The sequence below is a fragment of the Heterodontus francisci genome, chromosome 5 (genome assembly GCF_036365525.1).
Source record: "Heterodontus francisci isolate sHetFra1 chromosome 5, sHetFra1.hap1, whole genome shotgun sequence".
Lineage (NCBI taxonomy): Eukaryota > Metazoa > Chordata > Chondrichthyes > Heterodontiformes > Heterodontidae > Heterodontus > Heterodontus francisci.
The window spans coordinates 76,608,271-77,761,703 of NC_090375.1; the positions used below are offsets into that span (position 1 = coordinate 76,608,271).

General features: G+C 43.9%; 2 protein-coding genes across 5 annotated transcripts; both read right to left on the reverse strand.

Annotated features, from left to right (window-relative positions):
• Nucleotides 1-321: 321 nt before the first annotated feature.
• Nucleotides 322-222,481, reverse strand: lrrcc1 (leucine rich repeat and coiled-coil centrosomal protein 1). 4 transcript variants are annotated; one of them, XM_068031666.1, is made up of 21 exons: nt 222,415-222,481; nt 214,687-214,741; nt 213,990-214,088; nt 209,274-209,479; nt 208,081-208,146; nt 193,160-193,327; nt 190,553-190,722; nt 188,683-188,901; nt 186,115-186,281; nt 164,475-164,676; nt 158,837-158,985; nt 122,685-122,889; nt 111,111-111,250; nt 87,594-87,795; nt 83,572-83,757; nt 48,523-48,697; nt 18,328-18,491; nt 13,532-13,740; nt 6,445-6,582; nt 4,860-4,995; nt 322-1,930 (listed from the first exon to the last, which is right to left on the reverse strand). In XM_068031666.1, exons 3-21 carry the CDS (start codon nt 214,046-214,048, stop codon nt 1,808-1,810), a joined length of 3,084 nt encoding a protein of 1,027 aa, XP_067887767.1. In that variant the 5' UTR covers nt 214,049-214,088; nt 214,687-214,741; nt 222,415-222,481; the 3' UTR covers nt 322-1,807. The 4 variants fall into 4 exon arrangements, with proteins under 4 accessions (XP_067887767.1, XP_067887768.1, XP_067887769.1 ...); XM_068031667.1 differs by having other exon boundaries at nt 222,335-222,421; XM_068031668.1 differs by lacking the exon at nt 214,687-214,741 and having other exon boundaries at nt 222,415-222,476.
• A 108,269-nt stretch (nt 222,482-330,750) lies between these two features.
• Nucleotides 330,751-931,603, reverse strand: LOC137369926 (RNA-binding Raly-like protein). Its single transcript, XM_068031670.1, has 8 exons — nt 931,348-931,603; nt 652,207-652,282; nt 537,505-537,552; nt 482,092-482,255; nt 456,757-456,870; nt 449,871-450,049; nt 448,038-448,094; nt 330,751-332,202 (listed from the first exon to the last, which is right to left on the reverse strand). Exons 1-7 carry the CDS (start codon nt 931,601-931,603, stop codon nt 448,056-448,058), a joined length of 876 nt encoding a protein of 291 aa, XP_067887771.1. The 3' UTR covers nt 330,751-332,202; nt 448,038-448,055.
• Between the last annotated feature and the right edge of the window lie 221,830 nt (nt 931,604-1,153,433).

A 1,153,433-nucleotide genomic window follows, 5' to 3' on the forward strand; every position in this document is an offset into this window, starting at 1 on the left:
TTTAAAGTGCTGGTCCCTTTAAAGTTGAAAATCAGCTGTCAGGGCTTAAAGCCCTTTAAAAATGGCGCCAGCGCGTGCGTGGTAGCACCGGACGCCGTTGCCAGGGACGTGGAAGCCATCCCTCTACGTCATCGTGGGCAGCCGCTCTGCCCCCTCTATTTAAATGAGCCCCTGCACGTAATATCGCAGGGCCTCAGGGACGGCGCATCTGCACAGAATGCATGCCGTTCTTACAGTGCGCCGCCGCAAACTGGAGCACACTCATAAAATTCAGCTCCATATGTGTAGAGGAAAGAATAAATAGATGATGCATAAACTAATTTGAAAACACATTTTATCGATATTAGTACAAAATATTATTTTTACACCTATTAAATAAATAAAGCTTAACAAATTTATCCACGTGTTTACAAATGCATTTATGAATGTTAAACTAACCTGTAGAAAAAATACGATTTATGTGTTACTATTCCCCCAAACTGCTTAGATACTATGCAGCAACTCTGTAGCCTGGCACATTCATTTTATTTGTTTTTTATTCTCCTCCCCTCTCCTTTTATGCTTTCTCTCAAGTAGGTGGAAACTCAAATCAATTTTCCCCTCCAGGGATGGAACCTGAAATCTTTTAGCTCTGCATGGTTCGGTATCATATTGTATGACATAGTTGGTCACTGAGCTGGCACAGAGTGGATGGTTTAATTTCTTATACTAAAACTGAATGAAAAATCTACTTGTGTGAATAGAAAAGTTTAAACTGGATGAGAAGTTCTTTGCTGCCAAATTAAGCTGTTCGTGTATAAGAAGCTGTAACTAGCAAAAGGACCATACCATAAGCTTAAAATATAAGTTTATCTATAATACAAAGAAACTAGGATCATGATTAGATTAGATTAGAGATACAGCACTGAAACAGGCCCTTCGGCCCACCGAGTCTGTGCCGAACATCAACCACCCATTTATACTAATCGTACACTAATCCCATATTCCTACCAAACATCCCCACCTGTCCCTATATTTCCCTACCACCTACCTATACTAGTGACAATTTATAATGGCCAATTTACCTATCAACCTGCAAGTCTTTTGGCTTGTGGGAGGAAACCGGAGCACCCGGAGAAAACCCACGCAGACACAGGGAGAACTTGCAAACTCCACACAGGCAGTACCCGGAATTGAACCCGGGTCCCTGGAGCTGTGAGGCTGCGGTGCTAACCACTGCGCCACTGTGCCGCCCTATATCATGATGTAGTAAAACTCAAAAATAAACAATTAAATTATCCCATTGATTTCTATCAGTTTTACTCTCTTCCTACCCTTTAGGCATTGTTCATGCTGCTATATGGTTCCACATGGACGAGTTTTCCTATACTTCACTGTTATAATGCTTACGTGCTCTTCACTTGTGGTAGGCACCCCAGCCAAGACCAGCGATATCCATTTATGAGTCCTTTCCAAACAGGAGTCACTGTATACAATGGCAATAAGTGAGAAGGCTTTCCCACTAGATGTGTACCCTCTTACATAGAGACAGTGAAGTTAATTGTGAGGTCTCCATCTGGCTGACAATAGCCAGCACAAGTTGGGGATTGAGCCTAGGGTCCCACTAGTCTGGACACCTCAGTACCACATCACACTGAGTAATAAGCTAGAAGGAGATCCAATATCCAGGCATTTAAATGAATAAGTTATTAATTTTCCAATCATCAGGAATTTATTAACCTGACTAATTATTCAAATGAATTAAATCGTAAGTCTTTTGGTAAGTGGTATGGACTATATTATTATTGGATGTTTGTCTGTCGTAGTCTCACAATTCTTGTTTGATGTCATTGAGTGCACTGGTCAGCTTTTGTATCTTTTCCTCCATAGTTTTTTTGCCATTTGCTGTCTCTCGGAGAAGCTGACGCATTTCTTCTTCCACTTCATAGACCTAAAGGAATTAAAATATGATTACATTATATCTTGCAAGAGGTTGCTATAAGAGCTTTTGAATTTATGTGAAGAAAGTATAGTATCAAGTTGCAAACTAATAACAGTGTACCCAAAATGATAACACAGCAAAGAACCTCAAGTTTATAAATCATCTGGTTTATAAAATTGTCATATTATTTGTTTACTGTAAATGAACAGGCAGTTTAAGAGATGTTTTCTTTCTCACAACTTGTGTAAAATAGTTTAAATTATGCTGTAATAAAAACTAAAAATGCTGGAAATACTCAGCAGGTCAGGCAACATTGGTGGGGAGAGACACAGTGTTAACATTTCAGGTCTGTGACCTTTCATCAGAACTGAGGGAAGTTAGAAATATAATGGGTTTTGAGCAAATGAAAGGGGGAAGTGTGGGAAGAAGAACAAAAGAGAAGGTATGTGATAGGGTGGAGGGCAGAAGAGATTAAATGACAAGAGGTTTCACGTTGCAAGGCCAAAGGCAGTGGTAATGGGATAAGTAAGGAAACAAACGATGGGCTGAATTTTACTGGTCCCCTGACATCGGGGGTCATGGTGGAGGGCCCAGAAAAGGCCTCCGAGAGAGGCCCGCCATGGGCCTTGACACCGGGAAGACCCTGCCTCATATTACCGGCAGTAGCGCGGCCTCGTGGTGGCCCCCCTGTAGTCGCTTGAGCAGGATCTAAATTTTTAAATGAATGTAAATGAATGAATTAATGACCTACTGTCCCGCTGCGATATTCAGGTAGGTTGCCAGGATTCCCGTGCCTTCGGATATCCTATCGGTTAGGAGGGAAGAGCAGGTAAATTTTCAGGGCTGTGGGAAGTGGGGTTAAACATTTTCGATTGGTCTAGGGGGTAGTGGGAAGGGGTAAAGTTCATAGTTTATAAACTTTGGAGGGGGGGGGTGGAAGGTCAGGATCGCAAGGTAAGTTTTTCCTGGGGGGGGGGAAGAAGGCAAGTAATAAATTGTTTAGTCATGGCGGAGGTGGGGAAGAGGGGGCTTGAATCTTTTATTAAATTTTTAAAATTAAATTTACACTGCCTGTAACTTTAAAAATTAGAATTTAATGGAAGGGCTTGAAGTCCTTTAAAAACGGCAAGGGGGCCCGCACAGTGATGCCGGATGCCGTTGCTAGGGATGGAGCGCCCGCCCCCCGGCCATGTAAACGAGTCGCCGCGTATAATATCGCGGTGGCTCCGCGGAGTAAAAGTTGCGCATGCGGGCCGCCATCTTAGAAGTTCGCTGCCGATCAGCCCGATGTGTCTAGTGGAAGTGTAAATGCCAGGATAGCTGTCGTCCAAACACAACGTGAAGGGAACAAGAGAGAAATGAGAGAAAAAGCAAACTAGCAAAGAAACACAAAACTAAATGGGGCAGAGGTTATGATCTAAAAAATCTTAAAAATATTTAAAGGCTCTGCTTCCACTGCCTTTTGAGGAACAGAATCCCAAAGACAAAGAGGGAAAGGACTAAACCTTTGCAATGTGTTGACAGTAGTGCTGTCAATGAGATTTGATCTGTTTAAAGACTAACTATATATATGGCAAGTACTAGTTAAGTCTTAACTAGAGGCAAATATTTACAAGTCCAATTGCTTATCAATGTTTGCCTCAATGAAGGGCTCCTTACCAATGTTAATGTGGCTCAGTTGGTAGCAATCTTGCCTGCAAGCCAGAAAGTTGTGGGTTCAAGGCCTGGCATGAACTTGAAACCATATAAGCTGATTTCTGTGTTACTGCAATTGGGTATATTGGAATTAGAATACAATTGAGCACCATGGATCCAAACCTATGTTGAAACCTGTCCAGTTTTTGCCATTTAATTCAAATAGACAAAAAAAATCAGTTTGGTCCATTACCAGTGTGAGATCCTGCCCATCCGATTCTCTGCACCTAGATGATCTAATACATCCCAGCAGAAAAATCTGTCCCATAATCTCATCTGATTTCAGTGCAATACTGGGTGAGTGATACATTGTCAGAGATATCGGCTGGGATTTTTTCAGGACTTTGGAGATGGGCTGGGAAGTAGGAGGGAAAGTGGTGGTGAGAGGTGTTTGGAGGGAAACCTGATGTGTTTATCCTTACAGGGGATATTCCCACTGGGGGGGTATGGCAGTGGCTCAGCCACCTGCTGACTGGAGACAGGCGGTCAATTAATTGGCCTATCGATGACCATTTTGTCGGCAGCAGGACGGCCTACTGCCACGTGGGGAGTCCGCCAATTGCACCAAGGCAGTCACCCAGCGGCTTCCCGGGGTGCGGAGGGAGGCCTTCCATTCTGAAGCCTCTGTGGCCCAGTCCCCCTGGCGGCAATGGTCCTCTCCGGGGCCCAATGATGCCGCTGGAAGTCAGGTCCTGCCTGCCTGGCCCCAGCACATCAATATATTTCCTACCGGCCCTTCAACGGCACCTCAAGCTGGACTCGCCTTCTCCTTCTCGGCTGACTTGGTGGGGCTGCCGAGGCTGCAGAGCTGCTGGCCCTCTGACCGGGCTGGCAGCGTGGAGAGCAGCCCACTATCCTTAATTGGACGGGCCCGGCAGTTGCCTCTTTATTGAATACTGCCGGTAAAATTGCCACATTGGGTTCCGATATCGGACTTCTGTCCTGACAACAAAATCCCGGCCCTCATCCATTGGATGAGATATTAAATCACAGCAGATTAGGAAGTCCTGGTCAATATTCCTGCTTTAACCAACATCACCAAAAATAGATTCTCTGGCCATTCATTCATTTGATGTTTGTGGGACCTTGCTGTGCATAAGTTGGCTGATGTGTTTATTTAGATAAAAATTGTAACTATGCCTCAAGAGTAATCCCTTTATTGTATAACACTTCAGAACATCCTAAGGATGTGATTAAGAGCTATATAAAGTCATTCTTTCAGTGTACAAACAGTAAGTGTTACCTTTTCTTTTGCTGCTTCAATTTCCTTTTGCTTTTCATTGGCCAACTGTAGAATTTGGGCCTGTTGAGCTACCTGTATGGTCTCAAGCTGGTGCCTGAACGCATCGTCCATGGAATGAAGTTTTTCTGCTACAGCTCTGTGATTTTGAAATATACTGATTATGTAAAAAAATACTCTTGTATACCAAAACTAAAATTCAAACAAATTTTAAGTCTTTTTGCCATTTTACATAGGCTATGGCCACGTGCCAAGAACAAATTATGCTGGCATGCAAAACTAGATCACAGTTTTTCCAAATTATAGGGAAACAGAAGTTACTTTGAGCATTCAACACATGAGCATATACAATAGGAACACAATGCTCTAACAGAGAAACAATTAACTCTCTACCTGCCATTGAATTTGGCTGGGGGTTCTGACAAATGGCCAAGGCAGGGTCGCCCCTGCTTTCCAGCCCATCGCCAGGAGCCCCACTGCTGAAATAAAATCCAGACCCTTGTCTCTGTGCAGACTTTCTGTCTATAAAATCTTACTTCCTGCAGTCAATCTATTCATCATATATTTGAATCAATTTTTTTCTATTATAAATTCCAACGTCTAAATTTAAAGTGGAAACTACTGAACTTGTCATTCTGTAACTGCACAACCTGGCCAGCTGGTGGCACTATGTTTCTGTGAAAAGTTTTCGTCTAAATTATTTTGATTTTTTTCACAATTACTGACTTCTCTAATGTTCAAAATAAGGATTTAAATGACATTTTAAAAAGTTACACTGATTGACTGTATTGTCTTTTGCATGTTTTAATGCCGTCATTAAAGGTGTTTTTACTTGAAGCTCTCAGGTTCTCCCAAAAGACTGGGTTTGGACATTCTTGCCCAGACCTGATGCTGTGAATTGAATTTAGATTGTGCAGTGTACCCAATTTCCTAAAAAGTCCTCACTACCATTTGGTCACCTGTACTGATGTATTATTTTAGCTTCTAGCAGTTCAGTTGAAGAAAAGCTACAGAACAAATTGCAGTTAAAGTTCATATTTAAAACAGAAAGATATGAGAGAAAGAGCGAAAGAAAGAAAAGGACAACTGATTACACAACTGTTGTAGTTTGATTTTGTGCTCTTTCAATTGAGATAATTTACAAATGTTAAGAACAACAGCAAAGATATCAGGACTGATCCATGAGATTCACCACTGGGCTGAAATGTGGGAGCAACAGGATAAGATGATTCAGAATTCAACAGTTGAGCAGAATAATCAGTTATTTAACAGAAATATAAAATATTGCAAATAATTAAAAAGATCACACAACAAAATAAATTGCTAATTTAGGTGAGTCAAGGAAAAAGTCCAAAAAGTAATTGCAAAGGAAACTTTGGTAGCTATGTCATAGAATAGGGCAGCAGTTGCACCAGCAAAGAAAATTTTAGGCTGTATAAGTAGGACTACAGAATATGAGTACAAAGAAATGATAGATAAAATACTGGTGATCAACCATTTACAATTCCTTTTGTACAATACATAGCATTATCGGAAAAGCAAATACAGTAACTAGACTTATGAACTTTTTATAGTTGACAAAACTTACTTCTGAGCTTGCAAAGCTTTGTCTCTCTCCTCAACAAGTTTTCTTTCTTTGGCATCAAAGGTTTCTTTCATCTGTTTGACCTGTGTTTCCAGCATTGTCAGTATTTCTGCTTTATCCTGCCACTTCTTATTCACAGCACTATAAGAACAAAAACAGCTCTAATATGCTGCTATTGGTTTTTAATCAATGACAGATTTTCTTTTAGACTTGTCTGGCTGTAGTTAAAGTTGTTAAGTCACCAGGACCAGATGAGATGTATCTGAGGATGCTGCGGGAAGTAAGGGTGGAAATTGTGGAGGTACTGGCCATAATCTTCCAATCCTCCTTAGATACAGGGGTGGTGCCAGAGGACTGCAGAATTGCAAATAAGAAATAGGAGTAGGGATAGACCTTTTGGCCCCTTGAGTCTGCTCTGCAATTCAATTGTAAAAAGTACAAAAAAGGGTCCAAGGATAAACCAAAGAACTCCAGGCCAGTCAGTTTAACCTTGGTGGTGGGAAAGTTTTTAGAGACAATCTGGGACAAAATTAACACTTAGACAAGTGCAGATTAATTAGGGAAAGCCAGAATGGATTTGTTAAAGGTAAATTGTGTTTAACTAACTTAATAGAGTTTTTGATGAGGTAACAGAGATCGTTGATGAGAGAAATGTGCACATAGATTTCCAAAAGGCATTTGATAAAGTGCCATATAATAGACTTGCCAGCAAAGTTGAAGCATGTGGAATTGAAGGGAAAGGGGCAGCATGGATATGAAGTTGGCCAAGTGACAGGAAACAGAGAATGGTTGTTTTTCAGACTGGAGGAAGGTATGCAGTAGTGTTCCTCAGGGTTTGGTACTAGAACCACTGCTTTTCTTGATATATATTAATGACATAGACTTGGGTGTGCAGGGCATAAGAGGTTAAAAAGACATACGAGATCCTGGGCTTTATAAATAGAGGCAAATAGTACAAAAGCAAGGAAGTTATGATGAATCTGTATAAAACACTGGTTCGGTCTCAACTGGAGGATTGTGCCCAATTCTGGGCACCACACTTTAGGGGTGAAGGCTTTAGAGAGGGTGCAGAAAGGAATTACAAAAATGTTTCCAGGGATGAGGGACTTCAGTTACGTGGCTAGATTGGAGAAGCTGGAGTTGTTCTCCTTAGAGACGAGAAGTTTGAGAGGAAATTTGATAAAAGTGTTCACTATCATGAGGGCTTTAGGGAGAGTAGATAGAGCGAAACAGTTCTCATTGGTGAAAGGTTCGAAGACCAAATGACCAATTAAGGTGTTTGGCGAAAGAACTAACGGCGACCTGAAGGGAAGCTTCTTTACACAGCAATTGTTTAGGATCTGGAATGTATTCTGAGAGTGTGGTGGAGACATATAAAAGGGAATTGGATAAGGGACTTGAAGAGAAAAGATTTGTAGGGCTATGAGGAAACTGCAGGGGAGTGGGACTAGCTGAGCTGTTCTTATAGTTAGCCAGCAAGGACACAATGGACCAAATAGCCTCCTTCTGGGCTGTAACCATCCTATGATTCTATGTATAAAGTAACCTTGTAATTTTGGTTTTTAATCAAACTATTTCTCTCAATGGTTTCAAAGCAGTTCTGGTAAATAGACTATGTCACCTCTGATCTAGAGACTGTACCTCTCAATAAGATGTCTTCAACAGAAGGATGCAATTTGATAATTAACAATTATCCTACTTGCAGCAATGCCCTTACTGAATTAAATGCTATCTCTCACCACACTATCTTAGTCACTTAGGAATTACTATGACTAAACACAGACCACGATTTACAGACTACAGCAGCTAATATTTATTTTCCATAAAACAGAGATGAAGCAGAAGTAAAATCAGCATTATAATATATAAACTGAAATATAATGAAAAAACTACACAACGGTTCAACTGCTCGTTGTAAGAATATCTTCAGATGAATAACATTTTATGTGCGTGGACAGTCTGCCTGTTTTCATTCTTTTGCATCACATACATTATCATATTGCCATAATGTAATACAGTTCAACTCAATCTACAAAGAATGAAATAGAGTATTTTGTCTGATCACATACTGGAATTCAGAAGAGCAGCTGAATTGAAGCAAAATCCCTCTTAACTTTTAGTTCTTTTGAAGTTGATATTTTAGCCATATTCAACAATTGGCATCTAATTGGCAATGCTACAATATACAAATGAAATGCATTTCGCAAAGGTACACCTTAACCAAATTCACCCCAATTGGTGGTGTACAAGTTGGACAATGTCATGGGAAACATGGTCAGATCTCATCTCCAGCTGTTTGTGCAGGTTTGCTTACTGAGACACAATGGTGATATTCAAGCTCTGAAGATGCTGCACAGAACAACTAGTGTTGGAGGACTGAGCTATGGAAAAACTCGATATCAACTTTGGCTTTTCATCCCTGAAAAGCAGCAACCAGGAGGATTTTTCCAGAGGTACATAAAACCAGTAAATTGTATAACAGAAAAAGAAAATCCAGAATACTATTTTAGCGTAGAAGTAAATATGCTAGAAAATTCTTCACACAAAGAATAATGGTCTTTGGAATAGAATTGCGGGTAGGGGATGGGGCAAAAAACCTGGTATTATTTACTGAAAATGTTTGAATGTTGCCATAAAGGAACACTTGTTCTTTCTGGATGGATACATTAAGATCTGCAAAGTGGCCTTCCTTTTCTGTATTTACCTTGTCATCATTATAGTAGAGTCCTTGCTTGTAGGTAATTCTTGCTTTTCGTTGGGGCCCAGTATTCCTCTTAAACCTTGTTCACTGTATGAGACTTTTCTCTTTTGGGGTTCCTGTGTCTTCAACGGATTCCAAAGCTGGTGAGAAATAGATGAGCAGACAGGAGAGAGATGTCCTCAATCCAGGAGCCAGGAGCTTTCTCTCTTCAAACACTGTTTTCTCCAATTTAAAACTCTCAGTTCCAAACTCTGCAACAGCCAGTTAGTAATGTGACTAAACTGGTCTGGCCACGTCCATTTGTGTATTTGGCCATCTTAGCAAGCTCCTCCACCCTCACCCCTGGTAATCAAAAGTCCATTGTGGATTAAATTGGAGCAGGGAGTAGTCCCTTTGTCCTTTCCAAATACTGTCTATTAATATGCAAAAATGTCTCTCCAGCCAAGGATCCATTGTGGGTTTTTTAACAAGTTCTTTCTTTACTCCAGTAACAGTTTAAAATTAATGTTCATGTGGCAAAATTAATATTCCTCATTCTTGGCAGGTGGGGGCCTGCATGACACGTATTAAGTCAGTTATTTCACATAAACTATTATGTCATTTATTATTTAATTATTACGAATGAGACTGCTTTGAGGTGAAATCTCAATCACCGTAAGCGAAAAGCTTCAACAGAAAAAGTTAGTTTTGCATTCATGTCACTTTGTTCACAAAAAAGTCAAAAGTGAAAACGTTAAGCCAGTATCTTTTTATTAGGTGGAGGATTGCGGGAGACCAGGCTCATGCTGAGTCCCAGGCTGATGACGTACCTCTGCGGTCGTCAGCAACACAGGAAATGCTGCAGCTGCAGTGAGGGGTAAGGCAACATCTGGCAGAGATGCCAGACGCATTGAGTACCCAAGTGCAGATGATGGAGGAGTCCATCCAGGGTGCTTGAGTGCTGCCATGTCTCTGACGGATGCGCATCTGGCTTCCACCATTGAGAGACTGGCGACTCTCATGGAGAGCCAGACCCAGTAGACCAATCAGTGGCTGCCAGAATTGCGCGCAGACCTGCATACCATTGCATTGTCCATGAGCTCTGTGCAGCAGTGGCAAGTTAAAAGGGGGACAAGGCAGCTGGAGTTTCTACCAGGTCCACGCCCCTCTCACGTCAGCAGGGAGGTACAAGTGTACCATATAAGAACAGAGGAATGGCTGGCTACTACATCTGGGGGTTCCTCTCAGGGTGCTTCTGGTGTGGACAGTAGTTCCAAAGCTCCTCTGCCAGTGATGCCAGTGCCTCCATCATCCCTGAAGATGACAGAGGGATCCCGGCACCTGTGCAGGAAGCCCTCAGAATGCCGGGGCCCTCCAGGCCTCAGGCAGCCAGAGGATGGCCGCCAAGGTCATCCCAAGCCAGGGGACATCAAGGTCAGCAGCCTTCCACCACCTCAGCTGATAGTGCAGGGGGAGCATCACGTAGAAACACCTGGACAAAAATGTAAGAGTACCTAGATGCACTTAGGGATTCACGGGTGAATGTACAGTCCAAATGGATAGGGTTGCGTTTGGTGTCATGCGGAATAAAGAAATAATATAAACTCACTACATCTTGGGCTGGATTTTAAGAGCCCCTTGCCGCTCCTAGCGACGGGTGCAGCTGAGCTGCCGCGATCTACTGCGCGGCAGCTCACTTAAATAGCCGGGTCGGCCTGCATCCCACCCCAATCACGTGGAGGGGGGGCGGGCTGCCCGACGCCAGCAATGGCATCAGCTGCCTGTGCGCAGGTGTTAGCACCATTTTTAAAGGGCAACCAGTCCTGCCTTTGATTTAAATTTTTAGAGATCTCCTCCCAACTGTTGCAAACAAAATTCTGTCTTCCCTTTCCCACCCCTCCAATAACAATAAAGTATCTGCCCTTTCTCCACCCAAAACATGTACCTTACAAATATGACTTTCCCCCCACAAACTGTACAGAGTTCACAGTTCACCTCTTCCCGCCATCCTCTACACTCATGACGATTATTTCACCCATTCCCATCCACCCCACCACACTAAAAATATGAGCTCTCCCCTGCTCCCCACCAAGCATCATGCCTGCTTTCTCCAGACGGGGAAGTGAAGGCGCGGGAGTGCTGGCCACTGCACTGAAGATCGCAGTGGGCTCACAAGATGAGAAGTAAGTTAATTTAAATGTATTCATAGTGCTCATTTCAATATACAAAGTCGGGTCCCGTTGCTTAGCGGCAAGGGGTGGGGGGTTGCCATCATGGAGCCTCGCTGCCACCGGGAAAATCAGGCCCGGCCCTCCCGATGTCGGACTCCATGGTGAACCTCTTCTCTGCGTCTGTGCGTGGGTTCCTCAAAGGCGTCAGTCGTCATGTCTTCAGTGGGTAACTCTTGTCTCCAAGGATCCATGCATGAAGGCGTGCAGGGGAAAGGAAAAATTCTGGCACCTAGGACTGCTGAAGTACGTAGATGTCGTGGCTGCTTCCTGGGAAGCATACACACACCTGCAGGATCTGTTTAAGGTGGTCACAGACCTATGGACATTGAATGAGTGGAAGTCCTTCCTGTTGATGAAGGCTGGTGGCTGGTCAGTGGCAGCCTTGATGGTCGCATGCGTGCAGTCTGTCATACCTTGCACCTGGGGCTATCCAGTGATGGCCCCAAATCCTATAGACCTCTCAGCTTGGCTGTACGGATACGAACATATGTACATATGAACTAGGAGCAGGCCACTTGGCCCCTCCAGCCTGCTTCACCATTCAATAAGATCATGGCTGATCTGATTTTAACCTCGAGTTCACGTTCCTGCCTACCTCAAATAACCTTTCACCCCCTTGCTTATCAAGAATCTATCTCTGCCTCAAAAATATTTAAAGACTCTGCTGCCACAGCCTTTTGAGGAAGAGAGTTCCAAAGACTCCCGACCCTCTGAGAGAAAAAATTTCTCCTCATCTATGTCTCAAATGGGCAGAATGCAAATAGCAGAGGATTGGTTCTCCTGAACAGGGCATTGGTGACCTCCTTAATGCACAGATATGCCACAGACTGCGAGATTCCATACATATCTCCAGTTGATCCCTGGAATGACCCGGTGACGTTGACGTTCAGTGTCATGGTGACCTTCAGTGACATTGGCATCAGGTGTCTACCAAGTCCCATGGGGCTCAGCTCCTCTGTCCCTATTATATGCACCTCCCCCCCACCTTCAGTTCAGGCTGAACGGTCCCTTAAAATACAGCCCGGGGTCTCAGTACTGCACTGGACTGTCAATCTAGATTTTGTGTTCAAGTCTTTGGAATGGAACTTGAACCCACATCTTTCTAATTCAGAGACCAGAGTGAGCCACATAAAAGCATAAGAAACAGAAGCAGAAGTAGACCACTCGGCCCTTCAAGCTTCTCTGCCATTTAATAAGATCGTGGCTGATCTTCTACCTCAGTTACAGCCTCCTGCACTATCCCCATATCCTTTGATTTCCTTAGTATCCAAAAAAGTATTGGTCTCTGTCTTGAATATACTGAACAATTGAGAATCCACAGTTCTCTGCAGTAGAGAATTCTAAAGGTTCACAACCCTTGAAGAAATTTCTCCTCATCTCAGTCCTAAATGGCCAACCTTTTATTCTGAGACTAGACTCCCCAGCCAGGAGAAACATCCTTTCAGCATCTCCTCTGTTAAGCCCCTTAAGAATTTGATATGTTTCAATGAAGATTCCCTCATTCTTTTAAATTCTAGGGAATATAGGCCGAGTCTACACAACCTCTCCTCATAGGACAATCCCTCATTCTAGGAATCAGTCTAACAAACCTCTGTTGCACTCTCTCTAAGGCAAGTATATCCTTCCTTCGGTGAGGAGACCAAAACTGTACACAGTACTTTAGGTATGGTCTTACCAAGGTCTCAAACAGTTCAGTAAGATTTTTTAACTCTTATACTCCAATCTCAATATAACAGATGAAGTTTGCAAAAGGAATAATGCCATTTTGGTACAGACAAGGAACTAATTAGTAGGGTAGGGAAAAGTTGCTGCAAAAGATCAGATGACACCAATGAAGAAAAAGAAAATGAATAATTGCAGATAGAAAAATTCGGGAAAGACAGGTTACTGAGTGGATTTTTTGCCAGCTTCAACACCTTTGCAGATACTGTACAAGTACGTCACAAAAATGTATTGCTGTGAATTTCAAGTATGGGAGGTGTCTGGAAGTATGGCACTAGAAACTAAATTTTATAATTAAAAAATCCTTCCTTTGAGAAGGTTTGAAATTTAATGTAATTGACCCAATATCATTGACGACAGTGAAACTAATTAATGTTGAAAACGAAAATAGAGCATTGCAACATTATTCAGTTGAGAATATATTTTTGTGGTAATAGTACCAACATTTAGCATTTACCTAAAGGCCATTTTTGTTTCCTCCAGCTCAGCTTCTTTTTCTTCAAGTTGCTGCTTTAGTTCTTTTTTGCGCTCTGAAAGTCTCTCTATATTCTCTCGCAGATCTTGTGATACTGCAGCTTCATCCTCTAATTGCTCTTGGAAGGTTCTTTTATTTTGCAGATTTTCCTCACGAAGTTTCCTAATCTGTTCATCTCTCTCTTGCAAACCCTGTAAGGGCGAAAATTTTTTTTTGTGTTTTAGTGGCTATTCAGGATGCAGGGCAAACCACAACCATATCTGCTTTAATAGGCGCTACTAGCCTCAGATATTCTACGCAAAAGTGGGAATTAGATCTCAAATCAATGATTCTTTAGAACTTTCCCAAATATGAGATATAATTTACAGAAATATCATTTGTATTGTCTTTCATCATTAAATTACTTACACTAGAACATTTCTATTAAAAGTTATTACTTTGATCCAAAACTGAGGCATTTCTCATTACCGTGAGGCTGCACTGATTTTTCTGGGGTAATTCAAGCAAAATCAACCAAACCAGCACAAAAGATTGAGGAATTTCAAACACAAGTCATGTCCAGCACAAATCGAGTTTCAACAATCCTTTGTGCTGGAAGCAGGAACCACCCACAAAACTAGCTGAGCTCCCAGATCAAATTAATTACCTTGAAGGTTTCCACTAATTGTGCCTGTTTACAGGCCTTCAAGGAGGTCCAATTGTGTAACTTCACTTTGGAAACCAGTGCAATTTGTGCCATGATTGCCGATTGTGGTCAAAGCAGAAACTCTATTTCACAGTGTTTAGTTAGAACAAGGTGCAGGAATGAGGCAGGGTCATCCAGCCTATTATACCCTCTCCATTATCAAGATTCTTATCTGGTCAGATTGTATCCTTCTATTATTTCAAGCCTTAATCTTTCCAGGTACAGAGATCTTATTCTATCAAGAGGTTCAGATAGGGGCTGAATTTTTGCACCATGCCGAATTCAGGAACAGAGTTGGATGGGGCCCGAAATTGCAAGGTCAGCCAGCGTACCGGTTTCCTGACCCCGTTGCCGACTTTGGCCTTTTTGGTCGACGTGGGTTCGGGGCCCGGAAAGGCCGCCCGTCCCAATGAAGCGCACGGGCATTCAGGCTCATTAAGAGCCTGGTTAACTAGGCTGAAGGAGGCAGACTGGGGCAGTTCAACTGCCTGGAGGTGGGCACCCAGTGGTAGGGTGGGGTGTCAGCACTCCAGGCAGGCCTAAAGGCCCTCCCTGCCTAATTGGGTGGGGGTGCAGCCAAAGGTCATGCTGTAGAGGGGCTCCTCCTGACAGTGGTGGCCTGGCTGCTTTCTCTATTTTTTTATTAATTTTTTTAAAGAAGCGGCTGAGAAGGCACCTTCCTTTTGAAGCACCCTCTCAGTTATTTACAATTTACTGCAGCTGGCTGCTTCTCTGAAACTGGAAGGCCTCTGATTAGCCCTCCAGCTTCGAGAACGTGCCCGCTGCCCTTAATTGGGCAGGGACCTGTCTCCATGCCCAATTAAGGGGGCGCCCAGGTCAAAACTCCAACGAGTAATTGTTTCCCCCGAGGGCAGGTTCAGGACCTGTAAACAGTCCCAGCTCCTGTTTCCCGCCCTGGAGGGAAAATTCAGGCCTTTATGTAGGCCATGTTAACCTCAGAGACTGAACTGCTTTCACAAGTTCCTTTCCGGAACTATCTTTTAGCACAAATTTAACAAAAATTATTTCATACCATATTAATTCAGGGACTCATGAAAATAAACATAAGCAAATTAACAAAAATGAAAATAATGGCACTAAAGAATGACAAATCCACAGGTTTTGATTCCAGGAAATTTGTAGGAAGTGATGCCCTAACTATAATCTTTCTAATTTCCCTCGATTCAGGAACCATTCCTTTAGATTGGAAAATTGCACACGACAGTCGCTATTTAAAAGTGAGAGGGGGAAACCAGGGAATTATAGACCAGGTAGCCTAACATCTATTGTTAGGAAATTGCTAGAATCTATAACTGAGGATAGACTGACTGTACTCATGGGCTGGAGTTTTACCCCCTCCCCAAGAGCGGGCTGGTGGCAGGGGGTGGGTGGGGTAAAATGGAGCAGGAGGCTCAGGGGCCCTTCCTGACCCGCTCCCGCCACCACCTTATGCAGGGGGTGGCGGCAAAAAATGGCCCACCCTCCCCAGGCCAATCAAGTCCCTTAAGTGGCCAGTTAACAGCCACTTAAGCGCATCTGCCCGCCGCCAGATGCTAAAAGTAGGTGGCTTTCTGATGGTTGGGGGCGGGGGGGAGAAACAGCCTCCTGATCAGGCACCCTGTGCCCGACAAGGGCTGCCCCCGATGCCCCAACCACCCCAACACGCCCCCCCGGTCCCCCTAATTGACCATCCTTGCCTCAACAGGGCCCAACCGATTGACCCCGCAAAACCTTACCCATTCTCCGGGCTCCCCGACATCTTCCATCTAAGCCCCAGCAGTGGCCACTGCTCCCGGTGGCGCTGCTGGGACAGAGAGCTGCCGGCCCTCTGACTGGCCGGCAGCTCCATTAGGCGGGACTTCCTGCCTCAAACCAATTAAAGGCCTGGGGACCGCAAAATGCTCCCATCCGCCGAGGAAAAAATTCCAGCCATGGTACTTGTTGCTCAGTAACCACACTATGGTTTGTTGCCGTAGCTCAAATGCAGATGACACGGTGGACTGCTGCAGAATGAAGGTATCATGACTGTTATCAGATATCCGGCATTGATTTTCATGATACGCTGAGTATGGTCGCACACCAGCTGGATGCCGAGGGAGTGGAACCCCTTTCAGTTGTGGTACATCTCATTGACATGTGTGCCTGCAAAGTGATGTGTGTGCAGTCAATGGCATCCTGCATCGTGCAGATGTCTGAAATGCTCGCAAAGCCACATTTTTGCTCTGTCTGCTTCGAACAAGAGAGAATGAAATGGTTCTGGGCACCACACAGCCTCAGTGACCTCCCTTCTGCAACAGTGGATGGCAAACTGGGAGAAGTTACAAACTGTTCCAACCTGGAAGGAGTCAAGTGCATAAAAGTCCACAGCCATGACAATGCTATCCTCACCCAGCTCTGAGGCCCAAGTCATGGGTACAGCAAGTAGCAGATTTCAGTGAGGACATCCTTAGTGGAGACATTTGACACATCGTTTTTCGTTTCGTTCAAGTAGGTAAATTGCTCTCTGAACACTATGCAGACAGCAGCGTACCTTTTTGCAGTGCGCAGCTGATTCGTTTAAGTGTGTGGGCCCTTTAATTTTTCTTGCGTGACCAAACATGTATGGTGACTTAAAGGGGCCAACATGTCCGCGGCCTGTGTGGGACCTTTTGGTTACTGGGCGGCCACGCAATCACGCAACTTAGAGGGAACGATGGTTGACAGCCCTTCACTCCCTCCTCCTGCTCTCTCTTCCAGCAGCTTGTCTGCTCTGTGTCACCTCGGTTCATTCTCCTCGTCACGTAGTTCAAGGGGGATGCACCCATGTCTATGAGCAACAGGGTTTGTGAAGAATTCTTAAAGTCAGGACAAAGTCTTTCAGCTGGTGCCCCACCACTCCCTCTGGATTTTTTAACCAACTCTGGAAATCACCAAACACTTCTACAATTGCAGCTACAGCCAGTAGAAATCAATCAGCAACTCATCTGAAAGTAGTGAATGAGCCATTTAAAAAGCAGCTGTGTTTGCTGACAATGCAACCACTAGTTGGCGCAGTATTGACAAATGCAGCCTCATGGACAGAAACGTCACTGTCTGCAATGTCTCAGGCAGCTTCCAGTAATAAAAATTGCACTGCTCAATTTGACACAAAAAAATTGAACCCAACCCTCCCAATGGCCGTGAGCACCACCTCCACTTCCACGAACAGTACCCCGCTCCATCCCATAATCATCGCTCCTCTTCCCTGCTTCCTCCTGTGATCACCGCCTTAAATGCCACATTCAGTTTCCTGCTCGCGTCCCGTGATCACAGCTTTTCTTCCCCGCTACCTCCTGCACCCGCCTTTTCGCCACTCCATCCCGCCACTTCTGACTGCTCATCGCTCCATGCTGCCGTCCTCTCGCCATTCCCTCCCGTTGCCCAATCCCTGCCTTGCAACCTGGAGAAGCAGCATGGGGGGGTTGGGGTGGGAGCGAGCGGGGTGCTCACGGTGAGGCGGGAAGCAAGCGGCGGGATGGAGCAGCAAGCAGATGGGCACAGGACAGAACAGCGGGAGGGAGCAGGGAAGAGAAGCAGCAATTAATTTGCTGAACATGGGAGGGAATGGAGGTGGTGATCGTGGCCATTGAGGGATGAAGCAACACTTAAACATCATTATGTCTAACGTGATTATGTGATGACGTTGACGCGCGCATGCGCGGGCCCATACTGGCAAGCTGGCAAATGTTTGGGCGCACGGATGACATCGCCGATCGCTCTGCACATGCTCTGCATTGTCAGAAGATACTTCGTTAAATAGGTGTTGGGGAGGGGGGCGGGGGGGGGGGGTGCGGTCTGGGCCTTCCTGCTGCTAAACACGTGCTCAGTTGTGCATGTTTAAGAGTTGGCGCTACCTGGAGAATTCAATTCCATAATGGTAGTGCTGGCATCAAATAGTGTCACATGTTGGTTGACATCTTCACTTGGCTACTCTGCATACTTCTGGCAGATGCTCCCTGTGCGCGCTAATGCTTTTACCAAAATGGTATCCGACGCGGCTTGTAGCAGAAGTGTGTACACGCTATGGAGCCGAATTTCATGGCAAAGTTTTTAGTTTTTAGAATGAGAAACTTACTTCTTTAAGTTTTCTAATAGTTTCTGTTTGATCATCCACTATCTTTGTTTTTATCTTCAAAGCATTCATGTCCTGTTCATTTTGTTTTTTTACAGACTCTATCTCCGACGTTAACATTTCAATCCTTGCCTGGAGCCTTCCTCTGTCTTGAGCCAAAGAACTGCCTGTACAATAAAAAGGAGTACACTGACAAAATCAGTCAAAAATACAGATTTACTAGCATTTTTTAATATATTTCATTGCCTTTTCATATTGAAGCCTGTTTAATGAGTAAGACATGTATAATCTCCACAATAAATGTGAATATAACATGCAAACACTGCATTATTTATTGGCATGTAAACAAGTCAGACTATTCACTTAAACCTTTAATCCTTTCAAGTTTTCAACATTTATACAACCTGTGCTCTCAATTCTCATTTACACTTCTCGACTTCTCATTTTTAAGTCTGTTTTTACCTCGATTTTAAATAGCCAACTTCATATCATAATTTGATTGAAAAACTGGATCTGTCACATTGGTTATAATTTTAAAAAGCCTCAAATATATTAATTACAAATTAATTTGTGAAGGGAAGCATAAGAAATTAGGCTCAGTACTTACTGCAAAATCCATTGTACTGGTCACTCTGGCATAAAGGTAACTCACATGATCTTCACACCTGCCTACTAAAATCTATAAATTGATATCCACAATATGCATATTAAAAATATTTTGATGGTGTAACTGGCAAGTTAGATAAGGGGGAACCACTGGATGTAGAATATTTGGATTTTGGAAGGTATTCAATAAGGTGCCACACAAGAGCCTGTTGCCCGGGCTCATGGGACTAGAGGTAATATATTAGCATGGATTGAGGATTGGTTAACATACAGAAAATAGAGAGTAGGAATAAGTGGGTTATTTTTGGTTGGAAGAATGGAAAAGCAGAACATTTACAAGGTGAGAGACTAGTATATGTTGGTATTCAGAGGGATTTGGGGGTCCTTGTACATGAATCACAGAAAGTTAACATGCAAGGTAGGGACACAGTACTGCGGGTGTACCTATCCCACATGGACTGCAGCGGTTCAAGAAGGCTGCTTAATAGCACCTTCTCAAGGGAAATTAGGGATAGGCAATAAATGCTGGCCTAGCCAGCGATGTCCACATCCCATGGAATGTATAAAAATAAGTAAGGCAAGCAATTAGGAAATGCTATGCTAGCCTTTATTGCAAGGGGGTTGGAGTATAAGAGTAAATAAGTCTTATTGCAATTATATAGGGTGCTGGTAATACCACATTTGTAGGGACTGTGTCCATTTTTGGTCTCCTTCCCTAAGGAAGGATATATTGCCCAAAAGGGATGCAACAAAGGTTCACTAGATTGATTCTTGGACTGAGCGGGCTGTCCTATGAGGAGAGATTGAGAAAAATGGGCCTAAAGTCTCTGGAGATTAGAAGAATGAGAGGTTAAAATTATTGAAACGTACAAGATTCTTTAAGGGTGTGACAGGGTAGGTGCTGAGAAAAAGGCAAAATACTGCAGATGCTGGAAATCTGAAATAAGAATGAAATAAAGAATACTGAAACAGGAATACGTGGCGGGGGGGACACAAAATCAGGATGGGACACGTTGGACTTCACATCCCATCCAAATTTTGTTCATGGTGGCAAAGATGGAGGGCTGAATTCTGACAGTGATGTGACAGGTAGGTAGGTAATTAAGATACCTTAGAAGCCAACTGAAAGTGATTTTATGGTCTGGATTGGATTTTTCAAATGGCTCACTTCCTTCAAGCAGGCGACATGGAGGCGGGAGAGCGTGTCTGCCGGCTAGGGGAAGCCACTGGGAGGGCAACCATCGTGAGTCTAGCAGTGTTATGAGGGAAGGGTATCGGCATTACGTGAGCAGAAGGTTGTTTGAGCTGCAGGGGTGGGGACGGAGTGTGGGAGGGCAATTGCAAGAGGGGCAAAGGGTAAGTAACACCTGGGCAAGGCTCACAAGTGGGGGCAACCAGGTGGTGGGGGGGGGGGGGGTGGTGGGGTGTGCTGGCAGGGAAGGATTTGCATTCAGGGAGAGGCCCTCTCATCAGCCTCATTCATCCAGTTTTCAGGGACTCCATTGAAGACGAGGTGTAGCAGAATGGGAGGGAGGTCCAGGCACTTGCAGAAGCTCCGAAGTGACATGTGAGTCCACTGGAAAGTCAGCAGTGGCCTCCAGGTGGCGGAGAAGGGCGCAGAAGAGAGAGAGAGGGGGAGAGGGAGCTGCCCCATGCAGAAGGATGTACGCTCTAGGTCGAAGCTCAACTACCTGCTGATGTCCGAGAGGACGTGCTAACAAAGATTCTGCCTCTCCAGGAAGGCCGTCACAGACCTTTGCGCCATGATGCAGGATGAGCTATGTACCAAGGGACTTGGTGGGAATCCGATGCCAGTGGCCCTGAAAGTCACTATGGCGCCGAACTTCCTTGCCAGTGGATCACTCCAGGGATCCACTGGGGAAATGTGTGGGATCTCTTACTCAATGGCCCATCAGTGCATCAAGGTGGTCACCAATGCCTTGTTCAATTGGGCTGGAGACCATGTGCACTTCTGCATGGATCCCAACTCTCAGGTCGAGAGGCCCATCGGGTTTGGGGCCATTGCTGGATTTCCCCAGGTGCAGGGTGTCATCGACTGCACGCATGTGGCCATCAAGGCTCTGTAACACCAGCCAGCAGCCTTCATCAACAGGAAGGGGTTCCATTCTCTCAATGTACAACTGGTCTGTGACCACTGTAAATGGAGGTCTGCAGGTCTGTGCAAGCTTCCTGGGAAGTTGTCACAATGCCTACATTTTGAGGCAGTCCCAGGAGCCAGAACTTTTCTGCCCTCCCTCCAGTCTTCAGGGATGGATCCTTGCAGACAAGGGCTACTCACTGAGGACATGGCTACTGACGCCTGTGAAGAACCCATACACAGATGCAGAGGAGAGATACAACACCTACCACAGGTCAATGCTAACTACCACGGAGTAAGTCATTGGTCTGCTCAGGATGAGATTCAGGTGCCTAGATTGATCCCGGCCAGGGTCTCATGTATCATTGTGGTCTGCTGTGCACTGCATAACCAGACCCTGCAGAGGAGAGAGCCAATGAGCACCGAGGAAAGTGAGGAGCTGACTGCCTCCTCGAACGATGAGGATGCGGAGGGGGAAGATGGGCAAGCCAGGCCAGGGACAACAGGAGAGTGGCCATGAGATATGTGCAAGGGAGGCTTGCGACGCCTTATACATTCTCGTTTCCTTTGATCCTTACCGCCGGTTGTAGCTTGATGAATAAAGACCTACCTTTAAGCAGCCCTGTGTTGCCTTCCATTCTTTTTGATGTAGTGGCTTATTGAATATTCATACAATGTAGAGCAGTAAAGATCCAGAGTTGATGCCCCGCAACACATTGTGTCACCTCCAGAGAGGGTTGGTTGCAACAAGGGGCTAAAGGCTTGACAGAAGAGAAAGGGAGATAGTCTATGCTTAACTGAAACGATTTATTAACATTCACAATAGAGCCTGCCCTTTGCAGGTGAAAGACACACGCATTCACGATAACCCCGTGATTCTACGTGCATGTCTTTATTCTCTTACGTGAACTCTTACTCGGTGTTCCCCCAGCGCAGTCAGCTGAGGAGAATGTCGGCTGCTGCCCTTGCTGCCCCTTGGCTAGGGATGACCTTGGTGGTCATCCTCTGAATGCCTTAGGGCTAGAGGACCCGGAATGCTGAGGGCCTCCTGCACAGAAACAGTAACACCCTCTGTTGTTGAGGATGAAGGAGGATCTGGTGACACTGGCAGAGGGGCAGCTGCCTGCACTGGGAGCACCTTGAGAGGAGTCCCCAGCTGGTGAAGGATGCAGGAGTATGTGGTGCCAGTGGACCCTGTGAGGCTCCTTCCTCTCCCTCAGAGGAGGCAGGCTCCCCTGCGGTCTTGCAGCCTGCCTGATTTGGCACCGCTTGACCTGCATGAGAGAACAGAGACATGCAAGGGTCAAGGGCCTCCCCTCCCGCTATAGCACACACCCCTACGATGCAAACCCCTGTGGGCACTGGACGCCTGATAAGTAGCATGGCTCCATCACTGTAGATGCAGCCTTGTGCCCCATGGTGACTTTACTCACTGTCTTGGGAAGTTGCCCTGCCTCTCCGTTGGCAATGTTCTGACTGTTTTGCGGTCCAGACAGCTCCATGGCCTCCTCCATCGGGGTCAAGACATGGACAATGGGCAGCACACCACCAATCTTGGCTCGCTATCTCCGATTGTGTGCTATCTTCTCCTGCAGACAGAAGGAAGGAAGCTGCTGATCCTCCAGCGCCATTAATCCGTCCACATAGGCTGCTGGCAGTCCAGCTGCCACTGTCCGGAGCAAACAGATGCTTCCTGCATGTGTCCCCTTTCCAGGGACCTCGTGAAATTATGGTATGACAGGGGACCTCCTTTCAGGGCCACTTTGCCATGCTGCTGTCAGTTAACTTGCATCCCCTGACCCTTTACCCACATCTGAGGAGTTGATCCCTCTTCTCCCAAAGTACCCTCCTGCTTCGCCAGATGCAAGGCCGAAGAGGATGAAGGCATTAAAAGCATCTCACTTTCACAGCCCAGGTGATGTCATTGAACCGCTTGCGGCACTGAATGCGTGAGTGTGGCGTGACCCCACAGCTGCTGACCTCCTCTGCGATCTGGAGCGAGGCCTGCTTGGTTTGGTTCCCGTGTCTCCTCCTCGCGTCCCTTGGGAACAATATGTCCCTCCTCTCCCTTGCAGCCTGCAAAAGCACCTGGAGGAAAGCATCAGGGAAGCATGGGGCAGCCTGGGGTCTCTTCTCAGCCATCTCTCCTGTTTCTCCAATCATCTCCTCCTCTGCCAGGCCTTCACTGTGCAGAGCTCAATGCAGGGCTGAGAGCCCTTGAAAAAATGGAGCCAGCACCTGCCGAGGTACCCCTGATACCACACTCTCCACCTCCGGGCCCGACATTGACCACGCAATTGGTCGGGTGTCATAACTTATTAGGCTTAATTGGCTGGCCGCTGCTGAATCACGTGAATCGCCGCTGCTCCTGCCCGATGTGCCTTGCGCCCGGTTCCATTCCCGACAGCAGAATTTCTTCTCTGAATCTTTGTAATTCTCTACCCCAGAGGGAGTGGATGCTCAGTTGATAAGCGCATTCGAGACTGAGATTAATATATTTTTGGGCAATAAGTGAATCAAGGGATATATGGGATACGGCAGGAAGGTGGAGTTGATGAAGTTCAGCCATGATCTTACTAAATGGCAGAGCAGGCTCGATGGGCTGTATTGTATGGCTTACTCCTGGCTATTTCCGATGCTGTTATGAATATGTACACCAAATCTTACAGTACATGCAAAGTATAGAACCTGCAATAATAGGTTTGATATTTAAACTTATCTTCTTTCAATAATTCCTTGCTGACAGGTTTCTCAATTAATTTTATTTTTAACCTTCTACAATAAATCAGGTGAATTACAGAAATGCGTTCTTGGACAATTAGAGAAAACTATCCATTTGCAGCAGAGGAAGGTTTAAAACCTATAATCACAGCTTTTAATGATAAAAGATTGAAAACAGATGTAACCTTGCACTAATTTCTTTGTATAATAATTCTATTTACTTACACAATGTTTGTTATTCCTGCTAAACATTTATAGCAATATAGAATGTTTTATGAAATGTAAAGGGAAACCCAGATAAGGAACAACATCCATCATCAGCTCTGCAATATATGTTGCACATAAGTTATAATACCGAGTGAGGCAACAGCATTGTGATTTAAATAATGTCCAGGCAATAGGGCCTTTAGCACACAGATACATACATAAAAAGGCAGTTCTTTTATGTATTGTCAGAGGCACAGAACAGCTGACAAACAAACAGCAGCTGGTGATGGTACCTGATGCTGCCAATATCTCTGTCTGCAGATGGGCTGAGTTCCCAATCCATTAATAAAGTCAGTCGATAAGCTTGGGGGTCAAAGATAAAAAAAAGGGCTTGTTATATTTGTCGGATGTATTAATAAGCCTCGAATTGTGAGGAGGAAATAGAAGGGAAAATCTGCAGTCGGATTAGAGAGATGAAAAGGAATAACAAAATTATGGTTCTGGGAGATTTCAATTATCCATTTATCGATTGAGACAGTGTAAATGGAGAAAGGGGAATGGAATTCCTAAAATGCGTACAGAGCATGTTAGTAGGCCTATAAGGCCGGAGGCATCGCTAGATCTGATTACAACTAATGAAATAGATCAGACAGATGAACACCTTGGCAGTCATGATCACAGTATAATAAGGTTTAAGATCTAACTGGAAAGAGAAAAATTCAGTGCATACTCTAAAACACCAGATTCGTTTAGGTCAGATTTTAGAAAGAGGAGGATCAAGTTAGCTGAGGTGAGGTTAAGGACAAATTGAAACAATGATCTGTGGAACAAAAGTGGCCTTTAAAATAAATAACATTTGATTAAAAAGGAAACTATTTACAATTTCATGATGCCTCAAGAAGTTAGAAATTAATTAAATTTGAAGGAAAAGGCCTATGCGGACTACGAATAATAATAACAAAAAACTAAAACAGAATATGAGGAAAAAGGCCAAGGCAACAAAAAAAGCTGAGGGGGAGTTTGATCAAAAAAATTCAAATACTATCAATAGGAACAGCAAAGTATTTTGCAAGTATATCAGTAATGAGAGAATTATTTTATTTTTTTATTTTATTTAGAGATACAGCACTGAAACAGGCCCTTCGGCCCACCGAGTCTGTGCCGACCAAGAACCACCCATTTATACTAACCCTACAGGAATCCCATATTCCCTACCACCTACCTACACTAGGGGCAATTTACAATGGCCAATTTACCTATCACCTGCAAGTCTTTGGCGGTGGGAGGAAACCGGAGCACCCAGCAAAAACCCACGCGGTCACAGGGAGAACTTGCAAACTCCACACAGGCAGTACCCAGAATTGAACCCGGGTCCCTGGAGCTGTGAGGTGAAGATAGTCAATTTGGCGAAGATAGTCAATTTGTCAATGATCAAAATGTGGTGGAGGTATTTAGTAAGCACTTCACATCAGAAGATTAAAGAGGACATCAGAGGAGCTGAATGCTAAAGTGGTTGAGAGCAAGATGAGCAGTATTATAATGGATAAGGAAAATTTAGGCTAATTTAGAAGCCTGATGGGATACACCTTGGGATCCTGAGGGAGAAAACTGCAGATGCCCTAGAAATTATATTTCAGGGCTCAATGAGTGTGGATATGTGCAAGAGGACTGGAGAGTGGTCAATAGAGTAGCCATTTTTAAAAAGAGACACAAAGCTAATCTGGATAATTATAGGCCAGTGTTTAATTAAGGATGAAATTATCATGTACCTAGATAAAGAAAAAATTGTTAGAAGTAACCAAAACGGATTTCAAACATGATGATCATGCTTGACAAATCTCAGAATTCTTTGAGGTGGCAAATGTGGTAGATGGAGGTAAATGCAGAGGATGTACTGTACGTGGACTTTAGGGAAACCTTTGACAGCATACCACACAACAAACTGTAAAGATTAAGGGATAGACAATTAGGGGGTGGGGGAGGATAGCAAATTGGTTGGTAACAGAGAGTAGGAGTTAAGGGCAGTTGTGCAGTGAGGTTGGTTGTAGATACTGGTGTCCCTCAGGGTTAATTTCTTGGGTACAGAATAGTTCAGTGATAATTTCAGTCTGTTCACTATATACATCAATATCGTGGATATGGTTTTTAGAGGAAGTGGCGTCAAAATCTTCAGATGATACCTAAGCATGAGGTATAGTTAATTCTTAAAAAAAAAGCAAGCTGTAAAGGAATATCCACAAGATAGGGGAATGGGCTAAAAAGAGGCTGATGGGATTCAATGTCATTAAGAGAGAGATGAAACAAAATGGCAGCTGTAATTAGGCTTCATCTGTTGACTTATTTTTATTAAAATAAAACCACCCAATTTGTATATTTTTATTAAAATAAAACCACCCAATTTGTAGGCTTGGTCTGTGGAAGAATACGAGGATTTGGGGTACAGGTTCACAAGACATTAAGGTATGTTATGAAAGTGCTTCCATTTTTTGTTGAAAATTCTTTGAGGAATTATATTTAAATTGTGGAAATTAATTTTTTTTTAGAAGGCTGAATATTTCATAGTTGCTGGACTTTATTTAAAGTTCATTGAGGGGACACTTAAGATGTTGCTATGAAAACAACCTTCACTGGAAGTCACATGTCTTAAGCTAAATAAACAACAGAAATCTTGGTGACTTGGTGGAGATTTTTACAGAGAAGTGACAAGGCAAGATTTTTGAGGGTCAGGCATTGTTTTTCGCTTCCGAGATGTTGTCTTGGTCAATTGGGGTGTAAACTGTTTTGAAGACAGTTGGTTTTGCCTGCCAAGGAAAAAGGAACACCTCTTTCTCTACCTCTTTGAAGAAACCCTGAAAAGATCCAGTATGGGACAGTTAAAATCCCTAGTGCTGCATCACTCCTGAGAAGCTGAAAATCCTGCGATTCAAGTGTATGTTGGCTGAAACCCCCGATGCCACATGTCTCCTGGAAAACCCACCAGATGATTTCTCAACACCTCTAGAACGAATTGCTTCTGAAAAAATCCCAGTGACCTGTCTCCGTATACCCGGACATCAGACAAAAAAGGACAACTGACATCCTTCCATACCTACCCTTTTTTCCCTCAAGAATTAACAAGTATTTGGCCAAAATATTCTTTTTTTTTGGAAACAGATCTCTACAGAGAGAAATTCTGTACTTTTTTCAGTGTGTGCGTGTGTATGTAGAATTTAAAAAGGAAACTTTCATATTTCAATCTGTGTGTTAATGCTTTATTTCATTACTGGATAAGTCTTGTTTTATAATAAATGTTGTTGCTTATTAAAGAAACCTGGTTGGTGTATTTTATTCTGGGATAAAGAGTAGAGTATATGATTGACTGAATAGGCAACTGGGTAAACATTTTTAAAATATATGTTGTGACCTGCGGAGAAGTGGGACTGGAAAAGACAGTGCACTCCTGCCAGCACAGTCGTAAAACGCAGAAAAAATCTCAGAGAAAGAGGGATATAAAGAATAAAAGTCTCCATACAAAGAACTCAAAATGACATTGCTTATAAGATTACAAGGTGGCATTAAAGTATTAAATATAAATCTTATGAACTTCAGATAATCTAAAGCTTCCCACAAAGACATTGGGTTACACTTAAAAAATTTAAATTATCAGTCATAGTGAAATAATATATCTTTTTTCATGAGCAGAAATGGTAACATTTCAGGTTCTGTATAAATAAAAATATCAATCATCTTTTGTTTATTCACAGAATCACAGAATTGTTGCTGCGCAGGAGGCCATTTGGCCCATCGTGTCCACACCGGTTCTCTGAAAGAGCTACTCCCTCAGTTCCATTCCCTTGCCTTCTCCCCTAACCCTGCACATTCTTCCTTTTCATATCCTATGATTTTGGTACAGTGATATTACACTCTCCTTTTGCTTTCTCCTTTATTGATATTAACAGTCTTTCTGAGAATTATAAGGTAGAAATCTCAAACTTATTAAGTTCCTCCCTGCCACTTTAATTAGAAAGCTGTCCCATTTAAAACATTTTTTTTATTTGTTCGGGGGATGTGGGCATCGCTGGCTAGGCCAGCATTAATTGCCCTTGAGAAGGTGGTGGTGAGCTGACTTCTTGAGCTGCCGCAGTCCTTAGAGTGTAGGTACACCAACAGTGCTGTTAGGAAGGGAAGTGAAGGAATGGCAACATAGTTCCAATTCAGGATGGTGTGTGGCTTGGAGGGGAACTTGCAGGTGGTGGTGTTCCTATGCATCCGCTGCCCATTTGCAATAAAGTGGATGAATAATTGCGCAAATAGATGTAAACAGATACGATATAGTCAGGATTACAGAGACATGGCTGCAAGGTGACCAGGAATGGGAAATGAACATTCAGGGGTATTCAGTATTTAGGAAGGACTGACAAAAAATAAAAGGCGGTGGAGTTGCATTGCAGGTTAAAGAGGAAATTAACGCTATAGTGAGGAAGGATATTAGCTCTGACGATGTGCAATCTGTATGGGTAGAGCTGAGAAACACTAAAGGGCAAAAAACGTTAGTGGGGATTGTATATAGACCCACAAACTGTAGTGGTGATGTTGGGAATGGCATTAAACAGGAAATTAGAGACGCATGCAATAAAGGAACATCTGTAATTATGGGTGAATTTAATCTGCATATAGATTGGGCAAATCAAATTAGTCACAATACTGTAGAGGAAGAATTCATGGAGTGTATATGGGATGGTTTTCTGGACCAATACGTTGAGGAACCAACTAGAGAACAGGCCATCCTAGACTGGGTATTGCGTAATGAGAGAAGAATAATTGACAATCTAGTTGTGTGAGACCCTTTGGGGATGAGCGACCATAACATGATAGAATTCTTCATAAAGATGGAGAGTGACGTAGTTGATTCTGAGACTAGGGTCCTGAATCTTAATGGAATGGATTGGGAAACGTTACTTAAAGGTATAATGGTGGATAGGCAATGGCAAACATTTAAAGAGTGAATGGATGAACTGCAACAATAGTTTATTCCTGTCTGGCGCAAAAGTAAAACGGGAAAGGTAGCCAAACCATGGCTTACAAGGGAAATTAGAGATAGCATTAGATCCAAGGAAGAGGCATACAAATTCGCCAGAAAAAGCAACAGACCTGAAGACTGGGAGCAGTTTAGAATTCAACAAAGGAGGACCATGGGATTGATTAAGAAGGGGAAAATAGAGTACGAGAGCAAGCTTGCCGGGAACATATAAAATTACTGTAAAAGTTTCTATAGGTATGTGAAGAGAAAAAGATTGGTGAAGACAAATGTAGGTCCCTTACTGTCAGAAACAGGGGAATTTATTATGGGAACAAAGAAATGGCTGACCAAATAAATGCATACTTTGGTTCTGTCTTCACAAAGGAGGACACAAATATCACACCAGAAATGTTGGGAACACAGTGTTTAGTGAGAGGGAGGAACTGAAGAAAATCAGTATGAGTAGAGAAATGGTGTTGGAGAAATTGATGGGATTGAAGGCCGATAAATCCCCAGGGCCTGATAATCTACATCCCAGAGTACTTAAGGAAGTGGCCCTAGAAATAGTGGATGCATTGGTGGTCATCTTCCAAGATTCTATGGACTCTGGAACAGTTCCTACAGATTGGAGGGTAGCTAATGTAACCCCACTATTTAAAAAGGCAGGTAGAGAGAAAACAAGGAATTATGTCACTTGACGTCGGCTGTGGGGAAAATTCTAGAATCCATTATCAAAGATTTTATAGCAGAGCAGTTGGAGAACAGTGGTAGAATTGGACAGAGTCAGCATGGATTTACGAAAGGGAAATCATTATGACAAATCTACTCGAATTCTTCGAGGATGTAACTAGTAGAGTTGATGAGGGGGAGCCAGTGGACGTGGTTTATTTAGACTTTCAAAAGGCTTTCGACAAAGTCCCACATAAGAGGTTAGCGTGTAAAATTAAAGCGCATGGGATTGGAGGTAGTGTATTACAATGGATAGAAAATTGGTTGGCAGACAGGAAACAAAGGGTAGGAATAAATGGGTCTTTTTCCAAATGGCAGTCAGTGACTAGTGGGGTACGGCAGGGATAGGTGCTAGGACCCCAGCTATTCACAATACATATTAATGATTTAGATGAGGGAACTAAATGTAATATCTCCAAATTTGCAGATGACACAAAACTGGGTGGGAGGGTGAGTTGTGAAGAGGATGCAGAGAGGCTTCAGGGTGATTTGGACAAGTTGAGTGAGTGGGTAAATGCATGGCAGATGCAGTATAATGTGGATAAATGTGAGGTTATCCACTTTGGTAGCTAAAACAGGAAGGCAGATTATTATCTGAACAGCTATAAACTGAGAGAAGTGAATATGCAACAAGACCTGGGTGTTCTCGTACACAAGTCGCTGAAAGTAAGCATGCAGGTGCAACAGGCGGTAAAAAGGGCAAATGGTATGTTGGCCTTCATAGAGAGAGGATTCGATTACAGGAGCAGGGATGTCTTGCTGCAATTATACAGGGCCTCGATGAGGCCACACCTGGAATATTGTGTGCAGTTTTGATCTCCTTATCTGACGAAGGATGTTCTTGCTATAGAGGGAGTGCAGTGAAGGTTTACCAGACTGATTCCTGGGATGGCGGGACTGACGTATGAGGAGAGATTGAGTCGGTTAGGATTATATTTGCTGGAGTTCAGAAGAGTGAGGGGGGGATCTCATAGAAACCTATAAAATTCTAACAGGAGTTGACAGGGTAGACGCAGGAAGGATGTTCCCGATGGTGGGGGCATCCAGAACCAGGGGTCATAGTCTAAGGATATGGGGTAAACCTTTCAGGACTGAGATGAGGAGAAACTTCTTCATCCAGAGAGTGGAGAGCCTGTGGAATTCACTACCACAGAAAGCAGTTGAGGCCAAAACATTGTATGCTTTCAAGAAGGAGTTAGATATCGCTCTTGGGGCAAAAGGAATCAAAGGATATGGGGGGAAAGTGGGAACAGGTTACAGAGTTGGATGATCAGCCACAATCATAATGAATGGCGGAGCAGGCTTGAAGGGCCGAATGGCCTACTCCTGCTCCTATTTTCAATGTTTCTATGTCCTTCTAGGTGGTAGAGGTCGCGGGGTTGGAAGGTGCTGTAGAAGGAGCCTTGGTGAGATGCTGCAGTCCATCTTATAGACGGTACACACTGCTACCACTGTGCGCCAGTGGTGGAGGGAGTGAATATTGAAGGTGGTGGATGGGGAGCTGATCAAACGGGCTGCTTTGTCCTGAATGGTCTCGAGCTTCCCGAGTGTTGTTGGAGCTGCGCTCATCCAGGCAAATGCAGAGTATTCCATCACAATTCTGACTTGTGCCTTGTAGATGGTGGACAAGCTTTGGGGAGTCAGGAGATGAGTTAGTCGCTGCAGAATTCCCAGCCTCTGACCTGCTCTCATAGCCACAGCGTTTATGAGGCTGGTCCAGTTCAGTTTCTGGTCAATGGTGACGCCCAGAATGTTGCTCGTGGGGGATTCAGCGACAGTAATGCCGTTGAACGTCAAGGGAGATGGTTAGATTCTCTCTTGTTCGAGACGATCATTGCCTGGCATTTGTATGGTGCGAATGTTATTTGCCACTTAACAGCCCAAGCCTAGATATTTTCCAGGTCTTGCTGCATATGGACATGGGCTGCTTCAGTATCTGAGGAGTTGCGAATGGTGCTGAGCATTGTGCAATCATAAGTGAACATCTCCACTTCTGATTTTATGATGGAGGGAAGGTCATTGATGAAGCACTGAAGATGGTTGGGCCAAGGACACTACCCTGAGGAACTCCTGCAGTGATGTCCTGGGACTGAGATGATTGATCTCCAACAATCACAATCATCTTCCTTTGTGCTAGGTATGACTCCAACCAGCGGAGACTTTTCCCTGATTCCCATTGATTCCAGTTTTGCTAGGGCTCCTTGATGCCATACTTGGTTAAATGCTGCTTTGATGTCAAGGGCAGTCACTCTCACTCACCTCTGGAGTTCAACTCTTTTGTCACGTTTGGACCAAGGCTGTAATGAGGTCAGGAGCCGAGTGGCCCTGGCAGAACCCAAACTGAGCATCATTGAGCAGGTTATTGCTGAGCAAGTGCCACTTGACAGCACTGTTGACGACCTCTTGAATCACTTTGCTGAAAATTGAGAGTAGACTGATGGGGCGGTAATTGGCTGGGTTGGGGATTTGTCCTGCTTTTTATGCACAGGTCATATCTGGGCAATTCTTTTCATTGCCAGATAGATGCCAGTGTCGTAGCAGTATTTGAACAGCTTGGCAAAGGGCACGGCTAGTTCTGGAGCACAAGTCTTCAGTAGTATTGCCGGAATGTTTTCAGGCCCATAGCCTTTCAGTATCCAGTGCCTTCAGCCTTTCTTGATATCATGTGGAGTGAATGGAATTGGCTAAAGACTGGCATCTGTGATGCTGGGGTCCTCAGGAGGAGGCAGAGATGGATCATCCACTCGGCACTTCTGGCTGAAGATGAATGCAAATGCTTCAAGCTTTGTCATATGTTAATGATTCCATTCAAACAGTAGGGAGGAATTTGATACAAATACATTAAGTATGCCAACAGTAATTTCCACCTATAGCTTGTTCTAAAATTCAACAGATGGTAATTTGAGATAAACAACATAGCACATATTGATGATTTTCCACCTTTAAGGTACCATCTTAAAGATTTTAAAATAGATTATTGAAGTTGGATTACTGCAAAACTAATTTTAGATGGACTGAATTATGTCCAAAGAAATCTAGGCAGGCTAAGTCACTGAGCAGAGATAGTAAATGCAGCTGAACATTGGTAACTTTTAAGTTCATGAGAGTAGATGACAGTAGATGAAAGAAATATGAACGTGGAGTAGATATTAAATGGCAATGTATTTCAAAAAATAGAGCAGCAAAGAGAGATAGAGGTTTTAGTGACTATACCAGGCTGTTGCGTGACTAGTCTTTAGGGTAGCTCTCGCAATTTTAGTACAAAACCCCACATGTTCATGAGGAGGATCTGGCAGAATCGGATGAAAGGTCATCGACCTGAAATGTTAACTCTGCTTTTCTGTCGACAGATGCTGCCTGACCTGCTGAATATTTCCAACATTTTCCGTTTGTATTTCAGATTTTCAGCATCTGCAGTATTTTGCATTTGTGTTGTCCAAATCTGATGCCTAGGTCAGTGTGCCTTTGCCATGTCTGAGTCAAATGCCTAGGTTATTGATTTTGACATAATTTTGACAGTTAAAATGGTTGAAAAAGATTTTCCAACCCTTATTACATTTTTGGGGAAAAGGCAGATTTCCAATCAAAGCAGGTGAATTTTTCGTATTTGAAGGGTGTTCGAGTATTGGAGATATATATCAGCTGCTATACTTTGCCAAACTAAAGGCTTCACAAAGCAAAACTTAAAGTGGGAGATCACTATTGAGTTATCCACACTGCTGCTTAAGAATTAGGCTTCTTCCCTAAGTTATCATCAGGGTAAATGCCAGTGCGGCAAAACAATGTCGTTACAAGAGCTTTTCATGAATGATGGGAATCACTCTGCTCTGTGGAGACCAGCTGGGAGCAGCACCAAAAATCTTCATGCTGACAATGCCATTGTAGAATGGAGCAGACACACAGAAAGCAAAGGCCACAAAATTTGGCTCTGTAGCATCTGTATTTTTGGAGCTATGGATATAGTTTTGGATGCAAAATGCTGTCCATGTATCATGCACAGATTTTGGTTTGCAGGCTGTGCAGCCCCCATTTTGGTGAGGGTGTTAGCATGTGCGGCAGGAGTATACATAGTTGGGCAGGTTGTGACATCTGCAGCATGTAATGTTGATTTGATGCCATTGGTTTCGCTTTTAGCCTCCAACACTCAAGCTAACGCCTTCCCTTAAACACGCACAGTTGAACATGCACTCAGCAGCAGAAAGGATGCCCGCTCACCAGTGCTATTTAAAGGGATCATCAACTATTTTCAGGTTAGTTGCATATTGATTTCTAATGGCTGTTGCTAAGTTTGTGCAAGTGGTATGAGTTTTCTACTGCTATTCTACTGGTCTACAGGTCTTGCATGTAGTGAAGGCCTTGGTTCTCACTTCAGTGGCTTTGCTTAGATCACTTGCTTCCAGTAATGGATGCGGTAGTTACCATCGCCCTTGGCCTGCAGCATGACAGGGAGATTGAGCAGAGGCAACACAGAAGAGGACAAAAGAAAAATACTGCAGATGCTGGAAATCTGAAACAAAAACAGAAACAGCTGGAAATAGGTCAGCCAGCAACAATGGAGGGAGAAACAGTTAACATTTCAGGTTGATTACCCTTCATCAGAAAGAAATATGAATGTGGAGTAGATATTAAATGGCAATGTATTTCAAAAAAATAGAGCAGCAAAGAGAGATAGAGGTTTTAGTGACTATGCCAGGCTGTTGCTTGACTAGTCTTTACTGTCATCTATGTAGGCAGTGGCGTAGTGGTATTATCACTGGACTAGTAACCCAGAGACGCAGGGTATTTCTCTGGGGACATGGGTTCGAATCCCACCACAGCAAAAGGTGGAATTTGAATTTAATTCATGAATCTGGAATTAAAAGCTAGTCTAATGATGGCTATGAAACCATTGTAGATTGTTGTAAAAACCCATCTGGTTCACTAATGTCCTTTAGGGAAGGAAATCTGCTGTCCTTACCTGGTCTGGCCGACATGTGACTCCAGACCCACAGCAATGTGGTTAACTCTTACATGCCCTCTGAAATGGCCGAGCAAGCCACTCAGTCGTACCTAACCGCTACGATGTCAATAAAAATGAAACCGGACGGACCACCTGGCATCGACCTAGGCACCGGAAACGACAACGGCAAACCCAGACCTGTCGACCCTGCAAAGTCCTCCTTACTAACATCTGGGGGCTTGTGCCAAAGTTGGGAGAGCTGTCCCACAGACTAGTCAAGCAACAGCCTGACATTTCGAACAGATCTAGCAACACAAAACTGGGCATCCATGAGGCGCTGTGGGCCATCAGCAGCAGCAGAATTATACTCAACCACAATCTGTAACCTCATGGCCCGACATATCCCCCACTCTACCATTATCATCAAGCCAGGAGACCAACCCTGGTTCAATGAAGAGTGCAGGAGGGCATGCCAGGAGCAGCACCAGGCATACCTCAAAATGAGGTGTCAACCTGGTGAAGCTACAACCCAGGACTACTTACATGCCAAACTGCGCAAGTAGCATGCGATGCACAGAGCGAAGCGATCCCATAACCAACGGATCAGATCTAAGCTCTGCAGTCCTGCCACATCCAGCCGTGAATGGTGGTGGACAATTAAACAACTAACTGGAGGAGGTGGCTCCACAAATATCCCCATCCTCAATGATGGGGGAGCCCAGCACATCAGTGCGAAATATAAGGCTGAAGCACTTCCAACAATCTTCAGCCAGAAGTGCCGAGTTGATGATCCATCTCGGCCTCCTCCTGAAGTCCCCAGCATCACAGATGCCAAACTTCAGCCAATTCGATTCACTCCGCGTGATATCAAGAAACGACTGAAGGCACTGATTACTGCAAACGCTATGGGCTCTGACAATATTCCGGCAATAGTACTGAAGACCTGTGCTCCAGAACTTGCCGTGCCCCTAGCCAAGCTGTTCCAGTACAGCTACAACACTGGCATCTACCCTGCAATGTGGAAAATTGCCCGGGTATGTCCTGTACACAAAAAGCAGGAAAAGTCCAACCTGGCCAATTACCGCCCCATCAGCCTGCACTCAATCATCAGTAAAGTGATGGAAGGTGTCATCAACAGTGCCATCAAACGGCACTTGCTTAGCAATAACCTGCTCAATGACGCTCAGTTTGGGTTCCGCCAGGGCCACTCAGCTCCTGACCTCATTACAGCCTTGCTTCAGACATAGACGAAAGAGCTGAACTCAAGAGGTGAGGTGAGAGTGACCGCCCTTGACATCAAGGCAGCATTTGACCGAGTACGGCATCAAGGAGCCCTAGCAAAACTTAGGTCAATGGGAATCAGGGGGAAAACCCTCCACTGGTTGGAGTCATACCTAGTGCAAAGGAAGATGGTTGTTGTTGTTGGAGGTCAATCATCTGAGCTCCAGGACATCACTGCAGGAGTTCATCAGGGTAGTGTCCTAGGCCCAACCATCTTTAGCTGCTTCATCAATGACCTACCTTCATTCATAAGGTCAGAAGTGGGGATGTTCGCTGATGATTGCACAATGTTCAGCACCATTTGTGACTCCTCAGATACTGAAGCAGTCCGTGTAGAAATGCAGCAAGACCTGGACAATATCCAGGTTTGGGCTGATAAGTGGCAAGTAACATTCGCGCCACGCAAGTGCCAGGCAATGACCATCTCCCCTTGACATTCAACGGCATTACCATCGCTGAATCTCCCACTATCAACATCCTAGGGGTTACCATTGACCAGAAACTGAACTGGAGTAGCCATATAAATACCGTGGCTACAAGAGCAGGTCAGAAGCTAGGAATCCTGAGGCGAGTAACTCACCTCCTGACTCCCCAAAGCCTGTCCACCATCTACAAGGCACAAGTCAGGAGTGTGATGGAATACTAAAATAAAAGCAAAATACTGCGGATGCTGGAAATCTGAAATACAAACAAGAAATGCTGGAACCACTCAGCAGGTCTGGCAGCATCTGTGAAAAGAGAAGCAGAGTTAACCTTTCAGGTCAGTGACCCTTCTTCGGAACTGACAAATATTAGAAAAGTCACAGGTTATAAGCAAGTGAGGTGGGGGTGGGGCAAGAGATAACAAAGGAGATCTAGATTGGACCAGGCCACATAGCTGACCAAAAGGTCACGGAGCAAAGGCAAACAATATGTTAATGGTGTGTTGAAAGACAAAGCATTAGTACAGATTAGGTGTTAATACACTGAATTATTGAACAGCAGCAAGTGCAAAACTGAAAAAAAAGAGTGTAAAAAATGTAAAAAGAATGTAAAAAAGAAGAAAAAATAACTAAAAATGAAAGTAAAATGGGGGGCTGTCATGCTCTGAAATTATTGAACTCAATGTTCAGTCCGGCAGGCTGTAGTGTGCCTAATCAGTAGATGAGATGCTGTTCCTCGAGCTTGCGTGTGATGGAATATTCTCCACCTGCCTGGATGGGTGCAGCTCCAACAACACTCAAGAAGCTCGACAACATCCAGTACAAAGCAGCCTGCTTGATTGGCACCCCATCTACAAAACTTCAATCCCTCCAGCACCAACGCACAGTGGCAGCAGTGTGTACCATCTACAAGATGCACTACAGCAATGCACCAAGGCTCTTTAGACAGCACCTTCCAAACCCGCGACCTCTACCAACTAGAAGGACAAGGTCAGCAAATGCATGGGAACACCACCACCTGCAAATTCCCCTCCAAGTCACACACCATCCTGACTTGGAACTATATCACAGTTCCTTCACTGTCGCTGGGTCAAAATCCTGGAACTCCCTTCCTAACAGCACTGTGGGTATAGCTACCCCAAATGGACTGCAGCGGTTCAAGAAGGCAGCTCACCACCACCTTCTCAAGGGCAATTAGGGATGGGCAATAAATGCTGGCCTGGCCAAAGATGCCCACATCCCATGAATGAATAAAAAAAAACTCTCATGAATTGGTAAAATTTAGAAACTTAATCGGTTTTAAGTAGGTCAAATCGGGGAGGATAGAAAACGAACAAAAGGGAAGGTCTGTGATCGGATGGAAGACAGGAGACATTAAATGACAAAAGAGTTGGTGGTGCAGAGCCAAACGGTGTGGTAATGGGCCAAGTAAAGAAACAAAAATGTGTCTAGAGGAGTTTTCAATGGCAGAATAACGTACAGCTGCCGTCTGAAAGCAAAAAAAGAGAAAAGAGAAAAACGGTACTAAGGCATGCAAAGAAAAGGAATCAAAATGGGGGCAGAGATTACATTCTGAAATTGTTGAACTCAATGTTCAGTCCAGTTGAAAGATGAGGTGTTTTTCCTTGAGCTTGTTTTGAGCTTCATTAAACACGGCAGTAGGCTGAGGACAGAGAGATCAGCGTGAGAGCAAGGTGGAGAATTAAAACGGCAGGCCACCGGAAGTTTAGGGTCATGCTTCCGGACTGACTGGAGGTGTTCAAAATGCGTGCGGTCTTGCCAATGTAGAGCAGACCGCATTGAGAGCGCCAAAACCAGCATATTAAATTGAAAGAAGTATATGTAAATCACTGTTTCACCTGGAAAGAGCATTTGGGGCCTTGCAGGATGAGGAGAGAGGAGGTAAAAGGGCAGGTGTTGCATCTCCTGCACTTGCATAGAATGGTGCCGTGGAAAGAGATGGGGTATTAGGGGTGATAGAGTAGTGGACCAGGGTGTCACAGATGGATAGGTCCCTTCAGAATGTTGAAAAGGAAGGGAAGGGGAAGGTGTGTTTGGTCGTGTCATCACCCTGGAGGTGGCAGTAATGGTGGAGAAGTTGCTTGCAGAGACAGGGAGGAGAAGGAGTTGGGGGGGAGGCGTTTTGGGGGGGTGGGGGGGGGGGGAAGAAGGACTTTCAGCAAGAGGCCCTCACCACCTAGGGTTTTCAGTGAGCAGATTTCTTAACTCAGCCTCAGCAAGGAATAGTGTGTGCAAAGTCTCCATTTTATGAAGGAGGTCTTCACTGAAATCTGCAACCTCTTGCAGGTGGACCAGCCGCCTCAGAGCAGGTGGAGGGTGGCACTTCCGGTGGCTGTGAAGGTGACCATGGTCATGGGTAGCATGGGCAGCATGCATATGAGAGCCATGCTGTTACATGCAACATCATTCAGCAGACCACTGGAGTGCTTAAGTAATGCTTCTAGTGCCTGGACCACTCTGGAGAAGCCCTGCAGTAGTCACCCAAGCATGTCATAATTCGTCATGATCTGCTGCGTACTGCATAACCTTGCTACCATGTATACAGTGAGCAGCTGAAAAGGAGGATTAGGAAGACGAGGGAGGAGGAAGACGAGGGAGGAGGAAGACGAGGGAGGGCTAGAGAAGGGGCAAGAGAAGATATTTCGTAACACTCAGCAAAGATACATTCCAGTGAGAAAGATTCTAGAGAAAGGACGCACCATCCGAGGCTATCTAAGGAAGTTAAAGATAGTATCAAATTGAAGAAAAAGCATACAATTCTCAGCGAACAGAAGTGGCAGATCAGAATATTGGACAGAATATAAAAAAAAGCAAAGAATGACTAAAAATAATAAAGAGAGAGAAATTAGAGTACGAGTGCAAGCTAGTTAGAAATATAAAAATGGATAGTAAGAGTTTCTACAGATATTGAAAAAGGAAAAGAGCAAGTAAAGTAAGTGTTGGTCCTCTAGAGGGAGAGACTGGGGAGTTAATAATGGAAAATATGGAAATGGCAGAGGAATAGAACAGATTATTTGCATCTGTCTTCACTGTAGAGGATAAGAATAACATGCCAGAAATAATTGTGAATCAAGAGTTGAAAGAGAGGGAGGATCTTAAAATAATTACCATCACCAGGGAAAGGGTACAGGGAAAATTATTAGAACTAAATGCTGACAAGTTCCCAAGTCCTGATTGACTTCATCCTAAGGTCTTAAAAGATTGCTGATGAAATAGTAGACGCACTGGTTTTAATTTTCCAAAATTCCCTAGATTCTGGAAAGGTCCCATCAGATTGAAAAATAGCGAATGTAACTCTGTTATTCAAGAAAGGAGGAAGACAGAACGCAGGAAACTACAGGCCAGTTATCTGAGCATCTGTCATAGTGAAAATGCTGGAATCTATTATTAAGGAGGTTATAGCAGATCATTTAGAAAATCTCAATGCAATCAGGCAGAGTCAACATGGCTTTGTGAAAGGGAAATTATGTTTGACTAATATATTTGAGTTCTCTGAGGAAGTAACAAGCAACGTGGATAAAGGGGAACCTGTGGATGTAGTGTACTTGGATTGCCAGAAGGCATTTGACAAGGTGCCACATCAAAGGTTACTAAACAAAATAAGAGCCCATGGTATAGGGGGTAACATATTAGCATGGATAGAGGATTGGTTATCTAACAGGAAACAAAGAGTAGGCATAAATGGGTCGTTTTCAGGTTGGCAAGTTGTAACTAGTGGAGTGCCACAGGGATCAGTGCTGGGGGCTCAACAATTTATAATCTATATAAATGATTTGGATGAAGAGACAGAATGTATGGTTGCTAAGTTTGTTGATGACACAAAGATACATAGGAGAGTAAGTTGTGAAGAGGACATAAGGAGTCTGCAAAGGGATATAGATACGTTAAGTGATTGGGCAAAGACATGGCAGATGGAGTATAATGTGGCAAAGTGTGAACTTGTCCACGTTGGCCAACAGAATAGAAAAGCAACATATTATTTAAATGGAGACAGACTGCAGAACTCTGAGATGCAGAGGGATCAGGGTGTCCTCGTACACAAAACACAAAAAGTTAGTATGCAGGTACAGCAAGTGATTAAGAAGGCAAATGCAATGTTGTTGTTTATTGCAAGGGGAATCGAATATAAAAGTAGAGATGTTTTGCTACAGTTGTACAGGGCTTTGGTGAGACCACATATAGGGTATTGTGCACAGTTTTGGTCTCCTTAAGAAAGGATATAATTACCTTGGTTCACTCGACTGATTCCTGGGATGAAAGGGTTAACTTTTGATGAAAGGTTGGACAGGTTGGGTCTGTAGTAATTGGGGTTTAGAAGGATGAGAGGTGATCTTATTGAAACATATAAGATCTTGAGAGGAGTTGACAGGGTGGATGTTGAAAGGATGTTTCCCCTTGTGGGACAGACTAAAACTAGAGGGCATAGTTTAAAAATAAGGGGTCTCCCATTTAAGACAGAGATGAGGATTTCTTTTTCTTTCAGAATGTCGCGAGTCTGTGGAACGCTCTTCCTTGGAGAGCAGTGGAGGGAGAGTCATTGAATGTTTTTAGGCAGAGGTAGACAGATTCTTGACAAACAAGGGAGTCAAAGGGTATCAGCGGTAGGCAGGAAAGTGGAGTCGAATCTACAAACAGATCAGCCACGATCTTATAGAATGGCAGCGCAGGCTTTAGGGGCCGAATAGTCTACTCTGGCTCCTATTTCGTAAGTAGAAGGAGCAAGAGGAAGAGGAAAAGCAAAAGAAGAAAAGGAAGAGGAAGAAGAGGAGTAGCAGGAAAAGGAGGAGGAAGAGGAAGAACAGGAGGAAGAGGAAGAAGAGGAGAAAGATAAAGAAAGGAGGAGGAAGAGGACGAAGAAGAGGAGGAGGAAGGGAGGGAGCAACCAACACATCCCCTTTCTGGTCGGGCTGTCTGTGATCAATTCATCCAACTGTAGTTCTAGTGAACAGAATTCCATTTTTTCATTCTACAACAGTCCCATGCCCTATCTACCCTCTGTCCTCTTGGCTATAATGCTAAAATAAAAGCCAACACAAAACAAATATTCCAACTTTATCAAAAAACCCATCCGATATTCCATACAAAAGTCAATTAATCACCCTTGGGCATTCCTTTCGTACCTGTCTTCCGTGTACCTTTGCCTGGCCAAGTGCTCCGATGCAGTGCTACCCCAGTGGCTGCAGCATGGCTAATGGAAGATTGACTTTAATTGGGGGAGACTGCAGATGGCCTTGCAGAACAACCTCAAACAGCTCTGGCCCTGGATGGCCCAGCTTTAGATGGCATCATGTCAACAACAATCTGGGCTGGCTGATGGACAAGGGCGTTGGCAGAGTGACAGTAGTGGGAGGATGAATGCTGTCATCCTGAAAGAAGACAGCAGGTTCGTGTTCCATGAAACCACTGCCACTCCCCCAAGGCGGCACCTCAATAATCCTAGTAATCGGTTGGAGGATGGATTGCTGGACTGCTGTGAGACTCTGCAAGCTCCTTTGAGCACTGATATCCACAGCCATGATGACAACAGTCTGAAATGCCTAGCAGAAAGCTGAGAATGCATGATCTTAGTGTGAGATTCCAGCTCAGCACTCAGATGTTGCATGACTTCTGCTTGAGCAATGGAAGCTGAGGCATTGGCTATCAGATGCTGCATTATTATTGGGTCGGTAAGCATTCTCACTGAGTTAGCCGTCACTTCCATGCCGGAGAGGTGGGCTCCAAGTTCTGTGTAAAATGCATGTGAAACATTGGTGACAGACTCCTCCATGCTCCTGGACAGTGACTGCAGGCTTTCTAGCAGGCCTATCAATGTACCAAGTATTTCTGTGTGTATATTCATCAGTCTTTTTCCATACACTGCCTCATCAAAGTCCTCATTTGAGATCTCTGCGGCAGAATCTGTGTGCGAGCTTGCCCTCTAATGGGTTAGCACCTGTGGTACCCTGACCCTGCTGCCCTGACTCTAGGCCGCTTGTGCCCGGTATCTTACCACATGCAAATCCCACCTCGAAGCCCCCTCTAAAGTATAAGTGACAGAATTTCTTCATCATCTGTCTCTTGTACCTCTCCCAGCTCTTGGTCCTGTCTGACTGCATGGTCAGGTTGCACTTCTTGGATATCTGAATTCAGAAAGGCACAAGGGTAGGGTTGTGGTGAGAGGTGTGGCGGGGGGTGTGAAGCAGGAGGTAGCTTGTAAATCAGAAGAGACTACAGAATGAGGGGTGTGAAAAGAAGGATTAAGTATGAACATACAGTTATCTTCAATGGTTTTAGCTCTGCCACTAGCTACAGCCTTAGTTCTGGCTTCTCCAGTGATGATGATGAGCACCCTCTCCTCCACACATGCATCAGTCCCTGAGCCCCACCAATTCAGTGTTGCTGCTGCCAGTTATGTGCTTCCTTGTCCTGCAAGAGAAAGGGAACTGTGTCAGTAAGTATGGTGCAAATTGTTTGGGTGATGTGACTGTCATGGGAGAATAGCTGGAAGTGCATGCTGCATTAATGTTGGATCAGTTAGCTGTCACTTCCACGCCGGAGAGGTGGGCTCCAAGCTCTGTGTAAAATGCATGGGAAACATTGGTGCCAGACTCCTCCATGCTCCTTGACAGTGACTGCAGGCTTTCTAGCAGGCCTATCAATGCACCAAGCATTTCTGTGTGCATATCCATCAGTCTTTTTCCATACGCTGCCTCAGAGTGGCTTGCTAGCAACACTACTGACCAAGCTGGCCGTGTCCTAAAGGACAAAGCTGCGAGACTGAGTATGTGGCAGGTGGTGAGGGAACCAACAAGAGGGAAAAACATACTTGACCTCGTCTGCACCAATCTGATTGCTGCAGCTGCATCTGTCCATGACAGTACTGGTAGGAGTGACCACCGCACAGTCCTTGTGGAGACGAAGTCCTGCCTTCACATTGAGGATACCCTCCATCGTGTTGTGTGGCACAACCATATGCTAAATGGGATAGATTTCAAACAGATCTAGCAATGCAAAACTGGGCATCCATGAGGCGCTGTGGGCCATCAGCAGCAGCAGAATTGTACTCACCCACAATCTGTAACCTCATGGCCCGGCATATCCCCCACTCTGCGATTACCATCAAGCCAGAAGACCAACCCTGGTTCAATGAAGAGTGCAGGAGGGCATACCTCAAAATGAGGTGTCAACCTGGTGAAGCTACAACCCAGGACTATCTGCGTGCCAAACTGCGTAAGCAGCATGCGATAGACAGAGCTAAGCGATCCCATAACCAAAGGATCAGATCTAAGCTCTGCAGGCCTGTCACATCCAGCCATGAATGCTGGTGGACAATTAAACAACTAACTGGAGGACGTGGCTCCACAAATATCCCCATCCTCAATGATGGGGGAGCCCAGCACATCAGTGCGAAAGATAAGGCTGAAGCATTTGCAACAATCTTCAGCCAGAAGTGCCGAGTTGATGATCCATCTCGGCCTCCTCCTGAAGTCCCCAGCATCACAGATGCCAGACTTAAGCCAATTTAATTCACTCCGCGTGATATCAAGAAACGACTGAAGACACTGGATACTGCAAAGGCTATGGGCCCTGACAATATTCCGGCAATAGTACTGACTACCTGTGCTTCAGAACTTGCCGCGCCCCTGGCATCTACCCTGCAATGTGGAAAATTGCCCAGGTATGTCCTGTACACAAAAAGCAGGACAAGTCCAACCTGGCCAATTACCGCCCCATCAGCCTACTCTCAATCATCAGTAAAGTGATGGAAGGTGTTATCAACAGTGCCATCAAGCAGCACTTGCTTAGCGATAACCTACTCAATGACGCTCAGTTTGGGTTCCGTCGGGGCCACTCAGCTCCTGAACTCATTACAGCCTTGGTTCAAACATGGACAAAAGAGCTGAACTCAAGAGGTGAGGTGAGAGTGACCGCCCTTGACATCAAGGCAGCATTTGACCGAGTATGGAATCAAGGAGCCCTAGCAAAACTGAGGTCAATGGGAATCAGGGGGAAAACTCTCCGCTGGTTGAAGTCATACCTAGTGCAAAGGAAGATGGTTGTGGTTGTTGGAGGTCAATCATCTGAGCTCCAGGACATCACTGCAGGAGTTCGTCAGGGTAGTGTCCTAGGCCCAACCATCTTTAGCTGCTTCATCAATGACCTACCTTCATTCATAAGGTCAGAAGTGGGGATGTTCGCTGATGATTGCACAATGTTCAGCACCATTCACAACTCCTCAGCCGAAGTAGTCCATGTAGAAATGCAGCAAGATCTGGACAATATCCAGGTTTGGGCTGATAAGTGGCAAGTAACATTTGCGCCACACAAGTGCCAGGCAATGACCATCTCCAACAAGAGAGAATCTAACCATCTCCCCTCAACATTCAATGGCATTACCATCGCTGAATCCCCACTATCAACATCCTAGGGTCTACCACTAACCAGAAGCTGAACTGGAGTAGCCACATAAATACCGTGGCTACAAGAGCAGGTCAGAGGCTAGGAATCCTGTCGCGAGTAACACACCTCCTGACTCCCCAAAGCCTGTCCACCATCTACAAGACACAAGTCAGGAGTGTGATGGAATACTCTCCACTTGCCTGGATGGGAGCAGCTCCAACAACACTCAAGAAGCTCGACAACATCCAGGACAAAGCAGCTCGCTTGATTGGCACCCCATCTACAAACATTCACTCCCTCCAGCACCGACGCACAGTGGCAGCAGTGTGTACCATCTACAAGATGCACTGCAGCAACGCACCAAGGCTCCTTAGACAGCACCTTCCAAACCCACGACCTCTACCAACTAGAAGGACAAGCGCAGCAAATGCATGGGAACACCACCACCTGCAAGATCCCCTCCAAGTCACACACCATCCTGACTTGGAACTATATTGCAGTTCCTTCACTGTCGCTGGGTCAAAATCCTGGAACTCCCTTCCTAATAGCACTGTGGGTGTACCTAGTCACAGTTCAAGAAGGCAGCTCACCACCACCTTCTCAAGGGCAATTAGGGATGGGCAATAAATGCTGGCCTAGCCAGCGATGCCCACATCCCATGAATGAATAAAGAAAAAAAAAATGCAATGTGTTAGATATGGGAGTGAGGCTTGCAGCAGTGTGTGATGTTGAGGTGAAGCTATGAATGTTAGGTATGAGCCACGAGTGATAAGAGATTGTTGATAGGTGAGTAATGGAGGTGGCGTGGGGTGGATGGGGGTAATTGAGCAGTGTGTGAGGCTAATGATTCAGGTGTAAGGATATGGCATTTGAAGATGAATTCACTGATCTTGACCACCAGTGCAAAGTCACTGAATTTCTTGCAGCACTGCATCCAGATCCTCAGGGATATACTGCTTGCATTGGTCACAATGGATATTTGTTCCCATTGCCTTATGAGAATTTGTCTGCAAGACCTCCTGACCACTCCTATCCACCTCCTACACCAAGGCCTCAAGTGTTGTGTCTGAGAATCTTGGAACATGCTCTCTCCCTTGTTGTTAGTCAGTTTTCTGGCAGATCAGGCTCTCTTCTCCAGCTACTTTTAGCACTTTCTCCAGATACAATGTAAGTGATGGGGGCAGAAACCTGATTGGAAGGATTCAAACGTGGAGTTTTGGGGAAAATGCACACGGATTTGGGAAACAACATGTCCAAGCATTTTGGAGCGGAAAGGGAGGTTGGAGAAGGGGCAGTAGTATGCAAGGAGGGAGGGGTTATGGGTTAGTTTTTTGAGGAGGGATGATGACAACCGATTTGAAAGAGAGGGAACATTTATCATAAGCTTCCTTTAATGGGTACTGTATAATGGGTATACAACAAAGCTTAACAATAAGAACTGGTGTGTGTAGCATACAGAATGTAGTGATAATGAGTTACTTGGAATTAGATTTATCTACTTTGGGCCCACATGGATAGCAAGTGCATTTTTTATTTAGCAGTAAGAACTTTAATTATGGAATGAAAAAAAGCCTATTTTGACCTTATTCCTTCTGCCAGACCAAATGAAACTTGGGCTGTAATGTACTCTACTCAACTGAATCTTCTGAAGGAGATGAACTAGAGATAATTCCAGAGATGATGTTTCCACTGTCTCCACAGGAGCAATCATTTCCATGAAATATTTGATTATCCATGCCTAAATGTACCAATACAACTTTCAATCACATTTCAAAGACATTCTGCTATTTAAAAAATAACGCAGGAATTAATATAACATTAAGTTCTTTTGATGGGAGTTTGTACTCAGGTATACTGCTCTGTGAGGGCAAAATATTTAGGCTAATTAATTCTGTACTTGTGTTCTGTAATTAAACATTTAAGTTTCATTATCTGCTTATGGGAGACAGTGGGAGATTGGGTTAGAACATTGCACAGTGGTGCAGTGATTAGCACCGCAGCCTCACAGCTCCAGCGACCCGGGTTCAAATCTGGGTACTGCCTGTGTGGAGTTTGCAAGTTCTCTGTGTCTGCGTGGGTTTCCTCCGGGTGCTCCGGTTTCCTCCCACATGCCAAAGACTTGCTGGTTGATAGGTTAATTGGCCATTATAAATTGCCCCTCGTATAGGTAAGTGGTAGGGAAATATAGGGACAGGTGGGGATGTGGTAGGAATATGGAATTAGTGTAGGATTAGTATAAATGGGTGGTTGATGGTGGGCACAGACTCGGTGGGCCGAAGGGCCTGTTTCAGTGCTGTATCTCTAAAACTAAAACTAAATTGTTATTTCAACTCTGGGTTTTAATCCAACACAGATTGATGGGATCTGTACTCTGCCAGCTCTTAAGGTCCAACATAAAATGGATTTAGGCAGTCTCAACCAAGTATCTAGTGGGCATTGATCCACTGAACAATTTTCTTCCAATGTTTTTGAGCTGCTCTATACTAATGACTGGCTAAATAGTCACTATTTGGTTAACTGGTTACTATCTTCCTTGGGGCAGAATGGGAAGGGAAGTGAGTTTTCTTTGGGGTTGAGTTGTCTCCAACGTGCCACATCAAGAAACAGAAATTCAGATTTGGATATCTGATAGATGAATCAGCAGCATTTTGGGGCACTAATGATCGATAGCCAGCCAGGCTCACTAATGAAACCTGAAGAGACTGTGATTCTTACTAGTCAGCTCCTGATAATCTTGCAAATCAACATTCTAATGGATAGGGTTGCCTAAGCTACATCAGCAATAGGAACTCAACCATTGCTGGTTAAGGATAAATTTGCATTTATTTGGCACTTAGCATGTCCTCAAGATTTAACCGTAATCATGGTTGTTTTGTAGGTAAATGTGGCAGCCATTGCATGCAGCACAGTCCCACAAAAAGCAGAGAGATGAATGATCAGTTAATCTGTTCTTTGGTCATGTTAGTTGAGGGAGGAATGTTGGCCAGGAGGCTGAGAAAACTCCCTATTGTTCTTCAGAGATGTGCCATTGGATGTTTAACATTAAAGAAGCAGACAGGGTCTTGGTTTAACATCTGAACAAAAAGCCTTTCTTCAGCAATGCAGCACTTCCTCAGTACTGCATGCCCACACATTCAGGAATCCCTAAGCTTTGGCATAACTGCATAAGATTCAAGTGCACCTCCCTCTCATTCCAGAATCAGCAAATATAATGGCACATTCATTGTCAGAGTGTGGCACAGTAAATAACATTGAATAAACATTCATTAAAAACAGATAGGGTCTCAAAAGTAAATGGAAAAAAATGCAGTGGTTAGGGTGAAGAAACAATAGCAAAAAAAGATTGAATAAAGACTTACCCTCAATTGCATGCTCTATGCACTTGCCATCACCTCCTTGGTGCTTTTTTGGTTACATTGTCCTTCAGCCAAACAGTAGGCCCAAGCCTTGTGCACCCAATAATGCACATTCTATTGGTTTGATTGCCAATCAGCACCTGGGTGCAACTAGACTGAAGCTAATATTGTTAAGGTTTCTATGATTTTTTTGATAAAAATCAAGTTGCCACGACATTTTTGTTTCTTTACAGCTTTTAAAATAATTCTGCTCAGTTGTTTTTGACCTATTTTTTCTCCAACTTTCATGACTCATCGATATATCGAGTTACTGGAAAAGTAATTGGTGCTATTACTTTCTTAACTTCAAATCCAATCAAGTGAGAAGAAGTAAAGAATGTGAAAGTAGATATTTAAATGTATAATTTTTGAGCCAATGCAGTTAAATATAACAGTCTTACCTTGTTGGGCTAACTCTTGTCCCCATATCCTCTTTTCAGCTCGAATGCCATCAATCACAGATTCCTGAGCAGTTAGCTGTGAAATCAGTCTAGATTTCTCCTGCTTAAGTAGTTCAATCTGAACAGTTTTTTTCTTATCTTCTTCAGCTATGTGTTCCAGTGCCCGGAACCGGCTCTATATGAAAATTGGGAGGAATTTCAAAATTCAAAATGCTTACAATAATCTTTACCAGGATAATTTCTCTAGAGCTTCTCCCACTTGTCTGCTGTAACTCTGGCAGCAGAACCACAGAAACATGGTGTTTACCCAATTTTCTGCAATTCTTTTACTGAAATTACGAGTCAGGTAACGTCAATGGAAATTCAGTCCTTCTATGCTAACTGGCTGACGTACTAACTAGCAGTGCAGAGCTTAAAGGCTGATCAGAAAACCAAAATTCCTCAAAGCAATGATGATTTTTTCCCCCCAATAATCAGGATGATCATACGCAATCATATTTTGTCAGTTTGCAATATCAGTGTATCTACATTAAGTCTAAGAAAGTATGCTGAAATTTAGATGCTGAATCAAACCTTACCACTTACATGAGGTAAGCAGTGGAAAATTTGTCCGGATCATATTAGGACAAAAACTTAACTGTTCCTGACAACATCCTCATACGTGCAAGTTGTTACCAATTTGCTGCTTATCTTGACCATTTTTGTCTGTCCCTAATGATTGAATATAGCAGGATTCCATTGTAACTTCAACAGAATATAATGAATGGTCTATCAAATTTATAATTGACTTAATGTTGGATGCATTATCAAGTGCACTTGTTTTACAATTGTGAATTATAATAATGCATTGCATAGTGTAATGAAAACTAATTACAAGGATCAGAATTAAGACTCATGAAGAGCAGGGGCTGAACAGTTATTATGCATCATGACATGAACCACAGAAAATTGATGAAATTCCTTCATGTGATTTAAAGGTTAGAATTATTTGCATACTTGAGCTCCCTTCCCAGAAACTATGGATCCTTAATCGCTTACAAAAATGATGACAATAATGAATAACTGTTAATCTCAGACATGGCACATATAAGGGTACACAGGAGACTTGGTCTATTTGTGGAACGTGACTTATTGCCTTGAACACTAGATCAAATTGTTGGGAGAAAGCTCAAACCATATATACTAGCTGATCCAAAGCAATGAAAGCAAGTTCCGTGTTTGCCTTTTAGTCATCTATAGGTTGAAATGAGAATACCACGTTATGAAGATTTTCAAGTGTTATTAAAGTTATGCCCTTAAAATTTCATTGTGGTAATACAATACAGTTAACATTAGACATGATCACCAGTAGATCTATCAGTAAGTTGTAGCTTCTTTCTTTGGCATTACTACTTTACATGTTGTGCAAGTCATATACTTGAGGTGGCATAATTACTGGTACAATGTAATGTTATAATGAGACTTTGTGAATGATAATTAAAGATCTGGTTTCCGTTTGAAGAGGAGAGAAAATAATGGCAAAATGAGTGCACAGTAAGCTCCCATAAACAGCTGTATGATAACGACTAGTTAATTTGCTTTTTTAAAGTGATATTGATTGAGGGATAAATATTGTCCAAGACACTGTGGATAACTCACCTGCTTTCCTTCAAAATATTGCCATGGGATCTTGTATACTCACCTGAAAGGGCCTTGGTTTAACGTCTCATCCAAAAGACAGTGGCTCCACCAGCGCCTTAGTACTGCACTGGACTGTTAGCCAAGATTTTTGTCCCCAAGGGCTGTACTTTTAGGTCCAGTTGGGGATGGGGACAGAGGCCGGTGGGTGATGAAAATACTGGTGTCAGCTGGCGTTCCAGTTTCCTGTTGCTTTTCCCAGTGCTGGTGAATTTCACCAGGGTGGGGGGAGGGCAGGCCTGAGAACTTGCCCAATTCGTTAATGCATAATGAAGGTCATTAAAGAGTTCATTGAGGGTCATGTTGAGATTTTGGTGGGAGTGCACGGGTTGCACACTGGGTCAGTGGCAGACCAGGTGCATGGAGGCGGATACACAGCAGGGAGCCAGTCATGCCCCATGAACAAATTAGGTGGGTGCATAAAAGGGAAAATGGCTCAGAGGGTGACTCGGCCATTGGCACACAGTTGCCATTGGGTCAGTGTAAGTTGAGGGAAGAATGGTCAGAAAGCGCTCAGGCAGTGCTTGGGGTCGTCACCCTGCTGGCACCATGGGCACATCAGAGGAGAGGCAAGGCTTCCAAACACAACTGAGGCCACCTAAGCACAAGAAAGGTAGCAGCTGGCAATGGGAGCACGAATCTCAGATTTTGGGTCTGGTGGCAATGAGCAACATCCTCTGCAGGAAGGACAGAGCCCCAGTAATCAGGACAGCAGAGGAAAGGGACAGAAAAGCAACAGACACCACACCCTTAGCATTGGCTGTGCCGCCAAAGACAGAGTCACCTGGAGATGACCACGAATTAGTGCCGCAGGAGACTGTGTCTCTCTCCAGGCAGATGCTCACAGGGATTTGTGCCCTCATAGCAGAAGACCTCACACCTCACAACACTACTTGCCATGCCCTGCTAGTAGCCATCAAAGTCACTGTAGCCTTGAACTTCTTTGCTTCTAACTCCTTCCAAGGATCAGCTGTGGACCTTGGTTGCACCTTGCAAATGGCAGTACACCATTGCAACCCGCAGGCCACTGATGCCCTATTTGTGAGAGCTGTACAGTACATTCAATTCCAGACTGGTGGGGCCCCCAGCAGTCACAGAGGGCTGTGGGTTTTGCCTCCATTATGGATTCCACTAGGTGCAAGGCATCATCAATTGCACCCATGTGGCCATCAAGGCACCGATTGACCACCTAGTGATGTTCATCAACAGGAAGAGCTTCCACTCCCTAGCATTCAGCTGGTCCGCGATCAGAACAAGAGCTTCCTGCATACGTGCGCTTACTTTCCTTGCATGACCTTTCATCCTCCGGCAGTCCAAGCTGCCGCAGCTCTTCATTCCACCCTCCAAACTATGTGGATGAATTCTAGAGGACAACGGTTACCCCTTGAAGAGATGATTACTCATTCCTTTACGAGAACCTGAGGCAATAGGCACAGAGGCGCTACGACCGAAGCCATCTGCTCACAAGGACCACCATCAAGCAGGCTGTCGGGCTTCTGAAGGTGCAGTTCCAGTGCAGAGATTGGTTGGGGGACACCCTGCAGTACATTTCTGCAAGGGTCTCGCACATTGTTGTGGCCTGCTATGCAGTCCATAACATGTTCCTCAAGGGCATTGTGGACCTTGACGAGGGGGAAGCGCTTGATGGATACAACTCATTGGAGGTAGAGGAGGAGTAGGAGGTGGAGGAGGAGGTGGCTGGACCTGGTGCGGGCTGGAGGGTCTCGTCAGGATGCCATTAATGTCAGGGATCATCTTTTTCAGGATCGTTTCAGCTGAGTCTGTCTGACCAAGGAGGAACGGGATGATCTGAAACTCGCTTTGAGCTGCCCGAGAGAATACGCAGCCTGGAACAGAGCAACTCTTATCGCCAATGAAAGAAGCACATCTTCCCACGAACCCTTGCTCCCCTTCACTACTTCATTCTTCTTTTCTTGTCCTATTCTTATTCTTGTTCTTATTAATAAAAGGAAGCTCACCTGTCTGGTTTCATGTGAGAATATTTGCATGGCACTAAAAAGGACAAAAAATGCACAGTTACAGGTGAAAGAAATTCCATTAAGCCACTCAGTGCTCTGCCTGACGCAGTGACCTCCAATCTTGACCAATTCTACAGAGTGGTCTCGGATGAGATGGAGGCAGCCTGTGGCTGAGATGCAAGTGGCAGTCATTCTCATCGTGGAGATGCCAGGGACGCTGCTGTACCCACGTCATTGCAGGGGCAACCTCCATCCTGGGCCCTGCTATACAGATGCTCCCTCAGAGGGGCCAAGGAGATCAATAATGATGATGGTGCCCCAAGAGTGGGGGGCACCCTTATCCTCCTCGGTGACTGTCTCAGCCCTTGGCTGACACTCCAGATGGCTGGAGGGACCATCAGATGGGGCACAACTGGCCTCCCCTCCAAGCATCGCTGCGCCATCAGTGCCACTGACATAGTGTTCTGAGTGCTGCTGTATATGTCTCTCCATGGTTGGCCACTCTCTCAATGGAGGAGCTCCTGCACTCAAAGCCTTGAGTCATTGTGGAATACATGAGCTAAATGGACTCCTCCGTTCTCAGCCTATGACCACGCACTGCATCAGGGGATTCTGACATGTGGAAGCATGATCGCTGGATCAAAATCCTGGAACTCCCTCCCTAACAACACTGTGGGTGTACCTGCACCAGATGGACTGCAGTGGTTCTAGGGATAGGCAACAAATGCTGACCTTGCCAGCGACCCCCACATCCCATGAAATGAATAAAAAATAACATTTGTTGTAGCTGATCCAAGTACAGCCTTCTTTCCTGTGACTCCCGAGACCCTGCCTCTGCGCCCAGCTGAGCAGGACCATGCCTGTCCTCCATTCTGCCTCTGTCACCTCCTCCTGCAGACTCATGATGCACTTATCACCCATTGCCACCCTATCTAATTGCATGGGGGAACCTATCAAGGTGACTGTATCTGCGCTGGTGGAGAGTGCGCTTGTAAGGTGTGAGAGTGTTTGCTGAGGTCTACTGTGGAATCGCTTGGCCCAGGGATGATACAGAAATTGGTCTTTGCGCCTCGATATCAGACTCTCTGGGAGATCGTGAGAACTAGCCTTTGAGAGCAGAAGCTTCTGCAATGCAGTGTTAAAATTGGGCCCGCTCTTTCAGTCCCATCTCTGTTCCCATCCCTGCAAATTGGCCACCTAACCTGCCCTCCAGCCAATTAACAGTCAGCTCTCATGAAAATTGGGGACTGCGACTGCTTCCCCCCACACCCCCGCCACCCCGGGTCAGGATCGGGACCTGGAAACTGTCTCCATGTTAGTTTCCCATGCCCAGAAGGAAAATCTAGCCCCAAGTGTCTGGAGTGGGACCTGATCCCACAGTCTTCTGATTCAGAAGTGAGAGTGCTACCAACTGAGGCACGGTTGACACACGAGAGGAAAAATAGCCACCTTTAATCAAGAAAGAGCACCTGCAGGTAAGGAAAAAATGCAATACGCTCTTTACAACTCTGTTCTTTTTCAAATTGTAATTGTAGGAAAGAGCAGTACTTTTTTCTGTTCATATTTGGGGAATTACCTGTCCCTAGTTTCCCTGAGAGCATTATCAACCATGTAGTGTGGGACTGCAGTTACATGCAGGCCAGACTGCATAAGGGTGGCAGGTTCCCTTCTGTTCAGAACATTAGAGAACAAGTTGGGCTTTTATCACAAAACGTCAATTTTCATGGTCTTTTTCTGACACTAGCCCATAAATTACCAGACTTACTGCTTTCCATTACACAACTTACCAAGGTGGGATTTGAACTCATGACCTCTGGGTTGCTATTCCAGTGTCATAATTATTAGGCTGCATAATAATTATTAGGCTACCATACCCTCTGACAGGAGTAAAAGAAAATGCTGAGATCCACTATGTTGACAATAGTCTGGTTCAGAATGAAAAACGTCACCAGAATCTTAATGCTGATTTATGCAGTAATTGTTGGACTGATGCCATTTCTACTTGCGAGTCAATGTCAAATTTCAATGTACATCAGATAAATTTGCAGTGGTGTTCAAATTTGTGCTAGCTGCGAGGCTATTGGGAAAGGGCGGTCTCTCAGAAGCACTGATCAACATCAGTTACAACATAAGGCTAAAATAAGCAAGCTTTAAAGTAAAGCAAAATTCCTACTCGCTATTTTGTTGCTAAATTTGAATAATTAAGAACAGCTGTCCACCCCATCAGCTGTTTACAACCATTAAAATTTTACCAACAGTTAGAAGTCAGGAACCAGCGCTCAAAGTGCATATATGTGCATGGGGCAATGCTTCCATTGAATTCCACGGCAATATAAACAAAGTGTAAACATGACTCCACACTCACACCACTGCAACAAAATGAAGAATTGAAGGCATTTTAAAGGGATAGGCACTTGCTGTGGTTTTTCTGGTCAAATTTACCCTATGGAATGAAAGTGAAACTAATTTAGATACAACTGTTTTTGTAAACTGAAAATACATTTTAGCACTACTTTATGTCCAGGGTACAGTAACTGGAGTAGGTCTACAATAGCTTTACATCTTCCAGAAGAAGTAGACCATTAGTGTGATGAAAACTCACTAGACTCTTACTTTATGAAAAGATATAATGTTGTATTTGCAACATTCATACATGAAAGAATCAGCTCTAAATGTATCAAGAATGGAACCATTGACTATTGACTATTAAGGACATCTCATTGACTGTAAAAATATATCTAGATGCTAATAGTTGTTACGACCAAGTGAGAAAGGTATCCAGGGGTCCCACTCAGCCTTCACCTGGTCTTACCGTAACAGGGTTTAATTTTAAACACACCTTGTTTTTAGCTCTGCCTTGGTGAATCCTTGTTCACTGCTTTCCAATTATAAGGTAAAGAAACCAGCACAAACAGGGTTTCTTAGGTTTAAAGAAGAAAAGTTGAAATTTATTAAAGTTGAACTTAAACTCTAATTCAGTTAACGCCTACGGATACACAACGTGCCCACACTAGCATGCATACGTGATACACACATGCAAATACAGACAGAAAAGAGAAGAAAAATAAAGTGGAAAAGTTTGAGGCAATACCTGAAGAGTTTTTGTTACGGTTCTTCGAGCTCACTGTAGAGTCCTTGATTGTAGGTAGATCTTGCTTTTCGTTGGGCCCTAGTATTCTTCTTAAACCTTGTTTGCTGTAGGACACTTTCCTCTCTTGGGGTTCATGTGTCTTCAGTGGATTCAGAGGCTTGTGAGAAAGAGATGGGAGCAGACAGGAGAGATCTTCTCAGTCCAGGAACAAATAGTCTTTCTTAGTTCAAACGACCCTGGACCAGCTTGTCTAACTAGTCCTGGATTGAACACCTTAGCAGGTGATCAAGGTCCATTGTGGGTTCAATGTGTCAGGGAATGGTCCTTTGTCCTTCCAAGCACTGTCTGTTAATATGCAAATGTCTTTTCCAGCCACGGCTGATCTGTTTAACAAGCCATTTCCTCGCTCCAGCAACAGTTTAAAATCAATGTTCATGACAAAATTAATGTGCCTCATTCTTGGCAGGTGGGGGCCTAGCATGACATAGTCAATAAAGTGCTATTCAGAAGCAATTTCAAAATCCATTATTCTAATTAAGTATCAATAGACAAAGCTCCTAGAGATGTACATGTAAGTTTAGAATGTATTCTTTATAGTAAGATATTATGCTTAAATATGTTCTCCAGAATAGAAAAAGCAAATTTTATTACAAGCAAAGTTTGCATGCACTACATTCCATAACACAAATCTATTTACCCACATGGAAAATACTTCTGGTTACAATGCCTCTCCATTTACTATGATTCTTTTCACTTAGTATACTGGTGCAGTTGCTTACAATCCTTGTCACTATTATCCAAACTCCCTAATTTTATACAGCCTGTGCATTTTAACATTATGTCGCCTATAACCAAGTCCAGATCATTACATATTTTAAGAGCAATGATCTCAATACTGACGCCTGGACAACTCCACTGTTTACAATTCTACTGTCTATAAGACATTATTCAATTTTCTGCCTTTTAACCCACGTCCCATCCATACTGTCACTCAGTGCCTTAATTTGATCAACAAACCACCTATGCGATACCCTCTTAAAACCTTTCAAAAATCCATGTACACAACATCCACAGCCTTTCCTTTATCAATATACTTCATTATTTCTTCAAACTATTAAATTTGTTACTCACAACTTCCCTTGTAGAAATCCTTGATAGCTGTATTGAATTAAATCATGTCTCTCCAAGTGAGTCTTAATTTTATCCTATATTGTGGCTTCTGGAAGCTTTTCTACTACTGATATTATACTGATTTGGTTTATTCCTCCCTGCCTTTTAGAAACAAGCTATTATATTGGCATCCATCTAGTCCTCTGGCAGAACTGACTATTCTGACAGGCCTGAGAATTCTAGGATGCAAGCCATTGTTGACCTGTTGCCCCTTCCACTTTCAGTTCCATCATTTCTAACTTTCAGTATCTATCGTTATCCTATCTAATACCTCACACCTCTTCCTCTTATACCCTTTCTTCCCCAATACCACTATGTTCTTCTGTGAAAACTGGGGCAAAGAACTCAATTAGTTTTGTTTAATTCATTCTCAGGATGTGGGTGTCACTGGCATTTATTGTCCATCCCTAGTTACCCTAAGAAACTGGTGGTGAGCCTTACTCTTCAACTGCTGTATTTGTAGCTGTTTGATGTAACTAAATGGCTTGCTAGGCCACCTCAGAGGGTAGTTAAATCTACCATGTTGTGGTACTGGAGTCATATAGTATTTGCTATAAAGGTCCCCATACTATTTTGGAAAGCCTTGTGCTGTGGCAAATAATCACCTGATCCCAAATTATTCCCCAATGGCCTTTTCCCATCAGACAGAATCTCTGCCACACAACCAGTTTGAGTCCTGTCCCACTATCCAGGGAGCTTGTACCTTGATAGTAGAAGAGGGAAGAGGGGCAGCAGTGGAGGCTCTAGATCTGCTGGGAGAATGCAGTGGGATTTGAACTATGAGACCGGGGTTAATAGAAGCATGTAGAATCTTGCCTCCTTGTGGGGGGCTGAATCTATAGAAATCAGTGGTGCCTTGGGTTGCTGACAGAGGGAATGCTTCAGCAACTGGCACCCCTTAGAGTCCTGGGTGGTGGGTGGTATATAGTGGCCAGTAGACTCCTTGCAGGGCTTTTCTGTTTTAGGAAGACTTATTAAACAGCTATACCTGTTGTTTAAGTAAAACAGGCTTTTTATAATCCATCCCACCCTTCAGGAGACCAAAAGCCACAAGTGATCGATCAGTTGTGGTGTTGGACAGATCCCTTCCTTGACTGGCATCCTGCAGTCTCTACAGAAAAATACAGTCTGCAGCTTTTGGAGACTCCCTACTCTGTCATGCCACCAAACACTTCCCCTTTGAAAGGACAGAAGGGAGAGAGGCACAAGGAGAAGGGTATAGAAACAGAAAATCCCTTAGGGTCTAAAATTCCTTCCATCTCAGTCTTGAATATACTCAACAACTGAGAATCTATAACCCACTGAGGTAGAGAATTCCAAAGACTCACAACCCTCTGAATGAAGAAATTTCTCACCTCAGTCCTAAATGGCCAACACCTTATCCTAAGGAGATAACCCCGGGTTCTGCACTCTCCAGCCAAGCCAGTCTCTCAGAATCTACCCTGTCAAGCCCTCTCAGATTCTAAAACGTTTCAATGAAATCATTTCTCATTCTTCTGAACTCCAGAGAGCATAAATGTATTTTACTCAATCTCTCTTCTTATCCCAGGAATCAATCTAGTGAACCTGCACTGTACCTGCTCCAAGGCAAGTATATCCTTGCTATGTTAAGGAGACCAAAACTGCACAGTACGTCAAATGTGTTCTCAATAAAGACCTGTACAATTGCAGCAAGACTTTCTTATGCTTGTATTCCAACCACTTACAATAAAGGCCAACATACCATGAACCTTCGTAATTGCTTGCTGTATCCACATGTTAACTTTGTGCTTCTTGTCCAAGGACACCCAATTCCCTCTGAATATCAACATTTAATAGTTTCTCCATTTAAAAGATATTCTGTATTTCTATTCTTCCCATCAAAGTCAATAAACCTTACATTTCCCCACATTATACTCTATCTGCCACCTTCCTGCCAACTTACTTAGCCAATCTATATACCCTCGTAGACTCTGGGCAAGAGTTTTAGGGCGGGAATGGAAGTGGACAGGCACTGAAAATAGTGGTGCCAGCCTGTGTGCTGGTTTTCCGTTGCCGTTCCTACCCCTGGTCAGTTTCATCAGGTCAGGGGAAGGCTGGCCCCAAAGATCTGCCCAATTTGGCAATGAGGCCAATTAAACTAGTTAAGGAGCAGATTGAGAACTCGTAGAGGGCCAGTTTGAGATTTTGGTGGGAGCACGCAGGTTGCACGCTAGATCAGGGAAAGGCCAGGTGCATGGAGATGGCAACAGAGCTGCCTCATGATATTATGTGGGCCCATAAAAGGGAGCAGGGCTGGGAGGAGCTCTCAGCCATTGGCACACAGGTACCATCAGGAAGAGTGTTCAGTATGTACTCAGGGTCGTAACCCTTTTGGCATAGCGGGAGCATAAGAGGAGGGGGTAAGGTGTCGGAATCACAGAATTGTTACAGTGCAGAAGGAGGCCATTTGGCCCATCATGCCTGCACAGGCTCTCCGAAAGAGCAATTCACTTAGTAACATTCCTCTGCCTTCTCCCCATAATCCTGCACATTCCAGGACATCACTGCAGGAGTTCCTCAGGGTAGTGTCCTCGGCCCAACCATCTTCAGCTGCTTCATCAATGACCTTCCTTCAATCATAAGGTCAGAAGTGGGGATGTTCGCTGATGATTGCCCAATGTTCAGCACCATTCGCGACTCCTCAGATACTGAAGTAGTCCGTGTAGAAATGCAGCAAGATCTGGACAATATCCAGGCTTGGGCTGATAAGTGGCAAGTAACATTCGCGCCACACAAGTGCCAGGCAATGACCATCTCCAACAAGAGAGAATCTAACCATCTCCCCTTGACATTCAACGGCATTACCATCGCTGAATCCCCCACTCTCAACATCCTATGGGCTACCATTGACCAGAAACTGAACTGGAGTCGCCATATAAATACCGTGGCTACAAGAGCAGGCCAGAGGCTAGGAATCCTGAGGCGAGTAACGCACCTCCTGACTCCCCAAAGCCTGTCCACCATCTACAAGGCACAAGTCAGGAGTGTGATGGAATACTCTCCATTGCCTGGATGGGTGCAGCTCCAACAACACTCAAGAAGCTTGACACCATCCAGGACAAAGCAGCTCGCTTGATTGGCACCCCATCTACAAACATTCACTCCCTTCACCACAAACACACAGTGACAGTACCATCAGTGTGTACCATCTACAAGATGCACTGCAGCAATGCACCAAGGCTCCTTGGACAGTACCTTCCAAACCTGTGACCTCTACCAACTAGAAGGACAAGGGCAGCAAATACATGGGAACACCACCACCTGCAAGTTCCCCTCCAAGTCACACACCATCCTGACTTGGAACTATATCGCAGTTCCTTCACTGTCACTGGGTCAAAATCCTGGAACTCCCTTCCTAACAGCACTGTGGGTATACCTACCCCAAATGGACTGCAGCGGTTCAAGAAGGCAGCTCACCCCCACCTTCTCAAGGGCAATTAGGGATGGGCAATAAATACTGGCCTGGCCAGTGATGCCCACATCCCATGAATGAATTTAAAAAAATTCTTCTTTTTCATATAACAGTCTAATTCCCTTTTGAATGCTTCAATTGAACCTGCCTCCAGCACATTCTCAGGCAGTGCATTCCAGACCTTAACCATTCGCTGCGTGAAGAAGTTTTCCCTCATGTTGCCTTTGCTTCTTTTACTATTTACTATAAATCTGTGCTCTCTCATTCTGTGGGAACAGTTTCTCTCCATCTACTCTGTCCAGACCCTTCATGATTTTGAATACCTCCATCAAATCTCCTCTGAGCCTTCTCTTCTCCAAAGAAAACAGTCCCAACTTCTTCAATCTAACTTCAAACTGAAGTTCCTCATCCCTGGAACCATTCTCGTCAATGTTTCTGTACTCTCTCCAATGCCCTCACATCTTTCCTCAAGTCCGGCGCCCAGAACTGGATGCAATACTCCAGCTGATGCCGAACTAGTATCTTATACAAGTTCAACATAATGTCCTTGCTCTTGTACTCTATGCCCCTATTAATAAAGCCCAGGATACTGTATGCTCTCTCAACCTGTCCTGCCACCTTCAATGACTTATGCACATATACGCCCAGGTCCCTCTCCTCCTGCAGCCCTTTTAGAATTGTACCCTTTAATCTATATTGTCTCTCCATGTTCTTCCTACTAAAATGAACCACTTCACATTTCTCTGCATTGAACTTCATCTGCCACCTATATGCCCATTCCAACAACTTGTCTATGTCCTTTTGCAGTTCCACACCATCCTCCTCACAGTTCACAACGCTTCCAAGATTTGTATCACTGGCAAACTTTGAAATCGTGCCTGTACACCAAGGTCCAAATATCAGGAAAAGCAAGGGTCCCAACACTGACCCCTGGGGAACTCCACTACAAACCTTCCTCAAGCCCGAAAACATCCATTAAACACTACTCTTCGTTTCCTGTTGCACAGCCAATTCCATATCCACGTTGCTACTGTCCCTTTTATTCCATGAGCTATAACTTTGCTCACAAGCCTGTTGTGTGGCACTGTATCAAACGCCTTTTGAAAGTCCGTGTACACGACATCAACTGCATTGCCCTCATCAACCCTCTCTGTTACCTCCTCAAAAAACTCCAGCAAGTTAGTCAAACATGATTTTCCCTTACGAAGTCCATGCTGGCTTTCTTTAACTAACCCACATTTGTCCATGTGACCATTAATTTTGTCCTGAATTATTCTTTCTAGAAGTTTCCCCACCAGCGAAGTTAAACTAACTGACCTGTAGTTGCTGGCTTTATCTTTACACCCTTTTTTGAACAAGGGTGTAACATATGCAATTCTCCAGTCCTCTGACACCACTCCCGAGTCTAAGCAAGACTGAAAAATTATGGCCAGTGCCTCTGCGATTTCCACCCTCACTTCCCTCAGTATCCTTGGATGCATTTCATCCGGTCCTGGTTCTTTATCCATTTTAAGTACCAACAGTCTATCTCATACGTCCTCCTTATCAATTTTAAACTCTTCTAGTGTCTGAATTACCTCCTCTTTCACCATCGCATGGGTTGCATCTTCTTTATTGGTAAAGATAGATGCAAAGTATTCATTTAATACCTCAGCTATGCCCTCTGCCCCCATGCGTAAATCCCCTTTATGGTCCCTAATTGGCCCAAATCCTCCTTTTACCACCATTTTACTATTTATATGTCAATAGAAAACTTTGGGATTCCCTTTAATGTTAGCTGCCAGTCTCTTTTCATGCTCTCTCTTTGCTTCTCTTATTTGCTTTTCCACTTCCCCTTGGACCTTCTATATTCAGCCTGGTTCTCAATAGTATTTTCTACCTGCCATCTGTCATAAGCACACTTTTTCTTCTTTATTTTAATCTCTACCTCTTTTGTCATCCAGGGAGCTCTGGATTTGTTTACCCTACTTTTCCCTTCGAAGGAACATACCTTGACTGTGCCCAAATTTTCTCTTCTTTGAAGGTTCATTGTCCATCGACTGGTTTTCCTGCCAGCTTTTAACTCCAATTTATTCGCCCCAGCTCCATTCTTAACCCATTGAAGTTGGCTTTCCCCCAGTTAATTATTCTTACTCTGGATTGTTCTTTGTCCTTTTCCATTGTCAGCCTAAACCATACGATACAATGATCACTGTCCCCTAAATGATCTCCTACTGATACTTGATTCACTTGGCCAACCTCATTCCAAAGAACTAGGTCTAGCAGTGCCTCCTTTCTCCTTGGACTAGAAACATACTGCTGTAGCAAATTTTCCTGAACACAAGAAATAGGAGCAGAAGTAGACCACATGGCTCCGCCATTCAATACGATCACGGCTGATCTTGGGCTTCAATTCCACTTTCCTGCCCGCTTCCCATATCCCTTGATTCCGAGAGACCAAAAATCAGTTTGTCTCAGCCTTAAATGTATTCACCGATGGAGCATCCACAACCCTCTGGAGTAGAGAATTCCAAAGATTCACAACCCTATTAGTGAAGTAATTTCCCCTCACCTCAGTCCTGAATGGTCAGTCCCTTATCCTGAGACTGTGCCCCCGCGTTCTAGATTTCCCGACCAGCAGAAACAATCTTTCAGCTTCTACCCTATCAAGCTCTTTCAGAATCTTATATGTCTCAATTAGATCACTGCTCATTCATCTAAACTCCAGAGAATATAGGCTCAATTTACTTAGCCTCTCACCAGAGGACAACCCCCTCATCCCAGGGACCAATTTAATAAATCTTTGCTGCATTGCCTCCAGTCCAGGTATATCCTTTCTTAAATGTGGAGACCAAAACTGCACACAGTATTCCAGGTGCAGTCTCATCAAAGCCCTGTACAATTTTAGTAAGACTTCTTTATTCCTGTACTCCAATCCCCTTGCAATAAAGGCCAACATGCCATTTGCCTTCCTAATAGCCTGCTGCACCTGCATGTTAACTTGGCGCATTCTTTGTATGAGTACCCCCAAGTCTCTCTGAACATCAACACTTACCAGTTTCACACCTCTTAAAAAATATTCTATTTTCACAAGCAAAGTGAAGAACTTGACACTTCCCTACATTATACTCCATTTGCCATCTTGTTGCCCACTCACTTAACCTGTCTATATCTCTCTGCAGCCTTTCTACCTCCTCCCCACAACTTACCTTTCAACCGAGCTTGGTATCATCAGCAAACCTTGATACATTACTCTCTGTCTCTTCATCCATGTCATTAATATAGAGTGTAAATAGCTGAGGCCCAGCACTGATACTTGCAACACCGCACTATTCACTGCCTGCCAACTTGAAAATGTCCCATTTATGCCCACTCTCTGCTTCCTGTCTGTGAACCAATCCTCTATCCAGGCTAATATATTACCCCCAACACCATAAGCCCTTATCTTGCCTATTGATCTTTTATGTGGCACCTTAACAAATGCCTTTTGGAAATCCAGGTATACTCTATCTACTGGTTCCCCTCTATCTACCCTACTAATTACATCCTCAAAAAACTCTAATAAATTTGTCAAACAGGATCTCCCTTTAGTAAAACTATGCTGACTTGTTCTAATTATACTATGCTTTTCCAAGTGCAATGTTCAGACTTCTTTAACAATAGTTTCCAGTATCTTCCCAACAACTAGGCTAACTGGCCTGTAGTACCCGGTTTTCTCTCTACCTCCTTTCTTGAAAAGCAGTATAACATTTGTCAACTTCCAATCTGACAGGGCCATTCCTGAATCTAAGGAATTCTGGAAAATCATAGCCAGCGCATCCACTCTTTCTGCAGCTTTCTCTGTTAGAACCCGAGGGTGTAGGCCATCTGGTCCCAGGGATTTGTCAGATTTTAGTCCCTCTAGTTTCTCCAATAATAACACACACTAGGAACTCTTGCCCCTCACTGCCCTATCCCAGTCTGTAATTTCCTTGAAAATTTGTTCCTCCACATCCTTCCCACTAGTTGGTGGCCTACAGACAATAGCAAGCAATGTAACTGCACCTTTTTTGTTCCTTAGCTCTAGCCAAATTGATTCTATCTTCGACCCCGCTGGGACATTCCTTTTTCTCCAGCACTGCAATGCTCTCCTTAATCAATACCCTCCCCTTTTTTCCCTTTCCTATCTTTCCTGAACGCCTTGTATCCTGGAATATTCAATACCCAGTCTTGCCCTTCTTTGAGTCAGGTCTCTGTTGTAGCCACACATCATATTTCCATGTGTCAATCTGTGCCTGGAACGCACCAATCTTATTAACAACACTCTGTGCATTCACATACATGCACATTGACCCTGATTTAGACTTTATTACTTTCTCCCTTACTCTGACCCCACCTAATAACTTGCTATTCTCTACTCTAGTGCTATCTATCTTTCCCAGTATTCTGTGCACCTTGGTACTCCTCTCTTGATATTCCCTCCTGGTTCCCACACCCCTACCATGTTCGTTTAAACCCTCCCCAATAGCACTCACAAATCGCCCTGCAAGGAAATTTGTCCCAGCTCTGTTCAGATGCAACCCATCTGGTCCGTACAGGTCCCACCTTCTCCAGAACTAGTCCCAGTCTCCCAGGAATCTAAAGCCCTACCCGATGTACCATCTTTTCAGCCACATATTCATTTGCACTATCCTCCTGTTTCTATACTCACTTGTTCGTAATCTGGAGATTACTACTTTTGAGGTCCTGCTTGTTAATTTCTTACTTATCTCAGTAAACTCTTTCTGCAGGACCATATCCCACCTCCTACCCATGTTATTGGCACCAATGTGCACCATGGCTGCTGGCTGTTCACCCTCCCCCCCTTCTGAGTGCTCTGCAGCCGTTCAGTGACATCCTTGACCCTGGCACCAGGGAGTAACATACCATCTTGGATTCATGCCTGCAGCCACAGAAATGCCTGTCGGTTCCCCTAGCTATCGAATCTCTCATCACTATCGCGTTTTCAGTTTTGCTTGTGCCCCCTGCGCAGCTGAGCATCTGCAGTGCCATGGCCTTGGCTCTGGCTGCACTTCCCAGATGAACTTTCCTCAGTATTCTGAACTGAATACCTGTTGCAGAGTGAGACACATTCAGGGGTCTCCTGCACTACCTGCCCATTTCTTCTTGACTGCCTGGTGGTCACCCATTCCCATTCTGACTGAATACTCTTAAGCTGTGGGGTGACCACATCTATAAACGTACTATCCACAAAGCTTTTGTCCTCATGGATGCGCTGCTGTGACGCCAGCTGCTGCTCAAGTTCTGCAACCCAGAGCTCAAGCTGCTGCAACTGATGACACTTCCTGCACATATGGTTATCCAGGACACGAGAAACATAGAAAATAGGAGCAGGAGTAGGCCATTTGGCCCTTCGAGCCTGCACCGCCATTCATTATGATCATGGCTGATCATCCAACTCAGTAACCTGTTCCTGCTTTCATCCCATACCCTTTGATTCCTTTAGACCCAGGAGCTATATCTAACTCCTTCTTGAAAACATACAATGTTTGGGACTCAACTACTTTCTGTGGTAACGAATTCCATAGGCTCACCACTCTCTGGGTCCTGAAAGGTTTACCCCATATCCTTAGACGATGACCACTGGTTCTGGACTCCCCTACCATCGAGAACATCCTTCCTGCATCTACCTTCTCAAGTCCTGTTAGAATTTTATAGGTTTCTATGCAAACCCCCTTCACTCTACTGAATTCCAGCGAATATAATCCTAAACGACTCAATCTCTCCTCATACGTCAGACCCGCCATCCCAGGAATCAGTCTGGTAAATCTTCGCTGCACTCCCTCTACAGCAAGAACATCCTTCCTCAGATAAGGAGACCAAAACTGCACACAGTATTCCAGGTGTGGCCTCACCAAGGCCCTGTATAATTGCAGCAAGACATCCCTGCTCCTGTACTCGAATCCTCTCGCTATGAAGGCCAACATAACACTTCTCTTTTTTACCACCTGTTGCACGTGCATGCTTACCTTCAGCGACTGGTGTACGAGAATACCCAGGTCTCGCTGCATATTCCCCTTTCTCAGTTTACAGCCGTTCAGATAATAATCTGCCTTCCTGTTTTAGCTACCAAAGTGGATAACCTCACATTTATCCACATTATACTGCATCTGTCATGCATTTGCCCACTCATTCAACTTGTCCAATTCACCATGAAGCCCCTCTGCATCCTCCTCACAACTTACCCTCACACCCAGTTTTGTGTCATCTGCAAATTTGGAAATATTACATTTAGTTCCCTCATCTAAATCATTAATATATATTGTGAATAGCTGGGGTATTAGCACCGATCCCTGCGGTACCCCACTAGTCACTGACTGCCATTTGGAAAAAGACCCATTTGTTTCCTATCTGCCAACCAATTTTCTATCCATTGCAATACACTACCTCCAATCCCATGCGCTTTAATTTTACACGCGAATCTCTTATGTGGGACTTTTGTCGAAAGCCTTCTGAAAGTCCAAACAAACCACATCCACTGGCTCCCCGTCATCCATTCTACTAGTTACATCCTCGAAGAATTCTAGTAGATTTGTCAAGCATGATTTCCCTTTTGTAAATCCATGCTGACACTGCCCGATTCTACCACTGTTCTCTAAGTGCTCTGCTATAAAATCTTTGATAATGGACTCTAGAATTTTCCCCACCACCGACGTCAGGCAGACTGGTCTACAAGTCTCTGCTTTCTCTCTACCTCCCTTTTTAAATAGTGGGGCTACATTAGCTACCCTCCAATCTGTAGGAACTGTTCCAGAGTCTATAGAATCTTGGAAAATGACCACCAATGCATCCACTATTTTTAAGGCCACTTCCTTAAGTACTCTGGGATGCATACCATCAGGCCCTGGGGATTTATTGGCCTTCAATCTCATCAATTTCCCAACACCATTTCTCTATGCATACTGATTTCCTTCAGTTCCTCTCTCTCAATTAGCCATGTGTTCCCCAACATTTCTAGTATGATATTTCTGTCCTCCTTGGTGAAGACAGAACCAAAGTATGTATTTAGTTGGTCAGTCATTTCTTTGTTCCCCATAATAAATTCCCCTGTTTCTGACTGTAAGGGACCGACATTTGTCTTCACATACCTATAGAAACTTTTTCAGTCAGTTTTTATGTTCCCTGTAAGCTTGCTCTCGTACTCTATTTTCCCCTTCTTAATCAATCCGTTGGTCCTCCTTTGCTGAATTCTAAACTGCTCTCAAACCTCAGGTTTGTTGTTTTTTCTGGCGAATTTATATGCCTCTTCCTTGGATCTAATGCTATCTCTAATTTCCCTTGTAAGCCATGGTTTGGCTACCTTTCCCATTTTACTTTTGCGCCAGACAGGGATAAACAATAGTTGCAGTTCATCCACACGCTCTTTAAAAGTTTGCCATTACCTATCCACTGTCATCCCTTTAAGTAACGCTTCCCAATCCATCATAGCCAACTCGCGCATCATACCTTCGTAGTTTCGTTTACTAAGATTCAGGACCCTAGTCTCAGAATCAACTACGTTACTCTCCACCTTAATGAAGAATTCTATCATATTATGGTTGCTCATCCCCAAGGGGTCTTGCACCACTAGATTTTCAATTATTCCTCTCTCATTCCACAGTACCCAGTCTAGGATGGCCTGTTCTCTAGTTGGTTCCTCAACGTATTGGTCCCAATGTCCCAGGAATCTAAAACCCTCCCCCTCACACCATTTCTTCAGCCACGTATTCATCCAATATATCCTGTTTGTTCTACTCTGACTAGCACGTGGCACTGGTAGTAATCCTGAGATCACTACTTTTGAGGTCCTATTTTTCAACTTACTTCCTAGCTCCCTATATTCTGCTTTTAGGACCTCATTCTTTTCTTTAACCTATGTCGTTTGTACCAATGTGTACCACGACCACTGGCTGTTCACCCTCCCCCTTCAGAATGTCCTGTAACCACTCTGAGACATCCTTGACCGTAGCACCAGGGAGGCAACATACCATCCTGGAGTCTCATTTGCGGCCACAGAAACGCCCATCTATTCCCCTTACAATTGAATCCCCTATAACTACTGCATTCCCACACTTTTTACTCCTCCCCTGTGCAGCAGAGCCAACCGTGGTGCAACGAATTGGGCTGTTGCTGTTTTCCCCTGAGAGGCCATTCCCCCCAACAGTATCCGAAGCAGTATACCTGTTTTGCAGGGGAATAGCCACAGGAGGTTCCTGAACTGCCTGCCTAGTCTTCTTGCTCTGCCTGGTGGTCACCCATTCCCTTCCTGCCTGTGGAGTCTGAGCCTGCGGCGTGACCACCTCTCTATACGTGCTATCCACTATACTCTCCGCCTTGTGGATGCTCCACAGTGTCCCCAGCTGTCACTCCGAAACCCGAGCTTCCAGGAGCTGCAGCTGGAGACACTTCTTGCACACATGCTGGTCCCGGGCACTGGAAATGTTCCCGACTTCCGACATGGAACATGAGGAGTACACCACAGCTTTGAGCTCTCCTGCCATGACTTAAACCTTTAAATTAACCTTTTGGAAGATCTTCATGTCAAATAATTTCAGTTACTCTAGGGCTCTTCTTCCCTGGTACATACCCAGCTGTTTACAGCTATTCACTAACAGCAGTGACTCACCAACCAATCACGTTGCAGCTTTCCTGTGACATCACTGATGGCTTCTTTTCTCTTTTTTTTCAAAACTCTGGCGCTCTGCAAGAGGTCCAACTGCTCTCCGCTCCTGAAGGTAAGTGAAGGCCCTGAGCCTCGCGCTGGATTTATCTGCTCCTGGTTCTGGTTATTTCCACACAGTTCCTGGAGTTGCCACATAGCACAGGATGTGCACTCCTGAGGTTAGAGCAGTCCTGCCATTCCTCTATCAATTGAATAACAAATCTTGGTACTACAAATAAACCCTGCTACTACAAATACTAATAACACTACCAACAGTAATAATAACCTACCTACTGCTAATACTAAACTTTACCAATACTAATATTAAACTTTACCAATATCAATAATAATCTACCTTACCACTATTAATATACCCTACCAATACATTATAGGAATCCACCTGAGCACAAGGAAGGCAGCAGCTGGCAACGCGAGCATGATTCTCAGATTTTGGGTCCAGTGGCAATGGGGAACAACATTCTCCACAACAGAGGCAGAGCCTTAGGCATGAGGAAGGCAGTGGATAGGGATGAGGGGCAGGAAGGCAACAGAGGTCATACCCTCAGCACAGGATCTACCACTGAAGGTGGAGCTACCTTGAGATGTCTGAGAACCACTACCACAGGAGAGTGCGACTCTCCAGGCAGATGGTCACAGAGATTTGTACCCTTGTGGCGGAAGACCTCACACCTCGCAGCATTGCTCGCCATGCCCTGCCAGTAGCCATCAAAGTCACTGTAGCCTTGAACTTGTTTGCCACCGCGTTACGACCAAGAAAGGGGTCCCTTTCAGTCTTCACATAGTCTTACTGTAACAGGGTTTAATTTTAAACACACTGTGTTTTGAGCTCCCCCTTGGTGAATCCTTGTTCACTGCTTTCCAATTATAAGGCAAAGAAATGAGAACAAACAGGCTTTCTTAGGTTTGAAGAAGAAAAGTGAAATTTATTAAAATTTAAACTCTGATTCAGTTAATGCCTACGGATACATGCCACACCCACACTAGCATGCATACGCGCTATGCACATGCAAAACAGAGACAGAAAAGAGAAGAAAAATAAAGTGGAAAGGTTTGAGGCAATATGTGAAGAGTTACTTGTTACTGTGCTTCGAGCTCACTCTAGAGTCCTTTTGTAGGTAATTCTTGCTTTTCTTTGGGGCCTGGTATTCTTCTTAAACTTGTTCACTGTAGGAGACTTTTCTCTTTTGGGGTTCCTGTGTCTTCAGTCAGTATTTAGAGTTCCGTGAGAAAGAGATGGGAGCAGGCAGAAGAGAGGTTTTCTGAGCCCGGGAGCAAACAGCTTTCTGTCTTCAAAACATTGTTTCTCCAATTAAAAACTCTCAGTTCAAAATTCTGCAACAGCCAGTTAGTCATGTGACTAAGCTGGTCTGACCACATCTGTTCTGTGTTTCGGGAGCTGGGACTGGTTCCTTTGTTCCAACACTGTCTGCCAGTATGCAAAAATGTCTTTCCGGTTAGGGGCCTGGCAATTCCTTGTAATAGGTCCTCTTTTCTTCCCAGCAACAATTTGAAGTTTAATGTCCATGTGGCAAAATTAATGTGCCGCATTCTTGGCAGGTGGGGGGGCTGCATGACAACCGGCTCTTTCCAAGGATTTGCTGCAGACCTTGGTGGCGTCTCACAAACGACCACACACCACTACATCCCGCAGGTTACTGATGTCCTATTTTCAACAGCTGCACTGTACATTCAATTCCAGACAAATGGGACCTGGCAGGCACAAAGGCAGTGTGTTTCGCCTTCAATTGCTGGATTCCGCCAGGTGCAGGGCACCATTGCTTGCATCCACGTGGCCATCCAGGCTCCCAGTGGCAGGCCAGTGAGATTCATAAACGGGTAGAGCTTCCACTCCCTCAATGTTCAGCTGGTCTGCAACCACAGCATGAACTTCCTCCATGTGTGTGCTCGCTTTCCTGGCAGCTCCCATGACTCCTTCATCCACCAGCAGTCTGGTGTGCTGAAGTCCTTCGTTCTACCCCTCTAAACTACAAGGATGGATTCTAGGGAAGAAGGGATACCTGTTGAAGAGGTGGTTACTCACCCCAGTACTTTTTCTTTGCTAATATTAATTACTTTAATTCAGGGGAGGCGGTGGCGTACTGGTATTGTCACTGGACTAGTAACCCAGAGACCCAGGTACTGCTCTGGGGACATGGGTTTGAATCCCACCACAGCAGAAGGTGGAATTTGAATTCAAATAATAAATCTGGAATTTAAAGCTAGTCTAATGATGGCCATGAAACCATTGTCGATTGTTGTAAAAACCCAACTGGTTCACTAATATCCTTTAGGGAAGGAAATCTGCTGTCCTTACCTGGTCTGGCCTACATGTGACTCCAGATCCACAGCAATGTGGTGAACTCTTACATGCCCTCTGAAATGGCCAAGCAAGCCACCCAGTTCAAAGGGCAATTAGGGATGGGCAATAAATGCTGGCCTGGCCTGCGACGCCCATATCCCATGAATTAATAAAAAAAAAATCCTCACTCTCATTAGACCCTTGGCTCCCCTTATTTCTGGCATTTTTTTGTGTCTTCTACTGTGAAGACAGACACAAAATAGATGTTTAACATTTCTACCATTTCCTTATTCCACATTATAATTTGTCCTGTCTCAGTCCACGTTCATTTTCGCTTCCTTTTTACATTCTCATAGAAGCTCTTACAATCTGTTTATATATTTTTGACTCGTTTCTATTTTATGCCCCTTAATATTTTGGTCATCCTTTACTGGGATCTAAGTGTCCCAATTCTCAGGCTTACTATTCTTCTTGGCAAACATTATAAGCTTCTACTTTTAATTTAATATTATCTTTAACCTCTCTAGTTAGCCACAGATGTCTCTCTATTCCAGTGGAGTATTATTTCTAATAAACCAAAGGATATAATTCATTACACTTGCCGAAGGGAGTTATTTCTAGAATCTCAATATGGGTTTCGGCCTTCAAGAGGCACTGCTGACATGATTTTCACAGCTCGCCAACTACAAGAAAAATGTCGTGAACACCATCAACCTCTCTACATAGCAATTTTTGACTTGACAAAGGCCTTCAACTCTGTAAATTGTGAGGCATTCTGGAAGATTCTGTTGAAGTATGGATGTCCTCCAAAATTCGTCACCATTCTTCGCCTGCTTCATGATGATATGTGAGCGGTGATCTATAGCAACAGATTCATTGCAGCCCCTTTGAGGTTAAGACAGGAGTCAAACAAGGTTGTGTCATCGCCCCAACTCTTTTTTCGATCTTCCCGGCTGCCATGCTCCGTCTGACTAAAGACAATCTCCCTGCTGAACTGCAGCTTATTTATCAAATGGACGGCAAACTATTTAATCTCAGACGACTGCAATCAAAACCTAAGACCACCCCGACTTCAGTCATTGAGCTCCAATACGTTGATGACGCTGCAGTAAGTGCTGTGTCAGAAACAGATCTTCAGAGAATTGTCGACATACTTACTGAGGCAAATGAGAAGATGGGATTTACACTCAAAATTCAGAAGACCAAATTCCTCCATCAGCAAACTCCAAACGCATACCTCCAAGCCCCTGATTAGGATTCATGATGAGTGCCTGGAAAATGTGGAACATTTCCAGTACCTTGGAAGTTATCTTTCACAGAAGGCTGAAATCTGCTGGTGTAGGATTTGGCCACCTGAGGAAGCGAATGGTTGAAGATCACATCATCAAAACTGAAACCAAAACTCATGGTCCACCATGCGGTCCTGATCCCCACCTTACAGTATGGGGCTGAACCATGGACAATGTACAGGAGGCACCTCAAATTACTGGAGTCATTTCATCAATGTTGCCTGTGGAAGATCCTACATATCAAGTGGGAGGACAGGTGCACCAACATCAGTGTCCTCTCACAAGCAGGCACCACAAGCATCGAGGCTATGATTATCTGCCATCAGCTTTATTGGGTTGGTCATATAGTTTGGATGCCAGATACCAAGCTCCCTTCTTCTCCTAGCTCAGACGCACCAGAGGAGGACAGAAGAAGCGCTTCAAGGATGAGCTGAAAGCCAATATGAAGATATGCATCATTGGCATGAACTCCTGGAAGACCATCACCCTGGACTGAACCAAATGGAGGCAGAGCCTGTGGGAAGGTTCCCAGCATTTTGAGACCCAAAGACGACAAAATGAAGAGGAAAAGCAAGAGTGGTAAAAAGAACAAGCCATGATCTGAACTATTAATACACAACCAGACATCCCAATGACAACAAATGCTCAACATGCCATAAAGTCTGTAGATCCCAAATCGGCCTCATCAGCCATCTTCGGACTCAAGGAAGACAAATCAACCTCACCTACGAGGGATAGCCAATAATAATATAATAGTAATAATAAAGGATATAATGCTCAAGGTAGCATTACCAGCAGAATAACATAACAGATTAGAAAGGTGAGACAAATTGGCATTAGTAATATAAATGAGTAATAGATCACAACGCGACTGCAAGGCCCTTCTATCTAAAAGTGTAATTTCTCGACTGCTGCACTGACCCAAGTTGAATTCATGATTAAGAACATAGCATGTAGAATTGCAAAGAAAAAGTCTGAATGTTAGTCACAAGTCTCCTGCGAAGTAACGTACCTTCTAAAAATCAAGGTATATAAAAGCCACAAATTCTGGAAAATATCAAACCAGCCCAAGGGGTTCAAGATGTTACAGATAACCAGCCTTAACTAAAACTGCATTTAATTGGAATAAATGAATTTGCTCCTGTTCAGTATGCTTTAATTGATTTGTTTATATTATACTTGTTTTCTACCATATATTTTTCAGGGCTGGGATTGACAACTTCTCATTTTTTTTCCTTAATCAAAACTCATATTCTTTGTTGTATTGAGAATTGATATAATTCGATGAGGGCAATTTATAATATGGTTGTTGACTTATGAACAGACTGCCAACAGGTGCAGTAATACTGGATCAACAGTTAGTGTACAGGTGGGAGACTGTTCTTTAAGTTATTTAATAAATTTATATTGTAACTTCATGAGCTTATGATTAGGAACATGGTGTGTCAGTGGGCTCGCTAGCGCCTGTTGAATGGGCACTAAGCGTGCTGTTCAGGGACTAAAATGGTATCCAATGCACATTCGTGCACAGTTTTGCCACAAATCACATCACATGCCATATTGGTGAGAATATTAGTGCAAACGCAGCTAACATCTGCTGTAAGTATGCAGAGCAGGCAGATCATGATGTCAGTGTGCTGATTTCACTCCAGCTGTGCAGTTTTTGAGCTCGATACTCCAGCCAACACTCGCTCTTAACTTCGCACAGCTGAAAACACGTTAAGCAGCAGGAAAGAACCTCACCCCCTCCTCCCTGCAACCCCCCACACCAAGAGCGCTATTTAAAGGCTAACTACCTACAGGCTAGTTGCTGGTTGTTATCTTTTGGCTGTTCCTACAAACCTACAAGTTGTTGGTACATTCCATTGCTGTTTCAAGTCTACAGGGAGCACTGTGGCAGGTGCTGAAGTACTTTTTACTGGCGTCAGGGCTTCTGTACAAACCAGTTGCTCCCAGATATGAGCAGAATAGTAGGCATTCCCCTTGGAGCAAAACATGACTAGGAGAATAAGTGGAGGCTACGTACAGCAGGACAATTGCTGGAACAGGGAAAAGGAGGAGGGGGAAGAAAGGCTCGCAGCAGGAGGCCATATCCACCCAGGGTGTTCAGGGAGCAATTCTCCTATCTGAATCTCAGCAAGGAACAACAGGTGAGATGTCTGCGCTTAAATAAGGATGTCCTCACTTAAAACTTCCAACTGCTGCAGCCAGAACTGCAACTTCAGAGCAGGGCAAGGACAGCACTACCAGTCACTACGGCGATGAACTTTCATGCTTTCAAGCTGGAGCTGGAGATATTTGCAACATTCCACGGGGTGCCTTACAGTGTTGCGTAAGGGAGGTCACTGAGGCTCTCTATTCAAAGAAAGCCAATTACATTTCATTCTCTCTTGCCAGAGATCAGCAGGCAGAGCGAGCACGTAACTTTTCTAGAATTTCAGGATTCCCCATGCCACTGACTGCAGCACACCGCTTTGTCGGCGCCTCATGTCTACTCTGCTGTATACTGGAACCAAAATGGCTAGTGACCATAGGCAGAATATCATGCAGGTCAATGCCCAGTATCCTGGCAGCAGTCATGAAGCCTTCATTCTGCAGTAGTCAGTCACTTTGCCATCTGCACTGAGCCCCATAGCAAACAAAAGGGTGGCTTCTGGGTGGCAAGGGCTATCCCACTAACGACATAACTCATGACTCTGGTGTGAACTGTGCCATCTTGGCATGGGCAGCAGCAGTCTAGGCTGGCTGGCTGGCAACAGAAAAGACACTGGCAGTGTGGCAGGGGTGGGTGGACAAATGGTGACATTCTGAGAGGAGAGCTGGTTCATGCTCCATGGAGTCACTGCCACTCCCTCAGCAATCCTAGTAATCTGTTGGAGGACAGATTGTTGTGACTGATGTGCACCCTGCAACACCTTTACACACTGTAATCTACAGCCTTGATGGCAGCAGTCTGACCTTGTATGTCAGCAGTTTGAGTTTCCACTGTAGCACTCAGACGTTGAGTGGCTACTGCTTGTACTGAAAATTATCTTATCTTTGGCCTCCTTATCTCGAGAGACAATGGGTAAGCGCCTGGAGGTGGTCAGTGGTGTGTGGAGCAGCGCCTGGAATGGCTATAAAGGCCAATTCTAGAGTGACAGGCTCTTCCACAGGTGTTGCAGAAAAATTTGTTTGTCAGGGCTGTTACACAGTTGGCTCTCTCCTTGCGCCTCTGTCTTTTTTCCTGCCAACTGCTAAGTCTCTTCGACTCGCCACACTTTAGCCCCGCCTTTATGGCTGCCCGCCAGCTCTGGCGAACGCTGGCAACTGACTCCCACGACTTGTGATCAATGTCACAGGACTTCATGTCGCGTTTGCAGACGTCTTTAAAGCGGAGACATGGACGGCCGGTGGGTCTGATACCAGTGGCGAGCTCGCTGTACAATGTGTCTTTGGGGATCCTGCCATCTTCCATGCGGCTCACATGGCCAAGCCATCTCAAGCGCCACTGACTCAGTAGTGTGTATAAGCTGGGGATGTTGGCCGCCTCGAGGACTTCTGTGTTGGAGATACGGTCCTGCCACCTGATGCCAAGTATTCTCCGGAGGCAGCGAAGATGGAATGAATTGAGACGTCGCTCTTGGCTGACATACGTTGTCCAGGCCTCGCTGCCATAGAGAAAGGTACTGAGGACACAGGCTTGATACACTCGGACTTTTGTGTTCCGTGTCAGTGCGCCATTTTCCCACACTCTCTTGGCCAGTCTGGACATAGCAGTGGAAGCCTTTCCCATGCGCTTGTTGATTTCTGCATCTAGAGACAGGTGATAGTTGAGCCTAGGTAGGTGAACTCTTGAACCACTTCCAGAGCATGGTCGCCAATATTGATGGATGGAGCATTTCTGACGTCCTGCCCCATGATGTTCGTTTTCTTGAGGCTGATGGTTAGGCCAAATTCATTGCAGGCAGCCGCAAATCTGTTGATGAGACTCTGCAGGCACTCTTCAGTGTAAATAAAGTACTGGAAAAGCTCTGTGCAAAGCCCTGTGCCAAGTTGTTGTTGGAGGCCTCTATGCCCCTTAACATTGAATACAGGCTTTAGAACATAGAACATTACAGCGCAGTACAGGCCCTTCAGCCCTCGATGTTGCGCCGACCTGTGAAACAATCTGACCTACACTATTCCATTTTCATCCATATGTCTATCCAATGACCACTTAAATGCCCTTAAAGTTGGCGAGTTGGCTTTCTGGCAGGTTTCCCAATGCAGCAGGTTTTTCTTGTGCACACCCATTAGCCTTCTTAGCCTGCACCATCAAAGTCCTCATCTGAGTCCTCTACAATGAACTTGTGCCCAGTGTCTCAACATGTGCAGATACTGCCTCTAATTTATCCTCTAAGTTGCAAATAGGGCAATATTTTGAGTTTTGGGTCAGCACCCTGACATTGAGGTCAAATGGGTGTCCCAACACCGCAATGAGTGGGGAGCAGGCACCCAAAAGTGATTTTGCCTCAATCGGCCAATTCGTGGCTAGAGGGTGCGCTCGCTGACCAATTAAGGATAGTGGGCGGGCTCTCAAAGCTGGAGGGACAATAGGAGGTCCTCCAGCATGAAGGAGCTGCAGCCTGCTGTTGCAGGCAAGGGAGAGAGAGGTCCCCTCCATCTTGTGGCGCCCTCTCAGGAACTTCTAGAAATGTGAAATACAAAATGGTCACAGCTGCCGGACCACCCATTGTGCAGGGGGGAGTTCCACCATAGGGTGGCCTATGGCCGGAGCTGTGGCCAGGTAGGCGGGAGTGGGAGGGGGCCTCAAAGGCATCCTGGAGCGCTGGCCTCCTGGTCTGCCACCAGGAAGCCACCTCCAGGCAGCTGCTGTGCTCCCGACGCCACAGGGAGCCTACAGGCTGACTGTATAATTAGCCATTAAATGAGCTTAACTAGCTACTTGTCACTTGCGGGTGGGTAGCTGTTCTGCTCTCGAACAGGCCTCCAGCAAAATGGCTTGCGGGCAGGATGGTGCCGGCAAACCAGCTGGCAGTGCACAATTATGTGCCCGCCTGCCTCTATTCCCATTCCCATATTGGCACGAAAATCCTGCCCAGTGTCAATATCTGAACTGTGGCTGTGAGTGTGAAATCAAGTGACGATGCTGTGCCTTCATCATCATTCCCTTCTTGGTATTCCCCCACTGCCTGGCCAAGTTGCAATTCTCGAAAAGGAAAAAGGTACAAGGGTAACCTGTGGTAAGGGAAGGAGGGAATGCAAGAGGTGCATGCTTACACCATCTGCAACTTGTAAATGAGAAGAGATTGTGGGATGAGGGGGAACTGGGATGTCAGAAGTAAGATCAGGTACAAGGATACTGTCACGTTTGATAGCTTCAGCCCCAATACTGGCCACGGCCTCAACAATGGCCATCCCAATAATGGCTAGCACCATTTCCTTTGTGGAGGCTAGGACATGCAGGTGTGGCTGTCTCTCTCCCAGATAGCTCCTACTGCTTCTGGTTGTGCGCCACCTTGTCCTACAAAGAGAGAAGCGTGTCAATGGGTATGGTGCAATCAGATTGCGTGCTGTGGCTGTCATGGTTGACTAGCTGGCAGTGTGTGCAAGCTGTGAGATGTGGGTGTGAGGCTTGCATTCGTGCTAAGAGTTTGAGGGGGAGGTGAAGCTATCAATGCTAGGTATGAGTCCTGATTAATAGATTTTGTTGGTAAGTGTCTTCCAAAATTCCCTAGATTCTGGAAAGGTCCCAGTGGATTAGAAAACTGTAAATGTAATGCCCCTATTCAAGAAAGGAGGGGAACTGTTAGCCTAACATCTGTCATTGGAAAAGTGCTGGAATCCATTATTCAAGAAGTGGTAACAGGATATCTAGAAAATCATAATATAATCAAGCAGAGTCAACATGGTTTTACGAAAGGGAAATCATATTTGACAAATTTATTAGGGTTCTTTTAGGATAGAATGAGCAGGTTATTTAAAGGGGAACCAGTAGATGTAGTGTATTTGGATTTCTAAAAAGCATTCGATAAGGTGCCACATAAAAGATTAGTGCACAAGATGGTGTTGGGGGTATTATATTAGCTTGGATAGAGGATTGGCTAACTGAAAACAGAGTCAGGATAAATGGGGCATTTTCAGGTTGACTAACTGTAACTGGTGGGGTGCCACAGGGATCAGTGCTGGGGCCTCAACTATTTACAATCTATATTAATAACTTGAATGATAGGACCAAGTGTATTCTAACCAAATTTGCCGATGATACAAAGATAGGTGGGAAAGCAAGTTGTGAGGAGGACACAGAGGACTGGATTTTACCGCAGACTTTGGAACCCCAATGTCAGCACCAAATGGGGGTCCTAAGCCTGCATTTGCCAGCAGTGGGACCAGCTCAGCAATATTCCAGGAGGCGGCCTCCTAATTCGCCGCCTCCAAGCTCACTGTCCTATTAAGGACAGCAGGCAGGATGTAGATGTTGCCAGCCCAATCAGAGGCACAGCAACTCTGAAGCCTCGGCAGACCCACCAAGAGAGGTGGGCGCTGCTGAGGCAGCTCAGAGAATGTGAGAGTGCCTCTGAGGGGAAACTTTCATTTAATATTCTGGATGGCCGGGGGAAGGCCCTGCGGGAAGGAGAGGAAACCCCTCGGATGGAACATCGGGGTCATGGGGGATGCCTTTCCTCCGCATGGGGCATGGCGCCTCTGTCTCTGATGGCCCCCCATGTTGGCATTGGGAGGCTGCCCCCATGAAGCTGGCAGTCTCCACATGCAGTGAGAATGCGGTATTTTACTTGCACCCACCCCTACCACCTCCCAGACCACCACCCCAGGGCCAGTAAAAGTCTGCCCAAAGAGTCTGCAAAGGGTTATCTACTTTGGTACGAAGAATAGAAAAGCAAAATATTATTTAAATGGAGAGAGACTACAGAATACTGCAGTTCAGAGGGATCTGGGTGTCCTCGTACATGTAACACAAAAAGTTAGCATGCTGGTACAGCAAGTGATTAGGGAGGCAAATGGAATGTTGGCATTTATTGCACGTGTTACGATCACCTAGTTCATGGTTTGTCTTAATATTTTAGAGGTCACTTTTATTTGTGGGGAATTAAATGTGTCGCTGTAAGAATTTCAAAAGGTTGCAGACCACCCAAGATTTAAAGTTCAAAGAGCTCTCCATGAGCACTTACAGAGACAGAGATAGAAAAGTGAGAGACATAAAACAGGTGGATTTGTTTAGTTGAGAGTTGAAGTCAGGAAATCTAGAAGAATTGCTCTGTCATTGTTAGCAATATCAACTATTCATGTGGGTATCCAAAATCAGAGATGTTTTGGGAGTTGAAGGTAATTGGTTTAAATTTCTATCTGGGACATCCTACGTGTATCACATTGCTGTGGAGAAAGATGCCTTTGGTCAGAGGTTTCTATCTCTGAGCTGGCTGATAGACAGACAGTTGGCTTTTGGAAAGCAGTTGACTTTGGAAGCTGCTGGACCCAGGAGAAGAGGCCATCAGGAACCAGGGATATTTCTGTTTTGAGTAAGGCCCAGGCTCAAGCTGGGAAGTCCAGATTCGGGAGGTGTTGAAAGAGAACTGAAGAATTCGCTAGCCGAAGCTAAAGGGAGAATCCCCAGGAGATCTCAGACCTCGGAAGACAGCTGAGAAACTGAGGAAGCTAGTGAATTTCTAAGAGCTGTAGTACACTTAGGATGGTCTCAGGAGAAGTGAACAAACAGCCAAGATCTTGTAAAGTATTGGGAAACTCTTTGTGTGGAGGTAAAAGTCAAACGAGGGGGTTCTATTGAGATTTAAAGTATACATCTTCATGCTTTGTTAAGATTTTAAGTTTAAAATATGTGATTTCAAATTGTGCTGTTACGTGTTTTGCTTTGTTTAACTCTTGTACAGTAAAGTTTTTTGTTTAAAACATGAAACTTTGTGGCATAATTCTTTCAGTAATAATTGGAAATTTGATTTTCTCTTTTTAAAAGTTAACGGTCCCTTATGAGATCATAACACAAGGGGGATGGCGTACAAAGTAGGAAAGTCTTGCTACAACTATACAGCGCATTGGTGAGACCACACCTAGAGTACTCCATACAATCTTGGTCTCCTTATTTATATACATATACTTGCACTGGAAGTAGTTCAGAGAAGGTTCACGAAGTTGATTCCTGGGATGAAAGAGGAAAGGTTGAGCAGGTTGGGCCTACACTCACTGGAGTTAAGAAGAAATTGAGGTAATCTACTCGAAACATACAAGATTCTGAGAGGGCTTGACAGTGTCGATGCTGGGAGGATGTTTCCCCTTGTGGGGGAATCTAGAGCTCGGGGGCACAGTTTCAGAATAAGGGGTCACCCATTTAAGATGGAGATGAGGAGGAATTTCTTCTCTCGAAGGGTTGTGAATCTTTGGAATTTTCTGTCCCAGAGAGCTGTGGAGGCTGAGTCATTGAATATATTCAAGGCTGAGACGGACAGACTTTTGAACAATAGGGGAGTCGTGGTTTATGAGAACAGGTGGGAAAGTGGAGTTGAGGTCATGATCAGATCAGCCATGATCTTATTGAATGGCGTAGCAGACTTGAGGGGCTGCATGGCCTACTCCTGCTCCTTGTTCTTATGTGAGTGATGGGAGTGTGATGAATTGAGCAGTGGCTGAGGCCAGTGGTGCGTTGATAGGATATGGCATTTGACACTGACCTTGACCACTCCTGTGAGGTCACTGACCTCTTGTAGCACTGCATCCAGATACTTGAGGCTTGACTCCTTGTATAGACATCCATGGCTATCTGCACCCAATGCCTACTGACAGTGTGTCTGGAGGGCCTCCTACCCCTCTGTGAATACAAAACATCTCTCCTCCTTTCCAACTCCTCCACTAAGGCCTCCAGTGCAGGGTCCAAAAACCTTGGAGCTCGTTCTTTCCCATGTGGTGTCATTCTTCACTGTTTATCAGGTCAGATTCACTTCCTACATGATTCCCAGTGCTGCTGCAACCATAATGTAGCTCCCCTTTAAGAAGAGCAGGCTAGCTTTAAGAAGTGCAAGCTAGCTTTATGTGGTGCCAGGGAGTTATGATTTTGAGCTCCTACTGCTGGGTGTAGCTAACGAACATGGTGGTGAGCACTGGCTGCACGCAGAATTCATTACAACGAGCAGGCTGTATGAAATTGGTGTGCTGCCTTCAGTTCATTCAATGGACATGCTTTAATCCTACATTGCGATCCTCACACCTGCTTTTGGGGCTATCCAATTTAAGACCCATGGGCTGAATTTTATTAGGGCAGATGTGCCATCGCTGTGCCCCTGCTGGGGGGGGTCATTTAAATGGAGGGGGCAGAACGCCCACCGCCGATGACATAGAGGGGGCAGCCGCTCCGTCCCCGGCAGCGGCGTCCAAAGTCACTGCTCAGGCGCCAACGCCATTTTTAAAGAGCTTCAAGCCTTTAGGAACAAATTGAATTTTTAAAAGGTACATTTCTGTGCATTATCTTTAAAAAAGTAATTAAAAGCTGGAAGGACTTTCCCAACCACCCCACCCCCCCAATGATTTTTTTATTGGCCTATATCTCGAAAATTTATTTTATTCCCAACCCGAACTTCCTCCCCAACCTCATCACATTTTGCCCTTCAACCCCTTCCCACCATCCTCACAGCCAATAAAAAGTGTTTTTCCCGCTCCCCCCACCTCCTGCCCTGATAATTTCACTCCTCAACCCCCATCAGTGTCTTGCCTTGAATTCCCACCATCCGCAATATCGGCGTGGGACAGCTGCGCGCTCCAGTTAAGTTAATTAGCATTTTTTTGCATAAGTTTTAGTACGTAAAGGAAGGCTGCACCAAGGCCTTGCCGCCGCCAGTAAAATTTAGTGGGGCCTTCTTGGCACGGGGGTCGAGGTGGGACTCTTCCGGAAGAATTTTCCGGGCCTCCCCCCACCACTGATGCCGGAGGCCTCGTAAAATTCAGCCCCATGTGTTTTTCACAGGCTACATTTATTGCAGAGTCTGAAATCAGGGATAACATTTTTCAATGAATTTCATTCCATTTTATGTCCAATTTATAAGACATTTGAGTTTTTAACAGGATTGCTCTGACTTCTTGGAATTTCACAAACTCTGCAGCTTATAAGAAAACACACACATGCCCTGATAACCACATCCTCTATTCCTCCCTATCAACATTTTACATTTGCTTTACTATTTAAAAAAAAACATATTTTCTCCTTTAGCTGCCTTTATTTCCCACAGCTCAGTTTTCTAAAATGTGGAACCAGCTTTATTGTACTTCTCTGAAAACCCTTACATTATCTCCATAAGATAGCTTTTTCGAATTACTAATAATTCAAATTATTTTAACACTAAATTCCCATTTTGCTACGATAATTATATTGCTTAATTCAAATTATTGGATAAATAAAACATTTTTAGTGTGAAAAAATACTTTGTATCGAGAATTCGGATACTAAAGTCAGCACAACTGGCTCAATTTTAAATCTATTAAAATTGAGAAAAAATGCACACACAAGAGAAAAATCAACCAACTTGGGAACAAAAGAATGTGTATCTACCCTAAACTTGTAGGCATTCCAATAAATGATGCAGCTTTTCTGAGGTCTGCAGTTTTTGGCCAAGATTTAAACAGATCCGTCAGTCTCAGAATAAGAGGTAGGCCATTTAGGACTGAGATGAGGAGGAATTTCTTCACTCAGATGGTGGTGAACCTTTGGGATTCTCTACCCCAGAGGGCTGTGGAGGCTCAGTTATTGAGTATGTTCAAGATAGAGATCGATAAATTTCTTGTTATTAAAGATATCAAGGGATATAGGGATAGTGCGTGAAAAAAGCCCTGAGGTAGAAGATCAGCCATGATCTAGTTGAATAGCAGAGCAGGCTCGAGTGGCCGAATAGCCTCCTCCAGCTCCTATTTCCTATGATAAATTCTTAAAGCAGTTGTTGCAGTGAATCCTAACACCTGTAGATTTTGAGGCTGTTCTGAATGTTTAAAAATATGCAGATATTTTAAGAAAAATTGCAAACAGGAGCCCTGAAATAAAAGCAGAAAATGTTGGTAACATATAGCAAGCCAGTCACCATGTGAAAATGAAATAGCAGGTCATATTTTAGGTACGACTGTTCATTACCGCTGGCAATTTTCAGTTTCAAAATATTAACCTATCTTTTTCTCTTGCGGATACAGATTGACTTCTTCTGCATTGCCAATATTTTCTGGTTTTACTTTCTTAAATGGGCACATTAAAATAAGGAAAGTAATGGAGGGATTATGAAAAAACATAGCAAGTCTGTCTGCTTTATCCAACGATAAATAGAACAGACGTCAGTCCAACAATAGTAGAGGATACAGGAGATACTATGAGAACAACAACTGTTAGATATCAATATATTAATTATCTATTGACTGCCTCAAGCTATTATGTAGTCCAGTATACCTTAAGCTCTGAAATGGTTTCCTGTTTGGATTTTGCCAGTTCTGCTATCTTAGCTTTCTGCTCTTTCACCATGGTGGTCAGCTCCTGAACCAAAGTCCCAGATTGTTTCTCCTTCTGCTGTAATTGAGCAAGGGCCTGTTTATAGTTTGCGAGCTCTGCTGTCACGTGATCAAAGCCACTCTTTACCTGTGTTTTTTGAAAAGAAATATGATTACAGATTACACATCAAACAGAGGAAGGTAATGTTTAATTGTACCATCTCTATAGAGTAGTGACCTCTCTAATGCTATCACTTTTCTTGTCCAAAATTATTTACGATTGAAAGTCAATTTTTTTTTATTCGTTTGTGGGTTGTGGGCATCGCTGGCAAGGCCAGCATTTATTGCCCATCCTGAATAGCCCTTGAGAAGGTGGTGGTGAGCTGCCTTCTTGAACCACTGCAGTCCATGTGGTGTAGATACACCCACAATGCTTTTTTGTTGTAGTGGTTTGATTCAGAGGCCGGTTGAGAATCATCCACACTACCCAGTGCAAAATGTTCTCCATAAAAGCTGGATATTTTGCTTTGTAAACTACTATATTCTACTTTCATGTTATGTTCAGGATCCAAAATTAGAATGTACCCTAAATACTGAGATTCAAACTCCTATTGTCTGACAATAGAACCTGAAAAGACCTGAAATCTTAAATCTCTTTCTCTCCGCAGATGCTGCCAAACGTGCTGAGTATTTCCAGCACTGTTTTTATTTCAGATTTCCAGCATCCAGAGTATTTTGCTTTTACTTTAATTATGTTGATACATTTGTGTACACTTCTGCATATTAAATATTTTAAAACTGTTACTAGTTACTCTACTATACACTCCCAGCATTAAATTGATCTGTTTTACATATCACCATAAAGTTTTGAGACAGCAGGACTCTTCAGTGAACAAGAAAAAATGACTGACTTGTATTTATATACAGCCTTTCACAACCAAAATGCTTTACAGCCATTGAAGTACTTTTGAAACGTCGTCACTATTGTAATGTAGGAAATGCGGCAGCTAATTTTCACACAACAAACTCCCACAGCCATGTGATATTGACCAGATTAATTGTATTTTGTGATGTTGATTGAGGAATAACTACTGGCTAGGGCACCAGGGATAACTCCCTTGCTCTTTTTCGAAATAGTGCCATGGGATCTTTCATGTACACCTGAGAAAGCAGACAAGGCCTCGGTTTAACATCTCACCATTCCTTCAGTACTGCAATGGAGTGTCAGCCTTGATTTTTGTGCTTAAGTCCTGCAGTGGGATATGACCCCACAACCTTGACTCAGAGGTAAGAGTGCAACCAACTGAGCCACGATCTGCAATAAATCCAATCTTCATGCTAGCAGAGGGAGTTCGGCTCATTTGCACTTGAATTAGGAATATTTGATCTTAATTCAAAAAGAAAATAGCACTCCATTTCCCAGCAATGAACAAAATAAATGGCAAATGGTGTGAAAAAGATAGATCCAGAAAATTATTTCAAACTAAATTGAGAGAGTACAACGATTGGACATGGGTTCAAACTAGTAAAAGGAAAAATTATGATTAATATCAAGAAGTTATTCAGTTCTTCACACAAAGTGATGAATATGTGGAATGGATTTTCAGTAGAGGTGTTAAGGGAAAAACCCTAGAATAATTTAAGAAACAATTGGATGCTGCAATGGGAGAGACTGTGGGTGCTTATTGGATGGATAAACAAAAACAGACCCTATGGCCTTTCTCATCCATAGTGATGTTGTAATATTTAAAAAAAAACACCTTGTAGGTCAGGACAGAAAGGCCTGTTTGTGTACCTTTGCTGCAGACACAGTTTATTTTGCTTAAATACTCAGGATATTATTCACTTTCCAAAAGTACAGGAGCTGTTTTCCTCAATTGGCTTTGTTGGTGATAACATTGTTACAATTGAGATTTTGTAATTAAAAACTGTACATAATGTCAAAGCTACTTTTCCCCCCCCCCTTTTTTTGCTCAAGATATAGTTCTCAATTTTCTTTTAACTCTTTTCACTTGTACTGTCAGGGTCAATAACTCAAAGTCACAGGCATGGGCGCAGAACATTTTTCAATTCATCAGGTCGTTTATTTCTCAGTCCAAACTTTAAGTAGCCCTGGAGTTATCCACTTAATCCCACATCCCTTCCTTTTCTTTTTAACCTTTTAACTTTTTCTGCTTCAAGTATTTATCCACTTCCTTCTTAAAGGGTGTGAGCTTTGCTTCTATCTCGATTTCTGATTCTTTTTTTTAATTTAGAGATACAGCACTGAAACAGGCCCTTCGGCCCACCGAGTCTGTGCCGACCTACAACCACCCATTTATACTAACCCTACAGTAATCCCATATTCCCTATCACCTACCTACACTAGGGGCAATTTACAATGGCCAATTTACCTACCACCTGCAAGTCTTTGGCTGTGGGAGGAAACCGGAGCACCCGGCGAAAACCCACGCAGACACAGGGAGAACTTGCAAACTCCGCACAGACAGTACCCAGAATCGAACCCGGGTCCCTGGAGCTGTGAGGTTGCGGTGCTAACCACTGCGCCACTGTGCCGCCCATGCATTAAAAAATCCCAACTTTTCCCTTTGTTCTTTTAATGCTGATTTAAGGGGAGAATTTTATGCTCGCCCCCGCGAAAAGTTTGGAGCGAGAGCATAAAATCGGGTGGGATGGTGGTGGTGGGGGCAGGGTGGTGGGTTCCCGCCACCATCCCACCTCCGCTAAAATTTAGTCCGGGGAAAGTAGACCTGTGGATGGCCATCCCTCTCCCCATTGCCAATTGAGGCCCTTAACTGGGCAATTGACCTCCAATTAAGGGTCTCTTCTCACTGCAGCCACTATTAGCCATGCGACAGGCGGTCCTGTCGCTGCACGGGAAGCACAACACAAAAAACCGTGTGGACTGTTTCCTGGCTCCGGGGGCAGTCCTTTGTTCAAAGGCACTTAGTGCCTCAACGAGGGACCCGGTATCAGGAAGAGGGTAGCCCACTGAGAGCCACCCCTGCCCTTGCTGCTGAACCACTCCCCCCACCCCATCGAGCGACACTCCTCGGCCTCCGGTAGATGCTCCTCCAGCAGCAGTCACCGACTCCACGGTGGCACTGCAGTTATTGGCGTCTGATTGGCTCTGCAAGGGCGAGACCTCAAGAGACGGGGTCCTTGATCTTGTGGAAGGTCCAGCGCTGTCCACTTAAGTGCCTGATCGGCAGTAGATTCGGCGGGTCTTCCGAAGAGGAGGTGACACGGGGATCTCAGCCTTGCTTTTTCCAGACGTTGAGACCCCTGCCACCAGAATAAAATTCCCCCCTAAATTTCCACTCTCTAGTTACTAATACCCCAACTAGTGAAAATTGTTTTGTTTAATTTACCTTATCAAAAAACCCAAATTTGAACACCTTCATCATTTCTCCCTTTAACCTTCTGTAGAAAAATGCCTAAATTTCACTAGTCTCTCCTCATAATTAAAATGACTTATCCCTGGTAACATCTTACTAAGTCTCTTCTATCCCATTTCCATGAACTTCATCTCCTTCCTGCATCAGGATATCCAAAACTGGGCACTATTTTCTAATGGCAGCCTAACCAATGATTTATATAGATTAGTTCTTTACTTATTCACAGTATATCCCTAATACTACAATCTCACTGATCAACATGTCCTCACACTTTTAAATATTTGAACCCCTTAGTCTGTCTCCTCTTCTAATTGTTTTGATGACTATTAAGACAGAGCTGTGTGTAGCTTCTGGCTCTTTTTCCAATTCTTTACTAATTTAGAACTACAGCTGAAATAATGTATATTACTGATCCAACAAGTCATAGCCCAAAATCTTTACTTTTATATATGACTTAATTTCCTGAAATGGACTCAAAAATTTAATACATTTTGACACCTTTAAGTGTTTCAATATAAACATTAAATCTTAATTTAATTGATTCTTATAGGCTTTTCCTGAATATATAATTATGACCTTTAATTACCTCTTTAAATCGATTTGCTTCAATGGTAAGAGCCATGCGAAATTCATCCTCCAAAATAATATACTGCTGGTTTAATAGGTCAATTTTTTCTTGATATCCTTTCAATTGCTGAGTATGCCTCTCTTCTTCTTTTTCCACCTCTTTGGACAAAGCAGCTTGAAATTCTGGTCCGCTCAAAGCAACTCTGGACTCTATTTCTTTCCTATGGAGAGAGGCTTTTGCTTTAATCATTCGACACTGCTAATAAGGCAACATATTTCAAATCACCTTTAAACTAAAATAAAGCAGATATTCAGGATTTCCCAAGTGAAACAGCAATCTGTAAATTAGGAGTGAGTGGTGAATTATCAGGCATACGATTTACTTTCCAGCACACAATCCAGTATCATGACAACTGCAAAAAAGAGTGCATTTTCTTTAATGGACTAACAAGTTATTTCCTGCAGCACGACACTGAAAATAAAATTAGCTTCATGGCCCAGGGAAGCTGGTAAGGGGTTATTACACAACAGTTTTGCAATTCTTATATTGATTGTGTTTGTATGAGAGGGCCAGTGACCTCCCTCAAGCAGATTTAGAAAGAGGAGCGCATAATCCGAGATGGAAGCGTAGAATGGGGTCACGACCGAATGGGAATTGGACCAGTTGTTTTCTAATTATTACAGTCCCGTTCAGTTTCACTTCTTTCTTCCTCTCAGTTTTACTTTATTTATATTTCCATGTCTTTTCATTAATTTATTCCTTACTTAGTACCTGTCCATAAAGCAATGACCACAAATGAAAAACCAAACTTTCAAAGATGAACAGCATCACGACAACAAATTAATCCAGCTAAACATAACTTGAGTAACAGTGAGGTTATTTTTGTTTAAAAATAATATTTCAAATGTAGAGTGTCCACCATGTTGACAGAAAAGCTACTGGAGGGAAAAAGAAACACATCACAGATGGCCTCAGATGACAGACACATGGGACTGAATTTTCGGGATGCCCCGAAGATGGGAATGAAGGCAGGGTTGGGGTGGCCCTAAAAATACAGGCGCCAGGCAGCGTGTCAATTTCAAAGTGCTGGTCTGGGCACCAACAATACTCTCCAGGGGAGGGTAGGACAGGAATCTCTGCTGCATGACGAGGTGGCCTCCTCCTGCCACTCTCCCTCACGGCCTCCTGCATTAGATCCAGATCGGTATCGATGGCACAAATGTCTGCCCTGCCCCAGGTGCCAAGCCTCTGGCTCTCCTGTGACATCTCACTTCCCTCTGGTACTGTGGAAGGCTTTCACACAAACAGCAGATCTCTCCCTCAGGACAACCAGTAGCCTCAGTGATGGCTGCCATGGGGTGTCTAAATGAGTCCTACACTACATCTGACCCACCTAAGTTCCTGCCCCCACTGGCTCCAAATGGACAGGAAATCTGTCTCCCTTTCAACTAAGAACTCACCTCCATAAAATCTGAACTTTAATCAGTTATCCACCGGAGGCAAAAACAGACTCGGCTCCTGTTTTCTGCCTCTGTGGTGAAAATTCAGCTCATGGTAATATTCACTGGACTCAAAACAGGCAAGTTCTGATGGAAGGAAAAGTCCTAGCTGATTTTTGTATGAGAAACTGGAGTAATCAGATATTATAGCTAATATCAGATCAATAATATTTGTTATTCATTAGATATACTTAGTAGATAAACCTGTAAAGTGCTACTGCTGCAAAGAAAACAACCCACAACCTTCCACTGTAATCCTTAAAGTGCAACAATACTGTATACTACATCAATATGGCATGAGTCCATGAATGTAAACTTGGAAATTGTTTACAAATAGAGAATTTACAGAAACATTTAAAAATAGCTTACTTCAGAAAAGTAGAAAATGAACCATAGAAAAATTACGGCACAGAAGGAGGCCATTCAGCCCGTTGTGTCTGTGCCGGCTGAAAAAACTAGCCGTCCATCTAATCCCACCTTCCAGCACTCGGTCCATAGCCTTGCAGGTTACAGGACTTCAGGTGCATGTCCAGGTAACTTTTAAAATGAGTTGAGGGTTTCTGCCTCCACCACCGATCCTGCCAGTGAATTCCAGACATCCACCACCCTCTGGGTGAAAATGTTTTTCCTCACGTCCCCTCTAATCCTTTCACCAATCACCTTAAATCTGTGCCCCCTGGAAATTGACCTCTCTGCTAGGGGAAACAGGTCCTTCCTTTCTACTCTACCTAGGCCCCTCATAATTTTGTACACCTCAATTAAGTCACCCCTCAGCCTCCTCTGTTCTAAGGAAAACAACCCTAGCCTATCCAATCTTTCCTCATAGCTGCAACTTTCAAGCCCTGGCAAATGTCTGCGTGGGTTTTCTCCGGGTGCTCCGGTTTCCTCCCCACAAGCCAAAAGACTTGCAGGTTGACAATTTATAATGGCCAATTTACCTGTCACTAGTATAGGTAGGTGGTAGGGAAATATAGGGACTGGTGGGGATGTTTGGTAGGAATATGGGATTAGTGTAGGATTAGTATAAATGGGTGGTTGATGTTCGGCACAGACTCGGTGGGCCGAAGGGCCTGTTTCAGTGCTGTATCTCTAATCTTTTCAACATTCTTGCAAATCTCCTCTGTACTCTCTCCAGAGCAATTATGTCCTTCCTGTAATGTGGTGACCAGAACTGTGCACAATACTCCAGCTATGGCCTAACCAGCGTTTTATACAGTTCCAGCATCACATCCCTGCTTTTGTATTCTATACCTCGGCCAATAAAGGAAAGCATTCCATATGCCTTCCTCACCACTCTACCTACCTGTCCTGCCACCTTCAGGGACCTGTGGACATCTTCTACTCCTCTCAATATCCTCCCATTTATCGCTTTATTTGCCCTCCTAAATGCATTACCTCACACTTCTCTGGGTTGAATTCCATTTGCCACGTTTCCGTCCACTCAACCAAACCATTGATATAATTCTGGAGTCTACAGCTATCCTCTTCACTATCAACTACATGGTCAATCTTTGTGTCATCATAAAATTTCCCAATCATGCCTCGCACATTGAAGTCCAAATCATTAATATATACCACAAATAGCAAGTGACCCAACACTGAGTTCTGTGGAAAGCCACTGGAAACAGCTTTCCATTCGCAAAAACATCCGTCGACTACTACCCTTTGTTTCCTGTCCCTGAACCAATTCTGGATCCAACCTGCCATATACCCCTGTATCCCATAGGCTTTCATTTTACTGACCAGTCTGCCATGCGGGACCTTGTCAAATGCCTTACTAAAATCCATGTAGACCACATCCACTGCACTACCCTCATCAATCCTCCCAGTTACTTCCTCAAAAAATTCAATTAAGTTAGTAAGACATGACCTTCCCCTAACAAATCTATGCTATCCTTGATTAATCCATGCCTTTCTAAGTGGCAGTTTATCCTGTCCCTCAGAATTGATTCTAACAACTTACCCACCACTGAGGTCAGACTGACCGGCCTATAGTTATTTGGCCTATCCCTCGCACCCTTTTTAAACAATGGTACAACGTTCCAATCATCTGGTACCTCGCCCGTATCTAGTGAGGAATTGGAGATGACCCTCAGCGCATCCGTTATTTCCTCCCTGGCTTCCTTTAACAAGCTGGAATGCAATTCATCTAGCCCTGGCAATTTAGCCACTTTCAAGGATGTCAGACCCTCTAGTACTTCCTCTCTCATTATGCTTATCATATCTAATATTTCCTCCTCGTTAACTACAATGTCTGCATCAACCCTCTCCTTTGTAAAGGCAGAGACAAAAAACTCATTTAGAACCCTGCCCGCATCTTTTGCATCCATGCATAAGTTCCCTTGTACATCTCTGATAGACCCTACCCTTTCCTTAGTTATCCTCTTGCTCTTAATGTACTGATAAACATCTTTGGGTTTTCCTTGATTTTACCTGCCAATAATTTTTCATGCCCTCTCTTTGCTTTTCGAATTTCCTTTTTTACTTCACCCCTGCACTTTCTATACTCCTCTAGGCTTCCTCAAGTATTAAGATTTTTCTGATCGCCATAAGCTTTCTTTTTCTGATTTAACTTAGCCTGTAAGCTTCTAGATAACCGGGGGCTCTAGATTTGGCACCCTTTATCTTTGTGGGGACATGCCTACACTGTGCCTGTAGAATTTCACTTTTGAATGCCTCCCACTGGTTTGCCATTGATTTTCCTTCAAGTAGCTGTATCCAGTCCACTTTCGCCAGGTCACCTCTCAGTTTTGTAAAATTTGCCTTCTCCCAATTTAGAATTTTTACTCCCGTTTTATCTTTGTCCTTTTCCATGATTATGCTAAAACTAACTGTATGATGGACACTATCTCCAAAATGATCACCCATTGCTACTTCATCCACTTGCCCAGCTTCATTACCGAAGATTAAATCTAGAATTGCGCCCCGTCATTGAACCCCAACCTTTTTCTAGTAGTACAACCATTCAAGATGGTAGCTTATGGCCGGTGTTTTAAAGAAAATACACTTCAGCAATGTTAAGAGCAAAAGATCCATAATAAAAAGAACTTGCAATTAGATAGCACTTTCACATCCTCAGAATGTCCCTTGTAATGCACAGCAAATGATTTATTTTGAACTGTATTATTGTTGTTTGGTGAGCAACCACAGCAAATAATTTGCATACAGCTAAGTCACACAAATGACAATGAGACAAATAACCAGTTTTGGTGGTGTTGATTGAGGGATAAATGTTGGCCAAGGCAGCATGAGAACTACCTTATTTTCTTTGACTATGCCCATAGGATCTTCACATCTACCTGAGAAGACGGACTCGATCTTAAATTAACAATTCACCCAAAAATGGTATCTCCGATAATGCAGCTTTCCCTCAGTACTGCACTGAAATGTCTGTCCTGAATACGTGCTCCATTTTGCTAGAACCTAGTGCAAGGAGTGGGGCTTGAACCTAAAGACCTTCTGATTTAGAAGTGATAATGCTACTAATGGAGCCAGTGGCCACTAATTACTCATCTATTAGCCAAAAGAGATAACAACACAGGCAAGTTTGAAAAAATCCTTGATAGTTTCGGGAACAGTTTTGCATTTAGAGTTGGCTGGACCAGCAGTGTCATAAGAGTGTGGCCAATTAAAAAGGATTGAACTCCTTTGGGAATCAATTGATAAAAATGAATAACTGAAAACAAGGAGAAAGCAAATGTGAAAATGGTGACAATCTGAATCAAAAACAGAAATTGCTAAAAATACACAGCTGGTTAATTAGTATCTGTTTAAAAAAAAAGGTTCCCATTCCAGGTATAAAGTCAGACTGAAAAGTGAGAGTTAGAATAAAAAGGGAAGATACTACAAATACAGAGAAAGGATTTACTGGTGAGCAGAAAACGATTAGATAATAATATAATGGCAGTGAAGCAATAGGAAGACATAAAAAGAAAACAATGAGCAGTCATTAAGAAAATGAAATTATAACAGAAAATTTTGGAAGTACTCAGCAGGTCAAGCAGCATCTGTGGATAGAGAAAGAGTTAACAGGCTAATTTTACTGGCCCCCGGGTGGAGGGAATGGAGGCGGCAAGACGGTAAAATATCAGGATAGCTCCATGTTGCTGTATCACTGCTGGGGAAATTTCTCAGTGGCAGGCTGTGAGGCGGATCAACTACCTCCCTCCGTTGAATGGGCAGCTGATTTACATACTTAAGGGCAAAATTAAGGTCCATTTTACAGGCCTCCGGTATTTTGCCAACAGCGGAGCGGCCCCTTGCAGCAGTCCGGGGAGCCACCGGAGCCAGAGGCTCCATGCCCCACAGAGGGGGCCGCAGGCAGAAAGGCAGCATCTGCAGTCCCAATGATCTCCCCCCACCCAGTGGGGTTTGCCCTGCAATTGGCGTGGCCTACCACCGTTGGCCTTATTGAGTGTTAATTTTTACTTACCTATCTGAGGTTGCCTCCATTTTGAGGTGCCCTGAGGTCTCCAAACTGCTCTAGCAGCGCCCACCTCTCAACGGCAGCACTGCTGAGGCTTCGGAGCTGCTGGCCCTCTGATTGGGCAAGCAGCATCAGGAGCCCACCTGCTGACCTTAATTGGACAGCAGGCCTGGCAATTAGTAGGTCGCCTGCAGTAAAATCACTGACCCAGTCCCACTGCCATTGAGTGTGGGCTAGGGTCCTGCTTTTTGCCTGACGTCAAGGTCCCAAAGCCTGTGATAAAGCTCAGCCCAAGGTTTCAAGTTGATGATCTTTCATCACAACAGGAAAAAGTTAGTAATGTAACAGGTTTTTAGCAAACACAGAGGCAGGGAAAGGGGAGAGGGAAAGAACAAAAGGGAAGGTCTATGAAAGGATAGAAGGCAGGAGAGAATAAATAACAAAAGGGATAATGGTGTAAGGCAAAAGGAAATGATAACTGAACAAGTAAAGAAACAAAACATCATACTGGAGGAAGCGCAAGTGGGATCTACAGCTGTTGATCGAAAATATAGGGGCAGTGGTTATGATCTGAAATTGTTGAACTCAATGTCAAGTCTGGAAAGCTGTAAAATGCGAATCAAAGACAAGGTGCTACTCCTTGAGCATATGTTGAAATTCGATGGAACAATGTCGGAGGCCAGAATTAGAGAGGGACAGAAAATTAAAATGACAGGTGACCAGGATTTTGGGATCACACTTGTGGACGAGGTGTTCCTCAAAAGTCACCCACTCTGCGTTTGGTCTCAAGGTAAAGGACACTGCATCGTGAGCAGCAAATTCAACATAGCAAATTGGAAGAAGTACAAACAAATCACTGTTTCACTTGGAAGGAGTGTTTGGGGCTCTGCACAGTGAGGTGGTAATGGGACAGGTGCGACATGTCCTGTGCTTGCATGGGAAAGTGCTGTGGGGAAGGGACTGGATGTTGGGGGCGATTGAGGAGTGGACCAGGGTATCACAGAGGGAATAATCCTTTTGGAATGCTGAAAGTGGAGGGGAGAGGAAGATCAGTTTGGTGTGACAGAAATGACAGAGCACGATGGTCATCTAACCTCATCTCTTCTGGAGATCTTCCCTCTATGGCCTTCAACCTCATCATCCCTCAACTCAGTTGAGCCCATTTCTACCCTTCCCAAAGTGGACTGCCCTGGTAGACTCATCATTTCAGCCTGTTCTTGCCCCACACAACTGATTTCTTCCAATCAAGGACTCCTTAACTTTTTCTCCCCTTGTCCAGTCTCTTCCCACCTATAGTTTCAATTCTTCCGATGTCCTCCCCCACTTTAACAGTTATCAGTCCCTAACTGTCTCCTTTTCACCATGCACATCCGATCCCTCACACCTCCATTCCCCACCAGGATAGGCTGAGGACTCTCTGCTTCTTCCTTGAAGGGAAGCCCAACCAGTCCCCATCCACCATCAGCCTCTTCTGCCTGACTGAACTTGTTCTCAAATTGAACAATTTCTCCTTTGACTCCACTCACTTCTTCAAAATAAGAGGCATTACTCTAGGAATCTGTATGGGCCCTCACTATGGCTGCCTTATTGTGGGATATGAGGAACATTCGTTATTCCAGTTGTATTCAGCTCCCCACCCTCACCTCTTTTAACCTGTACATTCATGGCTGTAGAGTGCCGTTTCCTGCTCTCGCCCCAAACTGGAGAATTTAATCAACTTTGCTCCCAATTTTCATTCTTTCCTCGCCTTCACATGGTCCTTCTGATTCTTCCATTCAGTCCCTTGACATCTCTATCTCCATTTCTAGGATGGGCTATCCCTCTCTCCCACAGCTACTTTAACTACACTTTTTCCCACTTCACTTCCTGTAAGGACTTTATTCCATTCTCCCAGTTTCTCCATCTCCATCGCATCCATTCTAATGATGCCATGTTTCACGCCAATGCTGCTTTTTTCCTCAACCGAAGATTCCCCACCACCATTGTGACAGGGCCCTCAACCTTGTTTGTTCCATTTCCCGCACTTCTGCTCTCACCCCTTTCCCTCCTTCTTGGAACCACGATAGGGTTCTCGTTGTCCTCACCTTCCACACCACCAGCCTCCAAATGCAACGGATCATCTGTCATTTTCACTACCTCCAAGCGTGATTCCACCACCAAACACATCTTTTCCTTGAAATTGGAAAGACCAAATGCAGATTGGGCACCTGCCTTGTGGAGCACCTCTGTTCAGACCGTAACCTCGAGCTTCCAATTGCTTGTCATTTTAATTCTACACTGTGCTCCAATGAAGCGAAACATAAGCTCAAGGAACAAGCAGTTCATCATTCAATTAGGCACTTTACAGGCTTCCAGACAGAATATTGAATTGAACAATTTCAGATCATAACATCTGTCCCTATTTGTTTGGACAGCAGCTATTGGTGATAGTTCTGCTGTTCCCATTTACACTTCCTCTAATCCATCTTTTGTTTCTTTACTTGCCCCATTACCATTTCCTTTTGCTTTGCACCATCATTCCTTTTGTCATTTAATCTCTCCTGCCTTTCACCCTATCGCATACCTTCCCTTTTGTTCCTTTCCCCCTCTTCCTTTCTCTGCCTTTGTGCTTGCTTAAAACCTGTTATATCTCTAACTTTTTCTAGTTCTGATGAAAGGTCATCTCCATACATGTTGCCTGACCTGCTGATTTCCCCAGCATTTAAAAAAAAATTTCAGACTTCCAGCATCTGAAGCATGGAAAATTGCCCAGGTCTATCCGATGCACAAAAAGCAGGACAAATCCAATCCAGCTAATTACCACCCCATCAGTCTACTTTCGATCATCAGCAAAGTGATGAAAATGTGTTGTCGACAGTGCTACCAAGCGCCACTTAAACAGCAATAAACTGTTCACCACTGCTCAGTTTAGGTTCCACCAGGGTCACTTTGCTCCTGACCTCATTACAGCCTCGGTCCAAACATAGACAAAAGAGCTGAACCTAAGAGGTGAGTTGAGAGTGATTGCCCTGGATATCAAGACAGCATTTGACCGAGTGTGGTATCAAGAAGCCCAAGCCAACAGAAGTGAATGGGAATCAAGGGGACAACTCTCCACTGGTTGGAGTCATACCTAGCATAAAGGTAGATGGTTGTGGTTGTTGCAGGCCAATCATCTCAGTCCCAGGACATTGCTGCAGGAATTCCTTATGGTAGTGTCCTAGGCCCAACCATTTTCAGCTGCTTCATCAATGACCTGCCCTCCATCATAAGATCAGAAGTGGGAATGTTCGTTGATGATTGTATGATCTTCAATACCATTTGCAACTCCTCAAGTACTGAAGCAGTCCATGTCCATATACAGTAAGACCAGCACAACATTTAGGTTTGGGCTGGTAAGTGCCAAGCAATGAATATCACCAAAAAGAGAGAATCTAACCATCTCTCCTTGACAGTCAATGGCATTACCACTGGGGGGGTGGTGGCGTAGTGGTATTGTCACTGGACTAGTTAAACCAGAAACCCAGGGTATTTCTCTGGGGATAGGGGTTTGAATCCCACCACAGCAGAAGGTGGAATTTGAATTCAATTAATAAAACTGGAATCAAAAGCTAGTCTAATGATGGCCATGAAACCATTGTCGATTGTTGTAAAAACCCATCTGGTTCACTAATGTCCTTTAGGGAAGGAAATCTGCTGTCCTTACCTGGTCTGGCCTACGTGACTCTGAAATGCCCTCTAAAATGGCCTAGCAAGTCACACAGTTGTATCTAACTGCTATGAAGTCAATAAAACAGAATGCACTGACAAAGGCAAACCCAGCCCCGTGGACCCTGCAAAGTCCTCCTTACTAACATCTGGGAGCTTGTGTAAAAGTTGGGACAGCTGTCCCACAGACTAGTCAAGCAGCAGCCTGACATAGTCATACTCACGGAATCATACCTTACAGACAATATCCCAGACACTGCCATCACTATCCCCAGGTATGTCCTGTCCCAATGGCAGGACAGACCCAGACAGAGCTAAGCAATTCCATAACCAACAGATCAGATCTAAGCTCTGCAGTCCTGCCACATCCAGTTGTGAATTGTGGTGGACAATTAAACAACTAACTGGAGGAGGTGGCTCCACAAATATCCCCATCGGCAATGATGGGGGAGCCCAGCTCATCAGTGTGCTGAAGATAAGGCTGAAACATTTGCAACAATCTTCAGCCAGACGTGTCGAGTTGATGACCCATCTCGGCCTCCTCTCCTGAAGTCCCCAGCATCATAGATGCCAGACTTCAGCCAATTCAATTCACTCCGCGTGATGTCAAGAAATGACTGAAGGCACGGGATACTCCAAAGACTATGGGCCCTGACAATATTCCTGCAATAGTACTGAAGACCTGTGCTCTAGGACTTGCTGCGCCCCTGGCGAAGCTGTTCCAGTACAGCAACAACACTGGCATCTACCCGACAATGTGGAACATTTCCCAGGTATGTCCAGTACATAAAAAGCAGGACAAGTCCAACCCGGGCAATTACCACACCATCAGTCTACTCTCAATCATCAGCAAAGTGATGGAAAGTGTCAACGACAGTGCTATCAAGCAGCACTTGCTTAGCAATAACCAGCTCAGATTGGGATCCGCCAGGGCCACTCAGCTCCTGACCTTATTGCAGCCTTGGTTCACACATGGACAGAAGAGCTGAATTCAAGAGGTGAGGTGAGAGTGACTGCCCTTGACATCAAGGCAGCATTTGACCGAGTATGGCATCAAGGAGGCCTAGCAAAACTGGAATCAATGGGAATCAGGGGGAAAACTCTTCTCCTTCGACAGTATCTTCCAAATCCACAACCTCTTCCACCTAGAAGAAAGAAGACAGCAGACGCATGGGAACACCACCGCCTGCAAGTTCCCCTTCAATCACATACCGTCCTGAATTGGAAATATATGGCATGGGTACCCCCCACCCTCCTGGTTGCTGGTAAAGTACCAGCAGTAGTGGAATGAGGTCCTGATGTGGCCTTGAATCAACCACTTAAGGGAGTCAATTGACCCAAGGGCCGGCAGGTTACCCGCCACCTCCTCCACTGCTGGTAAAATACCAGCAGAGGTGTGTAGGTGACAAGCACAGCTCACCCTACTATCCCATCCGTTTTTATGCTCCCCACAGCTCCCAGTCCGTTGCCAGTGGGAGGCGGAGGGGGTGTAAAATTTTGGCCAGGAGGCTTGAAGCAAAATCATAAAGTGCAGTTGCTTGCTGGTTTTGAAAAACCATGCCAATACTCTGGCTGCAGACAGCTCTCAACTCCTGACAGAAATGTATTCTGATGACGGATCTACGCCCAAAATGTCAGCCTGTCTTCTCTCACCACAGATCCATCCCACTAATATCCCTTGCTGTAAAGAAAATGAGGATATAGCCAAGGTCTAAAGTTATTGATATAATGATTCAGACTGAATGATGAAGTTGAGTGTGAGCTTCTTTCAGCTAAAATAATCTCCTTAAACCCTGCCTTCAGTGGCATTGATTGTCCAGTTTCAGGCCCGTTGAAGAGAACCTGGGAAAGTGGATTGGCCGCAGGTCCCATCATTCAGAATGATGAAGGCAGATTTCTCTTAAGGTGCTCCTGGGGAATCAAATTGTTCGGATCACCTGCCATGCAGAGTCACCAGATTCTCACTGAGCAAGAGCAGCGTTTAATCAGGGAATAAGAGGGGAAGATTCTGGAAACATTGGAGGAAAATCTTTGAGAATTGCAAGAGAATTTACATTTTATTGAGGAGAAGGTTTCAAAGTTGCAGAAACAGATGGAGCAAAATGATGGGAAGAAATTTCTGAAGGTGAGGGATTATAGTGTTCAGTGAAACTTCACAGTCACAAAAGAACCAATGATACCTGCTAATTTAAGCTGATTGTTTTGTTTATTCCGAGGCAGTTTCGCTATCGTTACCAAACTAAGCTTCTCCCACACTGTCTGCAGAATTCAGCTTCAATAGCAACTTTCATTTACGTAATGCCCTTAACATAGTAAAACATCCAAGGTGCTTCACATGAACATTGTCAAACAAAGTTTGACACCAAGCCACATAAACAGATATTAGTATAGGTAGCCAAAAACTTAATCAAATAGGTAGGTTTAAAGGAACTTTTTAAAAAGGAGTAAAGAGAGCTAGAGAGAGGTTTAGGGAGGGAATACCAGAGCTTTGGGGCTAGCCAACTAAAAGCATGGACCCCAATGATGGAAAAATAAAAAATCAGGGATGCAGAAGAGGCCAGAATTGGAGGAGTGCAGAAATCTCGGATGGCTATAGGGCTGAAGGAGGTTATAGATACAGGGAGGGGTAAGGCCACAAAGCGATTTGAAAATAAGCACCAGCAACATGTTACACATTAACTAAGTAAAACAAAAAAAAATATATTGTATCAAGAGTTTTATCTTAAAGAAAACTAAGAGGTCTGTGTGCCTTTATGACTGAGAAAAAGGACTTTCTGTGAACAGTGACTGCTGAGGCCTGGTGTTTGAACTGCAAGTTGTAAAATTTGTATCCAAGCAACCAGAAAGATTTTATGACAGTCTTGTGACTAAGTTGTTAAAAGATTTTAGTTTCGCTTTTGGGTTGAGAAGCCAGTTGATGTTGGATATCTGGGTTTGTAGACCAGAGAAAAGAACTCTCCCTGAATGGAATGCTTGTCTCTCTTGTAAAAAAAAAGAATTTTACATTTGAGTTGGGGCTGTGCTCTGGTTGGGGAGAGGAAAAGACCCCTGGAGATGAAAAGACCCAGAGAGAGAGTTGCTGCTCTCTCTGGAGTAAGGCTCCTTTGATGAGAGGAAGCTTGCATTGTTAAAGGTAGCAACATTCCTATTGTCTCCAGTCTCTGGAAAATCTCTGCCTCAAGAGTGAGTTCGGTTGCCTTTTGTGTTTTTGGAAGTTCCTGAAATCTCAAAAAAGTTTCTACTGTTAAACTACTACTTTAAAATTTAAGTAGACCTGTTGCTACAATCTTTTGCTGAAAGATCCGTGTGCTGCCTGCTGCAGACGTTTTGCCTTGAATGCCTATCCATCACAGAATTTTTATCAAACTTGCCTGGAGAGACTTCTAGTGGCATCTGACTATTCGACTCTGGGACACCTCACCGATCCAGAAATATCCGACCAGAAGTTACCCTTTTACTTTATTATTCCTAAGAAACAGTTCTAATTTAAAACATCATTTTAAAAACCGGTTAACAATTGGTTTTTGAATGCACGTATGTGCATGAGGGTCAGGAAGAATAAGGAGTTGTAAAATCTTTTTATACATAGATTTATCTCATTATCGTTTAAAACTTGGTTTATTAATAAATAGTTAATTTTGTTGTTGTTTAAAGAAACCTGGTTTGGTACGCTTTATTCTGGGGATAAATAAAGTTTAATTTGGCTAATTTTCAGTTGGTGGGAAACTTTACGAATATGCTGTGACCTGTGGAGTTTCTTTGGCCTCCTTATCTCGAGAGACAATGTTTAAGTGCCTGGAGGTGGTCAGTGGTGTGTGGAGCAGCGCCTGGAGTGGCTATAAAGGCCAATTCTAGAGTGACAGGCTCTTCCACAGGTGCTGCAGAAAAATTTGTTTGTTGGGGCTGTTACACAGTTGGCTCTCCCATTGCGCCTCTGTCTTTTTTCCTGCCAACTGCTAAGTCTCTTCGACTCGCCACACTTTAGCCCCGCCTTTATGGCTGCCTGCCAGCTCTGGCGAACGCTGGCAACTGACTCCCACGACTTGTGATCAATGTCACAGGACTTCATGTCGCGTTTGCAGACGTCTTTAAAGCAGAGACATGGACGGCCGGTGGGTCTGATACCAGTGGCGAGCTCGCTGTACAATGTGTCTTTGGGGATCCTGCCATCTTCCATGCGGCTCACATGGCCAAGCCATCTCAGGCGCCGCTGACTCAGTAGTGTGTATAAGCTGGGGATGTTGGCCGCCTCGAGGACTTCTGTGTTGGAGATACGGTCCTGCCACCTGATGCCAAGTATTCTCCGGAGGCAGCGAAGATGGAATGAATTGAGACGTCGCTCTTGGCTGACATACGTTGTCCAGGCCTCGCTGCCATAGAGCAAGGTACTGAGGACACAGGCTTGATACACTCGGACTTCTGTGTTCCGTGTCAGTGCGCCATTTTCCCACACTCTCTTGGCCAGTCTGGATATAGCAGTGGAAGCCTTTCCCATGCGCTTGTTGATTTCTGCATCTAGAGACAGGTTACTGGTGATAGTTGAGCCTAGGTAGGTGAACTCTTGAACCACTTCCAGAGCGTGGTCGCCAACATTGATGGATGGAGCATTTCTGACGTCCTGCCCCATGATGTTCATTTTCTTGAGGCTGATGGTTACGCCAAATTCATTGCAGGCAGCCGCAAACTTGTCGATGAGACTCTGCAGGCACTCTTCAGTGTGAGATGTTAAAGCAGCATCGTCAGCAAAGAGGAGTTCCCTGATGAGGACTTTCCGTACTTTGGACTTGGCTCTTAGACGGGCAAGGTTGAACAACCTGCCCCCTGATCTTGTGTGGAGGAAAATTCCTTCTTCAGAGGACTTGAACGCATGTGAAAGCAGCAGGGAGAAGAAAATCCCAAAAAGTGTGGGTGCGTGAACACAGCCCTGTTTCACGCCACTCAGGATAGGAAAGGGGTCTGATGAGGAGCCACCATGTTGAATTGTGCCTTTCATATTGTCATGGAATGAGGTGATGATACTAAGTAGCTTTGGTGGACATCCAATCTTTTCTAGTAGTCTGAAGAGACCACGTCTGCTGACGAGGTCAAAGGCTTTGGTGAGATCAATGAAAGCAATGTAGAGGGGCATCTGTTGTTCGCGGCATTTCTCCTATATCTGACGAAGGGAGAACAGCATGTCAACGGTCGATCTCTCTGCACGAAAGCCACACTGTGCCTCAGGGTATATGCGCTCGGCCAGCTTCTGGAGCCTGTTGAGAGCGACTCGAGCAAAGACTTCCCCCACTATGCTGAGCAGGGAGATTCCACGGTAGTTGTTGCAGTCACCGCGGTCACCTTTGTTTTTATAGAGGGTGATGATATTGGCATCGCGCATGTCTTGAGGTACTGCTCCCTCGTCCCAGCACAGGCATAGCAGTTCATGTAGTGCTGAGAGTATAGCAGGCTTGGCACTCTTGATTATTTCAGGGGTAATGCTGTCCTTCCCAGGGGCTTTTCCGCTGGCTAGAGAATCAATGGCATCACTGAGTTCCGATTTGGTTGGCTGTATGTCCAGCTCATCCATGACTGGTAGAGGCTGGGCTGCATTGAGGGCAGTCTCAGTGACAACATTCTCCCTGGAGTACAGTTCTCGGTAGTGCTCAACCCAGCAGTCCATTTGTTTGCGTTGGTCAGTGATTGTGTCCCCTGATTTAGATTTGAGGGGGGCAATCTTCTTGATGGTTGGCCCACGAGCTCTCTTAATGCCATCATACATTCATCTGATGTTTCCGGTGTCTGAGGCCAGCTGAATATGACTGCATAGGTGTTGCCAGTAGTTCTTTGCGCAGCGCCTGGCTGTTCTTTGTGCAGTGCTTCTGGCTGCTTTAAGTGCTACGGATGTTAACTCGCTGGGGGCTTTCTTGTAGTTCAACAGTGCAATGCGCTTAGCGGCTATGACAGGTTCCAGCTCTTCATTATGAGATTGAAACCAGTCTGCATTTCTCTTCGCACTTTTGCCGTAGGTGGTCAAAGCTGACTCATAGATGGCGTCTCTGATGTGGGCCCACTTGGTCTCAGCATCCCCTGTGGGAGTGTTTTGAAAACATCTTCAAAACACTCCCACAGGGGATGCTGAGACCAAGTGGGCCTGTGGAGTAGTGGGACTGAATTAACAGTGCATTACTCCTGCCTTGGTCCTAACAATATGATTAATTGTCTAACTTAGTTTTTATGCAGAAAAAGTACTTATATCATGTTACCGGGGGTGGGGATGGGGGTTCTGTGGAATTTTTAAACATGGGAGGAGGACCTCAGATGCCAAAAGATTGAGAACTTCTGCTATAAAAGACAGTACCTCTGACAATGCAGCACTCCCTCACTACTGCACTGAAGTGTCTGCCTAGATTAGTGTTGAAATCCATAGTTAGGCCTGAACTGACTACTTCTGACCTACAGGTGAGAATGCTACCAGCTAACTAAGCAGATACAAGAAACATTATCCAAGTAGCTCTGTATGTCAGTGGGTCTGTAACAGATGTCTGCAGACAGCGCCTTGCTAAAGGTAAAGACAGTGTAGCAAAGGAAGAAGATGGAAGAGCCAGATCGATCATGTAGAGGAGAGGGATGGGTGGTTAATAAAATTGTCAAGATTAGAGTGAGAACTGAAAGCAGCACCTACAATCATCACTATAATGGAGGAAGAGATCAGGAAATAACTTCAAGTTGAGTTAGCTAAAGTGTGCCTGCAGCTAGCCCAGGAGAAGGTTAAGAAATGATTTTCTTCTATGTAGATTAACTGGAAGAATAGCAATTGGCAAATAATGAATCTAAATGCAAAAGCAAAATTAATGAACATAGATAAATATTACTTTGTGCTTTGATACACTTCATTAAAGGACTAAAATAGAGTCATAGAGTCATTTACAGCATAGAAGTAGGTCATTCGGCTCTTACATCAGCGATTATTCCTTAAATCAGTTTCATTTTAATGTATAGGCCATAAATAATACTGAGTTTCTATTTAGAGTACAGATTGATAAATGATAAATAAAAGTAATTAAATTAGTTAAGAAGTTACTGCTACTTGCTATTACAACCTTCATTCTCATGCTGTAAGTAAAAGCCAACAGCTAAATCTAATCAAGTGCTTGCCCATAAATATTCAGTATCCCATTTAAGTCATTCCTCCCCAAATGAGAATCTGCAGCTGTTGATTAGAAAAGCTGTATGGAATTTCAAAATATCATACATGATGTAGTGTAAAATTGTGCCAATATTATTCTGAATATTTATATATGTCTCAGTACAACCTAAGAAGAAAATTGAAATACAGTTATGTATTTTATAAAATGTAAGACAAATGGGTATCAGTAGTGCTCAATTTATGTGGCAAGCCCCTGTTCAAATAGAAGCAAGCTGAATTAAAACAGAAAATATTAAAGTCTGATCAACTCAAAGACAGATTAATTAATTCTCACAGCAAAGTCACTGACAGTATTATAATGAAACTACACTGGAAACACCGAACAGACACATTTATTATTGTGTGACCACTTAGTCTTATTTTACAGTTTTTAATTGCCACAGGACTTATGAAAATAAATGCCAAGCATTTAAATTGTAACTCCTAATATTAAAAAGGCACATTTATCAAACTATATTTCTTTTTTCTCAAAGTTATCATAAATACACTGAGACAAATGCAAGGACTAGGGCAGTACAAATTAAAGCCTCACTAATAAACATCAGGTACTCTGATTCATTAATTTACAGTCAAATTCTAGTTACATTCTGTGATTTGTTCAGTAGCTAAACATAAATGCTAGGACTTGGGTATCCAAAGGAAACAATCCTGAGTTTAAAGATACTTAGATAAAATGGATACATTATTCTCAAGGAAGGGATAGAAGATTCAGGATTGTAAATTCCCTGCAGTTCCTACCATCTTTCCCTTTGGTAGCAATACAAAAATAAAGCATTTTAGTTACATATCTTTTATGTAATAGATCTGGTATTTTAATAAGTTCAGTGGATCATGTGATGCAATGCCATATAATATCATGTGGAACAGGACATACCCAGAGATGATGACTGAGAGTCTGGGACATCGGCTGAAAGGAATCACACTCTTATCTGGCATTAGGAAATTAGTCAACATTTTGAAAAATCATTGGTGTCAAAAGAATGCCTCTTGTACTTATATCATATTAACAGCTCTCAGAAACAAATTGACAGCTTGCACCCCTTCCACCACTGGTACACCATGGCTGTAACTATCTACAGTATGCAGTTGTGCAATCCATCAAGCCTACTTCGGCAGCACTCCCAGCCCTGTAACATCTACTGCCAAAAAGAACAAAAGCAGCAATATCACAGGAACACCACCGTCTTATAGTTTCCCTCCAAGCCATACACAATCCTGACTTGGCATATACATTGCTGTTGCCTGACACCAAGTCAAAATTTTAAATTTCTCTACTTAAAGCTATTGTGGGAGCACCATCAGCACAGGATGTCAGCAGTTCAAGGAGTGGCCCCAATGGGGCAACTAGGAATGGGCAATAAATGTAGTTTTGCTAGTATTTCCCACATCCCAAGAACATTTTTTTTTTTCAAAATAGCTATTTTGGATTCACTTATTGATGCCCTTCCTGTCCTCACACAACCTCAAACTTTATAATATAAAAACAGAAAGTGTGGGAAGTACTCAGCAGGTCTGGCAGCATCTGTGGAGAGATGGAGTTAACATTTCAGGTCGATGACCTTTCATCAGAACTTTTTAAGCAGGGTTCCCTATTTTGAGCAAAGTGACACATTTGAACTCCCCTCACTGTTGGTCCAACTGAGATCAGCTAATGCAGCACAGATTAGGAATCAAACTTGGAATTATCTGGTATGCACAACTCCACACAATAGTGTATACTTAACTACATAAGTCATTGTTGTTCAAAAGTAATCAATGTATGAAGTGCTTTGAAATGTGTTGATCTCATAAGGTACTATATAAATGCAATTTTTTTATTATTAAGGCATTGAGCCATCTGGGGTGTTCCTGAATAATTATCAATAGAAGGAAAAGAAACATGACAACATTAGAAGGTGGCTATTTATTAAATGGCTGAACAATGAGACTTTTAGTGATCATTAATGAGCACATTTTTTGATTTGCACCTGTGTTTGAATCTAACCTATGGGATAAAAACAGTGGGGTAAATTTTCATCTGTATCTCTCCTGACTGCCAGGAGTACTTACTGGAATATAATGCACTGTTCATGGACAAAACAAAAATGTGCAACATGCACCCAATTTTCAAATATAAGTTTTCAGTCCACAAAGCTCTATGTTAGGAGTGCTAACTATAGAACATTATCCCATTGTTTTAATTTATTCAATCTGAATTTAGCAGGTTAAAACCCAATTCCTAGTGGTTGCAGCTCTAGAATAGGAAGCTGTCCTAGATTATGCCCAAATTGCCTCACTCATTTGAAAAGATTGGCTGGTCTGGGCCATGGAAAAGTCTGTAGTGAGGCATTAGCAGATGCTGCTAAGACACAATGGACGAGAAATTGGGCTTGGTATTGTCCATCTTTTCGGCACGATGAATGCCCTTAGAACTATAAAATGGCATCTGCGGCTTGAGGTGAAGGGTTACCAGACACCATCTTGGTGAAGGCGTTTACACCGCATAGTGAATGTCCACCGGAAATATGCAGAGCAGGGAGATCATGACGTCATTCACAGTGCAATATTGATTTGATGCAAGCGCTACCATTTTGGAGCTTAACATCCCAGCTTTTCTCTCCCTTAAACTAGCACAGCTGAACACACATTAGTAGCAGGAAGAACTCACCACCAGCATTTTTTTAAATGGATCATCAACTATTTGCAGATTAGCTGCTGGATGATTTCTTCTGGCTGTTGCTACAAATCTACAAGCTTTAGGTACTTTCCATACTTGTTTCAAGTTTCAAAATGGAGTGCTGTGGCACGTGCTTAAGTACTTTTTACTGACTTCAAGGCTTCTGCACAAACCAGTTGCTCCCAAACATGAATGCACGAACAGGGCTTCTTCTTGGAATAGAGCATGTCAGGGAGAATGAGCAGAGGCCACGCATACCAAGACCAGCTACTAAAACAGGGAGGCAGAGGATGGGGAGAAGGGCTCTCAGCAGGAGGCCACATCCACCCAGGGTGGTCAGGGACCAATTCTCCTACCTGAACCTCAGTGAGGAACTGTGTGAAACATCTGCACTTCATTGAGGACACTCTCACAGAAGTCGGCCAACTCCTGCAGCCAGAACTGCAAAATCAGAGAAGGGCAAGGACTGCATTGCCAGCAGCAGTGAAGGTGATCATGGCGATGAACGTTTGTGTGTCTATCTCCTTACAGGTTGGAGCTGCAGATATTACCAACATCTCAGTTTGCCATCACTGTTGTATATGGGAAGTCACTGAGGCTCTCTATTCCAAGAGAGCTAACTTCATTTTATTCCCTCTTGCTAGAGACAAGCAAGGGCTTGCTAGGATTGCACATGGTGCCGGATGCCATTGACTGCATACATGTTGCTTTACGGGTGCCGAATGTCATCTCTGCCATGTACCGGAACCAGAAGGGATTCCACTCTCTCAAATGTCTAGCAGGCGAGTGACCATAGGTCAATACCCGGTATCTTGGCAAAAGTCATGATGCCTTCATTCCGCAGCAGTCCGCTCTACCTGCTACATTTCAGCTACCATGGCCATGCAAAGTGTGACTGCTGGGCGACCAGGGCTATCTGCTGACAACATGGCTCATGACTCCGGTTCGCAACCCATGCACACCATGCAACTATGGAAAGCTATGCTGCCACACGAAATGTGATAGTGCTGAAACAACACTTCTACTGCCTGGACTGCTCTGGAGGAGCCCTACAGTACTCAGCAGAGAGGGTGTTAAGATTCATCGTGGTCTGCTACAGGCTGCACAATCTTGCAATCATGAGGGGACAGCCCTTGCCACCAGCTATCGCTGAGCAGCTAAAAAGCAGCAGCATGAGGAGGAGGAAGAGGAGAAGGAAGGGAGGGAGAAGGCAGTCTAGATGGCTGCTTTCTTGCTGGGCTGTCTGTAAAGAACTCATCCGCATGCGATATGATTAACCGCAACCTCAATTCCCCTTTCAGCAACAGTTCCACACCTTGCCTACTCTCTGTCACTATCGCAGCATCTGCTTGGCCACCATGCAAAAATAAAAGCCACCAGAAAATAAACAATTTAAACAAAATTTATATATGAAATCATGATATATTGCATATGAGAGTCACCCTTATGCATTCCCTGAGTGCCTGCCTTCAGTGTTCCTTTGTCTGTCCTAGTGCTCCTACACAGTGCTATCCCAGTGGCTGAAGCACGCCTGCTGAAAGGCTGTTGGCATAACACAAGAAATAGGATCAGGTGTAGACCATATGGCCCCACAAGCCTGATCCGTCATTCAATCCGGTCATGGCTGATCTTGGAGGACGACCTCAATTAGCCGTGGGCGTAGAAGGGCCAGCTGTGGACTGCAACATCATAGCACAGGCTGCAGCAGGCGAGGCTGGCTGGCTGGCGAAGTGGCAGTGGTCGAAGGACGAACGCTGTCTTTCTGAGAGAGGACAGCAGGTTTTTGTTCCATGGAACCACTGCCACTGCTCGGGGCTGCACCTCAGCAAACCTAGTAATCAGTTGGAGGACAGATTGCTGGACTGCTGTGACACCCGAGAAGCCACTTTGAATAATGATATTCACAACCACAGTGGCAGCAGTCTGAGCTTACATGACAACAGATTGACCTTGCATGTTAGCATTTCAAGCTTCAACTGCAACACTTGGACATCTGGAAGTAACTGTTTGTTCTGCAATGGAAACTGAGGCAATGGCCATCATACGGTGCATCATGGTGAGGTCCACAAGTGCTAATGGAGCTGGCCACCAATTCCATGCTGGAAAGGATGGGCTCCAAGTTCTGTGTAAAGCCCTGTGCCAAACTGGTGCCCGACTCCTCCCTGTTCCTTGACTTTGATCGCAGGCTTTCTAGCAGGCTTCCCAATGCCCCAAGTATTTTGTTGTGTATATCCATCAGTGTTCTTCTGTAGGCCGCCCCATCAAAGTGCTCATCTGAGACCTCTGCAGCAGAACCTGTGTGCAACCTTGCCCTCCAGTAAACTGACACCTGTATTCGCCTTGCCCCCACCCTGGCTACAGAGCACTCATGCCCAGTAGTACACAACATGCAGATCACACCTCTAATCTATCCTCTGAGATATGTGCAGTGTTAGTACCTGAGTTAGTGGCTGCGAGTGTGAAATAAAGTGACAGTCGTGCGTCTTCATCATCACTCTCTTCTTGGTATTCCTCCACTGCCTGGCCAGGTTGTACTTCTTGGGTATCTGAAAGGAAAAAGGCACAAGGGTATTGTAATGTTGAGGGAAGGTGTGGTGCAGGAAACTAAGAATTGCATGCTTACACCATCTTCAGGTTGCAAGTCAAAAGAGACTGTGAAATGAAGGGGAAGTTTGATGTGAGGAGGAGGATTAGATATGAGGACACCATCAACTCCAAAGCTTTCAGCCCCGCCACTGGTCACGGCCTCAGCAACGGCTGTTCTGATAATGACCAGCACCACCTCCTCCATGGGGGTTACAGCATGCACGCGTGTCTCCCCCTCTGTTTAGTTCCTGCTGCCTCTGGTTGTGCGCTACCTTCTTCTGCAACAGAGAGGGAAAAGCATCAATCAATCAGAGTCTTGCAATGTGTTTAGGTGACATGCTGTCAAGATTGAACAACTGGCACTGTGCGAGGATGCAGTGAACATATGCATGTTAGGTATGAGTCCTGATTGATTGGTGCTGTGAGATGGGGGTGTGCTGATTTGAACAGCGGCTGACGCTATTGGTGCAGTTGGTAGGATTTGGCATCTGAAGATTACATTCACTGACCTTGACTCTTGTGTGACACCATTACATTTCTTGCGATATTGAATTCAGGTCTCAGGATTAGATTCCCAGCATTGACCGCCATGGCTATCTGTTCCCACTGCCTTTTCACCACACCTGGAGGGCCTCTTGGCCCTCTGCGGATATAGGACATCACTCCTCCATTCAACCTTCTCACCAAGACCTCTAGTGCAGCGTCGGAATTCCTCGGGGCCTGCCTCTCGCCTGCTCTTCAGTTGGCAACAGACCCCCATTGCCTCCATAAAATTCCCCACCATGATTGGGTTTTTGTCAGTTAAGACACACTGCAGCAACTTGCCAAGGCTCTTTCAACAGTAACTTCCAAATCCATGACCTCTACCACCTAGAAAGACAAAGGGTGCAGATGCATGGGAACACCACCTGCACGTTCCTCTTTAAACAACACACAATCCTGTCTTGGAATTATACTGCCGTTCCTTCACTGTTGCTAAGCCAAAATTCAGGAACTCCCTCCCTAACAGCACTGTGGGTGGACCAACACTACATGGACTGTAGCAGTTCAAGAAGATGGCTCACTAACGCCTTCTTGAGGGCAATAATGCTGGCCTTGTCACCAACACTCATATTCCATGAACAAATAATTTTTTAAAAAGATGTTAATTTCCAAATTGTGTGTTAGAAGCATTTTTTAAAAATTCATTCATGGGATGTGGGCGTCACTGGCTATGCCAGCATTTATTGCCCATCCCTAATTGCCCTTGAGAAGGTGGTGGTGAGCTGCCTTCTTGAACCGCTGCAGTCCATTTGTTATTGCACAATAACACAAGATATTGAACTGAATGTAATTTTTTTTAAATCCACGATTTATTGATGTGTAAGTTTTTAAACTGGTTTAAAATTACTGGTGCGCTACAGGATTGCTGGTCTTCATATATTAGCCACAGGCATAGCTAAATAACAAAAGAACCGGAGTTCTATTCAATTATGCAAAATAATATCAATCCCCATACCTGTGTGCTTGCTCTCTGGAAGCGAGAAGCTCCTGCAGCCGCTGAACCTTTTCCTTCTGCTGACGGAGGGCGATCTGCAGTAACTCTCCTTCTCTTTGGGTTGCCGAAGCTTTTAGCTCTGCTTCTTGCAGTCGTTTAATCTGTGCACAGTAATTGCTAAACTCATTAAAGTGCAACAATAAAAGTCATAATGAATAGAATGTCCCTATAAGTTTGCTAGCATTTTCATTACCGCTTTAATACTGGCATAAACATAAACTTGAACAAAATATCTTAAACCTATAAAAAAAAAGCCTTGCATGCCATGTGGAGGGACTTCTGGAATTGCAGGGCAGTGCCAGAAAAAGTTCAATGATCTGTCAAGGACAGGCTAGTGGCATTTAGTCGTCGCTAATTCCAAAATCCAGACCATGGTTTACAGTCCTTTAAATGGAGTGTTGCCATTTAGAGGACTATAAATAATGCATTTTAGCACGGTTAATTCTGTAAACATTGAAATTGTTTACATTTTAAAAATGCTAATTTTATCTCTTTAACTGAACATCTGCAATATGGCTTTCTGTAAATTTCTGAAGATGATTGTCATGCTGAATTAGGCACTTTTGAAATCAAGAATAACTTCTTAATCTGTAGCACTGATGGAATAAAATAAATATTGTAATTAAATACTGCAATCTTTTTACAGGTCATTTGAGAATAAACATGCCTTTTACTGCAGCTGTCAAAGGTTTATTGTTATACTCCCATGTATATATTATACTGAAATATGAGAAATCAAAATAATACAGCACTCCATAAATCACAATTGTTCGTTCTGGATAGATTAAGCTTTGATGTCAGAAGCTTCAAAGACAATACATGGTTCATAATTTCCTGGAATACTGATGAAAAATTCAATTAGCAATCTCAGAAGCACAGAATTATTTCAGCACAGGAGGCCATTTGGACAATTTTGATTGTGCCAGCTCTCCAAAAGAGCAATTTATCTAGTGCCACTCCCAGGTCTTCTCTCCATAGACCTGCACATTTTTCCTTTTCAGATAACAATCCAATTCCCTCTTGAATGCCTCGATTGAATCTGCTTCCACCACACTGTCAGGCAATGCATCCCATATCCTAACCACTCAATGCATGAAAAAGGTTTTCCTCATTTCGCTATTACTTCTTTTGTTATTTATCTTAAATCTGTGCCCTCCTGTTCTCGATCCCTCCACCAATAGGTACAGTTTCTCCCTATCTACCCTATCCAGACCCCTCATGATGAGGAATACTGCTGTTAAATCTCCTCTCAACCTTCTCTTCTCCAAAGAAAATAGTCCCAACTTCCCCAATCTATCCACGTAACTGAAGTTCCTCATCCCTGGAAATATTTTCATGAAACGTTTCTGCACTCTTTTCAATGCCTTCACATCTTTTCCTAAAGTGTGGCACCCATAACTGGACGCAATGTTCCAGTTGAGGCCAAACCAGTGTTCCGTAGATGTTTAGCACAACTTCCTTGCTGTTGTACTCTATGCCCCTATTAATGAAGCCGAGGATGCTGTGTGTTCTATTAACCACGCTCTCAACCTGCCCTGCCACCTTCAATGATTTATCCATATATACACCCAGGTCCCTCTGCTCCTGCATCTCCTTTAGAATTGCATCCTTTATTTTATGACCAGTTTACGGACAACGCAACCACTAGCTGGCACACTACTGACACATGTGCAAATGCCTCATCGACTGAAATGTTACTGTCTGCGACAACTCAGGAACTGCCAGTAATAAAAATGGCGCTCTTCAATTTGACACAAAAAAATTTCAACCCAGCCCCCCTCCCCAATGGCCATGAACGCCACCTCCACCCCCCAACAGTACCCCACTCCATCACTAATTGTCGCTTCACTTCCCCGCTCCCACCCACAATCGCCGCCTCAATTGCGGCACTCAGTTTCCCGCTCACTCCTGCCAAGAGAAATAGCGATTGAGGCAGCAATCGCGGCCATTGAGGGGTGAGGTAACACTTGGACATAATTACATTTGACGTCATGACATGGTGACTTTGCTGCATGTACGCGCGGATTTATACTGGCAAACTGGCAAATGTTTGGACGCACTGATGACGTCGGCGATCACGTTGTGCATGCTCTGCGCTGTCAGGAGACACTCTTTTATTTTATATTGTCTCTCCATGTTCTTCCTACCAAAATGAATCACTTCACACTTCTCTGCATTAAATTTCATCTGCCACTTGTCCGCCCATTCCACTAACATGTCTATGTCCTTTTGAAGTTCTACACTAACCGTCTTACAGTTCACAATGTTTCCAAGTTTTGTATCATCCGCAAATTTTGAAATTGTGCCCTGTACACAAAGCTCTAGGTCATTAATATACATCAGGAACAGCAAGGGTCCTAACACTGACCCTTGGGGAATTCCACTACAAACCTTCCTCCAGTCCAAAAAACATCCATTAACCACTACTCTCTGTTTCCTGTCACTCAGCCAATTGCATATCCACATTGCTACTGTCCCTTTTATTCCGTGAGTTATAACTTTGTTCAGAAGTCTTTGAGTGGCACTTTATCAAATGCTTTTTGGAAGTCCATGTACACCACATCAACAACAGTCAAGAGGAAACAGCACGAAAAATCTTACAAAATACATATTTTTTAAACTGCAATATTACCATATTGCCAGTTTGATCTATAGGACAAAATTATATATTTTTTAAAGAAAATGTTGTTTAAGGAAAGGCTAACAATGCAACCACTAAGTGGCGCACTACTGGCACATGCGAAATGCAGCCTCATTGACTGAAATGACACTGTCTGCGACGTCTCAGGCAGCTGCCAGTAACAAAGATGGCGCTGCTCTTCTTGAGACAAAAAAGCAAATTGAACCCAAAACCCCTCACGCCTCAATGGCTGCAATCGCCGCCGCCAACTCCCCCCAACAGTATCCCGCTCTCTCCCACGATCACCGCTTCAATTGCCGCTTTTTATTCCCCATTCCCTCCCGCGATTGCCTCTACTCTTCATTGCTCTCTCCCACGCCTGTCAGCTTGCCATTCCCTCCCGTCACTCCTGACTGCTCACCGCTTGCTCCCCACCTCGCTGCTTGCTTCCTGCCCTCTCGCTGTTCGCTCCCCCCCCACCGCTTCTTTTCCCTCTCATTGCGTGGTTGCATCATAATGCGCAGATGTCATTACATGGTGACATTGGCACGCACATGCGCGGATTTATACTGGCAAGCTGGCAAGTGTTCGGATGCACTGATGACATTTGCGATCGCTCTGCGCGTGCTCTACATTGTCAGGAGTCACGTCGTTATTGAAAACATAAGGGGGTGAAACTGGTCAATGCTAGCTATGCAAAACAGAGACTTGAGCGCATTTTTTTAATATTAATTTGGGGGATGTGGGCGTTGCTGGCTAGGCCAGCATTTATTACTATCGCTAATTGCCCTTGAGGTGGTAGTGAGCTGCCTTCTTGAACCGCTGCAGTCCTTGGGATGTAGGTACACCAACAGTGCTGTTCGGAAGGGAGTTCCAGGATTTTGACCCAGTAACAGTGAAGGAACAGCAAAATAGTTCCAAGTCAGGATGGTGTGTGGCTTGGAGGGGAACTTGCAGGTGGTGGTGTTCCCATGTATCTGCTGCCCTTGTCCTTCTAGCTGGTACAGGTCGCGGGTTTGGAAGGTGCTGTCGAAGGTGCCTTGGTGAGTTGCTGTAGTGCATCTTGTAGATGGTACGCACTGCTGCCACTGTGCATTGGAGGGAGTGAATATTGAAGGTGGTGGATGGGGTGCTAATCAAGTGGGTTGCTTTGTTCTGGATGGTGTCAAGCTTCTTGAGTGTTATTGGAACTGCACCCATCCAGGCAAGTGGAGAGTATTCCATCACACTCCTGACTTGTGCCTTGCAGATGGTGCACAGGCATTACGGAGACAGGAGGTGAGTTACTCGCCGCAGAATTATCAGTTTATGACCTTCTCTTGTAGCCATAGCATTTATGTGGCTGGTCCAGTTTAGTTTCTGGTACATGGTGACCCCCAGGATGTTGATAGTGGGGGAGTCAGCAATGGTAATGCTGTTGAACATCAAGGGGAGATGGTTAGCTTCTCTCTTTTTTGAGATGGTCATTGCCTGACACTTGTGTGACGCGCATGTTACTTGACACATCAGCCCAAGCCAGGATGTTGTCCAGCTCTTGCTGCATATGGACATGGGCTACTTCAGCTGACACTACTGTATAGAACTGAGTGCTGCACTGCTGGGTGGTACCCGAGTACCCATTCTGAGCAATTGGCCTTTTGATTTTATAACTCTGTCCTGCATGTCATTACCACTATTCAACCCACGAAAGAGTTATAGCGTCATTTACAGCACAGAAGGAGGCTATTTGGTCCATGCCGGCTCTCCACGGAGTCAGTTCCACTCAAAGAACAAAGAACAAAGAAAATTACAGCACAGGAACAGGCCCTTCGGCCCTCCAAGCCTACGCCGATCCAAATCCTCTATCTAAACCTGTCGCCTATTTTCTAAGGGTCTGTATCTCTTTACTTCCTGCCCATTCATGTATCTGTCTAGATACATCTTAAAAGACGCTATCATGCCCGCGTCTACCACCTCCGCTGGCAATGCGTTCCATGCACCCACCACCCTCTGCGTAAAGAAATTTCCACGCATATCCCCCCTAAACTTTTCCCCTTTCACTCTGAACTCGTGTCCCCTTGTAATTGAATCCCCCACTCTGGGAAAAAGCTTCTTGCTATCCACTCTGTCTATACCTCTCATGATTTTGTACACCTTAATCAGGTCCCCCCTCAACCTCCGTCTTTCTAATGAAAATAATTCTAATCTACTCAACCTCTCTTCATAGCTAGCGCCCTCCATACCAGGCAACATCCTGGTGAACCTCCTCTGCACCCTCTCCAAAGCATCCACATCCTTTTGGTAATGTGGCGACCAGAACTGCACGCAGTATTCCAAATGTGGCCGAACCAAAGTCCTATACAACTGTAACATGACCGGCCAACTCTTGTACTCAATACCCCGTCCGATGAAGGAAAGCATGCCATATGCCTTCTTGACCACTCTATTGACCTGCGTTGCCACCTTCAGGGAACAATGGACCTGAACACCCAAATCTCTCTGTATATCAATTTTCCCCAGGACTTTTCCATTTTCCCTGCCTCGATCCCCATAGTCCTGCAAATCTATTTCTCGTCTTGGCTTCCACCATCTTTCTGGGCAGCGAGCTCGAGGTCATTACCACCTGCTACATAAAAAAGTGCTTCCTCACATTCCCCCTGCATCTTTTGCCCAAAACTTTTAATCTGTATCCCCTAGTCTGAGTACCATTTGTTAATTTGAACAGTTTTTCCTTGTCTAACTTATCTAAGCCAGTCATAATTTTGTACACTTCTATTAAATCTTGCTCAAACTCCTTTGTTCGAAGGAGAACAATCCCAGCTTTTCCAACCTAATCTTGTAACTAAAATCCTCCATCCCTGGAACCATTCTGATAAATCTCCTCTGCACCCTCTCAAGGACCCTCACATCATAAAGTGTGGTGACCTAAACAGGACGCAATACTTCTGCTGGGGCCAAACCAGAGCTTTATAAAGATACAGCATAACTTCCCTGCTTTTGTACTTAATGCCTCTATTTATGAAGCCCAAGATCCCATATGCTTTACTAACCACTCTCTTAATATATCCTGCCACCTTCAAAGATCTATGCACATGCACCCCCAGGTCCCTCTGTTCCTGCACACCCTTTAGAACTGTACCATTAATTATATATTGGCTCTCCCTATTTCTTTTGCCAACATGCATCACCTCACATTTGTTAGCAATAAATTCCATCTGCCACCTCTCTGCCCATTCTGCTAGCCTATCTATGTCCTGTTGCAGGTGGTTCACATCATCCTCACCGTTTGCCACACCTCCAAATTTGGTGTCATCAGCAAAATTTGAGAATCTACTCTGTATTCCAAGATCCAAGTTATTTATATATAGCAAAAAAAGCAGTGGCCCCAGCACTGACCCTTGGAGAACACCACTGTCTACCATCCTCCAGTCTGAAAAGCAACCATTTACTACAACTTGCTGTTTTCTGTCCTTAAGCTAATTTTTTATCCAATTGGACACTGACCCTCCTATTCCATTAGCCTCAATTTTCTTAACCAGCCTTTTATGTGGTACCTTATCAAATGTTTTCTTAAACTCCATATAAACAACATCCACTGCATTCCCTTCATCAACCTTCTCTGTTACTTCATCAAAAAATTCAATCAGATTAGTCAAGCATGATCTGCCTTTTACAAATCCACGCTGGCTATACTTAATTAACTTAAACCTCTTTAAGTGCCCGTTGATATTTTCCCTGATTATTGTTTCTAAAACCTTACCCAACATTGATGTTAAACTAACTTGCCGGTCGTTGCTTGGACTATCCTTACACCCTTTCTTGAATAAAAGTGTCACATTTGCCACTCTCCAATACTGTATTCTGTTCCTCAGAACTCTTGCCACAAAATACATGAGCATTTGAGGTACAAGGTGCCTCGTTTCCTTCTATCAGCTGCTCAGACTCAGATTTTATAATTGCTCCCAATTAATTGTGAGGAATGCACCTTAACAGTTTGATTGCCTTGTTTGATAACTACTGTCTTATTGTCATAATTTATTACCTTACCAGGGCCTTTCCATTCCCTATGACCCACCCTTTTATAATACATCAAATCTCCTGAATTAAATTCTGTCTCGGATGGTCTTACACGGTGCCTCAGAGCTCTCTGAATTTTCTCTGACACCTCAGGCTTGATGAAAGCCCATCTCCCTGCATGTAAAACATTCAAATGTGCAGAAAAAATGGAACTAATTGTAGTACCTTCTAGAGCAGGAAGACTACCATACAGCACAAAAGGCAATTTGGGATTTCACCCATAGACCAATTGATAGGGACTATACCCTCCAACCAACTGATGTGAGTTCTCTGCATGAAGCACCCCCAACCCTTCGCCATGCCAGGGCAGTTGTCAACTTGCAGTTTGGCTGTTCAGCTAAGATTTTATGCAGCATTTCATCGATCACTGCGTGATTCCTTTCACAGAGTCCCATTGCTGAAAGAACTTTCAGCTGCAATATTCATGACCGTAATGTTCATGTTTTCACACGTTTCCAAACTTGGCATTGGCAAATTCCCCTCCACTATCAGTCAGAAACTTAGTTGGTACCCCAAGTCCGGTCCCTATCTATTTCTCCGTGGTTTTGTCTAAAATCACCCTTTTATCTTTGCTACGTATTATTGTAGAAAGAGTAAATTGGTTGCCAGAGCTATAAAATGTAGAATGAAAATATATCTGTCTTTGTCCTATACCTTCAGATACATGGCAACTACCTTGTTAAAGTCACGTGCCAATGGAAGGCTTACAATACCCCATGTCCTCCAATACATTTTTTTTTTTAAACAGATTTCACAAATTTCTTCTATTAAAAATAGAAACATAGAAAATAGGAGTAGGAGTAGGCCATTTGGCCCTTCGAGCTTGCACCACCATTCAATACGATCATGGCTGATCGTCCAAACTCAGTACCCTGTTCCCAGTTTCTCCCCGTATCTCTTGATTCCTTTAGCCCTAAGAACTATATCTAACTCTTTCTTGAATATATTTAATGATTTGGCCTCAACTGCTTTCTGTGGTAGAGAATTTCACCACTCTCTGGGTGAAGAAATCTCTCCTCATCTCAGTCCTAAATGGCTTACCTTAGAATATCCTCAGATTGTGACCCCTGGTCCTGGACTGCCCTGCCATCGGGAACATCCTTCCTGCATCTAGTCTGTCCAGTCCTGTTAGAATTTTGTAGGTTTCTATGAGATCCCCTCTCATTCTTCTAAACTCTAGCAAATACAAGCCTAATTGACCCAATCTCTCTTCATATGTCAGTCCTGCCATCCCAGGAATCAGTCTGGTGCACCTTCGCTGCACTTCCTCCATAGAAAGAACATCCTTCCTCAGATAAGGAGACCAAAACTGCACACAATACTCCAGATGTGATCTCACCAAGGCCTTGTATAATTGCAGCAAGACATCCCTGCTCAAGTACTTGAATCCTCTTGCTATGAAGGCCAACATACCATTTGCCTTCTTAACCGTCTGCTGCACCTGCATGCTTACTTTCAGCAACTGGTGCACAAGGACACCCAGGTATCGCTGCACCTCCACTTTCCCAATCTATCGCCGTTCAGATAATAATCTGCCTTTCTGTTTTTGCCACCAAAGTGGACAACCTTGCATTTATCCACATTATACTGCATCTGCCATGTATTTGCCCACTCACTCAACCTGTCCAAATCACACTGCAGCTTCTCAGCAACCTCCTCACAGCTCACACTCCCACCCAGCTTTGTGTCATCTGCAAACATGGATATATTACATTTAATTCCCTCATCTATAACATTAATATATGTTGTGAATAGCTGGGGTACTAGCACCGATCCCTGCGGTATCCCACTAGTCACTGCCTGCCACTTGGCAAAAGACCCGTTTATTAGCCTCATATACACTTCATCAACCATACCTGCATCTTTTAGCAGGTTTTTTAATCTTTGACAAGAAGGGTGAGCAAATTGTCTCTGTAACTTTATGACAATTTTCTTTTTTTCTCTCTGATTCATATCACCTGATGCCATTTATACTTTTTCAAAACTCTGATGAGAAACATCGGGTTTTGTTAGTGGGATACAATAATGCCCTGACTGGGTAAAGTGCAGATCAACTGACTTTCTAAAAACAACTGCCTTGTCATGCTCCATGTCAAGTTTCATTTGTGTCTTTCTCATAGAATGTTTACTCAACAGCAAAATGTATCGCACTAAACACTACTTCAGTCCTGATAAAGAAACCTACTCCAGCTATTTTACATGGAATGGCAACTCCTTTTAGTAACTTTAATGTGTTATCATTAACAAACCTAAAGCAAGTAGTACTTTTATACTCCTTGACCTTGCGTCGATCCTCACTACTGAGTGAATCCAGATAACATTTTAACTAATCTGTTCCACATACTGTCAAGCACTATCTAGTGCAGCAAAGTTGAACAAGTCCATGATTAACACATTCATCACAGGATTAAAACTCCTTGTGATTAGTACAATTCGTTCAGATCCATCATTATCTTCATCAGGCACAGGAATTTCTGTGTCATGTGTCATTTCAAGTACCCTGCCTCTCCACTTTGGGCATTTTGCATAACGGTACTTCAAGTCGCACCTGAAACACCTACTAACTGTTCCTTGGGCATTCCTGGGATTCATTCGCCTATTATTACTGTTCCAATTCTGTCTTCTGCTGTAATAGCCAGATATGCTAAAGGTGCTTTCAACCTCATTCCGCCTGTCTGTAACTCTTCCATTGTACTGACACCCGCATCCAGTATCTGGACCATTTCAAAATTCATCAATTATTAAGTCCTCCATTGTTACCAAAGAATATCCCATTTGTTCTACCAAGGCTGCAGGAAATGCAGGAAATTCCCCAGGAATTTTTTCAAGGCAGCAGACATCTGGTCCAGCAGGGAGTCTCTCTCCAAGAACTAAACCCCAGTTAGAACCAAGAGCCTGTCCATATGTGACACCTTAGTGCAATCCAGCAATTTAAATGCTAGCACTGAACCAGGGATCTCTAAATTGAATTTCCTCAGTCTTTTATACCAATCTGTTAAAGTCCAAGATATATTCCTCCATTGAATAATCATCTGTTTTCCAAAATCCATCAAAGTCTGAACGTGCCTCACAGGCATTTAATAGATCATCTTTCTTATAAATTTCTGAATAAAAAACTCAAACCTTCATCAGTATCCAATTGACAGGCATCCAACTCACAAAATTCTTTACTTCTGATTTTACCTTTGGTGGGAGGCCCAAAAGAAAGAAAGAAAGAAGAAAGTGACAATGTAAAGGCCTCTTTGCTTCCTCTTTGATAGGGACGTAACCCATGTCCACATATCCACTTCATTCTTCCACTGGTTCAGACTCCGAGAATATAAGATGGTAATCATACCCCAACGATTTGCATTTGTTTTCTGCCATTCCTCACAATAGCTACTAGGATTGTAGTCTGTCTGAATTTTTTTTTAAGTTTCCAACCTTCACCTTTAGGCAACCATCCTCAGCTGCCATGTTATATTCCAGAAGGTTAGTTGGTGAAGTGTGATACTGGAGCCAATCTTTATTCAGTCTTATATTTATTTACACAGTGAAAGATTACAAGGAAATACCTCCCAACTCAACCTTCACCCAGTCTCTTTATAAGTGCTCAAGACTGACCCCAATTAATGGCCTCCACCTGCATACAATTTAATACAATTGATTATACAATTAACAAAGGTGACACACAATAGAAGGGAGCAGAGCAGATCTGGCGGGAGACAAGGATGCCTGCTCCAGAGCCCTAAGGAGGAGATGGTCCTCTGCATCATGGTGCCAGCTGAGATGTGGCCCGACGCTGAGAACATTGAGGATGATGGCAACTTCTTGTCTTATAGCCCTTCTCAACTTCCAGCTCACTTTCATCCTGCTGTCTGGCATAACCATGGACCTCCTGCTTCACATCTCACCCCTTTGCCTCAGACCAACCTTCTCCTTCTGAGTTCCTGCTTACAGACACCCAAGAATTGCTGCCTTCCCAGCAATAGGAGCTCAAGGAGAAGGAAAGAGAACAACAGCACCGCACTAATGAAGAGGCCCCGTCACTTGATCTGACACTCAAAGCCACCAGTTCAGACACTGCTCTTTCCTTGGAGGCTGATACAGAGTTAGGATCAGCACTAGTGAGTCACTGGGCACAAGTGGGCTGCAACCAGGCCAGGTGAAAGAGCCGAACAGCAAGTTGGCAGACATGTACTGCTGCATAGGACTCAGATGAGGACCTCAATAGGGCAGCATACAGGAATGCGCTGATTGGGCGTGCACACCGAGATGCTGAGTTTATTGGCCGAACCTGCCAGGCAGCCTCCTGTCACTGTCGAGGGGCACGGAGGAATCCAGCTCCAACTTGGCAAAGGGCATGGCGCCAAGCTTGCTCTCCCCATAGACTCCATCTCCCCGTCGTGCTGCAGACCCAGAGGCACTGGCACTGCTACCACCATACCTGTTGCAACCTTTGTGTGCACAGGTGACCTACTCCTCTGCCATCCCTGTGAGGATGTGGCAACACATGTTGGCACATCCAGAAACTCAACAAAATACCTCCAAAAACACTCCAGAGTTCTTTCAGACACTTTTCAATGGAAAAAGTTCCAAAAACATAACTTATCTGCAAGCTGCTTGGCTGGTCCTTTAAATAACTCCACTGCAGGGCCCATCTTGCTGTTTCACACTTTTTCAAGAGTGGACAACACAGCCAAAGAAACCAGCATATCTTTGAACTCACCATGACTAATCCCACAAGAGATCCATTAGATTCTGAAGTGAGAGAGGAGTTGTGTGATTGACTGCATCATATAAGTTTCAGGTGACACTATATTGGCACTATAATGTATTAATAAACTGTATTTACAAATCACAGCTATATATTCAATTACCTCCACAGCCTGCTGCTGCAGTCTTTGTGACTCTGTCTTCAAAATCGTTTCTTCAAGAGATTGCAGGACCTTGCGTTGATCTTCCTCAGTGCTCTTTAACTTTCTTATCTCTTCTGTAAGAATCCCTATCTTCTTTTTTAACTCTACGACATAAACTTGTAATTTGTTTCTAGCTTCTTTCTCTTTCATAAGTAGCTCTTTCAACCTGGAAATTACATTAAAAAACAGAAATCTGAATTGAAAATCAAATAAGTAATTGACTCCATTAAGCTCAAACAAACATGAAGAATGTGTGCTCCAATATTATAGATCTGGATTGCATTGACGAAAGTAATAGCATTATACACAGTGGGCTGAATTTTACCAGCCCCTTGTTGTCACCTTTCGCGGCCAGGTGGGGTGACATCGAGAAGGGCTTGCCGCATATTACTGGCAGTGGGGGTCCTCAGTGCGGCCCCCCCCCCCCCCCCCCCCCCACTGCCTGGTGGCGGGCCCTTCATCTGCATATTGAAATCAACCCAAACGACATGCAAGCAGATTTACCTGCAGGCGGCAGCTGTCTCACGCTGATTTTACCATCAACTAACACAGTTCATGCGCCTTCAGAACTCCATACGGAGTTCCGAGGCAAGAACCTGGTAGAGAGGTGGGGGGGGAGGAATGAAATTTTCAGGACAGGAGGGGTGGAGGAGCAGGGAGAACATTTATTATTGGCTGTGGGGATGGTGGGAAAGGGTTGAGGGTCAAAGGGAACAAATGTCGGGGGGGAAAGTTTGGGATACTAATACAAATTTATCATGGTGGTAGAGGGCAATCAATGTATGATTTACCCTTTGGGGTGGGGGTGGGGGGGTGGGATATGTGATTGACACCTGACATAACATTTTATTTTTAATTCCCGGAGATCGGGACCTTTAAATTGTACAATGTAACTGAAGGGCTTGAAACCCTTTAAAAATGGCGTCGGCATCTGCACGGGGGTGCCGGAGCCGTTGCCGGGAACCTGGCGGCCTCTCCTTCTACGTCATCGGGGACGGCCACTCCATTCCCTCCGTTTAAATGAGCCCCCGCACACTTGCATGTCGGAAGGCTGCTGAGTTGAAAGCGCTAATAAAATTCAGGCCAGTGTATTGAACGTATAGAAACTGATCAAGTAATGCTCATTCTTTTGACAACTACATATTTACACATGTAATATTGATTATAGATTTAAAGCATTCTCCAAAAAAAGAGCAATGAGCTCTTGCACAAAATAAACAGTTAGACCTCTCACTGAGGTCAACTACATTTCTTCAGAAATTTTTCAGTGGTATTTTCCAAAACATGAAAAGAGGAGCAAACATATGCAGAAATGCTAAGGAGTTGTCATATCATTCACACCTTACTTTCTGAATAACGTACAAACAGTGTTGCATAATCAGAATAATGAGGTATTTTCAAATAATGCAGACTTTGTTAATCAATAATTAAATGTTAATTAATTAATTAGATGCTAAATGAATTGAAAATTTCTTAACTCATCTTTACTTGAGCTGTCTCCAAAGAATACTATTTTGAAAGCAACACGACTGAGCAAAGTAACAAATCAAAAAAAAATCTTCAAATTAACAAAAATAATTTAACTGCTATATCCTACTGCAATATTGGTATTTAAAAAAATCTTAACTTCTCCCAATACATTCATACAAATTCATATTTTGCAGCTTCTTTACCAACACCAAAAGAAAAATAAAAAGCTTGGTTAACCTTAAATAAATATTTAACAGCTAGAGGAAATTATTCATCATAACTGTCTCCGAAATGCATCATAAAAGCTGGCTTGTTTACTATGGCTTTGGTGCCAATCATTGTTTCACTATAAAAGAAAATATTTTGAATGTAGTCCATACTCAGACAAAATGAAAGTTATATCACAAAAATAATTCACTAATTCTGAGCAGTTCCTGTTAAAATAAATACTCCTGGAGTTTTCAATGATTTAAGAACACAAAAGTTATAAATTCCTCTTCTTCCATAAGTAAGCTTACATGTCCTTCAAACAGCATTTTCTTTGGAACCAAATATGGCACTGCTTGTTATCAATGAAGAAAACAAGAAAACCAGACAAGCTCGTAATTAATGCTTGGAATTAGAACCAAAAAATGGAAAAATGTCCGATCAACTGTGAGGGTTCCTGTGATCCAAACCCAAGTAGAATTTAAAAGAAATCACTAAATCACAGGAGTGACAATTTATAAGAACACTTGGGAATTACTATTTGCCCCAAGCCAGCATTTGGGGATACTGCCAATTGATTACATTGAAGCTGATTTGCTTCTGCTATATTTTTATCCATACACATCTTTGTCTTAGCAGGAAAGCGTATCAGACAGCTGATGAGTAACAGAATTATGTTTTATAGGAAATAATGTTCTGCTATTCTGTTGCAGATTATCCTGCAACTTGTGCTTTGTGCTGCAGGACATAATGTAAATCCTTGAATAAAATAAGTGCCTTGTCCCTATCAAAAATGTATGTGTGGGCATTTGGGGCGGTGGTGTGTTATATATGGATGCCAAAATATCTCTAGTTTAGGGGACAAAGTGTGGCAGTAAACTTGGAAGATATTAATGTTTCAAATTTTAATACATACTTTTCTCTGTTTTTAGTGAAAATAATGCCAAACATAACACATTTACTTGGAACTTTTTAAAGTTGACATGTATGTAAACTGTTTGATATCTTATACACTCTTGATTTACAATTAAAAATGTTAAGTAAAATCATCTGGTGAAAAACGTTTGCTCGCTCCGACATTAAAATAGTAATTTGATGATCTTCAATATGTTTTAAACATATAAATATTCTAGGAGCATTTTAAAAGAGAAAAAAGAAGCTGAGCGGTTTAGGGAACGAGTTCCAGGCCCTCAGAAACTGAAGGCATGGCCATCAATGGTGGAACGATTAAAATTGGGAAAGCGTATAGTCAGAACTGGAGAACTACAAATATTTCGGAGGGTTGTAGGACTGACTGTTACAAGGATAGGAAGGGGTGAGGCCATGCAGGGGTGTAAAAACAAGGATGAATATTTTAAAATCAAGATGTTGCTCAATCGGAAGCCAATGCAGGTCAGTGAGCACTGGGGTGATGGGTGAATGGGACTTGGCGTGACTTAAGATATAGGCAGCAAAGTTTTGGATAAGCTCAAGTTTATGGTGGGTGAAAGAGGGAAGGACAACCAAGAGTACATTGGAATAGTCAAATCTAGAGTTCGCGGTGACTGCAACAACTACCATGGAATCTCCCTGCTCAGCATAGTGGGGAAAGTCTTCGCTCGAGTCGTTTTAAATAGGCTCCAGAAGCTGCTGAGCGTATCTACCCTGAGGCACAGTGCGGCTTTCGAGCAGAGAGACCCACCATTGACATGCTGTTCTCCCTTCACCAGCTACAGGAGAAATGCCGTGAACAACAAATGCCCCTCTAGGTTGCTTTCATAGATCTCACCAAAGCCTTGGAGCTCGTCAGCAGACGTGGTCTCTTCAGATGACTAGCAAAGATCGGATGTCCACCAAAGCTACTAAGTATCATCACCTCATTCCATGACAATATGAAAGGCGCAATTCAGCATAGCAGTGCCTCATCAGACCCCTTTCCTATCCTGAAGGGCGTGAAATAGGGCTGTGTTCTCACATCGACACTGTTTGGGATCTTCTTCTCACTGCTGCTCTCACTTGTTCAAGTCTTCAGAAGGAATTTTCCTCCATACAAGATCAGATGGCAGGTTGTTCAACCTTGCCCGTCTTGGAGCGAAGACCAAAGTACGGAAGGTCCTCATCAGGGAACTCCTCTTTGCTGACAATGCTGCATTAACATCCCACACAGAAGAGTGTCTGCAGAGACTCATTGACAGGATTGCGGCTGCCTGCAACAAATTTGGCCTAACCATCAGCCTCAAGAAAACGAACATCATGGGACAGGATGTCAGAAATGCTCCATCCATCAATATCGGCGACCACGCTCTGGAAGTGGTTCAAGAGTTCACCTACTTAGGCTCAACTATCACCAGTAACCTGTCTCTCGATGCAGAAATCAACAAGCTCATGGGGAAGGCATCCGCTGCTATGTCCAGAGTGGCCAAGAGGGTGTGGGAAAATGGCGCACTGACACGGAACACAAAAGTCCGAATGTTTCAAGCCTGTGTCCTCAGTACCTTGCTCTATGGCAGGGAGGCCTGGACAATGTATGTCAGTCAAGAGAGACGTCTCAACTCATTCCATCTTCGCTGCCTCTGGAGAATCCTTGACATCAGGTGGCAGGACCGTATCTCCAACGCTGAAATCTCTCGAGGTGGCCAACATCCCCAGCATATACACCCTGCTGAGCCAGCGGCGCTTGAGATGGCTTGGCCATGTGAGCCGCATGGAAGATGGCAGGATCCCCGAGGACGCATTGTACAGCGAGCTCGTCACTAGTACAAGACCCACCGGCCGTCCATGTCTCCGCTTTAAAGACGTCTGCAAACGCGACACGACGTCCTGTGACATTGACCACCAGTCGTGGGAGTCAGTTGCCAGTGATCGCCAGAGCTGGCAGGCAGCCATAAAGGTGGGGCTAAAGAGTGGCGAGTCGAAGAAACAGTTGGCAGGAAAAAAGACAGAAGAGCAAGGAGAGAGCCAACTGTGTAACAGCCCTGACAACCAATTTTATCTGCAGCACCTGTGGAAGTCTGTCACTCTAGAATTGGCCTTTATAGCCACTCCAGGCGCTGCTTCACAAACCATTGACCACCTCTAGGCACCTACCCATTGTCTCTTGAGACAAGGAGGCCAAAGAAGAAGAAAAAAAAGAAGAGTTAAGAAAGTCATGGATGAGGGTTTCAGCAGCACTTGAGCTGAGGCAGGGGTGTGTAGTCAGGCAACATTACAGAGGTGGAAGTAGGTGGTCTTGGTGACAGACCAGATGTATGGTTGGAAGTTCATCTTGGGGTCAAATATGACACCAAGTTGCGGACAGTCTGGTTCAATCTTAGACAGTTGCCATGGAGAGGGATGGAGTTGGTTCCTTGGGAATGGAACTTGTGACGGGGACCAACCATCGCTTCAGTCTTCCCAGTATTTAGTTGAAGGAAATTTCTGCTGATCCAGTATTGTGACAAGCAATGTCCATGTCTTAGATGATTATTTTACCCAAAAGGTAGGCCAAATGAAATCAACTTGGATCATTTCAAATGACAACTGTCATAAAACAAACCAATATCTAATGTTTGTGCCTTTACAAGATTATTGTAACACAAAGAAAAGCCTATTCATTTGTACAACTAGCATTTAAAGATAATTACTAATGTAGCACTCTTCTTGCCCTGAAATTGTAGCACAAAGTATTGCTCTATAATAAGCATAATTAGGTAGAATTTAGATATAATTAATATACCTTTTAGAATTAAAGATTGAATAAATGGTCAGTTTTCAAGACTCACAGAAATTCCCCTTTAAGGGTAGAGTTAAAAAATTCATTTCAAAGTCTTCCAAGGTCCCTGTTACAATAGAATGTGAACCAGAAACACCTTTTAAGTTGGGAAATCCATTTCAGGGTCTCTGTTGCCATGGATTTGGAGGATAAACACATTGAAACATCTTATGTGACGTTAATAAGAGGTAGCTATAAACTTAATAAAAAGACAGCCTGATTTAACAGGATGCTATAAGGTACCATAAAAAACAATTACAGATAATAAAATAGTAAAATGAAATGGTACTTATAGAAACAGATGCCAAGTAAACCCAATTATAAACACTGTGACCAGATAAAAGCTCACAACTTCAAGAGCAGGGGATTTCTAGCAAAAACATTAAGTGGGGATGGTAGCTAATAATATTACCATATATGGATCTTAAAAGTAGGAAAAACACATATAGAAAGGTAATACCTATATGCTAAAAGGTCAGATGATAGCTTAGAAACAATATAAACATGAGAGTTCTTGAAGCAAGAAACCAGAAGTATTGAATTCCTCATCAATGCTTCTCAACCTATGGCTTACTCGGGAAATTTAAGGTAATAGTTTACTTTAAATTTTGATGGATATTCTAAGATATTTTGTTGTAACAATATCAAAGTTGAACTTTTGGATTCTATTTTAGAAATAAGATTATGAGTTACATCTCTTAGTAATCTTTGATATTGTAGCATTCTTAGCTACTTAAAGTATGTAGCATGTTCAATTCTTTAATAAATATATAAAAGTTAATAAATCATCTCATGTAGCATTCTGTATACAACTACAAGAACCCCCAGCCAGTTCTGAAGTAGGGTCACTGATCTGAAACGTTAACTCTGCTTCTCTCTCCACAGATGCTACCAGACCTGCTGAGTATTTCCAGCATTTCTTGTTTTTATACAAGAACCCCCTCTCTGTGTCTCCTTAAGTGGGGAGATACGTATTGAAAAGTTTCCCAGACCCTTATAATATGTGATATTTATGACTTAGCCATATTTATTTTAAAAATAGGCTATCTGAAAGATGGTAATATTCTCTGTTAGTTTTCTTTCCTTGAGGGAAGACTAGTTTAGTTCTTTGGACCCAAATAAGTGTCTATAAGAATTTGTCTAGTTTGAACTTAATTAAGGGAGACTTATAGAAACGCTTGATTTGGTTTAGTCCCTACAAGGGGTTAAAGTCATAAATCACTTCAGTATTACCATATGAACAATTAACATGCTCATCTTCAAACTTCTCTCTTTGCTATTTTACCCCATTCAGAATAATTTTGCTAAATCAAAATCCAATGGCATAATTTCAGAAACCTCATGTATTAATAAATAACTGTTTACTTACATGATCAGACTAGAGTTTACAATTTTTAAAACAAGCATTACTAATGGTGTAATTAATTACTAGGTTTCCATAAGTCCACACAGCAGATTCTTACTATAATGCTGAGATGTAACCTATTGATGCGGAATATTGCAATCAAACTATTGAAATACAAGGTCCTAGTCACTGTTTAGCTAGCTAATATAAAGGGGATCATTAGGAAAGGTGAGAGTGACTGCCCTTGACCGAGTATGGCATCAAGGAGCCCTAGCAAAATTGAAGTCAATGGGAATCAGGAAGAACTCCACTGGTTGGAGTCATATCTAGCACAAAGGAAGATGGTTGTGGTTGTTGGAGGCCAAACATCTCAGTCCCAGAACATCACTGCAGGAGTTCCTCAGGGTAGTGCCCTAGGCCCAACCATCTTCAGCTGCTTCATCAATGACATTCCCTCCATCACAAGGTCAGAAGAGGGAATGTTCGCTGATGAACCATTCACAACTCCTCAGATACTGAAGCAGCAAGACCTGGACAAGGTTCATGCTTGGGCTAAGCGGCAAGTAACGTTCATGCCATACAAATGCCAGAAAATGAAAATCATCAACAAGACAGAAGCTAACCATCTGCCCTTGACATTCACTGGCATTACCATTGCTGAATCCCCCACTATCAACATCCTGGGGGCTATCACTGAACAGAAATTAACTGGACCTGCCATATCAATACCGTGGCTACAAGAGCAGGTCAGAAGCTGGGAATTATGCGGCAAGTAACTTATCTCCTGACACCCCAAAGCAGTCCACCATCTACAAGGCACAAGTCAGGAGTGTAATGGAATATTCTCCACTTGTCTGGATGAGTGCAGCTCCAACAACACTCAAGAAGCTCAATGCCATCCAGAACAATGCAGCCCACTTGATCGGCATCCCCTCAACCATCTAAACTCAAGGGAATTTTTTTTTAACAAGATGTTTATGCAACTGGTTCTCATAATTTAATTTTTCTAACCCTGCTTTCATTTTGATGAACTAAAAACAAGAAATGCTGGAAACACTTAGCAGGTCTGGCAGCATCTGTGGAGAGAAGCAGAGGTAATGTTTCAGGTCAGTGACTCATACCCACATCTCTGTCCTGGGATTGCTGCAGTGTTCCAGTGAACATCAACACAAGCTTGAGGAACAGCACCTCATTTACCGATTAGGCACACTACAGCCTGCCAGACTGAGCATTGAGTTCAATAATTTCAGAGCATGACAGGCCCCCCTTTTTATTTTTAGTTTTTGTTCTTTTTTATTGTTTATTTTATTTTAGTTTGTTTCTACTGTGCCTACCCACTGTTTTTTTCATGTTTGTGCTTGGGGCCAGGGCTGTTCATTCTTCTGTCAATTAACACCCTCTCTGTACTAACGCTTTGTCTTTCACCACACTATTAACATGCCATTTGCCTTTGCTCCATGACCTTCTGGTCAGTTAATTCTCTATGACCTTGTCCCATCAACACCTCTTTTGTTATCTCTCGCACAACCCCCGCTTTACTTGCTTAAAACCTATTACATTTCTAATTTTTGCCAGTTCTGATGAAGGGTTACTGACCTGAAATGTTAACTCTGCTTCTCTCTCCACAGATGCTGCCAGACCTGCTGAGGGTTTCCAGCATTTTTTGTTTTTATTTCAGATTTCCAGCATCTGCAGTATTTTGCTTTTAATATCATTTTGATGAATCTGTGCTGTACCCTCTTACAAGGCCAATATCTTTACTGAGCATCGGCGTCCAAAGACGGCTCACCCACCACCTTCTCAAGGGCAATTAGAGATGGGCAATAAATGCTGGCCTTGCCAGTGACGTTCATACGGTCATACATACGAATTAGGAGCAGAAGTAGTCCACTCGGCCCTTCGAGCCTGCTCTGTCATTCAATTAGTTCATGGTTGAACTGATTATTCCACATTTCCACCTAACCCCAATAACCTTCCACCCCCTTGCTTATCAGGAATTTATCTACCTCTGCCTTAAAAATCTTCAAAGACTCAGCTTCCACTGCCTTTTGAGGAAGAGAATTCTAAAGACTCACGACCCTCAGAGAAAAAATTTCTCCTCATCTCTGTCTTAAATGGGCGACCCCTTATTTTTAAACAGTGGCCCCTAGTTCTAGATTCTCCCACAAGGGGAAATATCCGTTCCACATCCACCCTGTCAAGACCCCTCAGGACCTTGTATGTTTCAATCAAGTCGCCTCTTGCTCTTCTAAATTCCAGCAGATACAAGCCTAGCCTGTCCAATCTTTCCTTGTAAGACAGCCCGCCCATTTCAGGTATTAGTCTAGCAAACCTTCTCTGTACTGCCTCCAACACATTTACATCCTTCCTGAAATAAGGAGACCAGTACTGTACACAGTACTCCAGATGTGGTCTCACCAATGCCCGATATAGCAGAAGCATAACCGCCCTAATTCTGTATTCAATTCCCCTTGCGATAAATGATAACATTCTATTAGCTTTCCTAATACTTGCATTCTAACCTTTTGCAATTCATGCACAAGGACACCCAAATCCCTCTGCATCTCAGAGCTCTGCAATCTCTCAACATTTAGATAATATGCTTCTTTTTTTATTTTTCCTGCCTAAATGGACAATTTCCCACTTTCCCACATTATACTCCATTTACCAGATCTTTGCCCACTCGCTTAACCTATCTATAACCCTTTGTAGCCCCCTTATGTCCTCTTCACAAGTTACTTTCCTACCTATCTTTGTGTCATCAGTAAATTTAGCAACCATACCTTCGGTTACTTCATCTAAGTCATTTATATAAATTGTAAAACGTTGAGGCCCCAGCACTGATCCCTGTGGCATACACTCGTTACATCTTGCCAACCAGAATTTATGCCTACTCTCTGTTTCCTGTTAGCTAGTTAATCTTCTAGCCATGCCAATATGTTACCCCCCACCCCGCACCATGAGCTTTTATTTTCTGCAACAACCTTTGATGTGGTACCTTATCAAATGTCTTCTGGAAATCTAAGTGCAGTACATCCACCAGTTTCCCTTTATCCGCAGCATATGTTACTTCTTCAAAGAACTCCAATAAATTGCTTAAACATGAATTCCCTTTCACAAAACCATGTTGACTCTGCCTGATTACCTTCAATTTTTCTAAATGCCTTGCTATAACGTCTTTAATAATAGCTTCTAACGTTTTCCCTAAGACACATGTTAAGCTAACTGGCCTGTAGTTTCCTGCTTTCTGTGTCCCTCCCTTTTTGAATAAAGGAGTTACATTGGCTATTTTCCAATCTGATGGAACGTTCCCCGAATCTAGGGAATTTTGGAAAATTAAAACTAACACATCAACTATCTCACTAGCCACTTCTTTTAACACTCTAGAATGAAGTCCATCAGAACCCAGGGACTTGTCAGCCCGCAGCTCCAACAATTTGTTCAGTACCACTTCCCTGGTGATTGTAATTTTCTTGTGTTCCTCCCTCCCTTCCATTTCCCGACTTACAACTAATACTGGGATGTTACTTGTATTCTGAATAGTGAAGAACGATGCAAAATATCTGTTCAATTCATCTGCCATCTCCTTATTATCCATTATTAATTCCCCAGACTCATTTTCTATAGGACCAATGCTCACTTTGTTAACTCTTTTCTTTTTAAATTATCTATAGAAACTCTCACTCAAATCCCATGAACAAATTAAAAAAAAACTGAATGTTGTACTTCAGATGGGATTTGACCAAGAGTCTATGCAAGTGTAGCATCACTTCCTCACTTTTGAATTCCAATTCCCTTGAGACAATGGTCAACATTCCATCAGCCTTTCGATTACTTTTTGTGCACTAGCATTCAGTGGTTTGTGTACATGGACATAGAATTAAACCCCTCTGCCCCCCTATACAGCTTCTAGTCTTTCAACACTAAGAAGATATTCTGATTTGTGTTTCTCAGATAGAAATTGGATGACCTCATACTTCACCACATTGGACTCCATCTGCCATAGCTTCTCCCACTCACATAATCTATGTGCCATTGTAAATTCCTGGTCCTGTCCACACAACATTCTGTTTCTTCTAAGTTATCTGTCATTTTCAAACTTGGATAAGCAACTTCATTCAAGTCATTAATGTATCTAGTTAAAAACTGAGGCCCCAATACAAATCCATTGGGAACATGACCCACCACTCATCCCACCATTTGGAGAATAACCCTTTATTCCTATTCTGCCTCCTACCTTCCAATCAATTACCAATCCGTGGCACAAGTTAACCTCCAATACCATGCATTTCAATTTTTGCTAATAATGATAACAGTATAGGAGGCCATTCGGCCTGTCGTATCCATAGCTCTATGTAAGAGCTACTCATCTAGTCTCACTCCCTCACCTTTTCCCCGTAGCCCTGCAATTTTTTTCCTGTACAGATAATTATTCAATTCTCTCTTGAAAGCCATGATTGAATCTGCCTTGACCAGACTCTCAGGCATTGCATTCCAGCTCCTAACCACTCGCTGCATAAAAAAGTTTTTGATCATGTCGCTTCCAGTTCTTTTGTCAATGACCTTAAGTCGGTGTCCTCAAGTTCCAGACCCTTCTGCCAATGGGAACAGTTTCTCCCAATCTACATATTGACAACATATGTAGATACTCCCTTATCCACCATGCTGGCAACCTCAAAATATCATGCAGATTAGACAAACATGACCTACACTAAGTACATTTGCAATGCATAAATTGTTCCTTTGAAAGTCCAGGTAAAACTATCAGGACCAGTTGTAATATCTACATATGACATATTGTGTAATAAATTAACAGGGCATTTTTAAAATAGACTAACTGCAATTGCTGTTTTCACAAACCAATTACATTCTGTCAAAATATTCTATTCAATACTGAACCTCCTTTTCAACACCAACAACTTGCATTTATATAATGCATCCCAAGGCACATTACAGGAGCATTATCAAACAAAATTTGGCATTGAGCCACATAAGGAGATATTAGGGCAGATAACCAAAAGCTTGGTCAAAGAGGTAGGTTTTAATCAGAGGAAAGAGAGGTAGAGAGGAAGAGAGATTTAGGGAGGGAATTCCAGAGCTTCGGGCTTTGGTAGCTGAATACACAGCCAAGGTAAGACGATTAAAATCGGGGATACTGAAATGGCGAGAATTGAAGGAATGCAAATATCTTGGTGGAGTGTGGGGCCTGAGGAATTTACAGAGATAAGGAGGAGGGAGGCCATGGAGAGATTTTAAAACAAGGATGAGAATATTAAAATCAAGGCATTGCTTAACCAGGAAGAGACGGTGGCCTAGTGGTAATGTCACTGGACCAGTAATCCAAATGCAGAGGCTAATGCTCTGAGGACATGTATTTGAATCCCACCACAGCAGATCGTGAAATTTGAATTCAATTCATAAATCTGGAATTAAAAGCTAGTCTGATGGTGACTATGAAACCATTGTCGATTGTTGTAAAAACCCATCTGGTTCACTAATGCCCTTTAGGGAAGGAAACTTGTCGTCTTTAGCTGATCTGGCCTACATGTGACTCCAGACCCACAGCAATGTGGTTGACTCTTAAATGCCTTCAGAAGGCAATTAGGGATGGACAATAAATGCTGGCTTAGCCAGCAACGCACACATCCCATGAACGAATAAAAAAAAAGGAGCCAATCTAGGTCACTGAGTATAGGGTGATGGGTTAATGACACTTGGCGCGAGTCAGGGCGTGGGCAGGAGAGTTTTTGATGAGCTTACGTGTATAGAGGGTGGAATTACTTCCACTTACACCAAAATTATATTTGGTAATTGACAATGGCTATCAATCTTAATTATTTTAAAGGATTTTAGAATTTAACTGCTGCAGTATCTCATTTATCCATTCCCCAAATCAGCTCATTATTCCATTTACAGTGTCCCTCTAAAAGACTACATGGAGTAGATTTATGTGAATACATAAAAGCCTAGTCACCGTTGCAGATTTTATAGAACAAATTACCTTCTAAGGTCTGCTTTGTATGCTAATGGAAGTTTATATAATGTACACAAAACTTATGTCTCTAAGAATTAAATGTTTTGCCTGTAAAACTATATGCATCATTCATCAGAAAAATCTAGAGACGAATAAGATAAACATAAATACCATTTGCTTTTGGCATAAAAAAGTGAACTGTAAATATTCAGCATGTGGCTCCATTAAACAGTAAGTAGTATCAACCCATTAGAGAGATTCATTTTTGTTATCGTTTTATTATGTTCAATCTGTACTCATAGTGAAATGCAGTGAAATTGTCCAGCTCTATAATTCCTGAAAATATGAAACAATCTCAGCAAGATCAGATTTACAATTCAGCAAACAGGCTTTGCACTATAATCTTTACCATTTCGTGATTAATAGTTTGTAATATACATTATTCAAAGGCAATTCAATGCACCTTAATTAACAGATATTTGATTTCTAATACCCTGCATAACCCACAAAAAAATGAACCAGCTAAATTTTCAAATGCAGACTTATATAATTACATACAATGAACATGGCAAACGCTGGTTCATAACTGTAACCTAAAAATTAATAGTACTGCTTAAGTGACTGATTACAAATTAATTTTAAGCTTTTGTGAACACTGAATATTGCTACACTATTTTGAACTGTCAGTCAATCATGCGATTAAATATATATATATTTTAAACGCATATTTAAAGGCCACTGCCTTAAACACAGCTGTATTCTGCTGATGCCATCAGGCAGCACATTCGGGAACAGCAAAAGAACTTAGAACAATTAGCACTGCTCATGCAGGTCAATCAAGTTTCTCATTTTACATGGGAAATAAAGAGACAAATTTTAGAATTTTAGGGGAGCCGGTGGGTATGAACACGGGTAGGAGGTTAAATTCAGAAAAAGTGACTTCACATCAGGAAACCAGCTCCAGCCAGCCAACATGGCATTCCACTCCAGCGCGTTTAGGATATGTGTGCACAACTCCCTCAGGAGAGGTAGTTTGCCAATTAACATATGTTAATCATTCAATTCAAGTAATATGTACACACCCTCTGAAGTTTAACTTCGGGCCACAGGGTTTCCCTAAAATTGCCAGTGAAGGGAAGGCAAGAACACAGTGACAATTAAGCGGGCTGAATTCAACTCAAGGAAATACTGCAATGTATAATCCGTACTCACAATGCTTTCTTATCTGATCATGGGAAAGGGTTTGTTCACAGTACTTTTGCTGACAGATTACTTTTCACACTTTGGAGGTTTTTTCAATCACATCAGGATGGGTAGCGCTATGGTTGCCATAGATTGGATTTTCAGATGAGGATCAATATGACCAGCACTAGCACAGCCTGCAGTTTAGAAACTTGTAGTTGAGCAGCAGAGAGTGAAGTTGCAGAGGGAACAAGGCAAAAAGCTCAGATCCTTCTGGGATGGTTCGAAGGGGAAGGAGAATGAGCAAGAAGGTTAGCAGGAGGAAGGTGATGAGGCCAATGCACCTGCAGCTGCTCACATTGCTGCCAGAGATGCCCTTATTAATGCAAGGTGCACTTAGGTTGCACCACATCACAAGCACATACAACAGCAACTCTTCACGCACCAGCCACGCACCCATCCCTCCCAACTACTAACACAAGGCAGTCCTGCAACAACTAACCGACCCTCGAACATCGCCCTATTGCTCCCCATCAATTCATGCCTTCTATTCGTCATCAAACAACTTGAAAAGCAACTTTGCCAACCAGCATCCAAGAATGGACAAAATTGGAAACTCGTGCAAAATAATAACAGAAACTTAACACAACATTTGCTCATACACCCATCAACAACAACTTTCAGTCATATAGGATATTTAATGTAATAAAATGTTCCAAGGTACTTCACAGTAGGGTTATAAAGCAAAATTTGACATCGAGCCACATAAGGAGATTAGTGCAGATGGCCAAAAGCTTGGTCAAAGGTATGTTTTAAGGAATGTCTTAAAAGAGGAAAGAGAGGTGCACCAACATGCAACTACAAAGGCTGATGCCACCCATGTGGCTTAAAAGACAGAGGTCAGCTGCTCAGATTTCTGCTCTGACCACTCAGATACTCATGGCTGACATCCTTTGGGTTTTGGAGCCTCATTACAGTCTTGGTTCAAACATGGACAAAAGAGCTGAACTCAAGAGGTGAGGTGAGAGTGACTGCCCTTGACATCAAGGCAACACTTGACAGATTATGGCATCAAGGAGCCCTAGCAAAACTGGAGTCAATGGGAATCAGGGGGAAAACTCTCACTAGTTGGAGTCATACTTAGCACAAAGGAAGATGGTCGCAGTTGTTGAAGGTCAATCATCTCAGCTCCAAGACATCACCGCAGGAGTTTCTCAGGGTAGTGTCCTAGGTCCAACCATCTTCAACTGCTTCATCAATGACCTTCCTTCAATCACAAGGTCAGAAGTGGGGATGTTCACTGATGATTGCACAATGTTCAGTACCATTCGTGACTCCTCAGATACTGAAGCAGTCCATGTAGAAATGCAGCAAGACCTGGACAATATCCAGGCTTGGGCTGATAAGTGGCAAGTAACATTCGTGCTACACAAGTGCCAGGCAATGACCATTTCCAACAAGAGAGAATCTAACCATCTCCCCTTGACATTCAATGGCATTACGATTGCCCCATTATCAACATCCTGGGGGTTATCATTGACCTGAAACTGAACTTGAGTACCCATATAAATAATGTGGCTACAAGAGCAGGTCAGAGGCTAGGAATCCTGCGGCAAGTAACTCACTTCCTGACTCCCCAAAGCCTGTCCATCATCTACAAGGCACAAGTCAGGAGTGTGATGGAATACTCTCCACTTGCCTGGATGGGTGCAGCTCCAACAACACTCAAGAAGCTCGACAACATCCAGGATAAAGCAAACCATTTGATTGATTAGCATCCCATCCACAAATATCCACTCCCTCCACCACCGATGCACTGTGGCAGCAGTGTGTACCATCTACAAGATGCACTGCAGCAATGCACCAAGGCTCCATAGACAGCACCTTCCAAACCTGAGACCTCTACCACCTAGAAGGACAACGGCAGCAGATGCATGGGAACATCACCACCTGCAAGTTCCCCTCCAAGTCACACGCCATCCTGACTTGGAACTATATCACCGTTCCTTCACTGCCGCTGGGTCAAAATCCTGGAACTCTCTTCCGAATAGCACTGTGGGTGTACCTACCCCACATGGACTGCAGCAGTTCAACAAGCATCTCACCAACACCTTCTCATGGGCAATTAGAGATGGGCAATAAGTGCTGGCCTGGCCAGCGACACTCACATCCCCATAAACGAATTAAAAAACCCCACAAGATCAGTCATTGAGTAAGCCAATGGCTTGCTGAAAATGAAATTCAGATGCCTTAACAGATTTGGAAGCACCCTTCAGAATGCACCAGCAAGGGTCTCCAGAATGGTGGTGCTCAGGTGTGCCTTGCACAACATGGTGCTGCAGAGAGGAATGGAGTTGCAGGAGGCAGAAGCTGCAGACCACTCATCATCTTCCGAGGAGGAGGAGAAGGAGAAAGAGGAGCTGAAGGAAGAGGAGCATGAAACTTATAAATGTTCATGTTCAGAGATATTTGGGTGTACATGTATAAGAAATACAGAAAGTTAGCATGCAGGTACATCAAGCAATTAGGAAGGCAAATGGCATGTTGGCCTTTATTACAAGGGGACTGGAGTATAAGAATAAGGATGTCTTCCTACAATTGTATAGGGCTTTGGTGAGACCACACCTGGAATACTGTGCATAGTTTTGGTCTCCATATCTAAGGAAGGATATGCTTGCCTTGGAGGCGGTACAGCAAAGGTTCACTAGATTGGTTCCTGAGATAAAAGGGTTGTCCTATGATCAGACACTGAGAGGTTGTTTTCCTTGGCTGGGGAAACTAGAACAGTCTCAGACTGTTCATTTAAAACAGAGATGAAGAAAAATTTCCACATTGAGAGGGTTGTGAATCTTTGGAATTCTGTACCCAAGAAGGCTGTGATGCTTCATTGTTGAGTATATTCAAAGGATAGAGAGATTTTTGATCTCTCAGGGAATCAAGGGATCAGGCGGCAATATGGAGTTGAGGCAGAAGATCAGCTATGATTCTACTGAATGACAGAGCAGGCTGCTATTTCTTATGTTCTAATGTGGGCAGGCGTTGCAGCTGCACATTTGGCTGCCAGAGAAGCCTGTTCACTTCATAGAGGCATGGTTCAGAAAATGATCAAGCATCACCCCATACGGAATTGTAACACTGAATGCTCTGTGCTCCCCACCCAGCACAAAACATTCCCACAGTCATAAGATTGCTCAATCACAAGCACACAGTCCGCACTGACTCCACTCTGGGTGCGCCATTCTGATGAAGTCTTTTGTCCACTGCAGATATAAGACTAGCCTGTCCAACCTTTCCTCATAAGACAAACCACCCATTCCAGGTATTTGTCTAGTAAACCTTCTCTGAACTGCTTCCAACGCATTTACATCCTTCCTTAAATAAGGAGACCAGTACAGTACACAGTACTCCAGATGTGGTCTCACCAATGCCCTATATAAGTGTAGCATAACCTCCCTACTTTTGTATTCAATTCCCCTTGCAATAAACAATAACATTCTATTAGCTTTCCTAATTATGTGCTGTACCTGCATACTAACCTTTTGCGATTCATGCACTGGGACACCCAGATCCCTCTGCATTTCAGAGTTCTGCAATCTCTCACCATTTAGATAATATGCTTCTTTTTCATTCTTCCTGCCAAAATGGGCAATTGCACATTTTCCCACATTATACTCCATTTCACAACTTACTTTCCTACCTATCCTTGTGTCATCAGCAAATTTAGCAACCATGCCTTTGGTCCCCTCATTCAAGTCATTTATATAAATTGTAAAAAGTTGAGGCCCCAGCACTGATACCATGGTACATCACTTGTTACATCTTGCCAACCAGAAAATGACCCATTTATGCCTACTCTGTGATTCCTGTTAGCTCGCCAATCTTCTATCCATGCCAATATGTTACCCCCCTGCACCATGAGCACCATTTTCTGCAATAACCTTTGATGTGATACCTTATCAAATGCCTTCTGTAAATCTAAGTGCAGTACGTCCACTGGTTCCCCTTTATCCACAGCACATGTTACTTCTTCAAAGAACTCCAATAAATTGGTTAAACATGATTTCCCTTTCACAAAACCATGTTGACTCTGCCTGATTACCTTCAATTTTTCTAAATGCCCTGCTATACCATTTTTAATAACAGCTTCCTAGGACAGATATTAAGGCCTGTAGTTTTCTGCTTTCTGTTTCCCTCCCTTTTTGAATAATGGAGATACATTCGCTATTTTCCAATCTGATGGAATGCTCCCCGAATCTAGGGAATTTTAGAAAATTAAAACTAACGCATCAACTATCTCACTAGCCACTTCTTTTAATACCCTAGGATGAAGTCCATCAGGACCCAGGGACTTGTCAGCACGCAGCTCCAACAATTTGTTCAGTACCACTTCCCTGGTGATTGTGAATTTCTCGAGTTCCTCCCTCCCTTACATTTCCCGACTTACAGCTAATACTGGGATGTAACTTGTACCCTCAATAGTGAAGACCGATGCAAAATATCTGTTCAATTCATCTGCCATCTCCTTATTATCCATTATTAATTCCCCAGACTCAGTTTCTATAGGACCAACGCTCATTTTGTTAACTCTTCTTTTTTTAACAATCTATAGAAATTCTTACTGTCTTTTTATGCAGGTACAGCAAGCAATTATGAAGACAAATGGTATGTTGGCCTTTATTGCAAGGGGATTGGAGTACAGGAATAAGGAAGTATTTCTCCATTTGTACAGGGTTTTGCTGAGACCACATCTGGAGTACTGTGTGTAGTTTTGGTCTCCACATTTAAGAAAGGATATAAAAGCAAAATACTGCGGATGCTGGAAATCTGAAACAAAAACAAGAAATGCTGGATTCACTCAGCAGGTCTGGCAGCATCTGTGGAAAGAGAAGCAGAGTTAACGTTTCGGGTCAGTGACCCTTCTTCGGAACCCTGGCAGCATCTGTGGAAAGAGAAGCAGAGTTAACGTTTCGGGTCAGTGACCCTTCTTCGGAAGAAGGGTCACTGACCCGAAACGTTAACTCTGCTTCTCTTTCCACAGATGCTGCCAGACCTGCTGAGTGAATCTAAGAAAGGATATATTTGCATTGGAGGCAGTGCAGCAAAGGTTCACTAGATTGGTCCCTGGGATGAGGGAATTGTCCTATGATAGGATCAGCGCTTCTAATATGTCTTCCTTTTTCCTCAACTGAGGATTCCCCCCCACTGTGGTTGACAGAGCCCTCAACCATGTCCGGCCCATTTCCCGCACCCTTACCCCATCCCCTCCCTTCCAGAACCGCGACAAGGTTCCCCTTGTCCTCACTTCCCACCCCACCAGCCTCCACATCCTGCGCCATTTCCGCCACCTCCAGCGTGATGCCACTACCAAACGCATCTTCCCTTCCCCTCCCCTGTCAGCATTCTGAAGGGATCGTTCCCTCTACGATACCTTGGCCCACTCCTCCATTACCCCCACCACCTCGTCCCCTTCCCAAGGCACCTTCCCCTGCAATTGCAGGAGGTGTAATACCTGCCCATTTACCTCCTCTCTCCTCACTATCCAAAGCCCCAAACACTTCTTTCAGGTGGAGAAGTTATTTACTTGTACTTCTTTCAATTTAGTATACTGTATTCGCTGCTCACAATGTGCTCTCCTCTACATTGGGGAGACCAAACACAGATTGGGTGACCGCTTTGCGGAACACCTCCGCTCAGTCCGAAAGCATGACTCCAAGCTTCCGGTTGCTGGCCATTTCAACACACACCCCTTGCTGTCATGCCCACAACTCTGTCCTGGGATTGCTGCAGTGTCCCAGTGAACATCAACGTAAGCTTGAGGAACAGCACCTGATTTACCAATTAGGCAGGCTACAGCCTGCCAGACTGAGCATTGAGTTCAATAATTTCAGAGCATGACGAGCCCCCCTTTTTATTTTTAGTTATTTTTTTTATTTTTATTCGTTTATTTTATTTTAGTTTGTTTCTACTGTGCCTACCCACTGTTTTTTTTTTCCATGTTTGTGCCTGGAGCCAGGGCTGTTCATTTTTCTGTCAATTAACGCCCTCTCTGTATTAATGCTTTGTCTTTCACCACTCCATTAACATATCATTTGCCTTTGCTCCATGACCTTCTGGTCAGTTATTCTCTGTGACCTTGTTCTATCAACACCTTCTCTTTTGTTATCTCTTGCCCCACCCCCGCTTTACTTGCTTAAAACCTATTACATTTCTAATATTTGCCAGTTCTGATGAAGGGTCACTGACCTTTTTTTTATTCATTCATTCGTGGGCGTCGCTGGCCAGGCCAGCATTTATTGTCCATCCCTAATTGCCCTTGAGAAGGTGGTGGTGAGCTGCTTTCTTGAACCACTGCAGTTCATTTGGGGTCGGTATGCCCACAGTTCTGTTAGGAAGGGAGTTCCAGGATTTTGACCCAGCGACAGTGAAGGAACGGCGATATAGTTCCAAGTCAGGATGGTGTGTGACTTGGAGGGGAACTTGCAAGTGGTGTTCTCATGTATTTGCTGCCCTTGTCCTTCTAGTTGGTAGAGGTCACGGGTTTGGAAGGTGCTGTCTAAGGAGCCTTGGTGCACTGCATCTTGTAGATGGTACACACTGCTGCCACTGTGCGTCGGCGGTGGAGGGAGTGAATGTTTGTAGATGGGGTGCCAATCAAGCGGGCTGCTTTGTCCTGAATGGTGTCGAGCTTCTTGAGTGTTGTTGGAGCTGCACCCATCCAGGCAAGTGCAGAGTATTCCATCACACTCCTGACTTGTGCCTTGTAGATGGTGGACAGACTTTGGGGAGTCAGGAGGCGAGTTACTCGCCGCAGGATTCCTAGTCTCTGAGCTGCTCTTGTAGCCACCGTATTTATACGGCTACTCCAGTTCAGTTTCTGGTCAATGGTAGCCCCTAGGATGTTTGGAGTGGGGGATTCAGCAATGGTAATGCCAAGGGGAGATGGTTAGATTCTCTCTTGTTGGAGATGGTCATTGTCTGGCACTTGCCACCTATCAGCCCAAGCCTGGATATTGTCCAGGTCTTGCTGCATTTCTACATGGACTGTTTCAGTATCTGAGGAGTCACGAATGGTGCTGAACATTGTGCAATCATCAACGAACATCCCCACTTCTGACCTTATGATTGATGAAACAGCTGAAGATGGTTGGGCCTAGGACACTACCCTGAGGAACTCCTGCGGTGATGTCCTGGAGCTCAGATGATTGACCTCCAACAACCACAACCATCTTCCTTTGCGCTAGGTATGACTCCAGCCAGTGGAGGGTTTTCCCCCTGATTCCCATTGACCTCAGTTTTGCTCGGGCTCCTTGATGCCATACTCGGTCAAATGCTGCCTTGATGTCAAGGTCAGTCACTCTCACCTTACCTAAAACGTTAACTCTGCTTCTCTCTCCACAGATTATACAATGGGTTTGACTTTGGAGCAAAAGTATAAAAAAAGACTTTAAAAAGAGAAACAGAAGATGGGAATTTAATGCAATAGGATAGAAATTTAAAAGTACATTTCTTTCATTGTTAAAAATAGAGGTACTGTTTCAGGTTGAGAGCGAGGTTTACAGAATAAAATAATCAAGCAAAAAAATCATATTGAAATGTATCAAAATTGCTTAAGGAAATGCAAATATAAGCATGAGGAGTTGAGCTGTGCTGGAAAATGATTACAACTCATTAAATACAGGAATAGCATCAGAAAAACAAAAAATGGCTAAAATTCCAGGTTTTTTTTTTACAAAAGGGTTAGGAGGACGATCTTGCAATCAATAGGCCTATTGGTTTGACATCAATACTAGAAAATAAAAACTAAAGAGTGCAATTGATTTATCTAGTCTTCTATCCTACTTTTTTCAACTTTTAAAAATGTACTTTGCACATTCTAAGCTAATTCTAGTTTAGAAATGTCAGGTCATGCCTAATGAATTTATTTATTTATTATTTATTTAGAGATACAGCACTGAAACAGGCCCTTTGGCCCACCGAGTCTGTGCCGACCAACAACCACCCATTTATACTAACCCTACAGTAATCCCATATTCCCTACCACCTACCTACACTAGGGGCAATTTACAATGGTCAATTTACCTATCACCTGCAAGTCTTTGGCTGTGGGAGAAAACCGGAGCACCCGGTGAAAACCCACGCGGTCACAGGGAGAACTTGCAAACTCCACACAGGCAGTACCCAGAATCGAACCCGGGTCCCTGGAGCTGTGAGGTTGCGGTGCTAACCACTGCCCCACTGTGCCGCCCAAACGAATGGCCCATACTTAACAGAACAGATGGAGTGTTTATATAATTTGCTGTTCAGAACATATTTGAGAATTAAAGTTTCTTGAGATAAAGGAGGTAGCAGAACATTAGGTTATAAATTAGCTTAATAAGTACACAGTCAGATGCAACACACTAGCAGAGAACAAGAATGAAGAGAGAGAGGACATTAAGGTCATATGCAATGTCACATGAGTGAAGATCTTATACTAAAATTTACTTAGTTTCACAACATTTTTAGCACTCACAAAACAGTTTTACATTTTTCCAATTGTAATTCCGTAAAGCTCTAGCTCAAACAATGTTGCAAAGCCACCCAGTTTTTTTGGTGTAGAACCAATCCAAAATTATAACTCCAAAATATATTGTCACTGCTGTTTCTTTAAACCAACATCTGTGACCATTATCACATCATTAAGGTCTATCACAGTAACATCAACAGAGCTTACAGGTGCAGCATCCAAATGTTGACACTTACTTAAAATGGATTTTTCATTACAGACAGAGTCTGATATTTAAGGTGATTGGCAAAAGAACCAGCAGCGACATGAGGAAAAACTTTTTTATGCAGCAAATCGTTAGGATCTGGAATGCACTGCTGAGAGTTAGGTGGAGGCAGATTCAATTGTGGCTTTCAAGAGGGAATTGGATAAGCACCTGAACAGCAAAAAATTGCAAGGCTACAGGGAAAGGGCAGGGGAGTTACTCTTGTAGAGAGCTGGCACAGACATGACAGGCCAAATGGCTTCCTTCTGTGCTGTAACCATTTCACGATTCTATGAAATATATTTTGAAACAAAATGTGACCCACTCAGTATTTTTAATATATAAAAGATTATGATAGTTAGTGAACCAACATATAAATATGTTTATAAACAAAATATAGTCAAAATCTCACAAAGTCATCAAAGTCCATTAGATTGTGCCTTATAATCCACTCTCAGGTAGTAAATGATATTCTTACAGATGAGTGACAAGAGTCAGCTCTAGGGCATTCTCAAAATGCTTCAGCCAGTCTCAAATAATTAAAAATGTTTTAACTGGAAATAGGACCCACGGTTAAGGAAAAATGTGTTCCCACTGGCAGCCAGTCAAATCAATTACAAGCTTGGCTCCCCAACTGCCACTCTATTCCCACTGTCAGCAGTAAATTGAGTTCAAATAGTTGATATTACTATGGTAGCAAAAATGTGTTCTGATTTTTGAATGATAAGTTGGCACACTTCAGCACATTTTTATTATGGATTGGGAATTTGGCATTCAATAATCTCAATGTGGCAAAAATAGATGTAGAATAGTCAATTGTTTTCAGATTTATATATGCTAATTAGAAGCCTGTTTCTATGAATTACAGATAATTGAAACATTTTAAAGTTATATTGAAAACTTTACATAACCTATTGTAGGCAAGGTTTTTTGAGAGAAGTTCTTGCTCAACAAATAAAACTTCTGCCAACGCATGGGGGAGCGGAGAAGAAAATGAAAGTAATTTTTGGACACCGTTTCTATCAGCTTTGCAGTGTTTGCAACATCTTGATCAGGTGGTCATTCACCACTTTGCTAAATCCAAATCCTAATTTTGGACACTATCTTTAATTCATATTGAGGCCCTAAAATGTGATCAGAACAAATAAATAAACACATAACATAAACAGTAGATCACAAAGATAAATGGTAGGGAATGTTGGTGAAACAGATTGGATCAGACGAGTAACTGTTTTGAGTCTTGCCCCATTAAAAAGCAAGATAGAAGAATACACTTCACCATCTACTTTAGTCACCGAAGAGATGAAGTTTACCCACAAGAAAGCAACAGTAAGATTTTGCTACCCACAACCCCCAAGGGTCTATCCTTGGCTCGTTCCTATTTCTCATTTACATGCTGTCCCTCAGCAACATCATGCAAAAACACATCATCAGTTATCACTTGTACACTGACAACATCCAGCTCTACCTCACCACCACCTCTTTCAACCCTTCCACCGCCTCTAATGTCACGCTGCTTGTCCAATATCCAGTACTGGATAGCAGAAATTTATTTTGACTAAATATTGGGAAGACCGAAGATATTGTCTTTGGTCCCAACAACAACTTGTATTTATATAGCGTCTTTACTGTAATAAACATCCCAAAGTACTTCATAGGGCCATTATAAAACAAAATATGGCACCAAGCCACATAAGGAGATATTCGGACAGATGATCAAAACTTGGTCAAAGAGGTAAATTTTAAGGAGTGTCTTAAAGGAGGAACGCGAGGTAGAGAGGCAGATAGGTTTAGGGAGGGAATTCCTGAGCTTTGGACTTTGGCAGCTGAATGCAAGGCCACCAATGGTAGAGCACCCCAATTTTAATCGCTTAAGAGGCCAGAATTACAGGAGTACAGATATCTCAGAGGGTTGTAGGACTGGAGGAGATTCAAGAAATAGGGACCACCACAAACTCTGTTCCATAGTCAACGTCTCAAACCCTCTACTTGGTCAATGGCTGTCCTTTTTGACCTTGAATTGAGCTTCCAGCCCTATATCCTCTCCATCGCCATCTACTTCCACCTCTGTCACATCGTCCATCTCCACCCCTGCCTCAGCTCATCTTCTGCTGAAACTCTGATTCATGCCTTGTTACCTCTAGACTTGAGTATTCCAATACTCTCCTGGCTGGCCTCCCATCTTGGGCCCTCCATGAACTTAAGCTCATCCAAAACTCTGCTGCCCATATCCTATTTTGCACCAAGTCCCATTCACCCATTGCCCCTGTGCTCGCTATCTTGGCTCCCGGTCCACCGATGACTCAATTTTAAAATTTTCATCCTTGTTTTCGACTCACTTCATGGCCTCACCCCTCCATACCACTGTAATCTATTCCAGCCTTACAACCCTCTGAAATATCTGCACTCCAATTCTGTTCTATTGTGCATCACTGATTATCTTCACTCCACCACTAACGGTCATGCCTTTAGCTGCCTAGACCCTAATCTCTGGAATTCTCTCCTTAAACCTCTCCACTTCTCCACCTCCCTCTGTTTCTTAAAGATGCTCCTTAAAACCTACCTCTTTGAACAACCTTTCGCTCACCAGTCCTCATATCTGCTTATGTGGCTTGGTATAAAATTTTGTTTGATAACATACCTATGAAGTGCCTTAAGACATTTTAGTACATTAAAGGCACTAATTAAATGCAAATTATTGCAGATAAGTCTTGGCATTTGCATTTGAAGTGCTGGGGTTACCTATTTTGCAGCCTCAAGGTTACAACACTTATTCAAGTCAACTGTCGGGTTCTATTTAATGGTGTATTGTATTAATACTTTAACGTCTAGGTACAATTTTATTTAAATCTTAAACACAAATGTAATACCTGGAACTTGTAAACAGAACTGTGCCCTAATCTTTCAGAAACAGAGCACAATTTGTCTCATTAGCCTGAATCAATTTTTAAAAACAGCACAAAACAAGAGAGAATCTAACCATCTCCTCTTGTTCTTCAATGGCATTACCATCATTGAATCCCCCACTATCAACATCCTGGGGGGGGGGGGGGGGGTCACCATTGACCAGAAACCGAACTGGACCAGCCACATAAATGCTGTGGCTACAAGAGCAAGCCAGAGGTTAGGAATTCTGTGGCGGGTAACTTACCTCCTGTCTCCCCAATGCTGGTCCACCATCTACTAGGCACAATTCAGGAGTGTGACGGAATCCACTTGCCTGGATGAGTGAACCTCCAACATCAACACCATCCAGGATAAAGCAGCCTGCTTGATTGGCACCCCATCCACTAACATTCATTCCCTCCACCACCGATGCACAGTGGCAGCTGTGAGTACCATCTACAAGATGTACTGCAGCAACTCACCATGTCTCCTTCGACAGCACCTTCCAAACCCGCAACCTCTACCACTTAGAAGGAAAAAGGCAGCAGATGTATGGGAACACCACCACCTGCAAGTTCCCCTCCGAGACACACACCATCATGACTTGGAACTATATCGCCATTCCTTCATTGTTGCTGGGTCAAAATCCTGGAACTTCCTTCTTAACAGCACTGTGGGTGTACCAACCCCACATGGACTGCAGCAGTTCAAGAAAGCAGCTCACCACCACCTTCTCAAGGGCAATTATAGGGATGGGCAATAAATGCTGGCCTAGCCAGCGACGCCCACATCGCAAGAACGAATTTAAAAAAATTATAAAACTAAAAACAAATTTAAATTTAAAATTTTTCCATAAAGCCCAACATTCTGAGAACTTTTTAAACTTGGCTGGAATTATACTACACTTTGTGTGAAACCTAAGTGGTGTCATACTATGTCCTGAAGGTGGACTCACACACTTGAGCTTTAGTCTACCCTACAGTCAGATCATTGCCGTGACTCTTAAATTACACTGGCACTTTTGCATCAGCACTTACCTGGCAGGGGAGCAGTTTTGATCAGGACAAGGCTCTCCCAGGATGAGTGTAAGTTCTGAGTTGTGAGTGTGAAGATCTTGGACGACCACGGCGGATTGAGGGCTGCGGTGGTGATGACAACGATGACTTTTGAGCTCTGCTGGGATTGACCTAGCGCCAATACAGTAATGACTCAATGTTTGAACTATGGCTGCTGCAAGTACCCCAGCTCCAGGCCAAGCGGTGTGCAATAGTGTCAGGGTGACAGTGAAGACTTTGGACGAAGGCGCCCCCGTGGACTGCACATTTTTTTATGAAGCGGGTCCTGTTCAAGTGCTGTGGTTTTGAAGCCGCGGACATCTTCTGCCTGCAGGATTTCCCCAGCGGCGGACACTTGGACATCAAACTCCTGAACATCTTCAAGCAAAGGGGAACCCAGGCATCACTGTCTATCCTTACTGTGGAGCCTTTGTTTACTCTGCCAATGCAACGGAACCGGGTGGTGACCATTCACATGTACAACCCCCATATCCCTGTGGTGGATGTCCTCACCTTCCTCAGCAGGTATGTTGAGTTGGCTGGAAACAACACGGAGGTCAAGGACACTTTTGGGATCTGGACAAGCAAACGGCAGGTCAGGGTGACCTTGAAAGGTGGATGACAGTGGAGCCATCCTCCACCCTCCTTCCAGCTTTGCCACCGAAGGAAGTCGAGGTTATTTAGTGTACGCGGGGCAGCCAAAAGTGTCGCACCTGCGGCAAAACTGGACACTTGGCCCTCAACTGCAGTGCAACGTTCTGCCGGAATTGCAAGCAGGAAGGGCATTTGACAAAGGACTGCAAAGAGAGCAAGTGCTGCAACCTGTGTGGGGAGGGCATCCATATTTACAAGGCCTGCCGAAAACACTGTTCTACCTATGCGCAGGCCATTAAAACAGGAGCAACAATCAGGGCTGCTGCAAAGGAGATTCACACCCCACCCTCCATCAAGACCCTAAGTGCACAAGATAATGGGAAAGAGGGCATGGCATGTAAACAAAATATGAAGAACACGTCAGAAATTGGCCAAACCTCTCAGCCTCCTTCAGAAAAAGCAGGGTCGCTGGAAGAGGAGGCAGCACCAGAACAACAAGAAAAGTGGCAAATTGTAAAAAGTAAAAATACAAAGAAGAAAACAGAAAAGAAGGGGAGAAAGCTACTCTGCAAACTAGTGGCAAGAAGCTGCTGATGTCCCAGACAGACACCTGTGGCTGCTCCTCCTCAGATGAGGAAGGGCAAGAAAGCCACCATGAAGAAAAAAAGCGACAAAACACCAATGAAGTAGAGGAGACAAAGGGCCCTCAGCCGAGAAACACTGGAAGCAGCGTAGAGCCCAGGAAACACCTGCTTCGGGACGCCAGAAGAAGCAACGCAACCAGCGACCCCCAGCTCCAGGAAATTCTGAGCAGCAAAAATCTTGGCGAGGAACAAAGCAGAACAACAGCACCACATGAGCACAAGGCAACCTTTCCTGAGTACACGACCACCCCCCTCCCCCCACCCCCGACATCACCCAGACGGAACAATGCTCCTGTGATACAGCAGGACTGTTTCTCAGCCCTGCAAAAGTGCAGCAGTTTGCAAACACCACAGGTATGAAGCAGCGTTCCCAGGAGCTTGAACTTGCATAGACTTTCGGACTGGTAATCTAAAATCTTTAAAAATTGCCTCTATTAACATGCGTAGCGTTAAAGGCACCACGCGATGTGTTTTGACCTTGGGTGACCTGGCCAAAGTCAAAGCTAACCTGCTATTTCTGCAGGAGTGTGCAATACTGCACCTCAGCACTTAAGGCAATGGTCAAAGTGGTGGTCTCATGGGCCATCAATCTGGTCGGGGGAAATGATTCCCCTTCCTCTGGCTTGGGTATTCTGCTGCAGGGAGGCAACTTCACCATCTCCGAAGTTAAGGAGGCGGTGGGCGGTCGCCTCATCGTAGCAGACGTAATGTTCAACAATGCTCCACTCCGGCTGATCAATGTATATGCCCCAGCCCAAAATAGCTAGCGGCTGACCGTCCTCCAGCAGCTCTCACTGCTGCTGGCAATGTCCAGGCTGGTCATTCTAGGCGATGACTTCAATTACATCATCGATGCAGCTGGACTGTCCGGCAGAGACGTCAGCAAACAGGACACCACATCCAGACTCCTGATGGGAACAGTAAAAAATGCCAAGCTGCAAGGCATCTTCTGCAGACGGAGCGCGGCATAAATACACCTGGTCACACCTACAACTCAGCTGCACTGAGTGTTGCTGGAGGGCACAGAGTGTGAAGAAGCGAGTTTGGTAAGTAAGTGGATTTTGAGGGTTAATCTCTCTGAAGTCTAGTTTTTGTTTTATTTACATTTAGCAATTAATTGAAATTACTGTTTAAGTTAAGAGGAAAGTTAGGTTCTTACAGTTTTAAACAGGAATATATAAGCTCTCTGAGAGTAGCTGTAGCTAGTTAATTAAGTAGCTCGCTTAAACTGGTTTCTGAGCTCTCGCAGAGCTGACACAGCATTGTTTACAGGGAGCATAAATTCAGGGGACTCTCAGTGCTGCTTGTCTACACTGAGTGCTGGTTGACTGCACTGAGTGCTGCAGCCGCTCCGTGACATCCCTGACCCTGGCACCAGGGAGGCAACATACCATCCTGGAGTCACGTTTACTGCCACAGAAACATCTATCATTATTGCTCTTCCGCCCTTCTTCCTCCCCTCCTGTGCAACTGAGCCACCACTGGTGCCACGGACTTTGGTCTGGTTGCGCTCCCCTGAGAAACCTCACCAGAATCTGAAATGGAAAATCAAATAGCAAGCAACATAGAGTCAGGGGACTTCTGCACTGCCTACATGCTTCTCCTAGACTGCCTGGCAGTCACCCATTCCTTCTCTGCCTACATGATCCTAACCTGTGGTGTGACCACCTCCCTAAACGTGCTACCACGTAGTCCTCTGCCTCACGGATGCACAACATTAACCCCAGCCGCTGCTCGAGTTCCGAAACCTGGAGCTCAAGCTTCTGCAGCCGGTGGCACTTCTTGCAAATGTGTTCATCTAGGACACGTGGTGTGTCCATGACTTCTCACATACCGCAGGATGTGCATTCCATTGGCCGAGCTGACCTGCCATACCATAACTTTAAAAACTATTTATTTCAAGTAGAAGTAGAGTAACTTACCAGTTACTCACCAATCAGCTTATTCCCCTGTACCAAAGAGAAAGGCAGCTACTGGAGAATGAAAAAAGGTAGAAAAAGAAAGGAGCCCCTCCCTAATGCACCAAACTCCCACTTTACATCCTGTGCACTCAAAGTAGCTCTCAGTGCAGGCAAATTTATTTTCTCTTTTAATTTATAGTTCCCCTCCTTACTGAACTCCCACTTACCAAACTCCCTTCTTCGCACTCAGTGCAGACAAGCAGCACTAAGAGTCCCCTGAATTTATGCTCCCTGTAAACAATGCTGTGTCAGTTCTGCAAGATCTCAGAAACCAGTTTAAGCGAGCTACCTAATTAACTAGCTACAGCTACTCAGAGAGCTTGGCTATCCCTGTTTAAAACTATAAGAACCTAACTTTCTTCTTAACTTAAACAGTAATTTCAATTAACGACCAGAGGTCATGGTTCACATTGGTACCAATGACATACGTAGGAAGAGGCATGAGGTCCTGAAAGCAGATTTTAGGGAGTTAGGAAGGAAATTAAAAAGAAGGACCTCAAGAGCTATAATCTCAGGATTATTCCCAGTGCCAAGTGCAAGTGAGCATAGGAATAGGAGGATTGATCAGTTGGACACATGGCTGGAGAATTGGCATCGGAGGGAAGACATCAGATTTCTGAGGCATTGGGACCAGTTCTGGGGAAGGTGGGAACTGTACAAGATGGATGGGCTACACCTGAACAGGACCAGAACTAATATCCTCGCTGGGAGATTTGGTTATTGCTGTTAGGGAGGGTTTAAACTAGCTGGTCAGGAGGATGGGAACCTGAGCGGTAGCTCAGATTGGAAGGAAGTAAAGCTGGTAACAGGTGGTAGAAATGTAGCAAGCGACATTAGAAGGCAGGCGAATGCACAGTAATGTCAAGAAGACATGGTTAAGGGCACTCTACCTGAATGCACACAGAATTCACAACAAGGTAGATGATTTAAAGGAACAAATAGAGGTAAATGGGTATGATCTATTTGCCATTACGGAAACGTGGCGACAGGGTGACCAAGACTGGGAACTGAATATTCAAGGATATTCGACTTTTAGGAAGGGCAGGAAAAAAGGAAAAGGAGGTGGTGTTGCGCTGATAATAAGGGATAGGATCAGTACATTAGTAAGGGAGGACCTCAGATCAGACGAACAAAATGTCGAATCTGTTTGGGTAGAGTTACGAAACAGCAAGGGGCAACAAACATTGATAGGAGTTGTTTATAAGCCATCAAACAGTAGTGGTAGTGTGGGGCATGATATTAATCAGGAGATTAGAGAAGCATGTAACATGGGTAATACAGTAATTATGGGTGACTTCAATCTTTATATAGACTGGGTAAACCTAATGAGCACTAATGCTATGGAGGACGAGTTTCTGGAGTGTGGTAGGGATAGTTTTCTAAAGCAGTATGTTGAGGAACCGACTAGAGAACAGGCTATTTTAGATCTACTATTATGTAATGAGAAAGGGCTAATTAATAATCTTGTAAAAGAACCTCTAGGGATGAGTGACCATAATATGATAGAATTTTACATTATGTTTTAAAGTGAGGTAGTTCAGTCTGAAGCCAGGGTGTTAAATTTGAACAAAGGAAAGTATGAAGGTACGAGGGGCAAACTGGCTGAGGTGGATTGGGAAAATACATTAAAAGGTATGATAGTGCATAGACAATGGATAGTCTTCAAAGAATTATTACATAGTTTACAGCAACTATACATTCCTTCAAGGCATAAAAACCCCAAAATTAAAGGCAGTCAACCGTGGCTAAGGATTGTATAAGATTCAAAGAAAAGGCCATATAATAGTCAGAAATAGTAGTAAACCTGAAGATTGGGAGGATTTTAGAATACAGCAAAGGAGGATCAAGAAACCGATAAAGGGAAAATAGAATGAATGCAAACTAGCAAAAAACATAAAAACGGACTGTAAAAGCTTCTATAGGTACACAAAAAGGAAACATTGGGCTAAAAAAAATGTGGGTCCATTACAGGCAGGGTCAGGAAAATCTATAATGGGAAATAGAGAAATAGCAGAGAAGCTAAATGATTACTTTGTGTCTGTCTTCACTGAGGAAGATACAAGAAATCTCCCAGAATTAGAGATTCAAGGGACTAGGGAGAATGAGGAATTGAAGGAAATCAGTATTAGTAAGAAGGTTGTATTGGAAAAATTGAATGGGGTTGAAGGTTGCTAAGTCCCCGGGACCTGATATTCGACATCACAGACTGTTGAAAGAGGTAGCGATGGAGATAGTGCTTGCATTAGTGATCATCTTCCAAAACTCTACAGATTCTGGAATGGTTCCTGCAGATTGGAAGGTAGCAAATGTCACCCCACTACTTAAGAAGGGAGGGAGAGAGAAAACAGGGAACTATAGAACCTTGATTAGACCGTACCTGGAGTACTGTGTGCAGTTTTCATCCCCTCACCTTAGGAAGGATATTATTGGCATACAGGGAGTCTAACAAAGGTTCACCAGACTTGTTCCTGGGAGGGCGGGACTATCCTATGAAGACAGATTGGGGAAACTGGGCCTGTATTCTCTAGTGTTTTGAAGAATGAGAGGTGATCTCATTGAAACCTACAAAACACGTATAGGGATAGACAGGGTAGATGCAGGTAAGATGTTTCCTCTGGTTGGGGAGTCTAGAACCAGGGGACACAATTTGAAAATAAGGGGGAAGCCAATTAGGGCAGAGATGGAGAAATTTCTTTACTCAGAGGGTTGTGAATTTTTGGAATTCTCCACCTACCCCAGAGGGCTGTTGAAGGTCAGTCATTGAGTATATTTAAAGTAGAGATTGACAGATTTCTAAATACCAATGACATAAAGAGATATCGGCATAGTGTAGGAAAAAGGCATTGAAGTGGACAATCAGCTATAATTGTACTGAATGGCGGAGCAGGCTCGATGGGCTGAATGGCCTACTCCTGCTCCTATGTTCCTATGGTCAAGACCGGACGGGTCTGTCTGTTCCAGGATTGACTTACTGTTTTTATCCCGTGCATTCATGGTCAGATCCATCGAAGTCATGCCAGTGTTCTTTTCTGACAACTGCCTCCTACTGGCCAACCATCACTTACAGGACGACCAGCGGGTTGGCAGGGGGATATGGAAGCTGAACGTAAAACTGCTGACCCCAGAGAACATTGAGGAACTCAAAAGGGATTACAAAGATTGGAGAACCGTGAAACCCCTTTTTGAGTCTCCGGTGCACTGGTGGGAAGTGATCAAGGCGAACATCAAGAGGTTCTTCATCCTCAAAGGTGTTCAGAGAACAAGAGAGCGAGACAGAGAGAAATGTCCCGACTCCAGAAAAGAATGCCGTATCTACTCCTGCTGCAGTCGATGGGGGTCGAGGTCAAGGAGGATCTCCAAGAGATAAAGAGCCAGCAGGCCTCGCTCTTTGCCACGGAGGCTTCCAAGATCATCTTTCAGTCCAGAGTCTGCTCCGTTGAGGTGTACAAAGAGAGCTCTGTGATCAGCAGCCTGAAGGAAGAGGACAGCTTGGTAATGTCATCGCAGTCCAACATACTGAGGATCAGCAAATCCTTTTAAGCTGGGCTGTACAACGTGAAGCCCACAGACAGCATGGCCTCCCAGTCCTTCCTGTCATCTAACACGGAGGTCTTACATAACAGTACACGGGAGAGTCTGGACGAACCGCTAACTCTAGAAGAGCTGACAAAGGCCGTCAGGTCCTTCAAGACGAGTAAAACTCCTGGAAGCGATGGCTTACCGGTTGAGTTGCATTTGACTCTCTGGGACTGGATCAGCCCAGACCTGCTGGAAGTGAGCGAGAGTATGCTTCTGGCTAGCAGCATGTCAGAATCCATGAGAAAAGGCATCACACCCCTCATCTACAAGCGGAAGGAGGAGAGGGAGGAAATCAGAAATTGGCGACCCATCTCACTGCTTAATGTGGACTACAAAATTCTGTCCAAAGTCATCACCAATCGGGTCAAGTCTGCTCTGGAGTTGGTTATTCACCCAGATCAGACCTGTACTGTACCCAGCAATAAGATCTCAGATTGCCTCGCGCTACTCAGGGATACAATCGCCTATGTGTGGGACAGGGGGTGGAGACCTGCCTCATCAGCGTTTGACAGGATAGCGCATACCTACATGATGGACATGCTCTCCAAAATGGGGTTTGGGGAGGGAATCCGCAATTGGATCTAACTGCTCTACACAAACATCAGTAGCGCAGTCTCAATCAATGGGTGGGAATCGGAGAGCTTTCCGATCAAATCAGGAGTCAGACAGGGCTGTCCTCTCTCCCCTGTCTTGTTTGTTTGCTGCAGCGAACCTTTTTTTGAGTCCATCAGGAAGGATATGGGCATTAGCAGGGTGACCATCCCAGGCAGTGGAGGCATGCAGGTGAAAGCCTCCCTGTACATGGACGACGTCACCATCTTCTGCTTGGATCCACTGTCTGTTTGCAGGCTGATGAGCATCTGCGACCATTTCGAACTGGCCTCGGGAGCCACAGTAAATTGCGGCAAGAGTGAGGCCATGTTCTATGGGAACTGGGCCGACCAATCCTTTGTTCCCTTCCCAGTCAGGTCAGACTACCTGAAGGTACTGGGGATATGGTTTGGAGGGTTTGGGCATGCGGCAAAACCTGGAAGGAACGTACTGCCATGGTAAAACAGAAACTGGGCATGTGGGAGCAGTGTTTTTTCTCCTAAGCGGGTAAGAACCTGGCCATGAGGTGCGAGGTGCTCATGTTGTTACTGTGCATGGCGTGGGTCTGGCCCATACCCCACTCCTGTGCCGTGGCGGTCACCTGAGCCATCTTCCGCTTTATCTGGAGATCTAAAATGGACCGTGTCCGCAGGATCACGATGTTCAAACCTCTGGATAAAGGGGGAGGCTCCGGGAGGCTTTCCCAACCCGCTTCCACCTCCGCCGCCCTTTACGTAGGGCGGGGTGAAAAACAGCCTGCACACTCCAGGCCACTCAAGGCCTTTAAGTGGTCACTTAACGGCCACTTAAGGGCCTTCAACCACCTCCACGCGGCTCCATGTCTTAATCTGCAGTCGGCTGGGCTGCAGTCCCAGCAGTGGCCACTGCTCCCGGTGGTGCTGCTGGGACTAAGAGCTGCCGTCCCGCTGAATGGACGGCAGCTCAATGAGGCAGGACTTCCTACCTCAAGCGGCTGGAAGCCCCGCTTCAGAACAATTAAAACCTGGGGACCCGTAAAATATGGAACGGATCCCCAGGCGAGGCAGAAGCGAAGTCGCCACTGACTTTTCAGTTGGTGGCCAGCTCCCGTCCACCCAATGTAAAATCCCGGCCCAAGTGTCACATTGCCGCCAAACGCTCCATTCAGTTGGACCGTGCTGTACCACCTATCCTTCGTGGAAAAGCTTGTGTAGAAAAACACCTTTGACCAAAAATCCATCAGGCAGTGGTCTGCACGTAATGTCCTCAAGACCCTTCGGGAAAAGGAGATGGTGGATCCTGTCGGATGATTCCCTGAGCAGACTGTCAAAGTCATCTGGCAGAATGTCTCATCGCCAGAACATTCAAACAAGCACCAAGACGTAACTTGGCTGGTTGTGGAAAGGCCCTCCCCGTCAGACCCTTCCTGCATGCCCGGAGTCTCACCGCCTCTGCACACTGCCTTCAAGGTGGCTGTGGTGGGGAAGAGACGGTCGCCCACCTCCTTCTGCAATGTGCCTTTGCAAAGCAGGCGTGGAAAGAAATGCAGTAGTTTTTGTTGCGGTTCATCCCCAGCAGGTCTGTAACTCAGGACTCAGTGCTGTATGGGCTGTTGCCAGGGATGCACACCGAGATGAACTTCAACTGCTGCTGGAGGACCATCAACTAGGTGAAAGACACTCTTTGGTCTGCCCCTAACCTGATGGTCATCCAGTGCAAAGAGTTGTCCATGACCAAGTGCTGCAGACTGGCACATTCCAAGGTCCAGGACTATGTGCTGAGAAACGCACTAAAGCTTAGTGTAGCCACCACAAAGGCTCAATGAGGAAAGGCCACTGTGTAAGGACCACCCGCCATAGTATACCAAAGGGCTGGAACCCGTGTAAAACCCCTCAGGCCTGATGCACCAAAATGTTTTTTGTCATATAGTGCAAATGCACATTGCATTTAAATGGAATGGCAAGATTTGTGAGGCACCTCATGTTCTGTTCTGAAATGCCAAATTTGAACTGTTTTTGTAATTTTTTTTTTACAAATTTTTATAAATAAAGTATACTTCTGGAAAAAAAATCAGCACAAAGTGTTTTTGGATGCACTTAATTCATAAACTGGATGACACTGGCACTGTCAGTTTCTGAGAACAAATAGCAAATGTTATTCAGATACCTGTCTGTGGTATGTACAGCCATGTCATGATAATCCTTTTTCTCGTTAGCCTGATTTTGTAATGCTTTTGCATGGTCCATCAAGTGTTTCACAGTTTGCTCTGCCTTCCATCTCATCTCTCGTTCTTGGTCTAACTCTTGAATAAGTACCTAAAAGGAAAGTAATCACAGCTGCTGGATTTATATTGGAAAATATTAATTTAAAATGTTTGTGTTACAATAAATAAACTTGCACATTTATTGCATGTTTTACATCCATAAGATTTCCAAAAGCACCCCAGTCAATGAATTAGTTTTAGATATTGTCATGCAGGCCCCCACCTGCCAAGAATGAGAGACATTAATTTCGCCACATGAACATTGATTTTTAAACTGTTACTGGAGTAAACAAAGAACTTTAAAAAAAAAACACCAGATCCTTGACTGGAAAGACATTTGCATAGTAACAGACAGTACTTGGGAAACGACAAAGGGGCCACTCCCTGCTCCAATTTAATCCACAATGGACTTTTGATTACCAGACATTGAAGGTGGAGAGGCTAGCATTCAAGGTTAACTGCTAAGATGGCCGAATACACAAACAGACGTGGTTAGACCAGTTTAGTCACATGACTAACCGGCTGTTTGCTCCTGGACTGAAAATACCTCTCTCCTGTTTGCTCATCTCTTTCTCACCAGCTTTGGAATCCATTGAAGACACAGGAACCCCAAGAGAGAAAAGTCTCAATGAGTGAACAAGGTTCAAGAAGAATACTGGGCCCCAACGAAAAGCAAGAATTACCTACAAGCAAGAACTACCTACAAAAGGACCACAGTGAGCTCTTAGCACAGTAACAAGAAACTCTTCTGATATTGCCTCAAACCCCTCTATTTTATCTTCTGCCCTTTTCTGTCTCTATTTGCATGTGCGTATCGCGTATGCATGCTAGCGTGGGGCGCGGCGTGTATCTGTAGGCATTAACCGAATTAAAGTTTTAATAAATTTCACTTTTCTTCTTTAAACTTAAGAAAGCCTGTTTATGCTCATTTCTTTTCCTTATATGGAAAGAGGTGAACAAGGATTCACCAAGGGGGAGCTCAAAATACAGTGTGTTTAAAATTAAACCCTGTTCCAGTAAGACCAGGTGAAGGCTAAAGGAGACCCCTAGACACCTTTTTCACCTGGCCGTAACAGTAGACACAAGTTGCCGCCAACTCGCACACAGCAGGACCCCAGAGACAGCAAAATAGACAAATGATCAGTTGATCTGTTTTGGTGATGGTTAGTCTTAGCTAATATCTCATGGGCACTCTGTTCTTTTTAAAATTATAACATCAGATCTGTGGGATCTGTGAGAAAGGGCTTCGATATAATACACCACCTGAAGGTCACTAATAAAAACAAAGCAGCAAGGCCACATACTACGCTACAGCTCAGATTATGTGCTCCTAGAGTGTGGCTTGAACCTTCAACTTTCTAAGTCAGAGAGGAAAGTCTTACTACTAAGCCAAACTGAACCAAATAATTGTAAAATTACAGAAATGCAACTGGATTACATTTAAATTTGTTCCAGAGGTCACAGCATGAGCAAAAGGCACAGCAATTTTCATTTGAATAATTTCAATCTTTCTAAAAGCACTTTTTATTTGCCTGTTTTATAAATAAAGCATGTAATATAACTATAATTTGAAAATGACCTATTGGATTATTGAGATAGAGACATGTAAAACTTTCTGCATTTGCATACATCTACAGCTGTCAGTCAACTATCTGTGCCTGGAACCATAAGCTCCAGTCTAATAGGAACAAAGTACTAGAACATAGAACATAACAGCGCAGTACAGGCCCTTCAGCCCTCGATGTTGCGCCGACCTGTGAAACCATCTGACCTACACTATTCCATTTTCATCCATATGTCTATCCAATGACCACTTAAATGCCCTTAAAGTTGGCGAGTCTACTACTGTTGCAGGCAGGGCGTTCCACGCCCCTACTACTCTCTGTGTAAAAAAACTACCTCTGACATCTGTCCTATATCTATCACCCCTCAACTTAAAGCTATGTCCCCTCGTGTTTGCCATCACCATCCGAGGAAAAAGGCTCTCACTATCCACCCTGTCCAACCCTCTGATTATCTTATATGTCTCTATTAAGTCACCTCTCCTCCTCCTTCTCTCCAACGAAAACAACCTCAAGTCCCTCAGCCTTTCCTCGTAAGACCTTCCCTCCATACCAGGCAACATCCTAGTAAATCTCCTCTGCACCTTTTCCAAAGCTTCCACATCCTTCCTATAATGCAGTGACCAGAACTGCACGCAATACTCAAGGTGCGGCCGCACCAGAGTTCTGTACAGCTGCAGCATGACCTCGTGGCTCCGAAACTCGATCCCCCTACTAATAAAAGCTAACACACCATATGCCTTCTTAACAGCTCTATTAACCTGGGTGGCAACTTTCAGGGATTTATGTACCTGGACACCAAGATCTCTCTGCTCATCTACACTACCAAGAATCTTCCCATTAGCCCAGTATTCTGCAATCCTGTTACTCCTTCCGAAGTGAATCACCTCACACTTTTCCGCATTAAACTCCATTTGCCATCTCTCAGCCCAGCTCTGCAGCCTATCTATGTCCCTCTGTACCCTACAACATCCTTCGGCACTATCCACAACTCCACCGACCTTTGTGTCATCCGCAAATTTACTAACCCGCCCTTCTACACCCTCTTCCAAGTCATTTATAAAAATGACAAACAGCAGTGGCCCCAAAACAGATCCTTGCGGTACACCACTAGAAACTATACTCCAGGATGAACATTTACCATCAACCACCACCCTCTGTCTTCTTTCAGCTAGCCAATTTCTGATCCAAAGCACTAATTCACCTTCAATCCCATACTTCTGTATTTTCTGCAATAGCCTACCGTGGGGAACTTTATCAAACGCCTTACTGAAATCCATATAGACCACATCCATGGCTTTACCCTCATCCACCTGTTTGGTCACCTTGTCAAAAAACTCAATAAGGTTTGTGAGGCACGACCTACCCTTCACAAAACCGTGCTGACTATCTCTAATGAACTTATTCTTTTCAAGATGATTATAAATCCTATCTCTTATAACCTTTTCCAACATTTTACCCACAACCGAAGTAAGGCTCACAGGTCTATAATTACCAGGCCTGTGTCTACTCCCCTTCTTGAACAAGGGGACAACATTTGCTATCCTCCAGTCTTCCGGCACTATTCCTGTCGACAATGACGACATAAAAATCAAGGACAAAGGCTCTGCAATCTCCTCCCTGGCTTCCCAGAGAATCCTAGGATAAATCCCATCTGGCCCAGGGGACTTATCTATTTTCACACTTTCCAAAATTGCAAACACCTCCTCCTTGTGAACCTCAATCCCATCTAGCCTAGTAGTCTGTATCTCAGTATTCTCCTCGACAACATTTTCTTCCTCCACTGTAAATACTGACGAAAAATATTCATTTAACACTTCCCCTATCTCCTCTGATTCCACACACAACTTCCCACTACTATCCTTGATTGGCCCTAACCTATCTCTAGTCATTCTTTTATTCCTGATATACCTATAGAAAGCCTTAGGGTTTTCTTTGATCCTATCCGCCAATGACTTCTCGTGTCCTCTCCTTGCTCTTCTTATCTCTCCCTTTAGATCCTTCCTGGCTAGCTTGTAACTCTCAAGCGCCCTAACTGAGCCTTCACGTCTCATCCTAACATAAGCCTTCTTCTTCCTCTTGACAAGCTCTTCAACTTCTTTAGTAAACCACGGCTCCCTCGTTCGACAACTTCCTCCCTGCCTGACAGGTACATACTTATCAAGGACACGCAGTAGCTGCTCCTTGAATAAGCTCCACATTTCGATTGTGCCCATCCCCTGCAGTTTCCTTCCCCATCCTACGCATCCTAAATCTTGCCTAATCGCATCATAATTTCCTTTCCCCCAGCTATAATTCTTGCCCTGCTGTATATGCCTGTCCCTGCCCATCGCTAAGGTAAACCTAACCGAATTGTGATCACTATCACCAAAGTGCTCACCAACTTCTAAATCTAACACCTGGCATCTAACATCTAACTACTCTGTTACGACCAGGTGAGAAAGGGGTCTAGGGGTCCCTCTCAGCCTTCACCTGGTTTTACCGTAACAGGGTTTAATTTTAAACACTGGTCAGCTATTCTGTGACCTTGTCCTATTTACACCTTCTCCTTTGTTATCTCTTGCCCCACCCCCACTTTACTTGCTTATAACCTTTGACATTTCTAATATTTGCTAGTTCTGAAGAAGGGTCACTGACCTGAAACGTTAACTCTGCTTCTCTCTCCACAGATGCTGCCAGACCTGCTGAGTATTTCCAGCATTTCCTGTTTTTATTTCAGATTTCCAGCATCCGCAGTATTTTGCTTTTATTTTAATTTTAAACACACTCTGTTTTTAGCTCCCCATTGGTGAATCCTTATTCACCGCTTTCCCATTATAAGGCAAATAAACCAGCACAAACAGGTTTTCTTAGGTTTAATGAAAAGATGGTTGAAATTTATTAAACTTGAACTCTAATTTGGTTGACGCCTACGAATACACAATGCATCCACGCTAGCATGCATACGCGATACACACATGCAAATAGAGACAGAAAAGAGCAGAAGAAAAATAAAGTGGAAAGGGTTGAGGCAATATCTGAAGAGTTGTTGTTACGCTTCTTCGAGCTCACTGTAGAGTCCTTGATTGTAGGTAGATCTTTCTTTTCATTGGAGCCCAATATTCTTCTTAAACCTTGTTCGCTGTAGCAGACTTTTCTCTCATGGGTTTCATGTGTCTTCAGAGACTTGTAAGAAAGAAATGGGAGTAGACAGGAGAGATCTTCTCAGTCCAGGAGCGAACAGTCTTTTTCAGTGCAAAAACAGTGTGCTAGTTCAAAAAAACCCTGGACCAGCCAATTAGTCATGTGATCAGCTGGTTTAACCAGTCCTGGCTTTTGTGGATTGTATCATCTTAGCAGTCTCTGGAATGCTCTTCCTTACACCTTCACTGTCCAGTGATCAAAATCCATTGTAGGTTTCAATGTGTCAGGGAATGGTCCTTTTGTCTCCACAAGTGCTTATGCGAATGTTTTTCAGCTAAGTGTCTGGCAGTCCTTGTAACAGGCCTTCTCTTCTTCCCAGCAAGTTTAAAATCAATGTTCATATGACAAAATTAATATGCCTCATTCTTGGCAGGTGGGGGCCTGCATGACAACTCCCATATCTATATAATTTAGGAGAAAAACTCATTTCCTATCTAATAAGAGATACTTTTGTTTTATTGGTATGTTTTTTTACACCCTTCAGTTTCATTATCTGAGGCCTTCGCTTGGCATCTTGAGATGCTCCTGTAGCATGTTAAGCGAATGATTTGAACACATCTCAGATCTCCTCCAGTCATTTCAATTGAAAGAAACATAACTAAATCGGTGCTTCAGCCTAACCTGCAGGCCAATCCAGCAGAGCCTAAACTGGGAGATTTTTGCATCAGTAAATGCTGCTGTGTAATGAGCAGAAACCTTTTTTCCACAACAATCTATCTACCCAAGATTAGGTGTTCTCAAACAATTGGTAGCCATTATTGAATCAATTTAAAAAACAGAACAAATTTATTATTACCCTATATGTGGACTCCTCAGTTATACTTGTTTTCTTGCTGTCTTGTGATTTGTGTGGAGTTTTTTGTATTGACGACATATTCCTGGGTGTGCATTCCACTGTTTGAAACTCAGCAGATTCTACAGGTGAACTGCTAGAGAGTTCTTCACGTCTGGGTTGGTTGTTAGAGGACAGTAATTTTCGCATGCAGGGCTGTTTGTCCCTGAGAGAAAAGCAATCATTTATGTTACACTTTCATAACATTTTACAGCAAAGGAGGACATTCAGCACATCACATCACATCTGCAATGGCTCTCTAAAAGAACTGTGCATTTCGTCCCATTCACCCACCTTTTCCCAATACCTTTTTTACATTTTCAGTTTACACCCTCTGTGCAAAAACATTTCTCCTAATCCCTCCCTTTCATTCAGGTGATCTTATAATTATGCCCCCAAGTTTACCAATTTCTTTTCATTATTAATCTAACACTTCTTTTCAAATAAAATTGAAGATACAAAATCCACCTTGAAATGTATGAAAATGAACCCCAACTAAACATTGATGCCAACTTTAAACAACTCATTAGCGTCTAAAAATTGTGGCCTGTTCATTAGCTGTAAGAATAGGCTATGCATTAAGGCAATTCACTCCTAATAGGTAGAAGATATAGTTTCAGTTATTTGACCTACTCAGAACAGAAAAGAATCATATTAAATACCCACAACTGAAGTCAATGCTGCAAAAACAAGCTGCTCTGTTTTACAGTAGTTTGCTTTCCACTCTTCTTCTCCATTAAGAGATCCATCAAATGTTTTCCATTAAGGGCTATGGGGAAAAGAAACCTAAATTTGTATCAAAGCAGTACAACAGCATTTAAGGGAATGGGAAAATTTCCTTCTTTGGCTGTGAAAAAGGCCTACAATGAAAACTGCTGTTGTGAGAAGAATCTTGAGCAAGATACAGCTTAATTACTCGAACAATAATAACTTGCATTTCTATGTCTTTGACACAGAAACCACCTTAAGGTGTTTATAGCAGAAGTACAGACAGTGAGGATTAGAGAAGCGTTAGGGGAGATGATGAAAGCATAGTCATGAAGATATGTTTTAAGGAAGCTTTTGAAAGCAAGGGAAGTAGCAAGGCAGAGCGATTTAGGGGTGAAGTTTCAAAGGGCACGCCGAGACAGTTAAAGGTGGTACAGGATGGTCAAGGGAGAAAACAATGCACAAGAGACCAAAGTCTGAGGATCAAAGAGCATGGGATGGGGATAAGGTTGCCGAGATAGTACAGAGCAAGGCTATGGAGTGATTTGTAAATAAGGATGTAGATTTTGAATATGAGCATTGTGGGACAGGAAGCCAATAAAAGTGTGACACGATGCAGCAAAGTTTCGGATCAATTGGAATTTCTATATGGTGAAGTTCAGGAGGATATTGACAAAATTAAGTTAGGCAGTAACAAAAGTGTGGATATTGTGTTTCAGCACAAGTGGGGTTTACACAAATGCAGTGGCAGAAGCAAGCAGTTTGGCACCAGAACTTCTGTGTAACTCAGCCAAATTTATTATAGTATACCATTTTTCACTACAGATACTGACATCTGCTGTGTATTTTTGCTTTTATTTAACCTTGTAGGATGACTTTGATTAGCATGTGTCATCAAAATTGAATGAGAGGCAAGTAGATAAGAACTGAGGGGTGCCCTTTGGACTAATTAGCCCATTGTCACAAATGTATGAATTTACTCAGTTTCATAAAGGATGTTGGCTCCTACTTTTAATTTTGAATTTACACAGTTGTTAATGTGACCATCTGAAAATTTACATACCAAGTGTACTCTAGCAGGCACTAACGGCACCATACAAGGTAACAGTAACTCTACAGTAACAGTACTCTAACAGCACTGTTGGTGTACTTACACCCCAAGGATTTCAGCAGTTCAAGAAGGCAGCTCACCACCATCTTCTCAAGGGCAATCAGGGATGGGCACTAAATGCTGGTCTAGCCAGTGACGCCTATATCCCATGAACGGATTAAAGTTATATTCCTGTTGATTGTATCATATGAATCCTGTAACTGAATTGTGTTCAAAGTGCCCAGACAGAAATGTGATTCACTCACATTTGCTCTGTTGAGCTTCAAATTTGCACATACATATATTTGAATTATTGTGAATTTTAACTTCAAGTTTTGATAATTACCCAACTGCAAAATAACCATTTGGCTGAAGGGGAGGCGGTAGCATAGTGGGAATCTCACTAGACAAGCAACCCAGAGCCCCAGGCTAATGCTCTGGGGAATTCAATTAATAAATCTGGAAATAAAAGCTAGTATAGTGGTGACCATGGAACCATTTTCGATTGTTGTAATAAGGAAGGAAATCTGCCGTCCTTACCTGGGCTGGCCTATATGTGACTCCAGGCCCACAGCAATGTGCTTGATTCTTAAATTCCCTCTGAAATGGCCTCGCAAGCCACTCAGTTGTATCTAACCACTACAAAGGAATGAAACCGGACAGACTACCTGGCATCGACTTAAGTACTGGAAACGACAACAGCAAACCCAGCCCTGTCGGTCCTGCAAAGTCCTCCTTTGTAACATCTGGGGGCTTGTGCCAATGTTGGGAGAGCTAGTCAAGCAACAGCCTGACATAGTCGTACTCATGGAATCATATCTTGCAGACTATGTCCCAGACACCACCATCACCTGGGTATATCCTATCCCACCGGCAAGACAGACCCACCGGAGGTGGCGGCACAGTGGTATACAGTCGGAAGGGAGTTACCCTGGGAGTCCTCAACATTGACTTCGGACCCCATGAAGTCTCATGGCATCAGGCCAAACATGGGCAAGGAAACCCCCTGCTGATTACTACCTACCATCACCCCTCAGCTGATGAATCAGTTCTTTTCCATGTTGAACACCAATTGGAAGAAGCACAGAGGGTGGCAAGGATACAAAATGTGGGGTACTTCAATGTCCATCACTGAGTGGTTCGATAGCATCACTACTGACCAAGCTGGTCAAATCCGAAAGGACATAGCTGTTAGACTGGATCTGCGGCAGGTGGTGAGGGAACCAACAAGAGGGAAAAACATACTTGACCAATCTACCTGCCGCAGATGCATCTGTCCATGACAGTCTTGGTGGGAGTGACCACCGCACAGTCCTTGTGGAGATGAAGTCCCATCTTCACATTCAGGGTACCCATAATCGTGTTGTGTGGCACTACCACCGTGCTAAATGGGATAGATTTCAACCAGATCTAGCAACTTAAAATTGGGCATCTATGAGGCACTGTGGGCCATCAGCAACAGCAGAATTGTATTCAACCACAATCTGTAACCTCATGGCCCGGCATATCCTCCACTTTACCATTACCATCAAGCCGGGGAACCAACTCTGCTTCAATGAAGAGTGCAAGAAGGCATGCCAGGCATACCTAAAAATGCGGTATCAGCCTGGTGAGGCTACAAATCAGGACTACCTGCATGCCAAACAGCGGAAGAAGCAATTGACAGGGCTAAGCTATTCCACAACAAATGGATCAGATCTAAGCTCTACAGTCCAGTCACATCCAATCGTGAATGGTGGTGGACAATTATACAACTGACAGGAAAAGGAGGCTCCACAAATATCCCCATCCGCAACGATGGGGGAGCTAAGCACATCAGGCAAAAGACAAGGCTAAAACATTTGCATCTATCTTCAGCCAGAAGTGCCGAGTGGATGATCCTTCTTGGCTTCCTCCTGAGGTCCACAGCATCACAAATGCCAGTCTTCAGCCAATCTGATTCACTTCACATGATATCAAGAAACAGCTGAAGGCACTGGATACTGCAAAAGGCTATGGACCCTGACAACATTCCGGCAATCTTACTGAAGACTTGTGCTCCAGAACCAGCCGCGGCCCTAGCCAAGCTGTTCCAGTACAGCAACAACACTGGCATCTACCCGGTCATGTGGAAAATTGCCCAGGTATGTCCTGTGCACAAAAAGCAGGGCAAATCCAAACCGGCCAATTACCGCCCTATTAGTCTACTCCCGATCATCAGCAAAGTGATGGAAGGGGTCATTGACAGTGCTATCAAGGGCAACTTGCTCAGCAATAACCTGCCCACTGATGCTCAGTTTGGGTTCTGCCAGGGCCACTTGGCTCCTGACCTCATTACAGCCTTGGTCCAAATATGGACAAAAGAGTTGAACTCGAGGCGGTGAGAGTGACCGCCCTTGACATCAAGGCAGCATTTGACCGAATATGGCATCAAGGAGCCCTAGCAAAACTGGAGTCAATGGGAATCAGAGGGAAAACTCTCTGCTGGTTGGGGTCATACCTAGCACAAAGGAAGATTGTTGTGGTTGTTGGAGGTCAATCATCTCAGTCCCAAGACATCACTGCAGGAGTTCCTCAGGGTAGTGTCCTAAATCAAAACCATCTTCAGCTGCTTCATCAATGATCTTCCCTCCATCATAAGGTCAGAAGTGGTATGTTCACTGACGACTGCACAATGTTCAGCACCATTTGTGACATCTCAGATACTGAAGCAGCCTGTGCTCAGATGCAGCAAGACCTGGACAACATCCAGGCTTGGGCTGGTAAGTGGCAAGTAACATTCACGCCACACAAGTGCCAGACAATGATCATCTCCAACAAGAGAAAATCTAACCATCTCCCCTTGATGTTCAATGGCATTACAATCGCTGACTCCCCCACTATCAACATCCGAGGGGTCACCATTAACCAGAAACTGAACTGGACTTGCCATATAAATGCTGTGGCTACAACAGCAAGTCAGAGGCTAGGAATTATGTGGCAAGTAACACACCATTTGTCTCCTCGATGCCTGTCCACAATCTACAAGGCACAAGTCAGGAGTGTGATGGAATACTCTCCACTTGCCTGGATGGGTGCAGCTCCAACAACACTCAAGAAGCTCAACACCATCCAGGACAAAGCACCCGCTTGATTGGCACCCCATCCATCACCTTAACCATTCACTCGCTCCAGCACAGACGCACAGTGGCAGCAGTGTGTACCATCGACAAGATGCACTGCAGCAACTCACTAAGGCTCTTTTAACCCCACCTTCCAAACCCACGAACTCTACCACCTAGAAGGACAAGGGCAGTAAATGCAATGGAATACCACCGCCTACAAGTTCCCCTCCAAGACGCACACCATCCTGATTTGGATCTATATCGCTGTTCCTTCAAGGTCGCTTGGTCAAAATCCTGGAACTCCCTCCCTAACAGCACTGTGGGTGTACCTACACCCCAAGGACTACAGCGGTTGAAGAAGGCAGCTCACCAGCACCTTTTGAAGGGCAATTATGTATGTGTAATAAATACTGGCTGAGCCAGCGACATTCACATCCCATGAATGAATAAAAAAAATAAAAAATTTAATTTAATTTAATTGAATTTTTTTTTCCAGAGGTCCTCTTTTTATTTTTTTTTTAATTTATTTTTTTTTTTTAAATAAAAAAAAACAGGGCCTCTGAAAAATACAAGAAGGCTTCCAAGTCACTGGTCAATTTTTGAAGTTAATCAATGACAGAAGCGTGCAATGGAGAGGAAAAAAAGAAAACAACTTGCTCTGCGAATTGTGAATAATTCTGTTTGACAAACTTACTGAAACATTGGAATGAATTCAGAGGCTTACTATTTATACATGTCGTTCATTTTTATAAAAGGTAATTGACCCATTATGAACTGTTCAACAAACATTTCATATTTGTTTCTAATGTTTTGCTGACTGGTTTGTTTCTGAAGTGAGTTTGATATCATAGGAAAAGACTGTGTTTATTCCAATATGAAGATTACTGAAAATAGGGGAACAGTTAACATTCCAGATCATGAAACTGTCCAGGAATTAGTTTTCAAATAGAACAGCTTTTTTATTGTAGGAAACAATAACATAAACTCCTGCGAAATAAAAATCAAATATGATGCTTTTTTTTTACAGCTTGAAGCTCCTAAGGGGACACATTATAACTCCTGTCGCTGAAGTAACTAACAAGAAAAGATTCTTTTGTACTTTATCCTGGGCAAAACCTATAAAGATGCCTGGGGTAACAAAAATACTCTTCAGTTTATGGAGAATTGGGGCCCAGCTAAGGGAGAAATCAAAAATCTAATTTGAGGATGGAAAGGGTCAAAAAATATAATACAGGCAACAAGCTTTTTCTAATACCTTGTCTAGGACATCAATTTATGTAGCAGAGGAGCCTCACCAGACATGGCAGCGATACAGTATTCAAGTTTTGGAGAGACTACATCTTTATACAGAATTGTTGTGGAGAAAATAAACAGTTGGCAGAACGTTGAGCAAATTTGAAGTTTGACTTGACAATTGAGAAGATAGGGAGATAAATAATACTAACAGATAAAGAACTCAGGATAAAGTAAAAGGTAACAGGCGCTGGTTTTACAACACTTTTGAGAATTAAAAACAAATTAGGTATTTTGTTCCATCAAAGGGAATTGAGATCAAGATCGAACAATTCAGCCACTGTGTTGTGAGAGAAATGGAAATTAATGAATGTGGAGTGAAAATAGCAGCAAAGCAATGAATAGGATTGGCTGAAAAGTGGACGTGGTCACTGAAATGAAACAAAAACAGATCCTTGGTAACACCAGAGGTAATAGGGAAAATGGACCAAAGGGTGACCTATCAAATATAATACAGCAATGTAGAAGGAAACTGGATAGCTAGGAAGATAACTTTGATGGCAGAATATAGCCTGACTTTGCGGCCTTGCCGCTTGTCTCTTATTTTTGCTGCATAAATTGGGCAACTGGTAGCAGAAAACGAAGAGCTCTTTCTGCTGGATCTCAGCCCATTTTGTGGTGTAGTGATGCTTTCAGGGAGCGGGACCAGTGCTCTTCCTAAACTGACAGCTGGGTTATTTAAATATGTATTTAGGGGCATGTTCCTCCTGCAAACCACTTCCCATACAGGACATCAAGTCTAAAGGCATGCCCATTTCAAAAATGAGCACCCAAAATTATTGAGGACAGGCTGTGGTGCTACAGCCAAGGGGGAAATTACTTCAATTCTTAATTTTCTAGGTTATTCTTTGCTTGCTTTAATTCATTTTTGTTATTCTAAACCTCTCATGAGTCTTTGTCCCAACTGTTTAAAATACAAAATTCCCAGCACTATTATCGTACCAATGGGTTTCCCAATGGATTCCCCTCCTGCATCCCCACCCACGTCATCTGATGTTTTTGTAATAGGAGGAGCATGAATTAACTAAGATTGCATGGGAAATGCTTTGTGTCCATCTAACAGCTCCAACTCAAGTGCAGCTGCAGGCAGAGGTGATCATACCTCACCTTAGCATACAACTAGTCCATGCAATGGCTTCTGTTACAAGAGGAAGCTGGAACAACAGACCAGATAACACAGCTTTATGCTTGAATGCTTAACTTGGCATATGTTTGAAATAGCTAAGGTGTTAGCATAATTCCATAGTGATTACTTTGTCTAGACGGCTGAATTTTTGATACTCAGTGTACATCTATCACATGAATGTTTTCATTTAAAAAAAAGAAAAAAATATTTCTGACTTAAATAAAATGCAACATTATCAGCTTTAGTACATTTCCAAAATGAAAATCAATCAAAATGCAATAAAACCACACCAGAAGAAAATTACTTTCTGCCTATTTCATATATAGTCAAGATAAGCTTTTAATAAGTTTATAAGTTTGCATTTTAATAACTTGTATAATTAGCAATCAGCATAAAACGTAATGAACAGATCTTAACTGCAAGGACTGAAGATGAAAGAGCTTGTCTAGCAGCTCACATTCAGCCTCTAAATATTTCTGATGGGATTCATACAATACACAGCAAATAGATTTGCTGAAACTGCATAAATTTGGAAATGGAACTGCATATTAATCTTCTGATACAAACCTGCTTCAAAAACAGCACTGTACTGCATTAGCCAATCCATTAACTGAAATCTTGATGGATTGACTTCTGGTTAATAAATAGGATTTACAGCCTCAGCCAGGCATCAATCAAAATGTAATTAAAAACTTTTTTAAAACATTGTTACTGTTTCATTTACAATGCAAAACATCTTTTTTTTCTAGAAAGAATGCAAAGTTTTAATCAGTTTTAATCTACCACTAAAATCTCAGCAACCGTATTGCTAAAAAATGAATAAATACAGTAATCAGATCTCTTGATCAGGTATTATTATACCGATGGGCTTCCATGCAACAAAGCACTAAAAGCTGAAGCCACATAAATAGTCAATTTCATTAACTTCCAAATATATCTTATATTATTTATACACATATTTATTTGCAGAATGGTCTTAGTTACAAAAGCATCCCAGCAAATAAATGTTAAACTTTCATTCATAAATGAGATGAGCAAAACTAGGAGCCGGATTTTAATTGGAAGCCGCAGGTCCTGACATCAGGACCGAATTCGGGTGCTGCTTCTGTTGGGGCCATGCTTTCAAGCAGCAGCTGGTCAATTAAGTTGAATGAGGTGCATAGGCCATCCAATATAGTGGATGGTGGCACGGGTGGAAGCAGAGATGCTGGTGTCAACTGCTGCCACGATAGCTGCTGGCGCCATATTTAGAGGGCTGCCAGCCCTGCATTCAATGATTCATTCTCAGGTAACAGGATTTCTTCAGGGGAGAAGGTTGCAGAACGATGGCAGAAGGAAGTGCACGGGTGGCCTATGCTTTGGTGATGCCCCTCTCCAGGTTTTCCTACAGATTGCCAGGGAAAGGCGGGAGATACACTTCCCTAGGGATGGGAGGAGGAGAGCCCGGCACCTGACCAAGTAAGCTTAACTGCAGAAAGCGAAGGAGGTCCGCAGCTGTGGGATCACACCAAGGACCTGGATTCAATGCCTCAAGCGGCTCAATTACTTCATCCAGGCAGTGAAAGTGAGTACCTTATAAAGCCTTCAGCTCTTGGGCGTTGCATTTGTTGGAGGAGGATGGTGCGTTGGATCGACGGGGTGCCCACCTAGACGTGGGCAGAGGGTCAAAGCATACAGACAAGATGCCTGAGGCATGACTAAATGGCGCTGAAAAACCCTCACAAAGTCCCTGGAAAGGGGTGGCTTGCAGGAGGCATCTATGTGCCCCCAAAAGCAATAGCATATATCTTGGGCTTGCCCCTACTGGGAGAACAACAACATTAATCTTTGTGTCTGCAGGAGAAGATATCACACAATCACAGAGAGCGTGCCAAGACTGGCGGTGGACTGTCAAATCTCCATGTCCTGAACCCGATGGAGGAGATGGTGAATTGCAAATGGAAAGACAGGGGCACCTTCCCAAGACAGTGAGTAAGGTCACCATGGGGCACAAGGGTGCATCAGCAACGATGGAGCTTTGCTGCTTAGGAGGCATCTGGAGCCTACAGGGGTCTCCAACATAGGGGTGATTGCTATGTCAGGAGGGGAGGCCCTTGAACATTCAATGTCCCTGTTCTCTCATGCAGGTCACGTAGAACATTCAGAAAAAGAGATTCCGAGACTGTGGGAGAGCCTACGACCTCTGAGGAAGAGGACGGAGCCTCAGAGAGTGCATCATCACTTCAGATCCCCGCACACTCTACCAGCGCTGATGGTCAGTCAGTGGGTATGCACTCATGGTTAGAATCAGTCACAAAAGCTGCTGGACTTAGCATGGAAGCACCCAAGCAACTTACAGAGGCTGTGACAGCCCTGGCCTCTGACAGAAGGAGGACTGTGGGCAACCAGGCCCATGCTGAGACCCAGGCTCACGATGTGCCTTTCATGTAGCTAGCATCATGCAAAATGCTGCAGCTGCAGAGAGAGGTCAGGCAATGCATGGCAGAAATGCCAGAGGCTTTGCGTGCTCAAGTGCAGATGATGGAGGAGTCCATCCAGGCCTTGAGTGCTGCACAATCTCTGACTGGTGCCTGAGTGGCATCCTCCAGTAAGAGATTGGCAGCTCTAATAGAGAGCCACATCCAGCAGAACACTCAGTGCCAGCAGGAGATTTGTGTAGACCTGTACACCCTCATGTTGACTATGAGCACAAGGCTGCAATGCCAAGGTAAGAGGGGGACGGAGGACCTGAAGTCACCACCAGGTCCTCTATCCTATCAGGTCATCAGGGAAACAGAAGTCTGCCTTGCAAGGGAGGAGGAGCAGCTGCCCTCTGCAGCTGGGAGCTCCTCTCAGCGTGCTCCTGGCACGGGAAGCAGTTACTCTGCCAGTGGCGCCAGATCCTTCTTCATCCTTGACCAGAGAGAGTAGTACTGCTTCTGTACAGAAGGCCATCAGCATGCCTAGGACCTCCAGGACCAAGACATCCAGAGGATGACCGCCAAGGTCATTCCTAGCCAAGGGGCAACAAGGTCAGCAGCCTGCCTCCACTTAAGCTGACAGCACAGAGTATCGTTTAGTAGTGCAGACAAAAGTAGAAGAGGACCTAGAAGCACAGAGGATTCACAGGTGAATGTGTAATATAACAAACTGACTCCTGAAAATGCTCTGGCACCCAGGACTGACTTAAAATGTAGACAGCGTGGCGACTTCCCGGGAAGTGTACACAGACTTGTAGGATCCGTTTACAGTAGTCGCAAACCAATTGTACACTGAGGGAGTGGCAGTCCTTCCTATTGATGAAGGCCCTCAGCATGCCCTTGGGGCTCAGCTCGTCCTGCATCACAGCACATAGATCAGTGACAGCCTCCCCTGGAGAGACAGTCTCTTCATTGGCACTGCCGCTTGGACATCTATAGGTAGTTCAGCCTTGACTGGTAGACCCTCTCTGGAAGGTAGCTTCTTCTCAACAGAGAACAAAGAACAAAGAAAATTACAGCACAGGAACAGGCCCTTCGGCCCTCCAAGCCTGCGCCGATCCAGATCCTCTATCTAAACATGTCGCCTATTTTCTAAGGGTCTGTATCTCTTTTCTTCCTGCCCATTCATGTATCTGTCTAGATACATCTTAAAAGACGCCATCGTGCCCGCATCTACCACCTCCGCTGGCAACGTGTTCTAGGCACCCACCACCCTCTGCGTAAAGAACTTTCCACGCATATCCCCCCTAAACTTTTCTCCTTTCACTTTGAACTCGTGTCCTCTAGTAATTGAATCCCCCACTCTGGGGAAAAAGCCTCTTGCTATCCACCCTGTCTATATCTCTCATGATTTTGTACACCTCAATCAGGTCCCCCCTCAACCTCCGTCTTTCTAATGAAAATAATCCTAATCTACTCAACCTCTCTTCATAGCTAGCGCCCTCCATACCAGGCAACATCCTGGTGAACCTCCTCTGCACCCTCTCCAAAGCATCCAGAACTGCACGCAGTATTCCAAATGTGGCCGAACCAAAGTCCTATACAACTGTAACATGACCTGCCAACTCTTGTACTCAATACCCCGTCCGATGAAGGAAAGCATGCCGTATGCCTTCTTGACCACTCTATTGACCTGCGTTGCCACCTTCAGGGAACAGTGGACCTGAACACCCAAATCTCTCTGGACATCAATTTTCCCCAGGACTTTTCCATTTACTGTATAGTTCACTCTTGAATTGGATCTTCCAAAATGCATCACCTCGCATTTGCCCTGATTGAACTCCATCTGCCATTTCTCTGCCCAACTCTCCAATCTATCTATATTCTGCTGTATTCTCTGACAGTCCCCTTCACTATCTGCTACTCCACCAATCTTAGTGTCGTCTGCAAACTTGCTAATCAGTCCACCTATACTTTCCTCCAAATCATTAATGTATATCACAAACAACAGTGGTCCCAGCACGGATCCCTGTGGAACACCACTGGTCACACGTCTCCATTTAGAGAAACTCCCTTCCACTGCTACTCTCTGTCTCCTGTTGCCCAGCCAGTTCTTTATCCATCTAGCTAGTACACCTTGGACCCCATGCGCCTTCACTTGCTCCATCAGCCTGCCATGGGGAACCTTATCAAACGCCTTACTGAAGTCCATGTATATGACATCGACAGCCCTTCCCTCATCAATCAACTTTGTCACTTCCTCAAAGAATTCTATTAAGTTGGTAAGACATGACCTTCCCTGCACAAAACCATGTTGCCTATCACTGATAAGCCCATTTTCTTCCAAATGGGAATAGATCCTATCCCTCAGTATCTTCTCCAGCAGCTTCCCTACCACTGACGTCAGGCTAACCGGTCTATAATTACCTGGATTATCCCTGCTACCCTTCTTAAACAAGGGGACAACATTAGCAATTCTCCAGTCCTCCGGGACCTCACCCGTGTTTAAGGATGCTGCAAAGATATCTGTTAAGGCCCCAGCTATTTCCTCTCTCCCTTCCCTCAGTAACCTGGGATAGATCCCATCCGGACCTGGGGACTTGTCCACCTTAATGCCCTTTAGAATACCCAACACTTCCTCCCTCCTTATGCCGACTTGACCTAGAGTAATCAAACATCTGTTCCTAACCTCAACATCCGTCATGTCCCTCTCCTCGGTGAATACCGATGCAAAGTACTCGTTTAGAATCTCACCCATTTTCTCTGACTCCAAGCATAACATTCCTCCTTTGTCCTTTAGTGGGCCAATCCTTTCTCTAGTTACCCTCTTTCTCCTTATATATGAATAAAAGGCTTTGGGATTTTCTTTAACCCTGTTTGCTAAAGATATTTCATGACCCCTTTTAGCCCTCTTAATTCCTCGTATCAGATTGGTCCTACATTCCCGATATTCTTTCAAAGCTTCGTCTTTCATCAGCCGCCTAGACCTTATGTATGCTTCCTTTTTCCTCTTAGCTAGTCTCACAATTTCACCTGTCATCCATGGTTTCCTAATCTTGCCATTTCTATCCCTCATTTTCACAGGAACATGTCTCTCCTGCACGCTAATCAACCTCTCTTTAAAAACCTCCCACATATCAAAAGTGGATTTACCTTCAAACAGCTGCTCCCAATCTACATTCCCCAGCTCCTGCCGAATTTTGTTATAGTTGGCCTTCCCCCAATTTAGCACTCTTCCTTTCGGACCACTCTCGTCTTTGTCCATGAGTATTTTAAAGCTTACGGAATTGTGATCACTATTCCCAAAGTAGTCCCCTACTGAAACTTCAAACACCTGGCCGGGCTCATTCCCCAACACCAGGTCCAGTATGGCCCCTTCCCGAGTTGGACTATTTACATACTGCTCTAGAAAACCCTCCTGGATGCTCCTTACAAATTCTGCTCCATCTAGACCTCTAACACTAAGTGAATCCCAGTCAATGTTGGGAAAATTAAAATCTCCTATCACCACCACCCTGTTGCTCCTACATCTTTCCATAATCTGTTTACATATTTGTACCTCTATCTCACGCTCGCTGCTGGGAGGCCTGTAGTACAGCCCCAACATTGTTACCACACCCTTCCTATTTCTGAGTTCTGTCCATATTGCCTCACTGCTCGAGTCCTCCATAGTGCCCTCCTTCAGCACAGCTGTGATATCCTCTTTGACCAGTAATGCAACTCCTCCACCCCTTTTACCTGCCTCTCTATTCCGCCTGAAGCATCGATATCCTGGGATATTTAGTGCCAATCATGCCCTTCCCTCAACCAAGTCTCAGTAATAGCAATAACATCATACTCCCAGGTACTAATCCAAGCCCTAAGTTCATCTGCCTTACCTACTACACTTCTTGCATTAAAACAAATGCACCTCAGACCACCAGTCCCTTTAAATTCCTCATCTGCTCCCTGCCTGCTCTTCCCCCTAGTCACACTGACTTCATTATCTAGTTCCTTACAGGCTTCTGTTACTACCTCCTTACTGTCAACTGACCTCCTCAATTGGTTCCCATCCCCCTGCCACATTAGTTTAAACCCTCCCCAACAGCGTTAGCAAAAGCACACCCAAGGACATTGGTTCCAGTCCGGCCCAGGTGTAGACCGTCCAATTTGTAATAGTCCCACCTCCCCCAGAACCGGTCCCAATGTCCCAAAAATCTGAACCCCTCCTTCCTGCACCATCTCTCAAGCCACGCATTCATCCTGACTATTCTTTCATTTTTACTCTGACTATCACGTGGCACTGGTAGCAATCCTGAGATTACTACCTCTGAGGTCCTACTTTTTAACTTGGCTCCTAACTCCCTAAACTCTGCTTGTCGGACCTCATCCCGTTTTTTACCTATATCATTGGTGCCTATGTGCACAACGACAACTGGCTGTTCACCCTCCCCCTTCAGAATGTTCTGCAGCCGATCTGAGACATCCCTGACCCGTGCACCTGGGAGGCAACATACCATTCGGGAGTCTCGTTTTCGACCACAGAACCGCCTATCTACTCCCCTTACAATCGAATCCCCTATGACTATCGCCCTTCCACTCTTTTTCCTGCCCTTCTGAACAGCAGAGCCAGCCACGGTGCCATGAACCTGGCTACTGCTGCCTTCCCCTGGTGAGCCATCTCCCTCAACAGTATCCAAAACGGTATACTTGTTTTGGAGGGAGATGACCGCAGGGGACTCCTGCGCTGCCTTCCTGCTCTTTCTCTGCCTTTTGGTCACCCATTCCCTTTCTCCCTCAGCAATCCTAATCTTCGGTGTGACCAATTCACTAAACGTGCTATCCACTGCTACCTTTCCCCTCTGCGCCCTTCTCCACCACTTAGAGGTCGATGTTGACCCTCCTGTGGGCTCACAGGTCATTGTAATGCTGCTGCCGGTACCTGAACCTCCCTCTTGCTCTGCTGCACCTCCTCTTCAATGGGGTCCTCGAACCCTGGATGAATGAGGCGTATGATAGGTGGCCTCTGTGGCCTTTCCCAGAGTTCAAGGCCTTCACTGCCAATGGCTACCACCTCCCCCACCCACCTCCCCCCCCCCCCCCACTAACCTGTCACATCTGACGATGCAGCCCAACGATGGGAGCTCACAAAATCCAACCCAATGTCTCTGTCTTTCAGCCATATGGGTAGGGAAGCTCCCAGGTTCAAGAGTCGATGTGTGCTGATTTATCTAATCACAGTTCATTGAGCGGTAGGAGCTACAATGGCACCTGAAAACTGCTGCCCTTCTTCCCAACCCCTTTCATACCTATCCTGACATATCTGTCCATAATTCCCCTTTGAGTGTGCCATCTTAGATTACTTTTCCCCTTCACTGTACGTCCATACCACTCTTCAAATGGTCTTAGATTTGCTTCTCACCCCTACCTTCATAACCCTCTCTGAGTGGACATTGGTATAGTTCGGTTTTGGTGAATCTAATCCCACCTGCAGAGTTTCTACCCCAGAACTTGTCCTAGTGTTCTACAAATTGGAAACACTCCCTTATACACTATATGTCAAGGCCTAATCTTTATTTCCCTATCTGGCCAAGCACACGGCACCAGAAATAACCCACGATTACTACTACTGAGGTTATGCTTTTTAATCTAATTCCCAATTTCTCAAGCTGTCTTTGCAACACCTTAATTCTGTTCTTCCTTTTACCATTGGTTCCAATGCGACATGTAAATTCAGCCTTCCTTTCCAGAATGTTCTCCCATCATTCAGTAACTTAGAATTTCATAGAATTTCACATAATTGACAGCACGGAAACAGTACATTTGATGCCGATGTTTATACTCCATATAATCCGCTAATTATTCTAATTACTTTTACCTATACCTACCCCACATCCCTCTATTCCCTTCTCTCTCTCATGTATACATCTAACCTCCCTTTAAATATGTCAAAGCTACTTTTTCAATCACTCCATGTGCCAATGAGTTGCACATTCACTCTACTCACTATGTAGAGAAATTCCTTCTGAATTCTTTATTCCATCTGCTATCTTATATTTATGGTCCTTGTTCGTTTTCACAAGTGGAAACAGTTTCTCCACATCCACCTTATTGAACCCCTTAATAATTTTAAAGATCTCTACTGGATCTTTTGCAGAGAATCTCAGCCTACTCAATCCTTTTTTGATAGTTGCGTCTTGCCTGATCCAAATGGTTGCTTCAGAACTCTAGGTCACTACTGCAGAAAGGGCAAGCAATCCCCATATAATACCCAATAATTAACACTTGCCTTTTCCCAACACTATCACTTCTTGCTCCAAGGTAAATACTTGCAACATGATGCTGTGGTGTTGCTTGTGATTTTCTGCTCCTGCTCAGGTTTGTATAATGAGGAGTATCTAGCTCTGCACATTCGTCATGCAACTTCAGACTCTCAGAAGTTTCCGGCACAATCTCTACCTGATCCCCCTTCCACACCCCACCTTCAATGTATAGTCACCTACTTCTGTCCACTAACCCTCTCTAGATGTGATCTGACCATCGCCTACATTGTGTTTAAGGAACCTTGCATCCTGCCACATTGTATGGAGAGTCTCGAACAGTTACCCAAGTTCAGTAGCTCAAACAACTTCAACTGATTGACAGTGTCCAAAAATTTCTACATTCTGCAAATTCAGTCAAATAATGATTTCCACAATCCTGCTGTACTAACTCATAGAATCATAGAATAATATAGCACAGAAGGTGGCCATACAGCCCATCGAGTCTGTGTCGGCTCTTTCGAAGATCAATATACTTAGTCCTACACCCCCACTCTTTCCCCATATCCCTACAATCTTTCCTCCTTCATTAACGAATGTAAAAATTAACATACCCAGTCATATCAAGCCAACTGCTAAATTTAGAGGCCAAACTCTGTATACTCACTCAGCTATCTTCTCACTTCACAGCCTCTCAGCTAAATTTTAACCCAATCTCTCTCATTTCCTTTTATAAATAACTTCATTTTTATTTCTAGTAAAATACTTCAAGGGTTGAAACAAGTTTGTCTTATTTCCTGATGTAGGACTAACATGGACTAATTTGATACATGGTTTTGAACACCAAGTATAGGATACATAGATATACTTTTTTGTAAATATGCCTATACATACTGCAGTTGTATTTAATACAGAACAAAATTTGCAGACATTGCAGTGTTAGTAAAGCACAGTTGTTTCATCAGTAGTACAATCGTAATGAATCATTGACAGAAGCTACACTCTTTATTCATAATTATGAATATAGCAAACAGTTTTGGGTTTAGTATGTAAAACTTTTATTTGTTTACTGCCCTTTCAGCCATTGTATCTACAATTTTGAAATGCTTTAAGTTCACATATAACTAGCTTGTTAATGCCTACAATTGATTATTACATGAAAGCATTTATTTGTCTACAAATTTAATACTTCATCAGTCATACATTTAGTCAGTCATCTGTTAAAAAATAAACAGAAACTAATGTAAATATTTTAAATGAGATAAAGTGCTTTTGGTGATAGGAACTCAATAAAGATCACAGTGAATTATAATCTGCTGCCATCCGAATAAACAATTCAAACAAACCTGCGCTTGGAAGTTTTGTAAATATACTTTCATGAAAAGAACATCAGTGAAGTGCAAGGGCAAGATCACAGCAAAAGTTTGTTAAAGAGAACGGGCTTAAAATATTGTCATTCAAAAGTAATCTGCAAACAAAGCAAATTGGATTTTGAACATTTGATTGCAAAACCGATTAATGCCACTGTCACCCCAAAAGAAAGCTTATAACTATAGCTGCAAGACAGAATGTTATTGGAGACTGTCTATCTTTAATCTCTGAATCAGCTATGAAACATTGGCAATAGACAACCCAATGATTATATGCCTACAATGAGATTTGCTTCATCAATATGCTGTTGGCAATCGATAGGCAATCTTGTCAAAGCAGGCTGAAAGGAACAGGGGAAGAGGAAAAAAGTCAAATATTTTCTCAAGCAGAAAAATTATCTTTAGAATTTTATGAAAAGGCCAAGACAGTGAAGTACATCAAAACTGCTCGAATAGATCATGCCATTTCATTTTCTGGCTCAGAGCAAACCACTTGCATATATATATATAGCAACTTTAATGTAGTAAAACATCGCAAGGCGTTGGACAAAATCGGACAAAAATTGACTGAACCAAAGGAGATAATAGAATTTTTTTTATTCCTTCATGTGGTGTCGCTGGCAAGGCCAGCATTTGTTGCTCACATCCTTAATTGCCTTTGAACAACTGCATGGCTTGCTAGGCCATTTCAGAGGGCAGTTAAGAGTCAACCACATTGCTGTGGGTCTGGAGTCACATGTTGGCCAGACCAGGTAAGGATTGCAGATTTCCTTCCCTAAAGGACAGTAGTGAACCAGATGGGTTTTTACAACAATTGATGATAGTTTCATGGCATCATTACTCAGACTAGTTTTCAATTCCAGATTTTTATTAATTAATTCAATTTAAATTCTACCAGCTGCCATGGTAGGATTTGACCCCGTGTCCCCAGGGCATTAGCCTGGGCCTCAGGATTACTAGTTCAGTGACATTACCACTACGCCACTGTCTCCCCCGCTTTGGTGACTAAAAGCTTAGTCAAATAGGTTGAAAGCAACATCTTAAATGAAGAGGCAAGTAGAGAGGTTAAAGGAAGGGATTTGCAGAGCTTTGGATCTAAACAATGAAAGGTACAGTCACCAATTGTAAGGCGAAAGGAATGGGGGAATACCTTGAAATCCCCAGGAGGAACTGAGGAGTCTTGAAGGTTGAAGGTCACAAGGATATGAGTGGTGAGGCCTTGGGGGGATTTGAACTCAAGAATGAAAAATTTTAAATCAAGGGGCTGAATTTTACCTTAGAGAGTTCCGAGGCGAGAAACTGGTGGGAAGTGGGTGGAGAAGTAAAATTATCAGGGCGGGCGGTGCGGGGGGCAGGGAGGGTAAGCGTGGAAAACCTTTTTCATTGGGTGTGTAGATGGTGGGAAGGAGTTTAGAGTCAATGGGAATAACGTTTGGGGGGGGGAGGGGGATGGTCGTTACTGCTAACTAATGTTTTTGGGCGGGGGGGGGGGGGGGGGGGGGGGTGGTGGCTGGTATAGGCCAAAAAAATTACTTTGGGCTGAATTTTACTGGTCCCTCAATGCTGCAGGTCGGGGCGCGGGGGCTGGTAAAATCCTGTGGGGAGAGGCCTGCCTCGACCCGCGAAGTCAAGAAGGGCCAGCTGTATATTACCGATGGCGGGGGGACCTTGGTTGCCCCCCACCCCCCGCCGTCGCCAGGCGGTGGCCCCTTCATATACATGTGAAAACTGTATCAAATGAGATGCAAATAAACTTATCTGCAGGCGGCAGCCGTCCCACAACGATATTACCGCTGCCATTTGTGCTACGCGTGTCTTCGGAACTCCACACGGAGTTCCAGGCGAGAATGTGGTGGGGAGGGGGGAAGCAATAGAATTCTCAGGGCAGGAGGGGTGGAGGAGTGGGGAAAACAATCTTTATTGGCTAATGGTGGGTGGGAAGGAGTTGAGGGTCAAAGGGAGCAAATTTTGGGGGGGGAAGTTCGGAACACTATTAAAGGTTTATTATGGGGGAAGAGTGTGATTAATGTTTAATTTACTCATGGGGGTTTGGGAGGGAAGGGTGGTGGGAGAAGTGATTTCTATTTGATATGACATTGTATTGTCAAGAGCGGGACCTTTACATTTTAAAAGGCTACTGAAGGGCTTACAGCCCTTTAAAAATGGCGCCAGCATTGGCGCGGATGCCCCCTTACATTATCGGGGGCGGCTGCTCCGACCCCTCTATGTAAATGAGCCCCCGCGCCTTATATTGTGGGGGCTCAGGGACAGCTCATCTGCATGGGATGCACGCCATTTTTACAGTGCACTGCCACAACCTCGTAAAATTCAGCCCTGTATGTGCACTGGGGAGGTTGGAGAGGAAATTGCAGGTGTGCACAAATCTTAATGTAAAGTTTCATTGACCCGGCACCTTTAAAATGGTAAATTTCATCTAAGGGCTGGAAGCCCTTTAAAAATGGTGTTGGTGCCTGAGCGGTGACGCCAGACACTGTTGCTGGGGACGCAGCGGCCGCCCCCTCTATGTCATCGGGGGTGACCACGCCGCCCCCTCTATTTAAAGGAGCTCCTGCACATAATATCGCGGGGGCTCAGCGGCAGCACTTACGTGTCAGAAGGCCGCCGCTTTCACAGTACGCTGCCGCGGAGCAGGGCACGCTGATAAAATTCAGTCCGAGGTGTAGGAACCAATTTAGGATAGTCAGCACAGCAGTGATGAGTGAATGCGACTTGGTGCAGATTAATATACCAGCAGTAAAGTTTTTGATGAGTTCAAGTTTACAGAGGGTGGAAGTTTCAAGGCCGGCCAGGAGAACATTGTAATAATGAAGGGAAAAATGGATTCATGAGGGTTTCAGCGGATGATAATGTTAAATGCATCTTCTGACCCTTGATGAGCACTGTCCTTGTTCCAATGAAGTAGCCCAGGTATGTTCTGTCCACAGAAAAAGTCCAATCTGGGCCAATTACCGCCCCATCAGCCTATTCTCAATCATTAGCAAAGTGATGGAAGGTGTCATCAACAGTGCTATTGAACAGCATTTACTAATCAGTAACCTGCTCACCGATGCTCAGTTTGGGTTCCGCCAGCACTACTAGGCTCAAGAACTCAGAACAGCTTTGGTCCAGACATGGACAAAAATGCTGAATTGCAGAGGTGAGTGCTTGCCCTTGTTATTGAGACAGACTTTGAGCTACTGTGTCATCAAGCAGCCTTTGTAAAATTGAAGTCAATGGGAATTAAAGGGAAGACTTTCCACTGGCTGGGGTCAAATCTCGCACAAAGGAAAATGGTTGTGGTTGTCATAGGCCCATAATCTCAGCCCCAGGACATCATTGCAGGAGTTCCTCAGGGCAATGTCCAAGGCCCAACCACCTTCAGCTGTTTCATCACTGGCCATCCTGCCAGAAGTGGAGGTGTTCACTGACAATTGCAGTGTTCAGTTCCATTTGCAACTCATGAGATAATAACGGATTATGCCCACATGCAGCAAGACCTGGACAATATTCAGGTTTGGGCTTTTAAGTGGGAAGTAACATTTATGTCATGTATGTGCCAAGCAATTATCATTTCCAAGAAGAGAAAAGTTAAACATCTACCCTTGACATTCAATGATATTATCATTTTCAAATCCCCCACCAACAACATCCTAGGGGTTACCATTGGTCAGAAACTTAACTGGACCAGCCATGTAAATACTGTGGCTACAAGGGCAAGTCAGAGGCTGTGTATTCTGTGCTGTTTAACTCACCTCCTGACTCCCCAAAACCTTTCCACCACCTACAAGGTACAAGTCACAACGCAATGGAATACTTTCCACTTGGGTGGTAGAGTGCAGCTCCAATACTCAAGGACAAAGCAGTTCAGTTGATTGGCACCCCATCCATCATCTTAAACATTCACTCTTTCCACAGCTGCCACAATGTGGCTCCAGTGTATGCCAGCAAGAAGATGCAATGAAGCAAAGTGCCAAGGCTTCCTAACAGTACCGCCCAAACCCGCGAGCTCTACCACTTAGAACGACAAGGGCAGCAGGCGCAAGGGAACACCATCATCTCCAAGTTCCTCTCCAAGGCACACACTAATTTGACTTGGAAGTATGCTCCCATCCCTTTATTGTCACTGGGTCAAAATCCTGCAGCTCTCTACCTAACAGTACTGTTGGAGTATCTTCACAACAAAGACTGTAGAAGTTCAAAAAGGCAACTCACCATCAGCTTCTCAAGGGATGGGCAATAAATGCTGGCCTCGCCAACAATGCCCACATCCTGCAAATGAATAAATTAAAAAAATACCTCTCAGATTTTTTGTTTATCAGTTGTCTGGAACTTCGTTGTTTGGAGGTTTCAGTCTTTGTTCGTCTAGTTTCTTTTTTGCGATTCTCTTTACAGCTCTCACTTTCACTCTCAGATGTATGATCAATATCGCGCTTTGCTTTTACTGTAGTTGAAGTAGCTGGAACCTTAAAAGCATGAAGTACATTTCTCCTGTTAAGTCAGGTTCCACAAAATATTGATTACTGAAAGCCAATTTAAGTAGAATTAGTCTTAATAGCCATGCAACTCTTTATTGCAAAAAATATTTCAGGTCACAGTGAAATCAATAGGAGCATAATGATTTATCATCAGCGATGTAAAACCTGTGGTATACTTGCCCAGAATGTTAATTTTGGAAGACAGTTTTTCTCCTACACTGATCCCTACAAGATTATGCTTTTAGCTAACACAACTAAATGCCTATGTTTTAACGCAGTTTGAAATTATTTAGTATTGTATTTAAGGACTTAGACAATTTTAAAATGTAAACAATGATTCTGACTTGCACTACTGTAAATGAGACACAAGATCCCATGGTAACAATAAAGTATACAAAATACCTGAATTACTAGTACTTCAATCTTAGGTTTAAACACACAACAAAATAACTGTTAGAAATAAAAACAAAAATTGCTGGAAATACTCAGCAGGTCTGGCAGCATCTGTGGAGAGAGAAGGAGAGTTAATGTTTCAGGTCAGTGTTCTGATGAAAGGTCACCAACCTGAACCGTTAACACTGCTTCTCTCTCCACAGATGCTGCCAGACCTGCTGAGTATTTCCAGCATTTTTTGTTTTTATTTCAGATTTCCAGCATCTGCAATATTTTGCTTTTAAAATAACTGTTAGCATGGTTAAACCCTGACAATGCCTGTTTTCTTACTATGGTTGCCTGAATCATTTTTTTTTACTATAAACTATTGTGTGTTGGGGTTCACAAGTCTGCCCAGTCACAGTGACACAGACATCAAATATGGCTACACTCATGGATGTATGGAACTTTAGAAATACCCCTCCTTTTTTTAAAGACAGCATTCCATTTTTATAGTATTTCATCTTTAAGAAAATAAGTTGCTCTTTAAAACATACAACTCTGGCCTTCTCTTATTTTCCTCAGACTAGGCTTCACACCTGATTACACCAAGAAAGCACGACCATGTCTATCAAGCCACACAGACGAACAGTTTAAAAATGCTGTTCCAGCAATCAAAGTACCATCTAATACTGTATTTTGAAAATGAGCGAAAAGAAAGCAACTCCCATTTAACCATATGGAAAATACTGTCTTTATTTTGTGTAGCTATTTATCACAATCATTAGGGTACAATTACATGACAGGTATCCATTTCAGACCTAATAGCACTTTAGGTGTACCTACACCACATGGACTGCAGTGGTTCAAGAAGACAGCTCACCACCGCCTTCTCAAGGGCAATTAGGGATGAGCAATAAATGCTGACCTGGCCAGCAACACTCGCATCCCATGAACAAATGTAAACAAGTCCCTGCTTACGGCATATGGAACCAGTGCACCCCAACTTATACTGTTGATACTGCATCACTCCCTAGTCAGGGAAAGCAGGCTTGTGTGCAGACATGCTTATGTGTGTATTCACAGTGCTTAGCTCACCAGCATCCAAACACAAGTAACATTTCTTTATGCTAGAAGAGTCGATAAAATACTTCCTAATAGTATAAGGGTTAATAATGATTTTTAAACACTTCCCACTGTCAGTTTGACTGCTGCAGAGCTTTGAAAAGTTTACAGTTACTACAGCCAAATGTAAAGCTAAAGTAATCCAAAACTACAATCAACAAAAATGCGAAGCATTAATGCATACGTCTGTGAAGCTGAACATGCTTAGAAATTCTATGCACAATATTCAGTCTTTACTCTCTGCTACTCTAATGAAGTTTCCTCACTACCGCATTTAAACAAAAATGCCTTCTGTTACAAAGCACATTTCCAGTTTCAGAAAATACAGGGAGTTCTACACATCATTGCAGTATTTTCCAGATGGGAATTTACAGTACTTTTAAGAGTTTTTTTATATTTTATTTTTACAAGCTTTGATTAATTAATGCTACCTTTGAATGCACACTCATCTGAAGTGATTTTAATATAAATTGAACCAGGTGTTAAAAGGTGGAGGGAGAAAAGAGAGATTGAATTTAGTTCAAAAGGGATACAATGAATGCTGTGTGCTACAAATCTAAATAGCAGTCAATATTTCAGTTTACATTTTTCCAGTACATGAATGATGCCTGGAAGTTTAAGATTTATTATTTATGTTCACTCACGAAAATCTCCCACATAAGAAATTTATTGCAAATAATATTAAAACATCACCTTCAACTATATGCATGATACTGTATACGCAACAATATTTACAACACCTGTAATTGTTACAAACACATATACAAAATTTTAATGTCAGTGAGCAATTTTTAAAAGAGTACTGCCTAGTCAGGCCATATAATTGCACATACATACTGCAATGCTAAACCAAAGACATTTCCTTTCGAGGTCATTCCTTTCCAATAATCACCTGCTGCAACAGTTGAGAAATCTGTCTTTCCAGCTTCTTTATTCTTATTTCATTGAACACATCAACAGTGCTGTGGCTCTTCGATTGCTCTACTTCTGCTGAAGAACTAGCCTCAGTGGCAGACATTGTTATTGTAGGTTCAGTTAATGTAGCACGATGGCGATACTGCGCAAGCACCTCATCAATCCGTGGAGTGATCACAGGTAGCTCCACCGAAGCCTATTTTTATTTATGAAAAGGGAAGTATGTAAATATATTAGATTTTACATTAAACTAAAGAAAAACAACTGTGTATGTGATTGGTTATTGCACCATCTACTGTACCACTGTACTGTCTACTTGTTTTCAAATCTAGAAGATTCTTGCAAGACCATCTGCCAAGTTAAAGTTCTATGTTAATGCCATTTGCGCATCCACAAATATTCCATACAATTTTCAAAATTTATAACATTCAGAGCATTTTTAAAACCATCAGAATTTTAAATGGCAGCTTATCTTTTGAATGTGTGCAATATTTTCTTGGACACTTCCAGTAAAACTACCTCATATAATTTTACCCTCATCCATGAACCTACATCCTTCCAATCTGTGATTGCCAAGTACCATTTCTGTCCAAAGCTTTGCTATTGAGAAATCACAGCACATCACCAAAGTTTTGACCTGCTTGCTCCCAATAAAAGCCAGTGCAACTACACTGATTCTCAGCTGCTCAAACCAGCATACACAAGCAATTGTCACAATCACAACAGTAGCTTGCAGCTTTCTATTTTGCAAACAGTAATCTTACAATTGTTCATTACACACATAATTTAGATTTTACATTTATTTATAATTTAGCTAAGTGGTTGAAAGATACAAGAAGGGGCTTAATTTACTGAAAAATAAACATTAAACCAAAATTCACAAACCTAATGATGAATGAAAAAAATCCATTGTTCGTTCTGATCTAGCATTTTCAAAGTGCAAAGCTTTTTTTTTTGCATTATCTAAAAAGATCTGTGTTCAAAAGATAGGATTTGAACTAACTTAAAAGGCACAATGATAGCTATCTACCTGAAAGTGTACAATTTTTTCTTTTTCCACAAACTAACACTCTTGGTTAAAAAGAATGCACTGCAGGTTGTGCCATTTAATCTGATACAAGTCAGAGCAAATACAATTAAGCATTTAAGATACTCCTGTGTATTGCACAATATTATGTAACATCATGTTAAAAAGATCACCCTCTTACCGTTGCTTTTTAAATTCATAAATCACTATTCTATAGAGCATAATTACTGAAGTCCACTGGACTGTTCTCACCTCATTTTCTGAGAACTAAGATATTTATAAATGACTTGGGATAACACTGGAATGCTGGACATCAATTCCCCATATCCACAACTGGTATTTCATTGTTTAAAAATATACAATTTCTGTTCATTGGGGATCCCTTGAACTGCAATTATCAGAGAGAATGGAAGTGCAGAAAAAATGAAATAGACAATTAAGATCATTTTCCAGACCTCTCATAATTATTGTACAGCTGTCTGCACCCTCAAAGATCAGGGCCACAGAGTAGAATTGTTCAAACTTTTTGTCTTCACGGACATTTAGATCCACAGCATGGAGCTTTGTGCACCACATATGAAGTTTAAAGCATGTTTTCATTAATGTACATTTATCTCAAGCTATGGATAGACAGATTTGGGTGTTCTAGGTGACAATACTAATGACAGCCCCTTCAAAACCTGAAAGTATACGAATTTAAATAAAAGAAGCAAACGAGTATTTAATTAGTTTAGGCTTCACGAACCAGACTGCCAGGAGTTGAATGCCAGAAACAGCTGACAGGCTGACCTAGAGAGTGAAAAAGTAACAAAGTACAAACCTTTTCTACATTTAGGCTGGAGTCTGATGATACCAAATACTCAAAGTAGTCTTCTAAACCTGGTAAATCCAAGGGTCCTCCTTCACTTGAATGGATAGGTTCACCAGATCGCTTTAGTCCATCTAGTACAGTCAGCTGAGTTAGAGATTGAAGCATTATTTCTCTGTAACCTGAAAAAGTTTGGAACAACTTTCAATTGTAATAGTTTACTTTTTATGTGAACCATTTTGCAGTAAGAAAAACAGCCTAAAAATAATATTAAATGAATACTCTGCATGGTCTTTTCCAGTTCTAATCTTATTTTTGTAGATATTTGTCTAAGTACTAATTTTAAAATGTTAGAAAGCCCTTTGGTTTGTTCTTTTTGGCATAAAATAACTTTTGTTACTGAAAATATAGGTAATGTCATATCCTATAACTGATTCATCAGGCAAGTTGTATGTTCATCTGTTACAGCTAGTAGAAAGTCACAAAAATGTTACTGTAATATAAAAAGATTGTGGGACATCAATGTATAATTTTTCTTTTGTTTAGTTTTAAATATAAGCATAAAAAGTTACAAATTTTAATGTACAACCAAAAACCATAAAAGTCACAGAAGGAACTTCTTTATATGCTGTAATGATTTAACATTTTTTATTCAAGTCCTAGCTCTCTCCCTTTACTTTAATTCAAAGGCCAACTATTCAGAATTCCATGGCCGGAATTTTACGCCGCCCCAGCGAGTCGGATGGTGGCGTGGGGGCAGCGTAAAATTGAGCGGCAGGCTCCGGGAGGCCTACTCGCCCCGATTCTGCCTCCAAACAAGTTTACGGAGGTCCAGCGGGGGAGCGGGGGGTGGGAAACGGCCCGCCCGAGGCCACTATCTAGCCAATCAGGAGTCTCTTGCCTTTTTACATCCATGTTCCACACATCATTCCCACCATCTACACCACAAGAGATCAGCTGCAGAGTATGATGTGCATAACAAAGGGACTGAACTTTGTCATTGTGGCCTTGTAATCAATAGCAGTTCCCTTTCTTTCTCCTATATCCCACATAATAATAGAATGATCAGAGCTGCCTGAGAACAGTGCCCGTTGAACTGGGTCCCAACAAAGTGCGGTGATGCTGCCACTGTGTCCTTTAAATGTCGTAACTACAAGACGCTTAAGTGGCCACTTAAGGGCCCTCACCCACCTCCATGGGTATTTTACCAGTGGCAAACAGGTGTGCCGGGGACGTGACAGGCCGCCCAGCGATAGCTGCTGGCCTTTCCGCGCCCGAGGGGGCATGGCAGGGTGCCCAATTGAGGGCCGCCGCCACTTCCCAACCCACCCCCAGGATCCAAAGCGCCCCCCCTTCCCCCAAACGACCACCCTAGCCTCACCGGGGCATGACCGATCCCCCTGGTGAGGCAACCCAAACTTACCCACGCTCTCGGCTCCATCAGGTCGGCTGGGCTGCAGTCCTAGCAGTGGCCACTGCTCCCGGTGGTGCTGCTGAGACTAAGAGCTGCCGGCCTGCTGACTGGCCATCAGCTCACCGAGGCGGGACCTCCTCCCTCAAGTGGGTGGAAGTCCCGCCTCGGACCAGTTAAAGCCTGGGGATCCGTAAAATACGGGACAGATCCCCAGGCTGGGCGGAAGCTACATTTGCGTCAGAGTCCGGCTCCTGTCCGCCCACTTTAAAATTCCGGCCCATGTGTCTATGCGTATGCGTGTGTACAAATTCTAAATGCACCTGCAGAAAGTTTGGAAGTAACCCCAATAATTGAACCAAGAATGTTGAGTTTAACAAAAAGACCAAAGTATATTTTTTATTTCTACGCTTGTTATATAAAATGATTTGAAATTATATTCTGTACATGTCATATATGTCACTGTATATGAAATCATGTCATATTCTGAAAGATGCTTCAATGTAAGCTCCAAAAACAGCTTAACAGAAGCAAAACAGTAAAGATGGATTTAAATTTCCACCTAAAAGCCTAGCAACATTAAAATATTATCTGCATGTTGCGATAAGTTGAGCGAAATACGTGAACTGAATACTGAATTAGCATTATATAAATCTAGCAGCATGCACACAGTCCCTTTGTTACAGATTAAGACTGAGAAGTAGTTAAGAATCACATATTGCTCTCATTTAAAATTATACCATCAAAACACCTGCAAATGGAGCTGACAGGCAGTAGCTATAGATATCAACAAATATGTAAGGATTTGTAACTGTTGTCAGAATAGCTTTGATACTTCTAATTGTCTCATGGATACATCTACATGTTTTTTTTTCTGTACAATTAACTAAGTAAGGCAGCTTATCTTGTGACCAGAGATCATGCTGTGGAGCCTTTGAGCTTCAGTATGTTGAAATAATAATACTCACTGAAAGCATGAGTGAAGGTCATGACGGAGCCTTTTAGCTAAGCTTAAAAGCCAGATAATTGTAATGATAGGTAGGGAGATTAAGAAGGGAGCTATCTAGAGAGTTGAGCTCACCTGACTGCAATGTGTGTATCTTGTGCAGCAAAGCATCCTTTGTAACTACGGTGTTGGCTGTAAATATGGAACATCTTTGGCATGTAGGGAATATAGTATTCCAAAATTTACATTGTTAATACCATACCTGGTGTTTGACATACTGGGTTGTCTTTCCCATCTTTTGTCAAATTAAGATCCGTTAAGAAGCTCAGGCCCACCGTGCATTGCAGCAGATGATTGAAGTTGCTAATGCAATTACTGTGAAGATCTATAAGACTTAACTTGTGACCAATACCATGAAGGTGCAAAAAGCCTGCAACACAAGAGGTAAGAAACAAAAATATTAGCATACAGAATCAAACAGGGTTGCAGCATACAAACAGGCCATTTGGCCCATCACATTTACTGTTTTGTGTTTTACTCCACAAGCAACTTAGTTTAATCCCATCCTGTTATTCCATTCCCATAACTTTTAATGTCCCTCTTGTTCAAGTGACTAATTCCCTTTTAAAAGCATTTATGGATGCCGCTTCAGTAATAACTTGCAGTAGCACCATTCCAGAAGTGTAACCCAGAGTATACACTTGTTTTGCAACCTAGTAACTACATACTTGAATAGATCCCACTGTTGGTTTTTGAGTTATCAACTAACATTTATGGTAACCATAATTCATCACAAACTGTCACTGAAATTGGTAGCCTCATAGAGGTTGTAAAGGAAGGTGATAGCAGAGATTGAAATTGCCATCATTATTGTGGAGACCAGGGAAAAATGCTTCTGGAACTGTGGTCTGAGGATCTTTGTTAGTGCAGACTAGAAGCAGCTTAACTGCTCTATCCTTGTTACACCTTATCTAGGAGAACAGCACGAACTGTAAACAAAATTGTACTGTACTCTATCCCCAACTAGCTTAATAATAATCACACAAATACAGTAGTATCATGAAAGCAGCTAATATTGAAAATCATTCACAGCAAATGATGTATTGCGGCTTTGGACTTGATAATAGAGCAAGAGAAAACATGGATGAACAAAACATTATTGTAGACACTTTAAAATAGAGTAAAACATGCACCCTCATGTCAAAAATGCTTGCACGGGCCATCAGTTGACATGTATTAATCATTGCAATTTTTTGTTACTTGTTCCTTCCAAGCTGCAACTGGAGTTCTCTGTAATAGTAGTTAGGGACTGTCTGGCCTCCTGTTGCCCAACTTGGTACGACCTCCAGATGCTACCTAAGAGAGGAACTAGCTACAAATTTAGCATTTTTGGACTGAAAGGACCCTGATATCGTGTTAGACAGGAGCTTGTACTTCTCTTTCGCAGGCTGCTACCTAGGCAGCGTGGCCCTGCCTCCTTCTTGCAACACATGGGTGTGGGGTTGGGGGGAGGGGGCTGTACAAAGAGGGATTCCATCTGTTCCTATCCAGAGGGTCAGAAGCGTCGTGTCTAAGGCTCCTGCTATGCTCTAGTTTCAGCCAGCCAACTCAGTGGGTGTGCTGTCAGTAATTCCGACTAGATGCTGGACACCCTGAGAAATGACGGCTTAGAGCCCAGCCACAGATTTGAGAGATCGGAAGATGGCACTCTGTCCAGCATGCCCACAAAAGCCTCAAGTTTGCAGATCCACTGAGGATTCACTAACAGATCCTAGTACCCTTGTGCTGAGGGACAGCTGCAATGTGTTTGGAGCGGCACATGCTTCACCTGATGTTGGTACTTAGGTTGGAGATGGATTGCCTTCACATGTTGGATGATTCGCCAGCATCCTCTTTTTCATTGCAGGTTCTAAGAGATCTGAATTTACAGTTCTTCAGCAAAGCATTAACCTCTCCTGTGCCCGCACTCGAGGACAATTGGTTCTGCTTTCATTTCCCAGTCCTCGGGTTCTGTGTACCTCACTCTGTGATTCCCTTAGTGCAAGTCTGCACAGCTGCCGAGTGCACGTCTCTGGGCTGGTGAATGACTTCGTTTGGTGAGCCTAAGAAGAGTTTTACTTAATTCATTTAATGCATGAAATTTGAATTAATTGGAAATATGCTAATTTATGTAAATATAAAATCCCAATGAACAGCCACAGTTTAAAACATTCATATTCATTAAATGCACACCAAAGCACAGAGTGGCTATTATACCAGCAAGTCTATTCAGGGACTAGCTGAGCCATACAAGAGATCCATGTTCAATCCCAGAGTTAGCTCATTTCAGTCAGGGTGGCTGTAGGGGCACTACACTTGGCCTAAGCACCTACGTTTGCGACAGAAGTATAGCCAGGGTTGACACTTCTGATCAGACTCAAGTTGAAAGTACAGGGAAGAATACCATCAGGTCTGCTGTGATAATTGCCAATGTCAGCAGGCTATTGTCACCCACCTAATTGCCTCCTGACAGTCACTATGAAGACACAGAGATCTATATAGAGGGTGTCTGGAGCTGTGAAACAGTATGCCAGCAAGTATTCAATGCCTTCAGGAGGGGAATGGGAAATTGAATGTGACAACAGAAAAAAAACACAAAGATGACTAAAAAGTGTTTCACACAGAGTCACATACTGGTAGCAAATGAAAATCAGTAGCAGATTTTTTTTTTAAACTTAACACAAATATAAATCTTAAGAGTACTAATTGACTGAACTGATCACTTCCAGTAAGCACATTTCCAAATCAAAATGATAACACAAGTCCAAGAGTAACAGCAGAAAATGCCAGAAATGCTCAGCAGGTCTGGCAGCATCGTGGAGAGAGAAACAGAAAGAAAATTTCATGTTGATGATCTTTCTTCAGACTGGAAAAAGTTAAGAGATGTAACAGGTTTCAAACAAGTGCAGAGGCAGGAAAAGGTAGGAAAAAACAAATGGGAAATTTGTGACAGGGTGGAAGGTATTCGAGATTTAAATGACAAAAGAGATGACAGTGCAAGGCAGAAAGCGATGGCAACAGGACAAGTTAAGAGACAAAAGATATGTCTAGAGGAGGTGTAAATATGAAAAGCAGAATACCAACAGGTGCCATCCAAAACCAAAATAAAAGAGGAAAAAAAAGGGGCAGAGGTTATGATCTCCAATGAACTAGTGCATGGTAGTCAATAGCCTATCCCCAGAAATGAAGACAGAGAAATTGAGGATGGCAAGAAAAGAATTGAAGATGGACCATGTGAAGGCAACGGAGGGGTGGAAATTGGAAATAAAGTTGATTAAATTATCTAGTTCGGGATGAGAGCAACAAACAGCACCAATACAGTCATTAATGTACCAGAAAGAGAGGTGAGGGAGGAGACCAGAGAAAGACTAGAGCAAAGATGTTCCATCTAATCCACGAAAAGGCATGCATAGCTAGGGCCTGTATGAGTTTCCATAACAACACCTTTTATTTGGAGCAAGTGAGTGGTGTCAAAGGAGAAGTTGCTCAATGTGAGAACGAGTTCAGCCAGGCAGAGGGTGGTGGTGGTGGATGGGAACTAGTGGAACTTCTTTGTTCAAGGAAGTGGAGCTCCCAGACGATCGGGTAGAGGGTGGAGGTGTCAAAATATTGGTTGTACATGGTGAAAGGAGACGGTCAGGACAAGGAAACAGGAAACTATTAAAGTGGTGAAGGGCATTTTAAGAGTTGGGAATGTAAGTGAGAAAGGACTGGACAAGGTGTGAATAAACAAAAGTCGAAATAGGAAGAAATCAGTTCTGTGGGGCATGAACAGGCTGAAATGATGGGTCTACCAGGGTAATTCAGTTTGTGGATCTTGGGAAGGAGGTAGAAGCGATTTGTTCAGGGGTTGAGGGTCTAGGAGATTGGAGGCCGTGGAGAGAAGATCTGCAGAGGAGATGAAGTCAGTGGCAGTCTTGGAAATGATGGACTGATGTTTGGTGGTGGGGTTATAGCCCAGTGGGAGGTACAAGGAGATGTCAGAGTTGGCATTCTGCCTTTGCTAGGTAGAGGTCAGTTCACCGAACAAAAACACCACCCTTGTCAGCAGGTTTGATGATAATGGTATGGCTTGGCCTAACAGAAAAGAGTTTGCAAGTTTTGAAGGAGATAGGCTAGAGAGTGTGAGGAGAACAGAGAAACAGGCTGTCAATGTCATGCTGAGAACAAGAATTCTGAAGATGAGAGAAAGGGTCCACTGTGCAGTGGGAAGTTTTTTGACAAAAGAAGTGGGCGCAGAGACAGAGGTGAAAGAAGAGCTCAGTGTCATGCCGAGCTCGAAATTCACTGACAAGAGGCGTAAAGGCATGAAGCCGAGGCCTTTGGTAACGACTGATCATTTGGGGTCAGAGAGGATACTGAAAACACAGTAAGATTGGAAGGAGGAATGGGTCAGAGAAAAGTGAAGGGTAGGAGCTGGAGCAGCATTGGTATCCCGAGTTGCTGAAGTTTATGATCCTTGACACCTGAAAAGAAGAAAAACAGTTTTTTGTTAAAGCACTGGACGAGGCGAAGGGTGAACTAGAAATGAGGATCAGGACGGCTTTGAGAGAGCATGAGTCAGTGCTGAGGAAGAAAGCGATCAAGAGCCACCCACATGTTGCAGCGCATGGTGTTGAGTGTGGATATCAGGAGGTGGCAAGCCCAGTGGTTTGAGAAACGCTGAATATTTTGGAGACATCTGGAATCGTGGGTGGATCCAAAACATGAAGGGTGGAATTTCAGTTTGAATTCCATGTGGAATAAGTTGGAGCTGAAGACACGTACTGATGAAACAGATGTGACTGTGACCTCATCTTTCAATTAGGCACTTTGCAACCTTCCACTCAACATAGAGTTCAACAATTTCAGGTCATAACCTTTGCCCCTTTTTTTTCCCCCTCAGTATTTCCAGCATTTTCTGATTTTATTTCAGATTTCCGGCATCCGCATTTTATTTTGTTTGTTTCATGGGATGTGGGCATCGCTGGCAAGGCCAGCATATGTGGCCCATCCCTAATTATCCTGGAGAAGGTGGCAGTGAGCTGTCTTCCTGAACCGCTGCAGTCCATCTGACGCGGGTACACCCTCAATGCTGTTAGGAAGGGAGTTCCAGCAAGGAATAGCGATATAGTTCCAAGTCAGGATGGTGTGTGGCTTGGAGGGGAACTTGTGGTGTTCCCACACATCTGCTGCTCTTGTCCTTCTAGGTGGTTGAGGTCACATGTTTGCAAGGCGCTGTCAAAGGAGGCGTAGTGAAAAGCTACTGTGCATCTTGTGGATGGTACACACTGTTGCCACTGTGCATCAGTGGTGGAGGGAATGAATGTTTAAGGTGGTGGATGGGGTGCCGAGCAAGCAGGCTGGTTTGTCCTGGATGATGGTGTCAAGCTTCCTGAGTGTTGCTGAAGCTGCACTCATCCAGGCAAGTGGAGAGTATTTCATCACACTCCTGACTTCTGACTTGTGGTGGACAGGCTTTTGCTTTCGTACAAGTCCAAGAGTACCAGACAGCAGAGCAAGAATGGAAACAGATATGAAAGCAGACACTCACTACTCACTGCAGCAGCATATGACAGGGTCTTCTCAGGATAATACATCAGTGTACCACATTCTTAAAATACTTTAAAATCTCATCTTTCACTGGGGAATAGGGCTGTGACTAGAAAGGTAAACAGCTATACATGTTCTGGTCACGCTCCAGAATTTAACCATTCTGGACAGGAGGCCACAGAGAACATGACAGAGTTCACAATTTTTGCAGAACTAAGCTTGTGATTATCCAATGGAGAACAAAGACCTCTGTCAATTCATAAGCTAGTACATTTATCACTGTTAGGTGGAAGAAGATATATTTGCCCATATATTACAGTCATCTCATTCAATAAGGGATAACTTTTTCAAGGGTTTTTACAGCGAGACAAATAGCATAAGAGTGGGAGTTCCCGTCATTTCATTTCTAATTGATTGCAGTCTGGGGGCGTACCCTCTGGAGAAGCGCAGAATCACCAACAGCAACTACTAGATTTCCACATTATTTTATGCATTTGTAGGTTCCAGCAGTTGGCAATGTCAGTAAAGACGGTGAACGCTCACAGTTTTGCTGTCACTACCATGACAAAATCCAGGCGAATATTCTCTCTCAATTGACAAAGTACAAACTTTCGCTTAGCAAACATGTGGATGAAACATCAGGGCACATATGCTCATCAGACCTGATAGTTCACGTTGTTCCTGGAACTAAGCAGTCTGGAGCCCTTTCCTGGGAGCCTGCACTACCCAGATATTCCATTGAGTCTGGCCCGTAAGAATTAAAGGAAAAAAACTTTTTGAGCAGCACAACGAATTAACAGTAGCTTGGAGCCCTAAAATTACCCAAAGGCAACAACCCAACCTTGCAAGATCCCTTGCTATATAGAAGGGGTCTGAACAACAATGAAACAACCAACCCACTTTTTCTGTTCTTGTGTTGTGTCCTTCTCTTCACATAATTCATATTTGGGCCAACTGCATATATAATTGGGTCCTAGCATTCAACACTCCTTGCCTACTTCCATTTATTTTCACTGTGAGCATTTACAGATGGACTAACATTATAAAAACTTAAATAGTTGCAAACTATATACAAACAATTTTGCACCTCAGTGGCATTATCTGAAAACACACCGCCAGCTTCCACATGTATGCTGACATTACCCAGCTCTACTGCACTATCACCTCTCAACTTCTCCTCTGCATTATCAGACTGCTAGTCCAAGATCAAGTTCTGGATGGGCCATAACGTTCTCCAATTAAACAGTGGGAAGACTGGTTGGCTATGCAAAATTCAAGAAACAGAATATAAAAGGCGGCCCACTTGCAGGACATAAATTATACACCACAGCTCATTGTGTTTCCTCTATTTCTTTGCAATCCTGTAAAATGGAGAGATGAATACCAATTCATTTCTCTTCCTGCAAATTAAATGATGCAGTCAGTACTATTAACCTGCACAACAAAAATGGTTGCATTGTGAGATTATGCTTGCTGTTTTAATATACTTCAACAGCCTTCCAATTAATCAGATCTGCAATCAATCCTCTACCCTTGTTTCTCCCTACAATTCTCCCAGGCAATCCTTCAAACCTGTTCTCTTCAACCACTACTTATGCTTAGTTTTATCAATCATTCCATTTGCCTAGCTGATCTAGGAGTCTTCGGAGAGCAAACTTTCGAGGCTGAAATGTATAACTGGCATAATGACTAATATGTGGCAGGTCTTTTTCCCTCCTGGTGGCAAAAAGTTAGAGTAAAAGGATACAGTCAAATCTCTATGCAGGCTTTAGTTATACTGGAGGACACAAAGAGGGAGCAGACCAGTAGCAATGTTAGCAGTGCATAACAGCCTTTCACATACATCAAGACACTGACAGTTTCCAGCAGTTCTGTAGGATCCTACACCAATAACTATCCTATATAAGGGAATTACAATGAAGTGAAATTAAAAATTAGGAAGCACAGGGAATTTTTTTTTTAAAGTCACATTAAATTCACTGGCAGAGAGAGAAGGGAAAAGGATTTTGTTGCTTCAAATTCTAGGACAATTATAAATGCTCACGTATAAGAACAGCAGGTTTTAGAAAATCTGAAATAAGAAAGTGAGAGAAAATAAACAGTAGAGAAATTCAAAATGGTAACAATTGATAAAGAACAGTTGGAAAACAGTGGGACTTAATCCATAAAAGACAGCCAATGTTACAACACTGGATGTGACAGGAAAGGAGATTAAATGGGCGGCAGAGATAGAATTTTGGGAATGAGCCAGAAAGAATGTCGAATACCAGAGCCAGAAAGTAACAAGATTTTAGGCATATGGGCAAAATAAATAGGCCATGCAACCAAGGACTCCGACAGATGTTCAAAATTGTTATTACATTCATCAGAACCAGAAAACAATGAGCTATAAGTTCTATATGCAGTCCCTCAACACTTATAGCAGGCGAGTTAGTACTTACACTAGCCATTTGCACCACATGTATTGGATGGTTTGAAGGGGTAGCACTATTCCTATTGAACATGACCGGCAAATCACGACTGAATAATTTAAACAAGACTGTATACAGTCTAACTAGCTGAGAATGGTCCCTCTGGTGCTGTAAGTTTCCATTTGTCACAATTTCATCAGAATTTGTCTCACCACTATTAAGTACATAAAGTAATTGGCCTTTTACAAGCTGCTAATTACTTGAACATATTTATTACAGCATATTAGTACATTCAGATTTTCTGTGCTATGAGTACAGTACTATGCTAGAAATAGTCATTTGGTAGTACAGAACTTGAGTATTGCTGAAAACAGAGACATTTTGTAAAAGCTTTTCATCTTGCACTCATCAGGACAATTCACAAGAATACCAATGTAAGGGAAAGCAACAAATTTATACTGTATGAGAAGAGAGTGCTGATTGGTTGGCAAGTCAACTCTGATTGGCAGAGGCGTTGCCATGGAGAATGCACCAGTTTACGGTGACAGTTAACTGCCAAGCATTGTCTGAAATTTAAACCAGGCAGCTTGACTCCAATTGGTCTAGGCATTGCCCTGAGCAATGAGCCCAGCGAATGGCTGTCACTTATTTTGTTTAGCTGAAATAGGTGCAATGTGTGTACATGTTCTTTCTGTCTGCAAAGAACAGAATAATATCTAGCATTGATGTACAAATTATCTGTACATAACATTCACCCTGTACAGGACCAATTAATGAATCAGCGTGGGATTATTGACTAAGCTGCAGGACCTTGGCATTATTTCTCCAGTAGAGCCGTCATCTCACTGCTTTGAAGAGATCTGCCACCCAACCATTGTCTGCTACCTGGAAGATGTGTATTAATATATGTAACTTCCAGTATGCGCAAATGCGGCGGACTGCGAGCCTAACTGACAATCTTAAATTGGTTGTCAGTGTAATTCCTAACACGCGGAGGATTATTTAGCAAATGTTTTGCAATCGCAGAATCACATCGAATGTTGGACACTGTGTTTTGAGTTTTGCAAGCATGGGCTGGTTGGTATGGTCTCAAATTTCCACTGGCCCTAGGTTCTGCCTACAAATTTACAAGTTTGTTTTTAAACTTCATGATTTAGTTAATCTTCAGTTGTACAGACTATGCAGAAATAGAATGCTGATTTTTCAAAAGAATGATTTAGAGACAGAGGGAGAAGGGAGAGAGAGAGAAAAAGCACACCAAGATTAATATTGTGCCATAACATGTATTCAGCATGTCTCAAAACATTTCACAATCAATGAACTATTTATGAAGTTCATTTTAAAAAATTCTTTCACGGGATGCGAGTGTCACTGGCTACTCCAGCATTTGTTGCCCATCCCCAAATGCACTTGAGAATGTGGTGATGAGCTGCCTTCTTGAACCGCTCCAGTCCCATCTGCTGCACGTACACCCACAGCGCGGTTAGGAAGGGAGTTCCAGGAATTTGACCCAGGACAGTCAAGGAATGGCGATATATTTCCAAGTCAGGATGGCGTGTGGCTTGGAGGGAAACTTGCAGGTGGTGGTGCTCCCATGCGCCTTCTGCCTTTGTCCTTCTAAGTGGTAGAGGTCGCAGGTTTGCAAGGTGCTTTCAAAGGAAGTGTGGTGAGTTGCTGCAATGCATCTTGTAGATGGTACACACTGCTACCACTGTGCGCCAGTGTTGAAGGGAGTGAATGTTTAAGGTGATGGATGGGATGCCAATCAAATGGGCTGCTTTGTCCTGGATGGTGTCGAGCTTCTCGAGTGTTGTTGGAGCTGCACCCATCCAGGCAAGTAGAGAGTATTCCATCACACTCCTGACTGTGCCTTCTAGATGGTGAACAGGCTTTAGGGAGTCAGGAGGTGAGTTACTCGCCACAGAATTCCCAGCCTCTGACCTGCTCTTGTAGCCACAGTATTTTAATGGCTGGTCCAGTTAAGTTTCTGGTCAATGGTAACCCCCAGGATGTTGATGGTGGGGGATTCAGTGATAGTAACACTGTTGAATGTCAAGGGGAGATAGTTAGATTCTCTCATGTTGGAAAAGGTCATTGCCTGGCACTTGTGTGGCACAAATGTTACTTATCAACGCAATCTTGAATGTTTCCCAAGTCTTGCTGCATGTGGATACAGACTGCTTCAGTTTCTGAGGAGTCTTGAATGATACTAAACACTGTGCAATCATCAGTGAACATCGTAACTTCTGAAATTACGATGGAGGGCAGGTCAGTGATAAAGCAGCTGAAGATAGTTGGGCCTAGGACACTACTCTGAGGAACGCCTGCAGCAATGTCTTGCGGCTTAGATGTTGGGTCTTCATTAACCACAACCATCTTCTTTTGTGTTAGGTATGACTCCAACCAGTGCAGTCTTTCTCCCGATTCCCACTGACTTCAAATTTGCTAGTGCACTTGATGCCACACTCGGTCAAATACTGCCTTAATATCAAGCGCATTCACTCTCTCCTCACCTCTTGAATTTAATTCTTGTCCATGTTTGAACCAAGGCTGTAATGGGGGTCTGGAGCTGAGTAGCGGAACCCAAACTGAGCATGGATGAGCAGGTTATTACTAAATAAATGCCACTTGATAACACTGTTGGCGACACCTTCCATCACTTTGCTGATGATCAAGAGTAGATTGATGGAGCTGGAAAATTGGCCCAATTGGATTTGTCCTGCTTGTTGGACAGAACATACCTGGGAAATTTTCACATTGTCGGGTAGATGTCAGTGTTGTAGCTATACTGGAACAACTTGGCTAAGGGCGTGGCTAGTTTTGCAGCACAAATCTTCAGTACTACTGCTGGGATGTTGTCAGGGCCTAAAGCCTTTCTTGTATCCAGTGCCTTCAGCCATTTCTTGCTATCACGTGGAGTGAATCATACTGGCTGAAGACTGGCATCTGTGATGCGAGGGACCTCAGGAGGAGGCCGAGAAGGATCATCCACTCGGCACCTCTGGCTGAAGATTTTTGCAAATGTTATTTGCACTGATATGCTTGGCTTCCCCATCATTGAGAATAGGGATGTTTGTGGAGCCTCCTCCTCCGATTAGTTGTTTAATTGTCCATCACCATTCATGACTGGATGCGGTTGGTTGTGGGATCGCTGTGTTGTCGCTTCACCAGATTGTCACCTCATTTTTAGACATGCCTGGTGCTGCTCCTAGCATGCTCTTCTATAGACGCTATAATGTCTACAAAAGCCAAACCAACTAAGTTATGCCAACACATTTTAAACTCATGAGCCCAAAATGTCAGCAAGCTACACTGATCTAAATCACTCGGTAATTTATTTTTCTTAAACCACTGAGTACCACGTACATAGAATATACAGTACAGAAACAGGCCATTTGGCCCAACCAGTCCACACTGGCATTTATGTTCTTCTCTACATGCTATTTATGTCACATATATTGAAAATCACAGAAAAGGTTTACAAAAGTAGCACTCATTTTCTGTACACTTACTATGACAAGATAACTGGTTCATAGTGTATTTTTTAAAGCAACAGAAGCAAAGCTAATGGGCCAAGGTGCATAATGAAGGATACCACCAAGATTGAAGAAAGCAAAGGGCAGAACAAAGTAAACCAGGAAATAAAGAGTATATAAGGCCAATAAAGCTTGGGTTACAAAACTCTCAAGGTTGCATGAAGGAATGAAAGAACATTTTGAAAGCCAAGAAGAGACTAACAATGTGACACGGAAGTATTCAATGAATGGCCTGACACTGGGAAGTTCCGAGGAATAAAGGGACCTTGTCATGTTTGTCCATAGATCTCTGAAGGCAGATGGGCAGGTTAATAGGGTGGTGAAAAAGACACATGGAACACTTGCCTTTATCAATCGAGGCATAGATTACAAAAGCAGGGAGGTCATGTTGGAGTTGTATAGAACTTTGGTAAGGCCACAGCTGGAGTACTGTGTACAATTCTGGTCGCCACATTATAGGAAGGATGTGATTGCATTGGAGGGGGTGCAGAGGCGATTCACCAGGATGTTGCCTGGGATGGAACATTTAAGCTATGAAGAGAGGTTGGATAGGCTTGGGTTGTTTTCACTGGAGCAGAGAAAACTGAGGGGTGACCTGATCGAGGTGCACAAGATTATGAGGGGCATGGACAGGGTGGATAGGGAGCAGCTGTTCCCCTTAGTGGAAGGGTCAGTTACGAGGGGTCACAAGTTTAAGGTGAGGGGCGGGAGGTTTAAGGGGGATTTGAGGAAGAACTTTTTTACCCAGAGGGTGGTGACGGTCTGGAATGCCTGGGAGGGTGGTAGAGGCAGGTTGCCTCACATCCTTTAAAAAGTAGCTGGATGAGCATCGGTGCAGACTCGATGGGCCGAAGGGCCTCTTCTGCACTGTATTATTCTGTGATTCTGTAACTCCACTGCACAGAGTGGGTACATTCATGTGAATACAATTTTCCCAGTATATGCAATGGCCGGTATAACCTTTTACAGCAATGAAATACTTTAAATGGCCCAACACTCTCAGTGAGTAACTGAGCTTAATGTCAAAGCCAGGGTTTGCACTGCTCATTTGTCTTATTTATTTTTGAAAGACACTGACGCCACTGGGAACCTGTATAACATATGACAGAATTTTGCAGATGAGCATCCAAAATATTGCCAGTGCCACCACTTTTAATAAGCCATTACTGTAGATGTAAGGAAATTAACATTTAGTAAGGGGGTGATTCAAAGAAGGAAATATGTCTGCTTAGTACAGTTGGTCTGAATGTTGAGATCTCAACTAGCTCCTTTTTTAACACTGTACATTTAAACAATGCTGCCTGGCGAATGGCAATGGATGGGGTTGGACAAAAGGTGACACAATGAAATCAAACATTTTCTGAGCCATTTGTCCATAAAGAGGCAAATGTCTGAGATAAATGGGGACGTTGTAATTGGTAAGGTGAGGCCTGTATCCCCTTTTCAAACATAGTATTGATGCAGGGATGAAACCATATGGGACTAAATATTTCCAGCTTTGAACAAAAGAGGAAAGGTAATAGAGGGGGTGGGCAAGAGGAAAGAGAAATTCAGAATTTAACTTAACACTTACATACCACTTCAAGCAACAGAACACAAGTGTGAAATCTACATTAAGAGTAACAGAACGACACTAAATTATTTCACCATCAATTGTATATCGATTAAAACATTTGCACAACAGTGAATCTGGGGATTTTCTATTTGCTGTATGACTTTTCAAATCATAATGCATCAAACTGTACCTGCTTCATGCAATTTTCATTCACAATTACGGCATTTTATTTCTATTTAAAAGAAAGTTAATGTAGACAGAATAACTGACGCCGTATGTTCCACAGTCTGTCCTCAGCCGGGGCAGCTAGAGATACTGCAAATGGGCTCTGTTCCCCTGGCTTAAGATGTAGGGCAGAAAAGCAGTCAGCGTTCCTGCTCCAGTGTGTAATCGACAATACATAGCCATAGCTTTACAGTTTGATTATCAGCTGAGAACTGGAGCAGGCTCAGCTTCGATGCCCCAAAATTAAAGAAGCTGTTGACAGTCTGTATTAAAACTCATTAAATAAATAATGTAAACTTGGCCGAGGTATCCAACGGCACCAGCACTTAAAACATACCCCAGCAAGTAAACAACTCCTTCAGGAGAGGAGGAAAAATAAAACAAAAAGACAAACTTTTACACTTAGTCCAATACACCTCTACAACAACAACTTATACTTCTATAGCACCTTTAACATAATAAAACATCCCAAGGCGCTTCATAGGAGCATTATAAAGCAAAATTAGAGCCACATAAGGAGATATTGGGGCAGATGGCCAGAGACTTGGTCAAAGAGATAGATTTTAAGGAGGGTCTTAAAGGAACAAAGAGAAGTAGAGAGGCAGAGAGGTTTAGGGAAGGAATTCCAGATCTTAGGGCCTAGGCAGCTAAAGGCATGGCCACCAATGGTGGAGCAATTAAAATCAGGGATGCTCAAGAGATCAAATTTAGATGAGTGCAGATATCTCCGAGGGTCGTGTGGCTGCAGAAGACTACAGAGATAGGGAGGGGTGAGGCCAAGGAGGGAACTGAAGGACGAGAATTTTAAAATCAAGGCAGGCATTGCTTGACCGGGAGCCAATGTAGGGCAGCGAGAACAGGGGTGATTGGTGAACAGGACATGGGCAGTAGAGTTTTAGATGACCTCAAGTCTACGGAGGGTAGAATGTGGGAGACCAGCCAGGAGTAAAATAGAATAGTTAAGTCTAGAGGTAACAGAAGCAAGAATAAGTGTTTAGTGGCAGTTGAGATGAGGTAGGTCCAAAGTCGGTGATGTTACAAAGGTGGAAATAGGTGGTCTTAGTGATGATGCAGATACATGATCAGAAGCTCATCTCAGGGTCAAATACGACACCAAGGTTGCGAACAGTTTGGTTTGGTCTTAGCCAGGGAGAGGGTTGGAGTTGGTAGCTAGGGAATGGAGTTTGGAGTGGAGAGCGAAGACAATGGCTTCAGTCTTCCCAATATTTAATTGGAGGAAATTTCTGCTCATCCAGGACTGGATGTCAGATAAGCAGTCAGATAATTTAGCAACAGTGGAGGACTCGCGAGAGGTGATAGTGAGGTGGAGCCGGGTGTCATCAGCATACATATGAAAACTAATGCTGTGCTTTCAGATGATGTTGCCAAGGGGCAGCATGTAGATGAAAAATAGGAGTGGGCTGAGGATAGATCCTTGGGGGACACCAGAGTTAATGGAGTGGGAGTGGGAAGAGAAGCCATTGTAATTGATAGTCTGGCTACAATTAGATAGATAAGAATGGAACAAGGCCAGAGCAGTCCCATCCAGCTGGACAACAGAGGTGAAGTGTTGGAGGAGGATGGTGTGGTCAACTGTATCAAAAACTGCAGATGGGTCAAGGTGAATGAGAAGGGATAGTTTAACTTTGTCACTGTCACATAGGCGGTCATAGGACGTTCTAGCAGAGCATCTTCCCCAGGGCAAGTAGAGCAATATATAGGACAGCAAGATTGTTCACTTCAAAATTGAGTTAGAAAACACGTGGGTAAATGCAAATAGCTACAATTCACCTAAACTTAAAATGAAACACCTGGCACAGCACGAATATATTTGTGTAGTAACGTCATATCACTAGTTTAAAGTTGAAAGAGAACCTTCACTTACCACTCAAGTCAGTAATGCGATTGTATGATAGATTCAATCTAGTTAAATTGATGAGTCCATTAAGCCCTAAAGAGACAACAATACTTTTCAGGTTTTATGTACTGTACACCAAAAATACTGAATAAAGATATCCACAAGAAAATCAAGACTGTATTTTAATACTCTTGTATAATAGCAATTTATAAACTGGAAATTCCAATTACAAAGCAGTTGCTTGATTTTGCTGCTCTGAAACCATTTTTTGAAGGTTTTACTTTTATATCCACACATTCATAACAGGTATAAATAATGATAATTACTTCACATTATTAGACTGAAGGCAGATTACAGATTTAGAACCAAAGAGAGCAAATTTTTTTATAGAATCATAGCATTTTACAGAACGGGAGGCCATTCAGCAAATCATGCCTGCACTGGCTATTTGAAAAAACTATCCAGTGGTAACAATCTATCACTATTTAACACATCAGAAGCCTTTCTAACCCGGAGACCTCGGGCTGAATTTAATGCCGCCCCAGCGGGTCAGATGGTGGCGTGGGGGCAGAGTAAAATTGAGCAGGAGGCTCCAGGAGGCCTTCCCGCCCTGCTCCCGCCTCCGGGCCAGCTTTACAGTGGTCGGGGGGGAGGGTTCCACCTGCCCGAGACCAATCAACACCCTTAAGTGGCCACTTAACAGCCACTTAGGTGCCCTCGCCTGGCCTTCACGGGTATTTTACCCGTAGCAAGTGGGCGTGCTGAGGACGTGAAAGGCTGTCCAGCGATAGCTACCGGCCTTTCCACATGCCGGCAGCTCACTGAGGAGGGACCACCTCCCTCAGGCGAGTGGATGTCCCGCCTCGGGACAGTTTTAAAGCCTTTCACGTCGGTGACGAAGTCCCATCTGTCGATGGTAAAATCCAGCCCCTCTTGTCAGGTTAACTTTCAACTTCCTCGCTCTAGTGAGAAAAGACCCAGTTTCTCAAGTGTCTATTCCTAACTGTAACTCCTCAGCTCTGGATTAGTAAATCCCTGCTGTACCTTTTCCATTTTTTAATGTTCATTCTACAATGGGGTGTCCAAAACGGTACTCAATACCCAAGTGTAGCTTAAAACAAGGTCCTGAGCAAGCAAAAAGATGCAGAACCAGCACATCCCAACAATTTGATAACTTCAAAAGTTTTACATATGATTTCAGTACAATGTCATTTACTAACCTTCTACTTTGGTTATAAAGTTACAGGACAGATTTAGTGTACGCAAGGCCATCAATGTCTCCAATCCTTCAATACGAGTAATCTGATTGGAGGAGAGATCAAGGTGTCGCAACTGCCAAACTTGGCTAAGGCCTTCAATTCTGCTGATTTGATTGCAGTGGAGATTGAGTGCTCGAATCTTTGGGCTTAAAGGTACTGTTAACAAGCTAGTAAAAAGAAAGAGAAAATAAATTTACGTATATTCTGGTCTGTTTTTGTTTTACAAGAGATGCTGGAAATACACAACAGATCTGTCAGCATATGGACAGGGAAAGAATAGGTTAACAGTTTGGGTGTGGACCAGTCATCAGGATTTATTTTAAAAGATCTTGTTAAATTACTGATACTCATACACATGAATTGGATTGTAATAAATTAGAATTTTAGATGCACTGAATTTGTAAAGTGAAGATATCCTTTGACATTGATCAACTTGCTACTTTTTGAATATATGAATTTGACATGAAATTAAATTACATGAGCAAAGTCTTTTTGTATTGGGTCTGTCTTTAAAATGGATTACATGAAGTAAAAGAGAGATTACGTTATGGGATTTGAAAGGAGAAACATACTTTTAAAATAAATATTTCCCAATTCCCCTCAATAGGGCAACTATAGTTTTACCAAAAGGCCAAAGTATTCCTCCTACTCCCAAGTGTCTCCCCCTGTATTTGGCCATTATGCATCTTAGCCAAATTTTGTTGAGCTTAGACAAATCCCAAACACAGGGCTGGAAGATTCTTATCCACTCTGTGAAACCACATGCTGTTGCATCTTTGGACAATTGCCAACTGTATTTTAACACCATGGTTCTATGTCAAGTCTTCTGAGCCAAGTTGAGGAGACCATGGAATTACAAAATGAACACTGAAGTTCAAAAAAATGTTTCATGCTTCACGAAGAATTTGAACAAATTTTGAAAATGTGATTAGATGCTTTTTTCGGGGGGGGGGGGGGTGGGGGGCCACTGATTTTTCATTTAGATTTTTAATATTAAACAACAAGTGGCCTTCAGCCCCTTGCCTAATTGTTAGTTTAAATCCAAAGGTAAGATATTATTCCTACAACCTACAAATTACATTTCTATTTAAAAGATCAGAGAGTTCTTGACATGAGTGGCGAGGAGAAAAGGAGGTGGATACTGAACATGTAACAAAATTTGTGGGGGCAGTGGGAAGGCTGGGGGGGCAGAGGGGACGTTGACTGAAAGCGCAGTCTAAGAAAAAGATTTTTTTTAAACATTAGACCTTTGAATATAAGCAGGTAACAGGGAAAATGGCTAAGGACGTGCCTAGAATAGATCCATATTAGATAGTGGACTAGCAATCAAATGGAACAGTAACAGCTGGAGTCAATAAAGTTGGGTAGAGTCAATGTACACGTAGAAGGAAAGTAGAAGGAAAGTAACACTTGTGAATGATATTGCCGAAGGGTAGAAGGTAGATGATGAATAGGAAGGGAGCAAGAGAGCTTGATGATAAATGCCTTTGTGGGCATGGGAGGAGAAATCATTTGAGGATACATAGTGACAGGAAGTAGAACCACAATTTATTTGAGGACGTAACAAGGAGGATCAATGACGATAGTACATTTTATGTAGTCTTTATGGATTTTAGCAAGGCTTTTGAGAAGGTCCCACATGTTGTAGATGTAGATGAAAGTGTTTGAAGGACAAGGCTGTGAAGCTAATGGAGAACAGATAAATCAGGTGAGTGGGATACATGAATTCATGGCTCAGGCTAATGTTGCCAAGACATGTATCTTCTCACAAATATAGGCTCAGTGAGGACAAAATAGCAAAAAAGGCACTGGGGCACTTTGAGATCTGGGTGTGGAAAAGAGGAGGATTTCGAAGGAGGGGCATGATTTGTGTTCGAGTGAGGTATTCAAATGAGAAAAAAGTGCCAGAGGTGTAAAGGGAAAGACTAAAAAGGAATTGTGCAGCTAGCACTCATGTACTGTAATGTCAATGAACTGCTTTTCAAGATGCCTAACATAATTAAATAGAAGTGTTAATGTGGGCTTGGGAGATGTGTTGGAACTTGTAGACAGATAAGGCAATCTCAGTGTAGGTGTAGGAGTCACAGTTGATGAGCTAATTTTTGGTCAGTTCAAGCAGGCCATGTATCATCCCAGAGAGGTTGGAGATGGAGAAAGCTTTGTTTGAGAGTATGGATACAGTGGGAATTGGTAACCCAAGAATTGACAGAAGGGGGAAAATTGGAGGAAGTGCAGAGATTTAATTATATTTACACAGCAGTTTATTTCTATAACACTGTACAAGCAATTGAATTAATTTTCTCAGTTTCTGGGCCTAGCCCCATTTTTATAAGTATATATCCAAATAAATTACTTCTATTTGCATTCTGAACCTTAATTTTCTGAATGTGGAACAGTAGGAAATACAATAGCGCCATTCGAGCAAAAAAAGATAAATGTAAACAATGAACTCAATTCCAGTAATCATTTGCTCATCGAGCCAGGGTGTATATAACAGCTAGTACTCTTCATGCAGGAACATTTCAACTGTTTTTCTAAAACTCTGTTGTCTCAGAAAACATTTGATTTAATTGTGTCTACCAGCCTTTAAATGTATTTGCTAGGTAACTGACAGATGTACAGCATTGTTTTAAGAAATTCATTTTGAACAAAGCTGGCTTTCACTGTTAATACATTTAGTTAATTAGGTGTTCAACATCCTGGAAAGCAATTCATTGACATCACTGTGAGTGAGCACCAGCTTGGAATACTTAATTAAGGTAAACAATTTCAATAAATGGTAGAATTTATAAGTAATAATGTCAGCTGCAGTGATTAATTGTGGAAAGAAAGCAATTTTACCAATAATTGCCTAATTGTTGTCAATTTATTATTCATTTTAAGAATGGCACACTAATTAATGCATTAGACACAAAATGAACAGACCTACTGCTCACCAAACCTGAAAGTGCCACTAAGAGAAAATGAACAGATCTGATGCTGAACCCTGCCTGCTGCAACTCAACTAAGTTTTATTAACACAGTTTCAGTATCAAACAAAACAGTCCATCAAATATTAGATACACCTTTATTGCAGCTAAATTAATGGTCCTCTATTTCCTAAAATTAATTAAAAAATTAAAATAATTCAAATAGAAATTAACTCAAAAATTAAAAATCAAATTCCTCTTCCAACTCTAGATATGATCAGACAACAGTCAAGAAAGCTAAGTGTACCTAATATTTTCAAGAGAAGTCTCAAACTGGGGAGCAAAAGTATTTCAATTTTTACAATAACAGGACATAGCGCTGAGTGTAATAAAAACAAAACGTGCCGGAAATACTCAGCAGGTCAGGCAGCATCTGTGGAGACAGAAACAGAGTTAATGTTTCAGGTCTGTGACCTTTCATCAGAATGGGCAAAGGTTAGAAAAGAATTAGTTTAAAGCAAGTGAGGGGGGGGTGGTGGGGAAGAGAACAAAGAGAAAGGTGTGTGATAGGGCAGAGGGCAGGAGAGATTAAATAACAAAGCTGTCATGGGACAAAGGCAAATAGCTTGTTAATGGTTGTGGTGAAAGACAAAGCATTAGTCCAGAGAAAGTGTTAATGGCAGAACAGTGTGCAAGCCTGTCCAAAAGCACAGGAAAACCACCCACATCCAACGGATGTAAGTGGTCCCTTGGATAATGCCACTCATGGAACTGTCAAGAATGGATTTCGAATCATGCAGCTCATGTCTCAAGGTGGTTGCTTGGAAGTTTATAACTGGATTTTCCATTTGCTGACTCTCTTTGACGAATTGCTTCATCTTGTCTTGCGTAAGATCTGGCTGAGGCTGGAACTCCTCTGAACGTTGCGACACAAATATATTTCATCACACAGTGATAGCATATGGTGTCTCTTCTTGCGCTTTTCTCACTTGGTGAGTTCCGAATCTCAGCCATTCATGCACTGAAGGCTGTGAGTGGTGGTGAAATACTATTTTTTGTGTGCTGGGAAAGATTTGACCAGTTGACTGAGATCTTCTGGCGATGAGCTCAAAAGTGGCGTTGACAGTAACATGGGAATAGGTGGCCTGTTTAGCTTTTTAAGTTTGTAAGTGATACCTGAAAGGAAAGGGACTAAAGTGGAACCTATACTAGTTAATATATTAGGTGCTACTTCATGGTTAAGGACTGAGCCTTTAGCTTAATGGTACCAATCCAGCCTCTGACTCACAAGCTGCATGGTTCGAAATCCAGCCTCTTGAATGATAGCCAGTACAGGATGCCATGGTAAAATTTAAAAATAATGATTTGAAATTTGGTTGCATATTTCATAAAAACAAAAATACAAAACAGAGTTGAACAAGGATCATGTTTAACAAAGGCACAGAATGGATGAACAGTCAGAGGTAATGGCAGATTTCACAATCTTTTGTTTTATTTGATATTCTTGGGCAAATGCAGTGGCTTGCTTGCTAAACTAGAACAATGTTACGTTCCAATGAAAGTTAATAGTTTATCTTCTTTATTTTAATTGATTCAAATACCTTTTTGGTAGTAAAATATTAATGAGATTATACATGGTTTAAAAACATTTGTCTCCTGCTGGATAGTCACAAAGTTAGCATAAAATATAAGAAATTCAAATAAATTCATGAACAAGAATTCACTGTCTATTAGAATATTTAGTACAGTAAAGGGAGTAACCACATACCTGATGATAGTCTTATCAATCAGACACAGCTCTTGGGATGATTGATCATCATGTGCCATTCCACTTCATTATATAGTACAACTGTCAGTTGTTTGAATGCTAATCAGAAAAAGGGAAAAAAGAACTTCAATTTTCTCAAACATTTGATTACATTAATCATAGTATGATCCTCCTATCCTTGCACCAGACGAACGTCACAGCCTTTGAACAGCAAGCATATACTTTAACTACATTACTATTTTTTGGACTGCTGTTCTCTGATGTGATCATTCTGCTTAAATTATAGAAATAAAGTTACTGTAGTATTTAGTTTACTCAGTAATGTGCATTTATTTAGCACCTTTTAACATAACATCCCAAAGCGCTTCACATAGGAGCGATCATACTGTGCGGTAATAGAAGAGTTAGGAAAAGTGATCAAAAGTATGCTTGAGAATACAGATGAGGTTTTTAAAATTAGGGAAAAAACTACCAAGAAATTAGAAGTTTAGGGAGGAAGTTCAGAGAGTACGGCCTGGCAATGATAGAGGAGTGCCTGAGAAGAGGATATGCACAGGAATCCAGAATCAGAAGACTCATGAACAGCAGCTAGCAATTTTCTCAAACATTTGATTATATTAATCACAGTACGATTCTCCTATTCTTGCACCAGAGAGACTTCATAGCCTTTGAACAGCAAGCACATACTTTAACTTACATTACTCGGATCAGAAGATGTTTCAGAACTTCAGTGGAACAAGGCACAGAGGGATCTGTAAACCAAGACAGGGAGTTGAATGCATTGGGGATCAGGGAGTTAGTGGTGGTCTGCAAGAACAAATGTGATAAGCAAGCAGGGCTTAATATAGGACAGGATATGATAGTTTTAGAAGAGTTGAAGTTTGTTTAGGATGGAACGCAAGAGACAAGCATTGCAGCTATTTTTAGAAGAAATCATGCCTTGAGATCATGAAAGCATAGATAAAGCTCATGCCAGCATTTATTTTTGTTAGCGAAAGCAGCTCTTTTCAATTCCAATTACCTGACTATTTGCTATATCCTTTAATACCATTACATCGCAAGTCAGAATCTCCTTCTAACCACCTCAATTGATAGTTTGTGGCAATGAGATCCAATTTCTCACAGCCTTTTACATGAAACTGTTTTTTTCCTTGGATTTGTTTTTAAGTAAGTGCACTTGTCGTACAATAAAGCTGCTTGGTTCAATTACAACCTGCTGTACTCCCATGGGCTCATTATGATTAATTTTTAATTACAAAAACAGAGTCACATGAATTACAATTTTACTCTATAATTACAATCCCCCAAAATGTCTCAAATTAGAAAAAGTCATTGCTGAACTATTTTTAAAAGGGATATTTAAATGAAAGTAATTAGCTGGTTACACAACTAAACGAATCTCAAAAATTACATTTATAAAGCACTTTTAACATGAAAAGCATCTCAACGCACTTCATAAATAGGCATTTGGAAGATGAACGCGGAACAAAGGAGAGAGATGGGGTGATCAAAAGCTTGGTCAGAGATGGGTCTATAGATTTTTAAAAGGACAGAGAGTTGGCTTAATGATGGAACAGAGAGAGTGGGGAATTAGGGCTGGTGAAGGCTCTGGAAGTAAGGTCGGGAAAGGCTATGGCAATATTTACAGATGAGAATGATTTTGAATTTGAGGCATTGGGTGTCGGAAACCAAAATAGATGAGAAAGGACTGTATTGGTACACAAATGGGAATTAGTACAGGATAAGATACATACAGAGTTTTAGACAAGGTGAAGTTTAAGGAGGATGAAACCAGCAAGGAGAGCTTTGAAGTGGTTGAACCTGGAAGTGCTGAAGGTGTATTAGTTTCAGTGGTAGAGGGGCTGAGGTGGGCAAATGTTGCACAGGTGGAAATAAGCAGGGCTTGGTGATGGAAGAGATAAGCAGCCTGAAGTTTAGTTTGTAATTGAACAGGACACGAATAATCTAATTCAGCTTAATACTGCGATTGGGGACAGGGAGGAGAAGGGGTAAAATTAGTGACAAGGGAATAGAGTTTGTGGTGGAAGCTGAAGACTGTGGCTTCAGCTTTCCTAATGTTGAGCTGAAAGAAGTTGAGATTCATCCAAGAATGGACATCAGACACGCAGTCCGACAATACAGAGACAGTCAACAGATGAAGAGAGGTAGAACTGGAAATTATCAGTGTAATGTGGAAGCTTAATGGTGTCAGCAGATGATGGTGCTGCTGAAGCTCATCTCGTAAGTGAGGAAGAGAAGGGAAAGCAAGGATTGATCTAAGGGTAACTTCAGAAGTGAAGGTTAAAACATTTCAAAATTTTTGAATTACACACAAATGTTTTCACTGCATTTATATCCCAAACATACTGCAGCTTCTCTCATTTGTTCATTATGTTACTTTTAGTGTAGAAAAATGTCAATTAATAATTGTGCTAATGCTGAAGAGACCTTAAATAACCAGAGAGGTGGAGGATACAGATTTATGCCTGGCCTTCACCAAACTGTCAGAACATCGTGGCACAGTGGCTAGCACCGCAGCCTCACAGCTCCAGCGACCTGGGTTCGGTTCTGGGTACTGCCTGTGTGGAATTTGCCAGTTCTCCCTGTGACCGCGTGGGTTTCCTCCAGGTGCTCCAGTTTCCTCCCACATGCCAAAGACTTGCAGGTTGATAGGTAAATTGGTCATTGTAAAAATTGCCCCTAGTGTAGGTCGGAGACTTGAGGGAAGGTGGGGATGAGAGAGGGGAAAATGTGGTTAATGTAGGATTAGTATAAATGGGTGGTTGATGGTCGGTGTGGACTTGTTGGGCCGAAGGGCCTGTTTTGGTGCTGTATCTCTCTATGACTCTATAACTTAGCCATCTCATCGTGGAAAGCAACAAGTGTAGGCTGGAGGCAGAAGATATCAGAGGAGTCACAAATGTGGGTGAATATATATGAGGTAGGAAAAGAGGATAGAATCTACAAGAGGAAATTAGTTCAGTGGTAAAGGAAACAATTGGTCTGGCAAGACATTCCATCAATATACCTTGGAAAGAGGGAAACCAGCTGTGCAAGGTTAGAGTACAATGAGATGGGAAGAAGTGGGGTGCATGAAGGGTAAGAAATTTGATCAGTAATAAGCAACTGACAGCAGAATAACAGCCAGGTGTTCAGCGGCAGGCTCAGGGACCAGAGGGACATTGGAGGAGTCAGAAAGTTGGCATTCAGCCTCACACAGATGACCTGTGCCATTGAACAACAGCATCTGCTTCATCAGCAGGTTTGATGACATCAAAGTTGAAGCCAAGAGAACTACAAGTTCAAAGGGAGATAGATTGGAGTGGAAAGGGGAGTTAGATATAGCGCTTGGATCAAAGGGTATGGGGTGAAAGTGGGAACAGGTTACTGAGTTGGATGATCAGCCATGATCATAATGAATGGCGGAGCAGGCTTGAATGGCCTGCTCCTGCTCCTATTTTCTATGTAACCAGATTAGGTAAACAGCCCAATTGCAGAACAGCGGCCCCTAATGCACTACTGTGACATGCTTCCATTGCCCATCCCAGGCAACCTGTAGCCTCTGAGTCAGATAGCAAATTAGTGCTGAATTATGAACAGATTTATGCGATAATACTAGGCCCACTACGAACTAGATTGAGACTCCTCACAGGACAGAAGAGACTTTCACCCCATCCTTCTGGGCTCTTTTGGCTGGATAAATAGTTAGGGGGTTAGCTGGATGTCTGATAAAAAGTGCTGCATCAAAAAAGTTAAATGACAGTTCATAAAGGTAGTGCTTGCTGTATAGTGCGTTTTACCGTAGGCAGACTGATCTCTCAGCCCATTGCAGCTCTACAACCACCCAAGGCCAGGAAAAATTCAAGCCTGACTGGCAAAATCATGGATTTTCACCCAGTGTGGATACACAGTTGCTTTACAGTGTTCTACAATTTACAAGCAACTGCACATACACAGCTATCCCAGATAGATTCAGCACCAACAGAAATGGGCTCAAGCGCAGAATAATTACAGAGCCAGTAGTGGTGGGTTATAGGCAGTCATAGATTCTCTTTGCCATATTGCCAGAAACCAGGCGAATATAGAGTATCCTTCATAGCCAACTCCGATTGGGCGTCTCCTGAGATTTATCCACAAGCTCCCACCTTCAACTGATGGGCCCCCACATACTCCACACGTTCATTCTTGTGTTGCCATCCTTCCCATACCAAATGGAAAGTGAACAGTCGTGGTTCAGTTAGTAGTATTCTCATCTCTGATTCAGAAAGTTGTGGGTTCAAGTTTCACTCCAAGTCCAGAAACTTGAGCACAAAATTTTTTTTTTTTAATCAAAACTGACACCCCAGTGCAGTAATGATAATGACTCGCTCATCAGCAATCCCTGGTGTTGCAGATGATTCTTCCTTGCGGATGACTCGGTGGAAGTGAGATGTCAGTCTTGGCTGTGGGTTTGGGCAGTCTTGAGTCAGACATTCTTACGATATCTCCCATCCATCTCAGCTGATGTGAGATTAACATGCCTCTATACTCGGCATGGAAAATGCTCATGTTTGTTCTTTTGTCCTCTCACTTGATTCACAAGATCCTAAGACAGTGTTGATGATGTGGTTCTCGGGCCTTGATAGGGTATCTATAAGTTGTCCAAGCTTCAGCACCGTAGAGAAGCATGGGGAGAAACACTGCCCGATAGACCATGAGTTTAGTGTCAGGGCTGATATCATGATTCTCAAAAACTCAAGTACGCAATGTACCATAGGCTGAGCTAGTACATGGGATTTGGTGGTCTTTCTCTTCATTAATGTCAGCTTTTTGGGGTAGATAGCTTCCAAGATATGGAAAGTGAGGGTCATTTTACAACACTACACCATGAATCCCAATTGAAGGCCTTGGGTTTGATACATTTGATGTGGATTGGTGGAGGACTTTGGTTTTCCTGGTGTTCAGGGCAAGTCCCCTGCTCTTGTAGGCTTTGGTAAGTACATCAACCATCTTTTTTTAAATTCATTCATGGGATGTGGGCATCGCTGGCTAGGCCAGCATTTATTGCCCAACCCTAATTGCCCTTGAGAAGGTGGTGGCGAGCTGACTTCTTGAACCACTGCAGTCCATGTGAGGTAGGTACACCCACAGTGCTATTAGGAAGGGAGTTCCAGGATTTGATTTGAAGGAACACAGATATAATTCCAAGTCAGGATGGTGTGTGACTTGGAGTGAAACTTGCAGGTGGTGGTGTTCCCATGCATTTGCTGCCCTTGCCCTTCTAGTTGGCACAGGTTGCAGGTTTGGAAGGTGCTTTCTAAGGAGCCTTGGTGTGTTGCTACAGTGCATCTTGTAGATGGTACACACTGCTGCCACTGTCCACTAGTGATGGAGGGAGTGAATATTTGTGAATGGGGTGCCAATCAAACGGGCTGCTTTGTCCTGGATGTTGTCGAGCTTCTTGAGTGTTGCTGGAGCTGCACCCATCCAAGCAAATGGAGAGTATTCCATTACACACTCCTGACTTGTGCCTTGTAGATGGTGGACAGGCTTTGGGGAGTCAGGAAGTGAGTTACTCGCCGCAGGATTCCTAGCCTCTGACCTGCTCTTGTAGCCATGGTATTTATATGGCTCTCCAGTTCAGTTTCTGGTCAATGGTAGCCCTGAGGATGTTGATAGTGGGGGATTCTGCAATGGTAATGCCATTGAATGTCAAGGGGAGATGGTTAGATTCTCTCTTGTTGGAGATGGTCATTGCCTGGTACTTGTGTGGCGTGAATGCTACTTGCCACTTATCAGCCCAAGCCTGCATATTGTCCAGGTCTTGCTGCATTTCGACATGGACTGCTTCAGTATCTGCGGAGTCGCGAATTGTGCTGAACATCGTGCAATCATCAGCGAACATCCCCACTTCTGACCTTATGATTGAAGGAATGTCATTGATGAAGCAGCTGAAGATGGTTGGGCCAAGGACACTACCCTGAAGGAACTACTGCAGTGATGTCCTGGAGCTGAGATGATTGACCTCCAACAACCACACTCGGCCCACCGAGTCTGTGCCGAACATCAACCACCCATTTATACTAATCCTACATTAATCCCATATTCCTATCACATCCCCACCTTCTCTCTATTCCCTACCTATACTAGGGGCAATTTATAATGGACAATTTACCTATCAACCTGCAAGTCTTTGGCTGTGGGAGGAAACTGGAGCACCCGGCGAAAACCCACGCGGTCACAGGGAGAACTTGCAAACTCCACACAGGCAGTACCCAGAATCGAACCCGGGTCGCTGGAGCTTTGAGGCTGCGGTGCTAACCACTGCGCCGCCCCATGAGGTTACAGATTGTGGTTGAGTGCAATTCTGCTGCTGCTGATGGCCCACAGCACCTCATGGATGCCCAGTTTTGCATTGCTAGATTCTGTTTGAAATCTATCTCATTTAGCACGGTGGTAGTGCCACACTACACGATGGAGGTTATCCTCTTCAACGTGAAGGCGGGACTTCATCTCCACAAGGACTGTGCGGTGGTCACTCCTACAAATACTGTCATGGACAGATGCATCTGCGGCAGGCAGATTGGTGAGGATGAGGTCAAGTATGTTTTTCCCTCTTGTTGGTTCCCTCATCACCTGCTGCATACCCAGTCTAGCAGCTATGTCCTTTAGGACTCAGCTAGCTCAGTCAGTAGTGGTGCTACCGAACCATTCTTGGTGATGGACATTAAAGTCCCCCACCCAGAGTATATTCTGCACCCTTGCCACCCTCAGTGCTTCCTCCAAGTGGTGTTCAACATGGAGAGGACTGACTCATCAGCTGTGGGAGGGTGGTAGGTGGTAACCAGCAGGGGGTTTCCTTGCCCATGTTTGACCTGATGCCATGAGACTTCATGGGGTCTGGAGTCGATGTTGAGGACACCCAGGGCCTCCTGACTGTATACCACTGTGCTGCCACCTCTGCTGGGTCTGTCTTGTCTGGGACAGGACATACCCAGGGATGGTGATGGCAGTGTCTGGGACATTGTCTGTAAGGTATGATTCAGTGAGTATGACAATGTCAGGCTGTTGCTTGACTAGTCTGTGGGACAGCTCTCCCAACTTTGGCACAAGCCCCCAGATGTTAGTAAGGAGGACTTTGCAGGGTTGACAGGGCTGGGTTTGCCGTTGTCGTTTCCGGTGCCTAGGTCGATGCCGGGTGGTCCGTCCGGTTTCATTATTTTTTTATTGACTTCGTAGCAGTTAGATACAACTGAGTGGCTTGCTAGGCCATTTCAGAGGGCATGTAACAGTCAACCGCATTGTTGTGGATCTGGAGTCACATGTAGGCCAGACCAAGTAAGGACAGCAGATTTCCTTCCCTAAAGGACATTAGTGAACCAGATGGGTTTTTACAACAATCGACAATGGTTTAATGGCCATCATTGGACTAGCATTTTTTTGTAATTCTTCTTCAAAGTTAACGCTAACTTGTGTATCATAGCACACAATAGTTCTATTACAGAAATGACAATTGGGTCTTCAGCCGGTTAAGGTTAAAGAATTTACCATCAGTGCGATAAGTTATTCCCATACCGGGCGGGAACCTGTCAGCAGTAACTTGCAGCATTGTTGCAAGAAAGATTGAGAATAGTGTTGGTACAATGACACACCCATTGATCCTATTTTGACAGGGAAGGGGTTTGTGGTGGAGCCATTGCATAGTACTGTTATTTGCATATTGTCATTTAGGAGACGGATGATGTTTGTGAACTCAGGTGGGCATCCATATCACTGTCGTACCATCCAAAGGGCAACTCGATTCACTGAGGACAGAGGTCTGCTCTCTGCACTTTTATGAAGTTGCTATGCTATATGCTGTGACAAAGCACTGCATCATCAGAAGTGCCATCTTTCAGATGACACATTAAACCAAGGACCCGTCTCCTCTCTCAAGTGGACGTAAAAGATCCCATGACACTATTCAAAGACTAGGGGAGTTTCACCTAGTGTCCTGACCAATATTTATACCTCAATCAGCATCACAAAATCAAGTTATTTGTTCATTATCACATTGTTGTGGGAGCTTGCTGCGCGCAAATTAGCTGCAGCATTTCCTACATTACTACAGTGACTACACTTTAAAAGTACTTCATTGACTGCAAAGAACTTTGGGACATCCTGAGATCGTGCAAGGTGCTATATAAATGCAAGTCTTTTTTAAAATAAACTATTCATTACCCTATTTAATAATTCTTAATCTTCAGTCCCCTTTTTAATATTTTTGCAAATAATAAGCAGAAGTGTTCAAAAACGCTATGACTTTCTTCCCGGTTAGTCTGCAGGAAATCAATCGTTAATTCCGGGAAGATTGTCAACAGTCTTACCGGTCACCGTCCACAGCCGCCGTGCTGTACCTGCGATCTCATCACAAACATTTCAAACCTGGTCAAGCACAATAACTTGCCTGTTTCAACCGCTTAGAGCTGCTTCCGCATCTCTCCCCCGCCGCTTCCTTTTGGCCCCGTCTCCATCGCAACAACCGCTGGCCAATCGCGAGCGAGCTCCGGTGAGGCAGGAGCCCAGAAGCTCCGCCTCTTCCTCAGACTTTCCCGCTCAAACACGGCGCTTCGACCCACTTCCGGCCCGGCTCGTCCGAACTCCGGCTGCCTCCCGTCTCCCGTTCCCTGCATCCGCGTTCCTCCTCCAACTCTCAGCAATCGTGGCGGATCGGCTGCTCTCCGAGGAGGATTTTATTCAAATCGCCGTCAGGGAAAAAGAGCCAAAAATTAGCGCAGAGCACTTAGCATCTGCCAATTTTATCACCATGAAAAGACTGGCTGTTCAAATTTTGTTTACGTCTAAATTATAAACTTGACTTAAAGCGGTGGTGATTTTCTGGCCATGGATGTTGACGCGACATATTGGCTGAATTACACTGCTATAATGGAGCTAGCATCTCATATATCGCTAAACTCCAGCAATCAAAAGTCATCAGAGCTGAGGGGATTTATTTTCCCCTCCTCCACCCAATTTGCTGGGTACAGACTCACAGGTAATGCATCGATCTGCTCCTTGGAGTTGTCAAGCAAGATCCCGACTGAGCTTTCTTTAACTGAAACCATGGCCATTCATTGCTATCCTTTTGCTCTTTTCCCCCAGATTCCTCCATTGCCTAAAGAAACAGAAGGGGCAGCAGACATTAGTGGGAGTTGTTCATAGGCCACCAAACAGTAGTGATAATGTTGGGCATGGTGTAAAGCTGGAAATTAGAGCTGCATGTAGCATAGGCAATGCGGTAATAATAGGTGACTTCAATTTACATATAGACTCGGTAAACCTACTCAGCACTAATGCTATGGAGGATGAATTCCTGGATTGTGTACGTTCTGGAGCGGTATGTTGAGGAACCAACTCGAGAGCGGGTTAGTTTAGATTTAGTATTATGTCATGAGAGAGCTAATTAATAACCTTGCTGGAAAGGAGCCATTAGGAAATAGTGACCACAATATGATAGAATTTTACATTAAGTTTCTAAGGGCTGGTTTTCTGCTCTTCCACTTAAACATTTTTTTAATGTTTGTTGAGCTAGTTCTGACCTGTCCTCATTGTTTCCCATTCTATTCTGGATTCTGCTCCCTAGTTTGTTTTTATTTGTTCATGGCAGGTGGGGGTCGCTGGCAAGGCCAGCTTTTATTGCTCATCCCTAATTGCCCTTGAGAAGACCATTCTTCTTGAATCGTCGCAGTTCATGTGGGGTAGGTACCCCAATAGTTCTGTTAAAAAGCGGGTTATATGATTTTGACCCAGCAACAAGGAAGCAATGACGATATATTTCCAAGTCAGGATGGTGTGTGACTTGGAGTGGAACTTTCATGTGGTGGTGTTTCCATGCGTCCGCTGCCCTTCTAGTTGGTAGAGGTTGCAGGTTTGTAAGGTGTTCTCGAAGGAGCCTCGGCAAGTTGCTCCAGTACATTGCAGCCACAGTCCGCCGGTGGTGGAAGGAGCGGATGTTTAAGGTAGTGGATGGGGTGCCAATCATGCATGCTGCTTTCTCCTGGATAGTGTCGAGCTTCTTGAGTGTTGGAGCTGAACTCATCCAGGCAAGTGGAGCGTATTCCATCACACTCCTGACTAGTACTTTGTAAATGGTGAGCAGGCTTTGGGGAGTTGAGAGGTGCATTACTCGACACAGAATTCCCAGCTTCTGACCTGCTCTTGTAGCCACAATAATTATGTGGCTGGTCCAGTTAAGTGGTGCACTGTGACCTCCCCCCCCCCAGAATATTGATGTTGAGTGATTCAGCGATTGTAATGCCATTGAATGTCAAGGGGAGATGGAAGATTCTCCCTTGTTGGAGATAGTCATTGCCTGGCACTTGTGTGAGGCAAATGTTACTTGCCACTTATTAGCTCAAGCCTGAATGTTGTCTAGATCTTGCTGCATGCAGGCATGGAATTCTTCATTATCTAACGAGTTGTGAATGGTACTGAGCAATCATCAGCGAACATCCCCATATCTGACCTTATGATTGATAGAAAGCAGCTGAAGATGGTTGGGCCTAGGACACTACCCTGAGGAACTCCTGCAGCAATGTCCTAGAGCTTAGATGATTGGCCTCCACCAACCACAACCATCTTCCTTTTGTGCTGTGTATGCCATTATACCTTAATACCACACTTGGTCAAATGCTGCCTTGATATCAAAGGCAGTCACTCACCTCACCTCTGAAATTCAGTTCTTTTGACCATGTTTGAACAGAGCTATAACGAGGTCTGGAGCTGAGTGGTCCTTGCGGATCCCAAACTGAAAATCGATGAGTAGCTTATGAGTGTGGCTTGATAGCACTATCGACATAACCTTCCATCACTTTGCTCGGTGATTGACAGTAGACTGATGGACGGTAATTGGCTGTGTTGGATTTGACCTGCTTTTTGTGAACAGGGCATACCTGGGCAATGTCCACATTGTTGGGTAGATTCCGGTGTTGTAGCTGTACTGGAACAGTATTAGGGATGCAGTTAGTTCTGGAGCACAAGCCTTCAGACAAATTGTTGTTGGGGCCTTTAGCTTTTGCTGTGTCCAGTGCCCTTAGATGTTTCTGGACATCACATGAAGTGAATCGATTTAGCTGAAGATTGGCTTCTGTGATGCTGGGAACTTCAGGAGGAAGCCAAGATGGATCACCAACTCAGCACTTCTGGCTGAAGATGGTTGAAAATGCTTCAGCCTTGTCTTTTGCACTCATGTTCTGTGTTCTGTCTGTATTGAGGATGGGGATGTTCGTGGAGCCTTTTCCTCTGGTTAGTTTTTTAATTTTCCACCACCACTGGATGTGGCAGGACTGCAGAGCTTTGATCTGATCCATTGATTATTGGATTGTTTAGCTCTATCATATAGCATATAGCTTACACTGTTTAGCATCCATGTTGTCCTGTGTTGTAGCTTCACCATGTTGGCATCTCATTTTTAGGTATACCTGTTGCTGCTTCTGGCATACACTACCAAATTCCTCATTGAATCAGGATTGGTTCCCTGTCCTGATGGTAATGGTAGAATGAGGGATATGCCGGGTCATGAGGTTAAAGATTGTGATGGAGTACAATTCTGCTGCTGATGGCTCACAGCGCTTCATGGCTGCCCAGTTTTGAGCTGCAAGATCTGTTCTGAATCTATCCCAGTTAGCATAGTTTGCCATACAGCACGATGGAGGGTGTCCTCAATGTGAGGATGAGATTTTGTCTCCACAAGGGCTGTGCTGTGGTCGCTCCTACTAATACTGTCATGGACAAATGCATCTGCAACAGGTTTATTGGTGAGGACGAGGCCATAGTAGTTTTTTTCCCTTATGTTGGTACTCTCACCACGGTCACACCCCAGTCTGTCTCTATATTCTTCAGGAATCAGCCAGCAGTGGCACTACGAGCCACTCTTGGTGATGAACAGTGAAGACCCCCACCCAGCATATATTCTTGCTATTCCCAGTGCTTCCAAGTGGTGTTCAACATAGAGGAGTACTGATTCATCAGCTGAGGGAGGGTGGTAGATAGTAATCAGCAGGAGGCTTCTTGCCCACATTTAACCTGATTCCATGAGACTTCATGGGGTCTGGAATCAATGTTGAGGATTCCCAGGGCCACTCCTTCCTGACTGAATACCACAGTGCTGCTGCTTCCATTGGGTCTGTCTTGCTGGTGGGACAGGACATGCCCAAGGATGCTGATGGAGGAGTCTGGAACATTGGCTGAAATGTATGATTCTGTTGTTTGACTAGTCTGTAGAACAGCTCTCCCAATGTTGGTACAAGTTCCCAGACATTAGCAAAGAGGACTTTGTAGTGTCAACTGAGCTGGATGTGCTTTTGTCATGTCTGTCGCCTAGGTTGATGCCAGGTGGTCCATCAGGTGTTATACTTGTTCAATTTTTTTTCATAGTTGTTCAGTACAAACTAGTCCATTTCAGAGGGCAGTTAAGAATCATCCACATTGCTGGACCATTCCAGAATCTAGGAAATTCTGGAAGATCACAACCAATGCATCCACTATCTCTGCAGCCATCTTTTTTAGAATCTTAGAATCTAGGCTATTAGGTCCAAGGATTTGTTGACTTTTAGTCCAATTAATTTCTGCAGTATTTTTTCTTTTCAAATCTTAATTATTTTAAGTTACTCACTCTTATTAGACCCTTGATTCCCCTCTATTTCTGGTATATCTTTTGTATCTTCTACTGTGAAGTACAAAATATTTGTTTAACGTCTCTGTCATTTCCTTATTTCCCCATTATAATTTCTCCTATGTCAATCTCAGGGATGCACATTCACTTTTGCTACTTCCTTTCTTTTTATATACCTTTAGAAGCTCTGGCAATCTGTTTTTATATTTCTTGCTCTTATTGTTTTATCCCTCTGTCAGTGTTTCAGTCATCCTTTGCTAGTTCTGAAACTCTTCCAATCCTCAAGCTTGCTACTCTTGGCAATTTTAATCTAATACTATCCTTAACCTCTTTAGTTAGCCAGAAATGGATCACATTTTGTATGGAGTTTTTATTTCTCAATGGAATGTATATTCGTAGAGAATTATTAAATATTTCTTTAAATGGTCCCATTGTGTAACTACCATCATAGTTTTTAATCTAATTTCCCAGTCGACCATAGACAACTCAGCCCCCATACCTATCTAATTGGCTTGATTTAAGTTTAAGACTCTAGTTTTGGACTTAAGTACATCACTCTCAGGCTCAATGTGAATAGCTTTCATATGATCACTCTTCCCCAGAGGATCCCTTACTATGATATTGCTAATTAACCCTGTCTCATTACACAATACAGGTTCTAAAATAGCCTGTGCCTTGGTTGGTTCCACAATGTATTGTTCTAGGAGCTGTCTTCAATGCATACCATGAACTTGTCCTCCAAATTACTTTTGGCAATTTGATTTGTCCAGTCTATCTGAAGATTAAAATCCCCCATGATTATTGCATGAACTTTACATCACAATTACATAGGAATGAGCGGTGAGCTGGCTAAAGTGGATGGGAAATTAGATTAAAAGGTATGACAGAAGGTAAGCAATGGCAAACATTTCAAGAAGTATTTAATTAAATGATTCGCCTCCCATATTTGTGCCCATCTTCCCACTACTCCATGTTTGAATCTCTCCAATCAGGTTTCCATTTCTGCCATCGCCTTGAAACGGCCCAAAATTGCAAATTATTTTGTCTGTTACTGTGGCCATTATGCATTTTCCCTCCTTGTTTCTCTTGATTTGTCTGCAGCCTTTGACAAGGTTGTCCACACCATCCTTCTGCAAATGCCTTTCCTCCATTGTTCAGCTCAATAGTACTGCCTTCACTTGGTTCCAGTCTTACCTATTAAGTCATAACTGCAGAATCTGCAGCAATGACATCTCATCCCTTCCCACACCACTGCTTTCGGAGTCCCCCTAGGATTCTTCTATGGTTCCCTTCTCTCCTTTACCTAGACATCATCTGAAGGCACACGGTCAGCTTCCACATCCATGCTGATGATACCTATCGCTACCACTCCACCACATCTCTTGCCCCTCCACTATTTCTGTGCTATCAGACTACTTGTCTGACATCCAGTCTTGTATAAGCTGCAATTTCTTCCAGTTAAACATTGGGAAGACTAAAGATTCTATCTGCCTCTACGTCCACAGTCTCTTGATTGAACTAAACTGTTCATAACCTCAATGTCCTATTTAAAAATATAAGAAATGAGCAGAATTAGATAATATGGTCTCTTGAGCCTGCTCCATAATTAAATAAGATCATGGCTGATCTTCTACTTCAACTCCACTTTCCTGCCCTATCCCTTAATTCCCTTGGTGACCATTAATCTCAGCCTTGAGTATATTGAGCATCTACAGCCTCTGGGTAGAGAATTCCAACGGTTCACAACTCTGAGTAAAGAAATTTCTCCTCATCTCAGTCTTATCCTGAGATTATGACCCCAAGTCTAGATGCTCCATCCACTGGAAATAACCTGTCAGTATCTAGTCTTTCAAGCCCTCTACAACAACCGCAACAACTTACACTTAACTAACACCTTTAATATAGTAAATGTTCACAGGAGCGTTATCAAACAAAAATTTTTCAATGAGGTCACCTCTCCTAAACTCCAGAAAATATGGGCCCAATCTCACCTCATAGGACAACCTTCTAATCCCAGGATAGATTTGACCCCAAATCAAATTTCTGATCCCATATCCTTTCCATCATAAAGACTGCCTAATTCCACCTCTCAAACAAAGAACAGTACAGCACAGGAACAGGCCATTCAGCCCTCCAAGCCTACGCCGATCTTGATGCCTGTCTAAACTAAAGCCTTCTGCACTTCCGGGGACCGTATCGCTCTATTCCCATCCTATTCATGTATTTGTCAAGATGCCTCTTAAACGTCGCTATCGTACCTGCTTCCACCACCTTCCCCGGCAGCAAGTTCCAGGCACTCACCACCCTCTGTGTAAAGAACTTGCCTCGCACATCCCCTCTAAACTTTGCCCCTCGCACCTTAAACCTATGTCCCCTAGTAACTGATTCTTCCACCCTGGGAAAAAGCTTCTGACTATCCACTCTGTCCATAACTCATAACTTTGTAAACCTCTATCATGTCGGCCGTCCACCTCCGTCGTTCCAGTGAAAACAATCCGAGTTTATCCAACCTCTCCTCATTGCTAATGCCCTCCAGACCAGGAAACAGCACCAACCTCCCACTCCCCTCCCCCAGTCCCCTCAATCTCTCCTCATAGGACAATCCTGCCAACCCAGGAATCAATCTGGTGAACCTTTGATGCATTCCCTCTATGCAAAATATATCCTTCCTTAGGTAAGAAGACCAAAACTATACACAATACTCCAGGTGCAGTTTTAACAAGGCTCTATACAATTGTAGCCTCCATACTATATAACTTCAGCCCGCCAAAAACTTTGCTGTCCATATCCTATGCTGCACCAAGTCCAGGTCACCCACCACTCCTGTCTTTGCTGACCTACATTAGCTCCTGATCCTCCAATTTAAAATTCTCATCCATGTGTTAAGTCCCTTCATTGCCTTGCTCCTCCCTACCTCTAATCTCCTGCAGCCTTACAACCACCCCTCCCGCTCAAACTCTCCTTTGTGGCTTTTTGTGCATTCCTCCCTTGACCCCAGCATTGTGATGTCTTCAGCCACCTAGGCCCCACAACCTGGAATTAACTCCATGAACCCTTCCTCCTCTCCACCTCCCTCTAATATTTTGGAGTTTTTGTTGATTTTCTTTGGAGGTCAGGGAATATTTATACAGAGTAGTTCATGATGTTATATTGTACACACATTTTTAGAGCTTACCAAAATATTTCTGTTTTGCCCTGTACCATAGTAAGTTACAGAAAATGCTAGTAACGTGCAACAGTTCTGATGAAGGAGCAAACCTGAAAATTGATTCTGCCTTGTTCAGACAAAACCCCTCCTACTCCTATAAAGACCTCTTTAAGTTCCAAGCTTTTGTCTCGATGTCAATTTGTGTTTAAATACACCTCTGTGAAATGCCTTGAGATGTTTTTCTACTTTAAAGGTAGTATATAAATTAGTGAAAAGATAACTAGAACAGACGACAGGAGATTCTTCTTCATGTAGACAGTGATCAACATAAGGCTTCGAGAAGTGTGGTGGGGGCAAATACTCTACATGCAGTTAAGAAATAGTGGATGCTGTTATGGGGGTGCTGTAGGGTGTTTCTAGATGGATGAACTAATATAGGTGAGCAGTCTGTAATTATCCTGTGACCATAAACGGTAGTAAGAGGTAATATAGAGCTGTTAACTGATGCGCCCTCTTCTCGTACAAAAACAACAGAAGACAGCCTTTTGCTAACTCTATTAATAATAGTAATATTGGACTACTGTCTGTACTTTAACTCCCAATGGCAAATGGAGCCCCATGAGACCACTTGCACACAAACTGTAATACACTGATATAAGAACTGTTAAGTCGCAAGAATGGATCCACTAGATATACCTACCTGGGCATGGAACTGTTAATTAACAAGTATTAGTAAGGCATGTCAATCCAGACTACTGTATCTGCATTAGATGCATCAACTGTGGTTGCTATTTTCAATATGCATGCAAGATATGAATTATAATAGAATGAATATACTTGAAACATTACTCTTTTCTATTTACAGATGCTAGCTAACTGTTTGTTTATTCTTCCATGGGATGCAGGTGCTGTTGGCAAGGCCAGCGCTTGTTGCCCATCCCTAGTTGCCCTTGAGAAGATGGCGGTGAGCTGCCTTCTTGAACCGCTGCAGTCCATGTTGTCACGCTCACGAGAAGTGCCATGATGAAAATACAGAACCAAACTGAAGAGTTATAAAAAATAGACCTTTCCTTTCAAAAGTGGACAGTGTGCTCCTAAATGGCCATCGAAGATCAGGCTGACTTGGGCTATATATTCAAATTGTTTCACTGTTTTAAGAACAAAAGGATACATCCCAGGCTAGAATGTGTCAAGTACACTCATTCTGAAACCATCAAAAGACATTCCTGAATTGAATGGGTTCTTCTGAAACAAAGAAGGTGTGAAGTAGCCACATCCTGGGCCATTGTGTGGTCACAACAGGGAGGGACCAACAGAGGCTAATGTGAGAGATTTGTACCTTAAAAGGTAGCTCTCTGGAGACAGGGAGAGGAAGAGAGCACAGGAACATCACTGAAAAGCAGTCCGGCCAAGGCCTGTGAAAAGAAGCCCAGGAGAAATGAAGGATGGAGCCTTGATGCAAATTCTCTACTTTACCTTGGTGCAGCAGAGAACTGAAAGTGACCACTGCTTCCAGTCTGAAGTCTTAACCACCAGAAAACTACAAACACCTAAGCCGGCAATCTTTAAAAAAAACTGTCCGCCGAGAAGATTCAACAAGGTTGCCGTGAACCTCGAACACCTGACTCACTTCAAATCACTTACCCTGTTCCTCTCTATCTATTCTTGTGATTGTGTGTCTGTGTGTGTTAGAGTGAATGTATGCATGGGTGTGGTTGTGACCATTTCAGGAATGAATATTGTTCAATAACTAGTTAATCTTCTGTTTTAAGCCTACACGAAAACCTGTCACTGTCTGTTTATTTGATAAATAAAGCACATAAACACTTGCTGTGGTCAGTTGTGAGGTGAACAGTGGGAACAAGCCACGCCATCACCAACATGGCCATAACAATGTGGTGTTAGGGAGTTCCTGGTTTTTGACCCAGGTTGATAGGTAAATTGGCCATTATAAATTGCCCATAGTATAGGTAGGTGGTAGGGAAATATTGGGACAGGTGGGGATGTGATAGGAATATGGAGTTAGTGTAGGATTAGTGTAAATGGGTGGTTGATGGTCGGCACAGACTCGGTGGGCCGAAGGGCCTGTTTCAGTGCTGTATCTCTAAACTAAACTGACAGTGAAGGAATGGTAATATATTTCCAAGTCAGGATGAGAGATTTGCAGGTGGTGGTGTTCCCATGTGTCATGCTACCCTTGTCTTCCTGTCAAAGGAGGCTTGTTGAATTGCTGCAATGCATCTTGTAGATGGTACACACTGCTGCCACTGTGCGCCGGGGGTGGAGGGAGTGAATGTTTAAGGTGGTGGATGGTATACCGATCAAGCGGGCTGCTTTGTTCTGTATGGTGTCGAGCTTCTTGAGTGTTGTTGGAGCTACAGTCATCCAGGCAACTGGAGAGTATTCCATCACACTCCTTACTTGTGACTTGTAGATGGTGGACAGGTGTTGGGGAGTTAGGAGGTGAGCTCCTCGCCACAGAATTCTCAGCCTCTGACCCTGCTTTTGTAGCCACAGTATGTATATGGCTGGTTCAGTTAAGTTTCTGATCAATGGTAACCCCAGGATGTTGAGGGTGGGGGATTCAGCAATTTTAATGCCCTTGAATGTCAAGGAGAGATGGTTGGATTCTCTCTTAGAGTCATAGAGAGATACAGCACCGAAACAGGCCCTTTGGCCCAACGAGTCCACGCCGACCATCAACCAACCATTTATACTAATCCTACATTAATCCCATTTTCCCTCTCACATACCCACCTTCCCTCAATTCTCCTACCACCTACCTACACTAGGGGCAATTTTTACAATGGCCAATTTACCTATCAACTCGCAAGTCTTTGGCATGTGGGAGGAAACCGAAGCACCCGGAGGAAACCCACAAGGAGAACCTGCACTCTCCGCACAGGCAGTACCCAGAACCGAACCCGGGTCGCTGGAGCTGTGAGGCTGTTTGAGATGTTCATTGCCTGGCACTTGTGTGGCGTGAATGTTACTTGCCACTTACCAGCCCAAACCTGACTGTTATACAGGTCTTGCTGCATTTGGGCATGGACTGTTTCAGTATCTGATTGTTGCTCTGTCTGTAGCATGCTGCTTCCGCTGTTTAGCATCCATGTGTTGTAGCTTCACCAAGTTGGCACCTCATTTTCAGGTATGCCTGGTGCTGCTCCTGGCATGCTCTCCTGCACTATTCGTTGAACCAGTGCTGATCCCCTAGCTTAACGGTAATGGTAGAGTGAGGGATATGCCAAGCCATAAGATTACAGATTGTGGTTGAATACAGTTCTGCTGCTGCTGATGGCCCAGAGCTGCTAGATCTGTTCTGAGCATGTTCCATTTAGCACGGCAGTAGTGCCACACAACACGGGACTTCATCTCCACAAGGACTGTGCAGTGGTCACTCCTGCCAATGCTGTCATGGACAGACGTATCTGCGACAGGTAGATTAGTGAGGGCTAGGTCAAATAGATTTTTCCCTCTTGTTGGTTCTGTGACCACCTGCCGCAGGCCCAGTCTGGCAGATATATCTTTCAGGACTCAGCCAGCTCAGTCAGTCGTGGTGCTACCAAGCCACTCTTGATGATGGACATTGAAGACACCACCCGGAGTACATTCTGCGCCCTTGCCACCTTCAGTGCTTCTTTCAAGTGGTGTTCAACATGGAGGCTACTGATTCATCAGCTGAAGGAGGGCAGTAGGTGGTAATCAGCTGGAGGTTTCCTTGCTCATGTTTGGCCTGACACCTTGAGACTTCATGGATCCGGAGTCAGTGTTGAGGACTCCCAGGGCACTCCTTCCTGACTGTATACCACCGTGCTGCCACCTCTGGTGGGTCTGTCCTGCCGTTGGGACAAGGCATACGCAGGGTTGGTGATGAAGGAATCTGGGACATAGGCTGTAAGGTATGGTTCGGTGAGTATGACTAGGTCAGGCTGTTGCTTGACTAGTCTGTGGCAGCACTCTCCCAACTTTGGCACAAGCCCCTAGATGTTAGGGAGAAGGACTTTACAGGGTCGACTGGGCAGGGTGTGACAGTTCCTATGCCTAGGTCAATGTTGGGTTGTTCGGTTTTATTCTTTTTCTACTTTTCTGTAGCGGTTTGAGGTTTGATGCTGTAATGTAACTTTCTTATTGTAATTAATTTAGTTAAGTGCTCAAAAGTATTATTAGCAATTTTATTGAACATTTGCAAACCATATATGGTTATTTCAAAGTAAAAATGTTACAGGTCATGCACCACAATGAAGTTGAAAAGAACATAAAACAAGTAACAGCACGAGTACAGACATAAATATTTAAATTATATCTTGCTACAATTTTAAAGGAGACTGCTATTCCACCCAAGCTGCAATGCTCGCTCCCTGCAAACACATCATGTGAATAGACCAAAGAACATGTCTAGGGTTTCTGAGAATGAAGAGCTGCTTGTACTTATATTTTATACATTATAAGCATTAGGATTTTGCTGTCATCGAAGAAAAATGAAATTATCCTCTGACCCTCCTCAGCAAGGTTCTTGAGGGCTGTGCCCAGCCACAAATGGCATCCACTAGGAACTGCAGTCATTATGAACCAATATTTGGGGCAGGTGTCCTTTGTATCTTCCAATGTATAGATTTTAGATCCTCTCTTGAACCATGAAACCCATGTAGAGGGCAGTTAAGAGTGAACCACATTGTTGTGGGTCTGGAGTCACATGTAGGCCAAACTACATAAGGACAGCAGATTTCCTTCCCTAAAGGACATTAGTAGACCTACTGTGTGTTTCCAGCATTTTCTATGTTTGCATCACATATCCAACATTCCAAGGTTGAAATTGGTCTATGCTAGTAGCGCAAAATGGGTTCGTAGTGAATCGGCAGCCTATTTTGCACTGCACTTGATTTTCAACTAGAGTATTACATCCAGTTCTGATCACCACACTTTAGGAAGGATGTGAAAGTCCTTGAGAGGGTGCAGAGGAGATTTACCAGAATAGTTCCAGGGATGAGGGAATGTAGCTACAAGGTTAGGTTGGAGAAGCTGGTGCTGGTCTCCTTGAAGCAAAGAAGGTTGAGGGGGGATCTGATAAAGGTGTACAAGATTCTGACAAGTTTAGATAGGGTAGACAAAGAAAAGTTATTCCCATTAGCTGATGGTACAAGGACTAGGAGACATAGATTTAAAGTCTTGGGCAAGAGATACAAGGGGATGTAAGGAATAACTTTTTAACGCAGCAAATGGTATTGACCCAGAACTCACTGCCTACCAGGGTGATGGAAGTGGAGACAATCAATTATTTCAAAAGGAAATTGAATAGGCACTTGAGGGAAATAAACTTGCAGGGCAGTGGGGATAGGGCAGGGGAATGGGACTGACTGGATTGCTCTACAGAGAGACAGCATGGACTCTATGGACCAAAGGGCTTCCTTTTGTTATAGCTCTATGAGAGTCGAACAAATGTTTACATCATTTCCCTGGGGTTTCCATCAAACAACCTGCAGGAGATCAGGAGAATCCTTGTGGAAATTGCAGGATTCCAGATGCATTTATGTGGTTATAAACCATTCACACGTTTATGGAGTGGTATCTTTTCTTGTTTGTGTGTGCATTCAGATTAAAGGATGGAGCCCCGATGGCTGTAGTGACTCAATCTACAATGCCCTGATTTTTTTGGGAAAATTGCCAGCTGCTAAGAGCTCTGTGGCCCCCTTCAACTGGCAAGTCCTTTCCACTGAAAAGTGTTATAAGTGTTTCCCATGGCAAACATCGCATCGGTTTCTTTCTTTATGTAAGTATGGACATGTCTGAACAGTATCATGGGTTTCATGGTTCAAGAGAGGATCTAAAATCTATACATTGGAAGATACAAAGGACACCTGCCCCAAATATTGGTTCATAATGACTGCAGTTCCTAGTGGATGCCATTTGTGGCTGGGCACAGCCCTTAAGAACCTTGCTGAGGAGGGTCAGAGGATAATTTCATTTTTCTTCGATGACAGCAAAATCCTAATGCTTATACTGTATAAAATATAAGTACAAGCAGCTCTTCATTCTCAGAAACCCTAGACATGTTCTTTGGTCTATTCACATGATCTGTGTTTGCAGGGAGCGAGCATTGCAGCTTGGGTGGAATAGCAGTCTCCTTTAAAATTGTAGCAAGATATAATTTAAATATTTATGTCTGTACTCGTGCTGTTACTTGTTTTATGTTCTTTTCAACTTCATTGTGGTGCATGACCTGTAACATTTTTACTTTGAAATAACCATATATGGTTTGCAAATGTTCAATAAAATTGCTAATAATACTTTTGAGCACTTAACTAAATTAACAATAAGAAAGTTACATTACAGCATCTTTTTTCTTTTTTCTTCTTTTGGGCCTCCTTATCTCGAGAGACAATGGATACGCGCCTGGAGGTGGTCAGTGGTTTGTGAAGCAGCGCCTGGAGTGGCTATAAAGGCCAATTCTGGAGTGACAGGCTCTTCCACAGGTGCTGCAGAGAAATTTGTTTGTTGGGGCTGTTGCACAGTTGGCTCTCCCCTTGCGCCTCTGTCTTTTTTCCTGCCAACTACTAAGTCTCTTCGACTCGCCACAATTTAGCCCTGTCTTTATGGCTGCCCGCCAGCTCTGGCGAATGCTGGCAACTGACTCCCACGACTTGTGATCAATGTCACACGATTTCATGTCGCGTTTGCAGACGTCTTTATAACGGAGACATGGACGGCCGGTGGGTCTGATACCAGTGGCGAGCTCGCTGTACAATGTGTCTTTGGGGATCCTGCCATCTTCCATGCGGCTCACATGGCCAAGCCATCTCAAGCGCCGCTGACTCAGTAGTGTGTATAAGCTGGGGATGTTGGCCGCTTCAAGGACTTCTGTGTTGGAGATATAGTCCTGCCACCTGATGCCAAGTATTCTCCGAAGGCAGCGAAGATGGAATGAATTGAGACGTCGCTCTTGGCTGGCATACGTTGTCCAAGTCTCGCTGCCGTAGAGCAAGGTACTGAGGACACAGGCCTGATACACTCGGACTTTTGTGTTCCGTGTCAGTGCGCCATTTTCCCACACTCTCTTGGCCAGTCTGAACATAGCAGTGGAAGCCTTACCCATGCGCTTGTTGATTTCTGCATCTAGAGACAGGTTACTGGTGATAGTTGAGCCTAGGTAGGTGAACTCTTGAACCACTTCCAGAGCGTGGTCGCCAATATTGATGGATGGAGCATTTCTGACATCCTGCCCCATGATGTTCGTTTTCTTGAGGCTGATGGTTAGGCCAAATTCATTGCAGGCAGACGCAAACCTGTCGATGAGACTCTGCAGGCATTCTTCAGTGTGAGATGTTAAAGCAGCATCGTCAGCAAAGAGGAGTTCTCTGATGAGGACTTTCCGTACTTTGGACTTCGCTCTTAGACGGGCAAGGTTGAACAACCTGCCCCCTGATCTTGTGTGGAGGAAAATTCCTTCTTCAGAGGATTTGAACGCATGTGAAAGCAGCAGGGAGAAGAAAATCCCAAAAAGTGTGGGTGCGAGAACACAGCCCTGTTTCACACCACTCAGGATAGGAAAGGGGTCTGATGAGGAGCCACCATGTTGAATTGTGCCTTTCATATTGTCATGGAATGAGGTGATGATACTTAGTAGCTTTGGTGGACATCCGATCTTTTCTAGTAGTCTGAAGAGACCACGTCTGCTGACGAGGTCAAAGGCTTTGGTGAGATCAATGAAAGCAATGTAGAGGGGCATCTGTTGTTCACGGCATTTCTCCTGTATCTGACGAAGGGAGAACAGCATGTCAATAGTCGATCTCTCTGCACGAAAGCCACACTGTGCCTCAGGGTAGACGCGCTCGGCCAGCTTCTGGAGCCTGTTCAGAGCGACTCGAGCAAAGACTTTCCCCACTATGCTGAGCAGGGAGATTCCACGGTAGTTGTTGCAGTCACCGCGGTCACCTTTGTTTTTATAGAGGGTGATGATGTTGGCATCGCGCATGTCCTGGGGTACTGCTCCCTCGTCCCAGCACAGGCATAGCAGTTCATGTAGTGCTGAGAGTATAGCAGGCTTGGCACTCTTGATTATTTCAGGGGTAATGCTGTCCTTCCCAGGGGCTTTTCCGCTGGCTAGGGAATCAATGGCATCACTGAGTTCCGATTTGGTTGGCTGTATGTCCAGCTCATCCATGACTGGTAGAGGCTGGGCTGCATTGAGGGCAGTCTCAGTGACAGCATTCTCCCTGGAGTACAGTTCTAGGTAGTGCTCAACCCAGCGGTCCATCTGTTTGCGTTGGTCAGTGATTATGTCCCCCGATTTAGATTTGAGGGGGGTGATCTTCTTGATGGTTGGCCCAAGAGCTCTCTTCATGCCATCATACATTCCTCTGATGTTTCCGGTGTCTGAGGCCAGCTGAATATGACTGCATAGGTGTTGCCAGTAGTCGTTTGCGCAACGCCTAGCTGTTCTTTGTGCAGTACTTCTGGCTGCTTTAAGTGCTGCGGATGTTAAATCGCTGGGGGCTTTCTTGTAGTTCAAAAGTGCAATGCGCTTAGCGGCTATGACAGGTTCCAGCTCTTCATTATGAGATTGAAACCAGTCTGCATTTCTCTTCGCACTTTTGCCGTAGGTGGTCAAAGCTGACTCATAGATGGCGTCTCTGATGTGGGCCCACTTGGTCTCAGCATCCCCTGTGGGAGTGTTTTGAAGGGCTGTTACAAGTGAATTTAGAAATTTTTGTAACAGCTGTGGGTGAGAAATTCTGCTCGTGTTGATGCGCGGGTGGCCCTTCTGCTTGGAATGATGCAACTTCTTTGGTCTGAGTCTAACCTTGCTGCACACCAGGGAGTGGTCGGTGTCGCAGTCCGCACTGTGGAAGCTGCGTGTGATTTGAACACTGTTTAAGGCGGCTCGCCTTGTGACAATGAGGTCTAGCTGGTGCCAACGACGTGATCTTGGGTGCCTCCATGAAACCTGGTGACAGGGTTTAGTGTGAAAGAACGAGTTGGTGATGCAGAGGTTATGATAGGTACACAACTCAAGCAGTCTCTGCCCGTTCTCATTCATCCTTCCAACGCCATAGCGCCCAAGGCAGGAGGGCCATGAGTCATGGTCGGCCCCAACCCTGGCATTAAAGTCCCCCAGCAGGAATAGGTGTTCGGTGTTGGGGATGCTGCTAATGATGTTATGGAGTTGTTCATAGAACTGGTCTTTAGCTTCAGGTGTGGAACAGAGTGTTGGAGCATAGATGCTGAGTAGGTGTACTGGACCAGAGGTGGTGAGCAGTCGGATGGACAGTATGCGTTCCGAGCCATTTGAGGGAGGCTCTATCATGCTGAGCAAGGTGTTTCTGATGGCGAAGCCCACTCCATGCTGTCTTGGTTCTTCAGGATCCCTGCCCTGCCAGAAGAAGGTGTAGTCTTGCTCTGCTAGAGAGCCACTCGCGGGGAGGCGAGTCTCCTGAAGTGCTGCAATGTCCACATTGAGTCTACTGAGCTCGTTGTTAATGATGGCGGTCTTCCGAGAATCGTTGATTTGTGTAAGGTCTTCGGACAGGCCAGGACACATAGTTCTGACGTTCCAGCTTGCAAAGCGAAGGGCTGGTACCTTCTTTCCTTTTTTCATGTTGTTTGGTGCGGTGTATCAGTCCACCTTTCGGGCAATGACCCTGAGCTCCAAGCACCCATTGAAGCAGGCAGACTGTGGCGGGACAGAACCTTATTGACCGGGGGCTGCCCGGTTTGAGGCGGGCGGTAGCTGTCCAGTGAGGTGCAATGACCTCTCCCACCAACAAAGGCAACCCGTGGCGCCCAGTTTCTACGCCAATTTATCTGGACTTATAACCCGTAACTGCTGCCTTCCGTGTTGTTTCAGTCGCTGTGAGGCAACTATGGAGTGACCTCTCCATGGCGCATGCCTGGGCAAATTTATGGAGGTTGAGAGTTGCCCAGTCGTCAAAACCCCCCTCTCGGCCTTTCTGGTGGGGTCCAAAGGAGTGCAGGACACGACGTTTGGCACCAGTATGGCTGCAGGAACTGCCGGAAACATGCCAAAGGTGACACATGACCGCCTACGGGGTTCCGCTCCGGATTTTCTGTTAGGGTTTACTCCCTTAGCCTTGGTCTCTCCCGAGACGCCCACAAGGCAGTGGGGTTGTTGGGGCCCCTACACAGGTGTAGGATGGTGCATCACTCCTTTATTATACCACTAACTGGGAATGCTGAAGGCAGTGCCAGAGGGGACACTAGTGCAGTTTCTCAATGTACTGTATAGGCTTGAAAACACTTCTCCGGTCACTTGTCCAAAGTTCCTTTATCAATTCTAAGTTATGATTCTGAGCATAACATTTGGTATTCCAGAATCTGTGCCAACTAGGGTTAACAGAAAGTTCCATGCATTCCTGAAGTTGCAATGATGCCTGGAAAGCAAGATTTACCACAAGTTTTAGTACAATCGCATTTATCTTTAAAAATGAGCATAGAAGATGAAGTCACCAGCTATTATGAAAGAAGGTTGAAAGCCATCCATTGATTAGATTAGATTTGCAGGTAGATTTGAGTTAGTGTGGCAATGACAGTATTGTATAATTTTGGGTTCAGAATGACCGTCACGCACAATAAGGAAGATAAGAAATTGGAGTCTTTTTCTCTCCAATATACTGCAAGAAAAAGAGGAAAATTGCATTTTGATACCCATTACAGATTTTGGATTGATATAAAACATACACATTTAGTATCACATATAGAAAAACATTCCATGTCATTGATCTTTCCTGTATTATGATCTGATATAGGTGAAGAATTTCCTCAAACCCGCTCTACTCTCTCTGACCTTTAAATAAAAATTACAACGGCAAAATAAGTCACAGAGGACTCCGTATTTATAATGAGTATGTTTTCTATCTTCTTCTGTCCTTCAATGTTCTGCAACATTCCCCAATTGTGAGGGCACTTTGGTGGCCTACTGCCAGTCCTTTGCCATACATGATTAATATACTTTTGGAATGTATTTTTATTTTTTGGGGTGATGTTTATTGTCTCAAACCCTACACCCTGACCATCACCATAAGCTCTTAGATCCACCTCAATAATATTACCTGCATCTGCCCTGATCTCACTCCACTGCCACTGAAACCCTTGCATACACCTCAATTTCCTCCATACTCAGCTTCTTCAACCCCCTCTTACCAACTTCCTGACTTCCACCATGCAAAAACTTCCTCTTCTCCAAAGTTCCACTACTCATAATCTGCTGCACTCTAAATTCCACCCATCAGGCCTGTCCTCTTTGATCTTCATTGGTTCCCTGTGCCCCAAAACAGCAAATTCAAAATTCTTGACATTTAAAAATCCGTTGGTGGCTTTTCTCTGCCTTATCTCAAAAGCCTCCTACAGGCCCACTACCCTACCTATGCCCTTTGGTTGTCCAGTTTTGGCCTCCCCTGAATCCTCCAATCCCTTTGCTCCACCATTGGAGGAAGAGCCATCTTGACATTCTTTGGAATACTTTGTGCTCCCACCACCCTTTCAGGCAATGCATTCCGGATCATCACATAGCGAGCGTAGTGTGATGGAAACCACACTGGCCAAATGGAAACATATTAATTTCGTCATATGGAACACTATTTGAACTTTTACTGGATATTGAACATGTTTAAAAAGACCACAAAGCTGAATGGCTTAAAACATGGCTGCACATTTGCTTTCTGAGAGACAGTTGCAGAGAGAGACAATGGGAGTGCTCCCTGATTCAATTAGCGAGATGGGTTTTGTCAATAGTGATGATCAAAAGACAGTGAGAGCCATTGTCTGTGTAAGAGCCAGCATTCCACTCTACCACCACCCCCCCATCACCGAGTGTGACTGGAGAACTTATGAAATGAACAATCTTCGCAGACAATGCGGTCTCAAAGAGTTGGTCACGTGATTAACCTGCTGGCCAAACTGGGGACATTTTGAATTGTGCCACACAGAAAGGGCAGACTGCAATTGAACTTCAAGAAGAAAGCACCGCTGTCTTCCTGTCTCTCTCCCTCCAGCAAAGTTCCGGGGAGCCATGAAAGCAGCTGAAGCCTCAGGACAGAGGACCTGGTACCAGCGAAATAAGTTTGAAAGAGTGCACTGGGCCCCAATGAGAACAGCAAGACTTAACTCCAATCAAGGACTTTACCTTCAAACTAAAAACAATCACTGAATTCCATCTATTACTCCAAATCCTCCCCCTTTAATCCTTTCTCCTCCTCTGTATCTGTTTGTGTGTGTGTTTATCTCGTATGTATTTAGGTGTTCAAGATGGCTCCTGGGCTGGAAGCTCCCTAGGAAGCTCCCTTGCTGTTCAACTCTATCCATGGCCATCTGCTCCCGTCCCTAACGTTTTCTCCCCCAATCTGCCCTCTTAAACTGTTTAAATTCCCCTGGCTCTTTAAATCAGTTCATTTTAGCCCTATCTAAAAGTTAACAGTTAGTTTAGTGTATGTTACCTGGGCCCACTGCCCTCCCCCAGCCACACCTGCTCTTTGTTTTCTCAATGAAATTGATCCGGATGAAACTGACGAGCACAGCTGCCGATACTTTAATCTCCGATCCTGCTGTCTTCACAGTCCAGAGTGTCTGCAGCCACGGCATGCGGTAAGTCCATTGAGGTGAAGAAGGAGCTGCGGGACCCGAGAGAAGTCCTGTGAAAAGGTGCCCCGAACACCCAAAACATCCACGAACGGCCCCCCCGGCCGCAACTTCAAAGCGCCCGCGGGAGATGGCTCGGAGAGCATCTGCAGCGCACTGTCGGCAATGCTGCATGCCTTTATTTAAACCACTGCAAAAAAAAAAACCCTTAGCAAATGTAATCACCTCTAAGTCTGCCAAATGATGCTTCACCTCCCGAAGGACGTGGATGAGCTTTCCGGACGTCGATGGTGGGCACTGAGGAAATGGCTTACTACCTGCACCAGATTCCACCCCCCCTCCCCCCCCCCCTTTACCCCCCTTCCACCCCCCCCACCCCCGTCCCCTTCCCTGCTCCACCCTCTCAGCTCACCCCCTCACAACCCCGTCCCAGCCCGCCCCCCCCTCGCACCATCTTCACCCCGCACCCCCTTCCCCTGCACCCCCCCCCACCCCCTCCCTCTACCCCTCCCCCTTGCATCCCCTCCTCCCACCGGCACCATCCTACACCTGTGTAGGGGCCCCAACAACCCCACTGCCTTGTGGGCGTCTCGGGAGAGACCAAGGCTAAGGGAGTAAACCCTAACAGAAAACCCGGAGCGGAACCCCGTAGGCGGTCATGTGTCACCTTTGGCATGTTTCCGGCAGTTCCTGCAGCCATACTGGTGCCAAACGTCGTGTCCTGCACTCCTTTGGACCCCACCAGAAAGGCCGAGAGGGGGGTTTTGACGACTGGGCAACTCTCAACCTCCATAAATTTGCCCAGGCATGCGCCATGGAGAGGTCACTCCATAGTTGCCTCACAGCGACTGAAACAACACGGAAGGCAGCAGTTACGGGTTATAAGTCCAGATAAATTGGCGTAGAAACTGGGCGCCACGGGTTGCCTTTGTCGGTGGGAGAGGTCATTGCACCTCACTGGACAGCTACCGCCCGCCTCAAACCGGGCAGCCCCCGGTCAATAAGGTTCTGTCCCGCCACAGTCTGCCTGCTTCAATGGGTGCTTGGAGCTCAGGGTCATTGCCCGAAAGGTGGACTGATACACCGCACCAAACAACATGAAAAAAGGAAAGAAGGTACCAGCCCTTCGCTTTGCAAGCTGGAACGTCAGAACTATGTGTCCTGGCCTGTCGGAAGACCTTACACAAATCAACGATTCTCGGAAGACCGCCATCATTAACAACGAGCTCAGTAGACTCAATGGGGACATTGCAGCACTTCAGGAGACTCGCCTCCCCGCGAGTGGCTCTCTAGCAGAGCAAGACTACACCTTCTTCTGGCAGGGCAGGGATCCTGAAGAACCAAGACAGCATGGAGTGGGCTTCGCCATCAGAAACTCCTTGCTCAGCATGATAGAGCCTCCCTCAAATGGCTCGGAACGCATACTGTCCATCCGACTGCTCACCACCTCTGGTCCAGTACACCTACTCAGCATCTATGCTCCAACACTCTGTTCCGCACCTGAAGCTAAAGACCAGTTCTAGGAACAACTCCATAACATCATTAGCAGCATCCCCAACACCGAACACCTATTCCTGCTGGGGGACTTTAATGCCACGGTTGGGGCCGACCATGACTCATGGCCCTCCTGCCTTGGGCGCTATGGCGTTGGAAGGATGAATGAGAACGGGCAGAGACTGCTTGAGTTGTGTACCTATCATAACCTCTGCATCACCAACTCGTTCTTTCACACTAAACCCTGTCACCAGGTTTCATGGAGGCACCCAAGATCACGTCGTTGGCACCAGCTAGACCTCATTGTCACAAGGCGAGCCGCCTTAAACAGTGTTCAAATCACACGCAGCTTCCACAGTGCGGACTGCGACACCGACCACTCCCTGGTGTGCAGCAAGGTTAGACTCAGACCAAAGAAGTTGCATCATTCCAAGCAGAAGGGCCACCCGCGCATCAACACGAGCAGAATTTCTCACCCACAGCTGTTACAAAAATTTCTAAATTCACTTGTAACAGCCCTTCAAAACACTCCCACAGGGGATGCTGAGACCAAGTGGGCCCACATCAGAGACGCCATCTATGAGTCAGCTTTGACCACCTACGGCAAAAGTGCGAAGAGAAATGCAGACTGGTTTCAATCTCATAATGAAGAGCTGGAACCTGTCATAGCCGCTAAGCGCATTGCACTTTTGAACTACAAGAAAGCCCCCAGCGATTTAACATCCGCAGCACTTAAAGCAGCCAGAAGTACTGCACAAAGAACAGCTAGGCGTTGCGCAAACGACTACTGGCAACACCTATGCAGTCATATTCAGCTGGCCTCAGACACCGGAAACATCAGAGGAATGTATGATGGCATGAAGAGAGCTCTTGGGCCAACCATCAAGAAGATCACCCCCCTCAAATCTAAATCGGGGGACATAATCACTGACCAACGCAAACAGATGGACCGCTGGGTTGAGCACTACCTAGAACTGTACTCCAGGGAGAATACTGTCACTGAGACTGCCCTCAATGCAGCCCAGCCTCTACCAGTCATGGATGAGCTGGACATACAGCCAACCAAATCGGAACTCAGTGATGCCATTGATTCCCTAGCCAGCGGAAAAGCCCCTGGGAAGGACAGCATTACCCCTGAAATAATCAAGAGTGCCAAGCCTGCTATACTCTCAGCACTACATGAACTGCTATGCCTGTGCTGGGACGAGGGAGCAGTACCCCAGGACATGCGCGATGCCAACATCATCACCCTCTATAAAAACAAAGGTGACCGCGGTGACTGCAACAACTACCGTGGAATCTCCCTGCTCAGCATAGTGGGGAAAGTCTTTGCTCGAGTCGCTCTGAACAGGCTCCAGAAGCTGGCCGAGCGCGTCTACCCTGAGGCACAGTGTGGCTTTCGTGCAGAGAGATCGACTATTGACATGCTGTTCTCCCTTCGTCAGATACAGGAGAAATGCCGTGAACAACAGATGCCCCTCTACATTGCTTTCATTGATCTCACCAAAGCCTTTGACCTCGTCAGCAGACGTGGTCTCTTCAGACTACTAGAAAAGATCGGATGTCCACCAAAGCTACTAAGTATCATCACCTCATTCCATGACAATATGAAAGGCACAATTCAACATGGTGGCTCCTCATCAGAGCCCTTTCCTATCCTGAGTGGTGTGAAACAGGGCTGTGTTCTCGCACCCACACTTTTTGGGATTTTCTTCTCCCTGCTGCTTTCACATGCGTTCAAATCCTCTGAAGAAGGAATTTTCCTCCACACAAGATCAGGGGGCAGGTTGTTCAACCTTGCCCGTCTAAGAGCGAAGTCCAAAGTACGGAAAGTCCTCATCAGAGAACTCCTCTTTGCTGACGATGCTGCTTTAACATCTCACACTGAAGAATGCCTGCAGAGTCTCATCGACAGGTTTGCGTCTGCCTGCAATGAATTTGGCCTAATCATCAGCCTCAAGAAAACGAACATCATGGGGCAGGATGTCAGAAATGCTCCATCCATCAATATTGGCGACCACGCTCTGGAAGTGGTTCAAGAGTTCACCTACCTAGGCTCAACTATCACCAGTAACCTGTCTCTAGATGCAGAAATCAACAAGCGCATGGGTAAGGCTTCCACTGCTATGTCCAGACTGGCCAAGAGAGTGTGGGAAAATGGCGCACTGACACGGAACACAAAAGTCCGAGTGTATCAGGCCTGTGTCCTCAGTACCTTGCTCTACGGCAGCGAGGCCTGGACAACGTATGCCAGCCAAGAGCGACGTCTCAATTCATTCCATCTTCGCTGCCTTCGGAGAATACTTGGCATCAGGTGGCAGGACTATATCTCCAACACAGAAGTCCTTGAAGCGGCCAACACCCCCAGCTTATACACACTACTGAGTCAGCGGCGCTTGAGATGGCTTGGCCATGTGAGCCGCATGGAAGATGGCAGGATCCCCAAAGACACATTGTACAGCGAGCTCGCCACTGGTATCAGACCCACCGGCCGTCCATGTCTCCGTTATAAAGACGTCTGCAAACGCGACATGAAATCGTGTGACATTGATCACAAGTCGTGGGAGTCAGTTGCCAGCATTCGCCAGAGCTGGCGGGCAGCCATAAAGACAGGGCTAAATTGTGGCGAGTCGAAAAGACTTAGCAGTTGGCAGGAAAAAAGACAGAGGCGCAAGGGGAGAGCCAACTGTGCAACAGCCCCAACAAACAAATTTCTCTGCAGCACCTGTGGAAGAGCCTGTCACTCCAGAATTGGCCTTTATAGCCACTCCAGGCGCTGCTTCACAAACCACTGACCACCTCCAGGCGCGTATCCATTGTCTCTCGAGATAAGGAGGCCCAAAAGAAATGCTAGTGTGGTGGGGTCATGTATTTTTCGTAATTTAAACTGAGTTAGTTAAGGTTAATAAACCTACCTCTTTCTTGTTTAAACCTAAGAAAGCCTGTCTGATTGGTTCATTTACAATTACAATTAGAGAGCAGTGAGCAAGGACTCACTGAGGTGAAGCTAAAAACACTGTGTTTTAAAAGTTAAACACAGTTATGGCCAAACCAGGAAAGGGGCAAGAGGGGAGCCTGAGACCCCTTCCTCACCCGGTCGTAACAATAGCTTCTCTAACAGAACTTATTTACATTTTTCTACATTGTGCTGCAGGGAGTTAATGGCCCAGAATTATGGCAGATGATTCGAAAAAGTCCTTGCAGAACTTCTAGCCCCTACTTTTTCCTACTAATTTTAATTTGTGTGATTCGTGTACTAGTGACCATTTGTGCCCTATAGCTCTTAGTCCATCTCCTGAGTTACTCAATAAAACAAAAAAAGACCAGAAGAAGTATTTGTTGCCAGTTATCTCCCCTTCCTTTTTCTCCCGCTTGTTTGCTGTCATTGTATATTCCTATTGAGGGTGTCTGGAGTTCCCCTTTAACAGTAAGTAAACCTGACCGCTTAACACTATAATGAAAATGATGCCACCATATGAGGCTAGATTTTACTAATTTGACCTCCTAGTGTTGAGCTTCGGACTTCAAGCAGGAATTTAGCTCTATTGGCCAGCAGGCTTAACAAAGTTTTTCATCCATTACAATTTTACAGTGACAATAAGTTAGAGTATAAAAAAATGGACACTATAATACTGTACAGCAAGGCTGGCGTGAAAATAAAAGTTAACAAATATCCTCGGCTGTGATTATTAATAAAATTTATTCTGCTATTGAGTCTTGAAGTCTTCAGAGGGATTTGTGAAAGTTATTTACAAAACCACCTGGAAAAGTAGGTGATGCTGTCAAAGTATTTTAAATGTAATTTGAAATATAGAAATTGAAAATATGAGGAGCCCCCTTATAAAAATCAGCGTGTAGATATACTTGAACTTGGGAATCTGTACTATTGGTGCCATAACAAACAAGAAGCTGAATGCCAAAATAAGAACAAGAACTGGCAAGAACCTTGTAAAAAAAAGTTTTACTGTCAATGAAACATAGCTCAGCTAAACAAAAAAAAAATTTATTATTTTTTTGACAGTTATTAATTGAATTTAGTATCAATTTGGCTATAATATTTTACTTGTGACCTCATTGTGGCATTGACTTTTAAAAGTTAGTCATTTCTATCTATATTCTTTTGATCCTCTTATTGCAAATGTCACAGATGCCACTTATTTTTAACTGTATGTTTTCAAAGACCTTGTGGCTATACGGAGAATTTCATAATATCCAGTGCACCATTGAGTGGCTCCCAAGATCCCTTTAGGACCAACAAGAAGAATCGTATGAAATATAGACATTACAGCATGGAATCAAACCATTCAACCAACCCGTCTGCGCTGGATTCTATCCTGCACACGAGGAATTGGACACAGGTGAATTGCTGAAATAACAGCTAAAGATAATAAGTTATTCTCTCGATGAATACATTGTTGACTTGCAGTGCAATAGGCAACATGAAGCCAGTTAAGACCAGTTTAAGACCAGCAGAGCATAGGACTTACACCACAGCAGAATTAAATTGCCATAAGAGATTTGCTGCAAACCCTAGAACTATGAGGACTGAAAATATGCAAATTTATTGGTCTCTTTCCTTTTGAATAATTCCAAGTACTTTGTGTATATTCAGCCCTAAATTTAGAATAAAAATTCCACACTACATATATATGTTACAAGGGCAATGTGGAAATATATTTGAGAGGCAAATGACATTGTGAAGCCAAAGATCTTTTGTGAATGATATGCTCCTCACAGTAACCATCTACTGACCCATAAGTCAGGAAGACAATTAAAATTTGTGAAGAATCAAATAAGTATATAAGGTTGAAGATGCTGTGATTGAGCAGCATAATCCAGATTATTACTTATGTATAAAGAACTGAATAACTCATTTAATTTTCATACTGCCAACAAATCCAGAGCATTCCAGTGTCCCTGAGCTGGCCAGTCTTTAAAATATCCAGATAAGAGATTTTGCAGCAGTAATTGTTCTCAGATGTCACTTTATTATGGTGAAAACCTTACACTTTCAAAATCAGATTTTAAAACAATTTGCTTCTTTCACCCTGCTTTCCCTTTGCTCCCATTGCATTACTTACCATTTTCTCCAATTCCCCACTTCCCTTTTCATCAATTCCCGCACTTTCCCTTTTCACCCATTTTTTCTTCCTTATTGTCTCTCATTTATTTTAATTTTATTGACTAACTTTATTTTTAATTATACTACATTATAATTTTTATGTTACTGTTTCTTCTAGTTTTTAGACAGCCACTTATAGAATCTCTAGTAATCTTGACCACTTTTTTGAGGTTTCTTAGCATAGGCAATTGATTCTCTAAGGTTACTGATACGTTGCTTGGTAAACCTAAAATGCAGTGTTTCTGTTGTAATAATTGTTTGATCTAATGACCCATATTTGACATTATCTACCACATCCCATATGTGGGTTGTGTGTTTAATTGGAAATTGTAGCTGTAGTATCTCTTACATCTGTAGATTGCACTATGAGAGGTATTTTCAATGTTAAAATTGTTACATTATGTGGCACACAATGCCTGTTATTTCATATTTAAGAGTACATTACACTGTGAAAGCATAATATGTAAGTAAATTTTTAGAACCTGACCTCACAAAATTCTGCAAGGTTAGCTGGGCTGCTAAAATGTGCATGTTGCACAAGGATCTAATTCATTTAGTATCATAAAGAAGGTAAATAAATACATACACATTTTTAAAAAAATGAAATTTTCACTAGCAATGTGACAATGATAGTAAAAAAAAAAGCAAAATTTATTGTCATAGTGTTAAAATAGAAAATAATTTTATAAAAACCCATTAAAGGCATTTGTTACTAATATTATACAGTACAGTTCAGCTTCCAAATACATTATATCTATTGAATGGTGCACAGATCTGATTACCTCCTCAAATAGTTTCAATACATATCTTGGGCATAAGTTATTATTTTGAAAACTAAGCTGATTGCACCTTTTTATGGATATTGTTTTGATGTTCTTCAGTATTTTCCATTATCAGTGTTGGCCCAGCTGATTTATTTCCCCAAGTCAGATCTTACTTTCTTTTTTGAACATCAAGCTGACATATCATACTGTCCTCATGCATAACACATATGTATATATTGAAAGTCTTAAAATGTTAATTATGGCTTCCCTATTTCCCCAATTCCTTGAGGATTCTTAAGGCTGTACCCGACCTACTGTCGGTGCCCAGTAGTTATTTTTGTTGAGTTTCTTCCTAATCCATGCTTTATTGACCTGCCCATATGCTATATTTTCCAAACCAACATAAGTTGATTTGAAATTTGTCCAGACCATTATTTTATTTACAGATGAGAAGGATTCGTCTGTCATTTCTTGTTTCCCCCATTGGTTCCAATCAAAAGAGGTGTCATGTGATGCCCAAAGGTCATTAAGTTAATTACTGATAAGGGAGCTATCTTTTCAAGTAACCCTTGATCCTCCCATCGCAGCACATTACTATGTCCAAAGCTTTTGCTTCTACTACCCGTCCTGGCAGACAATTAGATATTACTTATGTTACGACCAGGTGAGAAAGAGGTCTAGGGTTCCCTTTCAGTCTTCACCTGGTCTTACCGTAACTGGGTTTAATTTTAAACACACCATGTTCTTAGGTCCCCCTCGGTGAATCCTTATTCACCGCTTTCCAATTATAAGGCAAAGAAACCAGCACAACCAGGTTTTCTTAGATTTAAAGAAGAAAGATTGAAATTTATTAAACTTGAACTTAAACTCTAATTCGGTTGACACGACACGCCCATGCCAGCATGCATACGCGATACACACATGCAAATAGAGACAGGAAAGAGCAGAAGAAAAATAAAGTGAAAAGTTTGAGGCAATATCTGAAGAGTTTTTGTTCCAGTTCTTCAAGCTCACTGTAGCATCCTTGATTGTAGGTAGTTCTTGCTTTTTGTTGGGGTCCAGTATTCTTCTTAAACCTTGTTTGCTGTAGGAGACTTTTCTCTCTTGGGGTTCATGTGTCTTCAGTGGATTTAGAGGCTTGTGAGAAAGAGATGGGAGCAGACAGGAGAGATCTTCTCAGCCCAGGAGTAAACAGACACTCAGTTCAAACTATTTGTACAATTCAGAAAACCCCAGGTTGCCAAGCAGGTTAGTCATGTGACTAACTGGTCTGACCACGTCTTGGATTTTATCACCTTAGCAGTCTCTGGAATGCTCCTCTTACACACAATACCTGGTGATCAAGGTCCATTGTGGGTTGAATATGTTAGGGAATGGTCCTTTGTCCTTCCAATCACCATCTGTTAATATGCAAATGTCTTTTCCAGCCACAGCTGATTTGTTTAACAAGACCGTTCTTCACTCCAGTAACAGTTTAAAATCAATGTTCGTGTCAAAATTGATGTACCTCATTCTTGGCAGGTGGGGGCCTAGCATGACACTTAATAATAAGTGCTTACTGATACTCACCCCAACTTGTTTTTATTCATTTGTACCAATATCCCATTGTGCTGTATTCTTCAAATAGTGTTCCAATTTAATGTTTTCAACAACTGTTTTAATTTATATAGTTCTTTTAATGCAGTAAAACATTCCAAGGCACTTTATTGGAGCGTTATCAAACAAAATTTTACGCTGAGCATCACAAGGAGATATTTGGGCAGGTGATGAAAAACTTGTCAAAGAGGTAGGTTTGAAGGATAATTTTAAAAGGAGAGAGGTAGGGATGCCAAGATGTTTAGGGAGGGAATTCCTGAGCTTAGGGCCTGGGCAACTAAAGACACAGCCGCCAATGATGGAGCGATGAAAATTAGGGATGCACAGGAGGCCAAAATTGGAGGAGTGCAGAGATCTTCATGGATGGTAGGGCTGGAGGTGGTTAGAGAGATAGGGAGAGACCAAGGCCATGGAGAGATTTGAAAGCAAGGATGACAATTTTAAAATCAAAGTGTTAAAGGACTTGAACCAATGGTGCAAGTTTGGGTATGGGCAGCAGAGTTTTGGATGATCACAATTTTACAGAGGCTGCAAAATGAGAGGTTAGGCAGGAGAGCATTGGAATTTCTATTTTACCTTGTATCTTACATACTTCAAAAAGATCTCCTCTCATTATCTTCCTTTCGAGACTGCTCCGCTCAGCTAGCACTCCTCCACAGGAAGTGTGGTGCAATCTCCATTTACACATGTAAACACAGTTTCTATCCCCACCATCTGCTCTCCTTCCTTTGGTATCTACCCATGCAGGTGCAGGAGATACAACACTTGTACATTCATCTTCCCCACACCGCTGTCAAAATCTCCAAACACACATTCTGGACAGAATTTTAACTTCCAAGGCGAGGGCAGGTTTGGGTGCAGGCAGGGGGTTAAATCCTTGAAAAATGCCAGTGTGTTGGAAACCCGACATGATCCCACTCACTTCCAGTTTTAACCAGGGTTATTCTGGTGCAACAGGAAACCCCCTTGGAGCTGTTCCAATGTAAATATCCAATTAATTGTGCCTTCAACCCAGAACTCTGCTTTAACAGCTAGTGCACGGGTTTCCTGAGCTGTGTAGAACTTGCCAGGTTCAACAAGGTGAGAGCACAGCAGGGAGTCATTGATCAAAGAAACTGACAGTCTGCAAAGCCTTTAAACAGTGAAACTGCATTACTGCTGCCCTGCCTATCTGAAAGGTTTGTGCTTACAGGACTTGTTCTGAAAGTATGCCTTCACAGCTTTACAGTTAATTTCCAACATTTTGCAATTCATTTCACCTATCTTCAACTTTGTCCACTTTGATCTACACATTCCTGCTGTCATCTTCACTGTAGCATGAGAGCAGCTTATGCAGCTACACCACGGACCTCTGATGAGGAACAAGAGGAGCAGCCACACCAACAGCAACAGTATCAGCAGCAGGAGCAACAATACCAACAGCACCAGTAGCAGGAGCAACAATAACAACAGCTGCCTTCTCTGCAGCCGCATGCCATGCCACAGGACAGAGGTAAAAGAAAGACTTGTATTTATATTTCGCTTTTCACAACCACAGGACGTCTCAAAGTGCTTTACAGCCAGTGAATTATTATTGAAGTGTAGTCACTGTTGTAGTGTAGGAAACGTGGCAGCCAATTTGTGATGTTGATTGAGGGGTAAATATTGGCCAGGACACCAGGAATAACTCCCCTGCTCTTCTTTGAAAGAGTGCCATGGGGTTTTTAAATCCACCTGAGAAGTCAGATGGGGCCACACTATAATGTTTCATCTAAAAGACAGCACCTCTGACAGTGCAGCGCTCCCTCAGTACTGCATAAGAATGTCCGCCTTGATTTTTATGCTCAAGGGGATGGACACAGAACTCCAGTCCAAAGGAAGTGATACCCCCAGAACAGGGTATACAAGCAGAGGATCAGCTTTCTTGACATGACTGAGCAACAGTGTCTCAGGATGCTCAGCCTTTCTTGGCAGGTTGTTGCTGAGATCTGTAGTTTCCTGGAAGAAGTCCTCTTTCCAATTGGGCCAGGTAGACACCCATTGCCAGTGGTCGTCAAGATCACTACAGACCTGAATTTCTTTGCCTCCAGCAACTTCCAGGGATCTGCTGGTGATACCTGCAGGATTTCACAATCAGCTGCCCACAAGTGTATCTCCCAGATGACGGATGCCATGTTTTCCAAGGCTACCACTTATGTCCACCTTGACATGAATGAGGCCAGTCAGACACAGAGGGATCTCGTATTTGCTGAAGTGGCTGGATTCCCACAGGTACAGGGAGTCATTGACTGCACACATGTGGGAATCACATCTTTGCATTTTTTTAGACCCCTGGAACAATACTCCAGTCTTTTGGGGTCAAAGTTTAAGGAGGCGGGATCCCTGTCCCTTTAAACACTTAATAGGAATGGGGATGCTGCCCAGCGGCCGCGTGAAGAGGCCAGTTTTTGGCCTCTGGGCGGGAAGGTCGTTGTCGGCCTATCCTGCCCCCGGGAGATTCGGAACTGGGAATCCCGGCATCCAATTCCATGGCGAGCAATTCTGCCCCTGATTCTCCGCCCTGTCCTGCCCCCAACCCCCGAAACCAGCCCTCGGGATGAGCACAAAATCCGGCTTCCAACCCAGCATGTGGGGCTTTGTCTGAGAAGGGTGGGGGGGGGTGATGCAAGGGGTGAGAAGTGGGAATGCCTTGATCAAAGTCCCCACTTCTATGTGCCCTTTCGCCATCATCCCTCTCATGGTCTACCTGCACTTCCCTGCAAATGAAAAGCTGGAGAACACTTTGCTGTACTTCAGCAAGGTACTGAATGGCCAAGGCGAGGCTTCCCTCCATCCTGCTTAAGGTGGCAGCCAGACTGTGCATGCCATTGATCAGGGCAAGCACACACTTGGTTGCCTGCCACATTTGATGCTCCATGCGGGTTGCCACTCTTTTCATGGAGATGCATAAATGCCTGAGACATCATAGGACTCATTTTAGAGACAGAATCCTCCAATCTCTCTCCAAAGGTGTACATTGCTTCTGGAATGCTGACAGAGCCACACACATTTCCAGAAATGTCCTTTTCATGGATGACAACCTTGGCTTAGCCTCTGGATCCAGCTAAGCAGAGTGTCCTCTGGTGGGCATTCTCCACTGTTGCCCCTGTGTCTCCAGCACCTGCTCCTGGTCACATGTGATGCATACCTCCTCATGTGGCAACCAAGCTATCTGTACTGCAGTGCCTCCTGAGGTGTGTGTGCACTAGTGGAGGGGACACATGAGTCTTGTTATGGTGCTCCCTCAAAGTATGTGCACTCCTCTGAAAACTCCTTGGCCTTCTCCAACTCCAGCTTGAAGAACCTGTGGGAAATGAAAGGCATGAGTTAGAACTGACATTGGGAAAACATTCAAAGTCTAAATTGTGCAAATCTTGGCATTTCATTTAGTGGTGACAACATGAGTGACTGTTATGTGCCAAGTGGCAGTGTGATATCATAAGATTATAAGAAATAGGAGCAGGAGTGGACCATTTGGCTCCTCGAGCCTGCTCCACCATTCTATAAGATCATGTGTGATCTGATTGTAGCCTTAACTCCACTTTCCTTTCTGACCCCCCCCCCCCCCCCCCGCCCATAATCCTTGACTCCCTTGTTGATCAAAAATCTGTCTAACTCAGCCTTGAGTATATTTAATAACCCATCCTCCACTGCTCTCTGGGGAAGAGAATTCCAAAGATTAACGATCCTCTGAGAGAAGAAATTCCTCTCATCTCTGTCTTAAATTGGAGACCTCTTATTTTGAAACTGTGCCCCTTAGTTCTAAATTCCCTCTCAGCATCTACCCTGTCAAGCCCCTTCAGAATCTTATATGTTTCAATAAGATCACCTCTCATTCTTCTAAACTCCAATGAGTATAGGCTGAACCTGCTCAACCTTTCCTCATAAGACAAAGCCCTTAATTTCAGGAATCAGCCTAGTGAACCCTCTCTGAACTGCTTCCAATGCAAGTATATCCCTCCTTATGTAAGGAGACAAAAACTGTACAAAGTACTCGAGCTGTGGTCTCACCAATGCCCTGTACAGTTGTAGCAAGATTTCCCTACTTTTATACTCCATCCCCCTTGCAATAAAGGCTGTTAGGACCAGGTAAGGAAGGGGTCTCAGGCTCCCCTTTCGCCCCTTGTCTGGTTTGACCGCAACAGGGTTTATCTTTTTTAACACATTGATTTAACTTACCACCTCAGTGAGCAATTGCTCCTGTTCCTCTCGTACAATTGCAAATGAACCAATCAGACAGGTTTTCTTGAGTTGAAACAAGAAAGATGTAGGTTTATTAATCTTTTCACTCTAAACCAGTTATAAATTACTAAGATAACGCTACGCATCCACGCCCCACATTCACACAAATAAATTACAGAGGGAAATCAGAGTTTGGAGGTTGGAGTAGAGTCTGTAATAAATGGAATTTAAATACAGTTCAATAGTCTCAGTGTCTTTAGTTGAAATTGTAGTCCTGAAGTCCTCGCTGGGCCACATGCAGTTCCAGACTTGCGTGTATCCCCATTGTTGGTTGTAGGATTCTGTAGATTTGAGGCATTACCAGCTGCAGCTTGAGGCTTCTCTGGATCTCTACTGGAGAGAGGAGAGCTGTTCCCTTGACCGATTTCAGTTACTGTCTGCCTTCTGAGTCACAATTCACAAACTCCCAGAGTTACACAAGCAGTCACATGATATGACCACCTCTTTGAGTTTTAATGGGAATCATCTGGCATTTTCTCTGAAATTCAAGGCTCTCCCCTCAGGCTGCCGAGACATACTTTGTGGGGGGGTTGGCTCTTTCAAAGTCAATGGGTGTCGATGGTTTTTGAGGGCCATATTGACAAGGCTGTCTCAGATAATTGAACCAGAGAGCACCCCATTGTTCTGGCTAGACTGAGTCAATCACGTCTGTCTCCAGTCTAATCCTTTGGCTTTTTCACATGCAAATGTTTGTGGTCATCTTGGCTGCTAGCTTTTCTGTTTTAAAAGTTATTTGTAACTATTTCCAGTAAAAGTCTCAGGTAAAGTTCCACATGATAAAATTAATATTTTCCATTTGGCATGTGGGGTTTTCATAACAAGGCCAACATTCCATTTGCATTCCTAATTACTTGCTGTTCCTCCATGCTAACGTTTTGTGATTCATGTACAAGGTCATCCAGATAAAAAAAGCAAAATACTGCAGATGCTGGAAATCTGAAATGAAAACAGAAAGTGCTGGAAATATTCAGTGGGTCTGGCAGCATCTGTGAAGAGAGAAACAGTTAACATTTCAGGTCTGTTACTTTTCCTACCTGTAATCCTGGGTGGATTCAAAACATGAAGGATAGAACTTTAGTTGGAATAAGTCAGAGCCGGAGACAGTCACTGAGGAAGATGTGGCTGTGAAAAAGAGTTGTAGTAGATGCCTTTTCAAAGACCAGGAGGAAAATGGAAAGCAATGAAGGTGAACAAGGTAAAAGAGACAAACGGAAATCCCATTGGAGGGAAGAGCAAAACCTCTTCAAGGTAGGCATTCCGGGAAGGGAGGTGGCAGTGAATTAAACACTAAAATAAAAGTAAAATACTGTGGATGCTGGAAATCTGAAATAAAAGCAGAAAGTTCTGGAAATACTCAGCAGGTCTGGCAGCATCTGCAGTGAGAGAAACAGAGTTAACGTTTCAAGTCTGCTGCTAGACCTGCTCAGTATTTCCAGCACCTTCTGTTTTTAGGACATCCAGATCTCTCTGTACAGCAGAATTCTGCATAAAGGCCTGCTCGGGTCTGCAAATGAGACCCGACCCGAGCCCGACAGAACCCCATCCGAGCCCAACCCGGCCCAAGTCATTCCATTTTTCTCGCGCCCGACCTAACCATCAGTTAACCTACCTTCCGTTTTTCACTTTGTTCCTTACCTGCACAAGCTTAAAATAACTGTAGCAAAGCCACCTTTAAAGTCCAAAAAGTAAAGTAACATTAAAGTCACTCACCTGAGGTGGTGATAGAGTGTGTCCGATCTGGCCCGACCAGACCCGAGCCCGAATGCTGGACCCAGAAGTGCGACCCAAACCTGATGTATGTCATATGGTCCTGTCGGGTTCGGGTTCGGTAGCAGGCCTTTAATTCTGCAGTCCCTCTTCATTTAAATATTCTATTTTTCTATTCTTTTCACCAAACATTACATTTTCCCATATTGTACTCCTTCTGCCAAATTTTTGCTCACTCACTTAACCTATACAAATCCCTTTGCAGACTCTGTGTGTCCTCCTCAGAACTTGCTTTGCTACCTATCTTTTCATTGTCAACAGATTTGGCGACAATACACTCAGTCCCTCCAAGTCATTAATATAGATTGTAAATAGTTGAGGCCCCAGTACTGATCCCTGTGGTACTCCATTAGTTACAGTTTGCCAACCTGAAAATTCCCCATTTATCCTGACTTTCTGTTGCCCGTTAGCCAATCCTCTATCCATGCTCATATATTACCCCCAACACCATGAGCTCTTGTTAATAACCTTTATTGTGGCATCTCATCAAATGCCTTTTGGAAATCCAAATACACTACATCTACTGGTTCCCCTTTATACACCTTCTCATTGCATCCTCAAAGAACTCTAATAAATTTGTCAAACATGATTACCCTTTCATAAAATCATGTTGACTCTACTTGATTGTATTATGATTTTCTAAATGTTCTGCTACTACTTCCTTAATGATCGATGCTAGCATTTTCCCAATGTTAGGCTAACTGAACTATAGTTTCCTGCTTTCTCTCTCCCTCCTTTCTTGAATAGAAGCATTACATTTGCGTTTTTCTAATCCGCTGGTACCTTTCCAGAATCTAGGGAATTTTGCAATATTACAACCAATGCATCCACAATCTTTGCAGCCACTTTTTAAGGCCCTAGATGCAGGCCATCAGGTACAGGGGACTTGTCAGCCTTTAGTCCCATTAGTTTTCCTAGTACTTTTCTCTAGTGATAGTTGTGATTTCAAGTTCCTCCCTCCCTTTTGCTCCATGATTTTCGACTATTACTGAGATACTTTTAATGTCTCCTCCAGTGAAGACAGATACAAAATATTTGTTCAAAGTTTCTGCCATTTCCTTGTTTCCCATTATTAATTCCCCAGTCTCATCCTCTAAGGGACCAATGCTTACTTTAGCTACTCTTTGTCTTTTTATATACTTGTAAAAGCTTTTACTGTCTGTTTTCATATTTCTTGCTAGTTTACTTTCAAACTCTAATTTCTCCCTTTTTCTAGTCATCCTTTGCTGGTTTCTAAAATTTTCCTAATCTTCTGGCCTACCACTAACCTTCTCAGCATTGTATGCCTTTTCTTTCAATTTGATACTATCCTTAACTTCCGTGATTAGCCATGGATAGTGCATCTTTCTGGTAGAATCTTTCTTTCTCAATGGAATATATCTTTGTTGAGAGTTATGAAATATCTCCTTAAATGTCTGCCACTGCTTCTCTACCATCTTACCTTTTAATCTATTTTCCCAGTCCACTTTAGTCAATTTTGTCTTCATACCCTGGTAATTGCCTTTATTTAAGTTGAAGACACTAGTTTAAGACCTAAATTTTTCACCCTCAATCTGAATGTGAAATTCTAACATGTTATTATCACTCTTGCCTAGAGGATTCTTTACTATGAAGTGATTAATTAATCCTGTCTCATTATACATTACGAGGTGTAAAATAGCCTGGTCCCTGATTGGTTCCAGAACGTATCGTTCTAAAAATAACTGTCCCAAAATCACTCTATGAACTCATCCTTCAGGCTACCTGTGCCAATTTGATTCGTCCAATCGATATGAAGATTAAAATCGCCCATGATTATTTTAGAGATACAGCACTGAAACAGGCCCTTCGGCCCACCGAGTCTGTGCCGAACATCAACCACCCATTTATACTAATCCTACACTAATCCCATATTCCTACCACGTCCCCACCTGTCCCTATATTTCCCTACCACCTACCTATTTTAGGGGCAATTTATAATGCCCAATTTACCTACCAACCTGCAAGTCTTTTGGCTTGTGGGAGGAAACCGGAGCACCCGGAGAAAGCCCACGCAGACACAGGGAGAACTTGCAAACTCCACACAGGCAGTACCCAGAATTGAACCCGGGTCGCTGGAGCTGTGAGGCTGCGGTGCTAACCACTGCGCCACTGTGCAATGGTATTGCAGTACCATTCTTACAAGCCCCCATTATTTCTTGATTTATACTCCGTCCTACAGTGCAGCTACTGCTAGGGGGCCTATAAACCACTCCCACGAGTGTCTTCTTTGCAATTTCTTATCTGCACCCAAGCTGATTCTACATCTTGATCTTCTGAGCCAAGATAATTTCTCACTGTTGTACTGATCTCATCCTTTATTAACAGAGCTATCCCATCTCCTTTTAATTTATTTCTATCCTTCCGAAATTCAAGTACCCTTGAATATCCAGTTCCCAGCCTTGGTCACCTTGCAACCACGTCTCTGTAATGGCTATCATATCATACTAATTTATTTCCAGATATGTGCGAGACCCCCCTCCCCTCTTCTCTCCATCGCTTATGTCCATGGACTCTGCCACTCTGCCGATCTCCAAGTCTGCCTCCTCTGCAGCAGTCAGGATGGCTACAACTGAAAAGCCACCCCCAGTTCTCTGCCTCTTCCAGGGGTTCTGTGCTCTCTTCTGCAAGGAGAGAAAGCAGAGAGTTATAAATGTGAGAAACGGAATGCATGGAGAGTATGAAAAGACAACACCTGTGCAGGGTGATTGTGAGGGATAGGTGTGAGATGGCACGAAGATGAAGATGAGTGTGAGTGATGGCTGTTCAGATGAGTATGTGAAGAAGTGCCTTGAGAGAGAGAGGAATGAGTCATAGAGTTATACAGAACAGAAACAGGTCCTTCGGCCCATTGTGTCTGTGCCGGCCATCAAGCACCTAACTATTCGAATCCCATTTTCCAGCACTTGGCCCGTAGCCTTGTATGCTTTGACGTTTCAAGTGCTTATCTAAATGCTTCTTAAATGTTATGAGGGTTCCTGCCTCTACCACTTCTTCAGGCAGTGCGCTCCAGATTCCAACCACCCTCTGGGTGAAATTTTTTTTCCTCAAATCCCCTCTAAACCTCCTCCCCTTACCTTAAATCTATGCCGCCTGGTTATTGACTCCTCAGCTAAGGCAAAACGTTTCTTCCTATCTAACCTATCAATGCCCCTCATAATTTTGTATACCTCAATCATGTCCCCCTTCAGCCTTCTCTGCTCTAAGGAAAACAACCCTAGCCTTTTCAGTCTCTCTTCATAACTGAAATGCTGCAGCTCAGGCAACATGCTGATGAATCTCCTCTGCACCCTCTCCAGTGCAAACACATCCTTACTATAGTGTGGTGCCCAGAATTGTACACAGTACTCCAGCTGTGACCTAACCTGCGTTTTATACAGCTCCATCATGACCTCCCTGCTCTTATATTTTATACCTCGGCTAATAAAGGCAAGTATCCCATATGCCTTCCTAACCACCTTATCTCCCTGTGCTGCTGCCTTCAGTGATTTATGGATAAGTACACCAAGGTCCCTCTGTACTTCCTAGGGTCCTATCATCCATTGTATATTCCCTTGCCTTGTGAGTCCTCCCAAAATGCATCACCTCACATTTTTCAGGATTAAATTCCATTTGCCACTGCACTGCCCATCTTACCAGCCCATGTTTATTGTCCTGTAATCTAAGACTTTCCTCCTCACTATTTATGACACCACCAATTTTCATGTCATCTGCGAATTTACTGAACATACCTCCTATATTCACTTCTAAATCATTAATATACACTGCAAACAGCAAGGGTCCCAGCACTGATCCCTGTGGTACACCACTGGTCACAGGCTTCTACTCGCAAAAACAACCCTCGACCATTACTGTCTGCCTCCTGCCACTAAGCCAATTTTAGATCCAATTTGCCAAATTGCCCTGGATCCCATGGGCTCTTACCTTCTTAACCAATCTCCCATGCGGGACCTTATCAAAAGCCTTACTGAAGTCCATGTAGACTACATCAACTGCCTTACCCTCATCTACACATCTAGCCACCGCCTCGAAAAACTCAATCAAGTTAGTTAGACAGAATCTCCCCCTGGCAAAGCCATGCTGACTATCCCTGATTAATCCCTGCCTCTCCAAGTGGAGACTAATCCTGTCCCTCAGAATATTTTCCAATAGTTTCCCTTCCACTGATGTTACACTCACCAGCCTGTAATTACCTGGTTTATCCCTGCTACCCTTCTTGAATAATGGTACCACATTCGCTGTCCTCCAATCCTCTGGTACCTCTCCTGTGGCCAGAGAGGATTTGAAAATTTGTGTCAGAGCCCCTTCTATCTGCTCCCTTGCCTCACATAACAGCCTGGGATAAATCTCATCTGGGCTGGGGATTTATCCACTTTTAAGCCCTCTAAAACAGCGAATACTTCCTCCCTTTCAATGCTAATATGTTCAAGTATATCACAATCCCCCTCCTTGATCTCTACACCTACATTGTCCTTCTCCATAGTGAACACAGATGAAAAGTAATCATTTAAAACTTCACCTATGTCCTCCGGCTCCGCACACAGATTGCCACTTTGGCCCCTAATGGGTCTTACTCTTTCCCTGGTTATCCTCTTGCCCTTAATATACTTATAAAACACCTTAGGATTTTCCTTTATCTTGCCCGCCAGTGTTTTTTCATGTCCCCTCGTCGCTCTCCTAATTACTTTTTTAAGTACATCCCTACACTCTCTATACTCCTCTAGGGTTTCCGTTGTTTTCAGCACTCTGAATCTGCCATAAGCCTCCTTTTTTTCCTAATCCAATCCTCTATATCCCTTGACATCCAGGGTTCCCTGGACTTGTTGGTCCTACCCTTCATCTTAACGGGTACATGTTGGCTCTGAACTCTCACTATTTCCTCTTTGAATGACTCCCACTGCTCTGATGCAGACTTTCCTACAAGTAGCTGCTCCCAGTCCACTTTGGCCAGATCCTGTTTCATCATATTGAAATTGGCCTTCCCCAATTTAGTACCTTTATTTCCGGTCCATCATTGTCCTTTTCCATAACTACCTTAAATCTTACAGAGTTAGGGTCACTATCCCCAAAATGCTTCCCCACTGACACTTCTACCACTTGTCCGGCTTCATTCCCTAGGATTAGGTCCAGTACCACCCCTCCTCTTGTTGGACTTTCTACGTACTGGCTCAAAAATCTCTCCTGTATGCATTTTAAGAATTCCGCCCCCTTTAAGCCTTTTGCAGTTGATATTGGGGAAGTTGAAATCCCTGACTATTATTACCCTATTATTTTTACACCTCTCTGAGATTTGCCTACATATTTGCTCCTCTATACTCCCAGCCAAGTGATTGCCCCCTTTTTGTTGTACCCATATGGCGTCATTTGAGGAACCTTCTAAGATATCATCCCTCCTTACTGCAGTAATTGACTCCTTGATCAATAGTGCAATGCCACCTCCTCTTTTACCCCCTCCCCTGTCATGCCTGAAGATTCTGTATCCTGGAATATTGACCTGCCAGTCCTGCCCCTCACTCAACCATGTCTCTGTGATAGCAATAATATCATAATCCCATGTGCTAATCAATGCCCTCAATTCATCTGCCTTACTAGTAAGACACCTTGCATTAAAATAGATGCAATCCAGCCTTGCATTTTGTGCCTAAGCAGATCTCTATTTGCTCTGCCTTCCAGACTGACTCAGTTTCTTTTCTATATTTGACTGTGCATCACTCCCTACTGTACCTCCACTCTGTATCCCATCTCCCTGCCAAATTAGTTAAACACCTCCACCCCACCCCATCCCAACAGCACCAGCAAACCTCCCAGCAAGGATATTGGTCCCGTTTTGGTTCAGGTACAACCCGTCCAACTTGTACAGGTCCCACCTTTGCCAGAAACAGACCCAGTGATCCAGGAAACTAAAGGCCTCCCTCCTGCACCATCTCCTCAGCCACACATTCATCTGCTCTATCCTCCTATTCCTATACTCACTAGCAGGTGGCATCGGGAGTAATCCAGAGATTACAACCTTTGAGGTCCTGTTTTTTAATCTGCTACCTAGTTCCCTAAATTCTTGTTGCAGGACCTCATCACTCTTTCTACCTATGTCATTGGTACCAATGTGTACCACGACCTCTGACGGTGGAGTATAGCTACCAAGTGTGTTGTACCAAGGAGTGCTGCACAGGTGAATGCTGGGGCAGTCAGAGTGTGGGGATTGATACCTAAAAGGGGGTACGCCACTCACCTGTCCTATCCTTTTGAGGGGAGATGGTGAACTGGTAATATCACTGAGCTAATAACCCAGAGGCCCAGGCCAATGTCCTGGGGACACGGGTTCAAATCCCAACATGGCAGCTGGTGGAATTTAAATTCAATTAATTAAAAGTAGCATGAAACTATCATCAATTGTTGCAAAAACCCATCTGGTTCACTAATGTTCTTCAGGGAAGGAAATCTGCTATCCTTACCTGGTCTGGCCTACAATGTGACTCTAGACTCACAGCAATGTCATTGACTCTTAACTGTCCTCTGAAATGGCCTAGCAAGCCACTCAGTTGGAAAGGGCATTTAGGGATGGGCAACAAATGCTGTCCTTGCCAGCGATGCCCACATCCCATGGAAGAATGATAAAAAAAGAAAAATCTCTTGCAGCACTGCCACCACATTCTGCAACTTTGAGCCATGCATATTTGGTTTGCAAGGCTGGCCTCTTCTTCGAATCTGCAGAAACAGCACTTCTCTCCTGGCGCTCACCATCTCCAGCATTACCTCCAAGGAAGTCAGAGAATGGGTGGGGGCGGCGGGGGCGGGGGGCTGGATGGTTGGCCTTCCCACGTCTTGCTTCCATTGTTTTCCTTGCAGAACTGTTCAGATCCAATGCAGGCTGCAGCAATTCTGATCCCTGCCAGGGTTCCTTTAAATAGAGATCCTTCCATTGACAGGCGCGTGTTGTCGTCATGCCCACAATCTGTGATTGGACGGGAAACCCAGAAGCCGGATGTTAATGCTGTGGCTGAGTTAAACGGTTAGAACAAAGACCACTCCAGCAATAATCGGGTTTTTGATACACTACTTGTCCCCTCGCACCCACTGCTGCAAGCTGGGCAGTCCCATTAAAATTCTTCCCTGCATGATACTGCGATTTACATGTACTTCCTGTAACTGTATCCTGTATTCGCTCTTCATCGTATGGTCTCCTCTACATTGGGTAAACCAAATGCTGATTCAGTTATTGCTCTACTGAACACCACCATTCTATTTGAAAGCTTGTTATGTCAGTTCTCTGTCCTACTCCCACTCACTGGATTGAATTTTATTCGGACGCAGCGCTGCGCGGCGGCGCCCTTTCAATTCAGTGCAGAGCCCGCCTTTAGCGGCTGCCGCAGAGCCTACACAATATTACCCGTGAGGGCTCATTAGCATCACTGCGCCGAATGTTCCGCCTCTCCCCACGTAATATTCTTTGACAGCTGTCAGGAAGCAGGTGCTGGGGCGCTTAAAATAGGGCCCCAGCATCTGCTGCACAGCTGTCAAACGGTTCCTCACTGCGCCGAATATCCCACCTCTCCCCACATAATATCAGGTGGGGGTGGTGGCTCGGCACAGTGAGGAACCCTTTGACAATTGTGCAGCAGGTGCTGAGGCCCTATTTTAAGCACCCCAGCACCTGCATCCTGACAGCTGTCAAAGAATACTTACCTGACTACTGAAGAGTGGGGCTGCTGTCAGTCTGGCAGCAAAGCAGAAAGTGCTGCAGAAACCCAGAAGGTCAGGCAGCATCTGTCAAGAGGGAAGCAAAGTTGCCTTGTCCAAATTCACAGACCTGAAAGTTAACTCTGCTTCTCTCTGCACAGATGCTGCCTGATCTGCTGAGTGACCCCAGCACTTTCCGCTTTGCTGCCACATACTTACCCTGCTGTGTCCCAGTGTCCTGTGAAGTTGTGATCCTCTTCTCCCACTCAATTGTAACATGCCTTCTTGTAGGTGTGCTACACCTGGGTGAATAATCTTAAATTTGCACATTCCAGGATGTGAGACTTAAATAGACCATAAAACCTGTTACAGAGGTTTACAGAGAACACACTGGCACAAATGTGAATGCACAGGTGTCACAGCAATGTAAATACGCATTTCACTAAATGTTCCTCATCAACATGTGTGTCCTTTTCTTAGAGTGAATGATGTGTGGCAGCGTGTAGCGCCAATGTCTCATCCCTTTGCACCGTTGGCCCTTCAGAAGAGCCAATGTATGCAATAACATCAATGTCATGCCACCATTGCACATGGGTATCTCCACAGATGCAGTGACATGGACATTGGCTCAGTCAGCTGCTGCCTCTAATGGTTTACACAGGGATGCTGCAGATGTGGACTGGTACACAGCAGGTGAGCGAGGGTGATGTGTGACTTGCAGATCTCATGTCAGTTCCTATGAAGCAGACAGCCTTTGTCTGATAAGCCACTTCCGTACATGCCTACCTCACTGCTAGCCCTGCGTGCAGAGCCTGGGTACCATCTGCCCTCCCTTGTGTCTTTCATGTTGTAGGTCCTCATAGTCCGAGGAGGAATCCTGTTGATGTCTCTCCTCATCATGCCAGGCCTTGGCCTGATAGTACAGGGCATCACCCTATCCATACAGGCATTGGAGGCACTCTTTCAGCATGCGATCTCCTGTTCAATAGTGGCTCATGTAGCTCAGTAGCTGGTGTTGTATCTATCCTCTGCAGCAGTGGTGGAGTCTCTCACCGGTGTCGGGAGCCATCTCTGCAAAGGATAGCCCTTATCTCCAAGAAGCCACCCCTCTAAGTCAGTTCAATGAAGAGCGGTGGCAACCAGGACTGGCGCAAGATCCAGGTGTCATGGCAGCTGCCTGAGAAGTGGTCACACATTCGCTGCAAGCATCTGCGGTGTTCACACCAGTTTCACCTAGATTGGGAGGGCTGCTTTAATGGTGACATCTGCAGGTGGTAGCCTGGCAGTAGACCTGATGGGCACATGACTGCAGTTTATGAACATTACAACCTATGGTTACAACCAGGTCCTCTGGGCCTGGCTGTGAGAGTCTGTCCTGAAGCGGACATACTCACTGGCCCTCCGGTGCAGGGCATTGATGACCTCCCTGATGCAGCGATGCACTGCTGACTGTGTGACCCCACAAAGGTCTCTGGTGGGCCCCTAAAAGGCTTCAGAGGCATCAGGCTTGAGAACCACTGCCACTATGAGGAACAAAGCCATGGGATGTCCACCGGAGCCCATGGGCTGCAGGTCATCCTTGAGCAGGGCACAGCGACATATCACCACTCTCTCTATATGCACAATCTCCTCTGACACTGGTGCTCTGACATCCGATGACATGTCATGTGGGGCCTGTAGACGCACGGCAACCGTAATGGCAGGCTCCCCTTGGGGGCTGCGGCTCACGACTGGGGGCTTCTACGTGCATCACACTTGCCTGTTGATATTGCCTTTGGCACACACAGATCCTCACATGCAGAGGGTCACACAATGTAGGATGAGCCATACCTATTTCCATGTGATAAATAAAGTTGAACCCTGCATGTATTCAAAGGTTCCTAACAGGGCATGGATTGGTGTTGACGGGTACATCAGCTGCTTTCCTGGATCAACTATGTGGCATTGCCCATCTGAGCCAACACTCAGAGTGGCACAACATGACCATATCAAAATCCTACCAGCTGAATCGATTGCCCCCACCATGCATAAAACCCTAATGCTCCTGCCCTTTCTGGCACCTCCTCACACACAGGATGCCTAGTGTGCCATTGCCCCCTCACAAACCCAGAGCATACAGTGTTAATGAAGGGATGGTACATGGTACCTCCCTTCATGCCAGCACAGTAATCCCAGACCCCTCCCTTTCATATTGCAGAGTGCGATCTCTGTGTATCCCCCCTCCTCCCTTTAGACTCCCGCATATCCCCCCATCTCCCTCCTCCCATTAGGAATGCAGAGTTAGACCCCTGTGTACCCCCCCTCCCTCCTCCCTTCCGTAATGCAGAGTGGGGACCCACTGGCTTTTCAAATCGTGAACGGGACGGCACGTGACGGCCGCCCGTTCAACAAAAAATCTGGCAGTGTCGGTGGAGAGGTGGTGGGCTGCATAATCAGCATAGGTAAGTAATCATTACCATATGTTGATTGTGGTGCCGCCGCCGTGCGACGGGGACGGGGGGGTGGGGGGGGCGCACCGAGGTCCCGCCGCTGCCGGTAAAATGCGGCGGGCCCGTCTCAACATCGCGGGTTGAGGTGGGCCTCTCCCCGCAGTATTTTACCGGTCTCCACAGCGCGACCCGTGGCGCCGAGCGCCCGGTAAAATTCTGCCCACTGTCTTTGGCCTTCTACCCTGTTCCAGCAAAGCAAAACAGAAGCTTGAGGAATAGGAGCTAATCATTTTATAGGCACTTTGACAAGTTCTGACCTTAACCAAAACTCCCAGTTTCTTCGTGAGTTGGTGTTGACATTTTGCGATGGGCATGCCAGTGTTTCCAGGGGTGGGTAGAAACTTAGTTGGTTTTGGGGATAACAATCCCAATTAGAACACGGGGAGGTCTGTAGCCTTCGTGTCAAACTGCTTTCTTTTTCCTTTTTGCATCAGACTTTGAAGTCACTGGAACATACAAAATAGGTGCAGGAGAGGCCATTTGGCCCCTCGAGCCTGGACCACCATTCAACTAGATCATGGCTGATCTTCTACCTCAACACCATTTGCCCGCACTATCCCCATATCCCTTGATATTTTTAATATCTAGAAACCTATTAATCTCTATCTTGAATATACTCAATGACTGAGTCCCTACAGCCCTCTGGAGTAGAGAATTCCAAAGATTCACCATACTCTGAGTGAAGAAATTCCTCCTCATCTCAGTCCTAAAAGGCCAACCTCCTATTCTGAGACTGTGTCCCCTGGTTCTAGACACCCCAGTCAGGGGAAACATCCCTCCTGCAGCTACCCTGTTGAGCCCTGTAAGAATTTTGTATGCTTCGATGAGATCACCTCTCATTCTTCTAAACTCTAGAGAATACTGGCTGTCTCCTCAATCTCTCTTCATAGGACAATTCTGCCATCCCAGGAATCAGTCTGGTGAACCTTCGTTGCACTCCCTAAAGCCTGCTCAATCTGGCCAGTTTTCATGTTTCTCTTTCTAATCATTCCCCTTCAGATATTCTTTGTGTCTCATATATGTCTTTTGTTTCTTTGGTTCATCTCTTCATGTCTCCTTTTGTCTTTTGCTAATTTCATATCTGCCATTTCACCATTTCCTGTCCTCTAGCTCTTAACAGCTTTATCTCCCTTTTTAAAAATGAATATTACATTTGACACTCTGCAGTCCTCAGGAACACATCCAAATTCAATAGAAATATGAAATAATATTTCTAGGATCTCTCTTATTTCATCCTCTGTATCCCTCAGGATCCTCCAATATTTCCCATCTGGTCTTGGTGCTTTGCCCTCATTTAGCTTAACCAATTTCCTCTAATTCTTTCCTTTTATTATATATCTCATCTCACCTTTAACAAATTCAAGGTTTACCTCCTCCCCAATATCCTTCTCTTTTGCAAACACTGATGTGAAATAACTCATTCAATATCCCCCATCAATTTCCATTTATCCTTCACTAACTCACTATCTTCCCCTCTCAGGGATTGACAATTGACCATTCTCATTTCAAATATATATTTGTAGACTATTTTTACTGTTCTTTTCAATATATATTTTTAATGCTCTCTTCATACTCCCGCTTTGCTTTCTTTATCCGTCTCTAAACCTCTTATTTTCTTCTATTTTCTCTTTTTATCATGCCAAAAGGCTCCATATGCCATCGTCTTCAATTCTAGTTTGTTTCTAACCTTTTCATTTATCCACGGCATTCTGAAGCTTGTAGCAGTTTCCCATTTTTACTTATTCTGCACTTTTATAATCTTTTTAGTAACATTTCATTTCATTTGGACCTTATACCTTACCATGGGCTGGTTTTTACGAAAAGGTCCAAGTTTCTGCCGTCGGGACCAGAAGCAGGAGCCATTGCCGTGCAGGCGGGCGGGAAAATGGGCTAAAGCTTCCAATCATGTTCATGCCAGCCAATTAACTGCCGGGTGGCAGTTGGAAGCGCTGGCGCCCTATTTAAAGAGCTGCTAGCACTCAATCAAATGGGATTATCCACACAGGCAGCACAGAGGGAGACCTGAAGAACAAGGCAATAATTGGACTGACTGAAGGACGATTCAGTGTGGCCCCACGGTTTAATGATGCCGCCCTGCAGATTCTCCTCCAGGCTGTTCGGATAAGGAGGGAAGTCCTCTTCCCCGGGACGGGAGGAGGAGACTGGACTGGCAGACAAGCAAGCCTGGACAGAAATTGCAGAGGAGGTCAGCAGCCAGAGAGTCTCCCTCAAACCTGGCTTCATTAAATGACCTCATGTGATCTGCCAAAGTGAGTGCAGCACACAGTCAACCCTGCAGCCTTACATGTGACCAGGGCTGAATTTGAGATTGGTAGAAAGGGCATGCCCATCCAGTCACTGGCAATGACCAGGCAGCAGCATTGCCTGTCAGCCTCTCTGTGAAGGGCCCTGGTCAGTTAGAATTGACTCCTACACTGCCGCTACTGACTAGCCGCATGCAGGAGGCATCCCTATGTCACCATGATGGACAGTCAGGCTGCCACCAGCAGAGGCGTTACGCATGTCTTTGCCAGGCAACTAACAGTGGACATTTATGTGCTTGCAGGAGAAGAGAACACATAATGCAAGGGAGAGGACCAAGACAAGTGGTGGCATCCCTTTCCTAGCAATACTGACACCGATGGAGGAAGAGGCTCTGGGGCTGACAGGCCTGGAAGCAGGATTCTCCATTGCTGATGGTGAGGTAGAAGTGGAGCCCCGAGAAACTGAGTGGCCTAATGGATGGGAACAAGAGCGTCTCAGAGGAACATGAAGCATAATGCTCATGTGTCCAGCACATGGAGATCCACACTATGAGTGCTGTGAAGGACATGATGTAATGCACATCACCCTCTAATCACTCTTCTCACTAACGCAGGTTGAAGACAAAAGTAGACAGCTGACACAACCGGGGTTCAGCTGTCCACCTCTGATGAGGAGGAGACCTCAGAGGGTGCACCGTCACATTATTCCTCGTATCCTCCATCAGCGCAGATATTGTCATGTTGGTGGGTATTCGTGTGCGTGTAGCATTGGGATCACACCCTGGTGAGCACAGCGGATGAAGGCTGCGACAGCCGAGGCCACTCACACTTGGAGGGCAGTGCTGAGTTTGATGACATGCCTCTGAAGTCATAAACAAGGTGGAAGATGTTGAACCTACAGCATGTGGTGCATGAGCACCTGGTGGAGCTTCCAGAGGCAATGTGCACACATGTGTGAATGATGGAGGACTCCATCCAGATCATTAGTGCAGCCTCTCCGACATGTGCACACATGGTCTCCTCCATTGAGAGATTGGCGACCCTCAGAGAGAGGCACATCTGGCATTCCGCCCACTCGATGCCAGAGATGTGCGTGGACCTCCCTGCCATTGCCACCTCCATGAACTTTATGGAACAATGGCTTAGTGGAGAGTTGGTGTGGTCCGAGGTGCCTGAAGTCACTGCCAGGTCTTCGGACTTAACAGTTGAGCAGGGAGGGACGTGTGCCCTGAAAGGGCAGAGGAGCATCTGCCTGCAGCATATGGGGGCTCATCTCAGGGCGCACCTGGCATGGGTGGCAGGTCCTCGACCCCTCTGTCAGTCACACAGCACCTCACGTAGTCGCAATAACAGAGGTGGCTCCTGGACCTATGCGGGAGGCCCTCAATATGCCGGAGCCAGAAGGTGATCTCCAAGGCCATCAAAAGGCATGGAGCAGAAAGGTCAGCAACCTGCCTCCACCTTAGCTGAGAGCGCAGGGGTGCACCACGTAGGAGCACATATAAGGGATTTAAAAAGACTCTCTAGCTGCACTTAGGGGGCTGCATTTAATGGGCCCCCCCCCCAGAGATAGGCTAGGAGGCAGGGGAGCCCATAGAATTGCGACGGGAGGTGGAGGGCCTGTTGTCTTCCCGTTGCACTGCGATTAAGTCAGGGATGGGAAAAGCCAAAGGCAATTTGTGGCCCAAAGAGGGCCCCCACCACTAAACAACCCACCTCCCGTACCATCCCCCACTGCATTCATTACCCACTTTACCCCATTCATTGCTGGGCCCTGCTGGATTGGACCCAGTGACCCCACCTCACTTGCTTCCTCTCCAGGTCTCCAACGATGGTCCCAGAACTCCTGTAGCATCAACACTGGCCACCGCAGGGATCTGTTGGTAAGGATCATCTGAAACATGCCTGTATTAGGGCATTACGAGCCTCCAGTGCATATATATCATGGTGCCTTGCCTGCGGTCATTGGGGGTCTTCATTGTGCAGTGCCTGGTCAAGCATTGGTAACCATCTTGATGAAGTGATAAGCCACACACTGGGAGATCTCACACATATCTCCAGAAGATCCCTGGAATGATCCTGAGGTGTAGAACTTCAGCCCACTGGTGACCTTCAGTGTCACAGGCATTGGTTGCCCGCCCCTCCCCATAGAGCTCAGCTCGCCCTCTATCATGGCGCACAGCTCTGTGACCACTTTGCTGAAGAGGCACAGTCTTCATCGACACTGCTGCTTCAACATTTTCAGGAAGCTGAGCCTCTGACAGTAGACCCTCTCCAGTGGGTAACCTCTTCTATGCACAAGAGGATGGTTGCATGCCCCTCTGCGCCCTCCTCCTCCCTGCCCTCTCCAAGGCTGATGCTCATGGTGGTTCTCTGGTTCCTGCTGGACCGCTGCCTATGGCTGCAGTTGTCTTCCTCTCTGATGCTGCTCCTCACTGGAGGCCTTGAAGCCTGAACTGTAGCAAATACCTGCACTCAGTTCTCAGGGCCTCCAACTCCCACCCCCTTGCTCTGTAAATACGTGTCATGCTTGAGACGGCACTCATGTGTTATGTCCTCACTGTGCTGGCAAGTTTGTTTCTGTTTCCAATTGCCACTGCTGTCTGGAGCCAACACTGAGCTCCTACTATAATAAAAGCAAAATACTGTGGATGCTGGAAATCTGAAATAAAAACAGGAAATGCTGGAAATACTCAGCAGCTCTGGCAGCATCTGTGGAAAGAGAAGCAGAGTTAACGTTTCAGGTCAGTGACCCTTCTTCGGAACTGACAAATAATAGAAATGTCAAAGGTTATAAGCCAGTGAGGCGGGGGTGGGGCAAGAGATAACAAAGGAGAAGGTGTAGGTTGGACAAGGCCACATAGCTGACCAAAAGTTCATGGAGCAAAGGCAAACAATATGTTAATGGTGTGTTGAAAGACAAAGCATTAGTACAGATAGGGTGTTAACGGACTGAAGATTGAACAGCAGCAAGTACAAACATGAAAAAGAAACAGTGGGTAAGCAAACTGAACAAACTAAGATGAAATGAAATAAACATACAAAAAAAATTTGTAAAAAATGTACAAAAGAAAAAATAACTGAAAATAAAAGTAAAATGGGGGGCCCGTCATGCTCTGAAATTATTGAACTCAATGTTCAGTCCAGCAGGCTGTAGTGTGCCTGGTCGGTAAATGAAATGCTGCTCCTCAAGCTTACATTGATGTTCACTGGAACACTGCAGCAAGCCCAGGATAGAGATGTGAGCTTGAGAGCACGGGGGAGTGTTGAAATGGCAAGCAACCGGAAGCTCAGGGTCCTGCTTGCGGACTGAGTGGAGGTGTTCCGCAAAGCGGTCACCCAGTCTGCGCTTGGTCTCCCCAAAGTACAGGAGACCCGAAACGTTAACTCTGCTTCTCTTTCCACAGATGCTGCCAGACCTGCTGAGTATTTCCAGCATTTCTTGTTTTTATTTCTGAGCTCCTACTAATCCACTGCCTCCTTACACCTGGTGAGGATCTGAAGCCCCGTTCCCGTGCGCTTGTCGGAAAATTAGAAAACCATGGTTGGTTGGCATCTTTCCATCCACGAAAGATGATGGACATGCAGCAAACAAGCCATTTAGGTGGGGTGTCTTCTCTTGGTGCACCTTTGCTGATGGCTGTGAAGACCAATCCTTGATAGGCAGGTTCTGCCACAAGTGCTGCATATGAAGCTGCCAAGTAATGCTGAGTTGTTGTTTTTGATGTTGTTGTCTGTTGTCAAGCTGCTGCAGCAACTGTTCATCATGGTAGTGCACACCAGACAACAGGATGTGTAGCCATTTCCCTCTTTCACCAGCTAGTAATTCTATCCACAAGAGGATGGTTGCAATACTAGACATTTACGGCCTTCATGTCACGCTTGCAAGCATCCTTGAAGCAGAGCTTTACAAGCCCCAGCTAGATGATACAGAACCAAAAAGAAGGTCCTTGGATATGCGACCATCTTCCGTCCTCCAGTCGTGTCCGATCCACCGAAGCTGCCTCTGTTTGATTAGTGCCAACACGCTTGGAAGCTCTGCCTTTGAAAGGACTGCTGCATTTGTGATTTTCTCCTGCCAGGATATACCTATAATGTGCTACAGCCAGCGAAGATGGAAATTATTGAGCTTCTTTTCCTGGTAGTTGTAAGTCACCCATGTTTCACAGCCATATAGCAAGGTGCTGAGAACGCAGGCCTTATAAACCATCAACTTGGTTCAAACGTTCAGATTGGTGATATCCAATGCGCATTTTGCAAGTCAGCCAAAGGTGGTAGCTGCTTTCCCTATGCGTGTATTGAGTTCTGCATCAAGGGACAGATTGTCTGTCACCATGGACCCAAGGTAGCAGCATTTGCTAACCACTTCCAGTGGGGTGTTATTTAGTGTGATCGGGGCGGAGATACAACACCTTGTCCCATGACCATGGTTTTCTTGATGCTTGTAGTCAAGGAGAATAAATTACAGGTATGGGGGAGACAGTCCATGAGTTTTTGGAGCTGAGTTTCCGTGTGAGCGACTAGCGCAGCATCATCAGCGTAGAGGAGTTCTCTGATCAGAATGTGATGTGTTTTTGTCTTTGCTTTCAGCCTTGATAGATTGTAGAGCTTGCCATCTGACCTAGTGTACAAGTAGACTCCTTCCATATCTGCAGGGAAGTCGAAGGTCAGGAGCATGAAGAAGAAGGTGCCAAACAGAGTGGGGGCTAGGACACAACCCTGTTTCACTCTATTCTTTACTCTGAAACTGTTGGAAGTGGAGCCATCAAACTCTGCAGTGCAATGCATGTCATCATGGAAGGAGCAGATGAGACTGAGAAGCTTCTGTGGACAGCCAATTTTTCCCAAAATATTGTAGAGCCCTGCTCTGCTGATGGTGTTGAATGTCTTAGTGAGATCTACGAAAGTAAGGTAAATGGGTACACTCTGTTCCCTACACTTCTCTTGTAGTGGATATGGAGAAGGTCATATCCACAGTAGGTCTGCCACCATGGAAACCACACTGTGCTCCATGTACACTCGGTCTGCAAGTAAATGGAGTCTTTTAAGTATGACCCTAGCAAAAGCCTTCACCGTGATGCTAAGGGGTGAGATGCCCCTGTAGTTGTTGCAGTCTCCTCTGTTGTCTTTGTTTTTGCATAGAGTGATGATTTTGGCATCACATATCTCCTGTGGAACAAAACCTACTTTCCAGCAGAGAAGGAGAAGGTCATAAAGGTGTGGCAATAGATGGGACTTACCATGTTTGAGCAGTTCAGCTGGGATTCTGTCCTTGCCAGGCGTCCTTCTGTTCACTAAGTGGTCCATAGCCTTCTTGAGCTCCAGTGATGAGGATTCGTCATCTAACTCATCCATGACAGGAAGTTGCTGGAGAGCATCGAGCGCAGACTGCAAGATGTCCAACTCACAGGAGTACAGCTGGTAAAGCCCCGGTAAAATAGAAGTTTAATAGGCTTAATTACCTTGCCGTTGCGTTTCAGTACAAGCTCCTGCTGCCAGTCTAGCCCCTTTGCATAATGTCCGGTTGCGACCTAAAGACGTCGGGCTTCCATCTCGATGCCTTTTATTGCAATATTATGAATCCTTCCGCCTCTCAGCCTGTTGCCTGAGGGGTGATAAAATCCAGCCCCATATTGCAGTCACTACTGCTGAGCTGCTCACCCACATTTAGCTCACCTACCTGACCTATTTCATGTGCAACACCTCTCTCCTTGTATTGCTTGAGGATGAATCCCTATACACACTTCAAGAATTCCATTTCCTTTTCTCTATTTAAGTTAAAATAGAACAAAGAAAAGAAATAGTAGAGATATAAATGAGTTCAAAAAAGAGCTGCAAACCTGATAAGGGTAAATGAAGTGATTAGATCAGAGCACTAGGATGATGTACCCATGTAATAATAAAGTGCCATCCTCCTAATAATATGTGTGAGCTATTAAACTTAGTAAAGATATGGCATGGATTTGCCCACTATTGCAGAGGTGTGATTCACACTGCTGGGGATCTGAAAATGCTACATTCCCAGTTGAACAAAACTTCACTAAAATAATTGTTCAAAAATCCATCATTAATGCATTAATTCTTTGAAATTCTATGATGATAAGATTATTATGCTTTGACCTAGTATGGTAATAAGTGTATTTCATTTGTACCACACTTAAATATTTACACAGTAATGATTTTACTTTCTCTTATGTTAAGAAAGTCATATAAAATAAATTCCATCAGCCACATGGTAATGAAAGAACCGCCTCAAGCAAAAAATGATTTTTTTATGATTTTATATTGGAAGATAATTTAAAAATTAATTTTAACACTCTTGAAAGTCAATTATTTTCAAATAATCACTTAACAGTTTTTTCATTACCATGTGGCTGATGGAATTTATTTTATATGACTTTCTTAACATAAGAGAAAGTAAAATCATTACTGTGTAAATATTTAAGCGTGGTACATTTAGGGAAGATTATTTTGCTCAATATACACTGCTGCATCAGGAAAATCCAAGGGGCTGTTCCCTACAATTAAATGTTTGCCATATGTAAGCAGAGCTAAAGTCGCCTACCTGTTTGAATTTGTGCTCTGCTCCATTTGTTACAATGTCATAATGTTTAAAATATGGAACCTTTCCTGATAAAGAATGGTAGTTGTTCTTGGAAGCAAGTTGCTATCAGGTGGAGTACTATGTGCGAATTTACTCTCCTTCGCTAAGAAAGGATATACTTGCCTTCGAGGGAGTACAACAATGGTTCACTAGACGGCTTACTGGTTCTATGAGGAGAGATTGAGTAAACTAGGCCTATATTTCCTGGAGTTTAGAAGAATGAGAGCTGATCTTATGGAAACATATCTCTATCAATCAGGAATCATGCCTGATATTCAAATGCTTCACCACACCCTCATACACTTAGCATTGCTGCATGCCACACATCCACATCTCACCGATTGCACACACTGCCAGCTATTCAACCATGACAGCCACATCACCCAATCAGATTGCATGACACTTACTGACTCACTTCCCCTCTCTTGCAGGTCAAGGTGGGGCACAACTAAAGATAACAGGAGCTAACTGGAGAGGGACAAGTATGCCTGCATGTCCTTATCCCATGGAGGAGATGGTACTGATGGTTATTCATATGCCTATTGCTGAAGCCATGGCCAATTAGACTCTATTTGTCCCCCAGAATAAAGCACACCAACCAGGTTTCTTTAAATAGCAACAACATTAGCTATTTATTAGAAAAAAACCACTAATGAGATAAATCTATATATATATGAAAAGGTCCTTATTTCCCTAGCCCTCATGCACACACGCATACATTCAAAAAAAACGGTTAACCAGGGAAAAAAGGATTTTGATTTACAGCTGTTTCTTAGGAATAGAAGGAATATTAAAATAAATAAATATAAAAGAACATGTACAAACATTGCACTTGTTTCAGCTAAACAAAATAAGTGACAACCATTTGCTGGTTCATTCCTCAGGGCAATGCCTTGACCAATCAGAGTCAAGCTGCCTGGTTTAAATTTCAGACAAAACTTGGCAGTTAACTGTCAGCCACCGTAAACTGGTGCAATCTCCATGGCCACGCCTCTACCAATCAGAGTTCACTTGCCAACCAATCAGCACTCTCTTACCATACTGGAGAAAGTTGTTGTTTTCGCTTACCTTGGTATTCTTGCGGATTGTCCTGATGAGTGCAAGATGAAAAGCTTCAACAACATGTCTCTATTTTCAACAATACTCAAAATAAATCAGTTTGTCACGTTCTGGTAGGAAATTCTTTGGTTGGGTGAGTGTCCCAGAGTCGAACAGTTGGATGCCACTCAAAGTCTCTCCAGACAAGGTTGATGAACAGATAGTGATGGGTAGGCATTCAAGGCAATTCGGCTACAGCAGGCGTCACATAAGCCTTTCAGCAGGGGTGTAGCAACCGATCTGCTTATGACTCACAGCAGCAGTATAGCAGCAGAATCTTTCTTCAGGTTCCAGGAATTCCCAAAACACAGGAGGCAACAGGAACCACACTGGATGCAGGAATTCTTCAGAGACAGGAGGCAATAGGAATCTGCCACCTTTTAAATACAGGGTTTCTTTTCATGAGATGCAAGTTTCCTTTACAGAGAGAGGTCTTTTCTGGGTCTTCCACTTTGATCTCCAGGCAGATCAGAAACTGAATTTCAAATGCCTGCTCTTTGTCCAACTCACTGGTTTTGTAAAGGGTCCAAAGTGAAAGTAAACCTTCCTGAGCCAATCACATGACCAGGCACAGTGTCTCCCCATCATTCAAAGTGTTATTCTGAGGAGGTAAAAACCCTGGCTGGTTTTCTTGAAGCTGCTTGCTTTCCTATTCATGTACACAAAGTCAACATCCAAAAATTTCAGTTATTTGCAGGTGTCCATGTCACTGAAACTCCTTTTTTCAGTTATTTTTAAAACACACAGAATTCTAAGATTTTTGTACAAAAATAAAAGCTCTTGTACCAATACTGGTTTAGCTGTTAATAAACCTTCTAGAGATCTTTAATGAACTGGAATTCACACACCATAAGATAACACAACAAAACCCATAATATGGTGACAGCGGTGGTGAAAGGACATGATATAAGCTTGAAGATCACGGGTAAAGCAGTTGTGAAAACGACTCTTCCTGCAGCCAAAAGAGAAAGTTCAAAAGAAGTACTGGCCCAAACAGTGGAAAGAAGAAAATACTTACCTCCAGCTGTGAGAGACAGAGCACCGAATGAGAGGCTGCAAATAAATTCCTGTGATCAGGTGAGTCATTGTGCCGACGGTCGAGGAATCCTGGTTTAAAAAAAAAGCTTTTAAGTGCTTAAAAAATTGATTTTTTAAAGGCTCTGTGGGAGAGAAAAAATAGGGAAAACCCAATTCCTTTCTCAGGTTGAATCGAGGTTGGTGCCCAATGGTGAAAAAAGCACGAGAAACTCCAAACACTGCAGAGTATCCATTCATGCAGCCAAAGCTGAAAAAGATCATTAAACTAGTCAAGCGTGAAGAACATAAAAAAAGACGAGCAAAAAAACGCAAAGGGGAAAACCGTTGAACTGCCTATCGAACAGCTGTGTAAACATACAAGCTGAAGTGCTGAAAGCAAAATAAACAGAGAACGCTAGCAAACATCTGTTACTCTCCATCAAAGCAACTAGTCTAAATAAAAGAGAATTTCTTAAAGGGGGAACAGTGCAGAGTTAATAGAATAATAATAGTTTTAAAACCCAGTTTCAAACTACAAATAGAAAAGTAATAATAAGTACAATGATGAAGGCACACACAGAGCTGAACAAAGTTAAATAAAGAGCAGAAAGAAAATGAACAGCGGAAAGATGGATATCAAATTTCCCAGCATTAACTGGAGGGCCATTGATATCCTATCCAAGTTCAAACTTTTCAAACAAAGAATGCAGTTATACTTCACAGACCAAGCGATTGTAGAACCAGAGAAACAGGTGGTGAAACTCCTGATAACAGTTGGAAATGAGGGGTTACACAGAATTAATACCTCTGGCTTATCTGAAGAGAACCAGAAAGATCCCACAAAGATATGGAAAGTGCTGCAAGATCAACTCTGGATAAGAGTGAATTTTAGAATTCACCACCTGGAATTGATGTCCTACAGGCAACAGCCACAGAAATCAACTGATCAGTTCATCAGCAGATGCCATGGTAAGGGCAATGAATATGAATTTTCAGTAACTGAGCTGTCGGAGCAAATAATGGAGTCAGTGATTGTCTCAGTGACTTTTGAAGCATTTCAAAAAGACCTCTTGGGGAAATAGAAAGGTGAAAGCATTGATATACTGCTAGAAGATGGCAGGAAATACAAAGCCATTGTAACTGGACATAGCGTCTGCAAGCACGAGGTGCATCCGACAGTATCGGCATGATAACCAGGTCGCAAAAAGACCAAGCAAGCTGTGTGCTTTGTCCCACTCACCGCAAAGTTGACCTGCATTTCAATACCTGTGCAAGGCATGCAGTGCAAAAGGTCACTGAGCCTGCCAATGCAAGAAATCTAGCTCCAAAGACGCAGCCAGAAGTTACGATAGGACACAAGTAAACAGAAGACAGGCGCAGCAACAGGGCAACCGCAGCACAGACAGCGCTAGAGACCTGGGTAAACGCAAGCCGATACACAAAGTCAACAGTGGAATAGATCTGAAACAAGGCTCAGAGTGGAGCGATTCTCAGCCAGAATACGAGCAAGCGTTTCACATTGTGAACCTATGGCGTTATGGCGTTGATGAAGTCAAACAACTAAAAGGTTTTGCCACTATTACCATCATGTGCCCAAAGAAAGTTGGCAAGTACACACTCAGGATTAAGATTGACAACGGAGCTAGCGCAAATATCCAACCAGTCCAAATCCTGAAGGATATTTACCGGAGTTATTGGAAATTAATGATGCAGCCGACAACTGCAAAGTTAACTCTATGCAATGGGTCACCCATCCCTTGCAGTGGCACACTAACAATGCAATGCAGCTATGGCAAGTTGGCATGGAAACCACAAATACTTTACCTGGTAATCACGAGCAGACCAGCAGTGGCAGGACTACCAGTGTGTAAGGACCTCAACATTGTGACTATCCGTGAGGTCACCAAGGTACCCATTACAGCGGAAGAGATCAAAGGTATCCACATTGAGTTAGTCCACAAGCTACAACAAATGTACCCGGACAGGTTCGATACTATAGGAGATTTCGAAGGCGATGCCGTACTGCACCTCAAGAGAGGATGCAATTCCATCAATCAGCCCTCCCAGAAAGTGCAGCATGCACATACAAGAAAAGCTTAAGCACCAGTTGGATGGCTTGGAACGCAATGGCATCATCCATCATGTGTGTCATCACACAGACTGGTGCTGCTCAATTACATGTGTGCTAAAGAAGGATGGAGTAATGAGGGTATGTCTAGATCCAAGGTGTCTAAACCTCTCCCTAAAGAGCTGCCACCACAAGATTCCAACACTGGAGGAATTGAATCCCAAGTTCACAGGAGCCAAATTCTTCTCCAAGTTGGATGCTAAACATGGATATTGGTCGGTACACCTAGCTAAGGAATCTCAGGGAGTCACCACCTTCAGAACACCATTTGGAAGATATTGCTTCCAGGGTCTACCCTTCGGCTTATCTGTCAGTTAAGATCTATCTTAGCAGCACATGGACAGAATTAAAGAAAACGTGTCTGGATGTATGTACATTGCCGATGGTATTGCGATAATGGGTAAAACCAAAGTCGAGCATGATCGAAATCCTTACTCACTGATGGCAGTAGCTAATTGTTAAGGGCTTGTTTTTAACAGCAAGAAGTGCCAGGTGAATGAATCCATCCTGACCCAGGCAAAATCAAAGATCAACAGCATATGCCTACCTCGCAAAACAAGGAAGATCTACAGTAATAAAAACAAGAAATACTGGAAATATTCAGCCGATCTGGCAGCATCTGTGGAGAGAGAAGCATAGTTAACGTTTCAGGTCAGTAACCCTTCATTAATTAAGATGCTGCATGATGACATGCAGGACGAACTACCTCAGCTACACGTAGGACAAAAGGTCATACACCCCACAATGAGAACATGGTTACCCACAGAAGTATCCAAAGTATGCTGATGAGTCTAGGTCCTATGAGGTTACAACATCTAATGGAGCAGTTTTGAGGAGGAACCGAAGCCAATTAAGAGAAGTGTGCGACACTCCAACTGCGCACAGCGGACTCAAGAGAGCATACTCCGACAATGAGGGTGTGATGGAACAACACATTAACAACGTGTCTGCTGTGTTCATCGATGGAAAGAAGAGCAGCATTTGGACCGCTGAACTAGACTACTGAATGTCCTACCATTGAAGAACCTGTTTTTTCCATCAGACAACTGCAAAGACTTCAAGCAACCTTGGACTGCTTCTACACTGAAGATTCCATTTAGGCAAGAAGCGTAATCTGAAAAGATTTTATTGTTATTTCAATTTTTTTGGGCAGCTAGTAAAACACCAAGCTACTGTCAGTTTGGGTATATGTATGCAAATATGCGAGTTAGAGTCTTTAAATAAATTATAAAGTCTTTAGATATTGGTTTATCTTAGTAGTGTTTAAGATTTTAGTTTTTTCTAATAAACAGTTTATTTGTTGCGAACTAAAGATACCTGGTTTGGTTCACCTCATTCAGGGGTTACGAAATTGGTTCAATTTGGGCTGCTGCTTTTTTAAATTTTGGAACATGTCTGCAAACCAAAAACAGCCAAGGGTGAAACCCCCATCCCTAAGAAGGTTATATCATAATGTTATGGTACGATCGCTCAGGACAAAGTCACCAATCAAAATATATGATTCTGATTGCGGTGGGAGCAACACACTGCCAATTCAGACCCGCTGCTCCACAGGTCACATCATACATATCTTTAAACTTTCCAAATTTAAAAAAAGCAGCAGCCAAATGTAAAAGCAGTCCAAGGTTGCTTGAAGTCTTCGTAGTTGTCCGATGGAAAAAACAGGTTCTTCAACGGTAAGTCATTCAGTAGTCTAGTTCAGCATTTCAAGTGCTGCTCTCCTTTCCATTGATGAACACAGCAGATCAACAAATAGGTAGTTTTGTTTTTTTAAAGAATTAATCTGGCTTGACTTTTCAGAATTCTGAGAGGGAATAATAAACAGGGTTAAGTAGACGTGACAAAACAGTCTGTTTCCCAACTGTCTCTGAACAAACAGTTTTCAAAGTCAAATGGCAACATTTTATGTCCTGTTCTCCCTCTCTGTCTGGTTGTATCCAGGACAACCAAGATGCACTTCTGAAGCTGGCTTCCTTAGAGAAGTACTGATCTCTTACAGCCTTAAAGGCACAACACATATTTCCTGAGGAGAGAAAAAAAAAACAGGATCATGACAATAACAAGATCTGGAAGAGTTGTCAAACCACCAAAACGATATATGGACTCTTAAGTTTCTGCACTCATATATGTCACAACCCCTATCCTTGTTGTATGATTGCCTTTAAGAGTGATGTCACCTTAAGATCTCAATATGCTCATGAGCTAAGTACTTGGATAAAATCATGTCACTTGAAGCCAGAGTCACTCTGCAACTATAACAACTACAGGAAGGTTCTGTAAATAGTTTACTCAATACTGTACATACTATTTAGCTGTTAATAAACCTTTTTGAGATCTTCAGCAAACTGGACTTCACACATCCCATTTATGTTGCACAAGCCAACATAAAGAACTCATGGCAGCTGTGGTGAAAACACAAGATATGAGATTGAAGAACTCAGGTAAAACCGCTTTGAAAACTACTCTTCCTGCAGCCAAGAAAGAGCAAGTTCAAAAGAAATACTGGCCCAAAAAATGGAAAGAAGAAAAAACTTACCTCCAGCCATAGAAGACAGAGCTCAGAACGACAGGCTGCAAATAAATTCCTGTGATTGGGTGAGTCATTGTGCCGACAGTCAAGGGATACTGGTATAATTAAAAAGCTTTGAAGTGCTTAAAAAGTTGATCTTTTTTCAAAGCTCATAAAAAAAAGGGAAAACCTGATTCTTCTCTCAGGCTGATCGAGGCTGGCACCATAGCAGGAGGCGTCTGATAGCAAAAAGCATGGGAATCCCTCCAAGTCTAATTTCACACTGACAAAGTTTAAAAAAATCATTAACCCACCTGAGCACGAAGGAGAGTTTCTATTCACACAACCACAGCTAAGAAAACATCAATAAACCAATTGAGCTTGAACAGCATGAACAAACTCTAGTAAAAAAAAACACTTGAACTGCCGACCAAACAGTTGTGTAAACAGACAAGCTTAAGTGCTGCAAGATAAACACAGAACACTGTCAAACACCTGCTACTATCCATCCAAGCAGCTAGTCTAAATAACAGAGAATTGCTTAAAGGGGAAACAGTGCAGAGTCTTAGAACTTAGGGTGGCGCAGTGGTTAGCACCGCAGCCTCACAGCTCCAGCGACCTGGGTTCAATTCTGGGTACTGCCTGTGTGGAGTTTGCAAGTTCTCCCTGTGTCTGCGTGGGTTTCCTCCGGGTGCTCCGGTTTCCTCCCACATGCCAAAGACTTGCAGGTTGATAGGTTAATTGGCCATTATAAATTGCCCCTAGTATAGGTAGGTGGTAGGGAAATATAGGGACAGGTGGGGATGTGGTAGGACTATGGAATTAGTGTAGGATTAGTATAAATGGGTGGTTGATGGTCGGCACAGACTCGGTAGGCCGAAGGGCCTGTTTCAGTGCTGTATCTCTAACTAACTAACAAGTCTTAATGTAAGTTTTAAGCAAAAGAACAGCAGAAAGATGGATATCAAATTTCCCATGAACTGGAAGGCCATTGCTATCGTATCTGAGTTCTAACTTTTAAACAAAGAATGCAGTAATGCTTCACAGACCAAGTGATTGTAGAACCAAAAAAGCAAGCTCTAAAAATTCTGATACCAGTTGGAAATGAGGTGATATAAGAATCAATACCTCTGGCTAATTACAGCAGAAGAGACTAAGGGTACTCGCATTGAGTAACTGTTCCTCTAGGAACTCAGTGGTTCTGGTTCGGAGATGCCACACCAAGAGAATGAAGATCCAAACTCAGATGGTAAAAGTTCTTTATCACCAGGCAGTGTTTTGTCATGCTCCAGCGACTCAGAAGAAGAGATTGATGTTGTTACTACTGAGAAGCAAAGGCTGACAGTGGGGAGCATTGCCAAGGGGAAATCTCCAAGGACTGGAACCTGCTCACAGACTCTGGTCAGCATCAAACGGTGCAGTCTGGCTGGAAATCCAGCAACAGAACTATGCTGTGCCTTCACCTCTGATCTCTGGAGAACTGTCAGCACCAAAACGAGCCAGAATGGACAGGTACCACCATGAGGCCCAAGTACTCCTCCCCCAACAAGTTCTTGACCTTGAGCCCCAAGCCTTCAGACACAGAGGATGAGGAGAGGCGAAGGACACAGATGTCCTGAAGAGGCAGAGGAGGGAAGAGTTGAAGCATTGTCTGTTGGCTCTTTGAGATGAGGTGCCGGAACTTTCCAAGAATGACAAGGCCTCAAAAGTGTTCATCTTGAGAAAAGCAACAGAGTATATTAGCAGGTTGAAGGTAGAGCAACAGAAATTGAATGCAGAGAGGGAGAAACTTCAGGAAAAATAGCAACGGATGAAATGCAAATTCCCCGAGCAAGTGTTGTCAAACCACCAATAATATATGGACTTTTAAGCCTCTGCACTTGTAAATTTCACAACACCTATCCTTGTACCTGTAAATGTTATACTCTATATCCTGTATAACTAATTTTGATGTTATCTAACTTTATGTGTTTTTACTTGTAGCATACGAGACTTATCTTTGGAAAGAAAGGGGATGTTGTATGATTACCTTTAAGAGTGATGTCTCTTTAAGATCTCAGTATGCTAATGAGCTAAGTACCAGGATGTAGTCATGTGACTCAAAGCCTAGAGGAAGGTTCTGTAAATAGTTTGCTCTGTACTGTACACACTAGCTGTCAATAAACCTGTTTGGGATCTTCAGCAAACTGGATCCCACACATTTCATTTACGTTGCATCAGACAACATAAAGAGCTCATCACAATCCTTATCCTTGTAAACTTTATAATCTCTATCCCGTATAACTAATTTTGATACTATCCAATTTTATGTGTTTTTACTTGTAGCATATGAGACTTATCTTTGGACTTACCTTCCGGGAGCAGGGAGCAGTCGGATCTGTGTGAGAGTGCCTAGAACCGGGAGCGGATAAATTCAGTGCGAGGCTTGGGGCCTTAACTTACCTTCCAGGAGCAGAGAGCAGTTGGATCAGTGTGAGAGTGCCCAGAACCGGGATCAGATAAATTCAGCGCGAGGCTCGGTGCCTTCACTTACCTTCCAGGAGCAGAGAGCAGTCGGACCTGTGCCTAGAGCAGTCCAGGCGCGCCGGAGTTGTGAAAAAAAAGTGACATGACAGGAAAGCTGCAAGGTGATTGGTTGGTGAGTAACAGCTTTTAGGGAATAACTCTAAATAGCTTGGTAAGTAACTAAAGTAAAGAGAAAGTCTACATTTCTTTTTTAATATAGTAGGTAGTGTTTTTTGTAAGGGAATCAAGGTTCCTAGTGTAAATAATCTAATTTTTGGGTAATTTACAGGAGTAAAAACAGAGTGAAAAAAAAGAGTGACATCACAGGAAAACCGTAAGTTCATTGGTTGGTATGTAACTGCTAATTTGAATGACCTATTCTAAATTGATTTCAGATTAAAGGTGAATAGGAGAAATATTTTACAGATTGAAAACTAAAGACCAGTCAGAAATGTAAAAAAACAGATTAAAATCTAATTAAATAAAATAGAGATGCAGGGCCAGGCGATGTGTTGTACCTGCATGATGTGGGAGCTGATGGACCCCATTGTGGTTCCTAGTGACTACATCTGTAGCAAGTGTTGGCTGCTCGAGGATCCCCGGCTCAGAGTTGATGAGCTGGAGTCTGAGCTTCGGACACTACGACACATCAGGAAGGGGGAGAGTTACCTGGACACTATGTTTCAGGAGACAGTCACACCCTTTAGATTAACTACCTTGAATTCAGCCAGTGGTCAGGGACAGGAGGGTGTGACTATGAGTGAGGCAGGTAGAGGGATCCAGGAGATAGTGTTGCAGGAGCTTCAGCCCTTGTCCTTGTCCAACAGGTTTGAGATTCTTGCTCCCTGTGTGGACGAGAGCAGGGACTGTAGGCAGGATGAGCAAACTAACCATAGCACTGTGGTACAGAGAGTCATTCAAGTGGGGAGAGAAAAGAGAAATGTAGTCATAATCGGGGATAGTATAGTTAGGGGCATAGACACTGTTCTCTGTGGCCAGGATCGAGATTCCCAAAGGCTGTGTTGCCTACCTGGTGCCAGGATTCAGGATATCTCATCTGGGCTGCAGAGAAACTTGGAGTGGGATGGGAAAGATCCAGTTGTTGTGGTCCACGTAGGTACAAACGATATAGGTAGAATGAGGATAGAGGTTCTGCTGAGGGAATATGAGCAGCTAGGGGCTAAATTAAAAAGCAGAACCAAAAAGGTAATTATCTCCAGATTACTACCTGAGCCACGACCTAGTTGGCACAGGGTCAATAAGATTAAAGGGGTAAATGCGTGGCTCAAAGATTGGTGTGGGAGAAATGGGTTCAAATTCATGGGACATTAGCATTGGTACTGGGGAAGAAGGGAGCTGTTCCGATGGGACAGGCTCCATGTGAATCATGCTGGGACCAGAATCCTGGTGAATCGCATAACGAGGGCTGTAGATAAGGCTTTAAACTAAATAGTGGGGGGGAAGGTTCAGTTGCATGGAAAATTAGGAAGTCAAAGTTAAAGGAGAAGGTAGGAGTGCAGGTTAGTGATGAGGCTGATTGTTACCAGAAAATAAAAGGTAGGGACAGAATGTGTGAACGTCATATTGCACCAAGGAATCGTACAAGAGTAGGGAAATTTGATAATAGAACAAACTTAAAGGCTTTGTATCTGAATGCACGAAGCATTCGCAATAAAATTAATGAATTAACAGCACAAATAGCGACGAATGGGTATGATTTAGTGGCTGTTAGAGTGGAATTGACTAAAATGAACCACTTGATGGTCAGGTCTGTTTCAATCGTCAAAAGGTTTATTTTACACCGGTGGGGAGTAAGACTTACCATGCGCTTCTCCACTGAACAAAGGAAAATCCACAACAGATATACAGTTACTCCGCCCATCCCGGCTGGACACAATCCAATCATAATGGTTATTGATTACATACATTACATTCATTACCAATAAAATTACCAATTAGGTATCATGTGGTTGTGGGGATAGCTCGTGGTACGCCCCTGACCATCTCAGGATGTTTACCAGGCTCCCTTATCAACTATCCTTGAGTCTTCACAATGAATCTTTCTACCTCTGTCAGGCCTGCTTTCCTAGCTGCTTTCTGCAGTCTGCAATTAGACAGAGCAGCGGTGTTATGCACTGATATGAGGGGCCGTCTTTGGTCAGCCTAATTGCCTGTGCTAAGCAGTACCATGCTCAAGGATGCAAGCTAACTAACTTCTCACAGAATGCCTTTGGTAAATACTCCATTTTGTAACAATATGTGGCTACACTTTCATCTATATATGTGTGTATTTATTTAGCTGCATCGGCCACAATTTTTTCCTCTACAGTGGCGATTACTGAGACATGGTTGCAGGGAAACCAGGTTTGGGAATTGAATATCCAAGGGTACTCAATATTTCGGAAGGATAGGCAGGAAGGAAAAGGAGGTGGTGTAGCTTTGTTAGTAAAGGAAGATATCAGTGCTGTAGTGAGAAATGATATAAACACTGGAGATCAAGACGTAGAATCAGTCTGGGTAGAAATAAGAAATAGCAAGGGAAATAAGTACCTGGTGGGAGTAATCTATAGGTCCCCAAACGTTCTCAGAGTTAAGGATCCTCTAGGGAAGAGTGATCATAGCATGCTAGAATTTCAAATTCAGTTTGAGGGCGAGAAACTGGAGTCCCACATTAGCATTCTGGAGTTAAACAAAGGTAATTACAGAGCATGAGGACAGATTTGGCCCTAGTGGACTGGACAGGAAGACTAAAAGGTAGGACAGTTGATGAGCAGTGGCAGATGTTTAAGGAGATATTCAATTCCTCCCAACTAAAATATATTCCAGAGAGGAAGAAAGATTGTAAGAGGGGGAAAAACATCCATGGCTAAGCAAGGAAGTTAAGGATAACAAAGACAGAAACTAAGGCATACCATATTGCAAAGGCCAGTGGCAGGCTGGAATATTGGGAAACTTTTAAAGATCAACAAACTAAAAAAGTAATAACAAGAGCAAAGGTAAATTATGAATGAAAACTAGCGCAAAATATAAAAACGAATAGCAAAAGTTTCTATAAGTATATAAAAGGGAAGAGAGTAGCTAAAGTGAATGTTGGTCCTTTGGAGGATGAGACTGGGGAGTTAATAGTGGGGAACACAGAAATGGCAGAGACACTAAATCAGTATTTTGCCTCAGTTTTCATGGTGGAGGACACTAGTACCATCCCAATAGTAACAGCTAATGCAGAGGTTATAGAAAGGGAGGAACTCAGAACAATCATCATCATTAGGGAAAAAGTACTGAGAAAACTATTGGGATTGAAGGCAGACAAGTCCCCAGGGCCTGATGGCCTTCATCCTAGGGTCTTAACGGAAGTGGCAGTAGAGATAATGGATAATTGGTTATAATATTCCAAAATTCCCTGGATGCGGGAAAGGTTCCAGGGAATTGGAAAAATGTTAATATAATGCCTTTATTCAAAAAAGGAGGGAGGCAGAAAGTAGGAAACTATAGACTAGTTAGTTTAACATCTGTCGTTGGGAAATTGTTAGAATCCATTATTAAGTAAGCAATAACAGGACATTTAGAAAGTGAAAATGCAATCCATCAGAGTCAGCAAGGTTTTATGAAGGGTAAATAGTGTTTGACTAATTTACTAGAGTTCTTCAAAGATGTAACAAATAATGTGGATAATGGGGATCCTGTAGATGTAGTATATCTGGACTTTCAGAAGGCATTTGATAAGGTGCCGCACAAAAGGTTAATATACAAGGTAAGATCGCATGGGGTTAGGGGCAATTCATTAGTTTGAATAGAGGGTTGGCTAACCAACAGAAAACAGAGAGTTGGGATAAATGGGCCCGTTTCTGGTTGGCAAGATGTAACTAATGGGGTGCCACAGGGTTTGGTCCTCGGGCCCCAACTATTTACAATATATATTAATGACTTGGATAAAGGGTTAGAAGGTACTATAGCCAAATTTTCAGAGGACACTAAAATAGGTGGGATAGTAAGTTGCAATAAAGAAATAAGAAATTTACAAATGGATATGGATAGGTTAGATGAATGGGCCAAAATTTGGCAGATGGAGTTTAACTTGGATAAGTGTGAGGTTATCCATTTTGGTTGGAAGAATAGAAAGGCAGATTATTATCTAAATGGAGAGAAACTTCAAAGTGCTTTGGTGCAGAGGGATCTGGGTGTCCTCGTGCATGAATCACGGAAAACTAGTATGTAGGTAAAGCAGGTAATAAAGAAGCCAAATGGAATTTTGGCTTTTATTGCTAAAGGAATAGAGTATAAAAGTAGGGAAGTGTTGCTGCAACTGTACAAGGCATTAGTGAAACCGCACCTGGAGTATTGCGTACAGTTTTGGTCCCCTTACTTGAGGAGGGATGTAGTTGCATTGGGGGCAGTTCAGAGGAGGTTCACTAGATTGATTCCAGAGATGCGGGGTTTGTCTTATGAAGAGAGATTGAGCAGTTTTGGCCTTTACTCTCTAGAGTTTAGAAGAATGAGAGGAGATCTAATTGAGGTATATTAGATGATTAAGGGGATTGACAAAGTAGACGTAGAGAGGATGTTTCCTCTCGTGGGGCAATCTAGAACGAGAGGTCATAGTTTTAGGATAAGGGGTAGCAGATTTAAAACAGAGATGAAGAGAAATTACTTCTCTCAAAGGATCATGACTCTGTGGAATTCACTACCCCAGAGTGCGGTGGATGCCAGGACATTGAGTAAATTTAAGGAGGAGATAGACAGATTTTTAATTAGTAATGGGTTGAAGGGTTATGGAAAACGGGCAGGAAAGTAAAGTTGAGGCCGAGATGAGATCAGCCATGATTGTATTGAATGACGGAGCAGGCTTGAGGGGCTGAACTGCCTACTCCTGTTCCTCGTTCTTATGTTCTTATGAAAGAAAGGGGATGTTGTGTGATCATCTTAAAATTAACGTCCTTTTAAGAACTCAGTATGCTAAAGAGCTAATTACCAGGATGTAGTCATGTAACTGGAAGCCATAGTCACTCTACAACTGCAACACTCTGGACAATGGTTCTGTAAATAGTTTGTTCTGTATTGTACATACCAGTTTAGCTGTTATTAAACCTTCCAGAGGTCTTCAATGAACTGGAATCCATGCATCTCATTGTGTTGCTTAAGATAACACAACAAAACCCATGACACCTTCCTCTTCCTCCTCTTTTATCCCTTCCTGCTCCTCTTCCTCATGTTCCTCGGCTCCTCATCATAGAGCTGGTGACAAAAGCTGTCCCCTCAAGATGGTGAGGTTGTACTGTATGCAGCAGATGCTGACGAATCTTGACTTCTTCTCTGCTGTGTACTACATGGCTACTCCAGAGCAATCCAGGCAGAAGAAGCGTTGTTTCAGCATGCCGATGATTCGCTCCATCACATTTCTTGTGGCAGCATAGTCTTCATTGTATGCATCATGAGCACGTGTGCATGGGTTGCACACCTGGGTCATCAATTTTCTTGTAGTGCCACAAATGCAGCTAGCACAGCAGAATGAAAGCATCGTGACTGCTGCCAGGATATTGGGCATTGACCTGCTTGCTTAGCCGCATATGGTCGTACGGTGAGGGAGTGGAGTCCCTATCAGTTTGGCATAGGACACAGTTGACATGCAGGCAAAGTGAATGTGTGTACACTCAATGACACCCTGCACCATGGGGAAGTCTGCAGTCCTGGCGAAGCCACATACTCGCTCTGCCTGCTTCTCTCTGGCAACGGATAATGAACTGCATTTAGCATTTATTGAGCAGAAAGTCTCAATGACCTTATGCAACAATGCATGGCAAACTGTGAGATGTTGCAAATATCTCTAGCTCCAGCCTGGAAAGAGACATATGCATAAAATTCAACTCCACAGTCACCTTCACAGCCATTGCCAGTGCATTCCTTGCCCTGTTTTGAGGTTGCAGTTATGACTGCAGCAGGTGACAGATTTCAGTGAGGCTGTCCTTACTGAAGCATAGACCTCTCACTCATTGTTCCTTGCTGAGTTTCAGGTAGAATAATTGCTCTCTGAGCACTTTGCTGGATATGGCCTCCTGCTGTAAGCCCTTCTACCTCTTCCCCTTCACCCTTTTCCAGCAGCTTGTCCTGCTCTGAATGCCCTCTGTTCATTCTCCAAGTCATGCTGTATTCCATGGGGAGTGCACCCATGTCTAGGAGCAACTGGTTTGCGCAGAAACCCTTAAGTCACCAAAAATTCCTTCAGCAACTGCCACACCACTCCCTGTAGACTTTGACAACTTTAAATAACTATGGAAAGCACTAAACACTTGTAGAATTGTAGTGACAACCAGAAGAAATTGACCAGCAACTAAACTGTAAGTATTTGATGTTCCCTTAAATAGCAGTGCTGCTATCCTTCCTGCTGCTGAATGAGTATTCAGCTTCGCGAGGTTAAGAGAGGCCATTAGCTGGAGCATTAATCTCCAAAATGGCACCGCTGGTGTCAAATCAGTGTAACATGCTGATTGATCATCTTGATCAATGTATTTGCTTCTGGCAGCCGTTCACTGCCCTAATGCCCTCACCAATAAAGCGTCCATCACAATTTGCTCCAAATGCATGTGCGCACGCCACAGATACCATTTTGTAGCTCTAAGGGCAAAAAAAGGGTGAGCATGGTCCCAATTTCTCACTCTTTTAATATAAATAATTGAACTCATGAAACTCTTTTCCATGTATGTCATTAAGCTCCTTTGAGCAATTATTTTTATGAAATATTGTTCAACTGTGAATGCAGCATCTTCTGATGCTTTTTTTATATTCGTTCATGGGATGTGGGCGTCACTGGCTATGCCAGCATTTATTGCCCATCCCTAATTGCCCTTGAGAAGGTGGTGGTGAGCTGCCTTCTTGAACCACTGCTGTCCATGTGAGGTAGGTACATCCACAGTGCTGTTAGGAAGGGAGTTCCAAGATTTTGACCCAGCGACAGTGAAGGAACGGTGATATTGTTCCAAGTCAGGATGGTGTGTGACTTGGAGGGGAACTTGCAGGTGGTGGTGTTCCCATGCATCTGCTGCCCTTGTCCTTCTAGGTGGTAGAGGTTGTGGGTTTGGAAGGTGCTGTCGAAGGAGTCTTGGTGAGTTGCTGAAGTTCATTTTGTAGATGGTACACACTGCTGCCACTGTGCGTCGGTGGTGGAGGGAATGAATGTTTGTGTATGGGGTACCAATCAAGCGGGCTGCTTTATCCTGGATGGTGTCGAGCTCCTTGAGTGTTGTTGGAGCTGCATCCATCCAGGCAGGTGTATTCCATCACACTCCTGTTACCCAATCAAAGAACGAAGTGATCTTCTAACTTCAAGCATGTGGTCATCAAAATGTGTTAATCAAGAAAGTAAAATGTAGTGGTAGTAACATCATGCAAAATATGTCTTAAAGAGTCACAAGTGACTTTTGTCATCAAGGAAGTACTGAAGTGAACAATGGCAATTATTGATACAGAAGCACACCCCAAAATCCATACCCAAAGAGGTAATCATAGGAAGAAATAATGCTGACATTATCTCCCTAAACTGAATGAGCTGACAGAAAGTTCAAAAATGACGTGATGTTAATAAATGTAGCAAAGATAAATTTGCATTTAATAACCATACCAGAAAGACCAAGACCACTACAAAGAAAAGTATTTGTGGAGATGAAAATAAAGCTTTGTTTATAAACTGCTTGGTCTTCACCTTGTGGTGTGAGTGACTGAAGATGAAATAAGGATCCTTTCAAATGAATCCTGTCATAAATGCCCTCCCTTCTGCCTGGTGATTCCTATAACATTGATTGATATTAAGCTGAGGCTATGAAAATATTCAACAAACATATTAACACTTATGATTGCTTGATGTACAACATTATCAGCCTTTCAAAAACTGCACATAAGCAATAATTTTGACTGGGAAATAATATCTACCAGTGCTTCATGCTGCTAAGCAGCACAGCTTTAGTTACTTAAACTTCAGCACTATTAGTCCACTATTAGAATTCCTTAGTCCTGGCTCTTCCAACCTGTGTCTCTAGACTTAGGTAAGGGAGACTGGGAGTGTTCCTGCAGCAAGAAAGTGTGCACTTCATGTTGGGCACACAGAAACTTTATCTGTGTAGAGTAGCTCTTTAGTGATGTATTTCTGTGCCCATTAGGCACCCATCTGGCCAAAAACAAAATCTTTAACATTTCACAACCAAACCTTGTTGCTGATCCTTTCACCATTTCCTCCTGAACATCCCTAATTAAAAAAACCACATTTACAGAATCACAGAATTGTTATAGTGCAGAAGGAGGCCATTCAGTCCATTGTGAGCACACTGGCTCTTTGAAAGAGCAATTCCCTCAGTTCCATTCCCCTGCTTTCTCTACATATCCCTGCACATTCTTCCTTTTCATATAAACAGTCTAATTCCTTTTTGAATGCTTTAATTTAACCTGCCACCACCACATTCTCAGGCAGCGCATTCCAGACCTTAACCACTCACTGTGTGAAAAAGATTTTCCTCATGTCACTTTTGCTTCTCCTACCAAATACTTTAAATCTATGCCCTCTCATTCTCAGCCCTTTCATAAGTGGGAACAGTTTCTCTCTATCTACTCTGTCCTGAGCCCTCATGATTTTGCACATCTAACAAATCACCTCTCAGCCTTCTCGTCTCCAAGAAAAACAGTCCTAACTTCTCCAATTCATAACTGAAATGCCTCATCCCTGGAACCATTCTTATGAATCTTTTCTGTACTCTCTCTAATGCCCTCACGTCTTTCCTCAAGTGCAACTCCCAGAATTGGACGCAATACTCCAGCTGAGACCGAACTAGTGTCTTGTACAAGTTCAACATAACTTCCTTGCTCTTGTACTCTATGCCCCTATTAATAAAGCCCAGGATACTGTATGCTTTATTAACCGCGCTCTCAACCTGTCCTTCCACCTTCAATGACTTATGCACAAATGCACCTCAGTTCCTCTGCTCCTGCACCCACTTTAGAATTGTACCCTTTACTCTATATTGTCTCTTCATGTTCTTTCTAACAAAATGAATCACTTCACATTTCTCTGCATTGAACTTCATCTGCCACCTGCCTACCCATTCCACAAACTTGTCTATGTCCTTTTGAAGTTCTACACTATCCTCCTCACAGTTCACAATGCTTCCAAGTTTTGTATCATCAGCAAACTTTGAAATTGTGCCCTGTACACCAAGGTCTAGGTCATTAATATATATCAGGGAAAGCAAGGGTCCCAACACTGACCCCTGGGGAACTTCACTACAAACCTTCCTCCAGCCCGAAAAACATCCATTAACCACTACTCTTAGTTTCACTCAGCCAATTTCATATTCATGTCGCTCCCGTCCCTTTATTCCATGAGCTACAAGTTTGCTCACAAGTCTGTTGTGTGACACTGTATCAAACGCCTTTGAAAGTCCATGTACACCACATCAACAGCATTGTCCTCATCAACCCTCTCTGTTGCCTCCTCAAAAAACTCCAGCAAGTTAGTCAAACATGATTTTCCCTTAAGAAATGCTGGCTTTCCTTTATTAACTCACATTTGTCCATTTGACTATTGATTTTGTCCCGAATTATTTTTTTTAGAAGTTTTCCCACCACCGAAGTTAAACTGACTGACCTGTAGATGCTGGGCTTATCTTTACACCCTTTTTTGAACAAGGGTGTAACGTTTGCAATTCTCCAGCATCACCCCCGAGTCTAAGAAAGACTGAAAAATTACGGCCAGTGCCTCTGCGATTTCCACCCTCACTTCCCTCAGTATCCTTGGATGCATCTCATCCTGCCCTGGTGCTTTATCCACTTTAAATACAGCCAACCTATCTAAAACTTCTTCTTTATCAAATTTAATCCCCTCTAGGTCTGACTTACCTTCTCTTTCAACATTTCCTGGGTTGCATCTTGTCCTTGGTAAAGACAGATGCAAAGTATTAATTTAATTATTTTCATTCATTTAATACCTCAGCTTTGCCCTCTGCCTCCATGTGTAAATCCCCTTTCTGGTCCCTAATCGGCCCCACCAGTGATACGGACAATAGCACAAAGGGTGCTTCTCCAGCAATAAAATCAGAGTAAAATAAATACAAGGAAAAGACAATGAAATTCGCAATTAGAAAAATGTTGCAGTCGTTTTACAAAACTAAGGGTAATTCTAGTGGGGAGCTGTGCTTACAGGTAATGCGGATTGGAGAACTGCAGTTACAAAATGTAGCCCTATCATTGATTTGTATTCATTGTATGCTTGCAACAGGAGGTTAATCTAATGTGAATGGATGTAGGTGAAATAGTGGAAGACAGATAAGCTATCCTGTGGCAATGAAGTAATTTTAAACTGCAAATTTGATTCTTTTGTGTTATGTATTCAGATATTTTTTTCTGGCATATTAAATTTTGCTATTCATTTTACCTTCAAGCTGTGCCTCCAAGATGTATACTTTTCTGAGACCTCCCTGGTCCATAATCAAGATAGGTAGGACTGTCGTGCAGTTCTCTAAAGCACACTGCTTAGTTCAGATGGGACATATGATTCCATGACTGGGTGCTTCCCCACCACCTCACCGCTGCTCCTTACTACTGCTGCTTGCCGCCTCTGGCACCATCACAATGCAATGCAACAATCGCTACTGCTAACCGACCTCAACACCCAATCCAGACTCGTAAACCCTGGAATTCCCACACTCAAGCCCCAACTCAATTATCCTGCAATTTGAAAAATTATGTTCCTGGTCATTATTGGAAGCTACATTGAAAATCTTTACTGTCTTCTGCTCTGGTTTTCAAAACACTCAAAGAGCATAAAGAACTTCTAGCTGGTTCCTATGACATCTGAAAATATAGCTTTTCTCTGAACTCAGGGACTGGGCAGGATTTCCAACACTTTTTCCCAGTACAGGCCTGCAGAAATCTCTTATATAAAATACGTGCCACTACAAATCCAGGACAAATCCAACCCGGTCAATTACCGCACTATCAGTCTACTCTCAATCATCAGCAAAGTGATGAATGGTGTCATCAATAGTGCCATCAAGAATCAGTTACTCAGCATCTCAGCTCCTGACCTCATTACAGCCTTGGTCCAAACATGGACAAAAGAGCTGAACTCTAGAGGTGAGGTGTGAGTGACTGCCCTTGACACCAAGGCAGCATTTGACCGAGTATGGCATCAAGGAGCCCTAGCAAAACTGGAGTCAATGGGAATCAGGGGGGTAACTCGCTGATTCAGGTTGGAGTCATACCTAGCACAAAGGAAGATGGTTGTGGTTCTTGGAGGTCAATCATCTCAGTTCCAGGACATCACTGCAGGAGTTCCTCAGGATAGTCCTAGGTCCAACCATCTTCAGCTGCTTCATCAATGACCTTCCTTTCATCATAAGATCAGAAGTGAGGATGTTCACTGATGATTGCAAAATGTTCAGCACCATTTGCGACTCCTCAGATACTGAAGCAGCCAGTGTCCATATGCAGCAAGACCTGGAAAACATCCAGGCTTGGGCTGATAAGTGGCAAGTATTTTCACGCCACACAAGTACCAGGCAATGACCATCTCAAACAAGAGAGAATTCAATCATCTCCCCTTGATGTTCAATGGCATTACCATCGCTGAATCCCACACTATCAATATCCTGGGGGTTACCATTGACCAGAAACTCAACTGGAGCAGCCACATAAATGCTGTGGCTACAAGAGCAGGTAAGACGCTAGGAATTTTGCAGCGAGTAACTCACCCCCCCGTGTCCCCAATGCCTGTCCACCATCTACAAGGCACAAGTCAGGAGCGTGAGGGAATATTTTCCACTTGCCTGGATGGGTGCAGCTCCAACAACACTCAAGAAGTTTGACTCCATCCAGGATAAAGCAGCCCCCATCCACCACCTTCAACATTCACTCCCTTCACCACTGATGCACAGTGGCAGCAATGTGTACCATCTACAAGATGCACTGCAGCAACTCACCAAGGCTCCTTTGACAGCACCTTCCAAACGCACAACCTCTACTACCTAGAAGGACAACGGCAGCAGATGCATGGAAACAACACCACCTGGAAGTTCCCCTCCAAGTCACACACCATCCTGACTTGGAACTATATTGCCATTCCTTCACTGTCACTGGGTCAAAATCCTTGAACTCCCTCCCTTCCTGGTGTACCTACATCCCAAGGAATGCAGCGGTTCAAGAAGGCAGCTCACTACCACCTTCTCAAGGGCAATGAGGGATGGGCAATAAATGCTGGCCTAGCCAGCGACACCCACATCCCATGAACGAATAAAAAAAATCTTTTAAGTAATAGAGGCTTTCCAAACTCATTGTGGGGGGTGGGGGGGGGGGGGGTGGGGAGGGGGTTGACGGGGGCGGGTGGTGGGTGGGGATATTTTCTGGTTTACTGAGTGTAAGGGATTGCTTCTCTTTACACCCTCCTTCAGCTGTATGTTCCCCCATGTCCTTGCTACTCTTTCCAATTGCATCTCATGAACTGAACTTCCCTCTGCCTTTACTTACCCTCTTGCTACCCTACCCATACTGAGAACCCATGCTTTTCTTCTCACACCCCTCTGCTCATCTGCTCGAGAGAACTGCTATTACTCCACTTTGAAATTGAATTTTAAAAGCAAGGTTTTGCTGAACCGGGAGCCAACATAGGTCAGTGAGCACAGGGATGATGGATGAACCGGGTTTGGTGTGTCGACGTAATTTAACGTTATTCAACATAACATTCACCTGTAGCTAGCCTAAGGGGTGAGGAGCAGAACATTATGCTGCAGCTAAAAGTTAAAGGAATGTGGTCATTTAAAGGGCACCTACATAAGGGCAACTATTTTTCAAACTTTTAAAAAGACTCACAATTCTTTTGAATAGATTGGTGGCCTTTGCCAGGCCGTGGGACATGTTGGTGGGAGGAGAACTGTCAAGCAAAAACAAAGTGAAAGGAAGTCAATGTAGAGCTAGGAAACAGAGTCTGCAGACAGCCCTTTGTTCTATGGCTGGTGATGTACATCCTGCTGCATGAGGGAGTAGGAGGAGAGTTGTTCCATTTGGTATTCTAGGGCATGTTCCCCAGAGGACAATAGTGCACCCATATCTGGCATGGGATGACAACTGGACAATATCCACAGGACCTGGGAACAGAAAGGAGACAAACATCTTCCTTCTGCCATCATTGGAGGTGTGCCAGGGGCAGTAGATATGGTTGGTTGCATAATAGCATGTGTGATGAGTGCAACTCAGGCGACTGCTGATCTTTCTGGCATGCCTTCTTTCATTTCATACAGCAGCACCAAAGGCAAACCCCATTGTTTAGCTGATCTGTACTTTAGGCCTCTATATGACTGTGCAGCTGTCACTTATTTCCTGAAGCTTTCATGAAAGTTGGTCTTGGAAGAACCCCTTTTTTGGTCTGTTCCTGTTCTACTGAAGTCCTAAATTGCTTTCTTATGGTTGAATTTCCAGTGGCTAATCAGAAAACAATGGAACTCTTTTGTAGGGACAGAAGAGATAGTTACCAATAGGCGAAAATAAAAATTATAGGCCACAAAAAATTCACTTAAAAAGACTTATTAACATCTCTCCAAAAATCCTCAAAATGCATAGGAATGAAATTCATAAGAAAAAGACCACCTTAACAGTGGTATTTCCCTTAAGCTCACTGAAATCAGCTTACCTGGTTCACAGCAAATTCCTGCAAAAATCCAGTAAGTCACTCCACAGATCTATTTGCATCTTTTAAAATGAATTCCTAAGTAGGTTATGCACCATTAGTGTACACTGCGGTAAAACTGAAGCACCGAAACTAACGGGCCTGATTTTAACTCTGTAAGTGAATGTGTTTTAAGTGAGTTAAAATCAGGCCCTCTTTTATCAGCGGTTTTTCATCAAAATCTTGAACAGGAGTTGGAAAATTAGAAAATATTCCTTAGACCTCCTTTTGTCTAAATCTTAACTCGTGATTTTTCATTCTCGTTACACCTCCTGCTGAAGAGGCAGACATTATTGAGAGCCTCGATGACTGCCAATCTTATATAAATAAGGGGAATTATCTGGTGAATACCATTTTTATATAATCTTGCAGGAACTTTATTAAATGCTTCCAGATCATTATAAAATGGGTAGCTATGGCAGGTCACTTCCTGGTCTTTGAGGGCGTAGCTCAGATTTTCTCAATATTTTGCCTGAAAACCAGATGCAACAACTGAAAATAGGGGAAAGGTTTCATCACACTGGTTCTCCACCTGTTTAACAACCCACCCACACTTCTGGCACTTTACAGCCTTCTAGACTGAAGGTTGAGTTCAACAATTTCAGATCATAACCTCTGCCCCTATTTTTTCAGACAGCAGCTGTTAGCAATGATTCTGCCATTACCACTTATACCTCCTCTAGACCCATCTTTCGTTTTTTCACTTATCCCATTACCATCTCCTTTTTCTTTGCACCATAATCCCTTTTGTTATTTAATCTCTCCTGCCTTCCACCCAATCACAGATCTCCCTTTGTTCTTTCCTCCCCTCCCCCTTTCCCTGTCTTTGTACTTTCTTAAAACGTGTTACATCTCTAACTTTTTCTAGTTCTGACAAAAGGTAATTGACCTGAAACTTTCACTCTGCTTCTCTCTCCATAGATACCATCTGATCTGGTGAGTATACCCAGCATTTTCTGTCTTTATTTCAGGTTTCCAGCATCAGCAGTATTTTGCTTTTGTATTAGCGTTCCACCAAATTATGCCTTCAGATTTTGTTCTGGTACCAGCGGTGCCCGAAAGTTTGTTGCTTATTTTATGTAAATGAGGGCACAATGATGTATTAATGTAATTTAAGCATATACCTGGGATTTTCACCAGGATATTGATAATTCATCTATGCACCAAATAAAATGGACATTCAAGGCTACGAGGACTAAGCTGTTGAAAGAGATGCATTTAAAGTACCCTTTGGGAACTTTGGTAGGAGCTTTGTGAGGTAATTTCTGAGTGGGGAGTGGTGTTTCTTTTGTCCACTTAGTTGGGCAAGTATCTTTGTGGAATTGTTGGGACACTGCCATTTTTTCCATTATAAATAATAGTAGTACAATGGGTTTTCCCATAAAAATTGGTCTTTACTTGTGTTTTAGGAGGAATAAGAGAAGGAACACTAAAGGGTTTTTAGAAGAGTCAGGCTATATCAGAAGCACTGTGTACCTACCTGGTGGTACCTTCATACCTGAGTGTACAAATAAATGCACAGACACCTTGAATTGTCAAAGTACCAGTGGCTGTGTCAGCTTTGATTAACCAACATAGGCTTAGTCTGAGTTGGACTGCATGGTCCAACCAAAACTTAACCACAGGCATGATATTGCCAAGTGGCTGTCAAGGTGACAACTGCCTTTAAATTTTATTCTTCAGGTTCATTCCAGGCTGTCACTGCAAACATCAGTGGAAAAAGCCATTCATTCTTCAAAGAGGTATAAACCAAATGACCAATGTCTTGCTTGCCTGAGCAAACAATTTCATCTCCTACTCCACTGACGGTAGCAGCAGCTTTACAGAGTGGCAGAATTTCTAAAGTTCCAGAGGTCATTCATTTTTCATTTCATTCATATGACCTACATGCTCCCTCACACAATACCTCATCAATTGAAAAAGATTTAATTCTGTGACTGATCAGCTCATTTTTTTAAAATTTGTTTCATGGTATGTGGCCATCGCTGGCAAGGCCAGCATTTGTTGCCCATCCCTAGTTGCCCCTGAGAAGGTGATGGTGAGCATCTGCACTGAACGTATAAAGTTCACTTCAAAGACAGTCGGCCAAATACCTTTGTTTTGAGGCAGCCCATCATCCTATCAATGTTTGATCAACAAATTGCAGATGATTCCCAGTGATCAAGTCAATGCTCTTTAGTGTAGTACTTGACAACTTTGCAGCATCTAATGATAGACATGCAATCACTAGAGTAGGTTGACAATTGACATGTTGAAGCAATAGCTCAGGTGGCTGGATAGGTTTGGAGCATCTGCCAAAACACTCCAGTTGAGATTCCAAAGATAGAATCATACAATGAGACAGCACAGAAGGAGGTCATTTGGCCAAAGTACCTTTGCTGATTCATAGTAGTCGGCTGAGTATTAAGTATCCCTTGAACATTTCACATAAAAATGGGGAGAGATGAAAAATCAGGCTGCCAACTTGCTATCACCTGTTTTACACTATTGCACATAAGGGGAGGCACTGGCATAGTGGTATTGTCACTGGACCAGAGACCCTGGGTATTTTTCTATGAACATGGGTTCGAATCCCATTACAGCAGAAGGTGGAATTTGAATTCAATTAATAAATCTGAATCAATCTGATCATCACTTGGAGGAAACACTGAGGGTGGCAAGGGCATAGAATATACTCTGGGTGGGGGACTTCAATGTCCAACACCAAGAGTGGCTCGGTAGCACCACTACTGGCTGAGCCCTAAAGGACATAGCTGCTAGACTCGGTCTGCAGGTGGTGAGGTAACCACCTAGGAGGAAAAACATACTTGACCTCGTCCTCACTAATCTGCCTGCTGCAGATGCATCTGTCCATGACAGTATTGGCAGGAGTGTCCACCGCACAGTCCTTGTGGAGATGAAGTCCCACCTTCACATTGAGGATACCCTCCATTGTGTTGTGTGGCACAAGCCCCGTGCTAAATGGGATAGATTTTTGAACAGATCTAGCAATGCAAAACTGGGCATCTTTGAGGTGCTGTGAGCCATCAGCAGCAGCAGAATTGTACTCAACCACAATCTGTAACCTCATGGCCCAGCATATTCCCCACTCTACCATTACCATCAACCCAAGAGACCAACTCTGGTTCAATGAAGAGTGCAGGAGCAGCACCAGGCGTACCTCAAAATGAGGTGTCAACCTGGTGAAGCTACAACAATGTGCGTAAACAGCATGTGGTAGAGCTAAGCGATCCCATAACCAACGGATCAGATCTAAGCTCTGCAGTCCTGCCACATCCAGTCATGAATGGTGGTGGACAATTAAACAACTAAAGGGAGGAGGTGGCTCCACAAATATCCCCATCCTCAATGATGGGGGAGCCCAGCACATCAGTGCGAAAGATAAGGCTGAAACATTTGTAACAATCTTCAGTCAGAAGTGCCGAGTTGATGATCCATCTCGGCCTCCTCCTGAAGTCGCCAGCATCACAGATGCAAGACTTCAGCCAATTTGATTCACTCCGCGTGATATCAAGAAATGACTGAAGGCACTGGATACTGCAAAGGCTATGGGCCCTGACAATATTCCGGCAATAATACTGAAGATCTGTGCTCCAGAACTTGCTGTGCCCGTAGCCAAGCTGTCCCAGTACAGCTACAACACTGGCATCTACCCTGCAATGTGGAAAATTGCCCAGGTATGCCCTGTACACAAAAAGCAGGACAAGTCCAACCCGGCCAATTACTGCCCCATCAGTCTACTCTCAATCATCAGGAAAGTGATGGAAGGTGTCAACAACAGTGCTATCAAGCGCAACTTGCTTCGCAATAACCAGCTCAGTTTGGGTCCCGCCATTACGGCCTTGGTTCAAACATGGACAAAAGAGCTGAACTCAAGAGGTGAGGTGAGAGTGACTGCCCTTGATTCAAGGCAGCATTTGACCGAGTATGGCAGCAAGGAGCCCCAGCAAAACTGAAGTCAATGGGAATCAGGGAAAACTCTCTGCTGTGTGGAGTCATACCTAGGGCAAAGGAAGATGGTTGTGGTTGTTGGAGGTCAATCATCTGAGCTCCAGGACATCACTGTGATGATCGTGTAGTTTTTTTTTCTGGGAAGTATGCAGTGTGCCTTTAAAGCTGTAACAGCATCAGAACTGCTTTAAGCCAACAAACTCCAAGGACTGAGTCAAAGGATGCATTCTTGTTGCCATAGGATACAGCCAGCTTCAAATATGCATTCTCGTTGCTGTGGGATATAGTCACTCAGGACCAAGGACACGAGATACATTGTTGCTGATTGATATTTGAAAACTAGCTGAAAAACTGGCTTTTGAGACACAGACACAGACAGCTGGACCAGCATATACTAAAGGGAATGAGAGCTCTCTGTTGGTTTTATTATACTCTCAGAATTCTGATGTCAAGCCAGATTAGTTTCTGAAAAGAAAATAACCAAATTCCTTTAACTTCTGAACTGTAATTGCTGAAATTCATCGCTGGAAAAGAAGAGCATCAATTCAACTGCTGAATTAGACTACGGACTGTTTTAATGTTAAAGAACCTTTTTTATCCCATCGAACGGCTGTGAGGATTTCAAGCATCCTTTGACTGTTCCACATTGTAAGATTTCACTTTGGCAGGAGCGTAAATCTGCAAGGACACTAATTTTTCTATGTTAAATGTTTGTTATATCTTAGTAGCGTTTAAGAATTTCGTTTTTCTAATTAAACAGTTAATTAGTTGATCTAAAGAAATCTGGTTTGGTTAGCTTCATTCAGGGATTAATAGATAGTACAATTTGGCTGGGTCTTTCTTTAATTTGGAAAGTTTAAAAACTATACGTTAGATGATCTGTGGAGGGAAGGGATTGAATCCACCGTGCGTTTCTCCCACCACAATCAGAATCGTATATTTTGATTGGGGGCTTTGACCTGAGCGGTCGGTCGTAACACAGCAAAACTGAAGTCAATGGGAATCAGGGGGAAATCTCTCTTCTGGTTGGTATCATGCCTAGTGCGAAGGAAGACAGTTGTGGTTGTGGAGGTCAATCATCTCAGCTCCAGGACATCACTGCAGGAGTTCCTCAGGGTAGTGTTCTCGGCCCAACCATCTTCAGCTGCTTCATCAATGACCTTCCCTCAATCATAAGGTCAGAAGTGGGGATGTTCGCTGATGATTGCACAATGTTCAGCACCATTCACGACTCCTCAGATACTGAAGCAGTCCGTTTAGACATGTAGCAAGACCTGGACAATAACCAGGCTTGGGCTGATAAGTGGCAAGTAACATTCATGCCACACAAGTGCCAGGCAATGACCATCTTCAACAAGAGAGAATCTAACCATTTCCCCTTGACATTCAGTTTCACCCCGCCCCCCCCCCCCCCCCCCCCCACCCCGTTTCAGAATGTTTTCCGTTTTCTCCTTGGGGTCAGGAGTGGGGTTGAGGAGGAAGGAATCCTCTGATCTGTGAAAAATACAGACAGTCCTTTCGGGTTTTATATTTCCATCTCATTGTTTTTTAAAAATTTATATCTAATTTTGTTGCCTAAAATTAGCAATAGAGTTTTCATTCCTATTTTAAACTGTTTGAAAATGCACAGAGCAACATACAAATATGTACGGGTGCACTTTATTCTCATTCATAATGTAGTTATCAAAATTTCTCATTTTATATATAATGTTTCACAGGTTGGAGAGCAATATGCTAATTTACAAATATAGATAAAAAAAAGATGGATAGATTTCATTTAGAATAGTATATGAAATATATTATAGTGTTAAAGGTTATGAGTTCCAAATCTTGCCTGGAAATTGCAAGAATGACCTCTTGTATTCACCACCCTTACACGCCTGCTTTAAGCATTATGATAATCCATCAGTTCAATTTTCATAACATATTTTTGCTTTTAACAATAGTCAGATTATATTATTCATGCCACCTGGTAGCATTTCAGTGCATTAAGCAATTATTCTAGCCTAGGGATATTTTTATATAGAAATTATGCCTTTGTCAGTAAGAATTTTTAAAGTAGTTATTCTACCTGCAATATAATTGAATGCATTCTAGCCTCCATATGCCTACAATCCTTTACAAAAAGCTTTTCCAATGAGATATATTGCAGATTTCTCCACTGAAAGCTTTTACCAAATTCCTTTTTTGCTCATTGCTTTTAAAACCATTTCTCCAACGCCAATGATGGTCAGAGCTATTATTTTTAACATATTCTGTACTCTTGATGCTCACTTCACACTCAAGCAGTTCAAGATGCCCAGCATTTATCTGAATACACGAAGCATCTGTAATAAGATAAATGAACTAGAGGCACGAGTAGAGGTGAATGATCTCGATCTAATTGCCATTGCTGAGACATAGTTACAAGGAGATCAAGGTTGGGAAATGAATATTCCAGGGTACACAATATTTCAGAGAGACAGACAGGATGGCAAAGGAGGAGGGGTAGCCCTGATAGTAAAGGATGGCATAAGGACATTGATAAGAAGGGATCTGGCCTCAGAAGATCATGAAATAGATTCAGTTTGGGTGGAAATTAGGAATAGCAGGAATCAGAAAACACTGGTAGGAATAGTTTACAGGCCTCCTAACAGTAGTTATATTATTGGACAGAACATTAAATGGGAAATTATTGGAACACGTAAAAAAAGTAATGTATTAATTGTGTGGGACTTTAATCTGCATATGGACTGGGACAATCAAATTGGCAACAGTGGTCTAGAAGATGAATTTTTAGAATGTTTTCATGATAGTTTCTTGGAGCCAATATGTTGTAGAACCAATTAGAGCTAAAGCTATCTTAGATCTTGTATTGTGTAATGAAGCAGGGTTAATAAGCAATGTCAGAGTAAAAGCTCCACTGGGAAACAGTAATCATAATACTATTGAATTTCATGTTAAGTTTGAAAGTGACACATTTCAATCACAAACAAGAATCTTAAACTTAAACAAAGCCAATTACGAAGATATGAGGGGAGAACTGGCTAAGATTAATTGGGTAAATAGACTGGAAGGTGTGGCGGTAAATGAACAGTGGGAAACATTTAAAGGAACAATTCAAAGGGTTCAACAAAAGTACATTCCGTTCAAAAAAAAACTCGTCCAAAAAGGCTCATCCGTGGCTCACCCAGGAAGTTAAGGAGAGTATTAGACTAAAAGAAGAGGCAACAATGTTGCAAAAAATAGTAGTAAGTCTGAGGATTGGGAGTGTTTTAGAAACCAGCAAAGGGCCACCAAAAAATTGATAAAAAGGGAAAAATAAGGGAATAAACAAGCCAGCAACATAAAAACAGATTGTAAGAGCTTTTATAAGTACATAAAATGTAAGAGAGTAGCTAAAGTATATGTTGGTTCCTTAGAGGCAGAGACAGGAGAAATCATCAGGGAATGAGGAAATGGCAGAGACATTGAACAAATATTTTGTGTCTGTCTTCACAGTAGAAGACTCAAGCTCCATACCAGAAGTAGGCAGTAACCTAGGGGCTAAAAAGAGTGAGGAAATTAAGGATATTGATATCAATCGAGAAAAAGTATTGGAGAAACTTGAGGGACTAAATCTGACAAGTCCCTGGGACCAGATGGCTTATATCCTAGGGTTGTAAAGGAGATAGCTGCAGAGATAGTGGATACTCTCACTATGATTTTCCAGAATTCCTTAGATTCAGGAATGGTCCCATCAGATTGGAAGTTGGCAAATGTTATGCCGCTTTTCAAGAAAGGAGGTAGAGAGAAAACAGAGAACTACAGGCTAGTTAGCCTGACATCAGTCGTTGGGAAGATGCTGGAAAATATTATTAAGGAAGTCTTAACATTGCATTTGGAAAAGCATAGTAGAAACAAAGAAACATAAAAAAATAGGAGCAGGAGTAGGCCATTCAACCCTTCGAATACGATCATGGCTGATCATCCAAACTCAGTACCCTCTTCCCACTTTCTCCCCGTATCCCTTGATCCCTTTAGCCCTAAGAACTATATCTAACTCTTTCTTGAATATATTTAATGATCTGGCCTCAACTGCTTTCTGTGGCAGAGAATTTCACAGGTTCACCACTCTCTGGACGAAGAAATCCTTCCTCATCTCAGTCCTAAATGGCCTACCCCTTATCCTTAGACTGTGACGCCTGCTCCTGGACTCCCCCGCCATCAGGAACATCCTTCCTGCATCTAGTCTGTCCAGTCCTGTTAAAATTTTGAAGGTTTCTATGAGATCCCCTCTCATTCTTCTAAACTCTAGCAAATACAAGCCTAATTGACCCAATCTCTCTTCATACGTCAGTCCTGCCATCCTAGGAATCAGTCTGGTGAACTTTCGCTGCACTCCCTCCATAGCAAGAACATCCTTCCTCAGATAAGGAGACCAAAACTGCACACAATACTCCAGATGTATGATTAGAACAAGTCAGCGTGGTTTTACTAAAGGGAGATCCTGTTTGACAAATTTATTAGAATTTTTTGAGGATGTAACTAGTAGGGTAGATAAAGGGGAATCAGTAGATGTAGTATACCTGGATTTTCAAATGGCATTCGACGAGGTGCCACATAAAAGATTAATAGGCAAGGTAAGGGCTCATGGTGTTGGGAGTAATATATTAGCATGGATAGAGGACTGGTTAACAAACAGGTAGCAGAGGGTCGACATAAATGGGGCATTTTCAAGTTGGCAGGCAGTTAATAGTGGGGTGCCGCAAGGATCAGTGCTGGGCCTCAGCTATTTACACTCTATATTAATGACTTGGTTGAAGCGACAGAGAGTAATGTATCTAAGTTTGCTGATGATACAAATCTCAGTGGAAAAGTAAGCTGCGGGGAGGATGTAGAGAAGCTGCAAAGAAATATAGACAGGTTAAGTGAGTGGGCAACAAGATGGCAAATGGAGTATAATGTAGGGAAATATGAAGTTCTTCAGTTTGGTTGTAAAGATAGACAAGCAGAATATCTTTTAAAAGTTGTAAAACTGGTAATTGTTGATGTTCAGAGAGATTTGGGGTACTTGTACAAGGAACACACAAAGTTAACATGCAGGTGCAGCAGGCTATTAGGAAGGCAAATTGCATGCTGGCCTTTATTGCAAGGGGATTAGAATACAGGAATAAAGAAGTCTTACTAAAATTGTACAGGGCTTTGGTGAGACCGCTACTGGAATACTGTGTGCAGTATTCCACATTTAAGAAAGGATATACTTGTACTGGAGGCAGTGCAGTGAAGATTTACTAAATAGGTCCCTGAGATGAGGGGGTTGTCCTGTGAGAGGCTGAGTAAATTGGGCCTATATTCTCTGGAGTTTAGAAGAATGAGAGGCGATCGAATTGAGACATACAAGATTCTGAAAGGGCTTGTTAGGGTAGAAGCTGAGAGATTGTTCCCACTGGTCAGGGAATCTAGAACACGGGGACACAGTCTCAGGATAAGGGGTCAATCATTCAGGACTGAGATGAGGAGAAATAACCACTCAAAGGGTTGTGAATCTTTAGAATTCTCTACCCCAGAGGGTTGTGGATGCTCCATCATTAAATACATTTAAGGCTGGGATAGATAGATCTTTGGTCTCACAGGGAATCAAGGGATATGGGGAGCAGGCATGAAAGTAGAATTGAAGCCTAAGATCAGCCATGATCATATTGAATGGCAGAGCAGGCTCGATGGGCCATGTGGTCTACTTCTGCTCCTATTTCTTGTGTTCTTGTAACCAGAATAGCAACTATTGCTACTGTGTTCTTGATTTGTTCAGGTGGTGCACAGCCAGAGTAGAAAGATTGACAATATATTCAGCAAAATGTCGGTGTCTTGGCAGCAGAAACTTCTGGTCTGATAAGGATGATTGTAGTCCAAGCAAGAAGGGAAGGAGGGATTGAGCCCAATGGCCTCTTCATAAGGATAAGACATTCTCCTCCAGATGATGATAAGGCAGCCCCTAACTCAGCATAACACAGGGCACCAAATGTGGAGAGGATCACACACCCTAACCATATCATCATTGAGCTGGCAGTATCTCCTGGAGAAACAAAGATTCCAGATCCTATTATTGTGTAGGATTTGGTGAGAATTTTTTCTAATGATCTTTTTATGCTTGCAATGATCCCTTTTACGCTAAGGCTAAATCGGAAAGCATCATTGTTAACCTTGTTCAAATCATGTCAAAAGCAAGTTCGTGGAATGTACTGAATCAGCAGAAGTGGAAAAAAAATATTGTGCAGCCAGAGGGAGACTTTCTCTCCCATTTGCTGGCCGGCTGCTACTATTTGGCCATTTTGGTGTCTTGACTGCTGGCATGTAGATGAGCCCCAGGAATTAAAACGCTTTGGATAGCAAGTGCATGTCACACACACTGCAAACCATATTGCAATTGATCTCGAGGAGTTGAAGTGAGTTGTTTCCCCCAGTGGTGTAGTGGTAATGTCAGTGGGTTAGTAATTCAGAGCCTTAGTCTAATACCCTAGGGTTCAAATCCCACTACCACTGCAGTTACTGGAATTTAAATTCAATTAATTAATAAAAATCTGGAATTGAAAGCTAGTCTCAGTAATGGTGCCATAAAACTATCATTGTTACAAAAATCCATCTGGTTCACTGATGTTCCTTAGAGAAGGAAATCTGTCATCCTTACCTATTCTGGTCTACATGTGACTCTAGAATTACAGCAATGTGGTTGACTTTTAACTTCCCTCTGAAATGGCCTTGCAAGCCACTCAGTTCAAGGGAAATTAGGGATGGGCAACAAATGCTGGCCTTGCCAATGACGCCCACATCCAAGGATTAAAAAAAGGCAGGGGACTCCAGGGTCTAGGCACCAGTCAAGCAAAGGACTCTTCTGAGCGGTCGTCAGTGAATGCAGGTCTGGCTGCCCTTTAAATATGGCGCCAGCACCTGCCACTACATCATCTGATGCCACCTCGTCTCCTGTCTCTGCATTTCAATTGGATGGCCTCACGCCTCCCCTGAGTTAATTGAGTGGAAATTAGTGAATCAGATGGGTTTTTACGATAATCAATGATAGTTTCATGGCACCATTACTGAGACTAGCTTTCAATTCCAGATTTTTAAAATTCAAGTTGAATTTATTAATTAAATTGAATTTAAATTCCACCAGCTGCCATGGTGGGATTTGAACCTATGTCATTAGCCTAGGCCTCTGTATTACTAGCTCAGTGACATTACCACTCCCTACCCTAATAGTCATAGAGTCATAGTCATAGAGTCGTACAGCAGAGAAACAGGCCCTTCAGCCCACCGCGTCCATGCCGACCATAATGCCTATCTATACTAATCCCACCTGCCTGCATTAATTCCATATCCCTCTATGCCTTGCTCATTCAAGTACCTGTCCAGATGCCTCTTAAATGTTGCTACAGTTCCTGCCTCCACCACCTCCTCTGGCAGCTCATACCAGATACCCACTATTCTTTGTGTGAAAAATTTACCCCTTTGATCCCTTTAAACCTCCTCCCTCTCACCTTAAATCTATGCCCCCTTGTTTTAGTCACCCCGACCATGGGAAACAGACTCTGGCTACCCTATCTATGCCTCTCATAATTTTATATACCTCTATCATGTCCCCTCTCAGCCTCCTTCGCTGCAGGGCAAACAGCCACAGCCTATCCAATCTCTCTTTATAACTCAAGCCCTCCAAACCAGGCAACATCCTTGTGAATCTTTTCTGCACCCTCTCGAGCTTAATCACATCTTTCCTGTAGTGCGGCGACCAGGACTGCACACAGTACTCCAAATGCGGCCTAACCAACATTATGTACAACTGTAACATGTCCCAACTCCTGTACTCAATGCCTCGGCCAGTGAAGGCAAGCATGCCATACGCCTTCTTCAGCACCCTGTCTACCTGTGTCGCCACTTTCAGGGAACTACGTACTTGCACCCCAAGGTCTCTCTGCTCAACAACACTCCCCAGGGCCCTGCCATTCACTGTATATGTCCTGTCCTGGTTTAACTTCCCAAAATGTATCACTTCGCACTTGTCTGCATTAAATTCCATTTGCCAATCCCTTGCCCACTTTCCCAGTTGATCTATATCCTGTTGTAACCTTAGACAACCTTCTTCACTGTCCACTATACCACCAATTTTGGTGTCATCTGCAAACGTACTAATCATGCCCCCTACCCATTGCATTTTTTAGGGGTGGCACAGTGGTTAGCACTGCAGTCGCTCAGCTCCAGCGACCCGGGTTCGGTTCTGGTTACTGCCTGTGCGGAGTTTGCAAGTTCTCCCTGTGACCGCGTGGGTTTCTGCCGGGTGCTCCAGTTTCCTCTCACAGCCAAAGACTTGCAGGTTGACAGTTAAATTGGCCATTGTAAATTGTCCCTAGTGTAGGTCGATGGTAGGAAAATTGAGGGAAGTTGGGGATGTGGTAGGGAATATGGGATTAATGTAGGATTAGTATAAATGGGTGGTTGATGGTCGGCACAGACTCGGTGGGCCAAAGGGCCTGTTTCAGTGCTGTATGACTCTATGACTATGACACTATTCACATCCAAGTCATTAATATATATGACAAATAACAGAGGGCCCAGTACCAATCCCTGCGGCACACCACTGGTCACCGGCCTCCAATCTGAAAAACTACCCTCCACTACCACCCTCTGCCTCCTATCACCAAGCCAATTTTGTATCCAATTTGCTAGCTCACCCTAGATCCCGTGTGTTCGAACCTTCTGGACCAGCCTACCATGCGGGACCTTGTGAAAGGCCTTGCTAAAGTCCATGTAGACAACGTCCATCGCCCTGCCCTCGTCAATCCTCTTGGTCACCTCCTTGAAAAACTCAATCAAATTCGTGAGACATGATTTCCCACGCACAAAGCCATGCTGACTATCCCTAATCAGATCACGCCTTTCCAAATGCATATAAATCCTGTCTCTCAGAATCCCTTCCAACAACTTTCCCACCACAGATGTAAGGCTCACCGGCCTCAAGTTCCCTGGCTTATCCCTGCTGCCCTTCTTAAATAAAGGCACAACATTATCTATCGTCCAGTCTTCTGGTACCTTACCCGTAGCTAATGATGATACAAAAATCTCTGCCAGGGCCCCAGCAATCTCCTCCCTTGCTTCCCATAGTATCCTAGGATACACCTGGTAAGGCCCTTGGGATTTATCCACCTTATTGCGCTTCAAAACCTCCAACACCTCCTCCTTTGTAATGTTGATATGCTCCAGGATATCGGTGTTCCCTCCCTTGAACTCACTAGCGTCCATGACCTTCTCCATGGTAAATACAGACGAGAAGTATTCATTTAAGACCTCGCCCATTTCCCGTGGCTCCACACATAGATTACCACACTGATCCTTAAGGGGACCAACTCTCTCCCGAGCTACCCTTATACTTATGGAATCTTTTAGGATTCTTCTTTATCTTATCTGCCAGGGAAATCTCATGGCCCCTTTTTGCCCTCCCTCGTCAACCAAGGTTCCCTAAACTTGCCAGTCTTCCCCTTCCATCTGACAGTAACATGTCGGCCCTGAACTCTTCCTATCTCACTTTTAAAAGCCTCCCACTTGCCAGACGTCCCTTTACCTGTAAACAGCCTCTCCTATTCAACTTTTGAGAGTTCCTGTCTGATGCCATCGAAATTAGCCTTCCCCCAATTTCGGACTTCAACCTGAGGACCAGTCCTATCCTTTTCCATAACTATCTGGAAACTAATAGAGTTATGGTCACTGGTCCCAAAGTGTTCCCCCACTGACACATCAACCACCTGCCCAGCCTCATTTCCTAAGAGTGTAGCTCCTTCTCTAGTCGGGCCATCCACATATTGTTTCAGAAAACTATCCTGGACGCACTTAACAAATTCTTCCCCATCTGATCCCTTAGCACTAAGGCAGTCCCAGTCAATATTAGGGAAGTTAAAATCACCTACTATTACACCCCTATAATTCCTACACCTATTTGTGATTTCCCTACATATCTGCTCCTCCAATTCCCTCTGATTATTGGGGGGCCTATAGTATAATCCCATCAAAGTGATCACCCCTTTTTAATTTCTAAGTTCTACCCTCGCTGGACGTTCCCCCTGGGATATCCTCTCTAAGTACTGCCGTGATGTCCTCCCTAATCAATAGTGCAACTCCCCCTCCTCTCTTACCTCCACCTCTGTCATGCCGGAAGCATAGGTACCCCGGAACATTGAGCTGCCAGTCCTGCCCATCCCTCAACCACGTTTCCATAATAGCTATAATATCACAATCCCATGTACCGATCCATGCTCTGAGTTCATCTGCCTTACCTGTAAGGCTTCTTGCATTAACGTAAATGCAGTTTAGTCTATCAGACCTTCCATGTTCCCTATCCTGCCCCTGCCCGGCCTGCCTACTGGACCTGCTCGCTTTAACCTCGACATTTGCCTCAACTATCTCATTGGAGAGACTACTACTTTGGGTCCCACCCCACTGCAAGACTAGTTTAAACTCTCCCGAGTAGTACCAGCAAACCTCCCCGCAAGGATATTGGTCCCCTTCCAGTTCAGATGCAACACGTCCTTCTTTTACAGATTACTTCTGCACCAGAAGAGATCCCAATGATCCAAGTAGCTGAAGCCCTCCCGCCTACACCAGCTCTTCTCCCATGCATTCATTTGCCTTATCCTCCTATTCTTACCCTCACTAGCACGTGGCACAGGGAGTAATCCTGAGATTACAACCCTTGAGGTCCTGCTTTTTAACAAAGAACAGTACAGCACAGGAACAGGCCATTCGGCCCTCCAAGCCTGCGCCGATCTTGATGCCTCCCTAAACTAAAACCTTCTGCATTTCCGGGGACTGTATCCCTCTATTCTCATCCTATTCATGTATTTGTCAAGATGCCTCTTAAACGTCATTATGGGACCTGCTTCCACCACCTCCCCCGGCAGCAAGTTCCAAGCACTCACCACCCTCTGTGTAAAGAACTTGCCTCGCACATCCCCTCTAAACTTTGCCCCTCGCACCTTAAACCTATGTCCCCTAGTAACTGACTCTTCCACCCTGGGAAAAAGCTTCTGACTATCCACTCTGTCCATGCCACTCATAACTTTGTAAACCTCTATCATGACGCCCCTCCACCTCCGTCATTCCAGTGAAAACAATCCGAGTTTATCCAGCCTCTCCTCATAGCCAATGCCCTCCAGACTAGGCAACATCCTGGTAAACATCTTCTGTACCCTCTCCAAAGCCTCCACGTCCCTCTGGTAGTGTGGCGACCAGAATTGCAAGCAATATTCCAAGTTTGGCCTAACTAAGGTTTTGTACAGCTGCAGCATGACTTGCCAATTTTTATACTCTATGCCCCGACCGATGAAGGCAAGCATGCCGTATGCCTTCTTGACTACCTTATCCACATGTGTTGCCACTTTCAGTGACCTGTGGACCTGTACGCCCAGATCTCTCTGCCTGTCAATACTCCTAAGGGTTCTGCCATTTACTGTATACTTCCCACCTGTTTTAGATCTTCCAAAATGCATTACCTCACATCTGTCCGGATTAAACTCTATCTGCCATTTCTCCGCCCAAGTCTCCAACCAATCTATATCCTGCTGTATCCTTTGACAATCCTCATCACTATCCGCAACTCCACCAACCTTTGTGTCATCCACAAACTTACTAATCAGACCAGCTACATTTTCGTCCAAATCATTTATATATACTACAAACAGCAAAGGTCCCAGCACTGATCCCTGCGGAACACCACTAGACAGTTCTCCATTCAGAAAAGCACCCTTCCACTGCTACTCTCTGTCTTCTATGACTGAGCCAGTTCTGTATCCATCTTGCCAGCTCACCTCTGATCCCGTGTGACTTCACCTTTTGTACCAGTCTGCCATGAGAGACCTTGTCAAAGGCTTTACTGAGGTCCATGTAGACAACATCCACTGCCCTTCCTTCATCAATCATCTTCCTCAAAAAACTCAATCAAGTTAGTGATACACGACCACCCCTTCACAAAACCATGCTGCCTCTCGCTAATAAGTTCATTTGTTTCCAAATGGGAGTAAATCCTGTCCCAACGAATCCTCTCTAATAATTTCCCCACCACTGATGTAAGGCTCAGCGGCCTATAATTTCCTGGATTATCCTTGCTACCCTTCTTAAACAAAGGAACAACATTGGCTATTCTCCAGTCCTCTGGGACCTCAGCGGTAGCCATTGAGGATACAAAGATTTCTGTCAAGGCCCCAGCAATTTCTTCCCTGGCCTCCCTTAGTATTCTGGGGTAGATCCCATCAGGCCCTGGGGACTTAGTGCTTTGCAAGACACCCAACACCTCCTCCTTTTTGATAATGAGATTCTTGAGACTATCTACTCTCCCTTCCCTAGGCTCATCATCCACCAAGTCCTTCTCTTTGGTGAATACTGATGCAAAGTACTCATTTCGTACCTTGCCCATTTCCTCTGGCTCCACACATAGATTCCCTCCTCTGTCCTTGAGCGGGCCAACCCTTTCCCTGGTTACCCTCTTGCTCTTTATATATGTATAAAAAGACTTGGGATTATCCTTAATCCTGTTTGCCAATGACTTTTCATGACCCCTTTTAGCCCTCCTGACTCTTTGCTTAAGTTCCTTTCTACTGTCTTTATATTCCTCAAGGGATTCGTCTGTTCCTAGCCTTCCAGCCCTTACAAATGCTTCCTTTTTCTTTTTGACTAGGCTCACAATATCCCACGTTATCAAGGTTCCCGAAACTTGCCAAACTTATCCTTCTCACAGGAACATGCTGGTCCTGGACTCTAACCAACTGACATTTGAAAGACTCCCACATGTCGGATGTTGATTTACCCTCAAACAGCTGCCCCCAATCTAAATTCTTCAGTTCCGGCCTAATATTGTTATAATTAGCCTTCCCCCAAGTTAGCACCTTCACCCGAGGACTACTCTTATCCTTATCCACAAGTGCCTTAAAACTTATGGAATTATGGTCACTGTTCCCGAAATGCTCCCCTACCGAAACTTCGACCACCTGGCGGGGCTTATTCCCCAATACCAGGTCCAGTACAGCCCCATCCCTAGTTGGACTATCTACATATTGTTTCAAGAAGCCCTCCTGGCTGCTCTTTACAAATTCTGCCCCATCTTCGCCCCTAGCTCTAAGTGAGTCCCAGTCAATAAAGGGGAAGTTAAAATCACCCACCACTACAACCCTGTTACCTTTACATCTTTCCAAAATCTGTCTACATATGTGCTCCTCTGCCTCCCGCTGGCTGTTGGGAGGCCTGTAGTAAACCCCCAACATCGTGACTGCACCCTTCCTATTCCTGAGCTCCACCCATATTGCCTCGCTGCACGACCCCTCTGAGGTGTCCTCCCGCAGTACAGCTGTGATATTCTCCTTAACAAGTAATGCAACTCCCCCACCCCTTTTACAACCCCCTCTATCCCGCCTGAAGCTTCTAAATCCTGGAACATTTAGCTGCCAATCCTGTCCTTCCCTCAACCAAGTCTCTGTAATAGCAACAACATCATAGTTCCAAGTACTAATCCAAGCTCTAAGTTCATCTGCCTTACCTGTTATACTTCTTGCATTGAAACAAATGCACTTCAGACCACCAGTCCCGCTGTGCTCAGCAACATCTCCCTGCCTGCTCTTCCTCTTAGTCTTACTGGCCTTATTTACGAGTTCCCCCTCATTTATTTCACTTGCTGTCCTACTGCACTGGTTCCCACGCCCCTGCCACACCAGTTTAAACACTCCTGAGTGACGCTAGCAAACCTCGCAGCCAGGATATTTGTGCCCCTCCAGTTTAGATGCAACCCATCTTTCTTGTACAGGTCCCATCTGTCCCTGAAGAGATCCCAATGGTCCAGATATCTGAAACCCTCCTTTCTACACCAGGTTTTCAGCCACGTGTTTAGCTGCATTATCTTCCTATTTCTAGCCTCACTGGCACGTGGCACAGGGAGTAATCCCGAGATTACAACCCTAGAGGTCCTGTCTTTTAACTTTCTACCTAACTCCCCCTGCAGGACCTCGTCACTCTTCCTGCCTATGTCATTGGTACCGATGTGTACCACAACATCTGGCTGTTCACCCTCCCCCTTCAGAATGCCCCCTGTCCGTTCAGAGACATCCTTGACCCTGGCACCAGGGAGGCAACATACCATCCTGGAGTCTCTTTCACGTCCACAGAAGCGCCTATCTGTGCCCCTGACTATAGAGTCGCCTATAACTATTGCTCTTCTGCGCTTTGTCCCTCCCTGCTGAACAACAGTGCCAGCCATGGTGCCACTGCTCTGGCTGCTGCTGTTTTCCCCTGATAGGCCATCCCCCCCAACAGTATCTAAAACGGTATACTTGTTAGAGAGGGGGATAGCCACAGGGGATTCCTGCACTGTCTGCCTGCCCCTTCTAGCGGTCACCCATCTATCTGCCTGCACCTTGGGTCTAACCACTTCTCTAAAATTCCTGTCTATGACGCTCTCTGCCACCTGCACGCTCCTAAGTGCATCCAGTTGCCGCTCCAACTGATCCATGCGGTCTGTGAGGAGCTGCAACTGGGTACACTTCCTGCAGATGTAGTCGTCCGGAACGCTGGAAGCGTCACGGACCTCCCAGATCTCACAGGTGAAGCACTTCACCCCTCTAACTGTAATTTCTAGCACTAATTAAATTAATTTAAAATAAATAAATACTTATTAAATCCTTACTAAATTGTTATAACTATGTGGTTCCTAGTGCTAGATTCCTACTATAAATATTAAATGCTAACTAAATATAGTAATCTCCTCCCTCTGGTTTAGTTACTCTACTTATTAATTAGTTAATCAATTTTTATCAATGTTTTATTTTCAAATTCAGTAAAAAAAAATTCCCTACCAGCCAATCAGGTCACAGCTTTCCTGTGACGTCAGCTGCCAGGCCAGCATTTATTACCCATCCCTAATTGCCCTAACTGAGTCGCTTGCTAGGCCATTTCAGAGGGTATGTCAGAGTCAACCACATTGCCAGACCAGGTCAGGACAGCAGATTTCTTTCCCGAAAGTACATTAGTGAATCAGATGGTTTTTTACAACAATCGACAATGGTTTCATGGCCATCATTAGACTAGCTTTTTAATTCCAGATTTATTAATTGAATTCAAATTCCACCTTCTGCTGTGGTGGGATTTGAACCCATGTCCCCAGAGAAATACCCTGGGTCTCTGGGTTACTAGTCCAGTGACAATACCACTACGCCAACGCCTCCCCCCTATAACTTTCTGCCTATCTCCCTATATGCACTTTGCAGGACCTCATCTCTCTTTCTGCCGAAATTGTTAGTAACAATATGGACCACGACCTCTGGCTGCTCACCCTCCCCTTTTCTTTTATTCATTCATAGGATGTAAATTCAGTAGATTTGTTGGGAATTTAGAATAGTGGGAATGGAGGTTAAGGCAGTTGAATGTTCCTCCTGCAGAATGTGGGAGGTAAGGGTCGCCAAGAGTGTCCCTGCTGACTGCATCTGCGGGAAGTGCACCCAACTCCAGCTCCTCGAGAACCGCGTTAGGGAACTGGAGCTGGAACTGGATGAACTTCGGATCATTCGGGAGGCAGAGGGGGTTATTGAGAGGTGTTATAGGGAGGTAGTCACACCTCAGGTAAAAGAAGTAGGTAGATGGGTTACCGTCAGGGGAAGGAGAGGGAACCAGCAGGCAGTGCAGGGATCCCCTGTGGCCGTTTCCCTCAACAACAGGTATACCGTTTTGGATACTGTTGGGGGGGACGACTTACCAGGGGTAAGCAATGGGGTACAGGTCTCTGGCACAGAGTCTGTCCCTGTTGCTCAGAAGGGAAGGGGGAAGAGGAGCAGAGCATTAGTCATTGGGGACTCCATAGTTAGGGGAACAGATAGGAGGTTCTGTGGGAACGAGAGTGACTCACGGTTGGTGTGTTGCCTCCCAGGTGCCAGGGTTCGTGATGTCTCGGATCGTCTTTTTGGGATCCTTAAGGGGGAGGGGGAGCAGCCCCAAGTCGTGGTCCACATAGGTACCAACGACATAGGGAGGAAGAGAGATGGGGATTTAAGGCAGAAATTCAGGGAGCTAGGGTGGAAGCTTAGAGCGAGAACAAACAGAGTTGTTATCTCTGGGTTGTTGCCCGTGCTACGTGCTAGCGAAGTGAGGAATAGGGAGAGAGAGGAGTTGAACACGTGGCTGCAGGGATGGTGCAGGAGGGAGGGTTTTGGTTTCCTGGATAATTGGGGCTCTTTCTGGGGTAGGTGGGACCTCTACAAACAGGATGGTCTTCACCTGAACCAGAGGGGTACCAATATCCTGGGGGGGAGATTTTCTAGTGCTCTTTGGGGGGGGTTTAAACTAATTCAGCAGGGGGATGGGAACCTAAATTGTAGTTCCAGTGTACAGGATGTTGAGAGTAGTGAGGTCAGGGATAAGGTTACAAGGACGCAAGAGGACACTGGCAAGCAAGAACTTGGTTTAAAGTGTGTCTACTTCAACGCCAGGAGCATCCGGAATAAGGTGGGTGAGCTTGCAGCATGGGTTGGTACCTGGGATCTCGATGTTGTGGCCATTTCGGAGACATGGCTAGAGCAGGGGCAGGAATGGATGTTGCAGCTTCCGGGATTTAGATGTTTCAGTAAGAACAGAGAAGATGGTAAAAGAGGGGGCGGTGTGGCATTGTTAATCAAGGAGAGTATTACAGTGGCAGAAAGGACGTTTGAGGACTCGTCTACTGAGGTAGTATGGGCCGAGGTTAGAAACAGGAGAGGAGAGGTCACCCTGTTGGGAGTTTTCTATAGACCTCCGAATAGTTCCAGAGATGTAGAGGAAAGGATAGCGAAGATGATTCTCGACAGGAGCGAGAGTAACAGGGTAGTTGTTATGGGGGACTTTAACTTTTCAAATATTGACTGGAAATACTATAGTTCGAGTACTTTGGATGGGTCAGTTTTTGTCCAGTGTGTACAGGAGGGTTTTCTGACACAGTATGTAGACAGGCCAACCAGGGGCGATGCCACATTGGATTTGGTACTGGGTAATGAACCCAGCCAGGTGTTAGATTTAGATGTAGGTGAGCACTTTGGTGATAGTGATCACAATTCGGTTAGGTTTACCTTAGCGATGGGCAGGGACAGGTATATACCGCAGGGCAAGAATTATAGCTGGGGGAAAGGAAATTATGATGCGATTAGGCAAGATTTAGGATGCGTAGGATGGGGAAGGAAACTGCAGGGGATGGGCACAATCGAAATGTGGAGCTTATTCAAGGAGCAGCTACTGCGTGTCCTTGATAAGTATGTACCTGTCAGGCAGGGAGGAAGTTGTCGAGCGAGGGAGCCGTGGTTTACTAAAGAAGTTGAAGCGCTTGTCAAGAGGAAGAAGAAGGCTTATGTTAGGATGAGACGTGAAGGCTCAGTTAGGGCGCTTGAGAGGTACAAGCTAGCCAGGAATGATCTAAAGGGAGAGCTTAGAAGAGCGAGGAGAGGACATGAGAAGTCATTGGCGGATAGGATCAAGGAAAACCCTAAGGCTTTCTATAGGTATATCAGGAATAAAAGAATGACTAGAGTTAGATTAGGGCCAATCAAGGATAGTAGTGGGAAGTTGTGTGTGGAATCAGATAGGGGAAGCGTTAAATGAATATTTTTCGTCAGTATTTACAGTAGAGAAAGAAAATGTTGTCGAGGAGAATACTGAGATACAGACTACTAGGCTAGATGGGATTGAGGTTCACAAGGATGAGGTGTTAGCAATTTTGGAAAGTGTGAAAATAGATATGTCCCCTGGGCCAGATGGGATTTATCCTAGGATTCTCTGGGAAGCCAGGGAGGAGATTGCAGAGCCTTTGTCCTTGATCTTTATGTCGTCATTGTCGACAGGAATAGTGCCGAAAGACTGGAGGATAGCAAATATTGTCCCCTTGTTCAAGAAGGGGAGTAGAGACAGCCCTGGTAATTATAGACCTGTGAGCCTTACTTCGGTTGTGGGTAAAATGTTGGTAAAGGTTATAAGAGATAGGATTTATAATCATCTTGAAAAGAATAAGTTCATTAGCGATAGTCAGCACGGTTTTGTGAAGGGTAGGTCGTGCTTCACAAACCTTATTGAGTTTTTTGAGAACGTGACCAAACAGGTGGATGAGGGTAAAGCCGTGGATGTGATGTATATGGATATCAGTAAGGCGTTGGATAAGGTTCCCCACGGTAGGCTATTGCAGAAAATACGTAAGTATGGGATTGAAGGTGATTTAGTGCTTTGGATCAGAAATTGGCTAGCTGAAAGAAGACAGAGGGTGGTGGTTGATGGCAAATGTTCATCCTGGAGTTTAGTTACTAGTGGTGTACCGCAAGGATCTGTTTTGGGGCCACTGCTGTTTGTCATTTTTATAAATGACCTGGATGAGGGTGCAGAAGGGTGGGTTAGTAAATTTGCGGATGACACGAAGGTCGGTGGAGTTGTGGATAGTGCCGAAGGATGTTGTAGGTTACAGAGGGACATAGATAGGCTGCAGAGCTGGGCTGAGAGATGGCAAATGGAGTTTAATGCGGAAAAGTGTGAGGTGATTCACTTTGGAAGGAGTAACAGGAATGCAGAGTACTGGGCTAATGGGAAGATTCTTGGTAGTGTAGATGAGCAGAGAGATCTTGGTGTCCAGGTACATAAATCCCTGAAAGTTGCCACCCAGGTTAATAGGTCTGTTAAGAAGGCATATGGTGTGTTAGCTTTTATTAGTAGGGGGATCAAGTTTCGGAGCCATGAGGTCATGCTGCAGCTGTACAAAACTCTGGTGCGGCCGCACCTGGAGTATTGCGTGCAGTTCTGGTCACCGCATTATAGGAAGGATGTGGAAGCTTTGGAAAGGGTGCAGAGGAGATTTACTAGGATGTTGCCTGGTATGGAGGGAAGGTCTTACGAGGAAAGGCTGAGGGACTTGAGGTTGTTTTCGTTAGAGAGAAGGAGGAGGAGAGGTGACTTAATAGAGACAAATAAGATAATCAGAGGGTTAGATAGGGTGGATAGTGAGGGTCTTTTTCCTCGGATGGTGATGGCAAACACGAGGGGACATAGCTTTAAGTTGAGGGGTGATAGATACAGGACAGATGTCAGAGGTAGTTTCTTTACTCAGAGAGTAGTAGGGGCGTGGAACACCCTGCCTGCAACAGTAGTAGACTCGCCAACTTTAAGGGCATTTCAGTGGTCATTGGATAAACATATGGATGAAAATGGAATTGTGTAGGCCAGATGGTTTCACAGGTCAGCGCAACATCGAGGGCCAAAGGGCCTGTACTGCGCTGTAATGTTCTATGTTCTATGTGGGCGACGTTGGCCAGGCCAGCATTTATTGCCCATCCCTAATTGCCCTTGAGAAGGTGGTGGTGAGCTGCCTTCTTGAACCACTGCAGTTCATTTGGGGTTGGTATGCCCACAGTTCTGTTAGGAAGGGAGTTCCAGGATTTTGACCCAGCGACAGTGAAGGAACGGCGATATAGTTCCAAGTCAGGATGGTGTGTGACTTGGAGGGGAACTTGCAAGTGGTGTTCTCATGTATTTGCTGCCCTTGTCCTTCTGGTTGGTGGAGGTCACGGATTTGGAAGGTCCTGTCCAAGGAGTCTTGGTGCAGTGCATCTTGTAGATGGTACACACTGCTGCCACTGTGCGTTGGTGGTGGAGGGAGTGAATGTTTGTAAATGGGGTGCCAATCAAGCGGGCTGCTTTGTCCTAGATGGTGTCGAGCTTCTTGAGTGTTGTTGGAGCTGCACCCATCCAGGCAAGTGGAGCGTATTCCATCACACTCCTGACTTGTGCCTTGTAGATGGTGGACAGGCTTTGGGGAGTCAGGTGAGTTACTCGCCTCAGGATTCCTAGCCTCTGACCTGCTCTTGTAGCCACGGTATTTATATGGCTACTCCAGTTCAGTTTCTGGTCAATGGTAACCCCGAGGATGTTGATAGTGGGGGATTCAGCGATGGTAATGCTGTTGAATGTCAAGGGAAGATGGTTAGATTCTCTCTTGTTCGAGATGGTCATTGCCTGGCACTTGTGTGGCGTGAATGTTACTTGCCACTTATCAGCCCAAGCCTGGATATTGTCCAGCTCTTGCTGCATTTCTGCATGGACTGCTTCAGTATCTGAGTCACGAATGGTGCTGAACATTGTGCAATCATCCGCGAACATCCCCACTTCTGACCTTATGATTGAAGGAAGGTCATTGATGAAGCAGCTGAAGATTGTTGGGCCTAGGACGCTACCCTGAGGAACTCCTGCAGTGATGTCCTGGAGCTCAGATGATTGACCTCCAACAACCACAACCGTCTTCTTTTGCGCTAGGTATGACTCCAGGCAGCGGAGGTTTTTTTATTTATTTTATTTATTTAGAGATACAGCACTGAAACAGGCCCTTCGGCCCACCGAGTCTGTGCCGACCAACAACCACCCATTTATACTAACCCTACAATAGGCGCAATTTACAATGGCCAATTTACCTATCACCTGCAAGTCTTTGGCTGTGGGAGGAAACCGGAGCACCCGGCGAAAACCCACGCGATCACAGGTAGAACTTGCAAACTCTGCCCAGGCAGTACCCAGAATTGAACCCGGGTCCCTGGAGCTGTGAGGCTGCGGTGCTAACCACTGCGCCACTGTGCCACCCCGAGAAATCCTTAACCCTAGCACCAGGGAGGCAACATACCATCCCGAAGTCTCGTTTGCGGCCACAGAAATGCCTATCTGCACCCCTTACAATAGAATCCCCTATCACTATCGCTCTTCCACCCCTTTTCCTCCCCTGCTGTGCAGCAGAGCCCTCCGTGGTGCTACGAACTTGGCTGTTGCTGCTTTCCCTGGGAGGTCACCCTCCACCCCAACACTATCCAAAGCAGTATATCTGCCGGAGAGGCGGATGGCCACAGGGGTCTCCTGTACTACCAACCTACGCCTACTACTCCGTCTGGTGGTCACCCATCCCTTTTTTTGCCTGTGCAGCCATTACCTGCTGTGTGACCACCTCACTAAACGTGTTATCCACGATGTCCTCAGCATTGCGGATGCTCCACAGTGAATCCACCTGCAGCTCCAGCTCCATAATGTGGGTCGCCAGTAGCTGCAGATGGATACACTTCCTGCACACATGGTCATCAGGGACACTGGAAGCGTCCCTGATTTCCCACATCGCGCAGGAGGAGCATTTCACATTGCTGAGCTCTCCTGTCATGATTTTCCCTTAGATTAATTAGTTACTCCCTGAATTAAAAAATACTAATTACACTCGGGGCCTTTTTCTACCCACTCCAATCTAAAATCCTTATAAACCACTTGAGTTGTACTCACCTTATCACCGGAGGTTATTTTTTTCAACAAAAAAAACTTTCCCCTTATTTTTTAAAGATATTTAAATGCACTAACAGCTGCTACTCACCAATAGTGCCATGGGATATTTTATATTCACCTCCAACAGCAATCAGGGCCTTGGTTTAATGTCTCACCTGAACAACAGTCCTCCCTCAGTGCATTGGGAGTGCTCGCCTAGATTTTTGGGCTCAAGTCTTGGGGATGGATTTTGTTGAGCTCCCGATGTCAGGCTCCATGTGTGTGGGGGTTGCCGGAAGGTCCCACTGGCAGTGGCCTGCCACGGAGCCCGATGCTGGGATTGCCAGGCCCGATCTTCCTGGCAGCAGCAAGGCTCCATCCAAGGCCCCAAACACTCCTTCCAGGTGAAGCAGCGATTTACTTGTAATTCCTTCAATTTAGTGTACTGTATTCACTGTTCACAATGCAGTCTCCACTACATTGGGGAAACCAAACGCAGATTGGGTGACCACTTTGCAGAACCCCTGCGCTCACACCCACATTTCTGTCCTTGGCCTGTTGCAGTGTTCCAGTGAACATCAATGCAAACTCGACGAACAGCACCTCATTTTCCAATTAGGCACTCTACAGCCTTCCGGACTCAACAGGAAGAAGAGTGAGTTCAATAATTTCAGAGCATGACTGGCCTTTTTTATTATTATTTTATTTTTAACCATGTGCCTGCCTTAAACTTGGTTTTTCATGATTGTTCTTTTGGACAGAGCAGTTCATTATTGTTCATTAACACTCTCTCTGGACTAATGCTTTGTCTTTCATCACAACCATTAACCTCCCTTTGCCTTTGTTCCATGACATCTTTGTCATTTAATCTCTCCTGCCCTCTTCCCTATCACACACCTTCCCTTTTGTTATCTTCCCCACCACCAACCCCACTTCACTTGTTAAAACCTATCACGTTTCTAACCTTTGCTGGTTCTGATGAATGGTCACAGACCTGAAACGTTAACTATGCTTATCTCTCAACAGATGTTGCCAGACCTGCTGAGTATTTCCAGTATTTTCTGTTTTTATTTCAGATTTCCAGCATCCACAATATTTTGCTTCTATTTTAGTGTGACTTGAGAGTTAGCTCATGGTCTTATTCCCAAGTGCCCTAAAGACAAGAGATGTGAGAGCTAAGTCGACTTGTATTGTACTGCACCAAGTATGTTTCCACTCAACTAAGTTTCCAGAACCATACAGCTGTCTTTTAGGAAAATCGGGCAGGATGTTTAATAGATGGCCAAACCATTACTGCCAATTTTGTGTCCTTGCCAAAGTTAAATTTTACCCCCAATGTTTTAAATTTTAGAAGCAAGCCTATAATGTTGCTGATATCTTGCAAATGAAATGCAACCAGCTGGACAGGGCTCCTTTATTGCTGGAAAGAGTGCAATATGAAGCCAAGACTGTAATTTAGGAATTCATGTTTTTGGTTCTGCATTGCGTTGTATATTAGATATTGATGGGAGACCAATAAATGCAGCAGAAGGCTACTCTTAATCCCACAAATGAATGTAGATTGCATACTACTATTGGGTGATGGGATCAACTTATTCCATTGGTTAAACATTCTAAATTATCTCCTGGTAAATTTTTCCTGGCTCCATCAGCCATTTATTTTCTACTCCTTCCTAAAACTTTCAACATTTTGTGTTCCTGCTGAAATGAAAGACAAAAAGATATGCATTTATATAGCACTTTTCATGACCACCAGACATCTCTTTCAAAACACTTTACAGCCAATGAAGTACTTTTGAAGTATAGTCTCTGTTGTAATGTAGGAAATGTGGCAGTCAATTTGCACACAGCAAACTCCCACAAACAGAAATGGGATAATGACCAGATAATCTGTTTTTTTTTTGTGTGATGTTGATTGAGGGATAAATATTGGCCAGGGCACCAGGAATAACTCCCCTGCGCTGCTTTGAAATAGTGCCATGGAATCTTTTATATACACCCGAGCAGGCAGATGGGGCCTCAGTTTAATGTCACATCCAAAAGACAGCACCTCCTACAATGCAACACTCCCTCAGTGCTACATTGGAATGTCAGACTATATTTTTGTGCTCAACCCTGGAGTGGGACTTGAACTGGAACCTTGTGAATCAAAGGTAAGAATGTTCGCAACTGAGCCACAGCTGACAATGGTGTCTTTGTTTTGAGTGAATATTAGTGACAAATGTCATGGTGCTTGCATTATACTGATTTTTGTGTCCAATGGTGCAGTCTGTCATTCCTGGAGGTGCTGAACAAAACAGTTAAGCTATCATTTATTAAATTCTGGGCTATGCTTTTATATCAATAAAGGTGTAATGCAATAGATTCTATTCATCTTTTATTTAGTACTCTGTCCTTATCAATACAAAAGTTCAGATGTTTAAAAACTGTGGGAACAGATCAAAGGGAAAATGAATTGAAAAATATCATGAAGGATTCCTCATTCATAAACCATAAGCCATCGCTTTTTGAATCCCCAAAAAGCAAATTAGCAGTAGTTTTCAATGAACATAAAATTATCTCCATTTCTTTTAACACAACAAATTTTTCAGCTAAACAATCGTATATTTTATCCACCAACATATTGAAATTTAAATCACAAGGAATGAGAATTTGTACACTTGCGTTTATTAAACAGTACAGGAATTTTTAAAGAAATGTTTGCTGATTTATTGGAAAGCCAGTAGAAACACTTGTCTTCAGACAGAACCTACACAGAAGCAACCCACAGGTTAAATAATGTCTATTCATACAAACTCAGGCAGAATAAACTAAAACACTGCAATGTCTTTTAATTATTTTTGTGAGCTCCATTTCTGAGGTAGATTTGGAGAACCTGGCAGAAAGACAATGCCCATCTTAGATGCTCTTGTCTCAACAAACCACGTAGAATCATTTGCTAATTATTGAACAGCGAGACATATAGAATTAATTTGTGTTAAATTGCACCAGTACTGGCTAACAGTGAGGCATTTTCTCCATCTTTCTCTACAGAGTAGAAATTACTCTTACTAATGTTACTGTATGAATACTTAAAATGCTTCTATCAAATTCCATTCTATGCTGTTTAAATGGAGGCATTAACCTGTTTGTTTTAAGTCGGCTAACACCTTCATTATAATAGTGGAGAGGGAATTTTGTTTGAGTACTTTAAGCATTTCCACAAGAGCATTGCCCACAGTAATTTTTAACCTTAACAAGGTTTAAAAGTCTGTGTTGCTTCAACCTTGCTTTTGAAATACCCATCTTTCTTGATTTACTTTTTCACTCTTTTAAACATATTTTATTATTTGATGCATCTATTACTTATTGGGCTGAATGTTACACCCTTCCAAAGAGTGGGAAGGTGGGGGGGGGTGGGTAATAAAATGGAGCAGAGACTCGGCCAGCCCTTCCCGACCTGTTCCTTCCTCCACCGCCAGTTTACTCAGGGCGGCGACAGTGAAATACTGCTCGCCCACCCCAGGCCAATCAAGGCCCTAAAGTGGCCAGTTAATAGCCACTTAAGGGCCTCCACCCACCACCACCGGGATTTTACCCTTGGCCGGTCGGGCAGCCCAGGCCCGAGAAAAGCCCCTGACAAAAGCAGGTGGCTTTCTGATGGCCTGGGGTGGGGGGGGGGGGCCCTCATGATCAGGCACCCTGTGCCCAATGGAGGGTCACCCCAATGCCCCAACCACACCCAACATGCCCCCGTCCCCCCAATCGACCACCCTTGCCTTGTCAGGGCTTGACTGGTCACCTCCGGCGAGGCCTCAAAAACTTACCTTTCCCTGGGGCCGTCCTTCGTCTTCCTTCCGATGGCTGGGCTGCAGTCCCAGCAGTGGCCACCGCTCCTGGCGACGCTGTTGAGATTGAGAGCTGTCGGCCCGCTGATTAGCTGGCAGCTCCATTAGGCAGGACTTCCTGCTTCAATGAGATGGAAGTCCCGCCTTGGACCAATTAAAGGCCTAGGGACCGCAAAATGCGGGCCCAGATCTCCAGGCCAGGCGGAGGCGGGTTCGACACCGGCTTTTCAATCGGTGGACGGCTTACGTCCACTGAGGGTAAAATTTAGCCCACTGATTATTTTCCTTGTTTTTGGAAAACTTTTTAAAGATATATTCTTTCAAATGCAGAATTTCATGAAACAACAAGGATGAAGCATAAGGAATTGCAATAGAATGAAATATTGAAAAAAAGATGCATTTTTGACTTCAGGCCGACTAGTCTTGCATATCAAAGGGATCCAAGTGAAGAGTTAGCTTAACTCAAGGTCTGAACTAGTTTTTCTACAGGGGGAGACAAAAATGGCTTCCATCTCTTATTTCCAAACCATAGCAGGATCAACAATGAGTGAATATTAATGGTTGCTTTTAAGAGCCCGCTGACGATCTCAGCGGCAAGCTCAGAAAATTGCAGCCAAACAGCTGCTGCAATCTCCCACGTGGTGGCTCATTTGAAGAGCTGGGACGGCCTGCACCCACCAATCACGTGGAGGGGGCGGGCTGTGCATCCCTGTCAATGGCGCCGTCTGCCTGTGCGCAGACGTTGGCGCCATTTTTAAAGGGCAGCCAGCCCTGCTGGTCAATTTGAATTTTTAAAGCAGTATCCCCCCCAAAATTTATGCAATACATTTCTAATGCTCCTTTCCACCCTCCAAAAACAATTATATTAAATAGTTACCCTTCCCCCAAAATCCTTACCTTTTAAATCTGACCTTACCCCCCCAAAAACTGCACAAGGTTTAAAGTTCATCCCTTCCCACCATCCCTACACCCATTACATTTACTTGACCCTGTTTCCCCCCACCCCTGCCCCACACTTACAATCTTAATTCCTCCCCTCTCCCCACCAGTGTCACGCTGGCTTTTCCCAGACAGGGAAATGAAGGCGCGGGAGTGACAGCCGCCATACTGAGGATCGCAGCGGGCCCGGAAGATGGAAGCTAAGTTTATTTAAATGCATTCATTTTATTGATTTAAGTATTGAAAGCTCGATGTTGTAGGCATGATAAAATCCAGTTCATATTGTGAATGCAGAAGTCATAAGTAAAAGCAATACAATAGAATTGAATGTTATGTCCTACTTGTGCCAGTGGATTAAGTGCCATTATAATTACATTAATGTATAATACTTTTTTCTTAATTTTTAAAGATTTATAAGTTCAAGTTTCCAAGCTGTCACATGAAAACAATAGCTATTATTAATAATCTATATTGTAGGTCAAGAACACACAATGCTGAAAATAAAACACCAGGCAGAAGATTAGCTGAATGAGAAAGAAATTCCGACATTTTATCAGAACAGTAATCTATTTCCCTCAGATACTGATGAACCTGCTGCTCATTGCATTTTTGTTTCTATTTTTGGACTTCCAGTTTTCGCTTTATTTTCATTTCAAGAATATGATAAAATATTGTTTAGTGTGAAAATTCCCATATCAGCTGGACCGAATCAATCTCTGCTCCAATATTCCTTTTGCAGCACGGTGAACAGTTTCAGCATCAACTCAAAAGAACACCAGCTGCACACAAAGATTTATTAATTATTGGTTAGCAGCTAGGTTTTTGCTGTCGGATTTATATAGTAATCTGTATATATATATTCATCAATTTATAAAAAATGTATAAAATTTGAAAAAAATCTCATCCAGGGATGCCAATGCCTATCATCATAAGCAATGGTAAATCTACTGCACAACAGAAAAACTGGGACTATGTTCTATCATATTTTCTGATTAAAAGCAAATAGATATTTTTGGTTCAGATGATTTTTTTTGTTCAATAAAGTTTTCTCAAAACACAACGTCAGCCAACAGTGTTTATATTTTGATTGTGAAATACCACATAATGATAATTTTAAACATTTTACAGCATCTTGCAACGATCTGGGGAATGCAGTTACAAATTGATGTCTCAAAGTCTATTTTTAAAAATAGCTTATTTGTGCTTTTATTTTGCTATTCTTTTCCACAGACAGCCTATATGAATCTCTGAAGGTAACAATGTCTGACACTGTTGGGAGTGAGAGAGAGAAGACTCTAAATGGTTAAGCTTTCTTTCCACTTTATCATCAATTTAAGCTGGTTAAAAAGATCACTAAAAATTGCAACATTTTTATAATTGAAATTTATTTTTCTCACACTATTGAAGGCTACTTTTCAAACGGTTTTACATGGTTAAGATAAAATGAAATACAAAAAAAACTGAATGTTAGTTCAATCCTGTCTGTAATATATCCCTTCCTCAGCACTCAACCTCTGTAAATAAATGTTCATTGGATGCACGTAACAGACATGTCAACTTTTGGTAGGTGGCCTCGGCCAGTGGGGGGAGGAAAATACATGTGACTCTCATCACAGCATAGAATTTAGAAAAAAATCTCTTTTGTTGTTTAGTGCAATCGCTCACTATTATAAACTGCACTAGGCAAGTCAGTCCTTTTATTTTTTAACCACTTTGTTTAGCTGGATGCCAGGGATCAAATGAGATACAGCATTGCTAAGGTATCAATGACAGGAAACATGTTGGACGATGTTTTCCTTTTATTACCCTGTAATGTTTATACATATTTGCCGTCCACCATTATCTCTAAGGACAATTCCAAAAGTGGTGGGAGGCATCAAGGTGCCAGCGAAATAGTTCCCTGCCGCAATTCCTGCTCCTGCCCATTCCAAAACTGTCCCAAAACAGGTGTAAATACAGAAGAAAATCTGGGTCAATATCTCAAGACAGAATTTACTTGTCAGACTTTTGCATGAATATTTTGGGGAAAATTAACCTAATCCATCCATCAGAAAACTGATGGGACTCGGCACAATGCTAGTTTTACACCCGATCGATTTTACTCTCTATTGAAGTGAATGGAGGAAGATGTAAAACCAGCATTTCACCCCAATGAGCAGGTTAGGTTAAAACTACCCCAATTGTTAAATTCAATAATAACATCATTTCAAGAATATGGTGCCTGGATTTGCCTGCTACTCTTTGTTAATGCAAACATATACTTTTTAATTCGCTGGCTCATTTAATATAACTCACATTTCCCATTCAACAAACAAAAATAATAATTAGGTGTAGTTTGTACATGATCAGTCAGATCATGTAATTACTCTAGCACACTTAAAGCCAAGACCACATTACAACTTCAAACATCACTCAAACCTAAAAACAAGGTTTGACAATTAATACATGCTGATATCAAAATAACTTTATCCCATTACTATACGAGTATAATTTCTGTTAAGAGTCTTTTACAGAGCCATGTTAATTTATCACAGGCTACATGTAAAAGAGATACATGTGTTTTTGTCACATTTAAAATACTAAGAATATATGTTTTTAAAAAAATCCTCCACAGTTATGGCTATGGAAATCCAACAAGCATACAAACTGGACAGAATTTAAACCTGATGAAAGTTTCTCCTTTGCAGGTCACAAATGTAATCTCCAACAAAGATGAAGTAACTCCCACATTGACTATCAGTCTTAATATATGTTACATCTTTTCTTCTGTTGTTGCTCAAGGTGATAACTTATTCCAGATGCCAGCAGGTCCATCCTCATCAACCACCATATCTGCTTCAGTTTGTTTTAACTGCAAAATACCAATGAGACAAATGAGCACTTATTTCAGTCTGGGCATCGCATTACTAACTAAAGCACAACCACGCATAAATGCACAGATTTCAATGAAAACCTTTCAAACAGTCTGACAGCACTGCTTTCAAAAACAAATGCTTAGTCCAAATGGAAAATTGAAGTCAAACACTTTAAAGTAAATAAATCAATGGAAGCCACGATCCTTTGTTATAAACATTTAGCCCTGAATGTTTGTTTCCACATCTGACAAAATTGCTACATTTGATTCCAGACAGACTTGCTCCTGTTGATGCAGGGAAGCTGTTCTTGTAGCTGTTTGCCTTCTGTTAAATTATTTTTTAATCCCTGTCCTGACAGATATCTATTTCCTAGACTCAGAAGCTTAACAAATTATACAACTAAGCATTAAAATCCTTCTTGTGGTTTCCAACCTATACTTAATCATTTGAAATGGAATAACATTTTAATTTTCATATTTGGACATTTGCGGGATGAAATTCTACAGCCCTGGGGGCCACCACTATCAGGGCGGGTGGGGAAAGAATTTGGGCAGAACCTGTGTACACTGAGTCCATGTCCCTTTTTGGCCTATCAGAAATTTTGTAGGTTTTAGGAGCAGGCACATAATACACACAAATGGGCAGGTGTGTTCTGATGTGTATTTCTCTCATTTCGACCCTGTTGTGTGTTGTAGTTGTATTTAGTAGCATAATGGGGACGTTGTGGACAAAGTCTCAAACTCAGGATAAGGTCAACTGTTTATTATTTACATGATACTACGTACACTCTCATCAAGCCTCCTAAGCATCCTTCATGTTGCTCTTACAGTGGGAGGGGTCTCTCTCACTGTCTTCAGCATTACCCCTTTATGTCCTTATGCTACATCTCCCCCCAAGTCTTTATCCAACTTTTTATCAAACATACTTACATACTTGACTTATCTACTACCCTCTCTCCCCCCAAGTCTCTGACTTCACAGATTTAGTTGGTTAGGAGGTTTGACAACTCTCCCCGATCTGGTTGTAGTCTGACTGAGATGATCAGTAGTCTTCCTTGTAAGTCTGGATTGTTGACTTGGTTGCTCTTTACTATGGATTGTAACCTTTTGTTCGGATTGGCTATATTCCTCTTCATCTGGATCTTCTAAATGAATAACTGGCTGTTGCATTTGAGGAATAGTGATCATAATTCTCCTATTTCTTCTTAGATTTCCTTTAGTCGTGTGCATTACATATGATTGCTGGTAGTTCTTGTGTCTATGGATTATTGTACCTTTTCTTTCCAGATCATGAATGCATACTCTTTGATCATTTTTTAATTTTTTTATTCATTCGTGGGATGTGGGCATTGCTGGCTCAGCCAGCAATTAATGCTCATCCCTAATTGCCTTTGAGAAGGTGGTGGTGAGTTGCCTTCTTGAACCGCTGCAGTCCTTGGGATGTAGGTACACCAACTAAGTTTCTTGTTCGAAATCTTCTACTATAATTCCGGGTCTGTTGCCTTCTGTAGGGGCTCTCCCTGTCTCTTACTTTTGTGTAGTCCTGGACATTCAAGCTGGGAAGCAAGTTCTTTGGCAATATAGGAAGCTGTGTTCTTATCTTTCTGCCCATCAGTAGTTCGACTGGTAATAATCCACACATCAGTGGCATAGATCTATAAATTAAAAGTGAAATTGGAAGACCTTCATTTCTTTTCATTAATAACTTGATGGTTCTTACACCTCTTTCTGCCTCGCCGTTCAACTGTGAGTACCTTGGCAAACGTATGAGATGTCAAAATACCACCTTCATCGCAAAGTGAGAAAAACATACGTGACTTGTGGTCTGTTGTCTGACAATATTACATCATAAGAACATAAGAAATAAGAAGCAGGAGTAGGCCATTCGGCCCCTCAAGCCTGCCCCGCCATTCAATAAAATTATGGCTGATCTGCCCCAGACCTCAACTCTTCTTTCATGCCAGATCCTTATACCCCTTAACTCCCCAATATTTCAAAAATCTATCTACCTCCTCTTTAAATACTTTCTGTGATCTAGCCTCCACAAATCTCTGGGGTAGAGAATTTCAGACATTCACTACTTTCTGAGAGAAGAAATTCATTTGCATCTCAGTTTTAAATGAGTGTCCCCTTATTCTGTAACTATGTCCCCTAGTTCGAAATTCCCTTACTAGTGGAAACATCTTCTCAACATCTACCCTCTCAAGCCCCCTCGGAATCTTATCCGTTTCAATAAGATCACCCCTCATTCTTCTAAACTCTAATGAATAAAGGCTTAATCTGTTTAGCCGTTCTTGATAAGTCAACCCCTTCATCCCAGGAATCAGCCTAGTGAATCGCTTTTGAACTGCTTCCAATGCCAGTATGTCCTTTCTTAAATACAGGGACCAAAACTGTACACAGTACTCCAGGTGCAGCCTTACCAACACCCTGTACAGTTGTAACAAGACTTCCCTATTTTTAAACTCCTTAACCCATCCTCAATCCACGCTAATATATTACCCCCAATACCGTGAGCCCCTATCTTGTGCAATAATCTTTTATGTGGCACCTTATCAAATGCCTTCTGGAAATCCAAATACACTACAGCTGCGGTTTCCCTTTATTCACTCTGTTTGTTATATCCTCAAAGAACTTTAGCAAATTTATCAAACATGATTTTCCTTCCACAAAACCATGTTGACTCTGTTTGATTGCATTAAGCTTTTCTAAATGTCCTGCTAGTTCTTCCTTAATAATGGACTCCAGTATTTTCCCAAAGACCGATGTTAGGCTGACTGGCCTACAGTTTCCTGCTTTTTGTCTCCCTCCCTTCTTGAACAGGGATGTCACATTAGCGATTTTCCAATCCACTGGGATCCTCCCAGAATCCAGTGTGTTCTGGAATATTTTAACCAATGCCTCCACTATCTCTGCAGCCACTTCCTTTAAAACCCTTGGATGCTGGCGATCAGGTCCTGGCGACTTGTCTGCCTTTAGTCTCATCAGTTTGTCAAATACTTTGTCCCTTGTGATAGAGACTGTTACAAGATCTTTCCTCCCATGAGCTCCTTGCTGATCTGATATCTGTGGGATACCATGCATCGCAAAGATGTCTTAAATGTTCTGATAAAGGTCTCTGTTGTCGTAGAATGCAATCTTCTGACTTCCATCCATCTTGAGAAGTAATCGATACTGATTATGGATGACTTCCTGCCGAACATATATTAATCCATACCCAACCTTTGCCACGGTCTGGTTGGAAACTCTGTGGTTAACAGGGGTTCACATTCTGGTCCCTGTATTGCACTGTCTGACAGCTTTGGATCATGTTCTCTATATCCTTAGATATTCCAGATCACCATGTGGTGAGTGCCTGAACTTGCTGCCGGGGGAGGTGGTGGAAGCAGGTACGATAGCGACGTTTAAGAGGCATCTTGACAAATACATGAATAGGATGGGAATAGAGGGATACGGTCCCCGGAAGGGCAGAAGGTTTTAGTTTAGGCAGGCATCAAGATCGGCGCAGGCTTGGAGGGCCAAATGGCCTATTCCTGTGCTGTCCTGTTCTTTGTTCTTTGAAGATTGTGCCCTCCCTCGGCACTTGGTTATACCCAAAAGGCCTTGGTGTAAATGATCTAAGATCTCTGCTCTCAGTGGACTAGGAATGACTAGTTTGTCGTTGTAGCATAACAAGTCGTTTATCATGGTAAAGTGGTTCCGCTACTGGTAAAAAGTTTTCATTGTACTCCCACCTGGACGTTCTTGTGGCCGCCCTTGTATACAATACTGCCTTACTCAACTACAGTCTTCGTCACATTTTTTGGACTTTGGAGTATTTCCTGCAACTTCTGTGTGCTCACTGGCCAGATTTGTACTGTATGTTGGGAATATGATTCTATCTTGCATACAAAATTTACATCGTGCTGTGTTGGATGGTCTACCATTGCACTAGAAAGCGCATGGGCTGACGTTTGCAACTTCTCTTGGACGTATATTGTCTCATATGCATACCGCATCAACCATAGATGAAATCTTTGTATTCGTGGAGGCACTTTTGCATTCTCCTTCTTGTCTAACAAATGTAACACAGGTTTATAGAGTCATAGAGTCATAGGGTTATACAGCACAGAAACAGGCCCTTTGGCCCATCGTGTCCGTGCCGGCCATCAAGCACCTATCTATTCTCATCCCATTTTCCAGCACTTGGCCTGTAGCCTTGTATGCTATGGCATTTCAAGTGCACATCTAAATACTTCTTAAATGTTGTGAGGGTTCCTGCCTCTACTACCCCTTCAGGCAGTGTGTTCCAGATTCCAACCACCCTCTGGGTGAAAAATTTTTCCTCAAAACCTCCTGCCCCTTATCTTAAATCTATGCCCACGAGTTATCCCTCCGCTAAGGGAAAAAGTTTCTTCCCATCTATCCTATCGATGCCCCTCATAATTTTGTATACCTCAATCAGGTCCTCCCTCAGCCTTCTCTGCTCTAAGGAAAACAACCCTAACCTATCCAGTCTCTCTTCATAGTTGAAATGCTCCAGCCCAGGCAACATCCTGGTGAATCTCCTCTGCACCCTCTCCAGTGCAATCACATCCTTCCTATAGTGTGGTGCCCAGAACTGTACACAGTACTCCAGCTGTGGCCTAACTAGCGTTTTATGCAGCTCCATCATAACCTCCCTGCTCTTATATTCTATGCCTTGGATAATAAAGGCAAGTATCCTATATGCCTTCCTAACCACCTTATCTACCTATGCTGCTGCCTTCAGTGATCTATGGACAAGTACACCAAGGTCCCTCTGACCCTCTGTACTTCCTAGGGTCCTACCATCCATTGTATATTTATGGTCTATTTCAATGATGACACTTCAACCAATGATGTAGTTGGAAAAATTTTCACCTGCCCAAGTAACGGCTAGCGCTTCTTTTTCTATTATTACATATCGTTTGGCCCCATGAGACGAGTATGGAGGTGGGGAGGGGGGGGGGAAACATTGAGTATCATGATGGGTGGTGGGGGACAGGGGCAGTGGGGCAGAGGCCCCATAGCTGTGATCTTTCTGGGGGCAGGATAGGCTGACGATGGCTTTCCCGCCCGGAGGCCAACTTAGGCCCTTAAGTAGCCTTTTAGTGGCCAATTAAGGGCCTCTTCCCGCCGCTGCTGAGATCTTACCAGTGGCAGGGTGGGGGGCCTCTGCCATGTGGGAAGGGTGCCTTGTAACACGAGGCACCCTTCCTGAGGCCTTGGGGACAGGGGTCTCTCCTCCATGGGCAATTTGTGTCCCACGAAGGACCCCCACCGGGAACTAATTCACTCCTGGGGCTCCCCTCCCCCTGGACTGCAAGACCACCCTCTGGCAAGGGCCTTCCAAACTGGCCCTGGCGAACCCGCCTTACCTACCTCTTGTCCGGAGTTCCAAGCACAAAAAGGCAGAGGCGGGATTCCCCCCATCCTTTTCAGCCTGGCACTGGGAACCCTGTTGCCAGCACAAATTCCAGGCCCGTTTCTCTGTGTCTGATGAAGCTCTTGAATAGAATATGAGTGGGCAGAACTGTGGCAGATGGATTTCGATGCGGGCAAGTGTGAGGTTATCTATTTTGGACCAAAAAAGGATAGAGCAGAGTACTTTCCAAATGGGAAGCGGTTAAGTACAGTGGATGTCGAAAGAAACTTGGGGGTTCAGGTGTATAGATCTTTAAAATGCCATGAGGAAGTACAGAAAATAATCAAAAAGGCTAATGGAATGCTAGCCTTTATATCTAGAGGATTGGAGTATAAAGACACAGAGGTTATGCTGTAGCCGTACAAAACCCTGGTTAGACCCCACTTGGAGTACTGTGAGCAGTTCTGGGCACCACACCTTAGGAAGGATATATTGGCCTTGGAGGGAGTGCAACGTAGGTTTACAAGAATGATACCTGGACTACAGGGGTTAAGTTATGAGGAGAGATTACACAAATTAGGCCTGTTTTCGCTAGAATTTAGAAGGTTAAGGGGTGATCTGATCGAAGTCTTCAAGATATTAACAGGAAAAGACAGGCTAGATAAAGATAAACAATTTCCACTGGTTGGAGATTCTAAAACTAGGGGGCATAGTCTAAAAATTAGGAGCAGACCGTTCAGGAGAGATGTTAGGAAGCACTTCTTCACGCAAAGGGTGGTAGAGGTTTGGAACTCTCTCCCACAAACAGCAGTTAAAGCTAGAACAGTTGTTAATTTTAAATCTGAGATAGATAGATTTTTGTTAAGCAAAGATATTAAGGGATATGGACCAAAGGCAGGTATATGGAGTATATGGCCGCGGATCAGCCATGATCTCATTGAATGGTGGGACAGACTCGAGGGGCTGAATGGCCTACTTCTGTTCCTATCTTCCTGTCTTATCACCTATCTTCCTATATTGGTCTACGGGAAAAATCTCCTGAATGCTCCTGAAACAGAACGACCCCAACCTAGTTGAGGAGACTCTTCTGCTATCGTTGTAGGCAATGTAAGGTTGTAGCATGCCAAGATGTCCAGTGAAATAAGCATCTCTTTTATTCTCCTGAATGCTTGTTCCTGGTGGGAATTCCAATACCACGTTTGCTGTTTTCTGAGGAGTTGGCTCAGTGGTTCAGTTATCTAGGCTATGTGAGGTAGAAACTTTGCTAGTTGCTTTACCATACCCAGGAATCTCTGGAGCTGTTGAATGATCGTAGGAGTAGGAAACTCTGTAAAGGTTTTTGTCTTCTGTGGATTTGCCATTATGCCTTCTCTGCTCACTATGTGTCCCAAGAATTGAATTGAAGTCTTGGAAAATTCACACTTTTCGCTCAGAATAAGTCCTGCTTCTTGAAGTCTCTGTAGAACTGTTCGAATTCTTTGGTCATGTTCCTCTACTGACTGCCCATATTTCAGGATGTCATCCATGTGATAAAAACCCCTTTGAGCCCTTCTAAGATGTTAGACATAGACTTTTGAAAGATCTCTGCTGTGGAAGTTATTCCAAACGGTAATCTATTAAAACAAATTCTCCCAAAAGGCGTTAGAAATATAGTCAGTAATCTTGAAGTCTCATCTAGGGGTACCTGCCAAAACCCACTATTGGCATAAAGTTTTGTAAACATGGTGCTCTGAGAGTTTCACTAGGCTGTCATCAACTATGGACATTGGGTGAATTTCACATGCTACTGCTTTGTTGAGCTGTGTTAATCTCCACAAATACACAGAGGTCCATTTTGTTTTGGGACAGGAACCATGGCCGAACACAACTCCGCTGGTTGTGTTACAGGAGAGATAACTCCCATTCTTGTCATCTCTTCCAGTTGGTCTTGAACTTGGCCTAATCATGGAAGAGGTACCTTTCTGGGTGTAAAGATGTAGGTGTAAAGATACACACCCCTGGCCCCTTCCTTGAGTGTGATTCTGTTCTCCAACTTGAGTCTTCCAAGCACTGTGAACAGCTGCGAGTATTCTGTTTGGAAGCTATTCTTCACCCGTTTGCTTGACTTCATCCATCTTCTTGATCAAATGCAGGGCTAAGTATGCTTTTCTACTCAGTAAGGAAAATTCTTGATTATGCAAGACTTATAATGTCTCCACAATTTGTCTCCCTCTGTGTTGGAGAGTTGCTTGCAGTTTGCCTGTTACTCTCAGTTGTGTCCCACCTGGACCACGCAACTGTGTATCTGTTGGTTATAGGCAATGTCTCATCAACCATGGCTCTTGGTCTGACAGAACTGTGACACTAGCACCTATGTCCAGTTTAAAATTTTTAAATTTAAAATTCACATAGATGGCCACCATCCAGAATCCCTGATTTGGGCCATTTATTTCTCCTAGGAAATCTGGTGTTTTATCTTCTGGATATTGATGCATTTGATGCACTGCTCTCTGAGTGAAAGTTTTCTGCTTTGCACTCTTGAGTGAACAAGTTTTTCTGTGGCACATTTTCCCATAATGTCCAGTCTTTTTACAATTGAAGCACTCAGCTTTATTTGCTGGACACTGCTCCCTTCTGTGGGACGTCCTGGTTCCACAGTTTTGGCATGGTTTCCTGGTGTCATGTACCTTCTCATCTGTGTGTGTCTTCTTTTCCACAAAGTTTTTCTCAGACCTTGGCTTCACAAACTGTACTGCTTCTCATCCACGGCTTGTGGATCATCCCGCAGAATGGCCATATTTTGTTTTCGAACTTCAGCCTGTCTTATAACCTGAATGGTCTTTTCAACTGTAAGGTTCTCCTTCGACAACAAAAGGTCTGACAAAGATTCATCAGCTATGCCAACAACTATTCGGTCTCTGATTCGGTCTTTAATTCACTGTATTCGCATCCCTCTGTCAAACATTATAGATCATGAATATAAGAATCTTCTGCGCCTATTTATTAAATTTGGCCCTCTACAGGATTTTATTGCTGCGAAGATTAAAATATTTATCAACAGCTTGAAGGACATCTTCAAATTTATCAGAAGTTTCATTTACCCCTTGCCTCACAATTATGTCGTCCGCAATCACACCTACTGAATGTAAAAGGGTGTTGACCTGTTTAACTTCTGATTTGTATGGAGTTGGGAAGCAATCCTAAACCTTAGGAACCTCTTCTTCCAAACAGACCAATTTTGAACCTGTTTGGGTCCTTCTAGATATTGAAAATTTTCTGGCATTCAGAATTTTGAATCCATATTACTTGCATTGCTTTAGTAAGACTTTGCAGGGTAGTCCCCTTGTTTTAAAATCTTGCAGCGTTGAATAGAGGTTTTTGCAGCCTTTTGGTGATTTCCTGTGCTTTCCGACCTTTCCTGCGCTCTCTCTCTAGCTGGACAATGACTGCTGCCTCCACTCGACTCCTGAGTCGTCTCTTCACCCGAGATCGACGTCTCTACCTATGGTTTTGATCCAGTGCGCTGTTACTGGCCCTGTACAAATCTCTCACCCGATCCTGGACCATCGGCAGGTGCTGAAACTCAGATCCGACTGCTGGACCTGGATGTACTCATGCAGACCCCCATGTTTCTATGGTGCAGTCTGAGAGGCTGCAGGTCTTTCTCACTAACTGTCCGTGTCATCTGTGGCTATTGCGCAGCTCCTGAGTTCATTGTGTTATATTTTGGGGGCATGATATTGTATGTTGTTAGTAGCATAGTTATGGGGTTAGAATCATAGAATCATAAAAAGTTTAAGGCACAGAAAGAGACCACTTGGCCCATTGTGTCTGTGCCAGCTGAAAAACGATCCTCTCATTCTAATCCCACATTACCGCATTTGGTCCGTAGCCCTGCAGATTACAGCATTTAAGGTGCATATCCAGACTCTTTTTGAATGAGTTGAGGGTTTCTGCCTCAACTACCCTTTCAGGCAGTGAGCTCCAGACTCCCACCACCCTCTGGGTGAAAATTGTTTTTTCTACCAATTACTTTAAATCTATGCCCTCTTGTCACTGACCTCTCTGCTAAGGTGAATAGGCCCTTCACCTCCACTCTATCCAAACCACTCAGGATTTTATACATTGCAATCAGATCTCCCCTCAGCCTTCTCTGTTCCAAGGAGAACAACCCCAGCCCAACCAATCATTCCTCGTAGCTGCATTTTTCCAGTCCTGGCAACATCCTCGTAAATATTCTCTGGACCCTCTCTAGTGCAATTACATCCTTTCTGTAATGAGGTGACCAGAACTGCACACAGTACTCAAGTTGTGACCTAACCAATGAGTTATACAGTTCCAGCATAACCTCTCTGCTCCTATATTCTATACCTCGCGAATAAAGGAAAGGATTCCATCTGCCTTCTTTATCACCTTATTGACCTGTCCTGCTACCTTCAGGGTTCTGTGGACATACACTCCAAGGTCCCTCACTTCATCTACATTTCTCAATATTTTCCCATTAATTGTGTATTCCTTTGCCTTGTTTGACATCCGTAAATGCATCACCTCACACTTCTTCACAAAGGTCTCGGAGTCTGACTGGCTAAACATCAACTCTGTATTCACATTATATTATATTTACACTCTCCATGAGGCTCTTGAGCTCACACTTCTAATGGTGCTTCTAGCTCCTTCCTACTGCGCATGTGACTATTATCATGTCATCACTACTGTGGGAGGGGTTACTCTCACTGTCTCAACCATTAACCCTTTCAAGCCCTACATGTTGCAGTCCCCTGACTAGATCTGCTGTTTTCCTGGTGCTTCTCCACAAGGTCTTGAAATTCTCTTGGTCGTTTTAACTGGTGCCAGCATGTTGTTGTTGTATTTAGTAGCATAACAGGGGCATTCTGGAGGAAGTCTCAGACTCAGGATAAGGTCAACTAAGAACTGATTATCATGTACATGATACTATATACACTCTCATCAAGCCTGCTAAGCTAGCATCCTTCGTGCTGCTCTCTCTTCTCTCCAGCCTAACCTCATGTGACTATGACATCATTACTCTTACAGTGGGAGGGGTTGCTCGCACTGTCTTCAGCATTAACCCTTTACTTCCTACAGAGCCTAATTCTCACTCGTTGTAAGAGGTACCTGTCCCTCCCTGATATCCAGTGTTACTTAGGGTAATTTAAAGTTTAAAGTGAATTTCCTGTGAAGCAATCAATTTCAGGGAAAGGTGCCACAGTGAAATCCTTCCTCCACCTCAAGTTGGCATCCCAGTTGCATGAAGAAATGAGTAGGCAGCCTTCAGCTATATGCAAATATCTCTAACCCTGTAATTACCAAGCAGAGTGGTGGTTGGTGCAGATGATTTAGACCTACCAATTCATTCAATCTGCCATCATAGCCAGACTGATCATATTGCCATTAGATTTTGCCATTACTCTTTCCCTGTGACAGTTCCCACAGCTCACTGACATTCTTCCATTCATGCCTTCCTGCACACAGCATAGACTTTCTGTTCAATGAATTGCAGAGTGGAAAAATGGCAGTGTATGTTTTGAAGTCATCCAACAGGTAGGGGGTTGTCCCAGTGAGTGTCCAGGATCGGTCTAATTTCAATCTTCAGGGTAAGATCCCTGCCTTAGGGACACTACAGACTGGATTTTATGCTCCATTAGAAGGCAGGGTTTTTGGCCTGGGGGCTGGAGAATTGGCACGGAGTTGTCCACCACGGAACCCAATGCCGTAATGCTGATTTTTGATTTTCGCAGAGGCGGCAAAGTTCTGTGGCGGCACCTCTGCTGTGCTGCGAGGGGATCATAATTTAAATCTGTTACACACTGTTTTGCATGAATTTGTATCTAATTCGCTGCGATCCTATCAGGCATTCGTAATGTACGCATGACAAGTGGCACACGCGTGCCTTCACTTTCCCGCCTTTGAAAAGCTGGTGCCACTGAAGTGAGAGCCCTCGGCGCCTGAAAAGGTTAAGTAAGTTATCCGTTGTTATCTCGTGGAATTTTTTTTCACATTGGCCATTGCGGCTGAGCTCAATCTGCAGATGTGAGGTCAGGTTGGAACTCTGCAAGTGGATACTGTTGGGGGAGAGGGTAGAACTCTGCATTCCAACATCAGGTGACGCCGTTAGGAACGTCACCCCCTGCCACGATTGGGGGGACGGCCGCCATCATTATGCTTAATGGCCGCCCCCCACATAATCAGGGCGTGACCGCTGCCATTTTAAAATCATAAAAGGAAGAGGAACCATAAAATCCAGCAAGTACGTATTGAGAGCATTAAGAGGTGTGAGAGATCTGGAATCTGCTGTAGAAATTAAAATTCTTCAGCAACTTCCGTCGCTGGGGTCCTTAATCCCGGGGAAGGACCGCTGCTGTCCGCTTAAGTGCCTAATTGGCATATATTGCGGCACACCTTCCCCAGAGGAGGCGATGTGGGGCTCTCACTGATGCTTTAGCCGGTGGCCGAGACCCCTGTTGACAAGATAAAATCCCGGCCCACATCATATCAATGTAGGAAATGCAATGTGGCTGCAGTTTGAAGTTGCCGATCTGAGATTCACAGATTGTTTTAAAGTCAGCTGTATTGCCATGCAATCTTGTAAACTAATCAAAAATTTCTGGAATTGCATTGTTTAAATTCTCATCCTGCCAGCATTTTGGAATGAAGTTGATATGGAAATCAAAGGGGTAAATTTTAATTTGCAGCAACATGTGCATTTGGGAGGGGTAACAATGTGAAAATTTACTGCACGTCAGGAATCTGGCTCCAACCCGTGAACTTCTGCACTTAACTGCAGCATGTTTAGCTGTATGTGAGCAGTCTTTGGGAGAGGTGTGATATCATAGAGTCAGTTATGGCACAGAAGGTGGCCATTTGGCCCATCGAGTCCATGTCGGTGATACAGTGATCAGTCTGACCCAAGTGCTCCCACATTCTCAGTTGGTCCACTTAGCCCACCTCATTTCCCAGCACCAGATCTAGCAATGCCACCTTTCTAGTTGGGATGAGAACATACTGATCAAGGAAGCTCTCCTGAAGACATTTTAGGAATTCCTCCCCCTCCTTACCCTTTACTGTAAAATTATCCCATTCGATACTTGGGTAATTAAAGTACCCCAATATCACCACTCTATAGTTCCTGCACATCTCTGTGATTTCACTGCAGATTTGCTCCTCCATCTCTCTCTCACTATTTGGCCTATACAATAACCCTAGTAGTGTGATCAGACCCTCTTTACTCCTCAACTCTAACCAAATCAATCTCAATTGATCATTTACAGCAATATTAACATAACATTTAATTTTGTGTGCATGGGTTTCCCAGGCTTCCCAGAACATGCCAGTGAAAGCAAGGCAAGAACACAGCGACAATTGAGGGAGATGAAGACATGACAGGAAAATATGCCAATAAGTACTGAAACCTCATAGCTGTTTTCTTGCCCGATTGTGTGATCAACGTGGGTGCTGCTTATGCTGTTTTATTTTGGACCTCAGATAAGGACCACATGACCAGCAGCATCAACAGCACCAGTTGCAGCAGGACCAGCAACCTGCCGCTCCACAGGAGAGAGGGGATGAGCAGAGAGGTGCAGATGGCATAGAAGCAAAGAATACATTTCCTCAACATGTTGGAATATCAATGTCTCAGGCAATCAGGGTCTCACATAGAAATATAGACAAAGAAAATAGGAGCAGGAGTAGGCCATTTGGCCCTTTGAGCCTGCTCCGCCATTCATTATGATCATGGCTGATCATCCAACTCAGTAACCTGTTCCCACTTCTCCCCATATCCTTTGATCCCTTTAAACCCTATATCTAACTCCTTCTTGAAAACAGACAATGTTTTGGCCTCAACTGCTTTCTGTGGTAGCAAATTCCATAGGCTCACCACTCACTGGATGAAGTAATTTCTCCTCATTTCAGTCCTGAAAGGTTTGCCCCATATCCTTAGACTATGACCCCTGGTTCTGGACTCCCCCACCATCGGGAACATCCTTCCTGCATCTACCCTGTCAAGTCCTGTTAGAATTTTATAGGTTTCTATGAGATCCACCTGCACTCTTCTGAACTCCAGCGAATATAATCCTAACCGATTCAATCTCTCCGCATACGTCAGTCCCGCCATCCCAGGAATCAGTCTGGTAAACCTTCGCTGCACTCCCTCTATAGCAAGAACATCCTTCCTCAGATAAAGAGACCAAAACTGCACACAATATTCCAGGTGTGACCTCACCAAGGCCCTGTATAATTGCAGCAAGACATCCCTGCTTCTGTGCTCGAATCCTCTCGCCATGAAGGCCAACATACCATTTGCCCTTTTTACCGCCTGTTGCACCTGCATGCTTACCTTCAGCAACTGGTGTACGAGAACACCCAGGTCTCGTTGCATATTCCCCTTTCTGTTTATAGCTGTTCAGATAGTAATCTGCCTTCCTGTTTTTGCTACCAAAGTGGATAACCTCACATTCATCCACATTATACTGCATCTGCCATGCATTTGCCCACTCACTCAACTAGTCCAAATCACCCTGAAGCCTCTTTGCATCCTCCTCATAACTCACCCTCCCACCCAGTTTTGTGTCATCTGCAAATTTGGAGATATTACATTTAGTTCCCTCATCTAAATCATTAATATATATTGTGAATAGCTGGGGTCCTAGCACCAATCCCTGCCGTACCCCACGAGTCACTGCCTGCCATTCGGAAAAAGACCCGTTTATTCTTACTCTTTGTTTCCTGTCTGCCAACCAATTTTCTATCCATCGCAATACACTACCCCCAATCCCATGTGCTTTAATTTTACAACCTAGTCTCTTATGTGGGACTTTGTCGAAAGCCTTCTGAAAGTCCAAATAAACCACATCCACAGGCTGTCCCTTATCAACTCTACTAGTTACATGCTCGAAGAATTCTAGTAGATTTGTCAAGCATGATTTCCCTTTTGTAAATCCATGCTGACTCACGTCAGGTTGTGGCAAACATTTACAGCCTGCTGGACCAAGTCCTGCTGCCAACTGGACCTGGTGGCCACATTTTACCAGTCTTTGTCAAAGTCACCACTGCCCTCAACTTCCTTGCCTCTGGTTCCTTCCAGGACTCTGCTGAAGACATTTGGAAGATTTTGTAATCAGTGGCACACAAATGCCAGGGCAGGCATTTATATCAACTTTACAACCGATGATGCTAGTCAGTGAGCAGGCACATGGATTTACAGCTCTAGCTGGCTTCTAGTACAGGTAAAGGGTGTCATCAACTGCATGCATATGGTAGTTAAGGCTCCTGCAGATCACCCAGGAGCATTCATCAACCAGGAGGGTTTTCACTCCATCAATGTATAGCTGGTGTGCAAACACAAAACGATATTTGTACAAGTGTGCACAAGATTTCTAGGATGCTGCCATGATACTTTGTCTTGCAGCAGTCCACCCTCCTTGATCTCTTCATACCTCAAAGCAGACTTACTGGCTGGCTGCTCAGAGACAAGGAATTACCACTTAAAACATGGCAGATGACACCTGAGAGGAACCCAATCAGTGAGAACCAGGAGTGATAGAATGAAAAACATATGGCGATCAGATGTGTCATTGATCAAGCGATCAGTATACTGAAGATTTGCTTCAGGTGCCTGGACAGATTTGAAGGCACCAGCCATGGTCTCCAGAGTGGTCATGGTGTGCTGAGTCTGCACAACATTGCACAGCAGTATGATTTGGACTTGTAGGAAGAACAAGGCGGAGAGCACAAAGCCTCTTCAGATAAAGTCATAAGGTCATAAGAACTAGGAGCAGGAGTAGGCAATTCGACCCCTCGAGCCTGCTCCGCCATTCAATACCATCATGGCTGATCTCATCACGACCTCAACTCCACTTTTCTGCCCTTTCTCCATAACCCTTCAACCCATCACTAAATAAAAATCTGTCTAACTCCTCCTTAAATTTACTCAATGTCCTGGCATCCACCGTCCTCTGCGGTAGTGAATTTCACAAACTCGTGACCCTTTGAGAGAAGTAATTTCTCCTCATCTCTGCTTTAAATCTGATACCCCTTATCCTAAAACTATGAGCTCTCGTTCTAGATTGCCCCACAAAAGGAAACATCCTCTCTATGTCTACTTTGTCAATCCCCTTAATCATCTAATATACCTCAATTAGATCTCCTCTCATTCTTCTAAACTCTAAACAGTAAAGGCCTAAACTGCTCAAATTCTCTCCATAAGACAAACCCTTCATCCCTGGAATCAATCTAGTGAACCTCCTCTGAACTGCCTCCAATGCAACTACATCCCTCCTCAAATAAGGGGACCAAAACTGTACGTAATCCTTGTACAATTGCAGCAACACTTCCCTACTTTTATACTCTATTCCTTTAGCAATAAATGCCAAAATTCCATTTGCCTTCCTTATTACCTGCTGTACCTGCATACTAGCTTTTGGCGATTCATGCACGAGAACACCCAGATCCCTCTGCATCGAAGCACGCTGAAGTTTCTCTCCATTTAGATAATAATTTGCCTTTCTATTCTTCTGACCAAAGTGGATAACCTCACACTTATCCCCGTTAAACTCCGTCTGCCACATTTTGGCCCATTCACCTAACCTATCCATATCCATTTGTAAATTTCTTATTTCTTTATTGTAACTTACTATCCCACCTATTTTAGTCTCAACTGCAAATTTGGCTATAGTACCTTCTTTCCTTGCATCCGAGTCATTAATATATATTGTAAATAGTTGGGGCCCAAAGACAGAACCCTGTGGCACCCCACTAGTTAATATCTTGCCAACCAGAAAAGGATCCATTTATCCCGACTCTCTGTTTTCTGTTGGTTAGCCAATCCTCTATCCAAGCTAATAAATTGTCACTAACCCCATGTGATCTTACCTTATGTATTAACCTTTTGTGCGGCACCTTATCAAGTGCCTTTTGCATGTCCAGATATACTACATCTACCGGATCCCCATTATCTACTTTCCTTGTTACAGCTTCAAAGAACTCTAGCAAATTAGTCAAACACGATTTACCCTTCATAAAACCATGCTGATTCTGATGGATTGCATTTTGACTTTCTAAATGTCGTTATTACTTTCCAATAATGGATTCTAACAAATTCCCAACAACAGATGTTAAACTAAATGGTCTGTAGTTTCCTATTTTCTGCCTCCCTCCCTTTTTGAATAAGCTTTTTTTCAATCCACTGGAACCTTTCCCACATCCAGGGAATTTTGGAATATTATAACCAATGGATCCAGTATCTCCACTGCCACTTCCTTTAAGACCCTAGGGTGTAGGCCATCAGGCCCAGGTGACTTGTCTGCCTTCAATCCCAATAGTTTGCTCAGTACTTTTTCCCGAGTGATGATGATTTTTCTAAGTTCCTCTCTTCCTATAACCTCTGCATTTCCTGTTACTATTGGGATGGTACTAATGTCCTCCACCGTGAAAACTGAGGCAAAATACTGATTTAATGTCTCCGCCATTTCTGTGTTCCCCTCTATTAACTCCCCAGTCTCATCCTCCAAAGGACCAACATTCACTTTAGCTACTCTCTTCCCTTTTATATACTTATAGAAGCTTTTGCTATCCGTTTTTATATTTTACGCTGTTTTTTTTCATAATTTACCTTTGCTCTTTTTATTACTTTTTTAGTAACCCTTTTTTGCTCTTTAAAAGTTTCCCAATCTTCCAGCCTGCCACTGGCCTTTGCAATATGGTATTTTTTAAATTCATTCATGGGGTGTGGGCGTCACTGGCTATGCCAGCATTTATTGCCCATCCCTAATTGCCCTTGAGAAGGTGGCGGTGAGCTACCTTCTTGAACCGCTGCAGTCCATGTGAGGTAGGTAGACCCACAGTTCTGTTAGGAAGGGAGTTCCAGGATTCTGACCCAGCGACAGTGAAGGAACGGCGATATAGTTCCAAGTCAGGATGGTGTGTGACTTGGACGGGAACTTGCAGGAGGTGATGTTCCCATGCATCTGCTGCTCTTGTCCTTCAAGGTGGTAGAGGTCGCAGGTTTGGAAGGTGCTATCTAATGAGCCTTAGACAGTCGAAGGTATGCCTTAGTTTTTGTCTTTATGTTATGACTCCAAAAAGCAGGAGGAAGAGGAGGAGGAGGCCGAATGTGATGCAGTCAAGGCACCAGTAGCGTCACATTTTGCCTGCATTAATGCGAGATTCCCTTAGCTTCGACTAGTCTACCCATCTGACAGCCATATGCAAAAGCCACATGCAAAAAGAATGTTTCAAGTGATCATTATGTACATGATCATATTTCACTCGCTGTTGACATCAAGTCAACATGAGTGTGTATGCCATGTGGCCATGTATATTTAATTGTGTTGCCAGTTAGCTGGGAGGCCCACATCTCTGACGTCAAGCACACTGTCCACTGCCTCCTCCTCTGCAGCCATCAGTTGTGAGATGGGTGAAGGGCCACCTCCAGTTCTCTGCCATCTTCTTGTGTTTTGTGCTCTCTTCTGCAAGGAGGGAAAGAGACCTCTGAGTGAGAATAATGGCATTTGTTGAATGGATGGATGGAGAGTATGTATTGAGGGTGACTATGAGAGGTGTAACTTTGTAGGGTGAGTTTTTGTGGCAGATGGACAAATGGGGATGTGAGGGAGGGCACAGGCAGAGAGGGATGGGTGCACCCGCAAGTTAAGTGGCATGAGGAGTGATGTGCTGGAGTCGGCTTGAGAAGCCAGAGTGAGGGGCTTGGGGTGATATACATATCAGAATGTAGTTGAATGTTCCATTGTACTCAACTTTCCTGCTCTGCTTAGGTCATTGAACTGCTTTTGGCATTGAATCCAGGAATGTGGCACCATATTCTTGCTGCTCATCTCCTCTGCTATCTCCAGCTATGCCTTCTTGGCTTCACTGGCAAGTTTTTTCCTCCTGAGTAGGAAGCAGTAACTCCCTGTGGGCCCTTACAGCCCCCAGCATCACATCCAGGGAGGTGTTATTAAAATGAGGTGCAGCCTTTCAGCACATACACTCTATTCTGTCACTTCCTTGTGTTTTACTCCCAGCTCAATGATCAACCAAATTTCAAGTTTTCAATGTCCCTTTAAATACTGGAGTTGAAATGAAACCATATGGATTGTCATCATGCCAGCTCAACTTAATTAGTTGGGAAACTATAAATAGGATGTTACAAAGGAACAGGAGAAGGCCATTTAGCCATTTTAGCCTAGTCTGCCATTCAATGAGGTCATGGCTGATCAGCAAGCAACTTCATAACGTGGGTGCCTTTGTCCAATATCCTTTAATACCTTTAGCTAGCAAAAATCTACCAATCTCAGATGTAAAATTAACAATTGATCAAGCATCAATTGCCATTTGAGGAAGAGAGTTCCAGACTTCTACGATCCTTCATGCGTAGCAGTGTTTTCCAGTTTTACTCCTGTTAATGCAGTAGCTGGGTTAAAAAGCCACTGACAGACATGCTGCATTTACTTCCAGGTTTCCCCACACGTGACTGGACTCCCCCCACCGGCCCTGTTCCCAGCGCATTGGGAAATTAAAATCCAGCCTAAAGTTTCAGCCAAATTAGCCAGTGAAGATTTATACTGATTCCACTCAGGAATAAACAGCAGCTGCAGAAATCATTATGGTGTTACAGCTATATTATATCAGAAGAGAAGACTTGGCAGAAACAGGGTTACGGTCAATTTTCCTCGCAGTTATTGCAGGCTAGCTTTGCCGACTCTACTGCGTTCTAGTTCCAATTGCTTAGATTAAGTAACTCTGTGTATCTTTCATTAGATTTTTTGAAGTTCGGATAATTAGGGAAATGATCTTGTGAGCCATAACATGACTTACAAGGTGATTTAGAAAAGATATAAATGCAGTCAGATGTAAAATAATAGCAGTAATGAGTACTCTTAACTACAAAGATTGTTATGAATGCATCATTCACTCAATTTACACTTTTAATGGGCCAAAAATTGCTGGAGTGGCGTATTTTGCAGTGAGTGCCGTGAATTGGAATTTTTCCCTCATCCTTCAGGTCATATTATTTTTACTTGCTAAATTATGGAATTGATAATAGTGTGAAGAGGTCAACGGGGCACTTGGAATCTTGTGAATGTTGAGTCCAATGAAATTTAAGGATTGAGAAAGAAACAGAGCAAACAATGGAGAAGGAAATAGGACGAATTAGGATCAAATTACATACAGAAAAAAATAAAAAGGGAATGAAAGACTGGATGAAGGATGAGAGAAAAAGAGAGAAAGGAAAAGTACAAATTTTTGTTTTTCAAATTAAAAAAAAAATATCAAGGATCAATTTAATGATCTGCAGGAATGAGACACCCCAGTTCCCTTGTTCCCTTTCTGGATTCTAAGGTTGAGATACATATATAAGAACATACAGCAGGAGTAAGCCATTTGGTCCCTTGAGGCTGCTCCGCCATTTGATAAGATCATGGCTGACCTGATTACAGCCTCAACTCTACTTTCCTGTTTACCTGCTATAACCGTTGACTCCCTTGTCGATCAAGAATCTATCTAACTCAGACTTTAAAATATTCAATGACCCTGTCTCTGCAGCTCTCTGGGGAAGAAAATTCCACAGACTAACAACCCTCTGAGAAAAAATTTCTCCTCATCTCCGTCTTAAATGTCAGAACCATGCATTCCGTCATTAATAGGTCCTTTCAACGTGAAATTGCAGCTCTAAATATCAGCAGTGAGTGTTATTCGTATTTATGGCACAAATCTCACAATTTATTTCAACCAATGGGGAATTTGACAGTGAGCTCCCATTGTTGTGAGGCTAACGGCAGAGTGGTGCAAGTTGTCCAGCAATTTGTGGTGATACACAACTTAAGGGTTATTTCTTCCCATCATAAATTGCTGTTTCTTTTTAATCATTAGTAATGGCAGGCACCGTGAACATGCCATTATTTTTCCAGCAGCATTTGGCAATATAATTGTGGGAATATGTCAACTGCAGCACTGGGCACAAAGGCTGCTTCCGAGAACACAAAATTGGAATTGATTCCATACTGGTCTATAATGTTTGACAACCAGGGTAACCATGCTTTAACATCAAATTCATACTTGGTTTAGTGAAGGGACAGTTCAAGCATGCAAATCTCACTGATGCATGAAATCTTGAAGTTCATTGTTGCTGCTAAAGGTTGTTTTTACCCCACATAAGCATGACCAGGAGAGTGTGACTGGAGCGGGATAAAAGGTGCGGCACCACAGCAGGCCCCAGACCAGGAGGAACAGTAGCTGAGTGAGAGCGGAGTGGGATAAAAGATGCGGGGATCACAGCAGGCCCCAAACAAGGAGGAGCGAGAGCAGAGCGGGATAAAAGGTGCAGCAGGTAGAGCAGGCTTGTGGTCAGAAGGAGCACAGACAGAAATTGAAAGAGTGACTTCAGAGTGAGGTCAGAGTCAGGGCAGAGAGGAAGACATGACAGAACCTGAAGGAACTAAAATCATTATAGAGGATAGTATTGAGGTAAGGATTGAAGATCTAAGACAAGGAACTAGAAAAATTAAATCGGGTTTCAAGTCTTAATTTTTATTTCTGATAAATTTGGTTAGTAGTTCAATAAGTAGAGGCATGGCAAGGAACCTCAGTCTTTTTAGATGGACATCCTGCTCTATGTGGGAACTCCATGACACTTCTCGTGTCCTGGACAACCACATGTGCAGGAAGTGTCACGAGTTGGAGGATATTGAGCTCCGGTGTTTGGAGCTTGAGGGGCAGCTAGTCATTGCAGTGCATCCGCAATACTGACATGTTGTGCATAACACTTTTTTTTTTTAGAGGTGGTCACCTAGCAGCTTAAGGGTGTGCAGACAGAGAGGGAATGGGTGACCACCAGGCAGTCAAACAGGACCAAGCAGGTAATGCAGGAGTCCCATGAGCATATCTCACTGTCCAACCGGTATTCAGTTCTGAATACTGATGGGGGTATTTATTTCTCTGGGGAATGTAGCCAGAGCGGCACCATGGGTGGCTCAGCTGTATTGAAGGACCGGGATGGGGCAGAGCGGGGGGCAGGTGCAGGAGAAAGATTGGGAAACCAGTAGTGATGGGGGATTCTATAGTTAGGGGAACTGAAAGGTTTTACTGTGGCTGCAGACATGAATCCAGGATGGTATATTGCGGCCCTAGTGCCAAGGTCAAGGATGTTACTGAACAGCTGCAGAGTACTCCGAGGGGGAGGGTGACCAGCCAGAGGTCGTGGTCCATATCCGTACCAACAATATAAGCAGTATTCATCAATGACCTTCCTTCAATCATAAGGTCAGAAGTGGGGATGTTCGCTGATGATTGCACAATGTTCAGCACCATTCGTGACTCCTCAGATACTAAAGCAGTCCGTGTAGAAATGCTGCAAGACCTGGACAATATCCAGGCTTGGCCTGATAAGTGGCAAGTAACATTCGCACCACACAAGTGCCAGGCAATGACCATCTCCAACAAAAGAGAATCTAACCATCTCCCCTTGACATTCAACGGCATTACCATCGCTGAATCCCCCACTATCAACATCCTAGGGGCTACCATTGACCAGAAACTGAACTGGAGTAGCCATATAAATACCATGGCTACAAGATCAGGTCAGAGGCTAGGAATCCTGAGGCGAGTAACTCACCTCCTGACTCCCCAAAGCCTGTCCACCATCTACAAGGCACAAGTCAGGAGTGTGATGGAACACGCTCCACTTGCCTGGATGAGTGCAGCTCCAACAACACTCTAGTAGCGCGACACCATCCAGGACAAAGCAGCCTGCTTGATTGGCACCCCATCTACAAACATTCACTCCCTCCACCACCGACGCACAGTGGCAGCAGTGTGTACCATCTATAAGATGCACTGCAGCAATGCACCAAGGCTCCTTAGACAGCACCTTCCAAACCCGCGACCTCTACCAACTAGAAGGACAAGGGCAGCACATACATGGGAACACCACCGCCTGCAAGTTCCCCTCCAAGTCACACACCATCCTGACTTGGAACTATATCGCCGTTCCTTCACTGTCGCTGGGTCAAAATCCTGGAACTCCCTTCCTAACAGCACTTTGGTGTACCTACCCCACATGGACTGCAGCGGTTCAAGAAGGCAGCTCACCACCACCTTCTCAAGGGCAATTGGGGATGAGCAATAAATGCTGGCCTGGCCAGCGATGCCCATATCCCATGAATGAATAAAAAAAAAGAAAGAGGGGTGAGGTCCTGCAGGCAGATTTTAGGGAGCTAGGGAGGACACTAGCAAGCAGGACCTCAAAAATAGCAATTCTCAGATTACTCCCATGCCACGTGCTAGTGAGTATAAAAATAAGAGGCTAGACGAGATGAATACATGGCTGGAGAGATGGTGCAGCGAAGAGGGCTTTGGATTCCTAGAACATTGTGAGCAGAGCTGGAGGAGATGGGACCTTTCTAGGCTGGATCTGTCGCATATCAACAGAGTCGGGACAAATGTCCTAAAGGGCAGTTTGCTAGTGTTGCTATGGGGAGTGCTTAAACTAATTTGGCAGGGGGATGGGATCCAGGATGTAGCATTAGAAAAGAGAAACAAGGTCCACAAAAGATAGGGAGAGGAAGATAGCGCTGAAGTAAGAAATAATAAGGTATTAGTGGGGTCAGACTAAGATGGAATGCAATAAGGTCTAAATTAGGTTTACAGTGCAGTGTAAATGTGCAAAGCGTGGTAAATAAGGTTGGTGAGCTGCAGGCGCAAATATCCACATGGGAATATGATGTCATGGTGATAACAGAGACCTGGCTTAACATAGGGCAGGTCTGGGTATTAAATATTCCTGGATATAACGTGTTCAGAAAACGTAGGGAAGGAAAGAAAAGAGGAGGAGTGGCAGTATTGATTAAGGAGAATATTACAATGCTGGAGAAACAGCATATCTCGGAGGGGGTTAAGGACGGAATCTGTTTGGTTAAAGCTAAGAAACAGTAGAGGTACCATGATATGACTGGGTGTATTCTATAGGTCACTGACCAGTGGAAAAGATATAGGGAATCATAACAGTACGATTCTAAAGAGGGTGCAGGAACCAAGAGACCTGAGGGCATATGTGCACAAATTGTTGAAGGTGGCAGAGAAAATAGTTAACAAGGCATATTGGATTCTGGGCTTTATAAAAGAGACATAGGGCTGGATTTTATGGGCACCCGAGGTGGGGTTGGAGGCTGGGGTGCCCACAGAACCGCAATGGGTGTGTGGAGGGGGGGGGGTTGGTGGTGGAGGGCCTGTTGCCAGCAATTTTGCCAGGGACGGGATAGGCTGCCGACGGCCTTCCTGCTCAGAGGCTAATTGAGGCCCTTAAGTGGCCTATTAACGGCCTCTGCCTGGCAGGGGGGAGTGCCTTGTAAAATGAGGTGCGGGCGGGAGGGGGGGGGGGGGGCTCCCTCCTCCATGAGCAATCTGTGGTCAAAGGAGGACCTATCCCCGGCAAAACCTCCAACTCCAAGGAACCCCTTCCCCTAGACTTCATGCACCCCCCTTCCATCCCCCCTTGTCAGGGGCTTTCAAACTTTCTCCGGTTACCCTGCCTCACATACCTGAGGTCCAGGGTTCCAAAGCTGGGCCTGGGTCCAAGGCCTCTGCTCTACTGGCAGTGGCCACCACTCCCAGTCGTACTGCCGAGACTGCTGAGTTGCTGGCCCTGGTTCACAGCACTTGGAAACGTGATCCTCATCTTCAAAAGGACGGAAATCCCGGCGCCGGAAACTTTGCCTCCAGGACAACGAAGGATCATGCTGCGGGGGAGGGGCTCGAAAAGACTGTTCTGCCTTTTTGGCCCGGCTCCAGCAGCCCCGCTGCCTCCACAAGATCCTGGCCATAGATTACAAAAGCAAGGAAGTTATAATGAACCTTTATAAAACACTGGTTCAGCCTCAACAGGAGTATTGGGTCCAATTCTGGTCACCACACTTTCGAAAAGATGTGAAGGCTTTAGAGAGCGTGCAGAAAAGATTTATAAGTTTGGTTCCAGGGATGAGGGACTTCAGTTATGTGGATAGATTGGAGAAGCTGGGGTTGTACTCCTTAGAGGAGATAAAGTTGAGAGGAGATTTGAGAGAGGTGTTCAAAAATCATCAGGGGTCTAGATAGAGAGAGAGAGGAACTATTCCCATTGGTGGAAGGGTTGAGAACGAGAGGACACCAATTTAAGGTGATTGGCAAAAGAACCAATGGCGACATGAGGAAAAACATTTTTATACACACCGACAAGGAGTCAGTCCTGGATCGCTGGTTGGAGCACTTTGAAACTCTCTTCAGTGCCAAGTGCACAGTGCATGATACTGCCATCAATCGCATCCAACAACAGCCCAACAGGATGAGAGTCCAACTCTGGAGGAAACTGTGACCGCTATCAACCAGATGAAGAACAACAAAGCTCCCAGAGCCGATAGAATTCCACCCGAAGCCTTGAAGCATATAAACCAAGTTCCATGAGTTTTTCATGGCCTGCTGGGAACAGGGTAGGATTCCATGGGATTTTTGTAATGCCGTTATCATCACCTTGTACAAAAACAATGGAGAAAAATCAGACTGCTCCAACTATCGTGGGATCACTCTCCTTTTCTAGCCTATCATTGCGAAAGAAAACCTCCCAGAAAGCTAGTGTTGTTTCAGAGCAAACAGAGGCATCACAGACATGGTATTTGCACTCAGACAACTACAAGAAAAGTGTTGTGAGCAAAACAAAGGCCTGTAAGTCACATTCGTAGACCTCACGAAGGTATTCGACACTGTGAGCAGAGATGGACTTTGGAAAATCCTTGTAAAACCTGGATGCCCACCCAGGTTCCTGGCCATGGTGAAGCAGTTTCATGAAAATCAGCACGGACAAGTCAAGCAAAACAGCGACCTCTCGAGTCCCTTCCGAATCTCCAATGGCGTGAAGCAGGGATGTGTGCTGGCCCTGACCCTATTCACCATCTTTTTCAGCATGATGCTGCAGCAGGCAACGGAAGACCTTAAGGAGGGAGTTTACATATGCTTCTGGACTGATGGAGGCCTTTTCGACCTCAGGCATCTTCAGGCTTACAGAAAGAAAACTCATCCATGAACTTAAAGAAGTCGAAGACTGTGTTCTCCTGGCTCACAGTCAGTCAGACCTGCAACATATAACAACATGCTTTTCCGAGGCGGCAAAACTCTTCAGACTCAAAATCAATTTAATGAAAATTGAAGTCCTGCATCAGCCTGCACCCCAAGAAGAATATAGACCACCAAGCATTGTCATCAAGGGAACTGAGCTGAATGCCATCAAGCAATTTACTTATTTTGGGAGCGTCATCTCGTTTGATGCCACCATAGACAAGGAAGTGGACAATAGGCTCTCAAAAGCAAACAGTACATTCGGCAGACTCTACAAATGAGTGTGGAGCAACCATAGTGTCAGAGCACAGACCAAACTCAAAGTGTACAAAGCCATAGTCCTCACCGCCCTTCTGTATGGCGCTGAGTCATGGGTCCTATACCGCCGTCATGTACACATTCTAGAGCGCTTCCATCAGCGCTGCCTCCACAGCAGCAAGATCCACTGGCAGGACCGCATCACAAACATTGAAATCCTGGAAACAGTCAACATCACCAGCATCGAGGCCATCCTCCTGCAAAGCCAACTACATTGGGCAGGTCAAGTTGCCAGATGGACGACAGTCATCTGCCCAAGATTGTCTTGTATGGAGAGATGACCACAGATACAAGGAACAGAGGGGCCCCATGCAAATGTTTCAAAGACTCCCTGAAGAAGTCCCTCTCTGTGTGCCACATCGACCATTGCCGGTAGGAAGCACAGGCAATAGATCATGATGCCTGGAGATGCTACATCAGGAGGGATACAGACACCTTTGAGACTGAGTGAAGAACCAGCATGAAAGAGAAAAGGAGGAGAAGGATAGATCCATTTGCCCCCACAAGTGACTACACCTTCACTTGCACCTGCTGTGGGAGAATATGCCAGTCATGGATAGGCCTGACTAGCTACCAGCGGGCCTGCAACCTTCCCAAAATCTTCGTCCACGAAGAAATGCCAAGAGGATAGGATCTGGAATGCACTTCCCGAGAGTATGGTGAGGACAGATTCAATTGTGGCTTTCAAAAGGGAATTGAATAAGCACCTGAAGAGAGAAAATATGCAGGGTTACGGGGAAAAGGTGGGTGAGTGGGACGAGCTGAGTTGCTCTTGCAGAGCTGGCATGGGCACGACGGGCCAAATGGCCTCCTTCTGTGCTGTAACTATTCTATGATAACATCAGTTAATAACATGCACAATCGATCCTTCAGTTCATAACAAAACAAATCTTATATCAACACCTTCTACCGAGTAGAATTGCTCAGCCAAACTACTGACATCAAACTTCTTGAGAAATGTCACTGTCACTAGGGCAGAAATTCATTGGACAAGAAATTGGACTCGGTAGTGCCCATTGTTTGGGTGCTACAGATGCCATTTGGTAACCAAAATGGCGTCCACTGCGCGCGAGCATATTTATGCTGTGAATCGCATGGGACACTGTCTTCGTGGAGGCGTTAGCATGCGCACAGCTAACGTTCACAAGAAGTATGGAAAGCTAGCAGGTCATGTCGTCAATTAGCATGCAATACTGACGACTCCAGTGCTGTCATTTTGGTGCTCGACACTTCAGCCTACACTCTCTCTTGACCTCATACAGCTGAACATGTATTAAGCAGTGCGAGCAACTACTTACAGATTAGTTGTTGGTTAATTCCTTCTGGCTACTTCTACAATTCTACAAGTGTTTTGGTGCTTTACATAGTTTTTTCAAATTGCATTTGACTACAGGGAGTTGTGTAGCAAGATGTTGAAGGACTTTTTGCTGACTTCAAGGCTTCTGCACAAATGAGTTTATTCCAGTCATGGGTGTACTAGTAAATATTCCCCTTGGAAAAGAGCAGGACTGAGAGAATGAGCAGAGGCCACACAGAACAGAACAGAACAAGCTGCTAGAAGAGGGAGAAGGAGGAGCAGGGGGAGGGGGAAAGGGCTCTCAGCAGATGGTCATACCTGCCCAGGGTGTTGAGGAAGCAATTCTCCTCCTTGAACTTCAGGGAGATACAACTTGTGAGATGTCTAATACAGATATCACAGAGGCTGGACTGTGGAAATTAACTTTTATGCATCTGGCTCCATCTCACAGTCTGCCACTTACTGTTGCATAAGGGAGGTTCTCTATTCAAAGAGCTAACTGCATTTCCTTCTGTCAGAGGTAAAAAGGTGGAGCAAGCACAAGTGCTTGTGAGGATTGCAGGTTTCCCCATGGTGCAGAGTGCCTGTGACTGTATGAACATTGATTTGTAGGTGCGCATGCCAACTCTGCCAGATACCAGAATCAAAAGGGATTCCACTCCTCAATGTCCAACTAGTGTTTGACGATAGGCAACGCATCATGCAGATCAACACCCGGTATCCTGGCAGCAGTCATAATGCCTTCATTCAGCAGCAGTCTGCTGTGCCAGCTGCATTTCAACCACAACGCAAACCAAAGAGTGGCAACTGGGTGACAAGAGTTATCCATTGACAACACAGCTGATGACTCCGGTGCACAACCCATGCAAACATGTGCAGCATATATATAGCGAAAGCCATGCTAGCACATGAAATGTGATAGAGCAGACCACTGGTGAGCTGATGCACTCTGAAGGAGTCTTGTTGGGCTAAGGGGAGCTCAAGATTCATGGTGGTCTGCTACATCCTACACAACCTCACTATCATGAGGGGCCAGCCCATGCCACCATTGATCAATTGAGCAGCTTAGGAGCTAGAGCATGAGGAGAAAGGAGCAGGAGAAAGAGGAAGAAGAAAGGATACAGCAACCTAGGCAGCCCCTTTCTGTCCATGAAGAACTAATTTAAGCGTGATACCAGTTACCGCAACCCCAATTCTTCAACACCAACAGTCCTGCACCTTACCCTCCCTCTGACCATCAGAGTGTCTACTTGGCCACTGTACAAAAATAAAAGCCGACACAAAATAAACATTTCAAACAAGATTGATAAATGAAATTATGACATATTGCATACACAGTTAAACTAATCACCCTTGTGCATTCCCTTAGTGCCTAGCTTCTGTGTCCCTTTGCCTGTCCAAATGCTCCTACCAATTGCAATACCAGTGGCTGCAGCATAGCTGGTGGAAGGCTGCTGACTATCAGTGGAGGAGACTGCAGATGAACTCGAGCAGCTCTGGGCCTAGGAGGCCTGGCTTCAGACTACATTATTTCATGATGTGCAGCAGCAGTCTAGGCTGGCTGGCTGAGAAGCAACAACAAGGGCTCTGTCAGAGCGAAAGCACAAATGCTATAATCCTTCATGCGTCACAAAAACCACTGCTACTCCTCCGGGGTGACACCTCAGCAATCCTAGTAATCTGTTGGAGGATAGATTGCTGGACTGCTGTGACAGGCTGGAAGCCCCTTTGAGCACTAGTACCCACAGCCATGGTAGCAGCAGTCTGTGCTTGCATGGCAGAAAGCTGACCTGCATGGCAGCAAGTTGACTTTGCATGACTTCAGTCTGAACTTCCACTGCAGCACTCAGGCTTTCAGTGGAAGCTGCCTGTGGTGTAATGAAAGTTACAACATTGGCCATCAGACACTACATCATAGTTAGGTCTTCAGTGTGCTCATGGAGTTGGGCACTATTTCATGAAAATGATGGGCTCCAAGCTATGCACTAAGCCTTGTGCAAAGTTCTCCATGTTCCTTAACACTGATCACAGGCTTTCTGGCAGGCTCCTTAATGCAGCAAGCATTTGTTGTGCATATCACTCAGTCTTCTGTAGCCTGTCTCATTGAAATCCTCATCTGATTCCTTTTCAGTAGAACTCACGTGCGGCCTTGCCCACGGGCAAGTTGGTACCTGCTCTAGCCTTGCCCCCTACCCTGGCTGCAGGCCCCTTGTGCCTGGTGTCTCATTCTTTATTCTAGTTCGTGTTCTTGTTAGGCAAGGGAATCAACGGTTAGATGGGAGTGTGGAATTCGAGACAGAAACAGATCAGCCATGATCTTATTGAAAGGTGGAGCAGGCCGAATGGCCTACTTCTGCTCCTAATTTGTATGGCCGTAATGTACCAATGCCACTTCTAGTCCTTTAAGATGTGTGCACTGTCAGTACCTGAGCTGGTGGCTTGAGTATGAAATCAAGTGATGATCAAGTCTTCATCATCACTTCTTGGTATTCCTCCACTGTCTGGCCAGGCTGTACTTCTTGGGTCTCCAAAAGAAAAACTCACAAGGGAAGGTGGTTGTAAGTGGAGGAAGGGAAGTAAGAGGGGCATGCTTATATAATCTACAACTTGCAAGTCAAAAGAATGTGCGGGATGGGGTAAGTCAGATGTGAGAAAGAGAATTGGGTATAAGAATACCATCATGTTCAATGGTTTCAGCCCCGCCAGTGGCCATGGGCTCAGCAATGGCCTTTCTAATCATTCTCAGCACCGTCTCCTCCATGGAAGTTAGGACATCCTATGCCTATCGCCATCCAGTTGTATGCCATCTTGTCCTGAAAGAGAGGGGAAAATGTTTGGGTGATGTAGCTGTCGTGGTTGAAAAGCTGGTTGTGCGTGCAAGCTGTGAGATGTGATACTTACAGCAGTGCTCAGTGTGTGAGGGTGTGATGGAGTGTATGAATGTTAGGTATGAGATCTGATTTATAGAGTTTGTTGGAAGGTGAGTGATGGGGTTGTGGTGAACCGAGGAGAGGCTATCGAGAGAGGAGCATTTGTCAGGATATGGCATTTGAAGTTGCATTCATTGACCTTGACCACTTGTGTGAGGTCACTGAATTTCTTGTGACATCGCATCCAGGCCCTTGAGGCTAGACTCCTGACATTGACCTCCACAGCTATCTGCTCCCACTGTCTGTTAGCCATGTATCTGAAGGGCTTCCTAGCCCCCTGAGGATAGACGACATATCTCCTCCTTTCCATCTCATCCACTAAGACTCTCGTTCAGCTTTTGTAAAGCTTGGAATCTGCACTCTTCCATGTTGTGCTATATTTCTGTGGTTCCCAGGTCAGGCTCACTGCTTGCATGACTCTCATCACTTGCTCCAGCCACAATATACCTCCCCTTTTAAGAGGTGCGTGCCAGTTTTAAGCGGTACTAGGAAGTTAGGATTTTTGGGCCTCCTGTTGAGGCATACAGCCAATGAGCAGCATGATTAATGCTGGCTACATGTAGCCATTGTGGTAATCAGCAGGTTGCATAAAGATGGTGTATTCCTTCATTTCAATTAACAGGTGAATTGTGCATCATGATCCTCATGCCCTTTCCAATTTAGCCCTCATTCTGTTCACACGACTGCAAAAATGCATTTGCTGCAAACATTGCGACAGAACTACCCCTCCCGCAGCATATAAATTGTTGCATTGCTATGGAGGAGCAGCTGCTGTTAGTGCAGCATGTGGGTCACTTGCATTTCCTTAATGGTTGATTGCCATTTATATTGAACACTTACAAGTACAAGTTGTGAATAATAGTATTCCCAAGAGTCCTATTGCAGTTTTCTTTAACCACATTGATAAAAACTATGCTGTTCTTCACATCCTTTGATCTGTTTGGGAATCAAAAGTAAAAGAAATAAGGGGCTAAATTGGGCTGGATAGTGCCAATTATTTAAGGATTGAAAATGTGGTTTGAGATGCTGGCATACATTTTTGACAGGAAGTATGCAGGATGCCATCTTGGTTAAGGGGTTTGCGCACCTAACAACTGAGGCAATATGTAGAACAGTGAGATAATAACATGAGACAATGTGCAATTTGATTTAATGCCAGTCCCGCTATTTTCACCTTGCATGGCTGGACATGATATTAAACAGAATAAATGACCACCTACCAATTCCATCCAAAGGAATTATGAACTATTTACAAGTTAGTTGCTGGAATAGCCTTCTGACTGCTAGTGCAATTGTGTGTGTTTTGCAACATTCCAGTACTTGGTTAAACTTTGAATTTGCCTTGGATGATGTTGAAGTTGTTGTTTGGTAATTTAAAGTTTGTGCTGAAACAAGTTGCTTACAGGCATTGGTGGCCTGGTAGGGCTTCCTTTGGGAATTGAACATGACTGGGAAAATGAAGAGCAGGACAAACTACCAGAAGATGGAGGGGGAGAAGGTCTCTCAGCAGGAAGCTATATCTGCCATGGGTCTTTAGGGAGCAATTCTCTTACCTGAACTTCAGCGAGGACCAATGCACAAGGGGTCTTCGCTTCACAAAAGAAGTCATTTCATTCCCACTTGCCAGAGACAAGCAGGCTGAGTGAGCATGAGGGTTTGCCTTGTGTCTGCCTTTGAACCCATGAACTGAAGGGAATCCACTCCCTCAATGTGCAGCTGGTATGCAATCAAAGGCAGTACATCATGCAGGTGAATGCCCATTGTCCTGGCAGGAGTCAGGATTTCTTCATTCTGTGAAAGTCCTCAACGCCACCTGTACTTGACCCACTAGGGCAAGTCAAAAGCTGGTTACTCAGCACTCAGTGGGTCCGGAACCCACACAAATGCATGCACGCAGGTCTACAATAAACCATGCTACACAAGGAACAATATAAAGCACACCGTTGCTTGGACTGCTCTGGAGAAGCCTTGTGGTACTCAGTTTAGCATGTATCAAGATTTGTAATAGCATGCCGTATGCCACAAAACGACCTCATATACCCTCTTCCATAGTCATGCTCGTCTCTTCTGCATGGAGGAAAAAAGAGCAGGGGATCTGCACTTGGGCAGAACACCATCACGGCCATGGCTGTATGCTGCACAATTTTGCTATTATTAGGGACCAGCCCTTGCCACCGTCTATCAGGCAAGATGAGGAGCTAAAGCATGAGGAGAAGGAGAAATTGAGGAAGCAGAGGAGGAAGCGGAAGAGAGGCTGCAATGGATGTGATTGGATTATTCATGAGCAATACCAGTAACCTCAACCATACCTCCACAATCACCAATATTCACACACTCCTTACTTTTCCTTTGTCACTATCATATTGTCCTCTTTATAACAAAAATTAAAACCCACCAGAAAATGCAAATACCTAGAGGGCCTGGCATCAGACTGCACCATCTTGGTTTGGGTAACAGCAGTCTGGGCTAGCTGGCAGACAACAGCAAGGACATTGGCAGTGCGTCAGAGGTGGGAGCAGGAATGCAGTCATCCGGACAGCCTGTTTGTACTGCAGCAAAGCCACTGCCACTCTCCTGGGACGATGCATCAGCAATCCTAGTAATCTGTTGGAAGACAGATTGCTGTGATGCCCTGGAAACCACCACTGGGCACACCCACCCCCATCCGCCACTCGCTATCCTGAGCCACTATGACGGCTGTCTGAGCTTGCACTGTGATACTGTGAACTTTGATGGAAGTTATTTGTGCTGCAATGGAAGCTGTGGTATTGACAATCAGATGCTGTATCATGGTGGGTTCCACAGGTGTGCCAAAGAAGGTTGGAAAGGATGGACTCCAAGCACTGCGGAAGGAACCTTGTGCCAAATTGGTGCCAGACTCCTCCATGCTAGGGCTGCCAATGCACCAAGCATTTCGATGCGTATGCCCCTCAGCCTACTGCCATAGCCTGGTCCATCGAATTCCTCATGTGACCTCTCTCTTCAGTCCTCTGTGGCAGAACTGGTGTGTGATCTCAGCTAGCTGGCACCTATGCTATTCTTTCCCCCCACTGCCCTGGTTTCTGCGCACTTGCACCCAGTGTCTCACGACATGCAGATCCCTCCACTATCTTAGCCTCTAAAGTATTTGCATTGTCAGTCTCTGCACTGGTGGCTGAGAGTGTATGATCAAGTGACAGTGTCTCTTCATCCTTACTGTCTTCTTCCTCTGACAGGGCAAATTTAAGCTCGTGTGTCTGAAATGAAAAAGGAACAAGGATTGGGTTGTGGTGAGGGGAGATGAGAAAGTAAGAAATATGTGCTTACATCATCTGCAGCTTGCGAGTCAGAAGAGATTGTGGGATTAGGAAGCCGTAGGAGGAAGAGGGGATTAGTTATGTGGACAGTTTCATCATCAATTTCTCCAACCCCTTCAGTGGCCATGGTCTTAGCGATGCCACTTCCTACGATGGCAATGGTCAGCACTGTCTCCTCCACAGGGATGTAAACATGGAAGCTTGCTTATCCTTCTCCAATTCTTTCCTGCTGGCTGCTGCTATGGACCACCTTCTCCTGTATGAAAGAGGGAAGTGTGCCAGTGAGCGTCCCGCAATATGTTTGGCTGATGTGGCTATCATAGTTGAATAGCTGCCAATGTGTAGTACAATCTGCGAGTTGTGGGTGCAAGGCTAACAACAGGGCTAAGTGAGTGAGGGTAAAGTATCTGAATTGAATGATTGAGAACTGATAGAGATTGTTGGTAGGTGGGTAATGAGGTTAGCGGTCCAGTTGGAAGGAGAGGCCATTTGAAGATGAATTCACTCATCTGTCCATGTCAGATTGTTAAACGTCTTCCTTCACCGCATCATAATAACATAAGAGCATAAGAAATAGAAGCAGGAGTTGACCATATAGCCGGTTGGGCCTGCTCCGCCATTCAATATGGTCATGGCTGATCTCGGTTTCAACTCTACTTTCCCATTTACACACTTGAGACACCAAAAATCTGTCCATCCTAGCCTTAAATATATTTATGTTCTTGGAGCTACACTCCTGGCATTGAAATTTGCTACTACTTCATCCCACTGGCCCCTGAATATATGTCTGGACAACCTCTTGCCTCCCACCCTCCATCCTCTCTCCATCCCATGGATATAGGATTTTTCCTTCTCTCCACGCCTTGTACAAAGGCATGAGCACATTGTTAGAAAATCCTGGTCTGCTCTCTCACATATTCAGCCATTGCAAAAAATATCACAGCACAGATTCACTTTCGATATAACTCCCACCACTTCTTGCAGCTGCAGCGCACCTTCCCTTTATTAAGTGTAAGCTGCCTTTAAATAGTGCCAGCCTTTCATGATATTGGGCCCCCTATTGATGAGTGCAGCCATTGAGCAGCACAGGTAGTGTTGGCTGCACACAGAAATCATTTAAAATTTAGAATTTAGCATCCTGGGTGCATCCCAATAAACTGCCACAGGTTAATCATATACCTCACGCTCACTTTCCAAGGTTATCCAATTTAACCCCCATACTGAGTGGGGGAAATAGCAGAATTTTTATTTTTTAATGCCATCTTATGAAACTATTTTTTTCTTTGCAGTCCCAAAACCCCATGCATGCTAACATTAAACATGTTGATTATGGAACAGCACTCAGGGGTGTTAATTCAATGGAATGAAATGATAATTTGTGTCAATGAATGGCAGATGAATTTAGTGACTAATGGTGCCCAGAAATGCACAATATGTGTGTATTTCATAGAAGGATTACTTAAGTCACAAGTCAGGTTTCTAAACCCAGTGTGCAATCTTCACCTATATTGGAAATCCTTAAGGCCATTATTGCTGTTAATGTGAATCTCATAGCATGTTAATTGCATTTTGGATCAGAACTTTCATAAACAAATTTCATATAATTATGTTTCTGAGAATTATTTATGACATACCACTTCATATTATTGCCTGACGAAACTTTGCCTTTGTTTTTGTAATGTAACGGTAGCACAAGGAAAACTGAAACACAGAACTTACTGCTCTATTCCCACTAATGTCCAGATCTCTGCCATCTTGGCTGGGGCCTTGAAATGGGTGGCCTGGATGCCCACTGGATGTGGCAGGCTTTCCCCTGAAACATTAACTTTGCTTCTCTCTCCACAGAAGCTACCAGCCTGCTGAGTAGTTCCAACACTTTTTGTTTTTGTTCCTGCTTGTTGGAAGTGATCTGAGGGAATGCTGGTAAGTTAAGCCAGGAAAGGTTATCCTAAGCACGGGTCATGGAGGGCTAGGCGTGCTACACCCATTGGTACTTTAAAATTACACTGACATTCTATTGACAACATAGGACCCCCATTTCCATTGGCTTATAAGCCTCCCACATCCAGCGGGCGTCCAGGCCACCTATCTCAAGGCCCCAGCCAAAACAGCAGAGACCCGGACATCAGTGGGAACAGAGTAGTACGTTCTGTGTTTCAACATTCCTTGTGCTACCATTACATTACAAAAGCAAAGGCTAAATTCAGCCCTGTGTTTTACTTCCGTCAAACTATAACACAAAGTGGTATGTCATGAATAATTCTCAGAAACATAATTATATGAAATTTGTCTGTGAAAGTTCTGATCCACAATGCAGTTAACTGGTATTACATGCTATGAGATTTACAGTAACAGCAATAATGGCATCTTGACAAATACATGAATAGGATGGGAATAGAGGGATACGGTCCCCGGAAGTCCAGAAGGTTTTAGTTTAGGCAGGCATCAAGATCGGCGCAGGCTTGGAGGGCCGAATGGCCTGTTCCTGTGCTGTACTGTTTTTTTTAAAAGGTAGGAGGGTGATAGGAGGATGAACAGCCACGGGTGAGAAGGGAGAGCTGGAAACATAGGGGGCCCTCCTCAGGCCAAAAAGGAAGGTGCTGAGAACAGGAGTGACGCCCAGGAGCCTCTGTATTTCCATTGTAACAAGGCACATCACTTTCAAGCTGACTGCTGGAAGTTACGGGGAAAACCCATAGGATTAGTTAGGGTACACCAGACCAGTGCAGGAAAAGGGTCCCTGATGGAAAGCATAGCAGGCCAAGCTGTGGCTTCAACTGCAGCAGTAAGACCCAGTAAATCTACCACTGAAAGTGCGGGAAAACTTAACAAAATATCTGAGAGTTATCAGGATTTTGTGTCCAGGGGAAGAGTGGCCCCATACCCCTTGAGTGAGGTGAGTAAGCCCATAGTTATACTTAGGGATACAGGGGCCACCCAATCCCTTCTGCTGGGAAAAGGCATGACCTCTCCCCCAGAGAGTCCATTGAACACTAGAGTGTTTTTTTATTTTTTTATTTAGAGATACAGCACTGAAACAGGCCCTTCGGCCCACCGAGTCTGTGCCGATCATCAACCACCCATTTATACTAATCCTACATTAATCCCATATTCCTATCACATCCCCACCTGTCCCTATATTTCCTTACCACCTACCTATACTAGGGGCAATTTATAATGGCCAATTTACCTATCAACCTGCAAGTCTTTGGCACGTGGGAGGAAACCGGAGCACCCGGAGAATACCCACGCAAACACAGGGAGAACTTGCAAACTCCGCACAGGCAGTACCCAGAATTGAACCCGGGTCCCTAGAGCTGTGAGGCTGCGGTGCTAACCACTGCGCCACTGTGCCGCTAAATGGTATTAGGGGAAGGTGTATGCCCATACCTTTATACTGGGTGCACCTGGAGTGCGACCTTGTTTCAGGACTGATAACCATGGGGATTGTACCTAGTTTACCTCTGGACGGGGTCGACCTGCTTCTGAGTAATGATCCGGCGGGGGCGAAGGCAGTAGTTTCCTTAGTGGTTTTAGAGAGACTAAATGAGGCTACGGAGACAGAGTAGTTACAGAATAAGGTCCCTGTCATTTTTCCTGACTGTGTGGTAACCCGGTCCATGGCCAAACAAGCTCCGTCACAGGACCCTGAACTGGCACTGCAGACAGATGACCTACTGGTTGGTTATCTGAAACCTTCTTTGGGAAGTTAGAGCACCCAGAGGATGGGTTAAACAGATCTTCCTTGGTTGAGGCTCAGCAAGCTGACCCAGGGTTACAAACGGTTAGCACAGACAGCCCAAACTGAAGCTGAAGCAGAGGGAGTTCCAGAGTGCTACTATTTAAAGAATGAACTGCTGATGAGGAAGTAGAGACCTCCTCACAGACTTGCAGACAAACAGCGGACAGTGGTTCACCAAGTAGTGGTGCTGCCGAGGTACTGTAGGGAAATACTGAGAACAGCCCACGAGATTCCAATGGCTGGACATGTTGGTATCAGAAAAACCCAAGCGCACATCGGACAGCATTTTCACTGGCCGCAACTCCACAAGGATGTGGTGGAATTCTGTAAGACTTGCCACATGTGTCAGATTGTGGGGAAGCCTCAACCTGCAATAAAACCTGCACCCCTAATTCCCATACAGGCTTTTGGGGAGCCATTCAGCAGAGTGCTGGTAGATTGTGTGGAGCCCCTGCCAAAAATAAAAAGGGGGCTACCAGTATCTTCTCACCATTATGGATGTGGCTACTCGATTTCCAGAGGCTATCCCTCTAAGAACTATCTCTGCTGAGGTAGTGGTGGAGGGTCTAACCCAATTCTTCACCTGATATGATCTGCCTGCTGAGATCCAGTCAGATCAGGGCACAAATTTTATGTCCAGTATTTTTCAAAAGGTCATGGATAATCTGGGCATAACCAAGCTAAAGTCCTCAGCCTACCACCCACAGTCACAAGGGGCTTTGCAGCAGTACCACCAGACCCTAAAGACAATGATCAGGGCATACTGCGATGAGTACCCCCATGACTGGGACAAAGGACTGGGATTTCTTTTGTTTGCTACCAGGGACTCACCCAATGAGTCAACTGGCTTTAGTCCCTTTGAATTAGTTTATGTACACGAGGCGAGATGTTCACTAAAACTAATCAAGGAGAGGGTTTTGTGACACAGGGATAAATCTTCCCTGTTAGACTACATTTCCATGTTCCGGGAACGGCTCACGAGAGCCTGTGCAGGTGGCTCAGGAACACTTGAAAACCTCCCAGCCAGCTATGAAAAGGCAGGCAGATAAACATGCCAAGGCCAGAACATTTCAGCACGGAGACCATGTGTTAATGCTATTACCAATACAGGGAAAACCACTGAACGCCTGGTTCAGTAGCCCGTACAGAATAATAAAGAGAATTAGCCAGGTGAATTATATAATTGACACCCCAGATCATAGAAAAAAGCAAAGGCTGTGCCACATCAATATGTTAAAATAGTATCACAGCCGGGAAGGGGACAAACAAGCACAGGTCTGTCAGGCAGCGAGGAAAGAGGAGGGCAAAAGGGACCATGAGGAAAAGTTAGAGGGAGGCCTGGAGGATTCCCAAATCGAACCATCTACCATTCAGTGAGCTAACATTGAAATGTTGGGGAAATTAGACACTGTACTCTCCTATTTAAATACAGAACAGAGAGGAGACCTAACAAGGCTGCTCACAGCGTTTAAAGGGATCAGCAGGGACAAACCAGGGTGCACAACCCTAACCCTACACAATGTGGATGTAGGAGAGACCCTTCCCATACAACAAAATCCCTATCGCCTAGGTCCCAGGAAACTGATCCAAGTTCAGGAGAAAATTCAGTATATGCTGGAGAACAAGCTGATTGAGCGCAGTCAGAGCAGTTGGAGTTCCCCAGTTGCGCTGGCACCTAAACCAGATGGCTCAACAAGGCTGTGCATCGATTACAGAACGATTAATGCAGTGACCAGAGCTTATTCCTACCCAATTCCCCACCTGGAAGACTGTACAGATAGAGTAGGAAATGCCACCTACATAACCAAAATAGACTTGTTAAAAGGGTACTGGCAGGTTCCTTTAACCACCTGAGCTAAAGCAATCTCGGCTTTTGTCATGCCAGACGGCTTATTTCAGTGTCGGGTGATGCCCTTTGAATTAAGAAATGCCCCAGTCAACTTCCAAAGGCTGATGAACCAGGTAGTGGCTGGCCTGCCCAACTGTGTAAAGTACCTGGATGATCCGTTACTGTACAGTGACACCAGGGGGGGACCACCTAGACCAGTTAGAAGCCCTCTTCCAAAGGTTACAGTTGGCTGACGTCGTGGTAAATCTTGCAAAGAGCGAGTTCGCTAAAGCTCAAGTAACCTACCTAGAGCATATTATAGAAACATAGAAAAATAGGAATAGGAGTAGGCCATTCGGCCCTTCGAGCCTGCTCTGTCATTCAATAAGATCATGGCTGATCATCCAAACTCAGTAACCTGTTCCCGCTTTCTCCCTGTATCCCCTTTAGCCCCAAGAACTATATCTAACACTTTCTTGAATATATTTAATGATTTGGCCTCAACTGCTTTCCGTGGTAGAGAATTCCACAGATTCACCACTCTCTGGGTGAAGAAATCTCTCCTCATCTCAATTCTAAATGGCTTACCCCTTATCCTTTGACTGTGATGCCTGGTCCTGGACTCCCCTGCCATCGGGAACATCCTTCCTGCATCTAGTCTGTCCAGTCCTGTTAGAATTTTGTAGGTTTCTATGAGATCCCTCTCATTCTTCTAAACTCTAGCAAATACAAGCCTAATCGACCCAATCTCTCTTCATACGTCAGTCCTGCCATCCCAGGAATCAGTCTGGTGAACCTTCGCTGCACTCCCTCCCTAGCAAGAACATCCTTCCTCAGATAAGGAGACCAAAGCTGCACACAATACTCCAGATGTGGTCTCACCAAGGACTTGTATCATTGCAGCAAGACATCCTTGCTCCTGTACTCGAATCCTCTCGCTATGAAGGCCAACATACCATTTGCCTTCTTAACTGCCTGCTGCACCTGCATGCTTACTTTCAGCAACTGGTGCACAAGGACACCCAGGTCTTGCTGCACCTCCCCCTTTCCCAATCTATTGCCGTTCAGATAATGATCTGCCTTTCTATTTTTGCCACAGAAATGGATAACCTCACATTTATCCACATTATACTGCATCTGTCATGTATTTGCCCACTCACTCAACCTGTCCAAATCACACTGGAGCTTCTCTGCATCCTCCTCACAGCTCACACTCCCACCCAGCTTTATGTCATTTGCAAACTTGGATATATTACATTTAAATCCCTCATCTATATCATTAATATATATTGTGAATAGCTGGGGTCCTAGCACTGATCCCTGCGGTACCCCATTAGTCACTGCCTGCCACTTGGAACAAGAACCGTTTATTCCTACTCTTTGTTTCCTGTCTGCCAACCAGTTCTCTATCCATGTCAGTACCTTACCCCCAATCCCATGTGCTTTAATTTTGCACACTAATCTCTTATGTGGGACCTTATCGAAAGCCTTCTGAAAGTCCAAATACACCACATCCGCTGGTTCTCCCTTATCTATTCTACTAGTTACATCCTCAAAAAATTCCAGTAGGTTTATCAAGCATGATTTCCCTTTCGTAAATCCATGCTGACTTGGTCCGATCCTATTATTGTTTTCCAAGTGCTGTGCTATTACATCTTTTATAATGGACTCTATCATTTTCCCCACTACTGATGTCAGGCTAACCAGTCTATAATTCCCTGTTTTCTCTCGACCTCCTTTTTTAAATAGTGGGGTTGCATTAGCTACCCTCCAATTCGTTGGAACTGTTCCAGAGTCTATAGAATTTTGAAAAATGACCAGCAATGCATCTACTATTTCTAGGGCCACTTCCTTAAGTACTCTGGGATGCATACCGTCAGGCCCTAGGGATTTATCAGCCTTCAATCCCATTAATTTCCCCAACACCATTTCCCTACCAATACTGATTTCCGAAGAAGGGTCACTGACCCGAAACTTTAACTCTGCTTCTCTTTCCACAGATGCTGCCAGACCTGCTGAGTGAATCCAGCATTTCTTGTTTTTGTTTCTGATTTCATACAGTTCCTCCTTCTCACGAGACCCTATGTTCCCCAACATTTCTGGAGGTAATCTGTGTCCTCCTTTGTGAAAACAGAACCAAAGTATGTATTTAATTGGTCTGCCATTTTTTTGTTCCCCATTATAAGTTCCCTCATTTCTGACTGTAAGGAACCTGCATTTGTCTTCACTAATCTTTTTCTCTTCATATATCTATAGAAGCTTTTACAGGCAGTTTTTATGTTCTCTACAATTGGTTACGGGCAAGTGTTGCCCGGAGAAGCAAATATATGATAGATTTTCCTGTCACCACAACCAACGGGAAATAATGTGATTTTTGGGGATGTGTGGGTTTTACTGCAAATTTGTCCCAAACTTCAGCACTATAGCTGCCCCACTGACAGACTTATTACAGAAAAAAGCATAGGTAGTGTAGTCAAGGAGGTGCTGAACATGTTTAGAGAGCTGAAAGCTATCTTAACCAATGAATCGGTGCTGGCAGCTCCAAACTTAAACCACCATTTAAAGTGGTAGTTGATACTTGTGACCTAGGGGTAGGCATTGAGAGACCAGTTGGGTATTTCTTCAAAAAATTAAACAAACATCAAAGGAGATACTCTACTGTGGGGAAGGAAGCCCTGGGACTTTTGCTGGCTCTCAAATATTTTGTGGTAGATATCCAAAATGGATATAGACTGTAGCTTATGCTGAGCACAAACTTTTGACCTTTGTAGAGAAATTCAAAACCCAGAATGCGAGACTTTTTCGTTGGAGCCTGCTTCTGCAACCTTACCACCTAAAGATCATCCACATCGCAGGGAAAAACAATGTGATGGCTGACCCCTTATCTAGAGTCAAGCTCAGCATAGAATCATCCCATATAAAATAAAGAAAAACTGAACCAGAGCATGGCTATGACAGTGAGACTGATGAGTGTGTGTGTACAGGGTTTCTTTTTAATTTGCAACCTCATAATGAAATGCTCCAGTCATCACATTTCATTTTGCATGGTGCAGAGGTGTCACACCAACTTGCTTTGTTGAATGATAATTTTCTTTAACCCACTGACAGGAGATCTGAATTTATATTTTATTTAAAGAAATTTTAAAAAGAACAGATAGAAGATGATTTTGCTAGCAGCTTAAGATGGCCACCTAATTTGAAACAATGTATCCTACATTGCAAGGCCTGTGAGGAGGGAGAGGAAATGAGTGCTCATCTCAACAAGAATCAAGACCCAGGAAGTTTAAGGGACCTGCTTGTTCTTTTTCTTTTAGCAAGAAGAAATACTGCCAACTACACTGATTAAATCACTGAGTGACTGTCATGTGACAATCCCTTCCCCATCTGTGGTTTTAAGCTTGTGTTTCTCTGCAGTAGCGAGGAGAAGCATCTGGACTCTGACATGTGCTGACCCAAGTGGGGATCTCTCTCTCTCTCTCCATTCCAGCTTGCAAGCTTCAAATCCTGCCTGTTGACTAACCACCTTTCCATACTCCGGCTACAATCAGAAACACCGTTGGAGGAATTCATCCGCATCGCTGTCTCCAAGAGACCCACTGAAGCAACCTCTTCAAAATAAAAGCCTAAGGACCACTGACTTCAGCTAGAAGCCAGCCAAATCACCAAACCCCACAGACTGTATACCCTTTTTTTATGGAGTCTAACTCAACCAATCTACCTTTCCCCACTCTGTAACCTATTTGTGTGTGTGTAAACCTCTAGTGTGTGTGCGTTTGCAAGCTGGAATGTCAGAACTATGTGTCCTGGCCTGTTGGAAGACCTTACACAAATCAACGATTCTCGGAAGACCGCCATCATTAACAACGAGCTCAGTAGACTCAATGTGGACATTGCAGACTTCAGGAGACATGCCTCCCTGCGAGCAGATCTCTAAGGGAGCAAGACTACACCTTCTTCTGGCAAGGCAGGGATCCTGAAGAACCAAGACAGCATGGAGTGGGCTTTGCCATCAGAAACTCTTTGCTCAGCATGATAGAGCCACCCTCAAATGGCTCGGAACGCATACTGTCCATCCGACTGTTCACCACTTCTGGTCCAGTACACCTACTCAGCATCTATGCTCCAACACTCTGCTCCCCACCTGAAGCTACAGACCAGTTCTACGAGGAACTCCATAATACCATTAGTAGCATCCCCAATACCGAACACCTGTTCCTGCTGGGGGACTTTAATGCCAGGGTTGGGGCCGACCATGACTCATGGCCCTCCTGCCTTGGGCGCTATGGCATTGGAAGGATGAATGAGAATGGACAGAGACTGCTTGAGTTGTGTACCTATCATAACCTCTGCATCACCAACTCGTTCTTTCATACATAACCCTGTCACCAGGTTTCTTGGAGGCATCCAAGATCACGTCGTTGGCACCAGCTGGACCTCATTGTCACTAGGCGAACCTCTTTAAACAGCGTTCAAATCACACGCAGCTTCCACAGTGCGGACTGCGACACTGTCCACTCCCTGGTGTGCAACAAGGTTAGACTCAAACCAAAGAAGCTGCATCACTCCAAGCAGAAGGGCCGCCTGCGCATCAGCACTAGTAGAATTTCTCATCCACAGCTGTTACATAAGTTTCTAAATTCACTTGAAAAAACCCTTCAAAACAATTCTACAGGGGATACAGAGACCAAGTGGGCCCACATCAGAGACGCCATCTATGACTCAGCAATGACCACCTATGGCAAACGTGTGAAGCGGAATGCAGACTGGTTTCAATCTCACTTTGAAGAGCTGGAACCTGTCATAGCCGCTAAGCGCATTGCACTGTTGAACTACAAGAAAGCCCCCAGTGAGTTAACATCCGTAGCACTTAAAGAAGCCAGAAGCACTGCACAATGAACAGCCAGGCACTGCGCAAATGACTACTGGCAACACCTATGCAGTCATATTCAGCTGGCCTCAGACACTGGAAACATCAAAGGAATGTATGATGGCATTAAGAGAGCTATTGAGCCAACCATCAAGAAGATCGCCCCCCACTCAAATCTAAATCAGGGGGCACAATCACTGACCAACGCAAGCAAATGGACCGCTGGGTTGAACACTACCTGGAAATGTACTCCAGGGAAAATGTTGTCACTGAGACCGCCCTCAATGCAGCCCAGTCTCTGCCAGTTATGGATGAGCTGGACATACAGCCATCAAAATCAGAACTCAGTGATGCCATTGATTCTCTAGCCAGCGGAAAAGCCCTCGGGAAGGATGGCATTACCCCTGAAATAATCAAAGAGTGCCAAGCCTGCTATACTTTCAGCACTGTACGAACTGCTTTGCCTGTGCTGGGACGAGGGAGCAATACCACAGGACATGCGCGATGCCAATATCATCACCCTCTAAGAACAAGGGTGACCGCGGTGACTGCAACAACTACCGTGGAATCTCCCTGCTCAGCATAGTGGTGAAAGTCTTCGCTCGACTCGCTTTAAACAGGCTCCAGAAGCTGGCTGATGTGTCTACCCTGAGGCACAGTGTGGCTTTCGAGCAGAGAGATCCACCATTGACATGCTGTTCTCCCTTCGCCAGCTACAGGAGAAATGCTGTGAACAACAGATGCCCCAAAGCCTTTGACCTCGTCAGCAGACGTGGTCTCTCTAGACTACTAGATCGGATGTCCACCAAAGCTACTAAGTATCATCACCTCATTCCATGAAAATATGAAAGGCACAAGTCAGCATCGCGGTGCCTCATCAGATCCCTTTCCTATCCTGAGTGGTGTGAAACAGGGCTGTGTTCTCGCACCTACACTGTTTGGGATCTTCTTCTCCCTCTGCTCTCACATGCGTTCAAGTCTTCAGAAGAAGGAATTTTCCTCTACACAAGATCAGGTGGCAGGTTATTCAACCTTGCCCGTCTAAGAGTGAAGACCAAAGTACGGAAAGTCCTCATCAGGGAACTCCTCTTTGCTAATGATGCTGCATTAACATCTCACACTGAAGAGTGTCTGCAGAGGCTCATCGACAGGATTGTGGCTGCCTGCAACGAATTTGGCCTAACCATCAGGCTCAAGAAAATGAACATCATGGGACAGGATGTCAGAAATGCTCCATCCATCAATATCGATGACCACGATCTGGAAGTGGTTCAAGAGTTCACCTATCTAGCCTCAACTATCACCAGTAACCTGTCTCTCGATGCAGAAATCAACAAGCGCATGGGAAAGGCTTCCACTGCTATGTCCAGACTGGCCAAGAGAGTGTGGGATAATGGCGCACTGACACGGAACACAAAAGTCCAAGTGTATCAAGCCTGTGTCCTCAGTACCTTGCTCTACGGCAGTGAGGCCTGGACAATGTCTGTCAGCCAAGAGCGGTGTCTCAATTCATTCCATCTTCGCTGCCTCCGGAGAATCCTTGGCATCAGGTGGCAGGACCGTATCTCCAACGCAGAAGTCCTCGAGGCAGCCAACATCCCCAGCATATACACCCTACCGAGCCAGCTGCGCTTGAGATGCCTTGGCCATGTGAGCCGCATGGAAGATGGCAGGATCCCCAAGGACACATTGTACAGCGAGCTCGACACTGGTATCAGACCCACCGGCCGTCCATGTCTCCGCTTTGAAGATGTCTGCAAACGCGACATGAAGTCCTGTGACATTGATCACAATTCATGGGAGTCAGTTGCCAGTGATCGCCAGAGCTGGCGGGCAGCCATAAAGGCGGGGCTAAAGTGTGGCGAGTCGAAGAGACTTAGCAGTTGGCAGGAAAAAAGACAGAAGCGCAAGGAGAGAGCCAACTGTGTAACAACCAATTTTATCTGTAGCACCTGTGGTAGAGTCTGTCACTCTAGAATTGGCCTTTATAGCCACTTCAGGTGCTGCTTCACAAACCACTGACCATCTCCAGGTGCATACCCATTGTCTCTCGAGACAAGGAGGCCAAAGAAGAAGAAGAAACCTCTAGTGTGTGTGTGTTAGTGAAAGTTGGCGGGTAGATTATTATTTTAATTAATTCATTTTAATTAAGGTAAAGTTAACATCTTTCTTCGCAAAACTCAAGAAAACCTGTCTGATTACTTACTTGTTATGATCATAACAGGAACCAGTCAAACACCTACTGAATTGGCCAGTACATCCACTTTAAGGAAGAATTAAACCTGTTGTGGTCAAACAAGGAGGAAAAAGAGGGAAGCCCATTGACCCCTCTTCACTTGACCGTAACACCCAGACAGGACATAACTGTATCCCCTTAAAAGAAAATCTGATGTTTCTTTAAGGGTGTCAGGCAAGTACTACGGCATCAGATGATAAGAATCAGAGAGAAAAAAGTAAATTTTCTTAAAGTTACATAAACAATTTACTCACCCTACTTGTCAAAAGTTAAAAATCCTGCTAAATAATACAGGTGTGATTGATGAAGAGTATATGAAGCTAATAAAAAAAAATACTGCAAAGTGTGAAATCTTGTCCTATTGTAAGGCTTCCATTGGCATGTGACTTAAACAAGGTAGTTGCCATGGATCAAAAGGTATGGGACAAAGACTGAAATATTTTCATTCTACATTTTGTAGACTTGGTGACCAGATTTATTCCTTCTAAAATAATACTTAGCAAGGATAAATGGGTCATTATAGACCAAATCATGGAGAAATGGATAGGGATCAGACTTGGAACACCAGCAAAGTTTCTGACTGATAATGCAGCAGAATTTGTCAATGATAAGTTCCGAGAGGTGTATGAAATGTGAACATCATGGTCATGAATACCGTAGTTGGATTTTTCTAAACAAGTAACTAGTCCTGCTGCTAGGACCGAAAGCAGGACCTGACCCCACGTGGATAGGCAGAGGGACCGCCGTCCAATTGAGGATCACAGCCAGCCTCCCAGAGCTGCCATTCCAATCAGAGAGCTGGCAGTTCAGGAGCACCACCAATAAAGGAAGGAGGAGAGGGCACCTCTACGCTGACACGCCCTCGAAAACAAGGTAGGTTTTTTCCTGTATCGTTCCTGGGCCAGACGTGCAGGTCCAGGTGATCAGGGTGATGTGCACCCTCCTTTGGTGGTGTCATTGCCATGGGGGCAGCCATTGCCACTGGGGAGCGCCTGCATGGGCCCTGGAGCAGCTATAAAGAGGGTCCCCCTGGCAACCCGCTGGAAGGCCGCCAGGGTTTACCTGCCAGTTTTTCCATGTGGTGGTGGCACCTCCCAAAGCCGGCAAAAAGCCAGCGGCAATGGGAACACTTAACTGGCTTAATTGACTGCCTGCTGGACAGCCGCACCACTGAGGTTCCTGCTGCTGGTAATATCCAATGGCAGTAGGAAGACATTGGGCTCCCCTCCCATTACCTTCTGCTGCCATTTTATCAGTCCTCCTGCCTCCCAGCCCTTCTCAACAGAGCTGGTAAAATACAGCCCTAGCCCTCTAAGCAGCTTTGTACCTCAAGGGCTCATGTGTTTTGTGATGAAATTCCTGAGTAACAGAATGTAGTCATTGGTAGCGAAGCTTCACATGCTGATCTTCCTGATGGGTATTCTAGTGCAGGTGGTTCCATAATATTTCTTATGGATGAAAAAGGAAATGCTGCCCTTTAGCTTAGGCAGCTAAGAAAATAAAAAGGGTTGTTAAAAGTACTTTAACTGCTGAAACTCTTGTGGAGGCAGTGGATATGGGATTCCATTTGTCAAATATTTGAAGTGACATTCTGTACAAAGGGTGTACTGAAGATAGAAACCCCATTGAATGTTATGTAGATAATTGTTCATTGCGGGACAAGGAACACTCTACGAAAAGTGAGAGTGAGATAAGATTATGGATTGACCTTGCTGGCCTGAAGCAAATGCTGGAGAGTCAGGAAATCTCTAAAATTAAACAGATAGCTGCAAGCCATCAACTGTCTGATTGTTTTGCCAAAAAGAAATGCATGTACAAAGGAATTGTTAGAGGTCCTAGAGGAGGTACATCTTGCAATGTAACTCTTTGTACAGAATATGGAGGTTTTTATTTAATTTGTTTGAAAATTTTGCTTGTGCATATTAACTCTAATTTTTATTTATTTTTATTATTTGTATATTAACTGTGTTTAATTGTATGCAAGTGGTGGATATTAACTGGGAATTCACTTGAGCCCCCTATAAAAGAGACACAGCTATGTCCACACCTGGGTGTCCTTGGAGAAGGAGCACGAGGTGTTCGTCGGTACACTTCAGGTCTTCTATAACTGGTGGGCACCAACGGGACTGGACTGCACCATCACCCTCGGGAATTTTATTTCAATTTGAATTGTTAAATTTCCTTTAAAGTTTGTGGTTGTTGTTACTGTTTATTAGTGGTGCTCCTTCCCTTTGGACCAACTGAAATTTATTATGTTTAAGAGGTATAAAGAGACACAAACTAAAACTAGGATAGGAGGTGTAAGCTTGTAACTCTGTAAATAAATATACAAGTGTGTAAAGATAGGCTGCAGTTCTATCCTTCCGGAATAGAACACCACACAACCCAAGCGCCCCTTTTGTCTCAGCAGATTGTTAGGCTGTTGAATTGTGACAATATATAAAAACAAAGGCATGTTGTCCTGTTCATATAGCTCATCAAAAATATGATTTAAAAAAAAATATTTGTTCCTGGGATGTGGGATAAGGTAGCAATTATTGCCCATCCCTTGTTGTCCTGAGAGATTAAGAGTCAACCATGTCTTCTCCCAGACTTCTCTGTCTCAATCGCTGGGGATAGGCTGACCACCAATATTCATTATAAGCCCACCGACTCCCACAGCTACCTTGACTACACTTCCTTACACCCTTTTTCCTGCAAGGACTCTATCCTATTCTCCCAGTTTCTCCGCCTCTGATGCATTTGTTCCGATGATGCAACCTTCCACAACAGCGCTTCTGACATGACTTCCTTTCTCCTCAACTGCGATTCCCACCCCACTGTGGTTGACAGGGCCCTCAACCGTGTCTGGCCTATTTCCCACACTTCTGCTTTCACCCCTTCCCCTCCCTCCCAGAACCACGACAGGGTTCCCCTTGTCCTCACTTGCCACCCCACCAACCTCCACATCCAAAGGATCATCTTCCGCCATTTTTGCCACCTCCAACATGATGCCAACACCAAACACATCTTCTCCTCTGCTCCCCTGTCAGAATTCCAAAGGGATTGTTCCCTCTATGACACCCTGGTCCACTCCTCTATTACCTCTGATAACTTGTCCCCTTCCCACAGCACCTTCTCATGCAATTGCAGGAGGTGTAATAACCTCCTCTCTCATCACCATCCAAGGCTCCAAACACTCCTTCCAGGTGAAGCAGCAATTCACTAGTACTTCCTTCAATTTAGTATTCCCTCTTCACAATGGAGTCGCCTCTACATTGGGGAGACCAAATGCAGATTGGATGACCGCTTTGTGGAACATCTCCACTCAGTCCGAAAGCATGACCCTGAGCTTCCGGTTATTTGCCATTTCAACTCAGCAGCTTGCTCTCGTGCCCACATTTCTGTCCTTGACCTGCTGCAGTGTTCCAGTGAACATCAACGCAAGCTCGAAGAGCAGCACCTGATCTTTCAATTAGGCTCTGTACAGCCTTCCGGACTCAGCCTTGAGTTCAACAATTTCAGAGCATGGCTGGCTTTTTTAATTACTTTTTATTATTTTATTTTTTTAATCATGTGCCTTGGTTTTTCACATTGTGCTTTTGGACAGAGCTGCTCATTCTTCTGCCATTAACACTCTCTCTGGACTAATGCTTTGTGCTTTTATCACAACCATTAACACTCCCTTTGCCTTTGTCCCATGACATATTTCTCATTTAATCTCTCCTGTCCTCCACCCTATCATACACCTTCCCTTTTGTTCTCCTCCACCTGACAGGTTAACTCTGCTTCTCTCTCTACAGATGCTGCTTGACCTACTGAGTATTTCCAGCACTTACTGTTTTCAAGTCAACCATGTAGTATGGACTGAAGTCACATGTAGATCAGACTCGGTAGGGATGGCAGGTTCCCTGTCTGAAGGACACTAGCGAACCAGTTAGGTTTTTTTACAACAATCTGGGAGCTTCTGCGGTCACTTTTTTGGTGCCAGACCTCAAATAAATCTGTTCACATAGGTTGTTTGCTGGTTGGAAGGGTTCAGTTGCAATTCTGGCTTCTCTTCCTGGCTAAATGGTTTACTTATTACTTGATTTAAAAAAAACTTTTATTAATATATTTGAAAGAAAACATGATTTATGTTTCCTGTTACTGCAATATTAACTTTGATAAAAGTGATGCATTTTCATATTAACAGGCATCTCTACATTCAAGTTTTACATTTATGCATTTAAGGCGAAGTTAGACAAAGCATGAGGGGTTGAACATAAATAGCAGCGTAGACCTGCTGGGTCAAATGGCCTGTTTCTGTGCCACAAGACAAGTGTACTGCTATGTAGAGTATAACTGAATATAACAAGTAAAACATGATTCCACTGTTCTGATAATGAAGCGGTTGCATCAGGTTTAAACTCTCAAGCAAGGTGAAGAGCAATGTTTCTTGAAAGCTGCGCAGCAACCCAAAAGTCCCTGTGCAGGCCACGTACAAGTTGTCCCCTTTAACTGCATGGCCAAGCAAAATGATTTAAAGTGGCCTCATACTTAAATAAATCACCTGTTCACTCCAAACAAAAATTAGAGGGTATGTCAGTGAACAGTAATGCTGTGCATATTGTTGTCTAACTACAATCTTTAAAAAAAAAACATATTAAAATGTTACCAATCTGTTTACAGGACCTCCCCACATGTTTCTGTCTTGAATCTCCTTTTATCCAAACAGTCAGCATTGTAATTGAAATTTTCAACCTCTGCCAAGAATGAAACATTTGATTACTCAGAGAGAGGTTTGAATGTGGAACTCGCTACCACATAGTGTGGCTCAGGTGAATAGCATAGCTGCATTTGAGAGGAAGTTAGATAAGCACATGAGGGAGAAAGCAATAAAAGGATATGCTTATCGTGTGGAGCATATACACCAGCATAGGCCAGTTGTGCCAAATGGTGTAAATTCAATGCAATTTCAATGTAAGTAACACTCCCTAGGATTTCTTTTCTTTGAAGTATTCTAAATTAATGTAAATAATAGCAGAGAGCCCCTGAGCTGTTTTTCCAATTTCACAATAGTTGATGGGTACTAGTGATACTGTGTAGAGAGAGGCATGCTGCAGGAATTACAGAGGACATATTCATCTCAGAGATGAGATTGACACTCTGCTTTCAGGGAATTGGATTTAATAAGTGAATCCTTTGTGACCTATATGAGAAAAGATTTACTATTTGAAGCTCATGTAATTTAAATTCTCTCGTTGCCAGTGAAAGTGTTTCTATAAAAGCTATGTCTCTCAGAATTTGTCAGGTGCAACCATAACCAGAATTCAGCACTGGATTTGCTGTCTGCTTCAGATCTTTCCACATTATGCAAATATCTTCCTGCTTTTTTTTTCCAAACTTGAGGGTAATTGATACTTGTCTTAGACAGATGGAAAATTCCAGAAATTACACTTGACTTTATTATGATCTGTAGTTTTTTTTCCCCAGGAATACTGCGGTATGCTTTTAATGCTGGAAAAAGAGCCATACTTGCTTTAAGGCAGCAAGCTCTAAAGACTGAGTCAAAGAATGCATTCTCATTGCCTTGGATACAGCTACTTGGACTAATAATTGAGAGATACATTTGTTACAATTTAATTTTGAACTGGCTTATAGTGCAAACAGCCTGTTCAAAAAGGAGAAACAGACAGACAGCTGTGTGTTAGCACCTGAAAGAAGAGCTTTCAGCCCATTTAAACTGAAGGAAGAGAATTTAGGCTGTTTATTTATTATTCTCTCTCAAAGTTCAAAAAGGTCAAGCCAAAACAAAGATCTCTGATAATTTAAACTGAAGGAAGTTAGACTGTGACAATCTTTTCACCCTCAAAAATTCTAAAGCCAGATTGATTCTATTGAAAGTGGTTGTGAGTGGTTGATCTACTGTGGTCATCACTGGAAGGAAGAGGAGTTTGAAACTTTGGGTGTTGGACTGTTTTCCTTTCCTCATAGGACCCTGGAAGATTACGCGTGGACTTTAATCAGAGGATTGTTCATCGGGAAGTGTACATTTGGAAGGACTCTAATTTTTTCTATTTTAAATGTTGCTTATATCTTCATAGTGTTTAAGAATTTAGTTTTTCTAATCAAACAGTTAATTTGTTGATTTAAAGACCACCTGGTTTGGTTAGCCTCATTCGGGGGTTAATAGATGGTACAATTTGGCTGGGTCTTTCTTTAATTTGGAAAGTTTAAACTGATATGTTAGACAATCTGTGGAGGGACGGGATTGAATTAACATTTTGTTTCTCCCAGCACAATCAGAATCGTATATATTAATTGGGAGCTTTGACTGGAACAGTCGGTCATAACAACTTCAAACTTCAGTTGGCCAAACTGCTAACTCCTAGTATGAAAGACTTGAATTCTGAATCACTAAAATTGATTGAGTTTTTTTGAAGCATTGCCATTAATTACTGCTGTCATATAGTTTAGAACTGAACTACATTCTGAGGGCCCCCAAAGCTGATGCTTCTTTGCATTACACATCTTTGGAATAAGTAACAAATATTTTCTACTCGATTTGCATGCCACATGCAATTAGTGGAGGTGAACAGTCACTATTCTAGCAAACTATATACTGCAAATGATTTGAAAAGTAGGTTTATGTTTAAGTATTCCAGGACCCTGCATATATCCCAGTGTACACCAAAGATAATTTAATAGAATTTAATTAATTGCTTATCAACACACAACAAAATTGTAGTGTAGTAATAAAAAAGTTACAATCAGAAATTGGCCTTAAGGTGCTGCAGAATTACAAGGACCTGGGTTATGATTAACTATATTTAGCAGGAAAGCTTGGCAAGTGTCATGGGTCACTTTAATTGTTCAGAACAATTAGGCATACATTTAATTTGCTTTCAATGTCTCATCTTGTGAATTGACAGCATAGTGCTTGAGGTGTTCATTTCACAAATCTCAGGGCTGGTTGATGCACAGTCCACAGCCACACTTGCAATGGAGCTTGTTCAGCCTTACACAATACACTAGGCAAAATATTAGAACTAGGGCATCTTAGCTATGATGCAAACTGCTTAAGTGAGTGTGTTCTAGCCCTCACTTGATATTCACATGTTCACACTTCCAGCAGTGATTGCTGGATGAAGATCAGGATCCAATTTTCTTCTCTCCAACCACTAACATTAAATCCAAGCACATCTCCCTGACTCTCTCTCCAGCTGAGATTGGCTAACTCGACACAGACTGGAGATTCGATCTTGTACTTTCCTGGTCTGCATAGCTCAGCCATTCACTAGATGAAGTCACAATATCACTGTTCTCAAATCTGACAATTTTGAGCAGCAGAACTCACAAGGAAAAGAGAGAGTTAAGAAGAAAACATTTTTTAAAGAAATGTAGTGAATGAAAAATTGCTGCACGCATCGAACTGAAACAGAAAATGTGGAAATACAGACCTAGTTTCTCAGCATCAGAAAGAGGAAGACAGGTTAAGTTTTCAAATGCAGCTCTTTATCAGAACTGGCAGACTTGTATTCTGATGAAGGATCCCAGCCATAACTAACTTATTTTTCTCTCTCAGATTCTGACTGATCAGTGAATTTTCAGCATTTTCTGATTCTACTTTAGCTTTGCAGATTTCAGTCATTCATTTTTTCTCTGCTGAGACAACTATACCAGAATATTGCACTGTGACAAAATTTTAAATAAATGTAAGGGCATTCCAAAAGAGCAGCAGCTCTTACAAATGATGCAAGTTGTGAAATCACTGGCCCACAGCACATGAATTCCCATCATTTATGGGTTGCATGTCTGGAATTTTCTGACTTGCATTCTGTATAGAGGCCGCTACTTACTGGGAGGTTGATTGTAGAATTGGTAATGTGGTATCGTACCTATTATATTGCAAACCCTTATTTTCAGTATGTTCTTTTTCGAAATAGGATGCAGGAATTTTTTCCTCCACAAGGTTAAAGTACAACTTTGATATGAAATAATGGGAATTTATAGCTATCAATAGATATATTTTTCTCCTTGCTGCATATTGCTGAATGCAAACAGGCTGTGAAAAAAACTCCCATAAATATCCGTGACATCTCATTTGCGCAGACATTTGTCTTTGCTGCATTGAACACTGTCGGTTAAAGATTTGGCTACTGAAATATGTGTTCTTTCTGATTGCAGACAAGTGGCTATAGAATAGAACCAAATACCACTAAAGAATCTGACTGACTGATTGAATTGATATTATTTTTCCTTGAGGGGAAGGGAGTGAGAGATCAGCAAAATGGCATTTAGCAGGAATTGACTTCATGCTCCATGGCATCCAATAAATTAAGCTGTCAGCACTACAAAAAGCTCTAATACACCAGACCTACTGTTTGCCGGTAACCAGCTGGCTAAAAATAAACTAGAAATAATGGCCCTGATATTTACTTAGTGCCGGGAAGAAAGTTGGGGTAGAGGGAAAATTTTCCGAATGGGAAACCTGAAAGTATGGGTTTCCTGGACGTCCTGCAAAATGTAAATACAGGACACCTTTTAAGTTTCCTCAAGAGGCTTCATGCCTGATAACTAGCCAGATTAAAATTCTGGCCACCTGTAGGGTGGGAAAGACATCTGGGAGCAGGTGTCAGGCAAGTAGATCACAATGGGAAGGTGGGAAGGTAGAAAGGGGAGATCACAAGGGGTGGCGGGGATCAATTTTGGTAGGAGTCAGATGGGGGTAATGAGTAGTCAGTGATCGGGGTGGTATGGGTACATTGGAAATAGTGGGGGAAGCAGTTGTTGGAGATTGCAGCAGGGGGAAGTTGGAGATTATGTGAGGGTGGGGGCAGTTGGACATCATGTGAGGGTTGGGGGAGTCGGACATTGCCTGAGGGTGAGGGAGTCGGACAGCGCGTGAGGATGAGGGTCGTTGGACATTGCGTGACGGTGAGGAAGTTGGACATTGCATGAGAGTGGGGGAATTTGGCTATCGTGTGAGAGTGGGGGAGTCGGACACTGTGTGAAGTGGGCAGTCGGAAATTGTGTCAGAGTGGGGGGTGTCAGACATTGCTTGAAGTGGGGAGTGCATGAGGCTCACCAGTCGGACATTGCTTGAGAGTGGCAGGTATCAGACACCGCATGAGGGTGGTGGGAGTTGGAGATCGTATGAGAATGGTGGAGTCAGACATTGCATGGGCCGGCGGGTGGTGGGGGGCGGGAAGTTGGACATTGCTGGGTGTGAACAGTCGGAGATCGTGAGGGAGTGGGAGATGGAGATTGCGGAGGTATGGAGAGAATCAGAGATCAAGGGGCTGTGAATCATACAGTGCAGGGATGTTGGGATCAGTCAAACGTTGTGGGATTTGATTGCTGGGGCTGTACAGAGATTAGTTTGGGATGCTGGGTGAAACATACCTCATGGATCTAGTCCTTCTCGCCTCCTTTTACCTGCCAGCCACCATGGGTTAAAAATTAAAATCCTGTAAAAATGGAGGCAAGCAGCAGCCTTAAAAAATGTCATTGACCTACTCGCCATCTGAGGCCAGATTGGTCGTCCGCCTCCTGACATGCCTCTGCTAATACTGGAAGTGGATGGGTTGGAGACGAGTTAGGGTGGGGTTTGAGATATTTTAAACTTTTTACCTTCCACCTGATTTTAACGTACCTGTCCTTGGGGGTAAAATTTTGCCCAATGTATCAATGTCATTGGGTAAGGTATTCTCCCCTATGTTGCCATGCTCTGTTCAATATAAAAATGCAAACTTACAATGAAAAATTAAACCGTGACACAAATGCTTAAGGTTTGCCCTTGATCATTGGCATAGAGAACAAAAATCCCCTAAAGAGAACATTAATTTAAAGAGAAAGTCTCACCATCAGTAACTCATTTAAAGATCAAGCAATTAAAAAGAATTGTGTTGAGTTTCAGTGTTCATTTGTTTCATGTATTTTTGCTTCAACACAACATGAACATGAAGTGGGCTCAGGGGAGCGAGGGTATCAGGAGCTAAATTAATACACACTGGAAGGACAAGATTGTTGAAATACATTTGGCAAAAGATAATGGGGTTAAATTTTCTAACGCTCCAAAATGGGTATCGCAGTATGTGATTAACCATGTCTGATCATTGTGATGCAGGCAGCATTTTAAATTTGTACTGCTGGCTTCCCGAACTGATGGTTGCATACAGCTAGTGCTACTCACACTGGTCATTGGCTTCAAGCATTGGGGCTGGGGGTCTGATATCATGAGTGGCTAGAGCTACTTAAAGGGGCGATGCATTGTGGCGGCAAGAAATGGTGAGAGTTTTTCTGGGCCATGGTACTTTGAGCAATGACTGAACATGTGCGAGAGCATGCAGCAAGGTTTTACATTGGATATGCAGAACAGAAATAGATGTTTCGGCCCAACCAGTCCATGCAGCATTTATGCTCCACTGGAGCCCACTCCCATCTTTCCTCTTCTAAATCTATCATTGTAACCCTTTATTCCCTTCTCCCTCATGCTTGTCTAGCCTCACCTTAAATACATCTGTACTAATCACTTCAAATCCTCCCTGTGGTAGCACGTTCAACATTCTCACCACTTTTTAGGTAAAGAAGTTTCTTCTGAATTCCCTACTGGATTTCTTGATGACTATCTTACATTGATGGCTTCTAGTTATGCTCTTCCACACAGGTGGAAACATTTTCTCTGTATCCAATCTATCAAAACCTTTCATAATTTTAAAGACCTCTATTAGGAAAAGAGACCCAGCCTGTCAATCCTTTCCTGATCAGTATACCCTTGCATTTCTGGTATCATCCTTGCAAATCTTCTCTGCACCCTCTCCAGTGCCTCTGTATCATTTTCATCATATAGCGACCAGAAATGCACACAGTACTCCAAGTGTGGTCTAACCAAGATTTGATGCAGGTTTAGCATAACTTTCCTACTTTTCAATTCTATTTCTCTTGAAATAAAGCCTAGTGCTTGTTTTCTTTTGAAAATGGCCTTGCTAACCTGTGGCACAGCTATTAGTGATCTGTGTATTTGTACTCCGAGATCCATTTGTTTCTTTACCCTGCCAAGACTAACACGTTCCAAGTAAGAAGTGACCTTCCTATTCTTCCCACCAAAATGTACTACCTCACATTTATCTGTGTTGAACTTCATTTGCCAGTTATTTGCCCATTCTGCAAGTTTATTAATGCCCTCCTGCAATTTGTTGCAGTCTTCCTCAGTATCGATTACCACAGAATTGTGTTTTTGATTTGAAAGTCCAAATCTTTAATGTAAATATGAATAGCAGTGGTGCCAGCACTGATCCTTGTGGAACACCACTTCCCGCCTTCAGCCACTCTGAATAACTATCCTTTCCGCCCACTCTCTGCTTTCTGTCTTGAGGCCAGCTAGCAATCCATTAGAAACGAACATACGAATTAGGAACAGGAGTGGATCGTTCGGCTCCTCGAGCCTACTCCGCCATTCATTAAGATCATGGCTGATCTGATTGTAACCTTAACTCCACATTCCCGCCTACCCCCGATAACCTTTCACCCCTTGTTATCAAGAATGTATCGACCTCTGCCTTAAAAATATTCAAAGACTCTGCTTCCACCGCCTTTTGAGGAAGAGAGTTCCAAAGAAAAAAATTCTCCTCATCTCTCTTAAGTGGGCGACCCCTTATTTTTAAACAGTGACCCCTAGTTCTATTTTCTCCCACAAGAGGAAACATCCTCTCCACATCCACCCTGTCAAGACCCCTCAGGATCTTATATGTTTCAATCAAGTTGCCTCTTACTCTTCTAAACTCCAGCGGATACAAATGTCCAACCTTTCCTCGTAAAACAACATGCCCATTCCAGGTAGTCTAGTAAACCTTCTCTGAACTGCTTCCAATACATTTACATCCTTCCTTAAATATGGAGACCAATGCTGCACACAGTACCCCAGATGTGGTCTCACCAATGCCCTGTACAACTGAAGCATAACCTCCCGACTTTTGTACCCATTTTCCTTCACAATAAATTATAACATTCTATTAGCTTTCCTAATTACTTGCTGTGCCTGCATTCTAACCTTTTGCAATTCATGCACGAGGACACCCAGATCCGTCTCTATCTTAGAGCTTTGCAATCTCTCACCATTTAGATAATATGCTTCTTTATTCTTCCTGCCAAAATAGACAATTTCCCATATTATACTCCATTTGCCAGATCTTTGCCCACTCACTTAACCTATCTATAACCCTTTGTAGCCTCCGTATGTCCTCTTCACAACTTATTTTCCTACCTATCTTTGTGTCATAAGCAAATTTAGCAACCATACCTTCAGTCCCTTCATCCAAGTCATTTATATAAATTGTAAAAAGTTGAGGCCCCAGCACTGATCCCTGTGGCACACCACTCATTACATCTTGCCAACCAGAAAATGAGCCATTTATGCCTACTCTCTGTTCCCTGTTAGCTAGCCAATCTTCTATCCATACCAATATGTTAGTCCCTACATCATGAGCGTTTATTTTCCACAAAAACCTTTGATGTGGCACCTTATCAAATGCCTCCTGGAAATCTAAGTACAATACATCCACCGGTTCCCCTTTATCCACAGCACATCTTACTTCTTCAAAGAACTCCAATAAATTCGTTAAATATGATTTCCCTTTCACAAAACCATGTTGACTCTGCCTGATTACCTTGAATTTTTCCAAAGTGCCCTGCTATAACACCATTCATAATAGCTTTTAACATTTCCCCTGTGACAGATGTTAAGCTAACTGGCCTGTAGTTTCCTGCTTTCTCCCCACCATACAAGTCCGATGCTCTATCGACTGAGCTAGCTGGGCTACTTATAGAGTCATAGAGCTATACAGCACAGAAACAGGCTCTTTGGCCCATCGTGTCTGTGCCGGCCATCAAGCACCTACCTATTCTTATCCCATTTTCCAGCACTTGGCCCACAGCCTTGTATGCTATGGCGTTTCAAATGCTCATCTAAATGCTTATCTGTCACTTATCCCCTGACTCTGGATTCTCTGACTTTATTCATTAGTCTATTATGAGGCACCATATTAAAGATCTTTTGAAAATTCAGATAAATTACATCTACTATATTACCATTGCTTACTCTCTTACCTCTTAAAAAAAATTCAATAAGGTTTTCTGATAATGCACTGGAGGTCTTGGTGCAAGAAGGTGGCTGATGGGTGTATATAACTAAATGCTTGATACACTGGAAAGCCTGCACGCAATGTCAAGGAGCATGGAGGAGTCCAGCACCAACCTGACACAGGGCTTTGTGCAGGGCTTAGAACCTATCCTTTCCAACATGGAAGGGGTGGTCACCTCCATAAACACATCTGTGGAACCCACTATGATGCAGTGTTTGTTGGTTAATGTGAAAGTGACAGCTTGCACTGAAGCACAAACAGCTTCTATCAGAGGCCTGAGTGTTGCAGTGGAAGCTCAGTGGATACCAGTATTCAAAGGGGCTCCCAGGGCAAAATAGCTGTCCATCAATCTGTTCTCCAATAGGTTATTAGGATTGCTGAGGCCTTTCCTCGGGAGAATGGCTGCAGCTCCATGGAACACAAACCTACTGTCCTCTCACTGAGTGAATCACTGCTAAGCCCACCCCTATCACTTCACCCATACTCTTTCTGTTGCCTGTCAGCCAGCCAGCTGAGGCTGAGATGATGGAATCTGATGCTGGGCCTTCTAGGCTCAGAGCTTCTCAAGTTCACTCTCCAAGGACATCTGCAGTCTCCTCCACTGAAGGCCAGTAGCCTCCACTACCCATGCTGCAGCCAATGAAGAAGCACCTCATAGGAGCATGAGGATGGGAAAAGGCACTTGGAAGAGGGAGTGAAAGTTCATTTTTGTATGCATTAGGTAATGACAATTTATCAAATTGTAATTGAATGTGCATTTTCTGGGAGGTTTTAGTTTTGTGTTGTCAGAAAGAGGACGATATGATGATCAGTGAGGGAGGAAAGATGAGTGGTATGGAACTGTTGGTGAATAGGGAAGTATGGTTGAGGCTACTGGTATTGCCTATGAATTATTTAACCATGTAGAGCCCAGGCAGAAAGGAACTGTATATTTTGTGACCTTCATTCCTCTTCCTGTTCCTCTACTTCTTGTTGAACTTCCTCCTCTTCCACCCTGTTCTCCTCCTCTTAACCTTCTCGCCTGATAGATGGTGGTAAGGGCTGTTCCCAAGGTGGTGCAGCATGCAGCAAGCATATTATTAAAAATCTTGAAACCTCTCAATCGAGTTTGAAGGGCTTCCCCAGAACAGTCCAGGCAGCAAAAGCATTACTTCAGAATATCAATGGTGTGCCCTATCATTTCATGAGCCATGTCATAAGTGGATAACCCTTGTTGTACAGTAGCCAATCTTTAACATGCTGTGTTGGGCCAAAAACAGCTGGTACAAAGGATTGCCGGAGAATGAAGGAATCATTACTTCTGCCAGGATAATGGACATTCACCTGCATGATGTGTTGCCTGTAGTCACACGCTAGCACCACACTGAGGGAGTGAAATGAATATGAATGAATTTGCATGAGGCACACCAAGGCAAATGCTTCTGCTCACTACGCCTACTTGTTTCTGGTTAGAGGGAATGAGATGTAAGTGTTTCTCTGTGTATAGAAAGCCTCAGTGACCTCCTTTATGCAATCTGTGAGATGTTGAGTATATCTCCAGCAGCAACCTGCAAGGAGTCTGGCATACAAATATTAAGAGCCTCTGTCACCTTCATAGCCACAGCCATAGCCTTTCCCTGCTTTGAGGTTGCAGTTGTGGCTGCAGCAATTGGCAGATTTCAGTCACAACCTCTTTAATGAGGTGAAGACGTCTGAAGCATTGAAGTGAACATCGTTGAAGTTGAGGTATGAGGATTACTCCCTAAATACCCTCCGCGGTTATGGCATTCTGCTGAGAGCCCTTCTCCTCTCCTCCTTATTCCTCTTCTAGCAGCTTGTTCTGCTCTACATGGCCTCTCTTCATTCTCCCTATCATGCTCAATTCCAAGAGGAAGGCCAAGTAGGCCACCCATGTCTAGAAGTAACTTGTTTCAGCACAAGCTTTTAAACCACCAAATAAAAATTTCACTACCACCAAGTTACACTCTGTAGGCTATTGAAACTTTAGACAAATATAGGAAAGCTCCAAAATTGCATGGAGATGCATCAGTAGCTAGCAACTAACTTATAAATAGTTCATGATACCTTTAAGTAGCACTGGTGGTGGGGAGGAAGGAGGGGTCCTTCATGCCATTGAACGCATCGACTTGCCACTCTTTAGCCCCGCCTTTATGGCTGTCTGCCAGCTCTGGCGATCACTGGCAACTGACTCCCACGACTTGTGATCAATGTCACAGGACTTCATGTCACATTTGCACACGTCTTTAAAGCGGAGACATGGACGTCTGGTGGGTCTGATACCAGTGACGAGCACGCTGTACAATGTGTCCTTGGGGATCCTGCCATCTTCCATGCGGCTCATATGGCCAAGCCATCTCAAGCATCGCTGGCTTAGTAGGGTGTATATGCTGGGGATGTTGGCCACCTCGAGGAGTTCTGTGTTGGAGATACGGTCCTGCCACCTGATGCCAAGGATTCTCCAGAGGCAGCGAAGATGGAATGAATTGAGACGTTGCTCTTGGCTGACATACGTTGTCCAGACCTCGCTGTCGCAGAGCAAGGTACTGAGGACAGAGGCTTCATACACTCGGACTTTTGTGTTCCATGTCAGTGCACCAGTTTCCCACACTCTCTTGGCCAGTCTGGACATAGCAGTGGACGCCTTTCCCATGTGCTTGCTGATTTCTGCATCGAGAGACAGGTTACTGGTGATAGTTGAGCCTAGGTAGGTGAACTCTTGAACCACTTCCAGAACGTGGCCGCTGATATTGATGGATGGAGCATTTCTGACGTCCTGTCCCATGATGTTCGTTTTCTTGAGGCTGATGGTTTGGCCAAATTTGTTGCAGGCAGCCGCAATCCTGTCGATGAGTCACTGCAGACACTCTTCTGTGTGGGATGTTAACGCAGCATCATCAGCAAAGAGTTCCCCGATGAGGACCTTCCGTACTTTGGTCTTCGCTCTTAGACGGGCAAGGTTGAACAACCTGCCATCTGATCTTGTGTGGAGGAAGGTGTCCAGGTTTCCTGAAGCTGCAGGCTGGCCAGTGCAACAGCCTTAGTCCCTGCTTCTTTTGAATGCATTGATGAACCTCCTGATTGATGAGGAACGCAACGTCCACCTGGGTTATGGAGTTCTACTCGTCCTGGTGCGACCACAATGTGAACGACACACCCACCTGGAAGGCACTGGTCAGGGACGTGAAAGGCGGCCCGAGTGCCCATGAGGCTGTCGTCGAGGCTCAGGGCCTCAATCCGTCCTCTGTCGCCCTTCTGCCATCACTGCTGGGAGCCGGGAAAGAAGCTCCACCGTGAGCCGGATGGTGACCACGAGTGCAGCGTCAGACTGGAGGACGCTGATATCGAGGAGGCTGTGCAGCCTGTGGGCTGGCCTGCTCACCAGGGTCGCGACCCCCGCCGGATGCCTCCCCCCCACACCACCTTCCCCCCTTCCCAGCTCAGCTCACCCTCCGCACCCCCCTCCCAGCTCACCCCCCTCGCACCCCCTACCCAGCTCCCCCCTCGCACCCCCTCCCCACAGCAGAGACGTCATCTGTGACTTAGCAATGACCACCTATGGCAAACATGTGAAGCAGAATGCAGACTGGTTTCAATCTCACTTTGAAGAGCTGGAACCTGTCATAGCCGCTAAGCGGATTGCACTGTTGAACTACAAGAAAGCCCCCAGCGAGTTAACATCCATAGCACTTAAAGAAGCCAGAGGTGCTGCACAAAGAACAGCCAGGCACTGCACAAATGACAACTGGCGATACCTATGCAGTTGTATTCAGCTGGCCTCCAACACCGGAAACATCAGAGGAATGTATGATGGCATTAAGAGAGCTTTTGGGCCAACCATCAAGAAGATCGCCCCCCCCCCCACCCCCCAAGTCTAAATCAGGGGACACGATCACTGACCAACGCAAGCAAATGGAGCGCTGGGTGGAGCACGACCTAGAACTGTACTCCAGGGAAAATGTTGTCAATGAGACCGCCCTCAATGCAGCCCAGTCTCTGCCAGTCATGGATGAGCTGGATGAACAGCCAACAAAATCGGAACTCAGTGATGCCATTGATTCTCTAGCCAGTGGAAAAGCCCCTGGAAAGGATGGCATTACCCCTGAAATAATCAAGAGTGTCAAGCCTGCTATACTTTCAGAACTCCATGAACTGCTTTGCCTGTGCTGGGATGAGGGAGCCATACCACAGGACATGCGCGATGCCAATATCATCACCCTCTGTAAGAACAAGGGTGACTGCGGTGACTGCAACAACTACCATGGAATCTCCCTGCTCAGCATAGTGGGGAAGTCTTTGCTCGAGTCATTTTAAACAGGCTCCAGAAGCTGGCTGAGCGTGTCTACCCTGAGGCACAGTCTGGCTTTCGAGCAGAGAGATCCACCATTGACATGCAGTTCTCCCTTCGCCAGCTACAGGAGAAATGCCGCGAACAACAGATGCCCCTCTACATTGTTTTCATTGATCTCACCAAAGCCTTTGACCTCGTCAGCAGATGTGGTCTCTTCAAACTACTAGCAAAGATCGGATGTCCACCAAAGCTACTAAGTATCATCACCTCATTCCATGACAATATGAAAGGCACAATTCAGCATAGCGGTGCCTCATCAGACCCCTTTCCTATCGTGAGTGGTGTGAAACAGTGCTGTGTTCTCACACCTACACTGTTTGGGATCTTCTTCTCCTTGCTGGGAGGCCAATTAGTGCCTAAAATACAGATGCTTCGGAGCTCAATTCAGCCTCTAATCTCTGCTGTTAGTTCAGCCCAGTCACAGTGTTTGGCTTACAAACTCCTTTCAGGCAGCTGCAAAAAAAAAGAATCAGCATTCCTTGCTTTTAATCAGCAGAAATAGCAAAATCAAAAGAACATCAAAGTCATTCAGAATTCTTTTCAACTGATTTCAAAGAGGGATAATGACTATGTGCAGTTATGGGAACCAACACAGTTGTGCAAGATTCTTTTATCTCCTGCCATCCAGACTTTTCCAGCAGGAATCACTATCTAGTGATCATGAACATGAAATCTTATTGACTTTTTCCTTTTCTAATCAAGGGACACCAAGGTTAATTATAGTGGCCCTATTGCCAACTTGGTTAAGATCTGCTGACTCAACAAAGAGCAGATCTGTTCTATTTAGCTCAATTATCACATCTCATGGGGTATTTATACACGGAGTCATTAGACAATCTTTTATTGCTGTCTCTGTGCTTTCAGTTGCTGCCTTTTCTCATGCAGTGAAACACTAAAATTATAATGCACACTTATACAGTAATGTTATAGAAATTAAACTATGTGTAATTAAATAAGTAGGATCAGCATAATATAAATCTGGGAAAACTTCAGAGCAAAAATAAGAGCTTATCTGTGAAGGACAAAAATGAAAGCAAGGATGAACAAAAGAGATTTCTGTATCTGAAATGTTGCCATTTTGTTTTTTATAGCTTTCTCATTGAAAATGTGAAAATTGCACAATATGATTTGATTCACTCCATTTTTGGAAGTTATTGGATTTATCGATAAGCTTCTCCATGAGGGGAAAATAAAAATCTACATTTTTCAGATCACTGAGGATTTGGATTGCTCTCAGCTTTCTGTAGCACAGCTGGATGTCTTGGAGGTATTTTTTTCCTTTGTTCAAACCAAAAATCTTGGTACTTAACTGAACTAGCTCCTTGACCTGTACCAAAGGGAGTTGATTTCAATAGAGCAAATTGAGAAACACTCAAATAAATCCAAATTAAATCCATTCATATCTATTTGCATTTTACTTAAATGTTGGGATAAGAATACCTCTGGTCACATTGGGTCATGATTTTATAAATGCATTGCTGAAAAAATCCTCGGTTTGATTTAGTCAAGCGAAATTATAAAACACTTGTTTTAGAATATCTTAATGGTTAAGATATAACAGAGCTGATTTTCACAAACATGTTTACAATGTGTTGGCATACACAGACCTTATGCTGCTTAAATTTACTTATTTGATAATGAAATAGACATTTTAATGAGTCCCTTGTAGCGAACAATCATTGATCAGATTTATGTACGTCTATTTGCTAACAAACTAATTCTTGCTAACAGTATAAAAGGGGTGTTAATCATTTCAGATTTTACACCATAGTAGGCACTGGCACTCAGATGGTGTGACTTTTGTGAATTAATAGATTACAATTTTCTAAGTATACACACTTTTCAGTTTATGCAATTTTCATGCTGCTATCTCAAAAAATGCACAATTTGAAGTTATGTTACATCAGGTACTCTCCAATTAAACAATAAAGTCGGACTGGCAATGTTTAAAGAGCTACTGAGAACAGAAAAAATCTAGCAGGGTCAGCACTTAGCTAAATGGACGGCAGCAGTTCAAGATGGTGGCTCACCACCACCTTATCAAGAGCAATTAGCGATGGGCAATAAATGCTGGCCTTATGGCAGTACTTTATGGCAGCCCAAATTGCCTGCACTCATGCAGCTCATTTTTGTTAACGGATTGACTTTCCGTTTCTAAGAATACATTTTCTTCCTTTAATGTGTATAGTGCTCAGTTGTACAGTCTACTATTGCTATTGTGGGAAACGTTAAACAGCCTTTCCAGTTCATCTGTGTATCTATTTTCTTAGATGGACATCATCTGGAGAAAAAAATATTGGCAAATCTTCGCTTATTTGTTTATAATCACACATCATGACGGGCATTAAATCAGAAGCAATATATTACTTTTGAAACATATCATGACAAAAGTGGTGCGTGGCTCTTCTGGTTATTCTAACTCCCCAGAGTTTAAAAGGGTTTTCAAAGACTTTTCCTTGAAGGCTATGGTCCTTTAAGTTTTGAGTAAGTTAGAATGTAGTAATTTTTTTTAGCCCTAGTTCTTTTATTTTCTGTCAGTGCATAATGGATTTCCATATCCTATAGGAACCCAGACCCAAAAATAGATATAGTAAGCATTTCACACAAACAGCCACTTCTATGAACTCTCCACAACTCTAGCTAACCATGCAAATGGCTGATGGAAAAATGGAGCCAATTTCATCATAGAGTGCACGGTTAGTGCTGGTGTTGATCCTGTGTTTGGGGTCTGTACATAATCCTCATCTGTAACTCTGTGCATTTTGTCAAAGAATTTCAGAATATCTCAGCAGCTATTTTGTTGCAGGAGATGCATAGGAACATAGAAACAGGAGTAGGCCATTCAGCCCATCAAACCTGCCCTGCCATTCAATATGATCATGGCTGATCTTCCACTTCAATGCCTTTTCTCCACATGATCCTCATATCCCATTATGTCATTTGTATTTAGAAATCTGTCAATCTCTGCTTTAAACATACTCAATGACTGAGCTTCCACAGCCCTCTGGGTTAGAGAATTCCAAAGATTCACAACCCTCTGAGTAAAGAAATTTCCCCTCATCTCTGTCCTAAGTGGCTTCCCCCTTATTTTCAAATTGTGTCCTATGGTTCTTGACTCTCCAACCAGAGGAAACATCTCACCTGCATCTACCCTGTCTATCCCTTTAAGTATTTTGTCAGTTTCAATGAGATCACCTCTCATTCTTTGAAATTCTAGAGAATACAGGGCCAGTTTCCCCAATCTCTCTTCATAGGACAGTCCTGCCATCCCAGGAACCAGTCTGGTGAACCTTCGTTGCACTCCCTCTATGGCAATAATATCCTTCCTAAGGTAAGGGGGACCAAAACTGCACACAGTATTCCAAATGTGGTCTAACCAAGGTTCTACACAATTGAAGCAAGGCTTCACTACTCCTGTACTCAAATCCTCTTGCGATAAAGGATAACATACCATTAGCCTTCCATATTTGCTTGCTGCATCTGCCTGTTAGCTTTCAGTGACTCATTGACAAGGACACCCAGGTCCCTTTGTATATCTTTACTTTCTAAACTCTTACCATTTAAGAAATATTCTGCACATCTGTTCCTTCTACCTTCTGGTGGTGGTTGATGGCAAATGTTCATCCTGGAGTTTAGTTACTAGTGGTGTACCGCAAGGTTCTGTTTTGGGGCCACTGCTGTTTGTCATTTTTATAAACGACCTGGATGAGGGTGTAGAAGGGTGGGTTAGTAAATTTGCGGATGACACGAAGGTCGGTGGAGTTGTGGATAGTGTCGAAGGGTGTTGTAGGGTACAGAGGGACATAGATAGGCTGCAGAGCTGGGCTGAGAGATGGCAAATGGAGTTTAATGCGGAGAAGTGTGAGGTGATTCACTTTGGAAGGAGTAACAGCAATGCAGAGTACTGGGCTAATGGGAAGATTCTTGGTAGTGTAGATGAGCAGAGAGATCTTGGTATCCAGGTACATAAATCCCTGAAAGTTGCTACCCAGGTTAATAGGGCTGTTAAGAAGGCATATGGTGTGTTAGCCTTTATTAGTAGGGGGATCGAGTTTCAGAGCCACGGGGTCATGATGCAGCTGTACAAAACTCTGGTGAGGCCGCACCTGGAGTATTGCGTGCAGTTCTGGTCACCGCATTATAGGAAGGATGTCGAAGCTTTGGAAAGGGTGCAGAGGAGATTTACTAGGATGTTGCCTGGTATGGAAGGAAGGTCTTACGAGGAAAGGCTGAGGGACTTGGGGTTGTTTTCGTTAGAGAGAAGGAGGAGGAGAGGTGACTTAATAGAGACATACAAGATAATCAGAGGGTTAGATAGGGTGGATAGTGAGAGTCTTTTTCCTCGGATGAGGATGGCAAACACGAGGGGACATAGCTTTAAGTTGAGGGGTGAAAGATATAGGACAGATGTCAGAGGTAGTTTCTTTACGCAGAGAGTAGTCGGGGCGTGGAACGCCCTGCCTGCAACAGTAGTAGACTCGCCAACTTTAAGGGCATTTAAGTGGTCATTGGATAGACATATGGATGTAAATGGAATAGTGTAGGTCAGATGATCGGCGCAACATCGAGGGCCGAAGGGCCTGTACTGCGCTGTAATATTCTAATTCTAAAAAAAAATGGACAACTTCACACTTTTCCACATTATATTCCATCTGCCATGTTCTTACCCACTCACTAAGTCTGCTCAAATCCCTCTGAAGCCGCTTTGCATCTTCCTCACAACACACATTCCTACCTAGCTTTGTGTTATCCACAAACTTGGAAATATTACCTTTGATCCCCACATCCAGATCATTGATAAATATTGTGAACAGCTGGGCCCCAGCACTGATCCCTGCGGTACCCCACTAGTCACAGCCTGCCAACGCAAGAATGACCCATTTATTCCTACTCTCTGCTTTCTGCCTGTTAACCAATCCTTAATCCATGCCAGTATATTACCTCCTATCCCATGTGCTTTAATTTTGCGAACCAACCTCCTGTGGGGGACTTTATCAAAAGTCTTCTGAAAATCCAGGTATACCATGTCCACCAACTCCCCTTTATCAATTTTGTAAGTAACATCCTCAAAAAACTCCAACAGCTTCGTCAAAATGATTTCCCATACATAAATCCATGTTGACTATGCCCAATCATATCATTATCGTCAAGTGTCCATTTATCACATCCTTTAGAATAGATTCTAGCATTTTCCCAACAACTGATGTAAGACTAACAGGTCTGTAATTCCCTATTTTCTCTCTCCCTCCTTTCTTAAGTAGTGGGGTGACATTTGCATCCTTCCAATCTGCAGGAACCTCTCCAGGATCTACAGAATGTTGAAAGATGATCACCAATGCATCCACTATCTCTATAGCTGCCTCTTTCAACACTCTTGGATGTAGAATATCAGGTCCTGGGGACTTATCAACCTTCAGCCCCGTTAATTTCTCCAATACAACCTTCTTTCAATTCCTCATTCTCCCTAGTCCCTTGGATGTCTATTTCTGGGAGATTTCTTGCATCTTCCTCAGTGAAGACAGACACAAAGTAATCATTGAGCTTCTCTGCCATTTCTCTATTCCCCATTATAAATTCTCCTCACTCTGCCTCTAATGGACCCACATTTGTCTTAGCCAAATGATTCTTTTTTACGTACCTATAGAAGCTTTCAGAGTCCGTTTTTATATTTCTTGCTGGTTTACATTCATATTCTATTCTCCCTTTATCAGTTTCTTCGTCCTCTTTGCTGTATTCTAAAATCATCCCAATCCTCAGGTTTACTGTTATTTCTGGCAACTTTATAGGCCTTTTCTTTTAATCTTATACAATCATTAACTTCCTTTGTTATCCACAGTTGACTGCCTTTACTTTTTGGGTTTTTGTGCCTTGAAGGAATGTATAGTTGCTTTAAACTATGTAATATTTCTTTAATGCATACAAGCTTTTTTCAAAAATTCGTTCGGTGGATCTGGGTGTCGCTGGCTAGGTCAGCATTTATTGCCATCCCTAATTGCCCTTGCGAAGGTGGTGGTGAGCTGCCTTCTTGAACCGCTGCAGTCCTTAGGGTGTAGGAACACCAACAATGGTGTTTGGAAGGGAGTTCCAGGATTTTGACCAGTGACAGTGAAGGAATGACAACATAGTTCCAAGTCAGGAAGGTGTGTGGCTTGGAAGAGAACTTGCAGGTGGTGGTGTTCCCACACATCTGCTGCCCTTGTCCTTCCAGGTGGTAGAGGTCGCGGGTTTGGAAGATGCTGTCGAAGGAGCCTTGGTGAGTTGTTGCAGTGCATCTTGTAGATGGTACACGCTGCTACCACTGTGTGTCGGTGGTGGAGAGAGTGAATGTTGAAGGTGGTGGATGGGGTGCCAATCAAGCGGGCTGCTTTGTCCTGGATGGTGTCGAGCTTCTTGAGTGTTGTTGGAGCTGCACCCATTCAGGCAAGTGGAGAGTATTCCATCACACTCCTGACTTATGCCTTGCAGATGGTCGACAGGCATTGGGGAGTCAGGAGGTGAGTTACTCGCCACAGAATTCCCAGCCACTGACCTGCTCTTGTAGCCACAGCATTTACGTGGCTGGTCCAGTTCAGTTTCTGGTCCCCAGGATACTCGTTTAAATGCTGTCTTGATGTCAAGGGCAGTCACTCTCCCCTCACCTCTGGAGTTCAGCTCTTTTGTCCATGTTTGGACCAAGGCTGTAATGAGGTCAGGAGCTGAGTGGTACTGGCGGAACCCAAACTGAGCATCACTGAGCAGGTTATTGCTGAGCAAGTGCCGCTTGATAGCACTGTCGACTACCACGTCCATCACTTTGCTGATGATCGGGAATCGACTGATAGGGCAGTAATTGGCCGGGTTGGACTTGTCCTGCTTTCTGTGCAATGGACATACTTGGGCAATTTTTCACATTGCTGGGTAGATGTCAGTGTTGTAGCTATACTGGAACAGCTTGGCTAGGGAGTGTCTTGTTCTGGAGAACAAGTCTTCAGTACTATTGCCGGAATGTTGTCAGGGCCCATAGCCTTTGCAGTATCAAGTGCCATCAGCCGTTTCTTGAAATCATGTGGAGTGAATTGGATTGGCTGAAGACTGGCATCTATGATGCTGGAGACCTCAGAAGGAGGCCGAGATGGATCAACCACTCAGCACATCTGTCAGAAAATGGATGCAAATGCTTTAACTTTTGCACTGATGTGCTGGGCTCTACCATCGTTGAGTATGAAAATGGTTGTGGAGCCTTCTCCTCCTCCTGTCAGTTGTTTAATGGTTTACCATCATTCACGACTGGTTGTGGCAGGACTGTTGAAATTGGATCTGATCTGTTGGTTGTGGGATTGCTTAGCTCTGTCTATTGCATGCTGCTTCCACTGCTTGGAGTTCAAGTAGTCCTGTGTTGTAGCTTCACCAGGCTGACACCTCATTTTTAGGTATGCCTGGTGCTGCTCCTGGCAAGACCTCCTGCACTCTTCATTGAACCAGCTGGCAATTTCAGTGAGGAACATGAAAAAAAAAATCAGCAGCAAGAGGGAAACAGCAAGGAGAAACAAAAACAGCAAAAATAAAAAGAAACATAGAAACTGCAAAGAGTAAAAGTTTTGGAGAGCAAATGGCTGCAAACATATGGAGATGTATTAAATAATTCATTAACTTTTTTCTTCGTGTTTCTAGATCTATTTAGAGAAAAACATATAGGGAAATATTTACAAAGTACAGAAAAAAAGGGATTTCTGTGAAATGTCTGATGACAAAATAGATTCATTAAATGATGTACCTATGCAATTAAACCTCATGTGAACACAAGTATTTTTGGGAAACATGGGATATAGTAAGTGACTCATGATTCCAACCTGAAATAAATTATATACGTTTCCTATCTTGCAGTTATATTTAAATCTGGCAAAGATTGCTTAGGTTTAAGCCTTCTTCTCTTGGGCATATCTTGACTTATCCTTATAAATCCTACCAAAGGAGTTTCTCATTAGATAGATATGCACGAGGAAGGTCATTTGTCCCATCCTAGCTCATCTATCTAGAGGACAAAAATTTATAGCTCCCCATTACAGATACCAACTCTATCCTAAATAAATCCAGTACCCTAGCTTGAAATTCACGTTAATCATTTTGGGTGAAGAAGTTCCCAACATCAGACCTAAACTTAGCTTGTTGTCAGTTTGAAGCTGTTTTTCTTTGTTTCATTTTAAGTAATGCAATGGATTTACCTTTCTACTCAATAAAGCCTACTTTTTCCTCCTTTCAAGTCTCTTCAGTCTTTTTTAAAACTCAGTGCTATGATAGAACGGTAGGAACTTTAACCCATCTAACTGACGGAGACGGGGTGAACGTGCAATTAAAATTGCTGCGAAATGACATCTCATCCCATTCCACTCAATTCTTGCCCATCGCCATACTAATTTGGCCCCTTTTGTAGGTGGCCAAGTTGCCCGCCTAATTCAGGCAGGAACCTCTACTATATGAAAATTACGGTTCTATGATGCCATTAAGACTCCAATAGCATTTTAACAGCCAACTGAGTGGGTAAAATGTGGCAGTGAAGAGGAGAAGGCTGTCTAAGATAAGTCAAAAATTTTCTTTAAAGGGGACAGGAGAAGCAGAAATTTTCCTTTGACCCTACAAGGAAATGTAGATTAAACCAGTAAACAGGCCTCAGGGAATTTCTGTCCCTGAATTCAGGTCATTATTATAAATGAAAAACAACTGTAGTCCTAGCACCAGTGGCTAGGGTACTTCACTTAGCATTTGTTCCCAAACACTGCAAACTTAAAACAGCCTTCCACTTGCAATGCTGTTTGAGCGCCTCCAGCATATTTTACTTATATCTTATGTTTCCAAAATTAGCAACTTTCAGTTTACCAATACACAATTGTACATTTTAGAGGTTATAATCAGTGTGTCAACTGGGTAATGCTATAATAAAGTAATAGTGTCTTCAGATTCTTGCTAGAAAAAAAGCATCTCTTGATTTGAGGATTTCGTGATTCAATTCTGCGATATTACAGCACTTTGTTTCCAATTATGCATATAAGCATATCAAGACATAATACCTAATTTCCCTGTCATTTCCCTACCATAAATCACTTTGCATATTAGTGCACACAGCACTGATGAATCATCCTATTACAGCTACAAAGGATAAATTGTGTATGTTTGAATGGTTCAGTGACTATAATGGCTAAGAGAATAAAGGCAAAATAATATTCCTTCCGTTTATACATATGATATACAATTAAACAGAAATGTTTCTTTTGTTAATTCGAAGAATTATATTTGCATCTCTAATAAATCTATTTATAGGGTTCTTAATGGCTGTGCTACTTAGAAATATCATGTCTTTTTTTGAGTTCTTTAGATGTGACCATGCTATCTTCTGAATTTTTGGGGGTTTCGACTGGCGTACTTTAATTCATATATAAGCAAGGTACTTTTGGACCTTCACCCCCGACTCTGTGCCAAAACTAAAATATGGGCTGGGATTTTACCGGCAGCAACGAAATCCCGATGTCAGGACTGGAAGTGGGTTGCATGGCCATGTGGGTGGGTGGGCTGTGGGCGGGGGGGGTGGGGGTTGGGTGGCAAAGTTGCGAACGCAATATTCTCAGGGCCGGCCAATTAACGGCCAGCAGGTGGGCGAGCTGGCCAGTTAGCTGGCGCGAGAGGAAGGATGTTCTGGCTCGGGCAACCCTGACGTCATCTTTAAAAGGCAGCCAGCAGTACATGCAGCAGCTCCGGAGGGACCAGCGAGGTAGCACTGGCAGCAACATAAATTGATGACACGTTCGAAGGAAGAGCAAGGGTCACTCCACGAATCACAGATGCCTCCCTGGAGGTTCTCCGCCAGGCTGTAAAGGCAAGGAGGAATGTGCTGTTCCCTTGGGACAGGAAGAGGAGACGGGCTCATCAAACCAACAGGCTGGGATGGAAATAGCAGAGGAGGTCAGCAGCAATGGGGCTGTTCCCCCTTACCTGGCTGCAATGACAAAAGAGGGAAAATGACCTGATGCATTCTGGCAAGGTGAGTGTAGTGCATAATATTAAGCTTGCAGCCTTAAATGTGACTAAAGAGGAGTATGAGATTGGAGAAGATGTGCCCACCAGTTAGTGGAGCTGCCGAGGCATCAACATTGATGCCAGATACATGTTAATCTCTCTGTATAGGACATGGTCAGGCAGAGGTGACTCTTGCACAGCCAGTACTGATGACTGCGTGCAGGAGGTACGCCTGCAGCTCCATGATGGTCAGTTAGGCTGCCACCAACATGAGTTGTGCGTGTCTTTGACAGGTGAGTAACAATGGAAATTTATGTACTTGCATGAGAAGACATTCACAACATAATGGAAAGAGCAAGAACCAGGGGTGACGTGCCCCACATGGCCCTCCTCATTCCCATGGAGGAAGAGGCACTGGAGCTGGGAGGAATGGAGGCAAGGCAATTACTGATGATGAAATGGGTGTGGAGCCCCGAGAGTGAGTAGCCCAATGGAAGGGTGCAAGAGACCCTCAGGAGAGCACAAAGCAAAGTGCTCATGTGTACATCACTGGTTACTTAGAGCTTTAGAAATTGAGCGTTGGAATGCACTTTGCCCTCTCATCATTCTGTTTTCTCTTACATGTCATAGACAAGAGAAGCCAGTTGCCGGGCCTGTGCCAAAGCCCTCCACCTTTGAAGAGGAGGAGATCTCAGAGGGTGCAATGTCAAATCATTCCCCCATACACGCCACCAGCATAGATAATCTCATTTTGGTGGGTATTCGCATGCAAGTAGTAATGGAATCACAGTCGGGTGAACACAGCACAGATGTGCCCGAGCAGCTGAGGGAGGCAGTAACAGTTGAGGCCACTCCTATTCAGTGGACTGTGGGAGGGCCCGGCGATGCTCAGCTTCAGGCTGATGACATACCTCTGGAGTCGTCAACAAGGCAGCAGTTGCTGCAGCTGCAGTGTGAGGTGTGTGAACATCTGGTAGAGCTTCCATAGGCTATGTACACTCATGCACAGACAGAATCAGAATCTCAGAATTGGTACAGTGCAGAAGGAGGCCATTTGGCCCATTGTGTCTGCACCTGCTCTCTGAATGATCAATTCACTTAATACCATTACCCCGCCTTCTCCCCGTAACCCTGCACATTCTGCCTTTTCTACTAACTACCTAATTCCCTTTTGAATGCCTTGATTGAACCTACCTCCAGCACACTCTCAGGCAGTGCATTCCAGATCCTAACCATTCACAGCACAAAGAAGTTTTTCCTCATGTTGCCTGTGCTTCTTTTGTCAATCACTTTAAATCTGTGCCCTCTCATTCTTGATCCTTTCATGGGTGGAAACAGTTTTTCCCTATCCACTCTGTCCAGACCCCTCATGATTTTGAATATCTCTATCAGATGTCTTCTCAGCCTTCTTTTCTTCAAGGAAAACAAGCCTAACGTTTTGAATTTATCTTCATACCTGAAGTTCCTCATCCCTGAAACCATTCTTGTGAATCTTTTCTGCACTCTCTCCAATGCCTTCACATCTTTCTTAAAGTGCAGCACCCAGAACTGGATGCAATACTCTAACTGAGGCTGAACTAGAGTCTTATAAAATTTCAACATAACCTCTTTGCTCTTGTACTCTATGCCCCCATTAATAAAGCCCCAGATACTGTATGCTTTATTAACCACTCTCTCAACCTGTCCTGTCACCTTCAATGACTTATGCACATATACCCCCAGGTCTCTCTGCTTTTGCACCGCCTATGGAATTGTACCCTTTATGTTATATTGTCTCTCCATGTTTTTCCTACCAAAATTAATCACTTCACATTTCTCCGCAGTGAATTTTATCTGCCACTTGTCCGCCCATTCCACCAACTTGTCCATGTCCTTTTGAAATTCTACACCATCCGCCTCACAGATCACAATTGTTCCAAGTTTCGTATCATCTGCAAATTTTGAAATTGTGCCTTGTACACCAAGGTTAAGGTCATTAATATACATCAGAAAGAGCAAGGGTCCCAACACTGACCATTGGGGAACTCCACTACAAAACTTCCTCCAGCCCGGAAAACATCCATTAACCACTACTCTTTGTTTCCTGTCACTCAGCCAAGTTCGTATCCATGTTGCGACTGTCCCTTTTATTCCATGAGCTCTAATTTTGCTCACAAGTCTGTTGTGTGGCACTGTATCAAATGCCTTTTGGAAGTCCACGTACACCACATCAACAGCATTGCCCTCATCAACCCTTTCTGTTACTCTTCAAAAGCTCCAGCAAGTTTGTTAAACATGACTTTCCCTTTACAAATCCATGCTGGCTTTCCTTAATTAACTTGCATTTGCCCATGTGACTATTGATTGTGTCCCGAATTATTCATTCTAGAAGCTTCCCCATCACAGAAGTTAAACTGACTGGCCTGTAGTTGCTCGGCTTATCGTTAAACCCTAATTCAAAAAAGGTTGTAACAGTTGCAATTCTCCAGTTTTCTGGCACCACCCCTGAGTCTAATTTGATGGAGGAGTCCAGCCAGGCCATGAGTGATGCCATATCTCTGGCGTTTGCATGTATGGCATCCTCCACTGACAGACTAGCAACCCACATGGAGAGCCACATCCAACATACCACCTAGTAGATGCTGGAGATGTGTGCAGACCTGCATGCCATTGCCATCTCCATGAGCTCTGTGGAGCAATGGCTGGGCGGGAGGGGGACGAGATGCCTGGAGTCATCGCCAGGTCCATGGACTCCTCACGTGAGCAGAGAGGACCAAGTGTGCCCTGAAAGGGTAGAGAAGAGGTTGTCTGCAGCATCGGGGGGCTCTTCTTATGGCACTCCTGGCGCTGACAGAAGGACCCTCGTCCCCTCTGACAGAGACACCAGCGTCTCCTGCACCTTTGCTGGAGGCACTCAATATACTGGGGCCCTTCAGGCCTTAGGCAATTCAAGGATGACCACCATAGTCATTAAAAGCCACAGAGCAGAAAGGTCAGCAGCCTACCGAAATCTCAGCTGACAGCGTAGAGGGAGAACCATGTAGGAGCACCCACAAGCACATGAAAATGAACTGCACTCGGGTTTCACGGGATTATATTTTGATAATAGATGTCACCTTGCTGGGCATGTGTCTTCAATGAATTCTGAAATGATGCACCACAAAATGCATCTTTTATTTATTTATTTTTACACACTACTGGGCCATTAACAGTTAAGGTCGCTGCACAGGAAAGGACCACACCGAATGAGGTGAATGCATTTCCCATTCCAGGGCCTTATGTGATGATGGGTCCAGGGAAATGTTAAGGACATTCAAGGAAATAGCAATAGGGCTGCAGAAGTTAGAAGATTTATTGGATTGACTGGGTGTCGAAATAAGTCTCATGTGAAATGTGCCTGTACTAGTGAGGCATGCGCCTCCCTTGCAAGTATCTTATGGCACAAAAACAAGAAATGCCGGAATCACTCAGCAGGTCTGGCAGCATCTGTGGAAAGAGAAGCAGAGTTAACGTTTCGGGTCAGTGACCCTTCTTCGGAACTGACAAATATTAGAAAAGTCACAGATTATAAACAAGTGAGGTGGGGGTGGGGCAAGAGATAACAAAGGAGAAGGTGCAGATTGGACCAGGCCACATAGCTGACCATAAGGTCACGGAGCAAAGGCAAACAATATGTTAATGGTGTGTTGAAAGACAAAGCATTAGTACAGAATAGGTGTGAATACACTGAATATTGAACAGCAGCAAGTGCAAACCTGAAGAAAAACAACCTGAAAAAAACAGTGGGTAAGCAAACTGAACAAACTAAGATGAAATGAAATAAATGCAAAAAAAGATTGTAAAAAATGTAAAAAGGAATGTAAAAAAAGGGAAGAAAAAATAACTAAAAATGAAAGTAAAATGGGGGGCTGTCATGCTCTGAAATTATTGAACTCAATGTTCAGTCCAGCAGGCTGTAGTGTGCCTAATCGGTAGATGAGATGCTGTTCCTCGAGCTTGTGTTGATGTTCACTGGAACACTGCAGCAATCCCAGGACAGAGATGTGAGCATGAGAGCAGGGGGGAGTGTTGAAATAGCAAGCAACCGGAAGCTCAGGGTCCTGCTTGCGGACTGAGCGGAGATGTTCCGCAAAGCGGTCACCCAGTCTGCGCTTGGTCTCCCCAATGTAGAGGAGACCACACTGTGAGCAGCGAATACAGTATACTAAATTGAAAGAAGTACAAGTAAATCGCTGCTTCACCTGAAAGGAGTGTTTGGGGCCTGAGATAGTGAGGAGAGAGGAGGTAAATGGGCAGGTATTACACCTCCTGCGATTGCAGGGGAAGGTGCCCTGGGACGGGGACGAGGTGGTGGGGGTAATGGAGGAGTGGACCAGGGTGTCGCGGAGGGAACGATCCCTTCGGAATGCTGACAGGGGAAGGGAGGGGAAGATGCGACTGGTAGTGGCATCACGCTGGAGGTGGCGAAAATGGCGGAGGATGATCCTTTGGATATGGAGGCTGGTGGGATGAAAAGTGAGGACAAGGGGAACCCTGTCACGGTTCTGGGAGGGAGGGGAAGGGGTGAGGGTAGAGGTGCGGGGAATGGGTCGGACACGGTTGAGGGCCCTGTCAACCACAGTGGGGGGAAATCCTCGGTTGAGGAAAAAGGAGGTCATATCAGAAGCACCGCCATGGAAGGTAGCATCATCAGAGCAGATGCGTCGGAGACGGAGAAACTGGGAGAATGGAATGGAGTCCTTACAGGAGGTAGGGTGTGAAGAAGTGTAGTCGAGGTAGCTGTGGGAGTCAGTGGGCTTATAATGGATATTGGTAGACAACCTATCCCCAGAGATGGAGACAGAGAAGTCGAGGAAGGGAAGGGAAGTGTCAGAGATGGACCATGTAAAGGTGAGAGAAGGGTGGAAATTGGAAGCAAAGTTGATAAAGTTTTCTAGTTCGGGGCGGGAGCAGGAAATGGCACCGATACAGTCATCAATGTACCGGAAAAAGAGTTGGGGGAGGGGGCCTGAGTAGGACTGGAACAAAGAATGCTCGACATATCCCACAAAAAGACAGGCATAACTAGGACCCATGCGGGTACCCATAGCGACACCTTTTACTTGAAGGAAGTGCATGGAGTTGAAGGAGAAGTTGTTCAATGTGAGAACAAGTTCAGCCAGGCGGAGGAGGGTGTTGGTGGATGGGGACTGGTTGGGCCTCTGTTCCAGGAAGAAGCGGAGAGCCCTCAAACCATCCTGGTGGGGGATGGAGGTGCAGAGCGATTGGACGTCCATAGTGAAGAGGAGGCGGTTGGGACCAGGAAACTGGAAATTGTCAAAATGACATAGGGCGTCAGAAGAGTCACGGATGTAGATGGGAAGAGACTGGACCAGCGGAGAAAGGATATAGTCAAGATAGGAAGAAATAAGTTCAGTGGGGCAGGAGCAGGCTGACACAATGGGTGTGCCGGGACAGTCCCGTTTGTGGATTTTGGGAAGGAGGTAGAAGCGGGCTGTCCGGGGTTGGGGGTCTTCAGGTTTGCACTTGCTGCTGTTCAATATTCAGTGTATTCACACCTAATCTGTACTAATGCTTTGTCTTTCAACACACCATTAACATATTGTTTGCCTTTGCTCCGTGAACTTATGGTCAGCTATGTGGCCTGGTCCAATCTGCACCTTCTCCTTTGTTATCTCTTGCCCCACCCCCACCTCACTTGTTTATAATCTGTAACTTTTCTAATATTTGTCAGTTCCGAAGAAGGGTCACTGACCCGAAACGTTAACTCTGCTTCTCTTTCCACAGATGCTGCCAGACCTGCTGAGTGATTCCAGCATTTCTTGTTTTTGTTTCAGATTTCCAGCATCCGCAGTATTTTGCTTTTATTTAAGTATCTTATGGCACCTTGCTTGTGGTTCCTCAGGGTCTTCATCCTGTTGCGCCTGGTCACTATCCCCTTCCATATCCTCATTTTCAGAGGAGGCATCGCACTCCAGGATATCCTTGTTGGTCAAAGCTTCTCCCCTCTGTAGCATCAGATTGTGCATAGCACAGCACACCACCATGAGATAAGAGACCCTTGCTGGGGTATATTGAAGGGCTCCACCAGATCTATCCAGGCACCTGAACTGTATCTTCAGAAGGCCTATGATCTGCTCAATGGTTGCTCGAGTTGTCCCATGGCAGCTGTTGTATCCCTCCTCTGCCTCTGTACTTGGGCTCTGCACAGGTATAAGTGCCCTGATCACCCACTTTTAATCCTTGAAGTGGAGGGCCTGAAATTATCAGGCACCTGGGACTGCCTTAGTATGTAGGCATCATGGAAGCTTCCCGGGAATCCTGCATAGACCTGAAGAATCCATTTGTAGTGATCGTAGACCAGTTGTGCATTGAGCGAGTGGAAGCCCTCCCCTGTTGATGAAAGCTGCTGCTTGGTCTGTGGGAGCCTTGATGGCCACACGTGCACAGTCGATGACACTCTGCACCTGCGAGAATCCAGCGATGGCCCAGAATCCTCTCGCCCTCTCAGCCTGACTATCTGGATCAATGAGCAAGCACACACATTGGCTGGACCTCTGGAACAAGACATTGGTAACTATCTTGATGCAGCAATGAGCTGGAGACTGGGAGATCCCACAAATATCCCCAGAAGATCCCTGGAATGATTCTGAGGCGTAGAAATTCAGTGTTATGGTGACCTTTAACAGCACGGGTATTGGGTGCCCCCCACTTCCCATAGGGCTCAGCTCCCCTCTCCTTTATGGCGCACACCTTGGTGACCGCCTCCCTGAAGAGGTATTACGACCAGGTGAGAAAGGTGTCTGAAGGTCTGTTACTATCTTCACCTGGTCTTATTGTAACAGGGTTTAATTTTAAACACACTGTGTTTTGAGCTCCCCCTTTGTGAATCCTTGTTCACAACTTTCCAATTATAAAGTAAAGAAATGAGCACAAATAGGCTTTCTTTGGTTTAAACAAGAAAGATGAAATTTATTAAGCCTTAAACTTAAACTCTAATCCGGTTAACGTCTACAGATATAGACACTCCCAGGCGAGCATGCACACGCGATACACGCATGCAAATAGGGACAGTAACGAGAAGAAAAGATAAGTAGAACAGTTTGAGGCAATATCTTGTTACTGTTTCTCGAGCTCGCTGTAGTCCTTGATCGAAGATATGGTCTTGTTTCGTTGGAGCCCAGTATTCTTCGCAAACCTTGTTCATGTAGGAGGTTTTTCTCTCTCGGAGTTTACACGTCTTCACAAGATTCAGTTCCATGGGGAAGAGATGGAGGCAGGCAGACAGGAGAGGAGTTAATTCTTGCTTCAGTTCCAGGAGAGATCTTCGCTCCATGAGCACACGGCTTTGTCGAAATTCAAAAACTTTGTTGGAAGTTCAAATTCTCTGCAACAGCCAGTTAGTCATGTGACTAAAACTGGTCTGACCACTTCTTCTGTGTATTGGAGAAGCAACAACTGGGTCCCCATTGTTCCAACACTGCTAGTACTATACAAATGTCCTTCCAGTCAGGGGCTTGCAATTTTAAGTTTTAATGTTCATGTGGCAAAATAACGTTTGCCTCAGTCTTGGCAAGTGGGGGGTTTGCCTGACAAGGTGCAGTCTTTGGCAATACTGCTGCTCCAATATTTGTAGGAAGCAAAGCCTCTGATGGTACACCCTCTCTGGTGGGCTGTATCATCTGCAGTGTTGTCTGCGCACAACAGACTGGTTGCATGCCCCTCTGCACCCTCCTCATTCATGCCCCCTTCCAGGCTCACGATCCTGGTGCCCTCTTGTTGCTGCTGCCCCACTCCCGGTGGCTAAAGCTCCCTCCCTCTCTGATACTCCTCCTCACTGGAGATCTTGAAGCCTAAATGAATGAGGCCCACAAATATCTGCACTTAGTTCTCAGAGTCTCCCACCCACTTTACTCTTTACAAAAAAGTGCCGTCAGAAATGTCACTCAACCAGAATGCCTCTACTGTGCTCGCCAAGTTCGTCTTTCCTAGATTGCTACTGCCGCTGTCTACTCACTATCACACACCCAAGTTTTTTTTTATTCGTTCAAGGGATGTGGGTGTTGCTGGTTTGGTCGGCATTTATTGCCCATGAGAAGGTGGTGGTGAGCTGCCTTCTTGAACCGCTGCAGTCCATATGGGGAAAGTACACGCACAGTGCTGTTAGGAAGGGAGTTCCAGGATTTTGACCCAGCGACAGAGAAGGAACGGCGATATAGTCCCAAGTCAGGATGGTGTATGACTTGGAGGGGAACTTGCAGGTGGTGATGTTCCCATACATCTTCTGCCCTGTCCTCCTAGGTGGTAGAGGTCATGGGTTTGGAAGGTGCTGTCCAAGGAGCCTTGGTGCATTGCTGCAGTGCATCTTATAGATGGTACACACTGCTGCCACCATGCGTCAATGGTGGAGGGAGTGAATGGTTGTGGATGGGGTGCCAATCAAGTGGGCTCCTTTGTCATGGATGGTATCGAGCTTCTTGACTGTTGTTGGAGCTGCACCCATCCAGGCAAGTGAAAATTATTCCATCACACTCCTGACTTGTGCCTTGTAGATGGTGGACAGGCTTTGGAGAGTCAGGTGGTGAGTCACTTGCCGCAGGATTCCCAGCCTCTGACCTGTTCTGGTAGCCACAATATTTATATGGCTACTCCAATTCAGTTTCTGGTCAATGATAACCCCCAGGATGTTGATAGTGGGGGATTCAGCGATTGAATGCCATTCAATGTCAAGGGGAGATGGTTAGATTCTCTCTTATTGGAAATGGTCATTCCCTGACACTTGTGTGGTACGAATATTACTTGCCACTTATCAGCCCAAGCCTGGATATTGTCCAGGTCTTGCTAAATTTCTACATGGACTGCTTCAGTATCTGAGGAGTCATGAATGGTACTGAACATTGTGTAATCATCAGCGAACATCCTCACTTCTGACCTTATGATGGAGGGAAGGTCATTGATGAATCAGCTTAAGATAGTAAGGTCTAGGACATTATCCTGAGGAACGCCTGCAGTGATTCCCTGCAGCTGAGATGATTGACCTCCATGTTATCTTTGCAATGGTTGCCGACTGCAACCAAAACTGACTTTCCGAAGAGCTTCCACCTCGTTATAGGTGGTAAGACTCTGAAGCTCTCTTGTGCCAGCTCGTCCCTCGTAAAATAGAAAAAAGGCGGTAAAATTGCAGTCAATTGCCTGTTTAACTGGCTTAATTATCTCAGTAGTGGGAAAATTATTGGAATCTATTCTGAGAGACAGGATAAACTGTCACTTAGAAGGGCACGGATTAATCACGGATAGTCAGCATGGATTTGTTAAGGGAAGATTGTGTCTGACTAACTTGATAGAATTTTTTGAAGTAACAGGGAGGATTGATGAGGGTATTGCTGTTGATGTGGTCAATATGAATTTTAGCAAGGCTTTTGACAAGGTCCCACATGGCAGACTGGTTAAAAAAAAAGTACATGGGATCCAGGGAAATGTAGCAAGCTGGATACAAAATTGGCTCAGTGGCAGGAAACAAAGGGTAATTGTTGTGACTGGAGGGCTGTTTCCAGAGGCGATCGACAGGGCTCAGTACTAGGTCCCCTGCTTTTTGTAGTATATATTAACAATTTGGATGTAAATGTAGGAGGCATGATCAAGAAGTTTGCAGATGACACAAAAATTGGCCATGTGGTTGACAGCGAGGAGGATAGCTGTAGACTGCAAGAAGATATCGATGGACTGGTCAGGTGGGCAGAAAAATGGCAAATGGAATTCAACCCAGAGAAGTGTGAGGTGATGCATTTGGGGCGGTCAAACAAGGCAAAAGGAATACACGATTAATGGGAGAATACTGAGAGCTGCAGAGGAAGTGAGGGACCTCAGAGTGAATGTCCACAGATCCCTGAAGGTAGCAGGACAGGTCGACAAGGTGGTTAAGAAGGCATATGGAATCCTTTCCTTTACTAGCCAAGGTATAGAATATAAGAGCAGGGAGGTTATGCAGGAACTATATAAATCATTAGTTAGGCCATAACTTGAGTACTGTGTGTAGTTCTGGTCACCTCATTACAGAAAGGATGTAATTGCAGTAGAGAAGGTACAGAGGAGATTTATGAGGATGTTGCCAGGACTGGAAAAATGCAGCTATGAGGAAAGATTGGATAGGCAGGGGTTGTTCTCCTTGGAACAGAGGAGGCTCAGGGGAGATTTGATTAAAATGTACCAAATTGTGAGGGGCCTGGATAGAGTGGATGTGAAGGGCCTACTTACCTTAGCAGGGAGGTCAGTGACCAGGGGGCATAGATTTAAAGAGATTGGTAGAAAGATTAGAGGGGAAGTTAGGTAACATTTTTTCACCCAGAGGGTGGTGGGGGTCTGGAACTCACTGCCTGAAAGGGTAGTAGAGGCAGAAACCCTCAACTCATTTAAAAGATGTTATGTAGGCCCCCCGCCTGCCAAGAATGAGGAATATTAATTTCACCACATGAACATTAATTTTAAACTGTTACTGGAGTAAAGAAAGAACTAGTTAAAAAACCCACAATGGATCCTTGGCTGGAGACACTTCGTTGCATATTAACAGACAGTACTTGGAAAGGACAAAGGGGCTACTGCTTGCTCCAATTTAATCCACAATGGACTTTTGGTTACCAGACATTGAGGGCGGAGGAGCTCGCATTCCAGGTTAACTGCTAAGATGGCTGAATACACAAACGGACGTGTTCAGACCAGTTTAGTCGCATGACTAACTGGCTGTTGCAGAGTTTTGAACACAGAGTTTTAAATTGGAGAAAACAGTGTTTGAAGTGAGAAAGCTCATGGCTCCTGGATTGAGAACATCTCTCTCCTGTCTGCTCTCATCTCTTGCTCACCAGCTTTGGAATCCATTTAAGACACATGAACCCCAAGAGAGAAAAGTCTCCTACAGTGAACAAGGTTTAGGAAGAATACAGGCCCCAACTAAAAGCAATAATCCCTATAAGCAAGGACTCCACAGTCAGCTCAAAGCACAGTAAGGAGAAACTCTTTAGATATTGCCTCAAACCTCTCCACTTTATTTTTTTTCCTGCTCTTTTCTGTCTCTATTTGCATGTGCATATCGCATATGTGCGATAGCGTGGAGCGTGGTGTGTATCCGTAGGCATTAACCAAATTAGAGTTTAAGTTGAAGTTTTAATAAACTTAACTTTTCTTCTTTAAACCTAAGAAAGCCTGTTTGTGCTAATTTCTTTGCCTTAAAATTGGAAAGCGGTGAACAAGGATTCACCAAGGGGAGCTCAAAACACGGTGTGTCAAAAATTAAATCCTGTTACAGTTAAGACCAGATGAAGGCTGAAAGGGAGCCCTAAGACACCTTTCTCATCTGGTCATAACAGAGGTGTCTGGATATGCACCTCAAGAGCCGTAACCTGCAGGGCTACGGACCAAATGCTGGAAGGTGGGATTAGGCTGGGAGCTTGTTTCTCGGCTGGCGCAGACACAATGGGTCAAGTAGCCTTTTTCTGTGCCATGAACTTTCTATGAATCTATCTTGCATCAGTACTCTGTGCCACCTTTATTGCAACCAGGCCAACAAGTTGCAGTCTGGATATTTGGCAACATGTGCTATCCCCTCCAGGGGATCTGAATCAGCCCACCTATTGCCCATTCATCAATAGTGTCACAACCACAAGGTCACTGACGTGAACTGTTAACTCTGCTTCTCTCTCCACAGATGCTGCCAGACCTGCTGAGTATTTCCAGCATTTCTTTGTTTTTATGTGCCACAATCCTTACTATTTTCCTCACAACCACCATCCAATAGCCTTCCTTCACTCCAGATTTATAGATCTTGCCTTCCCTTCACTACAAAGATGAACATTAGCACCAAATCCAGAACAAAAAACAAATTTATTAAACAAATCTTCTGACAATATTTACAAAACAAAATCACCACTCAACCTCATGCAAGTCCCTATTGGCTGTGTTTTGCACTCATTTTCATAGTCTCGTGCTCCTGCAACATGTTTCCTCAGTGGCTATAGCTTGGGAGGTGGAAAGCAGCTGAGCTTCCATTAAGGATACATCAGATGGCCTTGCAGGACAACCTCATGCAGCTCTGGCCTGCAGCACAACTGCAGACTCCAGCATCTCATTGCAGCAGTCTGGGCAGGCTGGTTGTGTGGCAGTTTCAACAGCACTAGTGGGGCAGAAGGTACATTGTCCTCCTGAGAGAGGGCAGCAGGTTCCTCTCCCATGCCGCAGTGCCTCAGTGTTCTTTAGGTTCTGCTCAAGACAGGCAGCAGGAGTGATGTGACGCTCAGTCTCCCCGAAAGTCAATATGACAGCTTCCATGCCAGCAATATGAGCATCAATAGTAGCCCTATGGTTTTCCATGGCATCAGTGTCTTAATAGAAGCTGCCAGAACTATCATAAGATGCTGCATTATGGTACGTTCTATTGTGGTGCTGACTGAGGTGTCTACTCAGTCCACATTGGCCAGAATGGTCTCCACGTTCCATGCAAGGTCTTCATAAAAGTTGGAGCTGGACACCTCCATGCCCTGTGACATTGGGCTGACTTTAGTGAGCCCGTTGCAAATCCCAGCAGCAGACCTGGAAACGTGTGCCATTCCTGCTAGTCATGTGGGCAGCTGGCCCACCGCAATCACGCAGCGGGGGCCACTTTACATAATGGAGGTGTGAGGCCTGGCCAATCACGCGATGGGGGCAGGATGTGAAATGCTGAATATGGCGCCGGAGACACTGGAGCAGGTGCTGGTGCCATATTTAAAGGCCTGCTTGCATTTCTACCTTGGACTCATTTGCAATGCTCTCTGGTGAAGCCATGGCCGTTGTGACTCCTGGACCCGCCATCCCTGGAGACAGACTCCGCAGGATGGTAGGGGCAAGACAACGGGTAGCCCCACAGTTTAACGATGCCTCTCTTGAGATTCTCCTCCAGGCTGTAAGGGAAAGGCGGGAGGTCCTCTTCCTTAACAATGGCAAGAAGGGGTCCCCCCCACCGATCAAGCAAGCCTGGATAGAGATTGCTGAGGAGGTCAGCAGCCGTGGGGTCACCCCCCTGACATGAGTACAATGCTGCAAGAGGGCCAACGACCTTCTTCGTTCTGGCAAGGTGACTGCTCCATATTTCCTTTTTAGGGATTATAAGTGGCTACGCAGGAGAAAGCGGGACATGGGGAGGGAGGCAACACAAAGGCGCTGGCAGGGGGGCTAGGCATCACCTCATCTTGATAGATGCAAGGCTACATCTCGGCCACAGGCCATTTTCTTTCACAGCTCACCCCATTAGCTCTCTTGTGAGCGGATGGGAGCATGAGCTACATTTGATACCCCTGTAAGAGACTGCCACTAGCTGAACTGTTAAGTTGATCTCTCTGCGAAATATTAACTAGCTCCCTCTGTATAACAGCAGGGAGACATCCCGGACTAGCGGAGGCATCCCAGATCTTCAGCCTCTCTTGAAAGCAGAGGAGGAGCCACTAGAATTAGTAGGGACTAAGGGTGGCTGATCCCTAACAGATGGACAGACTGGAGTCTCCGCACAAGAGAGTGAGGATTGTCTTCCATCGACATACAGTTCACTTCTGGAGACCCACATCACACACGGTTGGCATGAAGAGACTTGCACAGCCTAACCCATATGTCTGTGTTCTCTAATGCAGGTCGGCATCGACAGGAGACCCCAGTAGAAGTGGGACATAATTCCACCTCTGAGGGGAGGATCCAGAGTCACAAGATGCACCGTCACATACTCTCCTGCACCCTTCACCAGCACAGATACTTTCACCTCAGGGGGTTTCTGCTCAGCTGTAGAATCAGGGTCACAAGCTGGTGAGTGCACTGCACACATGCCCGAGCAGCTGGCTGAGGCTGAGACAGCCGAATCCTGTGGGTGGCCAGGCCATGCTGAGCCCCAGGCTGATGACGAGACTCTGGTGTCGACAGAACAGGGCATGTTGGAGTTGCAGAGAGGGGTAAGGCAACATCTGGCAGAGATGCCAGAGGCCATGCGCAGCCATGAGCGGGCGACAGAGCAGTCCATCCATGCCATGCATGCTGCCGTGTCTCAGGTATGTGAGCAGATGGCTTCTTCCATTGAGAGGTTGGCGACCCTCATATAGAGCCAGATCCTACAAATGTGTGCAGACCTGCACATCATCATGGATGGGGAGATGGTAATGTAGTAGTAATGACACTGAACTAGTAAGCCCGAGGCTAATGCCTGGGGGCATGGGTTCAAATTCCACTACGGCAGCTGGTGGAATTTAAATTCAATTAATTAATTTTTAAAAATCCGGAACCGAAAGCTAGTCTCAGTCATGGTGCCAAGAAACTATCAATTGTCATAAAATCCCATCTGGGTCACTAATGCCCCTTAGGGAAGGAAATTTGCCATAGAAACATAGGCCTACTTGTGACTCCAGATCCACAGCAATGTGGGTGATTCTTAACTGCCCTCTGAAATGGCCTAACAAGCTACTCAGTTGCCAAGGATGGGCAGAAAATGCTGGCCTTGCCAGTGACGCCCACATTCTATGAAGGAATTTTAAAAAAAAATTGCCTTGGCTATGAGCTCAACACAGCAGTGGCAAGGCAAGCTGGGAGGTTCAAGTGAGCCTTGAAAGGGAGGAGGAGGGGCAGACCTCCACAGCTGGGGGCTCCCCCTCAGGGTGCTCTCAACCCCTCCGCCAGTGAGCCCAGCTCCAGAAGCTGCAACGCCGGAGGATAGTCCTGCATTTGTGCAGGAAACCCTCAGGCAGTCAGGGCCCTCCTGGCCCCAGGCAGCCAGAGGACGGTCTCCGAAGTCATCACAGGCCAAGGGGCAGCCTGATCAGCTGCTAGCACTGGGGTCACAGCTGGTAGAAGCACTCAAACGTATGAAGAAAATCACCGAGAGACATTTGGGGTTTTACGGGTGTTTGAAATTTAACTCCTCAGATACTGAGGCAGTCAGTGTAGAAATGTAGCAGGACCTGGACAATATCCAGGCTTGAGCTGATAAGTGGCAAGTAACATGTGTGCCACAAAAGTGCCAGGCAATGACCATCTCCAACAAGAGAGAATCTAACCATTTCCCTTTGACATTCAATGGCATTATGATCACTGAAGCGCCCACTATCAACATCCTGGGGGCTACCACTGACCAGAAACTGAACTGGAGTCACCATATAAATACCGTGGCTACAAGAGCTGGCCAGAGGCTAGGAATCCTGTGGCAAGTAACTCACCTCCTGACTCCCCAAAGCCTGACCACCATCTACAAGGCACAAGTCAGGAGTGTGATGGAATACTCTCCACTTGCCTGGATGTGTGCAGCTCCAACAACACTCAAGAAGCTCGACACCATCCAGGACAAAGCAGCCTGCTTGACTGGCACTCCATTCACAAACATTCACTCCCTCCACCATCGATGCACAATTGGCAGCAGTGTGTACCATCTACAAGATGCACTGCAGCAACACACCAAGGCTCCTTAGACAGCACCTTCCAAATCCGTGACCTCTACCACCAAGGAGGACAAGGGCAGCAGATGCATGGAAACACCACCACCTGCAAGTTTCCCTCCAAGCCACACACCATCCTGACTTGGAACTATATCGCCGTTGCTTCACTGTCACTGGGTCAAAATCCTGGAACTCCCTTCCTAACAGCACTGTGGGTGTACCTACCCCACATGGTCTGCAGCGGTTCAAGAAGGCAGCTCACTACCACCTTCTCAAGGACAATTAGGGATGGGCAATAAATGATAGCCTAGCCAGCGACACCCACATCCCTTGAATGAATAAAAAAAATTTGCGCTCATCGTATAAAGTTCTTTTTTTTTTAAATTAACCTTCATTTTGGAAAAGTAATTATTCCATCATGCATTGTGAGCTGCTGACTTCCTCCTTCGCCCTTCATGGATTCCAATGTAGGCACAGCCTACAGAGCGCCCATGGGCCTATAGCGCGTGGTTCAGCTGGGCGTTAGGCATGGAAGACAAATAGAAAGGAGGCGACAGGCTGCATGCAGTCGAGTCTTTATTGTTTTTACTCTGAGTGGCCATCATGGTGGCTGGAAGTGGGTAAATATGAGATTTTCTTTTGCCTACTTGGCCCGTCACTCAATCAACCTGGATTCTAGTGCAAGGGCTTCAACATCCAGTGCTGCTTGCTCATCTCCCTCCTCCATATCCTCCTCGTTGGTGGAAGAGCGTCGTTCAATCATGCCCTCTGCAGAGCACAAAGATGCGCAAAACCCTTGCTGACCATACAACAGGGCTGCACCGGATCGATCTAGGCAACAGAATCTCATCTTCAGCAGCCCAATTGCTTGCTCGATGGTCACTCGGGTGGAGCTGTGGCAACTGTTGTCCCTCTCCTCTGCTGTATTGCAAGAGTCCCTCACAGGCGTCAGTAGCCATGTCTTCAATGGGTAGCCCTTGTCCCTGAGAATCCATCCCTGAAGGCGAGCTGGGGTCCTGAAAAGCTGTGGCACCTGGGATTGACTAAGTATGTAGATGTCGTGGCTGCTTCCCAGGAAGCGGGTAGACACCTGCAGGAAATGCTTTCAGTAGTCATAGACCAGTTGAACGTTGATGGAATGGAAGCCCGTCCTGTTGATGAAGGTGGCTGGCTGGCCTTTTGGAGCCTTGATGGCCACATACATGCAATCTATCCACTGTGCACCTGAGGGAATCCAGCGATGGCCCCGAATCCGATGGCCCTCTCGGCCTGAGTGTCAGGGTCGGTCCAGTAGCACACACAGTCGCCAGCCCTCCTGAACTGGCCATTAATCATCTCCATGATGCAGCAGTGGGCTACTGCCTGTGAAACCCCACACGTCACCAGTGGGTCCTTGGAATGATCCAGACGCATGAAAGTTAAATACCGCAGTGATTTTCAAGACCACGGGCTAGGGTGATCACCAAATTCCATCGGTCACAACTCATCCTACAGCATGGTGCATAAGTTGGTGACGGCCCAACTTGACAACTGTAGTCTCCACTGCTGCTCGGACATTTAGAGGTAGCTGATCCGCGTCTGGTACATTCTCTGGCACAGGTGGACCCTTCTTAGCATGGCTGCCTGCTTTTGGTCTCATCATAGAGCTTCATGAGCAAGCACAGCTGCCTCTTGGCCCTCCCTCTGTCAGAGGCACTGCATCACGCCACGGGGTCCAAAAAGACAGGGTGTATCCCATGCCAGGTGATCAGTGGCTCTCCAGAGCGCTGTTGATGCAGAGACGACCCTGCCTTGGCAGTTGTGCCTTTTCTACTGCTCCCGACAGACTCCCTGATGGCCCTCAGTGTCCACCCTTGCTGATAGCTGCCCCTCTCACCCAGCAGTTTGGCCACCTGATACAGCCACTGAAAATCCACTCCTTGCAGACCACCCGAGATCTTGCTCACCCAGCACTCCCACCCGAGACCAAGCCCCTCACTGCAGACCACCAGAGACCCAGCTCACACATGCAGACCACCTGAGACCAAGACCCCACCCTATGTGGACTTCCCGAGACCCAGCCCACCCATACAGAGTGCACAGCACTGTAGGCCGACAATGGCCTCCACTCACCCCTCTTCCCCTTTGCAGTGCTGGTCATAGCTACCTACCCATCACAGCACTGAGGCCTTGCCCCGGTGCTGCCAGTTTCAACAGCTGGGGATCCAAAGGCACGTGAGGACCGCCTTTCATCCACTAATTCCAAGCCTCCATTGAATCGCGATGAATTACATGCCAATAATGTATTATAACTAAGCGTTCTACAATATAAATTGCATTCCCATTGCGTCAGGACGACGACGTTGCCTTGGTGTTTTCTCGCCGCTGACTAAATCTGGAACCAACATCATGAGGTTGGATTTCCAGGTGGATGCATCTGATGTGATTCTCCGGCCCCCCACACCTCCACTCCCACTACAAATGGATGCACTAAATTCAGCCCATTCTGTGTAAGCTCTCCAGTAGGTTGCCAGTGTATCTAACAAATGTCCATCAGTCTTCTTTAGTAGCCTGGATTCCTGATGTCTTAATCGGAGTCTGCTGTGGCAGAACTAGTATGTAACCTTACCCTCCAGTAAGCTGGCATCTGTAGACTCCTAAACCTCTGTCCTAGCTCCTGTACACTGGTGCACACTGAGTGACCATGAGCAGATACTTTGTCTGCATTGTGCCAGTATCTGAGCTGATGCTGCTAGAGTCAAATTGAGTGTTGGTGTGAGACTGAGACTGCAAATCAGTTTGAGTCAATTCGGTGAGGGTTTGCAATTGCAAGATTTCTCCTATGTTAAACTAAGTAGCTGATATTCTGTGCAATATCAGTCCATAATACATCTGATAGTATCAAGCTGTAAGAGTTGCCAAAGGGGTTCCCAATTTCTCCACTGAAATAATTGCCTTTACAGGAGATGGTGACATGTACTGTAAGATACACAGTTAGTGAATCCCATAACTACACTGCAGTGTGAGGGGCTACTTGTGCACTATTCAGTTTAGAGGGTAAACAGTGCATTTGTACCCTAGTGCTTAAAAATGAAGGGTGGTCAATGTGTTACCTTGCATCAGTAGCTCTGCCACCTCCCTTCCCCTGGCAAGCAAGCCATTTTTGTTCAGTCTCCTCAAACGGGCACCTTGCAGTTTTTCTCTCCTTTGCTGTCTCTCATCTAGAAGTGTTTGAAGGTGTCTTACAGCAGGCTCATGAGCCTTCTTTGCAGCTATCTGATATTCAACACTCCCCTAGTTACCTGCAGCACCCCGAACATATACACTGCACTGCAGTAAACTGCACTGGGAACCTGGCAACCTGAAATTGCTAAAATGGGCAGTGAGATTTTTATTATTCATGGAATCGGGGGAAATAACTATCGTTCAATAGGATTTAATTTGACTCAGTTTTTTTTTTAAGAGCAAGAATTGTTGCTGAAAAATCTGTAGCTGCTAACCCGAGTAATTTGTTGGAGCCTAATAAGTCAATACTGCAGTCTTTCTTCAATTGCTGCAAGATAAAATGCAAGGAATTTATTCATTGTTTGGACTACAGGGAAAAGACAATTTTAATCATTTCCCTTTCAAAAGGAAATTATATTCCATTAAGCTACAGATTTATAATAAAAGATTCTGAGATCCAACCAGATGCTCAACAAAATGAGTAGACACCCAAATCAACACTTTTGTGATTAATTTAACACGATCAGAGTCCAGCATTTTCCACTGAGATGCTCAGAGGTAAAAAAAAATAATTCCTTTAAAACTCTAGGCAGTGTTTTTTATCATCTCTGGGGATCTGCTAAGAGGGGATTATAAATATTTCATACACCAGCTTTTCATTTTATCGTCATACAAATGAATCTCATTCCCCAATCACTGACATCTACCAGCATCATTACGCATTTTGTCTAGTTCAATGACATTTTTTAAAACATATTTTCTCATGTTATTACATCGTAAGTATTTGAAGAACTAAGCATTTTGTGTTTAGTGTATCTAGGATCTGAATCATATTGATTGAAAATACACAGCATGAACTGGATCCAGACCACTAAGCTGTGAAATAAAAAAATGCTGCTTTGCAGAAAAGTACAATTTTTTTAATATCTAAACCCAATATTTTTATTATTTAGCATATTCTGCAGCTCCGTTGAAACAGAATCAACACAGAGCAAGCTGAAAAACACATTACTTTACAAAAATCATTGAAATCTACTAAATTCCACAAATAATATTTCACATTTTGGATAAAAATACAGAAACTAAAAGTTGCATTTTAACAGTAATATCAGAAAACATTATCATGTTTTAGTCCTTTTGTAGAATATAATTTATATTCCTTCCATAAAATATCAGGTAATACAAAAAAGGGCAATGGTGCTCAATTTTTTTTAATTGATGACTGTTTCTATTACCATGGTTCCAAACACAAATTTCATCCTTGGATGTTTCATGAACATATTCAAGGCTCTTTCAAAAAGATATGAGTAAACAGAGGTACACAATGTATCATACGTGTCAGTCTACCACCTCCCCCTGCCCACCACACACTTCTTTGTACTACTTTCCTGGCAACTTGGACAGCAAACTGGAGAAATTCATCTGAGTGCACCTGACAAGGTATCAATGAGCAATGCAGGAGTAAAGTCAGTTTCAAAATGAGTTTCTACAATGTAATTTCACATATAATATACAATATAATATGTTGCCCTATAACATTCAATAAGATAAAACTGCATAACACTGTAGTGATAGAATAGTGCTCGAAATTACACAACATGGTTATGGAAGTTTACTTTCCTTCTCAATTACTGATACCAATTTTCTTAAAATTTTAATCTTGTATGTGTGCTCATCAGTTGGATACATACCATCTGCAAATCAATCCTCTGTCTTTACAAAGCATCAATGATTTGTAAACCAAATATTTATTCTTTACATATTTTATACTTCCCAAGAGCTTCAAAGTCATTGCAAGTGTCCCAAGGTGCTTTCATAATCAGACAAAATTTGACACTGAGCCAAAGAAGGAGATATTAGCAAGGATGATTAAAAACTTGGTCACAGAGGTCGATTTTAAGGAGTGTCTTCAGGAGAGAGGTGGACAGAGGCAGAGTGGCTTAGAGAGGGAATTCTGGTGCTTTAGGCCCAGATGGCTGAAGACATGGCCAGAAATGGTAGGGGGATGGGGGATGAGGAAGAGGCCAGAGTTGGAGAAACGCAGAGTTCTTGGAGGGTTGTAGGGCTGGAGGAAGTTACAAAGATAGGGAGGGGTGAGGCTATGGAGGAATTTGAACATGGGGATCAGAATTTTAAAATGGAGGTGTTGGTAAGTCAGTGAGTACAGGGGTGATGGTTGAATGTGACTTGGTGCCGGTAACAATATAAGCAGCATAATTATGGATGAGCACAATTTACAGAGGGTGGAAGATATTGGCTGTCCAGGAGCGCAGTGGAATAGCCGAGTCGGGAAGTAACAAGAATATGGATGAAGTTTTCAGTAGCAGATTAGCTGAAGCAGGGGATGGGTGACTTTATGGAGGTGGAAGTAGGTGGTCTTTGTGATGGAGAGGATAGAGGATCAAAAGTTCAGCTCAGGGTCAACTAGGATGTGGAGGCTGTGAACAGTATGGTTCAGCCTGAAAGAATGGCCAGGAAGGGGGATGGAATTGGTCGAGAGGGAACGAATGAGGTAGAACTGGATGTAGACAGGTCACAGTACACGTGGAACCTGAGGTCATGTCTTCGGATGACATTGCTGAGCATGCAGATTAGAAATATGATAGACTGAGGGTAGATTCTTGGGTGACTCCAAAAGGTAACAGTGTGAGGCAGGATGAGAAGCCATTGCTGGAGAGTCTCTAGCTACAACTGCATAGGCAAGAGTGGAACCAGACAAGGGCAGTCACACTCAGCTGGATGGTGTGGTCAACCATATCAAAGACATATGATGAGGACAAGTGCACACTGACGGTAATGAAATGCAGAAACAATTCAACTTTCACTGTGATCTGCTTTCCTTTCCAAGCTCCATTATCAAATTGCCATTTAAGTAACGTGTTGAATTGCATCATCTGATACCACAGCAACATCACTCCACACTAGAATAGGAAATTAGTTTGAAAATGAATTTTCTAAAACAATACCATATGTAGTGATATCACTTACATGAAACCTTGCATATTTAATACAGAAGACATCACATCACATTTTAATTTAAGAACTGTGGTATAGTTAAGGGCATCAAAATATTAATTAATTTGGATAGGTAAAGACAAATTATTCCTTTAAAGTACGGCAAGAAAGTTGGACCAGAGGGTATAGATGGAAAGTATTGAAAGTTAAACTTAGAAAAACAAGTAACGAATCCTTACTCAGATTGAATAATGTTTGTATAATCTGCTGGATAAGATAATAACTTTGGGGTTGTTCTAAATACAATTAGATGACATATTGGGAGACTTAATGTAGTAGAGAAAGGAGTGTTAACGTACCAAATACCTTCCCCTATCTTTGGCTCTTAAGTAATTACTGGAACCATTTTCTCTTTGAAAATCTATTTGACAAGAAAGCCCAACGTATAAATATTCAAAACTCATCCACAGGCATCAATACAGTAATTATAACTTGTACTAACTCCAAACCACACAGGAATGCAGTGCATCCTATCTTTTTCACCTCTTTATCTAATAAGCTTTCTTTACCATTATGGGGAACTTAATGTTGTAGAGAAAAGAGCTTTAGGGCTGGATTTTAAGGCCCCCCCCTGAGACGGGTTCAGAGGCGGGGGGAGGGACTCAAAAAACAATCCTCAACCATCACCCTCTGCCTCCTGCCACTAAGTCAATTTTGGATCCAATTTGCCAAATTGCCCTGGATCCCATGGGCTCATATCTTTTTAACCAATTTCTCATGCGGGACCTTATCAAAAGCCTTACTGAGGTCCATGTAGTCTACATCAACTGCTTTACCCTCATCTACACATCTAGTCACCTCCTCGAAAAATTCAAGTTAGTTAGACACGCTCTCCCCCTGACAAAGCCAAGCTGACTATCCCTGATTAATCCCTGCCTTTCCAAGTGGAGATTAATCCTGTCCCTCAGAATTTTTTCCAATAGTTTCCCAACCACTGATGTTAGAGTGACTCACCAGCCTGTAATTCCCTGCTACCCTTCTTGAATAATGGTACCACATTCTCTGCGGTCCTCCAATCCTCTCGTCCCTCTCCTGTGGCCAAAGAGGATTTGAAAATGTGTCTTAGAGCCCCTGTTATCTCCTCCCTTGCCTCACATAACATCTGATATGGGCCTGGGGATTTATCCACTTTTAAGCCCCCTAAAACAGCTAATACTTCCTCCCTTTCAATGCTGGTATGTTCAAGTATATCACAATCCCCCTCCCTGATCTCTACACCTACATCGTCCTTCTCTATAGTGAACACAGATGAAAAGTAATCATTTAAAATCTCACCTATGTCCTCTGGGTCCACACACAGATTGCCACTTTGGTCTCTAATGGGCCTTACTCTTTCCCTGGTTATCCTCTTGCCCTTAAAATACTTATAAAACACCTTAGGACATTCCTTTATCTTGTCTGCCAGTGTTTTTTCATGTCCCCTCTTTGCTCTCCTAATTACTTTAAGTACCCCCCTACACTTTCTATACTCCTCTAGTGCCTCCGCTGTTTTCAGCGCTCTGAATCTACCATAAGCCTCCATTTTTTTTCTGATCCAATCCATTATATCCCTTGACATCCAGGGTTCCCTGGACTTGTCAGTCCTACCCTTCACCTTAACGGGTACATGTTGACTCTGAACTCTCACTATTTCCTCTTTGAATGATTCCCACTGGTCTGATGTAGACTTTCCTACAAGTAGCTGCTCCCAGTCCACTTTGGCCAGATCCTGTTTTATCATATTAAAATCGGCCTTCCCCCAATTCAGTACCTTTATTTGCGGTCCATCTTTGTCCTTTTCCATAACTACCTTAAATATTACAGAGTTATGGTCACTATCCCCGAAATGCTTCCCCACTGACACTTCTACCACTTGTCCAGCTTCATTCCCTAGGATTAGGTTCAGTACTGCCCCTTCTCTTGTAGGACTTTCTACGTACTGGCTCAAAAAGCTCTTCTGTATGCATTTTAAGAATTCCGCTCCCTTTAAGCCTTTTGCACTAAGACTATCCCAGTTGATATTGGGGAAGTTGAAAGCCCTGACTATTATTACCATATTATTTTTACACCTCTCAGATTTGCCTACATATCTGCTCCTCTATCTCTCCGACTGTTTGGAGGCCTGTAGTACACTCCCAGGCAACTGATTGCCCCCTTTTTGTTTTTAAGTTCTACCTATATAGCCTCATTTGAGGAACCTTCTAAGATGTCATCCCTCCTTACTGCAGTAATTGACTCCTTGATCAGCAGTGCAATGCCACTTCCTCTTTTACCCCCTCCCCTGTCATGCCTGAAGATTCTATACCCTGGAATATTGAGCTGCCAGTCCTGCCCCTCCCTCAACCATGTCTCTGTGATAGCAATAATATCATAATCCCATGTGCTAATCAATGCCCTCAATTCATCTGCCTTACTAGTAAGACTCCTTGCATTAAAATAGATGCAATCCAGCCATGCATTTTACACTTGTGCTTAACAGGTCTATATTTGCTCTGCCTTCCAGATTGACTCAGTTTTTCTTCTATATTTGACTGTGCCTCACCCTCTACTGTACTTCCGCTCTGCATCCCATCACCCTGCCGAAGTAGTTTAAACCCCCGCCCCCTCCAACAGTATTAGCAAACTTCCTGCAAGGATGTTGGTCCAGTTCCGGTTCAGGTGCGACCCGTCCAACTTGTACAGGTCCCAGCTTTGTCAGAAACAGACCCAGTGATCCGGGAAACTAAAGCCCTCCCTCCTACACCATCTCCTCAGCCACGCATTCATCTGCTCTATCCTCCTATTCCTATACTCACTAGCACGTGGAACCGGGAGTAATCCAGCAATTACAACCTTTGAGATCCTGCTTTTTAATCTGCTACCTAGCTCGCTAAATTCTTGTTGCAGGACCTCATCCCTCTTTCTACTTATCTAGTTGGTACCAATGTGTACCACGACCTCTGATTGTTCACCCTCCCCCTTCAGAATGTCCTGCAGCCACTCCGTGACATCCTCCACCCGAGCACCAGGGAGGCAACAAACCATCCTGGAATTATTTTGCAGCCACAGAAACGCCTATCTGTACCCCTTACAATAGAATCCCCTTTCACTATAGCTCTGCCACTCCTTTTCCTCCCCTGCTGTGCAGCTGAGCCAACCGTGGTGCCACAGACCTGGCTCTTGCTGCATTCCCCTGACAAGCTATCTCCCCCAACAGTATGCAAAGTGGAAAATCTGTTAGAAAGGGAGATGGACCCAGGGGATTCCTGCATTACCTGCCTAGTGGTCATCCATTCCCTTCCTGCCTGAGCAGTCTTTACCTGCGGTGTGACCACCTCCCTGTACGTGCTATCCACAATGATCTCAGTGCCACGGATGCTTTACAGTGTCTCCAGCCACTGCTCCAGATCTGAAACGCGGATTTCGAGTAGCTGCAGCTAAAGACACTTCCTGCACACGTTCGCGTTGGACACTGTGTCTCTGACTTCCCACAGTGCACAGGAAGAGCACTCCACATTGCCGAGCTGCCCTGCCATGACTTACCCTTAACTTATCCCCTTAAATTGCCCAAAAATGTGATTATTTACACGAGGGACCTTGATTCTCAAAAGAAAACGGTACCTACTCTATTTTAAAAACTGTAGATCTTTCCCGTTACTTTTAGTTACTTACCCAGCTATTTAGAAGTATTCCCTAACAACAGTTACTCACCAACCAATCACCTTGCAGCTTTCCTGTGACGTCACTGCTCACTTTGTTTTCAAACTCCGATGCACCTGGACTGCTCTCCGCTGTTCTACCGGAAGGTAAGTGACTGGGCTGCGATCATCGGGCTCAATTACTCTATGGAGAACCGACATGGACTCCATGGGCTGAGTAGCTTCCTTCTGTGCTGTAATGACTCTATATTTTCACAATGGAGACCTGGTTCATACCAAGGCAAGACTGGGTACTAAATATTCATGGCTACAAGTGTTCAGGAAAGATAGGGAAGGAAAGAAAGGAGGAGGGGTGGCAGTATTGATTAAGGAGAATATTACAGTGCTGGAGAGAGAGAGGGGATGTCCTAAAAGGGCCAAGGACAGTATCTATTTGGTTAGAGCTAAGCAACAATAGAGGTACCATTACAATACTGGGTGAATTCTATAGGACACCAACTAGCAGGAAAGATATAGAGGAAGAGATTTGCAAGGAAATCACAGAGAGGTGCAAAACCTACAGTGTAGTAATAATGGGGGACTTTAATTATTCTAATATGGACTGTGATAGCGACACTGGTAAAGGCAGAGAGGGGGAAGAGTTTCTGAAGCGTGTTCAGGAGAATTTTCTTAATCAGTATGTTTCTGGTCCAAACAGGAGGCAGGCAATGCTGGATCTGAAATAAAAACAAGAAATGCTGGAAATACTCAGCAGGTCTGGCAGCATCTGTGGAGAGAGTTAACATTTCAGGTCAGTGACCCTTCTTCAGAACTGACAAATATTAGAAATATTGGATTTGGTATTGGGTAATGAACCCGGCCAGGTGTTAGATTTAGATGTAGGTGAGCACTTTGGTGATAGTGATCACAATTCGGTTAGGTTTACCTTAGCGATGGGCAGGGACAGGTATATACCGCAGGGCAAAAATTATAGCTGGGGGAAAGGAAATTATGATGCGATTAGGCAAGATTTAGGATGCGTAGGATGGGGAAGGAAACTGCAGGGGATGGGAACAATCGAAATGTGGAGCTTATTCAAGGAGCAGCTACTGCGTGTCCTTGATAAGTATGGACCTGTGAGGCAGGGAGGAAGTTGTCGAGCGAGGGAGCCGTGGTTTACTGAAGAAGTTGGAGCGCTTGGCAAGAGGAAGAAGAAGGCTTATGTTAGGATGAGACGTGAAGGCTCAGTTAGGGCGCTTGAGAGTTACAAGCTAGCCAGGAAGGATCTAAAGGGAGAGCTAAGAAGAGCAAGGAGAGGACACGAAAAGTCATTGGCGGATAGGATCAGGGAAAACCCTAAGGCTTTCTATAGGTATATCAGGAATAAAAGAATGACTAGAGTTAGATTAGGGCCAATCAAGGATAGTAGTGGGAAGTTGTGTGTGGAATCAGAGGAGATAGGGGAAGCGTTAAATGAATATTTTGCGTCAGTATTTATAGTAGAGAAAGAAAATGTTGTCGAGGAGAATACTGAGATTCAGGCTACTAGGCTAGATGGGATTGAGGTTCACAAGGAGGAGGTGTTAGCAATTTTGGAAAGTGTGAAAATAGATAAGTCCCCTGGGCAAGATGGGATTTATCCTAGGATTCTCTGGGAAGCTAGGGAGGAGATTGCAGAGCCTTTGTCCTTGATCTTTATGTTGTCATTGTCGACAGGAGTAGTGCCGGAAGACTGGAGGATAGCAAATGTTGTCCCCTTGTTCAAGAAGGGGAGTAGAGACAGCCCTGGTTGTGGGTAAAATGTTGGAAAAGGTTATAAGAGATAGGATTTATAATCATCTTGAAAAGAATAAGTTCATTAGCAATAGTCAGCACGGTTTTGTGACGGGTAGGTCGTGCCTCACAAACCTTATTGAGTTTTTCGAGAAGGTGACCAAACAGGTGGATGAGGGTAATGCAGTGGATGTGGTGTATATGGATTTCAGTAAGGCTTTTGATAAGGTTCCCTATGGTAGGCTATTGCAGAAAATATGGAAGTATGGGGTTGAAGGTGATTTAGTGCTTTGGATCAGAAATTGGCTAGCTGAAAGAAGACAGAGGGTGGTGGTTGATGGCAAATGTTCATCCTGGAGTTTAGTTACTAGTGGTGTACCGCAAGGATCTGTTTTGGGGCCACTGCTGTTTGTCATTTTTAGAAATGACCTGGAAGAGGGTGTAGAAGGGTGGGTTAGTAAATTTGCGGATGACACTAAGGTCGGTGGAGTTGTGGATAGTGCCGAAGGATGTTGTAAGGTACAGAGGGACATAGATAGGCTGCAGAGCTGGGCTGAGAGATGGCAAATGGAGTTTAATGCGGAAAAGTGCGAGGTGATTCACTTTGGAAGGAGTAACAGGAATGCAGAGTACTGGCCTCATGGGAAGATTCTTGGTAGTGTAGATGAACAGAGAGATCTTGGTGTCCAGGTACATAAATCCCTGAAGGTTGCCACCCAGGTTAATAGGGCTGTTAAGAAGGCATGTGGCGTGTTAGCTTTTATTAGTAGGGGGATCGAGTTTCGGAGCCACGAGGTCATGCTGCAGCTGTACAAAACTCTGGTGAGACCGCACCTGGAGTATTGCGTGCAGTTCTGGTCACCGCATTACAGGAAGGATGTGGAAGCTTTGGAAAGGGTGCAGAGGAGATTTACTAGGATGTTGCCTGGTATGGAGGGAAGGTCTTACGAGGAAAGGCTGAGGGACTTGAGGTTGTTTTCGTTGGAGAGAAGGAGGAGGAGAGGTGACTTAATAGAGACATATAAGATAATCAGAGGGTTAGATAGGGTGAATAGTGAGAGTCTTTTTCCTCGGATGGTGATGGCAAACATGAGGGGACATAGCTTTAAGTTGAGGGGTGATAGATATAGGACAGATGTCAGAGATAGTTTCTTTACTCAGAGAGTAGTAGGGGCGTGGAATGTTCTGCCTGCAGCAGTAGTAGACTCGCCAACTTTAAGGGCATTTAAATGGTCATTGGATAGACATATGGATGAAAATGGAATAGTGTAGGTCAGATGGTTTCACAGGTCGGCGCAACATCGAGGGCCGAAGGGCCTGTACTGCGCTGTAATGTTCTAATTCTAAATGTAAAAAATTTTAAGCAAGTAAAGCGGGAGGTGGGGCAAGAGATAACAAAAGAGGTGTTGATAGGGCAAGATCACACAGAATAACGGAGCAGAAGGTCATGGAACAAAGGCAAATGGTATGTTAATGGTGTGCTGAAAGACAAAGAGTGAGTACAGAGAGGGTGTGAATTGACTGTAAAGCACAAAGCACTCCAGCACAAACATTAAAAAAAATTAAAAACAGGAACAGTGGGTAGGCACAGGAGAAACAAACTAAACACACTAAAAAACCTAAAATAAAATAACCAAATAATAAAGAAAAAAAAATAAGTAAACATAAAAAGTGGGGGGGGGGGCAGTCATGCTCTGAAATTATTGAATTCAATGTTCAGTCCAGCAGGCTATAGCGTGCCCAATTGGTTAATGAGATGCTGTTCCTCAAGCTTGCATCGATGTTCACTGGAACACTGTGAGTATGAGAGCCAGGGGGTTGGGGGGGTGGGGGGGGTGGTGGGGGTGGTGTTGAAATGGCCAGCAACCGGAAGCTCGGGGTCATGCTTTTGGATTGAGCGGAGGTGTTCCGCAAAGCGGTCACCTAATCTACGTTTAGTCTCCCCAATATAGAGAAGACCACATTGTGAGCAGCGAATACAGCATACTAAATTGAAAGAAGTACAAGTAAATCGCTACTTCACCTGAAAGGAGTGTTTGGGGCCTGAGGAGGTAAATGGGCAGGTATTACACCTCCTGCGATTGCAGGGGAAGGTGCCGTGGGAAGGGGACAAGGTGGTGGGGGTTATGGAGGAATGGACGAGGGGGTGGGGGTTATGGAAGAATGGACGAGGGTGTCGCGGAGCGAACGATCCCTTCGGAATGCTGACAGGGGAAGGGAGGGGAAGATGCACTTGTTGGTGGCATCAGGCTGGATGTGGCAGAAGTTGTGGAGGATGATCCTTTGGATCTGGAGGCTGGTGGGGTGGAAAGTGAGGACAAAGGGAACCCTGTCGCGGTTCTGGGAGGGAGGGAAAGGACACGGTTGAGGACCCCGTCAACCACAGTGGGGGGGAATCCTCGGTTGAGGAAAAAGGAAGATATATCAGAAGCACTGTCGTGGAAGGTAGCATCATCAGAGCAGATGAGTCAGAGATGGAGAAACTGGGAGAATGGAAGAATCCTTACAGGAGGTAGGGTGTGAAGAAGTGTAATCAAGGTAGCTGTGGGTGTTGGTGAACTTATAATGAATATTAGTAGACAGCCTATCCCCAGAGATGGAGACAGAGAAGTTGAGGAAGGGAAGGGAAGTGTCGGAGATGGACCATGTGAAAGTGAGAGAAGGGTGGAAATTAGAAGCAAAGTTGATAAAGTTTTCCAGTTCGGGGCAGGAGCAGGAAACGGCACTGATACAGTCATCAATGTACCGGAAAAAGAGTTGGGGGAGGGGGCCTGAGTAGGACTGGAACAAGAAATGTTCGACATATCCCACAAAAAGACAGGCATAACTAGGACCCATGAGGGTACCCATAGCACCACCCTTTACTGAAGGAAGTGAGTGGAGTTGAATGAGAAGTTGTTCAATGTGAGAACAAGTTCAGCCAGGCAGAGGAGGTTGGTGGTGGATGTGGACTGGTTGGACCTCTGTTCAAGGAAGAAGCACAGAGCCCTCAAACCATCCTGGTGGGGGATGTAATATAAACAAGAAATGCTGGAACCATTCAGCAGGTCTGGCAGCATCTGTGGAAAGAAAGGCAGAGTTAACGTTTCGGGTCAGTGACCCTTCTTCGGAACTCCGAAGCATCTGCAGTATTTTGCTTTTATTCTGGTGGGGGATGTAGTTGTCGCGAGATTGGACGTCCATAGTGAAGAGGAGGCAGTTAGGGCCAGGAAACTGGAAATTTTCAAAATGACGTAGGGCATCAGGAGAGTCACAGATCTGGGTAGGAAGAGACTGGACCAGGGGAGAAAAGATAGAGTCAAGATAGGAAGAAATAAGTTCAATGGGGAAGGAACTGGCTGAAACAATGAGTTTGCCAGGACAGTCCTGTTTGTGGATTTTGGGAAGGAGATTGGTCTGATTCTGGGGAATGAGATTGGTCAAGTGAGTCAAGTGTCAGTAGGGGAACATTTCGAGACAATGATGATAATAGCATAAGGTTTCGGTCAGCTACAGAAAAGGACGAACAGAAAGACAAACAGACTTTCATTTAGATAGCACCTTTCATGACCACCAGATGTCTCAAAGCACTTTACAGCTAATTAAGAACTTTTTTTTGAAGTGTAGTCACTATTGTAATTTAGGAAACATGGCAGCCAGTATACACAAAGCAAACTCCCACAAACAAGAATGTGATAATGACTGGATTATCTGATTTGTTTTTTGTGATGTTGATTCAGGGATAACCATTGGCCAGGATACCAGGGATAACTCCCCTGCTCTTCTTCAAAATAGTGCCATGGGTTCTTTCACATCCACCCAAGCAGGTAGATGGGGCCTCAGTTTAATGTTTCATCTGAAAGAGTGCACCTCTGCCAGTGCAGCACTCGCTCAGTAGTGCATTGGAGTGTCAGCCCTGATTTTTGTGTTCAATCCCAGGAGTAGGACTTGAAATTCAGAGGCAAGAATGCTACCAACAGAGCCATGGCTGACAAGGAGCATTCTAGAGTAAAAATAATTACTTGGAGGACCAGTTTCAATGGGGTGAAAATGGATCTGTCCCAGGTAAAATGGAAGCCAAGATTGGCAGGCAAAACTGTAATGAAATAATCGGCTGCCTTTAAAGAGATGGTTTGGGTCCAGATGAGGTACATTCCCGTAAGGGGGAATATTAGGACAAACAAAGCTAGAGCTCCCTGGATGATGAAAGAGATAGAAAGCAAGATGAAGCAGAAAAAGGGTGTGTAAGACTAATGTCAGGTTGATAATACAAGTGAGAACCAGACTGAGTATAAAAAGTGCAAAGGGGGAGTGAAAAAATAAATAAGAAAAGCAAAGAGAGAGTATGAAAAGAAACTGGCAGCTAACATAAAATGGAACCCAAAAGTCTTCTATGGACATATAAATAGTAAAAAGTTGGTAAAAGGAGGAGTGGGGCTGATTCGGGACCTAAAAGCAGATTTACGTATGGAGGCAGAGGGCATGGCTGAGGCAGGGCATCGGTCTTTACCAAGGAAGAGGATGTTGCCAAAGTCATAGTGAAAGACAAGGTAATTGAGACAAAAATTGATAAAGAGCAGATACTAGTAAGGCTAGCTGTACTTAAAGTTGATATAAGTCACCAGGACCGGATGGGACGCATCTGACCATATTAAGGAAAGTAAGGGTAGAAATTGCGGAAGCACTGACCATAAACTTCCAATCCTCCTTAGCTACAGGAGTGGTGCCAGAGGACTGGAGAACTGCAAATGTTACACCCTGGTTAAAAATGGGTGTATAGGTAAGTCCAGCCACTACAGCCAGTCAGTTTAATCTTGGTGGTGGGAAAGTTTTTAGAAATAATAATTTGTTACAAAATTAACAGTCACTTCGATAAATGTGGATTAATTAAGGAAAACCAGCACTGATTCGTTTAGAGAAAATTGTGTTTAAGTAACTTGATTGAGTTTTTTGATGAGGTAACAGAGGGTTGATGTGATGTACATGGACTTCCAAAAGGCATTTGATAAAGTGTCACATAACAGGCATGTCAGCAAAGTTAAAGCCCGTGGAATAAAAGGGACAGTGCCAACATGGATATGAAGTTGGCTGAGCGACAGGAAACTGAGTAGTGGTGAATAGTTGTTTTCTGGACTGAAGGAGGGTATATAGTAGGATTCCTCGAGGGTTGGTATTACGACCACTGCTTTTATTGATCTATATTAATGACCTAAACTTGGGTATGCAGGGCATAAGTTTGAATTTTGCAGATGATACAAAACTTGGAAGTAGTGTGAATTGTAAGGACGATAGAGACAAACTTCAAGAGGACATAGGCAAGCTGGTGGAATAGGTGGACATGTGGCAGATGAAATTTAATGCAAAGGAATGTGAAGTGATACATTTTGGGAGGATGAATAAGGAAAGGCTATGTAAAATAAAGGATACAATTCTGAAGGAGGTGCAGGAACAGAGGGACCTAGGGGCATAGGTGCACAAAGGTGACAGGGCAGGTTGAGAAAGTGGTTAATAAGGCATACGGGATCATGGTTTATAGACTGAGGCATAGAGTCCAAAAGCAAGGAAGTTATGGTGAACCTTTATATAACACTGTTTGGCCTCAACTGGAGTATTGTGTCCAGTTCTGGACACTACACTTTAGGAAGGATGTGAAGGCACTGGAGAGGGAAAAAATTGTTTTTTACAACAATGGCTCCAGGAATGAAGGACTTCAGCCCCAGCTTCTGCCATCTATCCTCATAACTGTTTTCCTTAGAGAAGATTGGGATGAAATTTGATAGAGGTATTCAAAATCATGAGGGGTCTGGATAGAGCAGATTGGGAGAAACAGTTCCCATTGATGGAAGGGTCGAGAACCAAAGGACACCGATTAAGTTGAATGGCAAAAGAATGTTTTTACGCAGCGAGTCGTTATGATCTAGAATGCACTGCCTTTGAGTATGGTGGAGATAGATTCAATTGTGACTTTCAAAAGGGAATTGGATAATTATCTACGGGAAAAAGCGGGGGGAGTGCGACTAGTTGAGTAGCTCTTAGAGAGCTGACGTGTATACAATGGACTGCATGGCCTCCTGTGCTGTAATCATTCAATGAAATAATCTTTCTTTACCTCTGACTCTTAAGTGTTTAATTAATACGGCAAAATATTATTAGGTAGTACATGAATACTCCTAAAATTGCTCTTCAACTTTATGGGAGCAGGCTTAAGAAGCACCTGACCTCTGGGAACAATTTGACAGGGTACTTAGATGAGGTGGATACCTAGCTGGTCTAGGCTCTGCCCAAAGTGCAGACCCTTACCATAACTCCGCTGCAGGCCAAACTTTATCGCCCAATACATTCTATTTTTTAAAAATCAAATAACTTTTTAAAAAATTACATAATTAGTTTGACGTGCAAATATATTCAGGCATGGACGGTTTAAGAAAAATAAAACACCTCCACCATTTGCCATTTATATGTTGTCATGCAGACCCCTGCCTGCCAAGAGTGAAGCATATTAATTTTGTCATATGAACATTGATTTTAAACTATTGCTGGAGTGAAGAAATGTCTTGTTTGAAGATCACCAGACACTGGGCTGGAAGGATATTTGCATACTAAGAGATGCTGCTTGTGGAGACAAAGGACTATTCCCTGCTCCAATTAACCCAAATGGATTTTGATCACCAGACATTGAAGGTGTAAGAAAGCGCATTCCAGAGACTGCTAAGGTACAATCCACAAACCTTGCAGGAGAGACTGTTCCAAATAAGGAGCTAGTCACATGACTAACCTGCTGGGCAACCTGAGGTTTTTTGAATTGCGCCACAGAGGAAGAATCAGAAGGCTGTTTGAACTGGAACAAGAAAGCCTCTCTCTCCTGGCTCTCTCGCTTGCTTTCTCCCAAGCCACCGGACCCATGGAAGACACGTAAACCTCAGGAGAGGAAAGACACCTATTTCGAAACAAGTTGAGGCGTGAACTGGGCCCCAATGAATAACAGGACTTACTGGCAACCAAAGACTCCACATTGAACTCAAAGGACAGTAAATCACTAATTAGATATTGCCTCAAACTTTTCCCCTTTATTCTTTTCTACTTTTTCTGTCTCTATCTGCGCGCATGTTTATCACGTATGCATACTAGTGTGGTCGCGTCGCATATTCGTAGTCGTTAACTGGATTAGAGTTTAAGATTAATAAATTTATACCTTTCTTGTTTAAATCTAAAGAAACCGGTCTGATTTCTTTGCCCTACAATTGGAGCAGTGATCAAGGATTCACTGAGGGGGAGCTAAAAACATGGTGTTTCTAAAATTAAACCCTGTTAAACCAGGGAAAGGCTAAAGGGAACCCCTAGACCCCTTCTCACCTGATTGTAATAATGTGCACTGCCATTTTCTGTAAATTACTCACCCTCAACATAGATCCTTTATGGATTCATCTCTGGATCATTCACCAGTCCAAGTATACAGTCCGTGCTAAACATGCAGTTGAGATTTTCCACTAGAAATATATTGACCATACAGCAAGGTGTGCATATTCACAGTGGGGAAAATGATGGTTTAAAATAAGCTATATACATATTGAACAAAATGCAGAAATATAGTCACAATACTATTCAGATGGTAGCTTGAAAAGCAATCTCAACATGACTGATAGTTTATCAGTTTCTATTAATAATATAATGAATCTCTGAGAAATATCATCAGAGAGAAGTGCTTTTTCTCCTCCAGATTAGATAAATGATAGATCTGTGCTAAATTGAATGTCTGTTTGTTCCAGTTTTCCGCATTCTGTTAATTGCCGCCCTGAACATGCATTAGTCTGTGACCCATAAGTAGACTGCATTTGTAAATGTCAAATCTCTTGCCGTTAATGACTGTTTCAACTTGCAGATGTTTCCAATAGGTTACACTGATATTTATCATGTGAACATTACCTTTTGCCTTTTCATTTATCTTCAAGCCGTGAGAGGTTTTTGGGTATTCACCTTCACACATTGTAGTGAGCCAACCAACCAGTCAAATACCACCTGCTTACCTGTCATATACTGATCCAGATGTTATTTTTTTACCATTGTATTCCAAGTGGAGAGCAAGCCACGAAAGCATTTTAAATACAACCCCAGATAATTGCAGAAAATGAAATACTTTGTCACCAGAGTTCTTTGTAGAATAGCATACATAAGGTTCTTAATTACCTTATTAAAAGAGAGACTTTATGAACTAAATAAGTAAAGCAGCAAGTAAATACTTTCTTTATGGTCTTTTCAATTTCCAAGTTAGAAAGATTTAGGATTCTGGGCAATGAACTCAAAATTACATAATCTAAGGCCTATTCTTCCTAAAATGCCTGCCCACCACAGCCGAACATGAGACCTTATTATTTAAAGGCAATGATAATTTACTAATTATTTACAGCCACTTCTTCATCAGTGACTGCACCAAGTCGCCCTGTTTATCCCATTTTACCTCATTATTTCATGAAGAATAATCCCCACATCAGTTCCATCAACCCCCAATGCTTCCTGAGCATCGAGCAATCAGGAAACCAGCAAAACTCACTGATGCAATTTTTTCCCCCCTATTGGTATTGTAGTTTCCTTTCCTCAAAATATGAAAAATGTCTTAACAGTGCCATTACTTGGTGGCTGTTTCTCTGGTCTAGTGTTTGCAGTGCTGTCAAAACTTCACTAAACTTTTGTTTCTCGTAATCATACCACATAAGTTACCTCATTTGACAAATATTTGATCAAATATCAGTCAAAATAAGTAGAAAATGTGACCATCATGGGGTTGTTTCCTAGCTGACTCCAGTAACAATCTCGACAATAATCCGCAACCACAGAGCAATAACATATACTGGTCCTAAGTTAGGATTAATACAATTAGCAGTGGAATAAATAAAACACCTGGAGACAATACAGCAAATAAAGAAGAGCAAGTGAAAATGAGAACAATGCAAAGATTTAAAAAAAAACATGACAGTATCTCACAAGCAAAACTATATATTCCAAAGCAACATGTTTTGTTGTTGGTGCTTAGTTTTTGTGAGGATTGACTGGAAAAAGTTATTCACACTCTGCAATAACTACAAGCAAACATTAAAACTAATACTATATATTCCCCAGATAACAATCATTGTGAAATCACAATATTAGTTAATGTGATATTCCATTTACTCCAATTACGAGCCAAGGGTATTAGGGGATTTTGCACATTAGTAATAGCTGCAGCACTTTCATGGCCTAACTTTTCCTTGATTACTAGTGGCGCAGTGGTTAGCACCGCAGCCTTATAGCTCCAGTGACCCGGGTTCAATTCCGGGTACTGCCTGTGTGGAGTTTGCAAGTTCTCCCGGTGTCTGCATGGGTTTCCTCCGGGTGCTCCGGTTTCCTCCCACATGCCAAAAACTTGCAGGTTGATAGGTAAATTGGCCATTATAAATTGCCCCTAGTGTAGGTAGGTGGTAGGGAAATATAGGGACAGGTGGGGATGTGGTAGGAATATGGGATTAGTGTAGCATTAGTATAAATGGGTGGTTGATGGTCGGCACAGACTCGGTGGGCCGAAGGGCCTGTTTCAGTGCTGTATCTCTAAACTAAACTACTACGAGAAAATCCATTTTGGTATGAGCAATACATAGTTTTACAGCCATGCAAATAATGAATTATATTTTTCTTACTTGTAATCAGTTCAGTCTTCAATGCACACTTTAAGGGCTTATTTGCATAATATTGCACACAATAGGTAATTTTACAAAAAAAAAGGTATAAAAAGGTCTATCCATTAATAGCATCTCAAACTGTGATAATCAGTTCCACATTGTTTTATTCAGTTCCCCATTGTTTAAAAGTACAAAATGATCTTATTTATAATTTTAAACTGGTCATTGCACCAATGCTTAGAATTCCTCTTCTGGTCTCCTGGAGCCAGGGCAGAATTTCTACCTGCTTGACAGGTACTTTTCGAACTTTGTCTGAAATCCTGGTGTCAAAGCGTTAACATATTTGGCACCTTGCCATGGCAGAGGACTGGCTGTGCCAGCTGAAGTTCTTCAAAAGATTTTAAACCCTGAATTTCATGAGTATAGTTTACCCAATGATTTTTTTTTTATATTCATTCATGGGATGTGGGTGTCGCTGGCTAGGACAGCATTTATTGCCCACCCATAATTTCCCTTGAGAAGGTGGTGGCGAGCTGTCTTCTTGAACTGTTGAAGTCCATGTGAGGTAGGTACACTCACAGTGCTATTAGGTAGGGAGTTCCAGGAATTTGACCCAGCGACAGTGAAGGAATGGCGATATTGTTCCAAGTCAGGATGGTGTGCAACTTGCAGGTGGTGGTATTCCCATGCATTTGCTGCCCTTGTCCTTCTAGTTGGTAGAGATCACGGATTTGAAAAGTGCTGCCTAAGGAGCCTTGGTGCATTGCTGCACTGCATCTTGTAGATGGTACACACTGTTGCCACTGTGCGTCGGTGGTGGAGTGCCAATCAAACGAACTACTTTGTCCTGGATGGTGTCAAGCTTCTTGAGTGTTGTTGGAGCCACACCCATCCAGGCAAGTGGAGAGTATTCCATCACACACCTGACTTGTGCCTTGTAGATGGTGGACAGCCTTTGGGGAGTCAGGTGAGTTACTCGCTGCAGTATTCCTAGCCTTTGACCTGCTCTTGTAGCCACGGTATTTACATGGTTACTCCAGTTCAGTTTCTGGTCAATGGTAACCCCTAGGATGTTGATAGTGAGGGATTCAGCGATCATAATGCCATTGAATGTCAAGGGGAAATAGTTAGATTCTCTCTTGCTGGAGATGGTCATTGCCTGGCACTTGTGTGGCGCGAATGTTACTTGCCACTTATCAGCCCAAACCTGGATATTGTCCAGGTCTTGCTGCATTTCTACATGGACTGCTTCAGTATCTGAGGAGTCACGAATGGTGCTGAACATTGTGCAATCATCAGCGAACATCCCTACTTCTGACCTTGTGTTTGAAGGAAGGTCATTGATGAAGCAGCTGAAGGTAGTTGGGTCTAGGACATTACCCTGAGGTTCACCTGCAGCGATGTCCTGGAGCTGAGATGATTGACCGCCAACAACCACAACCATCTTCCTTTGCGCTAGGTATGACTCCAACCAGTGGAGGGTTTTCCCCCTGATTCCCATTGACTCCAGTTTTGCTAGGGCTCCATGATGCCATACTCGGTCAAATGCTGCCTTGATGTCACCTCATCTCTTGCGTTTAGCTCTTTTGTCCATGTTTGAACCAAGGCTGTAATGAGGTCAGGAGCTGAGTGGCCCTTGCAGAACCCAAACTGAGCATCACTGAGCAGGTTATTGCTAAGCAAGTGCCACTTGATTGCACTGTCGATGACACCTTCCATCACTTTACTGCAGTATTTTGCTTTTATTTTAGTATTGAATTAGACGATCAGCCATGATCTTTTTTGAATGGCCTACTCCTGCTCCTATTTTCTATGTTTCTATTGCTGCAGGAGTAACTCAGGACATCATCTGACGTGCAACCATTTTCAGCTGTTTCAAATGACATTTCCTGCTTTATAAGGTCAGATACAGGGCTGTTTACTGATGGTTGCACAGTGTTCCGCTCCATTCACAATCCATACTCACATGCAGCAAGACGTGGACAACATCCAGGTTTGCGCTTTTAAGTGGCAAGTAACACTTGTGTCATACAAGTGCTAGACAATCAACGAGAGATTCTAATCACCTCCCCTAGACATTAAACGAAAATACCATCACTGAATTCTCCAACAGTCAATATATTGGGGGTAACCACTGACCAGACACTCAAATGGACCAGCCACATAAATGGTATGCCAAGTGCAGGAGGTCAGAAGCTGGGTATCCAGAAACAAGCTCACCTCCTGACTTCCCAAAGTTTCTCCACCATCTACAAGGCACAAGTGTGATGGAATACTCTCCGTTAGCTTGAATGCGTGCAGCTGCAACAATATTCAAGAAGCTCAACACCATCCAGAACAAAGGAGTCTGCTTGATTCGCACCCCATTGGTCAACTTAAACATCCATTCCCTTGACAGTGGTTGCAGTGTGTACTATCCACAAGATGCACTGTAGCAAGTTGGCAAAGCTTCCCCTACGACACCCCTTCCCAAATCTGTGATCTGAACCACCAAGGAGGACAAGGACAGCAATGGTGTGGGAACACCATCACCTCAATTTTCCCCTCAAAGTCACAGACCAACCCAATTTGGACACATTGCTGTTCCTTCATCATTTTTGGGCCAAATTCCTGAAAAACTATCTAACAGCATTGTAGGAGTACCTTCGCCACATGGACTGCAGCGATTCAAGAAGGAAGCCCAAAGGCAACTAGGGATGGACAATAAATACTGGCTTTGTTGCATGATTACATTTTAAAGCAGAGATTCACACAAATGGCATTTGTTGCTCTTGTGAATTTATTATATAATCTAGCACACAAATAAAAGAGTATATTGCAATCTTCAGCATTCCTGTCGCAAAGTTTTACATGGCAGAAGTACATATCGAGGTTCTAGTCATCTACCCTCATGACTCTCTACCCCTTACAATTAGCAGGGCAAATCATAGGAGGAATGTGCCAGAATTCCTAATCTGCTCTTCTGGCACAGATTATTGTGTAGGAAGAGCCAAAAACAAAAATATTGCCCCACACAGCACAGATTATATGGTATTTCAAGCTACATACATTGAGGGTCCAACATAGTTCTGCAGATTTGGCTGGTATTGTTGACAGAGCTTTGTTTATTCTTTGCCACGCAACTTTAGTCAACAGGGGGTGCAGAGGCATAGGAGGCTCTATGGTACTGAATGTGGAACAAAGATTGTGTGGTGGTTTGATTCAATATAATTAATGAATTGATCAGACAATGCCACCTCTTATACATCAGGTTCAGTATTGATCTAATACATGTAAATCCTGTAAATGATCCTATACTGGTGGAAATATCCCAGACTGCTTCATGCCACTGCATCTATGTAGATATTTCTAACCACTTTTAAGGAAGTGCAGCATCTGTTAAATCCTAAGAGGTTACACCAATGCATTTCTATTCATTCACATCAATACACTTAAAAGCCCTTCTAGCACACAGAGGATGATTTGAGAAAGAAAAGCTTGTAGTGGACTGTAAAAACATAAACACACTGTTATTAAATGAATGCAGCAACGTTGGTTGAATGCTTTAAGGAAAAGCTAATTTAAAAGCGGTTACTGAATGTTTTTGTTTAAATGAATTATACACTGTAAAGGAAGAGCACCTTTATGTTGACACCATGGTGGTGATTTTTGCCTGCTTGCCACCTCTTTCACGCTGAACAATGGGTTCAGAAGACAGTTGAAACTGTCTTTAAGAAAATCCACTACCCACTAGATGTCTAAGTCCCAACAGATTTGACTGTGAGGGACTCACAAAAAGGCTGCAGCCTTACTAAAACATTTAAACCCTATGGTAAGGCCCTGACACAACTTTCCGTTACCAATGAGACACTGATACTGGACATACAGCAGCCGACGCAGGTCTCCTAAAGGAACCAATGGACACCACTCCAGAAATATTGCAGTAATTTTTCCATTTGATATTTGTGTGATCAGGAGAAGCAGTCACATTCCATCAGGCCCATTGCCTGTATCCTCCCTACCTCCCGCTCAGAATTGCCCACTCCCTTTAAATGAATACTTCTGGCTTGGTTCCATGGAAACCCACCAGCACTCCCTTCCCTCCCCGATTCAAGAGCCATCTGTCAGCACTCAGAGAACATCGCCAGCTTCCTAATCACATTCAAATGAGGCCTTAGCATGAAAATGATCAGATCTTTCACTAGTGCCATTGAGACAGTGCGAGCGCTTTGCCCACTGTACTATGAGAATCTGATCCATTGAAAATTACACAAAAACTAAAGATGCTAGCCATTATATAATAGATGTTTCTCAAAGTGGTTATTGAAGATAATTTGTGAACCAATGTTTAAAATTGAAGATTCATTTCTAAACAGTCTTGCTCTGCAGAAAAATATAATCACAGCTGCTTCCAGTTACTGTGACTGGGAACTGGGTGGAACAGCTATGGGTCTTAGTACAAAATCAATGGGTGCAAATTATTCAATTAGACAAGATTATTAAAAATAAAGTCAGATCTATTTAAGCTTAAGTCAGTGTCATTTTTTGACGGAAGTAAGGAAGTTAATACATAGCAGCAGGATCACAAACATAGAATTTTCAGTATAGTTCATTGTGTCTGCAGCACTAATCCAAAACACTTCAAAGACTGAATTAGTTATATAACAGTATAAAAATTACATATAAAATAACTGAAAAGTGAAAGTGTATAGAAATTCTACTCGTCACCTTGACTTAACCTGCTTTGAAGTCTGAGGAAGCCTCTCCTGCACCGTTACCACTGGTGTCCCCCAATGATGTATCTTTCGCCTCCTCCTAGTTCTCATCTACGTGTGACATCATTCAAAAATAATGTTTATGTACACTGACGATACCCAGCTGTACCTCACCACCACCTCTCTCGACCCCTCCACTGTCTCTAAACAGCCAAACTTATTGACCAACAACCAGTACTGGATAAGCAGTAAGTTCCTGCAACTAAATATTGGGACAATAGAAGTCATTGTCTTTGGTCCCAACCCAATTCTGTTCCCTTGCCATCTCTCGTCCTGGCAACTGTCTGAAGCTAAACCAGGCTGTTCGTAACCTTGGTGTTATGTCAGACCCTGAGATGAGCTTCCGACTATATATCTGTACCATGAACAAGCCTCTCCTATTTCCACCTCCACAACATCACCCGACTCCACCCTTTCGTCAGCTTATTTGCTGCTGAAACCCTCATCCATATCTTTGTTACCTCTAGATTTGACTAATCCTGGTCGGCCTCCCATATTCTACCCTGGGCAAACTTGAGTTCATTCAAAACTCTGCTGCCCATGTCCTAATGTGCAACAAGTCCTGCTCAACCAGTGCTCACTGACCTACATTAAGCTGTGCCTCGATTTTAAAATTCCCATCCTTGTTTTCAAATCCCTTCATGGCCTCGGCCCTCCCTATCTCTGTCATCTCCTCCAGCCCTACAACCCCCTGGGATCTCTGTGCTCCACCAATTCTGGACTCTTGAACATTTCCAATTTTAATTGCTTCACCATTGGCGGCTGTGCCATCAGCTACCAAGACCCTAAACTCCGAATTCCCTCCCTTAATTCTCTCCGCATCTCTTAACTCTCCTTGCTTCTTTAAGATGCTCCTCCAAACTTACCTCTTTTGATTACCTGGCCAAATATTTCCTTACATGGCTCAGTGTCAAATTTTGTTTGATAACGTTCCTGTAAAGCACCTTGGGATGTTTTTTATGTTAAAAGGTGCTTTATAAATGCAAGTTGTTGTTGTGCTTGAATGTTGATACAGTTATTTGCATTTAACAGCAATCAGGTAGAAAACCAACCTTATCTATTCGAATCAGTTACTGTGTATCCTCCATGTCTGATACATGATTCTCATTCTGAAAATAACAACAAACAGAATTCATCAGACAAAAAGAAGTAACCAGAGAAGGGTTACAGGCAATAGGGAAGGCCAACTTATTTAATGAGTGTTCCATTCGCATCACTTTTCTGATCAGTTACAATGTATCACAATTAATTTTGCTGATTTTCTCATCGTTATTTAAACAATCAGTGCTGTTAAGATTACTGGGAAAAGTGACTGGGAGAAAAAAAAATGACAGTGAGATAAAGCTGAATTAACATGCACAGGTGAAATGACAAGGATTTGAAGTATTCAGATTAATAGTAGTCTCTGTTGCTTTGAGGATCAGATTTCAATTGCTCAATGGTGAAAGAGTCCAGCATTTTTGTGTTTTAATATCATGCACAAGCGACACAATGACATTTTCAAAATGCCAAGAACATAACCAGCATTATCACAGTAGGTGCTTATAAATAGAGGAAAACATTTTCCTGACAATTCTGCAGTTTAATGATTGCATCTCTGCAGAGGTTTATTCATCTCTCATTCTTCAGTATACTAGCAATCACTACCTGCTGAAATTTTATATCACAAATCTTTGTCCTAACTGTGGGGTTTGCAGGAAGACGTTTGTAAGTAGAAGTCCCATTTCTATATGCTATAATGTCATTAAATTAGCCCATTATTCTTAATTAATCTTTAGATATTCATTGTTCATCCTTAAATATATACAATTTTTGAAATTGTGATGTGGAATATTAAATAACTTTTAAACATTATAGTTTGAGTGTACATAAAACATTCTGCACATGTATGCAGAGTTCAGAACAATAGTAAGCCAGATTAGTTGGTTTAATATATTGTGCAGTGATAGTCCATCTGTTGATTTCATACCAGTACTGTGTGTAGAGTGGTGCACAAACATTGTAGCTATACTGGCTGCTTACTTCACTTTCTAACTGGAGAAAGTGGAGCTCTGTGCATGTAGGCTTGTAGGCTTAAAAACATTCACTGATCATCTCTATCTGGCCTCTGAGTGCTGGTAGCAGTTCTAATGCTAAAAAAAGAGATGATATGAAGTGCAAAGGCAATCCAGCAGGTCAGTATTCCTTTTAAACTTAATAATTAAAGTTTAAAAAGTTGGCTTCCTGCTGCTTCAGTTCTACTTTTCCAGGTGGTCATTCATCTGATACAAAATGCTTACCTAAGGTTTCCATAGAAGGGTTGGCAAGCAGGCTGTGCCAGACATCTGCTGTTGAGGCCTCCTCTTCCTTACTTTTGATTTTGGAGTCCTCTTCCTTCCCTCTATCTACCCTCCTTGATCAATTAGATTGATTCTACAGGAAGTGCAACTTGCCATTGCTCATCAGTGTCAAAGAAACTGTTCTGCATCTATTTTATAGCCAGCCAAAAAAAAAATCTTGCAGCACCATGGAATACAAAGTATTAACTTATCCCTGTTGAAAATATTGCAATTTTAGTGCAGTTTTTACAGGGTAAATTGTTGATTGCTCCAGCAACTTAGTCTGCCACTGAACTCCCCAAGATAGTGGCAATATTTCTTAAAACAATTCTATTAAGATATTAACTATTTGACCACTTCAAAACTTATGTTGTTCAACACACCTAACATAATGCAAATGCTACACTCACATACTGACAATCATACACACCTTCTGCTTCAAAATATTTCTGCATAACACTTAAGGGAGTTGACACTGGCATTCTAAACTCATTAATTTAGGAAATAATTATGCAGTCTTGCACGAAGATTCGTATCATACTGCTTGTTAACTCATGTACATCATACCATCTCATTGCTGCCATCCTCGTCGTAATCTTCTTCTACCCCATCAGTCATCTCTTCCCCATCTCCATCAACATCAGGGCCCCCTTCCACTTGTTCCTCTGTAGAGGTTTCTGCATTCTCTGATATTGATTCCTCATGTGCAGACTCTGAATTTTCTTCAAGCTGCTTCTTCTGTGACTCTATGGAAAAGGCACAGAATCATCACGTCCTCTACCTCTGAGATTCTCAGAAGATGCTTCAATGGAATAGGTAATGGAGTAAAAGCACAGGTGGTACGTTGCTGGAGCTTATCTTGATTCTAGATTGATTGACAACAAATATCTACAACATCAATCAAGACTACATAGCACTACATAGTATTTACAGCACAGAAACAGGGCATTCAGCCCAACTGGTCTATGCCTGTGTTTATGCTCCAATCCAGCCTCCTCCCACCTTACTTCATCAAACCCTATCATCATATCCTTCTATTTCTTTCTCCCTCAGGAACGTAGCTAGCTTCCCCTTAAATGCATCGATGTTATTCACCTCAACTACTTCATGTAATAGCAAATTCCAAGATGAAGTTTATTCCACATTTGAAGAAAAAAACACAAAACTGATACCTATCTCTTTCTCTGGCTTATTTTACTTGATCAGTCTGTTAATATGCATTTATCTGAAGTGATTTTCCATTATTGCATGGAAACAATCTGCAGAATACATGCAAAAGTACTTTCATTAATTAAAGTTAGCTATCTTGAATATGGAATGCTAATAAGCAACTTTATCGTACTTTTCCTGGGAGACAAATATGAAAATGATTCTGGTAGGTGACTGTCAGAGAATTTGACTGAAAGGACAGAGTATGAGTGAGTATTTAAGCTAATTGAGCAGATATTCGTAGTGCAGTTGCAGTAGGTGACAATGAGCAGCCACCTGATAATTGAACAAATGCTGGTGATATTACAATAAGTTGCACTCAGACTGGAGTGCTTTATGTAACTTGAGATATTTTTGTAACTAAATTATGAGTGTCACTGAAAGCAACAAAGATAATTAGAAAGTTAGTCACAACTCCAAAGGTGCCCTTGCAGAAAGCTCCTCAGATCAATGCTTCAAGTCTACTGGATGGTAGGTAGATGCAATTGAAGCACCCTAATCATTATGTATGTAAAATTACTTAGCTGGTTGCATACAATGGAAGATTATGAGTTTGGAACATTTTGAATGCTACTGATACATAGAATTAATAGCACAGAAATGTGCCATTCGGCCCAACTGGTTTATGCTGATGTTTATGCTCCATGCAAACCTCTTCCCACCTTATTTCATCTAACCCGCTCAGCTTATCTTTCTATTCCATTCTCACTCATACATATCTAGCTTCCCTTAAATGCATCTATGCTATTTGCCTCAATTACTCCATCTGATAGCAAATTCCACATTCTAGCCACCCTCTGAGTAAGTAAACAAATTTCTCTTGAATTCCTTATTGGATTTATTAATTACTATCTTACATTTATGACCCCTAATTTTTGACTCTTCCATAAGTGGAAAAATCTTCTCTATATTTACACTACCCTATCAAATTCTTCAGAATTTTAAATACCTACATACGTTATCCCTTAGCCTTCTCTTTTCTAGAGAAAAAAAACACCTGGTCTGTTCAGTCTTTCCTGATAGTTATAATCTCTTAGTTCTGGTATCATCCTAGTAAATCTTTTTTGTATCTTCTCTGGTGCCTCTATATTCTTTTTGTAATACAGAGGCCAGGCTGTACATGATATTTTAAGTGTGGGCTAACCAAGATTCAAAATAAGTTTAACATAGTAGCTGATTTCCAATTCTGTTACTCCAGGAATGAACTAGGAAAGTGCATTGTTTGCACTTTATATAGCTTTGTTAGCCTGTGTTGCTACTTTTAATGATTGTGAATGTATACTCCAAATCAGTCTGCTCCTCTACGATATTAAGACTATTATTTTCCAAGGCATATGTGGCTTCCTTATTCTTCTTACCAAAATGTACCACCACAGACTTACCCATGTTGAAATTAATTTACTATTTACACATCCATTCTGCAAGTTTGTTAACATCTTCATGTATTTTACTGAAGTCTTCCTCAGTATTAACTACACCCCTCGGTTTGGTGTTATCCAAAAACTTTGAAACTGCACTTCATATTCCCAAATCCAAATGACCCCGTACCAATCCCTGTGAAACACCACCTCCCATCTTCTGCCAGTCTGAGTAAATACTTTAACTCCTGCCTCCCTGTTTTGTAGCCAGTTACTTGTCCTGACTCCACATGCTCTGACCTTCAACACAAGTCTACTATGCGGTACCCCTTCAAAGGCTTTTTAAAAATCCAAGTATATTACATCTACTACATTACCCTTGTCTTCTGTTACTTCTACTCTTCCTGTTAAATACGATATTTCTCCATCTGTTGTGACTTAGAATAGGTTGTATAAGTTGGGGTGCAATTTTTAAGAATTGTCTGACATCAGGATGATTTTACAATTTTATAAATTTCTGAAGGAGCTGTGTGATGAATTGGAAGGGTGGGTGCTAAGCCTGAACAAAACTTTAAAGATATTCAGCTAGGCTGTATATCCTCATCATAACCATTTTAATCCTAGCAGATATGGTTAGTGTTCCTTGTGAAGGCCAGTGGGAGAAGTTTCTATTTTCTGACTGGTCAAATTCTACACCACATTCAGAGGTCAGAACTTTTTTCAGTGTTACTGTCTGCTGTTGTGAAGAGTCTAAAGTTATTCTGGAGAATTTTTTTTTTTTACAGGTAAGGTAGGCTCCTGGGATTTTGGTGTTTGGAGTTTGATATATGCTTGGCAGATGCAATGGGAGCAGCTAAGGCATAGGTTAATTTGACAGATGGTACAGTACTTAAGTTCTTTCTCTGTCTTCATCTTGCCTCTGAGTTTAAAGACTGGATAGGGATTACAGAAATGTGATCTGTCTTTGGTGATAGGGCAACATAAACTGATGTGTTCTGGGTAAACAAGAAATTTAAAAGAATGATCTGCTGAGTCATCATTGAGCTGATGCATTATTCATGAATTTGCCTCAATACTTACTACTGGCACCCACCAACAATTAAAAATATACAGGCAGACATTATTAAGCTTTAAAGTATACGAGGATCTAGAAGTCGGAATTTTATCAGAAAACAAGAATTTGAACAACTCTTTCAAAAACAATGGCAGGGGGTGGGGGGATTGTGGTGGTGGTGGAGACTACAGGAAACAAGTTTCCTTACTGATCTCATGTGGCCTATCACTGCTGAAAACATCATCTCATTCTACCAGATACCCATGGCTGTGCATCTTACACTGTCAGAGCAAATTAAAAAGAAATAAAGATGGATGTTTTATAAAAATGTGTTGATGTGATATATTCTACGGTGTTCCAAGGCTTTCAAGTAGGGGGAGTATGTATCCAACATTCTCACATTAGTAATATTGGGAATCCAATTTAAACAGTACCAGGTATATTTAAACATCAGCTATCTTTTGTTATTATGAAGCAATTTTATTCTGAAATGAAAATTTCTCAGGCATGATATTCTCTTTTGTGAAGTTAAATTATTCTTGTCTTTTAGATGAAATGTTCAACAGAGGCCCTGTCTATCCCCTCAGATGGACGTAAAAGATCCAATGATACTATTCGAAGATGAACAGGGAAGCCCTCCCTGGTGTTCTGCCCAATATTTATCCCTCAATCAACATTACTGAAAAAATAGATTATTTGGTCATTATCTCACTGAGCTTTGTTGAATCTTGCTGTACACAAATTGGCTGCCGCATTTCCTACATCACAACAGCAACTGCACTGCAAAAAGTACTTGATTGGCTGTAAAGTGCTTTTGGATGTCCTGAGGTTGTGAAAGGCATGACATTAATGCATGCCTTTCTTCCTTTCCTGCCTTGTGTGCTTTGAAGTTGAGGGCTCAAAGGTTCACGGAGGTGTCTGGTGGAGGGCAAGGAAATAGGTCAGAACCGAGAAATTTTAGGTCCTGTCAGCTGTGAGTTTTCAAGCAGGTTTTCTTGGTGTGGAAACTAGGCCCAAATAAACAGGTCAGATGGGCTATGCCCTCTGGTTACCTGTTTGCCAAGCAGAATAATTGATTTTTTCTTATTTACCTTATCAAAAAGCTTATATTTTCAATATTTATACCAGATCTTCTGTCAACCTTCGCTGTTCTTCAACTGCGTCAAGCTGCTTACTTCAACCTAACTATGATTTTTGATCAAAGAAGATTGTTGTTACATTTGCTTAATGCTAATCTGCTTCCAGTCAAAGACAGACTCTCAATGGAGAGCAATAGGCAGATTGACTTAATCTGTAAACTGGGAAAAGACATAGCTAAAGGATCAAAGAAAAAAATAGAGAAGCAAATATCTCCCAGGGCCAAGTCATACACGTCCTATGAATGAGAACCCTCCACTCCATATAGAAAGGTAGCTTAATAGCAATGTCTTGAAACTTGTTTTTCAATCAATGTGAGCTAACCTAGTTTTGAACAAATTAATATTCCGCTATTCCGAAAAGATAATCATAAATAAAAGAAGCCAGTGGATTTCTATAGACATTATCACTGTTGGAAGTAGCCTGACCTCTCCTAGCTGTCATTCATCACAACTGGAACAGGCCAGGCTACTTCCAACAATGATGTTGTCATTCAACAAGATAGACACCAAGATCTTTGATGGTCTTGACAGTGAGAATGGCCAGACACAGAAAATAACAGAAATAAGTATACTTCAGTACATAGACCCTGACCCTAGTTGTAACCTTCAGCTAAATTAAGTTTGATGCTGAAGGGATCCCAACAGAATAATCAATGCTTAATCCTGAGATGGTTGTAAGATGTTTAAACCCAAATTATGAAGGCAAAAGAACATTTTTTAGTTTGTTGTAGCTGTACATGGAAAATTCTCTTGACACATTGCTATTCAGAAAGATGAAGGATCAAATCTGACATACCAACGCATTCATTGGTTACTTTGGGAGAATCCCAATTTTGGCTACTTACTGGGGGGATTCCAACTTGGCCCGGCTGGGGGAAATAGTGCAGTAGTGTCCTTAAAATAGCTGAGAGCTGATCTCATCTCGGCGCAACAGGCACTAACAGGGTAGTAGCAGCCTGAAAGTAGCTGTGCTGCACTTTTTGGTCCTTCCCTCTCAGATCCCGCCCACTGCCATATCCTCTGGGACCCTATCTGAATCAGGCAGGAGCCTCAGCACTATATACAAACCAGGATCCTATGATGCAATTTGAGAGAAAATTGTTTGCAGTGTGCACTGTGCACAGTTCAACCAGTTGTACTAACAGATGAACCAGAAAAGGCCCCAAAAGGTCAGTATAGAATTATTTGTGTGGGGCCAGGAGGAGCAAGTGAATAATATGAGCTATTGCCACCACAGGCTCCCCAATTTGCAATCACTGCAAACCTTTCTGCAACAGTCTCAGAGCTGACAGCTGCAGACGGATGCCTTTGCAGGGTGTGCAGTTTGCCAACAGCATGGTAATGAGGCCCAGCCTTTGAAATTGATATGACACCCCATTGCAGGAACAGCTGAGTGGTCTTTCACTGCCCGCTTGTTCCATGCCTGGAGTTAAAATCTGCTCTATTACTGTTGGATTGGATAGCAGCAATTACTTACACATAAGGCAACAAAATCATGAATGAATGAATTGCCACCAAAATTATTTATACACTGAAAACGAACTAAAATCCCACAATGAAAATAAGATACCCTTAAACCTCTCAAGGCACAAGATGGGAATAAAGAAATTTCAGACTTATTATGGCTTGCATGTATATTCCCTGCAAAGCACTGAAATTAATTTCTCTGAATCATGCTTTTCTTTAATGAAATACGAAGAATGGGATATTTAAACAAAAATATCAGAACCCAAGGTTACGACATCTTGGACCAAGACTCATTCGTTATTCTGTAGTGTGAATATGTATAAAACTGAAAATGATGAAGAATAATTGTGAACAATTTTACTTCTGTAAAACAACATGCTATTAGGCACATTAAATACACACCCTTATCAAATAAACCATGGAGTAAAACTTAAGTATCATGACTTGTGGGACACACAATAGTGCCTATTACTCAGATGTGTCTGAGGCTATATTGGAATGCAAAAAGTCTCAGCATCAGGACACTGGGATGAGAATTTAAATTTATTTGTGAAAACACCTTGTAGCTTCAAAAATTTAGGCATTTAAACCTAATTCAAAGTACTGATCTCATCATTCAAAATGCACAGACTCATCACAGAAATGTTTTTATCCTCTCCTCTCCCCAGCACACACCACCACCCTCCCAATCACCACTATCACACTGATTAGTTTTCTAGGGATGATTGAAAAAAATTCAATAGGTGAAAGTTTAAGATTAGATGCCATTTTTGTGGCTCCAGATTTGACTCCTGCCATAACTGAGAGAACTAGTGCCACCATACACACAATCATGATATTTTCCTTTTTGCCCATGACATTTTTTTTTAAATTAGAAACTAATTAAATATACAAAACTGTGATTTTTGTAAATGTACTCCAAATCAATCTAATTCAGACCACTTGGAATTCAGAATATGATTGTGTTCTTCTCATCCCTATCGGTAAAACATTCCAAATTATACTTAGAATAAACTTAAAACTTTCTCTGCTTCAAGCTTTAGTTGCCGGCATAGTTTGATTTAAAGTAACTATTACGTTATGATAAAATTTTAAGTGCTTGTTATGTAATGAAAGTCACTTTGAGCCATGTATTCTTCCTGACCTGTCAGTGTGACTGATGGCGCTACACTGGCTTAATTTATCCCAGGATGACTTGTCTGTTGCTGGTGCTTATTGCTACCCACCGGCATCTGCCTTTTGTTGTTTCTCAATCTTCTCCAGTCTTCCCAGTAAGAAGTCAATTTTGTTTTTGATTTGGGTCAGTTCCTTCTTGATTGTCTGCAGCTCATCTGATTTCACTGGGGACAGAAGAAGTGTACATTCCAAATGCATACAATTTCACCTTTGGTTAAAATAAAACAGTTCCTACAGTTTGTTGCCTCAATTTGGAAGAACAGTTCAGAAAATCTGATCACTGCTGGGTTATTATGAGATTTTCATTTCCTATCTATATGTGTAATACAAATCTACATACCACTAACACATTGGTTTTATACATCTTTTATCATAATGCAAAGCAGACTTTGTAATGACAAACATTTGGTTAAAATTTATCAGATGCAAATAACATTGTCTTGCACTTTATAACAAATGAAGCTTTCATTAATGTTACTTTAGAGCTGATTTAACTATTTACTGGTACAAATCTATACGATTTATCCAAAATAGACAAGCAAATAGGTTTATTTGAAAAAGTGAGCAAAAATACTAATGAGCAATAACTTGTTCACCATTTCAGAACTAAAATCATTGCAATTCTAGGAGTTGAATACAATGAAAAATTCTAGTCTGTTGTATAAGCTGGTAACATATTTAATTCTCTTCATTTTTGGAGGCTGAAACTCCCAGAATATAGTCAGTCAATCTACATTCAAAATATTGACACTGTTTCTTCCATGCAATTGTTCACTAATACAGGACATCAATTGCACCTATGGAGAGATATGATGCCTAGGGCATCATATAAACTTATTGCACAACATACAATAGCATGTCAGTTTATAATCATTACAATAGGCTTGACATCTGAAAAGATCTAAACTTGATGAAACATATTTACTGTCGAATTTGACATCTCTCCTTAGGTCCAAATTATTTTCAAAGATAATTGGGGTGGTGCAGCTGGAAAGAATCCTGTTATAGTCTTATTATACCATTATTTTCAACGTAAAGGAGTTAATTCTCACCAAATAGCTATTGTCTAATCAAATATTACTACCTAACGGAATCTATTTATATCTTAAATATTACATAATCTCCATAAAAGTTAAATGAGAAAAGATACTTTGTATTTCAGAATGACACAAGCAAAACACCTCATTTTTTTGCTGTACTTCACAGAAGTACAATGCTTATTTATAAGCATTGCGAATAACAAGAAAACTTAATGTGGGAATAATTAAAATAAAGTGTATCTCAGTAATTCTAATTGTCAGATGTCAAGTGCATTTACTAAGGACCAATGAAACCTTAATAGTATTAGATTACAAAATTCAAATGACGTCTTTAAGTCAAACCTTGAAACAATTTCATTGAAATGTTTCTTTCTTTGCTATATTCAGGTAGATGCAGGACGTGGTTGATGCTCATATTGTGTAATTATATTTGTGTTTCAATATGACCTTAGAGCTGAAGGACAATAACATGCTTAATGTGCTTGCATGACTGTGTGCTGTGCTGAATACAAAGATGATTTTAGCATTTAATTAACTGAGGGAAATGAAAAGGGACATTGAGGTATGTTTTCCCCTTTTCATTCTCTGTTCATTAAGATTCCTATGTTTGAGATTTATTGCCACTAATATCCTTCCATGTGAAACTTGCCAAGTTTTGTGTTGGAAGCAATTTTTCATTGCTTTGGCAGCTATGTTAACACCAGAAATGTGTGGCCAATCCTGCTTTACCTTTGATAATGCTGGCTTCACATTCATTAAGTGGTTTAACAGCTGCTTAACTGATGTTTGTGACACTCACTGATGCCAATCCAGCCATATGAACCACAGTTCTGGGGCTACCATGTCTCATTTGTACATTTAGAATCATAGGATGGTTACAACACAAAAAGAGGCCATTCAGCTCATCGTATCCATGTGGCTGTCTGCATGAGCTACTCAGCTGGTCCCACTCCTCTGCTTTTTCCTCATAGCCCTGCAAATGATTTCTCAACAGATAATTATCCAATTCCTTTTTGAAAGCCATGACTGAATCTGCCTCCACTACACTCTCGGGGAGTACATTCCAAATCCTAACCACTCTCTGCATTAAAAAGTTTTTCTCATGAGGCCTTTGGTTCTTTTGCCAATCACTAACTTTGTCTTCTGTGGTTCACGACCCTTCTGCCAATGGAAACAGTTTCTCCCATCTAATCTGTCAAGACCCCTCATGATTTTAAACAGCTCTATCAAATTTCATCGCAACCTTCTCTTCCCTAAGGAGAACCACCCCAGCTTCACCAATCTTTCGATGTAAGTGAAGTGTTTCATCCCCGGAACCATTCTCATAAATCTGTTCTGCACCCTCTCCACTGCCTTCACATGCTTCCTAAAGTGTGGTGCCCAGAATTGGACACAATACTCCAGTTGAGGTCGAACCAATGTTTCATAAAGATTCAGCATACTTTGTTACTTTTGGACTGGATGCCTCTATTTATAAAGCCGGTATGCCTTAGGAACATTTTCTCAACCTGCCCTACCATCGTCAATGATTTGTGTGCATGTATCTCCAGGTTTCTCTGTTCCTGACACCCCTTTTCAATTTATTTAGATTTATTTAGAGAGATACAGCACTGAAACAGGCCCTTCGGCCCACCGAGTCTGTGCTGACCATCAACCACCCATTTATACTAATCCTACATTAATCCCATATTCCCTACCACATCCCCACTTTCCCTCAATTCTCCTACCTACACTAGGGGCAATTTACAATGACCAATTTACCTATCAACCTGCAAGTCTTTGGCTGTGGGAGGAAACCGGAGCACCCGGCGGAAACCCACGCGGTCACAGGGAGAACTTGCAAACTCCGCACAGGCAGTACCCAGAATTGAACCCGGGTCGCTGGATCTGTGAGGCTGCGGTGCTAACCACTGCGCCACTGTGCCGCCCTTTGTACCCTTTTAAAAAAAATATTGCCTTTCCTCGTTCTGGTCCTGGTTAAGTGCAGCTTTCTTTTCTAATATCTCCTCTTTATCAATTTATAGCCCATCCAGCATCTCAATGACCTTCCTTGGTAAATACAGATGCAAAGTACTCATTCACCACTACTTTCTGTTTCCTTTCACTTAACCAACTTCATATCCATGCCTATACTGTCCCTTTATTCCAAGGGCTTTAACATTGCTGACAAGTCTATTTTGTGGTACTTTATCAAATGCTTTTTAGATGCCCATGTACACCACATCAACTGCATTACCTCCATCAACTACCTCTGTTACCTCATCAAAAAACTCAATCAAAACACTTTAACATGATTTGCCCTTAACAAATCAGTGTTGGCTTTCCTTAATTAATCCACATTTGTCCAAGTTACTGTTAATGTGCCCCCAATTATCATTTCTAAAAGCTTTCCCACCAACGAGGTTAAACTGGGAAAGCTCATTTCAAGAATGAAGCTCCATCACAATTTGTGGACGCAGTGATGAAAGGGGAAGAGGCTTTTTTGGACTAGCAGAAATCAATATCACAAGGCTAGATGTCAGCATACCTGGCATGAAGCTACAAACAGGGCAAACACTGTGCTGTCAGCCCCATGGGCTTGGGAAAATGTACCTATTATTGTCTCGTAAAATTTATTGCAATATCAATGACCAAGTTTGTTAGTAGATGTAAATTCATTCATGTAACCAATGACATGACATGTCATGCCTAACAATAATTTTTCAGTACGTATAAAGAAAGCAACGCAAAATTACTTTGCAAATGTTAATGCACAGATACAGCATATGTTGCAGTACAAACTGCAATAATGTTAATTTTTTGGAGTTATGAAATTAAAACTGATGAAGCATCTTGGGTTTTTCTTAATTTAGCAGTTGATCTTAACTTTCTTGGTAATGAGAGTTCAACACTGAAGAAGTACACATTTCATAGGTATTCATAATGTGGGTGTAAGGACCTTAGTAAATAGGAGGAGGAACTGCCCGTGTATCAGTGAGTGGAGGGATTATTCAAGTGCTCGGTAATTTACTGCCTCACAGCTTTGGCAACTGGTGGGATTGGTGGCCATTGCTCATTATCGGCATCCTGATCGTCCTGTTGATTTTCCTGCTCCTGCACTTCTTCCTCCCCAAGTGTCGCTAAGGCTTAAGCCCCTTTTGCACAGCAAAAATTATGGAGACAATGGTGAATTTGAAGAGTCTATCAGTATTGTAGAATGCTTCTAGAACTGTCTGCTTCAGAAGACTGATGGTCTGCTCTTGAGAGCTCTTGTAGAGGCACGGCTCTGACTGTAGTGCTCCTCAACGTCTGTGCCCAGGTTCCTGACAAGAGTCGTGAGTTATGTAATCAGAGAATATTCCCTGTCCCAAAGCAGCCAGCCTTGATTGATGACTTTGATGGAATAAAAGCGATATCAAGGATTCGAACAGAATAAAGGTAACATGAATACCAGGAATCTGGGCATTGACCTTTGTAATGTGTTGTCTGCCATTGCAAGTGAGCAGGACATCCAGTGAGTGAAATCCTTTCCTGTTGATGTAGATCCCTGGGTCTTCATGTGGAGTACACAAGGCATCATGCCTGCTGTCTATAATGCCTTGCACTTGTGGGTGTCTGCTAGCACTCTCTGTGTATATAAGATCATAGGAAATAGGAGCAGGAATAGGCCTTTCAGCCTGCCTAGCCTGCTCCGCCATTCAAACAGATCATGGCTGATTATCTACTTATACGCCATTTTTCTCCATTATCTTCATATCCCTTGATGTCATTAGCATCTAGAAATCTATCAATTTCTATCTTGACCAAGCTCAATGATTGAGCCCCCACAGCCCTCTGTGGTGGAGAATTCCACAGATTCACCACCCTCTGAGTAAAGAAATTCCTTCTCATCTCAGTCTTAAAGGGCCTGCCCCTTATTCTGAGACTGTGTCCCCTGGTTCTAGACTCACCAACCAGAGGAAACATCCTATCAACATTTACCCTGTCACTCCCTGTAAGAATTTTGTAAGTTTCAATTAGATCACCTCTCATTTGTCAAAACTCGAGAGAATACAGGTCTAGTTTCTACAATATCTCCTCACAAGTCAGTCCCGCCATCCCAGGGATTAGTCTGGTGAACCTCCATTGCACTCGCTCTATGGCAAGCACATCCTTCCTTAGATGAGGAGACCAAAATTATACACAATACTCCAAGTGCAGTCTCACCAAGGCTTTATACAACTGCAGCAAGACATCTTTACTCCTGTACTCAAATCCCCTTGCAATGAAGGTCAACATACCAATGGCCTTCCTAATTGCTTGCTGAACCTGATACTAGCTTTTAGTAACTCATGAACAAGGACACCTAGGTCCCTTTGGATATCAACACTTCTCAACCTCTCACCATTTAAGAAATACTCTGTCTTTGTGTTTTATCTACTAAAGTGGATCACTTTATACTTAATCACATTATATTCCATCTGCCATGTTCTTGCCCATTCGCTTAGCCTGTCCAAATCCCTTGAAGCCTCCTTGCATCCTCCTCACAACTTACATTCCCGCCTAGTTTTGTGTCATCAGCAAATTTGGAAATATTACATTTGGTCTCCACATCCAAGTCATTTATATAGATTGAAAAGCTAGGACCCAAGCAATGATCCTTGCAGTACCCTACTAGTAATAGCCTGCCATCCCGAGACTGACCCATTTATTCCTATTCCCTGCTTTCTATCTGTTAACTAATTCTCAATCCATAGCAGTATATTACCCCAAATCCCATGTACTCTAATTTTGTTTACTAACCTTTTGTGTGAGACCTTATCAAAAGCCTTCAGGAAATTCAAATACACCACATCCACTGGTTCTCCTTTCTCTATACTACAAGTGGGGGAAATGGTGGCACAGTGGTAATGTCAATGAATTAGAAATTCTGAGGCCTGGACTAATGTCCTGGGGACATGGGTTCAAATTCCACCATGGCAGGTGGTGAAATTTAAATTCAATGAATTAATGTTTTAAAAAATCTGGAATTGAAAGCTAGTCTCAATAATGGTGCCATGAAACTATCATCGATTGTCATAAATATACATCTGGCTCACTAATATCCTTTAGGGGAGGAAATCTGCCATCCTTCCCTGGTCTGGCCTACATGCAACTCCAGACCCACAGCAACGTGGTTGACTCGGAAATGGCCCAGCAAGCCACTCAGTATGCAAGGGCAATTAGGGATGGGCAGCAAATTCTGGCCTTGCCAACAATGCCCACATCCCATGAAAGAAACATGTCAAACATGATTTCCCTTTCATAAATCTATGTTGACTCTTCCCAATCATACCATTATTTTCCAAGTGTCCAGAGTTATCTCATCCTTTATAACACATTCTAACATTTTCCCTACTATTGACATCAAGCTAACAGATCTGTAGTTCCCCATTTTCTCTTTCACTCCCTTCTTAAATAGTGGGGTTACATTTGCTACTTTCCAGTCTGGAGGAACACTTCCAGAATCTATAGAATTTTGAATGATAACCTAGAATACTCTGGGATGTAGCTCATCTTGTCAAGGGGATTTATCAACTTTCAATCCAATTAATTTTTTTGAGTACTACCTCTTTATTGATACTAATTTTTTTCAGTTCCTCATTTCTCCAAGTCCCTTGGTTCCCTCGTATTTCTGGGAGATTTTCTATGTGTTCCTCCGTGAAGACAGAGACAAAGTAATTGTTTAATCTCTCTCTGCCATTTCCTTATTCTCCAGCACAAACGCTTCTGTCTCCACCTTGCTAATCTTTTTCTTTTCTCATACATAAAGAAGCTTTTACAGGCCGCATTTATGTTTCTAGCTAGCTTACATGCATATTCTCTTTTCCCTTTCTTTATCAGTTTCTTTATCCTCTGTTGGATTCTAAATTGCTCTCAATCCTTGGGCTTACCACTTTTTCTGGTCACCTTATAATCCACGCCCTTTGACCAAATGCAATCTTTAACTTCTTTTGTGAGCCACAGTTGAATCACCTTTCCTGATGCATTTTTGTGTCTCAGAGGAATATATAATTGTTGTAAACCATGTAATACTTCTTTAAATACTAGCCATTGCCTGTCTACCCTCAAACCTTTTCATCTATGTTCCCAATCCAACATTGCCAACTTGCCCTTCATAGTTTCCTTTGTTCAGATTTAAGACCTAGGTCATAGAGAGATACAACACCTTCGGCCCACCGAGTCTGTGTCAACCAACAACCACCCATTTTATACTAATCCTACATTAATCCCATATTCCCTACCACCTTCCCTTAATTTTCCTACCACCTACCTACACTAGGGGCAATTTGCCATGGCCAATTTGCCTATCAATCTGCAAGTCTTTGGCTGTGGGAGGAAACCAGAGCACCCGGTGGAAACCCACGCGGTCACAAGGAGAACATGCAAACTCCGCACAGGCAGTACCCAGAATTGAACTCAGGTTGCTGGAGCTGTGAGGCTGCGGTGCTAACCACTGCACCACTGTGCCGCCCTAGTTTCAGAATGAACTATATCTCTTTCAAACTTAATGTATAATTCTATCATATTGTGGTCACTATTTCCTAATGGCTCCTTTACAGCATGATTATTAATTCGCCCTTTCACATTACATAGTACTAAATCTAAAATAGCCCAATCCCTAGCTGCTTCTTCAACTTACTGCTCCAGAAACCCATCTCGTATGCACTCCAGGAAATCATCCTCCACAGCATTAGCACTAATTAGGCTTACCCAAACTATATGTAAATTGAAGTCATCTATTATTACTGTATTGCCCATGCTACATGCAGCACTAATTTCCTGATTTACACCATGCCCAACATTACCATTACTGTTTGGTGGCCTATAAACAACTCCCACCAATGTTTGCTGCCCCTTGCTGTTGCTTAGCTCCACCCAAACTGATTCTTAGCTCCTTTGATCTAAGATCCTCTCTCACGAAGGTACAGATTATTAACAGCGCTACCCCACCTCCACTCCCCCTCCTACTATCCTTCCTAAATGACAAATATCCCTGAAGATACAGTTCCCAGTCCTGGTCACCCTGTAACCACATCTCTGTAATGGAAATTAAATCATACCCATTTACCTCTTTTTTTGTTTTAATTCATTCATGGGGTTTGGGTGTCGCTAGCTAGGACAGCATTTATTGCCTATCCCTAATTGCCCTGGAGATGGTGGTGGTGAGCTTCCTTCTTGAACTGCTGCAGCCCGTATTGGTTAGGTACACCCACAGTGCCTTTAGGAAGGGAGTTCCAGGATTTTGATCCAGCGACAGTGAAGGAATGGCAATATAGTTCCAAGTCAGGATGGTGTGTGACTTGGAGGGGAACTTGCAGGTGGTGGTGCTCCCATGCATCTACTGCTCTTGTCCTCCTAGGTGGTGAAGCTCATGGGCTTGGAAGGTGCTGTCTATGGAGGCATGGTGAATTGCTGCAGTGTATCTTGTACTGCTGCCACTGTTTGCCATGGCTATAGAATAAATGCAATTAATTCAACCATCTGTAACTTGCACAATTTATTCAGGCTTTGGGTGGAGACTACAACTAATTTCCTACTCCCTTCCTAGATCAGAAGTACTTAAGCTAACAGTCTAAAAATTTTACTTTAAAATCCTTTGTCTCTGCAATGGTTTCAATTTCTATCTCAGTGAAGATGCTTCAATATAAGTTTAGCTTTAAATCAGCAATCTAAAAAGGTGAAAGGCAAATTTAGCACTGATGTGGAAAAGCTGTTCTTCACTCAATGGATGGTTGGAATGTACTGCGAGGAAGGAGACACATTGGAGACAGTTGAATGCCATTGAATATTCTATTTGAATGAATGAGCTAGTGATTTAACCCTTACAGTACTGTGCATATAGCGTCAGAGAGAGATACAGCATCGAAACAGGCCCTTTGGCCCACCGAGTCTGCGCCAACCATCAACCACCTATTTATACTGATCTTACATTAAATCCCTTTTTCCCTCTCACATCCCCACCTTCCCTCAATTCTCCTACCACCTACGTACACTAGAGGCAATTTTTTTTTACAATGGCCAATTTACCTATCAACCCGCAAGTCTTTGGCATGTGGGAGTAAACCGGAGCACCCGGAGGAAACCCAGGCAGTCACAGGGAGAACTTGCAAACTCCGCACAGGCAGTACCCAGAACCGAACCTGGGTTGCTGGAGCTGTGAGGCTGTGGTGCTAGCCACTGCACCACTGTGCTGCCCTTTATATTACTTTGTAACTATGTAACATATGTTACTTTGTCCAAGGATACTTAGTTGCAGCAGCTGTCTTTCCTACTTTGACATGCCTGATCTGATTGCCTCAAAGACATAACCACGGCAAGCTTTAGAGCTCTGGCACCAGATTGGTGAATAAAATGAAATTGGTTTTCTGCCATTAAAAGGTCAATATTTCCAATATGAACCGATCTCCAAAATAGAAAGTGTAAGCCATAGGAAATACAAAATAAGGCAAGTACTTTTAAGCCTGCAAAATAAGAATGAATACCTGGAACATCGAATATTAGTTAAAATAAGCCAAAAGTGAACCTGACATAAGAATACTAGAGGATTGGACAAGTGAGAAACTTGGGACAAAGGGGAGATAAGACAAACAAAAAAAAAAGTATTGCTCTTTATTTTGTGAGTAATATTAATATAGTATTGTAACGTTTATGCTAAGATTTTATTAATTTTATTCTGCAATATTAGTATTTGTTATCACAATATGCAATTTGAAAATATTGAAAATGGCCACCAAAGAAGACTGAAATTCCATTTTAAGCTGATGTAACAGCCTAAGGATTAAAACAACCCTTTTCTCATTACAATAACTCAAATTGAAATATCATTGATATAGTAATGAACTCAACCTACATTTTCTTGTATTATCATATTTTATACAGCACAGAATTAAATAGAATAACTGACAGCAGCCTATTGAATACAGAATTTACTGGAGTCAGCAGTGGATCTTTCACAATTTAAATCACAGATTTTTACAGCTTGGAGGGAGGTCATTAGGCCCATGATGCCTATGCCAGCTCGCTGAAAGGAGTATCTACTTGGCCCCATATTCCTGCCAGTAGAGTAAGTATTGCAGGAGCTCTGACTGGTATGTAATGAACGCTTCTCGAGTGTTGTTGGAGCTGCACCCATCCAGGTAAGTGGAGAGTATTCCATCACACTCCTGACTTGTGCCCTGTAGAGGGTGAACAGGCTTTGGGGACTGGAGGTGAGTTATTCGCTGCAGAATTCCCAGCCTCTGTCTCCCTCAATCACAGCCATCTGAGTTCCACATATAATATGCTGACCCATAGCCTTTTAGTTTTTTATTTCAAATTTTCCTAAGCCTAGTGTGTTTGTCAGTTATCTGCCTGACTCTTTTGATAGCAAGTCCCCTTTATATCATTAAAAACATAAAAACACTTTTGATTCACCTCCATTTCATGTTTTTTTTCATGATTAAAATGTAGGTTTTAACACAATTGAACAGGTAAATTATCAATTTTGTTTTCAATTATTACTGCCTCTATTCATGAACATCAGCTCCTCCGAGGTTGAGATTTCATGAAATGCAATGGTCAGCTTACTATATTCATTGTACAGATATTCTGTATTTTTATTAGTCCTTGGGACGTGAGCATCACTGGCAAAGCCAGAATTTATTGCCCATCCTTAATTGCCCTTGAGAAGATGATGGTGAGCTGCCTTCTTGAATCACTGCAGTCCATGTTGGGTAGGTATACCCACAGTGCCGATAGGAAGGGAGTTCCAGGATTTTGACCCAGCAACAGTGAAGGAATGGCGATATTGTTCCAAGTCAGGATGGTGTGAGGCTTGGAGGGAAACTTGGTGGTATTCTCTCCGTCTGCTGCCCTCATTTTCTAGGTGGTAGAGGTCGCAGGTTTGGAAGATGCAGATGAAGGAGCCTTGGCGAGTTGCTGCAGTGCTCAAGTAGACTGCTTTGTCCTGGACGGTGTCGAGCTTCTTGAACGTTGTTGGAGCTGCACTCATCCAGGCAAGTGGAAAGTATTCCATCACACTCCTGACTTGTGCCTTGTTGATGGTGGACAGGCATTGGGGAGACTGGAGCAGAGTTATTTGCAGCAGAATTCCCAGCCTCTGAGCTACACTTGTAGCCACAGTATTTATATGGTTGGTCCAGTGCAATTTCTGGTCAATGGTAACTTTCAGGACATTGATCTTGGGGGTTTCAGTGATGGTAATGCCATTGAATGTCAAGGGAAGATGGTTAGATTCCCTCCTGTTGCAGATGCTCATTGCCTGGCACTAATGTGGTGCGAATGTTACTTGCCACTTATCAGCCCAAGCCTGAATGTTGTTCAGGTCTTACTGTACACTGGCATGGACTGCTTCAGAATCTGAGGAGTCTCGAATGCTAATGAACACTACGCAATCATCAGTGAACATCCCCATTCTGACCTTATATTGGAAGGTCATTGATGAAACAGCTGAAGATGGTTGGGCCTCGGACACTGCCCTGAGGAAGTCCTGCAGTGATGTCCTCCAATAATCACAAACATCTTCTTTTGTGCTAGGTATGACTCCAACCACAGAGTGTTTTCCCCCTAATTTTGCTAGGGCTCCTTGATGCCACACTCGGTCAAATGCTGCCTTAATGTCAAGGGCAGTCACTCGCACCTTGCCTCTGGAATTCAGCTCTTTTGCCCAAGTTTGGACCAAGGCTGTAATAAGGTCTGGAGCTGAGTGGCCCTGGCAGAACCCAAACTGAACATCGGTGAGCAGGTTATAGCTGAGTAAGTGCTGCTTGATAGCACTGTTGATGCCACCTTCCAGATGATTGAGAGTAGACTGATGGGGCTGTAATTGTCCAGATTGGATTTGTCCCATTTGTTGTGGACAGGACATACCTGGGCAATTTTCCACAATTGTCACTTTGATGCCAATGTTGTAACTATACTGGAACAGCTAGCTTTGGAGAACATGTCTTCAGATCAAATATAGTTAATACCTGGAGGCAATGAATAAACATTCCACTAATTCAGTATGCTTGGAAGAGCCTTTCACAATGGTACTTGAATAGTTTCAAATGTGGGAGACTGATGTCCATGCACGGGCTGCCCACTTTTACACAACTAAAACCAACTAACCCCCTTATCCTGAAATCAGCATAATGGGCCTACAAAAATCAGGACCTAAGGGGAGTTGGCTGTATCAGTGTAAATGCTGGAAGCGGGTGCATGGACACCACTCAATCTGAATTAAGCAAGCACGTAACTGTGCCTTTAGTCACAGAGATTTAAAAAATGTTCAGCAGTCATTTTAACAATTTTGGTTAATGAATTGGGTTAAAATAGGAAGGAAAAAATAGATACTTCCAACAGGTCTTCACATATATTCTTGCAATGTTTACATGTTTTACATCACTACCTTGCAGAAAAATGGGCAAATGTCAATGAATGTACAAAACTGATGCCAGTGTTGAAGAGACACTGGCCTTCAAACCACTGGGAATCTGCTCTAGCAGTCTCAGTGCAGCAGACCAGAACCCCTGTCCACACACAACAGACGCTGACTCCACCTCAAATTTCAGGGGTGGCTACATCAGCAGTGCCTACCCTGAACTATCAGCTGCAATATCAGACTGGCACTGGCGAGGAGGCCTGGTGATAGCCGAAAAAACTCCTTTGTTTTACATCTTCTGCTTCAAATGGAACAAATGGGTATCTTGGGTTAGGCAATTAATCCCCACGTGGGATTTCACTAGTAAGTGTCTGGGGCCTCAAGGTCCGAGTGGGAAACCTAGCACGAGTCCTGTCGAGGACCGCATACAGCAAGAAAGGCAGGTAAACCAGTAACTTCCCCAGCCAAGCCCGTGACATAGGGAAGCAGGCAGAATATCTGACCACGGCCTCCTACCAAGTGAATGGAAATGAGAATTTCCATCTTTCTTCGGCAATGAAGGACAACAGGCAGAAGAGCTATGTATCTATCAGCATCACTGCAATGTGCGTGCAATACAACAATGCAGAAATAAACTGTAGAGAATTGATCTGAATTCTGGTAAACTTGCTAACTTCAGACTTCACTACGTTACACTTCAACTGAAGAGATCGCTTTTTAATTTCTGACTGTTCTATTTATAACCACCCTTATTAAAATTATTTCAAATGGTTCTTGGGGAGATTCATGAATTTCAATTGAGTTTTATACTTAAGGATTTTCTGTGCACTGATTGTACACTTGAGGCAAAGGATGACATCAATTTTTGTAAACTAAAATTATGAAAACTTTTGTTCACCAACAGTAATAGATGCATCTCATTACCGTAGGTTACACAGGAAGCGTATGCAATCAGTAATTTCCATTTACTACAAAACCATGCATCCTCTGTCTGCTTGATTGCTTACAAGGAAACACTGGCGGACATGCCCGAGAATGATCTCCTTCCCACCCACCCCTTCCTCTTTTTACACCTATGTCGTGAAGCATAAGGGGACAATATTAAAAAAAGAGAAAAATATATTTTTAAACTGGAATTCAGGCATGAAAAAAATTAATATATCCTGTCTCTATTTCAAAACCATAAGTTAGAACTACAGATTCCAAATTCCTACAACATGACAGCTCAACTCCAACATTCTGTTCCCTTTTTGTTTCTGTACACATGTTGAATCACAGAGATTAAAATCTTATCCTAACTGTATGTCAGTGTTCCAGCCCCTCCTGTTTGAAATGAAATGTCGATTGATTTCTGCACCTGCAGCAAAATGTTAATGAACTGCATCGGCACTAAAGCACCTCAGCTTCAGTAGCTGCTGGACGATTTCTCATTCCATCTCCCCTTAGTACAATAGCAACCTCTGAGATCATAGGTTCAAATACACCTGGTTATTAATCACTGAATCTAGCTTGAACAACTGAAGACTTACTGTCTCTCCTTTTCGCTAATATAATCCATCTATGGCCCTGTAACCCAAGGGTTTTTGCAAGCTTCCATTTTTCTAAGAGCTTCCATTTTAGGAAAAATGCTTCCATCTTAGAATAAGAATTTCTATATAAACTTTGTAATTTAACTAGGCACCTAAACATTGAAACCATAGCTCAGATATTTACTGGGGCTGGCTTTCCAAGCAGAGGGGGAGGAGTTATGGCTGGGTTTCCCCAAACAGCTTAGAGTTTTAACTACAGGGTGTGCATGTTTTTAACTCCCTGGAGGGAGAGATGGGGGTTTCGCAAAGAGATTGGAGGGGAGTTGGATCAGAGGGCAAGATGAGAGGGGGGGCGGCAGGTTGGGGAAAGATCAGAGGGAGAGATGGGGAGGTTAGGGTGAAATTGAAGGAAAAGATGGGGTTTGGGGTGAAATTGGAGGGCAAAATGGGGGTTGAGGGTGGGTCGGTGATCATGTAGAGGTGGTTGGTGAAGGATCATGGAGATGAGGTGATGCTTACAGATTAGCGTATTAGGTTTAGAGGATGATCTCCTGCTCTTCCTGGCCCATAAGCAGTGCTATAAAGCCACTTTCCTAATGAATGCAGCCTCCCTTTACCTGTCAGGCTTCCTGAGGCCCAAAAGACTGTGGTTCAAAATAGAAATGCTGTGCAACTGGAGGCATGCAGCCTCCTTGAAAAGTTTCAACAACCAACCCACCCCCTAGGAAAGGATTGGTTGCTCTCCCCTCGTCCAGTCTCCATTAAAATCTGAAGTGGCCTGGTTTGTGGTGGGTTGTGTTCCTGTTTCACATTTTTAATATTTTAATCTCCTACCCAACTCTAACTCACCCATTTTTGGGGGTTAAAGTTACACCCCTGTCTAGTCAAGCCTGTCCTTGGAGCATTTTGAGAGGAAGTATTCATTCATTTTGGTTATCTTATATTTTATAGGATAGTTTTAGGGAAGCCTCAGAGTGGAACTACTCTGTTAAGTGAGAAATCATGACAAATGCCATCAACCCGATGATGGAACATTGAAGAACAATCTCCTTGTCTTCAGAGTAACAACCCAAGCCAGGAAAAGCCCTCTTTAGGTACAAGCAACATGCCAGATAGTTCCTGGAACAAGGATCAGCCATCTCAACTGTTGCCTTTCCTAGGCGAAGCGTGAGTACCTCACAAACATGTTGAAGATGCATAACAATGTCACCCTCACGCTCCAAGAAACCCATGTCTCTAATGACCAACAGGCCAACTGCTACCGTATCCATGGACACAACCTCATGACTAGCTACTATCATCCAAAAAAATTGCCTAGTCATAAATGTGAAGAATACCATCATGAATTTTGATCTCTTCCCCCACAGCTGAAGAACTCACCTACACCAGTACCATTGAAATACGGGAGCTGCACATTATCAACGTGCACAAAGTCAATAATTCAAAATGGCTGAAGCCAGTGCTCTCAAGTGCACTAATCTCAGCCCTATACTTTGGTGACTTTAACCAGACTAGGTGGCGCTATGAAACAAATGAAGCCGCTAGCAAAGACCACATGGACTTGATGCTCATGAAGGATTTTGCAATTGGTCTTTGATCCTAAACAGTGAGCAACTTTCCACTCTGCTCACTGGCAATACAACTGCAATCTGGATCTCACCATTGTTTCCAAAAATCAAAGTGGGAACACGCTTCACAGATCCCACAAGAGTACTCCCCAACTTCTCCAACAGCCGACATTGGCCCATCATACCCACATTAGCATCAAGATCCCCGTCATTCTGCTGACACAAATGCCCCAGTGGAACCTGGCCAAAGCTGTCTTGGACTGCTGTACGGAAGACATTGAAAAGAGGTGATCTGAAACCTCGTGACAACGGATTCATTGGTTCGTTGGCCTCCCTGCCGTTGTCACCAAGAAAAACATCCCTTGTGGCTTCTGGGGAAGAAAATGTCCCCTACTGGACAAAAGAGAGCCAGGACCCATGGCAGCAGTACAACCAGTCAGGCAGCTCAACTTTTGCGAAGGCCCCGATAAAGTCTTTAGCCACAGCCAGATGCGAGTGGTGGATTGAGTGTGTTGAAGATCTGAACTTCACACACTCTAGTTGCTGTGCCTGTGCCCGACTACAACGTCTCGGAGCCACTAATCCGACAGAATATCAGACGTCAAAAGTCAAGAGCAATTCTACAGCCTCCAAACTGTAGGACCGCACCAAAGGACCGCTTGACAAGTAGGAGATCCATCGTCAACTACACCAGACCCCACAGCCATTGGCACAGATGAGATGAAGGAGGGTTTGGTTGCAAAGAAGAAAAGGCAGGTGGCTGATTGAGATGGTATCCCTCTGGAATTTCTTCATCAACCAGGCCCCAAGGAACTCCCAGGGCTGCTAAAACTGTACATCAACATCATGGAATCCCAATGTATCCCAAAAGCATGCCAGAAGGCATTTTTCATTGCCACACTCAAACTGGGGAAGCTGATTACCCTGGACGCTGTAGGCCAATATCACCCTGTCTACAACCTATAAACCCCTGGAACATATCCAACAGAGAATCAGCGCTCTCCTCTAGAGAGTGATCCCTGAAGAGCAAGCAGGATTCCGGTCTAATTGCAGATACTACGACCAGGTTTTGTCCCTTGCAATGCACATTGAGGTTGGATTACAGATGAAATCCAAGACCACACAGCATTTCTAGCCCTGCCAATGACCTACGATGCCATCTGGATTTAAAAAAACTATTGCTGAAGCTCACAATGATCATCTCCTGCCTCAAAACACTATGCCTGCTATGGATGATACTGGCTATGTGTTCATTTGAGTGACAAAGTCAGTTTGCCCTGATTCCTCAACTACGGACTGCCACAAGGTTCAGTACTTACGCCAACACTTGTTGTCAACGAAGTTGCACAAATTTGCATTTGTGGATGGCTTTTCCCTGGCAATGCGAGTAGGCACCTTCAACAACAGAGACCATTTTGAATGGGGACCTAAACACAGTGGAAGAACATTTCTGGAAACCTAACCCTCACAAAACAGTCACTCCATTCCATCTTGATAACATGGGTGCGGAGTGTACCCTGAAAGTGACTTTCTGCAACAATACTGTACAACATGACCTTCAATCATAAGGTCAGAAGTGGGGATGTTCGCTGATGATTGCACAATGTTCAGCACCATTCGTGACTCCTCAGATACTGAAGCAGTCAGTGTAGAAATGCAGCAAGACCTGGACAATATCCAGGCTTGGGCTGATAAGTGGCAAGTAACATTCGCGCCACACAAGTGTCAGGCAATGACCTTCTCCAACAAGAGAGAATCTAACCATCTCCCCTTGACATTCAACGGCATTACCATCGCTGAATCCCCCACTATCAACATCCTAGGGGCTACCATTGACCAGAAACTGAACTGGACTAGCCATATAAATACCGTGGCTACAAGAGCAGGTCAGAGGCTAGGAATCCTGAGGCGAGTAACTCACCTCCTGACTCCCCAAAGCCTGTCCACCATCTACAAGGCGCAAGTCAGGAGTGTGATGAAATACTCTCCACTTGCCTGAATGGGTGCAGCTCCCACAACACTCAAGAAGCTCGACACCATCCAAGACAAAGCAGCCAGCTTGATTGGCACCCATCTACAAACATTCACTCCCTCCAGCACCGACGCACAGTAGCAGCAGTGTGTACCATCTACAAGATGCACTGCAGCAATGCACCAAGGCTCCTTCGACAGCACCTTCCCAACCTGCGACCTCTACCAACTAGAAGGACAAGGGCAGCAAATACATGGGAACACCACCACCTGCAAGTTCCCCTCCAAATCACACACTATCCTGACTTGGAACTATATCGCCGTTCCTTCACTGTCGCTGGGTCAAAATCCTGGAACTCCCTTCCTAACAGCACACTGGGTATACCTACCCCAAATGGACTGCAGCGGTTCAAGAAGGCAGCTCACCACCACCTTCTCAAGGACAATTAGGGATGGGCAATAAATGCTGGCCTGGCCAGCGTTGCCCACATCCCATGAATGAATTAAAAAAAAAATTCCGACTTATCTCGGAGTGAAGATGGACCGCTCGCTAAACTTCCATAACCACTGAAGAAGGTAGCACCAAGGCAGGGATGAGGGTCAACCTGGTCCAGAAACTGGCAAGGAGAAGCTGTAAACATCAGCATCGTGCTTTGGACATCAGCAATGGCCCTTGTGTACTCTGTAGCTGAGTATTGTGCACTGGTTGACTTGTTGATGTCCAACTGAACACTGCAATGTATCACTCAAGTCGACTCCAACACCCTGGCTGACCATGCTATTGCAAATCTCCCCCCTTTCCATTTTCTGCAAATCTACAACCCCCTGGGGACTCTAGCAAATCAAGGAAATCAAACGTGTCCCCATCCACCATGCTTAACCTTCGACAATGTGACTTCAACCCTGATGAAGCTTAGAAAGCTGAATGAAGTTCACAAGAAGTCACAAGATGTTTGTGACTATTGGAGGCCAATCATCTCATCTCCAGAGCATTGCTGCAGGGGTTCCCCAGGGCAGTGTCCTATGCTCAACCATGTTTAACTGTTTCATCTTTGATCTACCCTCCATCATAAGGTCAAAAGTGGAGATGTTTGCTGATGGTTGTACAGTGTTCTGTCCCATTCATAGCCCCTCAGATAATGAAGCAGTCTGTGCCCGCTGCAGCAAGACTTGCACAACATTCAGTCTTGGGCTGATAAGTGACAACTAACATTTGTGCCAAATAAGCGCCAGGCAATGACCATCTCCAACAAGAGAGAATTTAACCATCTCCCCTTGACATTAAACTGCAGGTTAGAGCCTGTAAATTCTGTGGTGAGTAACTCACCTCCCAACTCCCCAAAGCTTTTCCACCATCTACAAGGCACAAGTCAGGAGTGTGGTGGAATACTCTCCGCTTGCCTGGATTGGTGCAGCTCCAACAACACTCAAGAAGCTCAACACCATCCAGGACAAAGCAGCCTGCTTGATCAGCACCCCATCCACTACCTTAGACATTCACTTCCTCTAACACTAGCGCACCATGGCAGCAGCGTGTACCATCTAAAAGATACAGTGCAGCAACTCACCAAGCCTCCATCGACTACATCTTCCAAACCAGTGACCTCTACCACCTAGAAGGACAAGGGCAGCAGGCACATGGGAACACCACCACCTGCAAGTTTCCCTGCAAGTTACACACCACCGTGACTTGGAAATATATCACTGTTCCTTCACTGTCGTTTGTCAAAATCCTAGAATTCCCTCAACAACACTGTGGGTGTACACACACACTACAAGGACTGCAGCAGTTCAAGAAGGCAGCTCACCATCACCTTCTCAAGGACAATGTAGAATGGGCAATAAATGCTGGCACTGCCAATGATGCTCACATCCTGAAAAAGAATAAATAAAAACAAATACCTTGTGAAAGACCCAACACAGAAGATCACTGGCTTTAATCTTGCATGGAGCTTATGGTCAACCCTAAATTGCATATGAACAAACCGTGGCAGATACAGATACTTGATGCACAAATGGAAAATTAAAAACTCTCCAGTGTGCGATTATGATCACCCAGAATAGACCATGGAACATGTAATGCCTGATGCACAAATACAAAGGAGGCATCACAGTGATACATTCCGCTACTCCTGACACAATTATCTAACTTAACTACCTGAATGTAAAATTACAGTTGTTGCTCTACTTTTACATCAGCCACAAGAAAGAGAGAGAAGAAGGCCTTGGGAGTTTCAGTGCTGGGTGTTATCTCAGATGAGGTAATAGAACTGATGGCTGTTAGGCAGAGACAAAGGATATGATTGATGGGAAACCTCCCGGGGCACAAGGACCATTAGGAATAAAAATATTTTATGCTTTTAATGTATAAAAGCTTAGACTTAGAGCACAGGTGGTAGAATGTCCTCATGTATCACCACAAGACCATTTAGGTTCGATCACCTTAAAACCTCGTAGATATTAACAGGTTGTATCTGTCTTTGACTATGCTGCAAGTATAACCATTGCATTTTAATTTCTTTACTTCTTGTCATGTACCTCATTTTCTAACTGTAATAAACAGATGTACTTTGGAACAAGGCTCCCTCTAGTCTCTGTGTATCACAGACCAAATCAAATATGAATCACTTACAGGCCACAAAATTATCTACAAGAGTAGGAGTAACTTCAAACTTCTATTCGACACTATCTAATGTCTACCCTATCGTCTATCTCCTGCCTTCTCTTATCTTTGAAATTCAGGAGCTAATGAACTTCTCCATGGCTAAAATTAACATTACTCAGAGAAATGGTCTGCTCTGCCCCTTTCTTCTTCCTCAGTTTTCATCTATTTATTCCTTCCTCCAAACTGTCTCATCCGCCACTCCACCTTTATTCCATAGATATTTGTCATCAACTCACCTTATCTATTTCACCATGCTCCCTCAACTCCATTCCTTTTCTTTGAGCACCCTACCTTTCTGCATCAACCCAAAATGACGATATCAACCGGGAGACGGTGGCGTAGTGGTAATGTCACTTGGACTAGTAATCTAGAAACCCAAGTTAATAATCTGGGGATACGGGTTAAATCCCACTATGGTAGCTGGTGGAATTCCAATTTAATTAATTCATTCATTCATTAATTTTAAAAATATGGAATTGAAAGCTAGTCTCAGTAATGGTGACCATGAAACTACAATCGATTGTTGTAAAAACCTATCTGGTTCACTAATGTCATTTAGGGAAGGAAATTTGCCGTTCTTACCTGGTCTGGACTACACGTGACTCCAGACCCACAGCAATGTGGTTGACTCTTAACCACCCTCTGAATTCGGTAGACAAGGGCAATTAGGGATGGGAAACACATGCTGTCTTCGCTAGTGATGCCACATCCCATGAAATGAATAAATTAAAAACTAACCTCTAGCATTGTTCCTTCCTGCTTCAAAACTGGCATATTAACCTCTTCGTAAAACATCTACCTTCCACCCATCCATCCTTTTCCAATTACTGCCCTATTTCTGACCTTTCCTCCCTTACCAAGGTATTACATTGTGTCATTGCTGGGCAATTTTGCACACATCTTGTACCACAGCTTGTTCGAGACTCCGAAATCTAATTATCAGTCTGCTGCACTGCTCTTGTCAAAGTCATAAATGATATCTATTGTGACCATGATCATGATAAGCAGTTGCTCCCATACCCCTTGTCCTTTCCACTGCCTTTGATATTGTTGATCTCTTCATCCTGCGACATACTAATGTGTTTCCTCGGTAGTCCATCTTCGTGGAACTGCTTTCTATTACTTTTGCTCTTAGCTTTCTAGATGACTCAAAGTATTGTATACATCAAACTTTTCCCCCAGCTTAATGCTGAAAGGGCCAACGTTATCCTTTTGGCTCCCTGTTAATTTTTACGTGAGTCTATCTGTAGCCGAATTAACCTCTCTGAAAGTCTCCTCCGTTTTAGTTCAGAAGTGCAGAAACTCAGCATGCTGCTGGCTCCCAAGCGGAGGTTCCTGGGGTGGCAGGGGAGGGGTGGGGGAATCCGGGTGGTTGGGAAGTTCTGCTATGGAACAGCACATTCTAATCTCTTACCTGTGCAGGAGAGAGACATGGGAGGGTACAAGTGACATTGTCCCTTGAATCAACTAAATAATAGATGGACTGGTGTGGGAAAGTCATAGCGGACCTCGGGCGCAGCACCCAGCTACACAAAGCGCAGTGGCAAAGCGGAGCCTACCAGAAAGCATAGAAATATCTTACCCCACAGTACAGGGGACTACAGATGATGATGACACGAATGATTGCTCTGGGGACATGGGTTCGAATCCCACCAAGGCAGAAGATAGAACTTGAATTCAATTAATAAAACTGGAATTAAAAATAAGCTAGTCTAATGATGGCCATGAAACCATTATCAATTGTTGTAAAAACCTACCTGGTTCACTAATGGCCTTTAGGGAAGGAAATTTGCTGTCCTTTCCTGGTCTGGCCTACATGTGACGCCAGACATAAAGCAATGTGGTTGACTCTTAAATGCCCTCTAAAATGGCCTAACATGCCACTCAGTCGTATCTAACCAGTATGAAGTCAATAAGAAATGAAACCGGATGGACCACTGGCATCGATCTAGGCACTGGAAACCCAGCCCTGTCGACCCTGCAAAGTCCTCCTTACTAACATCTGGGAGCTTGTGCCAAAGTTGGGAGAGCTGTCCCACAGACTAGCCTGAAACAGTCATACGCACCGAATCATACCTTACAGACAATGTCCCAGACACCGCCATCACCATCCCTGGGTATACCCTGTTCCACCGGCAGGACAGACCCAGCAGAGGTGGTGGCACAGTGGTATATAGTCCGAAGGGAGTCCTCAACATCGACTCTGGACCCCATGAAGTCTTATGGCATCAGGTCAAACATGTGCAAGGAAACCTCCTACTGATTACCACTTACCGCCCCCCACCTCCACCTCAGCTGACGAATCAGTCCTGCTCCATGTTGAACACCACTTCAAAGAAGCACCAAGGGTAGCAAGGGCGCTGGATATACTCTGGCTGGGGGACTTCAGTGTCCATCACCAAGAGTGGCTTGATAGCACCACTACTGACCAAGCTGGCCGAGTCCTAAAGGACATAACTGGGTCTGCAGCAGGTGGTGAGGGAACATACAAGAGTGAAAAATATATTTGATCTCATCCTCACCAATCTGCCTGCAGCAGATGCATCTGTCCATGACAGTATTGGTAGGAGTGACCACTGCACAGTCCTTGTGGAGACGAAGTCCCGCCTTCACATTGAGGATACCTTCCAACGTGTTGTGTGGCACTACCGCTGTGCTAAATGGGATAGATTTCAAATAGATCTAGCAATGCAAAACTGGGCATCCATGAGGTGCAGAGGTTCCCCAGCATCACAGATGCCAGTCTTCAGCCAATTCGATTCACTCCTCATGATATCAAGAAACAACTGAAGGCACTGGATACTGCAAAGGCTATGGCCTGACAACATTCTGGCAATAGTTCTGAAGACCTGTGCTCCAGAACTTGCCATGCCCCTAGCCAAGCTGTTCCAGTACAGCTCCAACACTGGCATCTACCAGGGAATGTGGAAAACTACCCAGGTACATCCTGTACACAAAAAGCAGGACAAGTCCAACCTGGCCAATTACCGCCCCATTAGTCTACTCTCAATCATCAGTAAAGTGATGGAAGGTGTCATCAACAGTGCTATCAAGCGGCACTTGCTTAGAAATAACCTGCTCAGCGATGCTCAGTCTGGGTTCCGCCAGGGCCACTCAACTCCTGACTTCATTACAGCCTTGGTTCAAACATGGACAAAACAGCTGAACTCAAGAGGTGAGGTGAGAGTGACTGCCCTTGACATCAAGGCAGCATTTGACCGAGTATGGCATCAAGGAGCCCTAGCAAAACTGAGGTCAACGGGAAACAGGGGGAAAACCCTCCGCTGGTTGGAGCCATACCTAGCACAAAGGAAGATGGTTGTGGTTGTTGAAGGTCAATCATCTGAGCTCCATGACATCGCTGCAGGTGAACCTCAGGGTAGTGTCCTAGACCCAACTACCTTCAGCTGCTTCATCAATGACCTTCCTTCAAACATTAGGTCAGAAGTAGGGATGTTCGCTTATGATTGCACAATGTTCAGCACCATTCGTGACTCCTCAGATACTGAAGCATTCCATGTAGAATTACAGCAGGACCTGCACAATATTCAGGCTTGGGCTGATAAGTGGCAAGTAACATTCACGCCATACAAGTGCCAGGCAATGACCATCTCCCCTTGACATTCAATGGCATTATGATTGCCGAATCCCTCAATATCAACATCCTGGGGGTTACCATTGACCAGAAACTGAACTGGAGTAGCTATATAAATACCCTGGCTACAAGAGCAGGTCAGAGGCTAGGAATCCTGTGGCAAGTAACTCACCTCCTGACTCCCCAAAGCCTGTCCACCATCTACAAGGCATAAGTCAGGAGTGTGATGGAATACTCTCCACTTGCCTGGATGAGTGCAGCTTCATAAACACGCAAGAAGCTAGACACTATCCAGGACAAAGCAGGCCGCTTGTTCAACACCCCATCCACAAACATTCACTCTCTCCACCACCGACACACAGTGGCAGCAGTGCGTACCATCCACAAGATGCACGACAGCAATGCACCAAGTATCCTTAGACAGCACCTTCCAAACCCACGACCTCTATCACCTAGAAGGACAAGGGCAGCAGATGCATGGGAACACCACCACCTGCAAGTTCCCCTCCAAGCCCACACCATCCTGACTTGGATATCGCCGTTCCTTCACCGTTGTCGGTCAAAATCCTGGAACTCCCTTCCTTAGAGCACTGTTAGCGTACCTACCCCACAAGGACTGCAGCGGTTCAAGAAGGCAGCCCATCACCACCTTCTCAAGGGCAATTAGGGATGGGCAATAAATGCTGTCCTAGCCAGCGATGCCCACATCCCATGAAGAAATAAAAAAATGACTGGAGTGGAAGTTCAGGAATGGGCATAAATGTAACCAATTTATTAGTTTTAGACTGCCCTGGCATTTGCCTCAAAAGAGTACAGGAAACATTTCAATATTAAAATGAAGCTTTTGGCTTCATTTCAGACCCAGACTCCTAATGTTGGAGCCTGTGCACCAGCTCTGATCAGTATTTCTGGGTCTTTAAGCTGCCTAACCAGCAGTCCATAATGGTATTGCTGAAGGTAACTCAAAAAGAGGCCTCAAAACTTTGTGCAATTTTGAGCTTTGTGTTTTTGAAAGGAGGAGTGTTCCTCCTGACTCCACAAAACAACTGTAGGGCGCTGACGGACAGCCCTCAACCCCCTTGCTATCACTTGCTTTCCACCCTACCTCTCCCCTGGACTTTACTGTGAACTTCAGTGCCAGCCAAAATTAGTTTGGCCCAGACAGGTGAGCTGTATTGTGGCAGTTGACTGGCGCCTGCAGAACACTTAAATTGTGGCTCTAAAGTCCGAAGGCAATGGTGCACTATTGGGATTGTGCACAGTTTGAGACGCTAATGGATTTAGGCCCCAGTGCAACAGAGAGAGACCATCTGTTTCATCGCATTGCATTTTCATCCTAGGCAGTGCTTTCTCCCAGATGTGATGAACTTGCTGCTTATTGTACAATGACATTACCTATTGCCTATTAAAAACCCAAACAAATGCCAACTGGACACACATTCCCAAATTACCTCATGTCCAAAAATTGCAATTTGAACCATAGTGAGTATTTTTAGAAATTTTCCATTATCTTAACATTTTCAAGAAAAATATTTTACAAGCATAAAGAGGCAGAGATGATATCTATCGCTGAGATAGCATTTATGCTGATGCACAGTTGAAGACTTTCCAAAAATTGTAATTACCGAGCACATTCATTTATAGCAGAGGCTTACATTTTGGTCCTGCGGAAGCTGTCCCCGTGATTGTAGACCGTGGACCTCCTTTCATGGGAAAGCCACCTTTTCCTCTGCGCGTGACCGGTATTGTGACACGTGGCCGTTTTATTGGTATAACAGCACGAGGTGGTGGTGGAACACGGCCATGGTATTCAAACATCCTGGAAAAAAAAATTACTTTTAGAATGCAAGATGCAACTATGGCTTTACTTCTATATTTAAGTTACAAAATTAGCACCTTTACTCCAGTTTACGAGACACTAAAATGATTCCAATAAATGACTCCAGCCACACTAAGCCACTTGTTGATGAGTGCACTTCAGGGACTTCATAGCTTCTCAATTTTATACTCCAATATTTGAGATTGCCAGTTAACATGGATGACAAAAACATATGGTGAGCTTTCAGTTCCATTTTGGCTGCAACCTCATTTTGATTGTGACAATGATATAGTCAGGGGTTTGTCATTTGGGTGATGCCATCTGTTGTTTTGTCATATTGTCAAATTCAGCAAAGCAGAAAATAAGTGCAATCCAGCCACTGCATAGCAATTTTATATCAATTGCTGTTCAGTCTCCTGAGGCCTTGCACATGGGGAGTCTAGCCAAAGAGTAGAATTCCGGTGAGGTAGGGTTAGTGGGCAGGGAATATTTGGACGTGGCAGCAGTTGTTATTTAGCTCCCACTTTTAACTTAGACATTAAAAATTGCATAACAGGATGTCAACTCTCTGCACATGTACCTGTTGCCATTTCTGCAGCGGGAGGTTATGTGTCTGCGTCCCTCTTTTGAGAGCTGGGACACTTTATCATATTTAAATCAGGCTGCTACAGTGCAAGTTAGGAGCCTGTTTTAAATTTAATGCTGATTAGCTAGATCTCCAAGGACCCAGAAAACTTGGTCATGAAATGGAGATGACAGCAGCTGGATCAAGCAGGTAAACGCTTTTTATAGCGCTGTTTGTGAGCCAGGAGGAGCAGGAATGCTTGCCCCCAGTCCCTGAAGCAAATCTTCTGCTGCAATCAGCTTCAGCCCACTCCCCTGACTCACAGTACCAAGCCTTATGCCTCGCTGTCTTTGCTGATCACCCCTCGTGCCTCTCAATCTTTACTGATTGACAAGGACGGTCCCCAATAGTTTCTGACTGTGGCCTTCTACAAGCTTTCCTGCCCAGCTGCTGGCCAGCCAGGTTATTTGACAAGCTGCTGTGTGGGAATTAGAACAAATAAAAATTATATTTGCCTTTAACAATCTTGGCAAGGGGACTTCAAACAGGCATTGCTCCCCTTGTTTACCTATGAAAAAGGTCTGACTGCCTGCTTCAGGTGTGGTGAACCGATGCCTCGTTTGTCCTAACTCAATATGGTGAGTTGTGCTGTTTCAGCTGGAAATGCACACAAGTTTTCCTGCCTGCCATATTGCAACCTAAGTTGTCTGAGTAGCACCCGAAAGACAAGTGTTGCATGGACTAATTTTTAAACGATGATAGTTTGGGGAATATGTTTCCTAGACGCTGAGTCTGATCAGACAGACTGTAATGATTTTTTTTCCAGTCCTGTACATTCCTTTGTCTTGATGTACCATTGCCAGACAAAACTTAGATTTGATAGTACAGGCTCTATGATTGTGCTATTACATATTGCATAGAAACAGGCCATTTGACCCAACTGTTCCATGCTTTTATTCTTTCACAGTTGAACTGAACATAATATAATAATTATACACACCAACCATTTTACTTCATTAAAACCTTAGTGACAACATGATGTGGTCTCCAAATATTTTACAATGGCATCAAGAATATTTAACAATTCATGCACTGCAGAAAATATGGGCTGAATTTTCACCACGGAGGCAGGAAACAAGAGCCAGTTTGTTTACAGGTCAGAAAGTCATCCTCCAGTGGGAAACTGATGAAAGTTAAGATTTTCACATGGGGAAGCCCTTAACTGGTATGGAAGTAGATTTTCTATCCACTTACTACCAGTGGGAGTGGGAATAGAGGTGGGTCAGCTGAAGTGCAGGACTCATTTAGTTCCCCACAGCAGCCATTTAGATCCCTTCCTGTAGAGGGCATTGGCCCTCATTGTCACTGAGCCTAAAGTCTGACAATTGTGCCTCCATTTCCAGCTGGAGCCTTTCTTCTGGGCAGAAAGCCACCTAACTGCCCTCGACAGCCTTTCCCCCTGCTCTTCTGCCCCAACGATGCCAGGGGGTGCCAATCCCATTTAAAGCCTGGTTGCTGAATGCTCACTTACCCAGCCACCTGCAGCGTCAAGAGCATCATCTTACCAAGTTCTGAGTCCTCCTTTGCCCATTGACTTTTTTTTACGGGGCCAGGGTGACGCTCTGGGGCAGCCGTGACTGGCTCCCCACCCTGTACCTACCTCCCTTCAACTGATCTGTTTCTGAAGGTGCGGGTAACCTGTGCGCCCCTTTAAAAATGTAATCCTCAAACTTTGACAAGCTCTTCACGAACTTTTGAAGTACTTTAATTGGCCTCAATTGGGAGGAGAGCAGGATTTCTGTCCTGCCCTCCTTCCGCCCTGGAACGGCACCTTGAAATTGACACACTGCAATTTTTGAGCCCGCAACAATCTGCCCCCTTACCCACCCTGCCTTTGTTCCTGATTTTGGGAGGCCCCAAAAATTCAGCCCGATTATTGTGCAATACCATTTATAAAATCATCAGGTAATCAGGAGAAAATAGCACCAAAGAATTAGTACCAACCTCAACATTTGTTTCTCTGTGTTGATTCTTTTATTAACATGGAGTATTGAAGATAGAGTGTGGAAGATGAATTATACAATGAAGAAATGTAAAGATCACTGAGTCACCTGAGGTCAGTGACTAACTCTTGGCTGATATCTATTCGAGCCCCTGTACTTGAGCTGAATTTTACCTGCTGTGGCAAATTAGGAGTCCAGACTGGGAGCAAACTCAGAATATAGCATGCATTCCCACCTCCAAGAATTCTTTCCAGAGGTGGGACAACATGGCAGAAACAGATAGCCAATTAGGCCCATTAATAGGTCAATTGGGAGAACGGTGATGGCGCAGCCAGGATCTTACTGACAGTGGATGGGCCCCTTGCTGCTAAGGCAGGAGCCCAGAACTAAACTGGAGGCGACCTCTTGACGCAAGGCCGGAGGGACACTAACGCTTCCTCTCCATTACCCCAGCACAGACCTGCTGGAATGTGCTGGACACAGCCACAGCCACTTGCCATCCAGTGGAGTGGTTGGCCTGACAGCTGCAGCCATGTGAGTGTTTAAACTTTTTGTAATGTGGCAGAGAGTGCCTCCATTTTGAGATGCCCTCGTGGTCTCTTGCTTACCTCAGCAATGCCCACCTCTCCTGGTGTGGCTGCTGGCTAGACATCGCAGTGGGCCCTCCGATTGGGCTTCCCACTTCCCTGGTCCGCCTGCCATCCTTAATTGCACGGACCTCCCAGAGGCAGCTTACAATTGGCCACCTCCAGGAAGATCGCGAGTTCAGTAACTACTCTTGGCCGTGTCAATCTGCCAAATGCATCTTAAATACATTTCTGATGCAAATCTACCAGCCCAATGCAACGGACATGGGCAGGAAAACAGAAATCTTGATATACATGACATTGTACATTGTATTTAGGGGCCTTGTGTTCGCTTTGTCAATGAATGCAGCCACCACAACATTATTTTAGTGCTAAGCCATCAATTTACACGAGTCTCAATAGAAGTGGTGGAACTAAATCAGATTTTGAGATTTATGCTGAATTCACATTTCTAAAGGCATAGAACCAACATCAGTTATATCACTGTTTAGCAAGGGTAACATTCATGAGGTCGAGCATAAAATATTATTGTAAGTGTGTACACATTGACTGAGGTCAGGATCAGTGTCCTCTGTGCCTCCCCACCCTCCCACCCCCAGTCAACTCTCATCCATGATTGCAAAACTTGAGACACTCGCTGGGATGCATTTTCATCTTCAACAACTGGGCAGTAATTTGGCATGTTGGATCACGTACCCTTTAAATTCATGGAATGAAAATCAGGTGAGTTCTATACCGGATGGGCAATCCACCCCCACTAGATTACTGCACAGGCAGTTGAAAGCAAAAATGTACCCCTTATCACATATGAACAACAGCCAGTCGGGAAAATTATTAGAAGGCTATAGGTTCACATGGAAATGTCACTCCTGCGTAAATCGCTGACTACAGAAGAAAAGAAAAAAATTCAGAAAATAACAAAAATGGGGGGTAACTGGCTTGCACTAACACACATGGTGAATGAATACAGGCGCACTGCACTGGATTTTCCATTCATTCAACTTAATCAGCAGAAAATCATGCACGGTGTGTGCTTGTGCTTCCCATGCCTGTTGGTGGTGGGTGAGATTCCCTAGTAGCAGCAGAAAGTCGAAGCATTACCCCTATGATACTGTACCTTCAGAGATGGATGGGAAAATAACAATTCTATGATTCAGGTCACACATTCTCACACCACTCAAAAAGGTATCTGATAAAGGCTTCCACATTTACATAACTGTCATGTTCATTAAAGCTTGGTCTTCTAGTTAAAAATGCATCCCTATTTTAACTACCATCTGGATGACCTTTGTAGCGAATTGTCTTGCAACAAATACGGAAACATGGCGCTGGTTTGAAAAGCTCTATCTGATCAAATTCCAGATGAAATTTATACTAGCTAGAAGAGGTTTGGAAGAACTGATAAGAACTGCATTATTCATGTTAACCCTGAATAAATAAATTTATTATGTGCCCTTCTTTTCCTCTGAAGATTTATAACACGAGAGTTATATATTCTGCCAGAGCTTTGGTTTGACTTTTCAAATCTCAGACTATCAGCATTATAATCAGGGAAATGAAGGACGTCAGATATTGAACTAAGTTGGAGATTAATAGCAGGCTAGGACAGAAATGCCATCTCCTGTCAGGCAGGTTTTCTATTTGAAAATTGGAAAAGAATGGGACCAATATAAGGCTCAATATGTCTTGAGTTGACTAACCTCTTCATTGACACAAAAAGAAACTTGCATTTCTATAAGAACTTGCATTCCAAAGTGGTGAGGTATATCAGAATCAAATAGTCAGATGCCACTCAAAGTCTCCAGGTGAGTTTGATGAACAGTCTGTAATGGATAGGCATTCAAGGCACTTTGGCTGCTGCAAGCATCACACAGATCTTTCAACAAGGAGTACAGCAACAGGTCTACTTAGATTTTGAATTAGCAGTCTAACCGTAGAAACTTTACTGAGAATTCCAGAACTCTCAGAAACACAAAAGGCAACAAAAAGTCACTCCTGAGGCAGAGACTTCTGGAAGCAAAAAAGGAATTTGCTACCTCTATCAATATGAATATTCCTTTCCAGGGGTCTTTTCCTCTTTAGGTGAAACACAGCCTGTAGGCCAATGTAGATTTTCTGTTGAGAGAGAGACAAATTCTTCCTTCAGGGAGAGCACACATTGCTGGTCTGCCACATCAAACTGGTTCTAGTCAGTTTTTACACACAGGCAAACTGATACAATATGGCATGTGACCTCTCTCTCTTGCTGTTGCTTGGGAACAGGCGTGCAGCTCGCACACACTGTTCCCAGAGAATAGAGAAACTTCTCAGTCTTAAAAGCACACAGACCCTGATTAGTTTTCAAACAGAGAAAAAAACCCACTTCCATGACAATATTGTAATGTAGAAAATACAGCAGCCAATTAGCACACAGCAAGCTAATAGAAACAACAATGTGATAATGACCAAATAATCTACTTTTAGTGATGTTGGTTGAGGGATAACTATTAACCCCAGGAGAACTCCCCTGCTCTTCTTCCAACAGTAGCTGTGGGATCTTTTATGTCCACCTGAGAGGGAAAATAGGGCCCTGGTTTAACATCTCATACAAAAGACAGGACCTCCAATAGTGCAGCATTCCCTCAGTACTGCACTGGAGGAAAATCAACCTGGATTATGGGGCTCAAGCGTATACTTAGGCCACAGCAAAATCCACTGCAGACAGTGTTAAGCTAAATCAGGATTGAAATCAGGCAGGTTGTAGATGATTTGCTTTGTTTCTGTCCATGTTACTGATACTTCCCCCAGTATACTTATATGTCTTATACAGGGCTCATGTGTGTTGTCATATTTGTCTCCACTATCCTTTATTGGAGGGTTTTTCCAAGAGATGGTTTCTTGAAAAACAGGATAAAATATTAAGTCTCAGAATGGAATCTCAGCCCTAACAAAGTAATCTTCATTCACTTCTGAATTACATATAAAATATTTTGAGCTTATATCCATGTAACAACTGCTGCCAATGATGTGTAACATTTCTGGCACGTGTGTTGCCCCCAGTCCCCACATTAACCCCTCCCCTTTAGTTTTAAAACCAAGATCCTTGCAAAACTATTAAGATCTCAGAAACTGTGGCCACTATAATGATATCATGGTTTCTGCTAAAGGAGTCATTTTTCTAGGACTAACCTTGAAATAAATATTGCTAAATGTCTGAGACTCCACGTGTTTTATTTGCTTCAAAGGAACCTCAAGAAGTTCAACACCATCCAGGAGAAAGCAACACACTTGATCGGCACCCTATCCACCACCTTAAATATTCACTTCCTCTACCACCGGCACACAATGGCAGCAAAATATACCATCTACAAGATGCACTGCAGCAACTCTCCAAGGCTTCTTTGACAGCACCTTCCAAACCCTTGATCTCTACCACCTAAAATAACAAGAGTAGTGGATGCATGGGAACACCACCAGCTGTAAGTTACCCTCCAAGTCATACATCATCCTGACTTGGAACTATATCACTGTTCCTTCACTGTCACTGGGTAAAAAACCTGGAACTCCCTTCCTAACAGCACTGTGGGTGTACTTACACCACATGGGCTGCAGCAGTTCAGGAAGGCTGCTCACTACCACCTTCTCAAGGGCAATTAGGGATAGGCGATGAAATGCTGGCCTTGCCAGTGACGCTCACATCCCATGACCAAATAAAAAGAAATGAGCACTGAATAGGTTGCCTACAATTTTTCCCATTAGTTCTAATTGTGGAGCTCGAATAGATTACACAGACAAGTGAAACAAATCTAATGGGTAGACAATAGTAATAATGAACTCAGTGTTCTTGCCAGTAAAAAGCTTTTTTTTAAGCAATCCTGTGATTATGTAATTTGTATGTGTTATTGCGCTGTTTGTACAGTTTCTAGACTAACATCTGTTTATATATTTATGCTATGGTGATGACTTTTCCACTTCAGCATTCATTTTCCAGTCCCATTGTGGACATTGGTAACAATACTTTGCATCTCACACATTACAGTTACCATCAAATGCTGATACATTGCAATTTCTGGATTCAATTGCTTAGTAAGGAAATATACCCTGTGATGCCACACTGATCTATACAAATGAAGGAGGTCTAGGTTTGATCCTTACTGAGTTAGCTGATGTAAGATGGGTAAGACTTTAGTTTCCCCACCCCCCCCTTACTAAGTGAGGTGAGAAACCAGCAACAACTCCTCTCCTGATCACTGTCCCATGGTCTCTGTTGGAAAGAGCATGTGTGCAAATGCTAGGGAAGGTCAGGAAAGGATCGAGCTTAGTTGCCATACCTGCTCATGCTCATACTGCCTGTAGACACTCATTCCATGGGCTCACTCACTAGAAATAATTAATTGGACAAGATATGAGCTACCAGAATTCCTGCAATGGTATTAGCCTTCGGTACTGGAGAGGAAAAAAATGAGAAAGTACCATATTTGTTTCAGCTACGTGCATTTGTCAATACTAAAATAGACATTTTTCAATGCCTGTAGTTATGCCATACAATGTCTAAAGGAAAAATTCAGCACCTGTTATGGTGATGTGAACGGGAGGCAGACTGTGAACCTGTAGCTGGAAATCTTGGAAAATGTAAATTATCTGTAAGTGCATATGTAATTTTAAGGAATAAAATCAAAGTGTGGTAACGTGCCAAATATCAGATAACTTTGTAAGCCAATCAAGCTTCATTCTCCCAGTTTATTTTGTTATATTGCCAGATGTGTTATAGGCTGACAAAACAGGCTGCGTATCATTTATTCTAAAATTTACTATGTAAAAATATTCAAATAGTAACATGTAAATCAAAATCAAAATGGAAGTGGTAAAATACCAGAGACAGTTAAAGAGTGGTGATATCAGATTGTCTGTGGCTACGTCTTATTAGTACATCCTGACAGACTTCTTGGTTAATACACAGAATCTTGGAATAAACACTCTGACTAGTCTTTTATTTCCAAGAATCACTAATGAATGAATTATTAAAAACAAATATGATTTAAAAATAACTTTACATTGAAACATATCTACACAGTCTATATTTTGACAAGTCCTGCGATTAAGAATCAGCCTGGCAGTTTTCATACGTGTCTAATTATCTTACTTACAAAAATATTTTCACGGACTGGATGAGAGATTAACATAATATAATAGATTGTGTTCAGTTTGTTGCACTGAATGTAATTAATTGATGTTGTGTGACAGGGAAAGAATACAGATAGCACAACAAATCATTAAGTATTCGGTGTCAACCACATTGGAGCCACAAAAACCACTGAGTAAAAATTATTTTCACTGTGGTGTATCCTGTTTATTCATATGCAAAAAAGGTTTTAAAAATAAAACAGTACTTTTTTGTACGGATACCACCAACATCAATGTCAGTAGTGAATACATAAGTATAAATCAGTGCTGTTTAAATAGCTTAATTGAACTTGAAAAAAAGACTCTATTTGAGGATGGAATATACTTTTCAGAAAGAATATTTAGGTACCGTAGGCCGAGACGAACAATTTGTTTGAAATTTGTTGCAAGGAAAGCTCTGGGCTCAATAAACATGATAATCATAAACCCCAGCACTGCAAAACTCTTTTACAACCACAAATTTAAGCCAGCCATTATTATTTGTTTCGCATTTGAAAATTTCCAATTCAAATCAGACTTACTTGGTGAAAATCCATGAAACTAGTGACTTTTGGAGGCATCATGACAGTGAGGTAAGCAATCAAGTGGAAAGAAAATTATAATGCCCACAGCATCAAGGTGAGAGAATTTTATTGAAATATAGTATGTTCTGTTTTATAGAGAGATGACAATTATGCACATATCATACAAATATAAGCAATCTATAGTATAACAACTTATATTTCTGTAGTACTTTTCACTTAACTAAATGGCTCATGGATCTTGCAAGGAGAGTGGTAGAGAGAGTAGAGAAATCAGGGACACCACTGAAGGCACAGCCAAAGAGGTAAGTTTTGAAGTAGGAGAGCAAAGTGAAAGAGATTTAGGAAGAAAAATTCCATAGTGTGGAAACATTGAAATAAGCTTATCGCCAGGCATAAAATTGTGGATTGACCACTCATTACAGAAACAGTCCGATTTTCATTTCCAATTAAATCGATAGCAAGCTGAAAATCTACCCCACAAGGCCCAGATTGTGTGGTGCGAAATTGACAGCAACTTCTGGTGTCTGCACATACGCAGTTAAAAGCAGAAATCCAGTAGCTGCTGTCAGGGATTCCTTGCTCCTCCACAGGGTGCAGTGCTGAAATCCCTGCAGGTGACAATCTTCTAGAAATCACTGAACTGACAAGAACTGCCACTTTTATACAGTAATATCGTTGTTAACCCCCCTCCCCCAAAGAAGTTATGCCTTGTTAATTAGCTGTAACTGGGCATTTAATGGCATACTAAGTCATAAATATTGCTAAACAACTTCTCTAGCAGTGGCAAAGTAATTATATGTGAAAAAAATCATAGTTCTTTAATGTAATTTTCTTAAAGGTTGTTTAAAATATTTCAGCTTCTAATATGCATGTCCAAATCTTTATTTCACTCTCTTCAAAATTTATAAAAAATGAGGGATAGCACTTTCACTTCCTGGTTTGCTGTCTATGAGGATTCTTCATTGTTAATGGCTGCTTACCCTACTTGATGACATCACTGCTGATGAACACCTGGAGATCCCCTTGACTTGGCACCATTTTCAAATTAACGTTGGATAAGATGAAATACATACCACAGAGATCACTAGATCTTTGTAGGTAGCTTTCTTCAGGGTCAACAGCAGGTGCTGTCACTTTGCAAGTGACCACAAAATCTGGGTCAATACACAATTTGGAAATCAATACATTGGAAACAAACAAGTTGGCTGAAATATCAAACCATAGCAGTTGACAAGGGAACAAAAGTCAGATATGTTTATATCAACTTAACCACAGAACTCTATACAAAGTCCAAATGTATAATGATACAATTAGCTGGGATGGTTTCACAGAACAGAACAAGTTTTGCATGAGCTTTAGTGATACTTTACCACAAACAATACAGTTACAATGCGTGCAGGGATGATACTTTATGCAAATGTGATGTCAAGTCTGGCAATAGGTAATGGGCTGAGAGCTTCTAAAAAAAGTTTTCCCAACAGTCACATTATTTAATTTAATTTTGTGTCAGATCATATTCTTCAACTGAATATTTATTATGGTCTTGTTCCAATTACTTGGTCTGCTTGAGCATATCAAACCAGCTGGTTTTTTGTACACTGTAATGCAGCCAGCTAATCTTTGAACCAAATATTGCTACTGTAGCTAATTACTTCAACTTGGGTGAAAGTCAAGATCTCAGGGTCAATAAAATGTCTTTTTTCATTTAGATTTTATCTCTATTGTGGTAACTTTTTAAAAAAAAGTAGGACCTGTAAAAATACTTGGGACCCAATATTGGAGGCCCTTGCAGTTCATTCCTGCAGCTAACTCCAGCAGGAAAGTGGTGGAAGGGCAACAAATGTAATCACCGTTCAGATAGGGTAGATAAGGGTAATGTAGTAGATATATTTGGACTTTCAAAAGGCCTTCAATAAGGTAGAATACTCATCACTAAAATCAGACTATGTAGAGTCAGGGTACAAGTAGCAGAATGGACAGCAAGTTAGCTACAATATTCTTTCTTCTTCTTTCTTCTTTTGGGCCTCCTTATCTCGAGAGACAATGGATACGCGCCTGGAGGTGGTCAGTGGTTTGTGAAGCAGCGCCTGGAGTGGCTATAAAGGCCAATTCTGGAGTGACAGGCTCTTCCACAGGTGCTGCAGAGAAATTTGTTTGTTGGGGCTGTTGCACAGTTGGCTCTCCCCTTGCGCCTCTGTCTTTTTTCCTGCCAACTACTAAGTCTCTTCGACTCGCCACAATTTAGCCCTGTCTTTATGGCTGCCCGCCAGCTCTGGCGAATGCTGGCTACAATATAGTAAAGAAAAAAGAGTAAGGGTGCAAGGTGGTTACTCAGACTGGCAAAAGGTGGGAAGTTATGCTCCACAAGGATTGGTGCTGGGAGCACAGTTGTTCACCATTTACATAATTGATCTGGACTTGGGAATCGAAAGTACAATTTCAAAATTTACAAATTACACCAAATTGGGGTGGGGGAACTATAATGAAAATAGAGGAGGACTGCAACAGAATATGGGAAGACATTAATACTCTTGCAGAATGGGTATGTAATTTACAAATACACTTCATAACAGATAAGCAGAAAAGGGAGCCAACGTCAGGTGTCAGCTTGATAAGGCAAGGAAGAATCAAAAGGCATGGCAGAGGTACTAATTGAGTACTCTGTATTGGTATTTAGCAAGGAAGAGGATTTTTTCAAAGCTATGGCAAACGAGGAGGCTGTCTAGATACTGGATGAGCTAAAAATAAAGAGGAAGTACTAGATAGGCTGGCAGTGCTTTGTGGATAAGTTACCCACTCCAGATGGGATGCTTCCAAGGTTGCTGAGGAAAGTAACAGTAGAAACTGCAGAGGTTCTGGCCACAATCTTCCAATCATCTTTGGATACCGGGATGGTGTCGGAGGACCGGAGAATTACAAATGTTACACCCTTGGTCAAAAAAGGAGAGAAGGATAAACCTGGCAATTACTGGCCAGTCAGTTTTACATTGGTGGTGAAGCTTTTAGAAACAATAATCTTGGAGAAAATGAGCAGCCACTTGGACAAGCAATAAAGACAGCGAGCACAGATTTGTTAAGGACAAATCATGGTTAACTAAATTGATTGGTTTTTTTTGAAGAGGTGACAGAGAGGGTGGACGAGGGCAGTGCTGTAGTTGGTGTGTGCATGGTCTTTTGAAAGGTGTATAATAAAGTACCACATATTAGGCTTGTTAGCAAAATTGAAGCCCATGGGATAAAAGGGCAGGAGCAGCATGGATACAAAATTGGCTAATGGATATACATTGATGACTTGGACTTGGGGCTACAGGGCAAAATTTCAAAATATGCACATGACACAAAACTTGAAAGTGTCAGAAACAGTGAGGAAGATAGTAACAGGCTGCAAAAGGATATAAACAGGCCACTGGAATGGTGGACACAGATGAAATTCAGCACAGAAAAATGTGAGGTGATAACATTTTGGTAGGAAGAATGAGAAGAAACAGTACAAGCTAAATGGCACAATTTTTAAGAGAGTGCAAGAACAGAGACTACTGGAGGCAATTGGGCACAAATCTTTGAAGGTAGCAGGGCAAGTTAGCAAAGCAGTTAATAAAGCAAATGCGACCCTGGGCTTTATAAAGAGAGATATAGAGTGCAAAAGCCAGGAAGTTATGCTAAACCTATATAAAACACAACTCTGGTCCCAGCTGGAGAATTGTATCCAAATCTGGGCACCACACTTTAGGAAGGACACGAAGACTTTGGAGAGAATACTGAGGAGATTTATGAGAATGGTTCCTGGGATGATGGATTAAAGTTACGACAATATAGTTCCAAGTCAGGATGGTGTGTGGTTTGGAGGGGAACATAGAGGTGTTCCCATGCATTTGCTGCCCTTGTCCTTTTAGTTGGTAGAGGTCATAAGTTTGGAAGGTGCTGCCAAAGGAGACTTGGTGAATTGCTGCACTGCATCTTGTAGATAATACACACTGCTGCCATTGTGTGCCAGTGGTGGAGGGAAGGAATGTTTGATGTGCTGGATGGAGTGCTGATAAAGTGGGCTGCTTTGGCCTGGATGGTACTGAGCTTCTTGAGTGTTGTTGGAGCCACCGCTCATCCAGGCAAGTGGAGAGTATTCCATCACACTCCTGACTTGTGCCTTGTAGATGGTAGACAGGCTTTGGGGAGTCAGGTGGTGAGTTACTCATTGCAGAATTCTGAGTTCTGACCTGCTGTTGTAGCCATTGTATTTATTGGCTGGTTCAGTTAAGTTTCTGATCAATGGTAACCCCCAGGATGTTGATGGTGGGGGATTCAGCAATGGTAATGTTGTTGAATGTCAAGGGGGGATGGTTAGATTCCATCTTGTTGGAGATGGTCATTGCCTGGCACTTGTGTGGCATGAATGCTACTTCCCACTTATCAGCCCAAACCTGAATGTTGTCCAGGTCTTGCTGCATGCCGGCATAGACTGCTTCAGTATCTGAGGAGTTGCAAGTGGTGCTGAACACTGTGCAATCATGAGCAAACATCCCCACTTCTGACTTTACGATGGAGGGAAAATCATAGATGAAGCAGCTGAAGATGGTTGGGCCTAGGACACTACCCTGAGGATTTCCTCCAGCGATGTCCTGGGTCTGAGATGATTGGCCTCCAACAACCGTAACCATCTTCCCTTGTGCTAGGTATGACTCCAACCAGTGGAGAAATGCCCCCACCCCTCTCCTCGATTCCCATTAACTTCAATTTTGCTAGGCTTCCATGATGCCACACTTAGTCAAATTCTGCTTTGATGTCAAGGGCAATCATTCTCACCTCACCTCTGGAATTCAGCTCTTTTGTTCATTTTGGACCAAGGCTGTAATGAGGTCTGGAGCCAAGTGCCCCTGGCAGAACCCAACTGAGTATCGGTTATTGCTGAGTAACTGCCACTTGATAGCACTGCCAATCTCACCTGACATCACTTTGCTGGTGATTGAGAGTAGACTGATGAGGCAGTAATTGGCCGGATTGGATTTATCCTACTTTTTGAGTACAGGACATACCTGGGCAATTTTCCACACTGTCAAGTACATACCAAGTGTTGTAGCTGTACTGGAAAAGCTTGGCTAGGGGTGTGGCTAGTTCTGGAGCACAAGTCTTCATTACCACTACCGGGATGTTATCAGGGCCCATAGCCTTTGCATTATCCAGTGTCTTCAGCTATTTCGTGAAATCATGTGGAGTGAATCGAATTGGCTGAAGACTGGCATCTGTGATGCTGGGGACCTCAGGAGGAGGCCGAGATGGATCATCCATTCGGCTCTTCTGGCTGAAGATGGTCGCAAATGATTCAGCCTTGTCTTTTGCACTGACGTGCTGGGCTTCACCATCATTGAGGATGGGGATATTTCTGGAACATCCTCTCCCAGTTAGTTGTTTAATTGTTCACCATCATTCATGACTGGATGTGGCAGGAATGCAGAGCTTTGATCTGATCCATTGACTGTGGGATCAGCTAGCTCTGTCAACTGCTTCCATTGTTTAGCATGCATGTAGACCTGTGTTGTAGCTTCACCAGGTTTGCACCTTATTTTTAGGTATGCCTGGTGCTGCACCTGGCATTCGCTCCTGCACTCCTCATTGAACCAGGGTAGACTCCCTGGCTTGATGGTGATGATAGCGTGAGGGTTATGAGGTTACAGACTCTGGTTGAATACAGTTCTGCTGATGATGGCCCACAGCTCCTCATGGATGCCCAGTTTTGAGCTGCTAGATCTGTTCTGAGTTTATCCCATTTAGCACAGTGGTTGTGCCACACAATATGATGAACGATATCCTCAGCGTGAAGATGGGACTTCGCCTCCACAAGGACCGTGTGGTGGTCACTCCGACCAAGACTGTCATAAACTGATGCATCTGCAACAGGTAGATTGGCAAGGGAAAGGTCAAGCAGGTTTTTCCCTCCTGTTGGTTTGTTCACCACCTGCCACAGGCCCAGTCTGGCAAATGTATCCTTCAGGACTTGGCCAGCTCGGTCAGTAATGGTGCTTTCGAGCCACACTTGCTGATGGAGATTGAAGTCCCCCATCCAGAGTAAATTTTGTACACTTGCTACCCTCAGTACTTCTTCCAAATGGTGGAGGAGTACTGATTCATCAGCTGAGGGGGGCGCTGTAGGTGGAAATTATCAGGAGGTTTCCTTGACCTTGTTTGACCTGATGTCATGAGACTTCATGGGCTCTGGAGTCAACGTTGAGGTCTCCCAAGGCCACACTCTCCCGACTGTATACCACTGTTCCGTCACCTCTGAAGTAAAGCCTAGCTACCCAACCCGAACAGACCCAACTACGTGTGTCAGCTTCGTGTCGGGTCGGGTCGAAATTCCGAGTCCAGCATTCGGGCTCGGGTCAGGTCGGGCTGGACACCACTTCCGAGAAGTCACGGGATCAGGCTTACCCATGATTCCCCACAACTCCAGCTGCAGGAATAGCCTGCTGCCGAAACAGATGAAGGAGACTCATGTCGGGTTGGGCGCAAAAGAAAATTAAAGGGCTCGGGCTTGGGTGGGGTTCGGGTTGGCTGTCGTCAGGTTGGGCTTTAATTCTATACCCGAGCCAGGCTTTACTCTGAAGGGCCTGTCCTGCCGGTGGGACAGGACATAACCAAGGATGGTGATGGAGGAATCTGAGACATTGGCTCTAATATTTGATTCAGTGAGTATGACTATGTCAGGCTGTTGGTTGACTAGTCCTTGGGACAGCTCTCCCAATTTTGGCACAAGCTCCTGGATGTTAGTGAGAAGGACTTTGGAGGTTCTACTGGGCTAGCTATCCTTTGTCGTTTCTGGTGCCTGCATTGATTCTGGGTGGCCCATCTGCTTTTATTCTTTTTAGACTTTTCTGTAGGGGTTTGACACTACTGAGTGGCTTGCTAGGCCATTTCGGAGGCAGTTAAGAGTTAACCACTATGCTATGGGTCTGAAATCTCGGTGAAACATTTGACTCCGAGATGAGCTGCTGACCTCATATTCATGCCATCACTAAGACAGCCTATTTCCACCTCGCTAACATCACCTGACTTCATCTGCTGCTGAAACCCTTCCCTCCACCTCTACTTCTCGCTTTCCTCCTTTAAGACACTCCTTAAAACCTCCCTCTTCAACCAAGCTTTTGGTCATCTGACCTAATATCTTCTTTTCTGACTCAGTGCCACACTTTGTTTTATAATGCTTCTGTGAAGCACCTTGGAATGTTTTATTACATTAAATGTGCTATATAAATAAAAGTTGTTGTAGGCGAGACTGGGTAAGGACGACAGAGGGGTTTTATGACAATCTAGTAGTTTAATGGCCCCCATTATTGGGATTAGCTTTTTATCCAGATTTATTAATTAAATGAATTTACATTCTGGCTGCTGTGGTGACTTTTGAATTCCTGTCTCCAGAGCATTAGTCCAGGATTACGAGTCCAGTAACATTAGCACTATGCCACAGTCCCCACTTTAATTCAATTGTAACCTTCGAAAGAGAGTTGGATAAATACTTGAAGTAGATCAAGTTGCAGGGATATGGGGAAGAGAGCAGGGAGTGGGACCAACTGGATTGCTCTTTGAAAGAGTTGGCACAGACTCAATGGGCTGAATGCTCTCTATCAGTGCTGTAGTATTCTATGATGTTTGAGGTGGTACATTTTGGTACGAAGAATAAGGAGGCCACATATTCCTTGGAAAATATGTTCCTAAGTGGGTACAGGAGCAGAGCAATCTTGGGGTACAGATACACAAATCGCTGAAAGTAGCAATTTAGGTTAATAAGGCCATAAAAGAAAACGTTGGGGCTCATTTGTGGAGGGAGAGAACTGAAAAGCAGAGGAATTATTTTAAACTGGCCAGTCACACTTAGAATACAATGGACCGTTCTGGTCTCCATATTATAAAAAGGCTATTGAAGCAATGAAGAAGGTGCAAAAAGATTTACGAGAATGATACCAGAACGGAGAGGTGATATCGATCAGGAACGATCCCACAGCCAGGTGCTCTTTTCTCTAGAAAAAAGACTAAGGGGCTATGAAAGAGTTTGATAGGATTGGTGTAGAGATATTTCAACTTGTGGAAGAGGTCAGAACTCAGGGCCATAAATAATATAATTACCAATCAATCCAATAGGGAATTTATAAAAATTTATTTACCGCGAGAGTGGTTAGATTGTGGCATTCATTACCAAAAGGAGTAGTTGAGGCAACTAGCCATAGATGTATTTAAGGGAGAAACGAGATAAACTGGTGAAAGAGAAATGATTAGAAGGATATGTTGACGGGATTAGAAGGATAGGAGTATAAACACCGCATGGACCTACTGGACTGTATGTCTGTTTTCATACTGTAAATACCATGTAATTTGCTAATTCCCGGCCCAGACCAGAAGTTTCTGCTTTGTTGGAATTGGAGATTCCACATTACTCAAACGAGGTCCCCAAAGTTGTTGTGTGGGGCCAGGGTGGAAGAGCAGTAGTTTCTTATGCCAAGTACAACCACATTTGTTCAACAGCAAAGGTAGGGACCATCTTTGGAGTCCATGCCTGGACCCCAGATAATTTACTTTTCTCTGCTTCCTTATAAAGGACTCAGCACTCTCCTCCACAGTTTCTGGTCTCCTGGAGTGGATGGGCATCTGAGGTATGCCTCTGATGGTGCAGGTGCCAGTATTCACTCTGTTGTTTCTATATTTCGAGGTCATTCAGAGGACCCTTGTAATGATCTGAAATTATTCGACCAGTTCTCATTTTCTGTGAGGTTACTTTTACATTGTGTATTACTCTAAATATTATGATACGCAGCTGAATGGATGAAAAAACTGAATTGATGGCATGGTGGTACAGGAAGCCATTCAAGTGGGGGGGGCGAGCAAAAAGGAATGTAGTGGTAGTAGGTGATAGTATAGCGAGGGATATTGACATTGTTCTGTGCAGCTGAGAGCGTGAGTCCAGAAGGTTGTGTTGCTTGCCAGAGTTCGGGAACTCTACTCAGGGCTGGACAGGAACTTGCAGTGGAAGGGGGAGGATCCAGTTGTCATGGTCCATTTAGGTACCAACAACATAGGTTCTGCTTAGACAGTATGAGGAGCTAGGCACCAAACTGAAGAGCAGAAACTCAAGGCTAATAATCTCTGGATTATTACCTGAGCCACATGCCAACTGGCAGAGGGCACATAAGATTGGTGAAACGAATACTTGGCTCAAAAGACTGGTGTGCGAGAAGTGGGTTTGTGAGGCACCAGTACTAGGGAAAGTGGGGGCTGTACGATTGGGATAGTCTGCACCTGAACTGTGCTGGGACCAATGTTTTGGCAAACCATATAACTAGGGAAGCAGAGAAGGCTTTTAACTAAACAAGGGGGGGAAAGGGATCAAGCTTGGGTAGATTCTGCAAATCAAGGGTAGAGTCAAGACAGGAGAGTAACATAGCAATAAGGGAATTGAAGGTCAGACACTGGCAGGAAGGGACAGAGAGATAAAACCTAAGAACACACCAACAGTCAAGACTACATGTTACAAAGATAACAAAAAGACAAAACTAAAGGCTCTGTATCTGAAAGCACGTAGCATTCATAATGAAGTAAATGAACTGATAGCGCAGATTGAAGTAAATAAATATGATCTGATAGCCATTACGGAGACGTGGCTGCAGGATGAGAAGGATTGGATCCTGAATATTGAGGGGTACGTAATGTTCAAGAAGAATAGGAAGCAAGGTAAAAGTGGAGGGGTTGCACTCTTAATTAAGGATGGCATTGGTGCAATAGTTCGAGATTGGTTCAGGAGATCAGGATGTAGAATCGGTTTGGGTGGAGATGAGGAATAGTAGGGGGAAGAAGTCACTAAAGAAAAAATGGTTTATAGACCCCCCTCTCCGCAACAGTAACCATAATATGGGACGAAGCATACAAGAAGAAATATTGGCTGCTTGTGATAAAGGGACAGGGGAGGCAGTGACGTAGTGGTAATCTCACTGGACTAGTAATCCAGAGGCTAAGGCCTCTGGGTATACGGGTTCAAATTCCACCACGGCAGATGGTAAAGTTTGAATTCAATTAATAAATCTGGACTTAAAGAATAAGCTAGTTTAATTGTGACTATGAAATAATTTTGATGATCGTAAAAACCCATCTGGTTCACTAATGTCCTTGAGAGATGGAAATCTGCCGTCCTTACCTGGTCTGGCCGACATGTGATTCCAGACCCACAGCAATGTGGTCATAACAAGCCACTTTGTTCCAGGGCAATTAGAGATGGACAATAAATGCTGGCTTAGGCAGCAATGCCCACATCCCATGAACAAATAAAAATAAAATAATAATGGGTGATTTTAATCTATATATAAACTGGAAAAATCAGATTGGCAATAGTAGCCTGGATGAAGAGCTCATAGAATGCTTTCAAGATAGTTTCTTAGAGCAGCACTTTCTAGAACCAACCAGAGAGCAGGTTATATTAGATTTGGCATTGTGTAATGTGACAGGATAAATTAATGATCTCAGAGTAAAGACACCTATAGATAACATCCAGTACCCTTCCTTCATCAATCATCTTCGTCACTTCCTCAAAAAACTCAATCAAATGAGTAAGACATGACCTCCCCTTCACAAAACCATGCTGCCTCTCGCTAATAAGTTTGTTTGTTTCCAAATGGGAGTAAATCCTGTCCTGAAGAATACTCTCTAATAATTTCCCTACCACTGACGTATGGCTCACCGGCCTATAATTTCCTGGATTATCCTTGCTACCCTTCTTAAACAAAGGAACAACATTGGCTATTCTCCAGTCCTCTGGGACCTCACCTGTAGCCAATGAGGATGCAAAGATTTCTGTCAAGGCCCCAGCAATTTCTTCCCTTGCCTCCCTCAGTGTTCTGGGGTAGATCCCATCAGGCCCTGGGGACTTATCTACCTTAATGCTTTGCAGGACACCCAACACCTCCTCCTTTTTGATAACGAGATGACTGAGACTATCTACACTCCCTTCCCTAGGCTCATCATCCACCATGTCCTTCTCTTTGGTGAATACTGATACAAAGTACTCATTTAGTACCTTGCCCATTTCCTCTGCCTCCACACACATATTCCCTTCTCTTTCCTTGAGTGGGCCAACCCTTTCCCTAGTTACCCTCTTGCTCTTTATATATGTATAAAAAGCCTTGGGATTTTCCTTAATCCTGTTTGCCAATGACTTTTCATGACCCTTTTAGCCCTCCTGACTCCTTGCTTAAGTTCCTTCCAACTGTCTTTATATTCCTCAAGGGAGTCGTCTGTTCCTCGCCTTCCAGCCCTTACGAATGCTTCCTTTTTCTTTTTGACTAGGCTCACAATATCCCGCGTTATCCAAGGTTCCCGAAAATTGCCAAACTTCACAGGAACATGCTGATCCTGGATTCTAATCAACTGACGTTTGAAAGACTCCCACATGTCAGATGTTGATTTACCCTCAAACAGCCGCCCCCAATCTAAATTCTTCAGTTCCTGCCTAATATTGTTCTAATTTGCCTTCCCCCAAATTAGCACCTTTACCCGAGGACTACTCTTATCCTTATCCACAAGTATCTTAAAACTTATGGAATTATGGTCACTGTTCCCGAAATGCTCCCCTACTGAAACTTCGACCACCTGGCCGGGCTCATTCCCCAATACCAGGTCCAGTACGGCCCCATCCCTAGTTGGACTTTCTACATATTGTTTCAAGAAGCCCTCCTGGATGCTCCTTACAAATTCTGCCCCATCCAAGCCCCTAGCACTAAGAGGGTCCCAGTCAATATAGGGGAAATTAAAATCACCCACCACTACAACCCTGTTACCTTTACATCTTTCCAAAATCTGTCTACATATCTGCTCCTCTACCTCCCGCTGGCTGTTGGGAGACCTGTAGAAAACCCCCAACATCGTGACTGCACCCTTCCTATTCCTGAGCTCCACCCATATTGCCTCGCTGCACGACCCCTCCGAGGTGTCCTCCCGCAGTACAGCTGTGATATTCTCCTTAACAAGTAATGCAACTCCCCCATCCCTTTTACATCCCCCTCTATCCTGCCTGGAGCTTCTAAATCCTGGAACATTTAGCTGCCAATCCTGTCCTTCCCTCAACCAAGTCTCTGTAATAGCAACAACATCATAGTTCCAAGTACTAATCCAAGCTCTAAGTTCATCTGCCTTACCTGTTATACTTTTTGCATTGAAACAAATGCACTTCAGACCACCAGTCCCGCAGTGCTCTGCAACATCTCCCTGTCTGCTCTTCCTCTTAGTCTTACTGGCCTTATTTACTAGTTCCCCCTCATTTATTTCACTTGCTGTCCTACTGCACTGGTCTCCAACCCCCGCCACACTAGTTTAAACCCTCCCGAGTGACGCTAGCAAACCTCGCAGCCAGGATATTTGTGCCCCTCCAGTTTAGATGCAACCTGTCCTTCTTGTACAGGTCCCATCTGTCCCTGAAGAGATCCCAATGGTCCAGATATCTGAAACCCTCCCTCCTACACCAGCTGTTCAGCCATTTGTTTAGCTGCACTATCTTCCTATTTCTAGCCTCACTGGCACGTGGCACAGGGAGTAATCCCGAGATTACAACCCTAGAGGTCCTGTCTTTTAACTTTCTACCTAACTCCCTAACTCCCCCTGCAGGACCTCGTCACTCTTCCTGCCTATATCATTGGTACCGATGTGTACCACAACCTCTGGCTGTTCACCCTCCCCCTTCAGAATGCCCCCAGTCCGTTCAGAGACATCTTTGACCCTGGCACCAGGGAGGCAACATACCATCCTGGAGTCTCTTTCATGTCCACAGAAGTGCCTATCTGTGCCCCTGACTATAGAGTCCCCTATAACTATTGCTCTTCTGCGCTTTGTCCCTCCCTGCTGAACAACAGTGCCAGCCGTGGTGCCACTGCTCTGGCTGCTGCTGTTTTCCCCTGATAGGCCATCCCCCCCAACAGTATCCAAAATGGTATACTTGTTCGAGAAGGGGATAGCCACAGGGGATTCCTGCACTGACTGCCTGCCCCTTCTAGCGGTCACCCATCTATCTGCCTGCACCTTGGGTGTAACCACTTCTCTAAAACTCCTGTCTATGACACTTTCTGCCACCTGCATGCTCCTAAGTGCATCCAGTTGCCGCTCCAACCGATCCATGCGGTCTGTGAGGAGCTGCAACTGGGTACACCTCCTGCAGATGTAGTCGTCCGGAACGCTGGAAGCGTCACGGACCTCCCACATCTCACAGGTGAAGCACTTTACCCCTCTAACTGTCATTTCTAGCACTAATTAATAAAATAATTGAAAATAAATAAATACTTATTAAATCCTTACTAAATTGTTATAATTAACTATATGGTCCCTAGTGCTAGATTCCTACTATAAATATTAAATGCTAACTAAATACAGTAATCTCCTCCCTCTGGTTTAGTTACTCTACTTATTAATTAGCTAATTAGGGTTTTAATCAATTTTTATCAATGAAAACAAGAAAACAGAAAACAAGTATCTATCGGCCAGTTAGCTTGACGTCTGTCGTGGAGAAGGTGTTAGAATCGATCAATTAGGAGGCTATAGCTGGGCACTTAGAAAAACTCAAGGTAATCGGGAATAGTCAGCACAGCTTTGTGAAAGGGAGATCATGTTTAATCAATTTATTGGAGTTCTTTGAAGAAGTAACATGTGCTTTAGTCTCCTTATTTCAGGAAGGATGTGAATACGTTGGCGGTTCAGAGGAGGTTTATAGATTGATACCTGGAATGAGCAGGTTGTCTTATGAGGAAAGGTTGGACAGACTGGGCTTGTTTTCACTGGAGTTTAGAATAGTGAGGGGAGACTTGATTTAAGTACATAAGATCCTGAACGGTCTTGACAAGGTGGATGTGGAAAGGATGTTTCCTCTTGTGGGTGAATCCAGAACTAGGGGGCACTGTTTTAAAATTAGGTATCACCCTTTTAGGACAGAGATGAGGAGAAATGTTTTCTCTCAGAAGGTTGTGTGACTTTGGTACTCTTTGCCTCAGAAGGCGGTGGAGGCTGGGTCACTGAATAATTTTAAGGCGGGGGTAAATAGATTCTTGTTTGGCCAGGGAATCAAGGGTTATCGGGGGTAGATGGGTGTCTGGAAATCAAGATACCAACAGATCAGCCATGATCTTATCGAATGGTGGAGCAGGCTCGAGGGGCCGACTGGCCTACATCTGTTCCTAATTTGTATGCTCATATGTTCGTAAAAACATAGAAATGATCAGGAAGTGCTTTGTAAAGACAAAACCAAGGATGATGTTATCATGAGGCAAACACAAAGGTTTTAGGAACAATTTTTACCTTTTTTGGCACTACAAAACAATTTTTCCTCAATGTTCATACATCAATAAGCTCTTATCTCTTGTGTTTCAATTGTTACAAAAGTGCCTCTGTGTTTTGTTAAATATATTTTTTGAGGATTAATTTTTGAAAGATTGAAGAAATGTTACATTTTGGGATTTGCCAACGGGGTCATATAAAGGCCACTTGACTTTGAAAAACAGTCCCTGGAAATGTTTTTTTTTTTAAAAAGGGACACTGAGAGGTCTTGTGAGGAAAACAAGCTTTTCCAGGAAATCACTTGACTTCCAGCAACAAGGCTTTCTGGGAAACCACCTGACTTCCAGCTCAATAAACAACAGAGAACTTTGGACACCTGGAGAAGTTGTTTACCAAGAAGTGACAGGTCAAGATTGATGGAGATCAAAAGATTGACCTCCTGTTGTCAGTTTCATTTTTGAATTGTTTTGAGTTACGGTTGAACTGTATGAAAAAAAGAACTTCCAAGGACAGAAGACCACACCCCAGCTCAGCTTTCCAGCACCTCTCTAAAAGACCCAAAGAGGTCCATTGTGTCAACTCATCTCGTCTCCTGTCTTTGAAGAAAAGCCTGCTAAATTAATCAATGCCACCTGAAAAGAACTGTTCTAAAAGATCCCAGTGACCCATCTACCTGTACTCAGAGGCCAGACTGTTTTGGAATACAACACATTTCATCTGCTATTTCTTCAAGAATGAACAAGTATTCAGACCAAGTGGGTTTTTTTGTCTGTAATAGAGCTCTAAAAACAAAAATCCCTTTATTCTTCAGGTTAACCTGTGTGGGTGTGTGTGTGTGTGTGTCGTGAGTTAGGTGGGTGAGTGAGAGAGAGAGAGAGAGAGTGAGTGTGAGGGGCTAAGGTAAAAAGGAAACTTTAATATTTCAACCTGAATGTTTATGCTTTACTTCATTACTGGTCAAGACTTGTAATAAACTGATAATTTTGTTGTTTATTAAAGAAACCTGGTTGGTATGTTTTATTCTGGGATAAAAATAGAGTCTGTGGTTAACCGTATTGGTAAGTGGGAAAACATTTAAATATATGTTAAGGATGTGGGAGGTAAGGGTCACCCTTGTGTCCCTGCTGACTTCACCTGTGAGAAGTGCCCCAATTCCAGCTCCTCACAGACCGCGTTAGGGAACTGGAGCTGGAGCTGGATGAACTTCGGATCATTCAGGAGGCTGAGGGGGTGATAGAGAGCAGTTATAGGGAAGTAGTGACACCTAAGTTACAGGATAAAGGTGGCTGGGTGACCGTCAGGGGAGGGAAAGGGAATAGGCGCACAGTGCAGGGATCCCCTGTGGCCGTTCCCCTCAATAATAAGTATACCGTTTTGGATACGGTTGTGGGTGACGACCTACCAGGGGAAAGCCACAGCGGCCAGGTCTCTGGCCCTGAGCCTGGCTCTGTGGCTCAGAAGGGAAGGGGGGAGAATAGGAGAGCGATAGTGATAGGAGATTCAATGGTTAGAGGAACAGACAGGAGATTCTGTGGTCACGAACGAGACTCCCGGATGGTATGTTGCCTCCCGGGTGCCAGGGTCAGGGATGTCTCGGATCGAGTCTACAGGATTCTGAAGGGGGAGGGGGAGCAGCCAGAAGTCATGGTACACATCAGTACCAATGACATAGCTAGGCAAAGGGATGAGGACCTGAAAAGCAAATATAGGGAGTTAGGTTGGAAGCTGAAAGGCAGGACGAGCAGAGCAGTAATCTCAGGATTGATACCGGCGCCACGTGCTAGTGAGGCTAGAAACAGAGAGCGAGTGCAGCTGAACACATGGCTACAGAGCTGGTGTAGGAGGGAGGGCTTCAGATATGTGGATCATTGGGATACCTTCTGGGGAAGGTGGGACCTGTACAAGAAGGACAGGTTGCATCTGAACTGGAGGGGCACCAATATCCTGGGTGGGAGGTTTGCTAGAGCTCTTCGGGAGGGTTTAAACTAGTTTGGCAGGGGGATGGGAACCGGAGCTACGGATCAGTGGATGGGGTAGCTGTTGAACAGGCAGATACAGAGTGCAGAGAGTCTGTGAGGAAGGTTAGACAGTTGACAGGGCAAAGTCACAGCCAGTATGATGGGTTGAAGTGTGTCTATTTTAACGCAAGAAGTGTCAGGAATAAGGGTGATGAACTTAGAGCATGGATCAGTACTTGGAGCTACGATGTTGTGGCCATTACGGAGACGTGGATATCACAGGGGCAGGAATGGATGTTGGATGTTCCGGGGTTTAGATGTTTCAAAAGGAATAGGGAGGGAGGTAAAAGAGGTGGGGGAGTGGCATTGCTAATCAGGGATAGTATCACAGCTGCAGAAAGGGAGGTCGTTGAGGAGGGTTTGTCTACTGAGTCAGTATTGGTGGAAGTCAGAAACAAGAAAGGAGCAGTCACTTTATTGGGAGTTTTCTATAGACCCCCCAATAGCAACAGAGACACGGAGGAACAGATTGGGAGGCAGATTTTGGAAAGGTGCAGGAGTAACAGGGTTGTTGTCATGGGTGACTTCAACTTCTCTAATATTGATTGGAACCTCCTTAGTGCAAATAGTTTGGATGCAGCAGATTTTGTCAGGTGTGTCCAGGAGGGTTTCCTGACTCAATATGTAGATAGGCCAACTAGAGGGGAGGCTATGTTGGATTTGGTGCTTGGCAACGAACCAGGCCAGGTGGCAGATCTCTCGGTGGGAGAGCATTTCGGTGATAGTGATCACAACTCCCTGACCTTTACTATTGTCATGGAGAGGGATAGAGCAGACGGGATGGGAAAATATTTAATTGGGGGAGGGGGAATTACAATGCTATTAGGCAGGAACTGGGGAGCTTAAATTGGGAACAGATGTTCTCAGGGAAATGCATGACAGAAATATGGAGGTTGTTTAGGGAGCACTTGCTGCGACTGCTGGATAGGTTTGTCCCGATGAGGCAAGGAAGGGATGGTACGGTGAAGGAACCTTGGATGACAAGAGATGTGGAACAGCTAGTCAAGCGGAAGAAGGAAGCTTATTTAAGGTTGAGGAAGCAAGGATCAGACAGGGCTCTAGGGGGTTACAAGGTAGCCAGGAAGGAACTGAAGAATGGACTTAGGAGAGCTAGAAAGGGACATGAAAAAGTCTTGGTGGGTAGGATTAAGGAAAATCCCAAGGCGTTCTACACTTATGTGAGGAACAAGAGGATGGCCAGAGTGAGTGTAGGGCCGATCAGGGATAGTGGAGGGAACTTGTGCCTGAGTCGGAGGAGGTTGGGGAGTTCCTTAATGAATACTTTGCCTCAGTATTCACTAGTGTGAGTGACCTTGTCGTTTGTGAGGACAGTGTGAAACAGGCTGATATGCTCGAACAGGTTGATGTTAAGAAGGGGAATGTGCTGGAAATTTTGAAAAACATGAGGATAGATAATTCCCCGGGGCCAGACGGGATATACCCAAGGATATTACGGGACGCGAGGGAAGAGATTGCCGCGTCTTTGGCGATGATCTTTGCGTCCTCACTGTCCACTGGAGTAGTACCAGATGATTGGAGGGTGGCAAATGTTATTCCCTTGTTCAAGAAAGGGAATAGGGATAACCCTGGAAATTACAGACCAGTCAGTCTTACGTCGGTGGTGGGCAAATTATTGGAGAGGATTCTGAGAGACAGGATTTATGATTATTTGGAAAAGCATGGTTTGATTCGAGATAGTCAGCATAGCTTTGTGAGGGGCAGGTCATGCCTCACATCCTTCTTTGAGGATGTGACAAAACACATTGATGAAGGAAGAGCAGTGGATGTGGTGTCTATGGATTTTAGCAAGGCGTTTGATAAGGCTCCCCATGGTAGGCTCATTCAGAAAGTAAGGAGGCATGGGATACAGGGAAATTTGGCTGTCTGGATACCGAATTGGCTGGCCCATAGAAGACAGAGGGTGGTAGTAGATGGAAAGTATTCAGCCTGGAGCTCGGTGACCAGTGGTGTTCCACAAGGATCTGTTCTGGGACCTCTGCTCTTTGTGATTTTTATAAATGACTTGGATGAGGAAGTGGAAGGCTGGGTTAGTAAGTTTGCCGATGACACAAAGGTTGCTGGAGTTGTGGATAGTGTGGAGGGCTGTTGTAGGTTGCAACGGGACATTGACAGGATGCAGAGCTGGGCTGAGATGTGGCAGATGGAGTTCAACCTGGAAAAGTGTGAAGTGATTCATTTTGGAAGGTCGAATTTGAATGTAGAATACAGGCTAAAAGACAGGATTCTTGGCAGTGTGGAGGAACAGAGGGATCTTGGGGTCCACGTCCATAGATCCCTCAAAGTTGCCACGCAAGTTGATAGGGTTGTTAAGGCGGCGTATGGGGTGTTGGCTTTCATTAACAGGGGGATTGAGTTTAAGAGCCGCGAGGTTATGCTGCAGCTCTATAAAGCCCTGGTTAGACCACACTTGGAATATTGTGTTCAGTTCTGGTCGCCTCATTATAGGAAGGATGTGGAAGCTTTAGAGAGGGTGCAGAGGAGATTTACCAGGATGCTGCCTGGACTGGAGGGCATGTCTTATGAAGAAAGGTTGAGGGAGCTAGGGATTTTCTCATTGCAGTGAAGAAGGATGAGAGGTGACTTGATAGAGGTATACAAGATGATGAGAGGCATAGATAGAGTGGATAGCCAGAGACTTTTTCCCAGGGTGGAAAGGGCTATCATCAGGGGGCATAATTTTAAGGTGATTGGAGGAAGGTTTAGGAGAGATGTCAGAGGTAGGTACTTTACACAGAGAGTGGTGGGTGCATGGAATGCACTGCCAGCGGTTGTAGTAGAAGCAGATACATTAGGGACATTTAAGCGACTCTTGGATAGGTACATGGATGATAGTAGAATGAAGGGTATGTTGGTAGTTTGATCTTGGAGTAGGTTAAAGGGTCAGCACAACATCGTGGGCCGAAGGGCCTGTACTGTGCTGTACTGTTCTATGTTCTATGTTGTGACCTGTGGAAAAGCGGAACTAGAATAAACAGTGCACTCCTCCCGCCGCGGTCGTAACACAGTATACAAAGCAATCAGTCCGATCTGCTTAAATTAACTAGCTGGTGAATGTCAAAACATTTTTCACTCAGCAACCTGACTCAATTAACTTGAGAGTGTTGATCCGAGTGTCAACACATTGTGCCCTTCTAAATGGAAAACCAAAGACATCCTACGCTCTTGTCATTTAAAGTTACATTTGAAGAAAGGTCCTCTTGATGGTGCGAGTAATGCTTTTGTTCCTCCAATATTAAATGAAGGATGGCTGTCAGAAATGTACCAAGGTATTGAGGACAAGGTAGGCTCCCTGAAAGATGAGACCACAGGTTTAATCCTTCAATCAACCTGCTCTTTTTAGTTCCTCAGTACAGTGTAGACAGAGATCACTATGCATGTTCAATCATATCCTCTACTGGGTTAGAAGTAATCCCTCTGTTTTGCTGCATTTTTTGGTGGATTCCCCATATGTGTTAAAGCATTACACAAACTCTGGCAGCAGAACAGTCACAATTACCTCCTCAACAAATTGGCTGGTTGAGTTAACAACGGCCTCATTTTAGAAAGTGGAGTTGAATGTGCTCCTCATGAGGTACACAACAGTCCTCTGGCTGAACCCAATAGCTGCAAATAGGCTGGGATTTTTTTTTTTGGTGCATCCGAGGATATGAAACATCGGGCTGAATTTTTATTTTTGGGGCAGGAGACGGGACTGTTTCCAGGTCCCAAACCCAGCCCCAGGACGAAGTAGATTAGAGTCACGACTTTCACAGCGGCAACCCTTCAATTCGATTGGAGTTGGGTTCACCAGCCAATTAGAGGCTGCAGGGGCGGGAGTGGAAGCGGGTCAGATAAAATGTGGGCCCGACTTAAACCACCCTCCCCCATGGCAACCATTAATGTGGCTGCATTTGAATCCTGAGGAAGCAAGCAGAAGAGTTCCTGTGAGCCTTGGAGTAGACTGCTGTCTGCAATGAAGTCAATGGAAAGCCAGAGGCCTGGCACCTAGTGAAGGACAGCCCCCCTGGTTCTCAAACAACCTGGAGGTGATATCTGAGGCCATGAGGGAGAGGAGGGAGGTCATTTTCCCGGGAGTGGGAGGAGGAGGCAACCCACTCAGACTAAACAGGCCTGGGCTGAGATAGCTGTTCTTTGCTGCTGACAGTGGCAAAGAACAAAGAACAGTACAGCACAGGAACAGGCCATTCGGCCCTCCAAGCCTGCGCCGATATTGATGCCTGCCTAAACTAAAACCTTCTGCACTTCCGGGGACCGTATCCCTCTATTCCCATCCTATTCATGTATTTGTCAAGATGCCTCTTAAACGTCGCTATCGTACCTGCTTCCACCACCTCCCCCGGCAGCAAGTTCCAGGCACTAACCACCCTCTGTGTAAAGAACTTGCCTCGCACATCCCCTCTAAACTTTGCCCCTCACACCTTAAACCTATGTCCCCTAGTAACTGACTCTTCCACCCTAGGAAAAAGCTTCTGACTATCCACTCTGTCCATGCCGCTCATAACTTTGTAAACCTCTATCATGTCGCCCCTCCACCTCCGTCGTGGAAGTGTAATCAGAAGAATCTGGATTCAGTGCTGTAAAAGGATCAATGGCTTCATATGCACTGACAAGGTAAGCGCAACCCTCAACCCTTAGGACATGTGTCCGGGCTTGGACCCTCCAGCAAATAAGCCACCTGAGGAGCCTCAGACTGCATGCTGCTCCTGAATATGGGAGGGATGTGTGCCCAGAGCATCTACTCACCCTTCAGAATGGCTCACAGCCACAGCGCTGCTGAGGACCTGTCACCACTGAACTATGCAGTTTCTGATAGGGGCAGATGCCATTGGCCACAGAGGACAGCAGTGCCTTTTTTCACTTTCTTTTATGCTTGCAGGAGAAATAGGCACACAATGCTCAGGAAAGGGCATTGACCGATGGTGGGGTACCATACTACCAGAGAATAATGCCAATGGGAGAACGAACAATGGAGATAGCCAGGATCCTGGATGAGGAAGAAGTCAGGCCTGGTGAGATAGGTCCCCATGGTGCAGATGCTGATTAGAGGGCAAAGCTCTCGATAGGTGAATGCCACCCCGTCCGGTCGAATGCCAAGTACGGAGCTACATTGGGGGAGCCTCAGCACTGCAGAGGCTTCTGCTCTCCTAGGCAAGTTCTTATGAACTGTTCTTGTGTCTCCCACAGGTGCAGGGTCCACCAGAGGATACTCTTTCCCTCTCCCGCTGTGGCCCCCAGAGGAACTTCACAAAACTGAGGAGACACTATCACAACTGACAAGCGCACCATCCACCGACGCAGATACTCTTACCTCGGTAGGTCCTGGTGCACGCTTAGATAGGGTGGCACTGGGTGAGGAGCATGGCACAAGTGTGCAGGAGAAGGTGCCAGAGGCAGAGACAGATGTGGGCAGACCCTCTCACAGGAGGGAGGATAGACACAGCCCTGCTCAGCTAGGCACAGATGCAAGGCCTCAGGACTCACAAGAAAGACAACTCCACTTGGAACAGGAGCAGGATATGCGCTCCTACATGTCAGAGTTCCCCGACACAGTGCGGGGTCATGGGCTGAGGATGGAGGAGTCCAACCCGCTCATGTGCGCCACAGTGGCTTAGGGCTATAAGCTCCTCCATTGAGAGAGTAGCTAACCTCATAGAGAGCCATATGCAGCATCACTATGAGCGGATGAAAGCATGCACAGGATGCATGCTACACTCTGTAGCCTGGAGCAGTCAGTGGCGCTCGTGGCGCAGAGATGCTTGGAGTGGATGCCAGTTGCACCTCAGGTGGTGTCCCCCTCCAGCCAAAGGATGAGGATGTAATGGAGGAGAATGAGGGTGTCATGGGGCACCTTCATCATCCTTGTCCTCCTTCGCTCCTCTGACTGTAGGAGCCTCTGTGCAGCAGGGTCAAGTGATGGAAGATGCCCCTGCAATAATGTAGTCGGAGCAGCTGCTAGAGATGCTTCCCACAGGCATCCTAGGTCAGAGGGACTCATTTGAAAGTTTCCTGAATCATCCATAGCATTCTGAAGAGCCCTTCTTACCCCATGCCATGCCTTGCCGGCCACATCCTTGTGCAGCCAGGACACCTGGATGATGAGTATCTGCCCCTCCTCCTCCCCTCTCACTTCCTGCTCCTCTTCTTCCTCCAATGAGCCATCCGGTTCTAGGGCCTCACTGTCCTCAAGGTCCACATCTCTCTGGAGGGCAAAGTTATGGAGAGTGCAGCAGACCACCACAATGACTGAGACCTTTGCAGAAGTGTATTGGAGGGCACCATCCAACCGGTGCAGACACTGGAACCACATCTTCAGAAGCTCAATTGCCTGCTCAATGGTTGTCCTAGTGAGAAGGTGGCATTAGTAATATCGCCTCTGTACCTGTCTCGGGCTCTCGTTGAGGGGCGAGTAGCCATCTTTTCAAGGGATATCCCTTGTCCCCTAGGGTACATCCATGTAGTTTGGGGGTTGGAGTGAAGATTTGTGGCAGCCTGGACTGGGGGAGGAGGAAGGACTCATAGCAGCTACCAGGAAAACGAGCATACACAAGTAGGAAGCTCTTGTTGTGGTTGCAGACCAGCAGAACATTGAGAAAGTGTAAGCCCTTCCAGTTGATGAATCTGAGTGGCCTGCCACTGGGCACTATGATGGCCACATGGGTGCAATAGATAATGCCCTGGACCTAGGAATCCAACAATGGCAACGAAATCCAATGCCCTCTGTCCCTGCAAGGCTGTGTCGGTCATTAAATGAATATAGTGTCCAGCTCTGGCATATAGGGTATCAGTGACCTGCGAGATGCAGCATTGTGCTGCCATTGTGAGATGCCACCAAGGTTCAGTACAGATCCTTGGAAGGAGCCAGAGGCAGAGTAGTTCAAGGCCTTATGTATATCAATCCCACAGTGACTTTGACAACTACTGGCAAGGAATGGCTACCAGCGCTGTGAGGTGCAAGGTCCACGGCGACGAGGGCACAGATGCCTGTGACTCTCCAGGCAGATGGTTATAGTCTCCTGCGGCACTGGATCTCGGTCATCCTCAGGTAGCCCTGCCTTCGATGGTAGCTCCTATGCAGTGGGTATAGCCTCCATGTCCTTCCTGCCCTTCATCCCTTTCCTCTGCTCTCCTGATCCTGGGGGTCTGCCCCTCCTGCAGAGTGTGTTGCTCTTCATCACTACTGGGCCCAAAATCTGAGAGCTGTGCCCCATTGTCAGCTGCTGCCTTCCTTATGCTCAGCTGGTTGCCCAGTTGTCCTTGGCTGCCTTGCCCCCTCCTTTGACCCTGCGATGCCAGGAGGGTGACAACCCCCTGCAATTCCCAGGCGCTTACTGTCCACTCTTCCCGCCACCTGTGCAGTATCATGGGCACCTGTCTACTAATGGTTGGAATCCCCCTCAACACTGGAGTATGTTTTATAGCTCTGGGATAATTCCCTGGGGCAGCCATGACTGGCTCCCCACTCTGTTCTCATCTCCCTTCACATGGTCTGCCCTGACATCGTGTGTAGCCCATGAACCCCTGTGAACTTCTCAACTCCCCTTGTTAACGAGCTCTTAATGAGCTCTGTAAGCACCTAAATTGGCCTTAATCAAGGATTGGGTGAGATCGCTGTCCCGCCCTCCTCTGGCTCTAATGAACATTGCCAGCGCTGAGAATGGCGTCGCAAAACCAGCTCACCAGCCAGCACAGGCATTTTCGGGCCTTATCTGCCTCCATTCCCAACCTAGGCGGGGTTCGAAAATTCAGCCCATAATATCATAGCAGTTCCAGGCAAGCGAAGACCTTGTCCATAATATTTCTTTGAATCCCATTTGTTGACAAGACTCTAGTTTTATCTCCTTGAACCCCATAAGGTTTCTTGTTCCACTACCTGTGCTGATGAGTCATGGATGAGCTGGACATACAGCCAACCAAATCGGAACTCAGTGATGCCATTGATTCCCTAGCCAGCGGAAAAGCCCCTGGGAAGGACAGCATTACCCCTGAAATAATCAAGAGTGCCAAGCCTGCTATACTCTCAGCACTACATGAACTGCTATGCCTGTGCTGGGACGAGGGAGCAGTACCCCAGGACATGCGCGATGCCAACATCATCACCCTCTATAAAAACAAAGGTGACCGCGGTGACTGCAACAACTACCGTGGAATCTCCCTGCTCAGCATAGTGGGGAAAGTCTTTGCTCGAGTCGCTCTGAACAGGCTCCAGAAGCTGGCCGAGCGCGTCTACCCTGAGGCACAGTGTGGCTTTCGTGCAGAGAGATCGACTATTGACATGCTGTTCTCCCTTCGTCAGATACAGGAGAAATGCCGTGAACAACAGATGCCCCTCTACATTGCTTTCATTGATCTCACCAAAGCCTTTGACCTCGTCAGCAGACGTGGTCTCTTCAGACTACTAGAAAAGATCGGATGTCCACCAAAGCTACTAAGTATCATCACCTCATTCCATGACAATATGAAAGGCACAATTCAACATGGTGGCTCCTCATCAGAGCCCTTTCCTATCCTGAGTGGTGTGAAACAGGGCTGTGTTCTCGCACCCACACTTTTTGGGATTTTCTTCTCCCTGCTGCTTTCACATGCGTTGAAATCCTCTGAAGAAGGAATTTTCCTCCACACAAGATCAGGGGGCAGGTTGTTCAACCTTGCCCGTCTAAGAGCGAAGTCCAAAGTACGGAAAGTCCTCATCAGAGAACTCCTCTTTGCTGACGATGCTGCTTTAACATCTCACACTGAAGAATGCCTGCAGAGTCTCATCGACAGGTTTGCGTCTGCCTGCAATGAATTTGGCCTAACCATCAGCCTCAAGAAAACGAACATCATGGGGCAGGATGTCAGAAATGCTCCATCCATCAATATTGGCGACCACGCTCTGGAAGTGGTTCAAGAGTTCACCTACCTAGGCTCAACTATCACCAGTAACCTGTCTCTAGATGCAGAAATCAACAAGCGCATGGGTAAGGCTTCCACTGCTATGTTCAGACTGGCCAAGAGAGTGTGGGAAAATGGCGCACTGACACGGAACACAAAAGTCCGAGTGTATCAGGCCTGTGTCCTCAGTACCTTGCTCTACGGCAGCGAGGCCTGGACAACGTATGCCAGCCAAGAGCGACGTCTCAATTCATTCCATCTTCGCTGCCTTCGGAGAATACTTGGCATCAGGTGGCAGGACTATATCTCCAACACAGAAGTCCTTGAAGCGGCCAACATCCCCAGCTTATACACACTACTGAGTCAGCGGCGCTTGAGATGGCTTGGCCATGTGAGCCGCATGGAAGATGGCAGGATCCCCAAAGACACATTGTACAGCGAGCTCGCCACTGGTATCAGACCCACCGGCCGTCCATGTCTCCGTTATAAAGACGTCTGCAAACGCGACATGAAATCGTGTGACATTGATCACAAGTCGTGGGAGTCAGTTGCCAGCATTCGCCAGAGCTGGCGGGCAGCCATAAAGACAGGGCTAAATTGTGGCGAGTCGAAGAGACTTAGTAGTTGGCAGGAAAAAAGACAGAGGCGCAAGGGGAGAGCCAACTGTGCAACAGCCCCAACAAACAAATTTCTCTGCAGCACCTGTGGAAGAGCCTGTCACTCCAGAATTGGCCTTTATAGCCACTCCAGGCGCTGCTTCACAAACCACTGACCACCTCCAGGCGCGTATCCATTGTCTCTCGAGATAAGGAGGCCCAAAAGAAGAAGAAAGAAGAAAGAAGAACCTGTGCTGATAATTTGTTCCACATACTCACCATTCTTTTAGTTTTTGAAAAAGCCATTCTTACATTTTCTATTTTCTGTTGTCATAAATTTGTAAATGCTATCCTATGTGCTGAACCTCTGCACACAGCAGAATTGTTTGTTTGGATCCAATTTGTCAAAATCTTACATAATTTTCAATACTTATATCACCTCTCGGTCTTCTCTTCGAGACAGAAAAGATCCAGGGTAGTCAAACTTTCCTCATGGATCAATGCCTTATGTTGTGGAATTAACCGTGTAATCCTTCTCTGTACCACCCTTCTTATAACTGAATCTCTCCTTTGAAATAGGGAGACCAAAACTGCATGATTTACTCAAGACGTGATCTCATGACTGCCAAATACTGCATTAAAATTACCATTTTAGATTTCACAGAATCACAGTATCCTTACAGTGCAGAAGGAGGCCATTTGGCCCATCATGTCTGTACTGGCTCTCTGAAAGAGCAATTCCCTCAGTTCCATTCCCCCGCCTTCTCCCCACAACCCTGCACATTCTTCCTTTTCACATAACTGTCTAATTCCCTTTTGAATGCTTCAATTGAACCTGCTTCCAACACATTCTCAGGCAGCACATTCCAGAACTTAACCACTTGCTGCGCATAAACGTTTTTCCTCATGTCACTTTTGCTTCTCTTCCCAAATACTTTAATCTGTGCCCTCTCATTCTCGATCCTTTCATGAGTGGGAACAGTTTCTCTCCATCTACTTTGTCCAGATCCCTCATGATCTTGAATAACTATCAAATCACCTCTTAGTCTTCCCTTCTCTAATCTATCTTCATAACTGAAATTCCTCATCCCTGGAACCATTCTCATGAATCTTTTCTGTACTCTCTCCAATGCCTTCACGTCTTTCCTCAAGCGCACAGAATTGGACGAAATACTCCAGCTGAGGCCGAACTAGTGTCTTATACAAGTTCAACATAACTTCCTTGCTCTTGTACTCTATGCTGCTATTAATAAAGCCCAGGACACGGTATGATTTATTAATTGCTCTCTCAACCAGTCTTATCTTCAATAATGATAAAAACAAGAAATGCTGGAAATACTCAGCAGGTCTGGCAGCATTTGTGGAGAGTGAAGCAGAGTTAACGTTTCAGGTCAGTGACCCGTCATCAGAACTTCATCTTCAATGACTTATACACATATACACCTAGGTCCCTCTGCTCCTGAACCCCCTTTATTCTATATTGTCTCTCCATGTTCTTCCTACCAAAATGAATCACTTTACATTTCTCTGCATTGAACTTCATCTGCCACCTGTCTGTCCATTCCACCAACTTGTCTATGTCCTTTTGAAGTTCTACACTATCCTCCTCACAGTTCACAATGCTTCCGAGTTTCGTATCATCTGCAATCTTTGAAATTGTACACAAAGGTCTAGGTCATTAATATACATCAGGAAAAGCAAGGGTCCCAACACTGACCCCTGCGGAACTCCACTACAAACCTTCCTCCAGCCCGAAGAACATCCATTAACCACTACTCTTTGTTTCCTGTCACTCAGCCAATTTCATATCCGTGTTGCTACCATCCTTTTATTCCAAGGGCTACAAGTTTGCTCACAAGTCTGTTCTGTGGCACTGTATCAAACGCCTTTTGAAAGTCTATGTACACCACATCAACAGGATTGCCCTCATCAACGCTCTTTGTTACCTCCTCAAAAAACTCAGGCAAGTTAATTAAACACGATTTTCCTTTAAGAAATCCATGCTGGCTTTCCTCAATTAACTCGTATTTGTCCATATGACTATTGATTTTGTCCCAAATTATTTTTTCTGGAAGTTTTCCCACCACCGAAGTTAAACTGACTGGCCTGTAGTTGCTGGGCTTATCTTTACACCCTTTTTTGAACAAGAGTATAATGTTTGCAATTTTCTAGTCCTCTGGCACCACTGCCAAGTCTAAGGAAGACTGAAAAATTATGACCAGTGTCTCTGTGATTTCCACCCTCACTTCCCTCAGTATCCTTGGATGCATCTCATCTAGTCCTGCTTTTTTATCCTTTCTAATACTTCCTCTTTATCAATTTTAAACCCCTCTTGTGTCTGACTTAACCCCTCTTTCAACATTGCCTGGGATGCATCTTCTTCCTTGGTGAAGACAGATGCAAAGTATTCATTTAATACCTCAGCTATGCCCTCTGCCTTCATGTGTAAATCCCCTTTCTGGTCCATAATTGGCCCCACTCCTCCTTTTACCACCTTTTTACTATTTGCATGCTATGCCCCATAATATGCACATCAACAATATGATTTTTTTTTAAAGCAGCCTGTGAGTTTTATTTTTATTTGTTCTTGAGACTTGGGTGCTGTTGCCAAAGCCAACACTAGTGAATAAACAGTGATATAGTTCTAAGTCAGAACGGCATGTGACTTGGAGGGGAACTACCAGATGGTGGTGTTCCCATCCTTCTGCTGCTCTTATCCTTCTCGGTGGTAGAGGTTGCAGGTTTGGAAGATGCTGTCAAAGGGGGTTTGGTGAGTTGCTGCAGTGCATCTTGTAGATGGTACACACTGCAGCCTCTGTGTATTGATGGTGGAGGGAGTGAATGTTTAAGCTGGTGGATGGGGTGCCATTTAGGCGGGCTGCTTTTTCCTGGATGGTTTCGAGCTCCTTGAGTGATGCTGGGGCTGCACTCACACAGGCAAGTGGACAGCATTCCATCACACTCCTGACTCGTGCCTTGTAGATGGTGGACAGGCATTGGGGAGTGAGCAGGTGGGCGCATCTGACCTGCTCTTGTAGCCACAGTATTTATATGGCTGATCCAGTTCACTTTCTGGTCAGGATGTTGATAGTGGGGGATTCAGCGATTGTAATGCCGTTGAATGTCAAGGGGAGATGGTTAGACTCTCCCTTGTTGGAGATGGTCATTGCCTGGCACATGTGTGGCACAAATGTTACTTGCCACATAGCAGCCCAAGCCTGGATATTGTCCAGGTCTTGCTGCATATGGATACGGACTGCTTCAGTATCTGAGGAGTTGCAAATGGTACTAAACATTGTGCAGTCATCAGTGAACATCCCCACTTCTGACTTTATGATGGAGGGAAGGTCTTTGATAAAGCAGCTGAAGATGGTTGGATTATGTCACTGCCCTGAGGTACTCCTGCAGTAGTGTCCTGGGGCTGAGATGATTGGCCTCCAACGACCACAACCATCTTCCTTTGTGCTCGGTATGACTCCAACCAGTGAAGAATTTTCCCCCGGTTTCCTTTGACTTCAGTTTTGCTAGGGCTCCTTGATGCCATACTCGGTCAAATGCTGCCTTGATGTCAAGGGCAGTCACTCTCACCTTACGTTCAGCTCTTTTGTCCATGTTTGGATCAAGGCTGTTATGAGGTCAGGAACTGAACAGCCCTGACAGAGCCCAAACTGAGCATTGGTGAGGTTATTGCTGTGTAAGTGCAGTTTGATAGGACTGTCAATGACTTCTTCCATCACTTTGATTGAGAGTAGACTGTTGGGGCGATAATTGGTCGGATTGGATTTGTTCTGCTTTTTGTGGACATTCCTGGGCAATTTTCCACATTATCGGGTCGATGCCAGTGATGTAGCTGTACTGGAACAGCTTGGCCCGGGCGTGGCTAGTTTTGGAGCATGAGGCCCATAGCCTTTACAGTATCCAGTGGCTTCAGACATTCTTGATATTTTGTGGAGTGAATCGGATTGGCTGAAGACTGGCATCTGTGATGCTGGGGACTTCAGGAGGAGGCAGGATGATGTTTTTAATGACTTATCCACGAGAACCCTCAAGATCTTTCTCCTGTTCTAATATCTCAAGTACATGTCTGTTTAGGACATAATCCACATCAATCTTTCCCCAACTGTATTTCATAATCTTACACTCCCTGTATTAAACTGCATCTGGCATTTCTTCGCCCATTGTTGGAGGTTGTCGAGATACGTTTGAATTTGTGTGCAGCAATATTCTTCATTTGTCACAGTTCGCTATTTGGTATAATCTGCAAATCTGGATACAATTATTTCTTCTAAACCATTTATAAAATTTATAAACAACAGTAGCACCAGCACTGAACCTTGTGGCTGCCAACCAGATACTTGCCTATTCACTCACGGTCCAACCATTTGCCAATCAATTTTAATACATTCCCATTCATCTGATCGGATAGGACCTCGTAATAGCCTATTTTGTGGGACAGGGTCAAATTCCTTCCTGAAATCCAGGTAGATAACAATTACTGTCTCCCTTCTATCTACTACGTCTATTATCTCTTCAACAAAATCCAATAAATTAGCCAGGCAGAACCTCCCATTCCTGAAAGTTTTGCTGACTGCTTTGGTTTAGCTTTTGGTCCTCAAGGTTCTCCCTTATATTATCCCTCATAATACTTTCAAACACTTCCCCAACAGTGGAAGCAAGGCTTACCAGGTATATAATTTGATGGTTCATCCCTTGCCCCATTTTAAGATGGGGGACATATTTGCTACATTCCAATATTCTGGTTGAGGTATCTTCAATTTATCTTCAGCAGATAAAATGTAGCTGAAGTGGTTAATTTACAATTTGAGACATTTTTGTAACAGTTACTGAATTTAAAATATTTTAATTCATTCAACTTTACTTTTAAGTAAGGTTTTGTACCAGATGACCTGCAGACAAGCACCTCCTTTCTGTTGCACAGAAAACATTTACATATTGCAAACCGTGGGCCTGAAATTGTATGTGGTCACATTGCCATCACAGCTGCACTTTACATTTCTGGCTTTACAAGGTCATTAGCTTATGGGTGCTACAGTGCCAACACACATTGCTTGGCTTACTTGAAGCATCAGGTTCGGGGAATGGTGCAATTTTTGGAGCAGAACCTTGAGAGTTCAGACTACCTACCAGGCTAGAAATTTCATCCTTCCAAGATGAATGGCAGATGCTCAGACATGATTCTATCTGTTCTTTGATGATATTTACATTCAAGGTGTCAGGTCTTAGTCAGGAATGCAGATGCCAGCACAATGTCTAATATTTGGTACCTTTAATGTGGATATCATTATATTATTAAAGAGCAGATGGAATCATGTTTTGAGATTCTTTTCTTTCATTTGAAAGCTGACATTAATTTAAAGTGCCAAGATGTTCATCAGTGAAACTGGTGCCTGTGTAATGTCATACAAGCAAAATACTGGAAATCTGAAATAAAAACAAAGTACTGGAAATACTCAGCAGGTCAGGCAGCGTCAGAACGGATGTGTCCTGATGAAACTTTAACTCTGTTTTTCTCTCCACAGATGCTGCCTGTGTACTGTCCATCAGTACTCAAATATATCTGATCCTCATCACCCTGAGCTTGTCAATGTGGTGATTTTACTGTTGTATTTTAATTTACTGACAGCCCCTGTAAATGACAGCAGGCAGTACGCTAAAGATAGTTAAAAGCAATTTCAAGAATGCGTTTCAATCCATATATTTGTTGCAGACAAGAATCTCTTTACAATGCAGCAAGTTATAGTACGTAGCAACAGAGGTAGCAAGACTGTAAGGAAAATCGGGCTGAGCCAGCACCACCTGTTTTCTACTCTTGCTGAAAATGAAAAGTAGCTCCACGGCTTTTAATAACAAAGTTAGAATTCTGATTTGCTCTGTGATTAATGAACCACTAACAAAATCATGTAGCTTTGAAGTAAGCAATTAATGAAAACATGATTTCATTATTTGGTCATGAATTAAAGAGGAATTTCAACCCTTTTATGAAAATATAATGGTACAATGTGGGCATATGGTATTTTGAAAACATCAACATAATTTACATTTTTTTTTAACATATTAAGAAGTCAGCTTTCAAATATCAATTGATATGTGTTAATCATGAGTTTTCCAGCATATTTTGTTTGATGACAAATTGGGGGCCTAGTATAACTTAAGGTGCAACTAAGTGCTTTAATGAGTTCTCATATTTCAGCATAAAACACATTGGAATATTCATCTAGACTATTAGCAGATAAAATTAAATTGCATCATAACTGTTCAGATGGTGCTATCATTTGTGTTTTTGTAGAATCAGCTTTTCTCGCAGTGGTTTAACTGTGGTTCCCACAACTGAACCTTAACCACTATGATTCAGTACCTGATTATACTTAGTAGTCAAAGAAGTGCATTCCTGAGGAACTAACAATTATCTGACAAACTAAATAAGCAAGGTTTCTATTATTTAATGCAGCCTTGTGTATAAAGTTTAGCAGTTTACATACAAAAGTAGCTAAAATCTTACAAATGAATCAGAATATGAGGCAAAAAAATAGCAAATGTTGAAAGTACAACATACAAAAAAACTGCGCAGTAAGGAGATGGTCATGGTTGGAACCATGGGCTACACCAGAGATGACTGTTGTGAGGAAAAGTCATTGGGCAGAAATATCGATTGCATTAGGACAGGTTGGAATGAATCTAGGACAGAGGTAGTGAACAGGCTGCAGAGAGTTTAGGATAGGAACAGGAGTAGACCACTTGAGCACATTCCGTCATTTAATTAAATCATGGCTGATCTATATCATGCCGCCATTTACCCACCTTCGTTCCATATTCCTTAATACCCTTGCTTAGCAAAAACATCTGATCAATCTCAGTTTTAAAATTTTCAATTGACCTAACTTCAACAGCTTTTTTTTTGGGGGGGGTGGGGGTGGGGGTACAGACAGTTCCAGATTTCAATCGCCCTTTGTGTGAAGATGATCGAGTGGCCTACCTCTAATTTTAATGTTACCATCGAAATCATAGAATGGTTAAAGCACAGAAGGAGGCCATTTGGCCTATTATGTTCGTGCTGACTCTTGCAAGAGCCACACAGCTAGCCCCACTCCCCCACCCTTTCTACTTAGTCCAGCAAAGATTTCCCTTCAGGTGCTTACCCAGTTCACTTTTAAAGCCATGATTGAATCTGTCTCCACCACACTCTCAAGCAGTGCATTCCAGATCCTAACCACTTGCTGTGTAAAAAAGTTTTTCCTCATGTCGGTTCTTTTGCCATTCACCTTAAATCAGTGTCCTCTGGTTCCTGACTCTTCTGCCAATGGCAACAGTTTCTCCCTATCTACTCTGTCTAGACCCCTCATGATTTTGAACACCTCTATCAAATCTCCTCTCAACCTTCTCTTCTCTAAAAACAACACAAGCATCTCCAATCTATCCACATAACTGAAGTCCCTCATCCCTGGAACCATTCTTGTAAATCTTTTCTACATCTTCTCTTAAAGCCTTCACATCCTTCCAAAAGTGTGGTGCTGAGAATTGAACAAAACACCCCAGTTGGGGCTGAACCAGTATTTTATGACGGTTTATCATAACTTCCTTTCTTTTGTACTCTATGCCACTACTTATAAAGCCCAGGATCCTGTATGCTTTATTAATCACTTTTTCAACGTTGCCTGCCATCTTCAATGATTTGTGCACATTTACTCCCAGGAATCTCTGTTCCCGCACCCCCTTTAGAATTGTATCCTTTATTTTATATTGCCTCTCCTTGTTCTTCCTACCAAAATGGATCACTTCACACTTCCCTGTATTAAATTTAATCAGCCATTCCACCAGCCTGTCTATATCCTCTTGATGTCTAACACTATCCTGAAAGTGCACAATGCTTTCAAGTTTTGTATCATCTACAAATTTTGAAATTGTGCACTGTGCACCCAAGTCTAGGTCATTAATGTATATATTTATATCATAATATCTCAAACACTTCAACTTGATCATTCCTTAATCTGCCATACTCAAGGGAATATGCAACCTGTCCTTCTAATTTAACCCTTTTAGCCCCAGTATGATTTTGGAGAATCTGTGTTGCACCCCTTCAAATGCCAATATTTCCTTTCTGGGCTGCGGTGCCCAGAACTGAAGACAGCATTCTAGATGGAGTCTAACCCAAAGCTTAACTTCCACCATTTGTATTCCAGCCCCCTTGAGATGAAAGTTAACATTCCATTAATCTTTTTAAAACTTACTCGTTTGTACCTGTTCACTAGTTTTGTTTTGAGTAATTTCTGTACATGGACCCCTAAAATTCTCTGCTCCTCCACAGTTCTTAGCTTCTCACCATTTAGAAAATCTGATCTATCTTTCTTAGATCCAAAGTGGGTGATCTCTCACTTCCCCAACTTAAACTCCATCTGCCACAGTTTTGTTCACTCAATTGATCTATCATTGTCTGCTCGCAACTCTTTGTTCCAATCTACTCTTGCTGTGCTACCTAACAGTGTTATCAGCAAACTTAGATTTATGGCTCTCTATTCCTTCATCTAAGCTATGTGTAAATAGAACAATCTGAGGCCCCAGTACAGATTCCTGGGGCATATAACCAATCACATCCTCCCATTATCCATACTCTCTGACTTCTACTCCTAACCAATTCCCTACCTATACACCATCAAAGGGCTGGCATAGGTATGATGGGCTGAATGACCTCCTTCCATGCTGTATATTTCTATGCCAAAAGGTTATCTGCAAGCCCACACACTTTTATCTTTTGGTAATCATATACTAGTGGATTTCTGGAGGGATGAGAAAATATTTATTGCTCATCCCTAGTTCCCCTGAAGACATTAAGAGGCAACTAATGGAGCTGGAGTCACATGTAGGCCAGACTATGAAAGGGTAGCACTAGTAAACTATTGGAATTTAATGATAATCTGGCAGCTTTCATTTGGTGCTACCCAGAAATTTATTCAATTTAATTTCCGAATTTGCCGTAACAGAATCTCTGGGTTGCTGCTCCAGTATCATAACCACTAGGCTACCATACCAATGGTTGAGCAGGATGAGGAGAGAACAATGCACTATGTTGCTGGTGAACTTGGCCAGCATGGTCTTGGTGCTTTGGACAGGATAGAAACCAGACTGGAGATATTCAAACACAGACTGTATGGTATGTGCATTTTTTTTTAATATTCGAATGCAGGCACAGCTATTCAAATCCAGGAAGTTCCAATATCTTTTCAGATATTTATAGAACTGTTGCAATCGAGTCTGCTCAGTTCACACTAGCATGTCCCTGCCATGGTAAGTATTAAAAGGAAAGAAACGCAGCAAGAGAGGGGATGGGGTTGAAATTCAACTTCAGTAAGGCTGCAAAATGGGCAGTAGCAGAAGCTCAGGAAAGGTTAGCCACAGGCTTTAAGCACATGGAGATGATGATTTCAGGAGTCCTGTCATGAACAGACGAATGCTAGAAGAACATCTCTCTCTTACACACACGTGAACGCAAAGCATTGTCCCACACATTGGGCTGAATTGTGTCAAGTTCCCGAAGTGTAGATAGTGTAGATCCATGGCTGGGTTGCGGGGCGTGTGGTGGATGGGGGCTGGATGATCACAGCGGCAGCGATCTGCCATGGAGCCCGACGCTGGGATTGCTGGCCCGATCTTCCCGGTGCTGGCGAGGCTCCACGGTGACCACCCCCACCCGCTGCTCGGTGACGGGAACCGACTTTTTAAATATTTAAATTAACTCGATGCGTACATTAAAATCCAATTCCCTGCAATCTTACAGTAGGTTCCGAATCTCAGTGCAACGAGTGGCACTCAAGCGTCTTCACCTTCCTGTCCAGGTGGCGAAGGGAGATCAGAGCATTTTTAGTGTAGTTGGGGGGTGGTGGGGGGGGGCAGGGCGGGGACAAGGTCATAGTGTCATACAGCACTGAAACAGGCCTCTCGGTCCACCGAGTCTGTGACGACCATCAACCACCCATTTATACTAATCCTTCACACAAGATCAAGTGGCAGGTTGTTCAACCTTGCCCGTCTAAAAGCGAAGACCAAAGTACGGAAAGTTCTCATCAGGGAACTCCTCTTTGCTGACGATGCTGCATTAACATCTCACACTGAAGAGTGTGAGCAGAGACTCATCGACAGGTTTGTGGCTGCCTGCAATTAATTTGGCCTAACCATCAGCCTCAAGAAAATGAACATCATGGGACAGGACGTCAGAAATGCTCCATCCATCAATATTGGCGACCACACTCTGGAAGTGGTTCAAGAGTTCACCTACCCAGGCTCAACTATCACCAGTAACCTGTCTCTCGATGCAGAATTAAACAAGCGCATGGGAAAGGCTTCCACTGCTATGTCCAGACTGGCCAAGAGTGTGGGAAAATGGCGCATTGACACGGAACACAAAAGTCCCAGTGTATCAAGCCTGTGTCCTCAGTACCTTGCTCTACGGCAGTGAGGCCTGGACAACGCACGTCAGCCAAGAGCGACGTCTCAATTCATTCCATCTTCGCTGCCTCCGGAGATCCTTGGCATCAGGTGGCAGGACCGTATCTCCAAAACAGAAGTCCTCGAGGCAGCCAGCATCCCCAGCATATACACCCTACTAAGCCAGCGGCGCCCGAGATGGCTTGGCCATGTGAGCCGCTGGAAGATGGCAGGATCCCCAAAAACACATTGTACAGCGAGCTCGTCACTGGTACCAGATCCACCGGCCGTCCATGGCTCTGCTTTAAAGACATCTGCAAACGCAACATGAAGGCCTGTGACATTGATCACAAGTCGTGGGAGTCAGTTGCCAGCAATCGCCAGAGCTGGCGGGCAACCATAAAGGCGGGGCTAAAGCGTGGCGAGTCGAAGAGACTTAGCAGTTGGCAGGAAAAAAGACAGAAGCGCAAGGAGAGAGCCAACTGTGTAACAGCCCCGACAACCAATTTTATCTGCAGCACCTGCAGAAGAGTCTGTCACTCTAGAATTGGCCTTTATAGCCAGACCAGGTGCTGCTTCACAAACCACTGACCACCTCCAGGTGCTTACCCATTGTCTCTCGAGACAAGGAGGCCAAAGACATTAATTCCATACTCCCTACCACATCCCCATCTTCCCTCAATTCTCCTACCACCTACCTACACTAGGGGCAACTTATAATGGCCAATTTACCTATCAACCTGCAAGTCTTTGGCTGTGGGAGGAAACTGGAGCACCCGGTGGAAACCCACGCGGTCACAGAGAGAACTTGCAAACTCCGCACAGACAGTACCCAGAACTGAACCCGGGTCGCTGGATCTGTGAGGCTGCGGTGCTAACCACTGCGCCACTGTGCTGCCCAAGCCTGCATTTTCAGTGTATTGGGTTGAGGAGTGGGGGAAATGGGCCAAACATTTAGTTTTATTGTAGTGGGCTTGGGGCAACTCTGCATTCACTGAGCAGGGCTGAAAGCCCTTTAAAAATGGTGCCAGCACCTGCGCAGAGACAGCAGTTTCATCATGGTGCCGCTGCCGCTCCTGGTGGCGGGAAAATAAAATCCTGCCCCATATATGGCAAATAGCTGTGACTGTGTAACAGTTAGACTCCAATATCCTGACCCCACTGGGAGAGAGCATTCTCAGGAGTCTACTCTCTCTCTCATGACAGCAGAATAGGAAAGCTCTCCTCTCAGACTGTCCTCTCAGGTAAGCTTACATGCAGGAATTAGTTCATAGATCCAGGCTGATGAGGACTACGCCCTGAGGGAAGGGCCATTGCCATCCCAACAAACTCTTTCTAAAGATCAGTGGTCATCCAATTCAAAGACCCCAGGCCCTCAGGTGGCACTATCAAGAAAAATAAGGAAAAAAAGACTTGCATTTATATGGTACCTTTCATGACCACCTAACATCTCAAAGCGCTTTAGAACTCTTAAAGGCCCTCTGAAATGGCCTCGCTAGCTACTCAGTTGTATCAAACTGCTACAAAATCTTAGGAAAGGAATAAAACCAGACGGACCACCCAGCATTGACCTCGGCACTAGAAATGATAACAGAAAACCCAGCCCTGTCGACCCTGCAAAATCCTCCTTACTAACATCTGGGTGCTTGTGCAAAAATTGGGAGAGCTGTCCCACAGACTAATCAAGCAACAGCCTAACATAATCATAGTCACGGAATCATTCCTTACAGACAATGTCCCAGATACCACCATCTCCATCCTTGGGTATGTGCTGTCCCCCCGACAAGACAGACCCACCAGAGGTGGCGGCACAGTGGCATAGAGTCGGGAGGGAGTTGATCTGGGGGAGTCCTCAACATTGACTCCGGACCCCATGAAGTCTCATGACATCAGGTCAATCATGGACAAGGAAACCTCCTGCTGATAACCACCTACCGCCATCACACCCCCACCACCCTCAGCTGATGATTTAGTGGTTCTCCATGTTGAACACCAATTGGAAGAAGCACTGAGGGTAGCTAGGGCACAAAATGTACTCTGGGTGGGGGACTTCAATATCAATCACCAAAAGTGGCTTGGTAGCACCACTACTGACCGAGCACTAAAGGACATAACTGCTAGACTGGGTTTGCAGCTGGTGGTGAGGGAACCGACAAGAGGGAAAAACCTATTAACCTCATCCTCACCAATCTGCCTGTCGTAGATGCATCCATCCATGATGGTATTGGTAGGAGTGACCACCACACAGTCCTTGTGGATACCAAGTCCCATCTTCACATTGAGGGTACCCATCACCACCACCATGCTAAATGGGATAGATTTAAAACAAATCTAGCAACTCAAAACTGAGCATCCATGAGGTGCTGTGGTCCATCAACAGCAGCAGAATTGTATTCAACCACTATCTGTAATCGCATGGCCTGGCATATCCCCCACTCTACCATTACTATCAAGCTAGGGACCAACTCTGGTTCAATGAAGAGTGAAGGAGAGCATGCCAGGAGCATCACCAGGCATACCACAAAATGAGAAATGTGAAGCTACAACTCCAGACTACCTGCATGCCAAACAGCAGAAGCAACATGCAATTGACAGGGCTAAGTGATCCCACAACCAACAGATCAGATCTAAGCTCTGCAGTCCTGCCACATCCAGTCATGAAATGTGGTGGATAATTAAATAACAGACAGGAGGAGGCAAATCCACAAATATCTCCATCCTTAATGATGGGGAAGCCCTGAAAATCAGTGCAAAAGACAAGGCTGAAGCATTTGCATCCATCTTCAGCTAGAACTGCTGAGTGGATGATCCATCTCGGCCTCCTCCTGAGGTCCCCAGCATCACAGATGCCAGTCTTCAGGAAATCCGATTCACTCCAACCTGGCCAATTACCTCGCTATCTACTCCCGATCGTCAGCAAAGTGATCGAAGGGGTGCTATCAAGCAGCACTTGCTCAGCAATAACCTGCTCACTGATGCTCAGTTTGGGTTTTGCCAGGGCCACTAAGCTCCTGACCTCATTATAGGCTTGGTCTAAACATGGACGAAAGAGTTGAACTTCAGAGGTGAGGCAAGAGTGACTGCGGTCATGCTAGATCCCCACCTGCCAAGAATGAGGCATACTAATTTTATGAACATTGATTTGAAAACTGTTGCTGAAGTGAAGAAAGGCCTTGTTTAAAAAAACCAATCACCAGGCCCTTGTCTGGAAAGACATTTGCAAATTAACAGACAGTGTTTGTGGAGACAAAGGGGTGACTTCCATCATCCAATTTAACCCACAATGGACTTTGAGCACCAGGTATTGTGTGTAAGAGGAGACATTCCAGGGTCGTGCAAGACCAGAGAATCCACAAACAGATGTGGTCAGCCAGCTGGTCATGTGACTAGCCTGCTTGGCAACCAGTTTTTCTGAATTTTACCAACAGTTTGAACTCAGAGATTGCAGAATTCTCCGGGACTGAAACAGTTCTCTCCTGACTGGCTCACCACAGCCTCTCCTGTCTGGCTCTCCCTCTCTTTCTCATGGAACTCCAAATCCACTGAAGACACATGAACCCCAAGAGAGAATGGTCTCCTCCAGCGAGCAAGGTTTAAGAAGAATACTGGGCCCCAACGAAGAGCAAGATCTACCTACAATTAAGGACTCTACAGTGAGTTTGAAGACCCGTAACAAAAACCCTCTTCAGTGATTGCCTCAAACTTTTCCGCTTTATTTTTCTTTATTTTTAGGTGTTAAGCGATACATGAAGTGCCCATGCTAGCATGCATATGTGAATCACACATGCAGATAGAGACAGGAAAGAGCAGAAGAAAAATAGAGTTTAAGTTTAAGTTTCAATAAAGTTCAACCTTTTTTCTTTAAACCTAAGAAAACCTGTTTGGCTAATTTCTTTGCCTTATAATTGGAAGTTAGTGGACAAGGATTCGCTAAGGGGGTGATAAAAAAACGGCGTGTTTAAAATTAAGGTTATGGTAAGACCAGGTGAATGCTGAGATGGAACCCTAGACCCCTTTCTCACCTGGCCATAGCACTGCCCTTGACATCAAGGCAGCATTTGACCGAGTACGGCATCAAGGAGCCCTAGCAAAACTGGATTCAATGGGAATCAGGGGGAAAACTCTCCATTGGTTGGAGTCATACCAAGCACAAAGGAAGATGGTTGTGGATGTTGGAGGTCAATCATCACAGTTCCAGGACATCACTGTAGGAGTTCCTCAGGGTAGTGTCCTAGGCCCAACCACCTTCAGCTGCTTCATCAATGACCTAGCCTCCATCATAAGGTCAGAAGTGGGGATGATCGCTGATTATTGCACAATGTCCAACACCATTCATGACTCCTCAGATACTGAAGCAGCCCATGTCCATATGCAACAAGACCTGACAATATCCAGGCTTGGGCTGATAAGTGGCAAGTAACATTCGCACCACACAAGTGACAGGCAATGACCATCTCTAACAAGAGAGAATCTAACCATCTCCCCTTGATGCTCAATAGCATTACCATCGCTGAATCCCTCACTATCAACATCCTGGGGGTTACCATTGATCAGAAACTGAACTGGACTAGCCAGAAAAATGCTGTGGCTACAAGAGGAGGTCAGATGCTAGGACTTCTACAGCGAGTAACTAACCTCCTGTCTCTCCAAAGCCTGTTCGCATCTACAAAGCACAAGTCTGGAGTTTGATGGAATATTCTCCACTTGCCTGGATGGCTGCAGCTCCAACATCACTCACGAAGCTCGACATCATCCAGGACAGAGTAGCCCGTGAATTAGCATCCATCCACCGCCTTCAACATTCACTCCCTCCACCACCCATGCACAGTCACAGCAGTGCGTAACATCTACAAGAAGCACTGCAGCAACTCACCAAAGTTCCTTCGACAGCACCTTCCAAACCCATGATCTCTATCACCTAGAAGGACAAGGGCAGCAGATGCATGGCAACACCACCACCTGCAAGTTCCCCTCCAAGCCACACACCACCCTGACAAGGAACTATATCGCCGTTCCTTCATTGTCGCTAGGCCAAAATCCTGGAACTCCCTTAACAGCATTGTTAGTAAATCTACACCCCAAGGACTGCAACAGTTCAAGGCGGCAGTTCACCATCACTTTCTCAAGGGCAATTAGGGATGGGCAATAAATGCAGGCCTAGCCAGAAGTGCCCACATCCCAGAAACAAATAAATAAAAGTACTTTTGAAGTGTACTCACTGTTATAATGCTGGAAATGCAGCAGCCAATTTGCACAAAGCAAGCTCCCAAAGACAGAAATATAATTTTTTTAAATTCCTTCATGGGATGTGGGCGTTGCTGGCTAGGTCAGCACTTATTGTCCATCCCTCATTGGCTTGCAAGGCCCTTTCAGAGGGCATTTAAGAGGCAACCGCATTGCTGTGGGACTGGAGTCACATGACAGCAGTTTTCCTTCCCTAAAGGACATTAGTGAACCAGATGGGTTTTTACAGGAATCGCCAATGGTTTCATGGTCACCATTAGACTTGCTTCTTTTTTAAATTCCAGATTTATTACTTGAATTCAAGTTTCACCAACTACCATGGTGGGATTCGAACCCATGTCCCCACTGCATTAGCCTGGGACTCTAGATTACTAGTCCAGTGACATTACCACTATGCCACCACCTTCCCTCTATAAAAGGTCCAGACAATCTGCTTTGGTGATGTTGATTGAGGGATAAATATTGATCAGGACAGTGGCAATAACACAGCAGCTCTTTGAAATAATGCCACAGTATCTTTTTACATTCACCTGAGACAGCACCTCCGACAGTATGGCACTCCCTCAGTACTGCACTAGACTGCCCGCCTAGATTATTGCACTCAAATCCTGGAGTGGGACTTGACCCCACAACCTTCATATGCACAAGCGAGAATGCTACAAACTGAGCCACAGTTGACACACAAGAGTAGGTCTAAAGAGAGATCATAAAGCCACAAGGCATATACGTATTTGTCATTCTTAATTCTTCATAATGTTTTGTTCAATTTGAATGCAATTTTTAATTCCAATTTAACTGGAACTGCAATTGCTAATATGAATTTCTGGATTTTATTTCCGAGATTTATACATATCCATATAAATGAAAGGATTGAAATTGGATTTTGGGGCTTGGATAATGGGCAAATTTGATGCATGCGGAGGCAAACTGCGAAGAGGTGGATCACGCATCACTGAAGGTTCCTCAAAGAAGTTGACCTTCGCAGCTGGCTATGTAGCTGCTGTATCATCTTCATTTCATGCCCCTGAAGGCTGCCAGTATCTGCAGTGCTAGTTTTTGATTGAGGAAACAGATGTTCAATTGTACTTGAATTAAGTCAGTAAGCTCGGCTTTGTTTTTTGTATTTCTGCCCACCACTCATAAAATATTGAAAGCAATGGGGAAGGATGTGATTAAAGTTTCTTTGCTGAAAAGGTTTTAAATTCACTTCCAACAAGCTTTCATATATCACTTACCTCAAGTAGTTTTAAGGGCACGCTCGTGATTCATACCAGTTTACCTACCAAAATACATGAATGCAATAACTGCAAGATTTATACTGCAATTTATAAGACAGTTTAAATAGAGAAATTTGTCTGCAGCTTAATTCTTAGCAAATACTATTTTCTAGATAATGTAGTATTTCAGCATTCTCAGAGATAATATGGGAAGTTTGATTCTGTTAAGGAATATATCAGCATTTAAAGGTATAATTGGAATGAGTCATGCTTCATGGAGCTGCTATTTCTATTCCCTTTGGTAAAAATATCGTATGTTCTTTCAGTTTTGCTTTTTAACAACTGACATTTTCTTTTCTGCACAATAGAAGAATTGGCCAGATTTATATTCATGTTTTGACTATTTGACCATTGCAAATTAACTAATTAAATCCATCAAAGTGGGCGGCACAGTGGCGCAGTGGTTAGCACCGCAGCCTCACAGCTCCAGGGACTCGGGTTCAATTCTGGGTACTGCCTGTGCGGAGTTTGCAAGTTTTCCCTGTGACTGCGTGGGTTTTCACCGGGTGCTCCGGTTTCCTCCCACTGCCAAAGACTTGCAGGTGATAGCTAAATTGGCCATTGTAAATTGCCCCTAGTGTAGGTAGGTGGTAGGGAATATGGGATTACTGTAGGGTTAGTATAAATGGGTGGTTGTTGGTCGGCACTGACTTGGTGGGCCGAAGGGCCTGTTTCAGTGCTGTATCTCTACATAAAAAAATAAAATAAAAGATATGGTACTTCTCTCCAAGTTCTGCTCCTCTTGCACCAGAGGCTTTCTTTAATTTTACTCAGAATTTTAATAATGGTGTATAAGGATAGATATACCATCTTTAAATAGATGCATTTTCAATGGACTGCAGGATTTTGTCCCATGTCTAACTGAATTTAGAGATTTTATTGATGCACTGAACTTTCAGGTCATTTTTTTTGGGGGGGGCGGATTTCTGATCTTTAACTTGCCACGGTGTTATGCAAGTGCTTCCTTTTTTTATATTTTATTTTTTGAGGATTTCACAGAATCACAGAATAATACAGTGCGGAAGAGGTCCTTCGGCCCATCGAGTCTGCACCGATGTATTAAAGACACCTGACCTGTCTACCTAATCCCATTTGCCAGCACTTGGCCCATAGCCTTGAATGTTATGACGTGCCAAGTGCAGGTACTTTTTAAAGGATCTGAGGCAACCCACCTCTACCTCCCTCCCAGGCAGTGCATTCCAGACCGTCACCACTCTCTAGGTAAAAAAGTTCTTCCTCAAATCCCCCTTAAACTTCCTGCCCTTCACCTTAAACTTGTGTCCCCTCGTAACTGACCCTTCAACTAAGGGGAACAGCTGCTCCCTATTCACCCTGTCCATGCCCCTCGTAATCTTGTACACCTCGATCAGGTCACCCCTCAGTCTTCTCTACTCCAGCAAAAACAACCCAAGCCTATCCAACCTCTCTTCATAGCTTAAATGTTCCATCCCAGGCAACATCCTGGTGAATCGCCTCTGCACTCCCTCCAGTGCAATCACATCCTTCCTATAATGTGGCAACAAGAATTGCACATAGTACTCCAGCTGTGGCCTTACCAAAGTTCTATACAACTCCAACATGACCAACCTGCTTTTATAATCTATGCCTCGATTGATAAAGGCAAGTGTCCCATGTGCCTTTTTCACCACCCTATTAACCTGCCCTTCTGCCTTCAGAGATCAATGGACAAACACGCCAAGGTCCCTTTGTTCCTCGGAACTTCCCAGTGTCAGGCCATTCATTGAATACTTCCGTGTCACATTACTCCTTCCAAAGTGTATCACCTCACACTTTTCAGGGTTAAATTCCATCTACCACTTTTATGCCCATTTGACCATCCCGTCTATATCTTCCTGTAACCCAAGACACTGAACCTTACTGTTAACCACTCGGCCAATCTTTGTGTCATCCGCGAACTTACCGATCCTACCCCCCACATAGTCATCTGTGTCGTTTATATAAATGACAAACAATCGGGGACCCAGCACAGATCCCTGTGGTACGCCACTAGACACTGGCTTCCAGTCACTAAAGCAGCCATCTGTCATTACTCTCTGTCTCCTACAGCTAAGCCAATTTTGAATCCACCTTATCAAGTTACCTTGTATCCCATGTGCATTTGCTTTCTTGATAAGTCTCCCATGTGGGACCTTGTCAAAGACTTTGCTGAAATCCATGTAAACTACATCAACTGCACTACCCTCATCTATACACCTGGTCACATGCTCAAAAAATTCAATCAAATTTGTTAGGCATGACCTCCCTCTGACAAAGCCATGCTGACTATTCCTAATCAAATTTTGCCTCTCCAAGTGGAGATAGATTCTTCCCTTCAGAATTTTCTCCAATAGCTTCCCTACCACTGATGTGAGACTCACTGGTCTGTAGTTCCCTGGCTTATCTCTACAACCTTTCTTAAATAGCGGGACCACATTAGCTGTTCTCCAGTCCTCTGGCACCTCCCCCGTGGCCAGAGGGGAATTAAAAATTTGGGTCAGAGCCCCTGCAATCTCCACCCTCGCTTCCCAAAGCATCCTGGGACACAAATCGTCCAGACCTGGAGATTTGTCCACTTTTAAGCCTGCCAAAACCTCCAATACCTTGTCACTCCCTATGACAATTTGCTCAAGATTTGCGTTAAAAATGAAAAGATTCCATGGATGTGTTTTTTTTAAACCAAGTTCACTGAAAGGACACTTGAGATGTTGTTTGAAAATAACCTGTGCTGGAAATAATGTGCTTTAAGATCAACAAACAACAGACACCTTGGTGACCTGACCTAGATATTTACAGAGAAGCCACATATCAAGGTTTATGGAGGTCAGGAGGTTGACTTTCTGTTTGGGAAAGATATTGTTTTCAGTTCAGTATGAACTGTTTTGAAGACAGTTGGTGTTTTGCCTGCCAAGGAAAAAGAAACCACCCAGCTCACCTCTTTCTCTACCTCTTTGAAGAAACCCTGCAAAGATCCAATGTGGGAAATCCCTGGCGCTACATCTCTCCTCAGAAGCTGGAAAAACCTGCCAGATTAATTCTCAATGCCATCTGAAAAGATCTGCTTTAGAAAAGATCCCAGTGACTTGTCTCCGTATATCCGGATGCCAGATCAAAAAAGGGACAACTGATTTCCTTCCATATCTTCTCTTTTTTCTTCAAGAATTAGCAAGTATTTGGCCAAAGTATTCTCTTTTTATTGTCTTTTTTTTGTAACAGACCTCAGCAGAGAGAATTTCTGTATTTTTTTCAGAATGCGTGTGAGTGTGATATGGGGAATTTGAAAAGGAAACTTTCATATTTCAATCTGTGTATTCATGCTTTGCTTCGTTACTTGATAAGTCTTGCTTGATAATAAACTGATAATTTTGTTGCTTATTAAAGAAACCTGGTTGGTGTATTTTATTCTGGAATATAGAGTAGAGTTTATGGTTGACTGAATTGGTAACTGGGTAAACATTTTTAAAATATACGTTGTGACCTGTGGAGAAGTGGGACTAGAAAAGACAGTGCACTCCTCCCACCTTGTTCGTAACAGTGGCAAGACAGGTGTAAGTGCTGATCATTGTTAATTTAGAAATTGTATCATACCGACCATTTACAGTTAATGATAAAGCTAAAATGTTGCACACTCTGCAAAAGAAGTACAAATATACATACCGACTGTAGAAATCATCTCTGTAATAGTCGTAGTCAAAGTCATAACCACTGCTGAAAAAGGGAAAATAAGATTAATGAGAAGCTTTAAAATAAAAGCTTTCACTTTTCCAAGCTTAATGAAATCGATTATCTTTAAATCAATTCAAGATACATTTGAAGCAAAGAAAACTGCTAATAGCATATTATCATATAGAAATATAGATGGTAAGACTAAGGGCCAAAACAAATGAGGTATACTGAAGACAGGAAATGCTGGAAATACATGGTCAGTCAGTCAGCTTCTATTCCCCCTCTATTTTTTTTTTGACAATTCTAATAAAAATGTTTTTAGTCCTAAGGATTCTTCTGCATGTTTCTAACATTTTCTATTTTTTATTTTGATTTCTAGCACTTGAACACTTGTTTTTAAGTATACATTTGATTTGGTGCATAATCAAAAGTAAAGTGATTTTGCTAACGCACTGTTTTCTTATCAACTTTAGGTTCCTTTAAAAGTAATTTTTCTATCGCACAAATAAAATAATTTCTTTGCTTTTGGTGAAAATGTTTACTTAATTAGGGATCTCTGGATGGCAACTGAGAACTATGCTCATAACTATGCAGAAAGCATCTTCCGGCCGACAGAAAATTGGACAACTAAGGAACATCTACTGGCAGTCACGTACTTGTGGGGATTAGGATTTGTTGGGCATCTCGCAGTGAGAAAGTTGTGGGGGTGAGGTGGTTGTGAAAAGGAAACAGGGATAGGGGAGGCCAGTACTTAGGACCTATTCCATTCTGGTGGCGGGGGTCCCGGTGGTAGGCTGGAAGACAAGATAAGATCCTGGGAGAGTTAAGTTGGGTCGGGATTGCTGAGGCCATTCAGGCAGGGGTGTTAGTGAAGGTGGAGGGAGGCCATTTCTGCCGGGGGGATCCTCTGGGGGCCCTGGATTGGCCTCAAAGGGGGGACCCTGCTAGGTGGTCGGCAAGCTTTACCTGGCAGCGTCTCCCCATGGCCGTGGTGCAATGTAGTACAGTGGTAACTTTGCCTTTAAGCGGTCTACAACAACACTGCTGTCAGTGAGTTGAAGGAATTTATGACTAAAAATTATGTGAACTTTCTTAATATTTGTCAATGAAGCATTGAGTTGTCACCAATCATCATATCTTTACAGCAATGCAGTCCCAAATCCTGTCTGTGACACATCAGCTAAATCAGGATCATAAAAAGATTGCTGTAAATTCTAAGTTTCCTTACATTTCTAGATGCTCTAGCTCCAATTAGCAGACTTTTCTCAGTTTCTAGCAGGTGATTTTTTTTCCCCAAGAGACTTGCTATGAATTTACACAGATAACTGGCTATATACTTAGGGGTCCCTGCACATCATCTTCCACTGCAGACATCTGTTCAGACTTTTAAATTAGTGCACTTAATCTCTTCACCAATGGTGATGTTACTAATAAATGGAAGCTATTGATTGTGGCATTGTGGCAATATCACTGGACTAGTAATCCAGAGGCCTAGGCTAATACCCCAGTGACAATGGTTCAAATCCTACCACAGCAGCTGGTGGAATTTAAATTCAATTAATTAATAAATTCAGTTAATCAATAAAAATCTGCAATTGAAATGCTACTCTCAGTAATGGTGCCATGAAACGATCATTGACTGTCGTAAAAATCCATCAGATTCACTAATATCATTTCGGGAAGGAAACTTGCCATCCTTACCTGGTCTGGCCCACATGTGGCTCCAGACCTGACTCTTAAATGCCCTCTGAAATAGCCTAGCAAGCCACTCAGTTGTATCAAACTGCTACTAGGCAGCTCACCACAACCTTCTCAAGGGCAATTGGGGATGGGCAATAAATGCTGGCCTGGTCACAGAATATCTTATAAGCTCCAGCCACATACAGTGGAGCAGCAAAACAGGAACTGGGAAAGAACCTAGACTTCCAGCCTGATTATAGCCTTCTCTTCTCTTTGAGGTCAAGCTGGTAGTGAAAGAAAATAAGAAAACCTTCACAAGTAAACAAAACTGCCAAAATAGATTTCAAAGCCTCAAAGCCATAGGCAATAGGACACTGACATAGGAACAGGAGTAGGCCATTCAGCTCCTTGAGTCAGTTCTGTCATTCAATGAGATCAAGGTAGATATGTATCTTAATTCCAGCCTACCACCTTGGCTCCATATCCCTTACTATCCTGCATTAACAAAAACTCTATCAATCTCAGATTTAAAATTATCAATTGAACTAGAATTGGCTGCTTTTGTGGCAGAGAATTTCACACTTCTATCACTCTTTGCATGAAGAAGTGTTTCCTAACTTGTTTCCTAAATGATCTGGCTCTAATTTTAATAATATTACGTCCCATTGTCCTGGTTTCGTCCACCAGTGGGAAAAGGTCTCTCGATTTACCCTTTCAATTCCTTTCAAAATCCGAAAACCCTCAATCACCCCTTATCCTTCTTTATTCCAGGGGGAAAAAAAATTATATTTGTTCATGCGATGTGGGTATCGCTAGCTAGGACAGCATTTATTTCCCATCCCTGATTTCCCTTGAGAAGGTGGTGAGCCGCCTTCTTGAAACGCCAGTCCATGTGGGGTAGGTACACCCACAGTGCTGTTCGGAAGGGAGTTCCAGGATTTTGACCCAGTGAAAGTGAAGGAACAGCGATATAGTTCCAAGTCAGGATGATAAGTGGCTTGGAGGGGAACTTGCAAGTGGTGATGTTCCCATGCAGCTGCTACCCTTGTCCTTCCAGGTGATAGAGGTCACGGGTTTGGAAGGTGCTGTCTAAAGCACCTTGGTGCACAGCTGCAGTGCATTTTGAAGATGGTACACCTTGCTGCCACTGTGCGTCGGTGGTGGAGGGAGTGAATGTTTGTGGATGGGGTGCCAATCAAGCGGTTGCTTTGTCCTGGATGGTATCGAGCTTTTTGAGTGTTATTGGAGCTGCACCCATCCAGGTAAGTGGAGTGTATTCCATCACACCCCTGACCTGTGCCTTGTAGATGGTGGACAGGCTTTGGGGAGTCAGGAGGTGAGTTACGTGCCACTGGATTCCTAGCCTCTTACCTGCTCTTGTAGCCATGGTATTTATATGGCTACTCCTGTTCAGTTTCTGGTCAATGGCAACTCTCGGAGGTCAATAGTGGGGGATTTAGCAATCGTAATGCCTCTGACTGTCAAGGGGAGATAGTTAGATTCTCTCTTGTTTGAGATAGTCATTGCCTGGCACTTGTGTGGCATGAATGTTACTTGCCACTTATCAGCCCAAGCCTGCATTTCTACATGGACTGCTTCAGTATCTGAGGAGTTGCGAATGGTGCTGAACATTGTGCAATCATCAGCGAACATCCCACATCTGACCTTATGATTGAAGGAAGGTCATTGATGAAGCAGCTGAAAATGGTTAGGCCGAGGACACTACCCTGAGGGACTCCTGCAGTGATGTCATGGAGCTGAGATGATTGACCAACAACCACAACCATCTTCCTTTGTGCTAGGTATGACTCCAACCAGCAGAGAGTTTTCCCTCTGATTCCCACTGACTTTAGTTTTGCTAGGGTTCCTTGATGCCATACTGGGTCAAATGCTGCCTTGATGTCAAGGGCAGTCACTCTCACCTCACCTCGAGTTCAGCTCTTTTGTCCATGTTTGAACCAAGGCTGTAATGAGGTCAGGAGCTGAGTGGCCCTGGTGGAACCCAAACTGAGCGCCACTGAGCAGGTTATTGCTAAGCAAGTGTTGCTTGATAGCACGGGCGATGACAACTTCCATCACTTTATATTTATATAATCTCTCCTCATAATTTAACCCTTGCATTCCTGGTAACATTCTGGTGAATTTGCACTGCGTTAGACAGCTCTCTTTCCAAGGCCAACATCTCCTTTTTAATGTTCACTGCTCCGAGCTGAACACCATATTACAGATGTGGTCTAAGCAGAGCGTTATATAACTGTAGCAAAACCCCCTTTTTTTAATATTCTAGCCTTCTAATTCTGAAGGCAAACATTCCAATAGCATTTTTGATTATTTTTATAACTTACCACTACATTTTAGTAATCTGGACCCCTAAATCTCTTTGGACATCCACTATTCTTACGTTTTAACCATTTAACAAATACTCAGATCTATCCTATTTTGAAATGAATGATCACACACTTACCTGTGTTGAAATCCATTGATCACAGTTCTGCCCACTCACCAAATTCATCAGTGTCTCTTTGTAATTTTATGCTCCTGCCTACACCACTTACTTTGCCACCAATCTTTGTGTCATTGGCAAACTTGGGTATATGCCTCTCTACTTTATTAAGTCATTAATAAATACTGGAAATAGCTGAGACTCCAGGACAGATCCTGTGGGACACTGCTCGTCATTTCCTCCACTCTATCTTCTATCACCTAAACAATCTCCAGGTCAATAATCTGCCTTCAAACCACTGACCACCTCCAGGCGTTTACCCATTGTCTCTTGAGACAAGGAGGCCAAAGAAGAAGAATAATTCCATGAGCTATAATTTTAGCCAAGTCTCTTATGTGGAACTTTATCAAATGCCTTCTGGAAATCCATATAAACTACATTCATAGATAGTCCCTTGTCTACTATTTTATTTACTTGCTCAAAAAATTCAATTAGGCTTGTTAAACATCACCTATCCATTACCAATTCATCTCTATAATCAACTCAAATTTCTCCAAGTGCTCAGTCACTCTGTCCTTATTATATATTCCAATAATTCCCACACAACAGATGGTAGGCTAACAGGTCTATAATTTCCTTTTTACTCTGACATTTCTCAAATAATGGTGTAAAATGGCAAATCAAATAATTAGGCTTTTAAATAAAATGATCATGGATAGAAAGAACACACACAGCACTTTGTTTGCCTGCTATTCCTTGTCTATTATATAATCTTGTACAAAATAGGGTGTTAAGACTAGTATTTCATACAGCTGGTTCATGATCACACACATCTCCTCAAATGTAACTAGAGACATCAGACAGGAAAAGGAACCCAAAGTTATACTATATGAATAGGAATGATTCAAGAATGCTAGACAACTGAATGAAAGGAATTAAACGCACAAAGAAACACAAATTGTTCAAGGACAACTTTAAAATTATTTCAAATACTGGTAAGCTCTAAATTACTAATAAAAGTAGATGAGGTTAGAATTCTTATGATCTCAGACAGAACAGATGGGCCCATCATCTTAGTGCGTTCATATATCAATAAATTATTTGATGATGTACTTCGAGAGCAGATGCAATGCCAGCAGAATCAATAAGAATCAGTATGTCCCATAAACAGTATTGATTTTGCATAACCTGGAACTTGCTTCATTTAGTTCCAGCTGAAGGTCCTGAGGCAGCACTATTTGGCAAAGAGATTGGCTTGGTGATTTTACCAGAAGCATCCTTCTAATTAGCTGCCGTTCAATTAAGGATGGCGGGTGGGGTGCTGATGCTTCCGACCCAATCAGACTTCAATGCCCATCACCAAGAGTGGTTCAGTAGCACCACTACTGACCGAGCTGGCTGAGTGATAAAGGACATAACTGCTAGACTGGGTATAGTTTAGTTTAGTTTAGAGATACAGCACTGAAACAGGCCCTTCGGCCCACCGAGTCTGTGCCGACCATCAACCACCCATTTATACTAATCCTACACTAATTCCATATCCCTACCACATCCCCACCTGTCCCTATATTTCCCTACCACCTACCTATACTAGGGGCAATTTATAAAGGCCAATTTACCTACCAACCTGCAAGTCTTTTGGCTGTGGGAGGGAACCGGAGCACCCAGAGAAAACCCACGCAGACACAGGGAGAACTTGCAAACTCCACACAGGCAGTACCCAGAATTGAACCCGGGTCGCTGGAGCTGTGAGGCTGCGGTGCTAACCACTGCGCCACTGTGCTGCCCCAAATGAAGGTCCGTTAGTGAGGGAACCAACAAGCGGGAAAAGCATACTTGACCTCGTCCTCTCCAATCTGCCTGCTGCAGATGTATCTGTCCATGACAGTATTTGTGACCACTGCACAGTCCTTGTGGAGACGAACTCCTGCCTTCACATTGAGGATACCCTCCATCGTGTTGTGTGGCACTACCCCCTTACAAAATGGGATAGATTTTAAACAGATCTAGCAATGCAAAACTGGGAATCCATGAGGTGCTATGGGCCATCAGTAGCAGTAGAACTGTATTCAACCACAATCCGTAACCTTACGGCCCAACATAGCCCCTACTCGACCATTACCATCAAGCTGGGGGATCAACCTTGGTTCAAAGAAAAGTGCAGGAGGGCAGGCCAGGAGCAGAATCAGGTATACCTCAAAATGAGGCATCAACCTGGTGAAGCTACAACCCAGGATTACTCACGTGCCAAACAGCATAAGCAGCGTGCAGTAGACAGAGCTAAGCAAATCCACAACCAACGGATCAGATCTATGCACTGCAGTGCTGCCACATCCAGTCATGAATGGTGGTGGACAATTAAACAATTAAATGGAGGAGGTGGCTCCACAAATATCCCCATCCTCAATGACGGGGGAGTCCAGCACATCAGTGCAAAAGGGAAGGCTGAAGCATTTGCAACAATCTTCAGCCAAAAGAGTCACGTGGATAATCCATCTTGGCCGCCTCCTGAGGTCCCCAGCATCATAGATGCCAGTCTTCAGCCAATTCAATTCACTCCACATGATATCAAGAAACAACTAAAGGCACTGGATACTGTAAACGCTATGACCCTGACAACATTCCGGCAATAGTACTGAAGACGTGCTCCAGAACCTGCTGTGCCCCTAGTCAAGCTATTCCAGTACAGCTACAACACTGGCATCTATCCAGCAATGTGGAAAATTGCCCAGTTATGTCCTGTATACAAAAAGCAGAATAAATCCAACCCGGTCAATTACCCCCCCATCAGTCTATTCTTGATCATCAGTAAAGTGATGGAAGGTGTCGTTGGCAGTGCTATCAAGCGGCACTTGCTTAGCAATAACCTGCTCAGTGACGCTCAGTTGGAGTTCCGCCAGGGCCACTCAGCTCCTGACCTCATTACAGCCTTTGTTCAAACATGGACAAAAGAGCTGAACTCAAGAGGTGAGGCAAGAGTGACTGCCCTTGATGTCAAGGCAGCATTTGACCCAGTATAGCATCAAGGAACCCTAGCAAAACTAAAGTCAATGGGAATCAAGGGGAAAACTCTCCGCTGGTTGGAGTCATGCCTAGCACAAAGGAAGATTGTTGTGGTTGTTGGTCAATCATCTCAGCTCCAGGGCATCACTGCAGGAGTCCCTCAGGGTAGTGTCCTAGGCCCAACCATCTTCAGCTGCTTCATCAATGACCTTCCTTCAATCATAAGGTCAGAAGTGGGGATGTTTGCTGATGATTGCACAACGTTCAGCACCATTCACGACTCCTCAGATACTGAAGCAATCAGTGTAGAAATGCAACAAGACTTGGACAATATCCAGGCTTGGGCTGATACGTTGCAAGTAACATTCGCGCTACACAAGTGCCAGGCAATAACCATCTCCAACAAGAGAGAATCTAACCATCTCCCCTTGACATTCAATGGCATTACGATTGCTAAATACCCCATTATCAACATCCTGGGGGTTACCATTGACCAAAAACTGACCAGGAGTAGTCATATAAATACCGTGGCTAGAAGAGCAGGTCAGAGGCTCGGAATCCTGCGGCGAGTAACTCACCTCCTGACTCCCTAAAGCCTGTCCACCATCTGCAAGACACAAGTCAGGAGTGTGATGGAATATACTCCATTTGCCTGGATGGGTGCAGTTGCAACAGTCAAGATGCTCAATACCATCCAGGACAAAGCAGCCGGCTTGATTGGCACCCCATCCACAATGTTCACTTCCTCCACACCGACGCACAGTGGCAGCAGTGTGTACCATCTACAAGATGCACTGCAGCAACGCACCAAGGCTCCTTCGACAGCACTTTCCAAACCTGTGACCTCTACCAACTAGAAGGACAAGGGCAGCAAATGCATGGGAACACCACCACCTGCAAGTTCCCCTCCAAGTCACACACCACCCTGACTTGGAACTATATCGCCGTTCCTTCTCTGTCGCTGGGTCAAAATCCTGGAACTCCCTTCCTAACAGCACTGTGGGTGTACCTACCCCACATGGACTGCAGTGGTTCAAGAAAGCAGTTCACCACCACCTTCTCAAGGGCAATTAGGGATGGGCAATAAATGCTGGCCTTGCCAGCAACGCCCGCAAAAATAAAAAATAAATACATTTTTTAAAAATTCTGAGCTTGAACTGCAAGCACCCTTCTCATTCATTGATTTTTCTTCAGCTCCACAAACGATCAGTGCTAAAATTGGCTTGACATATTTTGACACCACTACAAATGACAGGTTCAATGTGGCATTTTTATATCTCTTGCTGGCAACACATAGCAGTGAAATTAATGTATGTGCTTCTGGTTATTCCATCACTTTTACCTAGCCAAATTTCACACTATTCTGTAATCTTTTGCAATCGCAGTCAGACAAAGTGTTCACTCGTCCTCAAAACTTCTTATTCGCACTCAGGGCTGGATTTTTAAATGCGGTCGGGGTCCAGATTGGAGGCAGGAGGTCGTGCAATTTGGCAGGCAGCCAATTAAAGTGCCTATTACGGTCCCGTCCCCATGCCAAATGGAATTTTCAATCAGCAAGGCAGGCATCCCATGTCGGTCTGGATCATGTCCAGGCCAATGCGGTGGGCTCAGGGTGAGAGGAGTGATGAATCATGAGAGGGACCTGATCTCCCAACCCATGGCTACTAGGCCACAGCTGCGGCCACTGGCCATCCCCTGGAGTGGTTGCCCCTTCAGGATCATGATCAGGCAGCTGTGGCAGTTTTAAAAATCAAAATAAACTTACCTGGCCTTCTCCCTTGCAGTTTCCATCTTCAAATTGGCAGCTTCCACCTCAGCTGGTGAGGCTGTCTCCCATTGGCCCGCCAGCATCATGAGCACACCTGCCATCCCTGATGGGAAAACGCGCCTGCTCCCTGGCCTTTAATTGGCTGAGGATTTAAAAATCCCTGTGGGTGTGCTTCAAGCTTGGCGTGTGGGGTTGGGACCTGGAACCAACCCCTATTTCCAGTTCCCGACCCATGAATGAAAATCCAGCTCTCAGTCTACATTGACTTTCCACTACTGCATTCACAAATTTTTTTTCCCCCAAAGCTAGCACCGGATTTTCATTTGTTCTGTTATTTTGCACTGTGGTATTATTTATGGTTATGCTTGCCACATTTTCTGCACATTATCTGAAAGCCTGGGCAACACTTGGACCCATCCTGCATTCCACAGCATATATCCAATATACCTTTCTCCTCTTTCACTCAGATTCAAAATATCACATTTAACCTCTGCTTACAAACTCTGTCCAGCAGACTGACTTGGTCAGTATGATTTTAACCATTGCCAGCTGAGCTAATTGAAAGATTGATACTTAAAATATGTGCTCCCAACCAGAAACTCACTAATTTAAAGGTAGGAAATGGGGGTGATATCTTCTTCTTGTTCTTTGGCCTCCTTGTCTCGAGAGACAATGGGTAAGCGCCTGGAGGTGGTCAGTGGTTTGTGAAGCAGCGCCTGGAGTGGCTAAAAAGGCCAATACTAGAGTGACAGACTCTTACATAGGTGCTGCAGATAAAATTGGTTGTCGGGGCTGTTACACAGTTGTCTCTCCCCTTGCGCTTCTGTCTTTTTTCCCACCAACGGCTAAGTCTCTTCGACTCGCCACTGTTTAGCCCCGCATTTATGGCTGTCCGCCAGCTCTGGCGATCACTGGCAACTGACTCCCATGACTTATGGTCAATGTCACAGGACTTCATGTCGCGTTTGCAGACGTCTTTAAAGCGGAGACATGGACGGCTGATGGGTCTGATACCAGTGACGAGCTCTCTGTACAATGTGTCCTTGGGGATTCTGCCATCTTCCATGCGGCTCACATGGCCAAGCCATCTCAAGCGCTGCTGGCTCAGTAGGGTGTATATGCTGGGGATGTTGGCCGCCTTGAGGACTTCTGTGTTGGAGATACGGTCCTGCCACCTGATGCCAAGGATTCTCTGGAGGCAGCGAAGATGGAATGAATTGAGATGTCGCTCTTGGCTGACATACGTTGTCCAGGCCTTGCTGCCGTAGAGCAAGGTACTGAGGACACTGATATAGCCAGTGGTTAAGGGCCTGTGGCACCAGTTAAAGGACAGGGTGTACTTTTTTTTGTTAAGAACAGAAAGAAGCCAAACTATGAGGTGACAGAAGAAATTAAGTATTCAAATTTGTTAAGGTTGAAAACTCAGAGGCCATTGCCAGAAAAATGTCTCCAAAAGCTCCATCCAGCTTTACCGGACAGGTGTTGCAGATGCCTTTAAGTATAGCTGGACACGGCACCTCGTTACTTGTCCAGTCCATGGTTGGTAAGTAGAAGCAGGATCTTCCGGTAGTTAAGCAGGTTGAATCAAAAATGGCATTGGGATTGAAATGAAGTCGTTTCACATCTATTGTTTCAGGTGGGAGCTCTACCCATCAGTGTTCAAATTCACCCAAAATTCAGAACTGGGCCCCCCAATGAGTGGGCTGGTGGCAGGGGGTGGCGGGGTGGGGGGCAGGTGTAAAATTTAATGGGAGGTGGGAGGGGTGGCGTTCCCGGCCCCCACTGCAATTTTATGTGGAGCGGCAGTGGCGAGAAACAGCCCACCCACCCCAACCCAATCAAGGCCCTTATGTGGCCAATTAACTGCCACTTAAGGGCCTCCTGCCACCATTGCAGGTATTTTACTCTTGGTAGCCAGATGGCAAAAGCTCCAAGAACCCTGGCTGGTAAAACCAGGCAGCCTTTTTGTGGGCTGTGGGGATGGCATCCTGATGAGGCACTCTGTGCCCCACGGAGGGCTGCTCCCGAAGACCCAACCATCTCCATTGCAAAACACTCCTCCTGCCCGCCCTCCCCGCACCCCCCTCACCAATTGACCACCCCCCCCACTTGCCTCACCGGGGCCCTGCTGATTATCCCGTGAGGCCCTAAAAACACGGTTTGCTGACAACACAACCACTAGGTGGTGCTGTACTCGCACGTGCACAAATGCAGCCTGTTCCACCTAAACGTCATAGTCTGCGACATTCAGGCAGCTGCCAGGACTAAAGATGGCGCTGCTCAAATAATCACAGGCAACGTAAATCCATGGCAGCACACAGTGGCCGGAGAGAACAGGTGGTGGGGGAGAGGGAGTGAGCAGGCTGGGAGCGAGTGGCCAGAGAGAGTGGACCGGGGTGGGAAGCGGCGGGGACCGAGCGGCCTGCAGTTCGTGACTGGGTAGGGGCGTGGGGGATGGGGAGGAGGAGAGTACATCCGCCGCCAAGGTCTTCGGCCGCTTGTCCCTCACTTCCCCACGTTACGCGATGACGTCATCTGCGCATCCGCCAACCAGTCCTTGCAATGCGGAACACCACACACACGCAGAGAGCGGGAGCCCGTTTGTGCATGTGCGCATCTTAGTGCAGTCTGATGAAGTCAGTGGCCGGCGGGGTTGTCAGGAATCACTTCGTAAATACATACTTGACCTCCAGGGCCATCCTTCCTGTTGCCTGGTTGTAGTCCCAGCAGTCACCACCACTCCCGGTGGCGCTGCTGGGACTAAGAGCTGGCGGCCCACAGCTCCATTGGGCGGGACTTCCTGCCTCAAAGAGGTAAGAAGTCCCGCCCAAGACCAATTCAGGGCCTGGGAAGCAAAAAATCCCAGTCTGGCTCCCCAGGCCGTCAGAGGCGGGCTGACCACCAACTTTTCAGCAAGTGAGTGGGACCTCCTGTCCAACGTAAAATTCCAGCCAAGGTGTCTAAGCAGCTGTAAATTGGTGCAACTAGCAGCTGCTTAATTTGGGTTCCATTACCATCCCACTTTTGAGTGCTAACAGGGCAATACTGAGCAAGTTCAGGCAGTTCACAGCCAGGACACAGACACCAAGATTAGTACCGTAATTACTTATAATGAAAATGAAAATACTCTTCACAGGATACTATTTACCAAAAATGTCTCAGTACTATATGTGGCATATGTAGGAAAGCTATTTTTAATGATTAAACAGAGGCCAACTCAAAGGGAAGTTTTTAGACAACTATCACTTTCATGTACAATTGAATAACATTTGAAATAACAGTATTAAAATGAGTACATTAAGTATTTGATATTGTTAGGCAAACCCCACCTGCCAAGACTGAGGCCCACATTATTTCGCCACATGAAAATTGCAAGCCCTAACCGGAAAAACATTTCCATGATAACAGACAATGTTGAAACAATAGGGATCTAGCAGTCCCTGTTCCTCCAATACACAGAAGTGGTCAGACCAGTTTCAGTCACATGGCTAACTGGTTGTTGCAGAGAAATTTGAAACTCCAACCAAGGATGTGAACAGACTGTTCCATATAAGGAACTAGTCACATGACTAACCTGCTGAGCACCCTGGGAGACTTTTTGAATTTGAAACTCCCAACAAAGGCAAAATGCTGTGTGCTCCTGGAACTGAAGAAAGATTCTCTCTCTCTCCTGCCTGTTCATTTCTCAGGAAACTGAAACCATTGAAGACACGTGAAACTCAAAGAGAGAAAGGTTCCACCAAATGCATTCATCCACGCTGCATAATATTGAGCCAGATCATCATGTGACCGTGCATCTGGATGTTATCAGAACGCATATTCTTATGGACATTTTATAATCGTCTGAAGCAGGTGAAACCTCTCCCCAAGCATACATGTTGTAGGGCCATCACTTGCTGTCTCCTCTAATCTTCTATGATAGACAGTCAGGCCCATGTTGAGGAGTCTGCTACAGCTGTACAGTCGGTGAAAGGACAGTGCAAAGTCTGGATGCTGGGTCTCTCAATTATAGGCCTGTGGTGTGTTTTCCCTCACTTGATACAACATTGCAGTCCTGCTTGGTCAACCCTGTGCTATTGAAGGGCTGTAAATCTGAGGAATGTAATCTGTGGAGATATGAAAATATATTTTAATTAATTGGTTCCTGCTGTGCTTGAATTAGAATAATATTTTTATAAAATGCCTACAATATACAGAGAACCAATTAAACTTAAGTTTTTTTTTTGATTCGTTCGTGGGATGTGGACATCACTGACTAGAGTCATAGAGAGATATAGCACTGAAACAGTCCCTTCGGCCCACCGTGTCTGTGCCGACCAACAACCGCCCATTTTTATACTAATCCTACATTAACGCCATCCGACCAACAACCACCCATTTATACTAATCCTACATTAACCCCATATTCCCTACCTCATCCCCACCTTCCCTCAATTCTCCTACCACCTACCTACACTAGGGGCAATTTACAATGGCCAATTTACCTATCAACCTGCAAGTCTTTATCTGTGGGAGGAAACTGGAGCACCCGGCAGAAACCCACGCGGTCACAGAGAGAACTTGCAAACTTTGCACAGGAAGTACCCAGAACCGAACCCGGGTTGCTGGAGCGGTGAGGCTGCGGTGCTAACCACTGCGCCACTGTGCTGCCCAAATTATTTTCCAGTTGTCTAGGCCAGCATTTATTGCCCATTCCTAATTGCCTTCGAGAAGTTGGTGGTGAGCTACCTTCTTGAACCGCTGCAGTCCTTGGGGTGTAGGTACACCAATAATAGTGCTGTTAGGAAACACATAGATAATGTATGACATCTGATCATTTCCTCTATATGCTATTACCCACATTCCTCTGCCAAGTCGATTTCTTTGTGTCCAATCATGAAAAAAACCTTTTCCCCCAACTCACTCACCTCTACATGCTCAAACTCCCTACAATCTAGCCTTTGCCCTTTAGTCCATCATGATACCTCAACAGCTATTGATTCACTAAAATTACACCCTCTCCACCAGCTTTGATGCCCTTGTACTCACTAGAACTATTACTCTTTCTGACCCTAATTGCTCCCCCTGCATAGTCCTCATCTCTATCCCTTAAATCCAAAGGGAGTCGACTTGAAGGTCTTTGGTGAACAATTGATTTAACCATTCACTGCCAGATCTGGTTAGATCATTTAGAACATTATCGGGCTGTACTCTCCATCACTAAAACTCCATTCAAAGATCATCCAGGGAGACAAAGATAATACCCAGCTTCTCTTCTCTATACCTAGCCGTCTTCTTAAATAACCCTCCCCTGCCTCTTCCACCCTCACCTCCAACAATTAGTACGCTGAGTGCATGGACTTTGGATGATTCTGATCCTTGTAACAACAATCGTCTGCCTCTGTTGCTTCCCTCCCTTCTGCTAGCCACAAACTGCCATCCAACTCCAACATCCTTTACCTCTCCAAAGTCCTTGCAACTGTTGTTGCCACCCAAATATTTCCTGGAACGTCACATTTGAATCACTCCAATCAGGATTCTGCCCGTCATTGTCCTGAGACGGCTCTTGCCAAAGTCCGATGTGACTGTGACAAGGATAAACTACTCCTCCTCATCCTGCCTGCAGCCTTTGGCTAAGATGACAAAATTCTATTCCAACACCTCTTCACCATTGTCTGAGTGGGTGGCCTGGTGTCATTCACATCTATCCTACTGTAGCCAAAGAATCGCCTGCTTTACTTCACACTCCCGCACCGTTACATCTGGTGTTCCCCAAGGATCCATCCTTGGCCCCCCTCCTTTTTCTCATTTATATGCTGCCCCTTGTTGATATCATCCGAAATCATGGTGCTAGTTTCCATATGTACGCTAACGATACCCAGCTCTACCTTTTCCCCCACCTCTCTTGACCTCTCTCCTCTATCTCTAAATTGGCTGACTGCTTTTTCTGACATCGAATATTGGATGAATAGAAATTTCCTCCAATTAAAGCCATTGTTTTCAGTCCCCGTCACAAACTCTGCTACCTAGCCACCAACTCCAGCCCTCTCCCTGGCAACTGCTTGAGGCTGGATCAGACTCGATCAGAGAATTGCCATAACCTTGGTGTTATATTTGACCTGAGATGAGTTTCCTACCACACATTGGCACCATCACGAAGATGGTTTACTTCCACCTCCGTAACATAGCTAAACTGATGCGCGGTCAAAGTTGAGCAGTTGCTGAAACCCTTATTCATGCCTTTGTTACCTCTAGATTTGATTAGTCCAATGCACTCCTGAGCAGTCTCACATGTTCTACACTCCACAAACTTAAGGGCATTCAAAACTCTTCTGCCTGTGTCCCGACTCGTACCAAGTTCCGTTCACATGTCAGCCTTGTGCTTGCAAATCAGTATTACTTGACTAAGAGCCAATGCTTTGATTTTAAAATCACTTCATGCTCTTTCCCTTCCCTCTCTCTGTCATCTCCTTCAGCATTACCACATCCACTCGATCTCGGTGCTCCAAAAACTCTGGCCTTTTTTCATTCATTCGTGGGATTGGAGCGTCGCTGGCAAGGCCAGCATTTATTGCTCATTTCTAAATGCCCTCAAGAAGGTGGTGGCGAGCTGCCTTCATGAACTGCTGCAATCCTTGTGCTGTAGGTACATCTACCGTGCTATAAGGGAGGGAGGGAGTTCCAGGATTTTGACACAGTGACAGTGAAGGAATGGCGATATAGTTCCAAGTCAGGACGCTGTGTGACTTAGAGGGGAACTTGCAAGTGGTGCTCTACCCATGCATCTGCTGACCTTGGCCTTCCAGGTGGAAGAGGTCACAGGTTTGGAAGGTGCTCACAAAGGAGCCTTGGTGAGTTGCTGCAGTAGATCTTATATATGGTACACACCACTACCACTATGTGCCAGCAGTGGATGGGGAGCTGATCAAGTGGATTGGTTTGTCCTGGATGATGTTGAGCTTCTTGAGTGTTGTTGGAGCTGTACTCATCCAGGCAAGTAGTGAGAATTCCACCACACTCTTGACTTGTGCCTTGTAGATGGTGGACAGGCTTTGGGGAGTCAGGAGGCGATTTATTCATTGCAGAACAGAACCACTTGCAAGTTCCCCAGCCTCTGACCTGCTCATGTAGACACAGTATTTATATGGCTGATCCAGTTTCTGGTCAATAGTGACCTTCCAGAAGGTTGATGGCGAGGGATTCAGTGATGGTAATGTTGTTGAACATCTAGGAGAAATGGTTAGCTTCTCTCTTCATAGAATCACAGAAGGAGGCCATTCGACCTGTTGTGCCTATGTCAGCTGTCTATAAGAGCTATTCAGCTAGTCACATTCTCCTAATTTTTCCCCATGGCCTCGCACATTCTTTCTCGTCAGATAATTATCCAATTCGCGTTTGAAAGCCTTCACCACACTCTCAGGCAGTTCATTCCACTTGCTGTGTAAAAAAAAGTTTTTCCTCATATCACCTCTGGTTTTTTGGCCAAAACACCTTAAATCAGTGTCCAGGTTTTGCTGCATGCGGGCACGGACTGCTTCAGTATCTGAGGAATTGTGAATGGTACTGAACACTGAAAATTATCAGTGAACATCTCCAATTCAGGATTGAGCATTCTCAATTTTAATCACTCCACCATTGGTGGCCATGCCTTCAGTTGCCTAGGTCCTAAGCTCTGGAATTCCCTCCCTATATCTTTCTATCTCTCTTTCCTCCTTTAAGTCACTCCTTAAAACCTACCTCTTTGACCAAGACTTATATGGCTCACTGTCTAATTTTGTTCCATAATGCTCCTATGAAGTGCCTTGGGATGTTTTATTATATTAAAGATGCTAGATAAATGCAATTTGTTCTTGTTGTAACGTGTATGCTGAAAAGCTTTATACTGATTATTATTGAGCCTCGTATCGAACACCATTTGAATATCATACTGTTTATTATTTAGGAGTCTGTATCACACGTACCTGAAAAGCAAATCTCCAAACATTCCATTACTTTGTCCAGTCAACTGAGGATTCTCTTGGAGGCATTGTGGCTATTTTGTCCTCGGTGATGTTATTGACTGCAATTTTGATTTTGGATACACCTCTTAACTTTAAATATTTTCTGCTGTATACTTCATTTATCACTTTGAAAACATTGATTTGAAACAAACTTTTGCTGGCCATCCTCAACAGGCAAAGATGTTCACTTGTCAAAGAATACTCATTTTAATTGGATGAACTATATCACAAGTACAAACAATTCTGCTTCACTAAGACATGGTCCAGTGTGTTTGAAAATGGTCAATAATCACTGTCACACTAAAAATGATGCACATATCTCTCTCAGTACCCTCAGATATAGTTCATCTATCCTTGAGATTTACTGATTCTTAAGTCCCCTCAGCCTGTTTAGATTCTCTGCTTCACTAACTTCGCCATCAAGGTGTTTTGCCAAAGCACTAGCATTCATACTCTAATCAAATGACTCTTTTTCAGAGACTGCAGGTGCAGAAAGGTGAAGGCTGTTCGTGATCTTACTCTATACAGGAAGATTTACCAGGAGCTTGGAGCAGGATAAATCTCAACCATTCAGCAAAGCTCCATCCATCACCACATGCAGCATGCCAAAGAGGAGAGACACACGCTTAGAGTGGACATGGAGCTTTCGGAAAAGGATGATCACATTACAAGAGATGGCATACTATCAACTCATACAACAAACTTACAAACATGACCTATGTGGATAAAAACTCATTGGATTCCTTTTTTTAAAAAAACACGAGTAGCAGGAATTCTCCTATCTTCATGTTGGCATGGATGCTATAAATTCCATATATATTCATCATATCATTAACTCTCATTTCGAGTTCAGTCACTAAATCCTTAACTTACATGGTTTACAAGTCATAGAGTCAGAGTTATACAGCACGGAAACAGGCCCTTCAGCCCACCATGTCCATGCCGGCCATCAAGCCTATCTATTCACCATTTTCCAGCACTTGGTCCATAGCCTTGTATGCTATAGCATTTCAAGTGCCCATCTAAATACTTCTTAAATGTTGAGGGTTCCTGCCTCTACTACCCCTTCAGGCAGTGTGTTCCAGATTCCAACTACCCTCTGGGTCAAATTTTCTTTCCTCAAATCCCCTCTAAACCTCCTGCCCCTCACCGTAAATCTATGGCCCCTGGTTATTGACCCCCTCCATTACCAGAAAAAGTTTCTTCCTATCAATCTTATCTATGCCCCTCATAATTTTGTATACCTCAATCAGGTTCCTCCCTCAGCCTTCTCTGCTCTAAGGAAAATAACCCTAGCCTATCCAGTCTCTCTTCATAGCTGAAATGCTCCAGCCCAGGCAACATCCTGGTGACTCGCCTCTGCACCCTCTCCAGTGCAATCACATCCTTTCCATAGTGTGGCCACCAGAACTGTACACAGTACTCCAGCTGTGGTCTAACTAGTGTTTTGTACAGCTCCATCATAACCTCCCTGCTCTTATATTCTATGCCTCGGCTAATAAAGGCAAGTCTCCCTTATGCCTTTCTAACCAACTTATTTACCTGTGCTCCTGCCTTCAGTAATCTATGGACAAGTACACCAAGAGAAAAGCATGCATGAGGTAGTTAGTGTGTGAAAGTGACAACTCGGCTACATCTCACTAAGGAACAGATTTTTTTGACTGAGACAGTGCTTTTATTGTACAGAGGTATTCGATATTTAAACAAATGTCTGCTTTCACAGAGGAAAATACTCAAAACTTCCCAGAAATAATGGAGAATCAAGGGACTAGTGTAAATGAGGTATAGAAAGATATTAATTAGTTAAAAAAAGTACTAGAGAAATTAATGGGGTTTAAAGCAGATAAATCCCCTAGAACTGATGATCTGCATCCCAGAATATTCAAAGAGGTGGCTGTAGAGACAGTAGTGGTCATTGGTGGTCATCTTTCAAAATTAGAGAGACTCTGGAATGGTTCCTGCAGATTGGAAGGTGGCAATTGTGACCCCACTATTTAAGAAAGCAGGAAGAGAGAAAACAGGGAATTACAGACTCGTTATTCTAACATCAGTCATAGGGAAAATGCTGGAATCTATAATAAAGGATGTGATAACAGGACACTTAGAAAATAATGGCAGGATTGGACAGTCAGCATGGATTTATGAAAGGAAAATCATGTTTAATAAACCTGTTCGAGATATTTGAGGATGTAACCAGCAGGATAGATAAAGGGGAACCAGTGGATGTGGTATATTTGGATTTTCAAAAAGCTTTTGATAAGGTTGTACACAAGAGTTTAGTAAACAAAATTAGAGCAAATGGGATTGAAGGGAATATACTGGCATGGATTGAGAACTGGTTAATGGTTAGAAAACAGAGAGTAGGAATAAATGGGTCATTTTCAGATTGGCAGGCTGTGACTAGTAGAGGACAGCAAGGATCAGTGCTTGGGCCTCAGCTATTCACAATCTACATCAATAATGTGTATGTGCAGATTAAATGTAATATTTCCAAGTTTGCAGATGACACAAAACTAGGTGAAGTGTGAGATGTGAGGAGGATGCAAAGATGCTTCAAGGGGATTTGGAGAGGCTACGCGAGTGGGCAAAAATTTGGCAGATGGAATATAATGCGGAGAAATGTGAAGTTCTTCACTTTCATAGGAAAAACAGAAATACAGAGTATATCTTAAAAATAGAGAGAGGCTGGGGAGTGTTGAATTTCAAAGGGACTTGATCCTTGTTTATGAGTCACTGAAAGTTAACATGCAGGTACATCAAACAATTAAGAAGGCATATGGTATGCTGGCTTTCATTACAAGAGGATGAGCATAGGAGTAAAGATGTCTTACTGCAATTATATAGAGCCTCGGTGAGACTCCATCTGGAGTATTGTGTAGATGTGTACCCAAGGAAAGATATACTTGCCATACAGGGAGTGCAAAAAAGGTTCACCAAACTAATATAAAAGCAAAATACTGCAGATGCTGGAAATCTGAAATAAAAACAAGGAATGCTGGAAATACTCAGCAGGTCTGGCAGCATCTGTGGAGAGAGAAGCAGAGTTAACGTTTCAGGTCAGTGACCTAATGAAAGATCAGTGACCTGAAATGTTAATTCTGCTTCTCTCTCCACAGATGCTGCCAGACCTGCTGAGTATTTCCAACATTTCTTGCTTTTAGTTAACCAAACTAACTCCTGCAATGGAGGGATTGTCCTATGAGGAAAGATTAAACAGATTGGGCCTTTAGGCACTGGAATTTAGAAAAATGAGATGGTGATCTCATTAAAACATACAAAATTCTTAAGAGGGCTCGACAGGCTCGATGCAGGAAGGATATTTCCCCTGGCTGAGGGGTGGGGTCTAGAACCAGGGGACACAGTCTCAGAATAAGGGGCAGGCCATTTAGGACTGAGACGAGGAGGAAGTTCTTCACTCAGAGGGTGGTGAATCTATGGCATTCTCTACCCGGAGGGCTGGGGAGGCTCAATCCTTGAGTATATTCAAGACTGAGATCAATAGATTTCTACATATTAAAACATCAAGGCTTACAGGGATAGTGCAGGAAAATGGTGTTGAAGTAAAAGATCAGCCATGATCTCAATGAATGGCCGAATGGGCTCAATGGCCTACTCCTGCTCCTATTTCTTATGTTCTTATGTAATACTAATGTTAATTAGTTAAAAAAAAGTACTAGAGAAATTAATGGGGTTTAAAGTAGATAAATCCCCTAGAACTGATGATCTGCATCCCAGAATATTCAAAGAGGTGGCTGTAGAGACAGTAGATTCATTGGTGGTCATCTTTAAAATTATATACCAATTATTTATTGTTGACAGATAAAAAAAATGAACACATACATGGCCCCTCACTCATGCTACTTGCATAAATAAATATTTAAAGCATCACAAACAATGCTTTAATAAGATGTGTCTATCCATTATCATTTGGTTTGAGGGTGGGGTGTGGGGGTTTGGAGGAACAGCGTGGGCTCAACGCTTACGCCAATTGCTTACGCACGAGGTAAGTAGCATGGAGTCCAGCTTGACTGAGTACTGCTTCAACAGAGTACTTATCTCGGGGAATTTGGTGAGTGAGGGAATTTGGCACAGTGAGGAAGGAGGTGCTGCTCTGGTCTTTTACAAAACAAGGAATGGTCAGAGTGTGGAGGCGGGAGATGGCTAGACCCGAGAGCTGAAGTCCGGAGGCATTAATTGGGTGAGCAGGGAGATGTTTATCTAAATTGCAGAGAGACTAAAGGCAGTAGTGGTGGCGGCAGTACTGAGTGGAGACTGAGTGCAGTGACCAAGGAGTTAAAGGGGGGAAGAGAGCCTCCAGTGATATCTCCTACAAAAGCAACATCTTCAAAACAGCTATTGTGACTTCCCAAGCAGGGTGAAGCCAATTAATGAGTAACTGGTAAGTATTTCTAGAAAATAGTCTAGAAAGTAAAAAAATGGCAGGAAACCTCAGTCCTGTGGAATGTTCATCCTGTGCATTGTGGGAAATCCTGGACGCTTCTCATGGCCTGGACGACCACATGTGCCGGAAGTGTCGCCAGCCAGAGAAACTCAAGTTCCGGGTATATTTCTGGAGGTGGTCACCCTACAGCTTAAAATTTTGCAGGCAGAGAGGAAATGGGTGACCAGAAGAGCAAAGAGGGCCAGGCAAGCAGGGAAGGGATCCCATGAGTGCATCTTGCTCTCCAACTGGAATTCAGTTTTGATTAGATTAGATTTTAGATTAGATTAGAGATACAGCACGGAAACAGGCCCTTCGGCCCACCGAGTCTGTGCCGACCATCAACCACCCATTTATACTAATCCTACACTAATCCCATATTCCTACCAAACATCCCCACCTGTCCCTATCTTTCCCTACCACCTACCTATACTAGTGACAATTTATAATGGCCAATTTACCTATCAACCTGCAAGTCTTTTGGCTTGTGGGAGGAAACCGGAGCACCCGGAGAAAACCCACGCAGACACAGGGAGAACTTGCAAACTCCACACAGGCAGTACCCACAATCGAACCCGGGTCCCTGGAGCTGTGAGGCTGCAGTGCTAACCACTGCGCCACTGTGCCGCCCAAGTACTGGTAAAAGTGATGGTTTTTCTGGGGAGTACAGGCAGAGCCAAGGCCTTGGAATAATGGGCAGCTCAGCTGCACAGGAGCAGAGGAAGAAGAGTGGAAAAGCACTTGTGGTCAGGGATTCGATAGTGTGGGGAACAGACAAGCACTTCTGTGGCTGCAGATGTGACTCCAGGATGGTTTATTGCCTCCTTGGTACCAGAGTCAAGGATGTCACTGAGTGACTGCAGGACAAATAGTGAGGAGGATGAACAGCCAGAGGTCATGGTCCATATCAGCACCAACGACATAGGCGAAAAGTGGGGTGAGGTCCTGAAGGCAGAGTTTAGGGAGCTACGAGGGAGACTGAAAAGCAGGACCTCAAAAGGTAGTAATCTCACCAAGGCTCCTTTGACTGTACCTTCCAAGCCTGAGACCTCTACCACCTAGAAGGACAAGGGCAGTAGCAGATGCATGGGAACACCACCACCTGCAAGTTCCCCTCCAAGCCACACACCATCCTGACTTGGAACTATATCACCGTTCCTTCGCTGTCACTGGGTCAATATCCTGGAACTCCCTTCTTGACGGCACTGTGGACTGCAGCGGTTTAAGGCGGCAGCTCACCATCACCTCTCAAGGGCAATTAGGGGTGGGTAATAACTGGAATGGCTTAGCCAGTGACACCAACATCCCATGAAAAACATTGCTCCCAGTGCCACGTGCTAGTGAGTACTGAAATAGGAAGATGCAGCTGATGAACAAGTGGCTGGACAGATGGTGCAGGAGGGAGGGCTTTGGAATCCTGAGGCATTGGAACTGTTCTTGGGGAGGTGGGACCTGTGCAAGCTGCATGGGTTGCACTTCAACAGGGCCGGGACCAATATCCTCGCAGGGGGTTTTGCTGGTGCTGTTGGGAAGGGTTTAAACTAGCTTGAAAGGGCAATGGAAACCTGAGAGTAGATTCAGAAGGGAGACGAAAAGTTGGAAATGGAAGGTAGAAAATTAGTAAGTGTGTTTGGAAGGTAGGGGCAACAAAGGCGAGAAAACAGACAAGGGAGTTTGGCATTGCTGAATGAGATATATTTCAATGCAAGAAGCCTAGGGAATAAGGCAGATGAGTTGAGAGCACAGATTGAAATGTGGAAGTTGATGATATTATAGCTATTACTGAGGCATGGCTGAAAGAAGGGCAGGAATGGCAGATCAAAATTCCTGGTTATGGGATTTTCAGATGAGATAGAGAGGGGGTTAATCAAGGAGGGGCAGGTCGCAATCTTATGATATGAAAGAAGGATTATCAAATGAGGCAATATGGATGAACTGAACAACAAAGAAGGGGCAATCATACTACCCTAATATTAACTGGGATAGAATTAGTGTGAAAGGCGCAGAGGGAGCAGATTTCTTAAAATGCATTCAGGAGAACTTTTTTTAATACAGTGCTTAGCAAGCTAAACAAGAGAGGGAACAATTCTGAACTTAGTTTTAGGGAATGAATCTGGGCAGATGGAAGTGGTATCCGTTTGTGAGCACTTTGGTGGAAGTGATCATAATTCAGTTAGATTTAGGGTAGTTATGGCAAAGGACTAAGATAGACCAAGCTAATTTCACTGAGTGGAGGTGTGATTTAGATCAAGTGGACTGGAAACAGCTACTTGAAGGTACGAGATTGGTGAGAGACTTTCAAGTGACGGTTCAGAGCAAGTATGTTCCCTTAAAGAAAAAGGGTGTGACTAACAAATCCAGAGCGCCCTAAATGTCAAGGAGCTTAAAGAGGAGGATAAAGAAACAAAGGGAAGGTTAAGACAGATACTGAGGGCTCAATACTGCAGAAAAAGTAGAGGAGTATAAAAAGTGTAGGTGTGAAATTAAAAAGATTAGGAAAACAAAAAGGCATGGGAAAATGTTGGCAAGTGAAAATCAAGGAAAACCCCAAAACGCTTCTTATAAATATATAAAGAGCAGGAGGATAACTAAAGAAAGAGTGGGGCCTATTAGGACCCATAAGAATAACCTGTGTGTGGAGGTGGAGGATGTCAGTATGGATCTGAATGAATACTTTGCATATGTTTTTACAAAAGAGAGGGACCATACAGATATTGCAATCAGGGAGGAAGAGTGCGAAATATTAAATGAAATTAACATAATGAGGGAGGAAGTATTAAGCAGTTTAACATATTTTAAAGTGGGTAAATCTCCAGGTCTGGACAAAATATATCCCAGCTGTTAAAGGAGCAAGAGAAGAAATAGCAGAGGCTCAGACCATCATTTTCCAATCCTTTCTGACTACAGGCATCTTCCAGAGGACTGGAGGACAGCTAATGTTGTACCATTATTTAGCCTAACCTTGGTGGGTGGGAAAATTATTAGAAAAAAATTCTAAAGGACAGGATAAACCTTCATTTAGAAAGACACAGATTAATCAAAGACAGTCAGCACAGGTTTGTTATGGGCAGATCGGGTCTCACTAAAATTATTAAATTTTTTGAGGAGGTAACAAGAAGGGTCGATGAGGATAGTGCATTTGATGTATTTACATGGATTTTAGCAAGGCTTGTGATAAGGTCCCAAGTGGCAGACTGGGAGATCCAAGGAAGAGTGACAAGTTGGAGCCAAAACTGGCTCAGAGGCAGGAAGCAAAGGGTAATGATCAATGGGTGTTTATGTGACTAGAAGGCTGTTTCCAATGGGGTTCCACAGGGCTCAGTACTAGATCCCATGATTTTTGTGGTACATAGTCAATGATTTGAACTTGAATGTAGGGGGTTTGATTAAGAAGTTTGCTGACAGTACAAAAATTGTCTATGTGGTTGATAATGAAGAAAGCTGTAGACTGCAGGAAGATTGCAATGGACTAGGCAGGTGGGCGGAACTGCGGCAAATGGAGTTTAATTCGGAGTAGTGTGAGGTAATTTTGGGGAAGGCTAACAAGGCAAGAGATTACACAATAAATGGTAAGATACTGACAACTGTAGAGGAACAGATGGACTTTGGACTGCATGTCCACAGATCCCTGAAGGTGGCTGGACAGGTAGATAAGGCGGTCAAGAAGGCATAGGGGATACTTGTCTTTATTAGCTAAGGCATAGAATATAATAGATGGGAGGTTATATTGGAACTGTATAAAACACTAGTTAGGCCACCCCACAGCTGGAGCGCAGCATGCAGTTCTAGTCAGTGCACTATAGGACAGATGTGATTGCACTAGAAAGGGCCCAGAGGAGATTTACGAGGATGTTGCCTCAACTGGAGAATTTTAGTTAAGAGGAAAGATTGGATAGGCTTGGATTGTTTTCTTTGGAACAGAGGAGACTGAGGGGAGACTTAATTGAAGTGTATAAAATTGAGGGGTCTAGATAGAGTGGATAGGAAGACCCTATTCCCCTTGGTTGAGAAGTCCATAACAAAGGGACATAGATTAAAGGAAGAGTGGTGGGGGGTTTAGAGGAGATTCAAGGGTAAAATATTCACCCAGAGAGTGATGGGGATCTGGAACACACTGCCTGAAAAGGGTGGTAGAGGCAGAAATCTCATAACATTTAATAAGTACTTGGATATTATCATGCTCACGTGAAGTGCAGCGATTGAAAATACAGAACCCAAACTGAAGAGTTATAAAAATTGACCTTTAACAAAAAAAGTGGTCGATGTGCTGTAAAGTGGCCACCGAAGGTCAAACAACCTGGCCATGTATATTCAAACTATCTTACTATCGGTTAAGGACAGAAGGATATATTCCAAGCTAAGAGGTGTCAATTGCATCCAGCCTGAACCCATCGAGACATTTTTGAATTGAATGGTTTCTTCTGAAACAAAAAAGGTGTTATGTAGCCACATCCTAGTCCATTGTTGGTCACCACAGGGAGTGGGCTCTGAATCTCCCAACAAAGACAACATGCGAGAGATTTTTGACCTTGAAAAGAAGCTCTCCAGAGAGAGGGGGGGAGACCAGATCAAACTTCACAAAAGCCTCTGGCCGAGCGCTGTGAGAGATCCGGTGAAAGCCAAAGGAGGAGCCCTGGTGTTAATTCTACATTTCATCTTGTTGTAGAAGAGAACTGAAAATGATCACTGTCTCCAGACTGAAGTCTCAACCACCAGAAAAATCTACAAACAACTCAGGCCTGCAACTCCAGAAGAGAAATTAACCTCTGAGAAGATTTAACAGGTTTACCGTGAACCCTGAACATCTACCTCACTTAAAACCACTTACCCTTTTCCTTACTATCTATTCGGGTGTGTGGTATGTGTACGAGAGTGAGAGTGAGAGTGAGAGTGAGAGTGAGAGTGAGAGTGAGAGTGAGAGAGTGAGAGAGTGAGAGAGTGAGAGAGTGAGAGAGTGAGAGAGTGAGAGTGTGAGAGAGTGAGAGAATGCATGTGTGGGTGCAGTTGTGACCATTTTGGGAATGAATATTGGTCAATAAAGAGTTAATATTCTGTTTTAAACCTACAAGAAAACCTGTCACTGTCTGTTTGCTTGACAAATAAAACACAAGGGGTTAAAATCCTAGTAACAAAACCACTTGCTGCGGTCAGTTGGGAGGTGAACAGTGGGAAGCACCCACACCCCTCACCAGCCGACCGTAACACATTGGGCACTTGAAGCTGGCATCTGAACCATTAGATATGCAAGAGATTTGGAAACGGGAGGAAAATTGACCTCTAAAACTGTGGAAAAGTAAGCAAACAGGTCTTCTTGTATTCTTCTGTTTTTTCTCCACGATTCCAGAAGCAAAAGAGATGGCCACATTTAATGCTGAAGAGTTTGTAGAGCAGGGTGACGTATCCCATGATAAATTAAATAAATTAAACATTGAAGATTTAAAAAGGTTAGCTTGTCCAGCTGGGAATCACTTTTGAACAGAAAGTAAAGAAACCTGAAATGGTTTCTCTCTCTGTGCAGAGAGAAACAGAGTTAACATTTCAGGTTTGTAACCTTTCATCAGAGCTGGCAAAAGTTAGAAATGTAACAGACTTTGAGCAGGTGAAAAGGGACATGGCGGGGGGGAGCGGCAGGGGGAAGAACAAGAAAGAAGGACTGTGATAGGACAGGGGGTGGGGAGGAGGGGGGGGGGGGAAGAGATTAAATGACATACATGTCATGGAACAAAATGCAAATGTAGTGCTAAATAGTTGTAGTGAAAGACAAAGCTTGAGTCCAGAGAGAGTGCTAATGGCAGAATACTGAACAGCTCTGTACGGAATGTTACGTGAGCGCTTCTATTTTACTTTGTACAATATGTTTTAAGAAATTATTGTGGACACTGATTTATATGGAATCTATATTTTAAAACTGAAGAGGCTGAACTTTGGGTGTTTTTCTTAAAAGGAAGGTCAACAGAAGGTTGACCAGTAAACAAATCTTACTGGAATGCACATGTTTGCAAAGAACCCAGCAGAGGGTTGTGTTTTGACCTGAAGAGTTATTTGCTTTTTGACAAGTCAGAATTTATGGCAGTCATAGGATTTGCCTCTGGAAAGGTTTTAGTTTTCATTTTTGAACTGTTAAAAAGCCAGTTGATTTGGCTAAAAACAGGCAGTTAGTGTTTGCTTATTTACCTGCCAGGAGAACAGAAGCTCCAGCCAGCTGATATCTCTCTCTCTTTGAAGACTCCTGCATTTTTGAAGAATCCCTGCACTTGAAAAGCAAATCATGCATCAAGTTGTACTGTTGCCTCCTGTATTTGAAAAAGTTCTGCATCTTTGAAGGAACTTTGCATCGAATGTGAGCGAATTGAAACCTTTGTTGCTGCGCACCCGAAACCTATGTGAAGCCTTCTGTAGCTGAATCGCTTTAAATGCCTACCCAAGCAGACCATCAACTTCACCTGGAAGTAGGCAGCTGCCTATTCGCCTTTGGGACTCCTCATCAAAAACCAAAGACATCTACCATACATACTTGAAGTTATTGTTTTCCTTTGATTTCTTTGTAACAGCTGTAAACTTTTACTTCCCAGTTAACCAGTTGTGTATGTGAATGCATGTGAGGCCTAGGATAAAATAAGGGGCTTTAATATTTCCATTTGTGCATATGTTTTACTTCATTATTGTTTAGGATTTGGTTTATAATAAATGGATATTTTTTTTTGTTTATTAAAGAAACCCGGTTGGTGTGCTTTATTCTGGGAAAAAATAGAGTGAGCATCTGATTGATTGTTTTGGTAATGGAAAAATTTAAATATATGTTGTGACCTGTGGAGAAGTGGGACTGAATTAACAGTGTACTCCTCCCACCTTGGTCAGAACAGAAAGCAAAAACATGAAAAATAAGTTTAAGACTAACACATGGTTCAAAAATAACTTTAAAAGAATATATATCTGTATGTAAAGAAATAAGATTAAAATATTTGTAATAAAGAAGAAATAATGGGGCTCATGGTCTGAAATTATTGAACTCAATATTGAATCCAGAAGGTTGTAGAGTGCCTAATCGGAAGATGAGGTGCTGTTCCTCGAGCTTGTGTTGATGTTCACTGGAATACTGCAAAATGTGGGCATGAGAACAAGGTGGTGAATTAAAATGGCAAGATACCGGAAGCTCGGGATCACGCTTGCAAAGCGAGCGGAAGTGTTCTGCAAAGTGATCACCCAATCTGCATTTGTCTCCCCAATGTAGAGAAGACTGCACTGTGAGCAGTTAATACAGTATACTAAACTGAAAGAAGTACAAGTAAATCCTTGCTTCACCTGGAAGAAGCACTTGGGGCCTTGGACGGTGAGAAGAGAGGAGGTAAAAGGGCAGGTATTACACCTCCGCACATGACGTCTGATTCAGAGTTCCAACAGTTACCATGGGTACTCGCGGTACAGGAGAGGTCACCTGACCTCTTACTCTCTTGTCTTGCAGCAACAGTGTCCATCTTGGAGTTAAATTCCTCAGTTTATTTTTATAGTTCATAATTGCTCCTTGTGTGAGCATGTAAAGTCACATGCTCAAATTCTATGTTTTTTTGCCAATCAGCAAGTTTTCATCAATAATCTCAGCATTTAAAAATTCTAGATTATTTTTCCTATTTTCAATGAAGTTTAGTCCTGACTCTCTCTTGATGATTTACAATCTAAGTCTCGGTAGCATGTTGGACACAGCTGAAAAACTTCTCCAATGCAACAATGGGCAGAATTTTTTTTTAAACTGATCTGACCTTCAGGGAGCAGATCAGTTGAAAGGTGTGGGAAAGCACAATTTGGGATTCCCAAACACTGTGGAGCTTTAACGGACGTCATTCAACAGGTTCCTCACCCACAGACCCACCCCGACTGACAGATTTGACAGGAGTTGCAGAATTGATCAGCAATGGGGAATGGGGAGAATCTGTTGAACAGGTTGGGTGAGCAGGGTCCTGTTGAGAGTGGGGAGGGAGAAAATCAGGGTCTCATGGTGGAGGAGAATTGGGGCTTGGTGGTGGGGAGATCAGAGATTGTTGCGGGGGGGGTGGGGGTGGGGGGAGGGTGGTGGTGGGAAGGTCATTGGGCAGGGTGCACCATCACAGCGGCTTCATAGACAGGCACCTAGATTCAGGAAGTAGGCGTAAAGACATTTACCTCCTGAATTCACGAAGTCCTCACCTCAAGGAAGCTGATGGGTTACCTGGTGCGAAAGAAACCCGGCCAACAGCAGTTAAAGTTTAAAATCTGCATGGCAATGAGGCTCACAACCTCATTATCATTTTTAAAGTTGTAACCTGCCTCCTTGGATCAGGTTGGTTGCCCACCCAACTTCCTCAGTTAAAACCAGAAATGGAGGGTTGGAGGTGGGTTTGGGTCATAAACATATTTTTGAGCCTTGGAATTCCCCCTCACTCAACCTAAACATGCCCTTTAAGTTAAAATTTAGTCCAATACCTTTTTGATAAGATGCCTCAAACTACACAAATACTCCAAACTGTGGTCTCATCAACGAACATATCTGTAGAAGCTTGAGCTTCAGGATTCGGAGCTCGGGCGGCGGCTGGAGACACTGTGGCGCATCTGCGAGGTGGAGGACTACGTAGATAGCACATTTCAGGAGGGGGTCAACCCAGTGCCTAAGCGAGCACAGTCAGAGGGGGACTGGATAGCTGCCAGACGGACAAGAAGGTCAGGGCAGGTAGTGCAGGAGTCCCTGGAGGGCAGCCCACTTTCTAACTAGCATTCAGTTCTAAGTACTGATGGGAAGGAGGGTTAATCGGTAAAGTGCAGTGAGTGTCATGACCGGAACATCATGGGTGACTCAGCTGTGCTGGGAGGGAGGGAAAAGGGCAAGAGAGCAATAGAGGTAGGGAATTTTATGGTCAGAGGAACAGATAGGCGTTTGTGGTCACAGAAGTGATTTCAGGATGGTATGTTGCCTCCCTGGTGCAAGGGTCATGGATATCGCCGAGCAGCGACAGAGCATTCTGGAGGGCGAAGGTGCATAGCGGGAGGTCGTGGTCCACATTGGTACCAACGATATAGCAAGAAAGAGGGATAGGGTCTTGAAGGCTGAGTTTAGGGAGTTGGGAAAGAGATTAGCTAGCAGGACAACAAGGGTAATAATCTCCAGATTACTCCCAAGGCCATGTGCTAGTGAGTTTAGTAATAGGAAAATACACCAGATAAATGCATGGCTGGAGAGATGGTGCAGGAGGGAGGCTTCAGATTTCCGGGGCATTGGGACCAGTTCTGGGGTAGGTGGGACCTGTACAAGCCAGATGATCTGCACCTGAACAGGACTGGGACAAATATCCTGGCAGGAAGGTTTGCTAGTGCTGTTGGGGATGGTTTAAACTAGATTGTCAGGGGGGTGGGAACCTGAGCATAGTCTTAGATAGGACAATTTCAGGGCAGGAAACAGGATGCAGAAAATTAGCAAAATTGGTGAGTGACTCTAAAAGGCAGAAGAAGCAAAGGTTAAAAAGTGTGCAACACAGGAATTTGGCAGTGTTAAAGGGTATTTATTTAAATACAAGGAGTATAGTTAATAAAGCAGATGAGTTGAGATCACAGATAGACATATTGCAACACGATAGCGTTGCTATAATGGAAACTTGGCTTAAGGAGGGGCAAGAATGGCAGCTCAACATCCCTGAATTTAGAGTATTCAAGCATGCTAGAGAGGGAGATTAAAAAAAAGGGAGGGGGTAGCATTATTTGTCAAGGAATCAATAACAGCTTTGAGAAGGGATGATATGCTAAATGAATCAAACGAGGCCATATGGGTGGAGCTCAGAAATAAAAAGGGGGCAACCACATTACTGGGAGTGTACTATAGAGTCCCAAATAGTGAGAGATAGAGGAACAAATATGTCGGCAAATTTCCGATTGCAATAACTTTAGGGCCGTGATGGTTGGGAATTTCAACTGCCCCAATATCGACTGGGATACAAACAGTGAAAAGTGCACAGAGGGGACAAAATATTCAAACTGCATTCATGAGAACTTTTTTAGCCAGCACGTAACATGCCTAACAAGACGGGGCGCAACTCTAGATTTAGTTTTCGGTAATGAAGCTGGGCAAGTGGATGAAGTAACAGCGGGAGACCATTTTGGAGATAGTGACCATAATAGTTACTTTTAGCATAATCGTAGAAAAGGACAAAGATAAAACAGGAGCAAAGGTTTTAAATTGGGGGAACGCAAATGTTATGAAACTGATAGGTGACCTGGCGAAGATGTACTGGACACGGCTACTTGAAGGAAAATCAGGGGCAAACCAGTGGGAGTCTTCAAGAGCAAGATACGACAGGCACAGTATAGGCATGTCCCCACAAAGATAAAGGTTGGTACTGCCAAATCTAGAGCTCCCTGGTTATCTAGAAGCTTACAGGTTAAGTTGAAGCAAAAAAAGAAAGCTTAGGATGATCACAAATATCTTAATACTTTAAAAAGCCTAGAGGAGTATAGAAAGTGCAGGGGTGAACTAAAAAAGGAAATTAGAAAAGCAAAGAGAGGATGAAAAATTATTGGCAGGTAAAATCAAGGAAAACCCAAAGATGTTTTATCAGTACATTAAGAGTAAAAGGATAACTAAGGAAAGGGTAGAGCCTCTCAGTGATGTACAAGGGAACTTATGCATGGATGCAGAAGATGTGGGCAGGGTTCTTAACTAGTTTTTTGTCTCTGTCTTCACAGAGGAGAGTTGATGCAGACATTGTAGTTAAAGAGGAGTGTGAAATATTAGAAAAGATAAGCATAATGAGAGGGGAAGTGCTTGAAAGTCTGACATCCCTGAAAGTGAATAAATCACTGGATGTTTTGCATCCCAGGCTGTTAAAGGAAGCCAGGGAGGAAATAACAGATGCGCTGAGGATCGTCTTCAAATCCTCACTAGATACAGGCGAGGTACCAGAGGATTGGAGGTCTGCAAACGTTGTACCATTGTTTAAAAATGGTGTGAGGGATAAGCCAGGTAATTATAGGCCAGTCACTCTGACCTCAGTGGTGGATAAATGATTAGAATCTATTCTGAGGGACAGGATAAACTGTCACTTAGAAAGGCATGGAGTAATCAGAAATAGCTAGCATTGATTTGTTAAGGGAAGGTCATGTCTTACTAACTTGGTTAAGTTTTTTGAGGAAGTAACAAGGAGGATTGATGAGGGTAGTGCGGTGGATGTGGTTTACATGGATTTTAGTAAGGCATTTGACAAGGTCCCACATGGCAGACTGGTCAGTAAAATGAAAGCCCATGGGATACAGGGGAAGGTGGCAGATTGGATCCAAAATTGGCTCAGTGACAGGAAACAAAGGGTAGTAGTCGACGGATGTTTTTGTCAATGAAAAGCGGTTTCCAGTGGCGTTCCACAGGGCACAGTGTTGGGTCCCTTGCTGTTTGTGGTATATATTAAATGATTTGGTCTTAAATGTGGGAGGCACGATTGGGAAATTTGCTGATGACAATAATTGGCCGTGTTGTTAATAGTGAGGAGGAGAGTCATGAACTCTAGAATTATATCAATGGTTTGGCTGAGTGGGTGAAAAAGTGGCAAATGGAATTCAATCCTGAGAAGTGTGAGGTGATGTATTTTGGGAGGGCAAATAAAGCGAGGGAATATACAATAAATGGGAGGGTATTGAGAGGTGTAGAAGAAGTAAGAGGCCTTGTCCACAGGTCCCTGAAGGCGACAGGACAAGTAGAGAGAGTGATGAAGAAGGTATATGGATTGCTTTCCTTTATTGGCCGAGATATAGAGTACAAAAGCAGGGAAATGATGTTGGAGCTCTATAGAGCGCTAATTAGGCTGCAGCTGGAGGAATGCGTACAGTTCTGGTCACCACATTACAGAAAGGATATAATTGCTCTGGAAAGAGTGCAGAGGAGATTTACAAGAATGTTGCCAGGGCTGGAGGATTGCAGCAATGAGGAAAGATTGGATAGGTTGGGGTTGCTTTTCCTGGAATTGAGGAGACTGAGGGGTGACTTGATCGAGGTGTACAAAAGTATGAGGGGCCTGGATAGAGTAGAAAGGAAGGACCCGTTTCCCCTGGCGGGGAGGTCAATTACCAGGGGACACAAATTTAAGGTGATTGGTAGATGGATTAGAGGGGACATGAGGAGAAATATTTTCACCCAGAGGGTGGTGGGTGTCTGGAATTCACTGCCAGGAATGGTGGTGGAGGCAGAGACCCTCAATTCTTTTAAAAGGTACCTGGACATGCACCTAACATGCTGTAACCTGCGGGGCTATGGACCAGGTGCTGGAAGGTGGGATTAGTTTAGGTAGATAGCTTATTCGGCTGGCGCAGACACAATAGACTTCTTGTGTGCTTTTTTTTCCTATTTGTTCTATCAATGATTTAAACAAACATAGAACAACTTGATATGAGACATACTCAAATGCCCTTGAGATAAATCCTAAAATGCAATTAGGCCCATTGAAACAGGCACATTTGTGCATCTGTCATATCAGTCCAAGGGTCTGTTTGGGGGGGGAAGGGGGGGGAAAGTAGGCTGCTGTTCCTTTGAGCTCAGCCATTACTCAAATCAAAAATGGCAGTCTGGCTGGAGCAGAAGCACCACATTTAATTATCACATTTGTAATTCTGATTCGACTACACTAAATTTTAGCAGACAGCTCCATTTATATCCAAATACAGCACAAGAATAGCAAGAAAATTGAAACATAGTCGCCAAGAATTTAAAATCAGGCTAGCTGTAAATGGGGCAATCCATCTGATCATGCCAGTTTTCCATTGGGAGGGTAGGTTATATTACCCCCTCTAGAATCTCAGAATTTAAAATCTCAGAAACCAAACCAAGCAGGGGTGTCCCTGCTGTTACAGAAATTGTAATGATAATTGCGATGATCATGTATTGTTGGATATAACCAAAGAGAAAGGTTCCAGGCAAGTACTGCATTATTCAAATACAATCTGTGCATTTATAGGAACACAGCATTTAGCATCCAACATGCAAATCATATTCAATCTAACGTTTTTAATTCTATTTTTCTGTAATAAAAGGTGAAGCAACACAAACTTTGATTAAGCTGAATTTTTGCTGCTTTATCAGAAATGCATTTGCAACACAGGGAGATTTGACTGGGAAACTGTTCGTGGATTGATCCATTTCCTATTCAGAAACAGATTACATTGCCATGAATATAGAACCAGAGGGAGTACGAGTGTAATTTGAGACAATGAACACATCATACCAATGATGATACATGCTCAATATTTCAATCTATTTTATTTATAACCTCCATTTTGTGCTGCTTCTTCTGCTTCTCAGAGCACTGTAATGAAAAGAACCGAATAGATAATGTTCCATCTCCATCAACGTAAAATGTTTAAACAGGCATGAATAATCTGATAATTTGACATTTAATTTGCTGGACTGATGGGACTTTAAGTATCGCATTTGCCCTGCTAGCTTTGTCGGACTGGATATTTCTTCCATTTTAATTAACCTTGTGAACAGAATGATGAGTAATGAAGCATTTACTAGTGGATTCTGTTTTTTTTGTAAAAGTCATTATATTTTTCTGCTGATATGCTACGCAGTTTAAATGAACCTTTCTTCTTTTATTGCTGTTCACAGATGTGATGGCTGTCAGCTAAATCTGTAATATAATGGTATATCTCACCAACCTCTAGTTGAACTGATTTTGACAATTACTCGACAGTGAATGTCTTGGCTATAGACTTGACTGATGGCAAAATGTTCTGAAAGTTTGCTGTGACATCTCGTGAATGCAGGTTTATGGACTAAAATTACAGTCACGGCATTTGATGTGGTAGGAGTTACACATTACAAAATTCCTCTTTGGACAGCTGGAGTATTATCAAGGGAAATAACTAAGTTCCAGGAAAGCTCTCTAAACAATCAAATATAGTTAACTGGCATCATTTGCTTGGCGTTGTAGCCACATAATTTATGCTATTTTTCTATAAAATTAATAGTCAATAACAAATGAGTAGGCATTCTGAGACTTTTGCTACAACAGGAACTGTTTTGGCACAAAGCAATGGTGAGAGCTATAACAAAAACTGGTTTGCTATTTAACAAAAGTCTGATATCCACATCGTCAAGTTCATTATTGCCAATGGATTAAGGAACTTCAAAATTATATTCAGCCAACAGGTACATAATACAAATATACATAAAATAAAATGTAAATTGATGCTTAATTTTTTTTTTTTTAGAGTCCTATCAATGAATTATCTCATTGCATTGTGATCATGTTTCCTGGACTGCCAATAGGAGTGCTTATTACTTTAATATTGAGAGACATGTCAAAAGGTTGACTTTATTGTGTTCATAACTGACCCATATCAGTCGATAACATCCTGTTCTATGAATGGCTGGACAATCAGTCTTTACTGCTTGTATAGTGAGAGGCCAATTTTGAACAATGTGCGGACCCTTTTCAGAACTGAGTAGAGTATTTCTACATCATAAAATTAAAGCGAAACGGTATAAAAATAAATTAAAGCCAGTCAAATTTGATCAGAGTGAGTGGGGAAGAGGAGTAAGTGCGAAGGTTAGCATTGAGTAGAAATGTCTACTTCTGACATTTGAGTAGATTATTGCTGTAAAATGATGGTGTTTATCAGTGTCATATTGAAGGCTTAATAGACATTGGATCAGAGCGGAATTCTCTGGTACTGCTGAGCATCTAAGATAGGTGCTCACATATCTCTGTTTACCAAGGACAGTCCCTGGATGAGGTACTGTGTCCCTGGGCAAACAAGGGCCCCAGAAGAGTCTCCGTGGTTCACAAACTCATCCCGAATACCTTAACTGGCCTAATTGCAACTTGCAAAAAGCTATGTCCACACTCAGGGACTCAGAGGCAGACCAATCAACAGAGCCCACTGCTGATTGACAGATTAGTCTGTTGCTGCCAATAGACAGAGATAATGAAAGGGTGGATCACCATTTGTTGTCAGCTGAATTGCTTTAAACAGAATGGCTTTTGTCTGGATAGACAGACTATCAGGTGAATGCTGGTTATTGGGTGGCTGTGTTTGTGGGGGAGTTGTCATGGTAGTGCTGTCTGTGTGAACCAGAGACTGGGGACTGGGAACACTGAGGGTGCATCAATGCACGGAGTGCAAGGGCTTTAGTGTCTCCCTCTGTAACTCGGCAGAAAGGGCTCGGTAACTCCATCCTCTGAGAACAGTGTCAGTCTGAAGCTGAACATGGCTGTGTGTGCGCATGTGTATATAGATGCTGTGCTCCCACCCTGTGCATCCCCAGATTCGGTTTAGAAAATATGGTCATTCAGTCAAGTGACTGAAGTTGCAAAGTTTCAAACTACAGTGGCTGTTAGGTCCAAAAGCATCATGACGGATCCTTAAAAGTAGGATACCATAAGTGATTAAACCAATTGCGCTTCCATTTGGTTTTAATTAATAATAACAGGATTGAAGATTAAACTACTTTGATTACTATAAAGACACACTCACCTTAGCCACTATGTGTGGAAATGTCATCATAGACACTTGGAATAATGACAATAACAGCATTAGCATGCCATGGACATGCTCAAAATAGATTTTCAACAATCAATTTAATAAAGACAAAAGAAAAACAATTTCAAAGGTCAACTTATTTCATGGTATAATAATCAGATGTTAAAAGTCAAAGATTGTGCAAATTATCAGCCATGCAGAGTAAAATGAGTCGGCGTAAACACATTCGTCATAGCTGTAACATTGGTTTCGTGGATATTTTCATAAAACCAATTAAAAAGCACCCAGTGCAGAAGCAACAATTAAAAGAAAGTGCTCTTGTCTGCAAGCAGAAGTGCACTTGATATTCAGACAGTTCTACTGTGACAGAATTTCTGAAAACGTCTGCTAAAAGGTTACCATCTACACTTCAATCTCAGTGTTATATTTTCCAAAAAGAAGCTTCAGGGTTAATAACTATGTACATCATCGACAGGTTTGCGGCTGCCTGCAATGAATTTGGCCTAACCATCAGCCTCAAGAAAACGAACATCATGGGGCAGGACGTCAGAAATGCTCCATCCATCAATATTGGCAACCACGCTCTGGAAGTGGTTCAAGAGTTCACCTACCTAGGCTCAACTATCACCAGTAACCTGTTTCTAGATGCAGAAGTCAACAAGCACATGGGAAAGGCTTCCACTGCTATGTCCAGACTGGCCAAGAGAGTGTGGGAAAATGGCGCACTGACACGGAACACAAAAGTCCGAGTGTATCAAGCCTGTGTCCTCAGTACCTTGCTCTATGGCAGCGAGGCCTGGAAAATGTATGTCAGCCAAGAGTGACGTCTCAATTCATTCCATCTTCGCTGCCTCCGGAGAATACTTGGCATCAGGTGGCAGGACTGTATCTCCAACACAAAGGTCCTTGAGGCGGCCAACATCCCCAGCTTATACACACTACTGAGTCAGCAGCGCTTGAGATGGCTTGGCCATGTGAGCCGCATGGAAGATGGCAGGATCCCCAAAGACACATTGTACAGCGAGCTCGCCACTGGTATCAGACCCACCAGCCGTCCATGTCTCCGCTTTAAAGACGTCTGCAAACGTGACATGAAGTCCTATGACATTGATCACAAGTCGTGGGAGTCAGTTGCCAGCGTTTGCCAGAGCTGGCGGGCAGCCATAAAGGCAGGGCTAAAGTGTGGCGAGTCGAAAAGACTTAGCAGTTGGCAGGAAAAAAGACAGAGGCGCAAGGGGAGAGCCAACTGTGTAACAGCCCCGACAAACAAATTTTTCTGCAGCACCTGTGGAAGAGCCTGTCACTCTAGAATTGGCCTTTATAGCCCCTCCAGGCACTGCTCCACACACCACTGACCACCTCCAGGCGCTTACCCATTGTCTCTCGAGATAAGGAGGCCAAAGAAAGAACGATGCAGGAATAATTATATTTCACATGAGTAGCCAACTTTTGGCTTAGACTACTTTTCCAGAACAGGACTAGATAATCACAAACATGACTGAAGCAAGAGGCATTGAGTTAAAATATTCAGGACAGTCAGTCCTGGAGTGAGAGCAATGTACAGTGGTACATCTGCCCAATATAAAGTGCACATCTGTTTCCAACGGATTTTCCAATTTGACCCCAAGTTACGTATGGGAGATGAGCTTCTGCCCACATGGACACATGCATACAAGTAGGATCTCTGATCTCTGAAGTATGGTGTATTTTTCCTTTGCGATACAGGGATAATACATAGAACCTGAAGTAAAAATGAGATGACAACTGGGTGGCCATAGAGTTAGAAAAAAAGCAGAGCTTTGTCTAATGAGTGAATTATATGTTGTAATGATGCTCAAGTTCAGCATCTTCCAATTACTTGAAATAAGTTTTTTGAAATTTGCAGTGGAAACTTTGAAAGAGAATGAGGATTCTTTGGAAAGTAGAAGGAAGTCAGAAGTAAGCTGCAGCAAAAATTTTATGCAAGATTTTCCCTCCTCCTGCAAATAAAGTACATCGATTGGAGAAATGAAAGAAATGTTTTGAAGTTCAAGTCAATAAATTCTCTCAATTAAACTTTCATTTAATGTGAAATAAAGGGAAGGGGTTTAAATAATCACACTACTTCTCACCAATAGAGGATTGCTGAATATGAATGGCCATATCAGTGGTTTATGTCTTTGAGACCCTGGTACATGCAATGAGGCAAAGGAAGGTTGCTTTGGTTTGAATACAAGAGCACCCTCCCTAGAGATCTGTATAAAATGCCGGTCAGAGGATAGTTGGCAAGGAGATTATTGTTTGCAATGCTCAATAGATCTTGCGCAAATGTAGAAGATGGCAGACCTGAGGGAAGATGCCATAGTAATGCGACCCAGCAGATTCTAATGGCAAGTATCTGACCCAAATATGCTTGCAACAAAGTGGGTCTTCAGAACCCATTACCCTCTACTGCACATACACTGGAACATAGGAGCTGGAGTAGGCCATTCAGCCTGTCGAGCCTGCTCCGCCATTTAAATAGATCATGGTTGATCACCTACCTCAACGCCATTTTCCCGCACTATCTCCATATCCCTTGATATCATTGGTAAACAGAAATCTATCGATTTCAGTCTTGAACAGGCTAAATGATTGGAATTCTCTACCCGAGTGGGCTGTGAAAGCTCAATCATTGGCCACCATCTGAATGATGAAATTCCTCCTCATCTCAGTCTTAAATGGCCTACCCCTTATTCTAGACTCACAAGCCAGGGGAAACATCCTATCTACATCCACCCTGTCACGCCCTGTAAGAATTTTGCAAGTTTCAATGTGATCACCTCTCATTCTTCGAAACTCTAGAGAATACAGGCCCAGTTTCCTCAATCTAGGGGAGGCGATGGCATTGTGGCATTGTCATTGGACTAGCAACCCAGAGACCCAGGGTATTGCTCTGGAGGCATGAGTGTGAATCCTACCACAGCAGAAGGTGGAATTCGAATTCAAATAATAAATCTGGAATTAAAAGCTAGTCGAATGATGGCCATGAAACCATTGTCGACTGTCGTAAAAACCCATCTGGTTCACTAATGTCCTTTAGGGAAGGAAATCTGCTGTCCTTACCTGGTCTGGCCGACATGCGACTCCAGACCCACAATGTGGTTGACTCTTAAATGCCCTCTGAAATGGCCTAGCAAGTCACTCAGTTGTATGAAACCACTACAAAGTCAAAGAAGAATGAAACCGGACAGACCACCTGGCATCGATCCAGGCACCAGAAACGACAACACCAAACCCAGCCCTGTCGACCCTGCAAAGTCCTCCTTACCAACATCTGGGGGCTTCTGCCAAAGTTGGGAGAGCTGTCCCACAGACTAGTCAAACAGCAGCCTGACATGGTCATACTCACGGAATCTTACCTTACAATGTCCCAGACACTGCCATAAACATCGCCAGAGTTGGCGGCACAGTGGTATACAATCGGGAGGGAGTTACCTTGGGAGTCTTCAACATCAACTCTGGACCGGCAGGTGGTGAGGGAACCAACAAGAGGGAAAAACATACTTGACCTCGTCCTCACCAATCTGCTTGCCGCAGATGCATCCGTCCATGACAGTATCAGAAGGAGTGACCACCACACAGTCCTTGTGCAGATGAAGTCCCGTCTTCACATTCAGGATACCCTCCATTGTGTTGTGTGGCACTACCACCATGCTAAATGGGATAGATTTCGAACAGATTTAGCAACTCAAAACTGGGAATCCATGAGGTGCTGTGGATCCTCAGCAGCAGCAGAATTGTACTCAACCACAATCTCTAACCTCATGGCCCAGCATATCCCCCACTCTACCATCATCATCGAGCGGGGGTGGGGGGGCAACCCTGGTTCAATGAAAAGTGCAGGAGGGCATGCCAGGAGCAGCACCAGCTATACCTCAAAATGAGGTGCCAACCTGGTGAAGCTACAACTCAGTACTACTTATGTGCCAAACAGCATAAGCAGTATGCGATACAGCTAAGCGACCCCACAACCAACGGATCAGATCTAAGCTCTGAAGTCCTGCCACATCCAGTCGTGAATGGTGGTGTATAATCAAACATCTGACAGGAGGAGGAGGCTTCACAAATATCCCCATCCACAATGATATGGGAGCACAGCACATCAGTGCAAAGGATAAGGCAGAAGCCTTTGCAACAGGCTTCAGCCAGAAGTGCCGAGTGGATGATCCATCTCGGCCTCCTCCAGAGGTCCCCAGCATTACAGATGCCAGACATCAGACAATTAAATTCACTCCACGTGTATCAATAAACGACTGAAGGCACTGGATACTGCAAAGGCTAGGGGCTCTGACAACATTCCGGCAATAGTACTGAAGACTTGTGCTCCAGAACTTGCCGCGCCCCTAGCCAAGCTGTTCCAGTACAGCTACAATGCTGACATTTACCCAGCAAAGTGGAAAATTGCCCAGGTATGTCCTCTACACAAAAAGCAGGACAAATCCAACCCGGCCAATTACCGCCCCATCAGTCTACTCTCAATCATCAATGATGTGATGGAAAGTGTTGTCGTTAGTGCAATCAAGCGGCACTTGCTTAGCAATAACCTGCGCAGTGACGCTCAGTTTGGGTTCCGCCAGGGCCACTCAGCTCCTGACCTCATTGCAGCCTTGGTTCAAACATGGAGCTGAACTCCAGAGGTGAGGTGAGAGTGGCTGCCCTTAATACAAAGGCAGCATTTGACCGAGAATGGTATCAAGGAGCCCAAGCTAAACTGGAGTCAATGGGAACCAAGGGGAAAACTCATCACCGGTTGGAGTCATACCTACAAAGGAAAATGGTTCTGGCTGTTGGAGATCAAATCATCACAGCTCCAGGACATCACTGCAGGTGTCCCTCAGGGTAGTGTCCTCGGCCCAACCATCTTCAGCTGCTTCATCAATGATCTTCCTTCAATCGTAAGGTCAAAGTGGGGATGTTCGCTGATGATTGCACAATGTTCAGCACCATTCGCGACTCCTCAAATACTGAAGCAATGTCGAAACGCAGCAAGACTTGGACAATATTCAGCCTTGGGCTGATAAGTGGCAAGTAACATTCACGCCACATAAGTGCCAGGCAATGACAGTCTCAAAGAAGAGAAAATCTAACCATCTCCCCTTGACATTCAATGGCATTACAATCACTGAATCCCCCACTATCAACATCCTGGGGGTTACCATTGACCAGAAACTGAACTGGAGTAACCAAATAAATACCGTGGCTAAAAGAGGTCAAAGGCGAGAAATCCTGCAGCGGGTAACTCACCTCTTGACTCCCCAAAATCTGTCCACCATCTACATCCACTTCCATCACGAGTATGATGGAATGTTCTCCACTTGTCTGGATGGGTGCAGCTCCAACAACACTCGAGAAGCTCGACACAATCCAGGACAAAGCAGCCCGCTTGATTGGCATCCCATCCAGCACTTTCAACATTCACTCCCTTCACCACCGAAGCACAGTGGCAGCAGTGTGTACCATCTACAAGATGCACTGCAGCAATGTACCAACGCTCCTTTGACAACACCTTCCAAACCCACGACCTCTAGCACCTAGAAGGACAAGGGCAGCAAAAGCATGGGAACACCACCACCTGCAAATTTCCCTCCAAGCCACACACCATCCTGACTTGGAACTATATCGCTGTCCCTTCACTGTCACTGGGTCAAAATCCTGAACTCCCTAACAGCACTGTGGGTGCAGCTACCCCACACGGACTGCAGTGGTTAAGAAGGCGGCTCACCACCACCTTCTCAAGGACAATTAGGGATGGGCAATAAATGCTGTCCTAGCCAGCAATGCTCACATCCCATGAATGAATAATAAAAAAAATCTCTCCTCATAAGATAATCCTGCCATTCCAGGGATTAGTCTGGTGAACGTCCGTTGCACTCCCTCTCTGGCAAGTATATCCTTCTTTAGATAAGGAGACTATTACTATACACAATCCTACAGGTGCAGTCTCACAATTGCAGCAAGATATCTTTACTTCTGTACTCAAATTCCCTTGCAATGAAGGCCAACATACCATTTGCCTTCCTAATTGCTTGCTGCATCTGTCTACCTCACCTGAGTGAGACCGGCAGAGTTTAAAAGTTCAGCGGCAGCAGGAAGGAGCGAGACTGAGTGAGACTGGCAGAGTTTAAAAGTGCAGCAGCAGTGGGAAGGAGCAAGACTGAACGAGATGGGCAGAGTTTAAAAGTACAGCGGCAGCTGGAAGGAGTGAGACTGAATGAGACTGGCAGAGTTTAAAATTGCAGCGGCAGCACGCCTGAGTTTTGAAAAAAAAAGCCAACAGTGACGTCACAGGAGAGCTGCAAGGCAATTGGTTGGTGAGTCACTACTGTTAGGGAATAGCTCTAAATAGCTGGGCGAGTATCTCAGGTAAGAAAAGTTTAAAGTTTATTTCAAATATAGTAAGTACTGTTTTGTTTTTTTAACAGAGTTCTGTAGTTACGAGGACCAGGGAAGAAGGGCCCTTCACTAACTAATATTATTGGACATTAAGATCTTCCAGAAGGTTTAATTTAATTTAAAGGGTTAAGTCATGGCAGGAGAGCTCAAAGCCGTGGTGTGCTCCTCGTGCTATATGTCGGAAGCCGGGAACATTTCCAGTGCCCGGGATCAGCATGTGTGTAGGAAATGCATCCAGCTGCAGCTACCAGAAGCCCGGGTTTCGGAGCTGGAGCGGCAGCTGGGGACACTGTGGAACATCCACGAGGCGGAAAGTATAGTGCATAGCACGTATAGAGAGGTGGTCACACCGCAGGCTCAGACCCCACAGACAGGAGGGGAATGGGTGACCACCAGGCAGAGCAAGAGGACTAGGCAGGCAGTTCAGGAATCTCCTGTGGCTATTCCCCTGCAAAACAGGTATACTGCTTTGGATACTGTTGGGGGGAATGGCCTCTCAGCGGAAAGCAGCAACAGCCCAATTCGTTGCACCACAGTTGGCTCTGCTGCACAGGGGAGGAGTAAAAAGTGTGGGAATGCAATAGGTATAGGGGATTCTATTGTAAGGGGAATAGATACGCATTTCTGTGGCTGCAAAAGAGACTCCAGGATGGTATAGCAAGATATATCGGATAAATACGTGGCTGAAGAGATGGTGTGAGGCACAGGGTTTTAGATTTCTGGGGCATTGAGACCAGTTCTGGGGGAGGTGGGACCAGTACAAACAGGATGGCTTTCACCTGGGGAGGACTGGGACTGATGTCCTAGGGGGAGTATTTGATAGAGTGGTTGGGGAGGGTTTAAATTAAAATGGCAGGGGGATGGGAACCTTTGCAAGGAATCAGGGGAGGGGGGATCAAAGACAAGAACAAGAGACAGTAAGGGGAATAAGAAAAGTAATAGGCAGAGAAATCAAGGACCAGAATCAAACTGGGCCACAGTGAAAAATAATGGGAAGGGGACAAGTCATGTTAAAAAGACAAGCCTTAAGGCTTTGTGTCTTAACGCACGGAGCATTCTCAATAAAGTGGATGAATTAATCGCGCAAATAGATGTAAACGGGTATGATATAGTCGGGATTACTGAGACATGGCTGCAGGGTAACCAGGGAAGGGAAATGAACATCCAGGGATATTCAGTATTTGGGAAGGACAGACAAAAAGCAAAAGCAGCGGAGTTGCATTGCTGGTTAAAGAGGAAATTAACGCAATAGTAAGAAAAGATATTAGCTCTGACGATGTGCAATCTGTATGGGTAGTGGGGGTTATATATAGACCCCCAAACTGTAGTGGTGATGTTGGGAATGGCATTAAACAGGAAATTAGAGATGCATGCAATAAAGGAACATCTGTAATTATGGGGGAATTTAATCTGCATATAGATTGGGCAAATCAAATTAGTCACCATACTGTAGAGGAGGAATTCTTGGAGTGTATACGGGATGGTTTTCTGCACCAATACGTTGAAGAAACAACTGGAGAACAGGCCATCCTAGACTGGGTATTGTGTAATGAGAGAGGAATAATTGACAATCTAGTGGTGCGAGACCCCTTGGGGACGAGCGACCATAATATGATAGAATTCATTATCAAGGTGGAGAGTGATGTAGTTGATTCTGAGACAAGGGTCCTGAATCTTACTAAAGGAAACTACGAAGGTAAGAGGTGCAAGTTGGCCACGATAGATTGGGAAACGTTACTTAAAGGGATGTCGGTGGATAGGCAATGGCAAACATTTAAAGAGCGCATGGATGAACTACAACAATTGCTTATCCCTGTTTGGCGCAAAAGTAAAATGGGAAAGGTAGCCAAACCATGGTTTCTAAGGGAAATTAGAGATAACATTAGATCCAAGGAAGAGGCAAATAAATTCGCCAGGAAAAACAACAGTCACGAGGATTGGGAGCAGTTTACAATTCAGCAAAGGCAGACCATGGGATTGATTAAGTAGGGGAAAATAGAGTACTCTTGTAGCTTGCAGAGAACATAAAAACTGACAGTAAAAGGTTCTATAGGTTTGTGAAGAGAAAAAGATTGGTGAAGACAAATGTATGTCCCTCACAGTCAGAAACATGGGAATTGATTATGGGGAATAAAGAAATGGCTGACCAACGAAATGCATACTTTGCTTCTGTCTTCACAAAGGAAGACACAAATATCATACCAGAAATGTTGGGGAACACAGGGCTTAGTGAGAGAGAGGAACTGAAGGAAATCAGTATTAGTAGAGAAATGGTGTTGGGGAAATTGATGGGATTGAAGGCTGATAAAACCCCAGGGCCTGATGGCATGCATCCCAGACTACTTAAGGAAGTGGCCCTAGAAATAGTGGATGCATTGGCGGTCATCTTCCAAGATCCTATAGACTCCAGAACAGTTCCTACAGATTGGAGGGTAGCTAATGTAACCCCACTATTTAAAAAGGGAGGTAGAGAGAAAGCAGGGAATTAGAGACTAGTCAGCCTGACGTCGGTAGTGGGGAAAATAGTAGAGTCCATTTCAAAGAACAAAGAAGAGTACAGCACAGGAACAGGCCATTCGGCCCTCCAAGCCTGCGCCAATCTTGATGCCTGCCTAAACTAACACCTTCTGCACTTCTGGGGCCCATATCACTCTATTCCCTTCCTATTCATGTATTTGTCAAGATGTCTCTTGAACGTCGCTATCATATCTGCTTCCACCACCTCCCCCGGCAGCAAGTTCCAGGCACTCACCACCCTCTGTGTAAAAAACTTGCCTCGCACATCCCCTCTAAACTTTGCCCCTCGCACCTTAAACCTATGTCCCCTAGTAACTGACTCTTCCACCCTGGGAAAAAGCTTCTGACTATCCACTCTATCCATGCCGCTCATAACTTTGTAAACCTCTATCATGTCGCCCCTCCACCTCCGTCGTTCCAGTGAAAACAATGCGAGTTTTTCCAACCTCTCCTCATAGTTAATGCCCTCCAAACCAGGCAACATCCTGGTAAACCTCCTCTGTACCCTGTCCAAAGCCTCCACGTCCTTCTGGTAGTGTGGCGACCAGAATTGCACGCAATATTCTAAGTGTGGCCTAACTAAGGTTCTGTACAGCAGCAACATGACTTGCCAATTTTGATACTCTATGCCTCGACCGATGAAGGCAAGTATGCCGTATGCCTTCTTGACTACCTTATCCACCTGCGTTGCCACTTTCAGTGACCTGTGGACCTGTACGCCCAGATCTCTCTGCCTGTCAATACTCCTAAGGGTTCTGCCATTTACTGTATACCTCCCACCTGCATTAGACCTTCCAAAATGCATTACCTCACATTTGTCTGGATTAAACTCCATCTGCCATTTCTCCGCCCAAGTCTCCAACCGATCTATATCCTGCTGTATCCTCTGACAGTCATCATCATTATCCGCAACTCCACCAACCTTTGTGTCATCCGCAAACTTACTAATCAGACCAGTTACATTTTCCTCCAAATCATTTATATATACTACAAACAGCAAAGGTCCCATCACTGATCCCTGCGGAACACCATTAGTCACATCCCTCCATTCAGAAAAACACCCATCCACTGATACCCTCTGCCTTCTATGACCCAGCCAGTTCTGTATCCATCTTGCCAGATCACCTTTGATCCCGTGTGACTTCACCTTTTGTACCAGTCTGCCATGCGGGACCTTGTCAAAGGCTTTACTAAAGTCCATACAGATAACATCCACTACCCTTCCTTCATCAATCATCTTCGTCACTTCCTCAAAAAACTCAATCAAATGAGTAAGACACGACCTCCCCTTCACAAAACCATGCTGTCTCTCGCTAATAAGTTCGTTTGTTTCCAAATGCGAGTAAATCCTGTCCCGAATAATCCTCTCTAATAGTTTCCCTACCACTGACGTAAGGCTCACCGGCCTATAATTTCCTGCATTATCCTTGCCACCCTTCTTAAACAAAGGAACAACATTGGCTATTCTCCAGTCCTCTGGGACCTCACCTGTAGCCAATGAGGATACAAAGATTTCTGTCAAGGCCCCAGCAATTTCTTCCCTTGCCTCCCTCAGTATTCTAGGGTAGATCCCATCAGGCCCTGGGGACTTATCTACCTTAATGCTTTGCAAGACGCCCAACACCACCTCCTTTTTGATAACGACATGACCCAGACTATCCATACTCTCTTCCCCATCATCCACCAAGTCCTTCTCTTTGGTGAATACTGATGCAAAGTACTCATTTAGTACCTCGCCCATTTCCTCTGGCTCCACACATAGATTCCCATCTCTGTCCTCGAGTGGGCCAACCCTTTCCCTGGTTACCCTCTTGCTCTTTATATATGGATAAAAAGCCTTGGGATTTTCCTTAATCCTGTTTGCCAATGACTTTTCATGACCCCTTTTAGCCCTCCTAACTCCTTGCTTAAGTTCCTTCCTACTGTCTTTATATTCCTCAAGTGCTTCGTCTGTTCCTAGCCTTCCAGTCCTTACAAATGCTTCCTTTTTCTTTTTGACCAGGCTCACAATATCCCGCGTTATCCAAGCTTCCCGAAACTTGCCAAAGTTGTCTTACTTCCTCACAGGAACATGCTGGTCCTGGATTCTAATCAGTTGACGTTTGAAAGACTCCCACATGTCAGATGTTGATTTACCCTCAAACAGCCGCCCCCAATCTAAATTCTTCAGTTCCTGCCTAATATTGTTTTAATTAGCCTTCCCCCAATTTAGCACCTTTACCCGAGGACTACTCTTATCCTTATCCACAAGTACCTTAAAACTTATGGAATTATGGTCATTGCTCCCCCACTGAATCTTCGACCACCTGGCCGGGCTCATTCCCCAATACCAGGCCCAGAATGGCCCCATCCCTAATTGGACTTTCTGCATACTGTTTCAAGAAGCCCTCCTGGATGCTCCTCACAAATTCTGCCCTATCCAAGCCCCTAGCACTAAGGGAGTCCCAGTCAATATAGGGGAAGTTAAAATCACCCACCACCACAACCCTGTTACCTTTACATCTTTCCAAAGTCTGTCGACATATCTGCTCCTCTACCTCCTGCTGGCTGTTGGGAGGCCTGTAGTAAACCCCCAACATCGTGACTGCACCCTTCCTATTCCTGAGCTCCACCCATATTGCCTCGCTGCATGACCCCTCTGAGGTGTCCTCCCGCAGTACAGCTGTGATATTCTCCTTAACCAGTAATGCAACTCCCCCACCCCTTTTACATCCCCCTCTATCCCGCCTAAAGCTTATAAAGCCTGGAACGTTTAGCTGCCAATCCTGCCCTTCCCTCAACCAAGTCTCTGTAATAGCAACAACATCATAGTTCCAAGTCCTAATCCAAGCTCTCAGTTCATCTGCCTTACCTGTTATACTTCTCGCATTGAAATAAATGCACTTCAGACCACCAGTCCTGCTGTGCTCCGCAACATCTCCCTGCCTGCTCTTCCTCTTAGTCCTACTGGCCTTAGTTACTAATTCCTCCTCATTTATTTCACTAGCTGTCCTACTGCTCTGGTTCCCATCCCCCTGCCACACTAGTTTAAACCCTCCCGAGTGACGCTGGCAAACCTTGTCAAAGATTTTATAGCAGAGCACTTAGAGAACAGTGGTAGAATCGGGCAGAGTCAGCATGGATTTATGAAAGGGAAATCATGCTTGACAAATCTACTCGAGTTCTTCGAGGATGTAACTAGTAGAGTTGATGAGGGGGAGCCAGAGGATGTGGTTTATTTGGACTTTCAGAAGGCTTGAGACAAAGTCCCGCATAAGAGATTGGCATGTAAAATTAAAGCGCATGGTACTGGGGGTAATGTATTGCGATGGATAGAAAATTGGTTGGCGGACAGGAAACAAAGAGTAGGGATAAATGGGTCTTTTTACGAGTGGCAGGTAGTGACTAGTGGGGTACTGCAGGGATCAGTGCTAGGGCCCGGTGCTAGGGTGGCACAGTGGTTAACACCGCAGCCTCACAGCTCCAGTGACCCGGGTTCAGTTCTGGGTACTGCCTGCGCGGAGTTTGCAAGTTCTCAATGTGACCGTGTGGGTTTCCGCCAGATGCTCCGGTTTCCTCCCACCGCCAAAGACTTGCAGGTTGATAGGTAAATTGGCCATTGTAAATTGCCCCTAGTGTAGGTTGGTGGTTAGAGAATGGTGGGGATGTGGTAGGGAATATGGGATTAATGTAGGATTAGTATAAATGGGTGGTTGTTGGTCGGCACAGACACTGTGGGCCGAAGGGCCTGTTTCAGTGCTGTATCACTCTATGACCCCAGCTATTCACAATATACATTAATGATTTAGATGAGGGAACTAAATGTAATATCTCCAAATTTGCAGATGACACAAAACTGGGTGGGAGGGTGAGTTGCGAGGAGGATGCAGAGAGGCTTCAGGGTGATTTGGACAAGTTGAGTGGGCTAATGCATGGCAGATCAAGTATATGTGGATAAATGAGAGGTTATCCACTTTGGTAGCAAAAACAGAAGGGCAGATTATTATCTGAATGGCTATAAACTGAGAGAGGGGAATATGCAATGAGACCTGCGTGTTCTTGTACACCAGTCGCTGAAGGTAAGCATGCAGGTGCAACAGGTGGTAAAAAAGGCAAATGGTATGTTGGCCTTCATAGCGAGAGGATTCGAGTACAGGAGCAGGGATGTCTTGCTGCAATTATACAGGGCCTTGGTGAGGCCACATCTGGAATATTGTGTGCAGTTTTGGTCTCCTTATCTGAGGAAGGATGTTCTTGCTATTGAGGGAGTGCAGCGAAGGTTTACCAGACTGATTCCTCGGATGGTGGGACTGACGTATGAGGAGAGATTGAGTCGGTTAGGATTATATTCGCTGGAGTTCAGAAGAGTGAGGGGGGATCGCATAGAAACCTATAAAATTCTAACAGGACTTGACAGGGTAGATGCAGGAAGGATATTCCCAATGGTGGGGGAGTCCAGAACCAGGGGTCATAGTCTAAGGATTCTGGATAAACCTTTCAGGACTGAGATGAGGAGAAATATCTTCATCCAGAGAGTGGTGAGCCTGTGGAATTCACTACCACAGAAAGCAGTTGAGGCCAAAACATTGTATGTTTTCAAGGAGTTCGATATAGCTCTTGGGTCTAAAGTGATCAAAGGATATGGGACAAAAACGGGAACAGGCTATTGAGTTGGATGATCAGCCATGATCATCATGAATGGCGGAGCAGGCTCGAAGGGTTGAATGGCCTCCGCCTACTCCTATTTTCTATGTTTCTATGCTAGCTTTTAATTACTCATGAACAAGGAAAGCCAGGACCCTCTGGACACCAACACTTCCCAAACTCTCACCATTTAAGAAATATTCTTTGTTTTTCCTACCAAAGTGGATCACTTCACACTTATTCCCATTATATTCCATCTGCCATATTCTTGCCCATTCATTTAGCCTGTCCAAATTCCCTTGAAGCCTCCTTGCATCTTCCTCAGAACTTACATTCCCACCTAGTTTTGTGTCATCAAATTTGGAAATATTACATATAATAAAAACAAAATACTGCAGATGCTGTAAATACTAAGCAATTAATGCTTCAGGTCAGTGACCCCTCCTCAGAACTAACAAATATTAGAAATGTAAAAGATTTTAAGCAAGTAAAGCGGGAGGTGGGGCAAGAGATAACAAAAGAGGTGATGATAGGACAAGTTCAAAGAGAATAACTGACCAGAAGGTCATGGAACAAAGGCAAGCGGTATGTTAATGGCGTGCTGAAAGACAAAGCACTAGTACAGAGAGGGTGTGAACTGACTGTAAAGCACAAAGCACTCCAAGCAAATACATAAAAAAAAATTTTTTTAAACAGAAACTGTGGGTAGGCACAGTAGAAACAAACTAACCAAACAAAAAAAACTAAAATAACCAAATAAAAAACAAAAAAAAAAAGAATAACTAACCATAAAAAGGGGGGCCCATCATGCTCTGAAATTATTGAATTCAACGTTCAGTCCGGCAGGCTGTAGTGTGCCTAATCGGTAAATGAGATGCTGTTCCTCAAGCTGACGTTGATGTTCACTGGAAAACTGCAGCAATTCCAGGACAGGGATGTGAGCATGAGAGGGGATGGGGGGGTGGGGGGGCAGTGTGTTGAAATGGCAAGCAACCGGAAGCTTGGGGTCATGCTTACGGACTGAGAGGAGGTGTTCCGCAAAGCAGACACCCAACCTGCATTTGGTCTCCCCAATGTAGAGGAGACCACATTGTGAGCAGTGAATACAGGATACTAAATTGAACGAAGTACAAGTAAATCGCTGCTTCACCTGAAACGAGTGTTTGAGCCTTGGATAGTGAGGAGAGAGGAGGTAAATGGGCAGGTATTACACCTCCCTCGATTGCAGGGGAAGGTGCCGTGGGAAGGGGATGAGGTGGTGGGGATAATGGAGAAGTGGACGAGGGTGTCATGGAGGGAATGATCTCTTCGGAATGCTGACAGGGGAAGGAAGGGGAAGATGCGTTTGGTAGTAGCATCACGCTGGATGTGGCGTAAGTGGCGGAGGATGATCCTTTGGTTCTGGAGGCTGGTGGGGTGGAAAATGAGGACAAGGGGAACCCTGTCACGGTTCTGGGAGGGAGTGGAAGGGCTGAGGGTAGAAGTGCAGGAAAGGGGCCGAACACGGTTGAGGGCCCAGTCAGCCACAGTGGGGGAGACTCATCGGTTGAGGAAAAGGGAAAACATATCAGAAGCACTGTCGTGGAAGGTAGCATCATCAGAGCAGATGCGTCGGAGACGGAAGAAGTGGGAGAATGAGATGGAGTCCTTACAGGAGGCAGGGTGTGAAGAAGTGTAGTCGAGGTAGCTGTGGGAGTCGGTGGGCTTATAATGGATATTGGTAGACAGCCTATCCCCGGAGATGGAGACAGAGAAGTCGAGGAAGGGAAGTGTCAGAGATGGACCTTGTGAAGGTGAGAGAAGGGTGGAAATTAGAAGCAAAGTTGATAAAGTTTTCTAGTTCCAGGCGGGAGCAGGAAACGGCACCGATAGTCATTACAATTACAATTACCAATATTACAATTGGACCCTACATCCAAATCATTTATATAGATTGTAAACAGCTGTGGCCCAAGCACTGATCCTTGTGATATCCCACTAGTAACAGCCTGCCATCCTGAAAATGACCTGTTTATTCCTACTCTCTGCTTCCCGTCTGGTAACTAATTGTCAATCCATGCCAGTATATTCCCCCCAATCCCATGCGCTCTAATTTAGTTTACTAACCACCTGTGAGAGACATTATCAAAAGCCTTCTGAAAATTGAAATACACCACATCCACTAGAAACTCCGACAGGTTTGTTAAACATGATTTCCCTTTCATAAATCGATATTGACCATTATTTTTTTACGTGTCCTGTTATCACATCCTTTATAATAGATTCTAACATTTTTCTTACTACTGATGTCAAACAGGTCTGTAGTTCTCCATTCTCCCTCCCCTCTTAAATAGTATCCCTCAAAAAATATCATCGAACCTTTTGCATTTTTAGTATCGTCTAGTAGAATATGTAGCCACATCACACTCTTCCACTGTGCCCATTACAGTTAAAGTTGCTGTCAGGCTGAAAGTTTAATATTACTTTCCACAGCAAATCTTATCAACACACCCTATCTGTATGATCTGTTTTCAGTTCTGGAAGAACTGTCTGTATGACAACACTGATTGCATCAGGACCTACATTTGGGTAGCCATGTCATGATCCTTTTGCTACTCACTATTAAAGACAATGGAATTGCTAGCTCTGTAAACAATGCACCAGTCACTTGTTTCATTGATCTGTGGGCACAAATTAGCTGATACCTTGATCGTCGCTATACTGGCCTGGAAAGAGGCAGAGGCATAACAGGGGGATGTAATGTTGACAGAGTGCTCATTAGGTTGGATGTTGGCTGCAATTATCCTTACATCAATGGTACAGCTCTGCAACAGTCTGTGTTTTCTAGATGGTGTACTAGGGCCTATAGTTGTGACCGATGACATAATGGTGGGTAAGGACAGTCTTGACCTGGTGTCTGCTACTCTTCATTGGGCTGCCACATTGACTGTCTTGATCTGCAAGCATAAAACTCTGTGCTAGGAGCGTTTTGAAAGCTAACACCATGGCCAGAATTTACGCCCCACACAGGAGCAGGCTGGAAGCAGTAGGGTGCCATTCACGTCGCCTTCCCGCATCAATTTTATGAGGGGTGGCGGTGACAAGAAAGGGCCTGCCGTCCCAGGCCAATTAAGGCCCTGAAGTGACCAATTAACTGCCACTTAAGGCCTCCTCTCGCTGCCACTGGGCAGGTGGCTCAGGACCCCCAGGAGGCCGCCCAGTAAAATCTGGTGGCCTCCTTGCAGTCTGGGGTGGCCCTCCTGATCAGGCACCCATGCCCCATGGAGGGCACCCCCCTCAACCACCCTCACTGAATTATATTTCCCCCCACCCTGCCCCCCGCCGATTGTCCCCGGCAAGGCCCCACAGACTTACCTGTTTTCCAGGACCGGTGTCCCTCTTGCTCTTCTCCCTGGTTGCATTTACTACAATGCTCTTGTTAATATGTATTCACAATTCATGTTGAATTGAGCAATGCAAAGTAGAAAAGACCACGATGTGTTATGTGCACGGGACTTAACAATGTCAGTGAAGTATCACTATTTTGTTCCATTCATCCACTTACTGATTGTTGGGCCATTTATGGCCACTTGTAAATCTATCCTATAATCGTTATCTTACTGGAAATTAGCCATAATGATGAGGAGTGATATTTTCCATTTTGAAGTGCACCTTTTTTATTATTGGGAAATCTATTTAAGGATTCATTTTGCAGGGCAGTACTAAACTGAAAAAAAAAGTCTGAAAAGAAAAAAGGATCACACTATAAGAAGTCACAGTTAGGTGATTCCAAACTTCAGTTTTCAAAGCGCTTGGATTTTAGGGGCCAGGGAAGATTGCAGGAGATAAGACGTTCTGCACTTTTGGTGCATCACTTCGCCCAACAGTATTCAAACCAAGTTAGAGAAGTCCAGAGATCCTATTTACCTGATTTGGAATGCTCACATGGGACCTATTCCACTTGTCTAAGCTGAGAGCCTGGTTCCAGGTTGGCAAGAGCCAAGGGTTAGGGACTCCCAAACATATGCTGAAGTTTGATCAGAAAACACAGTATAGCCTCCCACTTGTTTCTCCAACCAGAACCCCCCATGCAGAGTTGAATGTGATTACATGGACCTGCTTGGAAAGAATATTGTGCTGGAGCAGAAGACAGTGCAATGTGTCTTTATTTCAGCACAGAATGGATGCAGCTTTGAAGGAGCAATTTTTTTTTTGGTGGGGTGGGTGGGGGGGGGGGGGGGGGGTAGGGGAACAAGCAGAAACTTTGTGCATCATTTTCCTTGTGTCGATGTCATGTGCTTTATTGTTTTATGTTATTTCACTGTGATTGTACGCAACAAAGGTTTGCTAATTATGACACTGCTGGAAATCAAGCAGATAAGTGCATTTCAGATCCACCTCTGGATGGAACACATAAAGCACCATTAGATCCTGCTTGCCTCTCCCGCGAATGCAAGGATAACCCACGGCTTCTCCTCCACTACAAATCATCATCTTCAACGCCTCTCCCTTGCCTCCTCCACCCTCAAGTGTGAGGAGCTCATGCGTTTCTTTGTCACTAAGATTGAGACCATCCATTTAGCTGCCTCTGCCACAACACTCCCTTTCTTTAACCCACTGGGTCAAACTTCTCCTTTATTCCCACTTTTGTTTTTGAGTTTCTCTCCTATATTCCTTCATTCCCACTCCGAGCCTATCTTGTCCATGAGACTCAACTGCTCCCTCGACCATATTCTCACCAAATGACTGACCACTCAACTTCCTTTCCTGGCCCATGTTAGCTAATATAATTAATTGTTCCCACTCTTCAGGCACTATTTCCCATCACTTTGAATCTGCCATCATCACCTCACTCCACAAAAACCTCAGCCTTGGCCCCTCACATCTTGCATACAGCCTCACATACTGCCCCATCTCCAATCTCCCTTTCCTTGCCAACATCCTTGAATGTGTTGCCACCTTCCAAATCCATGCCCATCTTTCCCGCAACTCCATATTTGAATCTCTTCAATCAGGCTTCTGCCCTGCCACATACTGAAACATCCCTGATCAAAGTTACAAATTTCATTCTATGTGAATGTCATCATAGTAAACTATCCTTTCTCATCCTTCTGGATGACCACACCATCCTCCATCATCGCCCCTGCTCCGCTGTCCAGCTGGGTGCGACTACCCATGTTTGGTTCCATTCCTATCTATCAAGCATCACCTGCAATGGTGTCTCTTCCCACTCCTGCATTGTTACCTCTGGAGTCCCTAAGGATCTATGCTTGACCCCCTCCTATTTATCTGCATGCTGCCCTCCGGCGACATCATCCAAAAACACGAGAGGTTCCACTGCCGGGATTTTACCAGCAGCAATTAAGTTCTGATGTCAGGACCGAAACTAGGTGGTGTGGCTGCACAGGTGGGGAGTGTAAGTGGAAGCACGATATTTGCAGGGATGTCCAATTCACGGACGGCAGGCATGGGAGCTGGCCTGTAAAGAGGTGCAGATGGGAGGAAGTACCAGCTCAGGTAGGGCTGGCTGCAAATGTAAAAAGGCAGTGAGCAGTATTTTTAAAGGCAGCAGCCCTGGAGGGAACAGCGAGGGAGCCCTGGAAACAGCAGAGATAGTGACAGTAGTGATAATGGATAGTGATTGGTGGACAGGCGCTTCTGTGGACGTGAAAAAGACTCCAGGATGGGATGTTGCCTCCCTGGTGCCAGGGTCAAGGATGTCTCTGAATGGACAGGGGGCATTCTGAAGGGGGAGGGTGAACAGCCAGAGGTTGTGGTACACATCGGTACCAACGACATAGGCAGGAAGAGTGACGAGGTCCTGCAGGGGGAGTTTAGGGAGTCAGGTAGAAAGTTAAAAGACAGGACCTCTAGGGTTGTAATCTCGGGATAACTCCCTGTGCCACGTGCCAGTGAGGCTAGAAATAGGACGATAGTGCAGCTAAACACGTGGCTGGTGTAGGAGGGAGGGTTTCAGATATCTGGATCATTGGGATCTCTTCAGGGACAGGTGGGACCTGTACAGGAAGGACGAGTTGCATCTAAACTGGAGGGGCACAAATATCCTGGCTGCGAGGTTTGCAAGCGTCACTCGGGAGGGCTTAAACAAGTGTGGCAGGGGGGTGGGAACCAGAGCAGTAGGGCAGCAGGTGAAATAACTGAGAGGGAACTAGTAAATAAGGCCAGTAAGACTAAGAGGAAGAGCAGGCAGGGAGATGTTGCGGAGCAGAGCAGGACTGGTGGAATGAAGTGCATTTATTTCAATGCAAAAAGTATAACAGGTAAGGGAGATGAACTTAGAGCTTGGATTAGTACTTGGAACTATGATGTTGTTGCTATTACAGAGACTTGGTTGAGGGAAGGACAGGATTGGCAGCTAAATGTTCCAGGATTTAGAAGCTTCAGGCGGGATAGAGGGGTATGTAAAAGGGGTGGGGGAGTTTCATTACTGGTCAAGGAGAATATCACAGCTGTACTGCGGAAGGACACCTCGGAGGGGTCATGCAGTGAGGCAATATGGGTGGAGCTCAGGAATAGGAAGGGTGCAGTCACGATGTTGGGGGTTTACTACAGGCCTCCCAACAGCTAGAGGGAGGTAGAGGAGCAGATATGCAGACAGGTTTTGGAAAGATGTAAAAGGTAACAGGGTTGTGATGGTGGGTGATTTTAACTTCCCCTATATTGACTGGGACTCACTTAGTGCTGGGGGCTTGGATGGGGAAGAATTTGTGAGGAGCATCCAGGAGGGCTTCTTGAAACAGTATGTAGATAGTCCAACTAGGGATGGGGCCGTACTGGACCTGGTATTGGGGAATGAGCCCGGCCAGGTGGCCGAAGTCTCAGTAGGGGAGCATTTCGGGAACAGTGACCATAATCCCGTAAGTTTTAAGGTACTTGTGGATAAAGAGAAGAGTAGTCCTAGGGTGAAGGTGCTAAATTGGGGGAAGGCTAATTATAACAATATTAGGCAGGAACTGAAGAATTTAGATTGGGGGCGGCTGTTTGAGGGTAAATCAACATCTGACATGTGGGAGTCTTTCAAACGTCAGCTGATTAGAATCCAGGACCAGCATGTTCCTGTGAGGAAGTAAGACAACTTTGGCAAGTTTCGGGAAGCTTGGATAACGCGGGATATTGTGAGCCTAGTCAAAAAGAAAAAGGAAGCATTTGTAAGGACTGGAAGGCTAGGAACAGACGAATCCCTTGATGAATATAAAGAAAGTGGGAAGGAACTTAAGCAAGGAGTCAGGAGGACTAAAAGGGGTCATGAAAAGTCATTGGCAAACAGGATTAAGGAGAATCCCAAGGCTTTTTATCCATATATAAAGAGCAAGAGGATAACCAAGGAAAGGGTTGGCCCACTCAAGGACAGAGGAGGGAATCTATGTGTGGAGCCAGAGGAAATGGGCGAGGTACTAAATGAGTACTTTGCATCAGTATTCACCAAAGAGAAGGACTTGGTGGATGATGGGGAAGAGAGTATGGATAGTCTGGGTCATGTCGTTATCAAAAAGGAGGTGGTGTTGGGCGTCTTGCAAAGCATTAAGGTAGATAAGTCCCCAGGGCCTGATGGGATCTACTCCAGAATACTGAGGGAGGCAAGGGAAGAAATTGCTGGGGCCTTGACAGAAATCTTTGCATCCTCATTGGCTACAGGTGAGGTCCCAGAGGACTGGAGAACAGCCAATGTTGTTCCTTTGTTTAAGAAGGGTAGCAAGGATAATCCAGGAAATTATCGGCCAGTGAGCCTTACGTCAGTGGGAGGGAAATTATTACAGAGGATTCTTCGGGACAGGATTTACTCCCATTTGGAAACAAATAGACTTATTAGCGAGAGAAGCAGCATGGTTTTGTGAAGGGGAGGTCGTGTCTCACTAACTTGATTGAGTTTTTTGAGGAAGTGGCGAAGATGATTGATGAAGGAAGGGTAGTGGATGTTGTCTACATGGACTTCAATAAAGCCTTTGACAAGGTCCCGCATGGCAGACTGGTACAAAAGGTGAAGTCACATGGGATCAGAGGTGAGGTGGCAAGCTGGATACAGAACTGGCTCGGTCATAGAAGACAGTGGAAGCAGTGGCTTTTCTGAATGGAGGGCTGTGACTTGTGGTGTTCCGCAGGGATCAGTGCTGGGACCTTTGCTGTTCGTATTATATATAAATGGTTTGGAGGAAATGTAGCTGTCTGATTATTAAGTTTGCGGATAGTGATGAGGATTGTCAGAGGATACAGCAGGATATAGATCGGTTGGAGACTTGGGCGGAGAAATGGCAGATGGAGTTTAATCCGGACAAATGTGAGGTAATGCATTTTGGAAGATCTAATATAGGTGGGAAGTATACAGTAAGTGGCAGAACCCTTAGGAGTATTGACAGGCAGAGAGATCTGGGCATAAAAGGTCCTCAGGTCACTGAAAGTGGCAACGCAGGTGGATAAAGTAGTCAAGAAGGCATACGGCATGCTTGCCTTCATCGGTCGGGGCATAGAGTATAAAAATTGGCAAGTCATGCTGCAGCTGTACAGAACCTTAGTGAGGCGACACTTAGAATATTGCGTGCAATTCTGGTCGCCACAGTATCAGAAGGACGAGGAGGCTTTGGAGAGGGTACAGAGGAGGTTTACCAGGATGTTGCCTGGTCTGGAGGGCATTAGCTACGAGGAGAGGTTGAATAAACTCAGATTGTTTTCACTGGAATGACGGAGGTGGAGGGGCGACATGATCGAGGTTTACAAAGTTATAAGTGGCATGGACAGGGGACATAGGTTTAAGGTTCGAGGGGCAAAGTTTAGAGGGGATGTGCGAGGCAAGTTCTTTACACAGAGGGTGGAGAGTGCCTGGAACTTGCTGCCGGGGGAGGTGGTGGAAGCAGGTACGATAGCGACGTTTAAGAGGCATCTTGACAAATACATGAATAGGATGGAAATAGAGGGATATGGTCCCCGGAAGTGCAGAAGGTTTTAGTTTAGACAGGCATCAAGATCGGCGCAGGCCTGGAGGGCCGAATAGCCTGTTCTTGTGCTGTACTGTTCTTTGTTCTATGACAGAACGCAGAGCAAATGTGGCATCCAGGTTCAGAGTGTTCTCCTTGGAGGTGCTCCTCCAGGTTGTACAGGCTCAGAGGGAAGTCCTGCTCCCTTGGGATACGAGGAGACTGGCTCATCAAACCAAACAGGCATGGATGGAGATAGCAGAGGAAGTGAACAGCATGGAGTGGTCCCACGTACTTGGCTGCAGTGTCAAAAGAGGATTCGTGACCTGATGTGTTCTTGCAGCCTTAAATGTAACTAAAGATAAGTATATAATTAGAGAAGTGGGTGCCCACCCAGTTAGCGGCAATGCCCAGCATTCAGCACTGGCTGTCAGATGCACGCTAGCCTCTCTGAGGATACCACCAGTCAGGCAGAGTTGACCCCTGCACAGCCAGTACTGACTTGCCGCATGCAGGAGGCATCACTGTGGCGCCATGATGGACAGTCAGGCTGTCACCAACATCGGTGTCCTGTGTGTCTTTGATGGGCGAGTAACAATGGAAATTTGTGTGATTGCAAAACAGAGTTCACAATGCTCGGGAAAGATAAAGAACTGGAGGCAATGTGCCATATGCAGCGATCCTCACACCTATGGAGCAAGAAGCGCTGGAGCTGGGAGGCATGGAGGCATGATGGGAAGGTGGGTATGGAGGCCCAAGAGCACTAGTGGCTTATGGATGGGTGCAAAAGACCCTATGGTGAGCACTCGGTATAGTGTTCATTTTTTTAAATTGGATCATGGGATGTGGGTGTCACTGGCTAGGCCAACATTTATTGCCCACCCCTAATTGCCCTTGGGAAGGTGGTGGTGAGCTGCCTTCTTGAACTGCTGCAGTCCATGAGGGGCACGTACACCCACAGTGCTGTTAGGAAAAGAGTTCCAGGATTTTGACCCAGTGACAGTGAAGGAAGGGTAATATAGTTCCAAGTCAGGATGGTGTGTGGCTTGGAGGGGAACTGGCAGGTGGTGGTGTTTCCATGCAGCTGCTGCTCTTGCTCTTCTAGGTGGTAGAGATCGTAGGTTTGGAAGGTGTTGTCTAAAGAGCCTTGGTGCATTGCATCTTGTGGATGGTACACACTGCTGCCACTGTGCGTCGGTGGTGGAGGGAGTGAATGTTTGTAGATGCCAATCAAGCGGGCTGCTTCGTCCTGGATGGCGTCAAGCTTCTTGAGTGGGAGCTGCACCCATCCAGGCAAGTGAAGCGTATTGCATTACATTCCTGACTTGTGCCTTGTAGATGGTGGACAGACATTGGGGAGTCAAGAGGTGAGTTACTCGCCGCAGGATTCCTAGCCTCTGACCTGCTCTTGTAGCTACGGTATTTATATGACTACTCCAGTTCAGTTTCTGGTCAATGGTAGCCCCTAGGATGTTGATAGTGGGAGATTCAGTGATCATAATGCCACTGAATACCAAGGGGAGATTGTTAGATCCTCTTGCTGGAGATGGTCATTGCCTGGCACTTGTGTGGCATGAATGCTACTTGCAACTTATCAGCCCAAGCCTGGATATTGTCCAGGTCTTGCTGCATTTCTACACGGACTGCTTCAGTATCTGAGGAGTCATGAATGGTGCTGAACATTGTGCAATCATCAGCAAACATCCCCACTTCTGACCTTATGATTGAAGAAATGTCATTGATGAAGCAGCTGAAGATGGTTGGGCCTAGGACACTACCCTAAGGAACTCCTGCAGCGACGTCCTGGAGCTCAGATGATTGACCTCCAACAACCACAGCCGTCTTCCTTGTGCTCGGTATGACTCCAACCAACGGAGAGTTTCCCCCCTGATTCCCATTGACTCCAGTTTTGCTTGGGCTCCTTGATGCCATACTTGGTCAAATGCTGCCTTGATATCTGTGCACCACTGGGCACATAGAGCACCAGATGATGAGTTGTCAGAAGGACATGTTGGAACATGAATTGTCCTGTCATTCCTCTCTCTCCCGCAGGTCATTGGCAAGAGCGGCCAGCTGCTGAGCCTGTGGGACAGCCTTCCACCTCGGAGGGGGAGGAGGAAAAGGAGACCTCAAGGAGGTGCACCATCACATCATTTACCCACACCCTCCATCGGCACAGTTACTCTCACATTGGTGGGTAGTCATGCACAACTAGCAACAGAGTTACACCTAAGCAGCTGAAGGAGGCAGTAACAGTTGAGGCCACTCCCATTGTGAATTGTGGGTGGGCCTGGCAGTGCTCCGCCTCGGACTGATGACATGCCTCTGGACACAACAAGGCAGAAAATGCTGGAGCTGCAGCGTGAGGTGCAGGAACATCTGGTGGAGCTTTCAGAGGCTATGCACACCCATGCAAAAGCAATGGATGAGTCCATCCAGGCCATGAGTGCAATGACTCTAGCATGTGTGTGCATATCATCCTCCATCGAGGGGCAACCCTCACTGAGAGCCACATCCAGCAAACCACCCAGTGGATGCCATGCCATCACCTCCTCCATGAGCTCTGTGGAGCAATGGCTGGGCAATTGGGTGACAAGACGCCTGGAGTCATCTCCAGGTCCTCGACCTCTTTAGGTGAGCAGGGAGGGACAAGCGCACCCAAAGGGAAGAGAAAGGCTGCCTGAAGCACCTGGGAGCTCCTTTCAGGACATTGCTGATGTGGATGATGGGTCCTCAGCCCCACTGATGGTGATACGAATGCCTCAGGAAGCTGCGATGACAAGGTGGCTCCTGCACCTGTGCAGGAGGCCCGCGTTGTACCTGGGCCTTCAAGGCATCAGGCAACCAGAGGACAACAGCCACAGCTATCGATTGCCATGGAGCAGAAAGGTCAGCAGCCTGCCTCCACCTTAGCTGACAATGCAGGGGGAACACCACTTAGGAACACCCACAAGTCTGAGAAAGTCCACTTAGCTACATTTCTGTTTCACTGGGTTAAATTATGTATTTAGATATCGCCTTGCTGTTTATTAGTCTATAATGAATTCTGATATGCTGCACCACTGCGAGATTCCTTCAGTTATTTATACACTACTGGCCCATTAACAGATAGATGGCTCTCACAGGGGTATGATGGGAAGGAGCACACCAAATGTGGTCAATGCATTTCACATGCTGTGGCCTCATGTGATGTCGGGTCAGGGATATGGCAAGGACATTCAAGGAAAGGGCAACAGAACTATAGAAGGAGGAGGATTTTTTTGAATGGTGATAAGGAAGGCTCTGTATTAGTGAGTCATGAGCCTCCCTTGCATGTATCTCATTGTGCCTTTCCTGCAGTTTCTCAGGATCTTCATCATATTGCACCTGTTCACCATCCCCTCCATATCCTCAACCTCGGAGGAGGCATCGCATTCTAGGATGCATTCATTGTGTAAAGCTTCACCCTTCTGTAGCACCAGGTTGTGCAGAGCACAGCACACCACAACAATATGCGAGACCCTTGCTGTGGCATATTGAAGGGCTCCAGCAGATCTATTCAGGCATCTGAACCACATCTTCACAAGCTCTATGACCTGCTCGATGATCATTCGAGTTGTGACGTGGCAGCTGTTGTACTTCTCCTCTGCACCTATGCTTGGGTTCCGCAGAGGCTTAAGCAGCCATCTCTTCAGTAGGTAGCTCTCATCACCTGTATCCATCTTTGAAGGGGCATGGGGGCCTGGAAAGGTTGGGCACCTGGGACTACCTTTGTATGTAGGTGCCTGGACAGCTTCCCTAGAACCTTGGACACACCTGAAGGATCCGTTTATGGTGGTCGCAGATCAGTTGTACATTGAGCGAGTGGAAGCCCCTCTTGTTGATGAAGGCTGCTGCCCGGTCTGTGGGAGACTTGATGGCCACATGCTTCTAGTTGATGACACCCTGCGCCTGGGGGAATCCAGCAATGGCCTTGAATTATATGGCCCTCTCAGCTTGACCGTCCAGATCAGTCCGACCTGGACCGGCCTTCTTGAGCATGACATCTTGATGCAGTGATGAGCCACATACTGGGAGATCCCACAGATAGCCCCAGAAGATTCCTGGAATGACCTGAGGCATAGAAATTCAGCACCATAGTGACCTTCAATGCCACAGGCAAACACACAGCTCGGTGACCACCACTCTGGAGAGGCAGTCTTTGGCGACACTGCTGCTCAGACATTTGCAGGAAGCAGAGCCTCTGATGGTTAACCCTCTCTGGCGGGTGCTGCCTTCTGCACGCAAGAGGCTGGTTGCATATCCCTCTGCACCCTTCTAGCCTCATGATCCTGGTGCCCCTCTGGGTGCTGCTGCCCCGCTCCCAATAGCTGCAGCTGTCTTCTTCTCTGATGCTCCTCCTCACTGGAGGTCTGAAGGCTTGATTGAATGAGGCCAATCACAAATTGCTGCACTCACTTCTCCCACCCACATTACCCTTACAGGAAAGTGCCAGGTCAGAGAGGACGGACACTCAACCAGAATGCCCCCGTTGTGCTAGCCAAATTTGGCTTACCTTCTGATTGTTACTGCTGCGGTCTACTCAGTTTCACCCTCCCTGCCAAGCCACACTACCTCTCGCAATGGCTGCGAACTGCAGCCAAGACTGACTGTCCACTGAGCTTCTGCCTCCTTTTAGTTGCCGAGGCTTCGAAGCTCAGTTGTTCTCATGCGCCCCTCGCAAAATTGGAAAAACGCTGGTAAAACTGCAATTAATTGCCTGTTTAACAGGCTTAATTACCTTCCCGCCGCCTTCAAGTATGGCCTCAACCCGCCAGCGTGGCCACCTCCGGGAATATCCCCGACAACCCCCTGATCCCATTAGCCGCCATTTTCCTGCCTCCCAGCCTGTTTCCAAGAGCTGGCAAAATTCTGACCACATTTATGATGACACCCAGCTCTATCTACCCTCCACTGGCCTCTTGCACATCCCAATTTTAATCGTTCCACCACTGGCAGCTGTCCTTTCAGCTATCTAGGCCCTAAGTTCTACAATTCCCTCCCTAAACCTCTTTTGTTTCTCTACTCTCTCTCCTTCAAGATGCTCCTTAAGATCGATATCTTTGACCGAGTCATCTGTCTCAATACATCATGTGGGCTGGTGTCAAATTTTGTTTGATAATGCTCCAGTGAAGCACCTTGGGGCATGTTATTACGTTACAGGCCCTACCTAAATGCAAGTGGTTATGTTTCACCAATGAGCATACACACTATAAAAAGCTGTATTTCACTTGCATACAGAGCAAAGCCACATGTACCCGAGGGGTCATATGGTCTACTCCCACTCCTATTTCTAATGCTATGTTCTTATTGGATTTGGCCTATTGAAAGTAATTATAGATATATCTTCACTGACAGCAAGTGTCAGTGTTCCCAATAGATCTTTTTGATGTATTTTGCTCTGACAGAAATATTGTATTGTTATTTATTTTTCCTTTTCTGTTTATAAATGTGATTTACTCTCGAGGATATGCTGCTGCACGGCTTCAAATTTTTATAGTTCAGTCATATATTTTTGTAAAGTCCTTAAATTTTTTAAACGGGTATTAGACAGTAAAGGCCTGCTCGGGTATAAAATTGAAACCTTTCCCGGGCCCAACCTAACCATAGCCAGCCCGAACCCAATCTGGGCCCGAGTTCTTGAATTTTTTTTTAATCGCACCCAAACCAACCCAAATATCGTTCATCCGTTCTGGCAGCAGGCTATTCCTGCAGATGGAGTTGTGGGGAATTACAGGTAAGCCTGATCCCATGACTTCCCGGAAGCAGCACTGTCCAGCCCGACCCGACCAGAGTCCAAGTGCTGCACTCGGAATATAGACCCAACTCGAACCCGACACATGTAGTCAGGTCTAGTCGGGTGCGGGTCGGGTAGCCAGACTTTATTAGACAGTTGCTTTAAAAAGAATATCTAAGGGAATGGGGAGGAAGGAGAGTGGGATTAGGATAGGTGGCTCATATGAAGACTTCACAAGTTGCATGGCCTGTTTCTGTGCTGTGATTTAACGAGGAAAGTTTTCAGCCATGTGCTCAGTGTTTTGTGGGCAGCAGGGAGCTGGAGGGAAGGTGACTCGCCTGCCTTTTCTCCTCACGTAGAATCTATGAACTGCATAAAACTACCACAAGACAGTACGGTTAGGAACAACAACTGATCATGTGGGGAACTATGGACAGGAATCCTCAGCTCACTATTCTTTGGGGCACTAACGTGCAACACGGCCCATGGAAAGATGTCTTTTAAGACAACAACTCCTCACATTGATAAAGCCTCTTTAACACAGTAAAACATCTTTGGTACTTTACAGGATCATTATCAAAAAAAATCTGACACCAAGCCACGTATGGAGATATTAGGACAGATGACCAAAAGCTTGGTCAGAGGTAGTTTCTAAGCAGTGCTGGAAAAGAGAAGAGTGGTTTAAGGAGAGATTTTCAGAACTTAGAGCCTAAGCAGTTGAAAGGATTGCTGCCAACAGGTAGAGAAATAAAAATTGGGGATGTGCATGAGGCCAGAATTGGAGGAGCACAAAGATCTCGTAAGGTTTTGGTGCTGGAGGAGGTTGTGTAGATAGGGAGGGATGAGGCCATGGAAGGATTTGAAAACAAGGTTCAGAATTTTAAAATTGAGGCAATGCCAGACCAGGAGCCAATGTTGGTCCAGTGAGCCCATGGGTGATAGGTGAACACGTTAGGATATGGGCAGCAGAGTTATAAATGAACTCAAGTTAACGAAGAGTGTAATGTAGGAGGCCAGCCAGGAGAGCTTTGGAATAGGCACATCTAGAGGTAACAAAGGCATGGATGAGGGTTTCAGCAACCCTCAATGATGTGGTTTCAGCAACCCTGAGCTGAGGCACAGGTGGAGTTGGGCAATGTCAGAGGTAGAAGTCGGCTGTATTTGTCTTGGAGCGGACGTGGTCAAATACAACACCAAGGTTGTGAGTGGTCTGGTTCAGCCTCAGACAGTAGCCAGGAAGAATGGAGTCGGTGGTTAGAGAACAGAGTTTGTAGCGGGGTCTGAAGGCAGGAAAACCATACCTCTGGGGGAATCTCTGCCCACTTTCCGGCTGCCAAAATGGTAACTGTGAGCTTTGCGTATATTTGCATGGATTAAAAGTAGTGTACCTGCAAAATTGGGTACTGAAACTGATCAAATGATTATCCAAGGAAACAAATGGAATTTAATAATGCCACAAATACTAAAAGAGCTGAATTAAATAGGGATAAGAATCCCCCAAGAGTGGATTTTGGCATGCTGGGATATTGCTTAAGAGGGGAATGCTCATCATCCATGTTTAATTCATGCAACTAAACTGAAACCCATTCGTAAGTGCATTGTGTGGCAGACTTAACATTATTGGTTTTCTACGCACTCTTGAATGAAATGACAGCTATGGCCACATAATAGAGTGCCTTGCAAAAGGGAAGCTTTTGCTGGTTCTAGTTATTAATTAAGTCAAACATGGACACTACACTGAGCTACCCAGAAACAAATCAATGTTGATACGTGAAAAATAAATGTTATTTTTCAAGACAAAAACTGTAGAACTGGACAGTTTGGGGACTTCACGGCCACTGAAATGATGCATTGTAAACATCAAAGTCCTTCCAAATACAGGATGGTGTGGTCTGTGCTCTAAAAGCAGGTCAGCCCTCAGGCTGTACTTTAAGCATTAAACAAATTGCCATAAACATGCTTATCACCACTTGGGGCTGGCACCAAGTATCAAATATATGTTGGAAAAATTGAAAATAGTAATCAATCTTTAGCTTTTCACAGAGAAAGGCATATGCCAGTTATATCATTGTGTGGGTTTTTGATCATCAATCACCATAAATGAATTTTTCCCTCATTACCGATTAAATTATCAATGTCATTAAACATGGTCACTATTTTTAGCACATGCTATTTGAAGAAAATATGCAAATTTTAGAAACTGCTGTAAAATTGAATATATTAAAAACATTTGAAATAAATTACAAACTGAAAAACTCCATTCAAAAAATGATGAGACACAGATTTAGGAAGAACATCCTTTTTAAACTAGTAGGGAGTGCTTGATAAATGAAAAACTTGTGGCAGATGTGACTTGTGTTTTTTTAAGTCTCCATCATAGAAGATAATGCTATCATACACAGAGAGGAAACTATTTAGAGCTGCTGTATTTCATTTGTTTAGCACTAATTAAAGTAGTGCCATGAGGGTGATTCACAGATATAGCCATTTAAAGGACTAAAATTGTATTGAAAGGACTCTGCCATGAAGTAGATGCATGTCTGCTCAATTTTTAATGTTATGTAGTGAACAATTTTCATGTACAATGAATTGATAGGATCTGTGAGAATGGGTTATATTTACCTTTTAAAAGATTTTATCTTCAAAGTAACTGAATGATGTCATTTTGTGGTGAACTGTGGCAGAGAAACCCCATCTATACAAAAAAACAAGTATAGCCCCTATAGTGGGATACAATTTTAATTTAATTTAATAATAATAAATGAAAAGAAAATTAACTGTGCTCACCTGCTACCCTTTTCCCTCCCCAATGGAAATGAGGGGGAAAAGAGATGTATAAGGGGTGGCAGAATCGATAGCACCCATTTTACATAATCACTCAAAGTCAAAATTACATCCATTGTCTTTTAGCTGAGACATTAAACTGAGATCCTGTCCGGTGGATGCAAAAGATCCATGACACTATTTGAAGAAGAGAAAGGAAGCTCTGCTGGTGTCCTGGCCAATGTTTATACCTCAACAAGCTGTTCCAGTACAGCTACAATATGAATAACTGCCTGACAAAGTTAAAAATTGCCCAGGTATGTTCTGTCCATGAAAATCAGTATGAATCCAATCCAGCCAATTAACAAGCATCAGCAAAGTAAAATTGTTAATCAACATCAACTTAAGTCATAAAAGTTTAATAGTCTAATAAATAAAGGCATGGCAGGGCAGCTTGGTCCCTTGGAGTGTGCATCCTGTTCCATGTGGAAACTCCAGGACCCTTCTCGTGTCCTGGAAAACCACATGTGCAGGATGTGTTGTCAGCTGCGGCAGCTTGAGCATGGGGTTTTGGAGCTTCAGCAGCAGCTGGTGTCACTACAGTACATCTGAGAGACCGAATGTTTCATGGATAGCATGCTTATAGATGTGGTCACCCTGCCGCTTAAGGGTATGCAAGCAGAGAGGGAATGAGTGACAGCAAGGCAATCAAGAAGGTTGTGCAGGAGTCCCCTAAGTGGACTTCACTCTCAAACCAGTATCCCATTCTGCATACTGGTGAGAGAGATGGTTCCTCAAGGGTGTGCAGGTAAAGCCTATTCCACACCACCACAGCCGCCTCAGCTATAAAAGGAGGGCAGGGGAAAGATTGGAAAAGCAATAGTGATCGGAGATTCTATAGTTAGGGGCACAGACGGATGTTTCTGTGGCCGCAACTGTGAATTCAGGAAGGTACATTGCTTCGCTGGTTCCAGGATGTCACTGAGCAGCTACAGAGCACTCTGAAGGGGGAGGGTGAATAACCAGTGGTCGTGGTCCATATCAGTACCAACATAGGACATAGTGTCATTTAGAGAGTCATTTATGGCATAGAAGGAAGCCATTTGGCCCATTGAGTCCATGCCGGCTCTCCAAGGAGCAATCCAGTCAGATCCACTCTTCAACTCGGCCCCTGTAGCTCTGCAAGTTTATTTCCTTCAAGTACCCATCCAATTTCCTATTGAAATCATTGATGGTTTCCAATTCCACCACTCGTGAGCAGCGGGTTCCAAATCATTACCACCCACAGCGTAACAAAGTTCTTCCTCACATTCCCCTGCATCCTTTGCCCAAAACCTTAAATCCCCTAGTCCTTGTACCATCAGTTAATGGGAACAGTTTTTCCTTGTCTAACTTATTTAAGCCTGTCAAAATCTTGTACCTCTCTATCAAATTTCCCCTCAACCTCCTTTGCTCCATGGAGAACAAGCCCAGCCTTTCCAACCTAGCCTTGTTACTAAAATCTCTCATCCCTGGAACCATTCTGGTACATCCCCTCTGCACCCTCTCAAAGGACTCTCACATCCTTCCTAATGTGTGGTGACCAGAACTGGATGCAATACTCTAGTTAGGGCCTAACCAGAGTTTTATAAAGGTTCAGCATAACTTCTCTGCTTTTGTATTCAATGCCTACATTTAGGAAGCCCAAGATCCCATATGCTTTGCTAACCACTCTCTCAATATGTCCTGCCACCTTCAAAGAGCGATGCACATGAACTCCCAGGTCCCTCCGCTCCTGTACTCTTTAGAATTGTGTCATTAAGTCGATGTTGCCTCACGCTTTCCCTTCTGCCAAAATGCATCACCTCACCTTTGTCAGTATTAAATTCCATTCGCCACTTGTCTGCCCATTCTGCTAGCCTACCTACATCCTGTTGCAGGCAGTTTGTACCATGCACACCGTTTGCCACTCCTCCAAATTTGGTATCACGGCACTTTTTGAAATTCTGCTCCATATTCCAAGATCCAAGTCACATAAATGTAGCAAAAAAAGCCATGGTGCTAGCTGTGACTCTTGGGGAACAACACTGTCTACCATCTTTCTGACTGAAAAATAACCATTTACTGCAGCTCATTGTTTTCTGTTGTTACGGCAATGTATTTTGTTGAATGATAATTTTCTTTGGTCCAGTGACTGGAGATCTGATTATTTTTTTGAAGAAATTTAAAAAGAACATTTTTAAAAAGGCAAGCTGCCAGCAAAGACATCCTTTCAGCATAAGATGATCACCTAGTTTGCAACACTGTATCTAACATTGCAAAGGACTGAGAGGAGAGAGACTTAATATCTGCTAATAGCCCAGCAAGAACCAAGACGCAGTAAGTTTAAAGGAACTACCTGTTCTCTCAGCAAGCAGAGAAATACTGCTCCAGTTCCGAAGAAGGGTCACTGACCTGAAACGTTAACTCGGCTTCTCTCTCCACAGATGCTGCCAGACCTGCTGAGCATTTCCAGCATTTCTTGTTTATATTTCAGATTTCCAGCATCCGCAGTATTTTTCTTTTATTTTAGAGAAATACTGCTAACTGCTATGTTTGAATCACTGAGTGACTGTCATGTGACATGTCTTCCCCATCTGTGGTTTTCTCTGCAGCAGAAGAGAAGCAACGAGACTCTGACATAAGCAGACCCGAAGTAGGGGACACCCCCCACTCTCTCTCTCTCTTCCAGCTTAAAAGCTTTCAAATCCTGCTGTTGACTGACCACCTTTGCATACTCCGGCTACAATCAGAAATCCTATTGGAGGAAATTATCCACATTGCTATTTCCAAGAGACTCACCGAACCTCTTCAAACTAAAAACCTCAGGACCACTGAATTCAGCTTGAAGTCAGGCGAATCACCAAAATCCACAGACTGTATACGTTTTTTTATTGACTCTAATTCAACCAATATCCCTTTCCCCACTCTGTAACCTATTTGTGTATGTGTAAACCTCTAGCATGGTGCATGTGTGAAAGTTGGCATGTTTATTATTTTATTAGTCCGGTTTAGGTACAATAAAGTTAACCTCTTTCTTTATTAAACTCAAGAAAACTTGTTTGACTGGCTCTTGTTATGATCATGACAAGAACCAATCAATCAAACACTGACTGAATTGGCCAGTACATCCACTTCAAGAAAGAATTAAACCTGTTGTGGTCAAACAAGGAAAGGGAAAAGAGGGAAGCCCTCCTCAGTTGACCGTAACAGAAATTTGGAGGCTTACGTCTGGGATCAAATCCAAAGACAAATAGGAAATTGGAAGTGGGAAACCAAATTGATCCCTAACAATAATTTTAGAACTTCAATACAGGTTTCCTTGTGTTTTTCAGTACTAGAGTACTAAAATGTCCACATTCGAGGCCAGTACCTCTCCAGAACAGAGTGAAATAACTTGGTCCAGGTTAAAAGCCACATCTGTTGAAGAGTTGAGGAACATATCTGGGCAGTTAGAGATTACTATCTGTCCAAATTCTAGGAAGCCTGAAATCCTAAAACTTGTGGCCAACCATTTTAAAATTGACACTGAAGAACCGGAGGCAGGCACAGAATTTGAAACAGACAACGTAACATTGGCTAAGATAAAGCTGGAACAGAGGAAATTAGAATTTGAATTCCAAGAAAAAGGGCGAGCTTTTCAGGAAAGAGAGAAAGAAAAAGCTTTTGAGAGAGAGAAAAATGGGAAAGAGAATTCCAGGAAAGGGAAAGAGATCTTTCCAAAAGGAGGAGGAGGAAAGGTAATTAAGGCGGCTCAAATGAAGTAGGGGGAAGACCCAAACAACCAATGAAGGCACCACTAGTGAGGGAGTTACCCCTAGCTCAGGACTGGGTGCTGAGCTCTTAAAGTTCTCCCAGTTGATACCAAAGTTCAATGAGGGGGATGTGGAAGCATTTTTTTATCCGTTTTGAAAAGCTTGCAAAACAATTGAAGTGGCCAGTGGACAGCTGGATACTGTTATTGCAAAGCAAACCAACAAGAAAAGCCCATGAGGTTTAATCACTGTTGCCTGATGAGAGTTAATCAGATTATGAGATGACTAAAAATGCAATTCTGAGTGCATATGAGCTAGTACCGGAAGTGTATTGCCAAAAGTTCTGAACTCTCCAAAAGCAGCCGGAACAAACTTACATCGAGTTCGAAAGGGTTAAGCAACTTGCTTTCAACCGATGGAAATGTGCACTTAAGATAGAGTCCATCGATGAATACCTGAGAGAGTCATAACCCTCAGAGGGAAAACATTTCTCTGCATCTCTGTCTTAAAATAAGGGGTCGTCCATTTAAAACAGTGACCCCTCGTTCTAGATTCTCCCACAACAGGAAACATCCTTTCCACATCCACCCTGTCAAGACCCCTCAGAATCATATATGTTTCAATTAAGTCGCCTCTTACTCTTCTAAACTCCAGCGGATACAAGCCTAGCTTGTCTAACCTTTCCTCATAAGACAACCCATCCATTCCAGGTATTACTCTAGGAAGCCTTCTCTGAACTGCTTCCAATGCATTTACATCCTTCCTGAAATGAGACCAATACTATACACAGTATTCCAGATGTAGTCTCACCAATGCCCCGTATAACTGTAGCATAACCTCCCTATTTTTGTATTCAATTCACCTCGCAATAAATGATAACATTCTACTAGCTTTCCTAATTACTTGATGTACCTGCATACTAACCTTTGGCGATTCATGCACTAGGACCCCCAGATCCCTCTGCATTTCAGAGCTCTACAATATCTCACCATTTATATAATATGCTTCTTTTTTACTCGTCCTGCCAAACTGGACAATATCACATTTTCCCACATTATACTCCATTTGCCAGATCTTTGCCCATTCACTTAACCTATAAGGAGGCTATAAGGAGGACATAAGCTAGTAGCCTCCTTATGTCCCCTTCACAACTTACTTTCCTAACTATCTTTGTGTTATCAGCAAATTTAGCAACCATGTCTTCGGTCCCTTCATCCAAGTCATTTATATAAATTGTAAAAAAGTTGAATGCCCCAGCACTGATCCCTGTGGCACACCACTCGTTACACCTCACCAACCAGAAAATTACCCATTTATGCCTACTCTCTGGTTCCTGTTAGCTAGCCAATCTTCTATATAACTGCACTATCGTTGGAGAAAATGGTGTGTGTTAAATTTAGGGCAAGTCTCCCCACCTTCCAACCTCCTCCTGCAGCCTTCCAACCTGAACCCAATCACCCTCGACCCACCCAATGTTGCCGTTACTCTTCCCTCTGTTACCATTGAACCTCCCCCCCATTACCGTGCATAGTGTAATAATCAATTTGTTCATGCCATCCCTCCCCCTTGCTCCTACTCCCATCACCATCGACATGCTGACTCTGACCCTTGATCCTCTTGAAATTCACTTTATAATTGAAGAGTCCTGTTCCCCTCCCTATGATGTTGTAGAATACCCGACCACAAGTCTTGACCGTTCCCCCGCACCCACCCCCCCACCTACAGAATCCATTTGCCCCATTGACTGTGACCATTCCCTCTTCCAGTCAATACCCTGAATTCGCTCCCCAGATACCCAGTATTGGCAGCACTCATCCCTCCCTTTAGGCCCTTCCTGATCATCTTCTGACTGTCAACCCACCACCCCCACAGCCGCCCGCTATACACCATGGACGCTCCACTCCTCCCTCCCCTGCTCCTCCACGCACCCCACCCTGTCCTTTCCTCCTCGCCTTTGCCACCATCCCAAAAACAATCACCCTTGCTAGTGCAGAGTCTGGAGCCAAACATCCATTCCAATGCTGGTGTTTGTTTTGCCGATGAGTTAAAGAGAGAACAACACAGACCTAAGACTCAACTGCAAAAAGCCGACTGTTGCATGCCACGTTGCAACAAACATGAACCGGGTGGCACAGAAATAGTGCTCGCTGTTCATTTTATCAAACAGATAGGACTTCATTGTAACTAAGTGTAGGCTAATGAATATTCATAGCATGTAAATGAATGTAAAGCTGCAATCTGCCACCATGTGGGGAGAACCCTGGAACGCCACAAACACGCCGTCAACTTAATTTAAAATATCCCGCCGTCGGGAATCTGAAAAAATACCTCCCTCCTAATTAAAACAACCCGCACAACATCAAATCCGCTCTTGCAGAGCCCATAAAATTTCACCCAGAATCTTTGAACTGGAAAATATTATTCATATTTAATCCAGTTGAATCCAACTGGATTGACTTAATCAAACCAGCAAGACTGTCTGCAACTTATTAAAAAAAAATTGTTGTGGGGGAATCATTTTATGATTTCCGTCACCATAGGGTGCGGTCACGGATTTTTTTCACGTCTAACTGGCACTGGTGTTGAATATCAATTCATTTACAACATTCCAAGGGCTTTGCTTGTGAAAATGAAAGTCCATTTGAGGTGCACATGTTTGTTGTCACATTTTATTTTTTTGCCAAAATAAATAAAGTTACAGGAATGAAGCGACAATTTCAATATTTACAAGGAGTTATGTAATTATAGCTTAGTTTCAAACAGTTCAAATGAACAGAGGTTTATTTCAGACCCACATATTTTGGAAAGTATGCAGCATTACATCTGCCACTGATGTCCATTTTTACACAGGTCACTGTTTCTCCAGGAGGCACTTCTTTGATACTTGTAGAAATGCCTGCGTAGATCTTCAGTTATGAAATACAGCCTGTCTGCGGATCCTGGAATGGGGCAGTGTCTTGGATCAACAGCTCTTAAATAATCATTACACAATATCAGGATGCTTTGTTGATGACCAATTTGCTGATCGTCTAATAAAACAAGAGCCTCTCTTCAGAGTTTCAGATGTGTGTTGTGGTGTACACAAAACCAGCCCATTCATGCACGTTCTGTGGTATACGTGTGCCATATCATCCCTGTCAATGTTATAACCCCTTCTACAAAAAGCTTCAACTTCCTGGGGATTGAACATTCGTAACTCACCTCTGACTAAAAAGTGTTTCTCTCCAAAGGCTTCATGGGCATTTTCTTCTCCCTTCCTTGGGCTTAACATTGCACTGCAAAATCTTCTAACTAACGCTGATCTTGTAAACTCATCCAGAGTGGCAAATTTTTCATGAGAAGAAACTTATGCACTACCTGCGCGATAATTCCCCTATACCCTTTAAGTTGTTGTTTCATTTGCCAATGCCTCAAAAGGGAAAGCATGAATGGGTCCACAAGTGCCCCCACGTGGCTACACCTTTCGGATGATGTGTCAGTAAGTGCACATTAAATGTCATGGCTCCTGAACTGTATAAGATTTGTACCCTGACGACAAATGAATAGATCAATACATCTCACTTTTATACCTCATCAACAGGGATTGATTTTTGTAATAACAGGGAAGAAATCTGCACAAGTAGAACACAGTGACTGAAATAAATCTCATCCCACTTAAACATGGCAGTCTGTAGAACAATAGCCACATGTACCATTGAGGCCTTCCAGTATTTCCTCTCATTAGCTTATCTTAAATTTGTGCACTTTTGCTACCATTTTACCTTCCAGTGGAAATTCCATTAACTTTATTGTAAATCCTCAATCTTGAAAGCCTTTGTGGGATCAACCCTTAACCTTCTCAGCTCTGAAGCGAAAAACCCTAGCTTCACAAGTTTCTTTTTGTAATTTTATCTACTCACTTCTGACAGTAGTGAATTGGTAAAAATATGAACTAGTGAATAAAAAAAAAGGTAAAATTTGGTTTGCTTGAAAGTGCAAACAAACCACAGTAGGTTTGCCAATCCTCCTGGAGTCTCCAAGGATTGAAGATTAATCTCCAGCACACTGCTGCAAGCAACCAAGAGGAAATTTAAAATGGCATTAAAAAAAAAGAGTGGGCTAAAAATTCAATTACGTTGCACCACTTCAAAGTAGTGCTATGTAGACTACGTTGATTGTTTGGGGGCAGACAGTGCCATATGCTGCTACCTGTGTGGATTTTCCCATTTCAATCAATAAAGAAACCCACGTGGGCTGTGCACGTAGTGGTCAGCAGTGCTGTCTGCCCGAGGAGTTGATGTAGTCTATGTAACACCAATTCAAAACGGCGCTGTGTGAACAAATTTTTAGCCCTGTATGTTTTTAAATAATTTTATTTGAACACTTTTGTTTATTAGTCTATACTACATATTAAAGCTGGGAATAAAGGGTATTCTGCTGGACGGGGTGGGAGCTCAGGTGACAAAACCTCCAGTAAGAGGTCTAGAGTTGGCACCCCTAATCATAGAACAAACCTTTAACATTCAGTGCAAGTTTAACAAACCAAAAATTCATGCATTGAAGCATCTTCTTTATGTATTCTCATGAGCACAATGCCGCCAAAGTGTTTCTATGAAGGAATGCACTTATCCTTTCCATTAGAATAATTGCCTAGACATCGAGTAAATGATAGTCAGTATTCAACATATCACAATGTGTGTTGTGAAAGGTAATGGTGGGGGAGGGGAAGCTTGTTTCATTTCTCTGAGGTTTTGCAGCACTCTGCCTCTCCACTTTTTCAAATTGGTTACTGTCAGTGCTACTGAGCCAAGCCATTACATTCCTCTATTTGACCAAATTGCTTTCCATCAATGTCATTCACTTTTGCCATTATTCTCATTGCTGCCTCCAGAAATAGTTTAATATAACTGAACCTTTTATAATGCAGTTTTTGGGTGATGTAGACAAAGTGCAGAGGAGGGGAGTTCTGTGGGTCATCTATTAGTCAGAGAGCTGTGAACTATGCATGTTTCCTCAAAGATTAGAGAGCATTAGAGAGTATCACACGAGGCTACTTTCCCTCTTCTGATCATTTACAAATGCTCTGCTCCAAACTGAAAAAATTAATTTAACCATTAAGAGTGTGGTTGAATGTACTTGTTTCCAGCACTGTTGGATTGCAGGGACTGCTAGTGGATGCCGGCTGCGCACCAGCTGGTGGTTCCCTCTGGTGATCAAGAGTGCCATGAAATAGCTGAGGTCGCAACAGATGGTGATGAAGCGGCAACCCCTCACGGGGTTCTGTCATCATTATCCTCCTCAATGGCCCCTCCGATGATAGAAGCATCTGTAGAGTTACACTCTGTGGCAGAGACTGCTCCTGTATTGATGCTGGTGCAGCAGCCTTCAGAGGTGCCTCCCTCACCCCTGGCACCTCCACTTCGAGACCAAGTGCCACAGGCATCTCAAGCCCGGCCAGGCAATAGTGAGCAGATTGCCTCCAACTCATCCTCAGCCATAGGGGGAGCACCTCGTAAGAGTGGCCGTGAGCCAGTCATAAGTGTTGGTAATGTCACTTTGTGGGTCACTTGGGTGTTTATGTTGTACATGACATTAAACTGTTATTGGATAAAGCACAGGACATGTTGCTGCACTAAGGCAGACTTGTTTGTTTCCATTTCATCATGGCAAAAGGCATTGGCAGGGGAAATAAGAGCTGGCAAAGTAAGGGAGTGTGTTGGGGATGAGTGTCCCAGATGGAGACTTTGGAGCCTTGCAGTGTTTGTGCCATTGGAAGGTTGCTGATTTATGTTCTTAACAGATGTTTGTTCCCACTCAGATGAAAGAGAATATCCTCTCCAAATGTCCTGCAGACTAAGGTTGGCTCAGGTTAAATATGCCTCGATCAGAGTGGCCCTCTAGTCCCTGCCATCCTGATAAGCGCTTCACCTCCTGAGCCTGCCATGCTGCATGGGGACTGCTGTCCTGTTCTCCTTCAGCTTCCTCCTAATCTTCCTCCTCTTATTCCCCCTCCAAAGAGCTGTGCAGTTCCAATGCTTCTCCCGCTTCAAGGCTCACACCTCTCTGGAGCGCCATGTTATGAAGTGTGCAGCCGACCATAACAATGCATGAGATGCTTGAGGAGTGCACTGGAGGGTGCCACCCGACTGGTCAAGGGACCTGAACCTCAGGATGCCAATGCCTCCTCAATAATCACCCTTTTCCTCAGGTGGCATCAGTTGTAGTTTCTCAGTCTCCGTGGCAGGGTTGTGACCGGAGTCATCAGCTATCTCCTCACTGGATAAGCCTTTTTTGCTAACAGCCATCCATGGATTTCCGATGACTCTGTGCAGAGCTGTAGCATCTGCGATTGCTGGAGGATGAAGGCATCATGGCAGCTTACAGGATAGTATGCATACACTTGCATAAAGCGCTTACTGTGGTCACAGACCAGCTGGACATTTAAGGAGTGGAATCCCTTCCTGTTGAGGAATCTCGCTGGCTGGTCAGTCAATGCCTTGATGGCCACAATGGTGCAATGGATGCATCTGAGGGAATTCGGCGACAGAGGCAAATCCCACTGCCTTTAGAGCTCAAGTGCCGCTATTCACCTGGAATTCAATGTAATCCCCGTGCTCCCGAGCAGAGCATCCGTCACCTCTGTGATGCAATGATGTGCTTCTGCCTGCAAGATGCCACCAATGACTACTGCCACTGCTTGGAAAGACCTGATTGCAAAAACAAGTGCAATGACTTTTACAGCCACAGGACGGTCATGGTGACGGTTCCTGCGAATCCTCAGATGACTCTCAACAAGGGCACACAAGTCAGCAATCATCTGCCTGGAAAGGGGCAGCCTTCTGCAACACTGACGTTTCAACATGTCCAGGTAGCTTCTCCTCTGGCAGTCGACCCTCTGCTGAAGGTATTGCCTTTGTTGCCTTCATGCCCTTCGTTCCTCACCCCTGCATCCCTGTTGCCCAGAGGTCTCTCTCTGCTCCTGCAGATGCTGCTCCTCAGCGCTAGTTGATCCTATCTTGGAGTAGCTTAATGACATTTCTTGTTATGTCATTCCTTCCTTTCAATCAAAATGTGCAGTCTTCCTGAACCCCCCCCTTTCATGAGCCCATGAGGCCGATAAGCTGAGGGACCTGCCCCCCACCACCCCCACCCCCCCAAAACAATGCCCTTAAGAGTGAGGAGATATGACCAATAATTCTTCTAACTGTACAACTGGCTGCCTGTGGATGAGGGCCTTTTCTGAGTTTTCCCTCTTTTAATGGTGCTTCTTGCTGCTGTCCCATCATACTGACTGGCTCCCCACTATGTTTGGGCCACCTCCACCTGGTTGTGGTCTGGACCCTGTGTTGATCCTGTGCTTTACAAAGAAAATTCAAAACTGGCCTCCCCCCTTGTTTAGAGGGCTAACTGGCCATTAATTGATCTCAGATGGGTTACCTCTTATGACTTTCAACTTTGAGTTTTTGCACAGGGAAATCAGCTTGTTGATACGAGGGGCGGGTTTAAGCAACCGCCCACCCCCGTACCCGCCTTCTAAACTAAAGTCCCAACCAATACATTAAATATTGATAAAAAGTTGTTTCTGGAACTCTGAGTAACATTCAAGGCACATAAGTGCCAGGTAATGACCTTTTCCAACAAGAGAGAATCTAACCATGTCCCCTTGACATTCAACTGCACTGCCATCGCTGAATCCCGCACTAACAACATCCTAAATATTGTGGCTACAAGAGCAATTCAGAGGCTGGGAATTCTGTGGTGGGGAACCCACTTCCTGACTCCCCAAAGCCTGTCCACCATCTACAAGGCACAACTCAGGAGTGTCAAGGAATACTCTCCACTTGCCAGATTGAGTGCAGCCTCAACAACACTCAGGAAGCTCAATACCATCCAGGACAAAGCAGCCCACTTGATCAGCACCCCATCAACCACCTTAAGCATTCAATCCCTTTACCACCGATGCACAGTGACAGCAGTGTGTACCATCTACAAGATGTACTGCAGCAACTCATCAAGATTCCTTTGACAGCACCTCCCAAACCCACAACCTCTACCACCTAGAAGGACAAGGGCAGCAGATGCACTGGAACGCCATCTGCAAGTTCCCATCCAAGCCACACACCATCCTGACTCGTAAATATATTGTTGTTCCTTCGCTATTGCTGGATCAAAATCCTGGAGTTCCCTCCCTAACTACCCTGTGGGTCTTCCCACACCAGATGGATGCCAACGGTTCAAGAAGGCAGCTCACTACCATCTTCAAGGGCAATTAGGGATGGGCAACAAATTGTCCACATTCCATGAAATGAAAAATTAAAAAATCACAGAATACACAACATCATTCGAAAATCTTTACATGAAAAATATGTTCAAACCTTTGCTGAACCACTGACTTACTAATTAATGATCTAATGACTGCAGTGTCGTTGTGAGTGAGGTCAAAGTCAGATGCCTCCATCACTTCAGAGTGACAAAACACAATAAAGATTATTGAAATTCCTAAATGTAACATTGATAGACAGCTGGAAGTTAGAAAACTTTTTCCAGTACAAGACAGCACATAAACTGTGTAAGTAACATTCCCATATTTTCATTTCAAACAATGTGTGATATAAAGTTTGCTTTTAAGTAAGGATCGTGTGTGGGAGGCTTACGAATAAGATTGTCAGACATGAGCTTGTGAATGTGGGCAGCGCTTTCTTATTCTTAACTATTTATTTATTTTCAAATAAATACTTGCATTTCTAGGATAACATACACCTTTCACTACACAAATTCCAAAAAAAATGTTAAATCACCAGATTTTATGTTAATATCTGCATTCTCCTCAATCCTACCTTATTTATCATTAAAGATTTACCCACCATTCTGACCTTATTTATTCCCCAACACTACTTAAAGTGAATAAAGCACCAGGGCCGAATGAGGTGTATCCAAGGGTACTGAGGGAAGTGAGGGCGGAAATTGCAGAGGCACTGGCCATCATTTTTCAGTCTTCCTTCGACTCGGCAGTGGTGCCAGATGACTAGAGAATTGCAAACGTTACACCCTTGTTCAAAAAAGGGTGTAAAGATAAGCACAGCAACTACAGGCCAGTCAGTTTAACTTGGGTGCTGGGAAAACAGGAAGGGATTCCACTCTTTAAATGTCCAGAGGTGAGGTGAGAGTGACTGCCCCTGACCAAGGCAGCATTTGACCAAGTTTGACATTAAGGAACTCTAGGAAAACTGGAGTAAATGGGAATCAGGGGGAAAGCTCTCTGCTGGTTGGAGTCATACCTAGAACAGAGGAGCAGGAGTAGGCCACTCAGCCCATCGAGCCTACTCCGCCATTCAATACGATCATGGCTGATCATCCACTTCAATGTCTTTTTCTCCACACTATCCCAATATCCCTTTATGTCATTGGTATTTAGAAATCTGTCAATCTCTGCTTTAAACATACTCGATGACTGAGCTTCCACAGCCCTCTGGGGTAGAGAATTCCAAAGATTCACCACCCTCTGAGTAAAGACATTGCGTCCCCTGATTCTGGACTCCCCAACCAGGGGAAACATCTTACCTGCATCTACCCTGTCTATCCCTTTAAGTATTTTGTAGGTTTCAATGAGATCACCTCTCATTCTTCCAAACTCTAGAGAATACAGGGCCAGTTTCCCCAATCTCTCTTCATAGGACTGTCCTGCCATCCTGGGAACAAGTCTGGTGAACCTTTGTTGCACTCCCTCTATGGCAATAATATCCTTCCTAAGGTATGGGGAGCAAACTGCACATCCAGGTGCAGGCTAACCAAAGTTCTATACAATTGAAGCAAGACTTCACTACTCCTGTACTCAAATCCTCTTGCGATAAAGGCTAACATACCATTAGCCTTCCTAATTGCTTGATGCACCTGCATGTTAGCTTTCAGTAACTTACTGACGAGGACAACCAGGTCCCTTTTTACATCTACACTTTCTAATCTCTTACCATTTAAGGAATACTCTACACATCTATTCCTTCTACCAAAATGGATAACCACATTTTTCCACATCATATTTCATCTGCCATGTTCTTGCCCACTCACGAGGTCTGTCCAAATCCCCTTGAAGCCGCTTTGCATCTTCCTCACAACACACATTCCCACCTAGTTTTGTGTCATCCACGAACTTGGAAATATTACATTTGATCCCCACATTCAGATCATTGATATATATTGTCAACAGCTGGGGCCCAAGTGCTGATCCTTGCAATACCCCGCTAGTCACAGCCTGCCAAAGCGAGAATGACCCATTTATTCCTACTCTCCGCTTTCTGCCTGTTAACCAATCCTTAATTCATGCCAGTAGATTACCTCCTATCCCATGTGCTTTAGTTTTGCTGACCAACCTCCTGTGGGGAACTTTATCAAAAGCCTTCTGAAAATCCAAGTATACTACATCCACTGACTCCCCTTTATCAATTCTGTTAGTAACATCCTCAAAAAAACTCCAACAGTTCATCAAACATGATTTCCCATTCACAAATCCATGTTCACTCTGCCCATTCAGATCATTATTATCCAAGTGTACATTTATCACATCCTTTAGAAGATTCTAGCATTTCCCCAATGACTGATGTAAGGCTAACAGGTCTGTAATTCCCTGTTTCTCTCTCCCTCCCTTCTTAAATGGTGGGGTGACATTTGCTATCTTCCAATCTGCAGGAACCATTCCAGAATCTATAGAATTTTGGAAGATGATCAACAAGGTATCCATTATCTCCATAGCTACCTCTTTCAACACTCTGGGATGTAGAATATCAGGTCCTGGGGACTTATCAACAACCTTCAGTCCCATTAATTTCTCCAGTACTAATACTAATTTCCTTCAATTCCTCATTCTCCCTAGTCCCTTGGATCTCTAAATCTGGGAGATTTCATGTATCTTCCTCAGTGAAGACAGACACAAAAAGCTGCATTTTAAAAGCCCGCTGACGAAATAGGCGGCGGGCAGAAAATTTGTGGTCCACATGCACAGGGCCAACGTCACGGAGCCGCTGTGATTCCAAACATGGCAGTTCACTACCACGGCAGCCGCATCACCCCCGCCCAATGACGTGAAGGGAGTGGGAAAGCTGTCTAGGGGACTCCCTTACTAACGTACTGATCCCATTCCTCATTATCAGGAACAGGTATTAGTGTCGCACTTTTTGCCTGTCCTTCCTAAATGTCGAAATCCTTGAATATTCAATTCCCAGTCTTGGTCACCCTGTAGCCACGTTTCCATAATGGCAATTAGCTCATACCCATTTAACTCTATTTGTGCCTTTGAATTATCTACCTGGTTGCGAATGCTGCGTGCATTCAGGTAGAGTGCCCTTAATCTTGTCTTTTTAACATTATTCTGCATTCTAAGCCTAGTTAATACTTGCCTTTGTTTTGCCTGCCTTCTAATTACAGTTGCTACTTTTCAACTTCCTTTTACCAGCTTTACTTCCTTCCAACTTCAGCTACCCCTCAGGTTCCCATCCCCCTGAAAAACTAGTTTAAATCCTCCCCAACAGCACTTGCAAATCTCCCTGTGAGGATATTAGTCCTGGTCCTGTTAAGGTTAGGTTGTTGGAAGTCAATCATCTCAGTCCCAGGACATCACTGCAGGAGTTCTTCAGGGTAGTGACCTAGGCCCAACCATCTTCAGCTGTTTTATCAATGACCTTTCCTCCATCATAAGGGCAGAAGTGGGGATGTTCGCTGATGATTGCACATTGTTTAGTACCACTCGTAACTCCTTCATGAAGATGGAGCGTGAAGTAGTTGAATACGAAACTTGGGTCCTGAATCTAAATAAACAAAGGTATGAGGCGCGAGTTGGCTATGGTAGATTGGGGAACTTTACTAAAAGGGTTGACGATGGATAGACAATGGATAATATTTAAAGAATGTGTGCATGAATTACAACAATTATTCAGTCCTGTCTGGCGCAAAAATAAAACCGGAAAGGTGGCTCAACTGTGGCTTACAAAAGAAATTAGAGATAATATTAGATCCAAAGAGGAGACATAAAATTGCCAGAAAAAGCAGCAAGTCTGAGGATTGGGAGCAGTTTAGAATTCAGCAAAGGAGGACAAAGAGGCTGCTTAAGCGGGGCAAAGTAGAGTGAGAGTAAACTTCGGGGCAACATAATAACTGACTGTAAAAGCTTCTATAAATATGTAAAGAGAAAAAGATTAGTGAAAACAAATGTAGGTCCCTTACAGTCAGAAACAGGGGAAATTATAATGGAGAACAAAGAAATGGCAGAACAATTAAACACATACTTTGGTTCAGTCTTCACAAAGGAGGACACAAATAACCTCCCAGAAACTTTAGGGAACCAAGGGTTTAATGAGAGGGAGGGACTAAAGGAAATCAGTATTAGTAAAAAAAAAGTGCGAGGGAAATTAATGGGGTTAAAGGCTGACAAATCCCCTGGGCCTGATAATCTATATCCCAGAGTACTAAATGAAGTGGCCCTGGAAATAGTGGATGCATTGGTGGTCATCTTCCAAAATTCTATACAGTCTGAAGCAGTTCCTCCAGATTGGAGGGTGGCAAATGTAACCCCACTATTTAAAAAAGGAGGGAGAGAAAAAACAGGAAATTACAGACCAGTTAAGCCTTACATCAGTAGTGGGGAAAATGCTAGTGTCGATTATAAAGGATGAGATAGCAGAACACCTGGAAAGCATAAACAGGACTGGACAAGGTCAGTATGGGTTTACAAAGGGGAAATCATGCTCAAGAAATCTACTGGAGTTTTTTGAGGATGTAACTAGCAGAATAGATATGGGCGAACCGGTGGGTGTGGTGTATTTGGATTTTCAGAAGGCTTTTGATAAGGTCCCACATAAGAGGTTAGTGTGCAAAATTAAAGCACATGGGATTGGGGGTAATAAACTGGCATGGATTGAGAACATAAGAAATAGGAGCAGTAAGCCATTCAGCCCCTCAAGCCTGCCCCACCATTCAATACGATCATGGCTGATCTGTCCCAGGCCTCAACTCCTTTTTCAGGCCTGCTCCGCATAACCCTCGACTCCCTGAGATTTCAAAAATCTATCTACCTCCTCCTTAAATACATTTAGTGATCTAGCCTCCACAACTCTGAGGTAGAGAATTCCAGAGATTCACCACCCTCAGAGAAGAAATTCCTTCGCATCTCAGTTTTAAATGTGTGACCCCTTATTCTGTAACTATGTCCCCTAGAGAATTGGTTGACAGACAGGAAATAGAGAGTAGGAATAAACGGGTCTTTTTCCGGGTGGCAGGCAGTGACAGGGTACAGCAGGGATCAGTGCTTGGGCCCCAGCTATTCACAATATATATGAATGACTTGGGTGAGGGAACTAAATGTAACATTTTCAAATTTGCAGATGACACAAAGCTGGGGGGGGGGGGGATTGTGAGCAGTGAGGAGGATGCAAAGAGGCTCCAATGTGATTTGGACAAGTTGGGCGAGTGGGCAAATGCATGGCAGATGCAGTATAGTGTGGATAAATGTGAGGTTACCCACTTTGATTGTAAAAACAGAAAGGCAGATTATCTGAATGGTAATAGATTGGGAAAGGGGGAGGTGCAACGAGACCTGGGTGTCTTTGTACCCCAGTCGCTGAAAGCAAGCATTCAGGAAGGTGAATGGTATGTTGGCTTTCATTGCAAGAGGATTTGAGTACAGGAGCGAGGATGTCTTACTGTAGTTATACAGGGCCTTGGTGAGACCACTTCTGGAGTATTGTGTGCAGTTTTGGTCTCCTTATCTGAGGAAGGATGTTCTTGCCATGGAGGGAGTGCAAAGAAGATTGACTAGGCTGATTCTTGCGTTGGCAGGATTGATGTACGAGGAGAGATTGGGTCGCCTAGGCCTATATTCACTAGAGTTTAGAAGACTGAGTGGGGAACTCATAGAAACCTATAAAAATCTAACAGGACTAGACAGGCTAGATGCAGGGAGGATGTTCGCGATGGCTGGGGAGCACAGAACCAGTGGTCACAGTCTCAGGATACGGGGTATGCCATTTAGAACAGAGATGAGGAGAAATTTCTTCACTCAGAGGGTGGTGAACCTGTGGAATTCTCTACCGCAGAAGGCAGTGGAGGCCAAGTCATTAACTATATTCAAGAAGGAGATAGATATATTTCTTAATGCCAAAGGGATCAAAGGATATGGGGAGAAAGTGGGAACAGGGTACTGAATTAGATGATCAGCCATAATCTTTTTTGAATGGCGGAACAGGCCCGAAGGGCCAAATGGCCTACTCCTGCTCCTTTTTTCAGATACTGAAGCAGGCCATGTCCATATGCAGCAAGATCTGAACAACTTCCCCCCTTGGGCTGATAAGTGGCAAGTAACATTCGTGCCAGACAAGTGCTGGGCAATGGCTATCTCCAACATGAGAGAATCTAACCATCTCCCCTTGATATTCAATGGCATGACCTCCACTATCAACATCCTGGGAGTTACCATTGACCAGAAACTGAACTGGACCTGCCATATAAATACCGTGGCTACAAGAGCAGGCCAGAGGCTGGGAATTCTGCAGCGAGTAACTAACCTCCTGACTCCCTAAAGCCTGTCCACCATCTACAAGGCACAAGTCAGGAGTGTGATGGAATACTCTACACTTGCCTGGATAGGTGCAGCTCCAACAACACTCAAGAAGCTCGACACCATCCAGGACAAAGCAGCCTGCTTGATTGGTACTCCAACTACCACCTTAAAATATTCACTCCCTTTACCACCGACACACAGTGGCAGCAGTGTGTACCATCTACAAGATGCACTGCATCAACTCATCATGCCTCCTTCAACAGCACCTGTCAAAACCATGACCTCTATCACCTTGAAGGACAAGAGCAGCAGATGCAAGTTCCCCTGCAAACCACACACCATTCCTGATTTGGAACTATATCACCGTTCCTTCACTGTCACTGGGTCAAAATCCTGGAACTCCCTTCCTAACAGCAATGTTGGCACACCTGCACACCAAGGACTGCAGCGGTTCAAGAAGGCAGCTCACCACCACTTTCTCAAGGGCAATTAGGGATGGGCAATAAATGCTGGCCTAGCCAGTGACATCCACATCCCATGAATGAATAAAAAAAAAAGCCAGTGAGGGGTAGGGCTGGCTTCCCAAAAATCTTGACTCCAGGTCTCTTATTGCCACTTACCAGGGCCCCCAAGTAAAGGGTGGCATTAGACCTAGGGTAGTAGCAGTTTAGCTCTGCACTTTACAAATGGAGAAAGCAGGCCCCCACATTAACTTTTGTTGGCCTCAATTGCTATCAAGACCTACAATGCCAGAAGCCGTCTTTAGCTTTGGGTTTTCCTAACCTCTTTAAAGTCCTTAGCAGACTCTTCTGTGATGTAGCAATGGTCCAGCTGTGGCACCACCTCATTACCCTCTTTGGCACTGGCAGACTGCCTATTATTAGCTGAAATCCCACCAGGGCCGAAAACCCTTTCGTCCAGAATATTGCTACAGATCAGAATGGAGGAGGATGGGCAGGTGGAGATTTTGCCACTCTGCTCTGAAGAGGTGAATCCAGTCCTTACTCTCTTTGGTGTTTTTTCCCCCCCTAAATCTACTTTCATGCAGCATCATTGGCATGGATGTTCAGAAGATTGCTAAACTTGACACAATGGTCTGTTCTGACATGAGGATGACAGGATAAAAATTTGATGCAATAATTGGGGATTTTTGTTTAAAGAGAACTTCTACTAAATTGTCCAGAATATACATTAATTATCCGATCATGCTACAAGATCAGTGCCATTGGCCTCTCAATTCCACTCTCTCCTAGATAGATTTTCAGAGCAAGTGCCACTCTAGAGATTCACTAACAGATTGGCTGGACCACCATTTTTTTTTTGCTTGTCTGTTGATCATAAAGTGCATGGTGATTCACTCTAGATTACCAAAGATTATAAAATGTGAATTATATTCATAAATAATCACACCCTATAAGACAGCTTTGTACTATGTAATTAATTTCTTCTTGTTTTTCAATTATTTTTGATTTTTCTTCTATTCTGCCTTGTAAAATAAATGCTTTCCAAATTAAAATTGGCAAAAACATAGGAAACAATCATCTGTACTGAATACATTTTTAAAACAGCACAATGTGCTGTTCAGTTACCATGGGCAACACTAACATCTGTCAACACTGTAACACTGCTATAGCAGCAGTAAATATGTTCACATGAAGATTATATTGTAGTAATAAATTTCACTGAGCATTAGAATGTTAGGGGAATGAGGCAACTGAGAGGAGTCAAAGAGGCAGGTAATACTCTCACAGGCTATTGTACACCTTCCCCTTTGAGAAAGTGCTGTGTCTCTGTTTGCCACCTCCTCTTGACAGCCTGTCTGAATATATTAACATTTGATAGTAGGAAATCTGGTGCATGAGAACTAAACAATGACGGAATCAAATAAGTACCTTAAATGTAAGCAGTTCTTGACAATGCAATCATCACAGAATCGATACAGTGCAGAAGGAGGCCATTCAGCCCATCGTGTCTACACTGGCTCTCCAAAAGAGCAATTCCCTCAGTTCCATTCCCGTGCCTTCTCCCCATAACCCTGCAAATTCTTCCTTTTCATATAACTGTTTAATTACTTTTTTTTTCAAAACCATGTTCCTATAACAAATTCAATCATTCAAAAAGGTACACTAAAGATTTGCTAGAATGATAATTACGAAGAAAGACTCGAAAAATTGGGGCTTTTCCACTGGAATAACAGAGTAGGTGAAGAGGAAATGGAATAGAGGTTTGAAATTTCCGAAAGGTTTTGAGAGAGGGAAGTAATTGAAGGCAAAAATGCAGAATTATCACAAGAAGAATGAAAGGGGATGTTAGACAAAATCTTTTTTATTAGAACATGGAATGCTTCACCACAAGTGTGAAATAAGACAACGGGTTCGATTTTAACTTGGGATTCTCAATGTAATAGGGAGATAATGGCTCAAAAATGATTACTGCTTCATTTATGCCAGTGAACTCTTCAATATTTGATAATTTGACTTGAATTCTGCATTGCCAAAACAGCAGGAGGTCACAGCAATTTTAACTGCAGGGTCTCATTTAATTGTTGCCAGTTTATTTCTCACTGGGAACTGAAGAAATGGCAGGATGAGCACACAGAGTGGCTGTTGGCAGGTGAAAATCAGATGGCCCAGAGGATTCCAGGTACATGGCAGAGGGGTGTCACAAGGGATTCATGGGTGGGAGGGGAGGGAGTATAGGGCAAGGAAGCCTGCAACTTTATGGGACCTGAAGGAGTAGAAGGATTTTTGGACCAACTACAGGCCTGTTTCTGCCTCGTGGGAAGGCTGCAGTTGCTTCCAAGCTCAGGCCCCAGTTAAAACTGCATCAGGGTTCTATTGACTTAATAGGTCTCTGATTCACATAAATTCTCGAGGCTCCTGCCTGCTTTAGGTCAGCACCCCATTTGCTTGCAGAACCTTGCAGGTTATTGCTAGAAATGTCAATATCGGAGTGGATAAGTCACCTACTCTTTATTAACAGTCCACTCTCCTGGTTTTCACCATATAGATAGGATTGAAATCAATCTTAGCAACTTTTACAAGATTGACAAAACAAACCATGCCAGAAAGCTTAAATCTAGTTGAGAAGCTGGGCCAAAAAGGAAAATACCTCATTTAAGATAGAAAAATGCAAGAATGTGGCACTGGGTAAGGAAAGCAAATATTGAGGGTATCAAATAGATGTAACAGTCTATAGGAAACAACGCAGGAGAATGATTGAGCGTTTTAGTGAGAACATCTTTAAACCACCAGCATTTCACAATCTATTCACTCTGGTGTAAAGATTTGTTTTCTAAATTCCCTGCCTGTTGAATTCCTTGTGATTATTTTACATCTTTGAGTTCTTGTTATTATCCTGCCAGCCAGAGAAAACAATTATCAACTTTGCCAGAAATCCTTATGAGCATGTAGACCTTTATCAGGTCTCCCCATAAGCTTCTCAGTTCCGGTAAAAGAAAACTCAAACTTCTCTCATAACTGTAACTTCTCATTCTGGTCAGAATTAATCAGAAAATAGTGTGCAGCATGAGCCCAAATTTGCAATCTACACTGCTGACGGGCAAGATTCCTCACTGGCAGCACAAAGTCTGAACATTATCCTCAAATGTAACGCATTGGGTAGAAATGAATTTAAAATAAATCTTAATTGTTGCTATTTGATCAGATAACTCATTAGTGTAAAACAGTGACATGCACAGCACAACTGCAGCTTTCTGCTTTCTATGGCCCTGATCACCAAAAGAAATCAATGCAAGAACACAGGTGAGGCATAATTATATTGCACAGAGCTAAAGAAGAATTATTACATAACATAGCTTATTAAAAGGTGTATGGATTAGAGTTTCGGATTTGAACACATTCAGTAACTTGGGCACAAATTGCACTTAAAATTACCCCCATTTTGAGAAAAAGTTTCCACTCAAACTTATTTACATATCACTGAATGCAAAATCTGCCATGATCCAGCACAATTGGGCAGTGTGTTTTAAAATTATAATTTTTAAATTAATTTTGCTTTAAAAAAATTTCCTTGGTATATTGGTAACTAAATCTAGTTTGATTAAGGATTTAATCACAAAAAATAAGCATTTTTAATCAGTATCACCTGTTAGTAATCTGATTTTAATGGCTGAAAATGACTTTTAAATACACAGAACTGTTTTTCAGTTATATTGGGTGTTACGACCGAGTCAGAAGCAACGCACTGTCAATTCAGTCCCATCATTCCACAAGTCACAGCATATTATTTAAGTTTTCCCACCCAACTGGAAAACAGCCAGATTAAACATTCTAGTGACCCCCAGAATAAAACAGACCAAACCAGGTATCTTTAGACAACAGAAATTAACTATTTACTAAAAACTAAATTTTTAACATTATGAAGATAAATCTATGTCAAAGAACTTATAACTTCTTATTTATAACCTAACTCCCTCATTCACACACATACACTCAAAAATCAACAGTTAACCAGTTTCTTTTTTTTTATAAAAAGTGTTTTAAAAATTAACTGTTTCTCAAGAATAAATAAATAACTGGGTTTTTAAGTCTTTGTGGGTTACGTTCTTGATGGGTGAGGTATCCTAGTGTAAAAATAATCAAATGCCACAGGATGTCTCCACATGGATTTGATGAAACAGTCTCTTAGTAGACAGGCATTTGTCTGCAGCAGACATCACACAGTCCTTTCAACGATGAGCACAGCAATAGGTCTACTTGAATTTTTTTATATGGTCAGTCTCTCAGTCAAAACTTTACAACAAATTCCAGCAAGCACAATCAGTCAAGAGAGAGTCAATCTTGAAACAAAGACTCTTAGATTGGAAGTAATGAAAAGGAATTTTACTACCTCCAGCAATACAAGTGGTCTCTTCTAAGGTTTTTTTTCCTCCTTTGGCAATTAACATGGCCTGTAGCTCATTGTAGAATTTCTGCTGAAAGAAATAGACAGCTCTTTCCTTCAGTAAACACACTTCACTGGTGTCTCTCAAAACTGGTTTTAGCTGGTATTTACACATAGTTAAATTGAAACCTTAAACCATGTGACCTCCTTACTCTCCTGCTGTTGGCCAGGCAACAAGTGCAGCTGGCACATTGTGCCTCAGAAATCTAACACTTCTCTCTCTCTCTGTCTTAAAGGTACACTGTTTCAAACAGAGGAGAAAATAAATACAGTTCCGTGACATGGGGTACAGTAGTAAGTTTCTTAGTAAATTAAAAAAAAGCTTTTACAACATTCTTTTTTTTTGTGTCCTTGAGCCCAAAATAGCCAGCTTAATTTTTAGAGCCTCCTCAAAAGGTATGCAAACAGCAGCAATTAGTGGAAAATCTTAAGTGATTAATTCATTCAGCGGTGTGGTCATTTTGTGGGTGGGCGGCTTTTAGCGCCATTTTTTCAGCTAGTACAAAAGATCATTGAAACTCAATTTACACAGTGTAACTTGCCCTTAAAATTCCTTTGTGCAGGTTACATAGATTTTGGGAAAATTGCCGAAAAAAACAGTGCAACTCAGCAGAAATGTTACTGCTATGACTTTACACAAGTCAATGATTTCATACAATATACCGTGGAACCAGCAAACAAGGAATTATTGTGTTTGCATCCCCTGCAAATGTTTATCACATATATGCTTTACTATGTTATGAGTATACTCTTGTCATGCAAAGAAAATTCAATTAATTCACATTCATCTTACAGGCATCAATAATGCAGTTTGCAGAATTCTTTTTGAAAAATATTAACATTGTTCACCACTTTACATGCTTCACATTTTCCATAAGAGTTCAGTCCATGGGGAAATTAAACATCTTGGCGCCTTCTAAACTTTATTTTTTGGTAATCTTTTTACTTTTACAGAAAGTTGTGATGCAATACTTAAACTTGGCCTCTAGCATTGCTGCCCTACTTACATAACTTCTCATTGACTTTTCCATTAATATTGTAGGTTGAATCTCTACTATGCTTTTCATGTTAACATTAGAAGTATGGAACTAGAGAACATCATTTGTTGCATCAAGCCATCCCTCCAAAGATCATGATCAATTTGCCCGACTGTGGATTCTACCTAGCCCACACAAACTCCTTCAAGTGGCAATCAATCATAGGTGATTCTCATAGAAGATAAAGCTCGATGAAATTTCTCTGACCCCCAAAAGGTAATTGAGTGAATCTGTCGAGATTTTTATTCAATCTTACAATTCTGACCTGCTGCCTTCCACAGAGATGACTCATTCTTCAGTTACACTTATGCAATGATTTAGTGGAACAGTTAATAGAGCAGTTACATAATTTTGCCTATGCAGTTTAAAAATTGCCCAATGCAGGTTCAGAATTCAGAACCCTTGAATGCTGGATTCTGATGAGGGATCCATAGCTCTCAGAATTTGAATGTTCCTGTTGATTTGGAGATTGATTGTTGCAATTACTAGACTCAAGATAGTGTAATTATGCAGTTTTCCAGTAGTGTAAATCTGCAAGCTAAACTGCGTCTTGGATATTCAGCATGAATAAAAATGACAACAGATTGATGACAGTAAAAGAGAAACAACCAGGTCTTATAGAAATCATAAAATCACAGAATGGTTACAACACAGAAGGAGGCCATTCGGACCGTCGTATCTGTGCTGACTCTTTGCGAGAGCAACTCCGCTAATCCCATTCCCCTGCCTTTTCCCCGTAGCCTTCAAATTTTTTCTCTTCTGATAATTATCCAATTCCCCTTTGAAAGTCACTATTGAATCTGCCTCCATCACACTCAGGCAGCGCATTCCAGATCCTAACCACTCGCTGCATAAAGAACTTTTCCTCATGTCATTTCTAGTCTTTCTTCCAATCACTTCAAAATCTGTGTCCTCTGGTATTTGACCCTTCCACCAATGGGAACAGTTTTTCCCGATATACTCTGTTCAGACACCTCATGATTTTGAACACCTCTATCAAATCTCCTCTCAACCTTTTCTTCTCAAAATCAGGAGAACAACCTCAGCTTCTCCAATCTATCCTTGTAACTGAAGTCTTTCATCCCCAGAGCCATTCTCGTAAATCTTTTCTGCACCCTCTTCAAAGTCTTCACAGCCTTCCTAAAGTGTGGTGCCCAGAATTGGACACAATACTCCAATTGAGGCCGACCAATGTTTTATAAAGGTTCACCAGAACTTGATTGTTTTTGTACTCTATGCCTCTATTTATAAAGCACAGGATCCTGCATGCCTTATTAACTGCTTTCTCAATCTGCCCTGCCACTTTCAGCGATTTGTGTATATATACTCCCAGGTCCCTCTGCTCCAGCACCCCATTTAGAATTACACCCTTTATTTTATATTGCCATTCCTCAGTCATCTCACCAAAAATATATCACTTCATACTTCTCTGCATTAAATTTCATCTACGACGTGTCTGTCCATTCCACTAGCCTGCCTAAATCCTCTTAAAAACTATCACTATCCTCCACACAGCTCACAATATTACCAAGTTTTGTGCCATCTGCAAATTTTGAAATTGTGCCCTGCACACCCAAGTCTAGGTTACTAATATAGATCAAGAAAAGCAGGGGTCCCAACACCAACCCCTGGGGAATCCCACTGTATATCTTCCTCCAGTCCAAAAAACAACTGTTCACCACTACTCTATTTCCTGTCACTCAGCCAACTTTGTATCCACACAGCCACTATCCCTTTTATTCCATGGGTTTTAACTTTGCTGGCAAACCTGTTATGTGGCACTTCATCAAACGCCTTTTGGAAGTTCATATACACCACATCAACCGCATTATCCGCATCAACCCTCTATTACCTCATCAAAAAACTCAATTAGTCAAATGCTTAACAAATCAGTGCTGGATTTCCTTAATTAATCAACCCTCATCCAAATCACAGAATCGTTACAGTGCAGGAGGCCATTTGGCCCATCATGTCTGCACTGGCTCTCTGAAAGAACAATTCCCTCAGTTCCATTACCTTGCCTTCTCCCCGTAACCCTGCATATTCTTCCTTTTTATATAACTGTCTAATCCCTTTTGAATGCTTCAATTGAACCTACCTCCACCACGTTCTCAGGTAGCGCATTCCCAACCTTAACCATTTGCTGCGTGAAAAAGTTTTTCCTCATGTCACTTTTGCTTCTCTTACCAAATACTTTAAAATCTGTGCCCTCTCGTTCTTGATGCTCTCACGAGTGGGAACAGTTTCGCTCCATCTACTCTGTCCAGACCCCTCATGATTTTGAACATCTATGAAATCACCTCTCAGCCTTCTCTTCTCCAAGGAAAACAGTCCTAACTTCTCCAATCTATCTTCATAACTGAAATTCCTTGTCCTTGGAACCATTCTTGTGAATCTTTTCTGTACTCTCTCCAATGCCCTCATGTCTTTCCTCAAGTGCAGCGCACAGAATTGGATACAATACTCCAGCTAATGCCAAACAAATGTCTTATACAAGTTCAACATAACTTCCTTGCTCTTGTACTCTATGCCCATATTAATAAAGCAAAGGATACTGTATGCTTCATTAACTGCTCTCTCAACCTGTCCTGCCACCTTCAATGACTTATGCACATATGCACCTAGGTCCCTCTGCTTCTGCACCCCCTTTTAGAATTGTACCCTTTATTCTATATTGTCTCTCCATGTTCTTCCTACCAAAATGAATCACTTCACATTTCTCTGTATTGAACTTCATCTGCCACCTGTCAGCCCATTCCACCAACTGGCCTATGTCCTTTTGAAGTTCTACACTATCCTCACAGTTCACAATGCTTTCAAGTTTTATATAATCTGCAAACTTTGAAATTGTGCCCTGTTCCAAGGTCTAGATCGTTAATATAGATCAGGAAAAGCAAGGGTCCCAACACTGATCCTTGGGGAACTCCACTATAAACCTTCCTCCAGCCTGAAGAACATCCATTAACCACTACTATTTGTTTCCTCTCACTCAGCCAATTTTGTATCCATGTTGCTACTGTCCCTTTTATTCCATGTGCTACAAGTTTGCTCACAAGTCTGTTATGTGGCACTGTATCAAATGCCTTTTAAAAGTCCACGTACACCACATCAACTGCATTGACCTCATCAACCCTCTTGGTCACCTCCTCAAAAAACTCCAGCAAGTTAGTTAAACATGATTTTCCCTTAAAAAATCCATGCTGGCTTAATTAACTTGTATTTGTCCATGTGACATATTGATTTTGACCCAAATTATTTTTTCTAGAAGTTCTCCCACCACTGAAGTTCAACTGACTGGCCTGTAGTTGCTGATCTTATCTTTACACCCTTTTTTTAAACAAGGGTGTAATGTTTGCAATTCTCCAGTCCTCTGGCACCACTGCCAAGTCGAAGACTGAAAAATTACAGCCAGTGCCTCTGTGATTTCCAACCTCACTTCCCTCAGTATCCTTGAATGCATCTCATCCTGCCCTGGTGCCTTATCCACTTTAAGTACAGACAGTCTATCTAATACTTCATCAATTTTAAACCCCTTTAGTGTCTGACTTACTTCCTCTTTCAACATTACCAAGGAAGATGATGCAACCCAGGCAAAGACAGATGCAAAGTATTCATTTAATACCTCAGCTGTGCCCTCTGCCTCCATGTGTAAATCCCCTTTCTTGTCCCTAATCGGGCCCACTCCTCCTTTTACCACCTTTTTACTATTTATATGCCTACAAACTTTGGTATTTCCTTTAATGCTAGCTACCATTACCTTTTCATGCTCTCTCTTTGCTGCTCTTATTTGCTTTTTCACTTCCCCTCTGGACCTTCTATATTCAGCGTGGTTCTCAGTAATATCTTCTACCTGGCATCTGTCATAAGCACACTTTTTCTTTATCTTAATCTCTACCTCTTTTGTCATCCAGGGAGCTCTGGATTTGTTTGCTCCACTTTTCCCCTTCGACGGAACATACCTTGACTGTGCCTGAACTATCTCTTCTTTGAAGGTCGCCCATTGTTCATCTATCGGTTTTCCTGCCAGCTTTTGACTCCAATTTATTCGCCCCAGCTCCATTCTTACACCATTGAAGTTGGCCTTCCCCCAGTTAATTATTCTTACCCAGATTGCTCTTTGTCCTTTTCCATAGTCAGCCTAAACCTTATGATACAATGATCACTACCTCCTAAATGCTCTCCTACTAATACTTGATCCACTTGGCCCACTTCATTCCCAAGAACCAGGTCCAGCAGTGCCTCCTTTCTTGTTGGACTAGTAACATACTGTTGTAGAAAATTTTCCTGAACACACTCTAGGAACTCTTGGTCCTCACTGCACTTTACACTACTATTATCCCAGACTATGTTCGGATAATTAAAGTCCCCCATTATAACTACCCTATAATTTTTACACCGCTCTGCAATTTCCTTGCAAATTTGTTCCTCCACATCTTTCCCATCAGCTGGTGACCTATAGACAACACCGAACAACATAACTGCACCTTTTTTGTTCCTTAGCTCTAACCAAAGTAACTGTTAATTCTGTCCCAGATTATTGTTTCTAAAAGCTTTCCCACCACGAAGGTTAAACAGGCTGGCCTATAGTTGCTGGGTTTATCCTTACACCCTTTTTTGAACAAGGGTGTAACATTTACAATTCTCCAGTCCTCTGGCACCACCACTGTATCTATGGGGCATTAGAAGCTTATTGCCAGTGCCTCTGCAATTTCCACCCTTACTTTCCATCAGTTTCCTTGAATGCATCTGATCCAATCTTGATGACTTATCAACTTTAAGTAAAGGCAGCCTTTTTAATACCTCCTCTTTTATTAGTTTTATGCCCATCCAGTGTCTCAACCACTTCATCTTTCATTATGACTTTGGCAGCAGCTTCTTCCTTGGTCAAGACAGATACAAAGTACTCATTTAGTACCTCAGCCTCCATGCACAAATCCCCTTTTAGGTCCCAGACTGGCCTCACCTTTCCTTTTACCACCTTTTACTATTTATATACCCATAGAAGACTTCTGGATTCCCTTTTATGTTGGTTGCCATTCTCTTCTCAGTCCCTCATTGCTGCTATTATTTCTTTTTTCACTTCCCCTCTGAACTTTCTATATTCAGCCTGGCTCTCTCCTGTATGATCAACCTGACACATGTCATATGTACACATTTTCTGCTTCATTTTACTCTTCATCTCTTTCATCATCCATTGAGATCTGCCTTTGTTTGCCCTACTTTCCCCCGTGTGGGAATCTACCTCGACTGTACCCAAGTTATCTCCTCTTTAAAGGCAGCCCATTGCCAGTCTTTAATTCCAATTTAACTGGACCAGATCTATTCTCACTCCATTGAAATTAATTCTATTTACTCTGGATTGTTCCTTGTTCTTTTCCATAGCTAACCTAAACCTGCCCCCTAAATATTTCCCTACTGACACTTGATCCACTTGTCTCACCTCATTTCCCGGAGTCAGATCCAGCAATGCCTCCTTCCTCGTTGGGCCAGAAATACACTGATCTAGAAAATTCTCCTGAACACACTTCAGAAACCTTCCCCTCTAAGCCCTTTATACTATTACTATCCCAGTCTACATTAGGATAATTCAAGTCCCTCACTGTAACTACTCTATAATTCTTGCAATTTCCTTGCAAATTGGTTAATCTCTATCTCTTCCACTAGTTGGTGGCCTATATAAAATGCCCAGTAGTATGATGGTACCTCTATTGGTATTCAGATTCTGTCCTCGACCCTCTAGTGCCTCATCTCTCTGCAGCACTGTAATATTATACTGAATCAATACTGCCACCCCTTCCCCTTTCTTTCCTTCTCGTATCTTTCCTGAACGCCTTGTGTTATGACTGAAGCAGGAGGAGTGCACTGTTAATTCAGTCCCACGTCTCCACAGGTCACAGCATATATTTAAATTTTCCCATTTACCGAAACTGTCTATCAGAAACTCCAGTTTTACCACAGAATAAAGCACACCAACCAGGTTTCTTTAATAAACAGCAAAATTATCTGTTTATTATACCACAAGTCTTGACCAATAATAAAGTAAACATACACGTGAATTGAAATATTAAATCTCCCTTATTTATCCTAGCTCTCACGCACACACTCACATACACAACTGGTTAACAGGGAGAAAAAGGGATTTTTGATTACAGCTGTTAAAAATAAATAGAAGAAATTTTTTTTTTAAACTTAGACTGAAGAGAAGATATAGAACTCCTTTGTTTTGGTCAGGTGTCCCAAAGGCAAATAGGTAGCAGCCACTAGGAATCTTCCTCGAACAGTTCTTTCCAGGTGATGGTGTTGAACAGTTTTCAAGAGATGCACCTACAGAAGGCTTCACATAGGTCTTACATCAGGTGTGCAGCAACAAAGGTTTCAACTCACACATTCGATGCAAAGTTCCTTCAAAGATGCAGAATGTCTTCAAAGAGAGAAACAACAGTCCAACTTAATACAGGATTTTGCTTTTCAAGAGAAAGATAAGTAGGGTCTTCTTCTGTTCTCTTGGCAGGTCAGGAAGCAAACTTCATTCTGTTCTTGGCCAAACACCCACTGGCTTTTTTAAACAGTTAAAAATTAAACAAAAACCTTTCCAGAGACAAGTCCTGTGACAGCCATAAATCCTGACTTATCAATAAGCAAATGGCTCTTCAGTTCAAAACACAACCCCCACTGTGTTTATGGAAATCAGATGCTTTTCGGTAAGATTTGTTTACTGGTCGACCTCTTGCTGACCTTCCTTTTAAGAAAAACACCCAAAGTTTAGCTTCTTCAAGATTCCAACATCCACAAAATCCTTTTCAGTTTTTAAAATTCTCAAGTTGTAACAAAAAAATGGAAACCCTCATAACACTTGTATCTAGTACACAGTTCTATCCTTTTTCAAGCCCGGTCTCCTTTATTGCCATGACATCATATTCTCACATGGCTACTTGCACCTGCAGTTCATCAACCATATTTACCACACACCACGCATTCACATTGTCAGGCAAAACCCCACCTGCCAAGACTGAGGCACACATAGACATTTGCATAGTGGCAGACAGACAGTGTTGGAACAATGAGGAACCAGCCCCTGCCCCAATAAAGAGACGAGACCTGGTGAAACCAGTTGGTCACGTGACCACCTGCTGGCCAGCTGGGGGAGTTTTAAATTGGAAAAACAGAATTTGAACTCAGAACGTCGTGTGCTCCTGATTGGAACAGAACCTCCAGTCCTACCTGCCTCCATCTCTTTCCCATGGAACTGAATCTTGTGAAAGCATGTGAACCTCAAAGAGAGAAAAGTCTCCTCCGTGAACAAGGTTGAAAAGGAACACTGGGCCCCGATGAACAGCAAGACTGCCTACAATCAAGTGAGCTCAAAGCACAGTAAACAAGACTCTTCTGTTATTGCCTCAATCCCTCTCTACTATATTTTCCTCTTCGCTTTTCTGTCCCTATCTGCATGTGTATATTGCGTGTGCATGCTAGCATGGGCGTGAACCGTATTAGAGCCTAAGTTTAAGCTTAAGGTCGAATAAATTTCATCTTTCTCCTTTAAACCTGAGAAAGCCTGGTGTGTTGGTTTCTTTGCCTTATAATTGGAAAGTTGTGAACAAGGATTCACAAAAGGGGAGAGCTCAAAACACTGTTTAAAAATAAAACCCTGTCACAATAAGACAAGGCGAAGATAGTAACAGACCCCCAGACACCTTTCTCATCTTCTCATAACAACAAACATGTTAGACCATATCACATTCCTCTTACTCTGACCCCCAGCTAATACCTTACAATTACTTACTCGAGTGCTATCTGTCTCTCCTAATTCTTGGTGCACCTTGCTTTGCCTCTATAATATTACCTCCTGCTTCTCATCCCCTGCCAAGTTAGTTTAAACCCTCTCCAATAGCATCAGCAAACCATTGTGCAAGGACATTGATCCGGGCTCTTTTCAGGTGCAACTCATCCGGCCTGTACAGTCTCATCTCCCCCAGAACTGATCCCAATGTCCCTGGAATCTAAAGCCTTGCACCATCTCTACAGCCTTGCATTCATCTGCTCTATCCTTCAATTTCTATACTCACTAGCGCATGGCACTGGAGTAATTTGGAGATTAATACCTTTGAGGTCCTGCTTGCTGTTTTTTCCCCCTAGCTTCCTAAAATCTAACTGCAGAACCTCATCCCGCTTTCTACCTATGTTGTTGGTACTGATATGGACCACAACCATAGGCAGCTCGCCACCACCACCACCCACCCACCCCCACCACCCTCACAGTGCTCTGTAGCTGCTCAATGACATCTGTGACCCTGGCACCAGGGAGACAATGTATCATAATAATAAAAGCAAAATACGGCAGATGCTGGAAATCTGAAATAAAAACAAAAAAATTCTGGAAATACTCAGCAGGTCTGGCAGTCCCCTGTACAGCTGAGCCAGCCGTGGTTCCCCAGAGGGATCATCACTCTCACCAGTATTCAGAACGCAATACTGGTTGGAAAGAGAGATGCATTCAGGGAACTCCTGCACTACCTACCTGTCCTGCTCAACTGTCTGGCAGTCATCCATTCCCTCTCTGTCTGCACATCCTTAAGCTGTGGGGTGACCACATCAAGAAACGTGCTATCCTCAAAACACTCTATCTCGTGGATGCAGCGCAGCGACGCCAGCTGCCACTCAAGCTCCAAAATCCAGAGCTCCAGCTGCTCCAGTTGTTGACACTTCCTGCTCATATGCTTGTCCAGGACATGAGAAGCACCCTGGAGTCCCACATGGAACAGGATGTGCACTACATGAGTCCAGGATGCCTTGCCATGCCTGTATTTATTATACTGTCAACTGATTTAACAGGTATAAACTTATGCCTTAAGGAGCAAGCAATTGTGCAATTATCTGCAAATAAATGCCTGTAACATTAATTTGTACTTTTTTGGTCAAGCAAATACATTTATGTTCAATGTACTCGTTATATATTGTTCATCTCTCAATCCATCAAAACCTTTGATGTTACAAAAGAAAATGTTCCCTGTCCAGCAAATGAAAACATCACTTCACAATATTAGGACCTCATCCATCAAAGTCCTGAATTGACCTTCTTGGATAAATCAGGAGTTCCCCCATTTTCATGAAGCCATTTCAAACAAAGAGAAGGCAGATTCACAAAGTTTTCAGCATTTACGTGCCTTAATAGCTGTTTACACAATGCACCATAATTGAATCAATTTGCTCCTTCTCAGGAGGTGCATATTTAAGTGATTGTTGGTGTGTCAAAAATAACAAGGAAACACAGATTATTCTTTTCCCTTCCAAACAGAGACAAATATAGCCCTGGGTCTTCCATCTGAACAAGTATGAAAAGCAGTAAATATCAGCATTATTTAAAACCTTGCTTTGCTTTGGTCTGAGGATTGTGTGGCATCCCATAATATTGACTTCAAATCCTAGAATCCAATTGTAATGACATATACAGCAAGAAACACCATATACAGTATGGAAAGAGTTGAAATTGGTATTCAGCAATAGCACAAGATGGGCAATAGCAAATCAGCAGCCTGTTTTGCACCATCCCTGATTTTATTTCCTGTTTCGCACCATTTTGGATTTTATTTCCTGTTTTGCACCATCCCGGGAACTCAATTTCACCTCCAATCAAAATTATACAAAGAGGCTGTTTTGATGATCCAACACATTGATATTTTTCTTAAGAATCATGAATGTAGCAGTATAAATGAGAATGCCAATGTGCACACTGCCAAAGGCCTTCAAAGGGGAAATCTGAGATGGACACAATGATTCGATTGATAATAAAATGATCATATCTCATCATACAGAACCAGGATGCTTGAACAGTAAGTTTGCTTGGTATGTTTGTCATTCATTTCTGTTGACATTTTTATTTAAAACAATAATTTCTTCGGAACTATTTTTCCTTTCTTCAAACAGCTTTTAATGTTATAATAAAAGCAAAATACTGCAGATGCTGGAAATCTGAAATAAAAACAAAGTGCTAGAAATACTCAGCAGGTCTGGCAGCATCCGTGGAGACAGAGACACACACAGTTAATGTTTCAGGTCTGTGACCTTGCATCAGAACCTGATGAAAGGTTGCAGAGCTTATAATGTTCATGTGGAACCCCAATAGCTGAGCACACAGCTAATTTATCACAAACCAGGTTATAATTGACACATTTATAAAGGTTTAGACTGGAAAAAGACAAGAAAAAAGCACTTGTCTAAAAAACTTCCATGGGTCTCATTGCTCCCTGTGCTCCAATGGTGATTGACCTGTCAGGTTAAAATTAAATATGGAGGTAAGCTTTGAAGACCAACAATTACAGTATTTCATTGTTTAAGAGTAGAAAATAAAAAAGGCATGCCAGAGAGATCAGCAGGCACTAAACCAGCCCACCTCAACATGCCATTATGCCACCAACCACATCTGCAGACTCGAGCACATTTACGAAGCAATGCAAGTGGGGAATCAGATCCATAGGCTTTGGATAAGCATGGAGGCCATCTGCTGCAAGAATATTTGCAGCCAACCTGACCAAAAGGGCGTCAAGTTCAGCTCCACCTTTACCTTTTTTGTCTCTACCTCCTTCCAAGGAGTCATCTATAGCATCAATGCGTTGCGTGTAGATCTACCAAAAAGGTGTCTGATGGCTAAGTCAGCATGCCACTGAATAGAACAGCATCATTGTCTAATATCACTACACTGCTTCAATTCTATCCAATTACCAGCTGACTGCTTCTAGACGCTGTGGCGCATACAAATTTCTTTTTCTTTCCCATTTTTCCCGTCAGGTCCACTTCCTCTGGTCACACTGCAGCTCTAATTTGTGCCATTGGGTAGATCCCTTCCACCTGGCTCCAGCTCAGAGTTTATGTTCCAATGGCAGCATCAGTACCTCAATTGTCAGACCCACTAACTCCAACCCATGTCTTCTGTTCGAGTTTGATGGAGTCATCAACCCCTGCCAGATATAGGTAAATTTTTTAAACTATCTTCTTCTCTCTCCCCTCCCCCACCTCTTTCAGCCCCACTGCAGCTCTCACTAAATCTTTGAATGTTCCTGTTGGCTCCAATTCCTTCATGTTACATCTCCACAAGGCCACCTTGGATACTTGTACATAAGACTGGGAATCTGCTGGAATGGCAGTGAATTTTTAGGGTTCTAGTGTTCACCATATAATAATCAGCCAGTGGCATATGCATTGATACGAGTGCTTCCATTCTTTGTTATATTTTGAACATTTGTGGTTTAAAACTGAAAAGGAATCCATGTTTTTTTTTTAAACAAGTGTCACTGAGGGGTCTGGACTGTAAACAGTTACTGGAAGACACCTTTCTTCATAGAATTACCCAGCAGGGGCTGTTTTTGACTTGGGGAAAGATGTTTGTAGAGAAGTGATGGGTCATGTTTTATAGGAGTCAGGAGGCTTGACTCCTGACATTGTCTATGGTTTCACTTTGGAGAGTAAGTTGGGATATGGACACTGGTTTAAAAGACCGTTGCGAAAACTTGCCAAGAAACACCCAGCTCAGTCTGTTCCAGCTCTTTGAAAAAGCCTGCCAATTTTCCATTTCTAGAGAAGCAAGTGCAAGAAACTGCCTGAAATCCCCGTTACTGCATTTTCCCGGGAAAGCCTGCCCAAACTGATTTTCAGCGTCACCTGTCAAGTACTATTCTAGGAAGATCCCTGTGACAACTGTATACATGTATTTGGGAAGCCAAATCAAAAAGGACTTCTGACATCTTTTCATATTTTCTTTTATGTCCTTCAGGAATTAACAAGTATTTTGGCCAACATATTTTTTTTTTGTACTAGAGATCTAAAGAATAAATCTCTATTTTTTCAGTAGTTAACTGGTATATGTATATGTGCGTGTGTGTGTGAGGGGCCAAGGTAAAAAGGGAACTTTTAAATTTCAATCCATGTGTTTATGCTTTGCTTCATTACTGGTTAAGACTGGTTTTATAATAAACCAGCAAATTTGATGTTTATTAAAGAAACTTGGATGGGAATACAGAATTTATGATTGACCATATCAGTAAGTGGGAAGAAATTTAAATATATGTTGTGACCTGTGAAGAAGTGGAACTAGAATAAACAGTGCACTCCTCCCGCTTTGGTTGTAACAGTACTGACTTAAAAACATTTGCGTGTCTGGAACCATTCCAGAATCAGCAAAAAAGAATCAAGCCGATTCTGCTGCACTCCTAGAAGGACAGGCATTTCCTGGGATCAGGACACCTATCACGGTACTTAGGACAATAAATTTTGAAAGATCCTACACCACTGGCAGGGTACTATGCCACTATGAAAGCTTTGAACATATTGGATCCAAATAAGCTCTATTTCCATGTCTAGCATTTTAGTACAGTCATATTTACAAATCATGTATGTGGAACAGAGTACTGCCATGGCTGATGGAACAAGAAAAAAGAAATTGAAGTAATGGGAATGGGCGGGGTGGGGGGGTGGGTGATCTCTCCTCTGGTTAGAGTCATACCTAGTACAAAGGAAGATGGCTGTGTTGGTTGGAGGCCAAACATCTAAGCCCCAAGACATTACTGCAGGAGTTCCTCAGGGTAGTGTCCGCGACCCAACCATCTTTAGCTGTTTCATCAATGACATTCCCTCCATCATAAAAGGTCAGAGTGAGGATGTTCACTGATGAGTGTACAGCTTTCAGTGCCTTTCGAGACTCCTCAGATACTGAAGCAGTCCATGTCCACATGAAGGGAGACCTGGTCAACATTCAGGCTTGGGTTGATAAGTGGCAAATACCATTCGTGCCACACAGGTGGCAGGCAATGATGAGTCCCAACAAGAGAGAATCTAACCATCTCCCCTTGACATTCAATGGTATTACCTTGCTGAAACCCCCACTATCAACATCCTGGGGGTTACCATTGACCAGAAACTGAACTGAACCAACCATATAAATAATGTGGCTACAAGTGCAGGTCAGAGGCTGGGAATTCAAATGGTAAGTAGCTCATCTTTTTGACTTCCCAAAGCCTGTCCACCATCTACAAGGAATAAGTCAGGAGTGTGATTTTTTATTCGTTCATGGGATGTGGTCATCACTGGCTAGGACAGCATTTCATGCCCATCCTAATTGCCTTAGAGAAGGTGGTGGTGAGCTGCCTTCTTGAACTGCTGCAGTCCTTAGGGTTTAGGTACACCTACAGTGCTGCTAGGAAGGATGTTCCAGCGACAGTGAAGGAACAGCAATATAGTTCCAAGTCAGGATGGTGTGTGGCTTGGAGGGGAACTTGCAGGTGGTGGTGTTCCCATGCATTTGCTGCCCTTGTCCTTCTAGGTGGTAGAGATCATAGGTTTTGGAAGGTGCTGTCTAAGGAGCCTTGGTGCATTCATGCAATGCATCTTGTGGATGGTACACACTGTGCGTCGGTGGTGGAGTGAGTGACCATGGAAGGATGGGGTCCCAAACAAGCGGGCTACTTGGTTCTGGATGGTGTCGAGCTTCTTGAATGTCGCTGGGGTTGTACCCATCCAGGCAAGTGGAGATTATTCCATCACACTCCTGACTTGTGCCTTGTAGATGATGGACAAGCATTGGGGAGATAGAAGGTGAATTACCCCTCCACAGAATTCCCAGCCTCTGACCTGTTCTTGTAGCCATGGTATTTTTGTGGCTGGTCCAGTTCATTTTCTGGTCAATGGTAACCCCAGGATGTTGACAGTGGAAGATTCAGCAATGGTAATGCCATTGAATGTCAAAGGGAGATAGTTAGATTCTCTCTTGTTGGAGATTGTCATGGCCTGGCACTTATATGGAGTGAATGTTACTTGCCACTCATCAGCCCAAGCCTGGATGTTATCCAGGTCTTGCTACATACGGACTGCTTCAGTATCTGAGGAGTTGCGAATGCTAATGATTGCACAAACAGCCCCACTTCTAACTTTATGATGGAAGGAAGGTCATTGATGAAGCAGCTGAACATGGTTGTGTCTAGGACACTAACCTGAGGAACTCCTGCAGGAATATCCTGGGACTGAGATGATTGACCTCCAACAACCACAACCATCTTCCTTGGTGCTAGGTATGACCCCAACCAGTGAAGAGTTTTCCCCCAGATCCCCATTGACTCCAGTTTTGCTAGGGCTCCTTGATGCCATACTGCCAAATGCTGCTTTGATGTCAAGGGCAGTCATTCTCACCTCACCTCTGGAATTCTGCTCTTTTGTCCATGTTTGGAACAAGGCTGTAATGAGGTCAGGAGCTGAGTGGCCCTGGTGGAACCCAAACTGAGCATCACTGAGCAGGTTATTGCTAAGCAAGTGCCTCGATAGCACTGTCGACAACCCCTTCCACTTCGTTGATGATTGGGAGTAGACCAATATGGCAGTAATTGGCCGGGTCGGATTTCTCCTGCCTTTTGTGTACAGGACATACCTGGGCAATTTCCATATTGCTAGGTAGATGCCAGTGTTGTAGCTGTACTGGAACAGCTTGGCTAGGGGCGCGGCTAGTTCTGGAGCACTTCAATACTATTGCTGGAATGTTGTCAGGGCCTATAGCCTTTGCAGGATCCAGTGCCTTCAGCCGTTTCTTGATATCATGTTGAGTGAATTGAATTGGCTAAGTCTGGCATCTGTGATGCTGGGGACTTCAGGAGAAGGCAGAGATGGATCATCCACTCAGCACTTCTGGTTGAAGATGGATGCAGATGCTTCAGCCTGGTATTTTGCACTAATGTGCTGGGCTCCTCCATCATTGAGGATGGGGATATTTGTGGAGCAGCCTCCTCCTGTTGGTTGTTTAATGTCCATCACCATTCATGACTGGATGTGGCAGGACTGCAGAGCATAGATCTGATCCATTGGTTGTGGGATTGCTTAGCCCTGTCTATCGCAGGCTTCTTCTGCTGTATGGCATGTAATTAGTCCTGTGTTGTAGGTTCACTAGGCTGACAACTCATTTTTAGGTTATGCGCCTGGCATGCCCTCCTGCACTCTTCATTGAACCAGGGTTGGTTTTGCTGCTTGATGGCAACGGTAGAGTGGGGGATGTGCCAGGCCATGAGATTACAGATTATGGTCGAATACAGTTCTGCTGCTGCTGCTGATTGCCCAGCGCCTCATGGATGCCCAGTTTCGAGTTGCTCGATCGGTTTGAAATCTATCCCATTTAGCATGGTGGTATTGCCACACAACATGATGGTGGGTATCCTCAGTGTGAAGATGGGACTTGGTCTCCATAAGGACTGTGCGATGGTCACTCCAGTACTGTCATGGACAGATGAAACTGCGACAGGTAGATTGGTGAGGATGAGGTCAAGTAGGTTTTTCCCCTCTTGTTGGTTTCCTCACCACCTGCTGCAGACCCAGACCAGCAGCTATGTCCTTTAGGCCAGCTCGGTCAGTAGCGTGGTTTCCTTGCCCATGTTTAACCTGATGCCATGAGATTTCATGGGGACCGAAGTCAATGTTGAGGACTTCCAAGGCAACACCCTCCTGACTACATACCACTGTGCTGCCACCTCTGGTGTGTCTTTCCTGCTGGTGGGATAGGCCATAGGCAGGGATGGTGATGGTGGCTTCTGGGACAGTGTCTGCAAGGTATGATTCCGTGAGGATGCCATGGCAACCATATTGGAGATGGCAGCATCTGAGACCAGTGAATCCATGGTGACAGATGAATCACAGGAAACAAAACAAGAAGCTGCACTTGATGAGGAGGATGATAATGAAAAATCAAAACTGTTGCTTGACTCGTAGTGGGACAGCTCTTTCAATTTTGGCACAAGCCCCCAGATGTTACTAAGGAGGACTTTGCAGGGTCAACAGGGCTGGGTTTGCCGTTGTCGTTTCCAGTGCCTAGGTTGATGCTGGGTGGTCCGTCCGGTTTCATACCTTTTCTTCGACTTTGATGGAATAGTCTCCACTTGCCTGCATGATTACAGCTCCAATGCTCAAGAAGTTTGACACCATCTACAAAGTGGCCCACTTGATTGATGCCCCAGCAGTTTATACCATATACAAGAGGCACTGCAGCAACTCGCCAAGCCTCCTTAGATAGCACCTTCCAAACCGCTGAAATCTACCGCCCACAAGGAAATGGACAGCAGATGCATGGGAACACCACCACCTGCAAGTTCCTTCCAAGTCATGATCATCCGGTCTTGAAAATATATCGCCGTTCCTTCACAGTTGCTGGGTCAAAATCCTGGAACTCCCCTCCTAACAGCACTGTGGGTGTACCTACACCACAAAGACTGCAGCGGTTCAAGAAGGCAGCTCACCACCACCTTCTCAAGGGCAATTAGGGATGGGCAACAAATGCTGGCCTTGCCAGCGACGTTCACATCCTATGAAAGAACTTTAAAAAACTTAATGGGTTTGAGAAGTTACCTAGACAGGTTATGGTCAACAAATGGGATTCAGGGTTATTAGAAATGCATCAAAATGAAACCTATGGACAGATGGAGCAACGTCTTCTCCTGTCTGAAACTGTTGTTGCATTGCTGTGTTAGCTAAAGGCATGCCGCACTAATTTACAAAGTAGAAGGGAGCTGGCTGTATCCTTGGATTGTTTTCCCTTTCATCAGCTGATTTGTGAGATTGATGCTGCATCCTCTCCCACAGGACATTTCAGGTTTTCAACCACTCCATCAGCGAACACTTAAGACTTCTCAAAATTATGCCTAGATTAACTATGTTTGTAGGAGAGAGAAACGGAGGGGAGAGAGGAGAGAGAAACGGAGGGGAGAGAGGAGAGAGGATAGAATGAAAGGACCACTTATAAATTATAGGAGGAAGTGAAAACCCAAAGACAAGGTAACAGCCGATTTCTAAGTAGATCCTTCAAAAAAAGTCACAATTCAGATTTCCAACAATTTCTTGACAATATGCAAATCATGACAATTATGAATATAAAATGTTAGATGCTTTTAAGATACTCAAAGTATCTGCTCTCAGCAACGAACACCCAGCATAGAACCAGAGATTTATAGCACTTCTAAATATTTGGCCCTTCCTCTTATTGATATGTTGATCTAGATTTTTCTGAAAAGATGTAATGGCTTCTGCCTCAACTACTCCCGGTCACATATTATTCCATGCTCTAACATCTCTCTACATAAAGACATTTCTCACTGTCTGAAGCGAGAGGTGTTGAAAATGTGAAATCTATGTAGGTTTACCAAATTCAGAAGATTGGAAAATCACTACTGGTATTCTATTCTGCAAGAAGGGCAAGAAAAATGTGCAAGCTGTAGACATTCAACACGAGTTATGGAATAGTTTTAAGCATTAACAGCTGAAATTACTTTAAAAGTTTTTTTTTATTTGTTCATGGGATGCAAGTGTCATTGGCAAGGCCAGCATTTATTGCCCATACCCAATAGCTCTTGAGAAGGTGGTGGTGAACCACCTTCTTGAACGCCTGCAGTCCATCTGCTGTATCTACACCCACAGTGTTGTTAAGGAGGGAATTCCAGGATTTTGACCCAGTGATAAAAGAAATAGCGATATAGTTCTAAGTCAGGATAATGTGTGGATGGTGGTATTCCCATGTGCCTGCTGCCTTTGTCCTACGAGATGATGGAGGTCACAGGTTTGGAAGGTGCCGTCGAAAGAGTGCATCTTCTATATGGTACACACTGCTGCCACTGTGCATTTTGTTTAAGGTGGTAAATGGGGTGCCGATCAAATAGGCAGCTTTATCCTGGATGGTGGTGTCATTATACAGTGAAATGGACCAAGTAGGGAAACTAATGACTCGTACAAGAGAGAAACATTATACAGCCATCCAGACACATATTGTCTTGTTGTGGCTATTGTATAAGTGTTATAATCTCATTTTGCTATAGATATAATCCAGAAAAATACCTTTATTATAATAACTACCAACATTTTTTCCTTCGCATTTCCAGAGGCATTTTAATTAGCTGGTATTAATAATTTAGCTGTGTGTGAAGTCATTAGAATTATATCAGTACATTTATTGATGTGGCTAGCATAATTCTTGTCGTATGTACATAAATATTCAAACACAGCCTTTCCCTCAGGATTCTGAACTCTGCATCGTGAAAACACAATGTGAAAACCAAAACTACCAGGCAATATCAGGCTTCTACCTGATTTACCAAATGTTCCCAATGTTAATGCTATGAAAGGAAATCAGAGATTTTGTGCCATAAATATTTAGTACAACCCATCTATAATATGAAATTAACTGTGGTGCTTGAGTCACACTATATTAAAAATGTTTTTTCTATCTATGCAATAAGTTAAAGAATTATAGGTCACAGCAGGTTATCAAACAACTGGCTCTCAGTACATCAGTTAAGTGCATGTTTGGACAACTGAAATAAATCACTTGCGCACTCCTAGCAAAGGCTTCAAACACTAATAGAAATGTTGGAACTCAGACATGCTAAGCTATGGAGTGGAAATACGAGAGTTATGCTTGTGATTTCTCAGCGAATTCTCAATAGCAATGTAGACTCAGCAAAGCCAGGTGCCATATTTATGAATGATGGTCAGTGCAATGGATGGTCAGAGTCATTATGTCACAGAAGGAGGCCATTCAGCACATCAAGTCCATGCCCTTCATTGGAGGATGGATGGACTGGTTTGGATGATGTTCTCCTCAGGAAATGGGGCTGGGGTTATGGTGTCGGGTGGCGGTGCCGGGTGCTAAAATGAATGGTTTAGGAGAGGCAACGTTGATAAGTTGTTGGCATGCAGCTCTGGGTGTAGGCTGATGTTGGAGACCTCCTGCTGCAGCTAAATCCACTTGTCATCAGCTTCATCCCTGTGCTGGGTGATCCTTCTCAACTGTCAGTGATGGTAGCTCTTCCTGTTGAATGTAAAGCTATGCACGAAGCAGCACACCACCTCTACTCTCCGAAGGCTGTACTGTAGGGAAAACATAATCCTCAAACTTGTCCAGGTCGCGGAATAGTTGTCTCAAGACACCTGTTCATTCACCACTCTGCTTGAAACGTGACTGTTGAATCTGATTTCCCTGTATTTATTAATGACTTAGATGATGGGAATGGAAAGCCAAATATCTAAGTTTGGCTGATGACACAAAGATAGGAGGAATTATATTCAGTGCAAGTGGAAGCATAAAATTACAAAAGATATTAAAAGATGAAGTGATGGGCAACATTTTGGCAAATGGATTTCAATGTAGACAAATGAAAAGTCATCCACTTTGAACCTAAAAAGGATAGAACACCGTACTTTCTAAATCATGAAAAGCGAGAAGCAGTGGAGGCTCTTTTTTTTTTATTCATTCTTGGGATGCAGGCATCACTGGCAAGGTCAGCATTTGTTGCCCATCCCACAGTCAACCACATTGCTGTTGGTCTGGAGTCACATGTTGGCTAGACCAGGTAAGGACAGCAGATTTCCTTCCCTAAAGGGCATTAGTGAACCAGATGGGTTTTTATGACAATTGATTACTTATACTAGCACTCAACTCCAGACTCTTAATTAATTGAATTTATTAATTAATTTAAATTCCACCAGCTGCCATGGTGGGATTTCAACCAGTGACCTGAGGGCATTAGCCTGGGTATCTAGATTACTAGTCAAATGCAAGAACACTAGAAATAGGAGCAGGAGACGACCATCTGGCCCATTGAGCCTGCTATGCCATTCAATAAGATCATGGCTGACCTTAGGCTTCAACTCCACTTTCTAGCCTGCTCGCCATATCCCTCGATTCCAAGACACCAAAAATCTGTCTATACCAGCCTTAAATGTATTCAATGGAGCATCCACAACCCTCTGGGGGAGAGAATTCCAAAGAGTGAGTGAAGTAATTTCTCCTCATTTCAGTCCTAAATGATTGGCCCCTTATCTTGAGACAGTGCCCTGTGTTTTAGATTCACCGATCAGCGGAAACAATCTCTCATTGTCTACCCTAAACAGCCCCTTCAGAATCTTATGTTTCAATGAGATCACCACTCATTCTTCTAAACTCCAGAAAGCATAGGCCCAATTTACTCAGCCTCAACCCAGGAACCAATTTAGAGAACCTTCGCTGCACTGCCTCCAATGCAAGTATATCCTTTCTTAAATGTGGAGACCAGAACTTCACACAGTACTCCAGATGTGATCTCACCAAAATACTGTACAATTGTAGCTAGACTTCCTTATTCCTGTACTCCAATCCCCTTGCAATAAAGGCCAACATGCCATTTGCCTTCCTAATTGCTTGCTGTACCTGCATTCTAACTTTCTGCATTCCTTGTACAAGCATACCCAAGTCTCTTTGAACATCAATACTTATCAATTCCACACCTTTGAAAAAATATTCTGCTTTTCTGTTCTTACGACCATTATATACTCCATCTGCCTTCTCATTACCCACTTGCTTAACCTGTCAATATCTCTTTGCAGCCTCTTTGTGTCTTCCCCACAGCTTACCTTTCCACCTACCTTTGTATCATAAGCAAACTTAGATATATTACTCGAGTGACATTAACATTAGGCCACTGTCTGCCCCCCCCCCCCCAAAAAAAAAAGTCAAGAGAGACTTGTGGGGTCCATGTACATCGATCACTGAAATATCTTTAATAGGTACAGGAAATAATCAAAAGGCTAATAGAATGCTGACCTTTATATCTAGAGGATTGGAATTGTTATGTTACAACTATATAAAACCCTGGTTCGACCACATCTGAGTATTGTGAGCATTCTGGGCACCACACCTTAGGAAGGATATACTTGGCCTTGGAGGGAGTTCAGCATAGATTTACTAGAATGGTACCTGGACTCTAAGGGTTAAATTACAAGAAGAGATTACACAAAGTAGGGTTGTATTCCCTGAAATTTAGAAAGTTAAGGAGTGATTGATTTGAAGTTTCATCATATTAAGGGGAACAGATTGGGAGAAACTATTTCTGCTAGTTGAGGAGTCCAGGGCTAGGGGGCCGAATCTAAAAATTAGAGCCTGACCTTTCAGGAGTGAAGTTACAAAACACTTCGACATGAAAAGGGTGGTAGAAGTTTAGAACTCTCTTCCTCAATCTCATTGAATGACACAACAGGCTTGAGGGGCGAAATGGCATCCTCCTGTTCCTACAGTTTGCATTGGTAATCTAAAAATCTAAATGCATTGGTAATCTAAAAATAACATTTTTAGCAGGAACCACACATGTCGGAGCAATTACTTTTAAGGTAAATTTAAACTAGAAAACAACAATTGGAGCAAGCACTTTCTAATGAAATTACCCATCTTTGTAAACATTATTGAAATTTTTGATTTTGCCTCCGGCACTCATCCTGCTGAATTTCACCAAGTCAGGAGGAAGTCCCTTCATTATTATGCTAATAGTGGGTATCTGTGCCATTAGAACCAAACCTAGGGTTTCTATCTGCCCCCAGAGGGTTGTACTATGGCATGTTGCCAGGGGAAGGCGGGGGGTGGGGGGGGGGGGGGGGGGGGGGAAGCAGGAAGGCAAGCCGCGTCTTCCCCAGAAACATATGACATTCTTACTGAATTCTTTATTTAATCTGCTAATGGCCATCTTACATTTATTTAATTTCTCTCAAGCCTTTTGTCTTCCTATTAATCACTGGGACCAATTTAATAACAAACGGGTCCTGAAATTCTGCAGGGGCCACACAATGCAGGCTTCCATCTGCCATTGCAGAAAGTCATATACTCGGCCCAAATTTTGGGGAAGAGCTCATTTGCATGGCTGGGAATTGCCCTTAGCACCTGATGGCCTACCCTGATCCAGCTTTGTAAGGTGGAGTGGGTCACTGCCTGAGGGAGGCTCAAGTTATTTTGGGCCAAAGAAAAAGAAAAATCAAATTTTGGAATCTTGAGCATCAAAAAGGAGCCAATTAATTTTTTTTGACAATGTGTCCAGTTGAGGTTTTGATCCATTTCAAATTCCTAGCTTGTCAGAGAACTCCCCTAAACACATTTCACTGATGTGGAGGTGGCTGAGCTCTGGCTTTAGACTCACCCATGGTCCACCCTGCAGAATACAACACAGTAGAATCCCAGCTGCGGTCTTCCCCAAATTCCATCTGAGGGAGGATTACCTATCCATTGCCCACTCTTGAATCACGTCAGAATCTCATGGCAACTGCCTCTGGTGGAGTTGATTTCAGTTGAATCCTGTTGAGCCATTTTTTTTTTTTACAAAACTGGTGGGCATGACAGGGTTGGAGGGGGGCGGGGTGTGGGGACGGAAATCCCAGATGTCTCGGCTATATTGTGGTTATACAAAGTAATGAACATACATCCAAAAGGTAAATTACAAAGGTTTTGATTTTTAGTATAGTTGATATAAAACAAAAAAAGTATTTCTGAAACTAATTGGATACTTTAGCAAATTTCAAAAGCAATATAGATCAGAAAGAAATTTGTTGGATCATAGGCAAAATGCAGCAAATTTTAAATTGCTTAAATATGTAACCTATCTCACAGTAAGACCTTTTAGTAATCCAACTAAACCCACACTGTTTATTACATAGACAAAAATGACCTTTAATTTCAAGTGACTTCACAATCATGTTGGTAGATCTAATGGGAAAAGTATACTTATATAAATTATGCATTCAGACAAACTCTGAAAGTTCTTTTCCATGTTTTTGAATGACTCAGGTTTGGTTTCAATAACACACAGATTATAAATTCTTGATGTATTGATTATGATGGTATAATATTGATGAGCACTTACCCATACAGGGCACACAGAGGCCTCTTGGTTCCAGATTTGGGCCTGTAAGGCTTGGGTTCACCAGCCATATTGATATCTGAAAAAAAAATACGAAATCATCTTAAATGACTGCATGATATATTTTCATTAAATTTTTACAATATATTATACAAAGAACAAAGAACAGTACAGCACAGGAACAAGCCATTCGGCCCTCCAAGCCTGCGCCGATCTTGATGCCTGCCTAAACTAAAACCTTCTGCACTTCCGGGGCCCATATCCCTCTATTCCCATCCTATTCATGTATTTGTCAAGATGTCTCTTAAACGTCGCTATCGTATCCGCTTCCACCACCTCCCTGGCAGCAAGTTCCAGGCACTTACCACCCTCTGTGTAAAAAAAAAACTTGCCTCGCACATCCCCTCTAAACTTTGCCCCTCGCACCTTAAACCTATGTCCCCTAGTAACTGGCTCTTCCACCCTGGGAAAAAGCTTCTGACTATCCACTCTGTCCATGCCACTTATAACTTTGTAAACCTCGATCATGTCGCCCCGCCACCTCCGTCGTTCCAGTGAAAACAATCCGAGTTTATCCAACCTCTCCTCATAGCTAATGCTCTCCAGACCAGGCAACATCCTGGTAAACCTCTTCTGTACCCTCTCCAAAGCCTCCACGTCCTTCTGGTAGTGTGGCGACCAGAATTGCACGCAATATTCTAAGTGTGGCCTAACTAAAGTTCTGTACAGCTGCAGCATGACTTGCCAATTTTTATACTCTATGCCCCGACCAATGAAGGCAAGCATGCTGTATGCCTTCTTGGACTACCTTATCCACCTGCGTTGCCACTTTCAGTGACCTGTGGACCTGTACGCCCAGATCTCTCTGCCTGTCAATACTCGCAAGGGTTCTGCCATTTACTGTATACTTCCCACCTGCATTAGACCTTCCAAAATGCATTACCTCACATTTGTCCGAATTAAACTCCATCTGCCATTTCTCCACCCAAATCTCCAACCGATCTATATCCTGCTGTATCCTCTGAAAATCCTCATCACTGTCCGCAACTCCACCAACCTTTGTGTCGTCCGCAAACTTACTAATCAGACCAGCTACATTTTCCTCCAAATCATTTATATATACTACAAACAGCAAAGGTCCCAGCACTGATCCCTGCGGAACACCACTAGTCACAGCCCTCCATTCAGAAAAGCACCCTTCCACTGCTACCCTCTGTCTTCCTTGACCGAGCCAGTTCTGTATCCATCTTGCCAGCTCCCCTCTGATCCCATGTGACTTCACCTTTTGTACCAGTCTGCCATGAGGGACCTTGTCAAAGGCTTTACTGAAGTCCATATAGATAACATCCACTGTCATTCCTTCATCAATCATCTTTGTCACTTCCTCAAAAAACTCAATCAAATTAGTGAGACACGACCTCCCCTTCACAAATCCATGCTGCCTCTCACTAATATGTCCATTTGTTTCCAAATGGGAGTAAATCCTGTCCCGAAGAATCCTCTCTAATAATATCCCTGCCACTGACGTAAGGCTCACCGGCCTATAATTTCCTGGATTATCCTTACTACCCTTCTTAAACAAAGGAACAACATTGGCTATTCTCCAGTCCTCTGGGACCTCACCTGTAGCCAATGAGGATGCAAAGATTTCTGTCAAGGCCCCAGCAATTTCTTCCCTTGCCTCCCTCAGTATTCTGGGGTAGATCCCATCAGGCCCTGGGGACTTATCTACCTTAATGCTTTGCAAGACACCCAACACCTCCTCCTTTTTGATAATGAGATGACTGAGACTATCTACACTCCCTTCCCTGGGCTCATCATCCACCAAGTCCTTCTCCTTGGTGAATACTGATGCAAAGTACTCATTTAGTACCTCGCCCATTATGTGCTACATGTTCTAAATTTGGCATTAAAGAGATGTAAGAGTACACCCAAAGCATTACTAAATGCTAACTGTATGCACCCTAATTGTAATATCATGACAGCTAGATGGCTGCCAAGCAGTGATACTCAAAACTGCCATCATCTCTTACTTTGGTTGATTCACATTCACCGGGAAGTTTCCTAGGTCGATTTTTTGCCAGTTTGTCTCCAACAAAATAAATCAATTAATTTATTTTAGTCTATGTTACTTAGTGCCCATCTTTATTCATTGTTTCCATTCTATTTCATGACTTAAAAAATTCTGGCCATGCATCGTGTTGGTGATGTACACTCGATTGCCGACATTGTAAGAGAATTAAATACTTTTTTTATGGTCCATATTTTATGGCTACATACTTTATAGTCCTGTCAGTCAATTAATACCTTCTGCAATGATTGTCTTAAGGCTACACCTGACAATATAAAGCTCCAGATCCCTATAAGCCTACTGCTAATTATTTTAGTTGATTCATCTAAAGTGCTTCATCAACCCAAAGAATAAGATCCACTTGCTATGGCAAAACATCACATTATTAGGTACTTAGGAGATGATTACCGCCACTATATACTTAAAAGTCTAGATCTCCTTGGTACTGCATCTCATCAGCAATCAACAGTAGTTCTCGTTTTGAATAGAAATATCTGCAGTCACAACTGGATGCAACCAATGCCCTTGGTAGCTTCATAACAGCGGAGGTTTAGTTTTCTATATTGTTACTAGTAAATGCTGTATTACGTGAACAGAATTCAGCATTATGCCCCTCGAACTGCTGACCTCATTAATTTGTCTCCATCCTCTAGAATTGTCCCCACCTCCTTCAAGACCATGGTTATTAACTCTCCTCTTCAAAACACTCATCCTTAACTTCTCCAATTAATGCCCTATCTTCAGTCTTTCCTTTCCTTCCAAAGTAGTGGAATGCATCACTGTCTCACAACTCTTCTTCCACCTCTCCTACCACTCCTTCTGACTTCCATTCACAGCACCAAGACTACAACAGTCAAAACAGCAAAATACATTGAAATTCTGTGACAACTCCACACCCATCACACCATGTCCAGTACTGTTCATCTGTGTCACTGCTCTATGCTCATACTGATTATAATTGTGAAATGAGACAATATCTAATGCCTCCTTTGGTATGTGGGAAGTCGTGGACGCACCATGTCCTTGAATAACACATCTGTGGGAAGTGTCACCGGCTGCAGAACCTTGAGATCCGGGTTTCGGAACTCGAGCGGCGTATGGAGTCACTGTGCTGCATCCACAAGGCAGAGACCTACGTGGATAGCACGTTTCAGGAGGCAGTCACCTCAGAACATAACAGAGCAGAGGCAGAGAGAGACTGGGTGGCTGCCAGACAGACAAGGAGGTCAAGGTAGGTAGTGCAGGAGTCCCCAGAGGGCATCCCACTTTCTAACCAATATTCAGTTCTGAGTACCGATAGGAGAAAGGGTTCCTCTGGAGAGCGCAGCGAGAGTCATGACCAGAGCACCATGGGTTGCTCAGCTGTGCAGGGAAGGAGGAGAAAAAACAAGAAAGCAACAGTGATTAGGAGAACAGATAGGAGTTTCTGTGGTCGCAGACGTGATTCCAAGATGGAATGTTGCCTCCCTGGTACAAGGGTCATGGGCATCACCGAGTGGCTACAGAGCATTCTGGAGGGCGAGGGTACACAACCAGAGGTTGTGGTCCACACTGGTACCAATGATATAGGAAGAAATAGGGGTGAGGTCTTGCAGACTGAGTTTAGGGAGTGAGGAAAGAGACTAGCAAGCCGGACCTCAAAGGTAGTAATCTCCAGGTTACTCCCAAGGCCACATGCTACTGAGTAAAGAAATAGGAGAATACACCAAATGAATGCGTGGCTGGAGAGATGGTGCAGGAGGGAGGGCTTCAGATTTCTGGGGCATTGGGACCGGTTCTGAGGATGGTGGGGCCTGCACAAGTTGGATGGTCTACACCTGAACAGTACTGGGATGAATACCCTTGCAGGAAGGTTTGCTAGTGCTGCTGGGGATGGTTTAAACTAGTTTGGCAGGGGGAGAGAACTTGAGGGCAGTTTCAGACAGGACAATTTCAGGGCAGGGAACAGGAGGCAGAAAATAAGCAAGTGACTCTGAAAGACAGAAGAAGCAAAGGTTAAAAAGTGTGCAGCACGGGAATTTGGCAGTGATAAAAGGTATTTATTTAAATGCAGGAGTATAGTAAATAAAGCTGATGAGTTGAGGGCTCAGATAGACACATATCAAAACAATATCACTGCTATAACTGAAACTTGACGTAAAGAGGGGCAAGAATGGCAGCTCAACATCCCTGGATATAGAGTTTTCAGGCGGGATAGAGAAGGGGCAAAAAAAGGAGGGAGTGTAGCATTATTGGTTAAGGAATCAATATGTTAACATATGTTAAATGAATCATCAAATGAGACCATATGGATTGAGTTCATAAATAAAAAAGGGGCAGCCACACTACTAGGAGTGTACTATAGACCCCCAAATAGTGAGAGGGAGATAAAAGAACAAATATGTAGGCAGATTTCTGAGTGCAAAAACACTAGGGCAATAATAGTTGGGGTTTTCAACTACCCTAATATCAACTGGAATACAAACAGTGCGAAGGGCACAGAGGGGACAAAATTCTTGAACTGCATTCAAGAGAACTTTTTTAGCCAGCATGTAACAAGCCCAATGAGAGGGGGGTGCAATTCTAGATTTAGTCTTCGGTAATGAAGCTGGACAAGTGGATGAAGTAGCAGTGGATGACCATTTTGGAGATAGTGACCATCATCCAGTTAGTTTTAGCATAATCATGGAAAAGGACAAAGATAAAACAGGAGCAAAAGTTCTAAATTGGGGGAGGCAAATTTTATAAAACTGAGGGGTCATCTGGCAAAAGTGGACTTTATACAACTACGTGAAGGAAAATCAGTGGGAGGCATTCAAAAGTGAAATACTACAGGCACAGTGTGGGCATGTCCCCACGAAGATAAAGGGTGGTACTGCCAAATCTAGAGCCCTCTGGTTATCTAGAGGCATACAGGGTACGTTAAAGCAGAAAAAGAAAGCTTATGATGATCACAAAAAGCTTAATACTTTAGAAAGCCTAGGGGAGTATAGAAATTGCAGGGCTGAAGTAAAAAAGGAAATTAGAAAAGCAAAGAAAGGACATGAACATTTATTGGCAGGTAAAATCAAGGAAAACCCAAAGATGTTTTATCAGTACATTAAGAGAAAGAGGATAACTAAGGAAAGGGTAGGGCCTATCAGAGATGTACAAGGGAACTTATGCGTGGATGCAGAAGATGTGGGCAGGGTTCTAAATGAGTTTTTTGTCTCTGTCTTCACAAAGGAGAAGGATGATGCAGACATTGTAGCAAAAGAGGAGTGTTAAATATTAGATGCAATCAGCGTAATGAGAAAAGGAGGTACTAGAGGGTCTGACACCATTGAAAGTGGATAAATCACCAGGGCCGGATGGATTGCATCCCAGGTTGTTAAAGGAAGCCAGGGAGCAATTAGCGGATGCGCTGAGGATCATCTTCAAATCCTCACTGGATACAGGAGAGGTGCAGAGGATTGGAGGTCTGCGAACATTGTACCATTATTAAAAAAGGGTGTGAGGGATAGGCTAAATAATTATAGGTCTGACCTCAGTGGTGGGTAAATTATTCGAATTAATTCGGAGGGACAGGATAAATTGCCACTTAGAAGAGCATGGATTAATTAGGGAAGTCAGCATAGATTTGTTAAGGGAAGGTCATGTCTCACTAACTTGATTAAGTTTTTTGAGCAAGTAATAAGGAGGATTGAGAAGGGTAGTGCAGTGGATGTGGTCTACATGGAATTCAGTAAGGCATTTGACATGGCAGACTGGTCAGAAAAATGAAAGTCTATGGGATACAGGGGAATGTGGCAGGTTGGATTCAAAATTGGCTCAGTAACAGGAAACAAAGGGTAGTAATCAATGGATGTTTTTGAAAATGGTAAGTGGTTTCCAGTGGCGTTCCACAGGGTTCAGTGTTGGGTCCCTTGCTGTTTGTGGTATATATCAATGATTTGGACTTAAATGTGGGAGGCATGATTGGGAAATGTGTAGATGACGCAAAAATTGGCCATGTAGTTGATACCGAAGAGGATAGTTGTAGACTCCAGAATGAGTTGGTTGAGTGGGCAGAAAAGTGGCAAATGGAATTCAATCCAGAGAATTGTGAGGTAATGCATTTGGGGAGGGCAAACAAAGCAAGAGAATATACAATAAATGGGAGGATATTGAGCGGGGTAGAAGAAGTGAGAGACTTTGGAGTGCACGTCAACAGGTCCCTGAAGGTGGCAGAACAGGTAGAGTGGTGAAGAAGGCAAATGGAATGTTTTCCTTTGCTGGCCGAGGTAGAGAATACAAAAGCAGGGATGTAATGCTGGAACTACATAAAACACTAGTTAGGCCACAGCTGGAGTACTGCAAACAATTCTGGTCACCACATTACAGGAAGGACATAATTGCTCTGGAGAGAGTACAAAGGAGAATTACAAGAATGTTGCCAGGGTTTGAAAGCTGCAGCTATGAGGAAAGATTGGATAGGCTGGGGATGTTTTCCTTGCAACAGAGGAGGCTGAGGGGTGACATAATTGAGGTGTACAAAATTATGAGGGGCCTAGATAGAGTAGACAAGAAGGACCAATTCCCCTAGCGGAGAGGTCAATTACCAGGGGAGACAGATTTAAGGTGATTGGTAGAACGATTAGAGGAAACATGAGGAAAACCTTTTTCACCCAGAGGGTGGTGGGTGTCTGGAATTCACTGCCAGGAATATGGTAGTGGAGGCAGAAACCCTCAATTCTTTGAAAAGGTACCTGGACATGTACTTGAAGTGTTGTATCCTGCAAGGTTACAGACCAGTTGCTGGAAGGTGGGATTAGATTGGGCGGCTAGTTTTATTGGCAGGCACAGACACGATGGGCTAAATGGCTGCCTTCTATGCTGTAATTTTTCTATGTTCTTCTCCTCCTCTGCCCACAATGCCATCTCCAATGCACCCCTGGGCCCTGATGTTCCACGCAAATGAGTGGAATGGAACTGTCGCTCACTCTAGCCAAGATAGGAGTGGCGCTGTTTACATGGCCAGGGTAGGTGCATCAAGGGCTCCTGCCCGAATTGCCAGGCAAAATATTGGAGTAGCACTGTACTGCTCTGACAGAGGAAAGGAAGTCCAACAAGGCCCTGAAGAAAATTCTCTGCTTTTGTGAATGAACAGAAGAACCCTTGCAGAAGTGTATCCCCTATAGCGCTCATTCATACTACATCACCAGTTTTATAAGAAATTTTGTTTCAATTTCACATATCACCCTATTTTCCTGCAGCTTTTAGTTTAAAATGAAATCTTTCATGTATCGTCTTGTTAAAATTTGAAAATCAATATAAACCGATATGTATTATTCTCAAATAAGTCAAGGAGGTTTGCCACATAAAATTTTCTCTTCTCAATCAAAACTGGCTGTCTCTTCAATTCATTGCTATGGAGATAATCCTCCAGCCTATATTTTAGAATAGATTCAATTCTTTCACGTGTTGTTGATGTTCAGCTGAAGGGCTTTAATTGACTGGGTTAAGTTTGTCAACTTCTTATAAATAAGTTATGCATTTACTTGTTTCCTGTTCTGCAGAATCTAGAGTTCAGAATAATTCCTTCATGCCAGCCATGCTCTGAAAAAATTCTCATTTCCTTCAGAACTCTATGAATATCCCATCAGGCCTATGGAGATCAGTTAGTCTTAAATCCTTTTAATTTATCATGTACCTCTGCCACATGATGTTTAAATCCTCTCAAAGACTGGGTCTACTGCAAAAAATTGTTACCTTCCAGTGAATACTTTGAGAAAAAGTAATTGAATTTAGTGTATTAGAATATTCTGGACAATGTCCAATAATGTGTCCATGATGACATCCAAGATGCATGTAAATGGCAATGCACAAGCAAAATACAATTCAAAGATGAAAAAAATGCTCCAACATGATGTGTCATCACAGACTAAGTGAAGCTAAATGATTGAGCAAAAACTCCATGAGGCTTTGCACATTTACACAAAATACCAGTCAGTTGCGCTTTGGAGAAGCCCTTTAGAACAGATCTGCTCTTCAAAAAGATAAGAATGTATCTGAGAGACTGTTAAAGGGCAAATAAAAGAGTAAATGCTTTACATTTAAGACATCCCTCACATTAACTCCACTTGGATGCATTCTTTGTGGTAGTGCATGTATACAGATTTAGAATGGCAGGTAACCTGGTAAACTCTTAGAAATTGTTTGACTTTGTGGACAGAGCGCCTTGCCATTATTAGTTTATATGGAGAACTCAGGCACATAATGTTTTTGACCAGTTCAAATTGGAAAATGACTTATTTCCTCCCTTAATTAGGACTCAGAGTACTAATAGCCCAGTTTAGTTTGCTTGTTGCAGTACAAACGGTGCCTTGGGTTTCTGAATGTGTGAAGTAATTTAGGTGGCAATTAGTAACAAATGTGTTAATGCATTTGCAGGAAATTCCTCTGTCTGTTATTTTAAAGGGTGCAAACCCATAGAACAGAGAATATAATTTCATACCAATGTATTAATGACTTCATTACTATTGTTTCACAGCAGATGTTCCAGTGCCTGGGGCTATTGGATTGCCTGGATGTAGTGAATGGACTCAATGGCACAGACTTGATGGGCCCAATGGCCTCTTTCTGTGTCGTAATGACTATGAATATAGGAAGATTAAATCTGGAGGAGCACATGCCTGTAAGTCAGCTCACTCAAATTTTCCATAATTTAAATTATTGGCCCCATTCGGACATGTACTTCTTCCTGCCTGATTTTCCGGTGTTCACTGTGCCCAAGTGATCCAATAACACCAGGTGCAGCAACTGGAACATCTGTCCCATTGTCAACAATTAAAACATTACAGCCAAAGTGGGGATTATACTAAAGCATCTGATTCAGTTACAGGCAATCATTATGGCCTCATCTGGCTTCCTGGCAGCTGTGAAACTTCACAGAAGAAACAAAATTACTTCATTGTGCCCAGTCATAGAAATACAAACATGTAGACTGATTTTAGATTTTTTTTTGCTTTCAGTTTGTGTTTAATCCTTCTTAAGTTTTCATTTGAGTGAAATGGTACCTGCAAGATAATCAGCACTGTGATAAATAACTGAAGATAGTTCACAACACCACAAAAGAAAATTTAATTTGTTCTGCTTCTATTGTAATTGTTAAAAATTATAAAAGTATTTGATCATGCTGCACAACTTTAGAGACACAAAATAGCAGAAATAAAAAGTTATCACATATAAAATAATGGAATTAATCAGATATAAACTTGAAGATTAGCAGTAGAATAACTTATTTAACAGAAGTCATCATGGATTTAGAAGGGCAGATTCTGCTTGTCGAGTTTCCCTGGCATTTTTGAGGAAGTGACATGTCAAGTGCACTCGACAGCAGTCTTTGTGGCATAATTGGTTAGCACATTCAGATGTTAATCGAAAGTTTGGTGATTAGAGGCCTTTCAAATGAAGCCTTTCATTGTTTTAGCACTGTGGGTGTGCCTACACCACATGGACTGCAGTGGTTCAAGAAGGTGGCTAACCATGACCTTCTCAAGGGCAATTAGGGATGGGCAACAAATGGTGGCCTGGACAGCGACACTCACACCCCATGGAAGAATTAAATAAAAACTATGATGAGCTCTCTGATGTGTTGCACTAGATTTCCAGAATGCACCTAACAAAAGTTCCATTTGAAAGGCTATTAGTTAAACTCAAACACTGTAGGAGAAACATTGGGATTGGAAACAAAATTGACTGAAGAACAGGAAACAATGGGAATTAAGTTCGGGTTACTGGTTAGGGAATTAAGGCAGAGTGGAGGAGCAGGGCGAGGGAGAGAAATAGATGGCAGGGTCTCCCAGGGACTGGGGTCTTTTGACCACAACAGTTTTCTAATTTTCATTAACTAGTTAAATACAAAAACTGAATACAATTTGGTCAAATTTGCAAATGATACCAAACTATGACGGACATTGCAACCAGAGAAGGCAGGTCACAAATTACAGCATGAGCTGGGCAAAATATTTCAGAACAATAGCAGACATAACTTAATGCAGATCAAAATATTGTATGACATGCACACACTTGATGAATGGTGTTGAGACAGTTTGAAAGAGCCCGAAGATTCTTAATTAAGGTGACACTCAAAATGCTCAACCAATGCAAAGCAGCAATCAACAAAGCCAATAGAATATTGAACTACATTGCCATATCAGTGGAAATCATAATCAAACTCTAGTGTTCTGGTCACATCACACCCGAGTACTGTAACAAAAACAGAAAGTGCTGGAAAAACTTAGCAGATCTGGCAGCATCTGTGGAGAGAGAAGCAGAGTTAACATTTTGGGTCAGTGACCCTTACTGTGTATAGTTCTGAACACCAAGACCAATTTGTACTCAGTTTTTGTATTTAAATAGTTAATGAAAATTAGAAACTATTGCGGTAAAAAAAAACAATCCCTGGGAGACCCTGCCATCTACTTCCTTCCCAAGCCCCGCTCCTCCACTCTGACTTTCTTCCCTAATCAGTACCCATCGTTTCCTGTTCTTCAATCAATTTGGTTTCCAATCCCAATCTTCCCCCTACAGAGAATGTGTACAAGTTTGATCCCCAGTCCTAGAGATCTCAATAACGAGGTAAGACTACAGAAACATGGGCTCTTACATATGAATTAGGAGCAGAAGTATGCGATTCGGCCCCTCGGGCCTGCTCCGCCATTCAATAAGATCATGGCTGATCTGTTTGTGGCTCGAATTCCACACTCCCATCTACCCCCAATAACCTTTGATCCCTTTTTCTAACAAGAATCTATCTACCTCTGCCTTAAAAATATTCAATGACCCTGCCTCCACCACCTTCTGAGGCAGAGAGTTCCAAAGTAGCACAACCCTCAGAAAAATTTCTCCTCATCTCTGTCCTAAAAGGGCGACCCCAAATTTTAAATCAGTGCCCCCTAGTTCTGGACTCACCACAAGAGGAAATATCCTTTCCACATCCACCTTGTCAAGACCATTCAGGATCTTATATACTTCAATCAAGTCTCCCCTCACTCTTCTAAACTGCAGTGAAAATAAGCCCAGTCTGTCCAACCTTTCCTCATAAGACAACCCGCTCATTCAGGTACCAATCTGGTAAACCTCCCCTGAACTGTTTCCAAAGCATTTGCATCCTTCCTTAAATGAGACCAGAACTGCACACAGTATGAGAGCTGTGGTCTCACCAATGCCCTGTATAACTGAAGCATACCATCCTTACTTTTATTTTCAATTCCTCTCTTAATAAAAAGGATAGCATTCCATTAGCCTTCTTTATGACTTGCTGTACCTGCATACTAACTTTTTGTGATTCATGCACTAGAACACCTAGATCACTCTGCACCTCAGAATTCTGCAGTCGTTCTCAACTTAAGTAATACTCTGCTTTTTTATTCTTCCTGCCAAAGTGAACATCACATTTTGCCACATTATACCCCATCTGCCAGATTTTTGCCCACTCACTCAACCTATCTATTTCGATCTGCAATCTCCTAATGTCCTCTTCACAACTTACTTTCCTACCTATCTTTGTGTCACCTGCAAATTTAGCTACCATGCCATCACTCCTCCCATCTAAGTCATCCTGCCAATCAGAAAAAGTATCCATCTATGCATAATAATAAAAGGGAAAATACTGCGGTTGCTGGAAATCTGAAACAAAAACAAGAAATGCTGGAATCACTCAGCAGGTATGGCAGCATCTGTGGAAAGAGAAGCAGAGTTAACGTTTCGGGTCAGTGACCCTTCTTCGGAACTGACAGATATTAGAAAAGTCACAGATTATAAACAAGTGAGGTGGGGGTGGGGCAAGAGATAACAAAGGAGAAGGTGCAGATTGGACCAGGCCACATAGCTGACCAAAAGGTCACGGAGAAAAGGCAAACAATATGTTAATGGTGTGTTGAAAGACAAAGCATTAGTACAGATTAGGTGTGAATACACTGAATATTGAACAGCAGCAAGTGCAAACCTGAAGAAAAACAACCTGAAAAAAACAGTGGGTAAGCAAACTGAACAAACTAAGATGAAATGAAATAAATGCAAAAAAAGATTGTAAAAAATGTAAAAAGGAATGTAAAAAAAAGGAAGAAAAAATAACTAAAAATGAAAGTAAAATGGGGGGCTGTCATACTCTGAAATTATTGAACTCAATGTTCAGTCCGGCAGGCTGTAGTGTGCCTAATCGGTAAATGAGATGCTGTTCCTCGAGCTTGCGTTGCTGTTCACTGGAACACTGCAGCAATCCCAGGACAGAGATGTGAGCATGAGAGCAGGGGGGAGTGTTGAAATGGCAAGCAACCGGAAGCTCAGGGTCCTGCTTGCGGACTGAGCAGAGATGTTCCGCAAAGCGGTCACCCAGTCTGCGCTTGGTCTCCCCAATGTAGAGGAGACCACACTGTGAGCAGCGAATACAGTATACTACATTGAAAGAAGTACAAGTAAATCGCTGCTTCACCTGAAAGGAGTGTTTGGGGCCTGGGATAGTGAGGAGAGAGGAGGTAAATGGGCAGGTATTACACCTCCTGCGATTGCAGGGGAAGGTGCCATGGGATGGGGACGAGGTGGTGGGGGTAATGGAGGAGTGGACCAGGGTGTCGCGGAGGGAACGATCCCTTCGGAATGCTGACAGGGGAAGGGAGGGGAAGATGCGACTGGTAGTGGCATCATGCTGGAGGTGGTGAAAATGGCGGAGGATGATCCTTTGGATATGGAGGCTGGTGGGATGAAAAGTGAGGACAAGGGGAACCCTGTCACGGTTCTGGGAAGGAGGGGAAGGGGTGAGGGTAGAGGTGCGGGGAATGGGTTGGACACGGTTGAGGGCCCTGTCAACCACAGTGGGGGGAAATCCTCGGTTGAGGAAAAAGGAGGTCATATCAGAAGCACCGTCATGGAAGGTAGCATCATCAGAGCAGATGCGTCGGAGACGGAGAAACTGGGAGAATGGAATGGAGTCCTTACAGGAGGTAGGGTGTGAAGAAGTGTAGTCGAGGTAGCTGTGGGAGTCAGTGGGCTTATAATGGATATTGGTAGACAACCTATCCCCAGAGATGGAGACAGAGAAGTCGAGGAAGGGAAGGGAAGTGTCCATCTATGCATGTTTTCTGCCTGCCAGCCAATTTTCTATCCATGCTAATATATTACCCCCTACACCATGAGCTCCTACTTTGTGCAATAACCTTTTATGTGGCACCTTGTCAAATGCCTTCTGGAAATCCAAGTATAGTACGTTAACAGGCTCCCCTTTATCCACAGCGCATGTTACTCCTTCAAAGAACTCCAATAAATTGGTTAAACAGGATTTCCCTTTCACAAAACCATGCTGACTATTCCTGATTACCTTAAGTTTTTCTAAAGATCTGAAGAGGTGATCTTACAGGAGGTACAATATAAATACAAAGTTGCAAATGGTATAGAAAAGGCAAATCTTAAATATTAAATTGAAATGCAAGAATGAGCATGGGGTTGCATGTTTAAATTAGTAAAAGGCAAATGTAGTACTAACATCCAGAATTCTTTCCTCACACAAGGGTTTTGAAAATAAAATCACAAAGATTTATCCAGTCAGGTGTTTCAGCAATGGACATAAAAGTAAAGCCACTGTACAGAACATAAAAATAGCAAAGTCTAAATAGTTTCACAAATCAGAGACGGTCATTCCAGCACATGCTGCGAGATGAGCGCAGCGATAATAGGACACATTTTCCTGTATGGGGCATCTCGCAGCTTACCCTGTTAGTTAGACTTAAAATTGCGTGTGGAGATTTTATGTTTTACCCACAAAGTTGCTGGAAGTGCAACCAATAACAGTGCAGCAAAGGCACGTTTTGAAGCTTTTTTCTTAACCTCAAGATTCCACTCAAATTCATTTGCATACCACCAAACATAAAATAGAACCATAGAAAATTATGGCACAAGAGGCCATTCAGCCCATTCGTGTCTGTGCCAGCCAAAAAAAAAACTAGCCGACCAATATAATCCCACCTTTCAGCACCTGATCCGTAGCCTTGCAGGTTACAGCACTTTAGGTGCAGGTCCAGGTACCTTTTAAATCTGAGTTGAGGGTTTCTGCTTCCACCACCATTACTGCCAGTGAATTCCAGACACCCACCACCCACTGGGTGAAAAAGTGTTTAGAACATAGAACATCGAACAGTACAGCACAGTACAGGCCCTTCAGCCCACGATGTTGTGCTGAACCTTTAACCTTCTCTAAGATCAAACTACCTACATACCCTTCATTCTACTATCATCCATGTACCTATCCAAGAGTCGCTTAAAAGTCCCTAATATATCTGCTTCTACTACCACCGCTGGCAGTGCATTCCACGCACCCACCACTCTCTGTGTCAAGAACCTACCTCTGACATCTCCCCGAAACCTTCCTCCAATCACCTTAAAATTATGCCCCCTGGTGATAGCCCTTTCCGCCCTGGGAAAGTGTCTCTGGCTATCCACTCTATCTATGCCTCTCATCATCTTGTACCCCTCTATCAAGTCACCTCTCATCCTTCTTCACTCCAATGAGAAAAGCCCTTGCTCCCTCAACCTTTCTTCATCAGACATGCCCTCCAGACCAGGCAGCATCCTGGTAAATCTCCTCTGCACCCTCTCTAAAGTTTCCACATCCTTCCTATAATGAGGCGACCAGAACTGAACACAATATTCCAAGTGTGGTCGAACCAGGGCCTTTTAGAGCTGCAGCATAACCTCGCGGCTCTTAAACTCAATCCCCCTGTTAATGAAAGCCAACACCCCATACGCCTTCTTAACAACCCTTTTTTTCCTCATGTTCCCTCTAATCCTTCTACCAATCACCTTAAATCTGTGCCCCCTGGTAATTGACCTCTCTGCTAGGGGAAACAGGTCCTTCCTGTCTATTCTATCTGGGCCCCTCATAATTTTGTACACCTCAATTATGTCACCCCTCAGCCTCCTCTGTTGCAAGGAAAACAATCCAGCCTATCCAATCTTTCTTCATAGCTGCAACTTTCAAGCTCCGGCAACATCCTTGTAATTCTCCTCTGTACTCTCTCCAGAGCAATTATGTTCTTCCTATAATGCGGTGACCAGAACTGAAAGCAATACTCCAGTTGTGGCCTAACCAGTGTTTTATACAGTTCCAGCATTACATCCCTGCTTTTGTATTCTAGACCTTAGCCAATAAAGGAAAACATTCCGTATGCCTTCTTCACCACTCTATCTACCTATCCTGCAGACATGCACTCCAAGGTCTCTCACTTCTTCTACCCCTCTCAATATCCTCCCATTTATTGTATAGTCCCTCACTGTTTGCTCTCTCCAAATTCATTACCTCACACTTCTCAGGATTGAATTCCATTTGCCACTTTTCCGCCCACTCAACCAAACCATTGATATCATTCTGGAGTCTACAGCTATCCTCTTAATTTTTGTGTCATCAGCAAATTTCCCAATCATGTCTCCCACATTTAAGTCCAAATCATTTATACCACAAACAACAAGGGGTCCACAGAGCCCTGTGAAACACCACTGCAAACCGTTGTCCATTTGCAAAAACATCCGTCGACTACTACCCTTTCTTTACGGTCATCGAGCCAATTTTGAATCCAACCTGCCATATGCCCCTGTATCCCATGGGCTTTCATTTTTCTGACCAGTCTGCCATGCAGGACCTTGTCAAATGCCTTACTAAAATTTATATAGACCGCATCCACTGCACTACCCTCATCAATCCTCCTTGTTACTTCCTCAAAAAAACTCAATCAAGTTAGTAAGACATGACCTTCCCTTAACAAATCCATGCTGACTATCCTGGAGTAATCCGTGCCTTTCTAAATGGCAGTTTATCCGGTCTCAGAATTTATTCTAATAATTTATCCAGACTGACCAGCCTATAATTATTTGGCCTATCTCTCAAACCTTTTTTAAACAATGGTATAACGTTCGCAGACCTCCAATCCTCTGGCACATCGCCCGTATCCAATGAGGATTTGAAGATGGTCCTCAGCGCATCCGCCAGTTCCTCCCTGGCTTCCTTTAACAACCTGGGATGCAATCCATCTGCTCCTGGTGATTTATCCACTTTCAAGGATGTCAGCCCCTCTCGTACTTCCTCTCTCATTACGCTTATCGTATCTAATATTTAACACTCCTCCTCCTTTGCTGCAATGTCTGCATCATCCCTCTCCTTTGTGAGGACAGAGACAAAAACTCAGAACCCTGCCCACATCTTCTGCATCCACGCATAAGTTCCCTTGTACATCTCTGATAAGCCCTACCCTTTCCTTAGTTATCCTCTTGCTTTTAATGTACTGATAAAACATCTTTGTGTTTTCCTTGATTTTACCTGCTAATAATTTTTCATTTCCTCTCTTTGCTTTTCTAATTTCCTTTTTTACTTCACCCCTGCACTTTCTATACTCCTCCAGGCTTTCTAAAGTATTAAGCTTTTTGTGATCATCATAAGCTTTCTTTTTCTGCTTTAACTTACCCTGTAAGCTTCTAGATAACCAGAGGGCTCTGGATTTGGCAATACCATCCATTACATTTGTGGGGACATGCCAACACTGTGCCTGCAGAATCTCACTTTTGAATGCCTCCCACTGGTTTGCCACTGATTTTCCTTCAGGTAGCTGTATCCAGTTCACTTTCGCCAGATAACCTCACAGTTTTGTAAAATTTGCCGTCCCTCAATTTAGAACTTTTATTCCGGTCTTATCTTTGTTGCTTTCCATGATTACGCTAAAATTAACTTATGGTCACTGTCTCCAAAATGGGAACCCACTGCTACTTCAGCCACTTGCCCAGCTTCATTACCGAAGACTAAATTTAGAATTGTGCCCCCTCTCATTGGGCTTGTTACGCATCGGCTAAAAAAGTTCTCTTAAATGCAGTTCATGAATTTTGTCCCCTCTGCGCCCTTCACACTAAAGCCTGGCTACCTGACCCAAACCTGACTATATGGGCTGGATTTTACCTTAGGCAGACGGGAATTCGCCACCGACATAATGGTCGGGGGCAAACGCACCTCCGCCTAGCCCGGGGATCCATCCCGCATTTTATGGGTCCCCGGGCTTTAACTGTCCTGAGGTGGGACTTCCACCCGCTTGAGGGAGGAGGGGCGGCACAGTGGCACAGTGGTTAGCAACGCAGCCTCATAGCTCCAGGGACCCGGGTTCGATTCTGGGTACTGCCTGTGCGGAGTTTTCAAGTTCTCCCTGTGACCGCGTGGGTTTTCTCCGGGTGCTCCGGTTTCCTCCCACAGCCAAAGACTTGCAGGTGATAGGTAAATTGGCTGTTGTAAATTGCCCCTCGTGTAGGTAGGTGGTAGGGAATATGGGATTACTGTAGGGTTAGTATAAATGGGTGGTTGTTGGTCGGCACAGACTCGGTGGGCCGAAGTGCCTGTTTCAGTGCTGTATCTCTAAATAAATAAAAAAATAAAATAAGTTAGCTGCTGGCCAAGCAGCGGGCCAGCAGCTCTTATTCCCAGCAGTGCTATAGGGAGCAGTGGCCACTGCTGGGATTGCAGACCAGCCGTCGTTATGGAGCCAGGAGTGAAGGTAAGTTGGGCATGCTTCACACCAGGGAGCGACCGATCCCCCTGGTGAGGCATGCCCAACTTACCTTCACTCCTGGCTCCATAACGACGGCTGGAGTGGTCATTTGGGAGGATGGGGCATCTTGGGTCCCGGGGGTGCGTTGGGAGGCAGGGGTGGCCCTCAATCGGGCACCCTGTGCCCGACTGCCATGACACCCCCCCCTCCCGGCAGCTATCGCTGGGCAGCTTTTCACGTCCCCAACACACCCGCTTGCCACGGGTAAAATACCCTTGGCAGTGGGCGAGGATGCTTAAGTGGCCTCCCGGAGCCTCCCACTCAATTTTACGCTGCCCCCACGCCACCATCCGACCCGTTGGGGCAGCGTAAAATTCAGACCCATGTGTCGGGTTCAGGTCGGGTCTGTATGCTGTGTCCAGCATTTGGGCACAGGTCGGGTCAGGCTGGACTGTACTGTTTTGTTTCGTATTTTCATTTCAATCTACGATTTTTTTCTGTTTCAATAATATGTTTGTTATTTTCCGGTCAGGTCGGGCATGATAAAACATTAAAGGACTCGGGACTAGGTTGGCTGCTGTCGGGCCGAGTTTTAATTTTATACCCGAGCTAAGGTTTGTACACTGTTTGTACCCAGCTGATATCAGGGTAGTTGAAATTCCCAAATATTACTGCCCTATAGTTTTTACACTCAGAAATTTGCCTACATATTTATTCTTCTATCTAGATCACTGAAAGTATTTAAAGAGGAGGTAGATAGATTTTTGAAATATCAGAGAGTTGATGGATATGAGGAGCTGGCATGAAAGAGTTGAGGTCTGGGGCAGATCAGCCATGATCTCATTGAATGGAGGGGCAGGCTTGAGGGGCCGAATGGCCTACTCCTGCTCCTATTTCTTATGATCTATTTGGGGGTCTATAGTACACTTAGTAGTGTGGCTGCCCCTTTTCTTTTATTTCTGAACTCCACTCCATATAGCCTCATTTGATGATTCATTTCACATATCATCCCTGCTCACAACTGTTATTGATTCCTTAACCAATAATGCTGCACCCCCTCCTTTTTTTTTATCCCCCTCGATCCCTCCTGAAAACGTTATATCCAGGGATGTTGAGCTGCCATTCTTGCCCCTCTTTAAGCCAAGTTTCTGATATAGCAATGATCTTGTGTTGCCATTGGCTTCATTTACTATACTTCTTGCATTTAAATAAATCCCTTTTAACACTGCCAAATTCCCGTGCTGCACACTTTTAAACCTTAGCTTCTTCTGTCTTTCAGAGTCACTCACTAATTTTCTGCCTCCTATTCCCTGCCCTGAAATTGTCCGATCTGAAACTGCCTTCAGGTTCCCAACCCCCTGCCAATCTAGTTTAAACCATCTCCAACAGCATTAGCAAATCTTCCCACAAGGGTATTTGTCCCGGTCCTGTTCAGGTGTAGACTGTCCGTCTTGTACAGGTCCCACATTCCCCAGAACCAGTCCCAATACCCTGGAAATCTGAAGCCATCCCGTCCGGCACCATCTACCATGAACCAGCACAATTGTTTTTAAAAGTACCATTTTTAAAAAAAATTGCTTTAAAAATATTCCTTGATATATTTAAAAGAGTGCTAACTAGGTGCCATTTGATTAATACAGCTGAAAATGGGTTTACCACAAACAAAAAGCATTTTTAATCAGGGTCAATGCACCACCCGTGAGTAATTGGATTTTAAATGACTGAAAATAAGAACGCAAGAAATAGGAGAAGTAGATCATATGACCCCTCGAGCCTGTTCCATTCAATACGAACATGGTTGATCTTCTGCCTTAACTCCACTTTCCAGTCTGCTTCTCATATCCCTTGATTCAACAACAGAACATCCACAATCCTCTGGGGTAGCGAATTCCAAAAGATTCACAACACTGAGTGAAGAAATTTCTTCTCATCTCTGCCCTAAATGATTGGCCCCTTATCCTGAGACTGTTCCCATGTTCTAGATTCCCCAGACAGGAAACAATCTCTCAGTGTCTACCCTGTCAAACCCGAGATCACCTCTCATTCTTCTAAATTCCAGAGAGTATGGGTCAATTTACTCAGCCTCTCATCATAGGACAACCCTCTCATTCGAGGAACCAATCTAGTGAACCTTTGCTGTACTGTCTCCAAGGCAAGTATATCCTTCTTTAAATATGGAGACCAGAACTGTGCACAGCACTCCAGATGTGGCCTTACTAAAGCCCTGTACAATTGTAGCAAGACTTCCTTATTCTTGCACTCCAATCCCCTTGCAATAAAGGCCAACATACCATCTGCCTTCCTTATTGCTTGCCGCACCTGTATGCTAACATTGTGTTCCTTGTACGAGTACACCCAAGCCTCTTTGAACAACATTTCGAAGTTTTACACCTTTTAAAAAAATATTCTGCTTTTCTACTATTACCAAAGTGAATAACCTCACACTTCATCATATTATACTCCATCTGCCACTTTGTTACCCACTCATTTAACCTGTCTATATTTCTTTGCAGCCTCTGTGTCTCCACTAAGCTCGAGATCAGCAAACTTATTAACATTACTCTAGATCTCTTCATCTGAGTGATTAGTATCGATTATAATTAGCTAAGGCCCCAGCACTGATCCTTACAGCACTCCACTAGTTACAGCCTGGCAACTTGAAAATGTCCTGTTTATCCCTACTCTGCTTCCTGAGGGTTAACCAATCCTCTATCCATGCTAATATAATACCCTCAACTCCACGAGCCCTTATCTTGCGTACTAACGTTTTATGTGGCACCTTACTGAATACCTTTTGGAAATCCAAGTATTCTGCATCTACTGGCTCCTCTTTATCTACTCTACTTGCTACATCCTCAAAAAAATGCTAATAAATTTGTAAAACATGATTTCCCTCTCGAAAAACCATGTTGACTTTGTCTGATTGTACAAGGATTTTGTAATTGCGTTGTTAACACTTCCTTAATAATAGATTTCAGCATTTTCCTGAGACATAATGTCAGGCTAACTGCCCCGTTTTCTCTCTCCCCGCTTTCTTTAATAGCAGTGTTACATTTCCGAACTTCCAATCCACTGGGGCCATTCTAGAATCAAGGGTATTTTACAAAATCATAACCAGCACACCCACCATCCCTGCAGCTACTTCTTCTAAAACCCTGGAAATGTAATTACCTCCTCACTCTTGTTAGCCCCATGGTTACCCTCTATGGTATGTAATTGTGTCTGTTTCCACAGCAGAAGACACAAAAGAGTGGAATCTTATGAGTGCCGTGGCGTTCCCATCCACAGCACCAGAAGTTGTCGTAACTTCCACTTCCGCCACAAATCCTATTTTCCACACAATTTTGAATTTAAATTAACCATACAGTGACGGGCACGAGGGACACGTGGGATCATGCAGCCGGGGTGGCCTTTCATTTGGTGGAACCCACCATCACTGAAAGTGAAAAGCACGAATCAGCTACTAGAATTTTACACTTGGGTAAGGCTGACTTTACCGGGATGAGACAGAGACTGTCGATGGTAAACTGGGTAGATCTGTTAATGGGTCAAACGACTGAAGAACAGTGGAGAACATTTAATGAAATACAGAGCGAGTATATACCCTGGAGAGGAAAAAGCTCCACTTCACAGAAAAAACAGCCATGGACAACTAAAGAGATTAGGGATAGCATAAAACAAAAAGGACTTACAAAAATGCAAAACGCAGCACAGATCTGGCCAAATGGGATCGATACAAAGACCAGCAAAGGGTCACAAAGCAGCTTACAAGAGCTACTAAAAGAGATTATGAAAGGAAACTTGCAAGGGACACCAAAATCAATAAGATGATATTTTATAGTTACATAAAGGGAAAATGGATGGTCAAGAGCAATGTAGGCCCACTAAAAGCTGAAAATGGAGATATTGTCATTGATAATGGGGAAATGGTAGACATGTTGAACAACTACTTTGCCTCAGTATTTACAGCTGAAAAGGAGGATAACTTGCCGGAAGTCCAAAAAAATTAATAGCCGATAGGGGACAGGGACTTAATACAATTAATGTAAGTAAAACATCAGTAACAAGGAAATTAATGGAACTAAAGAGTGAGAAATCCCCAGGACCTGACGGTTTCCATCTGAGGGTGTTAAAGGAAGCAGGGGAACACATTGTAGATGCCCTAACTATAGTCTTTCAGAGTTCCCTAGATTCATGAGTGGTCCCTCTGGATTGGAAAGTTGCACATGTCACTCCACTTTTTAAGAAAGGTGAAAGGGGGAACTAAGGAAATTACAGACCAGTTAGCCTCTCATCTGTGGTGGAAAAGTTGCTGGAGTCTATAATCAAGTATAGGATGACTGAACACCTCGAAAAATTTCAGTTAATCAGGGACAGCCAGCATGGCTTCATGACAAATCTCATTCAATTTTTTGAAGAGGTGACCAAGGTACTGGACAGAGGAGTGTCTATGGATGTTATTTATATGGACTTCCAGAAGGCATTTGATAAAGTCCCACATAAGAGACTGTTAACTAAGGTAGAAGCCCAAGGAGTTGAGGGCAAATTATTGACATGGTTAGGAAGTTGGTTGGGTGGTAGGCGACAGAGAGTGTGGATAATGGGTAAGTACTCCGATTGGCAGGATGTGGCTAGTGGTGTCCCGCAGGGATGTGTGTTGGGGCCTCAATTATTCACATTATTCATTAACGACTTGGATGATGGCATAGTAAGTCATATATCCAAATTTGCTGACGATACAAAGTTAGGCGGCATTGCAAACTGTCTAGATGATAGCATAAAATTGCAAAGAGATATTGACAGACTAGGTGAGTGGGAAAAACTGTGGCAGGTGGATTTCAATGCGGGCAAGTGTGTGAGATTATCTATTTTGGACCAAAAAAACGATAGAGCAGGGTACTTCCTAAATGGGAAGAACTCAAGTACAGTGGATGTCCAAAGAGACTTGGGGGTTCAGGGGCATAGATCTTTAAAATGCTATGAACAAGTGCAGAAAATAATCAAAAATAGAATAATAGAATGCTAGCCTTTATATCGAGAAGATTGGAGTCTAACGACACAGGTTATGCTGCAGCTGTACAAAACCCTGGTTAGACCCCACTTGGAGTACTGTGAGCAGTTCTGGGCACCACACCTTAGGAAGGATACATTGGCCTTGGAAGGAGGGCAACGTAGGTTTACAAGAATGATACCTGGACTACAGGGATTAAGTTATGAAGAGAGATTACACAAATTAGGCCTGTTTTCGCTAGAATTTAGAAGGTTAAGGGGTGATCTGATTGAAGTCTTCAAGATTTTAACAGGAAAAGACAGGCTAGATAAAGATAAACTATTTCCACTGGTTGGAGATTCTAAAACTAGAGGGCATAGTCTATAAATTAGGACCAGACCATTCAGGAGACATGTTAGGAAGCACTTCTTCATGCAAAGGTGGTAGAGGTTTGGAATTCTCTCCCACAAACAGCAGTTGAAGTGAGAACAGTTGTTAATTTTAAATCTGAGATAGATTTTTGTTCAGCAAAGATATTAAGGGATATGGGCCAAAGGCAGGTATAGGGAGTTCGGCCGCGGATCAGTCATGATCTCATTGAATGGCGGGACAGACTCAAGGGGCTGAATGGCCTACTCCTGTTCCTATCTTCCTATGTTCCACTGCCCCGAGCACCGTGATCACCATAGATATAAAACATTCTGTGCTTTCAGCCTCAAGGATCAGCAGCCATCCTTTTGTGTAAGAATGTTCAGACTAACTTAAATTGAAGCTTTTACTTAAATCAAAATGTGTTTGCCTCCCTTATTTTGTGAAAGTAACCAACTTCACATTTATTTTTCCTGCAGTAAAAGTGAGTCAGATGTCAGACTACCCTCAATTTGCCTCACAGCTCCCCAACATTGACAACCCTTTAGGCCCTTGCCAAATATCTTCACACAGTACTGATCTAATCCACCCACCATCTCCACAGCCATCAACATCAACCATTGAACAACCTGGACGCTCCACTCTCCCCTGCTCCTCCATGCACCCGATCAATCCCACCCTTCCCTCCCTGACTATTCTTCCCTGCTCCTCCGCTCATGCTGTCGCCACCATCCAGAGATGATTCACCCTTGCTGGCGTCAAGCCTGGAGGCAACATCCATTCCAATACTGGCGTTAGTTTAGCGGATGAATTAAAGAGAGAAGAGCACCATTCTGAGACTCAACGGCACAAATTCGACCGTCGCATACCATATTGAAACATTTGTGAACCGAGTGGCATGGGAATGTCGCTCGCCGTTCTCTTAATCTGGCAGGTAGGGATCAATTTCAATTATGTGCAGGGTAATGAGTATTCATGTTATTTAAATGAATGCAAAGCTGCAATCCACCACCGCGCTGCGGGAACTCTGAAATGCTGCAAACCCGCCACTGACTCAATTCCTTTAAAATATCCCGCCAACGGGGATCTCAAAAAACACCCCCCAACTAATTATGTCACCCTGCATGCCACCAAATCTGCCGGGGCAGACAGCATAAAATTCCCCCAAAATATTCGTTCACCGTTTCCTTATTCCACATGATAATTTGTCCTGTCTCGAAGGGACCAAGTGTTTACTTTAGCTACTCTCTTTTTTACATACTTGTAAAAACTCATACAATTTGGTCTTATATTACTGACTAGTTTACTCTCATTCTATTTTTTCCCCTCATCAACTTTTTCTTCACCCTTTGCACGTTTCTAAAGCATCCCCAATCCTCAGATTTATTATTCTTTGCAACATTATAAACTTCTTTTAATCTAATACTATCCTTAACTTTTCTAATAAGCCACGGAAATTGATCTTCCTTGCTGAATCTTTTCTTATAGAATGTATTTTTGTTGAACATTTTGAATAGTTTCTTTAAATGCTCCTCACTATTTATTTACCATCATACCTTTTTAGTCTATTTACCCAATCAACCTCAGCCAGCTCACCCCTCATCCCTACGTAATTGGCTTTAAGTTTAAATTCTTGTTTCGGACTGGAGTCTGTCACTTTCAAACTTAATATGGAATTCAATTGTATTTTGACAACTTTTTCCCCAGCAAATCTTTTATGATGAGATTAATTAATCCTGCCTCATTCCACGATACTAGATCTAAAATGGCTTTATCCCTAGTTGGTTCCACAACATATTGTTCCAGGAAACTGTTGCGAAAGCATTCTAGAAACTCATCTTTCAGACTACCTTTACCAATTTGATTTGACTGGTTTATATGAAAATTAAAGCCCCCAATTATTACATTGCCTTTGTTACAAGCTCCAATTATTTCTTGCTTAATGATGTTCTGTCCAATTGTTTAGAAACGGTTAGGGGGCCTATAAACTACATCTACCACTGTTTTCTGACCTTTGTTGTTCCTAATCTCCAGCCATACTGATTCTACATCCCGACTTAAATATACAAAACCATTCCCAAGTTATGTTGGGATACAGTAGTCAATTTCTTAGTAAGTTAATGAAATTATAGTCACAAGCTTTGAAAATGTTGCTATCAGTGTCATACCCAAACGAACCAACTTAATTTTTAGACCCTCCTTGAAGGACTGCAAATGAGCACAATTAGGGGAAACTCCAAAAAGGTGATTGATTCATCGTGGAGACATAGCCGGTTTTGTGAACCAGATTCTAGCGTGATGTTTTTTAAATTAGCACAGAAGATCACGGACGATAAAGTTGCACTGAATGTAATTTATGCTTAAAATCCCAAGATCTTTTGTGCTGGTTATGCCATTGTAAGCTGAATTATGCAGAAAAAAAGCAGAACAATTGAGTGGAAAGTCCAGGCCAATAATTTCTTTAATTAAAATTGTGTGTTAATAATACAATCTGAGCCATGTTAGGGATGTTTCATCATAAAAAGCTGGCAATTTTGATGCTCGTGTTACACCAATAAACTAAGCTGCTCTATAACGTTGCTTCCAGGTTTTCACTTTTTTTTCTACCACATGTAGTTGTCATAATTTAATGTTTGTGTGTCTGTTTCACTGCAGCATACATTATATATTGCAATTTATACTGGTGGAAACACTCAGCATTGCTTGTGGCAAGGGTAATTTGCAGCGCAAAAAAAAGAGGCAAGGTACAGAAGTAGCACTTTGCATGCAATTTAATGATCACATCTGTGCTCGAAATCAACTTAAATGTGTGTAATTAGTAGCACCTGCTTTTAGGTGCTCTGAATGATGCACAAACAACATAAATCACTGCTCAGCTGCAATGCACTATGTTACGACCCAGTGAGAAAGGGATCTAAGGTTCCCTTTCAGCCTTCACCTGGTCTTACCATAACAAGATTTAATTTTAAATACACCTTTTTTTTTTAGCTCCCCCTTAGTGAATCCTTGTTCACTAACTTCCAATTATAAGGCAAAGAAACTAAAAGAAAACAGATTTTCTCAGGTTTAAAGAAGAAAGGTTGAACTTTATTAAACTCTAATTCGGTTAACGCCTACCAATCTGCGACGCACCCATGGATACGCGAGACACACATGCAGACAGAGACAGAAAAAAGAGAAGAAATAAACTGGAAAAGTTTGAGGCAATATCTGAAGATGGTTTTGGTTTCTGTTCTTCGAACTCACTGTAAAGTCCTTGATTGTAAGTAGGTCTTGCTTTTCGTTGGGGCCCAGTATTATTCTTAAACTTTATTCGATGTCGGAGACTTTCTCTTGAAGTTCATGTGTCCTCAGTGGGTCCAGAAGCTTGTCAGAAAGAGACAGGAGCAGACAGGGAAGATATTCTCACTCCAGAAGCAAAAACAGTCTTTTCCAGTTCAAACTCTTCGCACAAAAAGAGGTGGGGGAGGTGGGACCAGTACAAACTGGACAGGTTACACCTGGGCAGGACCAGGACTGATGTCCGAGGGGGAGCATTTGCTAGAGTGGTTGGGGAGGGTTTCACATGGTCAAGATCGGACGGGTCTGCCCGTTCCAGGATTGACTTCCTGTTTGTGTCCCGTGCTGTCAGGGTCGGATCCACCGACGTCAAGCCGGTGTTCTTCTCCGACCACTGCCTCTTACTGGCCGACTGTCACTTACAGGACGTCCAGCGGGTTGGCAGGGGGATATGGAAGCTCAATGCTACACTGCTAACCCCAGCGAACGTTGAGGAACTCAAAAGGGATTACAAAGGTTGGAGAGCCGTGAAACCCCTCTTTGAGTCTCCAGTTCACTGGTGGGAAGCGATCAAGGAGAACATCAAGAGGTTCTCTATCCTCAAAGGTGTTCAGAGGGCGAGAGAGAGACAGAGGGAAATGTCCCGACTCCAGAAAAGTATGCAAAATCGGCTCCGGCTGCAGTTGATGGGGGTCGAGGTCAAGGAGCACCTTCAAGAGGTGAAGAGCCAGCAGGCCTCGCTCTTTACCACGGAGGCCTCCAAGATCATCTTCCAGTCCAGAGTCTGCTCCGTTGAGCAGGATGAGATGTGCTCGCATTACTTCTTCCGAAAGGTACACAGAGACAGCTCTGTTATCAGCAGCCTGAAGGAAGAAGATGGTTCGGTAACGTCTTCGCAGTCCGCAGTTTGCATACTAAGGATCAGCAAATCCTTTTATGCTGGGCTGCATGACGCGAAGCCCACAGACAGCAGAGCCTCACAGTCCTTCCTGTCATCTATCACAGAAGTCTTAGATGACAGCAGGAGGGAGAGACTGGACAAGCCGCTAACTCTGGACGAGCTGACAAAGGCCGTAGAGTCCTTCGACACAAGTAAAACCCCCGGAAGCGATGGCTTACCGGTTGAGTTGTATTCGGCCCTGTGGGACTGGGTCAGCCCAGACCTGCTGGAAGTATATGAGAGTATGCTCCTGGCCGGCAGCATGTCAGAATCCATGAGGAAAGGCATCATCACCCTCATCTACAAGCAGAAGGGGGAGAAAGCAGAAATCAGAAATTGGCGGCCCATCTCACTGCTCAATGCTGATTACAAGATTCTGTCCAAAGTCATAGCCAGTCAAGTCAAGTCTACTCTGGAGTTGGTGATCCACCCTCATCAGACCTGTACTGTACCAGGCAGGAAGATCTCCGATAGTCTCGCGCTACTCAGGGATACGATCGCCTATGTACAGGACAGGAGGGTGGACACCTGCCTCATCAGCCTGGACCAGGAGAAGGCTTTTGACAGGATATCGCACACCTGCATGATGGACGTGCTTTCCAAAATGGGGTTTGGGGAGGGAATCTGCAATTGGATCAAACTGCTCTACACAAACATCAGTAGCGCAGTCTCAATCAATGGGTAGGAATCAGAAAGTTTCCCCATCCAATCTGGAGTCAGACAGGGCTGTCCTCTCTCCTCTGTCTTGTTTGTTTGCTGTATTGAACCCTTTGCTGAGTCTATTAGGAAGGACGCGAGCATAAGAGGGGTGACAATCCCAGGCAGTGGAGGCACTCAGGTTAAAACCTCCCTGTACATGGATGACGTCGCCGTCTTCTGCTCGGATCCGCTGTCTGTGCGCAGACTGATGAGCATCTGCGACCAGTTCGAACTGGCCTCGGGAGCCAAAGTTAACCACGGCAAGAGCGGGGCCATGTTCTTTGGAAACTGGGCTGACCGATCCTTTGTCCCCTTCACCGTCAGGTCAGACTACCTGAAGGTGCTGGGGATATGGTTCGGAAGGGCTGGGGCATGCACCAAAACCTGGGAGGGGTGAGTAGCCAGGGTACAACACAAGCTGAGCATGCGGGAGCAGCGATCTCTCTCCATTGTGGGTAAGAACCTGGTCATCATGTGCGAGGCGCTCACGTTGTTGCTGTACGTGGCGCAGGTCTGGCCCATACCCCACTCCTGCGCTGCGACGGTCACCCGAGCCATTTTCCGCTTCATCTGGGGATCCAAATAGACCGGGTCCGGAGGGACACGATGTTCAAACCTCTGGACAAGGGCGGGAAAAATGTACCCAACGTCGCCCTCATCCTGATGACTGCCTTAGTGTACGGCTGCATCAAGCAGTGTGTAGACCTCCAGTACGCAAACTCCAAGTGTCACTACATGCTGAGGTTCCATCTGGCCCCGGTGTTGCGAAGGATTGGCGTGGTCACATTGCCGCAGGACGCTCCATCCAGTTGGACTGTGCCGTACCACCTATCCTTCGTGGAGCAGTTTCTGCGGAAAAACACCTTTGACCACCGATCCATCAGGCAGTGGTCTGCACGGAATGTCCTCAAGGCCCTATGGGAAAAGTAGACGATGGATCCTGTCGGACGGCTCCCCGAGCAGATTGCCAAAGTAACTTGGCGGAATGCCTCATCACCAGAACTTTCAAACAAGCACCAAGATGTAGCTTGGCTGGTGGTGAGAAGAGCCCTCCCCGTCAGATCCTTCCTGCACGCCCAAAGTCTCACCTCCTCCACACAATGCCCTCGCGTTGGCTGTGGTGGGGAAGAGACAGTTGCCCACCTCCTTCTGGAATGTGTCTTTGCAAAGCAGGTGTAGAAAGAGATGCAGTGCTTTTTGTCGAGTGTGAGAACAGAATAATATGGGGACATTTAAGGTGAAATAATTAATCAATCATGTACTTCTTTGGCCTCCTTATCTCGAGAGACAATGGGTAAGCGCCTGGAGGTGGTCAGTGGTGTGTGGAGCAGCACCTGGAGTTGCTATAAAGGCCAATTCCAGAGTGACAGGCTCTTCCACAGGTGCTGCAGAAAAATTTGATTGTCGGGGCTGTTACACAGTTGGCTCTCCCCTTGCGCCTCTGTCTTTTTTCCTGCCAACTGCTAAGTCTCTTCGACTCGCCACACTTTAGCCCCGCCTTTATGGCTGTCCGCCAGCTCTGGCGAACGCTGGCAACTGACTCCCACGACTTGTGATCAATGTCACAGGATTTCATGTTGCGTTTGCAGACGTCTTTAAAGCGGAGACATGGACGGACGATGGGTCTGATACCAGTGGCGAGCTCGCTGTACAATGTGTCTTTGGGGATCCTGCCATCTTCCATGCGGCTCACATGGCCAAGCCATCTCAAGCGCCGCTGACTCAGTAGTGTGTATAAGCTGGGGATGTTGGCCGCCTTGAGGACTTCTGCGTTGGAGATACGGTCCTGCCACCTGATGCCAAATATTCTCTGGAGGCAGCGAAGATGGAATGAATTGAGACGTCGCTCTTAGCTGACATACATTGTCCAGGCCTACTAACATGTACTACTGAGAAACTAACCTCGGAGCTGCAGAGACAGCTTATCAGAATTGACTTCATAGTTTCAGGGCTGCACAGACAGCTTATCAGTAGAAGTAGACTAACAAGCAAAAACTAACAGGACAGCTGCAGGCTGTATAATAGTAGGCTGATTGCTATACAATGGGCTAACGGTCCAAGGAGATAGGGGGGATGGGAAACTGCTAGAGGGGAAGGTGACAAGGCAGTATCCCAATCAGGCCATGACACCAAGAAACTGCAGAGTTTGTAAATCAATTGGGAACATAAAGGGGGTGTCACTGATGTGTATGAAGAATGATAAGAAAAGGCTTGATTTTCCTGCTCAGGCAGGAGAGAAAAGGAGAGAAGAGCCCAGGTGTTGCTGTTGTTTGCTTTGCTGATGATGTAACCAAGAAGTACTGCAATAAAGTTTCTTAAAGCTACAGTCGGACTTCGTCTCACTTTGTGCAACAAATGGGATCCAACAAGTGGTTTTTGTCGAGGTTCATCCCAAGCAGCTCTGTAACACAGGAGTCTGTGCTCTACGGGCTGTTCCCAGGGACGCACACTGAGTTAAACATCAACTGCTGCTGGAGTGTGAAAGACACCCTTTGGTCTGCCCGAAACTTGCTGGTCTTCCAGCGCAAAGAATTGTCCATGACCGAATGTTGCAGATTGGCACATTCCAAGGTCCAGGACTACGTGCTGAGGGACGCACTAAAGCTCGGGGCAGCCGCAGCAAAGGTTCAATGGGGAAAGACCACTGTGTAAGGTCCCCCCACCAAGCTGAACTGAGGGGCTGGATCCATGGGAAACCCCTCGAACTGTATCGGGAAAATTTTGTGTGCTGTAAAATGTAAAGATGTATATGGCATGACAAATGAAATGGAAGGGTTGTGAGGCAACTCATGATTGTATTGAAGGAAACTGACCTCCTTTGCACGGTTTGTAATTTTTGACTTGGTGCTGTTTGGAACTGTTTTGTCATGTCTTTTCTCCAGATTTTTATGAATAAAGTATATTTTGGAAATAAAGAGTGGTTGGGGAGGGTTTAAACTAAAATGGCAGGGGGATGGAAACCTTTGCAAGGAGTCAGAGGAGGGGGGGGGGGAATCAAAGACAAGAACAAAAGACAGTAAGGGGAAGAAGAAAAAAGTGATAGACAAATCAAGGGCCAGAATCAAATAGGGCCACAGTGAAAAATAGCAAGAGAGGGACAAATAATGTTAAAAAAACAAGCCTTAAGGCTTTGTGCCTTAACGCGTGGTGCATTTGCAATAAAGTGGATGAATTAATCACACAAATAGACGTAAACAGGTATGATTATAGTCAGGATTACTGAGACATGGCTGCAAGGTGACCAGGGATGGGAAATGAACATCCAAGGGTATTCAGTATTTAGGAAGGACAGACAAAAAGCAAGAGGCAGTGGAGTTGCATTGCTGGTGAAAGAGGAAATTAACACAATAGTAAGGAAAGATATTAGCTCCGACGATGTGGAATCTGTATGGTTAGAGCTGAGAAACAATAAGGGGCAAAAAACGTTGTATATAGACCCCCAAACTGGAGTGGTGATGTTGGGAATAGCATTAAACAGGAAATTAGAGATGCATACGATAAAAGGAATATCTGTAATTATGGGTAACTTTAATCTGTATATATATTGGACAAATCAAATTAGTCACAATACCATAGAGGAGGAATTCTTGGAGTGTATACGGGATGGTTTTCTGGACCAATACATTGAGGAACCAACTAGAGAACAGACCATCCGAGACTGGGTATTGTGTAATGAGAGAGGAATAACTGACAATCTTGTGGTGCGAGACCCCTTGGGGATGAGCTACCATAATATGACAGAATTCCTCATCAAGATGGAGAGTGACGTAGTTGATTCTGAGACTAGGGTCCTGAATCTTAGTTAAGGAAACTACGAAGGTATGAGGCATGAGTTGGCTATGATGGATTGGGAAACGTTACTTAAAGGGATGACAGTGGATGGGCAATGGCAAACATTCAAAGAGCATATGGATGAACTGCAACAATTGTTTATCCCTGTCTGGCGCAAATGTAAAACGGGGAAGGTAGCCAAACCATGGCTTACAAGGGAAATTAGACACAGCATTAGATCCAAGGAAGAGGCATATAAATCTGCCAGAAAAAACAACAGACCTGAGGATTGGGAGCAGTTTAGAATTCAGCAAAGGAGGACCAAGGGATTGATTAAGAAGGGGAAAATAGAGTATGAGAGCAAGATTGCGGGGAACATAAAAACTGACAGTAAAAGTTTCTATAGGTATGTGAAGAGAAAAAGATTGAAGACGACAAATGTAGGTCCCTTACTGTCAGAAACAGGGAATTTATTATGGGGTACAAAGAAATGACTGACCAACTAAATGCATACTTTGGTTCTGTCTTCACAAAGGGGGACACAAATATCATACCAGAAATGTTGGGGAACACAGGGCTTAGTGAGAGAGAGGAACTGAAGGAAATCAGTATTAGTAGAGAAATGGTATTGGGGAGATTAATGGGATTGAAGGCCGATAAATCCCCAGGGCCTGATGGTATGCATCCCAGAGTACTTAAGGAAGTGGCCCTAGAAATAGTGGATGCATTGGTGGTTATCTTCCAAGATTCTATAGACTCTGGAACAGGTCCTACAGATTGGAGGGTAGCTCATGTAACCCCATTATTTAAAAAGACAGGTAGAGGGAAAGCAGGGAATTATAGATCAGTCAGCCTGATGTCGGTAGTGGGGAAAATTCTAGAGTCAATTATCAAAGATTTTATAGCAGAACACTTCGAGAACAGTGGTAGAATCGGGCAGAGTCAGCATGGATTTATGAAAGGGAAATCATGCTTGACAAATCTACTTGAGTTCTTTAAGGATGTAACTAGTAGAGTTGATGAGGGGGAGCCAGTGGATGTGGTTTATTTAGACTTTCAGAAGGCTTTCGACAAAGTCCCACATAAGAGATTAGTGTGTAAAATTAAAGAGCATGGGATTGGGGGTTGCGATGGATAGAAAATTGGTTGGCAGACAGGAAACAAAGAGTAGGAATAAATGGGTCTTTTCCAAATGGCAGGCAGTGACTAGTGGGGTACCGCAGGGATCGGTGCTAAGACCCCAGCTATTCACAATATACATTAATGTTTTAGATGAGGGAACTAAATGTAATGTCTCCAAATTTGCAGATGACACAAAACTGGGTGGGAGGGTGAGTTGTGAGGAGGATGCAGAGAGGCTTCAGGGTGATTTGGACAAGTTGAGTCAGTGGGCCAATGCATGGCAGATGCAGTATAACATAGATAAACGTGAGGTTATCCACTTTGGTAGCAAAAACAGGAAGGCAGATTATTATCTGAACGGATATAAACTGAGAAAGGGGAATATGCAGCGAGACCTGGGTGTTCTCGTACACCAGTTGCTGAAGGTAAGCATGCAGGTCCAACAGGCGTTAAAAAAGGCAAATGGTATATTGGCCTTCATAGCGAGAGGATTCGAGTACAGGAGCAGGGATGTCTTACTGCAATTATATAGGGCCTTGGTGAGGCCACATCTGGAATATTGTGTGCAGTTTTGGTCTCCTTATCTGAGGAAGGATGTTCTTGCTATAGAGGGAGTGCAGCAAAGGTTTACCAGACTGATTCATGGGATAGCGGGTCTGATGCATGAGGAGAGATTGATTGAGTCGGTTAGGATTATATACGCTGGAGTTCAGAAGGTTGGGGGTTGGGGGGGGCGTGTGGGGTGGTGGGTGTGGATCTCATAGAAACCTATAAAACTCTAACAGGACTTGACAGGGGAGATGCAGGAAGGATGTTCCTTATGGTGGGGGAGTCCGGAACCAGGGGTTATAGTCTAAGGATACAGGGTAAACCTTTCAGGACTGAGATGAGGATAAATTTCTTCACCCAGAGAGTGGTGAGCCTGTAGAATTCGCTGCCATAGAAAGCAGTTGAGGCCAAAACATTGTATGTTTTCAAGAAGGAGTTAGGTATAGCTCTTGGTATCAAAGGGTATGGGGAGAATGCGGGAACAAGTTACTGAGTTGGATGATCAGCTATGATCGTAATGAATGGTGGAGCAGGCTCGAAGGGCCAAATGGCCTACTCCTGCTCTTATTTTCTATGTTTCTAGGTTTAATTCAGAAAAAAAAACTCAGCTTGCCAAGCAGATTAGTCATGTGACAAGGTGGTCTGATCATGTCAGTTTGTGGATTCTCTTGTCTTAGCTGACCCTGGAAAGTCTCTTCTTACACACAATACCTGGTGCTGAAAGTCCATTGTGGGTTAAATTGGAGCAGGGAATAGCCCCTTTGTCCCTCCAAGCACTGTTAGTATGCAACATGGTTTTTCCAGCCACGGCTGATCTGTTTAACAAGTCATTTTCTCGCTCCAGCAACAGTTTAAAAATCAATGCTCATATGACAAAATTAATATGCCTCATTCTTGGCGGGTGGGGGGGGGACTGCATGACAACTGTATTGATGGAGAAAGTGGCTGAAAGGCTTCTGGATAGACAGTGAGAAGGAGGAAACTCATGAGGCCAGGCTACTTAGAACATGCATTCCTTTTTTGATTAATCAGATACTCAAAATCATCTGATGGTGTCACTTAAATAAGCAAATTATATTTTGTGTGTGAAGTTGCATGTGAATCTGGAGTGTCAGGCCCCGAGAAATCAAGTCATGCTAACATCTTTTAAATGAACAGTGCTACCATATATATTGCCACTGCTGCTTTTCAGACCCTGACTATTGAAATTACAAGATTCATTCACGATTTAATACCCACAAGTATTATGCAGGTAAGTTGCATCATGACAAAGAAGAAAATAAATATACCTGTTTCTCATGGAATATTTGGCAGCATTAGGGGAAAACACTCAGCATTTCTACCTTCTTTAAGCATTGATTTTCTTCAGCTCAGTTAATAAGTTGTGTTTTTAGCATGCTGTACAAGCAGAAAACACTTAACTTTAGTGAATAAATAACTAACTGATCCTATTTCCTTCTCAGACCAGTTTAGTTTAGTTTAGAGATACAGCACTTTAACAGGCCCTTCGGCCCACCGAGTCTGTGCCGACCATCAACCACCCATTTATACTAATCCTACACTAATTCCATATTTCTACCACATCCCCACCTGTCCCTATATATTTCCCTACCACCTACCTATACTAGGGGCAATTTATGATGGGCAATTAACCTATCAACCTGCAAGTCTTTGGCATGTGGGAGGAAACCGGAGCACCCGGAGGAAACCCACGCAGACACAGGGAGAACTTGCAAACTCCGCACAGGCAGTACCCAGAATTGAACCCGGGTCACTGGAGCTGTGAGGCTGCGGTGCTAACCACTGCGCCACTTTTATTCTCACAAAAACACTGGTAAAATAATTCTAGTTACATTGTCAACTTTCATATAGTAAATAAACTAGCCTATTGCCTTCATTACATTCAAAGCTCACGAGTATAAGAAAACGATGGGCCAAACAAACAATTTCTTTGTTTCAACATTAATGCTTTAATTATAATACAATCTCAAGGCAAAAGCTCAAAAGTGGATATATTTAACGGTCAACTATTATGATGCTTTACTTTTTTGTCCTTGGGGTTTTGTGTGTTTTGCCAAATGGTGACAATCTCTATTCGGTTAATTCAGATTCAATTTAGTCCTACAGCTCCATCAACCTTTATGTGTACAGAAGTATCAGCTGGGTCATCAGAGGGCACCTACTGCAATGATGAACTAGCCTAGAGCTCTGGCCATTGGTATCGGAGCTACATATTTAGCCACACGACTAACCAAATTTAGTTTGACAAATTGTTTAGCCTTGGTTTGTAACTTTCATCTCAAAATGTTGACATGAAACAAAAAAGGTCAATCACCATTTAATCTGCCTTCCTGATTGCTTCTCAAGAGTCCCTGCAGTTTCCTCCTTGACTTCATGTTAGTACTCTAGTTCTACCTTCAGCTAAGTCATAGGTTATGACTGCTGCTGTCCACTATGGCTGAATGGGAATCACCTGTCCTTGGGAGAAGAATGTTTTGATCAATGGTTGAGACCCTGGAAAAGTAAGATGCAAAACTGAAAGAAATAAAATCGGTATGTCTGGATCGGCACCAGAAAAATGACCATTAAAGCGGCCAGATTGTCATTAAAAAAAAAATCAACAGGCTCACTGTCATCCTTTAAAGAATGGAGCTTGGTATGGGTCTGGGGCAGAAATAACTCCAGTCCAACACTATGTGCTCTGTAGGAGCCTCACAAGACAGTTATAAACAGGGTAATTAAGGATAGGCAATAAATGAGGCCTGGTTTGGGTAGCTCACATCCAGACAGTAAATATTAAAAAATTGCTGATATGGCCATTGGCAGTCAAAGCCTCTGGTGGAAAATACATTTGTATTGTGTCAAATGTAATTGTCAGTATTTGTAGATATATTAAATTACATGGAGTATGTTGAGAGTTTTATTAGTTTGTTGGCTATTTAATGTGCAATTGTGAAAAAAACAAGGGACTTCTAGATTGATTATGGATGTAAGGATTTAACAACAAAATAATGGTACAAATGTACCTTCTATGTTATTTGTTCCTGTTGCAAGATGACAGATTCAACTGTTCCTTGGCTAAATATCTTCAGCTTGGATTAGCTTTACATTCTGTGGTATTTCCAACTTATTTAGAAACAGTAAAATAAACCAAGCAGTGCATAATTTTAATAGCAATGGCAAACATGTTGGTGCAGAATAATTTAATAGTTTAGAAATTATTGAGATGGGTTTTCATGACCCCCTCTGCCTGGGTGCCGAGACAGGCACAGCCTGCCCAAAAGTGTACCAAGTCTGTCCAGGACCTTGAGCTGGGAAATGGGACAAAAACAGGAGCGTAGTTGCAGGCCAGCGACTCGCCTCAGGGCTTTTCTTTTTTTGCTTGCTTTTGGAGAACAGCAACCAGAAGGCCTCTGGGCCTGAAAATCCACATAGTTCTGCAGATTGAAAAGTGGACAAGCTACCTTTGAACCCTGCTGCCAACCACCAGAGTACCCGATCTGGGGGACTCACTGGTGCAAGGAACGCCATCTTTTTCAGACAACCTAGTGTATGGGCATCTGATTGGCTAAACTGGATGGAGAACAGGTGTGAGTTCAAAGAATGCCCGTCCTACCTCATTTAAATGATAACGTTGGGCCTACACCATCCCGAAGGGAAGTCCTGTGTCAGTGGGGAAGCATTTCGGGGATAGTGACCATAACGCTAAGATTTAAGGTTGTTATGAAAAAGGACAAAGACGGGCCAGAAATAAAGGTACTGAATTGGGGGAAGGCAAATTTAAGTATGATAAAACAGGATCTGGCCAAAGGGAGTAGCTACTTGTAGGAAAGTCTACATCAGACCAGTGGGAATCATTCAAAGAGGAAATAGCGAGAGTTCAGAGTCAACATGTACCCGTTAAGGTGAAGGGTAGGACTGACAAGTCCAGGGAACCCTGGATGTCAAGGGATATAGAGGATTGGATCAGGAAAAAAAAAAAAAGGAGGCTTCTGGCAGATTCAGAGCGCTGAAAACAGCGGAGGCCCTAGAGGAGTATAGAAAGTGTAGGGGGGTACTTAAAGTAATTAGGAGAGTGAAGAGGGGACATGAGAAAACACTGGCAAGCAAGATAAAGGAAAATCCTAAGGTGTTTTACAAATATATCAAGGGCAAGAGGATAACCAGGGAAAGAGTAGGGCCCATTAGGGACCAAAGTATGTGTGGAGCCGGAGGATATAGGTGAGGTTTTAAATGATTACTTTTCATCTGTGTTCACTATGGAGAAGGACGATGTAGGTGTAGAGATCAGGGAGAGGGATTGTGATATACTTGAACATATTAGTATTGAAAGGGAGGAAGTATTAGCTGTTTTAGCAGGCTTAAAAGTGGATAAATCCACAGGCCCAGATGAAATGCATCCCAGGCAAGGGAGGAGATAGCAGAGGCTCGGACACAAATTTATAAATCCTCTTGGCCACAGGAGAGGTACCAGAGGACTGGAGGACAGCGAATGTGGTCATTATTCAAGAAGGGTAGCAAAGATAAACCAGGTAATTACAGGCCAGTGAGTCTAACATCAGTGGTTGGGAAACTATTGGAAAAAATTCTGAGGTACAGGATTAATCTCCACTCGGAGAGGCAGGGATTAATCAGGGATATTCAACATGGCTTTCTCAGGGGAAGATCATGTCTAACTAACTTGATTGAATTTTTCGAGGAGGTGACTAGATGTGTAGATGAGGGTAAAGCAGTTGATGTACATGGACTTCAGTAAGGCTTTTGATAAGGTCCCACATGGGAGATTAGTTAAGATGGTAAGAGCCCATGGGATCCAGGGTAACTTGGCAAATTGAATCCAAAATTGGCTTAGTGGCAGGAGGGTGATGGTCGAGGGTTGTTTTTGCGAGTGGAAGCCTGTGACCAGTGGTGTACCGCAGGGATCGGTGCTGGGACCCTTGCTGTTTGTAGTCTACATTAATGATTTAGACGTGAATATAGACGGCATGATCAGTAAGTTTGCAGATGACACGAAAATTGGTGTTGTAAATAGTGAGGAGGAAATCCTTAGATTACAGGACGACATAGATGGGCCGGTAAGATGGGCGGAGCAGTGGCAAATGGAATTTAATCCTGAGAAATGTGAGGTGATGCATTTTGGGAGGACTAACAAGGCAAGGGAATATACAATGGATGGTGGGACCCTAGGAAGTACGGAAGGTCAGAGGGACCTTGGTGTACTAGTCCATAGATCACTGAAGGCAGCAGCACAGGTCGATAAGGTGGTTAGGAAAGCATATGGGATACTTGTCTTTATTAGCCGAGGCATAGAATATAAGAGTAGCGAAGTTATGATGGAGCTGTATAAAGCGCTAGTTAAGCTACAGCTGGAGTACTGTGTACAGTTCTGGACACCACACTATAGGAAGGATGTGGTTGTACTGGAGAGGGTGCAGAGGCGATTCACCAGGATGTTGCCTGGGCTGGAGCATTTCAGCTATGAAGAGAGACTGAAAAGGCTAGGGTTGTTTTCCTGAGTGCCAAGAAGGCTGAATGGGGACAAGATTGAGATATACAAAATTATGAGGGGCATTGATAGGATAGATAGGAAGACACTTTTTCCCCTTAGCGGAGGAGTCAATAACCAGGGGGCATAGATTTAAGGTCAGGGGCAGGAGGTTTAGAGGGGATTTGAGGAAAAAAATTTTCACCCAGAGGGTGGTTGCAATCTGGAATGCACTGCCTGAAGAGGTGGTAGAGGCAGGAACCCTCACAACATTTAAGAAGTATTTAGATGAGCACTTGAAACGCCATAGCAGACAAGGCTACGGGCCAAGTGCTGGAAAATGGGATTAGAATAGGTAGGTGTTTGATGGCCGGCACAGACATGGTGGGCCAAAGGGCATATTTCTGTGCTGTATGACGGGGGGGGGGGTGGAAGAGAGGGGGGGGGTGGAAGAGAGGGGGGGGGGTGGAAGAGAGGGGGGGGGGGGGTGGAAGAGAGGGGGGGGGGGGTGGAAGAGAGGGGGGGGGGGTGGAAGAGAGGGGGGGGGGGTGGAAGAGAGGGGGGGGGGGGTGGAAGAGAGGGGGGGGGGGGTGGAAGAGAGGGGGGGGGGGGTGGAAGAGAGGGGGGGGGGTGGAAGAGAGGGGGGGGGGGTGGAAGAGAGGGGGGGGGGTGGTGGAAGAGAGGGGGGGGGTGGAAGAGAAGGGGGGGGGTGGAAGAGAGGGGGGGGGGTGGAAGAGAGGGGGGGGGGGTGGAAGAGAGGGGGGGGGGGTGGAAGAGAGGGGGGGGGGTGGAAGAGAGGGGGGGGGTGGAAGAGAGGGGGGGGGGTGGAAGAGAGGGGGGGGGGTGGAAGAGAGGGGGGGGGGGTGGAAGAGAGGGGGGGGGTGGAAGAGAGGGGGGGGGTGGAAGAGAGGGGGGGGGTGGAAGAGAGGGGGGGGGTGGAAGAGAGGGGGGGGGGTGGAAGAGAGGGGGGAAGGGGGTTTTAAATTAGTAAAAAGCATATTTGGGACCAATATCTCTCAGCGCTTCGCAGAAAGATTAATTACCTCTTTAAAGATGCTCCTTAAAACCTACCTCTTTAACCAAGCTTTTGGTTACCTGTCGTAGTTTCTCCTTATGTGGCTCAGTATAAATTTTGTCTGATAACATACCTGTTAAAGGCTGCATATAAATGCAAGTTGTTGTTGAAATGAGCATCTGGGTAGAGCTGTGGAAATAAAACCTTGGTGTCATTTTGCAAACAATTGCTGGTGGGCAAGGAATGAGGGGCTGAAGGGGTAACTGCAGACTCTGACTTAATGAACTAAGGTGGACTAAATGTCTTGCCTGAGCCATTTTTACCTTGTGATCTTTGAAGCAGGCGTGTTGCAGTCTCTGATGATCATCCATTTGCTCACAAATTGCATATTCCACAAATGGAATGTGTGCTAGCTAGATGTTAAGTGGTTGCTTAGCTGGTTATCAAGTGACTGCAGCACGATGGCAGGTGAATTCCAATTGATTACTCAGAAGTACACTAAATGTAATACATCCAAATTTCCCAGAAACAGCAGAGTCAAGCTGTATTGTTTGAGCTTTGCCTACAGATTTTTCCATACTTTTGATATTTACATTTTTCATCTATATTTCAGGTAAATGTGGGGCCAATTTGCAAATTGAGTTAAGTTGTTTTTTTAAACTGCTTCAAATGCAGTATTCCAGTCTACCTGGTACAAGATGAAAGAAGAATGCCAGACATTAGCAGTCTGCAGACCATATGTTCAAGCTTGGCACATTTACCCGTCACTGACTGAGGATAGCTGCTTCAACCTCTTGTGGGTCAGCAGGATGCTGGCAGAAGAGCTTTGCCAACTGCAGCAAGCATACCTGTAGGCTAATCACAACATAGGGATGTTAATGCCCTAATATGTTATTCTTGAGGCCCGTGGCATGGTACTCAGTTTTCTGCTGCTCACAGATCAAACAGATGTCTGATGCATTGATCAGCATTGCACATTAATCTCCATTCCGACTGAATAGTGCGATACAACCACACAATGCCACCACACGGTTGCATTTTCCAAAATACGCAAGAACAATATGCCATATTCCCAATCTGAAAGCCATCCTAGGCATCAACAAGTGATCATATCTGTGATACCATAGAAAAGTTACTGCACAGAAAGAGGCCATTCAGCCCATCGTGTCTGCTGAAAAAGCTAGCCACCCAATCTAAATGTATATCCTGCAAAATTAAGAGGGGCACAGATAGGGTAGATAGGAAGAAATGTTTGCCTTTAGCGGAGGTGTCAATAACCAGGGGGCACAGATTGAAGGTAAAGGGGCAGGAGGTACAGGGGCGATTTGAGGAAACATTTTTTCATCGACTGGGTGGTTGGAATCTGGAAAACATTTCCTGAAGGGATGGTAGAGGCAGGTACCCTTAACATTTAAGAAGCATTTAGATGAGCACTTGAAACGCCATAGCATATAAAGCTACAGGCCCAGTGCTGGAAAATGGGATTAGAATAGGATAGGTGCATGATGGCCAGCATGGGCACAACGGGCTGAAGGGCCTGTTTCTGTGCTGTATAACGTTATGACTCTATGAGCTGAATTTTACGCCGCCCAAGCGGGTTGGATGGTGGTGGCGTAAAATTGAGCAGAAGGCCTTCCCGGCCTGCTGCCGCCTCTGGCCAGCTTTACGGCAGTTGGGTGGGTTGGGGGTGGGGGTGTAAATGACCCTCCTGCCAGAGACCAATCAAGGCCCATAAGTGACCACAATGGCCACTTACGGACCCTCGCCCACCTCAATGGGTATTTTACCCTTGGCAATCGAGTATGCTGGGGATGTGAAAGGCCGCCCAGTGATAGTTGCTGGCCTTTCTGCCTGTGGGGGTTTGGTGGTGGTGCCATGGCAGTCGGGCATAGGATGCCCAATTGAGGGCCGCCTCAGTCTCCCAACCCACCCCCGGGACACGAGACACCAGCCCCCCTCCCCCCCAAATGATCACCCTAGCCTCACCAGTGCATAATTGATCCCCCTGTTGAGGTATGCTCAACTTACCTTCACTCCTGGCTCCATGTCGTCGGCTGGGCTGCAGTCCCAGCAGTGGCCACTGCTCCTGCTGGGACTAAGAGCTGCTGGCCCACTGAAGTGGATTTTCTCCCTCAAGCAGGTCGAAGTCTCGCCTCGGGACAATTAAAGCCCAGGGACCCGTAAATTGCAGGACGGATCCTGGGCTAGGCAGAAGCGGGTTCACCACCGACTTTTACGTCGGTGGCGAATTTCCATCCGCCCAATGTAAAATCCAGTCTTATGACTCTATCCCACTGTTCAGCACCTGATCCAATGCCTTGAAGGTTACAGCACTTCAGATGCAGGCCCAGGTACCTATTAAATGAGTTGAGGGTTTCTGCCTCCACCACCGATCTGGGCAGTGAATTCTAGGCACCCACCACTCACTGGGTGAAAAAGTTCTCCCTCATTTCCCCTCTAATCCTTCTACCAATCACTTTAAGTCTGTGCCACCTGATAATTGACCTCTCTGCTAGGGGAAAACAGGTCCTTCCTGTCTATTCTATCTCGGCCCCTCATAATTTTGTACACCTCAATTAAGTCACCCCTCAGCCTCCTCTGTTATATGAGAAAACAACCTTAGCCTATCCAATCTTTCCTCATAGCTGCAATTTTCAAGCCCTGGCAATATTCCTGTACATCTCCTCTGTACCTACTCCAGAGCAATTATATATTTCCTGTAATGTGGTGACTAGAACTGTATGCAATACTCCAGCTGTGGCCTAACCAGCATTTTATAAAGTTCCAGCATTACATCCCTGCTTTTGTATTCTATACCTCGGCCAATAAAGGAAAGCATTCCATATGCCTTCTTCACCACTCTACCTACCCGTCCTGCCACCTTCAAGGACCTGTGGACATGCACTCCAAGGTGTCTCACTTCTTCTACCCCTCTCAATATACTGCTGGTTATTATGCATTTCGTTGCTTTGTTTGCCCTGCCCAAATGTATTACCTCACACTTCTCAGGATTGAATTCCATTTGCCACTTTTCCACCCACTCAACCAATTCATTCTGGAGTCTACAACTATCCTCTTCACTATCAACTACACGGCCAATTTTTGTGTCATCTGCATATTTCCCAATCATGCCTCCCACATTCAAGTCCAAATCATTAATACATAACACAAATAACAAGGGACCCAACACTGAGCCCTGTAGAATGCCACTGGAAACAGCCTTCCATTCGCAAAAACATCTGATCATTACCCTTTGTTTCCTGTCACTGTGCCAATTTTGGATCCAACTCGCTACTTTCCCCTTTATCCCATGGGCTTTTATTTTTGGAACAGTCTGCCACGCAGGACCTTGTCAAATGCCTTACGAAAATCTATGTAGACCACATCCACTGCACTACCATCAATCCTCCTTGTTATTTCCTCAAAATATTCAATTAAGTTAATTAGACACAACCTTCCCTTAACAAGTTCATGCTGACTATACCCGATAAATCTGTGCCTTTCTAAATGAAGGCTTATCCTCTCTCTCAGAATTGATCCTAATAATTTGCCCATCGCCAGGGTCAGACCGACCAGCCTATAATTATTTGGCCTATCCTCGCACCCTTTTTAAACAATGGTACAACGGGCGCAGACCTCCAATCCTGATACATCGCCTGCATCTAGTGAGGATTTGAAGATGATCCTCAGATACACTGGTTTGATGTGTGAAGACTTTGAACGATGTAGCAAGGTTTTCCATTAGAAGTTGCAGTTCGACTGTGTGCCCAGTTGAAGTATAGGTATGCATTTTCTGCTCTATTGCATTGCTCCGTGGCCACTTTAACACTGCTATTTTCGTGGGTGGTTGCTGGACTTGGGTAGGAGCCTTATGAATAAATGTAAATCAAGGTCCCATGATGTCATTAGGATCCTAATGCAATCATTTAAACTGCCCATCAAGCATTGCATCTGCTGCTCACTTAGAAAAACCCTAGCAGATATCAAGAAGTATTAAACTTAACTTTTTGTGAGGCCAAGAGGAGGAGGAATGCAAGAATGCTCCTCTGGGCTCAGAAATTTTTTTTGGGCTCTATCTGGTCATTAACCCCATTGCAGCTCTCAGGTGGACAGCTTTCTGGCACATGTAGTAAGTGGGTGGGGGGGGGGGGGCATAATAAAACGGTTCAGGTGTGCCAGAATCCACAGAGACAGCATCCTCATCTGTGCTGGCTTCAGCTACTTTGCAGCAGGCCCTTACTCATTTTGCATACTGATCCTCATGACAACTGACCTGATGGCAACAATGAGATTTGTGAAGCCCCTGATGAGCTTTGCTCATTTAATTCTCCCAGTATCTAGGAACCAGAGGAGGAGCACATTGAAGAATTCACTCCAAGGAGTCTGCTTGTGGGGCTCTACTGAAGATGTCTCTGGAGTTGCTGACATACTCCACAGTTGACTGCACTGTACTGAATTCATCGTTCAATCCTACACATATGTGGGCTATGGACTCTCAGTAGCCTTCAACTGTCAACAGATTTATCAGTATAGGGTCTATGGACTCCAATTCGAACTTGCAATATATCATCTGAAAGCATCATTTTAAAAACAGGTCCTGCAATGCTGTAACCCTCGACTCCCCAGAAGACAGAGATTATGAGCTTGTCTTTTAAAGAATGTGTTCCTGCTTCTCTTTGTGCTCCGCTACTTAGTTTTGTTCACCAGCACATTTGAGAGTCTCCCGATTTACCTTGTCATTGATCTTAAAAGAAAGAATCGATGTACCAGAGTTGGTGAGTTGGTGCTTGGTAGTGTAGGAATGATTGATGCTGCCTGCTGTGAAATGCTGTGGGAAATTCCTGGTGTTCCAGTTCCAATATTCCATCTAGAATCAGGGAATCAGGAAAGGAAATATTTTCCAGGTGTTGAGTTTCATGCAGCATGAATTCCACAAGAATTTCTCACACATTCTTGTGCTGCAGTAAAGACCCAAGGTCGTGAGCCTCAGTGTTCTGTAATGTGACTGGAATTGGTGGCAATAAGCAGCTATGAGAATAAAGAGGATGATAAAAATAATGAAGGAACCTCCAACCTCCATTTCTGTATTTCAAATGTGCCCTTGTTTTAAGGAACTGTCAGGCTGGTAATTGTACAGTTCTCTGCTTGAACGGGCCTTTTCTTGAAACTTATAAGCCAGCTTGTCCTGCAAGGAGAGAAGCAGAGGTGGTAAATTCATATTGTTAGGAGGATATACCGTAATATTTAAAGGGCAATTGAGCATGCAATAAGGACATGAGCATGCATCATGTAATGACATTGCTAAGCACTGGAAGTAGAGTACAGCTTCCTTGAAACGTTGCAGGTCTGAAGACCTGTAGCAAAATAATTGTTCATGGTAAGTGATGATGATGATGATGATAATGATGGCTAGTTCTTCAGATGAAGATCAAGGGACGATTCGGCTCCAAGGGTGCTGGCACGCTCACTGGTAGCCAAATAATCCAATTCTAGCTCTGCCTGATTTTTTGAGTTGTTCCTGTCAGCAGCTTCCAGTTCCCATGTCTGTTGCTTGATGTCAGCCAAGGAGAGTTGTTTCTTCAGCTGGCCCCTGGAACGTTTTCGCAGAGCACCTCGATTCCACTTCCCAAGGCACAGTTCTCCAAACAGCACTGCTTTTGGCATTCTGATGTCCTCCATGTCGAACGCAACTGATGTTGTAGGAGAATGCTCTCAATGCTGGGTAAATTCAGTCTTCTAAGGACTTCAATATTTGTAATATAGTCCTGCCATTAGATATTCATGATGGAGCACAGGCAGCATTGATGGAAGTGTTCAATAGTTTAATTTGTTTACTGTACAGGACCCAAGATTCTGAGCCATACAAGAGGGTAGTGATAACAACAGCTCTGTACACCTGGATTTTCATGGAAACGTGCAAGGAATGATTTTTCCAGACTCGGTTAGAGAGGTGACCAAAAGAGCTGCTGGCTTTAGATAAGCGATTGCCTCCATCAGCAAAGACATTGACATTGTTTGAAATAACATGGTCGGTACTGAAGAATGAAAGGAGGCTGAAGGAGTACAATGTGCTGGCACGTTTTGGGTCCTATTTAAAGAGAATGTTGTTGTACTTGGTCCAATCTTGACACACCATCCAAGGTGTATTTTGCTCTTCAACCCACGTCCATGAGTGTTACAGTGCACATTGACACAAGTTGCTGCATCTTCCCACTCACATTAGAGCATACTGAGGCTTATGACCTTGGGGTGCCAAAAATAGCTGCCTTCCTGAGATGCACTTGCAAGTGGATCTCAGGAGGGTAGTTAACTTCACTGATGTCGGAGAACCTCGAGACTGCTCTGTCAGCCTGTTCCATCATCTTCATTATTGCAATGCAAGTTTCACATCCATAAACCCTTCTCTCCAACTGCAGGCTTCAAAAGGCCAAACACCAACTCTCTTTAAAAAAGTGAGCTCCCAATATTATACAACTAGGAGCTTATTTGCTGAATGTTAATAAGACATGGCACAGAATTCTAAACATGATCTGCCTCCAACCAAATAAGTATCAAGCCTGCAGGATTCACTTTTCCCCCAGCTTGTAACAAGACTGAATATGTATCCTGCTATCTCTGGATGCAACAGGTGACAACTGTGAAATAGATGAATTATAACTCAATCTAATGTGCAATTCACATGATCTCCAGAGTTAACCTTGGAATTGCAGTGCCACTGAATGTTGGCCCAATATTCTTCTGAAGAATGGTGATATTTCTGTGGTGTAAGGAGAAATGGTGGATGAATCTCATCATCATCATCTGTGTCACTTTTTTGGAAAGTCCATACATGCAACATCTGGTTCACTACCTTCATCAACCCTTGGTTGTCATAGTTATGCATAGAAAGGAAGCATTGGCAGATTTTAAAGTCATCTAAAAAAAAAAAAGGGGGAAAAATCTTACAAATGGAGAAAGGATCACTTACAACACTAAAGTGTGGATTTTAACTGAGCTTGAAGCCAAGCAGAGTGGAGAGCCTTCACACTCAGGAGGCTCTGTGGGGGAAATTCCCCCTCAAGTCTAAGTGTGGAAAAGTCTTGCTGCAGGTGGAACAAGTAAGGATTTAAAACAAGCACCTTGCCTGCCACAAATGAACAATTTAACCTATGAAAAATGATTTTCTTGCCTGTACAGTGTGGAAAAGCAAAAGAGAAAAGGGCATTTATTGTAAAATCCATATTGTAAAATCCTGGCAGTGGTAGGCTGTCTACTCCAACCTAGGCAAAGAAATCAACTAAAATATATAGAAAAGGAAAAACTTGCATTTATACAGCATGACCAGACATCTCAAAGTGCTTAACAGCCAGTACTTAAGTGTGGTTACTGTTGTAATGTCGGAAATGCAGCAGCCAGTATACACACTGCAGACTCCCACAAACAATGTGATAATGACCAGATCATCTGTTTTTGTAATGTTAATTGAGGGATAAATTTTGGCCAGAACACTGGGGATACCTCCCTTGCTCTTCTTTGAAATGGTGTCGAGATTTTTCCCATCCAACCAACCATGGGCCTTGCTTTAATGTCTCAACTGAAAGACAATACTTCTGACAGTACAGCACTCCTTCAGTACTGCACTGGAGTGTCAGCCTTGATTTTTGTCCTCAAGTGGCTGGAGTGGGATTTAAACCTGGACCTTTAGGACTCAGGGGAGGGTACAACCAACTGAGCTACAGCTGACACTAGGTGGAAACCCTTTACTTCAATCCCAAATCTTGCACGGAGAATTTAATCCCATACGTATGATACAGATGGACATGGGGTCAACAGTATTTGTGGAGTCTTAGCACATTGCCTTATTATGAACATGATTAAAGTTGAAATGTATACCTTGGTTGAAATCTTTAAGTTCTAGAAACAGTGTTTCACTTTTTTAATAAAATTTATTCTTGAGATATAGGCGATAGTGGCAAGGTAACATTTGTTGTCAATCCCCAGTCATAGGCCTTCTCGCTGATCCACTGCAGTCCTGATGGTCAGTGGGGGATTTTGATGTAGCAAAAAAAAAGGAAGGGACAGCAAAATAATGTCCATGTCAAGATGGTGTGCAACTTGAAGGGGGATGTTCAAGGTTTCTACTGCTCTTGTTCTCCTCGGCAGAGGTCGCAAAGATATGAGGCATTGTTGAGGTGCATCCTGTAGATACTTCAGCCACACTGTTCAGCAAATGATTGGTTATTCCCAGGATCAGCATTAGCTCAGAAAAAACAACACTTTCACTGAGTCTGGGATATTTTTAAAAATTGCAGTATGTGAGCAGCAATTTGTCTGAATGTGAATGTAGAAAATTATTAGCACAGTTGCAGGACGTTACATTAAATTGAAGAGATAGAGTTCGAGCAGGAGATACAATTATCGATCGCCATGCTTTAATTTTTTACATTTTTTTGCTTGAATTAGGTTTCATAATCGTGTAGCTTCCTTGTTGGCTTTCCACAATACTCAACTCCCAGCAGAAACTACATCACATGCATCAACAAGCTGCTGGTCTAGGTAGTAGCTTAATATAATTTGATCTAATTCACCATTGCAGTGCTTACACACGGCTCATGATCAATAAACAGAAATAAAATTATGTTTACAGCCCAGTTGCAAAGGTGATGAAAACAGATTTAAAAGAGGAAAGTTTTTGTTGTCTTTTCTGCACCCCCATCCCCCCCACCAAGTTAGATTAAAGAGGGGTAAAAGTCATTTCAATAAAATTGGCTTGAAAAAAAACACTATGTTAAAGAGCCTATTTGTCTCTGGGCTAGGGGAACGGGTAGTACATGAAACCAAACTGATCATCCATATTTTCAGTGAGACTTGGATAGCCTTAACTGGTACTCCAACTAATTAGGTCAAGGTTGCTTTGGTGACAGGGCAGTCATTGAAATGTTTGTATGCAAGTTTGAAGGCTGAAAATGATGAATTAAATTAATTACCCAAGCATTTCTTGAATTGTAAAAAGAAAAACGCTCGATTTGCTCTGGGAGTTGGCGGTGGGGGCAGGGGACGGGGGCAGCAATTCCAGCCAAACCCTAATCCACTGGGCTTTGACCCGATTTCGACTAGCCCATTAAATTCTGGCTGTCCCTATATCAAGGAGGCATGGCTGAGGGTTCCCTGGATTTCCCTTGAAAATTCAATCCGCAACAGTTTCTGTTGGCCTCTGAAGAGCTCATGCAAGTTGACAGCTGGCATGAGTCGCATTGAGGCCTGTAAAAGACACAGGTACAGGTGCAGCAGAACCCCTGGAACTTCTATGCCATTATCTTTAATGACAGATCCATCAAGGGTTATATTCAAGAGAATGGCAGTTAATGTCTTAACATGAACGCTCACCACATTAAAGGCTTAATAAAAAGCAAAATACTGCGGATGCTGGAAATCTGAAATAAAAACAAGAAATGCTGGAAATACTCAGCAAGTCTGGCAGCATCTGTAGACAGAGAAGCAGAGTTAACATTTCAGGTCAGTGACCCTTCATCAGATCTGGCAAATATTAGAAATGTAAAAGGTTATGGGCAAGTAAAGTGGGGGTGGGGCTAGAGATAACAAAAGGAGAAGGTGTAGATAGGACGAGGTCACAGAATAGACCAGAAGGTCATGGAGCAAAGATATGTTAATGGTCTGCTGAAAGACAAAGCATTAATACAGAAAGAGTGTTAACGGACTGAAAATTGAACAGCCACAAGTACAAACATAAAAGAAAGTGGGTCAGCAAACTGAACAAACTAAGATGAAACACCAAAAACAAATATTTAAAAAAGGAAAAAGAAAAAAATAAAGTAAAATGGGGGGCCCGTCACACTCTGAAATTATTGAACTCAATGTTCAGTCCAGCAGGCTGTAGTGTGCCTAATCGGGAAATGAGATGCTGTTCCTCGAGCTTTCGTTGATGTTCACTGGAACACTGCAGCGATCCCAGGACTGAGATGTGAGCATGAGAGCCGGGGGGGAGGGGGGGCGGAAGTGTTGAAATGGCAAGCAACCGGAAGCTCGGGGTCCTGCTTGCGGACTGAGCGGAGGTGTTCTGCAAAGCGGTCACCCAGTCTGCGTTTGGTCTCCCCAGTGTAGAGAAGACCACATTGTGAGCAGTGAATACAGTATACTACATTGAAAGAAGTACAAGTAAATCGCTGCTTCACCTGAAAGGAGTATTTGGGGCCTTGGATAGTGAGGAGAGAGGAGGTAAATGGGCAGGTATTACACCTCCTGTGATTGCAGGGGAAGGTGCCGTGGGAAGGGGATGAGGTGGTGGGGGTAATGGAGGAGTGGACCAGGGTGTCACGGAGGGAACGATCCCTTCAGAATGCTGACAGGGGAAGGGAGGGGAAGATGTGTTTGGTAGTGGCATCACGCTGGAGGTAGCGGAAATGGCGGAGGATGATCCTTTGGATATGGAGGCTGATGGGGTGGAAAGCGAGGACAAGGGGAACCCTGTCACGGTTCTGGGAGGGAGGGGAAGGGGTGAGGGTAGAGGTTCGGGGAATGGGCCGGACACGGTTGAGGGACCTGTCGACCACAGTGGCGGGGAATCCTCGGTTGAGGAACAAGGAAGACATATCAGAAGCGGTCATGGAAGGTAGCATCATTAGAGCAGATGCGTCAGAGACGGAGAAACTGGGAGAATAACCTTATAACTTTTTACATTTCTAATATTTGCAAGTTCTGAAGGGTCACTGACCTGCAACCTTAACTCTGCTTCTCTCTCCACAGATGCTGTCAGACCTGCTGAGTATTTCCAGCATTTCTTGCATTTATTACATTAAAGGCTTATTTTGACAAAGATACTGTCCCAGCTGTTCAGTTCTCATGAAGCTGGATGAGAATTTTGTATTGTCCACAGACAGGTATTGCTTCAGAGAGTCTATGAAAGCTATTTCAGCCAAAAATCTTGCAGACTATTGAACAGTTTAAAAGGCATGTTCTGAACAGGATACTTTAACCTCTAGTGATGTACTGATTACATATTACATTTTGAAGTATTTGCACTGCCAAATTGCAGTCTTACTACTTCAGTGCATTATCCTACATGTGAATATATCTACATTTTTTAGCCTGAAAGTTAATAATCTGACTAATTTATTATGACAGTTTAATTTAATGCTTTTCGCAGCAAACTGAAAAATTGGAATCCCACCTGATCTTTGGTGCAGCGAGCTTTAGTTAAAATGATAAATATTAATCCTGTGACATACTATCCTATTCACTGCAAGCATAAAAAGGTACAGATTTCTGTTTGTAGGAGACTTAGCTTACTTATGGAAACTACCTTTTTTGCTGTGAGCACAAGTTAAAGGGAAAGGTTGAACTGTAACAATTATCTGCCATCTGCGTACAACTGCATAGTACATCACTGTCTCAGTGTTTTCTTTCAATGCACTCCCTTCCCTCTTTGATTCCCAATCTCTATTCTGTCAGCTCTGCAGTGTACCTGGCACCAATGTTCATTTTGTGCTCTCACCAATCCTTTCTTCAGTCCTAAATCCCCTAACATTTACTAGAATGCATGCCTTGTCATTTCTGCTATAAATCAATTTTCTAAAATATTTTCAAGTTGCTATTACTGTTTTCCCAAGGTTGCCAATACCTGTTATTAACTGATGAGAATACAGAGCAGACAGATCTTGGGACTTTGCTGTGTTAACTGACCTCAGTTTAAACATGTTGGGGGCAATATATTGGCTTTGGGATGCCAAGCCAGCTAAACCTTGCTATGTAGGCTGGTACATGATGAATCACCACTTGGTTAAGGTAGCAAAGGGCTACTGATTCCGATGGAACTGTGGCCCAGCATGAGTCACTGTGCTCGGGACAGGAGGGGAAATAGGGAGAAGTTAGAAAAACACTAGCTGGTGAACCGAAAATCTGAGGAGTGCGATATAGGAATGGATATAGGAACATAGGACTTAGCAGCAGGAATTGGCCATTCGGCCCTTCGAGCCTGCTCCACCATTCGATAAGATCTTGGCTGATCTGTTTGTGGTCTCAACACCACTTTCCTGCCTGCCCCCCCATAACCCTCGACTCCCTTGTCAGTCAAAAAAAAAAATCTATCTAACTCAGCCTTGAATAAATTCAATGACCCACCCACCACTGCTTTCTGGGGAAGAAATTTCCACAGACTAATGACACTTTGAGGGAAAAAAAAACACTCATCTCTGTCTTAAAAGGGAGACCTTTTATTCATAAACTGTGTCCCCTAATCTCCTCCACAAGAGGAAACATCCTCCTGGTATCCACTCTATCAAGTCCCCTCAGGATATAATACATTTCAATAAGATCACCCCTCATTCTTCTAAACTCCAATAGATATAGGCCAAACCTGTTCAACCTTTCTTCATGAGATAAGCCCTTCATCCCCAGAATTGGTGAAGTGAACCTTCTCTGAACTGCTTACAAACACAATTATATCCTTTTTCAAATAAAAAGAGACCAAAACTATACACAGTACTCTAGTTGTAGTCTCACCAAGGCCCTGTATAGCTTCAGTAAAACTTCCCTACTTTTATACTCCATTCCACTTGCAACAACACCAACATTCCATTTGCCTTCCTAATCACCTTTTGTGATTCATGTGAGTTGTGCAATCTCTTTCCATTTAAATAGTATACAGCTTTTCTGTTCTTTCTGCCAAAGTGAACAAGTTCACATTTTCCCACATTATACTCCATATGCCAAATTTTTGCCCACTCACTTAAAGCTTTCTATATCATTTTAGGAACAGTGAGAGACACAAAAATTTAGGAAGAGATCAAAAGGTAAACAGTTGGTATTTGCAGCTGTTAGAATATCTTTAAAAAAAATAAGGGATAAGTTGTTTTTTTGTTGAAAATCAAATCTCTGGTGATAAAGGTAAGTACGACTATAAAGTGTTTTATTTTTTAAAACGGACTTCAGATTGAAGTTGGTTGAACAAGGCCCCTAGTATAATTAGTATTTTTTAATTAAGGGAGTAACTAATTAACCTAAGGGTAAGTCATGGCAGGAGAGCTCAGCCCCGTGAACTGCTCCTCCTGCACTATGTGGGAAATCAGGGACACTTCCAGTGTCCCTGGTGACCATGTGTGCACGAAGTGTGTCCAGCTGCAGCTACTGGCTACCCGCATTACGGAGCTGGAGCTGTGGGTGGATTCACTGTGGAGCATCCGCGATGCTGAGGACATCGTGGATAGCACGTTTAGTGAGGTGGTCACACCGCAGGTAATGGCTGCACAGGCAGAAGAGAGATGGGTGACAACCAGACGGAGTAGTAGGCACAGGCAAGTAGTGCAGGAGTCCCCTGTAGCCATCCCCCTCTCAAACAGATACACTGCTTTGGATACTGTTGGGGGGGCCGGGGTGGGGGGGGGGGGGGGGAATGGCCTTCCAGGGGAAAGCAGTAACAGCCAAGTTCGTGGCACCACGGAGGGCTCTGCTGCACAGCAGGGGAGGAAAAAGGTTGGAAGAGCTATTGTGATAGGGGATTCTATCATAAGGGGTGCAGATAGGCATTTCTGTGGCCACAAACGAGACTCCAGGATGGTATGTTGCCTCCCTGGTGCTAGGGTCAAGGATGTCTTGGAGCGGCTGCAGGACATTCTGAAAGGGGAGGGTGAGCAGCCAGAGGTCGTGGTCCATATTGGTACTAACGACATAGGCAGGAAGAGAGAGAAGAGGTCCTGCAAAGTGAATATAGAGAGTTAGGCAGAAGGTTAAAAAGCAGGACCTCTAGCATTGTAATCTCAGGATTACTCCCTGTGCCACGTGCTAGTGAGGGTAGGAATAGGAGGATTAGGCAAATGAATGCGTGGCTGAAGAGCTGGTGTAGGCGGGAGGGCTTCAGCTGCTTGGATCACTGGGATCTCTTCTGGTGCAGAGGTGACCTGTACAAGAAGGACAGGTTGCATCTAAACTGGAGGGGGACCAATATCCTTGTGGGGAGGTTTGCTAGCACTACTCGGGAGAGTTTAAACTAGTCTTGCAGGGGGGTGAGACCCAAAGTAGTAGTCTCTCAGATGAGATAGCTGAGGCAAATGTAGAGGATAAAGCAAGCAAGTCCTGTAGGCAGGCCGGGCAGGGAGTGTGGAAGGTCTGGTAGGCTAAACTGCATTTACTTTAATGCAAGCAGCCTTACAGGAAAGGCAGATGAACTCAGAGCATGGATCGGTACATGGGATTGTGATATTATAGCTATTACGGAAATGTGGTTGAGGGATGGGCAGGACTGGCAGCTCAATGTTCCGGGGTACCGATCTTTCCGGCGTGACAGAGGTGGAGGTAAGAGAGGAGGGGGAGTTGCACTATTGATTAGGGAGGACATCACGGCATACTTAGAGAGGATATCCCGAGGGGAATGTCCAGCGAGGCCATAAGAGTAGAACTTAGAAATAAAAAAGGTGTGATCACTTTGATGGGATTATACTACAGGCCCCCCAGAAGTCAGAGGGAAGTGGAGGAGCATATATGTAGGGAAATCACAGATAGGTGTAGGAATTATAGGGTTGTAATAGTAGGTGATTTTAACTTCCCTAATATTGACTGGGACTGCCTTAGTGCTAAGGGGTCAGATGGGGAATAATTTGTTAAGCGTGTCCAGGATAGTTTCCTGAAGCAGTATGTGGATGGCCCTACTACAGAAAGGGCTACACTCGACCTCCTCTTAGGAAATGAGGATGGGCAGGTGGTTGATGTGTCAGTGGGGGAGCACTTTGGGACCAGTGACCATAACTATTAGCTTCAAGACAGTTATGGAAAAGGATAGGACTGGTCCTCAGGTTGAAGTCCTAAATTGGGGGGGGGGGGGGGGGGGGGGGGGTGGTAAGGCTAATTTCGATGGCATCAGATTGGAACTCTCAAAAGTTGAATGGGAGAGGCTGTTTACAGGTAAAGGGACGTCTGGCAAGTGGGAGGCTTTTAAAAGTGAGATAGGAAGAGTTCAGGGCCGGCATGTTCCTGTTAGATGGAAGGGCAAGGCTGGCAAGTTTAGGGAACCTTGGTTGACGAGGGATATTGAGGGTCTGGTCATGACAAAGAAGGAGGCATATGTCAGGTATAGGCAGCTGGGATCGAGTGAGTCCCTCGAGGAGTATAGGGGATGTAGGAGTACACTTAAGAAGGAAATTAGGAGGGCGAAAAGGGGCCATGAGATTTCCCTGGAAGATAAGATAAAGGAGAATCCTAAAAGATTCTATAAGTATATTAAGAGTAAAAGGGTAGCTAGGGAGAGAGTAGGTCCCCTTAAGGATCAGTGTGGCAATCTATGTGTGGAGTCACGGGAAATGGGCGAGGTCTTAAATGAACATTTCTCTTCTGTATTTACCGTGGAGAAGGTCATGGAAGCTAGTGAGTTCAAAGGAGGGAACACTGATATCCTGGAGCATATCAACATTACAAAGGAGGTGATGTTGGACGTCTTGAAGCGCATTAAGGTGGATAAATCCCCAAGGCCTGACCAGGTGCATCCTAGGATGCTATGGGAAGCAAGGGAGGAGATTGCTGGGGCCCTGGCAGAGATTTTTGTATCATCATTAGCCACGGGTGAGGTACCGGAAGAGTGGAGGATGGCTAATGTTGTGCCTTTATTTAAGAAGGGCAGCAGGGATAAGCCAGGGAACTACAGGCCGGTGAGCCTTACATCAGTGGTGGGAAAGTTATTGGAAGGGATTCTGAGAGACAGGATTTATATGCATCTGGAAAGGCATGGTCTGATTAGGGATAGTCAGCATGGCTTTGTGCGTGGGAAATCATGTCTCACGAATTTGATTGAGTTTTTCGAGGAGGTGACCAAGAGGATTGACGAGGGCAGTGTGATGGACATGGTCTACATGGACTTTAGCAAGGCCTTTAACAAGGTCCCGCATGGTCGGCTGGTCCAGAAGGTTCAAACACATGGGATCTAGTAAATTGGATACAAAATTAGCTTGGTGATAGGAGGCAGAGGTTTGTAGTGGAGGGTTGGTTTTCAGATTGGAGGCCAATGACCAGTGGTGTGTCGCAGGGATCGGTGCTGGGCCCTCTGTTGTTTGTCATGTATATTGATGACTTGGATGTGAATGTAAGGGGCATGATTAGTAAGTTTGCAGATGACACCAAAATTGGTGGTATAGTGGACAGTGAAGAAGGTTGTCTAAGGTTACAACAGATACTAGATTACAGATCAACTGGGAAAGTGGGCAAAGGAGTGGCAAATGGAATTTAATGCAGACAAGTGTGAAATGGTGCATTTTGGGAAATTAAACCAGGGCAGGACATATACAGTGAATGGCAGTGCCCTGGGGAGTGTTGTTGAGCAGAGAGACCTTGGGGTGCAAGTACATAGTTCCCTGAAAGTGGCAACACAGGTAGACAGGGTGGTGAAGAAGGCATATGGCATGCTTGCCTTCATCGGCCGAGGCACTGAGTACAAGAGTTGGGACGTCATGTTACAGTTGTACAAAATGTTGGTTAGGGGACATAATAGAGGTATATAAAATTATGAGGGGCATAGATAGGGTAGAAAGCCAGAGTCTGTTTCCCATGGTAGGGGTAACTAAAACTGGAGGGCATAGATTTAAGGTGAGAGGGTGTAGGTTTAAAAGGGGATCAAAGGGGTAGATTTTTCCCACAAAGAATAGTGGGTATCTGGAATGAGCTGCCTGAGGTGGTGGTGGAGGCAGGAACAGTAGTGACATTTAAGAGGCATCTGGACAGGTACTTGAATGAGCAAGGCATAGAGGGATATGGAATTAATGCAGGCAGGTGGGATTGGTATAGATCGGCATTATGGTCAGCATGGATGCGGTGGGCTGAAGGGCCTGTTTCTATGCTGTATGACTCCATGACACTAAAGTATGTATACTTGGGGAAGGTGCTAGAGGGTTGAACGCTCCACCACCATATCACTATCGTCAAGAAATAAAATGTGAAAAAAGTAATCTAGTATCTATGTATAGACCAGAAATAATTTTTTTTTAAAATCTAACTTTCACAATTTTTCCCCCTGCCCATCAAAAGGCACTGCCCACTTCTGTGGGTGCTAGTCACTAATATTTTGACCAAGTGACCATTCTTCTTCTCAGACTTGGCAGTATGTACCAACAGACTCTTTGACTACATGGAGCATCACAGTTTATTCCAATACTGTCTTCATCTGACATCCATGAAACTTTCAGCAGGGGTTACTGGATACCAATGAGGAATGGCTAATTTCCCCTTCACCCGTGAGTACGGAGACAAATTGCAGCTGTCACCAAGCCCTCCTGCTATGATCACCTAATACAGCACAGGCCAGGGATCAAACCTAGCTGTTCTGTATGGAAGAACTACTTACTAATCCATCAACAGAGCCATCAGAAATTTATTTATTTAACCATAGAAATGCCTTGGCATCCTAGCTCTTTCTATCTGAACACATGAAATGAAGTAAACAAATGACGCATTCTACAAAATCAGACACAGGTGGTTTTAGATGTGCGTGCATAATTTCACTAATATTGAAGCTAATTAGCTGCTTCAAAAAAGGAATCACTGAATAAGCGTTCCCATTATAAAAATCAGTCATGAAGCAGCTGTGGCATGCTGAGCTGGTGTGCTAACCCTACAATAGTGCAAAGTGATTGAAATGCCAGAGATTTTCTCATTGCAATAAGCACAATTCTGCAGTTAAAATTCTGGTCCAAACCCTTTGACTGTATAAATCCATGTCACTGAATGTCAGTCTGCATATCCAGGTTCAAGAATTTCTGCCTCATGCATATGTGTAGCATGAGTTTTCTAGATTAATAATGGTAATGATTTTGGTCTTCAACTGTTATTAGTTAGATGTGTAAGTATTAGACAGCAGCTATAGGTACCATTTGTATTATATCTACACATTTAAAAATATTTAAGTTATACTTGTTGATATACTTTACTTTTTTCCAAAAGCAATGCCACTGCTATAAGAACATAAGAAATAGGAGCAGGAGTCAGCCATTCGGCCCTTTTGAGCCTGCTTCCCATTTAATAAGCTCATGGCTGATCTTCTACCTCAAATCCACCTTCCTGTGCTATCCCCATATCCCAAGATTGCCTTCGTATCCAAAAATTTAAAATCGATGTCTGATTTTCCACAGCTTTAAGTATATTAAAGCAATCATTGAGCATGTTCAAGACAGAAATCAAAAACTATCTGGATATTAATGACATCAAGGGATATGGGGATAGCACAGGAAAGTAGCATTGAGGTAGATAATCAGCCATGGTCTATATTGAATGGCGGAGCAGGCTTTACGAGCTGCATGGCCTACCCCTGTTGCTTTGGTCACAACTGAGTATCCACACACTAAGTGAAGAAATTTCTCCTTATCTCAGTCCTAAATGGCCAACCCCTTATTTTGAAACTGCAACCCCTAGTTCTAGACTCTCCAATCAGAAAAAAAATAAATCCTCCTAGCATCTAACCTGTCAAGCCACTTTTTAAAAAATTATATCTTTTAACAAGACCGCTTCTCATTCTTTTAAATTTTACAGAATATAAGCCTAGTCTGCTCAATATCTCTTCATAGAACAAGCCTCTCAACTCAGGAATCAATCTAATGAACATTATATCGATATAAAAATGTATGTAATTATGTATAAAAGTTGAAAACTGCCCATGACACTTCAGGTATCACACATATAAATTTGTGTTACTCATTACAGAAAGTTTTTTTTAAAAAAACAGAAAGCCAGTAATTTCTAATGATATTTTTCTCACTTTGTACTCAAACTAGGGATTATACAAGCAGCTGCAAATCTAGAAAAATATTTACACTCCAACTGACTTCAGGATGTGCTTAACTGGAATTGTGCTTTAATGGACTCAGGCTGTACCTATTTACTGCAGTCAGACGTTATACCCTTAAAGCAATAAACCCTTTATAGCAGCAGCAGAGTATGATGTTCATGATATGGTGCATTGCTTCGCTCCTTACAAAAGTGCCAAAAAAATTCCATGAATACAGGGGAGATGTGCTTTTATATTTATTACTTTCTTTGCTGCTTTCATTGTCCTGCATACTAAATTCAATTGGCGTAGCTCCAGTGGCATGTATTGGGTGAATTACTTAATTTTATAAAGAAAGTGTGATGGAGAATGTTACAGGAAGTAAAGTGAAACACTTGCAGGAAGTGCTTCTATATGCAAAAATTGTAATATATTACAGATGAGAATCAATACTGAATTCTTCCCCTTCAAATGTACAGATGGTTTAAACAAGTGACACTTTGAATTATGATGTTCACTTACTCAGGAGTGGATAGTACAGAGATGCTAGACACAAGACTTTAAGCAAACATTATAATTATGACCTTGGAAATACATTTGTTGAAGGAAATTTATTTTGTAGTCTAAAGAATATCACTTGAAATTGTTCCTCGACTTGATTCTGTCCTTGTCGTATCATTTCTCGCTACCACTCAACAATGGTAGATGAGATTTTTCAGTCACATTTTTCACATGAACTAATTACAGTGTTGAAAACCAGTGAGAAACAGTTGCTATGGAAACAGTCACATGGTTATCACATTCCAACAAACAGACAGAGACTCAATTTTACACATACATGCTTATAAGGGACCAGGGATGGAGTCTAAGTTATCCAATCACAAATCTAAAAAGTTTATTGTGCAGGTAAAGAAAAAGAGATTTAATATATAAAACTACCGGGCGCAGACTTCAAAAAAATTTATTCGCTGGGGATGTGGGCGTCGCTGGCTAGGCCAGCATTTATTGCCCATTCTTAATTGCCCTTGAGAAGGTGGTGGTGAGCTGCCTTTGTGAACCGCTGCAGTCCTTGGGACAGCTGGCCTTCTCCTGACCAATTTTGTAACTTTGCATGTTCGTAAAAAGAAACTATGAATCTGCTTTGTTTGCTTGACAGAGGCCGATTATTCTTCTTTGCCGGAAGTTAATAGGTTACCTAAAGCATTGGTGCACCTCGTGCTCTTGACCATGGCAAAGAAGTACTATCAAAATAACTGGCAACATTTCAGGCAAAAATTAAGCCATAGAGATACACAGACTCTTCTGACGCCCTACGCCATTTCGACAATTTCCAGTTTCCTGGCCCTAACTGCCTCCTCTTGACTATGGAAGTCCAATCTCTCTACACCTCCATCCCCCACCAGGATGGTCTGTGGACTGTCCGCTTCTTTCTCGAACGGAGGCCCAACCAGTTCCCATCCGCCACCACCCTCCTCCGCCTGGCTGAACTTGTTCTTACATTGAACAACTTCTCCTTCAACTCCACTCACTTCCTTCAAATAAAAGATGTTGCTATGGGTACCCGCATGAGTGAGAGTTATCCGTGTATTTTTGTGGGATATATCGAACATTCCTTGTTCCAGTCCTACTCAGGCAACCTCCATCATCTCTTTTTTCCCTTACATTGATGACTGTATCTTTGCTGCTTCCTGCTCTCGCCCCAAACTGGAAAACTTCATCAACTTTGCTTCCAATTTCCACCCTTCTCTCACCTTTGCCTGATCGATCTCCAAAACTTCCATTCCCTTCCTCAACTTCTCTGTCTCCATCTCCGGGGATAGGCTGTCCACTAATATTCATTAAAAGCCCACCGACTCCCACTTGACTACACTTCTTCACACCCTGCCCCCTGTAAGGACTCCATTCCATTCGCCCTGACTCTCCATCTCTGACACATCTGTTCTGATGATGTAACCTTCCACAACGGGGAGGCAGTGTAGTAGTGGTAATGTCACTGGACTAGTAATCCAGAGGCCCTGGCTATGCTTTGGGGCCATGGGTTCGAATCTCACCATGGCAGATAGTAAAATATGAATTCAATTAATAAAAAAAATCTGGAGCTAAAAGCTAGTATAATGGTGACCATGAAACTGTTGTCGATTGTTGTAAAAACCCATCTGATCATTAATGCTCTTTAGGGAAGGAAATCTACAGTCTATTATAAAAGGATGTGATAGCAGAACACCTGGAAAGCATAAACAGGATTGGACAAAGTCAGCATGGGTTAACGAAAGGGAAATCATGCTTAAATCTACTGGAGTTTTTTTTGAGGGTGTAACTAGTAGAACAGATAAGGGAAAACCAGTGGATGTGGTGTATTTGGATTTTCAGAAGGCTTTTGATAAAGGTCCCACATAAGAGGCTAGTGTGCAAAATTAAAGCACATGGGATTGGGGGTATACTGGCATGGATTGAAAATTGGTTGACAGACAGGAAATAGAGAGTAGGAATAAACGGGTCTTTTTCCGGGTGGCAGGCAGTGACGAGTGGGGTACTGCAGGGATCAGTGCTTGGGCCCCAGCTATTCACAATCTATATTAATGACTTGGGCGAGGGAACTACATGTAACATTTCCAAGTTTGCAGACGACACAAAGCTGGGGATGAATGTGAGCTGTGAGGAGGATGCAGAGAGGCTCCAATGTGATTTGGACAAGTTGGGTGAGTGGGCAAATGCACGGCAGATGCAGTATAATGTGGAGCAATTTAAGGTTATCCACTTTGGTTGTAAAAACAGAAAGGCAGATTATCTGAATGGTGATAGATTGGGAAAGGGGGAGGTGCAACGAGACCTGGGTGTCCTTGTACACCAGTCGCTGAAAGCAAGCATTCAGGTGCAGCAAGCAGTTAGGAAGACGAATGGTATGTTGGCCTTCATTGCAAGAGGATTGGAGTACAGCAGCAAGGATGTCTTACTGCAGTTATACAGGGCCTTGGTGAGACCACATCTGGAGTATTGTGTGCAGTTTTGGTCTCCTTATCTGAGGAAGGATGTTCTTGCCTTGGAGGGAGTGCAAAGAAAATTTACTAAGCTGATTCCTGGGATGGCAAGATTGACATACAAGGAGAGATTGGGTCGACTAGACCTATATTCACAAGAGTTTAGAAGAATGAGAGGGGATCTCAGAGACCTATAAAATTCTAACGGGTCTAGACAGGCTAGATGCAGGCAGCATGTTCCCAATGGCTGGGGAGTCAAGAACCAGGGGGCACAGTCTCAGGATACGGGGTATGCCATTTAGAACCGAGATGAGGAGAAATTTCTTCACTCAGAGGGAGGTGAACCTGTGGAATTCTCTACCACAGAAGGCAATGGAGGCCAAGTCATTAAATATGTTCAAGAAGGAGGTAGATATATTTCTTACTGTCAAAGGGATCAAGGGATATGGGGAGAAAGTATGAACCGGGTACTGAATTAGACAATCAGGCATGATCTTTTTTGAATGGCGGAGCAGGTTCGAAGGGCCGAATGACCTACTCCTGCTCCTATTTTCTATGTTCCTATCTGCCATCCTTACCTGGTCTGGCCTACATGTGATTCCATATCCACAGCAATGTGGCTGACTCTTAAATTCCCTCTGAAAAGGCTGTGCAAGCCATTCAGTTCAAGGGCAATTAGGGATGAGCAATAAATGCTGACCTAGCCAGCGACGCCCACATCCCATGAACAAATAAAAAACAGTGCTACTGACATCTTCCTTTTTCCTCAACCGAGGATTCCCCACCACTGCTGTTGACAGGGCCCTCAACTGTGTCGGACTCATTTCCCGCACTCTGTCCTCATCCCTTCCCAGAACCGCAACAGGGTTCCCTTTGTCTTCACTTTCCACCCCACCAGCCTCCACATCCAAAGGATCATCCTCCGCCATTCTCGACACCTCTAGCATGATGCCACCACCAAACACATCTTCCCTTCCCCTGTCAGCATTTCGAAGGTATTGTTCCCTCTGCGACACCCTGGTCCATTCCTCCATCAGCCACAACACCTCGTCCCCTTCCCATGCAATCGCAAGAGGTGTACTACCTGCCCATTTACCTTCTCTCTCCTCACCATCCAAAGCCCCAAACACTGCTTCTAGGCGAAGCAGCAATTCACTTGTATTTCAATGTAGTATAATGTATTCACTGCTCACAATGCCGTCATTTCGACATTGGGGAGACCAAAGGTTGATTGGGTGATCACTTTGCAGAACATCTCCACTCAGTCTGAAAGCATGACCCCGACCTTCCAGATGCTTGCCATTTCTACAAACCCCCTGCTCTCGTGTCCACATTTGTGTCCTTCGTCTGCTACAGCGTTCCAGTGAACATCAATGCAAACTCGAGGAGCAGCACCTCATCTTTTGATTAGCCACTCTATAGCCTTGCAGACTCTACATTGAGTTCAATAATTTCAGAGCATGACTGGCCTTTTTTTCTCTTTTATTTTATTTTTTCACCATGTGCCTGTTTTTCATGTTCGTGCTTTTAGACAGTTGCTCATTATTTTGCCAACACTCTCTGGACTAATGCTTTGTCTTTCACCACAAGCATTAATACCGTCTTTGCCTTTGTCCCATGACATCTTTGATCTCTCCTGCCCTCTGCCCTATCACACATCTTTCCTTTTGTTATCTTCTCCACCAAATCCTCCCCCGCCCACCTTCACTTGCTTAAAACCCAATTGTTTTCTAACCTTTGCCAGTTCTGATGAAAGGTCACATCTCCACCGATGCTGCCTGACCTGCTGAGTATTTGCAGCACTTTCTGTTTTCATATGAGATATAAAGAATGTTTGACTTAGATAAGTTGATCAGATCGGGATTTATCATGGGAAATTTCGATCTTGGAAACCCAATCCCACCCACTCCAAATGATCTTTGAACATAGTTTAAATCCTCCCTCAATGAGAGTAAGGACTTCAGCCAGGATAGAAAGCTGATGGACTGCTGACAAGCATATGATCAACTTGCTTGTTATGCATTTGTTTAACAGGGCTCTGGATCAATGCTGATGGAGATTGACTGCCCAAGCCGAGCCTTTCAGTGATTATGCAGTAATGGTTTATAGGTGCTTGGTAATTTTTTATTGCCATTCTGTACTGATCCATGAGCAAACACAAGAAATAAGAGCAGAAGTAGACCATATGACCCATTGAGTCTGCTCCGCCATTCAATACGATCATGGCTGATCTTGGGCTTCAATTCCACTTTCATGCCCGCTCCCCATATCCCTGGATTCCCTGCGAGACCAAAAATCTATCTATCCCAGCCTTAAATGTATTCACCGATGGAGCATCCACAACCCTCTAGGGTAGAGAATTCCAAAGATTCACAACCCTATTAGTGAAGTAATTTCCCCTCATCTCAGTCCTGAATGGTCAGCCCCTTATCCTGAAACTGTGTTCCCGTGTTCTAGATTCCCTGACAAGTAGGAACAATCTCTTAGCTTCTACCCTATCAAGACCTTTCAGAATCTTGTGTGTCTCAGTCAGATCCTTTCTCATTCTTCTAAACTCCAGAGAATATAGGCCCAATTTACTCAGCCTCTCATCATAGGACAACCCCCTCATCTCAGGCACCAATTTAGTAAATCTTCACTGCACGTATATCCTTTCCTAAATGTGGAGACAAAAACTGCACACAGTATTCCAGGTACGGTCTAACCAAAGCCCTGTACAATTTTAATAAGACTTCTTTATTCCTGTACTCCCAATCCCCTTGCAATAAAGACCAACATGCCAATTGCCTTCTTAATAGCCTGCTGCACCTGCATGTTAACTTGGTGCATTCTTTGTACGAGTATCCCCAAGTCTCTTTGAACATCAACACCTACCAGTTTCACACCTTTTAAAACATATTCTGCTTTTCTATTTTTATGACCAAAGTGAACAACTTCACACTTCCCTACATTATACTCCATTTGCCATCTTGTTGCCCATTCACTTTAGAGGCCTGCTACCCGACCCGAACCTGACAATTTGTATCGGGTTCGGGTCGGGCCGGGTCCAGGTTGAGTCAGGGCGGTTCGAGTCTAGTCGGACACGCACGATAAGTGCTCTGCCGGTAAGTATTGAAGTTAAACTTACCTGAGCTGGGAGTCAGGGACGAAACCGAGTCTGCACAGTGAGCGAGTGACATCACTATGATGTCATCACGCATGTGCTGCAGCTTCGTGGACCTTCCCAGCCGGAATGTAAGTGAAGGGATGGTCGAGTCGGGGTGGGTTCGGATCGGGCTCGGGTCCGCTGTGGTTCAGTCGGGTTGGGTTCTTTTTTCCTCTCCTGAGCAGGCCTCTAATTCACTTAACCTGTCTATATCTCTACATCCTCCCCGCAGCTTACCTTCCCACCAAGCTTTGTATCATCAGCAAATGGAGATACATTACTCTCTGTCTCTTCACCCAAGTCATTAATATAGAGTGTAAATAGCTGAGGCCCCAGCACAGATCCTTGCAGCACCTGCCAACTTGAAAATGCCCCATTAATGCGCACTCTCTGCTTCCTGTCTGTTAACCAATCCTCTATCCACACTAATATATTACCCCCAACACCATGAGCCCTTATCTGGCCTATTAATCTTTTAATCAAATGCATTTTAAAAATCCAGGTATGCTACATATACTGGTTCCCTTTTATCTACCCTAATAGTTAAATCCTCAAAAAACTCCAATAAATTTGTCAAACAGGATCTCCCTTTAGTAAAACCATGCTGACTTGTTCTGATCATACTATACTTTTCCAAGTGCAATGTTCAGACTTCTTTAATAATAGTTTCCAGCATCTTCCCAACATTAGGCTAACGAGCCTGCAGTTCCCTGTTTTCTCTCTAACTCCTTTCTTGAAAAGCAGTGTAACATTTGCCAACTTCCAATCTGACGGGACCATTCCTGTTTCTAAGGAATTCTGGAAAATCATAGCCAGTGCATCCACTATCTCTGCAGCTATCTCTGTTAGAACCCTAGGGTGTAGGCCACCTAGTCCCAGGGACTTGTCAGATTTTAGTCCCTCAAGTTTCTCCAATGTCTTCTTGACTGATATTAATTTCCTCACTTTTTAGCCCCTAGGTTACTGTCTATTTCTGGTATGGAACTTGTGTCTTCTACTGTGAAGACAGACAAAATATTTATTCAGTGCCTCTGCCATTTCCTCATTCCCCAAGATGATTTTTCCTGTCTCTGCCACTAAGGAATCAACGTCTATTTTAGCTACTCTCTTTCTTTCGATGTACTTATAAAAGCTCTTACAATCTGTTTTTATATTGCTGGCTAGTTTACTCTAAAATTCTATTTTTTCCCTAATCAACTTTGTGGTGGCCCTTTGCTCCCAATCCTCAGACTTACTCAATTAGTAGCACAATTACCTCCAGGTCAGAAAGTTGTGAATTGAAATCTCACTGCAATAATTGAGCACATTGTCATGATTGTATGTGTGGGCTTGAGTATTAGACACTATGTGGTACTTGGAAGTGAAACAAAGTATCTCAGTGTTTTGGGGAAAAACACCTGACCTGGGGCGTTGTTGTAAGGTCAGATGGCCTTCGTAGCTACAGTGAAGGAGCAGTAAGCAAGAACTCTACAGAAGGTTTTTTAATTAAAGCTTGTTAAAACTTTGTAAAAATTAAATCTGTGACTTAAAGTTTGATTCTTCTGCCTGAGATGACATTGTACTGTTTGTCTTTATCACCTCGTTGTCAGAGGTAAATTCGAAGATATTTAGGATTGTACCTTGGGATTTGCTTCAATTCCGTTGATCTGAAGGGTACTGTAAGTGTGAAATGGAAAGCATAGCTGGAGGAGTTTGAAGCTTATGCTGACAGTCGCGGTTTGTTTTTGGACGGGGCAACAAAGGTGCAGAAAGCACAGCAAAGGGCCTTATTGCTGTTCAATGCAGGCACTTTGGTGAGGGAGACTTTCAAGACATTGCCTGACATGGGAGAAAAGGCAGATTATGAACATGCAGTGAAAGCTTTGAAGGACCATCAAGTGAGTTTTGGGGGTGTTGAAGTGAGTATTATTGTAGATTCAGGTAGTGACAGTAATGTGGGCAGGAAAGTGGAGTTGAATCCTAAGATCAACCATGATCATTTTGAATGGCAGAGCAGGCTTGATGGGCCATATGGTCTATTCCTGCTCCTATTTCTTGTGTCATCAGCAGAGCACTGTGGGAGGAACTGAAGGTAAAGAGATTCAAGTGCACATCTTGAAAATGTGTCAAACAGCTTTATCCTAAAACATCTAAAACCCCACTTCAAACAGTGGGATGCTTCACTGCGAGTGTGAGAGCTGGAGATTGGAATGTGGAGGCTGAATTCATAGTGATTGAGGAGGATGGTGAGCCTCTTCTGAGTAGAGAAACTGGATAAGCCTTGGGGGTGCTACACATTGGATTGAAAGTGAATTCTGTGAAATTCTAAGCGGAGCTTCGAAAGGAGTTTGGGCCAGCGTTTCAAGGAATTGGAAAATTGCAAAACCGCCAAGTGAGATTAACAATTGACAAGAATGTGAAGCCTGTAGCTCAGCCTGTATGCAGAACACCTTTTAGTCTAGGGGGCAAGTTGAAGCAAAGATCACTGGCTAACCAAGACACCATAGAGCCAGTTGAAGGACACACACACAGGGTCTTCACTAGAGAAGGAAGCTGAATCATTTATGGAGTCTGTGGCAGTTCATGAGAGCAATGACAATGAGAGATTGAAGGAGAGTCAGACAAAGATCCAGAATTGAATGACATCAAACAGAGAATCCAAGCTGAAAATTGGGAGAATTGCTCATTCAAGACATACATTGTTATACAAGATGAACTGTGCAAAATTGGGAAGTGTATTCTTAGAGGTCATAGACTTATAATGCCACAAAAGCTTAGGCCTAGAACTAGTGATACTAGCTCATGAGGGTCACTTGGGAATGGTTAGTACTAAATAAAACTTACGAACCAAAGTACAGTGGCCAGGGATGGAGAAAGTGAGGAGCAGTTTGTTAAAACATGTCATGGATGTCAACTTGTCAGTAGACCCAATCCACCAGAACCAGTACGCAGTGCACGTTTACCAGCTAGACCATGGGAGAATGTAGCAGTTGACCTCTCAGGTCCACTTCCATCAGGAGAGTCCATACTAGTGGTGATACAGGGTATGCCACTTAGAACTGAGATGAGGAGAAATTTCTTCACTCAGAGGGTGGTGAACCTGTGGAACTCGCTACTGCAGAAGGTAGTGGAGGCCAAGTCATTACATATATTCAAGGAGATAGATATATTTCTTAATGCCAAAGGGATCAAAGGATATGGGGAGAAAGAGGGAACAGGGTACTGAATTAGACGATCAGCTATGATCTTTTTTGAATGGCGGAGCAGGCCCGAAGGGCCAAATGGCCTGCTCCTGCTCCTATTTTCTATGTTTCTATGATTAACTATTACAGCCGTAATTAAGTCTACAAGCGGCAGAGCAAATAGTGTTTGCATTGACTGAAATATTTGCAAGGCATGGTCTACCAGTCACTTTGTATTCAGACAATGGGCCACAATTCATTTCACAGACCTTTTGTGGATTACATGCATGTCACAGGTATTCACCACAGAGTAACACCTAAATTGCCAGAGGCAAATAGGGAACTGGAAAGACAAAACCAATCCTTAGAGAAACGGATGAGGATTGTTCAGGCAGAGGGTGAAGACTGGAAGGAGATGTTGTCATATGTGGCTATGTATAGAGCAATTACACACACGATGGGAAAGAGCCCAGCTGAGTTGCTATTTGGACACAAAATACCAGAGCTGAGGGATATTAGAGATGATCAGGAGGTTCAAGATCATAATGCTAAGAAAAAGGGTGCTGCAAATGTTTGTGCAGACCACAGAAGGAGAGCTAGACAGTCTGATGTGATGCCAAGTGATGAAGTATTGCTGAGACGGGACAGTCAGAGTAAGATGCATACATCATATTATCCCAAGCTGTACTTGGTTATTGCCAATAAGTTGAAGTGTGACTATGCAATCACCCGAAGGAGTACTGTATGACAGAAATTATTCATACATTTAAAAGGTATCATGGTGACAAAGACAACAGATGAACCAGATGTAGGAGCTGAGGCGAAGTGGACATTCAGCAATTCAGATGTCCAAGCCAGTGACACTGTTGGGAGGCAGACAGCTTGCTATCTGGAGGGAGAAACATTGGTTCCAGAGGGGCCAATGACATTTCCTAATCCTGACATGCTGACCAGAATTCCTGAGACAACAGGAAGACCATGGCACGAGAGGAGATCACCAAAACAATATGAAGATTTTGTGTTGTGATTATTTTCAAAAATCATGGACATGTTTTAGTCTGATAACGGAGGAATGTCATGATTGGATGTGTGGGCTCAAGTATTAGAAACTATATGGTACTTGGAAGTGAAACTGAAAGTAACTGCTTTGGGGGGGAAACACCTGATCTGGGGGTTATTGCAAGGTCAGATAGGCTTTGTAGCCACAGTGAGCAGCAGTAAACAAGAACAAGAAGTCTTATTAAAGCTTGTTAAATCTTTGTTAAAGTTAAATCTATGACTTCAAGTGTGATTCTTCAGCCGGAGATGTGACACACATGATCTAAGATGTTACTCCAGTACAGCACTGAGGAAATCCTACATTATCAGAGACGTTGACTGCTTTGCTGCTTCAAGTCAAACAAAATGGCTGCCAGACTTGTTTACATAGCAAGTCACATCACTTAAAAGTTTTTGTGTGTGAAGTGCTTTGAAACTTTAGTATGAAACATAATGAGACTCTACTTAAATACAAAATTTGCTTTCGCAAAACAACTCAGTGTAAAAAAAAAGGTCAAGCATAAATTGCCACTATCTAGTGCATTTAAAAATTGGCAAGAAAAAAGGTCCAAGGAAGTTGTAGTAACTCCACCACTATATCCACTCATTATTTAATTCTGCTACCTCACCATTAACTAGGTACCACCAATGGTACAAACATTGCACTCAGGATAAAAAATACCCACAAAAATCTGATCCAACATCTGTAGGAATCTCCAGGTTGACTTATTTAAAGGTAGTATGTGTTTTCTTTACTGTATAAATGTTTTCAAAATGTTTGATCTTTATCCACATATTTTCCCTTGCACCGTGCACATGCAACATCAACAGCAACATATTGATGTACCAAGCTTCTACTGTAGATTTTCTATAAGAAACATGATCTGTGTAAAAAGATGACCATTAATTCCCAGATTCCATTACATTCATTGAAACTTCTTCTTTGCCCTGTCATTCCTTTCAACAAAGCACTATCTAGCTTTCAAAATGAAACTGTCAAGTATTCAGAATATGCCTCTTCATATCCCGGCACTCTTGTTTAATCTTTTATTGAAAACATTTAACAAAAAGGACCTACTCTTCCCTGGCAAGTGCTCCAGTCAGGAACTTTCTTAAAATATTTAAATCAGCAACTTATGCTGTTTGTAGGATATCTTTGCAATTTTAAAAGACACTACAGTACAGGCCATTCTGGCAAACCGAACAAAGTTTTGCTGCTAATCTTGCTGAATCCACAAAAATCCAACCCCCATCCTTAAGAACCCACTCCTAGCTCAGTTCTGTGGAACAGCTGCCAGATTTCCTGACCTGCCTGTCAGCACTCTGAACACTGGCGGCTCGCCAATTCTATTCTAATAAAACCTGACCATGAAAATGATTTAGGCTCCTGCTGGATTTCCCACCTATCACCCACCTGATGCGCTCCCAACCCGAAACACTGTCCTATCATCCTTTAACAGGATGATATTTCCACTCCTCTCAATGGGTAATTTATCTCCTTATATAGGGATTTCTTTTCTACTACGGCTAATCAATTTCTGTTAATTTAGGACTTTAGTTTCCTGGATCACTGGGTCTGTTTCTGGCAAAGGTGGGACCTGTACAAGTTGGACAGGTTGCACCTGAACTGGAACAGGACCAACATCCTTGCTGGGAGGTTTGCTAGTGCTGTTGGGCGGTTTAAACTAATTTGGCATTTGGCAGGGGGATGGGATGCAGAGTGGAGGTACAGTAGGGGGTGAGGCACAGCCAAATATAGAAGAGAAACTGAGTCAGTCTGGAAGGCAGACCAAATATAGACCTGTTAAGGCACAAGTGAAAAATGCAAGGCTGGATTGCATTTACTTTAATGCAAGGAGTCTTACTAATAAGGCAGATGAATTGAGGGCATTGATTAGCACATGGGAATATAATATTATTGCTATCTGAGACATGGCTGAGGGAGGGGCAGGACTGGCAACTCAATATTCCAGGGTATAGAATCTTCAGGTGTGACAGGGGAGGGGCTAAAAGAGGAGGTGGTATTGCACTGTTGATCAAGGAGTCAATTACTGCAGTAAGGAGGGATGATATCTTAGAAGGTTCCTTAAATGAGGCCATATGGGTAGAACCGAAAAACAAAAGGGGGGCAATCACTTGGCTGGCCGTGTACTACAGGCCTCCAAACAGTCAGGGAGAGCTAGAGGAACAGATATGTAGGCAAATCTGAGAGAGGTATAAAAATAATAGGGTAATAATAGTAGGGGATTTCAACTTACCTAACATCAACTGGGATAGTCTTAGTGCAAAAGGCTTAAAGGGGGAGGAATTCTTAAAATGCATACAGGAGAGCTTTTTGAGCCAGTACATAGAAAGTCCTAGAAGAGAAGAGGCTTGTACTAGGGAATGAAGCTGGATAAGTGGTAGAAGTATCAGTGGGGGAGCATTTCGGGGATAGTGACCATAACTCTAAGATTTAAAGGTAGTTATGGAAAAGGACAAAAAGACGGGCCAGAAATAAAAGGTACTGAATTGGGGGAAGGTTGATTTCAATTTGATAAAACAGGATCTGGCCAAAGTGGACTGGGAGCAGCTACTTGTAGGAAAGTCTACATCAGGCCAGTGGGAGTCAAAGAGGAAATAGTGAGGGTTCAGATCCAACAAGTACCCGTTAAGGTGAAGGGTAGGACCATCAAGTCCAGGGAACCCAGGATGTCAAGGGATATAGAGTATTGGATCGGGGAAAAAAAAAAGAGGCTTATGGCAGATTTGGAGCACTGAAAACAGCAGAGGCATTAGAGGAGTACAGAGAGTGCAGGGGGGCACTTAAAAAAGTAATTAGGAGAGCAAAGAGGGGGACATGAAAAAACAGTGGCGTTCAATATAAAGGGAAATCCTAAGGCGTTTTATAAATATATTAAGGGCAAGAGGATAACCAGGGAAAGAGTAGGGCCCATTAGTGACCAAAGTGCCAATCTGTGTGTGGAGTTGGAGGACATAAGTGAGGTTTTAAATGATTACTTTTCATCTGTTTTCACTGTGAAGAACAACAATGTAGGTGTAGAGATCAGGGAGGGGGATTGCAATATACTTGAACATATTAATACTGAAAGGGAGGAAGTATTAGATGTTTTAGCAGGCTTAAGATTGGATAAATCCCCAGGCCCAGATGAGATGTATCCCAGGCTGTTATGTGAGGCAAGGGAGCTGATAGCAGGGGCTCTGATACAAATTTTCAGATCCTCTCTTGGCCACGGGAGAGGAGCCAGAGGACTGGAGGACAGCGAATGTGGTACCATTATTCAAGAAGAGTAGCAGGGATAGACCAGGTAATTACAGGCCGGTGAGTCTAACATCAGTGGTTGAGAAACTATTGGAAAAAGGCAGGGAATAATCAGGGATAGTCAGCACGGCTTTGTCAGGGGAGATCGTGTCTAACTAACTTGATTGAATTTTTTGAGGAGGTGACTAGATGTGTAGGATGAGGGTAAAGCAGTTGATGTAGTCTACATGGACTTCAGTAAGGCTTTTGATAAGGTCCCGCATGGCAGATTGGTGAAGTTAAGAGCCCAAAGGATCCAGGGCAATTTGGCAAATTGGATCCAAAATTGGCTTGGTGGCAGGAAATGGAGGGTAATGGTTGAGGGTTGTTTTTGCGAGTGGAAGCCTGTGACCAGTGATGTACCACAGGGATCGATGCTGGGACATTTGCTGTTTGTAGTGTACAACATTAATGATTTAGACGTGAACATAGGAGGCATGATAAGTAAGTTCGCAGATAACATGAAAATTGGTGGTGTCGTAAACAGTGAGAAGGAAAGCTTTAGATTACAGGACGATTTATGGGCGGAGCTGTGGCAAATGGACTTTAATCCTGAGAAGTGTGAGGTGATGCATTTTGGGAGGACTAACAAGGCAAGGGAATATACAATGGATGGCAGGATCCTAGGAAGTACAGAAGGTCAGAGGGACCTTGGTGTAACTTGTCCATAGATCACTGAAGGCAGCAGCACAGGTATATAATGTGGCTGGAAGGCATATGGGATACTTGCCTTTATTAGCCGAGGCATAGAGTATAAGAGCAGGGAGGTTATGATGGAGCTGTATAAAATGCTAGTTAGGCCACAGCTGGAGTACTGTGTACAGTTCTGGGCACCACACTATAGGAAGGATGTGATTGCCCTGTAGAGGGTGCAGAGGAGATTCACCAGGACGTTGCCTGGGCTGGAGCATTTCAGCTATGAAGAGAGACTGTAAAGGCTAGGATTGTTTTCCTTAGAACAGAGAAGGATGAGGGGGGACATGATTGAGGTATACAAAATTATGAGGGGCATTGTTAGATTAGATAGGAAGAGACTTTTTCCCTTAGCGGAGGGGTCAATAACCAGGGAGCATAGATTTAAGGTAAGGGGAAGGAGGTTTAGAGGGGATTTGAGGAAAAATCATTTCACCAAGAGGATGGTTGGAATCTGGAATACACTGCCTGAAGGGGTGGTAGAGACGGGAACCCTCACAACATTTAAGAAGTATTTAAATGAGCACTTGAAAACGCCATAGCATACAAGGCTACGGGCCAAGTGCTGGAAAATGGGATTAGAATAATTAGGTGCTTGATGGTCGGTACAGACACAATGGGCCGAAGGGCCTGTTACTGTGCTGTATAACTAACTCTATGACTCTAATTATATTAAAGATTTTTAAAAATAAAATCACTTCTTTATAACAGCACTGTTCTATGGGACCGCTTGTTAGGATTGATTTAAAAAGTCTTATATTTTACAGACGCCATCATTTAACCTGACAGCTAATCTTCATGCATGAATACAATATAAGGAGCACTAGACTTCTACATGCTTTTCCATTAAACGTTGAATATATTTTTATTTTTCATAATGACAACATTCCAAAATTCCAACCCACAGACTCAGTTCTCACTCGCCCATTTACACTTGACTGTCCTAGAATTTCATTTTGCTTCATAAACTACGCAAAAATCTCTCACTGGTAGTGGCGAGAACATAATATTGTTCAGTTTGCCATGACTCTGGCCGTTGCTAAGGCTATTCAAATGTTATTTGAAAAATAATTCCAGCTCCCAATCTGGTAGTGTTACTATTTTGTACCATACTGCTTTTCCAGCTAAATGTGATTAAAAACCCATTTGGTTCTGTAATCCCATTAAAATAAAAAGCATGTTCAAAAGTTGCAGGATCTAGTATGCAGCAACAATGGGCCCATTTTACATGGGCACTTTGCATTGGCACAAACAATGTTGAATCTAATACCATGGGCTACAATGCAAAATAGTTTTTAAACTCTGAATAAATAAAGCAGAGGTTGGCCTGAATTTTCCTTCCATTGTACAGTAACTAACTTGAAGTTTATTGTGCAACATCCTCAAATATTTGATCAGTATTAAAAGGTTATATAGCTGGTGGAACTGTGCATACAACACATGTCAGTGCACCAAGTCTCTGCCTTACATTTCTTTTTCAAATTATTGGATACATTTCGATGGGTTAAGTTTCCCTACTGAAAATCTAGAGGGACAGAAACACTGAATGGTAATTGCATCATTGTTTTTTTTGGGGGGGGAGAATAATTCCTACTCTCTTTTCAGCGGAAGCTGGGTGGGGTGGCGGAGCAGAAGCTAAATTTTAAATTGCAGTTGCCAAGGATACCAACCCAATTTAAAAATGCAGATCAGGCTCTAATGTCATCGGAGTCCCAATGCAAATTTGACATAAAACTGTTGGAAAGTGGATCCAAAGCTGATAAAAGTCCAGCAAGGCAAGATTTTTTTTTTTTTTAAGTGAGCCACGTGGAGCAGCAGTGCTTCTCTGGGTACCACAAGGAAACCTTGAGCCAACCCTGCCCATGGTTTCCCTTCCCCTCCTTCAACTGCAATGATCTCCTGCACTTTCCTGATTGCTTACCATAGTGCTGGGGATTATTCCTTCTGCTCACTAACAGTGGGCTCCTGCCAACTGATTTTAATGGCTCGTCTTAACAGTTACTTTGGTCATGAAGACAGCCAGGGGCATGTTAATGTGACCTGGCTGCTAAAGATTGGCTGGCTATCCCACCTGCTGCTCCTGTTAAGCTGCATGTTCAGCTGCGGGTTCAAACCGATCCCTGTGTTACTTAGGAGATGGAGACACTCATTACACATGCACCAAATGGGAATCAGAGAAGACTGCCTGACCTCACCTAACCAAATCAGCAACACTGGTTCAACAGTGACTTTTCACTGGCTGGTATTTAATGAGGAACAGAGAAAGTCATCCTGGTTATGATTGCAAATAAACCCATCTCATCCAAGTCCAGAATCTCTGATCATAGTAACAGGATCAATGCCTTTGTACCTCATTAGTCTAAACAGAATTGCCAAATCTCTTTTAAGCAGTGGAATACTTTTATGATAGCAATTGTGCCAAGTCCTCCAAAAAATGTGCAGCTATAAATCTCTTAATTATCTTTAGCAGTTCTAGCCATTTTCTTTAGTTAAAGTAATCCTTGAGGCATGATGTTGCATTTTTGGCTTCATTTTTGAATCCTAGCATGCTGACTGAGATTAACTAACTCAGTGCAGACCAGAGATGGAATCAAAGACCATCATCTGCATATTTCAGATCCGAACAATGCAAAAGACACTAAGTAAATTTTGTAGATGGGGTTCAATATGGGGAAATAGGAGTTTATCCACCTTTGGATCCAAGAAAGATAAACAGGAATATTTTCTTAATAAGAGACTATGTACAATGGTGGGGGTGGGGGGGCGGGAGCAATTGGATTTTAGTGTGCACGAACATTTAATCAAAAAGGCCAGTGAAAAGTTGACCTTTTGGATTATTGACCTTTATCTCTGGAATTCTCTACCTCAGGAGTTGTGGACGCTAGATCACTAAATGTATTTAAGGAGGAGGTAGATAGATTTTTAAAATCTGAGAGTGTTGAGGGTTATGCGGAGCAGGCCCGAAAGAGGAGTTGAGGTCTTGGACAGATCAGCTATAATCTTATTGAATGACGGGGCAGGCTTGAGGGGCTGAATGGCCTACTCCTGCTCCTATTTTTTATGTTATCTCAAAGGGGCTGGAATACAAGGGTGAGGAAGTTATAGAAGGAATATGAACGAACATCAACATAGGTGTGCAGGGCACAATTTCATAATTTGCAGGTGACACAAAACATGAAGGACTGTGAATTGTTAGATGGGGGGGGGGAGAAAGAGGGAGAGGAAGAGGAAGGAGAGAGGGAGGGGGGGGGGAAAGAGAGGGACAGGCAGGCAAGACCTTATATTTCTCTCAAACCTTTTAATGAAGTGCGCATTTTATTTTTGAATCACATTTTATTCTCCCAGGTGTGGAGGTATTATGCAGGCCCCCATCTGCCAAGAATGAGATGGATTAATTTTGCCACGTGAACATTGATTTTTAAACTGTTATTGGATTAAAGAACAAACCTGTTTTTTTTTAAAAATACACCAGACCCTTGACTGGAAGGATATTTGTATAGTAACAGACAGTACTTGGAAAGGACAAAGGGGCCACTCCCTGCTCCAATTTAATCCACAATGGACTTTTGATTACCAGACATTGAAGGTGGAGAGGTTCACATTCCAGGTTAATTGCCAAGATGGCTGAATACACAAACAGACGTGGTCAGACCAGTTTAGTCACATGAGTAACTGGCTATTGGAGTTTTTTGAACTTGCCACAGAGAATTTAAACTCAGAAAGTTGTTTGCTCCTGGGCTGAAAAGACCTCTCTCCTGCCTGCTCTCATCTCGCTCTCACCAGCTTCAGAAACTATTGAAGGCATATGAACCCCGAGAGAGAAAAGTCTTCTACAGTGAACAAGGTTTAAGAATAATACTGGTCCCCAACGAAAAGCAACAATTACCTACAAAAGGTCTACAATGAGTTTGAAGCACAGTAACAAGAAACTGATATTGCCTCAAACCTCTCTACTTTTTTTCTTCTGCTCTTTTCCATCTCTATTTGCATGTGCTCATCACGTCTGCATGCCAGCATGGGGCATGACGTGTATGCACAGGGTTTAACAAAATTAGAGTTTAAGTTTTAATAAATTTCACTTTCCTTCTTGAAACCTAAGGCAGCCTGTTTGTGCTCATTTCTTTGCCTTATGATTGGAAAGCGGTGAACAAGGATTCACCGAGGGGGGAGCTCAAAACTGTTTTTTAAAAATTTATTCCTGTTACAATAAGGCCAGGTGAAGGCTGAGAGGAACCTCTAGACATCTTTCTCACCTAGTCGTAACAAGGAAAGGCAAATGAAAGGATACAACTGTAAAGGGGTGCAGGAGCAGAGGCAGCTGGGGGTATGTGTGTACAAATCGTTAAAGGTGGCAGGAAAGAATGAGGAAGCAGTTAATAAGGCATACCAGAATCTGGGCTTTATAAATAGAGGCGTACATACAAAAGCAAGGAAGTTATGGTTAACCTTTATAAAACACTGGATTGGCCTCAACTGAAGCGTTGTGTCCCATTCTGGGCATCATACTTTTAGGAAGAAGTTGAAGGCTTTAGAAAGGGTACAGAAAAGAGTTATTGGGGATGAGAGATATTTTAGTTACTAGGATAGACTGGTGAAGTGGGACTGTTCTCCCTAAGAGAAGGTTGAGAGGAAATTTGATATTCAAAATCATGAGGTCTGGACAGAGTAGATAGGGAGAAACTGTTCCTATTGGCGGAAGGGCCGAGAACCAGAGGGCAGCAACTTAAAGTAATTGGCTGAAGAACTAGAGGCAACACGAGGACAAACTTCTTTATGCAGCGAGTGATTAGGATCTGGAATGCACTGAGAGTGTGGCGGAGGCAGATTCAAACATGGCTTTCAACAGGGAATTGATAAGTCAGATGTGCAAAGCTTCGGTCAGACCCATCTGGTCAAGTGCATTCAGTTTTGAACACTGCAGCTCAGGAAGGATATATTGGCCTTGGAGGAGGGACAGCATAGATTCAGCAGAATGCTTGGTTTTAAAGAGTTAAGTTATAAGAATGAGTTGCATAACCCACGTACATTCCCTTAGATTTAGATCGTTGAGGGGTGATCTAATTGAGCTGTTTAAAATGATAAAAGGATTCACCAAGGTAGATACAGAAACATTTCTTCTGGTTGGTGAATACAGAAACCACACCCTTCTGATTAGAGCTTGGCCATTCAGGAGTGAAATCAGGAAGGCTTTTTTTTCCCCATGCAAAGGCCGTAAAAATCCAGAAATCTTTCCTTCAGAATATTTGTGGATGCTGGGTCAATTGAAATTTTCAAGACAAGTATTTATTAGGGTAGGCTATCAAGGTTATGGATCAGCAGTGGGCAAATAGAGTTGAGTTACAGATCAGTCATGATTTAATAGAACCCTATGTTTGGACATCTATTAAAACACTCTGTATAAATGTTCTGCTGAAATGAAAAGTAAGTATATTGTCATGAAATAGTTGCTTGCAGTATTCAAATAAGCTAAACATTGTAATATTTGAATACACCAGTTTGATACAATAGTAGTCACAGTCCTCAAAAGATTAATAAGATGCATTAGAAAGGACGACACTAAACCAATAGAAAGAATACTCTTTTTATATTATTGTCGCAGTTATGAATGTCAAACATTCTGTTCCATTTTCTACTAGGAGCCCTGCCATAAAAGTTTAATATCAGTTACAGTTATAAACAGTTATCTCTGATTTGTCACACACAGGACTCATTTTTTAAATATTGTATTAAAATGACAACAGTTCTGAATGTTTATTTTGAAGGTATTTACTTTCAAGACAAAATAAATGAATGGCCCCTCATTCAAAAGACATGATGGGGTTTGAATTCCAATAAATGTGCAATAAATGCAATGCATTCGTACATACGATTTCTTCATTTTCTATTTCAATTAAATTGTTAGCCCATTTCAACCTAAATAATAATTAGATCTTGATCTGTTCATGACAGGATAGAATATTGGACCCATCCCTCCAACAGATACACACAGGCATGCCAATATACATTCCAAAATTATTTCCCTCAATTCTAATACATTTTCTTCCTTTTTCCTTCAATTTTTCCCCTTTCTTGTGAATATATTGACTCCTACTACAGTAGGGCTCCACAGACACTGTAGACCTGTACCGGAAACCCTGGCTTCCCTAATCAGTGGTGTTGTGGGCAACTGAAGTGCCATACCATCAGTGAGCTGGCTGAGACCAGTTAATTCAGCAGAGACCAGCAGAGCTTGCTGCCTTCACCTGATGGAGATTGGGAATCAGAGATAAATGCCTATCTTTTTCTTGGCACAATGCTTTGAGGCAACACGATACACTGACGTTTGTCTTATATGGTTCAGAAGTATTATTTGTGAATGGAAAAAAAAGGTCAATGGACAGTGCAATTAATTAACAATTTAATCTACACTCAGACGATATCTTTGGAACATGACATTCTAACATACCAGAACAGAATTAGGATTAGATCCTGAAACTTCTCAAACTTCTGCACAATAGTTATCACTCACTGTTTTAAAGTAAAATCTGGAGGTAATCATTATATCCCATTTTAAAACTCAAAAATAATGTGTGTATAAAAAATAGGTCACACATTTTTGGGTTCTTGATGTTAGAATGATCGCACAAAGATTACATACTATATATTAATCCTTAATCAACCCAGAAATATAAACACCAATGGTGAATAAGGAACAATTAGCTTTGATAGAAAGAGACCATTACCAAAATGGTATCAGTATTTTGTCAGGATGGAGGCTTCTGCTTCTATAAAATTAACAAGTAGTGCGTGCTTGCAGCTTTAAGCAGCGGCATGTCATATGTAGAATATAGACAGATGAGCACATAAAATACACAGGGCATGTTCACATGCTGCACTACTTAAGCATGCTGTACTACAGTTTAAAAAATGGCTCTTCGTCCCCATTTAAAACCGATTATATATTTGATATGTGTTTACAATCAATCGCATTAGGAGCTCCTGGCACTATGCGGCTATTTTCTTTTACCCACTTCCCAAAGATTGCCTGTCCACAAAAGTTACCACAATGTTTTCTCTCCCCATAGTGTATGTATGAATTATGCTGTGAATGTTATCACCCTGCTGTCTCATTCAATAGAATGATGGCACAGTTACTGTTTCCCCACCCCCACGGGCAATTTACATCATGGTGTGAAAACTGCCTGATTTGCCCCAGAGGCGATGCATAATAACTTCTATTTATCTCAACAGGGAGAAAAAAAATCCTTGCTGGGCAAATTTCTTTTCAATCTAATTTTAAACTGATTGAATTTAAAAGTGTCTTGTTTCATCGCCCTTAAGTAAATGGAAGTTTGAGAGATTGCAATCGTATTGCTTCTCAACAAAAACCTTTTTATGAAAATCTGGCCCTATACTCGTCATGCATCAGTTACTCGATGTCAAACAGTCTTCGTATTTCTTCCTTTTTCTTGGACTTGCTTGACTATTATGCAACGCACACTTGGATTTTCTAAAGCACTTTCTATGATACAATATCATATTCCATTCATTTTAAATTCTCAATATTTACATTAAAAATAAAATTCCCAACTCTATTTCCTAACGATTTGCTACAACATATGAAACTTAGACTGAAATTCACAATTGCAGTATACTGTAATGATCCTAATGTTTTAAATCACTAAACGTGTGAACGAAGCAAGTGTCCACTCGGCAAGTAATTTAAAGTTCTGACGACTACTTCTGTGCAGTTAGTCCGGTAAACAAAACCAAAAAAAAATGAATGGTCACCTCTATTTAATAAGCTGACCTCTATCTACCACTAAATTGCAGATTACTTTATTTACTTGCGCGGTTGCCTCAGTTCTTAATTTGCCCAAATGTTGATTTAAGCAAACGTGAGATAACAAGACTATTTCCTTCACTGGATGCGTCAATTTCCTTCATCGAATTGCCGTTTCAGCAACAATACTCACATCTCTGGTTGCGGCGTTTCCCTTTAACCATACTCATTCTAAACGGGTCCAGGTTTCATCTATAGTAATCCTACTCCAGGACAATGAATAAAAAGGCTTCTCCTTTTTGAGGGGGATAGTTGCTCTATTCACCGACCAGTGATCTAACACCAGTGGCCTAGACGATACCATTCACATGATACAACAGGGGAGAAAGAACCTCCATTCTGCAGTCTTTCTCACTATGAATGCTCAAGATAAATGCTCTGTCGAATTCTATTTCAAAGAAAAACTGCTCGGAAATGACCAAATGAAACAAACGTAGAATCTACATCGACCCAATTATGTTTTTACTAATCTTAAAACATAATTTTCCATTGTTTCCCTGCTAAACATTTTTTGCAACTGCTTTTCGCATATTCTAAGTGATTTTCAGAAGAGTTCATTATTTCACACAATTTATGAGCAATCTTACTGAGCATGCAGCTAAGTGTCATTAATGGTTAGTGCGTTTGGAATCAGGTAATGTATTATATTTTACCTGTAAGTTAAGCCTGTTGCTATTGCGACCTGAAATGATGCCTTTCAGACTTATTTCTAAATACCTACACCTGACTCAGCAATGCAGATACACCTGTTGTTTATTTTTAAAATAAAGGAGGTGCACATGAACAGAATTTTACACTTCTCCTACATACAACCGTTAAAGCTAGCATTAGTGGATATAGTGTTGCCAACTTTGGTTGAATGTATTCCTGGAAATTCATCAAATGACCCATCTCCATGCGACCGTGATTGGTCACCTAACATGCCCATCCTTGTGGCGCACCAACTTCCCATGCCGATTGGAGAGTGAAAAAACTCTAAAGTACCTAACTGGTTGATGCTTGACTGTCAATTAAGCAGCCTTTTCTTTCCAATCTCCAATATTTTTTATCATTAATAAACAGAAGTGTTCGAAGAAAATGAAAGAAACACAATCTTTTTTCCAGGGTTGCTCACAGCAGTGTCTTGGAGATTACTTTTCAATTCCTGGAGACTCCAGGCCAATCCTGGAGTGTTGGCAACTCAAACTGGATGGTTGCTATTTGCCACAAGATCCCGGGTAGGGGGGAAGCATTTGCAGAGAATCGTCAATGTTAGGCCACTCAGACTGCAGTAGTAGGGAATGAGTATACCTCCAGATGTCTTTGCATTCTTTTTATTTGTTTCTGTGTGTGAGTGGGGGGACAGACTGAAATGTGTTTATCTTTCCTACCATTGGTGAGACTATGGCCACAGGGATGTAACCTAATCTTTGGCTTCACAAACTTGTGAATTTTTTAGACTGAACCCAAAATACTACTTCCTATTAGAGATTTCTGCATGCAGCGATGTTTAACCAATCACAACAGCATTCTAAACCATGCGAGATGTATTTGCCAATAAACAGAAAGTTCACAGGGCACCTGGTATAGGCCTTTTTCACAAGTAAGGAGATGGTTTCCACAATAATACAAGATGATTGATTTTGAAATGTTATATGACGTAAGTGGCCCAACAGTATGGTTACAGAAATATTATGGAAACCCCTGGTCTCAACTAAACCAGTGAAAATAAGGTGCTGAGAGAAGCTGAATAGTTACCCTCACAGGATAAGTGAACAAAAACTGGAGAAGTTGATCTGTGGCATTCTTGCACACCTCTTAAGTAGCTGGTTACAAATCAGCCCCGTCAGGGAATGGGGAATAATTCAATAGCATTCTGTCTCAAATCAGGGATAGTGCATGGAGCAGAGAAAGCTACTAAGGCAGAAAAAATAATATTGCAGGATGTGGGGGAAAATTTCACGTAAAGATTTAACAATGAGCATAATATAGTTAGATAAATAAATAGAATCTAATATAGGATCATAGAATGGTACAACACATTCAACCCATCATGTTTATGCCAGTTCTTAAGAGCTATCCCTCCTCTTTTCCCATAGCCCTGAAAATTCTCCCCAATTATAATACATACATTTGATAAGATTGTATAAATGTATTAATTTAGAGGAAATTTAGAACACAGAGGAGGCCATTCAGCTCATTGTGCCTGTGCTGACTCTTTGAAAGAGTAGACATGCTTAGCCTCACACCCTCACTTTTTATCCATAACCCTGTAAGTTCCTCATCCTCAAGTACCTTCTAAACAAATTTATATTGTTTTATTCTAATTATAAATTAATAAATTATAAACTGTGTAACAGCCCCGACAACCAATTTTATCTGCAGCACCTGTGGAAGAGTCTGTCACTCTAGAATTGGCCTTTATAGCCACTCCAGGCACTACTGCATAAACCACTGACCACCTCCAGGCGCTTGCCCATTGTCTCTCGAGACAAGGAGGCCAAATAAGAAGAAGAAGAAGAAAAATTAATTTTATATTTATTTTCTAAGTGTATATTTGATCTTGTCTTTGAACCTGGTTCAGTTTTGTGTAAATTGTTTTTAAATAGCTGACGTTTCTGCACCACTGACCATTTACAAGCAAATTGCAAAAATTGCATTTCAGCAATTCGGGGTAAAAGCTTTGAATCCCCAGTGAGTACAAACATTGCTGCTACCTTATACTTGTATAATTATGAGAACATAATTTGCCTGTCTGAACTACTGAATATCACAGACAGAATCTAAATTAAAAATATATTGATATAATGAAAGAGACAAAAATAATCATTAATCAACAAAAAAATGTTGAGCACCAGAAACTCTATAAATGAATTTAAATAAAAACAAGAAATGCTGGAACCACTCAGCAGGTCTGGCAGTAACTGTGAAAAGAGAAGCAGAGTTAACATTTCGGGTCAGTGACCCTTCTTCGGAACTGACCCGAAACGTTAACTCTGCTTCTCTTTTCACAGATGCTGCCAGACCTGCTGAGTGGTTCCAGCATTTCTTGTTTTTATTTCAGATTTCCAGCATCCGCAGTATTTTGCTTTTAAATGAATTTAAATGTGGTCTTAATGAAGCCTGCTAGATGAAGCAGAGATGCACAACACTAATTAGCAATTTTATAGTTTATTAGGTAATTTCATTGTTTATTGCCCTATAGCACATAAACAGAACTAAGGAGGAGGAAGACATTTTTCAGCTGTCCAACCATAATGACTCTTTCAAATGTTCATTGTGATATCAGGTTGATTAAAAAAAGGAGTTAGATTATAGATTATAACAGTAATGGAACACTCTTGTGGAAAGAGCTTTACCAATAGCAAACTACAGCAAGTAAAAAGCAAAGCACAATTCTCGACCAACAGAAAACCATCTGTATTAATATGGTCTAAACATTTTCTTACAGCTTCAGTATCAATATTAGCATTTCTGCTATGGAAGCAGCACACAATTAAAGGTGCTTATGGCAATTTTACCAGGTGCTAAGCCACCAGGAAATTCACATTTTTCTTGAATAATCATGTTTCAAAGTAATTATCACTTTAATGAGCTGATACAGCATGGTGATATGAACTGCAAGAATTCAAAGATTATGATTTTGATTTTGGGGGAAAAAATGAACTGAAACCACTCCTTTAAATCTTTAATAGGCCTTCTACATGTAGGATTTGCTGCTTGCTATACACATCCCTTCATCAAAAATACATTTTCTATTAAAAAGCCAAATATTCCATTATTTAGTTATACATCCAATACATTAACGAGAATAGGAATATAAAATCTTGCTTAAACAAATGCTTTAGAAGAAAGGAATTTTATTATATTATGCAAATAGTGACAAGGGCAGAAAAACAAAAAAATCATTCATGTTTCATGATTTTGCTCAAAGTAACCTTTGCTACACATCACAATGACAATTATACTTACTGCCACTGTAATTGCTGTTACTTCAACCTGAACAAAATGGTGCACCATAGCAACTTGAAAAAGGTTGCATAATAAGGACAAATATGTCATCGTAATTATAGTCCTTAAAGAAAATTACAAATACTAAATTAAGCAAATGCAGCTAACATACACAAACTTGCAGGAAATGAAAGGTCTGGCATCATTGTAAAGTCTAGTGCCTTTGGTCACTGATTAGGATTCCCTCGCTTTTGTTAAAATAAAACATTATTGACTGGCTGTGAATAAAAAGTATGTAAATGAGTTTTGAAACTCATGGGTTGTTTTTATTAATGGGTGAAAACATTATTTCCACAATGTTTTAGTCTTTCTTGAGAAACATTTATGATAATGGGATTTTATTGTATTACAACTTACACCTTTTTTTCTACCTGACCAAAAAAGAATATCTAATGCTTGACATCACAGTAGAAAGTGTGCATGGTTATAAATCTGAGCTTACAGGGTGCTCAAATAAAATATTTTTTACCTTTTTGTTAGTAATGAAGAAAGCATTTCTCATGGCCTCCTCCTGAAGTCCCCAGCATCACAGATGCCAGACTTGAGTCAATTCGATTCACTCCGCGTGACATCAAGAAACGACTTAAGGCATTGGATACTGCAAAAGCTATGGGTCCTGACAATATTCCGGCAATAGTACTGAAGACCTATGATCCAGAACTTGCCACACCCCTAGCCAAGCTGTTCCAGTACAGCTACAACACTGGCATCTACCCTGCAATGTGGAAAATTGCCCAGGTATGTCCTGTACACAAAAAGCAGGACAGGTCCAACCCGGCCAATTACCGCCCATCAGCCTACTCTCAATCATCAGTAAAGTGATGGAAGGTGTCATCAACAGTGCCATCAAGCGGCACTTGCTTAGCAATAACCTGCTCAGTGACGCTCAGTTTGGGTTCCGCCAGGGCCACACACTCCTGACCTCATTACAGCCTTGGTTCAAACATGGACAAAAGAGCTGAACTCAAGAGATGAGGTGAGAGTGACTGCCCTTGACATCAAGGCAGCATTTGACCGAGTATGGCATCAAGGAGCCCGAGCAAAACTGAGGTCAATGGGAGTCAGGGGAAAAACCCTCCTCTGGTTGGAGTCATACCTAGTGCAAAGGAAGATGGTGTATTTGTTGGAGGTCAATCATCTGAGCTCCAGGACATCACTGCAGGAGTTCCTCAGGGTAGTGTCCTAGGCCCAACCATCTTCAGTTGCTTCATCAATGATCTTCCTTCAATCATAAGGTCGGAAGTGGGGATGTTGGCTGATGATTGCACAATGTTCAGCACCATTCGTGACTCCTCAGATACTGAAGCAGTCTGTGTAGAAATGCAGCAAGACCTGGACAATATCCAGGCTTGGGCTGATAAGTGGCAAGTAACATTCGCGCCACACAAGTGCCAGGCAATGACCACCTCCAACAAGAGAGAATCTAACCATCTCCCCTTGACATTCAATGGCATTACCATCGCTAAATCCCCCACTATCAACATCCTAGGGGCTACCATTGACCAGAAACTGAACTGGAGTAGCCATATAAATACCATGGCTACAAGAGCTGGTCAGAGGCTAGGAATCCTGAGGCGAGTAACTCACCTCCTGACTCCCCAAAGCCGTCCACCATCTACAAGGCACAAATCAGGAGCGTGATGGAATACTGTCCACTTGCCTGGATGGGTGCAGCTTCAACAACACTCAAGAAGCTTGACACCATCCAGGACAAAGCAGCCGGCTTGATTGGCTCCCCATCTACAAACATTCACTCCCTCCACCACCGACGCACAGTGGCAGCAGTGTGTACCATCTACAAGATGCACTGCAGCAATGCACCAAGGCTGCTTAGACCGCACCTTCCAAACCCGCGACCTCTACCAACTAGAAGGACAAGGGCAGCAAATACATGGGAACACCACCACCTGCAAGTTCCCCTCCAAGTCACACACCATCCTGACTTGGAACTATATTGCCATTCCTTCACTGTGGACTGGGTCAAAATCCTGGAACTCCCTTCCTAACAGCACCGTGGGTATACCTACCCCAAATGGACTGCAGTAGTTCAAGAAGGCAGCTCACCACCACCTTCTCAAGGGCAATTAGGGATGGGCAATAAATGCTGGCCTGGCCAGTGATGCCCACATCCCATCAATGAATAAATAAAAAAAAATGAACTTTTCATTGGCTCCAAGATGCATGCCTTCCTCTTCCAAAATACCTCGTAACAGATATGCAAGGATTATATCAATAACTTTGCATTGGAATAGTTACTTTCGCCTCTGAGTTAGTAGGTTAATGGTTCAATATCCACATTATAGGCTTGAGCACATAATATAGGCTGGCACTTCACTACAATACTCAGAGAGGATTGCACTGTCTGATGAGTAAGGTGCCATCTAGCCTCTCTGGTGAACATAAAAGATCCTATCGCACTATTTGCAGAAGAGCAAGAGAGTTTTCCTGATATCTTGGCCAATATTTATCCCTCAACCAACAACTAAAGCAAATGATCAAGTCATCTATTTCACTGCTTTTGTGTAAACTTGCTGTGCATAAATTGACTACCCTGTTTTCTATATCACAACAGTGACTACACTTAAAAAGTATTTCACTGACTTTAAAGTGCTTTGGGACATCTTGAGGTTGTGAATGGTTCTATATAAAACCAAGATCTTTTATACATATATACAACATACCCAGAAATGACATAACAAAAACCCCAATGGTGGACAGACAGCTTTGTGAATCATTGATCCAAAGTCACCATTTTCCTCCCAAGCGTACTGCACTTATTTTCACGGAGGCATGCTGCTGATTGGCTTTGGCTGGAGGGCGGATTGGGAGGACCAATTAGTGGTTGTGGGAATGGAGGCAGGACATTGCAGTGCAGGATCATGGGCTGAGAAGGGGGAATCCAATCTACTCATGTGTACGACCCTGACTCAGGGCTTTGAATGCAGGAGCTTTTCCGTTCAGACAGCGTCTGACCTCATGACCTCATGGCGAGCCATATGCAGTAGCACTCAAAGTCGATGCTGGAGCAGTGCATTGACATGCACAGAATGCAGCCACACTCTGTCGCATGGACCAATCAGTGGTGCTGATGGCGCAGAGATGTTTGGAGCAGAACTGAGTTACACCCCAGTTGGTGCTCCCCTCCAGCTCTCTGGCAAGCCAGACAAAAGCTGAGGCAATCACCGAGGAGGAAGAGGGTGTGATCATCATTGGTCACCTTGGCACAGGGACCATCTGTGCAGCAGGGCCCAGTGGCGGAGACTGTCCCTGCATGGCTGCAGGAATTCCTCGGGGTAGTGTCCTAGGCCCAACCATATTCAGCTGCTTCATCAATGACCTTCCTTCCATTATAAGGTCAGAAGTGGGGATGTTCACGAAGATTGTACACTGTTCAGTATCATTCGAGACTCCTCAGATACTAAAGCAGCCTGTGTCCACATGCAACAAGACCTGAACAACATTCAGGCTTGGGCTAATAAGTGGCAAGTAATATTTGCGCCACACAAGTGCCAGGCAAAGACCATCTCCAAAAAGAAAGAAGATAACCATCTCCCCTTGACATTGAACGGCATTACCATTGCTAAAACCTCCATCCTGGGAGTTACCATTGACCAGAAACTTAACTGGACCAGTCATATAAATACTGTGTCTACAAGAGCAGGTCAGAGGCTGGAAATTCTGCAGCAAGTAACTCACCTTCCTGACTGCCCAAAGCCTGTCCACTATTTACAAGGCACAAGTCAGAAATGTGATGGAATATTCTACACTTGCCTGGATGAGTGTGGCTCCAATGCCACTCAGGAAGCTCGACACCATCCAGGACAAAGCAGCCCACTTGATCGGCACCCCATCCACCACCATAGACATACACTCCCTCCACCACTGACACACAGTGGCAGCAGTGTGTACCATCTACAAGATGCACTGCAGCAACTCGCCAATGCTCCTTCGACAGCATCTTCCAAACCCGTGACCTCTACCATTATCTTGGGGAATGAAGAAATGGCAGAGGCATTGAACAAATATTTTGTGTCTATCTTCACAGTAGAAGACACAAGTTCAAAACCTGAAATAGAAACTAACCTAAGGGCTAAAAAGAGTGAGGAAATTAAAGAAATTCATATCAGCAGAGAAAAAGTATTGGAGAAACTTAAAAGACTAAAATCTGACAAATCTCCAGGACCTGATGGCCTACAGCCTAGGGTTCTAAAAGAGATAGCTGCAGATATAATGGACGCGCTAGCTATGATTTTCCAAAATTCCTTAGATTCGGGAACAGTCCCATCAGATTGGAAGTTGGCAAATGTTATACCGCTTTTCAAGAAAGAAGGGAGAGAGAAAAGAGGAAACTACAGGTCAGTGAGCCTAACATCAGTTGTTGGGAAAATGTTGGAATCTATTATTAAGAAAGTCTTAACAATACACTTAGAAAAGCATAGTATGATTAGAACAAGTTAACCTGGTTTTACTAAAGGGAAATCCTGTGTGACAGATTTATTAGAGTTTTTTGAGGATGTAATTAGCAGGGTAGATAAAGGGGAACCAGTAGATGTAGTATACCTGGAGTTCCAAAAGGCATTCGATAAGGTGTCACACAAAAAGTCTATTGGCAAGATAATGGCTCATGGAATTGGGGGTAATACATTAGCAAGGATAGATGATTGGTTTCAGACAAGAAGCAACGAGTGGGTATAAATGGGACATTTTTAAGTTGGCAGGCAGTAAATAGTGACACGCACAAGGACCAGTGCTGGGGCCTCAGCCATTTACAAGCTATATAAATGACTTAGATGAAGAGACAGAGAATAATGTGTCTAAGTTTGCTGATACAAAGGTAAGTGGAAAGGTAAGCTGTGGCGAGGCTACAACGAGATATAGACAGATTAAGTGAGTGGGCAACAAGATGGCAGATAGAGTATAATGTAGGGAAGTGTGAAATTATGCATTTTGGTCGTAAGAATAGAAAAGCAGAATATTTTTTAAAAGGTGTGAAACTTGTAAATGTCGATGTTCAAAGAAACTTGGGTACAAGAAATGCAGAAAGTTAACATGCAGGTACAGCAAGCAGTTAGGAAGGCAATGGCATGTTGGCCTTTATTGCAAGGGGATTGGAGTACAGGAATAAGGAAGTATTTGTACAGGGTTTTGGTGAGACCACATCTGGAAAACTGGGCTGAAATTTATATTCCCGCTGCCAAAATTGGCAGCGGACGAAAAGAATGGTGGGCCGCACGTCAAGGAGCTGCCGCGATATTAAGCACAGTGGCTCATTTAAATAGCCAGGGCGGATTGCATCCCCCCAATGATGTGGAGGGGGCGAGCGGTCCGTCCCCAGCAATGGCGTCAACTGCCCATGCGCAGGCGCTGATGCCATTTTTAAAGGGCTTCGAGCCCTGCTGTTCAATTTAAATCTTTAAAGATACAGTGAATGAAAAAAATTAAATTAATTTATCTTGCCCCTCTCCCACCCCCGCCCCAATAACCATAGAATTAATTACTTGCTATCTCCCCCTGCAAAACATAGACCTTGTCCACTTGACCTTCCCCCCCACCCCACAAAGTGCATAAACTTTACAACTATAACCTTTCCCACCATCCAATACACCAATGATATGACTTTGACTCCTCTCCCCCCACTCCTGCACTGAGAAATCTACCTCCTTCCCCCTCCCCATCAGTGTTCTGCCTTGGTCCTTAGGATGGGGATCCGAAGGCATGGGAGTGCCAGCCGGCGGCACAAAGATCGCACTGGGACAGACAGTGGGAAGGTAAATGTACTTAATTCATGAATTCAAATTTATTTAAATATGTCAATGGCTGTCCCATCGCCGAGCGGCAGGGTGATGCCATGAGGCCTCGCCGCCGCCAACAATATCATGCCGGGCCCTCCCGGTGTCAGGGTGTGTGGCGGCCCTCTTCTGGAGCCATTTTCTGGGCCCCCTACCATGACCCCCGATGTAGAGGAGGGGTCTGTAAAATCCAGCCCGCTGTGTACAATTTTGGTCTCCACATTTAAGAAAGGATATACTTGCATTGGAGGCAGTGCAGCAAAGGTTCAATAGATTGGTCCCTGGGATGAGGGGGTTATCCTGTGGTGAGAGACTAAGTAAATTGGACCTGTAATCTCTGGAGTTTAGAAGAATGAGAGGTGATCTCATTGAAACATATAAGGTTCTAAAGGGGCTGAATAGGGTAGACATTGAGAGATTATTTTCACTGGTCAGGTATCAGGATAAGGGGCTGATCATTCAGGACTGAGATGAGGAGAAATTACTTCACTCAACGGGTTGTAAATCTTTGGAATTCTCTACCCCAGAGGGTTGTGAATGCTCCATCATTGAATACATTTAATGCCGGGATAGACAGATTTTTGGTCCCTCAGGGAATCAACAGATATGGCGAGTGGGCAGGAAAGTGGAGTTGAATCCTAAGATCCGCCATGACCGTTTTGAATGGCGGAGCAGGTGCGATGGGCCATATGGTTTACTCCTGCTCCTATTTCTTTGTTCTTGTGTTCACCTAGAAGAACAAGGACAGCAGGCACATGGGAACACCAACACCTGCAATTTTCCCTCCAAGCCACATCATCCTGACTTGGAACTATATCGCTGTTCCTTTGCTGTCGCTGGGTCAAAATCCTGGAACTCCCTCCCGAACAGCACTTGTGAGTGTTCCCGCACCACATCGACTGCAGTATTTCAAGAAGACAGCTCACCACCACCTTCTCAAGATAATTAGGGATGGGCAACAAATTCTGGCCTTGCGAGCAACACTCACATCCCATGAGAGAATTTTAAAAATTGACACCGATGGAGCAGCCTCTTGATGTGCCCACACTGGTACCTCCATGATGAGGACGACCGCCACATGCATCTCGGCCGCAAGCACAGACAAGTGAGCAGGCTGCCTCCATCTCATCCAAGGCCACATGGGGAGGCACCACGTAGAAGTGGCTGAGAGCAGGGGGCCACCGCATCATGCAGAGCACTGAGTGGGTCACTGGGGTTTGCCTCACCTGTAAATGTGCACTTTTTATCTTTTTCAACGCAATGTTAATATTGACATATGTGCCAAACGTGTGAGCTTCCATTCTTTAATGGCAAGACAGAAAAAGAGGGAAGAGGTGGTGAAGGGGAGCAAGGGGACAGTGAAACCTCTGGACAGATCTGCATCATTCATTGGCAGTAAGAGTGGATCTATTCCAGGCTGCATCTTCAATGGAAGTGTTCTCCCAGGCAGCTCAAAGTGAGTTCCTGACCATGCCATTCTTCCTGAGTTGGAAGGGCTCATCCTGACTTGGAACTATATCGCTGTTCCTTTGCTGTCGCTGGGTCAAAATCCTGGAACTCCCTCCCTAACAGCACTTGTGAGTGATCCTGCGCCTCTGTGCTCTGCAGCTTCCTCCTCCTCTTCCACGTTCTGCTCCTCCTCTTCCGCCGATGAGCTGTGGCATTCCAGGGCCTCATCCTCTTCAAGATCTGCACCTCCCTTGAAGGCCATGTTATGGACAGTGCAGCAGACCGCCACATGTGTGAGACCCTTACAGGAGTTTACTGCAGGGGGCCACCTGACTGGTCCAGTCACTAGAACCGTATCTTCAGAAGCCCGATGACTTGCTCAATTGTGGTCCTTGCTCGATGGGCAGATGGCTTTGGTCGTTGAGCCTCTTTGCATGTGTCTCATGGTTTCATAAAGAGCTGAGTAGCCACCTCTTCAAGGGATAACCCTTGTCCCCTAGAATTTATGCAGGTACTTTGTGGAGTGGAATGAAGGGTTGCGGCACCCTGGACTGCCGGAGGTTGAAGGAATCATGGCAGCTGCCAGGAAAGCGAATGCACACATGCAGGAAACTTTTGTTGTGGTCGCAGACAGCTGAACATTAAGGGAATGGAAGCCTTTCCTGTGATGATTCTCATGGGCTGGTCACTCATTGCCTTGATGGCCACATGGGTCCAATCGATGATGCCCTGCACCTGGGGGAATCCGGCGATCAAGGCAAAACCCACTGACCTCTGTGCCTGTGGGAGGCTCCGCCTGTCAGGAATTGAATGTACTGTTCAGCTCTCACAAATTGGGCATCAGTGACCTGCGAGATGCAGTGATGTGCAGCCATTTGCAAGACACCACCAAGGTCTGCAGCTGATCCTTGGAAGGGACCAGACGAAAAGAAGTTCAAAGCCACAGTGACTCTGATGGCTACTGGCGGGGCATGGCAAGCAATGTTGCAAGTTGTGAGGTCTTCTGCCACAAGGGCACTAAGCTCTGTGACCATCTGCCTGGAAGTTGCAATCTCCTGTGGCACTAGTTCTCCAACATCTCAAGGCAGCTCTGTCTTCGCTGATTAATCCTATGCGGAGGTATGGCCTCCATTACTTTCCTGTTCCTTGTCCCTCTCGGCTGTCCTCCTCATGCCCAGGGCTCTGCCTTTCCTGTGGAGGATGCTGATCCTCATTGCCACTGGACCCAAAACCTGAGAGTCGTGATCCCACTACCAGCCTTCCTTGCACTCAGGTGGACACCCTTACCCCCTCCTCTCAGGCTCCTGTGATGCCAGGAGGGTGAGGATCCCCTGCACTGCCTGAGTGCATACTGACCTCTCTCCTCGCAAGCTGTGCATACCTGATGGCACCTGTGTGCCATTGGCTGAGGGCCCCTCTCAACCTTGTTCCCTTTTATGGGCCCATCTAATATCATGGGGCAGCCATGACTGGCTCCCCACTGTGTTGCTGCCTCCATGCACCTGATCTGCCCCTGACCCGACGTGCAACCTGTGCACCCCCATCAAAATCCCAAACTGGGCCTCTACCGAGCTCTCAATGAGCTCCTTAACTACTGTAATTGGCATTATTCATGAATTGGGCATGTTTCCATAGCCAGCCTTCCCCCATCCTGATGAAAATCGCTAGCAGCAGAAACGGTGATGGGAAACCAGCAGGAATGGCTCCACGTAGATGATATATAATTGGCCGGACTGCGGCATCCCTGACGCACTTCTCTCCCAAAGCAAAGGGGCGCCATCAAGGACCTGGTAACTTTGACCAGAGACTCCGCGGCGGCGTATAAAAGTTGGACCCGGGCCACAAAATGTGGCCCAAGTCTGAACGTGTGCAGAGTCCTGAAAAGATATTCGTGATCCACCCTGTCGAATGCCTTCTCCTGATCGAGGGAGAGAAAGGTAATCGACAGACCAGTCCTCTGGCAAAGATGGATCAGGTCCTGGACCAGGTGAATGTTGTCCTGGATGGACCGGCCTGGGACCATGTAGGACTGCTCGGGGTGGATCATGTAGGTCAGCATGGAGCCTAGGCAGGGAGACAGAGCCCGGGCAAAGATCTTATAATCCGTGCTGAGGAGGGAGACCGCACGCCAGTTCTTAAGCAAACGGAGATCACCTCTCTTAGGCAGCAGGATGATGACCGCCCTGCGCCACGAAAGGGGCATCTCCCTGGTCGCCAGGCCTTCCCCCAGGACCCATGCGTAATCGTCCCCCAGGACGTCCCAGAACGCCCTAAAGAACTCCACGGTCAGCCCGTCCAATGTGAGCGGAGCCTCCAGTCCTTCAGCGCTGGTTGACTGTACGAAGAAGGGTGTTGGGGTTGGGGGTGGCCCAGGGGTCTTGATAGAAAGCATTGAATACTGCAAGCACACTTTTCAAGTGAAGCATGCCTAGATGAGTCCATCATGGGCTTCTCTGGCAGCCAGGTGTGCAGCTGCAGGCACCGACGGCACATCAGGTTCCTTATCTGAGGATGCCGGGCACTCTCCACCTTCCTCTTGCACCAGCTCCAGACCTCTCTGCAGCGCCATGTTGCGAAGGGCACCGGAATCTCATCTTGCTTAAGCCAATGGCTTGCTTTATTGTTGCCCTGGTGGTGGCATAGCTCCTGTTGTACCTCTCCTGTGCCTTTGTGGTTGGGTTCCTCACTGGGGTCAGCAGCCAGGTCTTGAGTGGGTATCCCTTGTCTCCCAGGAGCTAACTGCTGAAGCTGTTTGGTAGAGAGAACATCTGCGATACATGAGATTGCCAAAGGATGAAGGAGTCATGGGAGCTCCCTGGATACCTAGCACAGACATGCAGGATGTTCTTGCGGTGGTCACACACCAGCTGCACATTGAGGGAGTGGGAGTCCTTCTGATTAACAAAGTCGCCTGGCTGATATGAGCGTGCCTTGATTGATTGCACTGATGTGGCAGTCATCCCCTGGACTTATGGAAATTCTACGAGTGTAGCAAAGCCAATAGCCCCCAGGTCAACACACTTTGCAGCTCCACTCAGTTTTCTCTCTCTGCAGACACCTCACATCCCCATCTATGCAGCCAACACTCACACTCACACTTATCCTATTGCCCTCTTGCACCCATGCCTCACAGTGACCCTCCACAAATGGTGTCCTTCCCTCCTGTCCACACAAGCCATTACAAGCACTCACACCTAACATAAGAACATACAAAGTGGAGCAGGAGCAGGCAATTCAGCTCCTCGAGCCTGCTCCGCCATTCAATACGATCATGGCTGATCTCATCTTGGCCTCAACTCCACTTTCCTGCCCGTTTTCCATAACCCTACAACCCATTACTAATTAAAAATCTGTCTATCTCCTCCTTAAATTTACTCAATGTCCCAGCATCCACCGCACTCTGGGGTAGTGAATTCCACAGACTCATGACCCATTGAGAGAAGTAATTTCTCCTCATCTCTGTTTTAAATCTGATACCCCTTATCCTAAAACTATGACCTCTTGTCTAGATTGCCCCACCAGAGGAAGCATCCTCTCTATGTCTACTTTGTCAATCCCCCTAATCATCTTATATACCTCGATTAGATCTCCTCTCATTCGTCTAAACTGTAGAGGGTAAAGGCCTAAACTGCTCAATCTCTCTTCATAAGACAAACCCTTCATCTCTGGAATCAATCTGGTGAACCTCTTCTGAACTGCCTCCAATGCAACTACAACCCTCCTCAAGTAAGGGGACCAAAACTGTACGCAATACTCCAGGTGCGGTCTCACTAATGCCTTGTATAGTTGCAGCAACACTTCCCTACTTTTATACTTCAGCAATAAATGCCAAAATTCCATTTGCCTTCCTTATTACCTGCTGCACCTGCACACTAGTTTACTGCGATCCATGCACAAGGACACCCAGATCCCTCTGCACCGGAGCACTCTGAAGTTTCTCTCCATTTAGATAATAATTTGCCTTTCTATTCTTCTGACCAAAATGGATATCACACTTATCCATGTTAAACTCCATCTGCCAAATTATGGCCCATTCACCTAACCTATCCATATCCATTTGTAAATGTCTTATTTCTTTATTGCAATTTACTATCCTATTTTAGTGTCATCTGTAAATTTGGCTATAGTACCTTCTATCCCTGCATCCGAGTCATTAATATAGATTGTAAATAGTTGGGGCCCAAGAACCGAACCCTGTGGCACCCCACTAATTATATCTTGCCAACCAGAAAAGGACCCATTTATCCCAACTCTCTGTTTTCTGTTGGTTAGCCAAACCTCTATCCAAGCTAATAAATTGCCCCTAACCCCATGTGATCTTACCTTGTGTATTAATCTTTTGTGTGGCACCTTATCAAATGCCTTCTGGAAGTCCAAATATACTACATCTACAGGATCCCCATTATCCACTTTACTTGTTACATCTTTGAAGAACTCTAGCAAATTAGTCAAACACAATTTACCGTTCATAAAACCATGCTGACTCTGATGGATTGCGTTTTGACTTTCCAAATGTCCTGTTAGTACTTCCTAACAATTCTAACAATTTCCCAAAAGTTAAAATAACTGGTCTATAGTTTCCTACTTTCTGCCTCCTCCCTTTTTTGAATAAGAGCGTTATATTAGCATTTTTCCAATCCATTGGAAACTTTCCCGCATCCAGGGAATTTTGGAATATTATAACTAATAGATCGACTATCTCCGCTGCCACTTTCTTTAAGACCCTAGGATGTAGGCCATCAGGCCCTGGGGACTTGTCTGCCTTCAGTCCCAATAGTTTGCTGAGTACTTTTTCCCTAGTGATGATGATTGTTCTAAGTTCCTCCATTTCTATAACCTCTGCATTACCTGTTACTATTGGGATGGTACTAGTGTCCTCCATCGTGAAAACTGAGGCAAAATACTGATTTAGTGTCTCCGCCATTTCTGTGTTCCCCACAATTAACTCCCCTGTCTCATCCTCCAAGGGACCAACATTAATTTTAGCTACTCTCTTCCCTTTTATATACTTATAAAAGCTTTTGCTATCCGTTTTTATATTTTGCGCTAGTTTTCTTTCATAATTTACCTTTGCTCTTTTCATCACTTTTTTAGTAACCCTTTGCTGATCTTTAAAAGTTTCCCAATCTTCCATCCTGCCACTGGCCTTTGCAATATAGTATGCCTTAGTTTTTGTCTTTATGTTATCCTTAACTTCCTTGCTTAGCCATGGATGTTTTTTTTCTCCTCTTACAATCTTTCTTCCTCTCTGGAATATATTTTAGTTGGGAGGAATTGAATATCTCCTTAAACATCTGCCACTGCTCATCAACTGTCCTACCCTTTAGTCTTCCTGCCCAGTCCACTAGGGCCAAATCTGTCCTCATGCCTACGTAATTTCCTTTGTTTAACTCCAGAACGCTAGTGTGGGACTCCAGTTTCTCGCCCTCAAACTGAATTTGAAATTCTAACATGCTATGATCACTCTTCCCTAGAGGATCCTTAACTATGAGATCATTAATCAATCCCACCTCATTACACAATACCAAATCTAGAATAGCCTGCTCCCTGTTGGTTCCACAACATATTGCTCCAAAAACAATCTCTAATACATTCAATGAAGTCTCCCTCGAGGCTACCCTTGCCAATATGATTAATCTAGTTTATATGCATATTAAAATCACCCATGATTATTGCCATACCTTTCTTACAAGCCCCCAGTATTTCTGGGTTTATACTGTGCCCCACTGCGGAACTACTGTTTGGGGACCTATAGATTACTCCCACCAGGGACTCTCAAGTTCATGTTCTACATGTGTTCATGAATAAACAATGCCTTTTACAGTGCAAAAACTAGCTACATGGAGGGACAATACAAATACCCAATCAATGCACACCCAAACACATTAAAATGTTTACTCTAACCCATCCGAAGAGAAATATGAACAGCAAATGACAATACAACAGAACGAACATAAGGCACGTCTGACCAGGATTAAGCACAGTCAACTGCTTTGCATAAAGCTCTTGTGTCTGCAGACACATTTAATTTTCTTTGTTGAATGATTATGTGTTGAATTTTTCTTGAGGAATAGTGGGTAGGGTTATGAACCAATTTCAAAAGTTTAACCAGTTTCTGGCAGGTAAAGTTGTTTGGGCCTCATGGGAAACCATATTTGTATGTATGAGTGGCTGCTTTGGGTCCAATTTACTGTAATTGCATGTGGATAGTTTGTTGTTTAAAATCTTTAGATTAATGCAATTCTAATTGTTTGAAAATCTGCCAACTTTCATGACTCAATTAAAGCCTTTCATTGCCATTCTCTGCAATTATTAATCAATTATGATGGATGAATACATTTCCATTATAACTGAACTGCCAAGGCAATGAATAGCAAGCATTCCTAGGCATGTCAAGCTACTAATTAAAACATTTCTCCATCATATTTCGTAAGGTTTTTAACTTGATTTTAACTCCCCTTAACACAATTATAGAAATCCTCCCCATCCAGTGAAACATGGATGCTCAGTGAGGGAGAAACATTGCTCTATGGGGAATAATCCACTGGGACAATGAAAGGATGCTGATGTCTGTGATATAAGGGTCTGAAAGGGTTAATTTTTGAGACAGTGAGAGTAACCCCTCCACAGTAGTGATGATGATGTAGCAGTCGCATGGTATTAGGCTTGGAAGAAGCTAGAAGCATCATGATAGGTGTTAGCAGGACTGGCTAAATGAGAGTGTAAATAGTTATGTATATCAAATAAACAAGTTACTATTTAGCCATACCAAGACTCTAAGACATCTGTAAACAATGCTCAAACTATGCTAACAACAATACACAATATGATGGCAATGGTGAAAACAACTAGAAATTATTGAAAGACCTCACCTCGAACAGCAGCACCAAGAAGATGGCAGATCTCAAAGGGAGACTGCAAAGAGCTCCAGAGCTGCTCTATAGTCAAAGGAGCACACGGACAGTTGGTGAGTCAGCCGTGCAGGCATCAGGCCACACCACAGAAGCCTGCTGGTCTGCAAGCAGAAGCCAGGTCCAGCGATCGCGCTGCAAGTCACGAGTGACAGTCGGGGATTGGGTGAGAAACCTTTTGGAAAGGGCGAATTTAGTGTTTAACGGTGCACTGGGTAGGTGAGACAGGGAAGAAAAAAGTCGATCCCTTGCGAGGGCTAGTCAGCGGCCGCTACTCGAGCAGAACTCTAAGGGAAAGCACGCGAACACCGGAAAAGAGCGGGAAATCTCAGAAGTGTCCCGAACACCCAAAAAGAGCAGGCAACCTCCAAAAAGAGGGGGAACACCTCCAAAGAAAAATTTCTTAAAAGAAAGAGAATTCCTAAAGAGTTAGGAAAAAAATGAATTTGAAAAATGCGATGCCTGAAAGCTTCCAAAATTCGGAAGAACCCAATCAGATACATAATTGGTTGATGTGAAGAAAAAATTTAGAACAGCTTCTCAGCTACACACTAAATCTGAGGCTGAGCAAGTAAATACTCTATTATACTCCATGAGTGAAATTGCAGATGACATAATCGAAAGGCAAGGTGTAAATGAATCTGCAGACAAGTTTGACAATGTGTTACAAGCCTTCGACAAATACTTTAAGAACTAAAAAGATCCTGGAAAGGGCAAAGTTTAGTAAGAGTCCAGAAGCTGGGTGAATCATAGATGCTTTCATGAATGATTTGTATAGAATGGCTGAGGGATGTGACTATGGAGAACTGAAGTTTGAGTTGATCAGGGACCGAATAGTAGTGGGAATAGCTGATGAATCTTTATCTGATCTCTTACAGTCAAAATAGGACCTCACTCTTGAGAAAGCGGTTCGGATTGTGCAACAGGCAGAAGTCAGAAGACAAAATAAAGCCATCCTGTGGGCTGAAGAGAAGCCTTGGATCAGAAAGAATCCGATGACAGTCCAGTTCCTGAAGTCCAGGACGAAAAGCACTCTAAGAAAGTACACTCGGGGGAAGGTGCAAGACGTGAAACCCTGCCAGCTCTGCAGAGCGAGAAAGACTCACAGACATGAACAGTGTCCTGCTAATAAAGCTGAATGTTTTAATTGCAGTAAGACAGGCCATTTTGGAAAGATGTGCTAGAGCAAGACATCTCCTCAAAAAATTTCCAAGCAAAAAGCCTTCACACATATAGCTGTGAATGAAGTGGAACAACTACCATTGGAAGACAAACCCAGAAGACTTCCTAGGGGAAATTAATGACCCCAATCAGGCATTCTGGATGGCACACATTTATGTCAATGGACGTATTACTAATTTCAAATTGGACACAGGTGCAAGCGTCACAGTTCTGTCAGACTAAGAACCGTGGTTGTCGACACATTGCTGACAACCAGTGGCCATTCAGTAACATGGTCCAGGAAGGATTGAACTGAAAGTCAAGGGAAAGCGACAAGCTACACATCAATATAGGGGAAGACAGATAATGGAAACCCTATACGTTCCAACAAACCAAGAATTTTCTCTGTTAAGCAGAAAAGCGAGCGTAGACCTACATTTAATAAAAATAGGGGGATGAAATCAAACAGCCAGAATCTTTCAAGCAGACTTTCCAAAACTACTTTTGGGTCTAGGAAGACTGAAGACCGAGTATAGCATAATGTGAAGAGAAGATGCCTGACCAGTATGTATCTTTATACCAGAAAGATACCACGTCCATTGATGAACCAAGTACAAAATCAGCTGCAAGAGATGACCAGAAGGGGAGTCATTTCTCCTGTCACAAAACCAACAGAGGTGGTGTTCGCCTATGGTTGCAGTTCCGAAACCAAATGGTACTCTTCGTATTTGTGTGCTGTAAATGTAAAAATGTATATGGCATGACAATGAAATGGAAGAGTTGTGAGGCAACTCATGATTGTATAGAAGGAAACTGATCACCTTTGCACTGTTTGTATTTTTTGACTTGATGCTGTTTTAAACTGTTTGGGAATGTAATTTTTACAGATTTTTATGAATAAAGTATATTTTGGAAAAAAAAAAATCTGTGTGGACTTAACACAGTTTAACAAAACCGGGGAGAGGGAAATCCATCCTATGTTTTCAGAAGATGACAGCCTGGCTAAGCTATCCGAAAGCATAATGTTCACTAAATTTGACGCAAATAGTGGCTTTTGGCAGGTTCCATTGGACGAGAAGGCAAGGTTGCTCACAACATTTATCACAACATTCATTAGATTTTGCTTCAGTTGGTTACCATTCGGTATAACACCTGCACCTGAAATCTTCCAAAGGACCATGTCCAATATTCTGCAAGGCCTCAAAGGGGTGATATATCACATGGACGACATCCTGGTCCACAGGGAATTAGTTGAAGAACATGATCAGAGAGTAAAAGCAGTTCTACATCATCTTCAAGAAGAAGGGCTGACACTTAATGACAAGTGTGAATTCTCAAAAATGACCATTCATTCCTTGGGTCATATTGTAAGTAGTATCGTTATAATGCTAGATCCACAAAAGACGAGAGCCATTAATGAGTTTCCAACTCCAACTTCAGTCCAACATATCCAAAGATTCCTTGGAACAGTGAATCACTTGGCAAAATTTTTACCCTATTTGGCGCAGGTAACAGAACCATTATGACAACTCTTGAAAAATGATCAAGCATGAAGTTGGAACATATATCAAGAACAAGCATTTTGAAGAATTAAGGAGATGCTAGTCTCGCTGGAGATATTAGCCCATTAAAACCCTTCAGTACCAACTATAATTGCAGCAGACACCTCATCTACAGGGTAGGGGCAGTCCTCTTTCAAGAACAGCAAAATGAATGGTGAAGACCAATCATTTAGAGCTTTGTCCGAGACAGAGACAAGGTATGCCATCATTGAAAAAGAAGCACTTGCAGTCATGTGGACTTGCAAGAATTTTTTGATTACATTACTGGCCTGAAAATGGTTTTTGAGACAGACCACAAATCTTTGGTTTCTTTACTGTATGAGAAGGAAATTGCAAAGGTGCCTCCAAGAATTCAAAGATTCCAATTGAGATCGTTGAGATGGTATATGTTCAGGGAAAGATGCAAACCTCCGCTGAACATTATCAAGAGCAATTGTTGACCATCCGACACAACAGAATGTTAACTTTATTGAAGTGATAGTGTCGTATTCACAGTGTGCAGTGTAGCAATGGCTGGCAAGCACACAGCAACTTCAAGAAATTCGTTATACTCAAAAGCAGGATGAGGAATGCATTTGGATACACCAGTATTGTACACAAGGTTTGCCACAGGAATGTCCAAGTGGGAAGGTAATGAAAATTTTCTTTGAATTCAGGAGACACTTCACAATCGTAGATGATTTGCTGGTGTATTACGACACACTGGTCATTCCGATTTCTCTTCAATCAGATATTTTGGCAAGAATCCATCAAGGCCACTCAGGAATCACAAAATGTAGGGTAGGAGCTCACTCATCTGTTTCTATATCTAAAGAGATAGAAAACGTGATCTAGAATTGTCAGCTATGTGTGGTACACAGACCAGAGGGAACCTCTGATAACCATGTAGTTTCTAACCAAACCATGGGAACGTCTAGAAATTGATTTATTTATATACAATAGAAAATCTTACATCATCGTGATTATTTCACAAAATGGATTGAAGTGTAAAGATTGTACTCAACAACAACAGAATCTGTTATTAGAGCTTCACAAGAGATCTTTGCAATGCGTGGTATTCCTGATGAGGTGGTGTCAGACAATGGACTAAAGTTTGCAAATGAATACTTCACTCATTTTGCGAGGAAGTGGGGATTTGAACATCTCACAAGTTCCCCTTGTTGCCCTCAGTCGAATGGTGAAGCAGAGAAAGGAGTACAAACTATTAAATCGTTGATGCAGATGAACAAAGATCTTCCAACTGCACAACTGAATTATCGATCTACTCCATTGTTAAGTGGACTTCCACCTTCAAAGATGGGGGGAAGATAAAAACTCAACTTCCTATTTTACCCAGAAAACTACTTCTGGGGCTAGACGGACAAGACTACAAAAAAGTTCAAGATAGTGAGAAGTCTTACAGGAACCAACAAGCTCGCAATTACAATAAGAGATTTTGTATCAGAAACCTACCAATCTTTAAGGAAGGAGAGAAGGTATGGATACGAGATCTAGGACATGAAGGTAGAGTCATCCAGAGAGACAAAGTTCATCTGAGATCTTATGTAGTACTCACTCCTGAGGGTACTGTACGTCGAAATAGGAGAAACCTTATCCCTACACCTCCAAAAACAACCAACAGTTATATATCTGGAAGAACCAGATGATGATCAAGAAACGCAGAGACATCAGGATAGTACAAACATTAGTCATGGCCATCCAAGTCATCAAACAAGACTTTCAAGAAAGACTGCAGATCGTCTGAGTCTGGACAAGAGCATGATCAGGAGAGTCGTGAAGCCTCCTGACAGACTTAATCTGTGAAGTCAGAGACGTGGGGGGAGATGGGGTAGTATGTAAAGTCAAAACCAATGAATGTATATATATATATATATATATATATAATATATCTCATTACAATATGTTAATGTGTTAAAATTAATGAATAATTACTGACCGTGACGGCCGGCCATCCTACTCCCACATTATGGTCAGTGGCTGGCACCCCCGCGCGTCCGATCTCCAACCAAAGATCCGATGCGGGACATTGGTCACACAAGTGCCAGGCATTGACCATCTACAATAAGAAAGATTCTAACCACCTCTCCTTGACATTCGCTGAATCCCTGACTATCAACATCCTAGGGGCTACCATTGATCAGAAACGGAACTGGAGTAGTCATATAAATACCGTGGCCACAAGAGCAGGTCAGAGGCTGGGAATCCTACGGCGAGTAACTCACCTCCTGACTCCCCAAAGCCTGTCCATCATCTACAAGGCACAAATCAGGAGTGTGATGGAATACCCTCCACTTGAGTGGTTGGGTGCAGCTCCAACAACACTTAAGAAGCTTGACGCCATCCAGGACAAAGTAGCCCGCTTGATTGGCACCCCATCTACAAACATTCACTCCCTCCACCACCAACGCACAGTGGCAGCAGTGTGTACCATCTACAAGATGCACTGCAGCAATGCACCAAGGCTCCTTAGACAGCACCTTCCAAACCCGCGACCTCTACCAACTAGAAGGACAAGGGCAGCAAATGCATGGGAACACCACCACATGCAAGTTTCCCTCCAAGTCACACACCATCCTGACTTGGAACTATATCGCCGTTCCTTCACTGTCGCTGGGTCAAAATCCTGGAACTCCCTTCCTAACAGCACTGTGGGTGTACCTACCTCACATGGGCTGCAGAAGTTCAAGAAGGCAGCTCACCACCACCTTCTCAAGGGCAATTAGGGATAGGCAATAAATGCTGGCCTAGCCAGTGATGTCCGCATCCCATGAACGAATAAAAAAGTTTGGTGGGGAGGGTGACGGAGGTAGGTGGGGGGGGGGGGGGGCGCGGGGAGAGAGAAAAAACTTACCTGATTGGTTGAGGGGGTGATGGGAAGGGGTAAAGATAAAAGTTTCTGAACTTTGGTGGGGGAAGGTCACGTACTCGAGGTAAGTATTTTTGTGGGGAAGAGGGCAGGAATGATATGTGAGGCTATTGCGGGGGTGGGGGGGAGGTTCTTGGGAGAAGGGCTGGAAAGATTTCTCCAATTATTTTTAATAGTTTCAAATGAGCTGTCTCTTTAAAAATTGAAGCTGTCAGTAAGGTCTCTAAGCCCTTTAAAAATAGCGCCGGCGCCTGTGCAGAGGCCCCGACGCCATTGCCGGGGACAGAGCGTCTGCCCCCTCCATGTCATCGGTGAGGGGGGGGGCGCGGTCCTCCCCACCACTTAAATGAGCTGCTGCGCTAAGTATCATGGTGGCTTCACGGAGATATTCTTATGCGTGCCCCCTGCCATTTTTGAAGCTCGCCGTGGTTTTAATTTGCTCTCTGCATTCATTATTTAAAGGTTGTACGTAAGGTAACTAGCACAATTAAATTGGATCAAGGAATTATACAGGTGCTGATTTTCCGAAGGCTCAAACAAATTCAGCAAATATTGTTAAACCCAGTTTTATCTAATGATTTGGCAATAGTTCTTATTGGTTCCAATCATAAAAAGGGCTTATTAAATTCAATTTAGGGTAAATGACCATTGAAGTTGACATTTTTATTAGTTCATCATGACTCAATAACCAAGTAAGTCTCAGTAAATTCTGCAGACTCCCTTGGCCCACTCCACTGCACCTATCCTTTATATTGCTTGACCTTTCTTGTCCTCAAGTATTTCTTGCAAAATTTCTCACAGTATGAAGAGTCTAAAATTTTTTGAGGTAGGGCTACCTGAGGTCTCTATAGAAATACTCCCAGACAAATGGTAAAACAAGCTAGATTTTCCTTCAGTGCAACAGTAACTACACTTCAAAAGTATCTTATTGGTTATAAAGCACGTTGAGACATCCTGAAGTTTGGAAAGGCGTTATATAAATGCATATCTTTCTTCTTTCTAAATGTTGCAAGCAATGTCCCCTCTAATTTCCCTTCATTGTGCGTCACCCATTTGCTGCCTGGCCACGTAGCCACACAGCTTAGAGGGAACGTTGGCGGCAATTTGTCAGATGTGCATAGTACTCTGACAGATGACTGGTCTTCCTCAACACCGAAGCACATAATTTCACTACCAATAATCAATCCGCATCATCCACTGTGCTGCTGAACTGAAATTATTGCAGGTTTTCTTATCAAAACATATCAATAACACTATTGAGGATGTGAGGGACGAGTTAAATTTCTCTCAATCAACAACTTTCTCATACTGGGAGACAAAATCAGGACATTATATTAGATGCATACCTTCTTACAGAAGTGAAAATCAAATGAAAACTATTTTCCAAAATGTGCTCCAAGCTGAAGCTTTGTCCACTGTGAATGCAGACTGAGAATTCAGGCATGTGTCTTCTATGATTTTCCATTCAATACATTTCTGAACATGAATTTGTGGAAATTCCCCTTTATGTGTAATGACATAGTACATTGTTTTGAAGGTTCTCTCTACATGTTATTTCTATTGAAATCACAAACTTTCTTACCACAATTTCATGATACAAAGTAACGAGAAAAATTCTTATCATATGTTTTTTTCCATATGTACCTAAAAAGACAGGAAAGTAATATTTCTATCAGTCAAACTAAAATAATTTCACATACATTATGTATGAATGTCAGGAATTGAATAAATGACAGGCAATTTCAAAAGAATAAATTTTAGCAGATAGACTACCTGATATCTTAAGTTTATATACTACTTCATAACTTGACAGCCTCCTCCCATTGTTCTTAACTTTACCAGAAGATTTTAAAGCTTTTGTTTTGTTCTTCTCTCATCTGTCTTCTTTTCCTGCCGATTTCCATATTTAATTCTCTCAGTCTTTACACTATCGGTTCATGTCAATTTCCACCCCACCCACCAAATACCCCAACTTTATTCTCTTTTCTATCTTCTGAGATAGAGTATGGGAAGATAGCGTATGGTTGCATGGGTTTTTGCTTTCAATTTTTAGCTCCTTGCTCTAGCCTTTCACTTATTAGTGAATTTATTTTTCATTTTCCAATATAAAACATGTGCTAGATTATACACTATTCAGCTGCCAGGAGAATGTGTCATGATGATGATAGTGGTGATGATACCCCAATCTTGCTTCCAGTGACATGGAAATGTGTTTATTTTCCAGATGGCGAATTAGCATAAGTAATTGGAAGGAAAATATGACTGCCTAAATTTAAGGGCCAAACAAAACCTTAATCTTATAGATTATGCAATGTTGTTTACCCTGGAAACAAAGGGGTTGGTTTGTCTAAGTTATAAAGAAATGAGCAAATCATCATAGGAGACTAATGTCCAATTTTACTGAATTGCTTGTTAACAAAACAGATTCTGAAGTTTTCTATGTCTATCGCCATCTCCGGAAACATTGCCAACTTTGCCCCTGCCTCAGCTCATCTGCTGCTGAAAACATCATCCATGCTTTGTTACCTCTAGACTTGACTATTGTAACACTGTCTTGGCTGGTGTCCCATGTTTTACATCCTGTAAACTTGACATCATCCAAACCTCTGCTTCCTGTGTCCTAACTTGCACCAAGTCCCGTTCACCCATCACCCCATGCTCATTCACCTATGTTGGCTCCTGGTTAAGCAATGCCTCGACTTTAAAATTATCATCCTCGTTTTCAAATCATTCCATGCCCCCTCTCTATTTCTGTAATCTATTCCAGCCCCACAACCCTCTGAGATATCTCAACTCCTCTAATTCGGGCCTCTTGCACATCTCCCATTTTAATCGCTCCATTATTTGTACCCATGCCTAGACCTGCCTATGCCCTAAGCTCTGGAATTCCCTCCCTAAATCTCTCTGCCTCGCTACCTCATTTTTATCCAAATAAAGACTCTCCTTAAAACTTATCTCTTTGACCAAGCTTTTGGGCATCTGCCCTAATATTTCTTTTTGTGGCTTAGTGTCCTATTTTGTTTTATAAATCCCCTGTGAAGCACCTTGGGACATTTTATTCTGTTAAAGATGCTAGATAAATTCAAATTGTTGTTGAATCCCTTCCCAGAAATGAAGAAGTCCATGATCATGATGGTCCAAGAAACATTGCTGAGGAGAGAATGCAGGTGAAAATCAATCCTGTCATAAAACTAAACATATTTATGTAAGTATTTGATCTGCCTCTCAGCAAAACTCTGCAGTCAGTTCTAAATTGTAGCATCCCAAAGGCAAGTTTGTTCTCACTCTTACTTTCAAATGGAGTGAGAAGTAAGACAAAGAAAAAGAGAGTGCAATTCTATCAAGTATTGCTTAATAAAATTATCCCTTAGTACAGGATATTTCCCCCCCTCGGGCACTGGGCATCCTCAAACAAGTGTTTTTCAAGCGGCTTTGGATTTGTGTTGTGGAATTCTACTTAAGTAAAAATACAATTATATTTAAACTTCTTCACTTTGATCCTTTTGGTAGTTACACTAAATCATATTTAAAGGGGAAAAATTTTGTTCGCATAGTGCCGCTAGACTATGTTGATTCCCTGGGGGCACACAGCACTGTGGGCCAGTCCCTGTATGGGCTGCATAGGTTTCATCAATGAGGAACACCATGCAGGTAGCGATATACAGTGCTTTCTACCACTAGCGAATCACGTAAATCTGCATAGAACCACTTGAAGCACCACACAAATGAATTTCTGCCCCCCAAAAAACCTTATTTAGTTAAAAAAAGTACATAATAATTGGCCCAGGCTTCACTCACATCCCCACAAACAGTCCATAACAAAATAGACAATCTTCTCCCTCTTCTGTTTTCACTCACCAAGAACAGACTCTCCTACACAGTAGTTAGCACCATCATCCATATCCTCGATTTTTCCCCGTACTTTTTACTTTGTGCATTTCCTTTTGCCGATTTTATTTTTGCCTAATACAGGCTCAGGAGTCTCCAAACAACTGCATTCATTTTCATTGGACATGGAGACAATCCACAATCACAATCATGTAGCTAATTTATGGAACTCCAATTGTTTAGACATTTGGGTTGGAATTTTCCCAGCCCCATGGTGACGCGAATGGAGGCGGTGGGGGTGTGGGTGTTGTTAGGAAAATAGGGGGTAACCATGCCGGGATGGCTCCCTGACATAAGACAATTACACAATGGTCAAGGCCCCAACTAGGACTGGTTTTGCGGCCCCCTCCCCCCACTACCACCCCCCACCAGCGTGTCACGTGCTGAGGCCGCTAGTTCAATGGAGGCAGCCTCACTTTGGCAGGCCAGTAGGGGGTGGGGGCCATCAGAGCCGGAGGTTCCATCTCCAATATGGGCCATGGGCATGAGAGGCCACACCTGGGACTCAAACTCTGGTGGAGTTTCCCCTCTGCTCTGAGGCGCCTACTGGCTTTGGCCCTCATACATTTTAAATTGGATCCATGTCACCGACTATGCCTCCATGTTGAGGAGTCCTCAGGGTCCCCTACCTGCCTCAGCAGTGCCCACCTTTCCCTGAGGGGCTGCCGAGGCTCCAGAGTTGCTGGCCCTCTGGGCCTGCAGCATCAGGAACCAGTCCTTAATAGGACAATGAATACAGAGGCAGCCAATTAAGAGGCCGCCACCCAGAAGATTTTGCCACTGGTCTCGTTACGTGAGCTCAGGACCACCACCTGGTCCCAACGACGGGATCCCGTAGCCCACAGGAAAATCCAGCCCATGGAGTCAGAATATAGTGACTGCAAATGTTCATCAATGATTAATCTTACAATTTACAGATTTGAAAAATTAAGTAAAGCATATTACACAAATGGCAACCTTCCATTGAACATGTATAACATTGACAGTTGTTGCAGACTACACAAATGTTTGCTGTGCTTTAAGTAGATAAACATAGTGCTCCATGGTTGTGGCAGCTAAGGAAAAAAGGATCTATGAACTGTGGAGAAAATGATGGGAAAGACAATAGAAGCATTTATTAGTTAGAAAGGATTTTGATAAGTTTAACAGTATTAGGTTCAGGATTATCCAAAACCTTTATATGGAATAAATTGGTATATATTATTTAAGGATGTAAACATTAACTGTGATTATAGAAATGACAGCCATCTGTTGCATGGGTAGAGCACTGGCAGTTGTTGTGAACTTGTTTTTGAAAATATCTAAGTCGTGCAGGATGACACTTATTAAGATTTAACAGAATGTTATTGTACAGTGGTAGCAACATGAAGTAAACATTTAAAGATGTGGGAAAAGAAAAACCTGCAAGTTTGAAATGAAGGAAAAAAGTGTATGCAGCAAGTCAGTGAGCATCTGTAAAGAGAAAAAAACAAGTTATTGAAGTTTCAGGTATGTTGTACTTGCACATCCGAAAACATCGATAATCTAGCTTCTTTTCCCATCATATAAATGCTGCCCAACCTGATCTTTATTCCTAGTACATTCTGTTTTTCTAAAGGTATGGGACTTATTCTATAATACATTAGCAAAATTATATTTAGAATATTCTATTCAATTTTGCTCACCACATGACATCAGGAAAAACTGTAAAGACAAATGATTCTTGCATTATTGTGTTATGAATAGAGATGAAGCGAGCAAAGATTATTCTCTTTGCAAAATACATTTATCAGCAAACTCAACCCTGACCAGTCTAATCTACTGGAATGCAGCTTATTGCCTTTGGTAAATTAAGTCCTCCAATAAAATATTTGCTGAAATTACTCAAATTTACTACCCTAACATGTTGCAATCAGTCACTTGATCTGTATAAATGCATGCATTCTATTACACTGATGGCCATAAAAGGTAGAAATGATGGCTCTGAAGACATTTTAATGGAGCTCAACTGTCTGTTTTAGTAAAACGGTACTTCAACTGCAAGGTTGCATCTTTTGGCACCAAAACAGCTATGGCCACATTTGGGACTGTCAAAAGGTCTGAGACATCATTATGATGAAACATTTCTAAAGTGCTGACAAAGTTAAAACTGTCACGGCAAAAGATACCACATAATTCAGAATATGTTGAAGATGGGAAACACAGGCACATGGTTCCAATAAGATATTCAGTTAAGCTAACGTAAGTGATAACCAGACACTGCAGTCTTCTAAATGAGGGAGCTAATATGTTTGGAGTCTTCTGGTTTATGCAGATGCCATATTTTAAAGTATCTAGTAATTAATAATACCATTGCAGTTTCCACAACAACAATAATAATTGCTAAAGCCTTTTAAACCACAAGTATACAAATTGAGTGAATTTGCGCATTGAGTAAATAAATTAGACATACAGGTGGATAATCATAATGAGAAAGCATGCCGGTCTTGCACAGAAAAAAGGTAATTTGATGAAAGTATTCCTTCATTGGCATAGATGGTTCTTCTACATATAATTTCTTCGGGTCACATTTGAATCATTATCATCTTGGAAGAAGGCTGTGAATGTAATTACAAGGCTGGTGGAATGTTTGGCAAAATTAAAGGACACCATAGCCCCAGTTTTTCACAGCCCTGCTAGCATCACAGAGCCTCGCTGGCAGCAGATTTGGGCTGTAAAATCAGATGCCCTACTTCAGAGGACAAATTTGCATGATGCAACATTTTCCTGAGGGTAATTTGGAGGCAAAAATTGAGGCTGCTCAACCTGTAGACAACATCTGGATCCAGGGTAGCTCCTAGAGCTTTAAGATTTCATGTTACCAGAAGCAGCAAAGCCACCCTAGAAGACATCTGCCACATCACAGCACATGTGCATCAAACAAATGCTAAACATCCTAGCTCATAAATTTCTTGCAGTTGCTTCCGCTCCACGGCAAAAAAAACCTGTAAATAAACAGCCGGTTGGTCAGCATCAGTAAAAATAGCGTGACTCCTCACTCGAAGTATGTGCTCACTGAATTATCCCTTCCTTCTTTAATTTAATGGACACAGAAACATCCTTATACATGTCAGTGACTGTTATCCAGGAATCAGTTGTTTGTTGTGTGACAGTCCTCAGCGTTCACATTCGGTGAAGCAGAAGAAACACTGCTCAGAAACAAAGAATTCTTGTCCTTACAGTTCCAGAATACAACCATTCAAATTCCCCTTTTTATTACTTAGAGACAGTCTACAGTTTTTCTATGACTAATATGACTATGACTAGGATGTTTAGCATTTGTTTAATGCACATGTGCTGTGATGTGGCAGATGTCTTCTAGGGGAGGTGGTGGCGTAGTGGGATTGTCACTGGACTAGTAACCCAGAGACCCAGGGTATTGCTCTGGGGACATGTGTTCAAATCCCACCACAGCAGAAGGTAGAATTTGAATTCAATTAATAAAAAATCTGGAATTAAAAGCTAGTCTAATGATGGCCATGAAACCATTGTTGATTGTTGTAAAAAAAAACCATCTAGTTCACAAATGTCCTTTAGGGAAGGAAATCTGCTGTCCTTACCTGATCTGGCCGACATGTGACTCCAAACCCAAGGCAATGTGGTTAACTCTTACATGCCCTCTGAAATGGCCTAGCAAGCCACTCAGTTGTATCTAACCGCTACGAAGTCAATAAAAAGGAATGAAACCGGATGGACCACCCGGCATCGACCTAGGCACCGGAAACAACAATGGCAAAGCCAGCCCTGTCGACCCTGCAAAGTCCTTCTTACTAACAACTGGGGGCTTTTACCAAAGTTGGGAGAGCTGTCCCACAGACTAGTCAAGCAACAGCCTGACATAGTCATACTCACGGAATCATACCTTACAGACAATGTCCCAGATACTGCCATCACCAGCCCTGGGTATGTCCTGTCCCACCGGCAGGACAGACCCACCACAGGTGGTGGTACAGTGGTATACAGTAGGGAGGGAGTTGCCCTGGGAGTCCTCAACATCGACTCTGGACCCCATGAAGTCTGATGGCATCAAATCAAACATGGACAAGGAAACCTCCTGCTGATTACCACCTAACGCCCTCCCTCAGCTGATGAATCAGTACTCTTCCATGTTGAACAGCACTTGGAGCAAGCACTGAGGATGGCGAGGGCACAAAATGTACTCTGGGTGGGTGTTTCAATGTCCATCACCAAGAGTGGCTCGGTAGCACCACTACTGACCGAGCAGGCCGAGTCCGAAAGGACATATCTGCTAGACTGGGTATGTGGAAGGTGGTGAGGGAACCAACAAGAGGGGAAAACATACTTGACCTCATACTTAGAAATCTGCCTGACGCAGATGCATCTGTCCATGATAGTATTGGTAGGAGTGACCACCGCACAGTCCTTGTGGAGACAAAGTCCCGCCTTCACATTGAGGGTACCCTCCATCATGTTGTGTGGCACTACCACCGTGCTAAATGGGATAGATTTTCAACAGATCTAGCAATGCAAAACTGGGCATCCATGAGGCGCTGTGGGCCATCAGCAGCAGCAGAATTGTACTCAACCACAATCTGTAATCTCATGGCCCGGCATATCCTCCATCAAGCCAGGAGACCAACCCTGGTTCAATGAAGTGTGCAGGAGGGCATGCCAGGAGCAGCACCAGGCATACCTCAAAATGAGGTGTCAACCCGGTGAAGCTACAACACAGGACTATCAGCGTGCCAGACTGCATAAGCAGCATGCAATAGACAGAGTTAAGCGATCCCATAACCAACGGATCAGAACTAAGCTCTGCAGTCCAGCCACACCCAGCCATGAATGGTGGTGGACAATTAAACAACTAACTGGAGGAGGTGGCTCCACAAATATCCCCAGCCTCAATGATGGGGGAGCCCAGCACATCTGTGCGAAAGATAAGCCAGAAGCATTTCTAACAATCTTCAGCCAGAAGTGCCGAGTTGATGATCCATCTCGGCCTCCTCCTAAAGTCCCCAGCATCATAGATGCCAGACTTCAGCCAATTCGAATCACTCCACGTGACATCAAGAAACGACTGAAGGCACTGGATACTGCAAAAGCTATGGGCCCTGACAATATTCCGGCAATAGTACAGAAGACCAGTGCTCCAGAACTTGCCGCGCCCCTAGCCAAGCTGTTCCAGTACAGCTACAACACTGGCATCTACCCTGCAATGTGGAAAATTGCCCAGGTATGTCCTTTACACAAAAAGCAGGACAAATCCAACCCAGCCAATTACCGCCCCATCAGCCTACTCTCAATCATCAGTAAAGTGATGGAAGGTGTCATCAACAGTGCCATCAAGCGGCACTCGCTTAGCAATAACCTGCTCAGTGATGCTCAGATTGAGTTCCGCCAGGGCCACTCAGCTCCTGACCTCATTACAGCCTTGGTTCAAACATGGACAAAAGAGCTGAACTCAAGAGGTGAGGTGAGAGTGACTGCCCTTGACATCAAGGCAGCATTTGACCGAGTATGGCATCAAGGAGCCCGAGCAAAACTGAGGTCAATGGAAATCAGGGGGAAAACCCTCCGCTGGCTGGAGTCATACCTAGCGCAAAGGAAGATGGTTGTGGTTGTGGGAGGTCAATCATCTGAGCTCAAGGACATCACTGCAGGAGTTCCTCAGGGTAGTGTCCTAGGCCCAACCATCTTCAGCTGATTCATCAATGACCTTCCTTCAATCATAAGGTCAGAAGTGGGGATGTTCGCTGATGATTGCACAATGTTCAGCACCATTCGTGACTTCTCAGATACTGAAGCAGTCCATGTAGAAATGCAGCAAGACCTGGACAATATCCAGGCTTGGGCTGATAAGTGGCAGGTAACATTTGCGCCACACAAGTGCCAGGCAATGACCATCTCCAACAAGAGAGTATCTAACCATCTCCTCTGACATGCAACGGCATTACCATTGCTGAATCCCCCATTATCAACATCCTAGGGGCTACCATTGACCAGAAACTGAACTGGAGTAGCCATATAAATACCGTGGCTACAAGAGCAGGTCAGAGGCTAGGAATCCTGAGGCGAGTAACTCACCTCCTGACTCCCCAAAGCCTGTCCACCATTTACAAGGCATAAGTCAAGACTGTGATGGAATACTCTCCACTTGCCTGGATGGATGCAGCTCCAACAACACTCAAGAAGCTCGACACCATCCAGGACAAAGCAGCCCTCTTGATTGGCACCCCATCTACAAACATTCACTCCCTCCATCACCGACGCACAGTGGCAGCAGTGTGTACCATCTACAAGATGTACTGCCGCAAAGCGCCAAGGCTCCTTCGACAGCACCTTCCAAACTCGCGACCTCTACCAACTAGAAGGGCAAGGGCTCAAATACATGGGAACACCACCACCTGCAAGTTCCCCTCCAAATCACACACCATCCTGACTTGGAACTATATCGCCGTTCCTTCACTGTCGCTGGGTCAAAATCCTAGAACTCCCTTCCGAACAGCACTGTGGGTATACCTACCCCAAATGGACTGCAGGGGTTCAAGAAGGCAGCTCACCACCACTTTCACAAGGGCAGTTAGGGATTGGCAATAAATGCTGGCCTGGCCAGCGATGTCCACATCCCATGAATGAATTAAAAAAAAATGCCATCAGCTCTCAGTTGTGACCCATGAGGTGTCAAAGCTCAGCAGTCAATTTTCTGCAGAGTCCGTAAACTAAAACAAAAGGTTTTGAAGTAGACACTTTGGCCCTGAATCACCTTTTGGTGGGGTGGCGGGGGCGGGGGGTGGTGGCGTGGAGAGGTTACTACTGATTTCCTCCAGCAACCTTAGTAGGAGACAGGTGCAACCCCAGAGAAACAGCATAAATGGCCATTTTCAGCATCTACTCAGTTTACCGGGGGGTTCTGCTGGTTCCTCACTTGAGTTATGGCAAGGGATCAATAGAAACCTTGTGGAACTTCAGACCCATTCTTTGGACTTCAATTAATTACTCCTGTGACCCCACACTCCATACAGGGATGGTGCACAGACAGGGATAGTGAGCTGCAGATTGGATAAACACATTGTGGCCCTGATAGTCTACCTGTGATTCTTTTGACTGTGACTCCTCACTTGAAGCATGTGATCCTAGAATTATTCCCGTCCTTCATTAATTTGTTAAATGTGCAGTGAAAATAACAGTGAAAATCTTAATTTCAAACATTGTAAAGATGTTCATTATTTTTCATAACATGATTTTGACATACACATTTTGAGCTGTAAAAGATTTTTATTTACCTGTACAATTTATTATGGTAATTTCACTGGTTTATTTTTATTGCTCTTTGTCTAATGTCTTCCCAATATCAACTCTAGTTCCATTTCATGGGTAAATTAGAAACCTGCCATACCCTGTTCCTTCACCATCCCAGATGCTGTTTCTGGAAGGTTCTGTCACAATAGGTGTTCTTTTATCTTGTGTGGCCTATTTTTGTTCAGAAATACATGTATTAAGTGGCTTGGCTTGCGCTAAATGTTTTCTGATATTCAGTGTCCATTATTTCTTTTTCCACATAATTGTGGAAATACACAGGAGGAGTGTTACATAAATGTCAGGTGCTTTTGTATTTGTAAATATTTCCTTAGTGTTCAGTCACAAAATTGACACATATATATTGAGAGGATTGCATGCATTGAAATTGGGAAAAGTCATTAACATAGGCACTCTGAACACTTGTTTATATTGGAAATTCTGTCAGTTTTAAGATAAATTATATTTAAATGTACTGACTTAAGTCTGTGGTTGGTGGTAATACATAATCCAAATAGGTCTTGTAGCACTGCTGGCAAGGGCATTTTGAAATATCAGAATATGCCCCATTACCCATGCTAACTAGAGCTACTCCCTTCTAATTGAAAAAAATGGTGTTTTAATTTCCTACACGTCAAAATCTGCTGCAGCAGTAGCATTACTCAAAGTACTCTTGTCACTAAAACTGTATTTTTCCACTGAACACAATGTGAGCAGTAAAAAATTACAAATTTCTGCTTTCTCATTTTTAGTCTGTTGATTCAAGGCCCCAGAAGATGGTACAGAACTTTCTTTGACCTCTACATACAGCTCATAAATGTCAGACAAACACAGTTATGAGCAACACAAATCTTTTATGAGATGTAAGCAAATATCAATAAAAGTGATTTTAAATTTCACCTCTTCAAGGGTAGGCCGAAGCACCCATCTCTTTGAACAGGGACACTCTTTGTCACCTCACTTTTTGTCCTGAGGGACAATTGGTGGTTACAGTCCCTCTGTGGTCGATGGTCAGCTTGATACTCTCCATCAGCTCCAGGTCAGCTGAAAGGTACAGCAGCTGTGCCATTGGACTTAAAAGCAATGATAAGCAATACACAATACATTGACATATCTGCAAACATCTCAAGGGCATATTTGTTTGTAATTGAATACAGATGAGCTAGTAAACTTCAATCTAGTCTTCAACATTCTGAAAGCTATCTTCAACACTGTCAGTGTACATTTGTGTGCAGTTATAATTTTATTCAGTTTGAACAGCAGGGTCAATTAAGGAATTCAAGAGCCAGCCCTCAAGAGGCTATATGCTCTCCCTTATTGAATGATAAAGATATCGAAGATGGAACTGTCACTTCAAAACACGTTGCCTAAGCTCAGTTCTTGATGTCTAACATTTACACAAGCTATTGCACTATGTATCATACAGATATGTCAATAGGGACATTGTGTTGACCATAATCATCTAGGTTGGAACCTTTAGGATTTCGAGAATGCAATCACTGAACTTTTCACATATTCTTGCTTTCCTCAAATACCTTTTATACTTCCTTGAAATCTGTCAATTTTTTGGGGGAGCAGGAATGCTGCAATGTCCCAATGGTGTCTAATGGATAAAAGGCCAGAGCAAAGGAGCTCGAGGTTTGCTGAAAAGTATGAATTGTAATTTAAAATTAAATAAATAACTAGAGCAATATAAAATACAGAAAACATGTGCATAATTTGAAAACTGTAAGGTTAATTAGAAAGCTCAATTTTGTAAAAGTGCTTTGAAAGTTTCTTTCAACAGCTGTTATTGACCCTAGGCACAGAGATTAATTTAACAAATGTAGGCACCTGTGGCACATATTGAATTTATGCCCCCATTTACTTATGAGTTTTGGATTGCACTTCACTCCAGTGGCTCACTTCCAAACCACAAGGGATAAACTCTATTACATTTACCTCATGGCAAAAACTACAAGTCAGATAATTTTCAATTTGGTTTTTTCATGCCTTGTTGCATCTTTGTTGTATCTGGTGAAGGAGGTGAAGCAGAGACCCAGTTAATATCATGCTCAGATGCTGACAAATTAATTTCACTTATTTTAAGCATGGAATGTCACTTTGATACATCACTGCTCTGTGTTATTTTCTACGTGTCCATTGGCAAGCACCATAAAGATGAATATGTTTTACATGTTCCCTAGAGGTTGCCTATCCTTCCCCTGGCTCAGCAGATCCGACACCTCGTCATGCAGATCACTAGATTCCTCTGGGCAGGAAGATAATCAAAGTTATCATTCTCTACCAACCTCCCAAGTATGATAAAAATGTTATCACCAAGATATCTTCACAGCTTTCCTCCCTCAGCCTCTGCACCAAATGACTTCTCATCTTCGGTGATTTCAATCGCCATCTCAACTTACCATGTTCTCTCTCCTCTGAGTTCACTGCCCTCTTATTCTCCTTAAATCTTTCCCTGCACGTAAACTCCCAACCCATATTCAAGGCCCCCCTCGACCTTGCTAGTGTCCCATCATATCAATTACAGATAAGGCCATCTCTAATCATTTCCTTGTATTACTCTCCACCCACATCCCAACCCTATCTCATTCTGTATACGCCAATTAAATATTGGGAAGACTGAAGCCATTGTTTTCGGTCCCCACTCCAAACTCCGTTCCCTAGCCACCAAGTCCACCCGTCTCCCTGGCAACAGTCCGAGATTAAGCCAGTCTGTTCGCAATCCTAACCATTTGACCCCAAGATGATCTTCCGACACTAAGGCAGCCTATTTCCACCTCCGTAACATTGTCTGACCACCCTTGTCTTAGCTCATCACCTGCTGAAACCCTCATTCACGCCCTCGCTACCTCTATACTTGACTGGACACGGCACTCCTGGCTGGTTTCCCACATTTTACTCCCCGTAAACTTGAGGTCATCCAGAATGCTGCTGCCCATGTCTTAACTTGCAACAAGTCCCATTCCCCCATCACCTCTATGGTCGCTGACCTTCATTGGTTCCCCATCAAGCAACACCTTGATTTTAAAATTTTCATCCATATTTTCAAATCCCTCCCTGGTCTCACCCATCCCTATCTCTATAATCTCCTCCAGCCCCACAACCCCTCACAATATCCGTGCTCCTTTAATTCTGGCCTCTTGTGCATTCCTGTGTTTAATCGCTCTACCATTGGTGGCTGTGCCTTCAGTTGCCTAGGCCCCAAGCTCTGGAATACCTTCCCTATACCTCTCTGCATCTTCACCTCACTTTCCTCCTTTAAGACACTCCTTAAAAGTTATCTCTTTGGCCAATCTTTGGTCATCTGATCTAATATCTTCTTTGTGGCTTACTTTGTTTTATATTGCTCCTGTGAAGCACATTGGACCGTTTTATTACATTGAAAGTATTAAATAAATATAAGTTGTTGTTGTTGATAGCCTGAGATGGCTCCCACTCCCCAAAAAAAGGTAGTCTGAGTTGTCCAAAATTTCAACACAATTACTAGAAAGCCCAATTTTAGAATGTCATTGCTGGGTCAAGGCATCAGCATGGAGATAAATGTCACTGTACCAGCAGTGCTACATGCTATGCCCCTCACAAGCCCCCATTAAATGACCATTAGGTGCAGAGAAGCACCTAATCAAATCCCTAATCCTGGCAATCGGGAGGGAAGTTGTACCATGCTAAAGTTGCCGAGCCTGTTGGATCTCTCCCAACTACGGTGAAATGGTGAACCAGTCAGAAGATCTCCATGCCAGCAGCCTCAAGGGCTAACACGTGAAGAGGTGTGGCACTCTGCTCCACCAGCGCCGGATCATGTTCATCCAGTAGCTGGCCAATAAATACCACATCACCCAACTTGACTACATCTGCCACAGCCATGTCCACCGCTTGAACCAAGACACCAATATACTCTGCAAAACTCAGCACAAACTGATTCAATTCATGTGAGGCTCTACAACAACCATACCTCAGGCCTCTATACAACATTGTCCACTTCTGCTCCAAATGGCACAGCAAATCAGGTGGCACTTGAAACTCGACTTAGAATGCACACTCTTTGGGGAAGACTAGAAGGAGGTGCTGAGATTGGCCTTCATGATCTCTACCTGCAGCAGAATGCCCCTCTCCATGTATGTCACCCTGTGCATATTTAACATGTGCCTTCCAATCCAGACAGTGTCCTGCCCTATCTTCAAATCCTTTTTGTACATACATGCTTGAAGTCACTAAAGTAATAATGAGTTTTATTCTGTTCATGGATACTTGTGGTTGCAAATTATTGAGCTTCTCATCCCCAAAGGTCGCAATGTTTCCTGACCAAAGATAACCCAGCTCTGTCACCAAGTACCTCTCATTCTAATGTATGGACTGTATAATTATGCATACATTTACCTGTAGGTACTGCGAAACATGCACTGTAGCGTGAAAGCAAGGCCAGAATTTTATGTTGGGACAGAGGGCCCGCCCACCGGCAAAAAACTCAGTGCTGAGCCCGCATCTGCCAGGGCTAGAAGCCACACTGTAATTTTGCGTGGCCCAGGCCTTTAATTGGCCTCGGTCCGGCCTTCTGCCACTCTGAGGCAGGAAGACCCGCTCACAAGAGCTGCCAGCCAATCTGTGGGCCAGCAGCTCTTCAGTCCCAGCAGTGGCACTGGGAATGGTGGCTGCTGCTGGAACTGCACCCAGCCAGGACCGGCAACATGGATGAGGCCCCAGAATACAGGTAAGTGTGTAGGGCTTCGCCAGGTGCAATCAACTGGGCCCCAGCAAGGCTGGGGGGGGGGGACAGTGGGGTCACTTGAGGTGGAGGGGAATGTGCTCCAGTGAGGACAGCTGATGCCACAGGGGACCCTCCATTGGGCACAGGGTGCAGTGAAGAACCTAATCAAATCCCTGATCCTGGCAACGTGGAAGGAAGTTGTATTATGCTCAAGTTGCCAAGCCTGTGCGATCTCTCCCAACTATGGTGAAATGAGAAAGGACGAACCAGTCAGAAGATTTCTATGCCAGCAGCCTCCAGGAATAACATGCAAAGAGCATCACTGGGTTTGGTACTCTGCTCCACCAGCACCAGATCATGTTCATCCACTAGCTGGCCAATTAATTCCACGCCACCCAACAGATCAAGAGGATCCCCCCACAGTCCGCAAGGCTGCAGGATTTTACTGGGCAACCTCCTGAGGTACTGAACAGCCCGCCAGCCACTTGTAACATACCAGCAATGGTGGGAGGAGGCCCTTAAGTGGCAATTAATTGGCCACTTAAGGGCCTTAATTGGCCTGGGACAGAGGGCCATTTGTAACCTCCTCGCCGCTGGTAAAATTGCAGCAGGGGTGGAAAGGTGATGGGAATGGCACCCCCGCCTCCTACTCAATGGACATAAAATTCTGGCCCATGTCCTGAAAGCATGTAGATTTCTTGTATTAAAAATGAAATGATTAAAAAATAATTTAAAACCTATATATGAATTGCTCAGTCTTGCTTTCTTGGAAACATGTTTGAAAAAGAGCTTTTTGTTTCCTTAATAGCATATGAGACAGTGAGTTAAATCATAGTGAAATTCTTTGCCCTCTTCATTGAACATATGAATTAGGAGCTGGAATAGGCCACTCGGCCCTTCAAGCCTGCTCCATCATTCAACAAGATCATGGCTGATCTTGATTGTAACCTCAACTCCACATTCCCGCATACCCCTGATAACCTTTCGCCCCCTTGCTTAGCAAAAATCTATCTCGACCTTAAAAATGTTCAAAGTCTCTGTTTCTGCCACCTTTTGAGGAAGAGAATTCCAAAGCCTCACGACCCTCTGGGAGAAAAAATTTCTCCTCATCTCTGTCTTAAATGGGCGACCCCTTATTTTTAAACAGTGACCCCTAGTTCTAGATTCTTCCACAAGAGGAAACATTCTTTCCACATCCACCCTGTCAAGACCCCTTAGGATCTTATATGTTTAAATCAAGTCACCTCTTACTCAGCATAAATATAGACATAATTGTGGCAAGTAACTTGGGGAGGTGGGGAGAAGACTTGACACTCAGTGCAGGCCAGCTGCTACGGACACCCAGCAGGCTATGTTTTCTGATGTCAGTTTTCTTCAGCAAGACTTTCAGGTCTGTGAAATTGTGGCATGTTCTCTGCCTGTCTGCCATGTCCTGCTATCTTGTAGTTTGGCTACACATGCCAGCTGTTCCTAGAGCAGGCATTATTAAAAAATAGTGGAAAAAGATTCATAAGACATGGAACCAGGACCTAGCGCAGCTTGTGAATGACAATGATCCTTTCTCCACGTTCCATCCTAATTCCTATCGTGAGCGCTGACACACATTGCATCGATGACAGCTGCTGGCTGAGGGCATTAAGTTGTTCAGAGTCCTTTCTCTTAACAGTTGCCTCTTTCTGTCTCTGCAGCTATGGGAGAAAAAGCTGAAGCAGGACCTTCACATAAAGAATCAGCCACCTCAGCTGGCATCATGTGTTGGCATCTCAATCTGACAAATATCAGCACAGAAGAGCCATCCACCCTAGGGGGATTTTGATAGTCAGATGGTGGGTAGCACAGTGGATGTTGCAAATGGAGAAGCAGATGGAAATGGTGAAAGATGAACAAGAAGCACTTCACGAGGCTGGAAGAGTGGGTGGGGTCACCATTCTCCCCAAATGGTGAGGTCCAGCTTTTAAAAGAGGAGACTTTCTGAACATGGTGAATGTACCATATATGGAGCTGACTGACTGATATTGCAGATATCATCAGTGACTCCACGTAATGATGCCAAGGAAAAACAAAACATCAGAGTTACAGTGAGAGATCAGTAGAACCTCAAGGAAGGCCGGGGTGACTGTTCGCTACTAACACGACCTCTCAGGCCAAACTTTGATCTGTATGTCATATTGGATGAATGCAGTGATTGACAACACATTTGCAGCTTTAAAACACTAAAGTCAATGGACAAATATATCTGATCTTTCATCTTTTCATGGAAAAGATTGGCACGCTTCAATATTATAGACTCTCACATTAGTGTACTTCAAGCTGAATATATATAGTGCATTTTGGACGATTAATTATATCTATAACAACAAACCAAGCCAGACATTTATTAGAAATGTTCAGCTCAATATTGATGATATATAACAACAGTGAATGGCACTACAAACTGCACAGTGTGACCTTGCCTTTGCGATAGTTCTGCATGTACTGAAGGATGATAGAGAGAATTTCATTAAAATGTTGGGCAATTTTACATTGTTGATGAAACTGTGCACTTTCTTGATTAATGACACAATTAAAACTAAAGAATGGGGTCGATTTTCATCTGCCTACCATCTCAGTCACACTGAAAATTGACACGATTTGCAGGTGTAAATTTAAAATTGTCTCCTGCCCATTGACCACCGAAATGATTTTTGAGCAAACCTAGAAATGGGCAACCAATACTCCTGCCCAAAAACAGGCAGAGGAAAATTGTCCCTGGTCTTTCACTCACTTATTATGTTGGGCTTTTTAAATCGATGTGTCTCCTTGATACTTGATGTGTTCACTGTGCTTTTTTTTAAAGATCCGTCATTAGTCAAGAAACCATACAACTGCCCTGTCTTGTTAATCATTTCCCAGCACTGAAAATATGACATTTAAATGGATATTTTTTCAGTAGTAAAAAAAACTTTAAAACTTGCCACTTGTAAAAGACTTGGGACGGAGCGAGAATGTCAGTGAAAACTGAGTCTTATAAATTCTAACTGTAAATCTAGGTCAGCAGAATACAGAACATATTAACAAGCTTTTAAAACCAGCTATTCATCTAATGTTGTCAATAACCTGCATCTCACTGATGATCTCTGATCTCAACATCCCCAATCTGCTGATTTCTATATTTAAATCAGGATCCTACACAAGAATGTAGAACCCCAATGCTATTCGTGTGTACCAATGAGTGGGGTGTGCGCCAAATATTCTCTTCCCATTGGTACTAGGCATTGTGTTGCATAACCAACAGTCCTTAAAAGAACTGCTACACGATGCTTACAAAATAATACATGATAATGTTTTCCTCAAAGATTTTTATAGTCCCTCCTGGCATCTACGTGCACCCACCTTCCCCCCTCCCCAACCCTATTGCCTCCTCCCTGCTTAACTCTTTCATCTTATTTCCTGGCCCCAAACCAGCAGAATGCCTGTGAATGCTGCTTCACCACTTGCAGCTCACTGGTATTATGACCAATCCATGGAAGCTACCAAATCTCAAGCTCACACTGCTCATGTCCCAAATGATAGAATTAGTCACTTGAAAATTGCTTCCATTGCGTCTGCCCATTTTAAAACAAGAGTTTCCCACACTGTTCCACAAGAGTGAAATCCAAAATTACTAAAATTTAGACATTTACCTTTTTAACTGTAGAATGCCTGATTTTGTGTGGAAAAGACAAAAATCCGTTGAACCCTACCCCAAGATAAAGCACTGAAACCAGACCCAAATAAAATGCTGAACCCAGACTGAAATGAAACCAATATCCGCAAAGCCTATTTCTAGTTGATGAAAGGGATAGTGTGGGTTAACACAATATTTTCACTGATAGATGTGAATGCAATCAAGGCTAATGGGATGAAAAGTCTTATCCGAGATAATTAAGGATGATTCAAGGCCATTCAACCCATCTTAGGTCATTCATCCAGAGAGATCATAATGTCCTCCACCCACAACATAGCATCCAATTGTTGCCTTTATGATTCCAGAACTTTTGTCTCCACTACTCTATCTGGAAGGTTATTCCACATGTTGATTGCTCCCTGTGTGAAGAATTTCTTTACCTGTCCTAAAAATAACCTTTATTGCTGTTTCCCCTCATCCTCCTCCAACAGTTTAATTTTGAAGTAATATTTCAGGTTTCCTTACCCTTAACAATCTTATACGCCTATAAAAATAACATCTCAGATGTCTTCTTTCTAAACTGAAAATGCTGAAGGAGTGACTCTAAGCAGGTGCTCTTCGGCTTATCCACCAAAACTTTGGTGGAAGAACTGCATAAACTCCAGAGAAAACAATGTTAATACCATTTACATCATTTTTCAAGGGTTTCCCGGTTCTTCTGCATGAACTTAACAGAAGATCAGTGGGAAAGCGAATGTGGAAATTCATCCGTTTTTCCAGCCTTTCCTAATAATTCAGGCTCCTGCTCTGGGGAAACAGCTAAATTGCTCTTCTCTAAACTGCCTATCAGTGCTTAAATGTCTCACTTGTTTCTTGGTGACCGGTACTTAACACAATATTAGTATAAGTAGGGATAAGTAGTATAAGTAGGGATTAGTATAAATGGGTGGTTGATGGTCGGTGCAGACTTGGTGGGCCGAAGGGCCTGGTTCGGTGCTGTATCTCTCTATGACTCTATGACTCTAATATTAAAGCCACGTTCTAGCAAGGGCATTGTGCAGTTTGATCAACCTCCCAACAGAGAGGGCAGCAGAGAGGCAGTATACAAAATATATTACAATATACCGCAAATACCTCCTCTGATTTATATTCTACTTTTTGGTTATTTATTGCCATTGTTCATTGCTGCTTTGCATTTATTGGACCTGTTCAGCATTGAACCTACCGAGGCTCCTATATCTCTTTCAGCTTCATCTTTAGCTATTTCAACAGCATTCATGGGATACATATGTCATCTATTTCTCCTTTCCATGTGTAGCACTTTACACTTCTTTGCACTAAATTTCATCTTCCATTGTTCTGCTCTGACTCATTCTGTAATTTCTGAGCTGTCTCTTCTAATTCCACTGTCAATCCTAGTTTGCTATCATTTACAAATATGAACATTTTGCATAGAGTTTCTAAAACCAGTTAATTTATGTAAATTAGAAATAGCAGTGGCCCAGGACTGATCCCTGAGGCACCTCACTTAGTACTCCCCACCCCATTCCCCCCACACCCCAATCTGACATAATTCCTCTCTGATTGTTTAAGACAGTTTCTTATCCATTCTCATAGTTCACCATGAATCTTCACAAATTTGAGTTTATTTAATATTCTTTCACGTGTAACTTTACCAAAAGCCTTTGGAAGTCAAGGAACACTGTAATAGGGCTTCCCTTAGTCCACTAGAGCTGCCACTTCTTCAAAGAAGTCAAATAGGTTGGTCAGGCAAGATATTCTCTTCTGAGTCCATGCTCACTGCTCATAACTGGATTATTACTGTGCAGATGATTCTCACATTTATTCCTGATCATTGATTCCATTATTTTACTTGGAATGGAAGTAAAGCAAATGGGTCTAATTGCTTGTGCCTGTTTTGTTGCTCTTTTTGAACACTGGCACTCCTGATCAGGAAACTTCCTGCTCTGTGTTGAGTTAACTTACCTCAGGTAGAATGAGGGTAGGGTCGCTACAACTGTCCTCTGCGTATGGAAGGGAAAACATCAGCTATTCATGATCAGTGTGTGTGTTGTTTAATTATGTTGCCCATGTAGTTGAATAATCTGTCTTCTAGGCTCACATATGTGCTGCGGGACAACTCCCAACTCTAACCTACGTGGGTGATCAACTTTAGTATAAGGATGTGAAAAGGAAGGTGTAATAGTAGCAGGAAGCCAGATGAGCTGTGTATCAAGTGTGTGTCTTTTGCTGTCATCACCTGTGTTTTTGTTCCTAGAATGTTTTGTCCTCTGTCTTGTTTATGAAGTACAAAAGCAGCAATGAGTCTGCAATCTGGTGTTCCCAGCAGTTAGCAGCAATCATGGGTGACAGCGATTTTGAGGAGCCACGATTTTCCATTAGGAACAAAAAATTATAGGCAACACGCCTGCAATTTCCTAAGATGGATTCGCTCTAAGTGTTGTTCCTCACTGACAGTACTCGATCATGAAATCACTCCAAGTAAGCACTGGCAAGATACTTAACTGTGGTGACCCTATGGAAGTGCCACCGAATGCTCAGGTTCAGATTTTAGTTCCAGGTTTGAGCAAAAAAATAATTATAAGGCTCAATGCTGGTCCAAATTAAAGGTATGCTTCAAAAGAAAACAAGTGTTATTTTAATTTTCCTGCTAGTGCCAATATTAGGAATCCACTGTGTTAAAGGAGGGGAGATAATTGAGGAGAGACATTTTCACTGGCTGCTTATTTTAGCCCTAACACATTATGAGAGCTGATGTTAGTGTAATACAAAATGTGCAAAGAATATAAATTTAAATCTATTTACTCCTGACCCTGAAGTCCAGAACATGTTTGCTTCTTTTATTTTCTGTGACAGACAAATTCACTAGGTGCAGAACAAAAGCATATTCCTTTGGTCTGTACTACAACATAACCACCAGAATGGCACAAATGATTTGCCTCAGCAAGACCATATATAAATGAGCAGATACTATTGGAGAGGGAAAGTCATTATTTTTTTTAAATTTCATAGTTAATTGGCCATAGTTTACTGTCAAAATGATGGTGAGGATAATAGCACTCACTGTTATTTCTGCACAAATACTACAACAACTTCAGGCTAGGGCAGATGTGCATTAAACTCGGAAATCCAAAAGTTGCTGTCCGAGATGTGTCGCTCTGCCATTAGCTTCATGAAAACGGCATCTCACTGTCTGCCTCACCATTGAAATACATTGAACAGTGCAAAGTTGCTGTATTTGTGCAGTAGATAGGAACTACACTAGCCACAGAAAATTAAGTCTTGTCCATTTCAGTATAAGTCCCATTTTATTTACAGGAGAGGTGTTAACTATTGCCAGTTAACCTCCATGGCGTTGAAAAATACCTGTTACAAATGTAGAGTGTCATTCCTTCAGGTTTTAATTATTGTTGGAGAATATAAAATGTCAAATTTAATTTTTTTTTCTTTTCCTTTCGGTCTCTTTTTCTCCCTCAATCCAAGCTTTTTCCTCTCTAGTTCTCTTTTTGTACCTGATTTGGCATTGAATGCAGCCACTCTAATTTACACTTCCCTCTTAGCCCTTGCTCTGCTAATTTCACAATCCTTCAATCCGATTGCTTAAGGAGATACACATTTGCTTGCCCTATTCACTCAGGTCACAGTTGTCTAGTTTCCCTCACTGTGACATTATCAGCTCGCACTTTCAGTGCCTTGCCACAGAAAAAATTTAAAAACCTAAACGTGATTGGTGGAAATGTTGCAGGAAGTTAAATAAGTGATGTGAAGTTCATAGAAAGTACTGTTTGTGATGTTAGTATTCGTATGATACGTGAATGATATGACTTTCATTTCAGAAGAGTTGATTAGAGGTGAGGTGAGAGGTGAGAGTGACTGCCCTTGACATCAAGGCAGCATTTGACTGAGTATGGCATCAAGGAGCCCTAGCAAAACTGAGGTCAATGGGAATCAGGGGGAAAACCTTTTGCTGGTTGGAGTCATACCTAGTGCAAAAGAAGATGGTTGTGGTTGTTGGAGGTCAGTCATCTGAGCTCCAGGACATCACTGCAGGAGTTCATCAGGGTAGTGTCCTAGGCCCAACCATCTTCAGCTGCTTCATCAATGACCTTCCTTCAAGCATAAGGTCAGAAGTGGGGATGTTCGCTGATGATTACACAATGTTCAGCACCATTCATGACTCCTCAGATACTGAAGCAGTCCATGTAGAAATGCAGCAAGACTTGGACAATATCCAGGCTTGGGCTGAGTAACATTTGTGCCACACAAGTGCCAGGCAATGAACATCTCCAACAAGAGAGAATCTAACCATCTCCCCTTGACATTCAATGGCATTACCATCGCTGAATCCCCTACTATCAACATCCTAGGGGCTACCATTGACCAGAAACTGAATTGGAGTAGCCGTATAAACACCGTGGCTACAAGAGCAGGTCAGAGGCTAGGAATCCTGCAGTGAGTAACTCACCTCCTGACTCCCCAAAGCTTGTCCACCATCTACAAGGCACAGGTCAGGAGTGTGATGGAATACTCTCCACTTGCCTGGATGGGTGCAGCTCCAACAACACTCAAGAAGCTCAACACCATCTACAAACATTCACTCCCTCCACCACCGACACACAGTGGCAGCAATATGCACCATCTACAAGATGCACTGCAGGAACACACCAAGGCTCCTTAGACAGCACCTTCCAAACTCGCGACCTCTACCAGCTAGAAGGACAAGGGCAGCAAATGCATGGGAGCACCACCATCTGCAAGTTCCCCTCCAAGTCACACACTATCCCGACTTGGAACTATATCACAATTCCTTCACTGTTGCTGGGTCAAAATCCTGGAACTCCCTTCCTAACAGCACTGTGGGTGTACCTACCCCACATGGACTGCAGCGGTTCAAGAAGGCAGCTCACCACCACCTTCTCAAGGGCAATTAGGGACGGGCAATAAATGCTGGCCTGGCCAGCGACGCCCACATCCCATGAATGAATAAAAAAAAATTGAGGAAGATGCACCAGTGGTGGTGGTAGAGTCAGCCTCTGCTGCAGAGCACAGGGATTCAAAACTTATGAGGCCTGCATTTAACACAAGGGCACAGAGCATCAACAGTTTAGCAGTGTTTGGAGGCAAACCTGGAGGATTACACTGTCTGCAGATCTGTGATTTTACATAACCAGTTAACAAAACTGCAGTTCACCACACAGTATGTGGCAATTCCAATGGCAACCACAGAAAGGGCTGGAATAACGTACATGTTCAACCCATTTCCTACCATTGTTCCAGTTAAACTAATTAAATGATGCAATAGTTGAATTCTTAAAGAAAATTTATTCTCGGCACTGGTTAGGGCAGCATTTATTGTTCGTCACTAGTTACCCTGAGATGGTGATGGTGGGCCTTCTTCAACTGCTGGTAGTGATTTGATTCAGCAAAGTGGCTTGCATGACAGTTAAGAATCCAGCATATTGATGTGGAACTGGTGTTGCATATGGGCTGGACCAGATAAGAATGGTAATTTCATTCCCTAAGACATCAGTGAATCATTTGGGGTATTAGCACTTAGCAACAATCTAACACCTCCTTGGTCACATTTGCTAATACCAGAATTTTATTTCTAGATTTTTTAAAAAACTGCCATGGTAGGATTTGAACTCACATTTAATAACTTTTGGATTATTAGTGATGTAACGACTACGCTAGCACACCTTCCAGCCAACCAAAACGGGAGAACCAAGTGATCTTCCCCAAATAGGCAGAAGCCTCATTTTAATATGCAAATCAAAATCAATGAATGGAAGTTAGATCAGCCAGAAACAGTCCTCGCTGAAATGCAGGCAGGAAGAGCCATACAGAAGGTTTGCTTAGGGGAAAGCTGAAGAAAGGCTGTCAGATTCCTGCTTGTTTTTTGCCACCGACTTAACTTCTGCTCATTTGTGGTTCATGTATCAGTTGGTGCACCCTCCTTAAAATTGGTTGTCAATGAGAACTGCTGCTGTCCTTAGGGTTTCCCCATTAAGCCAAAAGGAGAAAATATGTTAGAATTTGGCTGCAAAATACTGTTTCAAACAGAAGTCATATTTAGCTAATAACATGTTGGTGGCATGTGAGTGAGTAGTGTGGATTTTCCACTCTGATTTTGTTTGACATTTGGGTTTAAATAGGACAAGCCTGAGTAGATAAACAAGGAGGGTGCAAAGTCTCGCATTTTTGGTGCTTACATATTCTCTCTGTTTGGAGAGTGAATAGTAATCTATTTTTCTTTAACAATATTTGCTGTCTTCCAGACATTGAGGAAGCCCAAAAATTGGTAAAAGGTGAAGTGGGTGTAATTGGCCTTGGGCGGTAGCGTCAAACAGGAGAAGGTGAACTGACCTGTTTTACATCCCACCCAATTTTCTTTTCCATTAAAGTCAATGGAAAAGAAAATGGAGCAGGGTGTAAACAAGTGTGTCAATTTGCTATCGCCTAATACACATGACTGCCCAGGACCAATTACACCCCAACACAATCACAAGACAGAGTTTGGTAGAACAAAATTAATTTATTTGTATAATGATGGCCTATTGGAGGATTTAAACATTATTTTATAAGGTTTTTAGCCTCAGAACATTCAGAAAACTTAAAGTTGGCGATACTTTGTTCAAAATTGTGATATTAAAAGTGGAACGTTCTTGCCCTCTACTGGTCATGTTGGATATTACTGCATGTCATCTGACAGGCTTTTTCTTTTCTAAACTGAAAATCTACAGTAAAATAAAGAGAAAGGTTATTAAAGAAAGATGCATGCTAGGTGCAGACTAACTGGAGCCAATTTTAACCCCTAGGATGGGCAGGAGAGGGGTGAGTGGGTGTTTAATTCTGCAAAATGGGAAACTGATCCTAACCTGCTGCAAATACATTTACTTTGGCAAACTGTAACAAATGGATTTCAATGTAGGCAAGTGCGAGGTCATCTACTTTGGACATAGAAAAAAATAGAACAGGATATTTTCTAAATGGTGAAAAGCTAGAAACAGTGAAGACTTAGGGAACCTGGTACATAGACCATTAAAATGCCATGAGCCAGATCAGAAAATAATCAAAAAGGCTTATGAAATGCTGGCCTTTATATCTAGAGGAATTGAATACAAGGGGGTAGAAGTCATGCTTCAGCTGTACAAAGCCCTGGTTATAGACCATACCTGGAGTACTGTGAGCAGTTCTGGGCACCACATCTCAGGACGGATTTATTGGCCTTGGAGGGAGTGAAATGTAGGTTTACCAGAATGATACCTGAACTCCAGGGGTTAAATTATGAGGAGAGATTACACAAACTAGGATTGTATTCCCTGGAATTTAGCAGATTAAAGGGTTGATTTGATCAAAGTTTTCAAGATTGTAAGAAGAACAGATACAATAGATGGAGAAAAAACAGTTCTGCTGGTTGGGGAGTCTAAAAATTAAGCCAGACCTTTCAGGAGTGAAATTAGGAAACATTTCTACATGCAAAGTGTGGTAGAAGTTTGGAATTCTCTTCCACAAACAGAAATTGATGCTAGATCAATTGTAAATTTTAAATCTGAGATTGATACATTTTTGTTGATCTAAATGAAGGGATATGGGGCAAAGGTGAGTATATGGAGTAAGATCATAGATCAGCCATGATCTCATTGAATGGCGGAATAGGCTTGAAGGGTGCAATAGCCTACTCCCATTCCTATGTTCCTGTTTAACCAGGACAGGTTGGGGGCGAGGGGGGTTGGATGGGGGTCAGATGAGTAACCAGCTTTTGAGAATTGGTTCAGGAATTATAATATTATAATGACATTGCATGCCTCAGATTTTAGCTGCCATGTAGATTGAACTGCTGCAGGTCACATTTGCCAGGGTTCGGGAAACTCAACAGCTGAAAGAGATGAAAACTGCCAGATCCAGCAGGTCAATGCTTCTGCAGCATTGCTTGTGGGCTAGCAGTAACAGGAGTGTTCCACCTGGCTGCTCAAGCTTATAAGCTGCGATCTGATTCCCTCCCCGCGAATGGCTGACCGCCCCTGTGGTCCGACTTCCTCCCGGTTCCCATCTTTAACCTCCCCCGTGGTCTGATCTTCATCCTTCCCCACGATCCGATCTTCAGCCTCCCCCGCAATCTGATCTTCAGCACCCCACACCATCCAATCATCAGCCTCCCCCATGATCTGATATTCAGCCTCCCCCACTATCCAATCTTCATCCTCCCCCACGATCCAATCTGCATCCTCCCCCATGATCTGATCTTCAGTCTCCCCCATGATCCGATCTTCATCCTCCCCCATGATCTGATCTTCAGTCTCCCCCATGATCTGATCTTCAGTCTCCCCCATGATCCGATCTTCACTCTCCCCCATGATCCAATCTTCAGCCTCCCCCATGATCTGATCCTCAGCCTTCCCCATGATCTGATCTTCAGCCTTCCCCATGATCTGATCTGCAGCACCCCCTCCCCACCACTGCAATCTGAGGTTGGCCCACAGCCTCTTGCTCCCTTCCACCTCTCGGTCCTTGGCAGTGCTATTCTACAATATGTCACAGTCATCAAGCTTTTAAACGAATTGCAAAAGTTGAGACTTTCTTACAGTAACCATTCCCCACTGCCAGCTCTGGCAGTTTATTCACACAGATACTGGCAGCTGCACAGCAAAAAAAATACCTGGAATCGCACTGATTTATTCATAATGGAAATGTGGAGTTTTTATAAATGTGATTTTATGTGCATTATCACAATTGTGTCATGTTCATTTAAAAACTATCACAAATGAAAATTTCAGCCATGCAAAGTTCCACTTATTTCCCATATGACTACCTTGTCAAGCAGAATACATTGGCTGAGAATTTCCTGGGGACCTGTCCCAATGGAATGGTGCATCCATGGCACTGGGTTCATTTTACACCATAAAAGACCCAGGAAATTATGGCGTAAGTGAGTTATACCATTATTCATGCTTGACCATAGTTTCCAGGGACTTTTTGCACTGCTTTGCCAATACCCTTGCTGAAACCTTGCAGAACTGATTATCATTGTTCAGTCAAGGGCGATCACAAATTTCCTGGATTTATGCCAGTTTTCTCCCAGCAGCCACTTAAACTGAAAAATAACTGTGCAGGGGAATGTGTTTTCATTCATGAGTTCAAAATAATTGATTAAAGTGAAATAAAAAGCCCTGCTGTTTCTTGATATTTTTAATTCTGAGTTAAAACCTATCGAAGCACTTCATCATTGTGTGTTATGATTAGCGTATATTATGTCCACGATGAACTACATAAAGTGTCTGTTAATAGCATTGATCAAAGTGAGGGTGGGAAGGAACTAGTTTAGGCTCATTTTTGAGCCTGAAATGGTCGGTGCACTCACAGAGCTGCAGGAGCCTGTTAGGCCTCCTGAGGCACTTCAGTTGTTTTTTCTGAACCATTTAGGCTATAGCTGTGTTGCAAGTAATGGCCTTCAATTAGGTCCTGGAAGGAGGGGGAGGCAAACTTGACGCAGGGCAATTGTGGGCCCTTAAGTTAACTTAACTTAATTGAAAAGGAAAAATGCTTACCTACATATCGGCAGCTACCAGCAGTCCCTTTAAGGACCAATTTTGGACTAATAGGCCCATCATTAGCATATAAACAAGGAGCGTAATGTCAGTTTAATGTCTTCATCAGGGATGCCTGATTATTGCCTGAGCCAATATGGCTAGGAATGTACTTCAAGCAGTGGTGGGGCACAGGACATAGCCTGCAAAACTGACCCTTTTACCAACCATTTCTCAACTGAGCAACGGATGAAGTAAGGTCAATTTTGTCCCTCATTTATGTAACCTGAGATCTTTTAGGTTGTTTAAATTATTAATGCCATCTTGGAAATATATCTGTAATCTAGAATGTTCTGAAAAGTGAATACAGCAGCTGAATTTGTCGATAACTCAAACAACACTCTGCAAGTGATCAAATTCAGCATAGTTAAAGGATCTGAAATTCAGAATTTGATGACTTAAGCCGTGCCAATATTGATCTACTGAATTATTTCATTGCTGCAACTTTAGATAACTGGAACTTTATTGCTGTTAATTACGTGAAGGATAGATCTAATCCAATTAAAAACTATCAGGCACTTGTGTTTAGTCCACCAACTGACAGCAAGCATGCAGTCAAAAAGTAAATATGGATCTCCACCTTGTGGTCAGTGTGTCAAACTGCTGATATTGCAGCTGTGCAGTCAACCAAATGGGTAATGGTACCTCATTGTGCTGATATTACAGGTGTGAAATGGGTACGAGAGCCAATTTTGGGGACCCACGTCCTGCGCCAAAGAACCCTTGAAAGTCATCCAACTTGATATTGGGTTGGATAATTTTTTTAGGCATCCTGGACCGCCACCTAAAAGAGACATTAAGCTCCTTGCATACGCTAATAAGGGGCCTAACAGGCTCCTGGCTCCATAGCATTTCTGTCTCCTCTGTTCTCCTCTCCCCCTTCTCTGGCTTACCTGAGGTTCCCGTCACCATCCCACCACCACCAAAATTTAGTCTGGGGTGGAAAGGCCTGTGAATGGCCTTCCCACCGCCAATTGAGACCCTTAACTGAGCAATTAACCCCCAATTAATGGCCTCTTCCTGCCACGGCTGCAGTTAACCATGCTGCGGGTGGCCCCATCGCAGCAGGGGAAGCATGGCACAGAAAACTGTGCGGACTGTTTTCCGGCACCTGGGGTGTGGGGTTGGGGGGGGGGGTGGGGGTTCCCTCGATAAAAGGCAGATATGAGGGACCCAGCATCCGGAAGGTGGGGGGGGGGGGGCACTGAGGGAAACCCCCCCTGCCCTGGCTGCCGACCCCCACCCCGCGAGACCCCTCCCACCCTGACCTACCTGAGGCCTGGTTTAAGCAACACTCCTCGGCACTCCTTTGATTGGCCGGCAGCTCTGATAGGGCGGGGACCTCCGGCGACGGAGACCTTGATCCCATGGAAGGCCCTCCACTGTCCACTTAAGTGCTTCATCGGCACTAAATTTAACGGGATTTCCGCAGAAGAGGCAACGCGTGGATCTCAGCGTCAGTTTCTCTGGAGGTTGAGACCCCTGTCGCCAGGATAAAATGCGCCCCACTGTGTTTTTTCCAAAATGTACTATCATAGGAGTAATATTTTTTCTCCTTACAGATGCAGTGCACTAACAATATTTTCTGATGTTATTTCAGATTTCCAGCATTTTAATTTATTTTTAATATTTGTCTTCCCACAGACAAATGATGGTATCTGTTCAAGACGGCTTCCCATTATGTGGAAGATGGCTAAATCAGATCAGTATGCCTTCGCTCTGTTCTTCATTGGGCATGCAACACTTATTTCATTAATCTTTTTTGATAATAGAGGTAACATTTTAAAATAACAAGATTTGCTGTATGAAAACATGCTGAAATCCAGAAGAAGAAATTAATCTCAAAGACAGAATATGCTGTAAAGTCAGAGAAATGGAGATCTATGTGCTGTAATTCGGCAAAAAACAATTGTGCTGCAGAACTTATTGGGCCAGATTTTGCTGCAGCAATAATGGTGAAGCTAACAGCACTCACCATGATTAAAGTGTAAATCGGACAGCAACTTCCAGAGACTGCACAATGCAGTTAACAGCAGTAATCAGAAGTTGCTGGCTGAGTTATCCTGCCCTTCCTGCTGCACTACACTGGATCTTAGAACATAGAACAGAGAACATAGAACAGTACAGCACAGTACAGACCCTTCGGCCCACGATGTTGTGCCGAACCTTTAACCTACTCTAAGATCAAACTAACAACCTACCCTTCATTCTACTATCATCCATGTACCTATCCAAGAGTCGCTTAAATGCCCCTAACGTATCTGCTTCTACTACCACCGCTGGCAGCGCATTCCACGCATCCACCACTCTCTGCGTAAAGAACCTACCTCTGACATCTCCCAGAAACCTTCCTCCAATCACCTTAAAATTATGCCCCCTGGTGATAGCCCTTTCCACCCTGGGAAAAAGTCTCTGACTATCCACTCTATCTATGTCTCTCATCATCTTGTACCCCTCTATCAAGTCACCTCTCATCCTTCTTCGCTCCAATGAGAAAAGCCCTAGCTCCCTCAATCTTTCTTCGTAGGACATGCCCGCCAGTCCAGGCAGCATCCTGGTAAATCCCCTCTGCACCCTCTCTAAAGCTTCCACATCCTTCCTATAATGAGGCGACCAGAACTGAACACAATATTCCAAGTGTGGTCGAACCAGGGCCTTATAGAGCTGCAGCATAACCTCGCGGCTCTTAAACTCAATCCCCCGTTAATGAAAGCCAACACACCATACGCCTTCTTAACAACCCTATCAACTTGGGTGGCAAATTTGAGCGATCTATGGACGTGAACCCCAAGATCCCTCTGTTCCTCCACACTACCAAGAATCCTGTCTTTAAGCCTGTATTCCGCATTCAAATTCGACCTTCCAAAATGAATCACTTCACACTTTTCCAGGTTGAATCACATCTGCCACTTCTCAGCCCAGCTCTGCATCCTGTCAATGTCCCGTTGCAACCTACAACAGCCTTCCACACTATCCACAACTCCAGCAACCTTCGTGTCATCGGCAAACTTGCTAACCCAGCTTTCCACTTCCTCATCCAAGTCATTTATAAAAGTCACAAAGAGCAGAGGTCCCAGAGCAGATCCTTGTGGAACACCATTGGTCACTGAGCTCCATGCTGAATACTTTCCATCTACTACCACCCTCTGTCTTCTATGGGCCAGCCAATTTTGTATCCAGACAGCCAACATTCCCTGAATCCCATGCCTCCTTACTTTCTGAATGAGCCTACCATGGGGAACCTTATCAAACGCCTTGCTAAAATCCATATACACCACATCCACTGCTCTTCCTTCATCAATGTGTTTTGTCACATCTTCAAAGAATTCAATAAGGCTTGTGAGGCATGACCTGCCCCTCACAAAGCCATGCTGACTGTCTCTAATCAAACCATGCTTTTCCAAATAATCATAAATCCTGTCTCTCAGAATCCTCTCCAATAATTTGCCCATTACCGACGTAAGACTGACTGGTCTATAATTCCCAGGGTTATCCCTATTCCCTTTCTTGAACAAGGGAACAACATTTGCCACCCTCCAATTATCCGGTAGTACTCCAGTGGACAGTGAAGATGCAAAGGTCATCGCCAACGACTTAGCAATCTCTTCCCTCGCTTCCCGTAATATCCTTGGGTATATCCCGTCTGGCCCCGGGGACTTATCTGTCCTCATATCATTCAAAATTTCCAGCACATCCTCCCTCTTAACCTCAACCTGTTCGAGCATATCAGCCTGTTCCATGCTGTCCTCACAAACGACCAGGTCCCTCTCACTAGTGAATACTGAAGCAAAGTATTCATTTAGGACCTCCCCCGACTCCAGGCACAAGTTCCCTCCACTATCCCTGATCGGCCCTACCCTCACTCTGGCCACCCTCTTGTTCCTCACATAAGTGTAGAACGCCTTGGGATTTTACTTAATCCTACCCGCCAAGACTTTTTCATGTCCCCTTCTAGCTCTCCTAAGTCCATTCTTCAGTTCCTTCCTGGCTACCTTGTAACCCTCTAGAGCCCTGTCTGACCCTTGCTTCCTCAACCTTAAGTAAGCTTCCTTCTTCCTCTTGACTAGCTGTTCCACATCTCTTGTCATCCAAGGTTCCTTCACCCTACCATCCCTTCGCTGCCTCATCGCAGCAAGTGCTCCCTAAACAACCTCCACATTTCTGTCGTGCATTTCCCTGAGAACATCTGTTCCCAATTTATGCTCCCCAGTTCCTGCCTAACAGCATTGTAATTCCCCCTCCCCCAATTAAATATTTTCCCATCCCGTCTGCTCCTGTCCCTCTCCATGACAATAGTAAAGGTCAGGGAGTTGTGATCACTATCACCGAAATGCTCTCCCACCGAGAGATCTGCCACCTGGCCTGGTTCGTTGCCAAGCACCAAGTCCAACATAGTCTCCCCTCTAGTCGGCCTTTCTACATATTGAGTCAGGAAACTTTCCTGGAAACACCTGACAAAAACTGCTCCATCCAAACTATTTGCACTGAGGATGTTCCAATCAATATTAGGGAAGTTGAAGTCACCCATGACAACAACCCTGTTACTTCTGCACCTTTCCAAAATCTGCCTCCCAATCTGTTCCTCCATGTCTCTGTTGCTATTGGGGGGTCTATAGAAAACTCCCAACAAAGTGACTGCCCCTTTCCTGTTTCTGACTTCCACCCATAATGACTCAGTAGACAAACCCTCCTCGATGACCTCCCTTTCTGCAGCTGTGATACTATCCCTGATTAACAATGCCACTCCCCCACCTCTTTTACCTCCCTCCCTATTCCTTTTGAAACATCTAAACCCCAGAACATCCAACATCCATTCCTGCCCCTGTGATATCCACATCTCCGTAATGGCCACAACATCGTAGCTCCAAGTACTGATCCATGCTCTAAGTTCATCACCCTTATCGAGAGACCTGGCATTGAAATACATAGAACAGCGTGAAGTTGCTGTACTTATGTGATATATACCCATTAATCCCACTAGAAAATGTTACAGTTTGTCCATTCCAGTTAAAGTAGGGTTCAAACTTTGAACCAGACAGTCCTGGTGAGAGGAGACTGGAACTCCAACTCTGAATTCTGCGTTGATAGTATGATATATCTAGTATGATATTTGCATCAAATATGTGATGGCTGACCACCCGTCATTGTATGGAGTCCATAAACCCTCTTTTTTTACCATTTACTTCCACTCATTGGCTGGAATTTTACACCACCCCAGTGAACCGGATGGTGGTGGGGGGGTGGTGGCGTAAAATTGAGCATGAGGCTCCGGGAGGCCTTCCTGGCCTGCTCCCCCCTCCACCCCACTTTATATGGGCCGGGGGAGGGGGTGAGAAATGGGCCACCCGCCCCAGGGCAATAAAGTCCCTTAAGTGGCCACTTAACGACCACTTAAGTGCCTTTGCCCACCTCCACGGGTATTTTACCCCTGGCAAGCGGGCATCCGTGAGATGTGAAAGGCCGCCCAGTGATACTTGGTGGTCTCTCAGCGCACCGGGGTGGGGGCACCCTGACAATTAGGCACAGGGTGCCTGATTGAGGGCTGCCCCTGCTTCCCCAACCACCCCCAGGACTCGCGACACCCTCCTTCCCCCCAAACGACCACCCTTGCCTTGCCAGGGTGCGACCAATTTCCCCGGCAAGACAACCCTTACTTACCTTCAGTCCTGGCTCCATGTCCTTGGCTGGGCTGCAGTCCCAGAAGAGGCCACCGCTCCCGGTGGCACTGCTGGGTTTAAGAGCTGCCTGCTCGATGATTGGCTGGCAGCTCAATGAGGTGGGACGTCCTCCCTCAAGCGGGTGGAAGTCCCGCCTCGGAACAATTAAAGCCCGGGGACCCGTAAAATGCGGGTCGGATCCCCGGGCTGGGTGAAAGTAGGTTTGCCACCGACTTTTACGTCGGTGGCCAGCTCCCGTCCGCCTGGTGTAAAATCCAGCCGACTGTGTTTTTCCCAAAATGTACTATCATAAGAGCAATATATTTTCTCCTTACAGTGTACTAACAGTATTTTCTGATGTTATTTCAGATTTCCATCATTTTAATTTATTTTATTATGCATCTTTGACAATACATTTGTTAAAGAAGATTTGCCATTATGTGGATGATGGTTGAAATCTTCTCAATAACAATTCTTAAATCTGACTGGTTAAGGAGATACACAGTTGCTTTCCCTGTTCACACAGGCCCAGATCCCTGTAGAATGCATCACAAGTTACAGTAAATTCCAATGCAAAATCCATAGAAAGTCTATGGGTAAGTGTAAGTGAGAGGCTTGTACTGGTTATTTGGTACTGAGTGGCTACCAACTTTGGCCGACTTGCAAAACGTGCATGGGATAACATCAAACTGACCCTTAGGATCAAGCTGATGGTTTATAAGGACTGTGTTATCAGCACCTTGCTGTATGGCTGTGAAACATGTGCGACTTACAGCTACCAGGAAAAGAAGCTCAATAATTTCCATCTTCGCTGTCTACGGTGCATTATGGGTATATCCTGGTATGACAAAATCACAAATGTGGCAGTCCTCTCAAAGGCATAGCTCCCAAGTATGTTGGCACTAATCAAACAGAGGCAGCTTTGGTGGATCGGACACAACCGCAGGATGGAAGATGGTTGCATACCAAGGACTTTGTGTATGGTGTATGGGCCAGATGACCAGTGGGGCACCCAAAGCTCCGCTTCAAGGATGCTAGCAAGCGAGTGACATGAAGGCCCTATATGTCGAATATTGCACCTGGAGTCACGAGCTGGCGAAAGAGGGAAATGGGGAGACTTCCTGTGGACTGGTGTCACTACCACAACGACCAGTTGCTACAGCAACTTTGCAACAGGCACCAATGTCAAAAACAACAACTCACAGCATCACTTGGCAGCTTCACATGCAGCATTTATGGCAGAACCTACCTCTCAAAGATTGGCCTACACAGCCATCACAGCTGCACCAAGAGAAGACACCCCACCTAAATGGATTGTTTTCTGTGTGTCCATCATCTTTCATAGATGGAAGGATGCCAACCAACCAACCAATGTTCTAGTGTTGCCTAATCCTAATTCATTTGCTTCCATTTACACTTTGATTTGCAAAAAAATACTACAGTTATCAGAACCTTGAACAATTTGATCGATGTGCAGATATTCCATCCCACCAAGTGGATGGGAGGTAGATTGAGTCTGTGTAACTTCCAGTGCACATCTTACTGCAATTCAGGTAATTGTTGCTCCCAGGTTGCATAACACTGACAAAGGATGATTACATAAAATGTACAGGTGCTGGATTGTAAGGGACAAGTTTCACTAAAAAAAATGGAAAAGTGCTTCATGACCCAAATGTAACATGGGCAACATCAGTATTTTGGAAGGGGGTGGGAGACACTGAGTTCACACAGCGCTGTAAATAGCCCTCCCCATTATGGCTCTGTGCTGAACTTCTTTACACCTTTGCTAGTAAGATTAAACACAAAAATTATCTTGAAGGTTCCCTCCCCAGTGTCCTGACGAGAAAGATTTAATTGTGAAACATCTAAATAACTGAGAGATATGAATGTTTTAGAAATTTTTAGGTTGAATTGGGAAGTCAGATAATTCCTCTTTGAACATCCATCCAGCGACATTATAAACATCGATTTGACTTGATTCAGTAGATAAATAGCACCACTGAACCATTTAAGTTTACAGCACAACAAAGAGAGATCATTCAACCCATCATAACTGTGCTGGCTTTCTGCTCGAGCCATCCCAAACAAATACCACTGTCCCATGAGTCCGGTGGTTTCTTATGCTTCAATGTCTTCTTCTTCTTAGGCCTCCTTGTCTCGAGAGACAGTGGGTAAGCGCCTGGAGGTGGTCAGTGGTTTGTGAAGCAGTGCCTGGAGTGGCTATAAAGGCCAATTCTAGAGTGACAGACTCTTCCACAGGTGCTGCAGATAAAATTGGTTTTCGGAGCTGTTACACAGTTGACTCTCCCCTTGCGCTTCTGTCTTTTTTCCTGCCAATTGCTAAGTCTCTTCGACTCGCCACACTTTAGCCCCGTCTTTATGGCTGCCCGCCAGCTCTGGCGATCACTGGCAACTGACTCCCACGACTTGTGATCAATGTCACAGGACTTCATGTCGCGTTTGCAGACATCTTTAAAGCGGAGACATGGACGGCCAGTGGGTCTGATACCAGTGATGAGCTCGCTGTATAATGCGTCCTTGGGGATCCTGCCATCTTCCATGCGGCTCACATGGCCAAGCCATCTCAAGCACTGCTGGCTCAGTAGGGTGTAAATACTGGGGATGTTGGCCGCCTCGAGGACTTCTGTGTTGGAGATATGAATCCTGCCAAGGATTCTCCGGAGGCAGCGAAGAGGGAATGAATTGAGACGTCGCTCTTGGCTGACATACGTTGTCCATGGGAAGGACGGCATTACCCCTGAAATAATCAAGAGTGCCAAGCCTGCTATACTTTCAGCACTCTACGAACTGCTTTGCCTGTGCTGGGACAAGGGAGCAGTACCACAGGACATGCACGATGCCAATATCATCACCCTCCATAAGAACAAGGGTGACCGCGGTGACTGCAACAACTACTGTGGAATCTCCCTGCTCAGCATAGTGGGGAAAGTCTTCGCTCGAGTCGTTTTAAACAGACTCCAGAAGCTGGCTGAGTGTGTCTGCCCTGAGGCACAGTGTGGCTTTCAAGCAGAGAGATCCACCATTGACATGCTGTTCTCCCTTCGCCAGCTACAGGAGAAATGCCGTGAACAACAGATGCCCCTCTACATTGCTTTCATTGATCTCACCAAAGCCTTTGACCTCGTCAGCAGACGTGGTCTCTTCAGACTACTAGAAAAGATTGGACGTCCGCCAAAGCTACTAAGTATCATCACCTCATTCCATGACAATATGAAAGGCACAATTCAGCATAGCGGCGCCTCATCAGAGCCCTTTCCTATCCTGAGTGGCGTGAAACAGGGCTGTGTTCTCACACATCTCCTCGACAAAGTGGAAAATTGCCTATATATGTCCTGCCCACAAAAAGCAGGACAAATCCAATCCAGCCAATTACTGCCCCATCAGTCTACTCTCAATCGTCAGCAAAGTGATGAAGGGTGTTATCAAGTAGCACCGATGCTGAGTTTGGTTTCCGCCAAGACCACTCAGCTCCAGATCTTAGTACAGCCTTGGTCCAAATATGGACAAAGGACCTGAATTCCAGAGGTGAGGGAAGAATGACTGTCCTTGACATCAAAGTAGAATTTTAATGAGTTTTGCATCAAGGAGCCCTAGTAAAATTGAAGTCAATAGGAATCAGGGGAAAACTCTCCACTGGCTGGAATCATACCTAGCACAAAGAAGGATGGCTGTGGTTGTTGGAGGCCAATCATGTCAGCTTCAGGACAGAGCAGCAGGATTTCCTCAGGGTAGTGTCCTAGGCATCTTCAGCTGCTTCATCAATGACCTTCCCTCCCTAATAAGGGCAAAAGTGGGGATGTTTGCAGTGATTGCACAATGTTCAGTTCCATTCACAACTCCTTTGATAATGAAGAATCCATGCCCACATGCAGCAAGGCCTGGTCAACAATCAGGCTTGGGCTGAGAAGTGGGTAGTAACATTCGTGCCACAAAAGTGTCAGGCATGACCATCTCCAATAGGAGAGTGTCTGACATCTCCCCTTGACATTTAACAGCTTTACCATCACTGAAACCCCCACCATCAACAGCCTGGGCATCATTATTGACCAAATGCTTAACTGGACCAGCCACATAAATGTTGTAGTTATCATAATAAGTTAGAGGCTGGGTATTCTGTGTTGAGTGACTCACTTTATGACTCCTCAAAGCCTTTCCACCATCTCCAAGGCATAAATCATGAGTATAATGAATACCCTCCACATGCCTGGAGGAGTGCAACAACACTCAAGAAGCTCAACACCTTCCAGGACAAAGAATGAATAAAAGAATAAAAGACATTTCTCCCAATCTCTCTCCTCACATTTTTTGGAGGCATGAGAATTTTAAATTGATGATCCTTTGCCACTAATTCTCCAATCAAAGTAAATCATCTTTTTCTATTTATTCGATCAAACTCCCTCATTATTTAAAAAATGTCTATTATATGTCCCCCAGCCTTCTGTGCAAGTGTGGAAATAGTCCCAGAATCTTAAGTCTACCCTCGTAACTACAGTTTATCATACAAGGTACCATACTGGTGAACCTATGCTGTACAATTTTATGGGGTTAATGTCCTTTCTATAATGGAGTCTTCAAAATAGTACAAAGTGCTTTAACCATGGCCTAACAATTACTGAGCACAAATGGATCATAACCTCTTTGCTCTTATACTCACTTCCCCTAACAATAAAACCTAAAATCCCTCTGGCTTTTTCTTTATAGCTTTATCACCCTGCACTTTCAAATAATTAAAAGTTTGTATCCTTAGGTCTCTCTGCTTCTGCACACCCTTCAGCTTCGTTCCATTAAATTAATACTCATGTTCCTTGCTTTTCTTCCAAAATTTACATCATACTTTCCTACAGTAAGTTACAACTACCACTAGTCTATGCTTCCATTAGTCTTTTACAGCCCTTCTCAACCAGCGTGAGTTTCTGGAGAATACCATTTCCAATCCGTGCAACACTCATTAATCCTAATCCTTTGTTTCTGGACCATCAACTGACTTTCTGTCCATGCTACTACATTTCCTATTATTTCATATATCTCAATTTTTAGAACAAGCCTCATGTGAGGCACTTTATTAAATGCCTTCTGGAAGTCCATATCTACCACATCTACTGCATTCTCTTTACCTATACAATCAGTTATATATTCAAAAAACTCTACTAAATGTGTCACGTGTAACTTGCCATGCTGGTTGCCCTTGATTACGTAATTGTAACTGCTCAATAACCTGAGTGTTGTAAAACAGACCAAACAGGAAAGATTCAGGTTTAATTCCAGATATATAGTATTAACTGATCTCAGTAGTAGGTGTGTTATAATTGGGCTTCATGCTGCTGGGAAAATTCAGTCATGTTTCTTGCTTCTGATTGCTAACCTTTTGATTCCAATGGAAATTGCCTCTGTGTGGACACTGGGTAAGGGGAAAACATAGCTTGACTGTGATGTCTCTCATGGGGAAATAAGCTGTGAAAACTCACTGTCTCTGCTCAGCTGTAAAGAATGACCACTTGACCATGGTACTTGAGAATTGCTCAGATCAATTCCCCACAAGGAGTCAATAACTTGAGCAAAGAAGAAAATTGGAAACAAAAACAAGAATTTAATATCAAAAGTAAACTCAAAGACTAACTCAACTATCAAACATCATAAAGAGGTGCTGCACCATTAAGAAGATTTCATTTTGCTTTGTATTTATCAATTTGTTTAAGTAATTAAGAAAACAAATCTGGAAGTGACGAACACTGATTTCTTTATTTGAAATAGATTTTAAAATTATACAAGGAGTACTTATTTATCCTAACCACTGCCTGGAGTAGCAGCAATGATCTGTCTTGGGCAAAAGGGAGGAAGGAACTTAAAATAATCACTATCGCGAGAAAAAAGTACTAGGAAAGCTAATGGGACTAAAGGCTGACATGTCCCCTGGACCTGATGGCCTGCATCCTAGGGTCTTAAAAGAAGTGACTGCAGAGATAGTGGATGCATTGGTTGTAACCTTCCAAAATTCCCTAGATTCTGGAATGGTCCCAGCGGATTGGAAAACTGCAAATGTGCCACCCCTGTTCAAGAAAGGAGGGAGACAGAAAGCAGGAAACTAAAGGCCAGTTAGCCTAATATGTGTCATTGGGGAAATTCTGGAATCCATCATTAGGGAAGTATAGCAGGGCATTTAGAAAATCATAATACAATCAATCAGTCAACATGGTTTTGTGAAAAAGAAACTATGATAAATTTATTAGAGTTTTTTTAAGATGTATTGAGCAGGGTGTATAAAGGGGAACCAGTAGATGTAGTGTATTTGGATTTCCAAAAGGCACATAAAAGGTTACTGCACAAGTGCACATGGTGTTGGGGGTGATATATCAGCATGGATAGAGTATTGGCTAAATAACAGGAAACAGAGTCAGAATAAATGGAACATTTTCAGGTTGGCAAACTGTAACTAGTGAGGTGCTACAGGGATCAGTGCTGGGGCCTCAATTATTTACAATCAATATTAATGACTTGGATGAAGGGACAGAGTGTGTTCTGGCCAAATTTGCTGATGATACAAAGATAGGTAGGAAAAACATTATGAGGAGGGCACAGAGAGTCTGCAAAGGCATATAAATAGGTTAAGTGAGTGGACAAAAATTTGGCAGATGGAGCATAATGTTGGAAAATGTGAAGTTATCCGATTTAGTAGGAAGAATAGAGATGCAAAATGTTATTTAAATGGACAGAGGGACTACAGAATGCTGTGGTACAAAGGCATCTGGGTGTCCTCATACATGAATCACAAAATGTTAGTATGCATTTCAACAAGTAGTTGGGAAGGCAAATGGAATATTAGTCTTTATTGGAATATAAAAGTAGGGAAGTCTTGCACAACTGTACAGGGTGTTGATGAGATTGCACCTAGAGTACTGTGTCCAGTTTTGGTCTCCTTATTTAAGGAGGAATATATTTGCATTGGAGGCAGTTCAGAGAAGGAGGGCCGAAAAATTGAGTGGGGGTGCGGGGGGGATGGGGGGGGGGGGGTGGTGCTGTTCCCATTGCCTAACCGCCCCCACTGCCATCTTACCAGCAGCAGGGGAGGTGGAAAACTGCCCGCCCACCCCAGGCCAGTTGAGGCCCTTAAGTGACCAATTAGAGTCATAGAGTCGTACAGCATAGAAACAGGCCCTTTGGCCCACCGCGTCCATGCCGACCATAATGCCTATCTATACTAATCCCACCTGCCTGCATTAATTCCATATTCCTCTATGCCTTGCTCATTCAAGTACCTGTCCAGATGCCTCTTAAATGTTGCTACTGTCCCTGCCTCCACCACCTCCTCAGGCAGCTCATTCCAGATACCCACTATTCTTTGTGTGAAAAATTTACCCCTTTGATCCCTTTAAACCTCCTCCCTCTCACCTTAAATCTATGGCCTCTAGTTTTAATCACCCCGACCATGGGAAACAGACTCTGGCTATCTACCCTATCTATGCCTCTCATAATTTTATATACCTCTATTATGTCCCCTCTCAGCCTCCTTCGCTCCAGGGAAAACAGACCCAGCCTATCCAATCTCTCTTTATAACTCAAGCCCTCCAAACCAGGCAACATCCTTATGAATAATAAAAGCAAAATACTGCGGATGCTGGAAATCTGAAACAAAAACAAGAAATGCTGGATTCACTCAGCAGGTCTGGCAGCATCTGTGGAAAGAGAAGCAGAGTTAACGTTTCGGGTCAGTGACCCTTCTTCGGAACTGACAAATATTAGAAAAGTCACAGATTATAAACAAGTGAGGTGGGGGTTGGGCAAGAGATAACAAAGGAGAAGGTGCAGATTGGACCAGGCCACATAGCTGACCAAAAGGTCATGGAGCAAAGGCAAACAATATGTTAATGGTGTGTTGAAAGACAAAGCATTAGTACAGATTAGGTGTGAATATACTGAATATTGAACATCAGCAAGTGCAAACCTGAAGAAAAACAACCTGAAAAAAACAGTGGGTGAGCAAACTGAACAAACTAAGATGAACTGAAATAAATACAAAAAAAGATTGTAAAAAATGTAAAAAGGAATGCCAAAAAAAAGGGAAGAAAAAATAACTAAAAATGAAAGTAAAGTGGGGGGCTGTCATGCTCAGTCCCGCAACCCCGGACAGCCCGCTTCTACCTCCTTCCCAAAATCCACAAACAGGACTGTCCCGGCAGACCCATTGTGTCAGCCTGCTCCTGCCCAACTGAACTTATTTCTTCCTATCTAGACTCTCTCTTTTCTCCGCTGGTCCAGTCTCTTCCCACCTACATCCGTGACTCTTCTGACGCCCTACGTCATTTTGACAATTTCCAGTTTCCTGGTCCCAACCGCCTCCTCTTCACTATGGACGTCCAATCGCTCTACACCTCCATCCCCCACCAGGATGGTTTGAGGGCTCTCCGCTTCTTCCTGGAACAGAGGCCCAACCAGTCCCCATCCACCAACACCCTCCTCCGCCTGGCTGAACTTGTTCTCACATTGAACAACTTCTCCTTCAACTCCATGCATTTCCTTCAAGTAAAAGGTGTCGCTATGGGTACCCGCATGGGTCCTAGTTATGCCTGTCTTTTTGTGGGATATGTCGAGCATTCTTTGTTCCAGTCCTACTCAGGCCCCCTCCCCCAACTCTTTTTCCGGTACATTGATGACTGTATCGGTGCCGTTTCCTGCTCCCGCCCCGAACTAGAAAACTTTATCAACTTTGCTTCCAATTTCCACCCTTCTCTCACCTTTACATGGTCCATCTCTGACACTTCCCTTCCCTTCCTCGACTTCTCTGTCTCCATCTCTGGGGATAGGTTGTCTACCAATATCCATTATAAGCCCACTGACTCCCACAGCTACCTCGACTACACTTCTTCACACCCTACCTCCTGTAAGGACTCCATTCCATTCTCCCAGTTTCTCCGTCTCCGACGCATCTGCTCTGATGATGCTACCTTCCATGACGGTGCTTCTGATATGACCTCCTTTTTCCTCAACCGAGGATTTCCCCCCACTGTGGTTGACAGGGCCCTCAACCGTGTCCGACCCATTCCCCGCACCTCTACCCTCACCCCTTCCCCTCCCTCCCAGAACCGTGACAGGGTTCCCCTTGTCCTCACTTTTCATCCCACCAGCCTCCATATCCAAAGGATCATCCTCCGCCATTTTCGCCACCTCCAGCGTGATGCCACTACCAGTCGCATCTTCCCCTCCCTTCCCCTGTCAGCATTCCGAAGGGATCGTTCCCTCCGCGACACCCTGGTCCACTCCTCCATTACCCCCACTACCTCGTCCCCGTCCCAGGGCACCTTCCCTTGCAATCGCAGGAGGTGTAATACCTGCCCCTTTACCTCCTCTCTCCTCACTATCCCAGGCCCCAAACACTCCTTTCAGGTGAAGCAGCGATTTACTTGTACTTCTTTCAATGTAGTATACTGTATTCGCTGCTCACAGTGTGGTCTCCTCTACATTGGGGAGACCAAGCGCAGACTGGGTGACCGCTTTGCGGAACATCTCCGCTCAGTCCGCAAGCAGGACCCTGAGCTTCCGGTTGCTTGCCATTTCAACACTCCCCCCTGCTCTCATGCTCACATCTCTGTCCTGGGATTGCTGCAGTGTTCCAGTGAACATCAACGCAAGCTCGAGGAACAGCATCTCATCTACCGATTAGGCACACTACAGCCTGCCGGTCTGAACATTGAGTTCAATAATTTCAGAGCATGACAGCCCCCCACTTTACTTTCATTTTTAGTTATTTTTTCTTCCCTTTTTTTTGGCATTCCTTTTTACATTTTTTACAATCTTTTTTTGTATTTATTTCAGTTCATCTTAGTTTGTTCAGTTTGCTCACCCACTGTTTTTTTCAGGTTGTTTTTCTTCAGGTTTGCACTTGCTGATGTTCAATATTCAGTATATTCACACCTAATCTGTACTAATGCTTTGTCTTTCAACACACCATTAACATATTGTTTGCCTTTGCTCCATGACCTTTTGGTCAGCTATGTGGCCTGGTCCAATCTGCACCTTCTCCTTTGTTATCTCTTGCCCAACCCCCACCTCACTTGTTTATAATCTGTGACTTTTCTAATATTTGTCAGTTCCGAAGAAGGGTCACTGACCCGAAACGTTAACTCTGCTTCTCTTTCCACAGATGCTGCCAGACCTGCTGAGTGAATCCAGCATTTCTTGTTTTTGTTTCAGATTTCCAGCATCCGCAGTATTTTGCTTTTATTTTAGTGTTTAATTCACTGCCACTTCTCTTCCAGGAATGCCTACCTTGAAGAAGTTCTGCTCTTCTCTCCGACGGGATTTTCGTTTGTCTCTTTTACCTTGTTCACCTTCATTGCTTTCTATTTCCCTCCTGGTGTTTGATAAGGTATCTACCAAAACCCGTTTTCACAGCCACATCTCCTTCCTCAGTGACTGTCTCCGGCTCCGACTGATTCCACGTGGATTCCAACTGCAGTTTCACCCATCATGCTTTGAAACCACCCAGGATCACAGGTATCTCCGAGAAATACAACGTTCCTCGGACTGCTACTCTCGCCGCATCCTGAGATCCACACTCAGTGCTATGCGCCGCCATATGCACACACTGGACCTCTCTCTCCAGCAGCACCGTCTCACCTTATCTCAAATTTGTTCTACTCCGCAGTTTCATCTCATCTTACGTCTCATCCGACGCATTAACAAAAAACTTTTTTTCTTCCTTTCAGGTGTTAAGGAACGCAAGCTCCAGCAGCTGATGGGGACTAATGCCCCTCCAGATCCTCCTTCCGCTTCACTTCCCTCTGACCCCACCCCTTCTGATCTGACCCCTTGCCGTGTATTCACTATACCCCCTGACCTCCCCCTCTCTGATGCTGAGCGTTCTGTACTCAGCAAAGGTCTCAGTTTTATCCCCTTACGCCCCCACCTCAATGAATTTCGCGCTCGGCATGACGTTGAGCTCTTCTTCCGTCGCCTCCGCCTCCGGGCTCACTTCTTCGACCAGGAGTCCTCCCCCCGACCAGCAGACCCATTCACCCGCCTCCAGCATTCTCCCTCTACCTGGACCCCTCACCCTGGCCTCTTACCCGCTCTTGATCTCTTCATTGAAAACTGTCGGCGAGACATTGGTCGTCTCAATTTCTCTGCCCCCCTCACTCACTCTAACCTGTCCCCCTCTGAACTTGAGGCACTCCGTTCTCTCAGGTCTAACCCCGACATGGTCATCAAACCTGCAGACAAGGGTGGTGCTGTTGTTGTATGGCGTACCGACCTCTACCTTGCAGAAGCTCAACGCCAACTCACAGACACCTCTTCCTACCTCCCTCTGGACCATGACCCCACCACCGAACATCAAGCCACCGTCCAAAGGACTGTCACTGACCTCATCTCCTCTGGAGATCTTCCCTCTACAGCTTCCAACCTCATAGTCCCGCAACCCCGGACAGCCCGCTTCTACCTCCTTCCCAAAATCCACAAACAGGACTGTCCCGGCAGACCCATTGTGTCAGCCTGCTCCTGCCCAACTGAACTTATTTCTTCCTATCTAGACTCTCTCTTTTCTCCGCTGGTCCAGTCTCTTCCCACCTACATCCGTGACTCTTCTGACGCCCTACGTCATTTTGACAATTTCCAGTTTCCTGGTCCCAACCGCCTCCTCTTCACTATGGACGTCCAATCGCTCTACACCTCCATCCCCCACCAGGATGGTTTGAGGGCTCTCCGCTTCTTCCTGGAACAGAGGCCCAACCAGTCCCCATCCACCAACACCCTCCTCCGCCTGGCTGAACTTGTTCTCACATTGAACAACTTCTCCTTCAACTCCATGCATTTCCTTCAAGTAAAAGGTGTCGCTATGGGTACCCGCATGGGTCCTAGTTATGCCTGTCTTTTTGTGGGATATGTCGAGCATTCTTTGTTCCAGTCCTACTCAGGCCCCCTCCCCCAACTCTTTTTCCGGTACATTGATGACTGTATCGGTGCCGTTTCCTGCTCCCGCCCCGAACTAGAAAACTTTATCAACTTTGCTTCCAATTTCCACCCTTCTCTCACCTTTACATGGTCCATCTCTGACACTTCCCTTCCCTTCCTCGACTTCTCTGTCTCCATCTCTGGGGATAGGTTGTCTACCAATATCCATTATAAGCCCACTGACTCCCACAGCTACCTCGACTACACTTCTTCACACCCTACCTCCTGTAAGGACTCCATTCCATTCTCCCAGTTTCTCCGTCTCCGACGCATCTGCTCTGATGATGCTACCTTCCATGACGGTGCTTCTGATATGACCTCCTTTTTCCTCAACCGAGGATTTCCCCCCACTGTGGTTGACAGGGCCCTCAACCGTGTCCGACCCATTCCCCGCACCTCTACCCTCACCCCTTCCCCTCCCTCCCAGAACCGTGACAGGGTTCCCCTTGTCCTCACTTTTCATCCCACCAGCCTCCATATCCAAAGGATCATCCTCCGCCATTTTCGCCACCTCCAGCGTGATGCCACTACCAGTCGCATCTTCCCCTCCCTTCCCCTGTCAGCATTCCGAAGGGATCGTTCCCTCCGCGACACCCTGGTCCACTCCTCCATTACCCCCACTACCTCGTCCCCGTCCCAGGGCACCTTCCCTTGCAATCGCAGGAGGTGTAATACCTGCCCCTTTACCTCCTCTCTCCTCACTATCCCAGGCCCCAAACACTCCTTTCAGGTGAAGCAGCGATTTACTTGTACTTCTTTCAATGTAGTATACTGTATTCGCTGCTCACAGTGTGGTCTCCTCTACATTGGGGAGACCAAGCGCAGACTGGGTGACCGCTTTGCGGAACATCTCCGCTCAGTCCGCAAGCAGGACCCTGAGCTTCCGGTTGCTTGCCATTTCAACACTCCCCCCTGCTCTCATGCTCACATCTCTGTCCTGGGATTGCTGCAGTGTTCCAGTGAACATCAACGCAAGCTCGAGGAACAGCATCTCATCTACCGATTAGGCACACTACAGCCTGCCGGTCTGAACATTGAGTTCAATAATTTCAGAGCATGACAGCCCCCCACTTTACTTTCATTTTTAGTTATTTTTTCTTCCCTTTTTTTTGGCATTCCTTTTTACATTTTTTACAATCTTTTTTTGTATTTATTTCAGTTCATCTTAGTTTGTTCAGTTTGCTCACCCACTGTTTTTTTCAGGTTGTTTTTCTTCAGGTTTGCACTTGCTGATGTTCAATATTCAGTATATTCACACCTAATCTGTACTAATGCTTTGTCTTTCAACACACCATTAACATATTGTTTGCCTTTGCTCCATGACCTTTTGGTCAGCTATGTGGCCTGGTCCAATCTGCACCTTCTCCTTTGTTATCTCTTGCCCAACCCCCACCTCACTTGTTTATAATCTGTGACTTTTCTAATATTTGTCAGTTCCGAAGAAGGGTCACTGACCCGAAACGTTAACTCTGCTTCTCTTTCCACAGATGCTGCCAGACCTGCTGAGTGAATCCAGCATTTCTTGTTTTTGTTTCAGATTTCCAGCATCCGCAGTATTTTGCTTTTATTTTAGTGTTTAATTCACTGCCACTTCTCTTCCAGGAATGCCTACCTTGAAGAAGTTCTGCTCTTCTCTCCGACGGGATTTTCGTTTGTCTCTTTTACCTTGTTCACCTTCATTGCTTTCTATTTCCCTCCTGGTGTTTGATAAGGTATCTACCAAAACCCGTTTTCACAGCCACATCTCCTTCCTCAGTGACTGTCTCCGGCTCCGACTGATTCCACGTGGATTCCAACTGCAGTTTCACCCATCATGCTTTGAAACCACCCAGGATCACAGGTATCTCCGAGAAATACAACGTTCCTCGGACTGCTACTCTCGCCGCATCCTGAGATCCACACTCAGTGCTATGCGCCGCCATATGCACACACTGGACCTCTCTCTCCAGCAGCACCGTCTCACCTTATCTCAAATTTGTTCTACTCCGCAGTTTCATCTCATCTTACGTCTCATCCGACGCATTAACAAAAAACTTTTTTTCTTCCTTTCAGGTGTTAAGGAACGCAAGCTCCAGCAGCTGATGGGGACTAATGCCCCTCCAGATCCTCCTTCCGCTTCACTTCCCTCTGACCCCACCCCTTCTGATCTGACCCCTTGCCGTGTATTCACTATACCCCCTGACCTCCCCCTCTCTGATGCTGAGCGTTCTGTACTCAGCAAAGGTCTCAGTTTTATCCCCTTACGCCCCCACCTCAATGAATTTCGCGCTCGGCATGACGTTGAGCTCTTCTTCCGTCGCCTCCGCCTCCGGGCTCACTTCTTCGACCAGGAGTCCTCCCCCCGACCAGCAGACCCATTCACCCGCCTCCAGCATTCTCCCTCTACCTGGACCCCTCACCCTGGCCTCTTACCCGCTCTTGATCTCTTCATTGAAAACTGTCGGCGAGACATTGGTCGTCTCAATTTCTCTGCCCCCCTCACTCACTCTAACCTGTCCCCCTCTGAACTTGAGGCACTCCGTTCTCTCAGGTCTAACCCCGACATGGTCATCAAACCTGCAGACAAGGGTGGTGCTGTTGTTGTATGGCGTACCGACCTCTACCTTGCAGAAGCTCAACGCCAACTCACAGACACCTCTTCCTACCTCCCTCTGGACCATGACCCCACCACCGAACATCAAGCCACCGTCCAAAGGACTGTCACTGACCTCATCTCCTCTGGAGATCTTCCCTCTACAGCTTCCAACCTCATAGTCCCGCAACCCCGGACAGCCCGCTTCTACCTCCTTCCCAAAATCCACAAACAGGACTGTCCCGGCAGACCCATTGTGTCAGCCTGCTCCTGCCCAACTGAACTTATTTCTTCCTATCTAGACTCTCTCTTTTCTCCGCTGGTCCAGTCTCTTCCCACCTACATCCGTGACTCTTCTGACGCCCTACGTCATTTTGACAATTTCCAGTTTCCTGGTCCCAACCGCCTCCTCTTCACTATGGACGTCCAATCGCTCTACACCTCCATCCCCCACCAGGATGGTTTGAGGGCTCTCCGCTTCTTCCTGGAACAGAGGCCCAACCAGTCCCCATCCACCAACACCCTCCTCCGCCTGGCTGAACTTGTTCTCACATTGAACAACTTCTCCTTCAACTCCATGCATTTCCTTCAAGTAAAAGGTGTCGCTATGGGTACCCGCATGGGTCCTAGTTATGCCTGTCTTTTTGTGGGATATGTCGAGCATTCTTTGTTCCAGTCCTACTCAGGCCCCCTCCCCCAACTCTTTTTCCGGTACATTGATGACTGTATCGGTGCCGTTTCCTGCTCCCGCCCCGAACTAGAAAACTTTATCAACTTTGCTTCCAATTTCCACCCTTCTCTCACCTTTACATGGTCCATCTCTGACACTTCCCTTCCCTTCCTCGACTTCTCTGTCTCCATCTCTGGGGATAGGTTGTCTACCAATATCCATTATAAGCCCACTGACTCCCACAGCTACCTCGACTACACTTCTTCACACCCTACCTCCTGTAAGGACTCCATTCCATTCTCCCAGTTTCTCCGTCTCCGACGCATCTGCTCTGATGATGCTACCTTCCATGACGGTGCTTCTGATATGACCTCCTTTTTCCTCAACCGGAGATTTTCCCCCCACTGTGGTTGACAGGGCCCTCAACCGTGTCCGACCCATTCCCCGCACCTCTACCCTCACCCCTTCCCCTCCCTCCCAGAACCGTGACAGGGTTCCCCTTGTCCTCACTTTTCATCCCACCAGCCTCCATATCCAAAGGATCATCCTCCGCCATTTTCGCCACCTCCAGCGTGATGCCACTACCAGTCGCATCTTCCCCTCCCTTCCCCTGTCAGCATTCCGAAGGGATCGTTCCCTCCGCGACACCCTGGTCCACTCCTCCATTACCCCCACTACCTCGTCCCCGTCCCAGGGCACCTTCCCTTGCAATCGCAGGAGGTGTAATACCTGCCCCTTTACCTCCTCTCTCCTCACTATCCCAGGCCCCAAACACTCCTTTCAGGTGAAGCAGTGATTTACTTGTACTTCTTTCAATGTAGTATACTGTATTCGCTGCTCACAGTGTGGTCTCCTCTACATTGGGGAGACCAAGCGCAGACTGGGTGACCGCTTTGCGGAACATCTCCGCTCAGTCCGCAAGCAGGACCCTGAGCTTCCGGTTGCTTGCCATTTCAACACTCCCCCCTGCTCTCATGCTCACATCTCTGTCCTGGGATTGCTGCAGTGTTCCAGTGAACATCAACGCAAGCTCGAGGAACAGCATCTCATCTACCGATTAGGCACACTACAGCCTGCCGGTCTGAACATTGAGTTCAATAATTTCAGAGCATGACAGCCCCCCACTTTACTTTCATTTTTAGTTATTTTTTCTTCCCTTTTTTTTGGCATTCCTTTTTACATTTTTTACAATCTTTTTTTGTATTTATTTCAGTTCATCTTAGTTTGTTCAGTTTGCTCACCCACTGTTTTTTTCAGGTTGTTTTTCTTCAGGTTTGCACTTGCTGATGTTCAATATTCAGTATATTCACACCTAATCTGTACTAATGCTTTGTCTTTCAACACACCATTAACATATTGTTTGCCTTTGCTCCATGACCTTTTGGTCAGCTATGTGGCCTGGTCCAATCTGCACCTTCTCCTTTGTTATCTCTTGCCCAACCCCCACCTCACTTGTTTATAATCTGTGACTTTTCTAATATTTGTCAGTTCCGAAGAAGGGTCACTGACCCGAAACGTTAACTCTGCTTCTCTTTCCACAGATGCTGCCAGACCTGCTGAGTGAATCCAGCATTTCTTGTTTTTGTTTCAGATTTCCAGCATCCGCAGTATTTTGCTTTTATTTTAGTGTTTAATTCACTGCCACTTCTCTTCCAGGAATGCCTACCTTGAAGAAGTTCTGCTCTTCTCTCCGACGGGATTTTCGTTTGTCTCTTTTACCTTGTTCACCTTCATTGCTTTCTATTTCCCTCCTGGTGTTTGATAAGGTATCTACCAAAACCCGTTTTCACAGCCACATCTCCTTCCTCAGTGACTGTCTCCGGCTCCGACTGATTCCACGTGGATTCCAACTGCAGTTTCACCCATCATGCTTTGAAACCACCCAGGATCACAGGTATCTCCGAGAAATACAACGTTCCTCGGACTGCTACTCTCGCCGCATCCTGAGATCCACACTCAGTGCTATGCGCCGCCATATGCACACACTGGACCTCTCTCTCCAGCAGCACCGTCTCACCTTATCTCAAATTTGTTCTACTCCGCAGTTTCATCTCATCTTACGTCTCATCCGACGCATTAACAAAAAACTTTTTTTCTTCCTTTCAGGTGTTAAGGAACGCAAGCTCCAGCAGCTGATGGGGACTAATGCCCCTCCAGATCCTCCTTCCGCTTCACTTCCCTCTGACCCCACCCCTTCTGATCTGACCCCTTGCCGTGTATTCACTATACCCCCTGACCTCCCCCTCTCTGATGCTGAGCGTTCTGTACTCAGCAAAGGTCTCAGTTTTATCCCCTTACGCCCCCACCTCAATGAATTTCGCGCTCGGCATGACGTTGAGCTCTTCTTCCGTCGCCTCCGCCTCCGGGCTCACTTCTTCGACCAGGAGTCCTCCCCCCGACCAGCAGACCCATTCACCCGCCTCCAGCATTCTCCCTCTACCTGGACCCCTCACCCTGGCCTCTTACCCGCTCTTGATCTCTTCATTGAAAACTGTCGGCGAGACATTGGTCGTCTCAATTTCTCTGCCCCCCTCACTCACTCTAACCTGTCCCCCTCTGAACTTGAGGCACTCCGTTCTCTCAGGTCTAACCCCGACATGGTCATCAAACCTGCAGACAAGGGTGGTGCTGTTGTTGTATGGCGTACCGACCTCTACCTTGCAGAAGCTCAACGCCAACTCACAGACACCTCTTCCTACCTCCCTCTGGACCATGACCCCACCACCGAACATCAAGCCACCGTCCAAAGGACTGTCACTGACCTCATCTCCTCTGGAGATCTTCCCTCTACAGCTTCCAACCTCATAGTCCCGCAACCCCGGACAGCCCGCTTCTACCTCCTTCCCAAAATCCACAAACAGGACTGTCCCGGCAGACCCATTGTGTCAGCCTGCTCCTGCCCAACTGAACTTATTTCTTCCTATCTAGACTCTCTCTTTTCTCCGCTGGTCCAGTCTCTTCCCACCTACATCCGTGACTCTTCTGACGCCCTACGTCATTTTGACAATTTCCAGTTTCCTGGTCCCAACCGCCTCCTCTTCACTATGGACGTCCAATCGCTCTACACCTCCATCCCCCACCAGGATGGTTTGAGGGCTCTCCGCTTCTTCCTGGAACAGAGGCCCAACCAGTCCCCATCCACCAACACCCTCCTCCGCCTGGCTGAACTTGTTCTCACATTGAACAACTTCTCCTTCAACTCCATGCATTTCCTTCAAGTAAAAGGTGTCGCTATGGGTACCCGCATGGGTCCTAGTTATGCCTGTCTTTTTGTGGGATATGTCGAGCATTCTTTGTTCCAGTCCTACTCAGGCCCCCTCCCCCAACTCTTTTTCCGGTACATTGATGACTGTATCGGTGCCGTTTCCTGCTCCCGCCCCGAACTAGAAAACTTTATCAACTTTGCTTCCAATTTCCACCCTTCTCTCACCTTTACATGGTCCATCTCTGACACTTCCCTTCCCTTCCTCGACTTCTCTGTCTCCATCTCTGGGGATAGGTTGTCTACCAATATCCATTATAAGCCCACTGACTCCCACAGCTACCTCGACTACACTTCTTCACACCCTACCTCCTGTAAGGACTCCATTCCATTCTCCCAGTTTCTCCGTCTCCGACGCATCTGCTCTGATGATGCTACCTTCCATGACGGTGCTTCTGATATGACCTCCTTTTTCCTCAACCGAGGATTTCCCCCCACTGTGGTTGACAGGGCCCTCAACCGTGTCCGACCCATTCCCCGCACCTCTACCCTCACCCCTTCCCCTCCCTCCCAGAACCGTGACAGGGTTCCCCTTGTCCTCACTTTTCATCCCACCAGCCTCCATATCCAAAGGATCATCCTCCGCCATTTTCGCCACCTCCAGCGTGATGCCACTACCAGTCGCATCTTCCCCTCCCTTCCCCTGTCAGCATTCCGAAGGGATCGTTCCCTCCGCGACACCCTGGTCCACTCCTCCATTACCCCCACTACCTCGTCCCCGTCCCAGGGCACCTTCCCTTGCAATCGCAGGAGGTGTAATACCTGCCCCTTTACCTCCTCTCTCCTCACTATCCCAGGCCCCAAACACTCCTTTCAGGTGAAGCAGCGATTTACTTGTACTTCTTTCAATGTAGTATACTGTATTCGCTGCTCACAGTGTGGTCTCCTCTACATTGGGGAGACCAAGCGCAGACTGGGTGACCGCTTTGCGGAACATCTCCGCTCAGTCCGCAAGCAGGACCCTGAGCTTCCGGTTGCTTGCCATTTCAACACTCCCCCCTGCTCTCATGCTCACATCTCTGTCCTGGGATTGCTGCAGTGTTCCAGTGAACATCAACGCAAGCTCGAGGAACAGCATCTCATCTACCGATTAGGCACACTACAGCCTGCCGGTCTGAACATTGAGTTCAATAATTTCAGAGCATGACAGCCCCCCACTTTACTTTCATTTTTAGTTATTTTTTCTTCCCTTTTTTTTGGCATTCCTTTTTACATTTTTTACAATCTTTTTTTGTATTTATTTCAGTTCATCTTAGTTTGTTCAGTTTGCTCACCCACTGTTTTTTTCAGGTTGTTTTTCTTCAGGTTTGCACTTGCTGATGTTCAATATTCAGTATATTCACACCTAATCTGTACTAATGCTTTGTCTTTCAACACACCATTAACATATTGTTTGCCTTTGCTCCATGACCTTTTGGTCAGCTATGTGGCCTGGTCCAATCTGCACCTTCTCCTTTGTTATCTCTTGCCCAACCCCCACCTCACTTGTTTATAATCTGTGACTTTTCTAATATTTGTCAGTTCCGAAGAAGGGTCACTGACCCGAAACGTTAACTCTGCTTCTCTTTCCACAGATGCTGCCAGACCTGCTGAGTGAATCCAACATCCTTATGAATCTTTTCTGCACCCTCTCTAGCATAATCACATCTTTGCTGTAGTGCGGTGACCAGAACTGCACACAGTACTCCAAATGCGGCATAACCAACGTTATGTACAACCGTAACATGACGTCCCAACTCTTGTACTCAATGCCACTTAATTGCCACTTAAGGGCATCCTCCCACCGCTGCTGATATATTACATGTGGCAGCCGGGCACGTTGTCAGCTGAGGAGGCTGCCCGGTAATACCAGGCAGCTTCCTTGCGGGCCGGCAGGGTAGGCCCTCCTGATTGGGCACCCTGTGCCCCAAAGAAGGCCCCCCCAGCAGCACAATCTGCCCCACTGGAGCACCTCCTCACACACTCCTGATTCATCCCCAAACTCCTCACCGGAGCCCAGCCAATTGTCCCCAGCATGGCCCGAACTCCACTTGTCTTTCTCAGTGTCCCTCTTGCTCCTCATGCCGGGTGCAGTCCCAACAGTGGCCACCTCTCCTGTTGATTGGTGCCAGCCTGCTGATTGGTTGGCAGCTCTTGGAGGCGGGACGTCCTGCCTCAGAGAGGTGAAAATCCTGCTGAGGTCAAGTAAGGGCCTGGGCCATGCAAAATTGCTACGTGGCTTCCAGGCCCAGCAGAGGCGGGCTCACCCTTGACTTTTAGGCCAGTGGGGGGAGTCTCCCTAGCATGTAAAATTCTGGCCCTCCTCTTAACCCCACCCCACTTCTTGCTACCCTTTTACTATTTGTATGTCTATGGAAGACTTTTAGGTGTGCCTTTATGATAGCTGCCACTCTTTTCTCATAGATTCTCTTTGCTTCTCTTATTTCCTTCTTTGCTTCCGCTCCGAACTTCCTATATCCAGCTTGGTTCTCAACCTGACATTTGCCATACATAACCTTTTTCTGATTCATCTTACTCTCTATCACATCCGTCATCCAGGGAATTCTGGCTTTGTTTGTCCTACTTTATCCCCTCATGGGAATGTACCTTGACTGTACCTGAACTATCTCTGCTTTAAAGGCAGCCCATTATTCTGTCTTCCCATCTTTAATTTCAATTTACCTGGGCCAGATCCACTCTCACCCCATTGAAATTGGCCCTACTCCAATTAATTATTTTTACTCTGGATTGCTCTTCGTCTTTTTCCATAGCGAACCTACACCTTATGATATGATGATCACTGTCCCCTAAATTTTCTCTTATTGACACTTGTACCATTTGACTAACCCCATTCTCCAGAACCAGATTTAGCAATTCCTCCTTCCTTGTTAGGCTAGAAACATACTGAGCACAAAAATTCTCCTGAACATTTGGTCTGTACGGGTCCCATCTCCTCAGAACTGGTCTCAATGCTCCAGAAATCTAAAGCCCTCCCTCTTACACCAACCTTCCAGCCATGCATTCATCTGTTCTATCCTCCTATTTCTGTACTCACTAGCACGTGGCACTGGGAGTAATCCAGAGATTACTACCTTTGAGATCCTGCTTGCTAGTTTATTTCCTAGCTGCCTAAAATCTGCCTGTAGGACCTCATCCCTCTTTCTATCTATGTCATTGGTACTGATATGGGCCATGACCTGTTCACCCTCACCCCTCAGAGAGAACACTCACTTATCATAACATGATTATATTCAGCTGTAAGTCAAAATGGGCTTCTCTATGCTGTAGTGTGCAATTTCTATTTATTCTTGCTATCAGTGTGAATGTTCACAGTCATTTAATATGCCTCTTTGAAGGTTAGCATACAAATAATTAACACATTCACTTGAAAAGTCATTGTCTGCTGTTTTAACAGATGTGTTAATAGTAGACTAAGTATTCATGCTGTAATATTGCTCTACCTAACCGAGACTTATTGTTCAGTTTTTCATTTGAGATTTCTTAAAATGGTCGCTGTATCGTATTTTTTAAGTGTATATGCTATAGTATTATGTTAAAATTTAATTCTATTATTTTCTTTTATTGAATGTGTTTGTTGATTTGAAAGGCCATGAAATACCATAACAGTCATGATGCAAATGTAATTCAGAACAGAAAAACATGTAATGTGTATTCAAGGATCAATAAATTCATTGGTCTCAGCTGTGCCGGTGATGGTGATGGGCTGCTACAATTGATTTTTTCCCTCTCTACCTAGGACTAAGAAAAAGAAGTGAGCCAGTGATTTCAATTCTAAAAGAAGACTTACATTTATCTAGTGTCTTTCATGACCAGCTGAATTCTCAAAGAGCTTTACAGTATAGTAACTGTTGTAATGTCATAATTACTATTCATTGATCCCTGATGGAAAGTGCATAGTTGCGGAGAGTGGGGCAAAGACAATATTAGACCTGGCTGCGGTGCCTCCATTCTGAGATAGCCTGTGGAAACACAGTGACCAATTTCCCACTTGAGCAAGGTATCAGAAGCAGGTAGTGGCTATGCAATCAGACCCTAGCATAAACTGATGGTTTCAAATGAAGAGAAGAGAAAATTGGGGAGAAAAAAAATGCTGTGATTTCAAAAGGAGAAAGAAAATCAACTGCTGTAGATGTATTCAACCACATGGTGGCAATAGAAATATTTAGCACCAGTACCGAACCAAACAAGAATTTTGATCATCTTTTTTCACCAAACCAGTACTTAAAACTTCTGCCAAGTTTTATCTATCATAGCTTATCATAATCAGGTTATTTTCTAAGTTCTTGATCAATTGATAAAGGACTTCACTTGTTTGGTCATTATAGATTTTAAGAGGACAGTGTGTCAGAAAACAAATGGATTAAGATAAATGTTGAGAAAGGAAAAGGCATATTTTATCTTTACTACTGGAATAATGTGGATTATCTACATTTGTCTAATAGTATTTCTGATGGCTTTATGTACTATAAGAACGTGATGAAATAGCAAGAGTAGACCATTTGGCTCCTTGAGCCTACTCCACCATTCAGTAAAATAATGACTGATCTACCTCAACTTCACTTCCCTGGCCTATCCCTATATCCCTACATTCTTGTCAGTCTTGAATATACTCAACAACCAAGCATCTACAGCCCTCTGGGGCAGAGAACTGTTGTGGTGAAAAGACCAGGCAACCAGTCATTTTTCTGGTGAGTAGACCACACAGTATGTTACTATATAAATTATACCGGGCACAAGATTTACCTGTAATAGTTATAACTTGCATAGTCCCTTTAATATAGTAAAAATCCCAAAGTGCTTAGAGGAGAAACAAATGCCAAGCAGCAGTAGAAGAGTTAGAAGAGAGGACGTCAATTGGCCAAATTGGAGGCTTGAGGGAAGGAAAGTGACAAAGTGGCGTGGTTTGGGGAAAAGGTTGCAAAGAGTAGGGCTGATATAATGAAAGCTCTGCTATTGGTGGTAAGAAAGCAGGAATGAGCATAGGATGGCAGGTAGGATCAGAGGAGGTTCAGAGATAAATTGGGCAAGGCAATGGTGGGATATGTAGATGAAGGTGAGTATGTTGAATTCAATATCCTGGACAGAATAGTGAATCAATAGAGGTCGGCAAGGAATAAAATGATGGTAAGTTGGACTTGGTTCAGTACATAAGGTAGATGGCAGAGCAGAGATTTGAGTTTCTGTAACAAGAAGCTCAGGAGGCAATCAGGAAGGGAGAAGGTGAGTCTGAAGGTAATGATGACTTGTACAGGTTTCAGCTGGGATAGGGTTAAGGTAAGGACAGAGGTGAGCAATGTTACAGAGGTAAAAATATGTAGTTTGAAATCCAGTTCAAGGTCTAATATCCTATCAAGAACACCATCTGGTATAGTCTAAGAGACCAACAAGGCAGCAGGATGGGGTGGGGGTGGGCATGGGGGTGGTGCAAGTTACCCTTCAACTGCAAAGCTAATTGCTTCTATCATCAGTAACAATTGCAGGAAAAGCAGTGTTTTGTGATTTTTTCTAAGTTCTAATGACAAACAGATGGCTTTTGACTCAGGACACGGTCTAGCAAATATTATTAGACAGGGAACAGCTGTTACCCAGTGTTCAGTTTTGCAAGTACATTCCTCTTCAACCCCCCACCAAAAAACCTTCACACTTTAAATAGTTCCTCTCCTCAGGTACCATTCCCCCTTAACAAAACTGCATCATTATTCACTCCTCAAAAAATCCTACATTTGACCCTTCTTTCCTTGCAAACTACGCCCCATCTCCAACCTCATTTTCATCTCCAAAGTCTTTGAATTTGTTCCCAAATCTGTGCACATCTTTCATGCAACTTCACGTTTGAATCTCTCCAAATTAGGTTTCGTCCCTGCCACTGAAATGGAACCAATGGCATTCCCTGTGATTACGATGTGATACTTCTCTTGTTTTCGTGACCTGTCTGCAGCCTTCGACATCATTAATGGCACCATCAACCTCCAACAATTCTTTGCCATATTTTCTCTAGTGCCAAGCAACCCTGGGTGCTTCTCTTATGATGGAAAAAGGAAGAAATGGTACAAATGAAGGTGGAAATAATGAAATAATAGTGCATATCATTTTTTTTGTCTGATTAGCATGTGACTGTACAAAAATGGGCAGGCTTTCCCTGGTGTGGTCAGAAAGGTGGCAGTAAATAGAGTGGGTGGAGATCTGGTGCAATGGAGCTTCACCTTATTTAAATTAAATCATAAATTTAAAATAATCACTGATATATCCAACAAGAAATTTAGAAGAAAATTCTTTATCCAGAGATTGGTTAAAATGTGGACCATACTACCAGTAGTAGTTGAGGCAAATAGCACAGACATATTTAAGGGGAAGTTAGAGAAGTACAAGAGGACAAAATATGAAGTAGGGTGAGAGGTGTCATAAATCAAATTTAATCAGATAATTAATACTGGGCTTTCGACAGAGATCTTTTGATGGCGACTCAGCATGTTGCCTGTTCCAGTGGTCAGGTAAGAAAAGATGAATGATTGCTTTCCCTACAACATGCTATATTGCATAAGGTTAGGTTTGTGATTGTAGGGAGTGGTCACCTTTTGAAGGTGCCTCTTGCCATGAGAACAAGAAAAAGGTAATGGGACTAGCCTGAATTATAACAGCTACTTGATCTGGAGTGGGAACAGGTAGGGGATAGACTGCCGCTCTTAGGATCAGGTCATGTAAGTTGCCGGCTACTATAAATGGGGTCAGGTTGTTAGGGAAGGTGATTGGAATAGAATTGCATAAAATTTACAGCACAGAAACAGGCCATTTGGCCCAACTGGTCTGTGCCGCATTTTATGCGTCACTCAAGCCATCTCTCACCCTACTTTTTTCTACATCAACCCTATCAAACCCCTTTATGGTTTTAAAGATCTCTATTAGCTCACTCCTTAGCCTTCACTTTTCTAGAGAAAAAAGTCCCAGCCCTATTCAGTGTTTCCTAATAGTTATAACCTCTCAGTTCTGGTATAATCCTTATAAATCTTTTTTGCACCTCCTTTGATGTGGCCACATTCTTTCTGAAATATGGAGACCAGAATTGTGAACAATACTTCAAGTGTAATCTAACCAAGGTTCTATAGAAGCTGGAGAATTTGGGGCAGGCCTGGCAGGAGGGAACAAGCATGTCCAGAGCTGGTATACTCAGGAAAGACCTCAATGTGTGGTAGTGGGGAAGAGATGAGCGCTGAACTTGAATCTGGGAGGAAGGAAAAAGCAAAGCTAGAGAACTTAAACAGTGTCTCAGCAAGTCGTCAACAGTGAAGCCAGAGTTGGGATAAAGATTGGTGGGTCAATGGGGAAAGTTAACACAGAGTCATAGAGTTATACAGCACAGAAACAGGCCCTCCCACCCATCGTGTCTGTGCCAGCCATCAAACATCTATCTATTCTAATCACATTTTCCAGCACTTGGCCCATAGCCTTGTATGCTATGGTGTTTCAAGTGCTCATCTAAATACTTCTTAAATGTTGTGAGGGTTCCTGCCTCTACCACCCCTTCAGGCAGTGTGTTCCAGATTCCAACCTCCCTCTGGGTGAAAACATTTTTCCTCAAATCCCCTCTAAACCTCCTGCCCCTTACCTTAAATCTATGTGCCCTGGTTATTGACACCTCCACTAAGGGAAAAAGATTCTTCCTATCTATCCTATCAATGCTCCTCATAAATTTGTATACCCCAATCAGGTCCCCCCTCAGCCTTCTCTGCTCTAAGGAAAACAAAACTAGCCTATCCAGTCTCTCTTCATAGCTGAAATGCTCCAGCCCAGGCAACATCCTGGTGAATCTCCTCTGCACCCTCTCCAGTGCAATCACATCCTTCCTATAGTGTGGTGCCCAGAACTGTACACAGTACTCCAGCTGTGGCCTAACTAGTGTTTTATATAGCTCCATCATAACCTCCCTGCTCTTATATTCTATGCCTTGGCTAATAAAAGCAAATATCCCATATGCCTTCCTAACCACCTTATCTATCTGTGCTGCTGCCTTCAGTGATCTATGGACAAGTACACCAAGGTCCCTCTGACCTTCTGTACTTCCTAGGATCCTACCATCCATTATATATTTCCTTGCCTTGTTAGTCCACCCAAAATGCATCACCTCACATTTCTCAAAGATTAAATTTCATTTGCCACTGCTCCGCCCATCTTACCAGCCTATCTATATCGTCCTGTAATCTAAGGCTTTCCTCCTCACTATTTACGACACCACCAATTTTCATGTCATCTGCGAACTTACTGATCATATCTCCTATATTCACGTCTAAATCATTAATGTACATTACAAACAGCAAGGGTCCCAGCACCGATCCCTGCGGTACACCACTGGTCACAGGCTTCCACTCGCAAAAACAACCCTCGACCATCACCCTCTGCCTCCTGCCACTAAGCCAATTTTGGATCCAATTTGCCAAATTTCCCTGGATCCCATGGGCTCTTACCTTGTTTACCAATCTCTTATGCGGAATCTTATCAAAAGCCTTACTGAAGTCCATGTAGACTACATCAACTGCTTTACCTTCATCGACACATCTAGTCACCTCCTCAAAAAATTCAATCAAGTTTGTTAACAATCAATGATGATACCTTCCCTGAAGGATTAAAGACTGTGGCATAATCACTTCAAGTTTATTGAGTGACAATATACATTTCATTACCAGAAAACAGCAGAATCATTAAATGAGATTTGTGTCTTCAGCACTGCAAGATTTAAAATAATGTGATACTATCATCACTCACCAACATCTTATAAAATGTACAAAAGTAAAATTGCATGAATGAGAGTGTGGCCTTATCATGCAGTGAATTACAGGAAGGTTCCTTCACATATGCTGAAGATCATCATAGGTCAATTGTGTCTGGAATGCAAATGTGAATAGTCTCTAACACTCAAGAGAACTGCTGCAACCTTCATTCCCAACAGGATATCCAATATATTACTTGGAAAATGCCATTTATCTTCAGCACTGCACAGTTGGGATAATGTAATATTATCTGTGTATTATATTAATAGAGCAAATGGTAAAACTACTCAGTCCAGATTTCTAGAGGATATATTCTTAGCTTTTTTTCTGTAAAGAATTTGCTTGATAAATTGTTGCCATTTTCATAGTGGGAAGAGATGAATGACTTGACCTTTCCTACTGAGTATATTTGAAATAAGATCCCAAAAGCATTTTCAGTAAAGCAAGATTATAGAACAAATTGTCAGCATAAAGATTTTCAGGTATAAATGAGTGGAACTCCTGAGGCATTGCTCAAAGGGTGGCACCACTAGAAGTTGGGCTTACATCTGGCATGAAAAGGAAGAATGAACAAAAAGCAATTATTACTGCCTGTCTTTTCTTGGTAGCAGTGCTGCTTGAAACTGCCCTTTTTGGCATCCCAATAAAATGGGAGGCGGTGGCGGAGTAGTATTGTCACTGGACTAGTAACCCAGAGACCCAGGGTATTGCTTTGGGGGCATGGGTTCAAATCCCACCACAGCAGAAGGTGGAATTTGAATTCGATTAATAAATCTGGAATTAAAAAGCTAGTCTAATGATGGCCATGAAACCATTGTCGATTGTTGTAAAAACCCATCTGGTTCACGAATGTCCTTTAGGGAAGGAAATTTGCTGTCCTTACCTGGTCTCACCTACATGTGACTCCAGACCCCTGGATGTGGTTGACTCTTACATGCCCTCAGAAATGGCCTAGTATCTAACCGCTACGAAGTCAATAAAAAGGAATGAAACCGGACAGACCACCCGGCATCGACCTAGGCACCGGAAACGACAACGGCAAGCCCAGCCCAGTCAACCCTGCAAAATTCTCCTTACCAACATTTGGGGGCTTGTGCCAAAATTGGGAGAGGTGTCCCACAGACGAGTCAAGCAACAGCCTGACATAGTCATACTCACGGAATCATACCTGACAGACAATGTCCCAGACACTGCCATCACCATCCCTGGGTATGTCCTGTCCCACCGGCAGGACGGACCCAGCAGAGGTGGTGGTACAGTGGTATACAGTTGGGAGGGAGTTGCCCTGGGAGTCCTCAAGATTGACTCTGGACCCCATGAAGTCTCATGGCATCAGGTCAAACATGGGCAAGGAAACCTCCTGATGATTACCATCTACCTCCCTCCCTCAGCTGATGAGTCAGTACTCCTCCATGTTGAACACCACCTGGAGGAAGCATTGAGGGTGGCAAGGGCACAGAATGTACTCTGGTTGGGGGACTTCAATGTCCATCACCAAGAGTGGCACAGTAGCATCACGACTGACCGAGCTGGCCGAGTCCTAAAGGACATATCTGCTAGACTGGGTATGAGGCAGGTGGTGAGGGAACCAACAAGAGGGGAAAACATACTTGACCTCTTCCTCATCAATCTGCCTCTGGCAGATGCATCTGTCCATGACAGTATTGGTAGGAGTGACCACCGTTGTGGAGACGAAGTCCCACTTTCACATTGAGGATACCCTCCATCGTGTTGTGTGGCACTACCACCGTGCTAAATGGGATAGATTTCGAACAGATCGAGCAATGCAAAACTGGGCATCCATGAGGCGCTGTGGACCATTAGCAGCAGCAGAATTGTACTCAGCCACAATCTGTAACCTCATCGCCCAGCATATCCCCCACTCTACCATTACCATCAAGCCAGGAGACCAACCCTGGTTCAATGAAGAGTGCAGGAGGGCATGCCAGGAGCAGCACCAGGCATACCTCAAAATGAGGTGTCAACCTGGTGAAGCTACAACACAGGACTATCTGCGTGCAAAACTGCGTAGGCAGCATGCGATAGACAGAGCAAAGCGATCCCATAACCAACTAATCAGATCTAAGCTCTGCAGTCCTGCAAGATCCAGCCGTGAATAGTGGTGGACAATTAAACAAGTAACTGGAGGAGGTGGCTCCACAAATATCCCCATCCTCAATGATGGGGGAGCCCAGCACATCAGTGTGAAAGAGAAGGCTGAAGCATTTGCAACGAACTTCAGACAGAAGTGCCGAGTTGATGATCCATCTTGGCCTCCTCCTGAAGTCCCCAGCATCACAGATGCCAGACTTCAGCCAATTTGATTCACTCCGCGTGAGATCAAGAAACGACTGAAGGCACTGGATACTGCAAAGGCTATGGGTCATGACAATATTTCGGCAATAGTACTGAAGACCTTTGCTCCAAAACTTGCTGCGCCCCTAGCCAAGCTGTTCCAGTACAGCTACAGCACTGGCATCTACCCAGCAATGTGGAAAATTGCCCAGGTATGTCCTGTACACAAAAAGCAGGAAAAGTCCAACCCGGCCAATTACCACCCCATCAGCCTACTCTCAATCATCAGTAAAGTGATGGAAGGTGTCATCAACAGTGCCATCAAGCAGCACTTGCTTAGCAATAACCTGCTCAGTGACGCTCAGTTTGGGTTCCGCCAGAGCCACTCAGCTCCTGACCTCATTACAGCCTTGGTTCAAACATGGACAAAAGAGCTGAACTCAAGATGTGAGGTGAGAGTGACTGCCCTTGACATCAAGGCAGCATTTGACCATGTATGGCATCAAGGAGCCCGATCAAAACTGAGGTCAATGGGAATCAGGGGGAAAACCCGCCACTGGCTGGAGTCATACCTAGCGCAAAGGAAGATGGTTGTAGTTGTTGGAGGTCAATCATCTGAGCTCAAGGACATCACTGCAGGAGTTCCTCAGGGTAGTGTCGCAGGCCCAACCATCTTCAGCTGCTTCATCAATGACCTTCCTTCAATCATAAGGTCAGAAGTGGGGATGTTCGCTGATGATTGCACGATGTTCAGCACCATTCATGACTCCTCAGATACTGAAGCAGGCTGTGTAGAAATGCAGCAAGACCTGGACAATATCCAGGCTTGGGCTGATAAGTGGCAAGTAACATTTGCGCCACACAAGTGCCAGGCAATGACCATCTCCAACAAGAGAGAATCTAACCATCTCCCCTTGACATTCAATGGCATTATCATCGCTGAATCCCTGACTATCAACATCCTAGGGGCTATCATTGATCAGAAACTGAACTGGAATAGCCATATAAATACCGTGGCTACAAGAGCAGGTCAGAGGCTAGGAATCCTGCGACGAGTAACTCACCTCCTGACTCCCCAAAGCCTGTCCACCATCTACAAGGCACAAGTTAGGGATGTGATGGAATACTCTCCATTTGCCTGGATGGGTGCAGCTCCAAAAACACTCAAGAAGCTCAACACCAACCGGGACAAAGCAGCCCGCTTGATTGGCACCCCATCTACAAACATTCACTCCCTCCACCACTGATGCACAGTGGCAGCGGTGTGTACCATCTACAAGAGGCACTGCAGCAACGCACCAAGACTCCTTAGACAGCACCTTCCAAACCTGCGACCTCTGCCAACTAGAAGGACAAGGGCAGCAAATGCATGGGAACACCACCACCTGCAAGTTCCCCTCCAAGTCACACACCATCCTGACTTGGAACTATATCGCAGTTCCTTCACTGTTGCTGGGTCAAAATCCTGGAACTCCCTTCCTAACAGCACTGTGGGTATACCTACCCCAAATGGACTGCAGCGGTTCAAGGAGGCAGCTCACCACCACCTTCTCAAGGGCAATTAGGGATAGGCAATAAATGCTGGCCTGGCCAGCGACACCCACATCCCATGAATGAATTAAAAAAAACGTGATTTTTGGGGAAGTTTTTCAGTTTGCACATTTCCATGACTACCTAGGGTGTCTTTGCTCCTAGTGAGGTCTGCAGGGGGAGGGTTAGATTTAATTAGCCCTAAGTCGGAGGTCTGTTCAGGAGAGTCAGTAGTGGGTGGATTCATTCTGAACTCTCAGTGCTTTGATGAGCCATGCAAGGGCTTTTCACCTTAGGGGATGGCTAGTTCCCTTTTCTCCTGACAGTGGGGGACAGATTCTTTGCTAATCTTCCCTTTGTCCTCTGAGACACTCCTGCTTACAGGTATTTGTCCAGATTCTACTGCATTCACCTGTGGCACTTTAACTAGGTGAGGTATGACCTTCACGGCTTCTCTGCCCTCTTCAGGACTCTCTTTGTCTCTGCAGGTTTCTGTAAATGCTGTTAGCCACTCCAGTGGGGTGCTTCTGGTATCTGCATTTACATAGGATGATGTGGGGTCTAATTTTTCAAACATTTCGGGATTGGCTGACTGGACAGTAGGGGTTTCCATTTGGGATTTCTCTTGGATCTCCTTTAACCTGTCCTCTTTATAGATTAGATTAGAGATACAGCACTGAAACAGGCCCTTCGGCCCACCGGGTCTGTGCTGAACATCAACCACCCATTTATACTAATCCTACATTCCTACCAAACATCCCCACCTGTCCCTATATTTTCCCCACCACCTACCTATACTAGTGACAATTTATAATGGCCAATTTACCTATCAACCTGCAAGTCTTTTGGCTTGTGGGAGGAAACCGGAGCACCCGGAGAAAACCCACGCAGACACAGGGAGAACTTGCAAACTCCACACAGGCAGTACCCGGAATCGAACCCGGGTCCCTCGAGCTGTGAGGCTGCGGTGCTAACCACTGCGCCACTGTGCCGCCCTAATCTCTTTTTCCACTTTCCTCTCTAACCTTTTGCCAGCTTTGTGCCTGCCTGTCCCCTTTTGTTCTCGGCAGGGGTCCCTTACAGTTCACCAGCCCTCAGCTACAGGGTTGTCCGAACACCAATACAGGACTTGGGGGTGCAGATTTCACTGTAGGTTGGGGTTTCCTCTCAACCTGGCACATGTGGCAACTCCTGCAGTACTCCACCACATCTTTGTGGAATTTTGGCCAGTCAAACTGCTGTCTTATGCGGGCTTTGGTTTTTCATATATTGACATGAACAGCCACTGTAATCTCATGGGCCATTCTTAATATTTCTCTCCGGTACCTCTGTGGCACCACTAACTGTTGAACCACAGTCCACTCCTTGCCCCCACGTCTGTGAGGAGAACTCCACTTCCTCATCAGTACCTCATTCTTTAAATAGTAGCAATCAGGGACTCCCTCTGCTTCAATTTCAGACTGGGCAGCCGATGCTAACTCTCTCAGTATTGGGTCAGCTCACTGAGCCACAGCTAGGGAAGATTAATTTAATTCATTCCCTGGGCCTTCTAACTTTCCAAAGAAAGTCTCAGACAGACTGACCTGGTCATCTGCCTGCAGTGCCAATTCAGTCTCCTCTGGGGGAGCTGGTTGGATTATGGCCCCATTCATGACACATTCAGGGAAACTGCAGGGGACCGTCTCCTGCTACTGCCCTGTCTCTCTGACCTCCTGCGGTCTCTCTTCCACTACTGCGGAAGCTACCACCTTCGTCCTTGCCAGATCATTACCTAAGAGCAGGTCAACCCCATCCACAGGCAAACTAGGGACAATCCCTACGGTCACCAGTCTCAAAACTAGGTTACACTCCAAGTGCACCTGACGCAAAGGTACAGGCGTACACTGCCCTCCAACACCATTCACAACCATTCTGGGAAAAGTCAGGTCTTTTTCCAGTAAAAGGGATCCCTATGTCCCTGAGGATTACAATGGGCTTGCTTGCCCCACTCGAGGGGGATGGGGTTACTCTCCCTTCAGACACAAAATCCTGATAACCTTCAGAAATCCTATTAAATATTCCTGCACCTACAGCAGTACGTTTCCTGGGCCTTACTACTGTGCAGTTGAAGCCCCAGTTTGTTCTGCTGTGCTTTCCATCAGGGTCCTTTCGCCTTCACTGAGTGGGTGTTCCCTGATTAACCTTAAAGGCTTTCCCTGTAGTTTCCAGCAGTCAACTCTTAGATGACCTGCTTCATTACAATGGAAGCACACAGGTCTCCGGGTCTCACTCTTGCTCACAGCGCCTTCCTTTTTGGATGGAGCAGGGCCCCCTGTGTCTCCTGCTTTTCTTTCTCAGGACAGAAGCTTGGGCTTCTATCACCTTCCCATCCTTTGTCCTTTTCGGATTTGTGGGGTGACTAGGAAAGGTTTTCCCCTGGGAAACTGACTTGTAAATGAGAGCAAACTCATCAGCCAGAACTGCAGCTTGCCTGGCTCCATGAACGTTTTGTTCCTCTACATGTGTCTTTATGGAGAATGGGAGAAAGTTTTTAAATTCCTTGAGCAAAATTACCTCTCTGAGATTTTCATAGCTGAGATGCACTTTAAGAGCCCTCAGTCACTGGTCAAAAGGCAGCTGCTTACTTCTCTCAAACTCCAGGTAAGTTTGATCAGCTTGCTTCTTGAGGGTTCTAAACTTTTGGCGATAGGCTTTGGGTACTAATTCATATGCCCCGAGGATAGCATTTTGTCAGTTCATAATTGGATGAACTCTTATCTGGCAACAGGGTATAAACCTCATGGGCTTTTCCTGTTAGCTTGGTTTGTGAGCCTAGTCAAAAAGAAAAAGGAAGCATTCGTAAGGGCTAGAAGGCTGGGAACGGACGAAGCCCTTGAGGAATATAAAGAAAGTAGGAAGGAACTTCAGCAAGGAGTCAGAAGGGCTAAAAGGGGTCATGAAAAGTCAATTGCAAACAGGATTAAGGAGAATCCCAAGGCTTTTTATATGTATATAAAGAGCAACAGGGTAACCAGGGAAAGGGTTGGCCCACTCAAGGACAGAGGAGGGAATCTATGTGTGGAGCCAGAGGAAATGGGTGAGGTACTAAATGAGTACTTTACATCAGTATTCACCAAAGAGAAGGTCTTGGTGGATGATGAGTCTAGGGAAGGGAGTGTAGATAGTCTGGGTCATTTCGTTATCAAAAAAGAGGAGGTGTTGGGCGTCTTGCAAAGCATTAAGGTAGATAAGTCCCCAGGGCCTGATGGGATCTACCCCAGAATACTGAGGGAGGCAAGGGAAGAAATTGCTGGGGCCTTGACAGAAATCTTTGTATCCTCATTGGCTACAGGTGAGGTCCCAGAGGACTGGAGAATAGCCAATGTTGTTCCTTTGTTTAAGAAGGGTAGCAAGGATAATCCAGGAAATTATAGGCCGGTGAGCCTTATGTCAGTGGTAGGGAAATTATTAGAGAGGATTCTTCGGGACAGGATTCACTCCCATTTGGAAACAAATGAAATTATTAGCGAGAGGCAGCATGGTTTTGTGAAGGTGAGGTCGTGTCTCACTAACTTGATTGAGTTTTTTGAGGAAGTGATGAAGATGATTGATGAAGGAAGGGCAGTGGATGTTGTCTATATGGACTTTAGTAAAGCCTTTGACAAGGTCCCTTCTGGCAGACTGGTACAAAAGGTGAAGTCACACGGGATCAGAGGTGAGCTGGCAAGATGGATACAGAACTGGCTCGGTCATAGAAGACAGAGGGTAGCAGTGGAAGGGTGCTTTTCTGAATGGAGGGCTGTGACTAGTGGTGTTCCGCAGGGATCAGTGCTGGGACCTTTGCTGTTTGTAGTATATATAAATGATTTGGAGGAAAATGTAGCTGGTCTGATTAGTAAGTTTGCAGACGACACAAAGGTTGGTGGAGTTGCGGATAGTGATGAGGATTGTCAGAGGATACAGCAGGATATAGATCAGTTGGAGATTTGGGCGGAGAAATGGCAGATGGAGTTTAATCCGGACAAATGTGAGGTAATGCATTTTGGAAGGTCTAATGCAGGTGGGAAGTATACAGTAAATGGCAGAACCCTTAGGAGTATTAACAGGCAGAGAGATCTGGGCGTACAGGTCCACAGGTCACTGAAAGTGGCAACACATGTGGATAAGGTAGTCAAGAAGGCAGACGGCATGCTTGCCTTCATCGGTCGGGGCATAGAGTATAAAAATTGGCAAGTCATGCTGCAGCTGTACAGAACCTTAGTTAGGCCACACTTGGAATATTGCATGCAATTCTGGTCGCCACACTACCAGAAGGACATGGAGGCTTTGAAGAGGGTACAGAAGAGGTTTACCAGGATGTTGCCTGGTCTGGAGGGCATTGGCTATGAGGAGAGGCTGGATAAACTCAGATTGTTTTCACTGGAATGACGGAGGTGGAGGGGCGACACGATGGAGGTTTACAAAGTTATGAGCGGCATGGACAGAGTGGATAGTCAGAAGCTTTTTCCCAGGGTGGAAGAGTCAGTTACTAGGGGACATAGGTTTAAGGTGCGAGGGGCAAAGTTTAGAGGGGATGTGCGAGGCAAGTTCTTTACACAGTGGGTGGTGAGTGCCTGGAACTTGCTGCTGGGGGAGGTGGTGGAAGCAGGTATGATAGCAACGTTTAAGAGGCATCTTGATAAATACATGAATAGGAAGGGAATAGAGGGATACGGTCCCCGGAAGTGCAGAAGGTTTTAGTTCAGACAGGCATCAAGATCGGTGCAGGCTTGGAGGGCCGAATGGCCTGTTCCTGTGCTGTACTGTTCTTTGTTCAACATAACTTCCTTGCTTTTGTGCTGTAACGGCAGAGTCCAAGTTTCAGCTGGCCAATTTAACTGCCTTGCAAGTTTTTCAAAAGATACAAAAAGTGCTTCCATGTCTCCTTCATTGAATTTTGAAATTAATTGGGATGATTTTAACAATTCTGTAACAATTACGATCCTCCATATTGGCCATGCTTTCACTGGGGTTACTCTGTCGCACCCTAGTTAACTCAAGCCGCCTCAGCGCTCTCTCCTTGCATTCATTCTTTCTCTCTCTCTTTCTCTCTCTCCTGTTTTTCTTTCTCTCTCTCCTCTATCTTTTTCTTTCTCCTGTCTCTCTCTTTCTCTTTCTTCATGTTTCTTCTGAAAGGCTCTTTCTTTCTCTCTCTCCTCTCTTTCTTTTTCTCTCTCCCATCTCTTTCCCTGTCTTCTAATTCAAGTTTCCTCTATTCCAGTTGTACCTTTGCTAGCATTACCCTGTTGGAGTCTATTTCTAACCCTGTTTCTGCTTCTTCAGATTCAAGAGAAAAATGATTGGCCACTAGTCTTAGGAGGTCAGCCTTTCTAGCCTGAGCACGGACAGTGATCCCACACTGCTAAGCCATTTTTCTCAACTCTTGCATAGACAGTGCCTTTAACTTATCCCAGGTTACTTCAGCCTGGCTTGGGGAGTTACTGGCTTCAATCACAGACATGTTAGTATTCTAGCACACACAACCACAAGAAAACCTGTATTGAGATCTTTTCTCTTTTTGGTTGGGATCAATTTGACTTCCCACTTCCAATTTCCTCGTTTGTCTGTGGGTCGAATCCGAACGCTAACCCCCAAATTTCGGTTACGACCAGGTGAGAAAGGGGTCTAGGGGTTCCTTCTCAGTCTTTTCCTGGTTTAACCGTAACAGGGTTTCATTTTTAAAATACCGTGTTTTTAGCTTCCCCTCAGTGAATCCTTCTTCACTGCTCTCCAATTGTAGTGGCAAAGAAATCAACCAGGCAGGTTTTCTTAGATTTAAACAAGAAAGGTGTAAGATTATTAACCTTAAAACTCTAATTCTGTTAAAACTACTATGAATACGCGATGCGACCATGCTAGCATGCATTCGCGATAAACACACACGCAGATAGAGACAGAAGAGGAGAAAGAATAAAGGGGAAAGGTTTGAAACAAGAGCTGGAGTTCATTTACTGTCTTTTGCATTCGATGTAGAGTCTTTGATTGCAGTTAGAGTTTTCTGTTTCGTTGGGGCCCAGTGCACGCTTTCAATGTTTCGATGTCGGAGTCTTCTCTCTTGAGATTTAAGTGGCTTCAGTGGATCTGGAACTTTGTGAGAGAGAGAGAGCCAGGGAGAGACTATGACTTTTGTCTGCCAATTGCAGTCTATGTCTTCAACCTGTTCTGTGAACACAATTCAAAAACCTGGGCCAACAGGTTTGTCATGTGACTAGGTTTTTCCAACAAACTCTCCTGCATTTTTGTGAATTCCCCATCTTAGCAGACACCCTCAGTGGGCGGGGGGAGGGGGCGGGGAGATGGAAATCTGACTTGTTACATGTCTGGTGATGAAATTCCATTTGGGTTAATTGGATCAGGGTGCAGTTCCATTGTCTCCTCCAGGTAGCTGTCTCTTAGAATTCAAATGTTTCCAGCCACTGCTGTGATCTCTTTTCAGTCCAGCAACAGTTTAAAATTAATATTTCATATGATGAAATTAATATGACTCATTCGTGGCAGCTGGGATCTTCATGACAACAGCATCTCCCAAAGTTCCCCTCCAAGCCACACACCATCCTGACTTGGAACTATATCACCGTTCCTTCACTGTCACTGAGTCAAAATCCTAGAACTCCCTTCCTTACTGTTGGTGTATGTACACTCCAAGGACTGCAGCAGTTCAAGACAGCAGCTCACCACCACCTTCTCAAGGGCAATTAGAGATGGGCAATAAATGCTGGCCTATTCACTGGTGCCCACATCCGATGAATGAATAAAAAATCTCTACCACCTAGAATGACAAGGACAGCAGGCGCATGTGAGCACCACCATCTCAAAGTTCCCCTCCAAGTTACACATCATCCTGACTTGGACATCAATCACAGTTCCTTCACTGTCGCTGGGTAAAAATCCTGGAACTCCATCTCGACATCACATGGACTGCAGCAGTTCATAACCATCTTCTCAATGACAAATAGGGATGGGCAATAAATGCTGGTATTTCCAGCGATGCCCACAAGCCATGAATGAATAAATAAGGGTTGTCTCTGTGATTGGTAGCTGCTGGAAAAAGTAAGCAATTTCATTTGTTGCTTTTTGTTTGGCTCTCTGTTGCAGATTAACCTTCTACGTTTGAGTGAACCAGGAACAATTCATGGTTAATTTTGTGATTCACGTTTGTGTGGAACCTCATCTACCAGAAGTGCATATCAGGAAATCCAATGCGCACATTTATTCATTTCACTGGTTGGTAAATCAAAGGGAGAGGGCCCACAGCTTTCGGATCGAGATTCCCAGTGGGTGAGGTGATATGCTTGGAGTGAACCTCCAAAAATCAACCTCGAATTGCCTTTGAGTGTGACATTCGTAGGTGCAATACTTTTGAAAGGTGATTCCTTTGTGATATGCATTAGATGGAAGGATTTTAATTATATCAATATGCTCTTTTAGCAAATGACATTCACACATTATCTTGGAAATTACAGTTAACAAAAACGATTACACCAGCTGTAAATGAGACAAGCAGCAGCAAGATCAGTTAAAACATTCAAGGTGAGAAACTAGCCTCGTTAACGCCTTTTTTTGGATATGACAAGTGCCCTTAAAGCTCTAAAATGGCATTTGTGGCACAAGCACAGTGAACAACTGCTGAGAGTGTGCAGAGCAGGCAGATCATGCCTTCAGTCTGTGTTCAATGCTGATTTGATGCCAGTGGTGCCATTTTGGAGCTCAATGCTCCAACTAACAGTCTCTCTTAACCTCACACAGCTGAACACATGTTCAGCAGCAGGAAGAACTCCCCACCGATGCTGTTAATGAAATCATTAACTACTTTTGGCTATTGCTTCAATTATACAAGTTTTTGGTGCTTTTTATAGTTGACTCAAGTTGCAAAAGTTGACAGGGAATGGTATGGCAGGCGTTGAGGGAACATTTGCTAACTTCAAGACTTCTGAACAAACCAGATGCTCCAGGACATGGGTGCACTAGTAGGCATGACCCTTGGAGTCAGCATGTGCTGGGCAAGATGCTGGAAGGTGGAATAGGAGGAGGAGGAAGAGAAGGGCTCTCAGCAGGAGGTCATATCCATCAAGGGTGTTCAGGAAGCAATTCTCCCCGAACCTCAGTGGGGAACAATGTGGGAGACGTCAACTCTTCAAATCTGCCACCTGCTGCAGCCACAACTGCAACCTCAGAGCAGGGCAGGGATTGCATTGTTAGTGGCAGTGAAGGTGACTGTGACTATGAACATTTATGCGTCTGTCTCCTTCCAGGCTGGAGCTGGATTATTTGCAACATCTTGCAGTTTGCCATGTACTGTTGTATAAAAGAGAGGTTACTGAGGCTGTCTATTCAAAGAGAGCTAACTACATTTCATTCTCTTTTGCCAGAGACAAGCAAGCGGAGTGAGCATGCAGCTTCACTTGGACTGCAGGCTTCCCCATGGTGTAGGGTGTCATTGACTGCACGTACATTGTTTTGTGGGCACTGCATGTAAGCTCTCCCCTATAGAGTCATAGAGTCACACAGCACAGAAACAGGCCTTTCGACCCATCGTGTCTGTGCTGGCCATCAAGTACCTACCTATTCTAATCCCATTTTCCAGCACTTGGTCCATATCCCGTATATCGCAACCAGAAGGGATTCCACTCCCTCAATGTCCAGCTGGTGTGTGACCATAGGCAGTGAATGATGCAGTTCCAGGATTACTGAAATGCCACCTCATGGTAGTGACTGTGGCTCCATGGAGCACCAATCTGCTGTCCTCCCTCAAGAATCATTCACTGCCCAGTATCCTGGCAGTAGTAATGATGCCTGCATTCTGCAACAGTAACACCAGCTGCACTTGAGCCATCACAGCAAACCAAAGAGCAACAAGGGCAATAAAGGGTAGCTGCTGGGAAAAAGTAAGCAATTTCATTTGTTGCTTTTTGTGTGCCTGTCTGTTGTAGATTAACCTTCTACGTTTGAGTGAACCAGGAACACATCAAGGTTAATTTTGTGAATTCACGTTCGTGAGGAACCTCATCCACCAGAAGTGCATATCAGGAAATCCAATGCGCACATCTATTCATTTTACTGTTTGGTAAATCAAAGGGAGAGGGCCCACAGCTTTCTGATCGGGATTCCCAGTGGGTGAGGCTATATGCTTGGAGTGAACCTCCAAAAATCAACCTGATGACTTTGGTGCGCAACCCACGCACAAGTACGCAGCATGCATACAATAAAAGCCATTCTGCCACATGAAATGTGATGGGGCAGACCACTGGCGTACTGAAATTATCAGGAGCAGCCCTTGTCACCAGCAATACTGAGAGCAGCTCAGGAGCGTGAGGAGGAGGAAATGGAAAGGAGGAGGCAACTTAGAGAACTCCGTTGTGCCTACGCTGTCTGTGAAGAACTAATTTGAGTGTGAAACCAGTAACCGCAACCCCAATTCCCCATTCACCAACAGTCCCACATCTTACCTTCCCTTTGTCACTGAACATCACAGTGGCCACAATGTAAAAATGAAAGCCACCACAAAATAAACATTCCAAAGCAAATTTAGAAATAAAATAATTTCATATTGCATATAAAGGTTAACCAAGCACCCTTTGCATTTCCTTATTGCCTGTCTTCTGCATGTCTTTGTCTGTCCTAGTGCCCCTATGCAGTGCCACCCCAGTGTCTGCAGGATGGCTGGTGAAAGACTGCTGGCTTTCACTGGAGCAGACTGCGGATGGCCTTGCAGGATGCACCATCTCGGCAAAGGCGGCAGCAGTCAGAGCTGGCTGGCTGACTGACAGGCAACAGTAAGGGCACTGGTGAAGTGGCAGGGATGGGAGGACGGATGTTGTCTTCCTGAGGGAGGACAGCAGATTCATGCTCCATGGAGCCACTGTCACTCCCCAAGTGGCATTTCAGTAATCCTAGTAATAGCGAGAGATTTGAAACATTAACGTTGTTTCTCTCGCTGCAGATGCTGCTGGACTGCTCAGTATTTCCAGCATTTTCTGTTTTTATTTCACGTTTCCAGCATCTGTAGTATTTTGCTTTTGTATAATACTATTAGTGTTCATTTGGTGCCTTGACATGTCAAAGCACTTCCTGCAAAAGATTATTTTTCAGTGGCAAATATACATTGTTTATTTTCATCTGCTATACAAGTTGCAAAACTATACCTTTACAAATTACCAAAATACACTTTGGGAGAATATACAAACTGGGTGGTTTTATTTTAATAAAAAAAAGTCAACAGATGAAACTCTCCGCCGAACAGATATAATTGTGGAAAACAAAATTACACTTTATAAACTGTTGTGGACATTAAGGATGGCATGTGAGCATCACGTGACCAGTTAGTTGTGGGTACAGCCCGTCATAGTATGACATATTCAGATGTGCTCCTGCAGTTAATACAATTATATATTATATACATTTATTTTGAACATTACTTATATTCATGTGACTCTTAATAGATCACACATCAAAGGACAAGTAATAGTACACCAACTACATACAAAACTGTTAGACACACTTCTACATGGATAGCCAATATTTCTCTATTTCTCTATGTCCCTACAAATAGAAAAATATATTCTAACTATTGTCAGCTTGATGAACATCATTTTTTCATTCACTCATGTTTTATTGTAATCTTAGATAATGGCACAAAAAGCTCTAGCCTAAGAAATGGACTTAAACTTGACTTGCAATATTTTTCTTTGGTAATAAATGATGCACTCAACCATATTTGCTTTTACAGTGATACAATCAGATTAAATGAACAAAGTCAGATTATATAGTAATCTGGAAAATAGAACTAGATTTTAAATTTACACTTGTATTATTCATTTTGCATGTTTTCAGGTGTCAATAAGTGCGCTTACTAATGCCTCACTAGTAAATGAATTGGTGAACCTATGCTCTACATGAGCTCTCAGAGAAGTAAAAGTTTCCAGCAGGTTCATCCTCATTTGGTCTCAATTGCATGCACTGAGGTTGTATTTACTCTGAGGATGGGATTGTACTGCTATTTTAGGATTACTGCAAAGCTGTTTCCACTTGATAGTAACAGACACTGAAGTTGCAGCATAACCAAGGAATCAGGTCCTGGCTTGATTCTGAGGGAGTTGGAGTACTGTGAAATCCCACTGGAGGAAGCAGTTTCACATCACTTGAGTTTATTTGTCTTAGTTTAGCTTGGTGGCTGTCCCTTTTAATCCACTCACAATGCATCCCTCTAGAAACATCTGCCGCTGACTCCATTGAACTTTCCAGTGTCAGGGACCAGTTCCCTAATGGCAGATGCTGGTGCCGCTAGGGATGCATCATGTTCCTGGGCATGGGCCCATGGGTGGACTTTACTTCCACTACCGCTTGGCATGGTAAGGTTTATTTTGCCAGACATATAACTAGCAAACCTATGGATTCTACTTGGTCCTAGGAAGGCTATAACTCCCTATGTTGGGAGACCCCACCCTGTCTTATACTGATGGCTATGTCTGAGGCTCTTCCCCCAACAAGCCATCATGGAATCACTAACCTAAGACCAATACCCAGCATATCTGGTTCTGGCATAGTTTATTGCCCTTCCAGCAAACTCTTGCTGAATTTACAGCAGCAGTAAACCAGAAGAGTCACAGTTTACAGGCAGAGTTTAAAGGCTAAACTATACATTTGAAAAGCAGAACGAAGATATTTTTGAACAACACAGTATGTGTGATTTGATCAGCTAATTATATAATAATCAATTATATTTGAACTTAAGTGTTGGGTAAGTTAATAGAAAAGAATTGAACTAATTAGAATCTTCATAGGAAAAGTTAAGGTAGACTAGGTAGTTTCCATAGCCAGAAAGATTACAAGTAAGAAATGCATTATGTACATGTAAATGTTATCTATAAAAGAATAGCTTACAACAACAACTTGCATTGAGCTGGCACCTTTTAAGTAGCACAAAGACCAGCTCAACTGAGTACTTCTTCCACAGAGTTCTTAGGTCAGGGATTTGGTGAGTGAAGGAATTCGGCATAGTGGGAAGAGGTGCTGTTCTGGTATTTTACAAAACAACGAACAATCCAAGAGAGAGCGGGAGACAGTGAAATCTGTGAACTGATGTCTGGAGGCACTAATTTAGGAGAGCAGGTAGGTGATGGGTTGGTGGGTTTTAAAGTTTTGTTTCTCTAATCTAGGGCAGTAGTTTAAACTAGGACTGAGAAAATATAAGAACTGCATTAAATGTATAGCATAATTCCTTAAACTACTTAATATAACTACAAATAATCATTGAATTAAAGTCTTTAGCTAATTATATAAATAAAAAAAGGCTAGTCTAAGATATGGCAGAGCAGGTTGGACTGTAGAATGTGGGAGTTTGTGGACGGCGAGACTGTCCCGAGCAAACATGTCTGCAGGAGATGTCTCCACCTCTGATCTCTCTAGCTCAAAGTCATTGAGTTGGATAGACTCTGACACATAAAGGAGGGGGATGAATTTCTAGACTTTCTTATCTAGAATATAATCAGACCCCAGAGGAAAACACAGGTTCAAGAAAGGGAGGGTGTGACTGTTAGGGAGCTGGGTAGCTGGGATTTAGGAGAGGTTGAGAAGCAGGTTCCACAGACACCGGTCCTGTCCAACATGTACGATGTACTCACTACCTGTGAGGACAAGGAGAAAGGGTGCAGGGAGGATAAGCCACAATGCAGACCAAGGCATCGTGGATCAGAAGGCTGTGGTAGTAATGGGAGACTCTATAATTGGGGCATAGATAGCATCCTCTCCAGCCAAGAGTGGGAATCCCAAAGGGTATGTTGCCTACCTGGTGTCAGGGTAAGGAATATCTTATGGCAACTGGAGGAGAACTTGGAAAGGAAGGGGGAAAATCCAGTTGTTGTGGTCCATGTTGGAACAAACGACATAGGTAGGAACAAGGAGGAGGTCCTGTTGAAAGAATATCAGGAGTTAGTCACTAAATTAAAAAGCAGAACCTCGAGGGTAATAAGCCCTGGATTATTGCCCGAGCCACCTGCAAATAGGTGCAGAAGAGACAGATCAGAAGAATTAACATGTGGCTAAAGACCTGGTGTGGGAAAGAGAGATTCCTTTTAATGGGACACTGGCACCAGTTCTGGGACAGGAAGGAGCTGTACCAATGGGACAGGTTCCACCTGAACCGTGATGGGACACGGTTCTTAGCGAAAATGGTAAATAGAGAGGCGGCAAAGATTTTAAACTAGTAAGATGTGAGGAGGGATCTACAAGAAATGTAAGCAGCCTAAATGTAAACAAAACAGGGAAGGAGAACATAGGAAAGAATTAAGTAGGGGAGGACATTGATGGCAAAGGAATAGAGTTATTGAACAGGAGTCTAAAAAGATGGATAAAAATAAAGTGAGAGGAAATCTATTAAAATTGAGTTAAAATGTCTGTACAGCAATATGTACTGTGCCCGAAATAAAAAAGGGAAGATGGAAGCAATCATGCGTTGGGAGGAACCAGACATAGTGGGGATTACTGAGACATGGCTACAGAAAATAAAAAAGGACTGGGACTTAAACATTGCAGGATGGAACATATTTAGCAAAGGTTGAGAGGGAAAAAGGGGAGGTGGCGTAGTTCTACTTATTAGGGATAACATAATCTCAGTAAAATAAAGGGACACAGCTATCAGCAAGACAAAAATAGAACTTATATTGATAGAGATAAAAGAAAATAAAGGATCAATCACATTAATTTGTATAGTCTACAGACCACCTAATATTGGAAGGGAGGTGGAGGAAGAAATATGCAGACAAATTAGGGAGCTGAGTATAAAACATTGAATAATCATCATGGTTTCAATTGCCTCGGTATTAATTGGACAGAACAGGTAGGTAAAGGGGATAAGGGAATGAAGTTCCTACAATGTGTACAGCACTCCTTTCTAACCCAATATGTAAAAAGCCCAACAAGGGAAGACTCGCTATTGGATCTAGGCATGGGGAATGAACCAGAGCAGATAAAAGAAGTTAAAGTAGGGGAACATCTCGGCAATAGTGACCATAATGTAATACCCTTTCGGATGATAATATAGAAAGACATAAGTATGATGAAAACCAGGTTAAAGGATTGGAGAAAAGCTGATTTCTAGGGGTTGAGAACAGAACTTGGGAAAATAAAGTGGGCAATATATTGGAACAATCATGGAAAACAACAATGGGAAACATTTAAAACGGTGTTCAACAGAGTGCAGGAAAAATATATTCCGCTAAAAGGAAAACAGAAACTAAACATTAGTGAAACTCCATGGATGAATAAAGATATAAGGGAACAATTGAGGGTTAGTAAAGAGGCATACACAAGGACAGCAGAGGAGTGCATGATAAGAGAGAACAGGAAGAGATTAGGAGAGAAAAAAAAGGAAGGCAAAGAGGAAATATGAAATTAAATTATGAAGGAATATAAAACAAAATAGTAAGATATTTTACATGCACGTCAATAAAGAAATAAAGGTTATTATGGGAATAGGACCATTGAAGGATAGACAGGATAATGATAGAGAGATGGCAGAAATATTAAACAATTATTTTGCTTCTGTATTTACCAGGGAGATAGAACAAGTAGACATGACATTGAATGATGAGATGAATAATGAGAAAAGTGCCTTTAAAATAAAAAGGGGCTGTCTAAACTAATCAAACTGAAAAAGGATAAAAACCCTGGTCCAGACGGATTACATCTACGTATTTTAAAAGAATCTAGGGAAGAGATAGCAGAGGCATTACTACACATATTTAATAATACATTAGAAAAATGAGCAGTGTCAGAGGGACTAGCAGATAGCTCATGTAATTCCTACATTTAGGAAGGGGGACACAACATGTCCATGGAATCATAGACCAGTCAGCTTAACATCAGTGGTAGGAAAAATAATGGAATCCCTACTAAAGGAGAGAATAGAAGAGCATCGAGAAAATAAAAATATAATACTAAATAGTCAGCATGGATTTCAAATGGGAAAATCTTGCTTGACCTATCTTATTGAATTTTTTAAGGAGATGACAGAGAGAATATACAATGGTAATGCAGTAGATTTATCTGGATTTTGAAAAGATCTTCAATCAGGTCAGAGAATGCGGAATCAGGGGGCAAGTGGCAGAATGGAATGCTAGCTGGCTTCAAGACAGAAAGCAGAGAATGGGAGTAAAGGGTAATTATTCAGAGTGGCAGAAGGTGGGAAGTGGTGTTCCACAAGGATCAATGCTCGGACCACTGCTGTTCACAATTTACATTAACGATTTTGACTTTGGAATCAAAAGCACAATTTTCAAATTTGCGGATGACCCCAAATTGGGGAGGATAGTTAATACTGAGAACTGTGACAAATTACAGGAGGACATTAATAAACTTGCACAAAGGAAGATCGTAGTGGATGTTGGAGGCCAACATCTCAGCCCTAGGACATCACTGTTGGAATTCCTCAGGGTAGTGTCCTAGGCCCAACCATTTTCAGCTGCTTCACTAATGACCTTCCCTCCATCATAAGGTCAGAAGTGGGGATGTTCGCTGATGATTGCAAGGTGTTCAGTACAATTCGTGACTCCTCAGTTAGTTATTGAAGCAGTCCATGCCAGCATGCAACAACCTGAGCAACATTCAGGATTGGGCTGATAAGTGGCAAGTAACATTTGTGCCACACAAGTGCCAGGCAATGACCATCTCCAATAAGAGAGAATTTAACCATCACCCCTTGACATTCAATGGTGTTACCATCACTGAATCCCTCACCATCAATGCACTGCGGTTTACCATTGACCAGAAACTTAACTAGACCAGCCATTAAACACTGAGGCTACAAGAGCAGGTCAGAGGCTGGGAATTCTGCAGCGAGGAACTCACCTCCTGACTTCCCAAAGCCTGTCCAGCACCTACAAGGCACAAGTCAGGAGCGTGATGGAATACTCTTCACTTGCCTGGATGGGAGCAGCTCCAACAATACTCAAGAAGCTCAACACCATCCAGGACTAAGAAGCCCACTTGAGTCATACCCCATCCACCACCTTAAGTATTCACTCCCTCCACCACCAGCACACGGTGGCAGCAGTGTGTACCATCTACTAAATGCAATGCAGCAACTCACCAAGGCTCCTTCAACAGCATCTTCCAAACCCATGACCTCTATCACCTAGAAGGACAAGGACAGCAGATGCATGGGAACACCATCACCTAGAAGTTCCCCTCCAAGCCACACACCATCCTGACTTAGGACTACATTGCCGTTCCTTCCCTGCCACTGGGTCAAAATCCTGAAATTCCCTCCCTAACAGCACTGTGGGTGTACCTACCTCACCTGGCCTGTAGCAGTTCAAGAAGGAGGCTCACCACCACCTTCGCAAGGGCAATTAAGGATGAGCTACAAATGCTGGCTTTGCCAGCGACAATCACATCCCATGAACAGATAAAAAAAATGAGGTCATACATTTTGGTAGGAAGAATAGGGAGGTGACTTGTTACTTGCAAGGTTGCGTTTAGGTTGGGTAGAGGAACAAAGGAATCTCTGAGTACAAATAGACCGAACAATCACTAAAAGTTTTGCCACAGGTTAGCAAGGCCATAAAAAAGCAAACCAAGCATGACGCTTTATTTATAGTTAGATAGAACTGAACAGTAGGGAAATTATGTATAGAACCTTGGTTGGACCACACTACAGTACTGCATGCAATTCTGGTAGCCATATTATAAATAGGATAGAGGAACTGGAGAGGGTGCCAAGAAGATTTACAAGGATGATACCAGAAATGTGTGCATATACATATCAGGAAAGGATGTACAGGCTGGGTCTCTTTTCTCTTGAAAAAAGGGATGAGCTAATAGAGGTTTTAAAGTTATGAAAGGCTTTGTTAGAGTGGATTCAAAGAGAATGTTTCCACTTGTGGGGAAGAGCCTAACAAGAGGCCTTCAATATAAGATCGTCACCGAGAAATCCAGTAGGGAATTCAGAAGAAACCTCTTTACAAAAAGTGTGGTCAGCATGTGGAACTTGGAGTGGTTGAAGTAAATTGTATAGATGCATTTAAGGGGAAGCTAGACATGAATATGAGAGAGAAGGGAACAGAAGATTACGATGATTTAGATGAGGAAAGATGGAAGAAGGCTTGAGTGGAGCATAAACGATAGCATGGACCGTTAGGCCGAATGGCCTGTTTCTGTGCCGTACATCCTTTGTAATCCTCTGTTTCCACTTAGTAAAATATTCCAAGGTGCTTCACAGGAGCATTATCAAACAAAATTTGACACTGAGCCACATAAGAAGATATTAAGGCAAGTAACCAAAAGCTTGGTCAAAGAAGTGGATTTACATTACCATTAGATTGGTAGATTGAGCCGCATGGAAGATGGCAGGATCCCCAAAGACACATTGTACAGCGAGCTCGCCACTGGTATTAGACCCACCAGCCGTCCATGTCTCCGCTTTAAAGACGACTACAAACACGACATGAAGTGCTGTGACATTGATCACAAGTCGTGGGAGTCAGTTGCCAGCGCTCGCCAGAGCTGGCGGGCAGCCATAAAGGCGGGGCTAAAGTGTGGCAAGTCGAAGAGACTTAGCAGTTGGCAGGAAAAAAGACAGAGGCGCAAGGGGAGAGCCAACTGTGAAACAGCCCCGTCAAACAAATTTTTCTGCAGCACCTGTGGAAGAGCCTGTCACTCTAGAATTGGCCTTTATAGCCACTCCAGGCGCTGCTCCACACACCACGGACCACCTCCAGGCGCTTACCCATTGTCTCTCGAGATAAGGAGGCCAAAGAAGAAGAGATTGCTTTCCTTTTGTTTTTTTCACAAATGTATATACTTATGGTAGAAAAGTCGACAATTATAACAGTTATAGATTATTTATTTGCTGATTACTTGTTTGATAAATTTGCTTAATATTATGAACTTAAATTAAGATCTGGATAAGTACTGGGAAAAGTGAAGGCTGTACCGTTGGGACGGTCTACACCTGAACCATGCTGGGGCTGGTGTTTTAGTGAACCGCATAACTAGGGAAGTAGAGAGGGTTTTAAACTAAATAGTGGGGGCAAGGGATCAAATTTGGGAAGATCTAGTAAATCAAAGAGTAGAGACAAAGCAAGAGAGAAAGGTATTAATATGTGAAATGATAGTCAGACCGTGACAGGAAGGGATAGAGAGTTAAATCTAAGACTAAATCAACAGATGAGGCTGGAGGTTTCAAAAATAATAAAAGGACAAAACTAAAGGCTCTGTATCTGAATGCATGTAGCATTCGAAACAAAACTGATGAACTGATAGCACAAATAGAAATAAATAAGTATGATGTGATAGCCAATACAGAGACATGGCTGCAGGATGACATAGATTGGGACCTGAATATTGAAGGGTACATGACATTTAGGAAGGACAGAAAGCTAGGAAAAGGTGGAGGAGTGGCTGTTAATTAATGATGGTACAAGCGCAATACAGAGGGATGACCCAAGTTCAGGAAACCAGGATGTAGAAGCAGTTTGGGTAGAGATGAGGAATGATAAAGGCAAGAAGTCACTTGTGGGAGTGGTAAATAGGCCCCCTAACAGTAACCACACGGTAGGACAGGGTATAAAGAAGAAATAATGGGCGCTTGTAAGAAAGGTATGGGATTTTAATCTACATATTGACTGGAAGAATCAGATGGGTGAAGGTAGCCTAGATCAGGAGTTCATAGAATGTTTTCAGGATAGTTGACTGGAACTTCATGTTCTGAAGCCATCCAGAGAGAAGGCTATACTAGACCTGGTATTGTGCAACGAGATGGTATTAATTAATGACCTCATGGTGAAGATGCCCCTAGGTAGCAGCGACCATAATATGATTGAATTTTACATTCAGTTTGAAGGAGAGAAGAGTGGGTCCAAGACTCGTATTTTAAACTTAAATAAGGGCAATTATGAGGGCATGAAAGCAGAGCGAGCTAAAGTGAATTGGCAAATTAGATTCAGGAACAGGTTAATAGAGATGCAATGGCAGACATTTAAGGGGATATTTTAGAATACACAGAATAGATACATTCCAAACAGAAAGAAAAAGTTAAAGATAGTATCAAACTTAAAGAAAAGGCATATAATTACTCAAAGCTGGGTGCAAGTCAGAAGATTGGACAGAATATAAAAAAACAGCAAAGAATGACTGAAAGATTAATAAGGAGGAAAAATGAGTATGAGGGAAAGCTAGCTAGAAATATAAAGACAGATAGTATGTGTTTCTATAGATATTAAAAAAAAAAGTTAACAAAGTGAGTCTGAGGAATTAATAATTGATAACAAGGAGATGGCAGATGAAGTGGACAGGTATTTTGCTTCCATCTTCACTGTAGAGCATACAAGTAACATCCCAGAATTAGCTGTAAGTCAGGAAATGGAAGGGAGGGAGGAACTGAAGAAAATAACAATCACCAGGCAAGTGGTACTGAGCAAATTGTTGGAGCTGCAGGCTGACAAGTCCCCAGGTCCTGATGGGCTTCATCCTGGGGTCTTAAAAGAAGTGGCTAGTGAGATAGTAGATGCGTTGGTTTTAATTTTCCAAAATTCCTTAGATTTGGGAAAGGTTCCATTCGATTATAAAATAGCCAATGTCCTTTATTCAAAAAGGGAGGGAGACACAAAAGCAGGAAACTATAGGCCAGTTAGCTTAACATCTGTCATTGGGAAGATGTTAGAAGCTATTATTAAAAATGTTATAGCAGGACACTTAGAAAAGTTTAAGGTAATCAGGCAGAGTCAACATGGTTTTGTGAAAGGGAAATCATGTTTAACCAATTTATTGGAGTTCTTTGAAAAATTAACATGTGCTGTGAATGTATTGCACTTAGATTTTGAGAATGCCTTTGATAAGGTGCCAGATCAAAGTTTATTGCGGAAAATAAAAGATCATGGTGTAGGGGGTAACATATTGGCACCGATAGAAGATTGGCTAGCTAACAGGAAACAGAGAGTAGGCAGAGCGGGGCTGCGGCAGACTCCCTGTGTCTCTCAGCGCGCGCTGAGACTCGAAAAGAGGAAAAAAAACTTACAGTGACATCATGGGAATTCTGTAAGATGATTGGTTGGGCTTAAAAAAGGGGAAAGTTTTTTTTTTAAAAAAACCTCAAGTGATAAGGTGAGTAGTACTACTTAAATTAGTGTAATTTATTAAGGTCTTTAGATTGTACTGGGTAGTGTTTGGAGTAGAACAAGACCCCTAGTATAATTAGTATTTTTTAAAGGGAGTAACTAAATTAATTTAAAGGTAAGTCATGGCAGGAGAGCTCGCACCCGTGGTATGCTCCTCCTGCGCTATGTGGCAAATCAAGGATGCTTCCAGTGTCCCTGACAACCATGTGTGCAGGAAGTGTATCCATCTGCAGCTACTGACTACCCACATTACGGAGCTAGAGCTGCGGGTGGATTCACTGTGGAGCATCTGCGATGCTGAGGACATCGTGGCTAGCACGTTTAGAGAGGTGGTCACACCGCAGGTAATGGCAGCACAGGCAGAAATGGGATGGGTGACCACCAGGCAGAGTAGTAGGCACAGGTAGGTAGTACAAGAGTCCCATGTGGCCATCCCCCTTTCAAACAGATATACCGGTTTGGATACTGTTGGGGGGGATGGCCTCCCAGGGGAAAACAGCAACAGCCAGGTCAGTGGCATCAAGGATGGCTCTGCTGCACAGCAGGGAGGAAAAAGGAATGGAAGAGCTATAGTGATAGGGGATTCTATCGTAAGGGATACAGATAGGCTTTTCTGTGGCCGCAAACGTGACTCCAGAATGGTATGTTGCCTCCCTGGTGCTCGGGTTAAGGATGTCACGGAGCAGCTGCAGGACATTCTGAAGGGGGATGGTGAGCAGCCAGAGGTCGTGGTACACATTGGTACCAACGACATAGGTAGAAAAAGGGATGAGGTCCTGCAACAAGAATTTAGGGAGCTAGGTAGCAGATTAAAAAGCAGGATCTCTAAGGTTGTAATCTCTGGATTACACCGTTGCCATGTGCTAGTGATTTTAGAAATAGGAGGATGGAGCAGATGAATGCATGGCTGAGGAGATGGTGCAGGAGGGAGGGCTTTAGTTTCCTGGATCACTGGGTCTGTACAAGTCGGACGGGTTGCACCTGAACCGGAATGGGACAAGCTTCCTTTCTGGGAGATTTGTTAGTGCTGTTGGCGGGGGAGGGGGGTTTAAACTAATTTAGCAGGGATATGGGATGCAGACTGGAGGTACAGTAGGGGGCAATATAGAACAGAAATTGATTCTGCCTGGAAGGCAGAGCAAATATAGACCTGGTAAGGCACAAGGAAAAAATCAAGGTTGGACTGCATTTATTTCAATGCAAGGAGTCTTACTTGTAAGGCAGATGAATTGAAGGCGTTGATTAGCACATAGGATTATGATATTATTGCTATCACAGAGACATGGTTGAGGGAGGGACAGGACTGGCAGCTCAATATTCCAGAGTATAGAATCTTCAGGCGTGACAGGGGAGGGGATAAAAGAGGAGGTGGCATTGCACTGTTGATCAAGGAGTCAATTACTGTAGTAAGGAGGGACGACATCTTAGAAGGTTCCTCAAATGAGGCCATTTGGGTAAAACTTAAAAACAAAAAGGGGGCAATCACTTGGCTGGGAGTGTACAACAGGCCTCCAAACAGTCAGCAAGAGATAGAGGAGCAGATATGCAGGCAAATCTCAGAGAGGTGTAAAAATAATAAGAGTAGGGGATTTCAACTTCCCCAATATTAACTGGAATAGTCTTAGTGCAAAAGGCTTAAAAGGGGCGGAATTCTTAAAATGCATACAGGAGAGCTTTTTGAGCCAGTATGTAGAAAGTCCTACAAGAGAAAGGGCAGTACTGGATCTAATCCTAGGGAATGAAGCCGGTCAAGTGGTAGAAGTGTCAGTGGGGGAGCATTTTGGGGATAGTGACCATAACTCTGTAAGATTTAAGGTAGTTATGGAAAAGGACAAAGATGGACCAGAAATAAAGGTACTGAATTGGGGAAGGCCAATTTCAATATGATTAAACAGAATTTGGCCAAAGTGGACCGGGAGCAGCTATTTGTAAGAAAATCTACATCACATCAGTGGGAGTCATTCAAAGAGGAAATTGTGAGAGTTCAGAGCCAACATGTACCCATTAAGGTGAAGAGTAGGACTAACAGGCCCAGGGAACCCTGGATGTCAAGGGATATAGAGGATTGGATCAGGAAATAAAAGGAGGCTTATGGCAGATCCCAAGCGCTGAAAACAGCGGAGGCACTAGAGGAGTATAGAAAGTGTAGGGTGGCACTTAAAAATGTAATTAGGAGAGCGAAGAAGGGACATGAAAAAACACTGGCAAGCAAGATAAAGGAAAATCCTAAGGTGTTTTATAAGTATATTAAGGGCAAGAGAACAACCAGGGAAAGAGTAGGGCCCATTAGGGATCAACATGGCAATCTTTGTGTGGAGCCAGAGGACATAGGTGAGGTTTTAAATGATTACTTTTCATTGGTGTTCACTATGGAGAAGGCCGATGTCGGTGTAGAGATCAGGGACGGGGATTGTCCTATACTTGAACATATTAGCATTGAAAGGGAGGAAACATTAGCTGTTTAGCGGGCTTAAAAGTGGATAAATCCTCAGGCCCAGATGAGATGTATCCAGGCAGTTATGTGAGGCAAGGGAGGAGGTAGCAGGGGCTTTGACACAAATTTTCAAATCCTCTCTGGCCACAGGAGAGGTACCAGAGGACTGGAGGAGAGCGAATGTGGTACCATTATTCAAGAAGGGTAGTAGGGATAAACCAGGTAATTACAGGCTGGTGAGTCTAACATCAGTGGTAGGGAAACTATTGGAAAAAATTCTGAGGGACAGGATTAATCTCCACTTGGAGAGGCAGGGATTAATCAGGAATAGTCAGTATGGTTTTGTCAGGGGGAGATAATGTCTAACTAACTTGATTGAATTTTTCAAGGATGAGGTGATCGAGGTGTCGATGAGGGTAAAGCAGTTGATGTAGTATACATGGACTTCAGTAAGGCTTTTGATAAGGTCCTGCATGGGAGATTGGTCAAGAAGTTAAGAGCCCATGGGATCCAGGGCATTTTGGCGAATTGGATCCAAAATTGGCTTTTGATAAGGTCCTGCATGGGAGATTGGTCAAGAAGTTAAGAGCCCATGGGATCCAGGGCATTTTGGCGAATTGGATCCAAAATTGGCTTAGTGGCAGGAGGCATAGGGTAATGGTCAAGGGCTGTTTTTGCGATTGGAAGCCTGTGACCGTGGTGTACCACAGGGATCAGTGCTGGGACCCTTGCTGTTTGTAGTGTACATTAATTATTTAGACGTGAATATAGGAGGTATGATCAGTAAGTTCACAGATGACATGAAAATTGGTGGTGTTGTAAATAGTGAGGAGGAAATCCTTAGGTTACAGGGAGATGTAGATGGGCTGATAAGATGGGCGGAGCAGTGGCAAATGAAATTTCATCATGAAAAGTGTGAGGTAATGCATTTTGGGAGGACTAACAAGGCAAGGGAATAGACAATGGATGGTAGGTACCTAGGAAGTACTGAAGGTCAGAAGGACCTTGGTGTACTTGTTCATAGATTACTGAAGGCAGCAGCACAGGTAGTTAAGGTGGTTAGGAAAGCATATGGGATACTTGCCTTCATTAGTCAAGGCATAGAATGTAAGAGCAGGGAGGTTATGATGGAGCTATATAAAATGCTACTCCACAGCTGGAGTACTGTGTACAGTTCTGGTCACCACACTATAGGAAGGATGTGATTGCATCGGAGAGCGTGCAGAGGAGATTCACCAGGATGTTGCCTGGACTGGAGCATTTCAGCTATGAAGAGAGACTGAAAAGGCTAGGGTTGTTTTCCTTGGAGCAGAGAAGGCTGAGGGAGGAACATGACTGAGGTGTATAAGATTATGAGGGGCATTGATAGGGTAGATAGGAAGAAACTTTTTCCCTTAGCGGAGGGTTCAAGAACCAGGCGGCATAGATTTAGGGTAAGGGGCAGGAGGTTGAGAGGGGATTTGAGGAAAAATGTTTTCACCCAGAGGGTGGTTGGAATCTGGAATGCACTGCCTGAAGAGGTGGTGGAGGCAGGAACCCTCAGAACGTTTAAGAAGTATTTAGATGAGCACTTGAAATGTCATAGCATACAAGGCTACGAGCCAAGTGCAGGAATATGGGATTACAATAGTTGGGTGCTGCATGGCTGGCACGGACACAATGGGCCGAAGGGCCTGTTTCTGTGCTGTATAAATCTATGACTCTATGACACTATAAATGGGTCATTTTCTGGTTGGTCAGATGTAATGAGTGGTGGACCACAGGGATCAGTGCTGGGGTCTCAACTTTTTACAATTTATAGAAAGACCTGGATGAAGGGTCCGAAGGTACGGTTGCTAAATTTGCTGATAACGCAAAGATAGGTAAGAAAGTAAGTTGTGAAAAGGATGTGAGGAGGCTACAAAGGCATATAGATTATTTAAGTGAGTGGGCAAAGATCTGGCAAATGGAGTATATTGTGAGAAATTGCAGAGCTCTGAGATGCAGAGGGATCTGGGTGTCCTAGTGCATGAATCGCATAAGGTTAGTATGCAGTTACAGCAAGTAATTAGGAAAGCTAATAGAATGTTATCATTTATTGCAAGGGGAATTGAATGCAAAAGTAGGGAGGTTATGCTTCAGTTATACAAGGCATTGGTGAGACCGCATCTGGAGTACAGTGTACAGTATTGGTCTCCTTATTTAAGGAAGGATGTAAATGCGTTGGAAGCAGTTCAGAGAAGGTTTACTAGACTAACACCTAACATGGGCAGGTTGTCTTCTGAGGAAAGGTTGGCAAGGCTATGCTTGTATCTGCTGGAGTTTAGAAGAGTAAGAAGCGACTTGCTTGAAACATAAGATCCTGAGGGGTCTTGACAGGGTGGATGTGGAAAGGATGTTTCCTCTTGTGGGAGAATCTAGAACTAGGAGTCACTGTTTAAAAATAAGAGGTCACCCATTTAAGGCAGAGATGAGGAGAAATGTTTTCTCACAGAGGGTTGTGAGCCTTTGGAATTCTCTTTCTCAAAAGGAGGTGGAAGCAGCGTCTTTGAATATTTTTAAGATAGCAGTAGATAGATTCTTGATAAGCAAGGGAGTGAAAGGTTATTGGGGGTAGGCGGGAATGTGGAGTTATCATGAACTTATTGAAAGGTGGAGCAGGTTGGAGGGGCCGAGTGGCCTACTTCTGCTCCTAATTCGTATGTTCGTATCTAATATAATGCCATACTGCTTTGGAAAATCGATACATTCAAATAGCTTAAAAAGTTACCAGACAACATTTGTTGTTTATTATCCTGGGTATTTTTGTAATGTCTTACCTGGATCTTAAGGTTAAGATTGACAGTTTTGAAGGTATGATAAGCTGGAACTTGAGAGTGATCTAAGATATGAGAGCTGAAATAATCTAGAGTAATTCTAATAATGATAAAAGGACCTCAAAATTCCTCATGGGGTATAATTCTTGAGCAGTGTCAAATCAGGCTTACAATGCGATGAGGGATCTCTTCGACATTTATAAATGCCTTTATAAACATCATATGCATGAATAAATATCATGAATAAAAAATTAAATACCATTGATTTTAGCTCAGCAGCAGGACATTTTGTGAGTAAATTGGCATTTTCCGCACTTTTATTCAGCCATTATGTGCAAGTATTTGAGTGTCTGAGTGAATTTACCATAATTTCTAAGGCTTAAATGGGAATTTGGCTGCTTGAGAAGTGTGACAGGAACATTATTACAGAAGAGTCATGATTGGCCAGTTCTCTGCACTTCTCCTAATTAATTCATTATTTCACAAAGTAGATCACGTAAAAATCCTGATCAACCACCAGTAAAATTGAATGAAAAGAGGTGCCACTTCCTTTATCTATTGCTATTCATCTTTATTTGCTTAAGGACTTGAGTAGTTATAACTTCATTGTGGAAAAGACTTGCAAGCATTATTCTGATAGGAAGCTAAATCAACAGCAGTAGAGAAGGAGTCATTATCCCAGGAGACTTCCTCATTAAATCTAGGCCAGAAAAGTCCTCAGAGCGAGAGCTCATGGGAGTTTCTGATGAAAGGTCACAGATCTGAAACGTTAACTTTGCTTCTCTCTCCACAGATGCTGCCAGGTCTGCTGAGTAATTCCAGCACTTGTTGTTTTTAGTCCTCAGAGCTGCTGCCATAACTTAGTCAGTGTTTTTGTGATAACTTATTCAGTTATGGCAGCAGATTGTGAGCAGCTTTGAGGAAATTCTTGGCCTTTTTCTATCAACTGTTCACTAATTTGTCCCCCTGACACTATCAAGTAACACCCATCCTTTTCCATTCTTCCAATTGTGTCAGCCACATATAACAATGGAGTATGAGTGATATAGGGTCTGTTTTGTTACACATCTCAAGTATGCATACTATTTCATCAAAATAAATCATAATCTACGAATGTACTGACCAAAGCACCTGATTCAATAAAAATTCATCCCAAAAAGACAATTGGTTGCTGCTGAGTTACTAAATTGAGACAACGGCCTTGATTTTGCACTCAGCCATTGTACTGGTGGAAGTTTTTTGATTATTTTCATGGATGTGGGCGTCGCTGGCTAGACCAGCATTTGTTGCCCATCCCTAATTGCCCATGAACTGAATGGCTTGCTAGGTTATTTCAGAGGGCAGTTAAGAGTCAACCACATTGCTGTGGGTCTGGAGTCACATGTAGGCCAGACCAGGTAAGGACGACAGATTTCCTCCCCGAAAGGGCATGAGTGAACCAGACCGGTTTATACAACAATCAATGATAGTTTCATGGCATCGTTACTGAGACTAGCTTTTAATTCTAGATTTTAGATTATTAATTCATTGATTTTAAATTCCACCAGCTGCCATGGTGGGATTTGAACCCTTGTCCCCAGGGCATTAGCCTGGGTCTCTGGATTACTAGTTCAATGACATTACTACTACACCACTGTCTCCCCATAATTCAAGATAGTGATGGAAAAGGATAGGACTGGTCCTCAGGTTGAAGTCCTAAATTGGGGGAAGGCTAATTTCGATGGTATCAGACAGGAACTCACAAAAGTTGAATGGGAGAGGTTGTTTACAGGTAAAGGAACATCTGGCAAGTGGGAGGCTTTTAAGAGTGAGATAGGAAGAGTTCAGGGCCGGCATGTTCCTGTTAGATGGAAGGGCAAGGCTGGCAAGTTTAGGGAACCTTGGTTGACCAGGGATACTGAGGGTCTGGCCAGGACAAAGAAGGAGGCATATGTCAGGTATAGGCAGCTGGGATCGAGCGAGTCCCTCGAGGAGTATAGGGGATGTAGGAGTACACTTAAGAAGGAAATTAGGAGGGCAAAAAGGGGCCATGAGATTTCCCTGGCAGATAAGATAAAGGAGAATCCTAAAAGATTCTATAAGTATATTAAGAGTAAAAGGATAGCTAGGGAGAGAGTAGGTCCCCTTAAGGATCAGTGTGGCAATCTATGTGTGGAGCCACGGGAAATGGGCGAGGTCTTAAGTGAATATTTCTCGTCTATATTTACCGTGGAGAAGGTCATGGAAGCTAGTGAGTTCAAGGGAGGGAACACCGACATCCTGGAGCATATCAACATTACAAAGGAGGAGGTGTTAGAGGTTTTGAAGCGCATTAAGGTGGATAAATCCCCAGGGCCTGACCTGGTGTATCCTAGGATGCTATGGGAAACAAGGGAGGAGATTGCTGGGGCCCTGGCAGAGATTTTTGTATCATCATTGGCCACGGGTGAGGTACCAGAAGACTGGAGGATAGCTAATGTTGTGCCTTTATTTAAGAAGGGCAACAGGGATAAGCCAGGGAACTACAGGCCACTGAGCCTTACATCAGTGGTGGGATTCTGAGAGACAGGATATATATGCCTCTGGAAAGGCATGGTCTGATTAGGGATAGTCAGCAAGGCTTTGAGCATGGGAAATCATGTCTCACGAATTTGATTGCGTTTTCGAGGAGGTGACCAAGCGGACTGACGAGGGCAAGGCGATGGACGTTGTCTACATGGACTTTAGCAAGGCCTTTGACAAGGTCCCGCATGGTAGGCTGGTCCAGAAGGTTCGAACACATGGGATCCAGGGTGAGCGAGCAAATTGGATACAAAATTGGCTTGGTGATAGGAGGCGGAGGGTGGTAGTGGAGGGCTGTTTTTCAGATTGGAGGCCGGTGACCAGTGGTGTGCCGCAGGGATCGGTGCTGGGCCCTCTGTTGTTAGTCATATATATTAATGACTTGGATGTGAATGTAAGGGGCATGATTAGTAAGTTTGCCGATGACACCAAAATTGGTGGTATAGTGGACGGTGAAGAAGGTTGTCTAAGGTTACAACAGGATATAGATCAACTGGGAAAGTGGGCAAGGGAGTGGCAAATGGAATTTAATGCCAACAAGTGTGAAGTGATGCATTTTGGGAGGTTAAACCAGGGCAGGACATATACAGTGAATGGCAGGGCCCTGGGGAGTGTTCTTGAGCAGAGAGACCTTGGGGTGCAAGTACATAGTTCCCTGAAAGTGGCAACACAGTAGACAGGGTGGTGAAGAAGGCTTTTGGCATGCTTGCCTTTATAGGCCGAGGCATTGAGTACAAGATTTGAAACGCCATGTTACAGTTGTACATAACGTTGGTTAGGCCGCATTTGGAGTACTGTGTGCAGTTCTGGTCGCCGCGCTACAGGAAAGATGTAATTAAGCTAGAGAGGGTGCAGAAAAGATTCACAAGGATGTTGCCTGGTTTGGAGGGCTTGAGTTATAAAGAGAGATTGGATAGGCTGGGTCTGTTTTCCCTGGAGCGAAGGAGGCTGAGAGGGGACATGATAGAGGTATATAAAATTATGAGAGGCATAGATAGGGTAGATAGCCAGAGTCTGTTTCCTATGATAGGGGTGATTAAAACTAGAGGGCATAGATTTAAGGTGAGAGGGAGGAGGTTTAAAGGGGATCAAAGGGGTAAATTTTTCACACAAAGAATAGTGCGTATCTGAAATGAGCTGCCTGAGGAGGTGGTGGAGGCAGGATCAGTAGCAACATTTAAGAGGCATCTGGACAGGTACTTGAATGAGCAAGGCATAGAGGGATATGGAATTAATGCAGGCAAGTGAGATTAGTATAGATAGGCATTAAGGTCGGCATGGACGCAGTGGGCTGAAGGGCCTGTTTCTATGCTGTATGACTCTATGAATCTAATTGCAGTTGGGTGAGAGTTTTGCAACAGTAAAGATGAACCCCTGAGCCTGGCTAATTTTCTGGGGTCTGGTTCATTAACAGAGTTACAGAGATAGTTGTGCCTGGACTTGTAGTGGGCTGAATGCTAGAAACAAAACTGTACCTTCTTTGTTAAAGAATGATTTGGCCTGTACCATCTATCACCCTATAATAGATTGCATAGGCAGTCTAGCTAGTTACATTTTAAATCCCCTTCCACTGCCCTAAACAATGACCACACATGCATAGCCTGCATTCAATTTTGCTAGGATTCAAATGATGTACTTCTGTCATTTCATGGCATTTGAATACAATTATTCTATACTCGCATCACTTCTGGTAGAAAGCTCCAGGGGCAACTAAACAGCTGGCTGAGTGGTACCTGCAGAAATTTTCTGGCATTACACTGGATTTATGCCAGCTCCCCAGTGTAATTCATGCATTAAATCTAGGGTTATCATCCTGACAATGCTCTTTTATTCAGTAAGAAATTCAGTTTATATGTGTGTCACGTGCGTTTTGGGGGAGTTAATTAATGAGTGAGAAAGACAGAAGTCAAAAATTTACTGCTAACCAGTCAACTTTCAATGGTGAACTCTGGAGCCTTATTTAATACTGTCAGCAATTGCAGTCTTGCTTTTGTAGCATTATGAAAAGTTGTTAAACCTTTAACAAAATGCGATCAATGTATCTCTTCAAATACCTTGCCTTTATTTCCTCTGCAAAGCCTTTTTATTTCTTCCACAAAAAGCAGCCACAGAATTGCAGACAGGGGTCTCATTTAATCTTCACTTTGCTTTGTTAGTGACATAACAAATTCTCATTTAATCCCCTTAGATATATCATCATTTCATAAATATTCTATTCACACCAGAAAGTGTTGCTGTCCCATTTAATCAGCCCACCTCCATTCCCAGCCAGTACTAGAATTTTGTCCCAGAGGTTTAATTGACTTCTGTATTTGTTCATGCATGACAAAGATCTCATTTGTGAACAAGCTATAGCAAACTGCACTTCAACAAAAGAAATAAAATGTTTAACAGCAATGTAAAAAATAATTGCAAATGTGAAAAATGTATTCAGAATGTAACAAACTGCAATGTGCTTTTGTCTGTCTCAGACAAAATTATGTTCTGTAAGTGATTAAAAAAAAATCATCTGCAGGATTCGCAGGCCAGCATTTATTGCCCATTCCTAATTGTCCTTGAGAAGGTGTTGGTGTTGAACTGCTGTAGTCAGTTTGGTGAAGGTACTCTCACAGTTTTGTTAGGGAGGGAGTTTCAGGATTTTGACCCAGTGATGATGAAGGAATGGCAATATATTTCCAAGTCAGGATTGTGTATGACTTGGAGATGATGCTGTTCCCAGATGTACGCTTGCCCTTGTAGATGGTAGAGGTCATGGTTTTGGAAGGTGCTGCTGAAGAACCCATGGTGAGTTTGATGCAGTGCATCTTATAGATGGTACATACTGCAGGCACAGTGGAGGAAGTGGTGGAGGAAGTGATGGAGGAAGTAAATGTTTTTGGGTGATGGATCAGGTGCCAATCAAGCAGGCTGTTTGTCGTGTATGATGTTGAGCTTCCAGAGTGTGATTGAAGTTGCACCCATCCAGGCAAGTGAGGAGTATTCCATCACACTCCTAACTTGTGCCTTGTAGATGGTGAACAGGCTTTGGGGAATCTGAAGGTAAATCACTTGTCACAGAATTCCCAGCCTCTGACCTGCTCTTGTAGTCACAATATTTATGTGGCTCATCCAGTTAAGTTTCTGGTCAATGGTAACTCCAGGACATTGATGGTGGGGGATTTGATGATGGTAACGGCATTGAACATTAAGGGGAGATGGTTCGATTCTTTCTTATTGAGATGGTCATTGCCTGGCACTTGTTTGGCATGGATATTACTTGCCATTTATCAGTACAAGCCAGGTTTTGCTGCATGCAGGCACAGACTTCTTCATTATCTGAGGAGCTGCGAATGGAACTGCATATGGTGCAAACATCAGTGAACATTCCCACTTCTGACCTAATGATGGAGGGAAAGTAATCTGGTATGGATACAATTGGAATGTAATGACTGGTCATTAACAGCGAGACTGCTGGCAGAGATAAGAGAGCAGCGGCAGGAAGCAAGAGCACAGCGAAAGAGACAGCACGGATAAGAGAGCAGTGGCAAAGAGCGAGACCAGCGGCAGGAATAAAAGAGCAGTTGCAGGGAATGAGAGCACAGTGAGACCGGCGGCAGGGATAAAAAAAGCAGAGGCAAAGAGCAAGAGCACAGTGAGAGTGGCAGCAGGAATAAGAGAGCAACGGCAGAGAGTGAGAGTCAGTGAGACCAACGGCAGGGATAAGAGAGCAGCAGCAGAGAGTGACAGCACAATAAGACTGGCAGCAGTGATGAGAGCAGCAGCAGACAGTGACAGCACAGTGAAACTGGCAGCAGTGATGAGAGCAGCAGCAGACAGTGAGAGTGCAATGAGACTGGCAGCAGTGATGAGAGCAGCGGCAGAGAGTGAGAGTACAATGAGACTGGCAGTCGTGATGAGAGCAGCAGCAGACAGTGAGAGTACAATGAGACTGGCAGTAGTGATGAGAGCAGCGGCAGACAGTGAGAGTACAATGAGACTGGCAGTCGTGATGAGAGCAGCGGCAGACAGTGAGAGTACAATGAGACTGGCAGTCGTGATGAGAGCAGCAGCAGACAGTGAGAGTACAATGAGACTGGCAGTCGTGATGAGAGCAGCAGCAGACAGTGAGAGTACAATGAGACTGGCAGCAGTGATGAGAGCAGCAGCAGACAGTGAGAGTACAATGAGACTGGCAGTAGTGATGAGAGCAGCGGCAGACAGTGAGAGTACAATGAGACTGGCAGTCGTGATGAGAGCAGCAGCAGACAGTGAGAGTACAATGAGACTGGCAGCAGTGATGAGAGCAGCAGCAGACAGTGAGAGGACAATGAGACTAGCAGCGGTGATGAGAGCAGCGGCAGAGAGTGAGAGTACAATGAGACTGGCAGTAGTGATGAGAGCAGCAGCAGACAGTGAGAGTACAATGAGACTGGCAGTAGTGATGAGAGCAGCAGCAGACAGTGAGAGTACAATGAGACTGGCAGCAGTGATGAGAGCAGCAGCAGACAGTGAGAGTACAATGAGACTGGCAGCAGTGATGAGAGCAGCGGCAGAGAGTGAGAATACAATGAGACTGGCAGTAGTGATGAGAGCAGCAGCAGACAGTGAGAGTACAATGAGACTGGCAGTCGTGATGAGAGCAGCGGCAGACAGTGAGAGTACAATGAGACTGGCAGCAGTGATGAGAGCAGCGGCAGAGAGTGACAGCACAGCGAGACAGGCAGCAGTGATAAGATAGCAGCAGTGAGGTGGTGGCGTAGTGGTATTATCACTGGACTAGTAACCCAGAGACCCAGGGTATTGATCTGGAGACACGGGTTTGAATCCCACCACAGCAGAAGGTGGAATTGGAATTTAATTAATAAATCTGGAATTAAAAGCTAGTCTAATGATGGCCATGAAACCATTGTCGATTGTTGTAAAAACCCATCGAGTTCACTAATGTCCTTTAGGGAAGGAAATCTGCTGTCCTTACCTGGTCTGGCCGACATGTGACTCCAGGCGCAAAGCAACGTGGTTAACTCTTACATGCCCTCTGAAATTGCCTAGCAAGCCACTCAGTTGTACGTAACCACGACAAAGTCAATAAAAAGGAATGAAACTGGACGGACCACCCGGCATCGACCGAGACACTGGAAATGACAACGGCAAACCCAGCCCTGTCGACCCTACAAAGTCCTCCTTACGAACATCTGGGGGCTTGTGCCAAAGTTGGGAGAGCTGTCCCACAGACTAGTCAAGTAACAGCCTGACATAGTCATACCCACGGAATCATACCTTAAGGACAATGTCCCAGATACTCCAATAACTATCCCTGGGTATGTCCTGTCCCACCGGCAGGACACACCCAGCAGAGGTGGCAGGACAGTGGTCTACAGTAGAGAGGGAGCTGCCCTGGGAGTCCTCAATATCGACTCCGGACCCCATGAAGTCTCATGGCATCAGGTCAAACATGGGCAAGGTAACCTCCTACTGATTACCACCTACCGCCCTCCCTCAGCTGATGAGTCAGTACTACTCCATGTTGAACTCCACTTGGAGGAAGCACTGAGGGTGGCAAGGGCGCAAAATGTACTCTGGGTGGGGGACTTCAATGTCCATCACCAAGAGTGGCTCGGTAGCACCACTACTGACCGAGCTGGCCAAGTACTAAAGGACATAGCTGCTAGACTGGGTCTGCGGCAGGTGGTGGGGGAACCAACACGAGGGAAAAACATACTTGACCTTGTCCTCACCAATCAGCCTGCCGCAGATGCTTCTGTCCATGACTGTATTGGTAGGAATGACCACCGCACAGTCCTTGTGGAGCCAAAGTCCCACCTTCTCATTGAGCATACCATCCATCGTGTTGTGTGGCACTATCACCATGCTAAATGGGTAGATTTCGAACAGATCTAGCAATGCAAAACTGGGCATCCATGAGGCGCTGTGGGCCTTCAGCAGCAGCAGAATTGTACTCAAGCACAATCTGTAACCTCGGCCCGGCATATCCCCCACTCTACCATTACCATCAAGCCAGGAGACCAACCTTGGTTCAATGAAGCGTGCAGGAGGGCATGCCAGGAGCAGCACCAGGCATACCTCAAAATGAGGTGTCAACCTGGTGAAGCCAGAACACAGGACTATCTGCGTGCCAAACTGCATAAGCAGCGTGCAATAGACAGAGCTAAGCGATCCGATAACCAACGGATCAAATCTAAGCTGTGCAGTCCTGCCACATCCAGTCGTGAATGGTGGTGGACAATTAAACAACTAACTGGAGGAGGTGGCTCCACATATATCGCCATCCTCAATGATGGGGGAGTCCAGCACATCAGTGCGAAAGATAAGACAGAAGCATTTGCAACAATCTTCAGCCAGAAGTGCTGAGTTGATGATCCATCTCAGCCCCCTCCTGAAGACCTCAGCATGACAGGTGCCAGACTTCAGCCAATTCGATTCACTCTGCGTGATATCAAGAAACGACTGAAGGCACTGGATACTGCAAAGGCTATGGGTCCTGACAATATTCCTGCAATAGTACTGAAGACTTGTGCTCCAGAATTTGCCGCACCCCTAGCCAAGCTGTTTCAGTACAGCTACAACACTGGTATCTACCCTGCAATGTGGCAAATTGCCCAGGTATGTCCTGTACACAAAAAGCAGGACAAGTCCAACCCAACCAATTACCACCCCATCAGTTTACTCTCAATCATCAGTAAAGTGATGGAAGGTGTCATCAACAATGCCATCAAGCAGCACTTGCTTAGCAATAACCTGCTCAGTGATGCTCAGTTTGGGTTCCGCCAGGGCCGCTCAGCTCCTGACCTCATTACAGTCTTGGTTCAAACATGGACAAAAGAGCCGAACTCAAGAGGTGAGGTGAGAGTGACTGCCCTTGACATCAAGAGACCATTTGACCAAGTATGGCATCAAGGTGCCCCAGCAAAACTGGAATCACTGGGAATCAGGGGGAAAACTCTCTGCTGGTTGGAGTCATACCTAGCTCAAAGGAGGATGGCTGTGGTTGTCGTAGGTCAATCATCTGAGTTCCAGGACATCACTGCAGGAGTTACTCAGGGTAGTGTCCTGGGACCAACCATCTTCAGCTGCTTCATCAATGACCTTCCTTCAATCATAAGGTCAGAAGAAGGGATGTTCGCTGATGATTGCACAATGTTAAGCACCATTCACGACTCCTCAAATACTGAAGCAGTCCTTGTAGAAATGCAGCAAGACTTGGACAATATCCAGGCTTGGCTTGATAAGTGGCAAGTAACATTTGTGCCACACAAGTGCCAGGCAATGACCATCTCCAACAAGAGAGAAACTAACCATCTCCCCTTGACATTCAATGGCATTATCATTGCTGAATCCCCCCCTATCAACATCTTAGGGGCTACCATTGAGCAGAAACTGAACTGGAGTAGCGATATAAATACCGTGGCTACAAGAGCAGGTGAGATGCTAGGAATCCTGCAGCGAGTAACTCACCTCCTGACTCCCCAAAACCTGTCCACCATCTACAAGGCACAAGTCAGGAGTGTGATGGAATACTCTCCACTTGCCTGGATGGGTGCAGCTCCAACAACACTCAAGAAGCTCGACACCATCCAGAACAAAGCAGCCCGCTTGATTGGCACCCCATTCACAAACATGGGGAGGTGGTGTCGTAGTGGTATTGGCACTGGAGTAGGAACCCAGAGACCCAGGGTATTGCTCTGGGGACATGGGTTCAAATCTCACCACAGCAGAAGGTGGAATTTGAATTCAATTAATAAATCTGGAATTAAAAAGCTAGTCCAATGATGGCCATGAAATCATTGTCCATTGTTGTAAAAACCCATCTCGTTCACTAATGTCCTTTCGGGAAGGAAATCTGCTGTCCTTACTTGGTCTGGCCTACATGTGACTCCAGACCCACAGCAATGTGGTTGATTCTTACATGCCCTCTGAAATCGCCTCGCAAGCCACTCAGTTAGGGCAATTCGGGATGGGCAATAAATGCTGGCCTCGCCAGTGACGCCCACATCCCATGAATGACTAAAAAAAAATTCACTCCCTCCACCACCGACGCACAGTGGCAGCAGTGTGTACCATCTACAAAATGCACTACAGCAACGCACCAAGGCTCCTTAGACAGCAACTTCCAAACCCGTGACCTCTACCACCTCGAAGGACAAGAGCAACAGATGCATGGGATCATCACCACCTGCAAGTTCCCGTCCAAGTCACACACTGTCCTGACTTGGAACTGTATCACCGTTCCTTCACTGTCGCTGGGTCAAAATCCTGGAACTCCTTTCCTAACAGCACTGTAGGTGTACCCACCTCACGTGGATTGCAGCGGTTCAAGAAGGCAGCTCACCACCTTCTCAAGGGTAATTAGGGATGGGCAATAAATGCTGGCATAGCCAGTGACGCCCACATCCCATTAATGAAAAAAAAAACTAAAAAAAGGTAGAGAGCAAGAGCATAGGGAGGTGATGCATTTTGGAAGGTCTAATGCAGGTGGGAGGTATACAGTAAATGGCAGAACCCTTAGGAATATTGACAGACAGAGAGATCTGGGCGTACAGGTCCACAGATCACTGAAAGTGGCAACGCAGGTGGATAAGGTAGTCAAGAAGGCATACGGCATGCTTGCCTTCATCGGTCGGGGCATAGAGTATAAAAATTGGCAAGTCATGTTGCAGCTGTACAGAACCTTAGTTAGGCCACACTTAGAATATTGCGTGCAATTCTGGTCGCCACACTATCAGAAGGACGTGGAGGGTTTGGAGAGGGTACAGAAGAGGTTTACCAGGATGTTGCCTGGTCTGGAGGGCATTAACTATGAGGAGAGGTTGGAAAAGCTCAGATTGTTTTCACTGGAACGACGGAGGTGGAGGGGCGACATGATAGAGGTTTACAAAGTTATGAGCGGCATGGACAGAGTGGATAGTCAGAAGCTTTTTCCCAGGGTGGAAGAGTCAGTTACTAGGGGACATAGGTTTAAGGTGCGAGGGGCAAAGTTTAGAGGGGATGTGCGAGGCAAGTTCTTTACACAGTGGGTGGTTAGTGCCTGGAACTTGCTGCCGGGGGAGGTGTTGGAAGCAGATACGATAGCGACGTTTAAGAGACATCTTGACAAATACATGAATAGGAAGGGAATAGAGGGATATGGGCCCCGGAAGTGCAGAAGGTTTTAGTTTAGGCAGGCATCAAGATCGGCGCAGGCTTGGAGGGCCAAATGGCCTGTTCCTGTGCTGTACTGTTCTTTGTTCTTTTGTTCAACATAACTTCCTTGCTCTTGTGCTGTATGCCCATATTAATAAAGCCCAGGATACCATGTGCTTTATTAACAGCGCTCTCAACCTGTCCTGCCATCTTCAATGCCTTATGCACATATACCCCTAGGTCCCTCTGCTCCTGCACCCCCTTTAGAATTGTGCCCTTTATTCTATATTGTCCCTCCATGTTCTTCTTACCAAAATGAATCACTTCACATTTCTTTGCATTGAATGTCATCTGCCACCTGTTAAGGTCAACTTGTCTATATCCTTTTGAAGTTCTACACTATCCTCCTCACAGTTCACAATGCTTCCAAGTTTTGTATCATCACAGCGGAGAGTTTTCCCCCTGATTCCCATTGACTCCACTTTTGCTCGGGCTCCTTGATGCCAAACTCAGTCAAATTCTGCCTTGATGTTAAGGGCAGTCACTCTCACCTCACCTCTGGATTTCAGCTCTTTTGTCCATGTTTGGACCAAGGCTGCAGAGGCGATTTACCAGAATTTACCAGAATGGTTCCAGTGATCAGGGATTTTAGTTACAAGGTTGGGTTGGAAAAGCTGGGGTTGTTCTCCCTGTAGCGGAGGAGATTGAGGGGAGATTTGATAGAGATGTACAAGATTATGACAGGCATATATAAGTTAGACAAGGAAAAAGTGTTCCCATTAACTAATGGCACAAGGACTAGGGGACTCAGATTGAAGGCTGTGGGCAAAAGATACAGGGGGAATATGAAGAAGAACATTTTTCTTCAGTGGGTGGCAATGATCTGGAACTCGCCGCCACAAGGGTGGTGGAAGCGGAGACAATCAATTATTTTAAAAGGAAATTGGATGGCCACCTGAAGAAAATAAACTTGCACAGCTATGGGGATCGGGTGGGTGAGGGGACTTACTGGATAGCTCCGTGGAGAATCAGCATCGACTTGATAGGCCGAATGACCTCCTTCTATACTGTAAATGACTCTCTAACTCTATGACCTCATGATATGTCACTCAAAATCCAGTGGATAAACCAAATGAGTAATGTGACATTTACTAAACCTTCAGCAGGATATACAAGAAACATTTGACAGGCCCTAAAATTTCAGTTCTACTTGAATACCTGACTCACCCAAAGCAATGGACGTCAATAGCTAAAAGGTAGCCTCAGTTTGCAAACAAGCTTCCTGAGCATCAAAGGTTTCAAGGATCCATTGTAAAACTCTACCATCACCTTGGCTCAGTTGCCAAGCTGTTTCAGGACCAGAACATTCTGGGTTCAAGTCTCATTATCGTGGATAATAATTCAGTGCAGATCTGAGTGAGGGAGTGTGCATCGTTCAAAGTCCCAACTTTCAGAGCACATTTTAAATTGAGGCACCCATCTGTCTGTTCATGCTTTGGGTGAGCCAGGTATTCGTGTAGAACTGAAATTTTAGGGCCTGCAAACTGTTTCTTGTTTCTTGTCTTACTTTAATTTGGAAAGTTTTAAATGATATGTTCGGCGATCTGTGGAGCGATGGGATAGAATTAACAGTGCATTTCTGCCACCACAATCAGAATTGTATATTTTGATTGGGGGCTTTGATTGGAGTGGTCAGTCGTAACAACATGATTTATCAGACTTTTTAAAATATCAGTTTTAAAATGATTTAACTGATCAAAATTATTGTCCTTTTAAAAACTTTTTTTAGTTTTATAAAATTGTCGACTAAAATAAAAGATTTTGCAATGCCTTTTTAACATAATTTTTCCAACGCCTTTTTACTGCAGCAACTTTTTTTTCAGTTTTTGTGGCGTAATGACTGTAAGTCATGCCCTGCTTGTCGTTTTCTCCTGCACTAGCCTGCCATGCTGGGCCTTGCTGCAGCCCACACCAGGAGGGAATCCTCCCTCAATGCAGCCAAAATTCTCACCACCGGGATCGCAGTCGGTTCATGTGCAGATTTATTCAACATCAGTGGCAAGCAATGCTACTGACTGCAAAATCCAGGCCCTAATGTCTAGTAAGCAGCTTGCACCATGGGCTATTACCACGGTCCCTCTTAGATGCTCACCAATACCACAGAGAAAACTGAGGCGGGACCCTCAATAGATCCTTCATCTAGCAATTCACTTTCTTGCACCATCATGATTTGGCAATCAGCAGCCCAGGAATTTAGATGGAGAGCATGAAGGTAGCAGGTGTGTGGTAGGAGAGAAAGAGGAAGCACCTTGCTGGAGGGGGTCGTTGCCACTAATTGCAACTGCATGGATTGTGGACTCTGATATCCATGGTCATTCTCAGAGACAAATGCTTTCAGAGCATGAAAGGTGGTTGTAGTCTTCCTCACAATGGTAGCAAGTGTACAGGCACCCATATTCTGCATTTGGGAGATGAAGATTTTCAGTATTGAAAGCAGAGTTCCTTGGCAAGGGCGACAGCTCACGAGCCTTTTTCTGCGTGACCCTTCAGAGCAGAGGCATTTATGCCATTCTTAGAGATATCCAGACTTCTATAATGCAGGTCTTCAACTGCAATGTGGCCTCCTCACTGGATTGCCTTACTGATGAGCTCACTTAACCCAGGACAGAAATACTGACCATCTTGCATAATGTTAGTACTTCCATGTGGTCTGCTAACACTCAGATCAGTGGGCAGATTGATATGCAGGCCAGGAGCGGGGGCTGACCTGCGCTACCAGTGAATGATGCAGTATTTCCAGAGCGCATTACATCCACTGCAGAATACCTCCCCTCCATGCCTGCACAGGCTGCTGAATTATCCACAAGGCCCAGCTGGCTCTGCAGCAGAACTTGAGCTGCTGCCAAAAGCTGTTCCATCCAGGGACTGTACTCATAGAGGTGGAGAGCCAACTTGGGAGCCCAGACCTGACAATTGTCCTGCCCAGTTCCTGCCACAAGGCCTTTATCAAAAAGTAGTTTGAGATTAATTATGCAAGCAAAACACACACCACTGGCTGGAAGGGAAGTATTAGAACAGCAAGTGTTAGTTTCAGCCACAAGTATGGCTTTGGCAGAGTAAAATGTTGTGACAGCAGCAAATGCCATTTGAAGGGTGAATCCAATTTCAGATATCACATTTGTGTTGGGAAACTGGTGCTGCTGTGGAATGGTGCTATTGGAGAATGGACATGTGTTGCTTTGAGATGTTGTAAAATTGCTTTTATTGTGGGACATAGGAAACATGATGGAATGTCAGCTGATTCTGAGAATGTTTCCTGAATCAAGTTCTAATAGATTCCACTTACAGATGGTTCTTGAGCAGCTGCGGATCACTCAAAAGCTCATCTTCTTCTTCTTTGGCCTCCTTGTCTCGAGGGACAATGGGTAAGCGCCTGGAGGTGGTCAGTGGTTTGTGAAGCAGCGCCTGGAGTGGCTATAAAGGCCAATTCTAGAGTGACAGACTCTTCCAAAGTTGCAGAAAAATTGGTTGTCGGGGCTGTTACAGTTGGCTCTCCCCTTGTGCTTCTGTCTTTTTTCCTGCCAACTGCTAAGTCTCTCCGACTCGCCACACTTTATCCCCGCCTTTATGGCTGCCCGCCAGCTCTGAAGATCACGTTAAAAGCTCATACTCCTTCCTAAAGATAGCATTAGGATACTCCAAGAGTATCCCAAAACAAACAACCATCCTGGAAGCCTGAGAAGTAGTCTTTCACCATTCATTGATATTTCAAACAATTATTTCCTCATTACATCAAAGCTAGAATCAAATCAAAATTAAGGAACTCTAAATACCAAATATTTGAACACTGTCTTTGCAAAAGTGGTTTGCATGACTCAAAATGCTTCTTTTGTATTCTATTGGGCCCTTTAGTCATATAGATGAGTTTCTCGTGACCTGCGATGAACACAGGAATTGGGATCATGGGTGTATTTGTCATCAAAGGAGGGGACTAAACACAAGCACCTTCTTGTGCTGCAATAATGCGAGCACTGCCAAAATCTGAGTGTCTCAGTCCAAATTTGTGGTTTGTACCTTAGCATCAATATTCACACTTCTGGCTTTAGAACCAAGAAAATTGGTATCATAAAAGAAAAAAAAAATACACCTGGAGTTAAAACTTACTCTTACTTGTTTACAGTGCTGTGGTTGAACCCATTTACCTTCCTATTAGAAGGTTCTAAAAATCCTTATTTTCTTGCACGATAGAATATTTAGCTGTATGTGATAAATGGATATTAGCTGCCTAATGACATTTGCTCTTCACTGAAAGGCAATAAAATTCACTGTTTAATTCACACCCTATCAATCATAAACAGAGCTGAATGTTGTGGTGTGGAATGCAAGGTTTATTTTTCAGAAACATCCATATAATATTATGATTGGTAGTAGTGTAGAACAGGCATATTTTAAATGAATAAAAGTAAACTTGTGCTCTGTTGTAAAAGGCTGAGCAAGTACAGCAATTATTTTTTGTTCAAAATCAATGGTATTTGATATGGCAAATGTTCTTACTGCTATAGCTCCTTTACTTAAATATTCACCTCATGGAGGATGTAGGGCTATTCTTCAGAGCTACTAGAACAATAGTGGCAAGAATTAATAGGGGTGAATTTGGATAGTGTTGGCCGACCAACGTAAGCTAGGAGTAGGGGATGATCCTTGTGCTGGAATGGGTAGGCCCAAGGCCTGATCAAAATTGAGCCTTAAATTAGACCTGTGATCATCGTGTATCAGCCATCGCTCAGTTGGTAGCACTCTTGCATCTGAGTCAGCATGTTACGGGGTTTGCCCCTGAGTCAGCATATTGTGGGTTCAAGTCCCACTCCAGGATTTGACTGTAACAATCTAGGTTGCCACTCCAATGCTGAGAAGTGCTGCACTGTTGGAGATGCTTTCCGTTAGATGAGACATTAAATCTAGGCCCTGTCTGCCCTCTCAGTGGACGTAAAAGATCCCATGGCACTATTTCAAAGAAGAGCAGGGAAGTTATCCCCTGTCATTTGTCCAATATTTATCTCTTAATCAACATCACAAAAGCAGCTTACCTCGTCATAATCACATTGCTGTTGTGGGACCTATGTACAAATCAGCTGCCACATTTCCTATATTACAATAATGCCTACACTTCAAATGTACTTCATTAGCTGGAAAGTGCAGTGGAATGTCTGTTGGTCATGAAAGGCACGATATAAATGGAAGTCTTTCTTTTTCAGCAAGCTGTAGCTGCCTGCAGCACATCCCAAGGCAGCTCGCTGGCAAAGCGAAGATAAGTTTTGGCAGTCGGGGGAAGGGCGGAGAGCGAGGGGGGGATTGGGAGCGAGGGGAGGTGAGGCCAATAACAGGCTTCAGGAATGCTATGGAACTAGAAGGAGCACACCTGGTCCTCCTAGCTCTGCATTTAGATTAAGTATTTTAAAAAGAACTAGCATTATTAGTGGGAACTTCCAAGAGTCCCTTTGAGTGCCACTGGCTAGGTTGCATGGTCATACCCGGGTGCCCAGAATACAGCCAGCCCAGTGCTATTTCAGGTGCTTATCATGGCTTCAGGTGCTTATACAGCTCACTGTTTATTTTGAGAATTTAATGCTGTTGCCATTTCACTGAATGGCCCATTGTCTGGGAGAGACTGCTTACATTTTAGTTCACAGACTGAAAACAGCAAGATCTTGGGTACACCTTCAAGGGAGTGTTACGACCGAGGCAGGAGGAGTGCACTGTTTATTCTAGTTCCACTTCTCCACAGGTCACATCACATATTTAAATTTTTTCCCACTTACCGATAGGGTCAATCATCGACTCTATTTTAATCACAGAATAAAACACACCAACCAGGTTTCTTTAATAAACAACAAAATTATAAGTTTATTATAAAACAAGTCTTAACCAGTAATGAAGCAAACCATAAAAACAGATCGAAATATAAAAGTTCCCTTTTTACCTTAGCCCCTCACACACACACATATACACTGAATAACCAAAAAAAAGATTCACTCTTTAGAGCTCCAGTACAAAAAACCCAAAAAAAGAATACAGTGGCCAAAAGACTTGCTAATTCTTGAAGAACAAAATAGAAGATGTGAAAAATGTCAGAAGTCCTTTTCGGGTTTGGCGTCCCAAATACGTATAGATGGCTGTCACTGGAATCTTCCTAGAACAGTTCTTGTCAGACGACGTTGAAGATCAGTTTGGGCAGACTTTCTGGGAAATACTGCAGCAACAGGGGTTTCAGGCAGTTTCTTACACTTGCTTCTCAGCTTCTCAAGAGATGAAAAACTGGCAAGCTTTTTCAATGAGCTGGAACAAACTGAGGTGGGATTTGCTCCCTTGACCGGTTTTCTCCAACTGTCTTTTCAAACGATTGTCCATATCCCAACTCTCTGTCCAATGCAAAACCAAAAATAATGTCACAAGAGACAAGCCTCCTGACCCCTATAAATCTTGACCTGTCACTTCTTTGTAAATATTTTCCTCCAAGTCAAAAACAGTCCTTGCTGGGTAATTATTTGAAGACAGGTGCCTTCCAGTAACTTTTTACAATCCAGACCTCTCAGTGACCCTTGTAAAAGAAAAACACCCAAGGACTCCTTTTCAGTTTGAAAACATAAATCTTCAAAATTTAACAAAAAAATGGAAGCAGCCGTAACAGGGAGATCGCTCCCAAAAATATTTAGCAACCAAAGTTAACCCAGATCAACACACAAGCACCAATTACCATACTGTAGCGACTAAAGGAGTACAATGTTACAAAGAATGCCTTGTAGACACTAGCAAAATTAAACTTATTTGATTTGATTATTTGATTATTTCATCATCGCTGGGTCAAAATTCTGGAACTTCCTCTCTAACAGCATTGTGAAAATACCTTCACCACATGGACTACAGTGGTTCAGGAATGCAGCCCACCACCACCTTATCGAGGGCAATTAGGGTTGGACAATAAATGCTGGCCTTGCCAGCATCACCCACATCTCGTGAAGGAACAAAAAGTTTCCAGTTAGTTAATAGGAAGTCAGCTGATATGATCATGCTGAAGCAACCTACTGTTCTATGAATACACGAGCCCAACAAGCAGCACATAGCAAGGCTCAACTTATCGATTCACACAGACACTGATGTGTTGTTACAATAGTGGTAATACCTGCAAAGGCACAAATCAAACCAACAACAGACCGAGTGAGCAGGAAACAATGAGCAGTCCAAGGAAACAGTAAATGCTCTGGATCAGACATTTGTGGAGATAATGTGCTTCCCTGAAATAAAATAATGTCATACATACATTGGATAATGCTTAGGAATGCCTTGATTGCTGCATCAGAGAAAACAACAGCTGTGTGTTCAGAGTTATCACTGCACTTAATTAACAAGAAGACATCTGTTTTGCTTGTCCCTGTTGTTTCCTTCCTCTCATTCTGTAGCTTGTAATAGCAGGGTGTTAATTTGTCCTACATCAAGTCTTGCATTTTTCTTTTACATTCTATTGATGTAATAGTGAACATTCGAGCAAAGCTTCAGTCAGACAGCACTTTGATCTATATCTGAGTAAGTCGGCATTTCCATATCATGTAATAATGCACAACAGAAACTAATCAGACAGCCCCCAACTCAACACCTACTTGACACTCAACTGGAAGATGACCAATTAGATGATAAACAAGAATTAGTAGAAGCAAAGTGTAGGGCTGGTAGCCAATTTCCCAACTTATAATGCAGCGTTAGGGTGCCAAAATTAAGCCTGCATTTTAAAAAAAGTGCACAATCTGCAAAATTTTGCATTGTTGTGGCTGCTTTCCCGGTGCTATGAGTACCATTTTGCCTCCAAAATAGCATCACGGTGCATATGCACACTTCTGGTGTGAGCTGCGCTGGACACCATTTTCGTGAAGCCGACAGTGCATGTGCAGGGAGTGTCTGCCAGAAGTATGCAGAGTAGGCAGACTGTGATGCCAATCAGTCTGTTACACTGACTTGATGCCAGCGCTGCCATTTTGGAGCTCCAGCTAACACTCTCTTTTAAACAAGCACAGCTGAACACACTATTTAAAGGGATCATCAGCTACCTTGATGGAAGTTGTTGTCAACAGTGCTACCAAGCGTCATTTAAACAGCAATAACCAGCTCACCGATGCTCAGTTTGTGTTCCGCCAGGGCCTCTCAGCTCCTTGTTACAGCCTTGGTCCAAACATGGACAATAGAGCTGAACTCAAGAGTTGGGGTGAGAGTGATTGCCCTGGATATCAAGGCAGCATTTGACAGATTGTGACATCAAGAAGCCCTAGTCAAACTGAAGTCAATGGGAATCAAGGGGAAAACTCTCCACTGGTTGGAGTCATACCTAGCACAAAGGAAGATGATTGTGGTTGTTGAGGTCAATCATCTCAGCCCCAGGACATTGCTGAAGGGGTACTGCAGGGTAGTGTCCTAGCCCAATCATCTTCAGATACTTCATCAATGACCTACCCTCCATCATAAAGACAGAAGTGGGGATGTTCGCTGATAATTGTACGATGTTCAGTACCATTCACAACTCCTCAGATACTGAAGCAGTCTGTGTCCTTATGCAGCAAGACCTGCACAACATTCCGGCATGGGCTGCTCAGTGGCAAGTAACATTTGTGCCACACATGTGGCAGGCAATGAGGATCTCCAATAAGAGAGAATCTAACCATCTCCCCTTGACATTTAATGACATTACCATTGCTCAATTCCCCACTATCAACATCCTGGAGGTTACCACATAAATAATGTGGCGACAAGAGCAGGTCAGAGGCTGGGAATTCTGCAGCAAGTAGCCCCCCTCCTGATTCCCCTGAGTGCAGCTCCAGCAACACTGAGAAAGGTCAACACCATCCAGGACAAAGCAGCCCTCTTGGTCAGCACCCCATCCACCACCTTAAATATTCACTCCCTCCACCACCGACGCACAGTGGCAGCAGTGTGTACCATTTACAAGATGCACTGCAGCAACTCACCATGCCTCTTTCGACAGCACCTTCCAAACCCATGACCTCTACCACCTAGAAGGACAAGGGCAGCAGATGCATTGGTACACCACCGTTTGCAAGTTCCCCTCCAAGTTACACACCATCCTGACTTGGAAATATATACCTATTCCTTCAATGTCACTGTCCCGAACAACACTGTGGGTGTACCTACACCCCAAGGACTGCAGTAGTTCAAGAAGGCAGCTCACCACCATCTTCTCAAAGGCAATTAGGGATGGGCAGGAAATGCTTGCCTTGCCAGCGACGTCTACATCCCATGAAGGAATTTTAAAAACTTCGATGTTAGTTGCTGATTGATTTCTACTGGCTCTTGTTGTGATTATAGTGTGTTTGGCTGTTTCCAGAGATGAGTAAAGTTGCTGAAGTAGTGTGGCATGTGCTGAAGGACTTTGTCCTGACCTCAAGGATTCTGCACAAGCCACTTGCTCCCAGATATGGATGCAGTAGTCTGCATCCCCCATAGCCTACAGCAAGATGCAGAGAATGAGCAGTGGCAACAGAGAGCAGGACAAGCTGCTGGAAGAGGGAGGAGGAAATGGAGAAAATGGTTCTCAGTAGGTGGCCATATCCACCCAGGGTGTTAAAGGAGAATTTCTCTAACCTGAACTTCAGTGAGGCAGTGTATGAGACATCACTGCTTCACTAAGGAGGTCCTCACAGGCAACGACAGTATTGCCAGTGGCTATGAAGGTGGTGATGGCCATGAACTTTCACGCATCTGGCTCCATTCAGGTTGGAGCAGGTGATATTCACATCATCTCTCAGTTTGCCTTCCACTGTTACATGAGGGAGATCACTGACACTCTATATTCATTGAGTTATAGACTCATAGTCATAGAGTTATACAGCACAGAAACAGGCCCTTCAGCCCTACACGCCTGCGCCGACCATCAAGCACCTATCTATTCTAATCTCATTTTCCAGCACTTGGCCCATAGCCTTGTATGCTGTGGCATTTCAAGTGCACATCTAAATGCTTCTTAAATGTTGTGAGGGTTCCTGCCTCTACCACCCCCCCCTTCAGGCAGTGTGTTCCAGATTCTAAACACCCTCTGGGTAAGAAAATCTTTCCTCAAATCCTCTCTAAACCTCATGCCCCTTACCTTAAATCTATGCCCCCTGGTTATTGATCCCTTCACGAAGGGAAAAAGTTTCTTCCTAACTATCCTATCAATGCCCCTCAAATTTTGTATACCTCAATCAGGTCCCTCCTCAGCCTTCTCTGCTCTAAGGAAAACAACCCTAGCCTATCCAGTCTCTCTTCATAGCTGAAATGCTCCAGCCCGGGCAACATCTGGTGAATCTCCTCTGTACATTCTTTCTATAGTGTGGTGACCAGAACTGTACACAGTACAGCTGTGGCCTAACTTGCATTTTATACAGCTCCATCATAACCTCCCTGCTCTTATATTCTATGCCTCGGCTAATAAAGGCAAGTATCCCATATGCCTTCCTAACAACCTTATATACCTGTGCTGCTGCCTTCAGTGATCTATGGACAAGTACACCAAGGTCCCTCTGACCTTCTGTACTTCCTAGGGTCCTACCATCCATTGTATATTCCCTTGCCTTGTTAGTCCTCCAAAAATGCATCACTTCACACTTCTCAGGCTTAAATTCCATTTGCCATAGCTCCGCCCATCTTACCAGCCCACCTATATTGTCCTGTAATCTAAGGCTTTCCTCCTCACTATTTACGACACCACCAATTTTTGTGTCATCTGCGAACTTACTGATCATACCTCCGATATTCAAGTCTAAATCATTAATGTACACTACAAGCAGCAAGGGTGCCAAGTTAACTAATGTAATTGTCTCTTGCCAGAGAGAAACAAATAGCACAAGCACGTGGCTTTGTGCAGATTGCAGGCTTCCCCATGGTGCAGGGTGCTATTTACTGCATGCATGTTGCTTTGTGGGAGCCGCATGTCAATTCTGGGATGCATTGCAACCGAGCAGGATTCCACTGCCTCAAAATCCATTTGGTGTGCGATCATGCAGGTCAGTGCTGTGTGTCTTGGCAGCAGCCATGGGACCTTCATTCTGCAGCAGTATGTTCTGCTATAGGCATTTCAGGCACCAAGATAAACCAGTGGGTGGCTACTGGATGACAAGGGATAGACTTTGACAAACATGGCTTCTGACTCTGGTGCACAACCCATGCATGTGTGGAAAGCATGCATCCAATGAAAGCTATACTACCACACAAAATATGATAGAGCTGACAACTGGGTGCTTAAACAATGATTCTGCTGACTGGATCGCTCTGGAAGAGCCCTGCCATATTCGACAGAGCATGTGTCAAGATTCATGGTTGTCTGATGCATGCTGCACCACCTTGCCATCATGAGGGCACAGCCCTTGCCACCAGCTATAAGATGACCAACTAAGTGTAAAGAGAAGGAGGATAAGGAGGAAGAAGGGAGGAGGCAACCAGCAAAGCCCTTTTCTGGCCAGGTGTGATGTGATTGTCTCATCTGACTGCGATACCAGTATATGGAAACCTAGTTCACTATTCGCCAACAGTCCCACATCTTACCTCTTCTCTGTCACTGACCATCACTCTGTTCACTTGGCAACAAAGCAAAACTATAAGTTCCAAACCAAATTTATAAATGAAAATATGTCATATTGTATACAAACTTCAGCTCATCACTCTTGTGCATTCCCTTATTTCGCTCTTCTAGTGCTCCCAATGCAGTGCTCCCCCAGTGGATGCAGCATGGCTGGTGGAAGGTTGCTGACTTTCAGTGGGAAAAACTGCAGATGGCCTTGGAGGACAACATCAAGCAACCCTGACATAGAAGGCCGAGTTTCGGACTGCACCATCGTGGCACATGGGCATCAGCAGTCTGGGCTGGCTGGCTGACAGGCAACAGGAAGGGCACTGGCAGAATGACAGTGGTGGGAGGACGAATAGTGTCACCAGAGAGAGGACAATAGGGTTGTGCTCCACAGTGCTAATGCCATTCCCAGGGAGATGCTTCAGCAATTCTAGCAATGTGTTGGTGAACAGATTGCGAGACTGCTGTGATACACTGTAAGCCCCTTTGAACACTGGTATCCACGGATATGATGTCAGCAGTCTGAGCCTGTGTGGCAGCAAGCTGAGCTTGGATGATTTCATTCTGCACTTCCAATAGAGTACGCAGGCGTTGGGTAGCTTTTGATTGTGCTGCAATGGTAGCTGAGACATCGTCCATCAGATGCTGCATCATGGCTGAATCCATAAGTGTTGTCATGGAGTTGGCCACCACTTCCAAGCTGGAAAGGATGAGTTCCAAGCCCTGCATAAAGTCCTGTGCTAAGTTGATGCCGGACTCCTCCATGCTCCTTGACATTTACCGCAGTCCAAGCATTTCATTGTTCCGAAGAAGGGTCACTGACCCGAAACGTTAACTCTGCTTCTCTTTCCACAGATGCTGCCAGACCTGCTGAGTGAATCCAGCATTTCTTGTTTTTGTTTCAGATTTCCAGCATCCGCAGTATTTTGCTTTCATTTCATTGTGTATACCCATCATCCTTCTCTGCAGGCTGCCACATCAAAGTCCTCATCTGAGTCATCTGCAGTAGAACTCAGGTGCAACCTCGTGGTCTAGCGATCTGGCACCTGTGTGACCCTTGTCCTCTGTCCTAAGTGCAGGGGTTGCATGTCCGGTGTCTCACCACATGCAGATCTACTTCTAAGCTATTCTTTAAAGCGCGCGCAGTTTCAATTTCTGAGCTGGTGACAATGAGAGTGAGTGACTATGTTTATTCTTCATCACTTTCTTTCTGCTCTTCCACCACTGCGCCACCTAGTGGTTGCATTGTCAGCAAACGCAGCCATCGTAAATAGCTGGGTTAGTACACTACTGTACTGCGTGTGTAAATAGCTATAAATTAGAAAAAAACAAAATTAAAATTTATGTAACTACCCTATTACTTAAGGCAAACAAGTAGAAGGGAAAAGCTGGTGAGTCTACTGTTCTGTATTATTTTAAAGCAGTAAGGTTTACTACTGAGGTTATTACTATTATTGGTAACATTTTAGTATTGGTAGGGTATATTAATAGTGGTAAGGTAGATTAGTTTTGGCAAGTGGACATCACAGGAAAACAGGTAGGTGATTGGCTGAGTGAGACTTCATTGCTACAAATAGCGCGAGAGTGGCAAGAGAATGGTGAGGCACAGGGAGCTCAGTGTGTAACTGGTGGGTATTTTCTTACTTTCTTATTTACTTTTTTCTCCTGATTTTTATTTATTTTCTCTAACATTTAAGTCTATCTACTAAGTAGAAGCTGAAATACCAGCAGTCAGTAGGTGGTTACCCATTTGTTCATTTTATTTACAACCATTTTATTGTGTTTATTCAACTTCCAAATGCAAAAACCCAAGCGCCGAATCTTGGAACTTGAGGAGCAGCTGGTGTCTCTGAGGTGCATTCGTGAGGATGAGAGATACGTGGATAACACATTCAGAAGGCAGTCACCCCACAGCTTAAGAGAGCATAGGCAGAGAGGGACTGGGTGGCTGCCAGACAGAGATGAAGGACAAGGCAGGTAGTGCAGGTGACCCTAGAAGGCATCCCACTTTCTAACCGGTATTCAGCTCTGAGTACCGATGGGAGAGAGGGTGCCTCTTGAGAGTGCAGCGAGAGTCATGATCAGAGCACTATGGGTGGCTCAGCTGTGCAGGGAGGTTAGAGAAAAGACAGAAGAGCAATAGTGGTAGGGGATTCTATAATTAGGGTAACAGACAGGCGTTTCTGTGATTCCAGGATGGTATGTTGCCTCCCTGTTGCAAGGGTTATGGATATCACCAAGCAGCTACAGAGCATTCTGGAGGGTGATGGTGCACAGCCAGAGGTTGTGGTCCACATTGGTACCAATGATATGGGTAGAAAAAGGGATGAGGTCCTGCAGGCTGAGTTTAGGGAGTTAGGAAAGAGATTCGCAAGCAGGATCTCAAAGGTAGTAATCCCCAGATTTCTCCCAAGGCCACGTGCTACCGAGCACAGAAATAGGAGAATGCAACAGATGAATGCATGGCTGGAGAGATGGTGCAGGAGGGAGGGCTTCAGATTTCTCGGGCATTGGGACCGGTTCTAGGGAAGACGGGAGATGTACAAGCCGGACGGTCTACACCTGAACAGGACCGGGACGAACATCCTTGCAGGCAGGTTTGCCAGTGCTGTTGGGGATAATTTAAATTAGATTGGCGGGGGGATTGGAACCTGAGGGCAGCTTCAGATAGGAAAAATTCAGAGCAGGGAATGGGAGGCAGAAAATTAGTGCGTGACTCTGAAAGACAGAAGAAGCAAAGACTGCCTGGTGGCCACCCATTCCCTCTCTTCCTACATACTCTTAGGCTGTGGTGTGACCACATCTATAAACTTGCTATCCACGTAGCTCTCATCCTCACAAAAGCACCGCAGCATCGCCAGCTACCGCTCAAGTTCCAAAACCCAGACTTCAAGCTGCTGCAATTGACAACTCTTCCTGCACAAATGGTTCTCCAGGATTTGGGAAGCATCCTGGACCTCCCACATAGCACAGGAAGTGCACTCTCGAGGTTGAAGCACCCCTACCATTCCTTTATTTATTAGTGCACCCTTTGCTATTGCCAAAAAAACCCTTACCAATACTACAACACCTTAGAATTATTAATAAAACCTTACTAGTAGTGATAAATCCTACTAATAATCAATACAGATCACTAGTTAAAATATTTTTATTTTATATTTTATTTAGAGATACAGCACTGAAACAGGCCCTTCGGCCCACCGAGTCTGTGCCGACCAACAACCACCCATTTATACTAATCCTACATTAGCCCCATATTCTCTACCACATCCCCACCACCTACCTACACTAGGGGCAATTTACAATGGCTAATTTACCTATCAACCTGCAAGTCTTTGGCTGTGGGAGGAAGCCGGAGCACCCGGCAGAAACCCACGCAGACACAGGGAGAACTTGCAAACTCCGCACAGGCAGTACCCAGAACTGAACCTGGGACGTTGGGGCTGTGAAGCTGCGGTGCTAACCACTGCGCCACTGTGCTGCCCAATAAACCTTGCTCAAAAAAAAACTCACCAGCTACTCACTTGTTCTTTATTATTAATACTTAATTTTTACTCTTTTTTGGTCTGCCAGTTGTTGAGACGCTATATTTACACACGCACCCTAACAGTAATGTACTAACCCATCTATTTACTGATACTCCCTAACAGCAGTTACTCACCAACCAATCACCTTACACCTTTCCTGTGATGTCACTGTTCACTTTGTTTTCAAACTCCAGCACGCCTGGACTCCTCTCCGCTGCTCTCCCTGAAGGTAAGTGCTGTGGGCCGCAATCCTTGGGCTGTATTTATTGGCTCCCTGCTCCATGTACTTCCTGCAGGTCTGCTCCCTTCTGCTGCTCTGCCAGAAGGTAAGTGCTGTGGGCCACGATCCTCGGCCTGTATTTATCAGCTACCCACTCAGTGTGATTTCAAGAACTCTCTGTTACACTTGCTTTTCCCCAGTGTGAAGACTTGAAACGACATAGGCCTGTAATCCTTTTTTTGTCCACTGAAGAAAAGCTCTGGAGAGTTAGGAGGACGGATTTGCTGTTGTTTTATGATCGCAGTTATATTCCAGTAAAGGTTCAATGGCCAAGCCCTGGTATCATTCCTCAGATGGAAAGTTCAAGGTCAACTCCAGTCTCTGCCTACAGCTCAAAGCTGGTGTCTCTTGGGCAGGTTCCTTTCCCTTCATTGGAATAGATATTTCTCTGTCTGCTCAGAATATGCCTTACTAATACCCCTTATCAGAAACCTGGTTTCTGTCATGAGACCAGAGCATCTCTTTCCATTGTCCTCATAAATAGTTTCTGATAGGTAGGCCATTGTCAGACAATGGAATCTGGGTATCACTCATCCAAATACCAACCTGATAAAATAGAGCTTCTCACACCTATTCTCTGGATTTCATGTTTGGAATTGACAAGTCTGCAGCAGTATTACGGACCCAGTTTTTAAAAAATTATTTCGAGAAATACAGCAATTACCACTGGAAGGGTCATTTGCATTTTAATGACTTCTCAAGGATATCTTCATAAAGGTCATTTGCATTTTAATGACTTCACCAAGCCTTGTACAGATATGAAAATTAGCTTGGGGTTCTTGCAGTTCCATGTGCATTGGCAGGAAAGCAAAGGTCACCTGACCTCTCAACTCCTTTTTGTTTACAACAAAGTGTCCATTTTGGGTTTACTTCAGAAGGTCATATTTATAGTTCATAAGTTTGTATTACATGAGAATGACACTAGCGCACATAGAAAACAGCAGAAGGGATTTTTTGGTGACAGCCTCCCAGGATTTCAGCTGTAATGTTAACAAGACTGAACCTATTTTGGTAGAATCATGTAAGAAACAGCTGGAAGCTCTGATAAAGAAAATACTGTAAGTTCTTGCTGGATAGGTTAGGATTGAGCCACATGGGCCGAATGGCTCTCTATCTCTGTGTCCATCTCATAAAACTATATTATGGGCAGTCAAATAATGCACCTTCAGTTCGGCAAGTGATTTGTCACTCAGATTTGCATGGAAAACATTATCTTCACTGCTTCTTGGACTTTTGAAATGAAAAATCAGAGTACTTGGGTAGAGAACTACATTACACAATGTAGTACAGAGATTTAGGAGATCTTGCTGTGGGAAGGCATCTAATGGTGTTTTCCATAGTAAGACCTGCTCCTGCAACCTTCAGCTCAAAACATTTTTGTCCATTAAGGTGCTGAAAGTGTAAACTGATAACGGTGTAGTGAGAGAAACAGTGTATCTGGGACCTTAGTGAACAGGACAACCAACAGTATATTACTTTAACTAATCAGAATGAACAATTGAGAATTCAACGGTGGAAGGATTAAACTGGAAGTGTAAATCAGAGTGGGTGAATTCAGTGCCAAATCAGACACAGAAAGACAAATAAGGAGGGGAAAAAAATTGGATTAAGAGAAAAAGAGAGACCATAAGAAACAGTAAAAGATCTCCAACAACAATTAATACCTGAAGGAATGAGAATCCACACTTGTACTAGATAATTGTCAGTGCCAGAGAGGTTGATTGGCAGTAATTAACAATTATCATGCCAGTAAAAGTGTACTTACGCCTGCAATGACAAGACATAAATTTCTCTGGTGAGTTTGCTTTGTATCTATATATAAATAGAACAACTTCAGGCCATTCAACGCATGTCAATGATGAGGCAGCTGCGACATGCCATTTCGTGAAGCTAGCAGCAGAGCAGCACAACTTGGGCAGCAACCTTTGGATATTTGCATTTAAACACACATTTGTCCCTTGTTTGAAGTTACTGTACCATTTGTGAATAAATAATGGTGAGCACCATTCACTTCACTGTTATTGTTACTGCAAAATCTGGTCCAATGTCATTTAAAATCATTTGATTTTACACTGGAATTTGAGTGACTGCAACTGTTCAGCCCAGGAATATTTAATAGCACTTCGTTTTTATTTTTGGTTATTTGTTTTGGTTCCTGCTCATACTTCATTCCTTGCCAGATAACACTGATAGGTCACTTATTGTATTATATTTTGCATGAAATAGGAATGGGGTGGTATCCAAAGACGAATGTCAACATTTTATTATAATCTATGAATATCAAAAGTTAGATCACCTCTTGTGATCAAAGATCTCACATCATTATATGCATTATTATCTGTTAAGTCTTCTACATATGACTGCAGAACTGAATAAGTTACATTAGAAAAAATGGATATTGTTCTCTTTGCCTATATTCAAGAACGCCGAGATCACACATCAGATACAGCCAAAAACAAAGAAAAATCCTCTGCCAATTACTAGGTAGAACAGGCATCATCCATCCAGGAACTTATAAAATATTTAATAATTTCGAGGATTATATTTATATTTTGCATTATTTAATAATAATACAAATAAAAAGCAGGTGGAAGCTTTGCTCTTACAACACTGATTGAAGATCCCACTTTAGATTGCAACCCAATGTATCTGTGTCCCAGCCTATCTCCCTACCATTTTGGTGGAATCGCAAAGGAAGTACAGGGGTAGCAAAGTTCTTCAGGAAAGTCCTATTAAAAATTCAGCAGGAAATATACAGTCATGACACTACTGTGGATTATTGATATTTCCTTGATGACAGCAACATGGGAACCATTGTGATCCATGGGGTATTGATTATTTCTGTCGATACTTATTCCTCTAATTTTAATTTAACTTCAGTGCAGTGCTGAGGTAGTGCTGAATTGTTGGAGTTACCGTCTTTTGGAAAAGACCAAGCCTTCCTGCTCAGGTGGACGTAAAAGATCCCATGGCACTATTTGAAAAACAGTAGGGGCATTATCTTAGTGTCCTAACCATCATTTGTCCTTCAACCAGTGCCATTGAAAAACAGATTATTAGTCATTTATCTCATGGCTGTAAATAGGAACTTGCTGTGCACAAAATAACTGCTGCATTCACCTATATTACAAAAGTGACAATACTCAAAAGTAATTCATTGGTTGTGAAGCACTTTGGGATACGCTGAGAACATGAAAGGTGCTATATAATCGTCAGTCCTTTTTCTAACCAAATATTTATTCTGTTTTTATTCTGTTCTTTTTTGAAGAGGTTAATTAAAACAGCATTAATTTCTTTTTTGTGTGAGTACTTTCCACATAATCACTACTTCATTCTCTAGACTATACTGGATGGAAAACGACCATTGGTTTCCCCAATACCCATCGCATGCCTGGTGCAATATCAGGCCTAAGGCCAAGGTCCAACCATCTTCAGCTGCTTCATCAATGACCTTCCCTCCATCATAAGGTCAGAAGTGGGAATGTTCACTGATGATTGCACAATGTTCAGCACCATTCACAACTCCTCAGATTCTGAAGCAGCCGGTGACCAGATGCAGAAGACCTGGACAGCATCCAGGATTGGGCTGATAAGTGGCAAGTAACATTCGTGCCATACAAGTGCCAGGCAATGACCATCTCAAACAAGAGAGAATCTAACCATCTCCCCTTGATGTTCAACGGCATTACCCTCGCAGAATCAACAACTATCAACATCCTAGGGGTTACCATTGACCAGAAACTGAACTGGACCAGCCACATAAATACTGTGGCTATGAGAGCAGGTTAGAGGCTGTGAATTCTGCGGCGAGTAACTCACCTCCTGTCTCTCCAATGTCTGTCCATCATCTACAAGGCAAAAGTCAGGAGTGTGATGGAATACTCTCCACTTGAATGAATAAAAAAAGGCACTAGTTCACAATGCGTGATTGAGAATTATAGGGAAATTTTCCCCTCTTCAGAGCTTTTTTTTTTTGCTTAGCACACAGGGGAAGAAAATGCCCACTTATGTTTTGGAGTAAATTATTCAAGTTTATTATTTGGAAAGAAACAGATGAATCCAACTTTTAAACTGACCCATCCAGCTCTCTTTGAACTTTTTAACTGTACCAATGAAGAACAATGAGCTATAGGCAATGTTACAATCTCAGTGAGACCTTTAACATTAAAATTTGAGATATGAGTCCCCAGACCAATTTAAAGAATTCACGTTTCAAGACTTTTATTGTAACAGCTAAACTAAAAGAAATCCCCATTAATTAAATAGCACTTTGCAAATTGCTGATAGCCCAAATTACAAAGAAAGGCATTTTATTTACTTATTAAAACACTTGAAAACCTCACACTATACTTAAAAGTTACACAGTCCTCTTTGATGGTTAAAAGCCCCAAACTCCTCCCAGTTGCAATGGGTTGGATCTTCCAGACTTTTCTCAAAGTAAATGTCCTCGTCACTCCCCTCTCCAAGCACTTTCGAACTGGATGTTCACAAATAAGGTGATTCCTAGTGATCCTATTGGCCTTTTACTTCTCCACAAGCCTCAGCTTTCAAAACAGATTCAAGTCTTTGCGGCCTTTCGCTGTATATCTTCTGAGAGCAGGTGTTCTCCCTCTCTCTTCCTTGAGGTTGCCACTGCTGGTTGTCTTCCTTTCTTACAGCCTGTTCTGAGGCTGCTACTGCTGGTCTCCTGTCTTTCTTACAGCCTGTTTGCCTTCAGAAAATCTACTAAATTTATCTCGAATCAAAAGTCAATAGCCTATTGTCCTTTTCCAATATGCAAAGTCCACAAGTCTGGCTTCAGCAGCACCCCCCAGGCTTTCCATTGTTTCCAGTTGTTAGCAACTGTCGTGCACATTTTCATTCTCAGAATCACTGACTTCTTGTTTACAATCCAAAAGTCTGGGAGGATGAAACCCATTGTTCTTCAGGTGGCATACCCCTGAAGTCTTTGCTTTTCAAGGAAAAGTCTTTGATCTGGATTCTCTGTTGTCCTGGTAACCAAGGTTTCTGCCTTGTCTTATGCAGAGTTGATGTGAGGTCACCTGAATTCTCTGACTCCATCTTAAACTTTAAAAAATCACAGTTTTTAAAACATAATCATGTTACAATGTCCAGCATTCATAACAGCATTGCCTGCTTGTGACTTTCTGACATTTACCTGTTCATTTCAGTGGCAAGCTAATTTATTAACACAGACATTGCATTCAATCTCTCAAGGATACAGAATGAAAAGAAAATGATTTTGAACATATAAATTTTGGCTAATAACTGATGACTTCAGGATGAATTTAGGCAGTTGGCAGCACTTTATGTCCAGACCGATTACTATGAGTATTAATCATTGAGTTTGACTTGCTTACACAGATGATCACTCTCATTGTTTGTTGTGTACAGTCTACAGCTTAGTCGGCAACAATTAAACGGCAGTGATTCAAGTAGAAGTAACAATGTTATTGGACCCTGATCTGCATAGTTAACATAGGCCCTCTTCAGTTTCGGGGAGCACCTTAGCTGCCTGCTCAAAAGAGCATGTTAAAACAGAAGTGGGAACAGAGCTGGATGTCGGTCATATGTTTCCTGGGTAATTTTAACTTTCCACCCATCCGCTTTCCCACAACCAGGAGGATTATTATTGCTGTTATATGGTACAAATGCTGCTAATGCAAAGTTTCTACTCTGTAGCTTGGCTTCTGCAGTCCAGTGATTTTGGTGCTTGTTTGAATTCATGCTACCTGCTGTTTGCAGGGGATCCATTCCAAGTTGAAGGGGGATACACCTCACCAGCGGTGTCACTGGATAGGCCTAACAGAGAGGGAGTACCTGCTTGAGAGTCTCCATGCAAGTAAAAAATTAGCAATATTTAAATAAATCAAAAAATATCAAGAATGACTATCATTTTCTTCCATAAAATGGGACCTACGTGGAACACATGTTTATGCAATCATCTGAGCATTGATAATATTGCAGGATTGCCACTTGTGATATGACCATGTCAGCACAACTGAGGTGGTGTTCAATAAGAGCACTGACATGAGTAAGCTTTTAATATAACAGCAGCATGAAAGTGTCAGTGGGTCTTGTATATCTTATACTAAAGGCTGAAACAGAAGGATGCTTTTAATTAGACCTCTGTTCAATACACCTGCAGCAGCCTCCTCTGCTGACCCTGCCAAAGTTAGTGGGGTTAGGGCAATCTCTTTATTTGAACTGTATTGGCAGCCACCCAAACTACTGGGGGTTTATCGTCAGTGCCTGTCTACCAAAGGCAACCATAAAACTTGCTTGGAACAATGTTGAGATCTCCTCTAACAGAAGATTGCACCTATGAGTCCCCTTTATAAGGGGTCTGCATTTAAATAATAAAGAAAAATTGCACTTTTTCTTCATGTTCCAGGTTACAGTCCAGGCAAGGATCCCCAGCTTAGGCCACGCTGGTGTTATTTGGCAGGTACGGCCAATAATCCCTTGCCAGGTGACTGAGAGACAGGGGTTCAGAAATTCCCAGCATTGGGCATCCCCAGCTTTTGTTTGGGACCCTCCTACTCCACTAGCCTTTATGGCATTTGTTCTGCCCCTTCCAAGATCTGCAAAACACCTAGCATGGAGTGGAGACCCAGGATATCCAAGTGGCAACCTAATTCCAGACTTTATGTCACCCCCAACCCCCACCCCCCAACTAAAGCTATGGCAGAACTGCACCAGAAGGGCTGCAGAATTTTGGCCACGATGATCAAAGTACTTCCTTAATTTGCTGTAATCCTCCGTGGTGCTCATGGTTTCTTCTGTATTTTGCAGTGGCTGTAGGGTCAAGAGCACAACTAAAGTGCTTAATATTGCGTCAATTAACATCTTTAAAAAATATCTGGATGAATATGTGCGATTAAAACGAAAAAGACTGGTCAGCTAGCATCAAAAGAAAAAAAAATTATCGGATTAGGAACTAGATTGAGAGTTCTCAAAACAGGACAGATGGAGGTAATTTAAAGCTGTCTGTTACTTAGGGGGTGATTTTCCACCCAGATTCTCCCAATCATCCACTGTAACTTCAGCAGAAGAGCAGCAGAAACCCCAGGAAAACTGCTTAGATTGTATTGTTTTCTCAGGGCTTTTCCATCGAAGTTATGGTGGACAATCCCACCAAAGTTCATCCCCATAATCACTACTAGCTTGTTCAGCCAACTTAAATGTTATGAAGTGTAAGGAGAGCTTTCGGTCAGAGATGTATTTGGTAGAAAATAAGAATAGTTTCTATTGGTTCTTTTTGTTAAGATCAGATCGAGATTCAGGAATTTTGCTCGTCAGACTTTTCCTCAGGCACAGCATATTGTGTAAGGTTCTGGAGAAAGAAGAGCCTCAAATGATCCTTCTTTGTTCCATGTTTTCTTGTGCTTTCATATGAAACAAATGTGAGGATCAGAATGATATTTTAAAAATGGGAACTCTGGTGCATTCTTTGCATTGTAAAAGTACAGAGTTATACCAGTTAAAGTCCATTTGTTGTAAATTCAGAGAAGAGTTTTGGAAGAAATAATTTCCAAGACAAGAAAGAGTGCCTTTTAAATTGACTATTCCCAACTTTGGGAAAATTGACAAAGACAGCAATCATCTATGTGGCTGGCTAATCTGGCTGCTTTAAATAATATCAAAGGACTGTCAAGACATGTAACATACAATAGCCCAAAACAAAGATTCATTTTATTTTCCATTAACAGGTTATACTGAAATAATAAAATATTTCAAACACAACTGCCTAAAGCAGTTATTAACTGTAATGAGAGTTAGCAGAATTCTAGTCAAAGCTTCTTTAGACAATGTGAATGAGACAATCAAATAAGAAGAACCATTCTAATGTTACAAACCATATGTTGCAGAAGTGTTCAATTTATTAAATAACAGTTGTCCAAATCTGTGACTTTAAACTGAGCAAACTGAACAGGAAAAAATGTTTAAGGAAACTTCCAGGGATTTATTTGCGTCATGCATTTACTTATTTTATGAAATTACGTGGTCATTAGTCACCTGAAATAGTTTTCCAATGCCTGACACAACAAAGAAGGAATACATTTTCAACTTAACGGTACCAGTTGGGAGCCTTACCCAGTGGAAGCTCAATATTTTGCTGCACAAAATATTCCAACTATTCATTTAAATCCGAAAGGGTTGGCCACCCTATGCTCAGCACGTGCCTCAAATCTCTTTATGGCAGGAGAGATTACCCAGCAGAAATATGCATCAGATAATTACTCTGAAATATAAAGACTGGCATTGATGTCTCTATTTTATATTTGAGCGATATTGTGCTGTGTATTTGTGTGCTATCCTGATTTTAGGAAGAGGGAATTGAGATTAGCAAATTACTACTTTCAACATCAGCTAATTCTCACTGGCTGATTCTCTTGGGTTTTTAAATCAGCTGATAGGCTTTAAGTCATTTACCTGACGGTTTACATGCTTAAGTGTACTTCTTAAATGTACAGACCTGTTTTGGTTTCATTGTAGCCTCTGAGTTCAAATTGGCAACCTCCTTGCTGCTGTCAAAAATGGAATGGCGGGTTGGGGAGGTATTAAAGTAACAAAAGATCTGTCTGATACATTGTTGACTGGAATATACTGCTTTTGTACAGTGTTTCACATTTTCTTCATTCAGGAAAGAGAATCTTTCCATTAGGCTCAGCCAGTGGAGGCAAGGTGATGTATTAACTGGAGCAGCAGTGCTGAATTAACAGGAGCAGCAATCCTCTCTGGATAATTCAGTTGGTAAATGTAGGACTGAGCCATACACACCAGGATCTATAATTTCTGCTATTTTCGCTGATCTCTGTTGAGGCTGGTAGTGGTGCTACAGTTGGGCCGCAGACCTGACAGGTACATTCAGAAACCCCCGCAGAATTTCAGCTTGGTGTGCAAGTCAATGTCAGACCATATTTCCCTACCGAAGACAGATGAATCCTCCCACAACCTGGCTATAATATCTGGAAATCAGATATGAATCCCAAGCAGGAATGAGATGTACACTAGATCACCATGTATCAGCAAAAAAGGGTCTTTAGATCTGAAACATCGGCTGACTGACTTCTGTTTCACCACAGATGATACCTCTCCTTTAGTATTTCCAGCTTTTCATATTTTTGTTATCAGTAATAGATTGTTCAGGAATTGAACCCAGCATTCCTAGTGTAAATGGGATATGCACCCGATTCGCATAATTAGATACAGACTGCTTGGGAATTAGACAAGGGTCCCACATACAGGTGAAATGTACACTAGATCAGCTACAGACTAACTGGGATAAAAATAGAAAAAGTTGGAAAATTCAGTAGGTCAGGCAGGATCTGTGGAGTAAGAAACAAAATTAACATTTCAGCTCGATAATCTTTCATCAGAACTCATAATGGAATGTTCCCTAACTTAAATAAATTGTAATAAAAGCAAAATACTGCTGATGCTGGAAATCTGAAATAAAAACAAGAAATGCTGGAAATACTCAGCAGGTCTGGCAGCATCTGTGGAGAGAGAAGCAGAGTTAACGTTTCAGATCAGTGACCCTTCTTCAGAACTGGCAAATATTAGAAATGTCAAAGGTTTTAAGCAAGTAAAGCGGGGTGGGGCGAGAGATAACAAAGGAAAAGGTGTAGATAAGACAAGGTCACACAGAATAGCTGACCAGAAGGTCATGGAGCAAAGGCAAACAATATGTTAATGGTGTGTTGAAAGACAAAGCATTAGTACAGATAGGGTGTTAATGGACTGAAACTGAACAGCCGCAAGTACAAACATGAAAAAAAGTGGGTAGGCAAACTGAACAAACTAAGATGAAATAAAATAAAATAAATACAAAAAAAATTTAAGAAAAGAAAAAATAACTAAACATAAAAGTAAAATGGGGGGCCCGTATTGCTCTGAAATTATTGAACTCAATGTTCAGTCCGGCAGGCTGTAGTGTGCCTAATCGGTAATTGAGATGCTGTTCCTCGAGCTTGCGTTGATGTTCACTGGAACACTGCAGCAATCCCAGGACTGAGATGTGGGCATGAGAGCAGAGGGGAGTGTTGAAATGGCAAGCAACCGGAAGCTCAGGATCATGCTATCGGACTGAGCGGAGGTGTTCTGCAAAACGGTCACTCAGTCTGCGTTTGGTCTCCCCAATGTAGAGGAGACCACATTGTGAGCAACAAATACAGTATACTACATTGAAAGAAGTACAAGTAAATCGCTGCTTCGTCTGAAAGGAGTGTTTGAGGTCTGGGATAGTGAGGAGAGAGGAGGTAAATGGGCAGGTATTACACCTCTTGCGATTGCAGGGGAAGGTGCCGTGGGAAGGGGACGAGGTGGTGGGGGTAATGGAGGAGTGGACCAGGGTGTCGCGGAGGGAACAATCCCTTCGGAATGCTGACAGGGGAAGGGAAGGGAAGATGCGTTTGGTAGTGGCATCAAGCTAGAGGTGGCGAAAATGGCGGAGGATGATCCTTTGGATGTGGAGGCTGTTGGGGTGGAAAGTGAGGACAAGGGGAACCCTGTCGCAGTTCTGGGAGAGAGGGGAAGGGGTGAGGGTAGAGGTGCGGGAAATGGGCCGGAGACGGTTGAGGGACCTGTCAACCACAGTGGGGGGGAATCCTCAGTTGAGGAAAAAGGAATTGTGTGTGTTTAAAGAGCTTGTTGTGCATTGTGTGCGCAGATTCCCAGCATGGATTGGCCAAATTGGGGTGCCCCGAACACATTGCTTAAATGGTAGGCCTCAGGTATTCACACTTGATACTATGGGGACCTAACCATCACAATTTGGCTACAAAAGTTCAAATTTAGATATTTAGCAAAGGAACTCAAACTTACTAAATTCAGTTTGGCATTTATCCCTACAGCTTCAGAAAAAGTGAAAAAATAAGAATTTAAATATGGGACATGAAAATAAATGGAAGACAAGGAATATGATTTTAAAGAAAGATAAAAGTTTTAACACATTTGTTTTACTACATGCACAATGACCTTGATATTAAAACCCCCATGACCATGATGGGTGGGAGAGGGTCAAGAGGGGGCTTAAAAAAATAAAAGTGGGGAACACATCCCCAACCAACCGTTTTGGTGCATGGCACCACTTTCATGGTGGGGGGGGGGGTGGTTTTATGGCGTAAGAGTGTCGTGCATAGAGAGGCAGGACATGTCATTAGAATATTTAAATAAGGCTCCAATGGTACAACTGGGAGCCTGATTTAAATTTAATAGTTACCTTGTGGGTTTCCCAGAAATTGGAAACCTGGTAGTAAACGGGAGGAGGGAATTGCGGCTCAAGAAGGTAAATGCCTTTTCCGGCACCCTTTATGGACCAGAAGAGCAGCAGTGCTCCCCCTGACCCTTCAAGGAACTTTGGCCTCTCCTCTGTTGAGTGTGGCCTCTCTCCATTGCCATGATCGCAGAGCTACCCCCAAGCACTGACTGTCTTTCCGAGCCACGATTATAGCTGACCTGCTCCTGCTAAAGCACCAATTTCCAGCCCCCCCTCACCACACCCCCAACGATGGCCTCCCTCTTCTCCCCCGCTCCCTCAAACACTGATCTCCAGTCTTTCCCACTTCTAATTACTAAGACCGTCTACCGGGTCCCTGGCTCTGGCATCCTGCTGCTGATTTTCCTGCCCGGCAGCCAGCCAGCCTATCAATTTGGTCAGCTGCCAGGCAGGAAATGCAAGAAAAAAACTTATAATAAGGTCCTGGTATTAAATTTGTCAGGACCTCCCCAGTTTCAGCCTTGATGTATTCCACAGCCAATGTTGCCCACCTTCCAGCCTCCCCATAAATACTGGGGTCAATGGTTCAATACAATAATACACCACATAACATGGCTTTGAGAGATGAGGAGGAACTTAGGTTTTATTCTTGGTTTGTCTGGAATAATCGGATCCTGGCAGTGAAGCAGCAGGGGCAGTTATATTAGCCTCTGTGTCTCTTAGTTCGAGAATGGAGAGAAAAAAATCAGCCATGGTACTCTTCTTTGCAATCCTAAGACCCTCAGGCAGAATATGTGTATTTCTGAATGTCAGGATTGGTTTTAGTTGCATTGTTCCCATGGTGAATAGTTTATTAATACTCACAATCAAGGCTCACATGCCCAGAATGGCCACTTGGGCTAGTGACTGGATGGCTGCTACTTCCCACAGGGCATGAGCCAGTAAGCCAGCATCTTCAAGACAGGAAGAAAGGAAATCAGGGGACAGAAAAGAATTGTTTCCATGCAGGAAAAAATCAACCATGAACTGAGCTGCTGGCAATCAAAAGAAATTCCAAAACTAAAAAAATCCAGGAAATTATGGCTGGAATTTTATCCTGCTTCCGCCTCGCCTGTGGATCCGACCCGTTTTTTTGCGGGTTCCAGGGCTTCAATTGGTGTGAGGTGGGACTTCCACCCGCTTGAGGTAGGAAGTCCCGCCTAATAGAGCTGACGGCTAATCAGCGGGCCGGCAGCTCTTAGTCCCAGCAGCACCACCGGGAGCGGTGGCCACTGCTGGGACTGCAGCCCAGCATTAAGACAAGATGCCTGGGAGCTGGGAAGGGCGGTAAGTTTTGGTTGCCTTGCCGGTGGTAATCGGTCGGGCCCCGGCGAGGCAAGGGTGGTCGTTTGGGAGGCAAGGGGGGCGTGTTGGGTGTTAGGGGTGGTTGGGGTAGTGGGGGTGGCCCTCCATTGGGCACAGGGTGCCCGATCATAAGAGCCATCCCAGAATCTGAGAAGCCGCCTGGTTTTGTTAGGCGGCTTCATCTGGCTCCAGGACACCCGCTTGCCACACTTAAAATCTATGTGGAGGCGGGCGAAGGCTCTTATGTGGGCATTAAGTGGGTTGTTTTTCGCTGCCGCCGCCCTGCATAAAGTGGCAGTGGAGGTGAGAGCGGGTCGTGAAGGTCTCCTGGTGCCTCCCGCTCCATTTCCCCCCTCCCCCCACCATCCCGCTCGTCAGTGGTGTAAAATTCCGGCCTATGTGTGCAACATTATTGTGAGTGTTTGATGTATTCAAATCAATATCCTTTGTATGCTATTTTAACAAAGGCAGTATTCTGTCTGTTTTAAAGTAAATGTTAAACTAATAGAACAATTAGATAGGAATGTGGTAATCATTTGTACAATAATATCAGGCAAGAGTTATTTCCAGGCTAAAGTTCCTGAAATTTAATCACAGAAGTGCATCATCCCTAATTTACTAATGTGATAACATCATTTTGCATCGTACTTCAAGGCCTTTTGAGTGAGACTGTCAGAACATTGCCCATTTATCCAAAATTATGAGCAGCTGATTTACTATGGGTTCATGCCCAATAGGAACTGGACTGAGACCACTGAAAATAATTTCACTCAGGGCTGTGACATTCCATCAGCCTGGGGTTGATCCAAACCTAGCGGTGGAGAGGCAGTGTGCTTCCCACTGTGGCACCTCATTTCCCAGTGCAATAATTTCCATTTCTGATTGAAACGTTTAGGCATTGTTGCAGGTTTCCATGTGAGTCCTGTTGAACTAAAGCCTTGTAATTTTATAGGGCCTCATTTTTACACTTAGCATTGGATTTCTGAGTAAATCATAAAAGAACATCATTCATTTCAACCAATATAAGACAAGTTATTATCTGTCATCATAAATCTATGTGCTACGTTACATCTACATCATACGATACTGTGTGTCAAGGATAATCTATTTGGCAAGAAAATTATTGGAAGAAGAAAAGAATCTTAAATCAGATCACAACGTGTGCAGAAAATTAACTGTGACCTTGTCATTCGTGCTTCTGTGAAGTATATGGCAATCTGCCCAGACACCAGATCCTTGCTGAATGTAGCATTTAGCATCTCAGAATGATACTGGGGACAGCCAGTTAGAGTTTGAAAAGACCAGAGACCAATTTACACTTATGGCCTCAGAAAGTGGGGGTGATGGTGAGAACAGAATTTTAAATAAAAAATAAATAATAAATTGCCGTTAGGGTCTAGATGTTCAATTTTCATTTTTTGCTGCACTTGTTTATTTGCAATGAAGGGATTTTCCAACCTGAGAACTGCTTATGATATAAAATAACACCTGTCATAACTCAGACAGCAAGCAGTTGCGGAGCAGCCATGTTTGACACCATGTCAGGGAGAACAGCCATAGGGACCATCCTGGAACACAAGTGTCCATACCCTCCATTCTTAAGAAGAAAAAACACTGGCAGAATATATGAAAGATTCTGAATTGTTTCATGGGCACAGTTTACATGAAAACTGTACAAATCTTTGTTTTCTTTTCAGAGGATGGGGGGAAGAACCAGCAGAGCTGTGTGTCCTTTTTGTCACAATGGTACCTATGTAACTGATATGATGGTAGGCCACAATTTTCCCTTTTATTTTGTTCTTCCATGGGATGTGAGTGTTTCTAGCAAGGCCAGCAGTTGTTGCCCATCCCTAATTGCCCTTGAGAAGGTGGTGCTGAGCAGCCTTCTTAAACCGCTGCAGTCCATGTCATGGAGGTACACCAACAGTGCTGTTAGATTCCAGCAACAGTGAGGGAATGGCAGTATAGTTCCAAGTCAGGGTGGAAGGGAACTTGCAGGTGGTTCTGTTCCATGCATCTGCTGCCATTGTCCTTCTCGGTGGTAAAGATCGCGGGTTTGGAAGGTGCTGTTGAAGGAGGCTTGGCGAATTGCTGTAGTGCATCTTGTAGATGGTGCACACTGCTACCACTGTGCATAGGTGATGGAGAGAGTGAATTTATAACTTGGTAGATGAGGTGCGGATCAAGTGGGATGCTTTGTCCTAGATGGTGTCGAGCTTCTTGAGTGTTGTTGGAGCTGCAGTCATCCAGGCAAGTGGAGAGTATTTAATCGCATTCCTGACTTGTGCCTTGTAGATGGCGGACAGGCTTTGGGGAGTCAGGAGGTGAGTTACTTACTGTAGAATTCTCAGCCTCTGACTACTCTTGTAGCTACAGTATTTATATGGCTGGTTCAGTTTAGTTTAGTTTAGTTTAGAGATACAGCACTGAAACAGGCCCTTCGGCCCACCGAGTCTGTGCCGACCATCAACCACCCATATTTACTAATCCTACACTAATCCCATATTCCTACCACATCCCCACCTGTCCCTATATTTCCCTACCACCTACCTATACTAGGGGCAATTTATAATGGCCAATTTACCTACCAGCTTGCAAGTCTTTTGGCTTGTGGGAGGAAACCGGAGCACCCGGAGAAAACCCACGCAGACACAGGGAGAACTTGCAAACTCCTCACAGGCAGTACCCAGAATTGAACCTGGGTCGCTGGAGCTGTGAGGCTGCGGTGCTAACCACTGCGCTACTGTGCCGCCCCGACTTAACTTCAGTTAAGTTTCTGGTAAATGGTAACCCCCAGGATGCTGATGGTGGGATATTCAGCGATGGTAATGTCGTTGAATGTCAATGGGAGATGGTTAGTGTCATGCTAGGCCCCCACCTGCCAAGAATGAAGCACATTAATGTTGTCATGAACACTGATTTTAAACTGTTACTGGAGTGAGGGGAGGACTTGTTGAACAGATCGGCTGTAGCCGAAAGGGATGTTTGCATATAGGTAAATTGTGTTTGGAAGGACAAAGCAGCCTTTCCCTGACATTCAACCCATAATGGACTTTTGATCACCAGACGTTGAAAGTGGGGGAGCTCGCATTCCAAGCTGACTGCTAAGATGGTCAAAGACACAAACGGACATGGTCAAACCAGCTAGTCACATGACTAACCTGCTGGGCAACCTGAGTTTTTTGAATTTGTACAAACACTTTGCTCCTGGACTAAGATCTCACTCCAGTCTGCTCCCATCTCTTTCTCACAAGCCTCTGAATCCACTGAAGACACATGAACCCCAAGAGAGAAACATCTCCTACAGTGAACAAGGTTTAAGAAGAATACTGGGCCCCAACGAAAAGCAAGACGTACATACAATCAAGGACTCTACAGTGAGCTCAAAGAACCGTAACAACAACTCTTCAGACAATGTCTCAAATTTTCCACTTTATTTTTCTTCTGCTCTTTTCTCTCTCTATTTGCATTTGTGCATCACGTATGCATGCTAGCATGGGCACGTTGTGCATCCATAGGTGTCAACCGAATTAGAGTTTAGGTTTAAGTTTAATAAATTTTAACTTTTTTTCTTTACACCTGAGAAAGCCTGTTTGTGCTGGTTTCTTTGCCTTATAATTGGAAAGCGATGAACAAGGATTCACCAAGGGAGAGCTAAAAAAAACACGGTGTGTTTAAAAATTAAACCCTGTTACAGTAAGACCAGGTGAAGGCTGAAGGGGAACTCTTTCTCACCTGGTCGTAACAGTTAGATTCTCTCTTGTTGGAGTTGGTCATTGCCTGGCACTTGTGTGACGTGAATGTTACTCGCCAATTATCAGTCCAAGCCTGAATGTTGTTCATGTCTTGCTTCATGTGGAGACAGACTGCTTCAGTATCTGAGCAGTTGCGAGTGGTATTGAACACTATACAATCATCAGTGAACATCCCCACTTCTGACCTTATAATAGAGGGAAGCTCATTGATGATGCAGCTGAAGATAGTTGGGCCCAGGACACTATCCTGAGGAACTCCTGCAGCAATGTCCTGGGGCTCAGATGTTTGGCCTCCAACAAACACAACCATCTTGCTTTGTATGAGGTATGACTCCAACCAGTGAAGAGCCTACCCCCTGATACCCATTGACTTCAATTTTGCCAGGGCTCCTTGATGTCAATCCCTCAATCAAATGCTGCCTTGATATCAAGGGCAGTCACTCTCACCACTACGAGTTCAGTTCTTTTGTCATTGTTTGAACCAAGGCTATTATGAGGTCTGCAGCCAAGTGGCCCTGGTGGAACCCAAACTGAGAACTGGTGAGCAGGTTATTGCTGTGTAAGTGCCACTTGATAGCACTGTCAACAGCACCTTGCATCACCTTGCTGATGATTGAGAGTAGACTAATGGGCGGTAATTGGCCAGATTGGATTTGTCCTACCTTGCACAGGACATACTTTGGCAATTTTCCACATTGTCAGGTAGATGCCAATGTTGTAGCTGTATTGGAACAGCTTGGCTAGGGGCGCAGCAAGTTCTGCAGCACAAGTCTTCAGTACTACTGCCGTGATGTTGTCAAGGCCCATAACCTTTGTAGTATCCAGTGCCTTCAGCCATTTCTTCATATCACGTGGAGTGAATCATCACAATATACAAAAACAAAGGCAACAGAGGAGACTGCAACAACTACATGGGCATCTCAGTTCTTAACATCGCGGGAAGGCCTTTACTCGGGTCATACTTAAAAGACTCTATTTACTTGCAGATCAAGTGCACCCGGAAGCACAGTGCAGTTTCCGTGCTGGCAGATCTACTGTGGATATGATCTTCTCCATACGCCAGCTACAATAGCAGTGTAGGGACAGAGTATACCACTTTACCTTACTTTCGTAGATCTCACTAAAGCATTTGACAAGATTTTGGGAAAAATTGGCTGTCCACCAAAGCTCCTTAGTCTCACCCACTCCTTCCATGACAACGTGCAGTGCACTGTACACTTTGATGGCACCACTTCCCACAGTTTCAGAGTGCAGAATGGAGTGAAATAGGGTTGTGTCCTAGCCCCCACTCTGTTTGGCATCTTCTTTTCCATGTTCCTAACCATCGCATTCCCTGCAGATATGGAAGGAGTCTACTTGCACACTGGGTCAGATGGAAAGCTGTACAATATATCCAGGCTCAGAGCAAAGACAAAAACACATCATGTCCTGATCAGAGAACTCCACTATGCTGATGGTGCTGTGTTAGTCGCTCGTGCAAAAATTCAGCTACAAAGACTCATGGACTGCCTCTCCCATGCCTGTAACCTGTTCTCCTTAACTATAAGCATCAAGAAAATGGTGCATCTCTGCCCATGATCACACTAAATCACACCCCACTGGAAATGGTTAGCAAATTTTGCTACCTTGGATCCACAGTGACAGACAATCTGTCCCTTGATGCACAGTTCTGATACACACATAGGGAAAGAAGCGACCACCTTTGGCAGACTTCTGAAAAGCACATGGAATAACACCAAGCTGACCCTTAGGACCAAGCTGATGGTTTATAAGGCCTGCGTTCTCAGCACCTTGCTGTATGGCTGTGAAACTTGGGTGACTTACAGCCACCAGGAAAAGAAGCTCAATAATTTCCATCTTCGATATCTGCGGCGCATTTATAGTTATATCCTGGCAGGACAAAATCACAAATGCGGCAGTCCTCTCAAAGCCAGAGCTCCCATGTGTGTTGGCCCGAATCAAACAGATGCGGCTTTGGTGGATTTGAAGAATTCTTCAGTTTTTTGAGGAAGTGACGAAGATGATTGATGAAGGAAGGGCAGTGGATGTTATCTATATGGACTTTAGTAAAGCCTTTGACAAGGTCCCGCATGGCAGACTGGTACAAAAGGTGAAGTCACATGGGATCAGAGGGGAGCTGGCAAGATGGATACAGAACTGGCTCGGTCACAGAAGACAGAGGGTATCAGTGGATGGGTATTTTTCTGAATGGAGGGATGTGACTAGTGGTGTTCCGCAGGGACTAGTGCTGGGAGCTTTGCTGTTTGTAGTATATATAAATGATTTGGAGGAAAATGTAGCTGGTCTGATTAGTAAGTTTGCGGACGACACAAAGGTTGGTGGAGTTGCGGATAATGATGAGGATTGTCAGAGGATACAGCAGGATATAGATCGGTTGGAGACTTGGGTGGAGAAATGGCAGATGGAGTTTAATCCGGACAAATGTGAGGTAATGCATTTTGGAAGGTCTAATGCAGTTGGGAGGTATACAGTAAATGGCAGAACCCTTAGGAGTATTGACAGGCAGAGAGATCTGGGCGTACAGGTCCACAGGTCACTGAAAGTGGCAACACAGGTGAATAAGGTAGTCAAGAAGGCATACGGCATGCTTGCCTTCATCGGTCGGGGCATAGAGTATAAAAATTGGCAAGTCATGTTGCAGCTGTACAGAACCTTAGTTAGGCCACACTTAGAATATTGCGTGCAATTCTGGTCGCCACACTACCAGAAGGACATGGAGGCTTTGGAGAGGGTACAGAGGAGGTTTACCAGGATGTTGCCTGGTCTGGAGGGCATTAGCTATAAGGAGAGGTTGGAAAAACCCGGATTGTTTTCACTGGAACGACGGAGGTGGAGGGGCGACATGATAGAGGTTTACAAAGCTATGAGCGGCATGGACAGAGTGGATAGTCAGAAGCTTTTTCTCAGGGTGTAAGAGTCAGTTACCAGGGGACATAGGTTTAAGGTGCGAGGGGCAAAGTGTAGAGGGGATGTGCGAGGCAAGTTTTTTACACAGAGGGTGGTGAGTGCCTGGAACTTGCTGCCAGGGGAGGTGGTGGAAGCAGATACGATAGCGACATTTAAGAGACATCTTGACAAAATACATGAATAGGATGGGAATAGAGGGATATGGGCCCCGGAAGTGCAGTGGTGCAGCGGCACAGTGGCGCAGTGGTTAGCACCGCAGCCTTACAGCTCCAGCGACCCGGGTTCAATTCTGGGTACTGCCTGTGAGGAGTTTGCAAGTTCTCCCTGTGTCTGCGTGGGTTTCCTCCGGGTGCTCCAGTTTCCTCCCACATGCCAAAGACTTGCAGGTTGATAGGTAAATTGGCCCTTAGCAATTGCCCCTAGAATAGGTAGGTGGTAGGGAAATATAGGGACAGGTGGGGATGTGGTAGGAATATGGAATTAGTGTAGGATTAGTATAAATGGGTGGTTGATGGTCGGCACAGACTCGGTGGGCCGAAGGGCCTGTTTCAGTGCTGTATCTCTAAACTAAACGAAACTAAACTAAAAAAAGGTGTTAGTTTAGGCAGGCTTGGAGGGCCGAATGGCCTGTTCCTGTGCTGTACTGTTCTTTGTTCTTTGATTTGATACATCCGCAGGATGGAAGATGGTCGTCTACCCAAGGATCTTCTGTTTGGTGAGGTAGCCGGGGCCAGACAACCAGTGGGGCGCCCAAAGCTCCACTTCAAGGATGCTTGCACGTGTGACATGAAGGTCCTTAAATGTCGACAATTGCATCTGGGAGTCACTAGCTGGCGAAAGAGGGAAATGGCGACACATCCTGTGGACTGGTGTGCACTACCATGATGACCAGTTGCTACAGCAGCTTGGTAACAGGCTCCAACATCAAAAACAACAACTCACAGCTTCACTTGGCAGCTTCAAGTGCAGCACTTGTGGCAGAACCTGTGTCTCAAGGATTGGCCTTCACAGTCTTCAGCAAAGGTGTACCAAGAGAAGACACCCCACCTAAATGGATTGTTTGCTGTGTGTCCATCATCTTTTGTAGATGGAAGGATGCTAACCAACCAACCAACTAGTGAATTGAATTGGCTGAAGACTGGCATCTGTGATGCTGGGGACCTCAGATGGAGGCTGAGATGGATCATCCTCTCGGCACTTCTGGCTGAAGATGGTTTCGAATGCTTCAGCCTTGTCTTTTGCACTCGTGTGCTGGGCTCCCCCATCACTGAGGATGGGGATGTTTGTGAATTATCTTCCTGTTAGTTGTTTAATTGTCCACCACCATTCACGACTGGATGTGGCAGGACTCCCGAGCTTAGATCTGATCCATTGGTGGTGGAATCACTTAGTTCTGTCTATTGCATGCTGCTTCCACTGTTTAGCATGCTTGTAGTGTTGTGTTGAAGCTTCACCAGATTGTCACTTTTAGGTATGCCTGGTGCTGCTCTTAGCCAGCTCTTCTACACTCCTCATTGAACCAGGGTTGGTCTCCTGGCTTTATGGTAATGGTAGAGTGAGGGATATGCCGGGCCATGAGGTTACAGATTGTGGTTGAATACAATTCTGCTGCTGCTGATGGCCCACAGTACCTCATGGATGCCCAGTTTTGAGGTGCTAGATCTGTTTTGAGTCTGTTCCATTTAGCACGGTGGTAGTCCCACACAACACGATGGACGGCATCCAGTGTGAAGACGGAACTTCATTTCCTATGAATACCATCATGGAAAGATGCATCAGTGACAGGTAGATTGGTGATGGCAAGGTCAAGCAGGATTTCCCCTCATGTTGGCTTCCTCACCGCCTGCCGCAGCCCAGTCTGGCAGATATGTCCGTCAGGACTCGGCTAGCTTGGTCAGTAGTGGTGCTACCGAGCCACTCTTGGTGATGGAGATTGAAAGCCCCTCTCCGAGAGTAAATTCTGTCCCCTTGCCACCCTTAATGTTTCTTCCACATGGTATTCAACATGGAGGAGTACTGATTCAGTAGGGAGGGTGGTAGGAAGTAATTAGCAGGTGGTTTCCTTGTCTATGTTTGACCTAATGCTATGAAACTTCATGGAGTCAATGTTGAGGGCTCCCAGGAAAACTCCATCCCAATTGTATACCACTGTGCTGCCATCTCTGGGATGCTGATGAGGAGTCTGGAACATTGGTTGTAAGGTATGATTCAGTGAGTATGACTATATCAGGCTATTGCTTGACTGGTCTGTGGGACAGCTCTCCCAATTTTGATACAAGTCCCTGTAATGTTATTTGTTCCTTTAGCATGTGAATTTTTCTAAGATTCCCTGGAATACAAACAATATACGAAGAATATGTGGGTCTTTACTGTAACTTAAGCTGGACCATACACACAACTAATACAGTAACACACCTGCACATGCCTCAATCTATCAGTCTGCACCCATAGCTCTCTGTTCATGTGTGACACAACATCACTTCCTTTAGTGACTCTCCATTTAAAGGCTCTTAAAGTGGTTCCACAACATTATCCTTTTTCCCAAAGATAGGAAAAAAGTATCCCATTAATCAGAAAACATATGTACAGTATACAATGATGCTGCGGTTCAGACCAATTGTACAGGTATAAAAGAAAATTCAATTGAGAAGTTAGCAAGTGTTAACACTCTCTAAAACACAGAGGAGGTTTTGCTTATTTGTCCTGATCTGGTTATTGTAAACCTCTTTCAGAGCTGTGCTCGTCTTTACAACTCCTCTGAGACTCTGGTAACTCGGAACTTTGGTTAACATGCTCTTCCTCTGTGCTTGTAGCCTCTGCAAGTTCATTTTCAGACTTTGTCTTTGAACTTGTCTGTGATGTTGCAGGGTTATCAAATGTAGCGCTCTGAGTTGACTTTGGTTCCATCTGAGAATTGCATCATTGGTTGTCTTGACCTTGTATGATCTGGACTGGCCACATATCCTAGCAACCTCTGCAGGATACCAAGTTCCCTATGCATGATTGAGGATTCTGACCGTCTGTCTTACTCATAATCGAGCCAATTCTGGTCCTGCTTGCCTGTCATATGAAGCCTTCACCTACCCTTGTTTGGAAAGCAGTGCATCCCTCACTGTTGAAAACTTAGAAAGATGATGACTTGCAGCATCACCAATCATCGGCCTCTGGGTACTTGCTGCAATTAACTGAAGCCTGAGGAAAGACTCACAGTCATAGCATCTTGGTGTCAAAATTCCCAGCCTTTGCATCATTCTTTGCATGGACCGACCCGATACACTCAATCTCGATATTTTCTACCATTTTTGTTGCACGACTCACTTCATGGATTGTGACAATTCATAAATCACAGAATACTGAAAGTCCTACAATGGCTGGTCCAGTTGTGTCTGTAATTTAAAACACTTGTGGTACCCATTCGGAGTTCCCATAGCTGCACTGCAGGGTTATTGTTCCAATGCACTTGGAGAACCATTGCAGGTAGTCAGCCTAGCTGTGGTGGGTTACACCATAGATTCCCATTTCTTTAAATACATATTCTTCAGTATATGGAGGGGCAGGATATCTACACTTTCTCCAGTGTTGATTTTCACTCTGAGCTTATGCTTGCCACTGTTCAGTGAACATATAATCCCGATCATGGCAAATGCCTCAGATTGCATAATAGCATTGACACATTGATCCAAATTAACTATGTGAAATGCTTGTTTTCTGTTTGCCGAAGTACATTCTTCATCTGTGTCCTCCTGGCAATCTGTCTCCCTATTGACCTGACGCACCTGCTTGGACTTTCATTGTGTGCTGGCACACCTTTTATTGCGATTGTCATCCTGTCGTGCAGACGTTGTCTCTGCATGTGATCTGCCACCATTCCTGTACACAGTATCTGGGCTTGGCCTTCTGCACTGCCTTGCCCAATGCCAAGTCAGGAGTGCGATGGAATACTCTCCACTTGCCTGGATAGGTGCAGCTCCAACAACACTCAAGAAGCTCGCCATCATCCAGGACAAAGCAGCTCACTTGATTGGCACCCCATCGACAAACATTCACTCCCTCCACCACTGACCTACAGTGGCAGCAGTGTGTACCAACCTACAAGATGGGGCACCACAGCAATGCACCAAGGCTCTTTTAGACGGCACCTTTCAAACCCGCGACCTCTACCACCTGTAAGGACAAGGGCAGCAAATGCATGGGAACATTGCCATGTGCAAGTTCCCCTACAAGCCGCTCACCATCCTGACATGGAACTATATCATCGTTCCTTCACTGTCACTGTGTCAAAATCCTGGAATTTCCTTCCTAACAGCACTGTGGGTGTACCCCACATGGACCACAGCAGTTCAAAAAGGCAACACACGACCACCTTCTCAAGGGCAAATAGTGATGGAAAATAAATGCTAGCCTAGCCAGCAAATCCCACATCCCCCAAATGAATAAACAAATTGCCCTCACATGCCACAAGTTTTGTACTGGGCCTGGTACACTGGACAACTGTAAATTGGGTGAGTCAGGCCATATTTACCACAAGGCTTAGCAGACTTCTGTGCCTTGTATACAATACCAATTGTCGTAGTCACCCTCAACATTTGTAACTGTTAGTACCCTGCCATGATGGCTTCAAATTTCTTTCTATCATTATGTAATGCATCTACAGTGCCCTTTCTTTTCTAGCTGGTCTTTTTGAAAGGCCTCTATTGGGGTAGACGGGATGCCTAGTTCCATAATCCGTTCTGACAATTCAATATTTGTGAAGTCACAGTCCAGAGCTTTGTCTCAGCACCATGCAACAAACTGGTCAATGGACTCATCCTGCCTTTGCTAGTAATGTCATAAGATCAAGCCTATGCACTCGGAAATTGACCTATACCTTGAGTTGATCTTCCAGAAATATCCATAGCTCGCTAGGGTCCTTCTGATCCTCAGCTGAAAATTCTGATGTGTTGATCCGTTGCAGGCCCTCTTTGCCCAGTGCGATCTTGATTTTCACAGCTTGATTCTCTGGTTCGCTCACTTCTTGATCCAGGAAACACAGTTCCATCCATTGGCAAAACAGTTTGTACTCAGACACTATGTCTGATGCCTACCAATCCATAATTGGATACTTGAATGACATTTTCTTGAGGATCTTGCTTCTTTACAAACGTAAGCTTTTTTACAGGTTTTCTTTTTAACCAGGCACAGATTTTTCACAGGCTCATTTATTTTTTACCAAGCTCCTCTTGTGCACAGTGCTGCAGCTTGCAGTACCGTAACTGTCACAGCCAGCCTTTTACTCTGTGCTGTGGACCTTCAGTGGCGCTGTTGAGCTCTTCCTGCTCCTTTAGCTCAGGCTTGCCCACAAAGCTGTCAGCCCATGAAAACTCATGCAGTAGTGACTGCACCACTCTCTCAATTTCTGGCCAACTGACAGATCAGTTGAAAACTCCAATCCCATGGCAATTTGCCTTCTTTACTCACAGAGTTTCAACACCTCCCAGGGTCTTCTCTGTAGTCCCAACTCTCCGCACTGTTGTGAGGTCTTCTGCCAACTGCACTCCTAAGGAACCTTTAGCCACTTCAGGCAAGCAATCCGCTACAACTTTGTTCTCTTTTGGTTTCAGAAGTTCCAAGACACTATAATTCTACTGTACTTGATGTGCTTTTAGAATTTGTCCACCGTTGCTACTATATGGTATTAATTTTTCCTTCAGTGCATAAATTATTATAAGATTCACAGGAATACAAATAATATACAAAGAATATGTGAGTCTTTATTGTAACTTAAACTAGAACATTTATACACACAACCAATACAGGAGCACACCTACACACACTTTACTCTATCGGCCTACACCCATAGCTATCTGGTCATGTGTGACATGACACCACTTCCTTCAGTGTCTCTTCATTTGCAGTCTCTTAAAGTGATCCCACAACAGTCCTCATATGTTAGTAAAGAGGACTTTGCAGGGTTGACAGGGCAGGGTGTGCCATTGTCGTTTCAGGTGCCTAGATTGATGCTAGGTGGTCTGTCTGGTTTTATTCTTTTTCGACATTTCTCTATCAGTTTGGTACAACTGAATGGCTTGCTAGGCCAGTTCAGAGAGAAGCTAAGGGTCATATGTAGGCCAGACCAAGTAAGGATGCTAGATTTCCTTCCCTAAAGGGCATTTGTAAACCAGATGGGTTTTTATGACAATCTGGTAGTTTCATGGTCACCATTACTGAGACTAGCTTTTAATTCCAGATTTATTAATGAATTGAATTGAAATTCCACCAGCTACTGTGTTGAGATTTGAACTTATGCCCTCAGAGCATTAGTCAGGGCCTCATGATGACTAATCCAGTAACATTACCACTATGCCACCATCCCCTGACACAGCAGCAGCCGTTTGTTACACTTGCGCTTTCCCATAGACTTTCGACGACATTTTGAATTGGAGGTTCCTGTCAGCCAACCATTCAAAAAGCACAACATCCTCTCTAGGGCATCTGGGACCTGTGAACAGGGCAATCAACTGTGCCTCTCCTTAACCAATCAGACTGAAGAATCATTAACTAGCATCCCAGAGTCTGAACCAGGAAGTTAGAATATTCGATTCAATTTCAAATCAGGTGCAGCAAGAAAAATAAAGAGAGGGAAAATCATTAGATTGAGAGAGAGGGAGAGAAATAGAAGAGACAGAAAGAAAAAGTGACAATAAGCACCCTGCTCCTCTTTAATTTTAATGCATGATAGGAGACTTTATACATTAAGTTTGGGTCATGCAGAAATTAATTGTAATTTGGTGCTGCATTTATTTTGGTTGGGGACTGAAGGTTCACATCAACTGATAACAAGTCTCTTCTCAGTCGGGCAAACCTGGGCCAGGCTGTCCTCCCCTGAAATTACAGGCTCCTGTGTCCTGAGGTATATTCTTAACTGCAATTGGTAATGATTTTCAAATCCACCATCTATTCATACTCCATAACGAGTTATTTAAAACAAATTGGAATCTTAGTAAATAGTTAATTTTTCAGCAAAGTTCCACATAGGCAAAATTATCAGTGGCCATGGTGCAAAAAAAAAAGATACATAAAATCCCTTTGCCTGTAATAAAATTGTTTGATGGGTTGCAACATAACATTTCAAAATACTTTGAACACTCCTATGTCAGCTAGTCTCCATTAGGAAAATTAATTTTAAAAGGATCCACAAATACCTGCTGTACCTGTTGAGGTGTCATGATCGATAGGTTTAATGTTAAAAGCCATCTAATGTTAGCTGCTAGAGCAATAGTTGATATTTTATACTCGTGTTCTGAATCGGTGTGCAGTTGCAGGCTCTTGCCATTCAGTGTCACTATTAAACAGCTAAGTTTTTAAGCCTTCAGCAGTGTGAACTATGTTGGTAAAGGCAAGATTAAGCTTTAATGGAGGCAAGGAAGACATTTTCTGATGGAGGCCTTCTCTTCATTTATTTAATTTCCCTGGTGGAAATTCACTCTTTAATGCAGTGTTGTGGTTCAGCAGCACTTTCATCTCTGAGCTACAAGGTTCTGGGTTCAAGTTTCCCTCCAGGACTTGAGCACAAAAATTTAAGCTGATACTCCAATGCAGTACTGAGGGAGCGCTGCACTGTCAGAGGTGTCATCTTTCGGATGAGATGTTAAACTGAGCCCTCAACTGCTTGCTCGGGTGGATGTAAAAGATCCTATGGCACTATTTCAAACAACAGCAGAGGAGTTATCCCTGTTGTCCTAGTCAATAGTTATCCCTCAATCAACATTACAAAAACAGATTATCTGGTCATTATCATATTGTTGTTATTGGGAGTTTGTTGTGTGCATACTGGCTGCTGCGTGTTGTACATTCCCACAGTCACGACTCTTCAAAAATACTTCATTGGCTATAAAGTGCTTTGAGGCATCCAGTGGTCATGAAGGGCACTATATAAGTGCAAGTCTTTCTCTTTTTTTCAACAGCATCTCTATTGTGGCGAAGAACAAAAGCAATGATGCTATACAAATACCATTAGCTCCAAGTTACAAAGTGCAGCGGCACATTGACAACTGGTTGTAATTATGGCATGACTAGTTACAAATTGAACACAGGAATTTATAAATGAGTGGTATAAAAATAAGGAAAAAAATGTCTGACTTTAAAAATGAGGATTGGATTTTCTGAGTTCAGGGGTGGAGGTAAGGGTGAAGGATTAAGCTGGGGGGGGGTCGCAGAGTGGGGTGAGGGATGGCTCGAAGTCCAAATTTGCACGAACACAGTCACGACAATATTCTCCAAGACCACGCTGCCATTTGCGTCTATGTGTCTATCTGAAAACTGTATTGCGATCGTAATTAGCAATTTAATATTTAAGAGTAGATTATTTGCAGTCAATTTTGGTCGTCTCCTGGCATACAAAATTGTACAACCTCAAAGTGACTGGGCCGATCTTAACCCCCTCAACTCCTCGCTGCTCTGCCACTGTCTGAGAGTCCTGACAAACTGTTCTCCATCCTCTTTACCTGTTTCACCTGCAGATTACATTTGGATGTGACTTCCGAGGAAGAAATTCCACAGGGGCTCTCTGATCTCCCAACATAACTTTGGAAGATACCCTTAAGGAATGGTATGAATGGAAATCTATGCCTGGTGCCCAGGGTTTTTACCCAAATTGCAGCAGGAGATTAGAAGAGCTCCCATGGAAACTCCATGCACCCACATACATGGGAGGTTGACCTCTAACGGTATAAATTAAAGATTAGTAAAGAAATAGTACTGGAGAAATTAATGGGACTAAAAGAAAACAAATCCCCTGGACCCAATGGCCTATACCCTAGGGTTTTAAAAGAGGTGGCTACAGAGATAGTGGAGCATTGATTTTGATTCCAGAATGGTCCCTGTGGATTGGAAGGTAGCAGACGTAAACCTGATATTCAAGAAAGGAAGGAGAGTGAAAGCAGGGAATTATAGGCCAATGAGCCTGACATCAGTGGTAGTGAAAATGCTGGAATCTATTATTCGGACATGATAACAGGGCACTTGGAAAATCATAATATGATTGGGCTGAGTCAACATAGATTTATGAAAGGGAAATTATATTTGACAAATCTGTTAAAGTTTCTTGAGGTTGTAACTAGCAGGGTAGATAAGAGGGAACCAGTGGATGTAGTGTATTTGGATTGCAAAAGCATTCAATAAAGTGCCAAACAAGAGGTTATTGCACAAAATTACTGGATTGGGGTAATATATTAGCATAGATTGAGGATTGGTTAATGGATAAAAAACAGAGTAGGAATAAGCAGGCTGCAACCAGTGGGCTACCACAAGGTTCAGTGCTTGAGCCTCAGCTATTTACAAACTACATCAATAACTTAGATGAGAGGACCTAGTGTAATGTCTCCAAGTTTGCTGATGATACAAAGTTAGGTGGGAAAGTAAGCAGTGAGGAGGATGTAAAGAGATTGTAAAATGATTTAGACATGTTATGAGAGTGGGCAAGAAAGGGCAGATGGAATATAATGTGGAGGAATATCAAGTTTTCCACTTTGGTAGGAAAAACAGAAAAGCAGAATATTTTTAAATGGTGAGAGACCGTGAAATGTTGCTATTCAGAGGGATCTGGGTGTCCTTGTGCATGAATCACAATGTTAACATGTCAATACAATAAGCAATTAGGAATGCAAATAGTATGTTAGCCTTTGTTACAAAGAGATTGGAGTATAAGGGTAACAAAGTCTTACTACAATTGTATAGGGCTTTGGAGAGACTACAGCTGGAGTATTGTGTCCAGTTTTGGTTTCCTTACCTAAGGAAGGATATACTCCCCTTAGAGGGAATACGACAAAGGTTCACTAGACTGATTCTTGAGCTGAGGGGATTCTCCTATGAGGACAAATTGAGTAGACTAGGCATATATTCTCTATATTGTAGAAGAATGAGATGATCTCATTGAAACATACAAAAATCTCAAGGGGCTTGACAGGGTAGATGCTAGGATGATATTTCCTCTGGCTGGGGAGTCTAGAACACAGGGCCATAGTCTTAGAATAAAGGGTGGCGGTTTAGGACTGAGATGAGAAAATATTTTTTCACTCAAAGAGTGGTGAACATTTGGAATTGTCTACCCCAGAGAACTATGGATGCCCAGTTGTTGAGTATATTCAAGTCAGATTTTGCAAGATTTTTGGATATTAAAGGAATCAAGGGATATGGGGATAACATAGGAAGGTGTTACTAAGGAGAAGATCAATCATGATCTTATTGAATGGTGGAGTATGCTAGAGGGGCTGAATGGCATAATCCTGCTGCTATGTATTATGTTCTTAAATGTATAGTGGGTGAAGATTGTTTTAGGTGATTGAACAGAAAAATATTCCAGAGACAGAAGACAGAGAAATTGCAATGTACTGCTGGAATATCTGGTGAGGGAAATACTGAGAACATTCTGTCCAGCTCCTTGTGTCCATATATGATAGAAATGCAACTTGACAGTATATTTTAAAGGGATAAAATAGGTTTGTATCAGCAAAGTAACATACAGCTAACAGCAGCAGTCCGAATATAGATAGGAGAATAAAAGCTTTGTTTTATGCATTTAGAAGTTCCATAGCGATGCTCCACTTCTAGTCTTCACCTAGTTAGACAGCAGCACCACTGAATTTGAGCTTATGAAAATGATAAATGGCATACAATTCTCTGTTCACTCACCTATATGTATAGAAAAAACAAGGAATAAACAGAGTTGGATGAACTGAACTCTGTGTATCTGTTAAAATTTTAAGTATGAGACCAGTTTTGAGGTTCATGTAGCTCCTGACTAAAATTCACATTTAATGCGTTGCTTCAATTTTTTTGTCAATTTGAGACTTTGCTCCCTTCTGGCATTTTTTTCTGCCTCTGGTAATAACAGGCCTGAATATAAAATTGAAAGTAAGAGAGAATGTTAGCAAAAAGAAGTGCATCTTTCACTATAAAACATGTACACATAGGTTGCTTAAGGGTATCTGCACACCTAACTAAGCTTTGCAAGCACATAGATCAATTAAACCTTACATCAAAGAGATGAAACATTGGAAGTCTTGTGACATTTAGACTTCGGTATAAGTATGATGCAAGGGATTCCATTCATGGAGCTTTTGCAGATTAATATGCTTAGTCTTTCAAAAACTATTCAGCAAATTGTTGCAGTTTATGGAACCTTTGATTTACCTTATATTCAGACATATTGCATTATTCAAGTTGATGTGATTCAAGATGCCTCCTTGGTGGTCAGCTTCCCAGCAAGCTTAGTGTACATCTATATCCTTGGCCATCTGGAACCATCCTTTGCCTTTTCTCCCCCAACTTCCTCACTGTTTACATTCCCCTGGCTCAAATAGTGGTGCCTTTTAGCCCTAACTACAAGTTAATTGCAAGTTTAAGTTGCCACATCTATCCCCAGACTATGCCTACTCTTTGCTTTCCTCCGTGAGCACTTTATTTTTGTAAAAAAGAAACAGAGGCATCAGAGTGCGCCTATCAGGAGAGGATGAACAGGCTGTAATATTTCTTGATCCTTTTGGTAAGATTCACAGGACTACAAGTAATATCCAAAGAAAATGTAGGTTTTTATTATAATTTAATGAGAACATATATATATATAAACAGTTGCTGCACGAGCCACATCTAAACACATCTCACTCTGTCAGGCCACACCCACACTTCCCTGGTCATGTGTGACGCAACATCACTTCCTCCTGTAACCTTCATTTACAGCTTCTTACGGCAGTCGGCTCTTAAGGTCACCCCTCAACATCCCCCTTTTTTTTCCAAAGATAAAAACAAATGTACAGTAGACAATGATGTTGTGGTTCGGATGAACTATACGTGATTTTAAAAAAACACTATTTACAAGTGAGTAAGTTTAACACTCTCTAAACCCGTAGAGGAAGTTTGCTTATTCATCCCGATCTTGTTAGTGCGAACCTCTTCCCAGAGCTGAGCTTGCCTTGATGACTCCTCTGAGACTCTGGTGACGCAGAATTCTGGTTGGCATGTTCTTCCTCTGTGCTCATAGCCTCTCTATGTTCATCTTCAGACTTTGTCCTTGAACGTGTCCGTGATGTCACAGAGTTGTCACACGTTGGGCTGGATTTTGTTGAGCTCTCGGCGTTGGGCTCCGTGGCGAGGGTGGGGGGAGGTGCCCAGAAGATTGCAGCAGCAATTGCTCGCCATGAGCCTGATCTTCCCAGCGGCGGGACCCAGATTTCAATATTAAAATCAGCTATTTAATACATTTAAATGGAAGACGGAGTGACCATACTGGCAGTTCCGGATCTTCGAGCCGCATGCGGCACTTCTGCGCCTTCACTTTCCCGTCCAGGGAAAATTGGCCCACCGAGATGGGGAAGGGGGAACTCTGTAGTGAAGTGGGGTGGGGGGGAAAGGGTTGAACTCTGCACTTAGGTCAGTTGAGGGGGAGGTGGTGAAAGGGGTCAACTCCGCACTTAGTGCAGTTGAGATCGGAAAGGGGTAATCAGGGCTTTTCTGGTATAGTTGAGGGTGGGGGGGTGGGTCAAACTTCATTTTTTTGTTGCAGTTGGGGGGGACAGGGTCAACTTTCATCTGTCAATGCAGACTGGCAGCGCTTTAAAAATGGTGCCAGCACCTGCGCAGAAACAGGCAATGCCATTGACGGTGTTGCCGAGGCTGCTCCCGCCACGTGATTGGGGTGGGTCGACCACCCTGCATATTATAATGAGATGCTGTGAACTAGATCGCGGCGGCATGGCAGCGCGCAACCCGCACATGCAAGCATTTTTTCCGCCCATGGCCACTCCTGGCGGTGGGAAAATAAAATCCTGCCTGTCGTGTTGTCATTTAGTTCTCTTAGTTGACTTTGGTTTCATATGAGAATCACACTGTTGGGTGTCTGGACCTCATACGATTTGGGCTGGTCACATATCCTCGCAACATCTGCAGGATACCATGTTCCCGATACATGATTGAAGACTCTGACCTTCTGTCCTTCTCGCAATTGAGTTAATTCTGGTCCCGCTTGCCTGTCGTACAATGCCTTCAACTTCCCTTGTTTGTAAAGCTCAGAAAAATGACGACTGGCAACTTCACCAATCACCGGCAATCCCTCTGGCCTCCGGGTACTTGCTGCAACGAACTGAAACCCGAGGAGACTCCCGGTCATATTGCCTCTTCATGTCAAGATTCACAACCTTTGTGACCGTCCCTTAAATGGACCAACCCAATGTGCTCAACCTGGGTATTTCCAACCATCTTTGGTGTGTTATTGAATTCATGTATTGTGACAACTCATAGATCTTGGCATACTGGAAGTCCTGCAATAGCTGATCCAGTGGTTTCGACAATATAAAACATTTGTGGTACCCATTCAGAGCTCCCATAGCTGCACTGCAAGGTTATCGTTCCAATGCACTTAATTGGAGAACCATTATCATCCTAGCCGTGGTGGATCATACCATAGATTCCCATTTCTTTAGTTACATGTCCTTCAATATACGGATGGGCAGAATATTTGCACTTGCTCTGGCTTCGATTTTTACTCTGAGCTTATGCTTGCCACTCTTCTGTGGATATATAATCCCGTGCATGGCGAAAGCTCAGTTTGCATAATAACATGGACATGTTGATCCAAGTTAACTACGTGAAATGCTTGCTCATTGTTCACACGAGTGCACTATTCATCCATGTCCTCCTGGCAATCTGTTTCATTGCTGACCTGATGTACCTACTTGGGCTTTTGTTATGTGTTGGCATACCTTTTATTGCAATTGCCATCCTGTCTTGCAGATTTTCTCTCTGCATCTGATCTGCCACTATTCCTGTGTGCAGTATCTGGGCTCGGCCTTCTGCACTGCCTTGTCTAATGCCCTCGCATGCCACAAATTTTGCACTGGTGTTGGCACAACCGACAACAATGAATTGGGTGAGCCAGGTCACATTTGCCACAATGCTTAACAGACTTCTGAGCCTTGGATGCCACACCAATTATTGTTGCCACCCTCAATGCTTGTAACTGTTGGAACCCAGCCATGATGGTTCAAATTTCCTTCCATCGTTAAGTGGTGCAACTCTGGTGTACCATTTCTTCATCTCCAGCCTCTAGTGGGATAGATGCGATTATGGGGAGGAGGTTGCGCAGTGGTATTGTCACTGGAATAGTGACCCAGAGAATTGCTCTGGGGACATGGGTTCGAATCCCATCATGGCAGAAGGTGTAATTTGAATTCAATTAATAAATCTGGAATTAAAAGCTAGTCTAATGATGACCATGAAACCATTGTCGATTGTCATAAAACCCCATCTGGTTCACTAATGTTCTTTAGGGAAGGAAATCTGCTGTTCTTACCTGGTCTGGCCTACATGTGACTCCAGACCCACAGCAATGTAGTTGACTCTTAAATACCCTCTGAAATGGCCTAGCAAGCCACTCGTTTGTATCTAATTGCTACAAAGTTGATAGCACTGTGAATGCATCTACCCCACATGGACTGCAGCAGTTCAAGAAGGCATCTCACCACTACCTTTTCATGGGCAATTAGGGATGGGCAGTAAATGTTGAAGTGGCAAGCAACCAGAAGCTCAGGGTCCTGCTTGCGGACTGAGCGGAGGTGTTCCGCAAAGCGGTCACCCAGTCCACGCTTGGTCTCCCCAATGTAGAGGAGACCACACTGAGCAGCGAATACAGTATACTACATTGAAAGAAGTACAAGTAAATCGCTGCTTCAGCTGAAAGGAGTGTTTGGGGCCTGGGATAGTGAGGAGAGAGGAGGTAAATGGGCAGGTATTACACCTCCTGTGATTGCAGGGGAAGGTGCCACGGGACGGGGACGAGGTGGTGGGGGTAATGGAGGAGTGGACCAGGGTGTTATGGGGAGAATGCTGACATCTTTTTTCTGCATTTATTTCATTTTATATTAGTTGATCGTGTGAAATAGCTGTTCACCTGTAGTGTCTTCGCCTCATCCATTTTACGCAGGCATTCCCCCATTTTGGCGATGCCTGGAACTGTCTCTCCTCCCTTCGCCTCTGCGTGGCGTACTTCTGCAGGTTGTGCACTGCCCGCTCTGCCTTCTCCCAGTTTTCTTGCTGCTGGATCTTCTGCAAAGTTTGGCCCAAAGCCTCTAAGCCCGCATGTCTTGCATGTGTCTGCGTATGCTGGGTATCTACGCAGTTGGTAGGAGAGCCCACAGTTACCACATAACTTGTTCTGCCTGGGTGCTTTGGATATTGTACCAACAGGCATTTTGGACCCTAAGGCTGGCAACCACTGTCTCCCTGTAATAATTGCCTTGTATCTGCGTCCATCCTCTAGCATACTCTCCACGCTGTGTCCCTTTGTCTTTTCCAGGAGGTCTTTCAGGAAAGCCTCAATTGAAGTGAAGGCAATAACCAACTACCAACTCCATAATTCATTCCGAAAGTTCAATATCAGAGAAGTCGCATTCTCTTGCTTTCTCTCTGCATCAGTTAACAAAGTTGCCAAGCTCTCGCTGGTTTTTTGTCCATACCGGATGAGTTCCAGGAGGTGTACTCTGAAATTAACTTTAATCCCCAACAACTTTCTAATGTTGCCTATATTTTGATGGATCCTTCTGGTCAGCATCAGTTAAACCAGAGTTATTGGTTCTGCGCAGCTCTTCGTTTCCTATGGCAATCCTAATTTTTATAGCCTGTTACTCTACATCCACAACCTCGTGGTCTAGGAAGGATAGCTCAATCCTCTGTTTAAATAGTTTGAATTTGCCTGGGACATCAGGTGCTTTCCAATCCATCTCTGGAAATCTGGCTGCCACTGTCTAAGCCTTCTACTCTTTTCTCCTCCTGAGGAGAAAACCTTGCTTTAAAAGTTGCAGCAAGCTGCAATGTCTGCAGAGCTGAACAGGAACCACACCCTGAGCTGTGTTGCTGGAGAGCGAGCTTGTGAGCTTGTAGGTGGGAGGGGCCCTGGTATCGGGGTCAGCTAATGGCACACAAGTGTAGCGACAGCGGGAAGCAATCCACTGATCTCTCCGGCTGAAACTACCGATAATTTTCTTGCCGGCTCAGGGCAAATCTGGGAGTGCGCACAAATCTCCTTCAATCTCTACTCACACCATTGCTCTCCTAATGTGAGAGCTGGAATCCAGTCACAATGCTTCAGGTAGGACTTCTCATTTGAACTGTCATTTTCAGCTGCTGATCAATGCTGTTGACCCACCTACCGCTGCCACCACAATGTATAATCTCTTTTTAGATTAATACAAATGAAGTTGAAGGGCAGGCGTAAAGGTTTGAATGCAGAGCTTTAATGGAGACTTGTTGCTTCAGTTTACACATGCTAACTAACTGTGCACGAGAACTGAATCGTGTGATATTGCATCACTTCTTGTGATGACATACATATTAGCATTACATATATTTAAATAATTATATTTAACATACTAACAAATACACTATCACAACACCAGTTGCACAAAAAAAGGTTTTCCTCATCACGCCATCGGTACTTCTGCCAGTCACCTTCAATAAGTGTCCACTGGTTCTTGACCCTTCTGCCAATAGGAACAATTTCTCTCTATCTACTCTGTCCAGACTCTTCATCATTTTGAGCACATCTATCAAATCTCCTCGCAACTTTCTCTTATTCTAAGAGGAACAACCCCAGCTTCTCCAATTTATCAACATAATTGAAGTCCCTCATCCCTGGAACCATACTCGGAAATCTTTCCTGCACCCTGTCTAAAGCCTTCACATCCCTTCTGAATTGTGGAGCTCAAAATTGGACACAATACTCCAGTTGAAGCCAAACCAGTATTTTATAAAGGTTCATCATAACTTTCTTGCTTCTGTACTCAATGCCTCTATTTATAAAGCGTAGGATCCAGTATGCCTTTTAAACACTTTGTCAACCAGCCCTGCTACTTTCAACGATTTGTGCACATGTTCTTGCACCCTCTTTAGAATCATATCCTTTGTTTTATATTGCTTCTCCTCATTCTTCTTACCAAAATGTATTACTTCACATTTCCCTGCATTAAATCACATATGCCACGGGTCCACCCATTCCACCAGCCTGCCATGTCCTCTTGAAGTCCATCACTATCCTCCTCACAGTTCATAATACTTCCAAGTTTTGTGTCATCTGCAAATTTTGAAATTGTGCCCTGCACTCCCAAGTCTAGGTCATTAATATTGTTATGCACAGATGGGAGATGTCATGGCTGGTTTCCACTGGTCACCTCCCAACTGACCACAGATAGTATTTTGTTTAAATCAGTGTTTTAGACCCTGTGTTTTGGCCAAATAAACAAACAGTGACAGTTTTTTTTGTGAGTTTAAATAGAAGATTAAATAGCAATCGAACAACAATCACCTGAAATGTGCGCATACCATCCACGCATGCATTAACTCTCTCATGCACACTCAAGAAAAGATAGATAGAAGGTAAAGGGTAAGAGGCATTGAATTTAAGGTGTAATAATCTGCTGTTTTCAGGAAAAACCTGTTTCATCCTCTTGGAAGGTAAGTTTTAAAGTTGCAAGCCTATTTCTGATTGTGTTGCTCTTTCTTTCATCATCCAGAGAGCCTTTGCTTGCCTTATCTTTCCCCCTCGTGGGAATGTACCTTGACTATACCCAAACCACCTCCTCTTTAAAGGTAGTTCATTGTTCTGTTACAATTTTGCCTGCCAATCTTTGATTCTAATTTATTTGTTCTTACCCCACTGAATGTGGTCCTCCTCCAATTAAGTATTTTTACTCGAGAGGCTCTTTGTCCTTTTCCATTGCTAATCTAAACCATATGATGCTATGATTACTGTTCCTTAAATGTTCCCCTACCAACAGTTGATTCACTTGACCCAACTCATTCCCCAAAATCAGACCCAGCAAAGTCTTCTTCCTTGTTGGGTCAGAAACATACCCATCAAGAAAATTTCCTGAACACATTTCCTCCTCTCTGCCATTTACACGATTACTATCCCAGTTTTTTCTCTTTGGCCTCCTTATCTTGAGAGACAATGGGTAAGCGCCTGGAGGTGGTCAGTGGTGTGTGGAGCAGCGCCTGGAGTGGCTATAAAGGCCAATTCTAGAGTGACAGGCTCTTCCACAGGTGCTGCAGAAAAATTTGTTTGTCGGGGCTGTTACACAGTTGGCTCTCCCCTTGCGCCTCTGTCTTTTTTAGCTGTCCAGTGAGGTGCGATGACCTCTCCCACCGACAAAGGCAACCCGTGGCGCCCAGTTTCTAAGCCAATTTATCTGGACTTATAACCCGTAACTGCTGCCTTCCGTGTTGTTTCAGTCGCTGTGAGGCAACTATGGAGTGACCTCTCCATGGCGCATGCCTGGGCGAATTTATGGAGGTTGAGAGTTGCCCAGTCGTCAAAACCCCCCTCTCAGCCTTTCTGTTGGGTTATGTTAAGATAATTAAGCATTTAAAAAAATGCTGGCCTGCATATATAGGATGACAGAATGTATGATGAATCCTGGCATTGATATTTTGCACGATTGGGTAAATAAGTCTCAGCACAGCAGGACAAGGGGCTCCTTTAATTTTAATTTACCTGATACCTCAGGTATGTTGGATGAATACTATGTGTTTCTTTCTTGATGGTAAGGTTTGAGGTAGGGATAAGGAATTTAATTTCTGTTTGTTCAGTGAGGAATGCAGCAGGGCTTCACACAGAGCTAGACAGTGTATTAGAAAATCAAGGATGTATTATTTGCAAGGCACAGCTGATGGCTTAGGCCCCACAAAATGTAGCTATATTAAATCTTCCCAAAATTCTCAAGGTAAAGTAACTCCTGCTCTGCACTGGTGAGTAGACCTCCATTTTCCCGTGTGCTTTTAGCATGCAGTATCTGATTTCTGTGATCACCAAGTGAAGACATGTTTGTTCACTTTTCTCTGATAGTGTTGGTTGGCTAGGAGAATCGTGTTATCCTGCTGATGTACAGAAGAGTATTTTAATGGTATAATGGGGGAATGTGTCCTCCTTTGATGATTTAAGATCAGAATCTTTGGTATTATTAATACTAAAATTTACAAGCTGTGAAATTGAGAAGTTAAGTCCAGAAAATTTGAATGCTTCTCCCCAAATCTCTGCAGATATACAAAAAAACTTTACCAGAAATGTATTGCTGTCTTTGTTTCTTATAAAACCCAGCTATTGAATTCTGCTTTCTGTGCTAAACAGATTGGAGATTGCAATTTGTTTCAGAAACATGTCAATGAAAAGCACTGCACTTGCACCAGCACAGAATCTGCAAACGCCTAACTGATAGGACATCATAGCCTGTATATTGCAAAGTGTGCTGCAGTCTTCAGGTGTAGACGGCATTTTATACACCTTGTGCTTGTTTTTTTGGAGACAGTCCCTGATTTGAAATTGAAACTAAAGGCATTCCAGGTTCTGAGGAGTCAAACCCAGGTTAGACAAACAAACAGTCCTGTGACTGAGAACAGTTATTTTTACCAAGGACATGTGACTAGAGGTTATGTTTCTGTTTTGACCAGAAGGCTTTTGAAAAGGAATCTGCAGTGTTTGTTTAAAGAGACTGAAAAGCAGCGGACTGGAATGGTTGTTTTGGCTGTGAGAGAGAGCCATGTTGAACATTCGAATGCCTCTGCTAAGAAGTGTAAATTAACAAATGGATTCAGAAAAGATTGTCCAATGGTAAAAGGCCTTCTGAGTGGACTTGCCACTGAGTTTGGAACCAGTTTTCTGCCCTTCTGTGGGGAAGCAGTTTGACTGCAGGCAAAAGGAGCCTGGACTGAGGGCTGACCCTTGGTGAATACTTACAGCAGCTGTCTTCAGTGACTGAAAGAGTTATCTGTGATACCACACCATCAGGATGGTAGTGAGCAAGGCTGAGGTAGTTTGAGAGGCGAAAAGACTGAACCATTAAAGGGAAGATTGCATTGCTCGCTATCAACAGGACTTCATTACATGCATATCTACATCCTTTAGGACAGAACTTAAAAAACTACCTGATAAAGATTCTGATTTTGTTGTACTGTGGGACTGTTGGATACCACTTTGCGGGTACAGTTCTTCAGGGGATTCACAGGACTACCTTTGTTGCATTTGCTAATTAACGTGTAACCTTCAAGATATATATATATATATGTATATATCAACCACGATTGACTGTTAGTTCATGTTTAATTTATGTTAGTTTTGGTTCAAGTGTTGATGTAAAATTCATAAAAATGAAATCTTGTCTGTTTGGTTTTTGCTTTCTTAAATTGGGGTCAGACAGTGGATTCAATACTTTTGGTTTGTTGCTGGTCTCCATGGACATAATAACAGTAGTAGTGATGACGAAACTCAGTGTTCACCATCATGACTCCTATGAAACTGACAGCAACTTCTGGAGTCCACACATGTGCAGGTAAACATGGAAATCCAGCAGTTGGTGTCATCGATTATATGCTTCTCCATATAGTGTGCTGTGAAGTCCTCCCAGACTGAATTAAGTAGAAATCACTAAACTGACAAAACCTTGCCTCTTTATACTACTGTCTTGCTATAAAAAGCTTTTATATTAAAAAAAAAGTTACATCTTGATGTATGAGATATAACTGGGTTCTCAATTGTGTACTAAGTTCATAGTTAGGAACATAGAAACATAGGAGCAGGAGTAGGCCATTCAGCCCATCGAGCCTGCTCCACCATTCAATATGATCATGGCTGATCATCCACTTCAATGTCTTTTTCCCACCCTATACTGTTTTGCAGGCCTCACCTGCCAAGAATGAGGCACATTGGTTTTGTCATATGAACAATGATTTTTAACTGTTGCTGGAGCGAGAAAATGATTTGTTGAACAGATCAGCCGTGGCTGGAAAAAACATTTCCATACTAACAGACGGTGCTTGTGTAGACAAAGGACCATTCTCTTAAAGTCTGGCTACCTGACCCGAACCTGACCAAACCCGACTACATGTGTCAGGTTCGGGTCAAATCGGGTCTGTATTCCATGTCCAGCATTCAGGCTTAGGTCGGGTCGGGCTGGACTGTACTGTTTTGTTTCATAGTGTTTTCGTTTTAATCTAAGATTTTTTTTCTGTTTCAATAATATGTTTGTTATTTTCGGGTCGGACATTAATTTTAATTTTACAACCGAGCCAGGCTTTACATTCTCTAACACATTCATCCCACAATGGATGTTGATCATCGGACAGTGAGGGGGTGGGGAAACACAATCCAGAGCCTGCTGGGGTGATGCAATGCAATCCACAGGGAACAAGGTTTAAGAAGAATACTGGGCCCCAACGAGTTCGAAGAACCGTAACAACTAATGTTCAGATATTACCTCAAGCCTTTCCACTTTATTTTTCTTCTGCTCTTGTCTGTCTCTATTTGCATATGTGTATTGCGTATGCATGCTAGCATGGGTACATCCGTTGGCGTCAACTTTTCTTCTTTAAACCAAAAGAAAACCCGTTTGTGCTGGTTTCTTTGCATTATAATTGGAAAGCTGTGAACAAGGATTCACCAACGGGGAGCTAAAAACACAGTGTGTTTAAAATTAAACCCTGCTATAGTAAGACCAGGTGGAGGCTGAGAGGGACCCCTAGACACCTTTCTTACCTGGTCATAACAATCCCCATATCCCTTTATGTCATTGGTATTTAGAAATCTGTCAAGCTCTACTTGAAACATACTCAATGACTGAACTTCCACAAGGAGGAGGTGTTATCAATTTTGGAAAGTGTGAAAATAGATAAGTCCCCTGGGCCAGATGGGATTTATCCTAGGATTCTCTGGGAAGCCAGGGAGGAGATTGCAGAGCCTTTGTCCTTGATCTTTATGTCGTCATTGTCGACAGGAATAGTGCCGGAAGACTGGAGGATAGCAAATGTTGTCCCCTTATTCAAGAAGGGGAGTAGAGACAGCCCTGGTAATTATAGACCTGTGAGCCTTACTTCGGTTGTGGGTAAAATGTTGGAAAAGGTTATAAGAGATAGGATTTATAATCATCTTGAAAAGAATAAGTTCATTAGTGATAGTCAGCACGGTTTTGTGAAGGGTAGGTCGTGCCTCACAAACATTATCGAGTTTTTTGAGAAGGTGACCAAACAGGTGGATGAGGGTAAAGCCGTGGATGTGGTGTATATGGATTTCAGTAAGGCGTTTGATAAGGTTGCCCACGGTAGGCTATTGCAGAAAATACGGAAGTGTGGGATTGAAGGTGATTTAGTGCTTTGGATCAGAAATTGGCTAGCTGAAAGAAGAAAGGTGGTGGTTGATGGCAAATGTTCATCCTGGAGTTTAGTTACTAGTGGTGTACCGCAAGGGTACTGCAGCAGTGTACTGCAAACGCGACATGAAATCGTGTGACATTGATCACAAGTCGTGGGAGTCAGTTGCCAGCATTCGCCAGAGCTGGCGGGCAGCCATAAAGACAGGGCTAAATTGTGGCGAGTCGAAGAGACTTAGTAGTTGGCAGGAAAAAAGACAGAGGCGCAAGGGGAGAGCCAACTGTGCAACAGCCCCGACAAACAAATTTCTCTGCAGCACCTGTGGAAGAGCCTGTCACTCCAGAATTGGCCTTTATAGCCACTCCAGGCACTGCTTCACAAACCACTGACCACCTCCAGGCGCGTATCCATTGTCTCTCGAGATAAGGAGGCCCAAAAGAAAAGAACCGCAAGGATCTGTTTTGGGGCCACTGTTGTTTGTCATTTTTATAAATGACCTGGATGAGGGTGTAGAAGGGTGGGTTAGTAAATTTGCGGATGACACGAAGGTTGTGGATAGTGCCGAAGGATGTTGTAGGTTACAGAGGGACATAGATAGGCTGCAGAGCTGGGCTGAGAGATGGCAAATGGAGTTTAATGCGGAAAAGTGTGGGGTGATTCACTCTGGAAGGAGTAACAGGAATGCAGAGTACTGGGCTAATGGGAAGATTCTTGGTAGTGTAGATGAACAGAGAGATCTTGGTGTCCAGGTACATAAATCCCTGAAAGTTGCCACCCAGGTTAATAGGGCTGTTAAGAAGGCATATGGTGTGTTAGCTTTTATTAGTAGGGGGATCAAGTTTCGGAGCCACGAGGTCATGCTGCAGCTGTACAAAACTCTGGTGCGGCCGCACCTGGAGTATTGCGTGCAGTTCTGGTCACCGCATTATAGGAAGGATGTGGAAGCTTTGGAAAGGGTGCAGAGGAGATTTACTAGGATGTTGCCTGGTATGGAGGGAAGGTCTTACGAGGAAAGGCTGAGGGACTTGAGGTTGTTTTCGTTAGAGAGAAGGAGGAGGAGAGGCGACTTAATAGAGACATATAAGATAATCAGAGGGTTAGATAGGGTGGATAGTGAGAGACTTTTTCCTTGGATGGTGGTGGCAAACACGAGGGGACATAGCTTTAAGTTGAGGGGTGATAGATATAGGACAGATGTCAGAGGTAGTTTCTTTACTCAGAGAGTAGTAGGGGCGTGGAACGCCCTGCCTGCAACAGTAGTAGACTCGCCAACTTTAAGGGCATTTAAGTGGTCATTGGATAGACATATGGATGAAAATGGAATAGTGTAGGTTTCAGATGGTTTCACAGGTCGGCGCAACATCGAGGGCCAAAGGGCCTGTACTGCGCTATAATGTTCTATGTTCTATGTTCTAACAGTGGTGGAGGGGGCAATGAAGTTTGGTGCGTGGGAGGCTCGCCACTGACCCCGACGACGGCAGGCCCCGTGCTGATCTCGGTGGCGGCGGTGAGGCCTCATGGCAGCCACCCCGCCGCTCAGTGACGGGATCCCCATATCAATATGTAACTAATTTACATACCTGATTTAATGAGGGTCCCGTCGCCTCCTTAATTGCCACACCAATCTTCATTTGGGCGACTAACATTGCCGTGACTTTGAATCCCTGTTCGGGGAAACGCGGCGTGACACCTATGGGGAGGGGGAGGAGTATTTTTTTCTCTGTGCGGTTGGGGGGGAAACGGGGTAACAATGATGCGGATTGGTATATTTTACTTCCTGGTTTGTTGTCAGTGAGAATATTTCAATGTAATCATAGCAAAATATTGCAGATGCTGGAAATCTGAAATAAAAACAAAAAGTGCTGGAAAATGCTCAGCAGGTCTGGCAGCATTTGTGGAGCGAGCAGCAAAGTTAACATTTCAGGTCAGTGATCTTACATTAGAAGTTGCAAAGGTTAGAAACATAATAGGTTTTAAGCAAATAAAGTGGGGTTGGGGCAAAAGGGAACGTGTTGCAAGGACGTAGGATATATTTCAATGTGTTTGACTGCTTTCTCTGCTTGATGTTTTTACTGTTGCTGGACCCCTGGAGATCTGCTTGAGTTGGCACCAGATTCAAACTAACGTTGGGAAAGGTGAAATTCATGGCACAGAGCTCGCTAGATCTTTGTGGACAACTTTGTTTCAGGTCAGCGGCAAACATCGATGCTTCACCTCTGACCGTGAAATCCGGGCCACAGTGTATGAAGAGAGCCATCAACTGCATCTGTCTATTTCCAACATACATCCAGTAATGTATTCACCGCAGAAGGGAAATAGCAGGGTTCCAAAACCTTTTAAAGTTCTGTCCATCATCTTACCTTGTTTTTCCTGAGATTTTGAGTACTGACAGCTGATAACATACTGCGTTAATCATTACAACCATTTCTTGGTTTTGTAAGCAAAATCCCCAGTCCTTGAAAAAAATGCCTACATTGGGAAAAGGATGCTGCAGGAAGGTAGGAACTTGCAGACTATATGTGTTACATTTGCAATAATCTGATATTCAATAGCTTTCTTGCACTATGACTGAAAATAAATTACAAAAAAATGTTCAGGAGAAATGCTTTTTGTCCATTAATTATATTCTCAGTAATCATAATCAATCATACCTACTTAGATTATTCTGAATTATTTATTACTAATCCACGACAAGCATAGATTAAATCCATGTTTGATAATCTTTATGTACCTACATATACACTATGAATGCAAGCAAACATATTTTTAACTGTATTGTGCAGCTATCATTTACCTTTTAGCAATTCAAGAGTGATCAATGCCAGCATCACAATCAAAGTATCCAGTGTCTGAGGTTATGAACTTGTTAAACATTTACTATTGATTTAATTTGAAAAATGGCAGATCTGTATTCAAACTGTTCCCAAAGCTTAAAGCCAGTATAATTGTTTATTAGGCTCTGCTCTTTTTCTTCAAAAACTCCTCATTTTGAATAAAACTAAAGACCAGTAATACAGAAAACTTCTTTGGGCATCCAATTGGCAATATAATGACATGCATGCACAGCATGGACAAATGTATCACATATTCCAACTGCACATGGAAATGACCTTTTTTTTAACAAGGGAGAATTAGCACACTGATTTTGTTTAATCTGGCAACATCAATTGAAATTGTACACATGTATGGAGTTTTATATCAGGACCTGTCATTTCAACTTTCGGGACCAGCAACACAGCAGATTTCAGTTTGAGCTGTCGCAGTAGCTTTCAAAAAACTGGTTCTTAAGCAAGTACAGCTTCAAGTATTTTTTTTAAATTTTATCTGACACACTGACACTTCAGAGTCAGCACACCAGGAAAATGACTTTGTTATATTTATGATTATATTTATACTGAATCAATCCAATTTGCCTCAATTTAGGCATCTTTACGGCATTTTGTCCAATTCAGATCATTTAGATGCAATTCCCCCTTCGAAAGTAGTCAATCTCCACCTGCAATTGGACTGTGTGATACAAGAAAGGGAATAGGGATAACCCTGGGAATTATAGATCAGTCAGTCTTACGTCAGTAGTGGGCAAATTATTGGAGAGGATTCTGAGAGGCAGGATTTATGATTATTTGGAAAAGCACGGTTTGATTAGAGACAGTCAGCATGGCTTTGTGAGAAGCAGGTCATGCCTCACAAGCCTTATTGAATTCTTTGAAGATGTGACAAAACACATTGATGAAGGAAGAGCAGTGGATGTGGTGTATATGGATTTTAGCAAGGCGTTTGATAAGGTTCCCCATGGTAGGCTCATTCAGAAAGTGAGGAGGCATGGGATACCGGGGAAGTTGGCTGTCTGGATACAAAATTGGCTAGCCCATAGAAGACAGAGGGTGGTAGTAGATGGAAAGTATTCAGCCTGGAGCTCGGTGACCAGTGGTGTTCCACAAGGATCTGTTCTGGGACCTCTCTCTGCTCTTTGTGATTTTTATAAATGACTTGGATGAGGAAGTGGAAGGCTGGGTTAGCAAGTTTGCCGATGACACGAAGGTTGCTGGAGTTGTGGATGGTGTGGAAGGCTGTTGTAGGTTGCAACGGGACATTGACAGGATGCAGAGCTGGACTGAGAAGTGGCAGATGGAGTTCAACCTGGAAAAGTGTGGTGATTCATTTTGGAAGGTCGAATTTGAATGCAGAATACAGGCTTAAAGACAGGATTCTTGGTAGTGTGGAGGAACAGAGGGATCTTGGGGTCCATGTCCATAGATCGCTCAAATTTGCCACCCAAGTTGATAGGGTTGTTAAGAAGGCGTATGGTGTGTTGGTTTTCATTAACAGGGGGATTGAGTTTAAGAGCCGCGAGGTTATGCTGCAGCTCTATAAGGCCCTGGTTCGACCACACTTGGAATATTGTGTTCAGTTCTGGTCGCCTCATTATAGGAAGGATGTGGAAGCTTTAGAGAGGGTGCAGAGGAGATTTACCAGGATGCTGCCTGGACTGGAGGGCATGTCTTACGAAGAAAGATTGAGGGAGCTAGGGCTTTTCTCATTGGAGCGAAGAAGGATGAGAGGTGACTTGATAGAGGGGTACAAGATGATGAGAGGCATAGATAGAGTGGATAGCCAGAGACCTTTTCCCAGGGTGGAAAGGCTATCACCAGGGGGCATAATTTTAAGGTGATTGGAGGAAGGTTTCGGGGAGATGTCAGAGGTAGGTTCTTTACACAGAGAGTGGTGGGTGCGTGGAATACGCTGCCAGCGGTGGTGGTAGAAGCAGAAACATTCGGGACATTTAAGCGACTCTTGGATAGGTACATGGATGATAGTAGAATGAAGGGTAGGTAGTTAGTTTGATCTTAGAGTAGGTTAAAGGTTTGGCACAACATCGTGGGCCGAAGGGCCTGTACTGTGCTGTACTGTTCTATGTTCTATCTGTGCACTTTGTGCATGTATCTCATTATATTGGCAACAAGATGCACAAAGATATTTTCCAGCTTTAGTTGATAGGCAGTGAGTTAATTACTTCAAATTTTTTTTTGATAATTCTCTGTACGACCTGTTCCATCAATTTTCTGTGATCAAACAGCTCTGTTAAAAGTATCTGTTTCTATGGTGATCTAAGAGGGAATCTATTAGTGTGTAAAGGTATTGGGATATTAAAATCAACACAACATTTTTTTTAACAAATATATTAGGAAAAAGTGGGTGGTTAGGAGCAATGTGGGTCCCTTGAAAACTGATAACAGTGACAGTGTCAATGAAAATAAAGAAACAAGAGACATGCTGAATGATTACTTTGCATCAGATTTTAGAGTAGAGAAGAGGGCAACATGTTGGCCATTCCAAGGAGGCTGATATTGATTTAGGGACGGGGACTCACCAAAATTAACGCAAGCAAAAAAACAGTAATGAAGAAAATAATGGCACTAAAGAGTGACACATCCCTAGACCAGATGGTTCCCACCCAGAGTTTTTAAAGAAGTAGGTGAGAACTTTGCTATAATCCTTACTACAATCTTCCAAAGTTGTCTCAAGTTGGGAACTAGTCCTTTAGATTGGAAAAATTACACATCACTCTCTTATTTAAGAAAGGTGAGAGAGGGAAACCAAGGAATTATAGATCAGCTAGCCTAACTTCTGTTGTTGGGGAATGACTAGAGTTTTTAACTAAGGATAGTATGACTGAATACCTTGAAAATTTTCAGCTCATCAGAGACATCCAGCATGGATTTGTTAAGGAGAATGCGACAGGAAAATTGAAAAGAAAGTTTTGTTTCACTGAAGAATAAATAACAGAAAGAGAAAGCACACTGAAAAGAAGAGTTGCAAAAGCTACACTTACACAAAGGAATCTAGAGTCAATCAATGATGTATGTGTATTAGTGTCGGAGCTTGGATTTAAGATGATATAATGGCAAATAGTTGCTCAATCATTTTGTAATATCTAGCAGTGTGGGATAAAGCTCTGTCCTTCTCAAGGAATGACAATGGGATTGGATCTAATGTTGGAAACAGATTTGACTCTCTTCCACAAGTTCTTGGGCACTGTCTGAGAATCAGATAATTGTACTTTATATCAAGAAATGATCTCGTCACACTGATCAGCTGCAATGTCAGGAAAACATGACAGGGGTTTATATGCATAATTTATGAGTAAGCACCTGCCAGATTTTAGATCAGAAAGTTTGGATTCATTATCTTGACTTCAGTTTGAGAAGCTGGAATCTAGAAATGAAGACCATCAAAGGAGGGGTATCTACATGCACGTCATGAAAATTCAACCATCACTCCAAAAAGGCAGCTACTCCTTTACTTGTCATGCTGGCAGGCATCAGCCTACCTAGTGCTAAATTGTTTCATGGGAGAGTGTTTAATGAGGTTCTTGTTGGCAACGCATTCCACTAATGGCTATTTCACAAATCTAACAACCACTGTGTCATGTCATCTTCACTCATTGAAAGAGCTTTAGGATGACTTGCTGCAGTGAGGCCAGCATGTTACTGCTAGCTCCATAAATATTTGCACGTCTATATTTACACAATGACCATAAGAAATGATAATTGTAGAACTGATAACCATGCTTTATTATTGACAATTATTTTCTTTCGCCCAAACATGATTTTCAACAAGTGCCATTACTCTATGCACAGAATGCCTACAAATTTAGATTAGGACAGAAATTATATTTCCTTATATATATTCACAGATTGATGTGTTCAGGAGGGATTTACAGGATTACTACATCAGCCTTTTGCTTAAGCTCTCTGCCTCCTTCAGAAGCCAAACTGTTTCTTTCAGCTTCTTACTTCTCTTATGGAAAAGAGCAACTGCTTCGGCGTCAGCCTCTCTTGTATGTTGAGCTGCTTTCACCTCTTTGCCTTTCTTGTAACACAGTCATGCCTTCCACGTTTCCATCTCCCAACAAAGTTAGGTGTCCTTTCTTAAGGTTTCTTCTTTCCTCTGGCCTATCGCACCAGCACTTTGGGAAGTTCTGAAATGCAAGTTGTTTCTTTTCCTAGGATTGTACAATCTAAGAGCATAGAAGGAGGCCATTTAACCCATGAGGCATTGAGCTGGCTTTTTAAAAGAGCTACTTAATTAGTTGCCATATCGCTGAACAATTTTGTCTTCTGGATGAGATGTTAAACCGGGGTCAAGTCTGCTCTCTCAGGTAGATATAAAAGATCCCATGGCACTAGTTTGAAAAGCAGGGGACTTATCAGCGGTGCCCTGGCCAATATTTATCTTTTAATCAATATCATTAAAGCAGATTTTCTGGTCATTATCACATTGCTGTTTGTGGGAGCTTGCTCTGTGCAATTTAGCTATTGTGTTTCCTACACTTCAAAATGTACTTAATTGGCTGCAAAGCATTTTCGGCTATCCTGAGGTCATGAAAGATGCGATATAAATGCAAGTCTTTTAAGTGTATATCCAAATCATTTTGAAAGAACGCTTGGGAGGAAAAAGGTACCCAAAATTCTCCAACCGTGGTTTTCCTGGTGTCATTTCTGGGTCTGTTGTAGAGTAATTGATACAGCTTGATTGTTATAATTAGTCAACAACTCCATTATCGTTGTATCATGTGATGACTAGGATTTCCTTTATTGCTACTACTTACTGCTTAGTACAACTACCAGCCTCTAGCTATCATGTAAGCTAGTGCACACATAATTTTGTATTCTTGTAGGTGAGAGCAGCTGGACATCTGTAACTGAAGATGTCATCAATGATGTACAGAGGCAAATGGTTGTAAGTTGCGGAGCTGTCTTTTTTTGTAATATGTCATTCTTGCATCTAATAACATATCCAGAAATTTCTAAGGAATTAGTTAAAAATTTAAAAATAATATTTAAGCATGGTCAGTCTAACATTGTATACCTTGGGCCAGTCATGAAAAAGCATGTTTGTTAAAATTATTACACTCACCATGTATTTTTGGTAGACTATTATTCCTCATAATGGAAGAAATGGCAAAGCAATTTATTCATATATAAGTCTAAAAATCTGGAGGTAGGAAACATTAATAAACCTTCGAATAAGCTGTGCTTTAGTTCCTGAGGTTCATTAATCAGACTGGAGGAGCAGAATCTTTGGAGCTCATGCAGTTTGCCTTAGGTGAATGTCAATCTGTTTCTCCTAACATGACCAAATAGTAGTCTGGTGTAATACTGCATGGATAAATGATTTTCATTTAGTTTGCTCCAGAGTATTAAATTCAAGCCTACAACAGCTCAACATCCAGCCTATGCTGCACCGTGAAGACTACAATAACTACATGACTTTTAGTTTCTTCAAACTATGAGTCCCAGGGAAGTGATGCATGTTTCATCATCGGAAGATTTCTGAAATTTTAGCTGATGATCCATTGCGACATCATTTGGATATTGTGAAACACAGAAGACATGTATAAATAACTTTGTAGCTGTGTCTATTGCCCCTCACGAAAAAGTATTGCTTTGAGACTCTTAAAACTCTATTAATTCCATAAAACATATTTAAATGTTCTATATTTGCTTGGTACTTTTATGTATAATATCCATGTTACTGAGAATCCTCTGGAAGGATTATGAAAGTTCAATATATTTGGTCTGGCTGCTCAATACAGATAGGCAGCTTTACCAATTAACATTAAAAATGACTTGCCTCAAACCACATTCTGTAGGTAATTATTCAACTTACTTAAGGATGTTATGCAAATTTGATCAGTAAACAATGGCCTATATTGGATCTACAAATTAAGTTGCCAGAGTGGAATTACTTCATCTTGGTGTTGGGTGTTCTGATGCCTAGATATTTAACAATATTGCCTTTATCAGCATTATACACCCTGCATGCAGATTAATGAACCATGGCAAGCATACATATAGCCTACTTAGCTCAGAGAGGTCATTCTACACGAGACCGCAGCTACTGATGTACTATTTTCAGAAAAGAGCTTATGGATAGATGGTGCTCTAAAAAAAATTTATGCATAATCTTAAGCAATATACTTAATCATGTAAAAATATAATATCTTTATAGAAATGCTAATACAATATCTTAAAACTCGTTCATGAGTGCAAGAGACAAAAGGAGAATGCTACCTATTTAATTAAAAATTGTAAATTACAAAAGTTTACTCAGGAGCAAAATCCTCTGTCAGGTATTCTGAACCATCTATTATTGGCTTCAGCAGAAATCCAATGTGTAACAGTGTTTCTTTAACCACAATCATTGCCACTTGTCTTTGCACAGTAATATGAATACGATAACAGAATTGTGCCCAGTTTATGTTCTATAGATGTGCTTTAAAATGTTCCAGGGAATCATGGCTCATGAAACAATAATGGGTTTCACTCAAAATTATATAGAAAGCTACACAGCATAACTCCCTAGAACAAATTTGTACAATAATGTTGTTGCAGTAGGAATTCACTCTATGAAGAAGAAACATTGGAGTCCTTTGGTAATGAGCTGAAGCATCACTGCAAGATAGAACACTCTGCAAAATACTGAGTTTGTAAGTTAACAACTGAAATAGAACATTTTTAAATAATGTATGGAGCCTCCTTTAATCGAGTTTAGAAACAGCAATTATGTTCCAAGCAATATTGACTCCCAACATCACGTACAACAGAACCACAGTACAAATATTAATGAAAAATTTAAGAAGCTGAAAAATATTCTGGCAAATCGAGTGTTATGACCAGATGAGAAAGGGGTGTAGGGTTCCCTCTCAGCCTTCACCTGGTATTACTGTAACAGGATTTAATTTAAACGCACTATTTTTTTAGCTCACCTTTAGTGAATCTGTGTTCACTAATTTCCAAGGCAAAGAAACCAGCCAAACAGGTTTTCTTAGGTTTGAAGAAAAAAGGCTGAAATTGATTAAACTTTTAAATTCTAATTCGGTTAATGCCTACGGATATGCGATGCACCCAAGTTAGAATGCATACGCAATACACACATGCAGATAGAGACAGAAAAGAGCAGAAGAAATAAAGTGGAAAAGTTTGAGGCAATATCTGAAGATGGTTTTGGTTACTGTTCTTCAAACACGCTGTACAGTCTTTCATTTTAGGTGGGTCTTGCTTTTCGTTGGGGCCCAGTATTCTTCTTAAATCTTGTTTGATGTAGGAGACTTTTCTTTCTTGAAGTTCATGTGTCCTTAGTGGGTCCAGAGGCTTGTGCGAAAGCTGTACTTTAAGAGCCCTCAGCCACTGGTCAAAAGCCAGCTACTTACTTCTTTCAAACTCCAGATAAGTTTGATTAGCTTGCTTCATGAGGGTTCTAAACTTTTGGCGCTAGGCTTCGGGTACAAATTCATATGTCTCGAGGATAGCATTTTTTGTCAGTTCATAATTTGGTGAACTCTCATCTGGCAACAGGGAATAAACTTCATGGGCTTTTCTGGTTAGCCTGCTTTGTAATTACAGAGGCCAAGTCTCAGCTGGCCATTTTAGCTGCCTTGCCAGTTTCTCAAAAGACACAAAAAACACTTCCACGTCTTCCTCATTGAGTTTTGGGATTAGTTGAGATAGTTTTAACAATTCTGTACCCAGCCCTGAATTCGGCTCCTCCAAATTGGCCATGCTTTCACTGGGGTTATTCTGTCGCCCCCTAGTTAATTCAAGCCACTTCAGCTCTTTTTCGTCGCATTCTTACTGGAAGGTTTTTTCTCTTTCTCTCTCCTCCCTCTCTTTGTCTTCACGTTCCTTCTGGAAGGCTTTTTCTTTTGCTCTCCCCTGCCTCTCTCTCTCTTTTTCCCTTTCCTCAAATTCAAGTTTCCCCTGTTCCAATTGTATCTTTGCTAACAATACCCTGTTGGAGTCTGCTTCAAACCCTGTTTCTGCTTCTTTGGATTCAAGGGAAAATGGTTAGGAGTTCAGACTTTCTAGCCTTGGCACGGACAGTGATCCCACACTGCTCAGCCATTTTTCTCAGCTCCTCAATAGACAGTGCTTTTAACTTGTCCCAAGGTTTGGGGAGTTACTAGCTTCAGTTGCAGACATGTTAGTATTCAAGCACACACAACAAGAAAACCTGTATTGAAATCTTGCTCCTTTTTGATTGGGAACAATTTGGCTACCCACTTCCAATTTCTCATGTCTGTGGGTAAAATCCAGGATGCTAACCCCCAGATTTCTGTTACGAACAAATGAGAAAGGGGTCTAGGGATCCCACTCAGCCATCACCTGATCCTACCGTAACAGGGTTTAATTTTAAACACACTTTTTTTTTTAGCTCCCTCTTAGTGAATCCTTGCTCACTAACTTCCAATCATAAAGCAAAGAAACTAACCAAACAGGTTTTCTTAGGTCTAAATAAAAAAGCTTGAACTTTATTAAACTTAAACTCTAATTCGGTTAACGCCTACAGATACCCAATGCGCCCATGGTAGCATGCATATGTGATACACACATGCAGATAGAGACCAGAAAAGAGCAGAAGAAATAAAGTGGAAAAGTTTGAGGCAATATCTGAAGATGGTTTTGGTTACTGTTCTTCAAACTCACTGTACAGTCTTTCATTTTAGGTGGGTCTTGCTTTTCGTTGGGGCCCAGTATTCTTCTTAAATCTTGTTTGATGTAGGAGACTTTTCTTTCTTGAAGTTCATGTGTCCTCAGTGGATCCAGAGGCTTGTGAGAAAGAGATGGGAGCAGACGGGAGAGGTCTTCTCACTCCAGGAGCAAACAGTCTTTCCGAGTTCAAAAACTCTGTGGCTAGTTCAAAAAACACTGGACCAGCCAGTTAGTCATGTGACCAGCTGATTTAACCAGTCCTGGCTTTTGTGGATTGTATCACTTTAGCAGTTACTGGAATGCTCTTCCTTACACCTTCAATGTCTGGTGATCAAAATCCATTGTGGGTTAAGTGTGTCAGGGAATGGTCCTTTTGTCTCCACAAGCACTGTCTGTTAGTGTGCAAATATTTTTCAGCTAAGTGTCTAGCAGCCCTTGTAACAGGCCTTCTCATCTTCCCAGTAAGTTTAAAATCAATGTTCATGTGACAAAATTAATATGCCACATTCTTGGCAGGTGGGGGCCTGCATGACATGAGTCACAAAAATAATTTACTTCAGGTCTGTATCCCAAGAACATGAATGGCTTGCAATGTAATTCAACAGTGCTGGGTAGATGCAGTACAGTTTACATGATCCACTAATATATCCATTCTAGAAATGCATAATTTCTTAACAACCAAATTATTGCAAAGTTAAATTAAAGTGCAGGTCAACAATAAGTCTCCACTCCTCGCCAGTTTTCCTGTAAATTGTGTCAATTTTCCAGGCTTTGAGTGGATGCTGCATATCAGTGGTGTTTGACTATATATTTGCCTGTATACCCATATTCAGTTAAATACATAGTACTTACTCTCAGTTGAGATCGACAACCTTAATTCATACATTCTACTTTTACAAAAGGTACACTTAATATTTATATCAATTTTTACAATCACATTTCTTGCAGCATTCATTCACTTGCTGACCATTAATTTGTCTGTCAAATCTTTTCTTCCTCATTTCTGAAGTCTGTTTTCTCCTATCTGATTGGTTAATTTAGTTATTTTCTATTATTGTTCTTCAGCAACAACAGTGTGAAAAAACTTTTCTCCCCGACTGTGCCAGGAAAAATGCTAGGCAATCACATTCAACCATAAATAATTCTGAGAGATACAGCCCCCACATGGGGCAGAGGGTGGCATAATGGTAATGTCACTGGACTACTAATCCAGAGGCCCAGGCTAATGCACTGGGGACACAGGTTCAAATCCATCATGGCAGCTGGCAGAATTTAAATTTAATTAATAAACATCTGGAATTGAAAGCTAGTCTCAGTAGTGGTGCCATGAAACTATCATCAATTGTCATAAAATACCATCTGGTTCACTCATGTCCTTCAGGGAAGGAAATCTGCCGTCCTTACTTGGTCTGGCCTACATGTGACTCCAGACCCACAGCAATGTGGTTGATTCTTAACTGCCCTCTGAAATGGCCTCGTATGCCACACTGTTGTCAAGGACAATTAATGTTGGGCAACAAATGCTGCTCGCCAGCGAGGCCAAAATTCCATTAAAGAATTTTTTAAAATTCTCAACTAACCGGTGGCAGGCATCCAATTAACTGGCCTATAAACAACTATTTTATGCACCATCAGCATTTACTGGCGGCGAAAGGACCACCCCCCATCCCCACTGCTTGAGGAGTCCACCTGCTTTATCGAGGCTGCCTCCCAGCGGCTTCCTGGGGGTGCTGGACGAGGAGTGCCTTTCTCTCTGGATGCTCGATCGCCCACGAAGGGTCCCCCAGTGGCAATGCCTGCCTGGCCCCAGAACGTTAAAGAGTTTCTTTCCGGCCCTTCCAGGGCACCTCAATATGGTGGTGCCTCTCCTTCTTCTTGCATCCTCAGCACTGGTCACCTCTATCAGTGATGCTGCTGAGGCTGCTGAGTTGATGGCCCTCTGATTGGACTGGTAGCTTGGAGAGGCAGGCCGCAATCATTAATGGGATGGTGGTCCCAGCAACGGCCTCTTAATTAGTCTTCATTGGTAAATCCCCTCTGTGGTCCTGCCGTTCACATCCACGGGCTTGAGACCCACATTTTCTCCCAGCAGCGGGACTCAGAGTGTGCTGGTAACATTCCAGCCTACATTTTGCAGCATGCAAATGATATTTAAATGATAGTTGCTAATTGCGCAAATAACTCAACAAAAAACGTAACAAATGTAAGAAAGTAATTCACTCTTTAGATTCACTAGCACGTAACAAAATAATGAATAAAAATTACAATGGCCTTTTTTATTTTTCAGTTTAGAGCTTCCTCAGTGCTACCAACCTATATCTCTGAAGAACTCTGCTCGGTTTAGATAAAAAAAATTTCTGAGAACATTCCAGAAGCATCTCCAGTGATTTTAAGTGTGTCCACTATTGAGGAACAAACTTCCCATCTTAATAATGCTTTTCATAAAATACTAAGTGCTTCTGTTACTCACAGTACTGCTGGGATATGGACTTGTATTTCAGTGTAATACAGTGGGTTTTCTCCGGGTGCTCCGGTTTCCTCCCACAAGCCAAAAGACTTGCAGGTTGATAGGTAAATTGGCCATTATAAATTGTCACTAGTATAGGTAGGTGGTAGGGAAATATAGGGACAGGTGGGGATGTTTGGTAGGAATATGGGATTAGTGTAGGATTAGTATAAATGGGTGGTTGATGTTCGGCACAGACTCGGTGGGCCGAAGGGCCTGTTTCAGTGCTGTATCTCTAATCTAGAAATACAATGCTGCTGATTTTCAGTTTGCTATCTGGCCATAAAACTGGCAGTGTGGATTAGCTGCCTGTTATAAGAAATGACCAGATTTTTACTGACATGGAAACAAAAATTAGGCAGTTTCTTCAACAGGCAGTGAATCCACAATGTCAGTTTTATATCCAGGCGGCAAGTTCCTCAAGCAGAGCTGATTGATTTGTGATTGTGTCCTTGTTATGACCAAATACTTTTGAAAAGATTCTGAAACTGTTAAAATTCTTAAGCGAGTATACATTGACAAAGAACCTGATGCCACATTATGATTGTGTCTTCCTTCGACGTGCTCTTTATTTTTTAACTAAAAGATTAATCTTCCCGAAGGTTAACTGTTTTCTAAAAGCCACTTGTGTTTGTTAAAGGTGTTATTTAAATGTGTTTATCTTTTTTGCTAATACGTTAATAGAATCAGTTTTGTTGTGGCAACCTATAGAGATTACTGTTTGCTGCCGGTTATACCACTCAAACAGGGGTTTAAGGTCTGGCTTACTTCTATCCTTCCTTCTGTGCTTCTCCAATGTCCACACAGTACTAACTTAGACACGAGATAAAAGATCTGTAAAGACAGTACAAGCCCATCCCATAATAACTATAACATTTCCTGATATCCTATAACCTCTGATGCAGCATGTATTGTTTATTGTTTCTATGTTAATGAGTATCAACCAGCTGCTCTATGACATTATCTTTGCAATAAACACACGTTTATGTGGCTGCTAATATATATGACATAGAACACCACACAAAAAAAAACCTTAAGTAGAAAATAAGGACATCTTACCAAGGGGTTGTCCTGCAACTATTCTGGAATTTTCCCCTGCCACTGCCGCACGTGCATTCCTTTCACTCATGTATTGTACAAATGCATATCCTTTGTGCACAGAGCAGCCAACTATCTTTCCATATTTGGCAAAAATAGCTTCTATATCAGCTTTTTTCACAATGGCTGTGTTGAGATTGCCAATGAAGACTCTGGAGTTGATGGATCTGGGATCATTCTTATTGGTAACATTGCTGGTCTGTGTTTTGCCAGTCATTGTAGATTATCTTCCCCTAAGAAAGAAGAAAAATAATTCAACATCTAAAAATTACAGCAGGTGCTCATCCATGATAATGAACTTTAAATCAAAGTCTCAATGACTTGAAGCCCTTGTGGATCAAACACCTTTCCTCTTCATTAGATCCTAAGGGCTCTTTCAACTTGCTGTTTAAGACTCATTTGTGAACATCCATTATTTTCTATAGCATCCCCAACCTGCTCATTTAGTTAGCAAATTAGTGCTATGCAAATTAGACACAGTTGGGATTAGGCATAAATTTAAATGATGGATTGGTGTGTTTGACATTTTGTTAAAAAAGACCAGACATATATCTTGTGAATCTAAAAAATTGTGTTTAGCATCCACCTAATATTTCACCAGCTGGAGTATGTTCTTCAGTAATGTGCTATGATTCTTTTCCCCACAAAAACATGCCACAAATAATATGCTTGAAAGAACCATCAGGAACTAAGAGATGACTGGAGATGAGAAAATTGAAAATGACTATTATTCTGGAAACATTCTGAGACAGGAGGTTGTACTGTAAGGCTGCATCCCATTGACCCAGAGACGAAGCACTGTTTCAAGATATCACTGGTGTGTTTGACAATCCTGGCTGTAGCAGGAGCTTTGTTGCACCCACATTCAGCTAATGCGCATGGCACAGAGGTGGCGTGAGTGGCATACAGGGCAGCATGGGTCTATTTGGAACACTAGAACCGAAGGACACGGCCTATACTTCAAGTGTGGTAAATTCAAAACTGATCTCCAGAAACAAGAGCCCCAATATTTACTTTTGGCCATGGAAAGAGCCAGTAGGCTGGGGGTGGGAGGGGTGGAGGGTGAGGGGGGGGGGGTGGGGCGGTGGTATGTGGAGGTGTAGGTGGAGGTGGAGGCAGGATGGTGGTAGGGGATCAGATTTCCGGGTAGGAAACTCAGAAGTCAGGGTTTCCCGGACAACCTGGCGAAATTAACAGCAGGATGCCTTTTAAAGTTTACTGCAGGTTTCCCACCCAACAGCTGCCTATCGGGTGGAAAAGCCTGCAGGATCAGGCTGCAGAGAGGAGGGAGTGAGATCTCACAGGGAGGGGAGGGTGGAGATCACAATGAGTGAGATCATGGAGGGCAGAGGTATATCGCGGAGATCGGGGGGAAAATCAGCAGATTGCAAAGCGGTTTGCTTGTTAGTTCTGGAAGAAGCACTCCTGTTCCATAAGCGGTGCAGTAAATGTACATAACTTCTGGATCCAACCCTTTTCGCTTCCTTTTACCTGCTGGATTTCCTGGCTGCCATTAGTTAAAAATAAAAATCAAGTTAAAATAAAGACATACAGCCTCCTTAAAAGATTTCAATAGCTGGCCCACCTCCTGAGAGTGGATTGGTCAAGTTCCCCGACCTGCCTCCATTAAAATCAGAAGTGAATAGGTTGGTGACCGCATGAAGTCTAATTTGAATTTTTTACAACTTTTACTTCCCATCCACTTGAAATCCGCCCATTGCTAGGAGTTAAAATTACTCCCAATATTTCAGTGAGCAAGTGGTCAGTCCATGGAACAAGCTCCCTATGGAGACAGTGGGTATTGATTCATTAAAATACAAATTAGATAATTTATTTCAGAAAATAATATTTGCATAACCTGTGACATGACATTTGGTGAGTATAACATGCTTGGGAAGAAAAGGCGACTTCAGACCTCTGGTTCCCAAAGCTCTCCACCCTTTGGGTTTTCCTTGCATCATGTCTAGATCTGCTGTGGACGAATGATGGAGATTGACTGCTATGATTAGTCAACAATGTCATTATCATTGTGTCATGTGACTACCAAGATGTTAGAATGTGAAATAGATGGAGCTTGGTCTTTTCTTATCTAGCTATTCCTGTATTCTTGCGTTCCTGTATTCAACTGCAAATAAGGGCCATACAGATGATTGTGTTAAAAAGAACACATTGTGAAAACTCCTGGACAAGCAGGCATTGGCACTGAGCCACATCATTTTGTGCTGCTAATCACATCTCATGCACACTTTGAGAGAATAAAATCCCTTTCGGGACATATGGGGCACAACAATACATGCAGGAGCCTGAATGGTAACATGGGTGCAATCAATGGCCCTCTAAGCTCTAAGATAGCCAGCAGTTCAGTAGAATTGTGTTGCCCTCTCACACGATGGATGTTGACCTCCTTGAAAAATCTGTGAAAATCAAACTGAATGTAACTTGTGCTGGCCTGCAAGGAGCCTGACCTTGATAGTCACTGGTAGTGCCATACAGACGTTACAAGTTGTGTGGATATCTTCCTGGAGGAGATGGCACAAGTCAATCACTGTCCCCTTGTTATTAACCAGGTCGCTACTCCTGTTACAGTGGACTACTGTACAGTGGAGCAACAGAATTTGACAGGACATGATATGTGGTATTTGCCATTACAAGCAGCTTTTTACTGTTATTTCTTCTTTGCCAAGTCCAGTTCCAGTTGAACATTGAATCTAGTTCCCATAGTGGCCAAAAATCTAGAATATTAAATTGACTTTGAAGAAAAACTTCACTTTTCTCCTTGCAGCCTTGCCAGTGGTTCCTGCTCTATTTGTGCATGATGACCATATCACACCAGTATGGGACAAACAGTGCCCAATCAGCAACACAAAATGCTAGAGCACATGAACAGTGCACATGAACACTCACACTATTCTTCTTACAGCAACGTTGTTGTTGTAAAATGGGCAGCAAGCAAATTCTGACATTGTTGACCAGTGTTGTTCAATTATTATCAACATAAAGCTTTATGCTGACATTACAAAATATGGAAAAAAGAAAACATGAAGGCAGTAAAAGCTACAGTTAAAATAAAGTGACTGGGACAGGAAACTAAAAAGGAAGGGAGCAAGGTGAACAAGCAACAAACTAAGCACTCTTTGTTCTTTGTTCACTCAGGTCAGAGGTCTAAGGTCATACATTTGGTTCACCATATATCAACTTCCTGGTCGTTTTACTAAGGACTGCAAGATAATTATGACTGTGGGCTGTAATTAGTGCTGGTGGCAGGGGTCCCGCCACCAGGCCCGAAAGTGGGGGCCGAACCTTCTTTGGCAGTCAGCGGGATCTTCGGCCGCATCTTGTCAGCAGCAGCCAATTAATTAAAGCACTATTAAAGACTGCCACCTGCCCCAAACAGCTGCTGTAAATCAGAGGAACGGCAGCTCAGCAGCCTCAGCAGTGCCACCGGGCGTGGTGGCCACTGCTGAGGCTGCACCTGGAGGACGAGGACGCATCAATAGAGGTGCGACCTCACAACCAGGTAAGTGAGGTCTGGGGGCACCGGGACCAATCAGGCAGGCCCCAGTGAGGGGGAGGAATGGAGGGAACGGTTGGTGAGGATAGGTAGCGCCGTTGCCACAGGGGCAGCCAGTGCCACCAAGGGGGCCCCTCTATGGGCCAAAACATGCTCAAAAGGGAGGCCCCCCCGACCTGGAACCTGCTAGGAGGACGCCGGGGTTGACCTGGCAATCTCTCCACATGGTGGAGGGCCCCCCACCCCGCCGCCGCTGGTTAAATGCCAACAGAGGTGGGAAGAGGCCCTTAATTGGCCACTTAAGTGGCTCAATTGGGCTTTGGACAGGAGGGCTATCTGCCACCTTTCCCGCCAATGAAAGACAATGGGTATGGAACCCACCACCTTTACAGGCCATTTTGCCAGCCTTCCCACTGCCCAGCCCATCCCCAAAGGGCTGGTAAAATCCAGCCCTGTGTTTCTATTTTGTCAGACCAGAAGACAGAGACAAATGGAGCTTAGAGAAGTTTCGACATCCACAAAATTAAAGATGATCAGAGAGAGAGAGAGGGAGAGAAATAAAGAACAAGCCAATTCTCAACATTGACAACTCCAGTAATGTCAAAGTGATTTGATGTATTCACAGTAGCCAGAGTCTTTTTTTGCAACATGCCATCTGAGTTTACATGATTATTAAAATACTGAATTCAGCTCTGTGATTTTCCCTGGAATTCATTTCAATGAAAATATTCATTCAAAGCTCCACTTCCAGCTGCCTCATCCTCAAATGGTTCCCAGAAGCTTTAAGAGTATGGCAGGTGCATGGATCAATCTGCACTTTAATAAATTAGCAACATGCCTTAAAATTTCAGGAAACACTGCTTTCAACGATTCTTCCTAATGCATTTCAGCTTTTTTATATGCCATACAAGTATTTTTTTCCTTCAGTACCTGCAACAATTTTTTATGTCTTTGGTCAGTTGATGTCTGACAGTGCTGGTACCGAGACGGTGCAGAGCCAGAAAATGGCTGAGAAGTTCATAATTTTTTTTTACAATTGTTACATTTCCATATGGGTTAGGAGGAGCAGGGGTACTAAAATTTAGTGACCCCCACATGTGTGCAGGGTACTGCTGAAATTTAACCAGCTGGAACGAGCACAGGGTCCTGATATGCTTCTTGTTGCTTGTCTAGCCAAGTCCACCCAAACTCAATAGAGTGTTAGTATGAGATGTTCCAACAACATCACCAATTAGCCCAGGACTAATTTCAAAACTTTAATTAAGGAATGATCAACTCTCCCCAAAAATAGATATTGTGAATAAAGCAGATAGAATATATTCCTGCTTTGGCAGGCAGCATTATGAACTTTTTAGATTTTTCAGAAGCACAGTGATAGCATTTTATTTATTCATTCATGGGATGTGGGCGTCGCTGGCCAGGCCAGCATTTAATGCCCATCCCTAAATTCCCTTGAGAAGGTGGTCGTGAGCTGCCTTCTTGAACTGCTGCAGTCCATTTGGGGTAGGTATACCCACAGTGCTGATAGGAAGGGAGTTCCAGGATTTTGACCCAGCGACAGTGAAGGAACGGCGATATAGTTCCAAGTCAGGATGGTGTGTGACTTGCAGGGGAACTTGCAGGTGGTGGTGTTCCCATGCATTTGCTGCCCTTGTCCTGCTAGTTGGTAGAGGTCGCGGGTTTGGAAGGTGCTGTCTGAGGAGCCTTGGTGCATTGCTGCAGTGCATCTTGTAGATGGTACACACTGCTGCCACTGTGCGTCAGTGGTGGAGGGAGTGAATGTTTGTAGATGGGGTGCCAATCAAGCGGGCTGCTTTGTCCTGGATGGTGTCGAGCTTCTTGAGTGTTGTTGCAGCTGCACCCATCCAGGCAAGTGGAGAGTAATCCATCACACTCCTGACTTGTGCCTTGTAGATGGTGGACAAGCTTTGGGGAGGCAGTTGGAGAGTTACTCACCTCAGGATTCCTAGCCTCTGACATGCTCTTGTAGTCGCGGTATTTATATGGCTACTCCTGTTCAGTTTCTGGTCAATGGTAGCCCCTAGGATGTTGATAGTGGGGGATTCAGCAATGCTAATGCCATTGAATGTCAAGGGGAGATGGTTAGATTCCCTCTTGTTGGAGATGGTCATTGTCTGGCTCATGTGTGGCACAAATGTTACTTGCCACTTATCAGCCCAAGCCTGGATATTGTCCAGGTCTTGCTGCATTTCTACATGGACTGCTTCAGTATCTGAGGAGTCACGAATGGTGCTGAACATTGTGCAATCATCAGCGAACATCCCCACTTCTGACCTTATGATTGAAGAAAGGTCATTGATGAAGCAGCTGAAGATGGTTGGGCCTAGGACACTACCTTGAGGAACTCCTGTAGTGATGGCCTGGAGCTCAGATGATTGACCTCCAACAACCACAACCATCTTCCTTTGCGCTTGGTATAACCCCAGCCAGCAGAGGGTTTTCCCCCTGATTCCCATTGACCTCAGTTTTGCTAGGGCTCCTTGATGCCATACTCGGTCAAATGCTGCCTTGATGTCAAGGGCAGTCACTCCCACCTCACCTCTTGAGTTCAGCTCTTTTGTCCATGTTTGACCCAAGGCTGTAATGAGGTCAGGAGCTGAGTGGCCCTGGCAGAACCCAAACTGAGTGTCACTGAGCAGGTTATTGCTAAGCGAGTGCCGCTTGATGGCACTGTTGATGACACTTTCCATCACTTTACTGATGATTGAGAGTAGGCTGATGGGGTGGTAATTGGTCAGATTGGATTTGTCCTGCTTTTTGTGTACAGGACATACCTGGGCAATTTTCCACATTGCAGGGTAGATGCCGGTGTTGTAGCTGTACTGGAACAGTACAGGGGCTAGGGGCGCAGCAAGTGGAGCACAGGTCTTCAGTACTATTGCTGGAATATTGTCAGGGCCCATAGCTTTTGCAGTATCCAGTGCCTTCAGTCGTTTCTTGATATCATGCGGACTGAATTGCATTGGCTGAAGTCTGGCATCTGTGATGCTGGGGACTTCAGGAGGAGGCCGAGATGGATCATCAACTCGGCACTTCTGGCTGAAGATTGTTGCAAATGCTTCAGCCTTATCTTTCGCACTGATGTGTTGGTCTCCCCCATCATTGAGGATGGGGATATTTGTGGAGCCATCTCCTCCAGTTAGTTGTTTAATTGTCCACCATCATTCACGGCTGGATGTGGTAGGACTGCACAGCTTAGATCTGATCCGTTGTTTATGAGATCGCTTAGCTCTGTCTATCGCATGCTGCTTACATAGTTTGGCACGCAGATAGTCCTGTGTTGTAGCTTCACCAGGTTGACACATCATTTTGAGGGCTGCTCCTGGCATGCCCTCCTGCACTCTTCATTGAACCAGGGTTCGTCTCCTGGCTTGATGGTAATGGTAGAGGGGGGGATATGCCGGGCCATGAGGTTACAGATTGTGGTTGAGTACAATTCTGCTGCTGCTCATGGATGCCCAGTTTTGCATTGCTAGATCTGTTCGAAATCTATCCCATTTAGCACGGTGGCAGTGCCACAAAACACGATGGAGGGTATCCTCAATGTGAAGGCCAGACTTCGTCTCCACAAGGACGGTGCGGTGGTCACTCCTACCAATACTATCATGGACAGAAGCATCTGCAGCAGGCAGATTGGTGAGGACGAGGTCAAGTATGTTTTCCCCTCTTGTTGGTTCCCTCACCACCTGCCGCAGACCAAGTCTAGCAAATATGTGCTTTAGGACTCGGCCAGCTCGGTCAGTAGTGTTGCTACCAAGCCACTCTTGGTGATGGACATTGAAATCCCCCACCCAGAGTACATTTTGTGCCCTCGCCACCCTATGTGCTTCCTCCAAGTGCTGTTCAACATGGAGGAGTACTGACTCGTCAACTGAGGGAGGGCGGTAGGTGGTAATCAGCAGGAGGTTTCCTTGTCTATGTTTGATCTGATGCCATGAGACTTCATGGGGTCCAGAGTCGATGTTGAGGACTCCCAGGGCAACTCCCTCCCTACTGTATACCATTGTGCCACCACATCTGGTGGGTCTGTCCTGCCGGTGGGACAGGACATATCCGGGGATGGTGATGGCAGTGTCTGGGACGTTTGATTCCATGAGTATGACATTGTCAGGCTGTTGCTTGACTAGTCTGTGGGACTAGTACAGAAATAAAAAGCCCCCAGATGTTAGTAAGGAGGACTTTGCAGGGTCGACAGGGCTGGGTTTGCCATTGTCGTTTCCGGTGCCTAGGTCGATGCCGGGTGGTCCGTCCGGTTTCATTCCTTTTTATTGACTTTGTAGCGGTTAGATACAACTGAGTGACTTGCTAGGCCATTTGAGAGGGCATGTAAGAGTCAACCACATTGCTGTGGGTCTGGAGTCACATGTAGGCCAGACCAGGGTAAGGACAGCAGATTTCCTTCCCTAAAGGACATTAGTGAACCAGATGGTTTTTTTTTCAACAATAGACAATGGTTTCATGGCCATCATTAGACTAGCTTTTAATTCCAGATTTATTAATTGAATTCAAATTCCACCTTCTGCTGTGGTGGGATTTGAACCCATGTCCCCAGAGCAATACCCTGGGTCTCTGGGTTAATAGTCCAGTGACAATACCACTATGCCACCGCCTCCCCTATAGTGGTTATGTCACTGGACTAGTAATCCCGAGGTCTGGACTAATCCAGAGGTTGGCAGTTTGAGAACGTGAATTCCGTTTTAAAAAAAATACAGAAATAAAATGTTGGTACGAGGAAAAGTGACCATGAAACTTTGGATTGTCGTAAAACCCCTGCAGCTTCTCTCATGTCCTTTCGGAAAGGAAACCTGCCATCCTTACTCTGTTAATTGTATATTAATTGTGTTTAATTATCGGCAGGTGGAGGGCATTATTTCGGATTTCATTTGACTGTATATAAAGAGACACTTACTGAAAATATGGTGTGATTGAGTAAGGAGGTGTATGCTTGTAATGTTTCGCGCTGTAAATAAATGTTAGATTGAGTAAAAATTGGCTCCAGTACTATCCTTCACGAATTGGCTTTCTGGAATAGAACAACCCAGTGTGGCCTGTGTGTGACTCCAGTCCCACACTAATGTCGTTGACTCAACTGCCCTCCAAAGTCACCAGTGATGCTCAAATCCTACAAGTGAGTTTTAAAAAATTATCAGCTTGCCTGATAACATCCCAGTGTGATGGCAATGCTCCCTTAATGTAAGTAACATGTAAAATAATAGGCGTGATGACATGTTCACTTTAAAGATAATGCAGAAATTCTACATAAAGAAGATATTTTGTGGATGTTTAGGTCGGGATTTTGTTGAGCTCCCGTGTTGGGCTCCATGCCGGGGTGCGGGGGTGGAGACGGGGGGTGGTGGTGGGGTTAGCAGAAGATTGCACTGGCAGTGGCCTGCCACAGAGCTTGACGCCGGGAATGCCAGGCCCGATCTTCCTGCTGGTGGCGAGTCTCTGTGGCAGCCCACCCACACCCCCTGCTTTTGGTGACGGGACCCAACTTTAAATATTTAAATAAAGGACATGAATAAATGAACGTACCTTTCACTACCATCTTGCCGGCTGTTCGTGATCTTCCATGCGGCGGCCGACACTTGGCCTTCACTTTCATGTCCGGGGATAGCTGGCGCCACCGAGGTGGGGAAGGGGGCAACTGAGGATTTTTAGTGCAGTGGGGAGCAGTGAAGGGGGTGGATGGGGTCAACTCTGCATGTGTTGTGTAGTGTAGTGGCAGGGGGTGGGGAACAGGGTGACTTCTTCACTTTCTGCAATTGGTGGTGGGGGGACAGTCACATATTAAATGTAAGTATTCTGGGGGGGATGGGGGGTGGGGGGGGAATGGGATAGCCATTTATTTTCTTTGTATTGGGGGGGTATATAGGCTTCAACCAGCCTTCATTTTATTATATTGGCACAGCAACAAAACAGCTAAAATAACTAAATGTTTGTGTGCAATGAAAAATAAACTAAAATGGACTCTTGAACTTCAAGCCATATACTCTCCTAAGTAAAACTGAATTTTAAAAAGTAAAAACAGTTGAGGGAAGCTGATTATTATTATTAAGAGGTTATAAGAACTTTAATGAATCATAATAATGAGAAATAAGGACTATCCCCCCAATCCTCCCTCCCTCAAGTTGAAGCCAAATATAACGATCAAATCTTTTTACTGAATGTAATAATGTTTATCAGTACCTAGAATAATTTGCAAAAGAAACAGTTTTTGAGGGGTGGGTACGGGCTTCAAATGTGTAGGTCTGGCAGCCCTTTTAAAATGGTGCCAGTGGCTGCGCAGAGGTAGCTGACGACATTGGCAGCGTTGCAGAGCCCTCCCTGCCACGTGATCGGGAGGGACAGACCGCGCAGTATATGCAGATGAGCCGCCGCGTGCTAGATCGTGGCGGCATTGTGCTGGGGGCCGCCACTTTTTTTACCTGCCACTGGGAATGGCAGCGGGAGAATAAAATTCGGCCCTTAGAGTGTATTCAATAACAGACTGAACAAAGTGCTAAATATAATTATAATACTAAACAAAAGTACTAAATTTGACTAAGTATATATATAGATAGTCAAATTTAGTACTTTTGTTTAGTATTATATGCAGATATAATTTAATTTTAGTACACACTTGACCCCTGCATAGTGACAGTTTAGACCTATCAAATTATTACAAATTGCATAACTGGTGAAAAGCTGCGATATACAATATTTCTTACCATATTTGGGAGAAAGAGTAATAGTGGGCTGGATTTTGTTGTTCCCCAGGCGTCGGGTTCCGTGGCTGGGGTTGGGGGGGCGGGGGGCGGTGGTGGTGTTGACCTGACGATGGCTCTGGATGAGGCCCACCATTGACCGCGATGCCGTGAGGGACCGGCCCGATCCTCTTGGCAGCGTCGAGACTCCGAGGCGGCCGCCCCTGCTACTGGGCGACGGGACCACAATTAAAATATTCAAATCAATAAAATTAATAAATTTAAATATACTTACCTGAGATTTTGAGGGCCTGCCGCGATCTTCGACACTGCGGCGGGCACTCCCGCACCTTCAGATCCCTGTCTGGGGGAAACGAGGCACCACACTGGTGAGGAGGGGGAAGGAGGTAAGTTTGTCAGTGCTGGGGGGTCAATTACACGTAATGGGTGCAGGGGATGGTGGGAAGGGTTGAACCTTAACCTTTGTGCAGTTTGGTGGTGGGGAGGGAAGATCAGATGTAAAAGTTAAGTGTTTTGGGGGGGAAAGGACAAATAGTTATTGTAATTGTTTTTGGGGGGGTGGGAAAGGGGCATAAGAAATTTATTTATTTAATTTTGTACGATCTTTCTTTAAAAATGTAAATATGCTGGCAGGGCTGGCTGCCCTTGAAAAACAGGGCCAACGCCTGTGCACAGGCAGCTAACACCATTGTCGGGGATGGACAGCCCACCCCCTCCACGTGATTTTGGGCCATCCCCGACTATGTAAATGAGCTGCCACACTTAAGATCGTGGTTGGAATCATACCTAGCATAAAGGAAGATGGTTGTGGTTGTTGGAGGCCAATCATCTCAGTCCCAGGACATCACTGCAGGAGTTCCTCAGGCAGTGTCCTCACCACAACCATCTTCAGCTGATTCATTAATGACCTTCTTTCCATCATGAGGTCAGAAGCGGGGATGTTTTCAGATGATTACAAAGTGCTGAGTACCATTTGCAACTCCTCAGACACTGAAGTAGAACATGTCCGCATGCTGCAAGACCTGGGCAACGTTCAGGCTTGGGCTTATTATGAAGATTGAAAGCCTTACAATTAAGGGGAAAGCGGTGGTATGAATCCAAAATTGATTCAGTGACAGAAAGCAAACTACAGTGTTGGATGAAGGTTTTTCAGACTGAGAGGTGGTTTGCAGTGGTGTTCCCCAATTGTCAGTTTTGGATGCATCACACTTTGCAATTTTTAGAAACAGGTGTAGGGAGTAGCATTATAAAATTGGCAGGTGATATGAAACTTAGCAAAGTAGTAAGTATTGATGAGGGTAGTTATCGGCTTCAAGATGACATAGACAGGATGGTAAAATGAGAATAATTATGGCAGATGGAGTTCAATGCGGAGGAAGTGTAAAGTGATGGACTTTGAGAGGACTAAAAAGGAAAAGCAATGTACTATAACTGGCACAATCTTGAAAAATGTCGATGAGCAGAGAGCCATATATAGAAATCCTTAAAGGTGGCAGGACAAGTTGATAAGCTGTCTAAGAAGCATATAGGTTACTTGGATTTATAAATAGAGAGGGGAATAAAAAGCAAAAAGATCATTCTAGAATCTAAATCACTGTTAGGCCTCAGCGGGAGTTTGTGGACAATTCTGGGCACCACACTTCAGGAAAGATGTAAGGAAATTAGGACGGTTATTATCTGAAATTGTATATTGATATGTTTCTGTAAAGTAAAGGGAGCTTATGACTGTAAATTGAAAATATAAATACTTATGTTAAGTACATTATAAACTATACTAAGCATGGTTTTTGCCTGCCCTTGGATCTCTGGATGACTGAGAGGAGAGGTTGGAAAAGTTGGGACTGTTCTCTTTAGAACAGGGTAGGTTAAGAGGTGATCTAATAGAGGTTTTCAAGATGATGACAGACTTTGATGGAATAAATAGGAAAATAGTTATTCCCTCTGGTGAGTGGGTCAATAACTTGGGCTCATAGATTCAAAATCATTGGAAAAAGATCTATAGTGGAGATGAGGAGAAATGTTTTCACTCTGTTACGGCCAAGTGGTGTGGCATGGGTGGTTCCCACTGTTCAATTCCCTATCTGACCGCAGCAAGTGTATTTATACATCCAGCCACCATTCAGACATGATTGTATTGAATGGCGGAGCAGGCTCGAGGGGCTGAATTGCCTACTCCTGCTCCTAGTTCTTATTATTATTGGAAATATTAGAGTTCAGCCCCTCGGTGTTTAATGTTTCAAATAAACAGACAGCAACATGTTTTCTTGTAGGTTTTAAAAAAACAGAATATCAATTATTTATTGATCATTATGCCTTATCCCGAAATTGTTGCAACCGCATCCGCTCACGCATTTGTTCGCACACACATACGCACAAGAAGGAACAGGGAGGGAAGGGAAAGAGGTTTTTTAGTGGGGGGAAGGTTACGGTAAACATGTTGAATTCTCTTGAGAATCAAGTTCAAAATGGATGCAGGCCTGAGATGATTGTAGATTTCTCTCTTGATTGAATGTCCTGTTGAAGATGATGAGTTACATCTAGCTCTCACTGCTGTATACTGTAGATGTCGGACTTTTTCAGAAGGGCACTGTGCTTCCTGGCTTGGCTGGAACTCAAGCTGGTACAAATAGCTTCACCTTGTCAGCCAGTCTCTCTCTGGCTGTCTTTTTTAAGGAAAAACTGTGTCACCTCTCACCTCCCGGTAGGAGATATTTTCCTCTCTTTTCCCATGGTGATTGCACAATGGCCCAGGACGTTGCTACTTCATACCTCCTTTGATTCAAAAGAAGGCATTCAGTTCTGGAATTTTTTAGGATAAGTGTAGGAAGGGTTTCATTAACATCTTTTGGCTTTGACGATTTGTTCTTTGTCTTTGTCAGACTGTTTGAATACGCAAAAGGCTAATCCCCTTTTCTTCAGTGGCCATTTTTGGACCATTGTTCAATTTTAAAATAAAGGTTCATTTTTTAAAGACAAAGTTCATTTTTCATAACTCTTCAGAGTTAGTCCATGATTGTTTTATGATTGTACTTCCAGTGTGCATGACAACTCAGAGAGTTGTCAGAATCTGGAATGCTCTCTCTAGAAAAGTGGTGGATGCTGATTCCATAAATAATTTTCAAAGAGAGTTGGACAGACACTTGAGGAGCAGGAACTTACAGGGTTACAGACAAAAAGGAGGGGATGTGGGACTAAGCATGACTGCTGTTTCAAAGTGCCAGCACAGACATGACAAGGCTGAATGGCCTCCTTCTGTGCTGTAAGTTTCTAGGATACTATGAATCCGACTCTAACCCATTCAAAACCCAACCACTTGCACAGAGTTGAAATCGGGCTCTATGATTCAAGACCAAGGAGTGGACCATGCTGGTTTGGCAATGTCTTCTACAGATCCAAGGGTATGCAAAATCCATGCTCAGTGTAGTTCATAATGTATATACTTATACCTTCAATGTGCAGTCATAAGCTCCATTTCTTTTTAAAGAGAAACATATCAAAATACCATCTTGCATAATAATCTGATTTTAGGATTATCAAACACTAATTTCTTCATTTGTATTTTGTTTAATGTCATAATAAGACTCATTTGGTGTCAAAATTATTCTGTTTTATTTTACCATAGCTATTCGGCATAATACTAAATTTCAAATACCAATATGTCCAAGTGTTAACTGCTCATCACTAGCTCTAAAAATATATTACCATGTGAATCAATCCCTTGACCACTTCTTATTTGTTCAGTAATATTCATCAAACTGTGCGTTCCACAACTTGCTATTGGCTATTGTCTTCATTAATAGTACATCCACTTTCATCACTTCTTTTCTGACTTCACCCTTCTTAGCTTTACCCATTAGATGGTATTATATAATTTCAATGACTGTAATCTTGTATGTTCAGACTGGCCAAGAGAGTGTGGGAAAATGGCGCACTGACACGGAACACAAAAGTCCGAGTGTATCAGGCCTGTGTCCTCAGTACCTTGCTCTACGGCAGCGAGGCCTGGACAACGTATGCCAGCCAAGAGCGACGTCTCAATTCATTCCATCTTCGCTGCCTTCGGAGAATACTTGGCATCAGGTGGCAGGACTATATCTCCAACACAGAAGTCCTTGAAGCGGCCAACATCCCCAGCTTATACACACTACTGAGTCAGCGGCGCTTGAGATGGCTTGGCCATGTGAGCCGCATGGAAGATGGCAGGATCCCCAAAGACACATTGTACAGTGAGCTCGCCACTGGTATCAGACCCACCGGCCGTCCATGTCTCCGTTATAAAGACGTCTGCAAACGCGACATGAAATCGTGTGACATTGATCACAAGTCGTGGGAGTCAGTTGCCAGCATTCGCCAGAGCTGCCGGGCAGCCATAAAGACTGGGCTAAATTGTGGCGAGTCGAAGAGACTTAGTAGTTGGCAGGAAAAAAGACAGAGGCGCAAGGGGAGAGCCAACTGTGCAACAGCCCCGACAAACAAATTTCTCTGCAGCACCTGTGGAAGAGCCTGTCACTCCAGAATTGGCCTTTATAGCCACTCCAGGCGCTGCTTCACAAACCACTGACCACCTCCAGGCGCGTATCCATTGTCTCTCGAGATAAGGAGGCCCAAAAGAAATCTTGTATGTATCTCAGATATTTTTACTTTACCAATTATCATTACCACTTGGATTCTTGTTTTGCTCAACTGGAATTGACTTAAATTTTCCAAATTTCTTCATATTTTATGCAAAAACATATTATAAACATCCAGATGAGACATTCAAAGTTAATGAGATATTTATGAATGACTTTACAGATACAATTTTGTCTCTTTAGAATTCCAAGTGTGAACATCCAAATCAACACCAGATAACAGGGATGACAACTCCTTCCAGGTAAAACACAAAACATGGTTATGTCAATAGAACGGGGAGTGTTTCATAATAATTAATAACAATGATTTTTAAAAATCAGCAACTACAACAAACATCTTCTGCCCTGTGCGTCTCTCTCACTTCACATTACCTTCTGGATTTTCCCTTATATATCAAAATTATCCCATTCCTTTCACCCTTGCGGTTGGAGAAACCACGGGCTTTTTATTAAGTTTATAAGTTTTTTATGAGTTAATGCTCCAATTGGGTAGGAGGTGAGCTCAGCACCCAATTAATGGCGCCAAGTGTCTCTGGAAGACGGGAGCCACCTGCAGGACTCGAACAGCAAAGGCAGACAGCAGCCATGATGGGGCCTGCCGCTGCCTTGCCGAAGAGAGCAGGCAGCTCCTTAGAGGAACAGCAGCATAAAAGAGGAAGACATTGTTGAAAGATTCAAATCTAAGGTAATGGCCATGATCCATCCCCAGATCCCCAAGGGTCCTGTAATTTTTAACATTACGGAAAAAAAAGTTGCCCTTCGCCGAAGACTCTTTGGGTTCGCCAAAATTCAAATTGAAAATGGCAATCCCAACCTCCCTGGTCTCTTAACAAGCTCCTCTAGGAGCTTAATGGGTCATTAATTGGAGGTGAGCAGGTTCTCCGTTCTCTCACCCAACTGCCCTCACTTTAAAAATTGAAGTCTGTCCCGGAGGTATCGGGATCCAGAGACCCCTCTGCAACCGCCATTTATAAATTGCGTCCTCACCCGGTCCTGACCCAGTCAGCATTTGAAAATCTGGCAGCACAACTCTGCCCTCATTCAACCCAGTCCACGAGAATCATTACACAGGAAATGGAGCAATATATAATCAAACTCAAAGATAGATCCAAGTGTGGAACAGCCTTTTATTCTTTGACATTTTTCTGTACTCCCTTCCTCTCCTTGCTGGATTTTTTTTATTCTTTCATGGGATATGGGCGTCACTGGCAATGCCAGTATTTCTTGTCCATCCCCCTAATTGCCCTTGAAATACAGATTCTTGGGTATCAGATCCCTTCGGTACTTTGTCCAAATATGCACGTGCAAGCCTTTACAGAGTGTTGGCAGGCTATTCAACTACAACAAACATCACCAGTAACCTGATTCTTCCTTCAACTAATGTCCTCCAATATGTACTTCCAGTATTGATCACAGGAGTGGGAACACTCATTGATTTCCTGTTCCTAGACCAGGGATAGTGAGGCCAATTGTACATTTCTGCCAATACCCCAGCTGCAATTATCTAACTCAGCACAGACCCTCCCAGTCTGTATAGATTAGGTATTACTGAACAAACCCACTGAGCCATCAGGGACACTGATAGTCTTCTGGCAGTTCACAAAATGACCAATTTTCATACATGACCCTAGATATGACACTTTTTGCACAGTTTACACTGGAATGACTGTTGCTGAATTTTGAATAGACTCGAAAGAAAGGATGTTGTTTTCATTGAATTTTTCTAGGTCAGCTTATTAGCATATCTTTGATGTATGGAGCATACTAAAGCCATGAATGCAAGTGAAATTTAAAAAGGAGACATTTAAAGGGGAGTGTCATAATAGTGTATCAAATTTCTAATGCCTTTTGAGAGGTAAAAGGCATCCCGGCCCACTATCAGGTTTTGCCAAGAGGCAAAGGACAAAGCAGAGCCTGGTAAAAATAGAGGAAAAGAAAACAGAAGGTGTAAGCATGAATCTGCAAGCAAGTGACAAAATAAATCAATGCCTACTGATGGCTGTAGACATGACAAAACAATACAATGCCTACTGATGGTTGGAGAAGTTCCGCTACATGAGGTAGTTGTGAGGGTAATGTTTCTCCATGGCATCATCCCCATTGGCCAGTATTACAACATACTGCAGATGACCCTTATTGTCACTGGGGGCTAAATTTCACACTGCCCACCAGCGTGCTCGTTCCCCGGCTCCATCCTATACCCGGCACATTTTCCTGGGGGCATCAGGACTACACGGTCGCAAGCATAGGGTAACCAATTAAGGTAAATAAAGGCCTAAGATGGCCTATTGTCGGATGTCCACTGGGATTTTCCAGTCAGTCTCCAGGTCCCCGCAGGTGGCGGGGGTTAGTGCAGCCGCTTGCAGGTGTCCTCCTGGAAGCAGGCAGTGGGGGAGGGGGGGTGCGTAGTGGGGGTCGTGTGCGCCAGGCAAGTTTAGAAGCCCTCCCTGTCTGCCAGACTTCAGCACTGGCTGCAGGCTACCCTGTGGAGAGGATTCCCTTCGCCCCCGCCACCCCGCCGCCGCGCCCCCACAGTGGTGGCCCGGCTGCAATGGCTTTTTCTTATTTTAGGTTTACAAAAGTTGAAGAGAGTGTGCCGCTCCTTCACTTACCTGGCATCTTACTGCTGCTTTATTGCTGGAGGACCTCCTATTGGCCCTCCAGCTTCAAGAGCCCTCCTCTCCTCCTTAATTAAACAACAAGAGTGCCGCTGGCTACTAATTGGCCAATTCAGGGAAAATCACAGGTGAGTGACTGTTCCCCACACAGTGTGGGCTTCTGACCCCCATTTCAGCCTGACAGTGGGGTCCTGAGGTCTCCAGGGAAAATCCTGTCCTGGATGTACAAGTTTTATACTGCATGATAACTAGCTATGTGATGTCCCAGACCTTGAGAAAACAGTTCTACACTGACAGTGTCAAGTACATTTTCCATGGCTTGGCATCTTGATGAGTGCAGGCAATCAGGGTACACTACCCTCTTTTATGAATGCCACTGAAAGTGTGACATGTCATGATTGGAGTGCTTCCAAGAAGGCACCCAATATTACAGACATTTATGTAAATTAGTGATATTATCAGGTCGATTCCAATAGCATTCTTTGGGAACAGAGCCGCTAGATGCATTAATCACCAGTCAAAGTGAGATATGCTAACCTTTGTCTGCAGATGCAGGTGTGTGAGGGACCCAGTGGGTTGGGCACGGGCAATCCCCTCCATTACTGTTCCTCTTCTTCCAAACACATCAAATAGCAGGACACCCATTACAAAACAGATGATGTTAGTGACTGCATCAAGGGCAAACATAAATAATGCACAAAAACTGGTACCAACGCACATGGGTTGAAATCTCAATATTCTTACATCCTTTCCATTATCTCGATATACTTACTACTGTCTAGAAATCTTGAGCATCCTTGTTCCATGGGGTGATTAATGCTCGATGCAAGAACTGTAGTACAGGACTGATATGCCCTCAACTTAATATTTAAATGAAGTATCCATCCTAACATTAAAAGAGTTTTCAATACCTCAACAATTAGAAATAGACTTGCATTTATATAGCACCTTTCATGACTGCTAGATGTCTCAAAATACTTGACAGCCAAGGAAGTACTTTTGAGGTGTAGTCACTGTTGTAATGTAGGAAATGTGGCAGCCAATTTGTGCGAAGCAAACTCCTACAAACATCAATGTGCTAATGACCAGGTTATCTGTTTTTGTGATGTTGACTGTTGAACTACAAGAAAGCCCCCAGCGATTTAACATCCGCAGCACTTAAAGCAGCCAGAAGTACTGCACAAAGAACAGCTAGGCATTGCGCAAACGACTACTGGCAACACCTATGCAGTCATATTCAGCTGGCCTCAGACACCGGAAACATCAGAGGAATGTATGATGGCATTAAGAGAGCTCTTGGGCCAACCATCAAGAAGATCGCCCCCCTCAAATCTAAATCGGGGGACATAATCACTGACCAACGCAAACAGATGGACCGCTGGGTTGAGCACTACCTAGAACTGTACTCCAGGGAGAATGCTGTCACTGAGACTGCCCTCAATGCAGCCCAGCCTCTACCAGTCATGGATGAGCTGGACATACAGCCAACCAAATCGGAACTCAGTGATGCCATTGATTCTCTAGCCAGCGGAAAAGCCCCTGGGAAGGACAGCATTACCCCTGAAATAATCAAGAGTGCCAAGCCTGCTATACTCTCAGCACTACATGAACTGCTATGCCTGTGCTGGGACGAGGGAGCAGTACCCCAGGACATGCGTGATGCCAATATTATCACCCTCTATAAAAACAAAGGTGACCACGGTGACTGCAACAACTACCGTGGAATCTCCCTGCTCAGCATAGTGGGGAAAGTCTTTGCTCGAGTCGCTCTGAACAGGCTCCAGAAGCTGGCCGAGCGCGTCTACCCTGAGGCACAGTGTGGCTTTCGTGCAGAGAGATCGACCATTGACATGCTGTTCTCCCTTCGTCAGATACAGGAGAAATGCCGTGAACAACAGATGCCCCTCTACATTGCTTTCATTGATCTCACCAAAGCCTTTGACCTCGTCAGCAGACGTGGTCTCTTCAGACTACTAGAAAAGATCGGATGTCCACCAAAGCTACTAAGTATGATCACCTCATTCCATGACAATATGAAAGGCACAATTCAACATGGTGGCTCCTCATCAGAGCCCTTTCCTATCCTGAGTGGTGTGAAACAGGGCTGTGTTCTCGCACCCACACTTTTTGGGATTTTCTTCTCCCTGTTGCTTTCACATGTGTTCAAATCCTCTGAAGAAGGAATTTTCCTCCACACAAGATCAGGGGGCAGGTTGTTCAACCTTGCCCGTCTAAGAGTGAAGTCCAAAGTACGGAAAGTCCTCATCAGAGAACTCCTCTTTGCTGACGATGCTGCTTTAACATCTCACACTGAAGAGTGCCTGCAGAGTCTCATCGACAGGTTTGCGGCTGCCTGCAATGAATTTGGCCTAACCATCAGCCTCAAGAAAACGAACATCATGGGGCAGGACGTCAGAAATGCTCCATCCATCAATATTGGCGACCACGCTCTGGAAGTGGTTCAAGAGTTCACCTACCTAGGCTCAACTATCACCAGTAACCTGTCTCTAGATGCAGAAATCAACAAGCGCATGGGTAAGGCTTCCACTGCTATGTCCAGACTGGCCAAGAGAGTGTGGGAAAATGGCGTACTGACACGGAACACAAAAGTCCGAGTGTATCAGGCCTGTGTCCTCAGTACCTTGCTCTATGGCAGCGAGGCCTGGACAACGTATGCCAGCCAAGAGCGACGTCTCAATTCATTCCATCTTCGCTGCCTTCGGAGAAGACTTGGCATCAGGTGGCAGGACTATATCTCCAACACAAAAGTCCTTGAAGCGGCCAACACCCCCAGCTTATACACACTACTGAGTCAGCGGCGCTTGAGATGGCTTGGCCATGTGAGCCGCATGGAAGATGGCAGGATCCCCAAAGACACATTGTACAGCGAGCTCGCCACTGGTATCAGACCCACCGGCCGTCCATGTCTCCGCTATAAAGACGTCTGCAAACGCGACATGAAATCATGTGACATTGATCACAAGTCGTGGGAGTCAGTTGCCAGCATTCGCCAGAGCTGGCGGGCAGCCATAAAGACTGGGCTAAATTGTGGCGAGTCGAAGAGACTTAGTAGTTGGCAGGAAAAAAGACAGAGGCGCAAGGGGAGAGCCAACTGTGCAACAGCCCCGACAAACAAATTTCTCTGCAGCACCTGTGGAAGAGCCTGTCACTCCAGAATTGGCCTTTATAGCCACTCCAGGCGCTGCTTCACAAACCACTGACCACCTCCAGGCGCGTATCCATTGTCTCTCGAGATAAGGAGGCCCAAAAGAAGAAAAGAAGAAGATGTTGACTGAGTGATAAATATTGGCCAGGACACCAGAGATTACTGTCTTGCTGTTCTTCAAAATGTAAGTCATGGGATCATTTACATCCATCAAAGAGCACAGACTGGGCCTCAGGTTTTAATGCCTCATCTGAAAGATGGCACCTTTGACAGTGCAGCACTCCCTCAATATTGCAGTACTCCCTCAGTATTGCAGTAGAGTGTCAGCCTAGATTTTGTGTTTAAGTCCTGGAGCGAGTCTTGAACCCATAACCTTCTGACTCAGATGCAAGAGTGATACTAACAGAGCCACAGCTGATACATTAGAAGACAGTCAGGGAAGAAATAAGAACCTTAAAAAATGCCAGTGGGCTGGAAACACAGAATATGCACAAGATGGTAAACATGCTGAATGATTACTTTCACCAAGCATTTACAAGGAAATATATGAGCAGCATATCCTCCCCCAACACATACGACCTAAACTAAATTACTGACTTTGAGATAGAAATATAGGCTGTGTTTGTTGACAATGCAACCACTAGGTGGCACAGTATTGACACATGTGCAATTGCAGCCTCATTCACTGAAACGTCACTGTCTGTGACGACAAGGCAGTTGCCAGTAATAAAGATGGCGCTGCTCAATTTATCACAAAAAACAAATTAAGCCCAAATCTCATCAATGGCTGTGATTGCCCCCATCCCACTCCCAACAGTACCTCGCTCCCTCCTGCCATTGTGTTTCTCTTCACCGCTCCCTCCCACGCCCGTCTGCTTGCCGCTCGCTCCCTGCCTCGCGGCTGCCTTCCTTTGGACGATTGCTCCCCACTGTGCTGCCCGAAGACGCTTCTTTGGGTGGCGCAGCAGGGAACGATTGGCCAAAGTGGAAAGCGGTGAGGCATAGAGCGAGCGGTCGGGGTGGGGAGGATGGGTGAAATGGCCAAAGGTGCGGGGGGAGGCGGGCGGTGGTGGAGTGACGATGCTGGGAGTGAATGGCTGAGGGAAGGCAGTGGTGAGGCCGGGAGTGAATGGCTGAGGGAAGGCAGTGGAGAGGCCGGGGGTGAATGGCTGAGGGAGGGCAGTGATGAGGCCGGGAGTGAATGGCTGAGGGAGGGCAGCGGTGAGGCTGGGAGCAAATGGCTGAGGGAAGGCAGCGGTGAGGTCGGGAGCGAATGGCTGAGGGAGGGCAGCAGCGAGGCCGGGAGCGAATGGCTGAGGGAGGGCAGCGGCGAGGCCGGGAGTGAATGGCTGAGGGAGGGCAGTGATGAGGCCGGGAGTGAATGGCTGAGGGAGGGTAGCGGTGAGGCCGGGAGTGAATGGCTGAGGGAAGGCAGTGGTGAGGCCGGGAGTGAATGGCTGAGGGAAGGCAGTGAAGAGGCCGGGAGTGAATGGCTGAGGGAGGGCAGCGGTGAGGCCGGGAGCGAAATGCTGAGGGAGGGCAGCGGTGACGCCGGAAGCGAATGGCTGAGGGAAGGCAGTGGAGAGGCCGGGAGTGAATGGCTGATGGAGGGCAGCGGTGAGGCCGGGAGCAAATGGCTGAGGGAGGGCAGCGGTGAGGCCGGAAGCGAATGGCTGAGGGAAGGCATTGGTGAGGCCGGGAGCGATTGGCTGAGAGAGGGCAGCGGTAAGGCTGGGAGCGAAAGGCTGAGAGAGGGCAGCGGCAAGGCCGGGAGCGAATGGTTGAGGGAGGGCAGCGGTGAGGCCAGGAGTGAATGGCTGAGGGAAGGCATTGGTGAGGCCGGGAGCGAATGGCTGAGGGAGGGCAGTGGTGAGGCCAGGAGTGAATGGCTGAGGGAAGGCATTGGTGAGGCCGGGAGCGAATGGCTGAGGGAGGGCAGTGGTGAGGCCAGGAGTGAATGGCTGAGGGAAGGCATTGGTGAGGCCGGGAGCGAATGGCTGAGGGAGGGCAGTGGTGAGGCCAGGAGTGAATGGCTGAGGGAAGGCATTGGTGAGGCCGGGAGTGAATGGCTGAGGGAGGGCAGCAGTAAGGCCAGGAGTGAGTGGCTCCGTTCCAGCAGGTGATGAAGTTTTAGAGCGCGTGCACAAATAAGTCCTAGCAAGCCGGATGCTGAAATAGTCTGCACATGCTGAGCACCATACTAACAGGAAAAAAACCGTTCTGCACATGTGCGCAGCTGGGAACGCACTGATGACATCAGTGCTTGACTGCTTGGTCAGGACTCACTTTGATATATATATATTTCAGATGTTTATCCTAATGAGACCAAAAGAAAAATAAATACATTTTCAGTGATGGATAGAATTTACCCCATACTGCTAAAGGAAGCTACAAGGTACTAACAATCTGGAAACAGACTACTGTAGGCCTATGGGGGTATTTTATGTGGGCGACAGGGGTTTCAGCCACCGACTGAAGTGCCGGCAACAGTCCCACGTTGCTTCCCCTGGGAAGGCCCGTCGCATTAAGTGCCAATTAGGCAGTTAAGTGGACAATGGTGGGCCTTCCCCCGGATTAAGGACCCCGGCGATGGAAGTCCCACCTGCTGAGAGCTGCCAGCCAATCAGAGGCTGGCAGCTTTTACTGAGCAGTGCCACCCCGGAGGCAGTGGCTTCTGCTGGTAATCGACCCACTGGAGGCACTGGACCCAGGCTACAGGTGAGTCAGGGCAGAAGGGGTTTCATGGGGTGGGGGCCACGGGCAAGGGGCTGTTGGGGGGTCAGCAGCATGGGCCAGGGGTGGTTTGTAGTGGGCCCCTCCCTTCCCGGTGCCAGGTCCCTCAATCAGGCACTAAGTATCTTTTCACAAGGGACCTCACCAACCCCCTGCCCCACTCCCGGAGCTGGCAAACAACCTGCACAGGATTGCTTGGCATGCTCTCCACTTGGCAACAGGCCTGTCTGCTGCTGGGCTAATACCAGCAGCAGTGGGATGAGGCCCTTAATTGTGCATTAATTGCCCACTTAAGGGCCTCAATAGGCAGATGCAGGAAGGCTGTCCACGAACAGTCACCCAGCAGTAATTTTCCCTGAACTAGCCAATTAACAGCCAGAAGGTGGGCGGATTCTCAATTAAGGTGGGCGGGTGCAGCTGGGGTGCCGATAGGAAGCCTGTCCGGCACTGAGGAAGCAATAGGCTGCCCTTTTTAGCTAAGGCAGAGAGAGGACGCCTCTCCAACTTTTAAAACTTTAAAATAAAAAAAACCCTTTGCAGCAGGCCACCATTGTGGAGGGAGAAGTTGGCTGCAGATAAAGCCAGGCCGGTGCGGAGGGCTGCAAAACCTGCCTGGAGCACTGGCACCCCAGTCTGCTGCTGTGATGGCTTGCATCCATTCTGCTGACGATGTCAAGTAGCATCTTTCCACGGGCCAGAAACTGCAGTGAGAATGAGGCCAATTGGTATATTTAGCAGTGTCTGTCTGAAAAGGTGGCCATTGGGAGCATGCACAAGTTGTAATTTAATTTCTTTCAAGTTAGACAAGTATACTACACATCCCAACTGAAAACACAAACCAACTTAAAAATTCTTGGCCCATTGAAAATCAATAATACATTTGTTATTTTCACAAGAACAGCATTTCTACCCCATTCAGCTACTTTGAAATCAGAAATTCAATTGAAATTGCTAACTTTTCCAGAAAACATTATTAATTCTACCGTACAAACTCGTGTTTGTTCGACATGCTGTCAATTGTGACAGATTGGTTTCCCACAGCTATAGTTGAATGATGCAAAACAGATTTTCAGGGGAAAAAACATTTGTTGTTGGAAACATTGCATGCAAATGTGATAAGATGCATCACTGATTCCATCTTCCCCTTACGAACAGCCTGCTTTAGTCCAGTTAAGCACCTGGTGAATACCTTTCACTCAGACAACTGGTTTATGAGCTGACAAGCTCACTGCAGGTATGGCTACATGCTGGCCTTTAAATATCCAGAATGTCAATGAAAACTGAATTTAAATCCAATCACTGACAGGTATAAATAAAACTACTAGAGCTGGAAAGGAATTAGATTATACTTACTTAGCACAAGGCTTTTTCAGCTTTACACTTGCTTTAGCAAGCCATGCAGTGTAAAAAAAATGCTAAAAATGGCAAATCAGTCTAGAATTACATTTAGAATGTGCTGCCTAAATAATTAAAGTTTTGTCTGTAAATATATTTTATAAATGCTAATACAGTTTAAGCACTTGGCTGACATCGGAGGCTCTGCTATCAGTGTGGGTTCTTGCTCAAAGAAGGAAGGTGAAATAATTAAGTAAAGGTCCAGTCACTGCCAAGGTTCTTGGGTTTTTGAGTAAAATACAATAGAAAAGGATGATGAGGTTAAAATTAATATTTTACAAGACCTAGACATTTACAGGTAAAATATACACAAGACAGCATAAATTAAACCATAGCTGTAGCTCTGACTCCCCCATCACCAGGACACTCACATTTTTCAATAACAATGATTCTACCATTTAATAATAACATAATATCCAGTTACCAGTAATCTTGTGCTGCAAAAGACTTATGTAAAAGAATATGTCATTACAATAGAGATTATATTCATTACAGCAATCGAGGGGATTTTGTAAAGTATGTGTACAGAAAGGATTTGTTCCGAAGCTCAGCAAAAGCCTTTAGATGTTACATCATGTTATAACCATTATATTATCTGTCAGCTTATCCTCTTCCACTAAACCAAGTAAGAAATTGCCAGCAGCTCACATTCTGATTTTAGCCAAAGCATAGCTGCTGAATGACTGCTCATTAATGATCCCATTTCATGTCACTAAAAAACCTTCACACATCGTTTTTACCATATTTCAACACAGAACAATATTTCTGTTATCTAAATGAATATTCTCAGGCACGCAAAGAGTTTTCTCATAATTCTTTCAATGTCACAAGTAACAACTTGTTCATTCACCTCACTATACCAATTATATAAAAGTTCAGAGTTGCATGTTCCTTGAACCTCTATGTTAGTAAAGACTTCACACAAAGATTGACCACTTCAGATGGGATCAGTAACACAATATAGTGAGTTCTTTATTGAGTACTGAGAAAGCAGCTCATACATCAAGATGTTTACTGTGCAGGTGTTTCCTCAAGACTGCCTAACACGCAAAATCACATGGTGTGTTACATCATAGCTCTTAAATGACTAACATAATCTTGTAGCCATACATCTTAAAGGTGTGCACACGTAACATTCCCCTTTTCCCAAAGGAAAAAAAGAGGAACATATTTACAAATGCAAACATCTCCTTTAGGCAAGTAGAAGTCAACTATATATATGTACAGAAAAGTATTAGGAGATAATACAAAAAAAACAAAAACATAAGGGTGGTTTGATAACTGCCAGGTTTCAAAACAGGGCAGCAGTTCTCAGATACTGGGACAGATGTTTGTGAATTGGATTTTGTGGAAGAGGAATGTGTAGTGTTACTACAAGGTGAGAAAGGTGTCTAGGGGTCCCTCTGAGCCTTCACCTGGTCTTATTGTAACAGGGTTTAATTTTAAACACACCATGTTTTGAGCTCTCCCTTGGTGAATCCTTGTTCACCGCTTTCCAATTATAAGGCAAAGAAATGAGCACAAACAGGTTTTCTTAAGTTTAAAGAAGAAAAGTGAAATTTATTAAACTTAAACTTAAAACTCTAATTCGGTTAATGCCTACGGATACACACCACACCCACGCTAGCATGCATATGCGATACGCACATTCAAATAGGGACAGAAAAGAGCAGAAGAAAAAATAAAAGTGGAAAGGTTTGAGGCAATATCTGAAGAGTTGTTACGGTTCTTCGAGCTCACTGTAGAGTCCTTTCTTGTAGGTAATCCTTGCTTTTCTTGGGGCCCAGTATTCTTCTTAAACCTTGTTCACTGTAGGAGACTTTTCTCTCTTAGGGTTCATGTGTTTTCAATGGATTCTGGTGGGAAAGAGATTGGAGCAGAGGAGAGGAGAGGGACTTTTCAATCCAGGAGCAAACAGCTTTCTGAGTTCAAATTCTCTGTGGCAAGTTCAAGAAAATCTGCAACAGCCAGTTAGTCATGTGACCAGCTCACCTAACCAGTCCTGGCCCTTGTGGATTGTCTTGTTCTAGCAGACCTTGGAATGTCTCCTCTACACACAATATTTGGTGATCAAAGGTCCATTGTGGGCTAAATTGGAGCAGGGAGTAGCCCCTTTGTCCTTTCAAGTACTATCTGTTAATATGCAAAAATGTCTTTCCAGCCTGTCTGGCAGCCTTGCAATAGGCCTTCTCTTCTTCCCAGCAACAATTTGAAGTTTTAATGTCCATGTGGCGACATTAATGTGCCTCATTCTTGGCAGATGGGGGCCTGCATGACAGTAGACTGTACCTGAGATATAGTCGTAAATCTTGTATGAGTTGCAATGGAGTCTCCATGGACTTGGAGTCATGAACAGTTCTGATTTGATCTTGGTTATGACAAAATGTAGCGCTAGTAGGCATAGTTATTTTCTAAGAATGTGGTTCTGGTCCAACTTTGGAGACTGTTGTAGAACTCCATGTACCAGTGATAGGGTTTTGAATGGTAACTTACTGACCAATAGCTTCTACCTTCTGGCCACATTATGAGCAGAATTGGAAAACCAGGGAAACCATGGCCTGCATTGCACTCCTTTGTTGCAAGGTTCCTTCTACTCATTGTCTGAGGACTGGAGAGAGATAGTCCTTGGCGTCACCTGCTGCCGTGGATGGTTATCAAAGTTAGGTCACTGCATGTTCGCAGTCCAGCAATAGCAGGTCCATTTGATTGAACAACGTAGAAAAAATGGGGTATCCAATCAGAATCATTATAACAACACTTAATCATAATGGATCCGAGACATGGGATCAGAGACCCATTCCAGGTAGTTAGCTGAGTGTTGGTCGAAGTTATCTTGGAATGCAATTTACCCGGATACATGTGTTTCAAGATGTGTAAGGGTAAAATGCTTGCATTGGCACTCATGGCCACTTTCGCCCAGAGCGTGGACATGAAATACAAATAGATGCAAATACCTCTAGCAGAGTAATCGAATCAATGTGCTGGGAAACACTGATGACATGGAATGTCTGTTCCGCTCACTCACTAGTGCTTATACTCTGATTTTCAGCAACAGTAGTGTTAGTGTCGCCCAAAACATTGTAGATGAATCGGTTGGTTCGTGACAGAGAATGGCAGAGCTTGGGTCGTGACGGAGAATGGCAGAGCTTGACAGGGCGCAAAGCTATGCTGCAGTTCGATTATTTGTGTTCAGGACTCTTGCCCACAGTGTCTGTCTTGGCTTTGCAACATTGCTGCTTCCAGTGGCCCCTGACACCAGATGCTTTGCATATGGAGTTAAGTGCTGGACAGGCTTTAGGCGAATGCAAAAGCCTACACCTTGTACATGGTGTCTTGGATTTGGAAACCCTGTTCAATACACCTATGGTCTATGTAACACATAATGATTGAAGACTTTGTTGACACATGATGATGGACTCAAATTTACAGCCATCCTTCAATAAGGCGTCAACCGTGTAATCTTTGTCCAAAAGATCTTTATGGTGCATTCCATCAGTGTGGATGCAATCGTAAGCTTAATGATACGATCTGCCAGTTTGGTGTCAGTGAAATCACACTCTTGGCCTTTGGCATGACAACAACTGACAAACTGGTCTATGGATTCACTAGGGTGTTGTCTGAAAGACATGAATTCAAGTCAGTGCACTTGATAATTGAACTTCAGACGTAATTGGTCTTCTAGAGTGGACCAGATCCTTGCGGGATCCTTCTGTTCTTCATCGTTAAGACCAGGTGTGTTAAGACAATATAGACCTTCATTGCCAATAGATAAGCGTATCTTTATTGCTTGTTTCTGTGGATCAGCAATGACCGAGTCATCAAAATAAAGCTTGACTCTCTGCTTGAAAACAAGAAACTCTGAAAGCAGGTCAGATGCTTTCCAATTAATGGAAGGAAAAGGTTTTGCCATGATTGCAATGACACTGTGTCGTTGTACCTACAGAAGAAAAGATAAACTGTGAAGGCAAATAACAGAAAGATTTGCTGTACCACTTCTGAACAGACTTGGATGGTGTGGTGTAAAGGCCTGCTCAGGTCTGCAAATGAGACCCGACCCGAGCCCAACAGAACTCCATCCGACCCTGAGCCCGACCCAGCCCGAGTCCTTTCACTTTTTCCCGCGCCTGACCTGACTCGACACAACCATCAGTTAACCTACCTTCGTTTTTCACTTTGTTCCATACCTGCACAAGCTTAAAATAACTGTAGCAAAACCACCTTTAAAGTCCAAAAAGTAAATTAACATTAAAGTCACTTACGTGAGGTGGTGATAGAGCTTGTCCGATCCGGCCCAACCCAACCCGAGCCCAAATGCCAGACCTGGAAGTGTGACCCGACCTGACCTGAACCCGACACATGTCGTCGGGTCCCGTCGGGTTTGGGTCGGGTAGCAGGCCTTTAGTGTGGTGCTGTCTTCTGCAATGCAAAAAAAGAAGTTGCAGTTTCACTGGTGAACTGGATTGGAGATGTGGTGCTGTTACTTGCTGTGGAGTCTTATTGCAATACCACTAATGGACAGGCTTGGAGGCTGTGGCACTGTTGCCAAATTTGTGTGCTTTTGGATTAGCCCCACCTACAAAGGGCAGAATTTGGCACAAAGGAAAATAGTGAAGGCCCAAAACAGTAATGGTGATATTCCTTCGAAAAATAACAATAACTATCGTTCCTCCTTAAACAACAACAAAGACTTTCCTCTATTCTGTATCTTGACAGTTGCCCGTTCCGCTGTTGATTAACAAATTTCAGCACTGTCTGTATCAAAAAAAGCAGATTTTGTGCTTGACTTGGTAGCGCACTGCTGTCATGGCGCTGAATCATCTGACGCATCTTGCAAACATAACAGGGTCTGTTACCTTGTACAGCATTCATTCGTTCAGACTTCCTCAAGTTGTACCCGCCATGAGAAACTGACCTCAGAATCCCCATGTCAATGGAGTCAATGGGAGTCTGAAGCCACCCGACCTCACAGCCTGAAGTGAAAAGTGCTGACTGCACTGCTTCGAAGGTATGAAGGCTGGAAGGTTTGGGGTTTTGGAGATCCAGATCAGCGCCGAGCTGCTTTGAGAAAAAAAAACTTGCAACATGGTCTGCAAGTGGTAATGACCTGGAACACACCATCTACGAGAGTGGCGGAAGTGGAGACAATCAATGATTTCAAAAGGAAATTGGATAGGCACAGGAGGGAGATAAACCTGCAGGGCTATGGAGATAGAGTGGGGGAATGGGACTGACTGGATTGCTGTATAAAGAGTCGGCATGGACTTGATGGGCCAAAGATCTCTATCTGTGCCGTAATTACTCTATGTTCCACATCATATTACACATAGAAAGTTATTATCTGGTGCTTTTTAATTTATCTCCTGTTGTTACAACCAGGTGAGAAAGATGTCTAGGGGTCCCTCTCAGCTTTCACCTGGTCTTACCGTAACAGGGTTTAATTTTAAACACACCGTGTTTTTAGCTCCCCCTTGGTGAATCCTTTTTCACTGCTTTCTAATTATAAGGCAAAGAAACTAGCATGAATAGGTTTTATTAGGTTTAAAGAAGAAAAGTTGAAATTTATTCAACTTTGAACTTAAACTCTAATTCGGTTGATGCCTAAGGATATACGATGCTCGCATGCATACACGATACATACATGCAAATAGAGACAGAAAAGAGCAGAAGAAAAATAAAGTGGAAAAGTTTGAAGCAATATATGAAAAGTTTTTGTTACGGTTCTTTGAGCTCACTGTAGTGTCCTTGATTGTAGGTAGATCTTGCTTTTCGTTGGGGCCCAGTATTCTTCTTAGCCTTGTTCACTGTCGGAGACTTTTCTCTCTTGGGGTTCATGTGTCTTCAGTGGATTCAGAGTCTTGTGAGAAAGAGATGGGAGCTGACAGGAGAAATCTTTTCAGTCCAACAGCAAACAGTCTTTCTGAGTTCCATCTCTCTGGGGCTAGTTCAAAAGACCCTGGAACAGACAGTTAGTCATGTGAACAGCTGGTCTAACCAGTCCTGGATTGTATCACCTTAGCAGTCTCTGGAATGCTCCTCTTACACACAATACCAGGTGATCAAAGTCCATTGTGGTTTGAATGTTTTAGGGAATGGTCCTTTGTCCTTCTAAGCACGGTCTGTTAATATGCAAATGTCTTTTCCAGCCATGGCTGATCTGTTTAACAAGTAGCTTCCTCGCTCCAGCAACAATTAAAAATCAATGTTCATGACAAAATTAATGTGCCTCATTCTTGGCAGGTGGGGGCCTAGCATGTCACCTGTTAATTCACGAACATATTATTGAATATTGGATAACAGACATCTAGGATTGTATCAGATTGTGTAGGATGACATGTGAACCGAACCATGTGATGAGTCAAATGGGTATTTCTGAGATGGCATCAAAAACACAAAGTTAAAGCTCAATCTATATCAACACCACTTTCATCCTTGAAATATATTCCAGCCTTTATTATATTATATAAAGGTACAGTTCAAGGTCATTTTTATTCTCTTTTGTGCACACTATTTGTTGACTGGGAGCAGATGTCATGATCGACAGTGACTGATGACAGACTCCATCCACTGAATCATATGATTTGAACTGAAGCATTATTGTGATTTGAGCTAATGTAATGGCATGTTTTATTGCACTGCTGCTACAGAGGAAGAATGCAAATGCATGTCTTCTATGTATTATAAAGCAACAGTCATTCATATAATGCTAACTAAACTATGTAATTGCAGCATAAGTGGTCTTTCACCAACATCTGGCACTAATATGAGTTGCTACTGAAATATACCTCTTACATATTCTTAATAATGTATTCTATGTATTCTTAATAATATATACAATTATAAACAAAGTATTAAAAGCTTAGTGGAAGAAATAGGGACATAACAGAATGAACAATGCCAGCACTCTCAATTTGCTTAACAATTTAGTTATTTTGTGTTATTTTAATGCATGCATTTTGTCGGGATAGAGGCAATTTCGCTCTCTTTCTCTCCATCCCTTTCATCTCTTAATTGCAGATATTATAACATTAGTCTAAATCAATTGATAATGACATTTTGAGGGCCAGCAATGTTGAGTAATTGACAAAGCTAAAAAAGGAGCACATGAATAGTAATCACTAATATAGGGAAATATTCGAACCACAGCAAATACCAGACAGGAGGCAATTCCAGCCATTACACCTCTGAAGTGCTAGCTCTTCAATTGCATCTATGTACTACCAGACCCTGATGGCATCCATCCTAGAATAGTGAGGGAAGTTGAGGAGCTTCTCACCATATACTATACTTGGAAATAGAAGTTGTACCAAATGATTGTTAAATTGCTATTGTGGCACCTCTATTCAAAAAGGGAAAAAGGGATAAGCCAGGTAATTATGGACCAGTTAGTCTAACACTGGTAGTGGGTAAGCTACTAGAGGCCATAATATTAATAGTCACTTAAAAAACATGAGTATTTAAGGACATCCAGCATGGATTTGCAGACATTTGTATGACACATTTAAGAGTAACTAATGTAATGTGTTGATAAAAGAAATGTAGTACATGTTGTGCATATATCCTGTTTCTGTAACATGGATGAATACTTTGAGCAAGTTACAAAGTTAGTGGATGTTGAAAATCTGATCAACATTATGTCTCTGGATTTTCAAAAAGCCTTTGATAAAGTACTTTACAAAATAATCTTAGGCAAAAATAATGGTAGTCTTATGGGATTGCTGTAGAAGTTCTGCATTCTCCATTCACTAATGGAGTCCCACAGGGAGCAGTATTAAGGCTGTTGTTCTTACCCATCTTCATCAACAATCTGGATGAATAATTCAGGACAAATGATATAGGCAGTGTAAGGATCGCAGGTGAAGAAAATAGATTACAGGCAGATCTGGAGACAATGAGGGAACGGCCCTGTGTTTGGCAGATGTCTTTTAATGTATACAAATGTAGCATCTAGAGGCAATCCCAAGACACTGTGCAGGGTTGCATGCTCAAAGCTGCTGAGTGAAAGAAGGACCTTGAGGTTATAGTGCACGAGTCTATGACCAGTACTGCAAGGCTATTATGAAAATGAATAGGTGCTGGGATTGCCAGGATAATTAAACAGAAAATAAGAAACACTCTCCTTTCTTTCTTTTCTTCTTTGAAGAAAGCCTTGCTCAGGCTGCAGCTAGAGTGTTGTGTCCAGTTTTGTTTGTCTCACATGGTGGTTGCTATAGATGTCTTGGAAAAGGTTCAGGGGAGAGCCATGAGATTGATATGTTTTTAAGGGCCCTTAGTTACCGAGACAGACATAGAGAGGTGGCAATTTTTACTTCGAAAAAGTGTAGATTTCAAGGAGATAAGTTTGAGATCTTTAAAATAATGAAGCTTGGTTACAACTAAATAGGCTATTTGAGCTAGATAGATTAGGGGGGGACCAGTCAACATAATTATAAGTTACAAAACCATAGAACTAGGAGAGGTGTTCGGAGGCACTTCATTTTACAGAAAGTGATCAACCACTGGAATAAGCTACTGGCATGTATTGTGAGTGCTAATTTACTACAATCAAAAGTTTCTTAATGACTAACACATCTACATATAGAATATGAGTAGCTCACTGGGCTTCCGAGAGCTTGTCTGATTGGCTTCAGAATTCACAGAGAAATTTCCAGGAACTTTTCTTGCCATTTTTTGTATGCTCATGTAAAGTATTTCAAATGGCGGTATATGTCACATCGGAAGCTTGTTGAAAAACTCTTGAAAAGAGGGCAGCATACATGAGAAAGGATAATATGCACAGTAGGGTAGAAATTGGACCTTTATGGACATAGAATGGGTGCAATAAGGGTCACTTTTGGGCAGTAATGCCATGCGTCAGATCAGCACCTGTGATACAGGTGGCATTATATTGGCACAGGCAGTTACTCATACACCTATACCTATACCACAGCATTCCTGCTCCTTCTGATTCCACAGTCAAAGAAAGTACTTACTTCCTTTGTTGCAGGCAATTCCTAGGCTTTGTTTCCCTGACTGCAGCCAGTGATAGTGCTGGTGGCCTGAGGTGAAACTCAACGTTGGACAGGGGTCCTAAGACCTCTTATTTGCAGATGCAAAGTGCATAACACCTGCTTCAGGCATGGCTAAAGTATGCCTCTTATTTGTCCTTATCCAATATGGAGAACAGTGCACTTCCAGTTAGAAATGTGCGCATGTTTCCTGCCCACAATATTAGGGTGTTATAAATTCGAGTAGCACCTGAGTAAGATGGAAATGTCAAACTCACATTGGTATATTTCTTCTCTGAGTCTTAAAATTTAAGTTTCAACTCATAATTATTATTCATGCACATCAAGCGCAGAATTTTTAAGAACCTGCAATCAAGAAAAATTTTCCGTTTTTAATGTGACTTATTCTATAAAACTGCGTTAGAAGAAACAGAAATTCCAGAATAGGTCGCAGTGACAACAATTTTTTGTTAAAAAAACCTTCAAACTATTGCAATTAAAAGACCAGAAAAATGATTTGGTGTGCTGCTGAAAGAGCCTCTGAACAAGTGGATTTGGAGGATGGTCAAATTTGAGAGTCAGGGCGTGGCCAGTTTTGTGGGCAAAGATTCATTTGGACATAGGGTTTGATGAATGTAAAATGTCGGGGTTACTTGGACGTACTGTAGTTATACACAGAACTCATGTGCGCCCAAAACTCGACAATCTGTTAAACCATGTCATTTGTTTATGCCCAGAAACTCCACCTCAGAAAATTAAAGTTATTTAATTTTGATACCTTTCTCTGAGATATCACCTAAAATCAATTTAAATTTTGATGTCCTACATCTCTTAATATATTGGATAATATTAAATACCAATACAGCACTCAAAATTAGATTTGCTAAGTGTTCGATACAATACAAATTTGACAAAATATGTTACATTGCTTTTTTTGAAGTACATTACAGCACTTTTCACATAAATAATCCCTACTTCAGCTACATTCTCTTACACAAACACTTTTTTTTAACAATGCCGACAAACGATAAACCAACAGCCTAAGATCTGCCACCCAGTTTTAATCCAAACAGACAGTGCAATCCTCCATTTCTGCCATGAATTGCTGACTACCATTAAATAGACGGATATTTTGGCAGCAATGTTTATTGCTCCAGTGTTATTTTCCCAAGGATCAGGACTTTGTGTGTCATGAATTTTCAACTCTGCAGATCTTGGACCTGGTTGTCCTATTCAAGGGCAATTATTTCCATATGGTCACCACTTCTAAGGGTCAAGTCACCACAAATTATTTAGTCAATTGCTTTTTGTGTTCATTTTCCATTGGGAATTACTAAAACTTATATCTTTAAATAAATGGGGAGTTGATGTGTTCATAGCTGATCCTGTACCGGCCAGCTTAATAGTGTAGAAAAGAGAATGCTATTTGTGTAAATCAATTCATAGGTGATGAAACAGATGTTGACAGGACTGTGCTGTGAACTCCGGGTATCCAGAAAGAGAACCACTATCGTGGTAAAGCAGTCTCCGAAAGGCAAAATAATCAGAAAGCTAAAAATGACCATCAGTAATTGAGTACAGTCCAAAAAGTTTCTCTTAAAAAAAGCTGAATTAGTGCAATAATTGTCATTCATAAATGAAAATTATACTTCACATACCATAAGGCAAGATTCACAAGCTGGAGAAGAGAGAATAATGTATCCTTCAAGTATTCAGGTTCAATGTCACCTGCATGTATCAGATCTTTTAATCTCCAATGACTAATATTTGGTGCTTTTGATCCCAGAACCTCTTTGACTAAGGATGTGTGAAAAAGCCTGCATATCCAATTTCCTTGAAGCATTAACTTGCAATAGTATCATAATTACAATTTAATTGACAGTAAGCTCACACTTCTCTTTCGAACGTTAGAGAGCTTCTACCAGTTGAATGAGCTGAACTGATCTAGTTTTTTCAAGAAACATGACTGGACAATAATAGTAAAATTTGAAAACCTTGATTAGAGAGAATACTTTTTAACCACTCAACCCAACGCTACCAACAGTCATTTCTACCCCAAAAGTGATACCCCCCAAATTCCTTTATGCTTTGTGGCTTTTCTCATGTTCAACCTGCTGAGTCCTGAATGAGCTCATTACAATATATGTAAATGAGAGCCAGTGGCCCTGCAGCTCTGGATTTCCTGATTTTATGCTTGCAATTCACTATGGGGTAAGTGAAAATGAGAGAGACAAGGTGCAGCTGTTGCCAGGATCAGCTGAGACAGGCAAACATGAGGCGTCTTTGGCCCCAATAACAACTCAGAGGCATTTTTGATGCAGAGGAGATGACTAATATCAAGTGGAAAACCCAGAAGAACTTTCAGTGCGTTGGGCTGTGACATTTTAATGCAGCGACCTAACTATAAATATACTTCTGGGTTTGGCATCAAATGCACAATCGCAACTGGAATATTTAAAGGGACAATCCAAAAATGGAATATGGAGCAGAAGGGGCATTTTGCATGGAGACAGCAATTGCAGAAGATGGGACACAGGATGTGCGATTGTTCCATCTGGCTTTAACAACACCTCACTTGCTGTACTGTTGGGCCAGTGAGAAGTCCAAGAGACATCTTAGTGACGGAAGATCATAAGGTCAGAAGTGGGGATGTTCACTGATGATTGCACAATATTCAGCGGCATTTGCTACTCCTCAGATACTGAAGCAGTCCGTGTAGAAATGCAGCAAGACCTAGACGATATCCAAGCTTGGAAAGATAAGTAGGGGCAGGCGGTGGCGTAGTGGTAATGTCAACAGACTAGTAATCCAAAGCCCAGGCTAATGCTCTGGGGACATGGGTTCGAATCCCACTACAGCAGAAGTGAAATTTGAATTCAATTAATAAATCTGGAATTAAAAGCTAGTTTAATGGTGACCATGAAACCATTGTCGATTGTTGTAAAAACCCATCTGGTTCACTAATGTCCTTTAGGGAAGGAAATCTGCCATCCTTACTTGGTCTGGCCAATATGTGACTCCAGACCCACAGCAATGTGATTGACTCTTAACTGCCCTCTGAAATGGCCTCGCAAGCCACTCAGTTCAACTTCAGGGACAGGCAACAAATGCTGACCTTGCCAGCAATGCCCACATCCCACAAAACAAATGCAAAAAAGGCAAGTAACATTCGTGCCACACAAGTGCCAGGCAATGACTATCTCCAACAAGAGAGAATCCAACCATTTCCCCTTGACATTCAATGGCATTACAATTGCTGAATCCTCCACTATCAACATCCTGGGGGTTACCATTGACCAGAAACTGAACTGGAGTAGCCATATAAATACCACAGATACAACAGCTGGTCAGAGGCTAGGAATCCCATGGCGAGTAACTCACCTCCTGACTCCCCAAAGCCTGTCCACCATCTACAAGGCACAAGACAGGAGTGTGATGGAATACCCTCCACTTGCCTGGACGGGTGCAGCTCCAACAACACTCAAGAAGCTCGATGTTATCCAGGACAAAGCAACCGGCTTGATTGGCACCCCATACACAAACATTCACTCCCTCCACCACCGACACACAGCGGCAGCAGTGTGTACCATCTACAAGTGGCACCAAGGCTCCTTAGACGGCACCTTCCAAACCCACGACCTTTACCACCTAAACGGACAAGGGCAGCAGTTGCTTGGGAACACCACCACCTGCACGTTCCCCTCCAAATCACACACCATCCTGACTTGGAACTATGTCACCGTTCCTTCACTGTCGCTGGGTCACTGGAACTCCCTTCCTAACAGCACTGTGGGTGTACCTACTCCACATGGACATGCAGTGGTTCAAGAAGGTGACTCACCACCACCTTCTCAAGGGCAATTAGGGATGGGCAATAAATGCTGTCCTAGCCAGCAATGCCCACATCCCATGAATGACTAAAAAAAGTAAGAAACCTGCTGCTACAAAAAAGATGTGGCTGAGGAGGTTAGCAGCAGGAGCATTGTGCCACACTATGAGCTTTAGTACAGGAAGTGCTTTAATGGACTGATCAAGTCAGGAAAGGTGAGTATAGTTGCAATTTCATCTATATCACAACACAAGAAACACAAGAAATAGGAGCAGGAGTAGACCATCGAGCCTGATCTGCCATTCAATATGATCATGGCTGATCTTCGGCTTCGACTCCACTTTCTCACCCACTCACCATATCCCTTGATTCCCTGACAGACCAAAGATCTTTCTATCACAGCCTTAAATGTAGTCAATGCCGGAGCATCCACAAACCTCTGATGTAGAGAATTCCAAAGATTCACCACTCTTTCAGTGAAGTAATTTCTCCTCGTCTCAGTCCTAAATGATTGGCCCCTTTTCCTGAGACTGTGCCCCTGTGTTTTAGATTCCTCAACCAGCAGATACAATCTCTCAGTATCTACCCTATCCAGCCCCTTCAGAATCTTGTTTGTTTCAATGAAATCGTCTCTCATTCTTCTCAACTCCAGAGAGTATAGGCCGAATTTACTTAGCCTCTATATCCTTTGGTGCGCCCACCCACCCTGTTCCCCAATTCTTTTTTCTCAAGCCTACTCCATCACATCATTCCTCACACTCCCTTACCTAGCACCTGCACCCATTGTTCTCTTTCTATGCACTTTCTCATGTCTCCATCTATCCATCCACCCCAGGCACTCACCCTAATCCTTTATGCAATTTGATGCCACTCCAGTCATTCATAGCTCTGTTCTTTCCCCTTCTTTGCAGAAGAGAGTGCAAAACACAAGGGAGCGAGAGAGAGAACCGGAGGTGGTCCTCCACAGATTCTACAGTTAACAATGGCAGTGGAGAAGGCACTAGAAATCAGTGACATTACAGCATCCCTGGCCATCAGAGATGGGGAGATTGAGATCTCCCAGCTACCTGGACATAATTAAATATCAACAACCCAGAGCTCATTTTCACCATGCACCATCACAGATGCTCACATTTTGGTGGGACCAGTTAGATAGACTGTCAGATTTTCACCCGCTGATTCAGAGTTCCCAAGTGAGCAAGAACGGGTACTGGTGGCAGGGACAGCTCTGGAAAGTCTGCAGCAGAGGGCACAGTACTCTTCAAGTTCTGTTCAGCTGGAATCAGATGTGGTACCCTGGGGGCTTTTGATGAAAAAGATAATCACTGAAGGGCAGCAACCTACTGGCAGGCCTTTCACACACACTGTCCATCACAGCAGAGAGAATAGAGGAATCCAGCTTAAACATGAGTGGATTGATGTGGCAGGGCATTGCGAAGATGCCTACTTGCATGGATAGAGTGGAACATCAATCACAACAATCCCTTGCAGGCCTTGACCATGGAGTCTGGAAGCCAAACTGTCTGGCGCTTTAAGTCAGATGTCAGACACCTTAACTTTGGCCTTATAGTGCATCAGTGAGCTGCGCCAAGCTGCTCTCCAGCATAGTGGTGGGAGTGAAGTGCAACTGGCCCATGAGTGACCAGATGGTGAAAGGGGATGTGCAAGTAGTAACTCAATTTAAAGTATTTCACTTCTCACCTGTTGACCGCACACCCCCCGATCCCTCAGTGAGCTGCCTGGGAACGTGCAGCAGGCACCTTAATTAAATAGTTGAACTTAAATGGTCTGATTTAAATGAGGCCTGAGACCCAATATGGAGCAAGCCCACAATCAATGGACATATCTAAGCTCTGCAGTCCTACCACATCCAGTCGTGAATGGTGGTGAATACTTAAATAACGAACGGGTGGAGGAGGCTCCACAAATATCCCCATCATCAGTGATGGGGGAGCCCAACACATCAGTGCAAAAGACAAGGCTGAAGCATTTGCATCTATCTTCAGCCAGAAATGCCAAGTGGGATGATCCATCTTGGCCTCCTCCTGAGGTCCCCAGCATCACAAATACCAGTCTTCAGGCAACTCAATTTACTCCACGTGATATCAAGAAACAGCTGAAGGCACTGGATACTGCAAAGGCTATGGGCCCTGACAACATTCCGGCAACAGTACTGAAGACTTATGCTCCAGAACTAGCCGCGCCCCTAGCCAAGCTATTCCAGTAGAGCTACAACACTGGCGGCAGCAATGTGGAAAATTGCCCAGGTATGTCCTGCAGGTATGGCCAATTTGTCAATCATCTCAATCATCAGCAGAGTGATGGGAGGGGTTGTTGACAGTGCTATTAAGCGGCACTTACTCAGCAATAACCAGCTCACTGATGCTCAGTTTGGGTTCTGCCAGGGCCACTCAGCTCCTAACCTCATTATAGCTTTGGTCCAAACATGGACAAAAGAGCTGAACTCAAGAGGTGAGCTGAGAGTGACTGCTCTTGATATCAAAGCAGTACGTGACTGAGTGTGACACCAAGGAGCCCGAGCAAAACTGGAGTCAATCGGAATCAGGGGGTTGGAGCCATACCCAGCACAAAGGAAGATAGTTGTGGTTGTTGGAGATCAATCATCTCTGTCCCAGGCCATCACTTCAAGATTTCCTCAGGGTAGTGCCCTAGGCTCAACCATCTTCTGCCCATGCAGGCCTTGACCATGGACTCTGGATGCCAACATGTCTGGCACCTTAAGTAGGATGTCAGACACTTTAACATTTTCCTTACAGTGCGTCAGTGATCCTTACCAAGCTGCACTTCAACATAGCGGTGGAAGTGAAGTGCAACAATACTTCAACAATGACCTTCCCACAAACATAAGGTCAGAAGTGGGGATGTTCAATGATGACTGCACAATGTTCAGCACCATTCGCGACTCCTCATATACTGAAGCAGCCTGTGCCCTGATGCAGTAAGACCTGGACAACATTCAGGCTTGGGCTGATAAGTGGCAAGTAACATGCATGCCACACAAGTGCAAGCAATGACCATCTCCAACAGGAGAGAGTCCAACCACTGCCCCTGACATTCAATGGCATTACCATTGTTGAATCCCCCACTATCAACATCCTGGGGGTTACCATTGACCAGAAACTGAACAGGACCAGCCATATAAGTACTGTGGCTACAAGGTCAGGTCAGAGGGTGGTAATTCTTCAGCGAGTAACTCAACCCCTGACTCCCCAAAGCCTGTCCACCATCTACAAGGCACAGGTCAGGAGTGTGATGGAATACTCTCCACTTGCCTGGATGGGTGCAGCTCCAACAACACTCAAGAGGCTCAACACCATCCAGGACAAAGCGACCCGCTTGATTTTCACCCCATCCACCATCTTCAACATTCACATCACCTGCAAGTTCCCCTCCAAGCCACACATCATCCTGACTTGGAACTATATTGCCATTTCTTCATTGTCGCTGGGACAAAATCATGCAACTCCCTTCCTAACAGCACTGTGGTTGTACCTACACCACATGGACTGCAGCGGTTCAAGAAAGCGGCTCATCACCACCATCTCAAGGGCAATTAGGGATGGGCAATAAATGCTGGCCTATCCAGCGACGCTCACATGCTGTGAAAGAATGAAGAAAAACCCAACGGCCTACACATTCTGGTGAAGGGATCATTCCATACACCCAGTTCATGCTATACAATTTCACTCCCTGTTTCTCACTTGTATTATGACAACAAATGCTGTTGGTAACATTGGATCACACAATGCAGAAATGACACAACTATTATAAAGACATTTTATAAAAGATACAATTATAACTGACAGAGACCTGTTTTAGTGAATGTGGAATACTCCTCTTCCAAACTGGAGATAACACTTTGTTCCTTACTTTTTTATTGTTTCAGAGCACAACGTGTGACAGATCTGCACTATTCAGAATGATATTCGCAATCAGAGAGAAGGCAGTTAGTTAGAGTGACTTATTTCCTCAGAGAAATCAATTAACATATTATGCTGTGACCTCACAGCAGCTCTGCTTCCTTTATGTGCAGAAAGCTTATTAATGTTCAGTTACTGTCTGAAAAGCTCAATACATGATTTATTCTTTTTTTTAAAATCAACTTTAACAGGTACTCTAGAGGGGGGCTAAACTTAAAAGTTGCCAATTTCTAAAATAGCACATAAATTTCAATAACGGCTATGGTCTGCAAGACCCGCAGTTAGGAAGAATGTGATTGAACAGAAATAATCTATTTTGTCTTTCTGACAGCTCGTTAAGGCAGGTACAAGAACACGCCATCTTTTCAGAGTGAAATAATTGCCTTCATGTTGCACCACTAATGTAATTTCTGGCCATATCTGTGCAATGTTTTGAACCCAGTGCTTGAGTAGCCTGAAGATTTGGTTAATTGCAGAAGCAATGGAGGAGAGGAGCTAGAGGTGATCAGATTTACAGCCGCACTATGAAAAGTCAGATGTGGTTGGTGGGGGTGGGGGTTGGAGCAGTGGTTGAATCTTCACACTACATTTCCCAATTTTTTGTTTTCTAGCATAATAACATTACTTCAAAAAACTGTTTAGTTATATTCCCATAGTAAGAAATGTTTCTAACACTAAATCACAACATTACAAACTCAAATCTGACTAGCTAATTTTTATTTATAATGGGTAGCATTTCTTTAAGATTTTGTATACTTTTTCATGACCTTTCCTTCATGATAGAACGTTAGTGTCACAGCAACTTTCACAACTTCATGAAAAGAGCAATTTACAGCACTGAACAAATTGAAATTCTATTCAGTTTATTGCTTCATTTTACCTTACAATCAGCCTCCTTTATTTCTCTACATTGGTTATTGTAATAGGTTTAGGTTTCACTCATTGAACCTAGATGCAAATAAAGCCGTCTTTCATTGTTCCAGTCATTCATAATACACATTTTAGGTAAGAGAACCTCCAACTGTCTGAAAAATTTGCTCAACTGTAAAGACAAGAATGAGATTCCCTGTGACAAGATCCAATTTTCTTTCATTGTGCCTGCCATCAGTGTTTTGGATTAATCTCTCCGCTAAAATGAGTCTCCAGCTACCTTTGTTGGTCTGCATATTATATAGCCTTTTAAAGCTCCTGGATCTGAACAAATGTGCTGGACATGAAACATGCATTGCTTGTTAACTTCTGTACTGCCAAAACTTGCTGAAAAATGTTCAATGTCAGTCAATCAATTGGATTTTGATTCAGACACGTTCCTTCCCACTTGGGTAACAGATTCTAAGAATGTTCAGTTAGTCTTATGGACCTCATTAAAACATGATGGAATAAACTATGTACTGGTATCCAGCTGTGCTACAATATTTTTGAGTTCGCCTGAACTCAGCCCTCTAGGTCTGATGAAATTGAAGGCAACTTACCTCTATCTCTTCTGAACTGGAGGCGTTCTGCCAATGCTTTCGGGTGTAAGTATGCCTTACATCCATTGAGTAAATATATGTTTTTCTGTGTCTATTATTAGCAGTGAGATAACTATTATAGTTTCATTGTTATCTGTTTTCTAATTATTACTAATGATTTGTCATATTTAACATTAAGTGGTGTTTTTAATTTTATTTTTGTTTTAATTTTAATCAAGAGCACATTGTAAGCCTCCATTGGATACAGAAAAATAGACTACACAATTTCCAGTCTTAGTGGATGAATGTTTAGCACACCAATATGACATTTTTGCTTGCACAGCTTTGTACGGTGGAACAGTCCATGCTCAGGCACAGCGATGGTGGAGTCTGGAACATTTGCTGATAGAAAAACTTGCATTTATATAGCACATTTCATGGCTTCAGGATGTCCCAAATCACCTTATAGCCAATGAAGTACTTGTGAAGTGTAGTCACGGTTGTAATGTAAAAAACATGGAAACCAAGTTGTGAACAGCAAGGTCCGAAAAACAGCAATATGCTGATGACCAGATCATCTGTTTTAGCGATGTTGGTTGAGGGATAAATATTGACCAGGACACTGGGAATAACTCCCTTGCTCTTCTTCAAAATAATGTCATGGAATCACTTGTGTCTACTTGAGAGGGTAGATGGGGCCATGGTTTACTATATCAGCCAGAAGACATTAACTCTACAGTGCAGCACCCCCTCAAAACTGAACTGGGATGTCAGCCTAGAGTTTGGGCTCAAGTCTCTGGAGTGGAACGCATTCCCACAACATTCTGACTCAGAGAACAGATTGCTTTTTTTAATTCATTCATGGGATGTGGGCGTCACTGGCTAGGCCAGCATTTATTGCCTATCCCTAATTGCCCTTGAGTAGGTGGTGGTGAGATGCCTTCTTGAACTGCTGAAATCCACTTGGGGTAGGTACACCCACAGTGTTGTTAGGAAGGGAGTTGCAGGATTTTGACCAGCAACAGTGAAGGAACGCCAATATAGTTCCAAGTCAGGATGGTGTGTGCTTTGGAGGGGAGCTTGCAGGTGGCAGTGTTCCCATGGATTTGCTGCTCTTGTCCTTCTAGGTGATAGAGGTCGTGGGTTTGGAAGGTGCTGTCTGAGGAATCTTGGTGCGTTGCTGCAGTGCATTTTGTAGATGGTACACACTGCTGCCACTTTGCATTGGCGGTGGAGGGAGTGAATGTTTGTGGATGGGGTGCCAATCAAGTGGGCTGCTTTGTCCTGGATGTTGTTGAGCTTCTTGAGTGCTGTTGGAGCTGCACCCGTCCAGGCAAATGGAGAGTATTCCATCACACTCCTGACTAGTGTCTTGTAGATGGTGGACAGGCTTTGGGGAGTCACGAGGTGAGTTACTCGCCGCAGGATTCCTAGCCTCTGACCTGCTCCTGTATCCATGGTATTTATATGGCTACTCCACTTCAGTTTCTGGTCAATGGTAACCCCCAGGTTGTTGGTAGTGGGGGATTCAGTGATGGTAATGCCATTGAATGTCAAGGGGAGATGGTTAGATTCTCTCTTGTTGGAGATGGTCATTGCCGAGCACTTGTGTGGTGTGAATGTTACTTGCCACTTATCACCTCACCTCTTGAGTTGATAGTGGGGAATTGTGTTAAAAGGAGCAGAAATTCGGGTAAAAGCAATAATGGCTATTTCTGCTTCTATTCTTGCTCTTCAGAATGTTCTACCTGTTCTAAGAAATATGTGCTACCATGAATTGAAAAGAAAAAAACATTAGCTCATTACTGCCTTTCCAAAGAAAAGTAATGCAGTCTCCTCTGAAGAGAAATTAAAGTCAATAGAGTTTTGGATTACACACTGAGCTGAAGTTACTACAATAGCAGAATGAATAGATTTGGAAACACCAGCACAGTACAGAGAGGATTTTTTGAATCTCACAGAATCAGTACAGTGCCCTTATTACTGTTTAATAATGTGGAGATGGTGGCAGCAAAGAGTAAACCAAAAGCACAAAGTACCTCGAGACTCATCACTCACAGAACAAACTACCCCAGGGAATGGATGAATTGAAAAAGAATCAGTTAGAAAACTGCGAAGAAGGTGCACCATCTGGTGCACAAGGATCTCCAGAGACATCCAGCTGCCCAGAGTGGAGCACCAGTGATACTGAAGCTTACCAATGTACTCCATTTTTCTGCCACAGTGTCCTTCTGTTCACTCCCCCAAGGTAGAGGGTATTATTGACCAAAACTCTGTGGTTTTTTCTATCCACTATAAAATCAAATTTATTTCAATGGTCAGGCATTGCAAATTTATTCATGAGTGAGAATTGGTGCTGCCCTGCACATAAATAGTTTAATGATCTTGCTGTTATTTATACTAGATAGAAAGCAGACACACAATGGACACAACAAGACCAGCTATCTCGTATACAATATATAATATATAATATAAAATATAATATAATATATAATGAAAACAAGAAGTGCTGGAACCACTCAGCAGGTCAGGCAGCATCTGTGGAAAGAGAAGCAGAGTTAACGTTTCAGGTCAGTGACCCTTCTTCTCTTTCCACAGATGCTGCCAGACCTGCTGAGTGGTTCCAGCATTTCTTGTTTTTATTTCAGATTTCCAGCATCCGCAGTATTTTGCTTTTATACCAGCTATCTCTTTTGGCTTTGTCCCATTTGTAACTAGGCATCATGGCCCCCAAAACTCTCCATCCACAAGCAGCCATGTAATCCTGGAGAGAAGCAAAAATCAGATTTTAAAAAACCTGGGGCAATTCAGGGGAAAATAAAAGCTGCAAAATTCATCTCTGACCCTTGAAAACAACTGAAAATGAGTTCCAGAGTTGATACATTGGGGATGGGAGAGTTGGTACTGGTGAAGCGCTCATGGATCTAGCAGCTCAGAGCAATGGTGATTGATGCTGCTCTGCTCTTCCTCCTCTTCATACTGTTCTTCCTCCTCCTACTCCACTACTTCCTGCTGCCTAGTTGCTGGCAACAGCTGATCCCTCTGAATCGCAGACTGCGGCGCCCTTTGAACTCAGCACGGTGCCCGCATTTTGCGGCCGCCCCAGAGCCCCCACGATATTACGCACGGGGACTCATTAGCATCACTGCGCTGAGCCTCCCCCCGCATGTTACGTGGGGAGAGGGGGGACATTCGACACAGTGCGGAACCCTTTGAAAGCTGTGCAGCTGGTGCTGGGGCCCTATTTTAAGCGCCCCACCACCTGCTTCCTGACAGCTGTCAAAGAATACTTATCTGACTACTGAAGAGTAGGGTTACTGTCAGTCTGGCAGCAAAGCTGAAAGCGCTGCAGAAACCCAGCAGGTCAGGCAGTATCTGTGGAGAGAGAAGCAGAGTTAACTTGTCCAAGTTCACAGACCTGGAAATTAACTCCGCTTCTCTCTCCACAGATGCTGCCTGACCTCCCGAGTTACCCCACCACTTTCTGCTTTGCTGCCACATACCTACCCTGCTGTGTCCCAGTGTCCTGTGAAGTTGTGATCCTCTTCTTCCATTCAAGTGTAACATTCCTTCTTGTAGGCGTGCCGCACCTGGGTGAACAATCTTAATTTTGCACATTCCAGGACGTGAGACTTAAATACACCATAAAAGGTATTGCAGAGGTTTACAGAGAACACACTGACACAAATGGGAATGCACAGGTGTCACAGCAATGTAAATACATCTTTCACTAAATGTTCCTCACCAACATGTGTATCCTTTTCTCTGTGTGAATGATGTGTGCCAGCATGTAGCACCAATGTCACATCCCTTTGCACCGTTAGCCCTTCAGAAGAGCCAACGTATGCAATAACATCATTGCCATGCCACCATTACTAATGAGCGTCTCCATGGATACAGTGACACAGACATTGGCTCAGTCAGCTGCTGCCTCTAATGATTTACACAGGGATGCTGCAGATGTGGACTGGTGCACAGTAGGTGAGCGAGGGTGATGTGTGGCTTGCAGAGCTCATGTCGGTTCCTATGGAGCACACAGCCTTTGTCTGATAAGCCACTTCCGTACATCCCTAGCTCACTGCTAGCCCTGGAGAGGATAGTAGCAGTGATTGTGATGTGGCTGTGGATGTGGAGACAGTGGTTCCGACGCCAACCCCCCTGTATGATATGCATGCAGAGCCTGGGTGCCATCTGCCCTCCCATGAGTCTTTCATGTTGTAGGTCCTCAGCGTCCTCATAGTCCGAGGAGAAATCCTGTTGACGCCTCTGCTCATCATGCCAGGCCTGGCACCTATTGGATGCGTAGTTGTGCAGAGCAGCAAAGAAAGGAGCTGGCCTTTTTGCCCCGTAGTACAGGGCATCACCCTCTCCATACAAGCATTGGAGGCGCTCTTTCAGCATGTCGATCTACTACTCAATGGTGGCTCATGTAGCTCAGTGGCTGGCATTGTATCTCTCCTCTGCAGCAGTGGTGGAGTCTCTCACTGGTGTCAGCAGCCATGTCTGCAAAGGATAGCCCTTATCTCGAAGAAGCCACCCCTCCATCTGAGCCAGTTCAGTGAACAGCAGTGGCAGCCAGGACTGACGCAAGACCCAGGTGTCATGGCAGCTGCCTGAGAAGCAGTCACACATTCGCAGCAAGCATCTGCAGTGTTCGCATACCAGCTTCACCTAGATTGAGAGGGCTCCTTTAATGGTGATGTCTGCAGGTGGTAGCCTGGCAGGAGGCCTGATGGCCACATGAGTTCAGTCTATCAACAAGACAACCTATGGTTCGCCGGCGATCGTGCCAGAACCAATGGCCCTCTGGGCCTGGCTGTGAGAGTCCGTCCTGAAGCAGACATACTCACAGGCCCTCTGGTGCGGGGCATCGGTGACCTCCCTGATACAGCGGTGCACTGCTGACGGTGTGACCCCACAAAGATCTCTGGTGGGCCCCTAAAAGGCTTTAGAGGCATCAGGCTTGAGAACCACTGCCACTATGAGGAATAAAGGCATAGGATGTCCACAGGAGCCCTTGGGCTGCAGGTCATCCATGAGCAGGGCACAGAGACCTGTCACCACCCTCTCTATATGCACAATCGCCTCTGACACTGTTGCTCTGATATCTGATGGCATGACATGTGGGGCCTGTAGATGCACAGCAAATGTAATGGCGGGCTCCCCGGGGGCCTCTACATTGGATTGCACCTGCCTGTTGGTATTGCCTCTGTTGCAGAGAATCACACAATGTAGGATGAGCCATACCTATTTCCATGTGATAAATAAAGTTGAACCCTGCATGTATTTAAAGGTTCCAGCAGGGCAGGGATTGGTGTTGACGGGTACATCAGCTGCTTTCCTGGATCAACTATGTGGCGTGCCATGGCATTGCCCATCTTGGCCAACACTCAGAGTGGCACAACATGAACACATCACGATCCTACCAGCTGAATCAATTGCCCCCACCATCCATAAAACCTAAATGCTCCTGCTCTTTCTGACACCCTTCCCACACACAAGGTGATGAGTGTGCCACTGCCCACTCACAAACACAGAGCGTACACTGTTAACGGAGGGTTGGTACACAGTACCTCTCTTCATGCCAGTACAGCTTTTCCTTCAGTAATCCCAGACCCTCTCCCTTTCAGAATGCAGAGTGCGACCCCTGTGTATCCCCATCCCTTACGTAATGCAAAGTGAGGAAGTGCCAGCTTTTCAGATCGTGAACAGGATGGCACGCGACGGCTGCCCGTTTAACGAAAAATCCGGCAGTGTCAGTGGAGAGGTGGCGGGCTGCATAATCAGCATAGGTTAGTAATCATTACCATATGTTGATTGTGGTGCTGCCGCTGTGCGGCGGAGACGGGGGTGGGGGGAGGGGGCGGGGGGCCGCACCGAGGTCCTACCGCCACCAGTAAAATGCAGCGGGCACATCTCAAGGATGTGGGTCGAGGAGGGCCTCTCCCCGCAGCATTTTATCGGCCCCAGCGCCGCGGCATTGAGGGCCGGTAAAATTCAGCCCAGAGTCAAGCCTGCACCGCTTCCTCCCAACGTCACAGGCAGTCGAAGTGTTGCTTGAGCACACCAATAGTTTGCTCAATTATCTTTCAGGTGGTGGTATGACTCTCATGATCTAAGTTTTTGCCCGGGTTCCTGACAAGAATATTAAGTCATGTCAGGAAGGGATTTTCCTTGTCAGCCGGTAGCCAGTTTCTGACTTGATGGCCTGATGGAATAAAGGTGACACAGAGGACTGGTACAGATGAATTCATCATTTCTGCTACCAGGAAACCAGGCAAAACCCTGCAAAAATACAGCCTATGGTCACAAACAAATGCATTCAGGGAGTGGTATCCATTTCTATTGCCAAGCTGGCGATGGGGAGCATGCAAGACAATGTGGACTGTGGTAATGGGAAAGCCTGGATTGTGAGTGAAGCCAAATGCTCTCCTTTCATGGGAATTTACTGTATATGTTCTTCCTGGTGTAGAGAATCTCCATTCTTCTTTGGCCTCCTTATCTCGAGAGACAATGGGTAAGCGCCTGGAGGTGGTCAGTGGTATGTGCAGCAGCGCCTGGAGTGGCGATAAAGGCCAATTCTAGAGTGACAGGCTCTTCCACAGGTGTTGCAGAACAATTTGTTTGTCGGGGCTGTTACACAGTTGGCTCTCTCCTTGCGCCTCTGTCTTTTTTCCTGTCAACTGCTAAGTCTCTTCGACTTGCCACACTTTAGCCCCGCCTTTATGGCTGCCCGCCAGCTCTGGCGAATGCTGGCAACTGACTCCCACGACTTGTGATCAATGTCACAGGACTTCATGTCGCGTTTGCAGACGTCTTTAAAGCGGAGACATGGATGGCCGGTGGGTCTGATACCAGTGGCGAGCTCGCTGTACAATGTGTCTTTGGCGATCCTGCCATCTTCCATGCGGCTCACATGGCCAAGCCATCTCAAGCGCCGCTGACACAGTAGTGTGTATAAGCTGGGGATGTTGGCCGCCTCGAGGACTTCTGTGTTGGAGATACGGTCCTGCCACCTGATGCCAAGTATTCTCCGGAGGCAGTGAAGATGGAATGAATTGAGACGTCGCTCTTGGCTGACATACGTTGTCCAGGCCTCGCTGCCATAGAGCAAGGTACTGAGGACACAGGCTTGATACACTCGGACTTTGTGTTCCGTGTCAGTGCGCCATTTTCCCACACTCTCTTGGCCAGTCTGGACATAGCAGTGGAAGCCTTTCCCATGCGCTTGTTGATTTCTGCATCTAGAGACAGGTTACTGGTGATAGTTGAGCCTAAGTAGGTGAACTCTTGAACCACTTCCAGAGCGTGGTCGCCAATATTGATGGATGGAGCATTTCTGACGTCCTGCCCTATGATGTTCGTTTTCTTGAGGCTGATGGTTAGGCCAAATCCATTGCAGGCAGCCGCAAAACTGTCGATGAGACTCTGTAGGCACTCTTCAGTGTGAGATGTTAAAGCAGCATCATCAGCAAAGAGGAGTTCCCTGATGAGGACTTTCCGTACTTTGGACTTCGCTCTTAGACGGGCAAGGTTGAACAACCTGCCCCCTGATCTTGTGTGGAGGAAAATTCCTTCTTCAGAAGACTTGAACGCATGTGAAAGCAGCAGGGAGAAGAAAATCCCAAAAAGTGTGGGTGCGAGAACACAGCCCTGTTTCACGCCACTCAGGATAGGAAAGGGGTCTGATGAGGAGCCACCATGTTGAATTGTGCCTTTCATATTGTCATGGAATGAAGTGATGATACTTAGTAGCTTTGGTGGACATCCAATCTTTTCTAGTAGTCTGAAGAGACCACGTCTGCTGACGAGGTCAAAGGCTTTGGTGAGATCAATGAAAGCAATGTAGAGGGGCATCTGTTGTTCGCGGCATTTCTCCTGTATCTGACGAAGGGAGAACAGCATGTCAACGGTCGATCTCTCTGCACGAAAGCCACACTGTGCCTCAGGGTAGACGCGCTCGGCCAGCTTCTGGAGCCTGTTTAGAGCGACTCGAGCAAAGACTTTCCCCACTATGCTGAGCAGGGAGATTCCACGGTAGTTGTTGCAGTCACCGCGGTCACCTTTGTTTTTATAGAGGGTGATGATATTGGCATCGCGCATGTCCTGGGGTACTGCTCCCTCGTCCCAGCACAGGCATAGCAGTTCATGTAGTGCTGAGAGCATAGCAGGCTTGGCACTCTTGATTATTTCAGGGGTAATTCTGTCCTTCCCAGGGGCTTTTCCGCTGGCTAGAGAATCAATGGCATCACTGAGTTCCGATTTTGTTGGCTGTATGTCCAGCTCATCAATGACTGGTAGAGGCTGGGCTGCATTGAGGGCAGTCTCAGTGACAACATTCTCCCTGGAGTACAATTATCGGTAGTGCTCAACCCAGTGGTCCATTTGTTTGCGTTGGTCAGTGATTATGTCCCCTGATTTAAATATGAGGGGGGTGATCTTCTTGATGGTTGGCCCAAGAGCTCTCTTAATGCCATCATACATTCCTCTGATGTTTCCGGTGTCGGAGGCCAGCTGAATATGACTGCATAGGTGTTGCCAGTAGTCGTTTGCGCAGCGCCTGGCTGTTCTTTGTGCAGTGCTTCTGGCTGCTTTAAGTGCTACGGATGTTAACTCACTGGGGCTTTCTTGTAGTTCAACAGTGCAATGCGCTTAGCGGCTATGACAGGTTCCAACTCTTCATTATGATATTGAAACCAGTCTGCATTTCTCTTCGCACTTTTGCCGTAGGTGGCCAAAGCTGACTCATAGATGGCGTCTCTGATGTGGGCCCACTTGGTCTCAGCATCCCCTGTGGGAGTGTTTTGAAGGGCTGTTACAAGTGAATTTAGAAATTTTTGTAACAGCTGTGGATGAGAAATTCTGCTCGTGTTGATGCGTGGGTGGCCCTTCTGCTTGGAATGATGCAACTTCTTTGGTCTGAGTCTAACCTTGCTGCACACCAGGGAGTGGTCGGTGTCGCAGTCCGCACTGTGGAAGCTGCGTGTGATTTGAACACTGTTTAAGGCGGCTCGCCTTGTGACAATGAGGTCTAGCTGGTGCCAACGCCGCGATCTTGGGTGCCTCCATGAAACCTGGTGACAGGGTTTAGTGTGAAAGAACGAGTTGGTGATGCAGAGGTTATGATAGGTACACAACTCAAGCAGTCTCTGCCCGTTCTCATTCATCCTTCCAACGCCATAGCGCCCAAGGCAGGAGGGCCATGAGTCATGGTCGGCCCCAACCCTGGCATTGAAGTCCCCCAGCAGGAATAGGTGTTGGGTGTTGGGGATGCTGCTAATGATGTTATGGAGTTCCTCGTAGAACTGATCTTTAGCTTCAGGTGGGGAGCAGAGTGTTAGCGCATAGATGCTGAGTAGGTGTACTGGACCAGAGGTGGTGAGCAGTCGGATGGACAGTATGCGTTCCGAGCCATTTAAGGGAGGCTCTATCATGCTGAGCAAGGAGTTTCTGATGGCGAAGCCCACTCCATGCTGTCTTGGTTCTTCAGGATCCCTGCCCTGCCAGAAGAAGGTGTAGTCTTGCTTTGCTAGAGATCCACTCGCGGGGAGGCGTGTCTCCTGAAGTGCTGCAATGTCTACATTGAGTCTACTGAGCTCGTTGTTAATGATGGCGGTCTTCTGAGAATCGGAGATTTGTGTAAGGTCTTCCGACAGGCCAGGACACATAGATCTGACGTTCCAGCTTGCAAAGCGAAGGGCTGGTACCTTCTTTCCTTTTTTCGTGTTGTTTGGTGCGGTGTTGCAGTCCACCTTTCGGGCAATGACCCTGAGCTCCAAGCACCCATTGAAGCAGGTAGACTGTGGCGGGACAGAACCATATTGACCGGGGGCTGCCCGGTTTGAGGCGGGTGGTAGCTGTCCAATGAGGTGCGATGACCTCTCCCACCGACAAAGGCAACCCGTGGCACCCAGTTTCTATGCCAATTTAGCTGGACTTATAACCAGTAACTGCTGCCTTCCGTGTTGGTTCAGTCGCTGTGAGGCAACTATGGAGTGACCTCTCCATGGCGCATGCCTGGGGGAATTTATGGAGGTTTAGACTTGCCCAATCGTCAAAACCCCCCTCTCGGCCTTTCTGGTGGGGTCCAAAGGAATGCAGAGCACGACGTTTGGCACCGGTATGGCTGCAGGAACTACCGGAAACATGCCAAAGGTGACACATGACCGCCTACGGGGTTCCGCTCCAGATTTTCTGTTGGGGTTTACTCCCTTAGCCTTGGTCTCTCCCGAGACGCCCACAAGAGAACCTCCATTACCTCCCGGATATAGTTGTGCACAGCAACCATGAGATGTCGCTGATGTCCCTGCTGCAGCCTGGAACGACTGCATTGTGATCATAACAGCTACAAGCAGAGTTGTCCATGCTCAGACCTGGGGGTCCTGTTGTGGCTGCAGCAGTTGTCATAGCTCAGTGACAGCCTTCTTGGTGAAGCACAGGCTCCTCATACATTTCTCATTGGTTAAATTGAGGTATGAGCAGTGCTCCCTGAAGACACACTGTTAGTATGGCCTCCTGTGAAGTGTCTTCCTTCTCTCTTGTCCCAGCTTCTCCTGTTCTCCCGTACCTTCATTGTTGCTCCCCCTCCTCGTCCAGACCTCAAGGCAGAACGACCAGCCCACATATGACTGGATTAAACTCTTTCCAAAGCAATCAAAAGCACTGCAGTACCAGCACAAGGTTATTACCAGAACTCAGAATTCACTTGTGGAACACAAAAATTAGTCAAATAAATGATTCCAAAGTGAACTAACAGCCTAAGAGGCTAAGACATGATTGAACTTATATAAAAGGCATGTGCCTTTTAATAGTGCTCCTACAGGGTCCTTGCTGACTGTCAGAGCCTTGATTTGCTCACCGAGTTTATCGTGTGGTGGCTGGAATTTTGCTGAGGTGGTAGAAGTCCCACTGCCAGGGCAGAAAGCAGGAGGCGACCCCACAGCAGGACCAGGGAACGCATTTTGCCAGCGGCAACCGATTAAGTGCTGCAGGGGTTGCCATCTTATTAAGGATGGTGGCCCGCCTCCAAGAGCTGCTGTCCCAATCAGAATGGCAGGCCACGGAGGCAGCGATTACTGCCTGGAGTGCCCCTATAGGAGGAATCCCCACGCACCCCCCTTGGAGTCTGCTGGGAGGCCAGCAGGTTTCACTGGGCTGTGTTCCCACGTGACAACAGGCCTTTCCAACATGGGCAAAATTCCCATGGAAGTGGTAATGGGACCTTAATTGGCCATTTAAGTGGCTCAATTGGCCTCCTGGCTGGTGGCCAATTTGCCAGCTTTCCAGGTGCTGGCAAATTGGCATCACGGCAGGAAGGGGTTGGGCACTACACCTCCACACGCCTTCCCATGCCATTTTGCCAGCCTTCCCACCTCCCGGCCCATCCCCAAAGTCATGCACTGAGGCAGACTAATTTAACAAAAGGGTCCTAATACAATCTTATTTAAATATCTTAGTGATAGTTTGTGTGTGCTTTCAGCATCCTTCCTGGATGCCGGCAGGGTGCTCAATCCAATTTAGCAGGTAACCACTTCCAGTGTTGAAGGGGTGCGTCACCCACCATATTGGATCTTTAGGCACAAGTTTTTTGCCTGAAATGGGTATAGCACAATCCAACTGCTATGCTACGAGGGAAGTAGGTGGTGGTTGTGGAGGAAAGTCGGGGAGATGCAGTATTGCAGGGCCATCTCTGGCTTCCCCAAGGTTTGAAGTGATGGATGCTGTTGGGGCTTAGCAGGGACATGTTAGATAATAACATATTCCTTGAATCTCTGAGCAATACTACAGGATATCTACAAGAAATATATTTGAACATATATTTTTGAAACAAACTTAGGCTTTTATAGCATCCCAAATTTGGAGATAGTCTCTCTGTGCCTCTTATCTCTCGTTCCCTGATGTAGCTAAGATTTTTAGATGTTCAGACATTTTTGTCGCACACTATAACCTCTGTTATCTCTTTCAACCAGTCACAAACCATAATGTTAATGTTCTCTAAAATACTGTATTCAGATAATGGAGTTAAAATTCCAGATTTTGAACAAATAAAATTTGAATCTGCTCCAAGATGTATGATAAATGTACTTATTTTACCTTAGCATCAGTTATACTATCCTATTGGACAGCTGTGTATTATGGTCTGAAGTACATAATATATTGAGCCAGTCCCATTCATTCTCTGCTTGACATGGTGCTCCCTCTGTCCTTGAGAGTTTACGTCAGCAAACCATTGCATTCCTAATAAGGACAATGAGCTCTTCATTCAACTACAGTATGGGGCTAATGCCTACCATAATCAGATTGTGAGCTCACTGTATAAGGTTAGAATGCAATGCTTTTTCCACCAATCAGTTTTTAATGCTGTACTTTATCCTTGAATCTTGAATGTGCAACATGCTTGCTGATGTGTGGAAGGCATTTCTGTGCTCTGAACATGGAGTATTGTTTTAGTGTGGCTTTCAGGATGAACAATAATTTTAATTCCAATTGTTGACCCATCTCCAAGCATAGCATTAATGACTGAGAGACATGATCCAAGCTCCACATGACTCTTTCTGGACAGTATTCACTCAATCCTGACTTTTTCTCTGCCTTCATATCTATGACATAGGAAGTTTTATGTAGAATTTTATGACATTACAGATATTTTTGATGCAAAAGTATGACCAATTTTCATAGAATAAATAAGGAGAAACTGGCAGGAGGGTTGGTAACTATTGTAGAATGTCATTAAGTGGGTATGTCCATAATCTGTATACATCATCAAACAGGATTTGATGTTGTCTGTCACGGGACACAGTAGTCAGAATGTTTTAGTTGAGCAAGCAAGATGTACTGGTAAGAGCCCTCCAACAATGTGCATACACTATAATCTTCAAATAAAGAACACACAGTATAGTTTACCAGTACTATTTGAATGATTGGTGAGTTTATTTTTGAAGGACAGAAGGAAACACAACAGTAACTAGAGGACACAGATTTAATGTAATTGGCAAAAGAACCAAAAGGGAGATGAGGCTTTTTTTTACACAGTGAGTTGTTATGATTTGGAATACACTGCCTGAAAGATTAGTAGAAGCAGATTCATAGAACTTTCACAAGGCAATGAATATATACTTGAAAAGGAAAAATTAAAGGGCTATTGGGGAAAGAGCAGGAAATTGCACATATTGGATAGCTCTTTCAAAGAGCCAGTACAAGCACAATGGGTGAAACAGCCTCCTACTGTTCTATATCATTCTATGATTTGTCCTCATAACAGGCACTCTAAATACATATCAAATCAAAATAAAAAAGAATTGTTTTATTTTATTTAAATGACACCACAGAGTGTACACAAAGATAATTTGTTGGCAGGAAGTGCTCGCAGGTGGTGGACAAGAAGGGACAGGGCTGGTACAGCATGGCAACCAGCCAGCCTTGAAGCAAATGATCCCAGGTTTTGCAATCAGACGCAGAAAAATAACACAGCCGAGGCAGTGTGCTTTGTTAGTTCGATTACTGAAACACATCATACTGTTCTATGTATTTTTCTGTTCATTTACAGCTTTGTTTTTCAGTAAGAAACTACTATTGTTATGTAGGACTGTTGGTGCCAACCAACTGACTTGCTAGGATGTAGATGGATGCTTACTACACACATCTATGGAGCTATCAATGATTAAAATCCTGAAAGGCACTTCATAAAACACATGAGGAATTACAGTAATCAAGATAAAGAGATGGCTTTTCTTGATCATCTGTTTTGCATAAAGTAAGCTTCCATTCTTTCCACACTATGTTGCACCAGAAAATTGTTTAAACTCTGGTGGGTTAGATTAATTTCACAGGAGAGAAACTCCATAACAAATGTAATAAAAATCATATTGAAGAACTACAATTTTTTTTTTAAATCTGGTAATTTCCAGAAGACAAGGCATGCCATTAAATATATTAGAGTCACTTAAATCATCAGCTCCTCTGTTTAGATTCTTAGCAGTGGTGACTGTACTGAGTATCTAGCTGACATAGTGAGGAACATTGACATCTAATTAGTACAAAGAACAAAGAACAGTACAGCACAGGAACAGGCCATTCAGCCCTCCAAGCCTGCGCCGATCTTGATGCCTGTCTAAACAAAAACCTTCTGCACTTCCAGGGACCGTATCCCTCTATTCCCATCCTATTCATGTATTTGTCAAGATGTCTCTTAAACGTCGCTATCGTACCTGCTTCCACCACCTCCCCCGGCAGCAAGTTCCAAGCACTCACCACCCTCTGTGTAAAGAACTTGCCTCGCACATCCCCTCTAAACTTTGCCCCTTGCACCTTAAACCTACGTCCCCTAGTAACTGACTCTTCCACCCTGGGAAAAAGCTTCTGACTATCCACTCTGTCCATGCCACTCATAACTTTGTAAGCCTCTATCATGTCGCCCCTCCACCTCCGTCGTTCCAGTGAAAACAATCCGAGTTTATCCAACCTCTCCTCATAGCTAATGCCCTCCAGACCAGGCAACATCCTGGTAAACCTCCTCTGTACCCTATCCAAACCCTCCACGTCCTTCTGGTAGTGTGGCGACCAGAATTGCACGCAATATTCTAAGTGTGGCCTAACTAAAGTTCTGTACAGCTGCAGCATGACTTGCCAATTTTTATATTCTATGCCCCGACAGATGAAGGCAAATATGCCGTATGCCTTCTTGACTACCTTATCCACCTGCATGCCACTTTCAGTGACCTGTGGACCTGTACGCCCAGATCTCTCTGCCTGTCAATACTCCTAAGGGTTCTGCCATTTACTGTATACCTCCCACCTGCATTAGACCTTCCAAAATGCATTACCTCACATTTGTCCAGATTAAACTCCATCTGCCATTTCTCCGCCCAAGTCTCCAACCGATCTATATCCTGCTGTATCCTCTGACAATCCTCATCACTATCTGCAACTCCGCCAACCTTTGTGTCATCCGCAAATTTACTAATCAGACCAGCTACATTTTCCTCCAAACCATTTCTATATACTGTTTAGTAACTGTTAGGTTTCGTTGTATTAGTAGCATTGTAGGACGTTCTAGAGAAAGTCTTAGACCCCGGTAAAGGTTAACCGGCAACTCTTTATTTACAGTTACTATATACATTCTCCGCAAGCCACCTAAGCTAGCATCCTTCGTGCTGATATTCCATCTTCTTCTCTAGCCTATCTCATGTGACTGTTACATCATTGCTGATACAGTGGGAGGGGTCTCTCTCACTGTCGTTGGTATTAACCTTTACATCCGTATATACAACCCCCCAAATCTTTCTCCAACTTTCTCCAAACATATATACATTTATGACTTCTCTACTACTCTCTCTCCTGCAAGTCTCTGAGTGTCGGTTCAGTCTCATCGGAGTTTCACAGCTCTTTCCGATCTGGTTGTTATCTGTTTGGGACGATCAGTAGTCATCGTAGGAAGACTGGGTTGCTCATTTGGCTTTTTGTTTCTATGGGTTGTAGTATTCTGTTCAGTTTGGGTTAGTTCCACTTCATATGGATCTTGCAGATGGATTACTGACTTGTTGCTTTTGCGGAATAGGAATAATATTCCTCTGATTCCTTCATATGTTCCCTTCATTTGTTCGTATAACGTACAATCGCTAATTGTCCTCATATTTATAGATCACTGTACCGTCCCGTTCTAAGTCACGCATCCAAACTTTTTGACCATTGTTTAATTTGGGGAAGCTTCTCACTTGAAATCTCCTATTGTAATTCCGGGTTTGTTTCCTTCTGTAGGAGTTTACTCTTTCTCGAACTTTCTCGTAGTCTTGAGTCTTCAATTCAAGCATTAATTGTTGAGGCAATACTGGAAGCTGTGTTCTTAACTTCCTTCCCATTAGTAATTCTGCTGGTGATAATCCGGACAACAGTGGCATTGAACAATAAACTAAGAGTGAGATAGGAGGATCTTCATTTCTCTTGAGTAAGGATTTTATGGTTCTCACACCTCATTCTGCCTCACCATTGGACTGTGGATACCTTGGTGAGCTCGTAAGATGCTGAAAGCCCATCTTCATGGCAAACTGGGTAAAACATTTGTTCGTGAACTGTGGTCTGTTGTCTGATAATATTTCATCCAGAGTCCCATGTGTCGCCAAGATGTCCATAAGGATTCCAATAACTAACTCAGTGATCATAGAATGTAATTGTCAGAATTCTATCCACCTGGAAAAGTAGTCAGTAATGATGATATATGACTTCCCACCAAATATGAAGAATAAATCCATTGCCAAGGTCCAGTTGGCAATTGGCTGGTCAACAGCGGTTTGCGCTGTTCTGGCCTTAGTATTAAAGCTTGGCTCGGTAGAAAATTAAAACCCGACCCGGGCCCGACCCGACCACAGCCAACCCAAACCCGAGCCCTTTAATTTTTTATCACGCCCAACTCGAACCGACACGAATCTCCTTCATTTGTTCCGGCAGCAGACTATTCCTGCAGCTGGAGTTATGGGGAAACATCTGCGTCCCCTAGTCCTTGTTAATGGGAACAGTTTTTCCTTGATTAACTTATCTAAGCCTGTCATAATCTTGTATACTTCTATTAAATCTCCCCTCATTCTCCTTTGCTTCAGAAAGAACAACCCCAGCTTTTCCAACCTAACCTTGTCAATAAAATCCCCCATCCCTGAACCACTCTGCACCCTCTCAAGTACACTCACATCCTTCCTAAGACCAGAACTGGATGTGATACTCTGGTTGAGGCCTAACCAGAGCTTTAGAAAGGCTCAGCATAACTACCCTGCTTTTGTACTCAATGCCTCTATTTATGAAGCCCAAGATCCCATATGCTTTGCTAACCACTCTCTCAATATGTCCCATCACCTTCAAAGATTGATGCACATGCATCCCCAGGTCCCTCTATCCCTGCACACTCTTTAGAACTGTGCCATTAGTGTATATTGCCTCACCCTATCCCTCCTGCCAAAATGCATCAACTCACACCTGTCTGTATTAAATTCCATCTGCCACTTGTCTGCCCATTCTGCTAGCCAATCTATGCACTGTTGCAGGTGTTTTGCATCATCCTCACTGTTTGCCACTCCTCCCAGTTTGATATCATTGGCAAATTCTACCCTGTATTCCAAGATCCAAGTCAATTATATGGAGCAAAAAAAGCAGTGGTCCTAACATTGACCCTTGGGGAACACCGCTGTAACTGTCCTCCAGTCAGAAAAAAAATTTACTCTAACTCGCTGTTTTCTGTCCTTAAGCCAATTTTTAAAAATCCAATTGGACACTAACCCTCCTTTTCCATGGGCCTCAGTTTTGTTCACCAGCCCTTTATGTGCTACTTTATCAAACGCTTTCTTAAAATCCATATAGACAACACCCACCTCATTCCCTTCTTCAACCTTTTCTGTTACCTCAGTAAAAATTTCAGCTAGATTAGTCAATCTGCCTTTTACAAATCCATGTTGTCTATCCTTAATTAATTCAAATCTCTCCAAGTGCCTTTTGATTTTTTCTCCTGATTATTGTTTCTAAAACCTTACCGACCACTAATGTTAAATTAACTGGCCTGTCGTTGCTAGGACTGTCCTTACACCCTTTCTTGAATAAGGGTGTCACTTTGTCTCTCTCCAATCCTCTGGCATCTATCCCATATCGATGGAAGATTAGAAGATTATGGCAAGCCCCTCCACTATCTCCATCCCCATTTTCTTTAGCAACCTGGGATGCAAGCCATCCAGACCAGGTGACTTATCTACCCTAAGCATAGTCAGCCTTTCCAGTATCTCCTCCCTCTCAATCTTTACCCTATCCATCGCCTCTACTCTCTCCGCTTCTACTGATATTTTGTCAGATTCTTCTTCCTTAGTATATACTGATACAAAGTACTCATTAAATATTCTGGCCTTGCCCTGTGCCTCTAAGCATATATTACCCTCTTTGTCCCTAATAGGCCCCACTCCACCAATTCCTACCCGCTTACTATTTACCTGCTGGAAGATGATTTTTGGATTCTCTTTTATGTTGACTGCCAGTTTATTGTCATATTCTCTCTTTGCCAGTTTTAATTTCCTCTTCACCTCCCCTCTCAATGTATTGTATTTGGTCTGGTTCTTACTTGAAGAATTCACCTGACATGTATCAAACACCCTCATTTTTTGTTTCATCATAATCTCTATCTCCCTCATCATCCAAGCAGTCCTGGCTTTGTTCCCCTACCTTTCACCCTTGTTGATATGTACCTAGCCTGAACCTGAAACATCTCTTCCTTAAAAATAACCCATTGCTCCGTTACAGTTTTGCCTGTCAGTCTTTCATTCCATCTTATCCTGGTTTCTCATCGCTTTGAAATGTTGAAGTGTATTCCCAGAGCAATAAATATTATATGAATAACTAATAACATATAATTCTAGCTAGCAATGAAATGTTTGCAAGGCAGCATGGGACTCAGCTAACTTGACCACATTCCTTACAACGGATGATTCACACAGATTCAGCAGAGTCTAATCAAGTGGCCTCTAGCAAATGCCCTTATGGAATGCTGACAAAGATGGAATGCTGACAAAGATGGAATGCTGACAAAGAAACCAGCCTGTAACAAGGTTAAGATAAGATGTGATGTATACATAAGGCCCAAGGACGGTGAATCAGGGGATCTGGAAGACATCATGAATGCATGAGTAACCCCTAGCTGCCAATGAGCTGACCACGCAGTCCCCCAGTGCCTAGTAACCAATTTCATTGGTTCCACTAATCAATGTTTTTAATCTATAATCACTATGATTGGACCGTGTCCACCCGAGATGGGTTGAGTAACAGTTTGGAACTGTATAAGTATTGATGATTTTCCTTTGTTCGGTGGAGAGGAATCTGGATTGCCCAGTGACCTGCTCCCTGCCGGCGTAACCCAATAAACTGTTTGACGTTTGGAGCAGACCCGAGTGTTGAGTGATTCTTTCAGATTCATTCCCGCTAACAGAAATTAGCTCTCTTCCAATCTAGACATTCTACCTTATATCGTTCCTTGCCTTTCTCTAAATCTTATGACACAATGGTCACTCTTACCCAAGTGCTCCCCCACAGAAACTTGGCCCACCTCATTTCCCAGCACCAGATCCAGAAATCCCTCCATTGTAATTGGGCCGAGAAAATACTGATCAAGGAAATTCTCCTGAACACAATCCAGAAATTCCTCCCCCTCCTTTCCCTTTACTCTAAAATTATCCCAATCAATATTTGGGTAATTAAAATCCCCCAATATCTCCACTCTATAATTCTTGCACATCTCCATGATTTCCCTGCAAATTTGCTCCTATCTTTCTCTCTCTCTCTCACTTTTTGCTTCTCAACTGTAACCAAATGGATACTGTCCTTGCCCCCTCAAGGACATCCCCCCTTTCCGACACTACAATGTCTTCCCAAATCAGTACTGCCACCCCACCTCCCTTTTTTCCTTCTCTATCTTTCCTGAACACTTGATGTCCTGATGTATGAAGTACCCAGTCTTCATCATTTTTAAGCCATGTTTCCGTTATTGCCACTACATTACGTTCCCATACTGCTGTTTGTGCTTCTAGCTCTCCAACCTTATTCACCATACTTTGTGCATTTACATGCATGCATTGTAATCCTGTCTTTGCACTTCTCGTAGCCTTTCTCAGTCTGTTACTATCTAGTATGGAACCACTTCCTTCTCTGGTACTGTCCAATGCTATCACATTATGCACCTTATTCCTCTTTTCTACTTCTATACGCTGGTGCCCACCCCCCAGCCAATTTAGTTTAAACCCTCCTCAACCACACTAGTGAATCTCCCGTCGAGGACATTGGTCTCAGTCCTGTTAAGGTGGAACCTGTCCCTTTTGAATAGAAGCCTTCTCCCCCTGAACTGGTCTCCATGCCCCAAGAATCTGAAGCCCTCCCTCCTGAACTATACTTCAAGCCATGCATTAATCCTCACTATCTTTCTATTTCTATTTTTGCTAGCATGTGGCACTGGGAATAATCCAGAGATTACTATCTTCGAGGTCCTACTCTTTAACTTCATCCCTAGCTTCCGAAATTCTGATCATAGCACCTCAATACCTGCCCTTGCTATGTTGTTGGTACCAACGTGTACCGCAACTTCCAGCTCATTCCTTTCCCCCTGCAAAATATCCTGCGCCTTCTCGGTGATGTCCTTTACGCTAGCACCAGGGAGGCAACACACCAGGCGGGACTCAGAATGACTGTAAGAGAAATAACCAAATATAAAATGTAAATGAACTTTTAAAAACTTTTTCTTTATGTCTCTTTTATACCCCTCTTCTAATCTAATCTTTTTCCCTCTCTTTATTTCACTTTCTGTACCTGATTTGATATTGAATTAATGTTCTGGCATTTCCTGGTTCAGAGTCTGCACTGCTCATTAACAATTCATCAATCTGACATGCTAAGGAGATACACAATTGCTTGCCCAAGTCGCACAGGTCCCAGATGCTGTGTAGTGGGAATTGTGTTTTATTGATAGTTGACTGACTGGAAATTTCAGTGCAAAAGCTCATAAAAAGTCTATGGGCAAGTGCATGTGCAACAAATGGCTGGTGTCATTCATTCACCATCGAGAACCAAATTCAGCTCAATGTGTGGTATCCATAGGTGAGACTATGGGCTGGATTTACTGTAAGCAGACGGGACTTGGCCTAGCCCGGGGATCCTACCCGCATTTTACAGGCCCCCGGGCTTTAATTGTCCCGAGGCAGGACTTCCACCCACTTGAGGGAGGACGTCCCGCCTCAGTGAGCTGCCGAACAATCAGTGGGCCGGCAGCTCTTAGTCCCAGCAGTGCCACTGGGAGCGGTGGCCACTGCTGGGACTGCAGCCCAGCCAACATCATGGAGCCAGGACTTTGGGTAAGTTGGGCCTCACCTCACTGGGGGGAGGGATGGTGATTGGTTGTGGTGTCGAGTCAAGGGTAGTCATTTGTTGGGGGGGGGGGGTGTCTTGGGTCCTGGGGTGGGTGAGGAGGCAGGGGCAGCCCTCAATTGGGCACCCTGTGCCCGACTGCCATGGCACCCATCCCCCCCTCCACCCCCGGTGTGCAAAAAGGCCGGCAGCTATCGCTGGGTGGCCTTTCATGCCCCCAGCTCGCCCGCTTGCCATAGGTAAAATACCTGTGGAGGCGGGCGAGGCCCCTTAAGTGGCCATTAAGTGGCCACTTAAGGGCCTTGATTGGCCTCGGGCATGCGGGCCGTTCCCACCCCCACCCCCCCACCTGACGGCCATAAAGTTGGCCGGAGGTGGAAGCAGGGCGGGATGTCCTCCAGGAGCCTAATGCTCAATTTTATGCCGCCCCCATGCCATCATCTGATCTGCTGAGGCAGCGTAAAATACAGCTCTGTAAGTTTAAAATATAAACATTGACCACTCTCTACAACAAAGCAAAAGATGTTATTTTCATTCTCTTCACATGCTAACTGAAAGCTGGGGCTGGATTTTTAGCCCCTGAATGGAGCAAGAATGAAGGCGGGTAGATGTGGAAATTTACTTCACTGGCTGGTATGCTGGTTTGACTGCACTGCCTGGGCCATTTTCCTGGAGATGGGATGGGGACGGGGGGGATGGTGTGTGTATGGGTCAGCAGGGCTACCAGCCCGCAAACAACGGGTTGCTAATTAAGGGTCGCTAAAGGTCACGTAAGGCCTATTGTCAGAAATCGACTGGAATTTGGGGTACAGTATGTTAGGACAAACTGCATAAAGAAGCTGTGAGCTCAATGGGCCAAATTGCTTTTCTTTTTTCAAGCTTTCTTACATTCGTATTTCCATATGAAGTATTAAATTTACCGCAAGGCCTTAAAACCTTTTAAGTGGGACTGTATTGCACTTGTCTCCTAGGTTCTAAATATTAACCACAAAAACTATGGAAAAGCTGACAATCTCAGTTATTTCTACAGGTTCATAATAAAGCTTGCAAAATGAAATTATTAAACCTGAATCCGAACACTACAGATTTGATCAGTAAACCCATTATTTCTTAGAGAATTGCTTTATCTGTTCATTGATTTATAGTAAACCCTACATTTGGACTTTAAGATGAGCAGTGATGCATGCTTTTATTCATTTGTCTTCACAGCATTATGAATTCCGAGCTTAGATAAAGAAAATGGCAGCAGCGAAAGGCCCAAACTGTCCTGAGCAGTTGTAAAAACCCATCTGGTTCACTAATGTCCTTGAGGGAAGAAAATCTGCTGTCCTTACCTGGTCTGGCCTACATATAACTCCAGACCCACAGCAATGTGATTGACTCTTACATGCCCTCTGAAATGGCCTAGCAAGCCACTCAGCTGTATCTAACCGCTACAAAGTCAATAAAGAATGAAACCGAACGGACGACCCAGCATCGACCTAGGCACAGGAAACGACAAAGGAAAACCCAGCCCTACAAAGTCCTCCTTATTAACATCTGGGGGCTTGTGCCAAAGTTGGGAGAGCTGTCCCGCAGACTAGTCAAGCAACAGCCTGACATAGTCATACTCACGGAATCATATCTTACAGATAATGTCCCAGACACCGCCATCACCATCCCCGGGTATGTCCTGTCCCACCGGCAGGACAGACCCACCAGAGGTGGCGGCACAGTGGTAGACAGTCGAGAAGGAGATGCCCTGGGAGTCCTCAACATCGATTCTGGACTCCATGAAGTCTCATGGTATCAGGTCAAACATGGGCAAGGAAACCTCCTGCTGATTACCACCTACCGCCCTCCCTCAGCTGACGAATCAGTACTTCTCCATGTTGAACTCTACTTGGAGGAAGCACTGAGGGTGGCAAGGGCGAAAAATGTACTCTAGTTCGGGGGCTTCAATATCCATCACCAAGGGTGGCTCAGTAGCACCACGACTGACCAAGCTGGCCGAGTCCTAAAGGACATAGCTGCTAGACTGGGTCTGTGGCAGGTGGTGAGGGAACCAACAAGAGGGAAAAACATACTTGACCTCGTCCTCACCAATCTGCCTGTTGCAGATGCATCTGTCCATGACAGTATTGGTAGGAGTGACCAGTCCTTGTGGAGGCGAAATCCCGCCTTCATATTGAGGATACCCTCCGTCATGTTGTGTGGCATGCTAAATGGGATAGATTTCAAACAGATCTAGCAATGCAAAACTGGGCATCCATGAGACCAACCCTGGTTCAATGAAGAGTGGAGGAGGGCATGCCAGGAGCAGCAGCATACATACCTAAAAATGAGATGTCAACCTGGTGAAGCTACAAGCCAGGACTACTTGCATGACAAACTACGGAAGCATCATGCGATAGACGGAGCAAACAATCAGTAAACCAACGGATCAGATCTAACCTCTGCTGTCCTGCCACATCCATCCATGAATGGTGGTGGACAAATAAACAACTGGAGAAGGGTCACTGACCTGAAACGTTAACTCTGCTTCTCTCTCCACAAATGCTGCAAGACCTGCTGAGTATTTCCAACATTTCTTGCTTATATTACTAACTGGAGGAGGTGGCTCCACAATTATCCCCATCCTTCATGATGGGGGAGCCCAGCACACCAGTCCAATAGATAAGGCTGAAGCATTTGCAACAATCTTCAGCCAGAAGTGCCGAGTTGATGATCCATCTCAGCCTCCTGCTGAAGTCCTCAGCATCACAGATGCCAGTCTTCAGCCAATTTGATTCACTCCGCGTGATATCAAGAAATGACTGAATGAACTGGATACTGCAAAGGCTGTGGGCCCTGACAACATTCCTGCAATAGTACTGAAGACCTGTGCTCCAGAACTTGCCGCAGCCCTAGCCAAGCTCTTCCACTACAGCTACAACACTGGTATCTACCCGGCAATGTGGAAAATTGCCCAGGTATGTCCTGTACACAAAAAGCAGGACAATTCTACCCGGCCAATTACCGCCTCATCAGTCTACTCTCAATCATCAGTAAAGTGATGGAAGGTGTCGTTGACAGTGCTATCAAGCGGCACTTGCTTCGCAATAACCTCTCAGTGATGCTCACTTTGGGTTCCACCAGGGCCACTCAACTCCAGACCTCATTACAGCCTTGGTTCAAACATGGACAAAAGAGCGGAACTCAAGAGGTGAGGTGAGAGTGACTGCCCTGACATCAAAGCAGCATTTGACCGAGTATGGCATCAAGGGGCCCTAGCAAAACTGAAGTCAATGGGAATCAGGAGGAAAAGTCTCCGCTGGTTGGAGTCATACCTAGCGCAAAGGAAGATGGTTGTGGTTGTTGGAGGTCAATCATCTGAGCTCCAGGACATCACTGCAAGAGTTCCTCAGGGTAGTGTCCTAGGCCCAACCATCTTCAGCTGCTTCATCATGACCTTCCTTGAATCATAAGGTCAGAAGTGGGGATGTTCGCTGATGATTGCATAATGTTCAGCACCATTCGTGACTCCTCAGATACTGAAGCAGTCCGTGTAGAAATGCAGCAAGACCTGGACAATATCCAGGCTTGGGCAAATAAGTGGCAAGTAACATTCACGCCACACAAGTGCCAGGCAATGACCATCTCCAACAAGAGAGAATTTAACGATCTCCCCTTGACATTCAATGGCATTACGATCGCTGAATCCCCCACTATCAACATCCTGGGGGTTACCATTGACCAGAAACTGAACTGGAGTAGCCGTATAAATACCGTGGCTACAAGGGCAGGTCAGAGACTCGGAATCCTGTGGCGAATAACTCACCTCCTGACTCCCCAAAGCCTGTCCACCACCTACAAGGCACAAGTCAGGAGTGTAATGGAATACTCTCCACTTGCCTGGATTGGTGCAGCTCCAACAACACTCAAGAAGCTCAACACCATCCAGGACAAAGCAACCCATTTGATCGGCACCCCACCTACAAACATTCACTCCCTCCACAACCGACGCACAGCAGCAGCAGTGCATACCATTTACAAAATGCACTGCAGCAACGCACCGAGGCTCCTTCAACAGCACCTTCCAAATCCGCGACCTCTACCAACTAGAAGAACAAGGGCAGCAAATGCATGGGAACACCATAACCTGCAAGTTCCCCTGCAAGCCACACATCATCCTGACTTGGAACTATATCACCGTTCCTTCACTGTCGCTGGGTCAAAATCCTGGAACTCCCTTCCTAATAGCACTGTGGGTGTCCCTACCTCACATGGACTGCAGTGCTTCAAGAAGGCAGCTCACCACCACCTTCTCAAGGGCAATTAGTGATGGGCAACAAATGTTGGCCTAGCCAGCGACGCCCACATCCATGAATACATTTTAAAAAGCCTACTTCACTCTAACGCCGGTACTATTTAAATTTTACCATTGCTGGATTGCAGAGCTGAGATGGTTGCAGCTCATCTTTGATAGAGCAATCTACACAAGTAGCAGGAGGAAAATACTTTATTCTCTTTCTGTTTTAGACTTAAACCCAGGAAAATAATTAGTAATTCGAGTGTGGCAGAACATATTAATAAATGGGAAAGGAACGTCGGTATCACATTAGTAATAGTCATCAAGATTACTTTGAAATAATAATTTGGTCTCAAATTCTTTACATGATCAGAAAAAATGTTGAAATTAGAGTAAGAGAATTTCTTTTACACAGTAATAATGATATTCATAACATCTAATAGGAACATAGACATGATCAGGGCCACAAGAGAGCATTTTGATACATCTTGCTGGCCTGAGAGTTCATAAACAGAATTGAAATTCTTTCCCATATGAACTTCTGAAGGAACCAAAGGTATGATTGCTAAATTTGCTGATCACACAAAGATAGGTAGGAAAGTAAGTTGTGAAGAGGACATAAGGAGGCTACAAGGGATATAGATAGGTTAAGTGAGTGGGCAAAGATCTGGCAAATGGAGTATAATGTGGGAAAATGTGAAATTGTCCATTTTGTCAGGAAGAATTAAAAAAGAAGCATATTATCTAAATGGTGAGAGATTGCTGAGCTCTGAGATGCAAAGGGATGTGGGTGCCCTAGTGCATGAATTGCAAAAGGTTAGTGTGCAGGTACAGCAATTAATTAAGAAAGCTAATAAAATGTTATCATTTATTGCGATGAGAATTGAATACAAAAGTGGGGAGGTTATGCTTCAGTTGTACAGGGCATTGGTGAGACCACATCTGGAGTACTGTGTGCAGTATTGGTCCCCTTATTTAAGGAAGGATGTAACTGTATAGGAAGCAGTTCAGAGAAGGTTTACTAGACTAATACTTGAACTGGGCGGGTTGTCTTATGAGGAAAGATTGGATAGGCTAGGCTTGTATCTGCTGGAGTTTAGAAGAGTAAGAGACGACTTGATTGAAACATATAAGATCCTGAGGGGTATTGACAGGGTGGATGTGGAAAGAATGTTTCCTCTTGTGTGAGAATCTGGAACTCAGGGGTTATTATTTAAAAATATGGGATCGCCCATTTAAGATAGGAATAAGGAGAAATTTTTTCTCTCAGAAGGTTGTGAGTCTTTGGAATTCTCTTCCTCAAAAGGCAGTGGAAGCAGAGTCTTTGAATATCTTTAAGGCTGACGTAGATAGAGTCTTGATAAGCAAGCGGGTGAAAGGTTATCGGGGTGGGCGGGAATGTGGATCCGAGGTTACAATCCGACCAGCCATGATCTTATTGAATGTCGGAGCAGGCTTGAGGGGCCGAGTGGCCTACTCCTGGTCCTAATTCGTTTTTTCGTATATATCTTATTCTAATTCTGAATTGATGCACAATTCTTGAAAAGTTATATCCATAAACATTGCACATATACTTCTGCCAATTCACAGAAATAAAAAAAAGAAAAACTTGCATTGATATAGTGCCTTTCATGTCCTCAGGACATCTCAAAGTGCTTTACAGCCAATGAAGTACTTTTTTGAAGTGTAGTCACTATTGTAACGTCGGAAACAAGGCAGCCAAGATGCACATAGCTAGGCTCAACAAATAGTAATGCGATAATCACCAGATAATATGCATTTAGATGTTGGTTGAGGGACAAATAGCGAACAGGGCCACCCTATCTTAATAACTTCAGATTCATAACTAAATTTGACTGGAAAATGGGAAAGAATTTGCATTAGTGCTGCACTGTCAGAGGTGCCATCTTTCGGATGAGGCAGTAAACTGAGCTGTCTTCCCTCTCAGGTGGATGTCAAAGATCTCATGGAACTATTTTGAGGAAGAGCAGAGGAGTTATCAGTGTCCTGGCCAATGTTTATCCCTCAATCAACATCACAAAACACACAGATTTTCTGGTCATTACCATATTGCTGTATGAGGGAGCTTGCTGCGCGCAAATTGGCTGCTATGTTTCCTACATAACAAAAGTACTTCATTGGTTGTAAAGTGCTTTGGGAAGTCCTGCGGTCATAAAAATGCCTATAAAATGCAAGTCTTTCTTTTTTTGAGATCACAAGGGATTGATAATAATGATGTGATCACTTGACATAGCACTGATAAACCCCTTAGCTATTTAGTAAATAGCGTTCACTAAAATCTCTCATTCCATTTGTTTCTTTTCAAATACAATTAAATACAGTAACAAACAAAAGAATATATGTAAATCAGGCAATGTTTTTGTGATGTACTGCCATGTTCTGTTTTATAACAATCACAGTGATGACGGGATGAGTGATAGCATGAAAACAAATTTGGTGACAAACTACACACACAGTAGGACACAACAAATGCCTCTTTTGGAAAATTCACAGCTTTAAACGACTGCTTCTTAGTTGCTCTCATTGCATGCTCAATAAGCCACAAAGTTACAACTGATGTGAGCAAAGTCTGCTACATATGTATGAAATTAGAATTTGCATATTTATTTCTTATGCAATGCAGGTGAGGAAAATATAATCAGTTACATTAGAAATCCTACCACTTTGTTTTGCAAAAAGCTCTTTTTGCCACTGAAGTAGAAAATTGGGAACCGTTTTCCTAAGTAACTGTATATAAATGTAGTGCAATGAATTTCTTACCCTCTTCGACTTGACCTTTAATCCAAAAGTGTCATTTGATTTGGTTGAAATAATTGCCTGTTTCTAGTGGTTGCACAGATTACAGTTTATAGGTATCTGCCTAAAGGACAATAGTTCAGACACTAGTGAAGGCGGGAATCTATCTCCCCTTTTTGTCAAAGTTACAAACCTTCTCTTTGTAAGACTTATTGAAACATTAAGGGTGAAAAATTAGATTTGGCCTCTTTTTGGACACACAGATTGCGACGCCTTGTTGAGTTGAGGCAAGCAGCACACAAACTTCTTGCTGCTTGTTCATCAACATCAGTACAGTGCACAACCCAGTGTGAAGCCCACTGCAGATTGGCTACATGCTCAGTAGGGGGCCCAGGAGCATGCGTGGATAGCATGCCAGACAGTCTGCCCTTCTTAAAGGGGAGGTGTATTCAGGCAACAGCAGTTGCTGGATCAGTCTCAAAGTCTTTGATGGAAGGAAGGAGGCTGCAAATGGAGCAACGGGCCAGACAGAGATAGGGATCCCAGTTTCTGGAGGCCTTAGTGATCGAGATGGAAAGGAGGACAGATGTGATGTTTCCACAGGGGGCCAGGAAACCCTCAAGGCATAACTTTCAAAGGGAATGGGAGCAGGTGGCCCCTGTGGTCAATTCCCAGCGTCTGGCTTTGAAGACCTGGCTACAGTGCTGGAAGAAGTGCAATGACCTCACAAATGTAGTCAAGGTCTGTGAATGCATCTTCAAATGGTATCTCCCACCCACTACACCACCAGCCTCTTATGCTGCTCAATGTGCCACAGCACCATCACTCACCCATCAGCAATCAGGCCTCATGTCTAAGGTTTAGATGCTCCATCTCACCCTCATACTTACCAATGCTGCAAGAGTAGCACCCTCTCGTAGCTTCTTCATACCTCCAGCTATTCAGCTATGGAAGTCACATTACCTAAACACATTGCTACACACTCACTGATAGTCTTCCCTTTCTGCTGTAGGACAAAGTCACACATAACCATAGGGAGCAGCAGAAAACCAGGAGGGAACAGGTATGTCTGCATCCCTGAGCCATTTGGAGGAGATGGTGGACCTCCAGAGCTGGCAATGAATAAGGCCTTTGCATTCAGCATCGTGAGAACATTCAGGATGATGGTATGTTCCTGCCTTATGCACCTTCTCAAATCCCACATCACCCTCATCCTGCTACCTGGCATGAAGTGCAAGCTGCAGAGGGTGTGACCATGGACCTCCTGCTTTCCATTCTACATGCTTTCCTTACCCGAAACCGCCCCTTCTTCATTTCTGCTGTTAACTACCCAAGATTTGTAGCCTGGCTAGCCAGTGCAGCCTCATCCTGAGCAACAGCAGACCTCTGATGAAGAAGACCATCATTTGATCTGACAACCAAAGCCACCAGCTCAGATACAGGCACTACGTGTACCTTAGAGGCTAATATAGATGCGGGATTAGCATGTGGTGAGTTACTGGGCATGAGTGGGCTCTTGCTGGGGCAGTGGGAAAGGGAGTGCATAGCAGGGGTGCATAGAGCGCCAGCATACCAGAGGGCGAGGTGGCAGATGTGCTGCTTCAGAGGACTCAGATGCAGACATGCATGGGTTGGTGTGCAGGAGAACGCTGACAGGCATACACATGGAGATGATTGGTGCACTGGCAAGCCTGCCACAGAACCTGTTGTTACTGTTAAGGAGCAGAGAGGAATCCAGCTCCAACTTGACACAGGGATTCACAGGGCTTGGAGCCCATCCTTTTCAGCATGGAAGTGGTGGTCTACTTCATGACAGCACTTGCGACCCAACTGTGATGCAGCATCTAGTGTCTGGCATCTCAGCTTCCAATGCTGCACAGGCAGAAGACACACAATGTCTGAAGGCTGCAGTGGAAGCTCAGACTGAGGTCATGACATCAATGGAGGAAAGTATAGGTGGTCTGATTAGCAAGTTTGCAGACGACACTAAGATTGGTGGAGTAGCAGATAGTGAAGGGGACTGTCAGAGAATACAGCAGAATATAGATAGACTGGAGAGTTGGGCAGAGAAATGGCAGATGGAGTTCAATCAGGGCAAATGCGAGGTGATGCATTTTGGAAGATCCAATTCAAGAGTGAACTATACAGTAAATGGAAAACTCCTGGGGAAAATTGATGTACAGAGAGATTTGGGTGTTCAGGTCCATTGTTCCCTGAAGGTGGCAACGCAGGTCAATAGAGTGGTCAAGAAGGCATACGGCATGCTTTCCTTCATCGGACAGGGTATTGAGTACAAGAGTTGGCAGGTCATGTTACAGTTGTATAGGACTTTGGTTCGGCCACATTTGGAATAGTGCATGCAGTTCTGGTCGCCACATTGCCAAAAGGATGTGGATGCTTTGGAGAGGGTGCAGAGGAGGTTCACCAGGATGTTGCCTGGTATGGAGGGCGCTAGCTACGAAGAGAGGTTGAGTAGATTAGGATTATTTTCATTAGAAAGACGGAGGTTGAGGGGGGACCTGATTGAGGTGTACAAAATCATGAGAGGTATAGACAGGGTGGATAGCAAGAAGCTTTTTCCCAGAGTGGGGGATTCAATTACAAGGGGACACGAGTTCAAAGTGAAAGGGGAAACGTTTAGGGGGGATATGCGTGGAAAGTTCTTTACGCAGAGGGTGGTGGGTGCCTGGAGCGCATTGCCAGCGGAGGTGGTAGACGCGGGCACGATAGCGTCTTTTAAGATGTATCTAGACAGTTACATGAATGGGCAGGAAGTAAAGAGATACAGACCCTTAGAAAATAGGCGACAGGTTTAGATAGAGGATTTGGATCGGCGTAGGCTTGGAGGGCCGAAGGGCCTGTTCCTGTGCTGTAATTTTCTTTGTTCTTTGTTCTTCAATGTTTGTTACAATGCAAGCCCAGCTTGGTGTCGTGCAAGCTCAGACTGCTGCCATCATGGCTGGAGATACCAGTGCTCAAGGGGCATGCAGGCTCTCACAACAGTCCAGCAATCTGTCCTCCAACAGATTACTAAGATTTCTGCGGCTGGCAGTGGCTCCACAGAGCACAAACTTGCTGTCCTCGCTTAGGATTACAGCATTCATCCTCTCACCACTGCCACTCTGTTGGCTTTCAACCATGGGCAGCTGCCCATGCCAAGTTGGTGCAGTCCAAAGCCAAGCTCTCATGCTCTAGAGCTGCTCGAGAGTCTGGCAAGTTCATCTGCAGTCTCCCCAAATGAAAGTCAGGAGCTTTCCACTAGCCGTAATGCAGCCATTGAGGCAGCACTGCATAGGAGCACTGGGACAGGTAAAGGTACCTGCAAGACAGGCACTGGGGGAATGCACAAGGATGAATAGTTCAGTTTTGTATGTTTTATTAGAAGTTGGATATAATTGTTATGGAATGGGCTTTTTGCGGTGTGTTTTATTTCAGGATTTTAGTCGAGGATGCTGTGATGTTCCGCAGCAGAGGGATAGAAAAGTGGGGTATTGTGGAGCAGCGGTGTTCTGGGGATGTGATTTCAGTGGAACTGAAGTCTGAGCAGCTGGCCACAGACAGCTCTTCTGGAGCAAAGGGGTTCAGTATGTCTCCTTTCTTCCTCCTCTTCCTCTTTCTGAAGGCTTAGTGGCAAGGGCTGTGCCCTCAGGAGAGCAAGGTTGTGGAGGATGCAGCAGACAACAATGAACTTGGAGACGTGCTTCGGGGTGTACTGAAGAACTCTCCCCAAATGGTCCAGAGAACAGACATGTGGCACTGATGGACTGGACTCCCCCATCATTGAGGATGGGGATGTTTGTGGAGCCACATCCTCCTGCTAGTTGTTTAATTGTCCACCACCATTCATGACTGAATGTGGCAGGACTGCAGAGCTTAGACCTGATCCATTGGTTGTAGGATCGCTTATCTGTCTATCGCATGCTGCTTACACTGTTTGGCACACAAGTAGTCCTGGGTTGTAGCTTCACCAGGTTGACAGCTCATTTTGAGGTATGCCTGGTGCTGCTCTTGGCATGCCCTCCTGCACTCTTCATTGAAGCTGGTAAAGGTTTTTTGCCATTTTCACCTCCTCTAAATCAATTTTTTGTTTCTGTACTTGTCCCATTATCACCTCCTTTTGCCTTGCACTATCATCCTTTTTATCATCTAATTTCCCCTGCCTTCCATCCTATCACACACTTTCCTTTTTGTTCTTTCCTCCCCTTCCCCCTGCCTCTCTTCTTACTTAGAAACTGTTACATCTCTAACTTTTCCCAGTTCTGATAAATGTCATCAAGCTGAACCATTTACTCTGTTTCTCTCCCAGCCAGACCTGCTGAGTATTTCCAGCATTTTCTCTTCTTATTTTAGGTGATTGATACTGCAGCTGAAGATAGTTGAGCCAAGGACTCTCCCTGGAGGAACTCCTGCAGCAATGATGACAATGACTGGCCTCTGACAACCACAGTCGTATTCCTTTGTTTCAGTTATGACTTCAACCATTACATAATTAAAACTCTACACCAATTCTTACAAACTATGAATTAGCGCAGGCTTGGAATTTTAAGTAACAATATTCTATTAATATATTGGACATGTTAGACACGATCTAACACTGAATTCATTAGGAAAGGATTAGCTGCATGCAGTTAGATTTTACTTTTGCTTTGCTGCAATGGCAGTTTTTATCCTCTGGCACTTATGCAGTTTCATGGTTTGTAGCAGGTACTGTAACCAAAATATATTCTCACTGCCTCCAAATGAAGGGAGATACTACAGTGATTATGAAGAAGGGGTGGGTCAGCTCCTTATGAATTATGCCACAGGATTTTCTATAGTACTTTATCAAAAAGCCCAACAAGAATTGTTGCACCAAGGGCTGATCCTATTAAGATGCAGTGTGAAAACAATTTCTTGGAGCAATATAAAGCTTACCACCCATATCAAAGCATTGTCTCTGGTGAACCCCTTCCAATCCCATAGCAATCAGAAATCATTTTTAAACCAGATGGTACTCCTTTGTCACTTACTGGAAAGCAGTGCCTGCATCTATTTTCCCTATTATGCCAGCACAAAATGGCAGCTCAGGGCAAGCAGGAGATTTTCCCACCTAGCACTTCTTAATCACTAAAAATAGCACCAATACTGGAATGAAGCATTGCATTTGTGGTGGGAACACAATAAAGCATATATGAAAATCTACAACAGTAGACCAATACAGTTCTGATGACTGAGGCCTGAGAACAACTGAGAATGAAAAAATGAGGAATGAGCCTGATGTTAATGCTGGTCGGGGAGAGAGGGGGGTGGTGTGGGGGGGCACTATAGGAGCATGGGGTGGGAGATGCTGGCACTAAGAGAATTGAGTGGCAAGGCTGAGGCTGGGGACGCCCAAGGATTTCCTAGTGGAGTCTGAGGGCCACTCCTCCTCTTTCTAGCTCACTACAATGCCTCAAGAAAACAGACTGCCTCCAGGGCTGCCTGTTGATTTTGGCCCTGTATGACACCAATGGCATAATTGGGCCATGACTTTAAAGTAGGTCCTCGCCTATCTGGGACAGACAATCCTTCAGAACTGTTTTGAGGTGAATTAAGATGGCAGGATAACATCAAGAATGTGATGCAAACCCCAGTGGGCAACCTGGGTTAAAATCTACCCCACATTCCAGAAGCCTGGATGAATAATTATAGAATGTGAGTTCAAATCCCACCATGACAGTCTCAGAATTTGAATTTAGTGAAGAAAATCTGGGAAATAAAAATGCTTCTATCAGTGAATGTAACCACGAAACAGCTGCATTGTTGGAAAAATGCAACTGGTTCACTTACATCCTGTAGAGAAGGAAACCTGCCGTCCTTACCAAGTCCGACTAAGAAATGACAGCAATTCCACAACAAAGTGTTTGACTTTTAATTGCCCACTGAAGTGGCTTAGAAAGCCACTCAATTGTATTACCACCTTCTTACAGCAACTAAGGTTGGGCAATAAATGCCAACCTTGCCTGTGATGCCCTTCATTCGGAGAATGAATAAAAAAAAATGTTGATATGGATGAGCAAAACTTCTCTTCTCAGTCTGTTGTCACTTTTAGCGAACCAAGTTTTATTTTTAATTAATCATTCATGGAATGTGGGTGTCGCTGGCTAGGCCAGCATTTATTACCCATCCCTAGTAGCCCTGGAGAAGGTGGTGTTGAGTCATGAATTTAAAAAAATGAATGCTGTGCAATCATCAGCAAACGTCCCCACTCCTGACCTTATGATGGAGGAAGGCCATTGATGAAGCAGCTGAAGATGGTTGGGGTTCAGACACTGCCCTGAGGAACTCCTGCAGTGATGTCTGGGGGCAGAGATGATTGACCTCCAACAACAACAACCATCTTCCTTGGTGCTAGGTATGACTCCAGCCTGTGGAGAGATAAACAGTCACAGACCTGAAACGTTAACTTTGCTTCTCTCTCCACAGATGCTGCCAGACCTGCTGAGTATTTCCATCACTTTTTGTTTTTCTTTCAGATTTCCAGCATCTGCAGTAGTTTGCTTTTATTACCACTTATGACTGGATGTTTGACTAATTTGCTAGAGTTCTTCAAAGCTGTAACAGGCAAATTGGGTAATGGGGATCCTGGAGATGTAGTTTATCTGGACTTCCAGAAGGCATTTGATAAGGTGCCACACAAAAGGTTAATACACAAGGTAAGTTCACATGGGGTTAGGGGCAATTTATTAGCTTGGATAGAGGATTGGCTAACCAACAGAAAACAGAGAGTCGGGATAAATGGGTCCTTTTCTGGTTGGCAAGATGTAACTAGTGGGGTGCTACAGGGTTCGGTCCTCGGGCCCCAACTATTTACAATCTGTATTAATGACTTGGATGCAGGGATAGAAGGTACTATAACCAAATTTGCAGATGATGCTAAAATAGGTGGGACAGTAAGTTGCAATAAAGAAATAAGAAATCTACAAATGGATATGGATAGATTAGATAAATGGGCAGATGGATTTTAACGTGGATAAGTGTGAGGTTATCCATTTTGGTTGGAAGAATAGAAAGGCAGATTATTATCTAAATGGAGAGAAACTTCAGAGTGCTTCGGTGCAGAGGGATCTGGGTGTCCTCGTACATGAATCACGGAAAACTAGTTTGCAGGTACAGCAGGTTATAAGGAAGGCAAATGAAATTTTGGCATTTATTGCTAAAGGAATAGAGTATAAAAGTAGGGAAGTGTTGCTGCAACTGTACAAGGCATTGGTGAGACTGCACCTGGACTATTGCGTACAGTTTTGGTCCCCTTACTTGAGAAAGGATGTAGTTGCATTGGAGGCAGTTCAGAAGAGGTTCACTAGATTGATTCCAGAGATGGGGGGCTTGTCTTATGAAGAGAGATTGAGCAGTTTAGGCCTTTACTCTCTAGAGTTTAGAAGAATGAGAGATCTAATTGAGGTATATAAAATGATTAAGGGGATTGACAAAGTAGACATAGAGAGGATGTTTCCTCTTGTGGGGCAATCTAGAATGAGAGGTCATAGTTTTAGGATATGGGGTAGCAGATTTAAAACAGAGATGAGGAGAAATTGCTTCTCTCAAAGGGTCGTGAATCTGTGGAATTCACTACCCCAGAGTGCGGTGGATACTGGGACATTGGGTAAATTTAAGGAGGAGATAGACAGATTTTAATTAGAAATGGGTTAAAGGGTTATGGAGAACGGGCAGGAAAGTGGAGTTGAGGCCAAGATGAGACCAACCATGATCGTATTGAATGGCGGAGCAGGCTCGAGGGGCTGAATTTCCTACTCCTGCTCCTAGTTCTTATGGTCTTATGTGGGAGGACTGCAGAGCTTTGATCCGATCCGTTGGTTGTACGATTCCTTAGCTCATCAACAGCATATTGCTTTTGCAGAATTGAAATAGCTTCTGTATTATTTTCATGCAAATAGTGTTACGGCCTAGGTGAGAAGGGGTCTTGGGGGTTGCCTCTCAGCCTTTGCTTGGTTGAACAATAACAGGGTTTAATTTTAGAAATACTGTGTTTTTTGCTCCCCCTCAGTGAATCATTGTTCACTGCTCCAATTGTAAGGCAAAGAAACCAAATAGGTTTGCTTAGATTTAAACAAGAAAGGTAGAAGTTTATTAATCTTAAACTCTAACCCAGTTAACGACCAGGAATATGTGACATGACCACGCCAGCAAGCATACGCGATAATCCCACATGCAGATAGAGACAGAAAAAGTAGAAGGAATAAAGGGGAAAAGTTTGAGGCAATATCTGCTAGTTACAGTCCTTTAAGTTCAATGTGGAGTCTTTGGTTGCTGGTAAGTCTTGCACTTCATTGGGGCCCAGTTCACACTACAACTTGTTCCGATGTAGGAGTCTTTTCTCTCTTGAGGTTTACGTGTCTTCCTTGGGTCCGGTGGCTTGGGGAGAAAGCGAGAGAGAGAGAGACAGCCAGACGAGAGACTTGCTTGTTTCAGCTTCAGTTGCACACCGCTGTCTGAATGCAAACTGTCCTGTGGCTAGTTCAAAAACCTGGACCTGCAGTTAGTCATGTGACCAGCTGGTTTAACCAGTCCTGGCTCTGTAGATTGTATCATCTTTGCAGGGTCTGGAATGCGCTTCCTCACAACTTCAACGTCTGGTGATCAAAATCCATTTGGATTAATTGGAGCAGGTAACAGTCCTTTGTCTCAACAAGCAGCGTCTCTTCGTGTGCAAAGATCCTTCCAGCCCAGTGTCTGTTGCTCTTCAAACAAGTCATTTTGTCTCCCCAGCAACAGTTTAAGTCAATGTTCATATGACAAAATTAATATGCCTCATTCTTGGCAGGTGGGGGTCTGCATGACACCTCCACACTCAGCAGAATAAAATGTGATTTAAAAAAAAAGAGCATTTCATTAAAAGGGACTAGAGAGAAGATAAGGACAGGAAGACACACATGCATCTCTCTCATTCATTCAGAACCCTAACAATTGTTACAATCTGTCTTTTCTGGGCAGCAGTGCTGCTTTAAACGGGCCTTTTTGGCATCCCAATAAATGTGGTTTTTGGGGAAATTTTTCAGTTTGCACATTTCATTGACTGCCGAAGGTGTCTTTGTTCTTATTGAGGTCTGCAGGGGGAGGGTCTGGTGTGATTAGCCCTAGGTTGGAGTTCGACTCAGGGGCAGCAGCAGTGGGCAGTTCCACTCTGAACTCTCAGTGTTTTGATGAGTCATGCAAGGGTTTTTTCACCTCAGGGGATGGATGGTTCCCTTTTTTCTGGACTGTGAGGGAGAATTCTTTGCTAGTCTTCCGTTTGTCCTCTGGGACACTAGATGAAGCATCACCCTCACGGTTTCTCTGCCTCCTTGAGGACTTTCTTTGTCTCTGCAGGTTCCTGTAAATGCTGTTAGCCACTCTGGTAGGGTGCTTCTAATGTCTGCATTTATGTAGGAGATTGTGGGGTCTAACCTTTCAAATATTTCGGGGTTGGCTGACCGAACAGTAGGTGTTTTCATTTGGGATTCTTCCCGGATTTCCTTTAACCTGCCCTTTTTCCGAGTTGCTTTCTAATCTGTTGTGAGCCTGGTGCCTGTCTGTCTCCTTTTGTTCTCAGCAGGGGTCCCTTACAGTTCACCAGCCCTCTGCTGGAGGGTCCTCCAAACATCGATACAGGACTTAGGGATGCAGATTTCACTGTAGCTTGGGGTTTCCTCTCAACCTGGCACATGTGGCAACTCCTACAGTACTCCAGTGCATCTTTGTGGAATTTTGGCCAGTCAAACAGCTGACTTTTGTGGGCTTTGGTTTTTCATATACTGACACGTACAGCCACTGCAATCTCATGGGCCATTCTATTTCTCCCCGGTACTTCTGCGGCACCACTAACTGGTGAACCACTGTCCACTCCTTGCTCTCAGGTCTGTGAGGAGAACTCCATTTCCTCATCAGTACCTCATTCTTTAAATAGTAGCAATCAGTGACTCCCTCTGCTTCAATTTTAGACTGGGCAGCCTGTGCTAGCCCTCGCAATACTGGGTCGGCTCACTGAGCCTCAGCTAGGGAAAATTCATTTAATTCATTCCCTGGGTCTTCTAACTTTCCAAAGAAAGTCTTGGACAGACAGACCTGGTCATCTGCCTGCAGTACTAATTCAGTCTCCTCTGGGCGAGCTGGTTTGATCATGGCCTCATTCACTACACATTCAGGGAAGCTGCAGGGGACCGTCTCCTGCCACTGACCTGTCTCTCTGACCTCCTGCGGTCTCTCTTACTCTACTGGGGAAGCTACCACCTTTGTCCCCGTCAGAACATTACCTAGGAGCAAGTCAACCCCATCCACAGGCAAACTAGGGACAATCCCTACGGTCATCAGTCCCGAAACTAGGTCACACTCCATGTGCACCTGGTGTCAAGGTACAGGCATACACTGCCCTCCAATACCATTCACCATCATTCTAGAGTTTACTCCACTCTGGGGAAAAGGTCAGGCCTTTTCCCAGTAAAAGGGATCTAGTTGCCCCTGTGTCCCTGAGGATTACTATGGGCTTGCTTGCCCCACTCGAGGGGTATGGGGTTACTCTCCCTTCAGACACAAAACCCTGATAACCTTTAGGAATCTTATTAAATTTTCCTGCACTTGCAGCAGTAGACTTCCTGGCTCTCACTCTTACTGCAGTTAAAGACACAACTTGTTCTGCTGCACTTTCTATCAGGGTCCCTTCTTCACTGAGTGGGTGTGCCCTGATTAACTCTACAGGTTTTCCCTTTAGTTTCCAGCAGTCAGCTCTTAAATGCCCTGCATTATTACAATGAAAGTACAGAGGTCTCCGGGTTTCACTCCTACTTATAGCACCTTCCTTTTTGACTGGAGGAGGGCCCCTGCATCTCCTGCTTTTCTTCCCCTCCCAGGACTGCTTGAGCTTCTATCACCCTCCCACTCTGTCCTTTTTGGATTTGTGGGGCTGATTAGAAAAGGTTTTCCCCCAGGAAACTGACTTATAAATAAGAGCAAACTCACCAGCCAGGACAGTTGCCTGCTGAGTTTAATGAGCCTTTTGTTCCTCCACATGTGTCTTTATGGAGAGCGGGAGAGAGTTTTTAAATTCCTCTAACAAAATTATTAGTCTAAGATTTTCCTAGCTGAGTTGTACTTTAAGAGCCCTCAGCCACTGGCCAAAAGCCAGCTGTTTATTTCCTCTTACTCCAGGTAAGGTTGATCAGCTTTCTTCTTGAAGGTTCTAAACTTTTGGCAATAGGCTTCACTAACTTATATGCCCCAAGGATCGCATTTTTTGTCAGTTCATAATCTGATGAACTCTCATCTGGCAACATGGAATAAACCTTATGGGCTTCTCCTACTAATTTACTCTGTAACAGCAGAGTCAAAGCCTCAGCTGGCCACTTTAACTGCCTTGCCAGTTTTTCAAAAGACACAAAAAAGGCTTCCACGTCTTCCTCATTGAATTTCTTCAGTTGGGAGAGTTTTAACAATTCTGTACCTAGCCATGAATTACGTTCCTCCATATTGGCCATGTTTTCACTGGGGTTACTCTGTCACCCCCTAGTTAACTCAAGTCATCTCAGCTCTCTTTCTTCGCATTCTTTCTGGAAGGTTCTTTCTCTTTCTCTCTCCTCTCTCTCTCTTTCTCTTTCCCCGTCTTCTAATTCCAGTTTCCTCTGTTCCAATTATATCGTTGCTAGCAATACCCTGTCAGAGTCTACTTCTAACCCTGTTTCTGCTTCTTCAGGTTCAAGGGAACAATGGTTGGCCACTCGTCGTAAGAATTCCGATGTCCTGGCCTTGCCACGCACAGTGATCCCACACTGCTCAGCCATCTTCCTCAATTCCTTCATAGACAGTGCTTTAAACTTATCCCAAGTTACTTCATCCTGGCCTGGAGAGCTACTAGCTTCAGTCACAGACATGTTAGTATTCTAGCACACACAACCACAAGAAAACCGGTATTGAAATCTTTTCTTTGTTTTGACTGAGAACAATTCGGCTTCCCACTTCCAATTTCTTGCTTGATTGTGGGTAAAATCTTGGACGCTATCCCCCAAATTTCTGTTATGACCAGGTGAGAAGGGGGTCACGGGGGTTCCCCCTCACCCTTTGCCTGGTTGAACCGTAACAGGGTTTAATTTTAGAAACACCATGTTTTTTGCTCCCCCTCAGTGAATCCTTGTTCACAGCTCCAATTGTAAGGCAAGAAATCAAACAGGTTTCCTTGGATTTAAACAAGAAAGGTAGAAGTTTATTAATCTTAAACTCTAATTTGGTTAACGATCAGGAAGATGTGATACGACCACGCTAGCATGCATACATGATAAACACACGCACAGATAGAGACAAAAAAAGTAGAAGGAATAAAGGGGAAAAGTTTGAGGCAATATCTGGTAGTTACAATCCTTTAAGTTCAATGTGGAGTCTTTGGTTGCTGGTAAGTCTTGCAATTCATTGGGACCCAGTTCACGCTTCAACCTGTTCTGTGTGGGAGTCTTTTCTCTCTTGAGGTGTAAATGTCTTCCATGGTTCCTGTGGCTTGGGAGAAAGTGAGAGAGAGAGAGAGAGAGACAGCCAGGTGTGAGACTTGCTTGTTTCAGCTTCAGTTGCACACTGCCTTCTGAATTCAAACTCTCCTGTGGCTAGTTCAAAAAAACCTGGACCAGCCAGTTAGTCATGTGATCAGCTGGTTTAACCAGTCCTGGCTCTGTGGATTGTATCCTCTTAGCAGGGCCTGGGATGCGCTTCCTTACAACTTCAATGTCTGGTAATCAAAATCCATTTGGGTTAATTGGAGCAGGGAATAGCCCTTTGTCTCCACAAGCAGCGTCTGTTAGAATACAAATGTCCTTCTAGTTCAGTGTCTGGTGCTCTTCAAACAACTCACTCCAGCAGCAGTTTAAAATCAAAGTTCATATGACAAAATTAACATGTCTCATTCTTGGCAGGTGGGGTTCTGCATAACAATAGAATATTCAATTAAACAAACCCCTATTATTTATACTTATCACCAGAAAATTTGTCAGTATATTACATGTTTCCAATATACAATATTTTATAATAAGTGGAATACAGCCTCTCAAATATTTTAGTTAATTTGTCTCTTGTCTGTACTGGATATTTGGAAGATGACTTCATTTGACCACAAATACTTCCATCTTTTACCAACAGCCAGGTTTCCAATTCTGTTAATGTATATTATATAAAGCTATTCCAAATGATATTAAACTTTCAAGTTAAGACCTTCAAAAGGAATTTAACCTCTAACTCTTTCAACTGCAACCTTACAAAGCTATCTTTCTAGTCACTGGACTATAATGACAGGTGCGTTTGCTTATTATTGATTTTGAGAAATCATTCATTTCTATTTAAACATGAGTGGTATAGCTTGTTGGCATATGGAAAACTTATTTTGTGCTTCAGAAACTCCACTCATGAATCAGCCAGTGCTGCAGCCTCACTAACACCATCCAATCTGCTCCGAGTGAAAGTCTCTGAGTTGATACATAAGAGTGAAAAAGCAAGCTCTGCGAGGGATGAGATCGGGAGCTTGTTCCAGGGAAACACAAAGTAGGGTGTTGCTCGTGGGAATCTTGCATGGTCCTTTCCTCAGCTTTCTGCTTCTGATCATTATGATAAACTCACATAAGCAGACAGTAACCGCAAGCTTGCAAAATGTTCATCTGCTGCTCCTCCAGCCTGCTGCAACAAAATTTGGCCATTCTAGACTTTTCAAAGACTGTGTCTGTGATTTCCATTCCTTCCAGTTCAGTATTTTTGTGTTCCAAGCAATGCCAGGAGATATCAGACAAATCACCCAACCTGCAATGCACAGTTGAATTATGCAGGTGAGGCGTGCGTTGTTGGCTTAGGTCACGATCTTAATTACGTTCCCAATGGATTGTTGCCAGTGGACTAATACTGATTTCTGGGATGAGAGGGCTGTCCTATGAGGAGAGATCAAGTAGAATGGATCAATATTCTCTGGAGTTTAGAAGAATAAGACGTAATCTTGTTGGAACATATTCAATTTTTAGAGGACTTGATAGGGTAGATTCTGAGAGCGTATTTTCCCCTGCCTGGAGAGTTTAGAACTAGGGACATAGGAACATGCTGTAAGGCATTTGGATATCTCTTGTATTTTTGTTATGCTGAGGCATTTGTTAATATCTCCTGCATAAGTAAAATGTAATCAGTTGTCATGTGGACCAGCATGTGGAGCTCACTGGGTGGTAAAACGTGGAGGTGAAGGACAGCGGGATGAAGGGAGGAGAATTCTTACCAAAGACATCATTGCTGGGGTTCATATTGGACTTTTTAAAAATAAAAGACAGCATAACTGAACAAGGACCCTCCACATACACACGCGCACAGACAGATAAGTCAGGATATGCCACTGATGTGGTAGCCTGGGCTGTTAAAACACCAACAGCTTGTCTACAACCACTCTCATGGACAATGGACTTTTGAAATATGTGTGAATGGTTTCCTTCTTGCCTTATCAAGATGCAGATATCACATCCATGGGTGGTATGCACCTAAGAACTCCCCCTGCTGAGAGCAGGATATGACCACATGCAGGTGGTCTTGCATAGCTAGGGTGGAATTGATAAGGCACTGAAACTCAATCGGATGACCCAATTCAAAACATTACCTTATATGTTGCGGGACCAGGGTAAGAAAGGGGTATAAAGCCACAGCTCACAAGGACATTGTTGCTCCAGCCGGAAGTGTGACTTGGTCAGTCACAGGAAGTTGTGCAGGAGAGGTCGTTCAGCAGATCTGACCACCCAGGAACGAGCTCCTGTACATGGGTCTACTGAGCAACTGGTGTTCTAAGAATGAACTGTTGCTTTATGAGTTAATAAAGGTGTTCCACATAAAGTGGAAATTGTATCCAAAGTCTGTTTCATGCGATTAATACTCAATACAGGGTCAGGAACTTAGAGGGAAGTGAGACCCCCTTTTTAAGAGTCTTACAATAGGAACATGGGAGCAGGAGTAGGCCATTCAGCCCATCAAGTCTGCTCTGCCATTCAATTAGATCATGACTGATCATCTACCTCAATGCCACTTTCCCACACTATCCCGAAATCCCTTGATGTCATTGGTATCCTGATATCGATGAACATGCTCAATGATTGAGCTTCCACAGCCCTCTGGGGTAGAGAATTCCAAAGATTCACCATCCTCTGAGTGGAGACATTCCTCCTAATCTCAGTCTTAAATGGCCTACCCCTTATTCTAATACTATGTTCCCTGGTTCTAGACTCACCAACCACAGTCTCAGGATAAAAGCTCAGCTATGTTCTTATTAATAGCATGTTACAACCAAGGCAGGAGGACTACACTGTTCATTCTAGTTCAATTTTTCCACAGGTCACAACATGTATTTAAAATTTTTCCCACTTACCAATACAGTCAATCATCGGTTCTATTTTTATCCCAGAATAAAACACACCAACCAGGTTTCTTTAATAAACAACACAATTATCAATTTATTATAAAACAAATCTTAACCAGTGTTATGACCAGATGAGAAAGGGGTCTAGGGTTCCCTCTCAGCCTTCACCTGGTCTTACCAACAGGGTTTAATTTTAAATGCACCATTTTTTTTAGCTCCTCCTTAGTGAATCCTTGTTCACTAACTTCCAATTATAAGGCAAAGAAACTAGCCAAACAAGTTTTCTTAGGTTTAAAGAAAAAAGGTTGAACTTTAATAAACTTAAACTCTAATTCGGTTAACGCCCATGGATACGCTACGCGCCCATGTTAGCATGCATATGTGATACACACAGGCAGATAGAGACAGAAAAGAACAGAAGAAATAAAGTGGAAAAGTTTGAGGCAATATCTGAAGATGGTTTTGATTACTGTTCTTTGAGCACACTGTAAAGTCCTTGATTGTAGGTGGGTCTTGCTTTTTGTTGGGGCCCAGTATTCTTCTTAAACCTTATTCGATGTAGGAGACTTTACTCTCTTGAAATTCATGTGTCCTCAATGGGTCCAGAGGCTTGTGAAAAAGAGATGGGAGCAGACAAGAGAGGACTCCTCACTCCAGGAGCAAACAGTCTTTTCTGAGTTCAAAAACTATCTGTGGCTATTTCAAAAGCTCCCAAGTTGGCCAGCAGTTAAGTCTCGTGACCAACTGGTTTAACCACTTCTGTGTTTGTGGATTCTCTTGTTCTAGTAGATCCTGGAATGTCTCTTCTTACACACAATACCTGGTGCTCAAAGTCCATTTTAGTTTAAGTGGATTAAGGAAGTAAACTCTCTTGTCTCCATTGGTTTCAAATGTCCTCCATCCAAGTCTCTTGCAGCCCTTGTAACAGGCCTTCTCTTCTTCCCAGCAACAATTTGAAATTGAATGTCCATATGGCAAAGTTAATACGCCTCATTCTTGGCAGGTGGGGGCCTGAATGACACCAAAAATGAAGCAAAGCATAAATACACAGATTGAGGAATTTCTAAACTGTGTTCAGGAAAACTTCCTTGATCAGTATGTTTTCAGCTCAACTAGAAAAGAGGCATTGCTGGTTCTGGTGCTGGGAAATGAGGTGGGCTAAGTGGACCAACTGTCTGTGAGGGAACACTTGGGTCAGAGTGATCATTGTATCATAAGGTTTAGACCAGTAATGCAGAAAAGCAAGGGACAAAATAAGGTAGAATGTCTAGATTGGAAGAGGCCTAATTTCAACACGATGAGGAGGGATCTAGCCAGGGTAGAATGGAACCAAAGACTGGCAGGAAGAGCTGTATCGGAACAATGGGTTATCTTAAAGGAAGAGACACTTCAGGTACAGGCGAGGAACATTCCAACAAGGGTGAAAGGTAGGGGAACCAAGAACAGGGTTCCTTGGTTGACGAGGGAGATACAGTTGATGATGAAATAAAAAAGAGGGTGTATGATGCATGTCAGGTGAACTCATCAGGTCAGAACCAGGCCATATACATACAATAAGTTGAGAGGGGAGGTGAAGAGGAAAATAAGACTGACAAAGAGAAAATATGAGAATAGAATGGCAGTCAATATAAAAGGGAACCCAAAGATCTTCTACCGACATGTAGGTAGTAAGTGAGTAGTAAGAGGAGTAGGGCCTATAAGGGACAAAGAGGGTAATATATGCTTAGAGGCATAGTCCAGGCTAATATATTTAATGAGTACTTTGTATCAGTGTTCAGTAAGGAAATGGAGGCTGACGAAATATCAGTAGAAAAGGAGAATAGAGGCAATGGATAGGATAAAAATTGAGAGTGGGGAGGTACTAAAAAGGTTGGCTATGCTTAGGGTAGATAAGTCACCTGGTCCGGATGGCCTGCACCCAGATTGCTAAAGGAAGTGGGGGTGGAGATAGCGGAAGAGCTTGCCACAATCTTCCAATCTTCCCTGGAGATGGGGGAGGTGCCAGAGGATTGGAGAGTGACAAATGTGACACCCTTATTCAAGAAAGGGTGTAAGGACAGTCCTAGCAAATACAGTCCAGTTAGTTTAACATCAGTGGTGGGTAAGGTTTTAGAAACTTGGGGGAGGCAGTGACGTATTGGTAATGCCACTGGCTTAATAACCCAGAAGCCTAGTCGAGTGCTTTCGGAACATGGGTTCAAATACCACCACAGCAGACAGTAAAACTTAAATTCAATTAATAAATCTGGAATTAAAAATCTAGTCTAATGGTGACCATGAAACCATTGTCAATTGTTGTACAAAAAATCCATCTGGTTCACTAATGTCTATTAAGGAAGGAAATCTGCTGTCTTTACCTGATCTGGCCGACATATGACTCCAGACATTCAACAATGTGGTTGACTCTTAAATGCCCTCTGAAATGGCCTAGCATGCCATGCAGTTGATGAGCAATGAACACTGGCCTAACCAGCAATGCCCACACCCCATGAACAAACAAAAAAATATATCAGGGAAAATATCAACAAACACTTAGAGAGGTTTGAGTTAATTGACCAGCATGGATTTGTGAAAGGCAGATTGTGCTTGACAAATCTAATTGAACTTTTTGATAAAGTAACAGAGAAGGCTGATGAAGGCAATGCGATGAATGTTGTTTATATGGATTTTAAGAAGGCATTTGATAAGGTACCACTTAAAAGGTTGGTTAAGAAAATTGAAGCTCATGGAATAGGAGGCTCGGTGTCCAATTGGATAAAAAATTGTCTTATGGACGCAAAACAGTGAGTCGTAGTAAATAGTTGCTTCTCAGCCTAGAGAATGGTAGACAGTGGTGTTCCCCAAGTGCTGGGGCCACTGTTTTTTTGATATATATAAATGACTTGGATCTTGGAATACAGAGTAGAATCTCAAAAATTGCTGATGACACCAAACATGGAGGTGTGGCAAACCGTGAGGGTGATACGAACTGCCTGCAACAGGACACAGATAGGCTAGCAGAATGGGCAGAGAGGTAGCAGATGGAATTTAATACTGACATATGTGAGGTAATGCATTTTGGCAGAAGGAATAGCGAGAGGCAATATATACTTAATGGCACAATTCTAAAATGCGTGCAGGAACAGAGGGGCCTGGGGGTGCATGTGCATTGACCTTTGAAGATGGCAGGACATACTGAGAAAGTGGTTAGCAAAGCATATGGAATCTTGTGCTTCATAAATAGAGGCATTGAGTACAAAAGCAGGGAAGTTATGCTGAACCTTTATAAAGCTCTGGTTAGACCCAAACTGGAGTATTGCATCCAGTTCTGGTTACCATACTTCAGGAAGGGTGTGAGGGTCCTTGAGAAGGTGCAGAGGAGATTTACCAGAATGATTCCAGGGATGGAGAATTTTAGTTACAAGGTTCAGTTGGAAAAGCTGGGTTTGTTCTCCTTGGACCAAAGGGGATTGAGTGGAGATTTAATAGAAGCATACAAGATTATGACAGGCTTTTATAAGTTAGACAAGGAAAAGCTGTTCCCATTAACAAATGATGCAAGGACTAGGGGACACAGATTGAAGGTTTTGGGCAAAAGATGCAGGGGGAATATGAGGAAGCTTTTTTTACACAGCAGGTGGTAATGACCTGGAACTCACTGCCCACAAGGATGGTGGAAGACGAAGATGATCAATCACTTCAAGAGGACATTGGACGGTCACCTGAGAGAAATAGACTTGCAGGGCTATGGGGATCGAGCCGGGGCGTAGGACTGACAGCATAGTTCCATGGAGATCCGGCATGGACTCAATGGGCCGAATGGCCTCCTTCTGTGCTGTAAATGACTTTATAGCCAGGAATTTTACGTTGGACGGACTGATGCTGGCCACTGACTGAAAAGACAGTGGCGAACCCGCTATCGCCCCGCCTGGGGATCTGTTCCCTATTTTACAGGTCCCCAGGCTTTAACTGTTCTGAGGCGGGACTTCCATCTGCTTGAGGAAGGAAGTCCTGCTTCATTGAGCTGCTGGCCAATCAGCGGGCCGGCAGCTCTTAGTCCCAGCGGTGCCACCGGGAGCGGTAGCCACTGCTGGGATTGCAGCTCAGCCGACCGCAGAGGAAGACATGGAGCCGGGAGTTAAGGTAAGTTTTGGTTGCCTCGCCAGGTGTAATCGGTCGGACCCTGGTGAGGCAAAGGTGGTCGGTTGGGGAGAAGGGGGGGCGTGTTGGGTGCTGGGGGTGGTTGCGGTAGCAGGGAGGGCCTTCCATCGGGCACCCCTGTGCCCGATGAACAGTGCCCACCCCCCCGCCACCCCCGGGATGATCAGCAGCCACCTGGTTTTCCCAAGCGAGTTTTCCCGGTTCCAAGACCCCGCTTGTCATACGTAAAATCCGCATGGAGGAGGGCAAAGGCCCTTAAGTGGCTGTTAAGTGGCCACCTAAGAGCCTTGATTGGCCTGGGGCGGGTGGGCCGTTTTTCGCCCTCCCCACCACCCTACGTAAAGGATGGCAGAAGCGGGAGCGGGTCACGAAAGCCTCCCAGAGCCTTCCGCTCCATTTTACGCCACCCCTCCCGCCACAATCCTGCTCATTGGGGTGGCGTAAAATTCCAGCCAATGACTCTATAACATCCAGATATTCCTGCCCTTCAGTAAGTGGTCAACCATTCTCAATAATAAATCATCTGTAATAATGGTTTGACATGATATGGTCACAACAGGTTTAAGGACTGGTCAACTGAAGCACAAGACCCAAAACTGCTTTTGGATTTGAACATTGGAGTCTCCTATTTTCTGATGTTTTGCCAAATGTATCTCATAAATATTTTATTTCATAAAACCTTTCCTCTTCGTTCCCTCACCCTTAGCTGAATACCAGAGATTATTTCTCCAACGTTTCTCAAATTTGGCAACAGATAATAATTTCAGTAAATCAGCTTTCAATATTCAAATAAGGAGTGATGAAATTGTTGTCATGGTGCAGTGATTGTGAAATAAATTTTAAAAGTCAGCTCATGCAATCCTGCCCTCCAGCTGTGAGTCATCATATAAATCTGATTGATTTAAAGAGTTAATAAAAGCACTGAAGAGAACTGAATATTTAAAAATCACAGATATCAAGAACCTCTGCAATGGAAACACTGCTATGAACTGTAACCATATATTTCTAAACTAATTATCCAGCAGCAGACACAGCTGAATCATTCAAAGGGGTAATTAGCAATCAGAGATAATGAATAGTGCAACCATTCATTGTCAGACGGTATTTAGCTTGGAGCAGCCTAAGGGAATCGAATCATTTCCTATTCCTTTCTCCAGGCTTTGTTGGTACATTGAGCGCATCAGTCCGTTTTATTACTCCCCACAGTTTAATCCATCTATGGGTTACCACACACTTTTGATCCTGTCTGTCAAGCTTAGTCAGAACATTCACGGCCTATTTTCCAGAGCAATTTATGTTACTGATATTTAATTAAATAATAATGTGCATTTTATGTCATTAAATTAATCCTGAATAATATTTGACTGCTGGTTATTGAAGAAAATGATCAGAGTTCTGAGCTTATTCTTGTACCCTGCCAAGTTTCTGACATTTTATCTGGAAATTTCTCCTGAAACGCAATGGGGTTATAAAAAGGTACTGGAGGTATTTTTGTGAATGTGAGTGACAATCCTGGCAGTCTTAGCATCTGTGACTGTGCTGACTTACAACTTTTACTTGCTAATGAACAGTGCATCACTGGAGTGCACATGGATGATCAGGAGAACAGTGGTTCATTGATTTTGAACATTCAGTTAATCCAATCCTCTTTGCTTAGATGAAAAAAATAGTGCTGTTATGATCCCTTTATCTAGGTTCATTATGAGAGCCACTATTCTTGTGGATTTCTAAATATAATAATAAAGTGAATGTATTCTTATATATCCTTAGTAAACAACCTCTCTGAGCGAACGAACTTGCATTGACTCAACACTATATTACATCTTCAGGATGGCCCAAAGCATTTTCCAACAAATTATTTTTTTCCCACATAATCATAAGCAAAGGTTGGTGGTTAATTTGCACATAACAGAGACCCACAAAACTGCAACTGAGATGAATGACCAATTAAACTGTGACTGGTGATGTAGGATGAGGTGGAAATGTTAGCCAGGACACTGGGAGAACTGACTGATGTTCTTCGAAGGATACTTGGGAATGTTTATCCCCCCAGAATAAGCAGACGCAGGCCTCAGTTTAATATTTCACCCAAATGACAGCAACATCAAGTGTAACACTCCCTCATAATGCATTGAGTGTCAGCCTCAATTATGTACTCAGGTCCTGGACTGGGGCGTGTATCCATGAACTTCTGACTCTGAGGGGAGAGTGCTATCAATTAAGCTAAGATAACACTTCTCACCAGTTGACTCCTCAGTCCGAGTTCTGTTGAATGATCCCATCTGAAATAGTAACCAAACCTTTACCAACATTTACACTCTTTCATTTTACTTCTCCATTCAAGCATTGTACTTTAAAATAGTTCATGCTGCTGCTGAGCAGCCTCCATGACAGCCACATACATCAGGAAATTGTGTGCACATTGTCCATGATTTTCCACTCATGAATGGACAGGAAATCAACGGTAGCGTGCCCATCATTTTCGGCAATGAAAATTTGACCAATTATGCCTTTAATCCTGACCGATTGTGATGATTAGTCTTTTGAGGTCTAAGTAAGAGTCTAGTAACAAATAAAAATAATAAGGCTTTGATTTGCTTAAAATTGGACAATGATTGTGCAGAAAAGATTGATTATGATGATACCAGACATGAGAGGTTATAACTATCAGGAAGGATCGAACAGAGTTTGGTTTTTTCTCCAGAAAAGTGAAGACTGAGGGGTAACCTGATTAAGGTATTACGAAAGGGCTTGATCGGGTAGATGTAAAGAAGTCGTTTCTACTTGCAGAGGAGACCAAAACTAGGGCACATAAATATAAGATAGCCACCAATAAATCCAATCAGAAATTATGAGGAAACTCCTTTACCTAGAAAGTGGTTAGAATGTGTAACTCACTACCACAAGGACTACTTGAAGTGAATAGCATAGATAAATTTAAAGGGAAGCTAGATAAAAACATGAAGGAGAAAGGAATAGAACGATATGTTGATGGGGTTAGATGAAAAAGGGTGGAATAAGGTTTGTGTGAAACCTAAACACTGGCATATACAGTTGGGCTGAGTGGCCTATTTCTGTGCTGTAAATTCGATGGAATTATAGAATTATTTTGTGTCTTACTTCACTTCAAAAGTGAGAAAATATTGTTTCTTTTCTATAGTAGTTATAGTATAGATTGCACGCATTCATTTTCAAAAAGCACCAGCAAAATATAGTACTTAAAGGGTTAAACAGTAAACTCCACATCAAGGAAATTTCTTCTGTTATGCACAGATCATAAATATATGCTTTATAAGTATATTTATAAATTTGCTACATAGAGTGCACAGAATGAACATTCCCACTATGTGTCCACTCGCTCTGCAATATTTAAATAGATTGGTAACTTCAGTGTCAGGAAACCATCCCTACAATCGATCAACTGTGAAGGGAGAATTTCTAAAATAGTAACAGTTACAATACATGAATATATTTTTTCATACATAATAAAACAACAGGAATAATCAGCAGATAACATACACACTGGTCTTTTGTTGCTCCCTGCTCTTGCTTTTTTGAAGGTGTTGTGGTAAGTTTCTAGCCTCTAGTGTCTAACCCAAGTAACCATTCTTTATGTGTAAGCCTTGATAATAAGGCATCTTATTTGACCACTGTGTCCTGTGGCTTTGCTAACAGCAGTTCAGATGGCTTGGGATGCTCATCACAAACTTCATACACTTGCCATCAACTCCATGCCCCTCTCCTGCCACTGTCACAGACAGAAGTTTGCAACTTTGGCCTCCTATTCAAACCCCAGGTGAGCTTCCAACACCATATCTTCTTCATCACAATGACTGTTTACTTCCTTCCTAACAACGCCTTCACCTCTACCTCAGCTACCTAATGCTATAAGCCTCACCTAATTCTCTGTGAACTTCAGCTCATCCAAAACTCTGCAGCCAGTAATCCATTCTGCACTAAGTCTCACTCACCCATCACTCCTATCCTGGCTCCCGGTTCCCCAATTCTAGGTGTTGGTTGAAGGATAAACATTGGCCAAGACACCAGGGAGAACTCCCCTGCTCTTCTTTGAATAGTGCTATGGAATCTTTCACAACCAGAAGACGGTTTGGTTTAATGTTTCATCTAATAGTTGGCACCTCTGACAGTACTGCACTGGAGTGTCAGCCTGAATTTTGTGCTCAAGTTGCTGGAATGGGACATGAACTTGGAACCTTATGGGCTGAATTTTACCACAGAATTTGGAACCCGACATGGGGATTAAATAGTGAGAGTTCAGGGCTAACACATTCCCGTAAAGGTGAAGGGTAGGACCAACAATTCCAGGGAACTCTGGATGTCAAGGGATATAAAGGATTGGATAAGGAAACAAAAGGAGGTTTATAGCAGATTCAGAGTGCTGAAAACAGCGGAGGCATGAGAGGAGTATAGAAAGTGTAGGGGGGTACTTAAAAAAGTAATTAGGCGAGCCAAGAGGGGCATGAAAAAACACTGGCGGGCAAGATAAAGGAAAATCCCAAGGCGTTTTACAAGTATATTAAGGGCAAGAGGATAACCAGGGAAAGAGTAGGGCCCATAAGAGACCAAAGTGGCAATCTGTGTGTGGAGCCGGAGGATGTAGGTGAGGTTTTAAATGATTACTTTTCATCTGTGTTCACTATGGAGAAGGATGATGTAGGTGTAGTGATCAGGGAGGGGGATTCTGATATACTTGAACAAATTAGCATTGAAAGGGAGGAGGTATTAACAGTTTTAGCAGGCTTAAAATTGGATAAATCCCTAGGCCCAGATGGGACGTATCCCAGGCTGTTATGTGAGGCAAGGGAGGAGATAGCAGGGGCTCTGACACAAATTTTCAAATCCTCTTGGCCACAGGAGAGGTACCAGAGGACTAGAGGACAGCGAATATGGTACTATTATTTAAGAAGGGTAGCAGGGCTAAACCAGGTAATTACAGGCCGGTGCGTCTAACATTAGTGGGAGGGAAACTATTGGAAATAATTCTGAGGGATAGGATTAATCTTCACTTGGAGAGGCAGGGATTAATCAAGGATAGTCAGCATGGCTTTGTCAGGGGGAGATCATTTTTAACAAATTTGATTGAATTTTTCGAGGAGGTGACTAGATGTGTAGATGAGGGTAAAGCAGTCGATGTAGTCTACATGGACTTCAGTAAGGCTTTTGATAAGGTCCCGCATGGGAGATTGGTTAAGAAGGTGACAGCCCATGGGATCCAGGGCAATTTGGCAAATTGGATCCAAAGTTGGCTTAGTGGTAGGAGGCAGAGGGTGATGGTCGAGGGTTGTTTTTGTGATAGGAAGCCTGTGACCAGTGGAGTACCACAGGGATCGGTGCTGGGACCCCTGCTGTTTATAGTCTACATTAATGATTTAGACGTGAATATAGGAGGTATGATCAGTAAGATCGCAGATGACACAAAAATTGGTGGTGTTGTAAATCTTCTTTGGCCTCTTTATCTCGAGAGACAATGGGTAAGCGCCTGGAGGTGGTCAGTGGTGTGTGGAGCAGCGCCTGGAGTGGCTATAAAGGCCAATTCTAGAGTGACAGGCTCTTCCACAGGTGCTGCAGAAAAATTTGTTTGTCGGGGCTGTTACACAGTTGGCTCTCCCCTTGCGCCTCTGTCTTTTTTCCTGCCAACTGCTATGTCTCTTAGACTTGTCACACTTTAGCCCCGCCTTTATGGCTGCCCGCCAGCTCTGGCGAACGCTGGCAACTGACTCCCACGACTTGTGATCAATGTCACAGGACTTCATGTCGCGTTTGCAGACGTCTTTAAAGCGGAGACAAGGACGGCCGGTGGGTCTGATACCAGTGGCGAGCTCGCTGTACAATGTGTCCTTGGGGATCCTGCCATCTTCCATGCGGCTCACATGGCCAAGTCATCTCAAGCGCCGCTGACTCAGTAGTGTGTATAAGCTGGGGATGTTGGCCGCCTCGAGGACTTCTGTGTTGGAGATACGGTCCTGCCACCTGATGCCAAGTATTCTCCGGAGGCAGCGAAGATGGAATGAATTGAGACGTCGCTCTTGGCTGACATATGTTGTCCAGGCCTCGCTGCCATAGAGCAAGGTACTGAGGACACAGGCGTGATACACTCGGACTTTTGTGTTCTGTGTCAGTGCGCCATTTTCCCACACTCTCTTGGCCAGTCTGGACATAGCAATGGAAGCCTTTCCCATGCGCTTGTTGATTTCTGCATCTAGAGACAGGTTACTGGTGATAGTTGAGCCTAGGTAGGTGAACTCTTGAACCACTTCCAGAGCGTGGTCGCCAATATTGATGGATGGAGCATTTCTGACGTCCTGCCCCATGGTGTCGTAAATAGTGAGGAGGAAAGCCTTAAATTACAGGACGATATAGATGGGCTGGTAAGATGGGCGGAGCAGTGGCACATGGAATTTAATCCTGAGACGTGTAAGGTGATGCATTTTGGAAGGACTAACAAGGCAAGGGAATATACAATGGATGTTAGGACCAGAGGAAGTACAGAGGATCAGAGGGACCTTGGTGTACTTGTCCATAGATCACTGAAGGCAGCAGCACAGGTAGATAAGGTGGTTAGGAAGTCAGATGGAATACTTGCCTTTATTAGCCAAGGCATAGAATATAACAGCAGGGAGGTTATGATGGAACTGTATAAATTGATAGTTAGGCCACAGTTGGAGTACTGTGTATAGTTCTGGTCACCACACTACAGGAAGGATATGATTGCCCTGGAGAGGGTGCAGAGGAGATTCACCAGGATGTTGCCTGGGCTGGAGCATTTCCGCTATGAAGAGAGACTGGCTAGGCTAGGGTTGTTTTCCTTAGAGCAGAGACAGCTGAGGGGGAACCTTATTGAGGTATACAAAATTATGAGGGGCATAGACAGGGTAGATGGGAAGAAACGATTTCGCTTAGCGGAGGTGTCAATAACCAGGGGGCATAGATTTAAGGTAAGGGGCAGGAGGTTTAGAGGGGATTTGAGGAAAATTCTTTCACCCAGAGGAAGGTTGGAATCTGGAACGCACTGCCTGAAGGGGTGGTAGAGGCAGGAACCCTCATAACATTTAAGAAGTATTTAGATGAGCACTTGAAACGCCATAGCATACAAGGCTATGGGCCAAGTGCTGGAAAATGTGATTAGAATAGATAGGCTCTTGATGGCCAGCACAGACACGATGGGTCGAAGGCCCTGTTTCTGAGCTGTATAACTCCATAACTCCACGACTCTAAATGGGGATCCCAAGCTGGCACTTGTTGGCAGTGGGACTGGCTCGGTGATTTTACCAGAGGCAGCCTCCTAATTGGCCACCTCCGGGCCCGCCAACCAATTAAGGAGGGTGGACGGGCTCCTGCTGCTGGTGATCCAATCAGCTCTGAAGCCTCAGCAGCCACACAGGGAGAGGTACGTATTATTTATAATTCTGGATGGCTCAGGGCAGAGAGGAAACGTCTCCGGGGGTTCTTTGGGATCATGGGGCTGCCTTTCATGCTCTCGGCCTCCTGTTTGGGCCATGAAGCCTCAGCCTCCTTGGACTGCTGGAGGAAGGTCATCTCCATGAAGCTGATGGCCTCTCCACGCGCTGTGAGGGTGGGGTTGGGCGGTTGCGGTAAAATGCCAGCTGCCCCGCAAAATGGCCCCTAATTGGTGCCTTAATTATGCAAATTGGCTCCCACCTCCATGAAGCCAGCAGCCAATCTGCACCCTGGCCTGCCTCCTGCCTGCCGCTAGGAAACTTCCTCGGTGGCAGGACTGTGTTGGGGAGCCATCTCAACGCAACTCCCTGCTATTCTGCCGCCCCCTTCCCCACCCCACCCTGCCTTTGTTCGCGGCACTTGGGGGCCAGTAACATTCAGGCCCACAAATCAGAAGCGAGAATGCTACCATTGAGCCATGCTTCACACCGTACCAACCAAACTGTAAACGGTATTATACATGTTGTTTACTGGTTTTCCTTGTTCTGTCAATTATACTTTAAGATGTGCAAATTGCACTGCAGTGTTAAGATACATTCAGTAAATTAAATAATACATGAACTGTCCATTGTAAACATGAAGGGCTAAGTATTTACTTGATTAGAAAATTGGAAAGTCTACAAATGTAATGATATTTCACACATATTGCACCCTCTGATCTTAAGATTCAGTGTAGCAGTACAATCAGTAAAATAATACAGACACGGACGATGAATGCATGGAAATTTAAGAATAAAGAAATTAATGCAAGTCACTCACTGGTATTAAACCTATTTTCTCAAAGTAAATAGCAATCATTAATTGGTTTTTGTTTAAATTTGAAGATTCTGTAATGGATTTTTTCATTTGCAGACTGTAGAGATAGTCATTAACAATAACAGGCATGACATTTACAAATATGCTACACTTATTATAATAGGTCAAAGTAAAAAGAATGCCTGTGGCTACAGTAAAAGGTGTGGGGAACTCAGACAATGGAAATAAAATGTGAAAACAACATTTGCATTTAGGTTCGAGACAATTCATACAGCATTTACAGTGTGACCTTTAAAGTTGAGTACAGGTCTGTTATGTTGTACAGTCATTAATTTATGTATACAGTTAATGTGCATCTTGATAAAATACTCTGGATATCAAAGAGAAAACATTCTAAACTCCATTGGGAACAAGAAGTGTGAAATAAACTTTCACCATCACATTTTGAGAATTTTGGTGTGTGGAAAATAATGGAAGTGGTGAAAGAGCGCTGAAGATGAATTTAACCAAATGTTGGTGTGGTCTTTCTCCTTACTTCCCTTTACTCCTGTCCTCCTTGCCTGAAGTCTCTGGGATGATTTTTTTTCTGCCGTCCCCTTCAAATTAAGCTAGGACCACCTGGTGAAAGGCGGTGGTAGTGGCCCTAATGTTCACAAATAGAGGGAGAGGTGCTAGTCGAGTCTTCTTCTCTTCATTTCCACATCCTTAAAACATTTTTTTCTCCTCTTTGGGGCTCTCCAATCCCTTTAAATTCCTAGTTACCTCTTCTAGTGTTGCACTGGGATTTCTCTCCCTTGCAGTGGAGGGCCCCTTCTTCCTGGTGGGGATCCCACCAGGATCCTACCCTGAATGGTCAATAACCCTGACTCAGGAAAGTTGGTTGAGGTTGCTGCAGGTTCAAAAGTCCAGTTAACCAGCAGGAATATCACACCCCCAGTTCCATGTTGAGTATGGTTCCATAGGCACCAGTTACATTCTAATACCATATCCAGTGCATACCTCATACAAACAGCTAATACTTTATGTGAGGCTAAATAGTGAGTTATAGCAGGCGTTCATCTATTTGGCATTAAATTCAAGCCTGGTCTTATCATCATCTGTTATATCTATACTTTCATTTCCAGTAGGGAGCACTGGATTCTGATCAGAAGTAGAAGCCCTGACTGATTTTCTCCCCCCAAATCCATGGACAGGGAGGGTGGCACCAGCTAACTCTGCAAAGATCAAGAACTGAACCAAAGACCTTCCACTGGGTATGATCAAGCAGTTAGTTTTATCAAAACATCCATCAGAGAAGCTGTGCATTTCCATTTCAACAAGATTTTACTTTACAAACACTCAACATTTGCCGTGGTTCCTCTTAGAAACCTGCTATTTCAGCCAATTAGTCTTAAAAACACAATTAGTTTTATGTACATCTTTATACGATACAGTAATGTCAGTACCATAAGTAGATACAGAAGTAATTGAATAAAAAAAAATTAGTGCTGTGGGGGAAGGATTAATACACATTTATATAATATGAATTAGTGATAAGAGAACTATATTGGCTAGAATTTTACATCCCCCTGCAGGAGTGGGCTTGTGAAAGGGAGGGTGTCATAAAATTCAGTGGGAGCCAGGGAGGTTGGGGGGTGGGGGGGGGGGCTGGGTGGGGGGGCGACGTTCCCGATGTCTTCCCGGCCTCCGTTGCAATTTTGCGAGGGGCAGCAATAGCAAGAATCGGCAGTCCCAGGCCAATCAAGGCCCTTAAGTGGCCAATTAACTGCCACTTAAAGGCCTCCTTCCGCCACCGCTGATTAATTTACTAGCGGCCGGCGACCGGCTGAGGTCTCCCAGGAGGCCTCCTTGTGGGCTGGGGGGGCGGGGGGTACCACCTGATCAGGCACCCTGTGCCCTACGGAGGGCTCCCCCCACAGCCCAACTCCTCTACACAACACTCAACCCCCCCCCCACTCCCAACCGACCACCCTTTCCCTCTCTAGGGTCCGGCTGATTGTCCCCAGTGAGGCTCCAGAGACTTACCTTGTTTCCAGGCCAGTACCTTCTTGCTACTGTGGCTGGTTGCAGTCCCAACAATGGCCATGACTCCTGGTGGTGCTGCTGGGACTGAGAGCTGCTGGTCCGCTGATTGGCCGGCAGCTCCTGGAGGCGGGACTTCATGCCTCAAATGGGTGGAAGACCCCCCCAAGGCCAATTAAGGGCCTAGGAGGCATAAAATCCTGGTGTGGCTCCCAGGCCCGGCGGAGTGAAACTCGCCGCCAGCTTTTTGGCCGGTGGGTGAGGCCTAGCGCCCAACGGTAAATTCCGGCCATTGTGACTAATATTAAGACCCAGACTTTGATTTTAACTCCAGGCCAGATTTTGATGGTAGGTTTTGGTATCAGTTGAGAGCTTGCCTGGTGAAATACAGGTTCCTCAGAAATAACTCGGCCAATAGACTAGTGGCCTGGATAAGGTAGTCTATAAGTAACTCCTGCCTCTCACATTTTGTCTTCTAACAAGTTTGTCCTGGTTCATCAGCTGCAGCTAAAAACATGTCCAGGTTATTTCAACTCCAGAGCCTCATTATACGATGATGGTCAGGTTTTCCACTCTATTTGCTGATGAGTCAGAGTGCAATTTCCAGTGGGTCAGCTAGAAGCCTACTTAAAGTGCAAATATACATCTTAAAGTGAGTTTTTTTTGTGCATTCATGGGATGTGGCATTGCTGGCCAGGACAGCATTTATTGCCCATCCCTAATTGCCCTTGAGAAGGTAGTGGTGAGCTGCCTTCTTGAACCGCTGCAGTCCATGTGGGGTAAGTACACCCACAATGCTGTTAGGAAGGGAGTTCCAGGATTTTGACCCAGTGACAGTGAAGGAACGGCGATATAGTTCCAAGTCAGGATGGTGTGTGGCTTGGAGAGGAACTTGCAGGTGATGGTGTTTCCATGCATTTGCTGTCCTTGTCCTTCTAGATGATAGAGGTAGTGCGCTTGGAAGGTGCTGTCTAAGGAGTTTTGGTGCATTGCTGCAGTGCATTTTGTAGATGATAGACACTGCTGCCACTATCCGTCAATGGTGGAGGGATTGAATGTTTGTGGAAGGGGTGCCAATCAAGCTGGCTGCTTTGTCCTGGATGGTGTCAAGCTTCTTGAGTGCTGTTGGAGCTGCACCTATCCAGGTAAGTGGAAGTATTCCATCACACTCCTGACTTGTGCCTTGTAGATGGTGGACAGGCTTTGGGGAGTCAGGAGGTGAGTTACTCGCCTCAGGATTCCTTAACTCTGACCTGCTCTTGTAGCCATGGTGTTTATATGACTACTCCAGTTCAGTTTCTGGTCAATGGTAACCACAGCCTGTTAATAGTGGGGGATTCAGCGCTGGTAAAGTCACTGAACGTCAAGGGGAGATGGTTAGATTTTCTCTTGTTTGAGATTGTCATTGCCGGGCACTTGTGTGGTGCGAATGTTACTTGCCACCTATCAGCCCGGTCCCAGTCTTGCTGCATTTCTACACGGACTGCTTCAGTATCTGAGGAGTCAGGAATGGTGCTGAACATTGTGCAATCATCAGCGAACATCCCCACTTCTGACCTTATGAGTGAATGAAGGTCATTGATGAAGCAGCTGAAGATGGTAGGGCCTAGGACACTACTCTAAGGAACTCCTGCAGTGATGACCTGGAGCTCAGATGATTGACCTCCAGCAACCACAACCATCTTCCTTTGCGCTAGGTATGACTCCAAATAGTGGAGAGTTCTCCCCCGATTCCCATTGATTCCAGTTTTGCCAGGACCCCTTGATGCCATACCCTGTCACATGCTGACTTGATGTCAAGGGCAGTCACTCTCATCTCATCTCTTGAGTTCAGCTCTTTTGTCCATATTTGAACCAAGTCTGTAATGAGGTCAGGAGCTGAATGGCCCTGGCGGAACCCAAACTGAGCATCACTGAGCAGGTTATTGCTAAGCAAGTGCTGGTTGATAGCACTATCTATGACACCTTCCATCACTTTACTAATGATTGAGAGTAGACTGATGGGGTGGTAATTGGATGGGTTGGACTTGGGTACAGGACCTACCTGGGCAATTTTCCACATTGCCAGGTAGATGCCAGTGTTGTAGCTGTACTGGAACAGCTTGGCTAGGGAGGCGGCAAGTTCTGGAGCACAGGTCTTCGGTACTATTGCCGGAATGTTGTCAGGGCCCATAGCCTTTGCAGTATCCAATGCCTTTAGTTTTTTCTTGATACCAGGTGGAGTGAATCGATTTGGCTGAAGGCTGGCATCTGTGATGCTGGGGACTTCAGGAGGAGGCTGAAATGGATCACCCACTCAGCACTTTTGGCTGAAGATTCTTGCAAATGTTTCAGCCTTATCTTTTACACTGATGTGCTGGGCTTCTCCATCATTGAGGATGGGGATATTTGTGGAGCCACCTCCTCCTGTTAGTTGTTTATTTGTCCACCACCACTCATGATTGCATGTGGCAGGACTGCAGAGCTTAGATCTGATCCGTTGTCTGTGGGATTGCTTAGCTCTGTCTATCACATGCTGCTTATGCTGTTTGGCACCAAGCAGTCCTGGGTTGTAGCTTCAGCAGGCTGACACCTCATTTTTAGGTATGCCTGGTGCTGTTCCTGGCATGCCCTCCTGCACTCTTCAGTGAACCAGGGTTGGTCCCCTGGCTTGATGGTAATGGTAGAGTGGGGGATATACCAGGCCATGAGGTTCCAGATTGTCGTTGAGTACAATTCTGCTGCTGTTGATTGCCCACAGCACCTCATGGATGCCCAGTTTTGAGTTGCTTGATCTGTTCGAAGTCTATCCCATTTAGCACAGTGGTAGTGCCACACAGCACGATGGTGGGTTTCCACAAGGACTGTGTGGTGTCACTGCTACCAATACTGTCATGGACAGATGCATCTGCGGCAGGCAGATTGGTGAGGACAAGGCCAAGTATATTTCTCCCTCTTGTCGGTTCCCTCACCACCTGCCACAGCTATGTCCTTTTGGACTCGGCCAGCTTGGTCAGTAGTGGTGCTACCAAGCCACTCTTGGTGATGAACATTGAAGTCCCCCACCCAGAGTACTTTCTGCGCCCTTGCCACCCTCAGTGCTTCCTCCAAGTGCTGTTCAATATGGAGGAGTACTGATTCATCAGCTGAGTGTGGTGAGGGGAGGGCGGTAGGTGGTAATCAGCAGGAGGTTTCCTTGCCCATGTTTGACCTGATGCCATGAGACTTCTCTTGCATTCTCTTCAGCAAGATTTCGATGTTGGAGTGGTGCAGCAAGAAACTGAGTCAGCATAAGTCACAGGCATGGCCCCAGGTTCCCCGCAGTCTCCCTGGGGGTCAAACTCTTCCTTGCTTGTCCAGCTGCAATGTGCTCTGCTCTGCCTCCTTCTTGTGGCTCCCCCTCACCTGTGTCCAATTCTTCCTAATCTAATGATGCATGTTGCTGTGCCTCCTTCAACTGCAATCCTCTTTTCACTGTCAGAATTCAGAAAACTACAATGATATAGCCTGCTTTATCTGGGTAGGGAGCCCTCAGAGCAATCAAGGCACCTGAAACTTTGCTTCAAAATGCCAATGACATGCTCCATGATGTTCCTGGTGGTTATTGCACCTATGTTGCGTTGGTATAGGGGTATCATCAGCCAGGTGTGAAGGAGGAATTCTGTGTCCCGTAGCAGCCATCTTATGACATCTAGATGGATTGAAAAAATGGTGATGGATGAGGGTCACATAATGAAGGCGTGTGGCAGCTGCCAGCATAACTGGCACAGACTTCATTCTCCTTCTGCAGTGATCATACATCAGTTGAACATTGGTGGTATGGAAGCCTTCCCTGGTCAGAATAACTATGGCTGCTTTTCTGGTGCCCTGAAAGCTATGAGTGCTGTCTACTATGTCCTGGATACAACTGAAGCTGACCACTGCTGCAGATCCCAAAGCTCTTTCATTTTTGATGTTGGGATCCATTGTAAAGATAATGTACTGATTTATTCCAGCAAGGAGGCTGTACTGTGACTGCAGTGTGTACCATCTCCAAGATGCACTACAGCAACCCACCAAGGCTCCTTTTACAGCACCTTTCAAACCTGCTATCTCTACCACCTAGAAGAACAAGGGCAGCAAACCCAAGTGAAACCCACCATTTGCACACTCCCCTCCAGGTCACACACCATCCTGACTTGGAAAGATATTGCTGTTCCTTCATCATTGCTGGGAAACCTGGAACTCTCTACTTAACAGCACTGTTGGTGTACCTACAAAACACGGACTGCAGCAGTTCAAGAAGGTAGCTCACCACCACCTTCCCAAGGGCAATTAATCATGGGCAATAAATGTTTGACTTGCCAGCGATGCCCACATCACGTGAACAAATTTTAAAAAGGAGGGCATTGGGGATTTGTTTGATAAAGCTGCGCATTGCACACTGGGACAAGTGGACAATGTACCCTATTGCAGCCTGGAAGGAAGCTGTGGCAAAGCATGGGCCCTGGTCCAGCACACAGCAGATCCTGCTGAAAAAGGCTGCATAGGCTTACCTAGTGAAATACAGGTTCCTCCTGCAGTGCTTCTCAGAAATACCTCGGCCTACAAACTCGGGGCCTGGGTAAGGCCGTTTATGAGTAACTCCACCCTCTCACGTTTTGTCTTCTAACAAGTCCAGTTGTGGCTTGTCCTGATTCATCAGGCTGCTGCAGCTGTTCCTCTTTCTCCAACTGTTCATCCATACAAAGGAGTGAAACAAAAACAGCATCCATGATAAGCAGTGGTGTTTGATGAGACTAGGTCAGGGCAAAATACATTGTAAAACAAGGAAGATAGAAGTTCAGAGCTGCCCTGTAAATGCACTTCACTCAATGGCATATAGATACTAATGACCAAACCCGGTGGGTGACTTTAAATCCCGCTTCTAGTTATGTCATTTTGTGAAGCCAATGCCACTAAGTTTTATTCAGCGGGTTTGTCACTGGGCAGAATTTCTGACTCACCCAGTTAAAATTGCATTCGGTTTGATATAATGGCCCCACCTTGAATTTATCAATGAGGCACCTGCCACTTTCTTGTAGGTGCATTTGCGACTTCACATAAAAATAACGGTCAGCTAGTTTCTGACGGTAATATAGAAGTGAATTGATTTTCCCAATTTTAACTGCTCATTTACCCCATTCCTGTCATGCAAAATGGGCTAAAATCAGGGTCCTAGCATAAGGAAGTTTTCATGCAAAACTACTTCTACAAATATCTTGTTTTTATGTAAGTGGCTTGTTTCAACAAAAAAATGCAGATGTTAAAGCGACATTTCTTCCATTCCTTTCTTAACTATAACCATAACAATCCATGAGTTATGCTCACTCAAGTGACAAACCTGAAGTTGCACTGTCAATCATTCTTCTCTTGCACACACTAGGATAACAAAGAACAAAGAACAGTACAGTTCAGGAACAGGCCATTCGGCCCTTCAAGCCTGCACCGATCTTGATGCCTGCCTAAACTAAAACCTTCTGCACTTCCAGGGACCGTATCCCCCTATTCCCATCCTATTCATGTATTTGTCAAGATGCCTCTTAAACGTCGCTATCGTACCTGCTTCCACCACCTCTTCCAGCAGCAATTTCCAGGCGCTCACCACCCTCTGTGTAAAGAACTTGCCTCGCACATCCCCTCTAAATATTGCCCCTCTCACCTTAAATCTATGTCCCCTAGTAACTGACTCTTCCACCCTGGGAAAAAGCTTCTGACTATCCACTCTGTCCATGCCGCTCATAACTTTGTAAACCTCTATCATGTCGCCCCTCCACCTCCGTCATGCCAGTGAAAACAATCTGAGTTTATCCAACCTCTCCTCATAGCTAATGCCCTCTAGACCAGGCAACATCCTGGTAAACCTCTTCTGTACCCTCTCCAAAGCCTCCACGACTTTCTGGCAGTGTGGCGACCAGAATTGCACACAATATTCTTAGTGTGGCCCAACTAAAGTTCTGTACAGCTGCAGCATGACTTGCCAATTTTTATACTCTATGCCCCGACCGATGAAGGCAAGCATGCCGTATGCCTTCTTGACTAACTTATCCACCTGCGTTGCTACTTTCAATGAACTGTGGATCTGTACGCCCAGATCTCTCTGCCTGTCAATACTCCTAAGGGTTCTGCCATTTACTGTATACTTCCCACCTGCATTAGATCTTCCAAAATGCATTACCTCACATTTGTCCGGATTAAACTCCATCTGCCACTTCTCCGTCCAAGTCTCCAACTGATCTATATCCTGCTGTATCCTCTGACAATCCTCATCACTATCCGCAACTCCACCAACCTTTGTGTCATCCACAAACTTACTAATCAGACCAGCTACATTTTCCTCCAAATCATTTATATATACTACAAAGAGCAAAGGTCCCAGCACTGATCCCTGCGGAACACCACTAGTCACATCCCTCCATTCAGAAAAGCACCCTTCCACTGCTACCCCCTGTCTTCTATGACAGCCAGTTCTGTATCCATCTTGCCAGCTCACCTCTGATCCCTTGTGACTTCACCTTTTGTACCAGTCTGCCACGAGGGACCTTGTCAAACGTTTTACTGAAGTCCATATAGATAACATCCACTGCCCTTCCTTCATCAATCATCTTTGTCACTTCCTCAAAAAACTCAATCAAATTAGTGAGACACGACCTCTCCTTCACAAAACCATGCTGCCTCTCGCCAATAAGTTTTTTTGTTTCCAAATGGGAGTAAATCCTGTCCCGAAGATTCCTCTCTAATAATTTCTTTACCACTGACGTAAGGCTCACCGGTCTATAATTTCCTGGATTATCCTTGCTACCCTTCTTAAACAAAGGAATAACAACATTGTACCAATTGGTACACCTCAGTTCTCTGGAGTTTCAAAATAAATTGGTTCATGATAATTTAGACGTGAAAGGATGCTGGATAGAGACTAATTTCCACCTCATGCCATATCAAAGTCCTAGAACAATATCATCAATGTTGTCTTATAAAGATCTTGTGAATCAATGTGAGTACAAAAGAACAAACATGAGCATCCTAAAAAACACAGACATGCTAACTATAGAGGCCATGATAATCGCACATTAGCTGAGGTGGACAGGACATGTCATCAGAATGTCTGACTCAAGACTGCCCAAACAGGATTCTACTCAGAGCTATGCCAGGAAGCTCATTCACAAGGCAGCCAAAGGTAAAATTTCAAAGACAATCTCAAAGCCTCCATGAAGGTCTGCTCTATTAACATCAACACATCGGAAGCAGATGTTCCAATCACGACCAAAATGGTGATCCATCATCAAAAATTGTGTCAAGACCTTCCAATCAACATGAGTAGCCACTGAGAGACAGCAACGAGAGAGTCAGAAAAAGAGGGCAGCTGCTCAAGCCAAAAATCTGCCACCACCTCTACCAGCTGACAACCCTGTGGGAGAGGCTGCAAGGCTAAGATGGGGCTCATAAGCCATCTGCGAATTCACAGCCAACACTGACATCTCACTTCCACCCAGCCATCCACAAGGAAGAATCATTCTCGACACGAAGGATTGCCGATGATGATGATAGACTAATTTACAGTTCATGCACTCTAATCGCTGTCTACTGCAGGATAACATATAACACTGATCCAAGAAAAGCAGAAGCCCTGAAGCACTGATAGCTTACATCCTTCATCAAATACTTACATGCTAATCAAGCCTTTACCTTTTTGCCCTTTGGTAAAATCTATGCAGTTAGCAATTCTTGTTGCATTTAATCTTGGTTCAAAAGCTGTCGAATCAAAATATTCACCCCAAGTCTATATCAGTGTTGAATAATTCAACATTTTACCACATGCTGTCCATTGTACAGCTAAGAGAAGCTTTAATCAAGATAAACATACTAATAAGAGATTGCACACATCCCAAATAACAAGGAGGTCAAGATGAACAGGCTAAAGAGATTTTTCACTTACCCAGATATTGTTTCTAAAGTTTTCTTCACTCCTAATCCATAGATCTTCACCATGGGGTTAGTCAGGCACCTACAAGATATGGGAGGTTGTGATATCACAAAGAATAAGGGCCCCAATATATAAAGGCAGCCATCCCTCATCTTCCGAAGTGCTAACAAGGAAAGATAAGAATTACATTTGAAAATTCCAATTTATTAAGGAAAAATATAATCCATCTTGAAGATAACTTAACAAAGCTGAACAGATTCTAAACATGGAGGAAAATATTTAATTGAATTGAAATTCTGAGTCAGGTCTGTGTATCAGCAGGAAGCAATAACCTAAAAGTGCAAGCCAGAATTATCTAGATTAGCCTAAGAGAAAGATGAAAGCCAGTGAACTAGAAACAGAAGATGAGATAAAACAGCTAAGCTGCTGATGTACAACTATAGTGCTCATTCCCTCCTGACACCTTCATGCATTATCCAAGATGTATAGAAATGTAGTAGATTTCTGAAGAAAGAAATGACAAATCAGCAGCGAGGCAAGAAGAGTGGAATGCTTCTTTTATTTTTTAATTTTTCTCCTAGATAAATTAAAATTCTCTTTTTTAATTCTCTTTCAACTATTTTTTAACACAACAAGCAGATAGCAATGCTGCAGAGGAACTGAAGGTGTTTAAAAAATGCCCAACTAAAACAAGAATCAATAATGCTGCCAGCTAATCTCAGCCTCAGCAGAGGGCAAACGTCATTTGTAATGCTTTGGAGAAGTGTAGACAAAAGACCTTAATGCCACATATCAGGTAGCTACCCACAAAGTCTCCAAAACTCTACAGTGGAAAACTACACTTCCACCAATCAAATGATCCTCAATCCAATCGGGTGTATGATGCCCATTTTCACTCTACCCAAATATCAGCATCTCCTGGACCCATCAATATAAGGTGCTCGCTGAAGTTTAGAGTCCAAACCTTTCAGATGAGGATGTAGCATAACCTCAGTAATATAACATGGCAAGGTTACTTTAGATTAAAACTCCAATGTGGGCCCCAAAAGTAAAATTACCCTGAAAATTAAAACTACAGTGGATTCACTCTAATAATCTTTAGCTCTATAACCCACCTGGATGATATCTGATACTGGAGATACATATATGAGGTTGAGCCTTTCAGAGGTGGTGTGGTGATACAGAATTCGATGGTTCACAGGAAGTACCCACAAGGGCTGAAATGAGTGTAAATCTCTGTTGTAAGATGTCATCATCAAAGTTATCTCCAGTGAGAATGCGTGAAAAATGAGGATACAGTAATGACTTCCAACAGCATGGCCATATGCTTCTCTTTGAATACACTAATAGGTGAGGAGGGTGAGACCTGGTTAGCTGCTGAAGAAGGCAGGAGAATGTCAGTAGTCTAGAGTTTTGCCCAAAGAGAATTGCAATGCTGTTGTGTGCACTATTCATCTAAATATTTCTAATAAAATTTGAATGGCTGCCTATTAAGTGAAGGGACTGTATTGTACTCTCACAACCCTAGCCTGTCTTTCCTCCTCATTAGCCAGGTAAATTAGCTGTATTTAGTGGGAGTAATGAAAGAAACTGATCATTTTTGTGAGCGAGGTCAGAATAAACACAGAACCATAAAGTTAACTGACCCACTTTCTCGGTTCAGTAAATCTGCCTCATAGCCTGTCCAACATTATCAACAAATACACCAGGTAAAATAGAAGATACATTTGATTTTTGTTCTGGGTGGAACAACTGAACATAAAGAAAAATCTCCATGTGACCACAAAACAAGTCATTGGTCAAGATCCAACTCACCAAAAGGTTGCATTGACGTTTTAATTTCACTTTCCTGAGCAAACCACAATATGTTAGAAAGTACTCCCCTTGTCTAGGCCAAAATCCCTTGAGGTGAAAGAAGTACCTCTCTCACAACAGACAAGTCGAAGTTTGGAAGGCATGATGAACAGTTTGAATACTGAAGAAAAAGCTTTTCCTACAAAACATACAAAACATACCCATCCACAAACATTTATTCCCTCCACCACCGATGCAAAGTCGCAGCAGTGTGTACCATCTACAAGATGCACTGCAGCAACGCACCAAGGCTCCTTAGACAGCACCTTCCAAACCTGCAGCCTCTAACACCTAGAAGGACAAGGGCAGCAAATGCATGGGAACACTGCCACCTGAAAGTTCCCCTCCAAGTCAGACACCATCCTAACTTGGAACTATATCGCCGTTCCTTCACTGTCGCTGGGTCAAAATTCTGGAACTCCCTTCCTAACAGCACTGTAGGTGTTCCTACCTCACTTGGACTGCAGCGGTTCAAGAAGGCAGCTCACCACCACTTTCTCAAGGGCAATTAGGGATGGGCAATAAATGCTGGCTTAGCCAGCGACGCCCACATCCCATGAATGAATTTTAAAAAATATATTATTTCTGCAGCTGCCACTTAGCCTTCCTCTTCACTGGTGGCTTACATTAGTCAATCATTTTACAGCAATACATATTGAAGCCCTACCTGGATGACCAGACAGCAGCCACCAATTCACCGAAACCAGGTCAGATAGAAGATTTTAATAACAATGAATGGATCCAATAGAAAAGCACAAAATGTGACATGCCACATTTAGAACATGCATGTTCGCACCAAGATCCTGAGATGAATGATGATCAGAACTTTGTATAATGATAGAAATTATAACTGCCTATATAAATTATAATATAGAAGATATCTGAAATAGAATAGAATCTGAAAAGGGTGACGAAATTGCCTGTCAGATGATCATGTTGCTACAGGACATTTCCAAGCTTTTTCCTAATTACAGGAAAACATAGCACATACCTATCACAATGTTAATGGCAGATAACTAAGCTGTAACCCTTCACCAATTCCATCATACGTCATAACAATATTATAAAGATGCACAAACTCTAAATAAATTATATTTTGGCCTTCTGTGAAGTTTTAGATAAAAGCTGCACATTTTCGCACAAATTGACTTTTAGATCTTGATGATATGAAGAAAAACATTGCAAAATGTTTTGTCTTCTTTGAATGTTTGAAACAGATCTGGATAAATCTCAGAGGAATAAAAATACATGGATCGAAATGAATTGTCAAAGAACTGGCAGTACAGTGTCAAAAATATTTTATAACTATGACAGTGACTAGCATTTTCCCAAGATTTGGAAAGATATTTATTGGCTCCATCTAGCAAATGACAAGAATGTTTCTCTTCTATAAGGGAAATCTGACTAAAAGGCACATAACTGTGTAGCCTTTTGGCTGCAAAGTGGGTGACAATACATAATAAAATGGAGGTCATGCAAAAAAGATAATTTCCACTTTCTCAACCTTGAAGAACATCATAAAAATAGTAGCTTTATGGAACATACAACCACATCCAGTTTTGACGTAATCACAAACTGAACCTTTCTATATGTGAGCTCAAAACTGCACATACTACTTTATCTGTCGCCCAACAATGTGTTGTATAAATTCATCATTGTTTCCATAGCCCTAGTTACCCAATTGCAATTAGCCTTTTTTAAGGCTTTGCTTAACAGTTACTAGCACTTTCAGGGAATTATGGATTTGAACGCCTCGTAATATCTATTAATCCACACCTTTCAGCATCCTTCCACTGAGTATATGCTCCTATTCTTTGTCATTCTTCTCAAAATGCATTACCTCAGTCCTCCCCACATTAAATTGCATCTGCCACCTGAATGCCTATTCTACTAATATTCCCTCTTGAAGTCTTCCACAGCGCTCCTTGTTGTTTGCCTTACTTTAGTGTCATCAGCAAATATCAAGATTGTTTTCCCAAAGCTCAAGTCCAAGTGATCGATATATAAGTCCAAGTGGTATCTATATATACTGAAAGCAGAAGTCAATTCAGCACCAACTCCTGGAGTACAGCACTGCTGACACTTTTCCAGTAAAAGTAACATGCATTAACCCTAATCCTCAGATTCCTGTCCATCAACTAACTTTCTATCCCTATTACATTTCCTCATATACCATTGGTACACTGGATTTATTTTCTATTGAGTTCATAGCCCATTGAACTTGAAATTTTAAAGTGACAAACTTTCTGGCACAAGTGTGACAGTGGAACCTCCATTCACACAAACGGAAGGCTACAGACACCCACCCCCACCAACCAAAATTACAGGGATGGGGTAATTTGCCTCATAACCATGGACAGCCCGTGCTTCAACAGTGCTTAACTCAATTTGCTGAAAGCAAAATGGCTCTGTTCCAATAGCAAAAGTGAGGCCTGGGTTGGATACTTGAAAAATATGCTATAATTTTTCTTGTGTAACTAAGGGAGCTAGACACCCTTTTGTTTAAGGTAATAAATCCATTCTGGGTCAATTGGCTGTCCCTGTTGAAGGCATGGAGCCTTAGTAAGGTCCTCAAAAAAACTCATGCCAGCTCTCAGCAAGCCATTCTGCAACTGAAACAGCAGGTCTACCCAATTTTCATCCTGGACCTGGAATTTCGGGCACATTGCTTCAAACAAACAGTGAAGAACAGGAAACATTAAGCTCTTCAAGTCTTACTGTAACACATATATAATACTGCTAAAAATGCAAATCTCCAACAGGAATATTCTAAAGAAACATGATGAACTATCTCATCCTTTCAATTAGCCAGCACGTTAGCCTCCTCTTAGTGCTTCATTAGTTTGTCATTTGCTAATTAAGATCATGTTCACTGCACTTGCTCTTTCTACTCAGAACAAGTAATTAAGAACACACTTAGTAATGAAAAATACATGCATCATGTACACCTCGCCCTTCCTAATAAGAGTCGTCTTCAGCTCAATGAAGTTTGTTCAAACAACAATAATCCAAGGCAACATGCATCAATTTGCATCCTGGTTGACATACCTCAGTCCTCAAGCCTTTTTGTGATTTTTTTTCACATTTTAGACCTTCAGTGTAAAAATCAAACTGTCCTAGGTAATTGCAGAGCCAAACACTCCCGACAACAACAAAAATCACACAACTGCACCAATATGATACTTAGGGCTGTTTTGTACTGCAGGTGTATATCTGCTAGAAACTACATTAAAAATACTTTGCAACTAGCTGGCAAAAGAAATTTTCATCTTAGCAGTCTGGGCAGGTCCTACAGGTAATGTCCAACCTGCAGCATCATCTTGTCATCCTTTATTCTTTTACAATTTACTATATAAATGTTCCAATGTAATACAACAAGATAAATTAAACATTACAGGATACACATTTCAAGTATCTGATGATGCAACACTTCATTCTAACTGCATTATTTATTGCTGCCTTGTGCTGTGGTACTGTTTCAAGGAATCTTCCATTATAAATTCCTTTTCTTGTACCACCTTCAAGGCATCAGTTTCTCTTTTCATATATTTACATATTTTTAGATCAATGCACATTATTTTGCATTTATCAACACTGAATGCTATTGGACATTTATTGAATTTTGAGAGAATGTTCTTCAGATTCCTTTGAATAGGATTTACTTTCACTACAGATATTGCTTTCTCACATACATTTTCATCCAAATTTACTTATAATCCTTTCAAGTTCATTTATGATGACTTTGCACTACTAACTAGTAAGGAGTGTGGAATGTATTTCATTATACATTGCTACAATCACTGTATTTTTTTTTGTTATGCAGTCAAAATTCAATATATTGTTATTTTGTGTTTTTGATACACAGGCCCAAAATTCACTCCCACCATAAGTCAAGTGATAGAAGCGCCAGAAATTAGGCCAGGACCGAGTAATGCTGACCCTTGACTTATTTTGCTAGTTTGCACCCCTAAAATTGTCCCCCGTGTCCAAGGGGACATGATTGGGTGTGGGAGGAAGCAGAATGAAGGAATTAGACCAGGAATTCCTTCATCCCCAGCCTGGCATAAAAGTGACAGGCTAGTACTCTGGCAGGCTGCCAGCGAGTGGAAGTGAAGCCCATCTGGACTATGGTTTAGATTGCAGAATGTCTTAAAAATTTGAACACAACATTTGGGGACAATGGGCACAAATATTCCATGTTTCTGAGGTAGCATTGGTTTCTACTCGTGCCGTATTTTGCATCCTGTCCCTTTTCCAGGTACCCGAGATGCCCACCTAGTGACAGGAACACACACAATTTATTTAAGCAAGGTGGCCTCCCATTGCAAGACTTTGGCTGGACCAGCACTGGTGGTCACTAGGGGGGACGCTTATGCTGGAATGCACAGACAACAAATTTCTGGTGTCATATTTGATAAGCTAAAGTTCAAGAAACCCAATAAATTTGTGATCCACAAGCCTCCTACGATTATCATCCAAACCTAAACATTTTATCAATAACAGTGCTAAAATATTCCATGGCCTCCATATGACCTTGGAGATTTTTGCTTACTATTGGTAAGAAGGTTTATTTCACTTCACAATCCAAAGAATGCCTTGTTGTCAAACTGACAAATGGGACTTTACCTGGTTGCAATAGTCCTCTGCTGCACTAACATCAGCCTAGCAATGACCAAGGGGTTTGCATGATCACTATATTGTAGGTGAATGTGGGCTATCATAAGATCAGTGTAAACTTTGCAAAAATGGAATTGCAGTAATGTACAAGTGCACAAAGTAAACTATACTACTCACTACGCATATCTTAGAAAAGAGTTGTTACATCAGATCATGTCAAAAGGTGTAAATCACTAAGGCTGTGCTTGCCAATATTGTATATTTTTAATTTGATCATTGTTTGTTCATCTCCAAAGGATCCTCAAATTATAAAATGCTCAGTCTTCTACATCAAGTAAAATATGTGCACCAGCCTGCATCAATCATATCCAAACTGCTGTTTAGGCTGCAAAGCAGCAAAGGATAAAAACAGGGACTGTGGTCGGCAATGAACCAAATGGAACATTCCTGACTAAAAGAGAAGAATCACACAAGTTTAGATGCTGTTGGAGTTTGTCAGAATTAATTCCTGCTTTGTTTAAATGGAGCCCTGAGCCACAATTTTCAACCTACTGTAATTTTGAATGCTACACCTGCAACAATAAAACCTTTTTGTATGCAACATGTGAAGCCATGAGGGAAACACAATTTTGCAGCAAAATGTCACATAAAAATAAAAGACTATTGGGGAAATAAGTAATGCTCAGACAATACTCAATAGTCAGCAAATGGCTCCACAATGGTTGAGTCTTCCTGTATATAATATTCCATTTTTGCAGAGGCAACTTTTGCAAGGAGGTTGAAATTTGTACATAGCAGGTTAAAAGCAGGCAGCAAATGCATGCTGTGGCAAATGTCACAATACAGTAAAGGAATAGTCTTGTAATGTAAATACAAAGAAGAATTCAGGAGAGCATGCCAGGAACAGCACCAGGCATATCTAAAAATGGGGTGCCAACCTCGTGAAATTACAACACAGGACTACATGCATGCTAAACAACTGAAGCAGCATGCAATAGTCAGAGCAAAGCAATCCCATAACTAACAGGTCAGATCAAAGCTTTGCAGTCCTGTTACATCCAGTCGTGAATGGTGGTGGATAAATAAAATAAAGGGAGGAGGAGGCTCCACAAACATGCCCATCCTCAATGATGGGGGAGCCCACCACGTCAATGCAAAAAACAAGGCTGAAGCATTTGGAACCTAGTTCAACTACAAGTACCATCTCAACCTCCTCCTGGGGTCTCCAACAACATAGATGTCAGTCTTCAGCCAATTCGATTCACTCCATGTGATATCAAGAAACAACTGAAGGCAATGGATTTAGCAAAGGCTCTGACAGTAGTACTTTAGACTTGTGCTTCAGAAATAGCCATGCCCGTCGTCAAGCTGTTCCAATATAGCTACATAACTGGCATACACCCGACAATGTGAAAAATTGTCCAGGTATTTCCTGTCCATAAAAAGCAGGACAAATCGAATCTGGCAAATTACCACCCCATCAGTCTACTTTCAATTATCAGCAAAGTGTGGAAGCTGTCTTTGGCAGTGCTACCAAGAGGCACTTACTCAGCAACAATCTGCTTACCAATGCTCAGTTTGGGTTCCGCAAAGGCCACTTGGCTCCTAACCTCATTACAGCCTTGGTCCAAACAAGGACAAAAGAGCTGATTTCAAGATGTGAGGTGAGAGTGACAAGCCTCAGCAAAATTGAAATAAATGGGAATCAGGGGGAATAAACTCTTCAGCAGAGGAGTTCTGATGAAAGGTCATCGATCTGAAACGTTAACTTTGCTGTTCTCTCTTGAGATGCTGCCTGACCTGCTGAGTATTTTCATTTTTTTCTGTTTTTGTTTCAGATTTCAAGCATCCGCAGTATTTTGCTTTTGGAAAAAAAACTCTTCACTGGCTGGAGTCATACCTAGCTCAAAGGAAGATAGTTGTGCCTGTTCAGGACCAATCATCTCAGCCCAGGACATTGCTGCAGGAGTTCCTCAGGGTAGTGTCCTAGGCCCATCCATCTTTAGCTGCTTCATCAATGATCTTCCCTCCATCATAAGGTCAGAAGTGGGGATGCTTGCTGATAATTGCACACTGTTCAGTAACATTTTAAACTCTTCAGATACTGAAGCAATCTATGCCCGGCATGCAGCAAGACCTGGACAACATTCAGGCTTGGGCAGATAAGTGGCAAGTAACCACGCCTCATCTGAAAGATGGTACCTCCGATTTTCTGTTTCTTCAGTCCTGCACTGAAGTGTCAACCTAGATCTTATGCTCAAGTCTCTGGAGTGGAACTTGAACCCACACACTTCTGACTCAGAGGCAAGAGTGCTCCCAACTGACCCATAACTAACACCATCAGTTATAAATTATCAATACATTAGCAATAGTTATGTTATTAATTGTTCCTGGGATGTGAGCATCGCTGACAAGGCCAGCATTTGTTTCTAATCCCTAACTGCCCTTGAGAAGGTGGTGGTGACCCACGACCTCGAACCACTGCAGTCCATTTGGTGTAGGTACACCCACAGTGCTATTAGGGAGGGAGTTCCAGGTTTTTTAACCTAGTGACAGTGAAAGAACGGCGATATCGTCCCAAGTCAGAATAGTATGTGGCTTGGAGGAGAACTTGTGGGTGGTGGTGTTCCTATGTGTCTGCTACCCTTGTCCTTCTAGGTGTTAGAGGTCATGAGTTTGGAAGGTGCTATCGTAGGAGGCTTGACGAGTTGCTGCAGTGTTTCTTGTATATGGTACACATTGCTGCCACTGTGCGCTGGTGGTGGAGGGAGTGAATGTTTAAGGTGATGGATGGGGTGCCGATCAAGCTTCTTGAGTGTAGCTGCACTCATCCAGACAAGTGGAGAGTATTCTATTACCCTCCTGACTTGTGCTTTGTAGATGGCAGACAGGCTTTGGGGAATCAGGAGGTGAGTTATTCGCTGCAGAATTCCCAGCCTCTGTCCTACTCTCGTAGGCACAGTATGTATCTAGCTGATCCAGTTAAGTTTCTGGTCAATGGTAACTCCCAGGATGTTGATAGTGGGGAACTCAGCAATGGTGAACGTCAAGGGGAGATGGTCATATTCTTTTTTGTCAGAGATGGTCATTACCTGGCACTTGTCTGGTGTGAATAATAACAAAACTATTGCCAGTATATTGATAATTTATAACTGATGGTGTTAGTTATGGGTCAGTTGGGAGCACTTTTGTCTCTGAGTCAGAAGTGTGTGGGTTCAAATTCCACTCCAGATACTTGAGCATAAGATCTAGGTTGATATTTCAGTGCAGGACTGAAGACACACAAAATCGGAGGTGCCATCTTTCAGATGAGGTTCTCAGATGGACAGAAAAGATCCCAGAGCTCTATTTTGAAGAATAATAGAGGAATTTTCTCTTGTGCCCTGGCCTATATTTATCTCTCAACCAACTTTACTAAAAAAAACAGATTATCTGATCACTATCACATTGCTGATTGTGGGAAGCTGCTGTGCATGTTTCCTACATTACAACAGTGACTACACTTCAAAAGTATTTCATTGGCTGTAAAGCACTTTACAATGTCCTGAGGTCATGAAAGGTGTCATATAAATGCAAGTCATTTTTTAAATAATAAAAATCTCAACAAGTGTAAATAGCAAAAAAGGCCATTCCTGAAGTATTTCTTTTTCTTTGGCCTCCTTGTCTCGAGAGACAATGGGTAAGCGCCTGGAGGTGGTCAGTGCTGTGTGGAGCAGCGCCTGGAGTGGCTATAAAGGCCAATTCTAGAGTGACAGGCTCTTCCACAGGTGCTGCAGAAAAATTTGTTTGTCGGGGCTGTTTCACAGTTGGCTCTCTCCTTGCGCCGCTGTCTTTTTTCCTGCCAACAGCTAGGTCTCTTCGATTCGCCACACTTTAGCCCCACCTTTATGGCTGCCTGCCAGCTCTGGCGAACGCTGGCAACTGACTCCCACGACTTGTGATCAATGTCACAGGACTTCATGACACGTTTGCAGACGTCTTTAAAGCGGAGACATGGACGGCTGGTGGGTCTGATACCAGTGGCGAGCTCGCTGTACAATGTGTCCTTGGGGATCCTGCCATCTTCCATGCGGCTCACATGGCCAAGCCATCTCAAGCGCCGCTGACTCAGTAGTGTGTATAAGCTGGGGATGTTGGCCGCCTCGACGACTTCTGTGTTGGAGATACGATCCTGCCACCTGATGCCAAGTATTCTCCGAAGGCAGCGAAGATGGAATGAATTGAGACGTCGCTCTTGGCTGACATACGTTGTCCAGGCCTCGCTGCCATAGAGCAAGGTACTGAGGACACAGGCTTGATACACTTGGACTTTTGTGTTCCGTGTCAGTGCGCCATTTTCCCACACTCTCTTGGCCAATCTGGACATAGCAGTAGAAGCCTTTCCCATGCGCTTGTTGATTTCTGCATCTAGAGACAGGTGATAGTTGAGCCTAGGTAGGTGAACTCTTGTACCACTTCCAGAGCGTGGTCGCCAATATTGATGGATGGAGCATTTCTGACATCCTGCCCCATGATGTTCGTTTTCTTGAGGCTCATGGTTAGGCCAAATTCATTGCAGGCAGCCACAAACCTGATGATGAGACTCTGCAGGCACTCTTCAGTGTGAGATGTTAAAGCAGCATCGTCAGCAAAGAGGAGTTCCCTGATGAGGACTTTCCGTACTTTGGACTTCGCTCTTAGACGGGCAAGGTTGAACAACATGCCCCCTGATCTTGTGTGGAGGAAAATTCCTTCTTCAGAGGACTTGAACGCATGTGAAAGCAGCAGGGAGAAGAAAATCCCAAAAAGTGTGGGTGCGAGAACACAGCCCAGTTTCACACCACTCAGGATAGGAAAGGGGTCTGATGAGGAGCCACCATGTTGAATTGTGCCTTTCATATTGTCATGGAATGAGGTGATGATACTTAGTAGCTTCGGTGTATTATTAGTATATCAGAAACATCAGTATTTATATTGAAGTCTAGCAATGTAATGTAAAAAGAAACTAATTGTCTTCTCAATCTGTTATGTGCCAAAGTGAAGCACTAGGACCAACAACAGTAATTCAAATAGTCGCTGTTTTAATAAGCCTTCGGCAGATCATTTAAAAGCAATTTGTAAAGAAATATCTCAAGTTCAGATACAAAGAAGCATTAATCTGGAAAAATTAATTATTACATACTGTCTGTAATTGCTACATATTGCATGAACTGACAAGCTACGTTAACCTGTTTTTTCTACATAAAATTATCTATTTATCTGTAATGACACTTTGTATTTTCCTATTTTAGCTGCTTCTGTGCAATCCCACCTTTGAGAGGCATAAGTGATTTTTTTTTAAAAGAAATAAATTTAGCAACCATTGAGAACACAATTTACCATTCTGATCACACAAAGGATGGCTCATAGGCATTTGTAACTCAGAAATAAATAAATACATGTAGAAATTAATAAATCACTGAAATATAATTTGAGTGGTTGGAAAGTTTTATAGGCTACTAACTGATAACTATTTCTAACTGATAACTATTTACTCCTTTAAAAAAAAAACTGGATTAGCATGAGTTTGCTCCTAAAATTGGTAATAAACTGAGATGTACAAGTACTCCAAAAGGCTAAATCATTCCCGTATTGTGGGGCACAGCAGACCCGCCTGGAGGGCACAGGGCAAAGTTGAACAGTGGAGATTTGAAGATGTGAGCATAGATGAATGATTGAGTGTAATTTTGATTTTGGCTGATGGAGTAAAATGACAAATAGCAAATTGTGGCCTGTTTTAAATCTCTCCTGATTTACAGTTCCATTGAAAATTGGAATCTAAAGCATTTACATATTGGGTAAATTTTGAAACCCTCACCCAGCAAGAATGGTACATGGGAGGGGTTAAGATCAAGCCAGGTCCGCTTACAAACCCTTGTCATCTGGCAACATCTTATCTTCACCAACTTCGAAATTGCTCAAGGCTCGCACTGCAGACGAGCAAGGGACTAATTTAAATTTAAAAGCTGTCATCGGTGCTGCAATACGATTTGCATGATGACTTGGGGAGGCCTGCCCTGTGTCAAACCTGCCAGAGGGCAAGCTAAGTAAGATATTTTATTCTTCCTCAGGCCTCTCTTTCCCCAGATGTCCCTCTACTCCCGCCAGCATTTGCTTGGGAAGAACCAACAGCCTCTTTCCCACTCTTCCCCATCACCTATTTTATACTGAGGCCTCTTTCCCACTCTTCCCCATCACCTATTTTATACTGAGGCCTGTTCCCCAAGGTCCGCACCTGTGCCAGCTCTCACCTCAATTCCTGCTGCTGTCTGCTGGCCTTAACACCATTCCCACATCTTCATGCTGGAAACTGATTTCAAATACTCAAATGTGGCCCTTCTGTTAAAATCAGCCTGCCCTCTACTCATCAGGTTTCGCTGCCCGCTCTAGAGCTCACACACACAGCATAATGACCCCCATTAAAACTGGAGGCTTTGTGTTCATTTTTGTTTGCTGCTAATCAAAAGGTTCTGAACTGAGAATATATATGATAGGCTTCCTACAATGGTGACAAATGTCAACTGCAGTAACATTATCTCGAATCCTGAGGGTTTCTACTGGCTCTAGAATGGGGTCTAGGTGCCAGAGAACAAACCTCCTCCAGTTAATTCCTTTTGCTAACTTCACCACTAAAAGAGGTTACCTTCTGCCACTGGCATTCAGTTGTTTTATGTCTGAAATAAAGATTTTTGCAAAAGAATGAAGAAATGTATATTGAAAAGAGATTGATTGCTATGATTAATGAATAACTCCATTCTCATTTTATCACGCGACTACCAACTAGGCAAATTAGATGGACCTTAGTCATTTTGTCTACTAATTCTAATGTTTCTATGTACCTGCCTGGAGTTAAAGATTCTAATAATTTGACGAATGCCCTAATATTAAATGAAGGCAACAAATAGCCTGGCAGCATCTTCATCCTGACACAGGATTAGAGTACAAGCTGTTATAAACTAAAGTGAGGTTGGGCTTGGTTTTAAATTGGTTTCTATGCATTAAAATAAAGAACTGAACAATAATTAGGGACCAATAATAGCACAGAAGCAGTATCTGAGCAGTGGAAGGGGCGGTGATAGCGGGCAAGTAACAAGCAGCATCGTGGGCCGTGTCATTCCAGGATTTGTGTCTCCACTGTGTGTGAGTTGATGTGATGCCTGTGAGTGGGCTCGATTTGTTCTGTGGAGTACAATCTGAGAGATGGAAAAGAGGAGGGCAAAGGTTGCACCCAGATTCAATGACACTTCCCTGGCTGGGTGCAGTAAGGGTGAGGAAGGAGAACCCCTTCCCTGGCAATGGGAAAACAAATCCTGCTGCTATAACAAAGAAAGCATGGTTGGAGGGCAGCCATAGGAGGGTGATCATGGGTACTTGGATGCACTGCAGGAAGTGTTTTAATGACTTAACCAGGGCAAGAAAGGTGAGCAATGTTGCAGGCTTATCTCATGCTGTGGTGCATCGCCCCCTCTCACTCTGTCTAATCAAGTGTATTCCATTCAATCTCTCCTTACGCCCACTTAACTTTCACCAGCACCGATTGTTCCCTTTCTTTGTATTTCCTCACCTCCTCCTTCCTCCATCAACTACTGGCAACTGGCACTCCCCAATCTTTATCTAATGTTGATACCACTTCGGTCAGCTCCCCCCATTCTCAGTACACATTCTCAAATGCATGCTAGTACCACTCATGACGCATCTGCCTGATAATATCCTTATTGAATGCACTGTATCCATAGGATACACATATGCCTTATAGCTACTCTTAGGTCTGTTGTGCCCCCTTGCAGGAGAAGTTGGCGCAAAATACAAAGGAGAGGGGAGGACAAGAAGTGGACCCCACAGATCACGGAGCTCACAAATACCAATCAGGAGGCTTTGGACATAAGTAGCATATCAGAGTCTTTGATCGTCGGCGATGGAGGGACCAAGACTTCATTGCTGCAGGTTGACAGAAATAATCCTGCCGCTCTACATCTCCTATAAAACTCAATCATCTTGACTTCAATTAAGCACCGAGTGAAATATGATCACCTTAGTCCTGCGGAGTTTTAAAATTTTTACATTTTCGTGACTAAATCATATTGATCTCTTCTTCACCAGGAATTCCTCAGAGTTCATTCCTTCTAAGGGTGCACTGTCACAGGTCCATGCCAACCAGGCACCAGTGCTGGACCAAATACTTTGGTGGGTCCTCATAGGCAGTTAGGCATGTTCTCACCTGGTGACTCACAGTTCATGCACAAGCATGAGCTGCAGTGGTGCTAGGAACAGCTGTGGAGGACACAGTCTTAGGAGCGTAGGAGCATAGGAGCAGGAGCAGGCCATTCAGCCCATCGTGCCTGCCCCGCCATTCAATATGATCATGGTTGATCATCCACTTCAATGCCTTTTTTGCACACTATCCTCATATCCCCTTATGTCATTTGTATTTAGAAATCTGTCAATCTCTGCTTTAAACATACTCAATGACTGAGCTTCCACAGCCCTCTGGGGTAGAGAATTCCAAAGATTCACAACCCTCTGAGTAAAGAAATTTCTCCTCATCTCTGTTCTAAGTGTCTTCCCCCTTATTTTGAAATTGTGTCCCCTGGTTTTAGGCTCCCCAACCAGGGGGAGCATCTTACCTGCATCATCTATCCTGTCTATCCTTTTAAGTATTTTGGCGGTTTCGATGAGATCACTTCTCATTCTTTGAAACTCTAGAGAATACAGGCCCAGTTTACCCAATCTCTCTTCATAGGACAGTCCCGCCTTCCCGGGAACAAGTCTGGCAAACCTTCATTTCACTCCCTCTATGGCAATAATATCCTTCCTAAGGTAAGGGGACCAAAACTGCACACAGTATTCCAAGTGTGGTCTAACCAAGGTTCTATACAATTGAAGCAAGACTTCACTACTCCTGTATTCAAATCCTCTTGCGATAAAGGCTAACATACCATTAGCCTTCCTAATTGCTTGATGCACCTGCATGTTAGCTTTCAGTGACTTACTGACAAGGACACCCAGATCCCTTTGTACATCTATACTTTCTAATCTCTTACCATTTAAGAAATACTCTGCACATCTATTCCTCCCACCAAAGTGGATAACCTCACATTTTTCCACATTATATTCCATCTGCTATGTTCTTGCCCACTCACTAAGTCTGTCCTTGAAGCCGCTTTGCATCTTCCTCACAACACACATTCCCACCTAGTTTTGTGTCATCCGTGAAATTGGAAATACTACATTTGGTCTCCACATCCAAATCATTGATATATATTGTGAATAGCTGGGGCCCAAGAACTGATCCTTGCAGTATCCCACTAGTCACAACCTGCCAACATGAGAATGATCGTTTATTCTTACTCTTTGCTTTCTGCCTGTTAACTAATCCTTAATGTATGTCAGTACATTACCTCCTATCCCATGTGCTTTAATTTTGCTAACCAACTCCCCTTTATCAATTCTGTTAGTAACAGCCTCAAAAAACTCCAATAGGTCCGTCGAACATGATTTCCCATTCATAAATCCATGTTGACTATGCCCAATCAGATCATTATTATCCAAGTGTCCATTTATCACATCCTTCAGAATAGATTCTAGCATTTTCCCAATGACTGATGTAAGGCTAACAGGTCTGTAATTCCCTGTTTCTCCCTCCTTCCCTTCTTAAATAGTGGAGTGGCATTTGTGACCTTCCAATCTGCAGGAATCGCTCCAGAATCTATAGAATTTTGGAAGATGATCACCAATGCATCCACTATCTCCATAGCAACCTCTTTCAACACACTTTCCTTCAATTCCTCATTCCTCCTAATCCCTTTGATTTCTCATTTTGGGAGATTTCTTGTATCTCCCTCAGTGAAGACAGGCACAAAGTAATCATTTAGCTTCTCTGCCATTTCTCTATTCCCCATTATAAATTCTCCTGTCTCTGCCTGTAATGGACCCACATTTGTCTTAGTCAAATGTTTGCTTTTCAAGCTCTGCTCATGAATATAGGTGCTGAATCTATGATCCCATCAATGAAAAGGAAAGTGGTAGAGGGTCAGCAGAAAATTTGCAAGGTACTGGCAGATGTGCCAGGCTCATTTCCCACAGTAATACAAAGGATGAAGGAGTCCAGCTGAAGTATTTGTGATTTGATGTCACGGGCCATTGCAAGGGTGTCTTCCATGGATAGGCTGGCCTCCTCTGCAGAACTTCAATTGTAACATTCTAATCAGTCCACACAAGCCCTGGCCATGGCTGCACAAACTATGGATGCCAACATTTTATGCTGCCTTAAACAGAATGACATATATCTTAGCCTTGGCCTTACAAGGAGTCACTAATCTGCTCCAAGCTGCTCTCCAGCAGGGTGGTAGGAGTGATGTGCACTGGCCCAGGAGAGGAATAATGGTGAAAGGGGGCATGGAAGCAGGAACTTCACTCAAAGCTCGCCTATGTCTCACCCATTGCAGACCACAACCACCCATTCCCCCAACTTCAGCCAGTGCCCAACATGCTGTCTCCTCTCCTGATGGCTGAATCTACCCCTGCACAGGTACAGGTGAAGTAGGCTTCGGTGGGGCTCTCAGGGGCTTCAATACCCAGAGGTTGTTGACTAAGAGCATCTTAGTAGTCAGAGCAGGAATCTGAGCAGCCTATCTCCACCTCTGCTGAAACTACAGGGGCTGAGCCTCGAAAGAGCAGTAGACCAGTTGAATGCCAACTTGAGTTTTCAGTTGCTTCGTCATGAATCTGAGGACATAAATTGACTGTGACCAATTGGTGCATGTGCACTGGGTGTCAGGTTGCTAACAGGATTGTTTTGTGTTAGTGACGGGTGGCAGGGGATGTGATAGTTACTTTGATCCAGTGTAAGTGACCAGCTGCACTTTCAAGCTATTAGGGCATCCCTGACATCCTGAGCAGCAATGTGATCATCTGGTCTCGACCCATCTGCACCTTCCTCATCCTTTTCATTGGGATTCCCTTCAGATGAAGAATGCTTAGTTCCTCCTTCTCCTCCAGCCCTTGCTGCTGCGCTATGCTGTGCAGAATGCAGCATATCATGATTATCCTAGAGATCCTCCCTGGCAAGGATAGAAAGGTGCCTCCAGACCTATGCAAGCATCTGAGCACATCTTGAACATGCCAACGGCTTGCTGGATGAAATCTGGTTGACATATGTTCTGGTATTGTAACGCTCTTGGAGTTCATTGGTGGATTTCCTCAGAAATTGGTATCCTTTGTTACCTAGCAACCACCCCACAAAGATCATTCCAGATATAAACAGGTCAGGGACGTTGATCCGCCACAATAAGAATGCATCCCAGGGAATCTGGCACAGACCTGCATTAATATACACTTGTGGTTAAATACCAGCTGAGCATTGATGGAATGAAATCCCTTTCAGTTTATGAATCCCCCTGGTTGGTGTGGTGGTGCTCGGATTGCCACACGCGTGCAATCAAAGGCACACTTTTCCTGTGGGAAGCCAGCCAGAGATGCAAATCAGAGCTCCCATTCATTCTGGTTACTGTCATCACTGAGCAAGATTATATGCTTCCCAGCCCTGACAAACAATCCATCAGTCACCTGCTGAATGCATTTATGTGCAGTGGACTGTGAGACCCTCGATATGTTTCTGGTTGTGCCCTGGAAGGAAAGAAAGATAAAAAAAATTGAGTGCAGTGGTGACTTTCACAGCCACTGATAATGCACATCCATCAGGGAACAAGGAACAAGGGAACAGATGTCTGCCACCACCTGACGTGATACTCTCAGCCTCCGGAACCACCGCCCTGTCAAGAGGTCAAGGAAGCTGAGCCTCTCCTGTACACCATGCTCGGTGTGTAGTGCCTCCTGTGAACTTGATCCCTTTGTTTCTTTTCTCTCTGTTATCTACCTGCAGCTCTCTCCACAGCACACCCTTGCTGCTGAGGATACTAATTGCCTTCCTTGTCTACAGTCCAATTTAGAGCAGTCACGCTGCCACCCATTCTGACGTTCTCTATGTGAGGCCCTCCAACCTGCACAAATCAGCCTCTTACAAGAAGTCTCACCAAATCTTTTCCCAGAGGGAACTGAGAAATCAGCTGTAAGTACTAAGCCTTTATTCATATTGGGGCAAAGAAAAGAAAAGAACAAAGAAAATTACAGCACAGGAACAGGCCCTTTGGCCCTCCAAGCCTGCGCCGATCCAGATCCTCTATCTAAACATGTCGCTTATTTTCTAAGGGTCTGTATCTCTTTACTTCCTGCCCATTCATGTATCTGTCTAGATACATCTTAAAAGACGCTATCGTGCCCGCGTCTACCACCTCCGCTGGTAACGCGTTCCAGGCACCCACCACCCTCTGCGTAAAGAACTTTCCACGCATATCCCCCCTAAACGTTTCCCCTTTCACTTTGAACTCGTGATCCCTAGTAATTGAATCCCCCACTCTGGGAAAAAGCTTCTTGCTATCCAACCTGTCTATACCTCTCATGATTTTGTACACCTCAATCAGGTCCCCCCTCAACCTCCGTCTTTCTAATGAAAATAATCCTAATCTACTCAACCTCTCTTCATAGCTAGTGCCCTCCATACCAGGCAACATCCTGGTGAACCTCCTCTGCACCCTCTCCAAAGCATCCACATCCTTTTGGTAATGTGGCGACCAGAACTGCACGCACTTTTCCAAATGTGGCCGAACCAAAGTCCCATACAACTGTAACATGACCTGCCAACTCTTGTACTCAATACCCCGTCCAATGAAGGAAAGCATGCCGTATGCCTTCTTGACCACTCTATTGACCTGCGTTGCCACCTTCAGGGAACAATGGACCTGAACACCCAAATCTCTCTGTACATCAATTTTCCCCAGGATTTTTCCATTTACTGTACAGTTCACTCTTGAATTGGATCTTCCAAAATGCATCACCTCGCATTTGCCCTGATTGAACTCCATCTGCCATTTCTCTGCCCAACTCTCCAGTCTATCTATATTCTGCTGTATTCTCTGACAGTCCCCTTCACTATCTGCTACTCCACCAATCTTAGTGTCGTCTGCAAACTTGCTAATCAGACCATCTATACTTTCCTCCAAATCATTTATGTATATCACAAACAACAGTGGTCCCAGCACAGATCCCTGTGGAACACCACTGGTCACACGTCTCCATTTTGAGAAACTCCCTTCTACTGCTATTCTCTGTCTCCTGTTGCCCAGCCAGTTCTTTATCCATCTAGCTAGTACACCTTGGACCCCATGCGCCTTCACTTTCTCCATCAGCCTACCATGGGGAACCTTATCAAACGCCTTACTGAAGTCCATGTATATGACATCTACAGCCCTTCCCTCATCAATCAACTTTGTCACTTCCTCAAAGAATTCTATTAAGTTGGTAAGACATGACCTTCCCTGCACAAAACCATGTTGCCTATCACTGATAAGCCCATTTTCTTCCAAATGGGAATAGATCCTATCCCTCAGTATCTTCTCCAGCAGCTTCCCTACCACTGACGTCAGGCTCACCGGTCTATAATTACCTGGATTATCCCTTCTACCCTTCTTAAACAAGGGGACAACATGAGCAATTCTCCAGTCCTCCGGGACCTCACCCGTGTTTAAGGATGCTGCAAAGATATCTGTTAAGGCCCCAGCTATTTCCTCTCTCGCTTCCCACAGTAACCTGGGATAGATCCCATCCGGACCTGGGGACTTGTCCACCTTAATGCCTTTTAGAATACCCAACACTTCCTCCCTCCTTATGCCGACTTGACCAAGAGTAATCAAACATCTGTTCCTAACCTCAACATCCTTCATGTCCCTCTCCTCGGTGAATACCGATGCAAAGTACTCGTTTAGAATCTCACCCATTTTCTCTGACTCCACGCATAACTTTCCTCCTTTGTCCTTGAGTGGGCCAATCCTTTCTCTAGTTACCCTCTTGCTCCTTATATATGAATAAAAGGCTTTGGGATTTTCCTTAACCCTGTTTGCTAAAGATATTTCATGACCCCTTTTAGCCCTCTTAATTCCTCGTTTCAGATTGGTCCTACATTCCCGATATTCTTTCAAAGCTTCGTCTTTCTTCAGCCACCTCGACCTTATGTATGCTTCCTTTTTCCTCTTACCTAGTCTCACAATTTCACCTGTCATCCATGGTTCCCTAATCTTGCCATTTCTATCCCTCATTTTCACAGGAACATGTCTCTCCTGCACGCTAATCAACCTCTCTTTAAAAGCCTCCCACATATCACATGTGGATTTACCTTCAAACAGGTAATCTACATTCCCAATCTGCATTCCCCAGCTTCTGCCAAATTTTGGTATAGTTGGCCTTCCCCCAATTTACCACTCTTCCTTTAGGACCACTCTCGTCTTTGTCCATGAGTATTTTAAAGGTTACGGAATTATGATCACTATTCCCAAAGTAGTCCCCTACTGAAACTTCAAACACCTGGCCGGGCTCATTCCCCAACACCAGGTCCAGTATGGCCCCTTCCCGAGTTGGACTATTTACATACTGCTCTAGAAAACCCTCCTGGATGCTCTTGACAAATTCTGCTCCATCTCGACCTCTAACACTAAGTGAATCCTCGTCAATGTTGGGAAAATTAAAATCTCCTATCACCACCACCCTGTTGCTCCTACATCTTTCCATAATCTGTTTACATATTTGTACCTCTATCTCACGCTCGCTGTTGGGAGGCCTGTAGTACAGCCCCAACATTGTTACCGCACCCTTCCTATTTCTGAGTTCTGCCCATATTGCCTCACTGCTCGAGTCCTCCATAGTGCCCTCCTTCAGCACAGCTGATATCCTCTTTGACCAGTAATGCAACTCCTCCACCCCTTTTACCTCCCTCTCTATCCCACCTGAAGCATCGATATCCTGGGATATTTAGTTGCCAATCATGCCCTTCCCTCAACCAAGTCTCAGTAATAGCAATAACATCATATTCCCAGGTACTAATCCAAGCCCTAAATTCATCTGCCTTACTTACTACACTTCTTGCATTAAAACAAATGCACCTCAGACCACCACTCCCTTTGCATTCATCATCTGCTCCCTGCCTACTCTTCCCCTTAGTCACGCTGACTTCATTATCTAGTTCCTTACAGGCTTTCGTTACTACCTCCTTACTGTCCACTGACCTCCTCATTTGGTTCCCATCCCCCTGCCACATTAGTTTAAACCCTCCCCAACAGTGTTAGCAAAAGCACTCCCAAGGACATTGGTTCCAGTCCGGCCCAGGTGTAGACCGTCCAATTTGTAATAGTCCCACCTCCCCCAGAACCGGTCCCAATGTCCCAAAAATCTGAACCCCTCCTTCCTGCACTATCTCTCAAGCCACGCATTCATCCTGACTATTCTTTCATTTCTACTCTGACTATCACGTGGCACTGGTAGCAATCCTGAGATTACTACCTCTGAGGTCCTACTTTTTAACTTGGCTCCTAACTCCCTAAATTCTGCTTGTAGGACCTCATCCCGTTTTTTACCTATATCATTGGTGCCTATGTGCACAATGACAACTGGCTGTTCACCCTCCCCCTTCAGAATGTTCTGCAGCCGATCTGAGACATCCCTGACCTGTGCACCTGGGAGGCAACATACCATTCTGGAGTCTCGTTTTCGACCACAGAACCGCTTATCTACTCCCCTTACAATCGAATCCCCGATGACTATAGCCCTTCCACTCTTTTTCCCGCCCTTCCGAACAGCAGAGCCAGCCACGGTGCCATGAACCTGGCTACTGCTGCCTTCCCCTGGTGAGCCATCTCCCTCAACAGTATCCAAAATGGTATACTTGTTTTGGAGGGAGATGACCGCAGGGGACTCCTGCGCTGCCTTCCTGCTCTTCCTCTGCCTTTTGGTCACCCATTCCCTTTCTCCCTCAGCAATCCTAATCTGTGGTGTGACCAATTCGCTAAACGTGCTATCCACAACCTCCTCAGCATCGCGCATGCTCCAAAGTGAGTCCATCCGCAGCTCCAGAGCCGTCATGCGGTCTTACAAGAGCTGCAGCTGGACCACTTCCTGCACGTGAAGGAGTCAGGGACATCAGCCGTGTCCCTGAGCTCCCACATTGAGCAAGAGGAGCATGACACGGGTCTGAGATCTCCTGCCATTTTTAATCTTAAGCTGAATTTAGTTAAAATGAAAAAGGAACGAAAAGTTTTTACGAATCACACGATAAAAAAAGAGAAATAGAAAAAGCCTTACCTTATCTACACACCACCGAGTCCTTTTTTTTTGGTTAGAGGAGGAGGGCGGGTGGGAGACACTACCCGTGTAGTGTCTCGGGTTCAGAAACGGCCCAAATATATAGGGTTTCACTTACCCAACAGCCCCCTGGTCTCCGCCGAAAACAAAAGGAAATTAAGTTTACTTTGAAACTGACCTTCCCAGCTGATCACTCGCTCGCACTCTCTGCTCCCGAATAAGCTGCTGCAATGAAATGAACTTCAACCATCATCATAAAGTGCTGCCCAATTTTACCTCCATTTCTGTGCTGTAAATACAATGTAAAACCTGTGCAGGAGATGCTAATTTCAAATTGCTGCCAAAACATCATTAGAAGACGCTCTTTTAAATATTGTAACGCTGACCTGCCTCTCCCAAGCAGGTTACTTGGATACCCTCAACCCACCGCTGTTAAATGGGAAGTAAGCACTTTCACAGTGGGTTGGAGTCCACTATTAACAGTCTCTCTGGACTAATACATTGTCTTTCACCACAAGCATTAGCACATGCTTTGCCTTTGTCCCAGGACAGCTTTGTTATTTAATCTCGCCTGCCCTATCAAACACCTTCCCCTTTGTTCTCTCCCCCACCCCTCTACCCCTCACTTGCTTAAAAGCTATTTCTCTTCTAACCTTTGCCAGTTCTGATGAAAGGTCACAGACCTGAAATATTAATGTTGCTTCTCTCTCTCCACAGATGCTGCCAGACCTGCTGAGTATTGCCAGCACTTTTTGTTTTTGTGTCATGAAAACCACACCTGCCAAAATGAGACATATTACTTTCGTCATATGGAACATTAATTTTGAACTGTTACTGGACTGAAAAAATAACTTGGTTTAAAAGACCACTGAAACATGGCTGCTCATTTGCATTCTAAAAGACAGTTGAAAAGAGAGACAATGGAACTGCTCACTGATTCAAAGAACAAAGAACAGTACAGCACAGGAACAGGCCATTCAGCCCTCCAAGCCTGCGCCGATCTTGATGCCTGTCGAAACTAAAACCTTCTGCACTTCCGGGGACCGTATCCCTCTACTCCCATCCTATTCATGTATCTGTCAAGATGCCTCTCAAACGTCGCTATCGTACCTGCTTCCACCACCTCCCCCGGCAGCAAGTTCCAGGCACTCACCACCCTCTGTGTCGAGAACTTGCCTCGCACATCCCCCTCTAAACTTTGCCCCTTGCACCTTAAACCTCTGTCCCCAAGTAACTGACTCTTCCACCCTGGGAAAAAAGCTTCTGACTATCCACTCTGTCCATGCCACTCATAACTTTGCAAACCTCTATCATGTCGCCCGTCCACCTCCATCGTTCCAGTGAAAACAATCTGAGTTTATCCAACCTCTCTTCATAGCTAATGCCCTCCAGACCAGGCAACATCCTGGTAAACCTCTTCTGTACCCTCTCCAAAGCCTCCACGTCCTTCTGGTAGTGTGGCGACCAGAATTGCACGCAATATTCTAAGTGTGGCCTAACTAAAGTTCTGTACAGCTGCAGCATGACTTGCCAATTTTTATACTCTATGCCTTGACCGATGAAGGCAAGCATGCCGTATGCCTTCTTGACTAACTTATCCACCTGCGTTGCCACTTTCAGTGACCTGTGGACCTGTACGCCCAGATCTCTCTGCCTGTCAATACTCCTAAGGGTTCTGCCATTTACTGTATACTTCCCACCTTTACTTGTATTAGATCTTCCAAAATGCATTACCTCACATTTGTCCGGATTAAACTCCATCTGCCATTTCTCCGCCCAAGTCTCCAACCGATCTATATCCTGCTGTATCCTCTGACAATCCTCAGCACTATCCGCAACGCCACCAACCTTTGTGTCGTCCGCAAACTTGCTCATCAGACCAGCTACATTTTCCTCCAAATCATTTATATATACTACAAAGAGCAAAGGTCCCAGCACTGATCACTGTGGAACACCACTAATCACAGCCCTCCATTCAGAAAAGCACCCTTCCACTGCTACCCTCTGTCTTCTATGACCGAGCCAGTTCTGTATTCATCTTGCCAGCTCACCTCTGATCCCTTGTGACTTCACCTTTTGTACCAGGGACCTTGTCAAAGACTTTACTGAAGTCCATATAGACAACATCCACTGCCCTTCCTTTATCAATCATCTTTGTCACTTCCTCAAAAACTCAATCAAGTTAGTGAGACACGACCTCCCCTTCACAAATCCATGCTGCCTCTCGCTAATAAGTTCATTTGTTTCCAAATGGGAGTAAATCCTGTCCTGAAGAATCCTCTCTAATAATATCCCTACCACTGACGTAAGGCTCATTGGCCTATAATTTCCTGGATTATCCTTGCTACCCTTCTTAAACAAAGGAACAACATTGACTATTCTCCAGTCCTCTGGGACCTCACCTGTAGCCAATGAGGATACAGAGATTTCAGTCAAGGCCCCAGCAATTTCTTCCCTTGCCTCCCTCAGTATTCTGGGGTAGATCCCATCAGGCCCTGGGGACTTATCTACCTTAATGCTTTGCAAGACGCCCAACACCTCCTCCTTTTTGATAACGACTTGACCGAGACTATCTATACTCCCTTCCCTGGACTCATCATCCACCAAGTCCTTCTCTTTGGTGAATACTGATGCAAAGTACTCATTTAGTACTTCGCCATTTCCTTTGGCTCCACGCATAGATTCCCTCCTCTGTCCTTGAGTGGGCCAACCCTTTCCCTGGTTCCCCTCTTGCTATTAATATACGTATAAAAAGATTGGGATTCTCCTTAATCCTGTTTGCCAATGACTTTTCATGATCCCTTTTAGCCCTCCTGACTCCTTGCTTAAGATCCTGCCTACTGTCTTTATATTCCTCAAGGGCTTCGTCTGTTCCCAGCCTTCTAGCCCTTACGAATGCTTCCTTTTTTGTTTTTGACTAGGCTCACAATATCCCTCGTTATCCAAGGTTCCCGAAACTTGCCAAACTTATCCTTCTTCCTCACCGGAACATGCCGGTCCTGGATTCTAATCAACTGACGTCTGAAAGACTCCCACATGCCAGATGTTGATTTACCCTCAAACAGCCGCCCCCAATCTAAATTCTTCAGTTCCTGCCTAATATTGTTATAATTAGCCTTCCCCCAATTTAGCACCTTCACCCGAGGACTACTCTTATCCTTATCCACAAGTACCTTAAAACTTACGGAATTATGGTCACTGTTTCCGAAATGCTCCCACACTGAAACTTTGACCATCTGGCCGGGCTCATTCCCCAATACCAGGTCCAGTACGGCCCCATCCCTAGTTGGACTATCTACATATTGTTTCAAGAAGCCCTCCTGGATGCTCCTTACTAATTCTGCTCCATCCAAGCCCCTTGCATTAAGTGAGTCCCAGTCCATATAGGGGAAGTTAAAATCACCCACCACTACAATCTTGTTACCTTTACATCTTTCCAAAATCTGTCTAAATATCTGCTCCTCTACCTCACGCTGGCTGTTGGGAGGCCTGTAGTAAACCCCCAACATCGTGACTGCACCCTTCCTATTCCTGAGCTCCACCCATATTGCCTCGCTGCATGACCCCTCCGAGGTGTCCTCCCGCAGTACAGCTGTGATATTCTCCTTAACCAGTAGTGTAACTCCCCCACCACTTTTACATCCCCCTCTATCCCGCCTGAAGCTTCTAAATCCTGGAACATTTAGCTGCCAATCCTGTCCTTCCCTCAACCAAATCTCTGTAATAGCAACAACATCATAGTTCCAAGTACTAATCCAAGCTCTAAGTTCATCTGCCTTACCTGTTATACTTCTCGCATTGAAACAAATGCACTTCAGACCACCAGTCTCGATGTGCTCAGCAACATCTCCCTGCCTGCTCTTCCTCTTAGTCTTACTGGCCTTATTTACTAGTTCCCCCTCATTTATTTCACCTGCTGTCCTACTACTCTGGTTCCCACCCCCCTGCCACACTAGTTTAAACCCTCCTGAGTGACGCTAGCAAACCTCGCAGCCAGGATATTTATGCCCCTCCAGTTTCGATGCAACCCATCCTTCTTGTACAGGTCCCACCTTTCCCTGAAGAGATCCCAATGATCCAGATATCTGAAACCCTCCCTCCTATACCAGCTGTTCAGCCACGTGTTTAGCTGCATGATCTTCCTATTTCTAGCCTCACTGACACATGGCACAGGGAGTAATCCCGAGATTACAACCTTAGAGGTCCTGTCTTTTAACTTACTACCTAACTCCCTAAACTCCCCTTGCAGGACCTTGTCACTCTTCCTGCCTATGTCGTTGGTACCGATGTTCACCCTCCCCCTTCAGAATGTTCCGTTCAGAGACATCCTTGACCTTGGCACCAGGCATTGTGCCTGGGTTGCCACGTATGAATTCAAATTTAGTCCCACATCCAAGCTTTTTCCCCATAACCTTGCAAATTAGTCCTCGTCAAGCATATATTTAATTGACTTTTGAAATTTCATACAGGATCTACTTTCACCACCCTTTCAGGTAGTATGATCCAGATCATAATAACCCTCTGTGTGAAAACGTTTCTCCTTAATTTTTTTGTTCATTCATGGGATGTGGGCTTCACGAGCAAGGCCAGCATTTATTGCCCATTCCTAGTTGCCTTGAGAAGATGCTGGTGAGCTGCCTTCTTGAACCGCTGTAGTCCGTAAGGACCACCTGCAGTGTTCTTTTATTATACCAAATATTTTAAATCTATGACCTCTGGTTAATAACCCACTTGCTAGAGGAACAGTTTCTCCCGACTTGCTGTATCAAAATCTCTCATAATTTTGAATCCCTCCACTAGGTCTTCCCATAACCCTCTCTGTTCCAAGGAGAACAATCCCAGCTTCCCAATCTCTTCACATAACTGAAATTGTGTTATTATATGAAATATAGTGTATATTAAGTTTCATGTTTCAATGACCTTCCCTCCATCATAACGTCAGGAATGGGGATGTTCGCTGATGATTGTACAGTGTTCAGTATCATTCACGACTCCTCAGATACTGAAGCAGTCAGTGTCCATATGCAACTAGATCTGGACAACATTCGGGCTTGGGCGGATAAGTAGCAACAAGCATTTATGCCACAAAAGTGCCAGGCAATGACCATCTCCAACAAGAGAGAATCGAACCATCTCCCTTTGACATTCAATAGCATTATCAACACTGAATCCCCCACCATCAACATCCTGGGGGTTACCATTGACCAAAAACATAACTGGATCAGGCATTTAAATACTGTGGCTACAAGAGCAGGTGAGAGGCTGGGAATTCTGTGGCGAGTAACTCACCTCCTGACTCCCCAAAGCCTAACCACCATCTACAAGGCCCAAGTCAGGAGTGTAATGGAATACTCTCCACTTGCCTGGATGAGTGCAGCTCCAACAATATCCAAGAGGCTCAACACCATCCAGGACAAAGCAGCCTGCTTGATTGTCGCCCCATCCACCTCCTTAAACGTTCACTCCCTCCACTACCGGTGCACAGCGGCAGCAGCGTTAACCATATACAAGAGACACTGGAGCAACTCGCCAAGTCTCCTTCAACAGCACCTTCCAAACCCACGATCTCTACCACCTAGAAGGACAAGGGCAGCAGACACATATGAACACCACCACCTCTAAGATCCCCTCTGAGTCATACATCATCCCGACTTGGAACTAACTCGCTGTTCTTTCACTGTCACTGGTCAAAAACCTGGAACTCCCTCCATAACAGCACTGTGGGTGTTCCTGCACCAGATGGACTGCAGCAGTTCAAGAATGTGGCTCCCCCCCACTTCTGAAGGGCAATTAGGGATGGGCAACAAAAGCTGGCCTTGCCAGCGATGCTCACATCCCATGAAAATAAAAAAAAATGTACAATATTTGTTAAGTTTGCATATTATGTAGTTATCTAATTCTATAAAAATAAAAAACTTGGAAATTTTGATGAATATATATAATATAAAAGTAAGAATGGTGATAGAAATAATCATGAGGAATAAATGAAAAATAAGTTTGGTGGCAAGATTGGACGAGGGGAGTGAATTGTAACCTGTATTCTCTTATAATCCAAAATGTGAATTTAAAAAAAACGTTCACACTGTGTAACTACGAAAACAAAACTCTTTGATCGAGAAATTCGCTGCACTGCAAAATCAGCCAGATACTTGTGGTTTATGTTAATTTAAATCATTATGAGAATGCACTAAACTTAATCCTTAAAAATTCAAATTTAAAAGTTATGCAAATTTAATTTGTCTTCAATCAATGGTGTGTAAAATAGTCAGCTAGTTATAAAATTGGAAGTGCTGATTAGAATATTAAAGCTTGGAAATGATTTTACAGTTTGTTCATTTTGTTGCTAAATCAGCAAATTTGTCGGAACAGCATAGATTTGTTGCAATTATGCTAAATACAAAGTATCATAACATTACACTATATTCACTTGTCACTTTACCTATTAAACTACTTCTTCTTAGTAGCCAAACATACAAAAGCAAGAAGGGTCAAATGTTTCACAGGAATCCTGAGTTTCTTTGTTGAATGATGTATCTTGAAGCTGAACATGTTTGCTGTCATTGTAATTTCCCCCCTTTCCTCTCCTAAAAGAACTAACTTGTTTGGAGCACAGTTGTACAGTCTGCTGGGCCAGTGTCCATGCACAGGCTTAGACAGCACTATTATTGGATTGAATACACAATTGAGTCTGATCCTGTTCTCTCCTGATGTTCACACTTTCCAGAACGAATCATATGTTTGAAATCAAGTGCAGAAACTTTGGTTGATTTAGCTCTCTCGAGAGCTAGATGGTGACTGACCTCTTGGGAATGTTCAGTATTTCCTGATTTAAAAAAAAAGTAATATCATATTATCTTTATTATATACCCTGTAGTATTTATAGCACAGGAACAGGCAATTCAGCCCAATAGATTCACGCTGGTTTTTATGCTCCACATGATCTTACATCTACCCTGCTTTATCTAACTCCATCAACATATCCTATTCATTTCGCCCTCATTTGTTTATCTAGCTTCCCCTTAAATGCATCTATGCTATTTGCCTCAATTACTCCTTGTGCTTGTCTCACATTTTTCTTCATTCTGATTTTTTTCTGTACACCTTTACAGAACAATACAAATTCATGCAAAAAACAGACTCCGCTTGTATTAGAAAAATAAGAATGTAGCACAACTATTCTTAAGTCAGAACTTGTATTTCTGAAATGTATTGGAAACATGGGGGTAGTTTTAACTTGCTTCACCCTGTTTCAACCAGACAAGGCAGCAGTTACAATGGAGCAGGTGAAATACAAGCTATGTTACCACTTGGTTACAATTTGAAAATGCCTGACTTTCCAAGTGTATAAAGCAAATGCCTGAGTCAGACCAGAGCCCCACATAAGTATTCAAATCAGGGACCTATTATGTCAAAAGGACCCTGATGCTATTTTAATCTGGAAAAGAGCTGGGTACCTGCAGCAGTAGCTACAACCAGGTATGTTAATGAGTCCTGGCTGTCAAAATCGCTGGACCTCCTGTTGCCACTCCCAAACTAGCCATCCGCTTGCTCGGTTACCTTCCTGACAAGGGTATTAAATCTATACCCCCAACCCCCTATCACCCCCTTGGTATTCCTTGGATGAAATTAGCTACACCAATTTGGCAAATGTCAATCCCACAAGGGACAAGTTAAATGTTATTAATCATTAACACAAAGGGACCTAAATTGGATAGCCCCTGAAAATGGGCATGAGAATCGCGATGCACAATTAACCTGTGCTAGTTGATTGCAATGCAGAAAGCTTACAAACTTCGTGCTCCCTGCTCATCTCAATATCATGAGTGGCTAGCACCACTTAAAACTATGCACTTCTTAAAGCTAGACTGCATCTCTTAAAAGGAGAGGGGTATTGTGGCTGGAGCTGCTGCTGGCAATCATGCAGCAAGTGACTTTGACTGGGAAACATTGAAGAATGGCAGAACATGAGATAGAGTGAGCTACAAAGTTCTCAGATAGTGCACTGGAGGCCTTGGTGGCGAAGGTGGAATGGAGGAGTGATGTCCTTCCTGTATCTACAGGGGGTCAGGAGGCCCTCCAGATACATGTTCAGAAGGCAATGGGACCATGTAGCCTTGGAGGTCAAAGTCAAGGACCTGGATGTAGTGCCGCAAGAAATTCAATGACCACACATGAGTGGTCAATATCAGTGAATGCACCTTCAAAAGCCACGTCCTACCAAATGCACCAGTAGACTCAGACACTGCTCAATTGACCACACCCTCATTACTCATGTACCAACAATGCCTATCAATCAGGACATATACCTGAAATTCATATGCTTCAGCTCACCCTCACACATATAGCAAGACTGCAAGCCTCACACCCAGATCTCACAGGTTGTGCACACTAACCACAGTGCCAGCTATTCAATCATGACATCATATCACCCAAACAGGTTGCACCACACTCACTGACATAGTACTCTCCCTCTTGCAGGACACACAGCCAGAGGCAACAGGAACTAAGCAGAATGGGGCAGGCATGCCTGCATGTCCTAACCCCCATGGAGGAGACAAGTGCTGGTTATTATTGGACAGCTATTGCTTAGGTGTAGCCAGCTGCAGGGCTGAAATGAATTGAAGATGACAGTATTTTCTAACCTAATCCACTTTTTCACATATCAGGTTGCCTTTATCCCACAATCTCTTCTGAGTGACAGATGGTGTAAGCAGGTATCTTTAATTTCCCCCCACCACCCCCCACCTTCCCATGCAAGCGCAGACTGCTGCAATCACGGTTGTGGATTACAGTGTGCAAAGGGGTTTGCAGGGTGTCAGAGAGGCTCAGCAATCTGTCCTCCAATAGGGTACCAGGATTGCTGAGGTGTCGACCCAGGGAGTGGCAGTGGCTCCGTAGAAGTGGCTCTCAAGAAGACAGCATTCATCCTCCAACCAGTGCCACTCTGCCAGTGCCCTTGCTGTTACCTGTCAACCAGCTAGCCCAAGACTGCTGCTGCCCCTGCTGAGATGGTGCAGTCCGCAGTGGGCCTTATAGGCCTAGAGCTGATCGAGGCTGTCCTCCAAAGCCAAATGACGTCTCCTCCACTGAAACTCAGCAGGCTCCCACCAGCCATGTGGCAATCTCAGGAATAGCACTGTGTAGGAGCACCAGGGCAGGCAAAGGCACACACGGAAGACAAGCACTAAGGGAATGCACGAGGGTGATTATAGACCTTTGTATGCAACATGGCATGACTTCATTTATAAATTTGGTTTGGAATGTTTATTTTGTGTGTTGGCTTTTATTTTTCTATTGTGGCCAAATGGATACTGTGATGGTCAGTGACAGAGGTAAGGTAAGGTGTAAGACTGGTGCTGAATGGGGAATTTTGGTTGTGGTTACTAGTATCGCACTCGGATGTGTTCTTCACAGACAGCCCACCCAGGAAGGAGATATCTAGGTTGCCTCCTCCCCTCCTCTTGTTCCTCCACTACCTCATGTTTCTGCTCCTCAGCTGTTTGCTGTATAACTGGTGGCAAGTGCTGGTTATTATTGGACAGCTATTGCTGAGGTGTAGCAATGATGGAGAGGTTTTTCAGCATACAGTAGACCATGATGAATCTTGACACCCGCTCAGCTGAGTACTGCAGGGATCCTCTGGAGCGATCCAGGCAGTGGAAGCATTGTTTGAGCACGCTAATGGTCTGCTCTATCACATTTCATGTGGCAGCATGGGTTTCATTGTATGGATGCTGCACATGTGTGCATGGGTTACGCACCAGAGTCATCAGCCATATCGTCAGTGGGATAGCTCTGTTGGCCGGTAGCTACCGTTTGTTTTGCCTTGGGCCACAAATACAGCTGGCACAGTGGATTGGCACAGAATGAAGACATCATGACTGCTGCTTGAATACTGGGCATTGATCTACATGATTCTCTGCTTATGGCCACTCAGCAGCTGAAAGTTGGGGGGAGTGGATTCCTTTTTGGTTCCAGTATAGGGCAGAGTTGACATGCCACACCTGCAAAATGATGTGTGTGCACTCAATGGCACCCTGCACCATGGAAAAGTTTGCAATCTTAGCAAAGCCAGGTGCTCGTTCCACCTGTCTCTCTCTGGCAAGAGAGAATGTTATGGAGTTAGCTCTCATTGAATAGAAAGCCTCAGTGACCTTTCTTACCCAACAGTGAATGGCAAATTGAGATGATGCAAATATCTTGAGCTCCAGCCTGGAAGGAACCAAATGCATCATAGATCATTCCCATGGTCATCTTCACAGCCAATGCCAATGTGATCCGTGCCCTGTTTTGAGGTTGGACTTGTGGCTACAACAGGTGGCAGATGTCAGCGAGGACATTCTTAGTGAATGGCAGACATCTCATACATTGTTCCTTGCTGAGGTTCAGGTAGGAGAATTTCTCGCTGAACACCCTGGACAGATATGGCCTCCTGCTGAGAGCCCATCTCCCCATCCTCCTCCTCCATCTTCCATCAGCTTGTCCTGCTCTGCATGGCCTTTGTTCTGCAAGTGAATGCATGGCGGCAGCAACTGGTTTTTGCAGAAGTGTTCTAGTCAACAACTTACCCTTCAGTAGGGAGATGGTGGTGTAGTGGTAATATCACTAGACTAATAATCCAGAGATTTCCCTGGGGACACATGTTCAAATCCCACCATAGCAGCTGATGGAATTTAAATTCAAATAATTAATAAAACCCAAAAAATCTAGAATTGAAAACTAGTAATGGTATCATGAAACTATCATCAACTGTTGTAAAAATACATCAAGTTCAATAATGTCATTTAGAGAAGGAAATCTGATGGCCTACACGCAGACAGGAAACAAAGAGCAGGAATAGATGGGTCCTTTTCCAAGTGGCAGGCAGTGACTAGTGGGATACTGCAGGGATCAGTGCTAGGATGCCATCTATTCACAATATATATTAATGATATAGATGTATTAACTGTAATATATCCAAGTTTGCAGACGACACAAAGCTGGGTGGGAGTGTGAGTTGTGAGGAGGATGCAGAGAAGCTCCAGTGTGATTTGGATAGCTTGAGTGAGTGGGCAAATACATGGCTGATGCAGTATAATGTGGATAAATGTGAGGTTATCCACTTTGATGGCAAAAACAGGAAGGCAGATTATTATCTGAACGGTGATAGATTGGGAAAGGGGGAGGTGCAGCGAGACCTGGGTGTCCTTGTGCACCAGTCACTGAAAGGCATTAGGCAGTTAAGAAGGCAAATGGCATGTTGGCTTTCATAGCGAGAGGATTTGAGTACAGAAGCAAGGATGTCTTGCTACAATTATACAAGGCCTTGGTGAGACCACATCTGGAGTATTGTGTGCAGTTTTGGTCTCCTTATCTGAAGAAGAATATTCTTGCTATGGAGGAAGTGCAGCAAAGGCTCACCAGACTGATTCCTGGGATGGCAGGACTGACATATGAAGAGAGATTGGGTCGATTAGGCTTGTATTCGCTAGAGTTTAGAAGAATGAGAGGGGATCTCATAGAAACCTACAAAATTCTAACAGGACTGGACAGACTAGATGCAGGAAGGATGTTCCCGATGTGGGGGAATCCAGGACCAGGGGTCACAGTCTAAGGATAAGGGGTAAGCCATTTAGGATTGAGATGAGGAGGGATTTCTGCACCGAGAGTGGTGAACCTGTGGAATTCTCTGCCACAGAAAGCAGTTGAGGCCAAATCATTAACTATATTAAAGAAAGAGTTAGATATAGTTCTTAGGGATAATGGGATCAAAGGATGTAGGGAGAAAGCGGGAACAGGTTACTGAGTTTGGATGATCAGCCATGATTGTATTGAATGGCAGAGCAGGCTCGAAGGGCCGAATGGCCTACTCCTGCTCCTATTTTTCTATACTTTTTCTATGTTTCTATGACTCCAGACAGATAGCAATGGGGTTGACTCTTAACTACACTCTGAAATGGCCTAGCAAGCCATTCAGTTGATGGGCAACAAATGCTGGCCTGCCACTGCTGCCCACATCCCATGAAAGAATGAAGTAAGGCTGCCAAATTTTGCAAATTAAAATAAATATATTAAATGCTAAATACTTGTAGAATCAAAGCAACAGCCAGAAGAAATTAACCAGTAACTAACCTCCAAGCAGCTGATGATCCCTTTATATAGCGCTGGTGGGAGCATCCTTCCTGCTGCTAAATGCATGCTCTGCTGTGCAAGGTTAAAAGAACACAGGAACATAGGAAGATAGGAACAGGAGTAGGCCATTCAGCACCTCCAGCCTGTCCCGCCATTCAATGAGATCATGGCTGATCCACGGCCGAACTCCATATACCTGCCTTTGGCCCATATCCCTTAATATCTTTGCTTAACAAAAATCTATCTCAGATTTAATATTAACAACTGTTCTAGCTTCAACTGTTGTTTGTGGGAGCGAGTTCCAAACCTCTACCACCCTTTGCGTGAAGAAGTGCTTCCTAACATCTCTCCTGAAAGGTCTGGTCCTAATTTTTAGACTATGCCCCCAAGTTTTAGAATCTCCAACCAGTGGAAATAGTTTATCTTTATCTAACCTGTCTTTTCCTGTTAATATCTTGCAGACTTCAATCAGATCACCCCTTAACTTTCTAAATTCTAGGCCTAATTTGTGTAATCTTTCTTTGTAACTTATCCCCTGTAGTCCAGGTATCATTCTTGTAAACCTACGTTGCACTCCCTCCAAGGCCAATATATCCTTCCTAAGGTGTGGTGACCAAAACTGCTCACAGTACTCCAAGTGGGGTCTAACCAGGGTTTTGTACAGCTGCAGCATAACCTGTGTGTCTTTATACTCCAATCCTCTAGATATAAAGGCTCGCATTCCATTAGCCTTTTTGATTATTTTCTGCACTTGATCATGGCATTTTAAAGATCTATGCACCTGAACCCCCAAGGCTCTTTGGACATCCACTGTATCCATCCTCTTCCCATTTAGAAAGTACCCTGCTCTATCCTTTTTTGGTCCAAAATGGATAGCCTCACACTTGCTCGCATTGAAATCCATCTGCCACAGTTTTGCCCACTCACCTAGTCTGTCAATATCTCATTGCAATTTTATGCTATCATCTAGATTGTCTACAATGCCGCCTAACTTTGTATCATCAGCAAATTTGGATATATGACTTACTATGCCATCATCCAAGTCATTAATGAATAATGTGAATAATTGAGGCCCCAACACAGATCCCTGCCGGACACCACTAGTTACATCCTGCCAATCGGAGTACTTACCCATTATCCCCACTCTCTGTCGTCTACCACTCAACCAACTTTCTAACCATGTCAATAATTTGCCCTCAACTCCATGGGCAAATTAGTTAACAGTCTCTTATGTGGGACTTTATCAAATGCCTTCTGGAAGTCCATATAAATAACATCCATGGACACTCCCCTGTCCACTACCTTAGTCACCTCTTCAAAAAACTGAATGAGATTTGTCAGGCATGACCTTCCCGTCATGAATCCATGCTGGCTGTCCCTGATTAACTGAAATTTTTCGAGGTGTTCAGTCACCCTATCCTTGATTACAGACTGCAGCAACTTGCCCACCACAGATGCCAGGCTAACTGGGCTGTAATTTCCTTGGTTCCCCATTGGCTGGAGAGTGGAGCTCCAAAATTGCACTGCTGGTGTCAAATCAGCATTGCATGCTGAGTAATGTCATGATTTGCCTGCTCTGCATACTTCTGACAGACATCCACTGTGTGCTGCTAATGCTCTCACCAATATGATGTCTGCCGCATTTCACCCCACAAGTATGCATGCATGCCATGGATGCCATTTTGAAGCTCTATTGCCAGTCATAGCTCCCACAAAATGTGATCCCAACTTGTCTCCCAAATACTTCACAAACTTCCTTTTCACCCTTATTTGGGAAAGCAGACCTAGAATTTGTAACAAGCCAAAAACTATTCAAGCTTTGCTCAAAATCATAGATAAACACTTGGAACTCAGTTTTCTTACTTGTACCTGGTGTTGTTGATGCCTATTTGAATTTCTGATGCTTCAAATACGATAGATTCTTCTCTGACACCCCAGATTTCTGTCACCAATTATCTCTAGTGAAGATGATGCAGATGTGTCCAATTAAAGAGCGCAAGCATCAGCACAAAGGAAACAACAAAGGAAAACAGCTGAATTTTACATTTGCAATACATATTCAGAGATAAGGTCTATAAACAAGGCTTCTAAAAATGATTACTTCTGTACTTGTAAATGTTTACAGTGAAAGCTGGAGTATATATTGTCCTTTAATGAGAAAATCTCCACTAAGTAAGGATTCATGCCAATTATGTTATATGGTTTGCTTGCAACACATTACACCTTGCATTGATGCTAACCATTCGTTAGATCAAAATGTTAAAAGAATCCTGGTTGAGCATGAGTGAAACTAATACAGGGAAGTTTACAGTACAGATGAATATATTACCTCCTTGTGACACAGGCACCCCACTGTTAAAACTAACAGCGGCTTTTGCATGCAACTGTCTAGGTAGCTACTAATCATCATTAAATAATCATTCTCTGTCAAGCATTTTAAGGAAAATGAAAAACATATCTATTGTATAATAAGCATTTAAAAGTGTCATTAGGTATATAATACAAAATAATAATGTTGATGAGGTTTCTCAATTTGAAGTAAAAAATCAATTTAGGTGACCAACATACTTCAATTTGTTTTTCCTTTCAACTCCTCTAATCCTGAAGGCACCAACTCATGATGTTTTTTCCACACTGACACCAGTAGAACTCTCAGTCAAGTGGCCATTTTTTATGTTTAAGCCTTGATAGTGATTGTCAACTGGCTATTTAACCGTGAATGGCCAGGCTAATGCAATATGTATCCAATATTAACAGACATGCATTTTCCAGCAGCGATTACAATCATGAAGTGCGGCTGATTTTTCCTCCCAGGTCCAGGATCACAGAGGTCAATTATCATGTTCCTGTCACTGCCCTCATTAAAATCAGTTAATTCAGTAGACCAGGGAAATAATTTAGGACCTTCCTGGTCTGTGTGTCTCGGTACCAAAACAAGTAAATATAAATAGTCACTTGGTAGTACAGAACTTGAGTATTGCTGAAAAAAGAGACATGCGGTCAAAGCTTTTAATTTTACACTCATCAGAACGGACACAAGAACACCAAATTTCAAAGGGAGCAACAATTTATACTGCATGAGAAAAGGGTGCTGATTGGTTGGCAAGTTGACTCTGATTGGACGTGGCATTACCACGGAGAATGCACCAGGGAACTATTGTCCCCCACGCTTTTGTGTGGTCGCCATTACCCCAATCAGATCATTGATCGTTGTGTATCATGCATACTCATCAAATGGGCCTAAGGCTGCCACATTCAGACTTGAAAAGTGCCCAGTCTATGTCAAATTACCCTGCAAGGGTAAGGTATCTCAAAAATTTGAGCAACAGGTGATGCTAGCCATTTTACACTGCTACTATGCGATAGCAACACAAGTGATATTTTCCACTAACAGGATGCTGCTATCAAGCCAAAATGACGTTCTGCTTACCACACAAATGAGTAATGTGGTATATGAATTCCAGTGCCAGGTAAGTAGGCTGCACGTCCCAACGACTAGCAGATCGTATCAAACAGCATATCCCCTCAGCCACTCGCAATAGGCAGAGTACTGACTATACTCAACCAGCCCATAGCTGCAAACCTTAGAACACAATGTCTAGCATTAGATGTGATTTCACAATTGGACAGCTCTTACTGAACAATCCTGAGTGTGCTAAGAATTACACTAACAACCAATTTAAGATTATTAATCGGGCTTGAAACATAGCTCACTTATACTTGCGAGAAGCTACATATATTCATATGCAGGGACCTGTCCTCTGCAGGCAAAAGGAACATGTCCAGGCATTGCACTTTTTTGAATTAACAAAAGCATGGGAGACAATAGTTCCCTGGTGCATTCTTCATGGCAGCGCCTTGAACAGAATAATCTTGCCAACCAATCAGCATCCTTTTCTCATGCAGTACAAACTGATGCTCCCTTTGAAATTTGGCATCCTTGCATCTGTCCTGATGTGTGCAAGATCAAAAGCTTCGACAGCATGTCTCTTTTTTCAGCAATACATAAGTAAAAATATGCATGTAAATTTCTAGTAATTGTTCCTATTCTTCTGTAATCTTAACCAGATGCTAATATTGCTTGTACATCAGGAGCTAAAAGATCAAATTGTTCACATTTTATATATATGAATAGCTAGCAAGTTAAAAATTAGCTTCAGAAAAGCATGCAACATTTTTAACCAACTGAAACCAAGTGTATTCACATCTTCTGGATGTTACACATGTATGGTGACATTTCATTGTAGCTGTGCACTTTGGTAGAAATAAGCTCAGCTATTTTTGATTTTCCCTTCTATGAACAATCCCTGTAAAGGCTATTAACTTCCACCCATCTTTCAGATGCTACACGAAGACCAAAGAAAAGGCCTATTTTCTCTGCAAAGGAAGCTTGCTTAGAAGGACAAATATTGAATCAGTTTGTTCTCAAGGTGAGAAAGGAATGAATTTTTTTATAAAATGCCACTGCAGCATCAATGATATCAATGACTTTTCAAAGCAAAGTGGGGCCTGTGCCTGTTTTGAGGTGAGTTAAGATGATGAGGCATGGAAAAGCAATGCAAATCCACCTGGGAGGACTTAAAATCAATCCCACAGTATCAATCAGATCTCACTAAATATACCCCATGACATGATAGAGTACTTTCTCTTCAGCATGAAGAACTTCATTAAAACAGAATTAATTTAATTAGGACTATTCAAAACAAAGATATGATGTTGAACACATCAAATTTGTAGTAACATAGTGTTCGTATTTCTCACTGATTAAAAAGCAGTTTTCCTTTTCAATGGTTCCACAGCAGTGTATGAGTGCAGGCTTTGATTCTTACTAGATTTTTTTTAACCATTTTTCCAGATAAAAGATTTGGAAAAAAATTACTTTTAGTATTCTCCCATGAGTTTATAAAGACAATAAGCAACCAGATGAACAATAGTTACAACAACAATTTGCATTTATATACTATCTTTAATATAGAAAAATGTCTAAGGCACTACACAGGGGAGTAATCAAACCAAATCTGACACCGAGCCACTTAAGAAGATATCTGGACAGGTGATCAAAATCTTGAGCAAAGAGGTCTGTTTAAAAGGAGTGCCTTAAAATCAGAGACAGAGGTACAGAGGCGGAGGGTATTAGGGAGGGAATTTCAGAACTTAGGGCCTAGGCAGCTGAAGGCACAGCCACCAATGGTGCAGCGATTAAAACTGGGGATGCGCAAGAGGCCAGAATTGGAGTAGCGCAGATATCTCAGAGGGCTGGAGGAAGATACAGAGATAAGGGGCTAGATTTTACCTTAGGCGGACGGGAATCCCACGACCAACGTAAAAGTCGGTGGCAAACCTGCTTCCGCCTGGCCCGTGGATCCGTCTCACAATTTACAGGTCCCTGGGCTTTAATTGTTCCAAGGTGGGACTTCCACCCGCTTGAGGGAGGAGGTACCACCTCATTGAGCTGCCGGCCAATCAGCGGGCCAGCAGCTCTTAGTCCCAGCAGCGCCACCGCGAGCGGTGGGCACTGCAGAGACTGCAGCCCAGCCGACCAGATGGAGCCAGGAGACGAGTTGGGCATGCCTCAACAGGGCGCTCGGTCCTTCCTTGGTGAGGCTAGAGTGGTTGTTTGGGGGGAGTGGGGGAGCGTCTTGGGTCCTGGGGGTGGGTTGAGAGGCGGGGGCGACCCTCAACCATCGGACACCCTGTGCCCGACTGTCATGACCACCCACCCCCACCCTCAGCACGTGGAAAGGCCACCAGCTATCACTGGGCAGCCTTTCATGTTCCCAGCATGTCCGCTTGTCATGGGCAAAATACCGTTAAATGGCCACTTAAGGGCCTTAATTGGCCTCAAGCGGGCAGGCCATTTCCCCCCCCACCCCTGCCCGACCGCCGTAAGTTGACCGGAGGTGGGCGTGGGGCGGGTAGGCCTCCCGGAGCCTCCCACTCAATTTTACGCCGCCCCCACACCACCATCCGAACCGCTGGGGCGGTGTAAAATTCAGCCCAAGGGGTGAAGCTAGGGAAAGTTTCGAAAACATGGATGAGAATTTCAAAATCGAGGCATACCTAAATAAAGGGGAAGGAAGCGTAAAATAAAATAACAGAATCATGATAAACTTTTGTTGGTTTATTGGAAATGTCTAAGCCAGAATGGAGGCCCAGGTATCGGGATTGCTTTAGCTCAATGGATAAGCCTGCTGCTTTTGCTGTTTAGCATGCAGGGAGTCCTATGTTGTAGCTTTAGTAGGATGGTGCCTCATTCAACAAGGTGGTTTTCCTGGCACTCCCTTCTACATTCCAGATTGAACCAGGATTGTCCTGACTCTTTGGAGATGGAAGGATGAAAAGTATGTACTGGACCAGAAGATTGCAGGTTGTGGTAATATAAAATTCTGCTGCTATTGATGGTCCACAGTGCCTCTTGCATGCCCAGTTTTAGCACAAATTTAAATTTAGTTTCACAATTTGTCATGCTGGGCCTCCCAAACTCTGGGTTGCTAAACCAGTACCATAGCTACTATACTACTGTATCCATAATATTAAAATCAGAACTACATAATAAAGCACAAATTAGTGCATAATCTAAAGGTTTTAAATGAAGTAACAATTTCAGATATTTACTGTGAAAATGTATGATCTTCCTAAATCAGACTCAGCAAAATATCAGCTAATACAAAAGCAAAATACTGTGGCTGCTGGAAACCTGAAACAAAAACAGAAAATGCTGGAAATACTCAGCAGGTCAGGCAGCACCTGTGAAGAGAAACATAGAGGTTATGATCTAAAATTATTGAACTCAATGTCAAAACTGGGCAACCTATAGCCTTCCGGACTCAACATTGAGTTCATCATAACCTCTGTCCCCATTCTTTTCTTTTTTTGTGTGTTTTTTCTTTCTTTTTGCTTTCCTCCCCCCCGCTTCTTTCTCAATCCCTTTACTTTGTGTAGGGGCAGCTGCTAACCTGCCATTTCCACCTCATCCAGACACATCGTTTGTTTCTGTACTTGGCTTTGTACTATGAAAACTTTAGTCATTTAATCTCTCCTGCCCTTCACCCTATCGTAGACCTTACCTTTTGTTCTTCTCCGTTCCCTCCCCCTTTCACTTGCCCAAAACCTGTTACATTTCTAACCTTTGTGAGTTCTGATGAAAGTCATTGATCTGAAACATTACTGATCTGAAACGTTAACTCCGTGTTTCTCTCCACAGATGCTGCCTGAAATGCTGAGTATTTCCATCATTTTCTGTTTTTGTTTCAGCAAAATATCTCTGTGATTTGGAAAGTCTGCCTTTTAGATGCAGAAATAAAATAAAATAAAGATATTATAGCAGGGCATTTAGAAAAATTCAAGGTAAACAGGCAGAGTCAACATGGTTTTGTGAAAGGGAAATCATGTTTAATCAGTTTATTGGAGTTCTTGGAGGGAGTTACATGTACTGTGGATAAAGGGGAACTGGTGGGTGTATTGTACTTAGATTTACAGAAGGCATTTGATAAGGTGCCACATCAAAGGTTATTGCAGAAAATAAACCCTCATGGTATAGGAGGTAACATATTGGCATGGAAAGAAGATTTGCTAACTAACAGGAAATGGAGAGTTGGCATAAATGGGTCATTTTCTGGTTGGCAAGATTTAACGAGTGGTGTGCCACAGGGATCTGTGCTGGGGCCTCAACTTTTTACAATTTATATAAATGACTTAGATGAAGGGACCGAAGGTATGGTTGCTAAATTTGCTGATCACACAAAGATAGGTAGGAAAGTAACTTGTGAAGAGGACATAAGGGGGCTACAAAGGGCGATAGATAGGTTAAGTGAGTGGGCAAAGACCTGGCAAATGAAGTATAATGTAGGAAAGTGTGAAATTGTCCACTTTGGCAGGAAGATTAAAAAATAAGCATATTATCTAAATGGTGAGAGATTGCATAGCTCTGAGATGCAGAGGGATCTGGGTATCCTAGTGCATGAATCGCAAAAGGTTAGTATGCAGGTACAGCATGTAATTAGGAAAGCTAATAGAATGTTATCATTTATTGCAAGGGGAATTGAATACAAAAGTAGGGAGGTTATTCTTCAGCTATACAGGGCATTGGTGAGACCACATCTGGAGTACTGTGTACAGTATTTATCTCCTTATTTAAGGAAGGTTGTAAATGCTTTGGAAGCAGTACAGAGAAGGTATACTAGACTAATAACTGGAATGGGTGGGCTGTCTTACGGGGAAAGATTGGACAGGCTAGGCTAGTATCTGCTAGAATTTAGAAGAGTAAGAGGTGACTTGATTGAAACATATAAGAACCTGAGGGGTCTTGACAGGGTGGATGTGGAAAGGATGTTCCCTCTTGTGGGAGAATCTAGAACTAGGGGTCACTGTTTAAAAATAAGGGGTCTCCCATTCAAGATAAAGATGAGGAGAATTTTTTTCCTCTCAGAGGATTGTGAGTCTTTGGAATTCTCTTCCTCAAAGGTGGTGGAAGCAGTCTTTGAATATTTTTAAGGCAGAGGTAGATAGATTCTCGATAAGCAAGGGGGTGAAAGGTTATCGGGGGTAGCTGGAAATATGGAGTAATCAGTTCAACCATGACCTTATTGAATGGCGGAGCAGGTTGGAGGGGCCGAGCGGCCTACTCCTGCTCCTACTTTGTATGTTTGTAAATTAAAGATTTCCTGGTTTCTATCTGTTTGAAATGTAATTGATTGACAGCATATCTGTAATTCAAAGATCATGTAGCCACCCTATTGACTAAAAACAGCAGGGAGGAAAATCTTTAATTTCCCAATATGTTGTTCAAAGCTGATTTGACTGACACTCGGCTTGAAAAGTGCAGTGTGATAGACATGTGAAATTGATGGCCTGCTACTTTGCTCATTTAGCAAACTTGGTCAGCAGTATTTCAACTGGGTGCAAGAGGGATTTTGAATTATAGTCAAGAGTTCTGGGGAACAGGCAGAAAAGTGGAGTCGAGGCCAAGATCAGATCAGCCATGATCTTATTGAATAGCAGAACAGATTCGAAGGGTCATATGGCCTACTCCTGCTCCTATTTCTTATGTTCCTGCTGTTCTCAATTACTCCTTCAAGCTGTCTCAGGATAACCTGTTCTGCACAATCGAGATCCTCTAACTAGCCAGTGTTCTGATCAACTGCAACGCAAGAAGGGGGCAGCTAACAATGTCTGGTGTGATCTCAGATTAGCTTTTTTTTTTAAAATCACTCCAACAAATATAGATGGACAAAGGCTCACACTCTACCAGTCTCCTGCCATTATTCTGGCACAGAATGTCAGCTCCAGGTAATTTTACCATGTGTCCTTATGCCAGATTTTGGCTCATATTTGGTGCCATCTGTGGGTGTCAGTTTGGAAGCAGACTTCCAGTAATTATTTTGATATTGTTTTATGTTGAATTAGGAAGTAATTTGCAGTTGATTTCTGGAAAACTCTGTGGCAACATTCTAGAAGTAAACTGATCTATATCCTGTTGATCCAGCCTTCACCTGGCTTGCAACATGTTGGCCAACTCTATTCCACTTTCTCCTTTCCATCTCATGAAGGGTTTGACACAAGCTGTAGCATGACACCATCAGCAATAACCACCCTTGGATACCTTATCCAAGTGTCCATTCTTCATGGTGTTCATAAGCTATTTGTGGTGGCCACTGCAGTTGAGTTAGATCCTGCCTTCACCCAGCATCTGCTGGCAGAGGATAGCTTTGACTTAAAAATAAAAATAAAAAGTGAGAGCGATTGTAGTCCCCACGACCGCCTTTGGTTGAGATCAGCTAACTCAGCATAAATGAATGATCATATCCAGGACTTACAGTATTTTGGATAGCTCAATTCCACAATTATTTTCCCAACTAAGCCACTGGGGGAGCCAGAAGAACTCTTCGGGCGGCACAGTGGCGCAGTGGTTAGCACCGCAGCCTCACAGCTCCAGTGACCCGGGTTCAATTCCAGGTACTGCCTGTGTGGAGTTTGCAAGTTCTCCCTGTGTCTGCGTGGGTTTTCTCCGGGTGCTCCGGTTTCCTCCCACAAGCCAAAAGACTTGCAGGTTGCTAGGTAAATTGGACATTATAAATTGCCACTAGTATAGGTAGGTGGTAGGGAAATATAGGGACAGGTGGGGATGTGGTAGGAATATGGGATTAGTATAGATTAGTGTAAAATGGGTGGTTGATGGTCAGCACAGACTCGGTGGGCCGAAGGGCCTGTTTCAGTGCTGTATCTCTAAACTAAACTAAACTCAACGACTTATGATTGGTGACCAAATGCAGGCATTGCTGAGGTTGACACGATCCTTACATTTACGAAATGGAACAGATTTTAGGAATTAGTACCGCCGGAGCAGGGTTTCACGCAATGACAGTGCATATCTGGAATTCAGAAATGGTCAGTATACCATTAGGGATGAATTCCACACATGCAGGGAGCACAGTGTATGAAGTCTCAAGTGCACAGCCTGTGATTCATTTAAATGACTGGAAAATGACTTGTGGTGCACTCCATTACAAGCACAGGATTGTGGTATTGACCATTAAAAGAAGAAAGAAAACACTTGCATTTATATAGAACCTTATCAAATATTTGGGATGTCCTAAAATGCTTCACAATCAATTTATTACTTTTGAAGTGCTCTTGTTACATGGACAAATAAATGCTAAGGAAAGGGTTACATTTCAGAACTATATATATATATATATATATATATTTGAAGAAATGTATTTAGTTGTATTAAAAACAAATGCTTAAAGCACCTGACATAAAATCCACAGAGTAAAATTACGGCAATTTTTAAACAATTAACTGAATAATGAAAAGCTGCTATGCAACGAAAGTATAAATTGCATTATAAAACACCAAGGGGGGTGATTTTCCCCAGATACTTTAGGCACTAAACAACTTCCGAGGTGGCCAAGATGGGGGTCTTAAACTGCAACACCAGTTTAGCCCATCTTATGCACAAGACAACATTCTTGTAAATGAGTTGAAACATGTGCAAGGAACAGCCGTCCTGAGGATCGTTAAGGCTCTGATGATAATTAAATTGCCTGCTAGTGCTCATTAAAGAGGCTGCATGTCATGTTGCTGGACAGTGCTTCAATCAATGACCTTTCATAACAGCTGAACTGGAGTAAATAATTCACAGCTGAGAATTTTGAATGCTAGATAAAAGCCACGATCAGCTTTCAGTGTTTACATGATGGTGGGGATGGACTGACTACACTATGGTTGAAGAAGACTTTTAAGACACATCGGGAGACTTTCTGGGATGCTTTGTCAAGATATCACTAACGCTTGATCAATATTTTTCCTGGAAATTTTCTGAGGACTTCACCTAAAGAGAGAGAGTCTGTGCTACTCTACCTTATTGGAGAACTTATAGAAGTCACCAGGAGAAAGGGAATGTTTGATGATGGGTATTTTACTGGAGATCCCCCATGGTCTGGAGGAGGAATGGGGAAGATGATGGCAGGTAGAACAGCAGCAGCAACTGCAGGAGACGAGAACGGGGGGGGACATGGGGCTGTGATGTGGGCTCCTTCCCCACTGCGGTTGCAGGACATGCCTCCTCCGCTGGACACCCTCTACCAGCACCTCAAGTGGACCATCCAAGAACCTGTGCGCCCAACCCCTTGATCCCTGAGCAATTCAGAAACATCCCATTGTGCATCAGCCAACATACACCACACCTTCAGGTGTGTGGCGGCTACATAAAGCACTCCAAGAAAATTGCACCTGATCAGCACTTGAATACTAAAGCGGCAGGTATCTGTTTTACTGCCTGCAGACATGTTTAAATCATGGTAATCAGCAATTAGCCCCAAAATTGTAGACTAAAACCAGACTTTTAAACAGGCATATCTTATTAACACAGGACCCACTTAGTGCCTGTTTTCACCCTTTCCCCAAAATAACTCCCCAACTTTCTATAAGCACGTGTAACCTTAACTTCCGTTTCCTGTAATTCAGTATTAATCTGCATTTTTGAATAATACTGTATAAATGAGCAATTACTTATCCACATATTTGGTTATAGAAACATTATAGTTTATTCAAAATGCCTTCAGGCAACTGCATAAGCAATTCACAGTTACAGTGCACCAGAATTCACATTCTGCACAATGCCTTATAAAGTGCATGCTCTGTTTTTCTTTATTCAGCTTTTCTATGATTTTTTGCCAATACTCCTTGATATGAATATACAAATTAATGTAAAATCTCTTTTATTAGAAAAATAAGCAGGTAGCACAAGAGCAAAGTACTTCAGATGTTGGAAATCTGAAATAAAAACAGAAAATGCTGGAAATACTCAGCAGGTTGTGTATTTATTTAGAGATACAACACTGAAACAGGCCCTTCGGCCCACTGAGTCTGTGCTGACCAACAACCGCCCATTTATACTAATCCTACATTAATCCCATATTCCCTACCACATCCCCACCATTCTCCTACCTACACTACGGGCAATTTACAATGGCCAATTTACCTAACAACCTGCAAGTCTGTGGCAAGAAACCAGAGCACCCGGCGAAAACCCACACAGTCACAGGGAGAACTTGCAAACTCCGCACAGGCAGTACCCAGAACTGAACCCAGGTCGCTGGAGCTATGAGGCTGCACTGCTAACTACTGTGCCACTGTACCACCCAGTACAAAAGATCATCAACCTTGAAATGTGAACTCTGTTTCTCTCTCCAAGAATGTAGCACAACTGTTCTTAAACTAGAAGTGTATTGGAAACATGGGGGAATTTTAACTCACTTTGCCCGGTTTCAACTAGGCAGGGCAGCAGATAAAATGGCACAGGCAAAATGCACGCTTGAGCCTATTTGAAAATGCCTGACTTTCCAAGCATATAAGATGAATGCCTGAGTCAGACTGGAGCCTCACACAAGTATGCAAATCACAGTCCTGTTGTGTCAATAGGACCCCAATGCTATCTAACCTGGAAGAGAGCTAGGTGCATTCAGTGGCTGCTCTGGCAGATCAAACAAGCTTTTCCAGGTAAGTTTGAAATTTTCTCTTATGCGGCCATGAGGAGGAGCAAGAGTGCTCCTCCAGTCCCCATAAGAGAAGTGCAGGCCTTCCCCCTCCTTCCGAAGTACTGACGACCCAAGGACATCCGTTCCCTCCATTTACCATCTTGGCCGGGAAATCAGCTAGATAAATGTAACTGAAATATTATATAGTTCATTTTAATAACATTGCAACTAATCCACTCACTTTTTTACAACGTTTGAGCTAAAAATGTAATTTCACCAAAATCCAATTGTACAAAATTCATTAAATATCATAAGGAATCTTATAGATTCAAATCAACTTCTGTTGAAAAACAAAATAGTTTGAATGAAAGGCTTAGCAATTCTAAAGCCAATGACATCTTCAAGTTGGATTCCTCAACAATTATTTTTTTAAATCAATGAATATTGATTCCCTTAGTACATACTGTCAATCTATCACTTCAGAAGGAGGTTCTTCTGAACTCTTGGAAGACTGATGTTGTTTGCAGTTTTGCTAAAGATGGATGTAACCTGCTTGATATGAATACATTTAGAACAAGCTCTGTTACATTGCTGCAGCTAGATACGTCTTTTTCCCAAGCCCTCATGAAAAATACATCAATTCTTTGTTTCGGTCACTTGGATGTATATTTACAATTTTTAAATTAGTAAATTTAATACTGTAATATAAAATAAATACATTTATGATCAAGCAACTTGAGGTCTACCCTGAGGCACAGTGTGGCTTTCGAGCAGAGAGATCCACCATTGACATGCTGTTCTCCCTTCGCCAGCTACAGGAGAAATGTCGCAAAAAACAGATGCCCCAGATCTCACCAAAGCCTTTGACCTTGTCAGCAGACGTGGTCTCTTAAGACTACTAGCAAAGATTAGTTGTCCACCAAAGCTACTTAGTATCATCACCTCATTCCATGACAATATGAAAGGCAACAATTCAGTGCCTCATCAGACCCATTTCCTATCCTGAGTGGCGTGAAACAGTGCTGTGTTCTCGCACCTACACTGTTTGGGATCTTCTTCTCCCTGCTGCTCTCACATGCGTTCAAGTCTTCAGAAGAAGGAATTTTCCTCCACACAAGATCAGATGGCAGGTTGTTCAAACTTGCCCATCGAAGAGTGAAGACCAAAGTACAGAAGGTCCTCATCATGGAACTCCTCTTTGCTGACGATGCTGCATTAACACCCCACACAGAAGAGTGTCTGCAGAGACTCATCGACAGGATTGCGGCTGCCTGCAATGAATTTGGCCTAACCATCAGCCTCAAGAAAAAGAGCATCATGAGACAGGATGTCAGAAATGCTCCATCCATCAATATCGGCGACCACGCGCTGGAAGTGGTTCAAGCGTTCACCTACCTAGGCTCAACTATCACCAGTAACCTGTCTCCTGATGCAGAAATCAACAAGCGCATGGGAAAGGCATCTGCTGCGATGTCCAGACTGGCCAAGAGAGTTTGGGAAAATGGCGCACTGACACGGAACACAAAAGTTTGAGTGTATCAAGCCTGTGTCCTCAGTACCTTGCTCTATGGCAGTGAGGCCTGGACAACGTATGTCAGCCAAGAGCGATGTCTCAATTCATTCCATCTTTGTTGCCTCCGGAGAATCCTTGGCATCAGGTGACAGGACCGTATCTCCAACACAGAAGTCCTTGAGGTGGCCAACATCCCCAGCACATACACCCTACTGAGCCAGCGACGCTTGAGATGGCTTGGCCATGTGAGCCGCATGTAAGATGGCAGGATCCCCAAGGACACATTGCACAGCGAGCTCGTCACTGGTATCAGACCCACCGGCCGTCCATGTCTCCGCTTTAAAGACGTCTGCAAACACGGCATGAAGTCCTGTGACATTGATCACAAGTCGTGGCAGTCAGTTGCCAGTGATCGCCAGAGCTGGCGGACAGCCATAAAGGCAGGGCTAAAGAGTGGCGAGTCGAATAGACGTAGCTGTTGGCAAGAAAAAAGACAGAAGCACAAGGGGAGAGCCAACTGTGTAACAGCCCCGACAACCAATTTTATCTGCAGCACCTGTGGAAGAGTCTGTCACTCTAGCATTGGCCTTTATAGCCACTCCAGGCGCTGCTTCACAAACCACTGACCACCTCTCGGCGCTTACCCATTGTCTCTCGAGACAAGGAGGCCAAAGAAAGAAGAATATAAAATAAATACATTTATGATCAAGCAACTTACCAAATATTGTTTTAAAAATTAAGAGGAATAATTAATTAGTTTATTAGTATACTTTTCTGTTTTTGCACACACCTCAACAACAATTTGCATTTATATTTATTTACATTTGCATTTGTATGTATTTAAGTGTCCCAAGGCTCTTCATAAGTGTATTATCACACAAAAGTTGACACCAAGTCACATAAGTTGATACTGGAACAGGTGACCCAAAACTTGGTCAATGAGGTAGGTTTTAATGAGCATCGTAAAGGAGGACAGAGCTAGAGAGGCAGAGAGCTTGTAGAGAAGGAATTCCAGCACTTGGGGCATACGTAGCTGAAGTCATGGCTGCCAATGGGAGTGTGATTAAAATCGGGAATGCACATTCTTTCCCTTCATCTATTAAAGGTGCTGATTTTTGTTAACAGTTCCACTGTTGATGGATGCCATCTGGTACCTCACTTAGGAGCCATTCTTCATAAATGAACCTCAACATTGAATATTGATATACTAATTTATCCTAAGTGAAGTTTCTTTACAGCTGAGACCACATGTATCCTCACTCATGTCCACAATTTGTCTCACACATACACTTTTCAGGATAGTGAACAGGAGCGAATACCTTGTAAACCATTACCCTCTCTATCCAATGGGAATTCAGACCAAATGTAATGTCCAACGTCCATACTGTTGTGCTGGCTGAGAGTAGATAACTTAGCACAAACCAAAGATCAAACCTATAATGTCCTGGTTCATTCAGTCCAACACAATTGAGCCATCAAGGTAAGGAATTTGACTTTAGGTCACTACCAGTGAATTCAAGAATCTGTTAAGGGCTTTTACTGCTCCTCTCATGCTAAAAACCTTCCGAAAGCATTCAAATTCCATATACTGTACTGTAATCACTTGTGTAATTATCTGCCATTTTATCATAATTTAAGACAATATTCTGTAGAATTGGCTACGTACTTCCAATGAATCTCAGAAAGGAAAGTTAGGTTGGTTACTGATACTAAGTTTGAAGTTTAATGTGCATATTAATGGCTGTTAATCAGAAAATGTTCCTAATATTATATGTAAGAGAAACATCTGGCAGAAAATCTAACTTTCAGATTTCATCTGAGCGGCAGAAAAGAGAAAATTACGCTTGAACAAAGTCATTTTTTTTACAATTATAGTGTCATTGTGAATCACCCTGATGATGTACAAATTTCATATGCAACTAAAAAAAAGCTAAAAATGTACATGCTACAAGTAGAAGTAAGTCGTTGTTAAATATTGATTCATTAAATGTGACCTTTCCATTATCTCCATCAGAGCTCTATAAACTATGAGTAGGAAAATTAAAAAGACCTCGAGAAGTTGTATCTATAAAGCCTTTATGAAATATGGATAATGATTTTCCCTCTATTTGTCTAATCCAGAAGGTAGTAACTAACACATTGGGTTGAATTTTACCAGCCCTGAGGTGACAGGCTTGGTGCGGGGGGAGGGGGTGGGCACAGGGGTGGCGTGTGCGGGTTGGTCTGAGAAAATAGTGGGGAGCGAGGTCAGGGTGGCTCCTGGACACATTCCCGTCACTGGGGAAGTTTCCAAGGGGTGGGCTGGGAATAGGGTCTTGGAGGCAGACCACCAATTAGGATGGTTAAGTCCTCAAATGGGGGGATTTTGTGGCCTTACCAGTATTTTGCCACCAGCAGAGTGGCCCCCCAATTGTGTGTGGAGGCTGCCAGCTCAATGGAAGCAGGCCAGGGGAACATTGGAGCCGAAGGCTCCATGCCCCAATCATGGGCTGTGGGCTGGAAAGTCCACACTTGAGGCCCAAATGATTTGTCTGGAGATGTTTCCCCTCCACTCTGAGGCTCCTAACAGCTTCGACCCTCATAAGTATTGAATTGAATCCATGCCTCCAAGGACGCTTCCATATTGAGGCACCCTCGTGGTCCCTGACCTGCCTCAGCAGCGCCCACCTCTTTGGATGGGTCTGCCAAGGTTCCACAGCTGCCAGCCTCTGGGCCTGCAGCTGCAGCATCAGGAGTCTGCCCGCCATCCTTAATAGGTTGGCGAGCGCAGAAGTGGCCAATTAGGTAGCTGCCTCCCAGAAGACTGCGCTGCTGGTCTCACTGCTGGCACATCTGGATTTGGAATTGTCATTTTGTCCCGACATCAGGAACACCAAGCACATGGGAAAATCCAGCCCATAGTGTCAGTTCCTCAGGTGCCAGCCATCCTTTTCTTACGCATCCTAGTCATATTTGGCTGTGGGTAGAACTAAAGTTTTGGGGCATCACAATTCAGTTCTCATCTAAGATCCTTACACACACATCCAACAGGAGGTCTTTGCATATAGATCAGGAATGTCGTATAGTCTGTCTATATTAGCCATAGCCTTAGCAAAGCACTGTAGCATCCCCAGCTCTGCTCCAACTGATGTTAACCCACTTCATGGGAAGACAGGAGCAGGAGTTAGCCATTCAGCCCATCGAGCCTGCTCCACCATTCCATTGCTACCAGCAGAGAAGCCCCCCCACTGTGTGTGGAGGCTGCCAACTCAATGGAAGCGACCTCCCAGGCAGGCCATGGCTGATCATCTACCTCAACACTACTTTCCCGTGCTATCCCCATATCCCTTGATGTCATTAGTATCCAGAAATCTATTGATTTCTATCTTGAACATGCTCAATGATTCAGCTTCCACAACCCTCTGGGGTAGAGAATACCAAAGATTCATCATCTTCTGAATGAAGAAATTCCTCCTCAGCTCAATCACTTAAATGGCCTACCCATTATTCTGAGACTATGTCCCCTGGTCTAGACTGAGCATCCAGGGGAAACATCCTATCTACATCCACCATGTCATGTCCTGTAAGAATTTTGTAAGTTTCAATGAGATCAGCCCTCATTTTTCGAAACTCTAGAGAATAAAGGCCCAATTCCTCAATCTTTTCTCATAAGACAATCCCGCCATCCTAGGGAGTGGTCTGGTGAACCTCTGTTGCACTCCCTCTGTGGCAAGTATAGCCTTCCTTAGATGAGGAGACCAAAACAGTACACAGTACTCCAGGTGTGGTCTCACCAAGGCTCTATACAATTGCAGCAAGATATTTTTACTCCTGTACTCAAATCCCCTTGCAATGAAGGCCAACATACAATTTGCTTTCTTAATTGCTTGCTGTACCTGCATACTAGCTTTTAGTGGCTCATGAATAAGGACACCCAGGTCCTTATTGGGATGGACATCAACACTTTCCAACCTCTCACCATTTAAGAAATACTGTCTTTCTGTTTTTTCTACCAAAGTGGATAACTTCACATGCATTCACATTATGTTCCATCTGCCATGTTCTTGCCCATTTACTTAGCCTGTTCACGTCCCCTTGAAGCCTCCTTGCATCTTCCTCACAACTTACATTCCCACCTAGTTTTGTATCATCAGCAAATTTGGAAATATTACATTTGATCCCCACATCCAAATCATGTATAAAGATTGTGAACAGCTGTGGTCCCAGCACTGATCCTTGCAGTTCCTGAAAATAACCCACTTATTCCTACTATTTATTTTCTGTCTGTTAACCAATTCTCAATCCATACCAGTATATAACCCCCAATCCCATGTGCTCTAATTTTGTTTACTAACCTCCTGTATGGGACCTTAACAAAAGCCTTCTGAAAATTCAAATACACCACATCCACTGGCTCTCCTTTTTCTATGCTACAAGTAACATCCTCAAAAAACTCCAACAGTTTTGTAAACCATGATTTCCATTTCATAAATCCATGTTGACTCTGTCCAATCTTATCATTATTTTCGAAATGTTTGGTTATCACATCCTTTATAATAGATTCTAACATTTTCCCTACTACAGACGTCAAACTAACAGGCGTAGTTCCCCGTTTTCTCTCTCCCTCCTTTCTTAAATAGTGGGATTACATTTGTTACTTTCCAGTCTGCAGGAACCTTTCCAGAATCGACAGAATTTTGAAAAGTAACCACCAATGCATCTATCCTCTCTATAGCCACTGCCTTCAACACTCTGGGCTGTAGCTCATCTGATCCAGGAGATTTATAAACCTTCAATCCAGTTAATTTTTCGAGTACTATCCCTTTATTGATACTAATTTCTTTCAGTTCCTCATTCTCACAAGTCCATTGGTTCCCTAGTATTTCTGGGAGATATTCTGTATCTTCCTCCATGAAGACAGAGGCACAAAGTAATTGTTTAGTTTCTCCACCATTTTCCTATTCTCCATTTTAAATTTTCCGCTCTCTGCCTGTAATTAATCCACATTTCTCCTTGCTAATCTTTTCCTTTTCACATACCTAGAGAAGCTTTTACAGTCCTCTCTTCCACCAATGTGCTTTGTTGAATGATAATTTTCTTTAATCCACTGACTGGAGATCTGAATTTATATGTTTTTTAAAAAGACATTTTTAAAAGACCAGCTAAAAGGATGATTTTGCTTAAGTTGGCTACCTAATTTGCAACACTGTGTCCTACACTGCAATGCTTGTGAGGAGGGAGATGAAGTATCTGGTAATTCCCCAGCAAGAACCAAGACCCAGGAAGTTTTAAGGAACTGCTTGTTCTTTTTTGCAAGAGAGGAATACTGCGAACTGCTATGTTTTGAATGACTGAGTGACTGTTATGTGACAAGCCCTTCCCCATCTGTGGTTTTAAGCTGGTGTTTTCTCTGTAGCAGAGGAGAAGCAATAGGACTCTGGCATGAGCAGACCATAAGTGGGGGTCCCTCTCTCTCCATTCCAGCTTGAAAGCTTTCAAATCCTGCTTGTTGATTGTAGCTGGAGTATGCAAAAGTGGCCAATCAGAAATCCCGTTGGAGGAAATCATCTGCATCGCTATCTCTAAGAGACTCACTGAACCCATCATCTACCTCTTCAAATTAAAAGCCTCAGGACTACTGAGTTCAGCTAGAAGCCAGCCGAATCACCAAACTTCCCAGACTATATACCTTTTTTATGGACTCTAACTCAACCTTTCAAGATGGCTCCTGGGCTGGAAGCTCCCTTGCTGTTGAACTCTATCCATGGCCATCTGCTCCCATCCCTAACGTTTTCTCCCCCAATCTGCCCTCTTAAACTGTTTAAATTCCCCTGGCTCTTTAAATCAGTTCATTTTAGCCCTATCTAAAAGTTAACAGTTAGTTTAGTGTATGTTACCTGGGCCCACTGCCCTCCCCCAGCCACACCTGCTCTTTGTTTTCTCAATGAAATTGATCCGGATGAAACTGACGAGCACAGCTGCCGATACTTTAATCTCCGATCCTGCTGTCTTCACAGTCCAGAGTGTCTGCAGCCACGGCATGCGGTAAGTCCATTGAGGTGAAGAAGGAGCTGCGGGACCCGAGAGAAGTCCTGTGAAAAGGTGCCCCGAACACCCAAAACATCCACGAACGGCCCCCCCGGCCGCAACTTCAAAGCGCCCGCGGGAGATGGCTCGGAGAGCATCTGCAGCGCACTGTCGGCAATGCTGCATGCCTTTATTTAAACCACTGCAAAAAAAAACCCTTAGCAAATGTAATCACCTCTAAGTCTGCCAAATGATGCTTCACCTCCCGAAGGACGTGGATGAGCTTTCCGGACGTCGATGGTGGGCACTGAGGAATTGGCTTATTTACCTGCACCAGATTCCACCCCCCCTCCCCCCCCCTTTACCCCCCTTCCACCCCCCCCCCCACCCCCCGTCCCCTTCCCTGCTCCACCCTCTCAGCTCACCCCCTCACAACCCCGTCCCAGCCCGCCCCCCCCTCGCACCATCTTCACCCCGCACCCCCTTCCCCTGCACCCCCCCCCACCCCCTCCCTCTACCCCTCCCCCTTGCATCCCCTCCTCCCACCGGCACCATCCTACACCTGTGTAGGGGCCCCAACAACCCCACTGCCTTGTGGGCGTCTCGAGAGAGACCAAGGCTAAGGGAGTAAACCCTAACAGAAAATCCGGAGCGGAACCCCGTAGGCGGTCATGTGTCACCTTTGGCATGTTTCCGGCAGTTCCTGCAGCCATACTGGTGCCAAACGTCGTGTCCTGCACTCCTTTGGACCCCACCAGAAAGGCCGAGAGGGGGGTTTTGACGACTGGGCAACTCTCAACCTCCATAAATTTGCCCAGGCATGCACCATGGAGAGGTCACTCCATAGTTGCCTCACAGCGACTGAAACAACACGGAAGGCAGCAGTTACGGGTTATAAGTCCAGATAAATTGGCGTAGAAACTGGGCGCCACGGGTTGCCTTTGTCGGTGGGAGAGGTCATTGCACCTCACTGGACAGCTACCGCCCGCCTCAAACCGGGCAGCCCCCGGTCAATAAGGTTCTGTCCCGCCACAGTCTGCCTGCTTCAATGGGTGCTTGGAGCTCAGGGTCATTGCCCGAAAGGTGGACTGATACACCGCACCAAACAACATGAAAAAAGGAAAGAAGGTACCAGCCCTTCGCTTTGCAAGCTGGAACGTCAGAACTATGTGTCCTGGCCTGTCGGAAGACCTTACACAAATCAACGATTCTCGGAAGACCGCCATCATTAACAACGAGCTCAGTAGACTCAATGTGGACATTGCAGCACTTCAGGAGACTCGCCTCCCCGCGAGTGGCTCTCTAGCAGAGCAAGACTACACCTTCTTCTGGCAGGGCAGGGATCCTGAAGAACCAAGACAGCATGGAGTGGGCTTCGCCATCAGAAACTCCTTGCTCAGCATGATAGAGCCTCCCTCAAATGGCTCGGAACGCATACTGTCCATCCGACTGCTCACCACCTCTGGTCCAGTACACCTACTCAGCATCTATGCTCCAACACTCTGTTCCGCACCTGAAGCTAAAGACCAGTTCTATGAACAACTCCATAACATCATTAGCAGCATCCCCAACACCGAACACCTATTCCTGCTGGGGGACTTTAATGCCAGGGTTGGGGCCGACCATGACTCATGGCCCTCCTGCCTTGGGCGCTATGGCGTTGGAAGGATGAATGAGAACGGGCAGAGACTGCTTGAGTTGTGTACCTATCATAACCTCTGCATCACCAACTCGTTCTTTCACACTAAACCCTGTCACCAGGTTTCATGGAGGCACCCAAGATCACGTCGTTGGCACCAGCTAGACCTCATTGTCACAAGGCGAGCCGCCTTAAACAGTGTTCAAATCACACGCAGCTTCCACAGTGCGGACTGCGACACCGACCACTCCCTGGTGTGCAGCAAGGTTAGACTCAGACCAAAGAAGTTGCATCATTCCAAGCAGAAGGGCCACCCGCGCATCAACACGAGCAGAATTTCTCACCCACAGCTGTTACAAAAATTTCTAAATTCACTTGTAACAGCCCTTCAAAACACTCCCACAGGGGATGCTGAGACCAAGTGGGCCCACATCAGAGACGCCATCTATGAGTCAGCTTTGACCACCTACGGCAAAAGTGCGAAGAGAAATGCAGACTGGTTTCAATCTCATAATGAAGAGCTGGAACCTGTCATAGCCGCTAAGCGCATTGCACTTTTGAACTACAAGAAAGCCCCCAGCGATTTAACATCCGCAGCACTTAAAGCAGCCAGAAGTACTGCACAAAGAACAGCTAGGTGTTGCGCAAACGACTACTGGCAACACCTATGCAGTCATATTCAGCTGGCCTCAGACACCGGAAACATCAGAGGAATGTATGATGGCATGAAGAGAGCTCTTGGGCCAACCATCAAGAAGATCACCCCCCTCAAATCTAAATCGGGGGACATAATCACTGACCAACGCAAACAGATGGACCGCTGGGTTGAGCACTACCTAGAACTGTACTCCAGGGAGAATGCTGTCACTGAGACTGCCCTCAATGCAGCCCAGCCTCTACCAGTCATGGATGAGCTGGACATACAGCCAACCAAATCGGAACTCAGTGATGCCATTGATTCCCTAGCCAGCGGAAAAGCCCCTGGGAAGGACAGCATTACCCCTGAAATAATCAAGAGTGCCAAGCCTGCTATACTCTCAGCACTACATGAACTGCTATGCCTGTGCTGGGACGAGGGAGCAGTACCCCAGGACATGCGCGATGCCAACATCATCACCCTCTATAAAAACAAAGGTGACCGCGGTGACTGCAACAACTACCGTGGAATCTCCCTGCTCAGCATAGTGGGGAAAGTCTTTGCTCGAGTCGCTCTGAACAGGCTCCAGAAGCTGGCCGAGCGCGTCTACCCTGAGGCACAGTGTGGCTTTCGTGCAGAGAGATCGACTATTGACATGCTGTTCTCCCTTCGTCAGATACAGGAGAAATGCCGTGAACAACAGATGCCCCTCTACATTGCTTTCATTGATCTCACCAAAGCCTTTGACCTCGTCAGCAGACGTGGTCTCTTCAGACTACTAGAAAAGATCGGATGTCCACCAAAGCTACTAAGTATCATCACCTCATTCCATGACAATATGAAAGGCACAATTCAACATGGTGGCTCCTCATCAGAGCCCTTTCCTATCCTGAGTGGTGTGAAACAGGGCTGTGTTCTCGCACCCACACTTTTTGGGATTTTCTTCTCCCTGCTGCTTTCACATGCGTTCAAATCCTCTGAAGAAGGAATTTTCCTCCACACAAGATCAGGGGGCAGGTTGTTCAACCTTGCCCGTCTAAGAGCGAAGTCCAAAGTACGGAAAGTCCTCATCAGAGAACTCCTCTTTGCTGACGATGCTGCTTTAACATCTCACACTGAAGAATGCCTGCAGAGTCTCATCGACAGGTTTGCGTCTGCCTGCAATGAATTTGGCCTAACCATCAGCCTCAAGAAAACGAACATCATGGGGCAGGATGTCAGAAATGCTCCATCCATCAATATTGGCGACCACGCTCTGGAAGTGGTTCAAGAGTTCACCTACCTAGGCTCAACTATCACCAGTAACCTGTCTCTAGATGCAGAAATCAACAAGCGCATGGGTAAGGCTTCCACTGCTATGTCCAGACTGGCCAAGAGAGTGTGGGAAAATGGCGCACTGACACGGAACACAAAAGTCCGAGTGTATCAGGCCTGTGTCCTCAGTACCTTGCTCTACGGCAGCGAGGCCTGGACAACGTATGCCAGCCAAGAGCGACGTCTCAATTCATTCCATCTTCGCTGCCTTCGGAGAATACTTGGCATCAGGTGGCAGGACTATATCTCCAACACAGAAGTCCTTGAAGCGGCCAACACCCCCAGCTTATACACACTACTGAGTCAGCGGCGCTTGAGATGGCTTGGCCATGTGAGCCGCATGGAAGATGGCAGGATCCCCAAAGACACATTGTACAGCGAGCTCGCCACTGGTATCAGACCCACCGGCCGTCCATGTCTCCGTTATAAAGACGTCTGCAAACGCGACATGAAATCGTGTGACATTGATCACAAGTCGTGGGAGTCAGTTGCCAGCATTCGCCAGAGCTGGCGGGCAGCCATAAAGACAGGGCTAAATTGTGGCGAGTCGAAGAGACTTAGTAGTTGGCAGGAAAAAAGACAGAGGCGCAAGGGGAGAGCCTACTGTGCAACAGCCCCAACAAACAAATTTCTCTGCAGCACCTGTGGAAGAGCCTGTCACTCCAGAATTGGCCTTTATAGCCACTCCAGGCGCTGCTTCACAAACCACTGACCACCTCCAGGCGCGTATCCATTGTCTCTCGAGATAAGGAGGCCCAAAAGAAAAGAAACTCAACCAATATATCTTTCCCCACTCTGTAACCTATTTGTGTGTGTGTAAACCTCTAGCATGTGTGTGAGAGTGAAAGTTAGCACGTTCTTTATTAATTTATTAGTTCGGTGTAGGTACAATAAAGTTAACCTTTTTCTTTGTTAACTCGAGAAAACCTGTCCGATTGATCATAACAAGAACCAATCAAACACTTATTGAATTGGCCAATGCATCCACTTTAAGAAAGAATTAAACCTGTTGTGATTGAACAAGGAGAGGGAAAAGAGGGAAAAGCGGGAAGCCCTTCGACTCTTCCTCACTTGACCATAACACCATCTTTCTGTTTCCTTCCAAGTCTGCATTCATATTCTCTTTTCTCTTTTTTTTTTATCAGTTTCTTGGTCATCCTTTGCTAGATTCTAAATTGCTCCCAATCCTTGAGCTTACCACATTTTCTCACAACCTTATAAGCCACTTCCTTTGACTAATGCAATCTTCAGCTTGTTTTGTCAGCCACAGTTAATTCATCTTTCCTGTTGGGTTTTTATATCTTAGAGGAATGTATATTTGTTGTAGACCACGACATACCTCTTTAAATATTAGCCACTGCCTGTCTACCATTAAATCTTTTAGTGCATTTACCCAATCCACCACAGCCAACTTGCCCCTCATACTTTCATAGTTTCCTTTGTTCAGATTTAAAACACTAGTTTCAGAATGAACCATATCACTTTCAAACTAATGTAAAATTCTATCTTATTAGGTTCACTATTTCTCAAAGGCTCCTTTTCAGCAAGGTGATTAATTAGCCCTTTCTCATTACATAATACTAAATCTAAAATAGCCCGATCCCCAGTTGCTTCTTCAACGTACTTCTCAAGAAACCCATCTTGTACATACTCCAGGAATTCATCCTCCACAGCATTAGTGCTGATTAGGTTTACCCAGTCTATATGTAAATTGAAATCACCTATTATTATTGTATTACCCAGGTTACATGCACATCTAATTTCCTGATTTATACCATGTCCATCATTACCACTATTGTTTGCTGGCCTATAAACAACTCCTATCAATGGTCGCTGCCCCTTGCTGTTTCCTAGCTCCACCCAAATTGATTCTACATCTTGATCCTTTGACCTCAGATCCTCTCTCACTAATGCACTTATCTCGTCCCTTATTAAGAGCACTACCCAACCTCCTTTTCCTTTTTGCCTATCCTTCCTAAATGACGAATATCCTTGAATATTCAGTTCCCAGTCTCGGTCACCTGTAACCATGTCTCCATAATGGCAATTAAATCATACCCATTTACCTCTATTTGTGCCTTCAAATCATCTACCTTGTTGCAAATGCTGTGTGCATTCAGGTAGAGTGCTCTTAACTTTGTATTTTTAATACTATTTTTCATTGTGATCCGATTTAATGGTCACCTTTGCTTTGTCTGTCTTCTAACTTTGCTTACTGCTTTTCTGCTTTCTGTTAGCGGTTTTGCTTCCCTCTAAACTGAGCTCCCTCTCAGGTTCCCAAACCCTAGCCAATTTAGTTTAAACCCTCCCCAACAGCACTATCAAATCTCCTGCGAGGATGTTAGTCCCGTTCTTGCTAAAGTGTAACCCGTCCATCTTGTACAGGTCCCATCTGCCCCAGAACTGGTCCTAATGCCTCAGAAATCTGATGCCCTCCCTCCTACATCAATTCTCCAGCCATGTGTTCAATCACTCAATCCTATGCTCACTAGCACATGGCACGGGGAGCAATTCTGAGATTACTGCTTTTGAGGTCCTGCTTTTTAATCTCTTTCCTAGTTCCCTAAAATCTGTTTTCAGGACCTCATCCTTCTTACTACCTACATTGTTGATGGCGATGTGGACCACGAGCACTTGCTGTTCACCCTCCCCCAGAAGAATGTCCTGCAGTCGCTCTATGACATCCTTGACCCTGGCACCAGGGAGGCGACATAACATCCTGCAGTCACGTCTACAGCCGCAGAAGCACATACCTGTTCCCCTAAATAACAAATCCCCTAGCACTATTGCTCTTCCACTCTTCTTCCTCCTCTCCTGTGCAGCTGAGCCACCAGTATCCAAAATGGAAAACTGGTTAGTGAGCGAGTTAGTCTCAGGGGACTCCTGCACTACCTGCCTGGTTCTTTTAGACTGCCTGGCGGTCACCTATTCCCTCTCTGCCTGTATGCTCCTAACCTGTGGTGTGACCACCTCCCTGAACATGCTATCCACGTAGGTCTCTGTCTCGCAGATGCACCACAGTGACTCCAGCCGCTGCTCAAGTTCCAAAACCCGGAACTCAATTTTCTGAAGCTGGTACCACTTCTTGCAGATGTGGCTATCTAGGACATATGGTGTGTTCATGACTTCCTACATGCCACAGAATGGACTTTGCACTCAGCCGAGCTGCCCTACCATACCTTAACTTTACATATTATTTATTATAAGTAGAATACTTACCAGTTGGACAGTATGCATACTGTCCATCCGACTGCTCAGCACCTCTGGTCCAGTACACCTACTCAGCATCTATGCTCCAACACTCTGCTCCCCACCTGAAGCTAAAGATCAGTTCTACGAGCAACTCCATAACATCATTAGCAGCATCCCCAACACTGAACACCTATTTCTGCTGGGGGACTTTAATGCCAGGGTTGGGGCCGACCATGACTCATGGCCCTCCTGCCTTGGGTGCTATGGCGTTGGAAGGATGAATGAGAACGGGCAGAGACTGCTTGAGTTGTGTACCTATCATAACCTCTGTATCACCAACTTGTTCTTTCACACTAAACCCTGTCACCAGGTTTCATGGAGGCACCCAAGATCGCGTCGTTGGCACCAGCTAGACCTCATTGTCACAAGGCGAGCCGCCTTAAACAGTGTTCAAATCACACGCAGCTTCCACAGTGTGGACTGTGACACCGACCACTCCCTGGTGTGCAGCAAGGTTAGACTCAGACCAAAGAAGTTGCATCATTCCAAGCAGAAGGGCCACCCGCGCATCAACACGAGCAGAATTTCTCACCCACAGCTGTTACAAAAATTTCTAAATTCACTTGTAACAGCCCTTCAAAACACTCCCACAGGGGATGCTGAGACCAAGTGGGCCCACATCAGAGACGCCATCTATGAGTCAGCTTTGACCACCTACGGCAAAAGTGCGAAGAGAAATGCAGACTGGTTTCAATCTCATAACGAAGAGCTGGAACCTGTCATAGCCGCTAAGCGCATTGCACTGTTGAACTACAAGAAAGCCCCCAGCGATTTAACATCCGCAGCACTTAAAGCAGCCAGAAGCACTGCACAAAGAACAGCCAGGCGCTGCGCAAACGACTACTGGCAACACCTATTCAGTCATATTCAGCTGGCCTCAGACACCGGAAACATCAGAGGAATGTATGATGGCATGAAGAGAGCTCTTGGGCCAACCATCAAGAAGATCGCCCCCCTCAAATCTAAATCAGGGGACATAATCACTGACCAACACAAACAAATGGACCGCTGGGTTGAGCACTACCTGGAACTGTACTCCAGGGAGAATGCTGTCACTGAGACTGCCCTCAATGCAGCCCAGCCTCTACCAGTCATGGATGAGCTGGACATACAGCCAACCAAATCGGAACTCAGTGATGCCATTGATTCTCTAGCCAGCGGAAAAGCCCCTGGGAAGGACAGCATTACCCCTGAAATAATCAAGAGTGCCAAGCCTGCTATACTCTCAGCACTACATGAACTGCTATGCCTGTGCTGGGACGAGGGAGCAGTACCCCAGGACATGCGCGATGCCAATATCATCACCCTCTATAAAAACAAAGGTGACCGCGGTGACTGCAACAACTACCGTGGAATCTCCCTGCTCAGCATAGTGGAGAAAGTCTTTGCTCGAGTCGCTCTGAACAGGCTCCAGAAGCTGGCCAAGCGCGTCTACCCTGAGGCACAGTGTGGCTTTCGTGCAGAGAGATCGACCGTTGACATGCTGTTCTCCCTTCGTCAGATACAGGAGAAATGCCGTGAACAACAAATGCCCCTCTACATTGCTTTCATTGATCTCACCAAAACCTTTGACCTCGTCAGCAGACGTGGTCTCTTCAGACTACTAGAAAAGATCGGATGTCCACCAAAGCTACTAAGTATCATCACCTCATTCCATGACAATATGAAAGGCACAATTCAACATGGTGGCTCCTCATCAGAGCCCTTTCCTATCCTGAGTGGTGTGAAACAGGGCTGTGTTCTCGCACCCACACTTTTTGGGATTTTCTTCTCCCTGCTGCTTTCACATGCGTTCAAGTCCTCTGAAGAAGGAATTTTCCTCCACAGAAGATCAGGGGACAGGTTGTTCAACCTTGCCCGTCTAAGAGCGAAGTCCAAAGTACGGAAAGTCCTCATCAGGGAACTCCTCTTTGCTGACGATGCTGCTTTAACATCTCACACTGAAGAGTGCCTGCAGAGTCTCATCGACAGGTTTGCGGCTGCCTGCAATGAATTTGGCCTAACCATCAGCCTCAAGAAAATTAACATCATGGGGCAGGAAGTCAGAAATGCTCCATCTATCAATATTGGTGACCACGCTCTGGAAGTGGTTCAAGAGTTCACCTACCTAGGCTCAACTATCACCAGTAACCTGTCTCTAGATGCAGAAATCAACAAGCGCATGGGTAAGGCTTCCACTGCTATGTCCAGACTGGCCAAGAGATTGTGGGAAAATGGCGCACTGACACGGAACACAAAAGTCCGAGTGTATCAGGCCTGTGTCCTCAGTACCTTGCTCTATGGCAGCGAGGCCTGGACAACGTATGCCAGCCAAGAGCGACGTCTCAATTCATTCCATCTTCGCTGCCTCCGGAGAATCCTTGGCATCAGGTGGCAGGACCGTATCTCCAACACAGAAGTCCTCGAAGCGGCCAACATCCCCAGCTTGTACACACTACTGAGTCAGCGGCGCTTGAGATGGCTTGGCCATGTGAGCCGCATGGAAGATGGCAGGATCCCCAAAGACACATTGTACAGCGAGCTCGCCACTGGTATCAGACCCACCGGCCGTCCATGTCTCCGCTATAAAGAGGTCCGGAAACGCGACATGAAATCCTGTGACATTGATCACAAGTCGTGGGAGTCAGTTGCCAGCGTTCGCCAGAGCTGGCGGACAGCCATAAAGGCAGGGCTAAAATGTGGTGAGTCGAAGAGATTTAGTAGTTGGCAGGAAAAAAGACAGAGGCGCAAGGGGAGAGCCAACTGTGCAACAGCCCCGATAAACAAATTTCTCTGCAGCACCCGTGGAAGAGCCTGTCACTCTAGAATTGGCCTTTATAGCCACTCCAGGCGCTGCTTCACAAACCACTGACCACCTCCAGGCGCGTATCCATTGTCTCTCGATATAAGGAGGCCCAAAAGAAAGAACTTACCAGTTACTCACCAATCAACGTGTTCCCCTGTACCAATCTAAGAACCAAATACTGGAGGGTGAAAAAGATAGAAAAAGAAAGGACCACTTCCTTCCCTCAACTCCTTCACTCACTCACTCACCAAAATCCCAGCTTCATACTGTGCACCAAACTGCACTTCATGACAAGCTGCACTCCAGACCCTGTATTCATACCACCTGAAAACTCAGATGAGTCAGCTCTGCTGCAGCTGCAGAAACCGGTTTAAACAAGCTACCTATTTAAGTAGGTTCAGCTGCTTTCCAGTAGAGAGCTTGTTTATCCCTGCTTAAGACTGGAAGAAACTTAAACAGTAAATTTTAGCTAAATGCTAAATGTAAACAAGGCTAGATTTTAGAAAGAGATTAACCCTTAACTTAGCATAAACTAGCATTACAACCTGGGCCCTTCCTGATCCAAAACCATCTGACAAAAAATATAAATCTGAGCCCAGAAATTCCTCCATTCCTGCTGCACTGCATGGTAGGATTTCTATTTATCAACATTGACCCAGTCAGAAATCTCAGGGTAAACTGTTTTGCACAATGCTGGGTGGGGCAAAGATAGAAGTCCAACCAGCAATGTCAAAAATGGCTGGGGGTTGCTAGGGGTGTGGGATTGTGGTGCGGGGAAGGGGTCTAGAAAACCTGAGGAGAAGGTCAAGTAAGGTGCAACATAAGTATTTGAAGACTTGTTTCAATTTAAAGAGTGGAGGCTTTTTGGATGGACATTTATAATAGCACTTACAGAAGGAGGAAAATAGAAAGCAGAGGTTACAAATGGCCAGGGTTAAAGGAACAAGCAAGAGGAAAAGGGGGTTTGTTGAGCTGTAGCAGCTTGTTGAAAGAGGTGGAGGGGGTGCAGCCCTCAATGGATTTAAACATGAGGATGAGAATTTTATATTTTTAATGTTGAGGAGCCAATGTAACTCAATAAGGACAGTGGTGATAGGGGCGCTGCACCTGGTGTAGGATAGCTTAAGTTTATGGAGCATGGATGATGGAATGTCACCCCAGAAAACATTGGAATAGCTGTGTCTCAAGGTGACTGTGGCGTGGATGAATGTTTCATCTGTAGATAGGCTCAGATGGCCAGTTAAAGTCAAAATTGAGCCTGTGGCTGACAATCTCAGCAGATCAGCCATGCAGCAAAGGAACTAGCAGAGTGCAAACAAAATGTGGAGGCACTGTGAAGAGGCAACCTCTTTGAAGATGTTGACAGTGAGAATGTTAAAAAAAAATTGGAGTGTTGATGTCATTAAACAGACGATTGGAGCTGTTACATTTAATGTGGTATTACCAAATGATAACACTGCATGTGATCAAAGCCCATTCCACCTAAGAAAGTAGCTGTTATAGCTCCTCAAAAACCTCCTAGGATGCTATTCATGCTCCTGATTCTAGTGTACACTTTCCACAACGTTCTCCAAAGAAAGTTGTGAAATCTGACAATGTTGAAAGAAATCTGAGGAGTTATCATGAACTGCTCCTGCTATTACTCCCAGGCCATCCATTGAGAAGATCTTTGAGTAGATTTGACAAAGACCAAGATAACCTCCAACGCTTTTGGACTTGTAAATAGTTAAGAGTACAGTGGTTTCATTATGGTTCTAATGTTGGTACAACTCATCGTTCCTCCATATTGCCAGATGAGTGTTATGGTTTCATTTATTTTCTAACTTTGGTTGCTGAATTTTTTATATGTTTTTGGCTGAAAACCAAGTTCATTCTTGGAGATAGTTATCACCTTGAAATGCTGAGGGAGAAAAGTGGTCCTTGTATATTGCATACTTGCATATTGTATAATTGGGAGCAAGCATACTGTAGAAATTACACTCGAGGGTTTCCTCTTATATATAAATTTTATATTTGGTGAAGAATTTTGCAGAGAGCCTGAGATAAAAGCACATTAGCACATCAGCTTCAGTAGTTATCATACATAGCAGCCTAGGATTACAGCAGAGTCCACTGCCATACTTTGCATCAAAATTTGGGAGGGATTCTCATCATTGCCGAAGCCAAACTGTTGTGTGGAGCTGATGAAGTCATTGGACCATAATGTTTAGATTAAAGTTAGGACACTGCCTGCATGTAGTGGGAACCTTGGTCGACTTCAAAGTCGGTAAAGATAAAAATATTGGCTTACAGTAAGTGGACTCTGACAAATTTATCCCTTCCCACTTATCATTCTCACCAGGTGGGGAGGGGATGTTATAATCAAGCCTGCAGAACATGATGCCAAAGCACAAAGAAAAATTCAGAAAAGGATATTCAACTTACTCAGTAAACTTGAAGCTGCAGCCTTGGTCATAGGCATTTATACAAGGATGTTTTTCAGGTTTTTTTTGTTAATTTTTGGGGGTCTGTGACAGTATTTTTGAAGTTATTTGTCAGCTTTTCTGAGTTTTTGTAGGATGGCGTATATATTTTTGGGCAGTTTGAATATTCATAAGAATATAAATAAATGGTATGAGTGCTGGCATGCAGCCATTAACACTAACAAGCAATAACATATGCACACTCTTCCCTGAATTGCTGATTTTAAAGAATATTTACATTTACAGTGCCAAAGAGGCACATTGATAAAGATCTAGACAGCATAGCAACAAATTATCACATTTTGCTTTTTGAGAACATTATATCAGACATTCTGGGAACTGAGTAGAAAATTAGCTGCAGTTCCCAACCCTCATGTAATTTTGTAAATGAGAGACCAGTGAATATATTTTTTAACACTGGTAGATTCTACCCCACCCCATTTATTTGGGATAATCAATGATCATAATGTGGTCACCATTTTTGCTGAACAATGCACGAGGAGTTCTGTTTTGTTTTTAAAGAATTATGTCCGATAATGGATCTATTTTAGTGCTTCTCGCACCAACCAGTTTCTAAAGTTGCTAGAATTCAGCAAATTATTCATTAGAATATCCGAATTATTATGTGTCTGAAGAAATGTTTTTTCAACAGAATGTACTCATAGAAATAGTGTGGCAACCAGCATGTACCATAATATTTTTGACTCCTTTGGAACTATTACTAACGTGGAGCCCAGGCATTAGCAATTAAAAGTAACTTCAGGTGTCACTGATACTTTCAGACATGACAACCTCTTCATCCCTCTTGCTAGATATTACTTCCAATAAAATCCTTTTCTGGCAACACATTTTAATTCATAATGGGCATAATAGCTACTAAAATAACAAGATGCTCCCCATTTGCTCAGTGTGCAAACATACTTTGAGGTGTGTTACTAAAGTAATGTGAGAGAAAAGGAAGAGAGGTGTAGATAGAGAATAATAATGTAAGTAAGTTGGTCTATTATTTCTAGTTCATGTGAGAAGAGGGATAAAGAGTAGGAAAACTTAATGATCACTTGTGTTCTTCCAGGTCTATATATAGTCTATTATATAGATGAAAAGGAGCGAGGGTGAGAGGGGAAAATGATTTTTGTGAAAGACCATTTTAAAGATGTGTGTGAATTGACACAGTAGAGAGTTTTCTGTTTAATCTAGGTCTGCAGGGAAGGGTACTGGAGGTAAATACTCCCAACTAGGAATTTTCTTGGAATTCCTCTCACTCTGCTGGCGTAACTTTAGTGCACACATTTTCATATTAAAAATTAGATTTCCGCCAAACGCTCACCAAAGTAACAGATGCAGAGCGGGAAAGGATCGCCAGAATCTAAACCACTTGAGGTGCAGTTGGATGATGTGACTAGAAGGATGAGCTAGATGGGCCAAATGGCCTCTCTCATCTGTACTTTGTAACCTGCGAAGGTAGGGTTGAATTTTTAGAGCGTGTCTCGGATGGGATAAATGCAGTTCAGACTTTGCTCTGACAGTACTTTATTGCGTTGCAGGTGGGTTTTGTCAAAATATGACACGTTAAATATCTATAATAATAATAGTTTTTGTCTATGTGGACTGTTTTGATTGGTTAGTTTAGGTGGAGTTGTTGGTGGGTTTATTTGGCATGTGGTGCCTGGTGCAAACGGAACGTGTGGATGACTAGAGCACGTGTAGCTGCCAACGGTTGATGGTGATGGTGGATTGGTGGGGGTTGTTGGGAGAACGAAAATCGCAGAAGGTAAGGGGAGCCCAACAACAAAATTAACCTGGTTGAAGAGATTGTTTCTGTGAGGGATGGGGATGGGATTGCTGGGAGAGACGGGAATGGCAAGAGCAGGACGGGGATGGCACGGGAGGGACTGAAGGGCTGGAATGGGAATGGCATGGAAGGGGTGGATGAGATGATAGTTAAGTGCAAAACAGTGGGGAAAATTATTTGATGCAACTTATTATTTGAAAGCTATTATTTGTGCAAAAGATGAAGATTCACTAGATTTGAATGAAAAATTTTAGAAAATCTGTCAGAATCAACGCTGATTCTGCAAACTAAGATGATAACAGTCTATACCCTCCAAAGTTTCTACACAGTCCAACTCCAATGGACATGCCACCTCACAAACTCAAGGAAGGAGCTGTTAGAATGTTGCTACGAGACTTGAATCCTAAACAAGGACTTTGTCATGGAACAAGATTGATAGTTAAGAAGCTGTTTTCTTTGATGATAGATGCTGAAATTATAACAGGTAGATTTCAAGGAAATAGTGTTTATTCCTCAAATAATATTGAGCCCATCAGATATTAAGCTGCCTTTTCAACTCAAGAGAAAACAGCTCCCATTTAGACTTTCATATTCTATGACTATAAACAAGTCACAGGGGCGGACTCTTGACGAAATTTGTATTTATATTCCTAAGCCTGTTTTTACACATGGACAGTTTTATGTAACTTTGTTCCAGAATAAGAAGTTTTTATTCTATTGAAGTCTTTGGTGAAAGAATAACCAGAAATCCTGTATTTTAAGAAATACTTTTGCAATAAAGATACTAATTTGACCACAAATATCTTGTTGGTTTTTGCTGGTATTCCTCATATTAGTCTAATAATTTAGAAGGGAAGACTGTGGACTAATTCGAGATTTTGGCAAAAGAACTCAGCATTAGTAAAGTATCCATATAATTAAAAACCTTGTACCTGGCATGTGTTTGTGGAGTTACACCTTTTAAAGGTGTCATACCTTAAAATGTGGTCCAAGAAGCATTCACCTCAAAAAAGTTACATGTTCATCGGGCAAATTTCATGGTTGGTAATATAACTAGTAAGCGGTTATTTGAGCCAGTCAAATATCAGTTGCACTATATGTGAATGAATCAGAATTGTTTAAACAAAAAAACTTTTGAGATATGAAACAAGGAAATAATTTTTTTCCAATATTTTATACATTTTGAGTTAACTAAATAATAATCCTCAGGTAATGGTTTTTCATGTTTTCATTAAATCACTGAAGGGAACTGCTTTTTTCAGCAGGAGCAGAAAGAAACATTAGGGTAAACGTAGGGCAAACTTACCTGCTCCTGGCTTTGGGACCCATAAAAATACCCAGAATCAGTCAGATGGGTAGGCTGGGGGGCCATAGTTAACAACTACTTGTTTAAGTGCTGGTCATTGAAGACTCAACAGCAGGAAAGAAAACGCCCTGGGCAAATAAATTGCTTCAACAAAAACTGAAAATCCAGCATGGGAAGTAAAGGGAAGATTAAAAAAACACCCTTTATAATTATGTAAATAATGGAAAATTATAGTTGAAGAGTTTTCAGGTAGGGGAAAGGAAAAATGGGTAAAATAATTGTATCTTAAGCAAACACTTCAAATCTGCTTTAGGAGCTGGTGGAAAAAAATTACTATGTTAATACCTAGGAATAAGAGGCTTAGGGAGACAGGAACAGTAACTTCTGCAGGTTTGGAAATATACCTGTGAGCCTGTATCTTTTAGCATCAGTAAAATGTGTGCATATTCTTATGATCCCCGTGGAGATCACCAACAAACCAAAAGAATCGTATCCACCAACTGACCCAAATTTTGGAAACAAAAAGTACGGACAAGGTTTCACTTTTATAATTTTTACTTTAACATTCAAACCAAAACCAACATAAATTAAGAATGAACTAGCAGTCAAATCACAGTTGATATATATATTGCTTAAAGATTGCACGTTAATTATCAGATGTACCAAAGATGGATCTCATGAGTCCTCTGAGTAGTCCTTTCAGGATGTATGGCCCCAAATTACAGTCTAACAGTTCGTCACAACCTGAAATTCCTCAGGTAGGTCTCCAGATCCTGTCTTCCAAGATGCAGCCACAATTCCCACTGACATCAATTTCACCTTGTACCTCTGGAGTTCGAGATTAAAGAAAAATGGAGTACAGTTCTCCTCATGATAGGCTTGATGGCGTGGATTCCCAGTGCCACCGTTATCTGTGCCCTTCAGTAACCGTCCTGTGCACTGAATGGGTGGATCTGCGTAATCATCTCATCTAAATAACAGAAATTGCTCCAAGATCCAGTCCTCACTTTCTTCTGCCTGTAAAACAAAATCTTCCTGCCATCTGCGCTTGGATGTTACTGTCTCACATTTTTATCTGGTCGAAACCAGCAACCTGAAATATTTGTTTTCACTTTCAATTGGAACATTCTGTTCCAAAAAAAAAGAAACCAACTTTTGCGACCAGGATCAATGGACTTAAATGTGCGAAGCATGATTTGGAAATTTGCTGATGACACAAAAATTGGCCGTGTAGTTGATAGTGAAGAGGATAGCCTCCAGAATGATAGCAATAGTTTGGTTGAGTAGGCGGAAAAGTGGCAAAGGGAATTCAATCCAGATAAGTGTGAGGTAATGCATTTGGGGAGGGCAAGTAAAATGAGGGAATACACAATAATCAGGAGGATATTGAGAGGGGTAGAAGAAGTGAAAGACCTTGGAGTGCATGTCCACAGGTCCCTGAAGGTGGCAGGAAAAGTAGATAGATTGATGAAGAAGGCATATGGAATGCTTTCCTTTATTGGCTGAGGTATAGAATTCAAAAGCAGGGATGTAATGCTGGAACTGTATAAAACGCTGGTTAGGCCACAGTTGGAGTATTGCGTACAGTTCTGAGCATCACGGCCGGAATATTACAGCCGGCCTCTGATGTAAAAGTCGGTGGTGAACCTGCTTCTGCTCGCCTGGGGATCCGTTGCGTATTTTACGGGTTCCCAGGCTTTAATTGTTCCGAGGCGGGACTTCCACCCACTGGAGTTGGGCAAACGCCCTTAAGTGGCCACTTAAGTGCCTTGATTGGTTTGGGGCGAGCGGGCAGGCCATTTGTCACCCCTCCCCACCCTACGTAAAGGGTGGCAGACTGGGAGCGGGTCGGGAAAGCCTTCCGGAGCCTTCCGGTCCATTTTATATCACTCCCCCCAACCCCCCCCCCCCCCCCTCCCACCGCCACCATCCCACTCGTTAGGGTGGCATAAAGTTCCGGCCCAAATTACAGAAAGGACATAATTGCTCTGGAGAGAGTACAGAGGAGATTTACAAGAATGTTGCCAGGGCTTGAAAGTTGCAGCTATGAGGAAAGATTGGATAGGTGAGGGTTGTTTTCCTTAGAATAGAGGAGGCTGAAGGGTGACTTAATTGAGGTGCACAAAATTATGAGGGGCCTAGATAGAATAGACAGGAAGGACCAGTTTCCCCTAGCGGAGAGGTCAATCGCCAGGGGACACAGATTTAAGGTGAGTGGTTGAAAGATTAGAGGGGACATGAGGAAAAACTTATTCACCCAGAGGATGATGGGTGTCTGGAATTCACTGCCAGAAATGGTGGTGGTGGCAGTAACCCTCAATTCTTTTAAAAGGTACCTGGACATGTACCTGAAGTGCTGTAACCGGCAAGGCTATGGACCAGGTGCTGGAAGGTGGGATTAGATTGGGCGGCTAGTTTTTTCAGCCGGCATGATGCGACGGGCTGAATGGCCTCCTTCTGTGTCGTAATTTTTCCATGGTTCAGAGCATTCGACAAGCCGTCTGTTCAGATAACAGTTTGCACCAATGTCCCCATGGGTCCTGCAAACTACAGATTCCATCACAACAGTTTTTGCCTTGTGTCTATTATGTAATATTTTGCTTCAGTAAACTTGCTGTGATGGGTGAACCACATTTAGGTTGCAGCAAAACCACAGTATGTATCAGAAACAATAATCAATGCCACAAGTGATCTACTAATGTGTTGCAAAGAAATACAAAGATTGAAGCTGATACTCCAACTTACCAAAAGTACATTATGTAGCAATAATCACATTAAAAATATGGAATAAAAGAGCATTTGACTTCTCGAGCACACTCAAAAAGAACAAAGAACAAAGAACTGTACAGTACAGCAACAGGCCATTCGGCCCTCCAAGCCTGCGCCGATCTTGATGCCTGCCTAAACTAAAACCTTCTGCACTTCCGGGGTCCGTATCCCTCTATTCACAACCTATTCATGTATCTGTCAAGATGCCTCTTAAACGTCTCTATGGTACCTGCTTCCACCACCTCCCCTGGCAACAAGTTCCAGGCACTCACCACCCTCTGTGTAAAGAACTTGCCTCGCACATCCCCTCTAAACTTTGCCCCTCTCACCTTAAATCTATGTCCCCTAGTAACTGACTCTTCCACCCTGGGAAAAAGCTTCTGACTATCCACTCTGTCCATGCCGCTTACAACTTTGTAAACCTCTATCATGTCGCCCCTCCACCTCCGTCGTTCCAGTGAAAACAATCCGAGTTTATCCAACCTCTCCTCATAGCTAATGCCCTCCAGACCAGGCAACATCCTGGTAAACCTCTTCTGTACCCTCTCCAAAGCCTCCACGTCCTTCTGGTAGTGTGGCGACCAGGATTGCACACAATATTCTTAGTGTGGCCTAACTAATGTTCTGTACAGCTGCAGCATGACTTGCCAATTTTTATACTCTATGCCCCGACCGATGAAGGCAAGCATGCCGTATGCCTTCTTGACTACCTTATCCACCTGCGTTGTCACTTTCAGTGACCTGTGGACCTGTACGCCCAGATCTCTCTGCCTGTCAATACTCCTCAGGGTTCTGCCATTTACTGTATACCTCCCACCTGCACTAGACCTTCCAAAATGCATTACCTCACATTTGCCCAGATTAAACTCCATCTGCCATTTCTCCGCCCAAGTCTCCAACCGATCTATATCCTGCTGTATCCTCTGACAATCCTCTCCACTGTCCGCAACTCCACCAACCTTTGTGTCGTCCACAAACTTACTAATCAGACCAGCTACATCTTCCTCCAAATCATTTATATATACTAGAAACAGCACAGGTCCCAGCACTGATCCCTGTGGAACACCACTAGTCACATCCCTCCATTCAGAAAAGCACCCTTCCACTGCTACCCTCTGTCTTCTATGACCGAGCCAGTTCTGTATCCATCTTGCCAGCATCCCTCTGATCCCATGTGACTTCACCTTTTGTACCAGTCTGCCATGAGGGACCTTGTCAAAGACTTTACTGAAGTCCATATAGATAATATCCACTGCCCTTCCTTCATCAATCATCTTCGTCACTTCCTCAAAAAACTCAATCAAATTAGTGAGACACGACCTCCCCTTCACAAAACCATGCTGCCTCTTGCTAATAAGTTCATTTGTTTCCAAATGGGAGTAAATCCTGTCCCGAAGAATCCTCTCTAATAATTTCCCTACCACTGATGTAAGGCTCACCGGCCTATAATTTCCTGGATTATCCTTGCTACCCTTCTTATTGGCTTATGTTATTAATTTATTATTTTATTACTTATTATTATAACCTTCTTATTAACCTTCCTTACTCCTCCTATAGACTGGGAGGGCCTGCACAACATCCAGCTGATCTCTTGAGGGAAAATGCTATATAAATACTCTCTGCTTCCCATAGGTGACTCCATCTATAGCATTCAATACTGCATGCTCTCCTTTAGATATTTCCTCTCCCTTTTCCTGAACCCATTAGCACAAACACTATTGTGTCCTGTGGAATGTTTCGATCATAAGTCCTTATAACCTCCAATCTTGTGCCTTTTAGCAAAGGTAGTATTTGAAAAGGGTCCTGTAAGATTGTCTATTCAATACAAAGATTTCAGTGAATCGGGAGCTATTACCAACAATGCTAATTACTTCAAAAGAAAAATACTGCTGATGCTGGAAATCTGAAATAAAAACAGAGAATGCTGGAAGTATTCAGCAGGTCTGGCAACATTCGTGGAAAGAGAAACAGAGTTAACGTTTCAGGCCAATGGCCTTTCATCAGAACCAGGGTGCCTGACCTGCTGATTACTTCCAGCATTTTCTGTTTTTATTAATGCCAATCAAGTGCAAAGTTCCAACTCAAGAATCATTTATTAAAAATCAGAGAAAAAATAGGTACAGATATTGGAACAATCATGCAATTTATGGGGCACCTTTCTTTCAAAAGAACATTAGTTTATTAAAGAGAGTTCAGAAGAAGGGTATCAAGGACGAATTCAGGACTTAGTGTTCTAAACACTTACCAAACTGAACTTGCTTACGATGGAGAAAAGAAGATTGAGGAGAAATTTGATGCAGATTTACAAAATGCTGGAGGTACAGAGAAGATGGATGGTTTAATTTGGATTGTGAGCATAGAACTGAAAAACAGACATATAAAATTAATAAGCCTCAATGAAGACTAAGCATTAAAGAAAGAAGTTGTACTTATATAGGGCCTTTCATAACTTTAGGATGTCCCAAAGCATTTCACAGCCAATTAATTACTTTTGAAGTGTAGTTAACAGCCAATTTGCACATAAAAAGGTCCCAATGAGATAAATGACCAGTGATGTTGTTGGTTGAAGGATAAGTCAAAGACATCAGAAAAAGTCCCCTGCTCTTTGATCAGTGTCATGGAGCTTTTAGTGAGAGGGCAAACAGAGTCCTGGTTTAATATCTCATCCAAATGATGACATCTTCAAAGTGTAGCAGTTCCTCAATATTGCACTGATTCGTCAGTCTAGATTATGTGCTCAAGTCTCTGGAGTGGAGTGCTAGCACTGAACCAAGGCTGTCATTCGGCATAAAAAGGTATGCACTGAATATGGCATAATCAGAGAAATTCCCAGCAAAATCAGTTAATGCTGTGCCAACTAATACATTTGAAAAGCTTGACAAATATTTTAGTAGTTATGGGGTTGAAGGCTATGAAGACAAGTACAAACAAATACTCCAAGGAATGCACTGATTCTTGTGCATCTGGAAACAACAAAGTATCTGTCAGGAACTTTCAACTTTGGTGGGGCATAAGTGATATTGGATCAGTCACCCATTATACACTTCATTAGATAGAAAAATCAGGCAGGGTGTACAACAGTAGCCATTTCAATATTGCCCAATATATGCCGCAGCTGAAACTGAAAGCTCCATTCTTCATGTTTGAAATACAACCTGGGTGGTATGAAAATAATTTTGTTTAACTTTCCTTCGGGAAATTAAAAACGGGGAGTATAGTCCACAGTGAGTAAGTTGTGAGAAGAGTAGTGACAGACTTCATGAAGACATAGGCTTGTGGAATGGGCAGACATGTAGCAAATGAACTTTAACACAGAGAACAGCAACCGACATTTTGGTTGGTAGGAAGAACAAGGAGAAGCAATGTAACATAAAGGCTACTATACCAAAGTGGGTGCAGGAATGAGAGATCTGGGGTATATGTGGACAAATCATTGAAGGTGGCAGGGCAGGTTCAGAATGTGGTCAAAAAGACATACGGGATACTGGGCTTTATAAATAGAGTCATAGGGCTGAATTTTACGAGCCCCTCATGCATGGGTCGCAGCCGGGGGGGGAGGCCAGTAAAATTCTGCGGGGAGAGTCCCCCCTCAACCCCCAACGTCGAGAAGGGCCAACCACATATTACTGGCAGCGGGGGGACCTCAGTTGCGGCCCCCATCTCCCCCGCCATCTGGCAGCAGGCCCTTCATCTGAATATTCAAATTGGACGGCACAGTGGCGCAGTGGTTAGCACCACAGCCTCACAGCTTCCGCGACCCGGGTTCAGTTCTGGGTACTGCCTGTGCGGAGTTTGCAAGTTCTCCCTGTGAACGCGTGGGTTTCTGTCGGGTGCTCCAGTTTACTCCCACAGCCAAAGACTTGCAGGTTGATAGGTAAATTGGCCATTGTAAATTGTCCCTAGTGTAGGTAGGTGGTAGGAGAATGGTGGGGATGCGGTAGGGAATATGGGATTATTGTAGGATTAGTATAAAGGGGTGGTTGTTGGTTGGCACAGAGTCAGTGGGCCAAAGGGCCTGTTTCAGTGCTGTATCCCTAAATAAAATAAATAAATAAATAAACAACAAAGACAAATAAATAAACAACAAAGACATATAAATTAACTTACCTGCAGGCGGCGACCATCCCACGCCAATTTTATTTATTTTATTTTTTATTTTATTTAGAGATACAGCACTGAAATAGGCCCTTCGGCCCACCGAGTCTGTGCTGACCAATAACCACCCATTTATACTAATCCTACAATATTTTGAGACACAGCACCTTTGGCCAACCCTCAGGTCTACACTCTCACTGATCACATGCTATGGGAGGGGGCTTCCAATATTCTGAATACTTCGTCAAAAAGAAAGCCACAAAAAGTTAGGTTATGCTGATAGGGCGAGATGAAGAGAGTGTGGGAGAAGCTTGTGCATCAGCATAGACCTGCTGGGCCAAACGGCCTGTGCTGCACAGTGGCTTAAAGGAGGAAAGAGAGGCAGAGAGGTTTATGGAGGGAATTCTTGGGAGTAGATGGCCATTCAAGTTTCAGACAATATATGATGCACCTTTAATACACCCATAGAGTAACACAGGGTATTACTGAGAATAGCACTGAAAGATTGAGCAGGCAGTGATAGATTAGAATTTATTTTACACATATACAAAGGTCATCAAAATATTCTATGATGTAATTGTCAATTCCTCATGACAAAAAGCCGTAGTTGTCCTACTGTAGGGCCGCTGTTTGTCCTTTGTGCGCCTTCGGAACGCCATATGGAGTTCCAAGGTGAGAACCTGGTGGGGAGGGGGGAGGAATAAAATTTTCAGGGCGAGAGGGGTGGGGGAGCGGAGAAATCAATTTTTATTGGTTGTGTGAATGGCGGGAAGGGGTTGAAGGGCAAATGATTGAAGGTTGAGGGGGGAAGGTTCGGGTAGGGAATAAAGTGTTTTTGTCAATGAGGGTCATTTAAAAGACCATTGGGGGGGGAGGAGGGTTGGGAAGGGCCTCCAAAACATTAGTGTTTATTTAATAAAAATCGGCACTAATGTTCCTTTATAAATTTAAATCTGTATTAAGGGCTTAAAGTCCTTTAAAAATGGCACCAGTGCCTGCGCAGTGCTGCCGGATGCCATTGCCGGGGACACGGCAGCCGCCCCCTCTACGTCATCGGGGCGGCCACTCCAACCCCTCCATTTAAATGAGTCCCCGCACATAATATTGTGGGGGCTCTTGGACAGCACTTCCCTGTTGGAAGGCCGTTGAGTTCAAAGCACGCCGCCAAGTTTGGAGCGCGGCGCATGAATTAAATTCAGCGCATAGAGTACAAAAGCAAAGAAATTATGATGAACCTTTATAAAACACTGGTTTGGCCTCAACTGGAGTATTGTGTCCAACTTTAAGAAGGATACGACGGCTTTATAGAGGGTGCAGAATAGATTTATTACTTCCTGTTATCTTTAGTTTATATTTCAATTTCTTTCTTCTTGTTTCACTTTTGTTCCATTAATTGATTTACTTCGAAATTCAGCGATGCTGAAGGACTGACCAGAAAATTGATGCATCAGATGCTGCTTTGGTAAATGCATCAGTCTGTCATTCGAGGCCCTTTATTGATTGGATATAGTTCCATAGAACACAATTATGCAACTACTATCTTAGTTGATAAGAATGTAACAGCCAACGACAAGAAAAGGCCACTCAGCCTATTAAAGTTCATTGCTCCTTGCATCCTACAGAATTTGAATATCCTTAACTATTAATTTGTGATCATATATGCTTTAGAAATTAACACTAAGAGTGGATCTCAACAGACAATTGTGAAGAATTGCAAAAAGCTGTTCAAAAATAACCAATTTTCAACTGAGATTTTCCTCAACCCACCACAGGAAGGTCAGAACAGGACTTCTGTATGGCACTTCAACCCTCCCATGACTGTAACCTATCTTCCTAGGTCAGGGGTCATCAATTGCTCCTGGCAAGATTCCCACCACTCACAGGGAACAAAAGAAATAGGAGCAGGAGTAGGCCACATGGCCCATCAAACCTGCTCTACCATTCAACAAGATCATTGCTGATCTATTACATCAATTACACCTTCCTGTCCTATCCCCATATTCCTTAAAAAAAGAAAAGAAATATGCCTTTATATATTTATATAGTGCCTTTCATGACCACTGGATGTCTCAAAGCGCTTTACAGCAAATGATATACTTCTGTTGTCATGTAGGATGTGCTAAAAATCTATTTATCTCGGTCTTGAATATACTCAACAACTGAGTGTCCACAGACCTCTCGGGTACAGAATTCCAAAGATTCACAATTAATTCTGAATGAAGAAATTTCTCCTCTTCACGGTCCTAAACGGCCAACCCCTTAGTCTGAGACTATGACCCCTAGTTCTCGACTCTCTAGGGGAAACATCCTCTCAGCATCTACACTGTCAAGCCCTCAAGCATTTTATATGTTTCAATGAGTTCACCTCTCATTCTTCTAAACTCCAGAGAATGAAGGTTCATTCTACTTAATTTCTCCTCATAGGACTGCCCTCTCAACCCAAGGAAGGACATCTGCTACTACAGCACTTTAAAAGGACAGAACCATTTAAAGTGGGTAGACTGGCCTCAAATATCAGCATTCTGTTCTTTTTTGTTTGGGTCTCAGATTGTGCTGAGAAGGGGAAGGAAGATGTATTGGAGCATGGAGGTGCTGGTAGGTCGCCCCATCTGATATTCCCAGTTTCTGGTGCTGTCCCAACTAAGTTGGGGCGGGATAAAGGAGGAAAGCCCAGGTGTCACTGCTATTACTCCCATTTGACTTTGCTGCTTTTTAGGCATCAATTTGAAAAATACGAAAGAAATAACAGATATGGGTCTGGATTCTACTTCATGGATTTGGTTTTTCAAACATTTCAGTGGAATATATTATACACAGGCAATAACATTAAAGCAGTCAAAATGAACCAATTTCGCAGATAAAATCTTTTGAGTACTTATGAACTGAATGTTGATGCAATCAAGAAAAATTAATTTAGATATTGTGGGTGATAGTTTTTGATAAAAAGCAGAAATTGAGGTAGGTAAATAAGTATTTTTTTCAACCTTGAAATGGCTGGAGAGGCATGGTTAACTTGCAACCAAAACTCAAAATTACACAAAATATAGGACACACCACATCCTGTCTTTCCTTACAAATATACCAAAACAAGAAGGGGAGCTAAATTGGATAGCTTCTGAAAAAGGATGTGGATATCATAATGAAAATGGCCCAAGGTGGGATGGTGCAGGCAAACCGACACACCGGCCGGCAGCACAAAATTACACACCTGCCCACCTCTGTTCTCTCCTCCAAAATTCTGCCACTGGACTCAATCGTATTATTCATAGGCTTCACCTCATCCTCACACACATAACACTGTTGCAAGCCTCACACCCACATCTGAGTGCTGCCGGAGAGCACAGAGTGTTAAGAAGGGAGTTTGGTAATTGAGGGAGTTCGTTAAGGACGGGAACTATAAATTAAGAAGAAAATAAATTTGAGTGCATAGAGTGTAAAGTGGGAGTTTGGTGCATAAGTGAGGGGCTCCTTTCTTTCCTTTACCCTTTTCAGCCTCCAGTAGCTGTCTCTCTCTTCGGTACAGGGGAAGAAGTTGATTGGTGAGTAACTGGTAAGTTATTTTAATTCTTATTGTAACAAAAAGTTTTTAAAGTTACGTTGTGGCAGGTCAGCTTGGCCAAGTGCAATGTACGTCCTGCAGTATGTGGGAAGTCATGGAAGCACCACGTGTCCTAGATGTATACATCTGCAGGAAGTGTCGCCAGCTGCAGAAGCTTGAGCTCCGGGTTTCGAACTCGAGCGGCGGCTGGAGTCACTGGTGTGCATCCGCGAGGCAGAGGACTATGTGCATAGCATGTTTAGGGAGGTGGTCACACCGCAGTTTAGCAGCATGCAGGCAGAGAGGAAATGGGTGATCGCCAGGCAGTCTACGAGAACCAGGCAGGCAGTGCAGAAGTCCCGAGTCTATCTTGCTTGCAAATCGGTTTTCCATTTTGGATACTGGAGAGACCGCTGGATCCTCGGGGGAGTGCAGCAAGAGAAAAGTCTGTGGCACCACTGGTGGCTCAGCTGTACAGGAAGGAAGAGTGGAAGAGCAATAGAGATAGGGGATTCGATAGTCAGGGGATCAGACAGTCGTTTCTACGGCAGTAAACATGACTCCAGGATGGTGTGTTGTCTCCCTGGTGCCAGGGTCAAGGATGTCACAGAGCAGTTGCAGGACATCCTTCTGGGGGAGGGTGCACAGCCAGAGGCCACATTGGGACCAATGACATAGGTAGGAAGAGGGATGAGGTCCTGAAAGCAGACTTTAGGGAGTTAGGAAGGAAATTAAAATGCAGGACCTCCAAAGCAGTAATCTCAGGATTACTCCCAGTGCCACATGCTAGTGAGCAGAGGACTAGGAGGATTGATCGATTGAACACATGGCTGGAGAATTGCTGTGGGAGGGAGGGCATCAGATTTCTGAGGCATTGGGACCAGATCTGGGGCAGGTGAGACCTGTACAAGATTGGCGGGCTACACCTTAACAGGAGCGGAACTAATATCCTCGCAGGGAGATTTGCGAGTGCTATTGGGGAAGGTTTAAACTAGCCTGTCAGGGGGATGGGAACCTGAAGGGTAGCTCAAATTGGAATGAAGTAAAGCTGGTAACAGGAGGTAGAAAAGTAGCAAATGACATTAGAAGGCAGGCAAAACAAAGGCAAGCATCAACTAGGCTTAGAATGCAGAATAATGTCAAGAACATTAAGCAGCAGATGGTGTACGCAGGTGCCTCTTACTTTCCTGTCTACTTTTACTCCAACCATGCCCTTCTTCCTTTTTCCTTTCAGATACCCAAGATGTGCAACCTGGCCAGGCAGTGGAGAAAGATCGAAAGGACAGTGATGATGAAGGCACACTGACACTTGATTTCGCACTTGCAGCCACCAGCTCAGATACTGACACTGTGCGTACCTTAAAGGATAGCATAAAGGTAGGGTCAACATTTGGTAAGACAGCGGGCACAAGTGCACTGCAGTTCAGGCAGGGGACAAGGATAGCACAGGTGCCAGCTTATCAGAGGGCGAGGTCGCAAATGTGTTCTTGTGCAGAGGACTCAGTTGAGGAATTCAATGGGCCAAGCTACAAAAGGTTGGTTGGTGTGCACAAAAAAATGTTGGTGTATTGGGAAGCCTGCCCGAAAGCTTGAGTTCAATGTCAAGGAGCAGGAACGAGTCCAGTACCAACTTGGCACAAGGCTTAGTGCAGAGATTGGAGCCCATCCTTTCCAACATGGAAGTGGTGGTCAACTTCATCAGCACAACGGTGGCAAACCAGAAGTCTGAGTGCTGCAGTGGAAGCTCAGACTGCTGTCATCATGGCTGTGGATACCAGTGTTCAACGAAGTTTCCAGGGCATCACAACAGTCCAGCAAACGGTCCTCCAGCAGATAACTAGGTTTGCTGAGATGCTGCCTGGGGTGAGTGGCAGCAGCCCCATGAAACACAAACCTGCTCTCCTGTCAGGATGACAGCATTTGTGATGCCACTTCTGCCACTTGTTGCCTTTCAGCCAACCAGCCCAGTCTGCTGCCACCCAGGCTGTGATGGTGCAGTCTGAAGCTGGCCCTTCCAGGCCCAGAGCTGCTCAAGTTCGTCCTGCAAGGCCATCTCCTCTGCTGAAAGTCAGCCACCTTCCACCAGACTTGCTGCATCCACTGGAGTAGCACTGTATAGGAGCACTAGGACAGGTTAAGGCATTTGGAAGACAGGGACTAAGGGAATGCCCAGGGTGATTAGTTTGTATGCTCTATGATTATTTAGTTTGAAATGTGCATCTTCTGGTAGCTTTTATTTTTGCATTGGATCAAGATGAAGATGCGATGGTCAGTGACAGAGGAAGGTAAGGAGCGTGCATAGTGTTGGTAGATGGGGAATTGGGGTTGAGGTTACTGGTATTGCACTTGAATTGGTTCTTCACATACACCCCGGGCAGACAGGAGCTGTCTAGGCTGCAGCCTCCCTTCCTCTTCCACCTTCTCCTCTTCCTCATATTCCTCTTGCTCCTCCTCATGCTGCTGCTACTCAGCTTCTTGCCTGATAGGTGATGATCAGTTCCATCATGATGGCAGATTGTACAGCAGGCAGCAAAACACCACAAGTCTTGAGACCTGCTCAATGGAATACTGCAGGTCGCTTCCAGAGTGGCCCAGGCAGCGCTATCGTTGCTTCAGCAAGCTAATGGTCTGCTCTATCACATTTCATGTGGCAGCTCACATGTGCAGTGAACCAAAGACATAAGCAATGTCGTCAGTGAATATCCCTCGTCACCCATTAGCCACCCAACCGTAGTGCCTGAAAAACAGCTGGCCCAGTAGACTGCCACAGGATGAAGGCATCATGACTGATGCCAGGATATCAGGCATTGGCCTGCATGATTCTCTGCCTATGGTCACACACTAGCTGTAAATGGAGTGGATATCCTTTCGGTTCTGGTGCATGGCAGAGTTGGCATGCAGCACAAACAAAGAAGCCAATGGCATCCTGCACCATAGTGTAAGCCTGCAATCCTTGTAAACTCGCGTGCTCGCTCTGCCTGCTTCTCTCTGACAAGAGGGAATTAAATGTAGTTAGCTGTCTTTGATTGGAACACTTCAGTGACTTCCCCTTTGCAACAGTCCACTGCAAACTGAGAGATAGTCATAGAGAGATGCAGCACTAAAACAGGCCCTTCGGCCCACCCAGTCTGTGCTGACCATCAACCACCCATTTATACTAATCCTACATTAATACCATATTCCCTACCACATCCCCACCTTCCCTCAATTCTCCTACCACCTACCTACACTAGAGGCAATTTACAATGGCCAATTGACCTATCAACCTGCAAGTCTTTGGCTGTGGGAGAAAACCGGAGAACCCGGTGGAAACCCACATGGTCACAGGGAGAACTTGCAAACTCCGCACAGGCAGTACCCAGAACTGAATCCGGGTCGCTGCAGCTGTGAGGCTGCGGTGCTAACCACTGCGCCACCCATGTTGCCAAAATCTGCAGCACCAGTCTAGAAGGAGGCAGAGATCATAGTCATGGTCACCTTTGCAGCCAACGACGATGCAATCCTTGCCGTACTCTGAATTGATGTTGTGGCCTGGACCAGGTGGAAAATTTCAGTGATGACCTCATTGATGAAGTGCAGACATCTGAAACATTGGTGGCCGCTGAGGTTCAGATAGGAGAATTGCTCCCTGAACACCTGCTGCAGCTTTTACCTCCTGCTGAGTGCCCTATTTCCCCACCCCCTGCCTCGTCTAGCAGCATGTCCTACTCAGTTGCCCAGTTACGCTTGATTCCAAGAGGAAGGTCTACAAGTGCACCCAGATCTAGGAGGTACTGGTTTGTGCAGAGGCCTTGAAGATAGCAAAAAGTGCTTCAGAAAATGCCACAATACTCCCTGTAAACTTTTTAAACTTGAAACAGCTACAGAAAGCACCAAAAAGCATGTGGATTGGTATCAACTGCTGAAAAAACCCCCCAGCAAATAACCTGCAAGCAGCTGATGATCCCTTAAATACCGCTGGTGGAGGGGGAAGGGGGGTGGGGTGGTCCTTCATGTTGCTTAGTGCATGCTCAGCTGTGAGAGGTCAAGAGAGGGTATTTGCTGGAGCGTGTGTTTCCAAAATGCCACCGCTGATGTCAAATCAGCATTGCAGGCTGATTAATGTCATAATCTGCTTGCTCTGCATACTTCCAGGGCACATTAACTGTGCATGTGCTAATGTCTTACCCAAAACGGCATCCAGCTTACTTCGTGTCAGAAATGTGCACATGCGCTGTGGATGCCATTTTAGAACCCTAACAGCACTTGTAGCATCCAAAAAACAGGTGCTACCGAGCCTAATTTTACCTCCATGCAGTTTATGGTGCCTGTCACCAGATATGCCACAGCTACCTACAAATACAGAAAATGTCATTGTTAGGATTCTCATCAAATAAGTGCACAAGGCTGAAAAAAAAATCCATTTGCACTGCAGTGCCTGACATCTCCCTCATTTCACATCTGCTGGGTGAATTAGAACAGAGCCATGTGCTGTTAGTTCTAGCATTCAAAGAATGTCAGCACTCTCCACATAAACATCACCCTTCGGTCGCCCATTTAATTCCAAGCGTGTACCAATTACACTGTGCAACGCAGTTCACCGACATTTGATTTTCCTAATAAAGCTGGCAAAATGTAATCAGTACAAATGTGCTTTTCCAATAAATGCACTTCTTATTCTGATCTTTTGTCTTCTGCGATGTTGACCAAATCTATGCTGTATTTTATACATGCCAGGAGCATTTAAAAATCATCATGTCATGTGTCTGTTGTTCAACCATCAGTCAAGGACTGATCCCTCATGGAGTACTGAAGATTATTCACTTAGGCTATGAAACAACATTGAGCTCAATGAGCTTTTGCTTATGGCCTATTAACCGGTGCAAAGAAGTGTGGACATTGGTAGTTTCATTAATGATCTTCAGCAATGCTTGAAGCACTGGGGACTGCGTTGCAAAGGCTCAAAGTGCATGCATAAATCACTTTATACAAGGCTAAATTACCTTGTATCAAAATTCTGCCAGTGCTTCTTTGAAGCAAACATTTAAAGATAATGCTTACCAGTGGCTGTTATCAGCAGATAAGCTAGAAGTTTTATTCTTAAAATATCATTCCTACTTTATTACCTAAACACAGCTGAAAATTAGGTAAATGTTTAATTTTAGATTTGACACAAACAGCTTTGTTGTGAAAAAAAATTGCCAGAGCAAGTCCTGTTTGCGGTTCTGATCTGTGCATGTGTGTGTGTGGAGGGGAAACAATGGCTTCAAAACATAGTTATTTAAAATGCCACTGCTATGATAAAATATAAGTAAAGCTGTCTCTACCACTAATGAGAGAGACAAATAGATCGTGTTTTTTTTTGTTTTGTCTTTATTTTCCTCCTCCAATATTTTCCTCTCCTCAGCTAAGAAAGTCAACTGTTGTTAACAGTACCACTCCCCTCTGGTAAATAACCCAAATAGCTCTCAGTAAGTCTAGGCAGGGTGTTTTATCATTGTGGGCTGAGCCTAATCCTTGCCTTACCCAAAGGCCACAGTGTGCACTTTCTAGCAATGATCATGAGCTTGTAATCCACCTTCCTAATCCAGAGGTTTTAAGGCCATCTGTAGCATCCCAGCTGTGATAAGCAAACTCAGAATAGATCAGAGGCTGAATCAAAAACTCGATACATGAATTCATCAGAGGGTGCAAATATCAGATCATGATGAACAGATGCATGCAAGGGATCCCTCAGAGAAGCATGCTTTGCTCTTCAACGCTCTTCATCTTTATCACACACCCATGTAGATGAAATTTTTAACAGTGAGGCCTATTTTTACGATATAGTTCAGCAATCTCCTGTTCCCTTTAATTTTGAAGACTAATTCATCTTATACTGTTTACTGTAAAGCTCTGACCAAAGAAGCAGAAAGCTCCATTTGCCTTCAAGTGTTTGGACTAAAATCTGAAGACAAGGCTACAATGCGAATCAGAAACTGAACACAAAATTATACTGCCAATCTACACATCTCTGTAGAAAGATAAGTACCTGATCTTGATAAATGTAAGGAAACGGGCAACTTTAAAGACTCAAGATAAACTGCTTTGCAGCTGCTATGATCTGAATGGAATGTCCTTTAAAAAGCCCCTGGTGAAATTTTACCTATTACATAGTGACAAAAGGCAACAGATTATTTTAAACATCTAATTTAAGAATCGGAACATAGAAATAGGAGTAGGCCATTTAGCTCCTCGAGTCTGTTCCACCATTCAATGAGATCATGGCTGCTCTACAACCTAACTCCATATATCCACCTTTGTTCCATATCCCTTAGCATCTTTGGCTAACAAAAATCTATCAATTTTAATTTTAAAATTAGCAATTGATCTAGCATCAATTGCCATTTGCGGAAGAGAATTCCAAACTTCTACCACCTTTTACTTGAAGAAGTAGTTTCTAATTTCACTCCTGAAAAGTCTGGTTCCAATTTTTAAACTATGCCTCCTAGTCCTAGACTTTCCAACTAGCAAAAATAGTTTCTCCTAACATACCCTACCTGTTCCTCTTAATATCTCGAAAACTTCAATCAAATCATCTCTTAATCTTCTAAATTCCAGGGAATACAACCCTAGTTTGTTGCATCTTTCCTCATAGCTTAACCCTTGGAGTTCAGGTATCATTCTGGTAAATCAAAGCAGCAATCCCTCCAAGGCCAAAATATCCTTCCTAAGGTGTGGTACCCAGAACTGCTCGCTGTACTCCAGGTGTGGTCTAACCAGAGCTTTGTACAGCTGAGGCATGACTTCTACATTTTTGTACTCTATTCCTCTAGATATAAAGACCAGCATTCCATTAGCCTATTTGATTATTTTCTGTACGTTCATAATATTTTAATGATCCACGAACCTGGACCTCCAAGACTCTTTGGACCTTCAGTTTCTAGCTTTTCATCATTTAGAAAGTACCCTGATCTATCCTTTTTAGGTCCAAAATTTGTTTTTGCATATTAATGAAAACGTCTCACGATCCCCAGAGGAAACAAAAGAGGTATTGCATTAAATTGGCCTTAGTTTGAAAACAAAATTATTGAAACTATGATTATTTTGGAACTGAAATGAAAGAATATATTAGAGCAAAAGCAAAATACTGTGCCTGCGGAAATCTGAAATAAAAACAAAGTGCTGGAAATAATCAACAGGTCTGGCAGCATCAGTGGAGAGAGGAACAGAGTTAACATTTGAAATGTTTTTATGAAGGATATATTAGAGATCAATTTGCATGTGAACCTACAGGGAAGCCAGAGCACCATCCTCTCTGACAGTCTGAAGGTAGGGAAGATTTGCTATGTGTTGTTGTAGCTGACTGGCTTTCTCTGGCAAGGATGTTGTTACCACCAGACACTATCACATAATGAAACAAAAAAAACAGAAAATTCTGGACACACTCAGCAGGTCAGGAACATCTGTGATAACTTGCTGTTTCAGATGTACACCCTTCATCAGACAGCCCATGTGGACCAATTGTTTCAGACTGCTGTGCGGTCTACATACCTTACTTCTCGTTAAAATTTAGAATCATGCTTTTCTACCATAATTTACCATTGTAAACTGCTTTGTAATATTTCTGTTCAATTTTGCTATGTCTGCACGTATACTAAAGAAACATGACTTAATTTCGGATTCTGTCACGCAACCTAAATATTCCTGAATCAGAAGAATCCCACACAGCACATGATCCTCTGAACAATTTTTGCATCAACAAGAAGTACTCTTTTGCTTGTTTCTGGTCTCCTTGCAGTGTCTTTTCACATCTTTGCCTTTGGGTGGACTCTGGGTGAGTCTGAATCCCAAACTTTCCCTTTTGTCTATCTTTTGAGTGGCACTGTTTACCTTCTCCACCAATGTAAGAGGGTTTATGAACAATAGCTATCTAAGACAGCTTAGATGATAATGTGAATAATTGATACTTCATGCCTCTTGGTATTCTGATTAACATGGTAACCAGATTTAATAAAAAATGAATAGAGAAGAGCTCCTCATCAACTGTTAGTCATGGGATACATAGTGCTGACAAGCCAACGTGCTTTGTTGAATGATAATTTTCTTTAATCCACTGACTGGAGATCTGAATTTATATTTTTTTAAAGAAATTTTAAGAAGGAACAGATAAAAGATGACATTCCTAGCAGCTTAAAATGGCCACCTAATTTGCAACACTATCCTACGTTGCAAGGCCTGTGAGGTGGAGACGAAATGCCTGCTCATCCCAGCAAGAACAAAGACCCAGCAAATTTAAGAGAACTGCCTGTTCTTTTTAACAATAAGGAATACATGGCTAACGACCATGCTTGAATCATTGAGTGACTGTCATGTGACAAGACCCCCTTCCCCATCTGTGGTTTTAAGCTGGTGTTTCTCTGCAACAGCAAGGAGAAGCATCTGGATTCTGACATGTGCAGATCCAAGTGGGGGTCCCTTCTTTCTCTCTCTCTCTCCATTCCAGCTTGCAAGTTTCGAACACTGCCTGTTGACTAACCACCTTTGCATACTTTGGCTACAATCAGAAACCCCTTTGGAGGAAATCAACCACATCGCTGTCTCCAAGAGACCCACTGGATCAGTCATTTATCTCTTTACACTAAAAGGCTCAGGACCACCAAATTCAGCTGGAAACCAGCCAAATCACCAAACTCCACAGACTGTATACTCCTTTTTTCTATGGACTCTAACTCGACCAATCTATCCTTCCCCATTCTGTAATCTATTTGTGTGGTGTGAACCTCTTGTGTGTGTGTGTGTGTGAGAAAGTTGGCGTGCGGTTTATTATTTTACTTAGTTCGGTTTAAGTTAACCTCTTTCTTTGTTAAACTCAAGTAAACTTGTCTGATTGATTACTTAATGCTATGATCATAACAGGAACCAAACAGATTTGGCCAATATATCCACTTTAAGAAAAGATTAAACCGGTTGTGATCAAATAAGGAGAGAGAAAAGAAGGAAGCCCTTCGACTCCTCTTCACTTGACCGTAACAGAAATTTGGGGGCTCACGTCTGGGATCAAACCCAAAGAAAAATTGGAAGTGGGAAACCACACCACACAAATAGATTACAGAGTGGGGAAGGATAGATTGGTCGAGTTAGAGTCCATAGAAAAAAGGAGTAGACAGTCTGTGGAGTTTGGTGATCTGGCTGACGTCCAGCTGAATTTGGTGGTCCTGAGCCTTTTAGTGTAAAGAGATAAATGACTGATCCAGTGGGTCTCTTGGAGACAGCGATGTGGATGATTTCCTCCAAAGGGGTTTCTGATTGTAGCCGGAGTTTGCAAAGGTGGTTAGTCAACAGGCAGGGTTCGAAACTTGCAAGCTGGAATGGAGAGAGAGAGAGAGAGAGAGAAGGGACCTCCACTTGGAGCTGCACATGTCAGAATCCAGATGCTTCTCCTTGCTGTTGCAGAGAAACACCAGCTTAAAACCACAGATGGGGAAGGGGGTCTTGTCACATGACAGTCACTCAATGATTCAAGCATGGTCGTTAGCCATGTATTCCTTATTGTTAAAAAGAACAGGCAGTTCTCTTAAATTTGCTGGGTCTTTGTTCTTGCTGGGATGAGCAGGCATTTCGTCTCCACCTCACAGGCCTTGCAACGTAGGATACAGTGTTGCAAATTAGGTGGCCATTTTAAGCTGCTAGGAATGTCATCTATAATCTGTTCCTTTTTAAAATTTCTTTAAAATAAATATAAATTCAGATCTCCAGTCAGTGGATTAAAGAAAATTATCATTCAACAAAGCACGTTGGCTTGTCAGTACTATGTATCCCATGACTAACAGTTGATGAGGAGCTCTTCTCTATTCATTTTCTATTAAATCTGGTTACCATGTTAATCAGAGCACCAAGAGGAATGAAGTATCAATTATTCACATTGTCATCTGTCTTAGATAGCTATTGTTCATAAACCCTCTTACATTGGTGGAGAAGGTAAACAATGCCACTCAAAAGATAGACAAAAGGGAAAGTTTGGGATTTGGACTCACCCAGAGACCACCCAAAGGCAAAGATTTAAAAGCCTATCACTTGTGAAAAGACACTGCAAGGAGACCAGAAGCAAGCAAAAGAGTACTTCTTGTTGATGCAAAAATTGTTCAGAGGATCATGTGCTGTGTGGGATTCTTCTGATTCAGGAATATCCAGGTAACAGAATCTGAAATTAAGTCATGTTTCTTTAGTGTATGTGCAGACATAGAAAAATTGAACAGAAATATTACAAAGCAATTTACAATGGTAAATTATGGCAGAAAAGCATGATTCTAAATTTTGATGAGAAGATCTGTAGAACTAACACCACCACCTGCAAGTTCCCTCCAAACCACACACTATCCTGACTTGGAACTATATCGTCTTTCCTTCACTGTCTCTGGGTAAAAATCCTGGAACTCCCTTCCAAACAGAACTGTGGGTGTACCGACCCCACACGGACTGCAGCGGTTCAAGAAGGCAGTTCACCACTACCTTCTCAAGGGCAATTAGGGATGGGCAATAAATGCTGGCCTGGCCAGCGACGCCCACATCCCATGAATAAATAAAAATAAAATTTGTGGAATATAGCTGGGCAGTTAGGGATTACTATCCATCCAAAAGCTAGGAAACCCGAAATCCTAAAACATGCAGCCAACCATTTTGCACTTGACCCTGAAGAATCAGAAACAGGTTTACAGTCGGAAACAGACAAAGTAACATTAGCTAAGGTACAACTAGAACAGAGGAGACTAGAGTTAGATTTCAGAAGCAGAAAGAGGAGACTATCAGGAAAGGTAAAAAGAGTTTTCCAGCAGGAAGAGGAGGAAAGGGAGTTAAAGCGACTCAAACTAAGTAGGGGAAGACCCAATACAACCAGTGAAGGCACAACTAGTGAAGGAGCTAAACCTAGCTCAGGACCGAGTGCTGAGCTGTTATAATTCTCCCAGTTGATACCAAAGTTCAATGAGGGGGACGTGGAAGCATTTTTCGTCTCTTCTGAAAAGCTTGCAAAACAGCTGAAGTGGCCGGCTGAGAGCTGAACACTGTTATTGCAAAGCAGTAACTAACAGGAAAAGCCCATGGGGTTTATTCACAGTTGCCTGATGAGTTCATCAAACTATGAGATGACGGAAAATGCTATCCTGGGCGTATATGAGCTAGTATCAGAGGCGTACCTCAAAAAATTCTTAACCCTCCAAAAGCAGTCTGAACAAACTTACCTCAAGTTTGAAAGAGTTAAGCAGCTTGCTTTTGACCAGTGGATATGTGCATTTAAGATAGAGTCTACCTATGAAAACCAGGTGATCCTTCTCAAGGAGTTCAAAAACATGCTCCCTCTTTCCATTAAAACCCACATAAAGGAACAAAAGGTTCCAAGAGCCCTTTCCCCAAGGGAACCCTTCCCTAGTCACCTCCAAAAACCTGAAAAGTATAGAAGGTGGGAGAGTGAACAGTTATGGGCGAGAAGGGAGAGATGGAAACACTGGGGGCTCTCCTCAGGCCAGAAAGGAAGGTCTTTCAATTGTAACAAGGCAGGTCACCTTTGAGCTGACCGCTGGAAGTTACAGGGAAAACCCATAGGTTTAGTCAGGGTACACCAGACCAGTGCAGGAAAAAGGTCCCTGATGGAAAGCACAGCAGACCAGGCTGTGGCTTTAACTGCGGCAGTAAAACCCAGTAAACCTACCACTGAGAGTGCGGGAAAACGTAACAAAATCCCTGAGAGTTATCAGGATTTTGTGTCCCTACTCCTCGAGTGAGGCGAGTAAACCCATAGTCATACTTAGGGATACAGGGGCCACCCAATCCCTTCTGTGGGAAAAGGCATGGTCTTTCCCCCAGAGAGTGCATTGAATGCTAAAGTATTAGTAAAATGTATCGAGGGAAGGTAAATCCCCATACCTTTATATTGGGTGCACCTGGAGTGCGACCTTATTTCAGGACCGGTAACCATGGGGATTGTCACTAGTTTACCTCTGGATGGGGTCGACCTGCTCCTTGGTAATGACCTGCAGGGGCAAAGGTTGTCGTTTTGCCAGTGGTCTTAGAGAGACCGAACGAGGCCAGGGGGATAGAGCAGTTACAGGAAAAGGTCCCTGGCATTTTCCCTGATGGTGTGGTGACCCAGTCCATGGCCAAACAAGCTCAGTCGGAGGATGCTGAACTGCCACTGCAGACGGATGACATTACTATCTGGTTATCTGAAACCTTATTTGGGAATTTAGAGGAACCAAAGAGAGTGCTCAGCAGGTCTTACTTGGTTGAGGCTCAGCAAGCCAACCTAGGCTTAAAAAAGTTAGCACAGGCTGCCCAAACTGAAGCTGAAACAGAGGGAGTTCCAGAATGCTACTATTTAAAGGATGAGGTGCTGATGAGGAAGTGGAGACCTCCTCACAGACCTGCAGGTGAAGAGTGGACAATGGTCTGCCAGGTAGTGGTGCCACCGAGGTACTGTAGGGAAATATTGAGAATAGCCCACGAGATTTGAATGGCTGGATATGTCGGTATCAGAAAAATCCAAGCCCGGGTAAGACAACATTTTCACTGGCCAAAAGGACATGATGGAGTTCTGTAAGACTTGCCACATGTGCCAGGTTGTGGGGAAGCCTCACCTGCAATAAAACCAGTACCCTTAATTCCCATACTGGCTTTCGGGAACAGCCAAAAACAAAAGTTTCTTCTCACCATGATGGATGTGGCTACCTGATTTCCAGAGGCTATCCCTCTAAGAACTATCCCTGCCAAGGTAGTGGTGGGGGGGGGGTGGTGTGGGGGCTAACCCAATTCTTCACCCCACATGGGCTACCTGCTAAGATCCAGTCAGATCAGGGCATGAATGTTATGTCCAGAATTTTTCAAAAGGTCATGGGTAATCTGGGCATAATCCAGCTAAAGTCCTCAGCCTACCACCCACAGTCACAGGGGGCTTTGGAGCAGTACCACCAGACCCTAAAGACAATGATCAGGGCATACTGCTATGAGTACCCCCATGACTGGGGCAAAGGGCTGGGATTTCTTCTGTTTGCTACCAGGGACTCATCCAATGTGTCCACTAGTCCCTTTGAATTAGTAAGTGGACATGAGGTGAGAGGTCCTCTAAAACTAATCAAGGAGAGGTTTTTTGGACACAGGGATGAATCTTCCCTGTTAGACTACATCTCCATGTTCCGAGAACGGCTCACGAGAGCCTGTGCGGTGGTTCAGGAACACCTAAAAAAAATAACCCAGACAACTATGAAAAGACAAGGCGGATAAACATGCCAAGGCCAGAACATTCCAGTCAGGAGATCATATGTTAGTGCTATTACCAATACAGGGTGAACCATTGAAAGCCCGGTTTAGTGGCCCGTACAGAGTAATAAAGAGAATTAGCCAGGTGATTTTTATAATTGACACCCCAGATCGTAGGAAAAAGCAAAGGCCATGCCACATCAATATGTTAAAATCGTATTACAGTCGGTATGGGAACAAACAAGCACAGGTCTGTCAGGCAGTCAGGAAAGAGGAGGGCGAAAGGGACAGTGAGGACAAGTTACAGGGAGGCCTGGAGGATTCCCAGATCGAACCCCCTACTGTCCAATTAGTTAACACCGAAATATTAGGGAAATTGGACACAGTACTCTCCAACTTATACACAGAACAGAGAGGAGACCTATCAAGGCTGCTCACAGCGTTTAGAGGGATCTGCAGGGGCAAACCAGGTTGCATAGCCCTAATCCTACATGATGTGGATGTAGGAGGAGAACCCTCACATAAGACAAAATCCCTATCGCCAAGGTTCCAAGAATACCCAGGTATTGGAGGAAATTCAGTATATGCTGGAGCACAAGCTTATTAAGCCCATTCAGAGCAGTTGGAGTTCCCCTGTTGTGCTCGTGCCCAATCCTGGATTAAACCAAAGCATGGCTATGACAGTGAGACTGATACATGAATGTTTGAAAATGAATGTGTGTGTAGAGTTTCTTTGTAATTTGCAAACTCAATGAAATGCTTCTGTCGTCACATTTTATTTTATCTGGGTGGGGAGGTGTCATGCCAATGTACTTTGTTGAATGAGACATTTCTTTAATACACTGACTGGAGATCTGAATTTATATTTTTTAAAGTAATTTTAAAAAAGGAACAGAGAAACGATGACATTGCGAGAAGCTTAAGATGGCCACCTAATTTGCAACATCGAATCCCACAATGCAAGGCCTGTGAGGTGAAGATGAAATGCCTGTTCATCCCAGCAAGAACAAAGACCCAGGAAGTTTAAGGGAACTGCCTGTTCCTTTTAGAAAGAAGAAATACACTGATAACTATCATGCTTGTGTTATTGGGTGACTGTCATTTGGCAAGCCCCCCCACCACCTTCTGTGGTTTTAAGTTGGTGATTCTCTGCAGCAGCAAGGAGAAGCGTCTGAACTCTGACACGTGCAGACCTGAGTGGGGGTCCCTCCTATCTCTCTCTCCATGCCAGCCTGCAAGCTTCGGATGCTGCCTGTTGACTGACCACCTTTTCATACTCCGGCTACAATCAGAAATGCCTTTGGAGGAAATCATCCACATCACTGTATCCAAGAGACTCACCAAATCAGTCATTTATCTCTTCAAATTAAAAGACTCAGGATTCAGCTAGAAACCAGCCAAATCACCAAACTCCACAGACTGTATACCCCTTTTTTCTACAGACTCTAACTCGACCAATCTAGCCTTCCCCATTCTGTAACTTACTTGTGTGTGTGTGTGTGTGTGTGTGTGTGTGAACCTCGTGTGTGTGTGTGTGTGTGTGTGTGTGTGTGTGTGTGTGTGAGAAAGAAAGTTGGCACGTATGTTATTTTACTTAGTTCAGTTTAAGTACAATAAAGTTAACCTCTTTATTTGTTAAACTCGAGAAAACCTGTCCGATTGATTACTTAATACTATGATCATAACAAGAACCAAACACCTACAGAATTGGTTAGTACATCCACCTTAAAAAAATTAAACCTGTTCTGGGCACACAAGGAGAGAGAAAAGAGAGAAGCCCTTTGACCCCTCCTCACTTGACCGTAACAATATATACAGCATGGAAACAAGCCACTTGGCCCAAAAGGTCAATGCTGTTCTTTATGCTTCACATGAGCCTCCTCCCACTCTCACTTGGGAGGTGGGCCCGACAGCATGTGGGAAACCCAGAAGTAATTTCTGCACATGTGTCTGTGGAATTTTAACACAGGCTCCTCATTATAATTTTCTGGACTCAAAAAGCTCCACGCCTGTGCCCTGCTATAATATAACACTTCCCCTGATGTATTGGTGGGGCCAGTGAGGAGTTGAGGAGAGATACTCTTCCTCAGCAACAGGAGGAAGAAACCTGCTGTTTTATTACAACCTCAGTGAGATTGTTAACGTGAAAAATACAAGATATGAAAGCCCAGGCCAATTTAAAGAATTACTTGACAAGAGATCATGTATTAAGATATCCAGTATAACAACTAAACAAAAAAAAAATCCCCATTCACTAAATAGTACTTTGGAAGTAGCTGATACCTCAAATTACAAAAACGGTATTTTCTTTACTTAATCAAACCTGACACCACACTTATACGTTACACAGTCCTTTTTTGGTGGCAAAATCTTTGTGGTTAAAAGTCCCAAACTCCTTCCAGTTGAAATGCATTGGATCTCCCAGACATTTCCAAAATCAATGTCCTCTTCGCTCACTTCTCCAAGCACTTGTGACCTGGACGTCCCTGAATAAGGTGATTCCTGGTGATCCTGTTGGTCTTTTCCTTCTCTGCAAATTTCAACTTCCAAAACCAGTTCAAGTCTTTGCAGCCTTTCGCTGCATCAGACTTCCGAGAGCAGATGTTCTCTCTCTCTCTCTCTCTCTCTTGAGGCTGCTGCTGCTGGTTGTCTTCCTTTCTTACAGCCTGCTCTGTTGCTGCCACTGCTGTTAAATTTATTTGGAAACAAACATCAATAACTTAGTGTCCTGTTTCAAAATGCTAAGTCCAGAATTCTGGTTTCTGCAGAGCCACCTGAGCTTTCCATTGTTCCCAGGTGTTAACAGCTGCATGGTACATTTGCATCCTCAGAATCACTGACCCCTTGTTTACAATCCGAAAGTCTGGGGGGGGGGGAAACACAATGTTCTTCAGGTGTTACCCCTGCAGTCTTTGATCTGTGTTCTCTCTTGGCCTCGTAACCAAGATTTCTGTCTTGTCCTTGAGTAAAGGTGATGTGAGGTCACCTGACTTCTCAGACTCCATCTTAAACTTTAAAGAAAAGATAGTTTTATTATACATAATCAGGTTACAAAGTCTAGCATTCATAACACCTCCCCCCTAAAAATAGAAAATTCATTACCGTAGTAATGATTTTTCTGACAACATAATTACCTATAAACTTATAAACATTTTCATTGAACATTTTACATTTTACAGGGATAACAATAATATTTTATATTCATGAGTTGTTTGCCTCCATTATATCCTTTCTTTAAATTCTTTATAGAGCATCGACAATTACATTGCTCTTTCCTGCAACATGTACAATTATACACCACCGAAATAGTCTGGCATTCTTTGTTTTGAACTTTTCTAATTTGGTACTATCACAACTGGTGAACTTCAGCTATTTTGACTAGGTTCAATTAGGTCGTTCTTTAGCATATATTGAACATCCTCCCTGACCTAAGCCAATTTATCAGGATTGAGTCGATAAGGATTCTGTTTAATGGGTGTAGCTGTTCCTATGTCAATGCCATGAATAGCAAGAGGAGTTTGACCTGGCATATCTGCAAACGCTGCTTTAAACTCTTAACAGCTCTGCTATGTCCTTTTTATGCTGTTCAGAAAGATAGTGCAGAACTGTATCTAAATTTTCTAACTCTTCTGTGTTTGCCATTTTCACCACTGGGGGTTCAATCTGAGAATTCTCAGTCTCCGCCCCTTCCACCAGTTCATCAAAAGTAAGACTATCCTTAACCTCCTCTTCTGTCATTTGACATGCATATATTGGCTGACAAGGTTCACAGTCATAGTATCTTTTCAACATATTCACATGACACACACCCTTTGACTTTTGTGTCTTTCTGGGGTACTAACCAAATAGTTCACCTCACTGAGTTACCTCTTTATAATGTAAGGTCCACTGAATCTAGCTTTCAATGGTTCACCAGGCAAAGGCAACAAAACTAACACCCTGTCTCCAGTTTGAAAAATATGTGCCTTAGCCGCTTGGTTTTCAGCACTTGCTGAGAAATCTTGAGATGTTCTCTAGTCATCTCACAAGCTTTTGAGAGTCTTTCTCAAAGTTCTGACACATAATCTAAGAGGGGGTTTCCTCTTCCTGTGCCAAAAATTTCTCAATGAGTTTAAGGGGACCCCTAATCTAACGCCCATAGACCAGTTCAGATGGACTAAAACCAGTGGACTCATTTGGTGTGTCCTTGGTGGCAAAAAATAAAAATGATATCCCCTTATCCCAATCATAAGGGTACTCAAAACAATAAGCCTTTAGCATACTTTTTAGGGTTTGGTGATACCTTTCTAAAGCATCTTGTGACTGTGGGTGATAAGCAGACAATTTGAGCGTCCCACTCCCAAATTACTCATGACATCCTGAAATATCCCCAACATGAAATCTGACACCCTGGTCTGAAGGAATTTCTTTTGGCAATCTATAGTGAAAAACTGAATTAATCCTTCAATCACAATTTTCGCTGTGATCTTTTGAAAAGGTATTGCCTCTGGAAACCGAGTGGACAAATCCATGATGGTTAGGAGACATTTGTGACCTGACTTAGTTGTGGGCAAGGTTCTAACACGATCCACAAGAACCCTACTAAACGGTTCGTCAAAAGCAGGTATTGATAGTGTCATGGTCCTGTAGTTTATTTTTGGAATACGCGGTTTACCTTTAAGGCTTGCAAGTGATCAGTATTGCTTTAAGAGCCGGTAAGCCTTAGGAGTTATAGTGAAGTGCATTTTCGTTGCCTTAGAAACAGCCATTTGGAGTAATTTAAATTGAAGAAAGGGAAGTTAGACTGTGACAATCTTTTATCCCTTAAAAACTCTAAAGTCAGATTGATCCCATTGAAAGTGCAAGTTGTTAATTGTTGAAATTCGCTGGAAAGGAAAGCAATAAATTAACTCTTTAATTAGAAGAACTAAATTCTTCAACACTATAAACATTTAAAAATAGAAAAAATTAGAGTCCTTGCAAATTTACCTTGCCAATGTTGTTCGAAGTCCCTGCAGAATGTTGCTTTCCTTTCCAGCGAATTTCAACAATTAACAACTTGCACTTTCAATGGGATCAATCTGACTTTAGAGTTTTTAAGGGATAAAAGATTGTCACAGTCTAACTTCCCTTTCTTCAATTTAAATTACCAGAGATCTCTCTCTTTGCTTGATATTTTTAGAATTTTGAGATTTAATAATTAAACAGACAAAAATCCTATTTCCTTCAGTTTAAATGGTTGAGAGCTCTTTTTCAGTGCTGACACAACAGCTGTCTGTGTCTTCTGCCTGTGTTCAGTTAGGACAAACTGTCTTCAACTGCTAGTTCAAAACTGAACTGTAACAAATGTATCGCATCAGGCTCACTCCCAGTGGCTGTTCCTATGGTATCGAGAATGCATCCTTTGAATCGCAGTCTCCAAATGGCTGTTTCTAAGGCAACGAAAACGCACCTTCCTATAACTCCGAAGGCTTACCGACTCTTAAAGCAATACTGATCCCTTGCAAGCCTTAAAGGCAAACCACATATTTTGAAAAAACTACAGGACCGTGACAGTATCAATGGGGCTGGATTAATCGAAGGCTTTGGCTTCCCAACTACTAGGCATGTCTGGCAAGTTCTCCAAAATTCAACCACATCCTTATGTAAACCTGGCCAATAAAAATGCTCTCTTACCCTGGCCCAAGTCCTTCAAATACCCACATGACCTGCCAGTGGAATCTCATGGGCAATTCTCTAAATTTCACGATGGTACGCCGGGGGTACAACTTGATGAACTATAGCTCAATCCTCATCAGCGGGCCTGATTGGAGGTCTCCACTTTCTCATTAGAATGTCAATCTTAATATAATAGCACCCAGGGACCTTTTCAGCTTCTGCCTCAGAGCATGCCGTTTCAGACAAACTTCTTAAATCAGGGTCTGCCTGTTGTGCCTCAATCAAAGATGATCTGCTAAACAATTCACCATTGTTAGCTTTGGAGCCCTTTTCACCAACATCCCCATCCAAGTCCTTGAAAAAAAGTCTCAGCCAACCAAACAACCAAATTGTCCTCCACAATAACTGAATCCTTCTCGTCTTGTTTAATGTTATGAGCCTGGGATCTTGTCACTACACAATCTGGGAATATTCCAGGAAATTTCTCCTGCAAAACTCCAGTTTCAGCAACCTCAACGGGCTTTTCCAAAACTACTGGAGATGCCAATACTTTATCCCCAGCTAAGTCATTCCCAAGCAACAAATCTGCCTCTTCTATCTGCAAATCCAGGACTATTCCCACTGTTACTGGACCAGTGACTAAATCACATTGCAAATTAACATTATGCAATAGAACAGATAAATAATCCACCTCAATGCCCCACACCATGATTTGCACATCCATAGCACTATTTGGGGGAAGATCTACATCTTTTGCTACCATTAATGACCGAGCTTCCTCTGTATCTCGAAGCAGCACATTTTGCTTGCCTGCCTCATCTGACAAATATGGGGATATTGTACCCCGGAACACACAACTTCTATAAACTTCAGGGACCTGACTTAATTCATTAGCAGACAAGGGAGAACATTTCTTCTCACCATCCAACATCACCAAAGCCATTGGCTTGTCAACAGTGCTACCTATTAAGGCATCCTTTTCAGGGCAGGCTTCCAGTAAATCTACTATAGCTATGGATTTGCCTTCCAACTTCCAGAATTCTGATTTTATGTGCCTTCTTTTATTACAAAAACAACAGGTTGGTCCTTTTGACTCAACCCTAGTCTCCTGACTATCTTTTTTACCACACTGAGGGTTGCCTGTATTCTCTCACTAAAACCGAATCTCTTCTCATTATCCACCGTCCTATCTTTCCAACTTGTTTGAAAGTTTCCAAACTGGGGCCCGTACCTACTGCTTTTGTGGGTCAATTGATAACTGTCTGTCTTTTCTGTGGCATTCCTTATCTTACCAACTTTAAGCTCTTCCAGGTGGGACCTTATTTCTTATTTTTAAATTCCTCCATTAGGATTGCATTCCTAAGGCTTTCAAAATCTTGTTCAATCTTCATGGATTGATACCAATGACAAAATAGCATTTCCTTCTCTCTAGCAAATTCCATAAATGTCTGACCCTGTCCCTTTCTTAAATGCCTGAGCTTTTGCCTGCAAGCCTCTGGTACCAACTAATAAGCATTGAGAACTGCAGTTTTACCACTTCATAATCACTTGACTGTTTCTCTGAAAGTTTTGAATATACCTCTAACGCTTTTCCCACTAACACACCTTTCAATAAAATTGTACAACTTTTCTTCGGCCATTGCAACATCGTAGCAATTTTTTTTTAAAGGACGTAAGTATATTTCAACTCCGTCCTCACTGAATTTTTTTATTCGTTCATGGGATGTGGGGCGTCACTGGCCAGGACAGCATTTAGTACCCATCCCTAATTGCCCTTGAGTAGGTGGCGGTGAGCCGCCTTCTTGAACCGCTACAGTCCGTGCGGGATAGGTACACCCACAGTGCTGCTAGGAAGAGACTTCCAGGATTTTGACGCAGCGACAGTGAAGGAACGGCGATATAGTTCCAAGTCAGGATGGGGTGTGGCTTGGAGGGGAACTTGCAGGTGGTGGTGTTCCCATGCAGCTGCTCCCCTTCTCCTTCTAGGTGTCAAGGTCTCGGGTTTGGAAGGTGCTGTCGAAGGAGCCTTGGTGCGTTGCATTTAGACACTAAGTAATTATTCCAAATCAAAACCGGGAGTTGAATCAGATTCATCCTCAAACCTTCCTGTCACTCCCTGTTTGCGTAATCTTTGTTTTTCTCTCTCCAGTGCAAATTTCCTGGCTTCTCTTTCTTTTTCTTTCTCCTCAAATTCAAACTTTCTCGGTGCAAGTTGAAATTTTCTGTCTTGTTCCCTTTCTTCTTTTTTCCAGTCGCCTTATTTGTAACTGAATTTGAACTAACTCAATCTGAGAGCTACCAGGATCACCCTTGTCTTCCTCAAGGTTAAAATGCTGAGCCAACACTTCAATAATTTCTGCTTTTTTAACTTTTGATATTAAACTAACTTCTACTTGCTCTGCTATAGCCATTAACACATCCACTGTTAATTGTATTACATCAATGAGTCAAATCTTCCCTCTTCTCAAAAGCTTGGAGTATGAAAAGTAGACATCCTGATTTTTCCTTATGAGCATAGCAAAAGCAACTATGAAATCTTGTTTGCTTAAGTTCTAGCAAATTCCAACAGACCCGTTTTACAGCCTCTGAATTTGTATCCTGGACCCGAGCCTTCAATTTGTTATGACCTCAGTGAGATCGTTAATGTAAAAATTATGCCAAAACCACCAGACCAATTTAAAGAACTACACAATAAGATTTCATATTAAGACTATTATAACAGCTAAACTAAAAAAAATCCATCGGGCGGCACAGTGGCGCAGTGGTTAGCACCGCAGCCTCACAGCTCCAGCGACCCGGGTTCAATTCTGGGTACTGCCTGTGTGGAGTTTGCAAGTTCTCCCTGTGTCTGCGTGGGTTTCCTCCGGGTGCTCCAGTTTCCTCATACATGCCAAAGACTTGCAGGTTGATAGGTTAATTGGCCATTATAAATTGCCCCTAGTATAGGTAGGTGGTAGGGAAATATAGGGACAGGTGGGGATGTGGTAGGAATATGGAATTAGTACAAGGTTAGTATAAATGGGTGGTTAATGGTCGGCACAGACTCGGTGGGCCGAAGGGCCTGTTTCAGTGCTGTATCTCTAAACTAAACTAAACTAAACAGTACTTTGTAAGTAGCTGATATTCCAAATTAAAAAGAAAGGTATTTTATTCACTTATTACAAAGAAAGGTATTTTATTCACTTATTAAAACACTTGAAAACTCACTCTGCACTTGTATGTTATTAGTCCTCTTTAATAGTGAAATCTTTGCAGTTAAAATTCCCAAACCCCTTCCAGTTACAATGGGTTGGATCTCCTGGAACTTTTCAAAATCATTGTCCTCTTCGCTCACTTCTGAGCTGGACGTCTATTAATAAGGCAATTCCTGGTGATCCTGTTGGCCTTTTCCTTCTTGCAAACTTCAACTTTCAATCTAACAGCCGATCGCTATATCAAACTTCTGAGTGCAGGTGTTCTCTCTCTCTCTCGAGACTGCCACCACTGGTTGTCTTCGATGCCTACAGCCTGCTCTGAGGCTGCCACTGCTGGTCATCTTCCTTGCAGCCTGTTTGCCTTCAGAAAATCTGTTAAATTTACCTGGAATCAAATTTCAATAGCTTATTGTCCTGTTCCAATATGCAAAGTCCAGAAGTCTGGTTTCCACAGAGCCACCTGGGCCTTCCATTATTCCCAGGTGTTAACAGCTCCTGGTACATTTGAATCCTCAGAATCACTGAGCAAGTGTGGGAGGGTGAAATCCACTGTTCTTCAGGTGTTATTCCTGCAGTCTTTTTTTAAATAAAAAAAACTCTTCAGTAGTCAAGAAGGCATACGGCATGCTTGCCTTCATCGGTCGGGGCATAGAGTATAAAAATTGGCAAGTCATGTTGCAGCTGCACAGAACCTTAGCTAGGCCACACTTAGAATATTGCGTGCAATTCTGGTCGCCACACTACCAGAAGGACGTGGAGGCTTTGGAGAGGGTACAGAGGAGGTTTACCAGGATGTTGCCTGGTCTGGAGGGCATTAGCAATGAGGAGAGGTTGGAAAAACTCGGATTGTTTTCACTGGAACGACGGAGGTGGAGGGGCGACATGATAGAGGTTTACAAAGTTATGAGCGGCATGGACAGAGTGGATAGTCAGAAGCTTTTTCCCAGGGTGGAAGAGTCAGTTACTAGGGGACATAGGTTTAAGGTGCGAGGGGCAAAGTTTAGAGGGGATGTGCGAGGCAAGTTTTTTTACACAGAGGGTGGTAAGTGCCTGGAACTTGCTGCCAGGGAGGTGGTGGAAGCGGATACGATAGCGACGTTTAAGAGACATCTTGACAAATATACGAATAGGAAGGGAATAGAGGGATATGGGCCCTGGAAGCGCAAAAGGTGTTAGTTTCGGCAGGCATCAAGATCGGCGCAGGCTTGGAGGGCCGAATGGCCTGTTCCTGTGCTGTTCTTTGTTCTTGTAATCTCTGTTGTCCTCGGGACTAAAATGTCTTTCTTGTCCTTGAGCAGAGGGGATGTGAGGTCACCTGCCTTCTTGGACTACATCTTGATTTTTTATTAAAAACGACAATTTTTTAAAAACATAATCATGTTACCAAGTCCAGCATTCATAGCATGCTGCTACAAAGGAGGCTTGGTTGGAGGTGGAACAAAAACAGAAAATCCTGGTAATACTCATCAGGTCAGGCAGCATCTGTAGACAGAAAAGCAGAGTTAACCTTTCAGAACTGCTTGAAGGTGGCCCAGGAGATTAGCAGCAAAAGCACTGTGCCACACTTCTGATGTCAATGCAGGAAGAGCTTTAATGAGTTAAGTATAGTTGCACCTTCATCTACATCCTGTTCTGCGCATCACTTGCTCCACTCTGCCTTGTCAAGTTTTCTCCATGACAATACTTTTCACACACACACTTATCTTGCAAGCAGACTCAGCCTTCCCTTTCTTTGCACTTTCTCACATCCCCATCTCTTCATCCATCACTCCCACTCTCTCTGATCCTTATGTAATTTGATGCCTGTCCCTGATAATTACACTCAGCAAATGCACTGCATCCATTGGGTGAGCACATGCCATTACAGTCACTCATAGGTCTGACCTTTTCACCATAACAGGAGCGGAGGGTGCAAAACACAAGCGAGAGGGAGAGAACTAAAATTAGTCCTCTGCAGATCTCATAGCTGAAAATTGCAGAGGAGGAAGCGTTGGAGATTAGTGGCATCTCCTCGTCCCTGGCCAGCGGTATTGGGGACATGCAAAATACCTGATGACACAATTAATTATCATGGACCCACATGTCACACAACACTCAGTCATGTTCATTTAATTAACTGAAATTTGATCATGTGCATAATGTTGCAATTAACCATTCTTACCTACCCAGTACAAACTCAGATCTTTCTTCTCTGCCAGGCATTCACTTGTGCTGCAACAGGTAGTAGACTTCGCGAACAAGGAATTCTCAGAGGAGCTGATTCCTTCTCAGGGTCAGCCATTACAGGACTCATGCTTACCATGCACCAGTGCAGATATGTGCACTTTTATGGGTCCAGTTAGACAGATAGTTGGGTTTTCACCTGGTGACTCACACTTCACAAGTGTGTAAGAGCAGACACTGGTGGCAGAGACAGCTGTCCCTTTGCATTGGGGGCACAGCCCTCGCCAAGTTCTGCTCAGGTGGGCACAGATGGCCCTGGGGGCGGCTGATGAAAAGGATAATCACTGGCGGGCAGAAAATTAGTGATGCATGAACAGGCCTTGCACGCAGCCAGTCTAAGATTGCAGAGAGAATAGAGGAGTATTGCTCAAGCATGAGTGGATTGATGTCACAGAGCAATGCAATGATGTCTTCTTCAAATAATAGAGCAGCCAACTCCATGGAATATCAATCGCTGCGATTAAGTGACACCATGCTAGCCTTGACCACGGCCGTGCAGACTCTGAAAGCCAACTTGTCTGGTGCCATAGAAAGTCTGACAGACACCCTAACCTTAGCCTTACAATGCATCACTGATCTGTACCAAGCTGCTCTCCAGCAGAATGGAAGGAGTGAAGTTCAGTTGGTCCATGAGAGGGATGATGCCGAAAGGTGGCATGAAGCGGGGGCTGCACTCATAGCAATCCCACTTTTCATCCATTTCCCCATCTCCCCTCCTCAGTCAGTACCTGACATTCTGCCTCCTTCCCTGATAGCTGAGTCAGCTCCCGCACAAGTGCAGGTGGAGCAGTCTCTGGCAGGTTTTCAGAGGCTCCACAACCCTGAGGACGTTGGCCAAGAGCATCTCAACAGTCAGAGCAGGGATCTGAGCAGCCTGCCTCTACCGCTGCTGAAGCCACAGGGGTTGTAACATGTGCAAAGTGTAGAAGTAGTAGGAAAAGGAAGAAAAAAAGAGTAAAGCTTTGTAGCTGCACCAGGGTGTTTGAGAAAATGCTATGTTGTGAAGTTTCCATTCTTTAGTAGAATCACAAAGTTTAATACTTTGCACCACTTTCCTGTGCTGCGCATTCTTGAGTGCTGGGGGGCAGCTTGACTTTTCAGTTGTTTGTTGATGAATGGGAAAATATGAATTGACAGGGATGTAAAAACAAAATATTGCGGATGGTGGAAATCTGAAATAAAAACAAAGTGCTGGAAATACTCAGCAGGTCTGGCAGCATCTGTGGAGAGAGAAAGAGAGTTAAACATTTCAGGTCTGTGACCTTTCATCAGAACTGACAAAGGTTAATAGCCTGTTGCATTTCCAACCTTTGTCAGTTCTGATGGAAGGTCACAGATCTGAAACGTTAACTCTCTTTCTCTCTCTACAGATGCTGCCAGACTGGAGTGTTTCCAGCACTTCCTGTTTTTATAATTGAGAGGGATGAAAGTACAATGTGTGGTTGGTTGGTAGCAGGACTGCTTTGTGTCAGTGGGATTGGGGAATTGGGGGAGTGGGTGAGTGTGAATGTTGGATTAGTTGTTACATGTTTCCAGTGGTGGTAACTAACTGAACCCTTCAGCTATAAGAAATCCCTGGCATGTATAATGGTGCTACACTGGGGTTGGAATCTTCCTCCTCCTCCTCATCTGCAGATGATGTGTTATCAGAGCCTTTATGACCTGCATCTCCAATCCTTGCTGCTGTGCAACGTTGTGCATGGTGCAGCACACCATGATCAGTTTGGAGACCCAGGCTGGTGAATATTGAAGGGCGCCTCCTGATCTGTCTAGGCACCTGAAGAACATCTTGAGCATGCCAATCCCTTGCTCAATGATGCATCTGGTTGTCATATGGTTGCTCCTGGTTGGTTTTCTTGCGGGTGTCATCAGCCAAGTTTGAAGGGGATATTCTTTGTCTCCTCGCAGCCACTCCTTAAGTCTGCTTACTGACTTATAAAGACATTAGGGAGCTTGGACTGCTGCAGGATGAAAGCATCATGACAGCTTCCCGGGAATCTGTCGCACACCTGCATAAACCTTTTCTTGTGGTTGCCTACCAGCCAGACATTGATGGAGTGGAGCCTCTTGTGGTTTACAAATCCTCCTGGTTGATCGGGGGTGCATTGATTGCCACGTGTGTGCAGTTGATTATGCCCTGCACCTGTGGAAAGCCATCCAGAGCTGCAAACGTTCATTCTGACTGGCGCCCACAATCCATTAGTGATTTGCCTAATTCATTTGTCTGCAGGCAACTGGAAGATCCTGGATGTGCTCTGGTGGAGCCTTGGAAGGATTCAAAGGCAAAAACATCGAGCATGGCGGTCACTTTCACAGACACTGGGAATGCATGGCCTTGAGGTCCAGCAGGGAGCAGCTCTTCTTCCAGGAGGCTGTAGATGACTGCCACTACCTAACACGACATCAACCACCTCCGGAAGCACTGAGACATTAAGAAGCTGAGCCTCTGCCTGTACACCCTGTTACATGGGTGTACTCAATCCTTTGCAGCTCCCCTCTCTGCTGACTAGCTGCAAGTCTCTCCACAACAGTGTGTTGCTGCTGCTGATGGTCACCCTTGCTCTTTGTTTGACGTCCAATCTAAGGAAGCCATGGCACCACCCATCCTGATCTTGAGTTTGAATCCCTGTGAAGTGTAGAAATTAACCTCTCACAACAAGTACTTTGAATAAACTCTTTCCCAGTGGTAGGCAAGAAAGCAGCTGTGAGCACCGAGTACTTACTACAGTAGTTGCCTGGCTTTTAATGTGCCATGAATTGCCACTGTGTTCTCACCTTGGTTTCAATGGCAAGTTTCAGGAAGTTCAGGAAACCCATGAATGAATCACTAAATTCGAATGTAGGTTGAAGTATTGCTACAATGGAGCGATTAACAGTTAAATTGATAACCCGCCTCTCCGGGGTGATGGTTATGCACATTGGAGCTAGCTCCCAGATGGAAACACATATTCAGCCACTTTAACCCTCCTTCCACACCTAAACACACATGCTGCTCCAGGTTAAAATCCCTCCCATTGTCTTACTATGCCTTTGAGCAAATTGTTATAATCATTCAACCAATAACAACTTGTAGTATACTTAAAATGAGATGTGAGTAGTTACTGTTTACCCAGTGATATTGGAAAGGTGGCTTGCATCTTATTGGTGATTAGATTCCCCCGCATGTCTTGCGAAATGCATTATCAGTAGTTAGTTGGGAATCTCTATTACTTCAGTTGTCAAACCAGGGCTTTGCCGGCAATGTTAGTTACTCTTCGCACTCTTCTCATGTTTTTATATTTTACTTATTATGCAGTACCAACAGCATTTTAGTACTTGGAATGAGCAGTTACACCACAGATCTGGCATTATCTGAGAAAAATAAGCTCTATGTATGGAAACTGAAACACGTGCATGGAGTACTGTTTAGCAGCTCCAGGCTCAACTCAGTTCATGTTGACTGAAGAAAGCTTGTACTGTCCTAAGTGTTTTATATCAGATATGCTTTTCCTCAGACCACTCCTATGGTGAGTGCTCATTCCCTAGCAACCAGACTATTTATCTTTTATCTGCTCAATTGATAATTTGAAGCAAAACCAGGGTTTGAGAAGAAAAACCCTCCGCACTACAGTTAGGCTTCCTGGTGTATCATGTGCCCTCATATGATCTCCCTTGAATAAACATTTTATTAGATCATAACTTGGGATTGAGATAACTCATTAAAACATATGAACCTAACAGTTAACTACAGAGGGGCAAATCACACCATCAACTGGCTGAATTTGAACTCAGTTCTTAAGAGTCAAAGGTCTATGTGCTAATGAATTGTGGACATTGTGATATGTACAAATTAATTGCATATTTTTCAGCATTATAGTGTGTCTAGCAATTAATGTTACACGATGCTAAAGGGATCATTTTACACATTTGTGCTCCCCCTGCGGAGCTTCGGTCAGCAGGTGTGCACATCAGAAAAAATGACCCCTTACAACTTTTCATTTTCCACGTCATTGTCAAATTTATCTATCATATTGGTATTTTTGATAGATTCTACTGCCAGGTATCCTCTCAAGTCACGCTCATCGTGAGATTTGAGCAGTCACTTCATTTGTGCTTAGTATGTTTAGGCTTTTTCCATTTTCAGTTGCCTCTGCTCTATCTCCATAATTAAATTAAGCAGGCCAGTCGACTGATTTGAAATGTAATCAAGTGGTAATTTCTAATCACTCCCAGTGAAGAGATTTCCCAGGTATCCTTTGCTAATTAAGCACAATTTTGACTTATCTACCAGGATCTATTGCCCACTGCACTGTCTTCCTGTCCAGTTATTTTCAAATTGGTGTGTGCCTTGTTGTTAATATTTTACTCTGTTTTCTCAGCATGATATGCAGCCTCTTGGCAGAGAATATTACCATTTCCTTGACATTCTGTAATGGCATCAACTAAAGCACTCTTTCGTCCTAAAAATAAGAGGTGCTCCACCTTGGTTTGCCTTACTTTTCCATTTGGCTGCAAGTTATTTAATGGGAATGATACAGCCAAATCTCCACAGGCTTTCTCTCATTGAAGGTTGTAATGTATCTGATGGATTTTACTTTCATTCGACAGGAAATAGGTAACATATGTGCTTGATAGGTTTTAAACTCCCTTTTGTGTGTTATAAGTATTTTTCCTGAGGCTTCTGACTTATCTCTTCACTTACACATTACACTGTCATCCCTCATCATCCTTAGTAGATTTCTCTATTTATATGATGTCAGCTCTTGTCACTTTCAGCTCATATCTGCAATTATATAGTAAGTTTCCTGCTCTTGATTCACCTTTCTACTTTTGGCAGAACTCTATTTTCTTGACTAGCTCTCCATAGCTTGACTGCTTCCAGATCCTTACTTCCGTGCATTATTTCTGTCTTGAAGTATTTTATCGACGGTTGTACTTTGGCAAGCAAGTTGATCCTATCTGCTGCTTAAAGTCAACCAAGAGCTTTTGAAAGCAGTAGCCCTCAATTAGCTAAGCACAACTACTGTCTTCGCACAATTTTTTCATGTTGCTGGTTCTTACTTAATACGCTGTCTAAGAATTGGCTAAATCCAGGCACTCGATTATCAAGAGGGTCAACCAAGACCTATGAACTAAATTAAAAATGATTCATGTTCGATATACAGAAGGACTGAGATTTCTTTCTGATCTTTTACTGCTCTAAATTTGAAGAGTTAAAGAGTGAGATCTGCAAATATATTTTTTATAAATTTGTTGCACTTCTTTCAAATGCTTTGAAAAAAATGTTTTTAAGCAACTGTGTCAAGTTAAAAGCAATCATGCAGGCTACAAAATCCATCCTCCTCAGGTTTGCTTCTGTGGCCAGATACCTTCCTTTGTTACCTTTATATATTTGAATCCTGATAAACGTATAAGCAGTTCACCAAAACAAAACGGTTTCACTTGTATCAGAATTACTATACAGGCAGATAAATGCTTCTCAACCAAAGATACAGAAGTTTCACATAAATTGCCATGTAATTGTGAGGTGACATTTGCAAGTGAACTGATTTCAGTTAGAATCTGTTAGTCATTCATAATGCTCATGTGTGTGAGGCTCGGAGAAACAGGTCTAAAGGCCTGTGTGCGCTGCTACACCTGAGGTGTACAGGACTTGAAAATGTGGGCCAGATCCACATCTTGAGCTTGGAGCCTGTGCACTGACCATGTGCAAAGCCCATTACAGCTTCCAATTTAATTCAAATGGCCTGCTGACAATGCAACTGGAAAGTGCAAGCAGTGCCTGATAAGCTGATTGACTGTTTCAGCTTTGTGTTGCTCGAGAGGCCTGCTTGCTGGTTGTGGCCTTGCTTCTTCTAAGGATTTGGCGTTTTGGCTGCCTTTTTGCAAGTAACCTTAATTCTGCACAATTTTGCTTTTGTAGCACAAGGGAACTTCTTGGAATTTGCTGCCCACTTTCTTATATCTTCCTAAAGTCGTAATGCCTCTTTTGTGACTGAACCATTGTCTAGCTACAATTGTTGTAGAGCTGCATTCCTTTCAGGTATGGATATTCTAATGAGCATACCTTGCTTTTTCTAATTTCAGAAGAGCAAGGCTATGGATCACTGAAATCAAGGAAGGAATGAAACTTGGGTGAGCGGATGGTGAAATTAATCTTGAGCTATAGCAAATCCTCAACCTGTTTTACAGGCTTCATGAGTTTGTTTTCCACTGAAGTGGAGTATAAAACACGGTGCCTATTCGCTATCTCCCATTTTACGCTACAGTCCAAGACAAATTTCACCCCCAGGGTTTCTTTGCAGCACAGACATTGATTCCTCAAAGAAATCATAACAAAACTATGCGCACTAGTGCAGCCAAACATGGGCTCGAGTCCTGACTCATTGACATTCGGAGGTCAGACATGGGATAGGACTTTGGGTTTTGGTTTGGGACCCTGATGTTGGGTCAAATGGAGGTCCTGACCCCGAAATGTGTGGGGAACAGTCACCTGGCAGTGATTTTCCCCGAATTGGCCAATTAAGGATGGCGGGTGGATTCTTGAAGCTGGAGGGCCAATAGGAGGCCCTCCAGCTCGGAAGGAGCTGCTGCCTGCCATTTCAGGTGAGAGAGAGAGGGCGCCTCCATCTTGAGTCACCTTTTCAGCAACTTTTAAAACTTTTAAATTTAAAAATGGCAACAGGTACCGGGCCACCATTGTGGAAGGGGATCCGTTCTACAGGGTGGCCTGGAGGTGCAGCTGTGATCAGGTAGCTGGGGGAGAGTCTCAAAGCATGCCTGGCGTGCTGGCCTTCCCTGGTCTGCTGCCAGGAGGCCAACTCCAGGTAGCTGGCCTGTTCCCATGCTGTGGGAGGCCCACAGGGGACTAGAAAATTCCAGTCAGCCTCTGTTAATTGGCCTTAATTGGTCATTAACTGAATTGGCTACCTACCACTTGTGGGTGAGTAGCCATTCCGCCCCCAATCTCACCTCAAGGAAAACGGCCCAGGGGCAAATGGTGCCGACTAACCAGCACTCTGGCCAGTGGCACCAATTTACCTCCATTCTCACTCCCATGTGTGGGTGAAAATTCTGCCCATGGGCTCTAGCCATGACTCATTGACACTTCTCAGTGTCTGTAAAAGATACAGGTGCATTGAAATTTTATGCAGCAGACTCCTTCCAGACAAGTAGGGGAGATAACATTTCCCACTTTTCATTTCTCAATTGCAAATATGTAAGTGACCAATGGGCTTTCCAGGACCAAGGAGTTCATGTTGTTTGCTGCAGTAAGCATCCTACAGGAAGTGGTAATACAAAAGGAAAATACTGTGGATGCTGAAAATCCTAAGTAAAAACAGAAAATGCTTGAAATATGGAGGTCAGGCAGCTTCTATGAAGACAGAAACAGAGTTAACGTTTCAGGCCGATGACCTTTCAAAAGAACTTGGAAAAGTTAGAACTGTAATGGGTTTTAAAACAAGTGAAAGTTGGTGGGGGGTGGGGGGGGGGTTGCGTCAGCGTGACAACATGGTGGAGAATTAAAATGACAGGTGGCCAGAAGCTCGGGATCATGCTCGCAGACTGCACTGAGGTGTTCTGCAAAGCGCTCACCAATCTGCGTTTGGTTTGCCCAATGTAGAGCAGACTGCATTTAAGCAGCGAGTACAGTAGTACAGTACACTAAATTGAAAGAAGTACATGTGAATCACTTTCACTGAGGCTGGCTCATTCATGCCAGATCCAACTATTTCCCTGCTACTGGTCCTTCTCTCAGCCTATGTCTGTTGCTGGCTGTTTTATGACTGTCTGGCTCCCCAATGTCGTTAATCCAGAAGACAGTTTGGAGCTGAAGATTTCCAGAGTGCTGGTTGAACTATTGCCAAGAGAAGTAAAGCCTGAGCTTCAAACTTTGCCCAAGAGAGGCTTTGTTGACAAGGGCTTGTGGGTGACCAGTCTCTTCTTGGTGCTCTGTAGCTCAGTCAGGCAGTCATGTAGCACTGCACTGAAGCAGGTTGTAGACTTATCCGTAGGTACTTCCAAATTGTACAGTCAGCATGACATTATTAAATTACTCTGTGTTATAATAGAGTTACATTAGAACCAGACCATGAGAGTTCCAAACCACGGCTATAGCAGCTGCAAAAATCCTCAGGACAGCAGTTTTTGTCTCCTGAAACACAACCTGTACTTTGTCCCCCTCACTCATGCTCAGTGCTCCACTAAAGGGTTCCATCCTGCAACTCACTAATTGACCAGCAGAGTGTCTATCTCTGTGCTGGCACTTGCCATTGTGGACTGAGTGTTACTGGAAGCCATGAAGCACTAAATAGAGGTTAAAAGATTGATCGACTCAGTGCCTAGTAGGAAGAACCAACCC

Coding starts and splice junctions, on each gene's coding strand:
- LOC137369926 (XM_068031670.1), bottom strand. CDS start 931,603: ATGACTGGCAAAACACAGACCAGCAATGTTACCAATAAGAATGATCCC. Junction 482,256..537,504: donor AGAGATGATTTCTACAGTCG/GTATGTATATTT, acceptor TTTTTTTTCCAG/GATGTTTGAATACCATGGCC. Junction 450,050..456,756: donor ACAACAAAAGGCAGATGCCG/GTGGGTAGCAAT, acceptor CCTTTTCCATAG/AGTCACAGAAGAAGCAGCTT.
- lrrcc1 (XM_068031666.1), bottom strand. CDS start 214,048: ATGGCACATGATGATCAATCATCCCAAGAGCTGTGTCTGATTGATAAG. Junction 188,902..190,552: donor CCAGCCTAAATGTAGAAAAG/GTTTGTACTTTG, acceptor AAATAAAAATAG/GCTTCGGTGGAGCTACCTGT. Junction 158,986..164,474: donor CTGAGGAGTCCACATATAGG/GTAATAATAAAT, acceptor CTTTCCTTTTAG/GTACTTATTCAAGAGTTAGA.